We start from the raw sequence: 867,776 nt of genomic DNA on the forward strand, positions 1-867,776 counted from the left end.
GTGTGTGTGTGTGTGTGTTTGTGGTCTAGTGTAGTGTACAGTGGGAGGGGGGTGTTTGGGGGGTTGGGTAGTGTGGGGTGTGTGTGGTGTAGTGTGCAGTGGGAGGGGAGTGTGTGGGAGGGTGGGTAGTGTGGGGTGTGTGGGTAGTGTGGGGTGTGTGTACTGAGTGTGGATGACTTTGAGCCCTTCAGTGACCCAACTGACATCACTGGGCCTCGTTCCACCTTCGTGCTTCACCGGCTGCTTCTAGAATTCCAGGCGGAAAACTCTCTCTCTCCGAATTTTGAAGGCACGACTCCATAGGGTAGCCAGTGTTGGGAGTGAGGACCCAGGGTTATTCTAATTCCTGAATGTACAAACCCGTGTGTCCTGTGTCTGGAAGCTTGCAGGGTCTCCTTCTCCTCTGCCTGGTGTTCTTTCTTCTTTTGTTAGCATCTCACATTAGTGTGGCACCCTGTTATAACTGATGAACCAATCCCAACGCATCATTATTAATTTGAGCCTGTGGTTTATATTATACATAAAACTTTGTCTTTTCTATTTTGTGGGTACAGCCAAATATATAACAACATGTGTTTACCATTACAGTATCCTACAAAATAGTTCCACTGCCCTAAAAATCCCCAGGGAGTTGTTGATTTTCAGCTTTTGCTCAGCTTTTCTCTTGTTTCGTGGATAGGAGGGAGGACTCCCAGGTCCCTCACACGTGGGAGCAGCCTCCTTTTTCTTTCTTGACTCGCCAGGTAACTTGGTCATGAACCTCCTTGCACTGACCTAGCATCACCTCATTGTTGCCCTTCTACTTTCCAGGAGATTTCCTCCAACTTATCTGGAACACATCCTTTGAGTGCTGTATTAAGCTCTAATGTGCAAGGGAGGTTATGCATTCTGGGTGCTGGTGTGAGAAAGGGGGACTGATTTTCAGTCAGTCCTGTTTTCAGCCCTGCACCAGAGCCCATCATTTGGGCTTGGTGTCCCTACGTCCAGAAGGGTTCTGGTTCAGTTTCTCCGTGCAGCATCTGTGCTCATATCTGTGGGAGAGGGGGTGGGGCATGGCCTGCTGAGTAGAATGGGAGGGGACCCTGGTGGGGGTGTCTAGTGGCTCCACACAAGACGCTGTGTGGAGCAAAGTGTGCTGCCGCTGGCCAGGAGTCTGGTCAGGCAGGAGGATTTGGGCAGCAGAGGAAGGAAGAGCTCCATGCACACCCCTCCCCTGTAGGGTGGCCTCCACCTACCCTGTGCAGTGGTCATGTGTCAGGGGTCTCTCTGGGAGTGTGTAGTGGGAAGAACATGGCTTTGGAGGAATGGAAACTGGCTCTCCATCTCCTCTCTCCTTTCTGGCTGCTTGCTCTTGGAGATGTTACTTTACCTCTGAGCCCTGATTTCCTGCTGTATAAAGCAGGGTCATGGTTCTGACCCCCGAGGCTTGTTGTGCGTATGTGGGAGTGAAGACCCTTGTAGTCCATCGTGATACACATGAGATGCTCAGCAGATGTGAGCGCCCTTGCCCCCACCCCCAAGGTCTCTTACTTGAGGCCCCTGTATGCCATTGTGTGCAGAGGTGTTCCTGGTGGGGTGTGGACCAGTCTGTGAGTGAGTGAGGTGTGTGTTCCTGTGAGCTGGTGTTCCAGCCCTGTGCCTCTTTCCTGGGCTCACGGGTGGCTCAGAGCAGAGCTTCGGCTGGGATGAGCCCAGGGAGATGATTTAAACTGGGAGAAATGTGGGTGGGTCCATCTACCCCAGGGGCCTGGATCGTTAAGAGTTCTTCCTACACCCAGCCTCACCCCTTTGGGCCTCAGAATTTCAGATGGAGTGGGGAGGGGCAGCGGGGAGATCTCTGAGCCCCCAGGAAGGGGGATGGGAGGGCAGCATGGAATGATGACTGTGGCCCTTCCCAGTAGCACCACAGAGATTCCCCTGCTCAGGATGTGGTTTTCCCCAACACGGACAAGATGTAAACACTTTCTTAGCTCTGCCTATGGCTCAGAAGGCCAGGCCTGGGTTGTGCAGGAGAGGCCATGCGGGGTGCCTGCAGGGGAGGGCGGGCTGCGTGGGCGCTGACCATGACCTGACTGCATCTCCACCCTGCCCCCATTCTTCCAGGTGGTACAAGCTGCACTCCAAGGCGGGCAAGAAGGAGAAGGAGCGTGGAGAGATCCAAGTCACAATCCAGTTCACTCGAAACAACCTGAGCGCCAGCATGTTTGACCTGTCCATGAAGGACAAGCCGCGGTCCCCTTTCAGCAAGATCAAGGACAAGATGAAGGGCAAGAAGAAGTTTGAGCTGGAGTCTGCCTCGGCCATCCTCCCAAGCAGTGCCCTGGAGGACCCCGAGCTGGGCAGCCTGGGCAAGATGGGCAAAGCCAAAGGCTTCTTCCTCCGCAACAAGCTGCGCAAGTCCTCCCTGACGCAGTCCAGCACCTCTCTGGGCTCGGACAGCACCCTATCCTCTGCCAGCGGGAGCCTGGCCTACCAGGGCCCGGGTGCAGAGCTCCTGACCCGCTCGCCCAGCCGCAGCAGCTGGCTGTCCAGCGAAGGAGGTGCGTGAGCAAGGGCCCTGCCCCGCCGGGGAGCAGATGAGGGTTGGGGGGCGCCGGGCCAGGACCCAGGCTGCTCTCCCTGCTGCTCACTTGTGGGTGCTTCCTTTTCAGGCAGGGACGCCACCCAGTCCCCCAAGTTGCTCACTCACAAAAGGACCTACAGCGATGAGGCCAGCCAAATGCGAGCGACGCCGCCCCGATCTCTCCTGGACCTGCAGGGCCACCTGGAGACTGCCTCCCGCTCCTCGCTCTGCGTCAATGGGAGCCACATTTACAATGAGGAGCCCCAGGCACTCCCACGGCACCGCAGCTCCATCTCAGGCCCGTTTCCACCCTCCGGCTCGCTGCATAGCGTGTCTTCCCGGCCCACTGAGGAGGGCGCTCGGCCTGCAGATGACTCCGGGGGCAGAGGCAGCCGCCGCACCAGCATCTCAGAGGTGCTGCTGGGACAGGAGGAGCTGAGCTCTCAGGCCAAAGTGTTGGTCCCTGGCACCAGCCGCTCAGGAGAGGAGGAGGGGGCCCGGCTCCCTGAGGGAAAGCCAGTACAGGTTGCCACGCCCATGGTGGCCTCCTCTGAGGCTGTGGCTGAGAAGGAGGGAGCCCGGAAGGAGGAGCGGAAGCCCCGGATGGGTCTCTTCCACCATCACCACCAGGGGCTGAGTCGGAGCGAGCTGGGGCGCCGCGGCTCTCTGGGGGAGAAGGGGGGTCCCACCCTGGGGGCCTCCCCACACCACCCATCCAGCGGGGAGGAAAAGGCCAAGAGTAGCTGGTTTGGCTTGAGAGAAGCCAAGGAACCAACTCAGAAACCCAGGTATGTCCTTGGCAAAAGCAGCTTTGCTCTTCGGGGTGCATGCTGGGGTGTTTGCAGCCTGGATCCTGGGGCAGGGAGTTTGGAGCCGATGGGGCCCTTGGGCAGGCTGCTGTGGCTCTGGCTTCGCATGGTTGAGTGGTGGGGGGTACCACTTCCCCAGGCTGAGGCTCGTTGTTGGCACATGGACACAGGTAAGTCGCAGGGGCACAGCGCTCTGGGGGCCATATGGAATGAGGAGTCCCATCTCCTCATGGGTCTCCCTTCGCCAGTTGGCACGCCTGCCCCCGAGTGAGGGGGAGGAAGGGGAGAAAAGCAGGGAAGGCCACTTGTGTCAATTCTTGGCTTCCTAACCTCCACCCCTTGCCCTCTGGCCTCAAGGTCAGGAAACCTTGGCAGGTGAAGAGGTGGGACGGGGCCTATACCTCCAACTCTCCCCTCCCCCACCCCAGCTGCCTCAGCTGGCTCTGTGACCCCAACCTCTGCGAGATGCCATCAAGTCACTGATGCCCCCACCCCTTTCTTCATACACTCATGCCTAGTTGTGCCCCTGGCCTGGCAAGGGGCTATAGACAACTCCCTTAAAATCTACTACCAACCTTCTGTCCTTGGACACTGTTGGGGCTCTGGTCCTCTGTTATCTCTTGCTCTTGGGGTATAGCAAGCTGAGCACGGCTGCTGTGTTCTGAATGTGCTGAGTCCCACCCTCGGAAGGGATGCAGGAGTCCTTGAGCTCAGGCCCTGGCAGAGCTCTTGAGAGGGTCCTAATACTAACTAGGATTTTGCACCCAGTTCCACTGTGGGGGCTGGTTTCCCACTCCCAAGCTGATCTCTGACACCAGTTGGGTGCCCTGCAGTTCAGCTCAGTGCTGTCACTGTTGACCCGGAGATGCCTCGGTCCCCACATAGGCTCAGAACTACAGGATTGACACCCCACCTCTACCCCCAACTGGCTATTTCAGATGCCTGTCGAAAGTCCAGGCTGTCATCTGTGCTCCTGACCAGCCAGCTATAGATCGGAGGTCCTAGTGACTGCCTCCTTCCTTGGGTTTGATTCATTTGCTTGCTTCGTTCTTAGAACTCAGGAACATTTTGCTTTCAGTGGTTTATTATAAAAGGCTGTAACTCGGAGCAGCTTGGTAGAAGAGATGCACAGGACAAGGTCTGGGGAAAGGGCACAGGACTTCCGTGCTCTCTCCAGGCACCCCACTCCCCCTGCATCTCCACGAACCCCATCCTTTGGAGTTCTTGTGGAGACTTCCTCGCACAGGTGTGAGTGATTAAGTCATTGGCCATTGGTCAGTTCACCTTCCAGCCCCTCTCCTCTGCAGAAATCAGGGTGGGACTGAAAGCTCCACCCTTCTGTTCACACTTGATTCCCCCAGCAACCAGCCTTAGGGTCCTCGGGGGCTTTCTAAAAAGTCCCCTCATCAACACAAACCCAGTTGTGGTGGAAAGGGGCTTGTTACGAATCACGAGACGCCCATTTCACTCTTCCTGCTCTGCAGCATTTCAGGAAGGGAGGACAAGAGACCAGACATTAAAAAAGATGCTCTTTCTCAGGAAATTCCAAGAGTTTTGGAAGCCTTGAGTCAGAAACTGTGGATGAAGACCCATACACATGAGAAGTATACATTTGGTCATCAGATGACCGAATCGCAGTATCCCAGCCCCAGCCGCCACCCCGGCCCTTTGTCTCCTCCTAGCTCTGAAATCCGAGGCTGCTGTACTGTCCAGCAGGGAGCAGGGAGGGCCGCCAGACATAGGTCCAGCGAGCAGACATCCCCACTTTTCAAGGGCCTGGGGCTGGCTCTGGACAGGGAGCGTCTGTGGCCGGACAGCTGATGTGGCCGGCAGCTGTTTCTGCTCTCAGTCAGCCTGCCCTGCTCCTGTTGACAGGTCTGTGGGTAGCAGGTGGGGCACCAAGGCTGGGCATGTGAGGAAGGGTCCAGAGAGAGGCTCCTATAGCCACTCCCCAGCAGCGGGGAGAAGACTCCTGTGGTCCTGGTTTTTCTCTCACTGTGCAATTCGGGTCCACTGAGAAGGGTGGGGAAAGAAATGCCAGGCCTTTGTGGGTTCGGGCCTGGCCTCCTGGCGCCTCTTGTACACCTTGCAGCTAGGCCAGTGGAGTGGCTCAGTCTCTGGCTGAGCCGCTCTCTGCCTCCCCTGCTGGGTACGTCAGCTTCTGTCCCTGCGACCCAGCCCCTGCTCATCAGACCCCAGGGGATCTGCTGGCCACCTGGAGCCGAGGGAAGATGGGCAAGAAGGGGATGGATGGGCCTGCTGCCCTGTGATGGCTTAGGTTTGTGGGTGGTCCTGCGGAGGGAGGTGGCAGGAGGCCCAGATAGAGCATTTGCTGGGAGGAGCTGGGTGGGGGGGGCTGGGTCAGATGGAACATAGACCATGGGCTCAGCATGTCTGTAGATCATCTCAGGGCCTTCTCCAGGACAGATAGACACTGGAGGACATCTCTCGTGAGCTCATTTCTGTACATGTGCCCAGGCTTTGGGCTCAGACCCCCTGCAGGCCAGACTTTGAGTGATGTTGGGGTTGTCCTCACTCTTGCTCACAGTCCTGCTTTCCTTCTCCTGTGTATCCATGTCTCCCAGCTGCCCTTCAGAGTCAAGTTGGGTCCCTGGTGGCCATAAGGCAGCTGAGGTTTTTGCCCTCCTCCTTGAATTCTGAGCTTGTCCTCAGCAGGATGGAGGGCATCCAGGGATCCCTGCCCTCCCAGGGGCTCATTTGAGGGCGTAGCTGCAGGGGCAAGGGGTTCTTTGGGTAAAGTGGGCTGGCCTGGATAGGCTCGAGACCTGGTCATTGAGCCTGTCAGCATTACCCTGGCCCTGGGCCTTGACAGAGCCAGGAAGGTGGCCAGAAACAAACAACACTTGGCCCTTGCCCAGAAGGCTTGCTCTGGGCTTTTGAGGAGAGAATGAAAAGTGAGCTAATCCATGGCGGGAAGCTGTAGTCAGACACCCAGAACCGGAGTGACTGAAGGTAGCTGCAGGTCCCTGTCTGGGCTCTGGGGTGTGTCCACAGGCCAAAGGTTCTGGGTGCCCGTCCCCCCCCCACCCCCCGCTGTGCTACCAGTGCCGATTGCTGGGTGCTCCTCACTGGAAAGGGCAGCGGCGCCCTCTAGTGCTCCCACGCGGCACTGGTGCCCCACGGAGAGGCCTGAAGCAATCTTTTGGGCACACAGCAACCAGGAAAAAAGTGGCTGTTTTTGGAGAAGCTAGTGGCTGGGAGAAAATTAACGAGGGTGTGCGGGGTGGAAAAGATGGTCCTCATTTTCGTCCTGACCTGGCTGTAATCTGCTGGGTCCCATGGCTGGGTGTGTGCCTGGGTTGGGGAGGGGGTGGCGACTGTTGAGACTAAGGTCTGAGCCGTGGGACCTTACTCACCGGGCTGTGAGCCATGAGTCCTGAGCGCAGCCACGAGACACACGTACCGTGTGTCTGAGGACTGTCAAGGCCATGCAGGCTTGTCTTTGTGTCTATTCTTCTCTGACCCTTTTGGAGTATAAGCTCCCTGTGGGCAGGCCACCGGAGCTTGCCTGCCTCGTCCTCCTCACGTTGACCACAGAACCCTCTGTGTACAGTAGGGGATCAAGTGTGGGATGCAAGTATTTTTTAACTGGGGTAAGTGTGGTACAGCATGGGGGCAAGTATATCGTGGTGGCCTTTGGGCGTCTGTGCATCTGTCCCGGCCCCTCACTGGAAGTAGGACATCGAGGTCCTGACAAGCCCGGAGTGTGTGCTAGCTGCTGAAAGCTCAGAGTCTCAGTGGCATTCCCCATGGGGTAAATGAGGGACATGACATATGTCCAGTGACCATGAGCTAGTGTGGCCATCCATCCTGTTTGGGCCTGTTTTCCTGCTGTAGTTAATACTGCCCTTTTACCGTGGTAAAAATGTCCTGGTTTGGAAGGTAAATTATGTGGTGTCCCTACTTAGAGTTTCTTGGGCCCTTCTCTGTCACCTCCTTATGCCCAGATGATGGGGGAGGGTATGTCCAGTCTTCTGGACACCCTTCCTGGACATCAGGCCCCTCTCAGGAGGGCCTGGGGCTCCTGCCTCTGGAGGGAGGGCTGAAGGGCATGTCAGCTGGGGGGGCATGTGCCTCGAAGGCTGGCTGGCTTTGGCCTCTCAGGGGACTGCCCAGTGGAGAGCCTTGGCACATACACATGCCACCTTGGAGACCAGTGTGTGGAAATGACAAGGACATGCAGCTCCTCTCAGCCTGGGGAGGAGCTGTTCATCAGCTGCAGGGCTGGCCTGGTGATGCAGTCTGTCACCCAGCCATGGCCATGTTTAAGCGGGGGGGCTGCAGAGAGAAGGGGGGATTCCTGTGTTAAGGTTTTACCAGCGGTCCTAAGGTTCTTGCAGGCACTAAAGTTTTATTCTCTCAGGTTGTGGGGGCAGAGACATTTGGACTTCTCATTTCTTCCCCCAACCTTGCTCCTTAAAGAGAAGATAAGTTCTCATATGTTGAAGTCCTCTCCGTGTGCTGGGGGGATGGCACTGTGCTAGCTGGCTTGGCAGGCTCTGTCCTCAGAGCATAACCTGCAGGGGAAACCCCCTATGGGAATGGGTCTCTGATCTGTGCCAGCTGGAGTGGTAGGGAGGGGACAGGTGTGCCCCTGGTGTGGATCCAGGGTAAGGGAGGTATGTGGGGAAGCGGGTGGGGGTGTGTGTATATCGTTGGGTAGAGGGATGGACAGGGTGCTCTCAGAGGTGCCACCGGCTTTTGGGAGCCTGCTGGGCCTGGCACCTGGAGTCTCTTCCTCTAGGGAGAGCTCTTCGCTGGTTCCATACCAACGGGTTTGTGTGTACCTCTGGGGAGCCAGTGGGGGGGAGGGTGCTAGCCTTGCCTGGGGCTCCCAGCCTACTTCCCTGCTGCTCTCCTGCCCTGCAGTCTTGACAGCCAGCCAGATTATTGTCAGACCACAAGGGTGAGTGGGGCCAGGCCAAGGGTAAGGGGGCGGGGAGTGTGCAGAGCTAAGCCTGGTGCTATTTAATGTTGATGGAGCTCTCTTCCTCCACACGCCTTTGGTCACTTGTCAGACAGGTTCTGGAGAGAGAGGAGGCTCCAGCAGTCCTGTTCCTGTGGGCTGAGTCCTGCTGGTAGAATTGGTCTGTGTCTGGTATGGCTGCTCTAGTTGGGGGGCGGGCTGGGGGCAGGGCTTTGACCCACATGGTGGTGGTCTGTTGCTCTCCTTCATCCCTGAGGTAGACACATAATGCCTGGGTCTGACTGTGGCCAATTTGGAGTAAAGGGAGAAGGGCTGTTTGTGGGGGTTGGGACTCCGGGCCTAGGATTTGACCGCTTTCAGTATCTTCACTATGTCAGGACCACAGAGGCAGAGAAGTGCTGGGGGAAGCCTGGTGGGGTGGGAGTCAATGGGACTCTTACCTTTCTCCCCAGCCCCATGGCCCGATCTGTAAGTGGTAGTATGAGGCTGAGAAGTCATCCTTGAATGGGGAGTTATAGGGCGCAAGAGTCAGGAGAGTCTCTGGAAGCTGGGTTCTTCAGAGAAAGCCAGGGTTTGGGACTCGGCTGTGCCCTGCCCATGAGGTGAGAATCCCAGACTCCCAGATTGTCTTGGGAAGCCCACCTTTGCTGGAGTCCTTCCCATTGTCTGCCCCCCAGTGTTTGTAGACAAGCTGGCCCAGACTCTGCCCAGCTTTGTGTGCGGCCAGCTCTGTCTGGGCCCCGGTTCCCAGAAGACTTCTGGGAGCTCCAGAATTCCTGGCCTCGTTCCATAGGTGTCCCCCCCCCAACCCCAGCCTGCATGCCTCACTGGTTGGCTGGTAAAGCCTGGCTTCTTCCACCCCCGGACTTGCCCCCCAGTGTTTTCCCATGAGAAGCAGCAGCTTGAGTGGAGAAGATGGAGGTATAGGAGTCTCCGGGATGTTCACTTGGGCAGGGATCAAGGAATGGGGGTCTTGGGGCTTAGAGTGGGAGCTGGAAGATGGGAAGCAGGCAGTAGGAGAGGCCCCCCAGGTCTGGGCCTGACAGGTGGGCTCAGCCACGAGACAGCTGCCAACCACTGTCCTTACCAAAACTGGGGCATGGACTGTCTTCCTGGTTTTCTGTCTGCTGGGGTCATCCCCAGGAAGCCAAGAGCTCTGGTTTCTGTGTCTGTTTCTGTGCGTGAGTCAGCCTTGCACCATGGGCGAGGTGCAAGTGCAGGGCCATGCTCCCTCCCCCAGAGGCCAGCCAGTGTTCTCCAGCATCTGTGGGAGTGTAGGGCCACTACCATGGAATGGTTTTCCCAGGGGAGCCAGTGGTCTGTGTGTGAAGACCCCAAGAGGCCCCAGATGACCTCCAGAGTCGCTACTGCTGCTACATTCCAGCCCTCATCTCCAGAGTGGAGCTACTTTCAAGGCTGGCCCGTGGGTGCCCTTGGGGAGGGGCACCCTCAGGTGGGCACCTGACAGGAGCTAGCCTCAGCAGCAGGATCTTGCTGTCCATATGGGCAGGTGATAGTACCCCTCCAAGAAATGGGAGAGGCAGGTTCTTTTGATGGACACTTTGTCCTGTCTGATGCCTGCCGCGTCATTACCTCCTGTTTCTGCAAGAGGTCAGTAGAACCCATCTGTTCCAGCCGCCCGAATCCCAGGGACCCTGTGGGGTTCCATTTGCGCTGGCTTTGCCCAGCCGGATTTTGAGGCCTGGCCTTTCTCTGGCCTCTTTATTCTCTTCACGCAGCTAGTATTTCTTTCTTCTCTGTCTTTGAGCGGCTGTAAGACACCTGATTGGTTCTGTGGGCGTTAAGTCTGGTATTGACAAGACTCTTCAGCCTCTGGGCCCCTGAAGAACCTTTGGTGGAGGCTGGGATCCTGCCTGGACATGGGATTACATGAGCTCTGCCCAGCGTCTCCCTCCTTGGGCAGCCCCGAATCATATTATGTGTTGGGGTCTTCCCTTGGTCCCCTGGCACACCGGCCTGAACCCAGCCCGTGTGGGTGTGGCATGCGGTACCCGGCCCGAGGCAGGTGTGGGGGGGGTGGGCAGGCGAGGGGTATTCAGCAAGGCCGGTTCCGGTCTTGGCATTAACCAGGAGGCTCACGGTTTTGTCTCCCTCCACAGCCTGGACGTGTCTCCTCAGGTAGAACCTGACCCAGCTGCTCTTCCTCACCACCTCCCCTGCTCCCCCTGTGCTCCGGCCCTCCCCACTCCTCCTCCCACCGCTGCTCCCATGCTAAGCACTAACCTTTTTGCAGCCGCCTCCCCTGCTGCTGCTGCTGCCACCGCTGCCGCCTCCGCCGCCCCCGAAGCCACCCCATCTGGATTCTCGGGTCTCACCAACCCGTTCCTCACCTCCATGCAGAGCAACCCTTTCTTCGAGGAGCTCCTAGCCGACATAGCACTAAACTGTCCTTCACCTGCTCCCTCTCTCCCCAGTGCCTCGAGGCCCAGCCCCACCCCCCTGGCCTCCCCTGGGAAAGCCCCGCCTGAGTGGGACGACACCTTCAACGTCTTTGCCGCCAGCAGGCTGCGTCCAGAGGCCAGGAGCAAGATCCTGGCCCCTGCAGGAGGAGTGGGGCTGGAGGTGACTGGGCCACAGGAGCAAGGCCGCGGGGCCGTGACAGTGAAGGTGGCCGAGCCCCAGGGGGCCCCTGGGGGAGGAGGAAGAGGTGGGAGCAACGTGTGGCTGGAGCCCAGGCTTCCTCTGGACTTGGGACTGAACCGCCGGAGCAGCAGTGTGGCTGAGCTGGGGCCCCTGGGGCCAGCTGGGGCCAGCCTGCCCTCTTCGTCCGCCCAGCTGCAGCCAAGAGCTGCAGACTCCAAAGCAGACAGGGAGCCGCCAGCCCCTGGAGGGGATGCAGGGCAGAGTCCGGCAGACAGTGCGACGTCTCTGTTTAGCTCCCCTGAAGTGATCAGTGTGTGGGAAAGGCTGCCTGGTCCCGACGACGCCCCTGAGGTCCAAGAGGCGGCCTCCGGAGGCGAAGGCCAGCTTTCGCACGAGCTCAATACAGTCGACGATTCGTGGCCCTGGGATATGCTCACCATCTCTCCTATAGCCGAGACGTCTTCACCAGTCCTGCGGGGAGAGTCTGATGAGAAGATGCAGCCAGAGTCACTGGAACCTGTGAGCCCTGGGGGGAGCAAGGGTCCTGTCCCCCAGGAGCCGGAGCACAAACCTAAGCCGGTGTCAGACCGGGAGCCGCAGCCGGGCAGGCCACCTCCCAAGCCACCACGCCTCTTCACGCCTTCAGAGTCCCAGGAGAAGGAGGAGGAGGTGGCAGTGGCGGCGGCTGCTGCAGGGGGGCTGAGAAGCAGGGGGGCAGAGACAGGAGGAGAAGACAGCCTTCCAAGTCCACTGGTTGCTGGTCCACGGGAGGCCAAGGAGGAGGGCCAGACACCGGGGGCAGAGTCTGACAGCCATTCTTCCGGAACCCTGCCGTGTGGGCCAGGCCTGCAAGATAAAGCGGAGGGTGCCGGCCCTCCCGTGCCTCAGCTGCCCTTATCCCCGCCCACCAGCTGTCCTGAGGGTCCCACCCCCGTACCCTGTTACTCAGAGAGCGTGGCTCCTCAGAGTCTGCAGATCTGGGGGGCTCCAGAGAAAGGAGAAAGCCCTGAGGGTCCTGAGGCCCGGAGGCAGGGACCAGTAGAAGAGGGGCTTGGACCCCTGCTAGATAGCTCCCAACACACTGACGTGTGGGCATCAGAGGAGGACGCCTTGAACCCCTTCTTGTCTCAGGAGAGCCAAGACCCCCCCAGTCTCCCGTCCATATCCCCTCCAGGGTCCAGGGAACCTTCCATCCTCTCTGGTCCAGAAGAGCTGCCCACTCCCCCAGAGCCTGCTTTTCCACCACCCCCTCTCCTGTCCTGGGCCGGCCACCATCATGGGGGCCCCAGCCCTCCATGTTCCCCTCTGCCTGGAGCTCAGCCCCTGACTTCTTCCTCCCCAACCCTTGGGGAGCCAGCCTCCTCCCCTGGGGGCTCCCCTGCCCCACCCGGGGAAGACCACGCTGCAACCACCCCAGCCTCCCCGCTTGTGCTTCTGCCCTTGGAGACACGACCAGCTGAGGAGCCACAGTCCAGCGCCAGGTGAGCTATCACCCTGAGAAGACTCTGCAGGAGAAGGTGGGAAAAGGAGGCAAAGCAGCCCAGGGGCCGAGGTGTTCACATTCCAGCCTCAGCCCTTCCAGGGGCAGATGGAGCGTTTCTTCCCCGAAAGGCAGGAGAGGGGAAGCTTTGAAGAATGGAGCCCTTCAGTGAGACTGGCTTGGAAGCTGTCTCCTCCCAGGGTCCTTGGCCAAGCAGAGTGCCCCGCAAAGTTTGAGGTACAGGGAGTGAGGAACGGAGTGGGCAGAGCCAGTGTGGGCTGGCAGGGGAAGGGGGAGAAGAGCTCATGCCCTCGGCTGCGAGGGGCACTGGGTGCCGGGGCAGTGACACTTGTCAGATGGGAGCCACAGGGAAGTGGGCTGTGAGAGGCAAGAGAGCCAGAGGAGGGACTGGTGCCGAGCTCTGTTGGAGAGAAAGCCCAAGCGCTGTTGAGGACAAAAAGAAAAATGAAACGACCACACCCCTGCCCCCAGAAGAATCGGTCTGTAGCCCCATCAGGTGCCTCATTGGCTTGCGTCTGCGCCTTTTCAGGCAGTGGTCCCGAGGTGCTTAAGACAGGCCTGCGTGGCCTCTGGATGCCTCTGTGATTGTGTTTAAGAAGAATGATGAGGCTGTGACCTCCTCACTAGGTTGATTGGTGAGGGATGGCCAGAGCTGAGGTCAGGAGACACAGGTCGCTTGGAGTTGATGGGGGCAGCGAAGTCCAGAAGGAGGCTAGTACCCTAGAAGCCCTGCTGAAGAAGTGGGGGGAGCAGAGGTGGCTGCTCTTTCTGCTGAACAGGGCAGTGTGGAGGTCCTGGACTGGAACCCCTGCCTGCCAGCTCATACAGGTAGTAACCCCAGTTCACTGCACCTCCACGCTGTGTCAGACACTGCATAGAGATGAGGAACACTGTCCCCATGGTGTACCTGGACAGTTCCCAATCCAGTGAGGGAGACAGACAGGCACCCATGAGGAGCTGGCCTAGGGGGCCCCTGCTGATACATGAGAAGTGGGAGGGAAGGAGTCTGGGCTACCCTGGGCTGCTGTGCTAGTGGCACACAGTGAAGCCGTCCCCAGAGGTTGGGAAGAGGAGGTGGTCACGGTGTCTTTGCAGTGATGAGAGAGCATCCTTAGCTGGCCTTGCTGTATTCTAGTCTCACTTCTGCTTATACTAACTACCTTTGGGAAGCTTCATTCCCTTTATAGTGGGCTTCATGTCTGAATTCAGCATGTCCCTCCATCCTCAAGTAGATGGGCCAAATAGAGCTGTCCCCATTTCTCAGAGGAGGAAATGGTCTTAAGCTCTCTGGGGTCCAGGCTCCCTCCAATGTGTGGGGCCAATCCGATTGAGAGCCCAGGACCCGTTCAGGGTTTCTGTATGCCACCTGGCTATTCCTTCCCTCCCTGGGCACAGTCTGTGGGTCTCAGGAGAGCAGCTTTTAAGCTCCTGTCCCTAATGCAGACTCCTAGGTGGGAGGAGAGACGTTGGTTTCCCTGCTGTCGGCCCGCCCCCCCACCACCCGGCCTCTCTGCCACTCGTCCCAGGAATCCATGGCCCTATCCTGAGTAACAGAACTGGCTTCTCTGGGCCTGGGCTGTCCCTCTTCTGACAGAGTCCAGGGCCTTGGGCTAAATCATTTTGCTTCCTACTTCTAAATAGTCCAAAAGCTCTGTGAATTGACCATAGATTTTAAGAGGTCCCTTGGGGAAAGGTTAATTGATTTGGGGTCCGGTGCTAGCAGTTTGCATACCTGTCACAGGTCTGGGGTGCTGAGGGATCCCAGAGCGGGGTCCCTGTAGTCAGCTTAGGGGAATCAGGAAAGTTTCCTAGAGGAGGTGGCCATGCATGGCTTTGAAACACGAGGAGGAGTTAGCCGGCCAGCCGGTGAAAGGCCAGCAGGCGAAGGGCAGGTGTTGTGTAGAGGGACCACCTGAAGGTGAGAAAGAGCGCTTTTCCTGGTTTGCAGCAGTGTGTGGAGTGGAGGCCCAGGAAGAAAGGGCATTCTATTCTAATCTGTTCTATTAGAGACCGTGTTTTCTTATCTGATAGGGAGCCAGTGGAGGCTGTTTGAACATCGAAGAAGCTGAGATCACCATCCCATTAGAATAGAGCAGTGGTTGGAGGTGGGCAAGACTCCCTCGAGGAGATGAGTGGCAGCAGGTATAGCCGAAGGCGGTGTAGCCAGCACTGACGGGGAGCAAAGGGGCCAGGGCGAGAGAAGGTGAGGGGCAGCAGGTTCAATGTTTGTTAGCCCTGGAGCTGAGGCCTGGGAATCAGGGATTCCCCAGGGTCTGGCTGAGCCATACGCTGCTGGGAGGGGGGACACAGGAGAGGATAGGTGTAGAGGCCAGTGCGGTGAGCCCAAGCTGGACCCAGAGTGGAGCCAGCCAGCCTCCAACTCTGTGTGGGCCTAGAGCTCGGGGCTGAGGTCCAGGCTGGGGATGACATTAGGGGCGGTGGGGGCCAAGGTGGGAAAGGAAGGGATCCAAGGGCAGGCTAGCGGTTAAGACTGAGAAGAGACTGCGAGAAGTCAGAAAACCAGATGGAGGTCTTGGTGGGAAATGAGGGAGAGCAGGCCAAAGCAAGGAGTGGTCCAGGAGTCAAGTCCACAGAGAGGTCAGTGAGTGGAGAGCTGAGGGGTTGGTGGGCTCGGCAGGAGCACTTGTGCTAGGCTGGTGGGGCCAAGGTCCCCATTCTGATGGGTTGAGGAATCAACAAAAGGTAAGAACTTCTAGAGACAGTGCAGTCTGTGTGCTCTGGTGGGGCTGGGTAGAGAGGAAGGGGAGCTGGGGCATGACTGAGGGCAGAGAGCCAGGTGTCTTTCTCGGGCCATTGTCAGTACTGATGGGAAAAAAACAGGTTTAGAGACAACAGCAAAGTGTCCCAGTTTGCTCAAGTCTTTCCAGGTTTTAGCACTGAAAGCCCCACAGCCTGTGAGTCCCCAGTCGTGGGAAATTGTAGACCCTAGAAGGGTCGGTCAGTCCCCTAGAGAAAGGTTCCAGTGTGGTAGAGGGAGGGAAGCAGAGGGGGTGGTCCTGGCAGAGGCTGGCCGGAGGTGCTGGGAAGGTCGTGGGCCGGGCTGTGCTGCTCCTTTGAGGGGGGCAGGCCTTCTGAGGGAGTAAAATGGAGAGGAGTGAGGAGAGCAGTGATGGAGGAGGGAGGAAGGCCTGCTGAGGAGCACTGGCGGCAGCTGCCCTGAGGCCTTCTGGTGAGGGGCAGCTGCTGTCAAGTGCTGGCGCGCCCCCCAGCCCGTTTCCGTTATGCTGCTCCCTACTCCCCGTAACGCCTCTCCTTTCTGTCTCCGCAGTCCCCACCCCGTGAAGCCGCTCAGTGCTGCTCCCGTGGAGGGCAGCCCAGACAGGAAGCAGCCCCGCTCCAGTCTGAGTACAGCTCTGAGCAGCGGGCTGGAGAAGCTCAAGACAGTCACATCCGGCGGCATTCAGCCTGTGGCTCCAGCCCCCCACGTGGGCCAGACTGTGGACACCAAGAGGCTGAAGGTGAGGCCCGAGAGGATGCCAGGCATGTGGTGCGGTGGAGAGCGTCCAGGCGGCCCGAGGTCAGGAGCTGCGTGCTGGGCAGGGTGGAGGGAAGAACAGGCCCAGTCCCCCACGCCGGAGCCCTGAAGCCAGTTAGGCGGTCTCTTGCATTGGAGACAGAGGCCGCTCCGGGGCCTATAGGGTGAAACCTGGGTGTTGTTGGGTGGGTGGGCAGGTAGGCCTGAGGCCGCCCTGCTCACTGTTCTCCCCGGCCTCAGGACTCAGGTGTGCTGGACCAGTCAGCCAAGTACTACCACCTGACCCACGACGAGCTCATCGGCCTGCTCCTGCAGCGGGAGCGGGAGCTGAGCCAGCGGGACGAGCACGTGCAGGAGCTGGAGAGCTACATTGACCGGCTGCTGGTGCGGATCATGGAGACCTCACCCACACTGCTGCAGATCCCCCCTGACCCTCCCAAGTAGCCCTCCCCACCCCTGCCCCTGGGAGGGTCACGTGGACCCACTGCCCAAACTGGGCCTGCGCTTCCCTCCGTCCCACTGAACTCACTCTCACCCGGGCAGGCTGCTGTCTGTCCTCCATTGTCACTCCTTGCTCCCCCTGCCTCCTGCCTCTGTGGGGGGTGCTGGAAGAGGGGCCCATGGGGAATCCCATCGCAGGCATCAAGTTCCATGTACAATTCGTGTGTCTTTGGGAACCCCCCGTGGGTCTTCCCCACCTGCCTATTTTCATGTCCCTTAGTTTTGGGGGCTCCAGGGAATTGGAACAAAGAATTCAGCCCTCAAGTCAGAGCCGGGGTGAGCAACAATTTGATATGGCATCTGGGACGCACTTTATTACCCCACAACAACAGTCATTTCATCCAAGGCTAAACCCTTGTCCCCGTTGTCGTCTGTGTCCAGCCCCTAGAGGGCTCTCCTAGCATTACTGGGGCTGTGGCAGGAACCAGGCTGCCCAGTTTGCAGTTCTAGGTAACTGGAGCCTCGTATCTGTTCCCTTGAGAGCAAGGAGCATGATTTGGTCTCGTCTCTGCTGTGTCCCGATTCTGTGTGTTCCAGCAGTTGGCAGAGCGAGGGCCATGTGGACGAAGGGAGATGGAGATGTGGATTCTCCAGGCCCCCACCGCCCTCCTCTTCTGGTCTTCCCATTGAGCATCTCTCATGTGAATGCATGGAAAGCTGGGGAAAGGGTGGGGAGAACACTCCTTGCACACCCCTGGGCTGTGGGCCCCTCCGCAGGCCTCGGGGCTTTGGGCTGCTTATGTTTGGGGATCAACCCTCCATGTTTGTTTTTGTTGCCTGTCCAGATGCCAAAACTCTGTGCTGCTGCGGGGTTTGAACTTTTGGAAACCAATTAGAATGTGCCTTTTGTGGGTGGGGTCAAGAACCTCTGGATGTAGACCTCTCTCTCTCTCTCCATTTAGTGTCCCCCCTCCCTCCCTCCCTCTTGAGCACATGGGGCCAGATCTGTCAGGCCCTGGGTATGGGAAAGGAGGATGGGTCAGCCTTGCTGTGCCCCGTGCCCTTAATTTCAGTTAAGGGCCTGGCGAAGCTGCCACTGCTCCTTTAATGTTCCTGCCACCTTCTCTTCGTCCCTCAACCCCAACTGAGAAGGTTCCTGGGATAACAACTACATTCTGGAAGTAGGAGGTCCCATTCTGCCTATACTTAGGAAAAAGCCTTCGTTGCCCTCCCGTCATCTGCTAGCTGCTCTCCCAGCCTGTCCCTTCTGCTCGTGGCCTTGCCCGGCTTGGTTGCAGTGCACTTAGAAATGAAGTGTCTGTCCTTTGGCCCAGCCCCTGGTATGCTTGCAGAAAATATGGCAGGCTCCCCATGGCATCTGCAGGGAACCTTTAGTGACTTGGGGTACCCTGTTTGAACAAAGGTTTTGGGGTGAGGAGGTGCTGAAGGAGGACACTGTTGACCCAGCAAGGAGGCAAGAGCTCCTCTGGGACCTCTTTTCTTCCCGAGAGGACCTATGGGATCTCTCTGAAAGCCTTGGAAGGAAATGTGCACTGTGGGTGATGTCTTCTGCCAGGATGAAGCAGAGGACCCCCCCACACACATGAGGGGAAAGTCCCTGTAATGTTATCTACCCTAAGGATCACTTATCAAAGCTGAGAAAGTGTCCACAGGTGTGCAGGTCTTGAGTCATGTTTTTGGGGGGGTCATTGGGAGTTGGGTAGGTATCTCTTCTGGGGCAAGGAAGGGGAGACCTCTTCTACTACATATTCTTCCGGGCTCTACTCATTATTAACTCTGACCCTGATCTTCTGCTCGTCCTTGACCATGGCCCTCCAAAATGCCCAGGGCAAGGATGTCTTCAGGAGAGTTGTGAGTTGAAGCCCAAGGTTCTTGTCGGACGTTTCTGCTCCTGGCCACAACGTGGAGAGTTGCAGGCAGGGTGGGCAGAGAGCAGGCACAGTTCTGCTTTGCTGTTTGTCTTCCTAGTTGTAACTCTTGTTTATAAAGAGCTTGTTCTTCATGTTTTGAGCACTTTATGAAGAATAAAAAGTTCCCATACTGCAGGTGGCTCAGTGGTGTTCCTGTTTTGATAAATGTATGAAAAGGAGGCTTTCTGGGGGAGAAGGCAGGTGATGGGGTTTTGGAGTGTCACTGCCTCTGTACTAACACTAGGGGCAGCACAGCATTGCCCAGTGGCCTGGACTCAGTCTTGTCTTTGCCAAGAGACCTACATTCCTTGAATACTGTGGGAGAATACAGAGGATAAAAGACCTGATTCTTATTCTGAGACTGCTTAGTCTGGCTGGGAAAGATACAAATCCAAGATACAAATGATTCTTCATGGCTAGTGAGCACCACTCTCTGGCTTTAGGAATAGTCTGTTTCTTATGGTTCTTGTAGGCAGATGAGGAACTGACTACTTTAGATCGTGCATTGTCCAGAAAGACATGGGCAGGCACGAGCCAATGCTGCACCTCACCACCTCACCATGAGAGGAAGAAGACCTAAAGTGGGATTCCCTAAGGTCAAAAATATTTCTACTGTCCTCTTGGGTAAAACAGACAGCTTTCCTCCCCTCCCCTAGCCTGGCTCACTGACCAGCTAATTCAGCTAGGAATCTTCTACTCTATATTACACAAGTGGGTTTATTATCATCCTTGCTGGTGTCTTGCCCTGTGTATGTGCTGCTCTCTCTTACCTAAAGTTCTTGTAGTGCCTAATAAACATTACTGAACCCCCCTCCCCGCCCCCAATTCTCTCCTGCTTGGGAATTAGACTGGGGATGGATCTTCCTTAGTTTGACAAATAAAGTGGAGCCTGCCCAGGCTCTGAAGCTCCCACTGTTTAACTCACACAGCGAATATTTGAGTCCTTGCTGCAAACCCTGCCAAGCCTGGCACTGAGGACTCAGCGGTAGAACACCTCCTGTCCTATGGACCTTACAGTAGGAAACACGCAGAACCATAAGTAACTGTAAGTACCTAGGCTGCAAAAAAGTGCTGGGTACTATAGGAGCGGAAGTGGATTATGGGGAAGTAGGGTGATGGATCGGGAAATGCAATGTGTAGGCTGAGGTCAGAAGAGCAGGGGTCAGGCAAAGATAAAAAGTTACGGAGTTCTCTGGGTTCAGAATGTTCAAGGGTCAGGGGCGGGGAGCGCCCAGCATGCTCTGGGTGTCAGGATGGCTGGAGAGCACAAGGGGAGGGGGCAAGGTAGCCACAGAAGGAACTGCATGAGGATTCCGCAGTGCAAGTCCTTGCAGAAAGCTTTCCGGGATTAACCCTACACATCCTGGAGTCCTTGCCCATCTGGTCCCCGGTTGGACCGCTTGAGTAGGGAGGGCTCTTCTGGGCTAGCGCCCCAGGAGCGATGCCCTTCGCAGTAACTAAACTTCTAGAGGCAGGTAACCGGCGAGGGGTAGCCCCGTGGCCCCCTGTCGGAACCTTAGAGCCGTACCCGCACACTCTTCCCATGCTGCCGAGCCCTGCAGATCTGGCGGCAGGAACCGAGACTGGGTCTGAGTCGGTGCAACTCTCCGCAGTCTAGGGTTGTCAACCCCCGTGACGGGAAAAACTACGCTCCCCACAACCCCTTGCGCCTCCGGCTCGCTGCGGTTGCTTATGGCCAATCGGGAGGAGCAGCTGTGGCGGGGGCCGAGGAGGGACATTTTAAAAGGGCCGGAGATTGCAGGCGTCAGTGGCCATGGCGGATACAGCGACCACAGCATCGGCGGCGGCGGCTAGTGCCGCTAACACCTCGACCGATGCACCTCCTTTCCAACTGGGCAAACCCCGCTTTCAGCAGGTGAGGACCGGGCTATGGTCTGAGGGTCGGCGGGTGGCCCAGGGAGGGCGAGCCAACTCCTCTCCCCAATTCCCTTTAGTCCTAGGGTCTCGGACCCGCGGCCACCGGGGAGCCTGCAGCTATTGCCTCGGGGACCTCGGCCCCAGCCATCCCTTTCCCATTGGTGAGCAGGATGGGCGAGGACTCCCACCTTAGCTTCCTATTGGCCGCCGGTGCCGTCACTCCTCAGATGCCCGCGCCCTCCAGCCTTTCCCGCCCGAGGCGCACTGTGATTGGTCGCGGCCGGTCGCGGCCCGGGATCTAGGGCGTCCGGGTCCGAGCGGCTGCTGCAGGGTCGCTTTGGGCTGTGCAGCCAGCCACTCCCGGCGGAAAGTTCGACTCCGGCTCTGGATGATAAGTTGGCGTGGCGGAGATGCCCTCTAACTTTCCGTGGGTGGGGACTGACATTCTTTGCGAGCTGCTGGCGGAGCTCCCGGGCAGCGTCCGCACTCCGCGGTCATGCTCCCAGCCCTCGACCCCCAAGCCAGGTCCGCAGGGCGCGAAGGTTTAGGGCCACGAGCCGAGCCGTCCCCGCGGCCCCGGCCACCCCGGTCCTTTCCAGCGGGGGATCCGCTGACGCAGCGAGTCGGCCGGCTGGTGCCCTGCCGGGGATGGAACGAGGACATGCGGGGAGAGCCGGGGTGCGGAGGAAACGCTGTGTCATCCCCTGGGGCCGCGGGCTGTTAGCGAGAGTCCCCGTCCCCGGCAGCCGCCTCAGCCCCCTCCTCCCGTGCGACCTCCGAGGCGGGTCTCTGGCGCCGGGGCCCTGGCGCGGCCGAGAGCTTGCCTCTGTCCGACCCTGTCGGTCTCTTCGGAGCACGGTGACAGTGGCCCTTTTATTCGGGGACCCCCGTCACGGCCACGTAGACGGGGATCGAACCCACAGCCCGGACGTGCGGCCGGGGCTGAAGGCTTGGAGGGGCCATTCCCACGTCTCGGGCCGCCTCGTACCCTCGGTCCTCCACTGCCTCAAACGCCGAGGAAGTGGACTTTATTAGGAAAAGGGCAAAGAGGCTCGGCTGAAGCGAACCGGCCCTGCCTTGGGTGGGGGGCAGCGGAGGCAGACAGAAGTTTGCAGGAAGAAAGGAAATTGTGCAAAGGTCGGTGCGGTGGTGCTTTGTGTTTTGTGTTTTTGTTTTCTTGGTGGTGGTGCTTGTGTGGGAGAGGGACTGGGGCCCGGAAAGTGGTGCACCGAGCTTTGCTGGTAATGAAGGAACTGTCCCCTGAGCCTTCAGAGTGAGAAAATGTCCCCACTTTTAAGACAGGACTTTAAATTCCTTTAAAGAAATAAACCATCTCAGCATGTAGTTGTCGGAGGCAAGACTGGCATCCTCCTGCCTGTGTAGGATGCCCCCCTACTGTGAGTCGGTTAGGGGCGCCTCTCCCAGGACTCTGGTGACCCTTCATTGGCTGTCCCCCTTTCCCAGCCCGCCCTCCACTTTCTACTCATGCCTCCAGGATCAGGCAGGCCCCCCCTTCTCTGGAAGAACTTTACTGCCTTCTTCCTGTGTGATATTCCCCCTGGTGGGACCAGGTCACCGACTCACTCAATCCTGCACCCCCCTTGGCCACCCCAAGTGGGATCCTTTTAGGTCAGCCTTTAGTGACGGTCTGTCCTGTGTTCCTCTAACACTCATGTGTGGTTACTTGTTCGCAACCCTTGTGTGCATCTTTTGAGGGAGGGGGCTAATCCTGCCCTTCCTTGTCTCCGTCTTATGCCAAGGTGGGGCTAGACACATAATAATGGCTGAATAAAGGTTTGTGGGTTGTCTTTTTTCTGATACCTGTTTTGGGACATTCAGTCACACAACGCACAGTTATTGAAGACTTCCCAGTGGCTTTAATGACTGAGGCCTTTGCTGTGATCACCGCCAGAGCTATAAACGCACATTTGAGATTCCTCCACTCAGCCATTGCTGGTGGATCTTTTTTTTGGCACCGATCTTGAGGGCACTGAAAGCGTTTGCGGTATTTGCTTTGGAAGCTCCCCTCCTCCAGCATAGTGACTTGCATAAAGCACAGTGGAGGTGATTGTCCCTGTTAAGGAACTTCTCTCTGTACCCTGCCCCGCCCCCCCACACCTCCTGCTCCTCCCACACCGTTCCCCACTCTGCAGGCAGCCCAACTGCCACCCAGTTGACTCCCAAGAAACCTGCAAATCCCCTGCGTACTTCCCTTTCTCAACCTCACCCTCCAAACACAGCTAGAGGCCCAGTGTTCTCTAAAACAGCTCTCAAATCCACTGCCCTCCCCTGCTGGAATCCTAGATCAAGCTCCCATTATCTACATCCTGAGCCACTGTGGAAGCCTAACAGCTCTCCCTGCTTCCCTCTGGCCCCCTTCCAATGCTTCCTTTTTCCCCTTGGCAGTCTCAACAATGCAGGTCTGATTGGGTGACTCCCTCCCCTCCCTACCGCCACCCCCACCGCACACTTGAACATTCTCCAGTGGCTTCCCCTTCTTCTGAGATAAGGAGCTCACTTTTGGAAGGGCCCCAAAGGCTGGCATGGCCTGCCCCTGCTGACCTCTACTCTCTGAAATCAGAACCCCTCCCCTGCTAGCCCTCCTTTCCACCACAGTAGCTGCTTTCAGCCACTTGAACCCTGAGTGGCTCATAATCCAGGGTCTGACTCCCAGAGCCCACACCAGGGACGCCACCCTCCGTCCCCAGCTAGTCTCATCGCTTGCTGCAAGACTGGGTGCAGAGGTCTTTCCTTACTCGCTAGTGTTGCCCTAGAGCCCATCTTCCTTCCATTCTTCAACGATCTCTGTGCAGGAGGACTGGGGGAGACAGGACGTTGAGCAGTGTCAGAGGGTGGAGAAAGAGGACTTGCCTTGCTGGGCTTTGGTCTGTGACCACCTTTCCTCCCATAAGATGATGAGAATAGCTAAGCATTTCTCCAGCCTTTTGGCATGTCGACTCAGTGAATTTTCACAACTCTGTGAGGCAGGTACAATCATCCCATATATGATAGGTAACGAACCTGCAGCACACGGACAGATTAACACTTCTGAGGCAGTCTCTCTCCAGGATCCTTGCTTGTTTGTTTTATTAAGGTTTACAGACATGCAGAAGTGGAGACAGCTGTCAAAGAAAGATCCAGCCATCACTGAGCATCAACAATGGCCACTGTGAGACTAGCCTCATTTCATATATAAGCCCCCAATCCCAACCAATGAATTCTTCTATTTTTTTTTCTAAGAGTTTATTTATATATTTATTTGAGAGAGCACAGGCAGGGGGGAGGGGCTGAGGGAGAGGAAGAAACAGATTCCCCACTGAGCAGGGAGCCCTGAGCAGGTTGCCTGATGTGGGGCTCCGTCCCAGGAACCTGAGATCATGACCTGAGCCTAAAGCAGATGCCCAACTGACTGAGCTACCCAGGTGCCCTCCAACCAAAGAACTTTTTTTTTTTTTTTTAAGATTTTATTATTTGTTTGACAGAGATCACAAGCAGGCAGAGAGAGAGGAAGGGAAGCAGGCTCCCTGCTGAGCAGAGAGCCCGATGGAGGGCTCAATACCATGACCTGAGCCGAAGGCAGAGGCTTAACCCTCTGAGCCACTCAGGTGCCCCAACCAAAGAACTATTTTAAAGCAAGGCCTAGACCGCCCATCATTTCATTTTAACTGCTAGTAGATATCTCTAGAAAATAAGGACTTATTTTTTTTTTAGGACTTTTTTAAAATAAATTTTTTTACTTCTGAATAATTTTAGACTTACATAAGACAAAAAGAGAACAGAATTCCTGTATAACTTTCACCCTATTTCCCCTAATAGGATCATTTCATATGACCCTGGTACAGTTGTCAAAACTAAGAAACTGGTGTTGGAACATTACTATTAACTATACTTCCAGACTTTACTGGATTTCCTGATTTTTATACTAATGTTCTTTTTCTGTTTCAGGATCCCATCTGTGATCCCACATTACATTTAGTTGTCATGTCTCCTTAGCCTCTTCTGGTCTGTGACAGCTTCTCAGACTTTCCTTGTTCTTAATGACCTTGATGGTTTTGAGGAGTACTGGTCAGGTATTTCGTAGGGTATCTCCCAGTTTGGGTTGGTCCAGCTATGGTTAGACTGGGTTAGACTGGGGTTATGCATTTTGGGGGAAGACTATCACAGAGGTGATGTACCTTCTTTCTCACATGGTATCAGAGGGTTTTAAAAATTTGTTTTAACAAACACAATACCATTAATACACCTAAAATAATTATTTCTTAATATCATCAAATCAGTCACAGTTTGTCTTAGTCTGTTTGGGATGCTCTAACAAACTCCACAGATGGGATAGCATACCAACAGTAGAAATTTACTTTTCACAATTCTGGAAACTGGAAGTTCAAGATCAAGGTGCTGGCAACTGATGAAAGCCAGCTTTCTGGTTCATAGACTATTCTAGGTATAGCCTCACATGGCAGAAGAGTAGAAGGATCTTTCTGGAGTCTCTTTTATAAGGGCACTAATCCCATTCATGAAGGTACCTACCAAAGGCCCCACGACTTAATTCCATCACTTCACCTCACACTGGAGAGGCTAAGAGTCAACGTGTGACTTTAGGGGGAATACCAACATCCAGCCCATCAAGCTATTCACATTTCCATGATTGTCACATCATTTTAAAAAAAAAAGATTTTATTTATTCAGTTGAGAGAGAGACAGAGACAGAGAAAGCACAAGCAGGGGGAGAGGCAGAGGGAGAAGGAGAAGCAGACTCCCTGCTGAGCCGGGAGCCTGACATGGGGTTCAATCCCAGGACCTGGAAATCATGATCTGACCGAAGGCAGACACTTAACCATCTGAGATACCCAGGCACGCCTGTCTCATCATTTTTTAAATAATTGGTTTGTTCGAATCAGGAACCCGGAAGCCCCACACATTATATTTGACGGATAAGTCTCTTCACATCTATTGGTCCTCCTTCTCTCTTCTCTTCCTCTATGTGTTGGAGAAGCTGTCTTGTCTTGTTTGTCTTGTAGGGTTTCCCTCATTCTGAATGTGACTGATGGCAGTTCTGTGGTATTATTTAACATGTTCTTTTGCCCCCTGGGCTTCCTATAAACTTTAAGTCTATACTTTGTTTTGTTTTTTAAATTTTATTTATTTATTTGAGAGAGAGAGAGAGAGAGTGGAGGGAGGAATGGGGAAGGGTAGAAGGAAAGAGAGAATCTTAAGCAGGCTCTGTGCTCACAGCCCTGAGATCACAACCTGAGCTGAAACCAGGCGTCCAGTGATTAACCAACTGCACCAGCCAAGTGCCCCCAAGTCCATGCTTTTAACCACTACCCCATATTGTCTAGCAAAGGGGTGGAAGACAATAGGACAGCTCCCAGGGAAGCTCTGTGACCTGACTGTGCTCCCTTTCCTACTTGTCTGCTCATTTGCTCCCCTGAACTTGCTTTGGGCCCAGACACCATTTTTGGCAAGTCGGGTCTGAGGACCGGGAGCAAACACATGTGCTTCTTCCCATCTGTGTTTCAGTCTACCCAGAAATGAGTTGTTTTTCATTTTGTTTTGTTTTTAAACTTCCTGGCTTCTTTGGGAGAGTCACTTAGCTGCGAAGCTAACTGGGGCTGTGAGCGTGCTTCGTGTGTGCATGGGAAGTTTGGAAATGAACCGAGGCAGCAGAACAGGTCGGGGCATGGGGCTCCTGGCTGGAGCAGGAAAGTGCACTCTTCACTGCCAGGGTGAGAGCTGTGTGTGGGCTGAAAGTTGGGAGATGGTAGGGAGGTTTCTTCAATAGTTTGCCTGAACTCCAGTTCCAGAATGAACCCAGCAGGAAGTTATGTGTTTTAATCATTTGCATCCTATAGGCTGGACAGTGACTGTTTCCGAGGCTGGTCCTGGAGCTAGTTTGTGCCGTGGACAAGGTCAACACCTTCTAGTTCAGTGGCTCTCAGTCCCTGCTGCATGTTAGAAGCACTGGGGCAGGATTTTCCATGGACGCTGATGCCTGGAGCCCACCCCAGCCAATAGAATTTGAGACCCTGGGTAGAAGACCTCATCTGGGGATGCCCGGGTGTCTCCTCCTGCAGCTGAGGGGTATTAAGCCCGCCCAGCCTTTCTGCCTTTGGGCTATAGGTTCAGTGCCTATTTTATTCTTGATCCGGAAGAGTCATGACTTAGAGATCTGGTTAGGTGTATATTTATTGGAGGGCTGCCAGTTTCTTATAGGCCTTGGCCCTTGGCTGCTGCTCCCAAGGCCCGCTCTCCCCAGCGGCTACGGAGGTGGGAATGTCTGTGCTGCAGGTCCTGCTGAGAATAAGCTGACTCACCTTTCTTGTGAAGGGGAGGAGAAGGAATCACTTGGCTGACTCATTCTTCCGGTGATGTAAAAGGGAAGGAAAAACCTCCACTGGCTGATTGGGTAGAGATGGGAGCTGAATTTTGGAGGGGAATAAAAAAGGCCATACACTTTAAACTTTTGAGAAAATAAAAATAACCCAGACTGAGAAAGTGAAACGCTTCTTTGCCATTTTTCAGTCTGGAATGACAGACAGAGAAACCCCCTCCCTACAAAGAATTAGTGGTTCTCCCCAGGATCCCTGCAACTGTAAATTGTCCCAGTGATTCACTTCTTTGAGTGACCTCTCCTCCATACTCACTGGGAAGTAGCATTCTCTGAGACCATAAGCTGCCAGAAACTTTGCTTTTTAAAATAATACTAGTGGCGGGGCGGGGGGGAGAGACGCCTGGGTGGCTCAGTCATTAAGTGTCTGCCTTCAGCTCAGGTCATGATCCCAGGGTCTTGGGATTGAGCCCTGCATTGGGCACCCTGCTCAGTGGGGAGCCTGCTTCTCCCTCTCCCATACCCAATGCTTGTGTTCCCTTTCTTGCTGTTTCTCTGTCAAATAAGTAAGTAAAATCTTTAAAAAATAATAATATATCTGTAGGAATGAAACATTCCCCTCTTGAGAGGTGGGGCTAAGGCACTTTGACTCAGATTAACCCAAGTGCAGTGCTTTAAATAAGCAATTTCTGGACACAACCTTCCACATTTATCTTAATTTTATAGTTTCTAAGGAAACAAGATCTGTGGCCATTTCTCAGTCTAGACCTAGATGGACCCCTTTCCTCATCTCTTTGCTTTGCTTTGCTTTGAGCCTATTAAAGCACCATGTCGGGCGCCTGGGTGGCTCAGTGGGTTAAGCCGCTGCCTTCGGCTCAGGTCATGATCTCAGGGTCCTGGGATCGAGTTCCACATCGGGCTCTCTGCTCAGCAGGGAGCCTGCTTCCCTCTCTCTCTCTCTCTGCTTACTTGTGATCTCTGTCTGTCAAATAAATAAATAATATCTTAAAAAAAAAAAAAAGCACCGTGTCATTTAAATTTTCCTCCATTTTTGCCCAGAAAATCCCAACTCAGTTTCCCCCGTTTGGTGATGCACCACAAGCTTCCTCTGCTATATAGCCTCCCTCACTGCAGTGAGTCAATAGATGTAACTTTGTCCCTGGGCCGAGGGTGTCTGAGGCTGACTGGATAAATACACTATCATCTGTGCTTAACACTTACGACTCAGAACCCCTTTCTTGAATCTCAGGTCTCTGCTTCCAGTATTTACTGCAATGTTAAATCCAGAAGGTCCTTTAAGTATTTCAAACTCACATGACCAGCAAAGAACTTTGGTCTTCCCTCCACTAAGTCATATGCTTCTTGTTTTCCCTGTCCTAATTAATAGGCCTTAGTATTTAACTAGAAATCAAGGCATTATCCACATTCTGTTCTTCCTCCTTCTCCCGGTCAGGTGGCCCCTTGCTATACCCCAGGACTCAGCGCAGTGCTAAGCACACAGTAGGTCCTCAGGAGCTCATTGGTGAATGAATGAATAAAACCACAGAAGTCTGGTGAAGTTGCTTTTCTTTTAATTTTTTGAAATTTTCCTTTTTTTTTTAAAAAAAAAAAAGATTTTATTTATTCATTTGACAGGGAGAGATCACAAGTAGGCAGAGAGAGGGGGGAAGCAGGCTCCCTGCTGAGCACAGAGCCTGATGTGGAGCCTGATCCCAGGACCCTGGGATCATGACCTGAGCCAAAGACAGAGGCTTAACCCAGTGAGCCATCCAGGCACCCCAATTTTTTGAAATTTTCTTCCAGGTGGTAAGATTGTTTTGGGCTCGGGGTGGATCTTTACCTTGTTCACCTTACACTTCTCAGCTCAGCTGTTGGCACACAGTAGGTATTTAATGCATATAGACTGAATGAATACAGTAATACAGCTTGTTCCCTAGACACTATAGGAATTATTATTATTTTTTTTAAAACATCAGAGCATTCCAGGCAGACCCTATCTGTTCTTGGCCTTGCCCTCTTTTTCTAAAATGTCATCTATCATACTTCAGTCCCTCCTCTTGGCTGACATTGATGCAGTTTCCAAGTCCAGCCTTCACGCATGAGCACCCTTGTGGCCACCCCTCTCTGCTTGGTAAACTCGTCTATCCACCCATGCCAGCACCTCCGGGAAGCCTCCTTGACTCACCAGGAAGAAGTCATCTGTGTCCTCACTGTGCTTTATGATGCTTCATTTAAGGTCTGGCCACAGCATTTTGTAGTGACTTGCTTACTTGTCTTGCTTGATGCACTCAGCTTCTCGAATGCTTGTTCACTGTGGTGTTCCCTGAGCCCAGCTCAGAAGGCAGTGAGGATATCTATGGAGCAAAGTGTTTTACCTAGAACACTCTCTTAGTGGCCACGGTGGAGAGTGACACAGGGGGCCAGCAGGGCTCGGATAGGATGAGGACAGCGCCAGACCACAGGGCAGTCAGAGACTAGAAGTCTCCACTGGACCATCTTTAGGAGGTTGCTTCACTTTGGCTGTTCTTCCAGGCCCTCCCCTCTGCCCCTGCTGCTTCTCTTCCCTACTTGGGCCACTAACTGACACCCTGTTGACCCTTTCAAGTCCTAGGCTCCCTTGGAAGTCTCCCTTGGAAGCCTGGCCTGAGCTACATCCCCTCCAGGCAGCCTCTGGGCCATAGGTGTCTTACCTGCCCACTCATTCATTCTTGTGGCAGGGATGTGGCCGAAGCCCCTTCTAGGTGTGAGACAGGAGACTAGGATCCAGGCAGGATGAGACTACGGAAGGAACACCCAACAGCCTACCTCCTTCAGGAGATTGTAATCAAATAATAGAGTAGATAGTATTTTAAATTAAGTACGTATTTTTAAAATAGACTATTACTTCTATATATTATACAGAATGCTGCTTCTTTTTTTCTTTTTAAGGTTTATTTGTCAGAGAGAGAGCGCACAAGCAGACAGAGCAACAGGCAGAGGCAGAGAGGAGCAGGCCCCCTGCCAAGCAAAGAACCTTATGCGGGACTTGACCCGAGCTGGAGGCAGCGGCTTAACCGACTGAGCCACCCAGGCGTCCCTCTTTATTTCATTTTAAAAAGAAGGAATCATCTACATTCCTGTTACCCAGAGTCAATCCCTGTTAACATTTTAATATATTTTCATCTAACTTAAAAAAAATTTTGTACTTTCTATTTTTTTTTTAAAGATGTTATTTATTTACTTGAGAAGAGGAGAGAAAGAGTACAAGGTGGGGAGGAGGCAGGGGGAGAGGCAGGCTTCCCAATGAGCAGGGAACCCTATGCGGGCTCTATCCTAGGACCCTGAAACCATGATCCAAGCCAAAGGCAGAGACCCAACTGCCTGAGCCACCCAGGTGCCCCTGGACTTTCTATTTTGAAACAGTTTTGATCTTACAGAAAAGTGGCAGTAAGAATAAAGAGAACTTTCATATACCCTGGGCCTAGGTCCACCAGTTTTTGACATTCTTGTTGCACTTCCTTTATTATTCTTTTTGTCTACAGGTGATCAGAAAGTCTAGAAACAGAGCAAATATCCATGGTATCATCAAGGACATCTTCAGTCTGAAAAGAAAAGAACTCACATGAAAGTATTCACTTTCCAGATTGCACTGCTGCCCGCTGTGTTGATACATGTAATTTTTCTCAGCCCCTTGAGAGTGGGTTCTATCCATTGATCCCTGACTTCTTTCATGTATCATAAGAACCAGGCATTCTGAGATTGCTGTCTTCATCCCCTCGAGCGGGTATAACAAAAATACCATAAACTAGGCGGCTTATAAACAACAGAAATGAACTTCTCCCAGTTCAGGAGGCTAGGCTGTCTAAGCTCAAGGGCCTGGCAGATTCACTGTTCACAGACAGCCGTCTTCTGAGATCTCACATGGTAGAAGGGCCAAGGGGCCCTCCGGGGGCTCTCACAATGGCACCAATGTCATTCATAAGGGCTCTGCCCTCATCTAACTGCTTCCAAAGGGCCCCACCTTGAAATACCAACACTTTGGGTGTTAGGTTAACATGTGAATTGGTGGAGAGGCACAAACATTCAATGTCTAGGAAGTAGAGTTACGACATTCAGGAATCTCACATGGTTCGACTACTTTTTTTTTTTTTTTAAGATTTTATTTATTTATTTGACACACACACACAGAGAGAAATGATAAGTAGGCAGAGAGGCAGGCAGAGAGAGAAGGGGAAGCAGGCTCTCTGCTCAGCAGAGATGCAGGACTCGATCCCAGGACCCTGAGATCATGACCTGAGCTGAAGGCAGCGGCTTAACCCACTGAGCCACCCAGGCGCCCTCGACTACTTTTATTAATCTGTGATCCCTGTTCCAAGTTTGTCAGTTGTCTCAGTAACGTCCTTGAGAGCATCTTTCTTTGACACAGTCCAGAATTGCAGATTACTTGTAGTTGTTTTGTTTCTTTGGCTTCTGTTCATGCGGACCCATTCAGGTTTTTGTCTTGATGACAGTGACATACTCAATGAACAGGCTGGTCATTTTATGGAATGCTCCTCAACTTGGGTTTTCCCCATGTCTACTCCTGATTAGCTTCAGTCCCTCCAGAATACCCATTGAGCGACACTGTGAATTTCTCAGTGTGTCATATCCAGAGGTACATGATGTCCATCTGCCCCCAGTTTGGTCCTTTGAGCATGTCCCCACCATTTTGTGGGCTGGCAGCTTCATCACATTCTGGCCCAACAGGATGAGCCGGTTCCAGCTTGTCGCTTCCCTTCCCCAGCCCTGGAATCAGCCACTTCTGTAAGGCCCCCCCGGCAGGATCTGGTAGACCAGGGCCTGGATGTCATTGTGTGTCTTTGCTATCCACTCACTGTCCATTTAGCTCTATTTATCTCCTTGTTTTTTTGAAAGTTGGAATTATCCTGTTTGTATGCATTTCATGAAATCATGAGTATTTTTTCCTATCATAAATGTCTGAAAATATAATTTAGATAGTTACATGGTGTTGAGTCATATGAGCGGACCATTGTTTGCGGAACAATTCACCTTCGCAAACAATGCGGAGGTGAGCGTCATCGGCCTGTACTTCTAACCAGACCTCTGAACATCTCTGGTTGTTTCCTTAGGCTAAATACTTAGAGGGGAAATTTTGCCAGGATGGCGGTGTGAGCATTGTGTATAAGTGGGGTAATGGTTTAGGCCCTTTGAATTACGAGAGGTTAGAGAAGCAACTGTTTGAGTTAAGGAATAGTACTGAAGCTTGATCTGGGTTGTGAATGGCAATACCTCAAGAGGGTGGCAGGAGGGGGTGGAGAGGGTGCAGGGGGGTGTCAGAGCGAGCAGAGAGTGGAGGCAGCATGGGGCCTCGTATGTACAGGGGACTTTCAGGGAATGGGTCCTTACTGGGAAGAGAAAGCAGAAGGTGGCTGTAGGGTCTGGTGTCCTAATGAGTAAGGGGAGGGAGGGAGTGTGGAGCTTCTGCTTCCTTCCCCATACAGAGGAGGGTACTGGGAGAGCTGTGGGGCTCTAGGGAGGATTTGGGGCAGAGCCCGGAGTGAAGTGAGGCATGAACCTCCAGTGTTTGCAGCTTCCCCTTTGTCCTCCAGCTTGGCATCTTCTCACCCCCTTGAGCTCAGCTTTTTCCCTAGGGCAGAGGGCCCAGTAGCAATGTTTTTCGTTGCTCGGTTTCCTTTCATTGTGGGCTAATGCCCGTGGCCTGCTTTGCACAAAGCCCTCCTTTTCTGGGGCCCCTGCTCTGGGGCGAGGCCAGGGCAAGCAGGCCTCCATCCTGAGCCTCACAGCTGCTCCAGGGCTAGGGGGAAAGGACGGCTTGAAGTCTGTGAGCTGGGTCCGGTCATCCTTGAGCTTTGCCTGTGAGGAGCTTTTCTGGGGGCAGAGCCTGAGCTGGACCTTGGGGAGGGACCCTCCCTCTGCTTGAGAGGTCCAAAGCAAAGGCAGGGAGGCCTGTGGTGCACAAGGAAGCGTGGGAGAGGCCTTCCAGTCTGTGTGCTCACTGGTGCTGGGGAACTGTGGGAGGCTTGGAGAGGATCTCAGGGAACTGGGGGAAGAGGGAGGAAAACAGGAGGTCCTCTGGAAAGGCCCCAGGACAGTCACCGAGTACCTTAATGGTCTTTATGAGTTGACTTTAAAAAGACATCAGACCTTGGAAAGCTGGCGTCGGGTGACCGAGAAGTTGAGTCCTCATTGGCATTTATCACATGGGGAGTCCTGGGGGCAGTGGGATCCCATGGATGAGGGTACGCTGTGGGGTGTGGCTCATGGGGGCTGGAGGATGGTCTACAGCAGCTGATTTCCTCTCCTCTCCCCCCACCCCCTTCTCCAGACGTCCTTCTACGGTCGCTTCAGGCACTTCTTGGACATCATCGATCCTCGAACACTCTTTGTCACTGAGGTAAGTCAGGGGCATCACTCTCCACAGAGGCCCCCATCCCTTTCGAAGATGTGTGGGTCACCTCTGTGTGGGCCTTATACACATGATCTAATCCCATTTGCACCTCACAGCAAAGTGGATATATAGCACCATTCCGACCTCAAACTCCAGTGAAGTTATTACCCAGGACCTGAAGGACACACTCACGACCAAAGTTTGAATGGTACAGGTGTGTTTAAGTGGAACGAGAAAGTATCCTCTTCCTGCCCAATCCTCTCCTCTCGTAGGTAAGGTTGGATTTCCTGAGGTAGAGTTTACTTTCGGTACATGTGCCGTTCGGCCTTCTGACAAACATATGCAGTCATGTCCCCCTCCCACCCCACCACAAACCCCTAGAACACTTCCATCCGTCACACTATAGTGTTTGCTCAGACACTTGCTCCCCTGCTGCTGCCAGCCTCTGGCTACCACTCACCTGTTCTCTGCCCCTGCTGTTGTCCTGGTTTAAATGTCCTAGAGTTGTCGTCCTATGGTACGTGGCCTTGAGCGTCTGGCTTCTTTCCTTGGCATAATCATTTCGAGATTCATCCACGTTGTGGCGTGTGTCGGGGCTTGGTAACTTCTTACTGCTGGGTCATAGTCCATTTAAAGGATGTTCTAGAATTTGTTTTTTCGTCCACTTGCCAATGGACAGCTGGGCTGCTTCTGGTCTGAGGCTATGAGAAATAAAGCACCGTGAACATTCTTCATGCGGACGTAGGTTTTCATTTCTCATGAGAAAATAATGAGGAATGGCTCATTAGCTCATGTGGTAACTGTGGCGAACGTATGTTTAACTTCATAGGAAGTTGTCAGACCGTTGTTCCGAGTGGCTCTCCATTTAACATTCCCATCCGCAGTGTTCCAGGTCTCCACATCCTCACCAACCTGTGGTATCGTCCAATTTAAATTTAGTGCCAAATTTATCTTGGCCATCGTAAGAAGTATGTCTTGATACCCTTCAAGTGTGCGGAGCAATGCACACGCATATGAAGCCTCAGGTTGTTACGAGGGCCCTTCTGTGAGCAGGGCCGTGTTGCAGGCATCTTACATGCTTCGGCTCATCAGCTTGACACAAAGCAACGCTACAAGGTAGAATGGTTCTAAGTTCTGTTTTACAGATGTGCAAACAGACAGAAGTTAGGTCTCAGGCCCATTGTGCTGGCCGGTGGTGGAGCCAGGGTTTGACACAGGTAAGCTTGTCTCCAGACCCCTTATTCTTAGCCAGTTTGCATCCTGTTTGGGTAACACTCCCAAGATTACCCAGTGAGCAGAGGGCCTGAGCTCCTGTGCTGGGTCCCCCCCGCCCCCCATCCCGAGCCTTTGAGTTGGCTTGCCCGGTGTGGGAAGGGGGTCGGGGGAGGGGTGGTGCTTCTCTGCACATCTCTGTGGTTGGCTTGCCCCAGTCCCAGACTGGATCTGTCTTCAAGGTCAAAGCCATGATGGAAAGAAGCACAAGGCCTTCTGGGCACCTGGGCCGAGAATAATCCCCAGGGGCCCTGGGAGAGTCTCCCAGTAATGCGAAATGTGGGAATTACCCTGGTGTGTGGTTTCCTACACACCTTTCCTTCCTCAGGGAGGACAATGGGCTCAGGTGTTTCACTGGCTAACTTTACCTGCCCCACTGGGCCTACCAGCTCTGAAGGGCAAGGCCGCTGTACCCTGGGCTCTGTTGGGTTTCTCCTCAGGAGTAATCAATGTGACTGTATGAGAATTTGGAAAAGTAGCACACTAGAGAAACTACTTCCCTAGCCTAGGTTATGTGTCTTTTTTAGAAAGTTCCAGAATGGTGCAAAACTATATACAATTGTAACATCTGTCCCAACAAAAATGCCACCTGCTTGTTGAAGAAGACGACAGGGGCTAGTGCTTAACTCCAAGGATAGGTGCAGAGGGTGGTTTTGAGGCATGTCGAGAAATGGTGGAGGGAGACAGAAGGTCAGGGGCCCTTCAGGGCTCCCCAGATTACCACAAGCAGGCAGCAGCTTTGAGGATGGATGGGTAGCTACAAGGGGGTGACCTAGTGGTCCCAGTGGGCCTCCATCCCCCACTCCCCTGTCCACCCTCTTCTTGCTCCCAGATGATTTCATTTCCTATTCTTCTTGTACCACATCTTTCTTGCATTCTGAATGGCCCCAATATTCTTATACATCTCTAAACCACTTTTGGCCTGCATCCCCTATCAGCAATTGACATGGCAAAACAATTTAACGATTTACTGCCTAGAAAATCACTGATACAACAGAAACTTTGGAATGTTTTTCACATTTCACCTGTGCCCTCCCCTGGTTGGGGACTGTTTCCAGCACCACATGCCTGCCTTTTGGAAAGATTTTGCCCATAGAAGATCGTCATCTAAGCCCTGAAATCTCTAGAAGGGCCACGACTCACTGGGTCTAGTCCAGGCAGGTTACTTAGCAAGGCCACTGGCAGGGAAGGGATGAGAAATTGGAAGCAGAGTGGAGAGCCCATTACCCCAGGTTCTCCGCCACGAACTGTGATGCTGCCGGGAGGGCCAGGCTCCCCTTCTTCCCGGCTCCATCCACAGGACATGATTCATATCTACAGAGAACTGTTTCTCTCAGGGTCCTTGGCTGGGTTTCTGGGAGGGAGAGTGAGGTGGTGGGCACCCCACTGAAAGAGATCTGGACAGGCCTGTCTGCCTGCGGCAGGGATAGGTTTCTGGGGACATGAGGAGGTGGTTCTGGAAGCTGGTAGTTCTTGAGGTAGAAAGATTCTGGGCAGCTTGAGCCATCTGGTGACCTGGTTCTGAGAGGCATTCGCTGAGTCGATGGATAGGCTCATCTTGAGAGAATTTTGCAGCAATTTGTTTGTCATTTATAACTGACCAAGCTTTAAAAAGATTCCAACCCTCATGTGTAATGAGGCAGAGGCAATTTCATTCACTGTAATTTCTCTCAGGAAGAAGGCTGTCTTTGTCATAAGGACGTCTTGAGCAAGGCTTCAGGGGAGAAAGTTGGTCTGCTTGACAGAGAAGAAGAATGGGGCTTTTCTGATCCTGCCAAGAGGAGAGAGAAGGAAGAGGGAGAAATATGGGAAGGAGAGCAAGCATCTGGGATGCGCTGAGAGGCCAGTGGCTGAGGCTGTCTTGAGACTGGTCATGCCTACTGAGTTGTGAAAGTTGACATGTTGTACTGTTGCTCCCTCCGCCATCATTCCTGGGAAGTTGCCAGTAAAGTCTGCCTGGTTCTTCAAATCTCTGCAAAAGTAGACTATTTGAGGGGCGGATCTTGAGGGGCGGTGAGTCTCCTGTCGGGGTGCGGTGTGTGCAGGCTCAGACCAGAGGAAGCAAACCACCAGGAGTTGGCAGAAGCCCAGCGTTGGCTTTGTACCCACGTCATGGAATTCGATCTAGCTCTCTGAGGGCAAAGGTGTACCAGCTGACATTGAAGTTACTTTTAATTATCGACTGAAGATGAAAGGAATTTGCTATTCTGAATTCAATAATTATTTAAGGTAATGAATGGTTGACAGATTATATTATCCTGAAGGGCAGAGAAAACTGACTGAAATATTGGTGTTAATAATATAGATTCTGTAGGACTATTGGTGTTATAATCGGAAACTATCTGGGTTATATTACAGGATAGAATAGATAAGTAATTACATTGACGTTGGGAACCAGGTTTCTCACCGTGGAGGTAGGGGGCTACAGATCTGGAGTAGGGGAAAGGACAAAGAACTATGTGATGTTTTATTGAATCAGAGGTATGGATATGAACTCATGACTCTCTCTCTCTTTCTCTCTCTCTCTCTCTCTCTCTCTCACACACACACACACACACACACACACACTGGTATTTATATTTCCTGGTTTCCTTACTCTCTTCATTGAAAGGGCCAGGAAGCAATGACCTCTGGTGACAGTGAACTCACTTAGCTCTCAGATCTTGGTCTCTAAATGCCACAACCTACTAAAAGAAACTGGAACTTCTTGGAGAGGTAGCCAGATCCACATCTGGGACAAGGAGAGCAGCTACAGCAAGTAGGAGGGAGCTCAAAGAATGATGGAGACACAGCAGCTGGCTTGAAGGGAAACCCAACAGTCACATTTGGGAGAGTCTGAACATTAAGAAGAATACAAGCAATGGTTATAACACACTAAATAATCACAAGAGTAATACTAACACATCTGCGACTCAATAGTAAGAGTAACAGGAAGGAGGAGGAGAAATCCGTGAATCCATAGTAATATGGGAGAGGGAAGCTCACCTTCACTGAAGAATGTCAGCTGATAAATGTAGAAGAAAATAGCCTTGTATAACCCTCAGTGAACTAACTGCCCCTGGCCAGGACCGTTAGGGATGCCTGCACAGAGTAAGGAGTTGTAGGGCAATGGGATAGGGATATGCGTATGCTCTCAAATAAGTTTCACCCTGAAGATTAGTTAGCAAAGGGGAAAATTTACCTTTATAGTGAAGAGCTTGCAGGACCCCACTTTAACCAGGTGGCCAAACTTAGCATCAATAGCCATGAAAAAACTGACATTGGGTACCTTCTGATGTGATATGATCCTGGTAGTAATCCCTAAATACTGGAATAAATGAAAGTCTGAAGAAGGAAATAAAAATAACCCATAATCCCACCTGCCAGAAATAGTCGCCATTGATCATTTGATGTATGCATATGTACAAAATTAGAATGATTTATATAATATGTGTGTGTATGTATGTATATATCTATATATAGATATATCTATATATATCTATATCTCCTTATGTAGGATATATACAGAGAGAATCATGATATATATGTTTATGTTTACATAACATATATGTATACATGATATATACACTTTTTTCCATGTAGCATATCATGAGCATTTTTTGTTGTTATTAAATGTTATTTCAAAATATATTTAATAACTACATAGTAATCCATCATATGATTATTCTATAATGTACTTAATAATTTTCTCTATTGTGACCCACTTGGGTGGTTTATATCTTTTGCCGTTATAAATAGTACTGCAGTAAATATCCATGGACATAAATTTCCCCTTATTTCTCTTTATTTTCTTTGGATAAATTCCTAGAAGTGGAATTTCTGAATGAAAGGCTTTTAAGGCATTTGATATGTAATGCCAAATTGCCCTATAGATTATACCCACCTGTATCAAGATTATATCAGTGTATAGTCTCAGTAGTAATGAGTGATGAGGTTGTATTTATTTTTGTCTTTTAATTTTTCATTGTAATTTTTTTTTAAGTAGACTCCATGTTGGGCATGGAGCTCAACATGGGGCTTGAACTCATGACCCTGAGATCAAGACCTGAACTGAGATCAAGAGTCAGATGCTTAAGCACCTGGACATCCAGGTGCCACTCAACCAAATACTTTTTTAATTACAATGTTTCTCTACACTTTCAAAAAATTTCAATATAGTCAGTATACAATATAGTGATTCAACAATGCTATACACTATTCAGTGCTCATCATGATAAGTGTACTCAATCCCTTTGAGGAGGTCCATTTGAATACCTTCTAGATAGAACTTGATATTCTAATTTTAAAATCGTTCATGGAATTTTTAATAAAAAATACTCAAATGTCAATACCTTTATACACTTCAAGTTCTAGCCTATCTGCATGCATTTTTGGCATACTATTACACTGAACACTTTTTATTTGCTTTTTTCAATCATTTCTAAGTCTTTATAGTTTTTAATTTACTTTAATGTATTCTTTTTTGTTTTTTTAAAAAGATTTATTTATTTATTTATTTTACAGAGAGAGAGCATGAGTGGGAGGGACAGAGGGAGAGGGAGAGAGAGTCTCCAAGCAGACTCCCTGTGAGCGAGGAGCCCGGTGTGGAGCTCTATCCTAGGACCTTGAGATCATGACCTGAGCCGAAACCAAGAGTTGGATGCTTAACTGACTGTGCCACCCATGGGTCCCCTTTATACCTTCTAAAAATCAAGTTTTAAAGTCTAAAAAACCATCCCTGTTCAATGCTTAGATCTAACCCATGCGTGGTTCCCTAGCTTTGGCTTTTCCAAGAAACAGCATTGGACATATCATTTTTCACTTCTGCTACATTTATTTTCTAGAATAAATTCTCAAGAGTAGGCTATCCAGGCTGGAAGGCTGAATGTTTCTAAAGTTCTTGGGCTAGCTGGACAGAATTCTATCTGCCACGCATGGGCCCCCTGAAGGTGACCAGAAGTTTCATAGGGAAGACAGAGCCTCTCCCCATGTATCCCTGGTTCCCTCTTCCCTTGGGACCTCCAGTGGCCTGGGGCTTCAGGGAGCCAAGAACCAATCTCAGCATAGACATTAATCCTGCAGTCCCAGGACTGTAAAGAGGGAACAAGAAGGGGGCTTAAGAAGGCTGAGAGAAGACAAGAGAAGGGCCTGGGACTCTGTCTGCATTTAAATCATTATCTTCTAGCCCCAATTCCCAGGACTTGGGGCCACAATAAAAATAGCTCAAGCAGTCATTGCAGGCAAGGTAAGAGGGTGAGAGTGAACGGCCCTGCCTTGGGCAGGTGCAAGACTGACGCAGGTGAGAACAATCAGATACTGATCAATCAAGGCCTGAAGTGACCTAAGCTGCTGCCCTCCCCTCCCCCTGCCTCCCATCAGCCATCCCTGCTTTGTTCTCTCACTCACACTCCATTGCCAATTCATTCTCCTCACCCCTGATGCTGCTTTTCATTCTCTCTCTCTCTCTCTTTTTAAGTTCTGCAAGCTCTGGGGACTCCCGAATTCCCCACTTTGCCTAAAGTTTGAATGCTCCAGTTTCTGTGTCAGATCAGGCCTGACTTTGAGTAAGAGTAAAGAAGACCCTTCCTTTTCTTACCTGAGGTGCCCTGTCCCCATAGGCCTCAGCTTTGGAGGATGTAGGCATTGCTTTGAAATCATTGGGAGACAACCCTTTCAGTTACTCTTATGAGGACTGGATGGTCTTCCATGCTGATGTTTTGTGGAAATGGCCCAGAACTGGGATGGAGGGTATTTCTAAGTTGCCTCCCACCTACCCTGTGACCCTGGGCGTGGAAATGCCCTTCCTTTTCTGGCCCCAGTTATTTCAGTGAGGGGGTAGCCTAGATGGTTCTATGATAGATACATGCAAAGGGGTATTCTTATCCACATCCTTTGTGAATACGGAATGGTCTCTTGTAATTCTGGGATGGTCAAATGAGCATCACCATTGAGGGACTTTTTGCTGACTTTCTTCCCAGCTTTCCTTTTTGTGTCCTTTCCTTCCTGGGTCCCACTGTCCCAGGCACAATCTCTTGCCCTCTCTGGCCACCACTCTAACACTCCACGCCTGCCCCTTTACTTCCTTCTTCTGCCCCTCAAGACTTAGGGCAGGACCCTCAAGGCCAGGTTCCTCCTCTCTTTGAATTCTCTGCCCTGGAGCAGACCTCCCAGGTGCCAGCATTTCCAGAAGGACCTTCTGGAAACCATGCCCCAATAAAATACAGGAGATAACCTCAAGGTGACACTTTTTGGCAGGTGAGCTAGAGGCAGGCAAGCCAATGAGGGGGTCTGGGAAGCAACCAGGGCTGACCCTCCCCCTGGCCCATGGCTCTAGAGAAGGGCCTGCAGCCTTTCATCCGCTCCTTGCTGCCTTTGCATCTGGGGCCTGGCTGCCTGTTTGTTTCTGGTTGAAAAGACTTCCTGCAAAGTTCACCTGCCAGGGACCTCCCGCTATCCCCACCTCTCAAGTGCCCAGGGCTCCTCTGTCAAGCCTCACAATGCAGGGGGTGGGGGAGGGTTTAAAGCAGGGAGACCCTCCTCCCACCCCTCAGGACTCCCTGGTAATGACCCCGTTCTCTGTAGTGAAGGGCCTAGCCCCCAGAAGAGTTCAGGCGTCAGGGACCTCTTAAAGCAAGTGTCCTGGGGTTTGGCTGTCCCACAGAGTGGCCTGGAGCCCTAGCCCCGCAGCCTCTGACAGAGGGGCTGAGGCTTAGTAAGGCCCAGACAAGAGAAAAGCATGTTCTAGCTTCCTCCAGTCCTAATTTCCCAGACTCGTTCTTCAGGAACTTTGGATTTAGTTCTCCCTCAACTCGTGCCAAGATCGGGGCTCTCTGGAACTTATTCCTGTGGCAGGAGGCCTCCTTTTGATGACTGTGTCAAATGAAATGGAGCCTGGCCAGGTTGTTATAGGAACTCGGGAGAATCCCTGGAGTGGGAAAATAATGAGAACACGGGGCCATTCACCATTCAGCGCTGGAAAGTAGAGCAGTCATTGTCCCATGGCAGAGGCCGCAGTGTGGGAGGAAGCAGGCTTGGGGTGGGGAGTTCGCCGCATCACGCTTTCTTGGGGGGCCGGTGGGAGGGCAAGGCACACAGCAAGGGTCTGACTAAACTCTGGGTGGGAAGACTAAACTTCTCATGTTGTAGCCCTGTGACCTGAAGCAAGGTAAAACCATCAACATGATCCCACGTTGTTGAAAAACAAACACATTAAATGCAGAAGAAAAATCCCCTTCACTCTTTATCAACCCTTCTCATCTCTGCAGTGGTTATCTCAGCGGTGTATTGATGAGGGATTTAAAATGATCTTTTGTGCTTCTCTATTGTTTTCTGACATTCTCTCTAAATAGTATGGGTTAATTGCCCCTCCCCTCTCCACCCCTGCCAAAAAAATCCCACCAAGCTGTCTCCATGTTGGAAATAGATTCTGTGAAGAGACTACGGAATTTTGGAATTGATATGCATACCTTTGAGAGGGAAAGGCAGTACCTCCCCCTACCCCAACCCCACCCAGTCAGGCTGCTCCTAAGCAAGAAGTTTCCCTGATGTCCCATATTAGACCTATGTCGGCCGCAGATGCTTCTGAGGCAGGCCTGATGGGTCAGGTGGGCCGGCTGGCACGTCTGGGCCAGCAGTCAGTCTGTCTGTTCCATTATAGCAGGTGGCTCTTCCTTTCCTGTCCTATGGGACTGCCCTGCCCGATGTCTCAGCAAACACCCTGCCTGCCCCATGGTTGCCCTTCCTGGGGTGGCATCCTGCCTTCAGACCCGGGGGCTTCTGCAGAGGTCTCTTTGCATTTCCATCCTCAGCTAACCTTGACCTTCTATCCAAAGGGGAACAAAAGAAAAAAAAAGGGGATGGGGGGAACAGGGCAACTTCACTGGGTTTCTTTGCCCATACTGGGCAACCCTGATGTCTGGATCCCTCAGCCAACCTTGTCATAGGCTGCCTTCTATGGCTGTTGACTGTTTCTTGTTAATTTTTTGAGGTAGAGCATACATATGGTAAAATGCACCAATCCCAAGTTTATGGCTTACTCCATTTCGACTTATGTTTATACCCATGTAACCACCACTCAGATGAAGACATAGAACATTTCCATGACCTCAAAGGGCTCCCTTATGCCCTTTCCAAGTCAGGGCCCTGCCTCCCCCTCTCCCCTCCCCCAAAAGTAACATTATCATGACCTCCACACGGTTAGTTAGATCAGCTTTGCCTGTTCTTGAACTTTATACATACTCTTTGGCATCTGACTTCATTAAGTATATCAGCCTTTCATAGTGATATATCAAATCACCTCAAAATGTAGTGGCTTAAAACACGACTCAGTTGTTTTGCTCACAGTCTTCAGTTTGGGGAGGGCTCATAGGGGACAGTTCATCACTGCTCCATGCGGCGTCCACCAGGGTGGTTTGATGGGAAGCCGGAAAGTCCATTTCAAGATGGCTCCCTTGCATGGCAGGCGGGTTGGTACGGACTGTCAGCTGATAGCTTGGCTGTAGCCATGGGCAGCGCCTCGGTTCCCATCCAGGTGGGTCTCTCCATATGCTGCTCAGGCCTCCTGACAGTGTGATGGCTGAGTTCCCAAAGAGCGACCATCCTAAGAGAACAAGGTGGAAATGCAAGACATTTTTGTGACATAGCCTAAGAGGTCACATAATCTCACTTCAGCCGTACTCTATTTGTTGAGGCAGTCATGAAGTCCTGCCCAGGATCAGCAGGAGGATACATGGACACATGGATTCTACCTCTTGAGGGGGATGTGGTAAGGCTCTAGAAGAGAATGGGGCTTGGCAGATAGTAGAGTGTCCCTTTTTGGAAAATACATTTTGCCACAGTATGTCTGTGAGATTCATCCATGTTATAACATGTGTTTTTAGTTTGCTTTTTAAATTGTTGCATAATATTTCATTGTGTGCATGTACTATAATTTACCTGTCTAGTCTAGTACTGACATTTGGATTGTTTGCACTTTGGGACTATTTGAATAGTGCTGCTATGAATATTCTTTTTTTTTTTTTTTTTTTTTAAGATTTTATTTGTTTGAGACAGAGAAAGAGGGAGCACAAGCAGGGGGGGCGGCAGAGGGAGAGGGAGAGAAGCAGGTTCTCTGCAGAACAGGGAGCCCGATGTGGGACTCGATTCCAGGACCCTGGGATCATGGTCTGAGCCAAAGGCAGACGCTTAAGGACTGAGCCACCCAGGTGCCCCTGAATAGTGCTGCTATGAATATTCTTATACAAATATTTTGGTGGACAAAGGCTGCCTTCTATCACTGTTGCTGTCTCTTTAGCTTTTAACATTTTACAGATGATACAATTCTATCTTCTTTTTTTCCCTCTCTCTCTCCATCAGTTACTGTAGCCCATATGCACTTTAGTATGTAAATCTCTGCTAGTGTTTTAAAAATGTTGCAAAGAAATTGTATGAGTATTACATAAATATGTTATCTTTATAAAAACTTTCAATATTATAATTAAGATTAAATTTCCTCCTGATACCCCTTGCCAAATCTGGACCCTTTCCTCCTACCCTAAGGTAACTCCTGTCACTAATTTGGTGGGTCTCCTTCCAGAGCTTTTTTGATGCATTTGCACACATAAATATTCTCATAGAAAATATTGGTTTCTCTGTGTGTGTGGGCTTTGTTTGTTTGGTATAATGAATGGCATCATACGGCTCTGCAATTTACTTTCTTGCTCAAAAAAAAAAAAAAATGTTAGAGATGGAATCACATACAGATCTTCACTTTTTAAACTGCCCAGTAATGTTCCATAGTATTTTCAGACCACTGTCATTTAGCCATTTTCCTATGGAAGGACACTTAAGTTGTATCCTTCTTTATTGTTTGCAAGGGAAAGAGTTGTAGGAGCCTTGGATTTGTGCACCTCAGTGTCTTTTTTCTTTCCCCTGCAGAGACGTCTCAGAGAGGCTGTGCAGCTGCTGGAGGACTACAAGCATGGGACCCTGCGCCCAGGCGTCACCAATGAACAGGTGATTCTTCTGGAAGTGGAGAAGGAAGGCCGCCAAGTCACATTCCCTTCCCTGCAGCCAGAACCACTCTCTTTCCTTCATTATCCACTTCTACTACTACTACACAGCCATGTAGATTTCTGGCTTTCTGGAGGAGACACTCAGGTCTTTCCATACCCTGGGTCTCGTGGGAAGCATGGAGGCCGATAAGGCAAGACAAGCCCAAAGGCAGTAGTTTCCTGGAGCTGAGTATATATCTCTTCCCTGTTTCACATTTAGTGATGTCACAGTGGTAGCTTGAAATCAGCCATGTGGGAGTATTTATACTATGGAAATGGGCAAATGCTACAAATCAGGACTTTATTCTCCAAAGAACTGACTTTTAAACAGTTACTAGTATACTACTACACAAAAGTTCAGGTTGAGAATAGGAAAGACATGGGAGAATAGTGGAGATTAAGCTAGAACATAAATTAATCTTTTTAAAATGTATATCAGGTAGGAACCTGAACTAGAGCTAAGTGAACGGTTACAGGTTGTGTTCAGTTTGGAAGAAAGGTAGAGGGATGCATTGTAGGACTTCTTCAATGATTATAGAGACTGATGGTTAATATGCCAAAGTTTTTCTTTCTGTTTGTACACTTTACTTCAAGATCTTTCAAAAAATTAATTTCAGACATTTTTTCCCCAAAGTAATATGTACACAGGGGTGCCTGGGTGGCCCAGTTGATTAAGCATCTGCCTTTGGCTCAGATCATGATCCCAGGGACCTAGGATTGAGCACCTAGTTGGCTCCTGCTCAACCGGGAGCCTGCTTCTCCCTCTCCCTCTGATGCTCCCCTTGCTTGTGCTCTCTTGCTTTTTTGCTCTCTGTCTCTCAAATAAATAAACAAAATCTCAAAAAAAAAAAAACCCTCAAAACCAAAATAATATGTATGCATAGTTCAAAAAGTCCAATAGTACTAAAATACCTGAAGGAGAAATAGTATGCTGCCCCCATCTTTCCTTAATTCCCATTCCTTTTCTCCAGAGATAAATACTTTTAGTTATTTCTTCAGATAGAAATCTATGTCAAACTAATATGCTTATCCATAGTCCTATTTCCACCCTCCCCCCCCATAGTCCTATTTTTCATTTAGTCATTTTGTATTCACCTGATTCAGCTATCTTGTTATTTACGCCCATTGAAAAACACACATCTCGGGGTGCCTGGGTGGCTCAGTTGTTAAGTGTCTGCCTTTGGCTCAGCTCATGATCCCAACGTCCCGGGATTGAGCCCCTCATTGGGCTCCCTGCTTGGCGGGAAGCCTGCTTCTCCCTCTCCCACTCCCCCTGCTTCTTTTCACTTTCTCGCTGTGTTTCTCTCTGTCAAATAAATAAGTAAAATCTAAATGAAACAAAAGAAAACAACAAAAACCACAAAAGCACGCCTCTCCCTCATCCTCATCACTCTCCTAAAATAGTTATTATGGATTTGGGGGTTTATGGATATTCACTATTCACATTATTACCATGATATAAATAGCATTTACTGGGTTTTGTTTGTTTGTTTGTTTTCTCTCTTGTTCAACTTTATGTTTTACCTGGAGGTAATGATTGCCTTAGTTTTTCACATTGGTGTGGTTTTCTTTATTCTGTCTCTACCTCTTACTACATCATTTAGCAGCCTTTTGATATTTTTAGTACCTCCTTTCAATCTGAAGACTCCTGTCCTTCAGTTCTATTTCCCCCCCTGAAATTTTCCTTTCTGGTGTCCATCTCTTCCAGCTCCAGGGCTTTCTGTTGGTGTACACTTTCATTTTGGTGGAAAATGGGTGGTGGATAGCTCTTTCAGTGGCTTCCTATAAAAAGTATAAATGGGAAGAAAATTGTGAGCCCTTTTATGTCTGAAAGTTGTATTTCTTTCTTTTTTTTTTCTTTAAAGATTTTATTTACTTATTTGACAGAGAGAGAAATCACAAGTAGGCAGAGCAGCAGGCAGAGAGAGGGGGAAGCAGGCTCTCCATTGAGCAGAGAACCTGATGTGGGGCTCGATCCCAGGACCCCGAGATAATGACCTGAGCCAAAGGCAGAGGCTTAACCCACTGAGCCACGCAGGTGCCCCGAAAGTTGTACTTCTGCTCTCAGACTTTTTTTTTTTTTTTCCTTTTGAGAGAGAGAGTCGGGGAGGGAGAGAGAATCTTAAGCAGGTTCCACGCCCAGCACAGAGCCTAATGCAGGGCTTGATCCCTTGACCAGAAATCAAGAACCAGACCCCAACTGACTGAGTTATCCAGGCACCTCTACACTCAGTCTTAATTGACAGTTTGGCTGAGAAGAAAATTCTAGGTTGACAGATATTTTCTTTCAGAATTTTGAAGATATTGCTCTATTGTCTTCTCACTGTCAGAATAGCTTTTGGAAACCTGATGCATTTCATTTCTGATTCTTTTCAAGTAACCCATTTTCCCTCTTTGGAAATGTTTAGTATGCTTTCTATTAAATTTATTTCTGAAATTCCACAATGACATCTCTTAAAATTCACTATTTTGGACTCCTGGTGACCCTTTTCAATCTGAAGACTCCTACTCTCTCAGTTCTAACAAATTTTCTTATACTGTTTCTTTGATAATTTCTTCTTATTCTGGAACTCCTATTAGTCAAATAGTCAACATTTTAGATTGACACTTAAATTATCTTATATCTTTTTCTCTTCTCTTCCATCACTTTGTCCTTCTGTGTGGCTTTGCAGGAAATTTCCTTGAGTTTATTTCCAACATGTTGGTTGAAATTTTAACTTCATCTAGTATAATTTTAATTTCCAAGAGCTCTTAGATTGTTTATTTTTAAAATTCTTCTTGATAGAATTCTTTTCCTGTTTTGTGAATACAGTAGCCATCTCATCTCTCTGCATTCCGGAAGCCAAGGAGTGGAGGAGGCTGGAGTCCCAGTATTTGCTTTGCAGATTTTCAGTAATTTCCTGCTTTGAATCTCACTTCTGTCCTCCACTGTGTTCTCAAGTCTGGGATCACTTGGGTTCAGTTTCTCCAGGAGGCTGATAAGCCTCTAGCATCTGGGTGAGAGTCACCTTCACCTATGGTGAAGGCCTTGGGATCTATTGGTTTGAGAACAGACTTTTAACCAATCCCCTGTGTTTAGCCTTACGATTAGCCTTTCTTTCCTACAGTGCCTGGTCCCTCCAAGTCCTGAGCTTTGCTGGTGTTTGGAGGCCAAAGGACTGGCTCCTTCAGGACGGAGTCTGTGGATGTTTAGGGGATGGTTTCTTCCTCTCGACTGGATCAGTTACTAACACTCTACTGATTCTCCATTCAGAAACACGTTGCTGTCCGTCCTCTGCTGTTGTCTCCTCTTCCATTCTTTTGGTAACTCTATGAGGCACTGCCCTTGCCTTCTTCTAGTACCTTTAGGTGCAAAGCCCATGCCGGGGCTCTGGGCTGCCAACGTGACACACACCATTGCCTGGCTCAATGTTTCTGGGGTAGGTGGCTTAGCCATCAGCTCTCCCCAACCCAATTCATTTATGTATTTATTTATGTATTTCCCAATTCATTATGTATTTATGTATTTATGGAGCACCTGCAGGCCAGTTTTGGTGTTGGAGCCTGGGGAGGGAACAAGGAAGAAAGTGGATGAGGTTCTCGCTTCATGGATCCCCAGAATCTAGGCAGTGATTGTGAAAAGCTATGATACTGTGGGAGAGAAGAGGAAGGCGTAACCTGCCCAAACAAGAATATCTGGAGGAGGTACTTGTCTGAGACTTGAGGGATGAGAAGGGGCTGGCCAGGAGAAGTGCTGGGGTAGGAGCTGTGCAGGTGAGGGGACACATCACGAGAAGAGACAGCAAGCCCTTCCAGGGGAGGTCCAGGAGAATGTGCTGGATTGTGGCCTGACCACTTGAAAGGAGGGCAAAGGTGTGAGCTGATGGAGCACCTTGGCTAGACGTCCTTGTGCAGGCCCCTGGGGAGTGATGGGAGATGGGGCAGTGCTGGCTAGGCAGGGTCTGTCTTCAGGCATCTGTGCTGCCTTTAGGAAGGACGGGCCACAACCAGATCATCCCTAAGCACACTGCTTCCTTGTGGGCTGTGGCGTGGGCACTGAGGAGCCTGGGTGGCAGGACCTGAGGTGCCCCTCTCTAGGCCGAAGTAGTGCTCAGACCTCTGCAGTTCCTCTTGGACCTGTCGGGGTGAGTTCAGCCCCCTGGCCCTTCCTCACCAACCTCCCTCTGGCTGAGGTTGTTCTCTTGGGACTCCCTCCAGCCTCCAGAGTTTGGGGAATAAGGCCATGTTTCTCCTCTTTGCTGCCTTCAATAGCTTAAAGTTGCCTGTCCTGTTTCCTGGGCCTCTTTTGTTTTCTGTCCTGAAAGCCCCCATGTGCCTCCAGAGAGCCTGGAGGAGGGGAGGTGGGGTGGGGAGTGGGGATCTTGGCACTAGTCGTGCTTCCCAGTTCTGGCTCCTGTGGGTAATGCCTGCAGCATCCATCTGGCGGCTGGGTAGCCTAGTGCTCTAGGTGTGAGCTGCTGCTCGGCCTCCTGACTAATCAGATCCTCCCTCTCCCCGCTTGCTGGTGCCCCTGGCTCTCCAGAGCAACAGGGATTAGACTCTGTGGACTCAGGGGTCACAAGTCTTCCCTCCCTGGGCCTCCTCTACCAAGCCGCACCCCCTCTGGTCTCCACAGACAGGAACCAAATAGCTGGGTGATGACACAGAAGCCCAGGGAAGCCCCGGCAGTCTGGAGTTAAGGACGGTTCCCTGTTCCTGGTCCAGGCAGGCTCAGGTCATGAGTCACATCCAGGCCCAGGGTGGCTCTTGATCTCAGCCTGCACAGCGCCTCATCTGCCCCGGGCTCTGTGGCCGCTCAAAGTCCTTTTGTAGGCATGTGGGTCAGAAGCCTGTGGCTGCCTCCCGGTGCCGGTGGGCCTGTGCCCAGAACACAGGCCACACTGGGTCACCTGCCTACTGGTTTGTTATCCAACCGGCCTCCGGTTAGGCCATCTCACCAGCGGGTCTTCCCAAGTGGATCGCTACTCTGTTCACTCCCGATGGCCTTTGTTTGGTCTTCTGTGAGTGGATGGCTGACATCTCCTCCAGAGACTGTTAACTTGTTAAAAGATTGCTATTCCAGTAAAAAATTCGCCCTTAGGATAAAATAAAAGTAAGTATAATTTACTCTTTGGGCTTGACAAGTAGTAATTCTATGTGCTAGGAGCCCCAGTAAAGACCATAGCTATCAGCTGCCCAACTAAACCATAGATGAGAGCCCAGGCAGCTGGACTGGAGTTCTGGATGTTGACTCTGCTGCAGGCACTTTCCATGCCGGGGTGTTGCGGTGATGGTTTGGTGTGGGTGGAGGTATGTGGGGTGAGAAGTCAAAGACTCCCTCACGGTGACAAGCCGCCACTCCCTTGGTGCTGACCAAGTGCTAGGCATTGCACTGAATATGAGTACTTCACACGTATTTCAGTAAATATTCACAGGAACCCTCTTTGGTAGGTGCCTGTATTAACCCCATTTTACAGGTGAGAACACTGAGTCTCCGGGAGCTTACCTTTCTTACCTTAGGTCCCATAGCCAGGTAGATCCAATGCCCATCTTTCACCTGGTACTTGAAGGTGGATTTGGAAGGGAAGGGGTCCTCTGTGGAGTGGCCTGGTAGGTACAAACGCGGGGGGCAGACGAGCTTGGCATTTGGAAGGTCTGGAGCCCAGTTATATCCGTGCGGTTCACACACGGTAGTGCGGGCGCCTGCCTAGCTCCCTGTATGTGAGAGGGGCTCCAGGTGGTGGGCCCGAGGCGGGAGATGAGCACAGCCCGTGGCTGCCCTCCCGCAACCAGCTCCCAGCACAGGCAAGGTGGCCACATAGAGGCGGGCACAAGGGGCTAGTCCAGAGGCTAGACTGTGGGACATTCATGCCAAGGCAGGTAGGAGTCCGGCAGTGAGGGAATCTGGAGAATGCAGGGGTGTGAGGAAGGCCTCAGGGAGGGGACACAAGTGGTTGGTGTAGCATGTAGACAGAGACCCTCTGCAGTGAATGGGACCAGAGGGAGAAGCGGAGTGGAGCAGAGAGAGAGAGATGGGGTCGGGGGAGGGAGAAGAGCAGGGAGACAAGATGAGACCAGAGAGAGGAAGGTGGAGAGGTGGTTGGGAAGTTACAGACTGCAAAAGTGTTGAGAATCAATGTGCTGTGTGGGGCAAGAGGAAGCTTCAGGAAGCTCTTGGGCAAGGGAGTAGCCTGAATGCATCCCGGGGTAATGTCGTTCCAAGGGCCAGGTGGTTGGGGGAGGTAAGTGCCATTAGGGACACCAGCTCGGAAGCTACTGGAGTGGGCAGGAGTGAGCTGAGCAGGTCTCTAGGAGCCCCTGTAGACTTCTGAGTGCGGCTTTTGCCCATTGTTCCACATTCCCCAGGAGCCAGGAACCGGCTTGCCTTATTAAGTGTCTGCTCTGCACCCAGCGTAACCTATTGGTCACCCTAGGGGCCCCACGAAGGGAGGATTCTGCCAGCAACCTGCCAAGGAGAATGGCCAGCTGGTGTCAGAGATCCTGCAAGTCTCTGCTTCTGGCAGAGCAGAAATGGGGTCAGCTGTATTTGGGCTCTGCTGAAAATAGCAGAGAAAATCCCAGGGAGTCAAAAATACTTGCACCCCGAATCTTCTCTGGGTATCAGCAGGTTTGCCAGAAGCTGGCTGAAAGGAAGGCTTGGCTAACACCTCCCCTTCCTTACCCTGACCTCTTGCTTCCAGCCTCTGGGATCCCAGTCAGAAGTCCACCCCGCTGGGCTAGCCACAGCCCGGCCCTTAGCATTAGCGTAGGCCAGGCCAGGGAGCAGTCATAGCTGAAGCATTTGTAGGATGTGCTGGGTGTTGCATGGGTGGCAACACCTGTGGCTGCATCACTGGGCTGCGGCATTGTGGTAGCCTCCTGAGGGGGAGCCCTGTTCTACCTGGGGCCCGCTGTGTCTTTCCAGTACAGTACCTAGAGTCATCTGTGAACACGTACATTACTGTATTTGCTTCTTGGTTCTAGGGTTTCTCAGCCTTGGTGTGCTATTGGCATCTGGGGCCAGAACATTCTTGGTGGTAGGATGGTTAGCAGCGGCCGTGGTTTTTACCAACTAGATGCCAGGATCCACTCCCTCCCACGTCATGACAACCACACATCGCCAAGGGTCCCCTGAGTGCAAAATCACCCTTCTGTACGAACCACTGCTCCAGAAACTGCGTAGCATTTCTGCTTTCCACTCAAAGTAAAAGCCACAATCCTTAGAAGGGCCAGCAAAGCCCCCATCCCTCTGTGATCTTCTCTCCTACCACTCTTCTCTTACTCAGTCCACGCCAGTCATGCTGGCCTTCTTTGCTATCCCTCATACATGCTGGGCATACCCACTTTTGCCTCAGGACCTTTGCACAGGCTGTTCTGGCTGCCAGAACAGTCTCCCACTGGATAACTGGATAACTCCCTCCCTCCTTCAAGTATTTCCTCCAGTGTTACCTGAATGAAAACTCCCCAGACCACCTTCCCTACTGCTGTACCTCCTCCCTCCTGCCACCACACACACGCCCTCTATCCTTGCCCTGATGCACTTTCCCATGTTTTCTGAAGCACCCACCCTTCCAGTACAATTTGCTTATTATTATTATTTTTAGTTTATTGTGTGTTGCCCCTAGAATATAAGCTCCAGGAAAGCAGAGATTTTTGGCCTTTTTTGTCTGTTGATGTGTTCTTAGTGCCTAGAGTAGAGCCCAGCACATGATAGGTGCTTAGTAAATATTCCTGTTGAACAAATGCATTTTCTTTAATCTTCAGGAGAACCTTGTAAATAAGTATTCATATCCCCACATTACCAATGAGGAAGTGAAGGTACAAAAGGATTAAGTAAATTGCCCCAGATCACACGGCCAGCAAGTGGGGGATCTGGAATTCAAACCAGGCTTTGACTCCAAGGTCTGTCCTCTTAGAGAAGCTGCATGTGTACAGAAGTGACCGCTGCTGGTCTAGGGGGAAATGTTCTTTCTCCTTTCAGGAATCTGTAGGATTGGGAGGTGGTACCTTCACCCCACATAGACTTGCATATGTACGAATTACCTGGGAGTCACCATGACAACAAAATTAATGGTAAGGAGTAATGGGATTGGCCCAAATGATACATTAGGAAGTTTTTTTTTTTGTTTGTTTTAGGGAGGCATCCTTTGCTTTACAGAAGGATCCCCTTCAGGCTCTGTTTAATTACCTTCTGGAGGTTGTTTTAAATAGGCTCTGTCTCTGCTGCCTTTAGAGGTTTGGAGAAGCAGCTTGGAAGGAGGCAGAGGGGAAGGGGAGTGAGCCAGACTGGGGGCGGTTTCTCCTCCATCTGGGGTCTGGGCGCCGGGGGTATGCCCTGCTCTGCCCCGAGGAGGCAGGGTTTTTCCTTCTGTGGCATGTTTGGGGCCCACCCTCTGGCCCTCCCCTGACCCCTGTGCTGGGGTTCGGGGTTCGAATAGATTTAGAGGGCAACTCTGCTGAGACACTGGCTGCTTCTGAAAGCAGCCAACTTCTGCACTGTTCCAGCAACCCCTCACCCAGACTGCTTCCCCTGCCCCCACTCTGTCCTCATTGCCAAAGCCGAGAAACCAAGCAAGGTCCAAGGTCTCCCGGCCACACCGGTTTGTTGCTACAGCAAATAAGGTTCAAAGGATTGGGGCCATGCATTTTTACGTTCCACCAGAGGTGCAGAGGGCCATGGGCTGAGCCTGGAGGAGACAGGCCATGTGGAGGAATTTGCAAGTTAAAGTGCAGCTGTTTCCCGGGCTGGAGAGAAGGACTCCCTGTCCTGGCTTCTCAGTGTGGCTAGACTGTCCGCTGCGCCTGTTTGTGCTCCCATCAAATGCTTGACCTCCCAGGCTGATCCTTGCCTATAACCTGTGTGCAGGACCGGCTTGTGAAACATCAAGCTAGCAACCAGCTCTCGACTTGTGATTCAGCTGCCATTCCCGCCTCCAGCATCCGACTCATGGGTCCAATGAGTCCCCGGGAAAAGCCTGGACCCAAGGTGTCAGACCCGAGTTCCTTGTCCTGCTCTCTCTACAGGCTGGGTCTGGCCTAGTCACACAGGAAGGGGCCCTTCCTGCCCTCTCTCCTGCCTGCTTAATTAAAAAAAAAAAAAAAAAAAAAATCTAAGTCTAAGGTGTGCAGTGGCTCGCACAGGAGACTGTGCACATTAGTAGCTGAACCAAACCCCAAATCCATGACTTGGACTGTTGCCGCCAAGATCAGGTCATGACTGGGAATTTTAGTTTAAAATGAAGATGTCCCTCCCATCTCACTGGCCTCCTGAGGTGGGAGCATTGCTGGATGTCAGGAAAAGAGCCTCAAATGCTATGTTAGCTTTCATTTTTCCTTCTGTCTCTGGAAAGGCCTCCCTGAGAAACCTGGGCGGCGGTTTCCTATAATCCCAAATGGGGCTGCCTTAGTTGGGGTTAGACTAAATGCTGTCATGAAAAGATCTCAAAATGTCCCAGCTCAAGTGAGGTAGAAGTTTCTTTCTCTCCCTTCAAACAGTTCAAGTTCCAGGTAGGCAGAGGGCCCAGCTCCACAGGACCACTCAGGGACCCAGCCTACTTCCAACCTGTTTCTCCCTCATCTCCATGGGCTGTCTTCTCTGCGTGGCCCAGCCTGGGCTGCGGCCACGTACTTGCTCCGGTTCATGGGAAGGGGACAAAAAACATGGTTATAGGGGTGGGGGGGGTTGCTGGGCAGGGAGAGGCCCATCTCATGTGTCCTCAGATGCCACTGGGAGCCTCAGTCACGTGGCTGAGCCTAACTGCAGGGGAGGCCACTGCCCACCACCATTCTATTATTTTGGGAGGAGGAGACACAGATTTTGTTGGACACTTGACAGTCTGTGCCATAGAAGTGACTAAAGAGCTTAGAAGTTGCAGGCCCCATTTCTAGTTTTCTAGTGATGACTCTTAATTTTCCAACAGTTATTTTGAATGGGGAACATGTGAACAATCTACAGACTTCTAAAGCTATAAAGCAAGTAGAGGATAAAAGACAAGTTTCCCCGATTGCTCCCTTCCGCTCCCTTCCTCTCCCTAGAGTAACCTTTCGTTTCTTCTGTGTCCTGCCAGGGATATCTGCGTCCATTTATCCTTTTCCTTTACATGCTGATGCCAGGATAATGATAAGTTCCAGGAAATTCACTGGAGCATGGTCACAAGTAAAAGTAAAAAGATGGGACACATAAGAGTAAAAGATGGGCCAGCCACAAAAGGGACAGATGCTGTATGGTTCCACTTTCATGAAATAGCTAGAGTGGTCAGATTCACAGAGACAAGAGAGCAGGGAGGTGGGTGCCAGGAGCTGGGGGAGGGAGGAGTAAGGTATAGGACTTCCTGGGTATGGAGTTTCGGGTGGGGGTTCTGGAAAGGTTCTGGAGGTGAATGATGGCTGGCGGTACAAGAAAGTGAATGTACTTAGTGCCTCTGAACTGCCACTTAAATATGATTAAAATGGTAAATGTGCAGTTATGTATATTTTTTCAGAAAAAAAAAAAAGATGGAAAATAGCCTCAACGTCCACTCGTAGGATATAGTTTACAATACATTCATTCAAGGTTTCTGTTAGGAAGCTGAGGGCTACTCCCCGCGCTCTGTTGCGGAAAGAACCCTACAAAATATAGATGCCTAAGGGGGAGGGAGGGTGTGCACCGGTGTGCTGACATTTAGAGACAGGTGAAGGCAGCGGTCAAGACTGGGGATTCGGGAACCAGACTGCTTGGCTTCCGAGCCCACTGCTGCTTGGGACTTTAGGCAAGTCAGGTACGTTGTCGGGGCCTCAGCTTCCGTATCTGTGAAGTGGGGGATAGATGAGCCCCTGCCTCCTGGGGGTGTTGAGGAGATTAGATATGTCAGGAGGTACAAAGCCCTCAGGAGGGGGCCCGACACATCCCGCTTGTGCATTAAATGTTAATGAATGAGTGAGGATGAATACATCTGAGTCTGAGGTCACGACACCTTGGAGGTGGCTCCGAGCTGTGGTTTCCTCACCTGGCCTATAGGACAGGTTTCCAAGTGTGAGAATCGAATAAGTAAGGGGAAGGAAGGTGCTCAGCCAAAGGGAGAAGCATGGAATTAGCATGTGAAGCCATGTCATTGCCTGTCTCTGTGGCAATGGCCTGTCCTGGGCTTGTGGGTGTCAGGGGGGTCACTGCAGGATGGGGAATGCGTCTGTAGCACTGGGCCTCTGGCCTTGGGGGGTGGAGGGGGCAGTCCTTGAACTTGAGGGGCTTGGTCGTGGTCATGGGTTGCCAGCTCTGTGCCGCTCAGTCGAACTTGGGCAGGTGGGGAACAGGAGGGACTGGCGAGGGACACTAGCCCCCCGACCCCTGGCTGCAAGGAGGAGTTTTGGGGACCCCAGGAGGATGTCGGTTAACCCTCCTCCTCTTCTTGTGCCTCAGACCTGGCAGCCACTCTGGCCTGTCCAGGCATCAGTCTGCCCCAGAGGCCTCTGGAGAGTAGGGAGCACATAAGCCTGGATGCCAGGAGGCCTGAGGGGGCCCATCTCCATCCTGCCACCAGCCCCTAGGACCCTGCTGAGTTACGCAATCTCTTGCAGATGAGTTGGTTTGTCTGAAAATAATCTGTCCATCTCCCTGGTGTGTTGTAGGAATAAGACACTAGAGATGAAACTGCTTTGAAAAATAAGTCCATTAAAAAATATATTGCTCACTTGAATGACTTCTCTGTTTGAGGCTTTCACGAAGCATGTTCTGCAGCCTGAGTATTCTAGATACACACATCTCATCTAAACCTCGGTGTTTGGGTGAGCCAGGCGCTGTGACCAACAGCCCCAGATTTCAGGAACTTACACACTAAGGTCTGTTTCTCTCCTTCACTGCTGCTCGGACACTGGGCTCCTTTCCCCTCATGGCTGTGCTGCCCCGCCAGCCTCCCATGGATCCTCCACAGGAGGCTGGCCAATGTCACCTCTACCCCCACACGCCAGCACCCCTCATATGAGCCTTCCTGACGGTGAGGGGGGCTGGGGATGCGGGCTTCGCGTGTGCCCAGAGGGAAATGCACCCTGCCGTGGAGCAACCAGTGTGAACCACCAGTGTGGTTCTGCCCTCCTGTTACAAACCTCCATTGTACTGATGGAGACACGGAGGCACACAGGCGAAGTAATTGGCCCAGTGCCACACATCCAGTAAGTGATGTGAACACAGGCCCGCCTGATTTAAATACCTGTTCTTTACACTGTTCTTTGTTGTCTTAGACCCATGTTTGCCGCTCAGGTTGTTCCTCAGAATAATGGGGAATTTTTCCTTCTTTCTCTTTTTCTCTTTCTCTCTCTCCCTCCCTTCCTTCCTTCTTTTCTCCTTCCTCCCTCTCTTTCTTTCTTTTTCGCTTTCTTTCTTTTAGTATTGTATGAGATCTTACATTTTTTTAAGATAAAATTTTAATTTTAGAATAGCTTTAGATTTTCGGTGTGCTCAGCCCTGTGGGAGATGCCAGGGGGGTGGGGGGGACAGCCTTGGAGGACAAGCCCCTCCCTCCAAGGAGCTGGACCCAGAAATGGGAGCTTCGGATCCTAGGTGGGAAATACAAGAGGTCAGGAGTCTGTGCACAGGGCCTGGGGTTGCACCGAAGGTGGTGCTGGGATTGGAGATGCACTGCATAAAGGCACTTCCTGGGCAAAGGGGATCAGCCTTTTATCACTTCATTTTACCTCTTTGCTGTTGCGCTCTGATTTGTTGGTGTCTTTGGTAACAGGATTCTGCATTTGGTTTTTCTCCCTTCTGTCCCCTTTTTCCATACTTAGAATTTTTTAAATTGACCACTTCTAATCTTCATTGGTCTGGAATCGTAAAAAATCAAATATGTTTGTAACATGTCAGGGTAATTAGGCTGCGAATGAAGGGTTTAGGGACTCTGATGGAAGTAAAATGCATAAACGTGAGCTCCTCAATCTTATGCTTCTGTTTCTGCTACCCAGCGGCCTTCTGCTGCTTCATTTATATTCCAGATGGCATTGCCACGTAACTGAAGCGTAACTGAACTGTGCTGTTGTTAAAGCCAACTTCAACTGCTGGCCACCTCTTCCCTCTCCCCTCATACCTTCTTGCTCCTTTAAAAATGCACTGCCTTTGGGGTGCCTGGGTGGTTCAGTGGGTTAAGCCTCTGCCTTCTGCCCAGGTCTTGATCTCAGGGTCCTGGGATCGAGCTCTGCATCGGGCTCTCTGCTCAGCGGGGAGCCTGCTTCCCCATCTCTTTCACTGCCTACCTCTCTGCCTACTTGTGATCTCTGTCTGTCAAATAAATAAATAAAATCTTTAAAAAAATGCATTGCCTTTGCGTTGCCCACATGCACATTTTTATTTACTATGTTTTCTTGATTCTAAACATTTCATCTTACCACATTTTAACGTCTCTCAAATGGATGAGTCTTAATGGATGGAGGTCTTGGGATGGTTTATAGTTTTCCTTCTCACTGGCACATGACAATACCTCTTAGGATCAGTGATATCTTAGACTCAGTGAGGTTCAGTATTGATATCGTTTGAAGGAATTGGGAATGGCTCTGTCGGTCCAGCCTGTCTCCCACGCCCGTGTGGGAGAGACAACCTCACCGCTCATTTGAAAGCAACTTTCTTCCTCTTGCAACCTTCTTACAAGAACCACAACAATAGGGATAATAATACCCACAGCGGTTAGCAGCCATAAAGCACCTACTCTGTGCCGAGCACTGCTCCAGGCACCTTTCCCAGACCTCTTCCGTGATGGTGGAGGCACCACTATTACCCCATTTTGCAGGTGAGGAAATGGAGGCTCAGAGGAAGGAGGGGCAAAGCCAGGAATCTGGGCAGTCCATCCAGCTTTGAAGAACTCATGCTATGATGCTTCTAGTGATTCCGGGAGACAATGGAAGTGTCTTGATTCAAATCAGGGCTTCATACCTGGCTGTACCTTAGAATCAACTAGAACATTGGTGGACGAATTTTTCAAGTAGCTTTACAGCACAGCCAGAGGAGAGAACCCTTGGTTTGCATGGTCTGCGTGAGATCCCCTGGTTCTGCTGTCCTGGGATGCCTGATGCCACAGCTCCAGGGAAGCCGCCAGGCTTGGGGGTGCCAGGGCAGCCTGAGCCTCTTGTACCCTTTGGGGCTAGATCTCTTGGTTAAAAAATGTAGTTTATGAGACTGTCAATTGATACGGGCTTTTAATTTTTGTCCTTTATTTTCTTTTCCTTCTCCCCCCTCCCCCTCTCTCCCATCCTTCCTTCCTTGCAGCTCTGGAGTGCACAGAAAATCAAGCAGGTAATTCTATTTTGGATTTGTTTCCTTCCCTTGGCCTGCTCTGCCCTGGGGATTCACGGTTGTGCCCCATTAGCCAGCCCAGCTGCCTTGCCCTTTCTCCTTCCCCCATAGCCAGGGCCCGAGTTTCTGACTGCCAGAACTCAGGCCCCTTGCCTTTCCCTGGGCCCCTGAGCTCCTTCCCTGTGGGGGCCTTCCACAAAATCTTTACATGCCTACCAAATACCAGGCCCCGGGGACAGAGGATCTGCCAGGTGGACGTAGTCCCACTCCCCTGCATTCAGCTTTGAGTGAGTGTCAGGGAAAGTCCTGTTGGGGGCCCATGTTCTGGTGTTCTCTTGCCTTGAATGGTGGGAAAGGACTCACCGGCCAGTCCTTGGGGAGCTCTCCTTTCCCTCTCTCCTCCCTCTCTTGTCCCTCTGTCCACTCCCCTCCCCTCCCCACAGTCACCCTATGCCTTGTTCCCTGCTCTTGCCAGGCTATTCTACACCCAGATACCAATGAGAAGATCTTCATGCCCTTCAGAATGTCAGGTAAGCCCATGGGACCCTTCTGATTCTGCCCAGCCTCAGGTGCTGACCATGGTCCCAGCTCTGGGAGCACCCAGGGGCCGCAGTCCATGGAGGGACGGAACCTGTGATGTGCCGAGCCACGTTTTCCCCTGCATGTTCCCCTTGGCTCAACTTTACAGACCTCTGGCCAGGCCTCAGAATCACCTATGGGGCTTTAAAAAAAAAAAATGTGCCCGTCTTCCTCTTCTGCCTGAGTGGTGGGGGTGGAGCGGAGGCCTCCATGGGGGAAATCGGGTGCCCCCAGCTAGTTAGATACTACTTACTTAGCGACAGCCTCAGGGGTGACACTGGAGGTAGAGTTGGGCAGGCCCTGCTTTCTGTGAGTCATTCCTCCCTAACTTTCCCTGTGCATATCGTGCTCTTCCCCTCCAAACCACACTCCCTTAAAGGTGCTTAATCCCCAGGCTCCCCTCTACTCCAGAATGCTGCCTTGGCACGAATGCCCATCCATGGGAGGTGGATCCCTGTTCTGTGGAGACCGGTGGCGGAGGGGGTGGCATGGGGGAGTGAGCAGAAGATCCCTGCCACCAGAAAGTCCCTGCCCTGGGGTCACGAGATGGAGAGCTCTGTATGCCCAGCTTCATAGTCTAGAGGGCGCTTGCACGCCCTGAGCCCGGGGCCAGCTGTCCATCCTGCCTGTAGTTTCGAGAGGCTCCAGGCCTTGTCCAGAGTCACACAGTGGAGGTCAGCGTCACACCAGAGTGCTGAGGCCTACTCCGTGACATTTCTCAGTGCACTAGGGCACTCTGGCAGGATTGCGGGGAGGGCTGCTGGCTGCTGCCTCAGAAAGTCCTCAGGGGACTAGAGAAAGGGTCTCCCTCGGGGGCTGTTCTCAGCTGGCTCAGTCAGGATCCTCACGCCCAGGGAGCCTGACCTCATGTGGGTGACAGAACACACAAGCACGTGACACCATTGTGCCCACTGAGGCAGTGAGTGCCCCCTGAGCCTCCGTGCTTGGCCGGGACGGGGTCCCAGGCACCACAGCCTTAAGTGTCTTGTAGCTGTGGCTGTTGGTGCACACAGTCCCTGCACGTGGCCACAACAACCTCTCACCTGGGGCCTGGATTCTCTTTTGTCACATTCCCATCAAACCTTGGATCTGTCTCCAGAGGAATGTGGGCAGCAGAGTGACAGTTCACGAACCCTTGCTTTAGATGACTCAGATAAGCTGTGGTCCCTCCCCCAGCTGACTGACTGCCGTAAGTCAGAGGTCAGGGACCCGAGGCTGCCCAGTGACAGCAGAGTGGGGGCTGTGGAGGGAGCCTCCCACAGCGTGGGGGCAGTGAGCAGTGAGGAAAAGGTGCTCTATCCTGCCCTCCTCAGGGTGTCTGGCCAGGGTACGAGAAAGTTACAGAGGACCTCTGGCATGTAGAGGGTTTGGGTTAGGGTTAAGGAGTTAGAGTTAGGGTTAGTGTGTGGGGAGTTCCCTTTCCAGAATTGGTCATGATGCCGGGGAAGTAAAGATGTGTGCTAGAAAGGCAAGGTCAGAGAAAGAGAACATTCCAGAGCCTTTGGAAGCTGTGGAGTGTGTGGAGTGGGTATGGGCCAGGAATGTCATACCTCATGGGGGAAATCATGGGAGGAACACTGAGTATAGCATGATGACCCGCCAGCAGTGGGCAGCCTGCCCTTGGCAATGGGCCCCTGAGTTTTGGAGGGGAGTGAGAAGTGTCTGGCTAAAGGGGGACAGAGAGAGGGCGGCAGAGGGACACAGGGGAGCCCTCTATCCTGGGGAGGGCTGAGCCAGGAAAAAGTTTGGGGGCTGGAGAAGCCTCATCAGGGCCACCGACGAGAGTAAACCCAGAAGCCTCTTCCAGTGTCTCTGTCGAGTGGTGGGTAGGATGGCGACGGTGGGACCGGAAGACCTGACTCTCTTCTTTCCCCCCTTCAGGTTACATTCCTTTTGGAACGCCAATTGTAAGTATCACCTGCAAAGGGTTTTCTTCTCTAAAACATTTTTTTAATGTATAACTTTACAGCATTGGTCATAAATATTTGAGATATTGATTGAGGATAAATTCCTGGAGGGGAATTATCAGATAAAGTGGCGTTTAAGTCTTTTTCTTTCTCTTGATGCGTATTGTCCAGTTTCTTTCCATAAAGGCGTGCGTGCCCACATGCAGCCAACACAGAGCCTCAAGGTGCATTCTCCCTGCCGGCTACCATCCCGAGTATCGTCACCAGGACTTGCTAGTCACAGGCGAGTTTTCCGAAAAACTTAGGAAGTCAGAAAATAAGCATGCCTTCTGAAACCTAAACTTTAAAAAGAACTCAGAAAGGAGTCAGTATTCTTTTTGCTTAGTTCTGGAATCAGGGTTAGGTTTGTTCTGTTTAAAAAAAAAAAAAAAATATATATATATATATATATATATATATTAGAGCAAAACTAATATACAGCATGGTAGGGTTTTACAAAGCAAACACAAGTAAGGCTCACTGAGGTAGGGTTAGAGCATTAGCAGCCCTCAGCACCCTCTCCCACAGCCCCCAGTCCCCCAGGGAATCACTTTTCTGACTTCCCCCACTGTGTTCCCGTCCGGCCTGTTACTGACTGTTATGTAAGTGAATCGTCAGGACGTCCCTGTCTGGGTCTGGCTCCCTTCACTCAACATGGTGAGACTCATCCGTGTTGTTGCATGTCGTAGTCATTTCTCATGGCTGATGGGTTCTTAGCCCTGTTGTTACAACTATATCAAAATTTATCCATCCTACTTTGGGTGAACCCTGGGGCTGGTTCCGGTTTGGAGTTCACACAACAAGCAGTGTAGCTTTGAATGTGATTGTACAAGTCTTTTAGAGGCTGTTTCCCCTCATTTCTCCCAGATGATACCACAGGATTAGAGAACCACCGAAGGCAGCTCTCGATCCTAGATCTGTGATCAGGACGGGGGTGTGTGTGAAGTGTTGTGTGGTCTCTTGTGAAGTGAAACATACATTAATATCCAGTGTGAGCCAGTAACTGTGATTTTGGGCATTTACTTCAAGAGAAGGAGTACATAAATGTTAATCGTTGCTTTCTTCCTATTAGCATAAAGTTGAAAAACAAAAGAATGACCAACAGATACTAAAACCATGAGTGAAAATCTAACTGGGAAGAGGGTCGTCACCTAGTTGCAGTATTTCCCATGTATTTCACAGATATCATTCTTTCTATATTTATGGGCAGGCCCTCTCCTGTGAATAAGAGTTTTCCCCCTTCTGCCTCCCCCTTTAATGTTTTTACAATGATCAATATGTTCAGGGCAATTTTTTTGATTCAGTAACAATTTACTTCTGTTATTATTCATGTTGATATACACATTGTGCCAAATGTGACGATTAGGAACCCTTTAGAGCTATTTCTCTGTCCATATGATGTGTCTTCCGTTTCCTCTGAGAACTTCAAAACTTCCTGGCACGAGGTGTGGGTGTTCCAGACCCATCTTGTACTTGCTGAGCCCCAGTCCTGGAATCGTGTGTTTCTCCAAAGCGCTCTCGTTCCGTTCAGGGGAGAATGGTGTTTGGACACCAAGATCTGGATGTGAGGTGCGCTCACCGTTACTGGAGAGTCATTGTTTCTAGGCCCTCTTAGCATTCAGACTTAGGAGATATGACTTCAGAATGATGAGTTCGTGCCAGTAATTCCAGTCCAGCATCTTAGCCGTCTCGCACTCCTCCCATCCCGTATTTCTGTCTCCCTTCTCCCTGAATGAGAATCCAACAACCATATATGTACTCGCTTACCGAGTCTTATACACAGATGAGAGCATTTCAGAATTGCTACATCAGCCCTACCCCCACTAAGTGTATTAACTTGAGATTTCTTTGACGTTCTTAGAATATATCCTACTGAGGGTATACAGAGAATTGTGTTCAAAAGTTATTTGAATTGTGTGTTTCTTCTGTGTGGTTGTTATTTGTTTGATAAACAGTTGGGTTTATTTGTTGTTGGCGTTCAGTTTTAGTTGCTTCCTCCTTCTTATGATTTTTTTTTTAAGATTTTATTTATTTATTTGAGAGAGAGAGAATGAGAAAGAGAGAGTGCATGAGAAGGAGAGGGTTAGAGGGAGAAGCAGGTTTCCCTCTGAGCAGAGAGCCCGATGTGGGGATCGATCCCAGGACTCCAGGATCATGACCTGAGCCGAAGGCAGTCGCTTAACCAACTGAGCCACCCAGGTGCTCCTGATCTGTTTTTTTTTTGAAACTTGTAAAATATTAACATCATTCAAAAGTCAAAGCTACATTAAAAAGGCATGATACAGGGGTGCCTGGGTGGCTCAGTGCATTAAGCCGCTGCCTTCCGCTCAGGTCATGATCTCAGGGTCCTGGGATCGAGTCCCGCATCAGGCTCTCTGCTCAGCGGGGAGCCTGCTTCCTCCTCTCTCTGCCTGCCTCTCTGCCTACTTGTGATCTCTGTCAAATAAATAAATAAAATCTTTAAAAAAAAAAAAAAGCATGATGCAAATTCCATTCCCCTCCTTATCCCTTTTATCTCCTCCCCACCCATCCTCTGTGGGTAAACAATTTTGTCCTTATTTCTTTTTCTAAAAATGAGCAGATGCAAACATATTTCCCCTTTTTTCTTATACAAAAGGTCGCATTCTGCAAGACTCTGTGCACAGTGTTTTTTCCCACTTAATGACATATTCTGGAAATCATGACCCATAAGTTTATAGAGGTCTTCATTCTTTTTTTTTTTTTGTTAATAGCTATATGGTAGTCTACTATGTGCAAGTACATAATTGATTCTGCTAATTTCTTGCATATGGAAGTTGAGACTATTTCCACTGTTTTGCTATTATGAAGAATGCCAGAATGGATAATCCTGGGCATATTGTTTTGATGCTGTTAGAGATATATCTTGAGGGTAAATTTCTAACTTCTGTGAAATGACTAATTAAATAGACATTTCTGGAACCACTGAGCAAGAAAAAAGAAGATGCAAATAAACATATTAGGAAAAAAATGTACAATAACTATAGATACAATAGGAGTTTAAAACCAGAACACACTGAACGATCTGGGGTAATAAATTTGAAGACACATAAGAACAGGACACCTTTCTGAGGAAGTATAGCTTCCCAGAGATCGCCAAGAGGAAATATCGAGTTTGAATAGACTATGAATAGAGAGAAATTAAATCAGTTGTTTAAAATACATGCACCAAAGAACAAACAAACAAACATCACTAATAGACGCCCACAGTCTTCCCGGTGACCACTCTTGGAATAATAGCCAAACTCAATTTTCGTTTAACTCCTAAAAGAGAATTAAAAAGAGGAAATGTGGGGCGCCTGGGTGGCTAATTCGTGAAACGTCTGCCTTCAGCTCAGGTCATGATCCCAGTCTCCTGGGATGAGGCCTGCATGGCGCTCCCTGCTCGGCGGGAAGCCTGCTTCTCTCTCTCCCACTCCCCCTGCTTGGGTTCATTCTCTCTCCCTGTGTCTCGCTCTGTCTTCCTCTTAGGTCATGATCCCAGGAACCTGGGATTGAGCCCCGCACAGGCTCCCGACTCAGCGGAGAGCCTGCTTCTCCCTCTCCCTCTGCCCTGCTTATGTTCCCTCTGTTTCTCTCTCTCAAATAAAGAAATAAAATCTTAAAAAAAAAGAAAGAAAGAAAAAGAAGAAATGTCTCCCAATTCATCTATGAGGCACTTTGAGACAAATACCAAAGAAATAAATTGAAGAAAGAAAAATTATAGGCTAATATCACTTATGAAATTGCATCTAGGAGTCTAAGTGAAATAACAAGTCGAATCCAGCAATGCATTAAAACATGTTCATCACCAAATAATTTTTAACCCACTGAGCCACCCAGGCGCCCCATCACCATCAAATAATTTTTACCAAGAATGGTAATATTAGAGAATGTATTAGTATAGTTCGTCACATTAATGGAAATGGAAGAAGAAATGTGATAATCCTGGTAGATTTAGAAAAATCATTTGTTAAGATAAAACATAACTCCATTTATGACTTTTTTTTAAAAGAGTGGGTTAGATTCAGAAGGGAATTTTGTTAACTCATAGAGGTTTATCAAAAAAATAAAATCCCAATCCCAAAGCAAGCACCGTCCTTAAAGATAAAACAGATAAAGGTAAATTCTTAATGTCTGGAACAGCATAAGAATACCTATTTCCAACATTTTCCTGGGAGACTAAGGATACTAGAGACCAGAACTACTATTTTAGGGGCTCCTAGGTGGCTCAGTGTGTTAAGCTAACTCTGACTTCGGCTCAGGTCATGATCCCAGGGTCCTGAGATGGAGCCCCGCATTGCATCAGACCTTCTGCTCGGCAGGGAGCCTGCTTCCCCCTCTCTCTCTGCCTGCCTCTCTGCCTACTTATGATCTCTCTCTCTCTCTTTCTCTGTCAAATAAATAAATAAAATCTAAAAAAAAAAAAAAAAAGATCTACTATTTTTAAAAGATATCTGGATGTTAGACCAGTATAAAAAATTTTTTGGAGGCCCATGAACCTATAGAAAACATTTAGAACATGATATAGTTTTTTAAAAAAGCATTTACAATTGCACTTAAAACTATAACGTATCAGAGCAACATTTCTCAAGGTTTGTCTCCTGAGACAAGGGAAACAAAAGCAAAAATAAACTATTGGGACTACATCAAAATAAGAAGTTTCTGCACAACAAAGAAAATCAACAAAATTAAAAGGCAGCCTACCAGATGGGAGAAGATATTTGCAAATGATACATCCGATAAGGTATTAATATCCAAAATATATAAAATACTTACATGACTCAACACCAGAAACCAAATAATCCATTTAGAACATGGCCAGAGGACCTGAATAGACATTTTTCTAAAGAAGACGTGCAGATGGCCAACAGACACATGAAAGGATGCTCGACATCACTCGGCATCAGGGAAATGCAGATCAAAACCACAGTGAGCTATCACCTCACACCTGTCAGAATAGCTAGAATCAAAAAGATGAAATAGCAAGTGTTGGCGAGGATGTGGAGAAAGAGGACCCCTCATGCACTGTTGGTGGTAATGTAGACTGGTACAGCTACTGCAGAAGACAGTGTGGAGGTTCCTCAAAAAATTAAAAATAGAAGTACCATATAATCCAGTAATTCTGTTAACCTAAAGAAAATGAAAACACTAATTCAAAAAGATACATGTAGTCCTATGTTTATTGCAGCATTATTTATAATAGCCAAGATACAGAAGCAATTCAAGTGTCCGTCCATAGAAGAATGGGTAAGGAAGATGTGGTGTATGTACATACACACACACACACACACATACATACATGCCATGGAATATATATTTGTGTGTGTGTGTGTGTGTGTGTGTGTGTGTGTGTGTATGGAAAATATGCCATGGAACACATCATGGAACATTACTCAGCCATAAAAAGGATGAGATCTTGCCATTTGTGACAACATAAAGGGACCTTTAGAAAGTATTATGCAAAGTGAAGTAAGTCAGACAGAGAAAGACAAACATCATATGATGTCACTTATATGTGGAATCTAAAAAAACAAAACAAATGAATAGCCAAACAGCAGAAGCAGACCTATAAATATAGAGAACAAACTGATTATTAGCCAGAGGAAGGGGGTGGGGGAATGGGCAAAATGGGTGAAGGGGAGTGGGAGATACAGGCTTCCAGTTACCGAATGATTGAGTCCTGGGAGTGAAAGTCACAGTGCAGGGAATGTAGTCAGTGGTGTTGTGATAGTGTCGCGTGGTGACGAATGGTAGCATCTCTCAGTCTGCCTCACTCACTCATGCACAAAGATCCCCGTTTCAGTGAATATTGTCTTGAATTCTACTTCATCTGATATCAATGTTTCCATTCCTGTTTTGTTTATTCACCTTGTAAATCATTGCCTACACCTTTATATGAGTGACGTTTGATTTCTGTGTCGTTTTGTATTCTATGTCTTCTGACAAACTATCGCTGAATTTTACTTCTTTGCCCTAGTGTGAGAAATATGGTCTTTCAATTTTTTTAAAAAAGATTTTATGTATTTATTTGACAGAGAGAGACACAGCAAGAGAGGGAACACAAGCAAGGGAGGTGGGAGAGGGGGAAGAAGGCTTCAGGGGAGCCTGATGTGGGGCTCCATCCCGGGACCTGGGATCATGACCTGAGCTGAAGGCAGATGCTTCACGACGGAGCCACCCAGGCACCCCTGGTCTTTAATTTTAATAATAAATGGAACACATTCATATTTGTTCTGCCCCTGGTTATCGTGACCACTTATCCCAGCCTTCGAGTGTTTGGTTGGTTTACTAAGCTTTGCTATCGTTTTCACTTCTTTTCCCGATTTGTGCTGGAGTGATCTTTTCAGTGGTCCTTTGGTTTCTTAAGTGGTTTGAAAGGGGAAACATCTGACTTCTCTGTAATTACTATTGATCTGTAGTATTTTACGTACTGGTTCCATTACATTTACCCTATCAATATCAATAATTGAATAATAAATATGACCTTCTCAACCCTCCCCACATACGAAGAGACTTCTAAAAGATTCGTTTACTTATTTGAGAAGGAGAGAGTGTGTGCATGTGAGTTGGGGGAGGCATAGAGGGAGAGAATCTTCAAGCCGACTTCCCTCTGGGTGCAGAGTGCTTCTCGAGGTGCAATCCCATAACCCATGAGAAGCTTAAACGACTGAACCACCCAGGTGCCCCAGGAAGAGACTTTTAACATACTGTTTTACTGCACCCTCTACCATTTTACCCATACACACCTGCCAAGATTTTGGAAATAATTTGAAATTTCATCAGATTTTTGAATCCTTGCTTAATTAACACCTGTATGAAACTTCACAATTATTTGGGCTCAGTGTGTGTGTGTGTGTGTGTGTGTGTGTGTGTGTGTGTGTGTGTATTCTATGTTTGGCTGGAGCACTTCTTTGAATAATATTCAGAGTGTGTGGGCAATATACTTTTTGAGTCCTTGCATATCTGGAAATGTCTTTTTTCTCTCTCTCATACATGAACAATAGTTGGCCTGATTCTCTTTTCCTTTGTAGGTAAACCTCCCCCACTCCCCTTGGGATCTTTTGGTATTTTTCCTCTTTATCTTTGGAATTCAGAAATATCCTCAGGATTTAAAAAAATCTCCTCTGTATATTTTATAAAATTATACAAGTAATACATGAATATGTTCTTTAGAATTCAAAAATACCACCAAGACTTTTTTAAAGAATATTTTAAAAGTTATACAAGTAATACATGAATATGTTCTCTCAGCTCTAGAATTCAAACAATACCAAAAAAAACATAGAAATTCCCCTGACAAGGCTCAACCCCAAATCTGCTCCCAGAAGTAACCTCTGTTAGAACTTTGGTGTGAACTTTTAGGCTTTTTTCTAGGCATTCGCATACATTTAAACATTCTCTTTTGTTTTGTATTTTTTTTTCCATTAAAAATACAATAGTATGCCTATTTATCTAGAATTACCTTATTACACTTAGCAGTTTGCCTACATAAAGATCTGCTTCATTCCTTCGTTTCTTCCTGCTGAGTAGTATTCTCTCCCCAGTGATGGATTTTGGTTGTTTCTGATTATTTGCTATTAGAAATAACAGTGTTGTGAAAAATCCTTGCGAACTTCTTTTTGCACAAGTATGAAGACTGCTCAGAGACCCATTCTAGAAAGTGAATTTGCTGTGTAAATGGCTGTGCCGTTTACATTTTTGATAGCTATTTTACGTAACATTGGTATTCATATTTTTAGACTTTTCAGTATGCCAACCCATGGGAGAAAGGTAGCATCTCACTATGGTTTTAATTTTTATTTCCCCGAATACCAAAAAGATTATGCTGCTTTTCATCTATTTATTTACCATTTATACTTCCTCTTCTGTGAATTACCTGTTCACATCCTGTCCATTCTTCCATTAGTTGTATTTTCCTAATTGATTTGTAAGAGTTCTTTATATATTTGGATAATAATCCTTTGAAATATACACATTGTAAATCTCTTCTCCCTGCTATTTCCTCTTCACTCTTTGGTGTCTTTGTTATAGAAAGTTCTAATGTTGATGTTTTTAAATATAATGTTCTTCCCAGGGGTGCCTGCGTGGCTCGGTCCGTTGAGCGTCTGACCCTTCATTTCAGCTCAGATCATTATTTGAGTGTCCCGAGATTGAGCCCCACATTGGGCTCCAAGCTCAGTTCAGAATCTGCTTGGGATTCTCTCTCTCCCCCTCCATGCTCTCTCTCTTTCTGAAATAAATAAATAAGGGACGCCTGGGTGGCTCAGTGGTGTAATCATCTGCTTTCTGCTCAGGTCATGATCCCAGGGTCCTGGGATCAAGCCCCACATTGGGCTCCTTGAGCAGCAGAGAGCCTGCTTCTTCTTCTGCCTGCCACTCCCCCTGCTTGTGCTCTCTCTCTCTCTCTCTGATAAATAAATAAAATCTTTGTAAAATTAAGTAAAATAAATAAAGAAAATCTGTAAAAAATATATAATGACCTTTCCTTGGATTGGTTTTGAGTCCTGTCCCCCTTTTCACCTCCGTCTCCTTTATTAGAATAAGCAGATATGTGAGAGTCGCGTCCCGGAACCAGCTCTTGGATGTATTTATCAGTTCTTCTGTTTCCATTTCCTAATTGATTCATTTCTGCTTTTGTTTTTGTAATATCCTTTTCTCTTTTCTTTGGTATGTTTGTGGGATTTTTGTTGTTGTTGTTTTGGTTTGTTTGTTGTTGCTTTTTACTTTTTACCTTGAATGCTTTATTTATTCTCAGTCTTTCTTTCTAATAAAAGTGCTTAGCGGGGCGCCTGGGTGGCTTAGTGGGTTAAAGCCTCTGCCTTCAGCTCAGGTCATGATTCCCAGTGTCCTGGGATTGAGCCCCGGCATCGGGTTCTCTGCTCAGCAAAGAGCCTGCTTCCTCCTCTCTCTCTGCCTGCCTCTCCACCTACTTGTAATCTCTGTCTGTCAAATAAATAAATAAAATATTTTTTTAAAAAGTGCTTAGGGCTGTGAATTTGCTTCTGATTGAATCTAATACCTGGCTTTATTTAATATGTGGTCATATATGGTGATCTGTGTTTTTATTTTCTAAATGAGTTTGGAATTAAAGATTTGAATCCTCTTTAATCAATTAGATAGTCAGAAGAACACATTTTATTTTATTTTTTAAAAAGATTTTATTTATTTAGAGAGTGAGCGAGAGTGGTGGGGGCGGAGTGGCGGGGAGGGAATCTCAAGCAGACTCCCTGCTGAGCACAGAACCTGACATGGGGCTTGATCTCATGGCTCTGAGATCATGACCTGAGCCAAAATCAAGAGTCAGATGCTTAACTGACGGAGCTACCTAGACGCCCCCAGAAGAACACTTTTAAAATCACAAGTGATTGGCCTTTTAACATGTATTCTTTTCTCATTGTTTTCTACTTTATTGTATTTTGTTATGACCTCTACAATTCTGCCATTTGAGTTGTATTGTGGTTTTCTTTGTAACATATTATATGATTAGATCTGCTGGGATTAGGACCATCTGCAATTAAAAAGTTTAAAATACCAGTGGCTTAAATAAAATAATTTATCACTCTCACACATCAAAGAAGTTTAGAGGCAGGCAGATTCGCATAATGCTACCAGGAACCCCGACTTCCATTTTTCTACACCATTCTCAGTGCTGGCTACCATCATCAGAATCACCTCATAACCCAGTACATTGTCAGAGTTCCAGCCATCACATCTACATACAGGGAGGAGAAAGATGGGAGGAGTAAAAGGATGTCCTTCCCAACTGAGTCAGTTCCCTTTAAGGAGACTTCTTCAAAGTCTCACACAGAAGTTCTGTTTACCTTTCATGTAGAATCCCCCAACTATAGGGACTATACTATACTATATATATACTAACTATATATATACTATATATATACTAACTATATATATACTATATATATACTATACTATACTATGAATATAGTAAGTATAGTATAGGGACTCCATTACTAAGTAAAAGGGGAAGAATGGTTGATACGTAGGCAAAAAATTATGCCATAATAATTTCAATAAGTATTCTATCAGCACTTGAAAAAGAAAGATACATCACTTAGCAGTATTGTCTCTTTACCAAACCAGAGAAGTTGAATTTGGGGTTCATTTCCCCATAAGAGGCCAAATGGACCCCTTAGTTATGCAATCAATGGCTCTCCTAAACTAGGATGAATCAGCTAACCCAAGGGACACCAGCACTGTCTCTGGCTCACCAGGTGTGATTGATGGCACCCCATCATTTTCTATTCTCTTCTTCCTGCCCAAGACGAGTCAGTTATTTCCGGGTCACTAGAGCCTTGCAGGCATCCTGGGAACTTAGGTGCTGTCCACTCATTTGTGCGCAGGGGTTTACTGCTGAAGCAGATGCTGTGAATGTCCTCCAAGGACCAGTCCTCTTCCAGTCCAGAGCAAATGTCCCTTCTGTGAGTGAATGTGTAGGGTATGAGAATAGGGTGCCCTGGCCCTGAGCTCCTGTGTGAACACTTGATGGAGGAGAATGGGCGGCATGAGCTAGGACATCTCCCAGCAGGCTTCAGTGGCTGCCGGAGGCAAAACGACAGTGCTCACCTAGCCCCACTTCCTAGTCCCAAATATTCATATTCCAGGATTCAGAATAGCTGGCCCAGAGACCAGGTCCTGAGAAGGGTCATTGGATGAGGAGAATCCACAGCCTTCTATCTTGGCCCTTCGATGCAGATCAGCAATCCTAGAGCTCTTGGTCCCTTTCCTTCCCAGACCACCGCCTGGCCTTGTATGGAAGGTTCACTGTGGCTGTTCCAGCCCTTCTACCAGAGCCCGCTCCCACTGGCCACTTCAGCAACCCTGAACCACCCCTCCCCCAACTGCCAGCACCTGGCAGCATTGAACATCTTAGCAAATGCCTGGTCTGAAGGGGAGTGAAGGTTCCAGTCCACACCTTAGGGAAGCCCCTGGTGTGACAGAGTACGTAAGAAACATATACACGCAGAAGCCACTCAAGTGCTTACCAAAATAGAAATGGGGTGCTGGCGAATGTGCTAGGAACTGGGTCCCTGAGTGATGAAGGGGAGGGGTGGTTAAGGCTGGCAGATGCCTCAGCTGACATGCTTCTGGAAACAACATCCACGCTTCCTGCCTAGGTGAGCATCCCGGGCTCGACCCCCGTGTGGTTCCCGCCTTGCCTGAGAGCCCCCCCACCCCCACCCCGCTCACTCTCTGGAGCTCAGGAGAAGCGAGCTGGTTTTCTCCCAGAGGCTGGTGCCAGTTTAGTCAGCAGATTTCACAGATCCACTGGCACCCATGTAGTGTCTTATTTTAAGCTTAACATTTGAAGATGGGAACTTTTCCCCCTTCGGTGTGTGGCAAAGAGATCCCAATTTATACACAAGCATGGTGGCTAAGCCAGTGCACCAAGGCTCTTCCCGAGGCTAGTGCGGTCGGTTCATGGCACCTCTTCTTCGGGTACCTTCCCCAAAGAACCCCGCCAACTGTTGTTGCTTATGTCGGGCAGTTCTGTTCCCAGGTTTCCACTAAGTGGTGCGCAGCACTGTCCCTTCCATGCACGCGTGGCTGGGGGGAGGCAGGGCTGCTGTGGCGGTCCCCGCTCTCTCCTCCCTGCACTTCTCCACCAGTGTACCCTGCACCCTTGACTTCTAGAATATCTCACATGCCAGGAGCTAGGTTTCTCTTGTGGGCTTGAGCTCCTCCCGGGGGCTCTCCGTGCCTGCCTCCTCTGCTCCGAGCCTCCCGTGACTCCACTGTCCTCCTCTCCCTTCCCCCTGTCATTTTGGAACTCTCAGAGCTCAAGGCCCCCATCCCTCCTCTCCAGCCGGGAGACTGAGAAGGGCATCCCGGAGCACCCAGTCAGTGAGTCGAGGACCCTTGCGTCGCTTCCAAACCAGATCCCTATCTTGGGACCTTCAGAGCTGGGATTCTATGCGCTGAACCCCATGGGTTTGAACACGGCCGCTGTGTGCGTGGACTTAGAAACCTCAGAAGGCGCTGGTGTAGGTCACTTCGTCACCGGAGGGGGGAAGGGTAGACCACAGAGGGTTCACTTTGCGTGAGGATTTGGCTGGGTCCCAGAGTCTTCCTGGTGTCTCCCAACCCTCCTCATCCCAGACTCTGCTTTTTCACACATTTAAATGCCAATCACAATTTTCTTCCTGGCCTACCTCCATTGTAACCTGCCACCAGTCAGTTGGGCCTGGTTTATACCCCACAAGAGGTGTTGCTCGGTTAAGCTAGAATCGACCGGTCAGGGACAAACATTCCTTTGACCAAAGATATTCTCTTTGACTGGCTGGGATCCTTTAAATATCACCCCCTCATGCACTGAAGTGTTACTTTTCAGATCGTTAGCCACATAAATCAGAAGATGGAGACAAAGTAGAAGGAAAAAACAGGCACATTGTTGAGTACTGGGGCCCGTGGCAGGTCTTTGAAAAATGAAGAGGAGCCTTTTCAAATTGAGTGAGTCAGGATGGAGGAAATGGGTCTGATGCCAGGGGCCCGTCGCTTTACCAGTGAGGACTCCCAGGTACGTGATAAGTGAACGCTGATGTTCGCACCCCTTCTGAAGGTTCTGGAAGCTCTTGAGAAAGACTTTAAACAGATTCTTACTATTGAAATGAACACTGCAAAGACGGCAGGCAGGGTGCTGGGGGAGCGTATGACAGGGGACCTCACTCACCTCAAGGACCAGGGAGGGCTTCCTGGAGGAAGTGACAGCTAAGCTGAAACCTAGAGAATGAGGAGGGATTAGGCAGGTAGAGATGGGGTGGGGCGGACAGGGACAGTTGCTGGACCCGGTGCTGTACTCATCCCCTGACGTGGGTTTCACCACCTGATTGTTTTGACACACACAGTTTCCTCCCTGGGTCTTCTGTACTTTTAAAACATCGTTCTGCTATTCCTTGAGTCAGTGTTGCATGGGTGGCTGCCAAGGAAGTGGGAGCTGCTCAGTTCTCTCTTTCTGAGCCCCAGGATCACAGGACACAGAATTGTGACCAGGGGCCCTGCTCCCCTGTCTTTGTCTTCTGCTGTTCACAGCCCACCTCTGGCCAAGTGGCTCAGGGTACCTGGTGGTGCCCGTCTCTCCGAGTGAGACCTTAGCTCTCTGCAGAGGTTAGAATCCTCTGAAGGAGGAGTCCTGAAGTGAAGATGTGATTTTTCTTGTGGGCCATTTGCTATATGGGTGCCATTGGCCCATTCTGGATTCTGTCCTGTGATGAGGCTCAGGCCCAAAGCACCCTTCTTCCTGGACTGGCCGGGGCAGCCCCAGAGTTGGGCAATTGGTCACCAGGTGGAATGATAAGCTAGGCTGCTCAGGAACCAACATCACTAGTGAAGACGTAGTTCAAGAGCACTAGTTACAGTACAGAATTTTGGACCACAAAGCACGCACATTCACTCTTCATATATAGCAACTCCTGTATTAAACAGCTTTTGCTACGACTGTGCTGGGTAGCAAATACCAACAGAATTTCTGTGGCGACCGTAAGCATTTATTCTTAGCGGGTCTGCAATTACTGGGGTTCAGCTGGTCTACACCATGCTTGACAGAGGCAGTCCTGCTTCTCATTACAGGCCTGGGGTCAACTGGGAGTCATCCACCATGGGCTGTGCCTTGCTTCCCATGCCTTTTACCCTCCTCAGACCAGGACAGTAGTCAGGGTGTGTCTCCTTGTGGCCATGTTAGACGCCCAAGACGACCAACAGAAACACAAGTGGCCTCTGCGGCCTGAGCTCTGGGCCGGTGCGCCACTACCTCCTCCCACTTGCCCCTGGTCCAGAGCATGGAAATACGTTCTTCCCATGGCACGGGTATGAATGCAGGGAGGAGTGAAGAATCGGGACCAAAAACTCAATCTGCCCCTCTCTCCAAAGGCCCACACCGCTGTGCAATTCAGACTTTAATAAAAGGAGTAAGGAAGAAATTGGTGGTGGTGGTCATGGTCACAGCCCATCCCAGATGTTTTCCCTGACCAATAATTCATGTTACTTATTTTTTAAGATTGTATTTTTTTAAAGACTTTATTTATTTATTTGACAGATAGAGATCACAAGGAGGCAGAGAGGCAGGCAGAGAGAGAGGGGGAAGCAGGCTCCCTGCTGAGCAGAGAGCCCGAAGTGGGGCTCGATCCCAGGACTCTGGGATCATGACCTGAGCTGAAGGCAGAGGCTTTAACCCACTGAGCCACCCAGGCGCCCTGTATTTATTTATGTTAGAAGTGGGGGGAGGAGGAGTAGAAGGAGAGGGAGAAGCAAATTGCTCACAAGCATGGAGCCCAATGTGGAGCTCAATCCCACCATCCTGAGATCATGACCCGAGCCGAAATCAGGGGTCAGATGCTTAACTGACTGAGCCACCCAGGCGCCCCCAAGATTTAATGTTCTTAATAATGAATTAGCAATATTCTTCTAGGACGTACAACCAAGTGTGGGCTCAGCTTGGTGCTGAGTACTTTGGGGGACATCGGAGAGAAAAGCCCTGATTCTACCTTCAGGAGATCCCCATCCTTGGAGGGATGAGGCTTGTGTTGGAGACATGATGGGGGCAAGATGATGCTCAATTATGTAACGCGGATCGTGGAGGTCAGACAAAAGAGAGACCGGCAAAAACTAGAAAAGAGTGAGAGAGGAGGAGAAGAACGATGCCTTCCACTTTATACTTAACGAGTACTTGCTGCACGCAGACACTGGACCAAATTCCTCCCGTGCCTGCCTCCCCCCATGGTCATCCAGATAAGTACCAGGGCGGTTGCCATTTAACAGATGGGGGGAAAAAATGGAGGCATAAAGAGCTCAAGTAACTTGTGTGCGGTCACGTGGCTGGTAAATCCTAGAACCAGGATCTGAGTCTAGCTCTTCCTGTGACCAGAGCCTGCGCGTTAATCCCCAGGGCCCATGGCCGGCCACTTGAGGAAAGGGAGGCAGCAAAAGCGGACAGATGTGTGAAGAGGACAGCTGCCAGGGGGCGGGAGCTGCGGAGGGGACCCCAGCCGTGTTACGAACTATAAATGGGAGCACAGATAGGATGTGCGATTTGGCCAAGGTCCTGCAGCAAGATCGGGTGGAGGCTGGGCTGGAAATTCTGGCTGTTGGCTCTCCTTCCACTCTCCCTGGTACCAGCCGCTTTCTGGGCGCTCTCCACCCGTCTGCGCGGCCACGCCTGAAGCGTTTCCCTCTTGGAAGAGGTGCAACCCACTGGCATTGAAGCCGGGTGGACTGGCTCCCTCTCTCTATCCATCTCTTTCCTCCTTTCCCCTGCCATGTTCTGGAAAGGGCAGCGTGCGGGAATGTGGGCAGGTTGCACCAGAGATATACATCTGAGAACTGAAGGAACATTTATTTTTAATTTCGACTTAAAAAGAAAAAAGGAAGTTATAAAATATCTGCTCTTGCTCCTGGGACTGTGCAGATGGTGCTGCGTGTTGCCTAATAGGGAACGGGGCTGGCACCCATGTGCTCCTGGCCCCGGCAGCCTGGCTGTAGGACCTGCAAAGTGGGATCCCTGTTCCCCTCGCCTCAGCCTCGGATGGTTCCCCTGGGCCCTGTTTGGGGGCCCAATGCAGCAAGACTTTCCGCTGCCTCTAACCTCACCCTCCCAGGTCTGCTGATTCTCCAAACCTCCTCCTTTAAGGAGACCAGTCTCTTGGCTGTTCCTGCTCCCATGAGCGTGCACTCTCGCCGCCCCCCACGCACACGCGCGCACACACGCGCACACACACACACACGCGTGCACGCCTCCGCTCCGTCCCACCACCTCCTTCAGCAGCCAGAGCACACTGATCTCTCCTTCCTGAGCTCTGGTTGGGATGTTTGCATTTATCCACTTGACATACCTAAGTACCTGATTCAACCGTCTGGTCATTTTCATGGCCAGGTGTTATAAAGGATATTCTCATCCATTCTCTCGTTTGGTCTTTGTGGTTAAGTGCCGTATATTCCTCTCTTTCTGTATTCTCCATTGAGAGCACCATGGAACCTGGTGCCTAGAAGATGCCTGGAAATGGGCATGGAGTGTGACTCTTCCTTTGTGCTCCAGTGAATGAGCTGGAAAAGGGAGCCCTCAGATCAGAGAGTTGGAGCCCTCAAGCCAGGAATCAGGAGATCTTTCTGACTTTCTCTAGCTTGCTGTAAAGCTTTAGGCAAATCACTGAATTTCTCTAAGCCTCAGTTTCCCCATTTGTAAAATACAGAACCTAATCTCTCTTTTGTCTGAGTCCCAGAGTTCTGATAAGGATCCTGGTAAGTGACATAGGGGAAATGCTTAGCAAAATCAATCAATAAGTCAGTCAGTCAATCTCTTTAAGAACACATAAGAGGTCAGAGGTGTCCAGCATGGTTAGAGCAGGGTTTTGGGACAGGAGGCTGGCCAGGTTTGGCCAACAAGAAGAGCTCACAGATTACAAGGGGTGTGTGTGTGTGTGTGTGTGTGTGTGTGTGTGTGTGTGTGACATAGCCTGACTATTATTTCTATTTAGTTTAGGGCTGTGGTTTGTTCTGGAAAAGACTTGATGTCACATTTAAAAAAAAAAAAAAAGCCTGCCACAGAAAATACAAGTGAAGACAAAAATGAAAGAGTTTAGGAAAGGGAAGAAGCTAGGAGTGACATTTGGGCATAAAATGCATGCAGTGAGGGCCTGTGCCCTGGACAGATGTGAGCCATGGAGATCTGGCCTGAGGTCCTTGACAGTTGGTACAAAGAGAGACACGGTTAAATGCTCAATGTCTACAAGATAGATGCAAACCAGATGCTCAGAAGTATACATTTCTGACCCCAAGATTAGAAAAGTGTCCCCCAGGGGAATTCATAAAAGGGACTCTCTGCCATGTAAGGAGCAGTGAGTGTCCTGAACTATGGTTGTCCCAAGAGGCTGTATCTTATGACATTCCTGATGGTCCAAGCTCAGGGCAGGGGATGTAAGGGGGATCAAGAAGGAGAAGACAGCGTGGTCCATAATACACACGTGCTCTAGACCAGGTCAGGGCAATGAATGGCTGAGTTCCCAGCAGGGAAGAACAGCTTTCATCTCTTCAGGCTTTAAGAGGTGGTCAGATAGGCACAAGTGTACACAGACATCCACATATGCACACACTCTCTGGATCCCATGGTTGGCTCCCAATTTCAGGCCTCTCCAGGCTCAGCTTCCTCTCTGTGGTCTGGCTCCTGGTGGCTGGAGCCTGACTGGTAGGAGGTCCTGGGTCCCCAGCGATACTTCTCTGCCGGGCTGGGTGAGGAGGGATTCCCTTTACAGGCAGTGGTGCGATCTCAATTGACTTCATACCTGCTGCTTGGAACCCGAGAATAGAATTTTACACCAAGGTAGGACCTCCAAGCCCAACCCCTTCACTGTATAGGTAAGAAAGCTAGAGTCCGAAAGGGGTCTGTCTTTGGCCGGAGACACTGTTAGCTGGAGACCACACTGGGACGGGGCCAAGGCTGGGCTCCAAGCTCTCCTGGTTCTTACTCCAGTGCCCTAAGCTGTTGCCACAGAGAAAAATCAAACTGGGATCTCCTTTTGGGGAGAGAAATCTCGTAATTCCTCATTGGAGCTAGGGAGTGGCTTTACATTATATAATTTTATTCAAACTGATATGGGCCAATAAATATAAATGTGTGTGTGTGTTTGCTGTCTTAAAACATTTTAATGTTTAAAACATGATTTACAAATGCTGCTGAGGATGTCTAGAATTTGATTTACTGCATAGTATTGAATGTTTATACTTGCTCCTTACAGAAATCCTTGCCAAAGAGCCATTTTATCTACAGGAATAATAAATAAGTCAATATGTGATGGTTGTGCACATTTTTCCCATATGCAGTGGTACTTGGTAGACGTTATTTTGCACACAAGCACTCAAAAGGTAAACTCGAGAGGGACATGTGAATCCCTGAAGGCCAAAGTTTGGCCAGTTGTCAAGATGAGACAATTCATCTTGATGTAAACCAAAAAAATGGAATCAGCAAGTCTAGCTCTTAGGTGACATTTGGGCTCTGGGAATAATGAATCCACACCTAGCTACCGGTACTCAAAATGATTTTTATCTGGGGTGCCTGGATGGCTCTGCCGAGTAAGCATCTGCCTTCAGCTCACATGATCTCAGGATCCTCATGATCTCAGGGTCCTGGGATCGAGCCCCACATTGGGGCCCCTGCTCAGTGGGGAGCCTGCTTCTCCCTCTGCCTGCTGCTTGCCCCTGCTTGTGCTCTCTCTCTCTCTCACAAATACATAAATAACATCTTTTACAAAAATGATTTTTATCATCATATTTTACTTTTTTGGAAGTTTTATTTATTTATTTGAGAGAGAGCATGAGCTGGGCGAGAGGCAGAGGGAGAAACAGACTCCCCCCAAGCTGCAGGAGCTCCATTGCAGGACCCCTGGGGTCATGACCTGCGCCACAGGCAGACACTTCACTGACTGAGCTCCCCCCAGACACCCCTATCATCATATTTTAATCCTCACAGAAATCCTATGGGGGTGGCGAGGGTATGAAAGAGCAAGGTTAGCTGAGTGGAAGTAAAGGTGTTCCTTTGGTTTGCGTCTTTGTTTTTATTGCCCCTCTGCCCCCAATTATGGAAACAATACATGTCCAGTGTTTAAAAGAATATAGGAATATTCTAGAAGACTGTGAGAAACTGTCACCCAACCGCCAGAGACTTCTACATGCTGGGCTATGGATTTTCACATGGAGATATGGATATGCCTATGTTTGTGTATATGACGATGTGACTTCTTTTCTTTACCAAAGTGGGATTGTGCTGTGATATAGTTCCTCAACCCAGTCCCCGTGCTTCGCGCACCCTCCTGCCGCCGTCAGCGGTCTACGTGTATCCCTCGTCCATCTCAGTTTGCACAGATCCGGTTTACTTTGCTTTGTGGCTGTGTCATTTTTCTTGGCAAATGCATAGGGTGTTTCTTTGGCTTTATCCAGGCTCTCCTCCTCTTTTCTCTCGCAGGTAGTGGGTCTTCTCTTGCCCAACCAGACGCTGGCATCCACTGTCTTCTGGCAGGTAACGGTCCCTGGCCAAGAGGGCTTCTGAAGGAAGGACCCACCAAGTGCTCTTTAGAACTCCCTGGTCCCAGTGTCTCCCCTCAAGGCCCCTCGGGGAAAGTCACCCCACCTCCCACCCCTCCCTGACTCAGTGGCCCCTGGGGGAAGCCCGGAACTCAGATTCGGCTGAGCAGGTCCCAGTAGCCCACGCCTAGGCCACCTTCCTTGACTCTAATTTTTGCACAAGGGGATGAGGGCTTCTTTGTGGCTGCCCCCTGCTCCTTGGCTGTTTGTCCCGAGGCCTGTGAGCTCAAGGCCCTCAGCCTCATTTTGATATAAGCCTCCCTAAATCTTCAGGGAGGGTAAATCCACCACCAACCCCAAGGTGGAGAGTATTTGGTACAAGACACTGGGCTGGCGAATTTTTGAAAGAGGTTCGGGGCTGTCGGTAATTCCCGGGGCTAAATGTCCACTTTCTGCCCAAGAAGTAATACAATAAGGGTGATGTGTCAAAGGCAGTGAGGCCATGTTGGGCAGTGAACACGGTGATTCTGGGAGAGGGGACGGTCTCTGGGTTGGGAAGAACTGCCCGCAGGGGCAGGACCCCTATCCTTGTTTGCCAGGAACTGAGGGGTTTCCCGGGGTTTCCATGCTGCTGGGCAGGTGGGAATGGTCGGAACTGTAGACAGAACCAGCCGTGAGCTGGAGACAGCATCCCGTGTCTTTCTGGAGGCTGTGGCCACCCGGGGTCCAGGCCCGGCTTCCACCCCTTCCCTGACGTCTCCTCTCCCCTGTTCCCTTTCAGTGGCTGAACCAGAGCCATAATGCTTGTGTCAACTATGCAAACCGCAATGCCACCAAGGTGAGCGCCGCATACCACCCGCACGCAGTGGCAGGGAGCAGGGTGGGGAGACCCTCCTCCCTACAGTGTGGCCTGCCACCATCGGCGGGGTGGGGGGAGGGTTGTTCCTCTCTGTTAAGACTTGTGCTCTTCTAAGCACCTGATTTAAACTGCCAACCCTTCTCGAAGGGCCCCACCGGGGAGGGGCTGTTCACATGAAGTGAGGAAGGCCCATAAAATGGGAATAGAGTGGAGGCGGTGAGAGGGAGGAGCTCTGTTGGCTTCAGCATCTTCCTTGGGCAGCTCTTATCCCCCAGATCTTGGATTAGGATGGCATCAGCCACATGGGGACTGAATTCCCCTGAAGCTTCCTCCAAGCTCGCCTGGAAGCTGCCTTGGTGCCCCCAGACGGTCGGCTGTAGAGCGGAAGGGCTGCTCTGGAGGGGTCAGGGGTTTGAGGAGACCAGGCCCTCCTCCCCGCAAGTCCCCTGTGCTCCTGGGACAAGCTCTCGCTGGAGGCCCTGTCACCCTTCCCTTGTCTAGGAAGGAGCTGTGCTCCTTCTTCCCCAGCAAGGCTGTCTGTCTTGCACTTCTGTACCAAGGCAGGGCGAGGAGAAGAGGAGTCCAGGTACTACTGGGGGCGCTCAGTTTGGGGAGGGGAAGGTGTGGGCATTCTCTAACCCTAGGGCAGAGCAGGGGAGAGCTAGGGGCTGGCCTGGGTGGTTGGAACTTCTAGGCCTGAAACTCTGAGGACGCCCCCTCCCTCATCTAAACCTTCAACCCGCATCTGGCCTGTGTGACCCCATGTGTAGAGCTCTGCTTGGATGGCTCCCGTCTACCTTAAACCAAACATCCCCCAAATTGCAGTCAGAGCTCTGCTAAAGGCAAATTCTGTAGCTCCTTTTTAATGTGATCTGGGGCAACTCGGGTTGCATTTTTCTGTGGAAATGTTGAGCAACCATCATCTGTTGGCACGGCCACCTGGTCTGCCACCTGGGTTGACCATGCGCGGAAGAGCCAGCCAGGTGTAGCCAGCCATTTCCGCCTCGGCGGGCTTCCGGGTGCCAGCAGCCCACGTCCAGCATTCGTTCCTCCGCTGGCCCTGCTGGGCTCAGCTGTGGATGTCCTATTTTGGCCCTTGCCATTGTCTCCCTCCAGCCAGCAGGGCTTGCCAGGGAGCTCTTGAGAACAGGGCGAAAGTGCCGTGGGCCCTTCGGACTCTCCCGGGACATTGCCCCCCTGCATTTCCATGTCTGGAGCTATGCAGAGGGAGGCCCGGGTCCCTTTGGCTTCCAGAGGGACCTTTGCCCACTCACCTGCTGGTGGGCAGGGACGTCTCTTGCTGGCTAGGGCTCTTGGCAAGGGCGGGGTATGGCTGCTTTGGGCACCCAGTGAGCCTGGAAATCTCTCTCTGCCTTCCAGCCTTCTCCTGCGTCCAAGTTCATCCAGGGCTACCTGGGAGCTGTCATTAGTGCCGTCTCCATCGCTGTGAGTAACTCTGTCCCCACTTCTCTGTCCTGCTGTGCTGTGGGTGCCCCCTCTCCCCAGCAGCTCCGGCCACACCTGTCTGAGGTCAGGGCCAGGCGAGGGTGTGGGAGACAGAGAGTTCTGTGGGTGAGCCACCAGGGCAGGCTTTCTAGGCAGAGAAGATTCTGGTGACACTTTAACAGAGAGACATGAACTTGAATAGAGAGAGTGCTGCAGATTTTGGAGAGCAGGTGGGGAGGTGAGGCGGTGCCCACGAGTGGTACAAAGGGCCGCATGCTCCAAGCTGAGGGCAGGGGGTCTGTTGCTAGAGGGGTCCGTGTTTACCCAGCACCCTCCTCAGGGGAGCTGCTCTTCTCTCTCAGTGACATGGCTGATGGAGGAAGAGAGTTGCTCAGGAACAGTTGCAGGGCTGGGCCACAGGCTGGCTCCCCTTTGCTTTCTGCCTGAGTTCCCAGGGCACTGCTGTCCCCTCTCGGTGGCCTGGGTCAAGTGGCCACATGTCCACTTCCCCTTGGAGGCCTATGAGCTCTTCAAGACAGGGCCGATAGGTTCGTTTGAATCCCACAGGACGGGAGCAGCTCGGAAGTAGACTAGGTTTGTAAACCGACTATGTGAGTGTAAGGCTGGATCCCAGAGGAGGGCTGAGCGCAGATGACACAGTGAGGGGCCTGGGCCAGAGCCAGAGTGGAAGCTCAAGTTCTCAGGACCTTGGCTACACTCATCCCACTCTTGAACCCACCCTCACACCTCCATCTGTCCTCTCTCATCCTGACTGGGGGCTCTCCAGAGTGGACTCCGGAGGGTAAAATTCACTTCACAACTTTGTCATTCCATTCATCATACAGTAAACACATGCAGTTAGTAAGAAAACACTTAGAAAATGCAAATAGAAAAATTCACATGTAATGAAGGAGCTCACATGTAATCCTCTTTTTTGTAGATCCCACTTTCCTCATCTTTGCCTTGTCATTAAATATAATACTTGTTCACAGCTGTGTACTCACCCGTTGTACCATACGCCGTCATTGCTTTCACTGTTCTGGGAAAGTGGGGATTTGGGATTGTCTTGGGGTGGCTTCATTTACTCTGCTCCCAGGCAGACCACCTCCTCTCCAAATGCCCTGTGGGGGAGTGATCCCTGTTTCATGCCCAAGATTTGAGCTCCCTCCCCGAATCCTTGTCTTAGACCCAGCAAAAAGGCAGACACTGCCGAATCTATTCGCATGGCTTGCCCAGAGACCACAAACCCTACCCTGCTGGTCCTCAACCCAGCCGAGACATCATTTGGGGTTATACAAATCGGCCGTCCCCGATTCTGGGGGGTGATTGGCAAAGGTCAGGGCTCTTGTGAGAAGAAGGAAAGGGACTCTGTTGCCTCCTCCTTGCTTTTTACAACAAGAGGAGCTGTTGGCCCTACCTAGTTCAGCAGCTTGAAAATCCCATTTCCTTCTTTGAGGTGAAGGGTGAGGTGGGGCGGAGCTGAGGGCAGGAAACCCCGTCAGGGATAATACTGAGCAGCCCAGGAAGAGTTTCAGTGATGGTGTCACTGTCCTGGTGGGACGGCCTCCTCCTGCAGGCATGGCGCTCCAGGCTGTTTGCATCCCCACTCCTCACTGTCCCATGCAAGGGGCCTGTGGTCATTCCATCCCTATCAGACCAGCCCAGATTGTGGGGTGGGGGCTCTGATGTGGAAGCTGCAGTTGCTGGGGACTGGAAACCCTCCAGGCTCTCAGAGCCAGGGTCCTACCGTCAAGGACTAGGAACCTCACACAGGGGATTGTGCCCTCAGGGACTGTGCCTATGCCGGGGACACCCTCCTTCCAACTCCCTGCCTAGCTGCAGAGTGCTCAGAGGCTTTTCCTGACCATGCCAACCCAAACTGTCCCCCCACCCCCAAGTCCTAGAAACTTCCGTCCTTCCCACACACTCCTTGTGTCCCGTCCTGTCATCTTGCCACTGGATTACAAGTTAAGCGGGGACAGGCCCTGTGTCTTCTCCCCCACAGAGGGAGCGCCAGCACTGCTCCATAAATACTTGTTAATTAGGTTGCTGATTGATTGCCGGGCTCAGGAGGCCCCTCTCTGCCTAGATCCCCGGTCTCAGCGGTGGTGGCGTCCCTCTGCCTGACGTCTTCACACAGTGAGGGTCTAACTCCGGCAGATGGAGCGGGAGTTTCTGACTTGGAAAATCTGCAGCTTGCTTGCTTTTCTTTTGTGTGTGTAAATCACAAAACCTCCAAAGAAAGAGGCTTTATTTTATTTTCCTTTCCCTTGTTCTCTGGAACCCTGGGCCCGCGGCCTCATTAACCGATCTCTGCTTCAATTAGTGACAAATCCCCTCCCAGGGAGAACCCGTTAGAAGGCGATGACCTGCAAACAAGTGTCACGGCCCCAGTGGTTGGCCCAGCTCTGGCATTAATTAAAACGAGTCCCTACAAGCAGGCGGTATGGATGGGGGGGGCTGACAGGCTGAGGGCAAATCCCAGGGACTGGGGACAAGCCGGAGTGGAGGCCAGGCCCGAGAGGCCAGCCTCCTCCCCGGACCTTTCGTCTCCCTCAGAAGAGCCAGCGCCCTGACCTTGGCCAGCCATCCCCAGAACCAAGGACCCCCAGTATGCAAGGCCTCCTGAATAAAGTCTCACGGTGGCTGCGGGACCCCAGTGCAGGGGTAGCAGCCTTTTGGTGAACTCTCTAAATAGATTTGGCAATGTCTGGCTTCTTGCTCGAGAATAAAAAAGAAATTTTGTCTTAAGTTATTTTTGAAATCTAACAGTTTGCTGTCTTTTAACAAAGGAAGCCTCTGTCAGTCGTCAGTGTATTTGAGTTTGGGGATTCATGTTGAGCCCTTCTGTGGTCAGCTTCCCCAGGCGCTGGCTACACGAGCTTGAGACCCACTCCCTCTCTTCAGGGGTGTGTTTGTCCCTTCAGGCATTTGGGAGGTCCTGGGCGAGGGTGGTGCACAGATTGGTGTGTCCTTCAAGATGTGGAGAGGAGAAGCTGAGGATTCTCTGTGGTAGAACCAGAATTATGATGAAGGCAACCTTTGGGTGTGGTGGGAACTAGGGAAGGGGCCCCTCAGTCACATGGGGCCAACTCTTCCAGGATAGAGCAGAGAGAGCCAGGGCAAGGTTGGGAGGGGGGTCCAGGTGGAGGGCACAGCACGTGGAGAGGCACACAAGAGAACATGACGGATTCCGGAGTGCTGGGGAGATGAGTGTAGCCACCATGGGACAAGGGATGGGGATGAGGTGATGGGGAACTGGGGAGGAGCAGGGCCCACATGGGAGTTGAGGTGCCACGTCAGCTGCCCTGCCTCAACTCAGGGAGCTGGGGTGTCGCAGAGGGTGTAGGCAGAGTGGGTTGGAGGAGAAGTTGTGGTAGGGTGGCAGGCCCAGCAGATGACCTCCCTCATGGACAACCAGGTCCTGGATGAGAATGGACCTGTGGCTGGAGAGGAAAGCTCGGGGCTGAAGTCCTACTTGCTAAAGTCAGGAGGGGTTGGTAGAGCCAAAGTGTGAGAGAGGCTTCACGCCTGGTCCTCAGACCCCTCACCTGCAGCCAGGTCTGTGGGTGGCTGAGGTCTTTCCCTGTTGGGACATTCCTGGTCTCCATTCCCCAAGGGTCTAGGCCCTGAGGGATCCTTTCTGTATAGGATACGGTAATTGTCTGTTAACCTTTACTAGATACTGGAGTCCAAGGAGGTGTTTGAGGGCGGCTCCCTGGGCTGAACCCCTCCCCCTCCCAGTTCCCATCGGCCACTGGCAGCTCCAAGTCCCAGTATTAAAGTAGCAAATAATCACAAGAATCCTAATGGCTAACATTTTTGGAGGGCCTTCATGTGCGGCACCACTTAAGTTCTCTCCTGATTTCACAGACAAGGAAACTGAAGCATAGAGGTGGACCAGTGACAGAACTAGGATTTGAACACAGATTTAGTCAAATACTATTTGGCTAATACAAAGACCCCTTTTTCTTCCTGCTCCCACTGTGGCCTGAGGAGGAGGGAAAAGTCAAACCGTGTTCTTGGCTTCTAGTTTAGAGGAACTGTTACCATGCCTCCTGGCAGTTAAGTCTGCCCCCGGGTACCCTGGGAACAGCAGGAACTGGAAGAAAAATTTTGAGAGGCTCTTCAGGTGTAATGGGGTTAGACCCTCTCTCCAACTTCATACTTGGTTTCTGCACCTGTGCTTTCTGGCCAAGGTTGCGTCAGCAGCATGTATTTGTCCCTGTTCCAGAGCATGCAAGACCATGTCTGGCTGGTTCTGTGCTCAAGGGTGGTTCTGTGGTACCTCAGAGTGTTCCCTGTGATCCAACATGTACCTCACAATCTTCCCTGGGATCCAAGTTGTACCTCAGGGTGTTCTCTGTACTCAGGGTCTACTCTCTCAAGGTGTACCTCAGTCTGTTTTCTGTGGTCGAGAGTATACCTCAAGGGGTTCTCTGTAGTTGAGGTGTACCTCAGGGTGTTCTCTGTGATCCAAGTTGTACATCAGAATGTTCCCTGTGATCCAGGGTATACCTTAAGGTGTTCTCTGTAGTTGAGCTGTAACTCAGAGTGTTCCCTGTGATCCAGGGTGCGCCTCAGCGTGTTCTCTGTAGTTGAGCTGTACCTCAGAGTGTTCTCTGTGATCCAAGGTGTACCTCAGGATGTTCTCTGTGGTCAACGATGTACTTCAGGGTGCTCTCTGGGATCCTGAATATACTTCCGGCCCTGCTGTCCTTCTCTGTGCCTAATGGAAGTAGGGGCCATTAGCCTGAGAATCCCAGGTCAGACTGTTGTCTCACTGCCCTCACTGTGATTGGCTTTCGGGTTGGAGGGCCCATTGCATGGACCCTGTAGCAGAATCTGAAGTTTTCCAGAAGTCTGCAGATGGTGATATTGGCAGTGGTGAGTCCGACATGAATATCAGTTCTACATCTATTCTATTCTGGGGAGGACAAGTTGTTAACCCCTCCCATGTAAGGAGTCTGATGTAACTTGTTTTCCAGTAGGTGGCCAGCAGGTCCCTGCAGGACATGGTTCAGGGGTCAGGATTGGTCACTGTTGCTAGCAAACAAGACGTTCAGCTGCCGCTGAAGTTAACTGGCATTTTAGCCCATGTATGACTCTGTCCCAGCCACCTTGGCCCTTTGTCTGTGGATGCCAATTGACCTCCATAGAGGGTCATAAAGTCCCCGTGATTACCAAGAGTTTATGCTACAACAGGCGCCCTCTGCTGGGCATTTTTGGCACCTCTAAGATTCTTCGACCCACCCCAGCCCTGGCCCCACTAAGGCTCACAAAACCCCCTAACCATCCGCTTACATTATTACCCAGCACCCAAGAGTAGATCTAGTTTTGGAACCTCATGCCATCTCTCCTTTCAGGCATGTTCTCTTCCCCATTGTTCTCCACGACCCGTCGGTCCCCTTATGACAGGTGCTAGTGGAGTCCACAGCTGGCTACAGACCCCCTGGTATTTCCTACTTCAGAAGTTCTACTGAGCCTCCTCCCTTCTTATCTGGCTCTACCTCCCACTTACCCTCAGGTCTCAGTCAAGCTCCCCCTTTCTCAGAACACTTCACAGACTTAGGGCCACCCGCCAAAGCAGTAATGCGCCATCCGCTCGGGAGGACTCAGCCCCGCGTGTGTGGCATCTGGCCCCACAGAGCTGTGTTTGCTAAGGTGGACAGCAGAGAGTGCACAGGATAGATATCCTCTGTGGCTTTTTTCCTCCTGCCTCAGAAACCATTCCCTTGACTTATTCTAGAATATGTATTAAGCACCGACCCATGTCCCCAGGTACCAGGAATTCAGTAAGGAGTAAGAGACACAGGCCCTGCGCCCAGCACTTAGGACCTACTGGGAGAGTAAAAAGGTCACAGGTAAAAGCATTTCTGTGCTATTCAGTTTTTTGTTTTTTTTTTTTTAAACAAGATACATGTATTACTTTGAGTCCCAACATTTGGAGAAGGTGAACAAATATAAATCACGAGACTGTGATCGGGACAGGGAAGGAACAGGTCTGGGTTCTGTGAGAAGCTGCGAGAGGGGCGGCCCGAGGGAAGAGGAGGCCTCTCTGACATTTAAGCTGAAAGGTGAGGAGGCTGAGGCCCGCAGCGCCGGAAGGCGCTGGGAGGAGAGGTGACAGCGGGGAAGGAGGGAGGGCGGGCAGGAGAGAAGGAGGAAGAGAATTGGCTCATGGGAGGAGCAGGGCAAGGCGAGGTGGCTGCGGCCTTGCAGGCAGGGCCCTGTGGGTCTCTGAGAGCAGGGAGGAGCAGCCCCTGAAAGGCTAAAGCAGGTGGATACCCATCTTTAGAAGACCGTCCTGGCTGCTGTGTAGAGAGTGGGCTGGAGGGAGCAAGAGCGGAATGCGGGGCAGGGCGGGGGGGCAAGTTAGGAAGTATACAGTTGTCCGGGGAGAAGAGATGGGTGCTTAATGGTAAGTGGCCGGAGCAGAGAGAGGGCGTCACGTTCAGATCAGCTTCGCGCACTGGGCTGCATGTAGGGAGGGGGAGGCTCCTGTCCAGGAAGATTCCTGGGTTCGGGCGTGAGTTGCTGCTGGGAGTGGAGGAGGACAGAGGGTGGGTGAGGGAGAGCAAGCAACCTTGATCTGGGGCATGTGAAGGTGGAATGGCCGGAGCCCGTCTAGATAAAGGCGTCCTGCAGGGGTTTGCAGGCATGGGCTGAAGTTGAGGACACAGCTGGCATGCATTGCTCAAGCCCAATCCTACGTCTCCTCGCTGGCCTCACAGAAAGGAGGCTGCTGTTGGCCTGGGAAGGACCTTGGTGCCTAAGGGGACATGTATCAGCAAACTCAAGACACTGGAGATCTTGTGTCACTAAGCCCCCACCCCAGTCTGCTTCGTGGTGCTAGCTGGCACTTAACCCACCTTGGGGATTCTCAGGAAGCAATCTTCCCTCTTCTGCTCCTGTCTGCTGCCCATGGCAAATTCACTGGCCTGGGAGCCAGGACTTGGAGAGAAGTGTCCAGAGAGGGTCCGTGGCTTCCTCGGGCCACTGCTGATGTCCCATGGGTCCTGGGCTCTTGCTTCTCCCGGGACCCCTGTCTGCTGACCACAAGGGGACTGTCGTGTGTAAAACCCACACCCTGTTTGTTTTCCTCTCCACCAAAATGGAGCCCCTGTTTGGCTAATTTCTATTTTGTGGCTTATTTGGAGGCTGTTAAAACAGACCCCGGGGGACCCTCAGCAGTGATTGTTCCGTATCTCATTATCTTTCCCGAACCCGATTATTAGCTCAGATTTTTCTGATCGCTAGCTGCTGTTCGTGATGAGTTGTGTGCCATTAATGCCAGCTGGTTCCCTTAAACAGGACCCACCATGCCAGGGAAAATGAGCTGGCATTCAGAGCCACCAGCCACTTGGCTTTTTAATTTTAATGGGCTCCACCAAATGTTCCAGGCCAAAGGGCCCCTGAGGAATCAGCACAGACGGGCTCCCAACCCCACTATGCAGCCCAGCCTGGTTCCTTCCCAGGCTGTGGCCATCCTAGCTGCTGGGACAGGAAGGCCTGAGTTGGGGGCTATGGCAGGAGTTGGGGGGGAAGTGGTCTTTTGCTTTCCCTGTATTTGTACCTTCCTGCTCTCTGGCTCTCATCAGTTGGGTGAGCAGGGTGACCCCACCAGCCCCTGGTCTCCTCACTTGGCTAGTCCCCTGCCCCTTCCCCGGCTCAGGCATGCTGGCCATGCTCAGGGATGAGCATGTTGGGAAGACCCCAGTGGGCTTCGGGGAAGGGCAGGCCAGAAGAGATCTGGGATCTGGGCGTTTCTTTTCTCTTCTTTCCTCCTCCTCTACCATGCCTCCCACACAGAGTTGGGGGGAGACAGCTGGGACACTCACTCTGGACTGTGCCAGTCCCAGTAGGAAGGCTTGAGGACAAGTCTGAGTATTTGCTACAACCAGTGGCCACTATTCCTCATCCTTCCATTATACTCCAGCCCTCCTTGTCCCCAAGAGGCTGCCAGGTGAATGTCCCAGCTGCCTGGTGGCCTCCTGGAGGGCTCCTGCTTTTTCTAAAAGAATATAGGGGTTGGGCTGGGGTTTGAACTTGGGCCTTTTGTTTTATAACTGGGGTGGGGGTGCAGGCAGGGCTGGATCAAGGGTCCTATCTTCCCTGACTGGGGCTGCCCTCCTCTCTTCTGGGCTGCAGCCTCAGGCTGGTCTTTTCAGAGCCGATTTTGCTATGCAAACACATCAGACAATTTAGGCTTTGATCCTTAGATCTAGATCCTTAGATCCATCCTGAGATGGAAGACACTTTTAAAGTAAAGAACAACAGTTAAGAGCAAACCTTTGAAATTAGCAGACCCCTGAGTTCAAATCTAACTTTGCATGCCTCACAATAGCTTTAAGTCCTTAGGTAAAGTTCCTTAACCTCTCTGAACTCATCTGAACTTCTTTGAATCTGTGAAAAGAAGCAACATGCCCTATCTAGAAGTCTTGAGGTGGGGGTATAATTCAGACGTTTAATGGGAATGTGCTCAGCTCATGGCCTGGCACCTCCCCTTGCCCCCTTCCTCCTCTTCTCCCACCATCAACACCTGCCTGTGTGTCCTCCTGCCTCCCTCTGCACTTGCCCTCTCTGCACTCTATAGGAACATGGGCCCTGGCATCTGGGGGTTGGGGAGAGTCACAGAAATAGACAGTCACTGGTTGCAGAGAGCTGAAGAGCTTTGGACTCGCTGAGCTCCATCTGTGAGGCAGGGCAGCCTGGAAGCAGGGCAGCCGGACCTAGTGTGGGCCGGCAGCCCCCCAGCCTGCCCTATGGTCTCAGGGAAGTGTATCCAAGTTGCCACACATCTCCCTGCCTCCTAGCCTTTCCTTGAGTAAGCAGAAAGCACAAGAATTGGACTCTGAGGATAGCAGCTCGAGGCTTCCGATCTAGACCAGACCCCCAAGAACCCAAGCTGGATTTGCCTGTCTGGATTCTAGCTCCATGGGGCCCTGGGCTTTCTGTCTGCCCAGGTCACTGCACCATTCTTGCTTTGACTGCTGCAGTCACCCTGCTGCCCTGGTGGCCTTCCCCAGGCTCTGGATCTTCCCCAGTGACCTGGAAGGTCAAGGCCAGAGGCAGGGCTGTAGGTGCATGGTGGCCTGCTAGCTACCAGGTGAGCCCGAGCTGAGAGCTGGCTGCCCCAGGCCTCCTTAGTCCGGCAGTCCTACAGAGGCCCCTGCTGCCCCTCCTCCCAGGAAAGATCTACAGGGTGGGGGCTAGCTCTGGCCTTTGTTTGGGGGAGCAGTGGCCTCTCTACACCCGTTTCTGGTCTGGCCACGTGCATCTCGCCTTTTCTGTCTCTATGCCACATGTGCTTGTGCTGTTTTCCCCACCACAATTCTCTTTCTTCTGCTCTGCCTAACCCACGTTTCCCTCCTCCAAGCAAGTCCCCTTCCAGCCTTTGCTGATCTCCATCCATTCATCTGTTTGTTGGTTCGTGCATGTATGCCTCAGTCCCGTTTACTGAGCAAGTACTACATGCCTGCCATTGTCCTGAGTGCCAGTTGTACAAAGATGAGAAAGGCATGGTCCCCCCATCCTAGTCCAGCAGGAGCAGTGTGTGCTGGGGAGGAGGGACTCAGGAAGCAAGAGGAAGCAACTTCCTGCCTAGGAGAGGCGACCTTCTTACACAGCTTCATTCATTGAGGTCTCTTATGCCCTGAGCTCATGCTAAACACTAGACATACATTCTTACAGCAGCCCTGGGATGCTGTAGGTATTACCATCCCTTTTTACAGACAAGGAAACTGAGGCAGGGAACGGTTCAGTGACTCCCACTGGAAGGATTGCTCAGAGGTGGGCCTTATGGAACAGATGTGGACTGGGTAGAGAAGGAAGGCATTCGGGCCATCGGGACCAGCATGGGCAAAGGCCCCCAAGGCTCCCATAGCATCTGGAGAGCAGTAAGCTGGATTCCCGGAAGGAGAAGGTAGGGGAGCCACTTGAAGGAGATTGCATGTTTTCACACAGGTCATGGGGAGAAGCTGGTCATGGTAGATGTGGTTGGACCTGTGTTCTAGAAGGACAAAGGACAGCATGGGGGACGGAACAGAGTAGGGAGTGCACAAGGTGAAGGCAAGGGGGACTCCAGTGTCTCAGGCTGAGGTAGGGGGTTGGGGTCAAAGTGAAGAGGGCATGAGCCGGGGATGTGCACTGCGCCCTGTCCTGCTCCGGCCTCTGCTCAGCTTAGCTTGGCAGTCACCTGCGGGCACGTGTGTGGGTCTCCTCCTGAGCCCTGGTGCTCAGGCCCATGCCTGAGCCCACAGTGGGGCCTGAGAAAGGGGCTGCTCAGAGGCTGAGGTGAGAATGAGGGTTCCCACACTTAATTTACTTGCCGATTCTGTGCTCTGATAACAGCAGCATTTCTTCTTCTCTTCTCTGAGAGGTCTGAGGCTTTCCCCTCAGCCTCCCTCACAGGCTGCTTAACTGGGATGACTGGGCCGTGTGACGCTTTGCATGGCGGCACTGGGGCCGGGTGGCAGCAAGCAACGCTGAAGACTTGGGGTCCGGGCAGACAGTGCCGCTCACTCTCTGCTCCTGCCCCAGCCTGCCAGGCCCCTGCCGCACCACGCACGCACGTTCTCTCTCTCTTCCGAAGGTGGGCCTTAATGTCCTGGTTCAGAAAGCCAACAAGTTCACCCCGGCCACCCGCCTTCTTGTCCAGAGATTTGTGCCGTTCCCCGCCGTAGGTAAGACCTGCACCTGTGCCGAGGCGCATGCGCGGGTGGGCGGGCACCTGAGAGTCACACCTGGGTGGGCGGGGCTGCAGGGATCTTGGGGAGTTGGACCGCCTTTGCAGATCGTTTCTGACATCAGGGGTCTCCTGGCGTGGGCGACTAAGCAGAACATGAGTGGACAGAAGTCAGGGTGACCGGGGCCCCGCTGGCAAGCCCTGTGACCGAGATCCTGCTTTGAACACCAAACTAGCCCACAGGCCCCCAAAGAGCTAGTAGACAGAATGCGGTGGATCCTATGAACTTGGCTGGGAGAAATATCTACACTAGCCTCGAACTGAAATTTGACATTTTCTTGCATTGTGACTGTAGGCAGCAAACCACAGTAATGAGAAAGTGACTTTTTCACCCATAGAAATCACAGATATTTTCATGTCCCATTACAGTTGTTACAGGAATTCCAAAATACTCTTTATGTGCAACACTAAGTAAAAATTATGGTATTTATTCATTCTGCTGGTAGGTCTTGTTTTTTAACTTATTAATTAAAGAGCATACCTGTTACTATACCACAATGAAAAAAATAGTTTGATAATGTATTCCAATATAATCCCTTTATAATCCTGGGTGTTTTGCTTCACGCATTTGGGGACATTATTTGGAGGGGGTGCATGGGCTTCTCCTGGTCCATGACTGTCACAGGGATTCCTGGCATAAAAGAAGGCCCAGAGCTCTTTCTAGTCTAGTGTTCTGAGCCCATGGGTATTGTGGACCATTGAGGTTCTGGAGGCCTCCATTTGTAGTCAGGTAATTGTGGTACCTGTGTGTGTGGGGGGGATTTCACTGCCTTTGGCCGAGACTTTGCTGGTTTTGGAGGCTCTGAGCTCCCAGAAGATGCCTTGGGCCATCCCATCAGGCCCAGCCTGGCTCTTGAGAATCCCACGCCTTGCTTGGAAGTGGGCGCTGCAGTAGAAAGTTTTTTAAAAACTGAAAAGAAACGGCATTGACAGAAGCATGAGGCAGTGTGTGATTCATCATCAAAAGAGAAGTATACACTTGAACCATGATACCAAGTTCAAGTGTGATGCCAGAGGACAAGGCCGGGGGGGCAGTCCAGGAGCGGCGTGAGGTCCTGTGACCTCCCGGGTACCAAGGCTAAGGCTGAAGAGCCAGAGTCAGATCCAGGTTCATTGTCCCGATCTCATGCTTCACCTCCAGGCTCAACTTCCCCACCTGTAAAATGGGAGTACTAGTACCTACCCTCCTATAGCCCAGAGCTGTGAGAGGATCAGACTACCACCGACCAGATTCCATTCATAGGAAAGTGCTTGGGAGCACCTGCAAAGCCCCTTCGAGGAGGTGGGAGATCATTACCTGACAGCCTTGTTCCTTGTTGGCCAGAGGCTAATGAACTCCCAGGCCCAGCTGCCCAGGTGAGCCTCAGCTGACCCAGATAATTGCTATAGCAACTCCACACTTTTAATGAACTCTCAGCTATTTCTGGCATGGGCCACTAATGGAATAACTCTTTAGATCTGACTTTGTTAAGGGGCCTAATTGAGCGAACAAGGCTGCCGATCTTGCGTTCCCCACTCTCCTGGGCTGGAGGGTCAGAGGCAGCCTCAGAAGGTGGGCAGCTCTGAGCTGCACTGGACTGGATCTGGGACTCAGCCGAGATGTAATCTGTCCTTGAGCCAAGCTGCAGACAAGGACTTTGCCACGGGTCCGTTCCAGCTTGGCTCTGCTGGCCATCTTGCTGGATGACCTTGGGGGTGGTCCTAACCTCTGGAGCTCCTTCAGGAAGAAAGACCCCACTTTCCGATTTAACCCTGTCTGCCATCCCCACCGGAGACTTTCTGACGCGTTCCTCTTTGGACTCCAGCCTGATTCTCCTTCTGGCTGATCTGAGAGGAACCTGGCAGGTCCAGCCACTATTGAGGGGTCTTGAGATCTCCCTAGCCAGTTGCACAGGTTGCACACAATGTGGTTTGCCGTCCTGATAGTCCTAGTTTGCCAGGATCTTGAGAGCAGCAGATCCTCTCTGGCTGCTTCCTCAAGGCTGTTTCCCGAGTCCTGGCTGTGTGCCTGCCTTCCTTCCACCCCTAGCCCCGGTTTCTCCTCGCCTACACAGAGGCTTCCCCCTCCCAGACCCCTGATGTCCTCCCGGGCCCGTCTACAAATGGCGCCTGGTAGATGCCCCTGGTAGATGCCCATACGGTGGTGTGCAGGATAAACAAGCATGGCCCTTCACCGGCTTTGGGGACCCTTGTTCTCTCAGGCTCTCCTATAGCGCGTGCACATGGCTACCCTTCACCTTATTCTCAGGCTTAGATGGCTTCTCTAGGCCTCACTGTGTGCTGGCAGGGCCTTGGTACCTCCGGGCAATCACCCTGCTTTCCACTGCCGGCTAGGCCAGGCCAGGCCACGCCAACAGCAAGGCCACCAAGAAGCTTGCCCAGGACTTGCTTTGCCTAGTAGAGGGTCCATTGTCCTTCAGACCCTTGGGGAGCCTTTCGTGCCCACAGGAAGGAGGAGGTTGAAGTGACAGGATTAAGCCCTGGTTGGTGGAATGAGTATGAGCGTCCGAGGGGAGGAGGGGGCGGTGAGTGTAGAGCAGAAGGGCTCTTGAGGGGGAAGGGTCCTGAAAGGGCCTGCCTGTGTGCCCTGTGCTCAGAGATGACATCCCCACCCCCTCCTTCCTGGCCCAGCTGGGAACTCAGGCTCAGGGAAGGAGGAGGCTCCCGGGCTCCGTTGATTCTTCCCATTGCCCTGCCAAGTGAGTTCTGCCCTGCTCCAGCCTGCAGTTTGGGAGACAGGAGGACACCTTCCTTCGCTGGGCCCCTGCTGCCCCAGAGTGAGGCCTGAGACTCTGGTCACAGGACACCTCGTTCCCCAACTTGACTCTACTGCCCTTACCCCTCTCTGGCCTTGGACCAGCCTCCACTTCAGCCCCTCCCCACTGGGATGTCTGTGACAGACTCTAGGCCTCCCCCGGGCCTGCAGGGGCCCTACCGTTCTCCAGGTCTTCCCCAGCGGGACTCTGTTCCCCCTCGTTCCCCACATTATCTCTCTGGGAGGACCCAAGGCAGGGTGAGCCATCCCCATTTTAAAGAAGAAGAAACACATCCCAACTCTCTGAAAGTTATCCCAAGTTGGCTACAGCCCAGACTGCAAAGGCCCAGCCCAGGCTACTTTCAGTCCCCTTGGATAGCCCCTCACCCACCACTGAGAAACTGAGGGATCTGGCCCAGAGGCACCCCACCAGGAGCACCCCACCTCCAGGCTGACCCAGGTTTTTCAGCGGGGGTTGTACGTGTGTGTGTGTGCACACACATGTGCCGAGCACATGAGGAGCCCTGAGGATGCCCAGAGCCCTTCTCTCCCTCACGGTGGTTCCAGAGCCTTGCTGTGCCCTGGTCCAGAGCAGCCATCATGTTGGAAATCTTGGTTTCTATTTATACATGGAGATGCTAGGAGAGCCGGTGAGCCCAGGAGCATGTGTGCTGGCATCGAAATCGATTGGGGACTGGTAATTAATTTGTTTAGACCTTAATTAATTCTCCAGTTCTTTCTTATTTGTGGACTGTCACGCTTAATTGTGTTCAGGAGCTCGAGCTCAGAGCAGGCCCTCCATTAATTGATGGTTGCTGTGAGGTGGGAGTTAATGGTTTGGGGAGCTGGGCAAACAGTGTAATTAAAGGTCAGTAGAGGAGGCATTGGAAAAACACCCAGGTCCAACTGCCAGTCTCCATGAGCAGAGTCCATTCCAGGAGAGGCAGGCCCTGCAAACAGCCTTCTCCTGAGGCCTTGGGCTGGGAGCTGGCAGGAGAGACCAGCAGGAGGAATGAGGGATCGCAGGTGCCACGAGGGGACACTGGTGAGAGGAAGAGGCATGGGGCAGGGCAGCTAGCCAGGGGCCAGGAGGGGGGGGGGATCCCCAGGTGTCCCCAGGCCAACACATCTCCGTACCAGGCTCTGCATATGTGTATGCAGGGGTGAGGGAAGGAAGCCCTGAAGGTCACACACACACCCCTGCCCCACCCAGCTGCCTGGTCACATCCACTCCCAGCAGGGGCCTGTGGGCTCTGAGCTCCCTGAGGTGAGGCCCGAGCCTCAGTCTCCTCACCCCTTTGCCGGAACATGACTTCTTCCTGCACTGTCCCGAGTCCCTTATGTTAAATGTCACCGCATATTCCATTCACCGGGGAGTCCGTTCCTCGGGATGTCTGGGCAGTGCTTGGGAGAAGGTCTTCTGTCCACACATCTGGCCCACCCCATCTCCTCACTCCCTTCACCCCCCCCCAGGCCACTGGGGTCTTGGTGTCATGGATTCCCCCTTTGTGGCTCCTTGCTTGGTGTTCAAGCCACCTTGCTTGCCTTGTCTGGGAGATGACCACGGCAGTGTGCCCAAGCCCCAAGGGTTAGTCCTGGCCACCCCACCATGCCTCATCCCCGTGGTTAGAAGACAGCAGGGTGCACCTGTATTAGCTGAGCCTGGGATGTGCGTTCCTTCCATTCGGTCAGTGACAATGTGGCATCCACAGCCCTTAGGCTCCTCTGGTCCTTTCCTTGACCTGGCCTCTGCTCATATTCCTTTGGAGCTGTGGTGAATGTTTGACCTCCCATTTGCCTCTCTCAGGGGCCCCAGGCCTTTGCACATGGCCCTGTTTGCCTGGAATCTCAGCTCTTCCCATTAACTTAGCCCCACCTTCTGCCTTCTCTGGACTGCCAGGCCTTTGTTTCTCAGCTCAGACACCTCCTCCTCCAAGAAGCCCTCCCTGGTAGCCCCAGTTAGGGCAAGACCACAGCACCGTGTGTGTGTCTGTGTGTCACCCGGACCTGCCCATTTTGTTCCTGAGTTTGCCTCCTTCATCAGACTGTGAGCTCCCCAAGACAGGGACTGGCTCTCATTCATCCCCAACCCCCAGGCTCACTGTATACCTGGAACATACTGTTCAGTGTGGGTTTGTTCAGTGATCAAATGAGAGCTGGGCAGAAAGGCTTTGAAATTGGGTACCCATCGTGGGAGCCCACCACGATGACACTGGTGGTCACATTCTGTGGCTCCTTGGACATTCATTCTGGATTTGTTGTTGTTTTTCATTTAAAAAATTTTTTTTGAATGTTCTGTTTTCTTATGTAAGTTTTCTCTAATACCGTCAGTCATGCTTTTGGTTGGCAAATCTAGGGTGGGTGACCAATGAGCCACCTTACCAGGTCATCCGGGTCACATTCTCCAACCTTTCTGGGTTGGGTCTGGAAGGATGGGTGAGCTGGGCTGGGTGCCATAAGCACGAGCAGCCCTAGAGCTGACATGGGCCCCCAGTGTGTGTCAGGGCCCAAGGAGACATGGGTCGGGAGGCCACGTTAGCCAGAGAGAAGTCTCTAGTGGGCTCTGTCTTCCATTTCGTCCCCTTCCGTTAGAACTGCCTTGGTCACATACAACTGTGGGTCGCATTCAAGGAACAGGCACAGCAACTTGGCAGTGAGTATGATGAATTCGTGGGCAAGAGGTGCGGGATCTAAGATTGCAAGTTTTGATGTAAGGCTTGCTGTTCAAAAAAATGTAGCTACACAAGTGTAGGCTTGCCCAAGACCTGAGTTGGCCAGAGTGCTTAGGATAAAGATCTGGGGATTTTGTGGGCTGTGTGCTCAGAATAGGTCTGCAGTGTGGTATATGGCTCTGAGGAGGCTCACTCAGACTTCAGCTGCATTACTAGAGACAGAGAGCCCTGAACAAAGGAGTCTGTGTGGTTCTGGACCCCACCTCTCAAGAGATGCTCACACATAAGTGGGAGTATAACAACAGCAGGATCCTCTGAAAAACTGACAGTCTTGTATTGCAGTGAGCTGCCTGACCCCCCCTTCCCCGCCGACCCGTTAGGGAAGCATCCAAGTAGCAGCCTGGCCCAAAAAGCTATAAGGGGCACTCCTGTGTGATCAAGTCACCTGTTCCTGGGCAGCTGGCCCCAGACCTGGCATACAGTAGGTGCTCAGTGAATACTTACTGAATGAATGGCCTTCCGGGTCAGAGATTTTATAATGAGTGAAACCCGGATAGCAGAGAAATCTGCTTGGGTGGGAAAGGCAAGGCAGGGGAGGGGGTTATGAATGTGGGAGGCTTGCGGAGGTGGGTGGGTGAGCGGGGCCTGTACGGGAAGGGCCAGGGCCAAGGGCTATCTGGGCCCTGGGTGTTAGCTTGGAGTTGGAGCTTTATCCTATGATTAATAGGGAACTGCTGAAGAATTTTCAGCTAGGGAGCAACTGTGATAAAAGGGAGTTTTCCAGAAGATGAATGCGTTAGCAGGAATCTTTGGTGAAGTGATCCTGAACTTCAGAGTCGGCCTACACCTAAATTGACAGGCTGATTTTTCAGTCCCGAAATTCCCAGTCCTGAGTGTGTGACACGTTAGGATGGGTTGTGAAACTCTCTCCAAATTCTCAAGCTATTTAAAAGAAAATCTGTCTTACACCGCTGCCTTTCGGGTGGAGTATTGGAGAATATCATGAAATCAGGCAAATACTAGGGTGCACGACCCTATTGGATAATCATCCCTCCTCCAGAGGCAGGGCTGGGGCTGTATTCCGGTGGGACTGGCATGAGTGTGTGTGTGTGTTTTGGGTGGTGACGTCCATCCATTTCCACTTGTAGCTACACCGAGTGTGTCTGGCAGGGCCACGAGAGCCGGGCTAGAGTGGTTTTTGCCTCTGGGGAGGGTGCGGGGAAGCTAAGGGCCAAAGGTTGGAAGGAGACTGGCTTTGTTATTTACCCTTCTGCACAATTAGAATTATTTACTGTGTGCGCATACGTCCCACAAGGTAGGAGAGAGAGCGAGAGAGGAAGTAGAGTGGGGGGAACTTTGTCCAGGGTCACACTGGACCCAAGATGGGAGCTTGTCTCCTGGTTGCCACTGGAATGTTTTTGTTTTTGTTTTTGTTCTCATTAAAATGGTTCTGGATTTTTCCCCCCTGATAATGTATGATTGTTTTCTAAAGTAAACAATCCTACTTTGCTCTCCATGGTAAGTCTGTGTATATTCCTCCAAATCTGAGTAAACATCTAAAAATGTAGCAATCTCTATTTATTGTATCTCTATATAACATAAATATGCCTGTATAAATATACATTTAATATAAGTGAGATCATACCATGTGTACTGTTCTGTAAACTGCATCTTAACCTCAGTAAGTTTTAGATGCCTTTATAGAGCTGTCCTAAAATCTCAGTGTATCCTAAGAACCACAATAGTACCACACTACACAGCCTCTTACGTGTGTCCCTGTGTACACAAGGAGGAGCTTCCCCAGGACGGAGGTTTTCAAACAGCCGCCTGAGGGGGAAGGGGGCTTTAAAACATGCAGAGACCTGGACCCTATCTCAGATTTAGTTTCAGTGTCGAGAATCACAGTACCTAGAAATGGAATAGCCACGTCAGAGGGCATGCGCACACCTAGCTTTGCCGCATATTGCCAAATGAGCATACTGGCTTTTTACTCCGCCTGCAAGGATTACATTTTGGTTTCCCTACATTTGGTGTTATCAATCTTGAAAATTTTTTGTCCATCTGAAATGGTTCTTTTCTCATTTTAATTTGCATTTTTCCAATTCCCAGAATGGTTGAGAATTTTTTTCTTAACTTTATTGGGCATTTGGGTTTTCAAATAGAGAAGAGAGAAAAGGGGCACCTGGGTGGCTCAATTAGTTAAGCATCTGCCTTTGGCTCAGGTCATGATCCTGGGGTCCTGGGATTGAGCCCCTCATTGGGCTCCTTGCTCAGCGGGGAGCCTGCTTCTCCCCTGCCTGCCATTCCCCCAGCTTGTGCTTACTCTCTGTCTCTGTCTCTCTCCCTCTTGCTTGCTCTGTGTCAAATAAATAAATAAAATCTTAAAAAAGAGAGAGAAAAGAAAACCCATATTTCATACCATACACAAAGATAAATTCCAGAGACACCTAAATGTGAAAAGTACAATGTTTAAAGCTCCTAGAAGAAAATATAGATGAACCCTGGGGAGGAGCAGAGACATGAAAAGCATATACCGGAGGGGGAAAGGATTGCTTATTTGATGACATGTTATACTGCATGCCAAAAGTCAACAAAGTGAGGAAAAAGAGCCTCACACTATTCATAAACCATTTAACCGATGAGGATTAGTCTCCAACACATCCAAAGAACACCCGCAGATAGATTTTTCTCTAGATTAAAAAATCTATCTTTGAGTTCACGTTCATTGAGTTTTTACTATTTCTTTCATGAATTCCTACTGAAATATTTTTGGGGTGATTTTGATAACTACCTTTTTCTCAACAAGTGTTAAATCTCTTTATACATTTTATGAATATTTTTGGCCAAAAGTATCAGACCCAAACTGGCTTAAACTAATAAATGAAGGTATTACCTCACAGAGGTCGAGTGCCAAGTGAGTCACCCCGGGCCCTTCCTTCTACCTCTGTGCTCTTCAGCCCCTTTGGGTCCTAAAATGGCAGCAGGAAATCCGCAGCACTCACAGACTCACCACAGCCCAGACGTCATCAGGAGGTTCTGCCTGCTGCCTCTTCCTCAATGAGAGGAAACCCTTCCTGGAAGTCCCCTGCAGACATCCCTCATTGGCTGGGGCTGGTCACATGTCCCTTCCTCCATCCATCACTGGCAAGGGAGGGATTTACTACAATTAGTTAAAACTCATCCTCTGGGAGTAGAATAGCTGTTGGGAGTCAGTCACCATGACCTTCTGCTAACGAGTAGTAATGGCTCTTTGTCACATAAAATATATTTTCCCAGCTTCCTATTTCTTAAAATTCACAGATATCAGGGGCCATATTTCTCAATGCTTAGATGCCTCAGTTACAAGGGGCATGAATACAATAGCCTTTCGGAAGAGTAGAGAACTGTATTCCCTGCTCACGTGAATGAATAAACAAGCCTTCACCACACAACCAATCTTGAGTCACTTTCTTCAAGATCAGAGTTTGAATCTGAGCCTCACTCACATTCTCCACTTCTCTTTTGGACTTGGGTTGTTAAACCCAGCATCACAGCCACCACTGCTTTCTGTCACCCTGCTTCTAGTCTTGGCCCTTTGGGCCCCTTTAAAACCAACAGTATAATTTCAAAGCATAGAGAAATATGAGGGAATTTTCTTTTTTGGTCTGCATTTCCTACTTGGTTATATTTGAGGTTTCATTTTTTTTTTTCTTTACTTGAAGGAAAAACTATTCCTGAAGTTAATCAGCTTCTTTAGGAAGTTTCTCACCTATAGCCCCGGGAAGTGTGGGAACCATGAGTAGGTCACACCGATCCCTGATTGCTTTCAAATGTCTATGATCTACTTAGGAAGTTTGGCCGTTTCTTTTCACTTCTTAGACAAGGAAAGCCCGGTTATATTCTCATTGCAAAAATTCAAATGGTATTTAGAAAAACAGGGTTAAAAAAAAAAAAAAAAGAAGGTGGAAGTCTTTCAACAACCCCTAATTCCTAAATTTATTTCCCTTCCCAAGGGAATCACTGTGTGAGGTGTGAGCCTTCTGGAATGTTACCTGTGGATTTCCGGGCACACAGTAGGCGCATCCCAGTTATGAGGTTTTACATAGAGTTAATCACTCTGTACGTACTCGGTAGCTTTCTTCATATAAGTTTGTTTTGGAGATCTTCCCATGTGAGTTCCCTAATGGTGGACATTTAGGTTGTTTCTAATTATTTGCTCTTACAAACAGTGCTATAATTAACATCCTTGTAAATGTCTCTTTGTGCATATGGGCAAGCATTTCTTTAGGGTAGCTATCTATGGTTTGGCAATTTCTGCTGTCTTTAATTGCATTGCCTGGTATCTGGCAGACGATCTTCTGCATGTACAATAACTTTTCATGTCCGTGCTCCATTATAGTGTAAGTTCTAAAAAGATGTTTTAGGCAACAATTAGGAATCTAAGTTTAAGTTCAGATTCTGTGCAGACTGCTATGGGTAGCTGAGGTGACACTTGAATGAACCTCTACACGTGGCCAAGTTTACACATGCACGGGCCGCGGGTAAGGGCTTCCGCTCCCTCCACCCCGACATCCATTGTAAGGCACATCATGACTTCTAAACCATTATAATGTGGGGAAATGCCTCTTAGAACCAAGGAGTGAAGATATTTTGTTGTCCCCAAAGGAAAAGCCCAATATCCCACGGCTTCCCCCTTGTGTTTGAATGGTCCTGTCCTGGGAGATGCAGTAACTGCTTTACCGAAAACTCGTTTCCCCCATGGGTGGGCATGTTTCTGGACTCCTAACCCCGCCGGTCCGTGCCTCCGTTCCTGTGGTAGATCAGGGGGTAGGCTCCCCCGCTGTCTCCTTTTGGAGGACTTTTTTTTTTTTTTTTGCACATTTGCCTTTCTGTCTATTGCTCTCTCTTCTTCCCTGCACTGTCCCTTTTACACAGGGTGCTTCATTAGCTGTTCGCAATCTGCATGATTTTGCATCACGATGGGTCTGATGTGAGAACATCTGCAGCAGTCAAGAGCATATTTTCCTCAGGACTTGACACTGAGCTTGCCATCAGTGTGAAGCGATCTCCCTCTCTCTCCCTCTCTCATCTTGTGACATCTCTCAGCAGAGCTTCTCCAACATCAGTTATGCCTGAGTCTTGAATGGCGTCAATCCGAGTTGAAAATGTGCCAGCTTTCTTAACATGATCACTAACAGACTGCTTAATTAACCTGCTGATACTGTCAATAATAGATCTTGCTGGTGTGCTAGAAAGGAGACCCATGGCCCACGGCTGGTCTCTATTTCTCTCTCTTTTTTGTTTGCTTCGGCTCTCAGTGCTCGTGACTTGGGAGCTGGACTTGCCAGGAGTTGGGATAGGAGGGATCAGGGAGCCTCAAATGGAATACAGCAGAAATGAATGCTCTGGATGAGATCACAGAAATGAAATCACTGAGACCGTCTCATGTTCTCATTGCTCTAAGACGGGGATAGCTGGTCACCTGTGCATACAGCAGGTGCTCAATAAAATGGACCACCAGTATAGGTCCAACAGAATATACTGCGGGGCATGTGCCATTTGAGTAGTCAGGAAGAACTGTGGGCATTCTGAGGGAGGGAGCTGGGGGTGCCATCATTTTAGGGTGTTTTTTAAGGATTTTCTCTGTCTTTTTTCCATCCAGGTAGCTTAGAGGAGGAGAGGCCTTACTTGTGCCTGAACTGTCTTGGAGGGGCTGAGGGGAAGGACACTGGGTTTTCACTTCTTTTCCTGCTGTGTGTTTCATCCCAAGTGGTTTTGTGTTTGAACCAAAGTCCTACTCCATCAGCTGTGGCTACATTCTACACTGGAAATGGCAGAGAGCAAGCAAGATGCTACCATGAGTCTGGGACTGGTGAACCACCGCCTCTAAATAATCTCTGTCCCCTGCACCTGTGCCCACATGGGCACGCCTTGGGGCTAGAGATGTTTCAGCTGTCCCTGGCTTCCCTAACCTGGTGGGGGCTTGGGTGCAGAAGCTAACGTTCCATGTGAGCTCAGCCAGTGCCCATAGATTCCATAGCGATGCTAAATGCAGCAGGTCCTTTTATAACCAGGGAAACCTGGTAAGGGTGGTGGCATCGGGTCACAAGAATGAGCTGGTGGCTCCTGACTTCAGGCGGATTCTCACCACCTGGACCACATTCCTTTAGCTTTGCCTCTCCCACAGCGGCAGTGCTGGTGTAGCAGTGATGTAAGCAGTTCTCAGAGGGCAGAAAAGCCCAGTATCTTCTCTGGTGGTTTTGTTGGATCTCCTGGGAACCACCCGCCTGGCTGCCCCAAAGGCGTGAGGGGTGCAGAGTGGTCCTGGCGCCACTAGAGGGCGAGGCGCTAACACTTGGCCAGGTGTCCACTTCCCAAGGCCACTCTGGGGGCCATTCTGGGCCCTAACCCCTGGACTGGCAGCACCCGGGGCCGCAGGAGCTTACCCCTGAGAATGAGGAGGGCAAGATTCAGAGCCAGGACTGTCACTCAAGCCCCACTGGCCCCAAATCCAGGCTCCCAACCCTCTCCTTCCTTACCTCCAATTCACCTTCCATCTTCTGTCTATCTCTATGGAAGACAAGGGTTTCTCAATGTCAATGTCAGCACTACTTGCATTTCGGACCAGATAACTCTTTGTGGTGGGGGCTGTGCCCTGTAGGATGGTGAGCAGCACCTCTGGTCTCTCCACCATAGACGACTGTAGCCACCCCCACCCCAGGTCGGGATCATCAAAAATGTCTCCAAACCTTGCCAGATGTCTCCTGAGCTCGCCCCTGGCTGTGTGAGGCAGGTGAGCGATGCTGCCGGAAGGACAGGAGGGACCGGTTGCAGGAGAGGTCTGCCCATGGTTACCACTGCGGCTGAGTGTCGTGTGGAAACACAGGAGCTACTCAAGGACGGCATATGTGCTGTAAATACATTTTAGAGCTGTATTCGGTTTCCTGCTTTGCTTCTCCAAAGACTGCAGAGCATCTTGGCCCTCCTCTCTGTTTATTCCACCTCCCCAACGTACTGAAACGGGAGACTGAGTCTCAGAGACCCTCAGGGCCTCAAGCCGCCCCTCACCTGCGGCACCCCGTCCCCCAGCTGCAGGCACCCTCGCCGCCTGCTCCCCAGCCTTGGCTCGGGCACCAGGAGCATCTGCAGTCCTCCTCCCACTCCACCTGCCCACTAGGCCCGGCAGCCCCGCAGCTCCCCAAACCCTCGTGCCCCCCCACTGGAGGGAGTGGGGAAGCAGCAGGTGTTGATGCTAATCAGCGTTCACAGCCCAGAACTGCAGTCGCTCCCAGGCTCACACACTCCCCAAAATTAAACACTCATTATACAAAATTAATTGACATTAATTAGCAAAAATTAAAACTTTAAACACAGCAAGGCGCTTTGGGGGGAGGAGTGAAGCAGGCGGCCTCCACATTTGTCACCCCCCCACTCCCCACCCGCCCACTACCCTCAAGTCCCCCCACTTTTAGCCTGGAGCTGGGTTGGGGGAGGTCAAGCTAGGTCAGCCCCGGCCCGGCCCTGCGAGTTCCAGTTGAGAAGAGCAGAGGGAGACTCCTGGGGCTGGCCACCAGCTGACATGTGGCCCCCAAGCTCTGGCATCCAACGTTTAACTGAGGAGCTGGGAGCCCCCCTCCCCCCGCCCCCCACCTCAGCCCAGGTCTGTCATGATCTCGTTGCCCAGGGACGGAACCCAGCCATCTGAAGTGACACTGTAGAAGGCTGGCCTTTATCTCTGCCTGACCCCCCCACCCCGGACCCTCCTGTCTCCTGGGTCCTCAGAGGTTTAGTTCTGTCCCACTTTGCTGTGTGACCTCAGATAAGTCACCCGCCTCCCCTGAGCCTCACTTTTCCTTCCATATGATGAGGGGGCGGTGCTGGGAGAGCACTGAGGTTCCTGCCTGCTCCGACACCTGCTGTCAGAGAAGCAAATCTCTGGGGACTTGGTTCTCTCTGAGGAGCAAAGGGCTGAATGGCGGGGGTGGGGGGTGGGAGGGGCTCCTCAGGAAAAGACCAGAAAGGCAGCCCCAGGGACGGAATTGCTGGTGACAGAACATGGGGCACTGGCGGAGCGTCTTCAAGCCAGGGAGCCCTTGCTGATGGACGTTCACTTTGCCTGCCTGCCAGGCCCACCCCTTGGGGAAAGGCAGGCAGCTCCTTTGAAAACTTGTCGCTCTCTAGGTCCTGAACCTTGTCCCCTTCCTCCCTCCCATTGGTTATTTTCTGCCTTAGCTCACCAGGTTCTCAAGGGCCTCTGAGTCCCTCAGCAGGCTAAGGGAGGGCAATGAGCTGCAGAACCATACCTTCACCCATTGTGTCCGAACACAGACGCGACACTTCCTTGGGACTATTGCTGCTAGGGGCCAGGAGGCTTGGGTGCAGCCTAGTGACGTTCTCCACCAGCTAGAGTGGCATTCTCCCCTCTCACTCCTGCCCCCTGCTCCCCCCTCTCTCTCTCCAGCCAGTGCCAACATCTGCAACGTGGTCCTGATGCGGTATGGGGAGCTGGAGGAAGGCATTGATGTCCTGGATGGTGACGGCAACCTCGTGGGCTCCTCCAAGATTGCAGCCAGACACGTGGGTCATCTGGGGGGCTTGGGACACCAGTGGGGAGGCCAGAGACTGGGAGAGGGGTTCGTTCCTCTGGGGCTTCTCTGTGTCCTCTGTCTCCTTGACCCATCCTGCCTCCCATCTGCATCAGCCCTGGGCCTCCAGGTCTGGCCCCTGCCACGCCTATCCCCACATGGTCCCTCCTCCCCATCCATCATTGCCACTGCAAGACACCCCATCTCTTGTCCCAGCCCCTCAGGACCTGGCTTCTCAGATCTGTTAATTGGAAAGGGCAGAGGAGATGCCCTAGAGCTTTCTTTCCCCCACCCCGGGATCCAGGGTGCTATTCCCTGGGCCTTCATGTCCTCCCGGGCCAGAAGAGAAGGCATAGATGCAGGTGGCTCGCCGTTCTGGGCTACCAGGGTGTTCTGCGGGTGCTGCCTCACAAGGGATCTTGTGTGGCTGAGGCGGGGGTCTGGGGAAGAACAGCTCACTGCAGGAAGGCCCTCTCCCATCTCTCACTTCACCGGCCTTACCCACTCCGCCAACTGTAATTTATTTAGAAAATTCTAGCACTTTTGTCTTTTTCCCCATGCTTTCCCGGCCTTTGCCCAAGTGGTGGTGACTGGCTTGTCTTTCTCTGGCCTCTGAGAGAGGGCATGGGGGGTCAGCCATGAGTAGCTGAGCATTCACCCCTGCCCCAGCCACTACCCCTCATCAGCTCCCACGATGGTCCCCAAATGTCACCTGTCAGCGAGACCTTCTGTCTAATCCCCTACTCGGGGAAGACCCTTCTCTTGTCCCAGTGCTCCCCTCTCCACTGGTCTCAGAGAAAGTGAGTGCCCATCCAAGGCTTGTGAGGGGCAAAGGGCTCGGTGGCCCCAGGGCCTTTGCTGCACCCTCTGCTTCCTTGTGCTGGCTCTGGGCACCCCCATCATTCCCACACCTGTCTAGGAGACTGGAGGGACCTTCTCCCAGGCCTTGCAGAGGCTGATCATGAAGGACTCAGGTTCCTGAGAGAAATTTTCAGCCCTGAACCACTCCATCCTTGAAGGGGATTTGGCCTCAGTTTCCTACCCAACCCCAACACCCCATCCAACCCTAGTGCTGCCTCTGATGTGCTAAGAAGGAGGCCAGCCATGGTAACTCTCTTCATGGTGCAAACAGCAGGGAACCCCGGGCTCTTCTTCAGCCCTGGGCTTCCCTCAGCTTGGCCAGGTGAGCCCCTTGTGGTCTGGGAGCTATGAGCTATTCCTTGAGTCTGCTCTGAGGGCCAGGAGCCCATGGCCTTGAAGGAACTCCCCACAGTGACCATCAGGGTGCAGACCAGCCTCTAAGCTATGCCTTGACCCTGCCCCCACTCCCCAGGAATCCCAAGGGACCTCCCAGAGCAAGGACCCCAGCAACCCCATATGGAGACACAGCAAACATTCAGCACAAGCATTTCCTGCTTACAAAGCTGACCTCTTGTCACTGAGAAAGGAGCCAGGAGATGCAAGATCCTCCAAATCGTTGTGTTTAAGGGGTGTCAAGAAGGGCGAAAAAAAGTCAATCCCAGAATCTCTGTCCTCCTTCAGCACCAAGGGACTCACGCAGCTCAGCAGGTCCCAGCTGTTTGTTCCAGGCCTCCCAGCGCCTGCTTTGTTTTTAGAGCATCTCGAGTCCTCCATATGCTTCCTCCCCAACCCCTGCGCCTGCCACCCAGGCACCCCCCTGGGCACAGGCCCCCTTCCCGGGGCCGCTTCTGTGTTGCCACCCCTCCCCAACACGTGGCAGGTGACACGGATCTGCTCTTTTCAAATCTGCGCAGTGGGAAGATGGGGGTGGCTCTCCTCTGGTGTTTGGAATCAGGCTTCGTGAGCAGCTCCCTGAATCATCCCATTCCGCCAGATGTGCTTAGCAGCGGCACACACACCTGGGGGCTCCAGACAGGGCTTCACTGCCAGGTGGCTGTCCCCCACCCCGGGGAGCTCTGCTCACCACAGCCTCTGCTTGCCCCTCAGGCCCTGCTGGAGACGGCGCTGACGCGAGTGGTCCTCCCCATGCCCATCCTGGTGCTCCCCCCGATCGTCATGTCCATGCTGGAGAAGTGAGTTGGGGCAGCCAGGAGAGAGGGGCCGTCCCTGGGGAGGAGGGTGAGAGGGAAGGGGAACCAGCTGGCCCAGGGCAGGGGACGAGAGCAGCTGGCAGCCCGCCCTGCTTGTGTTTGTTCAGACACTCCCCGGCAGTGCCGCTGGAACTGGGAAGTAGGAGGATTATGGCAGGAAGACCAGATTTGGGTTAGGACCACACTGTTCAGGCATTGCACCACGAGGCAACTCACCACCTCACTGAGCCTCGGTTTCTCCTTTATAACATCCGAGTAGTACTAACCTCCCTGCCTTCCCCCAAAGCATGTTCTGAGAACGCATAGTTGTCATGACTATAAAGCTAGAAGGGGACACGATCATAGGAATGGTGCCGTGATCCTTTTACTTAATGAGTGTGAGTTTGAATCATGAAGAAGAAATGCTGCTTGAGGGGCAGGTGAGGGGCCGAAGCGGGGAACCAGAGCTGACCTTCACGTAAGTTTGGGCAAGCTCTGAGGGTCAGGGTGAATCTTGGGGGATGGCAAGGGGCTGAGGAGGGTTCTAGGTGGAGACAGCAAGATGAATATAGGCCCAGAGGTGCAGAGTCTGGGCTCACGCAGGTAGAAGGGAGGCGGGGAGCACTGCCTCCTCTCCTGGCAGCCCAGCCTCAAGGCATAAGGACAAGTTCAGGGGTGCTCTAGCTGAGGCTCGGAAGCAGGACTTCCCTATTCCCACAGTACGGTTTATAATAACAGCTAATATTTATCAAGTGTTTACTCCAGTGCCCTCTCAGCCAGGTCTCTGCCTAAATGCCAGCTCCCCAGATAGTCCCTCCCTGACCACCCCATCAAGATCAGAGCACTATGACTCCCTCTTCCCTCCATTGCCTTATTTGTATTCAAATAGCTCTTAGCAACATCGGAGACTCTTTACCTAGCTGTCCGTTATCCGTCTGGTCCACTAGAATGACATCTCCGTAGAGGCAAGTTCCTTCTTTTTATCTATGGCCCTGCGCAGCATCTGGCACAATTCCTGGCATGTAGTAGAGGTGTCGTGTTTGTCAGATGAGTGAGTGATCTCATTTACCCATCATGACAGTATGGCTGTCGTGTACAGAGCTAAGTAGAACAGTCCCATTTCACAGATGAGGAAAGCAAGGCAAAAAGAGGTTATGTCATCTGCCTGTAGGAATCCAATAGGAAATGACCGAGCCAGGAGGGAGCTGGGAGTGCAGGTGCAAAGCTGGGCTCTTCTACCACGTGGGCGGCTTCAGGGCTTCGAATCACATCATGTGATCAGCATGTCTTTGCATCTTGTCCTGCATGGAGACAGGACAGAAGCAGATTTGGGGTCCTGGTCTCAGGAAGCCTCTATTTTGATAGGAGAGATGGACATGACCCACACACAGGTCAGCTGGAGGTGGGACTGGGCAGTATGTAAATGGACCCAAGGTGACCTTGAGGGCAGGGAGCACTAGACCAGAGAAGGGCTGCCGCTGACTCTGAGAGCAGGGCAGGATTTCTGTGGCAGGCTGGCTTTCTGGGCAGCGTGTGGGTCCGTTGTGTGGGAAATGGAGGAGTCTAACCAGAGGGAAACAAAGTGTGCTCAGTGGGACCTGCTGACGGGGAGCCCTGAGCCCAGCCAGGGAGATGATCCCTTACTCCTCATGGAAGAGGGGGAGTTGTGGGAGCGACCCGAGCCTGTGACATGTTGAGTATCAGGATTCAAGAAAACCAGTCTCATGTGGGAGATCTGGGAGAGGAATTGCTTTGGTGCCCACGGCCCTTGAGTCCGTAGCTGCCTCATGAACTGAGGCTTTGCCCCAACCCAAGTGACTGTGAATGACTGCCAGTGCACAAGAGGAGACCACCAGGCAAATAAGGAAGGCGGGGCTTCTGTCTTCGAGGCTGCTGAACCCTGGGCCTGGGGTTTTATCTGTGATGCCTTTCCATTTGGCATCTGAGTTGGGTTTGCTGGAAGTGGAGTGGAGGGATGGTGAGTTTGGGAACTTAAATAGCCTAGGGAAGTTGGCTGGGATTTTCTAGTTCTAAACCTCCCAGCCTGGGATCTGCCCAGAGTCCAGGTGGCCATGGGTCTGGCTCAGCTTGGAGTCTGAAGAAGGCCCTCAGGTAGGTGGAAACAAGTTGGCCATTTGGTTCTGGCAGCCCTGTACTGGGTTAGTCCTTCTCTGATGTGCCTGAGAGGGTCTCTGAGGAAGAGAAGCAGTCGAGCTCAGGGACCCTGAGCAGTATCAAGACCCAGGCTGTGCCCTCAAGGACTTAGTAACCTCACATCCGTCCAGCATAGCACAACTGGTTGACAGGTCGGGCAGGATTATGTAAAAAAGCCAGCTGAGTCTCCTGGAGGGAACACGGAACTGACACGGAACTGGGGTTCCTGCTCCAGCACTTTAGGCTAGCCTAGTCAAGGGGACTCCCCGGGCCTCAGTTTCTCCCCTGGGGAAGGGCAATGCAGGGGCTCCTCCCCTCTGGGAGCCCAGGTCGGTGAGAGTGAGAGAGTCGGGACAGCCAGGAGAAGAAGACAAAAGAACACTTACAAAGCAGCCTTCTTGCAAATTAATGGAGTGCAAACTAAGATTGCTCCAAGTGCTGAGGGAACTCACGGCCCGTGGGGAGACAAGCTGTTGTGTGGTACAGCGGCCGCCTTGCTCTGCCTCTGGCCTCAGCTCCTCCTCACTGGGAGGAGCACCTCGAGACAAGGTCCCTGGGGTTCCTGCTAACAGAAGAGAGGTGGGAGGGAGCCCAGCATGTCCAGGTGTCCCTGTCTCTAATCTAAGACCCAGAGGGCAAGAGTCTCAAGTCAGAGACAGAGGACTCCATCCCCAGCCCAGAGCGCTGGGGGAGCACCGAGGGTGTTACCCCCCCGCCCCCTTCAGCACACACGCTGTACCTTCTCTCGGGCTGAGGGCACCCACTCCAGCTTTACCCTCCTGAGAAGGAAGCTGGTGTTCTCCTGGGCCTGGGAGATCCATCTTTCCCCATAATGCCACAGTCTCAGAGGCAGGTGCCCCTGCTCTCTCCCCCCAGCCCTGCATCCCTCGCCCTGGAGTTCACCTTCCAGTCAGGTGGGGTCTCAGTGGGGCAAGGGTTCCGGGGGCGCCCTCCACTGTGGTTCCTGAGGCCGCTCCCCAGCCTCCCTCCTTCCCTGGGCTCCGGGTCTTTCCTTTCTCCAGGCTTTCGCACACACGCACATCTCTCCATCTGCATATTTCAACTCCCCCAGCTGCCTTTCCCATCCCTCCCTGCCATTTCCCTCTCCTCCTCCCCTCCCCCGTCCTGCTGTGTTCCCTCTCCCAGCTCAGGGCTGGGATTTCAGGGGTTCCTGTTTGGCTGAAGTCTTGGGGCTGCCTGCTTCCTGAGTCGGGAGCACAGGCCTGGGGCTTCCTGGACCCCTTTTCCAGAGGCAGATTTCAGCCAGCCACCCCAGAGAGAGGAACCAGGGTCACAGCCCTGTGTGGAAGGAGGCTGCCTGGGGTCCCTGCTGGGAGCGCCTGAGGATGGAACCCATGGCCTGCCCCTCATCTGCTGAGGAGGAAGCTTCACTCTTCCTCCCTATCACCCTCTTTGCTCTTGGTGCCCCTCCAGGCTATGCTGCCAGGGACTTCCACACCCTCCTCTCCCATTCCCCTTGCTCTGATTCCCCACCAGGGACTGAGGTTCGGGTCACTGTCACAACTGGTCAGGAGGGTAGCCTAGCCCTCCACAGCCTCTTGGCAGGGGCGCTCCTATGTAAATCTGGACAGGGAGCCTGGGTCCCCACCTCCTTGTCCTACCAGAGGAGTTGATCTCAGTTGAAAAGCTCTCAGAGCCCCTACCAGCCAAGTGACTGTGACTCCCAGGGAAGGCAGGAGGCCCTGAGGCCAAGTCAGTGCGGGGTATGAGGCTCCCCTGGAGAAGGGAGAGACGATGGGGGCACTGGACTAGGCTGAGGGGAGAGTCATGTGGGCCTTGACCTGCTGCTATTAATCCTGTGAAACTGCCCTCTCTAATAGCCCATATCAGACTGAATTCAACAGCTGGGCAGGTCTTGGGGTCTGGGCCAGTGGGAAGGGCTAGAGGACATCGTTAGGATCCTCCCTCCTTCTTGCACTAACAAGAGCAAAAACAGCAATAATAAGCCACAGTTACTGTGCACTCACTGTGTCCAGGCCTCTTATCTGCATAGAATTTACAAGTGATTGGAGCTTTATTGGTACCTTAGCAGAACACCCCAGGCCAAGGTTTCTCCAAAGTGTGGTCTGGGGATCACCTGTTTTAGACTCATGGAAGGCTGAAGTGCAGATTCCCAGTCATAGCACCAATAAAATGGAGATCTCATCGGGGTAGGGGGCTCTTGGGGGTCTGCATCATGAAGCAGGTGCCTAGACACCAAAGTTTGAGAACGGTGACTCTCAATTTTGCTGTCTGCTCAGGGCCAGCTGCTCTTGGGATTCTTGTCCCAGGAGGTGAAGGCGGGGTGGGGTTTGCCTGCCCCCCGCCCCCCACTGAGGCCCTGCCCCTCAGAGGGTCTCTCACCTGCCTGTGGCCACAGCCAGCCCTGTTGCAGCAGAAGAGGGCCAGAGCCTGATTACATCCTGTCCATCCCAGGAGCCGGTCCCAGGCATGCAGAGGCTAACAGTTATTGAGCTCAGATGTAGTGCCCACCCAACATCCCCTAGCAAAGAGTCCTGTCACCCGTTCTGCTGGCACAGCTACTCCAGGGCCTGGAGGGAGGCATTCCATATACTCCTCCCTCCCAGGAATCCTGTTGTGGGGGGTGGGGGCCTGCTGTGACACGCTGGCCATGACCTTGGTGAAGGGTTCTGAGGGCAAGAGCTGGGGGCTGTGCAGAGTGATAGCACTCGTAGGGAGTCAAGAGCCCAGGCAGCGGCCCGGCCTGCCTCCTGGAAACCGTGGCCATGACCTTGGGAGCCTGGCCTGCCTCCTGCAGATGTGGCCATGACCTTGGGCAGCAGCCCAGCCTGCCTCCTGCAGACACGGCCGTGACCTTGGGCAGCCCGGCCTGCCTGCTGCAGATGTGGCTATGACCCTGGGCCAGTCACTGCCCTTCTCTGTGGCTCTTGGATCAAACCAGACCAGGTGGTCAGTGGGGTGTGTTCCGTTCCCGTACTTGGCTGTGTGTGTACGTGTGTGCGTGCTCGTGCATGTGTCCCCGTGTGTGTATATATGTGTGTGCAGGCATGTGGGTGCCATATGTCTCCTACCCTGGACCTGGCTTCTACTCTGGCTTGTTCAGTATTTTCTTATGCCTTGCCCTTGAGAACCATCTTTCTCTGTTGTAAATCTCCCCAGGGGTGGGGGCTGATAGCCTCCTCTTGTGTCTCGCCCATATGTAGCCTTTTTGCACAGGGCTGGACACAGGGTGCAATGGGTGCCCCCCAAGTACTCACTTATGATGTATGATTGAGAGTTCAATCAGCAGTGTCCTTCAGGACAGGGCCTGGGGAAAAGGGTGCCAACTGGGGAAGGCCCCAAAGACAGAATTCCACAACTATTTAGCTACATACGGACTGGCACTGGCCCCGGACCATGCTGCCCGGGCCCTGGGACTCTGAGTGGGACACTGCAAGGTGGCTGACAGCCAGCTCAGCCTGTCTTCTGGTCTCATGGCGCTCCCTCCTCTCTTCCCCACAGGACGGCTCTCCTGCAGGCACGGCCCCGGCTCCTCCTCCCCGTGCAAAGCCTTGTGTGCCTGGCGGCCTTCGGCCTGGCCCTGCCGCTGGCCATCAGCCTCTTCCCGCAGATGTCAGAGGTCAGTGCAGGGAGGGTGGGGGGAGGGCGAGGCGGGGAGGGGTGCAGTGTTTATTAACAGGCACTTATTCAAGTCCAGCTCCTTAGCCCGGAGCTAGGCACCGGGGTTAGAACCACAAATGAGGCAAGTCCAGACTCTGACCTCTCCTGAGCCCAGAGCCAAGTGGTGAACATGACAACTAAACAGGGACTAGCAAATGAAGGACAAGGATGAGGAGGGGATGAGTCCAGCTGGATGTGGGAGGACAGAGTAGACCCAGCCTGGAAGGAAATGGCGTTTCATGGGGCCTGGAGGATGAGCTGGAGTTGGCCAGAGGGGACACGTTGGGCTGCATCACCTAGAGTAAAGGTGCTCAGCAGAGGCAGCACACAGCACAGAGCTGAGGAAATCCCGCCTCACAAGCAGAGAGTGAGCAGAGTGAGGCGGGCCACGGCAGTTGGAACTGGACACTGGGAGGCCGAAGCCGAGAGGGCAGGTGTCTTCCGAAAGGCTAGGCAGTGGAGGACTGAAGATTCCTGACTATGAGCCTGGCTGGAGCTCTGGAGGAGAAGGAGCCATCAGGAGGCGCTGGCGGGTGTCCAGCGAGAGATGGTGGCGGCTTGGACCAGGCTGCTGGCAGTGAGCATGGAGAAGTGAGTCCTTGAAGGGAGAGGAAGGATTGTGAGGCTCTCAGATGGCGGAGAGAGAGGGGGCCCTCGGGGCGTGCGTCCAGCTCGCTGCTTTTGAGCGAGGGGGCAGACGTAGGCACTACTGAACGAGATGGAGACACGAGGAGGGGCAGTTTGAGGGAGGATGGCATGTCCAGTTGGACTCATCAGAGCTGATGTAGGTGAGGAAGGGGCGCTGGAGGCGGGGTCTGAGGAGCCCGTGGAATGTGCAAATGGGGCTGTCCTATGGGCAGTCAGCTCTGGGTCTAGAATCCAGGAGAGAGGCCCGGGCTGGAGGGAGGAGAGTAAGGCCACCTGCGCGAAAACAGTCCCAGCAGCCAGGGGGCGCGTGGAGAGAAGAGGTCCTGGTGCGGGGGGTGGGGGTGATCCAAGGACCGGAGGCCAGAGCTAAGAGGGGCCAGTAGGAGGTGGGCCGTGCGCAGGGCAGACACTCATGCTAGGCTGAACTCCACCAAGCTGAGGAGTGTCCGTTGGAGTCTGGGGCAAGGAAGGCAAACCCTTCCTCCAGGGGTGGACCCAACTGAGGGGTGAGGAAATGGGGTGCAGGACTGACCCCTCTGGCCAGAGGCTTGGCGCCCCAAGAGAAAACAGAGAAACAGACCTGCAGCAGCAGCAAGAGGTGGGATCAAGAGAGGCTTTTATTTGCTTATTTTTGCCTTTTTTAAACAGAGAGACTGGAGCTTGTGTATATGTTGGAGACAGTGTTTGGGGGTGGGGAGGTTAAGGAAGCTGTTCTGATGGCTTCTGTGTGCTCAGGACCAAGCAGAGAAGGACGAGGGTGGAGGAGGGGGGTGCGGTTTGGGGACATGGAGACATTCAGAGGGGAGAATGGGAGAGAGAGCTGACCAAGGAAGTCAGAGGACCCTGGTAGGCTGTGCAAGGGGTCTACGGAGGGGATGGCTGAGGGAGGACCCAGGGCTGTGGGCTGGCCAGGGCCTGTCTCTCTAGAGATGCTGGGGGCTACAAGAGTCATAGGGCTCACCCAGCAGGTTTCATCCGGCTGGATGGGGCATTCGGGGAGTCTGCCATCGAGCGGAGCAGCGGGCCCCAGAATCTTAGCTGGGTGAGGGTGATAATGGGCGAGTAAGCTGAGCGGGAAAAGCCAGGTTTGATGGGGGGCAGGTTCCTGGAGGGAAGTCGGAAACGTGAAAATGAGGGGCCTGGACTGTGGGGGCTGAAGACCCAGGGTCCTGAGGAGGAAGTGGTGAGTCAGCCTCCAGGCCCCGAGGTCCTGGGAGGGTGAGGATGGGAGTCACTTCCCTCTACTGAGCCCCTGAGATTTAGCAGGAAACAGACACCAGGCCAAGGCACCCTTGGGTGGGGAGCCTGGGGTGTGATATGTGCCGGGAGAGCCTTCAGGCCCAGACCCAGCCTTCCCAGGAAGCCAGGGGTACCTCTCCCCCGCGACAGCTAAAGAGCTATTACCTGATGTCAGGGGACTCTGAAGGGAGCCAGGGCTCTAGATTGCCTGGAAGTTGTAAAGATGGGAGAGGAGGCACTTCCCGGTGGTCTTGGCATCCCCGTCTTGGAAGGACTGTGCCCAGCACTCCCCCAGGCAGTGGCCTCTCTCTTTACAGCCAGGCAGAGTGTGCAGCCCTTGGTGAGAGTCAGAGGGGCCTGGAGGCTCCACCGTGCTCAGAAGCTTCAGGTGGGCCTCAGAGCTCTACCTGTCTGCATGGGGAGGGACTCCAGGCAGAGAAGCCTCATGGTACCAAATCGAGGACTCACATAGTGGACGGATTGCTCAGGGTCATGCAGCTTACCATCCTCCTGGGTCTGCTGGGGAAACGGAGGCCCAGAGCAGCCCAGGCACCAGCCCAAAGTCACAGAAGCCAGGGGCCAATATGAGAGGAAACCCCAGAGACCCAATCCCAAGCTAGAGCTCTGGGGGAAATGCGACATCTGTTTGTTCTACAGGATTTTCTCTTCTCCCTCAACTGCTTTTTCTGTCCTGGACTCCTGGAGAGAGGAGGGAGCTAGGGGGGCACCCTCGGGGGGCCTGGGGGTGGGGGAGAGTCTCGGAGTGCTGTGGGCCTTCAGCAGGTGTTCCTCTGAGGTTAACAGTGGAGAGATGGCCCCAGTCCGCCCACCTGAGCCGCTGGCTGTGGCTGTAAGAAGGGGTCTCTGGGAGTAGGCCTGGCCTCACAGAGGCTCCCTGTCAAGGTCAGGGCTCCTCTCTTCGCTCATGCCTGCCTCAACTAGGCACAGAAATTAGTTCTTCTGAGTGTCTAACCAGAGTCCCTCTCATTGAAACCCAAGCCTTTTCTCTAGGCTGGGAAGAACGTCATCATTGCCTGAGAAGTGCATTCTCTGAGAAAGGAGGGCAGGGTCGTGGGCTCCAGGGCCCCTTCCTCACCTACATCAGCTCTACCAGGATGCAGGCCCGTCTGGGCCTTATTGGGTATTTTGAGGCCTGTGACCTATGGCACCGAGGCCATCAGCCCATTGGCTAAGAGGACCTCGTTCCCCCATTCACCCTCCCAATTAATTCTCTCTAACAAGGTAGCGCTCCTGCCTTATGGGGATCGTGTCTCACATCCCAGAAGCCGGTGGGATTTGCCACAATACGTCTGGACTTGCTTGGGCTGACCCACCCTTGCCAAGAGCCACCAAGGTTGTCAACAGGAGTAATAGCTGGAACGCTAATTAATTAATTAGGGGACTTAGAGGTAGAGTTCAGGAACTTGTTTCTAGAATGGCTGGCCCGCAGTGATTGGTGTGGAGTTTCCAACCTGCTAACCCCAGAGGTTGAAGAAAGAACTTCAATCCTCCCTTCAATCCCTGGGAGAGAGTTTTGCCTGCTCTTTCCAAACTCATGTTTCTGCCTATTAAAACGGTGCTAATTTTGAAATGAAAATTGCAAAGAATAATACTAGTGACCACTTGCCAACCATCTCCTAGGCCAGTCATCATGCTGTGACTGCTTGCCTTGTTGTATTAAGCCCTCCCTGTGCCCTTCACGTCAGAGGCATTAGTGACTCTTAAGGGATGTTACCTAAACCGTTAGATGTCCGCGTCTCAGACTCGGGGGAGAGGTTTTGGCTGGAGATGTGGAACCTTTGGTGTATGGGGGGAGCTGAAGCCAAGGAAGGGATGAGGTCATTGTGGGAGGAAGGAAAGGCATCAGGAAAAGGCAGGAGCAGACAGGGGCCTGGGGAGGATGCTGAGGGAGTGCCTTCATGGACCCTGAGGACAAGGGCGTTTCAAGGACGAGGGGCTCTCCGCAGAGTGAGAGGGACCAGCTGAAGAGCTCAGCAGCTGGGGGTGGGTGTAGGAGACAATGTGGTCCAGGAGGCGTATGGTAGTCAAGTTTCTCTGTGTTCAGAGAAGTGAGCTCATGGATGGGAAAGCACTGGAGAACAGCAAAGAAAATTCCACTCCCTGGGTGTTCCAGGAGATGGGGATGGGAGCCTGGAGAGGGGCGGTATGGGGAGGAATGCACAGGAAGGAATGCACATAGCCCAGGACAGACAGGCATGGCCCTGGGTCTGGTCAGCAGAGCAGCCTGCTTGGCTACGGAAGGGAAACAAGGGTCCAGAACACAACTGTCCTATGAAGTAGGCACCAGTATTATTCCCTATTTATAAATGAGGAAACAAATGAGGCATGCTTTTGCCCAAGGTCCTAGGTTGGTTATGACGGTGTCGGCTCTATACTCCTAGAAGGATTTTAGAACCCCTCCCCAGCCGTCCTCCACCTCACTATAAAGTGAGAAGGCCCGAGTCAGAGCCCGAGATGACTCCCTGCTAATGTATCCATAGGAACATTCCGGCACCTCAGCCAGCCCTCCTACCCTTCAGGGAGACCATGTTCACAGGGACCTTCTGGAGGAGGTATTTGTGCCTTTAATCTATAACCCAGAGCTGGGGGTGGAATTCAGGGGGGTTGTGTAATGGGCCAGTAGGTGGTGCAGGGAACCTCCTTAGGAAGTTGGATGTGAGAACAGGGGTGTAAGGGCTGGCCTTCCTTCCAGGCCCCAGGCCTGGCATCATGCAGGGAGTGTCGGGTGTATCCTAGCAGACCCTGGGACCTGTAGATTAAGGCTGTGGGGGCATTGGCCAAGGCCAGCTTAGTTCAGGCTGCACCCAGGCATGGACTCATCCACACCTAGATTCTGTTCCCCACCCCAGAGATGCTGGGCTGCCTCCCCCTTCTTGTTGTACCTGGGAGGGCCGTGCCATAGCCCCTGGTCTCCCAGAGCCTCCATTCTGAGGGGATGGACAGAAATGCAATGAACAAAGAATGTCAGGTGCTGATGTAATAACATGAAAATAAAGTAGAGGGCTGTGTGGGAGTTTGCCCATGGGTGATTCGTGGATTGTGGAGGCCTCCGTGGCATGTGGGGCCCGATTCATGGTGGCCTTTCTGGAGGAGAGGCCTGTGGAGATTGGGGCCCTGGGTTCCAGCAACGGTGGTCATCTCTGTCTTGCCCCAGATACACGCATACACACACACACACACACACACACACACACACAGAGCTCCCAGGTCCCTAGAGGGAGATGTCCAGGGTCCTGTTTTCATGCTCCCAGTCTTGGCTGCCACGGGAGGCTGGACCAGGGGATGGCGAATGTCCCTCTGACTCTGACAGCAGTGTTCCCCACCTGGGAGCGCTTCCAATCCCATTTAACGAACCTCATGTCTCCTTGGAGCAAGAAGCAGTACCTTGGCCAAGTCCTCTCCCCGTGGCCCTGCCTGTCTCTGTCTCTCTGTCTTTGTGCCTCTTTCTTCCTTCCTCGATTCTTCTCAGACGTCCCCCCCTTCCCCAACCTCATTCCCCTCTCTTTTCCCCACTACTCCCCTGGGAGCTCAGGGGCTGGGGGACGGGGCTGCACATACAAGCCGGAGCCATTGTTTGACAATCTGTTTTTGTCTTCATCTTGTTGGCAGGCGGCAGGAGAGGAGCAAAAGGTTAATGAGGCACTGTGCAGCGGGCTTACTGCGCGGACGGGCGGGCGGCGGGCGGGCGAGCCAGCCGCGGTAACAGGGAACTAATTAGGAGCAGTTTAACAGGAGGAAAAAGTGAAATCTCCTCTTCACCAACTGTCAATAATTAGCTGATTTGGTGAGGCTGAAATGTGTCCACAGGAAAAGGTGGGGCTTTTCTGGGGATGAGTGAGGTGTGGGGGAGAGAGAGGGGGCCACAGGGGGCTTTGCCCGGTCTGTAGGTGGAATTGGGGCTGGGGTCACCCCACATCACCCAGGCCCACCCTCCTCCCCTCTGGCTGGCATTCCTTCAGCCTCCACTATCCATATAACCTTCTGAACCTCAGAGACCTCAATTTCCCCAGCCATAGGGTGGCAGAGCTACGTTTCTTCCTGGCTCTGCACATAGGATTCTAGAAGTGAAGCCACAAGGCTAGGGCCGAGGTCTAGAGTTGGAAGGGCTGAAAGCAGGCTGTGTGATCTTAAGTCAGAGGCTGACCTTCGGATGTCTTGTCTGCAGCATGGGTATGCCTCTGGGAGCCACCTCCTGGGGCCTGGTGTGACTGGAGAATGCCGCCAAACTGGAGTATGCCTCTGGTGGGCAGAGCCTCGCCTTCCTGGGGACATGCCTGGTGGCCCCTGGACCCTCCCTCAGCTCTTCTGGCCTCCCAGCAGCAAGCGGGACTGGAATGGGGGCACAGGAAAGAGGGCGTCTGCGCTTTCACTGGCGGCAGGTGGAGGACAGAGCTCTGGGCTGCTTCTGAGGGCTAGGGGCTCTCTGAGTGTGTGTCCCTCCTATCCGTGCCAGCTTTTCAGGCACCAAGTGAGAGGCAAGGAGTCAGGTTCACTAGTAGCTAGGGTTGTATCCTGTCAGGCCTGTTTGCTCTGTTGGCCTGCCCGACTGCCCTGCCGGTGGTTTTTCGGCCTTTGCTCTTTGGCCTTCCCTGACAACTCAGCAGGGGACCCCCTCACTCACCCTCCCTCTGCCCCTCCAGCTTCTGCCAAACACCTTGTCTGGAAGAAAAGACATCATCAGAGGTCCCCGGGGTTCCTGCTCAGAGCCTCCCATGTCAACCCTGCCAGCCCCACCCCCTCCCCCAGCCTAGCCTCTCCTCACCTCAGCCTTACCGGGTCCAGGGCACGAGAAGGCAGGATCTGAAGAAGGCAAAGGCCCTCATCATGTCCTCATACTACTCACAAGCCGCAGCTCGCCCTGGCCCCAGAGGGTGGCTCTTAAAGGCCACCTCCCTGCTGTAGGTAAAGTATCTGAGGGTCAAGTTCAGCCTCCTCTTCTCATTCCCCACCCTCTACCCATCCTTGGTCCCCCTTCCAGATTTAAAAGTTAAGAAACAAAGAGACATGTCCTCCCTATGTGGGAAAAGAATATGGGTGACCCCAGTGGGCACCAGAACCTCTTCCATCTCTCTCCCCATCACCAGCTCTAAGGAAAATGGTAGCTTTGGTGAACCAGCTTGGCTGGAAGCTGTGACTCACCAGAAGCAAATATTTCCCCCAGCTTGCCTTGCTTTCTCTGAGAAGGCATTTGAGCTCCCCACCAAGAATGGGGAAGAGCTGGGAATGAGCTCAGTTCTACATTCGGGTGGTTCTAGAAATGACTCCTCCTCCAGGAAGTCCTCTCTGATGAGCCCCACTAGGCTCTGTCTCACCTCGCACAGGTAGACTCTGGTGACATGTGTTTCCTGTGTCCCATCTAGCTCCTCGGGTCAATAGTCCTTTCTCCCTCCCTCATCAAGGTGGCCCTAAGGCTGAGAATGAGCGCTCTATGAAAACTTGACACAGAGCATGTTGGTTGTATTTTTTGGTTCCTGCTTCTCCTGTTCTTACTGATGTGAGGCCAGAGGCAAAGTCTAGAGGGCATTGTGTCCTTCCCAAGTCCACAGATTTTCACCTTCTCCCAGAGCAGGGGCCTTTTCCCCTCTAATCTCAAATCCATCTCCCACTTTGCTTGGAGATGTTTGTTTGGGGTTTTTCTCATTTACTGGTTTAATCAGTCTTTACTGAACTCCAAAGTGGGCTATTTTTGCCGTCAGAAATCTGCCGCCTCCCCGCCCGCTGCTTTCTTGGAGTTTGCCCACAGGACCCCCCAGGAGGGACGGATGGGAATGGCAGAGCCACTCAGAGCCCAGGAACGCCAACGCCACCTGTCATGTCGCCTGTTCCCCACACCCCCGGCCCAAACCTGTGCGAGCACACAGGCCCACACACGAACGTGCACACACATGCCCTAGTGACAGGCCTCAGCAGGGCCACCTCTCTGCCTAGCCCTCCTGGTTCTTTCTAGGACCTTCTAGAAAGCCTCGCTGAATTCAGGACAGGGAGGGAGGAGGCTTGGTTTTATAAAGCTGCTGCTGAGAGGATTAAAAGCATCAGTATGTGTGAAGCAGCATAGGACATGCCTGGCCCACAAGCAAGGGCTCAGCCTTGTGAACCGTGAAGGGGGACTCCCGTGAGCAAGCCTGGGCCTGGGCTCTAGGAGAACCATGGGGTTTGGGCTTCCTTACGCAGCAACACACAGGTTTTCCAAGATTACACAGGGCTCTCTCACCTGTTTCTTGATATTATCCTCATCTCAGTCCCCGGAAGCAGAAAATCTTCCCACCGCACATACAGGTAAACTGAGGCCTCAAAGCCCAAACGATGGAAGACAGAGAATGATTCCCAGATTGGTCCACCAGGGGGCACCCAGGAGCAGCACAAAGCTCCAAAATGGGGAGAGGGTCTGAGCTGTTCCTGGGTGCACATTGCACAGGGGAGATGGAAGAGTATAAGACGGGATTCCTGCATTTGGGGAGCTTCGGTTCAGTTGGATTAGACTTTTATCAAGGACCTACTCGCTTGAACTGGGGTGAGGTCGGGGACTGCTGTATTCGCAGATGGTGAGTGAACAAATTGCCGGGGACTGGGGATGTGAAGGAGATGGAAATCAGTGCCAGGGGCACCAGGGGGCAGCAGCAGTGGATTTGGTCTGAGAAAGTCAGGGGAGACTTCCTGGAGGAGGCAATCTTAGAGAATTAGGGCTCTTGCTTGGACCTAGAGACTTGGGCCTCAAAGGCTAAACATACAATGTTCTGGAAATGGAGAGCAGCCAGTAGGTGAGGAACCTGGAGAAGGCCCCAGAAGGCCTTTAGTGTCCAGCCAAGGAATCTGACATTCGTTGGGAAGGCAGTGGGGGCCCAGAGCCAGCATCAGAGGCCTGACCCAGGGGGTCTGGGCTCGGGCCTCAGCTGTTCCCCCAGCCCTGTCCTAACACGTCTGCCCTCCAGGACACTTGAGTCAGCTTCACCAAAGATGGGGTCTGGACTTTTGTGTGTGAGCAGGACCTAAGGCTAGCTCAGCCCCAGAGAGAGAGAGCGTGGGCTGTGCTGTCCAGTAGGTTCCAGGCCTGAAGGGGCCTTGGGTACACAGAATCCGTCAGGTGCCAGCCTGGGCATTGGACCCCATGTCAATGTCACCACCACCTGCGGATGCTCAGAAGCCCAGAACCCTGGCCAGGAGCAGGAGGCAGCTTTGAGCCATGTCACAGGGTCACACTGAACAGCCCACCCCCCAGCCCTGTGCCTTTGAAAAGGAGGCAGAATAGCCACCAGAAGAAAGGCAAGGAGGAGGAAGTTCTTTGTAGTAGGTAAAAGCCCCTGAGAATGGGGCACAGGCCAGGGATCCAGTTTCCTGTTTATGTCTCGGCACCTTAGCTCCAGGTTCAAATATGTAAACTATCCGCTGGCCGGGGGCTGCAGGTGTGTGTGCTCCCAGGCTGGGAGGCAGAGGTGGCCCCACACACATTCCTGACTCTGGCCCCCCACCCTAGTGAGCCCAGCCCAGCCAGCCCAGCCAGGAGACAGGCAGCTAGCTCAGGGTTAACCCTTCCTGCACCACCAAGGAAGACCCTATGAGGCTGCTCTCGGGGACTCTGGGGCCAGTGGAGCATTGGGGTGCTCAGGGGAGGCTGGGTTTCCTGGACATGGTGCTTCGTGTTTTCTGCCACTGACTTTAGATGCAACCAAAAGTTGGGGGCTCTCTGCTGTGAGTGTCTGGCTGAGTGTGGAGGATGGGGTGAGGGCTCAGATGTGATGGGCAGGAAACTTTAGCTGGGTGACACTACTTTTCTCATGGCGTGGTGGACATGTCCCTGGCAGGCCCACAGCTTCCTGGCACTGCCAGTCCTGGGGCTGGGGGGACAATCACACAGGACCAAGAACTTCTGCTTCCTCCCTGGGCTCTGCAGCCCCCACTCTCCAGGGCTCTGGCTCCCCTCCCCTGCTGAACGAAGGTCAGTTCCCTGAGGAGGTGTCTGTCAGATGAATGGAGGGACCTGTGTGTTCCTGCCTGCCCGCTGCTACCTGCCTGGGGCTGGGTCACCCCTTCCCCCTGTGGCCACTCCTTGCCCAACCCCTTCTCTCCTCATCACTTTCTCCCTCAGAGCTGGTCTGCGCTCAGTACCAAGCCCCAGCCGTTGGCTTATAACCCTGGGGCTTCAAGCCTTTACTGGGCTGCTACTAGTGTCCCCCAACCCCACTGCACCCACTCCCCTTTCCGGGCCTTGGCACCTCCCTGATTCCCCAAGCCACCCATGAGCCTCTGTGACCACCACATTATTGATTCTGTTGCCTATATGGTACATAAAGCCAGCCTCTGCTGCTTGTCCATTAGCCCCCCAGCAGGAGGGACTCCCCAAGACCACAGCACAGCCGTTGGTCTCTGTCCCTGGTTGAGGCAGCAGCAGGGAGCTCTGGTGCCCTCACCCAGGAGCTGAACCATATCCGTTTGTCAGCAGAACCCTGGCTGTGATTTCTGTGGGGGAGACCCAGCACCCCCACACCTCAGAGAGGACCTTCAAGCGGCCCAGTGTCCTCCCTCAGTCATCCTGACACGTGTGAGTGCTGCCATTGCCCAAGCCCCAGCCAAGGCTAGAGGAGTCTAAAGGAACAGCCACTCGAGTTGGCCCAGGACGGGGGCAAGAGTCTGGGCCGGGGGCCAGCATTGGGCTGGGGGCAGGAAATCTGGACTCCAGAGGTCACCACATCCCATCACAATGGCCGAAGTCTTTCAGCCTTCACTGGGACCACTCAGGAAACTGTTTGCCTGGTACCCATGCTGCCTGGTGCCAAGTGGCACCCTCTGTCACTGTTTCTGCTCCCTGGGCTGGTCCCTCAAGGCCACCATCATGGGCTTGTTCCCTTCACCCGCCCCTCAAATGTGCTTGTTCTCCAGGCCTGGCGCCCTCCCCTTCCATCTGCTCTCCTGGGCAAGCTCCCCCACTCCGGGGGCTCCGGCTGTGCTTACACATCCCTGCTCGCTCTCCCGCTCAGACCCCTGCCCAGAGCTCCAGAACCCATACCCTGTCTGCCTCCTAGGCCTCTGCACCCGGGGGTCTCAACATGGCCCAGCCTGAGCCCGTCCCCCTCCCCCCTGACCCGTCCCCCTCCCGTATTCCCTGCCTCAGAACGGCGTCACCAGCCACCCCAGCTCCTGAGCTAGAATTAGGAGTCATCCAACGCACAGTCATCCTCGACACCTCCCTCTCACCCCCACATGGGATTGGTCATCAACTCCATGGATTTCTCTTCAGAGACGATCCCAGTGCCACCCGCCTCACAGCCCCTCTGGCAGCATCACGGGGCAGGACCTGGCGCCTCTCATTCCCACAGCTGCCCCCTGGCTTACCCTCCCGTCCATCCTCCACATCTACGGCCACCAGCATTTCTAACACAGAGTCTGGACTGCAGCCTGCCCTTGCTCAGAATCCTCCCTTGGCTCCCCATGGCCCCCCACTGACACACTCATGAGGCCTACAAGGGCCTGTCCTGACACCACCTCCATTTCCTGCCACATTCCCTATGCGCGCAATGTCACCGTACCAAACAGGCCGTGCTGGCCGGCCGATGCTCCTCCCTTCATCCACCAAGCACTTCCTACCGTCTCGTATCAAAATCCTCCATTTTCTTCCTGGCCTACCTCCTCTGAGAAGCCTTTCTTCCTTGTTCCTTCATCAATACATGGTAACCCCCACCCCCTCCCCAGTTTCCATGGCACCTCGTCTCTCTGGGATCCATGTGCTTTCCTAAGTGACTCCTCCCCTAGACTTTGAGCTCCTCAAGGGCGTGGAGGAGATGCCTCGTCCATCTCTGTGTGCCCAGCCCTGGAGGATGGCGTTGGCCGCCAGAGACATCTGATGTGAGGGCTGATTACATTGAAACAAGAAAAAAAGCCTTGGATGGCACTCTGTCCCCAAGCCTCTGCTCCTGAGTACCTCAGCCACCTTCCCCTCCCCAGGGCTTTTCCTCTGCCCGAACCTCCCGCCTGCTTCCCTCCTACCAGCTGCCCCGGGCACGGTGGGGAGCCTGGGGGGTGGGGGTCCCCGGTCTGTGACAGCAGCGCCCCGCTGAGGGGAGGAGGCCTCAGTCTGCTCCTGGGCCAGCGCTCTCCAGGGAATGGGTCGAGTGGGTCAAGTGGGCCGTGGCCCAGGCCCGTGGTCCTCCACCGCGGTGGTGAGCAGCCTCTCCGATTTTAATGCGGGCCTCAGTGCTTCGGTGAAAGCCGGCATGGGAAGTTGCTAATAATGGCACTAAAATAAAATATGCTACATCTGTTATGGGTAGCAGAACAAAATTAGCTGCTCACACCTCTGACATCCAAGATGTCTTAACTTAAAATACTCCTTGGCTTACTTTACATCATTTACTGATTATATTTAAAAGAAATACAATTTTGCAATTACTGTTCTTTCCAGTGTGATATCTGTGCATCATTTTCCTTTTATGTTTATATATTTCTCCTTCATTAGTGCAGTCTGAAGGGTGATTAGGATTCTTCAAACATTTTACAGAGGTTAAACGTTGATTAAGATTTAATTATTACTGTAAATAGCTTGGAATGACATATGGTGCAAAAGCCTGACATATGTGCATTTGAATAAATGAAGTGCTATTTCCCAGGATGCCTCAGTAGCTGTTTAACAGCTTTCCCGAAGGGTTATGTTACACCTCATGGTAAGATTGCTGGGATGTTATATTTTGTTGGTTTTTGCAGCTGAAAGCTAAGAACAGTTTTCCAGTTTTTTAAAAACATTGAATATTTTAAATACCTAAATTGTTTTGCACAAATTTTTGCTAATTTGTCTAACTAGGTTAAACATTTTCAAAAGCATTTAGATTTTTAAGCGTGGGCGCTGTGCATTGTGTCAGTGGCAGCATGGGGACGAGGGGAACTGGTGGGGTGGAGGGGACTCGGAGGCCGGCAGGGGTAGGGAGGGAAGAGGTGGCTTGAGGAGAGGGGCTTGGGAAGAGGCCTGGGCCTCCAGCCTCGCTCTTGTCTCTTTGGCCCTCTCCAACGGCCAGAGTCTGGGTATCAGGGTACCGTGGACGACAGGGGAAGGGTCCCCCTTCTCCAGGAACTCCACCGTGCCCAGCAGCTCCAGTCCGCCCTGAGCTCCCTCTTGCCTGGCCTCTGAAGGGCCTGGCCCCAGGCATGACTGTGTTCTTTGAAGGCAGGGCTGGTCTATGGAACCTTCTGCCTACACTTCAGGGTTGTTGGCCTCGACATAGAGCAGATACCTGGGAGCAGGTTCAGCTGAACTAAGCCACGAAGGCTTAGTTGACTCTGCGCTTCCTTGACTCTGCCCAGGCAAGAGATCAGGCCCTGGGGGGCCCTCCTCACTGAGGTAGCACCTCTCTTTCCGGCTCCCTCAAGCTGGAGCCTCAGGCATCCCTACTGGCTTAGTCCCTGGAGCTGCAGACCAACCCCTGGGCTGCCGTAGAGCCTCCAGGGGAACCTGTGCCTCCCTTCTTCCCATTCATTTATTCAACACTTACTGAATACCTCCTGTGTATTGGCATGAGGCCTTGAGGATGCTGGGATGAACACGATCACACCTCATGTTTGCTGCCTCATGGAGCTTGCGATCTAGAGTGGAGGGGGCAGGGGAGATGAGTGGACAGTCAGCCTCAGCAGCAAGTGATACAACTGGGATATGAGAAACGCCGGGAGCTGCCAGGGGCTGGGGAAGTGGCCATACCCAGGCTGGGGGAGGGAAGATATCTAAAGCTGCCTGTTTGGGGGGAGCGTGGGGAGGGGGAGGAAGAGAAGTGGGGACAGAGGAACCAGCTCAGGCAAAGAGTCAGGCTGGGGAAAGCCCAGTGGACCCGAGTCCCTGAAATAAGTAGGTGTGCGTGGTGTTTCCGGTCCAAGGGGCAGGGTAGAGTTGGGCAGGGACTGGACAGCACAGGAGTCTAGACTGGGTGCCTGAGGGCAGCCATTTTGTAAAGAGCAGACGGGTGGCCCAATGCAGTTGAGAAGGCTCACGCTGTCCCAGGTGGGTGGACTGGGGTGGCAGGGACTCAAGCGGAAGGGCGCATAGAGGAGGCGAGGCAGTCCCAGGGCACCATTAGGTGGTGGTAGGGGGAGCCAGGGTGGGGCAGGGGGAGATGGCGACCTCAGTTGTGATTTAGATCTTAGGGTTGAGTTCAAGGGCCTATGAGATACACGTGAGGTCTGGTAGGCAGTCCCCATGGGCCCAGGATTCAGGGCAGAAATAATGGCGGGAGACCCCTCCGATCTGGGAGTCACCAGGAGGGTTGACTCACACCCCCCCCCCAGGGGTTGTGCAGGGAAGAGGGCCCACCAGGCTGAGCACCAGAGACCCTGACAAGGGTCCAGTGGATGTCACAAAGCATGGGGGCGGCAGTGAACTTGGAGAGAAGGATTTTTGTGGAGTATGGTGGGAAGAGAAGCCAGATTTGCTGTGCGTTGAGAAGTCAGTGGGAGATGAGGAGGTGGAAAAGGCCAGTGGAGACAGTGTCTTAAAGAAATGTGCTTGCTGGGGAGGAGAGAGACCAGGCAGTAGATGGAGCGTGACACGGGGTTAACGGGATGTTTTATCAGGTGGGAGGTTTTGTCAGTGTTGAAATGCTGGTGGTCAGGAGTCAGTGGGCTGCGAAGGTGGGAGACGGGGAAGACAGTCTGGGAGTGGGCTTCCAGAGTGGGGGTGGGGAAGGTGGACCCCAGGAGGTTCTGCCTTCTGAGGGGAGGGGTGGCAGGAGGGCAGGCGTAGGACAGTGTGGATGGGTAGTTCATGGGTTTGGTGGTGGGATGCTAAGGGGTTCCTTCCGTTGTCTTTTGCTTTTTCTCTGAAGTAGAAAGAAGGCTGTGGTGCTCAGAATGAGTGGGGAGCTGAGGAGGGTGGGGATGTTTTCAGGCACTTCTCTGTGGAGAATGGGAGAAAGGGCTGACTGGGTGAGGGGATTGGCAGGGAGAGGTTTGCTGGTCACTGTGGGGGTCCAGGCCCAGACTGTGGCGCAGTGTAGGCCCTTGGAGATGAGGAAGACGCAACTCGGAGATCAGAGTGTAGGACGCTCACACACACAGACACGCCGCCAGAGGAAGAGACAAGACGTAGACGGGAAGGGATACCGTGAGCCCCTCGGGAGGAGGGCGGGAAAGAGGATGTGTCGGTAGGTGGCAGAGGGGGAGAACTGTGGACACCAGCTTGCTCCTAATGCTACTCCCAGCTTCCAAGCTCACCCCTTCCCTCCTGCCCGCCTCCCTCACCTTTCTTCTCTGTTCTCCCTCTCTCCTCAGATCGAGACATCCCAGTTAGAGCCTGAGATTGCCCGGGCCACGAGTAGTCGGACAGTGGTGTACAACAAGGGGCTGTGAGTGGTGGCCAGCCGGCCTGGGGCCGGAGTGTGATCCAGGCCGGGGCGGGGGGTGGGTAGGGGAGAGATCGGGCCTGGGGACGGAGACTCCGGGACTGCAGCTGCAGGGAGGGGGGCTAGCTCACCCCACCGGTCCTGAGCCACCTGGGGGAGCACTGGACCCCCGCAGAGGTAGGGAAACTAATCTATTTACATGTTAACACATGGGAGAGGAATTCTGACACATTTCCTATAAAAAAAAAAATAATCAAGTGCATTTCTGGGCCTTACATGGGGTTGTCAAAACTCTACTCAGCACAATTATGTGTGAAGCTGAAAATTTGTAGAGTGTCCACGGGGTAGATTTAGGATCCTTTTATACTTTGGTTTTCTTTTTTCTTTTTCTTTTTTATCAGAATCACGTCTGAGCCTTGGTGGCCACTGCCTGGATACAGCAGCTGGCCAGTGGTGGCATAGGAGTGGGCCTGGGGGCTTGTTGGTTTGGCAGTGGGGCTGGTAGATGCAAGATAGTCTGGTGGCCATGCCCTATGGCTCCCTGGGCTGGGCTGGGCTGGGCTGGGCTGGGGACGCAGTCTGCACCTCATAGGATGAACCAGTATGACCGAGGTCCTCAGGAGGTGGCCGAGGGAGTCAGGGGCACTGGAGGCCTCTAAAAGATTTTGTGGGCAGTTGGCTCTGAGTGTGGGTGGTCCTCATCCATGCCACAACCTGCAGAACCAATCCCTCCGCATGAAGCTCAGTGCCAGGGGCTGGGTCACTCTTCATAGAACCCTGCTGATCCATTTGAGGCCCCTGAAATGACCCCAGCTCCAGGCAAGAAGCCCCAAGAAGGAAGGATGTTTGGCTGGAATTGTGGGCCTGCACTTCGACCTCTGTGGAAAGATCCTCCTTGTAGTCACCAGGCTGGAAGTTGGGCTGAGCAGGGGTAGGAGGCTGGAGCGGGAGCCTGGCTGACTGCCATCTGGGGGGTGGGGAGGTCTCTCCAGCCCCCACCCCCAGGCTGCCTGCCCCCTCTCCCCGCTTCCTGAATGGGAGGGTCTTCTGCCTGAGGATGGAGGCCAGGTTTCTAGGCACCTGAGAGTCAGCCTCAAGCCAGTGATCACATGCCCGTGGTTGTGACACGAATGGGCTGCTTGGAGAAGTCTGCTCCCCTCTCTGAGCCTCTACTCCATGGCCAGAGCCAGAGGACTGGATCAAGGGGTTCCACCGGCTTTTCCCACTGGACTACGTCTTTGCCTGTTCCACTCAGATGCTGGTCATCCCAGGCACATTCCCAAAGTGGACACTGGACTGGGAAAGGGGCAGGCCCCTTTGGGAATGGCCAGCAGTTGGCCTCAGAACCTGGACCTTCACTTTCTGTATGTGAACCCACATCCCGGGCACACTTGGCCTCTGCCAAACACTTTTCGGTTCTGAATGGGGAGCTAGCGTGGGCGGCTGCGCCTACGTGTGGCTCCAAACCCATGTGCCGCCTCTCCCCCTGCACTGGCCCCCTTGCTGCTGTCTCCTCCCACTGGTGGGCCAAGAAGAGGAGAGGTCTGCTGGGGCTCTGCAGAAGGAAGCGAGGCCGAGGTGGGGGTGGATGGGGCAAACAAAGGGGAAATGTGGGCCTCATTGGATCCCTCAGGTGACCCCAGCTGGAGCGGAGCCCTCAACACGGCAGCCCCGGGTGACTCCACCTGGGGAAAGACGTGGCTGGCAGTGAACACTGGCAGGAAAATCTAGTGTGGGGCTTATGGCCACGGGCCATGGGATGGGCCGCTCTTACCATCCTCAGTGCAGGGGTGACACCAGGTACCCCCTCAGAAGCCCTCACTGCCCTCACTCCCAGCCAGCATGCTCTTTCTGCAGGATGCTGCCCTGAAGGACCCCCCCCCACCATCTTGAGGAGCAGCATCCCCTCCCTACACACCCCCCCTTACCCCCAGCCAATCAGGAAAGGGTAAAAGCAGAACCAGTAGGGAGAACAAAACAGTAGAGGGAAAGGTTGCACATTGTCAGAGGGGCAAGTATTTTTGAGCTAATCCTGCCATGATATGACTGGGCCAGTGACAGACTGGGCATGTCTGGGTCCCCTTTTGAAAAGCTCTCTTCTAGCTCACTCTGCCTCACCTCTCAGTGTCCTGTTCTTGTGCACTTCACCTTGGGACCAAAAATGCTCACCCCAGCCCCACTCCCACCCTCTCTGGAGGCCTAGAAGAAATGGGAGTCTCTCTGACTCCCCCCAGTGCTGGCTGCCCCGGCACGGCCCCATCCCAGTCCTGACCCTGTGGCCTTGGCATCTCATAACCAACTTACTTTGTCTCCCGGATCATTTTTGGCCATGCTCCCAAATGCAATTTCAGATGAGCTAAGGGGACTTCTCTTTGGGGAGGGGATTGGCAAAGGATCTGTATAGCTCAGTGTGATGGCGGAGGTCCAGTGGGCCATGCTGCTAAGATGATCCTTGGCTTAACTGTGGAAAACACCACGAGGGAGAACTTTTGCCCAACATCCATCCCCCACTTGGCAGAGGTCAGAGAAAGGGAGGCGTCGTGGGCAAGACTGGCTCATGACTGGGGAGGAGACTGGGCCGGGTCCCACAGCTAGGGGGTAGCCGGCCCTGCTGTGTCAGAATACAGGGCACCCCTGCCACCCCAGCTCTCTAGGCCGTGTACTGGCCCACCTTCTCCCGGTCACTTCTGACATTCCCTCAGACTTCGGACGCCCTTCTCCCATTTCCAGAGAATAATCCGATGGTGCAGGTACCAGGAGCCCAAGATGTCTGGATGGCAGCTGGGGCCAGGTGGCCGACAGCCCCCTTTTCTACTTTCTGATTGTGAGCCCGCTTGGTTTTGGTCCTGAGCCCCTGCAGGCCTGGGAGCAGGGTGGGGTCCTGAGGGAAGAAAAGCCAGAGGCCAAAGGCAAGGTGGTTCTCCAGCCCCCGGGGCCGGGTGTGAGTGAGGCACCGGCATTCGTGCCTTAGTCACACCGAGGAGACTCTGCAGTGTCTTTTTAACCTTCTCAGAAAATTTCTCAGTCTTTGATTTATGTAATACTAATGAACTGTGGGCAATAAATGATGGATTTAAAGCCTCAGGGCTTGGCTTTGTGGCTTGTGGGTGGGAGCGAGGGGGTTACAGAAGCACAGTGAGGACAAGCCAGTACTGCCTGAGAGTTGTGGGAAGGCCCCTGAGGGAGGGCAGACCTAGGCCCTGGTCCAGTCAGGCCCACTGGGAGGCCCTTAGGAAAAGGGAGAGGAAAGGATAGAAGAGCATGTGAGAGCAGCAGGCGGGACAGAGCGGGTGGGCTGAGCTCTGCAGAAGGACCCCTTTTTACAGAGCAGATGCTGAGCATTCACTAAGGGTCCCACTGGAGGAACTTGAGCGGACAAGAGATTTGGGTAGCTTCTCCTACTGCTGATCTCCAGGGGACGGGGAGAGGGAGTGCAGTGGGGAGGGTAGTTCCCGGTCGCCTGGCGGCCCAGAGAGGCTTCATAGGGAGGCAGGGTTTGAGCCAAATGGCAAGGTTGCAATATCTGCAGCGGACATGGCACCGGCCTCGGACACTCTGCCCCTTCCTAGCCGCTCCACAGTCGCTCAGGGCCAGGCCCCAGCTGCCTCCTGACAGTGCGGGCTGCTCTTCCTTTAAGCAGCCCCCAGAATTTCTAGGGGACTGAGACCTGAACTCTTGCTTCCAAGGGACTTCCAAGCACCTTCTACCTCTGCAGGGAGCAGCTGATGGCCTCCCACACCAGGGGGATCATGTAGTAGAGGTGAGGTGCATGGTCAGGGTCAGGCTGACCCAGGTTCCAGCCCCAGCTTGGCCACAGCTGGACTCTCTGACTTCCAGCCAGTCTCTTCCTTTCTTTCCCCAATTCCATCTTTCTGTCCCCAATTCCATCACATGTTCACGGAACACGTTCTCTAGCAGAGCCATGGTGTCCTTAGCCATAAAATGTCAAGAACAGCATCACTTGCTGGGCTGGTGTAAGGACTGGAGAGACCAGGTGAGGAAGGCACCCAGATTCTTCTCTTATGCCTCCCAAGTGTCAGGAAGGCGGCTGCCTTCCCTCACCTGGGCACTGGGCCTCCCTAGGTGAGTGGGAGGAGAGAAAGGGGTGGGGGTGGGGTCTGTTCTCAAAGCGATACTTCTAGGTCACGGGGCTTCTGGTCTCTGGAGAATTTCTTTGTGGAAGAGCCCCACTGGCCACAGCCCCCGTTTGGGAGGGGTAGGGGGAGCAGCGGAAATCCTTGACTCTCAGGACAGACACAAATCCCTCCTGGGAGCTGTTTGTTGTTTTTAGCTGGTTTGGGGGCTCAGCTCCTGCCCAGCCCGGAGATCATTAACACTCCAGGAATGTGGCTTCCCCTGGCCCCATTCCCCACCTACTGGCCCCTAAGGCCTCCCTCCTCCCACTCAGGCCATGGTTAGGAGGGTCAGAATGCTATGGGATGAAGCCAGTGATGAGTGAGGCTTTCTCAAGGCCCAGGGTCATTTTCAGAATGGAGCTCCCTCAGCCCCCCACAGCTGCTGCTGCTCCTGCCATCTCACCCACACCCCTGCCACTGATTAGCCCCTTAAACAGGAAAATCGCAGCCACTCCCAATAGGACTAACTCCCATGTGCCCTTGCTTCCCTGCAATGCCAGGTGTCTCTGAGGGCAGTGGCTGAAAAATGTCCATTCACTTCTCATGCCCCACTCCAACGTAGGTGTTGGCAATGTCGTCTAAGCTCAGAGCCTGGCTCCTTCCTGTCAAGGACGGGGGCCCCACACCCCAGTTCCCTGGGCCTTGTGGGAGGGTAAAGGGAAGGTAGATAAATGGCTGGCAGACAGAGGCACCAGGTGCCCCCCTTGAGAACGCCAAACAGATCCAGTGAGGAGGAGAGGAAAGAAGGCTGCTCGCAGTCTCTGGCCACCCGAGCCAGTTTTCCTCTTCACAGATAAGCATGGCGGAGGGAGGGACAGTACATCAGGGGCTTCGCTCAGTCCAGGGGTGAACTGCAAGCTCAGTGTTGGGGAATAGGGGGCAAGACAAGACACTGGAGGTAGAAGTGGGCCAGCTGGCAGTCACTGGAGGCTTTAAGTAGAGAAGTGGATTCATCCGACAACAGAGTAGAGTGGGTCATGGACACAGGCAAGACTCCTGGGGAAACCAGCAGAGAGTCAAGGTGGGGGAAGATGGAGCCTAGACCAGGTGGTGGAACAGGGATGGAGAGAATGAAGAGCTCAGCTCAGATCTTGGTGACTGATGGCAGAGAGAAGTCAGAGATGGCCCCAGCTTCCTGGCTCAGACAGCTGAGGACATAGACCATGGTGCCATTTCTCAGAGCTAAGGGACAGAAAAGGAAGAACAAATCTATGCGTTTGTTTTACAGGTTATTAGAAGTTCCTGTGAGAGACCCAGGTCCAGATGTCAGGATACGGTTGGGTGTGCTTGTTGGGAGCTCAGGAGCCAGGTGGGAACTAGATACATAGTTTGGCTTGTTAGCCATTTATTGAGAGCACCTAGAGCTAAAGGAACAGCAGCAACCACCCAGGAGGAATACGTGGGGTGAGAAGAGGGAGACTTGGGATGGAACCTTGAGGAGCCCCTCACCTCTGAGGCCCAACCAGAGACAGAAGGCTGCTAAGCAGTTCAGCCACAAGAAGGGTGTTATGGGCTGAATTGTGTCCCCCTAAATTCAAATGTTGACGCCTCAGCCCCCAGTACCTCAGAATGTGACTGGATTCAGAGGTAGGATCTTTAGAGAGATAGTTAAGGTACAACAAGTTCATGAAGGCGGCTCCTAATCCGATGTGACTGGTGACCGTGTAAGAAGTGGAAATTCAGACACAGACACCCATAGAGGGAAACTCCGCGTGAACATGAAGATAGCCATCTTCAAGCCAAGAAAAGAAGCTGCAGGAGAAATCAACCTTGCTGGCACTTTGAGCTCAGACGTCTAGCCTCTGGAACTGTGAGAAAATAAATTCCTGTCATTTAAGCCGCCCGCCCGTGGTGTTTGTCCTGAGAGCCCCCGGCCCGTTAATAATGCTGGGGTAAAAGGAAGTGTGAGGAGAACGTGGGATCCCAGAGGATAAGAGACGAGGATGCTTCCAGTGTGTGTGTGGGGGGGGGGGGGCTGTCCATATACTGAACAAGTGCTGGAGATGACAGAAGAGGCACACACAGCGTGTGCCCCGGAAGGACCTGGAAAGAATAGTCTCAGTGGAGTGTGGTCAGGCAAAAGCCAGATCTCCATGGGCTGAGAAGTTAGTAGGACTCTGACTGGCTGCCAGTGTACCGTAACTTGTAAAACAAAGAATTTCCAAGAAGTGAAAGTGGGCTGTGAGCTGGGCGTTGAGACATGACAATGGCTGCAACACCATGTGGGGCCAAGGGAAGGCATTAGAAGGAAGACTCGGGCATGTGGACAGTAACGGGTGAGAGAAGAGGAACCTGGGGAGGGGGGAGAGAGAAGTGAGGCCCCCAGAGAGGAGAAGGGCGAGCCGGTAGGAGAGAAGGGTCTCGGGTAACAGGAAGGAGGTGGAGAGGATGGGCTGGGTGGTGGTGGTGGAGGCTGGGGGGTGAGAGGCTAGCTTGCCTGGCCCTTCCAGATCCACATTGCACCACTCTCCACCCCCTCTCTGTCCTGGGAGGCTGACTTGTATGGACTTGCCATCTGGCTCCTCTGATTGGGAGTCCCCAGTGAAGGATTTGAGGAGAGTGACCCTGGGGGATTCACTCCCATGGCCTCTCCTGCCTCCTTCAGCCCCCGATACTGAAGACCACAGCTCCTGTCTGGGGCCATCTCCCTCCATCTGTCCTCTCAGGTTCTGATAACTGCTCCTGCCCCTGCCTTTTCTGGTCCCAGGGCTGTGGGCCATTGTCGTTAGCCTTGGGGCACTACAACATCCATTGCTCGGTTCCTAGCATTTGTGAATTGTTCCTTCATCCAACTCTCCTCAGACTGCCCCATTTGAAGAGACCACCTCTCTCTTCCTGGCCCCCAATTGATATGAAGGTGTTCACTTCCAGAGCTTCTCATTTCCCTCTAGAGATGGAAATAAGGTCTCCTATTGAGGGTAAGCAGGAAAAGAGGTTTGGGGAGAAGGGTGACTGTTTGAGACACTCCTGTGGAGAAGAGGAGTGGGTTTATTAACAGGGGTGAGGCCTAAATGGAGGCGGGGACCTTGGACTTCAAGGGGTGCCATCCAGCGCTCTTGCCTGATGTCCTCACAGATTCAGCTGCAAGGGCAGACGGGGAAACAGGTTCAAGAAAGTTTGTGATTTTTGCCAGCCAGGAGCGGCCTGTGAGAAGGTCAAAGTGTCGATGTAGAAGAAAATTGAGCGAGTGAGCGGGAAGAACATGGGGTCTGGTAGGAAAAGGACATCCGAATGTGCGATTTGAGAGAAGGTGTGATTCCGGGGTCTCTCGTAAGCCCTGGGAGCAAGAGTGGTGATGAGGGGAGTAGGGAGTGCGGGCCTGGGGCGCTGGGTGGGTCATTCATGGAGCGAATGCCTCCCCAGGTCTTGGGGAGACAGGAAGGCCATAAGCCGGTGGCCACAGCCTGACAAATGAGAGGGTACGACTGGGACAGGTGGCACACCCCGCCCACGTGCACCACCGCACGCCCACACACACCCACACAGTCACACTCGCGCACACACGCCCACAGCCCTCCCAGACACTCCCAGACACCCTCACATGCACTCACCCTCACACACACCCCAGACAGCAGATGGGGCGCTCGGGTAATTGGTTAAACCTGTTCCCGATGTCTGGCTCCGCATTGGCAGCGCCTGTCTGACAGGAAAGCTGGCTGGGCCTGCACCACTCAGCCTGCTGGCCTCCCTGCCCCTCCCCCTGCAGGGCTGCCCGGGAGCAGGGGCTCCCGCAGAGGCCTGGGCCCCAACCCCCACCCCCGCCTGGCTCCCTCCTGGGCAGAACCCAGCTCACTGGGCCCCGGTTCTGGGGAGCCCCACGGGAGGCAATCACGGCGCCCCTGAGGAGGAGCTGGTGAAAACCCGAGTGCAGGGACGCCAAGAGCACGAGCCCTGCGGCTACAGAGCTGTGGGGGCTAATCTCGGAAAGTTCCATGGACACCGAGAGCGCGTAAAGATCGTTCCCTGAAGCGGAGACACGTGGCTCGGGCCCTGAGAATTAAGAACGGCTGCCCCGAGTTCCCTCCACTTAACCCCATGCAGCATGGGGTTGCCTCTTGTCAGTGTCTCAGCCATTTGACCCTGCAGGGCCTGGGAGGCCAGCCCAGCTGAGGGGACATGACAGTGCCAGGCTCCTTCGGGGAAAGCCAAGCCAAGTAGCCCCTGTCCACCTGTCCACCTGCAGGGCCCCGATCTCCAAGAGCAAGGAGCAGTCGAGGGAGGGACGGGAGCGTCATTCCTCGGCTTCTTCTCCCCTTCCCGGCTGCATCTGTGTCTCTTCGAGAGAAACTTTGGTTTGTTCCCTGGAGAGGGCCCAAAAACTCCCAAATTAGCAAACCTGGCAAGCCGGCAGCTCAGAAAATAGTTCATCCTGATTCCATGTTTTTCAGGCTCACAGAAGCCTTTATTAATGAAGTCACAACACCAATATTTACCGTCTGCAGGGAGAGGCACAACACGGGGGATGGATGGGAGTGCGGTGGGGACTCCCGCCCCGCCCCTCACGGGCCTGGCCTAGGAAGATTGGCAGGTTTCCTTGGGTCCTTTCCAGCCCTTTATCTGGATGACAGGGGCGGCTCTGCTGTGATCCTCACGCACCCCCTCCCCCACCAAGTGAGAGAATCTGGAGAGGAACAGTTCTCCCATTCCTCTGCCCCCACCGGTGCCAAAAAGACGCCTCCCCTTCTCCACCTCACCCCACTGGGGTGTACATGCTCCCCAGAGGTTAAATGCCTGCTTGGCAGGGAGAGAACGCACCTTGAGGTTAGGCCGTTTGAGATGTAAGGAGTGTGTTTCCTGGTGGAGGGGGTGGGGAGGGCCATTGGGATGGGAGAAAGCCCTTTGGTTTCTAGCATTGACCGGACCCAAGCGAGATGCTGACAGTCCCAGCAAAAGGACCTTCTGTGCTTGGACCCCTGCATGTGCCCCAGGCAGCAGGTCTTCAACATGGACGTCAACATTGATCAAGCCCCCAGCACATTCCAGGAGCCCAGAGAAACACAAGTAAAGGCACAGCACAGGCGAAACCCATGGCTTACTGGGGGACAGGGATGATGGGCAAGACTGAAGTAGAGGGCACCAGGAGTGAGGTAGGAGAGGCCAAGGCTGGGAAAGAAGTCGGGGTAGAGCGGGGGGGCCTAGGATGGGCATGGCACAGTCCTGTGTGCTAGCCACAGTGTGGAGGGACCTCCTCTTTGACATCCACACAAACCTCATTAGGCCTACCACTCCTTCCCTTCCCTCCCCTCCCCAAGCCCTGGGAGCCATGGGCACTGCTTCCCACGGTAGAAGAAACCTTGGCTGTTTGCCAAAGTGGGCAGCCCTGAAGAACTGGTGGGGAGATGAGTCAGTGGTGAATGTGTTGGATTCGAGGTGCCAGGGGGCCTGGAGGCAGCAGATGTGGGCAGCAGGCTTGGTGGGTCTGCAGCTTGGCAGGGGTCAGCTGGAGGGAGTCCGGCGAGCCAGGAGAAGTTCCAGACATAGACGTGAAGCCCCAGGGGCAGGGCACAGTGAAGAGGCAGGAGGCACAAGGACCGGCCCTGATGAGGATAGGGCCGACGAGGCAAGGACAAGACAGGAGGACGGAGGGGCAGGTGACAGTGTCAGAGGCACTGAAATGAAGGCAGGGGTGTGGGAGTCAAGGAGGGAACAGCCAGAAGAGAACGGTGTAAGTAAAGCTGAACAGGTGGCAGCTGAGTTTGGCCCCAGGGGTGCTGGTAATCGGTGATTGGTGATGTCATCAGCACAGGCAGAGGGTTGGGGAGCACACGGGAGGTGAAGAAGCGGAGACAGGTCTGGATGTCGTAAGGGCAAGGTTGTTAGGAATACAGGTCTTGCGTTTTAAAGATGAAGGAATTGTGACAGGAGGAAAGGCTAGCAGACGAGCAGAAGGGCAGGTGGACTAAAGAGCTCAGTCGAGCCCTGCCCTGTTGCTCTTTCCCAGCTAGAGGCCCTGCGTCCTTGGGGACAGGTGGTGGGCTCAGCCTTATGCCCCATCTCGGAAGCTTTCCTCTGCATGGTGCGGGGGTTGGGAGGGGAGGGGTGCTCTGGGAACGGATGAGTGTCCCAGTGGGGCCTGGGATGGTCAGCTTCTGTGAATGGTGCTCTGCCCCCAGCCCCCAGTACTCCCTTTCACTCCCAGTGTCCCCTCACTTGAGGGAGCCCCCAGCATCTCTCAGTACATGCATCTCTCAGCACGCAGAAATGGGCATATTCTGTCTCTCCCCTAAGCCACCTGCTCCTGCTTGCCACTGCTCCATAACCTTGGAAAGGCCTGAGCGTAGTTAGCCTCCCTTAAGACACAGGTTGATCTTTCCCCACGTCTAGCCTCAGTTTCCCTTTCTCTAGAGCTGGAGTTCAGGATCAGGGTGGACCACCATCAGAGGAGAAAAGGTAATGGGTTGAGTCTCCCGGGCCCCGCCCCAGGCTCCCAGGTGCTGTACAGCCTTGCTCTGCCCGTCCCCACTGGTCCCCAGAGCCCGAATCCACCCCCCCGGCTCACAGGCTCTGGGGGGGTGGAGCTGGATGCCCATGTTATTAAGAGAGAGACTTTTATTATTCCCATAGGGAAGGGAGATACAAGGGAATCACTAAGAACTACAGTGGGTGCCTGGAAAATAAATTAAAACAGAAACGCATCAAAACAAACAGGAGATCAGAGAAGTGGAGAGTGGCTGGGAGGCTGCTGTGGCCGGCGGCCTGTCCAGGCAGGCGGGCTCTCTGAGGAGATGGTGGAGGAGTCCCAGGCCTCAGCCAGCCCATTTCTTGTCCCTCTGTCAGCAGTGGTCCCAGGCTCCAAGCCCTGCGAGGCCGTGGCTCGAGGCCTCCCCGAAGCCTGGCGGGGGAGCGGCCAGAGTCCAGCTGGGCCCACCTGGGGGCCCTGGCCAGCAGCGAGCAGGTGCTCTGCTCTCGTGGATCCGTGGCTGCCCACCCTAGTCATTGGAGGTGACGTCGATGTCCTCCCCGTTGGCCTGCTTCGTGGCGATGCGCCACCGGTTGATGTGGTGGGAGCCCTTCTTCTTCTGCTCAGACTCAGGCCCCTCTTCCTCCAGCTTCTGCCGCTTGTACTTTGTCCTCCGGTTCTGGAACCACACCTTCACCTGGGCCAGGGAGGGAGGGGCAGAAGTAAGAAACACCCAGGAGGCTCCCAGAGCAGCTCCTGGGGTCTCAGTGCCCAGGCTGAGCTGGGAGCCAGATGGGGAAACCAAGGCCAGGGTCCTCTCCTCTGGCCAGGTGCTGCCTGCTGGATCTGAAAGACTACGCTTCCAGATGTGAATGAGGTGGGGCAGGGAGAGGACACATGGGGCCAAGATGGGGCCATCTTCCAGTCCCTCTCGCAGAGGGCAGGGAGCAATCACGGAGCTGCCGAGCGTCCTGTAGCCACAGCACAGCAGAGGGGAAGAAGCCAGGCTCTGGAGCCCGGCAGGCCTGGGTCCCTACTCGTTTCTAGGAAGACATAATAATCACTCTTTCACGAGGTGGAGGTAAAGAGTGAGTAGGCGAATGTATAAAAAGCCATTGCATGAGTCCTGATGAGCGCCTGTGGCCCTGATGTACCCCCACCCCCAGCCACCCTGTGCTCTTTGCAACACAATGAGGCAGAGTGGACATGGCTAATAACCAGGAGGTGATGTCCACTCCAAGAGCGGTGCCCAGGACAGCCAGAGTACTCCTAGGGTCACATACCCTGCCACTCAAGGTTCCAACTAACACTAGGTCAACTAACTAGGTCAATCAGCTTCTCCAGAGGACCCTGTGAACAAGGTCAGGCGGAATTCCCCCCACCCCACATCAGAGGTCGAGCTGGGCAGGTGGATGGCTGCTCCCTCGGGGGGCAGCTACTCATGGTGGTCTGAAACCCACTAATGATGCCTCCTCCTTAGACATAGGGGTGTCTGCAGCCCGATTGGGGCCAGTGCTCTAAACTTCTTGCCCCTGAAGCACTGGCCTCTGCAGCCCATCCAAATATAGGAACAGGTTACACAGGAGAAACCACAGGATACAGAAATGAGCTCCTCTTAAACAGAGAGGGCCCCCTGCTTCTGTGTCAGGCAGTGAGAGTCCTGACAAGGGGAGGGTTCAAAAGCCAATAGCTGTCCTCTGTGATCGTGGTTGGGGGGGGGCCTTGGAGGGACAGGTAAACAATGCTAAGCTCACCTCCTCCAGGAAGCTACCCCAGATTTAGCCATATCTCTCCTCACCCCTCACTTCTCCCACCTCCCCAGCATTTGCTCAGTGTCCAGGATACAGCCTTTAACATTCTCTTACGCACAATCAAGGAGGGCTCCCTAACTAGACCTAGTGCTCAAGATGGTGGAGGAAGCCTCAGTCAGTCTGTCCGCTCCTCCTGGCCTTGCAGAGCCAGGCCATCACCCGCCCACCCCCATCCTCAGAGATGGCGAAAGTGGGCCTGAGCACAGATCCTTTGCTAAGTTTCTTCCCTGTTCTGGGCTTACGCCCCTCATCTGTAGGAAAGATGTTTTTCTGGCGGCTTTGCAGCTCCAGGGCACTTCCTGGGCTTTTGCTCCCAAGGGTCCCTGGGGGAGGTGACACAGAGATGGCAGAGACATGGATGGTTTCCTGAAAATGAGAGCTCATTTACAAAGCCAGCAGGTGTTGCTGGCTGCCGCTGGGTGACCCCTGGTGTCCCTGCCGGTGGTGAGTGGGAGGTCGTGTGTGTGGAATGATGGTGAGAATATTTGGTTTTGGCAGCAGCAGGGAATGCTGAGGGAAGATCCTGGAACCCTGGGTGGGGACAGGGGCCATCCTCAGAAGACGACCCACTCCAAGAATGGTGGAAAAGCACAGGCTGTAGCTATAAAACAAGGCAGTGTTGGGCCAAAAGCAGGCCTTGTGTCAGGGCACAGGAAGCAGTTTCCTGCCCAAGATGCTCTGCCTTCATGCTTCCCAGGCACGGCCCCCTGTCTGCTTCATGGAGCCCATCCAGTCCAAGGCTTCCCCTAACAGCTCCCTCTCCCCAGGGAGACTCTGCCCTTTAATTTTAGAGCACGGGTGGCGGGCGGGGGCGGGGGTCATGGAGCTAGGGATAGGAAGAAATGAGGCCCCTGGCCTCAGTGGATACAGTAAGGGAGGGAGGAGCTTCTTCCCTGTCTCTAAGGCAGGGGGCAAACCCACCGCCTGCCTGTCTCACCTCAGACAGACAAAGGAAAATGGTAGATGCTCTGGGGGCAAGACTTCTAGATCCCATAACCACCTTTCTGGGGTACAGGGCAGGCTGGGCTCTGGGTGGATCTCAGCACAGCTGCTTCTCACCCCTGACTGCCCTCGCCCCCCATCCGAGAGCCCACTACGCCAGCCAGGAGGTTGGGTGAGTGCCGGGGAGGCCTGGATGCGGAACCTGAATGGCATTATCGAGGGCCCGTAGGGCTGGCCAAGGGCTAAGTGAGCCCAGCAGAGGGATGGGGCAATTGGGGAAGCTCTGGGCAACAGCAGGACAGCTGGCCCCTTTCTGCATCTTCTCTCTCCCACACACACTCCAAGGGTCCTTTCGGGAAGGAGACTTGTCTGGAGTGGGATGGACCCAGCCTGCTACGCTCACCCCACAACACTGGCCCGAAGAAGGAAAGTCCTCAATGGTGGAACTCCAGGCACACGGTACATTTTCTGGCAAGAGCCACCTTTCCTGGCCCACCCAAATGAAAGGGCATCCTGAATATTTTCTCCATGAAAACGACCAGGGTCAAGGAGGCAGCTTTCTAGAAACAGGGAGGTAAACTGTCTCCTAAGGCAGACTGGCTATCTTGTGAACAGCCTTAGGCTGAGTGACCAGATGCTGTTTACAAAGACTGTAATAACAGGGGGCTGCTTATGACTTAATAATGTCAGTGAAAAGGGCAGGATACGGTTTGGGCACAGTGTGATCACAACCACGGGAAAACAAAATCTATGCATGGGGAAAAAAGACTAGAAGGAAATGTACTTAAAGTGTGGGTGACATTTCTTTCTTCTTCCCACTTTTTGTCTTTTCCTTGATGCATTACTGATAACAATTAAGAGTTATTTTTTTCTTAGAAAAAAGAAAAAGAACTGGGCTCTGAGTGTAGTAGGAGGCCAGAATGACATTACCCCGGAATCCAGCGGGGCGATCTGGGGACACCCCAGAGCCCTCTCCCTGGAGGACAGAGGTCCTAGAAAGGAACCAGGTCATGCAGTGTGCATCCCGCTCTGAGGGCTAGCTTTACGAAGCTGTATTTATTCTGTACCCGCTTCCCCACCATACCCGCACACTGGCCCCGGACACCATTGGGATGTTGGCTGAAGAAACCCCTCCCCAATCTGTGACTCCTATGGGTTTGGAGAGAGGTTCCTTGTGGCCTCCCAAGACCCCATCTCACCAACTGCCTCAGTGTTTCAGAGAAGCCAGATCCTTCCAAGCTTCTCCACGTTTACATGAGTTTCCCTGCCTGGAGTACTCTTGCTTAGCCTTCAAAAGCCTGCTCAGATGTTCCTGGACTGGGACTGCCCTGCTGCCTGTCTGTGCTTCCCGAGTAACTTTCCCTGTGTCAGCACCAGGGACCCCAGCAGTGCATTCATTTATTTCTCAAACCTCTGTCTCCTTATCAGGCGGTGGGAACCTAGAGAACCAAAGCAGTGTAATAGTGTGGACTGGCATCCCCATGGGCACGTGCTGGTCTGTTCAGCAAGCTGGCCACAGGTGAAGTACCTGGCCCTGTGCTCTGGGCAAGAGGTGCCTCAGCCAGACATGGAGAGCCCGAGAAAATCAGTGGTGGAGGGATTGGGGTCTAATCAGAAAAGCGGTTTGGGAAGTGCGATGGCTGGAGAGATGGGATTCTTTTTAGGCATAGTTCAGTGGACACTTCTACAATAGGGTCAATTCTTAATTCTCCATGTTGTGGACTGGGTTAACCACTTCTAGGGAGAATCTGGGGGAGGGAGGGAGACTTACTGTTGGGAGGCACAGGGGTCAGCATGAGTCAAACAGGATGAGGAAGGTGCTGTGGAGGAATGAATGAACGCATGCGTGTGTTAACAGAGGACCAACTGATGTATGTAACATTAATGAATGAAGGTGTGCATGTATTGATGAGCAAATGAATGGACGAAGGAACTAACACACAAGCAAACTACAGCTCCGGCCAATTATTTCACTTTAGTTTTGAGTAACCTGCTATTTGAATGACCCAGATTTGGATCCCTTCATTTCCAGTGGTCCCCAACTTTAGCCAATCCCAAATGGAGGAGTCTGTGGCTCCTGCCTGCCTATATTCAGGAGAATACTTGTCCACAAGGTATTCAAACACCCTATCAAAGTAATAGCCCTCTCTGCTGGGGATCCATTTCCTATTATTTGATCATAAGAGCTACTCCTACTCTCAGGGTCAAGCCCAATGCCATGCTAGGCCTACCAAACTGAGGGAGGTCACCTCTGACTCTTCGTCAACCACAGCCCAACTCGTCCTAAGCCTTCCTGCCTCCTCCTCTGCCAGATCATCTGGATGCTTGCCCTCACTCTCAGAAAGACATCACAGAGTCATCTGCCTCCTTAGGACTAGGCCCTAGGGACTACTCCAGTCTCCCTCACCTCCCCTGCCCTATACTGCCTCCCACTGGACTCTGGAACTTGGGTGATGCAGAAATTCTTGGAAAAGAACCAAGACCTGGAGAAGAGATGAGTCCATCTCAGAACCGACAGTGAGCTAGTAACAAATGTCTCTTGAACTTCCCTAGAATTCAAGGCATTTGGATATCTCCTTCTCAACCATCATCTCAAAAGCAGAGATTTTCAGGGACATCTGGGTGGCTCAGTGGGTTAAAGCCTCTGCCTTTGGCTCAGGTCATGATCCCACGGTCCTGGGATCGAGCCCCGCATTGGGCTCTCTGCTCAGCAGGGAGCCTACTTCCCTCTCTCTCTGCCTGCCTCTCTGCCTACTTGTGATCTCTGTCTGTCAAATAAAATTAAAACAAACAAACATTTAAAAGCAGAGTTTTTCAGAGCAGGAATGGACCCCAAGAAGTCTCCTTACCAATGCCCCAGAGGGAAAAACCCACAGGCAGGTAATCAGACACTCTTTCCTTCTGAGACCTCCCCACCTGTTCTTGGGCCCCAGGATGGTAGCCAGACTTGACACCTCCTGCTGCATCTTAATCCACCCACGTCAAACCCTCCCCTTCCTTCCCACCAATGTAGAACCCTGTGCATCCCTCCAAACTTTCTGGGCCTGAGGTCTTCTGGGACCATTCCACCCCTGCAGGTCTCCCCTCACTTCCCTCAGCCCACAGCTGTGACTTCAAGGAGACTCTAGTCACTCCTTGTGCATATTCTGCCAGTGTGCATACTTTACAATTTCCCCCCATCACAAATCTCCAAGGCCGAGGACTCCATTTCTGCACCCCTTTGTCACAGCTCAACTGAACTCAAAGCCAGAGAAGGTGAAGAAGCACCTGCTGAACACTTCAGAGCAGGAGGGGCAGCTGGAAACACTGACCGGCTGATCAGCCTGGACTCCTTCCCCATACACCTAACATGCCACCCCCACGCGTGCACATAAGCACCAGAGCCGCCTTCCATGCCACATATATGTGATATCACCTGACTTTGGGCATCAATCACACTGCCTGCATGTACTCTACAATGTAGCACATACATGTTACACACACCCATTACAACACACACACATTAACTTCCACTCACAGCTCTGATCTGACCCCAATCCGGGTCTGCCCCACCAGGACTAAAGCTTAGGACATCACCCCGTCATCCAGATCAGACTCCAAAGCAGCGCCACAGCAGTGAGGAGCAAGTGATCAGAGCCAGAAAGGAGAACGAGCCCTCTCCCAGGACCACTGCCTCCATGCTCTGGACTGACCCGTGGCCTTCCCTGCACAGATACCCAACACTCCACCAAACATACAAACCTGCCCCGACAAAGAAGTTCAGCTTGCCCACCTCCCAACACTCCATACTAAAGCTTTGAGCATACAGAGACCCCTGAGCCCTAAATTAAGACCCACACACTGATTTCCTTAATCTTACCAGGAGTTTTACCCAGTGGATAAAACTAGAACATCTAAAATAAAGTGCAAGGGAAGAATAGAAAACAGACACAGGGAGGTGTCAGTGACTACAGAAAGCAAGGGAAATGACTGATAAAAATTAACACATGGAGATGTGTACCATCCACAGAAATTTGCCTCTTTATTCCACACATGTTTATGGAGCATCGACTCCTTGCTCGTCACTGAGCAGGACCCTATAGGGTATAGAGAGAAGCAGGAAGGCTTGACCCTTGGCTCCCAAAGCTGGCCTGTTGTTCATCAGAATCACCCAGAGAGCTGTTTTAAAAACATTTCCTGGATCCTATCCTGGAACTTCTAAGAGAATCTCCTGAATGGGGCCCGGGAGTCTGTATGTTGAGATTTCCTTGCGAGATGGAACTAGCCAGTCTACAGAGTGACATTTGGACGTGGTAGATAATTTCGCAGCAGCACAATCCTATGCGTATTATGATATACTGGAGAGGTACTGTGAGCTCTGAGAACTTGGAGGGAGCACGATACAGAAATACAGAGGAGAATATAGATGAGACAGAAACTCAGGGCTGGAAAGAACCATGGAGTTCATTTCATTAAATGTTACAGATACAGCAACTGAGGCCCAGAAAGAAGACAAAGACAGAGCAGATGACACAATAGGTAAGCAAATACCCTGTCAGTAGCTAACTAGATCTGTATAGAGGGAAGCTTGAGAAGGATGGTAGGTACACAGAAGATAAAACAGAATAGATGATAAGGAAATAATAAACAATTGGGTGAGAGCTAGTGTTAGTTAGGAGGAAGAAGAATGTAATTAACAGAAAATAGGAAGTATAAATTAACCAGCTTTGGAGAGGCATTTTAAGGAGCTCAGACAGAGAAGTATGTGGCTAGATATAAAACAGCTATCTGTACAGGACGGATTGGAGAGCTCCTAGAGACAAATGTAGTTAATGTAGTTACTGACAGTAGAAATAGATGGCAGGGGACTGACGGCAGAGATGGGTGTTTGACAAATAGCCAATAGTTGGAAATGATAGGTAGGCTTGCCCAGTATATACTGAAAGATGGATAATTAATTAGGTAGCCTAAGTCCAAATGATAAGTTACAAGAGGGACAGAAAGACAGCTATGATGGTGAAGGAGACCAGATATGGCAGAAGAAACACCAGACTAATTCAGGAAGCCCAGTCTAGGGGCTTACTGTAACACTAACCAACTTGATATATATACTACTTTACACAGAGGGAAGGGAAGGACTGGGGATAAGAATTCATATTATTTGAATTCCTATTACGTGCCTTTAATCCTCAAAGAATCTATTTTCCAGATGAGAAAATTAGAGCTCAGAGAGATTGAGTAACTTATACAAGGTCACGCAGTCAATTAGAAAGGAGGCAGATAATAAAATCCAATCTGTCCTCCTAGGGAGCTCTGCCCACCCCATCTCTCTATCTCAGTCCTCACCTGAAAAGAGAAGCCTTTACAGGATGGTTTCTCAGGCTCAAGCCTCCCGTAGTTCTACTGCGGTTTTTTTTTTTTTTCCATATGCTAAAACCAGCTCATCTATAGATAGAACGAGATTAGACATGAGTTTTGATAGTTAAACTGGATATACTATATTATTCTACCCAGTTTTGTTTTAAATGTGTTTGAAACATAACAAAAATGAAGGAAACAATCATTACATTTACTAACTGGCATTGTGGGGAGCAAACAGGCAGCTAGATTCGGTTTGAAAGAAAGTTAATTAAAAATGCCCTCACTGAGCTAAAAAATTAAAAGTTTAAAAACAATGACATTATTTCAACAAGTGTTAATCTGTGGGTGGGAGGATTATAAACCGTTTTGTTTTCTTACACTTCTGCAATTAAAATTTAATAACTTATACTTTTTAAATGATGTTAACTATAAACACCATTCATAAATTGACACCTTGTTTTAGACAACTTTAAAACACTGTTTGCCAGGAGGGAACGGGGGTATTATTTTATTAACTTCATTTTTTAGCTTATATTTCTTCTAAACATTAAAAAAATTAACTTGGCTGTTTTGTAAGCTTTAGCTCTGCAGTTAGAACAGCCCAACCAGCAAATCTGAAAAAGCACGGGCCCTTCAGTAGAGGAGAGAGTAATGTGTGATTAAATGGAGCATCAGACAGATAAGACGTCTTGACAATAGAAACCAAAATAGAATGTGAGGACCAGCCAGTGATGTCTGCTGGGGGACTGGGGAGGCACTTAGGATCTGGATTCCCCACTGGGCCCCCTTCCTATTTTCACTACTCCCCTGGAGACTCCAGGCTGTCCCCCTCCCCCCAAGACACCTACTCAGGGCACTAGGATGGAAGATAGTAGGGGCCAGACCATCAAAAATGGGGAGAGGATGATAAAAAGCCAGAGGGCCCCCCGGGCAAGCAAGCGGCATTCTCTCATTTGCACATCTGGGAGCTTTGAGGGATGGAAGGGAGTACCATCTCCCAAGGCCCATCCAGACACTGAATCAGCCTCCAGGGCAGCACCCAGCCCCTACAGCTATATCGGACTCCCAGGAACCAAGAGCTCAGGCGGTCCTTCCACACAGCATTTATTTAAGGCAGTCTTCACTTACAATAAACCCAAATCTGCCTCCATAGGACTCTAATCTAGTTCTTTAATTTTTTTCTTTTCTTAACTATCAGTTACAAAAATACTCCGTGGTTACCCTAATTTCACCCAGTTCAAAACCTCTCCAACGCCACCGGAGTGTTCCCTCCCCAACTCAACAGCCCTCCAAGTGTTTGAACGCAGTCCCTGAGTCCCCGAATCTACTTTTCCACCATTCCCACTTTCTTCCCATGTCTGCGCGCCCCAAACACCAGTTTCCAGAGCCCTAGCAGCCTGCCTGCGCAGAGATCAGCGCCCCCCTCCGACCCCAAGCAGGGCTGGCCCCTTCCTGGCTGATTCCTCGGCTTTTGATGTTTATAGCCTGAAGACACGTGGGCTTTCTCCCCACACCACAGCCGCTGGTGGGCAGCCCAGGCCTCTGCCAACTGGGCCCATGAACAGCAGCAAAGCCGGTGCGGGGGGGTGGGAAAGGGCCGGGCCTCCCACAAAACCGTGAGCACCCCAGAGGAGAGGCGGGAGAAGAGCCGCAGTAACCACAGGGCTGAAACGGCTCCAGGGGACACTGGGACAGCTCGGGAGTGACTGCGGCGTGGCCCTGCCTCCTCCTGAGAACCCGGCGCCTCCTGTGGGCTTTGAGAGCAAGCTGGGCTGTGGTTTGAGTCCAGAGTCCTGGTGGGTCCTTAGAGCTTGACAGAGGTTCTGCGGCCTCGGCGAGGCTAACCGCAGCGGGAGGGAAGGGGCTCTAGAGATAGGTTTTGCCGGAGGGCCGCGGGGGAGGGGGGCTAGGGGTGGCTTTTGGAACTCAGTGGGACCGAGCTCCGGGGAAGGCGGGGGCGTGAGCCCCGGGCCCCTCCTGCACCTGCCCGCCCCCACCTGCACCTGGGCCCGCGGTCTGAGCACCGGCCGGCGGGGTGGTGATTACCTGCGTCTCCGAGAGGCTGAGGCTGCCGGCCAGCTGCTTCCGCTCGGCGCCCACCACGTAGTGGTTCTTCTCGAAGGCGCGCTCCAGCCGCAGGAGCTGCGAGGGCGAAAAGGCCGTGCGGATCCGCTTGGGCTTGCGCGCGAAGGGGCCGTGCAGAAGCAGCCCGTCCTGGGGCACGTCGCTCGCTGCGGCCGCGCCGCCGACGGCAACACAGCAGGTACAGACAGAGAGAAGGGGCGCCGTGAGCCGCAGCCAGGCCGCCGGGCTGCCCTCGGGAGCCGGCCGAGCCCGGCCCTCTGGCCCCACTCGCAAACGCCCTCGGCGCTCCGTTCCCCTCTCCAATTCTTGGCTCCCGCCCCCACTTTTCCCCTTTCCCTTGTGCCGCCCCTTCCTTAAGTCCACTCCTCTCTCCTCCCCCATACTTCCTGAGGGTTCGAGAAGCTACCCCGTCGGTCGACCGAGGCCTGAAGGAGCAGAGGAGCGGATCACTAGATGGGCCAGGAGGAGGGCCCAGGCCTAGCGAGGTGCCTGGAGCAGCGAAGAGGCCGGGGTAGGAAAAATCCCTTAGCTCCCTTTGTCCCCTGGCCCTGCTACACGAGGAGGGACAGGGCTGAGAGTCACGAAGGTGATATGGGGAACAGTGAGGCTGCTCACCACCCTTATGCCAAAGACATTTTCAGGAACTTGCAGGGACCCAAGGCACTCTCTTTTCACACCTATTTAAACCACCCTTGCAGCTAAATGCTCAGGCCACTAGCCCTCTGAAAATTCCTGCCAACAGGCCCAGGCTCTACCTTGCAAGTGGTAAAAATAGGCCAGCGACTAGGTCAATGTCCAGGCAACACCTAAAGGTCTAAGGTCAGGCTTCTGCCTCCCCCTTCCCTTCATCTCTCCCCCAGGCCTTCAGGTAAAGCTCACTGCCCCCAGGAGACTCCTAATGCTCTCCGGTGGGAAAAGGCCTTGCTTCATCCCTGAATAGTCCCGTGCTGAAGAAACACGTGTATAAATATCTAGATGTCATCTTTCTCTCTAATATATATAGATATAGATATATTGGTTTCTGCATGGGCGTGTGTAAATATATGCTCCAGCCTCCCTACTGTCTTTTTCTCCCATCTACCATACAGGATTTTCAAAGAGTGTAATTGTCCCTTGGCAAGTGTTGGCCATCATGGGAACTCAGCTCCTACCAGCAGGAGGAGGGGCTGACCCTGGGTGGGATAAGGCCCCCCGGGGTGGTGAGGTCAGGAAGTACAAAAGCCAAAATGAGCCTCCACCTACCACCCCACATTCAGTAAACCCCCCACCAGGTCTTCGTGCAATCTCTGGCTTGGTTGCATATGCTCTCAGACTTGAAACAGGCCCTGACATCACCCGTGGGTCCTCATGCAGGGGCAAATATCAGTACCCTCGAGCCACTGACATTGAAGAGCCCCAGATGGAATGTTTTCACACGTTTAGTTGTTGAAATTGACTGGGCCAATGAATTTCTCCAGCAATGGCCCACTGGTTTTACCCAGTTTGACCTGTTGTTTTGTTTAAGGCAATTGTTTGTGTCTCAGCTGAGATTTTCCATTTCTGGAAATACCTCTGTAAGGGAAGTAAGGGCACATCATGGACATGCTATTGCTAAAACTCTCCAGGTAACTGTTCATGTCCCTCTGCTGGTGGAAAATGACTGGTGTTACTTTCTCCAACTCCTTGGGCTTTGGATGCTTACACAGGTGACTTTTATTGCTGGGTTTCCACCCCCTCTCCCGTTCTGAACAAGGTTGCCAGAGGGGAAATGAAGTCCCCTGACAATCACTTTCCCGTTTCAAGTGGCTGGATCTGTGCAGCTACAAAAGGGAGTGGCATCACACCTTGGGGAGATGGAAGGGGACGCTCTGCCCAGTGGGCCCTTCAAGGTGGAGGCAGGCCCAGGGCTGTTAGGCCTGAATGAAGGAAGTTTAACTGGTGGTGGTGGAGGGGATAGATGATCAAGGGAAGTGGTCTGGCAGAGAGGAGTAAGAAGGAATGAAAGGAGGAGCCTGATCCAAGTAGGAATAAGAATTAAAGTCTTAAGTGGGTACCAGTGTGATAGGCCAGAGAAAGGTGGAAGGGGCGGGTAGGAAGCAAACCCTTCTTGCTGATGTTAAACTGCTTCAGCACACGGTGTGGTTCTGAGCCTGGGTGGAGTCCCAACAGTAGTTGTGCCTCTGGACAAATAAGCTGGGCAGGGAGAAGGCCTCGCTCATCCCAGAGTTCCAGTGTTGGCCTCAGCAGCTCAATCGGCCCAGGCTTGTCAAAAGTGAGGTGGCAGCCTGGAGAGACCCTATAGATGGGAGTGAATGGGTTGCAGGGGTGTCAGGGACAATCTGTGGCTGGGAGAGCAGGACTGCAGTCTGCCTCGGTGTGTATGGTTTGATGGTTGTTTTGTAATTCTGGGGGTATGTGTTGGCCCCTTGCATGGTGGACTTCTCTGTGTTTGTCTTCATAAACCCAAAGTGGAGGATGGAAGCAATAAGCTTACTCTGTCCTTGTGCCATACACACATCCCTTTGCCTCAAGTCTGGCTATTTTAGGAAAAGCTAGGCTTGGTTTACTGTCATGCACTGTTGGGGCAGATAGACTGTGTCCTTCAGGCAGAAACACAGGGGTCCATCTGACCCAACCACGAAGAAGCAAGGGGCAGGAAAATGACTCAGTATACTGAAAGGTGATGACAGACTGGATTTCAAAAGAAGCAAGGTTTTTTTTTTCCTGAAAGAGAGAGGGGGTTTAGTGCAAAACTAACTATCCAGACAAACTGATCAAATAGCTCTATGTTTCTGTAAGGATAGAGTGATGCTTTAGGTGCCTAAGTTCCTGGGCCCCTCTCTTTAAGGGTCTCAACAGTTCCTACCGCAGCTTCAGTTTTCCTTAATTGGACCACAAGAGCAGAACAAGCTTGGGGCTGGGGCCAGTGTGGCCCGTTTCCCTGCAGTAGTTCTCACCTCTGGCAGTGGGCAGTCAGTTTCAGACAAGGAGAGGTGGAAAAGTGGAAGGAGGATGACTTCAGCTTCCCTGGAGCCAGGAGGAACTGAACCCCACCCCATTTTTCTCCGGCCTCTCAATGCAGGGAAGGCAGGGACTGGCAGGAGAGACTCCCAGGACTGAGGTGGCCGGATGTGGGAACTAAAGGATCCGAAGTGCCCGCGCTAGCCGCTGAACTCTCTTCTGGAGAGGCCGCGGCCGGCCAGGAGCTCTGGGCCGGCGGGCTGGGTGGAGGAGCCTGGGGCGACGAGTGGGAGAGGCCGGCCAAGCAACGGAGATAACCTCATTCCCCCTCCTCCAGCCGAAACAAAGGCGCCCTTTGAAGCACCGGCCCATTACCGACGCGGATCCCTGAGGGTTGGGGCTTCCCAGGGCCCCTCCAGACGCCGTTCCCGGCCTGGAAAGTTCCTGCGTCCGGGAAATGGCACCGAAGTGCGGCCAATTCCCGGTTTCCGCCGGCTCCTCCCCTTCAGGCCTCGAAGGCTACGGGCTTCAGGATCCCGCCGCCTGATCCAGACCATCCCCCGTGGGCTCTTCCTCTTCCACCGCCTCGCTCCGCCGAGAAGCCGCTTCCCCGAGCGCTGGCCCGCGCTGCGCACGGAGCGCAGACATGTTCCTTTTCGTTCGTGTAGGGTTTCGTTTCTTGCATTAAAACGGGGCTGAAATGAGCATCGCAGAGACCCGGTTCTCTAGAAAACGCGGCGCCGGAGGGCCTGGGACGGCTCGGCCCGCAGCCCCGAGGCCCAGCTGGGACCGCCAGGCTCACAGCTGCCGCGCCGCGCATGGAGCCGCGGCGACGAAGACCCGACCCAAAGCCGAAATGTCTCAAGGTCGGCAAAGTCCTTCCGTGTCCAACGGATTTCCGAGTTCAAAAATGCGGCCACACATGGCTCCATCTCCGCGTCCAGAAACGGTTCTTAAGAGAAAATTTCAACCGTTTTTGCAACTCGACAACGTGCCCGCCGGGACTGATGGCTCAGGGAGCCGCGGCAATTTCTGAGGTTTTTCGGAGAATTCATGTGGGCTCGATTGGCTGGGAATGCTCAGAGCCGGAGCTGGATCTGTCGCGAGCTGTCCCCGGCGCCCCCGTGCCCGCAGGGACGAGGCCAGAGGCGGGAAAAGCATCTAGGAGGGCGTGGGGCGCCGGGTCCGAAGCCGAGGGCTCAGCGGGGGAGGCCTTCTCCGGATGATCAGAGACCCCAGGGCTTAGGACCGGCTCTGCCCTCTCCTCAGAGCCCCTGTCCTTGCACCAGCCTCCTAACCACGGGTCCTTCTACTGCCCCGGCCCGACGGTTCAAAAATAGCCACGACTCTCAGATCGGCCCATGGGTGGCAGGTTTTGAGACCCAGGCTGGGCTGGGCCCAAGGAGCACCGAGATGGTTTACTTAGTTTTGAATAAAACTTCAATCATTTATAGCAATAAACAATCGTTGTAATTGACAGATTTCATGCCCAAAACGGCTGACACCATAGACTCCCTCCCCCACCTCATGATTTAGGCAAATCTTTGAAATCTGAGGGGAAACAAGTCTGCCCACAAAAATTCTTGTTCAAGTAATTACAACCTTTTATATTGTTGGGATCTGCTGGGTCAATATCTACTTGTCAGATGGGACTAAGCAAATTGACAAATTGGACCTGGAAAGCAGCTTCCCATGAAACAGTTCAGCAGCTATAGCCAAAGCTTCAAAAAAGATCATTTTTCTTCTGTTATCTAGATAATGGTACCAAGCATCTGGTTTACTTTGACTGTGTAGACCGCGGTTTATCCTCAGATTAGGTTGGCAGCCGAAGCTCTAGCCATATCCTTTTCATTGGTTTCACTAAAAGCCGGGTTACCTAGCTCTGAGTCATGGAACCTCAAAAGGCTGAGGTCCAGTCCGGTCTACACTAACAAAATTAAACTGGAAACTAAGCAATTACTGTACAAATTAGGTCATTCTTTAAAAAGAAAAACAGGCAAGAAAAGAGAAACAAACTTTAACAAATTCCAGGAAGAAAACGAACTCCAACAAATGCAACTCTTTCCTTCGGGAAAGTCAGATAATGGAAACGTGTGTGTGTGTGTGTGTGTGTGTGTGTGTGTGTGTGTGTGTGTGGTGTGCGCTCCTCTGCGCGCGCGTTTGTAAGGCTAGTGGGGGATCTTCATTAGCAAACCCGTTGCCCTGTGAAGACGTGGGAGCTTGGCTAGCCTGCGACCTTAAAAGCCCCCGCCCTCCTACTTGGGAGGACTGCCTTGGGTCCCGCAGCCGCCGGGTGGACTCCCAGAGTCGGCGCATGGCGATGGAAGCCGGTTGCTACTGCAACCCTTCCCGACCCTGGGTCCGAGAGGCACTTGTGACTCGACAAAGTCGGGTCGAGGTTGTTGAGAAACACCCCAAGACGGTGGAGAACTCCTCGACGGAACATTAACTCTCCAGTGTCTCCTTCCCGCTGCCCCTTCTCTCCTTAGACCCGGGGCACGCGCGTGGACTTTGCCCCGCTGGTACGCGCCAGCGAGGGCGGATATCTGGGAATTGGTGGTGGATGTGAGAGGGAAGTAGGGTCCCAGGTCCAGCCCGCGTAGAGGGAGGGGGCGGCGGGCGCTGCGGTCGCGGCGCTCTCTGGACTGGGACTGGCTCAGCACCGAGAGATTCTGGCAGGCCGCGGGGAGGATCAGGAGAAGCTCCAGGGATGCGCCCGGGTCTGGCGTCCGAACCCGCACCATTTTCTGGGCAAGCCTGGAGGTCCCAACCTGGCTCTCTGGGAGGGAACCCAACGCCGCGGAAGCGCGAACGGATCCGGCGCGGCTCTTCCCGGTTTGGGAATCGGCCTCTGCGGCCCCCCACAGCCTTGTTTCAACAACTTCTGAACAGCCCCGCACGCCCCCGAGCCTCCCCCGCGCCACCGCAGCGCCGGCGCTGGCCGGCCGCCTAAGCGGGCACAGCATGGGCACTCACCCTGGAAGCGGTGGCCGAAGAAGCGGTTCCGCAGGACCCAAGGGTAGAAGTGCAGAGGGTCCCGGTGCTGGGCGCCGAAGAAGGAGTGCGGGGGCTGCAGCGGGGAGGCGCCCAGCTGGTGCGCCGGGTGCACGGTCAGCGCGGGGTGGTTCATGGCCTCGGGGAACACGAGCTCGGGCCCACCGTACAGCGAGCGACCGGCGCCCGCGGCGGCGGCGGCGGCGGCGGCGGCGGCGGGGAAGCCGCTCACGAAGGCCGCCTCGGCCGCGCCGGGGTGAGGGTAATTGAGCGCCGTGGGCCGGAGTGGCTCCTCCGAGGCGGCCGCCGCCAGGGGATGGGAGCCGGCGCCCCCGCCGCCAGTGCCCCCGCCGGTGCCGCCGTCCTTGGCTACCAAGGACTCGATGGTAAAGCCACGCTTGGCTGTGGGCTGGAACATGGTCGCGGTCGCCAGAGCCGAGCGAGGCAGCCGGGCTCTGGGGAGCGCTCCGCGTCCTGGCGCCGCCGCCGTGCGGGGTGTGCACCCAGCCAGGCACATGCACACACACCAGCACCCCTCACCTCCCCCGCCCGCCCGCCCGCGCTCAGACCCTGCAGGCGAGCCAGGCGCGGAGAGGCGAGGGGCGTGAGAGCGAGCGAACGCGGAGTCGGGCCACCGCGCGCAGCTAGGCGCGCCGGCCTCTGGGGCCGAGCGGGCAGCTCCCGGCGCGGGCACTGGCGCGGGTTCCGTGCGATGCTGCGAGCTGCCTCTACGGCCTGGGGGCTGAGCCCGGCCCCCTCCCTCCCGAGTCCAGCCAGGACAGACCCCCGCCCCTGGTCCTCCCAGCACTGCCCAGCTCAGCTTCGGCCGCTGTACTGCGAGGCGCGAGTTAGCCGGCACCTGCCCCGCGCTCGCCCATTGGCCGCCGCTCACCTGCCCCAAGGTGGGGGGCGGGGCGGGGCGGGGCGAGGGACGGCGGGTGGGGAAGGAGCCAGCAGTCGGAGGCAAAAAGCGGACTGGAGCCTCTGCCGGGCTGTCTAGGCCTCCCCCCAGCCCCAATCCTCCCCTCGCCACGGGCTTCTCTTCGCGTCTCTGCCCTTTTAGCTGAGTCTGGCGATCGTCCCAACCGTCTCAGCCCACGCGGGAGCCCAAGAAGGCGTCCGAGGGGCCTGGGGCTTCGGAGAAACTCCAACCCCACTTCCCGATGTGTAACTCAGTTGAACCCTCTCCAATTCATCCTGGGATGTCGTTTCAGTTCTCAGGCAACTTGGATCCGAGCGGATGGTGGGAGGGTGGGTTTTTTTGCCCGATAAATACATTCTCTGCTAACCAGGTCACTGCTCCCCGGGTCTCGGGGACCCTCCCGCTCACCCACCGTCTTTCTCCTGGGCCGCGTTCTGAAAGCCGAGGCCTTGCTCGTGAGGTTTCGCGTTTTCTGAGGGTTGCGGGGGACAGCTCCAGAAAGGGGGACGCCCAATTCTTTTCACAAGGGGCCAGGCCGGGGACAGCGCGAGAGGAGCTGCTGGAGTGGTCACTTTGCAGACCTCAAGCCGCAAATCTGGGTTCGGAAGCACCTCCTTGGCCCAACCACGGCGGCCGCGCTCTGCTCGCACCGGGACGGCGGGCCTCAGCACAGGGCGGTCTGCTGCTTTCCTCGCCTTCTCTGGTCGTGGGGCTCAGGTGCAGGCGGGCCGGGCCAGGCCCGAGCCTCGGGCCTTAACCTGGAGCTGGCCGAGCAAGTCGACCCTGTCTCCAAGAATACACACCAGCCATCCCCGGAACGCAGCGGCCTCCTGGCCTCCCCTGACCCTCACCTTCCACCTGCGACCGCGGAGCCTCGGACGACTCTGCTCCGTCAGGTTTCCATTTCTTGCAATAATTTCCTGGGGGTGAGTGGGAGAGGAGAACTAGTACTCCGCAAACTTTTTCACCCGGGCCTTCCAGGCCGCAGTAAACACCTCCCCGAGGCCTAGGAGGGCGCCGGGCAGTGGTGGGGAGGCTGCGACCCGGACCCTGCCAACGCACTGTGAGGAGGGGACCGCAGCGCGCTCAGCTTCCTCGCCGCCGCCGAGGTCAGTGAGGACGGCGCGGCCGCGGCCGAGTGCGCAGACCTAGGTCGGGCCTGCCGACGCCCCGAGGCCAGGGGTTCCGCGTGCCGCGTGACTCTGCAGGGACTCCAGGCCGGGTCTTGGGAGTGGCCCGCCTGAGCGCCGGGAGCCCTGGTCCGCGAGAGCGCTTCGGGCGCCCTTGTAGCCACAAAGCGGGTTAAAGTCTATTTTCCACTCGACTGCTCCGAAAAGCCCCCGCGCGCCGACGCCGTTCCGGCCCCCTTGGGCGAGGTGGGGAGGGGGCGTAGGAGGGGGGGGCGGCGAGGCGACAGCACCCTGCAGCCCTTCGTGTCCGGGGCAGCCCGGAGCCGAGCGCTGCGGAGCCGCGGCAGAAACGCCTGCGGAAGGAATCGGTACCGAATCCGCGGCGAGCGCCTGTGCCCTCTTTTGCGACCTCTCTGGCTCTTTTTGGCTCTCTTTACCGGTCTCTCTCTCTCCAGTTTCCGTCTCAGCCTGTCTATCCCCCTCCCTGTCTCTCTGCTCCACCCTCCACCCCGACTTTTCATTTATTTCTTCCTCCTCCTCCTTTGCTGCAGCTTCAGTCCTGGAAAGGGGAAGCTCCGAGTGGAGACCTAAGCAGGCCACAGCACGAAGGGGGCGAGGGTGCGGAGCTGGGCAAAGGCACAGCTCAAGTTTTTCCGCTTTATATAGAAGGGAATAACTGGGTATTTTGTTGAAGCAAGATCCCCGCGGGGACGTGAGTTCAGTTGGATAAGCAATGCCTGGGCCTGTGCTCTGCGGCGACAGGGGGCTGCCACGGAGAAGACAGGAGCCCGAGCAAGTTAAAGCCTCCCAGGAGCCTTGCGCCCCTAGCCAGAGATAAACCCCATCGGTCCAGCCGCCAGCCCTCACCTCCTACCCCACTGAGAGGCTGGATGGTGGCCGCGAACTCGATAAACTGGGCAAGTAGAAGAGCTTGCAATCTACCGGGCCTTTCCTAGACTTGCATCTACACCGGCCACATCTGTTTTCATCTGTATGGTTCTGGGGATACATACTCCTGTTAACTTGATAGGTCTTTATAATAACACCTTCCCTTGTGGTGGTGCTTGTGAAATACTTTGACATCTACCCGTCTAGTCACTAACCCCATTTTACACGTGGAGAAAGAGAGTACCGGGGACCGGTGACTTGAATCTGGTCGCAGTCTGGATTGAGTTGGGACAGCTCAGTGATCCCGGTCTGGCTCGGGTTCCACCCTCAATCCATTCGTGCCCCTGCAGCTGCCTCTGACTCCCTAGGCAGGCGGCCACAGGGTTAGGGTGCTAGGGGCACTAGGTGCAGTTCTACTTTCATCCTCCCTCCCCTCCCCCCTCCCCCCCACCTTTCTCGGGCATTCCTCTCCCTTAATCCCCCAACCTCCCTCCATCCTTTCCCTCCCTCTGCAGACATTTACCCCTTACCAGGTTTCCTCTATTTCCGCTCCTCTTAGGGCCTCTTCCTCTACTGTCGCTTTTCCCGCAGTAGGTTAAGAGAAGAACTTGTCACCTTCAGGGGGTCTCTAAGCCTGCTGCTATGTTCTTGCCCCCTTGGCCCCCTGGCCCCCATCTCTTCCTGTGCCTTCTCACTTGCCCAGTCTCTGCCTCTGATGCCCCCCAGCTGACCCGGTACATAAATGCCTCCTCTTCTCACCAGAGGATGACAGCCCACCTTAAACCAAACCTGCTGCCCCCTCTCCCACATCTGTTCCCCAACCCTGCCTTTCCACCTGTGGGTCCTCCCTCCCAAGTTGCTGAGTTCTGCGCAAAGATCGATTGTGCCTGCCTTCTTCAGGCTAGAGGGTCCTCCCACCCCACACAGCTGCTTCCCTTTCATTCCAAGCTTGCCTGCACCCCACCCCCCCCCATCCCCCTGGACCACCCATCCTAGCTCTGGACCCTTGTCATTTTTCTCCTCCTTCCCTCCATTTCTGGAATAACCTGGGCTCAAGTCCTGACTCTTCCACTTACTAATGTGAGACATGGGGCCAATAGTCTTGCCTCAGCTTGCACATCTGCAGAAGGGGGTCCTCTGTGAGGATGAGTGAGATTAGTATGCCCTGCACAGGACCAATGTGTGACTCCAGGGAGGCGCTCAGTAAACGTTACTGTCTCTGCCTTTGCCCATGCGGGAAACTTGGGAAACGTCCTCAGATCCTCACTCTCTGATCTCCCTCATCCATCCTTGACTCCCGGTCTCACTCTCGGAGTCAAGTACTTCTCAAGCCTAACTCCTCTCCCTTTTTGTTCCTTTGCTGGCTAACTTCATTCTTCACCACTCAGTTCACCTCCCCCTGCCCCAGGGAAGACCCACCCCCACTCTGACCCAGCATCCACCTGCAGAATGGAGTCACCAGTGTCTGCCCCCTGACTCCCAGGCTATGACCCCTCCACCTCCACCCCAAGCTGGGGAGCGGTGGCATCCATCACAACCACCAGCATGGGCTGGGAAAGTTTATCCAACAGAGCCCTGGTTCTCCTCCTCAGAGTCCTGGGTCTGAAGACATCCCTGGCCATTTCCTTTCCCTCTCATCCCCCTCCCTCCTCTTTAGCAGACTTCAGCTTCAGGTCTCTCTGCCCCACAAAAAGCCTTCTGTCCTCCTGTTTTTGCTGACTGCTTTTCACCATCTAACTTTGTAAGTTTTAATCTTTCTGACTCCCTCAGTTCCCCTTGACTCAATAAGGCTTTGCAACGTGACTTCCACCGCCATCCCACTGGGGAGATGTTCACCAAAAAAGCTCCAACACTTTGACCGTGGTGTTATTACAATAGCAACACGTGCTTATGGAGGCAATAATAATCCTAACAACCTTAAGGAGTTATTGTGAGATTGAATGAGTTATACTCCCCATCTAACGGGCTTACAGCAGTGCCTAGCACCTAGTAAGCACTCGATAAATGTTAGTTATTAATTTTATACAGTTTTGCTGTCCAACATGGAAGCCATATGGCCACTGAGTGCTTAAAATGTGGATGGCCCAAGTTGAAATATTCTGTAAATGTAAAATACATACCAGATTTGGAAGGCTGAGTGTTTTGAAAAATCTAAGATATCATTAATATTTTCTTGTGTTGGTTACATGTTATAATGATAACATTGATATATTGGGGTTAGAAACATATTATTAAGGTTATTTTTATCTGTTTCTTTTTATTTTTAAAATGTGGTTGCAAGAATGTTTAAAATTATATATGTGGCTCACATTATTTTTCTATTGGACAGGGTTTTTATAGAAGACACAGGTAATCCAAAGGAGGGAGGGAGGGTAAATGTGCAAAAGGAAAAACAGAACTCATAATTATCATATCCTACCACCAAGAAACAACTATCATGAGGTTCTTACAGTATATTTTTTCCAGTTCTTTCTCTCTCTATTGCTTTCCTTTAAAAGGAGTGGGGTGGGGTGGGGTGGGAGAAACATACAGTTTTTGTAACCTGCTTCTTTATCTTTATTACTAACCACAATCCTCTTTGTATGCATTAAATATTCTCTATGATTGGACATTTGTGCTGTTGACAAATTTGCGCTATTTTATTTATAAAGATTTTTATTTATTTGAGGGAGAGAGCGTGAGCAGGGCAAGGGGAAGGGGCAGAGGGAGAAGCAGACTCTGCTCATCAGGGAGACTGACACAATGGATCCCAGGACCCCAGGATCACAACCTGCCTTGAGCCCAAGGCAGATGCTTAACCAACTGAGATACCCAGGTGCCCCTTGACTAATTTTCTTTAAAGATATATATATATATTTGACAGAGATCACAAGTAGGCAGAGAGGCAGGCAGAGAGAGAGGTGGAAGCAGGCTCCCTGCTGAGCAGAGAGCCTGACGCGGAACGCGGAACTTGATCCCGGGACCCCGAGATCTTGACCTGAGTGGAAGGCAGAGGCCTAACCAACTGAGCCACTCAGGCGCCCCACCCCTTGACTATTTTAAACAAAATTTTGACCAACACCCCCATAGCTCCATCTTACCACCTCTTCAAGAGTATTGTTTTTCTATATACATTTCTAGAGGTATGATTTCAGGAAGTATAATTTCCAGATGCGTAATATTTAACTCTTTTGACCCATATTGTCACTTTGATCTCAAAAATATACCCATGTATTCCCCTGTGAGCAGAGTTTAAGGGATTTCCTTCTTTTTTTGAAATGCTCATCCAGACTCCATTTCCAAATTCCTGTCTTTTTTAGTCATAATTGTCTGTGGGCTTTTCAGCATTTGACTTCAACTCCCCTTTCTTTTGGAAACTCTCTCTTCCTTTGATTTTCCTAACACAGTATCTACCTGGTCCTGCCACGTCTGAGAATTCTTCCTCCATGGGCTCCCCTTTCTTCCCCTGACTGTGGATGTCTACTAGGTACCTTTGTCTAGTCTATCCTTCTTATCTATCTGTCTATCTATCTATCTATCTGTCTGTCTGTCTTCTAATCATCCATCATCTGTCTTTATTCCCACAGTTTCAAGCAATGTCTACATGCAAACTCTTACAGGTTTATAAACCCAACTCTATTTTTCCCCTGATCAAGTCGCTAGTTTTCAGTGCTTGTGAGATAACCTTCCTGGGGGGTCCCACAGGCTCCTTGGGCACTCACTATACTCCAAAACTGAGCTCCACCTCTTCCCCACCAAATCTGTGCCTCTCTCTGTCTTAGCCTCTCCTGATGACAGACCTATAGACTAGGACATCTAGTCTCAGCCCCTAAGGGGCATCTGTGTTATCTTCCTCTCTGTCACCGCCCAGCATGTCACTCAGTCCTCAGATCCCTTCCTTTCTTGCCATTCCCTCCTCTACTGCTCGACTTCAGGTTCTTGTCACCTTTCTCTGGTGACTCTCTTAATGATAACCATTTGTTGTCTCTCCTCTTCTGCAATTCATCTGACTTGTGGCTGCCAGATTTCTATGACACAACTCCATGTAAAAATGTTTTCACACAACTGTGGGACCCAAGAGCAGTTTCTTCACCTCTCTGTGACTCAGCTTGTCACCTGTAATCTGGAGATAATAATAGTACCTGGAGAGTTGTCGAGAGAACTAAAATGAGGCAATTCATGTAAAGCTATTAGTGCATAGAGAACTCAGTAAATTCTAACTGGTAGAGCCACCATTTCTAATGAAGTTCAAACTCTTATCTTGACATTCAAGGCCTTCCATGAGCAAGTGCCTACCTTTCCAGCCTCATGTCCTCTACTAACCTGTGGGTAGCCCTCACTGTAGCAACACTGGCACCATCCAGGGTATTTGTCAAGGGAGTCCTAGCACTCTGTCCCCTTCTGTGCATGCCCTACTCACTTCCCCTCCAAACTTTGCTCAAAAACATTACAACATGTGTCAGTCCAACTTCTGAGAGGAAGGGAATTGGCAAAATTACTTAGTAAAAGTACATGAAGTCAACTACATAGAATGCTAACATCATGAGAACTTCCTTCATATGTTCCCAATACTGGCACAACTGCCTGGCATGTAATAGCTGCTCATTAAAGATTTGTCAACTGACATATGAATTTGAGAGACATGATTTGAAATTACGTTTGTTCTGGGGTGCCTGTGTCGTTCAGTCAATTGAGCAACCAACTCTTGATTTTGGATCAGGTCATGATCTTGAGTTCTTGGGTTTGAGCCCCAGGTTGGGCTTTGTGCTCAGGGCAGAGTCTGCTGAAGATTCTCTTTCTCTTCTCATGCTCGCACCACCCACCCCCAAGTATGCCCACTCTTCTGCTCTCTCTTTTTCAAAATAAATAAATAAATAAAAATATTTTTTAAAAGATTATGTTTGTTTTGAGACCATATAATAATGTAAAATTACATCACATTAGGACACAAAAAAGAGGCTGTCCATGCAATGGGAGCTTTGTCACTGAAGGAGAATTGGATCGAGGCCTCACCTTGAAAGATTTCTCCAGCAGACCCTCTGATTGATGGGAAAGGAAACCCAACATTTTGAAGTTGAACCCCGTCCAGTAATTGGCTAAACTCTTGGGTGGGAAGAACTCTAAATTAAAACTTTTCACTGTCTCTCTACACGGGAGCAAGTATCTCCTTCCTCTGGGTCAATGGATGCCTTATTTTTACAAAGATAAACCACAGACTTAATTCCTAAATGGAGCGATTAAAGAGCCCCAGGCTCAGTGTCTCAGTGTTTTGCATAACAATATAAATGTCTTCTCTGTAACAAGATGTTATCTTTACAGATGACTATTACTTGAAGGAAATGTTTCTTTTCAACAGATGGGTCTAGGCTGCTCTGTCCCTGAGAATTGAGGCTGTTTCTTGACAGTGCAGATGTGTCCTTATTCAAATAGTTCTCCAAAGAAGTGGAAAATGAAGGGATGGGTGCCTCTATCTTCACTTCCCACTGGTCAACTCTTGACCAGAGTTGCCGAAGCCACCCTGAGATGTTTATTCTGCTGAATGCTCACATAGGGTTTCAGTCCAGGAGTTCCCTGGCTTTGGGAAATGTACTCATGTGATAATTATGTAGTAGTGGATTGTCCCAGAGGTACTCTAGACAAGACCAGCCCCTGGGAGTTTTGGAATGGGCATGACAGTTCATAGGCATCCTGTAAGGCAGAAGAATGGGCTAGAATGGGGGCACTTAGAGAGCAGGTGAGATTTGGGCTGGAGCTGGGTGACAGTCCCTCCTTCACCCAAACCAGGAAGGCTAGCCATGGGAAGGGGCAAGCTACATCCTGCTATTACTTGGATGGGGCTACCAACTAGCAGATAACTAATGGAAACTAAGCCCAGTGGGATACAGCTTGATGTGAAGACATGTTGGTAGGCCCATCCCTACTCCACTGGTGTTCTGCCAACCTATTCATCTTCCTGCTTCCCCAGTTGTCCTCTCACACAAGGTTGCTTGTTCAAACCTGGATCTGAACAGTTTTGCAACACAACACGTACATTTCTTCCTTTCCTTCAGTTGTTCAACAATTTGGTTGGGGTCATTTCTGGATTCTTTCTTTGTAAGTACAATCATTGAATATGATGTTATATTTGTTTCTAATAGTGTGGTAGACTAGATGTCCAGAAACCCCTCCCAGCACAGAACACCTAAGAATCCTTTTTATCATATTTTGACTTTGTACTATAAAAATTTCTAAGCATAATTAGAAGTAGACAAAATAGTATGATGAACACCCATATACCCTGTAACACCTGTCACCATATCACCAAAACCTTTGTAAGTATTAACATTTTTCCATTTTACCTTATCCATTTTCTTCTGAAGTATTTTAGATTTTTTTGGAAAGATTTTATTTATTTCTTTGACAGAGAGAGAGAGAGCAAGCAGGAACACAAGCAGCGGGAGTGGGAGAGGGAGAGGGAGAGGGAAAGCAGACTCCCTGCTGAGCAGGGAACCAGACATGGGGCTTGATCCCAGGACCCTGGGACCATGACCTGAGCCAAAGGCAGACCCTTAAGGACTGAGACACCCCAGGTGCCCCTTTCTGAAGTATTTTAGTGTAAACTATAGCCTTTGTGATATTTTATCCATGAATATCTCATTTTGAATCTCTATGGAGAACTCTTTAAAAAAAAAAAATAGGACTTTTGGGGGCATCTGGGTGACTCAGTAGGTTAAGGGGTTGACCTCAGCTCAGGTTATGATCTCAGAGTCCTGGGATCTGCCTGTGATGGGCTCTGCACTCAGTGGGGAGTCAGCTTGTCCCTCTCCTTCTGCCCCTCCCCCAGCTCCTCTCTCTTTTTCTCTCTCTCTCTCTTTCTCTCTCTCTCACCCAACCACCCACTCACCCACCCACACACAAATAAATAAAATCTTTAAAAAAATAACAGGACTTTTTATTATGTGAAATTCCAAACATACTTTGCAGAGAGAATGGTATAATGTATCTCCACAAGTTTATCACTCAACTTCAATTATCAATCTTTTGCCAGTCTTAAAAACATCTTTTTGAATGATGGCTGAGCTGGCACAAAAATAAGGAAAAATACTCAACTGCCCAGAAATTACAGAAAGCTTGAACTGAGACAAGGAAGTTGGATTGTGAAGCTGGAGTTTGTGTTGGAACAAACCCCAGTTCAGTGGTGGCACAGAGCTTGGGTTTTAAAGGGCCACAGATGAGAGGGACAGGGGACAAAGTTTGAGGCAGGAAGTCCCATCAGAGACCCTTGCAAAGTGACATCTTTACTGAGTGAATGAGAAAAAAATACCAGCCCTACAAAGGGAGGTGGTGGACATATGTGTCTGGCTTAGCTTTGGCTCTGTGTGGAAGGGAAAAAAAGAAAACATATTTTCTTGAGAGTTCCTAACCACAGCCTCACTTTACTTGGATTTAGGGCCAGAAATTTCAGGAGGCCCTAAAAGATTCCAAGCTGAGAATTTAGTATCCACTGGCAGAAGCAAATAAGTATATTTATCCTCCTTTTTAGAAGACTATACTTGAAAGCCAAACTTCAAATAACTTCCCTAGACAAAGTTCCAAGGAAGATGAACTCACAATCAAAAATCATAAAATACACAGGGATATAAACCACCCTGAGAATTAGTAGAAAGTATAAACTGCAGAATCAGACCTGCAGAGACAGCATGTATTAGAATTATCACATGTAGAATATAAAATACTTACATTTACTGTATTTTAAAACCAAAGAAATAGTGTTTTAAAAAACCTAGAATGCACGGGGAAATTGGTGCAACTTTGGAAAATTATTTGGCAGTTTTAAATTAAGTTAAAATATACCCATTCAGCCATCCTACTCCTGAGTATATATCAAGAGAAATGAGTGCATATGTCCACACGAAGACTTTATTTATAATCACCAAAACCTTCAAACAATATACATGCTAGTCAACTGTGGGATGAATAAGTAAGTTATTAGATTCATACAATAGAGAGCAATAAAAATGAATAATGAATGCATGTTAACACCATGGGTAGATATCAGATACCTTATTGTGTTGATAGAAGTTAGAATAATCATTACCTCTGAGAGATTATTAACTGGGGATTGGCACAATGGAAGTTCTGAAGTCTTAGAGATATTCTCTATTTTTCTATTTTTCCCTGGGTGGTGTTACCACGGATGTACACATATGTCAAAATTCATCATGATATATACACTTAAGATCGATGTATTTTACAATATGTAAATTTTATATACACACACACATACATATATATCCCATATATTTATGGGACCCAGCTAATTTGGAAAGGTACCAATGAGAAATATAAACTATAATCACTAAAATTAGAAACTCAATTTGTAAAAAATTATCATTACAGAAGAGAGAACTTGTGAACTGAAAGATCTAAAGAATGGAAGAGATGCAACACAAAGAGAGACACAGTCATTAACATGATGGCGAGGCTTAGCAAGTGATACGGAGGATTGTGTATGAAAGATTATATCTAAGGGCACCTGGGTGGCTCAGGCCATTAAATGACCAACTCTTGATTTCAGCTCAGGTCTTGATCTCAGGTTCTTGAGTTCATGCTCCTAATTGGACCCCATGTTGGGCATGGAGCCTACTTAAAAAAAAAATTATATCTGATCTGGATTCTAGAAACAGAGAAGAGTGGTAATGGCACAGAGGCTTCATTTGAAGAACTAATGGCTAAGAATTTTTTTTTAATTGACGAGGAACACCAATCCTTGGATTAGGGATGCCCATTGAATTCCAACATGATCAATAAAAGAAATCTGCACATAGACAATAGAATCACAGAACACCTAAGGAAAGGGGATCTTAAAAGTAGCCAGAGAAAGAAGACAGATTAGACCAAAAAGTCAGACACAAACTGGTGATTGTGTCTTTGTGGCTTTTAACAATGGAGGCCAGGCAAGAATGGGACAGATCTTCAAAGCACTGAGAGAAAATCACTTACAACCCAGAACTGTGTCTCTAGCAAAAATGGTCTTTCAAGAGTATGAGTGAAAAAACGATAGAATCAAGCAAGCAAAAAATGAACATTTCTACCAACCAATCCTCACTGAAGGCATTTTAGGCAGAAGAATGATTGCAGAAGGAAAGTCTGAGATGGAAGGATGAATGGTGGGTAAAGTTGGTAAGTACTGACTGATTCAAAATGGGCAGAGACTCAAATGGACACTTCTTCAGAGAAGATACAGAAACGGCTCATGAGGACATTAAGCAAATGCTTAATGTCACTAATCACTGGGAAAAGGCACGTCAAACTACGATGAGACACCCCTCACAACCATTACTACTGTCAGCAAAACAGAAAATAACAAGTATTGGCAAGGATGTGAAGAAGCTGGAACCCTTGTGCACCATTGGCGAGAATGTAAAATGGCGCTGCCCCTGTGGAAAATAGCATAGGAGCGCCTCAAAAACTTCACACTAGAAAAAATCACATAATCTAGCAATTCCCCTTCTGGATATACACCCAAAAGAACTGAAAGCAGAGTTTTGAGGAGATTTTTGTACACCTGTGTTATGGTCATTGCAGCATTTTCCACAACAGCTAAAACGTGGAAGCAATCCAAGGATCCATCGACAGATGACTGGATAAGCAGAATGTGGTACCTGCATACAGTGGAATTTTACTCAGCCTTAAAAAGGAAGGGAATTTTGCCCTTTGCTACAACATGGATGAAACTTGAGGACATTGTGCTAAACAAACCAATCACAAAAAGACAAATACTGTCTGATTCCACTTACATGATGGACTTAGAATAGTGCAAATCATGAAGATAGAAAATAGAATGGTGGTCACCAGGGGCTGTGAGGGAAGGGGAAAATCGGGACTTATTGTTTAGTGGGTATGGAGTTTTAGCTTTGTAAGATGAAAAGAATTCTAGAGCTACATAAGTGATGGTTGCTTAACAATATGGATGTACTTAATACTGCTGAACTAGACATTTAAAAATCGTTAAGACAGGGGCGCCTGGGTGGCTCAGTCACTCAACATCTGCTCGGCTCAGGTCATGATCCCAGGGTCCTGGGATCAAGCCCCATATCAGGCTCCCTGCTCGGTAGGGAAACTGCTTCTCCTTCTTCCTCTGCTCATCCCGTGGCTCATGCTCTCTCTAATAAATAAATAAAATCTTAAAATTTTGTTTAAATCATTACGATGATAAATTTTATGTTATGTGTATTTTACCACAATAAAAAGTAAGTTAAAATAGAAACACATACATGAATAAGTAAACAAAAAACCGACAGTAGCAATCATGTGTGTCTCTTAAAATATATCTTTTTGGCAAAATATAAATGGCAACACCCCTTCTCCCAAATATAAATATTGACTGTATAACACCTTAAGCTTCCCATATACTTTGTAGGATTAAAAACATAGAATTAGATATTGAACAGCAGTAGCACATAGACGGGGCAGAGTGGAGACCAAGTTAAAGCATATTTGTATTTTCCTGAATACAGATGTATTTTCCTGAAGGAAGGTAAAAATAGTGAATAACTTTAGGTTTTGGAAATTAAATATGCCTGATAAAATGTCTAGGGTAATCACCAACAGAAGAGAAACAGAGCATTACTTCCAAATTAGCAAAAGAGGGAAAAAATCGAATTTTTAAAAATCCAGGATGAAAGTTAATTAAAAACAATAAAACAATTTCTTGGTAGGCACTGTAGTCAGTGGAAACATTTGAAATCCAGGGTTTCTAGGCTCTAACGGTGGTACGCCACGAGGCTGAAAGAGCCCAGCTTTGGGACATTAATCCTGTTGGAAAATAACTGAGAGAACATGGAAAGTGTCATAACAAGAAGTGTTAGAGAATCTGTCACTGGCATTCTCTTCTTGGAGATGGAGCACAATCACTGAGCAATTCTAAATAAATACTGAAATCACAGGAATTCAAAAAGTGATGTCAAAACAAAAGTTTGAGTTTCTGTTTTTCACAAAAATTTCTAAGAGTTTACCATCAGATTATGATGCCAATAGTATCGTGAGGGGGTAATCGAGTGTTTCAGCCTCAAGAGTTAATCAGGGTTGATGGGTTGATACAGACAGTAACAATCTTCAAGCCAAGATTCTGTACATGGTTTGAAATTTATGAAAGAAAGCAAGAGGCCTTATGGGTCCAAAACCACCCTCAAACTACCCTCAAAGTATGAAAACTTCGAAGGAATTAAAATATTCTTTTAAAACCTTTGTCATCAGATTGTCGATGAATGGAACAGAGCATTACAAAAGATGGTTTTATTCTGGTGCCCATCCCAGCTGCTCTGCTAACAAAAAATTTGGGAATGAAAGAACAATTAAAACTTGAAAAAATTACTGGAAAATTTAGGGAAACCAGAAAAATGGGAAATGCCTGCATTTGTGTTGGTGTTGTTTCATCATAAATATCCGTGTTTTGGTGTCATTGTCTTTTATAAACTATTATCTGATTACTTGAATTCTCATGAGAAAAGTAGCATGTGTCCGAAGTTGAAAAATATTTTATTTCTGGAAAAACCGTGGCTACCAAGGACATAGGGAATCCAGTTTGTGAACAAGGGTATGTATTTTGAGTTGGAACTCAAAGACAACTAGAAAGAGAACTTACAACTAATTTTAAATTAGTTTCTACAACTAATGCGAGCGTTCTGTGAAACTTGGGCCAGTTACTTAACCTTTCAGTGCCAATTTCCTTTTCTGAAAAATAGGAATAAATCATAGAACCTGCTGTCTAGTTAGTTGAGAGGACTGAATGAGTATATAAACGTAAAGCACTTCAAATAGCGCTTGGCACAGAGTAATCGCTCAGAATTATTAATAAAATCATAAAGACGGACGATGTTTCCATAAATGACTCATGAGATACAATGCGATGATGGCGTTCTCACCCTGAGTAAGGTTCCTACAGAAAATGTCCCAAGCTGTCTTGATGAAGCAGACACTCATGAGTGCCATGGGTGTGGTTAAGATCACCAGAAGGTTCTCGTGCCGAATTATTACAAAAGCTGATTTGAATAAAATGCAGAGCAGTGTCTACACAGGAGCTTGACATGAGTGAAAGATTTTAATGTTGTTGCTACAACGTTTACAGAGGACGAGCCAAGAGCTTTATATACACGTTGTCATGCATGTCTTGGGGGTTTAATGGTGTTGGGATTTGTCGGGATATGAAAGAGCTCCACAGTGATCTCAGTCCTGTCAATTCTTTTTATGACACTATTCATGCATCTCTGAAAAGCTGGCAAATTTTCAAAACATTTGTAAGTGGAGTGAAGGCATAACACAGAGGAAGCTCCAAGGTTGCTGGAAATATGTTGGACTGTTGGTTGCCATTGGGAAACTTCTGCAAATTCTTCGAACATGGGAAGTTGTGTCAAGCTATTCCTGAAAGGGGAGGGTGGCTGGTGCAGCGAGGTCTTGGCTGACTCTGGTTTCCAAGTTGGAATTCACCTTTTGTTTACAGATTTTCACAGATTTTAAACAATGGGCCAACCATTGTGGGCATGTCCCCCCGCCCCAACCTTAAAGATCTTTTAACTGAAGCTACAGACATTTTTCTATTTGCCATCAAAATTAGGAGAAAAATTTCATGGTTTATCATTTGAGAGAAGTGATAGATATTTCAAATCCCAAAGATGTTTGGGACAGAACAGAGAAATTATGCCAAAAAGTAATCCCCGAAGGTTCTAAAGTAGAAAAAAAATTGCTTGGGTGCCAGGATGACTCAGTTGGTTGAGCAGCTGCCTTTGGCTCAGATCGGGATCCTGGGGTCCCAGGATCAAGCCACACATCGGACTCTCTGCTCAGCAGGGCATCTGCTTCTCCCTCTGCCCTTCACTCCTGCTTGTGTTATCTCTCTCTCACTCTCTCTGTCTCTCTCTTGAATAAATAAATAAAATCTTAAAAAAAAAAAAAAGAAAAAATTGTTTGAAGGAAAAAAGTTCATGGTAATTCAGGTAGTATCTTTCCCCTACTACTCAGAAAAGCAATTTCTTTTTTTTTTTTTAAGATTTTATTTATTTATTTATTTATTTATTTGTCAGAGAGAGAGAGAGAGCGTGTACAAGCAGGCAGGGTGGCAGGCAGAGGCATAGAGAGAAGCAGGCTCCCCACCGAGCAAGGATCCCGATGTGGGACTTGATCCCAAGACCCTGGGATTATGACCTGAGCTGAAGGCAGTGGCTCAACCGACTGAGCCACCCTGGTGTCCCAGAAAAACAATTTCTAATACATGTTTGTTTCTAATAAATAGTAGCTATATTACTAAATTTGTGTTTTCGGAAGCCAATCACAACAACGTGAGAGAAGTTTCAGAAACACCGTTTTGTGGAAAAGTATATTCTTTGAAGAAACAGCAGAATGCATGCCAGAATTTTTGGTGTGCCTGTCTGCTTGTCCATGCCTCCACGCTCACCCGACTGACCCTGGAGAACTGCATGGTCATCCTGCTGACCACAGCTGATTGGACTGAGGTGGTCACCATGAGCTTGCTGGGGACCTTGATTTGGGGTGGGCTCAAACAATGAGCTTCTCCCTCAGGCCTTTGAATTAAGTGACCCAGAGAGTCATGACACTTGGTGGTGGGCAGAGAGGCAGAAAATATGGCAAACCAGGGTGGTGGGAACAAGGCCAGGAACCCCCTGAGGGCTGGACCTCAGTGGGAGCCCAGGGCTCAGCCTCTGTGGAGAGGCCACCCCAGTGTCAAGCCAAAGTCCTGTTATGCTGGAAGTCTGGAGCACAGCCTTTGTCATGGAACTGGGTGACCTATTTCTGTCCCCCTTGAGCAGCTCTTAAGTGCTTGAGAACTGTTCTTATGTTTATTATGTCACTTCTCCTCACAGTGCATGTTCATCAGGTTCCTCAAGAAATGGATTCATTAGGATAAAAGCACAGGTAGGAAATCCAGCTAGATGAAGGATATAATGAGTATGAAAGGCAGTGCAAGAGGGGACCACCAGTCTTTTACTGGACCCCCTGGAAAGTGGCCAGAGTATAGAGGTGGTGTCAGTTGCTGGGGAGAGGCCTGGAGAAATAGCACGGGAGAGCCCTGGGAAGTCTCAGGAGCTTGATGTTGAGATTGGGGACTGATAACGTGGACACTCAACCCCAGGAGGGCAGCTCAGGTACACCCCAAATCCTTAGCCCGGGTGCCTTGAAGACATCTGTCACCTGGCCACATCCACTCCCTCTAACAGACCATGGGCCACCCAGCTAGTTTGTGTTCTCCTCCCACATGTCACGCTCATTCTCCCCTACCTCCCTGTGCTTTTGCTAATGATACTTCTGCCACATAGCATGACTTCTTCACCATCAGTGCCAATCCTGTGCAAACTTCAAGGCCTTTTCTGGTCTCACTTCTTCCGGGCAGCCCTCCTGGCATTCCCTCCCCTAAAGATTGCCCTTTGGCATCTTCAGATCACCATTTACACTTGTATTTGCGTAGCTCAGGGAAGGCATGCAGCAGGAGCCTAGGACTCTCTGGGACTGTGGCATGATAAGAACAAGGTACTCTCTGCCCTTGGTTCCCACACCAGAAATTCAGGCTCCCTCCCAACCCCGTTTTGCTTCCTTCCATGGCCCCAAAGAGAAAGGAGAGCCAGAAGAGGTTCCTTTCTCCCACACCCTATCCAGCTTTCCAGAACTCCTCTTCTCGTGCCCAGGAGGGCATTGATTTCTGCTGTTCTCTTTCCAGCCTCCACAAAGGCACAGAGATGCTCCTCTAGGGCTGCACCCCTATGCAGCGGAGGGAGACCCCTGTCTGCCCCTTGCTGCAGCATCAGCAGGGGCCCCCAGCCCAGCCCCCGTAGCCAGCTATACTTCAATGAGCACGTTAGTGCTCAGGTGTGATGAACCCAGGATTGTCCGTAAGCTGGGGCGGGCCTCTCGTTACACTAATGAGCTGCCTGGCAGCTCTTCTGGAGATCCTCTTCTTTCTCCGGAGATCAGACTTCGTCCTCTCCTTGGCACCAATGGATTTGCTTCGCCCTTCCCACCCTGCCGTCGGCTGCAGCTCAGACCTCAGTCTTGCTGCTCCCGTTCCCTGTTTTCTGGGGGCCTGTTGCCAGGCTCTGACCAACACCATGACTGGTAGTTCAGACATGAATCACAGAAAAGGCCCGAGCATGCTTAGTCAAGCTTTCTCTTGTTCCAGTGGAAGCCCCATCTTGCTTCCTTCCGTGCAATTTGCTTTTCCTCCAGGAAACCTTTCCTGACTGCTCTAAATCAAAATCCCCTGGCCCTACCAAGTCTCTCCAGAGAAATCTGAAGCTCAGAAGTGGTTCTCTAACATGTGTTCACCTCCTGCATTTCTGTAAGACCTTTATGAATGCGTAGAATGGTGTGATTATACAATGTGCTTTGCCAACATTCAACAGGTGATTACTGAACACTTACTTTGTGCCGAGCATTGTACTCAGTGCTGAGGACAAAGCAGTGAGCGAGACAAACATGGTTGTTCCTCTCATGGAGCTTAGCATGGGGTGTGGTGGAGTAGAACAAGACACCAGACATTGATGGTATCGTGTGAATGGTGTCGTGTGGGTGGTTGGAGGTGTTTTGGGAGCCCACAGCAGAAGCACAATATCAAATATGTCAACCTTCTCTTGTTCCACCCAGACCCCCATCTTAGGAACCTCTAGCCCAAACAGACATATTCTGGAAGAACCTGCTGCCCAGGGCCCTGCCTCTCCACGGTTTGTCGCATCAAGGATAGACATGCAATCCACAGGGCTTGATCCATGTCCTGGCCGCTGACCTATAAAGGGGCTCACTCTCGGGGCACCTGGGTGGCTCACTGGGGGAAGCCTTTGCCTTTGCTCGGGTCATGATCCCAGGGTTTTTGGGATCGAGTCCCACATTAGACTCTCTGCTCAGTGGGGGGCTTGCTTCCTCCTCCCCCTCTGCCTGCTTCTCTCCCTACTTGTGATCTCTCTCTCTCCATCAAATAAATAAATAAAATTTTTTTAAAAAGTGGGGGGCTCACTCTCAGAAAAGTAAGAGATGCAGAGGGAAATGACGGTATGCACTCTGCTCAAGTCCCAAGGGGACAAAGAGGAAGAGTGCAGGGAGACAGAGAGAAGGGAGGCGCCCCGCAGACCTGTTCCCTAAGGGGAAGGCCAGGGGCTCCCATTCCTGCTCCCCAGGCACCTGGACAGTGACCCACACAATCCCCAAACAAAGGAAACCAAATCAGAGAGGCCCCTGGGTCAGACTTCAGCAAGGAAAGCGATAGGCCAAGAGGGCTCCCGGGGATGTGGGGATGAGGAAGACAGCTACCCAGGAGAGGAGAAGGAGGGCCTTTCCTGGAGGAAAAGGTTTGTGACCGTGTAAGTGAGATCTCCAGGGACATAGGCCACACAGCTGTATTCGCCCAGCTCGAGCCAGACAGGAAAAATGTAAAAGAAATTTAAAATAGCAGAACTAGGGGCGCCTGGGTGGCTCATTGGGTTAAGCCTCTGCTTTCAGCTCAGGTCATGATCTCAGGGTCCTGGGATTGAGCCCCGCATCGGGCTCTCTGCTCAGCAGGGAGCCTGCTTCCTCCTCTCTCTCTGCCTGCCTCTCTGCCTGCTTGTGATCTCTCTCTCTCTCTTAAAAAATAGCAGAACTATATTTGCTTTGAGCCCATTACATACATCTGCCCTCTGGCCCTTCCTCCCTTCCTTCTTCCTCCTTCCTTCCCCCTTTCTTTCCTTCTGTGTCTCTTTTTCTTCTTACTTTCTTCTTATTCCCAAGGTAATGTGCCTTCACTATGGAGAAATTTCAAAATACAGAAAAGCAAAAGGGCGAACATTTTTTTTCAAAATCCTAGCCCCCAGGTATCATGTTTAAAAATTATGTTGTTATTAATATTAATAATAGCTAATATTTACTGAGCACTTTCTTTTTTAAAAATTTTATTTATTTATTAAAGATTTTGTTTATTTATTTATTTGACAGACAGAGATCACAAGCAGGCAGAGAGGCAGGCAGAGAGAGAGAGGAGGAAACAGGCTCCCCACCGAGCAGAGAGCCCGATGTGGGGCCCGATCTCAGGACTCTGGGATCATGACCCGAACCGAAGGCAGAGGCTTTAACGCACTGAGCCACCCAGGCGCCCCTACTGAGCTCTTTCTAATCACAACACACTAACATGTTCAATGCATGATTTTGTTTAATCCTCTCAACACTTTGAGATGGGTGTTCTTTTTACTGACAGATGAGGAAACCGAGACACAGTTTAAGCAGAACTGCAAATTGAATCCAGGCAGGTGGTAACTAACTTAAGTTCAATCAATGTTAAAATTTTGGATATAATATTTATGGACTTTTTTTAAAAGACTTTATTTATTTGTTTGACAGAAAGAGCTCACAAGTAGACAGAGAGAGAGAGGAGGGAAGCAGGCTCCCTGCTGAGCAGAGAGCCCGATGTGGGGCTTGATCCCAGCACCCTGGGATCATGACCAGAGCCAAAAGCAGAGGCTTCAACCCACTGAGCCACCCAGACACCCCGATTTATGGTCTTTTAAAGAAGATCGTAAAGGAACACGGACTCTTTTTTTGCTTCTTCCTACAAATATATTTTTGGAAAATTTCAAGTAATACGTAGTTGTACTTTATATACTTAATATCATCAAGTGATATATTTGGGCTAGGGCAAGTGAAAAGTACAGATGATTTTACAGAGGTTAAAAAAACAATCTGTAATCCTACAACCCGAAAGGCCAGTATTTATATTTAGGAGTTTCTCTCCCATTCCTGGAATGAATTTAGGATTAGGAACCTAGCCATGGCTCTTAAACTGGGCCCCATCACCCAAGAGGTGTTTTAATGAGCTGGGAAACCACGTGAGCTTTTGGCAGCTGGGTACACACCGGAGGACGTGAGTTACATTTGCAGCCTTGAAGAACGCTTCTGTCCGATGCAGGGAGAATGTTCCAGAAGGCAGCACTAGATGTTGCACAGAGTCTTCATGAACACCCTGGTTGCTGCAGAATGAGAACGGGGCCAGGAGTCAACAGAGCTGGACTCTCCTCCCGAGATGCGTGAGTTGGGGGTCATTTCCTGTCCTGCCTCAGTTTCCTCATCTGTACAATGAGCTGCTACCATTCTAGAAATGGGTGATTGCCCGCGGAGCCTCGCTTCTGGGTCCTCTGCTGCATTTAAGACGATTCCTGACATAGTTCCCACCCAGCTCTGGCACGAAAGACAAGAGGGCCAGGATTATGAAAGGGGCTGGGGTCAGGGAACACCAAAGGCTTCGGGAAGCCCCCAACAAGGGTGTGAGCTCTATTTTCCTGGAGGGCTGGGCCAGCCAAGCCGATTAGGGGCCCGGAGCAGCTGTGGGCCGAGGGAGGCCGCTGGGAGTGAGGGGATTCAAACAGCTCTTTCCCACCCTCTCCCCCAGCAGCTTGCTCTGGGTAAAAATCCCAGACTCCAATCAAACCCCTTCGCTTTTCTCCTTTCATTCACCTGCCCATCTTCTCTCCTCTTCTCTCCCTTTCTATCCAAACTCATAATTAATCGCTCAAGGCAAAAGTAATGAATGTTAATTGGCCATCTGTAGGAAGACTAATTAAAATCTACCACGCTGGGGTTTCAAACATACCTATAGCAACCGAGTGAATCGGGAATGAGGCGAGGAGGGACCGAGGTAACAGCTGAAAGACTGCAAAACACCACTGGGCTTAGGTGTGAGGGAACGATGCCAGCGCCAGCACCAGCGAGGGGCGAGAAGCCGGCGAGGGAGGGAGTGGGAGAGAGCCTTCCCGATTCACTCCCACCACGCCAGGACCTGGCCTTTTGTGGCCGATCTGTTTTGTGTTTAACAGGGACGGTTACACGTTTCCTTCTCACTGGACGTGGCTAAAGGGGTGGCTGGAGTTTGTCAACACACAATTGTTGCCCCTTGGTCGCAGGCCCGTGTCTCCGGGACCGCCCGCACTGTGTCAGATTCACACGCAGTCACGCGCACGCACACGCACGTGCTGGTTAGATCTCACCCTTGGCTTTGCCCAGGTTCGTACTGGCAAGGTCACCCCCTGCCCTCTGGGTATGTGTGTATGCCCGCTGTCCCGCCCAAGAGCACCCCAGGGACACAGCATGCGCTCTCCCACGATCCTATGTAACCGCGTGTGCACGTTCATGTGCATAGGTCTGCTTGCACACAACAGTATGCATGCCTGCTTTGAACGTACAAACCCACTGTCCTTCAGATATGAACCCGGATGTGAACTGCCAGTAGTTTACACGGACACTCACACTCACCTTACAGGGGTGTGCGCACGGTCCCACACCCGAACCCAAATTTGGGTGCACATGCTGTTCTCTGGCAAGTTTTATATCAAAGCGTTTATAGACAGGTACACACACAATTACACAAACCCCCCAGCACGCATAAGCAAAGCCAAATGTTCAACCACCTGTACGACTAATATTAACACTAAGGTGGCAAACAGTTACACACACACATGGCCGGGGCCCAGAGCAGGGCCATGTGTGGTTCATATACTTCGAGACACACACACAGAGACCCGGGCCCCAGGAGAGAACACAGCCCAGATCATGGCCTCTTGCCTTCCTAAAAAAACAAGGCCGGAGCTACCGATACAAGGCCTTAGTCCTCATCTTCTCTCTCAGAACCCCCAGCTTGAGCAACGTGAGCTCCCCAAACCTATCTAGAATATTTCATCCAACCTTTGGGCAGGACGGATGGTGGATCTGAGGAATGAGGGAGATACGGCCCCGGGGGTCAGAGTGGCTTTGACAGGGCACATCAGCAGAAAGGCTGCCAGCCAGTGGGATAAGGGGCTGGGCTGTATATTCTCTCTCCCCACATTCAAAGAGTCAGTTCTGTGGGACTGGGGAGGCCTACACTGAGTGGGCATTGCACTGTGGAAGAGCTCTGACACAGGGACTGGGCCCTTTGGCCAAGGGCCCTATTTTCTTGTACAAAGAATGAAAAGGCTAGGGCGCCGGGGTGGCTCAGTCGGTTAAATGTCTGCTTTCGGCTCAGGTCATAATCCCAGGGTCCTGGGATCGTTGAGCCCTGATTCCGGCTCCCTGCTGAGTGGGGACCCTGCTTCTCCCTCTCCCTCTGCAGCTTCCCCCTGCTTGTGTTCTCTCTCTCCCTCTTTCTCTCTGTCAATTAAATAAATAAAATCTTAAAAAAAAAGAACGAAAAGTCTGTCCCCCCTTCTGGATGGTGTCTGGGGCCTCTTCCACATTGCTGTAAAATCCCTTTATGCTAAGCTTAGCTTAAAGCAGGACAGAGTGCAGACACAGAAAAGAACTTCCTGACACATGAGGACAGTGGGGGGCCATTACATCATGATGTAACTTACGTCACGGGGGGGAGGGTCTCTTTTACCAGAGAGAAAGAGCACATGGTTCTGCCCAAGGATCATTGTAAGAAAGGGTTAAATATCCCCGTGTCCCTGGGTTTTGTGCCAACCCTCTCTGCTCCTGGAGGCTCTGGGTCAGAGGTTCTCAGTCCTCTGCAGTCAAGAATTGGTGCTCTAGGTACAACCTTTGGTCTGATCATGGAAAACAGCTGGGAGAAAAGCAGGCTGGAGAAGGGTAATGCCGAGGAACCTGCATGCTAGGTTCAATCCTGGAAGTCGGAAATCAGCCACAGAGGGAATTCCCAGTCATAACAAACAGGCTGAAAAGCATCCCTGATGTCCCAGGACTGACCATACCTATGAGGTCAGGCGCTCATCGCGGCCCCTCCGGGATCCAGAGGGCTTGGCTACTTTACTGGCCCACCTGACAGAGGAGGAGACCCAGCTGCTTTGATTGCCCCGGACCTCATGGGTGTAAGTGGCCAAACCAGGCCGCAGAAGCCAAGTCCAGGGAGCTATGTCCTAAAGCTGGGTGGCACACTGGCCTCTCCCTGGGCGGGAAGGGAAGGAACGCAGCCCTGCCAGAGAGCCTCTGGGTCCTTGGGGATCTCCCTCTGTGAGGGTAAGTCAGCCCTCAGAACTCTCTGGGAGAAACAGGCACGCACACACGCACTCTCTCTCTCACACACACACACACACACACACTCTCTCTCTCTCTCACACACACACACACACCCCTATGACAGCTTCTACATTTGGAGCTGACAGATGTGCAAGGTAACAGCTCGGCACCGCCTGTGCAGCTGAGGCCCTGGCGTCGCGAGTGGGATTATTTCCAGTAAGACTCAGGGTGGCTACGTGAGCGCACGCCCCAGCGTGTGTGAGTGTGTGTATGAGCGCGAGCAGATGAGTGTGTGTGAGTGTGTGGCTCCTCTCAATCTCTCTCCCTCCATCTAAATCTGCCTTACTACATTTTCAAGTCTTTCTGTCTCTGTCTGTGTTTCTCCCCGTGTTGCTTGGCTTCCCGTCGCCGTCCTGCTCACCCTACCTCAGTCTCGCTGTGCCCTGTTGTGTCTTCTCGAGAGAGGAGAGGAGACTCCCCACTGCTCAACTTCTTAGGTTTGCCCCAGCTCCTTTTCGCGTGCCACCCAGGCTGGCCGCAAGGAGAGACCGTTGAAGAAAGCCCGTTTTGTTCCAGATAATGTCCCTGCCCTGTGCATAGGGCTCCTGCCCAGCGGGCCAGGGTGGGCAGATCTGGGGCTATCCTGGGCTGGAGAGAGCAGCCCCCCAACCTTGGTCTTCAGGCCCGGTCTGTCTTTTCCTAATGAGCTAGCTCACCCTGACACTCATCATTTATATGCAAATAATATTTTCAAAGCCAGGAGCTCAGGCCACTTTTGCCTCGCCAAATATTCCAAAATTGTTTCCCTCTCTATATTCCCAGCCCCCAACACAGACTGAACCTAGCCCTGGCCCTGTCCTGACCCCAAATCTGGACTCATAGTGACCCTGACCCTGGCCGTATACTGATCCTTAATTCTGACCTCAGACTAGCCCCAACCCCTAACCCTGAGACTCTGTTCGCTAAACTTCCTTTCCCTAAGCAGTTGCCTTCTTTGATCTCTGCTAATACCACCTGGGTTTGCAAGGTTCACAGCTCGCTTTCTAAATTAATGAATTAATCATTTCTCACAGCTCACTTTTCAATGCTCTAGTGCTCGTGGGGCACACCCAGATCCAGTGAATTGGAATGTGGGGTGAAGAAGGAACAATGGGAAAGTCTTTTTTTTTTTAACTGCCCAGGTGATTCTGATACAGGACAGACCCATCCACTTCCATAATACACACGTTTGGGCTTTCCTTTAGGGATTCCAAGGAGGAATCCAAGGTGGGTTTGAATCCCCACACAGGGCTGCCTGGGGTGGTGGGGGTTTGTCTGCAGACCTGACCCACAGGCAAAGTCATCACACCTGAGCCATTTCAAAGGCTTCACTATACACCCGGCAGTGAGCCACTCCAGCATTCACAGGTGGCTTACTTGCTCACTCTCTACATTCATTCATTCATTCATTCCTTTCCCCACTCTACGGGTCCTCACTGGGTTAGGTCTGGGTAAGGTCTGCGGAATACACCCAGCCTTTTGGGCCTGATCTCTGGGGTCAAGCTGGGCTTTAGAAGAACAGGGAGGGGGAAGGAAAGGCCTCCGCAAGAGTGGGACTAAGACCTGAACCAGAGTGTGGGCCAGAGAAATTCCTGCAGCTCTAAGAGGAGACACCAGGTCTGGGGAGTGGGGGGCAGGCCCTTCTCTTCCCTTGCCCTTGGGTTGGGGACAAGGAACACGTGCCCAAGGACTGAGAGACCACCGGATAGCTTTCAGGTTGGACACATGCTGAGCCATTGGGGTCAGCTGGTGGGCCTGAGATGTGGGTCTCCCAGAGAAAAAGAAGAACTTCCTTCTCCTCCTTTCCCCCAAACTCTCCCTGAAAATAGAAATCCAGGGCTCTCTCAGTTCCCAGTTAGGGCCATTAGGGCCAAGGGGGAGTGCATGATGGATGAAATGGGAGAGAAAGGGTGAGGAAAGGGAGTCTGGCTGGGAGGGAACAACCATGGTAGGCTGAGAATAAGGAGGTGGGCACCATTTAAAAGTTTGAGGGAACATCCAGCCCTCCCTCTACCCTGCCTCCCAACCCTGCAGGCAGAAGAGCTCAGGACCTGTCTGGGGGAGCAAGAATGGTTTCTCTGCGGGGCGCCTGGGTGGCTCAGTGGGTTGAAGCCTCTGCCTTCAGCTCAGGTCATGATCCCAGGGTTTTGGGATCGAGCCCCCGCATAGGGTTCTCTGCTCAGCAGGGAGCCTGCTTCCTGCTCTCTCTCTCTCTCTGCCTGCCTCTCTGCCTACTTGTGATCTCTGTCTGTCAAATAAATAAATAAATAAAATCTTAAAAAAAAAAAAAAAAAAAAAAAAAAGAATGGTTTCTCTGCCACCATGTAACCCTACCCCCAGCCAGCCCCAGGAGCTCAGAGGGCGTTCTCAGCACCCTTCCCAGCCTGCTGCCTAGTGGCTCCTTTGGGATCACTGGAAACACCAGGATCTGGGATCACTGCTGTGGGATCTCCACTCTGGGGACTGGAAGTGCTCTCCACTCCCCTCTCTGTCACCACACAGGACCCGGATGGTGAGGGAACACAGCTGGGCACCCTGGTAAGCAGAAGTGTGTACCCGAGTCCGTGAGTGTGAATTATGCAAACACATGTTGGCCTAAAAGGCCATATTCCATGGGGAAAGACCGTGGGTGAAGGAGGCCTGAGGAAGTATCCCGAAGCCCAACCCCCGATGAGAGACATGGAGAGATGCTGGGATGGAGCGTGTCCCCGGTTGCTGTTCTGAGTGAGGAGGTAGGAGACCCCGGGCACCTCCAGTCCTGGCTAACAGTGGACACAGGCTCCAGCCTGCCTTGTATTCAGGGGATGAAGGACTAGAATTGCGGGTGGGGCGGGGAGGACCCTCCTGAACAGTCTAGTCCCAGCTGGTCATGTTCATGGACAGAGGTGCTGGATGTCCCTGGGGCTGGGCCTGGAATCCCCTCCCCTGCTCCTCACAGGCCAGCTGCTGGCCTCCAGCTCAGGGTATTAAACACAAAACTCCAAAACTGCCCGGCTCGTTTGCATCCAAGACAAAGAGAAAGCTTGTTTGTCTTTTGGCTAATCCGGGGCCCTGCTCGACCCTGCCGCTGGACGCTGGGGATGTGCAGGCATGTATTGCGTATGGGCCTGCGTGTGCTCACATGTGTGGTGGCCAATGCCTGGAAACACAGATGGTCAGCCCCCAGAGGCTGCCCAGGAAATCTCCGGGCCGCAGTGGTGAGAGACCGAGGAACAAGGTCTGGGAAATCCTTGCGCCGGAGCCCCGGGGCCACTAAGGAGGCCTTGGGCCTGCTAGGAAGAGCGACCCCTGATCCCAGCGCTTGCGTCCTTCTCAGCTCCCTGCGGGCTGCCCGAGAGTTCTCAATCCTAGAGTACAAGGAGAAAGAAAGAAGGGGGTTGTTTCTAAGGTTGTTAAATCCCTGGGCTCCAAGAGGACAAGTGTCAAGCGTGGGAAGGTCTCGCCCCCTGGTGGGCACGTGTGGTACTCCAACCAGGCTGGCGGGGAGAGGGAAACAGTCCTGACCCGCCAGGGGCCGACCGGTCTCACACTCTCCATGGAGCAGGGGTCCACCCAACACTCACCAGAGAGAGGGGGGCAGCCCCGGCTGGCCCAGCCCCACCTGAGGCACGGAGTCTCAGAGCTCCTTTGCTCTGGGGAAACGGAGCCCAGAGGGTAGAGGGACCTGGGCAAAGGCGTAACAGAGGGAAGTGAGACCAGGGGTTCCTGACATCGAGGTGCACACATTTCCCCATGGGTCTGGCGAGTCCAGAACAAGCTGTCCAGCGTGAACTCCAGCCCCCCTGACGCCCCAGGCAGGGGGAGCTGAGTGAGAGTTCTTGCTGTAGGTGAGCAAGGGGGAGGGCCTCCTTGCTGCGTGTGGGGCTCCAGGTTAAGCTGGATCTTGATACTATCTGAAGCTTCGGCACTTACCGCAATGCCGGCACTGTGCTAAACATTTGCAAACATGAGGTCGCTTACGGCTCCCAATGACCCTCTGAGGGAGGTACCATTTCTTAGAGAAGAACAGCTAAATACTGCAGAAAAGCAATTTACACAATTTACGCTGGGTGACGAGCTAGCAAATGGCAGGGCAGGGATAGGCGTGTAGGGCTTTTGACTCCAGTGAGGGCAAATGCTCTGCTGGGCAACAAAAGAGCATGAATTGCTGGCTCCCTTCTAGGGAACCTATCAGGACATTGGCAGTTCCCGCCCAGAGCCTGCGTCTGGAGCTGAGCAGCCGAGGGTTCTCCTGGAGGAACGGCCTCAGTGCGCCCTCTGCTGGCCAAGAAAAGGAACAAAGGATTCCCCCCTACAGGCTCAGCGGCAAGACTGACTCCTAGAAGTTAGCTAGCAGGGACCATATTCCCTCCTCCCAAATAAGGCCCAGGGGCAAGGGGCTGGTGGCCTGGCTGTAGACCCCCACCACTGTGGAGCTCCCAGTTCTGCTGAATCTGCTGACGGGGGCAAGGATGGGTTTGTTACACACCTGGTTTCTTAGGGATTCCCTCTCTTGGAATATTACCTGCCTTCCTAAAAGGCAGGTTGGTCCTAAGCCCACCAGGGCTTAGGGTTCCTGAGGACCAGGAACATGTGCCACATGGACTTTACCAGGAGGACCCATGACAGACAGCCCCCTGAGGAGATCTATTCAGAACACTGCCAGGTGGGCAAAGGGTAGAATTGGGAATCCAAGAAGGCCTGGGAGGCTGGGAGTTGGGCCCTGCAGCCTAAATACTCTTTGAATAGGTCAAGGATGAAGAAAGGGTACTAAAGATTGGGGTCAGCATAGGGATCTGGGCAGGTCTATCTTGGCCAGCTCTGGACTTGAGCTTGCCACTAGGTAGGGCGCTGTGAGAAGAGGTAGACAACCCTAAGGGAAGTTCCTTCCCAAGACAAAGGTAACTTCCCGAGTTTGGGTTAATTGCATTTAAGGAACATCTCTGGACCCAGCAAGCTGGGAGTCAGTCACGGGCCCTGTATCAGAGGAGAAGGCAGGTGTGAATAAAGGATAATCCACATTTTATTTGTATATGCTTTTTACTTGCACATAAACTCTCAGGGGACCCTTCCTCCCACCTGGGGGACAGACAGTACATTCCGGAGGGAGGAGGCATCAGAATGAGGACACGAAGTTCGACACAAGGTCCTGCTACCGTGAGTATGGGGCATCCTTGTGCGATGAACTTGCACCATCCTCCCTCCCCCGTGGGCCGTGACTCTACATGGGCCCTCCCATTTGATACCAGTCCAGCCAGACACTGGCCATGAGATCCCCAACCTCTTCTCTTCAGGGTTGCAGCATCTTGTTCTGCTTTTCCCATCCGTAAAATTCAATTTCTGGGGAGACAGAATACCAACCACCATGACTTCTCTCTCCCAAGCTCCCACTAACTCATGGCAGCCAACAGACTCATGAGAGGATCTGAGGGCAGGACAGTAGGTGTAAGTGGGTAAGGCAGGGTTGGCAGTGCCCCTGTGGCAGGTTGTGGGGAGTGGGTCACAAAGAGCTCCTGGGTATGCCTGAGAGGGGGATAGAAAGCCCCAGGAAGCCAAGGACATTAGCTTATTTATCGTAGAAGTCAACATGGGCTCCAGACTTGAACGTGTCCTTTTGCAGCAAGCTTAGTAGTTTCTGGGCGGACATCTTACAGTCCACGAGCTCCCCTTTTGTCTTCAGGTCCTGCAGCCTATTGCGTAAGTCTGGGTCCATCGAGGTCTCCCGCGCCAACTGCTGCATGTCTGTATCCAGGGGACCTGGGGCATGAAAAGCAGAAGTTGAGGGGACATGGCTGAGGCAGGGGCCCCTGCTGTGCACATGGAGTCAGGTCTGGTCACCGGCAAGACCTCAGGCTGGCTGACAAGTGTGGTCAGGGTCATTCTGTCACTATCGAGCTCTAGACCCAAATCCCAATGGCATCTCCAGACCACTGTGTCTATAACCAAGCTTATCACCTCCTGTCCAACCAGCACCTCCTCCTCCTGACTTTTCTGTTTCCATTAATGGAAGCTCAAAACTTCCATCCTCGCTCCCTCCCTCTCTACTCTGTTCCCACAGCTGAACCAAAGAGGACGTACACTTCTGCTTCTACAGGGCCCTTTTTGCGGCCCTGGTTCTCTCTCTGCTTGAGCTCCTTCTGTAGCCCTGTGGGGAACACATCTTGCTAAAATATCACTGGAGTCGGACAAGAGGTGGCATAGGAATTTCTAGCACTTTTTTGCAGAAAGAGTGATTATGAACTAGTATCTGCCCATGAAATTACCTTCACAAAGGCCAAGGATTCCAGAGAAGGGATTACACTACCTGGGTGAATCACAGAAATAAGAACGGATGCACTCGGGGCACCTGGGTGGCTCAGTGGGTTAAGCCGCTGCCTTCTGCTCAGGTCATGATCTCAGGGTCCTGGGATCGAGTCCCGCATCGGGCTCTCTGCTCAGCAGGAAGCCTGCTTCCCTCTCTCTCTCTGCCTGCCTCTCTGACTACTTGTGATTTCTGTCAAATAAATAAATAAAAAATCTTAAAAAAAAAAAAAAGAATGCAAGTGCCAATCAAAGTACCTACTTAAAAAAAAAAAAAAAGAACGGATGCACTGAGGAAGGTAGGAAATACAGGTTGGTACTACCCTTATCATCTGCCCCCAAGTCCGGGCATCCCCGTGTACAGACACCCTCCCTGTGGGAGGAGAGTGAAGGAAGCACCCAACTTCACGGGGGATCCCAGAGCCATCCCATCCTAGCACCAGGCCAACTCCTGGCTCCCTCTGGGCTCCCATGAATCCAGGCCCCCAGCTAACCCATGGCCTCAGCATCCCCAAGTGGCTCCCGCAGCCTCAGGCAGCTCCTCTGACACAGGTTCCCACAAACCTAGGTCCCAGGCTCACTCTGGTGCCTGCTGGTTCCAGTCAGTTCCAATAGCCCTAGGAAGCTCCAGGCTCCCAGAAAGCCTGAAGACACCCAGGCCCCCAATCCATTCCAGTTTCAGCTGGCTCTTGTGGCCTGGAGTTGCTCCCATGGCATCAGACGCCTGACAAGCTTGCATGAACATTCCAGCCAGCTCCTGTAGCCCTAGATGCCTCCAAGCTTGCAATCAGTGCCTGTAAACCCAGGGTCCATCCAGGCCCAGTGCCAGACTAACTACCATAGACCCAGGTATTCAACCCACCCCAGCAACAGACTGCCTAAAGACTCCAGCAGCAAGCCTGCTGTAGACATCACCAGATTGTTCATCCAGAATCACTGGGTGGATTGACTGGTAAAGGGCCTTGCCTACTGAAGTCAGCCTGAAAAGACGGGGAGAGGTGCCTAGTTTCTCAAATGCACAGATACCAACATGGGGCCACAAGGATCACAAAAAATCAAGGACTTGTGACACCACCAAAGGAAACCTATAAAACTTCAATGACTAACCCTCAAGAAATAAATCTATGAACAAATGACTTCAAAATAATCTTAAAGAAATTCAGTGAACTACAAGAAAATGAAGATAGATGGCTGGCTCAGTTGGTTAAGTATCTGACTCTGGGTTTCAGCTCAGGTCGTGTTCTCAGGGTCACGGGAGTGAGCCCCATGTTGGGCTCTGTGCTTGGTGTGGAGTCTGCTGGAGATTCTCTCTCTTTCCTTCTCTCTCCCCCTTAGCCCTTTGCCCCTCTTCCTGCTCAGGTGTTCTCTCTAAAATAAATACATAAAATCTTCAAAAAACAAAAAAAGAAAATGTAGATAGACAACTAAATGAAATTATGAAACAATGCATGAACAAAATGAGTTCAACAAAGAAATAGAAACCACTTAAAAAAAAAAAAGAACTCAAGAAACCCATATCCCAGAGTTGAAGAATAAAATGACTAAAGAATTCAAGAGAAGTCAATAGCAGACTCAACCAAGCAGAAGAAAGAAATTGGTGAATCAAAAGACAGCTCATCAGAAATTATCCAGTCAGAAGAGCAAAAAGAAAAAAGAACAAGAGTAAAGATGACTTGAGGGTTACCGTCAGAAGAGACAATTTATACATTATTGGAATCCCAGAGAAATAATGGCTGAGAACTTCCCAAATCTGGGGGAAGATTTGTACATCCAAGTTCATGGAGCTAATAGGTCACTACAAAATTTCTACCCAAAGTTATCTTCTTTAAGACACCAGGCCTACATGATTCCCCTGGTAAGTTGCATGTTTTTATGCCAATACCACAGTGTTTTCATTACTATGCCTTGGTAATAATAGGTTGAAATCAGGGAGTGTGATGCTTCCAGGTTTGTTTTCCTTTCTCAAGATTGCTTTGGTTATTTGGGGTCTTTTGTGGTTCCAAACAAATTTTAGGATTGTTTGTTCTATTTCTATGAAAAATGCTATTGGAGTTTTGAAAGGGATTACACTGAATCTGCAGATTGATTTGGGTAGTATGGACAGTTCAGTAATATTAATTCTTCCAATCCATGAGCACAGAATGTCTTTCGATTTATTTGTATCTCCCTGAATTTCTTTCGTTTTATAGTTGCCAGTGTACAAGTTTTTCATCTCCTTGGTTAAAGTTATTCCTATGTTATTCTTTTTGACGCAATTGTAAATGGGAATGTTTTTTAAATTTCTCTGATAGATCATTATTAGTGTTTAGAAATGCAGTTGATTTGTGTATATTATTTTGTATCCTACAACTTTACTGAATTTATTAGTCCTAATACTTTTTTTTTGGTGGAATCTTTTGAGTTTCCTGTATATAATATGTCATCTGCAGTTTTACCCCTTCCCTTCCAATCTGGAGGTCTTTTATTTCTTTTTCTTGCCTAATTGCTCTGGCTAGGACTTCCAGTACTACATTAAATAAAAGTGGTGAGAGTTGTTCCCTTGTCTTGTTCCTGATCTTAGAGGGAAAGGTTTTTGTTTTTTTTTTTAAGCTTCTGATCACTGGGTATGCTGTTAGCTGTGGGCTTGTCACCTGTGGTTTTTATTATGTTGAACACATTCCCTCTATACCCACTTTTTTGAGTTGTTGTTATTGTTGTTGTTTTCATAAATCGACGTTAAATTTTGTCAAATACTTTTTCTGCATCTATTGAGATGATATGATTTTTATACTTCATATTATTAATGTGGTATATTATACTGATTGATTTGCAGATGTTGAGTCATCTCAGGACTCCCTAAGACCAACCCAACCAAATGACATTCTGGAATTGGCTCCACACCTGGCTGTGGTTTTTACTGGCCCATTTGATTGAGTGAGTCTGAGGCTGAGCTCAGAAGGGTGCTGAGTTCAATGAAGACTACAAGGATAACAGTGTCTGTGTTAGGGAGGAAGGGCGGAATGGGTACTAGAGAGTATGAGGAAGTAAATGGCTCTGCTACACTGGGCTTTGGTCACATCTTTCTACCTTTTTGTCCCCAGGTTCCAAGGGGAATAGACTATTGGATCTCTGTCTAAATCACTCAGACACTCTACAAAAGCTTTGTGACCACCTTCTATTTCCACCAGCCTCAAGCCAGTATTGAAGCCTCTTTCCAGACTGGGGGCACAGTGGCATCATGGCAGGGTGGTGAGAAAACAGACCACGTGTCACAAGACCCCTTACTACTCTTCCTTCAACTAACATTTACTGAAGACTGACATAGTGAGGCACTTTGCTAGGTGCTGGGGACACACAGGTGCACACTGCAAAGTTCCTGCCTTCAAGGCTTTCCTGTTAGGAGAAAGAAGTATAGGGACGCCTGGGTGGCTCAGTTGGTTGGACGACTGCCTTTGGCTCAGGTCATGATCCCAGAGTCCCGGGATCGAGTCCCACATCGGGCTCCCAGCTCCATGGGGAGTCTGCTTCTCTCTCTGACCTTCTCCTCGCTCGTGCTCTCTCTGTCTCTCTCTAATAAATAAATAAAATCTTTAAAAAAAAAAAAAAGAAAGAAGTATAGACATGAAGAGAATATGGTACGATAAATTCTAACATTTAGAAGGGCTAAAGTCAGATAGCACTTCACAGCTAGGGATCATTTTCATATATATCACCTCAACCAATCCTCCAAACTGCCTTGTAGGCAGGTAGCACCTTCTGGGTTTCACATAAGGACAGAGGATACAGGGCTGAAGTTCAAAGTCTCATGGTCTCTCCACTCTAATATCTCAGACATTCTGGCCCCGCCCTCCAGGCCGGGCAACTTCCCAGTCTGTCCCTTTATCTCTAAACTACACTCCCTATAGCAGCTAGCTCTAACTTCTGGAGCCTGTATTTCCCTAAAGGTGTGATGGTTCATGATTCAGAGACAATATACTCTGGGGGTTCTTTCACGGAGGGAAGAGACTAGGAAACCCCCTTCCCCACCCTCCCAGAGAGGAAGCAGCCGGTTCTGGGTGACAGTGATGGCAGTAACGCCCCACCTACCTGGGGCATAGCTCAGCACCCTCACACCAGGTTCCTCTGCGGCTAGAACTTGGAACATCATGTCACGGGCAGCCTTCCCGGAACAGTACAATCCCCAGCCCTTGAAGGGCTGCAGAGCACAGAGGGACGAGATGTTAACCACGGTCCTGCTGAGGCCAGGGCTGTCCGGAAAGGCCTTCAGGATGCTGGAAGTCAGGCAGAGCATGGAGGTCAAGTTGAGAGCCCAGTAGTTGTTCACTTCAGCTGGGTCAGCCAGGTCGACGAGGCCTTTGGACACATCCCCAAGAGTGCCTGAAAAAACAGACCTTAAGAATAACTCTTTGCAGGGGCGCCTGGGTGGCTCAGTGGGTTAAGCCGCTGCCTTCTGCCTTCGGCTCAGGTCATGATCTCAGGTCATGATCTCAGGGTCCTGGGATCGAGCCCCGCATCGGGCTCTCTGCTCAGCAGGGAGCCTGCTTCCCTTCCTCTCTCTCCCTGCCTGCCTCTCTGCCTACTTGTGATCTCTCTCTGTCAAATAAATAAATAAAATCTTTAAAAAAATACAAAAACAAAGAATAACTCTTTGCAGATGGATTTTCTCTTCCCCCAGCCCTCTCTAAATTCTAGACACTTCCTTCCCATCCAAACCTAGAAGGGTCTCTCTAGTGCTTCTGAAGACGCCTTCCTCCTCCCAGCTCTGCAAACAGACACACCGGGGCTTGCTCACTCATCCCAAGTTGGAAACTTAAAGTTCGCATGCCCTGCTCTGGGCCTGGGGGGAGAACTCGAGGCGCCATTCGGAAAAGAGGGTAATTACTTCTGCAGGAAGACCTCATGCTCTGGTTCAGGCCTCCGCCAGAGGGCGCGGAGCAAGGCGATCGGGAAAGTTCTACAGGCATTTTGGAAAATTTGCCCAGGAATAGGAAAAGGGTGGGGGAGGGGGGTGTGCCGGAAGAAGGAGCCGCACCGAAGGCAGCGAGTGTTCGTCCATACCTCACCGAAACAACTCGGATTTTCAGGCATCTTTTCTGACTCCTAAGAGAGTCACCTTCAAAGTTCCTAGCGGTGGTCTAAGTGAGAAGGAGGGAGAAGAGACGGGGCGCTACGCAGTATTCCCGGGGCCCAACGGGGAGTCGTCCGCCGCCGCCGGCTGGGGCCTTACCCGCGTTGTTGATAAGCAGCACCTGCTGCAGCCCCTCGGGCCTGGGCAGCTCGCGCACGGCGCCGAGCAGTCGCTGCAAATCGGCCTGGACGCCCAGGTCGGCGGGCACCCGCACCACGCGCAGCCCGGGCCGCGCGGCGTCCAGCTCCGCCTCCAGCTGCCGGAGCGCCTGGTCGTTGCGGGCGCTTAGGACCAGCACGGAGCCGGGCGACAGCAGCCGGGCCAGGAGCGGTGCCAAGGCCCGGCCGAAGCCACGGGAGGCGCCGGTCAGCACGCACACCGCGCGGCCCAGGCCGCCGTCCTCGCCGCTGCCACCCTGCATGCCGGCGACCCGCGACCGCTCGCGCGGGGACCCGAGAAAGGCACGGGGCGGGGCGGCCGCGGTTGGAGTAGGCGGAGGGAACCGAAAGCTTCGGCGGCGACTGCGGGGCGCCACTTTCCCTGGCCTCCAGGGGGCGGACGCGGAGGCGTCAGCGCGGTTTCAGTCTGCGGGAAGGGGCTGCACCTAGGGGGTCGGGGGGCGCGGCCTCCACCCGGAATCCTAGCCCAGTTCTAGGCCTGCAGTCGTTCTACCACCGCCACCCGCACCCCTCCCCGCACTGCCGCACGTTCATGCCCCGCAGGGGCGCTTCAGCCTCTCAAGTTCACAGCCCGCCTAATCGCACGAGGAGACTCCTCCAGGCCAGGCCCTCCGGCTCGGGGCTGGGCACCCCTGTAAGTGGCCAGCAAGAGTCCCGAATGCGGGGTATGTCCCTTCAGGGCTCTGGGAACTCATCGCTCTCAGCTTTACGGGAACTACACTCTGGGAGCACCGCAGTGGCTCCTCCAAGTGATATAAAAACCTCTTCTCCCTTTCTAGACTCAGACGACTCCAGCTGGTTCCCCTTCCTCTGAGCTTTCGGGGTCCACCTGCTTTTACAGGTCTGTGTTACCTGGATGTCTGCACCCACTCACGCTACACTTTTCCCAGGGTCAATTGCACTTACTCTCAACTTCTTAAAGAGGACTGAGACTACTACATTTGTCTTTCAGCTTTCTGCTTAAGTTCATTCTAGCTTATCTGTGAACTCAGGCCACAGAAAGACCCCGACCTCAAGACAATGGTTGGTTTGACCTTCACTGCCCATCTTTGATACCCACCGACCTTTGTCCTACCCTTCCCTTATACAAACCTGGAAGTATTTTTGGCACTTTGAAGACAGTCTTTGACACATTAGTCGGCTGTCTTCCCGGTGTTGGCCTCCCTGAAATCAATTCCTCTCCGGTTTCAGCACCGCTCCTCTCTCTGCCTTTGGATTTTGTCAGCGGTGAATGGCCAACCCTGGTCTGTTTGGGACCCTCTGAGTCAAGTGTCTTTGCTCCCTTGTGCCCCGGCCACGCTTCAGGGTCACGTAATGAGCTGACTCTGATCCAGACCTGTACTTCAGAAAACCCACAGTTCCGGTTTTTTTCAAGGAGAGAGGGAAGATGAGAAACTTAACGAGGAGACCCTTCAGAGTCTAGTGAGGGTGGGAGTAACCTCCGACAACTCGGTCCGAGTCCTCACAAGGCTCTTCTGTCTCTGAGGATAGACAGCAAAGTTGCCTTTCAAGGCTCCAGAAAAAAAAAAAAAAAAATGCGTTTTGCTTGCTGGTGCTGTGTGGGCTATCATATCAACACCAAAACACCTTGCAGGGAAAGTTTTTTACTGGTCAGCATGGGTGCCCTTATTGCAAACTTTTTGTAATATGTGCAATTCAGATTGCACTGTGGAACATACTCTAATGACAAATGAAACTGCAAAGAAATCTTAAACATCATTTAGTAGATTTATTGTCAATATGCACAGTATTATTTTGAAATTATTTGATGAAAAGTAGGAGCGGGAAAAAAAGTACTTATATGTTAATGTTGTTAGGAGCCCCAGTTTTCAGTGTTAAAGAGACCAGGTATAAATTGAAGGAAGGTAAGGGGAAAGTCCGTAAAACTGAATTTGAATCGGAAGCCAGAAAATTGTAATGTTTATTGCAACTACTTTTACTATTATACAATGACTCTAAAACCATGTTTCTCTCTTCTGGTTGTGTTGGCTGGTTCTCCAGTACCTATACCTAATGTTTTTAAAGAGTTCTTCCTACAACAATGGCAGAGATTAGAGTATGCCCTGTGAAAATTTAAAAAAGGAAATCTGCTTAAAAAAAAAAAAAAAGGAGGGGCACCTGGGTGGCTCAGTCGGTTAAGAGGCTGCCAGATTCCCAGGATCCTGGGATCGAGTCTGCATCGGGCTCCCTGCTCTGCAGAGAGCCTGCTGCTTCCTCTCCCTCTACCTGCCGCTCTGCTTACTTTTGCTTTCTATCTCTCTGTCAAATAAGTAAATAAAATCTTTAAGAAAAAAAAATAAAAGAAATCTCCTTTAGAACGGAGTTGGAGGCCCTCGGGGTGAGCTCTCATGCCCTATTACTTATCAGTTAGAGATGCAAGGGGAGAGAACGACCTTGCACAGGGATACTGCTTTATTATTCCAGCAGGAGGAAGAAAGGCTTTTCTCCTGCCTTGGTAACAGCCCAGCCAATGAGAGACAGCAAGAACTCAGCCAATGAAAAGCCATTGGCCCTACAAGGTTGTTGCTGGAACCGTCATGGCGGCTCTACTTTGAACTCCCAGTCTACTCACTCTAGTGGGCTTTCTGTGTATAACTTCCCAACTTCCCCTTTTCCTCTAGAAAAGAGCATTCCTCTCTTCTGTGGGGATGACTTACCTGATATCAGTTCTGTAGAGAGTGCATCCTCTGGGTGGTGATTCTCTGCTATTCTCAAATTAACCCATTTTTGCTGGCAAAATAACTGACAGTTTTGTTTTTTAAGGTTAATGTTACTTGGTGATTAGAAGTGGAATGCTAAGAAGACCCCCACCAACTCCAAGGCCGGTAAACAGACATGCCAGCATGGCCACAGAGTCAGCTGGGCACCTACTGCTTTCTGGCTGACCCTGGAGTTTGAGGTAAGTTTTCTCTTGGATTTTGAGCTCTGTACTTTGTGTGGCACTCTCCAGGCCTTATTAGGATGTTTTGAAAGGCCTCGCTGTTTGTTTTTTTGTTATCTGAGAGTGCTCATTTGGCTTTTTGTCAGACTTCTTTTGGGGACTGTTCCTGTTCCTGTTGGAGCTGTGCCTGTTGGAGCAGCACTAGGCTTCCATCAGACTCCTGTTTGGAACCAGACTGTTCCTATTGGAACTGGGTTGGCCTTTAGTCTGATTCCTTTTGGAATTGGGCTGTTTCTGATGCAGCTGTGCGGTTCTGGATTTTTTCTCTTTGCCCTAGACAAAAACCTCTACAAAATGGGATTGCAGTTATCAAAATGCTCCGAGGGTTTGCCACCCCCACTGCCCCCTCTTCCCCCCACCTCTGGCATGCCCTTACTGGGACTCTGGCTGGTTTTATGTTTAAAAACTATGGTCGCTCTGCCTGCACATTTATAACTAAATGGACTGACTTCACCAAAAGTAATTAAGAACAACAATGGCCATAATGGGGAACTTCTGATCTCTCTAAACCTAGTTTACTCAAAATTAAATTAGAATACTCCTTAAGAAAAAAAGAATGGGATACCTATTTTAAATGTTATCGTTAGAATAGGCAGTTAATTAGAAGTGAGCTGGAAGCAAGGATGGTGATAAAAAGGCTACACATTAGAAGCCTAGGGGCACAACATCGCACATTAGAAGGCTGGGGACGCCACAACCCAACTTTGTGCTTTCCAAGACCAACAGGCCAAGAGCCACGGGTGCAAAGCAAGCCCTCTCCTCTTCCACCTCTGCCCTTGGGTAACCTACAGCTTCATTGTCCTATATTTACATCACGGTTAACCCCACTGCTATAGGGGAAGACGGCCATGACAGTTCCAGCAGGAACCTCGAAGGGCCAAACACTACCCCTCCCAACCGATTGAAGGCATCCCTTTAGATGATTTGAAACAACTTCAGTCAGAGACTGCCCTAGCTGTGACCAATAACCTATGCAAACATAAAAAGAAAAAGACGCCCTGAATCCCTGTGCAGTTGCCTCCTCTGGGCCTGCCCACACTCCCTTCTTGACAGTGTACTATGCTTCATAAACAGCTTTGTACCTGCTACCTTCTTTGAGCGTGGATCCCCACGTACCTTCTGTGGGGAATCCAAACACTGAGACCTCCATTCATATAACACAGACTCTCCAACAAGGTAGCAGTACCTTAAGGCATCCAGATATTTTCAGATCTAGCCTTTCCTAAACCTAGCTGTTCTAAAAGGACCTGTTTGGAAACAGCCCCCAAGGACAGCATGGTTTACCTGGACTAGGAGAAAGTCTGGAAAATCTTCCTTTTCTAACAAAGATGATTATCTGCCAAACCACCCCCCACCCCCCCACACACAGTCTTTTTTTTTTTTTTTTAAGATTTTATTTATTTATTTGAGAGAGAGAGAAGAGCACAAGTAGGGGGAAAGGCAGAGGCAGAGGAAGGAACGCCTCCGCACTGAGCAGGTGCCTGCTGTGGGGCTCCATCCCAGGACCCTGAGACCATGACCTGAGCTGAAGGCAGTTGCTTTTAACTGACTGAGTCACCCAGGTGCCCCTGCCAGTCTTATTTTAAGCAGTAATATTTCAGGGACAACACAACCCATAAAATCCTTTATAACTGGACAGTGATTCCCAAATTTGTCTGCATATTGGAGTCACTGGGGAATGACAAAAACACTGATGCCTGTGTTCCACAGGCCTGGACTTAGGAATTTTTGGATAAAATTTTTGTTCAAGGTACTTAAACTGAAAAAGAGAGAGAGGAAAAGAATTCACCCATTTCTCCCCACCTCCATCTCACCACTAATCTGTTCTTTGTATCTGTGTTTGTTTTGTTTCTTGTTTGTTTTTGTTTTAGATTTCACATATAAGAGAGATTATACCGTGTTTATCTTTTCTGTCTGACTTTATTTCACATAGCATAATGTCCTTGAGGTCCATTCATGATGTTGCAAATAAAAAGATTTCATTCTTTTATTTTGTGGTTGAATAATATTTATCCATTCGTTTATCTATGGATATTTAGGTTGTTACCATATCTTAGCTATTATAAATAACGTTGCAGTGAACATGGTGCTGCAGATATCTTTTCAAGTTGGTATTTTTGTTTTCTTTGCATAAATACCCAGAAGGGAATTACTGGATCATATGGTAGTTCTATTTTTAATTTTTTGAGGAACCTCCATATTCCTTTCCATAGTGGTTGCACCAATTTGCATTCCTACCAACAGTGCACAGGGTTCTCTTTTCTCCACATTCTCACTCTTGTTATTAACACCTGCTGTTTCTTGTCTTTTGATGATAGTCATTCTAACAGGTGTGAGGTGATAACTCATGTGGTTTTGATTTGCATTTCCCTGATGATTAATGATACAGAGCATCTTTCCTTATATCTGTGGGCCATCTATATACATCTTTAGAAAAATGCCTATTCAGCTCTCCTAGCCATTTTTAAATTAGATTGTTTTGTTTGGGGGGGTTTTGTTTTGTTTTGTTTTTTGCTTTTTGTTTTTTTGTTTTGTTTTGTTTTGCTATTGAGTTGTATGAGTTCTTCATACATTTTGGATATTAACCCCTTATCAAATATATGAAGGGCAACTATTTTCTCCCACTCACTAGGTGGCCTTTACATTTTGTTGGTGGTTTCCTTTGCTGTGTAGAAGCTTCTTTGTTTGATGTAGTCCTAGCTGTTGTGTTTTTTGTCTTTGGCTTTTCAAGTTTTTATTTTAATTCCAGTTAGTTAACATACCGTGTTATATTAGTTTCAGGTATACAATATAGTGATCCAATACTTTCATACATCCCCCACTGCTCATAGTGACAAGTGTCCTCCTTGATCCCCATTGCCTATGTAACCCATTCCTGTCCCACCTCCCCTCTGGTAACCATCTGTTTGGTCTCTATAGTTTGAATCTGTTTCTTGATCTGTCTCTTTTTCTCTTTTCCCTTTGTTCATTTGTTTTGTTTCTTAAATTCCACATGTGAGTGAAATCATATGGTATTTGTCTTTCTCTGACTTATTTCACTTAGAATTATACTCTAGCTCCTCCCAGTTTATTGCAAATGGTGAGATTTCATTCCATTGTGTATATATACCGCATTTTTTTATCCATTCACCAATCAATGGACACTCGGCTGGCTTCATATTTTGGCTGTTTTAATAATGTTGCTATAAACATGAAGGTGTGTATATCCCTTTGAATTAGTGCGTTTATGTTCTTTGGGTAAATACCCTATTTAATGCAATTGCTGGATCATAGGGTAGTTCTATCTTTAGCTTTTGGGGGACTGTCCATACCTTTTTCCACAGTTACTGTGCCCGTTTGCATTCCTAACCAGCAGTACACAAGAGCACCTTTTCTTCCACATTGTTGCCAATACCTTTTGTTCCTGTGTTGTTGACTTTAGACATTCTGATAGGTGTGAGGTGAAAACTCATTGTGATTTTGATGTGCATTTCCCTGATCATGAGTGATGTTGAGCATCTGTTCATGTGTCTGTTGGCCATCTGCATATCCTCTTTGGAGGAATGTCTGTGCATGTCTTCTGCCCATTTTTAAAATGGATTATTTGGTTTTGGGTATTGAGTTTTATAAGTTCATTATGTATTTTGGATATTAACCCTTTATCAGATATGTCATTTGCAAATAACTTATCTCATTCCATAGGTTGTCTTTTAGTTTTGTTGATTGTTTCCTTTGCTGTGCAGAAGCTTTTTATTTTTATGTGATCCTAATAGTTTATTTTTGCTTTTGTTTTCCTTGCCTCAGGAAACATCTAGAAAAAGTTGCTATGGCCAGTGTTGAAGAGTTTACTGCCTGTGTTCTCTTCTAGGATTTTTATGGTTTCAGGTCTCACATTGAGGTCTTTCATCCATTTTGAACTTATTTTTGTGTATGCAGTAAGAAAGTGGTCTGGTTTCTTTTGTATGTTGCTGTCCAGTTTTCCTAAGACCATTTATTGAAGAGGCTATCTTTCTCCAATTGGATATTCTTTCCTGCTTTGTTGAAGGTTTGCTCTGTTTATTGCCAACAATCCATGATGATATTTTTTTTTTAAAGACTTCTGCTTGCTTCTGAATATTCAAGTGTCTGAGGTACAGAATACAGAAGTAGCATATTTAATAATATTATTAACCCTCATATACACAGCAGACGTTAACTGTAAAAACTGTTTTTAGTAACATATTTTATAGAAGGAAATTTGTATCTTCATCAAATGTCAAAGATCCTCCATCTTCTACCACTAAAAATAGTTGGCAGTCCATGGCAATAATTTTGTCAAGCTTTATGTTTCAATTTTTTTGTCTCAAAAGTAGAAGAGACAATGCTCTTGAAGTATTTTTATGAAGTCTGTTGTTTTGTAACTTGATTCCTAAGAACAGAAAGGGTTTAGGATGTCTCATTTTACTCTGAAACTTTCTCTTTTTATTCATAGTCTATATTTAGTTATATCTGGGTCAAAGTTTTTTCAGCATGGATGTCCTTTACATAATTTTAGAGTTTTCCACCTCGTGAACTTTTGGGGTGGCAAAGTTGATGTTCTTCTTGTAAGTTATCCTTGCAAGATGTGAAGAATTCCCAAAGGGGACTTTTTCTTGAAAGACTCAAAGCTAAATAAAATTAAAGCAAAAGTTAAATAAAGTCCTAAACATTAGTTTGTTTAATGTTATGAATGCTAAAATGTCAAGTAAGTCTACAATGATTAAAATTCTAATATAATCTCTTTTTTTTTCTTAGTACATTTATGTATCATTTAAGGATCTATTTACTGGGGTGCCTGGGTGGCTCAGTGGGTTAAAACCTCTGCCTTCGGCTCAGGTCATGATCGCAGGGTCCTGGGATCAAGCCTCGCATCGGGCTCTCTGCTCAGTGGGGAGCCTGCTTCCCCCCCCCCCCCCATCTCCCTGCCTCTCTGCCTACTTGTGATTTCTCTCTCTGTCAAATAAATAAATAAATAAATAAATAAATAAATTTTTAAAAAAAAGAATCTATTTACTTTTTTTTTTTTAAAAGATTTTATTTGTCAGAGAGAGAGAGAGGGAGAGAGAGCGAGCTCAGGCAGACAGAACTGCAGGCAGAGGCAGAGGGAGAAGCAGGCTCCCCGCCGAGCAAAGAGCCAGATATGGGACTCGATCCCAGGACACTGGGATCATGACCTGAGCCAAAGGCAGCTGCTTAAGCAACTGAGCCACCCAGGCGTCCCAAGGATCTATTTACTTTTGAATAAAGAATACACTGACATGGCTTTGAAAAGTCAAAATAATACAAAAAGGTATGCTCTGTGTATATTCACTTCCACACCAACCCACCTCTCTGTCCTCTATAGTTAACTAGTTTTATAATTTATTGGAGATTTTTCTAGTATTTAATATATGAGTGTAAGAAAATCTAAGTGTGTGTATGTGTGTGTGAATATATATATATATATATATATATATATATATATATAATTTCCCCTTTTTATTGTGTAAAACATAACAGTATACACTTTTTTCCAGTTCTTCACTTTGCCTTTTCATTCAATTTTCACATCAGTATATAGAGAAATTTTCATTCACTTTTACAGCTTCATATTATACACTGAAGTATAATGAAGTACCACAGTGTATTTAACCAGCCCCCTCTTTCAAAAGCAAAAAACAGGTAAGACTACACCCAACTACATAGTCAATTAATCTTTGACAAAGCAGGAAAGAATATCCAATGTGAAAAGGTAGTCTGTCCCTTCTCCCTCTCACTTTGCTCCTCCCTCCCATTCCTTCACTTGTACTCTCTCTATGTCAAATAAATAAATAAAGACTTTCAGAAAAGAAAAGGAGCTTATTTGCTAGAAACTGCTGAAGAAGTAATCAACTCAGTCTTCATACATGATATTTGCTGTTGGAGTAGGAATTTACAGATAAACAAGAGCCGTGAGGAGGCTAGAATAAACCATGAGATGATAGATTCACATTGCCAACATCAACATGTTCTCATTTAGCTTAATATAGATCCAGAGAGATAAATAGACAAATAATTACAGATACTGTTTACATATATTTCCAAGCTCTGTCCTCTGAGAGGGTCAAGAAGCATCTGCTTCTTAGGTATTCAGTAGAGATGAGCATACCTAGTGCCCACATCTTCATTTCTCATTCCATTCTCCTAGAAAAAGAACCAGGGCTCCTTGGAAAATGGCTGATTCTAAAACTGGGGTAGGAAATAGCCTGGAGCAACTTGTAGTGCCTTAAAGGAAAAAATAAAAATAAAAACACATAAAATGAGAGGAATATGTCAAAGAGATATAAGACACAACTGAAAGTGTTCCTAGTGGCCAAAGCAGGGCAAATTGAGCAATAATACCAAGTAGTATTGGATTATAACCCAAAGTATAAAATACCAAGTAGTATTGGATTATAACCCAAAGTATAAAATAATTATCTGTGAGTCCACATGCCATAAATAAATGGTTAAATACATAAAAGTATACATGGAGGAGAAAAGACAAATCTCCCATATAGAAGAATGCCAAGCAACTTATGTAGATCCTTCAAGGTAGTAGTTATGCTCCATCTTTATGCTTTACCTCAAGATGGCAGGGCATAACTCCCCACTTCTTATGTGTGGGCCAGGTGTACTGAATTCTTTCCAAATTGTATGGTATGTAAAGGGGTAAAAAAGTAACATTATAGTGGATAGACCTGACAAAAATTACCTCAACATCAACACTGATGAATCATGTTGATACCATGTACCTGGGATATGATGTGATAGGAATGTTGCTTTATACCATGTACCGTGGATATGATGTGATAGGAATGTCGCTTTACTCTGTGGTCTTCCTCTTCAAAACCCATAATCCCATATAATCAGGACAAAGACATTAGACAAACCCAAATTGAGGACATTCTACCAAATACTTGAACAATACTCCTCAAAAATGACAAGGTTATCAAAAACATTGAAAGCCTGAGTAACTGTCATTGTCAAAAGGACACTAAGGAGATGTAGTAACTAAATGTAATATGGGATCCTGAAAAAGAATATTAAGTGAAAACTAAAGAAATCTGAATGAAGTGTTGACTTTAGGAAATAGTAATAATTTGCTCACTAGTTGTGAGCAAATGTTCCACATTAATGCAAAATATTGAAAATAGGGGAAGCTGGATGTGAACTTCACACCCCATAGTTTTTCTGTAAATCTAAAACGATTCTAAAAAAATAATGATCCACTTATTAACCCATAGTTTCCTTTAAACAGTTACCTGAATTTAGGTAGATATGTTCTTATGTCTGATCCAATGTATCCAAAAAAGGACACCTGGGTGGCTCAGTCAGTTGAGCTGCTGGGTCAGGTCATGATATCAGGGTCATGGGATTGAGAGCCCTGAGACAGCCTACATGCTCAGCAGGGGAGTCTGCTTGAGGTTCTTTCCCTCTCCCTTTGCGCTTCCCCCTGTTCATTCTCTCTCTCTCAATCTCTCTCAAATAAATAAACCTTTTTTTAAAAATGCATCCAAAAATTTAGATGGATTAATGGAAGGATAGAGGGCTGACTAGGTGGATAGACATATATTAAAGCAATAATAGTAGTTGTCGATAGTAAAATCTAGGGGGTCAACTCAGCAATTCCACTCGTAGGTATCTACCTAAGAGAAATGGAAACCTGTGTCTGTACAATGACTTGTTTGCAAACATTCATAGCAGCATTATTCACAATAGCCCAAGCTTGAAGCAATTTCAGTGTCCAGCAACTGGTGAATGGATAGACTAAATGTGGCAGATCCACACAATGGAATACTACTCAGCAAAGAAAAGGAACAAAGTGTTGATACATGCTACAACATAGGTGAACCTCATGAAAGCAGCCAGACACAAATAACTAGATCTTTTATGATTCTATTTTTGTAAAATTTTTAGAAAGACTGAAACAATAGAGACAGAATGCAAGTCAATGGTTAATCAAGACCAAGAATGGAAGCAAGAATTAGCTGCAAATAAGCATGAGGGAACTATTTGGGGGTGATAGAAGTGTTCTAAAATGATTGTGATGATCATTACACAACTATATTTTATACTTTTTGCTCTTAAATTTGAATTTTTAATCCATTCTGAATTAGTTTGTATATGGTATGAAGTAAAGGTCCAATGTTTTTTGCCTGTGGATATCCTGTTTTCTTAAAATACTTTCTTGAGCAGGTCGACCTTTTCCTCATTGACCTGTCAAAAATTAATTGACCAGAGATGTGAGGATTTATTTCTGCATTTTCTATTTTATTCTGTTGATCTATATGTCTATCCTAATGCCAGTACTATACTGTTTTTGTGACTATAGTTTTTAGGAAGTTTTTGAAATTGGGAATTGTGAGTTCTTCAGATTTGTGTGTTTTTCTTTTCAAGATTGTTTTGGCTATTCAGAGTCCTTTGAAATTTCATAGAAATTTTAGGATGAGCTTTAACTTTTTGGGAAAGAAAAAAGACCAAATAAATACCATTGGGATTTTGATAGGGATTGCATTGAATCTGTATATTTCCGATCTATGAACATGGGATATTTTTGCATTTACTTGGGTATTCTTGAACTTCTTTCAGTGATGTTTTATAGCTTTTAGTACATAAGTCTTGTGTTTTCTTAGTTAACTTTACTCCTGAGCATTTTCTTTTGGTGCTATTTTAAATGGAATTATTTTCTTAATTTTCTTTTTGGAAATTCTCATTTCTTTTTGCTAGTAGTATATAGAAATACAACTGATTTTTATGTGTTAATTTTGTATCCTGCAACTCCGCTGAATTCAGTTATTAACTATACCATATGTGTATATGCACGCACGTGCACGTGTGTGTGTGTGTGTGTGTGTGAAAACAGAGAGAAAGGAGGGCATTTTGTATCCATAAATAGACAATACCTATTTTTTAATGACCTAAAGAACATTTACAAAAATCATCATGTACATAATGATCTCATAAATCTCCAAAATTCTCTTAACACAATGTAATAAAATGATTTTCTTTAAAAAATCACTTTAAATTCCTAAACCACATTTCCAAATAACTCAGTTCAAAGAAGAAATATAAGTCCATTCCTGAAATAATAATACTGAGAACATGACTTTATACACCAATGGAACTGTGCTCCAAGGAAAATTTATAATCACTAAATATTTTATTAGAAAGCAAAAAAGAAAAGAAATGAATCAAGTGTCTGCAAAAACCAGAAATCCATTCAGACAAGATAAAACAGAAAAAAATAGGGCGCCTGGGTGGCTCAGTGGGTTAAGCTTCTGCCTTCGGCTCAGGTCATGATCACAGGGTGCTGGGATCGAGTCCCGCATTAGGCCCTTTGCTCAGCAGGGAGCCTGGTTCCTTCTCTCTCTCTCTCTCTGCCTGCCTCTCTGCCTACTTGTGATCTCTTTCTCTGTCACATAAAGAAATAAAATCTAAACAAACAAACAAAAAACAAAAAATGTATTTTTGATTTGATTTATAGCCCTGGAAGATCAAGCTAAAAAACAGGTCCAAAAAGGGCAGAAACCCCAGGTGGTTCTGGGGTTGCTTTCTGAACCAGGTAACAGAAACCAATGAATCAGTTACAGGATAATTCAGCTACAGCTGTTTTAGGTCTTGCCTTTTTGCTTAAGATTTAGTTGCCATGGAGAGAGCATCAAATTAACCTAAGTCAGGTTTCATGTCTTTTTTTTTTTTTTTAAATCTAGAAAAGTTCTGTGCATCTTCACTGATGGTTTCAGATGGCCGATAGGGAAGGGTTGGGTCCACAGCAAAAACTGAGGTAGTTTATCAGAACAAGGGGCAATAGATTCAGAGTAATAAAAACAACAAATTGTCCATTCCACACTTTTAGAAGCTAGATTTCTGTGAGTCTGTTCACTATAGCATTTATCTATAGTACCAAAAATCATAAGCACTCAATATTAGCTGAACAGTTAAGTAAAATACAGCACATTTATGATGCAGCCATTACTAATCGTGTTTTGGATCAATATTTAAAGCCTGAGAAACTCGCTATGGAAAAATTGAGTATAAACTATATAGAGTCTATGGATTAAGTTTAGTTCTAAAAGTTTTATTTATGCACATAACCAACACCTGAAGAGAATGCGCAAAAATGTGATGGGTGTGTGTCTACATCCTAATACCCGATGTAATATGACCTTATTTGGAAAAGAGATCTTTGTAGATGTAGAAGTAATTAAATTAATGATCTTGAGAGGAGATCATCCTTGATTATCCCCATGGGTCCTAAATCCAGTAACCCAGTGTCCTTGTGGGAGGCAGAAGAGAAGACACAAACTGCAGAGAAGGCCATGGCCATAGGAAGACAGAGATAAAAGTAGCCATAAGCCAAGGAATGTCTAAAGCCACCAGAAGCTGGAAGAGGCAAGAAGTGAATCTCTTCTAGAGCCTTCGACAAGAATGTAGCCCTCCTGACACCTTGATTTTAGACTTTTGCTCACCATAACTGTGAGAGACTAAATTTGTTGTTTTAAGCCACCCAGTTTGTGGTAATTTGTTACTGTTTATTATTTTGGAAATAAATTTGGAAATAATTTGGTGACAAATTACCACAAACTGGGTGGCTTAAAACAACAGAAATCTATTTCACACACACATACACACACGAAAAACAGCAATCTCACTGTAGATAGATGGATAGAGCCAATATATGAAGTTTATTTTCCCAAAATTGCCATATTTTCCCGCAACAAAACTTATTGTTTAAGAATGTGTCTCTTAAAAAGGCTAGCAAATTTAATGTCAGACAAAATAAAATTTAAGCAAGAAGAATTAAATGTGCGCATATTCTCACAGGCAATTCTGGGTGAGAATGCTAACTGATGTGACTCAGGAAGCCCCTCCAGCGGTGTCTCCTGTTGGCTGGCTTGCTTTGAATGCCCCAGCTCTTGAAGGTTCTTCCCCCTCCCTGAGGTACCGGTGTCCCCTTTCCCTCCAATCTGGGAGTTTGGCTTTACCCCATTTCACTTTTACAAATGGCCCACATCAGTACCTGTTTTCCTAAGGGAAGGAAATCTGAAGAGGATTTTTGCTTTTAGAACCTAGTCATTGCTTCTTTATGCCATTTTGGCTTAGGAAAGGGGTTCTGGGAATGCACGGACTATACTTTCGGAAATTAGGGAATCTATTCCCCTCTCCCACCTCCTTCCTTTGCTTTGGTGTCCTGGCTGGGTGGACTGGTGTGGGACTGGGTCTCCGTCCTCTGCTGCCCCCTTGGTTCGCGCCCCGGATGACTGACCCCAGCACTCAGCATCCCCGATCCCCTACTTGTCAGGGAAGGGGGATCAGACATTTACAGAGTGGGGTTGTCACGGGCCTTTCAAGTTCTCATAACCCGTGGAGGGCTAATGAGTAAAAAACGACAGAAAGTCCCGCGCTGCCCTGCGAGTTCCGCTGCCGCTGGTGGTGACTGTTTTCTGTTCTCCAAGGGCTGAGGTGAGAGTTCAAGTCTTTCGTTTTTGTTGGTAGGGGTAGGAGTTGGGGGTGGGGCGAAGGCCGGGCCGCGAAAACACAGGCCACCTTATTTTTGGAAATCGGGCCGCAAAAGGTGTTGTCCTTGGTATTCTCGCTCCCCAGTATCCCCAGATCACCCAACAAAGCGGGCGCCATCCACCCGGGCGGATTCTGGAAAGGGGGGCTCTCTTGGGAGGCGCGGCAATGCGGAGATCCGCTGCAACAGCACCAGGACCCCAGGCGGGGTTTACGCCCAAGCTGCACAGCCGCCACCAGGTGGCGCCAAAGCGCAGCCGAGACCCGGGGGATTGGCGTCGCGCAGCCCCCCACTCTGGAGAAGCTGGGGAAGCCTGAGGATCAGACTCTGCGTGCTCTCTGGAGAAGGGGCCCTGCCCTTTGCCTCCTTCGTAACCCCAGTTAGGGATGTGAGGTCCAAAAGTGTAGGGGCACCTGGGTGGCTCAGTGGGTTAAGCCGCTGCCTTCGGCTCGGGTCATGATCTCGGGGTCCTGGGATCGAGTCCCGCATGGGTCTCTCTGCTCAGCAGGGAGCCTGCTTCCCTCTCTCTCTCTCTCTGCCTGCCTCTCTGCCTACTTGTGATCTCTCTCTGTCAAATAAATAAATAAAATCTTAAAAAAAAAAAAAAGTGCAGGTTCTCTGGGGTGGACGGACAGGCCGACTGGAGAGGTGTCAAGACTGTATCAGGACTGGAGGACCTGAGAATGGGAAGTTTTCACGGAGGTGGGTGGGAGAGGGTGGGAGAGTACTAGTGGACTTGGGGTCCCAAGCCAGGAAGTGAGGGAGACAGGCTGCGAAGATAATGTCTGCATAGGTATGCCCTGGCAGGTGACAGGCCTGGGGGAGAAGATGATCTCTAGGGATGCCATAGTGGGCAGGAAAGGACCACAGAGCATTCAGAAGACCTTCCCTTAATGCTACAAAGTACCCTCTCCCCATCCCCCCACCCCCACCCACGTCTTAGATGCATCCTGCTGTGGGAAGGTGGGAAAGGGGAAACCCCAAATGACTGGTAAATTTCTGAAAAAACAGAAATAGCTGAGTTTGCCTGGAAGTAACTAATATTTGTGGGTGGCTGATGGGTTTTATTGTTTTTATGGCCATTGCGAGTAATAGGTACTCAAAAAAGAGGACAAGTTTTGTCACGGAAAAATAAAGTTACATTTTGTTTTGCCAAATCTAGATCTTAGCCTGTGACATGCAGATCAGCTACAAATATTCCTAAAAATTGATTGCATAAAAGAAACCTTGAAAAATCCCCCAAAGCAGAAATTGTACGGACCGATATTCTGTAGCTACATTGTAACCAATAAATATGTCAAAGCAAAACAAGAAAACCCAGCCACTTGGACATCACAAAAGGAGGGGAAATTATTTTAAACAGCACTAGAGTCATAGCAAAATTGGGAGATGAGAATACCAGAATCTTTAGGAAAAGAATAAATAAGAAAACAGAATATCAGTGCTCAGGTATATGGACAAAGCTGTGTTTTCAGCTATAAACTCGTAGCTTTAAATGCTTTTGTAAGCTGGCACAAAGAGAATTTAATTTACTGACTACTCCACTTAGAATTTTAGAGAAACAAAAGCCTTTAAAAAAAATATTTTTATTTATTTATCTGAGAGGGAGACACAGAGATTGAGCATAAGCCTGGGGGGAGGAGCAGAGGGAAAGGGAGAGGCAGACTCTGTGGGTAAGGAGCCCAATGCGGAGCTCAATCCCAGGACTCCAGGATCATGACCTGAGCTAAAGGCAGACGCTTAACTGACTGAGCCACCCAGACATCCCCCAAAACAACAAATCCTTAAGATAGGAGTAAATAAATAAGTGCAGAGATGAGTTAATTAGAAAAAAGAGTAGAGCTAGTTATTTTTTAAAAAATGAGTAGACAGGGGCGCCTGGGTGGCTCAGTGGGTTAATGCCTCTGCCTTCAGCTCAGGTCATGATCTTGGGGTCCTGGGATCGAGCCCCACATCAGGTTCTCTGCTCAGTGGGGAGCCTGCTTCCTCCTCTCTCTCTGCCTGCCTCTCTGCCTACTTGGATCTCTGTCTGTCAAATAAATAAATAAAATCTTTTAAAAAAAAATGAGTAGACAATTTACACTAAGAGAAAATGCAAAATATACATCTCTTACTTACCTTGTCCTTCAGAAAGTCCTTAGCTGTCCCCCTGTCTGAGCGGTGAGCCCTACTTTCCTTCCAATTTGTCTACTGTGCCCCTCTAAGGAGAGTCACTATACACCCTTCCTCATAGGTTAGAGCCCAGTGCCATAAGATCTGACATAATCTTCAAAATCCTGAAGTTCCCACCCCTACATAGCCAGGACAAGATTGGGAACATCCCTTTTGAGGATGATAGCATGATAGCTGGTTGATAGGAGTCACTGACCAGTTGTGAAGTGCTTATACCTGTGTGTATAGCGCGTGTACAAGGGTAAGGCTGTGCATAGGTATGTGTGTTCAGATACGGGTGTACAAGGGTGGCGTGTGTGTACAAGTGTAGGAATGTGTGTACAAATATAGTATGGATATACAAGTGTGGGTCTGTATAAGTGTGGGTGGGTGTGCAAATGCAGGGATATGTTGTTTTCTTTCAATCTTTGAATTATTCTGAATTGTTGAATCCAGATGGTCTCGAAGCATCCATTCTCAACCCAGAAGTACATTTAAAAATATATATTTTATTTATTTATTTGACACAGAGAAAGACACAGCAAGAGAGGGAACACAAGCAAGGGGAGTGGGAGAGGGAGAAGCAGGCTCCCCACTGAGCAAGGAGCCCAGTGTGGGACTTGATCCCGGGACCCCAGGATCATGACCCGAGCTGAATGCAGATGCTTAACCGACTGAGCCACCTAGGCATTCCCAGAAGTACATTTTTTATATTCTCTGCAACTACTGATAGACATTATTATAAACTGAGGGTTTCAATGAATTCAAAGTGTGCACCCCAAAGGAAAAACCAGAGGGAACTACTTTGATTTTCTTATCCACCTGTATAAATCATCTGTAATATCAGCATCATATACCGGTGACTCAGTGCAAAACAGTCATTATCTCAGTTAATCTTTCATTATGGAGGACGTGCTATTATTCCCATCAAGAGATAGCTAGGGGGGCACCTGGGTGGCTCAGTGGGTTAAAGCCTCTGCCTTCGGCTCAGGTCATGATCCCAGGGTCCCGGGATCGAGTCCCACATCGGGCTCTCTGCTGAGAGCCCGCTTCCCTCTCTCTCTGCCTGCCTCTCTGCCTACTTGTGATCTGTCTCTCTATCAAATAAATAAATAAATAATCTTAAAAAAAAAGAGAGAGAGAGAGAGAGATAGGGCTAAGAAGGGATACAGGTGTGTGCCCTGCATTACACACCTATCCCAGTGCTGACCTGCAGTGAGGTTTGTGGCTCCCAAGATACCGGTTTTACCATTTTGCTATAAAAAGCATAGTAAGGTTTCTTTTATAATAAAAGTATGTTTAAGTTATTTTTAAATTATTTTTCTCCAATGCTTTGAAAAGTATTTTTTCTTCATTCTTGTTATATGCATATAAAAAATACTATGTCTGTCTGCCTTGGTCTTTTTCAGCCCTAGGTGTGACCTGACACTGTGTTGTGATATGACCTCTGTAAGGTGGCCGCAGAATCTGGAGGTTTTTCACTTGCGTCAAGTCCAGACCCCTTCTTGCCCTGCCATAATCTGCCCCAGTGGGAAGACCTCCTTGTTCTCATAATCCTTTGGTCTCTAGTCTGGCCTCAGAATCTGCTTTTCATCATTCTGGTCTGCTGCTTCTCACAAATGAGCAAACATGGCCCCGGCCATCATTAGAACACCGCAGCTGCTAATACAAAGTGCTTCTTCTGTACTTGAGTCCTCTTTAAGATATAACATGTAGGGGCACCTGGGTGGCTCAGTGGGTTAAGCTTCTGCCTTCAGCTCAGGTCATGGTCTCGGGGAATTGGGATCAAGCCCCGCATCGGGCTCTCTGCTCAGCAGGGAGCCTGCTTCCCCCCCCCACCCCCACCTCTCTGACTACTTGTGATTTCTCTGTGTCAAATAAATAAATAAGATATTTTTAAAAATAAAATATTTTTACATAATATGTAAAATGCCTACCTTATACTGTTATTGAAATTTATTTTTTCACAGTGTTTGTTTTGATTTATTAATACTGTAAGGTTTTCCCGATTTGCCACATCATCCATTTTCCCCCCATTTTGCTGTTCAATCTTAAGCAAAATCCGTGGGCTCCCTACACCTTGCTAAATTCGAGCATTGGGAGAGCATCCCGAGGGTGAGAAGACTAAAATTCCTAAAAGTGCCTTGGTGTTCCTAAGGTTTGCTAGACCTGGCTCTATCTGGCTACAATTATTATCAGCAATTTCTCTGAGCTGTGGCGTACGTTCGCAGTGGTTTTTGCCTTTCCTTTTTGTTCAGTGTTGTGTGGGCGTTTTGCTGGAAAGTTGAAAGGAGTTGCGTTGAGGACTGTTAGCCAGAACATCCTCTCAAAACACAGTTGGGCTGAATCCGACAAAATCCTGTGGAACAGCCAGATACTGAACTTGGAGGTTCCCGGAGTTGGCACCGGGGGCAGTGGAAACCTTCCCTCTCCGTCCATCCCTTGCCACTATGCTCGCTTCTCACCCTCTTTAGGAACGCAAGGGAGGTCTGGCGAGATACAAGTGTCTGTGGCTCTGGAAAAGACTCACAGGAGTGTTGCCCTAGAGGAAAAAAGCCAGAAAGGTGATCTTGACTGCTTCAGAAAATTCTGCCCCCTTAGGTTCAGTCAAGGCTGAGGGGGAGGGGAGGGGGAGTCTCCTTGTGGCTCCTTCTCTTCCATGGTGGTCTTACTGACCAGGGCTCCCTCAGGGTCTGTGCTCCTGAGACCGTGCTGAGACCACAGCCAGGTGATAGCCCCACCTCACAAAGGTCTCCACAGCTGCTCTTTCATGAAGTCTCAGGCATTTGGGAACTTCTGCTGTTGTAGTATGAGCTAGAGAGAGGGTGCGACCTGCCTCGGCACTCGGAGACCCCACTCCGAAGGTTGGGGGTCACCACTGTGGCGGCTTCTCCCTCACGATCATCATCTCCCGATAGCCAAGTGTTCCAGCCCCTGACACGTTTGTAGTGTTTTTCCCCCTCTGTATTTGGCAGTTGAGGGAAATGACCCCAAAGAGTTACACTCACTTAACAGACCCCTTATGTCTGAAGGATGAAGGGGAATGGGGGTGAAGGGGTGGGGATCGCAGTGGAGGGAGGGAGGAGGAGCCAGGATAAGGAGCCAGCATCAAAGACAGCCAAGGTGGCTGCAGTTTGGACAGTGATGGGGGAGTGGTACCACGTAAGGTGAGGAGTTGAGGGTCTTTATCATGATAGCAATGAAGAGCCATTCAAGGCTTTGAAACAGATTAGTGATAGAACGTGATCTGTGTTCTAAAACAAACTGATCTGTGCTACGATTGCAGCAGGATAGAGCACGGTCTTAATAGGGTATAGCTAGGGTCTATGTGTGAGGGGATGGCAGGACGAGGGTGTCGGCAACAGGCTCGGAGAGCAGACCTATTTAGAATCTGTGAGCAAGGAGCGAAAGATGCACCTACAGCTCAAGGGTGAGGTCACACTCACCCTTCCGAGCCCACTCACACCTCCATTCACACTTGCACTCCACCTTCGCCGGCCACTTGGTACTTGGTGGAATGCATGGATACCAACAGAAGCCCACGCCCTGCCATTTTTTCTCTGTCAGTATTCTCAGAGGGAAAGTTTTCTCTGTCACTCATCTCAGAAGGAAAACTTGCCCTTGGTACCTTTGGATGAGGAGATGAACTTCGGACAGGAGAGCTGAGAAGCGTGAGCTCCCAAGGCGTGGGTCACTGGAGCTCAACGAAGCAGTGACTTCATCTCACCAGGCCCTCCTTGAGAACTCTAGAGAAAGGCTTGCCAGCTACTCCCCTGCAGACCTGGCTCCCTGGGTTCTGGTCCCTGGAGAGGTTGCACCAGAGTGCCATGGTGACAGTGGTCACATGAGAGACGGAGGCCCCCACCTCCATGCCCCAAGGACTCAGTGCACCACAGGTGGAAGGAGGTTTGGGAGCAGGAACCCCTGGGCTTTCAGGCAGGGCCTCTTAATTGTCTTGAGGACAGACACAGCTGAGGTGTGGTGTTTCTGACTTCAGCCCTCCACAGAGGGCTAGTGTAGCCCAGGCTGAGCAAAAGCATGCGGGAGGGGGGAGCTCCAGGCCTAAGGGGAGGAAAAACCAGAAGCCATAAAAGAAGGAGCAGATGCTGAGAGAGAGGGGTAACTGCTGGCCTCCAGGCAAAATCAAAAGTAAGGAAATGCTCAAAGAAATGACAGGATCGGGGTCCATGGGAAGGTTGCAGGAACCAACCTGAAGGCGCTCCCAAAGCTGGAAGAATTTGAGCAGTAAAATAATGTAGTATCGCATTGTTACCCAAAACATAAAATAAAGATCGATGTAAGTGAGCAAATGGTGTGTGTGGGGGGGGTGGGGAATCTTCCTTTTCCCCAAATTTCATTTAATGTAGGTAGATACTCAAGGAATTCACCCAGGTCATGAAAAACAAGGAAAACAGGGGCATCTGGGTGGCTCAGTGGGTTAATTAAAGCCTCTGCCTTCGGCTCAGGTCATGATCTCAGGGTCCTGGGATCGAGTCCCACATCGGGCTCTCTGCTCTGCAGGGAATCTGCTTCCCTTCCTCTCTCTCTGCCTGCCTTCCTGCCTACTTGTGATCTCTGTCTGTCAAATAAAAAGATAAAAATAAAAATAAATTTAAAAAAAAAAAAAAAAACAAGGAAAGCCTGAAATGCTGCCACAGGCTGGAAATCCTGGATTGGATCCTGGAGGAAAAAGAGGACGTTAATGGAAAAGCCCAGTGAAATCTGAATGATGTCTAGAGTTTATTTAGCAGAAGTGTCCCCATATTTGGTTTTTAGTTTTGGCAATGTATCATGCGTCGACCTTAATAAAGAGGTAAACTGAGGAAAATTCAAACTGCCAGAAACTGGATTTAGTCGGAAATAGCGGAGGAATTGCATTTTGGGAAATGCGTGTTATAGCAAGCTACAGGCGGCAGCCGATTTATGGGTGAGGAGTGCAAAGATGGGGGATGTCCAGCCAGAGTCCAAGCAGTAAGGTCACTGGCTTGGGAAAGGGGAGATCTTCTTGGCAGATGTTCATTGGTCAGAGAGAAGTCAGTCTTCTGTAAATTGGGCATTTATGGGCAAACACTCTACAGTTCTTTTTTTTTTTCCTTTTTTTCTTAAGATTTTATTTATTTGAGAGAGAGATAGCAACAGAGATAGCAAGAGAGAACATGAGCTGAGAAGAGAGGGAGAACCCAAGTCGAGGCTCGATCCCAGGACTCCAGGATCACCCCCTGAGCTGAAGGCAGACGCTTAACCAACTGAGCCACCCAGGTGGCTCAGTCTTTCAGTTCTTAAGGTCCAGCCCTTGGAGGGTGCATGCATGAGATTCCCCAGTTCATACCCTCCAGTTCCATTTTGGATCGGGACCGTTTGACATATGTAACATAAGCAGGTAACGTCAGGGGAGACGGAACTGACTGAGGGGTGTAGAGGAAGTCTCTACTATTTTCACAATTTTTCTCTCAGTCTACAATTATTCCAAATAACAGGCTGATTAAAAATAACTTATCTAAGAGATAACTGATTCAGTACACAGGGAGCTCTCCCATTTGTTCTTCCCAGAGCGTCATACTTCAGTGTGTGGATTCACTGTTCAGACGTAACCTCATTTTACTGCCCTTCCCTCTCTTGTGCTTCACAGATACTGTTTCGTTTTTTGGTTATTTGGTTGGTTGGTTGGTTGGTTTTTTTGGCTTTTGACCAATTGAAAGTTTGGGGTGTCTGTCAAGTGAGTATATCGGCACCATTTTTCCAACATTAGTTCGCCTCATGTCTCTAGGTCACATTTTGGTAATTCTCATACTATTTCGAACTTTTTCATTGTCATATTTGTTACATGATCTGTGGTCAGTGATTACAACTCACTGAAAGCTCAGACGATGGTTAGCATTCTTTTAGCAATAAAATATATATATTTTAAAATCAGAGTGTGGAGTTCTTTTTTTATTTTATTTTTTAAAAAAGATTTTATTTATTTATCAGAGAGAGGGAGAGAGAGAGAGCACAGGCAGACAGAATGGCAGGCAGAGGCAGAGGGAGAAGCAGGCTCCTTGCCGAGCAAGGAGCCCGATGTGGGACTTGATCCCAGGACGCTGGGATCATGACCTGAGCCGAAGGCAGCTGCTTAACCAACTGAGCCACCCAGGCGTCCCCTTTTTAAATTTTAAATATTTTATTTATTTCACAGAGAGAAATCACAATTAGGCAGAGAGGCAGGAAGAGAGAGAGGAGGAAGCAGGCTCCCTGCGGAGCAGAGAGCCTGATGCGGGGCTTGATCCCAGGACCCTGAGATCATGACCTGAGCCGAAGGCAGAGGCTTTAACCCACTGAGCCACCCAGGCGCCCCAGCAATAAAATATTTTTAAATTAAGACATAAACATTGGAGGTGCCTAGGTAGCTCAGTGGGTTAAAGCCTCTGCCTTCGGCTGTGGTCATGATCTCAGAGTCCCAGGATCCAGCCCCGCATTGGGCTCTCTGCTCAGTAGGGAGCCTGCTTCCTCCCTCTCTCTGCCTGCCTCTCTGCCTACTTGTGATGCCTCTCTGTCAAATAAATAAATAAATAATCTTAAAAAGATATAAACATTGTAGGGTTTTTGGGACACAATGCTGTCGTATACTTATTAGACTACAGTGTGGTTTAAACAACTTCGCTACGTACTCGGAAACAAAAACCTTGTCTGACTCACTTTATTGTACTCTTTGCTTTATTGCAGTGGTCTGGAACTAAACCTGCAATATCTCCATGGTATGCCCGTAATTTATTGAAACATTTTTCCACTGATGGATATTTAGGTTGTTTCCAGTCTTTTCACTATTACAAGACAGTGGTGCATGGATGATATGTCATTTTTACATGTGCGAGAATATCTGTAGAATAAATTTCCAGAAGTACAGCTGTTGGATTAAAAAATATTGGCCCTCATTTTGGCCAGAACTGCCCAACTGCCTTCCCTAGAGGTTGAACCAATTTGGACTTCCACCAGAAATGTAGGAAACAACTGTCTCCCCACACCCTTCCAGCATCAGTTATAATCAAACCAGCTATAGACCCAACACACCCCTCCTTGGGTTTGGTTCATTTGCCAGGGAGCTCACAGAGCTAAGGAAACCAGTTTACTTACTAGGTTACCAGTGTATGCAAAGGATATTAAAGGGTGCAAATGAACAGATAAAGAGATCTAACAGGGTTTGTCTGGAAGGGATCTGAGCAAAGGAGCTTCTCTCCCAGTGCAGTGGGGGGTGGGGGGGGCACCATCCTTCTGGCATGGGGTGCATTCTGGGTTCCCAACCTGGGAGCTCTTTAAACCCCAGATTTCAGGGTTGTTTTTTTTTTTTAATGGAACCTTAAGTAGGTATGACTGGTTAAACCATTGACCACTAGTAACTGAACTCAATCTCCTTAACTGACACTTAAGTCAGTTAAGTGCCTGCCTTAGGCTTGAGTCATGATCCCAGAGTCCCAGTGTCAAGCCCTGCATTGGGCTCCATGCTTGGCGGGGAGTCTACGTCTCCATCTGCCTCTTCTCCTCCCTCCCCCACTTGCGTGCATGTGTGCGCGCACACGTGCTCTCTCCCTCTCACATAAAAAAATAAAATCTTATAAAAAAAAAAAAAGAACTCAATCTCTAGCCCCTCTTCCCTCTCTGGACCCTCCCTGGAGGTTGGAGGGTGGAACTGAAAGTTCCAAACCTTTAATCACCGGGCTGGTTTCCCTGGCAACCCAGCTTCCATCCTTAGGTTGCCTAGGGGCTTTCCAAAAGTAACCTTATTAACATAAACTCTTGTGTGGTTGGGAGGGCTTGTTATGAATAACAAGACACCAATTTTACCTTTCCACTCAGGAACTGAGGACGAAAACACCGTATGTTATAACAAAAGATGATCCCATCATTGCCATCCTTTGGGAAATTCCAAGGGTTTGGGGAGCTGTGAGCTAGGAACTATGGGTGAAGACAAAACACATGTATTTCTTATAAATTACAATAAATTACAACATCATAGATTTATAATAGTATATGTTAGGCAGAATAGTGGCCCCCAATGAATTCTGTGTTTCAATCTCTAGAAATGATGAATAGGTTACCTTAACAAGACAAAAGGGACTTCGCAGATGTGATTAAGGATCTTGACTTGGGTCTTTGTCCAGGATGTTCTAGGCAGGCCTAATGGGAGAGAACTTATGAGGGCCTTTCTGAATAAAAGAGGGACCTAGGAACGTCTCGGTCAGAGAAGGAGTTGTAATGACAGAAGCAGAGCTGAGTGGCAGGAGTGGTGGCTTTAAAAGGAATGTAGTTAGCAGGGAGAAGCTGTGCAAGGCAAGGAGATGGATTCTCCCCTGTATTCTTTAGAAGGAATGCAGCCCAGGTGACACCTTGATTTTAGACCATTGAGACCCACTTCAGACTTCTGACCTACAGAACTGTAAGATGACACATTCGTACTGTTTCAGGCCACTGAGTTTGTGGGAATTTGTGACCGCAGCAGTAGGGAACTAATACGTGGTAGTGGTGGCATCGTTCTGTGTTTTATTTATTTATTTATTTTTTAAAAAGACTTTATTTATTTATTTGACAGACGGAGATCACAAGTAGGCAGAGAGGCAGGCAGAGAGAGGGGAGGAAGCAGGCTCCCTGCTGAGCAGAGAGCCCAATACCCAATACCAGAGAGCTCTATCCCAGGACCCTAGGATCATGACCTGAGCTGAAGGCAGATGTTTTAACCCACTGAGCAACCCAGGCGCCCCATTTCTGTGTTTTAGAAAGATGGCTCCATCACCTCTCCACCACTTAACCTTCCAAACACTTGCATCTGTACCCGACTTCCTGTCCCAATGGATGAACTTCCCAGCCCCCCACTGTTAACTCCCCAGAAGACCATCAGTAAAATTTGTTCATCAAGGTAAACTTTGTTAGACTGCCTGCACTAGGGGAGAACAGCACTTGCAGGAATCTTAGCAGTCTCTCCAAACAGGGACATGGGGACAAGGAAGTTTATTGAGTTTCATGGCTAGGCCTGGGTGATTTTAAGGTGTCTCCTGCCAGGAGGAGGTCTGGGCAACAGTTTGGGGATGGTAGGCATGAGGTGAAGTCTTCAGTGAGGTGAAGGTCAAAATTCTTGATGAGGGACGCCTGGGTGGCTCAGTTGGTTAAGCGGCTGCCTTTGGCTCGGGTCGTGATCCCAGCGTCCTGGGATCGAGTCCCACATCGGGCTCCTTGCTTGGCAGGGAGCCTACTTCTCCCTCTGCCTCTTCCTGCCACTCTGTCTGCCTGTGCTTGCTCTCGCTTCTCTCTCTATGACAAATAAATAAAATAAAATCTTTAAAAAAAAAAAATTCTTGATGAATAAATCATTTTAGTTGGGTCACAGTCTTCTCTTTCAGGAGCAGGTCATCCTGGACCCACCAGAAATGTTTAACACAAGGACAGGAAAGTATGCCCAGTCCCAGTATTGAGAAATACAGGAACGGGGACTTAGGCTGGGGTCGCCACTCACCAGAAACTCCACTAGTGTGGATCTGATTCCTTCTCTCTGCTCTCAGATGTTGTCCTACAACTTTGCCTCTCTGTTAGCCTTGTCCGTTCTCTCTCTCTCTGCCGGATCATTCCATCTTGAAAACAAAACTAAACTAAGAATCTCCCCACACGCCCTTTTGACATTTGCCCCATTTCTGTTTCCCTTTATAGAAAAATTTCTTGAGACAGTTGTCTGTGGTTATTGGGTTCACCCTTCCATTCCAGCCATTCTCCCTGCTTTGCTCCATATGCTCCTACATATGAGTCTTCCTCAGGTTTCCAGAACACTTTAAACGTGTTTCTGCCTTAGGGCCCTGCCCTGTCTGTACCCTTTGTCTTGACTGCTTCCCCCTCACCAGCCATTTTCACATGGCTGGCTTCTTCTTGTCATTCAGAGAAGTACCATCTCTGACCATTGATCTAGAAATTAAATACGCAGGCACGATTACGTCACTCTGCTTTAAAAAAGTGTTTATGCATTTTTATGGTGGCAAAATATACGTAACACAAGATTTACCATCTTAATAATTTCAACCGTGTAATTAAATAGAGTGGCATTAAGTACATTCACATTGTTGTGTAACTGTCACCACCACACATCTCCAGAATTTCTTCATCTTTCCAAACTGAGACTGTATCTACCCATTGAACAACAGCTCTCATCTCCCTCTGCGCCTCCAGCCCCTGCCAACCATTATTTAGTTTCTGGCTGTATGAATTTGCCTTTTCTAGGTACCTCACAGAAGTGGAATCACACAATATTTGTCCTTTTGTATATAGCTTATTTTAGCATTATGTCTCCAAGTTTCAGCCATATTGTAGTGTCAGAATTCTATTCCTTTTTTTTTTTTTAAGATTTTATTTATTTATTTGTCAGAGAGAGAGAGAGAGAGAGTGAGCACAGGCAGAGTGGCAGGCAGAGTCAGAGGGCGAAGCAGGATCCCTGCGGAGCAAGGAGCCCAGTGTGGGACTTGATCCCAGGACGCTGGGATCATGACCTGAGCCAAAGTCAGCTGCTCAACCAACTGAGCCACCCAGGCATCCCAGAATTCTATTCCTTTTTAAGGCTGAATAATATCCACATATATGTAATTTATATATAACATGTTATATGCACACACATACATGCATACAGGTGAATGGACTTTTGGATAGTTTCCATCTTTTTGCCATTGTGAGAAGTGCTATTATGAATACTGGGGTACAAGTATCCATTTGAGTCCCTGGTTTCAATTCTTTTGGATATATACCCAGGAGCGGAATTGCTGGATCATATTATAATTAAATGCTTAATTTTTTAAAGAACTGCCATACTGGTTTCCACATTGACTGCACCATTTTATATTCCCAGTAATAGAAGTATTCCAATTTCTCCATATTCATACCACTCCCTTGCTATTTTCTGTTTTTTTTTTTTTTTTAAAGATTTTATTTATTTATTTGACAGAGAGAGATCACAAGTAGGCCGAGAGGCAGGCAGAGAGAGAGAGGAGGAAGCAGGCTCCCTGCTGAGCAGAGAGCCCGATGTGGGACTCGATCCCAGGACCCTGAGATCATGACCTGAGCTGAAGGCAGCGGCTTAACCCACTGAGCCACCCAGGCGCCCTGTTTTTTTTTTTTTTTTTAATAATAATCATCCTAATGGGTGTAAAGTGGTATATCACTCCATTTTAATTCTGTAAATAACCCCTGTAACTAGCTGAGATTTTTTACACACACACACACACACACACACACACACACACACACACACACACACTATTGTCCTCCACTTAATGCTGTAAGCTCTGTAAGGACAGGGATTTTTTTTTTTTTTTTTTTTAAGAGAGGGAGGTGGGGGAGTGATGGGGGAAGGGGAGGGAGAGAGAAAGGGCTTCATCTCACAACCCTAAGATCATGACCTGAGTAGAAATCGAGTGAGACACTTACTGACTGTGCCACCCAGATGCCCCAGGACAGGGATTTTTGCCTTTCTTGTTACCACTGAGGATAGCAGTGGTTCTGGACCAAGGGTGGGACCAAGCCACTGTGGAGGGAGAATCATTGACAAGACTTCGTGGCGTTAATGTGTATTCAGGAATGTCTCTCTAGTGTACCAGAGAATGAGATTGTCTAGGATGGGCACACAGGTTGTGAGAGGCAGCTTAAGACAGACTTGGGGAGATGGAGGAAAAACTAAATCCAAACACCCCTGATCATACCATACCCTTTGGGACTTGGCTGTTTTCAATAGAGTACTTGATTGTATTGTCTTTGTGAAGTTTCCTATTTGGTGTAGAGCAGAATAGACCCCAAGGAGACAGTCTATCTTCAGATTCCATTGTCTCAGAGCCATTTTAATGGTGAGACAGAAATGAAAGTAGTCAGAGGGAAGTCTGAGTTCCTCAATGGGGTCACCCTAGGGTATTGGGAGAGGGAGCATGCCAGTGTTTGGAGGAATAAGGCTGAAGTGGAGAGGGTAGAAGAAAGGGAAGAGTTCTCCAAGATTTGGGGGGTGACTTAGGGGTTCTCAAACATCTGGGAGCCCTGGCCTGTCCCCTTGGGGTGCCCTGTGGAGGTGGTGAGAAGGGAGAAGGGGATGACCAACCAATGCACCCCTGACACCAGGGTTACCGACCCCACAATGTTTCCTAAGGGGAAGGGTGGTTTGGAGGCAGTGGAGCTACTTCCCAGGATCCCCCCACCCAGGGCTGGGACAATAAACATGACAGCTGAGGAGCACCCCTTGAATGTTCTGCTTCAGGAAAGCCCCCCCATCCCCCGACCTTTGCCCAAGCCTGGACTGAGACTAAATCTGTGCTCACCAGGAGGCAGATTCAATTTGATTGATGAGAATTTCTTGCATTCCCAGTTTCTAAACACCGTGCTCAAGTCATTAGTCACTTCAGTCACGTTCTGTTTGTCATGGTCTCTCCAGGAGATAACTGACCTAAGACCTACTAACCCCGACTCATCCTGCCGCTCTCCACAGAAGCGTACGTTGTGAAGCCTGAAGTGGTCAAGATTTTGGTGTGTTTGCAGGTCTTTAAGATGACTGAAAGTCAGGGACGCCTGGGTGGCTCAGTTGGTTAAGTGGCTGCCTTCGGCTCAGGTCATGGTCCCAGCGTCCTGGGATCGAGTCCCACATGGGGCTCCTTGCTCGGCGGTGAGCCTGCTTCTCCCTCTGCCTCTGCCTACCACTCTGTCTTCCTGTGCACACACTCTCTCTCTAACAAATAAAAACAAATAAATAAGTAAAATCTTAAAAAAAAAAAAAAAGGTGACTGAAAGTCAGAGAGCAGCGTGAGAGGAAGCTGGGATGGTCTGGGGGAAGGTGCGCAGGACGATGGTTTAAGTTTGGATTTTGTTCTAAGTGTGATGGGAATGATGTGAGGAATTTAACTTGAGGAATACCTTTCTAATTTGTGTTTTCAACCACATCCCGTGGTGCCAGGTATTTGGGTAAACGACTATTTTGGTTGTTTGAGGACTACTTGCCAAAATGAATGAAACTAGGAGTTGGTGAATGGAGAGGAGAAACCCTCTAGGGAGATGGCTTCTTTATCGCTAACAAAGACTGATGAGTTAAAAACCCAAAAGTTCAGGGTTGGAGTCCTTACAGTTCCTCGACCTCTTTAAAGTGGAGCCATCCTGCGACAGTCAGGTCCTGGAAAAGTAGACAAGTTGTCCTAATTTCCTTTTGCTTCGCTTCTCCCTTCTCCAGTCTGACAAGATCTTTGGGGGAAGACTTTTTTTTTTTTTTTTTTTTTAAATTCTTGTGTTTCCTGATTTATTTATGTGGCCTATCAGGGATTTCAGACAGTGTTATGTGTAGAGTGAAGGAATGAGTGCAGCTTACCGTTTTCAGAGACAGGCAAATTAAGGATGAGAGATGGCAAGAAAAGCTGCTCACACATGAAATTGAGATAGCTCTCTGGGCAGAGGAGAGGACCCCCAAAATCATGATCACAGAAGTTGCCTCAGGCAGAGGCCTGTGGACAAGTTCTCAGTTCCTTACTAAGTGCCATGGAAACATGGGTGATGTCAGTGTGACTGTGGCCTCAAGGGTGTGGCAGAGCGAGAGGCTGACATCACCGCCCAGGGGACCCAGTGAGCTCAGGCTCCAGGGAGGCCTCCTTACAGCCTCTAAAGAGGTTGGAGCAGCAAACATGACAAAGAGAGCCCTGGGGGCTGAGCGGCTGTCATGTGCTGTTCGGTGATTGTTCTCCTTTACCCTCCTGCCGACATAGAACCCTACCTCAGGACTGTGGAGAGAGACTGAAGGAAGGAGCATGATGCTCCATATTCAGGACATGTCGGGTCTAACGGGGCAGGCTTCCCACCCCCAGGGAGCTTATGACAGACTTGAACAGTCAAAACAATCAAAGAAAGTGTATGAGCTTTGAGGTTGGGCCTGGCCACTAACCTCAGTCTGTCAAGTTATTTGCCATCTGACCTTGGGCAAGTTACTAAACCACACTGGGCCTTAGTTTTTCATCATTAAAGTGGAGAAAACCATTTTTGTCTCACAGCACAATGGTGGTGAAGCCTGAGGGAGGGAAATCCTATCATGTTCCTGGAGCCCCACAGCCATTTCATGATCGGTAGCATCATTACTGCTACTGCCCAAGACCACTCAGTGTGATGGAAACAAGGTAGAGGCACGTATCAATACGGTCGACCCTTGAACATGGCTTTGAACTGTGCAGGCTCACTTCTGTGAGGATGTTTTTCAGTATGTTTGTTAGAGAAGGTTTGCTGCTGTGTGACAATTTGAGAAAAGTCTCAGCCAAGCTGTGTAATCGTTGAGTTGCCTTTCCCTGAAGGTAGTTCTGTGAAGAGGCCTTCAGGGCGATTTGGAAGGGGGCTGAGAAATTATGCAATCCATGCCAGTAACATGGATGCAGACAGAATGATTTGTGTCTGCTTTTACAAGCCACTCACGGCAGTGGGGGGTGTGGGTGGGATGGTCTGGCTGGATGATCAGGAAATGGGCAATGGGACCTCAGTTCGAATATCCGTTTCAACATTTACTAGCCATGAGACTTGAAGTATTACCTCAGCTTTATAATCTTCCAGCTTTCTCATCTGTGAAATGGAATACACAATGTCTACTGTGAAAGATTAATGTAAGAATTCAGTGATGTAGGTGAAGTGCTTACTTTGTGTATTATGCCTGGCGCTCAGAAAATTCTCTGTACAGTTTAACTGCCAGTGCTGGGACTGGATTAAAGGCCCTCTGACTCTCAGTTGAGTGCTTGTCTGGTCATTCCACGCTGACCTGACATCCTCTCTAGTCAGAGCCACTTCCATCAGGCAGGCCGTCTTCACTGGAGCTTTGTACACCCGTTGCTCCAGACACCCTTGTTGGTCATGTGTGAGATTTCTGGATTCTGCCAGGGCTCAAAAAAGCAGCTGACAGCAGCGGAAGCTACTTTAATCTCTACTATACAAATCTGGTCTACGTACCAGTCTGCTTCCTGTAATGGACAAAAAGTTTTTTGCTGAGTGAGATGTTCAAATGCGTGTCTGAAGGGACCTTCTGTCATATATCTCAAGAGATCTTTAGAAATATGAAAGGCTCCATACTTTCCCTGCCTCTCCTACATCTGTCTGGGATTGTTTAAGCATGAGTAATTAAATAAAATGAGGACAGGCAGAGATTATCAAGAAACAGACAGGTTTAGCAACTTACTCAGTTCTTGGCAAATGCTAGGACTTGTAACTCATTCTCCTTTCTGTTGGTTTTTGTACTTTTAAAAATGTGTTTTCAGTTAATAACTACTTCTTTATTGGAAAAAAAGCAATATATGCACAAGGGAAAGAATTCCAAAAGTGCATTCATAATTAAAGATGACCTTTCTCTTACTTTAGGCCCCTTCCTTCCAATCCTGCTTCTGGCTGCCACTACTGTTAATAGTTTCTTTCTTTTCTTTCTTTCTTTTTTTTTTTTTTTAAGATTTATTTATTTATTTGAGAGAGGGAGAGCATGAATGGGAGGGGCAGAAGGAGAGGGAGAGAGAATCTCAAGCATACTCCATGCTGATTGAAAAGCCCATTGTGGGGTTCGATCCCAGGACCCTGAGATCATTAACCTCAGCCGAAAGCAAGAGTCAGACTCTTAACCAACTATGCCATGCAGGTGCTCCTTGGGAATCTTTCCAGAAATGTTCTATGTCATATTTCAAGCATATATAAGCATATATATATATATATTTTTTTCTTTTCAGATAAAATAAAAACATGTTCTGTATACTGTTTCATGTCTTGCCTTTTCCCAGCTCAATCCTACAATTTGGAGACAGTTTTGTATCTGAATATAGAGTGTTTTCTTTTTCTCTTTAATGATTACATAATAAATACTCCATGGTATATAGCTGGAGTAGAAATGATTTACCCTCCGCTTCCAGTGTGGTTCTTACACACCTTTTTGTTGATGGCAAACCATTCTCCCAGTCACTCTGCTCCAAACCTTGAGTGATACTCAAGGTCTTCCATCCCCATATCTAATAAGTCATGCCAATTCTGCTTTTTTCCATTTCTCCACTCTCTTTCATTCTCATGGCTACTTCCTGTGTTTAGGCCTTAAAATTCTTAGAGTGTTCAGCCATATCTAAATTTTCTATCTTTGCAGACATCACACACTTGTTCTTGATCAAATTTCATGCCAAGGTTCTGATTGTGTCACTCTGAAAAACCTGCAGTGGGTTTCCATTCTCTGTATTACATAAAAGCTCAAGTAGTGATCAATAAATATGATTGTGAAATTCTAAAGTGGGAAATTTATGAAATGCAAATGCCTGGATCAGAATGTCTAGATAGTTTAGGACCTTTAGTCTGTATTAAAAAAATGTTTCCAAGTGCTTCTGATGTAGTCAGTTGTTGGCCTGGTGGAACCATTAGAATAAAGTACAAATCAGCCCAGTATTTCTCTTCAGGGTACCTTTGTGGTTCCATCTTTTACTACTACTTCTCTACACACCAGAGCATATAAAGTTTTTTTGTTAGGTTTCTGGATGCTCCTAACACCTTCCAATCACACCTTTTAAACTACCAGGCCCAGTCTTTCTATGAATCCTTCACAGCCAGAAGTGATCCCTGAACTCGATTCTCAGAACTGGCTCACAGCCGCATTCTGTCTTATTTCATAGTTTGGGGATTCTCCAGCTTTCTCCCCCTGAGAGCGTGTAAGATTGCTTTCTGCAGAAACCCAGATTCCTCTTTCTTCTTATTCGCGAGTACAGAACCTTGCGCACTTTGTAGCAAGGGTCTTAAACAAGAATTTGTAGAATCAGTGCCATTGCCTGGGCTGGTCACCGTTGCACATGCGGTGTCGTTAACTGTTCCTGGCTTATAGTGGGGTTTTCTACACGCATTTGTGGATTCTAAGAATAAATGAGCAGGACCCAGTCGGTCATTGCCCAGAAAACTACAAGTCCCAGCAGGCGTTGGTGGGTGACGGACGCCGACGCGGTGATGCAAGGGGGCGTGCCGAGCCCGAGGGAGGGGTCGCCCTGCGGGTAGCCGGAGGCCGGGGAGGCTCTAGAGCCTAGGGTGAGAGAGGGAGCGAAAGGTGAGCAGAGTCGAAGGAGGGGACGCGCTGCGGGGCTCCCCCAGTCTATGGAGCGGGGTAAGATGGCGGAGGCGGAGAGCCTGGAGACAGCCGCGGAGCACGAGCGGATCCTGCGAGAGATCGAGAGCACCGACACGGCCTGCATCGGGCCCACCCTCAGGTACCCCGGGGACCCGGGCCATCGATGGGCGGGCACGGGCGGGACGGGAGCCAGGCTCCTTCAGGACTGTGAGCCCGGCCGTCCGCCCGCAGGGCCAGCGCCAGCCCCTCCCTTCGGGGATCCCAGCGAGCGACCTCCACTCTCGGCGAGGCGGGTCTCCCTCCGCAGCTCGGACATGGGGTCCCTCCTCGATCGCCGGCGCCCACAGCCCAGTTACTCTGGAGTCTCCTCTTGCCTTCCTCCAGGCTGGGGCATTCTTGGTTCTCCCTCCGAGGCTAGTACGGAGCTGGGCGACTAGAGCGCGCCCGGCAGATGGTGGCTCTTAGCAGATCTTCCCCCTGGGGACATCACCCTTTCCCCTCGGACTCCAACTCCATCCAGTCCTAGACACAGGTCCTGCTTTACAGACAAAACATAAATTCACCCACGGTCTGATGATTGGAAGTTAAACTCGTGCCTCTTTAAAATCACAGTCATTTCTCAGAAACGAGTTTCTGAAAATCTTAGGCCTGGAAGGAAGGAAGTTTCCGTCAACCCGCGCCCCTCTCCTGGGATCGGATACTTGCTGAACCCTGGTAGTAGGAAGCCTTTTCCAAAGGTGAAGCCTCATCGTAGTCTCATCGTTGAGAAAAAGTTACTACCCCTTTTGCCTACCCCCTTATACTCTCACTTTGCCCCCCTCACCCCCATTTTATTCGTAGATGTCAAACCTCCACCTACCCCAACTTCATGTATTTATCAAAACTTAGGCACCACTTACTATGTACAGTGCAAGACACTGTATTAAGCAGTTTACAAATGAAACTTATTTCAGTCGCAGAACAGTCCTATTAGGTGGGTCTTACTATTACCCTCATTTTACAGATGAGGCACAGAGATGTTAAGTGACTTTCCCAAGGTCACACGGAAAAGTGGTGGAGTAGTGATTCCTACTCAGGCTGCCTGGACCCAGGGTCTGCATTCTTAATCTCTGTTGTTATGTCTCAGTTGGTGATTATCATCTCTCTGTACTTCCTGTTAATTACTCACCAAATTCAATTTCAAATCACCTTTCCCTTTCCCCTCTGTTCACTAGTGCCCTGGAACTAACTCATCTTCATCCTTCCTGTTGTACCTCCTGATCTCCATGCAATCAGTAGATGGTTAATTCTCCTACCTATCTTGTACAGTCTTGGGATACTGCACCTACCTTCAAAAAAGGAGTTATTACTCAATGCTTTTTTTTTTTCTCCCATAGGGAGAGTTGCCTAATGAAAGGGTGTTTGGACGGGGAGCAGGCTGGAGGCTTTCCCCCTCGTCTCCACCTGCACATCTTTCTTCTCCGGGGCACATTGTTAGCCTACTTCCCTCTGTGCCATCTCTGGTCATGACCATTCTGAGTAGTTTGCCTTTGTCCCTTATTGCACTGGGATCATGACCTTCATATAACTTTCTTTTTCCATTTTCTTGAGCTCTTAAGGGTGAATGATCCTTATTTCATTATCTTTTATAAAAACTACAGAAGTGCATTATTCTATATGCTAATATATATTATACATATATGTATGATATATAATATATAAAGTATATGATAATATAAATATATATACTATATATTATATAGCATATATAATATATATTATATAATATACTATAATAATGCACATATTCTAAGTGCATTATTAATGGTTATTAACATTGGGTTTTTTATGGCACAGAATGTTACTGGAGATACTGAAGATGCTGTCTCAGTATTTTACTAAGAAATTTGGCCACTGAGCTTCAGTTTGGAGCCAAACAAATTTCTTACTGGAGCAGTTGGGATTACCATAGTTTTTAGGAAGGATTCTTTATCAGAACACCATCAATATTGTCTTGAGTTGGTTGTGGTTTTCAGTTCCTGTGGTTCTTGGTTTCTGTGATAAGTGACTTTAATTTAGTGTTATCAGTGTAGTTTGTTGTGATTTATTATGTTAACTCTCCACTGATTCATAGGGCATATCTGTTTGGCCTGTAATTTTCTAGTGTCTTGACTTAGGCTATATGCGTTATGGTTAAAATATGTTACTCATTCTCCCCCAGATTTGCTTCATTATTATCATCAAGTTCTTTTTTCCCTAGAAGGTGGGGTTTTGTGGGGGTAGGTGAATTATGGGATCTTTTGCCCTAAGGGGACATGGTTAAAAAACAAAAAAAGGTTTGAGAACTACTGCTCTGTCCTACAAGTTTTTATTACTTTTCCTGACTCCCTGGATCATTGTTAGGGACTTTTCATTTTTGACCTTATCCTGTATTTTGCAGGTAACCCTAAATCTTACTATCATCCCCAAGATTCAGTCACTTGAACATCCTGTAATGCAAGACTAGTACCTACTGTTTTTTGTCTTTAGTCTGGGTAGTTTCTGCCCATATTCATAGGGGATGATCTCACCCCCTGTCCCATTCAGAGACAGCAGCAGGCACAGACTTAATGTTTCAGAGCCCATGCCTTACCCTGGCTGCCCCTCCATCACAACTTGCCCCTCAGTTTTTCCATCACAGTTATTACGTAGGTTTGATTAAGGCGGTGGTAGGCTCTGTTCCTAAACTTTCCACTCAACTGTACATCTCAAGTTCCTCCACCCCTTTTCATAGTCCTTTCTATTTCTCTCTTTTGGAGTGGCATTTTTTAAAGCACCAGGTTCTTAGCTGTTCCTGAGCTAGGTTTTGTAACGGAAGAGGAGCTAAAGAAGAAAATGGTGAATTGTGGTAAATACAAGATTAGTATCCCCAGCCCCATCCCCACAATTCCTGCTCCTTACAAAAATCCACGAAGATGCACTGCCTAACCAGTCTTTTCCTTCTCCAGCTATTGCTTGTGAACCATTACGTGCTTTCTTTCCCTTCTGCGATACCAAATTTTTCTTCCAATCTTACCCATTTTTGTTTCAGGAGCCACAGTGGCTTGACTTTTTCATTTTATAACTCTCCTTATTTTAATCTTGAACAGTGCATGCAAAGGTAGTCAGTTCCCATACATCATAAGGGAGTGCCTCTCCTTTTTCACTGTATTCTGAAAGGCCCAAGCATATCCATGCATACAGAGGCTGTTGCCTAACACGTTCTTTTGGGAAAGCAGCCATCTCTTTCTTTTCGATCTTCCTCTTAAAAATTATTTTGTTAGCTGCAAGTCCTAATTTTGCAGATGAGGAAAGCGGCCCATAAGATATTGGGGCCCGTCTTTTTAAAATTTTTTTATTTTTAATTAGTTTTTAAAAAAAGATTTAATTTCTTTGAGAGAGAGTGCCTGCATGAGCAGGAGGAGGGGCAGAGGGAGAGAGACTCAAACAGAATCTGTGCTGAGTGCTAAGTCCATCACGGAGCTTGATCTCTGTGAGATTGTGACCTGAGCTGAAATCAAGAGTTGAATGCTTAACCAACTGAGGCACCCATGCGCCCCAGGGCCTGTCTTATTTTTAAAATAATATTGATTCCTCTTCTGTAGTGCTAATACTAAAATATTGATCAGAAATCACTCATGAACAATGGCTCTGTATTTTCATTTTTCAAATCCCATCTCTTATTTCTAGTCTTCTTTCATAACACTATTCAGTAGAAAGCATTTCCTCATTTTGCTCTTTGGGTACTAGCAATTAACATTCAGTCTTATTGCCTTTTTAAAAAAAGTTATTTATTTATTTATTGGTCAGAGAGCGAGGGAGAGAACGCACAAGCAGGGGGAGCAGCAGGCACAGGGAGAGGCAGCCTCCCCGCTGAGAAAGGAGCCCAGTGCAGTACTCAGTCCCAGGACGAGATTATGACCTGAGCTGAAGGCATACACTTAACTGACTGAGCCACAGGCATCCCTTAATTGCTATTTAAGATTTTGTTTTTAAGCTTTTGAATGTAACAGTGAAATATATAACCTTTAAAAATATAGCTTTATTGAGATATAATTAATACAGCAAATAGTTCACCCCTTTAAAGTATACAATTCACTGGTTTTTAGTATATTCACAGAATAGTGTAACCACTACCATAATTTAATTTTAGAACATTTTTATCACTTCAGCATCCATTAGTAGTCGTTCTCCATTCTTTACCCACTCCCCAGGCAATACAACTTTTTGTCTTTATGCATTTGCCTCTTCTGGACATTTCATATCGATGGAACTGTACTGTGTGTGTGTGTGTGTGTGTGTGTGAGTGTGTGAGTGAGTGACTTAGCATAATATTTTCAGGGCTCATCCATGTGGTAGCTTGTGTCAGTACTTCATTTCTTTTCATGGTTGAGTAGGATTCCATCGTGTGGGTATACCACATTTTATTTATTCGTGAGTTGATTGACATTTGGGTTATTTCCATTTGGGGCTTTAGAACACTGCTTCCGTGAACATGATTGTACTAATTTTTGTGTGGACATATGTATTCTCTTCTCTTGGGTATATACCTAGGAGTAGAATTTCTAGGTAAGCAGCCAGCCTCCATCCAGCATGGGGCCCACTGCAGGCTTGATCTCATGACCCTGAGATCATGACCTGAGCCGGACGCTTAACCGACTGAGCCACCCAGGCGCCCCTGCCAAACTGTTCTCTAAAGTGTCAGTACCATTTTACATTCCCACCAGCAATGCATGAGGGTTCCAGTTTCTCCACATTCTTGTCACCACTTGTTATTTTTTTTTTTTTTTTTTTTAATATTAGGTATCTTAGTAGGTTTGAAGCTGCAATTCACTGTAGTTTTGATTTGCATTTCCCCAATGGCTAATCTTTTCATGTGCTTATTAGTCATTTGTTTATCTTCTTTGGAGAAAGGTCTATTCAGATCCTTTGCTCAGTTTTTAATTGGGTTGTCTTTCTATTGTTGAGTTGTAGGAGTTCTTTATATATTCTGGATAGAAGTTTCTTACCGGATATATAATTTTCAAATACTTTCTTTCATTCTGTGAGTTGTTTTTCCATTTTCTTGGTGGTATCATTTTCTGCACAGAAGTTTAATTTTTATGTAGTCCAGTCTGTCTTTTAAAATTTCTTTTTGCTTGTGCTTTCCTTCGAGACTGTTGCTTTATATATTTTGTTGTTACAAACCTGTACTATTGGTGTAGGGACAATTTTTTATCATGCTTATTTAGCTAAGTTTTTTGTAAAGCTGTCTCTTAGAGAAAACAAATTGGGATGTTTTCAGTTGCTGTATTGTTCAATGTCATTTGGTAATTAAAAACGGGGCCCTGTTTTCTTCATTTACTGCTTTTGTGCCTTTGGCTACATGGCTTTGTTTTCCATCCTCTGCCATCCCCTATTACCTAAGTTGTGCAGAAACCAGTTAAGCAGAATCCTTGGTTCATGACAGGTTATCATTATTTGCACATGCATGGACCTCTTTAAGCAATTAATTATTTTATTAAGCAACTTACCACCTGAGCAGGCAAATTTTTCTCTTCTGCTAAAATGGGGATGATACCATGTACGTTGCAGGAACAGTATTTAAAAAACAGGGGATAAAGTATTCTTCATGGGTACCTCCTATGTGGTAGTTACTCAGACAGCGTGAGTTGTCTTCTGTCCTGTTACCTTTGAGTTTGCTCTGTGGACTTAAGTATTTCTGTTTTGGGAGTTATGTTAGTTTAATGGTTCTTACACCTTTTTGTTTCTTGTTTGTACTCACCTCTTTTTTTTTTTTTAAAGATTTTTTAAAATTTATTTGACAGACAGAGATCACAAGTAGGCAGAGAAGCAGGCAGAGAGAGAGATAGGGGGAAACAGGCTCCCCACGGAGCAGAGAGCCCGATGTGGGGCTCGATCCCAGGACTCTGGGATCATGACCTGAGCAGAAGGCAGGGGCTTTAATCCACTGAGCCACCAGACACCCCTGTACTCACCTCTTTTTTTTTTTTTTTTTTAAGATTTTATTTATTTATTTGACAGAGATCACAAGTAGGCAGAGAGGCAGGCAAAGAGAGAGAGGGGGGGAAACAGCGTCCCCACAGAGCAGAGAGCCTGATGTGGGGCTGGATCCCAGAACCCTGGGATCATGACTGAGCCGAAGGCTGAGGCTTTAACCCACTGAGCCACCCAGGCACCTCTGTACTCACCTCTTTGAGGGACATAATAATGATCAGTAATCAGACCCATCAAATAATTATTTTGGGATGGAGTGGAGAATGGAGGAGCAGATTAGGAAACAGTTATAAAAGCCCCTCCAGTGATTCTAATATAATCCTCCTTGACAATCAGTGAGGGGAAAGATACGATCTCTCATTGGTGATTGCTTATTTTTAATAATAGCTCCCTTTTAAAAGCAACAGTTTTATATTTTAGTTCTAAATGTTAGATGACTTTTAGGAAAGGTAGAAGAAACCGACAACAAAAACTTAATCCTACCAGCCTGTCAAAACTCTTGTATTTGCATATTTCTTTTTAACTTTTTCTGTATGCATTTTATTTCATTAGGTATTACAAGAGTACTATCATGTTTTATCTTAGTTTTTCAGTTAATGTGTTTATATAGTTACATCCATGGTTACATATTATACAGCTATATCATTTTAGCGGCTTTATTCGTTCAACATATTTATTGAGCAACTTTTATGCACCAGATACTCTTCTCAGCTCTGGGGTACAGCAGGGAACAAAACAGATGAGTTCCTGCCCTTATGAACATTACACTCTTGTGGAACACTCACAGAATAAACAAGCAAACAAATACACAGAGTAATGGTGTTTAGTGACTAGTGTTACACACAGTTGGGTATTGTTTTCCACTAGGTGTTTAGAAAAGGTGCTCTGGCAAAGGCTTGACTATAGTGAAGGAGCAAGCCATGTGGCTCTCCAGAAGTCTTTTCTGGACAGAGGGCACCGTTCAGTGTGAAAGCCCTCAGGAGAAGCATAGTGGTGGGAGGCATTGGTAGATCAGTCTGAGTCCAGATCATGTAGGCTAAGAAAGAGGTACAGGAACGTTTTGAGCAGCAGAGTCACATGCTCTAACTTAGGTTAAACAAGGAATATTGGGTGCTATGCAGAGATGGAGTAAGAGAGGAAAGAGGGAAGTCGGTCAAGGGGTATTTGCAGTAATGAGAGGCAAGAGGTGGCTGTGGCATGTAATGAAGTGTTGGGAGGAGGTGGTAAGAGTAGCTGGATCTGAAATATATATATATATATATATTTAAAAATATTTTTATTTATTTATTTGACAGACAGATCACAAGTAGGCAGAGAGGCAGGCAGAGAGAGAGGAGGAAGCAGGCTCCCTGCTGAGCAGAGAGCCCGATGTGGGACTCGATCTCAGGACCCTGAGATCATGACCTGAGCCGAAGGCAGAGGCTTTAACCCACTGGACCACCTAGGCGCCCTGAAATATATTTTGAAAGTGGAGCCAAGAGGGGTGGGGGAATGGGGTAACTGGGTGATGGACATTAAGGAGGGCACAGGATGTAATGAGTGCTGGGTGTTATATAAGACTGATGAATCACTGACCACTACTTCTGAAACCAATAATACTTTGTATGTTAATTGAATTTAAATAAAAATAAATAAATTTTTAAAAAAAGAAAGTAGAACCAAAATGTTGGATTAATTATGAAATTTAAAGAAAAAAGAATCAAGGATGATTCCAAGGCTCTTGCTTAAGTAACTGGGTGAATGTCGTTGCCATTTATTGGGATAGGGAGTAAAGGGTGAGGAACTTTATTTTTCTTCATAGCACTTAAATTCCTGCTTGACATATAGGCTCTTGCATCAAAATTGATTTTCTAGGAGGGGAGAGATTTTCTTTCTTTCTTTGCTGCTGTATCCTGGGAACCTGAAGGAGTGCCTGGTGTACAGTTGGTGTTCAATAAGTATTTATTGAATGAATAGAATACAAGAATTTTACCACAAACTGTTAATTATGTGGGGGTTGATTAACTGATTTGTAGATTAACTATCAATCAGAAGTGTAATCTAAAATAATTGTCCCCTAAAATCAGTTTTGTATTTTGTGTTGTGTTATTAAAAGTTTGCAAATTTTAGTATGATAAATCTAGTGATTAAAATATTATAACCTAAGGGCACATTGTGTAAATAAAGCTTAGCATTCAGAAAATTAGAACTGTGCATTTGGGGAAAAGGGAGTGGGTAGCATTAAATAGGTTTCATTAATATAGGGAGTAGGAGAATGACTTTTTTGTGGTTTGATAAAGAGAAGTTATATTTTATTTTAATAACATAATTGAATTGTTAAGCAAGTTAGACAAATGAATAACTGAAAAAACCCTCTTGTAGCTGATAAGACAGTACTGATGTGGTTCAGTTAGCAGTGGACTCTGTGTCTGATTTTATTTGAGCTAAATAAACAGAAATTTTCATTGAAGTTCTTCCAGTGGAAGTTTATTCTGATGTGTCATCTGATTAATTAGATTCAAACCACACAAACATTAATAGTCACAAAGAGAAGTTAAGTGGGAGGACAGTATTTGGCAGTCATTCCTTTGGTGAATACCAAGAGTTTATTAGTTATCAGATCCAATATATAATGCTGTGAGACTGATCTCCTGGAAATATAATGTTGAAAATAAAAAAAGAATAGATGAATTATCTTTATTTGTCTGGATTTGAAATATTTATTTAATTTTTTCTCCCATTCCCTCTATTTCCCCATTATTAGTTTGTTATTTATTCTTTCATTATGTTCTTAATGCAGATATAAGCATTTATAATTTTATTTTCTCCCCTTTTCACACGATAAGTAGTATGCTGTATAGCCAGTTCTGCAGCTCAACAATATCTTTTGGAGAGCTGTCCATACCTGTATGCAGAGGTTTTCTTTACTTTTTACAGCTACATAGCATTCCATTATGTGAATCTACCACCAATCATTCAACCAGTCCCCTATTTATGTATAGTGGGGTTATTTCTAGTCTTTTGTTGGACAAAATAAGGCAGCAATGATTAACCTTGAACATTCGTCATTTATTTCTTTAAAATTTTTTTTTAAAGATTTTATTTATTTATTTCACAGAGAGAGATCACAAGTAGGCAGAGAGGCAGGCAGAGAGAGAGAGAGAGGAGGAAGCAGGCTCCCTGCTGAGCAGAGAGCCCGACTCGGGGCTCGATCCCAGGACCCTGAGATCATGACCTGAGCCGAAGGCAGCAGCTTAACCCACTGAGCCACCCAGGTGCCCCACTTTAAATTTTTTTTAAGAGAGAGAATGTGTGTGTGTGTGAAGGGAGGGGAGAGACAGAGGGGGAGGACCCCCCCATTTGTTATTTCTTATTGTACTTTTCATACTTTATACTTTAGGGTGGATTCCCAGAAGAATGATTGCTGGGGATGTGCGTGTCTGGGTGGCTCTGCTGGTTAAGTGTCTGACTTTGGCTCAGATCATGATCTCAGGGTCCTCTCCTGCCCACTCTGCCCCCTCTCCTGGCTCATGCTTGCTTTCTCTCTCTCTCTCAGATAAATAAATAAAATTTTTTAAAAAATTCTTAAAAAAAAAAAGAGAATGATTGCTGAGTAAACTGGTGAATGTAGATGTAATTTGGTAGGTATTACACTCTTAAGAGGTTGGACTATATTGCTTTCCCTCTAGCAATCTAAAGATTTTTTTTTTTTTTAAAGATTTTATTTATTTATCAGAGAGAGAGCGAGCGAGAGCGAGCACAGGCAGACAGAGTGGAAGGCAAAGTTAGAGGGAGAAGCAGGCTCCCTGCGGAGTAAGGAGCCCGATGTGGGACTCGATCCCAGGACGCTGGGATCATGACCCGAGCCGAAGGCAGCTGCTTAACCAACTGAGCCACCCAGGCGTCCCTCCCTCTAGCAATCTATATTGCTTATTTCTCCATAGTTTTTTCCATAAAGTCTGTATTAGACTTGATTTTTTTGTCAGCATGATAAATATTAAAGGGTATTTCATTGTAGTTTTCATTTGTACTTTCACTATGAGTGAGGCTGAACATTTCTTCATATGTTGTATTATCTGTGTGTTTGTGTGTACTGTCTATATCCTTTGCTTACTTTCCTTTGATTTTGCAGCATCAGTAAAGAACCTTTTGTTGTTATGCTTTGCTTAAATACACCAGGAGTATTCAGAGCACAGTAAATTTTGGTTATTAAAACAAAGAAACCATTGTTTTTTAAGGAATGAAAACTTCAAACTTTATTTTAGTTGTAAAGAGAAGTAAATAAGCAGAAATTTTAAAAAGAAGAATTAAAAAAAAAATCTTGGGGCGCCTGGGTGGCTCAGTGGGTTAAAGCCTCTGCCTTCGGCTCGGGTCATGATCCCAGGGTCATGATCCCAGGGTCCTGGGATCGAGCCCCGCATCGGGCTCTGTGCTCAGCAGGGAGCCTGCTTCCTCCTCTCTCTCTCTGCCTGCCTCTCTGCCTACTTGTGATCTCTGTCTGTCAAATAAAATAAATAAAATCTTAAAAAAAAAAAAAAAGTCTTGTATCTGGGCGCCTGGGTGGCTCAGTTGGTTAAGCCTTTGCCTTTGGCTCAGGTCATGATCCCAGAGTCCTGGGATCAAGCCCTGCATCAGGCTCCCTGCTCGGTGGGGAGTCTGTTTTTCCCTCCTCCCTGACTTATGCTCTCTCTTTCTCACAAATAAATAAATAAAATCTTTAAAAAATAACTTGTATCAGGAGATTGATAATTTGAAATCAGAAGACTTCTGGGGAAATGCAGTAACATTAGGTAAGGCTGCTTTATATATAAATAAAATTGTTAATGAATCAGAGGTTGTCAACATTTTAATAAATTCTTGACCTTAAGGTATTATGGCATCTCTTCACATGTTTATATAATTTCTGGCATCAGTACAACTAGTATATTTAGAATTTTAGATGATGTTTGTGACATAGTTTTAGTTTGGGATATGGTATATGTGAATATCAATTAGGTTGTTGAGGAAAGCAAAGATTTTCTGATTCTTTACATCATCAAAGTTGATAATGTGTAGTATTTGCTAATGAAATAATAATTGACTTAATCATATACTATAACAAAGCTTTCAGCTGAAGACAACTTGAATAAATAAAATTAGTGCTTACCTACCTTTCATAGGCTTACCTATGAAATTTGTGATTTGGGGTTGAGATGCTGAGCAATGATGACATTGTAAATTTGGTTGGGGGAAGCAGCAGAGATAGTTGGTGGAGGCGAAGGGAAGACTTAGTAAAAATCAAAGACGAGTTGCACACAGAGCTGAGCTGAAACACGTGAGACCCAAGGTGATTATTATTATTATTTTTTAAAGATTTTATTTATTTATTTGACAGACTGTTTATTTCACAAGTAGGCAGAGAGGCAGGCAGAGAGAGAAGGGGAAGCAGGCTCCCCGCTGAGCAGAGAGCCAGATGCAGGACTCGATCCCAGGACCCTGGGATCATGACCCAGCAGGCAGAGCCTTTAACCCACTGAGCCCCCCGGCATCCCACCAAGGTGATTATTAATAGGCTATTTCTTAGAGATTTGTGTTGTGGCTGGTGGAAAAAGAATAAAGCCATTTTAAAGTAGAATCTGCTGGAGTGTTTAGAAAACAAAGACAACAGTTTGTTCAAAGTCTTACCAGTATTGCATGAACTTTGTTCCAATATTCGAATGGAGGAGAGATCAGGGATAACAGTAATGAAATATTTTAATACTTCGGCTATTTTTAAAAAGCATTTTGTGATGTGTATCTATAAATTATATTTATATTATATTTTCCATTTCTAGATGTTTGCAAAATGGTAAATGTTTTCCCCTAAACGGCAGGTAACTTAATATTTCTGCCACATCTGACCAGCTTTCTCTTATTCTGGTTAATTGACAGCTGACTGTTTTTTTCTCTTTTTCTCTGATTTTCTCCTTGCCTTGTTCTAGAAAGGAACTAGACAATTTCTAAAAATCTACATGATTTGGGTGCCTGGGTGGCTCAGTGGGTTGAGTCTCTGCCTTCAGCTCGGGTCATGATCTCAGGGTCCTGGGATGGAGTCCCGCATCTGGCTCTCTGCTCAGCAGGGAGCTTACTTCTTCCCCATCTCTCTCTGCCTGCCCCTCTGCCTACTTGTGATCTCTCTCTGTCAAATAAATATATAAAATCTTAAAAAAAAAATAAAAAAAATCTACATGGTTTAAAAAGCACACGTAATAGATACATCAAAAATGGTGAGGACATTTGGGTATGAGAAAACAAAGGTAGGAAGACTATGAAGTCAAGAGAGAGCAATTAAAAGATTCATATTTGAAAGTCTGTACATTTTCTAGAGGTAGACCATCAGTTTGGCTCTAGGCTTTCCAGCAGCTAGTGCAAAAAAGAGACATGCTCTGTTATTTGAGTTATGGTGTTGTAAAATTAAAAAGTAGTTACTTAAGGAGAAGCAATTCTTGGTTCAGAGTAAGACCAGAGAACTGTTTCTCCCATATGTCCTCACAAAGAAGGCCCTGTATAATGTAACTTTAATATCCATATAGTAAATGCAGCAATATGTAACAGGCTGTTTCTTATATTGTCTTTTAGTGAAAGCATATGGCATAACCAAAATACAATTTAGTAAAGGCAGATCTTTAGGGAGCCAAAGGAATTCAGTTCTCTGCTAGTCTTGGCTTAATAAAGGCATAGATTTTATAATACCTATAGTGGAAGTTGAAAGTGCATTTTATTTTTTGATCATTGATCACTTTGAGAAACATAAACTCTATCTCCCTTTCCCTAGTAAAATGCATATGTACTCAGTCTTCCTGATTTCTGATGTGGAAGATTATATACATTGCATATATGCTGTTTAATTCTTCAGAAGTACTACTTTTAATAGTCAAGGTTTTTGATAGTTAAAGAGTATCAGTAAGTTCAAGGTTATGTATTTTTTGGCCATTTTTCTGAATGCATCACTTGCCTATGTTTTTAATTAAGCCAGAGCTATATATGCTTTAAAAGTAAATAAATTAGCTGTGGGTTAGATTAATACCTTTTTATGAAAGTTGAAGAGGCTGATAAAAGCCACCTTAATCCTCCAGAAGAAGTAGAGTGGAAGTATCCAATGATAGGGCTAAGATTCTTCCTTAGAGGTAATTTGGGATGTGTTCTAGCACTGAAATAAATGCTGTTAAATCCACAATGATTTTATTTGGAATAATCTTAAATTGGATGTTAAAAAACAACCAACCCACCTTGGCCATTTAAAAAAATTGCCAATGAATAAAATAACCATAGATGTTTGCCTTAAGCTGTAGAATTTGGAATATACTGTCTAGAAAATGTATGCCTCACTAAGGAGGTTGTTTACCTGGAACCTATCCTGTTCTAGGTTTATAAATTAAGAAAAAATTGAAATATGTAACTCCAAGAGCTAATGAATAGTAAAATAAATTTTTTAGAAGATTTTATTTATTTATTTGAGAGAGAGTGAGCTAGAGAGAGAGCAGAAGCTGGGGGGGGAGGGGCAGAAGGAGAGGGAGAAGCAGACTCCCTGCTGGGCAGGGAGCCCAATGAGGGGCTTGATCCCAGGACCCTGGGATTATGACCTGAGCCCAAGGCAGATGTAACTGACTGAGCCACCCAGGTGCCTGATTGATAAAAGAAATTTAAGCATGTAATACATCTTTGTATAACTAAAATTTAGAACTTTGAAATATACATTATGTGGTGTAACATCCAAGTGAACAAGATCTCTCATAGTGCAACCAACTAGATTACCTTAATGTGATTTGTGATGATCCGTATGGATTGGAACTCTTACAAATACCTGCCTGCCTTTTAGTCTTGAAGATAATCACGTTAATATGTACCTTGCACTGGAGTGAATTTACCTTTAGTCACATACTGTGATTTGTTAATCCAAATTGATCAATGGATTAAAGCAAAAGTAAAAACAATGACAACAATAACAAACTTTTTTTTTTAAAACAATTTTATCGTTTTTTGAATTTTTAGATGCTTCCAGTGTTGAGAATGCTAGATAAATGTTCTCTTGTATGTTAGATAAATGATGAAGGCCATTTGCTAAAAATGATGATTTGGCTTAAAAATACAGCTCTTTTGCTGTATTTGCTTTTGATTAAGAAGTTGTGGAGTAACACAGGCTTCTAATTTTGTTTGTTTGTTTCTTTCTCTTTTTTTTTTTTTTAAAGATTTTATTTATTTATTTGACAGACAGAGATCACAAGTAGGCAGAGAGGCAGAGAGATGGGAAAGCAGGTTTCCCGCTAAGCAGAGAGCCTGATGTGGGACTCCATCCCAGCACCCGGGGATCATGACCTGAGCCGAAGGCAGAGGCATTAATCCACTGAGCCACCCAGGTGCCCCTGGGCTTCTGATTTAAATTGTGCTTTTATATACTTGGAACATGACAAACTCTGACAAAAGTACATCTTTTGGCACTATATTATCTAGTGGAGCATTGACATCTCGTAATATGATGTAAGCCAGGTGTCTTTACTCCTGTTGTTCTTAATAGCTCTATTTTTACAACTTGCTTCTTTGTTTTTCTCTTTCAAAATTGTACCTTTGTTTCTTTCTTCATATTTGTGCTTGCTTTTTGTTTTTGTACCCCTCCCCTTCTATTTCCTGTAATTTGGAACTTTAAAACACATATTGTTCAGTGAAACATCTAAGCAGACAAGAATTACCACAGTGCAGCTAACTTTTACTTGCTGGGATAGCTCTACTGCCAATAAAAAAAATAAAATTCTAAAGGTATTGATATAAAATGTGACCTTCTCAAGCAATAGGAATGAGTAAAAACAGCAGTCATCAAGGTTGACTGAATCTGTGTTATGAAACATTTTTGGTATGAAGTTTGATTTTGGGAAGACATTTTGTGTAACATATTTTTAAAAAAGGAAAGAAATAAGGGAACTAGCCAAGTGACTTGTTTTTGATGAGGTAGAAGAATTTCTTGACATTTGTGAGGAAGAAGTGTACAATGATGATCTTTTGGCATTGGAGTAGAAAAAATAAGAGGAAAGTGAAATGAGAAGAGCTTTTGAAATCCAAAGAAAAATAGGCTATTAAAGCATTTTAAATGGTAAATGTGGTTGTGACTATATACATTATTTGCTCTTTTAAAATAAAAATTTTCATTTTGAGATAGTTATAGATTCATGTGCAGTTTTAAGAAATAATACACAGATCCCTTGTACTTTTACCCCTACAGAAGTAACATTTGGCAAAACTGTAGTACACTATTATGACCAAGATATTGACATTATGTCTTCAAGGTCAAGATTTAGAATACTGCCATCACTACGGAGATCCCTTACATTGCCTTTTTACAGACACAACCACTTTCTTTTTGTCTCCATTCCTGCTTAGCCCCTGACAACCACTAATCTGTCCTCTATTTCTGTAATTTTGTCATTTCAAGAATGTTATATGAATGGAATCATACAATATGTAAGTTTACGGAATTGGCACTTCTCACTCAGCTTTAATTCCCTGGAGACTCATCCCAGCTGGTGTATCTATAGTTTGTTCCTTTTTATTGCTGAGTAGTATTCCGTGGGATAGCTATGCGACAGTTCCATTGAAGCAGATCTGGGTTGTTTCCCGTTTTTGACTATTAAAAGTAAAGCTGTTATAAACATTTGTGTAAAGGTTTTTGTGTGCACATATGTTTTCATTTCTTTTGGGTGTATACCTAGGCGTGGAATTGCTGGGGCATATGCTAACTCTATGTTTAACTTTTCGAGGAACTGCCAAACTTATTTTCCAAACTGTCTTTGCCATTTTACATTCCCAGCAGCAGTGTGTGAGGGTTCCAGTTTATTCAGATCCTTGCTAGCATTTGGTATTGTCACTGTTGTATTTTAGTTATTCTGATAACATGTATAGTAATATCTCATTGTGGTTTTAATTTGCATTTCTCCAATTGCTAATTATATTGAACATATTTTCATATGCTTATTTGCCATATGTATATCCACTTTATTGAATTGCCTCTTCATGTCTTTTGCCCATTTTCTAATTAGATGTTTTTTTTTTTTAAGGTTGAGTTTTTCAAAATTCTGGATGTATTGTAGATACTAGTCTTCTGTTGATATGTGGTATGCAGGTAGTTTATTCCACTCTATAGCCTGTCTTTCCACTCTCTTAACAGGATCTCTTGCAGATCTTAAGTTTTTAATTTTGATGAGGTCTAATTGATCTATTTTTCCTTGTATGAATCATGCTTTTGGTGTCAATTCTAACAACTTTGCCTACCCCTAGATCTTGAAGACTTTCTCCCATTTTTTTTTTTTCCTAAAAGTTTTATGGTACTAAAATGTAACATCTGTGATCCGTTTTGAGTTAATTTTTGTAATTTTGTAACTTTTGTGTAAGGAGTGAGTCTTAATTTCAAAGATTTTGTTTTTGCCTGTGGATGGCCAGTTGCTCTAGTTTGTACCATTTATTGAAAAGGTTGTGTTTGCCCTACTGAGCAGCTTTTGTACCTTTTTCAGAATTTCTTGGGGGGCACCTGCGTGGCTCAGTGGGTTAAACATCTGACTTTTTTTTTTTTTTTTTTTTTTTTTTTTAAGATTTGTCTAGTTTTAGGGAGAGAGTATGAGCAGGAAGGGCAGAGGAAGAGGGAGAGGGAGAGAGAATCCCAAGCAGACTCTTTGCTGAGCTCAGAGCCCAGTGTGGAGTTTGATATCATGACCCATGAGATTAGGACCTGAGCTGAAATCCAGAGTCTGCGGCTTAACTGACTGCATCACCCAGGTGCCCCTAAGTGTTTCACTATTGATTTCGACTGTGGTCATGATCTCCAGGTTGTGAGATCAGCCCTGCATGGGGTTCTGCTTTGGGCATGGAGCCTGCTTAAGATTCTCTTCTTTCCGTCAGCCCATCCACACCCCAACTTGTGCTTGCTCTTTCTCTCTCTCTAAAACAACAATAACAACAACAACAACAACAACAACAACAAATTTCTTGGGCATTATTGGTGTGGGTCTATTTCTAGGTTCTCTCTTTCGTGTTGATTTATGGGTCTGTCCCTCTGCTAATATCAGTCTTGATTACTCTCTTGATACTGGGTAGACTAATTCCTCCCACTTTAATTTTCTTTTTCAAAAGTTTTAGCTAATTTCATTCCTTTGTTTTTTCTTGTAAAATTTAGAATAATCTTATCTATATCTACAGAAATACCTGTGATGTTGATAGGAATTAGATTAAGCCTTGACATCCCTTTTTAGAGAATTGGCATCTTTATTTCATGACTCTTTCAGTCCATAAGCACGGAATGTCTCTCAATGTATTTAGTTCTCCTTAGGCTTCATCTCTTCGGCATTGTGTAGTGGTTAACATACAAAGTGAGTATGTGTTTTGTTAGAAAAGTGATTGTAAATGGTGTTATATTTATTATATTTAAAATTTTGGTGTCATCATGTTCATTGCTAATATATTGATATATAATTATTTTTTATCTTGTAGCTTTGTGACTGCTGAACTTACTATAGGAGTTTTTTTTTGTAGATTCCTTGGAGTTTTCTATGTAGATAATAGTGTCATCTCCAAATAGGGACAGTGTAGTTCTTTTTTGATCTGTATGCCTTTTCTTTCATTTGCTTTCACTGGCTAGAACTTCTAGAACTATGTTGAATAAGACTGGTGAAAGTGGACACTTTGCCTATTTCCTGAACTTAGAAAGCATTCAGTTTCCTCTCAGTAAATATGGCGTTTTAAAGTTTTTTTGAAGATGCTTTTTATGAAGTTGAGAAAGTTCCCTTCTATGCCTCTTTTCTGAGAATTTTATCGTAAAAGAATGTTGAATTTTGTCCAGTGCTTCTACTGCATTGATTATATATTCATGTGATTTTTCATCTTTACCTTGGTGAATTAAATTGACTGATTTTTGAATATTGAATGAGCCTGCCTCTCTGAAATAAACCTAACTTAGTCATTGTGTATATTTCTTTCTTTTTTTTTTTTTTAAAGATTTTATGTATTTATTTGAGAGAGAAAGAGAGATTACGAGCAGGAGGAGGGGCAGAAGAAGAGAAAGAGGCAGACTCTGCTGAGGGGGGAGCCTGATGTGGGGCTCGACCCCAGGACCCTGGGATCATGACTGGTGCTGAAGGCAGACACTTAACAGATTGAGCTACCCAGGCGCCCCATGTATATTTCTTTTGTACTGCTGAGTTCTATTTGCCAGTACAGATCTTCCTTGACTTATGATGGGGCTATGTCCTGATGAACCTGTCTTAAATTGAAAATACCTTAAGTTGAAAATCCATTTAATGCACTTAACCTACCTAACATCATAGCTTAGGTTAGCCTACCTTAAACATGCTCAGGAAATTTAACATTAGCTTGCAATTGGGAAATACCATCTAATTCACAGTCTATTTTATAATAAATTACTTAATTTCTCATATAATTTATTGAATACTATATTTAATACAGTATTTCAGTTGAACCCAACTGTGGGTTCAGAGTGGTCGTAAATTATACTCATGATTTTGTTTCTGACCGGGAGCTGCAGCTCACCGTTTCTGCCCAACATTCATGAGTGAGTATTGTACTGTGTATCACTAGCCTGTGAAAAGATCACAATTCAAAATTTAAATTATGGTTTCTACTCAATGCATATTGTTTTGGACTATTGAGTAGAAAATGAAAAATTGTAAGTCAAACCATTGTAAATTGGGGACTATCTGTATTTCTTAAGGATTTTGTGTTTATGAGGGCTATTGGTCTGTAGGTTCACGTATGTGTGTATGTATTTACTGTCTTCTTCTTTTTTTTTTTTTTAAAGATTTTATTTATTTATTCGTCAGAGAGAGTGAGCACAGGCAGACAGAGTAGTAGGCAGAGGCAGAGGGAGATGCAGGCTCACTGCTGAGCAAGGAGCCCGATGTGGGACTCCATCCTAGGACATTGGGATCATGACCTGAGACGGAGGCAGCTGCATAACAAACTGAGCCACCCAGGCGTCCCCTGTCTTCTGGTTTTGATAGTAGGGCAAAACTAGCTTCCTAAAGTTATTTTCTGGAAGAGATTTTAGAATTGATGTTAATTCCGCTTTAAATATTTTATAGAATTCTCCAGTGAAACCATAGTAGGTCTGAAGATTCCTTTTTTTGGGATAGTTTTAATTACAAATTCATTATTTTCGTAGTTCTAGGGCTATATTAATTGCTTGCTATTTTGTATTTGAGTGAATTGTGATAGTTTGTGATTTTCTAGGAATTGTTTTATTTTATCCAAGTTGTCAAATTAATGTTAACAGAGTCCTCTCTTATCTTTTTGATGCTGTAGGGTGTGTGGTGATATCTCTGTTTTCATTCCTTATATTGGTAATTTGTATCTTCTCTTTTTTTCCTTTGTTACATGTCTGCCAATTTTATTTATCTTTTCAAAGAACCAGATTTTTTTCATTGATTTTTTTCTATTTTTCTGTTTTTAATTTTATTAATTTCTGCCCTTTATTATTTCCTTCCTGCTGCTTATCTTTTAAATTTATTTTGACTCTTTAGGTTCTTGAGGTATAGGAGCTTAGAGTACTGATGTGAGTAATCTCTAATGTAATGTAAAGCTGTAAATATATCTCTCGGCATTGCCTTACCTATGTCTTGTAAATTTTGGGGTGTTGTATTTTCATTTTCGTTCAGTTTAGTGTATTTTTCATTTTCTCTTTAGACTTCTCTTTGACCCATGAATTATTTTGAAGTGTGTTGTTTACTTTCCAAGGGTTTGAACATTTTCTATTATCCTGGTACCCTGTTATTGATTTCTAGATTGATTCCATTTTGGTTGGAGAACATACTGTATTTGATTTCAGTTCTTTTGAATTTGTTGGGTTTGTTTTATGGCCCACAGGATGGTCTTTCTTGGTGTATATATTCTGTGCTCACTTTAAGAGAATATGCATTCTACTGCTTTTGGATAGAATGTTTTACAAACGTAGTTCATTAGATCCCATTGGTTGTTGGTGGTATTATGTTCTATATCTTTGCTGATTTTTTGGTCTGTTTCTGTCAGTTGTTGAGAGGGATGTTGAAGTCTCTAAGTATAATTGTGAAATTGTCTTTCTTCTTTGAAATCTGTCAGTTTTCCCCTCACATGTTTAGCAGCTCTGTTGTTTGATACTTACACATTTAGGAGTACTGTATCTTAATAGATTGAGCATTTTTTTTTCTTCAAGATTTTATTAATTAATTTATTTATTTGAGAGATGAGCATGTCTGCAAGTGAGCAGTAGGGGAGGAGCAGAGGGAGAGGGACAAGCTGACTCCATGCTGAACTTGAGGCTCAATCCCATGACCCTAAGACCGTGACCTGAGCTGAAATCAAGAGTCAGACACTTAACTGACTAAGCCATCCAGGTCCCCCATTTTTACTGGATTGAGCATTTCATTATATAATGACCTTCTTTGCTATGAAGTCTACTTTATCTTATGATAATATAGTTACAATTAATGTTTGAATGATATATTTTTCATCCTTTTATTTTTAACTGACCTCTATCATATTTGAAGTGATTTTCATGTTAATAGCATACAGTTGTATTGTGTTTTTTAATGTACTCTATCAATTTCTACCTGGTGTATTTAGAACATTTACATTTTGTCTATCATTGATATGGTAAGGCTTAACTACTGTTTTATTTGTTGTCTTCTGTTTAGTCTCCTATTTTTCATGACTTTCTTTGAGTATTTCTTTGAATATTTTTTTCCTTTATTTTTTTTTAAGATTTTATTTATTTATTTGACAGACAGAGATCACAAGTAGGCAGAGAGGCAGGCAGAGAGAGAGGGGGAAGCAGGCTTCCTGCTGAGCAGAGAGCCCGATGCGGGGCTGGATCCCAGGACCCTGAGATTGTGACCTGAGCCACAGGCAGAGGCTTAACCCACTGAGCTACCCAAGCGTCCCTTGAATATTTTTATAGAATTCCATTTTGATTTATAAATAGTGTTTTTCAGTGTGTACTTTTTGTATAGTTTTTTTTTTTTTTTTGGTGGCTTCTCCAGGTGTTAACATTATTTATATATAACTTACCATAGTTTACTAATGACTTTGTGTTACCAGTTTAAGTAAAGTGTAGAAATCCTACTTTCCTTTATGTCCCTTTATTCTTCTTTATTTATAATCTCTTAAATATTTTCTCTACAAATGTGTAGAACCACGTCAGTGTTTTAATTTTTGCATCGAGCAGCAAACCCAATTTAGAACACTTAACAGAAGTAAAATCTATTGTATTTACCCATACTTTTGCTTACTGTGTTATTTTTTTCCTTCTGATGTTCTGAGATTAAAAAAAAATCATTTCCTTTCTGTTTAGAGCACTTCCTATAAACAGTCCTTTGGAGTAGGCCTGCTGGCAACAAATTGCCTTTACATGAGAATGGCTTAGTTTTCCATTACATGAAAATGTCTTGAGGATATTTTTGCTGGGTGTGGGATTCTGGTTTGACAATTCTTTAATACAGCAAACATTGTGCGACTTTTTTCTGGCTTCCATGGTTTCTGATGAGAATTTGCTATCATTCAAGTTGTTTGTTCTCTATAGCAAAGGTGTCATTTTTCTGTGGCTACTTAGAGTATTTTTTCTTTGTCTTTAGTTTTCAGGAGTTTAATTATGATGTGTTTTGGGTATGGATTTCTTTGGGTTTATTCTGTTTGGGCTTCGCTAAGCTTCGTCTGCTGGTTTATTTCCCTTGCCAGCTTGGGTTTTTTCTCCATTATTTCTTTAAGTACTTTCTCACCCCACTTTCTTTCTATTCTCCTTCTGGGACTCTCGTGACACAAATATGTCACCAGATCTTTTGTTACAGTCCAACAGCCCCTGAGGCTCTGCTTATTTCTTTCTTTTTTTTTTTTTACCCCACATGTTCAGATAATATAATTCTATTTTTCTGTGTTTTGGTTTACTAATTCTTTTCTCCATTCCTTCCATTCCGCTCTTGAGCCCATTCATGGAATTTTTATAATTTTTTTTTGTATTTTTCAGTTCTAAACTCTATATTTGATTATATTTTCCTCTTTTTTCCCCCTTGAAGCTTTCAATCCTTTTGTTTCAAGCATGTTCATAATTATTTGTTAAAACATTTTTATCACGAGTGCTTTAAAATCTTCATCAGAGAATTCTTTTTTTTTTTTTTTTAAAGATTTTATTTATTTATTTGACAGAGAGAAATCACAAGTAGACGGAGAGGCAGGCAGAGAGAGAGAGAGAGAGGGAAGCAGGCTCCCTGCTGAGCAGAGAGCCCGATGCGGGACTCGATCCCCAAGACCCTGAGATCATGACCTGAGCCGAAGGCAGCGGCTTAACCCACTGAGCCACCCAGGCGCCCCTTGATCAGAGAATTCTAACATGTCAACTCTGTTTGAGCATTAATGATTGTCCTTTTTCATTAGTTTGACAACTTCCTGCTTCCTGGTTCTTGGTATGAAGAATGATTTTTTTTTTTTTTAGATTTTATTTTATTGATTTGACAGACACAGAGAGAGAGGGAACACAAGCAGAGGGAGTGGGAGAGGGAGAAGCAGGCTTCCTGCTGAGCAGCCTGTCATGGGGCTTGATCCCAGGACCCTGGTATCATGACCTGAGCCGAAGGCAGCCACTTAACAACTGAGCCACCCAGGCAGCCCTGAAGAATGATTTTTAAGTGAAACTTGCACATTTTCATATTATGTTATGAGACTCTGGCTCTCATTTAAACCTCTTCTTTAATCTGGCTTCCTTTGACACTACTTTGGTGGGAGAAGGTGCAGATTACTGCTTCACGATTGCTAGGTAGAGGTGGCTACAGATGTTTCCCACTTGGCCTCTGTTGACTCCTGAGAGGGACTCCTAATTAATTATTGCTGGAGATGGGAGTTCTGGCTCCATACATGGTCTGTGCTGACACCATGGCATGGGAGAGAGCTATGTAGTATCTGGTGGTGAAGAAAGTCCCAGCTCCTTTCTTGGCCTTCTCTGACACCCTGACTGGGGTGTAGGGTGCTTTGTTATCACCTTGTGAAGGTGCAAGTCTAGATGCTCTCTCTGTTTGTGCTGGTGTGCATGTGGTCACAGTTCTTTTCTGTGGTGTTTGTCTGGAATAGACTAGTGACTGTGTGAACGTGTTCTGTCTTGGTAGGCTTACCCCTTTGGGCCAGGGAGAGCGGGCTTTTGTTGGGGTTTTGTTTTGTTTGCACTTGCTTGTGTTTCTGAATTGCCAGTCTATTTAGTTTGAAGTCTGGGAAATGAGGCCAAAAAGAAAACCCAGGAAACTTACCACTGTTGTTCCTTTGGTCCTGAGGTTCCAAGCCAGTCTGTCTTTTCCTTCCCATCTTTCAGATTCTTTAATGTTTGTTTTCTGTATAATGTCTGGAGTTTTTAGTTATGCTTGGTGGGAGGAATAGGAAAAACTGTGTTTGCTCCGTTTTCCAGGATGGGAAAGTTCTGTTATGTTTTTAAATTTTCAAATTATTTTTCTTTTTTATAAATATGGTATATATTTATTAGTAAAAATAAAATCAGACAGTATAGAAGAGTCTAAAGATGACATAAATACAATAAGCAAAAATCTGTTTCTGAGAACTAGCTGTCATTAACTTCAGGTATTTATCCTCCCAGATCAGTATCACTTCACACAAATATACAAACAGGAGGGTGAAGAGAAGAAAAAAATTTTCATAAAAAATTGGATGTACTATAGTGCTACTTCTAATAAAAAGTCTTAAATGTTATTTTACTTGAAGTGGATACTGAAATGCAACTTATGAAATTACTGAATTTCAGGTAAATTTTTTTTTTATTATCACAAATAATGTTCATTCTTTAGGATCTCTTAAGAAGGTAAAAAATTCAGTTTCTATCTTTGTAATTAAAAAAAAACTCACATTCAGGGGCACCAGGGTGGCTCACTGGGTCAAGTGTTTGCCTTCAGCTCAGATCATGATCCTAAAGTCCTGGGAGTGAGTCCCATGTTGGGCTCCTTGCTCAGTGGGGAGTCTGTTTCTGCCCTTCGTCCTGCTGTTTTTCCTTCTCTTTCTTGCTCACTCTCTCTCTCAAATAAATAAATAAAATCTTCCAAAAACAAAAAATACCTCACATTCAATTTTAGGCAATATTAATTGATTTCCTACTGTGGAAGAAAAGGAAAATTAGTGCTTTTCTCTTCAAAACAGCTTTATTGAGGTATAATTTACATACCGTAAAATTCACCCACTCAAAGTGTACAGTTCCGTGGTTTTTAGTATATTCTCAGGCTACATAATTTCGCCAGAGAAAAGTCTCTTGATACCTTGCCTAGGGTTAAGTATTTGGCTGCTGAAATATCCATTTATGGGATGAATGTGTAAAGGTGTGACTGTTTGTTTTCAGTGCTTCTGCTATTCTTGGCATTCTGAATCCTGACCTTCTCTATGGTTTATGGCTGGTACTCGGACTCCCTTTTGGATTTCATTCCTTTGGCAAATACTCTAGGCTCTTTTTTGTACTACTCTACTTCGTCCTTACTGCTGTTTATCAGCTTTTGCGTTCCAGAAATTTGTTGCTATTTCTTGTTAGCTGCGGGCTCTTTTTTTGTTCTTGGAGTAATCGGTTTGTGCCTTTTCCTTTAATGGGGTCTCAGGAGGGCGGAAGATAAATAAATGCACATGATTTTCTCATCGCATTGACATGGAAGCCTGGAAGCCGGTTATGCTCTAGGTTGAAACCAGAGTACAGTAAATAGTAGTCACTAGATTTTTTTTTTTTAATATGAAGGAAAACAGGATTTTCCATAGCCACTAACTGTCCTGTCCTATCTCCCATCCCCCATTTTTCACTACTTTTGTACAGTGTGAGGACTTTTCCCATTTACGTGGTTCTCTCACTTTCTCCTCACTTTCCTCCCACATGTTTTTTTCTCAGTCTCTCTCTCCCCTCACTTGTACCCAGCCAGTCATTTTTCACCCAGTCTACTGCACTACTCTGTGTGTGAGCCTTCCGGAGCAGCCGTCTTGTGGACTCATTTATACACTTGCCCTGTTTGTGTGTCTTTTTTTTCTCTCCTATTTTGTAAGAAGTATATTGGTTTACATGGTTTTTCTTTAAACTTTATTATTTTCTATTTTATGTGAAGTTACTTTGTCATACCTTTGTGCCTGTGACAGTTCCTAGCCCATTCATCTAACATTTCTTTTTATTCATTGAGTAACCTTTATGTACCAGCTAATTAATTAATTAATTAATTTTTAAAAGATTTTATTTATTTATTTGACAGACAGAGATCACAAGTAGGCAGAGAGGCAGGCAGAGAGAGAAGGGGAAGCAGGCTCCCTGCTGAGCAGAGAGCCCGATGCAGGGCTCAATCCCAGGACCCTGAGATCATGACCTGAGTTGAAGGCAGAGGCTTTAATCCACTGAACCACCCAGGCGCCCCCAGGTACTTTATTTTTAAACCATAATGGCTCTTAAATACTTCAAAGTTTTATATAACTTTATTGTAAAAAAAAAAATTTAAGCATTTATGAGTAACATTCCTTCTCTTCCCTGTTCTAAACTCACCTCTTCAAAGCATTATTAGTGTTTGATGTGTAATTTTCTAGACTTTTTTCCTATGCTTATATAAGCATGTTTATATACATACTCACATTCTTTTTTTTTTTAATTAATTAATTTCACAGAGAGAGAGAGAAAGAGAGAGGCACAAGCAGGGGGAGTAGCAGACAGAGTGAGAGGGAGAAGCAGGCTCCCTGCTGAGCAGAGAGCCCAATGTGGGGCTCCATCCCAGGAACCTGGGATCATGACCTGAGCCCAAAGGCAGACACTTAACCAACTGAGCCATTGAGGCGCCCGTCACATTTTTATATACATATACAGTCTATAGTTTTCTTTTTCTTTTATTCTTTATTTACTTATTTATTTTTGAGACACACACACACACACACACACACAGAGGAAAAGGGGGGAGGGACAGAGAGAGAGGGAGAGAAGGAATCTTAAGCAAGCTCCATGCCCAGCACAGAGCCCTATGTGGGGCTTGATCTCATGACCCTGAGATCATGACCTGAGATGAAATCAAGAGTTGGACACATAACCAACAGCCACTTGGGCACTCCCAAGTTTTCTTTTCTTTATTATTTTTTTTTAAAGATTAATTTATTTATTTGTCAGAGAGAGAGAACACAAGCAGGGGAAGCAGCAGGCAGAGGGAGTAGCAGGCTGCTGCTGAGAAAGAAAGGAGCCCATTGCTGGGCTTGATCCTAGGATCCTGGGATCATGACCTGAGCAGAAGGCAGATGCTTAACCAACTGAGGCTCCCAGGCATCCTCCAAGTTTTCTTTTTAAATGGGTGTTATCATATACATTTTGATAGACATCTGGTTTTTTCTACTTAACAATATATAAGTATGTTGTATCTTTCTAAGTTGAAACTTCTAGTATTCTGTTATGTGGAATTACATGCTTCTCTGTTGATGGACATTTCAGTGGTCTTATCCCTCCCCATGTTGTTCTTTGTTTTTAAATTTTCTTAATTAAAATTTTTATTTTTAAAAAATTTTTATAAACATATAATATATTTTTATCCCCAGGGGTACAGGTCTGTGAATCGCCAGGTTTATACACTTCACAGCACTCACCATAGCTCATACCCTCCCCAATGTCCATAATCCCACCCCCCTTCTCCCAACCTCCCTCCCCCCAGCAGCCCTCAGTTTGTGAGATTAAGAGTCACTTTTGGTTTGTCTCCCCATGTTGTTCTTACAAACAATTCTGTATTCTGATAAATGTTTCTTTACATATTGATAGTGGTATTTCTGTAGGATAGATACTTAAATGTGGGATTGCTGAGAATAAGTTTTGTAAATTTAAAGCTTCGATAAGTAAAACTAATTCACAGCCCATTCTTTTTCCTTTCCAAGTTGGGAAATTTAAAACACAGAAGTTGAGAAAATAGTACAATAAATCCCCATGTACCCTTCTTATAGTCTCAGTGGTTACAAAGACATAGCAAATCTTGTTTCTCTAATCCTCTCACTGCCTACCCATTTCCCGTTCCTTTGCTAATTTTGAAGTATGTTCTAAACATACCATTTCATCTGTGAACACTTCAGTATTACCCATATTACTTCTGGGAGATTTTGCTTTGATTTATAGATTTTTCCTTCATTATTAGGGTCTCTGGAACCTGTTCAATGAGTGAGCCAAGGACTATCTGTAGTTAGTTTGAAATTATTAATTTTGGCAATAATTAGGCAGCAAGACCAGTTTTTGAAGATCATACCTAAAAACATGCAATCAGCATATAGGATATGTAGCTTTTCTTTCCATTCTGTGTGGGGATGGTGGGAGGGAGGCGGAAAGGAGGGGAAGAAGGGCATACACTCAGCTCAACTGAAAAGTTCTCAAATCTATAGGGTATAAGACCAAAGAACAACAACAAAAATCCTTGCTTGTCTCACTGAAAACGATCATCTGATCTTCCAGAAAACTGCCTATAGTTCCTGACTTCTGTGCCAAATTTAAGGAATAGGCTCTAAGTATCAGGAAAAAGCCTTTTCTTTCTTTCTTTCTTTCTTTTTTTTTTTTTTAAAGCATATACAGTGTTTTTAAAAAAAGATTTATTTATTTAAAGAGCATGGTAGAGGGGCAGAGGGAGAGGGAGAGAGAGTTTTAAGTGAATTCTGTGCTGAGTGCAGAGCCCCAAATGGGGTTCAATCTTAGGACCCTGAGAAAATGACCTGAGCTGAAACCAAAAGTTGGATGCTTAACTAACTCAGGCATCCCTAAGCTTACACAGTTTTTACCCAGAGTAAAAATGTAAGCTGAATAAGGGTCAATAAAAGCCTCATGTAATTGATAGTCTTTCTAATTATTTCTTATGTTAGAATAGCTATGCCTCAAGTTTGACAGCTCTGTGAATGATGTTGACTAGAGAAGCTCAAGATTGCATTTATTGAGGATGCTAGCATGTAATTGTAACGGATTATTCAATAAGGTACTACTCTTTCTTTTGAGGACGAGCAAAATGTTGTCCTTTAGAATAATGACTCAGGCTCTTCTCTCCGATCAGAGATCATTCATGTGAAGTAGATAATTTGGCAAAGTGGTTCTTGAATAATTCTGGAGGAAGAAAATCATTCCAAGGGCTTTATTAGCTTGAACTTTTAAACCATTTATGTAGTATGGGAGCCTGTGACTGGAACTTTTAGAAAGTGGCCTCTTTTCATATACCAAGTTCTGGCATTATAAAAAGCTGGGAAAACAGTCTCCCAGAGGTATACCAGCTTTAAACTGTCCTTGTCTTACTTACCAGTTTTGGACAGCACGACCCAGAATTTGCCCTTATTAACCAGACGAACTTTAAAAAGTCAGAAGCTTATAATTATTTAATTCTAAAAAAACCCCAAAACCAAAACCCAAACCAAAAACCCAAAACCCCTCCATGAAGTCAGAAATTCAGGTGTCCTTTTTGTGGTTTTATTTCCCATGTCACTTCACAAGGTTGGTCAGGAGTTTTATTTTTGGCTCCTGGCAGTCTTTTATAGACTAGGAGGACGAGTCCCATGTAACTCAGAATCAGTTCTAAATTACAACAGCTTGCTGATGGGAGAAGCGGAGAGAAATTTCTCAAGTTACTTGAAGCAGAGTTATAAATGTTTCATTTTATTATAAGAAGTTACTAGAAAGACTTGGAAATTCCTCAACCTCCTCGTTTCCGTAAGTTTGCTAGTCTACTAGAGGCGGTCATGCATGGAGATTGCCTCCAGAATAATGCTTTTTTTCTTATCTTTTCAAATTTTAAGAACAGCTCTTTTTAAGAGTTAAATGATGGAGAAATGATCATCCGTCTGGTCCTGAAGTAAAGAAGGGCTGCAAATCCAGGTTGCTGTATATCTGAGCAGATTTCTTTCTGGTGCTACCATTCTGCATTATTACATTCTGTTCATCAAATACAAATTTTACGGAATCTCATTCACATCAGTATGTTGTCACTAAAATAATTGTTTGCTGGTCATCACACTAATTTCTCCATGGTTCTAGGATGGGCTGCATCAGACTGCTGTGTGTTGTAGGGTTCTTGTTCTCAAGAGTTATAACAGACAAAATAGGCAGCCAAGTCTTTTGAAAACAAGTAAAAAACTGACTCAAGCGAATGAAGAGAATGAGTCCAACAAAATTCTCAAACTAGTTTTGTTTTCCTATACGTTAGATTCAGAGTCAAAGCAGCTTCATCCTGTTTAATGGAAAGCTAAGGGTCAGAGAGCAACCTGTTATTCTTTATCTACTTGAAGTTGGAGCCCCAGAGCGAGATACAGTTTTATCATTAATTTTAATTACTTGGAAAGAGTAGGTTATAAGTTATGTACATAGCTGGGAGGCTCCTGTCAGCCTAATCTCTATGAACTTTATATAGTCTGACATCTTAAAGACTTCTAGGGCCCCTGGGTGTCTCAGTTGGTTAAGCGACTGCCTTCGGCTCTGGTCATGATCCCAGGGTCCTGGGATAGAGCCCCATGTCACGCTGCCTGTTCAGCAGGGAGCCTGCTTCTCCTTCTCCCGATCCCCCTGCTTGTGTGCTCTCTCTCTTGGTCAAATAAATAAATAAAATCTTTTTTTTTTTTTTTAAAGAATGCTTAAAAAAGACTTATAGTTCACTATTGAGGTTCAGGTATGTTCCAAATTAGGTTAATTCTTAAGTATGGTTGCTTTGCATAGTTGTACAGGTTGTATAGTGCATAGCTGGGCTGTATTTAAGATGGTACCATTTAGAGATAGCATAGGTAAGGTAGATTTATATATTTGTTAGGGGTAATTTTCTACAGATGGTAGGCAGGTATCTTTAAGAGGGGAAAGATACTGTATGAGCGGGTGCCTGGGTGGCTCAGTGGGTTGAAGCCTCTGCCTTCGACTCAGGTCATGATCTCAGGGTCCTGGGATCGAGGCCCACGTCGGGCTCTCTGCTCAGCAAGGAGCCTGCTTCCCCCCCACTCTCTATCTGCCTCTCTGCGTACTTGTGATTTGTCTGTCCAATTAAAAAAAAAGATACTATATGAGCAAGTGTAGTCCCTACAAAAACTGAGAACTCTTTTTTAAGTTGTATTTATAGATGCAATAGTTTTAAGTGATAATCTGTATATTTATCCCCAGTTTTCCTGTGTTTTTTATTTCTTCGACATTTTCCTTAATACTGACAGTGTTCCCCGATCCCCCACTCCTCGCCCTTGGGGAAATGAGCTCTTAAGGGGATTTGTATGAAAGTGTTTTGGATTTTTATTTTTGATGTGTTTGTTCACAGTTTAGCAACTCTGAGGCCTCAATATGGATGTTCCTACCATGTTGAGATGACCTAATGTTTGGATCCAGTTAATAGCTCCATTGTATGTTGAATAAACCTCACATCTTTGCCAAAGGTTTGGGTATTACTCAGTTGTGATTCTGTCAGTATGTGGTCAGCTGGGATTCCAAGTTCATTTGTTATTTCTTAGAGTTTCCAGAAGGTTGCCCTGAGTAGCACCAGGCTTTTGATAGTATTCACCATCTGGTGCTTTTGTTTCTAAGGTTGGGTTTGGGAGTCTTGTTATTTGTTTCTTTTGCATCAAGATTAGTCACAGATTTACTTCTGGTATTTCAAATGTTTTTTGACGTCTCTATCCCCAAAGTTTATCACAAGTAGGCTCTCCTGGTAGGGATATGACCAAACTTGTTTGGGTTTATGTGACATACAGTACCAAAAGGTGTTTATTTTATTTTAAAAAATTTTTAAAAAAGATTTGATTTACGTATTTTAGAGAGAGTGGGAGGGAGCACAAGTGGGGGACAGAGGTGGAGGAGACTCCCCCTGAGCAGGGAGTCCTATGCGGGACTTGATTCCAGGATCCTGTGATCATGACCCAAGCCAAAGGCAGACACTTAACTGACTGAGCCACCCAGGCACCCCCAAGAGGAGTTTAAATTGACCTTTCATGTCACTAGGTTTTGAGTTCATGTTAATGGTTCTCAGACTGGAGCATTGATCAGAATCATCTGGAGGACTCTAATACAAATGTGGACTCCATTCCCAGAGTTTCTAATTCTGTAAGTCTGGAGTGGGGCCTGAGAATTTGCTTTTCCAACTAATTTCAGATGACAATTGATGCTGCTGGTTCAGGTACCACACTTTGAGGACGACTGCCCTAAGATAAGATCACCTTATTCTTTAAATTTATAGGTTCATGTCTTTGAGTAAACTATTAAGAGTCTTAGAATTCTTTTTTTTTTTTCCCAAGATGAGAAGATATTATTTTTCCTGATTTCCTGATTTATAATATATTTGTAGGGTAAAAAATTTGAAACATAAAGAAAGCTTAAAGATGAAAGTAAACATTGCTTAAAATCCCATTATCAATACAGTAAACCAATTTTGGTAAACTACATTCTAGATGTTTTTGTATGCAGTTATAAAAATTTATGGCAGTGCCTGGGTGGCTCGGTGGGTTAAAGCCTCTGCCTTCAGCTCAAGTCATGATCCCAGGGTCTTGGGATCGAGCCCCACATCGGGCTCTTTGCTCAGTGGGGAGCCTGCTTCTCTTTCTCTCTTTCTGCCTGCCTCTCTGCCTACTTGTGTTCTCTGTCTGTCAAATAAATAAATAAAATCTTTTATAAAAAATTTATAATTTCATTAAAAGATAGTTTCGTTTATACCTGATGTTTTGTAACCTACTTCTAAAATTCAACAATACGCAATAGACACAGATATATATCAAATTAGTATTTTGTTACATAGATTGCACAATTTATTAAATCACTGATAGTGATAAATACATAGATTGTCTCCAGTTTTCTAGCAGTTACAGCTCTTATACTGTATCTTTGTATAGATGTCTAATCATTTTTTTTTTTTTGTGAATTCCAGAAAATGGTAGTGTTAGATCAAAGGAGATATACATTTAAAATTTTGATAAATTAGGGGCGCCTGGGTGGCTCAGTGGGTTAAGCCTCTGCCTTCGGCTCAGGTCGTGATCCCAGGGTCCTGGAATCGAGCCCTGCATTGGGCTCCCTGCTTGGCAGGGAGCCTGCTTCTCCCTTTTCTCTCTGCCTGCTTCTCTGCCTACTTGTGATCTCTCTCTCTCTCTCTCTCCCTCTGTCAAATAAATAAATAAAATCTTAAAAAAATTTTTTTTTGATAAATATTGCCAGCTTACCTCCAGAAAAGGTACCATGAATTAACACTTTTGCTAACAATGTCTATCTTTTATTTGGAACCTGAAATGTTTTTTAAGATAGCAAATTTCTTTTATCTTCTTATGTTAGAAACTTTAGAAAATATTTTATCTAAGATGGACAAAAATTCTAATAGTTCTGGGATGGAAAGTTATTAGCTCTACCCCTCAAGTTTCATCATAGTTCTGATAAGATTATTTAATCTTGGTAGGCCTCAAAACACTTTCCCAGACACATATTTAGATTCATGATATAGAAACGACCTCAGATGACAACTGTTACCTGTCCTTCATTTAACCTTTGTGAAAAGTTTCCAAAAAGACCCTATTGCAAAGTAGAAGCAGTCAACATAGTGCTTTAGGAATCATCTGGTGATCAGCTAACCAGCTAAAAATATCCTGAAAACTTTAGGGTGTAAAAGGAAACCTTTAAAATAAAAATCAAATCATCTTTTCAGTGATGTAAATTGTTTTTTCTTTTTTTTTTTTTTTTTGCGAGTTGTCTGTTTGATTATTTCTATCAGTAAACAATGAGCACACACACCCTCTTTAAGTGTATTCATTTATAAATTATATGCAAGTACTAAAATATTATATATACTGTAATATACACAGGAAAATAGAAATTTAAAAGGGTGAGATTAAGATATTGATAGTAAAGATGCTGTTTTTCTTTCTGTATCTCAGTAGAAACAGTCGTTCTTCGCTGGCTTTGTTACTTAAGCATCATTTTCTACAGAGAAAAGGAGATTCTTAACTTGAGGTGTATACCTGAACGGAACTTTTATACCTATCACAGACCAAATGCTTGTTTTGATAGTTTGTTCTTGAATGTTTCAATGCACTTTACGTTTATTAGTTTCTGAAAAACTAAAGTTACTTGTAATCACCATAGCGTAGAATGAGAAGGAAGAAGATATTATTTGTTCCTTTAGGTAGTTGGTAAAAATCTATTTAACATCATTGATAGAGCATATATTACTTTGACTTCAGATCCAGTTCTATTTAGAACCATAGAATTTATAAAAGGTAGTGGAAATAATGTTGTCTCATTTCTCTTGATTACATAGATTTTGGTATAGTGTAGCGGTTAAGAGCCCAATCACAGACTCTGGAGTTAGATTACTTGGATTCTGGCTGTTATCTATTCACTGTGTGATCTTTGGTGAGTTACTTTCCCTTTCTGTGCCTTACTTTCCTCATCTGTAGAATGGGGCTAATGAGAGCATCTATCATACGAGGTTTTTGTGAGAAATGGTCTGTCTTGTAGTCAATATTTTTACTGAATGTTTACTGTTATTACTACTATTCATTCACTATTGTAAAATTAACTTCCAAGTAATATAAGAAAGAAAATTTAAATTAAATTAGAACTTAACAACTTTATAATTCTCCTCTAAATCTACTATCAGGTATTTTGATATTTTATGACAAGCAGAGTGGCATGTCTTTCTGGAGTTCTACTACTTGGGTTTGAATCCTGGCTTTATTAGTTACTAGCTAAGTCACCTTGGTTGAATTAGTTTAGATTTGCCTCTGGTCACTCATCATTTAAATGAGTGATAATAATAGTGCCTGTCCCATTAAAGTTGTTACAAAAATTAAATGGATTATTACATTATATAGTGTTTAGAAAAATGCCTGGGTGTTATGAGTGATCAATATAAACTATATATTTTATTCTTTACAGATACTTAAAAAATAAAATGATAAATTTTAGTTGGTTAAGTAAATTACTTAATAAAATATTTTCATATTCTTATTTTGGTTGTATTTATGATTTTTAAAAAAATTAATTTGAGAGAGAGAGTGTGGGGCTGGGGAGGGGCACAGGGAGAGGGATAGAAAGTCTCAAACAGACTCCATGCTGAGCATGAAGCCTGAAGTGGGGCTCGATCCTGTGACCATGAGATCATGACCTCAGCCGAAACCAAGAGTTGGATGTTCAGTCGACTGCACCACCCAGGTCCTAGCCGTATTCATAATTTTTAATGTCTGTGGAATATTCTATTATTTTGAGATACTGTGAACCCCAAACTATAGTTATCTTGCTTCTGTGTTAGAAATAAAGTGGGTTTTTTTTTCCTGCCTGTCCCATTTCTTCAGAAAGAAAAGTTTATTCTTTCCATACACATTTCCAAAAATGCAGTCTTTTGCATACATTTTGAAATTAAAATACAATATTTAACTTTAATTTAGAACACATTTCAAATGATACTGAACTTTAATCCAAATGACCACATAAAGTAATACCTGGCAATAAATCCATTGCTATTATTATCTCATATTACTGTCAGCTTTTTCCTGTTTACCCAGTTGCTTTTGTGTTACTGGCTGTTAGTGAACTTTGTAAATCTACGTACACGATACAGATCCCTTCATCTACATATTTTCATGAGTATCATGGTGTTGCTTTGGCCAATGTTCTCTTTCTTTTGTGTTTCAATATTTAAAAGTAAAAGTATATGTGATGAGAACTGTTTAACATTTGCTGAAATACTGGGATTTGTTTTGGCTTATGGGACCCCCTGAGATCAAATATGTGAAAATGGCGAAGTGAAAAAATCTGAACTCATTGATCACTGTATACATGCTTCTTTTCTCCTTTAATGTTAAAACCTGCTTTGGTATATCATAAATGTGTGGTATTTAGATATTTAGCAGTTTGGAGCTCCAAGTAGTGTATTTTGATTGGTGATTATAGTATTTAGCATATTGCTATTTTAAGTCAACATGTTACAGATCTAAGTTTAATTTCTTAAAAAAATGTGTTTCATTTTCATATACTTTTTCTAATTCAAATTTGGGCAAGGTTAATATGAATTTATGAGAGCTTAAGAATTGTAAAAATCAGATATAATTATTTTTCTTTCCTCTCTAGAGTTACACAAAATGGATTTTCACCTTTTATGTCTGTCTCTTACAGCAAGTAAATGTTTGGGGTAGAAAACAGCTGAACTTACTTTACTGTTTTAGAGATGTTCTTGTCCATTTAGCTGTTTGGTTTATAGACATTTTTTTTTTTTTTTTTTTTTTTTTTTTGGTTTATAGACATTTCTTAAATATCCATGCTCTCAATTATATATAAAGGTAAAATTAGGAGAACATGATTCATTGGGAATTTCTTGGCAGTATACTCGGATTCTTAAATTGAAAAATCATGTTTGAGTAATTTCCCCATAATGTCAGATGCTTTTCTTTTCACAGAAAACAACTATTCACAAAATATTAGAAGTGGGAAGTGAAATTAGTTCTATCATTCTTTTTAGTTGAATGGTTAGTCTTTTTTCTCTTGGGGTTGGGGATGGGGTGAAACAAAATTCTCCATAGACTGATAATTATTGAAGCTGTATGATAGGTATATGGTGGGAGGGTCAGTTAATCTAGCACTGAAATTAAATGAAATCTTGTTTTGGCAGGTATTTTGTTCCAGTTCAGTATTTCTAGAAAATATATAGGTCTAATTTTTTTTTTTAAGATTTTATTTATTTATTTGACAGAGAGAGATCACAAGTAGGCAGAGAGGCAGGCAGAGAGAGAGAGAGAGAGAGAGAGAGAGAAGCAGGCTCCCTGCTGAGCAGAGAGCCTGATGTGGGACTCGATCCCAGGACCCTGAGATCATGACCTGAGCCTAAGGCAGCGGCTTAACCCACTGAGCCACCGAGGCACCCTATAGGTCTAATTTTTAATTTTTTAATTTAATTTTTAAATTTTTAACATATAGGCAAATTTTTTTCTTTTTGATTTAACATTTGATTCAGTTTGTGTTTCAGTAAAATTAATATTCAGTTCTAGGTTAATTAAATACCGAAATGGGAAAATACATTACCAAAAGCCAACATAGAAATAATATATTACTTATAATTAAATATGTTTTCCAGCTTTGCGCAGTGGCAGTATCGTAGCCAATGAGGTTTATCCGAGGCACGATTATTGCTAATTGAAATATGTTTTCCTTTTTCTTTTTAAGACACAGCATATATTAAGATTTCTTCTAGTGTTTTCTAGGTAATACATTTTCCATTGTGGAAAATTTTAAAAGTAGTGAGACTAGTGTAATAACTCTCCACCGTCTACCTACCATCTATTTAGCTAATAAAGGAAGGGTGAAGGAGGTCTGACTTAATTTTGTTAGACTATACAAGTGTTAAGGGAGGTAATTCAGGCCATCAGCTTGAGGTCTTATTAGTTAATACATAATAAGTGGTAAAGGAACTGTTCAGAGACATTTAAAACTTAATAAAAGCCGGCATGGATTGTAGTATCCTTGAAGCTCATTTCAGACTCTGCATTTCATGTAAGAGAATAAACTGAGGCCCAGAGAGGTGAGATGAATTGCTTAAGATCACAAAATTTAGTTGGAGAGTTTACATTTAATCTAGATTCTCTAACCCACATCTCGTGACTTTTCTCCTTAACTTTGTTGCTTGTACTTTGTATGGCTTTGAGTTTATAATAATTTTTCCTGTATTGTGGTGCTATATTGGACTGACTGGAGTCCTTAAGTTTGTGTTTTTTTTACTTAGTCTTTTCCTTCTGATCCACTTTTAGCTTAGTCACTCCTCCTCTTCTAAAAGATCCAAGTTGTAGGCCATTTCATCCTTACCCTGCTTTTGTTTTCTTCTATGTAGAGACCTCTTATCTTTTTGTTAACCACCCCGCCCCCCACATTGGACTAAAAGATAGTCTTTATGTCTAGCTAGAGTATCTTCTTTTTCTGAGAAGTCAGTGAAAAAGGGACATTTCTGTTAGGACTGGGCAGAAGTATAGCAAGAAACATACTTTCTTTCTTTATTTATTTTAAAGATTTATTTATTTATTTGACAGACAGAGATCACAAGTAGGCAGAGGGCTCATTCCCAGGACCCTGCGATCATGACCTGAGCCGAAGGCAGAGGCTTTAACCCACTGAGCTGAAGGCAGAGGCTTTAACCCACTGAGCCACCCAGGTGCCCCTTAAATCTATTTTTAAGTAAGGAAGTATATCAGTTGTCTACAGCTGCTGTGATGAATTACCAGAAGTTTACTGGTTTACAACAACACAGATTTATTGGTATGTAGTTTTATAATTCAAAAGGCTGATATGAGTCTTACTGAGCTAAAATTGAGGTTTCAGTAGGACTGCGTTCCTTTCTGTACACTCTGGGGGAGTAGTCTGTTTCCTTGCCTTTCCCTGCTTTTGGAGGCCTTCTCCACTCCTTGGCTTGTGGCTTCCTTCCTCCATATTGAAAGCCAGCAGCGGAACATCTCTTTGACCTTGTTTCCATCCTCGTATGTTTTTCTCTTTTCACCCTCTCCCACTTTCAAAACCCTTTATGATTACACTGGATCCGTCTTGGTAGTCCTTGTTACTTACCCTGTCTCACAGCTGATTAGCAACTTTAATTCCACTTTGCCATATAACTTAATAAATACATTGACAAGTTCTAGGGATTAGCACATGGGCATCTTGCCTGGGGGGAGGGGGTGGCGGCAGTGCAGGCATTATTCTACCCACCGCAGGAAAGAATGGTTTTTATGCCATTCTGCTGCTTAAAAACTTGGTTAAGTAACTCCTTACAAAAAGAGATTCTCGCTTTTTGGCAGTGGGGGCCCAGGACCAGAATTCAAATGTGATGAAATGTAGGATCAGTTTTACCAAAATAATGGTCACAAAGAAATTCTGTAATAGTTTTGGGAGGGCTTCTTCTTCTTCTTTTTTTAAATAAAGTTTTATTTATTTAAGAAATCTCAACACCCAGTGTGGGGCTTGAACTCACAACCCTGAGATCAAGAGTCGCTCGCTCCCTGACTGAGCCAGCCAGATGCCCCTTGGGAGGGCTTCTTAAAGCTAGCTTGTAAAGCTTTTTCAGTCTAGCCCTAGCCTAGCCTCTAGCTCTCTTCTTTCTCTGGCTCCGTCTCCTGACCCTAGTAATCTGGTTTTCTAACCCAGTGCTTCTCAAACCTGGCTGTACCACAGAAACCTCTGTGAAATGGTATATAAAATTACATGTTTAAGACTCTGCCCCTTTCCAGCCAGGGTGAGAACCACTGATGTAGCCACACTGGGCTGTCATTCCTGGAGAATTCCATCTCTCTCCTCCCCGCCCCTCCTTTCCACTATGTAAATTCCTAGTATTTTTCAAGGTCCAGGTGAGATGGCATCTCTTCTGTGATGTTTCCCTGACTCAGTTCCTATTAGAACTTCCCTCTTCTTTTCTCTTTACATTTCACACTTCTTACATTTCTTTTATAACGATTAGCTCATAATGTTTAGATGTTCACATTCGTTTCTCGAACAGGTTGTGAATTCCTTATTTCTAGTGCCTACTACAGTAAATGAGTCATGGTAGGTACTCAGTGTTTATTTTGATCGCTTATCAAATAGCAGTTACTTATGATTCTTGTACTTAGGATTAGGTCATAAACCGTCAGCACCTTCTCTAGGGAGTGAACAAAGTTATAAAAGAAATGTAAGAAGTGTGAAATGTAAAGAAATTTATAAAGTGGTAGGAACGGATTAAAGTGTTTTTATTAGTGGATTTTATGTGCATAAACTTTCCTTTCCAGTTTGTTGCTCCACATCTCACTAAAATGTCTGGGTGATATTCACCAAATTTCAAGATTATATTTAGGATTGTTTGACATTCACTTCACCTCTGGAGGGAGGTTCACCTCAAAGCTAGTTAGTTATCATTCTGGAGCAGCTGATGCTGACTTCGGTTAAGTGGTTCGTGTGCCTGCAGGTTTGGAGAGTTGTGTCATATATATATATATATATATATATATATATGTATATAAAATGCCGTAGATAGAGGAACAATGGCTTCAAATATGGACTCCAAATGAAAAGTCAAAGGGCAGGTTATCTGTGTTTGATCAAAACTGATCTGCTTCTAACAAGGACATCTCTGTATAGCTTGTGACACGGTTTCTTGATTGACATGATGGTTAATGAGTTTATTGAGCAGCATGGCGGTGGTTAGTGGAGGGGCAATTTGTTGCTCATAATTTGTATTTATCTGTGATCTGTAATGTCAAGGAACAGTCTTTACCAGTGGACACCTCTCTTTTGGAATGGGATTTCAGGCAGTACTTGCTGGCCATGGTTCCAGTGAGGGGATTGAGTTGGAGTTTTAGTTTCCCTGAGTATCCCCTTCATGTCCCTTTTATTAATACGTCTTATGTACTATCTACCAATATGCTCATCTAATATTTGTTATTCTAGGTACAAATTATTCTGGCATTTTCCTTTGTTTTTTAAAAGATTTTATTTATTTATTTATTTATTTGACAGACAGAGATCACAAGTAGGCAGAGAGGCAGGCAGGAGAGAGAGGAAGGGAAGCAGGCTCCCTGCTGAGCAGAGAGCCCGACTGGGGGCTCGATCCCAGGACCCTGAGACCATGACCTGAGCCAAAGGCAGAGGCTTAACCCACTGACCCACCCAGGCGACCTGGCATTTTCCTTTCTTATATACTTTATGCTTTCTGGTTCAAATCTTAAGCTTCCTAGTGCTGAGTTATCTTCCTTTAATGGTATTTTTTTTGAAGCTCTCCCTAATCACTTCCTGTGACATCTCATTGTCCTGTTTGCAAGGGTTATCTTTCCAGCCATTTTCCACCTGAAAACCATACCCACTCGATAAGGCCCACTTCAGTAGTCTGTCATCTCTTTTTTCCTATCTCCTCCAGGTGGTGAAGTAGTTTATTTTCTTTGCTTTGAAAGAATGTTGCTTGTTTCTCTATTATAGAATTTATCACATTATTCTTGTCAATTTGCTTTCCTCTCAAGACTAAACATTTTACCTTCCTGTAAGTTTTTTTTCCTGTGAGTTTTATATTTAGAACCAGTGTGTTGTAATAATAATTTGGGATGAGTGGGGAGTAGGCCTTTATTTGGAAAAGTTACTATATTATAAATGCAACCCATTTTTAGGCAGATCAATTTTAGGAAAGAGTATATATATGGAAATTATGGGGCTGAAATTGCATTTTTTTAAAAAAAAATTTTATTTATTTATTTGACAGAGAGAGATCACAAGTAGGCAGAGAGGCAGGCGGAGAGAGAGGGGAAGCAGGCTCCCTGCTGAGCAGAGTCCAATGTGGGCCTTGATCCTAGGACCCTGAGATCATGACCAGAGCTGAAGGTAGAGGTTTAACCCACTGAGCCACCCAGGCACCCTGAAATTGGATTTTTGAGATACTACATGCCTACTTACCATTTGGAAAGTTTTGATGTACCCTTTGTGTAGGTATATGTCTTATCTGAAGATCACTGCCCTAAAGAAATTCTGGTGCATTCACATCAGGTTATCTGTAAAGAAAATGGGAACAGCACCAATGTACCTAAGAGATAAAACATGGAAACAATTCAGATGTCCAAAAACAATAGGGTTGATAAATAAATCACTGTTTGTTCATATGGTAGAATATTATACAATAATGAAAATGGATGTTAAATACACTGGCATTAAAAATAAAAAGTTAATAAAAAAGAGAAAATAGGTGAGCCATAGGTAAGATAGAGCAATGTGGATTCATCTCATTATTCATATGATACTGAAAGAAACAGGGCACAACAGAATATGGTTCTGTATTTCCTTTTTATAATATTCAAGAAGAGTCAAAACCAACCGTATTGTTTGTAGATGCATACATGTATGGTAAAATTTAAAGAAGAGTAAGGAAATGTTCCTCATAAACTGGGTTAATCGTGCCTTTGGGGAGAGGAATGAGGTAGTGATTGGGGACAGATACTGGCTTGGTAGGGCAAAAGCAGCACTGGTTTTGTTTAGCAGAATGATCCTAGGCCAATTATCTAACCTCTTAGCCTCACTGTCTTTGACTGTAAACTGAATGAAATAACCACCTTGTGAAAATTGTAGCAATTAAGTGACATAAACTTTATAAAGGAGTTAGCTTGGAGTTTGGCTAATTGTAAACACGAAAAACCAAACGGTAATGTTTTCTTACTGTATTGTGTCTCTTACTGCAACTTGACAGATATTGTTGGCTTTTGGTAGTGAGAATAAAGTTCAAAAGAATTGGGTAAAGTAGAAATAAGAAGAAAATCTAGAAATAATGATAAAGACAAGGAAACTATTTGGATGTTACTGCTACTTTGTGTTATATGCCTTGCTAGTTGGGCATGCTATTGTATTTAATCTTCAAAATAACCCTGAGACCAGATTCAACTATAATAGGCAGAGTTAACCCAAGTGTCATTATCACCACCTTACAACAGGTCAGTTAGGTAAGTTTCTCAGCATTTTATGGCTAATAAGTGGTAGAGCTGGGCTTTAAATCAACATTTGTTTTCATTGTGCTGTTGCCAATGACATGAAAGTTATCATAAAATAGCTGTTCATCTATATTTCATTGTACAGGGAAATGCAGGAAATACATGTAAATACAGTCTACATGTAAATTCTTTTAGAAGTATTTAACTGAGTTATACCCTGAGAAAGTTCTAGTAAAGATCATTAGATTATATCCGTTTCCAGGGGAGGGACTCCCTTTTCCATGGCTGTGCAATGAAAACTAAGTCTTAAACTAATTTAGTTTATGCCAGGCCTCTAGGATTAATTCTAATTTAACAGGATCTAATCTGAAAGGCTGAAGCAGGGATTTGGGGAAATTATGTGGAATCTAAATATCAATGAATGCAACATGACAGGCAGAAATTTACAGGGTTGATTGCTATGGTACATTGCATGTTGATTTATGATGTGTTCGCTGCCTTTGATGTTTACTGTGGTGAAGCCAGATTTGATAGTTTCAGTTAGATTTACAGTATGCTCTAAGGCTTAAAAAGATGACTTCATGAAGGATTGCTTATCCAAGTCTATCCTTTGGGTATTGAATCCTTCCCAGCTGTATTTATTTTCTCATTATTATTGTTTGTTAATAAACATTTTTATAGCTTTTGGTTTTAAGTTTATTTTCATTAGGCTTATTTTCAGTTCAGAAAGTATGGTTAGTATTGGTTTCAGTTTAAGTATAAGATAAAATTAAATGGTTTTTAAATACCACTCAGAGAGGCTGTAATGATACCAAGTTGTGTATTCTCAGCTCCAGATTGCTTGTTAGTGCTAATAGTAATCCTGCAGTCTGATTTGCTAGACTCCTGTTTTTCTACTGAGCCATTTTGGATTAAAATGGACCGCTTTTGTCTTGCCTCCTACATTGCTTAAGAAAGGAGATACGAACAGTTTGTTCACTATATTTAGCTTTAAAATTTTAGGAAGCCAGAGTAAGCTAAAAGCATAGCTTTTTGTGGGATGGCTTTAGGTTCCAAAAAGTATTTGAGTGACCTTTTAATAAGTTAATTACTGGGGCGCCTGGGTGGCTCAGTGGGTTAAGCCGCTGCCTTCGGCTCAGGTCATAATCTCAGGGTCCTGGGATCGAGTTCCGCGTCGGGCTCTCTGCTCAGCAGGGAGCCTGCTTCCTCCTCTCTCTCTCTGCCTGCCTCTCTGCCTACTTGTGACCTCTCTCTGTCAAATAAATAAATAAATAAAAATCTAAAAAAAAAAAAAAGTTAATTACTGAGCTTTTAAAAAACGTTCCTATTTCTTTTTGGAAGATTTTATTTATTTATTTGACAGAGAGAGAGAGAACACAAGCAGGGGGAGGGGGAGAGGGAGAAGCAGGCTTCCTGCTGAGTAGGCAGCCCAATGCGGGGATTGATCCCAGGAAGGCAGACACTTAAGGACTGAGCCACCAGGCGCCCCAAAAGTTCCTATTTTTATATTATTATTTTTTATTTCTCTTGTTATTTTATATAGTATGTAATTGTTTATAGTTTATGTTATTATATTTGTACTATAAGTTACACATATTTTGTGTAATTATACTTTATATTGTTATTAACATTTGTACATATTAGAAAACATATTGTAGATTAGGTCTCCCTGCAGTTGAAATATTGATGGGATACTAAATATACAGTTTTTCCCTTATTTCTATTTAGGTGAAAAAAAAAACCCTCTTTTTGGGGTGCCTGGGTGGCTCAGCAGCTTGTCTTGGGCTCAGGTCATGATCCTGGAGTCCCGGGATCGAATCCCACATCGGGCTCCCTGCTCAGCAGGGAGTCTCCTTCTCCCGCTGACCTTTCTCCTCTCATGCTCTCTCTCTCTCTCAAATAAATGAATGAATAAAATCTTAAAAACAAAAAAAAACCCCTCTTTTTTGCTACTTGGGTTGTAGAAACTTGCTACTTGCTGCTTTTATTTATCACACCATTCTGTTTTTCTTAGATTTATTTGATTGTACTCAGTATCTTCCTTCTTGTGTTTTAAAAAAATTTTTTTTTAAAGATTTTATTTATTTATTTTATAGAGAGAGCTCACAAGTAGGCAGAGAGGCAGGCGGGGGTGTGGGGAAAGCAGGCTCCCCGCTGAGCAGAGAGCCCAATTCAGGGCTCGATCCCAGGACCCTGGGATCATGACCTGAGATGAAGGCACAGGCTTTAACCCATTGAGCCACCCAGGCGCCCCTTGGGTTTAAAATTTTAAAAATTTATCTCAGTAATGGTTTCTAATGCTCCCTTCAAGTAGAGGTATTATGCATTGTGACGGCTTTGGAATATACTCAACAGACCGATCCATTTCTTTCTTTTTTCTTTTCTTTTTTGAGATTTATTTTCCTTATTTTAGAGAGAGAGCACAGGGGGTAGGGGGAGAGGGAGAGGGAGAGTCTCGAGCAGATTATGCATTGAGTGCAGAGCCCAACACAAGCTTGATCTCATGACCCTGAGACCGTGACCTGACCTGAAACCAAGAATCAGACACTTAACCCACTGCACCACCCAGGTGCCTTCAGACCGAACCATTTCAAGTGACTGTGTTAGAGAGCAAGGGGATTATGGCTATTATTTACGGCTAACACCGTTTCTAGAGTAGCCCTGTGCCATTCCTCCGAGTGTGGCAGCCCTAGGGAGTCTGTGAACATCTAGGTAGATTGGTTTTAGACCTATTAAAATTTATAAAGAGAGGACACAATCAGACTTTGCTTTCTGTTAATTAATTGGTGTAAACAGTAATTATTTTTTCCTGGATTCTAGGAGTGTTAGTATATGATTATGTCAAATCTGTTGCCCAACTCTCTGCTGCCCCAACTTTTTCTTAAGCAAAATCTCCAATTTACAGCAAAGGGAAAGAACAACCCTTTATATTTAGTAATCAATTATTAACATTTGCCATATTTACTTTATATACATTTTCCCATTTGAGCGTCAAATTGGCTTTTATATGGTTGAAAGAAAATCAGGTTTGGTGTTATCAGTTAGTAGTTCTGATTTTCACATTCTGCCAACAAGTAAGACATTTTGATTTCTGAGTCATAAAGTGAAGCTGTTTTCTTGCTGATACTAATGTTAATGATCATTCAAACATTGAACATAAAATGACTCGTACCTTTTAGGAACTTGGGAGGCATAGCTAAAATAAAGAAATAGGATGCTGATATTAATTCACAGCTAGCTCAGAAGATGTTGAATTGTGGTCAGGAACCCTAGTGGCTTCAAGTTGTGCCCCAGCAAGCTAATGACAGATACCCATCCTAGTCTCTCTCCCAGACTTTCCCATGATATAAAACCTGGCAGTGGGGATGATGTAGGGTGAGAAAGGTTGGAAAGAAACTAGCACTTATTGATTGGAGCTAGATGTATTATGTACGTTAGCTCGCGAAGTAATAATGTCATTATAGATACTAGTATCCCCATTTTATAGTCAAGAAGATTGAGGTTCAGATAAGTAAGAGTCTTGCCCAAAGTCACACAGTAGTAGTTAGTAGAGAAGAAGTATTTTTTAATTAAAACAAAAACAAAAACAAAACTCTGTTATTTTCAGGTCACTGTGATGACAGTACATCAGGTACTTTTTAAAAAAAGATACTTATATATGTATTTGAGAGAGTGAGTGAAAGAGGGAAAGAGAGAGTGCACAGAGTGGGAGGGGCAAGGGAGAGGGAGAAGCAGACCCACCTGTTGAGCAGGGAGGCTGATAGAGATCTCGGGATAATGAACTGAGCCAAAAGCAGATGCTTAACCGACTGAGCCACCCAGGTACTCACATCAGGTACATTTGACTTAGGGATCTCAGGTGAAAAATGGTTCTTTAATCGTTGGATAAATTATTTAAGTCTCACATGACTGGCAGTCTGGGTGGGACTTGTTAGTACTGCTTCTTAGAGGATAGTTGACGAAGAACTTTGTTCCTTTGGGATTTCAGGGGTTGATAATGCTAAGTGATAGTTAGGTTTTTGTTTTTACTCATCTTGGTAAAGAAACAGTGGAAAATTACAAGGTAAACCAGCCTAAATACAGCCGCATTTCACCACATCAGCATTCTCAGAAGGGATGTGCCAGCCGTGGCACCACACCCAGAATCAGCCAGTCACAGCTCATAAAAGAGCCTAAATCAGAATTTCAGTGGAGAGATTGTGACTCATCTCAGGATCCTGGAGAAAAAGCTCATATGAAGATCTAAGAAGGAAACTGAAGCAAAAAAAGGGATCATAATTTCCTCAGGATTCTGCCGGTAGTAACAGTAGAAATCTGGGGAAGTTTTTATGCTCTTGAAGGGTATATACTGTTAAAAGTCTCCATTTCTACAACATTGCCAGTTGAAGTGTTGATGTATGGTAGTTTGCTATGCTCACACAGCAGCTAAATGACTAGAATTCACATTCGACTTAATACCTGTATTTGGGGGAAAAAAACCCCCTGTATTTGTACTAGATATTATTTTTGATAAGAGTGTTAACATTTATTGAGTACTTTGTAGTAAGCTCTAGCAGTTTTATACAGATTAATTCATATAATACAACCACTTTATGAGGTAAACGAGGAAACAAGCACAAGAGGTTGATTAATGCTGGGATCTTGACTAGGCAAGGGAACTGCAGTTTGAACCTAGGGAGTCTGAATCTAGTGTCTCCGTTCTCTACTGCTCCGTTCTATCAAAACCATTATGCTATATTAGGAAAATACTGCAAGGTAAGAATGATCTCATCCCTTTTATGAATTATTTTTTTTACATCATTCTTGAATAGGAAACAAGTGAATATCAAGTATTAGAAAACTCTCTTAATCATGTCTCTTTTATCCAGCTCAGATAGCTTGATAGGTCTTCCATTTAGTCTTTTGAATTTGTAGTGCTATGTCACAGAAATTAAACCAGTACTCTCTTTCTGTATCCTAACTGAAACCTTCTTGAAGTTTGTGTTGTAATTAAAAGTAAATTATAATTTTTAACTTTCCTTAAAACTGTATCTTACAGAAAATACGAAAAAAGAGAAACCTGAAGATTGAGGCATATAGGCTTTAAAAAAAAAGATTTATTTGAGAGAAAGGGAGAGTAAGAAAGAGAGCGAAAGGAGCAGAGGGAGAGGGACAAGCAGGTTCTCTGTGCTGACCGTGGAGCCTGATGCAAGGCTTGGTCTCAGGGCTGTGAGATTGTGACCTGAGCTGAAATCAAGAAGCAGACACCAGACTGAGCTACCCGGCACTCTGAGGCATATAGACTTTTTAAAGATCTTCCGAGGTGAATTCACAGTCAGAACTAGTTGAAAAGCTTACTTTCCAATAATATGTAATAAACTTATGGTTGTCAGATAGTTGTTCTGACTTAGAGTTCTTTATGAGGTTTCTTAGTGGACCAGATAGCTTCTCTAGTCTCTATGGCTGTGTTCTTTAAGTTTCTATAGTTCATAAGCCATAAAATATAGCATTTTAATAAAGACTTAACTCAGTGTTGATGCTATCCCCACTTCCAACTGTCATTGGCCTAATTCAGGCCCTATGTTTTACTTGGGCAGTAATTTCCTTAATGGTGTCTCTGTTTCATTCCTTTCAATTTTTTCAACAACTGTACACTCAACAAGGTCTATTGTGTGTGAGTTGCTGTGTTGAGCACTAAGGGTGTTGGCAGTAAACAAGAACAGGCATGGTCTTGCCCTAGCAGAGTGTATAGTCTACTGGTCTGTTCATTTTCCATACCATTGCCATAAGCTTTTTCTAAAATCCACATCACATCTTTGCCTACTCTAGGCTCTTCATAGTCAAGTTGTGGCATTCCAAGGACTTTTCCAATGAAGCCATCTCTGATTTCTCCTTAGAAACAGAAATAATAATTTTTTTAATTCTGGTTTCCCTAATACTTTATAAAAATCTTCATCAGAGTATTCATGATGCTGTATTATAGTTGTTTGTATAGCTATTTATATCTGATAGTTTGCAAGTTCCTTAAAATTAGGGATAATAGTTCCTTGATTATTATTTTATCTTCAGTCTTACACAGAGTCTGGATTGTAAGTGCTCCATAAATGATTGGAGTATGGTATAATCTTAGTACGTGCTGTCATATTGTGTATGTTATGTTTTGTTTCCCCACCTGCTAGGTTATAAGCTGTCATAGAATCTTCTGACATCTAGGTTGGTGCAGAGGACATAATATATCCTTAGATGAATATTTACTCATTATTATTATTCTTTCAGTATCTTCTGGATGCTAGCTCCGTTATTTAGAAAAAAATATTTCTTCGTCTGTTGCTTTGCAGAATGTCTTACTTTATTTAAAGAAAAAAATTCAAATATTTAAAGGGTCTTATTTAATTTCATGCCTATTCTAAACAACTATTTATCCTATTGGTATGGTGATTGGTAATATGGATCTTGCTTCTGTTGGCCTACTAGAATATTTACAGCTAAATTTGTGGCTCTCTTTCAAAGAAGATATGATTTCTTGATACATGCATCTTATGTGACCTCTTCACTTATGGTCTTAAGTTGCTGTCTTTTGTACTGATAGCTCTCCTATATTTATTTAAGGGTTACATCATTTGTTACAAACGATGAACCCCACATCTGGCTCCATGCTCAGCATGGAGTCGGCTTGAGATTCTCTCTCTCTCTCTCTCCCTTTGCCCCTCCCACTTGTTCTCTCTCTTGAATAAATAAATAAATCTGAAAAAAAAAATCCTAAAATTGGCAAATGACAGATGGAGAAACCAGCAGCGCTTCCACTGAACCCCTTCTTAAGGCACAGTGCTGAGTTCTATGGAATACACAGAGATAAATAACACAGAATGACTGTCCTAAGGCAATTGAATTTGCTAATATAGAAAACACTCAAGAAGGTTAGACAGGAGGGCTTCAGGAGCTGATAAGACACATAGACTTGGGAGACTCTGGGAATGCTTCTGGAAAAGGTGACATTTGAACTGAATCTTGAGAGATGGCTAGGATTTGAATTTGTAGAGAAAGGAAGGATTGGGCATTCTAGTGGGCAGAAACTATAAATGTCTAAGAAAATATACTTTGTGATATTCATTAGGATTATCTACCCAGGGGCGCCTGGGTGGCTCAGTAGGTTAAAGCCTCTGCCTTCGGCACAGGTCATGATCCCAGAGTCCTGGGATCGAGCCCCGCATCGGGCTCTCTGCTCCTCGGGAAGCCTGCTTCCTCCTGTCTCTCTCTCTGCCTGCCTCTGATCCCTATCTGTTAAATAAATAAATAAAATCTTAAAAAAAAAAAAAGGATTATCTACCCAGTATTTCTTTCTCCTCCCAGGCATTTGTTATGATGACATGTCCTTGCCCCTTGGGTCTTAGGTGTGGCCATGTGAATTGCTTTGGCCAATGACATGTGAACTGAAGTAGCATGAGTCATTTCAAACTAGAGGTTTTAAAGAGTTCATGCATTCACTATCCTTTCTTCCTCTCCCGTAGTGACCTGCAGTCGTCTGATTGGCATGTGGGCCAAAGATGTCTGTTGCCTCTATTTGTAAATAAACTTTTATTGGAAAATAGACATAGTCATTTCTGTCTTTATTATTATTTTTGATTAAAGATTTTTGTTTTTTAATTTGTTTTAAATTAAACTTCTTTTTTTAACATAATCTCTATAACCAGTGTGGGGCTCAAACTCACAACCCTGAGATCAACAGTCCTATGCTCTCCCAACTGAGCTAGCCAGGCATCCTGAAGGGGTTTTTAAAGTAATCTCTATACCTAATGTGGTGCTCAAATTCACAATCCAGAGTTCAGGAGTTGCATGTTCTACCACCAACTGGGCCAGTTTCCTCACCTGTGTAACTGTGTTATTTCTTATGTATTGTCTATTGCTGCTTTTGCATTATAACACCTAAGTTGAATAGTTGTGACAAAAACCATATGTCTCACAAAGCTGAAAATATTTTCTGTGGCCATTTACAGAAGAATTTTGCTGACAACTGCTCTAGATATTGGCTGCTTTTAGAGTGAGGACATTGTGGAGTTCAGCCTCCTGTTGACCCCCAGTGGACATATGCCATCAGCAAGAAGTGAATTTTTGTTGTTTTAAGTCACTGGTATTTTGGGGTTATTTGTTATGGTAGCCGAATGCAGCCCATCCTGGCAATCAGACTGTTTATAGGAAAAGAAGTTCACAGAGAGGAGGAAACCTGATGGAGAGGAGTCTTCTGAAGAAACTGTGGATGGGAATGATCAGGTAATGTTGTGAAAGTACTAGACTGTTAGGCTCAGGTGTTTAGATTTTATTTAGAATCCTCAGTATAGAATCAGGTTTTGGGACTTCTTCAAGGGACAGAAGAATAGTGGGTAAGAACTTCCTGATAAAAAGATTAATTTGCCAGTAATTATAGAAGGGTTAGGAGCAGTAATTGAGTCAGGAATTTGATTTCTGTAAAAAAAAAGCTAAAGTCTTTGAAGACCTGACTGACAGTAATTTGACTGGAGGCCTTTTTTTTTTTTTTTTTTAAATTGAAAAAGTGGTAATGCCTCAGATTCTTGTCCTGTTTAATGCTTAGTAGCAACCTCTGATTTTTGGTGATTTCAGCAGTTACATAGGGGAGGAAATGTCATTGTCAAAGGAGTTCTGAGAGCTGAGGGCCAGTTTCTTCCTTCCTTCCTTCCTTCCTTCTTTCTTTGAGTTTCTCTTTTTTAAATAAAACACATACATCAAATGCTTCCATCATCTCAATGAAATTTGGTGTCAGATAGCCTAAAGTAGTTTAAAGTGAAAAGCAGACTTAGGTTTTACTCAATCTCCTGTTACTTAATCTGCTATGGATGTGCTGACAGAAACTTTTTGTCAGTTTGCCAACTAAGAGTATATATAGCTGCTCCTTAAGGTTAAAATATAATATTTTACTGTGCTGAATCCTTCAGGTTTCCTAAAAGCAGCGTCATCCTGCATATGCTGTTCTGAAGATACACAGAAAAAAAAAAAAAGAATGACAACAATAAATGCTGTAGAAACCCCCTGTATAATCAGGTTATTTTGTAAAGTGGTGGAAGAGCTTGTTCTTTTAATCTTGTTTTACTCTAGTGAAAGAAATGATTTTTCAACTTGTTTTCATTGTATTGTGGTAGGGGCATTTGGGAATCTTGAAAATTCAGCATATTGCGGGCATGTTTTTGTTGCTTTTTAAGCTGCTGATTATGTTTCTCTTGGAGTTTGTATTTTAATAATACAACATATTACATATACACTATTTAAAAAATAAATAGTATAGAAATATTTTTTTACCTTTTTTCTGATTATGAAAATAGTACATGTTTATATTGGTTGAGACTCTGGTTGTGGGTGACAGAAACTCAACATGAATTAACTTCAGCAAACCATGAGCAAGCATCTGAACATAGGGTGAAGCTGGTGTTAGGTTTAATTCCGCAATATGGGACTCTTGTATTGACCTGTTGGCAGTGTGTGTTTTACATTTTTTAAAAAAGATTTATATATTTATTTGAGAGGGAGGGGCAGAGGCAGATGGAAAGAGAATTTTGAGCAGAGTCCTTACTGAGTGTGGATCCTGATGAGGGGCTTGATCCCACGACCCTGCCAAAATCAAGAGCTGAGTCACCCAAGCACCCCAGTGTGCTTTACATTTTTAACAAATTTTTTTCTGTGTAGTTGAAGAATACATATATGTAAATATGCAATAAAGTTTTGTGTGTATATATATATAAACATGTATTTATAATGTTATATGTTTATTGTATGTAGAGGCAGCAAGCTATAATATGTACATTATATGTATATATGTGTATACACACATAATACATACACAGACTTTTTTTTAAAAGATTTTATTTATTTATTTGTTAGAGAGAGAGAGAGCATGAGAGCGAGCACAGGCAGACAGAGTGGCAGGCAGAGTCAGAGGGAGAAGCAGGCTCCCTGCGGAGCAAGGAGCCCGATGTGGGACTCCATCCCAGGATGCTGGGATCATGACCTGAGCCGAAGGCAGCGGCTTAACCAACTGAGCCACCCAGGCATCCCAATACACAGACATTTTTATGGGCAGATAGAGAAATAAGTGAGTGTGGGATTCTGTGTCAGTGTACTTACACCTTAATCACAGCTCTCTGACTTGGCAAACATCTGTGGCTCAGTTTCTTTTTATGTAAAATGAAAGTAATACTATTACCCAGTATCGTGGGATGGTTTCATGTTAAGTAAGATAATACATAAATAATGTTTAGAACAGTCCTTTATAAGTAGTAAACACTTAATAAGTATTATTATTGTTACTATTTTTTAAAGATTTTACTTTTTTAGTAATCTCTACACCCAGCGTGGGGCTTGAATTTACAGTCCTGAGATCAAGAGTCCTATGCTCTACTGACTGAGCCTGTCAGACACACCTGATTATTATTACTATAAATACTGTAATGTTTATATTATACTATGGACATAGACACTGTATATATTTATTGTGTTAGTATTTGAATAGGTGTCATGGATTTTGTATTCTGATTTTCTCACTAATCTGTTTTTTATATTACGTTTTGAACTTCAACTTTTTAGAAACCTCACAAACCTAAAGAAAATAAACTTTGAGTTTGCTGGTGATCTTAATTTTCCTCTGAAAATTGGCATTTTGGGAAAAACATTGCTTGAGTATGCTAGCTGTTAACTCAAAGGTGTAATGTGTTCAGAAGGAAGGTGAGATGACTAAACGTGAATCTTAGTCATGATTTCCAGTTTTTGGCTTGAATATGTTGATTAGTGCAATTAGTATATCCCTGTCCTGAGTTCAAAAGATGACTGGCATGAACAGGCTAAAGATCAATGAGAGACTCTTTATTAGTATCAAAATGACAGTGCTTTTTGTTATTAATATGTTAATTCCTATTAACACACTGAAGGATTGATTCTGTTTCTGTTGTAGATAGTACATTATTGTAGAGAAAGCAGTCTGCAGACTAGTGTTTGAGTACTAGTTTTTTAAACCTCTGAAGTAGAGATGACAATACTACTACTGTTACACTGTTTATCTCATAATTATCATATCATCTTGATGGATTGGCTGTTTTATCATTAATGTCCTTTTCTTTCTTTTGCAACTATTTTTATCTTCAGGTTTATTTTGTCTAAATTTAGCTTCTTCTGGTTTGTCCTGTTAATCTTTTGGTAACTGTGTGCATGGAATATCTTTTTCTGTCCTTTAGATTTCAACTTATTTGTTTCTCTGGATCTAAAATGAGTCTCTGTTGGATCATGTTTTTTCTGTTTTGTTTTATTTTATTTTATTATTTTTTAAGGATTTATTTATTTCTTTGGGAGAGAGAGTGAGTGTGAGCGGGGTAGGGTCAGAGGGAAAGACAGAGAGAGAGAAGCAGACTCCCCACTGAGCATGGAGCCGGTGTAGGGCTCCATAAATCTGAGATTATGACCTTAGCTGAAACCTCGAGCTGGTTGCTTGCTGACTGAGTAACCCAGGTGCCCCTGTTTCATTTTGAATTCATTTCATCAATCTCTGCCTTTTAGTTTGAAAGAAAAGTCCATTTTTAATTATTGTCATTATTGATAAGGAAGGATTCACTTTTGCCATTTTGCTGTTTGTTTCATATGTCTTACATTTTTTCTGTTACTCAATCTGTATTATTCTTTTATATTAGATAGGTACTTTCTAGTTTTAATACCTTGATTTCATTCTCTTCTTTTTCTTTTCTTTTTTTTTTAAGATTTTATTTATTTATTTGACAGACAGAGATCACAGGTAGAGAGGCAGAGAGAGAGGAGGAAGCAGGCACCCTGCTGAGCAGAAAGCCCAACATAGGGCTTGATCCCAGGACCCTGGAAACATGACCCGAGCCCAAAGCAGAGGCTTTAACCCACTGAGCCACCCAGGTGCCCCTCCATTCTCTTTTCTTTTACTAATACTTTACACTTACTTTCTTAGTGGTCACTCTTGAGGATTACAGTTAATATCTTAAATTATGGTGTTCTACCAACTTGAATTCAATAGTATATAAAAACTTTTATCCTACATAATTTCCTCCTGCCTTTCTATTGTCATAATTATGTCTTAATATATTATGTGCCCACCAAAACATATTTTTTTACAGTTGTTTTTTAAATCAGATAGGAAAAAAGACAACTTACAAACCCAAAGTACATTAATACTGACTTTTATATTTACCCATGTAGTTAACCTTTACTGATTTTCTTTATTTTCTTGTGTGGATTTGAGTTACTATTGTTTTTTTTTTTTTTCATTTGAGTCTGAAGTATTCTTTTGAATTCCTTTTTTGTAGGGCAGTTTTACAAGTGATGGACTCTTTCAGTTTTTATTTTGCCAAGAATGTCGTAGTTTCTGCTCAATTTTGAAGGATAATTTTGCCAGATAACTAATTCTTGGTTAACATTTTTCTCTTTTAATACTTTGAATATGTGATCTCACTACCTTCTGGCCTCTATGGTTTCTGATGAGAAATTGGCTGTTAATCTTACTGAAACTTTGCAGTACATGACAAATCATGTTTCTTGCTACTTTCAAGATTCTTTTGATAGTTTTATTATAATGTGCTTTAATCTGGATCTCTTTTAAGTGTACCCTATTTGGAGTTTGTTGATTTTTTTTAAAGATTTTATTTATTTATTTGACAGAGAGAGATCACAAGTAGGCAGAGAGGCAGGCAGAGAGAGAGAGAGAGGAGGAAGCAGGCCCTCCGCTCAGCAGAGAGCCTGATGTGGGACTCGATCCCAGGACCCTGAGATCATGACCTGAGCGGAAGGTAGAGGCTTAACCCATTGAGCCACCCAGTTGCCCCTGTTGATTTTTTTTGAATGCCTATTTTCATGTCTTTCATTAAGTTTTGGGGATTTTTGTACATTATTTCTTCAAACAGTCTTTCTGTTCCTTTTTGTCTCTCCTTTCTTTCTGGGACTTTCATAGTATGTATGTTGGTATAACTGTCTTAGCTGTTTCATTTTTCTTTCTGCTCCTCAAAATGTTTTTTCTTTCTGTGCCTCAGACTGGATAATTTCAGTTGATCTGTCATCAAGTAGTTGATTATTTGTCTAATTAAATTTGCTATTAAACCTATCTAGTAAATTTTTTATTTCAATTATTGCACTTTTCAACTCCAGAATTCCTTTTTTTTTTTTTTTTTTTTATTTTTTCTCTCATTTTTGAGATCCTCTATTTGGTGAGATATTATTCTCATGGTTCCTTTAGGTCTTTGTGATTTCTTTTAGCTCTTTGAGCATATTTAAAATAGTTGATTGAAGTCTTTGGCTAGTAAATCCACATTCTTAGTTTCTTTATTTTTTAAAGATTTTATTTATTTATTTGAGAGAGAGACAGTGAGAGAGAACATGAGCGAGGAGAAGGTCAGAGGGAGAAGCAGACTCCCCATGGAGCTGGGAGTCCGATGTGGGACTTGATCCCAGGACTCCAGGATCATGACCTGAGCCGAAGGCAGTCGTCCAACCAACTGAGCCACCCAGGTGCCCTAGGGACAGTTTTTATTATTTCTTTTTTCCTGCACATGGTCCATACTTTATTGTTTCTTTGCATGCCTCATAATTTTTTTGTTGAAAACCAGACAGTTTGAAAATCATCATGTGATAACCCTTTTCAGGGTTTGTTTTTGCTGCTTGTTGTACTTGTTTGTTTGAATTTTCAGAACTTTGTTAAGTCTGTATTATTTGTTGAGTGTGGCCACTGAAGTATCTGTTGCTTTAGTTAGTGGTCAACTAATCATTTGATGGAGATGTTTTAGATGTTTTTTATTATATAAAACAGCTGTTTTAGCTGTTTTTTATTGATTAATCATTCTTGGTCCCAGCAAGCCTTTGATGAGTATTAGGAATTCTGAGAGAGTTGATTCTGACCATTGGTTTTTTTTTTTACTTTCTTTCTTTCTTCCTTTTTTTTCTTTCTTGCTAAGATTTTATGTAGTTATTTGTTTAACAGAGAGAGAGTGCACATACAAACAGGGAGAGCAGCAGGCAGAAGGAGAGGGAGAAGCAGGTCCCCCACTGAACAGAGAGCCTGACATAGGGCTCATACCAGGACCCTGGGCTCATGACCTGAGCTGAAGGCAGATGCTAACCAACTGAACCACCCAGGTCCCTTATTCTGACCATTCTTATCAGCTTATTCATTACCCTTGTGGAGGGATGGACTTTTGGAGTTTCTTACCCTGCCATTTTTGCCCCTGACTTTTGAGGAGCCACTCCTTTTGAGTAGTGAATAAGTATTTATTCACTCATTAAATACTTAATTGAGTCCCTGCTGTGTTCCATACTGCTGGGACTTGCTCATGCTCATATGCAGCATCCAAAATACTGAGCTTCCTTCCTGGCAAAGCCTGAGGGCAAGAGGAATAGGAAGCTAACTAACATTTATTGGTGCTGGTCAGCGCTATTATATAGTATCTGATTTTTTTTTTTCACAATTTTAGTGATCAAAGAAGTTGGGCATCTTTCTTATGTATATTGACTAGTTTTTATTTCTTCTACTATCAGTTGGAACCTCATAAACCTTTTCCAGGTTTTTCTACTGGATTGTTTGCTTTTATTTACCGATTTGTAGGAATCTTTATATATGATGTATATTAACCTTTTATTATATGTTTTATAAATACATTTCTTCACTTTGTTTTTTGACTTTTATACAGAACTTTAACATACTCTTGTAGTAAAATCTAACAGTCTTTTTCCTTTGTGGCTTCTGAGTGTTATGTCTTGCTTAAAAGGGCCTTTCTTACACCAAAATGACAAAAACAGTATTCAGAATTTTCTTTAGATATATAATATTGATTTTTAAAAATTGATATTTCTGTGAAGATCTTTGTAGATTCACATAATTGTAAGAAATAACAGAAAGATCCTATGTACTCTTTATCCAGTTTTCTGCCAGTAGTAACATTCTGTAAAACAGTAGTACAATATTACAACTAAGATGTCGACATGACACAATTCATCATTATTAGTCAGGCTTCTATGTCTACCATGAGGTCATCTGTGTATATGTATTTAGTTTTATACAGTCTTATCTTATGTAAGTTGGTATATTTAACACCACAGTCAGTATATTGAACAGTTCCATCACCGTAAGGATCCCTTGAATTACCCTCTTATTATTACAGGCACCTCCCTGCTGCCCCAGCCTATTCCTAGTAACCACTAATCTCTCTCCATTTCTGAAGGTTTGTTGTTTCAAAATTGTTACATAAATGGAATCATACAGTATGTGTTCATTACCTTTTGGGATCAGACTCTCTTTTCACTGAGTGTAATTCTCTGGAGATTCATCCATGTAGTTCTGTGTATTAATAATTTATTCCTTTTGGTTGTTGAGTAGTATTCCATGATACAGTGTCACAGTTTAGCCACTCACTTGTTGGAAGGACATCTAGGCTGTTTCCAGTTTCTTAGCTGTGCTACAATATGAAATATATGTGGTTCAATATGAAATATATGTGGTTCAATACGAAATATATATTAAAGTTCTTTGTCTCTAGTTCCTGGCTCAGAGCTCCTAAGACTCTTGGAATTTCTTTTTTTTTTTTTTTTAAATATTTTATTTATTTATTTGACAGACACAGATCACAAGGCAGAGAGGTGGGCAGAGAGAGAGGAGGAAGCAGGCTCCCTGCTGAGCAGAGAGCCCGATGCGGGACTCGATCCCAGGACCCTGAGATCATGACCTGAGCTGAAGGCAGCGGCTTTAACCCACTGAGCCACCCAGGCGCCCTTTTATAAGATTTTATTTATTTGACAGACAGAGATCACAAGTAGGCCGAGAGGCAGGCGGAGAGAGAGGGGGAAGCAGGCTCCCTGCTGAGCAGAGAGCCCGATGCTACGCGGGGCTCCATCCCAGGACCTTCCATCCCAGGACCCTGAGATCATGACCTGGGCCGAAGGCAGAGGCTTCACCCTGGCACCCCAACTCTTGGAATTTCTTGAGTTATAGGAGCATCTTTTGTTATTCCTAACCTCTTTCAACCATACCTCAATTTATGCTAAGTAAGTGACCCTTGGTGGGCTCTTAGATAGCTTTAGGATGGTGGTTGGTCACCAGAGAGACCTATCCTTTGTTAGAGGGTTAGAGCTTTTAGCCCCATCCCCCAGCCCCTGGGGAGGGGAAAGAGGCTGGAGATGGAGTCCAATCACCAATAGTGATTTGATCAATCATAAAATTCCCTAAAGAAAGGATTGGTGAGCTTTTGAGTCAATGAACACATCAGAATGCTTGGGAAAGTGATGTGCCTGGAGAGGGCATGGAAGCTCCCTATACCCCTTTGCCCATGTTTGCTTTATAGATCTCTTGTATTTGGCTCTTCCTGAGGTATATCCTTTTTAATAATCCAGTAGTGGTAAATGCTTTCCTGAGTTCTGTGAGTTGGTGTAGTGATTTATTAAACCTGACCTGGCAGAGAGGGGTATAGGAACCCCTGAATTTGTAGTTGTTCAGGCAGAAATGTGAGTAACTTGGGTGCCCTATGTGTGGCTGGTCTCTGAAGTGAGGGCATTCTTCCTCAACTTGTGGGGTCTGACATTTACCCCAGAAATTAGCGTCAGAATTGAATTGTCAGACATCCCATTGGTGTCAGAGAATAAGAATTGGTGTTGGTAAAGACAACACATATTTGGTGTCAAGAGGAGAAGGAACCTTTCCTGAGTATTTTGGATAAAGCTGCTGTGAACATTTGCATACAGATTTTTCTGTTTTGGTTTTTTTTTTTTTTCAACGTAAGTGGTCATTTTTCTGGAATAAATACCCAGCAGTGCAGTTTTTGGATTTTATGGTAAGTGTATGTTTAGTTTTTTAGGAAACTGCCAGACGGTTTTCCTGAGTGGCTGTAGTATTTTATACATTCCCACCAGTAACGCATAAGAAATACAGTTTAACCAGTATTTGGAGATTTGGAGTTGTCACTAATTTTTTTGAGCCATTCTGAAGTACACTGATATTGTAATATTGTTTACCAGGATTAGATTTTAAGTGCATCTTTATTATTGTGCTCTGTAGCACGACTGATTTATTTGCACATTTGTGTGGGATTTACTATTACTCCCTTTATATTTTCATAGATGTGGCCTGTTGCCCTCCTAAAGATTGCCAGTACTTAGAAAACTTTGCTTATGAGACTGGGTGGTGATATTAGTGAATGTAAGTTTTTGATATTATACAGTGAAATATATCAACATTTGGAAGACTTATAAAACCCAGTGAATCAGTATTTTTCAGATGACCAATGTCTGATGTTACAAAATCATATATAGGTAAAAGATTCATTCAGAGTGTAAGACCAGTGGATTCTGTTCTGAAACTCACAAGGTTTGTAAGTTTGAGGCTGTATCATAAATTTGTGTATATACGTGTATATGTATATACACACAAATCATAAGTTTGTGTGTGTGTGTGTGTGTATAACCTTTAAAATACATTGTAGTTTTTCCATCTGTATACATGCAAGGGTTTTCTTCATATCCTGCAACCAAAGCCCTACATTGTAGTGGATTAAATGCAGAATCTTAGAATCCAGATCTCACCCATTAAGCTAGACATTAAAGAGATTTGCATGAATGTAAAATAAACTTTTCTATTTTTTATTTGTTTTGGAATATATAACTATCTCTCATAAAAAATATATATATTTAAAAACATTTTATTTTATTTCTTCAGTGTTCTAAGATTCATTGTTTATGCCTCACACCCAGTACTCCATGTAGTCCATGCCCACCTTAACACCAACAGCAGGCTCACCTAACCACCCCCCCCCACTTCAGAACCCTCAGTTTGTTTCTCAGAATCCACAGTCTCTCATGGTTCATCTCCCCCTCCAATTTCCCCCAACGCACTTCTCCTCTCCATCTCCCAATGTCCTCCGTGTTATTCTTTATGCTCCACAAGTAAGTGAAACCATATGATAATTGATTTTCTCTGTTTGACTTATTTCACTCAGCATAATCTCCTGCAGTCCTGTCCATGTTGATACAAAATTTGGGTATTCATTCTTTCTGATGGAGGCATAAAAAAATGTTCTTTAACATGTGTAATGAGTTGTTAATTTTAAATGAATTAATATTTTGTACTTTCAGTTTGCATTTCTAATACAGCGTGTATATATATATATTTTTTTTTTTTCCATGTAAACAAAAGTTCTTTAGGGTACCTATTGTAGGGTACCAATTGTTAATAATGTAAAGGGGTTCTGTGTCTAAAAAGGTTGAGAACTGCTGGTTTAGATGAAAGGAAACTGAAGAGATATGACAACTGAATCTCATATAGGATTCTGGATTGAACACCCTCCAGAAAGAAATTGAAATTGCTCTAAAGAACATTATTGGGACAGTTGAAAAAATTGGAATATGGACTGTGGCATAGCTTATAATTGTATCAATGTAAATTTCTTGAATTTGATAACTGCTATAGTTATAGGTAAGAGAAGAAATACACATTGCGGTTTTAAGGGCACAATGTATGCGATGTAATGATTCAGAAAAACAAAAGATACGTGTACATATATATAGGAAATATGATAAATGTAGCAAACTTACAGATTGGTGAATTCTGAGTAAAGGCTGTATATATACAGGAGTTCTCTGTATACTCATGCAATGTAAAATTCTTTAAAGATAAAAATTTAAAAATTATGCAGTAATATAATGAATCTCTTAGAAGCAGATTTTACAGGTTAATCGGTGAGTATTTTATTGTGCTAGAGAATGACTAAAATATTTTGAGCAATTGGTACTCTGTTAAGTACTTTGCAATTTTTACCAGTTTTCAGGGACACTCTTTGTACTCTGCTGCCCCCTAGTGATATTTATGCTCACCAGCAATTTACTCCGCAAGTAAAACAACTTGGGAATTTAGAGTACTGTAGTCACTTAACAATAATTTATATGAAGTAAAAGAAGTGCCTTTTTTTTTCTTTTCTTAATTTTATTTTTATTTTGTTTTTGTACAGGGGGCAGGGAGAAAGATACTACTGTGAAGCCATATCTCATGGTCTTTTTTTCTTTGAATTAAAAAAGGAATTGTATTTTTGAGGGTCCCTGGGAGGCTCAGTTGTTTGAGTGGCTGCCTTTGGCTCAGGTCATGATCCTGCCATTCCGGGATTGAGCTCTGACTCCCTGCTCGGCGGAGGGTCTGCTTCTCCCTCAGCTCCTCACCCCGCTCGTGCTTTGTCAGATAAATAAAATCTTAAAAAAAAAAAAAAAAAGAAATTGTATTTTTGTTCTTGTGGTTCCTTTTATTGTATTCTTAGTGCCCTCTTTTTTCCACCTCTATTTTTAAGATAGTATTTATTCACTGTATTTTATTCTTCTTTCTTTTTTCTTTTACCACTAAATATTAGTCAATAATGTTGCTGTAGTGTTTTACTTTATAGTCTGGTATGCTTAGAATTCTGCTAGTCTATAATCTCTCATTTGCAGTTAAAAATCCAAAGGTCCAGTAAACCATTTGTTGTCAAAATTGTCTAAATTCAGTTGGCAACAAAACCTGACAGGTGTTGATCTGAGATAGTGATAGTCTTTGTACTTACCTTTGTGTAACTATTCCAGTGTTTTGCTGCAGCAATATTAATGTGATAGGTTAGAGAATGCTTCTTAAGACCTCACTGGGATGTTATAAAATGCCCAGTATTTACTTTTTAAAATCTTAAAAATTCTGAATTATGAAACATTTCTGTTGCAATGACTTTTAAGTTGGGGATTGTAGACCTGTGCCTGATTTCCTTGGCTTTGACTCCTAGTTATTAGGTATGAAGCAGTCTAGCAGCTTATGCTACTTTCTGTCTTTATTTTTTTTGTTTTTATTAGTTGTATAAGTTTTTTTTTAAAGATTCTATTTATCTATTTGAGAGAGAGAGACAGCAAATGTGGGGAGGATGGGCAGAGGGAGAGGGAAGAAGAGTCTTAAGCAGACTCTATGCTGAGGGCAGAGCCAGATGTGGGGCTCAAACTCAAGACTCTTGAGATCATGACCTGAGCTGAAATGTAGATGCTTATGAAATGCTGAAATGTTGATGCTTAACCTACTGTACTACCCAGATGTCCCATTAGTTGTATAATTTTTACATGCTATGTTTCATCACTGTTAATCTGATATTGTTTTTGTCTTCAAGTTGCAGTTAAATATGTTCATCCAGTATTGCCAGCCTTTTTGGTTCAAGTTTCTCCTGTCATTTAGTTTGTTTGGAGTTCCTTCTCTAGTAGTTGTCTTAATTAGGATTTGTGTGAACAAATTTTTCAATTAATTATATATTCAGAATGACTGCTCTGTATATAGACTTTATACTCAAAAGAGAGCTTGGTTGAGCTGAAAAATCTTGGATTTTCTTCCTGATAATAGAATCCCCCCTTCATTGGTTCCTTTTTATTTTATTTACTTATTTATTTAAAAGATTTATTTATTTGACAGAGAGATAGAGGGAGCACAATTAGGCAGAGCGGCAGGCAGAGGGAGAGGGAGAAGCAGGCTCCCCGCTGAGCAGAGAGCCCGATGCAGGGCTCGATCCAGGACCCCAAGATCACGACCTGAGCCGAAGGTGCAGAGGATTAACCCACTGAGCCACCCAGGCGCCCCCATTGGTTCCTTTTTAATCATTAGGAATTACTCTAAGGATCACAACATGCATCTTTGACTCATAGAGTGTAATATAAATTATTACTTTGATTACTTCCTTGACACTCCAGGTTACTTCCTTGACACTTGACACTTCCTTGACACTTAGAACACTTTGTTTTCATTTATTCTCTCCTACCTCTTAAGCTATTGCTGTCATGGATTTGATTTTACGTGTCATTTAGTGCCCATAAGACATTATCCTTATTATTGTGTAGAGTCAGCATTCATTAATGTTTACCCTTTTTGGCTGATTTTCATTTCTTCCACCATTTTGTGCTTCATTCTGAGATTACTTTGTTTTTGCATGGAGAACTCTCTTTAACATTTCTTTTAGCGCAAACTTCCTAGTGACATTTTTCCTGTTTTTGCTTGTTTGTATGAAAAGTTTGTATGAAAAAGGTAAAAATTACCTTAATTTTTTTGAAATTGTGGTAAAACATATACAACAAAATTTCTCATTTTAAGCATTTTCAAATGTACAGTTTAATGGCATTCATTGTCTATACATTGTTGTACGGCCATCACCATCATCCATCTCCAGAACTTTCCTAATGTTCCCGAACTGTACACATTAAACAATGACTCCCCAGTCCTCCCTCACTGCTGCCCCTGGCAGCCATCAGTCTACTTTCTGTCTCTATGAATCTGACTATTCTGGGTACTTTCTACAAGTGGAATCATACAGTATTTATTCTTTTGTGGCTGTTTTCTTATAGCGTAATGTCTTCAAGTTTCATCTATGTTGTAACATATGCCAGAATTTCTTTCCTTTTGAAGGCGAATAATATTTTATCATATATGTATCTCATTTTGTTTATCCAGTCATCTGTGGGTGAAGCCTTGGGTTGCTTCTTCCTTTTGGCTCCTGTGAATAATGCTACTATGAACATAGCTATAGAAATAATTCTTAAGAGTCCCAGCTTTCAGTTGTATACATACCCACAAATGTAATTGTTGGATCACATGGTAATTTCATTTTTGTTTTTTTAAGGAACTGCCAAGGTATCATTCAATTGTTGTTTGACAATTTTTTTTTCTGTTTAAAAGTTAGCTCTTTTTTTTTTTTTTTAAGATTTTATTTATTTATTTGACAGGCAGAGATCACAAATAGGCAGAGAGGCAGGCAGAGAGAGGAGGAAGCAGGTTCCCTGCTGAGCAGAGAGCCCGATGTGGGGCCCGATCCCAGGACCCTGGGATCATGACCTGAGCTGAAGGCAGAGGCTTTAACCCACTGAGCCACCCACGTGCCCCTAAAAGTTAGCTCTTAATATTAGTGTTGTTCCTTTAATATTTTCTCCTTTGTTTTTGGTTTTCTGCAGTCTTACTATGATGTGTTTAGGTATAGTTTTCTTTGTATTCATCATGCTTGCCGTGTGTAGGGCTTGAAACAACGGAGTGATGTCTTTCATTAGTTTTGTGAAATAGTGGACTAGGATATCTTCAGATATGTTTCTGCCCTATTACAGAAAGGTGAAACTCAGTTCATGGGAGTCACAAATTCAGAAGTAATATCACTAAGATGTTATTTGCTTCTTTTACTCACTTTGCAGAAAATATAGTATCTCAGAGGCTACATGATATATGAAGATAAATTGTTTTAATGGCTGATATTGTGATACTGTTTATGTATTCTTATAGTTAAATTCTTTTTTTTCATTTTAGGGTGCCTGTGTGGCTCAGTTGGTTAAGCATCAGACTTTGGCTCAGGTCATGATCTCAGGGTCCTTGGATAGAGCTCCCAGTCCGACTCCATGCTCAGCAGGAATCTGCTTGTCTTCTCTCCCTTCCCCCACTCATGCTGTCTCTGTCTCTGTCTCTCTCTCTCTCAAATAAATAAAATGTGTAAAAAAAGTCTTTTTTAGTTGTAATTTTTTTCCATTTTATTTCTTTTCAGTGTTCCAAAATTCATTGTTTAGCCACCACACCGAGAGCTCCATGCAATACTTGCCCTCCACAATACCCACCACCAGGCTCACCCCACCCTCCCTATCCCCCTCCCTTCCAAAATCCTTATTTTAGCTTGTTTCTCAGAGTCCACAGTGTCTCATGGTTTGCCTCCCCCAATTAAAAAAAAAAAATATTTTATTTATTTATTTGACAGATAGAGAAAGTACAAGTAAGCAGAGCAGCAGGCAGAGGGAGAGAGAGAAGCATGCCTTCTGCTGAGCAGGTAGCCTGAGGCATGGCTCCATCCCAGAACCCTGGGATCATGACCTGAGCCAAGGCAGACACTTAATGACTGAGCCACCCAGGCGCCCCCGATCTGGAGATTTTCTATTGATTTGTCTTCATTTATCCTCTCTTGCTGATAAACCACCTATGCAGTTCTTAATTTTAAAAATCATAGTTTTTCCTTCTGAAATTATTTCCCTCAATTTTTTTTTTTTAAAGATTTTATTTATTTATTTGACAGACAGAGATCACAAGCAGGCAGAGAGGCAGGCAGAGAGAGGTAGGAAAGCAGGCTCCTCACTGAGCAGAGAGCCCGATGCGGGGCTCGATCCCAGGTCTCTGGGACCAAGACCTGAGCCGAAGGCAGAGGCTTTAACCCACTGAGCCACCCAAGCACCCCCCTCAATTTTTAAATAATATAGATTTTAAGGCTCTGGTGAAATTTTCTATCAATTTTGTTAATCTTTTCTCCTTTTTTCTTATTATTAATCATAACCATTTTACAATCCTCTCATGATAATGTCAATATCTGGGTCATCAATGGATCTTGACTTTCAGTCATGTGATCTTCTCTTTTGGCATGCCTGGTGATTTTGGACTGAATGGGGATAAAAAAATTTTGGAGGTTCTGGATAACCTTTTCTTCTCTAAGAAGAGGTTTACTCCTCCCTCTTTGTAAGGCAGATAGAGCGGATAGTCCAGTCAGAGCTTGCTAAATCCAGGGTTGGGCTTTGGTAAGGCTGTGGCCATCTCTGGTTCAGTACTGCCTTGGTATAACACATCTCTCACAGAGAGCCTTGGGGTGGTGATTAGGGCCCCCTCTTTCAGGTGGATTAAGATCTAATCTTTATTTTTTCCATACCTCAAAACTACCTAACTCCCTGTCCTGTGTCTTCTTGTCGTGTTAGCCTTTTGCCCCGTGTAGCTTAAGAATTCAGCAAGTGTGCTCGGGGAAGCACAGAATAGTGTTGTTTTCTTCCCATTTTTCCTCTCCAGGATCTTTATCTCTTAAGTCTCTAATTTATGTCACTTCAGCTCTACAAAAACTGTTGAAAACTGATTTCTGTACCTCTTAGTCATGGCCTTCTGCTCAGTTTTTTCACTGAAAACTTAGCTTCTTTACTTGTGCACAGATTTAGCAAATGCCTTGAGGGGAAAAAGTGACTAGAGAATGTTGGCTCAGCTCTTCTTAATTTTCCCCTGGTTTCCCAGCATTTTGTTTCTTTAATTTCCGATTACCTTAGTGTGTAAGTATATTGAGAAGAGAGGGAGAGAAATCATATGGAATGAGGTGAGTTTGATCTGATTATAGCAGAAAGAAGATGATACATAAAACTGAAAAAAAGAAAGCAGCAGTATTATCATAGTTTTTACAGATATGGGCTTACCTCCAGAAAATTAAAACCAGAAACATTTAGGACCATTTAAAGTGCTTTTTGGTTTTTTTTTTCCTGGAAAATTAGAATAGAAGTCCAAGAAGCTTAACGATCTTTAAGCAGGATAAACATAAGCAACAAAACTGCACCAAAGCACTTCACAAAGGAATGACAACAATAGCTGAAAAGATGGGAGGGGGAAAGTGGAGGTGTACTCAGTTAAAAAGAAAGCAGGAAAGAGGAAACCATTATATAATATAATTACCTATTTGACTTATATCTATTATCTTGCTATTTATTTTTCATTTACCTCATTTTTTGGTCCCCCTTTTCTCTTTCCTTACTTTCTTCAACTGAATGAGATCAACCAAATATATTTTAGGATTCTGGTGTACTGCATTATTGGCTTATTAGCCATACCTTTTTATTTATTTATTTATTTATTCGTTTATTCATTTATTTATGTGTTTGCTATAGGGGTTACAATATGCATCTTTAACATCATCACAGTTGCCATGGCTTGAATATTTTGTGTCCCTTTAATATTCCTATGTTAATATTCCTAACCCTCAGTGTGATGGTGTTAGGAGGTGGAGCCTTTGGGAGGTGGTTAGATCAGGAAGATGAATGGGATTTGTGCCCCTGTAAGAAGAGACATGAGAGCTTGGTCTTTCTCTCTGCTCTCTGCAGTGTGAGGATACAATGAGAAGATGGCTGTCTGGCAAACCAGGAAGTGAACCCTTACCCAGCCCTGGATTTGCCAGTGTCTTGATCTTGGGCTTCTTAGTTTCCTGAACTGTGAAAAAGAAATGTTGTTTAAGCCATTCAGTCCATGGGTGCCTGGGTGGCTCAGTTGGTTAAGTGGCTGACTTTGGCTGGGGTCATGATTCTGGAGTCCCAGGATCGAGTTCCGCATGCTGCTCATCAGGGAGTCTGCTTCTCCCTCTCTCTCTCTTCTGTCTTGTGCTCCCTCCCTCCCTCTCATTCTCTCTCTCTCAAATAAATAAATAAAATCTTAAAAAAAAATAGCCATCCAGTCCATGATAATTTGTTATAGCAGCCTGATTTGATTAGCCAACAGCCTACCTTCAAATGATATCTTGCCTATTCATGTGTAACATTAAGATCCTTTTAACAGTATATTTTCATTTACCCAATGACCTTGAGTTACTGCTAACATATATTTTACTTCTATATATGTTACAAATTCTACAATTCATTGCTAATTATTTTTGGTTTAAATATTGTTAAAAGAAGTTAAAAATGATAAAATTTTTATTCCTGTGCTCTTTATTCCTTTGTGTGGATCCATATTTTGATCTGATTTCATTTTCTTTTTGCTTCAAGAGCTTCCTTTAATGTGTCTTATAGTGCCAGTCTGCTGGCAATATTCTCTCAGATTTTATTTGTCTAAAAAAAAATCTTTATTTGTCCTTTGATTTTGAAGAATATGTTTGCTGCATAGAGAAGTCAAGGTCTACAGTTTCTCCTTTGGCACTTTAAGAATATCTCTCCATTGTCTGCTTGCTTACATAATTTGGATGACAAGTCTGCAGTAATTTTATTTTGTTTCTTTGTGTGTAATGTGCCCTGTTTCCTCCTCTGTTTGCTTTTAAGGCTTCTTTTCCCTCTATTACTGATTTTCAGCAACTCCAAGCATCTTTTTCTGACTAGTTTATTTTGACACTGAACATTTTTTACATTATTATAATGCAAAGTCTATAGATTTAAATGTGCAGATTTAATGATTACATTAATTTCTGTACAGGTTTATAATTGCCTTTGTATTTCCTTCTGTCTTTTACCCTCAAAGGTAAACATTTTTGTCTTTTTCTTTTTAGTAAATTCTCAGTAAATATTTATTAAACGAACCTATGATGGAAAAATGTCTAACCTACATAATGTAGCATTGGTTTCTATTTAACTTGCTATGGTAATTTTATTCTATTATGTAATAGTCAAGTTTCTTCTGTCCTTTAAAAGTTTATTTCTTTCAGTTTAGTGTTTCTTGAACATTGAAAAAAATTGTCCCCATTTTTCCTTATGAAATAAATAATGAAGTTACTCTGTAGATTGGAGACGTAGAATGTAATAGTAATATTCATAACTTTTGGGTAGTAAGCCAAACGTAACTCTGTATTGGTGAGCAGTCTTTGTTTTTTTTTTTTTTAGTGATGTTGGGGCCATATTGGATCCTTAATTTGTTGACTTCGAGTTAACCTGTATAGGATAGCAGATTCTTTAAGAAATTATAAGATCCAGACCAGATTGATTGGTAACAGATAATTGATAATAGATGAATGGTGAAAATATGCACTAGACCACTAGACTAGGGAAATGGCTAACAAATTTTAATTTGTTAGGCAATTTACTTTTCCCACAGTTACTCATTATAATTCCTTAATTCCTTTTTATTGAACCAATCTTGTAGTTTTAGTAACCTCTCTTTTCAGAAACATGTTTCTTAACATGTTAAGCTAGTCTTTCCCCAACCTTTATTTTATGCTTTGAGTTTTGGTATCACTCATTCTGTTAAATTTTAATTTGATTGTTTAAGGGCCATTTTTCCAAATGAATCTACGTAGATCAAGGTTGTTTTAGATTTTATTTTTATCTTTCAGGGTATTAAAAATCATTGTAATATCATTTATGTAGTTGGGCATATATTTGGTTGCATGGTTTAGGTATAAAGTATAATTATTAACTGGAATAGACACTAAGATGACTTAGTGTAGAGACAATTAATGGCAAGTGAGATCTTAATCAAAGACCATGACCATCACCAAACTAACCCTGTTTTGGAACACAGAAGGCCATGTGGCAAGGCTAGTTGTGATATGCCAGGGCATTGTTTTGGAAGTCTGAACCAGATCATTGATTCTGGACGCTAACATTTGAAAATGATTTCTTTTTTTTTTGAAAATGATTTCTTGATAGAGAATATGTGACCTTGGAATTATGAATTTTCTTAGAATTTATTTTCAAGGGAAGATGCATATGAGAGGGAGGGTAAACAAAATATTTTGTTTATAATTTGCTGTAAAGATGATTTATTACAGTTTAATATTAAACAGCTCAGAGGGCCTAAAATTTATCTTACTTGGTGTTCTAATTGGTGTTTCTCTCTGACACATGGTGTGAATCAACTGTCCTTCCAACTTGAAAGAGCAGAGAGCTCTCTGACGCAACTCCTTTGTTCTGGGGAATTGTTTCCACTGTGCCTTCAAAAGGGAGGGACATTAAAAGCTTTGGCTCATGACAAGTGTTCTCCAAGTTGGACGCAGTTGGGGGGCTGAATGTTGGCTAAAGGAAGTGGTGTTGGGGACCTCTTCTATAACCTGGACTTTTTTTTTTTAAGACCGAACATTAACTTTTTCAGGCCTTCTACCTGACTCTCTGTGATTAATGGTCTCTTGTTCCCCCTTAACATGGAACCAGATAATCTCACAGTTTTATGTGTTGGTGTTTTCTAGGGATCTCCTGTCTTAGCTCTTAGAGTTGCTTTGGTTTCTGCCCTTCTCCATAGCAGAGTTTTCTTTTGTGAAAATATTTATGTACCCATATAACAAAGGGAAGCGTGGAAATGGAAGGTGGAATGACAAAATCATTATCTTGAAAGATCTCAGAAGACTGGAAAAGTAGACTATAAATGTAATAGGCGGTAAGTTGTAGGTTTAGGATATCAACTGAGTGAGGATAGCAATATATACAAGTAAATTGAAAGATTTTATGTGACTTTGAGCTCATATTGTGGCATGATATAACTGTCCAAACTGTTAAAGCATTATTGTTAGACTATTTTAATAGAAGGTGAGTAAAAAAGTTAAAGAAGAGGTGTCTTTATTTTTCTTAGCTTGACCATGCTTGATTTTAAAATTGCTCATATTTATAGCATGCTTTCTGTGTGCCAGTCTTTGTTTTGAATGCTTTACTTCTATTATGCCATTTAATCGTCACACAACTGTGTGAAGTGGATTGCTATTATTATTTGCATTTTACAGATGTGAAAACTTAAATATAGAGAAGTTTAATAACTTGCCCAAGGTCACACAATTAATAGGTAGCAGAACCAAACTTGAATCCAGGAAGTCTTGGCTTTGAAGCCTGTGCTCTTGACCATTGTCCTATACTGCCTGTTTTATTACACTTTAAGAAGAATGTTGACTATTGGAATGTGTCCAGAGGGTAAAAACCTGAATTGAAAGGCTGTTTATATGTGGAATAGTTGAATAATTTGAGATTGTTTAGTCTGGAGAAGGGAAGGGAGGGATCAAGGCCTTCTTCTCAGTGGTCCTTTGAGGGCAAAAATAAGATAGATGGTGAAAATTATAGGAAGGCAGATTTTATTTTTGAATAAGAACTTTGCAACAGCTATTGAAATGGGAAGAGTTGCCTCATAATGAACCTTCTTTTACCACAGATGTTTCAGCAAAAGCTGGAGAAGTTTGTGATTAAGATATCTAGAAAAAAATTGAACTCGTGTCTGTGAATTTGTATTGGATCATCTCTGAAATTCCCTTTTCCTGAACATTTTTATTTTAAAGATCTTTAAAATGGGGTAGACTGTAATGTCCTTAAACAAATTCTTTTATGAAAAAAGCACACAGCATTGATCTCTAATGGAAACTTAGTAATAGATCAGAGGTTCCATAATAACCAGTGAGGCTCTCCTCTTCCCCTCCCATTTGAAGGCTCACGAAAGAACATTAATTGGCTGGCCTCACAGTTGAAATAGAAGGGCTCTAGGACACTGCTACATCAATTTTCTTTCTTTCTTTTTAAAAAAGATTTTATTTATTTATTTGACAGGGGGGGCGGGTAGTGGGAGGGAGAGAATAGCAGAGGGAGAGGCAGATTCCCCGCTGAGTAAGAAGCTTGATGCAGGGCTTGATCCTAGGACCCCAGGATCATGATCTGAGCCGAAGACAGACACTTAACTGACTGAGCCACACAGGAGCTCCATATATCAATTTTCAAATTGAGAATTTCAGGGGATTATATATAGGGATCATACATATTTATGTTTTAAATACATTTTGAGATTCTGATCAGTAAGAAGAGGAGGTCAGAATATAGAAAAGCTACTGAATTTTAAAAATTCTGACCAGTGGTGATTCCTTCTTAGGTTTGTAGGGGATAGACTATGAGAAGAAATTCTCATTCTATTTTTTTTTACATGTATTTGATTTTTGGATAATTATTAAACATTAAACCTCAGGTTACCCTGAAGTGATTGTTTTTATTTGGTTTTTATTTCAGTTAACATTTTATTGAACATCTATCTATAATGAACTAGGTGCTATTGTAGACTTTTAAAGATACATTTCCTTTTTTTCAATGATAAAAGTAATACATGTTTATTTAAAGAAAATTTGAAGTTACAGAAAAGTAGAAAGAAAAAAGTCACAATTGCATTATCCACACTTTGCCATTTGTATTATTTTGGTGTGTTTATGTTCACCTCCCCCCTGCCCTCATCCTCTGTCTCATCTTCCACTTTTTCCCTCTCATCCTTTTCCTTTCATCTTATCCTTGATGTAATTGTGGCTCCTGGGGAAGGTGAGTATTTCTGTGTATGGGCAGTGTCAGAAAGTTTGCTTCTTGTGTGAAATAATGGTAAGACTTACTCCAGTAGGGTTATCTTTGAGAATAAGTGAATTAGTTATGCAGAATGTTCAACAGAGAGCTTGGATATATCTTTAAAATGCTTATTTTTACTATTATAGTTTTGAGCTGGATTTATCCTTTTAATGTATGGATGATGTTGGTATAGTAAGATTTTCTAGATTCCATTGCTGGGTGGTTGAATGATTGGCCCCAAATTTCCTTCCTTTTCTTTCCCCTGATGTTCTTGAGCCATCATTACAAACTCGGACATACACCTCAGACTATTTCAGAACCACGATCAGGTATAAATTGTCTTAGCCGTCCTACATGGTATGTGATGGGATTTCTCTGTATACCCCTATGATAATCGTTTAAAAGAACACTTAATCCAGGTTGAAATGATGAAAAATGGCTAAATAACAGGATATTGAGCATTGTCCTTTGTTCAGGTCCCCATGACTGTACATTACAGTGTCTAGTCTTGATGTGAGATCGAGGTTTATTATTATGATACAGAGTTCGTTACTACTTTTATGTTTTCCAAAGTACAAATCTTTAACAGACTGTACCCCACTCTCCTCCTTTAAGAAAAAAAGACTTTGCCAACAAATTTTTTCTCTCCTTTGAGAGTTCAGTTGGTAATTTGGAGCATATAACCATGATGTTTGGGAGTTATCTAACTCTTTCCATTGTTGTAGCCCGATTGTCCATGGTTTAATCATCAGCAGTTACGAAGGAAAGCAAAAAATGGCTCCAGGCTGCACAGTACCATAAAAAATTTCCACCTGGAAGCAATTTTTTCCAAAAGCCCTTAGGGATGTTGTCACCCTCCCCCTTCTGCTGGCAACAAGGGCCAGAAACACCAGTTCCCTTCAGAGTCTTGTTGCTGTTTAATCATCTTTCTCCTAGCTTCCAGAGAAGGTTAGAGGAGAGCTGGGGAAATAACAAATTATTCCCAGACACTTCTACAGTAGATTTCCTTGAGCTCTCTAAGTTCCTTCTTTTCTGCCTCCAGTTCCTTCTTTTCCTCTTTTGCATTTTAACTGAAGGTCCAAGTTATTGCGCTGCTAGAACTTGAACTTACTTTTTGAGTAAGAATGTTTACTTTTTATTCTAGTGCTTGTCTTTGGAGAAAGCCTAAACATTGAAACATTTTTCAGGCACTGCTTTAGACCCTTTGTCACTTCCTAGTGCCTTCTCCCTGGGGTACAGGCGTTGTTCCAGGGGTAAACCCTCAAGGAACACAAGGTCCTGTAGGGAAAATAGTCATTATGATGTAGAGTGCTTGGTATTGGGGTACCCTCTCAAAAATATGAACAAATAGACATCCCCAAATCGAAGAGTATTGACTCAGCTTTCTATCTGTGAATGCCCTTAGTGGTGGTGCCCATTCATTTCTAGAATAATATGAGGCATTTGTTGAAGAACTTGAAGGCAAAGCAGGATGATAGTAATTCTGGTGAAATTTACCTCAAACCACACATAGTTTCATAGATTCAGGGCCAGTTTACATTGACACGGTGTCCAAATGAGGGCAAGGTGGTCAGTGTGGGTGCTGTGGCTGTTAAGGTTTAATGCTTATCCTGTATTGATTGTTGACCAGGGACAGTGCTGGGTGCTTCAACGGATTTTGCTTCTTCATTTTTAAAAATAGATTTTTAAGTGTTTTCCTTGATAAACTGGGCTGTTACAGGCTGCAGTGGATTTTTAGAATAGTTGAAATTGGCTTCTTGCAGGAAAAGATGCCTAATGCCAGCCTATCAGTAAGTAGGAGAAAGGTAAAATCTACAGGATGCATCTTCAGAGAAAGAACTCCCAGTGCTCACCATCAGGAGGCATTGACCCCAAAGCTTAAATTCTCTCAGGTTTTACCAAATTTCTTAGGTTCTACTTAGTTGGTAAGGAAGGAAGCTTCTATACCAGGTCATGGGAGTTGTAGTAAGGAGGGAGGTTTTACAGAGTGAATTTTGAGCGAGTCTTGAAGGATGCTTGCCATCTAAAGTGACAGTAAGAAGACTGTGGGCAGAGAGAGTACTGAGTACACTCAGGGAACTTCATTCAAGTGGAGTTGTAGAGAGAATGCAGAGGGTGTTCAGAGAAGTCTGCACTTGGAGAGGGCCTATGTATTATGTTGGGGACTTTGACTTGATCCTGAGGCAGGACTTAATTCTAAAAGGGGGAGTGTGTGTGTTTCATGATCATATTTCATTTTTTTTTCTTTTTTCTTTTATTTTACTCTTTTAGATGTGGGGAGGGGCAGAGGGAGAAAGAATCTTAATCATGCTTCACACCCAGTACGGAGCCTGACATGGGGCTTGATCTCACAAGCTGGAGATTATGATCTGAGTAGAAATCAAGTGTCTGATGCTTAACTAACTGAGCCACCCCACAATCATACTCCATTAAAGAAGATTACTGTGAAAGAAGTATCAAACAAGGATTGTTAGGGAAATATGGAGGGGGATGAAACAGACATTAAGAGAGGTAAGACATGAGCCAGGCCAGTGGCAGGGGAGGATAGGGAGGAAGAACAGCATGGAAGAGAGATTGTGGAATCAGAATTAGTTGGTCTTGGTGATTGATGAGCTGGAGAGAGGCGTGAGGTGGAGTGAGGAGTCAAGGTTAACTTACATATTTCTAACTTGGGTACTTTCAACTGAGGTGGTGAATATAGGAGGGAATTGGAGGCTTGGATGGCAGGCTAATGATTTCAGCTTTTGACATGCACAGTTTTGAGATGTTTTTGAGAATGAATGGTGCTTGGATATTTGGGCTTATAGGATTTGACAGGATATGCCCTGGCTTTACTGATTTGGGAGCCAAAGATGGTTAATTAATAGTAAAAATTGAAGTATTTGTGACACTTCTGAGCATGTATACATGAGAGTGAGAGGAGATGAAGGCCAAACAAGCGTTGAGAGCCAGAAGGAAGGAGAATTGGGGGAGACCGAGAAGGGGAATGTCATGGAAGCCCTGGGAATAGATACTTCACGAGAGGACATGGTCAGTGGTGGCGCATACAAAAGTAAATGATGAGCTGAAGAGTGAGTATTTGATTTGACAGTTAGGCTTTTATTTTTTTTATTTTTATTATTATTATTATTATTATTTTTAAAAGATTCATTTATTTATTTGACAGACAGAGATCACAAGTAGGCAGGAAGGCAGGCAGAGAGAGAGGGGAAAGCAGGCTCCCTACTGAACAGAAGCCTGATGCAGGGCTTGATCCCAGGACCCTGGGATCATGACCTGAGCCGAAGGTAGAGGCTTTAACCCACTGAGCCACCCAGGTGCCCCAGGCTTTTATTTTTTTTAATTAATTTATTTTTTAAAGATTTTTAGTTATGTATTTGAGAGAGAGAGAGCATGAGTGCACTAGCAGGAGGGAGGGGCAGTGGGAGAGGGAGAAGCAGACTACCTGTTGAGCAGGGAGTGTGATGTGGGCCTTGATCCTAGGACCCTAAGATCATGACCCGAGCCAAAGGCAGATACTTAACTGACTGTGCTACCCAGGCACCCCTAAAATAAATTCTTAATTTCAGATCTTTCAGACCACAACAGTAGTATTAATAGTATGATTTTGGGCTTCCCTTCTTTGAAAAGGCCATCTTGTGATTTCCCCCTTTACCTACCCAAGGTCGAGTCCCAGACAGGTAGGTTTCCTTTTGGCTTCCCTTTATGAACCTACTGATTCCTTTCATTTTTATGGGTAAAAGTTTTTCTGCCTTTCTTTCATTAAGGGTATAGCCTATGGGTATCTTGGCGTTTTTCATTTGGAGGCCTCTGATTGGGTTTTCACCTTTTGTGGGTTTCTTTTTCTGTATATGGCTATCAAATAGAAGCATTAGGTTATAGGGGATTGGTAGAATCTGGATTCCTGTTCCAGTTTTGCTTTAGCCTCTGGAAATTTTTCTCATTTTACCTTTTCCTTAGCCATGCACTAAAAAAGATTTAGAAACTTAATCCCAGCAGTTTTGGGAGTTTAGGAGTAGAAAGTTTTTTCTTCCAATCTTCCGTATTGTTCGTGGAACTTGATCGTATTTTCCTTACTTTGTTCTCTATTCCTTTTTAGGATGGAAACTATTCTGCTACTGTTTATCCACCCTTCTTCAGGGTCTTAAATTGCTTATAGATTTATAGAGCTTTAAATTGTGGTCACTTTGGCTGTGGGGTGTCAGTAAATGAGCCCTGGCATGGGAAATTGGACCAGGAATTGAATGTGATATTGGAAAGTCTGCTTCTTTCTCAGAAAATCAGAAAGGTGTGTGTATATGTGTGTGTGTGTTTTGTGCATATGGGTGTACATCACACACATATATATCGCATACACACTCTAATGCACATACACATGTACATGTATATTATACACAATATACACATCTACAAATGACACCTATAACATTATTTATAGTTTGATTTAGTGATTTTGGGAAAGTTGGTTGGTCTGCTTTTGTTAGGCCTTCTTTAAATCTATATGCCTAAAGAGCCTGGGACTATTTCGGTGTTCCCAACAGCCTGCTTCTATTTGGTTTCTTCCTCTGTATTAATAGCTTTATGATCTCTGTCATTGGACCCATAATATTAAATGTGGAATTTCTTCACAAGTAGGCAGAGAGGCCTGCAGAGAGAGAGGGAGGAAGCAGGTTCCCTGCTGAGCAGAGAGCCCGATGCAGGACCCTGGGATCATGACCTGAGCCGAAGGCAGAGGCTTAACCCTCTGAGCCACCCAGGTGCCCTCATTAGTTTATTTTCTAAGACTGTTGTTGTTTTAACTGATGTTTTGTGACAAGTTCCCCTTCTCCACTTTCCTGTGCTGTTTAGACAGTACTTGGTTTTTAGTAGGCTCTTTGGCTAGCTGCCAGTTGAAACTTCTCCACCCTGTTTTTATCCCTCTGAAAATAGCCATCATAGAAGTGTGGGGTTCCCTTTCTGCCTTGAGGGAGATCTCCATCACAACTTACTTTTGGTTGTACGGGTTATTTTGGTGAAGCCAGTTGTAAGCCTTGGTATCGGCAGGATGAAAGAAGGATTTGAATGTATTTGAGCTCCTGTGGCAGCACAGGAACACTTGGGTATGGTCTTCAGCTTAGACTTCCTTAACTAGCATATGCTTTCACTGTCCTTGATCATGAAGATATACAGTGATCTGCTTTCACCTTTACAGACTCTGAACGGCCAAACTGCCATAGTAAGGCCTGAATTAAAGTGATAGATAAACTGAAGTAAGAAGACGAAGGGATCTTAAACTCCGCTTGACCTTCTGCAGTTTCTCTTTCAACATCATGCTCAAATCTGTTTTTCCACTTTATTTTTAACTTTTGGAATAAACAGAAATACTAATGATGCTTTTATGGAACTTAATGAGAAGAAAATGTTTCAGGACTAAAGCCATGACAGAAGTTAAGAAAAATATATATGAGAAAGAAAAGACCAGAATAAACTCTGGATTTTTTTTCTTGGATTAATCAAAAACAAAAAGAAAAAAAATGTTCAGTCTTTGTATCATGAAGTTCTCCTTGGTTCTAAAAACATCTCAACAGCTAAACATTGTTGGAGGTGATAAGCTTTGATGCTTTGCATCTGTCTTTGAGATAATCAGAAACCCACATCTACCTTTCCTTCTCTTTACCCATCTTCATCATACATGAAGGATCTCCTCTGTGCCAGGCTCTGTGCTAGGAGCTGGAGATAAAATGGGCAAGACACAGTCTCTGCCCATAAGGATATTAATGTTCTAGTGAGGAGAAATTGACAAGTGAGTGGGCAATCAAAATACAGTTTCTTGGGATGCCTGGGTGGGTCAGTCGGTTGAGCGTCTGCCTTTGGCTCAGGTCATGATCCCAGGGTCCTGGGATCGAGTCCCAAATTGGGCTCCTTTGGTCAGTGGGCAGTCTGCTTCTCCTTCTGCCTGCCACTTACCTACCTGCTTGTGCTCTCTCTCTCTTATTATGACAAATAAATAATCTAGAAAACAACAACAACAGCAACAACAGAATAGTTTCTTTGTGAATTCTGTGATGGTGTTAAAAGCAAAAGAGGAACACAACAGAGTCTATGTAGCTAGTGTAGTTTTCCTAGAAAAAGTAAAGTGCAAACTGAGATTTGAAGAATGAATGGGAGTTAACTCTTGAAGGAAAATGGGGAGGAGCAGTCTAGCAGTCTAGCAGTCCTGGGAACAGGATTCCTTAGCACTGTGTAGACTTTGATTTGCTGTTGGCTTTTCTCTGATTTGTCTGCTGCCTTTGAAGACTGAACAGCACTGTGCTTTTAGGATACTTTCCTTTCCAAGTAGCAGAATATCGAGGGAAAGTGGAAATAGGAAACTTCCTAAAAATTGGAAATTTCCCTCAAAATAGGAAATTTATTAACTCACATACTGTGGGACTGCTTCAGCATTGGTTCATCATCAGGGACCCACGAGTTTTCCATCTTTCCCCCTTGTCACCCTCAGATTGTGGGCAGTATCTCCTCTCACCTTGGAATGGTTGCTGCCTCCCCAAGCATTGTATAGGAAAGTGTGAAGTAGGAAAACAGTTTCTTTTCCTTCGTCCTTCAGGAAAGAAAACCCCTTCTTGGATCTTCACTTCAAGGCTTCTCCTTACTTTGCACTGGTAAAGGTTGCGTCACCTATTAGCTGGTCACTGGCATGGGGGGTGGAATAACCATGGGCAACTGACTCATCCTGAAGTAGAAGTGTGTGTGTGTGTTTGTGTCTTTTTTTTTTTTTTTTTTTTTTAACCACTTAAGCTTCGTGTCTGATACTAGCTTTTCCTAATTGTGTTTTCTTTGAGAGTCAGGTCCAGATGTATTAGTAACAAGCAATGTAATTTTGACTAATTTTGACTATGGCATTTTAACTTTCCTTGGCCTCAGTTTCCTCCATTTTACAACAAGAGCTTTGTTTTCCATCTCCAAGACCTCTTCCAGCTTTAACATCTGAGGGGTTCATGGGCCGTTTTTTGCTTTCTTTGCTAGAAAAGGAGATTGACCGATGTACCACAGAGGATACTTTCTAACTGTATGAATTTGTCAAGTTGCTTCATCTTCTTGGGTTTCAGGTTCCTCGTTTATAAAATGGGAATATTGTCTAATTTATAAGGTTCATAGGATTTAAATGAGATAACATATGCTCATAATATTATTTTTCTCTTTGGATAAACAGATTTGAGCTGATGTAGGCTGTAGCAAATGATACAGTCCTGTAATGATTCATTACTGGGGAATGATAAATAGTTGCTGAATAGAATTCCTGAAGTACCATTTTAGAAGTTGAAATCTCTCTTTTAAAATGCCCATGAAATCTAGGTGGGATGTGTGAAAGTATGCATCAGAGAGCCACTAGAGTAAAACATGTTGCTTTTTGTAGAAACCTCTGTGTGTGTGTGTGAGCACGCATGTTTTTGTTTGGTTGTTTTTTGTTTTGTGTGTGTGTGAAATTAGACTCTACAAGGAAGCATTTATGTGATTGACTCAAAATTTAGGCTATAAAAACTTGTTCATTCTCAAGCATTTCTTCTTGTTTACCTTTTACCAGGTACTAGAATATTCTTTGGATTATGACAAATAATGAAACCAGTGGTACAGTTTGTTTATTTCATAGACAGTCTTATTTACCTGTGGCAAAGATATGTTGAAAACAGAGTTTTTCTCTAAATCCTGCTCTATGTTAGAGGGGTGCCTGGGTGGCTTAGTCAGTTCAGTGTCTGACTCTTGATATTAGTTCAGGTTATGATCTCAGGTTTGTGGGATCCAGCCCTATATCAGGTTCCAGCATGGAGTCTACTTGTCCCTCTCCCTCTGTCCCCACTCCCCTACTGGTGTGTGCACTCTCTCTCAAAAAAAAAAAAAAAAAAAAAAAAAATCCTGCCTTGTATCACATATGGAAGATTAAATATTAGGGTGCTTTATATAAAGTATCATTTAATAACTACTTATAAGTTTTTGGTCAGGAGATATTACAGAATATAAGTTTTAGATCTTTAAGCAGTTCCTCTTGGCCACATCAAGTTGGAGTTTCAAGGGATGTTAGAAATGGGTCATCACTAGATGGCAGTCTTTCTCTAGTTTAAGTCGTTTATTCCAGGTTTGGGGGGTGGGGAAGCTAGTTTTTGTTCAAGTGCAAAGTTGACAAAGGAATCTTAGGTTAGCTTCTGTAGGTGTATAACCTTTCTGGAATTTAAAATAAAGAATGTTATTTTTAATGTTCTCTAATAGATATGTTGGTAAGCACTAAGTGTGAGATACACTTGAAATGCTGGTAGAAATTGGGCTGTTAAGTAGGGATCTATACTGCCTTACCTATGCTGGGCAATTTGAAAAAAAAAAAAAAAAAACAACTTTTAAATCAGTGATTTTTTAAACTTCTTTGATAACCAGATGAAAACTATGGATCAGTTTCCCTTACAAGTACATATATGTACTTCTCCCTATATATACGTTAAATCTGGAAATTGTGGATTTCTTGATATGTAACCCTGAAACACAAGTTTGTTACATATATTCCCAACACCCTTGTTTTAAATATGTGGGTTTTACATTTATTCTAACTTCTTAAACACTCAAGATCCTCAAAGGATTTGCTAAAACCCTTTGATGTTATTCAACATTATTATAATTAAAGAGAATAGTAGAATCTTAAAGGCCCTAAGATAGGAGAAATAGTTAAGGGCTAGTGATAAGGATGGAGAGAATTCACTAAGATGTTTTGAACTACTACCTGTTAACACCTCTCTGTATGATCTGTATGATTTTACAGTTTATTGACTTAAGTTGAAAGTGGAAGTTAATTGTAGACACTTAGATGTGGGTTGATACTTAAGAGAGTTTGTAACTGATTGTTTCCTATTTTCTAAATGGGAAAGCTGAGGGTCAGAGAGATTAACTGAGTTGCTTAAAGATTTGTAGCTGGTTAGTTACATTGCTAAAACCAAAGCTATGTAGTTAGGCAACTAAAATCCACCTTTGCTTTCTTTGATTTATATTTTTTTAAAATAGGAAGTTCAAGGAACTAGATTGCTAGGGAGGTATTATTAACATGTTACAAATTTCTTAATTTGGAGATTTTCTTCTATTTGTGTTATCTTTTGTGATATTAATATAGGTCTTTGGAAAGGAGAAATGAAGAGAAGTTCTATATAGTAGAAGTAAGTAGGTATGCTACTTAGAAGTATGGTCAAGATATAACTGAATTTGGAACCTGAGAGTTGTCTAATATTGAATACTATCTGCTCATGTCATTTAGATTGGTACATTTTCATTGGTTATTGCTTTTCTAAAAGTGGCAAAGAATATTAGTATCTTCACAGGGAAACCTTTTCCTTTTCTTTGGAAGGGGAAGTTTATGCTTATTTGAGGTTAGTTGAAATGCCAGTGCTAGATTCTTCCCTCCGTCTGTATTTCAGATAGCTCCTTTAGGCAGTTGGTTATTCTATAGTGTGTCTTAATTGTCAAAGTGGGTATTGTTTATAATGTATTTGGAGATCTTATTATTTCAAAAGAAGGAGAATGAATCTAGATTGCTGTGGGTTTTCTGAAGTAAGTGATCAGAATTTTTACTGGAAGCCAAATTTGTATATGTATTATCTGTAGTTACTGCTGAGTTTTGGGCAATGGAACTGATCTGCTGAGGAGACTATACAAGATCAGGGTCATGATCTCTAGTACCTGCAAATGATTCTAGCACCTCAAGGTGTTGGTAATGAAAAATGTGTATTTGTTAAACAAATGTCAGATGTCAGAGAGGTTTTAGAGATAATATTAGTCACTCATTTAGTCAACAGATGTTTACTTATTGCCTACCACCTGTCTGGCACTGTTGTAGAGGTACCGTGGAGAATATGGCAGACAGAATTCTTGCCCTGGAGCTTATAATCTAATTGGGATGGGTTGCGGGGAGAGATAGGCAACAAACCTGGATGATGAGAATGAGAAAGTTGTTTGAAGATACAGAGGATGAATATTACTAGTATAAGAACTGCAAAAATAAAATTCTTGAGGGAAGAAGAGACTTGAAAAAAAAAGTAATTGTAGCTAGAACATTAGAGGACAGAGGGTGGGTGGGAACTAGAGATAAATGAGGTTGGGGAGATACCAGAGGCTAGATTGTATAGGATCTTATAAGCTATGGTAATGGTATGAGATTTTTATTCTTTTGGTGAAGAGAAACCATTAGAAAGATTTAAGCAGAGGGATAACATCTGAATTATTACCTATAAAATGATCTTTATAGATCATTTTAACTGGTGTGTGGAGGGCGTCTGCATGGAGCTGGGGAGATGGGGAGGTGGAAACTTTCGGGAAACTATTACCTTGTGCCAATGATACAGATTTGGACTAGGTTTTTAGTAGAAATGGTGAGATGCAGTCCACTATTAAGATATGTTTTGGTGATTGAGTTTTAGGATTTATTAATTGTTTGAATGGGGTATGTGATGGAAAAGTGGTGGATTAGGAGTAATTCTTGCATTTGGATTTTGACTTGGCAAACTGGAGAGTGCCCTTAGTTGTGATGAGGTTGGTGAGTGGTAGAGAGATTTGGGGAAGAACAGGTTTGGGAGTGGAGATATTTTGGTGATAGATGATTTTTAAATTTGAGATAGCTTTTAAAAATCCAGTTGTAATTGTTAAATAGTAGCTGGATATTTGAGAGTCTAGTGCTCATCAAAGTGCTCTGATTTAAAGGTGTAAATTAGGGGCGCCTGGGTGGCTCAGTGGGTTAAGCCGCTGCCTTCAGCTCAGGTCATGATCTCAGGGTCCTGGGATCGAGTCCCACATCGGGCTCTCTGCTCAGCAGGGGGCCTGCTTCCCTTCCTCTCTTTCTGTGATCTCTTCCCTTCCTCTCTCCTACTGTGATCTCTCTCTGTCAAATAAATAAATAAAATCTTAAAAAAAAAAAGGTGTAAATTAGGAAGTCATTATTATATACATGGTATTTTAAAGCCATGGCATCAGGTGACGTTGCTTGGTAAGAGAGCATAGTTAGAAAAGATATGTTGTTTTAGGAATATTTAGAAAGGGACTAGAGGAGGAGGAGCCCAGAAAGGAGACTGAGAAGGCTTGTCTGTGAAAGGATAAAAACCACACTATTGTGGTATCACTGAATTCTAGAGAAAAGATTGTTTCAAGAAGGAAGGTGTATCATATTACAGCAAATGCTGCTATTAGGTGGAACACGATGAATGTTAACTATTGGGAGGTGAGGAAGCCACAGAAAGGTTTGCTGGAAGGGGAGCAGAGAAATAGGATTGTTAGCTGGAAGGAAATGTGTAGGTAAGGACAGTTTCTTTAAGTCCTGTTTATATGCCCATGAGAATGACTTAGCAGACTGGGGGAATGTATGCTGTAGAGGATGGATAAAAGGGAATAACTGAAGGCATAAAGTTCATGAGACAACAAGAAAGATTGACAGATAAGAGCTTGAAACGCTTTTTCCATTGTTACAGGAGTTACCGAGGTAAGAAGGTTGGTTGATTTTAGTGGGAGAAGAAATATCTTTCTGTTTGAAATGTGTCGTCACATCAGCAGCTGAGAGTGAGAGTAAGAGAGGGGATGGACAGTTGAGGAAAGGACAAAGTAAGGTTCTCACACATAGTTATTGAGGTTACAAAGTGATTTTGTGGTGGTGGTGGGGGGGGGATAGTTTTAATAGTATTATCTAGCAATATTTATTGAATGCCCAATGTAGATTTGTGCTTATATAGCTAAACAGAGTCAACCCAGCCCAGCTGTGTTTTTCTCCAGCAGCATCAGCTTTTTGGGTATAGTTATGGAGTGATTGGGTAGTGGCTTTATACAAAAGTGAGTTTTTCTAGGGAAGTTTCAGAAAGAAAGTTGCAAAGGAGTTGTAATTCAGTCTTTTCATTTTATGACAATAATTCTGTGATGAGTACTGTCAAATATTTAAGTATTTTTGAATGGATAGGAAGCAAAATTTCTGTTTTCCTAAAAAAAAAAATACTCATCTAGAATTGAATCAATGTTAATATAATTGGATTATTCTGTGCTTAACGTACCTTCAATATGAAATCTCCAAATAAATTCACTTCTGGGTTTGTAATTCTGTTTCTCTTTCTTAAAAGTAAATCTGGTGTAATCTTCATGCGATTTTTTTTTTTTTTTAAAGGTCTGTCTATGATGGTGAGGAACATGGACGATTCATGGAGAAGCTTGAAACTCGCATCCGCAATCATGACCGGGAAATTGAGAAAATGTGCAACTTTCATTACCAAGGCTTTGTGGACTCGATAACTGAACTGCTGAAAGTGAGAGGGGAAGCTCAGAAACTCAAAGTAAGAAGGCTCCAAGAGGGACTTGTTTCTCTGTTCTGTGCTGGGGTTTTGATTAGCATTAAAGGAGTAGGGAGTTGTATGTTTGTAGTAAAGAAACTAAGGAAGGAATTTGTACTAAAACATAGATAATTGGGATTATTTTAGCTAAAAAGAATACTCTTCTAAGTTAAATTTTAGTTTGGATGACTGCATGTGGATTAGAACCAGCAACAGAATCAGTAACTGTTCATTTCAAATAGAAACCCAGTTGATTCTTCATGTCATCCATGTACTTCCTTGCCAGATAAAAGCATCATTGTAGGATGACAGGGTTGTAGGGCATGACATGGTTGTAGAAGTCTTTGCAGCAGAGCAACCAAGGCCACAGGAAAACAAATGAGTGGTAGTTGGGGGATATCTTTTACCAAAGCATGGAAATTCTTTCTTGATATGACAGATTCGAATTCAGGAAGGAGACCAGCCATATTGGTCCGTTCCCTTATCTTAGATAATTGACTTTTCTTATTGATCTTAAATTTGATAGCTTCACTAAACTCTTCTGTTATTTCTAATAAGTTTTGTGTGGACTTCTTTTGAGTTTTCTATGTAAACACTCTTATGCTCTATAAGTAATAACAACTTTTTTCTTTCTTTCTGGTCCTTATGGCTCTAATTCCTTCCTTCCTTCCTTCCCTCCTTCTTTCCTTCCTCCCTTTCTCCCTCCCTCCTTCCATCCCGTGTTTTACCTTCCCTACTCCTTTCCCTCCCCCCCTTTTTGCTTTTTTCTCTTTCTCTTTCTTTCTTTCTTTCTTTCTCCCACTCTCTCTCCTTCTTTCTTTTTCTTCTTCTCCCCTTCCTCCTCCTTCTCCTATTGGAATTTGGATTAAAATCCCAAAGGAATTTTCCTGGGGCATGGGGTGAACTTGATAGTGAGTATAAAATTCATAAAAATAGAATACATTGGTAAGAAAAGTAAAGAACTGATTTTATGGAGAGGGAAAGTGGGTTAGTTAAAGCTACAGTGATTTAAAAGCAAATTTGAGGTGGCTTAGTTGGTCTGACTCTCGATTTCAGCTCAGGTCATCATCTTGGAGTTGTGAGATTGAGCTTTGTGTTGGGCTCTGTGCTCCGAGCAGAGTCTGCTTGGGATTCTCTCTCCCTCTCCCTCTCCCCCTTCCCAGTCTCTAAATTAAGTAAATAAACTCTTGGGGCATCTGGGTGGCTCAGTCGTTAAGCCTCTGCCTTCGGCTCAGGTCATGATCACAAGGTCCTGGTATCAAGCCCTGCATCAGGCTCCCTGCCCAGTGGGAAGCCTGCTTCTCCCTCTCCCACTCCTCCTGCTTGTGTTCCCTCTCTTACTGTCTCTCTCTCTCTCCCTATTAAATAAATAAAAGCTTGAAAAAAAGATTTAGTGGCTCAGTAGGTTAGGCCGCTGCCTTCAGCTCAGCTCATGATTTCAGGGTCCTGGGATCGAGTCCTGCATCGGGCTCTCTGCTCAGCCGGGAGCCTGCTTCCTTTTCTTTCTCTGCCTGCCTCTCTGCCTACTTGTGATCTCTCTCTGTCAAATAAATAAGTAAAATCTTTAAAAAAAAAAAAGATTTATAAATAAATAAACTCTTAAAAAAGAGCTAATTTGACTGTAAAACCTAACCTGCATGAAGCTCTCAAGCTTTTTAATATGTTTTACTTAATGTAAAATTTTATCTTTTGCTGCACAAATATTAATGTGTTTGATTGCGGGATCCTGTCCTATTGTCCATTGGGTAGGGGTGTTATGTAATATACCGTATGTACCATATCATCTTTACAAAATCTCCAAATTTCTGAAGTCTAAGCACAGTGGGTCCCAAGGTTCCACATAAGAGTCTATGGAGCTGTACAACAACTGTCCAACATTCTTAAGAAGTATATTATTGCCAGCACAATTAAATCTCTCTTTTGTATCCTTACTTGCTCCCTTTACCCTTTCCTCCCAAAGTAATGATTCTTCTGATTTGTTATTACTGTGTTTAATGCTTAACTACTTTAGTTGAAATTAAATTTAACCTGCTTTTCATTCAGTATACCAACAGTAATCTCAGATGAATGAAACAGATAAGTGTAAAATGCAAAACCATCCAGGAACTGATAGGAAGTGCAGATGAATGTTTGTATGATTTGGGGAGTGAGGAATACATTTCTAAACAAAATTCCTAAAGCCAGAAAGAAAAAAGTTGGTAGATATGACATTAAAATGAAAGAATCTTTTCTACATATAAGGTAAAGATTAAATATAAATAATAAATAAGAACTATTTAAAGATACATTTGCCGAAATGACTAATATCTGTAACATAGAAAAAAATATGTATAAATTAAAAGGAAAAATATGAACATTCTAATAAGAAACAAATATATATTAATATACAGTGTATGTAAGAAGAAATACAAGGGAACTCTACAATTTATAAAATTAAAGGAATGGAAGCGCAGTAAAATGCTGCCTAATAAAATGATAGAGATGAGAAAAATGATATTTAAGATTAGAGATATGATACTAGTCAACCAGAGTATGCCTGGTTGGAGTGTAGATTGTTACAACCTTCGAAGAGAGCAATTTTATTTAGGAATACTTAAAACTACACATTGTTTTGAAGACTTACTCTTTTTTTTTTTTTTTTAAGATTTTATTTATTTTGTTTTATGCCCGCAAGGGTTGGGGAGGGGCAAACAGTGGAGGAGAGAGAGAATCTGAAGCAGACTCTGCACTGAGCACAGAGCCCAGTGTGGGGCTTGATTTCTCAACACTGAGATCATGACCCAAGCTGAAACTTAATGGTGGCTGGCTAAGCCACCCACAGTGCCCTAAGACTTATTCTGAGACTATAGATGTATGTGTAAGGGTATTCATATGATTTTTTTAATGTATAAAGCTTTTATTTTATTTTATTTTATTTTATTTTATTCATTTTTTCCTCCCTCTGCCCTCTAATGGGTAAAACTTTAAAATGTCCCTAAAGTCATTTAGTAGAAGATGAGTAAAATAGATCATGATACATTCATTGAAAAGAATAATAAACTACGGTTTATTTTAGAAGGATATCTTACATGAGAAAGTATTAGAAATGTTTTCTTAATGTATAAAGGTGTTAAAAAGTATGAACAATTTGATTATATTTTAAATAAAAAGTGCTGAATTTGGGGGGTGCTGAAATGGACAATTGAGGCTTCAGATGGACAAAAGCATCTGAAATGTTTGAAAGCCAAGGTAGGGGGCTCCTTCCAGGAGCTGTGTATGCTGTTTGTCCTCACGCAGCCATCCCAGCTTTCCATTCTCCCCTCAAGCTGTTCTTTTCTGTGTTACTTGGACGTGTGTATTCCAGACTTCTCCCTCTGCTCCCTGGGCCCCCTGTCCCTGACAGGCGACCCAAAGTCCTGTCTCTGGTTACCGAAGTAGTCACGTGGTAGAGTTCCTTCTTGGCGTACTGTCACTGAACAGTGCCCATATAATGCTCACCAGTTGCTGGTATCCCTTGCTGGTTGGTGCTCTTCTGCTCTTCGTTCCTCCAATCTGTTTCAAGTTGCAGATTCCTTCAGATTACTCAGGTTGCCCCTGAGAGAAAGCATGACAGGGAGACTACCGGTTCTGGGTGTTTGCTGCAGGCTCCCGCTCATCTCCTCTGAAACGTGAGGGAATCAAGTCTAGCAGCACACCCTAGAGTGGGGGTCGGGGGCTGGGAGGGGGGAATTCAGCCTGGGTTAGGAAGCTATGAAAATTAGGGATTCTTGAGCTGTATTAAAGAGTTTAGAAAATGCAAAAGGTTGAACATTAACTACTGTCAGTACTATTTTAACATAACAAGGAAAAGAAACTACACTCTCTAGGATGCCTGCTATTTCTTTTGATTCATAGTATGTATATTATCTCTGTCCATATTTATATTTTCTGCATCAAGAGAAGTAGCAAGCTAGATAGGCAATATACTTTCTTTTCATTTTTATGTTAAAATACTAATGAAGTGGTAATTATCTTCTTATTAGAGGCATTTGTTAGGCTCCTATGGAGTGTTTTAGAACCATTGTTTGCAGAAGGTCAAATTGGTGGGTGATAGTATTTTTTTTTTTTTTAAGATTTTATTTATTTATTTGACAGAGAGAAATCACAAGTAGATGGAGAGGCAGGCAGAGAGAGAGAGAGGGAAGCAGGCTCCCCGCTGAGCAGAGAGCCCGATGCGGGACTCAATCTCAGGACCTCGAGATCATGACCTGAGCCTCAACCCACTGAGCCACCCAGGCGCCCCTGGGTGATAGTATTTTTAATAAAAATTGAAAGAGATAGAACAGAACAGAATGGAAAGCAATAAAGTGTATTACATGTAGTGAGGATGAACACTTTCTTGAGAAGTTTGTTTCGGGTGTGTGTGTGTGTATGTGTGTGTACACACATGCACGCGTGCCATATACTTTTGGACTGGTTGCAATGTAAAATGTTCTCACAATGAGTTTGAGGGAAAAAAAATATTAGATGTGGTGTCTTTTGTAAGGTAAATAAAGTAGACACTGATTTTGAATTTAGTAGTATTTATGCAAGGTTGAATTTTATGAGCTCTCTAGTTTAGTATTAAACAACTGATTATTCTTCTTTTTTCTTTTTTAAGATTTTTAAAATTTGTTTGACAGACAGAGATCACAAGTAGGAAGAGAGGCAGGTAGAGAGAGTGGTAAGCAGGATCCCTGCTGAGCAGAGAGCTGGATGCTGGGCTCTATCCCAGGACTCTGGGATCATGACGTAAGCTGAAGGCAGGTGCTTAACCCAGCGCCACCCAGGCGCCCCTAAACAACTAATTATTCTTGAATAAATACTCTGAAAGGGGAGATAGCAGTACATTATTTCAAGGCATGCCACCCCATTTTTATTCACATTACTTAAAAGCTTTTTCTTATAGTAAGCTGATATTAATCCCGTGTTCTAGTAACATCCATTTATTAGTTTAAGTAATAGGCACTATTTTTAGACAGCATCTTTCTTCTAATAGTGCTTAGATATTTGATGGAGAGCTGTTACTTAGGTATGGTGTACAGTGTATAGTGTCTAGGTATAGTAAGTGTAGTGTCTCCAAATGAATATTTCCTCCTTCTTTGGGCTAAGATATCCTTTATTTTCCATTTGTGTGGCTTTGGGTCCTTCTCCAAACATACTCCCATCTAATTGTGTTTCAGTTTGTCAGTAGTCTTCCTGAAACATGACATCTGAATGCAACTCTCACACTGTGGTCTAATAGCCTTACCATTGCACTTATTCTAGACCAAGGATCATCAACCTATATTTTGCAGGCCAAATTCAGCTTGTCTCGTGTTTTTTTATCAGTGAAGTTTTATTGGAATGCAGCAATGCCCATTCATCTGTAGTTTGTTTCTAGCTGCATTTTTGCTACAGTGGCAGAGTGGAATGGTCACAAAAGAGGTTATCTACTTAGACCTTTGCAAAAAGTTTCCTGACCTCTGCTTTAGACAGTGCTTCTGTTGATGTTGTCTTAGGTCAGCATTTGAGCTATGTCACACTCTTCCTTTATACTGAGTTAGCTGTCTAATACCATGTGTTTCACATATTGTGCTATTAAATAAATAGTAAAGAGGGAATTTGAGGGTTTCTTCTCTTTCTGTTACTTTATAAAGTAAGGTTAGGTTTTGTTTTATCTGTGGAAGGAGGTGCACATGATAATTGGCTCTGAAAACAGTAGTCCAGGTGTAGTATGTAGTTTAGGGCAAAGTTTTCAGACATGTGTTCTTGAAAAACTAGTTTCTTAAGATGATCCTTAATAAGAGGGTATTATGTTAAAAAAAGTCTGGAAACATTGTCATGATATCCCCTTATTGGGTATTGAACACGTAGAATATTAAAGGCTTCAAGAAGTCCTGAATAGGGGTGCTTGGGTGGCTCAGTGGATTAAAACCTCTGCCTTCGGCTCAGGTCAGGATCCCAGAGTCCTGGGATTGAGCCCTGCATTGGGCTCTCTGCTCAGCAGAGAGCCTGCTTCCTCCTCTCTCTCTGCCTGCCTCTCTGCCTACATGTGATCTCTGTCTGTCAAATAAATAAAATCTTTAAGAAAAAAAAAAAAAAAGACGTCCTGAATAAACTAACCCGTTGAGTAGACTATTCCATACATATTTGGGATGTGTGTGTGTGTGTGCGCGCGCGTGTGCGTGCAGGTGTGCACCTTTGTGTGCATGTGCAGAGTACCTATTAACCAGCATTTCTTTGTGTGCTAAGGGATGTAATAGGAAACACTGGGCTAAGGGAATGCCTTCAAAGTGTAAGGAATGGCAATTATTGGTGGAAGGGTAGAAAGCCTCTATTAAAGTAAGCTTTAGAAGTTAATATTGCTCATGCTTTTTTTTTTTTTTAAAGATTTTATTTATTTATTTGTCAGAGAGAGAGCGAGAGCGAGCACAGGCAGACAGAGTGGAAGGCAGAGGCAGAGGGAGAAGCAGGCTCCCTGCCGAGCAAGGAGCCCATTGTGGGACTCAATCCCAGGATGCTGGGATCATGACCTGAGCCGAAGGCAGCTGCTTAACCAACTGAGCCACCCAGGCGTCCCAATATTGCTCATGTTTTGATAATATCTGAGCTGCTCAGGAAATTACTGTTCTGTGTAACGTAATTTTTTTATATCAGTCAAGTATCTGAAAGCGGATATCAAAAAACTTTGTACTAGTTCCTTTATATTACAAACTCTAGATAAATTTTAAGGCTTGTTTACATAATTTTGAGTATCTGATGGAGAGATTAATTTAGAAAAATGGGAAAGTGGAAATATTAGGAACTGTTAATAATTAATGATCCAAAAAAATTAAAATAAAAATTTTTAAAGATTTAGTTTAGTATTTATTTGACACAGAGAGAGAGAATAAGCAGGGGTGTGGGTGTAGGAGAGGGAGAAGCAGGGTCCCTGCTGGGGGAGCCTGAGTTGGGGTTCCATCCCAGAACCTGTGGTCATGACCTGAGCCAAAGTCAGATGCTTGACCAACTGAGCCACCCAGGTGCCCCAAGATAAAATATTTTCCAAAATTAGGATAATAAATAGGGAAGATTTGGCATGAGTTAAAAACTTCAGTTTATACCCAAGGTTTTCAGTAATACAGTGGTGAGTTGAGGAATAGTATCTATGACAAATTTGTTCTTTGTACACATAATGGAGATGGTGAGATTCTTTGGGTTATTTTTTCCATTTTTTTTCTCCTTTCTTTCCAAAATTAAAGTGTGATCTTTAGTTGCTATTGTATCTTAGTTTGGAATATTCTAAGCCGAACACATCATTCACTAAATTTTTCTTTTTGTTGTTCAAAAATCATGCGATAGAAAACATTAGTAGAAAAGTTGATATAATTTAGACCTGAGAGAATGCCATTAAACCAAGATGTGTTGGAGAACCAAAACTATCTGAGTAACTGAGTTTAGTCTTTTCACTTAAATGTGATCTTACATAGCAGTTGTCTAAATGTTTGTTTTTTATGAATTTAAATTGTCTTTTCTCCACAGAATCAAGTGACGGATACTAATAGAAAACTGCAACATGAGGGAAAGGAAGTAAGACCATTTACCTTTTGAAAAAATCTTTTCTGTTTCCTGTTATTCTCTTTTGATGACTGCATTCTTGATATAGTGGCTTGTAAGACTGTCAGGAGTTTGTTGGAGGATCTTGGACATTAATTGTTGCTTCCCCTAATATTTCTCTGAATTATATGAATATAGCCACTAGAAAACTTGGTGAGGGAAGTTGTAGATTTCTTCACTGTTTTTTTTTTTCCTTTTTTTAAAAAATTGTGTTATGGTAGTCACTATACAGTATCATTTGTTTTTGATGTAGTGTTCCATGATTCATTTTTGTGTAAAATACCCAGTGCTCCGTGCAATCCGTGCCCTCCTTAATAGCTATCACCAGGTGGACCCATTTGCCCATCGCACTCCCCTCTGACACCTTCAGTTTGTTTCCCAGAGTCCATAGTCTCTCATGGTTCATTTCCCACTCCAATTGCCCCCCTTCATTTTCCCCTTTCTTCTCCCAATGTCCTCCATGCTATTCCTTATGTTCCACAAATAAGTGAAACCATTTTTTATGATAATTGAATTTCTCTGCTTGACTTATTTCACTCAGCATAATCTCCTCTAGTCCCATCCATGTTGATACAAAAGTTGGGTATTCATCCTTTCTGATGGCTGAGTAATATCCCATTGTGTATATGGACCACATCTTCTTTATCCATTTGTCTGGCGCTTTGCGCAGTTTGGCGATTGTGGTTTGCTGCTATGAACGTAGGGGTACAGATGGCCCTTCTTTTCACTACATCTGTTTCTTTGGGGTAAATGCCCAGTAGTGCAATTGCTGGGTCATAAGGTAGCTCTATTTTTAATTTTTTGGGGACCCTCCACACTGTTTTCCATAGTGGCTGCACCAATTTGCATTCCCACCAACTCTTCACTATGTTATTAAATCGTAAGTAGTCATAATACAACCAGTGCTCTTCCCTCTGTCTGGAATGCTCTTTCACCAATATTCTCCCACTTCAGACTTTGCTCAGATGTTCCCTCCTTAATGAGTTCTTTTATTTGAAATTGCAGACTTACTTTTACCCGTGTGTTCTTTTTACTTTTCTTCCTTTATTTTTCTCCACTGCACCTATCATGCTCTACGATTGTATATTTTTAGTTGTATGTTTGTTTTTTGTCTGTCCCCTGCCATTAGAAATTAAGCTCCACGAAATAAGGAAGTTTTGTTTTATTCATTGTCATATTCCCTCTACCTGCCTAAACAGTGACTGGCCCAAAGTGGGTGCTCCATAAATATCTGTTAAAAAAGTGAATCAGTGATTCTATTAATTGATACAATCACCGTTTAAACCATCACAGTTTACAAGATTTTTTATACCCTTTTTCTCACTTGATCCTCTTGACAGGCCTGTCACAGAGTCAGGTCAGGTATTATCACTGGTTATTGGTGAGGAAGCTAAAACAGATGATTTGCTAACAGTTACATAGTAATTGGCAAGGCTGGGACTAAAACCCAAGTTTTCTGACTTGCAGTCCATTACTGTTCTCTGTATCATGTACCTTTTTTATCAACTAGTAATTATTTAATGTTTAATTTTAATAATTTTTAAGATTAGCTTTTGATTGTTTTATCAGTGACTTAGAGCAGTTCTCTTTTGCTCTTTTTTCATGGAATCCCGGTAGATAATGTGTTTAGTGTAGGTTTGGGATGAATACTACAAGAGGCTTATGTAGATTATTGCTTTTTGAAAGTTTGTCTCACATATTTGAAATTATGCGGAATGCATTTTCTTCCAGTTATACTGTGGTACAACTTCAGATGGAAGCCTTTAAAACAGCTATGGGAAGGAAAATGAATTTTCATTAAACTGGAACTCTTGGAAAAGCCATAACTTCTAAGCGTGTGGTTTATTTGTTAAAATAGAGATTTAGTTGAAGATAATTTTTAAGACTCAACTGAAGCTATATACGGAGGATCGTTTCCCTTGAGTCTAGCATTAATGAAAGAAGCAGAGGGTCTTCTCAGAAGATTTGATGAAACCATAAATGTTGAAGAGTCAGAGTAAAGTTTGGAGAGAATCTGCAAATTTTTTCTTTTCTTCTGAATAGCTCCTGGATTTGAGGATTTCATTTCAGCTAGCCTTTTCCAATATAGTATGTATCTTGGGGAGAAAATGGGCAACCACACAGGAATGTTTTACTAGTTGAGAAGGGCAGTTTCTTAGTTCAGTTGGCAGGTCTTTCTATGAAACTGTCTGGGATTTTCTGATGAATTGAACACAGGGTGGAAAAATGTGACTGAAAGCTTTTTATTTACAGCTACTGGCATAATTTGTTTTTTTTTCCTCTTGCCAAGCTGGTAATAGCAATGGAAGAGCTGAAGCAGTGTCGACTACAACAGAGAAATATTTCAGCCACTGTTGATAAGTTAATGCTGTGTCTTCCAGGTGAGGAACTGGAAATGGATTAGAGTTCTTGATGCAGTTCCTTTAGCTTTAGTAAGTTTCTCACTTTCTCTAAATAATGCTTGTGTGCTCTCTTTTCCCTTTTCTTTCAAGTCCTGGAGATGTATAGCAAACTGAGGGATCAGATGAAAACTAAAAGGTAAGATTTTTTTTTTTAATTGAACATCTTATCTTGAATTTCTGTTAATTAGGATAGTTTTAAGGTCCATATTTAGCATAACCTATCATGAAATAATTAAGTCCATATAATATCTTCTCTACCCTTTTATATATCTGCTGATTCATCCTGAGACTTATTTACATGCTAGTATGGTATGCTAATATATTTTGTCATGTATTATGTTTAATTAAAAAAAAAAAAAACAACAAACCCACTACTCGTAGTTTGGTTTTTAGAAGACCTGATCTTTCAGGGGTAAAACATAACTTTTAGTGATAGTTGATTTGAGTAACATGCTTTGGTTTAGTATTGTAGTAAAAAAAATAGTTACTGGTTCTGATATAGGGATGAATTAGTCTGGGTTCTTCACTGAAACAGAATCAGTAGAGTGTGTGTGTTTGTGTGTGTGTGTGTGTGTGTGTATATATAGAGAGAGAGAGAGAGCGCGCGAGAGCATGCGCGTGCGCGTGCGAGAGATTACTGGTTTATTGATCTTGGGGAATCGGTTCACATGGTTACAGGGGCTGGCAAGTCCCAAATCTGCAGAATAAGGTGGTAGGATAGGTGTCAGAGAAGAATAAATATTGTACCCTGAGTTTGAAGATGGTGTGCTGGGAGAATTCCTTCTTCCTGGAGGAGTCAGTCTTTTTCTGTTAAGGTCTTCAACTGATTAAGTGAAGCCCCCCTCAGTTATGGAGAGTAATCTTACTCACTCTAGTCTACTGATTAAGGGTCAAGAGTTTCATCTAAAAAAACACCTTCATAGAAATATCCAGAATAATAATTGACCAAATATTTGAGTACCATGACCTAGCTAAGTTGACACATAAAGTTAATCATCACGGGGCAAAGTCAAGATTAAGTTTAGAGGATTACTCTCCTGTGTGTTGTTTTCCTCTGGATTTATTTTGCAGGAAAGAATGTAGTGACTCTTTCACTCTTCTTCCCAAGCTAGAGTCAGCATCCCACCCTCTCTACCGTGGAGTGTACTGCAGTATGATGGGGTGTGTGAAGCTGTGATAAACAAGACATACCTTTCTGGAATGTTGATTTTCACCTAGGTTTTGAGGGAAAAAGTATAGAATTGAAATGTGATATTGAAATAACAATAGAAATATTGTGACTAAAAGTTTAAATTTTCAAGAATTTTAAAGCCTAAAGCATGAAGCATCAAAATTTTTTGAATTTCTTAGACTCCCTTCTTTTCCCCAAGAGGATATGTTCACATACAAGAACATAGGTAGGACAGTATGAAAAGTTCTGTTCAGTGAGATATGAATAGTATTATTTCCCTGATAACCTTTTAGTGAAATTCTAGAATTACAGAAGTTTACAGTGAAAAAAAAAAAAACAACTGTGTACCAAGTTCTCTGAATTAAGATATTAATAGTTCTCCAGTTTTGATTCATATATATGTAAATATATATGAAAATAGATAAACATGTATGGACAGAGAGAGGTAAAGATAGACATTTTTAAAAAAAATTACAGATAAAACTTAAGTCCCTTTCCTTAGCTATATTTCTTTCCCTACTCCTGTAAGGAAACCAGTATCATAAATATGGTGTCTTTCTAGTCCATGTTTTTAATGTCTACAAATCATATATTGTATTGTATTTTTAAAAACATTTACATGGGGCGCCTGGGTGGTTCAGTGGGTCAAGCTGCTGCCTTCGGCTTAGGTCATGATCTCAGGGTCCTGGGATCGAGTCCCGCATCGGGCTCTCTGCTCAGCAGGGAGCCTGCTTCCCTCTCTCTCTCTGCCTGCCTCTCCAACTACTTGTGATTTCTCTCTGTCAAATAAATAAATAAAATCTTAAAAAAAAAATAAAAACATTTACATGAATGATTCTCAGTCCTTGTATTTTTGAGATTCACTCATTCAACAAAGATGAATGGAGTACTTACTATATGCTGGGCATTGTTCTTGGTGATACAGACAAAAATATCTACTCTTATGGGGCTTACATACTAGTGAAGAGGTTATTTTCCTTATGTGTATAGAACTAGTTCACTTACCTTAATCCTTTATAATAGTCCATTATGTGAATAATTCACATTTCTGCTCTCATTTCTAGTGGTTATCATAAGTGCTGTCCGCCAGTTATTTCTAGCTCAACCTTCTTCTGTCTCATAGTAGGATTATATTTCCTGGGCTTCCTTGTGCTGTGTGACTGATAAAATGTGAATTGATAAGATGGCTGATAAGACGTGAACAGAAGTGATGAATATTACTTTTGGGCTTAGAAGTTAATTTCTAGCCCAAGTCCCTCCAGAGTTCTGTTTTCCCTTGGTTATGAGAAATGGTAACTTTCAAGATGTTGGTTGAATCCCTGAGTAATTCTAATGAACAGAACTTTTCTGCCAACATGTTATGGATGTATATAATATGAGTAAGTTATAAATCTTTAAGACACTGAGACTTTTGGGATTGTTGTTACTGTAGGATAACTGTTCTCACTGATACCGTAAAAGACATTTGATGTGTTTCCAGTTGTTTCCCGTGCAGAGGTTCAGTAAATATTCTTGTTCATGTCTCTCTTCACACATTCAAAGTTTCTTGACAACAGTGCTTTTCAAATGTTGCTATGTATACAAATTACATGGGGATTTGTTAAATGTAGATTCTAGGGAGGCTAGGTGGCTCAGTCATTAGGTGTCTGCCTTCAGCTCAGGTTGTGATCCCAAGGTCCTGGGATCCAACCCTGCATCGCATCAGACTCCCTGCTCAGCGGGAAGCCTGCTTCTCCCTCTCCGCCTCCCCCTGCTTGTGTTCTTTCACTTGCTGCCTCTCTGTGTCAAATAAAAATAAATCTTTAAAAAAATAAATGTAGCTTCGGATTGGGAGGTCTGGGCTCATTCCTGGGGTTCTTCATTTTCTACCAAGCTCCCAGATTGTGCCAGTTCTGCTGGCCTAGGGTTTATACCTAGAAGGAGATCAGCTGGATCAAAGAAAGGATATCCATGCATTCATTCCTGTATTCAACTTGGCATTATTCTCCAAAGTGAATCCAGCCTATCAATATAGACTCCCACTGGCATTTTGTGGAGGTCTGTTACTCTACCTCTAGGTAGCATCTGTATTGTGAGACTTTTTGGTCTCAGTCTGACAGTTGTGAAATGATAGATAATTGTTCTATGATTTCACTTCTTCAATTACTAGTAATACTGGTTTTTGGACATTTGGATTTTCTTTTATATATTTTATCCATTTTTTTCTTAGGTTGTTTGTTGTTCTTGTTCATTTATAAGGATTCATTAGATTCCTCTTACTAGGAATATCGTGCAAATATTTGCTTTCAATGCATGGCTTATCTATTAACTTTGTAAAGTTAGTACTTTTTGTTATATAGTAGTTGTAAATTTTGTCATCACTTATCTTGTGGTCTTTAAAAAGTTTTATTTTTAAACATTCTCATAAATAAAACTTAGCTATGTGTTTTTCTGAACCCTTAGAAAGTAAGTTGCTGATGTGATACCCTGTCATCCCCAAATACTTTGGTGTCATTTTCTACAATAAAGCATTCTTCTTTGCAGCCACAATGCAATAGAGAATAAAAATTAGCATTGATATATTAGTAGCCTCTAACCTCTAACCCTCATACCCAGTTCAGATTTTGCTAATTGTCTCAGTCATGTTCTTTACAGCAAAAGAATCCAGTTAAAAACATGTGTTGCATTTAGTGGTCCTGTCTCTCTATTCTTCTTCAGCCTGGAGCTGTCCTCAGTCTTTCCTTGACTCTCATGACCTTGTCACTTTTGAAGATTACAGGTCAGTTATGTAGAATGCCCCTCAATTTGGGTATGTCTGATATTGCCTCATGATTACATTCATGTTGTATGTCTCTGGCTGGAATATCACAAAAGTGTTGCTGGGTTCTCAGTGTGTCTTACCAGGTCACACATAAATTTGATCTGTCCTGTTAGTGATGATGTTCTCTTTGATTCTTTTCCGTTGTGAAGTTGCTCTTTTTTATATTTGTAATGAAAAATTCTTTGGGGAGGTATTTTATAGTTATATAAATTAATCATTTTTCATCAAATTTTCACTTTAATTTTTTATGTCAGTATGGACTCAAAGTTATTCTTATTTTATTTGATGAGTCATAATTTGTAAATATTATTTATTTTGTTCAGATTATTCTTTTTTTTTTTTTAAAGATCTTATTATCTATTTGACACAGAGAGATCACAAGTAGGCAGAGAGGCAGGCAGAGAGAGAGAGAGAGAGAGGAGGAAGCAGACTCCCTGCTGAGCAGAGAGCCCGATTCGGGACTGGATCCCAGGACCCTGAGATCATGACCTGAGCCGAAGGCAGCCCCTTAACCCACTGAGCCACCCAGGTGCCCTGATGTTCAGATTATTCTGAATGGCACCAGAGTGGCCCCTTCAATCTGGCTTCTGTGTGGTTTTTTTTTTTTTTTTCCATATGTCCTCATAATTTTTTGTTCTTTTTTACTAACAAAAGGAGAGATTTTTCAGATTTATCTTGTACTTTACTTGCTGCAGTCCTGGAATCAGTGATTTCTCTAAGTAGAGAATGTTATTTAGAAACCAGTATCTCTGTGCTTGGTGTACTCATTACTACTGAGCATCCTGGCTTTCATTACTCTTTTTTTTTTAAAGATCTTATTTATTTATTTATTTGAGTATGAACGGTGGGAAAGGCAGAGGAAGAGGGAGAAACAGACTTCCCGTTGAGCAGGGAGCCCAGTGAGGGGCTTGATCCCGGGCCCTGGGAACATGACGTGAGCCAAAGGCAGATACTTGGTGGACTGAGTCCCTCAGGCACCCCTCATTACTTGTAAAATATTTACTTACTGGGTTAGTTCCTTTTATGAAACGGATTACCTATTATTGCTATCATTGCAACTCTTTACCTTGCTAACACTATACACTAAGTTCCCCCCTGTATTATATCCTCCTTATTCCACTTGGGCTGTAATACTCTGGCATGCTTCTGCCTGAATGTCCTCCTCATTCCTAACTGGCTTTGACATTCCATACCAGGCTACCTTTCAATATGGACATCCTCCTTACTTCACTGGGTCCCTTGCATGCCATGCTGGTCTGTTTTCTCCTTCCACCCCCAACTGATATGGATGTTGTCATTTGTTTAGTTCTTCCTTTAATTTTTTCAGCAATGTTTGTAGTTTTCAGTGAATAAGCCTTATGTATCTTTTGTCATATTTATCTTTAAATATTTAATGTTTTTTGATACTTGTTTTAAATGGTATCGATTTTTAAATTTCTTTTCTTTTTAAAAAAGATATTATTTATTTATTTAACAGAGAGAGAGAGAGAGAGAGAGAGAGATCACAAGTAGACAGAGAGGCAGGCAGAGAGAGAGGGAGAAGCAGGCTCCCGGCTGAGCAGAGAGCCTGATTCAGGGCTTGATTCCAGGACCCTGAGATCATGACCTGAGCTGAAGGCAGAGGCCTAACCCACTGAGCCACCCAGGCGCCCTGAAAGATTTTATTTTTATTTATTTATTGGGCAGAGTGACTGAGAGAGTACAAGCAGAGAGAGCAGAGGGGGAGTGAGAAGCCGACTCCCTGCTGACCTAGGGAGCCCGATGTGGGGCTTGATCCTAGGACCCTGGGATCATGACCTGAGCCCAAGGCAGATGCTTAACCATCTGAGCCATCCAGGCACCCTCGATTTTTAAATTTCAATTTCCAGTTATTTATTACTAATGTACTATTTTATTTTTTGTATGTTTTTCTTTGCAACCTTCTAAAGTCATTAATTATGGCAGTTTTGGTGGTTTAATCTGTTGAATTTTCTGTGTAGATGGTCATCTTGTCTGCAAATTAAAAGTTATATTTCTTTCTTTACAGTTGGAATGCTTTCTTTTTGGTTTGTCTTTCTTGTCTTACTGAACTGGCTAGAATCTCCTGTACAATGTTGAAAAGAAGTAGTGGCTATCCTTGCCCTGTTCCTGATCTTAGGGGGAAAGCATGTCACCACTAAGTACAATGTTAGGTGTAGTTTTTTTGTATATGCCGTTTATTTTTTATTTTATTTTATTTTATTTTAAGATTTTATTTATTTATTTGATAGAGATCACAAGTAGGCAGAGAGGCAGGCAGAGAGAGAGAGAGGGAAGCAGGCTCCCCGCTGAGCAGAGAGTCTGATGCGGGACTTGATCCCAGGACCCTGAGATCATGACCTAAGCCGAAGGCAATGGCTTAACCCACTGAGCCACCCAGGCACCCTGTATATGCCGTTTATAAAGTTGAGGAAATTTCCTTCTATTTCTGGTTGTTGAAAATTTGTACCAGGAATGAACATTGTTTTGTCAAATACTTTTTCTGTATCAGTTGAATTGATCATAAGTTGAGAATTGTTTTTCACTTATTAATATGAATTATATGATTAATTTATTGAATATTAAACTGAACTTGGGTTTGTCTTGTATATCCCCCTGGGGGTCATGCTATATTATCCTTTTTATATGATGCAGTATTTGTTTTGTTAAAAAATTTTGTTTTAAAGATTTTATTTATTTCAGAGAGAGAAAGATCCAGAGTAGGGGTTCGGGTGCTCCACAGAGCAGGGAGCCCAACTCAGGGGTTGATCCCAGGACCCTTAGGATCATGACCTGAGCTGAAGTTAGACTGTAACTGACTGAGCCACCCAGGCGCCCCTGCTTTGTTAAAATTTTGTTGAGGATTTTTGTATCTGTGTTCATGAGGAATATTTATCACAGTGTTATTTTTGTTTGTTTTGGTAATGTCACTGACTTCAGGTTAATGCTGGCCTTGTAGAATATAAGGAAATATAAGGAAAGTATTCCCTCTTTAATTTTCTGGAGGTATTTGTATAGCATTGACATTATCCTCCTTAAATATTTGGGTGAATCCAACAGTGAAGCCACTTGGACCAGGAGATCTGTTTGTTTGGTTTTGGTGAGAAGGTTTTTAAGCTACAAATTTAATGAAAAAAAAAAAAATACAGTGCTGTTTGCATTTTATGTTTCTTGAGTAAATTTTGCTTATTTGTGTCTTTCAAGTAATTTGTCATGTCATCAAAGTTGTTGAATTCATTAACAAAAATTGTTCTAGGTACTTCCTTATTATTTCAACATGTGTAAGAGCTATAGTAATGCTTTTTTCCCCCATTACTTATGTTGATAAGTCTGTTCTTTTCTCTTTCTGTCTCTCTGATTATTCCAGTTAGAGGTTTATCAGTAATTTTTTCCAAAAAAGCATCTGTAGGTTTTATTGTTTTTCCTAATATTTTTGTGTTGTCTATTTTACTGATTTCTGCTATTTAGTGTTTTCTTTCTCTTACTTACTTGGGGTTTAATCTCTTCTTTTCTAGCTTTATAAGGTGGATTTTGGTTCTTTTCTAATGTAGCTATCTGTACATTTTTCTCAGCAGTGTATTAATTGCATCTTACATGTTTTATGATGTGTTTTTTCATTTATCTGAAATATTTTCTAATTTCCTTTTTTATTTTAAAAATTTAATCTGCTTATAATTTAGAAATGGGTTGGATAATTTCCAAATAGTAGAAGATTTCTAGATTTTTAAAAATTGATTTATAATTACAGTTCATTGTGCTTATAAATGTAAATGTATGATTTCAACCTTTTTTACATTTGTGGAGACTTATCTTATTCTATTTTATTATTATTATTTTTTCACTATGACATGAAAATCCTATTAGTATTGTCACAGAGTTGCATCACAAGAACATGGTTCAGTTGAGTTGAGGCTTGTTTTAATGGTCCAGCATATGGTCTGTTTTGGTGAAAATTTATGTATGCTTCAAAATTATGTATATTCTGTTTGAGTAGGACATTCTTTAACTGTCATTCAGACATACTTGATTGATAGTGTTGTTCAGGTTTTCTGCATCCTAGTGATTTTTATTTGGCAGTTGCTGACAGGAGTGTTGAGATTGTTGGCGATTGTGGATTTGCAAATGTCTATTTTCTGTGCTTTCAGTTCTCACTGTTGTTGTATTATGAAGCTTTCTTACTGGGTTTGTGCACATTTAGCATTGTTTTATCTTCTTGATGAGATGACGTATTTATTATTATGAAAGTTTCCTTTATCTCTAGTAATATTCTTTTTCAAATAGGCATATGTTTTTTGGTATTAATATACCCACTGCTGCTTTCTTTTTGTTTTAATTTTTACATTGTCTATTTTTAAAAAAGATTTTATTTATTTATTTTTGAGAGAGAGAGAGAGGCAGAGAGATAGGCAGAGGGAGAAGCAGGCTACTTGGGAGCCTGATGCAGGACTTAATCCCAGGACCCTGGGATCATGACCTGAGCTGAAGGCAGAGGCTTAACCAACTGAGCCATCCAGGCATCTCACATTGTTTATTTTAAAATATCCATTTTTGTTGAAAATATTTTTACCAGCTTTTTGATATGTAATTCATATAGTATTCAGTTCATCTATTTAAAATGTGTAATCCAGTGGCTTTTAGTGTATTCACAGAGTGTAAAACCTTCACTACAATTAACTTTAGAATACTTATGTTCTTTTCAAAAGAAACTCTGAGCCCCTTAGCTGGCACTACCCAATTCTTTCCTGTCTGTCCCCCTGCTCCCTGCACCTTTCCAGCTACTGGGAACTGCTAATGTACTTTGTCTCTGTAGATTTGCCTGTCCTGGTCATTTCATATAAATGGAATCCAACAATGTGTGGTTCTTCTTTTATGTAACACAATGTTGTTAGGGTTCATCCTGTTGTACTTCAGTACTTCAGTACTGAATTTCAGTACTTCGTTTTTTTAAATTGCTGAATAATATTCCATCGTATAGATATACCACATTTTATTTATCCATTTATTAGTTGATGAACATTTGAGTTGTTTCTACTTTTTGGCTTTTATGAATAATGCTGCTATGAATTTTTGTTTTTAAGTTTTTTGTGTGGACATACGTTTTTAGTTCTCTTGGCTGCATACCTAGGAGTGGAATCACTGGATCGCATGGTAACTCTATGTTTAATCATTTGAGGAACTGTTAGACTATTTTCCAAAGCAGCTATGCCATTTTACCTTTTACCGTCAGCATATGAAGACTCCCAATTTCTGCAAATTCTAGTCAGTACTTATTATTGTCAGGTTTGTTTGTTTGTTTGTTTGTTTTTTGATTATGACCATCTTGGTAAGTGTGACATAGTATCTTATTATGCACCTCTGTTTCTGAAAAATATTTTTAACTAGTACTAGAAGTTCTAGCAACAGCAATCAGACAACAAAAAGCAATAAAAAGTATTCAGATTGGCAAAGTAGAAGTCAAACTCTCTCTCTTCGCAGATGACATGATACTTTATATGGAAAGCCCAATAGACTTCACCTTTAAACTACTAGAACTCATACAGCAATTCAGTAATGTGGCAGGATACAATTCAATGTACCAACAATAGTTGCTCTTTTATACACTAACAATGAAAATATAGAAAGGGAAATTAGAGAATTGATTAAATTAACTATAGCACCAGGAACCACAAGGCAACTGGGAATAAACCTAACCAAAGAGGTAAAGGATCTGTACTCAAGGAACTATGGAACACTCATGAAAGAAATTGAAGAAGACACAAAAAGATGGAAGAGCACTCCATGCTCATGGATCAGAATAATAAACATTGTTAAAATGTCTGTACTGCCTAGAGCCATCTATACTTTCAGTGCCATCCCGATCAAAATTCCACCGGCATTTTTCAAAGAGCTGGAACAAATAATCCTAAAATTTGTATGGAATCAGAAGAGACCCTGAATTGCTAAGGAAATGTTGAAAAAGAAAAACAAAACTGGGGGCATCATGTTGACTGATTTCAAGCTTTACTACAAAGCTGTGATCACCAAGACAGCATGGTACTGGCACAAAAACAGACACATAGATCAGTGGAACAGAACAGAGAGCCCAGATATGGATCCTCAACTCTATGGTCAAATAATCTTCGACAAAGCAGGAACAAATATACAGTGGAAAAATGACAGTCTCTTCAATAAATAGTGCTGGGAAAACTGGACAGCTATGTAGAGAAGAATGAAATGTGACCTTTCTCTTACACCATACACAAAGATAAACTAGAAATGGATAAAAGACCTCAATGTGAGGCGGGAATCCATCAGAATCCTAGAGGAGAACCTAGGCAGTAACCTCTTCGACTTCGGGCACAGCAACTTCTTTCAAGATACATCTCCAAAGGCAAAGGAAACAAAAGCAAAAAGAACTTTTGGGACTTCATCAAGATCAAAAGCTTCTGCACAGCAAAGGAGACAGTCAACAAAACAAAAAGGCAACTCATGGAATGGGAGAAGATATTCACAGATGACACTACAGACAAAGGGCTGATATCCAAGATCTATAAAGAACTCAAACTCAACACACACAAAACAGATAAAACAGATAAAATGTCAAAAAATGGGCAGAAGACTTGAGCAGGCACTTCTCCAAAGAAGACATACAAATGGTTAACAGACACATGAGAAAATGTTCATCATTATTAGCCATCAGGGAGATTCAAATCAAAACCACATTGAGATACCATCTTACCCCAGTTAGAATGGCCAAAATTAACAAGACAGTAAATAACAAGTGTTGGAGACGATGTGGAGAAAAGGGAACCCTCTTACACTATTGGTGGGAATGCAAGTTGGTGTAGCCACTTTGGAAAACAGTGTGGCGATTCCTTAAGAAAGTAAAAATAGAGCTACCCTATGACTCTGCAATTACACTACTGGGTATTTACCCCAAAGATACAGATGTAGTGAAAAGAAGGGTGATCTGTACCCCAATGTTCATAGCAGCAGTAGCCACAGTTGCCAAACTATGGAATGAACCAAGATGCCTTTCAGCAGATGAATGGATAAAGAAGATATGGTCCATATATACAATGGAGTATTATGCCTCCATCAGAAAGGATGAATACCCAACTTTTGTATCAACATGGCCGGGACTGGAGGACATTATGCTGAGTGAAATAGATCAAGCAGAGAGTCAATTATCATATGATTTCACTTACTTGTGGGGCATAAGGAATAACACAGAGGACATTGGGAGATGGAGAGAAGTGAGTTGGGGGAAATCAGAAGGGGAGACAAATGGTGAGAGACTGTAGACTCTAAGAAACAAACTGAGGGTTTTGGAGGGGAAGGGGATGAGGGGTTGGGTGAGCCTGGTGTTGGGTATTAAGGAGGGCACATATTGCATGGAGCACTCAGTGTAGTGCATAAACAATGAATTTTGGAACACTGAAAAAAAAATAAAATAAAATTTAAAGAAAAAAATAAAAGAAAAATATTTTTGAAGGGTATACAATTCTAGGTTTACAGATTTATTAGTTAAGACATTATTTCGAGGCACCTGCGTGGCTCAGTTGGTTAAGCGACTGCCTTCAACTCAGGTTATGATCCTGGGATTGAGTCCCACATCAGGCTCCCAGCTCCACGGGGAGTCTGCTTCTCCCTCTGACCTCCCCTCTCATGCTCTCTCACTCTGTCTCTCTCTCAAATAAATAAAATAAAAAAAAAAGACATTATTTCTTTGTCTTCTCATTTATGTATATTCTGAGGGAGGGGTATGTGTTTTTTGTCACTTGTATTTAATGTGTCTTCTTCAGCTGTTCTAAAGCTTTTGTCTGTATCATTTGTTCTTAGCAATTTGATTTTGATGCTTGTTGCTGTATGTATGTGTGTGTACATGTGTGTATGTGTGAATTTATCCTGCTTGTCGTTTATTTAGCTTCTTGGATTTGTAGCTTTATAGTTTTGTAAACCCTGGAAAGTTCAGGTACTTGTTTTCCAAACATTTTTTTCTGTCCTTTTCCCATCCTCATTCTAGGACTTCAATTACATGTTATGTTGAACAACTTCATGTAATTCCCCAGGTGACTTGAGGATCTGTTCTTTTATTTTGCCTGTCTTTTTTCTGTCCATGCTTTATATTTGATAGATTTTATTTCTGTGCTCAAGTGCACTGATCTCTCTTTTTTGTACTGTCTTATCTTCTTTTAATCTTATCTGGTGAATTTTCATTTCAGGTAATATATTATTCATCTTTTAGAGTTCCATTTGATTTTTAAAAATGTTTAATTTCTTGTTATTTTTGTGTCTTTTTAAAAATACATGTATATGGCTATGATATTTCTTTTCATGTACTTCTTCGATAGTTCTGTCACTTCTGACATTTTTGGATTTCTGTTTGCAGACTGACTTGATTTTTCCTAGTTATAGGTCAATTTTTTTGGTTCTTACCATGTTTAGTAATTTTGATTAGATAATGGACATTATCTTATGTTGGTGAGTGTGGATTTTGGAGGGTTGTTTTTTTCTTAAAGAGTATTGCTCTTTGTTTTGGCAAATAGTTGTTTGCGGATCTGTTTGATCTCATCAAACCCCATTTTTATTTATTTATTTGTTTATTTATTTAGACAGGGAGGAGTGCAAAGGGAGAAAGAGAGAGAGAATCTTAAGCAGGCTCCATGCCCAGTGTGGAGCCTGACACAGGGCTCAATCTCACAACCCTGAGACCATGACCTGAGCTGAAATCAAGAGTCAGACACTTAACTCACTGGGCCACCAAGCACCCCAAATCCCATTTTATATTTTTGCTAGCTGCACCTTCATTCCAGGAGTAGTTCAGAGTAGTATTCATCTACTCTGAGTAACTCAGGAACCCCAGAGATTTTTCATCAAGGTTTTTCTGCATTGTCTGAGCTTGTGAAGTTTTTATCATATATCTTCCTTGTGTCTGTACAACCTCAAGTTATGTCAAGTTTTCCTGGACTTCTATCTCTGACTCTAACTCCGCTAAGCTGCTGGGCTGTGTTTGGGTTTTCTCTGACTATGCCCATGATCTAGAAATCACACTCAGGTAGGTAACCTGGGTAATTTATTAAAACTGAAACTCATCTTTTTTGTTTCCCTTTTTTCAGAGACCACTGAATGTCCACTATCCAAGTCAGTTTTTCTGCTTTTTAAGATCGGGAGTTTGTGTCTGTTTCTTGTCTGTTACTCCTTCATGGATGGATGCCTAGTTTTTTTTGTTTGTTTTGTTGTTTTTGTTTTTTAGCTATAAATAGTGTTAATACTATGAGGTTCTGTGCTCCCTAAGGAAAGATATCTGACCATCTTTCTACATGTAACACATAGAAGGGATAAGTATTTGTTTATGGTGCCTGTGGTGAAAGCTTTTATTCATATTCTTATCATACTTTGAATTTATAAAAATTTCTCAGGGATAGTTGTGATCTGCTTTAAAAGATCATTTATTAGAATTTTAAAAGTTATTATTGTGAAGGAGTTCCATACCATGGCAAGAAAGGACCATAATTTAATTTGCCATAATTTAATTTAATTAACATTCTCTTCTCACATAGCATTCAACTATGTCTAAGTTATTCTGACTTTAGGATTACTTAAATGTCTTTTCCTTCCTTCTTCTTTTATATTCCCTGCTTTGGTTTCATTTACTTTTTTTCTGCTCACGTTTCTATTACGGAGTGTAATGAGGAGGACATGCATGCAAGTGAAACTTAAGAATATGGCTTTTGATTCAGTTTTAATAATGTTTAGAGGTGGTCAAAAATAATCTCAAAATCTGGTTTTAAGATTTCCTTGGTTGCCTGAACTAGAACTTTTTCTTTTGGTGTCTGCCATACAGGTGTCTAGCTGGCTATCATTCTTTAACCTGTCACTGATATTAAAATGCACCAAAAAAAAAACCAACCAAACAAACAACAACAACAAACACCAAAAATTTGAATAATCTTATTGGTCTGTCATAGTTGGAACATGAATATGTTAGGGAAAGGACAATGGGGAAATAAGGTGACATTCTGTGTTGCCAGGAATCCCTGGATTTTATACTAATTAGCCTTGAAAAATGTTGAGTTATTTGACAGACCAGATGTTTTCAGCATGCAACCATGTGTCTCATCAGTGCATGTGTCTGTGTCCACAGGCAACATTGTTAGATTTTTCTCATTCTATAAACAATGTTCCAAAATATAACTAAACCCCAAAGTATGTTTATCTTTTTGGCTTAATTTCTGGCTTTCTATCCATTCTAAGGTTTCTCTCTAGAGGAATTGCATTTTATTGCAAATAGCTCTTCATACCTAATTGCAGTATAAACACCATTCTGTTTACACTGAACCATGTGAATTGTACTGTTTTTGAGTCTGTAAAATTGTAATAAAAGCTACCAATTCACATTAACTATATTTGTACTTTTATTTCTAAATATAGGGAAATAAATCTTTCTCCCTTCCATTTGTTTGGACTAAGATTTTGATTTTTAGAACATTTGAGGTCAAGACATTAAAAAAAAAAAAGTAAAACCAATCTCTAGTCTTTGTACATTGGAGTAAGAGCTTAAGTGTCTACTGTGAAATTCATTCTTAAAATCAAAATAGAGTGATCAGTTTTTTATTTATAAGATTAGAACTGAATTTTTTCCTATACTAAATATATCCTGGGAAGTTAGGAACTTAGGAAACTAAAAACTAAAAACATAAGAAAAATTAACACCCATAATGTGTATATCCAAAGGAAAAAAAAATCGTGGTTAACCTTTTGTATCTACTTTTCTAGTCATTTTCTGTGTACTTATGTATTTGTGTATGTATGTGTTTAGTGATAAATAGCTTATACATGCATATATGTTCATAATTTATACATGTATGCATATTTATGGCTTTCAAAAATGTTACAATTATACTTATAAGTTTTATTTTTTGCAATAGCTTTTATGCCACAATATTGTAAACATTTTGCTGTTTTTTACTACATGGATGTATCATGATGTATTTAACCAATTCCTTGTTATTAGACATCTAGATTAGTTTTTTATTGACTAATGTAAAAATTACAATTCAAGAGGCTTACATGCTTTTGTAAATCTAATATTTCTTTTTGGAAATGCAACTGGTTAGAATGCTTGTTTTGGTAAAATTCTTCAGTGAAAACTATTATTAATACAATTTGTTTACCAGAAGGCAGTGAATTCTCCTTTATTGAAACCCCTGATAATAATACCCATTATCAAAGAACCAAGATGCCCTTCAACAGACGAATGGATAAGGAAGATGTGGTCCATATACACTATGGAGTATTATGCCTCCATCAGAAAGGATGAATACCCAACTTTTGTATCAACACGGACGGGACTGGAACAGATTATGCTGAGTGAAATAAGTCATAGGGAGATGGAGAGGAGAAGGGAGTTGAGGGAAATTGGAAGGGGAGATGAACCATGAGAGACTATGGACTCTGAAAAACAATATGAGGGTTTTGAAGGGGCGGGGGGTGGGAGGTTGGGGGAACCAGGTGGTGGGTATTATGGAGGGCATGTATTGCATGGAGCACTGGGTGTGGTGCAAAAACAATGAATTCTGTTACGCTGAAAAGAAGTAAATAAAAAAAATAATACCCATTATCTTCTAAGAAATCTTTGGGAGTTTGAGTGACAAAATCACATTTTGATTTGCATTTTTTCACATATCTGTTCAACTCTCCTGGACCCCCCAGTCCCCCATGCCCCATATATTGGCCTTTTTTATGTTCTTCTGTGATTTTTCTTTGTTCATTACTTTTTAAAAAAAAAAACTTAAGTTTATATGTTGTAAATAATCTTTACAAAGTTTTGGTTTCTTCTTTATTCTTATGTCTTTTTTTTTTTTTTAAGATTTTATTTATTTATTTGAGAGAGAGACAGTGAGAGAGAACATGAGCAAGGAGAAGGTCAGAGGGAGAAGCAGACTCCGCATGGAGCTGGGAGCCCGATGCGGGACTTGGTCCCGGGACTCCGGGATCATGACCTGAGCCGAAGGCAGTCGTCCAACCAACTGAGCCACCCAGGCGTCCCAATTCTTATGTCTTTTTAATATATAACTTTGTTTTTACTTTGTCAACTTTACCAATTTTAGTTTTATTTGTTCTCTTATGCTTATAGAAGCTTTCCTACCTATCAGATAAATATTGTCCCCTTTACTATTCCATTACCAGAAGTATTTATTTTTACATAACCAGCAATGTTTCTTTTCTTAAAATATTTTATATCTGATATTAATATAGACACTCCAGCATTTTTATGGTTACTTTGTGCATGGTATACCTTATTCTAGCTTTTACTTTTATCCATTTGTATCTTTGAATCTAAAGTGTGTTGCTTGTAGAGGACATTTAATTGGATCATACTTTTTATTTTTTTATTTATTTTATTTATTTTTAAAAAGATTTTATTTATTTATTTGACAGAGAGAGATGCAGGGAGAGTGGGAGAGGGAGAAGGAGGCTTCCCACTGATCAGGGAGCCCCATGCAGAGCTCCATCAGGGATCATGACCTGAGCTGAAGGCAGATGCTTTTTTTTTTTTTTTAAATTTCTTTTCAGCATAACAGAATTCATTGTTTTTACACCACACCCAGTGCTCCAGGCAATGTGTGCCTTCCATAATACCCACCACTTGGCTCCCCCAACCTCCCATCCCCTGCCCCTTCAAAACCCTCAGATTGTTTTCAGAGTCCATAGTCTCTTATGGTTCATCTCCCCCTCCAATTTCCCTCAACACCCTTCTCCTGTCCATCTCCCCATGTCCTCCGTGTTATTTGTTATGCTCATACTTTTAAAAATCCTGTCTGACATTATGCCTTTTGATTGGAGTGTTTATTAGTCCATTTACATTTAATGTAATTATTAATATGGATGAATTTTACTCTTTTATTTTTCTGTTTTTCATGTCTTTTTGTCCTTATCCTTTACTCTCTTTTTTGTCTTAAATATTTTATAGTGTACTATTTTAATTCCTCTATTGATTTTTTTAAATGGTATAATTTGAGTTATTTTTTCTTAGAGGTTGCTCTATGGATTATAATCTATATCTTTTCTTTTAAATTTATTTTTTATTTTCAGCACAACAGTATTCATTATTTTTGCACCACACCCAGTGCTCCATGCAATCCGTGCCCTCTATAATACCCACCACCTGGTACCCTGACCTCCCATCCCCCGCCCCTTCAAATCCCTCAGATTGTGTTTCAGGGTCCATAGTTTCTCATGGTTCTCCTCCCCTTCCAATTTCCCCCAACTCCCTTCTCCTCTCTAACTCCTCATGTCCTCCATGCTATTTGTTATGCTCCACAAATAAGTGAAGCCATATGATAATTGACTCTCTCTGCTTGACTTATTTCACTCAGCATAATCTCTTCCAGTCCCGTCCATGTTGCTACAAAAGTTGGGTATTCGTCCTTTCTGATGGAGGCATAATACTCCATAGTGTATATAGACCACATCTTCCTTATCCATTCATCCGTTGAAGGGCATCTTGGTTCTTTCCACAGTTTGGCGACCGTGGCCATTGCTGCTATAAACATTGGGGTACAGATCTATATCTTAATGTATCAGTCTACTTTAGGTCAATGCTGATGTAGTTTTGGCAGAATATGTAGTAGTGGTTTTTTGTGCTATTTTTGTCATATAGCTGTACATTTTATAAACCCAGCAATACAGAATCATAGTAATTTCTTTTAAAAATTTTCTTTAAGTGAAATTAAAAGTAAAAAGAGAAAGGAATATTTATTTAGTCTTTTATATTTTACACATATTTACTATTTCTTATGCTCTTCATTTCTTTCTTTCTATGAATTCAATTTAGTTTCTGTTGTCAGCTCCTTTCTGGCTTCTTTAGGATTTTTTTCAAGGCAGATCTGGTAGCAAGGAATCCTTGGTCTTTGTGTATCAGGAAATGTATTTATTTAATTTTCATTTCTAAAGGGTGGTCATCAGCTAAAGATTGGTCCAAGGTTTGTGCTCAGACTTGAGCCATTAAGGTTTCTATCTGTTGTCAGTGGATTTGTGTGTGAGCTATGGAATACCTTAAAGATTCATGCTGTTTTCGAAACAGCTTGAGCTTTTACTTTTCTGCCAGGGCTTCTACTACGTGTGTGCCTGCTGCCTCCTAATCAACCAGGGATGTGTGGAGTGCTTATGCCCTTTTGGGTGTCCTGTTGTGCGAGTACACAGCCTCAGTCAGCCTATGGATGGGCAAAGAGCTATTGGGCTCTTCTGTGGGTCTCTTATTTCCGTACTTTCCTCTTAAATTTCTGGTTAGTCCTCTAATCTACCCCTTGACCCAACCCAGACTATATTCAGGCCAGGAGAATTGGAGTAGTTTCCTATTTGTTTATTTGTTTGTCTGTTTGTCCTTCCTTCCTTCTTTTCTTCTTTCCTTCCTTCCTTAATCTGGAGTTTTCTACTTTTCCTAAAAACTCCACTCCCATTGGTTTCTAATGGTGGGGAAGCTGCTGATTTTTAGGACAAGCCAATATAACCAGCGGGAGGGACGCTGGGAGTGGAGGGTGGATGGAGTTGGAGTTTTTATGGGAGGTAGCCCCAGGCAAGAACTCCACAGAGTCATTGTTCAGCAGTTTTCCTGAATAAACACTTTTCAATTTGTTCTCCTTTGGTCTATTTCCAGAGCCCTGAAATGGTTGTTTGGGACAGTTTTGTTTAGTTTATATTTTTCGGGTAGAAGATTTATTTGTTAAGCTCTTCCTTGTGCTATAGTTGGAAGTTTAGACTTGGGTATTTTATTTTATAGGATGATTATTTTGGCATTTATATGATCATTTTGTATTTTATTTTTTGCATAAGGAATTTCATTGGTAGATTTTTCTAAGTTTTCTCTGTTCTTGGACTAAAGTCTTTTTTGATTGTAATTTGTTAAGTCCTTTAATATATATATTAATTTTGAATAATTTGACATTTTTCCATTGACACTTAATACTGGATTTGTCTTAATGTACAGTGAAAACTAATTCAGTCTAGAAATTTTACATGAGGAATACACCTGTGGCCCTAAAGTAGATTGAGTTGAGCTAAAGATGATACAATTCCTTTTACAGGCATTATCCTGCACTGAAAACTCTGGAACATCTAGAGCATACCTATCTGCCTCAAGTAAGCCACTATCGATTCTGCAAGGTGATGGTGGACAACATCCCCAAGCTTCGAGAAGAAATTAAGGATGTTTCTATGTCTGATCTCAAAGACTTTCTGGAGAGTATCCGCAAACATTCAGACAAAATTGGAGAGACTGCCATGAAGCAAGTAGGTCTTGGGTTTATGATAGGTTGGCCAGTGACTTTGCTAGTATTCTGTTAAACATGGGTTTCTCTCTGCTAAGTATCTTAATTGTTTCATGTCATTTTAGGGAAGTCCTTCCTCTTTATGGGAACACATAGTTAAAAGATGTGTTTTTATTGTTTTAACAGCAATGAGTTATTTACTCGTATATTGCTTTGCTCTGAGAAGTTCAGTAAATATGGATCAATTGTGATGGTTATATAGGGACTTTAAAGAGGTTTTTCTATTTTTTAAATATTTTCCTTCACTTTGGATATGATTTGAAGATTTTTAAAAAGTCTCTTTCTAGGTAATGAGCTAACTTATGCTATAGGTACCTTTGGTTGATTACTGATCATGTAAGCAAGATGTCATGTTATTTATAAATATTTCTGTAACTGTTATTTCTGGTATCAGTGGGTATCAATGAAGAAAGTCCTTTCGGGAAATAATGTGAATTATGATCATAGAAAAGGATTTATTTACAACTTATAAGTGAATGAATGTGTTAGAAATTTTTAGTTTTTTTTTTTCTTTTAATATCTTCATCTCTAAGTAATGAAAGCTACCAAGGAATGTCTTGATTTCTTTCTCATTTGGAATAAAAGAGCACTAATGATTTGCAGTGCTGCTTGCTCTTAAAATTTAAATCACATTGGTTTTATTAAAATATCTGAGTATATCTTAAGATTTAGCCTACAACAACAAATAGAAGACTTGGTTGTTTATGGAAAGTGTTGTTTGGTTCTGCCAACAACTGTGTTCTCCTAGAAGTCATTTGTAGTTCTTATCATTCTGGCAAGAAGGAGGGAGCACATCACATTTTTTATCTCAGCCAGTCTTGATAATCTTTCAGATGTCTGATTCTGCAGAAGAGATTTGCGTCTTAGAAATTCCTTTCTAAAGCATTACAGATACTCTTTTCCCCCTCTCTTTTTTTTAAGTTTTGTCAGTTTTATACTATATAATGGGGAACGTTCAAAACTATTTGATGATAAACCTGATGGAAATAATCATATCGTCATTTTTTAGTGGTGAAGAAAGAAAATTAATAATTGAAAGTATATCTCCATATTACTGGGTGTGTGTCTGTGTGTGTGTGTATATATATATATATATTCTGTATGTATTTTGAATATAAGAATGAAGGTATTCTGCAAGGCAAGTCTCTATTGTGTTTGACAAGTTTTTTCTAAACTTTCAAAAATAGGAGAGTATAGTACAGAGTCTCTATTGAAGCATTGTTTTTTTACAGTTATCTTTTTTTTTAGGCCTCTGCTTGAGAAATTAACTTCAGTTCCTTTTTGGTGAAAGAGATGATTCCATGAAAATACTATTATTTCACTTACTGTGGATTATCTGGTTTTACCTCTTAATTATCTAAAGAAATTCAGGCCCAGGGCAGGGAAATGATTTGCTCAAGTTCACACAGCTTGTAAAGGTCAGGTCCTGTAGTAGAATTCAGGGTAGTTTGAGGTGAATTTGCCTACCATGGCGCTCAATCTATGTAAACTATTAGCCATTTGGTATATTTGTGTTATATAAAGAACTGAAGAAAACCATCATGGATTCAGAACTTTTAATTAACTGATAACCCTGTAAAATTTAAAACAGGTATAGCTTTTATTGCATGTATTGTTATCCTATGCTATGTTAGTTGAGAATGTGGATTAAACTATCTTAACACACTTTAAGATCTGTAGTACCTAAAACGTAAGGAAAGAGAGGAGGAAGAGAAATTACTATATACTTTGTACATAGTAGTTGTTCAGTAAATATTTATTTGAATTTGTGGATGTTGGAAAAGAGGGAAAGGATATGATTTATTTTCACTTATGTCAAACCCAAAATGGTGTTTCTGACTTGTGATGGTTTTCTTTGCATTGGTCATTTAGGGAATCTTTCCATTGTGTGGCTCTGCCATTCAACCTGGCTTTGAAGGTTGCTGCAGAAGGAAAAAGGCCAGGGAGTATTGCCTGTGGGAGAGCTTTTAAGGGCTACTCATGGATGCAACATATTATCCCTTATAGTCACATTTCATTGGCCAGAACCTAATTACTTGGCTTTTACTGACCTGCAAGGGAGGCTGAGAAATAAAATCTCACTCCGTCACAAAGAGGAGAAGGCCTCAGGTTTGGTGAATAGTAGCTAGTCTCTGGTATCGGCTACTCTTTGGTCATCAATTATCTCTTCACCTTCCTCTTGTCCATAGAACACACATGCTTCTTCTCAAGAAAGGCAGCCCAGTATCCCATCTAGTTATGACATCCATTTCAGAGTCTAGTATCTTCCTGGGATGCTCAGAACTCACCATCAGATCCAGACGAGCCTCCAGATCCAGATGGGCTGCCGACCAGGAAAGAGACCAGGGAAGAGGATGACAAGTTATCCACACCTGTGTTCCCTCCCACCTCCAATGAGGAAACTAAAATGGAATAACTACAGCAAAAACTTGGATTTAGAAAAGGCGATAGTGGGAGATGCACAGTATTTCCTGTTTCATAAGCAAATCATGTAATCCTTTTGGGCCATCATTGGGGAATCCTTCTGCCTTGGTAGTAGTAGTGGGTCTTTCTTGCTTAGATATTAATTCTCTGAGAGAAACTCCTTTGCCCATAGTTGTCCCAGGCTCTTGGTAGCACCCTGTTTTTTCTTTATCTGTTTTTTTCTTTTTCAGAAAGAAGTGGGTACTGGGGAATATGTCTTCTTTAGGTGATCTCTCCCTCTCTCTCTACTCTCTCTGTCTCTCATTTTCTTTCTCTCGTAATGTTTCTAGATATTATACTTACATCTATATCTATACACATAGACCCCATATATATATATATATACATATATATATGGATATGTGAATATATATAGATATCTATCTATCTATCTATCTATCTATGTTAGACTGCCTGCTTTCTGCTTCTGCAAATTTAGGGACCCAAGGGTGGTTTTAAGTCTCTGAACAGCCAAAGGTTTATTTAGTCCAAATTTGTGATTTGGGGCATTATACTTACCTCAAAACTTAGGAGGCCTCTGTTTCTTTCCCATAGGTTCTATTTGGACACCAGACCCAGTGCTCTTTTCTAGCTATAATTTTGAGGAATGGTTTTTTGTTCTTTTTTTTTCCCTTCTCCCCACTTTACGAAGGTAGGCCTTGCTTCATGCCTTTCTTACTTTAATGGCCCTGCTTTGAAACGGTGTGAAATAATGGGTAAGAAGACCACACCTGAATCTGATCTTTGCTTCAGGATTGAGTCACTTTGTTCATCTAGAAATAGTCTTTGGAATTTATTACTCAAACCTTTACCATTCTTTTACCATTGGGATTCTATATGCATTTAGCTTTCTAACCCTCTGAGGCCCATGTGCCTGGACTTCTTTTTTCTCCTATATTTCATTTAGCAAACCAGCAGCTTCTTTTTTGTGGCTGTCTCTTTCCTGTAATAGCTTGCTAGAGATAGAAAGGAAATGCCAGTATATACTCTAACTCTGACTGTCCATTCAGTCACAGAGCTATACGCGCCATAGGCATGTGGTGTGCCTTTTCATTTATTACAGGTTCCAGCTTTACTAGCCATTTTGCCACAGTATTACAGGGCTCTCAGGGCTTTCCACGTGTTACATGTATATTCTTGCTGCCTATTGCCTGACCTCTCAACCAATGCCATTTATTTTAGTTTTTTTGTTTTTTTTTTTGTTAAGGCAGAAACATTCTTCCAATACCAGTTTCTGTTTTCCTTAAATAATGCTGCTTATTCTAAGAGCTAAGCTCTAAAATCTCACCATAGAAGTTTCATTGTTTGCTCATTGGAAGTCCACAGTGATCTTCCTGGCAGGGTCACTTTTCTTCAAGAGACCATCAAAGAATCCAGGACTCTTCTGACTTGTGGCCCTGTCACTTCAACACATGGTAGGAAAAAGAGTAAAGAAGACCCTGGGGATTTTTATGGACCAGGCTTGTAAGTGATACATACCACTGCTGTCAACATTACACTGGCCATACCTCACTCACTATAAGTGAGGCTTGGATACATAGTCTATCAGTCTGACCAGGAGGAACAAGAAATAGGTTTGGTGACTAGCTGGCTAGCTATTACACAGCCTCAGAAACCACATATCTTCCATGTCTCTTGTCTTTTTTCCCCCAACAATTTCATTTCTTTGACATTCTTTGACATTCCTCATATGTTTTGCCTTCTGATTTACTAATTCAGTTTTTAGCATTGTCATGCTGCTACTCAGAACTTTATCATTATTATTTTTAGTTTAGCAAGCACAAGTTTAGCTTTGGGAATTTGTTCTAGTCCTCTTTAAAAAAATATTTTAAGCTGTTTTCTTGAGAGCCATGTGAGAAAATAGGTTTGAAAGTCTTAATACTGATAATTGGTCTGGTCTGGGCTCTTCTAGAAATTAGGTAGGTGATTGTGTTTTTTTTTTTTTTAAAGATTTTATTTATTTATTTGACAGAGAGAGATCACAGTAGGAGAGAGGAAGGGAAGAGATCACAGAGAGAGGAAGGGAAGCAGGCCCCCTGCCGAGCAGAGAGCCTGATGTGGGACTTGATCCCAGGACCCTGAGATCATGACCCGAGCCGAAGGCAGCGGCTTAACCACCTGAGCCACCCAGGCGCCCCGTGATTGTGCTTTTTCATGGTGGACATTTCCCCTTGTCATCTCCCCAATGTGTCCTGGGTTACTACATTGTAACAATGTATCCTGAGTTACTAGATCTCTGGGGGGACTTTGTCCTTGGTACTGTGAAATGATGGAAAAAGCGGTAGATTGGTTTCTTTTGAAGTTAAAGCAGTCAAAACAAATTACCAGAAAGAGCTCCACCCTGATTAAATTTTAATGTGCAAATTAGGCTCAATACTTTTATCTGTTTTTATAATCTCAAACTGCTTGCTGTCCCATTTTATCAGAAGATATGTTGCAAAAAATGGGGATGATCTGAAGGATATGTAGTTTATCAATTCATCTGTATTCAAAGCGGTATATGATCTCTGGATAAAGCTTTATCAGTAGGAAGCTCTTAGTTTTGATCACCTGTGGTAGGCAGAATTCTAGGACGACCCCAGGATTCCTGTCCCCTGGTGCATGCATCCTGTAAAATCTCCCTCCTTGAGTGTGTGGGCCTGGTATATAATCAGGTAGAGCCTTTTAAAAGAGTGAATGGAGTTCAGGTATAGAAGTTAGATTTAAAGCTGCAGCAGAAGAAATAAAGTGCTGAGTTTTGGAGAAGGACCCATGGCATGAAACGGTAGGCCACTAGAGGTGCTGAGAGCTATTGCTAATGGACAGCCACCAAGGAATTGGGAACCAGAATCCTACAACCACAGAGGAGTGAATTCTGCCTATAATATGAATGAATTTGGAAGAGGACCTTAAGTTCTAGATAAGACCACAGCTTTGATTGACACCATGATTTCAGCCTGGTGAGACTCTGAGCAGAAGACCTGGCAAAAAATGCTGAATTCCTGAACCGTGGAAACTGAGATAGTAACTGTGTGGCTTTAACCCATTAAGTTTATAGGAATTTGTTACAGCAATAGAAAATAAATATGCTCTTTTATTTTGGTCTTTTTTGTTGTTGTTTTAAGATTTATTTATATGAGAGAAAGAGAGGGCATCAGGAGGAGGGGCAGTGGGAGAGGGAGAGAGAATCCCAAGCAGACTCCACATTGGGTGCCGAGCCCAATGTGGGGCTTGAACCTCCAATCCAAAGACTATGACCCAAGCTGAAACCAAGAGTGGGAGCTCAATTGACTCCACCACCCAGGCACCCTCTACCATTTTATAAGATTTATTTATTTATTTGAGAGAGAGAATGCAAGTGAGCATATTTTGGTGTTGAATAGAATTACTTTTTACTAAACTATACATTTTTATTTTTTATTTTACTAAATTGTACAATGGTATAGTCTAGTATAAAGTGATATCTAGCAAGAAGTCTCTGAGTTTTTCATCTATTTTCCAGTATACCTATGAGGCGACAAAAAAGTAAGAAAATGGGTAAATATGAAAACTAGGAGAGAAATTCAACCATTTAGTAGAATTTTTAATTTATTTTTTAAATTTTATTTATTTTTTTAAAAGATTTTATTTATTTATTTGACAGACATCACAAGTAGGCAGAGAAGCAGGCAGAGAGAGAGAGAGGAGGAAGCAGGCTCCCTGCTGAGCAGAGAGCCTGATGCGAGGCTCCATCCCAGGACCCTGAGATCATGACCTGAGCCGAAGGCAGAGGCTTTAACCCACTAAGCAACCCAGGCGCCCCCATTTAGTAGAATTTGAAGAGAAATTATAAAATTGTTCATTCTTCTGTTTATTACCTGTTGAATTTTAAGTTAAGCAATCTCATTTTTATTTTCAAAAAATCTTTCATATTCTCATATATGTATGTGCATATATCCAATACCATGTTAAATATAAATATAAAATACAAATATATATCAATATGGTATTAACAAATACCATGTTTTAATATATTTAGCAATACCATGTTAAAAATATATATGCATAAATCTAATACCTATATATATATTTGTAATGTTTTTTATATACATGTATATGTGTGTGTGTGTGTGTGTGTGTGTGTGTGTGTGTGTATGTTTTAACATGGTATTGGATTGACAGCATTTAGTGAACCCAACTGTGGGTTCTGCCATGGGAAATAGAACCATCTGCAAAGTAGGCAGAAAATCCCCCTACCTTTTATCCTGTCTTGTTTTTTATGTTGGTCTTCTTCCTGTATGCTTCCAAAATACTGTGCATATCTTATTTTAGAATTATCATTTTAGCTTGAAGTGATTTTATAAAAAAAGTCTAAAGAAATTCTTCATTAGTTGTCTGCTATTTTCTAGTTTTCCTGTTGACATTGATTTCTGTAATTCACTTGTTATGGAATTGATTTGTGTAGGAGGGAAGTTCTGTATTTCTTATTTTGATTAGTTTGCCTTAGGCCTTGTGAGGCTAAATAACATTTGTAATATAAACATTCTTGGCTAGGTTGATTTCTATGAGGCTGTTTAATAAAGGAAAGGATTTATTTACTTTTAAAATTTTAACTTGGCTTTGCTAAATTATACGGGTTATATAACTGTTGGTTAGAAAAGGAACCCGTTGCCCATTAAGGAGATAGAAGGCGCCTAGGCAGTCTTCCTTTAGTAATTGGTTTTAAAGAAACTGACCCTTGGGTGAGATTAGTTGTCTCCAAGGTTCTTTCAACCCTTGACTTTCTTTGGTTAAGTCTTGACTAGCAAAATGTGCTCTTTTATTTATTGTGTTGAATGTCTTTTGACTTAGACCTGGCACAGTACTACCAACTGAGTTAACACAGGCCATGTGATGACTGCCAAGTAAAAGCAGTCTTGCTGTTGAAACTTCTTTTGTGCTGTGTGCTATGCGGTACTCCAGTGGAATATGGTTTTGGGGTCAGAGAAGCTGTTCAGTTGGTCTGGTGTTCTTGGATTTACTTGATAATCTCTTTTCTTCTTGATTTCTGTATTTATATATTTGTACTACTCTTTACTCCTTGGTCTCTGATTATGGGGATGGCATGGGGGTGGGGGGAAGTGTGAAGCTGTTTTATAGAGATTCTTGAAATAAGCAGCAATCAGAGTAGCTTGCAATCAGAATATGGTAGATGTTCGGGTAGTAGGGGTTCAGTTTACTATTAAGTTATATGATAGTTAAGAGAACAGATTTTGGAGTCTGGCTCAGACTCCTAGGTTTGGCATTTGTTAGTTATATGACAATGAACAAGTTACCAAGCATCCCATTCAGTCTTTACAACTCTATAGTAGGAATTTTTAATCTTCTTTTCAAAGATGTGAAAACATGTAGGGAAATCAAGTACTTAGTTAGCTCCCAGGCATATAATAAATGCTTTTAAACAGTTTTTTCTCCTTAAAAAAATTATTTGTTATAGGTACTTCTAAAATATTTTGAACCTGATTTCAATTAAAAATCATGTATATAAAAATCATGTATATTAGAAGACTGTTAAGTATAACACATCAGTATCTTTTTTACCAGTATCGAGTTGGGATGAGAGAAGAAAGATAATTTATTTCTTAAATCTCATTTGAAAGCAGTATTGCAGTTCAGTTTTGAGCTTTCTCTTTTCAGAGTAAAAAGAAAACTACAGTGTATGTATTTGTGTGCATAGATAATAAACATAATATTTATTTGCTTTGACTAAGCCAGGCATACCAGCTTATTAGGAGAAATTTTCCCTTTAATTAAACTTAAGAGTGCTCGCTTCGGCAGCACATATACTAAAATTGGAACGATACAGAGAAGATTAGTATGGCCCCTGTGCAAGGATGACACGCAAATTCGTGAAGCGTTCCATATTTTTACACGCCTGACTCGACTGGAGCTGCGTTTGTTTTCCTTCAAATGGTGACACTTTTATCCAATAAGTAAAACTCATTAAATTACCTGAACCAAAAAAAAAAAAAAAAAAAAAACTTAAGAGAAAATTATCATATGGATTCTCAATACAGTTTATAGTTTTGTGGTGTGCTCATCCTAAAATAGAACATTGCTTAGAAAATCTAGAGGAAGAGCAGTTATTACAATACTTATTCCATCTCTTACAAATATATAAACATATACATGCATGTGTGGTGTGTGTGTGTGTGTGTGTATTTCAGTTATTTTAAGATTAAATTCTTTTTTTTTAAAAAGATTTTATTTAGTCATTTGACAGAGATCACAAGTAGGCAGAGAAGCAGGGAGAGAGAGAGAAGGGGGAAGCAGGCTCCCTGCTGAGCAGAGAGGCCGATGTGGGGTTCAATCACAGGACCCTGGGACCATGACCCAAACTGAAGGCAGAGGTTTTAACCCACTGAGCCACCCAGGTGCCCCAAGATTAAATTCTTTTGGGAATATTCCTTTTACTGAGTCTTGGCTTGTGAGCAATAATACAGTATAGCCTCATAAGAATAAACCATCAAGTAGAACAGAATACAAGTATAGAAATTGACCAAACATTTATATATATATATATATATATATATATGAATTTAATAAATGACAAAGGTGGTATCATACAAGAAGCATAAATACACACAAATTAGCATCACACCATATAGGTGTAAAGTAAGTTTTCCTTCAGTTAGTCTTATAGGTAGAAAGGTCAGTGGAGTGCATTGGAACATCATTCTACTACCTTTCTCTGGAGGGATGTGATGGGTTCAGCTTTGCTGTACAAACAGCAGGATATGTCTCAGGAGAGGGACACTGCTCTCAGATCATTTATAGGGAAGCTGGGAAGAAGCTGAAGACGGTCAGTATATATTAAGTGGATCCTTCCTGGTCCAAGAAATGTCTTGGTAAGAGTAATTGTCATGTCAATGCCACTGATATCAGCTAAGCAGACCTAGTCTTTTTTTTTTTTTTTAAAGATTTTTATTTATTCATGGACAGAGGGAGATCACAAGTAGGCAGAGAAACAGGCAGAGAGAGAGGAGTGGGTGAAGCAGGCTCCCTGCTGAGCAGAGAGCCCGAAGCGGGACTTGATCCCAGGACCCTGAGATCATGACCTGAGCTGAAGGCAGAAGCTTAACCCACTGAGCCACCCAGGTGTCCCCAGACCTAGTCTTTTTCAGATGAGCTAACTCAATTTTCCTGAACCAGCATATTGCTGAGCTATGAGAATGGTGAGGGTACAGAGCCACTATGGCCCTCCAAGGCGACATCTCATAGCAGTGAGGAACTCCATTAACATGATCGCTGCTTTCCGTATCTGTCTTCCCAACTAGGCTGTGGTTTGTGTAAGGACAGAAGTATGGTTTTATTTTTATAGTTCCAGTGCCTTACTAACATAGTACTTGGGGACAGTAGATAGTTAATGAATAGTTAAATCAATTAATGACTGTTGTATTATTTAATAAAATTCAACGTACCTACACCTTAACATTTTTCAGGAAGAGACATCTTTTAAAAAATATTCAAAAGTATATGCTCTTAGTTTCCAGTTACGTTCTTAAGTATATGAAAATGTCTAAAATCACTTCTTGAATAGATTTTGACCCTTTCTGAAAGTACTGTGGAGGTACTAAGAGATTATCAAATAGGCTTGTTAAAAATGTTGAATTCAACATATACATTTATATTTTTTGTCTCTCTAGACTTGTAAAAACAATAGCTAGGGGCATCTTGGTGGCTCAGTTGGTTAAGTGTTTGCCTTTGGCTCAGGTCATGATCTCAGGGTCCTAGGATCAAGAGTCCTGTATTGGGCTCCCTGCCCAGTGCGGAGACTGCTTCTCCCTTTGCTCCTCCTCCCCACTCATGTTCTTTCTCTCTCTCTCTCTTTCACTCTCTCACTCTCTCTCTCAAACGAATAAATGGAAACCTTAAAAAAAAAATACAGTTAGACAACCTGATTCCTTCCCCAGCTTTTCCTACCAGTTAACTGCCCTATCTCAGCTCTAGCAGAAGACCACAGGACAGTAGGCGTAAATTGATGGTAAGGTTACCAAACCAAAAGCAGTGGAAGTTTGTGTACTGAGTGTTGAGATTCATCTTGCATTTCACAGCCCTCCTCTCTGATTTGGTTCCCAGGACTCTAATAGCCAGATTTATATCCTTCAGGTATGAGATTGGAAGTTACTGTGAATAATAGGATTAGTCCAAGGGAACTGTCTTAGAGGTATGTCCACTCGGTTGTCCCCAGTCAAATAGACAGATCAGATCACTTTGAAGTCAACAGTTGACTAGACTGATGTACATGCACAGAACTTTAAGTCAGCTTTTTACTTTCCCAATTTGAGATATGGGCAGATCACCAAGGATAGCAGATATTTGAGAAAATCCTCTAACATTACAGTTAGAGGTCAGAACAAACACATATGAAGAAGCAACTTGGAAAGGGTAGAGACTGTACAAGAAGAGGAAAACTAAAAGGCATAACAAAACAATCAGTAGTGTTAGATAAGAAAAATTATACATACAAGAGGATCAGAAATCTACACAAAATGAGAAATTCAGAGAGCAAAAAGGAATGTTTAAGAATTAAAAATATAGGGGCACCTGCGTGGCTCAGTGGGATAAAGCTTTTGCCTTTGGCTCAGGTCATGATCTCAGGGTCCTGGGATCGAATCCTGCATCAGGCTCTCTGCTCCGCAGGGAGTCTGCTTCCTCCTCTCTCTCTGCCTGCCTCTCTGCCTACTTGTGATCTCTGTCTGTCAAATACATAAATAAAATCTTAAAAAAAAATTAAAAATATATGGGGCGCCTGGGTGGCTCAATTGGTTAAATTGGTTAAATGCATGACCTTCGGCTCGGGTCATGATCTCAGTGTCCTGGGACAGAGTCCAGGATCTGGCTCCTTGCTCAATGGGGAGCCTGCTTCTCCCTCTGCCTGCTCTGCCTGCTTCTCCCCCTGCTTGTGCTCTCTCTCTCTCTGACAAATAAATAGATAAATAATATCTTAAAAAAAAAAAGAATTAAAAATATGATAGCAGAAACCTTAAAGGAGGGTTTGGGAAATAAAGTGGAGAGGATCCCTCAGAGAGAAAGAGAGAGAGTAGAGAGAAAAAGAGATAGAACATAGGAAGTAGAAAAGATAGAAAAATATTGGAGGGTCAGTTCAGGAGACCTAGTGTTTGAAAGAGAAAATGAAGGAAAGGAATTCATAGAAATAATGTGGGAAAATTTCCCAAAATTCTAAGACATGAAATTCCAGATTAAAAGATGCCTAATATAAGGGATGGAAATAGTCTTACATCCAGGTATGTTGTGAGATTTCAGAAGCCAGAGGACAAATAGAAAATCCTCTAGAGATGGATAAAAATGCCTCTAGAGATATAAAACAGGATTCAGTGTCAAAATGATTTGGGAATATAGCAATACTGGAAGGTAGACTGAAATGGAGCAGTGTCTTTAAATTTCTAAGGGAAAAGGATTACTCATCCACATTTCCCTATCTAGCTACACAATACCAAGCAAGTATAAGGGTGGGATAAATATGTTTTCAGTAATGAAAGTCTTCAAAAATTTGCTTCCCATACTCCCCCCACCCCCCGCCAAGATAGGAGGTATTAAGGACAGAGCTAACCTAAGAGAGAAGAGGAGCAAATAGAATTTCTAAGATGATGATTAAAAGGGAGATAGTTGGTTGACAGTGGGGTAGCAGGCAGAAAGTACAACCAGCACAGTCTGGAGCATTTTAGAAAGTTTAAGAGAGGTATCCTGAGAAGGTGAAAGTAGTAGAATACTGGATATATTTGAACATATTGAGAGGAAACTCAGATAGTTGGGGAGAGTTTGGAAACAGATTAATGTTAAATACATAAAAACTTAGGTAAACTTAAAAATAAGAAAACTTAACCCCAGAAAACAAGTTATGTAAAACAGGGAAAGTGATGATAGTGTCTTATATGGCTTGACTGTGACTTGCATTTATATAGTTATAATAATGGCTGAAAGCTAACTTATCTAATGGATCCATTGATTTTTCTCTGTTTTGGAGGAATAGGTGAATGGACACTGTGTGCGGATGTGTGGTGCTGGTGTGGTATACATGTGAAAGAAACCAAACTAAATCCTCATCCCTCCTGGTGGGACATCAGTAGATCATGCTTAAATCTAACACACAGGAGGGTGCCTGAGTGGCTCAGTGGGTTAAGCCCCTGCCTTCTGCTCAGGTCATGGTCTCAGGGTTTTGGAATTGAGCCCCGCATCGGGCTCTCTGCTCATTGGGGAGGCTGCTCCCCCGCCCCCTGCCTGCCTCTCTGCTCTACTTGTGATCTCTCTCTCTCTATTAAATAAATAAAATCTTAAAAAAAAATCTGACACACTCAGGAAAAGGCAGAAGCAACGCAAGGGTCCATTGACAGATGAATGGATAAACAAAATGTGACACATACATACAGTGGAATACTGTCCAGCCTTTAAAAGGAAAGAAACTGACACCTGCTATGACATAGATGAACCTTGAAGACATGATGCTAAGTGAACTAAGCCAGGCACAAGAGGACAAATAGTGTATGATTTCACATATATGAGGTTCCTGAACTAGTCAGATTTATAAAGACAGAAAGTGGAATGATGGTTTCCAGGGCCTGGGCTAGAGGGTTGATGAATGAATGTTTAATGGGTACAGAGTCTCAGCTAGGGAAGATGGAGAAGTTCTGAAGATGGATGGTAGTGATGGTTATACAGTGTGAATGTCCCTAATATCATAAGACTGTACACTTGGAACTGGTAAACATGGAAAATTCTATGTTAGGTATATTTACTGTAATTTTAAAAACCTGGAAATTTAGGCAATAGCACAAATACAGATGTAGATAGAGATAGAGGGTAAACTTCAAAAGAGTGTTTGCCTGGGAAGCAGGGTTTAGGGGAAGAAGGAGAGAAGGAGATGTGTCTTTTTATGATAAACCTTATAGATTGATTTGACTATGTACAACTTAATCATGCATGACTTTGAATATGTAACTTAGAAAAAATATAGTGAATGAAATAGAAAAGAAATACAAGTCATCAGATTTGGAGTACATGTGTAGTAGATATTCGTGGACTGGAATATGAGGTAGGAAAAATTCCAACTCTCAGGGTCCAAAGGAAGAGTGCCCCTTATTTAAGGGACCAGTTTTACTTAGCTTTATTATTATTGGTTTTTTTTTTCTGCTCTATGTGGGGTAGTGGAGGAGTCTGTTTTTCAGATTCATAGCTGTAATAAGATGGAATTGTAATTGTAATTATGTGTTAGATATAAGTTAAATTAAGGTCCATTTGATTCTCTGTTGTGTTGTGTGCCTTATTAAAGAAGAGAACAGTTTAAATTTAATATAATGAGCAACATTATATCTATATATAATATGTTTGTAAATATAAATCTATTTTTAAAAAAGATTTTATTTATTTATTTGACAGAGAGGAAGAAGGACAGAGAGAGCACAAGCAGGGGCAGCAGCAGGCAGAGGGAGAAGCAAACTGTCTCTGAGTAGAGAGCCTGATGCGGTGCTCGAACCCAGGACAGTGGGATCATGACCTGAGCTGAAGGCAGATGCTTAATTGACTGAGTTACCCGGGCACCCCTATAAATATAAAAATCTCGAGGGTGATGATAAAGGTTGAAAATTTGTGATAATCTGAACGATGTCTTTTCCTTGCCTTGGAATCTTAAAATATTTGCCCCTGTTCAGTAGAGAATATGAGTGCTTCACCACCCTCTTTTTGTTGCAAAATAATTGTCATACTACCCTCCCCTGCCACTCCTGCAGACCTCCACACTCATTTCGATCATCCATGGGTATGTGTTCTGATGAGTGAATGAGTGGCCCTGCATAGTTTCAGAAGAAGAGTAGAAAAGAGGGAATTAGAACAGTGAAGGAAATTAGTGCTGATAGGTCAGGCTTTCTATAATTGGCTTGGCCTCAGAATTTTGTGGGAAAGAGCCAGTGGCCTCATTACTACTTCATTAGAAATCTGAACTTTCTGTTGAATTTAAAATAAAGGAACATGACCCATACTATGAAGTTTTTCTTGGGTGGTTTGTACAATAACTGAATCTTATTCCATTACAACACTCCTGGGATTTCCTACTCCCCCAAGTATCATGAATAAATGTGCCACACTAATGTGGAAATGAGGTTTGGTTCACTGAACTCTACTTTTTGACTTGAACTTGAGACTAGTACTTTAGATCTGAGTTATGAGGTGGAAATAAATTGATCTTACTAACAAATAAGATGCTATCTGGTTATTTTTTTTTTATTATGTAATTTAACCTTTGAAATTTGCAAGTGTATGAAAGAGGTTATTTAAAATGATGCTTTAAATAGAATATATAAATACACAGCCTAAGTGCTGTTAAACATTACTATATTGGGGCCTAAGAATAACTACCTTACAATCAGATAACTACCTTATATGTGGTTAGGGATAGCATCTATCTACCTTTCTAAAAGATAAATGGAAGCAGAATGTATTTTTCATCTCATCATTGGAATGAACTATTAAAGCTTATGTTTAAAGGTAGTGATCTCTCATTACACATCTGAATAGGCTAGTATTCTTATGTTATATCTGTTTATAAAGTTACTATCCTACTTCCCTTGTGTATAGATGTTGTTTTTTCAAGTCAGATATAACTGCATGATTGAAATAGAATAAATATTTAAAACCAAAGACTTACATCCCTTTTACTTTCTACCTCTTTACATGGTTAGGTGTGCCCCGCTTTTTTCCCCATCTCCCTTCCTTTTTCCTCTCCTGAGTTCTAGAAATCCAACTTCCAAGACCTCAGGATTGAGCTTTAAGTGGGCTTACATGCTGACCACCCCACCTGAGAATCTTTTATTTTTCAAAAATCAACTATGGTATAAGATCTAAAACTGTAATAGAGGGATGCCTGGGTGGCTCAGTCGGTTAAGTGTCTGCCCTCATCTCGGGTCATGTTTAGCTGTAAGGATAATGTTCCTTGGTCTAAAGAACAATTCAAACTATGATGTTTTTAGAGTGTTTACGTTCAAGGATAAAGACTAATCAGTTCTGTTAGTCCCAGATCCCAGATTTTCCTGATATTCTGATATATCTTCACTACTGATTCTCATTAGATTAGATAAATTCTAATGTCTAATCTGATATTAATACACTGAAAAGTATAACAAGAAAACAAGGGTGGCAAGGATTTGTTTTTAAATGGTTGTAAATCTGGGATACTTGGGTGGCTCAGTTGGTTAAGCGTCTGCCTTTGGCTCAGGTCATGATTACAGGGTCCAGAGATGGAGTCCCTCATGGGGTTCCTTGCTCGGTGGGAAACCTGCTTCTCCCTCTGCCTGCTGCTTCCCCTGCTTTTGCAATCTCTCTCTCTTTCTCAGACAAATAAATAAATACGATCTTTTAAAAAAGTGTTGTAAATCTTTCCCATTTTTTACTTCAATGTGATTAAATCCTTGGGCCCTGCGGGCAGATAGTAATTTATGCTTGAATTCCATCTTAAATTTGGTCAGTGCTTTTTCACATTGAGTTTTTCTCTACCCCATGTTTAGATCTAATTAATATAATTCTATAAAATAGATCTCATAGAGCATGATGGATTTATTTGGTCATTTCAAATGTCTTTTCTTTTATTAATACTTTCATTGGACTAGCAGGGATTATTATACCTAAAAAAATAGGTTTCTTATGTAAGTGACTATAGAAGTTACTGTAACATTATATAAGTAGAATTATGAGTTATAAAATATAATCAAAGAGGAATTAACACCAGGCAAAGCTACGCTTATTTTAAAGAGATTGTGTTTCATTACAATGGTTAAAAACACATTGAGATAGTGGTCTGAGAATGTTAGACCCTTTAATAGATTTAGGGTTGGAAGAAAGGAGACTTTAATAGATTTAGGATTGGAAGAAAGATTCCATTGCCGACACTCTCAAGGACAACAGGCATTTATTTTTATTAACTTGACTTGCACTAATTGAAGACTAGGAGAGGTGATACCTTCTTTTATTTTCATCATGTAGTTTTGCTGATAATACAGCCTACAGAGAAGCTGTCAACCCTCTTCGTGATAATTTTTAGAGAAAGTAAACTCATGTCTATTCCTGATCAAGTCTTTCTTGTAGAGTTGAGGTGCCTGGGTGGCTCAGTCAGTTAAGTGTCTGGCTTTGGCTCAGGTCATTATCTCAGGGTCCCGGGATTGAGCCCCGCATCAGCCTCCTTGCAGGGAGCCTGCTTCTCCCTTTGCCTCTGCTGTGCTTTCTCTCTCTCTCAGATAGATAAAATCTTAGAAATAAAGTCTTTTTTGTAGAAAGCTTGTAGTATTTTCAATGTTAAAAGCATAGGTTTGGAGCCAGAAAAGCTGGGTTATATCACAGAAAAGCTGGGATCTATCACTTACAATATAACTGAATAAAATACTTAACCTGAGCCTTAGCATGCTCTTTTATTAGTAAGGGTCAAGTATGATGATATATATAAAGTACTTAGTTAGCACTGTGTCCCACACAACAGGTACTTAATAAACATGGCATGTCGAGATGTTTGTGTTTCGAGAGCTATGTAATTTTATCAGGTAACTGAAGTCTTCATTGGGGTGTCCTAGGTACTGAAAGCCTGATACCATCCGGGTCTCCATCTCTCCATCTTCTTAGTAAATGTTTGCAACTGCATTTTTCCATGAGTGTTTTAAGATTTTATTTATTTATTTGACAGAGATCACAAGTGGGCAGAGAGGCAGGCAGAGACAGAGAGAAGGGGAAAAAGGCTCCCCACCGAGCAGAGAGTGCGATGCAGGGCTCGATCCCAGGACTCTGGGATCATGACCTGAGCTGAAGGCAGAGGCTTTAACCCACTGAGCCACCCAGGCACCCTACCATGAGTGTTTTTAAGCAAACTAATCTGGGAAAGCATGAAGGGAGGGGAGAAATTGTTTAACTGAAAGAGGCTTTTCTTATTATTTTTAGGCTTCAGTGTTAATGCTGGGTTTTATTTGTTTCTTTTTTCTTTTTTCTTTTTTTTTACTTTATTTGTAATGATTGCTTTCATGTCAGTGAGAAACTAAACCCTGTATCTGTTTAAATAAGTAGTTCAGGTCATAGAAATTAGTAAGACTTACATGGATCTTTATTTCGTTTTTGGAAATCTGATTTGGGGCCCTCAGCCTTTCTACAGTCTCCTCAAATAACTTCACTCTGCATCTGATGATTTTATTTTTATTTAAGTTACTAGATTGACCTGTACGCTGAGCTCAAAGCACTTTCTTATCTCCTTCTGTTCTCTTTTCAACATCCCTAGACCCCAGCCACGTGTTGTAGAGTGTAGTGGAGCCAAGTCCGAGGTTTGGATCTAGAGCATTCCGTAAATCCCTGTGGTGTGTTCTTTGACCTGGGTGATAGCTCTTACTGGCCCTGGAGAAATCCAGTTGAGAATTCCTGGGGTTGTTGTATTCTTAGCAAGTACTTTATTCTTGTCCTTTGCCAGATGTTTTCGTTACTGAGCACAAAAACTCCCATCAAAATAATGCTCAGGGAACTGATATGTGAGGGAGAAAAAAAAGAAAGGAAGAAAGAGAAATATTCAAACATATTCAGGAGGGCTAGAGAAACCGACCTAAGGGTGTTCTAGAACATGAGGAGTCTAGCTTAGTTGTATATTCTTACATCCTTCTAGATTTCCCTATAACTCTAAAAAGTTTTAGTAGGTGATGCCAAAGTAGTTGAAATTTTTTAAAAATTTACATATAATAATTTTTTTCTCTATGTACATGAGGTTTTTAAAAAACATGCATAATTAGATTCATATGACCACCATTCCAAATAGGATACAGAACACTTCTGTCACCTCTCCAAATTCCCTTGGGCTGCCTCTTTGTAGTGAAACCTCTCTACCCATAACTCCTGGCCATTGATCATGACATGTATCAAAAATATAGGATAATAAGCATATCAAACTGGGTAATGAGGACTACTGGAAACTTGAATTATTGCTCAGGTCCTCACTGATTGGAAATGTGGCATTTCACTTACTCCCTTTGTTTAGGATATCAGTAGAGAAATAAACCTCAAACCAAAACACAGAAAAATTAAATTTTCCCAATTAAATAGGGACAGATGATCATGCAAGTTGTTGCCTTTTCTAAGCCTATGCAGTTCTAAGCTTTAGAGACCTTGTGACCTTTGAACCTGACTACTGGATGGATTCTTTCTGTCTTCATGAGAAGGTGATTTGATACGTAACTGCTCCAAGATGACTAGGGAGTGTAACACCTTGGACAAGGAAGTTAAGTATGAGAAGTGGTCAGATCATTAGAATTGGATTTTTTACTCATAGACTCTTTGTTCTTTGTGAGAGACTACAGATCAAAACAGTGAACAAGAATTTATACTGTGAGCTGAAAGTTTTCAGTTGGCTACATTTTATTTTGTTTTGAAAGCTTGCAAAAAAAAGGTGGTTTTGTTGACAAATTCAGGCTACTTTACCTTCCTGACATACTTTTCTAATTGCACATCTATAGTGAATTTAGAACAGCTTTCAGTTATTACTTGTGTGTGTGTGTGTGGAGGAGAAAATTGTCTGCAGATTAGAGCATTTGTCTGGGGGGAAGGAAAAGGCTTTGTCAGGTTGTGGTGCCTCCTTGCACGTGTGTGTGTTTGCTTAAACTCAAAAGTCAGCCAACCATTGAGGCCTCTGAGTGTGGTTAGCTGTTAAAACAGAACAGTGATAATGGATGTTTATATAAATTTTTAACTATTTGGAAATTTCTAAAAATTGAAAAAATATTGTTTTAGAAATCAGAGTGTCCTTTCAGGGAAGATGATTTGCACTGTATGTCAATGAGATGTTAATGAGATTGGGAAGGAAGCAGAAAATTTAAGAGAGTCTTTATTTTAGAGAACAGTCATGCAATGCCAGGGCTTAGGAGGGGTGTTCTGTCCTGTAGTACACCACGATGAAGAAAGTGGACTGTAAATCACACAGGACCCGCTTGCAGAATCCTAGGTAATAAAAGGGATCTGGGGCAGGTGTTTGGAGGAGGGGAACCTGTAGCCAGGATAGAGTTCAGGAAGTAGAACTAAGATGATAGTCATTAACTAGCATTTTTCAAGACATGTGTCTGAACTGGTTTGTTTGTTTGTTTCTTTCTTTCTTTTTCTTTTTTTTTTTTTTTTTTGGTTCCCAAAGAATCTAGCTCACTACATTGTACACACTAGGCATTTGGCAAATTCTTGTTGTATTATACCTACATAAACTTCCTTTTCCTTTGGCAGAGCACTTTTGCAATTAAGGACAGGGAATCTACATGGATATTATAAAAGTTTTAATATTTTCCTCTTTTTAGGCTATTAATTTTGTGTCAAGACCTATGACTATTATATTCAATGTTGATCTCTCAAGATGCAGTTTATCTTTGAAATCCTAGGGATTTTTTATTTTGTTTTTGTTTTTTTTGTTTGTTTTTGCTTAGGTAAAATTTTATCTAGATTCTCTTCCAGTGAGTTTTTCTCCCTTCGATACAGCAGTGCATTTTTTTTTTATCGTGGTAAAGTATATATAACATAAAATTTGACTTTTCCATCATTTTTCAATGTGCAGCTTTGTGGCATTAATAAGGACATTCATAAGAACATTCATGTCATTGTGTAGCCATCATCAGCATCTCTCTCCAGAACTTTTTCATCTTCCAGAAATGAAAACTTAACCAGTAAAATTTTAAGCTTGCATTCTGTTCTCCAGTACTGATTGAACAAATATAGTATTTTGTACGTACGTTGAGGAACTCATGATCGCATTATAGGGAAGAAAATGAGGTAAAAGAACAAAACTGGAATTCACATAGTAGCCTTTTATTTATTTATTAAAAAGATTTTTATTTACTTATTTGACAGACAGAGATCACAAGTAGGCAGAGAGGCAAGCAGAGAGAGAGAGGAGGAAGCAGGCTCCCTGCTGAGCAGAGAACCCGATGAGGGGCTCGATCCCAGGACTCTGAGATCATGACCTGAGCTGAAGGCAGAGGCTTTAACCCACTGAGCCACCCAGGTGCCCCACACAGTAGCCTTTTAAATAGGTTGTAATTCCCAAATTTTATAGATAGGTTTTTCTGTTCTTCAGTTTCCTTAAAAATTTTGTTCAAAAGCAGCAACTAGGAGTGCCCTTATATCATTAGAGTCTTTGCAGTCTGTATGTGTGTGTATTTCTGTGGCCTTTGTATCTAACAAGGTATATAGAAATATATCTACCTTAGGTCTGTGTTTAGTGCCGCTACGGGCCACTTGAACCATAGTGGTCTTAATCTACTTTTAAGAGCTACACCATCCTTGAATATGGTAATTTTATCCTCGTGTCAGAGAATTTAAGGATAAGGAAAGGAATACATTTTTTTCCCCAGTTCTATAATCTTATTTTTTGATTTAGGCTGAAATCTGTTATTAATTTGTACCTTATCTTTATTTCTAAATAAACTATATGAGAAAATAAGCAAATGCCAAAAAATAGTACAGCCTACTTCTCAGCAGCATGACTTTTGCTCATCTTAGTCAGCTAAACATATGGCTTTCCCTGCCGCCCTGATGAAGAGGCTATGGCCTCCCTGGGCATGTGTTCTGTTTGCCTTTTCTGGTAGGTCTTCAAGTGGAGTTGCTCTTTTAACATTGGAGAAGAGAAGATCTGTAATGATAGTTCATAGACATTTTTGGGACATAAATCTTTTGAGATTCTAATGAAAGTCATGCGTGCTTTCCTTAGAAAAATTATTGTGTGAATGCAAATTCTTTATGAAATGTCAAGAGACTTAGTCACTCTCTGAAATGTATCCAATTATATATCCCTTGTGGGAGCCATCTAAATTATTAAGGTGCTATATCAGTGTCAGATTCAGTAATATATTCTGGGATGCTCCCTTTCTAGTTTAATTACGATTTGTGAAAATTATATAGTAGAAAGGGTTGACTAGAAGAGTTTGTAGCCATCTCAGAGTTTAATTTTATATCATTAGTGAAAACGGATGCCATCTTCTCTAACACATTGACAGGTAGGTTCAAGGTGTTGGTAAACTTTTCTGAGTGGCCCAGTTTAGATGGTGGATAGCTGTGAGGGAATGAGTCGACCTATATTTTATTTGACTGTGTACGTTGGATAAGATTATGTTGACAGACTTGGGTTTGGCTATGACTGCTCATGTATTTATGTCCACCCCCCCTTATTCCTGTTGTGAGATCGTACAGAAGAAATAGAGAAGGGTGTGGTATGCTTGGGTGGCTCAGTTGATTAAGAGGGTGGCTCAGTCAGTTAAGTGTCTGCCTTTGGCTCAGATCATGATTCCAAGGGCCTAGGATTGAGCTCCGCATTGGGCTGCAGGGAGCCTTATTCTCTTTCTCCCTCTGCCATTCTCCCCGCTTGTGCTCTCTGGCTCTCTCTCTCTCTGTTAAATAAATATATAAAATCTTAAAAAAAAAAAAAGAAAATAAAGAAACAGAGAAGTGCTAAATGACAAAGAAAAAAAAATATTGACTTGAAATACCTAGAGATAGCATAGTATGAGTAAGCTTAAATTTGGTGTTCATTTAAATATTCCATAACACACAAAAAGGTGAAGACTTCATCTTTTTCTTCACAGAGTCAATGCCCCTTTTTCTTTATGGATGACCTTGCCTTTTAACCAATGTCACCGAGAAACTGAAGACTCTTAGGCAGAATCTCTTGGCTTTCAGCACTCTTGTTCCTCAACTATCTGTATCTCCACCATTCTTCATTGCTTCTGCTCCTCCTCTCAGAAAAGAGGCTGTTCCTCCTGCTCAAGGCTTCATTCCCCTCCTGCTCAGTCTCATTTCTTTACTCTGTCGGTCATTCCCTCTTAGTTCTCTTTTTTTCAACTTTTCCCTTTCAATGACTCTTACCACTTTGTACTTGACATGCTCTGGTCTCCCTTTCATTGGCCATATCACTTCAGGTCCTCTTCCCATCACCACATGACCCTCTCTTCCACATTTCCTGAATCATTGAATGATATCATTATTCATCCAAGATAGAATCTGCCATGATAAGAAAATTGGTAGTTGTGTAGTGATCTATATGTAGCAAGTAATGTAACAAATAAAAGGTTGTGGGATGGGGAGGAGTATATATAATACTGCAAAGTAAAAATGCATTGTATTAGTAGAAGCAAAATGTTAGAACTGTGGAGGTTCCTACTTTTGGGATGGTTTGGAACTTGTAATGCCTAGAAATAGAGGTGGACGAGATTGCTTTGAGAGTCTTCGATCAGCTTTACTGCATGAACTAGTACATGGCAGCTCACTAGAACTTGTCAAAGATTTTGACACTCTTACTTCAAAAGAAGTTGGACTTTTGTACCTATACCTGTATATTTATATTTACAAATTATATATGTGTGCTACTTTCATTAACTTGGTGATTCTAATCTTTTTGGATTGTGGACTTCCTTTGGTAAACATTTTCGAGTATATATCCATCATATATATATATATATATCCATCTTATAAAACTTATTTAAAGTCGTATATACATGTACTACTCTCGTTAGTTACTATCCTAGAGCAGGAGATATATTTATAGAGAGAGATCCATTGTAGTAATGCATTTGTATCTTCTTTTCAAATAGTCTTCTAGATAATTCTAATTTTGGAGGGGTTACTTTCTTTCGGACATGCTTCAATCATCCTTATATTTACTATCCAGTGTTTTTGACACAGGGCTCATATCAGGAGTATTCATTATCCATTGCAGGTTAACAATCCACCGAAAATTTAATGGATTAAAATAATACAGTTATATTTCTTATGTTTCTGTGGATCAGCACTTGAGGCTAGGCACAGCTAGAGAGTTTGTTGGCCTCACCAGGAATCCAGCCCGTGGCTGGCTGGCAGTTGGTGCCAGCTGTTATCCTGGATCTCTGCATGGACTCTTATCCACCAGTAGGCTGAACTGGCTTCCTCATGGCACAGTGGTCTTCTGGTTTACACAGAAGGAGTTGATGCTGCTAGGCCTCTAAACTCCAGAGTTGGACCATGTCTGTCCCATTCTCTTAGCCGAAGGAAGTCGCAGAGGCAGTCCAGATTCAGGAAGGTGGAGAAGTGGTATCTCCCTCTTGATAGGAGAAGCAGCAGTGTCGCTTTGCTGAGGGGCATGCTCACGGGAGGCAAGATTCCCTGGGGACCAGTATTGTAATCGTCTTACCTCACTAGGATGAAGACAAGTATTAACCTTGCTATTTTCCTGTCATTTGCATATACTAGCATTATTATTTTCAAACTACAGTTTCTTTCTAGGAATATGTTAAAACCATTTGTCCATTTTCTATAAGTTTAACTAAAACTGGGTAACATAATCTAATTTTATCTAAGCACATGCAGTCGACAATAGATCACAAAAAAAGGAAAGAGAATCAACAAGGGAGAGTATTAGTATCAATCACACTGCACTATCTTTCCTCACTGTAGTATTCTTTTTTTTAAAGTAGACTTTACACCCAGTGTGGAGCCCAACGTGGGGCTCAAACTCCCAACCCTGAGATCAAGAGTCAGGTGCTCAGCTGGCAGAGCCACTCAAGCACCCCCAAATTTTCTGAAATTCCATGTTGGTACATGACTTTCTAACATGCAGAGAGAAAGAGTGTCAGTATTATCTCTTAAACCAAATGTTAGTAAAGTTTAGTTTAGTTTTTTTTTTAAAGTATTTATTACTTATTTGACAGAGAGAGAGAAAGAGAGAGAGCGTGAGCACAAGCAGGAGGAATGACAGGTAGAGGGAAAGGGAGGAGCAGGTGCCCCGCTAAGCAGGGAGCCTGATGTGCTGCTAGATCCCAGGACTCTGGGATCATGACTTGAGCTGAAGGCAGATGCTTAATGACTGAGCCACCCAGGTGCTGCCAATTTTTTTTTTTTTTTTTTAACAAGACAAAAAGAAGTGTAAGTACTGATAGATTGTTGTGCATGGCGTTGGGGGATAGGCCCACCCCACTTTGGAGACCATTCGTCTAACTGATGTGGAACAGTTATGTGCCACTCTGTGGCACCGGTATGCCCGTTAGTGTCAGTGCTGACAGAAGTCAGTGATTCAGCTGGCGTTCTTACCCCGTAATAGCCTAAGCCTTAGAGTCCTTCTTGATACAGTGACCAAGACCAGGCTTCACAAATGGATCATAGATGGTACAGGACATAAAATGTGTTCTTCTTCTGGTTGTGAGAGATTAATTTCACTTGTGGAAGAGGCAGAGCATTCATATATTCCATAGTTGGCATTTTTGGAAAGATCTCATCAGCAATGTGTGTGTACCTCTATATATATATTTGGGGTTTATATGGGGATGTTGGGGAGATTATAGCCTTCCATCTCTACTTTAGTCATTAATTTTTTATACTATCAATGGCCACCTCTTTTGGTTTCCATATTCAAAAGAAAACTTCTAAGACTATTTTCATATCTTTTTAACTTGTGTTGAGACAGGAGGTGAAAACAATGATTTCTTTCCAATGTATGAGGTTTGTTTTAATCCTCTTCCCTGCAAAAGTCAGTTCACAGATGCAGTTTCCTGATGTATGTGAGTTTACCTATATGAGTTTTTTAGCTTTTGGTACATGCTTATCCCGTTGAACTATTGGAACATCGAGCTTGTACTAAGCAGTTTACTTCTTGAACAGCCTTGGTAAAATTCCACTGTACTCACAGCTTCTACTCTGGTAGCTGTGCTTTTCAGTGTCCAGCTAGCTACAAAGAATGCTTCTTCCATGCAGGCGGCAGGATTCGCAAAGAGCCAAGCTGAACCCCAAAACATTCAGCCTTTTCCCCCAACTTTGACCCCATAACTTCTCCTTTGGTTGGCAGTGTGCTGGTGTTGACAGTTCTCCTGGTTCAGCCAAAGGTGAAAGATAATTGCTTGTGTGGTCACAGCTGGGACTGTATGTGTTTTTGTAGAAAGCACCCCCACCCCCATCCCCAGGCAAATCTTTGGATCTGGTGCACATTTCAAAGCATGTGTTAAACTTTATGTGATACTGATTAAAATGGAGGGCTCCAGGGTGAATTGGCAGAGCCCCACAACTGCATCTGCCAAATGACATACAGAGAAATGTCTTGCTACAAACGGAAGGGCGGAATTCTGTCTATCTTAGCGGTATGCAAGCCTGCAGATGGAAAGGTGACTCTGGGCATGTGTGCATGCACACACAGCCTGTGGAGAATCCAGGATTCTTTAGCAACTCCTTTGTTCCTCTGGCATTGTAACAGGAAAAAAAAGCCTTTTCATTTTCTTCCTTTAAACAACAACAACAGCAAAACCCACATGGAAATGATAGTTTGCATCACACTGTCCTTCAGTATGCCATTCCCACTGAACACTTATTAACCACCTAACGTGGACCACAGACACAGAGCTAGAAGACTTACTATCTTCTGAATCTAGATTTATGGGTAATTGGGGTGAGATCTATGAAGTTCATTCTTGAAGAAAATACACTTTTACACAGCAGATATATTTGTATCTAGAGCTTTTTAGGTTCAAGTTTTCCTAGAATTTCTCTCTGAAAAGATTTTATCTTAAAAGATTTTATCATAAGCATAGATCCACTCTTCTCAAAGGCAACATACACAACATTAGTATCTCAAGTCACAGCTCCTTAGACACCTTGCCTTGGATTAGGATAGAGAGACCATCCGTCAGTTCTTTAAAGGAAAGTTAGGCATTTTTTAAGGAAATGTAAGGAACATAGAGGATAGAGTAAGAAGGACAAGTGGCACACGTGTTAGGGCAGGGGGAGACAGAAAGAACGGTTGAAGAAATTGCTGGGAAGATGGGAGTGAATAGAGAAAGATGAATTAGGCTTTTAATTCATGGGTGAACCATAGGGAACAGATAGTTTAGTGATCACAGGGTATGGAGGGGGTATGAAATAGCAGTAAAAGTGACCACTATTATACTGATTTATGGATTTAAATAACCCTGCCCAACACTGATGTATTTCATCACAATCATTCCCTGCTCCAGAGAAAAAAGAATTGTGTGATCCTTTGCAATATTCTTTTGTTTTTCTAAATGGCCCAAAAGTAGCTTTGGACTTTGTTTTTATTTAGATTATACTTGAGGCAGGGAAGCCATAGCAACTTCATAGGCAAAGAAAAGCGCTATGTACAGCACGTCCTGGATTGGGATACCAAATATATTTTATTGTTCAGAACTTGCTTTTAGAAATGGAATGTTAAAAAAATAATGCAAACCTTATACCTATGGATATATTCCAGTTTTCCAGGTGAGGCCATCAGATCTGTTTTTAAGTGTTTTCTGTGATGTGTATCATATTTCTTTGTTAAATCAGATTTCTTCTCCTCCTCCTCTATCTTTACTCTTTTGAAATGAGGGTGGAGAATGTGCAGGGAACAGAGAGAAAATGCTGCCTGTTAGCCTGCCATTTGGGGGCTTTTGTTGAATTTCATGGAGTTTCTTCTTTTTCCCCTGGAAAAAGTATTCCAGTCATGAAGATACTTAGCTTCTAAAGAGGATCTTTGACTAAATTTTTGTTAAGAGTGGTTTGGGGTTGGGAGGTCGATAATCTGTTTTTATCCCTCCTAGAGTTCTGGTTGGATCAAAATAAGATTTACCCTGAGGGTATTAGGATGGACTTCCTGTAAAAAATGTTTGAAACCTAGCATTCTACTTAGTTTCCTCTCCTGGGCTTTTGTAGAATATTTTACACAGAGTGGAAAATGCCACTGATTTTAATGAATGCCACTTATTTCCAAGGACCATCTTATGGTTTCAGATGGGTCAGTTTCTGAATGGAAGTTGCACCTTCTGTAAAGCAATCTTAGTTGGTAAAGGGTACTATTAAAAAAGAAGAGAAGGATCCTTCCCCCCTTCTTTGTGTAGCTAAAGTTGTAAAAGAGAAGGAAGAATAATAAAAAAAGAATTTGGAACTGGGCAGTAATCACGTATTCTCCTTACATAACACAGCACTTCACTAATTTCTTTTTTATGTGTGAAAGATTATCCTTGTTTGGTAATATCTCCGAATTTGAATACAGTTTTTAAAAAATGTCAAGATTAATATCTTGATGTTTTACATGTCATATTATTTCAGTCAACAAGTACCCATTGAGTGTATTAAAAACAAGTCAATATAGTGTACATCAGATGGTGCTATTTGCTATGGAGAGAAATCAAGCAGGGAGCAGGGAGGTTTGGCTGTTTTTTGGGGTCTGTAAGGTCTTCAGTCTTTTGGTGTTTTAAGGTTGATACTTACATATTAATTTTTATATTTTCAAGATTGACTGTCTTTTAACATCAGCTGAAACTCAACATTTTGTTAGAGTTTAGCGTATCTTTGGGTGGCAGCACTTAATGCTTCTGCTTCTTCAGTAGCCCAGATTCAGACTATAAACAATTATTTATTAAGGAAATGGGCATCCTTGCTTTCATAGTAGTTTTGGCTAGTGCAAAGCCAAATACAACAGCAGATCCCCAAATAATAGTATCTGATTTTTTTCTTTTAAAGAAGTACTTGAAACTTCAAGATTAAAAAGTTTTTTATGGGGGCGCCTGGGTGGCTCAGTGGGTTAAAGCCTCTGCCTTCAGCTCAGGTCATGATCTCAGGGTCCTGGGATTGAGCCCCGCATCGCGCTCTCTGCTCAGCGGGGAGCCTGCCTCCCCCTCTCTCTCTGCCTGCCTCTCTGCCTACTTGTGATTTCTGTCTGTCAAATAAATAAATTAAACAAACAAACAAACAAACAAAAAAACCTTTAAAAAGCTTTTTATGTGTTATTAATTATATATTAAATCAAAAGCAGATTTGGTTGCTTTCCCTGTTTTAATACATTTGACATCTTTGATAAGCTAACTCATTTTTAGCCAGATTGTCAGGTTGGTTAGGCACATTGGTCTTCTCTCTCTCTCTCTCTTTTTTTTTAATTAAAGATTTTTATTTATTTATTTGACAGAGAGATCACAAGTAGGCAGAGAGGCAGGTAGAGAGAGAGGAGGAAGCAGGCTCCCTGCTGAGCAGAGAGCCCGAAGCGGGGCTGGATCCCAGGACCCTGGGATCATGACGACCTGAGCCAAAGGCAGAGGCTTTAACCCACTGAGCCCCCCAGGCACATTGGTGTTCTATTATTCTATTTCCAGGCTGGTAAGTTTCAAACTTTTCAGTCTTTTGGTTGACATTTGTAATTTTTACTTCTTTTACCTTGTGCTTGGGTTTTTGGGATGGATTTGTTGAACCCTCTGAAGTGTCCCTGTATGTGTATGTGCATTATTGTGGTTTGTAACTCTCATGGATTGTCATGGTGGTTTCTGCATCGGTCCAGGTTCAGTCCGGAGCAGAACCCCTAGGAGAGTGCTTACCCAGTTCCCACCGTTGCATAGGGCCACTCCTTGAGCGGGGCTGTTGTCTTGGCTTCGGATGCTGGAGTTTGAAGTCCACAGGGTAGGTGGTCAGAAAGGAAGGTAGATCTAAAGTAAGGGAGGGGGCGCCTGGGTGGCTCAGTGGGTTAAAGCATCTGCCTCCAGCTCGGGTCATGATCCCAGAGTCCTGGGATCAAGCTCTGCATAGAGCTCTCTGCTCAGCAGGGAGCCTGCCCCTGCCCTGCCCTGCCTGCATCTCTGCTTACTTCTGATATCTCTGATATCTCTCTGTGTCAAATAAATAAATACAATCTTTAAAATAAAATAAATTAAGGGCGGGACGCCTGGGTGGCTCAGTTGGTTAAGCAGCTGCCTTCGGCTCAGGTCATGATCCCAGTGTCCTGGGATCGAGTCCCACATCGGGCTCCTTGCTCGGCAGGGAGTCTGCTTCTCCCTCTGCCTCTGCCTGCCATTCTGTCTGCCTGTGTTCACGCTCTCTCTCTCTCTCTGACAAATAAATAAAAAAAATCTTTAAAAAAAATAATAAATTAAGGGAGAGCAAGGACAAATTGGAAGCCAGTAGGTGGCCTGCAGCTCATGGTCGTTCTTGCTGCTGCTGATACCGATGTGGGTAAGCTTCAGGAGAAACTGGTGCCCTGCATTGTGAAGCTGAGTACACACTTGGTCGAGGAGAAGCTGAAGGAGGATGGGTGGGGGAAGTGGAGCAGCTGCAGGTGTGGCTGCTGCCCCCGGCCAACAGGCCAAAGGGTTTAACTGGCAGATAAACAAAACACTTGTGAGCTACAAAAGGGCTGCTGCTCCTTGCTCCTCTCTAAATCTTGCATGGGACTCTCTCTTGTGCCTCCCCCGCAACTGTTGGGAATGGTTGGAAGTGGAGTTCTGCCTAGCTAAGCTGACGCGTTACAGTTATGTGTCTACCATTCCAGGACAATTAAGAACCATTACTCCATAGCAGGGGTTGGAACTGTAGCCTGTGGGTAGACCACCTGTTTTTGTAAGTAATGTTTAATTGGAACGCAGCCATACTAGTTGGTTTTCATATTGTCTCTTTTTGTGCCGCCAAGGTGAAGTTCACTTGTAATAGGCCCTGTATGGCCTCCAGAGCTTGAACTATTTACTGTCTGCCCCTTGTAGAGCAACTTTACTGACCCTTACTCTGCAGGAACTAAGAGTCTTAGTCTGGATCCCTGAGGACTTCCATCTAGAAACACTTCTCAGAAGCTCTAGAACATTGTATTTGTCTTTACGAAGACTTGTTACTTTCTGTTTTCTTTTTTGCAAGCATTCCTATTACTATTTTATTTTTCTTAACCTATATATTTTTGTTTTCTGAAATATTAACTGCAAATTGAATTAATGTGACTTAAAAATATTATTGATTGACCTTTTTTGAGCTCTGTAAATTCGATCACATATTCACCCTGTTCTTTTCTAGAGGCTTTATTGCTAATTTGTGTGTGCTGATTTTTTTTCTTTAATTTGATCCCTCAGTTTATTGTTAAACTTAAAGTATTAGTTTCCTAGGGCTGCTGTACATAGCACCACAAATAAGGTGGCTTATTAAAAAAAGAAACAATAGAAGTTTATTCTTTCATAGTTTTGGAGGCTAGAAGTCTGAAATTCAAGGGTAGGCAGGGTTGCTATTTTATGGCCTCACTCCTAGCTTCTGGGAGTTGTCAGTAAGTATTCCCTGACTGGTGGCAGCATAACTCCAATTTCTTCTTCTTTTTTTTTTTTTTATCATCACATGATATTTTCCCTGTGTATCTGTGTCCCCTCTCCTTTTCTCATAAGAACACGAGTCATATTGGATTGAGGCTGACACTGATGACCTCCTCTTAAGTTGATTATATCTACAAAGACATAATTTCCAAATAAGGTCACGTTTACAGGTTCTGGAAGTCAGGACTTTAAGGTATCTTTTTGTGATTATGGGGGACATGACTTAACTCACAACAGTAGAATATAAGTTTACTGAGTGTCTCACATGCCCTTCTTACCAGCTTTCTCTGTATTGTCAAACCACAAGGAAAATGAGAAATGAGCCCTAAATGCCCCAGAAATCTTTAGCATAAAAGAGTCTGTACTTTATAAAAAACTAATTAAAACTAAGTAGGTAAAATAGTCTCTATATTCAGAAACTCAGACTAATACCATATACACAGGGTTGTGAAACTGATTAGAAAGACTGATCTGTGATTGGTTATTAGTGTCTGCCAGCAAGTTGGGCTTAACTGCAATCAACAAATCAGTAGTAGTCAGTGACGTTTTGTGTGTGTTACCATTAGGTACAAGGTCTTATATTAGATACTGACAAAGGATTTAAAAGAATATTTCCGTGAGGACCTTTTCAGGAAAGGTAAATTGGTGTATTGTCATCTGATATTATAACTATTGAAGCAACTTGGAGGTTCGATAAAGGAATAATAGGGTTAGTTTAATTTGGAAAATAAGATACTCTTCTTTATTTCTTGTTCCGTGGTTGTGAAATGATTGGAATATGCGTACCCATGGGGACATGAAGAAGGCCATCAGTCATTTGTTAATTATAATATTGCTGTCCTTGGCTATCATGTACTCAGATGGTCCTTTTTTTTTTTTTTTAAAGATTTTATTTATTTATTTGACAGAGAGAAATTACAAGTACACTGAGAGGCAGGCAGAGAGAGAGAGAGAGAAGGAAGCAGGCTCCCTGCTGAGCAGAGAGCCTGATGCGGGACTCGATCCCAGGACCCTGAGATCATGACCTGAGCCGAAGGCAGCGGCTTAACCCACTGAGCCACCCAGGTGCCCTCAGATGGTTCTTAAATGTTGAAACAGTCACCTATTATATGAATGGTCTGTTTAGTAGAAGTTTTGTAGCTATTGTTGACATTTTTGTGACTAGGTTAGTGTTTTTTCCTCTCTGCCTCAGAGGCTAGAAACGTAAGTGCTGTGAGAAAAGGCGACTTCTTTGGGCAAACTGGCAGTAGAAAATTGATGATAAAGTTGTTTGAGGTGAAGGTTTATTTCCTGTACTTCAATAAACTATCATTGCTCTCCCGTTGGGAAGACTTCAAACTCATACAATAGGATGTGTTGGGGAGTCAAGGCTGGAATGAGAAATTAGGTAATACTCCACTGATTGTGTCTTACAGATGTTTAGGGTCTCCTTAACTGGCACAGAAATCTCAGAGACACTTAAGCAGTACTTAGTTCTATCCTTCATTTGTCTGCTGTATCATGGAGCATAGGGGAAAGAAGATAGACACTGTGCACAATTGTAAATACATAAACTGAGTTGAGGTGATCACACTGCAAGGACAGACAGTGGAGACCCTAGGAGAAATAAACGTGGGAGTAAGGATGCTCGTATGGTGGGCCGGACTTTGCTCTAGGACCTGATTATTAGAAAAGAACATTGATCCATCCATTCTGACCTAGTCTTTTCCTCTAACCTCACTCTAGTGCCAAACAATTGAATACCTTACGATATGAGACTTCAAGATGGTATCATAGGGAATTCCAATTCTTCTACTGTGGGGTGCCCACCTTTAAACAAAGTAGATATTGGGGCACCTGGATAGTTCAGTTGGTTAAATATCTGACTCTTGGTTTTGGTTTGGGTCATGATCTCAGGGTTGTGAGATCAAACCCCATGTCAGGCTCTGTGCTGGGTTTGGAGCCTGCTTAAGATTCTCTCTCTCCCCGTCTCCCTCTGCTGCCTCCCGCCCCTCGCTTAAAACAACAACAACAAAAAAGTAGATTTTAAAAAGGAAGGCATTTCTGTAAAGAAGAGAAAAACTCATAGGAGGTGGGAATGTCTGTCAGACACTGTGGGAATGTCATGAATGGAAATTGAGGTCTAGTCATTTTGATAAATGAAGCTTTTGAGCCAGTGAGTTTAGATACATATGATTGGATTAGCCTGATTGGGTATTCAAGTTCATGGGCCTAGGGAACGTTGAGATTTCATTTACTTTTCAGATATTTAATGTTGCAGCCAGGTATAACTTCTAGTTTTGGTAACTTAATGGTGAAATAAAGCAGTGCACCTTCTGGCCAGTTGCTTTGGGCTAAAATTCTTAGAGCTGGGCATGGGCACAATTAATGTGAATGTGAAAATTAGCAGGCAGTACATTTTGAAAGTTGAAAATGGGAGCCATGAGTTTAGCTTTTAATTTTATCTCCATTTACTTTTGGACCTAATGCATCATTTCATTGCTTTGGAGTCATTTTCTCATTGGTGAAATTGGGGTCGTCAATGTTTATCTCCAGTACAGAGTGATAAAGTTAGTGCCATTAACCAAAATGGTGTATGGCTTTAGCTAGATAATTTTGTGAAGTGCTTGGTAATGTGGGGACCCTTTCCACTTACTACTAGATTATTAGCTTTCTAAAAGACAGGAAAGCAAAGGATTCAAGAGTGAACCTACAAGAAACAATTTCTTACATTGGATAAGATAATGATTAAAGAGCTCATGATGGACATGAGCAGATGCTGTTGGCGCCCTGTTTACATCCCTTCGGTGCTCATCCCTTCAGTGCATGCTGACCAAACCTCCAGTTGTCAGCACCTGTATCTTCTTGGCTCAAGACTTTCTTTGGATGCCAGAGATGGGGAATTAATGCCAGTTTTATGCCCGTCCTCCTGTCCTAGTGACTCTCAATCAATAACTGATGGAACCTGGCTTGTAAATACCTCCTCTTCTTTGCACATCAGGTGGGAGGTTGGTAGAGAATCAGAATTATCTCTGAGGTAAGTGTTTGATACTATTTCTGAGTTCTCCATGGAATTAAGTTTTAGTTGGCCTAACTTGCTTGATACCCTTTATTCACTTCATTCTTTGTATGGTCTCACTTCTTTATGACCCTGTAAGTCCTTCCTGGGGTCCTCTCCCACATAAATTCCTTAGATTCAAATCCTTTTCTCAGGTTCTCCTTCTAGGGGAGTTTAAATTAAGACAGTAGTCAATGGCAGTAGAAAGTCTGGACCTTATTTCTATACATACTCAGCAATAAATGTGAGTTTCTTGGGGATCCAAGACAAAGCACGCTTACATAGCCACTTAACTCCAACTTCCACTGAACTTACTTCCACATCCCCTCCCGTCACCTGTAGGGTGAACTGGTTGGATGATTTCCTTGGGGAGAAACTTCCTTTTCAGTGTCTTTGGTGATCTCCCCCGCCCCCCCGCCCCCACCCCAGGGCTGATCAAATTACCCCAAGTAGGAACTAATAGAATCCTTCTTACCCATCCTCATTTTAAGGAGTCTAAGTAGGGAAAAAGAGATTGGTGATCTCAACAGTCGGTAAGTAAACTCTCGTGCTTAATTCCTCATTTTTGGGATGATACTTATCTTCTCACTAGGGACATTTCTCTCCAGGTTGAGACCTTTTGTTTTACCTTTTCTGTGCAACAAATCCCTAGCTTTTTGCTGTGGTGAGGGAAGGATCAGTGCTGTCCAGATGAAGTTAGAAAGGGGAATCAGGGGTAGGAGGTGTCTAATTGCTTCATAAGCAGATTTTCAGCTTAGCCCATTTAGGCTGCATTTTCTGCCTTCCCTTATACCTTGAGCTGCCAGCATGATGAGGGTCAGGCTGCCACTGGCTTTTCCTATTCCTTGCTTTGTCTGATTAACAACTGGGCCCTCTGCTTTCCAGTTTCCAACATTTTGTTGCTCCTATTTCTTTTGTACTTTTTGATGTTATAGTTTATGCCTTTTTGAAAAAGACTGGTTAGATTTGTTTTAGGGAGTTTTGAGGAGGGATTTCAGCTCAGGACATGTACTCAATCCACCGCCTTTAACTTGAAATCATGTGAATTAGTTTTCAGCAAAGAAAAATAATAAAAGAAGCTTGGACATTGTGTTCTGACTTCCTTCTTATTTCTCTTCCCTTGTCTAACTGGCATTTAATCTAATGTGCCTGTTTAAAGATTTCTATTTTCTTTTATTTTTAAGTGACCTCTATACCCACTGTGGGCCTCAAATTCACAACGCCAAGATCAAGTTGTATGTTCTATTGACTAAACCAGCCAGGCACCCCTTTTAGCTTGCATGTTTAATTTTCCTGCATCCCCTTTTCCACCTGTCACTTGCCTGCTAACAATGTTCTGTGGCTCTGCATTTTCATCAGAACAAAATCTAAACCCCACAGTTGGTCATTTGACTCTTACCAATATGGCCCCGACCTACTTTTCCAGTGTCATCTCCAAAGCGTGCTTCTCCAAGACCCTTGTCAGATTGATCTGCTCAGTCATCCATACCCACCACGGGCAATCTTTTTTTTTTCTTGTTTTCACCTTAAAAAAAAAAAAAAAGGCTGTGCAGCCAGTGGTATTGCATAAAATGGTGGGTTGTACGTAGTGTCCCAATAGTTGATAATTTATATATTTTTGAGCATTAGAGGGAAACCATTTCAAACAATTGTTTCTCTCCAGGTTATTCATAAAGTATTATTGGGAAAGAAAAACACAGAAGTGAAAGTTGGGGAATAAACTAAGATCTTATGATTTTAGTGTGCATTGGGTAGGTATTCTCAAGATAATTTGTGCTGAGTATCATCATTTGGGGGTAGAAGTACTATTTATAGGTGTTGTACAGGGCCTCTTTTATTTATTTTTTATTTTTTATTTTATTTTATCTTTAAAAAGATTTATTTATTTATTTATTTAACAGACAGAGATCATAAGTAGGCAGAGAGAGAGAAAGAGCAGCAGACTTCCCGCTGAGCGGAGAGCCTGATGTGGGGCTCTATCCCAGGGCCCTGGGATCATGACCTGAGCCGAAGGCAGAGGCTTTAACCCACTGAGCCACCCATGTGTCCCACAGGGCCTCTTCTATAGTGGGAAGAAATAAGAAGATAGCTTCAGTATATATTTACTGTTGTCTATGAGATGTTCAGACTCTTTGAACATAAATGATTAAGAAAGTTCAGTTAATTTCATTGATAAAGAATTCAGTCTTGCTTATGGTTGCACAGAAGTTTCTTTTCTTTTCTTTTTTTTTTTTTTTAAAGATTTTATTAATTTATTCAACAGAGAAAGAGCACAAGTAGGCAGAGAGGTAGGCAGAGGGGAAGGGTGGGGAAGCAGGCCCCCTGCTGAGCAGAGAGCCCAATGCAGGGCTCAATCCCAGGACCCTGAGATCATGACCTGAAGTGAAGGCAGAGGCTTAATCCACTGAGCCACCCAGGCGCCCCAACACAGAAGTTTCAAAGCAGAACACTAACCTTTCATTTCTGAAACCTGGACTTTTCCAGATAATACTCCTTGACCAAAAAAAATCTATGTTTCTTCATAACTTGTTTTGCTTTAGTAGGAATATCAGATCCTAATTGTATTTCTAAGATACCTATTGAAAATAGTAATTTTTCTCTAAGAGAATATCTTTCTCCTACCACTCATGGAATTGTCTATTTTATTCCATTTTTAACCTTATTAACTCAGTGAATTTTGTGTGTGGCATCTTTGTTAAATTACAGAATTCTGTGGGTGGTTTTTCTATCATGACTCTTTTGACTCTTAAATTTGAAAGACTGTGCCTACCTAAGGAAATGCACTTTCCAAAATTCCAGACTTCATGTGTGATGGAACTTAAAAGAAAACCTCTTGGCTGAGTTTGAATGCTGAGAACTAGCTAAGTGATTTTCTCTGTCTGGAGAGAATTGGAAAAAGGGAATTATTAAGCCCAACAAATGTAGTTGTTGATGGAAACGCTGACAGACTGGTTCTGCTCGGTGCCACTGTTGTGAGAAGTCAGTCAATATTAGATATATTGTAAGAGCTGCTGCCTATGTACGAGTTGTGTCTTGTAGACTTCGTCACATATAAATAAACCCCTTCAAAAAAACATTAAGTGATTTCCATAAAAAATATTTATTTTGTTCTCCTTTTTAAGCCAAATTCTTCTTGTTTATGGCTTCCTGTACCCAACAGTTCCTGATTTTCTGAAAAAGCAAAACATGTCCTGTGTGGATTAAGCTGCTGAAATGCCTTTCAGGCATTGTTTATGAGTCTGCGCTCTTTATTTTCAGAGAGAAAGCGAATACTTTAATGTCTTCCATATTCCATAAATCTGTCCCATGCTACAATTCAAAGCTGTGTGTGTTTTTGTTAGAAGGTACTTCTGGTTGTATTTAGGGAAGAAAAGCTGCCCAAGAATGTTAGTGAATATTTGGGTGGTGGTGGCAGCCTCCGCCTAAAGGGGATTTGTCCTGGCTGGAAGTGCTGTTGGGTGTTTTAGCTCAAGAAAGTAGTCACCAAAGGTGACTGTTGGAGTTCTTGGTAGTGTAGTTGCTCTTTGATTGCTTTGCACCAATGGGTTTCCTGTTTGGCTCATCCTTGGGGGCCAGTTTTCCCTCCAGGCAAGCTTGCTTATTTACCACTTCTGACTACTCTGCTAAGTAGCATGGTGTGCCTGCCTCTTGGTCTCAGTAGAGCGAAATTGGACTTTGCTTGCTACAGAATGCGCTGGCTATCTCTGAAGACTGAGCAAAAAGTAATTCAAGTTGGAGATCAGAGTTTACTTTTTGTCTTAACATTTTATTTTTAAAAATTTCACACCTACAGAAAAGTTATCACCTGTGTTTCCCCACCACCTAGATTCTACAATTAATGTCCCATAATTCTTGCTTTACCTTATTTCTCTCCATCTGTCATCCATCAGCCCATCACATCTTCTTTATGCTTTTCAAAGTAAGTTTGAAACATCAGTACACTTCATCTCTAAATACTTCAGCATGCATAATGTTAGTTAGATTTTAATATTGGGTTATTTTTTCTCTTGAGGTCAATTAAAAATACCATGATAGGTACAAATCCAAAGTGAGTTTTTGACAAATGTATATACCTGTTTAAGCTAAACCCATGTCAAGATGCAGAACATCACCGTCACCCCAGAACGTTCTGTCATGCTCCTTTCTACTCATGTACCCTTCCCTCCCCTTAGGCAACCAGTTTTTTTTTTAAATCACAGATGAGCTTTGCTGTTGTAGAACTTCATATAAATGGAATCAGGCAAAAAAAAAAAAAAAAAAAAAAAGGAATCAGGCAGTAAGGCTTCTGTCACTCAGCACCGTGATTTTGAGGTGCATCTATAGTGTTACGTGGTTCAGGAGCTCATTTTTCATTGCTGAATTTTGTTCTGTTCTATGAATTTAAGAAAATTCGTTTATTTATTCTTCTACTGAGGGACCCTAAAAACATTTCAGTTTTCAGCTATTATGACTAGAGCCACGGAGAATGTCTTTGTATAAGTCTTCCTGCGGACATCTATTTCATTTTTCTTGGGTAAATACGCTGGAGTGGAATTCAGGGTGAGAATTTTATGAACCAATTTTATGAACCAAGCTTTTTTGCAAAGTGGTTGTACCATTTTGTGTTTCTGCTATTAATATACGAAGGGTTTCAGTTGCTCGATGTTCTTGACAACATCTTTTGTGGTCAGTCTTTTTAATTTTAGTCATTCTGGTGGATGTGTAGTGCTGTCTCATTATGGTCAACATTTATTTTTGGCTTAGTGTGGGGAGTGAGGAATAAGAGATGAAAGGGACATAAAAACAAATTTTAATAGCCCAGAGAGTGAGTTTGGGGTCTTGTTGGACACTGATGAAGTGAGTTAACAAAACACAAAGAAAAATAAGACAGGAAAGTAGAGTGATAAGACAAGGGAGGAAGGAGCGATACTCTGAGAGAGATAAAGTTACTTCAGGGATTTGGGAAGAAGAGTAGTAGTTGGCTTAGAGAGTTAAATTTAGTTGACCTTTTCTAATTGAAAATGTTTTTATTATTTTAATATCTATGGGAGGGATTCATTATATAAACATTTCATGTACTATATAAAGGTGTATATAAACAGAAATGTGGAAACATTTAAAAATCCCAAAGCTCACAGATAACATTAAAAAAAAACAATTATTTATTTATTTACTTAGAGGAGAGAGAGAAAGCAAGCGAGCAGGCTCTCTCTCAAATGTGTTTTGGGGGAGGGGCAGAGGAGAGAGAATTTCAAGCATACTCCCCGCTGAGCATGGAGCCCAACTTGATCTCATAGTCCTGAGATCATGATCTGAGCCGAAATTAGGAATCTGGCACTTAATGAACTGAGCCACACAGGTGCCCTCACAGATAACCTTTTGATAAAAAGAGTCTAGATTTTTATCTATGGATAAGCGAGAGTCATTTATGTACATATGCATGTCAACATTACATACTTACAAAAATGGGCTTAAACTGTACATACAGACTATAGCCTTTTCATTCACATCGTAGACGTAGTTAATGTCTATGGGTATACTCTACCGAATAATTTTTAATAGCATTTATATAACATAATTTAGCTATTCCTCTATTTCTGGATATTTGATTGTTTCTAATATTTTTAAAAGAGTCCCTTTTTATGTGTAAAGCTCTGTGCTAGGCACTGGGTGGGAAAAGTTGAGGAAGGTCGAGATTCAGAAATGACAAAAATGTAGTTCTGCCTTCTAGGAACTCATAATCTAGTGCAACTCAATCAGATGCTAAAAACTTTTAAAGTAATAAGTATTTTCCTTTGTAGAATGTAGACAGTGTGTTGTGCTTCGTACGAAACTGTCAGACTTATGGGAATCTGTTCCTGGTCAGTCTTTTTTTGGTATACCTGGGCAGCAAGATTTGCCAAGTTCTTGTAAAATTTGCCAAATTTTGATAGAGTTTGGTATTCTAAGAACTATGGTAGACGAGTTGCAGTTGGGAATAAGAAGCCTGTTCCTGTGGTTTTCAAATGTTGTTCCACAGAACCCTAGAAGAGAACTTTATGGGGGTCATTGGAGGAATAATCTCTCCTGGTGTTTACGGTAGAATTTGAAGATCTACATTATAAAACAATACCACAGAAGAGCTTTATAACCTTTCTACTTTAACTCTGTGTGTAATCAAGAGGGATTTCTTCCTTATAGGTTTCTTCCTCGGCGCATTTATAAAATCAGAGACGAATCATTTCACATATCAGTAGATGGGTACTTTGTCACCAATGACTTAAATCTTTTTAAATTATCGAATGAGTGAATAGTTGGTTTTCTCCTGTGCTTTCTCCTCATCTCTTATGGTCACCCGGTGTTTTGTTTGCCTTCTAGCCCATCATTTCTCTTTTCAGAATTACTCTAGAACATGTTCTCTTCCCAGAAGCTTCTTACTGAGCTTTCTTACAGACAGGATAGTAAAGGAGTTGGAGAATATAATATAAAAAGAAAAACTGAAACGCGTCTAGGACTTGGTACACTTTTTATCTTACCACTGTCTGAATTTTATCTGGTTTAGATTGTGATCTTCAACTCTGGGGATCTTGTTTCTTGAGCGGAATAAATAATAAGTCAGTCATTTCCATTTGTGGAAAAGGAATCTTAAGCAGAAAGAGCAGATGGTTGGAGCCATTGTGTTTCTTACCCAGCTGGGAAGGATACTATTTTCAAGTGTTATTTCCATTGTGTTTAATACGGCTCAAGGGCCTGTTTCCAGCACCTTTTTTATTTGGCCATGTGTTTTGCCCAACTCATGGTGTGAAAGGGAACTCTGGTTAAGACTTTAGCTACAGGAATTAACCAGGCACTGTGACTAGCAAGATTAAAAGCCTTCTCAGACAGATTGCATTAGTTCTTTCAGATACTCTGGTTAGAAATAACTTTATAAGCTGAATTTAGGCCATTTATTTCATGGATAGTGGAGAGAAGGACTAGAAGAATTCTTGTTTTATATGGTGTGTATGGCTTCTCTGGCAGCAAAAACATTTTCAGTTATTAATATTGTTTTTAACAATTTAATGCCACAATATTGTTGTGACTGGTGTCTGTGAGGAAATCCATGAACATGTGTTCAGGGGAATCCCCTTTCTTGCCAAACTGCAGTGCCATCTACTTTCTCTAAGTTCTTGAGGCAGGAAGCTAGTTTTTTTTTTTATGATAGAAATTTACATGGCTGACATTTTATATACTTAGGTAAAAGTAGAGATGTGACTTATGAATAAGCCCCTTGCCTTTGACAAATGCTTTCATTTGCTACTGAATGGATTATCCTATCTGTACACACATATTGGGGTTCCTTGTCAAGAGATTCTTGTCAAGATTCATTCACTCAAAGCTAACTGAAAGTCTGTCTTATGTCAGGTTTTGTGCTTGAAGTTCAAAGACTTAGAGTTCTTGCCTTTAAGAAACTTAGAACATCATGAGCACTAGTGAGTAGTCCGTGATTATAGTACGATACTGTGTTGGGTTTTGTGTGCTCAAAGGGGCATCTACATCAAACTAAGGTAAGTTTTGAGGGTGAATATGAGTTGGCTCAATGAATGAGGGTAAAATCCTATTCTAGGCAGAGAAAATGAACATTCTGTTTTGGGGACTGAAGGTTTGTATCCAGAGAACTACAGTAGTTCTTGGAGGCCTGAGTAAAGGAGTATTTGTGTAAATGTGTTGACAGATGACAACAGAGGGGTATGCTGTAACCAAGTCATAATGGACTTTATATAATAAAGTAAAGGAATTGGAATTTTATTCTTGAAGCTAATATTAGGGTTTTAAGGAAGGCATTGACTTTTCAGAGTTGTGTGTATAGAAACTCCCCTGATTGGGGCACCTGGCTGGCTTAGTCAGTAGAGCATGTAAGTTGATTTAGGGGTTGTGAGTTCAAGCCCCATGTTGGGTGTAGAGCCTCCTAAAAAAAAAGAAGATAAAAAACACCCCCACCCAGCAAACAGAGTAGGCTAAAGGATGGCCAGTCTGGAAGCAGGGTGTCTGCCCAGAGGCTAAAGAAGAAAAACCATGCTTTTTCCATTGTTATTTCATTTCTGTCCTTTTTTCGATAATGACTTCGTCTAGACAGACTCTTGGGATAAAAGGGGCAGGGAATAAGGCTGATATTTGGAAAGGAACAACAGGAATGACTAAGATTTGAGTGCTTCTTATATATCAGATCCTGTTCTAAGAAACACTTTACATGAATTATTATCATTTTTCTTCACAACAACTTTTGAGATTGTACTCTCTATTATCCCCATTTTACAAATGAGGAAACAGAGACAAAGAGAGGTCATAGAATTTATTGCCCAAGGCCACATAGCTAATTAGCAAAGAACCAGGATTTGAACCCAGGCAGCTACACTTCAGAGCACAGATTAAAAAAATTTTTTGAAGTAATTTCAGATTTAAAGAAAAGTTGTGGTGAAAACCAATCCATATTTGCCTTATCCAGATTGCCTACATGTTAACATTGTACTATATTTGCTTCATCCTTCTCTCTCTACATATAGTTACATATACATATTATTTTTTCAGTTGGTTATAGAGTTAGCTGCAGATATAATGTCCCCTTTAAAAAAATGCATTCTCTTTATAATCACATTATCAAAATTAGGAAATTAATATTCATATTATCCCATTTATAAACCTTATTCAAATTTTATAAAAGAAAAAACAAATTGTTCTGGTTCAGGATCCACTCCTGCATCACGTGTTCTGAGTTTGTGCTCCTAACCGACTGAGCCACCCCGGCACCCTTCTGACTTTGTGCTCTTCATCTCCATTTTGTGAAGGCTTCACCTGGGCTGGTACTATGGCCACTACTACCAGAGTCGTCATCTTTAGCTAAACGTTGATTATGCTTTATTTTTCTTATGAAATCTTCTGTTGCCATGTCTATCAGCTTCAGTGATTTAGTAATTTAAAGATTCCTTTTTTTTCTCTCTTTTTCAGGAATTTTTCTCCAGTTATAATTGTATACTTTTTCTGTCACTTCCTTCTGATTCATTTTACAGTACTATTAGTCGCGTCCCATGAAATTACCAATTTTTTAGGATTAGAAAAGTGTTATTCTTTCTTCCAAATGTCCTTTCTTCTCTCACTGAAAATACACTTTCAAAAACATAATCTTGACAGATTGCAACTAAGAGACCCACTTTTCCTTTGTTTACCTTAAAGGATATATATATATATATATATTTAAAGACTTGGTGTTCTTAATTGTGGTCCATAATCTATAGGTCTAAGAGGTTCTCTAACCCTCCGAAATTAAATGCAATATTGTGTGTATTTGTGTGTATATATTTCTGGGGAGAGGGTCTATAGCCCAGAAAAACTTTTAGAATTATTCTGTTAGTGTGTTAACTTCCAGAGGAGAGGGATTGCATCTTGAAGTATTTGTATGTGTGTCTTATGAAATCCTAGTAGGCAATAAAACAGTAGGTCCAAGCAAATTTTAATCAAATGCACTTATTAAAGATTTCCATTGCACACCAATCTGATGTATGCTCATTTTAAGTATATCTGTGTTCCTAATTTAAATACACTGCTCTCGTGTCTGTTTTATCCATTAGTCGGCTTCAGTTCCTTCATAAGGAACCCTATCTCCTTCCCACTGCCATCTCCTTCAGGGAACCACTGCCAGTCCAGCCAAGCTGTTTCACCACTGGACAGTGAAATCAGATCACAGGCTAGTGGCAGCCACATATGTAGCCATTGAAACAGAAATTGGTAATCGTGTTACAAATGTTCAGCAAGCCACATTTCATGACCAGCTTTGCAAGAAAAAGTTGAAAGTGTGAACAGCTGTTGGTGTATTGCATTTGCATTTCTGAAATTTCAAGTGAAGATAAAACATTAGCAGCTGTGATAGATTCCTGCATTTGACCTGGTGCCTCAGGGTATGCCATACGTTGATGTCGTCAGGCTGTCAGGGTCCTGGTGAGAACTGTGAGGACAGGGAGAATCCGAGATGAAAATGGGTTTGTTATTCTTTTAGATTTTTGCTTTTTTTTTTTTTTTTTTTTTTTTTGTTTAATCCAGATAGTTCTACTGAAATCTAGTAAATCCTGTAGTCAGTAAAAGAGCTTTTGATACAGAAATTCCAGTGGTTGGTTGTGCTTAGACCATGGATGCCTTAAAAAATATTAAAGTGGTTATCTCTGTCATGGGTGGCCCATCTTTTTATTTTGTCTATTCCGAATTATATGCCTTTATAAGATTTTAATTCTGCCTTTGAATGTGTTTAGGTTTCCTCCTGTCTTCACTTAAAGCACTGTTGAACTCTTTTATGGGATCCAAATGCTTGAGGGCTGAATTAAACTTTATTGATGAAATTGTTTTAAGCCCACTTCTCATAATATTTATTAATAAATTATATTTTCTCTCTCCTCTAGGAGTTAAGAAGTAAACTGTCAAGGAATACACTACTGTTTGATTTTTGGGCCCACTGAAGCTCAGCTAGAAAGCTTTGGAGAAGGTCCAGATAAAAGTATTAAATAGGATTAAAAGTGTGAAGAGTAGACTTGAAGGTGTTGAGTGCCTGAAGGTGGAAGAAAGCGTGGGGGAGGGACCGGAAAGGATCAGTTGGCTGGCATTTCTAGCAACTATTTCTTTTTAACTTTGAAGGTACTTAGTTACTCTTTATTGTGCGCTCATTCCCCTCACCCTATCGAGTTGCAGGAAGGCAGGTCTAGGATTTATGCTCTGACAGTTGAGAATCAGGTTAGAGATTAGGGTTTGTATAGATTCTGAAAAACTGGAAAATATTCCAGGAGTTAGTAGCTTTTTGGTCTGTTGATCTTTTTTTTTTTTTTTTTTTTTTTTTTTAAAGATTTTATTTATTTATTTGACAGAGAGAAATCACAAGTAGATGGAGAGGCAGGCAGAGAGAGAGGGAAGCAAGCTCTCTGCTGAGCAGAGAGCCCGATGCGGGACTCGATCCCAGGACTCTGAGATCATGACCTGAGCCGAAGGCAGCGGCTTAACCCACTGAGCCACCCAGGCGCCCCTTTGGTCTGTTGATCTTAATGAGAAAGGTAAATTAATGTTTTGTCTGGAATGTTTTTATTTTGGAAGGCCCATAAAGACTTTTTAGTCCAAGCTTCTGTATATTTATTTCCACATTCTGGTACCAAGACTTGGTAGAACTTACTATAGGAATAATAAGTCATTTGAGTTTTTTTTTGTCTGTGGCTCATTTGGGTCCAGAGTATCAGTGTGCTGTGTCATGAAGTAGGTTAACACAGAACTTCTTGTGTTTTTGTTTTTTAATTAAAAAAAAAATTTTTTTTAAATCAATTCCTTCCTTGTTTGAGAACCGAAACAGTTGTGAGTCAGTGGTGGAATCTTCTTCAACTGCCTAGAGGGCAGGAAGAATACAATTGACATCTGATTAGATAGGCACAATTTTTTCTTGCCTTCTTTTAGCTAGGGCTATTGCCTCAATTTTGGAAGTAGCGTTTGGTGGTTCCCCCTCCACTCTCAACCGCTAGACCCGTTAATCTTATTGAAGACTTCAGATTTTATATGCAGTCTGTGCAGGTAGCCAGATGCCATATGCTGTTAATTTCTGATTCCATGAAGGCCAGATCATACAGCTGGAAATGATTGAAAGGAAAAGCATGTTCTTTTGTTTAACAAGACAAAGCCTATTGTGTACTCTGCTTCTGATGCTTAAAAGATGTATTTTTTTTCTTACTGCATAGTATGTGGGGCTAAAAGTTTTGAACTCTTCACTTCAGAAATGACTTTTCCAGACAAAAGAGCAAAACAGTGTTTGTTTAAATTGTTCGCTGGAACATGACTGATAGTGTTTACAACATTTCTATGACATTTTGATCCAGTGGGGAGTGCTTGGAGAGGTACTTAAAGTGCTTTTCACTAAATCAGATGCTCTGTAGTGTTTGAACCTTTAAAAAAAATCATTTGAAAGGTTGAGTTGAGAGACAGAAAATGGCCAGGGCATTCTCTAAAGACTAAGAATGACTTATCATAAGCAAAGCTGATTTTTTTCCCCCGTCGAAAATTGAAAAACTACATTCCTAACTAAAATATGATGCACAATATTGGTTCAGAACTTTGTCTGTTTCATAAGGGCTGTTCTTCAGAGTCTACCTTCTATTCAGTGAATTTTGTTTCTTTTTTTTGAAAAAACTTTTGAAGGGGGTGTGTATATGTATTTTGTTTGCAGTTTTTAAAATTTTTTTGTTTTTTTTTTTTAATTCTAGGGGAAGAAGATAAAGCTTGATTTGGGTACAGTGGACATATTAATAGAATACAGAGGAAAGCATCATGTAAATGTCTTACTGAGTCAAAGATAGAGTATTTGTAAAAGAATTTGTGTTTTGTGTATTGTTTTTCTAATCCTGGTGTTTGACATGCTAGCTTAAGGCATTTAGCTGCATGAAAATGCCTAAGGGGATTTTGTGAGATTCTACAACATGAGTATTCAAATAATTGGCCCAGTTTGCAGGGTCAATTGCTTACAGAGAAGCCCAGTTTTTAATGGTAGATTTTTTTTTTTTTAGGAGATTCTGTTCAATGACATCAGAGTAATAGAATATTTAAATGCTATCTTTAAACTGGGAGAGATCTGGCTCAGCTTTTTATGTCTTTTTTGAAAATAAGCTATGGAAAATTTGCATTATGGAATTATAGATATGAAAGTACAAAGTTCAAAGAACCAGTTAGTGATACGCCCGGAGCACATAGTACTTATCAATAACTCTCCTCTCCTCTATAGATTGTACTGTTTCGGGTGCATACCTTTATCATGGTGGGGCAAGATATTTTAGTTGGTGCTTGTTTTGAGTGGTATGTAAAACATGTCATCTTGATTTTGTAGAAAGGATATACAGTTGAGGTCCATATTAACCTAAAGATAGCAAAGCAATGTATTTAAGAAGCATTCAAGCATCCTCCTCCTCCTCCTCATCATCATCATCATTAAACACATTTATGTTGTGCATAAAAGGTATATGAATCATTTTATTGGATAGATATAAGTAGTGGAAATAAATCATCTTGTATCGTGTGTACAAAATTGTGAAAAGTAAGTGAAGAGCATTGAAAATTCAGATAGCACTGGTTCTAAAGCCATTAATGAACAAAATACTTTGTGAAAGAGGTGAAATTCTGGACTTGAAAGAATATTGGAAGGTAGGGAGCTTGATCATCTGTAAAAGACAGACTTTCTTAAATCTAGAGCATGACCTTCGAGAAATCTCAGAAGGGTGGTGTCATTGAATATGTGAAGTTGGCAGAGGTGGAAAGGGCTGAACTGGGGAGATAGGGAAGTAGCATATCTAGGATTTCTTAGCACAAGTCAGGAAATAAAGAAATCATAGATTCATAAAATTAAGATGGTAAAGGAAATCTTTAAAGTCATACACTCTAACCCTTCTGTGAATGCAGAAGTCCTTCAGTAGTACTTCTAACTGAAGGGAAGTTTTAAATATTAAAAAACCCTTTTGGTCTCAGTCAGTAAATATTTACTGTGCATCAGACAGTGTACTGTTAATCCTGTAGATACAGGTGTGAAGGGAGTATATCTAGTCTTTCTGTTCTTGGGTTTGAGTATCTAGTTGGGGGTTGATGTTAGAGAAGACTAATCTTTTTTTTTTTTTAATATTTTTTATTTTTTATAAACATATATTTTTATCCCCAGGGGTACAGGTCTGTGAATCACCAGGTTTACACACTTCACAGCACTCACCAAAGCACATACCCTCCCCAATGTCCATAATCCCACCCCCTTCTCCCAACCCCCCTCCCCCGAGAAGATGAGGATTGGAGGTGTGGCCCAGCAAAATATATGAAGAATAGCCTTCAATAATGAAGTAGGATAACAGAAGAGAGAGGTGTTCTAGGTTCTTCCATAGTGAGGAAAGTTTTTAGTATGATGAGGAGAGGAAGTTCCTGAAAGATTGTTGGGCAAGTAATAGTATCATATCACAAAGTGCCATTTTTCTGTTAGCCGAAATAAATGCTTATGGACAGAAGAAGGGCATGACCAGGTTTTATGTTTTAGGAAGGCTTACAGGTAAGCAGTGTGATGACCAGATTAAACAAAAAGAGATCTATTTGAGAGACTATTGCAGAATTTCAGGGGAGAGATGAAATAGGTTAATGTACTGGTACAACCCTGTCTGCTCTAACACTGTCTTCTTATGAGAAATGTTTTGTTATGCCCCCCCCCCTTTATAGTCCTGAAATAAAATTCGTGGATAATATAATCTACTTATATGTAAAATTCAGAAACTAATGTAATACCCTAATTGTAGTAATAAGAAGTAAAAGAAATCTGTAATAAAATATAATCATGATATAAAAATTATATTATGATAGTAATATTACAGCCAATTTATTTATTTATTTTAAAATAACCTATTTATTTATTTAATAATAATTTATTTGATTTTTAATAACTTATTTATTTATTTATTTATTTATTTATTTATTTATTACAACCTATTTAGGTTTGCATGAGTGAATCTCAAGCATATACCATTTAAGACCAGTGCTGTACAATGTAATTCTGAGAGCTGTTGGCCCAGAAAATAGAACTGAACCTATGTCTTTTTAAATGGTTTATTAAGCAGCTTTCACCAGTGGAGCCTCTACCAGGGGTCTCGTCTCTCACTCCCAACCTTGAGGAACCAATGAGTAATTGGGAACCGAGTATATAATGAACGGGAAGGAGGTGTTTCTCTGGTGGATCCTGGCCATGATCCTCTGTGAGGAACTCTTTGCTTCAGGGTTGGGGTCTTATTTTATCCCTGCAGTCTGAAGCTGCATCTTTTTCTTAGGTCTGTTGTATTTTGTTTTGTAAAATATTATGAATTCTGGACATGTTTGTAAAAGAATTGCTCAAGATTTGTATAACATGTTGTTTATAGATCTCTTCATGAATAAACACAAAAATTCCATAGATAAATTATGTATTCTTTTTTAATGCTTCTATATATGTGTTTATTTTTTTCAACTTAAAAAAAATTCCAGTTAGTTAACATATAGCATAATACTAGTTTCAGGTGTAGAATTTAGTGATTCACCACTTAAATACAATAGCTGGTGCTCGTCTCAAGTGCCCTCCTCCATCCCCATCACTTATTTCACCCATCCCTATCCATCCTCCCCTCCAGCAACCCTCAATTTGTTCTCTATAGTAAGAGTGTTTCTTGGTTTGTCTCTTTTTTTCCCTCCACTATGTTTATTTGTTTTGTTTCTTAACTTCCACATATGAGTGAAAACATATGGTATTTGTCTTTCTCTTCTTTTTAGTACATGTGTTGCTGAAGCGAGCATGGTGTTTGTCTTTCTGTGACTGACCTATTTTGCTTACTCTCTAGCTCCATCCATGTCATTGCAAATGGCAAGATTTCATTCTTTTTTATGGCTGAGTAATATTCCATTGTATGTATATACCACATTTTGATCCATTCATCAGTCGATAGATGAAATACAAATCAAAACTACAATGAGGTATCACCTCATACCAGTCAGAATGGGTAAAATTAACAGCACAGGAAGCAACAGGAGTTGGCAGAGTTTGTGGAGAAAGGGGAACCCTCCCACACTGTTGGTGGGAATGTAAGCTGGTGCAGCCACTTTGGAAAACAATATGGAGGTTCCTCAAAAAGTTAAAAATAGAGCTACCCTATAACCTGCCAATGGCACTACTATGTATTTACTCAAAGGATACAAAAATAGTGATTTGAAGGGTTACATGCACACTGATGTTTATAGCAGCATTATTAACAATAGCCAAAAAATTACGTATTCTATTTAAAAAGACTTGAAGACATAATGGAAAATATCGACAACATAATGAAAGAGTCAGGTACTTGTTTACTTTGCATATTAGAGATGTTATACAGGTGCATACCAGTGTGTTGTGTTTGCAGTTTAAATATCATAAGCAGCATCACCATTGGTGCTTAATTTTCTCAATTATCAAACAACTGTTTGTTACGTTCTGAACAAATTGAAGAATGCAGTTTTCCCTCAAATTTACATAGTCATTGTATTTTTGAAAGTTCAGTATATATTAACGTTGTGCAGTAGGAGGCTTTAAGTTATGGGTTCATAACTTTTTGGCGTACATGGATGTGAACTAGAGCATTAGATGGTTGAGAGTGATGTGGGACATTTCTTCCTTTTGTAGGACTATCTCACATGCGTCAGGCTGTCTAATATCCCTGGCATTGCCCATTAACCACCATTAGTGACTGGCTATGTACCAGTTATTGTGATAACCAAACCTCCATGGTTTCTTAAATATCTCCTTTCTAACACATGCAGAGTATGGATCCCTAGTTTAAGGCATAATAGTGCATCGATCTCTTTGTTTTTGGTGTTCCTCCTCTTAAAGAATTTTGAGGAGAACCTGTGGTGGATTATAGTGTCATTTCAGAATTTTTTATGGATCATCAGGAAATGATACTGTTTGGTGTATCTGTAACTGTATAGATGTACATTTAAATAGTTTGTGATCCCAGCCGTATAGTATATTAATCTTAATGTTAGTTTTTTTTATTGAGCTCTGAAGCAGATAAATACAATTTGATGAAAATAGTATCCACTTTCTTATAAATCAGCCTCATTTCTTTGACTTTGTTTTCCCCTTGTATTTTACAAAAACTCCAGTGGCCTTTATTAGCTTAGGTTACATTTTATGTTTTGCGTAAGGGAAGCTTGTAGTGAGCCTCTTACTTGTTTCTTAGAAATTGTGAGAATTTCTTGGCCAGTTGCAGTAGCCAGAACTCTTGGCTGCTGTATTGTTCCTGGTGACTGCTGTATCCAAGATTTATAAGTATTTTTCCATATTTGAATAATGAGTGGCTGTTTTGTCCTTTTAAGAAAATTAATAGATTTGTTTTTTAAAGCAGTTTTAGGTTTACTCCGAATTTGAGAGGAAACTAAAGAAAATTCCCATAGACCCCTTTGCTTTATCTTGCACTAGTGTGGTTTATTTTTTACGATTGATGAGCCCAAATTGACACCTTGTTATTAACTAACGTCCATAGTTTGGAGCACCTGGGTGGCACAGTCAGTTAAGCGTCTGACTCTTGGTTTCAGCTCAGGTCATGATCTCAGTGTCTTGAAATCAAGCCCCTTGTTGGGCTCCATGTTCAGTGAGGAGTCTGCTTGAGATTTTCTCTCCCTCTTCCTCTGCCCTCTCTCTCAAATAAGAAAATAAATCTTTAAAAAAGTCCATAATTTATATGGTATCTCTCTTTGTGTTGTATATTCTATAGATTTTATAATATAAATAGCAAATATAAATAATGATACATATGTAATGACCTGTGTCCACCATAATTAGTATCATACAGAATGGTTTCACTGCCCCAACAGTCTCTTTTGCTCCGCCTACTCATATCTCCTCCACTCCCTTGTCCACCCCCTGGCAACCACTGATCTTTTCACTATCTGAAATTTTGCTTTTCCCATCACATCATATACCTGGAGTCCTGTAGCTATACATTTCCCTGTATCCACTGCTTTTTCTTCATCACAAAAATATGGTAAATTGTAGTTTCATTTAGTACAAAATATTTTTAAATTTCTCTTGAGACCTCTTCTTTGATCCATGTGTTATTTAGATGTGTGTGTGTGTGTGTGTGTGTGTGTGTGTGAGACAGACAGAGATCACAGGTAGGCAGAGAGGCAGGCAGAGAGAGAGGGGGAAGCAGGCTTCCTGCTGAGCAGAGTGTCTGATTCAGGGCTCCATCCCATGACCCTGAGATCGTGACCTGAGCCAAAGGCAGAGGCTTAACCCACTGAGCCACCACCCTATTTAGGTGTGTTTATGTGTGTTTTATTTTATCCTCCAAGTATTTGGGGATTTTCTAGTTATCTTTTATGTTACTAATTTTTAAAATTCCTTTGTGCTTTTCCTTTATGGTCCACTCCTCATCCCTAACCCTTGACAACCACTGATGTGTTCTTCATCACTATAGTTCTGTCTCTTTGAGAAAGTCACATAAATGGTATAGATGGTGTACATAGGTACACTTTTGAGATTGGCATATTTCATTCAGCATACGGTCTTTGACAGTCATCCAAATTATTGTGTGTATCAATAATTCACTCCTATTTACTGTTGAGCATTATTCCATTGTGTGGATGTACCACAAGTTGTTTATCCAGTCAGCTGTGAGAGGGATTTAGGTTGTTTTCAGCTTTTAACAGAGCTACTATAAACAGTTGTGTATAGGATTTTGTGTGAACATAACTTTTTTTTTTTTAATATAGGATAAATACCATGGAGTGAGATTGCTGGATTATGGAGTCGGTATATGTTTAACCTTTAAGAAAGTGACCAGGGCGCCTGGGTGGCTCAGTGGGTTAAGCCGCTGCCTTCGGCTCAGGTCATGATCTCAGGGTCCTGGGATCGAGTCCCGCATCGGGCTCTCTGCTCAGCAGGGAGCCTGCTTCCTCCTCTCTCTGCCTGCCTCTCTGCCTACTTGTAATTTCTCTGTCAAATAAATAAATAAAATCTTTAAGAAAGTGACCAAACTGTTTTCAGAATGCCCCACCAGCAATGTTTGTGAGTTCCAGTTGCTCAACAGCCTCTCTAGCACTTGGTAGTTTTTCTCTGTGAATTTTAGATGTGTAGTGATGTTACCATGGTTTTAATTGGTCTGTCTGCCTTAGCTATGATCATGAGCATCTTTTCATGCCGCCCAGGTGTTCTTATTGGTGAAGTGTCTGCTGAAATATTTTGCCCATTTTTTTTTTAAGATTTTATAATTATTTATTTGACAGAGAGAGAGAGAGAAAATGCACTCGTGTGTATGCACACATGTAAGGGGGAATGGCAGGCTGAGGAAGAGTGAGAACCAGACTCTCCACTGAGCAAGGATCCCGATGTGGGGCTCCGTCCTGGGACCCTGAGATCATGACCTGAGTTGAAGGCAGAGCTACCCAGGTGTCTCACATTTTGCCTATTTTTAATTTTTTTTTCTTATTTTGAATTTTGGGAGTTCTTTGTATATTCTGGATACAAGTTGTTTGTGAAATAATGTGATTACAGATATCTTTTCCTAGTCTGTAGCTTGCTAAACATTTTTTTTTTAACAGTACCTGTGCAAAGCTCAAGTTTGTAATATTGATGGCATTCAATTTATCAGATTAAAAAATTGATCATGGTTTTGGTGTCATGTCTAAGAATTCTTTGTTTTTTTTGGACATGTGGATATCTAATTGTTCCAATACCATAACATTTTTGCATCTTTGTAAAAAATCTAGTGGCTGTATTTGTGTGAGTCTGTTCCCGTTATTTCTGTTTTATTGGGGGTTTGTGTCTATCCTTTCACCAATAATTTACTGTCTTGGTTACTGTAGTGTTAAAGTAAGTCTTATAAGCAGGTAGCATATTTCTTCCTGCTTTATTCTTCTTTTTCCAAATTAAAAAAATATTCTAGTTCCTTTGCCTTTCCATATGCATTTTAGAACCAACTTGTCTATATCTATAAAAATTGTGATGAGATTTTATTTATAATTTCACTGAACCTATGATTCCATTTGGGGGGGTAATCAATTAGGTTTGGTCTTCTAATCCACAGTATGGTATATCTCTCCATATATTTAGGTCTCCTTTGATTTTTTTTCATTAGCATTTTATAATTTTCATCATCTGGATCCTGTATATGTATGTTAGATTTCTGCCAATTATTTCATATTTCTTTTAAGCTGTTGTAAATGATACTAAGTTTTTTTGGTTTTCACTTGTTACTGATAGTTTATAGAAGTACAGTTGGCGTTTGTGTGCTGATTTTCTATCCTGTAAGCTTGCCAAACTCAGTTTTTATTGTTGGAGGTTTTTTGTTTTTTGTTTTTTAAAGACTCTTTAGTACTTTTTTAGGTAGATAATCATGTCATCTGTGAATAGTGACCGTTTTACTTTTTTCTTTCTAATCCAGATGCCTTTAATTTTTCATTCTGGTCTTACCCTGCATTGACCAGTTACTTTTTAGTTCCCCAGCTTCTTGTTTGTTTGTTTTTTTCCCCATCTTCTGGCTAGAAAGCTGGGGCTTTCATTACTTTTGCTTTCCTGTAGACTTTCCCAACTGCCCCCTTATCCTTAGCCAGTGAGAGAACAGGAAGAAAAAGCTCTAGGGTTTGGCCCTACGTTTTTAGAACCACGTGTCCACATATTGAGGGAACGTTTCCTTTCCCTTAGAGTTTTAGCTCCTGTGGGCTCCCATTAGAGACCAGTGCCACTGTTGTTCGAGATTACTTATAGGCTATGGTGGGATGGAGAAGAAGAAGAGGGAAAAGATGAGATATTCCCATACTCTCTGAGCATTAGGTAGTATTTTTTCTGCTCCTTGGACTAAAACTGGAGGGCTGGTCCTGAAGCTTCATTGCCCGCTTCCATATTTCTGTTACATTGAGACCAAGCCAGGAGATAGCAGAACTTAAAAAAAAAGTTACATTTACTGTCAGCTTAGTAGTACCTCAAATTGTGGTCAGCCTGCTACTACTTCCTTTTCAGAGTTCTAAAAGAGCTATTCCCGGCTTTTTTTCCAGATTTTGTAGCTGTATTCAGTGGGAGTCACAGGTTTGAGTATGCTTACTCCATTTTACCTGGAACTGGACTCCATTAATGGGATTTTACAGAGGTTGAGCTAAACCATCTCTCTTGTAATCAAGTAATCTCAAGTAATCAAGACTGAATGAGCTCATGATGTTGCCACAGTTTCACTGACAATGTTTTGTGATACAGCTATTAATAGGCAAGTGCATTAGTGAAGACAAAGTTTTTTTTTTTTTTTTTTTTTTTTTAAGGATTTTATTTGTTTATTTGACAGGGAGACAGAGAGCAGAAATAGGCAGAACAGCAGGCAGAGGGCGAGGGAGAAGCAGACTCCCTCCTGAGCAGGGAGCTGAATGCGGGACTTGATCCTAGGACCCTGGTCATGACCTGAGCCAAAGGCAGATGCTTAACTGGCTGAGCTACCCAGGTGCCCCGACAAAGTTGTGGTTTAGGGGGCATTAGATAGGTATAGCATTTGTATCTTTTTTTTTTCTTTTAAAGATTTTTATTTATTTATTTGAGAGAGAGAGCATGAGAAGGGGGAGGTTCAGAGGGAAAAGCAGACTCCCTGCCGAGCAGGGAGCCCGATGTGGGACCCAATCCAGGACCCAATCCCAGTACTCCAGGATCATGACCTGAGCTGAAGGCAGTTTCTCAACCAACTGAGCCACCCAGGCGTCCCTAACATTTGTATCTTTGAGCATACTCCTAAAGGAAATTCCAAGGGTCTCATGGGTAATTCTTCTTTATTTGGGCTATTAGAAAGAGCTCCCTGTCTGTAATATAAGGTCATTACAATTGACCCTCGAAAACATGGGTTGAATTCTGTGAATCCACTTACATACACGGATTTTTTTTTTTTTTGGATAGATACAGTAAATGTATTTCCTCTTCCTTATAATTTTCATTAAAAAAAAGATTAATTTATTTGTTTGATAGAGAGAGAGATGGATAGGGTGGGAGGAGGAACAGACAGAGAGGAAGAGAAATCCTTAAGCACACTCCCTGCTGAGCGTGGAGCCCAATGCAGGGCTCCATCCCAGGACCCTGGGAGCATGACCTGAGCTGAAATCAGGAATGGGAGCTTAACTGACTGAGCCACAGTTTTTTTTTTTTTTTTTTTAATGATTTTCTTAATAACATTTTATTTTCTCTAGTTTAGTTTCATGGAAGAATATAGTGTATATGCATATAACATACAAAACCTGTGTTAATCAACTCTTTTGTTATTGGTAAGGCTTCTGGTCAACCGTAGGTTATTAGTTAAATTTTGGAGTTAAATTTTGGAGGAGTTAAGTTACATATACAGTTTTGACTGTACAGAGGTTGGCTCTCCTCATCCTTGCATATTTCAAGGGTCAACTGTTACTATAAGCTTTATTTCTTTCATCTTTTTGGTTAGGTAAATCTCAGTTTTAAGAATTAAGATAGTGCCACCAATCTGCAGACGAATTTTTAACCAGTGAAGTCAACTCTTCACTATTACTCTAAAAAAAGCTTACTAAAAGGAGAGAGTGAGATAGAGTAGTAAAGGAGAATATTGTACCACGTGATGCAGTGATTCCTTATTTTGGGTTTTGTCTAGGTTGATTTATATGGGATAGACTTTTTGCTGTTTTTAGATTGCCTGACCCTTTTGTAAGCTAAGGCCCTTAAGAGTTTAACTTTACAAATACCTTAGGTTCATTGGCATATGCAGAACAAATGTGAATCAAACACAAAATGATTCTTTCAAGAATTTTATTTATTGATGTGGTAGCGAAATACTACACTGTTTACAATAGAGAACTAAGTGGGATTTGGGGTATGCTGAGAAGTTGACAGCTTGTAGGTCCTGAACAAAATACTGTCTTTTGTGGGATAAAAGAAGAAAAAGATGTGTTCTTGAAATGATTATTTATAAATTACTTGAAATCTTGTTCTCTTTCCAGCTCAGGAGGCATTTGCCAGCATTGTGGTCACTGCACTAGGGAAATTTTGGATGAAAAAAAAATCACAAACCCTCACAGAAGTCTGTTTGCATTTGACTAACAAGATAAAGAACCCCTAAGATAGGCTTCGGAAATAAAATATAGTTGTGCACACAATTGTTTCACTTTCTTTCTTAGGGCTAAATAACTAGGAATTGGAATAAGAATTATAGGAATTAAGAGTAACATGAATCATGGGTAGGTGGAAAGGATTTTGCTTGTTACACAGTTGGTAAAAGATTAGCAGTCATTTGAAGGATAGAGATCCCTTGGAGAGATATTTGCTTTTTTGTGTGACTTTATCTTTTTCAGATGGGAAGGTAATAGCTTGTTTTAGGTTGTGTGATTTTTTTTTTTTTCTTTAAATTTGTGCTGTGGTCAGAAGACTGCATTCTTTTCAAATTGTATATATTCCAATTTGCTTATTTTTTCTTTTTTTAGATTTTTAAAAAAATTTATTTGACAGAGACCACAAGCAGGCAGAGAGGCAGGCAGAGGGGGGGGGGGGGAAACAGGCTCCCCGCTGAGCAGAGAGCCCGATGCAGGGCTCGATCCCAGGACCCCAAGATTATGACCTGAGCCAAAGGCAGAGGCTTTAACCCACTGAGCCACCCAGGCGCCCCTCCAATTTGCTTATTAATTTATTATATGTTGTTGCCTACTTCCGAAAATAATTTGGGATATTCCTGGGAAGAGACAGAGACCTACAAATACTGGGTTAAATGAACAGTAATATAGCAATGAAAATGATGGTGAATAGGAAGCATAACTAAAAGGAAGAGGAAATAATTAGGGATGCCTGTGTGGTTCAGTTGGTTAAGCGTTGGATTCTTGGTTTTGGCTCAGGTCATGATCTCAGGGTTGTGGAATCAACTCCAGTGTGGGGCTCCATGCTTAGCGGGGAGTCTGCTTGTGATTCTCTCTCCCTTTCCCTCTTACCCCAGCTCAAATAAATAAATATATCTTTAAAAAAAAGAGGAAATAGTTATACTAGGAAACTGATCTGTAGAAAATTACTACATTTCTGTATGTTACCTTACTCATGGTAATTTTTATCAATGTCTGATAAAAAGAAGTGTGACTACCCCCATCTCCTGCCCCCAGCAGTTTCTAAGAGAATGCAGAGTTTTGTTTTGCTTTTCAAATTAAAGATAACTCTTGATAATTTGGGATGGGGTGGTACAACAATAACTATGGTGAAAAACAAAGTATATTTGTGAAAAAAATTACTAACTTTCTATAAAAATATAGACACTTATTAGAAAGTGTATTTCTCTGTCTCTCTTTTTCTCTTTCTTACCAGCCAGATTTGTAACAATGAGATGAGCAGTCATTTAGGAAAGGCAAGCAAAAGCCCTTTGTTGGTTCCAGTACCACAGTGTCAGGACTATGAAATTGGTGGAATTCTGTGATGGGAACAAAGCAGCGGAGGGAGGGAACATTGCAGATGAAACTGAGTATTTGCTCCTCCTCAGATCCATTATAATATTTGGAAAATAAAAGGGGTGTGGCTATGAAACTAGCAATAGTTAACAAATTATTTTAACAGAAATGTGTGGAACACTTGGCCATTAAATGTTTTTTTGTTCTCCTAAATTATTAAAAGTTTTAAACTTTTAAGTTGATTTTGTACTTTTTAAAAGACCAGTTTTTCTTTTACTATTATATATAAATTACTTTCGATTTCTTCCTTCTCCTGCTCTTTCTCTTTGACTGTCTCTGATACATTAATCCTTTAAATGTCAAGAATATATTTACACTGGTTCCTTGAGGATATTTTTGTGTGATGTGACCTTCATATAGTTACAGAGAAAGTTAGAACTAAAGAGCAGGACCGGATAGTTAACTAGTTCTTTGGACTTTATTTTCCAGCATTTGTTGCCTTATTTCAGTTATCTATATAATTTTTCAGATTACAAAACAGTTAATTTATCTTTTCCTCACTTATTTGAAATGCTACCTTTACAAACTTTGGCTGTTTTTGGACCAATACTATTCAGTTATCTTCTATTGCACACTATTTCAACTATCATCACTTTATGCTATACTCTGGATTTTAGCTCCCTTTCATTATTCTTAGTTCAAAATGATTTGAGGCATTTTCATCTATTTATTCTGTCATTTCTAACATTTCTTTTGAAAATGTCATTATGTTTCGTAAGAAATTTGTTCAGTTTTGAAAATAATTACATTATATTTCTAATTTGTGGTTGAATAGACATATTTACAATAGAGGCATCACATCCAGGAACATGGTGTATATCTTCATTTATTCTGGTCTTCTTTATGTCTGTTAAGTTTCATAAACCGAGATATGTTCAGAAAATATTAAATTTAAACTGGGAGCCTTTCCAAAATATCTCATCTCAGGGTTAGTTAACTAGTTCAATATTGCTAAAGTAGGAAGGCAATTTCTATGTAAAAATGGAATTTTAAATTTTGGTCATGATGTTTTTAGCAATTATTTGTATCTGTTTTTTTGTTAAATATTTCAGTGCTCATTTCCAGGCATTGGACACTGGAATTTCTCCAGTTTGGGTTTTTACTTTGATTCATTTTGTGTTTGAAGTGCATTTTTGAGTAATTTTTTTTTTTTAAGATTTTATTTATTTGACAGAGAGTGAGGGAGAGAGATCACAAGTAGGCAGAGAGGCAGGCAGAGAGAGAGGGGGGAGGCAGGCTCCCTGCTGAGCAGAAAACCCGATGCAGGGCTCGATCCCAGGACCCTGAGATCATGACCTGAGCTGAGGGATGAGCTTTAACTCACTGAGCCACTCAGGTGCCCCTGAATAGTTTTTCAATAAGTTTTTGTGCAATTATGTGGATGAAAATCATGTGAACCTCTTATATATTTGAAGAATTCTACCCTGCCTTATACTTCTCTCACAGTAACAATTTTTTTGAATGTGGAATTCTTGTGTCATGTTGTGTTCCCTCTCAGAATTATTGTCCTCCATTGCTTTCTTGCATTTATGGGAGCAGTCTGATACCTGCTTAATTTTTTTTTTAGCTTATCGTTAAAAACAATCTGTAAATTTGAGGATTTAAAAAAATCCTTGATAGTTTTTCATAAGTTGGTATACAGTTATTTATAATATGTGCTTGTATTTTTTTTTTAAAGATTTTATTTATTTATTTGTCAGAGAGAGAGAGAATGAGAGTGAGCACAGGCAGACAGAATGGCAGGCAGAGGCAGAGGGAGAAGCAGGCTCCCTGCCGAGCAAGGAGCCCGATGTGGGACTCGATCCCAGGATGCTGGGATCATGACCTGAGCCGAAGGCAGCTGCTTAACCAACTGAGCTACCCAGGTGTCTCTGTGCTTGTATTTTTAAATTAACCTTTATATTCCCTAGGTATTGAGGTAAGAGATCATAGTTACAATTATTTTTGCATAAACTTCATGATCCTAACAGATTTCTGTAGAGTGGTTCCTAAAATCTTTTTACTTGTTTGAATCATTCAATAATTCTGGACACTGAATATATGTCCCATGTCTGTAAGAAAATCATATTTGTTCTGCTAAGGAAAATTGTTGGCAGAAGTATGGTTAATTTGTGAATAACTTGTAGAGTAGGATTTAGGTTGAGACTTGGTTCTCTATGGACTAAATTTTCAAAAGATAAATTGGAAAATTAAAAGAATGTATTAATTCTGTATTACTGTTTATATATGGTGTTACTTGTTTTCAGTGAATATCCCTGTGTCTTTCTTGGAAAGTATTTAAGATAGTTCATGTAGAGTATAAACCAAGAAAACATGTTCAGCCTCTTTTCTGCTTTATCAATCTATAAAATCATACAGACTCCTGACTTGCTGAGGTATTTTTGTAGCTGGAGCATTTGTGGCAGTCTTAATGTATGGGTGATAACAGCTGTTGGGTGTTATATTTGGGGGCTTTGAATTGAAAATAATTGTGGCATAAAGTTGTGTGGTAAAGAAAGGCAAAAAAAAGGGGGGGGGAGGAGAAAAAGAGAAAAAGAAATTACTTACCCTCAATGTCTAGTATGTAAACATTTCATATATTCAGAAAGTAAGAAAAGTCACTTTGTTGTTTAAAATAACAAGAAAACCAGACTTAAACTCTATATGTTAGTTTTAAAATCTAGTCTCCCCTTAAACTCAAGTGATTGTTGTTAATTTCCTTTGAGTTTTTCTTGGTTGATCAAAGTAATCTTAAATGTGAAAGAAATAGGAACCTTACCTCAGGATTTGACATGCATACCTTTTGGGAATAAGATAAGACTTCCTAGAAGATAGTTGTTAAAGACGTCTGTGTAGATTGAAAGCTGGAAGAAAATCTGATGTCTAAAAGTATGTTTTTAAAAAAATTTAAATGGTGGATGTTATGCAATGATATGTATTCAAAGATTTATTATAAATCAGTATTCTTTCCCTAGCCCTAGAGTCCTTCTGTGTTATTAATACTTAGTATCCATTTAGATTGCTTTCTAGCAATGCTACAATCATTACTTATGGAGGCTTGGTATAGCCCATTGAAGCATATATAGGGGAAGATTTATATTTGATAAAGCCTCTGCTAAATGTTAGGCTCAAATGTTAGGTGTCAAATCAATAATTTTGCTCAGCCAATTGATATTATTCTTTCTTCAGAGTGCATTTATGTATTTAGGACTAGAAGTAAAACTGGGTGATTTTTAAATTTTTTTTATGTTTTTGGTCAATTTATTTTTTTAAGTTTTTATTTTAATTCCAGTTAGTTAACATACAGTGTTATATTAGTTTCAGGTGTACAATATAGTGATTCAACACTTCCATACATTACCTGGTGGTCATGACAAAACTAGATGATTTTTAAAAGTCTCTTTTAACTTGATGTAGTAATTTTCCTTTTCTCTGTGAAATTTCATATATATGTATACATACATATGTACATACATACATATATTTATACATATACATACATATTTCATATATGTGCATACATATATACATATGTATGTATACACATATGAAATATTTTAAAACTATATATGAGAGATACATAAAATATGTGTATATACAGGTGTATATATATAAAAATTTTAATCTATTATATCAATAAGCTGTGTGAGTGTGTGGTGTGTGTATGTGTGTATAGCTTATTTTTATGGAATTATTTTCACTCAGGCAAGTGATAGAGACTATAATTAGAATGTTTCTAGCAACAGATAGGAAAATTTCTATCATCTGGTCATTGCTGATAATTGCAAAGTTTCACTTGATTAATCAGGAAAAACGTTAGGAAGAGTATGTTTTCTTTAGAAACTCTTATTCTGTGTTATTGGCCTAAAAATCAACATTATTCTGGTGGGTGATATGACATTACTGAAGTCACTATGACAGATTTTTTTTTTTTTTTTTATCAGAGAGAGAGAGGGGGAGAGAGCGAGCACAGGCAGACAGAATGGCAGGCAGAGGCAGAGGGAGAAGCAGGCTCCCTGCTGAGCAGAGAGCCCGATGTGGGACTCGATCCCAGGACGCTGGGATCATGACCTGAGCCGAAGGCAGCTGCTTAACCAACTGAGCCACCCAGGCGTCCCACTATGACAGATTTTTGATGTGATTTTCACTATGGCAATAAAATCTGTTGAAAAGTAGGATTTCTCTGTCTTCTCAGCACAAAAGTTAATCAGCTTTCCCTATTCATAAAGTAGTTATCACATTTCATTTTCCTTAGTTGTCTGACTACTTTAATATTTTGCAGAACAAGCAGTACCAAGAAATCGATAATGGTTCTGTGATTGTTGGTTAGTTACACTTACTCAGGTTAGTTACAAATATGCTGTCAGATTGAAGAGGCTGGGAGACCCATCACTGGATAATAGGATTTGGATTTAATGTAAAGTCAGAGCAAACTAAGACATGTAGATGCAAACTTAGTGAGAGTAGATTAAGAAATATATAGGCTACATATAAGCTATTAGGGAGATACAGATTCAAAGGTTCATTAAAATATGATTTCATTATAACTAGGTTTTAATTTTTAGAATGCAGATTTTTAATATTATGAAATAAGACTTCCTTTTTAAAAAGAATTATTTACTAGGGCTGCCTTGGTAGCTCAGTCGGTTAAGCATCTGACTTTGGCTCAGGTCATGAACACAGGGTTCTGGGATTGAGCCCCACATTGAGGGGGGGTCTCTGCTCAGTCAGGAGTCTGCTTGTCTCTCTCCTTCTGGCCCTCCCTGTTTGCCCTATCTCTCTCTCTCTGAATTAAATAAATAAAATATTAAAAAATATAACGATTTATTTATTTTTGAGAGAGCTAAGAGAGAGAAACTCCCTGCTGAGCATGGAACCCAAGACAGGGCTCATTCCCATGACCCTGAGATCATGACCTGAGCCAAAACCAAGAGCTGGACACTTGGCTGACTGAGCCATCCAGGTACCCCAGTGTATTCTTTATCATGATCAGTTTTCAGCATTTAATAGAAATTCAATCAGTGCCATAAAGAAGAATATGAAATGAATGGTGTAAAAAGTAAAGACAGACAGAGTTATTTAAGCTTGCAATACAATGCAGTTGTAGATAAGCCCAAGAAAACCATTTGGAAAATGATTTGAACTAATGAGAGACTAGTGACTAGCCACAAATACATGAAACTCGATGCTTTACCGTATGCAAGAAATTAGAAGTAGAAAGAATGGGAAAAAAGATACTGTATACAAGAGCATTGACAACAACTACACACACTCAAGTCTATGTATACTTTCTGGGAAAAAATAAGATAAGGAAATTAAACTAACAAGGAAGATACAGGATCTGTGTGAGGAAGTGAACAAAACATTATTAAGGGACACAAAATAAGACTTTGACAAGTGAAAAGACCATGTTGAATGGAAAAGCGTAATTTTAACATAGTTATAATGAAGGTCACAATGAAATGGAATTCTTTTGGATAAAGTGAAAAAGTGATTCCAGAATTAACTTGGTGGAGTAGCTATAATCATACTACCATGAATAATGGTGTGTGGCTTCTGTGGTCATATTGCTGATTTGGCGCCAACATATGAAAATATGTAAAGTTAGAACATACAGTAATGACAGACAGAACAATAGACTGGAATAGAAAGTACATAAACAAGCCCTAGTACATATAAGAAGTTGATGCATGATAAAGGCAACATTTTAAATTATTAGTAAGATAATAGTAAGACAGTAAGTGAACACTTTAGGGTTCACTTAAAAGGTTCACTGTAGTATACAAATACTACAGATGGATTAAAAAATTAAATGTGAGAATCCACCAAAATATTGGACAATATGATTGACTGTTCATTAAATAATGCTTGAATTCAAGGGGGATTTCTAAACGTGATACCAGAAGAAGTATAGCAGTGCCGGGGAAATATTTGGTGGATTTCATTATAAAATTAAAAACTTGTGTCTTATTATCAAAATCAAAAGTGAAAGGCCAATTTCAGACTGGGAAAGAATATTTCAGAGTCCAGAGTGCTAACCATTACATGATGGAACCCTGCCTACGAATATTTTATACGTGATAAAGGACCTGTATCCAAAATATACAAAGAATTTTTATAACTCAACAATAAGATATAAACAGCCCAATTAAAATGTTGGTAAAAGTGCCAAACAGACACTTTACGAAAGAAGAAATTAACACTTGAAAATTAGCATATGAAAAGATACTGTACATCATATGTCCGTAGGAATTGCAAAAGATAACGAGTTACCGCTACACATACCTAATAGAACCTGTAAAATTTAAAACACTGACAACACCAAATGCTGGTGCTGATATGAAGCAGCAAGGACTTTCATTCATTGCTGGTGACAATACAAAATGGTACAGCCACTTTGGAAGCCAGTTTGGCAGTTTCTCAAGAAGCTAAATATACTCTTACCATAAAATCCAGCGGTCCTACTTCTAGAATCCTACCCAAAACTTGTGTTTGCACACAAAAACCTGCACATGAATGTTTATAGCAGCTTTTTTCATCATTGCCAAAATTTGGAAGCAACCAAGGTGTCCTTTAGTAAGTGACCATGGTGTATCCAGACAGTGGGATATATTCAGCATTAAGAAGAAATGAACTGGTAAGCCATGAAAAGACATAGAAGAACCTTAAATACGTATTGCTAAGGGTATGAAGCCAATCTGAAAAGGCTTACGTACATATGGTATGATTCCAAGTATATGGCATTCTGGAAAAGGCAAAACTATAGGAGGCAGTAAAAAGATCAGCGGTTAGGGATGCAAGTCTGGGGGGCAATGAATAGGTAGAACATAGAGAATTTTTAAGGATAATGAGCTATTCTATATGATATCGTAATGGTAGATATATGAAATCACAAATTCGTCAAAACTCACAGTACTGGACAACACAAAGAGTGTACCTTGACCTATGGACTTTCAGCTAATAATATTTATCATGATTGGTTCATCAGTTGTAACAAATGTACCACACGAGTGCAAAATGTTAGTTTAAAAAAAATCACGTCTTATAAAAAAAACCAGGCAAAACAGCTGGAAAACATTTATATTCTGGGACATAAAGAAATAGTTAATATGTTTAGTTTCAGAGAACTCTTAATACAAGAGCCTCATAAAAATGGGCAAAGAAAACAGATTGTTTACAAAAGTAGGTGAGTTCAGTAAAAGCAATAGAAATGTACTTTAAAACTCTGATGTCATTTGTCACCTTTGAGATTGGCAGAGATTCTCAAAAAGTGATAATAAAATCTGTGACTAAGAATATAGAGAAACGGGGCACCTGGGTGGCTCAGTGGGTTAAAGCCTCTGCCTTCAGCCCAGGTCATGATCCCAGGGTCCTGGGATCGATCCTTGCATCGGGCTCTCTGTTTAGCAGGGAGCCTGCTTCCCTTCCTCTCTCTCTACCTGCCTCTCTGCCTACTTGTGATCTCTGTTTGTCAAATAAATAAATAAAATATTTAAAAAAAAAGTTAAAAAAAAAAAGAATGTAGAGAAATAGCCATTCTGACATAATTCTGATTGGAGGAAGTATTAGTCACTGATAGAAAATTTGAGGACACACATTAAAAGCTTTTACCTAGAATTTCAAGATTGAGGGATTAGCCCACTTAAAATCATCAAAGATGTGTTCAGTGATCCACTTATCAGGATATATACTGTACTATGTCAGTAAAAATTGGAAACTACCTAAATGTCCACCGTTAAATAAATTTTGTATATTGTCGGGAAGTGTGCTGAAATGGGGTTCTAGAATTGAGATTTTCAAGCTTAAGCATTGCTTCAGGATTACTAATGCCCCATCTTCAGAAATTCTGATTTGCCAGGTCTGGGGGCCATGAAGTTGCACCTGACCAGCATCTAGTGGTATTGCTGGCCTGGGGACTATATTTGAGAATCACTCTTTAAGCTAAATATTTAGGGAGAGAATACAGATTATAAAACAGTGCTGATAATGTGACTCTACTCTTCTAAGTGAGATAAATAATGTACACCTTTTCATGTATACAATTTCAATTATTTTTTTACATTTTTACATTGGTTATTTTGTATAATGGAAGTGTGGGTGATTTTAATGTTTTTTGTTAATCTGTGTTTAAAAAATTTTCCATAATGGAGAGATTTTTAAATAAAGGGACAAACTGATACAATTTACAAACCAAAAAGATAAGGTAGAAGAAGACTTTACAGGTTCAATGTGAGAACTAAAAATCTCAAGTATGCATGATTTCTTTCTCCCCTATTATCTTTCACATGCAATCATTTATAAAGATGTATCAATTTTACCTTCTAAATATTTCTTTAATCTTTCTTCAGCTTGCCATTCTTTTGCATTACTTCAATTTAGTCTTTTATGTCATCATTGAGTTTCTGGAATAGACTGTTTGTCTTGTTCCCTTAACCTCCAGTCTTGTTCCTTTCTAATCTATTTACACAGCAAAGTAATCAGATTTGAAACATTAAGCACTTAATGTGTCCTTCACTGCCAGGATAAAATGCAGACTTTCCTTTTTTGTCTTTTGTAATTCTCCACTTCTACTTTCCAGAGGTTCTAAGCTCCTTTTATCTTTCGTTTATGTAGAGTGTTTTTTTAGTTCCCCCATTCAGGTCTGAACACCTTCTCCTCCCCGCCCCCTCCTCGCCCCCCACTATTTGTGGGGCTTTTCCTACTGTTTCACTTCTGACCTGGCTAACTCCTGATGACCACAACATAAATGTTTCCCTGGGGAAGTTTTTCCAAGGTACTTCTTCCCTGTACTACTTCCTAATTCTAGGTCAAGTACTCCTTCTGTGTACTTCCATGGCATTCTTTACTTTTTTTTTTTTTTTAAAGACTTATTTATTTGAAAGAGAAAGAGAGAGCGCATGTGGGAGCACAAGTGGGAGTGGCAGAGGGAGAGGGAGAGAGAATGTCAAGCAGACTCCCTGCTAAGTGCAGAGCCTGCGTGAGACTGACCTGAGTCATAACTAAGAGTCAGATGCTTAACCAGCTACACCACCCAGGAGCCCTCTTCACTTTTTTTTTTTTTTTAAGATTTTATTTATTTATTTGTCTCAGAGTGAGAGAGAGAGAGAGAGAGAGAGAGAGAATGCACACAGGCAGGGACAGTGGCAGGCAGAGGGAGGAGCAGTCTCCCCCCTGAGCAGGGAGCCTGATACAGGTCATGATCCAAGGACTTTACCTTTCTTAACATAGGACCTTCCTATATTGTTTTTTAGTTGCCTCTTTCTTTGTCCGAGTTAACCCATTGGACTATGGGACAGTAGGGACCAGTGCCTAGTACGGACTGGGAGCTTCAGAAATAATTGTTGATGACTGAGGAAATGAATGGATGAAAAATGAAGCATGACGAGGAGATGTAGAGATGCACTGATGTAATGGGCCCTAAGTATAACTTATGGAATGTGCTCTGATTAGACTGGAAATCTCTTTATGTTCTGTTCTACCAGAAGATAAAACCCTTGGAAAGGATTTGGAGGAGAATTACCCTGATGATTAAAGAGCTAGAAAGTAGAACCAATGAGGCAAAATTAAAGGAATTGAGAGGAGTATAAGTAGCCTGAGAATTGGTAGGATGATCTAATAACTATCTTTAAATATATGCATGTACCATTATTTTTCTAAGAATATTGATTAACTGTCCTCCACCATTTCAAGAAAAATAGTTTGATTCTATAGCAGAATTTAAATTCAATATATGGAGGAAAATTTAATGACTGCCAGTGAATCCTGGAATTACTTACTGTATGAGACAATGGGAAGTGCTTTTTTAAAAAAATTTTAATTTGCAAAAAAAACCTTGTAAGAAGTATTGTAAAGAAAATTTAAAAAGGTTATTTCTGATATTAATTTTGTCAGTCAATAAAATAGAGATAGTTGCAGTACCTTAGATACTAAAGGGATTTAAAACTAAATCTTCTCTTCTGAAAGAGCTTTTCAGAATTTAATATTGTTGGTTGATAAGTGAATCGTTTTCTGACTAATCTCTAGGAAACTCAGCAGTTTCCTTTTAAGATTTAAGAAACTGTAGCCTTAATTTATGGAGAAAATACTGTCAAAATCTGAGATGTTAATAATCAATACACAGAGAGCTATTTTGGGGGTAACATGAGCCTAGCAATGTTGACATGAATGAGTGATGTGTATCCTATATAATCAGCAGAATGTAAGGTTTAGCTTTCTCTGCAGCTGCAGGAGACATATTTAATTAATACTGAAGCAATTATCTTGACAAGTAAATCAAACTCAATTAGATCTCAATTAGAACACTTACATTTTCTCAAATATTGTATGGTTGCCAGATGGTTACACTTTTTTTTTTTTTAAACCCACTGTCCTGCTGCCCACTCCCCCGCCTTTTTTTTTTTTTTTTTTTTTTTTTAAAGATTGACTTTCCAACTACTATGTTTATTAGGTATAATCACTCAGTTTTGTTTTCTTAGTTTGGGAAAGAAATTTGAAATTTATTGTGTTATATATCAGAATTCTTTCACCTGGCAATTTATGGGTTTGTTTTACAGAAATTTGGAAGAGTCACATACACTGACTCATTTGTAAAATGGATACATTACAAAGTAGAGATTGTGGATCATTTAGAAAAGACTTTTAGAAGGTATTTAATTCATACCCTTGCCAGAGGCAGCCCAAATTACACCTGGATCTATATATATATCATTGTATCATACTTATATTTTGTCTTCAAGTAGAATTTTTTAGTCGTAGTAAGTGTAGATACTCCAATTACAAACCTTAATGCTCACTAAATAAATTATTGTAACATCTTCTACTAATCAGTTAGTTATTCTTGGAACAATAGTATCTTCAGAAGTTTTCCTTTCAAGTGCCTTTTCAAAGATCAATTAAATTTATGTCAGTTTAGGTCTAGCGACTTCATTTTGGTGTTAAATGTAATTTTCTGGATCTTACTTGGTTGTTCATTCACAGATAAAGGGGGAGGATGGTGCAGTAGAGGCAGTATTGAATTGTAGATTAGAACTGTAGTCTCTGTGGGTGGGATTAATTGAATTTTGAGTCCTGGCTCTACATTTTCTAATAGTGAGGCTTTGGATGAGGAATTTAACTTCTAGAATTTACAGTTTAAGGTTATAAACCTAACTCAAATGGTAGTTGAAGGATCAAAGCAAATAAAGTATAGATAATGCTTAGTATAATTCCTAGTATGCAGTAACATTCAGTAAAAATTGGCTGTTGTTTTTGTTGTTATTCATTTGCTTAGCCATTGATTTTATTCAATTCACTTTTCAGTAACTGCTTGGTTAATACTAATCTTCAGATAACCCTTAATTCTTAAAGATTCAGGATTTTACTACTTGGCATATGTATAACATTTTCAGAAGAGATGAAATAGTCTCCTAAATTATTTTCTTGTTTTCATTTTTGTCATTCTTCTCTCTGTTCTCCAAATATTCTACATTGGGTGCTGGCAAATATTTTGTATAAAGGGTAAGAGTAAATACAGATAGTAAACATTTTAGGCATTGGGAGCTACATACAGGGACTGTCATATGTTCTTTTTTAAACTTAAAAAAAAAGAAAGATTTGTTTATTTATTTTAGAGAGAGAGAACGTGCACTTGTGGGAAAGGCAGAGGGAGAGGGAATAAGTATCTCGAGCAGACTCTGCACTGAGTGTGGAGCTCCATGCGGCGCTTGGTCTCATTACCCTGGGATCACCACCTGAGCCAAGACCAAGAGTTGGATGCTTAACTGACTGAACCACCCAGGTGCCCCTTAAAAACTTTTTTTTTTTAAAGATTTTATTTATTTATTTGACAGAGATCACAAGTAGGCAGAGAGGCAGGCAGAGAGAGGGAGGGAAGTAGACTCCCCACTGAGCAGAGAGCCCCATGCGGGACTCGATCCCAGGACCCTGAGACCATGACCTGAGCCGAAGGCAGAGGCTCAACCCACTGAGCCACCCAGGTGCCTTCCTTAAAAACTTTTTATTTTGAATAATTATAGATTCACAGAAAGTTGCAAAGGTAATAGAGAGTTCTGATAGACCCTTCACACACTTTTCTCAGTTGTTATGTGTTACATAGTTATAGTACAGTACAGTATTAAGACCAGGAAATTGATGTACCTCTGTGTGTGTGTGTGTGTGTGTTTAGTTCTGTGGTTTTTTCATCATGTGTGTAGATTCCTGTAACTTCCACCTCTGTCTACAATCAAGATACAGAACTACTGCATTAAGCATAAAGAATTCCTTCATGGTCCTCATTCATAGTCACACCCACCTCCTCATCTCACCCATCTCACCCATCCCCAACCCCTGGAAACCATTAATCTGTTTCTGTTTTTGTTATTCAAGAATATTATGTGAATGCTATCATCCAGTATTTGACTTTTTTGGGATTTTTTTTTTCACTTGTTCTTGAGATACATTCTTCAGGTTATGGATGTCCCACAGTTTGATTATTATGTGTAGTTTTCAGGAAATCAGTCCCTTTCATCTATGTTGTCAGGTTTATTGTATTGAATTATATCATTACCTTATTAGTCTTTTCATATTAGCACAGTTTGTGGTGGGATCCCCTGGTTCACTACTGATTTATGTCTTTCCTGTTCTTTTTTTCCTTGTCTTGCTAGAAATTTATCAATCTTACTGATATTTTCAAAGAAACTTTTTGTTTCATTGACTTTTCTCTACTATTTTCCTGTTCTCAAGTCAATTGATTTGTGCTTTTATCCTTATTATTTCCTTTTGCTTCTTTGGGTTTATTTTGCTCTTTTTGTTTCTTGAGGGTAGGAGCTTAGATTATTGATCTGAGATTTTTTTCTTCTTTTCTAATGTGTTCCTTTACTACTATGAATTTTCCCACTGTTTTAGTTTTGTCCCACAGATTTTGGTGTTCTTTACATTTTCATTCAGGTCAGTATATTTTTAAATTTCCTTTGAGAATTTCTCTTGACCTGTTGTTTGGAAGTATTTTGCTTAGTTTCCAAGTTTGCAAAGCTCGCACTGTATGACTTCACTTTTTAAATTTTTTATTTTTTAAGATTTTATTTATTTATTTGACAGAGAGAGAGAGACAGCAAGAGAAGGAACACAGGCAGGGGGAGTGGGAGAAGCAGGCTTCCTGCTGAGCAGGGAACCCGATGTGGGACTCCATCCCAGGGTCCCAGGACCATGATCTCAGCCAAAGGCAGACACTTAATGACTGAACCACCCAGGTGCTCCTGATTTTAGTTCTTTTAAATTGGTTGACATGTATTTTATGGTCCAGAATATGTATCCACAGAACATATCAACTATCTTTGGTATGTTCTGTGGATACTGAAAAGGAATGGGTATTTTGCTGTTATTGTGAGGAATGTTCTATGAATGTGATCTTGGTCATTGATGGCATTGTTGAGTTCTTCTTTATCCTTGCTGATTTCCTGTTTACTTCTTCATCAGTTTTGAGATAGGGGTGTTGAATCTCTAGCTATTACTGTGAATTTGTCTATGTCTCCTTTCCATTCTGTCACACGGTCTCCATTGACATCGTGTAGAGATTCCTAGTTACCGCCTGGTGCACATTAAAGCTCTGGCTCCCTACTCCCTTTTCTGACGGGCATCTCTAAAGGAGGGGGAGAAGAATTAGGGCACCTCATTATAGTCTGGAGGGAGTGTAAATATCGACTGCTCATTAGGCCTTTGATGAGGTGGTGGTGGATGGGCTACATTTTAAAATTTTTTTAATGGTGTTTGGCGGGAATAGGGTGGTTACTGTGTGAAAGTTTTCTGTCTTGGTAGAGTGCCCCTTTGCTGGTCCTTTGGCTATAGACAGGGAACTTTTTGAACTTCTTTTTTTCTTTTTTTGGTCTGCTTTTGTTGGCTTTTCCATGTTGCTGGCTTCCCTAGTATTCATTGTGGTATATATGAGTCAAAATAAAACCCAGGGAACTCACTGCCATGTTGTTTGTTGGGTCCCCAGATGGTCTGCTGCCTTTCCTCCTGCTCGCTGATTGTTTATGTAATGTCTAGAGTTTTTAGCTATACTTAGGTAGAGAGGAAAAAATACACCTATTTTTCTGGAAGTTGAAGTTCGCTTTTTGTTTTGTTTTTTATTAGTTTATTTATCTAAGACTTTTTTTTTTTTTAAGAGCAGTTTTAGGTTCACAGCAAAATAGAGAGAAAAGTACAGAGATTTCTCACATACACCCTACTCCCACACATGCATAGCCACCCCCATTATCAGAATCCCACACAAGAGTGGTACCTTTGGTAAAATTGATGAACGTATATTAATCCATAATCACCCGAAGTCCATAGTTTACAGTGTGGTTCACTCTTGGTGTATAGTCTATGGGTTTGGACAAATATATAATGGCATATATCCACCATTATAATATATTGTACAGAATATTTTCACTGCCCTAGAAGTCCTCTGCTTATTTACTCTCTCCTACCCACCCAACCCCTGCAACTGCTGGTCTTCTTCTTGTCTCCATAGTTTTGTATTTTCTGGAATGTCATGTAACTGTAGTCATAAAGTATGTAGTCTGTTCAGATTGGTTGTTTTAACTCAGTTGTATGCATCTGGGTTCCTCCATGTTTTTCCTGGCTTGATAGTTCATTTCCTTTTACTGTTGAATAATACTCCATTGTCTGAAAGTATTTCAGTGTATTTACCAACTGAAGGATATCTTGGTTGCTTTCAAACCTTGGCAATGATGAATAAAGCTGCTGTAAACACTTATGTGCAGGTTTCTGTGTGGATATAATTTTTCAACTCTATTGAGTAGATAGCAAGGAGCACATGGTAAGAGTATGTTTAGTTTCATAAGAAAGCGCCAAGCTGCCTTCCAAAGTCGCTGTATAATCTTGCATTTCCACTGGTAATGAATGAAAGTTCCTTTTGCTTCATATCCTCATAAGTATTTGGTATTATCAATATTTGGGACATCCTAATAGGTGTGTAGTGGTATCTTGTTTTGTAGTTTGATTGATTGATTTGTTTGTTTATTTATTTATTTATATTTGTTTATTTATTGGAGTTTAAAAAACATTCTTAGCTCAAGGACTGTACAAAAACAGGCTATGGAGTGGATTTGGAGCATGAGCTATATTTGCCAGTGTGATAGATAGCCTGTATCTTTTTTTTTTTAAGATTTTATTTATTTATTTGACAGAGAGCGATCACAAGCAGGCAGAGAGAGAGGAGGAAGCAGGCTCCCCACTGAGCAGAGAACCCGATGCGGTGCTTGATCCCAGGACCCTGAGATCATGACCCGAGCCGAAGGCAGCGGCTTAACCCACTGAGCCACCCAGGCGCCCTTAGATAGCCTGTATCTTTTTAATCAAAGTACAACTTTCTTTGTTTAAAGAAAGTTGCATCCACTGGCTTTTTTTTTTTTTTTTTTGGTAAACCTTCCAACTCTTTTTTTATTTTTGTCTTTGAATCTTTACACATGCACTTGTCTTTCATCTGCATCATTCTTTTCTCCATTGTCACCCTAGATATCTCCTGTTTATCCTTTAGATTTCAGCTTACATATCATCTTTTCAAAAGGAACTTCCTTGGCCCTTAGCAATCCCTTATGCCACTTAATAACACTGTCAACTTTTCTTTTATAGTAATTATAAGTGTTATTCTAAATTTAAAAGTGTGACTATTTAAAGTGTGACTATTTATAAGTATGACTAGTTAATTTTAATTAATTTATTTTTTAAAAAAGATTTTATTTATTTATTTGACAGAGAGAGATCACAAGTAGGCAGAGAGGCAGGCAGAGAAAGAGGAGGAAGCAGGCTCCCCGCTGAGCAGAGAGCCCGATGCAGGACTCAATCCCAGGACCCTGAGATCACGACCCGAGCCAAAGGCAGAGGCTTAACCCACTGAGCCACCCAGGCACCCCTGACTATTTCATTTTTATTCTCATAAAATTATAAGTCATTTAATGGAACAAATCTGTTTTATTTACTAGCTTACAATGCCCTAGAACAATATTTTAGTGCTTAACATGGTAGTTGACATTTCAGTAGCTTTATTAAGGGGAAGTTAAAACTTCAATTTGAATGAGCTCCGAGATAATTGTTCTAGGTGTTTTACCGATGTTTGCTAATTAAATATTAATATAAATATTAATATAAATCTGTAAGGGGTATCTGGGTGGCTCAGTTAGTTAAGCATCTACCTTTGGCTCAGGTCATGATCCCAGGGGCCTGGGATAGAGCCCCACATTGGACTCCCTGCTCAGCAGGGAGCCTGCTTCTCCCTCTCCCTCTGTTGCTTCCCCTGCTTGTACTCTCTCTGTCAAATAAACAAAATCTTTAAAAAATATAAATCTGTAAGACAGATCTTTTTTATAGGGAAGGATGCTGGAGCTCTAAGAACTAAAGTAATTTGTTTAAGGTTGGAGGGATAAAAAGGACCAGACTCAGGTAGCAATCTGAATCCAAACTCATTTTCTTTTAATTATATCATGGTTCTCACCAAGGCCTCAGAATCTTGGTGGTGAGAGAAGATGGGGAAGTGATATTAAAATAACAAAAACACAAACACTATATGACCCTATCTAGTTCCTTCCCCAGTTCAGGGGCATGAAGACAGGTGGCCAGGAATATGCTCCTATATTTAGAATCCCTGCACCTCCACCTGCTGGCAGATAGAGTACTTTTTGTTAAGGGCATTAATATTCGATGTGAGAGACAAATTTTGTGTTTGCTAATTTGCTGTTGAGCTAATAAGCTAATAAGTCAGAATTAAATAAATGCTGCAATATAACATTTAAAAAAGGTATATCAGTGGATATACTCAGGAGGGAACAGTTTATTCCAGCAGGACAGTTTAAAGGAGTTAGTTTGTATCTCATTTGCATCTTTGGGAAACCAGTGTGTGAATCAAGAAGTTGTTGTCTAGGACTTCATTCCTGGGGGGCCAGTTATTGTAATTTCTTATGAGATGTAATATTGGGTATGCGGAGGGTAAACTAAATAGAATGTAAGAGATTATCATTATTTAAATTTTGCTTATTTTTCTCTAGAATTTTTGTCTTCATGGTGATACTTGAAAAACACATTCTTAATTCTATGTACAATTATGTATGTACAATTATAGATCTTATTTTGTACATTTACTTATAAGTATCTTCGTGTTATATATTCTGTGTAGATGTCTTTCTTGAAGAATTTGTTTGTCTAGAGAGTCATTATGCTATATGTTATTCAGTTATTTTTACTAAATAATGGATATTTAGATTATTTCCAGGCTTTAAAAAATATTAAAACACCATTTATGTGCCCATAGACTTTTCCATTTTAAGATCATTTAAGATAGATTCTCTGAGAAATGAAGTTATTGAGTTAAGGAATATAAGTATCTTAAAGGCTCTTGCTACATATTAAAAAAATGTATTCCAAATTGATTTTTCACATTTTACTGATACTTTCAGAGAGGTTCTGCTTTGTTGTACTCTTGCCAAGAGAATGTATTATTATTTTCTTCAGTCTCTTAAAATCTAGCAGACATTGTATTATTTTACATTTCTCTAACCACTGTTAAGACCAAAACCATTTTAGCATGTGTTTATCCACTAGATATATTTCTCTTATGTGAATTGTGTGCTCGTTTCCCTTGTTCATTCTTCTATTCTATTGGGACGTGACACCTAGGTTTCTTGCTTTCTCTGTTCCCCCTCCTTTTTTTTTTTTTGGTTAAATGATCAATTTGTATCCACTCCCATATAGTATCATCTATTCCTTCTTTGTGATTTATTGTTGTTTTTTGTTTGGATATTTATATTTGATCTTGTTTTTGTTTTTAATGGCTTGAGCTTTTGTTTTTTCCCTCTTAATTTAACTCTTTAATACATCTGGAATTTATTTTGGTGTGTGGTGTGTTATAAAAATGTAAACTGCTGGGGCGCCTGCGTGGCTCAGTGGGTTAAGCCTCTGCCTTGAGCTCAGGTCATGATCTCAGGGTCCTGGGATTGAGTCCCGCATGGGGCTCTCTGCACAACAGAGAGTGTGCTTCCCCCTCTCTCTCTGCCTGCCTCTCTGCCTACTTGTGATTTCTCTCTGTGTGTGTCAAATAAGTAAATAAAATCTTTAAAAAAAAATGTAAACTGCTTCTCAAGTTGGCATCAGCGTGGATTGGCTAATCTGTGTATTCTTTTATGAATTTGACTCCTGCACATGCCCATGTGCTTGTACATTATCTTTCACAGGTTTGATAGCAGAGTTAAACATTATGATTGGTTGTAGTAATGGAAGGGAGTAGTAGGAGTCCTATATAGTAGAGATGTGGGATTATAGGTAATTTAGGTTTGATTCCTTTAAGTTACATTGTTTTACACATAGACAAAGATATACATATATGTACAAACTGCTGTGAATACACACACATACAATTCTTTGCTCTAGAACTGTGAAGGAATATTAATTATGCCATATTGCCTGTTCACGCTGTGATCTGTTTTCCTTCTTAAGTAAAAGTTAATTTTTGTGGGATGTTCTGATTAGTGGTGGTAATGCAAAGTCATGATGAATGTGCTGTTATGTAGTTTGCTATGTTAGGACATCACTTTGGGATTATTTAGTTTAGTTTGGTGATTTGATATGGTGCCAGTGTTTCTCCATTAGGGTTGACTACTGTAACATTATTACTCCTATTGCTACCTTCTCTTGAGATTTACACTTGAGCATTAGAATTTTTTTCCAGGATAAAAATACAGTTAATATGCTCTAGGATTGCCATTTCTCCTACTGTAATTGTTTAATTAGCTAGCTTGGGAGTTCTTTCCTCTTACTTAACTTGAAAAGTAATCCTGTATTTCCTAACTTCTGGTAGCATTATTGCTTTCAAAAATATTAAAGGTTTTATTTTGTTTTCTGTTTAGAAAAATATATACACATTCATTGTACGATACAGGAAGGTATATAGGAGTTTGATCTCAGTATGAGATCCCAGAGGTCACAGTGGAAGGGTTGGGGGAAGAGATCATGAACATGGATAGGACTAGGTCATGTTTGGACAGATGTTGCCTTTTCAGTTAACTCTAAGAATTAAACAGGTATGTAAATAAGCATAGTAAGGACTGTGCAGGTCTAAGGGATTAGCTACTGTTCAGCTCTAGCTGATTTTTTTTGTATTTTGTCATTATTTCCCTTATTAGCAGGCCTTAATTTTTTTCCCCAAGAGAAGTTGGAAATCTGGATTTTGGTATGAATTCTCCTAATTTCTATATATTGGCAGGTCACACATTTGTGATTGCTCACTTAGGAGATCTAGAGAGCATGTAGGAACAAGTCGGGAGGATGAGGGATGATTAAAGAGAGTTAGGGCTCAATCACTGATGTGAGGCATGATAGAATCAGTCCCTGGAGCTTGTAAAAGGATGGTGGGTAACCAGATCTCTTGCTCTGGTCCTTAATATTTCTTTCTGCATTTATTGGCTGTTTGAGGCTTAGCATGATGTAATGATACCCATGACTAATGGTGTTTCCAAAGGCTTGCAATCTGGTGAGTATTAAAGACAAGTAAAGAAGAAATTATAATAAAGTACAGTGACTGTTATAATAGGGGAAGTACAGGGTATTTTTGAATACTCGGAAAGGGATAGCTCACCCAGATTTGGGAGATCAAGGAAAGTCTCCCATAAAAAGTGGAATATCAGCTGAGACAAAAGAGTCTGATCCAGGTGGCTTGGAAGGTGGGTCATGTTGTGGGTAGAGAACAAAGTTTGCAAAAGCCTGAAGGCTAGAGAGGATGGTGCATTTGGGAATTGGAAAATAATTCATTTCTTGTAACTATTTCTTTTTTTTTTTTAACAATTTTTATGTCATTGACATCTTAGTCACTGTTTATACATAGTGAAGGACAATGAATTGATTAAAAAGATGAATAAATTGATAACTGACTGAATATGAAGTACAGTGAAAAGTGAATCAGTGAGGAGAGACGATTGCTGCTCTTGTTGCTCTTTGTGCTCTTAGCTTTTTCATTGAATAAAGATTTTATTTTATGTTTATTGTTTCTGTTATATTTCTGATTACTAGCTAATGAATACAATCAGTGAATCACCCTGTCTACAGGGTGATGAATTGGTTTTATCCAAGAAAATTTTATCTTGGGTATATTGTACTCTTCTTAAATCTACAATGACTTCTAAGTACAAAATGGGAAAAGTTTATAAGCTGTGTGTGTGTGTGTGTGTGTGTGTGTGTGTAGGAAGGCACTGCAAGGCGGTCATTCGGAAAAAGCCAAGCCTGCCTGAATAGTTTCATACTGGATGAAGGAGATGATCACTCCATTCTGTTTTGTTTGAAACACACCTGGAATGTTATTTTCAGCTTTTTAGAGCCACACTTTAATAGGCTTTAAGTGAAGCAGAACATCTTTAGGGGAAAGGAACTAGAAACTAGAGAAGCTGTCTAACAAAACACTGTTGCATATGAGAATTGAAGGACTAAAATATGTTTTCAATCTGGAAAACAGAGAAGTTTTGGGGCCATTGATATGGCTTTATATTTTAAAAGGGTTAAACGTGGAAAGTTGGTTAGAATTGTAATGTTTCAGCACCCAGAGTAGCATTATATCAAATGGGTAGAAGCTTTGGAGTTGGGGAAAGATTAAGGTACTGGAAGAAGAAAGCAAAGGGATGGGAACAAAATTCCATTCTCTACATGTGACTTCATATGTATTATATAATCTTATAACATTCAGTATAGTAAATATTATTAAAAAATTGAATTTTCTATAAAAATATTATTTTAAAAATAGTAAATATTTATAAAAATTTGCTAATTCCATGTTTACTTAAAACTGCATTTGAAGGCTGATCCTCTTCAAATGGCTTCTATATCCTGCACGTATGAAACTAGCAAAGAATAACAAATGCATCGGGGCATCTGGATGGCTCAGTGGGTTAATTAAGCCTCTGCCTTCAGCTCGGGTCATGGTCCCAGAGTTGTGGGATCGAGCCCCACATTGGGCTCTCTGCTCGGTGGGGAGCCTGCTTCCCCTCTCTCTCTGCCTGCCTCTCCACCTACTTGTAATCTCTGTCTGTCAATAAATAAATAAAATCTTAAAAAAAAAAAGAATAACAAATGCATCTGCAAAAATTCATGTGTTATAAAAATATCACAATGAGAAAGGAGAAACAAAGGAATGTCAACCTTCTCTATACTACATCTTTGTGTGTGTGTTTTTTTTTATTTTTTTATTATTTTAGTTTTAAAGATTTTATTTATGTATTTGACAGACAGAAATCACAAGTAGGCAGAGAGGCAGGCAGAAAGAGAGAGGAGAAAGCAGGCTCCCTGCTGAGCAGAGAGTCCGATGTGGGGCTCGATCCCAGGACCCTGGGATCATGACCCAAGCCAAAGGCAGAGGCTTTAACCCACTGAGCCACCCAGGTGCCCCCAACTTTGTGTTTCTTGTGAGTGGATTTTCCAACCTTGTAATTTTCTGAATATAAGGACCTAAAGCATCAAGGATACACTATATCATTTTCTCTTCAGAAAAAACAAAAAGAGAGAGGGAGGGAGAGAGAGAAGAGATTGCGGGAAAATGACAGGCTTATGCCAGGTTTCTGCAGAACACTTGCTTCTAAGGTGACCACATTATGTATGACATTTGATTAACATGAGCACAAACAGCCATCACTTTTCATGAATTCACGTAAGAGCTTTTACGAGTAATTTCATTGTTTCCTTTGAATATAAAAATATATTTTCTACTGGAAGCTAACTCCATCAAAAAGCTTTCCAACCCCAGGAATGGTTTCTGTGGATGGAACACTGGTGGCGTAAGAGTGTACAGCACAGTTTGTTAAATTACAAAGGTTCTGCTCTATGAGCAGCAAGTCATGATACAGTTGGGCAAGGATCTGTGATGTGGCACCAGTAAGGGGGGCACTGCTGACATGGAGAGTGTTTTTAATATGTACATTTGTAGGGGCTTAGACTCAATTAGGGAAGGAATTTGGTTTGCAGTTTGCCCTGACTTTCAGTAACCTGAGAAGCAGAGATGAAGAATGGAACAATTTTGCATGCAGAACAGCATTCAGAAGAGCTAAAGCAAAACAAGACACTGCTTTCCATTTTGCTTACTAAAGCCTGTGCATGATTTCTGCTTCCATTCCCTGCCTTCATAATAGCTCAGAGGGCAGCCTTTCTGCACCCAAGTTACTCAGGTGTTCATCCAAACCTGCTCTCCTCCTTAAGTCTTCAACTGGTCCCCTCCCTGTAACAGAATACTCGGTCAGCCTCATCAAACAGATTAAAATTGCTTCTGAATACCAGTATCTATCCAACATGACATAGGTCAGAATAACCTAAATTAACATCCTTGCCCAGTGGGGATCAAACGTCAGCCCACAGCACAAGATTAGTACACCTTAGATTGCTAATAAGCATATTTAAAAATCCTATTAAAACCAAAAGAGTTTCTCTCTCATTTATGTAGGTTATAGGGTATTGGGGAGGGAAAATGCTCCCTCTCTCATACTTAATGATGTTTAATATAATAGTATGTGTAAAGTGTTGTGCCAGTTAGATGCCAAAAAATTATTAAAAAGTCATGATGTTGTCTTTAATATTATTTTAGTCTAAACAGGAAGACAAAACTATTCCACGCAGAAACTTCAGTGATGGTCTATAAACAGCAAATAGTACGGGCATTGCATAGTAATGGTTTTCAGTACAGGGAGAGATCACTAAATAAGAGATCGACAGACTCTCACAGTTTGAAGGGACCCCAAATCATCTTGTCAAGTAACCCATGTAGGGATGGGCTCATCTATAGTCAGACACCTAAAAATGGGAAATTTCACATTGTTTGGATGAGGCTACGTCTAAAATTTTTCTTGATTTAGATTTGAGAGCTTTAATGCTAACTATTTCTTGCCTTATGAGGAACTTTAAATACTCTCTGGAGTCCTTGTTGTTCTCCTTTTGATAAGCATTTAGTGTTTGTTCTCTTCTTGATAGATCCAGCCAGACAAATGTTGCAAGAGCTATTCATTTCTATTGTTGAATGTGAGTTCATCTACAAGAATGAATTTAGGGTAGTGTTCTATTTCATTGTTTCTTATTCGTTAAGTGAAAATGTGTTTTGGAATTTTCATTTTTTTCCCTAGATTTGGTGAGGCATTCTGGGGGATGGGGAATATATTGCTTTAAATTCCTTGATTTGTGCAGTAGTTCTGAAAACGGAAAGGAAAAGCTACTGTTAAATTCTGAATGAGGATGAATTCAGAAGGGATGGGTAGATTAGTAGAAACTTTGAAGGATACTCAGAACATGTAAGTTTAGTCTCTTTGAAACCATGGAAAAGTACAGTTTTGTGAAAACCACAGTAAGTTCAGTTGAAAACCATTGTTCAGTGTAAATGATGACAAAAAGTGAACTGAAGGTGAATTTCCTGAAGTTAGATTTATAATGGATCTGTTGTGGTGGTCTTGTAGTAATGGAAGGAGAATTGGAATATCCTTGGATATTTATACCAGTCAGTAAAAGACCAACAGTCCTAGGAGAATGCATGACATTTGGGATCTTGAAGAACAGTGCAGGAATTTGGTGGTAATTGGTATGGCCTGGAGCCTTTCTTGGCACATGCTAGCAACTTCTGGAAAAAAAAAAGTTCTCTTCCAGATGTTTTACATGGAAGAGTTTCTCATGAGTTGCTGGAATGAGGACAATAGAGGAAACAAGAAACTGATGTTTCCTTGCCATCCCTATGGACAGGCAAGAGGGCCAGTCCTTCTCCAGAGACTGGCAATAAATTTTGTGTGAGGGATAACTGAGAGCAGTGATCCTAGCAGAGCTGTCTTTAGGACTCTGGACATGTGTTTGACTATGTAATTATAGAAAAATATGAAAAGACTGTTTTAGTCTCAGTTGGAATTTTATAAGTGAACAAATGTTACATAGTATCAAAAGTCTTTTTATATGAAATAAAAGCTATTATGTTCTTGAGCATAGAAAAAGATACGGAAAGACAGACCACCAGGCTGTTATTGTTGACTAGTAGGTAGAAGAGTGTAGTGGTGAATTCTGTGTGGACTCTGAGGCCAGATAGTCTGTTTCAAATCCCAACTCTGTCATCTATAGTATGTGTGGCCTTGAGAAGCTACCTAACTTCTTGGGGTCTGTTTCTTCTTTCATAGGGTTGGTCGGAAAATTAAATAAAGTACTATGTGTAAAATACTTAGAATGGCAAATGGTAGGTACTATATAAATGCTCTTCACAGTAAAATACAATAAAATAAGATCCTTTGATCTTGATCTAATGGGAGAAAATATAGAAAGTTACTCTCTCTCTCTCTTTTTTTTTTTTTTTAAAAGATATTATTTATTTATTTGACAGGCAGAGATCACAAGTAGGCAGAGAGGCAGGCAGAGGGAGAGAGGAGGAAGCAGGATCCCTGCCAAGCAGAGAGCCCGATGCGGGGCTCGATCCCAGGACCCTGGGATCATGACCTGAGCCTAAGGCAGAGGCTTTAACCCACTGAGCCACCCAGGCGCCCCAGAAAGTTACTCTCCCTATATCTTACTCTAAATTTCTACTGGGGACTGAGAACAGTATATAGGGTAAACTTCTCTAATAGCATTCAGTTTTGGTTATTGACTATGGAAGTGTGACTGGAAAGCATTTCCTTATATATTCAGAAATAGAACTAAATATGAGCAGTATTCCAGTAAAAAATTACAATCATTCACCAGCTCATTTAGTCCTCTCTAATTAATTCTTGTTCTGGCTTCCTCTTGGGTTATCAGTCTCATGAACTCATCCGCTTTCAGTATTTGTTCTAGTAATCCTTACTTATTCTAATAGCATTGCCTCAAAGTTGTTAAGTGATGCACCAGAGTCCTGTACCCAAAAGGACATGCCAAAGTCCTTTTCCAAAGGGTTCTGAGATTTCTTTGTTAAAGATGAAGTATTCTAGCCTGTAGCTGGTTGCAGGTATTTTTAGGGAAACATCAGAAAATTATCTGTAGGCAACAGAAGATTTAAATTGGCTGTGTTTGATTTACTTTTAAAAGTGGGATATCTAGTGAGGGCTTATTATGATAATAAGGTAACTGTAATTTGGTTGTTTCTGTGGAAAACATAAAAGTCAATTAAAAAATTTTTTAAATATTTAGTCCAAAAATGTTAACTATATTTCCTAAGAAGAATGCATATACCTCTAATTTATAAAAATGGACATACACAGTCTTTACAGATAAGAATATCTTCAGATATCACACAATAATCCTGACATAACATATCACATAATATATCAAGTAAAGAGATTCTACAGGTCTGGAGTTAGTCCTAAACATCTTTATATTAATAAAATTGAATGGATAAATGATGTGAATCCCTAGGTGAAAACCATGTTTTGGAAGATTTAACTTAAAGAAGTAGAGTTGTGGCCAAGTTAACACTTTAAATAATAACTGAAATTATGATGGATGACACTGTATTCTTGTGTAATATCAGGCAAAGCAGCACCAAAACCCTGATAAATGGACAGCGAGGACATTACAGTTTTCTTGGGTCTTGTCATATAGCATGCAGTTTCTGAAACACCACATTTTCCAGATTTAATCTAGGGAAGGCTAAGCATCTCTTCTGATTTGATAACTCATCAATAGTAATCTATCAACTAAACCTAAATATTTCTAGCACTTCTCTTTTTACAAGGTCAAAGAACAAGTCCTTTGTGATTTTCCAGGGTCCCTCTTGGAAATCTCAAAGAAAGATCTATGTGCAAAATATATCATTTAGGATTCAATTTTAGGAATGTAAAGTATCAAAGGTTGTTAAGAGATTTACATACTTAAAGATTCATAACCATGAAGTAATACTTGGTTATCTATTTAATCAAAGCAAAAATAAATATTTTAAAAGCAAAAATTAGAGGTAACATGGTTCTAAAGAAACCTCTTTTCTAAGGAGGGATGTTTGTTTTCTTAAATAATCAAGGACATAATAAAGTCAACATAAACAGTAGAAAGCTTTTTGATTAAGGTACAGAATCTTTGCTATCTGGGCATACTTCAAGAGGGTAAACAATAATCTTTTACAACCTCTTATTGAGAGTAGACCAAGAACCCCAGAAAAAATTGCCATTTTTAACAGGGAAAACCAAATTGTAGTTCTGTATTAATGTAATACCTGTTACTAAAGTTCTATATGAAAATCCTAAAATAGGTCCACCAAATCTTAGTCAGCGTTGACCATGACAAATAAAATTTTTTCCCAAAACTTTGTAGTTTTCCTTATCCATACATACAAAACTGAATTCATTCATTAACAGATTGAAGTATATTAGCCTCTCTGTAGCAAACTAAAATAAGCAGCAAAAGTGTACAAACTTAAGTTACATTTAATAAAGTGTTTTAATATTCCATCTTACTTAGAAATGATCCAGTAGCTAATGACAGCCCATTAATTAACTAAATTCAGTGTTAGTCCAAGGCTTTGTTACCTAAAGATATTAGAAATTGTCTTGAAACTGACATAGTTACTGTTGAAATATAATTTGTCAGAATAATTTTCCAATTTGGATAAACACAGATTTACATTTTTCATGATTTCAGAAATTAAGTAGATGTAGCACTAGCTTATTTGATCAGTAAAGTATAGGAAGAACATAGTAGAATTAAAAAATCTATGCATTTGTTATACTTAATAATGGTATTAGAGAACATATAGCTGTTTTTAATAAACCAAAATACTCTTATTTGCTACAGGTTTACCTACATTATGTGAACCTGAATTCATGAAATATTTTCTAGTTCCCATAAGAGTACCTTTTTTTCACATTGAAAGTATTAGAATTTTAATTTCCTTAATTTCTAGGAATTGAAGGACTATTCTGCTTGTAGAAGTGCTTGTTTATCTCCAAGTCTATCAGAATAGAGCTACTTGAAGAGATTTTATCATCTAATTTGGTTATCCCATCTAGAGAAAGGCAAATAGACAGTAACACAATAAGAAGTAAATGTGTTTCTGAATTACAGAAATGTACACAGACACTTAGAGAGAGGAGGCTGGGGTTTGATGATATACCAGAACAACTTACATTCAGAGGTTCTGAATAGTTGGATTGCAAGCCTAGAACTTTGTGATGAGAGCATTTGAACTGGAGTTGGAGTCCTATGACAAGTTTGTCACCCTTCTTTCTATCCTACCCAGAAGGAGTTCTCGCCAGTGAGTTCTAGGACAGGACTTAAGTCAGTGGTTTCTGAATCTTTTGGGTACTAATAGGGATTGCTTACATTTTTTTTTTTTTATTGTAAAGATGATACATGCTCATTGTAGAAAATTCAGAATGTAACATGTAATTTCATCACATGGAATTTTATAACCCAAAGATAGCGCTCACATTTTTTTTAAATTTATTTTTTATTTATTTTCAGCATAACAGTATTCATTATTTTTGTACCACACCCAGTGCTCCATGCAATCCGTGCCCTCTCTAATACCCACCACCTGGTTCCCCCAACCTCCCCCCCCCCTGACACTTCAAACCCCTCAGATTGTTTTTCAGAGTCCATAGTCTCTCATGGTTCACCTCCCCTTCCAATTTACCCCAACTCCCTTCTCCTCTCTAACTCCTCATGTCCTCCATGCTATTTGTTATGCTCCACAAATAAGTGAAACCATATGATAATTGACTCTCTCTGCTTGACTTATTTCACTCAGCATAATCTCTTCCAGTCCCGTCCATGTTGCTTCAAAAGTTGGGTATTCATCCTTTCCGATGGAGGCATAATACTCCATAGTGTATATGGACCACCTCTCCCTTATCTATTCATCCGTTGAAGGGCATCTTGGTTCTTTCCATAGTTTGGCGACCGTGGCCATTGCTGCTATAAACATTGGGGTACAGATGGCCCTTCTTTTCACTACATCTGTATCTTTGGGATAAATGCCCAGGAGTGCAATTGCAAGGTCATAGGGAAGTTCTATTTTTTTTTTTTTTTAAAGATTTTTTTTTTTTTTAAATTTATCAGAGAGAGAGAGGGAGAGAGAGCGAGCACAGGCAGGCAGAATGGCAGGCAGAGGCAGAGGGAGAAGCAGGCTCCCTGCCGAGCAAGGAGCCCGATGTGGAAATCGATCCCAGGACGCTGGGATCATGACCTGAGCCGAAGGCAGCTGCTTAACCAACTGAGCCACCCAGGCGTCCCGGGAAGTTCTATTTTTAAACAATAGTTTTTAAGTAAATTTGGGCTCATACAGTATGTATAGTATTTTGCATGTAAGTTTTAATCTTTACAATAATGCTATGAGTATTTCTTCACATAACTAAACATTTATTTGAAACCATTTTTAAGTGATTGTATCATCATCCTATTGTGCCACAGTCTAGTGAGCCATTCTTCTACTACTGGATATTTAAATTATGTCCAACCCAAATATTAGGGCCAAATGGCAGCTCTTTCAAAGATCTTATGTATATTGCCCGGTTGTAAAAAATGGAATCAATCTAACTCTAATATCCATAAAAGTGTGCTTTTAATTTAAAAATATCTCTGATGGCTCTAATTGAGATAGACTAAACCACTTTTTAAACCTTAAGAATATCTGATTTTACTTCATTGTATCCTTTTGACATTTATTTCCCAGAAATAAATCATGGGTTTCGAGAGAGTCCATGAACTGCAAACTTAGAAAAAATTGTAGTTACCTCCTATTGAAATTTCATTTATCTTTTTTTTTTATTCAAACACTAATAAAGACGACAATATATGGAAATGTAGTATTGTGCCTCCTTTCTGGGCTGTATCCAAATATTTAAGCAGGTCGAAATTACTGTGATAGTTCCCATTCCTACAATATGAGAGATAATAAGGTTAGAGATTTTTCTATAATTTTTGTTTTCCATTTATGAGTCTAGGGGCAAATGAAAGGTAATTTAGCACACAAAACTCAGCCCAAATAACTTTGGTTACTCTGAATAATGCTTGCTTTTTTATATTGATGATCATTTATGAAGACTGACAGATGAGGCAGGCTTTAATGATCTCTAACATAGACTTCTGACTTTTGGCTTTGTGAAAAATTTAAAAATCACTCTAATTTACAAAGAAATTTCACACGTGCTTTCTTTCATCCCTTAAAAAATTTATGTGGTTTACATTTAGGTGGACTTTACATTTTTAAAAAAGCTGAGATATAATATACACAGATGAAAAATAATACAGGCCAATAATTATTTTGTTCCTTTAATTGCTTTCTACATCATCTCATTTAACTTTTACAGTAACCTTGTGAGGTTGATATCATCTCATTTTTATAAAGGTAAAAACTGAGGCATTAAAAGTTAAATTATTTAATTTGAGTCACATACATAGTAAATGGTATAGCTAGAATTCCCGCCCACATTTAACTGATTTCCTGTACTTCTTTTACCATGTCATATGTTCTCCAAATAGCTAGTATTTATTATTATTGTTTTTTTTTTTAAAGATTTTATTTATTTTATTTGACAGAGATCACAAGTAGGCAGAGAGGCAGGCAGAGAGAGAGAGAGAAGGAAGCAGGCTCCCCGCTGAGCAGAGCAGACGTGGGACTCGATCCCAGGACCCTGAGATCATGACCTGAGCCGAAGGCAGCGGCTTAACCCACTGAGCCACCCAGGCGCCCCTATTATTATTGTTATTATTTAAAAACTGATCTTGTTTGCTGGTATTTCTTCTCTGAGAGTCTTGTTATTTGGACACATATGGAGAAGAGACATAGGGAAAAGAAAACACTGATGCTACCTGCTTTTCAGGGATATTACTGCTTCTGTGGTTGAATGGGGCACTGGTTTATCCCATCATGAGTGTTCCTTTTATTTTCTCAGTCTGGAGTCTGTGCTTTCCTAAATCTCAGTGCTTACTAGAGTGTGCCCAAAATATGTGGTGTTTTGTTTTCTAGCCATGTAAGTTATGTTCCTATGTTTAGTGTTATTTTGTTATTTTAGTGTTATTTATTAAATTTAAGTCTTACCATACTGTTAGTGAAAATTGTTCATGTTAGACTTTTTTCTTTTTCTTTTTTTTTGGACTTACTTCTAAGATTTCTATTGACTACAGAATAGTTACAAGTTATAGAGATCAGCCGTCAAGGTTCTCCACAGCCTATCCCAGCCTGTCACTGTAATCTCATTGTCCTCTGCTCCTTCACTCGAATATTGTCTTCCTACCAGGATTGTCCTGTGAACACTTCAGAACCTCAGCTGACCTATATTTTTTGCTTGTACTTAAAACCCAGCAATACATCTAAATCCCCGGCCAGTTGCCACCTTCTTTGTATAGGTTTTTGGTATGTATCCTCAGTCAGCTTTCTTTAAAATCTTTATTTTGAAATTATAGAATTAACAGAAAATTACAAAGATAGTTTAAAGAATTCTGTGCACAATTCACTCAGTTTCCCCCCAGACACCACATCTTACATAAATATAGTACAATATCAAAATCAGGAAACCGACATGGGTACAATGTATTTGTGTGTTGCTATTTATTTTAATTGTTATGTTATGTTATTCATCATATAGTACATCATTAGTTTTTGATGTAGGGTTCCATGATTCGCTGTGTATAACATCCCTAGGTTAGATTCATGTAACCATTATCACAGTCAATATTTAGAATTATTCCATCACTGCAAAGATCTACTGCTATCAACAGTTTACCAAATGAAGTGTAGAAATCATACCTTTGTTATGTCTCTTTACCCTCTTCTGTTGATAATATAATTGTCTTAAACATTTTCTCTGTGCATATTGAATTCTGTGTCACACAATATTATACTTTTGCTCTGATCATCAAATATAATTTAGAAGCCTCAGGAGGAGTAAGAAAGCCTACTGGACTTACTCATTTTTCCCCCTCTTTTTATTATTTGTCCTTTCTGATGTTCCAAGATTCATTCATTTATCATTTCCTTTCTATTTAGAAAGCATCTTTTAGCCATTCTCTAGAATAGATCTGTTGTTGACAAATTCTCTTAGTGTTCCTTCATCTTGAATGTCTCGAGACATTCTAATGAAGATATCTAAGACATGTCTTGATTTCTGTTTTAGTTCCGAAGGATAATTTTGCTGGATATAAAATTTGGGGCTGACTATTCTTTTCTTCTAGCACTTGAAAGATATTGTATAATTTCCTTTGGTTTTCCATAGTTTTTGATGAAATATCTGCTGTTGTTTGAATTGTTCTTTTTCTGTAGGTGAGATACCATTTTTCTCTGGCTGCTTTGAAGACTTTTTTCATTACCTTTAGTTTTCAGGAATTTAATTATGATGTGTCTTGGTATATATTTCTTTGAGTTTATCTTGCTTGGGGTTGACTCAGCTTCTTGAATCTGACTTCTTATTGGGCCTTCTCTGATACTACCATGTTCTCCTGACTACTTTATGGGGGTTGAAATCCAGGATCCCCATATGACTTCCACTGATGCCCATAGTGGGGGGGTCTTGTTAACTGCCTGATGAGGGTGGAGATCTGGGCTTCCCGCTCAGATGGGGCAGTGGTGGGGTTTCTATTTTTTGCCTGTGGTGTTTGGCTGGAGTGGGGTTGTTACTATCTAAAAGTTTTCAGTCCTGGTAGGTTGCCCCTCTCTAGTCCTTTGGCTGGAGAGAAGGAGCTTTTCTTTGACCTTGTCTGCTTTAGCTTTACCTGGTTGTTAGTCTTCTACCTTCTCTGGGATATAAGAAGCCAAAAAGACCAAAACAAACAATCAAACAAACACCCACCAGGGAACTCATCACCTAATGTTCCTCAATTTCTGAGGTCCCTAACCAGTCTTTCTACTTCTCTCCACCTCTCTGCATCTTCTTATATCTGCTTTATGTATAATTTCCAGGATTTTTAGTTCTACTTAGTTGGAGGAGTAGGGAAAAGTTTGGTCTACTTCCTGTTTCCTTGGTTAACTCTTTTACATTACTTACTGTTGGCAAAATACATTTATATGCATCATCTCCCTTGATTCTCCTAAGAAACGTAATGTGGTTTAGCTGTTGTTATTATTTTGTAGATTTAATAGATTTAGAATTGGAATTGGAGGATTAAAAAGAAATTCAAAGGCATAGCCAGGATCAGAAATTAAGCATTTCTGAGTCTATTATTTTTGCTTCCCAGTTGCTTCAGCCTTTAGAGCATTTCTCCTTCATTTGAATGAGTATAGCATTTACTCTCTGATCTTTAATTTGGTGATCTTTATATGATTTTTAATTGAGCCCTATTTCTTTTTCTGTTTGCCTTGACTAATCGGTAGTAAGGTTTTAAATTATTTAAATGAATGATAAGCCTCCTGTACCTCATTTCATCTTTGGCTTCTAACACACTGTCTTGATCATAATCAGTATCTAAAAAGTTTGCATTTGGTGAATTACTTGTGTCTCCTTTTTATGTTACCGCTGTAGACTGGCTATATCTGTCCCACTGAATGTGGTACATTTCAGCTGTTATATGGGAAACACTGGCAGGAAAGATGGAAGGACTAAAATGATGTTTTTGGTAAGGGGTTTGGCAGTTGAATGGAAACAAGAGTTCTGAGGAGGAGTACCCTGCCTTCTTTCTTTTCTCTGTCTCCATGTCCTCATCTTTGTCTCTTCTTTCCTCTCTCTTTCTCCCTTTCTCTCTGGTTGCCATGTTTTTTATTCTGCCTTTTTAGTACCTTTCTCATCTTTCCATTATCCTCTTCATGATTTGCTAGTGGTTCAAGCTGTTTTAAGAACTTTTTTTTTTAATAATATAGCACATATCCTTCCTCTCCCAAAGGACTTCATAGCCTGCTTTGACCACATGTAATAATGTCCAAGTTTTGTCCTTGGCCACTTTTTCTGTTTCTACTCTTAAGTTTTCTGTGTAAGGAAATATGAAAACACTCAGGACTCCATCTGCTATCCATTTCTCGTTGACTCCCAAATACCTTCATCTGCTCTGAACTCTCCCTTGGCTTCCACTTCATCCTGATGAAACTCAGGATGACACCAGACACTCAAAATATCCAAAATTAAGTTCATGTTCATTCATACTGTAAGCCTGAACAAAAACATCTCTTTTCTTTCTTTCTTGGTAGTTGTACTAAGTAGGGTTACAAATTAGGGATCTAGGCATTCATCACCCCTCCCCCTCTTTTGATATTTATTTCATTACTATAGCCATCGTCACGTCACCATTTTTACTCCTGTAGCTACCAACCCATTTGCCAATATTCATCCTCGCTGAGTTCTCATAGCACACCATTAAGGGACGTACTCTAATTACCCCTCCTTTACAAATGAAGGATCTGAGACATTAAGAGATTAAATTGCCCAAGATTATACAACTAGAAAGTGTCAAGAGCTTGGCAGGTTTTGTCAGTCTGACTCTAGAGCCTCTGCTCTTACCAATTTAAGTAATTGTATCTTGATATTTTTTGAGTCTTCCACCTCATAGTCATTTCTACTACTAATGCCCTAGGTCAGACTCTCTTCATCTTGGGTGTCAGTTAACCAGCCTTTCAGCTTTCCATTGTTTTTTCCTTTGAATCCATTCTCTATATCGTCACTGGGATGACAGCAGCCGAGGGCAACTCCTCTTCACAAAGAGAGTAGTTCCCTCACTACCTGAAAGTAGTGTCCAGGCTTCTTATCCCCGCATCTAAGGGATGTCCATTATCTGGTTCCTCTCTGCTCTTCTCCTGTCCCCTCTTGTGTTACCCTTTTCATTCTAGCAACTCTAACTTGACTGGCTTCTGAAGTCATTTATACCAGAAACTGGTTTGTGTGATCATTAGTTTTCTAATTCCTTCATGGGCTCCTTCTCCGTCTTCCACTTTTGGTGTCCCACCATAGCCCAAGAATCTTCTCTTTCCATTTTCTTGCCTCTCTGCCTTTGCTCATCTTTTCTCATGTGCTTGTTTTGGTCTTCTTTTTTTTGGATGAACAAACTGAAAGATTAAATTCTGGGTCACCTCATCTGAGAAGCTTTCCCTGAATTTTTTCTTTCCCTCTCCTCCCTTAGTGGACTCACGTGGTACCCTGTTCATACCTATATCATTGCACTTAGTCTGCAGTGCACTGATCTATTGTTGGTGTTCTTGCCTACCCAGCTGGGTTCTTTAAGGGTAGAAACCGTGTTACATTGATATTTGTGTAAAGCATCAGTAAAGTGCCTGACACACAGTAGCTATTTAATAGATGTTTATAGGATTGAGCTAATTGTTACATTCATCTTTATATTTCTCATATTAACCAATGTATGTGTCATATACTTGTTGCTATCTAAATATGTGTTAAATGAATTCATTTGTTCGTATGAAGCTGTGCAGTGTTTTTCATTGCATAATGAAATGATACTAACAGAAGGATGTGGCAAAGTTTACTGCTAAAATGGCCCATGTTTGAAATGTTTCATTTATTCATCTAAATATCTGGAATCAGTAATTACAAGGTAAGTAAAATGCTTTTTATAAAGTATTTCATTAGAAGCATGGTATGTTGGGTGTGGTATTTCACATCTTGCTTCTGCTTTGCTGAGTGATACTGGACCAGTAAGACATATATAACTTTGAACTTGGGTTTTCTCACCTGGGTATTCTGGCAGTTAATGCTGATAGTCTTCATAGGCCAAAGTATATAAATGTGATTGGAAATTACTAGACCATCCTCAGTACTTTCATAAATGTTTGCCTTTTGACCTGATCCACTCTTGGTATATTCTCCCAAACTCTGTTTTTTCCTGTGGTGACTGGCTCTTGTCACTGGGTTTGTCTAGGTCTCTTGGGAATCATTTAGCCTAGACATTTTGGGTGATTCTTTCTATTTTCTAAATAAGCTAATTCTTGCCTCTACCATTGTATCAATTTTTGGTTTTCAGTTTTCAGTTGGGTGTGTGTGCCTGTGTGTGCATGTGTGTGTGTGTATGCACATGTGTGTGTTCTCCTTCTGGTGTTGGTGATATCACAATTTCTTATTCGTATAGTCTTTTTTTTTTTTTTTTTAAAGATCTTATTTATTTATTTGACAGACAGAGATCACAAGTAGGCAGAGAGGCAGGCAGAGAGAGAGTGGAGGAAGCAGGCTCTCTGTGGAGCAGAGAGCCGGATGCGGATGCGGGCTCGATATCAGGACTCTGGGATCATGACCTGGGTCGAAGGCAGAGGCTTTAACCCACTGAGCCACCCAGGCGCCCCTTATTCGTATAGTCTTAACAGCACCCTTTCTATGTCCTGCCAGATTGTGCTTTCTCATTCTTTAAATCTGATTTAAAAATGTGTCCTTTGTTGTTGTACCCCCTGTATTTTTGAATACTTGGCATGGAAAACCCTGAAAAAAAATTCTTTTACATTTGTTACACAGCTGTAATCTAGTAGCATTCTAAGTGCTTTGCACTGACTGTTTAAACCCTGTCCCATCTTTAGGATTTCTGTTGGATAAGATGAAAAAATGAGAGAATGAGCTTGTGCTCACCCAATTTCTCAGTAAGAAGAAAAAAAAATATGCTTAACTTTCCATTCTGTGCTTACTCTGGATTCCTTGAGAGTGACATTATCTAAAAACGAATTGTTTGCCATGTAAGTTTTAACTTTTTGTCAACTCTCATTTCCATTTTTATTTATACTACAGTACATGTGAATCAGTATATAATGGTGATTATGGGTAGATTTTAAGCAGCTTGTTCTAGCACTAACATGTGAAGAAGGATGTTGTGGGTATACTCGGTTCTAGTTTTGCTCTAGATTTGTCTTATGACTTCAGTTGAGTCATTTAAACTTCTTGAATGTATTTTCCCAACCATCACCTGAGATGGTTACCATCTAGAATAAAATGAAATTATATGAACTGCTAGCAGATTTAGCAATTCTGAGAATACTTGCTAAATACTTCGTAAGGAATTAGCTGACCTTCTAGATCTTTTAACGGTAGATTCTAGTTATAAATCTTTAGGCTCTGTCTTCTCCCACATTTGACTTTGTTTGTATTTTAATCTTCTTATTCTTTACCCTTAACCTGCTTTTCCTTTACCTTTTTCTTAGCCCCACTCTTCATCTTGTCATGATGACAGATAACCAAAATGATTGCTTCTATGATTTTATCCCTTCCACAATTGTGAAAGTATAAAATACTCCAGGGGATAGAGAGAGGGAAGACATGGTATCAACCTCTCTTTCACCTTTTATATTTTGAGAATACTTTAGCTGGCTTAAGTTGTTTATCTCTTTGTTGACCTTGATCTTGCATGGAAATGATCAGTCTATAGACAGCTAATTATCAGTTCACACAATGTTGTTTTTTTGGGTCATACATTTTTGGTTTATCATAAATAGAAATAAAAGTTGAGAATGTATTTTTCTACATCCAGTTTCAGTTGTGGATATTTGAAATAGTTTGTTACCCACATCTTTTGCTTTTGATGGTGCCCTTGGCCTGAGAACACCATAACCATTGCAGTATTCTACTATTTATTAAAGTTCCCCAAGGGGTACATTACTGGGGACTTCCCTTATGTAAAACATGAAAGTGTTATTGTTGTTGTTTTTAAAATTGCAACCATATTTTTAAAATTAAAATCAGTTGCAATTCCAGTGAACACTAAGGCAGAAAATTTTTCCAAACATTTGCCTGAGCTGTTGTTTCTATTTTTAATTTTATGGAAACTAACTTTTTTCTGATTGTAAAAGTAATACCTGTTCTTTCTAAAGAACTTAGAAAATGCTAAGAGATACAGTGAAGAGATATACATCATCAGTGATATGTCATCTAGGAAGAGGTATTACCATCTGGATAGATTTTATTTTTTAAGTATATACCAGCCCATATATTCATTTATTAATAACATTGGCATCATTTATAAATGGATTATTGGATGTAGTTTAGTATTTATGTTTTTCATTTGTTATGAAATACTTAATGCAGTGAAATATATAATATGTGCAAATTACGAAGCATAAAAATAAGATAAAAATCTTTGTACTGCTCTTCAGTTTAAGGTAGATAGTATCAGCAACTTTGAAACCCTCTGAGTTGCTCTACTTCATCATACCCCTGCTTCCTCCTCCATCAGAGAGAATCAATACTACTACATTTTGTATAATACATCATTTACTTTTTTTTTTTTTGGTAGATATGTGGGTAACCAAAGGTAACATATTATTTAGTTTTCCTTGTTTTTGATCTTGATAAAAAAGGTAACATATCATTATCGTTATCGTTACGCTTAACCAGTTGTTAAGCATCTGCCTTCGGCTCAAGTCACAATTCCAGGGTCCTGGGACCAAGTCCCCCATTTGGCATGTAAAATTATACATATATAATAGTTATATATATGCATGTTATATTGTATATACTATTACTTTTTGTTTTACTTATGCTGAAGCTGTGTTATATTAGGTGTTTGACTCTTATGAGATTATTTTTATCTTTAGTAATGCTTTTGCTTGATACTTTATGTTATATTAAAAAATTATACTTTCTATTATTGTTAGTACTGTTTTCATGGTATAATATTAATTTTCACTTTTTTTGAAAATAAGTTGTTAGGTGTCTCTCTTGTAAATAGCATATGGCTAGACCTTTAAGCCAATCTAGTGTGATCCCTTAACAGTGTTTATTACTAGAGGCATTCAGTCTGCATTTAATCTACTACTGATTGTGTTTGAATTTTTATCTATCATCTGAATTTGAGCTTTCTCTCTCTTGGCTCTTTGTTTCTTTTTTACATTTTCTTGCCTGTTTTTGGATTGATTTTTAAAAATCATGCCATCCCTTATCTCTCAAACCCTCTTTCCTCTTTTGAAAGTTATATACACTTTCCGTTCTTTGTGGGTAGCCTGGAAATACCTTAATCTGCTAAAGTCTGAAGTTAATTAAGACTTTTTTCTCCAGTTGGACAGGGGCCTTAGAACACCTAAATTCCATTCACCTCCCATCTGGTTTGTGATATTGTTGTTTTATGCTTAATTTTCTTTTTAATTCTACTAGACTTTATTGTTGTTTCATACAATCACTGTTAGTTTATATTTGCCCACATTTAACTCTTTATTCCTTCTTTCCCTCAATCTTGGACTTTCCATTTGAGATGACTTCCCTTCTTCCTGAAGTATGTCCTTTACATTTTCCATTGGTAGATGTTGTCTGCAGCAAACATTTTCAGTCTCTGCCTTCCCCACTTCTGTTTGGCTTGAAAATTTTTTTATTTCACCCTTATTCTTAAAAATAGGTAGGCCATTCTGCTTGCAGTTATTTTTCTTTACTACATTACATGTTATTTCACTGTCTTCTAGCTTCTCTTTTTGATGGTTTTAAGTCAGCTGTCAGCCTGGCTGCCATTTTTAATTTAATTTTACCCTCCCCCCCTTTTCCCTTTTTGGTTTTAAAATATTCTGTCTTTGGTTTTCAGCAGCTTCATTGTGATTATGTTTGTATGTAGATTTTCTTAGAAAAAAATTGTACTATCTGGGATTTGTTGTACATCTTAAATCTGTGGATTGGTGTCTTTAATCAATTGAGGAAAATTCCCGCCATTCTGCCTTTAAATATTGTCCTTGTCCAGTCTCTGCATTTTCTTTCTGAAACTTTAATTAAATGCATATTAGATTAATTTTACTCTAAACCGCTTGTTATTTCCTGCTCTGTGTTTTTCATCATTTCTCTCTGGCTTCATTCTGTATAATTTCTTCTGACCTTTTTCCACTTAACTAATTCTTTTTTTCTGCTCTGTTCCATCTATCAGTAATATTCATGAAATTTTGAATTTCAGATTTTTCTCTTTTCTAGTTTCCATTGTTTCCCCAAATCTGAAATCTCTCCTCTCTCTCTGTCTCTGTCTCTGTTTCTTTCTTAGTAGTTTCCTGTTTCTGGGAGTTATTTTCAACAGTTTTATTTCTTCAAACAGAGTAAGAAGAGTTACAATATCTGTGCCTATTAATTCTAAGACCAGAAGTCTTTAGGAGTGCTTTTCTGCTAGTTCACATTCATGGATCTTGATTTTCTTTTGTGCCTGGTTTTCTTTTTTTTTTTTTTTTTTTTTTTTTTTTTTAATATTTTATTTATTTATTTGAGAGAGAGCATGAGCGAGGAGAAGGTCAGAGGGAGAAGCAGACTCCCCGTGGAGCTGGGAGCCCGATGCGGGACTCGATCCCAGGAATCCAGGATCATGACCTGAGCCGAAGGCAGTCGTCCAACCAACTGAGCCACCCAGGCGTCCCTGTGCCTGGTTTTCTTTGACTTTGATCTGGCTATTGCCTTTGAGAAAATTTGTGTGTGAGTTTGTGCCCATACACATGTGTGTGTTTTTGGGGCCGAGGATGAAAGTTCCTTTCTCCCAAGATGAATTTTGTTTATTTCTGTCAGGTACCTTGGAGCACTGCCAATAAGGAACTTTCTTAAGCCAGATTCATGTGTCCATCCAGTCTTGGGCTCCAAGACCTTGTGAGGCCTTGTCTATGACCACAGTTTCTTCAGCATCTTGTTTTTTATTTTCCTTCCTCTCCCTTCCCGTCAAAAACAAATATTGTGTCCTGCTCTTTTCTGTGGCTACCTTCCTTGGACTTTGTTCTGGTTGGAGCCAGGAAGGATTTAGTTAGGATGTATCTTTACCTCTAGGATATAGTCCTTTGAATTTGATTGGAGAAAATCTTTATAACATTCCTCATCTTGGATGGACTTGAGCCTTAATTTTTTTTTTTTAAGATTTTATTTATTTATTTGACAGAGAGATAAAGAGCACAAGTAGGCAGAGCAGCAGGCCGAGGGAGAGGGAGAAGCAAGCTCCCTGCAGAGCAGGGAGCCCAATGCAGGACTCGATCCCAGGACCCTGGGATCATGACCTGAGCCAAAGGTAGCTGCTCACCCAACTGAGCTACCCAGGCATCCCTTGAGCCTTAACTTCTGCCCTCCTCACTCTTTCAGGTTTCCAAAATGAACCAGAGTTTGAAGTTTCTGGAATTGTAACAGGCAAATGCCCTCAGTTCACAATTAGCTTTGGTGCTCTAGTGTTCTTTGTTCTTTGGGTGTAAGTTTTCTCCTGGAATTTGTTGCGGTGGCTTCATAAGTAGCTTATTTAGCACTTCAGTGCTTTTTTGATTTGATATTTTTAAATTTTTAGTATTTTAGCTAACATTTTTGCTTGTTTTAAGCAGAAATGTTGGTTTGAGTTAGCTTGCTTTCTATTATTAGACATAGAATTGCTGTTATGATTTGTTGTTGTTAGTGCTAACTCAGTTTCTTCAGAACAATATTTATTTATGGGTTGTGTAAGCCCTGAGAAAATTTGTAGTAGTTTTTAGTCAGGTGCTTATGAGGTGGGGGACACTGATTACATGAATCTATTTTATTTATTTATTTTTTATTCATTTATTTGATAGGCAGAGATTTTATTTATTTATTTGACAGGCTGAGAGGCAGGCAGAGAGAGGAGGAAGCAGGCTCCCTGCTGAACAGAGAGCCCAATGCAGGGCTCAATCCCAGGACCCCTGGGATCATGACCTGAGAAAGGTGGAGGCTTTAGCCCACTCAGCTACCCAGGTACCCCCATGAATCTAATTTAAATTAAATTTTCAACTTGGTATTTTTTGAGCCGCAGACCCATATGCAAGGTGTTCAGTGGCCACAAATGCTTAGGAAAGCTCACTTTCTGATTCCCTGCCCCCGCCCCTGCTCTCCTCTCCATGAAGAGTATTTGTGGAAACAGGCTTTTATCTATGCCATGTGATTTTTGTGGATATGTATTTCTCTAGTTCAGTTTTTATTAAGTGTCTAGCCCTTTGTTGTTACTGCCTTTTTACTGCATCTCCACTTAAATTCCTTGTCCTGTATGAGCCAGACGCTTTATTTCTTATCCCCCTTGTGTATTCATTAAAAATGAAGTTGTAGGCTGGGGTTGGCAAACTTTTTCAGTAAAGGGCCAGATAAAAAATATTTTAGACTTTGCCAGTCATACAGTCTCTGTTGTAACTACTTAGTTCTGCTGTTGTGATATGAAAACAGTTGTAGACAATTCTTAAATGAATGAGCATGACTGAAAAATTTTACTGGCACTGCCGTTTGAATTTCATGTGATTTCCACTTGTTAAAATTTTTCTTTTTTCTTTTCAACCATTTAAAAATTAAAAAAAATGTTCTTAGCTTAGGACTGTAATCTGGATTTGGCTTATTGACTGTAGTTTTTCCGATCCATGTTTTAGGTTATTAAGATATCTTTCCTCCTTGCTATTGTCATTCTTGGCCCTTTTAGAATTTTTCTTACTTCCATGCAAGCTTAAGAAGGCTTAATACTAATTTTAATATAAAATCAAAACAATATATGTTTTTTGTTTTATCTAGCAACTTCTGGTGTTTTGCAATGTTAGGATTCAAGATATTATATATATATTCATATATATATGAATATATATATGAATCTGGATATATATATATTCATATCTCCAGATTCATATTTATTTTATCATTTCATATTAAGTAATATATCATAAAAAATGAAAAAAAATGACAAAACACTTCCTATTTCAGATTTTACTCTCCTTTCTGATCCATATTTTATTTTCCATGTTTTTACATAACTATAAGAGTTTATGCACACTGTTTTGTTCTGTGTTCTCATTTAACATTCTTTGGACTTTTATGCATACCCATAATCTTTGTATTTATTATTTAGTAAATCTAGTAATCTTTGTTTCATTCTTGTAATTCTAGGTTAATTTATTTTTTCTTCAGCACTTTAAGCATGTCATTCCACTGTCTTCTGCTTCCATTTTTCTAAGAGAGATCCATTGTAGTCTTATTGTTCTTTACCTGAATGTAATACATGTCATTTTTCTAGCTGCTCTTAATATATTTTTTTTATTGCTGAGTTATGCAGTGTACAGGTGATTGGGGATGCATCTGTATCAGTTTTTAACCTTCTTGGGGTATACTGAGCTTCTTGGTCTCTGGTTTAAAATCTTTCATTAATCTTGGGGAAATTCTTATTCAGTATCTCTTTAAATACTCTCCTTCCCATATTGTGTGTCTTTGCCTTCTGAGAATTCAGTTTTACATCTGTCATATTGTTAAATATTGACTCATTGATCTCTGGTCCTTTTTTTTTTTTCTTTCATAGTTTATTTGATTTCATTAATGCTTTCCTCTGGTTTATTCAGTCTGCTTCTAAGAACATCCAATAAATCCCTCATTTCAGATATTGTAGTTTTCAGTACTGGAAGTCTATTTGATTATTTTTTGAGTTTTTGTTTCTCTGCTGATATGGTATACACATTCTCTCACCTTTCTTCCAGTTTTATAAATTCTCTACATATTTATAGTTGTTATTTAAAATTTTTTGTCTGGTAATTTGGACAAGTAGGTCATCTGTGGGTCTACTTCTATTGCTGCTAACTTCTCCTGATTACGAGTTACATTTTTTTTACTTCTTTCCATGTCTCAATTTTGATTCCTTTGCTCTTCCAGCAGGGCTTTGAGATCAGAACACTTAAGGCTGCAGATTTCCCTGTGTTTTCCAATACCATTTCTGTCTTCCCACATGTTGCTTACTTGGTTATAGACCTGTGAGTGGAGGTAGACAATGAAGTGGTAATTGGAAAGTAGGAATAACTAATTGTGTGTATGGACATCTCTAGATTTCAATCCCCCATACCAGCCCAAGTGTCTGTATTAAAAATTTGACTGAATTTTATTTGTTCCAACAGTTAAAAAAAAAAATCTATGGTAGGATTATTTCTCTACTCACCTATGACCCACACTTGACAGCTGTCCCCCATGAGAATAGTGAATGTCATTATCTGCTAACCTTAAGAAGGTCTTATTTCCTCTCTCGCTGTATCAAACAAATAAATAAAATGAAGAATTTATTTATTTATTTGAGAGGGGGAGAGAGAGAGAGAGAGAGAGAGAGAGAGCAAGTATGAGTGCACAAGCAGGAGGAAGGAAAAACAGATTCCCCACTGAGCAGGGAGTCTCATGTAGGACTCAATTCCAGTTCCTTGGGATCATGACCTGAGCCAAAGGCAGATGCTTAACTGACCGAGCAACCCAGATGCCCCTGTTCATTTAGACTTTTGTTCTATCCATATCTATTGTGTGTTTTTAAAGAAGAGAAATATATTTACTTTTTGGTATGTATTTTCATTGGTATGGTGAAAGCAATGAACTATTATGGTTTTCTACAGCATAATTGAAATTGAATCTCCTTTTTCTTCTAGTTTTTAAAAGTATCTTTTAGCTTTGACATTCATTGCTGAAACATTCGCATGAAGGGAAAGTAGATTGAAATCTCATGGCTACTGTATGTGTGTGTCTGTGTATGTGTGCATGCAATAAAAGAAATTATAAAGAATCTTTGGTTCAGTAATGCTTGTGTGCCTATGTGACTATTTTGGGGAGGAGGAGGGAAAAGGTTCGATATAGGAAGATTAGGTTACTGATGACCATTAAAACTAAGGCATACAAGGTCTTTCAGTTAATAAATTATGCAGTGATTTCCAAGATCAGTGATTTTTGACTCCTTACAAGAAAGCTTTCTAGAATTTAATTATCATTAGTTTCTGGAAATCTTGCTAAGCTTTATTGTTTGTTCCTTATTCTCTGCTTTTTATACCTGCATCCCTTTAATATCTTATTTGTGATAGTACTGAGTACCTTACTTAGTTTTTAAGAGTTTTTAAAGTTCCTTAAAGCTTCAGGTCTTTATGTACTAATACTAATGTTCCATTCTGAGATCCATACAGGTAAGAGTTCAGGGATGGAATTGTTAGAATCTTGTATATTGTATTCTGTTTTCATTTATTTAGCCCTGTGCTTTATGATCTATATAGCACTGTTTAGTTCATTTAAACTTATTTTTGAAAATGACCTTTCATATTTGCTGAATTTATATGGCTCTCTTATTCCTTCAAACAATATATTCTACATGTTTTGACTCATGTCTGACAATTTCCCTAGTGTCTTTTGTTTACTTTAAAATGGGATCTTTTTCTTGCAATTTTGCCACACTTTTATACTAACTCTTCAAAATTTTAGTCCTAGGCTTCTGGCCACCCACTACTTGCTGAAGTTCTGTCTGGTATCTTTGAAATTTTTATCAATGTTAGGTGTGACCTGTTAGCTAGAAGGTTAGCTGTGTACCCATATTTTCTTAGGTTGTCACACTGAATACTATAAAATATTCAGGTTCTCATGTGTTAGCTCTTTGTGTTTAAACACATATATCCCTCCTTTCTTTACAATGGGCATGTTCAACCTTATATTGATAAATAAAATTATAAGCTATTTAAAGTATACAATGCGATGATTTGATGTATGTATACTTTGTGAAAGGATTTCCCCCATTGAGTTAATGACCATATCCATCACCTCACATATTTACCCTTTTGTTGTTGAGAACATTTAAATTCTATTTTTAAGCAAATTTCAGTTACACAATACAGTGTTATCAAAGGTAATCACCATGTTATACATTAGATCCACAAACTTTATTCTTCTTATAAATGAAAGTTTGTACCTTTTTTTTTTTTTTAAGTTTTTTGTGTATTTATTTGAGATAGAGAGCATGCACATTCATGCACATTCAGGCTCCTCACTGAGCAGGGAGCCTGACCTGGGGCTCAATCCCAGGACCTTGGGACCATCATCTGAACTGAAGGAAGACCCGTAACTGACTAAGCCACCCAGGCGCCCCAAGTTTGTTCCTTTTTAACAACCTCTCCCAATTTCCCTCATCCCCTGCCCTCCAGCCCCTTACAACTTTTCTATTCTCCATTTCTGTGATTTTGATTTTCTTTGTTTTTAGATTATGTATATACACACATAAGTGATACTAATACATGGACATTCAATTGACTCTGTTTCCCAGAATCTTTGAAAAGATATTTATATACTTTTTTTTCTAAACTTAGAAGAATTTATCATGTTTTTAATTTATTATGTTTTTTTAATCAGTTTTTAATAGTCCACTTACCGTGTAAAGCTCTTTAAAATGGAGGACTGATTTTCCCTATTTATAGATCAGGGAGTGTCTGATTATCTGGACTATAGAATGGAACATACATTTTTCCAAACATTTACCTAAAGACTTGGATTGAGCATTATGTGGTATTTGTAAAAATATTATTTCTTGAGAGAGAATGGTAATTTTGAAAACTTAGATGATTTTAAAAAATTAAGTAGGTATAGTTTTTATCTTCAGTAAGCTATGAGATACAAGATTGTCCTAATTATTTGGGGAAAGAACTTGAGATTCAGAGTTAGGTTTAGTGCAAATCTAACCCTCTTTGGGAAATAGATTTTTTTTTTTTTGTATTACAGTGTGTGCTCACTCTTTTTCCTTATTGCTGTTCTAAGAATGGCAATATTTTTAAAATGTCATGAGAAAATGATTTCACTTAAATAAATTTCTTGTTTGTTGTGTTATACGCTTTAGCCATGAGGGTGGTTTTGTTAAGTTTGACATTTAGAATATTTGTTAGAGTGAATCTTGATAGCATTAGGTTAGAAAGAATGTGAGTGGAATGTTTTTGTATTTCTTTAGGATTAAGTAATTCTCATTATTATCTGGTTTCTTATAGAAAGGGGATCGATAGAAGTTTTCACTAATATGGAACAGATTTTTAATGTTTACTCCATAAGCCTGTCCAGTAGTGTGTGTGTGTGTTTTATTTATGGCATATATATATATATAGTGGTAGATATATAAGTCATTTTATCTTTATAAGATTGAATTTAAGTAAGCTTGGTAAATGATGTAATTGGACTTGTGTAATATTTCATTTAAAGAGTTGAAAGCATATGGAATATTTGTCTGAAATTTATTTAGGTTGAAAATGAGAGCAGTTATTAGTGGCTTATCTGGAAAATAAAGTCTTATTAATAATGCCTAATAACTGAACCTGTTGCAGAAATCTATATTTCCCTTTCTGATTCATTCCACTGATGACCTGTAGAGGGCATTACATGTCTGGTAAATACAGCTTTGTATTTTTCATTTTCATCTCAAGTCCTTGTATAAGGGGAATAGATTCTGAATTATTATTTACATATTCTCTGAAATGTCATAAATATCAGGATTATTATCTTTATTGGGTCTTTATTGGGTTGAGGTAAAAGATAGTTACACAACTATAAAACTAATTCAATTACAGTGCATTTTTTGTCACAATAATATTTTCTTCAACTGCGGTTTCATCTTTTCTGAGGACTAAATGAAGGAACTAGGCTTAAAGGGATTTTAAGGACATATAAATAAAGCTTCCTAAGAGTTGTTTGGCTGGAACAGATTAGTTTATGAATTAGGCTTTAATGTATACGTGCTAATCTGATCTTTCGTGAAATGCCATGGGAGTGGTCCTTTGCCATTGAACAAGTAAAAGAATAAAAATTTCTTCTTAATTGCAGGCATTTCATGAACTTAAAATGCAAAAAAAGCATTTTCTTTACAAGTTAATGTGATATGGTGAGAACTGTAGTAAAAACTTACAAAATGCTCTTCCTCTGGGCTGAGATCAAGGCAAGAATGGGGAAAGTTGGGACTGGGAGTTGTGAAGCTCTCCCCCAGGTTTCCCCTCACCCAGTCAACGGATCAGCATGCTTTCTCCTGCCGGGGTTTTAGTGTTCTTCTTCTGTGCGTTGGACAATCCCTTTTTTTTTTTTTAAAAAAAAGATTTCATTTATTTATTTGAGAGAGAACAAGAGCAAGAGAGAGTGAGCTCAGGGGGTGGGGTAGAGGGAAAGCTTTTCACTGAGCACAGAGCCCAAGGCCCAATGTGGGGCTTCATCCCAGGACCTGGGGCTCGATCATGACCTGAGGTGAAGTCAGATGCTTAAGGGACTGAGCCACCCAGGCGCCCCTGGAGAGTCTTAACTGTAACCTTATAGTATTTTGTGTTCAAATTTTCAGATTTATGAGGTTCTCAAGTGTGTAAGAGTTGCTGGTATTTTTGTACACATACCATGGAATAATCAAATACACAGGTCTACCACTATTTCCTTATGTTGTTTAGTTGTCAGTAGTTGGGAAACTGAGTAAATGCATGAGTGATTCTGAAGAAATAATTTGTAAAAAGTCTGAAAACTACAGAAAACTTTACTGATGAGAAAGACTTTTTTTTTTTTTTTTTAAGCCAGGAATGTTTAATAATGTCTCTTACTCTTTGGTATAATATAGTCCAGACTTGGAACTAAATAATTTAAATATAATAGGTAGTGTGATATGATCAGTAGGAGAAATGTCATTATTAGGCACATAAGAATATACTTGAAATGATGAAGGGACCACCGTTATGGTTAGTTTTGCCTTCACATCTTGGTTCTACCACTCTCTGGGGTTTATGGCAAACCGTGGTCCCTTACAGCCCCCCTCTAAACTTTAGGTTCCCCTTCTCTAGAGTGGGAATATCAAAAGTTAACATTATAGAGTTGTTTGTGATTTGAATAAAATAATTCAGATTATGTGCCTAGGATAGTACTGAGTGCATAAAGAACACACACAAACATTTTTATTGTTATTATAGGATTCCTTTGTAAATTATTATTTTTTTAAACTCAAAAAATTAGAAATCTTTCCTCATTTCAAGGGTAAAGTGAAAATTTAAAAGTATTTTTGAAGGACATAAAACCAGATTTTGTTCACAGATTTTTTTTCTATTTGGCTTAAGGCTGTGAATAACACCAAGTCTCAGGGGGATATCTCCATGCATCTGTGAGATTTACTTCAATAATACTGACTTTGGGTTTTGTGTTATTCTCTTTCCTAAGGTGGTTAGAGCCACTAAATTATTTGGGGACTCAAGAAGATTGGTGTGACAGAAACTTCCATCAGCATCAAGTGACCAGGGACTAATAAATCTAAGATGATTTTTTTTTTCCTGGCACAGTTCATAATTGTTCAGACACTACTTTGATGGAACATATAAATGAAAAAACATTCTAAAAAATCAAGATCTAGTCTTGATATTAAGGGGTAAGGCATCGTCCTGTCCCCCCCCCCCCCCCCAACACACACCAAACTCCAGGACCATAAGGGAAAAAATGTGGTGGGTGGGGGAAGTCCTTAAAAACTTGTTCACTTGGGTCAGGGAAATACCAGTATCACTGTGGTCTTTCAGGAACAAAAAACATCTTTTGCAGAGGGCTAGTGTTTGAGCCAAGATATGAAGTGACCCTCATGGCTGGCTGGCTCAACCTCAGGTTTTCCTGGGGAGAGTTGGTCAGCATTGCTAGAGTGCTTGACAGTGGGCAGCAGAACACTTACCAGTGGGAAGCAAGGAAATGATGGTTGAAGCGAGGAATGACTGTTATTTCTCACCAGCAGATAGGTACACATTACTTGCTGAAATGATTCAGCACTTTAAAGTTGAGAGCTGTGAGACTTTGTGAGTTACACATGGGGAACATAGGACCCAGGAGGGTCAGCTCCCTTGGAATACTTCTGGGATGGCTCTATTCCCTTCTGCTTTGAATCTCAGGCTGAGGTGTGCTTGTAGGCTTTTTCTTCTTTTTCCTCTCCACTGCTAACCCTACCCCCAAGGTTCCTTGACTGTTTATAATAGAGTGTTCTAGAAAACAGCAGGTAAACATTTTCAGGTGCTGGGTAGGGGGTAAGGATAGGAGGGAAAGGAAGGTATTTCATCTATCCCATCAGTGCTTAAGGTACTAACATTTAAAAAAAAAAAAAAAAGGCATTATTCTGTTTTACCCTCTCTCCCTGGAAAAAAACAGGCCTCTTGTCTGGATCTTTTCGTTTTAATGATTTCCATGAAAAGGCTTTTTACCCAGGCTCTGACATGACTGTCAGAACACACATTTAAATGCGAGACTGCTTAAAAGGCTATTGATATTCCCTGGTGGAAAAGAAAGTGCTTTAAAAAAATCCATCTGTCCATACACAAGTTAACCCTGACTATTTTCTTTCTTCCTCCATCTCTTCCTCCTCTTTTATTTTTTTTGGTCAAAGACTCAGGTTAAAGCCAGATCTTTGGTCTCACAAAATTTGTGTGTCACCATCTCCCACAAGCTGTCATTTTCATACATTGATGGCTCTGATTAATTTAATCCAGATGAAGGATATTGAGTGAGGAGGAAGAATGCTTAATTTTGATCTAAGGCTGCTGTTCAGTCTCAGACTGCTTCTTTTGAATCTGGGGCTCATTTCTGTTTGTATGTCTTGGATATGTTAGCAGAAGTCAATGGTCTGTGTAGGAATTGTGTATGGTATTCATAATCAAAGACACATTTGACATGAAGTTACTAAGTGTTAGTGGGAATTAAAGTTCATATCATATTGCTGTGCTATATAAGCAGTCTGTTACGGCAAATGGGTTCTGATGTAACAAGGTATTTGATAAGATTTTAATTAATAGTTAGTCATGTGAGCTGTCAACATGGTTGGTCTGTTCTCATGTTGGTGAATGTTCGTACCGTTAACCACGATGTTCATTGTTGTTCTCTTTCTCACATCAAGTGTCCTGGTTTTGCTGAACCAGCAAGAGACTTAGGCAGTAAAATCCAGAACTAGAAAAAAATTGTGCTACTGAGAATGCGTTTCCGGGAAAAGTAATATAATTATCTAGATTTTCTCCTTTATAATCATGCTACCTGAACTTACCTAGACGTTCATGACTACTTACAAATAATTATAATTATTTCATAAGTTCTGGGTTTTTTTTTTAAGGGTGATTGTTTTGAACTTTTCTCATGTCACTCAATTCCACAACTTTATTTGAATGACCTTTTACCTAGAAAAGGAAGATCATTAGGTAGAGATCTAGGCCATTAGGATAATTCTCTCAAATTCCTTTTTTTTTTTTTTTTTTCTATTTGAAATTTCCCCTGGGCCATTCACCCTCCCTTTTCTATTTCAGAGAAAGAAGTATTTGGCTTCCTTCATACAAGCCTTTTTTGATCCTGATTCTTCCTAATTTTTCTAAAATGCTGCTTTAAGTGATTTCCTCTCTTACTTGTATTTTCAGTGCCTTGTTTGGCTCTTTTTCTTCTGCTCACTAACTTGGTCTTGTACTTTATAATAATATTTAAAGAATAAAAAAGAAAGTAACTATTCTTTTAGCCATACTGCCCTCTTGAATGGAATGTTAGCTTTATAGTTCTTTTTAATGCTTTTGTGGGGATATAGTTGAAGTTTTTTAGTTCAGTTTGGTATTTACTGAGACTTAGTTTGTGCTTATTACAAAGATCAGCCAGCTCCAGCCTCTCTGTCCTACGAGTTTAGGTATATTTCAGTCTAGTAAAGAGATTAGGCCTAGTTATGATATTAGGTGATAGATGCTTTAATAGAGCTGTGTACTCAAGTGCTGTTAGAACTTACCCTGGCATTTACAGTATGCCCTCAACCTGTCTTTGGATTCTTACCTTTTATTGAACATCTGGTGATTCTCCTAATGAAGGATAAAAAATTAATGCTCTTACATCCCTTTTATTTTCATCTCTTTTATTCTTATCTTTTGTGCGGGGGGAAGGGGTGAGATCTGGTTATAATTATAATTAAATGCTGCAATAAACATAGGAGTCTAGATATCTTTTTGATATCCTGTTTTCATTTCCTTTGGATAAATCCTGCTCTTTTTTTCTATAAAGTGAAGTTTTTTATATGTGATAATTTTTATTTAATATAAAGCTTCTAAGTATAGAGGTTTACTGTTATCAGTGTGTGGTAAGTTATTTGGAACTAGTTAAATTTTAAAATAATCAATGTTCTGATCCCTTCATAGCTAACTTCTGTAGCCATGAGTAATTTATTTTGAATCAAGATTAGTTGCATTTCTAACTTTAAGTAGAGTTTTCAAGATGGTTCCTAAAATGCAATTTTTACTTACGGAGTTTTTTTTTTTTTTAAAATATATGAATCTGTCTCCCTAATATTTATTATTTTAAAATGTCTTCTTAGTCTTTTTCCCCCCCTAAATTAACAGACAGTATTTTTAGGAAAGTTTTAGGTCAAAGAAAGCACATATTGCAGGGAGGACTTGGTGTTATACACAAACAATGAATCATGCAACACTACATCAGAAACTAGTGATCTACTGTATGGTGACATAATTAAAAAAAAAAAAAAGAAAAATAGAGCAGAGAGTTCCCATATGCTTTTTTCTTTCTAGCAGTTTTCCTTATTATTATCTTGCATATTGGGGTATAGTTGTTATAGTTGATAAACCAATATTGATATTATTTTCTTAAAAATTGAGATATAATTGACATATAACATTGTATAAGTTTAAGCTGTATATTTAAGCTGTATTGACTTGATATATTTTTATACAGCAGTATGATTACCACTGTGTGATTAGCTAACACCTCTATCATGTCCCATAATTATCATTTCTTTCTTGTGGTTAAAACATTTAGTCTTGGCAGCTGTGATGTTTATAATACAGTATTTTTGTGGCTAATCACTGTACTGTCCTCTAGAGCTTATTTAGTGACTAGTTGCGGATTAACATCTTAACATCTCCCAAGTTATTCCACTCGCTAGCCCCTAGTAACCACCATTCTACCCTCTGTTGTTATGAATTTGGCTTTTATAGATTCCACTTATAACTGGAATTGTATTGTATTTGTCTTTCTCTGCCTAACTTAACTTGTTTAGCACAATGCCTTTGGTCCATCTGTGCTGTCGAAAATGGCAAGATTTCTCAGATATTTTCTTCTGTGTTTATTGCAGCATTATTTACAATAACCAAGGTAGAAAACAAGCTAAGTGTCTGCCAATGAATGAATGGATAAAGATGAAGTGGGAGGTGTGTGTGCGTGTGCGTGTGTGTGTGTGTGTGTGTGTGTATTGGTAGCTTTATAACTATATATAGTGAAATATCTAACTATGAGAAAAAAGGAAATGCTGCTGCTTGTGACAATATATTATTATTTTTATATTGTGACAACATAATATATTATTAACCCAAGTTCATAATTTATACTAGGATTTATTCTTTATGTTGAAATACATAATGTCATATATTCATCGTTGAAATGTCATACAGAATAGTTTCACCATGTTAAAAATCCTCTGTTCTTCACAACTCTTTATTTACTCCTTCCCCCACCCCCAAACCTCTGACAACCAGTGATGTTTTCATTGCTCAGTAGCCTTGCTTTTTCCAAAATGTCATATGGTTAGATTTGTATAGTGTATAGCCTTCCAGAATGGTTTTTTTTTTTTTTTTTTTACTTAGTGGTATGCATTTAAGGTTCCTCTGTGTCTTTTTATGACATGGTAGCTCATTTCTCTTGATTTTTAGAAGAATATTCCATTATATGGTTGTACCATAGTTTTCCATTCTCCTATTGAGGGACATCGTGGTAGCTTCCAACGTTTGGCAATTATGAATGTAGCTGCTATAAACATTTGTATGCACATAAATTTTAAATGTTTTTGGGTAAATACCTAAGAGTGAGGTTGATGGCTCATGTGATAAGACTATATTTAGCTTTTTAAGAAACCACTGAAGTGCCTTCCAAAGTGGCTGTATCATTTTGCATTGTCTCCAGCAGTAAATGAGAGTTCCTGTTTCTCCAAATTCTCACCAGCACTTGGTACTGTCATTTTTTTTTTTTAAATTTTAGCCATAATAGTGGTATCTTGTTGTTGTTTTAATTAGCAATTTTCTAATAACAGATGATGTTCAGCATCTTTTCATATGCTTATTTGCCACCTGTACATCTCCTTTGGTGAGATGTCTATTCAGAATTTTTGCTCATTTTTTGATTGGGTTGTTTGTGTTTTGTGAGTCCTTTACATATTTTGGATGCCAATTCTTTGATCAGATAGGCATTCTGTAAAGATTTTTATCACAGTTTGTGTGTTCTTTTTACTCTTCTAATAGCATCTTTCACAGAAAAGATGTTTTTTAGCTCTAATGAACTCTAACTTATCAGTTTTTCTTTCATGGGGCATGCATTTGAAATGGTTAGCTAAAATGTCTTCACCAAACCCAAGGTCACCTGGTTTTTCTCTAATAGTCTTTTCTGGTAGTTTTACATTTTTGTATTTATATTTAGGTCTAAGATCCATTTGATTTAATTATTTTTGTGACTGGTATTAAGATCTGTGTCTACATTCATTTTATTGCATGTGAATGTCCAGTTCTAACACCATTAGTTGAGATGACTATTCCTTTTCCAGTGAATTGTCTTTGTTTTATTGTCAAAGATCAGATGACTGTATTTGTTTGAGTCTATTTATGTACTCTCAGTTCTGTTCCCATTGATCTATTTGTTCTCTGTTCTGGTGTTTTTGTTTTTGTTTATTTATTTATTTAGTTTAGTTTTTTTTTTTTTTTTTTCCATTATCACACTGTCTTGATGACTACAGCTTTATACTAAGTCATGAAGTTGGAAGCTGTTAGTTTTCTGGTCTTTTTTGCCGTCAGGGTTATGTTGACAATTCTCTGTCTTTTGTTTTTCATATAAAATTAGCTATTGATATTTACAAAGTAACTTGCTGGAATTTTACTGCTATTGGGTTGAATCTACAGATCAAATTGGGAAGAACTGATACCTTAACAATATTGAGTCTTGTTATCAATGGATATGAGATTTTTCTCCATTTATTTAGATCTTCTTTGATTTCTTTAGTTTTGTAGTTAATCTTCCTATAGGTTTTATGCATATTTTGATAGATTTTTACCTAAGTATTTCTTTTGGGTGCTAATGTAAGTAGCATTATATTTTAATTTTCTAATTTCAATTGTTTATTGAAAGAATTTAATGAAGCATTGACTTTTGTATATTCCTCTTCATCCTGCAATGTTTCTCTAATCACTTAATAGTTCTAGGAGCTTTTTAAAGTTGATTTTTTTTGAAATTTCTACATACACAATCACGTCATCTTCAAACAAAGACAGTTTTATTTCTTCATTCCCAATTCGTAGACATCTAATTTACTTTTTTTTTTTTTTTGCCATATTGCTTTCGCTAGGACTTCCAGTATGATGTTGAATTGGAGTGATGGAGGGGACATCATTGCCCTCTTCCTGATCTTAGGAGGAAAGCATTTAGTTTCTCAACATTAAGTATGTGCTATAGATTTCTTTCATAGATATTCTTTATCAGGTTTAGGAAATAATATAATTATGTAATATGCCTTTTATTCCTGGCAATTTTCTTTGTTCTTATTTGTCTGAAATTTGTCTGCAAATGATGTGGTTAGTCCATCTTTCTTTGGATTAGTGTTAGCCTGGTAGTGCTTTCTCCATCCCTTTACTTTTCCAATCTAACTGTGACTTTGTACTTACTTATTTAATTATCTTAAAGATTTTATTTATTTTAGAGAGAGAAAGTGTGAGTAGGGGGAGAGGTAGAGGGAGAGGGAAAGGCAGAAAATTCTAAGCAGACTCCACATGGAGCACAGTGCCCAACTTGGGCCTCAATCTCATGACTCTGATATTGTGATCTGAGCTAAAACCAAGAGTCAGACACTTACCCTACTGAGCCACCCAGGTGCCCCTGCGATTTTATTTCCAAAGAGGGTTTCTTACAGGGAACATATTGTTGGATCTTACTTTTTATCTACTCTTTCAGTTGCTTTTAACTGCTGTGCTTTGACCATTCACACGAAGTGATTATTGATGTAGTTGGATTAATATAGACAATGTTTGTAATTTTTTAATTCATTTCTTTTTTTTAAAGATTTTATTTATTTATTTCACAGACAGAGGTTACAAGTAGGCAGAGAGGCAGGCAGAGAGAAAGGGGGAGCAGGCTCCCTGCCTAGCAGAGAGCCCGAAGCGGGACTCGACCCCAGGACCCTGAGATCATGACCCCAGCCAAAGGCAGAGGCCCAACCCACTGAGCCACCCAGGCAGCCACATTTGTTTTTTAAAATCTTCTCCTTTTCTGCCTTCTCTGGTTTTAACTGAGTGTTTTATGATTTCATTTTCTTTCTTCTCTCAGCAACCAATTATATTTTATTTATTTATTTTTACTGGCTGCTCTAGGATTTGCAGCATACTTTTATAATTAATATAAGTCCATTTCAAATAATGATACACTTTATAAGTAGAGTATATACAACAGAATTCCCAGTTCCTACCACTTAGATCATTTCTCTTGTACATTTCCCTTACCCATGAAGTGTTATAATGCAATACACTTAGCTTATTATTATTAAAAATTGTAATTTTTTTTATTTAGATGAACTTCAGTGAAATAAAATTAACCATTTTAAAGTGAACAATTTAGGGCGCCTGGGTGGCTCAGTGGGTTAAAACCTCTGACTTCGGCTCAGGTCATGATCCCAGGGTCCTGGGATTGAGCTCTGCGTCAGGTTCTCTGCTCAGCAGGGAGCCTGCTTCCTCCTCTCTCTCTGCCTGCGTCTCTGCCTACCTGTGGTCTCTGTCTGTCAAATAAATAAATAAATAAATCTTTAAAAAAAAAGTGAACAATTTAATGACATTTAGTACATTTTTATTGTTTTGTATTTTTTTTAAAGATTTTATTTATTTACTTGAGAGAGAGACAGTGAGAGAGAGCATGAACGAGGAGAAGGTCAGAGAGAGAAGCAGACTCCCCATGGAGCTGGGAGCCCGATGCGGGACTCGATCCCGGGACTCTAGGATCATGACCTGAACCGAAGGCAGTCGTCCAACCAACTGAGCCACCCAGGCGTCCCTATTGTTTTTTATTTTTAACATTTTTTTTGGAGATAATTATAGAATTACATTAAGAGTTGTAAAAAATAACGTAGATTTCCCATATACCTTCACCCATCTTCCTCTGTGATAACATCATAACCATAGAACATTAACATTTACTAACATTAAAGATACAGATCTATTAACTATTGTACAGAACTTACCTAGATTTCACCAGTTGCCACTGATACCCTTTTCTTGTTCCAGAATCAAATCTAGGATCTGTTGTTATATTTAGTGCCTCTGTCTCATTCTTCTTTTTTAATCTGTGGCTGTTCTTCAGTCTTTTCTCTTTTATGACCTTCACACTGTTTGGTTATTTTGTAGAATGCACCTGAGTTTGGGTTTGTCTGATGTTTTCTCAAGATTAGATTGAAGTTGTGAGTCATTAGAATGACTACTGAAGAGGTAGTATGTTCTCAGTGTATCATGCTGGGGTTGCATGATATCAGTATTTATTACTAACCTTGATTGATTAGTTAATGTGATGTCTGCCAGTGTACTCCAATATAAAGTTACTTATTTTCCCTTTGTAATTAGAAATATCAGTTGGCCATAAATGTCTGTTTTGTTGCATTTGTATATATGTCTATCTTTATACCAATATATACTGATGCTGTCTTATCACTGCAGTTTTATAATACTGAAATCTTGAAATCAGGTTGTGTATACTTATTTTTCTTCTGAAAAATTATTTTGGCTATTCTGTATCCTTGCATTTCCATAAAATTTCAAATCAGCCTGTCAGTTTCTGCCAAAACGTGCTGGGATTTTGATTGGGCATTTATTGTATCTATAATCAATTTGTGGAGAATAATCATCTTAACAACAATAACTCTTGTCCATGGTAATGATGTGCTTCTCCATTTTTTTTTTTTTGGTTTGTTGATTTCTCTCAGCAATACTTGGCGTTTTTTACTGTACAGGTATGAAACACCATTGGTTAAGTATCTCTTAAGTATTTCATATTTTTGATACTATTGTAAATAGTCTTGCTTCTTTCAGATTGTTTATTGGTAGAATGTGGAAATACAATTGATTTTTGTGTATTGACCTTGTATCCTATGAACTTGTTAAATTTTCTTATCAGTTCTAGTGGGTTGGGTTTTGTTTTGTTTTGTTTTTTGTTTATTTGTTTCTTGAGATTCTGATTTTCTGGAGATGATCATCTGCAGAGATAGGTTCACAATCCTGACCTGCTAATCTCTATGCCTTTTATTTCTTGGTTTTGCCTTTTTATTCTGGCTGAGACTTCCAGTTCTTTGCTGAATAAAAGTGGTGGAAACAACTATCTTTACCTTGTTCCCCTTCTAAGAAGACAAATGTTTAATTATTTGCCAGTAAGTCTAATGTTATACACTTAATTCAAGTAAAGATCTTTATTGATTTGAGGCAGTTCCTTCTATTTGTGGTTTGCTGAAAGTTTTTACCCCAAAAGAGTGTTAAATTTTTCAGTTGCTCTTTTGTGCTTCTATTGAGGTGATCATTGGTTTTTCATATTTAGTCTCTTAATATAGTGAATTACCTGGTTAATTTTTTTAATGTGAATCTATGTGATATTGTGGTATAATAAAACATACATACTTGATCTTCATCCCTGGTTCCTTGCATAGAAATGCTAAAACCCTGGGAATTTTTTGAGTTATAGGAGTGAGAGGAGCATCTTTTGTTATTCATAACAAACTTCTTTCAGTCATAACTGAATTTATGCTAATGAGGAGATTCTATGTGGGTCCTTGAATAGCTCCTGGTTGGATACTGGTCACCAGGGGGAACCAACCATATGATTAGAGAGTTGCAACTTTCTCCCCCTCTTCTTCTTCCCCTTCTCCTCCTCCTGCTTCTCCTCCTCCTCCTCTTCTTCATCTTTGTCTTCTCCTTATCCTTCTTCTTTTTCTTCTTCTTTTTAACAGATTTTATTTATTTGAGAGCAGAGAGGGAGAGAACACAGGTAGGGGGAAGGGGCAGAGGGAGAAGCAGACTCCCTCTTGAGCAGGGAGCCAGATGTGGGGCTTGATCCCAGGATCCTGGGATCATGACCTGAGCCTAAGATAATTGCTTAACTGACTGAGCCACCCAGGAGCCCTGAGAGTTACAACTTTCAACCCTACTCCTTTACCTCTGGGAAGAGGAGATGAGGGAGGGACTCGAGATTGCATTAATCATCATTAGCCAATGATTTAATCCATTGTGCCTATATAACAGCCTTCATAAAAATCTGTAATCCATGGGAGCTGGAAAGCTTCCAAGTTGGTGAACATATCAAGGTGCTGGGAGGTGGTGTACCAGGAGAGGGCATGGAATTTCTGGACACCATCCCTCCTTCTGAGCCCACTCCCTTACTTTACTTTATACACCTCGTTCACTTGGCTGTTCCTGAGTTGTACCCTATATAATAAACCTGGATTAGTAAATAAAGCACTTTCCTGAGTTCTGTGAGCCATTCCAGCAAATTTTTGAACCTGAAAAGGGTATAGGAGCTTCTAATTTATAGCCAAGTTGGACAGAAGGGTGGGTACCATGGGAACCCAATACTTGTGGCTGTTGTTTGAAATGATGGCAAAATTGTGAGACTGAGACCTTACACTTGTGGAATCTTACACTAACTCAGGGTAATGCCAGAATTGAATTGAATTTTAGAACATCCAGTTGGTGTGTGGAGTGGGATTGGTTTATGGAAAAAATCCACACTTTTGGTGTCAGGCATGTTGTATGTAACAAAGTGATCTTAGCCCAAAATTGCATTCCTAAGATGAACCATATCTGGTCATTAAGTATAAGCAACACACACACACACAACACACACATACACACATAATTTTGGAGTTTGATTTAGTCTGCTAAAGTGTTAAATATGTTTATATCTATTTTCACAAGGGATATTTGTAGTTTTTTTTTTCTTTTTAAAGATTTTATTTATTTATTTGACAGAGAGAGAGACAAGAGAGACAAGAGAGAGGGAACACAAGCAGGGGGCATGGGAGAGGGAGAAGCAGGCTTCATGCTGAGCGGGGAGACCAATGTGGGGCTCAATCCCAGGACCCCGGGATTATGACCTGAGCTGAAGGCAGAAGCTTAACGAATTGAGCCACCCAGGTGCCTCTATATTTATAGTTTCTTGAACAGTTTTTATTTATATCAATATGGTACTGACCTCTTAAAATGAGTTTGGATATGTTCTCTTTTATTTTCTGGAAGCGTTGTGTTGAATAAGTTTTATATATATTAAAAATGTATGTATGTATATATATGTATATATACACACATACATACATATATATGTATTTATGTGTACATATATGTATATATGTATATGTATTTATTCATTAAGTGTTTGAATTTACTAGTGAATCATCTATGGTTGTAGTTTTATTTGTTGGAAGGTTTTTATCTACAAATTTCATTTCTTTAATGCATACAGGGCTATTCAAGTTATCTTTTCTTAAGTGAACTTCAGCAGTTTATGTATTTCAAGGAATTTGTCTCTTTCATCTAAATTGTTGAATATGTAGATATACAGTTGCTCACAATATTCCCTAATCTGTTGAATGTCTGTTGGATATGTACTGATTACCTGATTTTGAATCTTTAAAGTCCGTATCTAATAAATTATGAATTTTAAGGCTTGGATGTATTTTCTTTGTCTCCTCTCTCCCAGTTGGTTTCTGTGCATGTTGTCTTATCTCCTTTTGTGTTTGATTATTTTGATTGCAAGCTGGGCACTGTGGTTTCGAAATTGTTTGTAGAAACAATTTACGTCTAGAATGATGGTGTTCTTCCTTGGAAAGGGATTGTGCTTGCCTTTACCAGATACTAGTAGACAGGGTTATTCTAGGATGCTGGGTGATGATAGTACTTTGGGATCACTTTTATCCAATTTAATCCTTAACTGTGAATCCCTGTAAGGGCGTGTCTGATTCCTGGTTTAACCTTGTCATAGAGTGCAACTATTCAAGTTTCCAACCCATAATGAATGGTTCAACAAGGTCATTCCTTTCTGATGGAACTTGACTTTTATTCTTGTGTTGTAATCTTTTGGTATTATAAATAGTGCTATTTAGCCAGTCTGTTACCCTTTTAGTATTGGAAAATGTCGTCAAAGGAAGAATGGCTTCAAATGTTGGCATTTCTTTCCCCTGTCATTTCCTTTTCCTGCATCCTGGCCTATTAAGTTTTCACCATCTTGTTACCTCTCTGAAGCCTTTATGCAGATGGCTTTTATATTTTGTTCTGCTTTTCTTGTCTGAATTATTTAGTTCAACATTGCCTGAAGTCACTATTCCTTTATAGTTCTTTATGTATACATTTGTTTTTATAAAATTTTGATGAAATTATATATGTAAATTGTATCTTGATTTTTTAAACTTATCATAATATTAAGTATTATTTCTCCATGTAAATAAATATCCTTTAAGGAAATTTTTTTTTAAAAGATTTTATTTATTTGACAGAGAGAGATCACAAGTAGGCAGAGAGGCAGGCAGAGAGAGAGAGAGAGGAGGAAGCAGGCTCCCTGCTGAGCAGAGAGCCCAATGTGGGACTCCATCCCAGGACCCTGAGATTATGACCTGAGCCAAAGGCAGCAGCTTAACCCACTCAGCCACCCAGGCGCCCCAAGGAAATTTTTTTTTTTTAAGATTTTATTTTATTTTATTTTATTTGTCAGAGAGAGAGCACGAGCAAGGGGGAAACAGCAGACAGAGCAGGGAGAGGGAGAAGCAGGCTCCTCACTGAGCAAGGAGCCCGATGTGGGATTTGATCTCAGGACCCTGGGATCATGACCTGAGCCAAAGGCAACCGCTTAACTAACTGAGCCACCGAGGCATCCCAAGGAGATAGTTTTTAATTTATTGAATTATATCTTCATATTATGTTGTATAATTTCCCATTCTTTTTTCTGGTCTAATGTCCTATCACCAGACATTTACATTTCTTCTGTGTATTTCCTAGATAATGATATTTCTAGATTCAAAATTATTTATAGACCCTCTACTTTAAACATTTTATGAACGCAAACTTGGTCATCCTTACTGAACTAGATCCCTGCTATGATAACAAAATTGAATTTTGTTATGAAGATGCATAGGAACCTTTAATATCTTGAAACACCTGGCTTTTAAGTTAAGTCTAGAAACAGAAGCTTCTGTTGGTGTATAGTTTTACACCTAGCAATAAGAGAACACATGTCCATCTGATCTTAGGAGGATTTTATAAGTTTCAAATGGGTCTTTGGCCCTGAGCCATTTTTGCTGTCATTTTTTATTAACTTTGTTCTCTTTTTCTTCTTATAGAAAGCCTGCTTTTTATAATATTGTTTTTTTAAAAATATGATTCTATTCAAAAGGATATTGTAAAATGGTGTCTTAAAATCATATGTCTCAGTCCATTAAATAGACTCATAAAACATCATATCACAAAATAAGCAGTAACTAATCAGAACCACAGAGTTAACTTTAACTCACTTTCAGTTCTGTGTCATAATAAATCAGCTTGTAATGATCATCACAAAAACAGCAAATTAATTTTTCTTTTTGAAACCAATGTCACTAACTTCTTCTGTGAGTAGGGAGTGAGGCATTTAAAATCCCTTTTATAAGTAGATACTCAAATTGGAAATTTTAACGTCATTGAGATTAAATCTTACAACTTAGTATTCAGTTTTTGTGCAATATTTGCTATAGCCTTTTTATTTGCTTTTGTACACTAGTTCATGTTTGTAATGGTGGTCTTTCATAGATTGGTTAAATTGTAATTATTGCTGTTCTTTATTCTGTGGCACTTTTTTTTAGGCAGTAAAGACATGTTCTCTCTATTCCATGACACTCTTCTTCTCTATTATGGTTCATCAGAACTCAGTTTTTTGGGAAATACGGTTCAGTTTTTTATTATGAACTGGGTCATGGTTGTTATGTTTAGCTTTTTTGTAGGTTGATTAAACTGCAATTATGCTGTTCCTTTTCCTATGACACTTCTTAAAGGAGTGGGTGACAGAGATATGCTTTCCCTGTTTGATTTTCTTACCCTTCTAGTGTGGTTCATGAAAAGCATGTCTTTTCTGTTGATAGGAAGCTATTGGTAAAGCAAGGGAACATTAGATTATGGAAGGGAAAAAAGAAACTATCATTTTCAAATGTTTATTCTGTGCCAGTTAGGGGCTAGGCCCTCTTACATAAAATAGGGAGAATGATTTGTTTAGAACTTTTAACACTTATCAAGGTGAAAACTTCTCAAGGTGGTTGTAATTAAAGCTTTGGAAATCTTAATGTTTTCAATTATTATTTCTTCTTCTTCTTCTTCTTCTTCGTCTTCTCCTTCTCCTTCTTCCTCTTCCTCCTCCTCTTCCCTCATCCCTTCTCCTTCTCCTCTTCCTCTACTTCTTCTTCCTTTTTTTTTTCCTATTTCAAGCACAAAATAGTAACATGATTTTCTTGTAAATATTTCTATTCTTAATAGATTGGGTCTTCTGATAGTTTTTCTTTAGACATTCTGTGTAAGAATGTGGACATAAGCTTAGTGTTTTCATAACATTTTAACATATTTATAAACAGTATTATCCATGTTATTTTTCCAGATTTTCTTTGTTGCCAGTAATTTATATAACATATTAATTTTCTAGAAGCATAACCAAGTGTTTCCTTGTGTGGAGTTTTTTCTGTGGGAAATTGTCTTCTATATATTTGGATTCCCCATCCTTGGTCTCAATAGCGCTTTACATAGCCAATGACTTATATCCAGTAACTTTACTGCAGCCCTAAGATCATGCCCCAAAGTCAAGGTAATTTACAGGGTAGGAAAAGCATACCCTGGCTTTCCTAGTAAACCACACTAAAGGTATTGGTTTCTTCTGCTAAAAATTGGCTTCCTTCATCATTCTCCCCTCTTTAGAGGGCAGTTTGGAGTATTGCCCTTCACTTTGATGTGGTCTTTAAATTTCTTCTCTTCATTGGACTTCTTACAGAAGGCTTTATTTGAAACAGAATGTTTAAATTCAACTGTGGCTTTCTAACACATCATTTTTTCTTTCATTCACTACCATGTCAAGTGAGTTATGTTGGATCTGCTATATTATTTTTTTGGTGCGGAGACATAAGGAGAAGATAGTAAGTAGGTAGACATGGGGGAGTAATTCTAGTGACTCAGAGCACATACAGTAACTTGTTTTTAGACTTCTTAATTTTGCTAGGGGAAAACTAATTTTTAGGCAGATCATATGTCTCAACGGATCATTTGGGTACAAAGAAATTAAAGGTATACATGTAATATCCTGCTCCTTTCCAAAATTTAAAACTGATTCTATTAACAAAAGAATCGTTGTTTTTTTTTTTTTTTCTGGACTATGTGTTTAGTGTTTTTTGAATATTCAATATTTACTGCTGAATATTTTCCATCTTGATAACATTTAAAAAACTCAGAGCACTTTGTAACACTTTATTGATGAAAATGAAAGAGGGAAAAGCAATTTGTTGCTTATATAGAACTAAAGTTACTATTTCCAGTCAGATTGTGTGGATTTTAATTATTACAGGAATTCTTGACTTTGTACCATCAGTCCTGTCAGAAAGAGTTATGGTATTTAAAAAAAATCAATTTTTAAATTTTCAACATCTGAGAAAGATTTATCCTACATTTTAAAACTGAGTTTATGTTGTTTCAGGTGTTGATATAATAAATGTATAAATATTAATGCCAGAATTGTCTTTAGCAATTCAGAATCTTTATTTTTTTTTAGCAAACAAACTAAAATTACACAAGGTAATGCAACTTATTAGTAGCAGTTAGAACTACAAGTTACATCTCATGATTCTTTGTTCAGTAAGATTTTTCTTCTTAGTCACACTGTTTGTTGTTTTGTCATAGCTATTACTTTAATTTTAACTTCCTTGGGAAGGAATCTGTCAGGAGAAGTCTGACAGACAGTTCCAAACTGGGCCTAATAGCATTCCTTTTCTTATGGTAGGTGTTACAGAGAGAAAGACTAACAGTACATTTGAAGAGAATATTATACTGGATTGATGTCTTCGATGTAATGTTCTTATAATTGGAAGCATTTGCCCTTTGGGATCTATTAGTAGGATATCTGGTCTTCTTCTCCCCTTTCCCCTCCTCCTCCTTCCTCTCCTCTCAAGTATAATCATCAGAGTTTGGAAGGGATGAGGAAAATGTGTTAATAATGGGTAGGAGAAGAATAAATGAAACAAGATGGGATTGGGAGGGAGACAAACCATAAGTGACTCTTAATCTCACAAAACAAACTTAGGGTTGCTGGGGGGAGGGGGTTTGGGAGAAGGGGCTGGGATTATGGACATTGGGGAGGGTATGTGCTTTGGTGAGTGCTGTGAAGTGTGTAAACCTGGTGATTCACAGACCTGTACCCCTGGGGATAAAAATATATGTTTATAAAAAATAAAAAATTAATAAAAAATAATGTAATAATATTTGCATTGGGTAAAGTGACTTGTTCCTGAAATTTTGGAAAGATGGGAATCTCCTCCGCATCTGAGACTCTTAAGACTCTGGCTTTTATTAGGAATGTTATTCCACAATTTAAAGGTGTGGTCAAAGACAAGCCTCACCTAGTTTCCTAGAAGGAAGATAGTGGGTAAATAAAGATTGACTTATTGGAATGTTTATTTTTGCTGAAAACGTGACTCAAATAGTATATATAATTATAGAATAATTCCTGCTGCCCAAGATGCCATTGATTTTACTTTCTATCACTCTAGTTCTTCATTGTATTCTTCCATTTTTGTTTTTCTCATGTAGCTTTTGATTTTAAGTCTTATAAATAGAATAGTAAAAAGAAGGCATTTTTCTCTAAGTTTGCTTTATAAGGTAGATGGAAGAGACATGGAGAAATAGCTTATTATCTAGTTTGGTGATTGATGTACTAGGACTATGCTGTCTGGTGATATATTTATTATGTGTTTACTTTTTAGGTTCCATTTAGGTCCTGTTGACTGAGAGAAGTGATTTAAAAGCTTTGTGAGGTATTTAGCTTGATCACCGAGTGTGAGTAGTTAGTGGATATATGCCTGCTCTCTCCCTACCCTCCCTAATTTTAGCAGTTGTCTTCTAGGGAAAAAATGGATTGGATGGTAGTATAGTAACATGTTCCTATGTTGTTTGTATAATTTTAATATTTGTTGCAATGCAAACTTAGAAGTAGGATGTTTAATTGGCACCTTTGTTGGTACTATAGTTGTAGTTGAAACTATTGGTTTAGTTGAAACGTTGACTGGATTAAGAGTTTTAATTATAACTTTTTTTGGCTCTTTTCGGGTGGGATTGGGTGGTCCTTGGACAAAGCCTTACTTTTATAGACCTTATCTTTTCTGGGAGACTGGGTTAAAATATAAAATATTAAGCACTTAGAGGAGTACTAACTCTGAGAGTACTACTTTTCCTCCCAAATTTACTTCTACTTTGAGTATTTTGGGGTCATTTTCATCACCACCTAAAGATTGATAATGATAATTAGGGTGTAAAACTCAAACTAATATGTGGCTGAAAAAATTGTGAAGAAGAGTTAATGCGGTTGTCAGAAATAGTAATTATCTTGAACTTTAGTTCACTGATAAACCAGCCTACCTTAGAATCACACATAAGTGAAATTGAATGATCTGTTACTGTGCTAGATAGACATAAAGCAAAAGCTACCATAATGCTCCTGTCTTCAGGTAGCTCTCATTCATATGGTGTTTTAAAATGACTTAAGAAATTCTTGAAACATGATCAACAGGGTTGGCAATGTCCTTCCAGATATTGGAATGTGATGTTTATAATGGTTTAAAATCTGTGAGAGCTCAGGATTAAAGGATTGACCAATATGTATTTGTCTTTCTTTTCTTAGCCCCTATCAATGTTAAATAAATAAACAACATGGACTGAAACACACCACCACTTATGAAAACTCTCCTTGATCACTCTGTATTAAAAAAGCAACCTTTTCTTTCTTTTATATTTGCTCAACTATTTGCCATTTCTGATACCATTCATTTATTCATTCATTCATTCATTCCTGAAGATTTGAGTTTCCATCTGGAATCATTTCCCTTCAGTTGAAGAACTTCCTTCAGCATTTTTTTATAGTCCAGATGTGCTGGTCTTAAATTACCTTATAGTTTTCTTTTATGTGAAATATTTTCCTTTTGCTTTCATTTCTGTGTTAGTGTCTTAGGACTGCCATAATAAGGTACCAAAAATTGGGTGGCTTAAATTTTTTTTTTTACCATCTCATAATTCTGGAGGCTAGAAGTTCAAAATCCAAGTGTCATCTGGGCCATCTGGGCCTCTGATACCAGTAAGGGAGAATCCTTCTTTGCCTTTTCCAAGGTTCCTTTATCACCTGATACTGTTATCTGTATCTTCTCTCTCTATCTTGTCCTCTTCTTATCAGTCATACTGGCTTAAAGGCCCATCTTGATGCCGTATGACTTTGTCTTAAATGCATTGATACTCTTTTCAAATAAGGTTACGTTATGAGATGCCAGGGCTTAGGATTTCAGTATATCTTTATAGAAGATATAGTTCATCACATAGATTTGGGGTGATTTTTTTTTTCATTTTCATTTTCTTTTCTTTTTTTATTGCTTGCTGGCCCCGTAGTTTCTGATGAGAGATCAATAGTCATTTGTATTATTTCTCTGCTGTGTATAATGTGAAGTTTTTTCTAAAGGCTTTAAGATTTTTCTCTTGATTTTGATTTTCAGTGTTTTGACTCTGATGTATCTAGGCCTGGCTTCTTTGCATTTATATATGTTAGGATTCACTAAGTTTTTTAACTCTTCCTTTATGTTTTCTATCAAATGTGGGATATTTGCTTTCTTTCTTTTTTTTTTTTTTTTAAGATTTTATTTATTTATTTGACAGACAGAGATCACAAGTAGGCAGAGAGGCAGGCAGAGAGAGAGAGCGAGAGGAGGAAGCAGGCTCCCTGCAGAGCAGAGAGCCCGACGTGGGGCTCGATCCCTGGACCCTGGGATCATGACCCTAGCCGAAGGCAGAGGCTTTAACCCACTGAGCCACCTAGGCGCCCTGGGACATTTTCATCTATTATTTTTTCAAATATTTTTTCTCCACTATTTCTCCTTTTTCAGGGCTCTAGTTCCACTTATATTAAACCTTTTAGTATTATTTCCCCCATTCCTCTGGCTCTGGCTTTGGTGTTTGTTTGTTTAATTTTTCATTTTTCTTTTTTATTTTCTGATTGAATAATTTTTCTTTATCTGTCTTCAAGTTCACTGACTTTTTTCTTTTATTATCTCTATTTGGCTTTTAAGCCAATTAAGTGATGATCTCCTTTATTTCAAATATTATACTTTTCAAAAAGTTCTAGAATTTCCCTTTGGCTTTTTAATGTAATTTCTATTTCTTGGCTGAAATTTACTGTATTTTCATTCATTGTGAGCATATTTTTCTTTACCTCCTTAAGTGTAGTTATGATAACTCCTTTAAAAATTCATCCAGTGAATGAATTGAATTAGAATGATAAAGAGAATGAAGAGAGCATAATAAATCCTTGGAAGAATGGAAGCAGGAGGTGAATGTGCACCCAACATTGGAGCTCCAAAATATATTAAGCAAATACTAACAGATCTGAAGGTAGAAACAGACAACAGTACAGTAATAGTAAGGGGACTTTTGTGCCCCATCTTCAACAATGAATAGGTCATTGAGAGAAAAAGTCAATAAAGAAACATTGAACTTGCACTATACCTCAGACCAAATAAATTTAACAAACATATATAGATTATTCTAACCAATAGTAGCAGAATACACATTCTTCTCAAGCTCTCATGGGATATTCTCCAGGATGATTATATGTTAGGTCACAAAGCAAGCCTTAGCAAATATAACAGGATTGAAATCATATCACATATGTTTTCCAATCACAGAGGTATGAAACTAGAGATCAATAATAGGAGGAAAACTAGAAAATTAATACATGTGTGGAAATTAAACAATAGACTCCTGAACAAGTGGGTTCAGGATAACAAGTGGGTTAAAAAAGAAATCAAAAGGGAAATCTAAAAATACCTTTAAAGAAACAAAAATCAATACAGAATGTACCAAAATATATGGGACGTACCAAAAGCAGTTCTAAGAGCTAAGCCTATGGCACTTAACATGTACATTAAGAAAATATAAAGATGACTAACAAGCAATCTAACTCTGCACCTTAAGGAACTAGGAAAAAAACAAAACAAAAAAACCAACAAACTAAGCCCAGAGTTAAGAGAAGGAAAGAAATAACAAAGATCAAAGCAGAAGTAAATGAAACAGAGATCAGAAAAGCAACAGAAAATATTACTGAAACTAAGAGCTGTGTTTTTGAAAAGATGAAAAAATTGACACACCTTTATCTAGACCCAAAAAAAAAAAATACAGAAGAGTGTAATAAAACCAGAAATGCAAGAGGAGACGTTATAATTGACACCACAGAAATATAATAAGAAATGAGTAATTGCAAACAAATTTGATAACTTAGAAAAAATAGATAAATTTATAGAAACATACAACTTACCATTACTGAGTCAGAAAGAAATAAAAAAATTAAATTGGCCAGTAACAAGTAAGGAGATTGAAGCAGTAATCAAAAATCTCCGAACAAAGAGAAGTCCAGGGCCAGATGGTTTCACTGGTGAATTTTACCAAACATCTAAAGAAGAATTAACGTCCATCCTTCTTAAAATTTCCCAAAAATTTGAAGAGGAGGGAACATTCCCAAACTCATTTTATGAGGCCAGCATTACCCAAATAAGGACAGTAGAAGAAAAGAGCAATATAGGCAAATATTCCTGATAAATATAGGTGCAAAACTGTCAACAAAGTACTAGCAAACAAATTCATCAGCACATTTAAAGTATTCTACACCATGATCAAGTGTGATTCATCCCTAGGAAATGTGGATGGTTGAAGATATTCAAATAAAAAATGTGATATGTCACATTAATAGAATGAAAGGTAAAGATCATATAGTCATCTCAATAGATGCAGAAAAAGCATTTGTCAAAATAGAACATCATTTCATCATTAAACTTAATAAATTGGATATGGAGGAAATGTACCTCAGTATAATAAAGCCACACACACTTTTTAATATTTATTTATTTGAGAGTACATGAGTGAGCATGAGTGGGAGGGGAAGAGGGAGAGGGAGAGAAGCTCTCCAGCAGACTCCTTGCTGAGCATGGAGCCCACTGTGGGGCTTGATCTCAAAATCTTGAGGTCACAACCCAAGCCAAAACCAAGGGTTGGATGCCTAACTGACTATACCACCCAGGTGTTCCCAATAAAGGCTATATATGACAAACCCACAGCTAACATCGTTCTTAAGAGTGATTGGTTGAAAATGTGCTAAAATCAGGAAGAAGACAAGGTGCTCACTCTTGGTGCTCCTATTCAATATAGTACTAGAAATCCTAGCCAGAGAGATTAGTCAAGAAAAATAAATAAAAGTTATCCAAATTAAAAAGCAGTAAAGTTGTTTCTGTTTATGGATGATATGATCTTATATGTAAAAATCTTTATAGACTTCACAAAAAAAATGTTACAACTAATTAACAAATTCAGTACAGTTTCAGGATGCAATATCAACACCCCCAAATCAGTTTCATTTCTATATACTAACCATATACTATCTATAAAAGAAATAAAGAAAGCAGTTTTATTTACAGTAACATTAAGCATAATAAAATAATTAAGAATAAATGTAACCATGGAGGTGAAATATCTATATCCTGAAAACTACAAGACACTAATGAAAGAAAGTGAAGAAGACACAAATAATTAAAAACATACCCTTTGTTTATTGATTGGAAGAATTAATACTGTTAAAATGGCCTTAGTATCCAAAGTGACTCATAGATTCAATGCAGTTCCAGTCAAAAGTTCAATGGCATTTTTCAAAGAAATAATAAAACAACAACAACAATAAAAAACTGTCCTAAAATCTGTTTAGAACTACAGAGGAACTTGAATAGACAAAGTTGTCCTGAGAAAGAACAAAGCTGGAGACATTTAAATAACCAAAACATGGAAACAACTGAGTGTCCATCGATGGATGAACAGATAAAGAAAATATAGTGTATATATACTATAGAATATTGTTCAGCCATAAAAAGAAGGAAATCCTGACTAGTGTGACAACATGGAATGGCCTGGAAGGCGTTATTGTAAGATAAGTAGGTCAGATAGAGAAAAACCAAAACTGTATGGTATCACTTACATATGAAATGTGAAAAGCCAATTTTTTAGAAATAGAAGGTAAAATAGTGATTTTTGAGGCCCAAGAAGTGGGGGAAATGGGTAGCTGTTTGTCAAAGGGCATAGATTTTCTAGCTGTAGGATGAGTATGTTCGGGTGATGTAGCAGACAGCATGATCATTATAATGAACAATAGTTTATTATATACTTGAAAGCTATTAGGCAAGTAGGTCCTATATGTTATCACCACACACAAAAATGATAATTATGTGAGTGGATGGAGATGTTAAGTAACATATTGTGGTAATCCTGTTGCACTGGATATGCATATCAAAACAGCACATTGTCCAACTTAAACTTATTTATGTATCAATAATAGTAAAAGTGGAAGGAAAAAAAGTGCTGGGAAGAGTGGTTACTAACACAGCAGAGTGTGTGCAGCCACAGGGGAAGCAGAAAGAGAGATACACATGGAATGGAGAAAACAGTCCAGTACCTATTGATTACTCCAGAGAAACTGAGACTTTGGAGATGTGAGTTAATAATGGGTGTGGGGGGGGGGTTGAGCATCAGACTCTTGATTTTGGCTCAGGTCATGATCTCGGAGTCATGGGATGGAGCCCTGGGGGTAGGGCTCCCCACTCAGCTGGGAGTCTTCTTGAGAATCTCTCTCTCTCCCCTCTCCCCCCACTCACGTACTAGTGTGTGGGTACTCTCACCCTCTCTCTCAAATAAATAAATAAATCTGAAAAAAGAAGTGATAGGTGGTGGGATAAGATGAGAAGTTTAAAATAGTCTGATTTGTTGAAAGTTCACATACAAAACGTGAACTTTCTTCTTTCTTCTTTTTTTCTTCTTTCTTCTTTCTTCTCCTGCCCCATGCATGGAATATTTGTACTTCAATCCCCAGGTGGGAGAGTAGAAGATTCTTTTCTAGGGAAGTTCATAAAAGACTGCCATGAAGTGCCATCTGGATTTCACCAGCGAAGAGGTTATTTCCCTCCTAGAACTCCGTAAAGTGAAGCCTGGTTGACTAGTCTTTCCATGCTCACAGACCTCTTTGTAAGCTCTTAAGTGACTTCCTGTTCAATATGAATAGCTGCCCAAGGTTTAGCAGAAGTTTGTGGGGAAAATACCCACCTGGAAAGAGAGGGACCCAAATCTACCAATCCGTGAAAACAAGTAACAACAATAAAAATTATCAGGAGGCAACAGATAATGCAGAAACAGAGTAATACGTCAAAAAATTAGTTGGTATTCTTAAAGATTAAAAAATTGGTTCTTGGGCACCTGGGTGGCTCAGTGGGTTAAGCCGCTGCCTTCGGCTCAGGTCATGATCCCAGGGTCCTGGGATCGAGCCCCACATCGGGCTCTCTTCTCGGCAGGGAGCCTGCTTCCTCCTCTCTCTCTCTCTCTCTGCCTGCCTCTCTGCCTACTTGTGATCTCTCTCTGTCAAATAAATAAATAAATAAAAATATTTTTAAAAAAAATTGGTTCTTTATGTAAAAATGTTGCAGAGATCATCAAGAGGTTTTATAGGAGAATTCAGTATCCATTAGGAGTTCCAGACAAAGGAAGAAACTGATCAGAGCAGTAATACAAGAAAATTCCTTTTTTCTGAAGGACTCAGATTTTCAGGTTCATGCATATATTACTTACCCAGCATAATGAATGAAAGAAAGATTTACATCAAGGTGTGTCATTGTGAAATTTAGAACACATAGGGTAAAGAGGTTTGAAAAAATTCCAGAGGAAAAAAGTAACGTCATATGCAAAAGAATGACCATCAAAATGACATTGTTTTTCTCATTAGCAATACTGGATGCTAGAAGACAATGGAACAATGTCTTCAATAATCTGAGGAACCTTGAACTCTATACTCAAATTTTTTACCAGTTTATGTGAAGAATGATTAGTCATTTTTGGATCGCAAGAACTCAGGAAATTTAACTCTAATGTTTCATTTCTTAAGAGTTACTTGAAGAGGGGCTTTTGGGTGGTGCAGTCGGTTATGTGTCTGATTCTTGGTTTTGGCTCAGGTTATGATCTTGGGGTCATGATATTGAGCTCCGTGTTGGGCTCCTGCTCAGCCTGGAGTCTGTTTGAGATTCTCTCTCTCTCCATCTCCCTCTGCGCCCCCTCCTAATAAATAAATAAATCTTAAAAAAAAAAAAAGTCACTTGAAGATGTGATCCAACAAAATGTGGTATTAAAATAATTAAAAGGTAAATACAGAATTTCGAAAACTATGGCTCTAACCCCAGTGGGAGATGAAAGTAAGTCTCTTCTAGAAATCACATTTATGAAGCAGGTCTATAGGACAATCAACTCAGGTTACATATGCCTTCAGGAATAATAGGGTCTGGGTAGGGTGCCTATTATACCTAGTATGGTAAGCTTTTTGAAGAAATAAAAATTATTGTAGTTAGAATATTAGAGAATTAAGAAAATTGGAGAATTTGAAACTCAAAAACAAAAGCTATAATCAAAACAAAAATATGTCATTAACTGTATGTAATCATTGCATATATACTTGACTCTTTGGTGAGACAAGGCTTACATGACATAATGATTAACACTGATTATTGCTTTAACTTAAAATACTTTGCTGGGAAGATAATTAAAGAAGCAGTAAAGAGCGCCTAGGTGGCTCAGTGGGTTAAGCCGCTGCCTTCGGCTCAGGTCATGATCTCAGGGTCCTGGGATCGAGTCCCACATCGGGCTCTCTGCTCAGCAGGGAGCCTTCTTCCTCCTCCTCTCTCTCTGCCTGCCTCTCTTCCTAACTGTGATCTCTCTCTGTCAAATAAATAAATAAAATCATAAAAAAAAAAAGAAGCAGTAAGGTAGGGGGTCTAGATTTTTAAGTGAGCTAAGTTTTTACCATAAAGTTTAAGGGTATTATTTATAAATGTGGATGTAAAAATGTTAAATCTACAGAACAGAATTGGGGGTTGGAAAAAGCATAAGAAGGTACTAATTGTTTCTCATAAAATAATTTTAGTATTATCGATTTTTAAAACCACAAACTTACATGCATTTGGCAGACATTTAAACTGAAATAAATTGGGGTGCTTGGGTGGCTCAGTCAGTTAAGTGTCTGCCTTAGGTTTAGGACATGATCCCAGGGTCCTGGGATCAAGTCCTACATCGGGCTCCTTGTTCAGCTGAGAGCTGGCTTCTCCCTCTGCCCCTCACCTCACTTGTGCTCTCTTTTTCTCTCTCTTCCTCTCAAATAAAAAAATAAAATCTTAAAAAAAAAAGAATAGAAAAAAAATAAAGTGAAATAAATTAGTTGGGAAAAGAAGTTTTCTAAAAAAATGAGGTGGGGTAAATAACCATTTGAGTGAGTGGTTATGCGTCTGTGTAACACTCAAGTTAAGGTTGTAGAAGGATTAAACACATTATTTTAATGTAAATCTTAGAAGTATTAGAGGAAAATAAATACTAATAAAATTGTAGAGTGGAAATGAAATATTTTTTACATGGCCAAATCTAATTGCATTTTGTATTACAACTTCTTCCTTTGTTGTCATGTTTAGAAACCTTTATATTCAATGTGCCTGATGATGTTGTAGGGGCTGGGAGATAAGCATTCATGTACTTACATGTGCTGCTATGAAGTGGCATTGTTTTTCTAGATGGCAGTTTCCCAGTATTTATGTGTAGCATTTATCCTTGCAACTAGATTCTCTACTTCTAGGAATTCCCCTAATAAAATAATTAAGGATACACACAAAATTTTAGCTCTGTGGAGATAGTCTGCATCGTATTATTAAACAGCAAAATATTGGAAGCAATATAAATATCTTATAGTAGGCTATGTTTAAATAAACGTGTTCTTTTAAATGCATTACAATGCAAATACTGTTATAAATGTTTTTACTTGTAGAGGAAGATATTTGTGATACATTATTGAGGGAAGACAGAGTAAAGGAACTCTATTTTGTATGGTTCTTTTTTTAGCCTACCAATATAAATGTTAAATGCTGATAAATAGAAAATACAGATAAGCTAAAAGAGCAGTCTTTCACATGTACAGAAATCTTTATATGCTGGGTTGTCATTCATCAAAGTAACTGATATTACTGAATGGAGATTTTGATATATTTTTTCCTTTTTTCCCCTAATTTATTTTGCAATTAACTGAAGTTAACATATGTTTGTGTGTATGTGGTCTGTGCATTTGTGTGTTGACAAAGGAAAAAGAGGGTGTTTAAAAGAGCTGAGAATTATCCTAGCTCACAAGAGAATTCCCTGATTTTGTTATTGTGTCATACAAAGTGTAATACCCTACATCTTATTTTGTGAATTTTGTTAGTGCAAAAATTCCCCCCACTCGAGGAAATATAAGTCTAAATATGGACTGGACACTTTAGAAGGGCTGAGGATCTCAGTAATAATTTTAAAGAGTGACCGCCTTCCTCAATGAAAAAAAAAATAAGTTCCAAGGCTATCATAATCCTAGATGACTCTTCCTACTGATGGAAATTCTTTGGGATCTGATTACATGAAAAACTAGTTGTTTATCCCTCCTTGAAAGTATCACACAAAGTCCACATACATGTATGAATTCACATATCCTTATAGACACTACTATGCAATAATAACCTTTTTATATGATCTTGATTGATATGTTATTTTCCCTTAATTTTGAATCACTATTTGCTTAAATCTGATCCTGGAGCTGGCGCCTAATGTGTGCTCATTGCCAGAGCGAGTGGGGGTGAATGGGAAGAAACTCTGTTTTGATGTTGCGGCTCTTCTGTACTCCCCTTGTTGGGTGAGCCTCAGAGAGGCAACTTTGGAGTTTTTGTATCTTCATCTTTATGTATTTTCATGGTTATCATTTGGGCTTCAAACATGAAGCATGGGGTCACCGTCCTACTTCCCTTTATTGTTGTATGGGTTGTTATTTTATCTTTGGTTTCCCTGAGGGAACCCGGGAGGTTGTATTTGGGTGGTTTCTTCCACCACATGACCTATTAGATCAGGGGTCAGGAGGGGAGAGAAGACAAGTTGGTAGAGTCCGTACAGTGGTACAGGTGTAGGGCAGGCTGGTGTCTTAATCCTAGGGACCTTCTGAGAAGCCAGATGGAACTGATGACAGAGGGAGGAACAGAACGGGGAAGCATTCATCTGTCTGCTCTTGGGTCAAGGGCAGTCTCACTTGTGTGCTGAGAGTCATGAATGCTACGTAGTTCTTGTGGTGTCCAAAGCCCCAGTGCAGGAAGCTAGAGGTGTGGTGTAAGTGTGAGAGTTGGTCTTAGGTTCTGCTATGTGACCCTTCTTCCCAGGGCTGCTCACAGCAGGTTGCTGATGCTCTAGCTGGAGTAAGCTGAGACAGAGAAGATCTGCTGTGGAGCACAGGAGGTGTCAGGACAGATCTGTCAGACTTGAACTGTAGTACAAAGGCAAGACTGAGCAGCAGTGTGTAGCAGTATTAGATGCCATTAATGATCATGCATCTTAAATATGGCTAGCTCACATGCTTCTATGGTAGATAGAAAAACAAGGCTCCTATTTCATTTTCAGAGAGAAGACAGAGCTTAAAAATTCTTAGTGTTTTTTTTTTTTGTTTGACTTATCTTTTAATTCAAGGTGCTTTTCATAATATTGTTAACCTTTGTGACAGCTCTGAGGTACATTTTTTTAACTTTTTTTTTTTTTTTAAATAGATGGGGATGTTACACAGAGAACGAAAGAATTTCGTTCCAAGGCTATAGGATTACTAAAGTTGAAGAGCTTAGATTTAAAGACTTGTCTGACTCCAAGAAGGTTCCTCCCCATATATATCGTAACCTATAATTGAAGTTCCTGTAATCCTATCAGACCCCCAAACCTTCAACTGGTTTCTGATTCTGAAGGTCATGTGTATGTACTTCTTTAATCCACTAGAGGTCAGTATTGGGTTGATCAAGACGGGAGCCTTTGCCGTCTGATTCACAGAATTTTAACGGAGTCTTACTGTCAGGTAAGTTGGAAGTTGTATTTTCACAATAAAACTTTATTTATTAGCATATGTAGACATATTAGGTTAATAGTTCAGAGTAGATCATTCTTATGGGTGTTCTCCCTCTCCTTTTTCCCCCCTCCTGTTTTGTTCCCCATCTTTTAGTAGGTAGGAGAACATCCCAGTCATCTCTTTTATTACACCAGACCTCATTCTTACGTACATTCCTTTTGTTGTCCACGGCCTTTATATAGGAAACATTTATCTAAACTTACTATGTATGTGTCACTGGATCTGGGTTTGGGGGATTCTAAGACAGGTAAAACGTGTTTCCTATCTTCAAAGAGAGAAGAGTTACATACTGAAGTACTGTACTGTGATTTTTTTTACTTGGCTACCTGACAGGTTTACTGAACTCCTTTTTTCTTTTCCTTCAACTTTTATTTCCGTTCCATTATTTTCCTTCAACTATTATTTCCGTGGTTCTTCTCTTTGGAATGACCCCACCATCTAGTCATCAGGACCAGAACACTTGGGGTTCTTCTTAGTCTCTTCCTCTCTTCTAGGTACTACACTGCAATCAGTAAATTCTGTTTCTTCTGCCAGTTACCTATCTGCTGCTACCTTAATTCAAGTCCTCCTCATTGTTGTTTGGACTGTTACCGTGATCTGTATTGGTTTTTCTTTTCCTAGTCCTTACCTTCTCCCAGTTGACCCCGCTCCTCTGCTCCTGAAGAACTTGCCTGAATTGTAAAGCCGATGCTGTTCTCCCCCTGCTTACGTTCTTTCACTGTTTCTCCCTTGCCTGCTAGTGAACTTGAGGCTGCTTTGTATGGCTTCTTTATCTCTAGGTAGTTCTTTATCACCTGTGCTTTTATACAAGATTACTTATTCTTTGGGTGGGTAATGTTATTTCACACATGGTGATCTTTTCTCAAGCTGTTTGCTTTTTTTACTTCTCTCCCTTTGGAAAATTCATATTTATCTTTTAAAAGCACAGTTTGCTACCTCTTCCTCTGTGATAGCTGTTTGGTGTCCCCTCCAAGCAGATACAATTACTTTCTCCTATGTCCAGTTGTTATACCTGTATTTTTGTTATTATGCTAATTGCTCTGAATCTGAGCCACTTATTTGCCTACCTATGCTTCCTGTAACAGTATGACCTGAGGTTCATGGATCATGAACTCCATCTTATTCTCTGTAGGCCAGGGATGCAGCACAATTCCTGGTGCCAGCAGACATTCTGTACACATTTGACTGAAAGCAGGGCTACGGAGAGGGTGCACCATGAGTTAGCACAGCGAGAGGAGGCTTCCTAAAGGAAGCAGAGTTCTAGTTGGGATTCAGAGGACAGGCTGGATGCAGGTAGGGAGGGGTCATCCAGTAGAGAAATGGCATGCTATTTCTATTATAGTATGTGGTAGAACTTGATCCAAGTGGAAGATGCATGTTGGAGAGTACCAAATAAGTACACTGGAAAATTAGGCTCAGCTTCCATTATGGTGGAGTCCAAGAACAGTTGGGATGGAGTTGGGGTGTGGACTTGTGTACATTTTTTTTTCTCCCAGTTTCCCTCATGTTCAATCTGATGAATGATGTGGTGTAAGAAGAGCCTGGCTATGGGGCACCTGGGTGGCTCAGTGGGTTAAGCCTCTGCCTTCAGCTCAGGTCATGATCTCAGGGTCCTGGGATTGAGCCCCACATAGGGCTCTTTGCTCAGTGAGGAGCCTGCTTCCCCCTCTTTCTCTGCCTGCCTCTCTGCCTACTTGTGATCTCTCTCTCTCTCTCTGTAGATAAATAAATAAAATCTTAAAAAAGAAGAAGAAGAAGAAGAAGAAGAAGAAGAGCCTGGCTGTAATATGCAGGGGAATTCTAGTGAGAAGGAGATGAGTTCCATTTTAGGTTTGTTGGAAGTGAAGCGGTGGTGGAACTCACAACTAGAGGCAAGGGGGTAAAGGTTTTGGGAGAGTGGACAGAGTGGGAAGAGAAGGGAGCTTGAGGAAGAGATCTGGCTTGACTTCTTTATATTAGGAAATCAGAGAAGAATATGTATGATGGAATCTTGAGGAAGAGGTCATTAAATGTGTAAAAATTAATCACAAAGAGAACAAGAAAAAGAAAACACTGTGGTCCCTGGGTGGCTCAGTTGGTTAAGCCTCTGCCTTTGTCTCAGGTCATGATCTCAGGATCCTGGGATCAAGCCCTGCATCAGGCTCTCTGCTCAGCAGGGAGCCTGCTCCCCACCCTTCCTGCTCTCTGCCTGCCTCTCTGCCTACTTATGATTTCTCTCTGTCTGTCAAATAAATAAATAAAATCTTAAAGAAAAAAAAAAAAAGAAAGAAAAAGAAAACACCTAAATGTTTTCTAAGGTCTGACTACTTGGTATCCTACTGCCCCATCTCCAACACAGGTTGGAAGAATTAGTCCGCTGATTTCCGCTTTAGTTCAAGGCTATAAAGGTTGTCTCTGGAGGGACAGAAGAAATGGTCCTGGTGAGATAGTTTAGCATGTTAGAACAGAGCTCTGAAGAGCTTGTATTGTTGTTGTTTTTCATGGACTTTAGTGTTGCATTTTAATTTTAGCATCTATTACCTGCATGTATATATTTGCGTCTACTTTCTCCCATGCCAATGCCATAACATACAGTTTGGATAGATGGTAATTTTCATTTGTATCCATAATGGGTAATATCTTAGTATTTCCTTGTTCTACCTGAGTTTCAGTGTTTCTACCTTGGCCGCTTCTGTTTAAGCAGATTTGCCCTCACTGCAGACTTCTACAGACTGAAGCCTTGATCATCTTGAGAGACCCCCAAGTACTGATAGAGCCTTGGAATACAGCATGCAGTGTTTTGATTTCTAGCTATAGGGTTTGTGATCTTTATTCGCCTGTTTGGCTCAAACTACGTTCCCTTACATTGATGGGAAAACCAGATGCCACCTAAAAAGAACAAATCACAGAAGACCTAAAATTGCTTCCATAAGATTCTTTCAGATTTGTATCATTTCAAGTTTAAATGACAGTACTTAAATGTGTCTCCTCTTGTTTGCTTTTGATATACTGGTAGTATTTTACCAATTGTGAAGAAAAATAAATGACTTGGGATTGAATAGAATAAGACCACCTTATGAAAAGCTTAAGAGACAAGTGATCACTCCATTCCAGGGCCTGCTTTTTTAAATATGAAAGTTCTAGGAAGTCCTCCCTTCCTTTGTGCCTCCCCAGAGTCCTCAATCGCTTTTTGTGTGGTTTACTTGGAAGTGGAAAAGAACTTACTACTTTTGAGAGGAAGAGAAAGACTGTTCTATCTAATTTAGGCTCTCAAATGCTTGGAGGATAAGTATGTTTTATGTACAAACATAAATGTTCTTGGGTACCTTCTTTTTCTCAGTTTGTTACTGAAGTCAGGTACATTTTATGTAAGTCAAACCAAAGTATCAGTGAGTATTATGCATGGAAACAAGCTTGTCCATTGATTCAGATCTCTGGAATGTAGATTCTTTTCATTTTCTTGGCAGAAACTAGCTCCCTTAGTTCAAGTTTTTCTCTGTCCTATTATAATTGTCTCATTTAACCAGTGCCTGGACTAACATACTTAATATTTATCTTGAATTTCTTAATCTCATTCAGAATATTTAGAGACTCTGATTATCTCCAGAACTAATTTCTGCCTGTCATCAAGGAGAAATATCATATATTGATTAAGAAATACGTATTTTGAGAGGCCATCCTTTTTAAACTTTGTGTCTTAGGCTGACACTGAGTATTATTTAAAAACAAAACAAAACAACAACTGGAAGTTCCATTGTGAAATATTTTGGAACATGCTGGATTAAACCAAATTAAGGGAGTTTCCTTAGACAGGATTTCTCTCAGTTTTTATTCTGTTAATGTGCATTCTGTACCTACAAGAGGGGTCAATGACAACAGTGCTTCCCATGTATTTGACAACAGAACATTTTGTGGGGGAAATATTTTGTCATACTTTGAGGAACTGTTGGTGTAGTGGGAATATCTTTCCTCTGGAACTGAGGAGGTCACACGTTGAGCTTCTAATTTACCACTAACTAGCCTTCTGACCTCAAACCAATGCTTTGTGTTCTAGCCTCAGTTTTCTGAGTCTTGACTAAAGTCACTTCTAGCTCTAAAACTGTGTGGTTTAATACTTACATTGTTGACTCCACGTAGTCACACTTTCCACTCTTTGTATGGATTGAAACCACACCATCTGAATCTGTTTTGTAAAGCTGAGGGGATTACATTTCCTTTTTTAAAGTCCAGAAGAAGAAACCCTTTAAAACTCTGTTTTCCACAGATTAAGGTCATGCAATCCTCAAGGATTAGTTAGTTCAAATTACTCTATTAAGATGTTTCATTCGCCCGATTACATTCTATTGGTCTCTTGTAACCACAGAACTGTTCTTGGAGTCCACTAATCTGAAAAGGTCTTGTCCCTCCTCCCCCCAGCAGCAATGATCCCAGCATGGCCTGTGTCTTGTAGGAGAGGCGTATTTAGTCTTTAGGTGCTAATCTCTTGGCTACTTAGATGAAGGAGAATAGGCTTCATTTCTGTGGTGATGTAGTGGGTATATTTGGAAAGTTTTCTGATAATATTGACTGATTATTATTATTTTTTTCCTGGGAAAATGAATCAAGATGGATAACTTCAGGGTTAAAAATGTATGTATTAATGTGTTTGGTTTTATTTCTGGGGACTAAAACTATATCCTAAGGCATTTTATTGTATATTCTTTAAGGTACCAACTTGTTCAAAATGAGAAGTTCTTCGAATGCTGAATTAAGTTGTTTCTTCTTTCTTTTTTTCTTTCCTCTTCTTCTTTTTCAATATGTGTGTATGTGTTTCTATCCTAGGCTCAACAACAAAGAAACCTGGATAACATCGTCTTGCACCAACCCAGAATAGGTAGCAGGAGAAAATCTAAAAAAGATGTATACACAATTTTTGATACAGAGATAGAAAGCACTAGCCCCAAGTCTGAACAGGATTCAGGAATTCTGGATGTTGAAGATGAGGAAGATGATGAAGAGGTAACCAACATTTGAACTGGGGAAATAAGACTAATGTTAGGGTTAATTTTTGAGATGTGAGGAAGAGTTTACCATGTAACATAGCTTGTGCGATCTTCTGGGTATTAGATATCATTTTAAATACAAATGGGCCTCGATATAGGGAAACTGAAGATACACCATGATATAGATTCTAATTACTTAGATTTTGAATATACTCATCTTTTTTTTTTTTTAAAGTTTCAAGGTTTTTGATTATATACCACCCCAGTACTACATTAAGGAAAGAGTAGACTTTACCTGACCTAGAGAAAGATCTAGGTAAACTCCTCTGAACATCATTACTTGAGACAGAAGATGTTATTTAAACAGTGAGGTGCATATAAAGGGGTCATAGACGGAAAATATAGAAAGGCCCCAGAAAGTTGAGAATATATTTCTGGAGGGAATAAATATATGAGTGATTATAGAGAATCTGGGAATCTGGGGATATCCATAATCTCTTACATTAGTTCTGTCACTTTCAGGTAAAGAATAAGATTAAGTTGCTTAAGTAGGGCATCTATTTTTATCCTAGTTTGTTGTTGAAAGTATATTTAATGTGTTTTTAAAAACAAAACTGCAATGACACTTGAGATCACTTGTTAAACTGTTTTTCTAAATACTTATCATTTGGATAACCTGGATCAGTTTCTTTGGGAATGTAGTGATTAGGAGCATGAACTTGGGAATCATACAGATTGCATTCAGATCCTGGCTTTGCCATTTTGTTTCTGTTTTCTTTTTTAAAAATTATCATTAATGCTCATATCATTTACTTTTTTTTTTTTAGAATGGAAATAGTATTTTATTTTATTTTATTATTTTTTTAATTAATTTTTTATTTTTTATAAACATATATTTTTATCCCCAGGTGTACAGGTCTGTGAATCACCAGGTTTACACACTTCACAGCACTCACCAAAGCACATACCCTCCCCAACATATCATTTACTTTTTAAAAAATGTCCGGTGACCTGTGTGAGGAACCATTTACGCCTGTGCTCTGTCACCAATTTACCTTTAAATGTTGGGCTCTTTTTCATTGTTTTGTTTCTCCAGATAAAATTGGGTTCACTGTCTTCCCCATCCTTGTTCTGTCCTATGCCCCTCTCACCCAAGAACTATACCCTCAAACTTGACAGCATCTAACTTGGGAATCTTAGGTAACGATTTAATCTGTTGAGACCTTAGTCTTCATCTGTCAAGGAAAGACAGTACTTTCTACCCCACAGGATTGCACAAGTGCCTGAGCCGTAGAAGGTGGTCAGCAAATGTTAGTGTCTGTTCTCTTGTTACTCTTTTTTGCCCACTTCTGTTAGGTATCACCATCATCATATTCTTCATTAAGATGTGTTTATTACATAAATGAAGTACATTAATAGTTAAAAGTGTGTGAAAGTTTCATCAAAATCCCTATTGTACCTGGATAAGAAATGGAGCTAAGACAAGAACCAGGCATTTACCTGATATCTATAGAAATAGAAAGGGGCAGAGAAGACTTCATCCTCCTGAATGTTTTCTAGCATTCTCTCTTATTGCCTGGGATGACTGGTGTGGTAGGTAGGGATCCACCCTGGAGACCAGACTGTCGAGTATTGGGCCTTAAAAACTTGACTGTCTGATGACAACAGTCAGTATCAGAATCAGCAAAGTCCAGTTTAATGCCTTTTATTTACATTTTGGGTGTCTGTTAAGAAAATTAAATTCTATTCACCTCTATGACCTGAGGAAATAGAAGTTAGACATAGTCTATGCTTTGGGTAACACACACCCCAAAGAGATGGCTAGATGATAAGATGAAAGAAAGAAACAGATCCATTGTTAGCATATATAGTGGAACCATATGGATACACGCCCTTCTTTATCATAAGCTCACCGAAGATCCTGGGCAAATCCGTTTTAATTTTTGTGCTATTTTCTTCTTTGTTTTGTCTTCTGAGGCCTAGAGAAGATAAAGAAAATGGGACTAGTACAATGTGTTGAGGCCTCCTCATAAATGAAGTATTGTAAGAATGTACTTGGACGTGAGCATTTTAAAATGGTCATATATCCCAAATCAAACAGAATCCTGTTTGAGATTTGCTGATTGAGCTCTTGCAACAAGAATTCAGCACTTTACTGTCATCTAATGGCATCCTATCTTAAAAAAAATCCTACCTTCTATTTATTTACTTCTCAGTTTGAATCTTCTTCAAGTGCACATTCTTAATCTCAAACCTCATGTAGAGAATTATTTATTTAGATGTCTCCAAACTGGTTTCTTGGCATAGTTCTTGCATGGTGTGAATAAATTCTTCAGATAAGGTCTTTCATGACCCACTGTGACGTTCTGACCTTCATTCTTGTCATTCTTCAACAGACCTCATTGAGAGCAGCGTAAATAGTTTCTAAAATATTTTGACTTCTAAACTATGGCACAGAATCCTGTAGGGCAGTGATTCTTAATCTAGTTGGGGTCATATATTCCTTTGAGGGTTTGATAAAAAAAAAATAGTTTCTAAAATATTTTGACTTCTAAACTATGGCACAGAATCCTGTAGGGCAGTGATTCTTAATCTAGTTGGGGTCATATATTCCTTTGAGGGTTTGATAAAAAAAAAATATGGAATCTTTTCCCAGTGAAATATGCATGTATTCACTCACAAAAAGTTCTGCATGAAATTTTAGGAGATTCCTGAAACTCACATTGCTCTTAGGAGCCATGTTAAGAGCCTAAATTGTAGGTTAAGTGCTGAAATTTTAATGTGCATAAGAATCACCTCCATACTCATAATAAAATGCAGATTTGGAAATTCTGCAGGTTGGACATGAAATCTGAGAATCTGTATTTTTAACAGGCTTCCAGGTGGTAATGGTGCTTCTGTTTGCAGAGCACACTTGGAGTCACAAGGCTATAGAGGACCACAAGGAAGCATTTTTAGTAGATAAAAAAGACAAAACCTTGAATGTTTGGGTCTCTTACTGATTTTTCATTACTATGTCTTAAAATTTTTCCAGCAATGAATGCAGTACTTGGAAGAGAAAGTTACATTTTTGTTTTCTAAAATCTGTTGCTTGTAATAGATTTTTTTAATACTTTAATGAAATTTTATATTTTTAATGAAATTTAATGATTCTGATTTAATATACTTAAGTTAGATATTTTCTTATTCTTATTCATTGAAGGGAGGACTTTTCCTTTTTCCTGTGCTTTTAATGAAAGGGATATTTAGTACATTCTTTGAGTCAAGTGACATTTGTAGGCTATTAACTATGTCTTCAGCGTGATGGTACTTAATGGGAGAACACACAATGAGGAGGGTACGAAAACACAAACACCTAGAAAATGGCTTAGAACATAGTAAGCAGGTATTTCATATATTGTTGAACTGAAATAAAGTTTGTGTCAGACACAGCTAAACTAAATAGGCTGGGAACTGAAGATGAAGTCATCTTGGATGAAAAGACCAGCTCACATGGAGAGCTAACTGACAGAGTTAGTCTCTCAATCACTGAGAAGTGTTATAGGAAAAGTCGTCCTCTGTACAATTCTCTATTTGTACTTTATTTTTGTCCAAGTTCATGGAAGAGCCACCTCAATTAAAGTAAGGTGTTTTGTTTTTACTGGTCATATATTAAAGTTGAACTATATAAATGGCTGACATTTGATGATTTTTGACTAATAACTTAATTCAGTTGGTTTTCAGTGGAAATATATATGATTTGGGGAATTTATTTTTTTTTTTATTCGCTTCCTGGTTAAAGATCTTTTCTAATGTTAATTCAGCAAGATTTCAGGAAGACATGGACCAATGTCTGCTGTTATCTGTAATCTTATTTTTTAAAAAAAATTTTTATTAACATATAATGGGGAATTTATTCTTAATCTCTATATTATCCTGAGGAGTATGCGGATGTTACTGGTCTTCTCTAAATATCTAGATAGGACTTCACAATTTTGTTTTAGAAATGGTGAACTTTTTCGATTGAGAATGTACTTGTGGTGTTAGCTTCATCAGGAATCTCTTCTTATCTTAAAGATTTATTTATTTAGAGAGAGTGTGTGCATGTGTGAGCGTTTGAGCAGGGAAAGGGCAAAGGGAGAGAGAGAGGATCTCAAACTGATTCCCCACTGAGCGTGGAGCCCAACACAGGCTTGGGACTTGATCTTACCACCCTGAGATCAGGACCTGAGCCGAAATCATGAGTTGGTCACTTAACCGTCTGAGCTACCTGGCCGCCCCAGGTGTACCATTTTTGAGATATTTGATGATAAAATACAAAAGACACTCTAGGTTTTATATTATTTGTGAGAAGGGGGACAATAATGCCTTGTGAGGGTAGAGTTGTAAGGATTGACTGAAGTAGTGTGTATAGTACTCGCATCACAGTCGGTCCTATTAAGGCATTATGACTGTGTCCTTCTTTGGGGAATCAAAGTGAAAAACAAGTTGATACAGTTTTTGCTAACATATTTGCATGGACTCATGGAACATTGTCTACTGTAAAAAAACAGTCTGCTTTAAAAAAAAAGCAGTATTGAAATAGTTTGAAGATACAAGGTTTATGATTTCTTTTTTTTGTTTCTATATTACTTCAGAGCTTCTGCATTCTTAGAACACTTCCTTGGCACCATACTTCTGGCATATCTTTTATTCTAGTTTGTATCTTTTTAAATTGTTTATACTGTGAAAGAACAGTTGTCACTGTTTTCTCCCTCAACTTTTTATACAGTGTGAGGTAAATAAATGTTTGTGGACCAAATGATCCATGTCAGGTTTAGCTCTCAAGATTTTGGTGTCCTTTTTGAAATACGGAGTTAAGAGGATGGAATTGCTGAATTAAATACAAATATCGTACAATATATAATGCCTTCTGAACTGTCTTTATGATCGTGGTACTGTACTAATTTTGAGATAGCAAGATTATTTGTTTGCCAGACGCTATAACAAAATACCATAGGTTGCCCAGCTTAAGCAACAGAAATTTATTTTCTCCCAGTTGTGCAGGGTAGAAGTCCCAAGATCAAGGTGCCATCAGGATTGATTTCCTTCTTAGGCCTTCTTGATTTCCTTCTTAGGCCTTCTTGGCTTGCAGGTGACTGCCTTCTTGCTGTGTCCCCACACAGCTTTTTCTCTGTGACCATACACCCCGGTATGTCTTCCTTTTTTTTTTTTTTTTTTTTTTTTTTAAAATAAGGACACCAATCCTGTTTTCACTGGATTGATCTCAGGGTGGTGAGTTCAAGCCCTGCACTGGGCTCCACATACATACATACATACATATGCACATAAACTAACTAACCAAAATGTGCTCTGACTTCTTTTAACCCTAATTATCTCCTGAAAGGCCATATTTCCATACAGTCACACTGGGGGTTAGGGCTTCAACATAGGAACTTTGGGGGAGACACAATTCAGACCATAACACAAGGTGATTGGAAAGAACACAAGATTTGTATTTAGAAAGTACAGGTTCTGTCAGCTTTCTGTTATTGGAGCAAGTCATGTAATTTCTCTGAGCATCTCTTTCTTCACTGATAAAGTAGTGACAGTAATTAATTAATGCTAAATTGCTTGTGAAAAATTGCGGTTATGATGATGTTTGACCCAAATTTCAAATTCCTTATCATAACACTTTCAAATGACAGCCAGTGACTAAATGAGAGTTATTTCTCAGTAAGTTTAAGTGAACTAAAGGATGCCATTGGTACTTTAGAGTTAAAGTCAGAGGCTGCATATGGCAGCCCATGGACCGGAAAGAGCTTACAAAATGGCTGCTGGCTTGCATGGTGCTTAAAAGTTTTTTAAAATTATTTGTCAACTTTTAGTTGAATTTATATAAAATCTGTATTTCCAACTTAGCCTCTTTCTAAGTGTGGTAGAAATAATCTCCTTGATCAGCAAGGTTTCTGCCAGGGATATGTTTTTTTCTGTAAGCTACAATCTCTGTTGTGTCTGCACATCGGAGATTGCCATTTATTTTCACATTTGTACTATTAGAGAAATATGTTATTACTTATACTGGATCTGTATTAAAAATGGCGAATTGGAAGATAGACTGACAGGGCCATATGTTTGGAAGAAAAATGATAAGAACAGAGTTCTTTGTAAAAATGAGTAACAGTTCTAGATATTTCACATACAGAGTATGTCTATTAAGAGAATACAGTTTGGGGCACCTGGGCAGCTTGGTTGATTAAGCATCTGCCTTTGGCTCAGTTCATGATCCCAAGGTCCTGGGATTGAGCCCTGTGTCAGCCTCTTTGCTCAGCAGGGAATCTGCTTCTCCCTCTGACTCACCCTTTCTTTCTCTGTTCCCCCTCTTTCTCTCTCTCTCGCTCAAATAAATAAAATCTATGGGGAAAAAAAAATAGAGGGAATATAATTTGAAAAGCTACCCTGATTCACTTATGCCTAATACCCACCCACCCTCAGTTTTTTTTTTTTTTTTTTTTTTGAGGTTCCTTTATTTGTTTGGTGGTAGGAGGGGAGAGGCAAAGGGAGAGGAGTGAGGAACCAAGGCAGACTCTGTGCTGAATGTGAAGCCCGATGTGGTGCTTAGTTTCACAACCCTGAAATCTCAACCTGAGCTGAAACCAAAAGTTAGACATTCAACTAACTGTGCCACCCAGGCACCCCAACAGAGGACATTTTGGTTAGTTAGTTTATGTATATATGTATATATGTATGTATGTATGTATATATGTATATATGTATGTATGTGGAGCCCAATATGGGGTTTAAGTCAGGACCCTGAGATCCAGATCTGAGCTGAGATCAAGAGTCAGGTACTTAACTGACTGAGCTACCCAGGCACCCTTTTCTTTAATTCTAAATCAAAACTGATCTACTAAGATTATATATAGTCAAATGAAGAGTAAATATCCATGCTTAAAGTCAAAAGCAATAAAAGCAATTTAGAAAGTTGAGTAACTATGGCATACTTTCTAGACATTCTGTTTTGGTTTTCTTATTTTATCTTTTAGGTCTGTTGGCAAGGATGTATTATGGCTCACATTGATTTAATATCTTTAAATTTTTTTCACTGTACTGACAGTATCAAGTTCTTTTCATTTTAAAATTATTTACTTCAATTATGAACATCTACTGACTTTTCAGGTCTTCTACAATTTCTCCTTTATATACAGATTTCTTATTCATTCATCTCCTTCACTCTGTATGAAGTTGCTAATAACCCTAATTAGGGAATATCCTCCTTTTTCTCTTATTCTTGTCTAAAATACTGAATTCTACTTTCCCCTGAGAACTAGCTCAATGTGACCTCTTCTGAACACCCATCACCCATCCATCTCTCTATTTTTCCATCCATCCATCCATCCATCCATCCATCCATCCATCCATCCCTTCATTCTTTATTTTAAGTTGGGGTATAATTGATATATAACATTATATTAATTTCAGGGGTACAGCATAATGATTCAGTATTTGCATATATTGGAAAATGATCACCATAAGAGTCTGGTTCCCATCCATCAGAATACATAGTTATAGGATTTTGTTTTCTTGTGATGAGAACTTTTAGTTTTTCTTGTGATGAGAACTTTTAGAAACCTTCAAATATGCAATGCAGTATTACTAACTATAGTCACCATGCTGTACATTTCATCTCTATGACTTCTTAATTTTATGATAGAAAATTTACACCTTTTGACCCCTTTCACCTATCTTGCTCACCTCCCAACCCTGCCTCTAGAGTAGTACCTTCTTTATGAGAATTTTTTTTAAGCATTTTAGATCATCAGAAAAGTTACAAGAGTGTTAAAGTGAACATCCATGTACCTTCACTTAAATAGGCCACTTATTTAAAATTTGGCACTTTTGTTGTTAAAAATTTGATTTTGGGAGGATCGATTCATCAGTCTTCTTCTCCCCATCAAAGCCGAGCCATTTGAAAGAAAGTAGCATGCTTCATCATATTTGAAATCTCAACACAACAATCTATAGTTTGCCAAGAATGACATTCTTCTGCATAACTGTAGTGCAGTGATCACATTCAGGGACCGCAACATTGATATAGTATTACCACTTAACATATAACCCATGTACAAATTTCCCCAGTTGTCCCAGTAATGTCCTTGATGGCAGATTATTTTTTCACTTTTTCCTGCAACCACATCTAGACAAGCATCATCCATTATATTTAATTTTTATGTTTGTTTATTCTCTTTTAATATCCCTCTATTTTGGTACATCTGGTAATCCTCATGATTAGGTTTAGCTAATCATTTTTGACAGGAATATTACAAAAGTCATATTATGTCCTTTTTAGTGCATCATATCAGGAGGCACACAGTTGGTTAAGGTGGTGTCTACCAGATTTCAGCACTGTAAATGTACCCTTCTCTTTTTGTAATTAATAAGGGATCTGTGTACTCTCAGATCCTGGGACTGTCCTGTTCCCTAGCAGTTTTTCTGATTTGGTGATTTAGTATTCATTGATGATTTGTTCCTGAATCATGTATTACTCTTGATTTTAAAACAGTGATTTTTCTGTTTTTTTCATTTCTTTCACTTTTATTAGCTGGCATTCTTCTATACAGAAGAATTTCCCTTTTGTCCCTTTCCCTTTTTTTAGTTTCAGTATTGCCACATGAGTCCTTATCTTACATAAAATGGGTTCTATTCTGTTCTTGTCTTTCATTTTGATTCTCTAATTGTTCCAGATTTGGCCAGTGGGAGTCTTTCTCATTATCCTTTGACATGTTTCCATCAATTTTTGAGCACTTCTTTTTTTCTTGGTTCACTCCAAGTTCTGCGCTAGCTCTGGAGTCAGTTCTTTCATCAAAGAGGTCTTGTCTCTTTTATTTTTTAAGTACATTCCTTATGTGGACAGAGCTAAGAAATACACACATTGCACTAGCACATAGGGAGTTTTATAAATCCTGAGTTAGAACTGGTGCTTCTAAATTTCACCCGAATATCCTAGGTCTTCTTTTCCTGTTCCATATTTGCACCTCTGAGAATTCTGGATCCCAGAGAATTAATATATTTAGTCATTTGCTTACTCATATAACACATAATAGTTTCAGAATTGCTATGCAAATGTCACTAAAAGCAGTAAACTTACTAGGCTCAAGATTTCTCTGCAATTCTTTTTATCCTATATATATATCCTATATGTGCATATATATATATCTTTTTATCCTATATATCCTATATATCCCACTGGGGCTAGAGTTCAGAGTATTTTGTTCAAAAATTTTTGCTACTTTTTCTTCTGTGTGATTGTTACCAAGTTGATACATAATTGGGTTTGTTTCTTTTGTATATTTTTTAGAGTTCCTCATCCTTATTAACTTAATTTTTTGAGTATGTAAAATGTAAATATGTCTCAAAATGCAAAATTATAAGAAGATATATTCAGTGATATCCCATTCTTCTCCCTATCCCTTCCACCCTGATCCTACCCACTTCTTCCAAAGTAATCAGTATAATGAATGTGTATGTGTGTGTGTGTGTGTGTGTTTATACAAGTACCCTTTCTTATACCTTATACAGCATGACTATTAGTAATAGAATACATATGTATTTTTGTACCTTGTTTTTCCACTTGAAAATATATCCTGAAAATTATTCCATATTAGTTCATAGAAACTTTTTCATTCTATTTTTACTGCTAAATAGTACTCCACTGTTTGAATATACAGTAGTTTATTGAGCCAATCTCCTACATAAAACTACATTTAATGATTTTCAGTTTTCTTATTAAAAGATAGTGTTTTGGCTACACAGCTATTAGAATTAGCTTAAAAAATACTGATGATACCACATACTGGCAGGGTGCCTAGCAACTGTAAAAATTACTAGAATTTGAATTTTTACTGCCCTAGTGTTCAGCTTCAAGCAGAGAATTCTTGAGGCAGTATCTTGATTTTGGCCACAAGGTTTTTTGCAGTGTCTTGGTAAAGAAAAAAATGGTGATTTTTCTTGATTTTCTTCTGTTTAGTGCAAACACTTGAATAAATTAAGTGGTAATTTGTTTAGGGATTTCTCAGGGCAAATCCTAGTAACTTGTGAGAAGCTCTACAGTCCGATCCTGCAGTTTTGTTTTTTTTTTTAATTTTGTTTATTTATTTATTTGACAGGTAGAGATCACAAGTACGCAGAGAGGCAGGCAGAGAGAGAGAGAGAGAGGGAAGCAGGTTCCCCACTGAGCAGAGAGCCCGATGTGGGGCTTGATCCCAGGACCCCAAGATCATGACCTGAGCCGAAGGCAGCGGCCTAACCCACTGAGCCACCCAGGCGCCCCCGATCCTGCAGTTTTTAGGATGGGGCTCTGTTCGTGGTATTCTTACATGTTCAGAGGTCTAGAAAATTCTCTTGTATTTTTGCTAATTTTTGTCGCTTAGAATCCTGGGCCTTCTAGTATGTTGGTACATCCATGGTGTTTAGTACAGCTCTGTGGAAGATTATGTCCACATGAATTCTATCTTTCTTTTCTCTGAAATTTTGGAAGCAAAGTTGTAGAGAAAAATACACTGATGAAAAATGTTTGTCAGGTATTTCCTGGCTTCCAGACATAATATGGACAGTCAAAATTGATCCTTTGAGTGCAAAGGTAATGCTCTTTCAGCTAACCATTTGTTGTTTTCTTCCTTCAGAAAGATGCCTGGTACATTTTAATGACTTGAGATCCAACTAATGCTCAGAAATGGGCACCAAGTCCCTACATTCATTTACTAATACCAAGGAACTGTTTTGTGTAAAGTGGTAATCAAAAGTATTTTCAAGAAGGAGAATGACTCCAATGATTAGTGAGAAACATATCTAAATTCCTTGTAAATTTTTATCATACCTTTTTTGGATGATCCACCTACTTCGAAAGGTTTCATAAGAGAAAAATAAGTGGCCTATATTGTGTGTATGTGTATCTCCTGGGACAGCTGTGAACAACAAGACTACAGCACACTAATGCATTTCTTTCTTTCATGTACTATCTTTATCAGCAGCATAGGTAAATATTGTTGAGTGGAAGGAGACAAGCAGTCTTTTCTTGTACTCTATTCCATTTTCCTAATGATATGCTTGCCCACTATAAAGCAGGTAAATCAATCAGATTGTTACCTGCAGATATTTTTTTTCCCCCTGCTTCCCTTCATTAGTGAGTCTTAATTAAGATAGTAGAAATAGCTATTAACTTTCATGTCCTTTGTTGGGGGGGTGAGGAAAGTATTATAAAAATGTTGAGCAGATGTATCTATTAAAGGTTGAATGTCATTATTTATTTTAAAACCAAAATCTCCCTTTTTCTTTAGTGAGTAAAATCATTTTCCTTACTCTTTTTGAGAGAATCTTACCCATTAACTTTTCCATTTTCAGAGACTTTCTTTGTCTTGATCTAAGATATATTAGAGAAGAAGAAGAACATATCAAAAAGATCCTAATGTTTCACAAGAATTTTTATGATCAAAAATATTGGTGGCGCCTGCGTGGCTCAGTCGGTTGAGCGTCTGCCTTCAGCTCAGGTCATGATCCCTGATCCCTGGGATTGAGTCCTGGTCCGGCTCCCCACTCAGCGAGGAGCTTGCTTCTGCTTCTCCCTTTCTATCTGCCTCTCCCCTCTGCTTGTTCTCTCAAATAAATAAAATCCTTAAAAAAAAAAAAAAAAGAAATGTTTATGCTTCTTTTCTTTCTGACCATCTAATATTTCCACTTCTACACTGAATCTTGACATCTCCAATATATATTACCTGCACAGGCTCATACAGTCATTTATTCAGGGTGCCTTTCATGGATCCTGCTTATAGATTTACTTTTCTTATTTTATAGCATCCTTTGTCCCCATACTTTTTTTTGTCACCTACATAGTGGCATGATGTGATAGCTGATGTCTATTGATAGAATATAATGCTATTTAACAAAATCTACAGATAATAAGTGACAAAAACTACAGCTTTGATGGAAGCTCTCAATATGTACTCCACAAATGTAAGAAGCACATTGAAATGGACAGACTAGCCATGGATATTGGCATCTAGTGGTGCATGATCTCTAAGTAGTGTGTGAATGTGTAATTGTAGAATGTTAAGCCTTGCCTTCATGATATCTACCTCTGATTATTGGAGTCCAGCCACTCCTAAAATCTTTTAATAGCTTTTTATTTATCTGTTTTTTAATATCATAACATATAATATTATAACATGCTCTGTGGCACAGATTTGCTAGTTATAGAACCTAAAATCTTGCCTACAATTTGCTCCTCCCTGATAATAAAGAGGTTTAAGTTGACAGAAAGCACTAAGGCTCTCCATTCAGAAACTATATGGGGAATTAGGCAGCTGCTGTCCTTGGTGATGAAATTATTTCCTGTGAATTCATAAGGAAAACAACTAGTTAAAAAAGCAGGATAATCTTGAGTATACTGTTTGTGGCTGCTCTTGGTATCTCTATAGATCTATTTGAACTAGAAAAATACAGACTCCAGTATCTTAATGTCTTGAGTTCCTGACTGCCAGGCAGAGGAAATGTTTAACTATTTTAATCATGTTTCTGTATCTCAGAAAGAAAGCCCTTATGAGAGGAAATGACAACGTCCTACCACAAAGTTATCTCTTATCAGTTATAGTCTCAGTCGATAATGATTTGTCAAACTTGGACATGTGTAAAATGCAAGGGCTGTGTTATTTACTTTGGAAAGGAAAAATTAGATGAAGCTGATAAAGACGGAGTCCTGGCTTTTGTTAGGAGACAGAAGCCATTAGGGACAGTCATTGTTAGCTTAGGAGAGTGTCCTTGGACCCTTCCCTCTGCCCCAGCTGAAACCTAACCCTGCTTGAATCATTCTTTGCACTTGAGGGGAAAGAAGGACAAACAGGAGGGGGAAGAAGAATGAAGACAACCTTGACAGAGATTGTGCCTTTTAAATGGGGAGCAAAATGTGGCCCTTAAAACAAACCTATTTATGCGAGTCAGGAGAAATGGCCTTTGGCTCTCTTTCCCACTCCCGTCTCTTTAGGTTTTTGAAAGTTCATTTCTTATCCTTCCAAACGTGTGGCATTCCTTCACGTATAGTGTATGTTGCCCTCCTTCTTTTGCCTTTCTGTCGATGGGATTCTTTTTCATTAGTGGAAGCAGAGAAAACACATCTAGCTCAAAGCAACATGAGTCAGTGCATGCTTTACATACCTTTCTCCTCACAGCGCTCTTCTTGGTTCCTTGCAGGGCTCCTAGTGTTCCTCGCAGAAGGGAGCATGGAGGAAAAAGGATTTCTAAATAGTAGGCTACTTTGGGGGTCGAGGTAAAGTTTGTGAACTGAAGCCCCGTTTCGCTGCTTCTTTTCTCATCTAGATTTCTGTGGCCTGCCTGCAAAGCAGGCAGTCCTTTGCTTAAGGAGACTTAACTGGATTATGGTGGCAGCGGCTAAGAAATAGCAAAGCCAATACTTCCGGGTCAGTGCATTTTAAATGGTTTGAAGCTGAGGATGAGGATGTCAAGACAGCCTCACAGAGACTAGGTTTGGTTGTAAATATTTGTTGGAGATATTTGTTGGAGATGACAGGGAAACCTTTTTGTCCTCTCTAAATATATCTGTGTTTTTTAAGTTGGCCCAGATAAACCTCTCTTTTTAGCCCATTAGCAAGTGGTACCACTACCTTATTCATCACAGATTTTTAGGGAAACTCTTCCCTAATGTGGATGTTCATTCTGTAAGGATGGGTCTGATGTGGGAAGGGGCCATGGCCCTGTCTGAGGAATGGCTTACGAGCAGTTTCCTTTGAGTGAAACTCATGGTTCTGAGTCAAAGCAAAACAAAGTAAATAAACTGCATAAAGAAGAACATGGGAATGAAGTTGTGATTGAATTTACTTAAATTTCCTTAAACTTTCAGTAAATAACTTTATAGTCATTAATTCTAAATAAAAGAAACAAGGTTCGTTTCCTATACAGATTAAAACCTTTTTATGTTTCTTTCTTTTTTCATATGTATGTGTAATTTTTATGTAGTTAAAAAAATACTATTAATATAATTCACTGAATTTTTGTATTTTTCACTTTTTGCACTTATATTTTGCTTAGTTGAAGTTTTCACTAGTAGGCTCTGTTTTTCTGGCAAGCTAAAATAAATTTCCTTCACCTCCTTCCTTTGCAACTCAACAGGGGAGACTGTAAAGATGCTCTAATGTTGTGATCATTTCAAATAAGAGTGTGTAATATAAAAGCCTCTTGTCTTTTTGTGTTATTAAGATGAAAACTATTGTCCTTTTGTACTCTTCCAGTTACAATTTTTACATGCGTTTTAATCTTTTTTCTTTTTAACTGCATGGTGTTTATCTGTCCATAAAATGTTTTTCTCAGTGGTTTTGTAATGCTCACTAGCTTTTCTAATGGCTTTTTTTTTTTTTTTTTAAATAAATCTATGTTTGGGCCATGGTATAGGATCAAGAGTTTTTTTGTTTTGTTTTGTTTTGTTTTTTAGTGCTTACAGAGTATCTAGCACTGGGAGGTTCTTAAACAGAGATTTAGCACATGCTATCATGGGTATATAGCAAATGGACAGAATAATCAAAGAAGTGGAACCAATTAATGTACAGAGGTGATGGTTTTGGAGGGACAGGAAAGTAGCTATTGTGCTGCCGAGTTGTAGAGTGAGATTTCACTAGGAAAAACATCTTGGTGAAGGATGCTATGCCTCCCCAGGAAGAAATGAGGCCTGCTTGATGGACTAAGGGAAAATGACCTAGAATCGAGTCAGGTCAACCCAATGTAGACACGCCTGCTGCTTATATTCTGATGAATCCTATAGTTACCAGTGTTCCTGTAGAAACTACAGCTAGGTCTTTTATTCTGATTATTTCTTTCTTCAATTTTGTCTTTTCTTTTTTGCTTTATTTTGTTTTGTTCAATATTTACTCTGTGTCCTTTTATTCTTGTTTAATTCCTGTAGGTCAGCAATATAGGGAATGGTTTCCTTTTTCAGTTGGGGAAATTGAGGCCAAAGTAAATCGTGAGTTACTCATTGTCAGGTCACATAACCAAACAGTTTTAGCACTGTGACTATCTCCAGTTCTTACCTCATGTTGTTTGTTTTACTTTGTCTTTTGATGTCTCAGTTTAATCTGTCTACATTGTTCAGATTGCAATTTTCTGGTATTACTTCTAGGTTTGGCTTTTTCCTTTTATTATCTTACTTTTTACATGATTCCCCTCTCTTTCTAGCATATTTCTGTATTTTGATTGCATGTTGATGTAAATACTCACTAATTCTTACACCCTTCAGAAGCTGGCTGGCAGGTCATTTAATTCCTCCTGTGTGGCAAGTTTTGGTTTTGACCATTGAAACTTAGTCTTTTAGATAGACTGCCATGAATTCAAGAAGACACAGTCACGTCAAAGTCATATTCCCACCTCCTTCTCTTCCTCTTTGGAGGCTTCCTTGTTGAAGCCTAAAATGTATCTCAAAGCAGATGCAGGGCCTGTGGCACCTGTTACTCTTCGCTGTTATTAATCCTTCTGTTGTGTGTCCCAGCCTTGCTGACATCTTCATGGTTTATGCATCCCATGTCGAAAATACCAAAACTAGGTTTCTGGGAGCATGGTTTGTTTGTTTGTTTGTCTGTGTTTTTCTCCTAGAAACTAGAACTGGCTTTTATTTTTTATACTTGAATAGTAAAAATGAATGCAGCTCAAAGTTCTTCATAGCTTTGCTTTCATATTTTTGACAGTCTTGCTTGTTTTGCAGGTACCTGGAGCCCAGGATTTGGTGGATTTCTCTCCTGTTTATCGATGTCTACACATTTATTCTGTCCTGGTGAGTCTTTCTCTGGCTCTGACTAATAAAGATGTACATTGAGTTCAAAACTCTTCTTTCTTATTTTTGATAGTTTTTCTGTTTATTATTAAGAGTAAGAAAAAAGAAACTGTTATTTAAGGAGTATTAATTATAAAAAATTATCCTTTATTTTCTTCTTGAATCTTTTGTTTGCCATGTAATGATGTAAGTGAATAACATTAATTTCTATCATCAAAATGATAAAATTATACCTAGAAATAGTCACATATACACAGATTTCCGTTCTTAATTTAATGATATAGTTATTTAAATAAAAATAGCCTTTCTATATCAAAATGATATTTATGAAAACTTTATTTTTTTATTCCTGATGACACTTATTCCTTCTGTCCTATAAAACCTAGGCAAAGAGGAATCTCTCTGGGTGAAGTTATTATGGGTGTTAATGGTATTATAAGAAATAACCCTTTCTCCATCTTGGTAGTACACCTATATGCAGACACATAGATAAAGGGAATCAAAAAATTAATAAGTTGGGGCACCTGGGTGGCTCAGTGGGTTAAGCCTCTGCCTTCAGCTCAGGTCATGATCCCAGGGTCCTGGGATCGAGCCCCACATCGGGCTCTCTGCTCAACAGGGAGCCTGCTTCCTCCTCTCTCTCTGCCTGCCTCTCTGCCTACTAGTGATCTGTCAAATAAATAAATAAAATCTTTAAAAAAATTAATAAGTATCATCAGAGATTGATGAGAGAAGTCCATTATTGATCTTTTTAAATAACAAAGATCTATGAAGCCTCTATCAGGTTATTTTATAATATGATCGAGTGAGTCTTTTTGCCAGTCTTCTATTTATTTTCTTCTTCATATGTTTAATATAGTATCACTTAGTCATTACTCCAGACAGGTTGGGACACTGGTCTATGGGCTTCACGACCAGAGTACTTTGAGGTGATTTCCATTAGTCTGAGAAAAGACTTGCTAATTTTTTCTCCCCTCCTCTCCCTTCTTCCTCCTACTTCTCCTTGTTCTCTGATTTCCTCTTCCCTCTTCCTTTCTTCTTCCTTTCTGCACTCCTTCTCTCCTTCTAACATTCCTTATCATATAAAGATGGAGCAAGATACAGATTGAGTTGTCTCAAGACAGCTAAAATAAGTAGATAATTTTTTTTCAATCTCATGTTCAGAGAATTAAATAAATCATATACATCTTAGTTTGTGACACACTATTGTCATTATTTAAGTCCAAGATATATATATATAATACTTATTTTAAATAATTTTTAATTTTTACTAACCTCATAGATATTGAAGGATATGTCTTTCTTTTAATTTGCATTTCTTTTTTTTTTTTTTTTTTTTTTATGTTTTTTTTTTTTTTTCAGAGAGAGAGAGGGGGAGAGAGCGAGCACAGGCAGACAGAATGGCAGGCAGAGGCAGAGGGAGAAGCAGGCTCCCTGCTGAGCAAGGAGCCCAATGTGGGACTCGATCCCAGGACGCTGGGATCATGACCTGAGCCGAAGGCAGCTGCTTAACCAACTGAGCCACCCAGGCGTCCCTAATTTGCATTTCTTTTATTACTGGTAACATTGTGTTTCTCTTTATAGACTCACTAATCATTGAAGATTTTTCGTCTCTGGAACGCCAATTTTTACCTTTGTTCAGTTTTGTATTGGCTTTCTTATTTTGATTTGTTTTTTGCTAGAAAGAGAAGTCACAGAAGTTCCTTATATGTTATAACTATTGACAGTTTAGGATGTTGCCAGTGTCTTCTTTCCAGTTTTCCCCCAGACTTTAAACTATGTGTCATTATCCTTCATAAGTAGAAATCCTTGATTTTGATGTAATCAGGTCCATCAATTTTAACCTTATAGTTTATACTTCTTAAGCCTTGTTTAAAAAACAACAACAACTCTCTTTTATTGAAGGTTATAGGGTATTCCCTTTATGCTACCTTTAATATTTTTCCCATCACATCTTGATATTGGTCATCTTGTATATATGATTTTGTGATACATCCACATGTATGGTAAAACAGGTCCCTTCTCATTTCTTCTCTTTTAAATTGCCTCCACAATTTATGAACCTTTATTTTCTCTTTTTTCCTTCCTTCCTTCCTTCCTTTCTTGCAAAACCAAATTATTTTATTCAAGTATAGGATGAATCTTCATAATGAAAATAGCTGTCTGTATAAGTAGTTGTTTTTTGTTTGTTTGTTTGTTTGTTCTTAATGGAAAGGATTCCATACCTTTTTCCCCAAAGAAGCTAAAATAAGTTGGGGCTACTTTAAGGTTATGACCTCCTTGAGGCTTATCTTCTGAAAGAATACTTTTCTACAGTCATTTTCTTTTCTTTTTTTTCTTTTTTTCCTCTTCTTTCTCCTCCTCTTACTCCTGTTTCTTCTTCTTCTTCTTCATCTTCTATTTTTTTTCAAGTTTTTAGTTAAATTCCAGTTAGTTAACATGGAGTGATTTAGTGTAATCTTAGTTCCAGGAGTAGATTTTAGTGGTTCTCTCTATATATTTTAGAATCTTTGAGTTCACTAAAAAATTTCTTCTAGAATTTTATTTGAATTGATTGAATTTATAGGTAAATTTTGGGAAGAATTAACAACCTGATCATGCTGAGTCATGCTACTTGTGGAAGAAAAAAGTCTATTTTTAAATTACTAAGCTTTGTTTATGTTAATAGTCTTGGGCATTCTTATAAGGTTAATACAAAATACAGTTTTTGCTGCTGTTTTCTGCTTTCCTTTTTAATTAATAATTGATGATGTTGAGGAATGCTCTTGACTTTTGTAAATCAACTTAAATCTGGCAACCTTGCTCAACTCTTTTATTATGGTTTGTTGTTTGGTTTATGATAGATTTTCTGTTTAGTTGATCATAATTTTGCTTTTCTGTGTAGTTGATCTGCAGATATTGACTTGTTTATTTTCTTCTATTCCTATAGCTCATTGTTTTTTATATTGTCTTATTTTATTGACTAGGATCATCATTACTTTTTTGTTCAGGAAGATAATGGTAGGCATCCTTGTCTGATTTTTGATCTCTAATAGAAGGTATCTAAAATTTTTCCATTAATGGCGTTTGCAATAAATTTTTGGTAAATACTCTTTATCTAGTTATTCCTAGACTCTGGATATTTTTTGTAAAAACATAAATGAGTATTGAATTTTATTGGATTTGTTTTCCAAATAGATTGATACAGTCCTGTGGTTTTTATTCTTTAGTTCATGAATATGGTGAGTTTCACTGATAGATTTTTGTGATGTTAAATGATCCTTTTATTCTTTAGATAAGTCCAACTTGATGAGGATGCATTACTGCCTTTTTTTTTTTCCCTTAAGAATTTGGAATCAACTCCTTTTATTTTGTTTGTAGTTTTTTTTTTTGGTAATTTATTATTAAGTCTCATAATTGCAAAATTACTTTTCCTCTCAAATACTGCAAAAGTATGAAAATCAGTAGTTTGTTAAGTTTAGTGCCAACAACTGTACTTGGCATATAGTAGGTGCTCAATAAATACTAACTGAATGAATAAGTAAGTGGTAGCTCAATATGCAGTATGTTTGTTTGAGCATATGCTAATTCAAACTTTATCACTCATTTACTTATTCACTAAACACTGAATTTCTGTTCTGCATGAAATAGTTTGGTGAGCTAGGATGTATAAATAAGTCAAGGACTTCTGGTTTTAAAAAATTACAGTCTACTAGGAGAGGAGTTATGGTCTTTGAATGACTATAATATGACAGCACTTTATTTCATCGCAGTGTTTTTGCTAGTTTTTGTAAGCTTTATTAAGAATTGATGATTTAGAAATTGTAGCAAATTTTCCTCAAATGAGAACTCTAACAGTGATTTATAAGGGTACTGAAGTAATTAGTTTGCATACCTACTAGCTGTGCGGTGTGAGGCAAGTTACTTAAACCTTAGCTTTCTCCTATGTGAGCTCTGATAGTAATGATCTGCTCAGCACAGTTACAGATAATACACGAATGGTGGTGCCTCACTCCGTCTCTGGCATATAATTGGAATTTAATCAGTGGCAGTTAATCTGACAAGAGTTATATATCTCTGATGCTGATTATTAGACACATCACTGATACTTTTTAAAGTGTATGATGTAAAGTATAGGCATGTTGGCAGAGGTTCTAGTCTCTGCCATCAACATACAAAGTATATCAATTATTTAAAATGTACACATTCTTAAATACACAAAGTCTGTGTCATCCTAAACTGTGAGTTTAAAGAAGACCTTAAACTGCTGATTTAAAAATAAATTCCACACCCTGATCCTCTGTAGTGTTGAAATATTTGTTAGTCATAAATGTTCTGTAATAATTTGATAAGGCATTGTTTATGTGGCAGAGACAGGCCTCTTCCCTCATTCACACATTCATAATGTTTCCTAGTTTTGAAAAAATACATAGTGATAAGAGCTCAGCTCCATTTCTGGAATACATGTTTATTTTTTAGACACTGCTGTTCCAGACCTAGATGGACTTTAGAGAAGCACTCAGATACCTCTTTTGCTAAAGGAAGAGCCAGACCATGTATGACTTCTAGATTCTTTTCATAGCTTTTTTTGGGGGTATAATTTTTTACTTCTCTATATTTGTTTCCCCATTCTCAAATCACTGATTTGTATGACTGTGTAGTGGAGGGCATGTCTTCATAATATTAATGACAAACATATTTAAAAATGGATTACTTAATATAAAAATTGGTAACATAGATTTTTTTTTCATTTCTCGATGTAGTTAATATTAACATTTTTGCAAATTCCATAGGCAGTGCAAACTCAGTATGTTTCAAAATGAACTCATTATGTCCCTGTTCCCTAAAATCTACTCTTTTGTGGTGTACCATGATCTCAGGTAAAAATAGCATTTTATCAAGTCCTCAGGCTGAAAGCCAAATCTTTTCTTTTTTCTCAGTACCATATCCAGAGCTCTGTATTTGCAAATGTGACCTCCTAAGTACAGTTTTACTTCTCTCATCCTCCCCTATCCTAAAATGATTGCCCTAGATCATCAGGATTATTGAAAAATTCTTAACTGTTCTTCCTAACTTATATCGTAAGTCCCTAACTCAACTTCTCACTGTAGTGATAGCGATCTGTGAATCATATGTATCTGACATATATGTTACCTGCTTAAAATTCTCTGAGTGGTGTAAATGGAGTAAAATACAGTTTTCCGTGTCCTGTCTGCCATGTTCTCTGCTGTTTACTACCTCGTTTTAATGATACTGAAATGCTTCCCATTCTTTGAATGCCCCATTCTGCTTCTGGCCTGCTGTCTTTTCCTCATTCTAGTCCTTCTGCCTGAATGAGTATTCTTTTTGTTTTATGGATTCATACTTATTTCATACTTGTGTCCTCCAGCACATTTTCCTGACGTTTCAGGTGGCGTTCAGTGGACCCCCTTCCTCTTTCCACTATTGTAGCACCCAGTACATAATTGTATCAGTGCCAACTATATTATATCACCTTATCCTAAATATGTATTCTTTTTCCTCAATAGACTGTAAGCTCGTTTAGGGCAGGTACCATGTTTTATTCATCTTTTTTAGCCCTAGCACTTAGCACTTAGTATTAGTGGTAAATGATACTCAATAAATGTTTGTTTTTGATTTTGAAAGATAACTGCCCTCCTTTTGACCTGAAAATGAATCCAGGATTCTGGCCTCAGGCAGTGTTATACAATATCAGGGCTGGGACTTCTACGAGGGGAAAACAGTTCTATTGGTGTCCAACGGAAGGATCATAACAGAAGTAACAAAAAGTTCTAATATTTTGTCATTTACAATAGTGTTTATCTGAACTTTTGGCCTGGAGGATAACAAGGCACACTTTGAATAAACATGGCAATATTTATTATTTTTAGTGAAACCGACCTTCCATTCACCCCCCTTTTATGGCTGTGCTGCTTATAAATTCCCAAAGGATTATTTGAAAAATCCTACTTATATCTGCCAGCCTTATCAGTAGGGCAGGAGTTCACGTATTGTAACAGGAGGTCAGATTTCGGTCATGGTCTTATAGATGGGGCCAAGCACCTGTAAATTCTTCCTTTGGTGACTAAAGTGAAGTACAATATCAAACAGGCAGTGAGACTTTTCTAGGAAGTGCTGAACTTTGGCAGGAAGGGCAAACTTTGGCAGGAGGAGGGGAGGGAAGAAAGTGAACAAGGGTCAGATAGTGGTTAATTGAGACTTGGTTCTTGGTGTAGTAATGCAGTGGAAGTGTGCAGGGCAAAGGGAGGTGTATTTTATAGAATTATTTTAAACAACTTATAGTGTCTAAATCTTAATATACAGTTTAGAGATGGGCAGGTAAGAGGCAGGATATAAAACCTCATTTTACAGTCATTAAGGATCTTTTTTTAAGAGGGAGAAAATAACAAACTAAAAATTTTACTGGAAGAGAAGTGATGAAGAATAATAATTGGAGATTTTTGTACATAGGATGGTAGTAGTTATGAAGATGGATGGCCTGTCTGTCGAATGAAGACAGAAAGCAGCCTGTCTTACAGATTTTCTGAAAACTCTATCAACCCAGGGATGTCTGCCATGTTTATGGGCTCCAGGCTTTGAATCAGTTCAGTTTGGACAAAGATTTGTATATACTTCAAGCTCCTCTGCACACTGCAACATCTTTTTGACTCTTCTCCAAATTTGCTGTTCATTCACTGGAAGAGTGTCCCATGTCAAGGAGCATGGGTGTCATTAAGAACTTGGAGGAGCAAACCTGTAAATACAACCATGTTCCTGGTTTGTGGGTCTCATTTATAATCTTATCTTCTTGTGCTTTCTTGTTCTCCAGTGCTTTACATAATCTGCTTATTAATATTTTTTAAAAATCCTGGATTAACAAGTGCTGACCATCGTATACCTTTGATTTATATACTTTCTGCATTTGTATTAAAAGTGTACTTTTTAAAGATTTCTGACATCTTGGATCCAGGAATAGCCTATTATAAGCAAAATGTGGATTTTTTTTTTTTAAAGTAAGCAGCAACCTCTTAGTATTACATGAATCATGAGAACCTCATTTTTATTTAATTCACTTTCAATTACTAATGGAGACTATAAAACAGCCTGAGATGTAAGGGAATGCAGAATGTTGTCATGCAATGAATTCATATTACAAAGGCTCTAGCAAGTGCAGTATTTCTTTTAAATTTTCTTGGGCAAGGGGCCTCTGAGAATTTCATGAAAGCTGTGAACCCTTTCCCCAGACAAAATGCACATATGTACAGGCATGTGATATTTTGCTTGGAATTTCAGAGGCTTCCTTAACTCCTGAATTTTATTAGACCTAGAAAGAATCCCTCATGTAAAAGGAGCTAGAGGCTGAATTAGGTTTCAGGTGCCTACTGACTACAGACCTCTGCCCCAGAACTGGCTTACCCCAATTCCAGTTGAGTATCCCCTTTTATAAGCCTCCTAAGGACACCCTAACACTTGTCTTTCTCTTAGGTTTGGAAGCCTTGCCAAAATCTAAATTTGAAAGCATATTTCAAAGTGAACTTATTTCTGTGTCATAAATCTTCCTTCCCTGGGCAGTCATCATGCATGGCAAGCTGGTGACCTGCTTTTCTATTAAGAATAAGTTAGCCCCAGCACCTAAACTAATAGATTTGTTCCCTGAATTCTTTTACTAACAGGATTCAGACAGAGATTTAAAAATATATATGAGAATTATAGTTAGTAATTTATCTCTCTGGATATAATTTTGTAAAGTTTCAGGATATTTTACCTCTTACTTGCTTTTAAAAATATCCCTTTTAAAGTATTTGGCTCTAATTTGGAGATATGAGTGAGTAGCAGAGCTAGAATTTATGCACAATGTCTTCATGTGCTTATCCTTCATGATCATTGCTGGGGCTAGGGGTGGGGTGGGATAGGCTGGAATCTTCCTGGAACTTACTTCTCCCTTTGTAATCTGAGGATTTCTACTTGAATGGTCTACAGTGGCAGCTGGAGGAAAATGCCAAATCAGTGGTCCTGTGACTGCTGATAATAGCAAGGAAAGTATTTGGAGAGTGGAAAAAGGAGTGGATACAAGCAGTTTTAAGTGACATTATTTCCGAGGTGTTAAGGGAATTACTTAATGAAATTACATAAAGAACTTTGGCAGTAGTTGGCTGTTACATTAAGGCATTTGGGAAACAGATACTTTGAAGGGCATAAGACACTGCTGAAATTTTCAATTAAAGAAAAATGATTAGTTTTGGCATTCTAACGTTAGACTTCCAGGTACTTTCAAATAGTGACCATTGAAGGTTTATTATTTATATATGTATTTGTAATAGTGTTATCTTGGACTTTATATAACACTCTGTGCAACAATCTCATAATGCTTTGCAAATTTGACTCTATTAAATAAGTGACCCATATTCATATGGTTGGTATGAAAGAAAAAAAAATCACTTGATAGAGACTGGCCGCACTCTGAATCAAGCCATGAGATAGTTCTTTTGTTGGCACCAGAAGTAAGATTTTAGGGTTCTTACTCCTGTACTTTTATCAGAAGGCACTATTGCTGTTTAAAAATCAAGTAAATTGAACAATGAGAATTGGAACATACACTTAAAGCAGGTCTGAAGATTGGGTGTATTTTTGATGCCCAGATTTTTTAAATCATTAATTGTTTTAAAAAGATGAGACTTCCTTTTAAAAAAATAGTAAGACATTTCTGCTACATCTAGTTATTAAGACAGTTGATTGGTTAGTGAAAAAAAGATATTCATACATCAGCTTCATACAGTTGTCCTCGTGTTTCTCACAGACCATTGATCTGGCAGTGAACGCTGATAAATAGAGCTCTGACTGGCTTTTGAGGTTTCATTAAAATTGATCGTACTTTACTATTGCCCATTTTTTTAGACTAATCCTGATTCTGTTTTAAACATAGACACTATTGACTTGTATTCATTTTATATAGCTATAGTAGGAATCCATTACTTAAACTTTTTCAGTTTTTTACAAAGACACTTTAACGAACATTTGAATATTTGGTTTGGGTGAAAACACAAACAGGGTCATATACTACTACTGTGGTAGAAATTAAGACAAACAAGAAAGACCTATATGCAAAATTCTAGGGGCTTAGAGTTTGTAAGTTTTTAATTCTCATTTGACATTTCCAAAGATGGTGTTACAGGGAGAGGAAAATATCACTTTATTTCTCTAGTCACAAGAAATTGGAAATTGTGGATATAGAATTCCAGCATTGCCAGAGGCACATAGCTTAATCATCTAGATCTTCTTAAAGTTGTTTCTGGAGCTAAATTTCTAGGGAACACCAGACTCATCAGATGATCTGTTTAAAAAAAAAAAAAAAAAAAAAGGAGGGGGTGCTCCTGTTTCAGATAGATCAGAACTCTGTGTACTGTATCTCTGTCTTGGGTTTTTTTGTTTTGTTTGTTTGTTTGTTTTGTACAGATCACATTAGTATATTTGAGTGTGTTCTAAGAAGAACTGCAAAGAACAAACGTGTTAAATTTTATTTCAGCTGCTACTTCTCAATATAGTGAAAGAGGTTAAGGATGACCAGGGTGCTTTGTGTTCTCAAAAGTTCCTAACTTAATGGGTCTAGAGAAAAGCTACTTGTAGAAGACTGTGAAGAGACCTGGTTTTTGTTTTGTTTTAAATCTGTCATGTTTATTTGAAATATATGCATTTTTGGGGCGGAAATAAGAAAAGAACATTGAACTTTTAATGGAAAAGCCTTCTTGAGAACAATAATATGAAATAAGTAGGTATTATTTTCAAATCTTTGGGATAACAATGACATCAGGAAGGAATGCTGATGTTTATATACTTGACATTTATTTTTTAAGAACTTCAAGTGGCTTATATTTTAGGCTCTGAGATTTAGACACTATTCCTCTCGACTCTTTTCGTAAGTGTTATTTTATTTTCATTTGAAATGGACTCTCTTTCCTGTCTCAGAAATATTCATCTGCCTTTCCCCCACTATCTAAGACAAATGCAAGTTGCACTGTTTGGGGAGCCAACTTCCACAGAACAGAGCTGGAAGCTTTCTGGTTTGCTTCCATGGTGATCTTGAGTACTTCTGAGCAATAAGAGCATAGTTTGAGTATTTTCTTTAGAGATATACATATTTTTTAATGTGGAAAGTTTTGCCCTGAAATATTTGGTGACTCCTAGTCCATCTCTGACACTTAGCAGACTGTCCCATCACTCTGCTGCCCTATCTCCCTGCCTCCCAGCTGCGCTGACCCACTGGTGCCTGGTGAGGTTAGATAGGCATAAACACGACATAGATCCTAGAGAAAAGCTAAGGGTAAGATACTTTGTGTGCTGCATTGATAAGGACACAGGAAAAGCCATTTATAGCGATAACTGTCCTGTAGTATGGGCTAATGGGCCCTAGTTTGTAGCCGCAGTAATCTAACTGTTTATAATTGTCATATTGCTCTTTTAACCTGGTGACCTTATTACCCAGGAGCATACATATCATTTGGCTGTGAATAAAAACAAGAGGCAAAAAAATGTGGTCAAAAATTTTTTTTCCTACATGTACTCACATTGGTTTTTCAAAATGCTTACACTGAGAAGATGGAGCTCCTCATGGGTGCTTACTTGTGTGTGTGTGTTTTCCCTAATAATAATGTCTCACTTAAACAGATTTAGATACCACAATAGCATAATTATTTTTTAAGCTGACAAAATGAACAATAAATAAATCATTTTCCATATCACACCCAGTAACGCCCCTTTGAAACACAGTTTAAATCATATAAAAACTCTGCTTCAGATACTTTAGTTTCTCATTTTTCTCAGAATACAGTAAACTTCTTAACTTGGTCTGTGTAGTCACCCCTGTTTTATCCTTGGCTTGACTCTCTTACCTCATTTCTGGCCGCTCTTTTCCTCCTGGCTGCTCACAGGCTATGCTCCAGATATATTGACCCCGTGTTCTCTCATGCCTTTGTACAGGCAGTTCTTTTTTTTTTTTTTTTAAGATTTTATTTATTTGAGACAGAGAGAGAGAGAGCGAGAAGCAGGCTCCCACTGAGCAGAGAGCCCTACATGATCCCAGGACCCTGAGATCATGATCTGAGCCAAAGGCAGATGCTTAACCAACTGAGCCACCCAGGTGCCTCCAGGCAGTTCTCTTTCTTGAAAAATATCGCTTATTTACTGTCTTCCTTTTGATATTTCTTCCTGTTAGTTATGCCAAATTTCTCCCATTACTGAGATACCTGGTTTTGGCATTTAACCATCTTCTCTCCCTCCTCTCATATATCCAACCAGATCTCTCATGTCTTTTTCTTCCTCTTCCCATTTTGATTGTGACTGCCAGGTTTTTGTTTATTTTCAGTCTTTAAATTAAAAATTTTGGGGTTCTTTTGCTTTCCTAAAATGTCGTCTTTACTGGCTACTTAGTTTATTTATTACATTGTCCCAGTCGTTTTGGATATTATGAGGGGGTGACACAAATAACTGTGGCCAGAGCGTCGTGATTTGAACAAGAGGACATGTAGGGGAGGGGTTTCCTTTTGTTTTATAGAGGAAATTTGGTCATTCAGTTATGTAAGTTGCATATACCAGAATGATCTAACCAGAAGCAAATGCTGTAACTGGAGCTCATGCTTAAATATAGCTGGCTGTGGCAGGTGTAATGAAGAGTTTGTTTTTAACCTGTGAATAGAATGGATTTCTTTTAAATAGTGAGGGATTTGGAAAAGCTGAGTTCGGGCCTACACTGGATTCTCTACTTTTTCATATTTTTATAACTCACACCACAGTCTAGAGGTGAAGTAGTTTAGGACCTCAGCGCTTGGATAGAAACCCAGACTCTGCCTGTAACTCTCTAGATTTGCTTAGGGAATGGAGGCAGAATTCATTTTATTTCCTTCTCTGAAGGTCTTTAACTAGAACTTCTGGAACTCCCAGCATGCTGTGTTATGCCCACCACACAGAAGGGACTTTATTTATTTATTTTTCTTTTATTTATTTATTTGTTTATTTATTTATTTATAAAAATTTTTTCAATTTATTTATTTTCAGAAAAACAGTATTCATTATTTTTTCACCACACCCAGTGCTCCATGCAATCCGTGCCCTCTACAATACCCACCACCTGGTACCCCAACCTCCCACACCCCCGCCACTTCAAACCCCTCAGATTGTTTTTCAGAGTCCATCGTCTCTCATGATTCACCTCTCCTTCCAATTTACCACCACACAGAAGGAACTTAATTAATTGTTGTGAAACAAATGAGTGAATGAATGTTCAAAATGCCTCAAGAAAGTACAATGTGAAAAATTCATGGAGACTTAAAAAAGGACTATCAAAGACACTATCATCCAAGAAGATTCAGTCATTTTGGCAGAGGTTAATATAGTTCATCCATCTATTATATGGGTGTTACTAGCTTAGGTTTGGGATTTCTTCTTACCCTGAAACAAAGTATAAGATACACTAACGTATTTTTTTAGGTATGACAGTGAGGTCATTTATGATGTTTAATGGTAGTGTTTGTAGCAGTATGGGTTATGATTCAGTAAATGTTAAAAAAAAAAGCAACCCAACCACCTTTAGTGGTTTAAACAAATACGATTTTTAAAAAATAACGTGACGAGAAGTCCCAGGCACCTCAGTGTCTCTGTGTTGGCCCCACACTCCCAGAGACTCAGGGAGGATCTTATAGCTGTTCCTCCATCTGGAGTATGTAGTTCCTGTTTTTGTCCTTTCAACATGGATGCTACAGCTCCAGGCAGCTTTCTGGTGTCGCAGAAGGAAAGCGGGTGGGAAGGCCACGGTGCAGAAACTGCACTCCCATCTGAGTCTGTTTCTGTTCATCAGGAGAGCAGTAGCCTCAAAGAATAAAAGGTTTCGTAAAAATGCTGAAGCCTGTTATAACTAACTAAAAAAAAAAAAAACCAAAATTAGAAACCGAGTGATTTCTGGTCAGCACAGTGTTGTTTAAAATTAGAGACATTGGGAAAGCTTGACTCTAAATCTCGACTTAGACATGTTACTGAACGTCTCACAGCCTCAATTTTCTGCATTTAAAAAATTCAAGTAATGTTGTTCATCACACAGTGTTTCTGGGAGAATGCAGTGAAAGAAGGTATCTAAAAACACTTGGCCAGCTACCTTTAAATCTTATAAAAGGATTTCTCTTTCCAACTTATACATGTCCTGCTCACTCCTACCCCTTCATTAAATTTTTATATTATAAAAAGGACTCTTTAAGAACGCAGCGAAGAATAAGGAATGAGACTAATGTGTGTGTAGACATAAATATGCAGAATAGAAATAATACAAGAACACATGTGCTCCTCCTCCTACATTCCATCCTCATTTAATGTTACTTTTATAAAATACTAATCTAGAAATTAAGAATCATAAACTATCAGGGCAAGAAGGACTTTTGCCTACCCTTTCTTTTATCCATCTCTTTTCCCGGAAGGGGAAACCTTGGCCTTGGGCAGTTCACTCACCTATAGTCGTAAGTGGGAGGTAGCTGAGTTAGAACTCAAAGGTAAATATAAATTCTCTATCTTGTATTCTCTCCTCTGACAATCAGTTGTCATTATCGTTAGAGTGGCTCGATTTATCAAACTAAGTGTGGAAAACTATTCAGAGTGTTTACTTATTTGTGGAGCATAACAAATAGCATGGAGGACAAGGGGAGATAGAGAGGAGAAGGGAGTTGAGGGAAATTGGAAGGGGAGGTGAACCACGAGAGACTATGGACTCTGAAAAACAATCTGAGGGGTTTGAAGGGGCGGGGGGGGTGGGAGGTTGGGGTACCAGGTGGTGGGTATTATAGAGGGCACGGATTGCATGGAGCACTGGGTGTGGTGCAAAAACAATGAATACTGTTATGCTGAAAATAAATTAAAAAAAATTAAAAACAAACAAACAAAAAAAAACAAAAAAGGGGGAAAAAGTGTTTACAAGTATTAAGTTATTAATTATATCATGTTGTATCCTAATATGATATATAATAGACACATTAACTTTATAAATGTACTCATCACATGGTTTTTCTTTTTCTACCACCAGTAAGGGACTGGACCTAGTGTCTTGTCAATAATGATCAAAAGTACGGATGGAGGTGGGAAGACCACCTACATTTTTTTAGTCTACCTTTTCAAAACTTTTCTTTTCTCCTTCAGATTTGCCTTTGGTCCATACTTTAACAATGCTCTGACTATGTGACTATAACAATTTTATGTGACCTTGTTTGTCAAAAACTTTGTGCTCTGGTTTTCTAGAACCGCCTTATGGGGAGGCCTGATTTGCCATAATCATCATAGGGAAAAGAATGGCATGTTCCTTTCTTAAACAGTAAGATGAGTTTCTTTCTATGAAAATGGTCTGTCTGCCTACTTATTGTTTTTTTTTCCCTTGTAACATAAAAAGATGCCATTGAAACTAGTATCTCTGAGACAGTCAATAGTCCAGTCCAAACCGCACTTGGCTGCTACTAGTTGTGGGTGTAAGCAGTCAACAGTGGCTACTTGGGAAGTTTGTTTAAGCTGTTACTCAAGTTTTTGGGAGTGCCTCGAGGACACTTTCCCTAAGTTTTAGTTGCATTTGACCTATTGTCTTTCTAGATTTTCCTACACTATTCAGAAATTCAGCTGTGTAATTCCTTCCACCAAGTAATGCAATAAAAAGCAGCTGGGCTTTAAAATCTTAATGGAAAATAAAAAAGTAGGAGAGTTTGTGAGTAAGGGTATTTTCATTGGGGGAAAAAAATAGAAAACCATGAGTCATTACTAATAATAAACAGATACGTAAATGAATGAACAGATGCGTATCTATCTAAATACATGCATATGTGAACAGGGGAGAAGCCTGTGTTCTTACTTCTTATAGTAGAATGTTGAGTGTTGACTGTCGGCAGACAGTGAATGGTTCTCCTGCATCTCTGTACATCTTGCGAGGAAAGGCACTGTCTGTGTCTTTTCCGGATCCTCTTTTCAGACATCTTTGTGTAGCCAAAAGCTTTGTAAGGTGGGGAGGATGTCTCCTGCCAGAGCAAGAAGCAGGTATGTTTTCCAGCTCTGGAAGATCAAGATAGTGTTTTTCTCTGCAGCAAAGATATTTGGGTTCCCTGTGCTCAGGGTTCCTCTCCTTTAAAGCAAACCACTGTAAGCGCAGGTGTCTCTGGGACCGCTTCACGTCGACCTGTGGAGACTGGCATTCTGGGGATTAATGCAGGTGTAAATGCGGATACTCCAGCTGCTGCTGCTGCTACTAGTAATTAAGTCCTTTGTTTCCAACTGGGTTTTGTGCCTTCTAGCATTCACAGAATTGTGGCCCACCAGTTTGTTGGCTTGCAGGTGGGTAAAATCTGAGACTCTTAGTGGTTCTTCATTTTACAGTCATTCCAATAAAGATTTATTCAGGCAGGAATCAGTCATTGATACCAAATCTAGGGGGGGGGAGTTTTGATAAGTAGTAGTGTATTTGTGTGGTCTTAGAGTGTCTCCCCAGGAATGCTTATTAATAGTGAGACAAGAAATAGAATTGGGCACCCTTTTTATTACATGATTAAAATTTACTTCATAACTGGGGATCAGATAAACACCGGGTGCCTCTGAGTAAGCTGCCCCGCGAGTGAGGCTGCATTACTTTGTGTATTTTATTCTGATCTGGAGTACACAGCCTGAATCTAATTTATGAGGAAAAATCACAGAGGCTCCAGATGAGAACCATTCTGTTATGAAAGAAAGAGAGAGAAAGAGAGAATATTTTACAAAAATGTCAGTCAGAAGAAATAAGGAAAAGCTGAGGAACTGTTTCAAATTAAAGGAAGCTAAAGCACCATGACAGCTAAATGCACTGCATTGTCCTAGACCGGGATTGGCAACCATTTTCTCTGAAGGACCTGATAGTTACATTTGAGGCTTTGTGGGCCATAGGCTGTCTGTCACAACCACTCAAGTTATACCTCAAAAGGAGCCAGACACCATATATAAATGGATGAGTATGGTTGTATTCCAATAAAACTTTATTTACATAACAAGTAATGCGATGGATTTGACCCATGGGCTGTGGTTTGCTGATCCCTGCCCTAGACCAAATCTTGTACTTGAGGGAAAATGTGCTATAAAGGACATTTTCTGGATCCATTGATAAAACTGGAATATGGACAGTGGATTAGGAAAATCTTAAATTTTCTGAAATTTGTAACTATTCTGTTGTTAGCGAAATTATTCTTATTCTCAGGAAATGCATAATGAGGTACTTAGGAGTAAAGAGATCTGATGTATATAACATACTTTCAAATGGCTAAGGAAAAAATAAATATTTAGAGAGCAAAGATAAAGGAGATGGGGCAAAATATTGACAGGAGGTGAATCTGAGTAAATAGTAGTATGTGGGTGTTTTTTCATACTAGGCTTACAATTTTTCTGTAAATTGTAATGATTTCCAAGTAGGAGATTTAAAGAGTATGTGTGTTGGTATATGTGAATTTATATGTATATACATAGCCCAGAGAGGGGGAAAAATATAAAAAAAATGTAGCTCCTTTACAGTTTCTTGATAGATACCCAGAAAAAAAAAAAAGAGAGAGAGAGATATTAACCAAAATATGAATTGAAAATGAAAATCTGTGATTGATGTAACAAGGGAAGCCAGCAGACATCATCCTTGGCCTAATCTGAATGCATTTAGTTACCAAGCGGCTGTAGTCTAGGGGGCCAGAGGTTTTAGTGCGGTCTGAAAATGATGGTGGGAGCCACATTTTCCAGACTGCGAAACACAGGGTACCTTGTTTAGTCAGCACAGTTTAGGTCAAATGTGGTTATGAAAAACAGATGAATTCTGGTGATCAAGTTGTACTTTGACAAATATTCCATTGTTTGAACATGCAGTAATTTCTGAAAAATGTGAAGCAGCCTGGGCTGCAGAGATTGACTTCTCTCTTCTCAACTCCCTTGCCTGCTTACAAAGGTCTTGTCGTCGTGGGGAGTAGAAATAACAGGGCAGAAGAAGTATGTTAGATCTCCCCCCCGCCCCCCCACAACACACACTCCCTTGCTCTACAGGCAAATCCAGCAGTTCTGAGGCAGGCTGTTTTGTCAGCTGGAGGTCTTGCATTACTCTGGGCTTTAGGGACAGCTTTTGTGTTTTTCAGTTTTGTGGATAGTAGTGTGTTCTAGTGGATTAGATACTTTGAGTTGATCCCATTATAGAAAAATGGTACTTGAGGTTTAGTGAGACACTGTTCTACTTCACAGACTCCTCTGGCCATGACCTGAGGGTCATTATTTCATCTGACGTCTGCTCCCACCTCAAGAGGCTCCCCCATAGAGATCTGTCCCTATAACTTCAGAACTTTAGTAACAGCACAGCAGATAGAGATGCTTGATGCTGGGGACTCCGCAGAGAGTCATGTCCTCTTCAATGGCTTATTTTTCCATGTATGTTCTTGTGTTGTCATTTTGTTGTTATTGCTGGTTTAGGATTTTCTCTCACTTTCTTCACTTTGTTCATTCATTCATTCAACAAATACCACCTGCTCATTGTATGAGAGCATGTGGTATGTCCTTCTGCCTTTGGCTCGAATCTCAGTTCCGGATGATGGAGACTTATGCTATTCAGTAAGACAGCCAGGAGCCGCATGTGGCTTTTGGGCCCTTGAAACATGGAGAATCCTAAATGAGATGTGCTGTAAGTGTAACATACACACTGGATTTCAAAGGCTTGGTACAAAAAAAGGAATGTAAGATGATTTGCATCACCCATTTTTTACTTTTCTACTGTGGCTTCTAGGAAATTTTAAAATCGCAGTGTGGCTCACCTTTATGGTTTGTGTTATATTTCTGTAGAACATTGCTGCTCATCAAATATGAAGTAATATATATAAACCCTGAGTATTTTTTCCCTCTTTCTCATCATGAAGAGATTCTGGTCATTTCTATTATTAGTATGTTTTTATGTTTTTATTTGTATTTTTATGTTTTAAGTAGGCTTCATATCCAGCATGGAGCCCAGTGTGGGTCTTGAATTCATGACCCTGAGATTAGGACCCGAGCTGACCTCAAGAGTAAGAAGCTTAATCAACTGAGCCACCCCAGTGCCCCTAGTATTAGTATGTTCAACGTTTTCAGTGAAAGAATATCAGCCATGATTATTATACCTTTTTTATTCCAATTTTGATAATGGTCAGTACATCTCAAAAATATCAATTCTTACCCAATTTTTAAATTCTTGGTATACCATTTCTGACTAAATTTGGAACCTTGGTGAATATCTCTGGGCAACCAGATTCATTAATACCAAGCTGATGTTAGTGAAAGTGATTAATATGACCCGTAAATCTTGATGGTAGTATTTTCCTGAATTCTGGTAAAACTTTTATATTTGCTACCAAAATGTTAAGAAAAGTCTCTATTGTTTTTTTCCTTCATTCCTTCTTCTTCTTCTTCTTCTTTTTTTTTTTTTTTTATAACTGTTCTAGTTACAGGGTGGTAAGATCATGGTAATTGCATAATATAATGGGTTATAAAATAGGAAAGAAAAAATTCACCTTAATCGTGAACATTTAGTCATTTATCAAATTATAAATCAGCACAAAATGATGTAAAAAATGTTCAGTACTTATTTGTGAAGATTACCTTTTGTTGTTGAAATCTACAGTGCACTCTGCTCTGAGGAGATTGGACTGGGAAAAAATTTTTTGATGGCTGCCTGGCTGTGTCTTGGAAATGTTGGTTCTTTCATGCCCTGGGAAGGCTGCCAAGACATAAGTATTGCAGTGCCCTACAGATGGCTTTATTTTTTAGAAGCTTGAAGTTCAATCTTCATTGTATACATTACAATGTATATATACCAGTGTTGGACCTCTGCAAATGATTGCGGCAGTCTTAACATCTTTTGTCATCACAGTTGCATGGTTTAGATTTAGTTTGTCTTTCATTAGGTAGGTCATATTGGGTATAGTGGCATGGATGACTTTGGGACAGTTTTTAATCTAAGTCTCAACCATGGTATAATTTTCAGGGCTGTAGGGACTTCTGTGACTTGAGGCCCCAGCAGGGAGCGGTCCTGATGAGGAACAAAGCTGTAGGCGACTTTGAGGGAGGGGAACAACAAAGGGACTTTCTGCTGTAGTGGAGCTGCTTAAGCAGGAGGTAGAATGGTTTTGAGCCAAGAAGCATCCTATACATGCAGACGAGCCCAGCTCCATGATGGGAAATACCGTCTCTTTTCTCTTTTCTCCTTCTTCTCCTCCTTCTCCTCCTCCTCCTCCTCCTCCTCCTCCTCCTCCTCCTCCTCCTCCTTCTTCTTCTTCTTCTTCTTCTTCTTCTTCTTCTTCTTCTTCTTCTTCTGTCTTCTTCTCCTTCTTCTCCATCTCCCCCTCCTCCTCCTCCTGCTCTTCTTCCTCCTCCTCCTTCTTTTTTGGCTGCTGTTGCTGTTACCTGGTGTGGACACATTTTTGCAATGGGCTTGCTATGGAAAAGCCAAGTCAGTTTGAAACTATTGTTTCCACAATGTCTTATACATTGAGGAGAGACAGAGAAACATGAGGCATATTATTACATTCAGGAAAAGTTGATATAGATGTGAAGTGACTACCAATATATATGGAGGTTTTTTAATTTGGCAAAGGGCAGCTCTAAAAAATCCCCAGCAAAGATCATGCTTAATGAGCAAATTTTAGAAAGATTCCTAACAAATCAAGAAGAACACAAAAACAAATACTTAAAGTTGCCTACTGCCACCCATTGTGTTCATTATTCCTAAGGTCGTAGGCCAAGAAAAAAAGTAAAATGAAAATAAGACAGATAGATTTTAAAAGTTGTACAATAAGGCCCTTATTGCAAAATTTCAGAATTCTATTAGAAGACATTTAGGAAGTACTGGGTAAATGAAGAGAGAGATACTCTTTGAATAGGCTGTCTACACATTGTAAAATTGTCAATTTCTCCCTGATTTAATTTGTAAAATCAATGAAATTAAAGCAAATCCAATAGGAAGTTTGTGGTAACTTGGCAACTCTTTTCCTAATTCATTCAAAGTTGCTGTGGTGTAGAGGCTAGTGGCTTGCTGGGAAGACTTGAGGCCACATTGTGATGGGCCCATACCCCACAAGAAGCTCAACTCTATTCCCACAAGAATACATTTATGAGGGTGTTGATTTTGGTATTGTTTCTGGTAGAAAATAGTAGAAGCAATCTGGGGGACTGATGGGTAAATTCAGTACTTACATATGATTGAATGTAATATGCAACATTTACGAAGCTATTTTAGATGATGAACGATAGTTACACATAACAATATGTAAAGGTTTCAGAAATATAGTGCTGGAGGATCAAAGTTAGAAACAATACAATTGAGGGGCACCTGGGTGGCTCAGTGGGCTAAAGCCTCTGCCTTCGGCTTAGGTCAAGATTTCAGAGTCCTGGGATCAAGTCCCACATCGGCCTTTCTGCTCAGCAGGGAGCCTGCTTCCTCCTCTCTCTCTGTCTGCCTACTTGTGATCTCTGTCTGTCAAATAAATAAATAAAATCTTTAAAAAAGAAAAAGAAACAATACAATTGATAGCTCAATGTCATTTATATAAATTAAACCCATAAAATACCACTATATATACTTACTTCAAAGGTACATCTTTATATAAATAAGTATAAAATAATTATATAATAAATAAAAATATAAAAGTTTTATTTAAACAACATGTCTTCTACATATTAGAGTGTGTACCTGTATTGATAAAGGGGAATGGGATTAGGAATGGGGCATAAAAGAAAATAAGAATGTGTAATACTACATTCTTGAAGAGTATGTCTTGAACTAGGGTAATGTTATAAAATGAAGTCTTTGCAAGTGAGGCCCTTACAGAATACTCTAAACTGTTTCTACCTGAATGCGATGGTATCAGAGAAATCCCATTAGGATTTGTCAAAGGGCTCTGGGAATTTCCTCTAACACCACCTCTACCCTTAAAATCTAGGCAGAATTGTCAATGGAACGTAGGTGGAAGGTTTTTATGTATTTCTTTTTCTTTTGTGCTACTTGAAAACCTGTGTTTCTTTTTAAGGTCATTGATGTGCATGGTCAGGCCACACAAAATAGAAAAGAATTTGATGCTTTATAGCAAGGAAAATGTACACATCTAGTATCATCTAAAGTGAATTTTAGTCACCATACATTCTTTAAAGGCCTCTCTTTCAAAGAAAAACAACTATATAAAAATCAAAGTAATACTATATTCATTCAACAAATATTTATTGCAGATATATTTTATTCTATATGAGTAGGTTTCAAAACAGTTAGCATTCTAGACTCTGAAGAGGTACACCAAGGGTTCCTTGGTTGAAAAAAAAAAGTTCCTCACTTAAAGTCTCAGCACCTTTGTAAGCATGAAAGAACATTGAGATGGTTCTTGTTCTTAAATAGGGAAAGAGGTGTCAGTGATATGATTACCAAGTGCTCTATTTCATTTTAAGCTTTTCATTTGTGGTCAATGAGTGAAACACATTTCTTCATTAAAACAATCTTGATGGAAGTTTCCTGAAACCACATTAGGCTGTCTACCTTCCCTGAAGTTTAGTATGACTTAGTCTTAGAAGTTTGATTTGAGGGGGCAGTTTCAGAAGGAGAACTTCACCCATTCTTGGAGAAGGGGAAAAAAAGCTACCTCTGTCAGGTTATGGAGCTAGACAGAAAAAACCTGGATAGGGAAAGGGAGGTGTAGTAAGGATAACTGGATCTGGTATCAGATGAAGTTTTCTTGCTCTCAATGAACTTTCTAACTCAGGCTTTCAGTTTGCTTACAGGAATAGGAAAATCTACCCATTTGAGAAGAATAAATGATATAAGACTTTTTATAAAGCACATGGTAGATGTAGTGGTTGCTCTCTCTATATTAATTCTTTGTAATAAATGTTTTTTCTTAAGATGTATAAACTTGCCTCGTCTACTTCCTCAAATCTTTTTTTTTTTTTAGATTTTATTTATTTATTTGAGAGAAAACACGCACAAGTTCTCATGAACGGGAGGATGGGCAAATGGAGAGGGAGAGAGGGAAGCCTCAGAATTCAGGGTTCAATCCCAGGAGCCCGGGATCTTGACCTAAGCTGAAGGCAGACCTTTAATGGACTGAGTCACTTTAATGCCCTTACTTCCTCAAATCTTAAATCCAACCCCTACCTCATCAAGCCCCTTAGGTGAGGTTTATTTTTATGGAGTATGTAGTTAAAATACGATCTTGAAGAGAAAATTTTACTATGTTTTTAAAGCCCAAAGTGTAGATTATTCCATTATCCATTCTCTCTTTTCTAAAATTAAAAATACTGGTTTCCTTGTGGCTTCAGCAAAATATCCTTAATGAAAATGGCAAGCACAGACAATCCTGCTTAATTTTTAGTACTCTGTCTATCTCCTCTTCAAACAGGTTTTGGAAGCATGAAAACAGAAAAGGATCATATAATCCTCCTTAGAAGGAACTGTAGTTTCGTCTTTTTTCTCGGACAGTGTTAGGCATAGCCCGAAGCTCTTCTGTAGTCAGCAAATCAAACTGCTGACTCCTTTCAAGTTTGGGGTTTTGTGTTTTCTTCCACAGCATTTTCACACACACACTTCATCTTACTTGAGCCTCAAGATACCAGTCTGACATAGGCAGGTTTTGTAGTGAGCTTCTTAACATGGAGTGGTGGTTGAGGGAATTGAGGTTCTGAGATTAACTGATGGGCCTGATGGATCACAGAGCTACTGATTGGCCAGAGTAGGAGCCAACTCTGATCTTATGAGTTGTGATGAAAACCTCTTTTTAACTTTCCTGTATCATTCATGTTTCAGTTGCAGGGATAACTGCTCTAAAGTAAGGGAAAGGACTTTTCCATAACAGCACATTCTGACAGTATTACAAAAAAGTAAACACGTTGGCATTGTTTTGCATTAATATCTGATCTTTGAAGTTTGAAGAGAAAGAACGGTTTATAAAATTTTTAATTAAGGGGGCGCCTGGGTGGCTCAGTGGGTTAAAGCCTCTGCCTTTGGCTCAGGTCATGATCCCAGGGTCCTGGGCTGGAGCCACACATCGCATCGGGCTCTCTGCTCAGCAGGGAGCCTGCTTCCTCTTCTCTCTCTCTGCCTGCCTCTCTGCCTACTTATAATCTCTGTCTGTCAAATAAATAAATAAATAAATAAATAAATCTTAAAAAAAATTTTTTTTTTAATTAAGAAAGCAATGCTCTTGGTGGTTTCTGGAAAAAAATTAAAGTATTTAAAAATAAGAGTCATGCCTTACCTTCTAAAACTGGCAAAGACTTGGAAATCAGATATAAGGACTTGGACAAAGACAGTCACATAAACCACATTGGTTTGGCTTAGAAAAATGACTGCAGTGGAGAGAGAAGATGGGCAAAATCTATTCCACAGTTTGCCCTTTAGATTGGGGGTGTTGCCTTATGAGGAGCTCTAATAATGTGGTAGTGTCCTCATACCAGGTCTCATTAGGCCTGTTGTTCTGTAGTTGCTGTGTAAAAGTTCAGCCTTGCTGGGATTGCTCTCTGCAGTTTTCATCCTAAAGGCTTATTTTTAATTAGAATTACCCTGTGCCCTCTCCCTGCTCTTCAGTCTAGACGTGGCTTGGGAAAATCGGGAGAGGAGGGGCAGGTGCTAATACTGCTGTTTTAAAAGGATCCCTGCCAGCGCTAAGTTAGGCACAGCCAAACTTACTCTGGCCTAGTCTTTGGGTAGATCATCCTTCCTTGACTTGCCAAATAGCCCTTCATAATGCCAGGTTATTGTGCAGTTTGTTCCAGGATCAGACTTCATTTGGGCCCTCCCATTCAGCAAAGAGCAAAAATTTCCCCTCTTTCCAGGCATCGCTTTATTACCCTTTTAAGGGAGACTTTCAGATACTTGTCTATTTCAAAGGTCTTTTGTTGAAAGTTTCTACTGTACAGGGTGCCTTCTGTTGCCTGAATTCATCCCACACAATTACTGTAGAGTTGCATACTTGGCCTTTACAGGGAGGAGTCATCAGATAGCCAGCCACCTCGTCAGGAGTGGTAGGTGACAAGGTCAACACAGTATTAGTTTTATGGTCATCTTACTGCTACCAGGATGGTGAGTTCCTTTCCAGGTGCCAGCAGTGTTACTGCTAACCACTTTTATTCTCACCTATCTACTTCAGAGAGAGTACTTTTCCTCCCGCTCTTCCAGTGATCTTTATCCTGGTTTCTGGTAGTTTCTGTACTAATCATTCCACCATTGTCTGCTCTAGGCTCTTTCTGCAACTGAGCTGGTAGGATCAGTTAATAGACACTCTAATGCCCTTGATAAAAGGGAACTAAGGAAATAACTGAATCCCCCCCTCCCCGATGTCATTATTCCCTCTTTTGAAAAAATACAAAAATTTGAAGAAACCAAATTACAGTTCTACCATAGTATTGGTCTGCTTCTTTGCAGATGTTATTCTGTGAACACTTTTGATATATTTTTTATAAAAATTTAATTGTACTATGGGTGTTTCTTTATGATTTTGATTTGTTTCTCCCCCCATTAAGATATACCATATCACAAATATCTGTTAACATCAAATGTAGACCCAACATTATTGTCTTTATTTCCTCTGTATAAGTTTACTTATTCCAGTGTAGTTAGAATTAATCATGTAATGATGATGATGGTTATCATCTATTGAATACTTACTATATACTAGGCATCGTATTATATGATTTGCATACATTGTTTTATTTAATGTTCATAGCAATCCTGACAAGTATTTTTGTTAAATATCCTTATTTTATAGGCAGGGCAGTTCAGACATACAGAGAATAAGTTGCTTAAAATCACAAAGTTAGGGGTAACCCAGAGTTCTAGCCCATACTATTAGAATCTGAACCCAAGTTCTTTCAGCTGTGCATAGTTTAGACATTTTTTTTCATTACTTATTTGATTATCACTTTAGGTGAATTTATTAAAGTGAATTAGTTAAAGGGCACATACATTTTCAACTTCCTGATACCTAATCTCTCAGAAAAGTCATAACATAACATTGGATTCCTTAACCAAAGAACAGAGAATTGCAGTCTTCCCATATTTTCAGTAATATTGGGTGTTGTCTTTTTTCTTTTGCTAATTTGATAGGTTTTAAAAAAAGGTACATTGTGAATATAATTTGCGTTTTAAAAATCACTATTGACTGTGGACATTTTTCTAATGCTTAGAGGCCACTAATTCCTTTTTGTGTGTTCATGGAATGTTTATATTTTATTAATTCAGTTCAGTACTTTTTTGGTCTGATGTATATCTGTTATATTTTCTTAGTATATTATTTGCTTTTTAATTTTGTTTCCTTCATTTTGATTTTTAGATATTTAAAATTTTTTTGTAAATCAATCTGTCACTTTTCCCTATGTTTAAGTTAGATATAATATTCAAGTAACTCACAGGAAGGCAGGAAAAAAGAAAAAAAAACTGGAAACAAGGAGAACCAATATTTAAAAAAAACAAAACTAAAAAGACAGACATAATCCCTAACATATAAATAATTGCACTGAATGTAAATTATCTGACTATACCAATGAAAAGGCAGATATTAGTAGAGTGGATTAAGAAACATGACCTGACTACCTGCTGTCTATAAGAAAATCTCTTCAAGGGGCGCCTAGGTGGCCTAGTGGGTTAAAGCCTCTGCCTTCTGCTCAGGTCCTGATCCCAGGGTCCTGGGCTCGAGCCCCATATTGCATCAGGCTATGCTCAGCAGGGAGCCTACTTTTCCCCCTCCCCTCTCTCTGCCTGCCTGTCTGCCTACTTGTGATCTCTATCAAGTAAATAAAATATTTAAAAAGAAAAGAAAAGAAAATCACTTCAAGTATATAGGCAGGCTGAGAGTAAAAAGGATGATCAATAAAGGACATCATGTAAACACTGATCAAAGAAAAATGGAGTTGGCAATATTAATATCAATGAAGTAGATATTAGAACAAAAGAAACTACCACAGAAAAAGGTCCATTATATCAAGAAGGCCGTAATCCTAGATGAGCATGCCCCAAACAATAGAGCTGCTAAACTGTGAAGCAGAAACTATTAGAACTGAAAGGAAAAACAGACTTACAATTAAAGCTAGGGACCTCAAACCCCTTTCTTAGCAGTTGATGGGACAGGTAGACTGAGAATCATCAAGGGGTATAGAACTTAGCAGCACCATCAACTAACAAAATGATAGACATTTATAGAACACTGTATTCAAGGTGGCAGGATACATATTCTTTTCAAGTGTACACAAAACATGTATTAAGTTAAACTATATCCTGTGCCATAAAATAAACCTCTACAAAATTTGAAATCATGTATAGACATCAGTGAAATCAGACCAGAAATCAGTAACAGAAATATAATAGGAAAGTCTCCAAACACTTTGAAACTAAATAACACACTTCCGTGTAATAGAAGAGTCAAAGAGGATGTCTCAAAGGAACTAAAAATATATATTGAGCTGAATGAAAATGAAAATTTGTGGGACGCAGCTAAGGCAGTATTGAGAGGAAAATTTATAGTGCCAACTTAGATACATTAGAAAAGAGGAAAAGTCTCAAACTGATAGTGTAAGTTCTCACCTTGAAAACCTGGAAGAGGAAAGGCAAAAGATCAACCCAAAGAAAGCCAAATAAAGGAAATAATAAAAGCAGAAACCAGTGTAATTTTGAAAGGGAGAAAATTGCAAGGGAGAATATCAGTGAAAGTGCTGGCTTTTTAAAGGGTTGATAAAATGGATGGATCTCTAGTAAGACTGATAAAGAAAAAAGGAAAGAAGAAATAGATTTACTGGTATCAGGAGTAAAATAGGGGATATCAAGATATATTGATATAAACATTACAGATATCAAAAGGATAATAAGGGAATACAGTGAACAGCTCTACACATATACATTGGAGAACTTATAAAACTGACCAATTCTTTGAAAACTGCAAATTTTCAGAGTTCACCTAATATGAGATAGATAATTTGAGTAGCCCTGTGACTATGAAGGAAACTGAGTTCATAATTTAAAACCATATGGGTTCAATCTCCAGGTCCAGGCAGTTTCATTGGAGACTTCTACAAAACAGCTACAGAAGAATTAACACCAGTTCAACATAATCTCTTCCATAATATAGGAATAGAAGGAGCACTTTCCAATTCATTTTATGGAGCTTAGTAGTACTCTGAAGCCCAGACTAGACAAAGATAATACAAAAAGTGAAAATACAGACTGATATCCCTCATGAATATAGTTGTAAAATTTCTTAACAAAATATTAGTAAGCAGAATTTAGTAATATAAAAGGAGAAAAGTGGCTAAGTAGGGTTTATAAGGCTGGTTTAATACTTAAAACTAAATCAATGTAATTTACCACATTAACAGGCTGAAGAAAAAAAATCACAATCATATCAACTGATGCAAAAAAAAACATTTGAGAAAATTCAAGCCCATTCATGGTTTAAAAAAAACAACAACAACTAATTAAACCTTTCTCAGATGATAAAGAACCTATGCAAAAACCTATAGCTAACTTTATAATAATGGTGAAGGACTGACTGTTTTCCCCTTAAGATTGGGAACAAAGCAAGGATGTCTGCTGTCAGCACTTATTCAACATAGCCTTCTGTGTTGAATAGACATTCTGGTTAGTGCAGTAAGACTGGGAAAGGCAATTAAGGGCTTACAGATTAGAAAGGAAGAAATGTAACAATACCTATTTGTAAATAACATGATTGTTTCTGATGAAAACCCCAAAGAATCAAGATAACACTACCGAATACTAGTAAGTGAATATAACAAGACAGATAAAAGATATATAAAAATCAATTGTAGGGGCACCTCGGTGGCTCAGTGGGTTAAACCTTTGCCTTTGGCTCAGGTCATGACCTCAGGGTCCTGGGATCCAGCCCTGCATAGGGCTTTCTGCCCAGCAGGGAGCCTGCTTCCCTTCCCACCTCCCCCTCCCTCCCGCCTGCCTCTCTGCCTTCTTATGATCTCTCTCTCTCTGTCAAATAAATAAATAAAGTCTTGAAAAAAAATTGCTTTCCTATATACAAGAAATGAACATAGAAATACCAGAATGAAAAATACAATATAATTTAAAATATAAAAAAGATAAGCTTAAGTATACATTTTTTAAAAAAATGTGCAGGACTCATGTGCTGAAAGCTACAAAATGCTGGTGGGTAAAATCAGCAAAGATGTAAAAAGTGGAAAGCCATAATATGTTTATGGATTAGAAGACTCAGCACAGTAAGGATATTAAATTTTCCCAAGTTGAACATAGATTTAGTGAAATTCCTATCAAAATCCCAATAAGAGGTGTATAGTTGCTTAAGTGTCCGACTTTTGATTTTGGCTCAGGTCATGATGTCTGGGTTGTGAGATGGAGCCCCACATTGGGCTGCGTGCTGTGTGTAGAGTCTGCTTACGATTCTTTCTTTCCTTCTCCTTCTGTCCCTCTGCCTCCCTAAAAAAAAAAAAAATCTCAATAAGATTTTTGTTGATATGGATGAGATTATTCTAATATTTGGATGGAAAGGCAAAGGAACTAGAATAACTAAAACAATTTTGAGAAGATTAATGAAGTGGGAGGAATCAATATACTCAGTTTTAAGACTTATTATGTGGTAACAGTAATCAAGACTGTGTGGTATTGACAGACGTATAGACAGATAGATCAGTGGAATGGGGTAGAGAATCCAGAGATAAGACAGACTCATAAGAGTATTTTACAAAATCATGAAAGCAATTCAACAAATGGTGCTGGAACAATAGGACATCCACAGATTTTAAAAAAAGAAAAGTGAACCTTGAGCTATTTCCTATATTTTATACAAAAACTAACTCAAAATGGATCATGACATACATGTGAAATGCAAAACAAAAACTTTTTGGAAAAAATAGGAGAAAACCCTCAGAATCTAGGAGGAGGCAAAGAGTACTTAAACTTTACTCTGTAAGTGCCCTCCGTAAAAGGAAAAAAAATGATGAAATATGACCTCCTGAAAATAAAACACTTTGCCCCTGCAAAATACCCTTTAGGAAGAGGAAGGGACAAGGGACCGAGTGGGAAAAAATATCTGCAAACCGTATCCAACAAAAGAGTAGTATCTCGAATATACAAAGGCTTTTTAAAACTCGATAGTTTGAAACCCAACAAGCCAGTTAGAATATGGGCAAAAGACTTGAAGAAACAATTCACTGAGGCAGATATACGGATGGCAAATAGACACATGAAAAGATGCTCAACATTATTAGTCATTAGAGGAATTCAAGTTGAAGCCAGAGTGAGCCACCGCAGCACTTCTGTCAGAATAGTGATGACCCCAGATGGCAGCGAGGACACTGGTGGGAATGTAAAGTGGTGCAGTCATTCTGGAAAACGGTTTGGCATTTTCTTAAAAAGCAAAACATGTAATTACCATACGATCCTCAATTGCCCTTCTGCGGGTTTATCTCAGAGAAATGAATTTAATTCAGGTATTTGCTGTACCTGAAAGTCGATAGTAGCTTTATTCGTAACAGCCCCAAACAGCTCTGATGTCTTTCAGTAGGTGAATGGTTAAACCAGCTCTGGTACATTTATATCATCCCATGGAATATTACACAGCAATGTAAAGAAGTATTGATAGAGGCAACAACCTGGGTGAATGTCCAGAGACTCATGCTGATTGAAACAAGCTGATCTCAACAGGTTACATACTGTAAAATTCCATATTCTGAAAGTGACGTAACATTCTGAAAGTGACAAAATTTTAGAAATGGAGAATAGATTAGTGCTTACCAAAAGCTGAGCAGTAGGTAGGGATGGAGGAAAGTGGATATGGCTCTACAGAGGAAACTTTGAGGTATCCGTGTAGTTTTGGAAACGTGGACCTCGACTGTGTCAGTGTCAATATTCTGGTTGTGCTATAGTGCTATACTTTGCTGAAATGTTTGCCATTGGAGGAACTGGGTAAAAACACAAGGGGTCTGTCTCTATTATTTCTTCTAACTCTGTACCATAATTCTCCCATAATAAAAAGTTTAATTTATAAAATTGGCATTGAAGCAAATTTTATTCAACTTTTAGTTTTTTTTTCTTTTAAAATCTGTATTCTTACTTTTTTGTTTTTTAACCAAATATGAACTTGATACTTGTCCACTTTGATTTTAGATAGTCTGCCTGTTTTTCCCTGAACATCTGAAGTTCAATATGATATATTCCTGTGTTCTTAGATTTTATATTTGTCTGTTTCTTTACAGCATCTGTTAATGGGGAGGAAAGCATAGATTTATTTATACAAAATTTCCCCAATCCTCACTTAACTACATAAAGACCTGTTTTTTTCTGGGTGTGTGGCAAACTTGATTTTGAAATGCAGAGAGCAGCCATGTGTCTTTAATAAAACAGCCATTATATACATTTATATATCATAAAAATAACGTGTATAGCTCTTTCAATTTATAAAGTACTTTGACTGAACCTCAGATTTTTTTTTTTTTTTTTGCTTTTCCTGGCATTGACTTCCTTTATGTACATGAGAAGTCACTTAAAAGCTGCACGCCTCGTTCTTTTTATATAAAATCTTATACCACACCTTCCGTTAGGCCAGTACTTCCATTGTGAGGACAAGTAACGGTGTCTTCCTTGTCTTCATCTCCGTGAAGCGATGGTAGGCAGCCGCTGTGACACGATGGGTATTATCTTCAATTACAGTTTTAGATGCCACATTTTCCTATGAGCTCTTTAGTAATTCATTTAGTAATTCATTTCGGCAACATGACACAGATTAAGAGATTTGACTGGGAAATTTCAAACTTCCAAATTATGCAGTACCTTAGCAATCTTAGTTTAAAATATTGACAGGTGTGAGTTAGAAAAAATTTTCCTTAAAAATCGACAAGTGTGAAATTGGGCAGTTGAATAGTATCTTTGGAACACTACCAACTTTGGGAATTGTTCTTTGGAGAAAATGCAGACAACCTCATTATCTCACTCTAATTAAAGGAATGACTCTCCTTGCTTGTCATGTGTAGACACCCAATTCTCTAAGAAGTTTTGGTATCTCATTGTTGGGCAGTTAATTTGGTTTACTTCTTTGCTCGCGTATTCTTAACAGCCCCTGGTGTTATAAAGGTACTGCTCTATAAATGATGGGACTTGGGGGGGTAGAATTAAAATTATAGCATCTGTTTAAAAAATAGTAAAATAACTTGCATTTCAATTATTTTACATTTGAAGTTGTGTCACGTATTAAAATTTACTTGCTAATTATCTACAAATTGATTAAATCGTATTATAATCTACAATTAGCACATTATGGTACACAGTTATATGCAGGTAATTTTAGTTAAGGTTTCCCTAACCAAAAGGACACTTATCTGAAAAGTGAAATCCAAATCTTTTCCTGATCAATTATCCTAATCATGGAGGAAGTCTGGGTTTTTGTTCTAACCAGGTAGGTAGGTTGTAATTTTAAGCAGTTTGGTTTGCGAAGCATGATTAAGACACCGTTCCCTTTGAGGTTTACCCTTTCGCTTCTAAGGTACAACTGTTTATCATCTTGGGTCAAAGGTTATAAAAAGTAGTCATCAATTAAAGCTTTATTGGTTGTAATTGGTAATGCTATGAAAGGAGCCAGCCAAACTAAATCTGATAATAAAAGACTCTTTGTTAAAATATTTAATAAATTAACACTCTCTCTTGGAAGGGGGAAGCTAATTACAAAGCCCAAGATTGTTAATCATAATGTTTACTTTCTTCAAAAGCACAGACTCAACTACTCCATAATCATTAGACATCAGATTTCTTTCTTTTTCTTTTTTTAAATCCTGCAGACTCTGTCATTCCCGGAGGGGATGTTCTTTTCTATGGCTGAGGCTTGGGATATGGCAGAAGGAGGAAATGCCAAGACAAACATAAGTTATAAGGGCCATCTTAAAAATAAACAGGACTCTGTTAGAACGTCAGACTGCCTTTGCTTTCTTCAGAAAGGGTCAAAAGTTTATGTAGATTTATTTTGTAAGCTAATGAATGGTATCAAGAATTCGAGCATTCAGAAAGTAATGTTTTTGTTTTGTTTTTGTAATAATAAATTACCTACCAGAGCTATTATCCTACCTCCGTATATAGTGGGGTTTTTTTGAGGTGTTTTGACGATTTTGTGGCTTTTGAATTTTAGACATTTTCCAAGCCCTAATATACGTAAATGGAGCTGTGACACATATCACCTCCAAGACTCTTGAATGACCTTGCCATGGGAACTCTCTGAATGGGCTTTTACATCTGGGAATCGAATGTTTCTAGATTTAAGCAATAGGGGGCATCTTGGGTTTGTTCTTTACACATGTTTCTGTAGTCTGATCTTTAGGGCAGTTCTAATGAAAGAAAATCCTGCTTTGGGCCTGCTGTGCAAATTAGCCATATGGCGAAGTGTAATATCCCGCTGAACGTCATTATGGGGCCCTATGAAAAGTGCTCCCCTTTTCTCATGGAAGCAAATTAAAATGGCCCTTTCAGGTTTTTGGTTTTTTTTTAAAACTCTGAATAAACCTGTCTTCACTTGGATGCCGGGACAGTTGAAAGGGAGTTCTCCAGCTGCAGTCAGGGTGGTGAAATTACAGGCTTTGCCCAAGACCAAATGGAAATATTGCTTCCTGTAGGCAAAGCCGGAAGAACAATGGTGTGTGCTTCCCTCCTTCCATTTCCCTCCCTTGTTCTTTGTCTGCGTGTCCTTTGCTGCTTCTTAATCCCAAGGTTAATTTTCTGTTATTGGGATCGATGAGAAGGACTCAGCCCATTCTCCGGTTGCCCACATATCAATCTCTACCAGGAAAAGATCCACTACACGAAGAGCTGTTTCGCTAAATAACGGCACAGTAAATATTTAATGAAGATGGGTCTGTCCTCTTTTGTCTGTTATTTAGACATATTGCCCATATGAAATTGTATTGTCCCACCATAAGTTTTACTTTTTCTTCCACCAAACTAGACATGTAGATGCCACTGATATTTGGAAACATGGGGCTCAGCAATTGTATGAGAAGTTCAGGGTGTCTGTGCACGTGGTACTTCGTCATCTTTTGTGAAGAAAAAGAAACCCAAGGAAAGGTCTTTCATCTGGTCTTCCCTTTCCCATCCCTTCTCCAGAGTAAGGATCACATGATCCTGACTTATTAAAATCTGACTTTGAGCTTTGTTAGCAAGACAATATGATTTAGGTGTGTGTATGTATGTATGTAGGTGTGTGAAGTAATCGGTTTAAGATAGAACAATGTCTGTGAGGGAGGACTTGAAAAAGTAAAGAGTAGTTATCTCCAGACAAAGGGATTATGAATGACTTTTATTTTCTTTCTTCGCCTTATCTTTATTGTCTGGTTTTTCTAAAAGTCACATATTTTACTTTTGTAATTAATAATTTACAAAGAGACAATATTAAAAAAGTTAAAGATTAAATAAACAAAAAAACAACAGCATAGCCTGGAAAGTGGGTTATTTCCTGGTTAATTCTAGTGATAGGGTTAATTAAGAAATTGGCAATGGCTTTTGTGGGTATTTGACCATTAGCACCCTCCTCCAAGTTTATCATAGGGTGTGAAATAATATTTAAGTTAAATATGAATTTAGAAAAGAAAGCACCCAGTGAACTGAAGATAAGGTCAATAGAACCTAGAATATATTTCTTTATCTTGTTTTAGGATTAAGTAAAAATAGAGTGTGTTCTGTGATCATTTAGCTCTTTTTATCTAGTTGCTCTGTAAGTAGTGAGAAGAAATTTTGGTGAAGAATTTTTTATAATAATATAAATTCCTATATTTCAGTTAAATTTCCAATAGGATATATATACTTAACCAAAAAAAAATTAAAAGCAAAGTCTTATTTAATTTCTAAGCCTTTCTTAACTTCCACTAAAATTCTTTAGTTGCATAAAAGTCTAAAAAATTACACCACCATTGTTAAAGAAGACTTAAAATTAATATTGCATTGTCTGAATTTGAATAAAATTTTCTCCAACATTAAGGCTGATTGAATGGATTGAGAAACCATTCTCAATCCATTCTCAATCCAATGTTGAGTGATGTGTGTTTTGCTGCCATACACAGAGGAAACTTTAAAAATCCGAAGAGACTTCATTCCTTTTCCTCTCTGGGTCATCTGGCTTAGAAATACAATCCCAAATTGATGAATAGATTAGTTGTCTACCCCTGTACTGTATAGAGTCTTCTTTATAAGTCTGCCAGAGAGTGGGGTGAGGGGGAAAATGGGACCTTTGGTGGCAGCACAGTTTATCCTGGGCTGGAGAATACTCAGTAGGGCTGCACAAGATAGGAAGATCCCATAGTTTTGTGGTTTTCATTCACCTAAGTTCAGAGAGTTGAACACTTGGAAACTGTGTGGTAGGAGAACATTCAGCCATATTTTATGCACACTTAGGCCCATTGCTTGCTAGACACTGGAACCAGTTTGTGGTTTTACTTTTTTTTTTTTTTTTAAAGATTTTATTTATTTATTTGTCAGAGAGAGAGCGAGCAAGAGCGAGCACAAGCAGACAGAGTGGCAGGCAGAGTCAGAGGGAGAAGCAGGCTCCCTGTGGAGCAAGGAGCCCGATGTGGGACTCGATCCCATGACGCCGGGATAATGACCTGAGCTGAAGGCAGCTGCTTAACCAACTGAGCCACCCAGGCGTCCCTGTGGTTTTACTTTGAAACAGCTTTGGACCTGGGCCTATAACCTGCTATCGATTGCTGCTTCCATGAAGATATTAGCCAGATGGTTGGTGAATGGGCAAACCACTAAACAAGCCTGGAAGGAAGTACTGGTCCAGAAAGAGATCCTATTGTTCAAAACAGAGCAATTGAGAAAATGAAACAATACATAATAAAATATGAGATCTGCAAAAACATCCTGAATAAAATGGGATGGGGGACGTGATCCTAAAAATTCAGGGGAAACATGATTCTAAGAATGATTTTTACAGGAGCCAAAAGGAAATTTTAGAAAATCGTTTGGCATGAAGAAGGTATAACTTCTATGGAACAGGAACAAAAATCTTTAAGAGAATAAATGGAGGTAGAACAGCAGCAGGATGAGAGGAATAGGAAAACTTATAAAGAAATGATTATTGCAATTTCTCTGGTAAAGAGTAAATATAAAAATAGAGCCTTGAATACTGATTAATATTTCTTAATCCCTTTGGTCATTTATTCAAACAAATATATATTGGGTGCCATTTATTCGAGGCATTGTTCTAGGAGCTGGGAACGCAACAGTAAATAAGACAAATAAACTTGTTCTTGGGGAGCTTGCATCCTAATGAGAGGAGATAGACAGTAAGCAAATGACATAATGTCAGATGGACATAGTGCTATGCAAAGAGTTAATAGAGGACTATGTCTTAGACAAAACTTTATTTTATTTTATTTATTTGAAAGGGAGAGAGCGTGCACCCATGGGAGTGGGGGTAGGGAGAGGAGAAGGGTAAGAATCCCAAGCAAACGGAGTGCAGATAGACACAGGGCCTGAGATGGGTTGGGGAGTAACCCTGAGATGAGTTGGATCTCCTAAGCCCGAGATCATGACCCTAGCTGAAACCAAGAGTTGGCCCTTTAACTGACTGAGCCACCCAAGTGCCCTGGCAAAACTTTACATGTTAGAGTGAGTAGTGGAAAAGTGTTTTCTCAGTAAGTGACATTTAAAGTTATATTTTAATTATAGGAAAGAGACAGATATTTCCTAATTGTTGGTGTCCCTGAGGGTTTTTGTGGTAGGTCCTTTTGTACTTAAATTCTACAGATATTCCTTAGATGATCTCATGTTTTCCTAAGCTTAGATTACCATCTTTTTTGATTCTGAAAACTATTGTCTTTAGCTTAGCCCTTTCACCTGAGCTGTAGACCCAAATATGCCCTCTCCTGAACACTTAGCACTTAGAAGTCACAAACTAAACAAGTTCATGACAGAGGTCATTATTACCAGTGTCCTCATGTACAATCAGTTCTTGTTATTCATGTTGGTTATACTTTATAAGGTCATTGTAAACACTGAGTTAGTGAATACTGAAACATTTCTGCTGGGGTTAGGTTTCTGTGAGCTTCTGCTTACAACGTTTCATCAGTTAATCAATGCATAACCCTGTTTTCTGCCTCTTTCTCTTTAAAAGATATTATTGAATATATACTGTTGACTCATTAACATTGAATTCATGGCCAATGGCACTATAACACATGGCCAAACAAAGCTTATTTAAATGTGCTTTCTCTGTAAGGCACATCTTGTCTTCTTGACAAGTGTCAAGTCTTAGGAACACTAGACAGCACTATAGTACGGCACGTGGGGGCCATTTTAAATAGCAAAGTCAACCACAAGCACAAAGATGCAAGACATACAGGTGACCAGCAGGTACCGGAAAGGGCGCTCAACATCACTAATCATCAAGAACACGCAAATCAGGCCCGCAATGAGATGATCACCTTACTGCTGTTAGAATATTATCAAAAAGACAAGAAATAACAAGTGTTGGCGAGGATGTCATGAAAGTGGAACCCTTGTTGCATGTCGGTGGGAATGTAAACTGGTGTAACCACTATGGAAAACAGTGTGGAGGTTTCTCAGAAAATTACAAATAGAACTGCCATATGTTCCAGCAACTTCATTTCTTGATATTTATTGGAAGGAAATGAAAACACTAACTAAAAAAGTGTGTGCACTCCTATGTTCATTGTGACATTATTTACAATAGTCAAGACATAGGAACAGTTTAAGTGTTCATTGATGGATGAATGGATAAAGAACATGTGGGATCTATATATACAAAGGAGTATTATTCAGCTGTGAAAAAGAATGAAATCTTGCCATTTGTGACAACATGGCTGGACCTTCAAGGCATTCTGCTAAGTGAAATACGTCAGACACAAATACTGTGTGATCTCATTTATATATGGAACTAAACAAATAAATAGAATACCCAACTGAGCTCATAAATAGAGAGATGGGTGGTTGCCAGAAGTGGAGGATGACAGAGTTGGGTGAAGGCAATGAAAAGGAATAGTCTTTCAGTTACAAAATAAGTCTGAGGGATATAATGTATAGTATGGTAATTGAAATTTCCTAAGAGAGTAGATCTTAAAAGTTCTCAACCCAAGGGGGGGAAAATTGTATGTGATGATAGGCGTTAACTAGACTTATGGTGATGGTCATTTTGCCATATGTATAAATATTGAATCTTTATGTTGTATACCTGAAAATAACATGATGTTATATGTCAATTATATCTCAATTTTTAAAAAGCACAAAAATACAAAGAATGAGGAACTGGATGACTGTGAAAAGAATAATTGTTTATAGTATGAGAACTGAAGAAAGGAGACAGAGTGTTGGCCTTGTTTGACCTCAGATAGGAACACGTGCAGTAGGCACTGCTCAAATTTTTCAACACTCTGTACTCATGTGTGAATGATAATGAAACAGCATGAGTATTGATTTTGAGGTTACAAATAAATTTTGGCAGGTAGGCACATTTGCAAATATGGAATCCACGAATAGTAATTGACTACATATCCCAGCTGTTATGTTTTCTCTCTCATTAAATGACACCACCATCAAACCAATTACCCAGGTTAGAAATCTGACGTTAGTTTTCTGTCTTTTCTGTTCTTTACCACCAGTATCCAATCAGTCATCAACTTGTACCTCTTAAATATATGTCGGGATCAGACTGATCTTTTTTTTTTTTTAAAGATTTTATTTATTTATTTGAGAGAGAGAGATCACAAGTAGGCAAAGAGGCAGGCACAGAGAGAGGAGGAAGCAGGCTCCCCACCGAGCAGAGAGCCCAATGCAGGGCTCGATCCCAACACCCTGAGATCATGACCTGAGCTGAAGGCAGAGGCTTTAACCCACTGAGCCACCCGGGCGTCCCGAGACTGATCTTTTTTTATCTAAGGTTCCGTTTCTTCATTCTACTCAGTACATTGCAACTTGTAAACGTCTAAAACTCTGATTGTCTCTAGAGTTGAAGTCCAGATATCTTAATAGAATTTACAAAGCCCTCTAGCCTTTATTTCTTGTCATTTTTCGCTCTTACACTCTGAAGGTTCTGCCATGAAGAACTTCTTTCAGTTCATGAAATACATGATGCCTTTTTTCGTTGAACCCCTGTATCTCTATGAGAAATAAGTTTTCCCTTTCTTTTTATGTGCGTTATTCTGACTCATTCTTCAATTATGAATATAAATGGCTTTTTTTCCTGAAGAAACTTTCTCTGACATTCCTCCCGCCCACTATATAGGCACACATGCACGCACGCGCGCGCACACACACACACACACACACACACACACATGCTCTCTCTCTCTCTCCAATCTATAGGATTCTGTTGTACTTTTTGTTCATTTAATTGCTAGTTTTCCACTCAGACTATAAATTCAATGATGACAAGAACTGTTCTTTATTTTATGGTAAGCACTTTATGTATGTAAAGTGACTTGTTTTTCTGTGATAATTTGTGTGTTTATTAATTATTACAAAGCTTTTGGACCACCGTAATACTAATGACATAAATTGAAAACACACTAAAACAGCTTTTCACTTGCCTGTTATTTTATATCTGTTTGCTTATACTTTCACTGGCTTTTAAGTTTTGTTTTAATTATTATTAACGATTAGAGGAGCTTGAAACTGAAGTGGCAAACTTTTATAGTTCATCTGTTGATCTGTTTGGGAAAAGACAGGCATCCAGCTGGACCAGTCTACTATAAATTCCACCTGTAAGCATGGAGTTGATAAAATTGGCAGAGGAAATAGAATACTCAGAGGTAAATTTATTTAGTAGCCATTAGGGAAAATTGAATTTTGTAAATGGAGAAACCAGAATTATTAGATAAATTGGTCTTTTCTTGTGTTTTTATTTTAGCAAATGAATATTTGAAAGGCAAATTGTATCTAGTTAGAACTAAGTAGAGGTCTATGATAGGTTTTTATATAGAATTTCATCTTGTATATTTTCTATCTTTTATAGCAAATAATTAAATTATTATACAATGGTCTAATTTGAGAGAAGACTTTCCCTAAATTCTCAGCTGAGTGTATCTTGGCTCCAAAGCATGTTGAATGTGTAATGTCACACAAGAATAATAAAGGGCCTGTAGGGCTGTTAACTGTACAATGAAAAGCCCTTCAGTGTGTACAGAATGTAATTGACATTCAATAGTACCACTAAGCTGAGAAATGGTGACGAGTGGGAAATAACTTTAACAAACCAACAGGCAGTTTCCACTTCTTATTTCTTAAATAGAACCATTTGCTACCTCGTTAACTTGTGGACTAAGAAATAAGCAAGCCCTGAAATAGCTGTCTTAATGTTTGATTTCATTTTATAACAGGAAAAACTCAGGTGTCTAGTTATAATCTCGTTAGCGTTTTAAAACTGTTGTTTTTAAGCTACACCAGGGGTCAGCAAACCATGGGCCATGGCCACCCTGCTGCTTATTTCGATGTGACCCCTGTGAACTCCAAATGGCTTTTACATTTTTAAATGGTTGGTAATAAATAAATAAATAAATAAATAAATAAATATTTCATGGCGGATGAAAATTATATGACATTCTGATTTCAGTTTCCCCAAATAACATTTTGTTGGAACACAGCCACACTCACCTATGTACTGACTGTGGCTGCCTTTGCATTTCAACAGCAGAGGTGAGACCATAGAGCTCACCAGGCCTGAGATATTTACCATCCTGCCTTTTAGAGGCAACGTTTGCCAACCACTGAGCTTAGGCTGTTGAGTTAGTGTGATTTAGTACCTTAAATCAGCTTCTCTGGTTTAGGGATCTAATAGAGACGTCACATTGAATAGGATTCTTCAGACTTCTGAGGTGAGGGAACTGAACTTGGGGATTGTGTAGAGTTTATACTTTTTCGCATGGGCGAGGCAGTCATTGTCATCATTGATCTATTTCATCTCATTTTTGAAAAAATAAGCACATATGTAGTGGTGATTATTTATCAGACACCGTTCTCAAAGCTTTCTAGCTCATCTGAACCCTCATGACAATGATGAGCATGACATTTCCACGGATGAGGACACCATAGCACATCTGTTAGTGAAAGCCAAAGACTTAAATGGTGGAAGGTAAATTAATGAAAGTTACACAGCTGGTCATACGAGTTATACAGCTAGAAAGGCACAGACTCACTTGAATGAAATCATCATTGGTTCCAAAATCGGTGCTCTTAACCACCGTGCATACTCTCTCCCCATTTCTACTCTTATTCATTGAGAAAGGTTTGGGATTCAGAGTAGAATTTAGTCCTAGGGGGGCATCATTTCTTTTCTTTCTTTCTTTCCTTCTTTTCTTTTCCTTTTTTTTTTTTAAAAAGGTTTTACTTCTTTATTTGACTGAGACAGAGCTCCAGCACGAGCAGCCAACATAGGCAGAGGGAGAAGTAGACTCCTTTTTGAGCAGGGAGCCAGATGCAGGGCTGGATCCCAGGACGCTGGGATCATGACCTGAGCCCAAGGCAGAAGCTTAATGGACTGAACCACCCGGGCGCTCCCTGGGGGCATCATGTTTTAAAAGCTTTGAGTTATCTTGGTTTCCTAGGACTGCTGGAACAAAGTATCCCGGGTTGGGTGGCTTGCACAGCAGAAATTTATTCGGTCCCAGGTTTGGAGACTAGAAATCCAAAAGCAGGTGTCAGAAGGCCATCCTCCCTCTGAGACTCTGGTAGGCATCCTTCCTGGCCTCTCCGAGCTTCTGGTGGTGGCCAGCAATCCTTGGTGTCCTTGGCTTGCAGACCAGGGCTCCGGTCTCTGCTGGAGCAGGATGTTCTCCCTGTGTGTCTATCTCCATGTCTTTTCTCCTATTCTTTTAGGGATCCCAATTATATCGGATTAAGTAGCAGCCTACTCTATCTAGTGTGACTGCCTCTTAATTAAAATACATCTGCTGTGACCCTGTTTTTAAATAAGGTCCCATTATGACATCCCAGGAAGGCCATGAATTTTGAGAGGCTGTTGTTCAGCCCAGTTACAGAGCTCTTGAGCCAGCTCTAGTTCTCCGAAACACCTTTCAGTTTAAGAAACTGTGCACCAAGAATTTCCTTTTTGGTGTTAATCCTGTGCCTGATTATATGCTAGCTGGAAGACTGATTCACTGTTCTCCGCTTCTGCCTTTTTCCTGCCTCCCTCTGGCCCTTTGCTCATGATTCATTTGAGACTGGTTTTCATTCTACACATTTTTCTTCTGGAATGTTCTGTGACGGTTTGTCTTCATTCTTGTGAATTTGTGATAGTTGACTGAACAACCAGCTTTGGTGTGTTTGGTGGTTGAGTTCTGTAGTGTCCTCTTAAGAATCTTTTGTATCGGGCGCCTGGGTGGCTCAGTGGGTTAAGCCGCTGCCTTCGGCTCAGGTCATGATCTCAGGGTCCTGGGATCGAGTCCCGTATCGGGCTCTCTGCTCAGCAGGGAGCCTGCTTCCCTCTCTCTCTCTCTCTCTGCCTGCTTGTGATTTCTCTCCATCTACTTGTGATTTCTCTCTGTCAAGTAAATAAATAAAATCTTAAAAAAAAAAAAAGAATCTTTTGTATCCATTCTTACGGGATTTGTAGGTAAGTCTCAATAAATGGTAATGTCATTTTTTTCTATGATTATTATCATTGTCAAAATAGCAGATTTTGAGAAATGTGGGGTCTTGGGAGCTTCTCTTTTCCCATGAAATACTAGAATAATTGGTCAAATTGTGTCAACCCATTTTCCTTTTGTTTATTTTACAGGGTGCCCGGGAAACATTTGAGAACTACTACAGAAAACAGAGGCGAAAACAGGCCCGCTTGGTGCTCCAGCCTCCATCTAACATGGTAGGATCACCAACTTAACTTTTCTCAGTTTTTCACTTTTCTTCTCTGGCAGCTGTTCATTATTTTGCATAGGTACCTTTTTTTTTTTTTTAAACTTGCTCTGAGATCATTTTTGGTGGATGTGACAGTAGGAAAATAGTAGCTACCATCTATTGATTGCTGTGTATCAGGCATTGTTTTAAGTACTGGGATGAATGATATCATTTCATCTTCATTAGAACCCTATATGGTAGTGTACTATTATATTCATCTAGGTCTTGGGAACTGAGCCTTAAGAAATCAAGTAACTGACTTTAACTTTGTCTTAATTTATCAAAATAGGAAAGAACAACTTTTTTCTTCTTTGCTTTGTTGCAGCATGAAACTTTAGATGGCTACAGGAAGTATTTTAATCAAATTGTAGGGTAGGTATATATGTGTGTATGTATTTAAATTTGTACACTTTGAACACCTAGATTTGGGAGACTTGGAAAAATAAAATTTCCTTGGGAAATTCTTTTTCTTATTTTATTTTAAATTCTTGAGATTTATTTTTGACTTTCTGATAATTTTAAAGGAATGTCTTGATGGTTTCAGCGTTATATTGTTGGAGAGTAGTTTTGGTGGAGAAAGGGAGAAAAAACTTTGAATTGTAATTTTATTACCCTTGATGTTTGGTTTCTCCATTCTTGATAAGAGGGAACCAAATAATCAGCAAAAGTTGGCAAGCTTTTTCTAAAAGGGCCAGCTAGTAAAGTATTTTAGGCTTCGCAGGCCATACGGTTTCTGTCACAGCCGTTCAGCTCTGTTGTTGCAATGTGAAAGCAGCTATAGACAATACAGCAATGAGTGAACGTGGCTGTGTTCCAGTAAAACAATATTTATAAAAACGGGCAGTGGGCCAGATTCATCCCATGGGCTATAGAGTTTGCCACCATCATCTAGAGTATACATACTAATATGGAATTGCATTTCTCAAATAAACACCCCAAATATAGGCAGCTTATTTTAATTGCAAAATAATGACCTCGAAGTTAAAAGAAAGGGAAAGGAGTTGGATTGTTCCATGAAATTGCTTTTTTATTTCAGACTTTAGATTTTTTTTTATAGTTTTGATTAAAATATATCATAAGAATTCCTTATTTAAAGAATTAGTTTAGTATGAACATTTAGCCAAGGGAGCTAATGATATGTTATAAATGCACAACAATAAAGCTACAACAGAGTGTTAAAAAATAAGTGTGCATTTTTTTGACCTTTATAAAAAACCTTTTCAACTCTATAATGAGTGAGTCCATATAAAGGGAATCATTTTGATATTTTGTATGTGTGGCTCTTATAAAAATGTGTGTTTCAGCTTTCGTTGTCTCTTTAAAATCGATTAATTTTTAAAAAATCGATTAATTTTTTTAAATGTCTTAATGGCCTGGCATTTTTAATATAGTAAAATTAGCTTCCCTTACCTATAAATATTTTCTTCCCCTTTAAATTGCTGACCCCGTTAACATTTAATAGAAATGGGACTCTGATTTCTATAAAGTGGTTGGACAAAATTCTAAGTCCAAGAAATGTGATTTTTGTTTACAACACCTAGTAGCTTTCTTTAGGAAAGGTGACTATTAACTTCGAATTTGGTGGCAGCTCTTAATGTTTGTGAGACCCCAGAGATGGTAGTCAACTTGTAATTTCTGAACTTTCTGTGCTTTTCTGTAATTTCTGAACTTTCTTTTTTTTTCCCCTTCATATAGTTTTTTTGTGGTTGAAGATCACATTTTACATACAACCCAGGGCTTAGTGAATAGAGCCTACATTGATGAACTTTGGGAAATGGCACTTTCAAAAACCATCGCGGCACTCCGCACCCACTCGGTACGTAAGACGCCCGCGAGATATTCTCACTGCTGAGTATCTGTGTACTGGTCAGTGTTGGACTGCCTTAAAATTAGCAAGGATGTATTGTGTGGTATCACCTGCTTGGAGCTATCTCTCTCAAAGACATGTGGAAGTACCCACTTCAAATTGCCATCCTTTTAAATACTGAGCCCATTTTTTTTTTTTTTTTGGATGCACTCTGTAATTAAACAAACAAACAAACAACAAAAAACTCCCCAAAACAAAAAACAAACCAAAAAAAGACAACAGCTGACATTTATTGGAGTCTTCTGTGTCAGAGGTTGGTATATGCACTTCATATGTATTTCATAAGGTATAGGTATTATAATTATATTTACCTTATGGTCTGGGGAACTGAATCTCAGAGAGGTTAAGTAACCAGACTAATTGTTACACAGTAAGTGGTAGAGCTTGGATTCGAATCCAGAGACAGGACTCCAGAGCCCATATGCTCAGCCACAACTCTCTATTGCCTTCTATAATGCCAATCAGTACTGGTTTGGAGTTCACAGTTTTATTCTTAATTTTTGAAAAAAAATACATACAACATATCAATAAGTTACCTAATTGTGAGTTCCCATGATTTTGATATATTTTATCAAAGCATGAATTTTTTTTTTAAATATTTTATTTATTTATTTGACAGAGAGAAATCACAAGTAGTCGGAGAGGCAGGCAGAGAGAGAGAGAGAGGGAAGCAGGCTCCCCGCTGAGCAGAGAGCCCGATGCCGGACTCGATCCCAGGACCCTGAGATCATGACCTGAGCCGAAAGCAGCGGCTCAACCCACTGAGCCACCCAGGCTCCCCAAAGCATGAATTTTTGATGATAATCCACTTTATTTCAGATAGATAACGTTGGCTCTGAATTAATCATTTATCCAATACTTCTTAAACACTGATTATGTGTTGGCAGTGGGAATACAACTGTGAACTAGATGGATGAAGTCTTTGCTTTCAGAAAGTCATTTTCATTGGGGAGGTTCCCAATAAACAAATAATATCAGATAGTGATAATATAATGCAATTAAAACAGTAATAGGTTAGGACAACAGGGTGCCTAGTTTTGATTAGTTGATCAGAAGTGGCATTCTGAGATCAGAAGATCAAGGAGACACTATTTAAGGAAAGAGCAATTAAAAGGGAATTCTAGGTATAAGAGATGGTAGTACACAGGCTTTGGGGGTACTTTTCTATCTGAACTGTTTGAGAAATGTGATAGTCAGGAATTAATAATAGGAGATAATTTAGTGTCTACAATATTTCTTTAAATGGCTCTAGTATCCATCTAGTTGTGCCAGCTAGAAACTCAAGTTATCCGTGACACCTCAGCTTTCTTATCTCTCCATCAGCAAGTGTTCCAGAGTAAATACCATGTGTAAAATCTGTAATTGATGGGATTGTAGCCGTTTTAGGGACTTGAAAAATGTTCAGAGTGGGCAGAACACAGAACATAGAAAGTTAGGCATGGTATGAAGTAAAAATAAAAAAGTAGATAGATGTCATATTGCTTAAGACCTATCTGATACTTTAAGCACTGGGTTGAATGGAGTGTGTATGTGTTCACTGTGGGGGTAGGGTAAATTGGAGTGCGAAGATCAGATTTCCATTCTGGCTAAATTATGGATGAGTGATGAGAAAGAATGTGAGTAGAACAATTAGTAGGATAGTCTAATATTCAGGCAAGAGATAATGACAGCTAGACCAAGGGCCATAGTAGATGTGGAGAGATGTGGATGAATTGGAGAGATTTTTAGGTGGTAAGATTAATTTTATTTTGTGTTGGATTAAATATAAAATGTAATATTAAAAGCATATCAAGGTAATACCTAGGTTTATGGCTTCTTTCCCTTTGATGGTTTAGAGTGGTGAGGTCATCAGTTTCCTTTGGATATGATTACTCTGCCTTTGTGTTATCCAAGTTGCATGGTGTAGGACTTTGGTTAATATATGAATTTGAAACCAAAGAGGATATGTCATTGAATACATTTCCAGTGTTTTTCTCCTTTTATTTTTATTTATGGTTTCTTTTTTAGTATTTAGAAATTTTAAGTGTTTGCCTATTTATATATTGATCTTTTTAAAAAGGATTTTATTTATTTGAGGGGGAGAGAGAGAAAGAGAGAATGAGAACGAGTGCATGAGCGGGGGGAGGGGCAGAGGAAGAAGCAGACTCCCCACTGAGTATGGAGCCTGACGTGGGGCTGGATCCCAGGACCCTGAGATCATGACCTGAGCCGATGGCAGACATTTAACCAGTTCAGCGACCCAGGTGCCCTGTATATCTATCTAATTTTAAAATTTCTTGTAACTACGTAACTTATAACTTGTAAAATTTCCTGTAACTATGTTATGACTGGAATTTTTTTTTACACTTTTATGTACATACTACCACTTGTTACTTATTTTTATTAAAAAATGAGGGGTTCTGGGTGGCTCAGTCAGTTAAGCATCTGCTTCGGCTCAGGTCATGATCCCAGCGTCCTGGGATCCAACCCTGCATAGGGCTCCCTCTCAGCAGGGAGCCTGCTTCCTTCTCTTTCTCTCTCTGCCTGCCTCTCTGCCTACTTGCCATCTCTCTCTCTGTCAAATAATAAATAAAATCTTTAAAAAAAAAAAACAAAAAATCATTCCTAATGTGTCAGAAGTTATATCTTAACATGTTTTTCTTTGATTAATACTGATATTAGAAGTCTCTTTTTTAGTTATTTGTATATCTTCTTAAAATTTCCTGTTCATATGCACTGCTTGTATATTTAACAGTTTAAAAATATTTTATTATTTATTAATAAAAAATGGATGCTAGCTTTTAATTTGAATGTTAATCTCTGGTGTGGTATATAGGCTGCAAATATTTTTTCTTAATTTTATGTGTCTCTAACTTTTCTTTTCCATGGCTTCACAGAAGTTTAAAATTTTTTGTAAATATATTGATTTTTAGCTTGACAATTTATGTCTTCCTTGTTCCAAAGAATATATAGTTATTTGTCCCTATTTTAGTATTTCTGTACAGTTACTTTTTTTACATATATATCAGAGACATGAAAAGTTTATTTTAGTATAGGGTGTGGGGTCTTTTTTTTTTTAAGATTTTATTTATTTATTTGACAGAGAGAGAGACATCACAAGCAGGCAGAGTAGCAGGCAGAGGGAGAGAGGGGGAAGCAGGCTCCCCACTGAGCAGAGAGCCTGATAGACGGCTCAATCCCAGGACACTGAGATCATGACCTGAGCTGAAGGCAGAGGTTTAAACCACTGAGCCACCCAGGCACCCCAGGATTCTATCTTTTTTTAAAAAAATATTTTATTTATCTATTTGATAGAGAGAGTGGGCATATATGCACGCAAGTGGGAGGAGGAGCAGAGGGAGAGGGAGAGAATCCCCACCAGACTCTACACTGAGCGTGGAGCCTGCCATGGACTCGACCTTGTGACCCTGAGATCATGACCTGAGCCAGAACCAAGAGGTAGTGCTTAACTGAGCCCCCCAGGCACTCCTTGGAGTCTGTTTTAATTATTTTTTAAAATGACTCATCACTTCCAATAACATTATTGTATTAATTTCTTATTTTATTCAGCTTAAATTGCCATAATGAAGTGTCATAGACTGGTGCTTAAACAATGGAAATTAATTTTCTCACAGTTCTGGAGGCTGAAATTCTGAGATCAGGGTGCCAGCGTGGTGGTTGGTTTCTGGTGAGAACTCTTCTTGATTTATATTCTCACCATGTCCTCACGTGGCCTTTTCTCAGTGTGCATTCCAGTGTCTCCTACTCCTTTTATAAGGATACTGAGCCCGTCAGATCAGGGCCCTTCCTCATTTGACCTTAAATATCTCTGGGAGTTCCATCTCCAGATATTGCTACACTGGGGTTTAGGGGTCTAACATACCAATTTGGGGGGCTTAATATTTCGTCCATAGCATCTGTTTTTTCCTAACATATTTTGGAGGCTACCTTTATCATATAATAATATATTTTGTAAATACTAAGCTTTGTCGCTGGGGTCTAGATTCTCACCCCTCCTTTTCTTCTTTTTTTTCTGTCTTGAACCAATACAACATTGACCTGATTACTATAATTGATATAGTAGTATGGCATAGTTTCCACTAAACATGTTTGTTCTCTAAAATCCACTTTTTAATGTATGCTAACCATTTACATTCTTCTTATTCTCCCAGATTAATTTGAGAATCACTTGGTCACATCCCTTTCACCACTTATAACACCCCTCCCCCCAGTTGAACTATAGTGTTATTATGCAGTGAATCTATCCATTAAAATGGAGTTAATTGACATATTTTAGTACCTGTTATTTGTCACCAGGAATATATGCATTTTTCTCAATTATTTGCTTACATGTTTTTGGTAAAGTATTTTGTGTGCTTTTCACACAAAAAATCCTATTTTTGATGTTTTATGGTTTTTTTAGGTAATATTTTGAGGAAAGTTTTTCCCCCCAATCATATTTATTAACAAAATTACTGTATTCTCTGGAGAGGAGTCCTTGATGTTATTTATTCTATATCTGTCCATATCCAATTTTATTATTTCCCTGGGAAAAGCTGTTTTTCTTTTGGAAAACTTTGATTTCTTGCAAGCAATTTCTGTTTTGTAAAGCAATGGTTCGTACCTTTTTCTCTATGACTTACACATTTGAGCATATGACAGATCTGATCAGCAGGAAACTGTCCTCTCTTCTCCATCATGCAGTTGTATTTGATGTCAGGAAGAGCAAGATAGTATGCTAATGATTAAAGTGTATATCTCTGGAGAAAATTAATCTTTTTTTTTTAAGATTTTATTTATTTATTTGACAGATAGAGATCACAAGTAGGCAGAGAGGCAGGCAGAGAGAGAGAGAGGAGGAAGCAGGCTCCCTGCTGAGCAGAGAGCTTGATGCATGGCTCAGTCCCAGGACCCTGAGATTATGACCCGAGCCGAAGGCAGAGGCTTTAACCCACTGAGCCACCCAGGCGCCCCGAGAAAATTAATCTTAATGGAGCTTTTCTTTGTAGATCTATTGCGTATTTTTCTGAATTGAAGAATACATAACAAAATACTTTTTTCTTCCCAATATTTCAGCATCAATCTGTAGAGGCAGAAAGTAGACTAGTGGTTGCTTTGGCCTTGGAATAGCTGGGAGGATAATTTAAATGACATGCATTTTCTTTTTGAGGCAAAAAAAAATTTTCTAAAATGGACTGTGGTTATGTTTGCACGTGTCTGTGAATATACAATAACTAAAGCCATTAAATTATATACTTCAGATGGGTGAGTTGTGTGGTATGAGAATTATATCTCAACAAGGCTATTAAAACATAACTCAGCACCACATACATTTACAGTCATTTTATTTATTATGAGACAAGAGTAATTGATGCCGCAAATGTTAATTCTATTTCATGACACTATTTATTTAATGTATTATATTACCCAGCAAAGCAAACCAAAATAAGAGCAAACCCAAACATCAAAACAAATCTCAAAAAGAAACAGTGTATCTGAATGATTGTTACTTGTTTATCAAAAATCCATATATCTTTCTAGCATTCCATGTTACATTTAAAACTACTCTTTTTCTGATTGAATTATTAGTCATTGCATAAATTGGAAACATTTTAAAAGCTATAGTGTTTCAGGTATTAATATGTACAGTGTTTGCAATCCTGATTTCAAAACACTATAGATGTTACATGGTCCATCTTGCTTGGAATTCAAATTTAGCAGTATATTAAAGTATAATTTGCTTCTGCAAAGGAGAGTTTGTATCAGGAACAGTTCAGTATTAGAAGATCTGCTAATATAGTTTTAATAATATGATAAACATCATCTGATAATACTGAAAGGAATAATACTGAAAGGGTACTCAGAATTATGGAACAATGTAATACTGTGTGGCAAAAACCTCATGTTTTACAGATATTAAATATTGGACATTTTAGTCTGATGTCATAGGTAGACAGCAGTGTGTACTGTGGTAGTGGTTTTATACAAACCCACGCCATGTCCATACCCATCCCTCTTGTGTATTTTGGTTTTTTGAGTCAAAAGGGTCTACTGAGTATACTTGTCTTCTAGATCTTCTAACCAAATTCTTCTAATCAAATAACATGGGGAAAAACAAAATGAAAGGAGAAATTCTACAAAGCACCATCTGTAGGCCAGAAGTTTTTAAAAATTTCCTTGTACTTAGAAAGCAAAGGAAATCAGAAAATTAATTGAACCTGAGACAAGAAAATATTACATTAAATATGGTAGAAAGAGGTATTGTCAAAGTAGGAGATATTCTTCCAAATGGAATCTAGGAACACTCTAAATTTAGAGTTAACACATATAATGAGCAGGAATGGGCCTGGGAGAAATCATAAAAGAAATTATTTAGAGGTCTGCTTTCCAGAAATCTTAGCCAGCCAGCTGCTTACCCTGTTCCTTTGCCCAAGCTTACCATCTATGTAAAGAGGTAATAGTATGATCAGTGAAGTTCTCTTGTACTACTTTTTGAACAAAGTGATTCATCTGCCCTGTCCCCTTACAAAGAGCCTGTAGTCACTTTCTTGGGAAACAGATTTAAATTTACAGAGTCAACAACTTCTGCAGATTATCCATATTAATCATCCTTGTCCTTCATTCGAAAATGTGGATAGTCAAGAGTCATAAAATATTTGAGGAAAACCAATTACATCAAATAGAAGATAATGGAAACTAATGGACGAGTGCTGTTCTTTAGCAAATACAAATAATTCATGGACTTGGAGAAAAATTTACAAAGTAATAATCATTCCTGGTTTTAGGAATATAGGAGACTAGGTTATACATATCAACCTTTCATCTGGAAACTACTAACAATGCTGTGTTTTTGTGTATATACCACATAAAATGTTCTATAGTTCTCAAATGCTAGGTAAGGATATTAAGGAATTATCAAGCCAGATCCAGGGAAGTTGAGAGGCCCGAGAGATGGGCTAACCGCTTGAGCTGCCTTTGCCCTGAGGTCGCTTGTTAGTCCAGACAATTTGAACTTTGATTTTGACAGCCTCTTGGGGCCACCCAAGATAGAAAGCATATAATATGGTATCTTCCCCACATTAAGCTGGAAAGGACTATTCCTTTCAGAAGTAAAAGAAAAAGTAGTTAACATTTTTCCCTTAACGAAATCTCCAGTGGGCATCTGACTGGCTCAGTCCTTAGGAGCATGCAACTCTTGATCTCCGGGTTGTGAGTTCAAGCCCCATGTTGTGTGTACAGATTACTTAAAAAAAAAAAAAAACACCCAAATTTCTCTTAAAAAAATAAAAAAAGAAAAGATATCCCCTGGTATAGGGAATTTTGTCTTCAACTCATATTCTACACAAACTCTCAGATAACAGAAAAGAGGAAACAGCAACTCATTTTATGAAGTGTATGTAATCTTGATAACGAAGCCAGAAAAGGGTGTATAATTGCATAAACTCATAAATATAGATCAGGCTCATTCATAAATAGAGATTAGAAGTCCTAAATCAATATTAGAAAACAGAATCCAACAACTTACAAATAGTATTAATATGTAGAGTTTATAGTGGCAAATGCAAACTTGGTGTAATGTTGCAAGTCTATTAGTGTAATTTAATGCATTAGTAGATTAAAAGAAAATTTATATAATTTAAATAACTTCTATAGATACAGAAAAACATTTAATGAAGCACACCATAAGCCTATGCTAAAATCTCTTAGGAAATTAGAAGCGTAAGAGAATTTCCTTAAACTGATAAAAGACATCCTGAGAAACCTATAACAAATACCATATTTAATTGCCATTGCTCCTATTTTGTTTTGCACTTGAAGTCATATCCAGTGCTGTCCTGACAGAAAAATAAATAAATAAAGCATGTTAACCTTTGAAAGGAGGAAACAAAATTGCTATTTGTGCAGATATATTTTTGTACGTTGAAAATCTAAAGGAACTTCCAGAAAAATTATTACAGTTGATAGGAGAGGTTAGCATGTTTCCTGGATGCAAAACCATTGTACAAAATCAGTTGTTTTTATAAACCTGGAGCAAAAGTTGAAAGGTTAAAATTTTTAAAAGATAAAATTTGTACAGTTAGCCTAAATAAAAAGTAATAGTGCTATACCTAACAAAAGATATTTAAGCCCTTTGTGGAGAAAAATTCTAAAATGTTACTGAGAGACTAAAATGAATTAAAGAAGACGTAATTAAAATTGAGGGTTGTATCATGTTCATTGATCGGAAGTCTTATTGTGGGTATCAGTTCTCTCAAAATTGACCTGTAAATTTAATTCAGTGACAGTCAAAATCTGAGTAGTTTTATTTTGGGGAGGATAAATACCTTACAACCTGATTGTTAATATTTTTTTTTAAGGATTTTATTCATTTATTTGACAGAGAGAGATCACAAGTAGACGGAGAGGCAGGCAAAGAGATATAGGGAAACACGTTCCCTGCTGAGCAGAGAGCCCGATGTGGGACTCGATCCCAGGATCCTGAGATCATGACCTGAGCTGAAGGCAGCGGTTTAACCCGCTGAGCCACCCAGGCACCCCTGATTGTTAATATTTTTAAGCCAGTTCAGAGATCGTCTATATGAGATTCTGGAAAACGCAAAAATATGAAGCCAGTAAAAAGATGAGGGGTTGCTAGGATTCGGGGAGGGAGGACTACATGGAGCACAGAAGATTTTTAGGGCTTTGAAACATGCCACTGTAATGGAGGAATATGTCATTATACATATGTTAAAACCTATAAAATACACAAAAACAAGAGTAAACCCTAATATAAATTATGGTCTTTAGTTAATAATTGTGAATATTCGTTCGTCCCTTGTGACAAATGTACTACACAAATGCAAGGTGTTGTAACAGGGGAAACTGTGTGTATGTGTGCAGAGTGTATGAGAACTCTCTGTACTCTCTGTAAATGTGAAACTATGCCCAAAAAAGTCTGTTAAGTTAAAAATGTAAAGAAACAAAAAAATAAGGAAAGACATGGAGGTAATTATCATAAAAGTCATGATACTATTTCCGTGAGTGGGGAGGAAAGGAGCTGTGAGGAGAGCATGTGGGAATGTCCCACATGCTGGCGCTGTTCCTTTTTGTTTGCCTGCTACAATTGTATATATAGGTTTTGTTCATTTTTTTTCTTGAGGTATACTGTACTCATAATTTTTAAAAAATGTAGTAAGGAGGAAAAAGAAGCACATGAGCCCAAGATAAACGTTGCTTTCTTGGAAATCTCTGATTACCCAAAGAGAGAAATTTAATTCAAAGATCAAACAGATAAAACTACCTATCATTCTGTGATCAAGAATAAAAATTCAAACATAATAGATATCCCCAAATACAGACCAAACAAAGAGATGGAAAATGTGAAAGGAAAGTTTAAGAAACGTGGATGGATACCTGATACTATTTTTTTTCAAATATATTTTTTATTTTCAGCATAACAGTATTCATTATTTTTGCACCACACCCAGTGCTCCATGCAATCCGTGCCCTCTATAATACCCACCACCTGGTACCCTGACCTTCCACCCTCTGATATTAATTTTTGATTATATCTAATAGACATTTCAAAAGAAAGGATAGTCACAAAGTGGGGGACTTTAAAAATTAAAGAATTAAAAGAAGGAAATTTCCCTGCAATGAAGAAAGACTGAATTCCTGTACTCAGAAGTCTGCATCGAGTGTCAAGCAGGGTAAAGGATGGGAGATAATTCTCCCAAAGGATGGGAGAAATTTTGTATTTTATTTTATTTTTTTTTAAGATTTTATTTATTTATTTGACAGAGAGAGAGAGAGATCACAAATAGGCAGAGAGACAGACAGACAGTGAGATGAGGAGAAGCAGGCTCCCTGCTGAGCAGAGAGCCCAATACGGGGCTCGATCCCAGGCCCCTGGGATCATGACCTGAGCCAAAGGCAGAGGCTTAACCCACTGAGCCACCCAGGCACCCCGAAATTTTGTATTTTAGTTTAAGGGCAGAAAAAAGCCTTTTTCAAACAGATGAGGATTCGAAGTTTAATCTTTATCCTATTTTACTGGCATTTTACAAAAAATGAAAAATCCGGATTATAAGATGGGATAGGATTAAATAAAATGTGTGCAAAAAAAGGGCAACAGTTATAGATAAATTTAATTAGCTGGCATGTGATTACTTATAAAGTTTAACTCTATTAAGAATCTGTACAGAAGGAGAGAGAGTTAATGTTTAAAAAGTTTTTTTAGGGGCACCTGGGTTGCTCAGTCATTAAGCGTCCGCCTTCTGCTCAGGTCAAATCTTGGGCCTGGGATTGAGCCCCGTATCGGGCTCCCTGCCTAGTGGGAAGCCTGCTTCTCCCTCTGCTACTCCCCATCCTGTGTTCTCTCTCTCACTGTGCCTCTCTCTCTGTCAAATAAATAAAATCTTAAAAAAAATTTTTTTAATGGAAACTCTAGATTATTTCATATAAACAGTGGGAAGAAAGTATATGACTTATTTAGTGACCACTGTAAAATAATTAAAAATAACTATGATCCTTGAGAGACTATGGACTCTGAAAATCAATCTGAGGATTTTGAAGGGGCGTGGGGTGGGAAGTTGGGCCAGCCTGGTGGTGGGTATTGTGGAGGGCACGTATTGCATGGAGCATTGGGTGTGGTGCATAAACAATGAATTCTAGTACACTGAAAAGCAATTAAAAAAAAGAAAAGAAAAGAAAAAAACGTAAAAAAAAAAAAAAAAAAACCTATGATCCGATGAAAACCATGAAATAAAAAAAAAAAAAAGAAGAAATCATTGTAAATAAAAATCTGAAAGTAAGGTGGAGTAGGTTCAGCATGTCAGCAATCACAGGAAATGTCAAAGAGGCTGTCTTACAGTTTGCTTATTGAGATCTACTCATACATTATGGTGACCTTAAAAGAGTGAAAATAAAGTCAGAGGAGCAGAAATCACAATATTCTCCAAGGCAAATAGAATTGAATTTGAAGACCATTAAGTGGGAGAAGAAAGGAATATTTTGTATTATTCTAGTTTTAACCCACCAAAAAGACAATAGCCTTTTAAAAAAATTTAAATTCAATTAGACGGAGTGCCTGGGTGGCTCAGAAGGTTAAGTATCTTGCCTTCAGCTTAGGTCATGATCTTCAGGTCTTGGGATCGAGCCCCATGTCAGGCTCCCTACTCAGGAATCTGCTTCTCCCTCTCCCTCTGCTCTTGCTTGTGCTTTCTTGCTTTCTCTCACTCTGTCAAATAAGTAAAATCTTTAAAAAAAATTGATGAACCCTACCATTGTGGGAGAATTCAACACACCTCTTTCAGGAATTGGGAGATCCAGTAGAGAGGAAGGAACCAGACTGTAATCAAGAGAATTTGAATATCAAAATTTCACATTTTTCACATAGGGACATGCATCTTTGACTCCTGTGCACAGAACCTGTCTTCCATGTTGTTTCAATTTTCAGTTTTATTGATAAGAGATTATACATGGACTCTGTTTGTAACCTTTCCTCTGTATTTATGTTTATTTTCTCTTTGTATTCCTTGTGCTCTTTACTTTTGTTTTCTCTTGTTTAATCAGGCTTGCCCAAGATTTGTCTTCATTGATATTTTTAATTAGCTTTTGGTTTCATTGATCAAGTCTTTCATATCTTCTCTATGTTATTTCCCCTTCTCATTTGATCAAAATTGATCTGTCATATACTTATGGTTAATTTTGGCTTTTAGAGCTTCATGGGTTGAGTGCTTAATTTATTTTCAATCTTCTGTGTTTTCTGTTTGCCTCTAAAAGTATAAATATATTTTGAAATGGCTTTAGGCACACTGCATAGGCTTTGATATCAAGTATTATATTGTTGTTTATTCTAAGATAATCTGCAGTATCAGTTTTGATTTCTTTTTTGACTGAAGAATTATTTAGAAGTATGTTTTTAAATTTCCAGCTGTTAAAAATGTAGATCATGGCTTATGGGAGGCTCTACCCATCTTTTCCCTGGCTAAATCTGGTGTTACCTTGAGCCAGGAAAAGGTTAGGGTTAGACCCATTCTAGAGACCCTTCACCAGGTAAAGCAGTAAGCACTGAAAGAATTCAAAATTTAGGTTTATTTTAATAATTAAGATGTTTTTTCCTCATTGTCTTTTATTTCCTTTAGTCTTACTGCTCTGATCCAAACCTTGTGTTGGATTTGAAGAACCTCATTGTGCTTTTTGCTGACACACTTCAGGTTTGTGACTTCTGTTTACATAGAGTGATCTAGAATAGTCTTCATCAGTTCCAGATCTTTCCCTCACCTACCCAGCTTGAGTAAATGCCTTTTAGTTCTTAGTTGTGTTTCTTCTTTTCCTAGAGCTAGATCTTATCTTTTTATAGCATTTCCTGATCATTACCTGGACCAATTTATATTCTCATAAATAGTTCCAGTCCCCCTCTTTTTTTTTTTTTTTTTTTTTTTTTGCTCAGAGCCAGTCAATTAATTGAACCACTCACTACATTAGTTTTTTTTTTTTAAATGTCCTTAACTCAGATACAGTGCTTGAATGATTTTGGAGTTTTTTAACTACTATCTTGAATAACAATTGTTGATTTGAATCACCAATCATATCCCATAAGGATAGCATTAGAAGTGGGTAGCATTTCAAATTTCTTTCCCTACTCATGAAGTTTGCTAAGGGGACATGAGGAGTTGCCGGGAGAACTTTGTGGACATGGTATATGGTATATATTGATTTTAATTTTCATCTTTCTATTTTTTTTGACTGGCTTAAATATTTTTATTGGTATCTTTTAATTCTTGAGAGATAAGAACTAGATGTTAGGTGGGAATGAAACATGCTGCTGTCATGCTTTCATTTAAATTGAATGATAATGTATTTCAGTGCCTGATTTCTCTCATGTTGCCTCTAAAAAAATCGCCCTGTAAAATGAAGACATTTTCTTATTTTGTTTCAGGTGTATGGTTTTCCTGTAAATCAGCTTTTTGACATGCTGTTGGAAATCAGAGATCAGTACAGTGAAACTCTGCTAAAGAAGTGGGCAGGTATCTTCAGGTGAGAAATGATCTCTGGTCATGTGTGGTTGTATGTGCATGTGCCCATATGTGCTGGTATGTATACACATGTTTATATATAAGTCTTCTCAGATATAATAAGCAACAAGTATGTGTGGCTTATCTATTCTAGCTTTGATCCTAGTTATGATTCAGAATTTAAGTACATTGTAGAAATGTTTCAAAGCTCCCAAGATATCTGATCTCAGTGTATCAGGTCTACTATGTGGAGAGTTCCAGACCTCATTTTGGCTTTCCCCCTGCCTTGAATAAATGTCCAATACCTTAGTTCATACCATTAAAATCATCTTGTGTCTTCTTAATATATTTTTGGAGGTTATGGCTATTCTATAGCTCACTCATAGAGTAGTAGCTTTGAGCCCCTTTGAATAATTTAGGCTTTTTTGAGAACCTTTTTTGAAGACTTACTCATGTGATTCCTCTAATGCGTCCTTCTCTACATTTAGAGAAGAGATCTATTACAATGCAGTGTTTGAAGTGTATTATTTAGTTATTACATCATGCATCATGTATACAGTAATATGAGAGCTCCTCTGTTACACCTCGCATTGACAGATACCTCCTTGGACTGTTTTCCTGTCACACAACCCATGTCAGATCACTTGAGTTTCTTCTCCTTTTGAGCCTTCATGCTTTTATTTAAAGTGGTCTTCCTGCTTTAGCGCAAGACCCTGTCCCCAAGATCAACTTACCCTGTTTTTAGATTCTTCTAACTTTAAGATCTTACATTTTTCCTTTAATCTTACTAATGGTACAGTTGTATTTAGGGAGGATTCTGTCTGTAGGAACCTTGAAAATTAGTAACATCATCTACCCATGGTCTCGAAAGTGCCTAATCCTACCCCTTTAGTAAATTTGACTTTGATTTTAGTAGTATGGTCTCTGCTTTTAGAGAGTCTCCAGTCTCGTTAAGGTGCCAGTTCCTATGGAGGGAAGTTCATCCTTAGTACAGAACAGTAGGTGAAAGTAAGTGAATGTAATTTGGATTTATTATGGAAGTTACTTTTCCTCATCTGCCAGTTTTGAAAGTTAGAATAGAAGATCTAGTACAAGAATAAAGAACATAATCAAATATGTTTTCTTTAAAAACAAGCAAATAGAAAAACCCCAAATAAAACCTTTCTGCTTTTCTTGCAAGCATCCATCCTTTTATTGTTTACTACTCATTTGCCTCACGGCTTCTACACGTTGAAAGTTTGTCTCATCTTTAAATCTCAGATACTATGAGCTCATGTTCGCAACTGTGTTCCCTTTGTTTCAGAGCGTAGTTTTCTTTTGTTCTTCTGTTAAAGATGTTTTTACCTGAAACAGATCGCGTCATTGTGGAAGGAATAGAATAGGGACTGGAAAACATTGGTTTGGGTGGTTAGAAACATGCAACCATTTGAGTTTACCTGAAAATTACTTGTGATCACAACAGTGATTAACCAGCCCACCCTTCCTTCCTTCCTTCCTTCTTTTTCTTCCTAGAAACATACTTGATTCTGACAACTACAGTCCTATACCAGTAACAAGTGAAGACATGTATAAAAAGGTGGTAGGACAGTTCCCATTCCAAGATACAGAGCTGGAAAAGGTAAGAGTACTTTTGCTTTGCCATCCTCCAGAAGTTTTCATTTTATCGGTTTCATTGAAGACATTACCTCCAACTCAATGCATTAGACCTCTAGAACACCTTCAGAGATTTTGGGGATTAAAAGAACAGAAGTCCCTGTTTTGGGAATCAGTAGATGACCTGAGGGTCCTTTCACCTCTGAAGTGTTAGGAGTATTGCTAGGCATGTTCTGGTGTTGTTTATACTTTGAAATACTTGTTTTCATTATAGTTTTAGGACATTTTCTCTCCAAACATGCAGTAAAAATTGTCCCATGCTATGTAATTCCATGCTATGTAAAACCAAAAAATTGGTTTTGACAGTGTATTGAGTCATATATGTACTACCACAATAATGATATCGAAACAGTTCCGTCATCCCCAAAAGTTCCCTCATGCTGCTCCTTTTCATCAGTTCCTCCCAACCCTAACCCCCAGTTTTTGGTCACTGATCTGGTAGCAATCCATCTACTTTTGATTTTTCAAGAATGCCATATAAACAGAATCATCCAGTAGATAATGTTTTGAGGCTGGCTTCTTTCACTCAGAGTGATGCTTTTGAGATTCGTCTAAGTTGGTGTATGTAGCAATAATTCATTCCTTTTTATTGTTGAATACTTAGCACAGCTTTTTTTTTTAAGCCCTTCATGTGTTGAAAGACATTTGAATTATTATTTAAGCTTATATCTTATTCTTTTCAGAATCAGGAAACTTTGGAAACACTTTCTTTAATTTGAGGTTGTTAAATAGACAAGGAAAATTCCTTTTGTATTTTAATTGACTTATAAGTATCGTCAGCATATGTTAGTTTGTGACTTGCTTTCATTAATTCTTGCATTTACAGCAACCATTTCCAAAAAAGTTTCCTTTCTCTGAATTTGTGCCAAAAGTTTACAACCAAATTAAAGAATTTATTTATGCCTGCCTGAAGTTTTCGGAAGATCTTCACCTAAGGTATGCTTTGAAACAATGGAAATGTAACAGATGTTGAAATTGTGACTCTTAGGCACATGAATATTCTGAAAACCTTTGCATAACCCCTTCAGCTCTGATTTTGAAAGTATTAATATTAGCCATTCACAGCATGGCACCTGCTATATTATAAAATCATGGTAAAAGGGGAAGTTGGAAAGTTCCAACAAATTTGCAAGTTGGAAACTTGCGAATAAATTGTTTTTGTTTGTATTACTTAGCTTATTCTCTATTTTTGTTGTAAATTTGCATTTTAACACTTTTTTATTAGTAAGAATTAACTAGAAGACAGTATATTGATTTTTGCTTTCTGTTTAATGAAATTTTAAGACTACTAGGGGTGTAGAAAGTATAATCTTTTGAAAATATCCTTCTTTCCAAATATTCTCTGGGCTTGTTGAAGGTATCCTCATCTCCTTTAAGTTAAATTATCTGACTAAATGTGTACCGAACCTATTTCTGTACCAGATACATCCTTCTTACTGGGAATGCAGAAGTAAAAGACACAGTTCTTTAGCCTCAGATATTGTCAGTATGAACTGAGGGTTTTAAGCATGAAAATATACCATGGTGAGTGTTGCAATATGGAGAAATGACTTGCAAAACACCTAGAAGACTACTTAGCTCATCTTAAAGAATTTGAAGAGGCATAGTCATTATGATCATCTTTGTGAATAATAATCTTTTAGATTGTCTTTTTTAAAAGATTATTGTCTTTTCTAGAAGAACTCCCTTCTCTTGGTGAATGATACCACCATTCACCCAAGCCAGAAATCTAAGAATCATTTCAACTCCTTATTTTCTATTAACTATTTTTATTAAAAACAAAGTTTCAAGCATTGGTCTACATTTTTGTAAACAAATTACACATATATTAAAAACATCTGTAAAACTGAAAATAGTACTAATCCCTGAGGTGCTGGAAAGTATACTCCATTTTTCAGAGGAAGAAAGTGAGCAGAGAGAGGTTTAGTAACTTTATCAAGGACACAAGAATAAGTGTTTAAGCCAGGATTCAAATCTGGTCAGGCATCACCTTCAACAAAAAGAATACTGCCGAGTTTACAGTTCTTACCCCTTGGCTTTACTGTATTAGTATTTTACATACATTGTCTCAGCTGTCACAGTGTTAAGTGTTAATTGTCCCCATTTAATAAATGAAGGCAGTGCTCATTTGTAAATTAGTCTCTCTAACCCTAATTGGTGACAAAATTGATTGTTGCATGTTTTTTTATTTGTAGCTCTTTTTTTTTTTTTTTTTTTTTTTTTTTTTTCCCTCTTTTTTTTTTTTTTTTTTAAGTTCTCTCTTCCCAGTGTTGCTGCTTTCATTCACATTGTAGTTATAATTGACTTGGGCGACTTAAATAATCTCCTAATTGTTCTGAAATGTCTAACTTTGCTTTCCCAACCATCTGCCCTTTCTCCTCATTCTGTTCTGTATGTTCCCTAGAGTAATTCTTCTAAAATCAAACCTTATGATTTAGCTTTACTCTGCTCACCTTTCCAAGGATTCCTGGTGGTCTACTGCATAAAGTTCGAACTTGAGCCTGACACAGTTCCCTATCTGCCTGCCTCCTCCCCTGCTCCTTGACCTAGTCCTTCGTATACCTTTCCAGGTTCATATCCTAGGCAATTTCTGTGTCACTCCGTGCTTCAGTCCTACCAACTTATTTGCTGTTTTCTGATCCTAATGTGCTATACTTGGCTCTACTCATGAAATTACCTTTTCCTCATTAGTGCTCCTAACAAGCTTCCACCCATCCTTCCAGGTTCACCTTCTGCCTTTACTGAATGAAACCTTTCTGACCACTTCCATCCCTAATGGACTTGATCTCCTGACTCCTTTGTGCTCTTTCTGTACCTTGTGAATACTGTTATCAAAACTCCTCTTAGATTTTATTACTCTACTTGTGTCTTTGGGTTTCTGTATGTACTAGACTGCTGGTTTATTTCTTTGCTGGTTTATTCACCTTACATTATAAGTAAACTGTTATTTATCAGGCTGTGCTTGGTAGTGAGGACATTAAGATGCTGAAAATATGGTCCTTTCTTCAAGGAGTGTATAATCTTGCTGAGGGACTGAGCGGTTGGATAGTTGTGCTATGATGGAGAGACATAGCAGCAACAAAGGAGCCAAAAATTGAGATGGATTAAGGATGTTAGAAAAGGCCTCTTGAAGAGCAGAAGCATTTAATGTTTTGTTCGGCACAACATCCCCTGCACCAGCTCAGTAAATTAAAGAAAAAAAAAGAAAGAAAAAAAGAAAGGAAAAAAAAGAATGAGTGAATGGAATGTATGGCATGCCAAGCAACTCCGAAAGTAAACATAATTGGAAATAGTTTGAGTCACTTGTTTGATAATCATTCTTACTGAGTAAAAAATGAAGCATAGGGTTTGTGTAGTTAATTTGTTCTGTTCTTTGAAAATGAGGTTGTTTTCATGGAAATGGTTGCATGGAAATGAGATTATCTTTGGAAGTTATAAACCAAAACTTTTTTTTAACCCCTTGAGGCCCACCTTCACCACCACAACCAAAAGACTTAACAACCGAGAATGGTCTCTAGGGTACTGTTACGTATGTTATGTATAGAAAATATTACAAGTTCTTTGCATAGTGACCCTTTCTATGTTGGAGGAAAGGTAATATGGTAAAGGGATAGTGTGAGTAAATTGTTCAGAAGTCTTTTTCTTGCTTGAATATTTTGAGCTTTAGACTGAAAACCACCTTTGTTTTGTTTAAAATTAACAAAAATAGTCAATTTGGGAAGACTTTACAGCTGCCTTTAGTCTTTGGTTTACTTACCTTATTTTCTAGGCTACCTTTGCCTTATAACCTGCAGTGATAGAGACCTCTTTGACAATCATGGGGGGGGGGGGGAGATTATAATTTGGGATATGAGAATCATATGTATAAAAACAATTAGTTCTCTTAAACATAAGACTCCTAAAATGGGAAAACCTACAGTATTGAGGTTTTTTTTTTTTTAAAGATTTTATTTATTTGACACAGAGAGAGAAAGAGAGCACACAAGTGGGCAGAGAGAGAGAGGGGAGGAAGCAGGCTCCCTGTGGAGCAGAGAGCCCAACGTGGGGCTCGATCCCAGGACCCTGGGATCATGACCTGAACCGAAGGCAGAGGCTTTAACCCACTGAGCCAGCCAGGCACCCCTGGTATTGAGATTTTTATGAAACTTGGAAGGTAGTTATTCTCATAAATGAAATTCCTATTTTTTTTCCTGTAAAAATTTCCCCTTTTACATTGAATAGAAGATGCTGAATAGCATTAGAAATGTTGAAAATATATATATATGAATTCTGAGGACACAAAACTCTTTCTGTTTGAAAGAAAATTCTTTTTAAAGATAGCAAATAAATGGAATGGCTTTGGTAAAATAATGTTCTAGCACTTGCACCTGACTTAAAAAATAAGAATACACACACACACACACACACACACACACACATATATATATATAGTTTTTTTAAGTTATTAAATTGGATTTCTGTAAAGAATTTAGGAGACAGAATAGTTCAAAGAAGAAAAATTTTAAAGACTCAAAATTTTAACAGATAGTGATGACTACTCTTTACATCTGGGAAATCTTTTTTTTTTTTTTTTTTTTAGTTTTTCTTCCATGTGAATACATGTACATGCATAAGACTTCTTTTTTTAAAAGCAAATTACTATGAGATATTTCTGCTTCTATTTATAATATAGAAAGCCGGAAAGAGTATTGTTTCCTCCCTAACAATGAAAAAAACACAAAACAAAACAGATAAATTACAAAATGAAAAATTTTCTGGGACCCTTGAGAAAGCTGAAAGAATTTAGAAAAGAGAAGATGCTACATGCAGGTATAGTGAGAAGTGTTACGTCAGACTTCTCAAAAACTATGCAAGCCTGAGACGATGGAGTGCCAGGCTTCAAGGACTCAGAAGAACAAATCAATGAGAATTCTATAGATAGTGAAATAACTTTCAGAAACAAAGTAAAATTTTTTAGCTGAATGGAAGCTGATAATTCATTTCCAACAGACCTGTAGCCTTATGCACACATGATACAAAAGGAAATTCTTACATGGAAGAAACATATGTGATCTTCCCTTCTTTCCTTCCCTTCCAGCTACTTCTTGCTATGTATGTATCCGTGTGTGTGTGTGTGTGTGTGTGTGTGTGTGTGTATAGTATCAGAAGCCCTATTTATATTAATTTTGATTAGTTAGTTGAGATATTGTCTTTTCTCCCTGTATAATTATCATTTTGTTTTTGTAATAAGTAATGTTTGTGTTTATGTTGAAATACTTTGTGTTCTGTTACTTATCAAATGTTCTTCACCTCCCTCCCCCTTACAGTATCCATAATGATTCTTGCCTGAATCAGTTTGTCACTCAGAAAATTACTGGCTTATGGTTTTTAATTAATCTATGGTTTATTAATTCCTTGTGTATTACTTGGCATTCTCTTTTAAGGATTCCTCCATCTGCTTCCTTGCTACTTATTTTCTCTCTATCTCTCTGTTTATTATCTACCTACCTTCAGGTGAGACTCACGGATTCTTATTTAATTCACTTGGTTCACTCCTTTACTGTATTTGTTTTGATGCCCAGACTGTCCAGACTTAGGGCACACAAGCCATTTGATACTAGCTCCTGTGCCTTGTTGATATATTCTTGTCACATTTTGGGACCTTACTTAACCATGGTATCATTGATTTATGCAAGGAGCCCACTTTCTTTTGAGTGTTGAGTACTGAGTGCTATCTTGAACATAAGATTTGGGCATGTGTCTTTATTTTAAAATGTGTCATTTTGAATGAACAAATAGTTGTATACTGTTTTTTTTTTTAAGATTTTTCATATATATATTTGAGAGAGAGAGATCAAGAGAGCTCAAGCACAGGGGACGGGGCCAAGGGAGAGGGAAGCAGGCTCCATGGGGCTTGATCCCAGGACCGTGAAATCATGACCTGAACTGAAGGCAGGTGCTTAATCGACTGAGTCACCCAGGTGCCCCTACGTATTGTTTTTTTATGCAGTCTGCCTAGTTGGAGTGTTTATTCCATTACCTGAATGAATTTAGTGATATGGTTGGACTTAAGTGTGCCGTCTTATTTTTGTTTTTCTATTTTCCTCATTTTTTCCCGTTTCTTGTCCTTCTTGATTAGGTTATGTTAGTATTATGATTTATTTTCCCTATTGGCTTTACTTGAGTATGACCTTTCGGTTTTTTAAGTTTCTTGTTCTTGTGGTGGCTCTGGGGATTACAGTGTACATTGTTAATTTATCATAGTTTACCCTGAATAATATTATATCATTTTGCATGTAATTTAAGGCTCTTCAACAGTATAGAGTAATTTATCTTCTTACTCCTTTTTTTCTTAACACTTTATAAAAAGATTTTACTTACTTATTTGACAGAGAGATAGAGCCAGAGAGCACAAGTAGGGGGAATGGCCGAGGAAGAGGGAGAAGCAGGCTCCCTGAACCTGATGCCCCTCGGATCATGACCTGAGCCAAAGGCAGACACTTGACCTACTGAGCTATCCTGGCACCTCTTTTCTGTCCTTTTTTTTTGATGTTGTTGGTATATCTTACACATATATACCTCTTTTTAATTCTAAAATATGTTACTGTGTTTGCTTTGAACATTTAATTGTATTTTAAAGTTCAAGAAAAAATTTGTTTTTATTTTTGCCCACCACACATATACCATTTTGAGGCGTTCTTATTCTTTCCTCCATATCTACGTTATCCTTTGGTATCATCTTCCTTCAGCATGAAAAATTTCTTTTAGCATTTTCTTTAGTATCTGCTGGTGTTGGATTTTCTTAGCTTTAAAAAATATTTCTAGGGACACCTGGGTGGCTCATTGGGTTAAGCCTCTGCCTTTGGCTCAGGTCATGATCTCAGGGTCCTGGGATCCAGTCTCGCATTGAGCTCTGTGCTCAGTGGGGAGCCTGCTTCCCCCTCTCTCTCTGCCTGCCTCTCTGCCTGCTTGTGATCTCTCTCAAAAAAAAAAAGAAAAAAAATATAAAATAACTAATTTTTTAAAAATTTTAAATTTTTTTTAGAGAGAGAGGGGGAGCAGGGGAGGAATAGAGGGAGAGGGAGAGAGACAATCTTAAGCAGACTCCATGCCCAGCATGGAGCCTGACACAGGGCTCAATCCTAGGACCCTGGGATCACAATCTAAGGCAAAATCAAGAGTTGGACCCTTAACCGACTGAGCCACCCAGGGGCCCCTCGAAAATACTTTAAAATAACTAAAAAATTATTCTGAAAGTATTTTTATCATCTCTATTTTCAAAAATATATTTTCTAAGGCATAGAATAAGTTGCTAGTTCTCCCTTTCCCCACACTTTAAAGATTGCATTCCACTGTCTGCTTCCATTGTTTTCTGAAGAGAAATAAGCCATTATTCCTATTGTTGTTCCTCTGAATGTATTGCCTTGTTTCCCTTTTTTCCTAAAATCTTTTGTTTTTAAGATTTCTTTTTGTCTTTGGACTTCATAATTTGACTGTGATGATCTTATTGTTTTATTTATATTCATTTTGTGTGGGATGTACTAAACCTCATGGATCTGTGGTTTGAAGTATTGTATCATGTTTGGAGATGATTTTGCCTATATTTCTTTAAACATGTCGTCTTCTTCTTTCTCATTCTTTTTTTCTTCTTTTGCAACTCCTAGCTGCTTGATGGATCATTCAGATTTCATCATTACTTGAGTGAACTGAATATCTCAGTTTTAATTAGCTTCAAATTACTTCTGATTTCAAATGCTATTGCAGAAGTCTCTTTGTGCATAAGACCAGCTCTGAAATTCCAGAGCTTTCATCCAGGAGCTTATCTCTGATCTTAACGAGATTTGAACTGGGATGGGTTTCAGCTTTCGTTTTTTTCTCTCTTTTGGATTGCCTTTCTGTAGCCCTGAATCCAAAACCCCTTGCAAAATTTGCAAGATCTCTCTCTGATTTCTCACACTGCCCTCACCAAGGAGAACTCTTGTAGGGAAGAATTGTTGGGTCAGTTACTTTATTTTTGTTTTGTGGCTCTCCCGGATTCCAAACTGTAATAGTAGCCCACACTGTGAAAGGTTTGGCTGATTTCTCCTCATCTCAGCAAAGCCTTTCAGCCTCTGACTGTTTCAGTCCTTTATCCTTTATCCATCTGTGCCCAGATTAAGCAAATGGCCTCATGTATGAAAGTGACTGCTACCCTTCGCTCACCATTCAAAGATGTGTCCTGGTGTGGTATACAGTTTTGTTCTGTTGTACGTGTGTGTGTGTGTGTGTGTGTGTGTGTGTTTATGTTAATTACACTGTGTTGACATTGAAGGAAAATACAGCTTTTAAGATTAGACCTAACATTTTTGTTGTTATGGAGGTCATAGTGGTTTTTCTTGATCTTCTACATCATATCCAAATGTGGAACTTCTGCTGGATCTTAAATCATAGTAGAGATACATAATCAGTATAGGATGTGATGAGAACAATTAATATCAGGAGCACCAGATTATTTTAGACACCTGTGTTAATCACTTTTATAGCAACCTATACTTATTTGTAGCTCATATTACAATTGACCTGATATAATTATGAATTTAAAATATATGAAGGCAGGAACCATAGCTATTTTGTTCATTCGCCATTTTGATCTCATTATTCCACAACACAATGCACTGCACCTCGTATATTTGTGGATGAAGCATTTCAGTTCAGTAATAATTTTGGAAAGGTCAGCAGTGGGCTAGAGGGTATTGGTCAGTTAAATGTATCTTTGCATGGACCCTGTAAAAATATTTTGATGTATCATTTTTTTTTATTATGTCCTTGCATTCTGTAGTCTTGTTTCTTTTTAGTATTTTTCTGTTTTTCATAGAGCATGATAATGTGGATTGCCTATATATTTAGAATTGTAAGACTTTAAATCTGATTCTACTAAGCCTCTTACTTTCTTCTCTAGAAAGAGAAACTGATGAGATAAATTTTGTGACCACTGTCCACAAGTAATAAATTTATAAAGAACTCACAAATCTCTATTTATAGTTATCTCTTGATGTTTATAATCTAGTATTTCTACAATAGTAACCTTATCATTGAGGGAATACTTGTCTTCAAAGGACATCTTTTATAGAAAGCCACCTTTGTGATGCTTTCAGGGGCTCATGAAGACTGTATAGGTCCAGAATTCACGCTATTAGTTACAAGACTATTGTCTTTTTTAAAACTTTGTATATAAAGATGGCTGTTGAATCATTTTCTTTATGTTTAGTTTCCTTTTTTTGCATAGAAAATGTCATTTTGGGGCACCTGGCTGGCTCAGTTGGTAGACTATTCAACTCCCAATCTTGGGGTTGTGAATTCTACCCCCACACTGGGGATAGAGTTTACTTAAAACAACACCACCACCATATGATAAGGGCTTAATAATGTCCAATCTTGGGGTTGTGAATTCTACCCCCATACTGGGGATAGAGTTTACTTAAAACAACAACACCACCATATGATAAGGGCTTAATAATGTCCATTGGATTAAAAATTAGTGAATAAGTTAAAGATTTATCATTTGGGGGATATTCAGGATTATAAGACATTTATGCTGAATTAAACTACTGGTCTGAAACAGTTATATTGGAATCAGAGCAAAATAGACCTTATATGAAAGATGACAGTAAAGGAGCAGAGATATCTTTTCTTATGGGCCTTTACCAGCTAATGTACAGGAAGCCAATAGGGAGTCCATGTTGTAAAATTCTAAATATTAACAATATATGAAGGAACTTGGAAGTATAGGAGAAAGGAATCATGCAGGGGAATTCCTCATCTACCCTGGAGACACTATAGCATAGTGTTTAAATGGTGTGGGCTTTAGAGCTAGATGGCCTGTGTTAAAATCCTTTTTGTGCTGTGTGCCTATTGTGTTTCCTTGAATAAGCTGCTTAACTTCTCTGTGCCTTCATTTCCTCCTCTGTACACTAGAAATAATAATAAAACTATTTAGTATCATTGGTCTGAAGTTTAAGTGAATTTTCATATATTAAAATACTTGGAATCTAATTTCTGGCACAAGGTAAATGTTATTTGCTGCTGCCATTATTATCATTGTTGTTATTGTTGTTGTTGTTATTATTATTATCAGAAGTAACTCTGGCACCTTGTTTGTTTGCAAACTAATCTGCTACCTGGGATGACTGACTCTTGAGAATTCTTTTTCAGCTCCACTGAAGTCGATGACATGATTCGCAAATCTACAAACCTGTTGCTAACCAGGACTCTGAGCAACTCCCTGCAGAATGTCATTAAAAGGAAGAATATTGGACTTACTGAGGTAAAGCTGCTCTTAATGGAGGCAGCCAAGGCAATGTGTGAACAGATGTCTAAGCTTTGGGGCCCGTTTGTGAGTTAATTATAACTTTCTATATGGTCCATCACGTTTTTCCTAATGGATTCCTAATGGTGAAAGTGCAAAACAGATACTTTGTTTCTCTCTTTGGTCACTTTGGAGAAATCTATTACATATTTGAAAAGTCACTTTCTCTCTCTCTCATTATTTTCACCAGCTTAACTGGTTTTCCTTTCCAATGTTGTTGTGTTAAATTGATATTATTTGTCATCAATTACATAAAAACAGAATTGTTGGTGGGAGAATATAGTCACCGTCAAGTTCCTATCTAAATGAGTGGCAGTTCTGAAACAACATGCAACATGAAATCGCGTTCTGTCTGCATAAGTCACCGATGCCAAGGATGTTGGCGCTTCTAGTCCAGGGTTAGTGTTAGACTCAGCTTTTGTTTTTGAGATACCTCATGTATATGGATGGTAAATTACTCTTTATCAGCATCTAAGTCTAGGGATTTGGGATTGCGGAAATGTGAGAGAAAGGCAATCGTCACATTTCTGTGGAAGCTTACAGAATCTCACAAAACGAGGAGGGATATTACATACACGTTGAGAACAGTATCTTGGCAAACTGAAGATTTGGCACTTTGGCATATAGTCCTAAAATTTAGAAAGATGTGAAGTTTCCTTTCTCTTGGAAACCCAGGATTGCATGGGAGCGTCAACCTGCCATTTTATGGAAATTATAGTGCCAAAAGTGAGAGCTTGGAGGAATTTTTTTCACAGGGAAAGGGAAAGGCTGTTGGCCATCTGTTTTACTTGTAGAGGTGGTGTAATTTGAAAGTCAGTTGCTCTAGAAAAAATTGACATTTTCAGATATACACTGTCAAAGATAATGGTGGAAGTAGGCAAATGGTTAATGATGCTGAGTCATGGGTAAAGACAGCTGGAAGCCAGGTGAACATTTCCTTCTGATTTTGGACTGCTTGTTCCTTTCCCTGTGTTAAGATTTTAAAATATTATAATGTGGAACTTGGGCACTGTTTGAGTTCCACTTAGAACAAACTTTTTTACAATTGAAAGTTACATTTGAAGGACAGTTGTTGGTATAGAAATATTAGGTATTATTTTTATGTGTCTGAGAATAGGTTAATTTATTTTCATCATCACGAAGGCTAAGAAAAAAGGAGAGTGGAGTGAAGTGGAGTGAAAAGTCAGAGGCCCTCCTATATTTGTTATATTATACTGTTCTCCTTTTATGAGTCCCAAGTAGGACAGGAAACTTGTTATTTTTTTGTCAGCTGTCTCTGTATTACAACTCTCGATATAACTTTTCTGATGCCATTTGATTTAGCAGTGTCCTTAAACATTTTAAACAAGTAGCATAGCAGGAACATGGTGTGATAGAAACAGCTTTGGCCTTAGAAGGGTCTTGAGTTTAGCTGTGGCTGTGTCATTGATTTACTGTGACATCTTTTTTTTTTTTTTTTAAGATTTTTATTTATTTATTTGAGAGAGAAAGAGAGCACAAGCAGGGAGAGGGGCAGAGGTAGAAGGAGAAGCAGACTCCCTGTTGAGCATGGAGCCCGACATGGGGCTCGATCTCAGGACCCTGGGATCATGATCTGAACTGAAGTCAGACGTCTAACTGACTGAAACACCCAGGCGCCCCTTACCGTGTCATCTTAAGAGAAAGACCCAACTTCTCAGTTCTTCAGTTTTCCTGACTCCATTGACCTTTAGGGTAATGCACAGATCAGGTCACGATAGGAAGACTCAGTAGTTCTTTTTTTTTTTTTTTTTAAGATTTTATTTATCTATCTGACAGAGAGAGACCACAAGTAGGCAGAGAGGCAGGTAGAGAGAGAAGGGAAAGCAGGCTTCCTGCTGAGCAGAGAGCCCGATGCAGGGCTCCATCCCTGAGATCATGACCTGAGCTGAAGACAGAGCCTTAATCCAGTGAGCCACCCAGGCGCTCCTGTACCATTTCAGCAAAGGTATTCTTCCTAAGTCATTGGCTCTTTCTAGGCAATAATGCATTTTTGTTATCAACATCTTTGCACATGGCTAAAGGAACATCTGCACACATTTATTTATTTTGGCTATTACTATGGTGTATACATGTATAGATAAATACAGACCCAGTAATTTTTATTACCATCCAGTGTATCTTTGAATAACTATGTTACTCCCCTTTGGGCAAAGAAGACATTATATCCTCATTTACAGGAAATTCAAGTGAGTTCCCATCTAAAATCATCATCATGCTAGGTAACACTTGTGGAACAGTTTGTACTCTGCAAAGCCCATCACAGATACCATCTCATTTGGAACAGTCACATTTGGAACTAGCTGGGCATGTGTTCTTATTCCCATTTTATGGAAAGCATAATTAAAGTTTAGGGAGATTGCCCACGGTTATGTCATTAACAAAATGATAAAAATGAGACCTATGTCTGGGTTGTTTTTTCCCAGACTTAATTCACTTCTACTGTAATGTACTGCCTTTCATATCGATTTAATTATTTCATCGTAACAAAGGGATTTTTATAAGAAGTCCATAGTAATACGGAAATTGTTCTAGTTAGAGATGATTTTGTGTCAGCGAGCACATCGCCATTCCAACAAGAGTTGTATTACAAGCAGACAAAACTCACCGAGTCCTACTTCAGATTGTTGGACAATCTTTAGGACTTGAAAGTTCCCATAAACTCATGTCTCTCTGTCGACCTGTCTTGTTTGAATTTACATAGTATCTCATGTCCTCTTTTCTTCCTGTCCATGCACTCTATCCTTTCGGCTTTTTCTCTCTGTTCTCTAGCTTTCTTGCTTTCCTCATTGCTTCTTTGCTTCCCCATGTTGAGCCAAGACAACAACATTTCCTTTGAGTTCTTACTTGCTATAGTTTAAATGATTTGCACCGCAGACCTTATGTGCCTATCCCCATTCAGTCAGCACAGGGTTAGTTGTTTTTCTTAGGCTGCTGCTTCTAGCTCTGTGGGAAGAAGGGCAGCTGAGCTGTGGTTAAGAACATGTGTTCTAGGGCCGCCTCGGTGGCTCAGTCGTTAAGCGTCTGCCTTTGGTTCCAGGGCCCTGGGATCGAGCCCCACATTGGGCTCTCTACTTGGCGGAAAGCCTGCTTCTCCCTCTCCCACTCCCCCTGCTTGTGCTCTCTCTCTCTCTGTCAAATAAATAATAAAATCTTAAAATAAAAAAAAAAAAAAGAACATGTGTTCTAAAGCAGAGTACCTGGGTTCCAATTCTGCCTGGGTTCTCTTCCCTTTAAAAATGTGTGCTGAGGAAATGGCTTGGCTTTATGTGTAGAATGGGGACAATAAGAGCATGTGTTTCAGAGGGTTGTTGTGAAGATTGAATGAACATACGAAGTGCTTAGAACAGTACCTATACTCAAGGCATATCACCTGGTATTGTTAAAAAAGAGGTCTGGGCAGGTAAACAGTGATTGCCAGATTTAGTGCAGAGATGGTTTTTCAACTAAGAGATGTTAGAAGATTAGAGCAAGATAACCCGTTAAGATAAATAACTTGCTTGTTAACTTTATAGTATTGAGTACCTACTATGTAACAGGCACCAATCTAAACCTTATAGATAAGTAAGTGAACAACAAGGACAGCAACAAAAGGGGTCCTCGCTTACATTCTAGTGGCAGAAAACACAACAGATATTAAGCAAAATAAATAGTAAATCATCTAATATGATAGAGGGAGGTGAAGGCTTCATTGAAGTTAAGGGAATCAGGGGTCTGGTGGAGGTCCAAGGTTGGTCTTAATAAAAAGATGGTGAGTTATCATTAAAGGGCAAAAAACATTCTTGGCAGAGGTTAGAGCAAAGGTATGAAGGTATGAAGTTATTGGTCAGCTCAGAGGATAATAAGGAAGCTAGGGTAAAGCTAGAGTGGAGTGAGAAGGGGGAAGACAAGCAGGAAATTAGATCACAGAGGTGCTAGGGGTCTGTGGTGGGCCCGTGTGAAGTGTTAGGCTTTCATTTTGAGTGGAGTGGAAAGCTATTGCAGGAATTTGATGAGTGATGCAATATGACATATTTCAAAGGAATAGCATTGACTGTGGTTTTGAGAATAAGCTGTAGGGTATAAACAGGGAGACCAGTTAGGAAGCTATGACACTAATGATTTGACGGCAGTGTGGGTGGTAGCCATGGAGGTGGTGACAGGTGATCGGATTTGGAGTGTAGAGTCAGCATGCTTTCCTTAGGGCTGGATGTGAAGGGAGAGAGAAAGCAAGGAGTGGAAGGTAACTCCAAGATGTTTTTGATTCGAGCAGCTAGAAGGTTGTACATACCATGCACCGTGATGGCAAAATCTTTGGGTAGGGCTAGATTTAGGATTGAAGATTGGAAATTTGGTTTTGTACATATTTAATTTGTAATGTTTATTCACATATATCTTGCAATATTGAGTAAGCAGTTATATATGAGTTTGGAGTTTGAATGAGAGGTTTGTCCTGGAGATAAAAATTGGGGGAATACAAATAATATTTATAACCACCTGATCAGGTAATATTACTAAGGGAATTTGTAAAGATGGAGAAGGAAGATGAAGGACTGAATTCTTGGGCACTCCATTTAAGGAGTCAGGAGAAAAGAGGAACTCACAAAGGAAATTGGGAACGACCCACCAAAGAAGGAAAAAAAAATGAACAAACCAAGAACAATAACAGGAGTATGGTGTCTCAGAAGTCAAGTGAAAAAAGTAGGTCAAGAAGGAGGGAGTGGTTAGCTTGACAAATACCGATGATTGAAGAGGAAGGTGAAGAATTACTATGGGACTTAGCAACTTGGAGTAAGTTGGTGACCTCAATAAGACCATTTTTAAGAGAATGATTCTAGGAGGCTCCTGATGGAGTAGGTTTATAAGAGAGTGGTCCCGTACAGAAGAATTTCAAATAATTGATGTTGATTGTACCCTCTCAAGGAGCTGGAGCTTAGCTCCCACCCCTTGTATGTAGCTTGTGCTTATGACTTGCATCTACAAAGTAGGGTATGTAAAGAGGGAACAAGTTACTCTACAGTGAAGAAACCTGCCAGACACTACCTTGGCCAGGTGATCAAGGTTAACATAAATTGGTAAGTGATACTGATCGCCTGCACCTTTGATGTGATGTGATGAGAAGGCAGTTGTGATCTCCCAAAATACACTCTAACCATGATAAAAAATTTAAACAAACCCAAACTGAAGGACATTCTACAAAATACCTCATCAGTACTCCTTAAAACTGTTAGGATCATCAAAAACAAGGAAAATCTAAGAAACCATCCCAGACCAGAGGAGGCTAAGGAGACATGACAACCAAATGTAATGTGGGATCTTAGACTGGGTTCTGAAAGTGGTAAAGAACGTTAGGAAGAAACTAGTAATACTAAATAAAGTGTATTGCTCTGTTAGTAGTGATACACCAATATTGGTCCCTTAGTTGTGGGAAAGGTACCATAGTAATATGAGATGGTAAGAATAGGGGGAACTGGGTGTGGCATATTTGGGATCTCTTTGCAACTATTTTGTAATATAAAACCATTTTAAAATAAAATGTTGACTTAAACAATTTGAAGAATGGGAAGAGTGGAATTGGAGCCAACAAGCAGAGGACAACTATTTTAGGGAGTTTTGTTACAAATGTAAGCAAGGAAATGAGGAGGTAGTTGGCAAGGGAAGTGGGTTAAGCACAAGTTTTTTATTTTGTTTATTTTGGTTTTTTATTTTTATTTTTTAATGGATTTTATTCATTTATTAGAGAGAGAGAGAGAGACTGAGAGAGAGAGAGAGAGCACGAAAGGGGAAAGTTCAGAAGGAGAAGCAGACACCCTGCTGAGCAGGGAACCTGATGTGGGTCTTGATCCCAGGACTCCAGGATCATGTTCTGCGCCCAGGGCAATAGCTTAACCCACTGAGCCACCCTGGTGCCCTGTTTTGTTTTTTAATAGGAGAAGTAACAGTATGTTATTTCTGATGAGAATGATGCAATAGAAAGCAAAAAGTTGGTGATAGAGGAGAAAGAGGGAAATCTTTGGAGTAATGTCCTGGAGGAGGAGAGTGACTTTAGAATCTGATGCACAAGCAGAGGGATTGGCTGTAGGTGGTGTCAAGTTCATCTCTGAGAACAGCCGAGACTCAGAGTATGTGGATGCAGATGGTGGTGGCTGGGCATATTTTATGGTGGCAGCCTCCAAACACTCTATTTTCTCAGTGAAAGATCTTCAGCTAAAAGTAGAGATCCAGAGCAGGTGTTGGGGTTGAAGCAGAGAGAAAGTATATCTGGGGGTATGGAAAAGAGATTTGGTCGGCACTCGATAATGTGGTGATTTTGTAGCCTTAAGTGTCCACTTTGGCTAGTGGATAGGAGTTAAAGTGAGACTAGTCAGAATGGTTGTATATTTTCTTAAGCCATATTTAGCTGGAGATACAATAAGTAAGCCCATATCAATAATAGCTTACAGGAAGTTGGTATATATTAGACTCAATGTTTTATTATTTATAGTAGTATTTAATAATTTGTACTATATTGATTATTTCTTTGATATGACATTGATGTTATCTCAATTTTAAGATGACGAAAGATACTAACTTTGCTTAAGGCCACATAACCAATAGGTAGTTTGGAAATAAAATTTGAGATGTTTTGAAAGACAAAATTTTCTTGTAAAAAAATAAGATTTGAAGTAAGGTTTAAAATCCAATTTCTTTTGTTCTAAACCTTCGCTCTTTCACTACATTAATTTAAAAACATCAGTATCATAGAGCGAAAGGAAATAAACCACCAGTTTATTACTCTCGGAATATCAGAAAATTACTGAAGTTTGATAAAAAATTTTAAGATGAATCAAAAAACAGCCTATCTCTTTATGAAGAATGAATTGATAAACTGAAGATATAAATTGGATTTTAAAATGTATTTACTATAGATGATAGACATAATACACCTGCACTTTATTTAAGTCGCCACTCAAATGTCAGTTCCTTAAGGAGGCCTTCCTTGACCACTCTGAGACCTACCATCACCATGCAATTCCTTATTTCACTGCTGTTCCCTGTGCTTATTACTACTTGACATTATGCTCTATGTTTCTATGTGTGTGTGGTTACTCTAATTTCCACAAGACCAAGGACTTTGTCTTGTGTATGATTGCACAGCTGTCTCTCATTCCTTGGTACATAGGAGCTCTTTATTGATGAAAGAGAGAAGAAAGAAAAAAGGAAAGTAGGTAGGTAGGTTATTAGGGTAAAGTTAAGGAAGTTAAGAGTTCTATTAGTGATACCATATTAAATATTTATATATATATTTTATTATGTTTATAATAGTGCCCCAGGAGACCTGACCTGAATAAATAACCAATGCTTTTTATTCAGCCTTTCTTTTGAATATTATTTTGATTGATGACCACATGGTTCTAACCTGTGTTATCTCCCACATAACAGTGTTCAGCATCCGCTGTTAACAGCAATGATATTGCTAATAATATTGCTAATATTTTATAATTAAGTCCTATCAGATATAACCCTTGTACTAGACCTGTGAATTTGGAACCAGTAGTTGCAAGTTCTTCAGTATTTTAGGTATTGGCTTTGGAGTTGGTAAAAAATGAGTCGTTGACCCAGCTTTTTGTATCTTTGCTGGGGTGAAATGGAGACAAAATTCCTGGAAATCTTTGGGAGATCTTATTTTTGTGAATGGGAACCGGCACTGCTATTTAGTTCCTTACCTTGCAAATCTAACAGTGGAGAAGTCTTAGAGGTGTGGAGGAGGGAGTGTGACTTCTCATTTTCTTGCTTTGGGTTAGTCCTTTTGGAGCCTGAATGTCCTGCATTCTCTTCTTTGGGAAACAAGAGAAGGTAACAGGCGACTTCCACCATCTCCTCTGTGCTGTCCTCATTAGATTCTCTCTGCTTCTGGAAATGAGAGACAGAAAAATTTTCGATTCTTAATGGTTTTTTAACCTAAGTGACTCCTGCCATTTAGTTGTGAGAGGTGATTGCTTGCTTTATAGTATTCACTCTCTCTCTCTCTCTCTTTTTATTCCAGACAGCCCTCACAGAACTTTACTTTTATATAAGCATAACCAATACCTAATCTGTTGCTAATACCATGTCCTTGAAACAATGTTAAGGACAGTTTGGATTGCTGCAGTGATATATTTTTGTAAGAGAGTGGGAAGTTGAGGATTAAAAATATCAAAGGAGCTCAAGACTCTGATGGAAGTTGATATCTGAAATTGCTTCACTGCATCCTTAAGTTCAGAATTATCCCCACAGTATCTGGCTTTACATTTGTAAATGCCCTTGTAAGGATTTTGGTTAGCTGTCATTCAGGAGTAGAGATCATTTAGACCCCATTAACAGACATTATTCCCTTTGAAAATGACATGGTATCTAATGTAATCCTAGAGTGTTTTAATAGTCTATTCTATGCTCAGCAATGAAACATTTCAAAAGTGACTGACAGCCAATTGATGTAATTCATGGTGATCTTTTGTGTTGACAGATGTTTAAAAAGTCAAGGGAAATTACTACTTTACCCAGTGAAGCCGCCTCCTTTTTATTTTTTTTTTAACTGCCAATATCCTGCAAAACAGGACAATTTTCTCTTTGACTGCCACTGTTTTTTATTTCGATAACATGACACGATTTCTCCTTATTATTAGGGTTTCTTTTGATAGATAGAATGTGTTCCCTATAGGTAATGCTCACTTTAAAATAGAAATTCTTCAGTTCTCCAAATTAATCCTCTTACTTTTCTGACTTATACATCAAGGCAACCTTGCCAGTAGCCACCTTCCCACTCAGGAAGAGGAGTGATTTAATTTAGACGATTTAAAATTTTTAAATGATTTTACTCTTTCTCTGATGGAGAAACATGTTGAAAGGAAGAGGGTGATGAGTTGCTTATTTTGGTAGGTGTTTTTTTCCTAGAGCACTCTACAGTTAAAAGTTTGATGTTTTGGGTAATTTTGTAGAAAGAGAGAGTATCTGTGTCCAAAACTCAAGAGTCTTCCAATTCAAACCATAGAATGAAGGGAAGGGGCTTAGTAAGGAATATGAACTTGAATATGAATTGTGGGAAATAATAGAAAGATTTAGTCCTATTGTTGCCCTAACTTTTTTGGGGGTGGGGGAACTGTGTCTCTGGGTTTCTGTCCTTTGTCCTCATGTTTCAAAAATAGACATTTTCTGGCCAATCCTTGGTGAATAGAAGGTACCTTTTCCCTTAGTCCAGTCTATTACGAGAGCATTGTCATTACGATTTGACATGTATTTTTTTTGAGAATGAACAGTGTGCTTTAGTCCTGTGCTGGTTTGCTGCTGGGAAGAGAAGAGTATACTTTATTATCATAATCCTATTAATATTTTTGTTTAATATTCTACAGTGTAACACAGTGACTTCTATTGAGGTATAATTCCAACTTTTAAGCATTATTTTGAAGTACCATTTGATTGTAAAATGTGTTATTACCCCCCACCTACGGGGTGCCTGGGTGGCTCAGTGGGTTAAAGCCTCTGCCTTCAGCTCAGGTCATGATCTCAGGGTCCCGGGATCGAGCCCCGCATCGGGCTCTCTGCTCAGCAGGGAGCCTGCTTCCTCCTCTCTCTCTGCCTGCCTCTCTGCCTGCTTGAGATCTCTGTCTGTCATATAAATAAATAAAATCTTTACCCCCACCTACATCTTCACTTCCAGTTTCCCTTTTTGTCATCTATCCACTCTTTCCTGGCTCCCTCTCTGACTGGACTAGAGGAGGACCTAAGTTCTTCCATAGCCTTATACTCCCAAATTCCCCCTGCCTGCCACAACCCCACCACCAGACACGTTCTTATGGAAATAAGAAGCTAAAGATGTAGGAAAGGGAAATAAAAAAGAAGGTTCTATTTCATTTTCACTTTGTATTTCTTTTAGACTCTGGGAAATAGTTTTCGTAGTTGAAATAAGTGGTTTGATACCCCTCCTTTTTTTTAAATTTAAATTTGTTTTCTACATGGAGTAGAATCAAAGTATGGAGAGTTCTAGTTGATGGTAGACCCAGAATGTACCTAAGCGTGCAGCACTCCAGAGCTGCCATTTTGTGTTTATGTCAAAAGACTTTACCACAGGTTGTTTTGATGAGTCCATAATTTGAAGTAGAAGACTTGGATTGAGTCCTAATTCCATTTAGGTTCTGTGATCTAGAGAAAATAATTTCATTTTGGTTTCTGTTTAGTAAAACGGAAGCAATAATTATGCCAACTTAATTTAGTTTTCCAGGTTGCTGGGAAGATAATGTAAGAAAATGAATTGTGAACTACTTTACAGACTTTAATGATATCCCGACAATAAGAGTCATTCTTTTTCATCTTCCTCTCAGAGTTATTCATAGATGACTTTTTATCTTATCAGCACTGTTGTTTTTAAGGCTCTCTCTTGTTAGAAAAGGAAAGTAGTAGTAACAAAAGGATATTGAATCCTCAAAATAACCGTGTGAGTTAGAAATTACTATTAACAGTTTACAGTTAACATTAATACCCATGTTATTTCTTCCATAAGCTAATGGAGTTTGTTAATATCCTGCAGCCTATTCCAACATCTCACTGTTCATTATGCCTAGTTTTGAAACTTCGTGTGATTTCAGTTATTTTGTTCTTTCTTCAGGAGTTTGTGTTATTTAATTCATTTGGCAATTATTTATTGCCAGGCACTGTGCTAAACACTAGCAGTTTTTGTTCTTAGTTTAGTCTCTTAAACAGAAGAAGACATATGTTTAAAAGAGAATGACAAGTGCTCCTGTATAGTAGGGGGCATACAAGATGCTTTGGGAGCCAGGGAAGGCTTTGTAGAGGAAGTACAACCTAAGCCCATGCTCTAACAAGCCCTCTGTAGAATACAGATGGGCCCTGTCTCTCTGCCTCTGTTTTTCTTCTACCAGCAGATTCATACTGAGCCATTTGTCATGGGGTGATTAGTCAAATGACTCTTATATGTGCTTGTTATGTTCTAGCTTGTCCAGATTATCATCAATACAACGCACTTGGAGAAATCCTGTAAGTACTTGGAAGAATTCATCACCAACATCACTAATGTGCTTCCAGAGACCGTCCACACCACCAAGCTCTACGGCACCACAACCTTTAAGGTGAGAAGGCCTTAGGGCCTCTGCTGTGCATAGTCTGGGGCATTCTACCTAGGAGTCTTTCTGTCTCCCAAGATCCATAGTATTGTGATTTCTAACGTGGTTTTGAGGATAAGTGCTTATCTTAGAAGAACAAATCCAGTGCTAATTTCTAGATGTTTAAACTTAAAAATGTCTATAACTCTGTCTGCCAAATCTTCTTGTATTTTGTACTTGAAAAGGGCTGTTTCCTCAATTGCCTCCCATCTTAGTCAAGAGTTCTTAAGTGTGGTCTAGAGAATAGTGGTTATAGCTGAAATCAACATCAATTAAATTTTAAAAATCAGCTGTTCTTCTCTGTCCAGTTTTTTCAACTTACTTTTTAATGAGGAATTTCTGCCCCTTACTATTGTAGTCAGCAATTTTATAATCCTTTTGCAAGGTGCCAACATAGTTTTGATCTAGATTTTGATAAATTGGGAAAAATGACACTATTATGGACAAAAGATGGATTGATAGAGAGTCTCTGGAGAGTAAATGACTTAATTTAAAAGAGCCTTACAAAACTCCCTTATATTGCCATTTTAGCTTTAAGTTAATATTAAGCAGAAAAGGTAGTAAGGTAACATCTACAACACTACAGTGGTAGATTCTGACATAAAGGCCAACCTGTATGTTTTGGGGTTTTGTTATTATTGTTACTATTTGATTATTTTAGTATTGAATTAAATCTTTTTCATCCTTTTGAAATCTGGAGGTTGATATTAATGAGATATAAAGTTGTGAGTTGAAATCATGATTTACGTCCACTGGTGTCTACTTTTTACCATCCTTTTCTCCTCTTTCCCTATTTATTGGAACCTTCCCTTGAAAGGAGATTTAAGACAAGAAATCACATTTGATTCATAACTGCTTATCATATTTTATGAGATAAAAACTATTAATAAGATCTTCTCTTTTCTGTTATAAGAAATGAAATGAGAAAGAACCTACCTGTAGCCAAGCAATCTTCAGAAAGAAGAACAAAATTGAAAGCATCATACTTCCTGATTTCAAATTATATTATAAAGCTATAGTAATCAAAGTAGTATGGTATTAGCAGAAACACATATGCATAGATCAGTGGAACAGAGCAGAGAGTCCAGAACCCATGTGTATATATGGTCACATAATTTACAACAGAGTATGTACACAAGAATTCACAGTGAGGAAAGAATAGTTTCTTCAATAAATGGACAACCACACGCAAAAGAATGAAACTGGACCCCCATTTTTACACTGTACAAAAAAATCAACTCAAAATAGACTAAAGATTTGAATGTAAGATCTGGAATTATAAAGCTTCTAGAAGAAAAAACGGTGGGTAAACTCCTTGGCATTGGTGTTGGCATTGAGTTTTTGATTTAATACCAAAGTAAAGGCAACAAAAGAAAAAATAAGTATGACTACATTAATATAAAAAGCTTCTGTGAAACAAAGGAAACCCATCAATAAAACACAAAAGCAACTGATGTTAATAAGAGAACATATTTCCAAGTCATATATCTGATGCGGGGTTACTATTCAAAATGTATAAATGACTCAGACAACTCAACAGCAAAAACCCAGATAATCCAAAGAGGTCAGAGGTACTGAATAGACATTTTCTGAAGAAGACATACAAATGGCCAACAGGTACATGAAAAGATGTTTAGCACTCCAATCATAGAGGAGGTACAAATGAAAACTATAATGAGATATCACCTCTAACCTGTTAGAGTAGCTATCATGAAAAAGACAAGAGAGAAAAAATGCTTGCAAAGCTGTTAGGTAAAAGGAAACCCTTGTGTGATGTACCTGGGTCTGTTAACTGGTACAGTCTCTATGGAAAACAGTTGGAGATTAGCCATGAAATTACAAACAGAACTACCATATACCCAAAGAAATAAAAATCATCATCTTGAAGAGATATCTATCCTTCCATATTTATTGCATCATCATTCACAATAGCCAAGATATGCAAACAACTAAAGTGTATCTCAGCAGATGAATGGGTCAAGGAAATGTGGTATATATACACAGTGGAATATTATTCAAGCAAGAAAAATAAGGAAATTCTGCCATTTGTGACAAGATGGATGGACTTTGAGGGCATTACACTAAGTGAAATATACCAGAGAAGGACAAATACTGCATGGTATCACATATTTGTGGACTCTTTAAGGGGGGGGGGGAAAGTCAAGCTCACAGAAACAGAGAAAAGTAGTTGCCAGGGCCTGGAGGATGGGGGAAATAGAAACTGGTAAAGGGGTACAAACTTCAACTATAAGATGAGTTAGATTTGATGATCTGATGTAAAACGTGATAATTATAGTTGATAATACCGTGTTGTAGAATTGAGATTTTCTAAGAGAATATAACTTTAGTGTTCTCACCAAAAAAATTATGCAAGGTAATTAATATTAATAACTAGATGAGAATCCTTTCATTATATATATACACATATATATATATATCTCAAATAACCATAATGCACATTTTAAAATTTTTATTTTTTTAAAGGTTTTATTTGTTTGTTAGAGAGAGAGACTGAGAATAAGCAAGGGAGCAGCAGGCAGAGGGAGAAAGAAGCAGGCTCCCTGCTGAGCAAGGAGCCCGATGTGTGACTTGAACCCAGGACCCTGGGATGATGACCTGAGCCAGGGGCAGGCACTTAACTGACTGAGCCATCCAGGTGTCCCTGTGCACATTTTAAATATAATTTTGTTTTCAATTATGCCTCAATAAAGCTGAAAAAAAATGAGAGGTTCACAAAATATTCTTTATGTTCATATGTGATTAGGTCAGCTGCTAGGTGAGATATACTTTCATGATGTCACCATGGTTGGTTCATTTCAAATTACCTAAAAAATTTTTTATTATATGTTGTATTATATTGGTATCATTACTTGTAATCTTTTAAACAATGTATTGTTATATTAATATTGAAACACTTCTAGTGAAGAAAAGATCTGTCTAATAAAGACAACCCAGGAATGAGCATGATAAGAGCTTTAAGAATTTTAGGATTACCTTAGACAGTTTAATAGGAATTACAGTTACTACTAAATATTATTATTATTGTGGAGCATGGGCAATAGTTTCATCAAAAAATATTTGCACTTGATTTACCGTGAAAGCCAAAACTTCTCCAGGAAAGAAAATGTGGGAGGGACTGTAGTTTAATGTTCACCAGAAAAGAGGGATTTAGGGAGTTAAAACATGACGTTCATTTATACTGGTCTCTCATATGGGGACTATGCTACTCTTCCCTTAACCCACTGCAATTTTCTTATTTCAAGAGCTTTTCAAATTATGGTCAGAATTCCTCCCAAAGGATGGCTTGTGTAGTTTGCTGTTGCTCCAGCAGTAAAATTGCTGAGGGAAAATTAAAGGCAGACAGGAAGCCATAGGAGTTGAGTAGCCAGTTAAATACTTAGTAAAGGAGAGGTTCTGGAGACCACTAAAGGTCATGTTGACAAGTGCTTATTGGAAACGCTGATTGCTTGAAACACACTGAAAGTTTATTTTTACCAGGACTGTTTCAGACCAACTACCCCAGAACTCAGTATAAACATGGCAATTATAACAGCTACATGTTGTGTATTTTCCTAAGCTACTGTTTCCAGAAAACTTTCCCTTGCAGATGGAAACCTTTATGCTAAAAAAAGGGGCAAAAATAATCAGAAGGTCTTCAAGGTATTTTCCTGCAGAATTGCCTCTTGTTTCTGCCATATGTGACATAATTAAGCTGGCATTCTTAGCTTTCCTTGTTCATAAGAATTTCCTTACTCTCTTACAAAATAGAATGAGGTTATTTATTGATTTACTCCATCACAAATGTTGTTGGTGTACCTACTATGTAACAATCTGGTAGGTTCTTGGGTAGACTTAGTCATTGGATTTAGAGTTTATAATCTGCAGGGAGGACAGACACTGTAATTTCTATAAAGAACCATGTGAACAGTACTAGGATAGCACCATAAATACATTCAATCCCTCATCAATTCTATAAGTTTTTATGGAGCACCTACTGCATACCAGGCAATTTGTAGGTATGTATGTCGTAAACAAGTCTCCTGACTTTACAGAGTTTATCTTGTGCTAGATATGAATCTCATTTAATATCAGGTAATGACAAGAACGTAGAAGAAAAATAAATGACCTGAATGAAATGAGAAATAGAATCATTTGGATTTCCAAGAGATAAGCTTTCCATTTTGAGGGAATAGTACAAGAGTAGGCATTGGTGTGTTCAAGGAATTACAAGGGATTTAGTGTGGCAGTGATATATCTATCATTGGAGGTAGAAGTGGCACAAAATGAGATAGTCCGGAGTCAGATATTTTCTGGCCTTGTAGGCCACAGTTAATACTTGGGATTTTATTCTGAATTGAAACATGAGGCCATGAGAAAATTGGGAGTGGTGGGGATAAATCTGATTTACATATTAATGGGTAACAATGGTTGCTGTGTGGAGAATAAATATGCTATAGGTCAGTAAGTGTGGAAGAAGAGGAGTCGTTAACTGGAATGTTATTGGCATAATCTAGGTAGGAGATAATGCTTTGTTGGACAACTGTGGTAGGATGAAAGTGGTAAGAAATATTGTTGAAGGTAGAGAGGTCAAGTTTGTTTTTTTTTTTTTTTAAAGATTTTATTTATTTATTTGACAGAGAGAAATCACAAGTAGACGGAGAGGCAGGCAGAGAGAGAGAGGGAAGCAGGCTCCCCGCTGAGCAGAGAGCCCGATACGGGACTCGATCCCGGGACCCTGAGATCATGACCTGAGCTGAAGGCAGCGGCTTAACCCACTGAGCCACCCAGGCGCCCAGAGAGGTCAAGTTTTACTGCTAGACTGGGGATGGGATTATAAGAGAAAGAGTGGAGGCAAGGATAACTCCAAGATTTTGAACTAAACAAACTGGATGAATAGTGTCGTTGTTCTGTGACATGGCGAGTAGGGAGAGAATAACAGACTTGGGGAGAGGCAGTGGGGTCAAGCCTTCCATTTTGGACACATTGTGCTTCAGGTATTGAGTAGTTGTCTGCATAGAGATATTAAATGGACAGGGCAGAGTCATAGCTGGAAATAAAAAATATAGAATTCATCTCTATAAAGATGGTATTTAATGCTGTGAGGCTGGCTTTCTTCTGGGAATTGAAGATAGAGAAAGGTGAGAGGATTAGGCTCCAGGGGAAATCAACATTTCTAGGTCTAGAAGAAGAAGAGAACTCCACAGAAGATGAGGATACTTATCTCAGATGAAAAAATATAATAAAACCAGACATATTCAGTGTAGAATAAGGGTAACAATGAGATAGAGAAGTAGTTACATGCCAACTTGTAGAGCACTTTGTTTTGTATTAATAGGTAATTTAGATTTTATCCTACTAAAATCTTTGAGAGACTTCAAGCAAGGATATGTTGCATTTTGAAAATTAGATTTTTTATTTAAATGCAATTTAATTAATATATACTATATTATTAGTCTCTGAGGTAGAATTTAATGATTCATCAGTTGCATACAACACCCAGTGCTCATTACATCAGGTGCCCTCCTTAATGCCCATCACACAGTTATGCCAGCCCCCCACCCATCTCCTCTCCAGCAACCTTCAGTTTGTTTCCTGTAGTTAGGAGTCTCTTATGGTTTGCCTCCCTGTCTGTTTTTGTCTTATTTTACTTTTCTTTTTCTTCCTCTCATTTCACATGTGAATAAAATCATATGGTATTTGTCTTTCTCTGGATATATTGCATTTTAAAAAATAATTTTTATCTTGCCTAATGAAAAAGAAGGAAGGATTGAAAAAAAGGTAGAAGGAAGAAAGGAAAGAAGAGAAAGAAGAAAGGAAGGAATAAATAAATCACAATCACTTAAGATTCATAATCAGAGGAAATTAAATACCTAGAATACGTTGTGTAACAGTGCTAATAAATTTGAGAATCTATAAGAAAATTGTGATAAATGATTCATGAAGACATAGAAAATTAACTAATAACTATGAAGGAAATTAAAAAGTTATTAAAGACTTCTAAAATTTGGGCAAGATCCATATGATTTTACCATGAATTTATTTCGGTCTTTATGAAGCAGATAATTTCTCTATAATTTAAACTATTCCAGATTGTAGAGTTAAAAAAGGGAAACTGTCTCAGTTCATTTGTACAAAGTCAATATAATGATTTAAAAAACAGAGAAGCCACAAGGGATAATTTGAACAATTAAATTTAAATACTGAAGTAAAAATCTCAAATAATAGACTATTAAACATAATCTAGAAGGACATAAAAAGTAGAAATAAAAGTAACATTAAGAATACAAGGATGATTAGTAGTAGAAAATTATTTACAATTGTCAACTTCGTTAGTAGATCAAATGAGAAAAAATACATGAGTATTTAAAAGATACTAAAATGGTATTTTATATAAATACTCTTCCTGCTAAGATATCTTGGTAAACCCATCTGTTAGTAATTGACAGATCCAGCAGGCAGAATATCAGAAAGGATGTAGTTGAACTGAATTGTAGTATTAATCAACTAGATCAAATTGACATTTGTAGAATAGTTCATCCAGCAACTGTAGAATACACATTCCTCTCAAGCTCATAAGAAGATTCACCTAAACAGGCCATATTCTGGCTAATAAACACATCTTTACAAATTTTAAAGAATAGAAATTATACAAAACTTGCTCTTTCCACATGGAATTAAACTGTAGAAATAAATAACAGATAGCTTTAAAATCCCAGAATATTTGGAGATTAACCAACACACTTCAAAATAACATGTGGATCAAATAAAAGGTCTTAAATAGAAAAAGTATTTCAAAGGGTGCTGGGTGTCTCAGTGGGTTAAAGCCTCTGTCTTCAGCTCAAGTCATGATCCCAGGGTCCTGGAATTGAGCCCCACATTGGGCTCTCTGCTCAGCAGGTAGCCTGCTTCCTCCTCTCTCTCTGCCTGCCTTTCTGCCTACTTGTGATCTCTTTCTGTCATATAAATAAATAAAATATACTTTTTTTAAAGTATTTCAAATAAGGGGTGTCTGGATGGCTCTCTTGGTTAAGTGTCTGCCTTCAGCTCAAGTCATGATCTCCAGGTCCTGGGATGGAGTCCCATATCAGGTTCCTTGCTCAGTGGGGAGCCTGTTTCTCCCTCTGCCTGCTCTCCCCTGCTTGTGCTTGCTTTCGTTCTCTCTCTCTCAAATAAATAAATAAATAAATAAATAAATAAATAAATAATTTTTAAGAAGTATTTTGAACTAATTGAAAATAAATTCAACTTATCAGAATTTGTGGCATCATGAAAAGCAGTACTTAGAAATGAATTTATAGCATTAATTTTATATAAAGATGAAGTATCTTTTTTTTTTTAAGATTTATTTCTTTACTTGAGTGGGAGAGAGCACAGAAGTAGGCTGCATAGGCAGAGAAAGAGGGAGAAGTAGACTCCCCCTGAGCAGGAAGCCTGACCTGGGACTCGGTCCCAGGACCCTGGGATCATTCCCTGAGCGGAAATGGCAGATGTTTATCTGTCTGAGCCACCCAGCCACCCCAAAAAGGAAGATATTTCTAAAATCAATAATCTCAGCTATTTTAAGAAGGTAGAAAAAGAAGAGCAAATCAAATCCAAAGTAATTAGAAGAAAAGAATAAAAATTAGAGCAGAAATGAGGGACGCCTGGGTGGCTCAGTTGGTTAAGCAGCTGCCTTCAGCTCAGGTCATGATCCCAGAATCCTGGGATCGAGTCCCACATCAGGCTCCTTGCTTGGCAGGGAGCCTGCTTCTCGCTCTGCCTCTGCCTGCCACTCTGCCTGTGCTCACTCTCGCTCCTCTCTCTCTCTGACAAATAAATAAATAAAATCTTTAAAAAAAAAAATTAGAGCAGAAATGAATAGTTTTGGTGTAGAAAATCAAAAGAGATAATGAAACCAAAGGCTGGTTCATAGATCAATAAAATTGATAAAACTTGAGCCAAGCTTACCAAAAATAAAAGAGAGAAGACTCAAATTATTAATATCATAAATTAAAGAGGGACTATCACTACTAATTCCATGGACATTAAAAGAATAATTATTAGGGTTATTATGAACAACTCTATACCCACAGTTTGGTAACTGACATGAATTGAATCAATTCACTGAAAGACATAGTTTACCAAAAGTCACACAAGGAGAAATAGATAATCTGAATAGCTTTATATCTATTGAAGAAATTGAATCAATAATTAATAACCTTCTAAAACAGAAAACACTAGGCCTGTTGAAAGTAATTGAAGAAGACACAAGTAAATAGAAAGGTAGTCCATGTTCATGGTTTTGAAAGAATTAATATTAAAATGTCCATTCTACTCAAAGTAATTTACAGATTCAATGCAATCTCTATTAAAATACCATTAGTATTTTTTGCAGAAATAGAAAAAACAATATTAGTGATTGAATGGGATGATAAAGGACTGTGAAAAGCTGAAGTAATCGAGAAAGAACAAAACTAGAGACATCATGCTTGCTGATGTCAAATTTTATTACAAACCTACAATAGTCAAAACATTTTGGGTATTCACATAAAAACAAACACATGGATCAATGGAACAGAACAGAGAGCCCAGAAGTAAATGCACATATGCTCAGTTAGTTTACAGCAAAGGAGCTAAGAATGCGCAAAATGGGGATAGGATAGTCTCTTCAATAAATGGTATTGGGAAAACTGGATAGCCCTATACAAAAGAATGAAATCAGACCTCTATCTTACATCATCCACCAAAATCAACTCAAAGACTTGAACCTAAGACTGAACCATAAAACATAGAAGAAAACATAGTGGGTAAGCTGTTTGACATTAATCTTGACCTTGGTTTTTTTGTATTTGACACCAAAGCAAAGGTAACAAAGGCAAGTATGAACAAATGGGACTACATCAAGCTACCGCTTTTCTGCACAGCAAAGGAAACCATCAACAAAATGAAAAGACTTCTGATGGAATGTGAGAAAATATGTGCAAACCACATATATCCCCGTAATGGTTTAATATCCAGATTATACAAGGAACTCATACATATCAATAGCAAAACCCCCAAATAACCCAAGTAAAAACTGAGCAAAGGATGTGAATAGACATTTTTTTCAAAGAAGACATACAAATGGCCAACAGATACATGCAGAGGTGTTCAACATCACTAACCATCAAGGAAATGCAAATCAAAACCACAGTGAAATATCATCTCACACTTTTTAATAAGACAAAAGATAAATGCTGACAAAAGTGTGGAGAAAAGGGAACTCTTAAACTGTTGGTGGGCATATAAACTGGTTACAACTTCTGTGGAAGACAGTTTGGAGATTCCTCAAGAAAGTAAAAATAGAGGTATCTTATCATCCAGCAATCCATATATAATTTCTGGGTGTATGTCCAGAGAAATTGAAATTATCATCTTGAAGACTTATCTATACTTCTGTGTTCATTCCAGCATTATTCATAATAGCCAAGATATGTAAACAACCTAATTGTTTATCAGTGGATGAATAGATAAAGAAATTATATATGCACACGCACACACACATACATCATATACACAATGGAATATCATCCAATATTAGAAGGAAATACTGTCATTTGCAACAACATGGATAAACCTATAAGGCATTCTGCTAAATGAAATATGCCAGACAGAGAATGACAAAACTGCATGGTATCCCTTATATGTGGAATCTAAGAAAATAGTTGAACTCATAGAAACAAGAGAGTAGAAGAGTTGTTGCCAGGGGCTGAGAGGTGAGGGGAAATGGGAGAAAATATGAAAAATTTAACAAAAAGACTACTGGAAGTAATAAGTGCATATAGCAAGGCTCAGGATACAAGGTTAATATACAGAAGTCATACACTTTCTTATTGAAACAGCACAGCAAAGGAAACCATCAGGGCCATTTACATTAACATCAGAAAAGAGAAATGGGTATAAAATTAGCAAATAAACAAGATCTATGTGAGTAAATTTGTAAAATTCTGATGAAAAGAAGTCAAAGAAAAAGATCTAAATAAATGGAAATATGTTCCATATTCATGTATAGGAAGACTTAAAATTTTATCAAGATATCAGTTCTTCTCAAGTGCATCTATAAATTCAATGCAACTTCAAATCCCCACTGGTCATTTTGTGAATATTAACAAATTGATTCTGAAGTATGGATGAGGAGGCAAAACACCCAGAATAGCCAACACTATATTGAAAAAGAACAGTGTTAGAGGACTGTTAGTCCTGTTCTTCTTCAATATAGTGTTAGAGGAAGTCCTCTAACTAGTTACTTGTCAGTTAGACTAGTAACTTGTCAGTTAAAGGACTGACAGGACTGACAGTGCCTGACTTCAAGACTTAACTATAAAGCAACAGTGATCAAGACTATGTGCTGTTGGCAAAAGACTAGATAATAGATAAAAGGAACAGAATAAGGGCCCAGAAATAGACCTACACTAATATATTCAACTGAATGTTGATTGCAAGTAAAGTAAATTTAATGAAGAAAGGAAAGTCTTTTTAGTAAATGGTGTTGGAACAACTGGACATCCACATGCAAAAAAGTGAAAATAGTCTAGATAGATTATTACATTTATTAGACTTTTACTTTTATTACAAGTCTTACAGATCTTATTACAGATACTACTGTTCCCCCAAATTAATTCAAAATGGATCATAGACTTACATGTAAAACACAAAACTATAAAACTTATAGAATATGGGAAAAGGAAAAAATCTCAGTTACATTGGGTATGGCTATGACTTTTTGGATGTATCACCAAAACCATGATCCATCAAGGGAAATATTGTTAAGTTGGACTTTATTAATAAGAAAAACTTGTTCTCTTGGAAAGACAATCATGAAGAGAATGCAAAGACATGCCACAGGTAGGGAAAAAGTATTTACAAAACAGAGTACAAAGAACTGGTAAAACTCAACAATAAGAAAACAAACAACCCAATTTAAAAACAGGCAAAAGATCTGAACAGATACCTCATTAAGGAATGGAGAGAGAATTGTAAATTAAAACTACAGTGAGATGCCACTGCACACTGTTACAATGGCTAAAATCCAAAACACCAACAACACCAAATGCTGGAGCAGCAACAACTTTCATTCATTGTTGGTGCTAATGCAAAATGGTAATGCTATTTTGGAAGACAGTTTATCAGTTTCTTTCAAGTCTGAACATAGATAGTCTTATCACACAATCCACCAGTCAGTCATGCTCTTTCGTATTATCCAAGTGAGTTGAAAACTTAAGCCATACAAAACCTTACACATAAATGTTTAGAGCAGATGTATTATGATTACCAAACTTGGAAACTACCAACATGTCCTCCTATAAGTGAACGGATAAACAAACTATGATACATTCAGACAATGGAGTATTATTCAGTGATGAAAAGGAAAGGACTATCAAGCTATGAAAAGACATGGAGGAAGTTTAAATGTACATTGCTAAGTAAATAAGTCAATCTGGAAAACTACATACTGTAAGATTCCAGGTATATGACATTTTGGAAAAGGCAAAGTTACGGAGAAAGTAAAAAGGTTGGTCATTGCCAGGATTCAGGGGATGAGCAAAGGAGGAACGAATAGGTAGAACTGAGTGGATTTGTAGGACAGGGAAGCTATTTCTATGATACTATAATGGTGAATATATGACATTATACATTTGTTGGTACCCATAGAACTGTTTCACACTAAGACCAAACCCCAATGCAAACTATAGATTTTAGTTAATAATAAAATATCAATAATAAAATATCAATATCATGAGTTGTAACAGATGTACCCGACTAATGAAGTTTTAATATAGGGTAAACAGTGGGAGGGGAATATGTGGGGCAGAATACATGAATGCTATGTACTTTCTGCTCAATTTTTCTGTAAGAATAATGTTTATTAATGAAAAGAAAACTCAGTAGAATGGGAATTCAAGGAGCATATTAGATTATCATACAAATAGGTAACTATCTAACCACAAAAATGCTCATTGGAATATGGTTCTTATATAGTCAGTGCCTATAATTATAGTATGTAAATACATGGACAAATTATGCAGCCACTAAAATGATGAAAATAGAGAGGAATATTGGAGTCAGAAGTTTAGGAATTAGAATTTACAGGACACAGTGACTGAGTATAAAGGAAAGAATGAATCCAATATCTTGTTTAGATCTCTGCCTTGGACTGAACTAGGCAGGTGACGAGTGGGGATTATCCATCTAGTGTTGGAGTCACTGTGTTTAAAGTTTCTGTGGGTCATGATGCCCAGGAATAATCAGACTTAAAGAGTCTTTGAGCTGCCTGGATGGCTCAGTTGGTTAAGCATCCGACTCTTGATTTTGGTTCAAGTCATGACCTCAGACTCCTCAGACTGAGCCCCATGTAGGGCTCCATGCTGAGCTGGGAGCCAGCTTAAGATTCTCTCTCTCACTCCCTCTGCCCACCTCACCTCCCTCCACTCGAGCTCTCACTCTCTAAGAAAAAGAATAAATATATACATAAAAAAGATATATGGGTCTTTAACAAGGGTAGGTTTGGACAGAGATAGTGTAAACTCTAGGAGTTGATGTAATCACCCAGTGAAATTGAGAGCATTACAGGCCAGAAAAGTAAAAGTAAAACCAGGAGAAAACTATGTTGTGAAAGCCAAAGGAAAATAGAGTTCTAGGAGAGGATTTAACAGAGACCAAGTAAGATCAGACTGAAAACTAAATATTGCACGTTGTAGCATGAAGTTACGGGTTACTGTGGACCAAACCATGTTGACAGATGGTTAACATTGGAATCTCAATTGCCCTGGTTCAGGTAGATCTGCTTGTCCCGAAAATATTTTTCTTGGAACGTTAGTTTCATGATACTTCTCTTACAGCTTTTTATATGCTGTATTGTGTACATCATGATTCTCTTAAATAGGATTTCTCAAACTTACTTGATCTTGGACCTCTTGTGCTGTTGTGTTAGCATTTTCCAGATCTGGTGTTCCTTGGAACAAATTTCAGGAAACATCGGCATATACCAATCTGAATGTCCTTGATGACAGAGACACGAGAGAGGTAGGATGGTAGCTAGTGGGAATATTTATAGGATGAAGCTGAAACTTCAGCATACTTACTTTAAGCAAAGTGAGGAGAGTGGGGGCTGTAGAGAGGTTATTATAGGAAGGGAAGTTCTTGGAGTCTTGGAAGGGATGAACAGGAATAAGACCCTGAGAGTGAATATGGTTTTGAAAAAATGTAGGAAAGTAAAAAAGGATGCAGAGAGTTGAGGGCAGTAAAGGTAGCTTCTCTATTTGGTGAAGCTAAGCATTAGCTTTTCTTGCAGATACAGAATAAAAAAATCTTTACTATGCTTTTGAAAAAGAAAAATTGACGGAGACTGTGGTATTACTTAATATTCCCAATTCTGTTCCTTAGTGGAAGTAACTGTTAATGTCTCCAAGTGTAAATTTTTGATTATATTGGAAGTATGAATGATTTTTAAAATTCTGTATTTCACAGGATGCCAGACATGCAGCTGAAGAAGAAATTTATACCAACTTAAACCAGAAGATCGACCAGTTTCTACAGCTGGCCGACTATGACTGGATGACTGGAGATTTGGGCAACAAAGCTAGTGATTATCTAGTAGACCTCATTGCCTTTCTACGAAGCACTTTTGCGGTATTCACACACCTTCCTGTAAGTGACAGTTGCTCTTACATTGCCCATCATGTAGAAAAAAGTTTTCTTAAAAATCTAGTTTGGTTAAAGATGCTTTTTGGGCTTTAACTAACTGGGAAGCTCTTTAGGATATAAAAGCTCATGCTATAATTATCATGCCTTGGTGAGATCTAGAGACCTCGCCCATCATTTTCTTATTGACTTTTGCATTTTGTTTATTTTGAAAATGGTCTGTTATATTATGTCTGTTTCTGTTCCTCTTAACTTCACCTAAAGTAATTCATGCAAACGCATAGTGAATGCCATGGTAGAAGGAAAACTTAAGAGTTAGAATTCCAGGTATATATCTTTTAGTCCTAGAATATCCATTTAATTTTTTAAAAGGATTTTATTTATTTGTCAGAGAGAGAGAGAGAGAGTGAGTGCAAGGAGTGGGAGTGGTAGGCAGAGGGAGAAGCAGGCTCCCCCTTGGGTAAGGAGCCTGATGTGGGCCTCGATCTCAGGACCCTGGGATCATGACCTAAGCCAAAGGCAGACACTTAACAGACTAAGCCACTGAGGCATCCCTCCATTTAATTTTTTCTTTTTAAACCTCAAATTCTCTGGCGAAGTTCTCTATCTTTTTATCTAATTTGTCCATCTTTTCTCTATTTTCTTGAGTATATTAATTAGTCATTTTAAAGTTGTCTTTTCACTAATGGTGAAGCGTCATTCCCCTACATGTAGGTGGGATTGTTTCTGATTTTTTTTTCTTAGTTATCAGTCATATGATCCTATCTTTTCCTTTGATTTTTTTGGTTGGTGTTAAACATTGCATTTAAAACACATCGTGGTTCCAGGTGGTAACATTTCCCAGCAGAATTGGTTTATCCCTTCCATTAAGAAGTATGTAGTATGGGCAGGTAGGTTGTGGTTTGAGCCTCATCATCTTAATCCCATCGTGGGCTAACCTGGGGCTGGCCTGGGTTGCAGATGCAGTGTACCTTTGATTTGCCCCTGTTGCAAGGATGTGGGTCTTCAGAGCTGTTAATGAGCCTGCACATCGTCGTCTCTTTGGGACCAAGAGAACTATGGAACTTTCCACTTTTCATAAAAACCTTATCTCTTCAGCCTCCTTTTTAAATTTTACAGTTTGGCAAATGTCTTGAGAAGGAGGCTTACCCAGATCAGCCATTGCCTATAGGAAAGAAGTGGCTGGAGACTGTCAGTGTCACTTCACCACTCCCTAAAGATCTTTAGCCCCTACATGAGAGCCTCATGAATCCTCCCATTAGGCAGTCTTTTTCTATGAAACACTAAGACTGTGGGAAATCTTACTTGGCTTTTCAGAGATTATGGCTTAAACCCTTATTTTCCTTAGGTGTGTAGCTTTAGAATTCAGAAAATGTCTTGAGAAGGTAACTGGCCCTCAGAGTTCCAATTTTGGCACTTCAGCCCCATGGAAGCAACAATAATTCAGTGATTGGTTTTTTTTGTTTTTGTTTTTGTTTTTTTTTAGCCCAGGAGCTACTCTCTGCCTGTACCTAACACAGATTCTTAGTCTCTTCCTATGTGTACATGGGGCAGATCCTTCCAGGGATGGCTGCAGAAGCTCAGGTCACCTTGAAAAGGTCTGCCTTCTTTGCAGCTTTATTCCCTTTCGTCCTCATTGCTTCCTAAATGTCTGGTGTCTCTTCATTTTTCACTGCCTCTTACACTGCTTGGTGGGAGCATTGGCCTGCTGAAAACTAGGTTATTTCATCTAGTTTTACCCTGACACCAAAGCAAGACAAAAGTAGTACAAAAGAGCAAACAAAGAACCAATAAATAAATTTTAGCAAGTCATTTCCTGAGTGTTTTAAGAAAATAATTTCCCACTACCATGTAGGATTCATTCTAGAGATGCAAGGATGGTTTGATATTTAAAAATCATTTGATCTAATTTATCACTTACCAGGTAGAAGAGGTAAGGATCAGCTTTTTTAATTCTAAAAAGGCATGGCACGATATCCAGCCTGCACTCCAGATTTTTAAAAAATTGCTAATATTAAAGCAATATAATATTTTAGTAACGTGATAAGGAGCATCTATGTGAAATTCAGCAACAGTGAAACACTGGAAACACTTATTTGCATTTACATCAAAAGTGTGATGAAGATACTTACTAGTGCTTTAGAAGTTCTATGAAATACAGTTAAAAAAAATAAATGTTATCATTATTCATAGCTTATTGCTGTGTGGTTGGGTAACCCCTCCCAAATCAGCTAAAAAGTACTTAAGACCAGTAAGACTTTAGTTGGTTAGGTTGTCCACTTAGAAAACAAATCAGCTTCTCTTATGTTAGCAATACCCTCATAGAAAATATATTGCCAAAAAAAATACCCTATTCATTTTGTATTATAAAATCTCTGTAAATATACTTAACAAGTTATATGTAGGACTAATGTCCTACAGAACATGTCACAGAATAATTTAGAGGAGACTTTATTATGTAGTATTTTAAGTGAGAATATTTAATACTGCAAAGAATTTTTCCAAAATTAATCTAATTGCCATGAATAACAAGTGAATTTGATGGTGGTGGATTATTTTAACAGAATAATTCTAAGATTTATTTGCAGACAAAAATGGACAGTATTTGCCAAATAATAAGAAAAACTAAATTGAGTGTGGTTTTTTCCTATCAAGTATAGAAATATTACTATAAACCAAAAATAACCTTTTTCCCCCCTTTTCACAATAGAACAGACTGATAGATTAGAGAAAGAGAACATAAAATCTAGCAATAGTTCAAAGTACCTGTAAGAATTTCGTATATGATAAAGGTGGCATTAGCAATTGCTGTGGCCACTACTATCTGCTAATTTGGATAAAAAGATGTTTTCATATATCAAAATAAATTCTAGATCAAATACATGTTTACATTGTTTTTTTAAAGATTTTATTTATTTATCAGAGAGAGAGAGCGAGCACAGGCAGACAGAGGCAGAGGGAGAAGCAGGCTCCCTGCCGAGCAAGGAGCCCGATGCGGGACTCGATCCAAGGATGCTGGGATCATGACCTGAGCCGAAGGCAGCTGCTCAACCAACTGAGCCACCCAGGCGTCCCACATGTTTACATTTTATTAAAATTTTTTTTTTTTTTTTAGATTTTATCTAAACTCAAGCTAGTTAACATGTAGTGTATTATTAGTTTCAGGGGTAGAGTTTAGTGATTCGTCAGTTACGTATAACAATCGGTGCTCATTACATCCCGTGCCCTCCTTAATGCCCATCACCCAGTTACCCCGTCCTCCCACCCACATGTTTCCATTTTTAAAAAGAAAGAAGTTATGGGAGAGCCAGTAAAAATATTAGCAAATATTTCTGTAATCTGAAAATAAGTCACCATTATAAGAATGACACCAAAGAGTGAAATCATTAAGGAAAAGGTTAATAATTTGGCCACATAAAATGTTTTGTAAGATACCTAACAATAGTTGATAAAGAAAATAAAATGTAAGCTTACTGCCAAATTGGCAAGTATGCCAAAAGGCTATTATCTCTAATATATAACAATATAACCCATTGTTTCAAACTCAGTTTGAAGACTGCACAACTTATTGGGAAAATTTGCAGATGAGGTATTTTAGGCAGTCGGAAAAGAAGAAAAATAAAAGACTAATGATAACATGAGCAAAATGTATAACTCTGGTAATAAGACATGTATATTAATATTGTGGGATATTCTTGACTATAAACTTGCCAAAAGTAAGTAAGAAAATAACATTCAATATGTATGAGAAACATTTCCCCAAATAGGTATTCTGTTACATTGCTGGAAGGTATGTAAATTGGTTTATTCTTCTTGGTGGTCAGTTTTTCAGAATGCCTCAAAAGTCTCTTAAAATTTGCTTACCTTTGACCCTGCAATCTAGTCCCACTTTCAGAAATCTTAATGAAATAATCACGGGTTTATCATACAATTCACATATAAGTGTATTCAACATAGTATTGTCTTTTGTGTAGTGGGGGAATAGTTAAAAGCCAGTAACAGATGTGTTAGCTCAATAACTTATTATATATTCACATATTATGATCTCAGCCATTCATTAAATTAGTGGAGATGGATATTTATCAACTTAAAATATGTTAATTATTTCTTGATTGGAAAAGCAGATTGTAAAATAATTTTATACTCTGTGATCTCACTTTTATTAATAGAGACACACACACATCAATCATCAATATAACATACAGTAAAACTCTAGAATTATATACTCCCTAATTTAACTATCCTAGTCTCAGTATAACTTTTTGTTTTGTTTTGTTCTGTTTTTTGTTTATCTTTGTTTAAAAAAATGTTTTCTTTCATGAAACATTTGCTGCTTTTATAGTTCTGGGGATAGTGGAAGGTGATATTTAGAATCACTATTCTCTGTTCCAAGAGTATTCTGTCCTTGATAACTAATGTATATTTAAAAAAAAAAAAAAAACCCTTATTGAAGAAAGATTTCTACAAATGTGTTTCATTTTGTGGAAGGAAAATGGCTCATTGTGTTTTGGTTGTAATGTTTCCCTGACCATTGTATAGTTCCTTGAATGAGTCAGATTTTGGAATTCATGGGAAATAAAATATAGTAGTTCATATTTGAAGTTATGCTGGACAGGTGTTCCCTATATTCATCTTCCCTGTTTTTTTTCTGTTCTTAAAATATAAAAAATGACATCATAGTATGTGTGGCTGTTTATACATGTCATATAATACATTGGTTCCTATATATACAATAGCTATCATATGTCCCCCCCCCCCATACTTACTTTAATGTCCTGGCCATTTAGAAGCAGTACTTTTAATGAGACTTTTGTTTGTCTAACATGAAATATATGATTTTCCCACCAGTAGAGTTTTGACCTTTCTTGTAGGTCTAAACTGTAAGAAATTTGTTGGGGACTTTTCCTTTTTTTTTTTTTTTTTTTTTTTGGTCTACTTTGAGCTGCCTTTGCTACCTAAATGCTATAACCTCTTGGTCTTGAGCAGGTTGATCAAAGTCAGAGGTAACTCGCAGCCCTAAATCCTCAGTATTGCTTCCACAAATGCCATGTTTCTGTGTAGCCTAGTATAGAGAGTTTCTTGCTGAAGCCACTGTTTCAAAAAGCATTTATATTCACCAACCGATTCTCTAAAACAAATTGGTATGGCTTCTAAAAACTGTACCTCCTTCTGGTTTTTACAGTTAGCAAAAGAGACTGCCCAGCCTTTGTGTTTGTGTTCCCTGGCATGCTAGATAGTGTCTTCATGGAAGCTCGTAGTGGTAAAATGGATTATGCAAAGAGATATGTGTCTGAAATTTGCTCTTGTGCACTAATGGTGAAAGATGAGAGAGGAAGGAGCTAATTCTGAGAAAAAAACAAAAACAAATCTTTTGTTTTTTGATTAAATGAATTAATATGAATATTTCTTTCCATATTTTAATTCCTTAACAAGAGGGACTTTCTTGTCAAAGGGAGATTGAATAATAGGAAATACATATATGGCAAGAACTGTAAAGAAAAACCCTTGTTACATTATATTTTGAAATCCCCAGGTTTTCTCAGTTCTCAGGAGGTTTTGTCACCACACTAGCAACATAACGAAAGGGACAAGGCAGTGTGTGGGAGTGTGTATGTGAGAGAGAGAGAGAGAAAGTGTGTGTGAATGGTGGATGTTCTAGATTATATTTCACTGAACACTGACTGAATGGTCAGGGGGAAAATTATTGAAGTTTGCAGCTAATTTCCTCTTGAAGTTTTGATGACCAAGGTGGCCTCCCTGTGTTTACGAGGCACCCAGAAATGATTGTAATAATGTTTTCCAGAGTTCGAATTCTAAAGTGTTGCCTTGTCCTTTAAGAAGTGGGATATACCTTCTGTACCATCTTCACAACTTCCCTGTAAATTTAAAATTATACCAAAACGACAAGTTTATTTTAAAAAATAGATGGTACAAATTAAAAAAAAAAAAAAAAAAGAGGTGAGGTAAGTCCACAAGCTGGTTCACAACCCCAGTTTTCTGACAGTGTTGCATCCACAGCTATCCATTTTGCCTGCTCAGCATCATAGCATACTTTTGAGAATTTATCCTTGTTATCCTAATAATTATCTTTCAGAAATGCATGAGAGAGAGGAAATGCTGTCTCAAGTAACAGGCCCAGAGGAGGGAATCCTGACTTTGTTTTCTCTGTCTGCTATTAATATTAATTTATATGACCTGGGTCAAGATCTCTTTTAACCCATTTCGGTTTGCCTTAGCGTCTTGGTCTAAAAGTACAGTGATACCTGTCCTCGGCCTTCCTTCTCGGGCAGTTACGTGATGGGCCATCTCTAAGGGAAAGTCATTTTCTATATTTAAGTTCCTGAAATTCTTCCTATGCATTTCTCTTAGCACTGCATTTAAATCTGTGAACTGCTGTCATTTCAGGACTAACCAAATGATTCTGGTACTTACAAAGTGTCAATGCCTCCCATTAAGTATAAAATCTTCTCTGTGACCATCAAGACTTTCCATTCATATGACCTCCATTTCATCTGTGTCTCAATTTTCTCTTTGCCCAACATATTCCTTCCAAACTGAAGTAATGCTCTTTGTCACCTTCAGAAAGAAACTCTCTACACGAGGCTACACAGAAGCGTGGCATTTGTGGAAGCAATACTGAGGATTTAGGGCTGGGTGTTACCTCTAACTTTGATTCTGGATAATACAATCAACCTGCTCAACACTGAGAGGTTATAGTGTTTAGGTAGCAAAGGCAGCTCAAAGTAGACCAAAAAAAAGTAAAAATCCCCAAATTGCTTACAGTATAGATTTGCAAGAAAGGTCAAAACTCTACTGGTGGGAAAATCATATACTTCATGTTAGACAAACAAAAGTCTTAACTGCTTTCTGCCTTTGGTGTTGTGAAACCCTTTTGTCTACTTTAACTATTTGTGTTGAACTCTCACCCATCCTTCAAGGATCATTTCAAATCCCACACCTTCCCTAAGTCTTCTCCAGTTCTCCTAACCAGAGGTGACATCTTTTTTTTTTGTAATACTTATTATATGGCACTAACCAAATCCTGCCTTGGGTGGGATGTGTTACTGATATGTGTGGTTATGTCTGGAAAGGGAAATGTGGTAATTTAGAAGTACCTACTGTGTTCTAGATGTTTTACTTGTGTTACATGTCATCCCAACTAAGAGGACTCAGGATATCTCAGTCAGATGAGCAGTAGTATATTTTAGTAATGAGAACATGAACTCAAGGAAGTTATGTAACTTGTAAGAGATACAACAAATAGGTGGCTGGGTCAGGATTTAAACAGATTTCCTTGATTTAAAAAATTTTCCATTATACCATTGTGCCTACTGATTGATTTCTAGCTACAAACTGTGGATAGATAGAGACCTTGCTTGAATCATCTCTGTCTGTGTGTGTGTGGCACAGAACCTTCCATGAAATAGGGCAAGATAAGTTTACTTCTTCTGAATAATAAAATTAAGTGAATTCTTACCTAGGGATTGGGAGCCATTTCTGGATCATGTATATCATTAAAAGTAATCACTTAATTATTAAAAAGCAAACTCACAAAGTATTATTCTGATATAAAGACCTAAAGTTAGTTTGGGTTAAAATTCCAGTTGGGTACTTCTCCTTCCATATTCCCTTAAACTTATCCAGTTAAAAAATTACTGTTTTTCAAGTGACAGAATTTTAATCTTAAAAATAGGTTGCCTGTTTCTAACCTCACCTCGTTCCCTTAGCTGACATCTCATGTGGAAATTCTCTCATCTAATGGTAATAACACTTCTCAAAATCATCCTAATCCCTATAGTTTTCTCTTGAACAAAATATAGGGGTGCCTTGGAGATATTGTGGGTTGGGTTCCAGACCACAGCAATAAATCAAATATCGCAATTAAGCAAGTCAAATAATCTTTTTTGGTTTCCCCAGTGTATGTAGGTTATGTTTACACTATACTGTAATCTATTAAGTATACAGTAACATTATGTTTAAGATGCCAATATACATAACTTATTTGAAAAATGTTTTATTGCTAAAAAGTGCTTACCATCATCTCTGAACTTTTAATGAGTTATAATCTTTTTGCTGGTGGAGGGTCTTGTCTTGATGATGATGACAGATCAGGGTGAAGGTTTCTGAAGGTCAGGGTGACTGTGGCAAGGTTTTACAAGTAAGACGATGAAGTTTGCTGCGTTGATTGTCTTTCTTTCTCAAGAATAATTTCTCTGTAGCATATGATGCTCTTTGATAACATTTTGCCCACAGCAGAACCTCTTTCAAGATTGGGATCAATCCTCTCCAATCCTGTCACTGCTTTATCCACTCCGTTTATGTAATGTTCTACTGAGTAATTTGTTGTCATTTCAACAGTCTTCACAGCATCTTCACCAAGAGTAGGTTCCATCTCAAGAAATCACTTTCTTCATGCACCTGTAAGAAATGACTCCTTATTTGTTCAGGTTTTATCATGAGATCCCAATAATTCAATCCCATCTTCAGGCTTCACTTCTCATTCTACTTCTTTTGCTATTTCCACCACATCTTCAGTTACTTCCTCCACGGCCTTGAACATGCAATTTACCAAGAAACCAGTATCTCTGCATAAAGAAAGTGAAGTGCAATAAAATGAGACAGACCCTTCAGGAAGTTTTGGGTATTCTCAAGGAACCCAAGGCATCAGAGCCTTCGGGATATCAGCCAAGTTTTTCTTCAGAATAACTACATAGGTAGAGCTAGTGTCTAAAGATTTTTTTCCTTTTTAATGTTTTCTCCCCTCTGATGCAGCAAATTATAGATTTGCAGATGATTTCTTGGCCTACTGAGAAATCAATGTTCCCTGTTTCTGTGCTGTTAAGATTTTGGTCATTGGCGCTACATAGAGTATTTTGAAATCAACAGATTTGCTCTCTGCTGTGGTATTGGGGTTGTGAGTTTAGTTAGTGACTTACATCCTTTAGGAGTTTATATTTCTATAGAGACATCTTTGTGTGTTGAGCTGTTAGGTAGCACTTGTCCTCCCGAAAACCATTACCCACAGCCCCAGCCAATCTATCTGGTAGTACCCCGCCAGTAGTCCTTTAACTCTTCAATATTGGTCTCTTGCTCTCATAATTACTAAATGAAAGATTAACAATGTTTGATTCCAAATACCAAGAGGCATCTGCTTCTGATCTTGCTTTTGGTGCTGAGATAAGGTAGAAAAGGAGGAGAATCTCGTGCTTCAAGGACTACTAAGTGCTCCAGCTCTCCATATCTAATACACTAGCTAGAATCAGAGGTACCGGGGCGCCTGGGTGGCTCAGTGGGTTAAGCCACTGCCTTCGGCTCAGGTCATGATCTCGGGGTCCTGGGATCGAGTCCCGCATCGGGCTCTCTGCTTAGTGGGGAGCCTGCTTCCTCCTCTCTCTCTGCCTGCCTCTCTGCCTACTTGTGATCTCTCTCTGTCAAGTAAATAAATAAAATCTTAAAAAAAAAAAAAAAAAGAATTAGAGGTACCGGTGGGAACATGTCGGATATCACTCTGTCTTTAATCTCTCTCTCACTTTACTGTCTCAGATATTAATATCTCAGATACCTTTTTCAAATGGGAAGAGACTTCTCTGAGTCTTTTGCATTGGTTCTGGAGGTAGTGGGAAGCTGGGTATCCTCTGAGGACAAAACAATTATTTCAACATTGCTTATAGGATCAAATAATTAAAAACAACCATAACTATAATACAGGTAAATGACTATATAAACTATACACTATTGATCAAGGAACTATTATGCATTTGTTAAAGCTCATTTTATGAATATTAATAAACTGCACTGCAGAGTATTTATAACATAACGTTAAATGATAAAAGCAGTATGAAAATTTAACGAAAATGATTACAAGTATGTAAAAATTCTAAAAACATGTTAGTGGGAACAATGTTCAATAAGAAATATAGAAATGTAAATAATTGTGGTGTAGCTTCCTAATCTTTACAAAATGGCCATTTTATCATTTTTTTGTTAATTGGCATTTAAAACATATTATATTGTTTGCTTTATTAAGAAATGTTTAGTGATGCCTGGGTGGCTCAGTGGGATAAGCCACTGCCTTGGGCTCAGGTCATGATCACAGGGTCCTGGGATCGAGTCCCTCATGGGGCTCCTTACTTGGCAGGGAGCCTGCTTCTCTTTCCACCTCTGCCTGCTTGTGCACTCTCTCTCTGACAAATAAATAAAATCTTTAAAAGAAAGAAAGAGAGAAAGAAAGAAAGAAATGTTTAGATCTTTGGGGGACTTCTTCCAGGTCAGACTTCCCTTTGCTCATAAATTGCAATACTGAAAGATTTCAGTTTTCTTCATTTAGCTCATTTCATTCTTTTTTTTTTTTTTTAAAGATTTATTTATTTATTTGACAGAGAGAAATCACAAGTAGGTGGAGAGGCAGGCAGAGAGAGAGAGAGGGAAGCGGGCTCCCTGCTGAGCAGAGAGCCTGATGCAGGACTCCATCCCAGGACCCTGAGTTCATGACCTGAGCCAAAGGCAGTGGCTTAACCCACTGAGCCACCCAGGCTCCCCTAGCTCATTTCATTCTTTAGAGCAATCCCCTTTTACAGACTGAATTTAGGCATAGATAGGCAAATTACTGGCCAAGATCACCCAAGTCAATATAGGGTGGAATAGAGATTTAGGTTGAGGCCTCTCCTGCTGAAGCCCAGGGTCTTTTTGCTACAGTAACTAGTTGCTTTTTCCCTAAAATTTCAAAGACTAAAAAAGGTGGAGATTTGGAATTTGTAGGGGTTCTGTTGAACTGAGGTATCCTAGCAAAGTTCTAGGCAAGGGCACTGGCAAAGCATGATGAAGATTAGATCAGAAGTAATAAGTCACTACTGAGGACAACTGAGGGTATGTGGTCATTAGAGGAAGAACGTAATAGAGTTTCTCTTTATGCTGGTTTATTTTTGGATGTGTATTTCATAAACACTGGTGTGTCTGTCATGCCCTTTGCTCAGAAATTTTCAATGATTTGTACTTTTTCTAGGGTAGTTCTTATTCATATTACATGTATTTCCTGTAATTCCTCCACATAAACCCTTGACTTTAGCCAAGTACTTTTTTTTTTTTTTAAAGATTTTATTTATTTATTTGAGAGAGAGAGAGAGAGCATGAGAGGAGAGAGGTCAGTGGGAGAAGCAGACTCCCTGCCGAGCAGGGAGCCCGATGTGGGACTCGATCCCAGGACTCCAGGATCATGACCTGAGCTGAAGGCAGTTGCTTAACCAACTGAGCCACCCAGGCGTCTCGACTTTTTTTTTTTTTAAGTGGGCATTTTACTATTTTTTAAATTATTTTTATTAACATATAATGTATTATTTGCCCCAGGGGGACAGGTGTGTGAATTGTCAGGCTTACACACTTCACAGCCCATACCCTCCCCAATGTATAGCTGTAGACTTTTGTTCATGAATTTCTTTCTCCTTGGAAGGACTTCTCCTCTCACTTTCAAGTCTTTCTTTCCTTGAAAATGCAATTCAAGGCCTCTTTTCCCAATGAAGTCTTTCTGGACTAGTGTCCCTCTTCCCCACAAGTCATATCCCAAGGGTTTGACTTTCTTGTAAACTCCTATAGATCGTATTGGCTCCATTCTTCACTTAAAACTTAAGATATGTTATCTGAAATGATTGGTTTTGGGATTTTTAAAAAATACATTCCCTTTATCATCTCTCAGGTTACAAGTTCTTTGCAGGAAAATGTCTTAGACTTTTTAATATATCTCCCAGCCCTGAGTATCCAGTAAATGTCATGATGAGATTGGATGTGCCTAGCAGGAACATGGAACATGGAACAGCGACTTCCAACTCAGATGATTGCTTGCCATCACAGGACATCTTTTCTATTACAACTCATTCGTATAAATTTACTTGGCTTTATAGTTCTGTTTCATTGAGAGTTAAGTTGGGAAAACACTGAAAAGGTATTCAAGTTCACAAGGAAGAAAATACTGCTACTTGGGAATATGGCAGTTAGGTCATTCTAAATTACATTTTTACTTCTTTGACAAGATGGCAAATTTGAGCCTGAGGATTGGTGCCAAAATACTTGAGCACATTCAGTGCACATGTTGTGGGGTGAGGAGTTCACAGTTCACTGAACAGGAATCTGGTACATGCCACTGTTCTGTAATACTTTCATAGTGGTTTATAGCCACAGTTTTAATATGGTTTAGTAAGTACTTGAACTTCTCCAAACAAATAACAGACATTATTGGAAATCAGACACAGTGCATACTTGCCCCTGGGGACCCCTCCTACTTTGCATTAGCAACTGCAGGCTTGTTGCTTTAGCTCCTTGACTAGATGAGGTCCAGACCCTGTTACGACTTTTTTTTTTTTAAGAGTGTACTTTATTTATTTGACAGAGATCACAAGTAGGCAGAGAGGCAGGCAGAAAAAGAGGAAGGGAAGCAGGCTTCCTGCTGAGCAGAGAGCCTGATGCCGGGCTCCATCCAGGTGCAAGCCACCCAGGCGCTCCAAATACATTCTATTTTTAAAAAGAGTTTCTGTTTAGAATATACACTTGTTAATTGTATTTCATTTAGGATGATCTGATTGCCTTTACAGTATTTCTGAAAATAAATGATTTACTATCTTTAACTATTCCAGGATGGAGAATTTTGTCAATACTTAGAGTGGTTGTCAAAGTAACAAAGCAAGGAAGTTTTAAGTTCTGTGTTTGTATATGTTTATTTTGTTCTGTTTTGGTAGGTGCTGTTTATTATTTTTATTTTAAGTTTCCTTTAATCGATGTGTATCTTGAGAACTCCTTTGGAAGGTAGTGCTAGGATCAAGAGGTGACAAGGACCTGAAGACAGAAAGCTGTTTTGAGAGAGAGGGTGTGTGCAATTAGGGGGAGGGGCAAAGGGAGGGAGGGGAAGAATTTCAAGCAGGCTCTCAGGTCAGGGCTCCATAGGAAGACCTTTGAGATCATGACCTGAGATGAACTCATAAGGAAGCTGTCTTTCAATAGACAGATCCTAATTCTACAATTTCAAGCAGTCGAACTAAACTCCTTTTAAAGATAATTTTCTTCTGTGCCTGTTTTTTCCTACATGTGAACCTAGTGTCTGACTAGAACTGTATACAATTTGAGGATTTTCTTTAGAATTACATTTTTGGTGTCATGTTGGTCATGTCTATATTTCTCTGTTGTAAAACGGGTATGTGACCCCTGTGTCTCATTTTTTTAGTTAAGAGGCCCCTGGAAAAATGTATTATTTTTTTAAATAGTTTATCTTTTAGAAAAGGGAATCACTTCACTTGTTGTTTGTTTTTATTTTTTATTTTTTCTATCTTTTTTAAAGATTTTTTTTTTTTAATTTGAGAGAGAGAGTGAGCACAGAGGGAGAGTGAGAGGCAGACTTCCTGTTGAGCAGGGAGCCCAATGTGTGGCTCCATCCCAGGACCCTGAGATAATGACCTGAACCGAAGGTAGACCTTTAGCCAACTGAGCCACCCAGGCGCCCTGCTGTTTGTTTTTAAATTGAAGAATAACAAACATAGAAAAATAAACAAATTACATATAGTTTAAAGAATGTTCACAAAATAGATAGTCTTGTGTTTCCAGCATGCAGATCAAGGAACAGAACATCATCAGTTTCCCAGAAGACCTTTTTAGCCTTTCCCCCATCAAATCTGTCCCTTTCTTCCTGAAGGTAATCGTTACCCATACTTTTATTTATTTTATTTTTTAAAAGATTTTATTTATTTGGGAGAGTGAGAGAGAGAGAAAGAGGGAGCGCACAAACATGGGGAGAGGGAGAGGGAGAACCAAGCTCTCCATTGAGCAGCGAGCCCAACTTGCTGGATCCCAGGCCCCAGGGATCATGACCTGAGCCAAAGGCAGATGCTTAACTGACTGAGCAACCCAGATGCCCCTATCTATACTTTTAATACCATAGCTTGGTTTGCCAGTTGGTGGAATGATAGAGTATATACTCTTTTGTGTCATTTCTTAGGCTCAGTATTACAATAGTGAGGTATATCCATTGCATATAAAAGTAATATAGATTAATCAATATAATCTCAATGGTCATTTCTGTAATGACAGAAACAAAAGTCAGAGTGATCTAGCCAGGAGCCAAGGAATGTGAGAAGCCTCTAGAAGTTGAAAAAAGCAAGGAGCAGGTTTTCCCCTTCCTAGACCCTTCAGAAGGAATGTTGCTTTCGTTTTAATAAGACTTATTTTGGACATCGAACCCCCAGAACTGTAAGATAATAAATCTGTATTGTTTTAAGCCACTACATTTTTGGTTATTTGCTATAAGAGCAAATAGGAAGCTAATATAGTGAAATTCAAACTTTTCAGTCTTCAGACTCTTTACATTATTAAAAGTTTTTGATGGCTTTCGATGGCTCTGGGTGGCTTAGTTAAGCATCAGCCTCTTGATTTTAGCTCAGGTCATGACCTCAGGGTCATGAGATTGAGTCCTACATCAGGCTTCACGCCCAGCGCCCAGTGTGGATTCTCCCTCTCATTGTCCCTCTTTCCCTCCTCATCCCCAACCTTTCTCTAAAAAAAAAAAAAAAAAAAAAAGTAAAAGTTACTGAGGATTTCAAAGCCATCAATATTTATCATATTTGAAATTGAGACTGAGTAATTTTAAAATAACAATAATATACTCATTATCTGTTAACCTGAATAATATGTTTTTCAAAAAAACTAGCTCTGGGTTCCAAAACAAAACAAATTTAGTGAGAGAAATGGCATTATTTTATAGTTTTTACAACTTTAACGTCTGGCTTCATAGAAGAATGTCAGATATTTCAAATCTGCTTCTGTATCAGTCTGTTGTGATAAGTTGTTTTGTTTAAAGTATATGAGAAAATCTGGCCTTGCAGATATGTTGGATAAAGGAGGTTTTTCGGATTATTGTTCATATTCTTAGATATTACAGCAATACTTGACACCTGATAGTTTTGTAAAGGTTAGTTGAAGCCTTATCAATGAATTTTTCATAGTCTGTTACCTTGAAGTTCATTAATCGATTTTGTTTTTAAATAGATCTTTTACCTGTCTGTGATTTTGTAGTATCACGGATATATCATTTCACCTAGTTATGCAGCTCTTCCCAATGTTGACACTTTTTAGTATCAAAAAGCCCATCCCGCACTCAGTAATATTCCACCAGTCTCATTTAAACAGTCTTTTAAGTATTGGGAAGCTGTATCATGGTGGCAGATACTAGTTTTCTAAAATTGGAAATTTTGCTTCTAAGCTTGACTTGTGTCACTGGCAACTAACTGTCAGTTGTTCTCTTTAAAGTGGCAGGCTCATTTCAATCATCTCGAAGAAAATGCCTACCAAAACCCAATCATGAATAACCGTAATTTGTCTGTCAGCTATCTTTCAAGTGAAAAGGGCGTTCCATGAAGACTGGGCTAGTTCAGCTTGCAACCCAAACAATGACACAAATGCATTTCCTTAAGACAGTTATCATACTTTGCTATGCAGCATAAATGTTGTAGGCATACTTCCCAGTTTGTCTCACAGAATATCAGAAAGATCTACTGAAGAGTTGAGATTTAATAAAATTAATAACTTTTACTGCATTATTAAGTTCATTCTTAAATGAAACTGACATATGTTTATGTCAAGGTGGACACCTTGAGAGGGGTCCAAAGGACCCTCAGGCCTCTGCAGGTGACACTTTGAGAGCGACTCTTGTGATTAGGAGTCCTTTACAGGATGTATGTATCACAAACATTTTCTCTGAGGTTTTAGCTTGCCTTTTTACTCTTTTACTGGTGTCTTTTGACGATATATATTAGCTTCTAAGAAGGTAATATATGTTTTCTACTATAATTTTTTAAATTAAACTTTTTTTCTCCCTAAGGAATTGAAATATTGGTTATGGCAAATTGAGCACATTACCATTTTCCTATTCTCTGTGCCACACCTCTGATTTCTCTTCCTTTTGTTTTCTTCCTTAGCGGAATGGAGTTGTCCATTCTGTAGTGTTGGTGTTTGTGATCTCTACTCCTTATAAGTCTCCATTTTTTAAATTAAATGGCTGCAGTATACTTTTATTTATGATTCAAACATTGCAGGTAACTTGATGCTTTCATGATATTAACTGGTATGTTGGAGAGAGAAACAGAAAGATTACGAAAGTAAATCTCAAGTGTTTATATGTTAGATTCTAGATCACAGATATTTTTTCATTCACTGTTATAAGCCTAGAAGAGTTTTTTATTTCAGGAATTGAATTATTCCAGATTATCTTAAAATCATCAACCTCTATACGTAGTAAATAACAACATAGTCTACATGTAGTAAGCACTTAATAGATACCAGCTATAATATTTATAACAGGTAATGTTAAATCTTATGTGTAGATATTATTATGATTAAAACTTAAAAATTCTTCTATAATATGTACAAGAGACATTAGTTATTTCATTGTTAAAAGGAATAGTGTTGATTTGCTACCTCATAGGTGGTAAAGGAAATAAGAAATGTCAGTTCCTGAGGGGACATTTAATTGCGCTCTTTCTTTAGGGTTTCCCTTTCCTTTAACAGTGGCCCGTGGGGATCCTTCCAGTGTTTTTTGTTTATCTCTTTACCTTCCTGGTGGAACCTGGCTCCCAGGTGTAGGGCAGGGTCTGAGTCTAATGAGCATGAGTTTTATAGCATGTTGAGTTTCAGTCGTAATGCTCCACACTCCAGTCCTATTTCAGCCCAGATGCTAGTTCATGGCCCCAGGCTACTGCAACTAATACAGCTATGATTAGACCTAATCACACCTATTTTATGCCCTTGAGGCAAGTTTGCCAGAACTGGCATAATTGTATTACTGATGAGAACTGCAGAAAGTCATGAGGAATGTCCACTGACCTTTCGTCTGATTTGATGAATTCCTCTAATTACGTTATATAACATTTGACCTGCTTTTTGTGAAAAACTAGCACTGACCGAAGACTACCAAATGCTAATGTCTTTATGGGTAACTTGTCTATGACTCACCTTGATACTGTTTTACCACGGGTTAACAAGTAATCTCTCCAACTGTTTAATTCCTCTACTTTTTTTTAATCATGTCAAAGTCGTGTGATTAACTTTTAATGGCTCTGTACACTTCACAGTACAGAAATACTGTACTGTGCCTTTCGGGGCCCTCTGGTAGACCTGCCAGGCTGTCTCTGATACCTCTAAGGAGACTGAGCAGATACTTGGCTTAAGTGCTTCTGGTCCAAAAACCTGGGAGGCCCTCTGAGAAAGTGATCTTGTCTAAATATCAGAGTTTAACTTCTTTTCCCTTTCTTCTTCGGGTCTCCTTAGAGTCTCTTTTACCCTGTTTAGCAGGGTGTGTGAATACTGGGGAACTTGGCACAATTTTCTGGAGAGCTCATTTTGTCTATTTATTAATTTTCCAAAGGGTAGAGTGAGTTTGTTACTGACTCTTACTATTAATTTGCAGCCTTTTATTTAGAGTAAAATTTGTATACCGAGTAGCCCTCTGTTTCTTCTTCTAGAAATGGGAAAGCCAAATGCTTGAAAAAGTGGTTGCATAGAACTTGGATTAGACCTGTTTTGAATGGATCTAACAAGTAGAAGTTAGAGAGAGGAAAATTAAATAAAGCATGACCTAGTTAATTCACGGTCGACATTAGAAGAGAGAACAGATGATTTTTAGTGTAATGTTGTAAAGATAATACATTCGTGGGAAAAAAGGTTAGACTAGAACTCTGAGTCTCCCAATCCTGAGATTCCTGTGCTCCCTCTTCTGTGTGCTAGCATCACGTTGAGGAATAACTTGGTGAATAATATGACACGGTGTGTGTATAACATTTAGAGGTCATCCAGCATAGTAACTATAAAAACATATTAAAAATTATATTAATAGTGAAGATAATTTTAGATCAAGGCCTGGATTGGGAGTAATTTTGACCTTGTATTTCTTGTATTGTTCTTATTTAGTTAACAAATACTTACGTTCGATCCAACATAGTTGTAGATCTTATGGGAGGTATCTATTCTAAAAGTTTGTTATAACTCTGTCTTCCAATTACTGCACTGGGGGGGAGAAAAAGATAATGCTGTAAGACAAATTGGAAAATGGAATTAAGAATATAAATAGCAAAGATAAAGGATTTATTTTTTTAAAATTTAATTCCATTATAGTTAACATGCAGTGTTATATTAGTTTCAGATATACAATGTAGTGGTTCAATTCTATGCCTTTCTCAGCGCTCATCATGATAAATGCACTCTAATCCTCATCACCTCTTTCACCCATCCCCCCACCCACCTCTCCTCTGGTAACCATCAGTTCATTCTCTGTAATTAAGCATCTGGTTTTTGGTTTGTCTCCTTTTTTTTTTGGTTCATTTGTTTCTTAAATTCCACATATAAGTGGAATCCTATGGTATTTGTCTTTCTCCAACTTATTTCATTAAACATTACATTCTCTAGCTCCATCCATGTTGTTTCAAATGGCAAGGTTTTATTCTTTTTTATGGTTGAGTAATATTACATTGTGTATATGCATCACATCTTCTTTATCCATTGATCTATTGATGGACAGTTGGGCTGCTTCCATAATTTGGCTGTTGTAAATAATGCTTCAATATACATGGGTTGCATATATCTTTTTGAATTAGTCTTTTTGTATTCTTTGGATAAATGGACCCAATAGTGCAATTACTGGCTCATTTGGTAATTCTATTTTTAATTTTTTGAGGAAACTCCATTCTGTTTTCCACAGTGGCTGCACCAGTTTGCATTTTTACCAACAGTGCATTCTCTATATTCTTGCCAACACGTATTGTTTCTTGTGTTTTTGATTCTAGCCATTCTGAGAGGTGTGAGGTAATACCTCATTGTGGTTTTGATTTGCATTTCCCTGAGGATGAGTGATGTTGAACACTGTTTCCTGTGTCTGTTGGCCATCCCCATGACTTTCGAGAAATGTCTGTTTGTATCTTCTGTCCATGTTTTAATTGGGTTATTTGGTTTTTGGGTGTTGAATTATATCAGTTCTTTATATATTTTGGAAACTAACTTTTATCAAATATGTCATTTGCAAATATCTTCGTTCATTCAATGGTTGCCTTTTAGTTTTTTGTTTGTTTCCTTTGCTGTGCAGAAGCTTTTTATTTTGATGTGGACCCAATCATTTATTTTTGCTGTTATTTCCCTTGCCTCAGGAAACATATCTAGGAAAATGTTGCTATGGCTGTTGACAGAGAAATTATGTCCTCTCTTCTAGGATTTTTATGGTTTCAGGTCTCACATTTAGGTCTTTAATCCATTTTGAGTTTATTTTTGTGTATGGTCTGAGGAACTGTTCCAGTTTCATTCTTTTGCATGTAGGTGTCCAGTTTTCCCAACATAATTTGTTGAAAGGACTGTCTTTTTCCTATTATATTCTTTCCTGCTTTGTAAAAGATTAATTGACCATGTAATCATGGGTTTATTTCTGGGCTGTCTGTTCTGCTCCATTGATCTGTATGTATGTTTTTGTGCCTTACCATACAGTTTTGATTTCTGCAGCTTTGTAGTGTATTTTTGAAATCAGGGATTCTGATACCTCCAGTTTTGTTCTTCCGTTTTAGGATTGCTTTGGGTATTTGGGGTCTTTTGTGGTTCCATACAAATTTTAGGATTATTTGTTCTAGTTCTGTGAATGATGCTGTTGGTATTTTGATAGGGATTATATAAATCTATAGATTTCTTTGGGTAGTATGGACATTTAGCAATATTAGTTCTTCCAATCCATGAGCATGGGATATCTTTCCATTCGTTTGTGTTGTCTTCAGTTTCTTTCATCAGTACTAAAGTTTTCAGAGTACAGATCTTTCACCTTGTATAGATAAAGAATTAGAACGTAAATTATAGTTTATTGCTATGGTATAAGACTTCCAGAGTCTGCATAATATGATCTAAGGATTATTTTTCTTATAGGTTTGAATACAGGTGAAACAATAGACTGGCAATTATGTGCTTTTCTTTTATTTCCCTGTCTGGCACTCTGGAATCTCATAGGACTCTTTTTTTAAATTTGTGAATGTGTAAAGAATGCCAATGACACTGCATTTTTCCTAGAGTCCTTAGCTATCTTCCCAGATGCAACTGTGACAACTACAGTGTCTTGTCCGTAAGTGGGCAGAGCTGCTACTGAAGTGGACTTATCCCTGGTGAAGCTCCTGTTCAGATGTCTGAAGATAGGACTGCACTCAGTCTTTATAAAGGACTCTGATTTGAGCCATTTAGATTTGAATATTATAATTAATTTAAATAGATGCTCTAAACCAACATATAGTCATTTTTGCTAATTTTCATATTCTACTTTAATGTTGTGTATAGGCACTATCTTAGTTGTCTAGGCGGTATATTTGGTTTAACATTTAGTTTATTTATTTATTATATTAACAATCATCAAATAAATCAATAAAATTTATTATTTATTTTCACATATAATTTATTAAATTTTATAAATTATTAAATCTAATTTATTAAAACAGATTAATTTAAAAGCTAATATTGATTAATTATTAATCAATATTGATCAATTATTAATCAATATTAACACATTTATTCTGTATTCCCACAATAAAGTCCTTTTGTTAATTGAGAGACTATGATAAACTGTCTAAACTTTCCTCCCACAGGAAATTGTTTCAAGTACACCTCAAGTGAGAATGCATGAAAAAATATATTGAAATACATTATTTTCCTCTATTTGTGCAAGCTGTTACCTATTCATCATAAGTTGATTTTGTGAACAGCAGTCTAATCGCATAAATTGAGCATCAGTTTCTTTTTCTTTCTTTGTTTTAATTTAATTTTATTTTTCTAGTGTTCCAAGATTCATTGTTTATGCACCACACCCAGTGCTCCATGCAATACATTCCCTCCTTAATTAACACCCACACCAGGATCACCTTTCCCTGACCCTCACCCCCCTCCCCTCCAAAACCCTCAGTTTGTTTCTCAGAGTCCACAGTCTCTCATGCTTCGTCTCCCCTTCCGATTTCCCCCAATTCACTTTTTCTTTCCTTCTCCTAATGTCCTCCATGTTATTCCTTATGCTGCACAAGTAAGTGAAACTTACTTAAACATCAGTTTCTTAAATTAATAGAGGATGGAGAGTATCCTTCTATGCATAGAGTTAAATAAACATAACCATGTTTTTCAAAAACAAATAATTATATAACAGTTCAGCATACTGCATAATCTGAGAGAAGAGAAAAGACAACCTTAGCTTTGTGCTGAGCATTAGAACACAGTAAATCAGTAACACTCTTTGCTAATGGAGTAACTTGTGTCTTTTTATATTACTATAGTTTCTTCCCTGATGCCTAATATACTTCATTCCACATAGATTAACAAAATGAATTTCAGAGGCCTTTAGTGACTTGACTTAGCTTATTACAATTATTTAATGGAAAACAAAATTACTAAATAAAATAAAACCCAGATACCCTGATTTCTAGTCCAGCATTCTTTTTAGATACCATAGTGCTTTCAAGATTCTTTTACACTGTAATATGTGTGTATTTGTTTGTGTATGTACATATATACATGCAGATACTATATATGTAGTAGTGTATATATGTACATATGTATGGACATGATAGATTGATTTAATGATTGACAAATAGTCCAGGTGAAAGGAAAGTACAGTGTGGTATATGGTAATCCCCCTTCTAGTCAACACTCATTATGATCTTGGAGTGGTAGCTTCAAAAGTTAATACCTTCATTCATGTGAAGATAGATGTTACATTCAGCAGTCATTCAAATGAGTTCATTAAACACCTACAGGTATTTTAAGGATGACAGGTCAATGTAAAAATACCATCCATGCCCTGAGAGTGCTATAGGTAAAACACCTTGGATGTCCAGGCAGGAGTTCGAGAGAGAGGAAGTTTAGGAATGATTTTATGAAGAAAATAACACAATTCTTTCCAAGAGTTTTTAGGGCAGATCTTCTAAGAAAGATGTAACCCTATTTAAACAAACAAACAAACAAAAAAGGCAATAAAGCCTGGAAGCATAGGGGGATAGTGGATGGGAAATAATGAATAATGTGATATTTGCTGAGTGTAAGATATATAAAGATAAAAATAGCAGGGAAAAGTGATTTAGAAAAGGTGATATTTGGAGCCAGACTATGCGAGATCCCTACAGCAAGTAGAGGAAAATGGAGAATCACTGATGGATTTTGAGCAAGGAAGTATTAAAATCATACTTTGTTTCTGGAAAATTAATTTGATTGCAGGAAATTGGATTGGAAATAGAACAATTATAGATAGGAAAACTAGTAGTTGCAAAAATTTCTCGTAGTACATTGAGTTCAGATTAAAGAATGTTTGAATTGGGGCTCCTAGATGGTTCAGTCGTTAAGCGTCTGCCTTTGGCTCAGGTCATGGTCCCAGAGTTCTGGGATCAAGCCCTGCATCGGGCTTCCTGCTTAGCGGGGAGTCTGCTTCTCCCTCTACTACTCCTGCTTGTGTTCCCTTTCTCGCTGTCTGTCTCTCTGTCAAATAAATAAATAAAATCTTTAAAAAAAAGTAAAAGAAAATAATGTGTGAATTGACAGAATAGAGTTGAAGAGAAATAATATGGAGGTAGGACGGAATAAATGGTTAATGAGTGGGTGTTTAGAGCAAGGGGTGAATTATAGATAACTGAAAGCTAGGGGGTTTATAGATAACTGAGCCAGGGGTTGAGGGTGATAGTATCAAGAAGGTAAATAACCTCTAAAGAACAGTTGTAGGAAGAGGGGATGAATTTAGATTTGGACATGACTTTGAGGTCATTGACTATGTTTTTACTCTTCAGATTAGAGTGTTACACATATGACATTGTGAAAAATATTTGGAATAAATAGACCTTAATCATTCCTTTTATTTATATGATTCTTTGTCTTTCAACTTTGTCCTGTAATAGGAAGTTTAATGGAGAAGTTACTGTCCTGTATTTAATGAGAGCATATTACTGATAATGACATTTCTTAAATGTGTTAACTCAGTGGGATGCATGTAGCTTCTATATTGTATATATTATTGGTGATAAGTTATATAGCAAGAAACACTTAGCTATGATATTATGATTCTGGGGACTTTTTTCATTACAAGAGCCAGAATAGGATCCCAGATCAGAATAACACTCAAGATTCCATTTTTATTTTAGACAAAGAAATGTCTTAAATGCAGCCAGATGTAAAAGCATAAAAGGTTAAGTTAAAATGTGTTAATTTATGGATTTTACAATAATTTTTATATTTGTGTATCTGTAAAATAAGTCTTTTGTGGCTGTTCCTCCCCAAATAGATCTTATTTACTTAACAAAAACTAACCACCAATAATATACACAGACTTTTCTGAGTTACTTTACAAATATTGTTTCAGAATCCTGTGAGACTGGTAGTATTTTACTCATTTAACAGATGAGGAAACTCAAGCACAGGGAACTTAATTAAGTTGCCCAGGGTCACACAGCTCGAAAGTGGCAGAGGTGGAATTTTGTTGCCTCGAGTTCCTGAGTAAAAATATCAACCTTATACAGAATCATGGTAGTGCTTTTTTGATGCATGTTGTTTTTCTGGGTAATATGGCAGAAGGAAAATAAAATTGGGCTTTAGGAGAAATTTCAAAAGGAAATCCTAGTCCATTGCCTTGGCATTTGTATATCTTGCTTTAGATATCCACATAGCAGGACTCTAAACTGGGTTCTGAAGTGTTAATGAAAAGAGAATGCATTAAATGTGAGTGGAAGAAGATTTCTGAAATCATCTTAGAGATGATTAGATTAGAGAAAAGTGTATACACTGGTCTGTATGAGTGCTTACTTAGAAAGATTGAGAATTATAGGTCCAAGTTTCAGAATGACTATATTTTCTCTGTGGTGTGTTCCTGATCAAGTTTTAATGTATCTTTGTAGTCTAATGCCTTAGATAGATTGGTATTAATGCCATTCTGATTCTATGACACTTCCATCTCATTGCTTAATTTATTTTGTTATTAGGTGTGTAACTTTAGAATATCTCAACCTCCTAGAATTTGAGGTTCACTGGTTTCAATTTAGTTTGACCAATATTTATTGAGCACCTACTATGTGCTCAATGAGGCACTGTGCTGCTTGGGAATGTTGTAAGGATAAAATCTTTAAGGAAAAATATACTGTAGTGATTTGGAGTGTTGCTGTCCCCCCCACCCCCAGATTTTACTTAGTTATTTGAGACAGAGAGAGAGAATGAGCAGGGGGGAGGGGCAGAGGCAGAGGGAGAAGCAGGTTCTTCCCTGAGCACGGAGCTGGACGTGGGGCTGAATCCCAGGACCCTAAAGGCAGGACCTTAGCCAAAGCCAGGTGCTTAACTGCCTGAGCCGCCCAGGTGTCCCTGGAGTGTTGCTGATTTAACTACATGGGATGCATTTCTAATCTAGCTGTCCTAAAGATGCTTTTTAAGAATAATGCATCACTGAAATAAGCTGTGGTCAGTAGATAGCTATTTACTCCAGATTTAATTTGTCACCCTCACTGAAGATCTAGGCAAGAGCATAAACTGATCCTTCTGTTCTTATAGCAGATCATTCATTCTTATTATAGCAGATCTTTCATTCGGGGTCTAGTATTAGTAGGGGTAATACGCAGCAAAATCTGAATAAATAAGCTACTCATCAAGTAACTGTTTCAATTCATTATGAAGTCGTTGGTGAATCTTATTTGAAGCTATGATACCAATTCTGGAAAAGTATGTGTAGAGTGAGAATTTCTATACTAGGTAAGAGTCCTACAGTAACTTAAAAATGATTCTGTGGTCTTTTCAGTGCTCTAGGAAGTTAAATCAGGTAGGCTGAACTGTCTGATCTTTTGGTCTCTACTATGATTTAAGATCATAACAGCACACAGCATTTGAGAAGGTAGATTTTAGTATCCCCGATTTATAGTGGAGGGACTTGGGATCCTTATGTTTAAGACCTTGTCTGTGTTCCCATATTCGTGAATTTGTTGACCCCCAAGTTGATGTCAAGTCTCCAGCTCCAAAATTTGTTCCTTTTAATGTACAATGTGTTAACAGTTCTCGCTGGAAGGATCGGCCCCTCAGTTACTTTGAATAGTTTAACCCAAATAGAGAACTTCAGGACTTTTTCCTGCCTTTTTATTTGCCTTTAATTGAGGTTATCCATTTCTTTCAGTGGAACTTGGTGGTGAAATGATACCTTAAGTGAGTTATAAAGTTAAGTTTTCCCTTTGTTATGACTTTTCAAGGTACTAGAGTTTTTATAGATTCTGCTTTCCTTTATATCTTTTTTTCCCCTCAAACTTTAGCATAAAGAGTCTTCAAGACTTACAGGGAGAACCGTATGTTTCATGCATATACTTGGAAACAAAGACCAACTTTATAGATGAGGAGAAGATGCTGGCTGTATGCACAGTTTGTTTTTGCTTTCTTATAAAACTCTGCAGCTAATAAGATGAAGAAATGTAACCTCAGTTACGTTATGTTCTTTAGCTGTGTGTGTGTGTGTGTGTGTGTGTGTGTGTGTGTATGTTTCTGGTTTTTAAGGCAATTAAAACACACTTGTAAATAAACTTTGTCCTTTGATATAGTCTTCTTGGAAGGTATATAGTTTTCCCCAAAGCAATATATTTAGAGCCATTTTATGGATCTTGTTGTTTCATAATTATTATTTATTATCCCAAAGAGTGCCATTCAATTTAATTGTTTCTTCATCCAAGAAATTTTGTTGCCTAAAGAATGCAAGAAACCATCCTTAAGCAATCTACCCTTTTATTCCTCAGTCTTGACTCTAAAGCAGGGGTCCTCAGTCGTGGCACTATTGACATTTGTTGTTGGATACTTCTTTGTTGTGAGGGCTGTGCACTCTAGGATGTTTAGCAACATCCCTGCCCTGTACCCATCAGATGTCAGTGGTCCCACCCCACCTTCTGCCTAAATTGTGACAATCGAAATGTTTCCAGACTTTGTCAGATGTTCCCTGGAAAACAAAATCATCATTGCTCTAATGTCTGAATTAAAAATTTAAAAAATTATCACTCAAATGGTGAATAATTGCTTCCACTGAAAATAATGTAGTAATGGCCATGAAAGCTGTTGTAAAAGAGGAGTTTCAAGACTATTACTCAGCCGTCAGAAAAGATGAATATCTACCATTTACATAGACATGGATGGAACTGGAGGGGATTATGCTAAGTGAAATAAGTCAAGCAGAGAAAGACAATTATCTTATGGTTTCACTCATATGTGGAATATAAGGAATAGTGCAGAGGACAATAGGGGAAGGGAGGGAAAACTGAAGGCGAAGAAATCAGAGAAGGAGACAGGCTCTTGACTCTGGGAAACAGACTGAGGGTGACAGAAAGGGAGGGGGTGTGGGGATGGGCCACTCAGTGATGGGCATTAAGGAGGGCATGTGATGTGATGAGCACTGGGTGTTATATACAACTAATGAGTCATTGAACATTATATCAAAAACGAATGTACTGCATATTGGCTAATGGAATTTAAATTAAAAAAAGAATATTCAGAGAGTGATTAGCATGACTGTATAGCCTCCTGTGGTTATCTAAGTTACAAAATGTTTATTCAAAAAATTATACCACTCTATGCTTATATTTTGCATCATTACTTGCCCTTGGCACTTTATTCATTTCTCCTAATGTGGCCTGTTGGCTTTTAATCAGACATGGTTTACCATCTTAAATAATCTTCAGTTTAAAAAATGTTTTCGTTACCTTCCAACATCTTCATCTTTTTATCTGCCTTTTCCATTCTTGGAAAGGGCAAGAATAGTCTATTGGAGACAACTGGGAGCTCATTCGACAGAAAGTGCCAGAATACTTGTAGAGATCAAATGCAAATATCAGGATATGTGACTCCCATAATGACTTTCAGAAGTTACTGGAGTACTGTGACAGTGTCACTGGAATCAAAAGCTAAAGGTAACTTTTTGTTTTGTCTACTTGTCTTAATGGGACAAAGTTAATGAAATTATCTTAGAGTTCTTAAAGTTCAAGGTAAAATTCAAACATAATTATCACTAATTACAAAGGCCTATTATTTGATATCCCTAAATTTGATTTCATCAAGTCTTACGAGAAATTATCTGAAATTAATGTGAAAAGGGAAATTGGCAAATTCTAGGAAAGATGGCTAATTTGGGTGATTGCCCTACCTGAAACATTCTCCAAAATGGACATAAAGAAGCAAAAATAGAGTTGTAAGCTTCAGCCAAAAATGAAACAGTAGGATTGACCCTAGCCCCATTTCAATTATTGCAAAGAATATTTTCTTGATTTTAATTAAATTTGAACTAAATCAAAGTTGAGTGTCAAAGGCTGATAACATATACCCCCAGTTTCAAACAGGTTCTAGGTTCTGCAAAATAAGTGAGAAAGTTGAGAAAGACCTTATCAATAATGCTTACCTTAGAGTTAGAAGCACTAAGGATACAAATGGCCAATACCAAATTCAGGCTAATTTTCATACTTCAGAGTAGAGAATGACAGGAGAGGTGAAGTTGATAGAGGGGTGGGTTGTTCTGTCTTTATTTTTCTCAATTTGACTTACTGTTGTGGAAAAGCCCAAGTTCTGCTGTTGGCTCTGAAGTGGATAATTTCTAAAATCAAAAAGAGTTACCCTCATGGATCTTAACATTAACTTGGGTCAAGGGAGTCATCCAATTTGGTAAGAGTGTTTGGAGATGATGTATTTGAGTGTAGGTTATCTCTGCTAGATTCATTCTTCTCTACCAACCTCTCCCCACTTCCCAAGGGATCTGGAGGAATGAACAGACATTATATTCAATCAATTTCTAGACTTCCATCTCAGATTATAAAGTATGTTTTTAAAAAGCTCCTGAGAAGCAGGAGAGTCCAACCACATTAATCATAGTAAATAGCAGTGATAACCAAATTGTTCTTCTCTTAGCTAAATGATGAGCACAACTTGGAATCTTATAGGAGGGCTACTAAAAATAAGTAAAATAAGTGGGAACATAAAAGGCAATGGAGGAATATATTTTGAAAGAAGAATTGCTTTAGGAAACTAAAGAACTCTTTAAGAAATAATAATTCTCAACACTCTCAAGGAGATAAAAGTGAGCATAAACTGTATGATAAGAGATCAAAGAAGAGTTTAAGAGATTAAGATACAGATAAAAGGACACTAAAGTAAGATTAAAAGACAGTTGGCAGAGGGGGGATGAATAAAACTATTCAAATAATTAAAACCACATTAGATACAGGAAGATATAGAGCGAATGCTGCAGCAGATGGACTCAATGGCTTAGGGCATTCTTGAAAAAAATCACATAAAAGGCAATAAGAGAGATTAAAAACTATTAGTGGAAATTTATTGATACAGAGGGAAAAAAACTCATCCCGGAAATAAAAGACTTTAATCTACAGATTGAAAAGAGTTTACTAAATACCAGGGAAAAGTAATAAAGACTTAGCATCCTAGTGACTTTACCATTTAAAAATTTCTCCCAAGTATTACTAGAGTAAGAAAAAAGTCACCTACAAAGTTAACAAATTGAGTTGGCCTCATATTTTTTTCCTCAGACCCCAAATGACACCGTAATAATGCCTATGTAACGTTGAAGGGGAAAAAAATAGGTAACTTAAGTTAAAAAGTAAGAAATTATGTAATAAAATAAAAATGAAAAAATAAAAAAAAATTTTTAAAGTAAGCAATTATAGCCTCTATGAACCCCATGTAGAAATTTACTTAGAAGATGAGTCAAAAGAAGAAATGTAGGGCACCTCGGTGTCTCAGTGGGTTGGGCCTCTGTCTTCGGCTCGGGTCATGATCTCAGGGTCCTGGGATTGGGCCTCACATTGGGCTCTTTGCTCAGTGGGGAGCCTGCTCCTCCTCTCTCTCTGCCATCCTCTCTGCCTGCTTGTGATCTCTCTCTCTGTGTCAGGTAAATAAATAAAATCTTAAAAAAAAAAAAAAAAGAAAGAAGAAATGTATAAATGGTAAAATTACCATATAGAAAATTGGAGATGAGCATGCTAAACACAGAACCAAGCAGTGTAGGGGAAAAGAATGGACTATTCAAATGTTTAAATAGAAGATATATCATTTGGAAGTAGTAATTCGATGATAATCAGTTGGGATAAAAAGTTAAAGAAGAACCAGCAAAATGCAGTATTTTAGTGGGGGTGGGATTGGGAGGGAGCCTCATATTAACATGTGAATTGCTTCATAGTTCATAAGGGAGTTTATTTTTGAAGCATATAAATGGAAAACTATGGCTTCAGCATACTGATATATTTCATCAGTTGTAAAAAACATTTCTTTTCACATTTTAACGTCTCTGGACTTAGAATTTGTCTTCTAATCAATTGTGACCTACAGCTATAACTGGCACCATATTTTCTTTCTTGGTCACTTAAAAATGACAATGCATCTTATAATTATTGATATTTTATTTATTTATTTGTTTTTTTATTTACTTACTTATTTGGGAAGTGGGAGAGGGATAGAAGGAGAAGGTGAGAATCTTAAGGAAGCTCTACGCCCAGCATGGAGCCTGACACAGGGCTCATCTCACAACCCTGAGACTGTGACCCTGAGCTGAAGTCAACTGACTGAGCCACTCAGGTACCTCTAATTATTGACATTTTAAAGTGCATTAAATACTGATGTTAAACATACAAAGTCATCACTAATAAAACTAAAACTTGACAATTTTATGTATTTTTTAAATTAATGATTGAAAGGAAGAAGGGGAGTGAAAAAATATATAAAGTATAAGCCATAAAGGAAAAGATGAAAACAATAGAAATGATGAGGGAGGAGGTGATAGAAAGTACTGTAATAGTTGCGAGCTCAAACCATGGCATCAGATTCACGTGGGCTTAGATGGCAACGTCAGCAAATGTGGAGAAACAGTCTAATTATCTGTGTAATAGTAATACTGACAAGAAAAAAATTTCTTACTATACACTTCTATATACTGTACACTTACTTTACACTTACTATACATTTCTTACTATACACTGATCGTAGAAGTCGAAAGTGTAACTTCTAGAAATTTTAAAAATAATGGTTCATAAAAGCAAAACATGTCAAGGAAGCATACTTCAAGGGAAGTTCATAATTTGAATGTTTCCAGTTTTAATCTATAAAGAATGAAGCAACACTTGTATACATTTTTTTTAAAAAAATCAGCAACAAAAGTATAGCAACAGGAACTAAATAATAATGATAAAACTATTAATCAATGAAATCTATATCAATCGAACTGATAGATTAAAAAGTTTTTTCTTTGATAATGTAAAAGTCATTAGTCTAAAGTTAGGGAAAGGAAGAAAGCCAGAAATACCTGAAGTTGAAGATAAGAATTGGGAGATGACTGAAGATAGAGACAAAATTGAATGCTACTACTTTGCACAAATCTGTACTACAAATTTGAAATTTTACTTATTTATTTTTAAAGACTTATTTATATATTTATTTTATGGGGGGGGGGCAGGGGCAGTGGGAAAGGGAGAGAGAGAGTCCTAATGACTCTGAGCTGAGCACAGAGCCTGACATGGGGCTTGATCTCACAACCCAGAGATCATGACCTGAGCCAAAACCAAGAGTCGGATGCTTACCAGACTGCTACCCAGGCACCCCTACAAATTTGAAATTTTAGATGAAATTTATGATTTTCTAGGAAATTTTAAGCAAATTTAATAGGGGATAGAAAAACTGAAACAACAAAAAAAATAAGAATAAAACTGTTACAAAGAGCTATCCCTCGTCTTAACTAAAATGCCTTCTAGATGGCTTAATGGATGGACTCTGCTTAACTAATAAGGAATTGGTAATCTTTTTTTTTTTTAAGATTTTATTTATTTGACACAGAGAGAGAAATCACAAGTAGGCAGAGAGGCAGGCAGAGAGAGAGAGGGGAGGAAGCAGGCTCCCCCTGGAGCAGAAAGCCCGACGCGGGGCTCGATCCGCGTACCCTGGGATCATGATCTGAGCCCAAGGCAGAGGCTTTAACCCACTGAGCCACTCAGGCGCCCCAGGAATTGGTAATCTTAATGCCATTAAAACTATCCTGGATCTTGGAGATAGAAGGCATAGTTAATAATTACATTCCTGAGACAGAATAATATTAGTATAAAAACCTGACCTTAAAAAGTTAAACAACAATAATAAAAACCCCTGCAAGTCAATCTTATATGACATTGGTGAAAACCATCTTTAAAAATTCAGCAAATGCAAACAAAAAGAGATTCAGCAAATGCAATAAGCCAGTGTATTATAAAGATCATAAACCATGGCCATAATTGACTCTCTGCTTGACTTATTTCACTCAGCATAATCTCTTCCAGTCCCGTCCATGTTGCTGCAAAAATTGGGTATTCATTCTTTCTGATGAAGGCATACACTCCATAGTATATATGGAACACATCTTCCTTATCCATTCGTCCGTTGAAGGGCATCTTGGTTCTTTCCACAGTTTGGTGACCGTGGCCATTGCTGCTATAAACATCGGGGTACAGATGGCCCTTCTTTTCACTACATCTGTATCTTTGGGGTAAATACCCAGTAGTGCAATTGCAGGGTCATAGGGAAGCTCTATTTTTAATTTCCTGAGGAATCTCCACACTCTTTTCCAAAGTGGCTGCACCAACTAGCATTCCCACCAACAGTGTAAGAGGGTTCCCCTTTCTCCACATCCTCTCCAACTACAGAACACTCATGAAAGAAATTGAAGAAGACACAAAAAGATGGAAAACCATTCCATGCTCTTGGATCGGAAGAATAAACATTGTTAAAATGTCTATACTGCCTAGAGCAATCTATACTTTTAATGCCATTCTGATCAGAATTCCACCGGTATTTTTCAAAGAGCTGGAGCAAATAATCCTAAAATTTGTATGGAATCAGAAGAGACCCCAAATCGCTAAGGAAATGTTGAAAAACAAAAATAAAACTGGGGGCATCACGTTACCTGATTTCAAGCTTTACTACAAAGCTGTGATCACTAAATGAATTTTTAAGAACACAATATAGTAGCTAAATAGAATAGACAGCTGAGGAATCATCTAGTAAGATTGGTTAAATGAGTATTAGCAACATTGGATACTAGAAGAAAGTGAATCAATATTGTTGTATTTCTGAAGGTAAATCATTTTGAAATTAGACTTCTGCTATGCCTAAACTTGTATTTATAGCAGCACTGCAAACAAACAAACAAACAAAAAACAAAACAAAACCAAAAAACCCAGAAAAAAGACATTGTTGGATTTGGCAGAACTCAAAAGCTTCCCATCTTTCTCTGCAATCATTCAGGAATATATGTTACTAAAGTTTAACATAAATCCAGGCAAGAACAATGAGCAAAGAAACCAGTAAATTTATACTTAAAATTAATGATATTCATGTGTATTGTAAATGGCAGATCTCAGAAAATCTCAACATGTAGTGGATACAAGGTGGGAGAAAAGGAAGAGAAAGCATCCAAGATTTTTGTCATATTCCACTGGAGACTCTCAATATTGATTATCTCTAGATACTAACTGAAATACATCTTTCAAATGTTTTAAAAATTTCAGAATTGCAATTAAAAATAACAAAATGAAAATGTGTAACAGAAGAGGGAAAAACAGAAATAGGAGAATTTAACCAATCTAGATCAGGAGAAAATAAAAAGGAAATGTGATAAAAGAGAAAATATGAAATAAGATGGTGGTAATTAGTCCAAATGTGTCAAAAATGACACCTAATGTGAAAATTGTAAAATTTCCCTTTAAACATAGAGACTGTTGGATTTGCCTTAAATAAAAATTTGACTTTGTATTTTTTGTAAGAAATACTACTCAAATAAAATAAATTAACTTTTTTTTTATCATGTTCAGTTACACAATCTATAGTACACAATTAGTTTTTGATGTAGTGTTCAGTGATTCATTAGTTAAGTATAATACCCAGTGCTCATCTCAGCACATGCCCTCCTCAATACCGATTACCCTGTTACCCTCCCCCCCACTCAAATACATGTGTGAGAAAATATTCCAGGCATATGTAAGAAAAAGAAAGCAATATTAACATTATAGAAAATAGAATGAAGGCAAACAACCTCAAAATTAGGTAAGAGAGGTTTATGTCACATTGTAAAAAAAAATACACAATACAGGAAGATTAAAAGGGAAAAACTGTATGGTCACCTCTTGAGTATTGAAAATAGTTTGATACTTTAACATGAAATTAACAGTGTAACATTTGATATAATTTAATGGCTATTCTTGATAGAAGCCGAACAAGCTAATAGTTTCTGTTCACAGAAACTCCATTAATTTAATCATTGCTGTTTACCAGGGATGTGGAATAAACATTATATTTAGTGGTAAAAACATTATGCAAGAGCCAGAACAAACAAGCCCATTGTCACCACTAACATTCGGCGTTTTTCTGGAGATCGAAGCCACTGCAGTAAGACGAGAAAAATAATAAGCAGTGGGACTCTTGGAAAGGAAGTGAGAAAGGTCCAGTTTATAGACAATGTGATTATCCATTTGACACAATCCAAGACAACCAATTGCAAAATATTAGAATTAGTAATAGTGCCATATACAATATTATGTATCATGTTCTTCTGCCTGTCTATACCTTATACCGTATTATAAAATGTGATGAAAATGGATTGCATTTACCATTGCAAGAAAATAATGAAATAGGTAGAAATAAATGTGACAAGAAGTATGTATGACATATAAGAGGCAATTTTGAAATGAGGGGCCTAGAAGAAAACCAGATTGTTTAGCAGGAAGACAAAGCAGTGTTCTGGATAGAAAAATTCAGGTTATGAAATAATCAGTATAAAGCAGCAGCATCTAAAATAGTGGTGTTTGGTAATAGAAAAGATAACAATGATGTAGAATAGACCAAAATTGTATTTTTAAAGTGCTTAACCACATAAAAGTTGAAATTCATATATGATGCAAGCTACTTAATAAAAAAATTAAAGACAACTCTAGGTAATTAAAGACAAACCAAGAAAATATGTATATATAAGAAAAATTAAGATATAAATCTTATTATTAGGAATAAGCTCAATAGAAAAATTGGGAAAGAATATGTATATATTCTTTTTTTTAATATATAAAGATTTTATTTACTTATTTGACAGATAGAGATCACAAGTGGGCTGAGAGGCAGGCAGAGAGAGAGGAGGAAGCAGGCTCCCTGCTGAGCAGAGAGCCCAGTGTGGGACTCAATCCCAGAACCCTGGGACAATAACCTGAGCCGAAGGCAGAGGCTTTAACCCACTGAGTCACCCAGGCACCCCTGTATATATTCTTAATATAATATAGTAGTTTCTATGATAAAACTTTTGGCAAAAATGTCACCTAAGGTAACGAAATCAAATAATATACCAGATTGAGTATGTGGTATTAGGCAGTAGGAGAGTTTGGGAAACAAAATGTGACCAATGTTCTTTGGTTTCCATTGCCTTCATTTGCTTACAAAGTAGAGATAAACTCAGGAAAAAATTGGCCTGTTTATTAACAGGATATAAAGGGAATAGGGAGAATCTAGAAATTCCAGCAATTAAAGAGTCACCATATTTATCTGTTTCTCTTTTTCAACTGATTAAATATATAATTGAAAATTATTCAAGTAGACAGAAACCCATTATATTTCAGCTACCTATCAAAGACCACATCAAAACTAAAGCCAGCACAGTTTTGTTAAAACCTCAGCTTCAATTAAAGTTGAGTATCCGGCAAGAATCAAGAAAAGTGAATGTCCTCCCCAAGGCCAGAGCCAGCAGCCTCAGAGAGCAGTGAACAAGGAAGCCACTGCAGGCCCCAATGAAGGAATGTTCTTTACTCCCAGGGCAAGTGGCTCTTAGAACTTCTGTCCAGCAAAGTTTCAGAATTCACATGGATAAGAGACTGCCGTGTGTTTCCTGTCTTCCCCTTTCCAAATTAAAGATTATTCCGATGGTGGTATTCCTGTTCTGTAATTATAGGTTGGATGTTTGAGGGGCAGCTAACTTGTCTTTTTAGTTTATTGGTCTCCAGAGTAAAAGGTGCCAGATCTAGACTTTAAAAAGAGTCTATTACAAGATTATGGACTTTTTTGTGACTCTATTGGCATGATTAGATAGGAGTTTCTGGTTGTGCCCTCTGGGGAGCAGGGTGTGTGCATTTTGTATGTAGAAGGAAAAAGCAAGTATTTGTGACCAGTTGGCAGATGGTGGTGTTATTATTTTCCCTAATTATTTATTGCCTCTCCTTGTGAGAGAATTAAAATTCTCTACTCAGTGACCTCAAGTGTGACCATGTGATGTCCTGTGTCCAGTGAAATGTGAACAGAATGGATGGATGTCCCCTTCGAGCAGAATCCTTGAGAATCATTACATCGTTCTGCCATGGCTGTCTTCCCTCTGTGCCAGGGAGGGACTGCTTCTTTAGCCTGACCCCCAGCTGACCTGTAACATGAGCAAGAAATAAATCTTTATAGTTGTAAACCACGAAGATCTGGGAATTATTTGTTATTGCCGCATAACCTAGTGTAAGTTTCTGATAAATCAATATGTTTTCATCTCTAGAATCCTCAAGATGCTTGGCCTCCCAAATCTCCTTAAAAAAAAAAAAAATCACTTTTTCTCTATACTTGGCTAATGAAAGATAGAGAATAAAAATTAGTATTGCTATTTGGCACTCTTCTGTATATGCTATATATATACTATTGTTATTTTTCATAGTTCCAAAGTCCCGTTTTATTGTAAGCTCAGTGCCAGTAGTAGGAATTTCACTTTATCTGTTCCTCCTCATCAGTGTAGTGAACCAGTGTTCTGCAATAGTTTTCTTCACTTGGCTTTTACATTGGCATGGTTCATTCTAGAAGCTGTGATCTAAGTTTGTCAATCATACTTTGGACACAGAGACAGTGAGTTATAGCATCTGTCTGTGGAAAGTCTTCCTTATATTTCAAACTACAGTGTCAGGACATTTTTCAGAGTTTTCAAGATAATTCAGACATAGATTTTTGAGGTTTTTTGTTTTGTTTTGTTTTGTTTTAACTTGAGAAGACTTTGCTTCTTTCCCACAGCCACAATGATTTGGCCTTTGATCACTTTATTCTTTTTTTTTTTAATTTTTTTTTATTTTTTTTAATTTTTTATTTTTGATAAACATATATTTTTATCCCCAGGGGTACAGGTCTGTGAATCAACAGGTTTACACACTTCACAGCACTCACCAAATCACATACCCTCCCCAATGTCCATAATCCCACCCCCTTCTCCCAAACCCCCTCCCCCCGGCAACCCTCAGTTTGTTTTGTGAGATTAAGAGTCACTTATGGTTTGTCTCCCTCCCAATCCCATCTTGTTTCATTTATTCTTCTTCTACCCACTTAAGCCTCCATGTTGTATCACCACTTCCTCATATCAGGGAGATCATATGATAGTTGTCTTTCTCTGCTTGACTTATTTCGCTAAGCATGATACGCTCTAGTTCCATCCACGTTGTTGCAAATGGCAAGATTTCATTTCTTTTGATGGCTGCATAGTATTCCATTGTGTATATATACCACATCTTCTTGATCCATTCATCTGTTGATGGACATCTAGGTTCTTTCCATAGTTTGGCTATTGTGGACATTGCTGCTATAAACATTCGGGTGCATGTGTCCCTTTGGATCACTACATTTGTATCTTTAGGGTAAATACCCAATAGTGCAATTGCTGGGTCATAGGGCAGTTCTATTTTCAACATTTTGAGGAACCTCCATGCTGTTTTCCAGAGTGGCTGCACCAGCTTGCATTCCCACCAACAGTGTAGGAGGGTTCCCCTTTCTCCGCATCCTCGCCAGCATCTGTCATTTCCTGACTTGTTGATTTTAGCCATTCTGACTGGTGTGAGGTGATATCTCATTGTGGTTTTGATTTGTATTTCCCTGATGCCGAGTGATATGGAGCACTTTTTCATGTGTCTGTTCGCCATCTGGATGTCTTCTTTGCAGAAATGTCTGTTCATGTCCTCTGCCCATTTCTTGATTGGATTATTTGTTCTTTGGGTGTTGAGTTTGCTAAGTTCTTTATAGATTCTGGACACTAGTCCTTTATCTGATATGTCGTTTGCAAATATCTTCTCCCATTCTGTCAGTTGTCTTTTGATTTTGTTAACTGTTTCCTTTGCTGTGCAAAAGCTTTTGATCTTGATGAAATCCCAGTAGTTCATTTTTTCCCTTGCTTCCCTTGCCTTTGGCGTTGTTCCTAGGAAGATGTTGCTGCGGCAGAGGTCGAAGAGGTTGCTGCCCGTGTTCTCCTCAAGGATTTTGATGGATTCCTTTCGTACATTGAGGTCCTTCATCCATTTTGAGTCGATTTTTGTGTGTGGTGTAAGGGAATGGTCCAATTTCATTTTTCTGCATGTGGCTGTCCAATTTTCCCAGCACCATTTATTGAAAAGGCTGTCTTTTTTCCATTGGACATTCTTTCCTGCTTTGTCGAAGATTAGTTGACCATAGATTTGAGGGTCTATTTCTGGGCTCTCTATTCTGTTCCATTGATCTATGTGTCTGTTTTTGTGCCAGTACCATGCTGTCTTGATGATGACAGCTTTGTAATAGAGCCTGAAGTCCGGAATTGTGATGCCACCAACGTTGGCTTTCTTTTTCAATATCCCTTTGGCTATTCGAGGTCTTTTCTGGTTCCATATAAATTTTAGCATTATTTGTTCCATTTCTTTGAAAAAGATGGATGGTACTTTGATAGGAATTGCATTAAATGTGTAGATTGCTTTAGGTAGCATAGACATTTTCACAATATTTATTCTTCCAATCCAGGAGCATGGAACATTTTTCCATTTCTTTGTGTCTTCCTCAATTTCTTTCATGAGTACTTTATAGTTTTCTGAGTATAGATTCTGTGTCTCTTTGGTTAGGTTTATTCCTAGGTATCTTATGGTTTTGGATGCAATTGTAAATGGGATTGACTCCTTAATATCTCTTTCTTCTGTCTTGCTGTTGGTGTAGAGAAATGCAACTGATTTCTGTGCATTGATTTTATATCCTGACACTTTACTAAATTCCTGTATAAGTTCTAGCAGTTTTGGAGTGGAGTCTTTTGGGTTTTCCACATATAGTATCATATCATCTGCGAAGAGTGATAATTTGACTTCTTCTTTGCCGATTTGGATGCCTTTAATTTCCTTTTGTTGTCTGATTGCTGAGGCTAGGACCTCTAGTACGATGTTGAATAGCAGTGGTGATAATGGACATCCCTGCCGTGTTCCTGACCTTAGCGGAAAAGCTTTCAGTTTTTCTCCATTGAGAATGATATTTGCGGTGGGTTTTTCATAGATGGCTTTGATGATATTGAGGTATGTGCCCTCTATCCCTACACTTTGAAGAGTTTTGATCAGGAAGGGATGTTGTACTTTGTCAAATGCTTTTTCAGCATCTATTGAGAGTATCATATGGTTCTTGTTCTTTCTTTTATTGATGTGTTGTATCACATTGACTGATTTGCGGATGTTGAACCAACCTTGCAGCCCTGGAATAAATCCCACTTGGTCGTGGTGAATAATCTTTTTAATGTACTGTTGAATCCTATTGGCTAGTATTTTGTTGAGTATTTTCGCATCTGTGTTCATCAAGGATATCGGTCTATAGCTCTCTTTTTTGGTGGGATCCTTGTCTGGTTTTGGGATCAAGGTGATGCTGGCCTCATAAAATGAGTTTGGAAGTTTTCCTTCCATTTCTATTTTTTGGAACAGTTTCAGGAGAATAGGAATTAGTTCTTCTTTAAATGTTTGGTAGAATTCCCCCGGGAAGCCGTCTGGCCCTGGGCTTTTGTTTGTTTGGAGATTTTTAATGACTGTTTCAATCTCCTTACTGGTTATGGGTCTGTTCGGGCTTTCTATTTCTTCCTGGCTCAGTTGTGGTAGTTTATATGTTTCTAGGAATGCATCCATTTCTTCCAGATTGTCAAATTTATTGCCGTAGAGTTGCTCATAGTATGTTCTTATAATAGTTTGTATTTCTTTGGTGTTAGTTGTGATCTCTCCTCTTTCATTCATGATTTTATTTATTTGGGTCCTTTCACTTTTCTTTTTGATAAGTAGGGCCAGGGGTTTATCAATTTTATTAATTCTTTCAAAGAACCAGCTCCTAGTTTCGTTGATTTGTTCTATTGTTTTTTTGGTTTCTATTTCATTGATTTCTGCTCTGATCTTTATGATTTCTCTTCTCCTGCTGGGCTTAGGGTTTCTTTCTTGTTCTTTCTCCAGCTCCTTTAGGTGTAGGGTTAGGTTGTGTACCTGAGACCTTTCTTGTTTCTTGAGAAAGGCTTGTACCGCTATATATTTTCCTCTCAGGACTGCCTTTGTTGTGTCCCACAGATTTTGAACCGTTGTGTTTTCATTATCATTTGTTTCCATGATTTTTTTCAATTCTTCTTTAATTTCCCGGTTGACCCATTCATTCTTTAGAAGGATACTGTTTAGTCTCCATGTATTTGGGTTCTTTCCAAACTTCCTTTTGTGGTTGAGTTCTAGCTTTAGAGCATTGTGGTCTGAAAATATGCAGGGAATGATCCCAATCTTTTGATACCGGTTGAGTCCTGATTTAGGACCGAGGATGTGATCTATTCTGGAGAATGTTCCATGTGCACTAGAGAAGAATGTGTATTCTGTTGCTTTGGGGTGAAATATTCTGAATATATCTGTGATGTCCATCTGGTCCAGTGTGTCGTTTAAGGCCTTTATTTCCTTGCTGATCTTTTGCTTGGATGACCTGTCCATTTCAGTGAGGGGAGTGTTAAAGTCCCCTACTATTATTGTATTATTGTTGATGTGTTTCTTTGATTTTGTTATTAATTGGTTTATATAGTTGGCTGCTCCCACATTGGGGGCATAGATATTTAAAATTGTTAAATCTTCTTGTTGGACAGACCCTTTGAGTATGATATAGTGTCCTTCCTCATCTCTTATTATAGTCTTTGGCTTAAAATCTAATTGATCTGATATAAGGATTGCCACTCCTGCTTTCTTCTGATGTCCATTAGCATGGTAAATTCTTTTCCACCCCCTCACTTTAAATCTGGAGGTGTCTTCGGGCTTGAAATGTGTTTCTTGGAGGCAACATATAGATGGGTTTTGTTTTTTTATCCATTCTGATACTCTGTGTCTTTTGACAGGGGCATTTAGCCCATTCACATTCAGGGTAACTATTGAGAGATATGAATTTAGTGCCATTGTATTGCCTGTAAGGTGACTGTTACTGTATATGGTCTCTGTTCCTTTCTGATCTACCACTTGTAGGCTCTCTCTTTGCTTAGAGGACCCCTTTCAATATTTCCTGTAGAGCTGGTTTGGTATTTGCAAATTCTTTCAGTTGTTGTTTGTCCTGGAAGCTTTTAATCTCTCCTTCTATTTTCAATGATAGCCTAGCTGGATATAGTATTCTTGGCTGCATGTTTTTCTCGTTTAGTGCTCTGAAAATATCATGCCAGCTCTTTCTGGCCTGCCAGGTCTCTGTGGATAAGTCAGCTGCCAATCTAATATTTTTACCATTGTATGTTACAGACTTCTTTTCCCGGGCTGCTTTCAGGATTTTCTCTTTGTCATTGAGACTTGTAAATTTTACTATTAGGTGACGGGGTGTGGGCCTATTCTTATTGATTTTGAGGGGCATTCTCTGAACCTCCTGAATTTTGATGCTCGTTCCCTTTGCCATATTGGGGAAATTCTCCCCAATAATTCTCTCCAGTATACCTTCTGCTCCCCTCTCACTTTCTTCTTCTTCTGGAATCCCAATTATTCTAATGTTGTTTCGTCTTATGGTGTCACTTATCTCTCGAATTCTCCCCTCGTGGTCCAGTAGCTGTTTGTCCCTCTTTTGATCAGCTTCTTTATTCTCTGTCATTTGGTCTTCTATATCACTAATTCTTTCTTCTGCCTCATTTATCCTAGCAGTGAGAGCCTCCATTTTTGATTGCACCTCATTAATAGCTTTTTTGATTTCACCTTGGTTAGATTTTAGTTCTTTTATTTCTCCAGAAAGGGCTTTTATATCTCTCGAGAGGGTTTCTCTAATATCTTCCATGCCTTTTTCGAGCCCGGCTAGAACCTTGAGAATTGTCATTCTGAACTCTAGATCTGACATATTACCGATGTCTGTATTGATTAGGTCCCTAGCCTTCGGTACTGCCTCTTGTTCTTTTTTTTGTGTTGAATTTTTACGTCTTGTCATTTTGTCCAGATAAGACTAAATGAAGGGGCAAGTAAAATACTAAAAGGGTGGCAACAACCCCAGGAAAATATGCTTTAACCAAATTAGAAGAGATCCAAAATCGTGAGTGGGGAGAAAGGGGATAAAAAGAGGTTCAAAAAGGAAGAAAGAAAAAAAAAAAAACAAAAAGTAAAGAAAAAAAAAAGAAAAGAAAAGAAAAGAATTTTTTAAAAAAAGAATACACCTAAGAAAAATGTAAAAAAGAAAAAATATATATATTAGATAAACTAGTATAAAATCGTTAAAAAAGAAAAAGGTAACAGTTAAAAAAAAATTTTACCCGAAGGCGAGAAAAAGAAAAAAATGAAAAAGAAAAAATTAAATTAACTGCAAGACTAAAAAAAATCACAGGAAAAAAGCCATGAGTTCTGTGCTTGGCTTTCTCCTCCTCTGGAATTCTGCTGCTCTCCTTGGTATTGAAACCGCACTCCTTGGTAGGTGAACTTGGTCTTGGCTGGATTTCTTGTTGATCTTCTGGGGGAGGGGCCTGGTGTAGTGATTCTCAAGTGTCTTTGCCCCAGGCGGAATTACGCCGCCCTTACCCGGGCCGGGGTTTGCTTTCAGGAGCTTTTGTTCCCTGAGCGCTCTCCGTAGAGTTCCAGAGGACGGGAATACAAATGGCGGCCTCCTGGTCTCCGGCCCGGAGGAGCCGAGAGCCTAGGGCCGCACTCCTCAGTGCGCGCTCAGAGAACAGCACCCAGTTACTCCCGTCTGCCTGACCTCCGGCCGCGCTCCGAGCTCACCGAGCCTACGACCGGTTCAAGGTAACACGGAGCTGCGAGCTTACTGTCGGCTCTGTCTCTGTAGCCGGCTTTCCCGTTCCAATACCCGCAAGCTCTGCGACACTCAGACACCCCCGATCCTTCTGTGACCCTGCGGGACCTGAGGCCACGCTGACCCCGCGTGGGCTTCGCCCCGGTTTAGCCTCTGGAGCGGTGTCCCTCAGCGGAACAGACTTTTAAAAGTCCTGATTTTGTGCGCGGTTGCTCCGCCGCTTGCCGGGAGCCGGCCCCTCCCCCCGGGGTCTATCTTCCCGTCGCTTTGGATTCACTTCTCCGCCGGTCCTACCTTTCAGAAAGTGGTTGTTTTTCTGTTTCCAGAATTGCTGTTTTTCTTCTCTTCGATCTGCCGATGGATTTTCAGGTGTTTGCAATCTTTAGATAAGCTATCTAGCTGATCTCCGGCTAGCTGAAGCAGTCTCAGCTTGCTACTTCTCCGCCATCTTGACTCCTCCCCTCTGATCACTTTATTCTTTGCAGGACCCCAGGTTCAGTGGCTTTTCCTTTGTTCTTTGATTTGCAAATTTCAGAACTCTGTAGCTAAATTTAGGAGATTGGGGCAGAAACTGTAGTCAGAAGATTTGTCTTCTTTAATTTAGCTAATGGAGAACCTTATGGCTCATTATCTTTCCTGACTTGATATTGCCAGTGAGTACCTGAATCTTCACAATTGCTCAGGGTAGCTATAGCATTTCATTATGGTTCATAAAAGATAGAAATGTAGAAACACAGCATGTTCATATTCCTTCCAAAAATGTTCTCACCAATTCAGTGATAGGAGAATGCCTCGTACCTGGTTAATTCAGCTAAGGCAGTGGGCATAGAGTCTTAACATCAGGTAGTGATAAAAAGAATTATTAAAGGGCCGGCTCGGTCATGATCTCAGTGTTCTGGGATTGAGCCTTGTATCATGCTCTCTGCTCAGCAGGGAGCCTGCTTCCCCCTCTCTCTCTGCCTACTTGTGATTTCTGTCTGTCAAATAAATAAAATCTTAAAATAAAAAAGAATTATTAATGTTATATTGTATTCTAATAATTCTCTGTCTGTCGATCCCCTGCTAACCAAAGCATCTTGAATTGAAGTAAGTTCGAGCAGAGCTGGGCAATTTTAGCAAACTGGTAAATTTTTATAGACTTGGAGATTGTACTCTGGGATTTATTTTAGGTCTGTCTAACTGACTTGAATTGAACTTTGGTACCCAAGAAGTTGGCACAAAAAATAACTAAGGAAAACCAGTGAAGGTCATTAATTTCTCAAGTGTAACTGATTGACAGTGAGTACATCTGTTCCTTGATAGGCTGTTCTCTCAGCATATTAATATATCCCTGCATTAATATATCCCTTCCGTGGTATGGAAATGGCAGTGTTCTCTTCTTGTCTCATTAGGTAACTGGAGTCAAGCACTCAAAGTTGAATGTAATTTTTTTTTCAGCTTTGGATAAGTATTTGTAAAACTGGTTTTTTAGACAACTAGTAAAAGGACAGTTAGATAAACTGTTCATATAGTTGAGGATCCAGTAAGCTATTTTTCAACGGTCTTTGGAAAGCGTTATGTAGTTGATTCATTGTTTTTTGACATCCTTAGCAATTCTGTCATTATGGAATTAAAAAATAATTTGAAGAGTACTCAGTGCAGACAGAGCCTTTGAGTTCTGTTAATGTCATGGAAAGGATACCAAGAGAACTCAAAAAAAAAAAAAAACCTGACTCACTTATAAATCAGAGATGACAGAGGTCTAGAACTCTTTTTAGCTTGATGAACTAAAGCTAAAATGTAAAGCATAATATACTATCTTTCCTAGGTGAATATGTCATTAATGACCTACCATCCATAACATGTCTGTTGTTGATTTTCTCAATAAAGTTAGAAAACAAGGAATGGGAATGTTTAATAGGTTATTCAAATCAATGTGCCTGTAACAACTTGAGAATTTGAGTAGATTGCAAGTTCAGGTTAAATAAGCAACACTATAGTCTACCAAAAAGCTAAATTGATCTAAGATTGTATTATAGAATATTATTTAACAGTTTTCCGAGTGTGGTCCCTGGAACAACAGTATTAGCATCACCAAAAAACCTGTTAAAAAAGTGCAATCTGGGGACGCCTGGGTGGCTCAGTTGGTTAAGCAGCTGCCTTCGGCTCAGGTCATGATCCCAGGGTCCTCCTTGCTCGGCAGAGAGCCTGCCTCTCTGTCTGCCTGTGCTCGCTCGCTCTCTCTCCCTCTGTCTCTGACAAATAAATAAAATCTTAAAAAAAAAAAAAAGTGCAATCTGAATAAGAAATTCAATGTTTTGTTCTAGAAATCTATTTCAATAAGTCCTCCAGGGAATTCTGATGCATGCTAAAGTTTAAGAACTACTGATCTAGAACAATACCCTCTTCTACTTGATGTTGGTCAGAACATTCCTGGATCACATATTCTGCTTTTATTTTATATTCTATAAAAGATGCTGACAACTTGGAGTGCTTCTAAAAGAAAATGCTGTTGTATAAAAGGGACTAGGAACTTGGGGTGCCTGTATGGCTCAGTTGGTTAAGCGTGTGACTCTTGAATTCAGCTCAGATTATGCTCTCAGGATCATGAGATCAAGCCCTGTGTCCGGCTCCATGCTGGGAGTGAGGCCTGCCTTAGCATTCTTTCTCTCCCTCACCATCTACCCTCCCCTCTTTCACCCCCCTCCCCAAGTGTATGCACAAGCTCTCTCTCTCTCTCCAAAGAAAAAAAGAAAGAACACTAGAAGCTGACGCTTATGGAGATATTTGAAAAAAAAAAAAATTGGTTTATCTGGCCTAAATAAAAGATATCTTATAGACTGAAGCCAATTTCCTTCATTTAGCTAAAGGGCTATCTTAGCTCCATGAAGATAGGACAAAAGGCAGAAAAACCATCTGGCAAAAGTGTTATATACTGTGTCTGATTTAGTGAGCTTCACTTCTTTGGAAGTATTTGTGTTAAGTTCTAGACACCCTCAGTGGTACTGCTGTAGTAGTCATTCTTGTGGTGGGTCTAGTCAGGTGACCACTGTCTTCTCTAGACTTAGGAAGTATGTATCCACGACTTGCCCCAAATCACCTTACTCTGGGTGCACTTTTGGTTCTGACCTAAGCAGTTTTCTCATATTTAAGTGATGGATGAAACCCTTTTATCTGAGGACGTTCTTATTTTACCTCAGTTCATCTCTAACTAGTGTTAGAATTCTGAATTAAGCCTTATTTTCCTTCTGACTTGGGAAGTTATTATTTCCTTATCCGCTAGCCTCTTCTTGTTGCTGTCAACCTGATTCATTGTTCCTTTGTAGGAAACTTGTCTTTTCTTTCTTATCACTTTTTGAAAAAAGATTTTATTTGTTACTAATTAATTAATTAATTAATTTAGAGCACAAGTGGGAGGAGGGGCAGATGGAAAGGGAAAGAGAGACTTCTAAGCAAGCTCCACTTTCTGCATGTAGTCCCAGGTGGGCCTCGATCCCAGGACTCTGAGATCATGACCTGAGTCAAAATCAAGAGTCCAACACTCAACCAACTGAGCCACCTAAGCACCCCAAGATTTTTATCTTTTTATGTCTCTGTTTCCTATTCTATGTAATTTATCATATCTGTCTTGCAGTCCAATCTATTGTGTACATAATCTATTGAATTTTACATTTTAGTGTGTATTTTTCTAGAAGTCCTATTTGGTTCTTTTTCCTATCTGTCTGTTCATAATGTTCTGTTATTCTGTAATTATTTAAATCCTTTTTATCTGATTTTTCATCTTAAATATCTCTTATTTTACCTTTCAAAAGTTCTTTTCATCTCAGGTCTCTATGCTTTTTTTTCTTTTCGTAGATCTTTAGACTCTACCTCAGGAAAAATCAGTTCTTTTATTTCAGTTCTTATTTTTTTTTTTAAAGATTTTTTTTTTTTTTTTAGGGAGAGAGTGAGGAAGTGGGAGAGAGTATGAGCGGGGTGAGGAACAGAGGGAGAAGCAGATTCCCTACTAAGCAGGAAGACGGATGTGGGGCTGTATCCTCGGACTCCAGGATCATGACCTGAGCAGAAGGCAGACACTTAACCAACTGAGCCCTGCAAATGCCCTAAAAAATCAGTTCTTTATACAGTTTTAAATTTTTGATAATGAGCTTATCTTCGGCAAGAATTGTTTTTCTGTGGGAATGTGTATTTCCTAGATTAATGAAAGTGTCCCTATTGAGCCCCCTTTATATTTGTTTTTCCTGGTTGTCTCAGAGTTTCAGTAATCCAGAAGTGTTTTTTTGTTCATATTTCAGCTTCGAGATCCCTGTACTACATGAGTATTGTATATTTTGGCAACACACCAACATTTGAATTTTGATTTCTCATGGGAGATTACTATTTTTTTTTCCCCAACAGCAAGTGCATAGTTAAAGCAAAGCTTCCATGGATTGGTCTCTTCCCCTTGAAAGTATAGCCTTTCAAGACTTCGAGTCTCAGAAGTATACAGTGTTAGGGACTTAATATTTGTATCCCCATAAAATTAATATATATTGAAATCTAAATCTTAGTGCTATTTTTTTTTTAAGATTTTATGTATTTATTTGAGAGAGAGCTTGAGAGTGGGGAGGAGGGGCGAAGGAGAGGGGAAATCAGGCTCCCCGTTGAGCAGGGAGCCCGACACAGGGCTTAATCCCAGGACACTGGGACCATGACCTGAGCCAAAGGCAGATGCTCAGTCAACTGAAGTTCAGTCTGGGCTGAGCCACCCAGATGCCCCATAAATCTTAGTGCCTTATAAGAAGAGGCCAGAGAGCCAGCTTGTTTTCTTCTCACCATGTGAGGATGCAGTAAGAGGTTGGCAGTATACAACTCAGACGAGGGCTGTCAATAGAACCCAGTCATGTTGGCATCCTGATCTTGGACTTCTAGTCTCCAGAACTATGAGAAATATGTTTCCGATGGCTATAAGCTACCCAGTCCATGGTACTTTGTTGTAGCAGCAAGTACTTTGTTGTCTTGGCTGTTAAGCAGGAGTCTAGTTTATATCTCCATCCTTCTGTGGAACCCGAGGTCTATCTCTATATTGACCCTAAAATCCAGTATGTAGCTGGTAGGTAGTTCTGGCCACATGTCCTTCTGAGATCTGAGAGGATCAGCTCAGGAGCACATTGCTCTGGTTTTTAGTTAGTTTTGGTTTTGGTTTGGTTTTGCCCCAGTACCTAGATAATTTCCTATTCTTTCAAACTCAGTTCTTTTAACTAAAAAATACTATGATATTTAATTCATGATTTCTATGTTTTGTGTCAGCTCATCTGCCATATTGTCAGTGTGAAAATTTCTTGGTCTCAAATCTCTCACTTTTTTTATAGTGTCACATATATTTGTGTATGTAGAAAGTATATATAAATATCCAAACTATAAACATAAACTGATTTATAACTTAAATCTAAAAATTTATAATGAATAAAATTAAAATTTACAACATTAACTTAATAAGATCAATTTGTGGTTTTGTTAAAGCAAAATTGCTGTTTCCAACATGAATCATATTGAATGCAGAATTTTCAATCACATGTGATGTGTGATTTTTCAATTTTCTACCAACTTTGTCTAGTTAGCCTATTGTGAAACTTTTTTGTACTGTGTGGTAAACTGTTTTGACTTTCACTTGATATAGTTACATAAAGGCCCATGTCTGCCCTTCTGCTCATGGCAAAAATATCTCATTACTTGGTAACATTCTAATTGTAAACACAAATGCAAGGGCAAACACTAAAATAGCATAATGGTTTTCAATTATAAAAACAAGCATTCACATAAAACACACCACAATTAACTTATATTTTTAGACAATCACAAAAATGTGGGAAATGTTCCATCCAGGGCCATAGAACCTGTCTCTTTAAACCAGTTTGGGGAACTCTGATCTGTGACATACACTTGTGAACTAGCTGCTTGAATTAAGAAGAGTCATCTCTGGAAATGATGCCAGGAAATTGGTGGAGTAGGCAACTCCAAATTCTCATCCCTCCACAAAAACATTGACCAAATGAATGCTGAGTCAAGAAAAAGGCAGTCTGATAACAGTAGGAAATCTGTGTGGTATCTTTACTTGCCTTTTACCCACTTTCCCACCAGCACATTGGTAGTTTTGAAGCAATAATGGCCCATGTTCATGAATATGGGCCCTTGTTTACCGACTGCAGACATATCACAGCATATCTTTAATGCAAATTATTGTGTCTATTTCTTCCAGCCTGTTTAAGGGCTACCTCATGCTCACATTATCTCAATTTTTCATCATTAAAATGACTCTGCTGCCCAGAGCAATCTATACTTTCAATGCCATCCCAATCAAAACACCAACAGCATTTTTCAAAATTCTGGAACAAACAATCCTAAAATTTGTATGGAACCAGAAAAGACCCCAAATCACCAAGAAAATGTTGAAAAAGAAAAACAAAACTGGAGGCTTCACGTTGCCTGATTTCAAGCTGTATTGCAAAGCTGTGATTACCGTGACAACATGGTACTGGCACAAAAGCAGACATATAGACCAGTGGAACACAATGGGCTCTCAACTCTGTGGTCAACTAATCTTCAACAAAGTAGGATAAAATATCCAGTGGAAGAAAGATAGTGTCTTCAATAAATGGTGCTGGGAAAATTGGACAGCTGTATACAGAAGAATGAAACTGGACCATTCTCTTATACCATACACAAAGATAAACTCTAAATGGATGAAAGACCTCAGTGTGAGACAGGAATCCATCAAAATCCTGGAGGAGAACATAGGCAGTAACCTCTTTGACATTGGCCACAGCAACTTCTTTCAAGTTTCATCTCCAAAGGCGAGGGAAACAAAGCAAAAATGAACTTTTGGAACTTTATCAAGATCAAAAGCTTCTGCACAGCAAAGGAAACAGTCAACAAAACAAAGAGGAAACTCATGGAATGAGAGAAGATATTTGCAAATGACACCACAGACAAAGCGCTGATATTCAAGATCTATAAAGAACTTCTTAAACTCAACACCCAAAAAACAGATAATCAAGCAAAAAATGGGCAGAAGACATGAGCAGACACTTCTCCAAAGAAAACATACAAATGGCTGACAGACACGTGAAAAACTGTTCATCATCATTAGCCATCAGGGAAATTCAAATCACCTTACACCAGTTAGAATGGCAAAAATTGACAAGGCAAGAAACAACAAGTGTTGGAGAGGATATGGAGAAAGGGGAACCCTCTTACACTGTTGGTGGGGATGCAAATTGATGAAGCCACTTTTAAAAACAGTGTGGAATTTCCTCAAAAAATTAAAAATAGAGCTACCCTATGACCCAGCAATTGTACTACTGGGTATTTACCTCAAAGATAAAGATGTAGTGAAAAGAAGAGCCATATGCTCCCCAATGTTTATAGCAGCAATATCCACAATACCAAACTGTGGAAGGAGCCAAGATGCCCTTCAACAGATGAATGGATAAAGAAGATGTGGTCCGTATACACAATGGAGTATCACTTAGCCATCCAAAAAGATGAATACCCAACTTTCGCATCAATGTGGTTGGGACTGGAGGAGATTATGCTGAGTGAAATAAGTCAAACAGAGATAGTCAATTATCAGATGGTTTCATTTATTTGTGGAACATAAGAAATAGGACATTAGGAGAAGAGAAAACTGAAGGGGGAGAAATCATAGTGGGAGACGAACCTTGAGAGACCCAGGAAACAAATGGAGCATTTTAGAAGGGAGGGGGTTAGGGGGTTAGGTGAGCCTGGTGAAGGGTATTAAGGAGAGTAGGGATTGCATGGAACACAGGGTATTATATGCAAACAGTGAATCATGGAACACTGCATCAAAAACTAATGACGTACCATATGGTGACTAACATAACACAATTAAAAAAAAATTATCCCAGTTTTCTCAGCTGGGATGCTTCACGAGATGCTTCATCTCATGGGATGCTTCATGAGAAGCTTTGGAGAACAGAAGGCAGTAGGTTTGTATGTTCAAAGTGCTGAAAAAAAAAAAAAAGAAGCAGCCTATCAACTAAGAATTTTTATTTGACAAAACTGTCCTTCAAAAATGAATTATATATTAAAACATGTCTAGATAAACAAAAACTGAAGGAGTTCATCCCTACAAGAAATGCTAAACAGATTCATTTAGCTTTAAATGAAAGGGCCCTAGATGGTAACTTGAAAGATGTGTAAGGAAATAAAGAATTCCAGTAAAGGTAAATACATACAAGAATCAGTATTTTGGGGAGGGGCAGTATTTCTGCTTTGCATTTCTACTTGATTTAAGAGACAAATCTCTAAAAAGAATTACAAATGTATCTTATTGTGTACCCAATATATATAAATGTATAAGAATGTTATAATTTGTGGCAACTACAGGTAACCTAGATGAATAGGACAAAATTCTAGAAACACACTTTATTATCTAAACTGGCTTCAGAAGAAAGAGAATATTGTAATAGACTATGTAATAAGTAAAGAGATTGAATCAGTAATCAAAAACCTCCTCAAAAAACCCAGGACTAGATGGCTTCTCTAGTGAATTCTACCTAAGATTTAAAAGGAATTAATATCAATTCTCCATAAACTCTGCTGGAAATATAAGAGCAAGGAAGACTTCCTAACTCATTCCATGAGATCAGCATTAACCCTGCTACCAAAGCCAAATAAAGACACCACAAGAAAAATTATAGATCAAGATTCTACATAAATATAGAAGGACAAACCCTCAAAAAAAAAATACTAGCAAAGTGAATCCAGGAATATTGAAAGTGTTGTACACCCAGGCCAACTGGGATCTTACCTGTGAATGCAGTACTGGTCCACCATAAGGGAATCAATACACTACATTAATGAGTGAAGGAAAAGTACTACATTATCATTTTAATTCTCACAGAAAAGTAATCTTAAAAAAAATCCAATACCCTTTTGTGGTGAAAACACTCAGACAACTAGGAATAGAAAGGAATATTTTCTTTTTTCCTGTAATTGTCTGTATTTGTACTAAAAGGTTTCTAGATGTGGGATTCTTCTTATTTATTTTATCTGAAATTCATGGAGCTTCTTGGATCTGGGGCTTAATGTCCTTCATTAGTTTTGAAAAATTCCCAGCCAGGATCTCATCAACTATTTTTTCTTTTCAGTTCTTTCTTTTTTCCCTTTATTCCTAGGAATTTTAGTTACATTAGCTGTATTAAAAATATATTAGTTTTTTTTTTTACTGTGTTTCATACTTTTCATATAATAATTTGTTTTATACATCTGATTTTCTTTCTTGGAGTCTGAATATCTGGTTGGACCTATCTTCTAGTAAATTAATACTTTTGCTCTATCTAATATGGCATTAAAAACATCTATTGAGCTATTAATTTCAGGACTTGTGTTTTTCAGTTTAGAATTTTTATCAGTTTTCTATTGATGGATCTCTGGTCTAAAATTATCTATCTCATTACCAGTTTTGTAAACATTATTTCATACAATAATTACAGTATCTGAATTATCCAAGGGTTTTTGGTTTCTATTTATCTTGTTTTGCCCCACCCCCTCTCATGATCTATTTCTGTCATTTGATACTTCTGATAACTTTTTAAGTTCTGGACCATGTATTCTCACTGCAAAGCAGGCTATCCTTAAGGCTTTGTAAAGATTAGTCTGTTTCTGGATTATGTGTAATCAAAAGGTATAGTCCGGCTGGAATTTCAGCTTGAATCTTGGGCTGTTTGCCAGAACTCTTCCTCCTTGGTGGACCTTGATCTCCAAACTTCTGCCTAGCCCTTTGAGACTGCTTTTACATTCTGCTTGGCTTTCTCACTTCTTGGCAGCTCTTCTTGATTGTCATTCTGTTTCATGCCCCCTTTACAGTTTAGGATTAAGTAAAAGCAAACAGTGTAAAGAATGTCAATCTCTTTTCTCTGCAGTATACTTTCCTCTAACATCATCTTCTTCCCTAATTTTGACTGTATTTGTTTTGGGGAACCTGGAGTAAGAGTGCTGAATTCATTATTATTTGACTCCATATGATTGAGCAGTTCCAGTTTTCTTCTCAACTTCCATTCCCCCGTGTTGGGAATAAGCAAATTCCCCAAAGGGAAGAAACACTGGAGAAATTCCAGGTCACCTCAGTGTTTAACTTTTCTCTTATTTCCCTAAGTCTTTGTATCCTCCTTTGCTCTCTGATGCCTTCAAACAGCTGTTTTTGTTTTGTTTTGTTTGCATTATTTCATCAAGTTTTACAGTGGGTCTTGGTGGGAAGGTTTGTTTTATATCAGCTGCATTGTCCTTGCAAGGCTCCTAAGTCTCTTTTTATCTGTGGATACTCTTCTTCTTCTTCTTTTTTTTTTTAATACTTTTTTAGTTATTTGTTAAAGAAAATCAGCTACTTATTTTATAAGATTTTCCCTGATACATCCTTGTGGTATCACTAAACATGTTCTTCTGTGCTCTTAAGTTGGTGGTTAAATATAGATGTAATTTTGACCAAAACCTTATAAATACTTACGTACATTTCTAATTGCATTGAGTTGGGAGTCTCATAATGTCTAGTTTTCTCTATTTTTGAATGTTAAGATTAACCCATATGTTGATTTTAATTTTAATTTGCTTTTGTGTCAAATGATAAATAAGTGTATGTCTTTAACTTTGTAAGAAAGTGCCACATGGTCTTTAATGGTAGCTATTCCATTTCATGTTTCTAAAGACAATGTATAAAAGTTCCACTTGCTCAAAATTCTTTTCAACATTTGGTATTGTCATCCTTTTTTGTTAATTATAGTCACTGTAATGAGTAGGTACTGGCGTTTTTTGTGTGGTTTTATCATTTCCCCAGTACCTCCTGCTAAGTGAGCACCTTTCATATGCTCATTGGCTGTTCATAGATCTTCTTTTATCAAGTGCCAACTCATATCTTTTCCCCCTATTGCATTGGGCTATTTTTCTTCCTATTAAGTTGGAAAAGTATTTTATATATTCTGGATACCAGTTCTATTGTAGTTTCTGTATTCAGTTTTATATCTATCCTGGGTCCTTAGCTTTTCATTGTGTCCTAAGAAATCCTGTACTCTGAGTTCTAAAAACTTTTCTCTTGTTAACAAATCTCTAGAAGATTTGTTAAACTGTAACTTTTTGTTTGGGTATGTTAGGTATTGTCTTCTATATATTTGAATGATGAAACAGTAGAGGTTTATGTTTAGGCATGTGGCTATCCATTTGTTCAAGCACCAATGCTAAAAAGCTCTTTTAAGATTTCATTGGATATTATCCCATTTACTGACTAGAAGACATTTCCTGACCACAAAACACAAAGTTCAATATATGTGTCTTTTATATCCATGTTATTACATTATTATTCAGGCCTCACTTACTATGGTAATTTTTTTCTGGTTGATCTGTCCAAGTCTCAGTGTATTCTCTCAAGATCTCTTACTATCATTGTGCTATCTGTGGTTTTGGTACTTTCCCACAGGTACTATCTGTGGTTTTGGTACTTTGGTTCTACGGTTTTTTTAAATGGATTCTCATGCAGTATTATGCATCATGTTAGGGCTTGTGGCAGTGAGACCTTTCTTTATTTTAGAATGCTGATAGGAAATGACTTTTGTTTAATAACGTTTGCCTTGAATTTGAACTTACATCTTATTAATATATTACTACTTCTTTTACATTTGTTTTTTCTTTATATGCCTTTACCCATTATTTTATCTGTCAGTTTCATTAATTTTTTGTCTCACCTTTGTCTTCTAATAAGGTAATTTAAATGATATACAATTATTGTGCTGTTTATTTTTGCTATAAGTGTTTAGTTTTGTTCTTTTTTTTTTTTTTTTAAGATTTTATTTATCCATTTGAGAGAGGGAGTGAGAACGTGAGAGGAGAGAAGGTCAAAGAGAGAAGCAGGCTCCCTGTGGAGCTGGGAGCCTGATGCAGGACTCAGTCCTGGGACTCTGGGATCATGACCTGAGCCAAAGGCAGTCACTTAACCAACTGAGCCACCTAGGCACCCCTGTTCTTTTTAAAGTTTCTTTTGTTTCTCCTTCATTTGTGCATAAGCCATATTTTTTAGCTTTGCACATCTCCAGGGCTTTAAAGAATGGAAGTCCTTTTTAAAATTTCTTTCTTTCTTTTTTTTTTTTTTTCAAAATATTCTTCAACTTATAATCCTCTAAGTGTTAGAATTAGTATGAAAAGTTTTATTTGTGACATATTTAATATAAGTGATTTACTAATACATTTTCATTATCTCCCTCTTCCTCTTCTATATTTTTAGCATGTCTCAGTGTTTTAGATCAAGAGTATTACTATTATTATTATTACAGTATTATATTCTATATTATGTCTTTTCCAGCAGTAAATACTGAAATTTACATTCATTTTCAAGACAAGTATTAAATTTATCTCACTTTCAGTTAGTTTGCTTGCTTTAGACCATGGCTTTCACAATGCCTATCTTTAAGTAAAGATATTGGTTGTGTATTTTATGAGGCCTTGTGTATATTTCATGATGTTTTCTTCTCACCTTTTAGCTTGATTGAAATAATTTTTTATATCACCTTTTTCCTATGATACTCTGTCTTTCTTGTTCCACTGTCATCTACCTCTTGGTGTTGCGGTAGAGAAATCTGATTTTGTTTAACAACATAATTTTCTACCTGAATGCTTGTACTTTTCTGAAAATATTTTTTCCTGATACATTGATTTTTCTCTTTTTTTAAGATTTTATTTACTTACTTTAGGGTAGAGGGGCACAGGGAGAGGGAGAGAGTCTTAAGCAGATGCTGCACTGAGTGTAGAGCTTGATGTGGGGCTTGATCTCATGACCCTGGGATCATGATGTACGTTGAAACCAAGATTCAGAACTTAACTGACTGTATCACTTAGCACCCCTGTGTTGATTATTCTTAACGTTTCATTTTTTTCTTGGCTTCCCTTTATAAACATCATTTGACCTGATGCTAACTTTATCTTCTGTGTTCAAATTGATCATTTTTTCTATTATCATTTTTAGCTTCATACCAAGTTCTGGGAGAATGTCTCATGTTTGTTTTCCCATAACTTGGTTAATTTTCCGTAGCATGAGTTCTGCATTTATTCCCTCTTACGTGGAACTCAGTGTAGCTACTGTGCTTTTGGTATTCTTAGAACCCTTTTATCTTACCTATCTCTATATTTCCTGTTGACTTTTGGATTTATCATGTTATTTCTCCTCACACTGTTTTCTCCTTATTGCTTTAGGCTCCTTTTTTATTAGAAATGATTATTTTATCTTTTAGATAATGATACCAACAACTTTCTTGAAAGTTTCCTTTTTATCCTTTAATATATAATTTTCTGAGGTTTGGGACTTGTGTCTTTTAGATGCTGTATTAGTCAGAATTCTCCAGAGAAATAGAACCAATAAGGGGTGTGTGTGTGTGTGTGTGTGTGTGTGTGTGTGTGTGTCTGTGTGAGAAAGGTTTATTGTATGTGTAAAAGGTTTATTATAGGAATTGGCCCATGTGATTATGGCTTCTGAGCAGCCCTAAGATCTGCAGTTGTTAAGCTAGAGACCCAGGAAGTTTGTGTAAGTTCTGGAGTGAAAGCCTGCATGCAGGCTCAAGACCTATTAAGAGCCGTTTTTTAGTTCAAGTCTGAAGGCTAGGTAAGACTGATGTTCCAGCTCAAGGCAGTTAGACAGGAGTCCCTTTTACTCACAGGAGGATATGCCTTTTTGTTCTGTTCATGCCTTCAACTGATTGGATGAAGCCCACCCACTTTAGGGAGGGGAAACTGCTTTATTCAGTCTCTTTATTTAAATATTAAGATCATTTAAAAACACTCTCCCGAACATATCCAGTTTAATGTTGGACCACATATTTGAGTACCTTGTGACCCAGTCAAGTTGATACATAAAGTTAACCTTTGCAGATTGCTGTAACCACCCCCCCCACCGCCTTTTCATTTTATGGCATTTTTACTTAGGCCATGTGCTAGTATTTTATTCTCCCACTTAACCTCAGATACAGTTCCTTACATATTGTATCTTTGTCAAAAAACAAAGAGAGTAGACAGCTTTTCATCCTGTCCTCTTCTCCATTTAATGGTAGTCACATCCCTTTCCCAAACTATTTGTGTACTTAGTAATGATGTGCATGCACACCTCATCTCTGATTTTGATTCTACTGGCTTTTAAGTTATCAGTTATTAACTTCAGTGGCTTTCATACCTAAGACTGTCTTTTCTCACATAATAACAAGTCCCGTAATTATAATCACATAGAAGCTCAGGAATGTCACGGCTAAGGCATTTATAACCTCTTGACCCCTTTCTAAGGGTTTCAAGGTAACTGTAGAAATTTAGCCATTATGTCCCTATTTAGACAGCGGAAAGGAGGGAGCAGGCAAGAGGATTTCTGAAGACATTTCTGCCTTCAAGTCATTTGCCTTCCATATCTGACAAGAGGCTGAGAAACGTAATTATTCCACTTGTGTTGCCAAGGATAATTTCATTAATGTAGAAGGGAGCAGGGATAACGAGTAGGCAAATAACATAGTCTGCATGTATTTTTTGAGTGGAGGCGCTGTATTCCTATGACCATTGTCTGCTTCTCTAAAAACTTTCTAAATTTGTGGAGTATGATGTAAATGGTCAATTTCTAGCATGTCCTGTCATAGAGACTCTTTTGTTCTTGTTCTTCCTTTGCTGATGGGACTGTGCCTCTGAGTTTTCCTTTAACTGTAGCTTTATGCCATCTCTTCAAGTTATACAGCTTCTGCTCAGATTTAAGAAAGAAGCTAGGTGGCTGGGGGTAGTTGAGGGACACACGAGGAATAGGGAGAACCATATTCTTACTGGCCAGGAGTAGCAAGAATAGAGAGGAACAGCTGCCTGGTTCTGGATTATGTAATGTTCAGGGTCTCTGAGATCAAGGGATGGATGGTAGAAGACTTTCCAAGAATGTTTGATCTCCATATTCTGAATTCTAGCAACATTTTTCTTAATTCAGCTTCTACTTCCTACTCAGGATAACTTGAATGCTGGTTTTTTCAATCTCAGTTTTAGCATTTTCATGGTTTTTTATCTTTTTCTGGCTCCTTTCTATTAGGAGTGTTTGTAAAAAGTTACACTGAAGGGCTGTTAGCCAGGCAATCTTTATTTAGTGGGTATTTATTTTAATAGCCATTTGGTTTCATTACCTTTTAATGAGTTCTTTGATAGCGAGTTCCTTAATTAACAAGGCAGTCTTTCAGGTTTCCTCTTTTCTAATTGTTAACATATTTTGGTGCTTTCACACAGATACACTGTGATGAAAAGTTTCCTCTTTACAGCTCCTGTAGGGCCTTTCAGAAGGGGAAAAGATGGGGATGGGGAGAGTATGCAGTGTGTTTCCTTAGAATATAAATGGTTTAAGAGCATTCATGCTCAGTTTCCTAGGACAGGAGTAACTCAGAGTGGATTTCTACCCTTATGAAAGTTGATCAAATCCAGCTCACATTAGTATTTGTTGACTCTCTGCAACTGCCTCTCCAGAATCGTGGAATATTTAATTCCGCCTGGGACCCAAGTCAGTTTTCATGTAAACATTTCCTTGAGCTATCTGCAGTACTTCTCCCAAAGATAAGAACATTTTATAAAAACTACCTATCACTCATTGAGACCCTCATATGTGCCAGATACTGTACTGGTCTCTGTATTCTGTTATCCCATTTTATTGCATAAATTTCTGCAAGGTTGGCATCATTATCTCCACTTTACTGATGAACAAGCTAAGTCTACTCAAGATTGAGTAACTTTCCTAAAGGTCACATAAGTGATAGGGCTGAGATTTGAACCTAAATTAATATGAACCAAAGTCCTTGCTCTTTCTCTGCGTTTCTCTCCCAGTCTAGTCCTGTCTCGTTTTCACTACCACTTACCGTAAAATGGACATGATGGCTCAGGCACTGTTCTCCCATAGTAAGATTAATTAGAGAGCTAATGAAATTGTTATAAAGAAGATCTTAAATGAGTTCCCTCAGAGAAGCCTAAGGTTTTAAATATTCTGAAATGAAGTATTTGTATTGGCAGAAAATAATGAACCAAAGCACCTACAGGATACGTTAGCTCAAAAAAGTGAAAAAGAAACTCGGGCTAATGAGGTGTTTGGGAGGAGGAATGCTCTTATTTAGGGCATCGACCAGTTAGGAACCGAGTAATAAGTTGTATGTGGAAGTTAAAAGCGACTGGCTGGCAGACAGTCAGGCGTCTGTACCATTGTGTTTTGTAAACTTTCTCCTATGGCTGTGGTGTGTTTTTTCCAAGCCCACTTAATTTTTTATGAGGTTTGTAAAGGTCTTGAATAAACAATTGAGATTATAGAGGTTTTCCTGGAAGCTTTGGTTAATATTTTAATACGCTCTGCTTTGTCACATTATTAAATAGCTTATTGGAAAGTTTGAAAGAGAGTGTTTCTTTTTTCTTTTTTTTTTGTTCTAGCAGTTAAATATCAAAATTCGATATAGTTTTTAGCTGATTCTCTCTCTTCTCTTTATTTTAACTTGATGACTCTACAGATTACCCTTGGATTGGGAATCAGCATCTGGGAGGCCTCCACTTAAAATTCACTTAAAGTGAAATTACAGTTTAGAGGGTATATCTTGAAATGAATCCAGTGATTGTAAATGTAGGTGGTAAGAGAGGACTGGAGAAGGAGAGGGGGAATTGGATAGGGTCAGAAAACAGGAACTAATAGAACTTTGGAGATTACCTCATTGTGACCTTTTGCTCATTAATATTTGAATCTGATTCTTTGGCGTCTTGGTTGCAGTCTGGTGAAATGTCAAGCATGGCAAAGACTGAATACCTTCAAAGACATTTCTGTGTTAATGAGATGACTTGATGAAGTTGACCTTTAACCTGAACAGGAATTGAGGGAAGAGAAAGGAAGAGTTTTTATTTCTCATTATGAGGACTTCTTATTCTATGGAGGTTTGTGTAGTAATAATTGTTATTTGTAGAGTACTTTATATGACCTCATTTCAAATTGGAAGCTGCTCGAAAACATTTCTGTGTTGTTGTTTTTGGGATGTAATGAAGGTCACCCAGAAAATCCTACCACTTTAGTGAAGCCTTCTCTGACTATTTTGGCCTCATAACCGTTTCTTCTAAAATCATATAGCACTTAGAGCTTATTCTGCTCAATTTAGCACTTAATTGCATGTTCTCCTTGATTTGCTTCAGAACGGGAAGTACACTTTCCACTTTTTTTGTGTCACATAATTTTTTTGGTTAAAAAGAAAATCATACAACTCTATAAAAGGCATAAATGGTTAGTAAAATATTACGAACTCATAAAATACTTACATTTTAAGCAAATATACCCAATGTCTTGTCAACTGTTTTTTATACTCAGGATCAGAGGAACAAAAATTATGAAAATAATCATAAGACATTTACCGAGTGCTTCATATATGCCAGATACTACATAGGAATTCTTTTTATTTAACCATTATAACAGTTCTGTTTTTCCGATGACAGAACTGAGGCAAAGATTAACATCAGTGTTCTAGGGTGTCATATTTAGTGTTTATTATAAACCACATGTCTATAATTTGTTTATTTACCTTTATGTATTTTCCTGTTTGTTTGTTTTTGCTCTTAACACTGTTTTGGTCTATGGCAGTAGAACATAAAAGCCAAGGTATTTGCTGGTGTTTTTGTTGTTTTGTAATGGGCATGTACTGATTATGATTAACTGGCTATAATATCTTTTATCCTTTATCGTGAGTTCATAAGACCCATATGTGAATGCATTTTCTTTATAAGGAAAAAATGTTTGCCAAGCTGATAATGGAAATCAAGACTAGGCATATAAAATAAAGTTTTTTCTGGTTAATATATATTGGCAAATTAAAAAGTTTCTGGGTTCTAGTTGTGCTCTCAAAGCTCAATCAGACTTATTTTCTAATTATAAATGTTTTTATATTTATATTTATATATTTATATACAAAATACAAAACCAGAGAATTGTCAAAAAAATGAAGGGAATCCATGCTTGGGATGTAAATAACAATTGGTTTCAGAGGAATAGGAAGCCAAAGAAGGAAGAAACACCAAGAAAGAACCCCCAATATGTCTTTATAAAATTCCCCTTCAGTTCCTGGCTGGTTTCTAAGCTTCACATGAATAGGGTGTACTCTGGAGCTGTAGAAGACATCAGCTGCTGGAATATTAACAAGTGAACAAATATTCTGAAGTTGCACAGCAGAGACATTGAGGACTGGACCCATAGAGAGACCTGATGAGCATGTGGCCTTTCTGTTTAAAAATCAGTAAAGCCATTGGTAGGGATTAAGGACAAGTTCCTAAGATGAAGGATGAAATTAAAATAGACCCACTATAACTTTAAAAACAAGCCTGACAAAATGAAAGTGATCTACTAATAATTTAACTGCCTGCCTAAACCAAACTCAAAACTCTGCTGAGGAAGATAAAATAATCTAGTGCCTCTGTAGCATCTTATCTACAATATATGGCATACGAAATAGAGGTTTTTAAAGTGATAATAAGCAAAAAAACTGATCCGTAATCAAAAGTTAAAACAGTCAGTAGAAACAGATCGTTAGATAATCCAGATATGCTAGGAGACAGAGATTTCAAAGTAACTGATTAAAATGTTAAAGAAAACAGGAAAGAATAGACAATACCAAAAAAAATTATCTGAACATATATTAAAAATCAAATGTGTGTTTTAAATAGCAAAATACAGATTTGTAGTGAAGAGCCCATTAATGTGAGCTCTTAAAAATGGATTAAATGTGTTTAACAACAGACTCAATAAAGCAGAAGTCAAGGTAAGTCAACTCAAAGTTCTATAGAAAACACCAAAACTTAGACACATAGAAAAAAAGAATACACATTTTATTTTTAATTTTTAAAAGTGGAATAGGGCATAAAAGAGAGGAGGAGCTCAGTTGGAAGTTGTAACATGTATTGGAGACCAAGAAGTAGAGGAGAGAATGAGAATTGTTCAGAGGCTTTAATGTGTCTGCACTCAGTAATAGATCCTCAACTGTATTAAAAAACAACAACAACAACTGATAGAACTGAAAGGACAAATAGATAGATTCACAATTATAGTTGGTTATTTTAGCATTCCTTCAGTAACTGATAAAACAAATAGATAAAATACCAATAAGGCTACAGAAGACTTGAACTGTAATATCAAACAACTTGACATTCCACCAACAGCACCATTTTTTTCCCCTAGTGCACATGCAACATTCACTAAGCTAGAGCACATTCTAGACCATAAAACAAGTCTCAATAAATATAAAAAGTATAAATTTTTACCATGTTTGCCATCTGCAACAGAAATAAATTAGGAATCGATAGCAGACACATTTATGTAATATACCCCACTTTGACATAACATATCATCTTTTTTTATGTAATGCTCGATTTGATTTGCTATTGTGTTGAAATTGTGTGTGTGTGTTTATGTAGGATGTTTCTTTATAGTTTTCTGTTCTTATATCATCTTTGCCTTGGATTTTGCCATTAGGGTAATGTTGATCTCATAAAATGCATTTTAGAAATGTTTTCTCCCCCATCTCTATTTTGGGAAAGGTTTTGTCTAGACTTGGTTTCATTTCTTCCATTAATACTTTTTTTTTTCAAAGATTTTATTTATTTATTTGACAGAGAGAGATCACAAGTAGGCAGAGAGGCAGGCAGAGAGAGAGGAGGAAGCAGGCTCCCTGCTGAGCAGAGAGCCCGATGCAGGACTCGATCCCAGAACCCTGAGATCATGACCTGAGCCGAAGGCAGCAGCTTAACCCACTGAGCCACCCAGGTGCCCCATCATTTCTTCCATTAATACTTGATAGAATTCACTAGTGAAATAATCAGAGTCTGGAGTTTCTTCATTGGAAGGTTATAAAATATAAATTCAGTTTCTTTGTTAGGAATAAGCTTATTTAGTGTGTGTGTGTGTGTGAGAGAGAGAGAGAGAGAGAGAGAGAGAGAGAAGTGTGTGTCTCAGGAGATGCAGATAAAGCATTTAGCAGAAATGGACACTCTTAAAAAAAAACAACAACTAACTTCGCAGCAGACAAATCTAGTCTTATTTTTTTTTAAAGATCTTATTTATTTATTTGACACACAGTGATCACACGTAGGCAGAGAGGCAGACAGAGAGAGAGGGGGAAGCAGGCTCCCTGCTGAGCAGAGAGCCCGATGCAGGACTCGATCCCAGGACTCTGAGATCATGACCTGAGCTGAAGGCAGCAGCTTAACCCACTGAGCCACCCAGGCGCCCCAAATCTAGTCTTATTTAATCTAATAGAAGAGTATCTTTTTACTCTTACATTTTATTTAATGGTAAAAGACTGAATGTTCGACCTCTAAGACCAGGAACAAGACAAGTATGTATGCTCTCAGCATTCTAACTCAGCAGCTGTTGGAAGCTACCTTAGTGCAAAATAGCAAGTAAAAGAAATACAAAGTGAGCTAATTGAAAGGGGAGGAGAATGAGAAATGTTTTCTTTAAAAAAAAAAATTGTTTACATAGAGAATTCTAAGGGATTTTTTTAAGAAGATAGTGAAACTAAGTTTAGTAAGACCACAAGGTAAAAGGTCACTATGCAAAAAACTGATCTGTTTCTTTTTTAAAAGATTTTATTCATTTATTCCTGTTAGAGGGAGAGTGCACATCAGCACAAGTACAAGTGGCGATGGGAGGGTGCAAAGGGGCAGAAGGGGGGAGGAAGAGAGACTCAAGTGGAGCCCTGTGTTCATCTCACAACCCTAAGATCATGACCTGAGCCAAAACCCAAGAGTCGGATGCTTAACCAGTTGAGCCACCCAGGTGCCCCAAAGCAGATCTGTTTCTGTGTACTAATAAAGAGGAATTAGAATCTGAAATTAAAAATTAATGTCATTTACAACATCAAGAACCAGGAAATACTCTGTAATAAAATAATATGTGCTAAGCTTGTGCACTCAAAATTGTAAAACATTACCCCCCCCCCAAATTAAAGAAGATCTAACTAAATAGGAAAGTATACTGCATTTACGGATGCAATATTATTAAAATGTCAGTTCTCCCAAAATTAATGTAAAGTTCTTCTCCACCAGGCTGTGGGTGAGAATTAAACCCCAATGCCCTAGGCATCCATGATACATAATGATGTACCCTTTCTTCTATGTATGTCGAATTGTACCAGCTAGACCAATCTTGAAGGAAATGAGTATAGATGCTTAAAAGCTGATTTAAAGATTAATATGGAAATTAAAAAATTTAAAATAAAATAGCCAAGACTATTTTGAAAAGGGGGAATAATGTTAGAGAACTTTATGCCACCTGATTTCTATATTTACTGTAAAGGTTTAGTAAGTAAGAGAGTGAAGTATTGACGTAAAGATTGACAAAAAGATCAGTGGAACAGAATAGGGAGTCTGATTTTCAACAAAGGTGCTTATGCCGTATCACTATGTTGTATACTAGTATTGAATACTATAGTGTACACTGGATTGAAGCTAATATTACACCATATTTTATATACATGGAATTTACATAAAAGCTTTTAAAAAATAAATAAAAATATGTTTGACTGTCTCTACTCCAGTCACTACCTACCTGGACAATAAACTCGAACAGGTACTTTTTAAAAGAGGTTATCCTTTTGGCCAGTAGGCATATGAAAAGATGCTTTAACAGAATGACTCATGAAGGAATTCAAATTGAGACTACAATAAGATACTACTACACACTGGCAATATAGCATGAATTAAAAAGTCTTATAATACCAAGTGTTGGAGTGGATAGGGAATAATCTCGTACATTGCTCATGGGAGTATGAAATGGCACAATCACTCTGAAGAACTCTGGCAGTTTATGTGATCTAGCAATCTTTTTTTTTTAAAGATTTTTAAAAAAATTTATTTATTTGACAGATAGAGATCACAAGTAGGCAGAGAGGCAAAGAGAGAGAAAGAGGAGGAAGTAGGCTCCCCGCTGAGCAGAGAGCCCAATGTGGGCTGAAGGCAGAGGCTTTAAGCCACTGAGCCACCCAGGTGCTCTGTGATCTAGCAACTTATTCCTAGGTATTTTTTCCAAGGAAAATGAATATTTCCCCTTAAAAGACTTTATTCACAATAGCCCCCAAATAGAAGTAACCCAAATATACATATCAGGAGAACAAAATGAATGAACAAATGGTGATTTAGTCATAGTCCTCCATGATAAAAAGGAGCAAACTGTAGATACATACAATACCATGGATGAATCTCAAAAACATGCTGAGTGCAAAAAACTAGACACAGAAGAGGACTGTAGGATTCTTTTTATATGAAATTCAAGAACAGGCAGAACTTATCTATGGGGCTGTAAGTCAGAAGAGTTATCTCTGGTGGATCTACTGAGTAGAGTTAGAGATAATTCTAATCTAGAGTTATCTCTGGGTGGATCTACTCATTTGAAAAGGGCATGAGAAACTTCTGAGTTTATGGAAATGTTCTGCATCTTGAGCTGGATGGCAGTTTTATAGGTTTTTACATATGAAAAGGTCATCAAGCAATATTCCTAAAATTTGCATATGTACTGTTTGTAATTATACCTCAACAAAAGCATGCATTGCAAAAAGTGTTTCTTAAAGATTTTTTATGTTTCTTAAAACATGATTGAGAATAAGTCAAGTAAGTGGCTACGTCTCTGAACTGAGTTTATAGCATCCAATAAATCCTTCCTCTGACTTCTCCTTCCATCCTCATCTTGAGTAGAAACTCCCAGTTTTCTTTGGACTGGCTTTTATCTCTGGACTTCTTAATTTTTTTTAAAGATTTTATTTATTTATTTGACAGACAGAGATCACAAATAGTCAGAGAGGCAGGCAGAGAGAGAGGGGAAAACAGGCTCCCTGCCAAACAGAGAGCCCGATGCAGGGCTCGATCCCAGGACTCTGGGATTGTGACCTGAGCGAGACGTAGAGGCTTTAACCCACTGAGCCACCCAGGCGCCCCTGGACTTTTTAATTTTTTGACGACCAAGTTAGGTAAGGATTGTTTTATTTTTTTGCTATGCTCTTCTTATTTTTTATTACTAGGGGTTCATCATCTCATTGTAGGCTGTACTGATGGCTCAAAGAACACCTCATATGTTGTCCAGGATATTTTGATCATCATCCTTGGGCCTCATTTTTTTTAAGCTGTTAGAGAACTTTCATTTTTCTAGAATGGGGATTTGTGTGTGATTTTAATGAGTGAATATTTATACAGATTCTCTCATTGATTTTAAGAATATTCTTTGGACAGGATTGTAAGACATGAATTCAGTTGTGGGGAAAATCTACTTGGGAAAAATGTGTGATTTTTAAGGTAGCTTAAGTATCATAATGAAGTAAAAATTTATTGTGGGATTTCTGGGGCACATGGGAACCAAACTTCCAGGCATGGGTTCCAATTGGCAGAAACATATGGAAATATCCAGAGCTTCTCCAAATGTAACTTATGGAATGTCCATCCTAAGTAGATAGGAGGCTTAGTGCTCAGGAATGAAGTGGCCTCATCCAGACCCTTCGGGCTATTGAGGAAAAAGGAACAAGGTAGCTTCCTTGTTCAAGGAAGGAAAAGAACTTAAAAATCAAGTTCCATGAGGCAGGCAGAAGTAAGACAAAGATCCATATTAAAGGAAATGCCTACCATAAAGGTCAGGGTTGAAGGTTAAGGAAGCAGAGGTACCTAGGTATATATATAGAGAGAGAACAATTTATAGGGCGCTTTACATTCTCTTTGAGTAGTTCGTACTCTCCTTGCTAGACATCACTTTCCGTGTCTGAACTTTTCCCTGTTTCACAGTGAAATAATTCATTAAATAACTTGAGAAAGAAAAATTTGACAAACCAAAATGTGAGCAAGGGAGTGTTATTCAGGAAGCAGAAGCAAAAGTTGGTGTGAAAGGACAGCTCTCTTTCACAGCATAGTTCCTGGCACTCGGCTTTTGTCTTACTTTGAAACTTGCTAAAATTATCCAGAGAAGGAAGAATTTGGCTTTGGCCATTTGCAGTGAGTAAGACAAGATCCTTGGTGATCTTGGACTCAGGGTTTGACCCCAGTAGGTTGACAGAGAGCCGTGACTGGAGTTCATTCTCAGTTCCTACTGTGAACTCAGGTTTCTTTTGATGGGGAGGAGAAAAAACTTTTCACTCAGTATCCTGGCCTTTGTATGCTTTGTATTTTCTTGTCTTCTTCATTCCCTTATCCCTTGTCACAGAGCAAGAGAAACAGGTAGCAACTACCAAAGTCCCTTTCCTGGGAAGCAGGATCAAATGATTGTTAAGTCTTTGAAGTCTGACAGGGTTGGATTCATATCCTAGATCCACCAGTTTCAAGATATAGTCAATAGCTTAACCCTTCTCTCCTCATATCTATAAATTGAGGATTAAATACCTCATGGGGTTCTTACGAGAATTATATGAGAGTACTTTCAAAACTTTGGAACATAGTGCTCAATAAATCAAGGCAGCTGCTCTGGTGATAGTGATAGAGATATTTGGTTGATGATGGTGATGCTTTCTCTAAGCTTTTCACCTCTGTTCACTTGTGTACAGTGAATTGCACTTAGTGTGTCATCGAAGTACATCATAATTGAAAGTGATGAGTACTGAGCTTTCTGTAGGACTTTGATGGAATCTGGAAGATTTCTGTACATTTGTGGTTTTTTTTTTTTTTAAGATTTTGTTTATTTGAATGAGAGGGAGAGAAAGCAGAAATGGGGGAAGCAGCAGAGGGAGAGGGAGAAGCAGATTCCCCACTGAGCAGGGAGCTGGATGCTGGGATCATGACCTGAGCCTATGGCAGACTCTTAACCTACTGAGCCACCCAGGTGCCCCTCTTATACATTTGTTTTAATTGAGTTTAGTTGTGTCTTTGTGTCAGAAACAGTGGCTATCTCCTCCCTTTTTGTAAAGAGAATCAGATACTTATGAGAAACAAAGTTAGGTATTAGTGTATACCTACTTTGCACAGTTTGGGTGCCATAGTTTCTTTGCTTGCAAACCCTCTGCTTTTTGAGCAGATGTACATATGTGATATGATAATGCAGTATATCACGCTGTGTGAAGTACAGTACAAGGAAGACAGTAAATAGAATAGAAGATTAAAAGAGATCATTTGAATTAGAGAATATGAATCTGGATATGCTTTTGAAGTAAATGAGTTGATTTGGTTACCAAAGAGCTACATGGTAAAAATCAAAAAGTATTTTCATGGGTCTTGATTCCTCTCCCTTTCCCAAACTTTAAAAAAAAAAAAAGTAATTGTAACTGGATTGAAAACTAGTGTGAACTATTTAAGTGCTTTGGTAGTGGACTTTCAGTTCATTTAGGTGTTATTTACTTATTGTCTTGGAGTATATTAATTGTATAGATGCATTGAGAGGCAACATGATGTTGCCGATTGAGCTACCTATAAGACCTTGTGACTCAAAATCTCCCTGCATCCCAGGTTCCTCGTATGTTCAAAATATGGTGATAATTCTTAGCTCATTTTTCATCTTGTCTTGCATTCCATCTTTATTTTTGTGCATTGTACATTGGCACTATTACAGCTTCATAAGATACAGCCTAGATGTGATGAGACTGATTTGAAACTCTTCTTAGAGGTATCCAAAAGGGAGTTTTATGGGACTTTTCATAAGTTTAGGTTTTCTTAAGTCCTAAATTCTTACTCTGTTCTAGAGATTTTCGCTGTATGTTCTTAGCATCCACTTCGTAATAAGATTACTTAAAGAATAGTGTGAAATCACCAATATTTATTGCATAGTGTGTTGGTTGTTATTGCCTGAGTCTGTGTTTATCCGTTCTTAGAAAACCTATGGACACCGTGGTGGTAATGGAAACCGGAAGTGAAAGGGGGAATGGGTAGCAAACTGTGCATTAGCCAAGTTCCAAAATGCTTTCTTGATTTAGCAAAATATGTAACAATGAAAACATTCATTTCTGCAATTATCATTTTGTTTGGAAATAAATAATTAGCTTGAAGGGAAGTAAGGTGAAACGTAATTGGAGGGCAGTTAAATAACAGTATATTAAGAGTAGTATAACACATGGTCATGTGTAAGTGCATTTGGCCTTATTGATTGATATATATTGATTGGGACTTGAAAGCCAAGTCTGTGTTTCATGTTAATATGTTAAGGTTAATAAGCCTTTTACTATTTTGAGATGAATAATGACTCAGGAGGATCAACTAACTTATCCTAAATTGCACAGCCAGTAAATGGTGGTGAATAAAAATTGGAACTTTCTGACTCTTAAGCTATCTTTTCATTTTACCAGTCCAGTTTTGCTTCTCCTTGGCAATCTGTTTTGGCCACTGAAACAAGCCTTTCCAATGCTATCTTTTTCAGCCTCTAGTTTCACTGGGCTTTTTAGCTCTTTGATTTTCACAGCATCTCTATGTTCAGCTTGTCAGGTTCTTTAAGTATCTGTCTTGGCCGAGATAATTATGTTGGGTTACACATTAAAAAGAAAGGCACAGCCAATACTCAGTATTTGAGTAGTTGGCCCCTGAACTGCCACTCTCGTACCTGTGTGGGCCTAGTCTATGCCTTGGATAACCCATAAACCCTGTTATCATCTGGACCAGGTTTTGCTCCATGGTTCATTGTAAGACAGTGTAAGAATTACTACTGCTTTATAGGTGATGGTGTAGGGGAAAGATACAGATTTAGGACTGGGTCAAAATACCAAAGAGCTGTGTGAGTTTGTCTAAATTTCTAAACTTCCTAGAAAGCCTTAGTGTATTCGTCTACAAGAAGAAAGAATACCAACTTCTTATGGTGATTCTAAGAATGAAATGAAATAGCATAAGATGTCAGCTGCTTAACTGTAGCATATCTTGGGCGTATGGTAATGCCCAAGAGGTTGCTTCTTACCCATTTTTCTGGCTTCTGATCTGCACCGCTGTCGCTGGGCATCTGCTTTAGTCTTATCCTCTTTGCTTTACTCCACTCCTGTTCTCACTGTTCAAAAGCCACAGACAAGGCTTCTCACATCTTTGATGTGCCCTCTCTTGATTGTTCGCCCAGAGCCTATAACTGGTGAAATTTCTGGCTCTTCTTCATGTGCTCTTGGTTCCCAGTCTCCAGTGGGTTTAACTAATGCAAACCATTTAATGTGGATTTTGTTTATAATGTAACTTATTTCTCAGTTGGCCTGTATAGTACTCCCTAACTTAAGTATTTCCATTTGTTGTCTTAAATCATCCAGAGTGGGGATCTTCAGAACATACAAACAGAACCATATAGTTGAAGAACACATTTTTGTTGTTAAGATTTTATTTATTTATTATTTTAAGTAATCTCTACACCCAACTTGGGGTTTGAACTCACAACCCTGAGGTCAGGAGTCACATGCTCCATCAACTGAGCCAGCCAGGCACCCCTCAGTGTTCATTTTTTAAAGAAACAAAATTCATCCTTTTAATTATTTATTTTCTGGAAATTTTAATTGTTCTTTTAATTTTTTGTGTGTTAAATGATAAAGCCGTAAGCACTCTGGTTTCTAGATAACTTAGGGGATGATGTTTTACATTTGTTTCTTAAGAATTATAGTAATTTCAGGATTCCTTAGGTGGCTCAGTCAGTTAAGTGTGTGCCTTCAGCTCAAATCATGATCCTGTAGTCCTGGGATCGAGCCCTACATCTGGCTCCCTGCTCAGCGGGGAGTCAGCTTATCCCTCTCCCTCTGCACTTCTCCCATCTTGTTCTCTCTCTCTCTTTCTCTCTCAAATAAATAAATAAATCTTTAGAATCATAGTAATTTTGGAAGGGACTTTCTGAAATTTATTCTCTACAGAAAAATTCCTTTTTCATCTAAATAAGATTTTAAATATTGCTTATCTGTTGTTGATTTGGGGGGGAAAAGTGCTTCTTGAATAAATAGCTGGGCTTTATAAATCTTAGTTTAATGTTATAGCTATATTACTCATGGTGATGAAGGTAATATTTAAGATGATTGCCACCAGGCACTATTCATCCAAGATTTTTCAATGCCAAAGATATCGTGATGGAGAAAACCTTAAAGGAATCCCTAATGGAAAAATAAATTCTGATAATTTTTGTTGGGATTTCATTCAGTCCTTTAACATTATGGTTTGCACTCTTGTTATTCCAGGGAAAGGTGGCCCAGACGGCGTGTATGTCAGCTTGCAAGCATTTAGCCACATCCTTGATGCAGCTCTTGCTGGAAGCTGAAGTAAGACAGCTCACCCTGGGAGCACTACAGCAGTTCAACTTGGATGTCAGAGAATGTGAACGTAAGACAGGGAACCATCCCTTTGCTTGTTTCTTTCACCTGTGTGTGTACTCACTTCTATGGAAAAAAAAAAAAAAAAAGGTCTGCGGGGTGTTCGTTCCTGATGGAGTTGAATACCTGGATGGCAGAGACAACTTGAAGGGCACGTAGAAATGGTTCATCAGTAAGCTGATTTGAGCACCCAGATGTGCATAGGCCCCTACACAGAACAGAGATCTCGGGCCACAAACAAATTTGCCATCTAGAGGGGGATACAAGGCAGACATGCATTTAATACACACCAAAGAAAACCTGATTTGTCCGAAGACTTCAGAAGAATGCAGTGCCCAGCCACTTTTTTTTTTTAATTTTAAACCTATTTTTACATCTTATCTGCAAACTCTTCTTCATCTGAAGAACGAACGTGTGTGCATCTATCAGTTGGAGATGCTTTTCTATTGTAGGTAGAAACAAAATGTTAGACAGAGTGATTTAAAAAAATAGGTTTTATTTTTCTTAGAGACAATGAGTTGCTATATTGATTTAGTTGCTCGGTGATATCATCAAGGACTTGGGCTCTTTTTTTTTTTTCTATAATAGAGTTGACACACAGTGTTACATTAGGTTCAGGTGTACAAAATAGTGATTCAGCTTCTCTGTACCTCATGCTATGCTCACCACAAGTGTAGCTACCACCTGTCACCATACAGTGCTATTACAGTGTTACTGACTATTCCTGGGCTGTGCCTTTTATTCCCATGACTTCATTCCTTAACGGGAAGCCTGTATCTTCCACACCCCTTCACCTCTTTACCCATCCTTCCACTCACTCTTCTCTGGCAACCATAAGTTTGTTCTCCATATTTATAGGTATGATTCTGCTTTTGGTTTGTTTATTCACTTGTTTTGTTTTTTAAGATTCCACAGAAGAGTGAAATTGTATGGCATTTAGAGGACCCAGGCTCTTTTGTTCCCTCTCTTATGCCATACTTAGAGTTGTGTGGACTTTTCCTCTTCATACATATTATTCCTTTTCATACATGTATTATGTTATAGTCAGAAGAGACTCACATTCCCTCAAAAAAATAAAAGTAAAAACAGAAATACCATCTGACCCAGTAATTCCTCTAATAAGAATTTACCCAAAGAAAACAGAAACACTAATTTGAAAAGATACATGCACTCCTGTGTTAATTGCAGCATTACTTACAGTAGCCAAAATATGGAAACAACCTAAGTGTCCACAGATAAATGAATGGAGAAAGAAGATGTGACATATATCTATAATGGAATATTATTTAGCCATAAAAAAGAATACAGTCTTGCCATTCACAACAACATGGATGGACCTAGAGAGTATTGTGCTAAGTGAAGTAAGTCAGAAATAAAAAGACAATAACACATGTTCACTTAAATGTGGAATCTGAAAAATAAAACACCCCCCCCCCAGAAATAGACTCATAAATACAGAAAACCAACTGGTGAATGCCAGAGGGAGGGTGGGGAATGGGTAAAATATGTGATGGGGATTAAGAGGTACAAAATTCTACTTAAAAAAAAAAAAAAACATGACAGAGATGAAAATTAGAACTTAAGGAGTATAATCAATACTGTAATAAGTTTGAGTGGTGGCTCACTTGTAGTCAGCATTTTGTAATGCATATAATTGTCAAATCACTATGTTGTACACCTGAAACTATAATATAATATTGTATGTCAGCTGTACTTCAGTTAGGAAAAAAAAAAAAAAGAGGAGGAGACTTACATTCAAGACAGGAAAAAAGAGGCCAATGTCACGTATTCCTTTTATTAAGAAAATTAAGACCTTTTCAGGAGATCCCTAACAAACTTTCCTGTCTCATTGGTAATGGCACAGTTACGTAGTCACCTCCACCTTTAAGGGAGGCCACAAGATTATCTGGCAAAGTGACAGAGGACCATCATTATTGGGATAGTTGATTCATCGTGAATCATCCCCTTGACACAAAATTAGTTCTGGTTAGGAAAGAGAAGGAAGAAATAGAGAGTGTTCTGGTGTTCATAGTGCTATATCAATGAGAAATGAAGAAGAACAGAAATTCTATGACAACTTGAGATTTTTTTTCTAATTCTAAGAAAATCAGTGGAAAATTCTAAAAGTGTGCTAATACTTCTAACCAGTTGTTAAGATTTTTACTGCCTGTTGGTTTCCCTTGACTGATTTTTAAAATTTTTTTTTAATTTTTTTATACATATAATGTATTATTAGCCCCAGGGGTACAGGTCTGTGAATTGCCAGGTTTACATACTTCACAGCACTCACTGTAGCACATACTCTCCCCAATGGATTTTTGGTGGCTAGAAATTAAGGTTTATTGGCAGTTCTGGTTTTAATTAATTACTGTAGACTTCCAGTTTCAGTCACCGGAATATCAACATCACCTTTTTGCCATAAACAACTGTAAAACTGATTAGAGCAATTCTTTTCATGTATTGGGCAGTGGATAGCACAAGGCTGTAATTTTTTAGAAAGGGGAAATGCATAAGGTAAACTTGACATTCAATCTCGTTTTCTGTCTGGGGGGCACTATCCAAATAGGTGCCCAGGAAAGTAGAACCCAAATCAAAACTGGAGTTTAACACAGAAAAAACAAAACAGAACAAAAAAAACAAAAACAAAAACAAAAACAAAACAGAGATTGGCCCAAGCTCTGGTGAGGCAGCTGGGATTTGTGGGGCAGGATTCGAGAGAGAAAAGAATTGTTTAGCTGTAAGCGTCTACATTGGAGAGCCCTTGAGTCTTTGGTCAAAAACTGAGTTGCCATTTGCAGAGGGTAAAATCCTGTGAGGCCCGGCAGAGTTTAGCCAACTGAGGATCTGTGAGCTGAGTAGGAAAGCCAGACATTAGAATTCTGACCAACCAAAGTTGAAGACCAGCTAATCATCTTGTACATTCAGTAAGACCCCAGAAAGTTAGGCCTTAAGAGTACTGAAGCTCTTGAGTAAGAGCCAATCTTGATCCACCCTAACAAATCCTAATGATACTTAACAAGATAAAGGTCATCTACCAATAAAATAACTGCCTGCCAAAACCAAACTCAACTGTCTTTGAAGGAAGAAGAACATATACAAAATTTCAGACTCTTAACCACATAACCTCAACAATTTTACAGGAAGAGTTAAGATTTGGCATGCAAAGAGAAAGGAAAATGTGACCCATAACAAGAAAGGACAGGCAATAGAAATAGACCCACTGATAACAGAAATGTTGAAAACAGAAGACAGGGCCTTTAAAAATCTGCCTATGGATATATTCAATATAAACTATAGCTGAATTTTTTCCCACCTTTCGTAAAAAGCATTAACCCATTGATTCAAAAAGCTCAATGAATCTTACGCAGGATAAACACAGAGCCACACTGAAGTACATTACAGTCAGATTGCTAAAAAAATAAAAAATAAATAAATAAAAGAAAGTCTTAAAAGCATCCCAAGAAGAAAAGACATAATGAAAGGCAATGATAAAAATGACAGCTGCTTATCAGAATCAGTGCAACCAGAAGGCAATAGAGTATCTTCAAAGGAAAGAAAGGAAAGGAAAGAAAAACAGAAAAGGCCTGTGAACCTAAAACTCTGTTTTGTAAAACGTACCCTTCACAAATCAAGATAAAGACATTTCAAATGAAGAGAAGTTAAGATAATTTGCTTCCCAGGTTTGTACTACAAGTTCTTTAAAAGGTAGTTTTTCCAGTTGAAGGGCAATACTAGAGGCTAACTCAGATCTATGAGGCAGATGACATTGTTCAAAGAGGTCTAAAGCAATAGACACATCTTTATCTGGAACCTTCACATGACCTTATTAAGATAGGACATTTAACTCCCCTTTTCTTGAATCTGGGCAAGTTTGTGACTTGATTATAACCAACAGAATGTGGCAGAAGTGGCCTTGGTGACTTAGGTGGCTCAGTCATAAAAGGCATTGCTGCCACCATCCCCTTAGCTGTTGCCTAAGAAGTCCAACTGCCTTAAGGCCTCAACGACGTAAGGAGCCCCAAATTGGTTTCTGCGAGGAGGCCACCTGGGGAAGCTCTGATGGCCCAACATTTTAAATTTGATGTTCTTGGTGCTATATTTTGTTATATTCCTTTAAAAAGTGTTAGATTGTATTGTGACCTGTATTTACATTTCGTGGGATTGGTTGGAATCTTTCAAAGCTTGCTTTTATGTTTACATCAGGTCCAGAGCCACTTTTTCTATAGGTCTTAACAACCCCAAATCTAAAGCAATGCCTTTCAAAGGATTCTACCTGATGTCCCAGGTATCTGGAGACCTTTCAGTTCTGGCTGGTGGGAATACAAAATATGCCCATCTCTGTAAAAGCTCCGTAAATTATTCAGCATGTTTATTTCTGGTGGTTCTTTCCCCAGTCTTGGGTAGTGTCTTCTCATACATGCCCAGACTAGTACTCAGCCAAGTATTCAGTGGGACCCTTCTGCAATTTTCCTGAGTCCTCTCATTTGTAATTTCCACCTTTCTGGGATTTGGCCAGAAAATACTAGTTGCCTTGGCATTCTAGACCATAGTCTGTGACTTCAACTCAAATGGCCATGTTTTGTTTGGATTCCCTCCCTATGCCCGCTTTGCATCACAGCCTGGAAACTGCCTCTAGGTATGCTTACCTGATTGGTTTTCCTTCTTTCTGAGCTCACAGTCCTGCACTGTCATGTAGTTTCTAAAACCATTCCTTCAGGTGCTCTGTCCATTCTTGAGGGGTTTTTCTTGTTTTCTGTTTTTTTTAATCCAGTGGCAAGGTGAATCCTCTTCCTATTACAACATCATGACCAGTACCAGAATCAAACATCCTCTTGTGCTTTTTAAAAATTTTATATTTTGCAGAAATAGAAACTGCTCTTTGTAGAATTTTAGGGAAAAAAAAAAAAGATGAGCACAAAGAGAAAATAAAAATTACCATATTCTTATCATTGAGAAGTACGTACAATTCCAGGGATTGTATTCGGAAATGATAATATCTAGCAGCCACAGAACTTTTTCTAGAAATCATCCATCTGATTCCTTGCATTTAGTTAGTCCAAATTATTTTACATGCCTCTATCTTGACCAGTCATTTACCAGGGGGATAAAAACATAATGATTGGCTAGACCAGACAAAAGTGATTTTTAATATTGGGTATAAAGTCATCCCTTTCCAAGTTTTGAAGAAAGAGTAGAACCTCATTGTGATATAAACAAAAGGAAGGACTGGGCTTTGGAGTGGGTGAATCAACCAATGTCATTGGCTTAATAAAGTCTGATGAATGATTGGGAGTCACTACTGTATTTAGTCATGACTGTATTTAGTCACAGCTAAAAGATAAAGAGGAATGGAGGTGATGAGGCTAAAATATATGAGCCTTGAGGAAGAGTGATGGTCTAGGAGAAGCACTGGGGAGTAAGGGAGATGCCCATGCTGGTGCCTGATTCTGAAGGACATTTTACATAGGAGAATGAGCAGCTTCTACTTGAGAGAATGGTAGGGGAATTGGTATCCTTAGCACAGAGCTAGCTTTCAGTTAAGGCTGAGAGGTGGAGAGATCCCTTAACGAAAGGGTGGAATCCTACTAGAGTTTGTTAACCATGCCTAAGTGGTTCCAGAGAGCCAGTACTGTATCTAAAGCCATTTGATATTGGTAATAGCCTTGTTCAGACTTAGGATCAGCTCAAAGCCAACATTTGTAGGTCCCGAGACAATGCCTCCAGTAACCATATTACCACTGAATATTTTTTCTCCATATATTGTGGAACCACTAAGATTCATCGATGTAGAGTTTTAATGTTTCACTTCTGATTGTCAGTAATTTGTCTGTCAAGAAACTTTCCATGGACATTTATGTTATTTTAAAAGAAAGAATTCTATTCTACGTCTTTTGCTATACCATCCCCCTAATTCTTTTTTTTCTTTAGATGCTCAGTGGTCTATAAAAAATCTTAAAGAAATGATACATAAGATCCAAGTAACTATACAGAGGCGTATAAAAGCAGCCCCAAATGACAAGATAATTAACACTTACATCTTTCTACCCAGTGGTGTGTGCCTGCAGTATTTTCTCTATTGTCTGTGAGTCCTTGCAAGAACTATAGATGTCCCGAAAGAAATCAAACTCTGGACAAGGTAGAATACGAATGTACCTTAAGTGTTTGACTCTGAGGCCTGGGCTGTCATTTTCTTAGATCCAAGTACACAGAGAAATTGTAGGCATTACCATGAGCCTGAGAAATTCAGCTAGTACAGTGCAGTCTTGAAGAACACTGAGTTCAGGGTCAGCTCAACCAAACGGATTCAAGTCCCCACTTAAATTTAGTGTGGCCATGGGTCCGTTATTTAACCTCTCCCAGTGCCATTTATGAAATAGGAATAATAATAGTAACTAATGCTACAGGGACGGGGTCAGGATTAAATAAGAGAATGCATGGAAGGGTTTATTTTGTGGCCAATAAAGCACTAAGTACGCATGAAGTAGCGGCTTCCCCTGCTTGTGAGAACAGGGGAGCAGCATGAGCAGCGTGGCCTCTGATTAATATCCCCAAGATCTCGTGTGGGCCACTTGGACGTTTGTCTGCGGTTTATAAATCAGGGAGGTTTGGAGATGCCCTTTTATTTGGTGTAAGAAATTCATTTTTGTTTCCAGTAACTGTCTGTGAAACTGCTGCGGTTGTCCTGAAAGGTCTGGTCCAGAACCAATAATTTTCTGATTCTCAGCTTGATGCCCTTGTAAGATACCAGTCAGTGGGCTCAGCTGTTTACAGGCAACACAAATACTTAGGGCATCATTATCTAACAGGAATGTTGTTACGTAATTTTTCCTGATGAGATGCTAAACCAAATACCTTTTAACATGGAGGCTCTTGGGAATTCAGAAGGTGTGAAGAAAATATTCCTCCCCCTTCCAGAGTTGACAGTAACCTCTAGGTATTTCTGCTTTGTATAGATTTCATCTTACACCTCTGTACGTCTGCACATCTTAGTTTTGCTTTTGGATGTGGGAGCCTTGGAACCTGGCAAAGGGACTGGATTTTAAATACCAGCAAGTCTTGATAGCCTCGTACTTTACCTCCTTCGCCAAATGTGGGCTGTTTGTCATTCATGTACTTCCTAGTCAGTCTGTGCCTCAATTGGGAATTTCCTGGGTTTTCTCTTTGTGCGTTCTGAATAGAGAGGTCTAGCTTCATAGTCAAGCTGAACTACTTGTTTAGAACATCAGTTCGGTAATCTGTTCGCTTATTTGACAGATATATGTGGGGTCCCTACACGGTGCAGAGTACCATGCTGGAGGCTGGAAATACAATGGGAAACAATGGATTTTAAATAGGAGAGTGATTTGGTTCAATTTGCTTATTTATTTTTTTTAAATTTTATTTATTTAGTTCTCAGAAAGAGAGAGCACACACAGGCAGGGGGAGCAGGAGGAAGAGGGAGAAGCAGACTCCCCACTGAGCAAGGAGCCCAATGTGGAACTCGATCCCAGGACTCTGGTATCATGACCAGATTAGAAGACAGACGCTCAACTGACTGAGCCACTCAGGCATTCCTTGAATTACTATTTTAATCATATTCTGAGTCTTTATAAATATATAGGTAGATTTTATTTTAGACTTCATTTTGTGAAGTGCCTTCTTTATGCTTATATAGTAATCACAATTTCATTAAAACATTTAAATATCTAGGATACAAGTCCTTTTCATTACAGTTCTGTTTTTCAAGAATGTTTGGGCTTTTTTTTTTTTTTTTTTTTTTTTTTTTACAATTCTTTTTTTTTATGTTTTTTTTTTTCTATATTTTTTTTTTTTTTTTTTTTTTTTTTTTTTTGTCTTAGCCATTCCTTTTTTCTCCCCCCTTTATAGAGTTAGACTCTACTTTCTCCTGTTCTGTCCATTCTCTTTCATAATTTTAGAATACTTTGTCAAATTCTTTTTTCTTTTTTAAGATTTTATTTATTTATTTGGGAGAGAGATGGGTAGCAAGAGAGTGCACATTTGGGGAAGACATGGAAAAGCAGACTTCCAGCTGAGCAGGGAGCACAGTGTGGGGCCAAATCCCAGGACCCTGAGATCATGACCAGACACTTAACCAACGGGGCCACCCAGGCACCCCTACATATGTATTTTTAAAAGGGACTCTGCATTTATCAGGAGCCATCAAGACCAGTAACAAAGCTGCTACAGTATAGAGATATATAATAGAGATAAGTTGGGAGCTTCATGAAAATGAATGAATCAACTTATTTAACCTCCCTAAGTCCATTAATAACTAGAAGTACTAATCTCTGCTCTGTCTCACAGTATTGTTAGGAAGTGAAATGAGATACTGTGTATAAAATCATTTGCAAACAGCCATGGGAATTTTATTACATTAATCATTTCTTTATCCATATCCTTTTTCTAAAAAATTAATTTATTTATTTTCAGAAAAACAGTATTCATTATTTTTTCACCACACCCAGTGCTCCATGCAATCTGTGCCCTCTATAATACCCATCACGTGGTACCCCAACCTCCCACTCCCCCACCACTTCAAACCCCTCAGATTGTTTTTCAGAGTCCATAGTCTCTCATGATTCACCTCCCCTTCCAATTTAGCCCAACTCCCTTTTCCTCTCTAACACCCCTTGTCCTCCATGATATTTGTTATGCTCCACAAATAAGTGAAACCATATGATAATTGACTTTCTCTGCTTGACTTATTTCACTCAGCATAATCTCTTCCAGTCCCGTCCATGTTGCTACAAAAGTTGGGTATTCGTCCTTTCTGATGGAGGCATAATACTCCATAGTGTATATGGACCACATCTTCCTTATCCATTCGTCTGTTGAAGGGCATCTTGGTTCTTTCCATAGTTTGGCGACCGTGGCCATTGCTGCTATAAACATTGGGGTACAGATGGCCCTTCTTTTCACTACATCTGTATCTTTGGGATAAATACCCAGGAGTGCAATGGCAGGGTCATAGGGAAGCTCTATTTTTAATTTCTTGAGGAATCTCCACACTGTTCTCCAAAGAGGCTGCACCAACCTGCATTCCCACCAACAGTTTAAGAGGGTTCCCCTTTCTCCACATCCTCTCCAACACATGTTGTTTCCTGTTTTGTTAATTTTGGCCATTCTAACTGGTGTAAGGTGATATCTTACTATATATGTAGTTTTAATTTGAATCTCCCTGAGGGCTAGTGATGATGAACATTTCTTCACGTGTCTGATAGCCATTTGTATGTCTTCATTGGAGAAGTGTCTGTTCATGTCTTCTTCCATTTTTTGATATGTTTGCCTGTTTGGTGTGTGTTGAGTTTGAGGAGTTCATTATAGATCCTGGATATCAACCTTTTGTCTGTACTGTCATTTGCAAATATCTTCTCCCATTCTGTGGGTTGCCTCTTTGTTTTTTTGACTGTTTCCTTTGCTGTGCAGAAGCTTTTGATTTTGATGAAGTCCCAAAAGTTTATTTTCGCTTTTGTTTCCTTTGCCTTTGGAGACATATCTTGAAAGGAGTTGCTGTGGCTGATATTGAAGAGATTACTGCCTATGTTCTCCTCTAGGAGTCTGATGGATTCCTGTCTCATGTTGAGGTTTTTATCCATTTTGAATTGATCTTTGTGTATGGTGTAAGAGAATGGTCGAGTTTCATTCTTCTACATATAGCTGTCCAGTTTTCCCAGCACCATTTATTGAAGAGACTGTCTTTTTTCCACTGTATATATTTTCCTGTTTTGTCGAAGATTAATTGACCATAGAGTTGAGGGTCCATATCTGGGCCCTCTACTCTGTTCCACTGGTCTATGTGTCTGTTTTTATACCAGTACCATGCTGTCTTGGTTATCACAGCTTTGTAATAAAGCTTGAAATCAGGTAACGTGATGCCCCCAGCTTTATTTTTGTTTTTCAACATTTCCTTAGCAATCCGGGGTCTCTTCTGATTCCATACAAATTTTTGGATTATTTGCTCCAGCTCTTTGAAGAATACTGGTGGAATTTTGACAAGGGTGGTTCAACATTCGCAAATCAGTCAATGTGATACAACAAATTAGTATGAGAAGAGAGAAGAACCACATGGTCCTCTCAATTGATGCAGAAAAAGCATTTGACAAAATCCAGCAGCCGTTCCTGATTAAAATGCTTCATAGTATAGGGACAGAGGGAACATTCCTGAACCTCATCAAATCTATCTATGAAAGACCCACAGTAAATATCATCCTCAATGGGAAAAAGCTTACAGCCTTCCCGTTGAGATCAGGAACACGACAAGGATGCCCACTTTCACCACTCTTGTTCAACATAGTATTAGAAGTCCTAGCAACAGCAATCAGACAACAAAGAGAAATAAAAGGTATCCAAATTGGCAATGAAGAAGTCAAACTCTCTCTCTTCACAGATGACATGATTCTTTATATGGAAAACCCAAAAGACTCCACCCCCAAACTATTAGAACTCATACAGCAATTCAGCAACGTGGCAGGATACAAAGTCAATGTGCAGAAATCAGTGGCTTTCTTATACACTAACAATGAAAATACAGAAAGGGAAATTAGAGAATCAATTCCATTTACTATAGCACCAAGAACCATAAGATATCTGGGAATAAACCTAACCAAAGAGGTAAAGGATCTGTACTCGAGGAATTATAGAACACTCATGAAAGAAATTGAAGAAGACACAAAAAGATGGAAGACCATTCCATGCTCTTGGATCAGAATAATAAACATTGTTAAAATGTCTATACTGCCTAGAGCAATCTATCCATATCCTTTAATGTGTTTTTCTTATTTTCTTTCCTACTTCCACTATGATATGGTTCATAATGTTAAATGTTTTCAGTTTTTACCTACTTAAGTCCCTAAATTATTCAAAAGATCAGTATATTGAAAGTATAATATAATTAAGCCAAATCCAGGGCACATTTGGTTGCATTTCTTTTAAAATTTAGAGGAATCCATTTCCCAGGACCCATCAGTCTTTTTTCACAGAATAAACTGGGCCCTTGAACAAGAAAGTAAGAGAGAGTGCACCTTGCCTAAAATTCAATTCTTTAATAATCAAGTTAATCTGGACTTGCTTTACTGTTTTGGGAAGGGCTCGAAAATCTTCCATTTCACCATTCTTATAATAGCGCTCACTTTACAGGTCAGGAAACCAATGTGGAGAATCTGCTGAAACTCAGGATTCTGGCAAACAGCTTCAAAGTAGATCTATGATCTCACTAAGCCTACTAGGATAGAACATAATGGCAAAACACCATTTGTCACTTACCCTCCATAAGGCTCCACTCTCACTGAAAGATCAGATAGCTTTCTAAATCCCTAAAGAATTAGTTAAAGCTCAAAATATCCAACAGTTCCTAAAAAGTTTTAACATTTCAATATCTCTGTATATATTCCCTAAAATAAATGGCTTTGAGTCTCCTCGTGATACAGTCTTGGGTGTATTCTAGCTAAGGTTAATAGGCTAACCTTAATAGGCTTGCTTTTGATTTTGCCACTGGGGTTTCAAAACTAAAGAATCTTCATAAAGTGTTCTCTGTGAACCTTAAATGCCCGGCCCGAACAACTGCCAGTTGGGATAAATGCACTCACTTTTGATTTTCTGCACTGCTTGAGCCCACCCACTTTTGACTCCTTTTCCATGTAGTTAATTACCTACCTTTGGTCACTCACACGGGAGTCTGTCTTAGAGAGGGCTTTAGGCATTTGTTTACCTATGTCTTCTTGAGTGGAGGGAGAGAGAACAGAGTCTTCAGGACCTAGTGAGAAACATAAGGGAAGCATATGGGACACACCCACACTATATCATTCTTCTTTTGCAGCCTTTGAAGTTTATATTATGCGAAGGGAGTTCTGGCCCTTACAACATCTAAGCCAGTGCTAAACCTCAGTCTGCATCAGCCCACCGAACAAACTGTTAAAATAACTGCTAGCTCGTACATTCAATCAAGCCTCTCCAGGGAGATGCCCTATAGTAATTAATTCGTCAATCAAGATGATGTTTAGTCGTCCTTGAATAAGTACTGCAAAATGCATATCCCTACCGTTTTCCCTATTTCTGCTGAGAGTCCTGAGGAAACTCTTATTTACATTTCCTTCCTGATATAATTTCTTTCTTCTTTACTTTTATTTTGCATAGCACCCTTTGAGCCCAGGTTGTGTTTCGATCAGAGTCACAGGGCGAGATTCAGGGAGGGAGGGGCTGTAGCAGAGCAGACTGCGGGGAGGACAGGTGGAGACCATTCGGGAGAAAGCCGAGGGAGCAAGGTTCCATGATTCCTTGTAGTACTCTTGCATTTACCAAGGAAATATGGTGAGATTATGAAGACAGCTCATATATTAATTCGTAACTTAAAAGGTCAATGTCTTGGCTGCTTTTTCAACCCACTCAGCTCTCCAGCTGCAGAGAGGGGAATTCTTGCAATAGAGCCCCACGACTGTCCTTTGTTTGCTTGGATTGTTGAGGTCCACCTTCTAGCAAGGACCAGAGTTTGCCCCATTTTCATGTTTGGTATGTCATTCAAAGCTTTCACGGAACTCGTGTTCTTTAGTTTCTTTCCACTGATCAGTGGCAGCAGAGTCTAGTTCTCCAAAGTTTCACTCTCAGTGGAAACTTAGTTCCCCAGTGACTTAAAATAATACCTTAATTATGAGCTTGGCTGCCACATTCCTCAGACTGTTGACTTCCTGGGAAATGATGGGAGGTCTTAATGCCCTTTTCCCTGCCATCACCTGCTAACCAGTTTCAAACATTCTACTTTTCCTCCGAAGTCTTTTTGTTTGCTAGCTCAGTCCCTAACAATCCGTCTTAATTAGACTATGTTTATTTTCAAGGAACAGAAATCTCCTCAAACCAGTTTAAGAATAAAGGAAAGCTTATTTTAAATATATGCATTTCATGGACTCCAAGAAAAACATAAACAGTAAATCGGTTAGGTTAGGGATCATGCCTGCCCTGATTGTTCCTGATTAGCACTTAGCACAGCGCCTGACATATGGTGCTTGCTTAATAAATACTTATTGAGTGAGTAAGAATGATTTGATTAGCAACTGCCTCCATTTCTGGATCTCTTCTGTCAGCTCTGAGAATGGGAGGGAGTCCAAGTAGGAAGTAGCTTGGATGGATATCCTGTGATATGCATAGCAAGAAAACCTGCGATATAGTTGGAATCCTAAGGAATATTCTTTAGGATGTTGTGCACCTCTCAGGGCAATGATCGGCAGCTTCAGTATACACATATCCTTCCACCAGCCTCTGTGGAATATAAAGCCATCTTTGCCACCGACGGTTAATTCACAATATATAAGTCAGGTAATGCATAGTAATTAAAATTGTAGGTGATAGACGGATTGGCCTTTGAAACCAATATCTTCATTTAGCAGTTTGGGCACACTTAACTCCTTCATTACGCCTCAGTTTCTTTTTGTAGAATGAAGTTATGGTTGGTGTAACTCATAGACTTGTTGTGATTAAGTAATCACTTATAAAAAATTCTCAATAACTGTTAGCTACCATGCTCCTTGTCACTGTCACTATCGGTAGAAAGGGTAAGTAGGCTGAAAGTCAGGAAACTTGTATTTTATAATTTATAAATTTTATTTAATTTGTATTTTTTCATTTTATCATTTATAACTTGTATTCTACAACCTCATTGTTGCCACCAACCAGCTGCATGGTCTTGGGAACTCTTTAAGCCTGTTTGGGCCTGTGGCTCCTTATTCAAAAGTAAGAATGTTGGGCTAGATGATTTCTAAATTTCTGTCTAGTTTAAAGATAGCATTATTTAGTGTGGGAGGAGAGATCCTGTGGATATTTTTATGTTGGTAGAGAGTTGTTATAAGGATTAAATAAGATAATGCATGTGAAATGCTTTACAGATCCTACATACATAAATATTTGTCAGTATCAGTAAGTATCAAGTGTTTATTAGTTTTCATTGTAGTTATATACAATGACATGTTCCCCAGGGGACTTAGACTCAGAATATGCAGAAGCAGAGAACAGGCTTTGAGTGGGGCTCTTACACATTCGATAAGCGTTGGAATACGTCAATAATTTTTTTTCTCAAGATGCTTTCTATATGGTTCTTTAAGGCAGGATTGTCTCAGAGTCTGCTTCATACTATTGCCTTTTGGATAAAATGGACTTAGGAAGAAAGTCAAGCTGTATAGCGAAGATCGGAAGCACTGCAGTAGCCTGTGGAGAGGTCAGGGTGGTCGTGGGCAAACTTGGAGTTGCCATGATGAAACGTGCTGGTTAAGTAGTCCTGAATTTCAGAGGATGCTAAAGAATATGAATCCATGTCTTGGGAACTCAGTTATTGGGACATGAGTACTGGTAGAAATAGATTTAAAGGAGAGAAGTTGGATCTCTATGAAATTAAATCTTGGAAATGTTAAATCATTGTAGCAAATGGCACCATTTCCTAAGGGATTCTTGTGAAAAGTTTAGAATTGACTTCCTTTCCAATTAAAGTATATTTTTTATACTTTATCTAAAGGACACTTTTCAGATTATATCTTGAGCATTTGGTACCTCTTCAAGTCTTAAAAGGGAGCCATCTGAAGAATCTAAGGTTCGAAGAGAGACAAAAGGAGGAAATTTGAGCTGAGTAAAATTTTAAATCTGATCTCTGTGGGTTATATGAAAATAACAGATGCCTCTTTTCATAGGGTCTGGCTTGAAGATGCAAATGACCTATGGGTAGAGTATTGAAGGACATTTTATGTGTTTCAGTGTCATTAATTTCAGATCCCCTAGCTTCTATGTTCAACTTCATCTTTCTAATTATAATTTTAAAACAATCTTTCTCTTTCTGCTGTCTTCCATCTGAGAAACAATAGGTAAGAAGATTGATGATAGATTTTGACTTCGTGTGCAGAAAAATAAACTTGTTTTTTACAATTTGCAGTGCTCTGCGCATGGGCAAATCTAAGGATAATTAGTCATTATTACTTTTAATATGATGGAGACAATAACTTGTTCCATGAGGCAACTTCCATGGCTAATGAGTTTTGTCTTTTGGTTGAATGACTGGTTAATGGAATCAGAAAAATATTTTATATCTCTTCTTTCATTCTCTACTGGAAGTCTACAGGAATTCGGGTAGCCAGTCTTAACAGAACATATTTTGTTTATCTATTTTATCATTTGTTTTTCCCTTTTCTCCATTTCATTTTTTATTCCTGTTTCTAATTCTCATTTTGTTTCAAGATCTGAAACTTACAGATGCAAGGGAGAATCATGAAGTTGGCAATGTATATGTATATATGCAGAAATCAGAAGTTTATTCTCTGCATTCTTTGCTTTTTCTGCAAGACCTGGAACACTGTAGATATCCTATACAAGAAGTCAGATTTTAAACTCAAGTACAGTGGGAATTTGTAGGATGAAAACAGAGGCGATAGCCTCTTAGGTACACAGCAATGTATTATGCAAAAATCTTCTTTGAAACTTACCGATTTGATTGTAGGGCTTCATCCCTCTCCCACATTCCAGATCCTTACCAGTTCTTTTTAAATGCAGGATCGAGCTTGCATTTTCAGATCTAAAATGATGTGCAAAGAGCTCAAAGTGCAAACATCTTCCTTCTATCCAAAATAGGTGGTACGAAAGCCCTGCTTTGTTTGCTGTAGTCTTCCCATGACTGTAAGCTCATGCTAGGTGCTGAGCTATTATGATGTGTCTCTCTGCTTTGGAGAACCCAAATAAAAGTTTTCCCTGCCATTAAAATGGCAATGTCACTTCTCTTTGACTATGGATGATAGACTTGTACCCTCTAAGAGGACTCTTCTCAGACATGGGTCAGTGAGTACTGCCCACTCAGCACTTACTTTGCTCATGGGCTGAAGTTCCTTGAATTCCAGAAGATAAGGAAGTCATTGTGTCTCTGAGCCCACTGCCAGACACCTGGTCATTTGATAGTAGATGCTGCCAACCTGAGCAGTGAGGGCAGGCAACCTGCTCTTCCTCACCATGGCCTAAGATGCCATCCTTGTCAAGCAAATGGAGATGGATCATGCTTCTCTAACCTTCTTATACATCAGTGTCAAGCCTGCCATTGGCTTCCAGAGATTGGCCAACACAAAGTACTTTTTCTAGTAATGAATGTTACCTGGGATTGTTTGTGGGGCATAATACAAAGGACCTGCTATATGAAGGAACATAATTTTGAATCAAGTTTCCCTTTCTGTGACAAACTCTCCTAATACCCTAAATTCTGTCTATCTGTTTGGAAAACATGGTACTTGTCCCATCTCTAAATTTAAAGGACAATGACTGATTCCTCTTTGAAATTGTTTAGATTTTTCTTCCTGATTTTATTTCAAGGGGTGCTTGGGGGTGGCTGGGGGAGGTAAGAGATTTACCTTAAACAACTAGTAGTTTCCAAAAGGCTATTTTCCTGCTACTTGGTTTTGGAAAGAAGAATACCAGATTTGTTTGTTTTTTTGTTTAAGTGATACTCCACAGTTGGTGCTCCTTCCCTCTTTCTCTGCATTTCCCATTTTAGCTGTTTCTGATTTTATTTCTTATTTTTCCACAACTTTGGGACCTTATACACTTTGAAAGTTCAGGGACCAGAACAATTAAGAAATGCCTTTTCAAGGAAGGAAAAAATTAAAACTATATGGTGGTTATTGCTACTTTCCTGTCACTTGACCTTCATCCCAAACTTAGAAAAAGAGGTTTTCTTACAGTAGAAGGAGTATATCCTAGCAATTTATTATTCTACAAAATCTTTTTATTGTTTCTTCATTAAAAAAAAAAAACCAGTTATTTAAAATGTTTCATTAATCCCCATGATTTGCTTTGAAACACCCAAAAGCATTTTTAGGGAGAAATGAGCCAGTAGAAATCATTACCCATCTTAATCATCGCAAACCTGAGACTCACCACTAGCCCCAGAGCAGCATATGGCCATGACTTTCTGCTGTATCAACTAGCTCCAAATGGCCGCTCAGCTGAAAGTTATTTTATTTCTTTAGCATTGCTGCTTCCTTCCATCAAGCCATTTGTACATCCCTTTTACTCATTTAGGCCCAAATCTTAATGCTTTGTAATAACCCAGAGTCTCCCAAGAATATCTGATGTGTTCACTGTTCTCGCTTGTCTCCAAGTGTTTATACTGGGGCATTTTGTACATTTCGTATTTTCTTTGGCCCTCACGTCATGATGTCTTTGGGGCTGAGGCCAGTAAACTATTAATTATAATTGGGCCATTTTATAGGGTGTAAATCAGGAAGCCATATTAAATAGCACATTTATTTAAAAATTATTTTAATTGTTGACCGTTGACAGACTTCTACCCAGGTCTTCAAGAAGTTCCCATAACATTCTAATCCATCTGCTACCTTTAGGTGGAACATATCTCATACATCTCAAAAAATTGATGAGAGTCCTAGTTTTTATAAGACATTTTAAAGGAAAAAAAATTAATGTCTCTCAATCATTACTTGCTCTGCATTTCAGCATTTAACAGATTCTGATTTGAGTTAAACCATCTAGTCTACTTTTAGCATTACAAATTATAAAAATTTGTCTTTTTTTCTCTCTTTCTCTATTTTATCAGTATATGTATATGTGTGTAAGAATGAGAGAGAGGAGGGAGAGAAAAGTTGAGGAGACCTGAATGTCTCCAGAAGATCACCTTAGCATTTCCAATTTTTATATTTCTAAGATTGGAATTTAGAAAATATGAGGGAAATATCATTGCCAACACTTCCATTTAGAAAAGCTAAGTTTCCTATGTTTCAATTCAATGTATAGAATTTTATAAGTTTTGGCTATAAGATTCTGTGATTGTGGTTGATCTATATTTTACTTCTATTTTCCACTCCTTTCCTGGGAGGAGAAAGGGGTATGGTAGGTCACTGTTGAATTGAGACCTTTCTCTTTGTTTGATCACTAAGTAGCTGTGAATAATACACTTAATTTCTTTTAAAATCTCCTTACTCATTTCTTAAATATGAATGGTTTGGACTAGGCTATCCAATGGAAATACATGGGTAGGAGTTAGCCTCTCAAGGAGGATGTAGGTTAGGAAGGATGTACTGTCTAAGGCAGATGTTCATATAAATTCTGGGAGGAAATAAAAGGTGTGGCGTATTAGAGAACTAAAACTAGTTCATTATGACAAGAAATAGGATGAAATGAAGTAGGATAGCCAAAAGGAAATGATGAAAATATAATCCCTGCTAGCTCGTGGAAGACTTATTGAGAAGTATATACTTCATTCTAGGTACATAGGGAGCTGGTCATGTTTTATTGCATGAACGCAACATGGTCATTTTCTGCTTTAGGAAAACCACTGTGGCAAAATTGTGAAAAATGCATAGAAGAGGGACAAGCCTAAATATAGGAACTAGTAGGGTCACCAGATAAAAAACAGGACACCCAGTGAAATGTGAATTTCAGGGGGGAAATTGAATTTCAGATAAACAGTGAATGATTTGGGGTGCCTGTTGGTTGCATAGCTGTGTTTGGCTCAGGTCATGATATGAGGGTCCAGGGAGTGGGCCCTGCATTAGGCTCTCTGCTCAGCAGGGATCCTTCTCCCTCTCTCTTTTCTACTCCCCATGCTTGTACGCTCGCCCCTGCGCAGTCTCTCTCACTCTCTCTGTGTCAAATAAATAAATAAAATCTTTTTAAAAATCAGTGAATAATTTTATGTAATACTGCATGATCGTGCAAATGTCAGGTAAGATAAGGACTGGAAAAGTGTTGCTTTAGTAAGAAGGAAGCCAATGTAAATTCTAGAGACAGTACTTTTGGTGGAAGTTGGGGTAGTAGAAACCAGATTACAGAGAGGTCAGGAATGAATAGAAGATAAAGAAGTTGAATCAATGCTTGTAAACAGCTCTTTCAGAAATTGAGTTTGAAAGTGAAGAAAGAATAGGTTATTTCATTGCCTCTGAGAATTTCAGTCGTTATATTTCTTTATGTTGCCCTAGTTCAGCCTAATGATTTGGACTGTTTAATAGCAAATAACACCAAACATTTTATATAATGTAACTGGGAAGAAAAGAAAAATAATTCTTCCTTTATTTTCTTTGTGGGCATCAGTAAAATTTGCCTAGTCATTTTCCTCTTCTTTCTGTCATCCTCTTCCCTTTCTTCTGAATGAGGTACCTTTCTGGAGAAATTCAAATAGCCATTTTCCACCAAATCCCAGCAGTCAGCCTGCTTGAGACCTGCCCTTTCCCTCTGAGTCACTGGAATCTCATTGTCAACTGTTCTTCTGTCAGCGGATGGAAACAGGTTTAGCCAAAGCCCCTGCCTGGACAATTAACCAGGGGAAAGGGTGAGGTTCTCTACTCTTGGCTAGAAAAGCATTTTAGAGAGCTTTTCAGCAAGGATCATTTGAACGACCAGAGTGCTTTTAATACTTGAAATGTTCATTTATCTCTTACACCTTCTGGCCCTTACGATAGTCCTTTAAAAGCACCAGTGTATCACAGAAAGAAGTTGCTTATGTGCCTTCAGAAACAATTATTTTCATTTCCTTTTCTTGCAGCTAATGTAAATTCTCTTTAAACACTCATCTCCCTCTCAGCAGTACCTAGGAGTTAAAATCCTTAATCCTTCTTCTAGAGCTCCATAGCTGTGTTGGAAGTCCGTTTCTTGACCTTTACCTAGTAACGATCAGCCCAAGGGCTCAGGTTGCACAAACAGAGATTCTCTTCTTTTGTTTTTGTTTATTTCTTTGTTTGTTTTAGGGGGCAAGGAGAAAAGGGAAAACACACTCTAAACTGAGTTCTCAGTGGCACAGTTTACGTTCTCTAAGTAAGATGGATCCTGAGGTCCCACATTTAGGTCTTGACCTCTGTAAGTAAATCCATTAGCCTATGTAACCAGAATAGTATTTATGTTGATATTGATCTAATGCAAACATTTAGCATGGATGTTAGATCATTGTTTTAATACTTTACATTAGATTTCCATTGTAGGGGGAAAACTTCACAGCAGATAGTCAAACAATTTCATGAAGCAAAGAAGCAAATCTAGTAAATATAGAAAATGTTAACTTTCTCTGGGCAAGATACACAGAACTTTTTACTTGGCCATGTGAGAAATTATGTCTAATAATGAAGCCTTGTTTTAATTTAATATCTTTAAATTTTTAATTCAATGAAAAAATGACCATGTAGAGGGGGGAAGCCTATTATTTTATTGTATCCAATTCTAGTAATTTTCACATTAATTATGCGGGGGCATGTTTGTGGCTATAGGCTAGATGTTACAGTGGACCCCATATCAAGTTCTGTCACACTTGATCTGGATGGGACTTTGTGTTCCAACAGCAAATCTCTGACACCAGTTGCATGTCCTACATTTCAATCCAATTCTAGCACTAACAACCTGGAGTTATAACAGACCCCACAAGTTAAGGAGTCAGTCCCATAAGACTGCCTCTCTTCAGATATCAACCACAAGTCTCAGATGTCCAAGCCACTCATACTTCTTCGGAGGTGACTGCAGACTCAGGGTTCCCCATGCTCCGTTGGTTTCAATAATTTACTAGAAAACTCTCAGAAATCATTTAAAGTTCTGTACTAAGGATTATAGGTTCATTATAAAGGCTGTAACTTGGGAACACCCAAATGGAAGATATGTACAGATCAGGGTCCTGGGGAGGAGGAAGACAGCACAGAATTTTCACAACCTTTCCTCATTAGAGTTTGGGCATGTCAGCCTTCCAGCACATCAATGTGTTCACTAATCAAGAAGACTTACTGAGCTTCAGTGTCCAGAGTTTTTGCATTACATGGGCATGATTGAGTAAGTAATTGGCTACATAAATGAAATCAATCTCTAACCCCTTTACCCTTGCTGGAGACTGGGGTTGGGGCTGAGCTTTGTCTTTAAAACTGAGGGCATACTTGAGCAATCTTGTTAGTATAAACATAGGTGTGGTCCAAAGAAGCTCATTGTGAATGGCAACTCCAGTTGTTCAGGAGCTTTCCAGCATATCTGAAACTCGATTTCTGGGGGAAAAGACCAGATATGTTCTTTACCATATCACAGAACTCAAGAATATATTTGATTTAGTCCTATAGCTTTAAGTAAGTGAAATACATTTTACAGCAGAGACATCTGGTACTAAAACCTTACATGATTGGCCCAAGGTCACATAAGCAGATTTTAGAAAGGACTAGAATCTCATCTAATGATACATCTATCTTTTGTGGACATCAGCTTACATTATGAGACTTAGTTTTCCTAGCATATTGTGGGAACATCTATGAAATATATATCAAAGAAATACTAACTACTCTCAGTTTGGAAAGAATTATATTAATATAATTTAAAAAATAATCTAGCTTTTTTAACTTTGGAAACTTCCCATGTGGAACCTACCTTAGTCATTTCTCTGACTTTCAGCATTTTTCATAGTGTGATATGATACTCGTCCACCATGTTTGGAGTTCTGATAGTGAGTCTTGATCCTTTTCCTTTTAAGGAATCAGCATTTATTTTCTGTTGCACATTATAAAATGTTTTGCAATTATAGATCAGGATTGTCACTGTCATCACTGGTTGGGGAAACTGAGGCAGTAAACTTTGCCCAGAAACTTCCATACTCATCAACTGTCATCATTTGAAAAAATGGACACCCTACTGCTTTTTCCAAAAATGATTTGAGATCACTTTCAACAGGGTAAATTGAAAAAATAAGTAAATTAGGTACTAGAGCTTCCAATTATCCATAGTTTTCCTTCCTGCGGTTTCCATTACCCAAGATCAGCTGTGATCTGGAAGCAGTTGATCCTCCTAAGGTAGCATCAGAAAGTCAGTAGTAGACTAACACTGTGTCATAAAGCCCACATCTCTCATCTCCTTTATCTCATCACACAAGCATTTTATCTTCTCATGTCATCACAAGAAGGATGAGAATTGTACAATAAGATATTTTGAGAGAGACACCACATTCACATAACTTTTAGTATAGTATATTATTATAATTGTTCTTTTGTAGATCTCTTACTGTGCCTATTTTATAAATTAACATAGGTATGTATGTATAGGAAAAAACATAGTATGTATATATGGGGTTCAGTACTCATCCACTGGGTGAGTTGATACATATCCCCCCACAGATAAGGGGGGCAGATGTGTAAGAAAGAAAAAAAATGGGTTGAAGAGAAGAAAGATGAGAATACAAATATCAGGATTAATAGAGAGGTAATAGAAAAATGTGTTGACAGGAAAGGTGAAGAATGTATTATACAAAGTATGTAGCTCCCTGAGGGCATAGGAATTATAATATATATAATTATATATAATATTATAATATGAGCTGAGTAGAACCCATTGTATAGCATCATGGGCATTTGCTTTAATCCTAATTTCACAGCCAATGTGAAAAATAGAATTCAACCTGCTGTGAATTTTAGGAAGGGTCATTCTTTGTCATTTCAAAATCTGAAGTCATTCTTGGGCAGAATTAATTAAAAAAAAATTTTTTTTTAAATTTTTGAGAGAGAGAGAGAGAGAAAAAAAAAACATGAGCTGGGGGATGGGCAGAGGGAGAGAGAGAGAGAACCCCAAGCACACTCCCCACTGTGCCAGAGCCCAACACAGGACTGGATCTCACCACCTTGAGATCCTGACCTGAGCCGAAACTAAAAGTTGGACAGTTAACCAACTGAGCCACCCAGGCGCCCTGTGGCACAATTAATTTTAATTTACATACATTACAGTATGATGTCATCTAAAGTTGTGTTGTCCAATGCTCTAGCTACCAGCCTTAAGTGGCCATTTGAACATTTGAAATGTAGCTAGTCAAAAAAGGAGATGTGCTGTAAATGTAAAATACATACTGAATCACCATGCCCAATGTGAGACTTGAACTCACAGCTCTGAGATCACGAGTCACATGCTCCACTGACTGAGGCAGCAAAGTGTCCCAAACATGAATAATTTTAAAAATATTAGTTTCGCTTTTTTTTTTGTTTGTTTAAGATTTTACTTTATTATTTGAGAGAGAGAGAAAGGGAGAACACAAAGGGAGAGCAAGAGGGAAAAGCAGACTCCCTGCTGAGGAGAGAGCCCGATGTGGGACGGATCCCACGACCCTGAGATCATGACCTGAGCTGAAGGCCGACGCTTAACCGTCTGAGCCACCCAGGCACCTCTAAAATATTAGTTTTGTGTTAAAATTGAAATGCATGTATATATTGGAGCAAACAAGATATATTACTAATTTTAAATTAATTACTAATTTTAAATTAAATTTTGTTTCTGTTTTTAATATGTCTACTAGAAATCCTACAATTACATATGGGGCTTGTGTTTCTTTTTGGACAGTGCTTTTCTAGAAATTTGATTTTTCCCTGTTATGTTAAATGACCTGCAGAATCCTTCTCCAACTTCTTCTGTAAAATTTCAGATAGCCACAGCTTTGTGTATATGTTCATGCAGCAGAATCATCAGTGCTGAACAAACACATGGATAAAATTAAGTCCTTAAAAGCATAGTAAAAATGCCAAGGATATAAAGTTACTACTTCAGAGCACGAGTCTTTCTCATCTCTCAGGAAGCCCACCTCTCTCATGGCAGAGCCTCAGCTTTCCAGAGATTATACACAGGAGCTCTGCTGATTGCTAATTGGGAGAAGCTTCTTTTCACCCTAATTTTGAAATATACATTATGCAGTTGGCCCTTGTTTTGTAAAATTGTGAAGCATTCAGGAACTTTAGAGGAAAATTATGGCTTTGTACCAATCTGCATATTTTTATGATTTTATTATTCCTCACTAAGTGGGGAGGAATATTTAATATGCATATAAAGGGAATATTCGCTTTTAGACATTCCAGGTGGGGGATGCATATTGAAATAATAGAAGGACAGACCCAGAAGGATCAGATTCTAACTAGGTCACTGACTTAACCTTTTGGGCTTTCATTTTCTCATCCGCAGGAATCCTCAGTAGTTAGAAATGCATCCTTCAGCTTTAGGATTATAGGTTGTAGACTTGAGTCCTAGGTCGTCTTCTGCTATGCTTTTGGCTATTTATTTTTCTGTGGAATATTAAGGTAAAGTCCATTGCCATGGGCGTGACATTGTTCTGCCACTCGGTACGGTCCTCACTTTCCTCAACCCTTCTTCCTCTGCAAAGAACCACACAAGGCAAAAGTCACTCTGTTTAATTTAGTGACGGCAGCTACGGATTCTTATCCATCATTTAAAGTATTATTTCTTCAGACGAAAAACAGCACTTTATTTCCGTAAATGCACCCAGTGTCCCCTGGGCTCCATGACATGGTAGGAACTTCTGCCATCACTGTCTTTTTAAACTTGCATGGAATTATTTTTTACTTTGCTTTACTAGATTCAGCTAACCAGTTTCATTAGACTGTTTACTGATTCTTCTTATATGTTAAGTAAGAAGTAGAAATTAGCTTCTCTGCTTTTCTAGGTTTATTCTGCATAAAACAGCTTTTCTCTCCAGGTGAAAATGTGCTGTCACTGACACCAGTCATGAAAGTGCCAGGACCATCCTTTCCTCTCAGCGGTACTGTCGGGGGACAGCCAGGTGGAGACAGATGGACCTGTTAACATAGCAGGAGCGAGGAAGTTCCTTCTTGCTGGGGGCCGTTTCTTCGCTAATGGGAGATTAATTCTTTCTTAATTAAAAAGCCATGTCTCTCCATCCTAGCTTTCCGTGGTCTTTCAGAGCAAAAGGAGCTTGGAGAATTGAATTTAGAACAATAAACACGAATAGTAATTGTAAGTCTGTTTGGAGTACCGGTTTGGCATTCGGGATCAGATTTTAGCATCATCACTTTTCATCAGGTTTCTCTCCCAGAACTTGGAGAATCCGTTCGAGTGAGACTGTGCTCTCCTCTGCCCTTCTTGGGGTTGGAGATGTGGTGAGTTTTATACTTAAGGTGTGTAAAAGCAGGGAATAATGTGCAGCCAGAGTTCCTTCCCTGACTAAATAAAGCTGTGTGGTTTTTATGATCACGTGTCCATGCAAACACACTTAGACCCGTAGAATCAGTGGCATCTACAAGGTGTTCCCCGCCCCCCCCCCCCCAACTCCTTTTCCTGTGTCCTGGCTGTCTAGCTCCTTCGGTCATAATTCTAATTCCTTAGGTTCTGGCCGACCTTTCTCTGACCAGCAGGGCCCTGAGTGGATTCCCTGGGGAGTCTTTCAGCATCTCTCTGTAATTAGCTTAGTGGAGCTGCAGAGAAGTGATGCAAGAAGGGGTTAGCTTCCCCAGAGCCACGCTTCCAAGTCTGGCACACCCCTCACCTGCGGCCTCAGGGAGCCAGATACCAGGAAACCATTATGTGAATACAGCAACAGCGGCTCTTACTTTTTCGATCCCACAAAAACCACATGTGACCTGACATGATCCTAAGGTATAAACAAGTACCCAGCGTACTTTGGGCTCCTAGGTACGGAGTTTTCTTTCTCACCTGGCATTTTGGCCAGAACCAAACCTCGAATCCCTCTCATGGGGGCTGATGATGGCAATCTTCATTGTGTGTCTGACCTGAACGGTTGCTGGGAGCCAAAGTAAATGATGTATCCAGGGACCCTCTGGTTACTGTTTTGCCTGCTGTCTTCACAGCTTCCTCTTATTTAAACCAACTGTGGTTTCCTCCAACAATTGCTGTTTTACCTATTTGTCAGATATTGTGCTAGTTTGCTTTTCAGAAATAAATTTTATCGGAGCGCCTGGGTGGCTCAGTGGGTTAAAGCCTCTGCCTTCGGCTCAGGTCATGATCTCAGGGTCCTGGGATCGAGCCCCACATCAGGCTCTCTGCTCAGCAGGGAGCCTGCTTCCCTCTCTCTCTCTCTGCCTGCCTCTCTGCCTACTGTGCTCTCTGTCTGTCAAATAAATAAATAAAATCTTTAAAAAAAAAAAAAAAGAAAGAAATTTTACCTTGTTGCTCTTCTTCTTTTGAAAATTGTTCTTGCCCCATGGACAATTTGCATAAAGCAGATCTGTCATTTTGTGACTCTGTATACCCTTAAGAACATGATTGTTCTCCTTTGGTCAGTTCTAAAGAACTGCTTTTATTTTCTGTTTCTCACAACTTGCTCTTAATAAACTCCCAGATATCCTATCTAGATACACAGATTATAGACTAAGACAGTTATTTTGACTTCTCAAAACCCCTTCTAATCTGACTCTACCATTTTATTCTAATTAAGGTTTTATGGTGTTTATGGTTTTTTTCTTCAGCCAAATGTGAATGTACCAGATAACTTTAAAGTTTATTTAATTTTTTTTCCTTTCCCCTCTGAGTGACAGTGTTATTTAATTTTAAGATCAGCTTTCAAGAAGTCTAGAAAGCATTTTGAAATTAATGGAATACCTTCTTTTTCTCTTTTGGTAATTTTATATCACTATAATATGAAGATTATTAGGAATGTGAACCTACTGGATATTTTTGAGATGTTAATATTGTTTTAAAAAATGATTGCCAGATCTCATAGACTTAAGTGTATGTAAGAATGTGAAGGAGTGTTGACTATTTGTTAAGCAAAATACTTTTTTTGGTGGGGTTTTCTTTCCCCACTTGTGCCTTCACTTAACAATATACCTTCTTTTCTGTAACTTTTACACTCCTTAAAAACATTTTTTTTTAAGATTTTAACTTATTTGACAGATCACAAGTAGGCAGAAAGGCAGGCAGAGAGAGGATGTAGCAGGCTCCCTGCTGAGCAGAGACCGGCCCCCCCCCCCCCCCCCCCCCCCCCCCCGCCCCCCCCCGCCCCGCGCCCCCCCCCCCCCCCCCCCCCCGCCCCCATTCGGGGCTTGATCCCAGGACCCTGGGATCATGACCTGAGCCAAAGGCAGAGGCTTAACCCACTGAGCCACCCAGGTGCCCCAAGAACAGCATTTCTTTAACTTTTGTTGGCTCACCAGCCCTCTGAGAATTCAGTAAAGCCTTTGAAACTTCTTCCCAGAGAACTGTATATTCACACAAAAAACTAATTGTAATGATAATCAATTATGATATATGCCAGGCACTTTGCCAACTGCTTTGTATGTGTTATTTCATTTAATCCTCATAGTAGCACCATAAGGAATGTACTCTTTTCTTCATTTTTGAGAAAAAGCCGTTGAAGCTTTAAGGAGATTAAGTAATTTGCCCATTCCCATAGACCCCATATCTTGGGCTCAAACTCTGCTAGTATGACTTCAAAACCCAGCCCCTCAATCATTGTGCATCTGGTTTTAAGGAAGTCATAAATTCCTAAATCCTGCTTTTTGATACTCATGTTAAGGACACATTACCTGTTGCAATCCTCAGACTTTCGTTGGTAGTGAAGAATATGTGTGATTAACAAATCTTGCTGTTTTTGTAACTTATTTAATGAATAAATGAGTATCTGTTGAGTATCTACTATTTTAAATACTTGTTAGGTTCAGCAGTTTGGTCCTTATCCTTAAGGAGTTTCCTTATCTAATGAGAAGACAAGAATTAGATGCATAAAACAATGAGGTAAAAATACAAACATGAAGTCAAATATACGATCATTAGATATTTCCGTAAACTGTATGTGAAATCAGTCTCTACTTTGCCATACCTTGATGCAGTTGTCACTCTTGGATTCCTTTTGATTTATAAAAGGAGAATCAAATCCAAAAGGCCACCCTGTCCTCTGGGAAACTGGAAGATTCGGTGTGTCATAAAAATGCGGCCTATAAAGTCAGACTGTGAGAACTAACATGTGTCACATCTGGATTCCTGCGTGGCTTCGGCAGCACCATCCCAAGGCCCCAGGGATCATGCTCAAGATGCAAATGTGAGAATGGGTAGCAGCTCTCAGGCATTTGAACCACTTATCCCAGGGTAGTTCTGCTGAGTCGGACATTTGTAGGTAAGCAGAACACCTTGACCGTGGCTGCCTTTGACTCAAGAAAGGTTTCCACCGACAAAGAGGACTTCAGTACCTCAAATGATTCAACAAAGCCTCAACTCTTGCAGGAGCAGTAGGGGAGAGCTACTGACCTTGGATGAAACCAGCAGGCCTGGGAAGCTTATTTAAGTTGACCACTGACGATCAGGGTTGTCAAAGAGAGTGACTGTGGCTATAATTCAAAGAACTGCTTTCTGTAAGAGCAGAATATGGGAAAATTGTATGTCTGACTTGAACAGCCACTATCTACAAGGTTAGCTCACAGAATGGCTTCTGTAAGATAGGAAGGACAGAGGTGGCCAGGCATTCGATTAACATGGCCCTCATCAAGTATTTGTACGGTTGTAGGATTTTACTCTTGTAAAACTTGAGTCATTTGGGTTGTAATATCATAGAATTAACTTACAAATGGTACTTGAATTTTCTTTTCAATGCAAATAGAAACCTAGTGCTGCTAATCATGCTAAATACAATTTCTCTCCTTCCACTTAGGAGAGTCATTTTTGTTGAAATGTCTAAAGTAAGAATATTTTGTGTGCAGTGGTAGAATACATCTGTGCTATATGTTAGCTTAATAAATTTTATTAAATTGTATTTCACATGATGTTTCCATAATCCCTGCAACTTAACTTGTTAGCATTATTTTTTTTAAGTGGGACAAGGATGTTATGAAAACCTATTATGTCTAAGAAGCCCCAGATGGAAAATATTAAAAAAAAAAAAAGGAATTCCTATAATTGTTCACAAATCATCATTTAAATCTATCCAGCTACTGGATGTTGCAAGTAGTTTTCCTTAATTTCAGAAGAAAAGTATGATACCGAGTCTGTATAATTTCTTAAATTCATTCCCAGAGAAAGAACATAATTGAAAGGAAAACATTCCTTTTCATATTTGCTTTGAGCCAATACTCGAGTTATTTTTGAGGTAAATAGTAGATTGATATTAAATGTCTATCGCACTTTGGCTTTACAGACAGAATTCAAGACATAGTAACTATCCGACTCTTGAATTTTCTCTCTCTCTCCGTATGATGTGTGTGTGTGTGTGCGCGCGCGCATGCACGCATATGTGTAGGGAGCTTAAACGAGACCTTTTGATTTCATAATAAGCTGGGCTTAGGGACGATAAAACTTGACATTCTTAACTGTAACTAGTGTCTGTCCCTATAGCCCTGTGCAGTTGTCTTCTTGTTAACGATGTACAAGACAGAGCCATAAACTGAGCTTGTACCCAAGGCGCTAGTGTAAATTGCAAATAACATTCATGTGGTCTCTTTGACCAAAGACTAAACTGTGGTAGCAGGAAGAGAACAAAGAATTTTCGGGAGTGGAAAAGAAGTAGAAGTCAAGGACAAAGAGTACACCAGTAGGATGGACATGTGCAAATGTTCCCTAAGCTTTTGCAGCGAGATTTATTTAGATGGGCCTTTTCATATCTGCAAATACTCCTTTGCTCAAGAGCTAAGCAGTAGATCCGGACAGCTTCTGCGGGGTGTGTGTGTGTGTGTGTGTGTGTGTGTGTGTGTTGGCAATAATGTAGTCATGAGATAATACAAATAATCAGTGAGGGAATAATTAATGATGTGGCAGGGAATATTTTTTGATAAATGCTTGGGGAATGAGGTGACAGGCGTGAAATTAGAAAATTCCTTCAGCGATCTAAAATATAAATAGCTTTCAGAACTGAAAAGAGTTTCACAGCTGAAGATTTTATTGTGTTGAGAGGAAAAACTTTTCTCTCTCCCCCACTCCCTCCTCCTTTGCAAGTTGTTTGTCCATTCACAAAACAAACACTCTGAAGCCCAGGGCGGCTCATGGGAATAAATTTCAGGTCGAATTAGTACAGTTTCCTTGCTGTCAGGATGCTGGAATTAATGGTGTTTTGATGACACGAATTTTGAAGGGCAAACAAAGAAGCTGAAGGGAGAGAGACATGACTCCTTAGAAGCTTGGTCCTCCTCTCCCCCAGCCTCTCTTGTCTTCCCTGTCATCCGTCTGCCAATCTCCCTGTCCATGGTTAGTTAAAGGCGCTTTTTATCCTCTTTTCTTTCCCACAGAGTTTGCCAGATCCGGCCCGGTGCCTGGGTTCCAGGAGGACACGCTGCAGTTGGCCTTCATCGACTTGAGACAAGTAAGTCTTTGTGTTTTTGTTTTTTGTTTTTCTTTTAAGATGTGTGACTGAAGACCATCAGGTCTTAAGGAAAAGGGGAGGGGGGGGGATTGGCGTTGGCGATTCACACTGGAGACCTAAGGGTTTTTCCCTGTGTTTGAGGCCACCTCTTTTATTTAGCTATCTGGGATCCTTAGCTATGGTGGAGTTAAAGGTTTTGTGGGTAGAAGGAAAGGCAGGAGGTGGACGGAGGGACCCAGAGACTAGAGGGACTCAAGTGACCCTCAAGTGATGTGACCCATTGTGCTCTAGTTGGCTTCTGCAGACACAGCAAAAAGATAACTCGGCAAACCAATGCTGAGCAGGTGCACCGATGCAGAGACTGCCTGCCCGGAGGACACTTTTGTCTGCAGAGAGAATGAGGGCGGCAGCATTTAAAGAAAAATGAAATATTTTACGTTGTGGATTGTTGGTTTGGCTTGTTGACTCTTTTCTGTTGCCTTCCTTATGTCTTCCCAGCCCCTCCTTTGTAGAATGTGGTCAGCCATGAGTGACTAAGTGGTGTTTTTAGAAGGTGATTAGATTAGCAAAGGCCCCGACCTGGTGGTGCTAACCTGGCGGGCAACCCTGTTAAAGTAACGTGGGTGAAAGCCGGTACTCAGCCATACCCGAGTTTCCCAAGCCCGGCGGATAGAAAGAGTCATTCTGGAGGGCTGTGGCTTGCAGATTGAAATGGGTAGGTTGGTAGGCCTTGGTGGTTTGGGTGGAGAGGAACAGGATGGGCGGGGGCCGAAAGAGGGAGAGAGTTAACTGGGCTCTGTCATCTCTTCACTCTGAAGATGGATGGGGTTGGATAGAAAGTGTGAATGAAGTAAGAATCAATGACTGATGCTTCTCTCCTATTAAAACAATCTTTTTTTTTTTTTGTCTGTTTTAAAAAGGGGGCTGGCTTTGTTTCTCCTGCCATAATGATGCAGTGCCTCTTGTTTTCAGAGCTGACATAGTTTGCATTCTGAAAACTTTTAGATGCCCAGAGTATTTCTTAAAGCTATAGGACCCCTTTTATTGGTAGGCTCCTTACCACTGTGACTCGATTCATGCCGGAACAGCTTTTAACCCATAATGGATAGCCAGAGCTACCCCTGCATCCTTGTGGATGGGTGGTGTAATCTGTCATCTGACGACAATTCTGGAAAGCCCTGTTAAGCAGAAAACAGAAAATTGTCTCTCTATAGACCCGCCAAAGTTTGAGGATTCAGGCCGCGTCTCAGAAACGTGTGTCAACTTAATATTTGGGGGCCGAGTTGGGGGTTCTCCTACACATAAAGGCTTTCCCAGCATGGTCACAAATGGAGCCGAGTATCTCTCTCCACACTGAAGAGCTTCCACCTGTGGATTCAGCCACTTAACAGAGACAGGTTTTAAGCCCTTGGCAGATGTGAGGCTGAAAGATTGGGATTTTTGCTTTAGGGTTTGGGGAGTGTTGTCTGTTGCACTTTTCTCCCCTGTTTCTTCTCAGAAACTTCTGAGCCAATTGGCTTTTCTTGGAAAGCAGACGCTGAATTTCATTGGAGAGACATACCCAAGGAAAAATTTTTCCTTTCTCACTATTCATGAGAGGGAAGCGTGGTCGCTCTCTCTAGTTTGTGGTTTTGGTCCCTATGGAAAGTGACTAGCGTTTGCAGAAAATGTTAACTAAGGGAGTGCGTTAGACAGCACAGCCAAAATAGGATGTATCTGAGCCGGGGAAGAATGCTCAGATTCTTGTGAGCTCTCAGCGAGCGCTGTTATTTACCCTTAAGTTCCTGTTTGCCATTGCATTTCTGTTCTCAGAGTTCCTTTTATGAAATTTTAGCAGGAGAAACCAGAACTTCAAAATTTTACTCCTAAGAAGAGTATGACTCTTCTTATTGAATCTATCACCTGATTCCTAGGTACGGCCGTCTCTGTTAAAACAGCTTCAACTTTTCTAACCTAGGTCATCTGGAAGAACTTCCCAGGTCTCAGGCTGAGGCTCAGGAGCAGCGGGCCCCAATAGGTTGAATCATTGTGAAGAAAATGATCCCTCCACAGCCCAGGCTGCAAATATTAATCTCTAGTCATTCCCATAGCTTATTTTACACAAACGTCCTTTTAGAGGGAGACCTCTTCTGAACTGTGGAGATGCTCAGACCATAAGGAGAGTGTGTCTTGGAGTGTGTCTCCAAAAGAGATAGGTTGACTTTGAGTGAAGCACGATTAAGTGTCTTTGAGTATATTGGAATCCTGTAATAGGGTTATGGAATTTTGGGGTTGGGGGCCAATTTCGAAAATCATGCAGTATAACCTTTGGCTTGATACCTGAAACCCTGTACAGCACCCCAGACTATGCTCGCGTATCCCCCTTGAAGAGAACTCACCTCCCCAAAGCAGCATAGGCCGCCTTAGGACAATCTGATTATTAGGAAGCTATTTCTTAAGTTGGCTGAAATCTATCTCACTTAACTCTGACCCTCTGATTCTTTATGTTTTTATTCATGCATCCCAGTTTGGGGGACAGGCTTCCTCTCCTGATTCACTGAGCGTCCTCTGTTAGTAACTGGGCCTTTGTGTAGCATGCTTACCCAAGCCTCATGCAGTCCTTATACAGCTGATTTAGTTTTTCTTTCGTATTACTGACAACATAGATTTGTATCATTCCAGCTGGGCCCAACCTCTTTAGGTCCTGATTCAGTGTTCCAGCTTATTAACTGATTCATCTCCATTTCTTTATTAGTCTGTGCTAACAATATTAAACAGGCAGGGCAGGAGTTAGAAGAAGAAGTGGAAGTTAGGGCAGGTTACAGCGTATAGGCCCATGGAGGACCACACAGTCACAAGACAGCAAGGATGTTCTTTCGCTGTCATCATCTGTATCTGCCTCACTGGCTTATATGAGCTTCTTCCATCTGAGCGTACTCTCCTGTTCTCTTGCTTGAGACTGTCTCAGACACCGTCAAGTGAACAGTAACTGTTAAAATAATCAAAACATGGAATATTTGATGAGATCATCTCTAGGAGAGATCATCTCATAATAGCAGAGTGTCATTTAAAAGCTACAGAAATTCAATTAGGAAGCAAATCAGATATGGACGGCAAAACTATTCATCCTTTCCCACCTGTCCCGTCTAGTCTCAGTTTCCTAATTCATAGGGTAAAGAGTAAAATGACACTTTGAATACACAAGCTTTCATGATATTTCACACGTGCCAAGTGCCTCGTAGTTAACGCACATGAATGTCCTCCTCTCGTTTGTCAGACTTCCGGGCGTAGAAAACCTGCTGTTAATCATAATGTGAATTAGACAGTACAAATCAAATTCTCCTTTGCTGCTTTAAGCTTTCTAAACTTCCAAGTTCATAAAAGTGGGTTTGCAGTACGACTTCACATTCATATTTCAAATATATGTGCAGATTTCTATCAAAATCCAGACTTGGGTCAGTGTGAAATCTTGACAAGGACGCCTTAAAGGGCTCACTTAATAACGATTTTGAAGTGGTGTGTGCACCACAAGTCCTAGTAATTGCCAGCCCATAATGCTTCATAATTGGAATTGCAATACAAGGCCAATACTAGATTCTCAGTAGTGATCTGATTCTTTAACGACGCTATGGTTGGAGTTTTTCTTTTGTAGATAAGCAGTAAGTGCATATAGTGCTGATGAACAATAGAATTTGAACTTCAGTTGATTTTCATTTCAACTTCTTTTATCACACTGAGTGCCTCCTGTGAACAAAAGCACAACCCAGGTATGGTGGGAATCCACAAATGAATATAATACAGTCTCTGTCCCCCAGGAGCAAAGAGGTGACCAGCGAATACTTAATTTTAATATAAGTCACACTGTCATAAGTATTACATTGGAAGGATGGAGCATTTTGTATGTTTCAATTATTTCGGTATCTTTTGCTGCATAGCAGAGTGCCCCAAAATGTGTTGTCTTAATAGAAGGAGCATTTATTTAACTCGAGATTCTACAGATTGGCAATCAGGATAGCTTCAGTGGGCTCACTCTTCATATACTGAGGTCAGATTGGCTAGAGGCTAGACTGGCTAGGGGCTGCCTGGTCTAGGATGCCTTAGCTAGGCGGACTCTTCTCTGCTCCCTGTGATCTCTCATCAACCAGCTGCCTAACCCAGGCTGGATCACTTGACATATTGGCAGGTTCCAAGAGAATAAGGGGAAATTTCTTGAGTTGAGGTCTACCCTTGGAACTGGCAAGCCCTCATTCCCACCACATTCTGTTGGCCAGAGCTGGTTACAGGATCAGCCCAGAGTCAAAGACGTGGGAAAATCGACTTCAGCTTATCCTCTGGTTGGGATAGAAGACCTTTATATGAACAATGTATCTATAAATGCAGAAAGAGGCCTTAGAGTGGAGAGATCTTTGTGAGCCTAAGTAGTTATAAAATATTTAAAATCATTTAAATATATAAAATTATATATTTCATATACATCAAATATATAAAATCATTTGAAAAGTAGAAAGTTAAACTCAAAGAAATGCAGGCATTGGTGAGGGAGGAAAGTGTTTTAAGCATAGAAAATAGCCAGTTTTAAGTTTGTTTAAAAACAGATGGGATCTGTTTAACTAGGATCTCAACTATCTTTCCTTCTTTTGAGAATTAGACTAATCTTGGAGCACCTGGGTGGCTCAGTGGGTTAAGCCTCTGCCTTCAGCTCAGGTCATGATCTCAGGATCCTGGGATCGAGCCCCACATTGGGCTCTCTGCTCAGCAGGGAGACTGCTTCTCCCTCTCTCTCTGCCTGCCTCTCTGCCTACTTGTGATCTCTCTGTCAAATAAATAAATAAAATCTTAAAAGAATTAGACTAATCTCTTTAAACCCCCCATTTCTCAACTTCTCTTCTTCTTTACTTTCCTCATAGACCTCTTTTTTTTTCTTTTTCTTTCTTTCTTTTTTTTTTTTTTCTTAATGTCCTATACTTCTCATCAAACCCTGCTTATTGTGGGCTACCCTGGAACATTTCACTTTTCTGTAACTCACATTCATCGTGAGGGCATCTTAACTTCCCCAGATTAATTAATTATTTACATTACTCATTTAATCTCTGGCTGTTCACCTTACATATTTGGCCAACAGGAAAAGTTGAATGGGTTCTTTTCTTCAGTAACATTTTCTGTTCCTTGGCCCCGACTCTTATTTACTTCCGATATCCTAAGTGTTTATAGAGCTGAATGAACTAGGTTGTGACATTGCATCAGATCTCCTGAATAGAGCTTGTTGGCAACGACTCTTAAACAGCAAACCATCCCAAGATATCTACGGCTTTTTTTAGATGGAGCTGGTGACATTCCCCCTAGGCCAGTTATTCCCCAATTTCTAAACCTTCAGTCTAAAGTAAACACGGTGCATTTCCATTGCAGGCACTTAACTTGCCTTAAAAACAACTATAGGACCTGAGAGAAATAATCGTATATTTCTTTGGAGATGTTGAACGAATTCCGATGTTGGTCCTGTTAGGGGTATATGGGCGAAATCAGTCCTCTCGGCTACTGTTGGGTGTGCAGACCTGAGAAGAGCTCAAGAGCCCAACCATGTACAGCTGCCTCTTCCACTCCCCATCCTAACTTGATCCTAGCCAAAGAAATTTTGATTTTGGAATTAAATTGCGTACTCTTTTCTTTTGCCCTGCCCAACAAGTCTAATGAGCAACATTCTCATGAAGAGGGGCTGGACTTTTGACCTCATATAAGTCAAGGCTGGATCTGCACACACACAGGATGGGGCCCAGGTAAATGAGGTCTTCAGCCACTGGGATGCTGCTGCAGCCGCTGCAAATAAGGTCTCTTTCCTTACCTTGCCTGGGGTGTTATAACTAGGCCATCCAGGCACATTCATAGAAGGAATTGCCAATAATATGTAACATGTCCTGGGATTTACTGAACACCTTTGGTTGATTGGAAGAGAGTCTATTCTAAAGCTGCCGAAACTTTGTCTTACCTCATACCAAGCTCTTACCTAGAGAGGAAGAGAGCTCGGAAACTCTGTCTCTAGGTTTTGTTTATTTTTTTAAACACAGAATCCATTTTTTTTTTTTTTCCAGACCTGGCTGTCGTGAAATAATATCCAAGCAGAGTACAAGTCTTTGGTATTTGGTATAAAAAATCACGTAGGAAAAACCCAGACATTTTAATGGGCTAAATGACATCACAGCATGTTGGGAAGGCCATTTTCTATTCATTATCCTCTCACTATGGAAATCGCTTTAGCAATTTGGAAGTCTGATTTCTTAAAGTCTCATGGAATTGTTTCAGAGAAGGAGCAAATATTAGTAGCGGATGCCAACCACAATGAGACCATGATCTTTATAAGAGGTAGATTCCTCATTGATTTTTCACAACGGAGAGTAGTTGGGGTCTTTGGAAGGACAGTGGAAGGTCTGATGAATACCCCCTGTGTATTTTCTCGGGGCTTTGCTTTTTCCTCAGAGACAAAGCATAGCCACTGAGCAGGAGTGTGGGTGGCAAACATTTGATTCTTTGCACATTTGTGCTTGCTAAAGAGGTAGCTTCTGAGCCTCTTTGAGGAACCTCTCTTTTAGAGTTTGTGTGTCTGGAACTGCTGACTCATGAATGGCAGGCACTATGGGCCCTGTCAGGATCCTTAAGCACACAATGGCAGTTATGTGGAGACAAGGAGTGGGCGAAAGACCTTTAGTTAGGGGTAGTTGTGGATAATCTTTTGGATAGCAGGAAACAAAACACCAGATTTGGGATATATTTCCCCATGAATTGGGTTTGGCCTTTGATTCATGGCTCCCCCACCACCCACCTCCCCCTTCCCCCCGGTTAACATTATCCATTGTTGCTGTCAACCCATATTGGCACAGTCTTGGGTTAAGTGGGAAGTGTAATCTAAAGCTTGGTCAACAGAGTTGTCTAGTACTTCCTGCTTTAACCCAGAGGCAGAGCTCTGCCACTTGGGAGTTCCAGCAGAACATCGAACAGCCCTTCCAGCAGATGCTAGAAGGACTTTTTCTCGAAGTATGTGTCTAGTCTGCAACAACCTTCTACCCCTTTGCTCCAATAGAATGACTGTCACTTTTAAAATGGGTTGGTGCCAACATCACACTGGATAGCCTCATAGCAAAGTCATCCACTCAGAGGCTAGCGATTCATTCCATTTTGGCTCTTGTGGGACGAGCTAGTAAGCATAAGTGCAGGAAAAGCCATCTGGCAGTTACTCCCTTTGCTTGTGGACAGCATTGGTGATCTTCTAATGCTGTATCATAAGAGAGACCAAGGTCAGCCATGAGGCATGCTACCTGGGCTCTTGCAAAGCTCTGTACTGCTCTCTGTGTTTACCAGCAAACCGAGCCTCAGAAACTCAGGTTTCTCCCATACCTCAGCATGCAGCATGAATCTGCATACCCACAGATCTGGAATTGGTAAATTTCTGAGATAGTCACATCTTCAGGAGAAAGGACGAGTCATTACATGAATTTCTCTGGGGGTAACAGTATCAAAGGCTGTTGCAGTAGTGCTGGTGGAATTTAAAGCCTGATAGGTTCTGAACACAAATCTTATCTCTGAAACTGCAATGCCTTTAGTGTGCTACTAGTGAATACTTATAGGTCATGGAAAGGCCAAAAGAGCCAGGCCTTGGATCTAACTACTAACCACTGCATCCTCTCAGCAACCGCTGGAGGGCAGCAGAGAGTGACAACAAAGGGCTAGATTGAGGGAATTGGGGCATATTTCAATTTGCCAAGAAAGAAGCCCCTTAGCTTAAGAGAATTCACTACCTGGGAGCCACAGTTGCGAGCATGGGCTCCTGGGGAACAAGGACCAAAAGAACATCTAGAATCCTGATGTGAAGATTAAAACCCTCCTTCTAGGCAAGTTCTTAGAAATGCGTAAAGAAATGAGATAGGACTGATTGGAAAAGGGGAGCCAGACAGCTTCTGTAAAGGTAGGGAACCAATAAGACAGTCAAAAGTGTTAAGTATCAAGGGAGAAGCAAAAATGGAACAGGAACCAAAGGAAAGAAAGAACTTTGGCGGGAGACAAACTAGACTGAGCGAGTTGCAGAGGCAAAGGTACAGTCAGGAAGGGTTGGATCCCCTGAGACAGCTAGCTGTGTGCAGGAAGGAGCCATTTGTAGGGCGCATATCATCAGACATAGAGCTGCAGAAGGACCAATTTCAGGCATGACCACACGCTCAGATCTATGAGCTTCTCATCTCTTAAAAGTAGCTCCTTCTTGATTAATCTAGAGCATTTCCTTCTTAGTCTTTCTTGATTTCAAGAGCAAAATAACTCATTGAGATTGTGGCCAAAGAGAAAAATAGTATAACATTCTAAGATATTAATAAGGGATTCTTAACATGAAATGAAGTTGAACGTGGGCATGAAGCTCTTCTGGATAGTTGTTGATGTGAAAGGACAGTTCACTTTCCTAGATAAGTTTCTGATGTTCCCTTTTCACTTTTTATTCTGTAACATTTTCTAATATTATCCCATGGAAAAGAAAAACTGGCTCTGGCAAACAAGTTACACAGGCAAGATCCTAGTAAATCCAGAGACTTAGGAGCTGTTCCCAGTAGGTTAGCAGAAAGCTGGGTAGAGTCTCTGTCTCTGTCTCTCTCTCTCTCTTTTGTTTTTTCCAAGTTCTTCTTCACCCTTTCTTTTTATTTCTTTTCAGTATTCCAAGATTCATTGTTTATGCACCACACCCAGTGCTCCACGCAGTATGTGCCCTCCATAATACCCACCACCAGGTTCACCCAACACCCTCCCCGCCCCTCCAAAACCCTCAGTTTGTTTCTCAGAGTCCATAGTGTCTCATGGTTTGTCTCCCTCTCCGATTTTCCTCAACTCACTTCTTCTCTCCATCTCCCAGTGTCCTCCGTGTTATTCCTTATGCTCCACAAGTAAGTGAAACCATGTGATACTTGACTCTCTCTGCTTGACTTATTTCACTCAGCATAATCTCCTCCAGTCCCGTCCATGTTGATATAAAAGTTGGGTATTCATCTTTTCAGATGGAGGCATAATACTCCATTGTATATATGGACCATATCTTCTTTATCCATTTGTCTGTTGAAGGTCATCTTGGCTCTTTCCATAGTTTGGTAATTGTGGCCATTGCTGCTATAAACACTGGGGTACAAATGGCCCTTCTTTTCACTACATCTATATCTTTGGGGTAAATACCCAGTAGTGCAATTGCAGGGTCATAGGGAAGCCCTATTTTTAATTTCTTAAGGAATCTCCACCGTGTTTTACAAAGTGGCTGCACCAACTTGCATTCCCACCAACAGTGTAAGAGGGTTACCCTTTCTCCACATCCTCTCCAACACTTATTTACTGTCTTGTTGATTTTGGCCATTCTAACTGGAGTAAGGTGGTATCTCAATGTGGTTTTGATATGAACCTCCCTGATGGCTAATGATGATGAACATTTTTTCATGTGTCTGTTACCATTTGTATGTCTACTTTGGAGAAGTGTCTGTTCATGTCTTCTGCCCATTTTTTTGACATGATTGTCTGTTTTGTGTGTGTTGACATTGAGGAGTTCTTTATAGATCTTGGATATCATCCCTGTGTCTGTAGTGTCATTTGTGAATATCTTCTCCCATTCTCCAATTCCGTGGGTTGTATTATTGGCTGTTTCCTATGCTGTGCAGAAGCTTTTGATCTTGATAAAGTTCCAAAAGTTCATTTTCACTCTTGCTTTTTTTTGCCTTTGGAGACATGTCTTGAAAGAAGTTGCTGCATTGAAGAGGTTACTACCTATGTTCTCCTCTAGGATTTTGATAGATTCCTGCCTCACGTTGAGGTCTTTTATCCATTTCAAGTTTATCTTTGTGTATGGTGTAAGAGAATGGTTTAGTTTCATTAGCTGTCCGATCTTCCCAACACCATTTATTGAAGAGACCGTCTTTTTTCCATTGTATATTTTTTCCTGCTTTGTCGAAGATTATTTAACCATAGAGTTGTGGGTCCATATCTGGGCTCTCTATACTGTTCCACTGGTCTATGTGTCTGTTTTTGTGCCAGTACCATGCTGTCTTCGTGATCACAGCTTTGTAGTAAAGCTTGATATCAGGCAACGTGGTGCCCCCAGTTTTGTTTTTCTTTTTCAACATTTCCTTAGCCATGTGGGGTCTCTTCTGTTCCATACAAATTTTAGAATTGTTTGTTCCAGCTCTTTGAAAAATTCTGGTAGAATTTTGGTCGGGATGGCATTGAAAGTATAGATGGCTCTAGGCAGTATAGACATTTTAACCATGTTTATTCTTCTGATCCATGAGCATGAGATACTAAGGGAGGTTCTATAAAAGAAGAACCCAAGAGTGACATAGAAATTTAGAGACAATCTATAGCAACAGGGACTTCACAGACAACGTGATACCAATAAAAACGTATCTTTCAATAATCACTCTCAATGGGAATGGCCTAAACGCTTCCATAAAATGGCACAGGGTTGCAGATTGGATAAAATGACAGGACCCTTCCATACGCTGTCTACAAGAGACCCATTTGGAACCTAAAGATACACCTAGCCTGATGGAGAAAGTAAAGGGATGGAGAAGCATCTTTCATGCCAGTGGGCCTCAAAAGAAAGCTAGGGTAGCAATTCTCATATGAGATAAATTAGATTTAGATAAATCTAATTTAGATAATATAGTCAGAGATAAAACTAAATACTGTAGTCAGAGATAAAGAAGGACACTACATCATTCTTAAAGGGTCTGTCCACCAAGAAGATCTAACAATTGTAAATATTATGCCCCCAACTACATAACACAACTGTTAATCAAGATAAAAAATCATATTGTTGTGAATCTGTTAATAGTAGGGGATCTTAACATGCCACTCTCAATAATAGACAGATCATCTAAGCAGAAAATCAATAAAGAAATAAGAGCATTGAATGACATATTGGACCAAATGGACCTCATAGATATATACAGAACATTCCACCCTGAAACAACAGAATACTCATTCTTCTCAAGCGCACATGGAACCTTCTTCAGAATAGGCCACATACTGGTCACAAATCAGGACTCAGCTGATACCAAAAGACTGAGATTATTCCCTGCATATTCTCAGACCACAATGCTTTGAAACTGGAACTCAACCACAAGAAAAATTTTGGAAGGAATTCAAACACTTGGAAGCTAAAGACCTCCCTGCTTAAGAATGTTTAGATCAGGGATGCCTGGGTGGCTCAGTTGGTTGGGCAGCTGCCTTCGGCTCAGGTCATGATCCCGGTGTCCTGGGATTGAGTCCCACATCGGGCTCCTTGCTCAGCAGGGAGCCTGCTTCTCCCTCTGCCTCTGCCTGCCATTCTGTCTGTCTGTGCTTGCTCTCTCTCCCTCTCTTTCTAAAAAGAAAAAAAAAGAATGTTTAGATCAACCAGGAAATCAAAGAAGAACTTAAACAATTCACGGAAACCAATGGGAATGAAGGCACATCGGTCCAAAACCTATGGGATACAGCAAAGGCGGTCCGAAGGGGGAAATACATAGCCGTCCAAGCCTCACTCAAAAAAACTTTACACCTTAAAGAACTGGAAAATCAATAACAAATTTAGCCAACCCCATACACAAGAAGGAAAATAATCAAGATTAGAGCAGAGATCAATGAGATAGAAACTAGAGATACAGTAGAACACATCAATGAAACTAGAAGCTAGATTTTTTAAAGCATCAGTAAGATTGATAAACCACTGGCCAAACTAATCCAAAAGAAAAAAGAGAGGACCCAAATTAATAAAATTATGAATGAAAAGGGAGAGATCACAACTAATACCAGGGAAATAGAAACAATCATCAAAAATATTATCAACAGTTATATGCCAATGAGCATATAACTTAAGCAACCTAGATGAAATGGATGCATTCCTGGAAACCTAGAAATTTCCAAAACTGAATCAGGAAGAAATTGACAACTTGAATAGACCAATAGCTAGTAATGAGATTGAAGCAGTGATCAAAAACCTCCCAAAAAACAAGAGCCCAGGACCTGACGGATTCCCTGGAGAATTCTACCACACAGTCAAAGAAGAAATAATACCTATTCTCCTGAAGCTGTTTCAAAAAATAGAAACAGAAGGAAAACTTCCAGACTCTTTCTATGAAGCCAGCATTACTCTGATCCCCAAACCAGACAAAGACCCCATCAAAAAGGAGAATTTCAGACCAATATCCTGTTGAATATGGATGCCAAGATTCTCAACAAGATCCTAGCTAGTAAGGTCCAACAGTACATTATAATGCTTATCCACCATGGCCAGGTGGGATTTATCCATGGGGTGCGGTGGTGGTTCAACATTCACAAATCAATCAAAGTGATAGAACAAATCAATAAGAGAAGAGAGAAGAACCACATGGTCCTCTCAATTGATGCAGAAAAAGCATTTGACAAGACATAGCATCCATCCCTGATTAAAACTTTTCAAAGTATAGGGATAGAGGGAACTTCATAGATAGATAGATATAGAGAACTTCATAAAATCTATCTATGAAAAACCCACAGTGAATATCATCCTCAGTGGGGAGATGCTGAGAGCCTTCCCTTTGAGATCAGAAGCATGACAAGGATGTCCACTCTTGCCACTGTTGTTCACAAAGTACTAGAAGTCCTAGGAACATCAATCAGAAAACAAAAAGAAATAAAAGGTATTCAAATTGGCAATGAAGAAGTCAAACTCTCTCTCTCTTTGCAGATGACATGATTCTTTATATGGAAAACCCAAAAGACTCCACCCCCAAACTACTAGAACTCATACAGCAATTCAGTAACGTGGCAGGATACAAAATCAATGTGCAGAAATCAGTTGCTTTCTTATATATTAACAATGAAAATATAGAAAGGGAAATTAGAAGATCGATTCCATTTACTATAGCACCAAGACCATAAGATACCTGGGAATAAACCTAACCAAAGAGGTAAAGGATCTGTACTCGAGGAACTACAGAATCCTCATGAAAGAAATTAAAGAAGACACAAAAAGATGGAAGAGCATTCCATGCTCATAGAGTCTCTTCTAAATGCTGAGCACTTAACAGTTTTCCAAATCCTCTAAGTGTGGAGAAAGAAACTCTTGGTTGGTCTCTTAAACTTCTAGTGTCTTCCTTGTATGTTTCAACCCCTTAAATATTAGGAAAAACGGGTCTCTTCTATATCCACAAATTCCAGGACCCCTGTACCAGGTGTTGGGGTGGCATAGTGGTTAAGAAGCTTGGAATTGGGCAGACCTGGGTTATTAGCTGTGACATTTGGCAAATTATTTGACCTCCCAAAGATGTAGTTTCCAACTATTTTTGATTATATGCTTAGCAAATATTAAGTAACATGATAATGCTTACTCCAGCATTTTAAGCCTTAGAAGTTATTATAAAATCTTCTTTTTTTTAATAGCCTTGGATCTGCTTTCAGTTGTTTAGTTCATAAATATAATGAATAACTAAATAAATTATGGTGTGCCTAAATATCACCCATCAATAAAAAGGAGCTATTTGATAATCTAATTCTAAAATTTATATGAGGTTCTAGAAAACACAAACTTATCTGTAGTGACAAGAGAGTAGGTCAGTGGTTGCTTAGGAATAATGGGACAGGACTGATGTCAAAGAAAATGCAAGGGAGCTTTTCGGGATGATAGACATGTTCTTGGTGGTGGTGGTAGTTACATCAGTGTATGGATTTGTCTATGTAAAATAGATTTATTTTCTTGTATATTAAATTATATCTTGATAAGATATAATTTGAGTCTGAAAATTATATATAATTTGAGTATGAAAAGTATATATAACATTCTATATATAAAATTCTAGAGTTTGTATTCTTATTTTCATTTGGTGTAATGTTTTGAAATTCATCCATGGCATTGGCTATATCAGTTGTTCATTTTTTAGTTGATGACTGATATTTGTCTGTATGGATATATTATAATTTAGTCACTCACCTGTTGTATTTACTAACACTTTGTTGTTTCCAGTCTTGGAATATGAATAAGGCTGCAGTGGACATTCATGTGGAAGTGCTTGTGTGGGTATGTGTCTTCATGTCTCTTGGGTAGCACAAGGAGTGGGATTGTTGAGTGAGCCAAGAGTAGTTTAACTTTATTTTAAAACATGTCAAACTCTTCCAAAGTGGTTGTGCCATATTCCACACCCACCAGCGGTGAACGAGAATTTGGGTGTTTCACGTTCTCTTCAACACTTGGTTCGAGTAAAATTCATCCTTCTTCAATAGACAGCTCTATAAATTTTTACAAACTTACAGCAATTGTGTAACTGCTACGAAAGTCAAGAATACTTCCATCACTCAAAAAATTCTTTATGTCTCTGCAGTGAGTCTACTCTTCCCATTTCCAACCCCAGGCGACAACTTCTCTGCTCTCTGACACTCTAGTTTTGTCATATAAATGGAATCATACTTTTAATTTTGGCCTCTTTCACTTAGCAGAATGCTTTCAAGATCCCTGTTATTGCATATATTGGTAGTCCCTTCACTTTTATTGCAGAATAGTATTCCATTATAGGGATTATTTATTCATTCACCAGCTGATGAATATTTGGATTGTTCCCAGTTTGAAGATCTCATGAATAAAGCCATGTAATTATGTAAAGGTTTTTATGTGGACATATGTTTTTATTTTTCTAGAGTATATACTTAGGAATGAGGCAACTGGGTCATAAAGTATATGCTTAAGTTATAAGAAATTGTCAAGCTCTTTTCCAAAGTGCCTTTACAACATAGGAGAGTTGCAACTGCTCTGCACCCTGACTAGTGTTTGGTATTGTTGATTTTTGTTACCTGCTCTGTTCTGACAGGTATGTAGTAGTATTTTGTGGTGGTTTTAATGTGCATTCCCATAATGACTCTTGATGCTCAACATCATTTTTTATACTCATTTAGCATCCATAGCTCTTCTTTTGTGAGGTGTTTGTTCAAATCTTTTGCCCAGTTTTTAAAAATAATTCTTAAAATATTCTGGTTACCAGTCCATTATCAGTTAGGTATTTGGCAACCCTATTCTCCCAGTCTGTGGCTTTCTTTTTTCCTTCTTATCAGTATCTTTTGAAAAGTTTAGAGTTTTTTGTTTTAATAATACATAGTTTATAATGACATTATTTTTTCCTTTCATGCCTTATGGTCTGTATGTCCTATTTTAAAAAATGTTTACCTAATCCAAAGTCACAAAGATTATCTCCTGTGTTTTCTTCAGGGAGTTTTATAGTGTTAAGTTTTACATTTAGGCCCCTGATGATATATTTTGAATTAATTTTTCAGTGCATCGTAAGATGTGGTCACGTTTTGAATTTTTATGTAGAATGTATAGTTAATTGTTCCAGCACCACTGGTTAAAAATACTACGCTTTCATTGCTGATTTGCCTTGACACATTTAATAAAAAATCAGTTGACCATGTGTGTATTGTTCTGTTTCTAGACTCTAGATTCTGTGCCATTGATCCATATGTCTGTACTTTTACTGTGTTTTGATCTTACTTTTTTAAAAAAAATATTTTACTTATTTATTTGAAACACAGAGAGAGAGAGAGAGAGAGAGAGAGAGAGCATGAGATGGGGGAGTTTCAAGGGGAGAAGCAGACTCCCCACTGAGTAGGGATCCTGATGCAGGGCTTGATCCTGGGACTCCTGGATCATGACCTGAGCCAAAGGCAAACCCTTAACTCACTGAGCCACCCAGGTGCCATTTGATCTTACTTTTATGTTAATCTTAAAATCAGATAGTATGGTATTGAGTTCTCCCAACTTTTTTTTTTCCAAAATCCTTTTGTTTATTCTAGGTTCTTTACATATATATTCTAGAATCAGCTAGTCAATTCCTACAAAAAAGCTTGTTGGAATTTTGGCTAGGATTTTTAGATCAGTCTGAGAAGAATGGACATTCTGACATGAATGAATCTTCTAATCCACATATATATTTACAGACTGTATGTATATATATATGCATATAGTCTATCTTCATTTATTTACATCTTTGATTTCTCTCATCAGTGCTTTTTATTTTTTAGGTAATCTTGCATATATTTTATAAGATTAATTTTATAGCATTTCATGTTTGTTTTAAATGGTATTATTCTTTTAATGTCAATTTTTAAAATTTATTTATTTGATAGGGATCACAGGTAGAGAAGCAGGCAGATAGAGAAGGAAAAGCATATATGCATACATATATGCATATATATACATATAGTCTATCTCCATTTATATACATCTTTGATTTCTCTCATTAGTGCTTTTTATTTTTTAGCTAATCTTGCATGTATTTTCTAAGATTAAGATTAATTTTGTAGCATTTCATGTTTGTTGTAAATGGTATTATTCTTTTAATGTCAATTTTTAAAAAATATTTTATTTATTTATTTGACAGAAGAGATCACAAGTAGATAGAGAGGCAGGCAGATAGAGAGGGAGAAGCGGCTCCCCACTGAGCAGAGAGCCCGATGTGGCTCAGATCATGACCTGAGCTAAAGGCAGAGGCTTAATCCACTGAGCCACCCAGACGTTCCTAATGTCAATTTTTAATTGTTCATCACTAGTGTATAGAGACACAATTGGTATTTGTATGTTGATCTTGAATTTCAAACTTGTTAAACTCATTTATGAGATCTAATAATATTTTATACATTTAGGGGGATTTTCTAGGTAGACATTGATGACATCTGTGAATGAAGACCATTTTACTTCTCCCGTCCAATCTAGATGCCTTTTGTTTCTTGCCTTTTTGCAATAGGACCTCCACTACAATGTCAAGTAGGAGTACTGAGAACTTATTCCTGATCTTAATGGGGAAGTGGTCAGTTTTCACCATTAAATATAACAGGTATAAGTTTTTTACATCCTTCATCAGTTGAGCAAGTTTCTTTTAATTCTTAATTTGCTAAGAGTTCTTATTATGAAGGGTATATCAGTTTTATACTCTATCGCTTAATTAGCCATTATTGTTTGTACTTTAAAGTTATGTGTAATGTTTTGTTTTTACACTGAAGTTGTAAGATATATACTCATACTTAAAGGCCTTTTGATCTGAATTACTTATTAAAGTAACTTGTATAAGAGTTATAAAAACATTTTTATGACTTTTCTATGTATGGCTAGTTCCTACAACAAAGGGTCATACCAACTTAAAGAACACCAGCGGTGTTTTCATGCACTGAATACAGCACCTCACTAACACTGAGTGTATAATATATAAATTTTAAGTGTTTTGGTAAATTTAATAGGTATAAGAAGGTACCTCACTCTTTCGTTCCTCATTTTTTTTCTTTTTCTGTACACGTGAAAAACAATTGAGTGGCCCATGAACATCAATAAGGGTATGACTTCATGAGTGTCCCAATTTTCAGTTCTCATTACCATGTCCTGGGGTAAGATTTTGCAATCCAATTTGATGATGCACTGATATTTTCACTTTAGCTTATTACAATCTAATAAGAAAGGTGAGACTGATACTTCTAAAAAGCTAACTATTAGTAAGAAGCAGCATATGATTTAAGCAGAAAATTAAGTACCATGTAAGCATTGTGTGCGTTTGAAGGGGAGGTATGGCTGTGCCGTTAGAAGTGATGATTTTTGCCATTTTGGCTATTGTTTTTATAGCAAGTCAGTGGGAGCTGATTTTCTTTCTTGCTTTGACTTAGGTTATTTAATTTTTCTAAAAGCATTCTATGACAAAACATTCATGATTCACTATTCATGGTGTCTGTGAAAATTGTGGTCATCTGGGGAAATTTCATCCCATGCTCGTGATCAAACAATGTCCAGACTGTTACTTTGTCAGTGTTACTGCAGTAAAGAACAAATTAGCCTGCTGTTGGCTGGCAGAGTGAAGGTTTGACTTCTCTATTTTCCAGACTGTGCTAAAAAATGTGCTCTAGAGACTTCATCTGAAGATTAGATGTCTGTCTAAGCCAAACATCAGTTGTAGAAAGGCCTCCCAAATTCTCCCCAGTCCTCTGTGCTTTGGGCCTTGTCAAGGCAAACAGCAGGTTCTCGATGACAATGGTATGGCCTCCTTATGAGCTACTACTTGTACAATCTGTACTGTTCAGTGATGTCAGACCAGAGGAGACTGTGAGGGAAGGTGGTTCTTGGAAGCTACTGGTAACACTGAGACTATACTAAAAAGAACTATCTCACACCGTAGTAAACTGACAATGCCATTAAAAGCAAATATGTGTTATGAGGTAAGGGGATATATAATTATTCTTTTTAGAGTATATACTGAGTATCATTGGTCTCTACGGCATTTGTGCATGTGGTGTAATGTGATGGTGGTGATGGAGTGTGTGTGTGTGTGTGTGTGTGTGTGTGTGTATTTTTCCATGCATGTTTTTCCTATTCTAAATCCACATGTGGTTAGAGTTCCATATCATGCTGTTAATTTTGCCTTTCCTTAAACCCCTGATAGAAATCATTTAAAGGGAGGAGGTGGTTTTCCATGTGATTTCTCTGGATACCACTTCCTGTATCTATCTTTCTATCTTTGTGGAGAAGCACCACCTGCTTAATGAAGTGACCATGAAAGGATGCAGTGAATTTCATTGGTGGGAGGTAATGTTGGTTTGGAGAAATGGTATAGGAGTGGATATGTTCATGGTTCTTTCTGTTAAGTATGAAACTCTATTCTTACTCCTTTTCTTTTCCTGTTTTATGTCCCTGCCATTGAGGATCTTTTATTTATTTTCTTCCATTCTGCCACCTACAATTTTTTTAAAGCACAGTCATGATCATGTCATTTGCCTGCTTACAAAGCCTGAGAGCTCTCTGTTGTCCAAAGAACAGAGGACCACCTCCTAGCAAAGCAAGTTTCGTCCTAGCTTATTGTTCTGGTCTCCTTTTCCTGTCACTCTTCCCCTTGGTAGAGGTAACCTCTACCAAGACCACTCTTCACACCTCCACAATCCCAAAACCCAGTAAGCTTCAGGCCCCTTCTGCCTGTCACAGAATGTGCTCTTGGTAGAGTGACAAACTCCGTCCCTGCCTTCACAGCATGGCTCAAATGTCATCTCCTTTATAAATTCTATCCAACCTCCTCAGGCAGATTTAATTGTTCCCCCTTTGGGTCCCTGACATTTTGTGTGTCCCTTCATTACTAATTCTCTTATAATTACTTGTTCAATCATCCGCCTTCTCCATTAGATTCTGCGTTCACCAGGGGCAGGAACCCTGTTTTATTTGTCCTTGAACTCCCCCTCCCCCCAATGGGTAGCATAGTTCCTATTAGGTATTGTGCTTTCGTAACTGCTTGCCGAATACATTGACCTAATATCGTTTTGTGGCATTTCAGAAATAAATGGAATTAGATGGAGTTTCTGAATAATATTGGCCCTCAAACTCCCTTAGATAAATAGTATTCATAATTTTTCTCCCAGAATGTGCTCTTAATTTTCACTTTACTTTAATCTTGTTAAATGAAGTGTGGAGGTCCAGCCCTGGGGAAGGCAGGACTAAATATGGGGAAAGGGAACCCAGCCAGTTGTCTCCCAGACCTAGCATATAGATGAGGACTTCTCTAGCCAGAGCCATGAAGAAAGGCTGCCTATGCAGCTAAATGCTTTGTGCTGGAAAGGAAAACAGCTCCTCACCTGATAAATTATTCTTACTGCTTCAACAGATGACTTCTCAGATGAAACACTTGATCGTATTCTTCCAACCCTGGTGAGCACCTGTGTCAAGTGTCAGGTGTTGCCTTTGTATTTCTATTCCCAAATGGGGGCCGTTTTCTCAATGAAAATCCACCCTTGGAGTTCATCCAGAATCTCATCCTTGTTATATCCCTCTGGGACACACATGGCCTACTAACTGAGCTCCAAAATTAGGCCAGAATGTCAATTCAAACTCTGAAACCAATTGAAGATATTGAAATCTTTCTAGGATTGACTTCCAAAGTAGTTTACAAATAATTCCTGGTGAGGCAGTGAGGAATTTTGAATGAAAGTGATTAATGTGTTGAACACATATCATGGTCTTATTCTCTCCACCAGAAATATGCAAATCATCATCATGTATGATAATAAAAAACTCTTAATGTGTTACATTGTTATAGCTTAAAATGTTCTAATTTCAAACTTTATTACAATGCTGTACTAAATAAAAACAATATTATATTGGCATAAAAACAGACATGTAGATTACTAGAACAGAATAGAGAGCCCAGAAATAAACCCCTGCATATATGGCCAATTAATTTACCACAGGAACTCCAAGAGTATACAAGGGGGAAAGTATCTTTAATTAATGGTGTTGGGAAAGCTGGGCAGCCACATGCATAAGAATAAAAGTGGACCACTATCTTATGCCATACACAAAAATTAATTCAAAATGGATTAAAGACTTGAATATAAGACCTGAAACCATGAAACTCCTAGAAGAAAACTTAGGTGAGTAAACTCTTTGACATCAGTCTTTGCAATGATTTTTTTGAATTTGTCAACAAAAGCCAAGGAAACAAAAGCAAAAATCAACAAGTAAGAATATGTCAAACTAAAAATTTTCTGCACAGCAGAGGAAACCATCAACAAAATGAAAAGGCAACCTACGAAATGGGAGGAAGTATTTGCAAATTATATAGCCAGTAAGGGGTTAATATCCAAAGTTATAAAGAATTTATATAACTCTATAGCAATAAAATCCACAAGCAATCTGATTTAAAATGGGCAGAGGATCTGAATAGACCTTTTTCCAAAGAAGTTATACAGGTGGCAAACAGTACATGAAAAGATGCTCAACAGTACTAATCAAGGAAATGTAAATCAAAACCACAGTGAGGTATCACCTTGTATCTGTTAGAATAGCTGTTACCAAAAAGACAAAAAATACCAAGCGTTGTCAAGCATGTAGAAAAAAGGAAACCCTCATGCACTGTCTTTGGGAATGTAAATTGGTGCAGCCACTATGGAAAACAGTTTGGAAGTTCCTCAAAAATATTAAAAACAACTACCGTATGATCCAGCAACTCTACTTCTGGGTGTTTGCCCAAAGAAAACAAAAGCACTAACTCAGAAAGATATCTGCACCCCCATGTTCATTGCATCATTATTTACAACAGCCAAGATATAGAAACAACCTAAATGTCTACTGACAGATGAATGGATAAAGAAGATGTGATACACACACCCACACATACACACACACAGTGGAATATTATTCAGCCATTAAAGAGAATGGAATCTTACTATATGTAACAGCATGGATGGACCTTGAGAGCATTATGCTAAGTAAAATAAATCAAACAGACAAAGACAAATACTGTATGATCTCACTTATATGTGGAATCTAAAACAAACAAACAATAACAGTAAATCCCAAGCTCATAGAAACAGGGCAGATTGGTGGTTGCCAGGCATTGGGGTTGGGAGGAGGGGGGTGAAATGGATGAAGGGAGTCAAAAGGAACAAAATTCCAGTCGTCAAACAAATAAGTCATGGGGATATAATGTACATAATAAGAAAAGAAATTCTGTTTCTGTGTTGGTGATGATGTTAACTAGACTTACTGTGGTGATCATTTTGGCTGTATATATGAATATTGCATCATTATGCTCTACACCTAAAACTAATAAATGTTGGACATCAATTATACCTTAATTTGAGCCTTCTAAAACGAAATTCCTGATTTCCTTATTCCCTCCATGAACACCTGTTCCTTTTACAGTCTTCCATATCTCAATTAATAGCAACTCTGATCTTCTAGTAATAGAAACCTTAGAGTCATCCTTTTCTCCATTCTCTCATTCAGTCTGTGAGCAAGTTGTGTTTTCCCTCTCTTCAAAATATATCCAGAAACCAACCATTTATAGCTATCATTTCTCTTTTCTGGATTCCAGTAATGAGTATTTCTTACTGTATTCTTGGAATAGCTTCTTAATTGGTCTCTACCATTGTGCCTTTGCTCCACTACAGACCATTCTTAACATGGAGCCAAAATGAAACAGTTAAAACAAAAGTCAGATTGTGTCCCTCGTCTGTCACGAACCTCACAATGGCTTCCCATTTCATTCTGAGTAAAAGCCAAGTGCTTTTAATGACCTGCAAGATCCCACAGAATCTTTGCACACACACAACCCCCTGAACTCTCTAAGTGCCCCTGCTGCTTTTCTCCTCACTCTCTTAGCCTCTGTATCATTTCTCATACATGGTGCATTCCCATCTCAAGGCCTGTGTACTTGATATCATCTCTTCCCAGAAGGCTCTTTTCCAGATACCTATATTGCTTGCTCCTTTTTCTTCCTTGGTCTTTATTCAGGTCATTTCAAGTTCACCTTGTCATTGAGGCCTTTCCTGTTTAAGGTCATTGCTTTTCTCTCCCACTATCTCTGCCACCAAACCAAAAACCAGAGTAAAGTTCTCTATTCTCTTCCCTGCTTTATTTTTCTGTAAAGAATTGATCATCTCGTATATTTTATGCCTTATGTATCTTGCTTAATTTGTTTTCCGCCTACTAGAAAGTTATTTCATGAGGATATGGATTTTGCATGTTTTGTGAACAGCTTTATTCTTCGTGTCTAGAATAATTCCTAGCATGTAGAGGCCTTTCCTTAAAAGAGAAAAGTGTGATCTCTATATGGTGGCCTTGGTTTTAAGTACTAAGAGGCTAACAGCCTTTTAGGTTTGAATTCTACAGAGCAACTGATGTTCTTTAAAAGTAGGGATTTCAGAGAGTTTTTGATCAGTAGCTTAAAAATGTGTTCTACTTGTTAGATATAAACTCTATACCTTTCAATGAAGTAGAGAAAGGATGTTTCCTAAAAGTATTCTTGGCTGTAGATTTCTTTGCTTTACAATATGGATTCATAGAGACCTGCTGATAAATATCCCTCTCTAATAACATGTGGTCCAGGACGGTGATGTTGATGGCAAGATTTTTGATGGGATTAAGTACATAGAGAAGAAAACTGTGAGCCAGATGGGAAAGTCTGATCACAAGTTACAGTGAAACTTAAGGCAAGCCAGCTGATCAAGAAATACTCAAAGTAACTTGAAAGAACAGTTGGGGAGGAATGTTTTGGTAAACTGAAAATGTGCTCCTGATTGGAAAGGTGTGTTGTGATTTTACAGAGGACTTTTAATGTTATATAGGGATGGAATCACCTCTTTTTTTCTAGCAGAGTACAGTAGAGTATGATGATATGTGGGAAGTTTGGAAAATCAGGGGATAGTGGATGAACGTGGTAATGTGATAACCTGGGATAATGAGTTTAGTAAACAAGGAGAGAGAGGCAGAAGTCCTCCCTGCAACTGTGATCATTTAAGTACAGTTTCTTAGATCCAAAGAAAGAAAAAATAGATATTAAAACTGCATAACCTAAAATTAGAGTCTACAAATTCAGTAGCCCATCCTGAGACATGGCAGAGAAATCTGAAATGAGATATCCCGGGCTAATTAGACACCTTCTGTTACTTTCTTTATGTCCTTTTCCTTCATCCCCTTTCTCAGGGTGGTTGTCAGTGTCCTGATGGGCATTAGGCGCACAGAAACCCAGAGAATGGAGACTGATCTGTGGACTACACAGCCTGCTTTCACAGAGGGCAGCAGGCGACAGTGCACTGTCCTTAAGTAGCAGATGGCCTGGACAGGGATCGTGAGATTGAATCTCTAAATCTGCGATTGGCTAATTGCATAGATGTTAAGGTTAGAAGGCCTAGATGGGCCAACTTGACTCCTCGAAATGTGGATTTTTTTTTTTTTTAAATTTCCCAGTCTGTAACAGAACAAAATAGTTGTGGTTTTATATTAGTTGGATCCTGTAATGTGCTGAGCAACATAGGTTTCAGAGATTTTTCTATTGTGGCTCCTGCTTTTTATGAGTTTATGGTAATAGAACTAAAAAAGTCTTGCCAAAAGGCTGGCTATGGCAGAGGTGAAGCCGTTAACCTTTCTTCTTACTTTGTCTTTCCCATTTTTTCCCCCAGAATCCAGTGGTAATTTTAAATGCACACACAATTCTAAAATCTCTCAGGCACGTATTGAGTCTTGAGTTGTGCACTGTCTTACCATCTTTTAGGTACGTGGACCCCTGGGAGAGACTGGAAATCATTGCTTTTCATAAGCCAACCCTTACTACTTTTGAAGAGATGTTCTTTAGGCTCCAAGATGATAGAACAGAATTTCCAGTAGAGCTGAGGCTACAATTGCTTATGTTGGCAAAGATTAGCATTATTTCACCCACATTTTTGTCCTCCTCATTGAGGTCCCAGAATAAGGTGGCTGAGTCTAGAATCCAATATTGCAACTAATGGTAGAGCCATCCCGTCTTCACTACCAAAGGGTATAGAACATTGAAGAGGCAGTCAGGATATCTGTGATGATGCCAGACACTGGGTTATCTTGAGAAAGACTCTTCTTTGTATTTTAATTTCCCTGATGTAAACTGAAAAAATTAGGTTAGGTAATCTTCATGTTCCCTAGGATGTCCTATGTTCTATGATTCTGAATCATCTATACGCTTTAGACTTGCCCTCTTTCAAGATGGTTCCTTCCTAATTTCTTATCCACACTTGTTTAGAATTCCTTTATTTCAATTTTAGAAGGTAGCATTTATTTAATTGAAAGATTTTTAGTTTTCTTAGAGCTGATAATCCTCTGTTTATAACACAGGATCTACCCGATGCCTTTAGTTCAAATAATATTTACCAGTCCATGTATCCGTATCTTATAGAATTTACTTGACTCGGTTGGAAAAAAAAAAGAATATTGACACCAGGAGTCTCCCTGCTTGCTTGCTTTTTTTGAATACCTGGGTAATCGTCTTGCTTACCAGCAGTCAAATCTGCCATCTAGCTATTTCAGCTTTCCACAGCTACCTTGCTTTAGGGAGTTCTAGCAATGATCTATTATTATTCTATTGCCGAGAGCAAGATGTTCCTGGAAAAGAGGTCTCTGAATGTTCAGCCAAGTTAGCAATGCATTGGCTGAGTGTTCTGAGATATTTCAGGATATTATGTGCAAAATTGACATTTGTGTGGTCACTGCCCAAGTAGCAGCACATGAAAGATGACTGGATTAGGATGTAAAAGACTAGGCAAAAGAGTTTTGAGAAAATTATTTCCAAGTTAAAAGAGGAAATCAGTAAGTCATGTACAGGCAAAACTTCACATAAGAATCTTCAAGATCAGTGTGTGCTTCAAGATCTACCTCTCTGATTGCTCCTTTTCAGGTCCTTTTTGAGGGGGGGATGTCTTTTTTTCTAAGCATTTTTTAATATCATACTTCAAATTTCTCTCAGTCTTATTAGTCCTTATTAGTCCTCTTATTAGAAAGTTCTTCATACTTTCCATATTCTAGAAAGAAAATGTGTATAAGAGAAAGAGAATAATGCCCTGCTCCCCCAGAGATGTCCCCATTTTAATCCCTGAGACCTCTATGACTATGCAATGTTTAGGACTAAACTAAATTCACAAATTTGATGGTGAGAACCCTGAGATGGAGAGATTACCCTGGAGCACCTGGGCAAGTCCAGTCTAACCCTATGAGTCCTTAAAATGCAGAAGAATGGGTCAGAGATAAGAGATGGAAGAAAAAGAGAGATACAAAGTGTGAGAGAGGTTTGACCTACCTTGCTGGTTTTGATGTTGGAAAGAGGCCGTAAGCCAAAGAGTTTGGGTGGCATCTAGAGGCTAGGAATGGCCCTCAGATGACAGCCAACAAGCAAATGGGGATCTCAGTCCTATGCTACGAGGCATTGAATTGTCAACAACCTACATGAATACAGAAACAAATCCTCCCCTAGAACTTCCAGAAAGGATACAGTCCACCAACATCTTGATTTTAGCTGGAGGGAGGCCCATGTTGGACTTTGGATTTATAGAACAGTGGGATAATACATTTGTGTTGCTTAAGCCACTGAATTTGTGGTAATTTATAATGGAAGCAATGGAAAACTAATACAACATACATTACCTCTTCTGTTGCCAAAGTTAAAAACTGCATATGGCATTCAGTAATGTAGTGCAGGAGAAAAGAGTGTTAGCTGAATAATGTTGGGAAATGGGACAGTCACATGAAGAAAAGTGGAACTGATCCACCATCTCACATCATACACAAAGGTAAATTCAAAATGGACGAAAGACCTAAATGTGAGACAGGAAGCCATCAATATCCTAGAGGAGAGAGGAGGCAGCAACCTCTTTGACCTCGGCCATGACAACTTCTTACTAGACACGTCTCTGGAGGCAAGGGAAATGAAAGCAAAAATGAACAATTGGGACTTCATTGAGATAATAAGCTTCTGCACAGCAAAGGAAACAATGAATAAAACTAAGAGGCAGCCAGCAGAATGGGAGAAGACATTCTCAAATAACATCTCAGAGAAAGGTTAGTATCCAAAATCTATAAGGAACTTATCAAACTCAACACCCAAAAACCAAATAATCCAGTTAAGAAATGGGCAGAAGAAAAATTTTTTCAAGGAAGCATACAGATGGCCAACAGACACATGAAAAGATGCTTACCATCACTCATCTTCAGGGAAAGTGAATCAAAACCACAATGAGATACCACCTCACACCTGTCAGAATGGCTAAAATTAATAACACAGGAAACAATGGATGTTAGTAAAGATGCAGAGAAAGGGGAACCCTTTCTGTACTGTTGGTGGGAATGCAAACTGGCGCAACAGTATGGACATTCCCCAAGAAGTTAAAAGTATAACCAGCAACTGCACTACTAGGTATTTATCCAAAGGGTACAAAAATGCTGATTTGAAGGGGCACCTGCACCCCAGTGTTTATAGCAGCATTATCAACAATAGCCAAATTATGGAAAGATCTCAAATGTCCATTGACTGATGAGTGGATAAAGAACACACACACACACACACACACACACACATACACACACACACAGGAATATTACTTGGCAATCAAAAAGAATGAAATCTTGCCATTTATAACGGCATGGGTGGAACTAGAGTGTATTATGCTAAACAAAATAGAGATAGACAGTTATTGTATGTTTTCATTCATACATGGAATTTAAGAAAACAAATGAACATAGAGGAAGGGAAGAAAAAATAAGATAACACAGAGAGGCAAACCATAAGAGTCTTAAATATAGAGAACAAACTGAGGATTGCTGGAGGGGAGGCAAATGGGGGGATGGGCTAGATGGGTGATGGACATCAAGGAGAGCACTTATTGGGATGCGAGCACTGGGTGTTATATGTAAGTGATGAATTACTAAATTCTGCTCCTGAAACCAATACTACACTGTATGTCAACTAACTTGAATTTAAATGAAAAAAAAAAAAAAAGCAGAAGGTGTATGATCTGTACACACTTCTTTTAGACGAAGCTCAATTTGATTCATGTCTCTCTCATATCCTACTGAATGACTTTGAGAAAATAACCTTTTGAACTTTTTTCAATGTGTGAATTTGGGTAGGGGCACAGATACTCGGTTCATAAAGGCTATCCTTTGATTTCTTATAATTCTGCCTGAGATGACTTATTTCTTAAAGTTTCTAATCATTCTCCTTTCTGTCAGATTTACCATTTTTTTGAGTTTTTATTTTATTTTATTTTTTCAGTGTTCCAAGATTCATTGTTTATGCACCACACCCAGTGCTCCATGCAATATGTGCCCTCCTTAATACCCACCACCAGGCTCACCTAAAACCCCTCCAGAACCCTCAGTTTGTTTCTCAGAGTCCATAATCTCTCATGGTTCATCTCCCACTCTGATTTCTCCCAACTCACTTTTCCTTTCCTTCTCCTAATGTCCTCCATGTTATTCCTTATGCTCCACAAGTAAGTGAAACCATATCATAATTGACTCTCTGCTTGACTTATTTCACTCAGCATAATCTCTTCCAGTCCCACCCATGTTGATATAAAAGTTGGGTATTCATCCTTTCTGATGGAAGCATAATACTCCATTGTATATATGGACCACATCTTCTTTTTTTTTTTTTTAATTTATTTTCAGCATAACAGTATTCATTGTTTTTGCACCACACCCAGTGCTCCATACAATCTGTGCCCTCTCTACCATGTTTTTTATGTTAGTAGAAATTACTTTTTCTTATGATAATAAAAAACATTTTGTTTAAGTAATTCCCTTATACATTTAGAGTCATCATCTTCATTTAAATTATAGCGAACACCTTTCTTATCCTACTTATTACAAAAAGGAGTAGATAAAAAATTTTTCTGAAATAGTTTTAAGTGTTTTGAAAAATTGCCTGTTATAATGGGGGAGAGTAATAATTGGGGTATCAGAGCCTCCCTTGAAATGTACATATGTGGAGACTGTCATCAGCCATGAAGAAACTAGAATGTTTCTTCTTAGCCAGTTATTTGTATTTACTTAAAGCTTTAAGCTCCAGCTGCCTAATGAGAAATAGGAAAAAAAAAACAACAACAATACTAGTGATACATGCTTGGAACTTTATGTGCATTGGCTCATTTGATCCTTCCAACAGCTCTGTGAGTTAGAAACTCCTGTCATTCCCATTTTACAACAGCTCTGTGAGGTGGATACTCCTATTATTCCCATTTTACAGATGTCCTCTTAGTCACAGACTCTATCAGTTAACAGGGTTGTTTTACTTGAATGTGTTCCTTCTCACTTGCCCATTCCACAGCCATACCATTGCTTATTTATTGCATACCTGTCCCTCTTACCCCTTTGTTTAGACTCTTGGTTTAGGCTTTTAGTATATTTACAGTAAATGAGGGTTGATTTTGAAAATTAGTTATGCCATAGGACATGAGACTCTCAGACTGAGAACTTTTGAGAGATGATCCACCGTTGTGGAAAGGGTTGCTAGGTCTGGTTGGACATATACAGTAGGCACATGGGCATTTCCTAGAGACTTCAGGATCACTTGGACTTAGTGAAGTAACTGGTAAAAGCAGAAAATATTTAGGTGTTGTGGTCTTTGTTGAATTTTCCTTCTTTGCGGTCTCTGCATGGAGACTTCACTTCAAAGTATTTAAAGGACTTGACCCATTTGGTTGTATACGGCTTTCGAATGAGTCAACTGTTTCAGCTCAGCAATTCTGATAAATTTTGGCAATGGACTGTGGAAGTCAGTATGGCTGTGTCTTTGTGGTGGATGATCGTCTTCTCTAGTTTATATTCTATTTTGTAAACATTTTTTATGCTTTATATGATGGTTTACATTCAAACATTAACAAGTATTTGCCATATTTAAGTTTTGTTAACTTTGTGTTACTCCTCTAGAGTATATGCTAAAACAAATTCGTTGAATTTGTAATTAAGCCCAAGGCACTGTGCTGAACTTTGGGCAGAAAACATACAGAAGAACTGATCCTTATCCTTGGTTTGTACTCTAGTAGGAAGACAGTATATGTAGTGTCAAGTTCTTAAATTCCTGAGGTACAGAATGCCTACTTACTGCTGGCCTAAAACAACCATCACCACCACCACCACCAAACCCAAAGGTTCTTTGCTCCTACAGAGTCTGCTTCAATTTACCAGAGAGACCAGACATTGAAAGAGTAATTTTGAATAAAATGAGCTGGATAATGAGAGAGTTTTAACCCAGATGTTAGTGACATTTAAGAGTAGCTCGAGGGGTGTTTGGGTGGCTCAGTTGGTTAAAGCCTCTGCCTTTAGCTCAGGTCATGATCTCAGGGTCCTGGGATCCAGCCCTGTATCTGGCTTTCTGCTCAGCAGGGAGCCTGCTTCCTCCTCTCTCTCTGCCTGCCTCTCTGCCTACTTGGGATCTCTGTCTGTCAAATAAATAAATAAAATCTTTAAAAAAAAAAAAAGAGTAGCTCAAGAGGGAGTAGAAGTTCCATGGGGAGTACACCGAAGATCTATATGAGGAAAAGGTGAGGCCTATATGGCCAGATGTTCCAGAACCATATAGACCAAGTTAGGATTTTAGACTATATAATAAAAGTAATGGAAAGCCATTAAAAATTTTAAGAATGGGATGTGATGAGACTTGAGTTTTTAAAAAGTTATTCTGATTGTAGTGTGGAAGGATCGAAGGAGAGCACCTACAAACTTGGGAAAAAAGCTTGTAGGTTCCTTAGCTTATTATAAGAGGTAAATAAACATGGTCCTGATCCTAAAATGTGCACTAAAGTGAGCACCTAACATGTGACATGACAGTAATTTCATTTGTAAACACGGATGCAAATATCTGAAATAAAATAGAATTCAACTTTAATAGAATTACCTTGAAATTCACGATGAGTAATTAGGAACTATTACCATGTTTTCCCAGAATTGTTGAGATTGAGAGCAAATGGAAAGTCACTACCAATTACAACAGACAAGGATTTTTGAAGATGTAGACTTAGATGCAACTGAATAAATTGCCAGAGTCTTTCTGGAGAAGAGTTTCACAGTATGCAATCAAGGTCATATGCAGTAGGCAATCAAGATCATATTTTTTTTTTTTTACCTAAAAATACTCTTTATCTTTATAAAACTACCAAAGGGGATGAGAGGGAGGGGATAAAACAGACGGCACTTGTATCTGCATCATTACTATTTTTTATTTAAAAAATGAAAAACAATATAGACATCTAACAGTTGAGAAGAGTTAAAGTGTTGTACGTTAATCATTGTGGAATATTGTCATAAAAACCACAGGTTTGTGGACCAGGTTAGCACACGTAAGGAGCACAAGTATAGCAACGTAATGTTAAAAAACAGAAGATCAGAGAAACAGCATGTCCACAAGGATACCACTGTATAGAGATGTATTTTTGTAATGGTGAAGGTAACAATGAAGATGTTGCAAACACTTGTAGAGTTTGGGGAGTTTTTAAAGATGAAGCCAATTATGCCTCTTGGACTCAGTTTTATCACCTGTGAAGTGAGGATATTGAATTCTAAAGAAACTTTTTCGTAATGTATGTATTAGTTTAAATGGGCACTATATATGAATATATCTTGAGAGATGCCTTAATCTGATTCCGCCAATGCAGGATTTCAAGAAGCATTTCTCCTTTCTTTCAATGGGGCCTGCTCTCCCCAAGAAGGGAAATGTATTCAGGACTTTTAAGACTTTGAGACTATGCTGCTTGCTCTCCCTTTCAGAATAGGAGACCAAGACAGGAAGGAGGCCCCAATCGTGTGCTATCTAAACTGGAGCAGATATTCAGAGCTCTAGGGTTATAATTCTTGTATTTCATTGGCTTCTTGGCATAGCTTGAATCAGCTAGTGTACAGCTGTTGAAAAGCCACCTGTTTAACTGGGACTAAGGAAGTAAGTGCATGAAGGCCCAAAGGCGGATATGCCAAGAACTTGTTACGCTGTTGTTTGTGATGACACAAGTTTGGAGCAATTTGATTAAAAATTTAATTAAATCAAGTCAAAATTTGATGTACTTAATCTGATGAAATCCTGGCACGTACATGCCATATGGTATGCTATGGTACATACGTCAGATGTAATGAGGATTAGATGAGTTGATATTTATAAAGCACTCAGAACAGTGCCTAATACCTAGTAATTACTGTGCTTTTTAAAAATGCCATATTCAAGCCACAACGTATAACGAACTTGTTAAAAGATGAAAATACAAATATATATTTATTAACATTTTAGTTGCGCACGCTATATCATTGACAGAAAAATAGGTAGTAACACATTATCTATGATGTTACTAAAAGAAAGGTCAGGGAGGATATATTAAAAATCTTTTTTTGATTAAGTTTTTTTAAGAATACGGAACCAGAAATACAGACTAATTTTTCTAACACCTGACTTCCCTGACAGTCAGAATTGGGTTGTGTATGACCCTGAAAGGTACATTTAATGCCAAGGATTTTCAAGGATTTGCTCATAGCCACTCCTGGTCCATGTGGCCATGAAAAGTCAAAGTGAGTTCTTATGGGCCTTGTGTTTATTGATTAAGTTAAGAGTGATATTTTAGAGTTCACACTGATTGGTCCCAGAGGCAAGTAGTTCAACTTGCCTTGGCGGGGGCAGGGGGGTTACTGTCAGAATCTCTTTCCAATGAGAGTCATATTTGGGGAAATTAATTACTTTTATCCCTTGTGAGTTTGTGAGGATTAAATGAGTTAATATATTTCATTAGAAGAGTACCTAGCATGTAGGAAGCACTATACATGTTTCTTGTTGTTATTTTTGAGTTTTTATTTGAGCCATGGGGTATTAAATGGAACAAAACTTCTAGTGAATTATTACCCTGTGACTCTTGCCACTCAACCAAAAGACAGAGAGAAAGGATAATATTTTTCCTCAGTGTTTTTTACTAAATTTCAAAAAATATTGGAAAGGAACAAACACATCTGTCCTTATTAACAGATTATACCATCATCAATCTAAATATTTCAAGTAAATTGACTGAGAAGCAATACAGGTATACCTTGGAGATACTTCAAGATCTGTTCCAGATCACTTAATAAAATGAGTCAAATGAATAATTTGGTTTCTCAGTACATACAAAAGTTATTTTTACATGCTACTGTACTATGTAATTGTATTATGTCTAAAAAATGTACATACCTTAATTAAAAAATACTTTGTTGCTGAAAAAAATGCTAACCATCACTTGAGCTTTCAACTGGTCTTAATCACTGATCACAGATCACCATAACAGGTATAATAATAAGGAAAAAGTTTGAAATCATGTGAGAACTACCAGAATGTGACACCAAGACATGGCATGAGCAAAGACTGTTGGAAAAGTGGCACCTGTAGACTTGTTTGACATTAGGGTTACAAAAACCTTCAGTTTGTACAAAACACAGTGTCTGTGAAGTGCAGTAAAACAAGATATGCTTATGTACTAATAAAAGATGGTCAGGAATAAAAGTAATGTACTATAAAGCAAATGGCTTTCCTATATAACAGCAAGTGTCAATAGAGGCAAAAAAAAAAAATCTCATTTAAAATAAGAACAAAATCAGTAACATTACTGGAGAATAAGCCTAATTAGAACTGTACAGCATCTGTAGGGGAAAAAAATGTGAAACTTCTCAGAAGGAACTAAAAGAAGAATAAATGGAGAGATACACCATGTTCCTGAATTGCAAAGATCTAGGAATTCTGTCAATATCTCGAAACTCCTCAGTGCATTTGGTGGGATACTAATCAAAGACCCTATGGAAGTGTTTTTATGAAACCTAAGAGGCTGATTCTCAAACTTCTGTAGAAGATAAAATGTGTGAGAATAAAGAAGATATTGGACAGTATCTATCATATTCTAATTCTTATTATGTGTCTGGTATTGGTTTAAGTATATTACATGTATATTTACATGTATATATTACATGTATATGTATATTATATTTACATGTATATATTACAAGTATATTTACTCATTGAATCCTCCTAATAATAAAATGTAGGAACTGTTAATCATTTTTCAGATCATGTCTACTAGAACAGTACAGAGAATTTGAGTAACCTGCCCAAGGTTGGTAGGTGAATTATTACCTACCAGTATATACTTAGTAATATACTTAACTAGTAAATACTTAACTAGTTGATCAGTAATATACTTAACTAGTAAATAGTAAATAACCCAGCTGGGATTTTACTAAGGTCTGATTCCAGCCCCTGTTCTTAACCACTGTATACCCCTTGTATACCAAGGGGTATTTTCACTACTCAATATCAAAACATCATATAAAGCTATATGAAACAAAAAATTATTATTTTGGTGCAAGAATAAAGTAGCACAATAGGAAAAAAAAAACAGACCCATGGGAATTTAGTTTCTTTATGATAAAGGTGCAATTTCAAACCCGTTAGAAAATGTTTAAGTAAACTGTGCTGAGACAATTTGCTATCTCTTTGGGACAGCACTTAAATTAGACTCCTGCTTTATCCCCTGCCCATAAATAAATTCCAAATGTATTAAAAACCTAAACGTATTAAAAGAAAAATCAGAAAATATTTTCATGCTCTCAGAGTGGGAAAGACTTTCTAAAATATAAAATCTAAAGCCATAAAATAAGATTGACAAGATTTAAGACTTTAATGTGATAGAAGACAGCATAACCAAAGTTAAATCACTGTCTGAGAGAATAATGGCAGTATCTGTAATGGAATAATGATTAATATCCAGAATATATTAAAAACAACTCTAAGGAGTCAATAAGAAAAAAGGCTAACAACCAGTGGGAAAAGGAGCAAAGGCTATCATATCAACAGATGGTTGGGAAAATCAGAACTAAAAGTGTTCCCCCGCCCAAAATGAAAAGATACTTACATTCAGTAAGGGAAATTAAAATAATAATGGGACATCATTTTTCAGCTATCAGATTAACGAAAAAAAAATTTAAGTTATACTGTCTGCTGTTGAAAAAAGGAGAGAAGAAACTGCACTATTTGAAGCTATAAATTGGGGTACAAATTGGTAGTGTGTTTGAGGACAGTTTGGCAGTAGCTATCAATATTGTAAATTGCACCTTCCGTTTATTTCTAGCAGTTGTTTCTCTCACATGTGAATAAGAATATGAATATGAAATATTCATGATAGTACTATATGTAACAGGGAGAAATTAGAACAAACCTAAATAGCCATTGGTAGAAGAACAGCTAAATTATGGCCCATTCATACTTGGGATATTATACATCCCTTCAAAAGGTGGAGGCAGTACATACACAGGTATGAAAAGATCTCCAAGACGTACTAAGTATAAAAAGCTCAGTCACCAGACAATACTTAGAGTAAAAATCTCATCTGTATGCCAATATCTGTCTATATCATGCATGTTAACAGTGAAATCATCCTTTCATCTTGAAGAAGTGAAGGAGTTTTCAGAAGGGAGGAAAGGGAGAATTTCAACTTTTATTTGACTGTCTTCTTTTAAACTTTTGAGAATGTGTTTCTGTATTACTTGCATACTTTTTCAAAGTACATTCAATTTTATTTTTTTGAAGATTTTATTTATTTATTTATTTGTTGGAGAGAGAGAGAGAGAGACAGCACAAGCAGGCAGAGGCAGAGGGAGAAGCAGGCTCCCCACCGAGCAAGGAGCCTGATATGGGACTCGATCCCAGAACCCTGGGATCATGACCAGAGCCAAAGGCAGATGCTTAATCAACTGAGCCACCCAGGTGTCCCTCAAACTACATTTAATTTTAGAGGGTAAATTTAGAGGTGGAAAATCCCTGTTAGACTATTTTGTTCATCTCTTATCTTTCTTTCTGCAGGTTTCTCTGTAGAGTACTACAAAAAGAACAAGTCTTTTCACACAACTTGCAAAGGGTCTTCCTCAGGGAATTTAGTTCACAAGTAGAAACTTGAGAAAAATCAGAAAAACATTCTGTTTATCCTGAGTTTTCCTCTACCTAATTTCATCCCATTACACCTAGTTAGTTTAAGTCTCTTGAGATGCTTTCTTTTCCCTCCTCCTCGATAGTCAAGTTCTTTAAATACCTAGAGAATAGTCATAGGATTGTATCGCGTCTTTTCTATTTCCATTTTAAAAACATTGTTCTACATATATCCTTTATCGTGAAACCTCCAAAACACTTATTGGGAGCAGGCAAAATAGAGAGTAAATAGTCCTAATAAATCATGATATCTTTATCTATCTGCTACTCTTATCTATACCATTGAAATGCATGCTGGACATATAAGAGGCCCTCAGGAAATTCTGCATGAACTATCTTCATCTAAATATTGAGGGGCTTCTTTAGAACTCCCCTTCTTCCGTATGAAAAGAACAGTGGCATTATCACTAGAAGAGCCATGGAAATTTGGCCCTCTGAGTTCTGGCAACTCAGAAAACTTTTCTACTAGAAGAGTCTGGAAGATTCGTGTTTTCTTCTCTCCCTAGCATGTCAAAGTATCATTTCAGCTAGCTCAAACTGTATTACACTGGACACTTCCTGTTTTCTATTAGAAACTGCCAGAAGGAATATCAGCTTATATTCAGCACTTCAGGATTGCATACTAATTTATTTGGAAGCAAATCTATTGTTTTTAAGATATTATCATTTAATATCATGTAAAATTGAGACATAGGTGTTCAGGATTCTGTTCAGATTCTCTTTCTGTGTGTAGCGCCAGACAAATCCATAACCACTCTTGGCCTTCAGTTCTTCGTCTTGAAGGGGATTTCTTCGTCTTGAAGGGGATTTCTTCATATGTAATTTACAGACAATTACAAAGTATGATTCTTATTGGACAGGCTCCTTATTTATTATTTAACTTCTCCCTCCTCTTTTGTACATTCTCTTTCACTGTAGTCTGAAAAAAACAAATACAAAAGTTTGCTTTTTCTTGTCTTAATTTATTCTATATACAATTATCTATTAAATAATTAAATAATTAAATTATATATTATATATTAAATTATATAAATTATATTAGGAGAGACTTCAAAATGTCATCTGGTCTAATTATCAGCCTTAGGCAAGCAGATGCTTCAAGAACTTAAGAGGGAGTCATCTTTTCTCTTCTTGAAAAATCTAGGAAAATACAAACTTCACATCTTCCTTTTCACTCATTCAGTATGGGACCCCTGATGTTCAGGAAATAATGTTCCAGCTCTTAGTGTTTTATTATTAAGCACTAACTGACATTCCTTGACCACAGAGAATAGTATCTACTCATATGAACCGCTCCCTAGACTTATTGGCCAGTTTTAATTTACCTCTTAATCATTTATGTTAGTTATCTACTGTTGCATAACGAATTACCCAAAACTTGGCATAAAATGACACATATTTATGATCTTAAAGTTTCTGTGAATCAAGAATGAGTTTGGCTTAGGAGGGTGTTCTGGCCCAGGGTCTCTAACAAAGTTGCGGTCACTTCTAAGCTCTTTCAGAAGGATCCATTTCCTTACTTACTCAGTGATTGGTGCCCCCACCAATCCGGGATCCGGTTCCTCACAGGTTTTTCCCCCCGGGCCTCAGTTGTGCAAGAGCTGCTGGCCACAGACAGACCTTCCATTCCTTGCCACACATGCCTCTCCATAGAGCATCTCACAACATGATACCTGGCCTCATCAGAGCAACAGAGGGGGAAACAGAGAGTATGACAGAAAGATGGAAGTCACCATCTTTGGGGATTTCATCAGTCCCAAAAGTGACATCCCATAACTTTTGCCATATCCTGTTCTTTCCTTCTAGTCTGGGTTTGAGGAAATGCTCATACTCTTCCTGCTGACGTGTCCAGATACATGAGAGCAAAGAGCTAGATGTTTCTTATGAATATGAAAAATTTCTCCCACAGGTAGCTGTAGAGACTTAAGATATGCACCAGTTTGTAGTCAACAGAATATACACTAGGACTGGGATTCAAACGAAGGCCTTGATTCAGCAAATCACTGGGCAGAATCTTGAAACCAAATATTTTCCACATCTTCCTCTTTTCTCGGGTTGCCTCAAAGATTGAAACAAAAGCTAGCTTGAGGCACATGTGTCTCAGAAGTTCTGGCTTGTACTGATGATGAAACATTTTCACTGTAAACTTGAACACACATGTAAAGCTAGGCTTATTTCTGTCCTGCAGAAGTTGTGGCCCATAATGATGGACCAGGCAGTGACCATCAGAACCCTATGACCAGTGGAAGATGTACTTCTGAAACAAGGCTGCAGAGGGTTACAGTAGGGAAAGGGGCTTCTTGAACTAACAAAGTATGGGGATCTCTTTGTCTCTAGGTCATACATACTGAAGCTTACCCAGCTTAGGAAATCAGGGCATAGTTTGTTAGGTGGGCAAATGGTCTTTGCCATCTCCTGGGAACCTCATTCCAGTGTTTTCAACCCTTAAAACCTGTTGTTTAGAATCATCCTGGCCTGGAGCCTGGTGATGGGTATTAAGGAGGACACAAACTGCATGGAGCCCTGGGTATTATATGCAAACATGAATCATGGAACACCAGATAAAAAACTAATGATGACTAAATGATGACTAAAAAACTATGATAACTAATATAAAAATAAAATAAAATAAAACACAGAAAAAAAGGAAAAAATAAAAAATAAATTAAAATAATCCTGGCCTTGGTTGAGCTTATTCAAAACCATTACTGCGTTAATTTTGGATCACAGTAGGAGATGGACATGTGTTACACTGAATGTATGCAAACAGGTACATACTTTAAGGGACTCTCCTTCTCATCCTTCTCAAAGTTCAGCTCTCCCCAGTTTTATTAGGCTCTTCTAGAAACTGTGTTCCATCTTTTAACCCTTGTGGCTTAAGGCATTCTTTGCAATTTTAATGGACTCTTTTCTATCTCCATAGTTCTGAGAGCTTCACTGTCAAGTGAATATGAGAATATATATAGCCGTGACTTTGGGTCTTTGCTTATAAGTCTTTCATCCCTTTCCTCACTCCAGTCTTTCTTTCTTTCTTTCTTTTTTTTGACAAATAAAGTAGGGATTATAGGATTATATTTTTATGTTTAAGATCCCCTCAAATATATAAAGATATGATGACAGAAATATATATAGAGAGGAGAAAAAATAATTTATAAATATATTTGAGAGTATTTATTCCCCCAAGATACCTAACTACCCATTTCTAGAAAAAATATATATATATATATATAGAACACTATGACCAAGAATGTAAAATATATATATATATATATATATATATATATATATATATATATATATATATATGTGATTAAAATAGAAAGAGACCATAATACCTAACAAGGATGTTTATTCTGGGAAATCCGCAGTAAATATAGGAGAGATTTTAAAAGAGCCAAACGAAGGATATCTGCTCTGAAAATCAAGAAGATTTCCTTATTCCTATTTTAAACGATAATTGAAGGTCAGAGGTTTATGGATTTGTTTCAGCTGTGCCTATAGTTGCAGTGAACACTGGCCCCACTAGATTACACTGCGTCTCTGTCTGGATTTATCAGGAGTCCCATAGCTCTGCTTTCCTGGTAATTGACTATCTCTCCCCCTTTCTCCTCCTACCACCTGGAATACACACATCTGCCTTTACTGCTCTTACAATTCCAATATGGTGAAAATGAGAGCCCTGCCCATTAGAATCATTGAGGGTGCCACCCATCTCATGATACTATAAAGTACTTACATTACACATCTTTCACTATTCCTTCTCCAGCCAAGTTCAAGAAGCAGATTTTTTTATTTTTTATTTTTCCTTTTTTTCTGTTGTTTTACTTTATTTTATTTTATTATTGATGTTATTACTCTTCATTCTGTTATTACTCTTTAGTCTGGATTTGTCATACTTACAAAGAGGCACAGAACCTTTAGGATTTACCCTAAAGTTTTGTTGTTGCTGCATTTATCAGAGCTGCATGTGATGCAAAGCTTACTTTTTTTCCTAAAAATTTTATTTATTTATTTTAGAGAGCACAAGCAAGTGGGGCAGTGGGGAGAGGGGGATGAAGAGAGAGAGGGAGAGAGAATCGTGAGCGGACTCCATGCTGAGTGTGGAGCACGATGCAGGGCTTGATCCCATGACCCTGAGATCATGACCCATGCTGAAACCAAGAGTCAGATGCTCAACTGACTGAGCCACCCAGGTATCCCTGGAGCTTGCTTTTGTATGACAGAAAAGAGAAAAGTCCATTTTTTACTTGATAGAATGAGCATGTGAAAAGAAATTAAGCAAGCTCTCAGCAATTATGCTTTTTTTTTTTTTTAAGATTTTATTTATTTATTTGACACAGAGAGAGAGATCACAAGTAGGCAGAGCAGCAGGCTGAGACAGAGGAGAAGCAGGCTCCTTGCAGAGCAGAGAGCCCGATGCAGGGCTCCATCCCAGGACCCTGAGATCATGACCTGAGCCAACGGCAGAGGCTTTAACCCACTGAGCCACCCAGGTGCCCCACGATTATGCTCTTTAATGAGAACATATTTAGGTCATTCTGGTTTTAAAATACTCATTAAAGCTCTAGTTTTACTTTTTTTTTTTTGAAAAGGCATAATAAATAATGACTGAATATCTATCAGATTTATGTCCCAGTCTCGTACAAGGGGAACAGAGAGTTTAGAGCTGTGCCTCTTATTTCATATGGTATCATCTAAGAGCAGAGAAGGATTTAACTCAATACGACTGACCCAGGCCTTTTCTCCACAGCAAAAGCCAGCACACTAAGGCCTACTGCATATTTTTATGAATAAAGTTTGATTGGGACATAACCACGCCTACTCACTTGCCTATTGTCTGTGGCTGCTTTGGCATTGCAGGGGACAACTTGAGTATTTAATACAGAGAAGAAATAGACGGCCCACCAAATCAAAAACATTTACTACCTGTCCTAAGTGTGCCACCCCCTTCTCTGGAGTATTAAATGCAAGAAAGTGAAAACATTTACAAACTTGGAAGAATAAAAAGTCTCCTTAATGAAATCAAGATGTGTGTATTTTTCGTTAATAGAATCGTGTTTTGTTTTGTTTTAAATAAAAGGATGTGATTATCTGGAAAGACCTAGTTGGTGATTTTGAAAACATTTTGGAATCTGAATAGTTTTTGAGAGACATTTCTAAATATTTAAACTATTTTATTAAGGTAATATAGTAAGATACATAAATACTTAAAAATACTTAAAAATGACGAGCTGGGTCTGAAATCCCTAATAATGTCAATCACATTGGGGGACGAGAAAAAGTGTTCAGTACATAGATGCTCTTTTTTTCTTGACACTGGTAATTATTAGAAGTCCATATCTTAAAAATTGAATCAAGATTGTATACTTTGTAAATCATTAGAAAAAAAACAAATAGGAGAGAATCTCTGTGCAGTGAAAGAAACAACAAAGAACACAAAGCAGAAGACGTGAAATCAGATAACCCAAGACCAGGTTCATTATGGTAATGAATGTAAATAGATTGTGTTCCTACTAAAGGCTTAGATTGGCTTTTTAAAAAAAAAAATCCAGACATCAAAAAGTGACTCTGAGATGTTAAAAGACAAATAAAAGACAAAAATGCAAACACATATAATTTAAGGTGAAGTAGAGGCTGTAGTAGTAACATTGATATGTTGAATTTTAGTTGAAGAAGTTCAAGTGCGACGGCATTTAACTTCACTGAATGCCTCGTTACTGAGTGAAGGATGAAGTAGGCTCACTCGGGCCCATCCTTACAGAAAACCCACGCGCTGTAGTTACTGTCTTAGCCTGGAGGTCCTAGGCTTTAAATTCGTGCATTTGTGTGTGAAAGAAGAAGACAGTCTGGAGACGAGCAGCTGAATAAGCCCAAGTTTCTGAGGAAAGAAAGAGGGAGGTAATGTTTGCCTCCTTTCTACGTGTGCAGTTAGAGCCACGTGGCCAGAATTCTAGAGCTGAGCAGTCGTATCAGATCATCAACGGTTTGCTTCTGTTGTGAAGAGCCGAACTGGGGAAAGGAAGGTAGAATGACTATAATAAATAGATATACTATATAATAAATATAATAAAGGAAGATAGAATGACTGTAATAAATGTTAACTTAGGAGAATGAAGAATCATGTTGATTGAATTCTTAGGGCTTATCTCCCCACTGCAAGTCATCTTTTTCTATTTATCTCTGTTTTGTTTTCACTTCTGCACTCTTATCGAAGTCTGACTTGTCCTTTAATTTATATTTAGGTTGCTGAAGTCATGGTCATTACTACCTTTAACATTTATTAAAATTCTACTATTGCATTATGGGTTTTTTGCATTGTCTACGCTGTCTCCTTTATCAACTGTTCTTTTGCTGTGTATTTCTGCTTCCTTGGATCATATTGGGAGTGCAAATCAGTTTTTCATTTTTAATTTCCTTCTTGTTTCTATATTAAATCTTTTCCAAAAATGTGCTTTCCTCTTGAGCCTTAAGAATGGTAGTCCCTTGCAATGATCCTAGTGTTTTTCCATAAGTTTTCCCCCTCCATACTTAATCTAGAAAGAATATTTAGGTGCATTATGTGTTTCAACAGACAGGATCTGTGGTTCACTGAGGTCCTGTTTACTTGGGTTTGCCGTATAGCATCCCAGAAACATGAAAAAAAAAAGGTTCATGCTCTCGTATCCATGTTAGGAGTCAGCACAGTAGCACGTTTTATAAGCCTAGAACAAGAATGTTGGCTCATAAGCCACATCACAGTATGTATTTATTTCTAGGCCAAAAGCTTAAATACCAGATTTTCAGTTGTAAAAACCAGATACCTGTTAACCCTGTCCTCAGACCTGCAGCTGGGGAGCCTGTTGATATGCACAATTCCTGCCCAAGCATCCCACTTTCAGCAATTACTCATCTAAGGCAACATTACTGATTTATTGTTTATCTTACACGTATCCCGGTTGCCTCTTCCTCTGACATTAACCAGTAGGATGAATGGATATTCTATTGCCCCATCCTGTTCTCTTCCTGCAATCTTCTAGCCTGTGCTGCATTGTGACTCCATAATGCTTTGTATCACTCAAGCCCTCTTGCCTTCTGCTGTATTATAAAAGTGTAGGTAATATGTAGAGACTGAGAGAAAAGGCTGTCCAGCTTTGTGCACCTCAGAAAGCAGCTGTTGATAAGAATGCAGAACAATGGGATTTCTCATGCATGCATTACTGGTGGGAATATAAAATGCTACTATTACTGGAAAATGCCTTAGCAGTTTCTTATAAAATTAAATATATACTTACCCTGTAAACTAGCAGTCACACTCCTGGGTATTAATCCTAGAGAAATGAAAACTTACATTTACACAAAACACTGTCCATGAACGTTCATAGCAGCTTTATTTGTAATAACCGGAAATTGGAAATGTACTTGCAATGTACAGTCCAAAGGTACTTCGAGTAATGAATGGCTATGTGCTCTGAAGATACATGCAGTCTGTGATAGATTTATACAATATAATCCTAACTACTTGACAATAAAAGGGATTGGGCTATTGATATATGCAAAAACATGAATGGCTCTCAAGGGCCGTTATGCTGAATGAAAGATAAAAGCCAATCTCAGGACAGTTACATAGTGCATGATTCCATTTATATAACATTCTCTGACAAAATTATAGTGATAAAGAACAAATCAGTGGTTGCTGGAGGTTAGGGTTGGGGGTTAAGGAAAGGTGTAACTAGTGCCAAGTAAAACAAAGGAGTTCCTTTATGGTGATGGGACAGTTCTGCATTCTCATGGTAAAGATGGTTACAAAAATCTACATATGATAAAATTTTGTACGTTGTATGCATACAGGTGCATATAAAGCACACATAACCAAGAATCCATGTAAAAACTGGTAAAAATCCAAATAAGGTCTCTTCCACCAGAATTCCTAGTATTGTACCAATGTCAGTTTCCTGGTTTTGACAATGTTATAAACTCTGGTTATAAAAGCTTTGATTGGGGGAAGCTGGCTGAATGGTTTATGGAAACTCACACCATTTTTGCAACTTCTCATGAGTCCATTTCACAAAATAAAAAACAACGTTTAAAAAAAAAGCAGCAACTATGCAGCAGAGCAATGACCACTCAATTTTTCTGAATGTTAGAGACTAGTAGTTTTCAAGCCTGGGAGATCATCAGATTAAATTAATAAGCTTTATTTTTTAAAAAAATTCACTCTGGATAGCACCCCCCACCCCCACCCTGGTCCTTTGAACAAGTATCTCTGGAAATGAAGCCAAAGAATCTGTACTTGCAGAAAATTTTCCAAGATTAGGAAACCTTGTTATAGAGCTGGTTTTTGAGCCAGGGGAAGGAGTGGGCAAGACGGAGGAGTATGTTCTGTATGAGCTCTGGATTGTGATTCTAGATCCTTCTGAATTCTGGCAATAGATTAACTGTTCATTTGGATTTTAGCATCGTTAAGAGTTTTTACTTTTTTCAGAGTTTTTATAGCTAGTTCAATGGGAAGTTTTTTTGAGGTTGTGTCCTTAGCTACTAATCAGTTGGCAATTTAAACCAGGAGCAAGGCAGTAGTCTTTTCATAGACGAACCTTGTCTGTGCCTTATCCACGTGTGAATGGTGACTTGCCTCCAGCTTTCCCCAGTGAGGCTGCAAGTTCTACTTTACTTGATCAGATTTTCACATTGATGTGGCATCAACATAAATCACATTTCCCCCAACATTGGCTAGTGAGTGGAAGACAGCCAAGGCACACCACAGTGAAGACATCAGTTAGGAAAATTACATTCAAAACCTGAAAGCAGCTGTCACTGAAGTTTTTGTTTATGAAAATTGGAAAAGTTCTCCCCTCTCAGCCCACTGACATCCCTGATTTATTGTTTCTCTGCTGAAAATTATCCAAAGATGTTTTCAGGCATTAGTTGGTGAAAGCCAAATTTATTGAAGGTGGAGGAGAATGTAAAGAGCCATTATATTTGTGAATTTCTCAGTCAGACATGGCAACGTTTTAATAGCTAGAGTTGACCAGATTCTTTTTTGCGTTTATAAAAAACCAGTTGAGGAGCTAATACGATGCATAGTGCTAGAAGGGAGAGAGTTTTTTATGCTGTGGTACGAAAAACCCTGGACCAATAATTAGGACACTTGAGTGTTTACTCTCACTCTACTGCTAACTGAAAGTGCATCCTTGCCACATTGCTTAACCGCTCAGGGTCTCATTTTCCTTATCTTTAAAAGCTGGAGGTAGACATTAGAGTAAATTAGCATTTTTCAAATATTTATGAGTAAACGTAATCTCATAATCATCCTCCCTTTGGCATTTAAAAATAATATTGTCATACTTTTCATGGCATGTGATAAAGAAGCAAACTAAAAGTTCAGATTTTGCGGGGTGCCTGGGTGGCTCAGTCGGTTAGGCGGCTGCCTCTGGCTCAGGTCATGATCCCAGGGTCCTGGGATCGAGCACCACATCAGCCTCTCTGCTGAGCAGGGAACCTGTTTATCCCTCTTCCTCTACCCCTCCTCCACTTGTGCTCTCTCTCTCTTATTCACTCTCTGTCTCTCAAATAAATAAGTAAAATTTTTTTTAAAAAGTTCAGATTTTGCATATTATCAAAGACTCTAAGATTAATTTCAAAATAATACCCAGAAATATTAAATATATGCCACCTTTTCTTGTATAAAAATCATGCATAGTATTTGTTTTAAACAAATTATGTAAGAGAAAGCAGAATTTATGGAATAATCCAGTTGTAGTATTTTTAAATCTTTTTTTATTAATTTTTTAATTTTTTTATTAACGTATAATGTATTTTTAGCCCCAGAGGTACAGGTCTGTGAAAGTTGTAATATTTTATTGAATTGTTTGGAGATCAAATGTAACAAGTTCCAGTTATTAAAATATGACTCCAAAGAGCCAAATCTATTTATAAGATCTATTGTTTGACATTTTTAACTTTGAAAATTAAAGACTAATTGGTTTATATAATTTTCAAGTTGTATATCTAAATAAAATAAGGAAAGGTAGGAAGTGCAAGTATTTCTCAAAAAATCAGTGTCAATATGATTATACTCTTAAATCCTAATGAATACAAAGTCCAGTTGAATACAGACTATTTCCTTTCCTCAAATATGTTTTTATAAAGAGTCTGATCAATGAATGTAATTACATGTTTATTTAAGATCATCTTTGAACATATTTGCAAAATTATCATTTTTATGGTCTTTATTTTTATTATTTCAGTGTTCTTAATGTTTTCTGCCTTTAGCAAACAATTGATTATGGGCAAAAATGAAGCAGTATATGAGTGTGAGTTCTCCAGAGAAACAGAACCAATAAGACATGTGTGTATATGCATATGTATATATTTATATACCTATTTGCTTACTCTAAGAGATTTGTTGTAAGGAATTGGCTCATGTGATTATGGAGGCTGACACGTTTCCCAAGATCTACAGTGGGCAAGCCTGAAACCTAGGAGAGCCAATGGTACAGTTTCTGTCTGACCGCTAGCAGGCTTGAGACACAAAAAGAGCTGATGTTTCAGTTCCAGTCCAAAGGCCAGAAAAGACTGATGTCCTAGGTCAAGGCATGGAGGCAGAAGGAGGTCAACCTTTTTGTTCTACTCAGTCCTTCAGCTGATTGGATGAGGTCTACCCACATTGGGACAAACAATCTGCTTTCACCTCCAGTCTACTGAATCAAATATTCATATCATCCGGAAATACTCCCCCCCCACACACACCCAAAATAATGCTTGACAAAATGTCTGGGGACCCTGTAGCCCAATTAAATTGACACTTAAAATTAACCATCAGAAAGAATAAAGATGAAAACATTTTCAAATTTTATAGTGGCAAAAATACACACACACACACACACACACACACACACACCCCACTTATTCACATCACAGTACCTAGCTGTGTTCATTGAGTGGAAGAACAACTGACTAGATCATGACCAAAGTCTTCTGAATTCCTTTGGCTACCACTCATGTCTTAGTTTACACCCACTTAGAAGATCTCGAGCAGTTCAAATTTAAGGGGGAAAGTAAGTATTCCGTTTACTGATACTTTAAATAAACATACTGTTGTAGAACTAAATAATGATACTTCATAATTTTGCACTTAGGTAATATTTTCATAAAGTGAATGCACCTATAAAAGCCAGGTTAAAGGCTTAAACATTACTAACCACCCCCTGAGGTTGGTATAAAGGTTCCCCTTTATACCTGCACACAGTCTCTCCTGCCTACCACCCAGTAAAGTTACTATGCTTATTTCTATCGGCATTGATTAGTTTGGCCTGCTTTGAACTTTATATGAGTGGGATCATACAGGATGGACTTCTCTACATCTAACTTCTTTTATTAAACATTATATTTATGAAATTTGCCCAAACTATTGCATGAAGCAGTGTTTTATTCTTTCTTACTGCTGTGAGGTTTCTGTTATATGGTTATACCGCAATTTATTAATCTCTGATGGTTAATGGACATTTGGGGTTTCTTGATTGTGTTTTTTACAAATAGTGCTACCTTAAACAGTCTTGTATATGTCTTTCGATGCACCCGTTTCTGTGGGACATATACCTACAATTGAAATTGCTGGTTGGGGCGCCTGGGTGTCTCAGTGGGTTAAGCCTCTGCCTTCAGCTCAGGTCATGATCTCAGGGTCCTGAGATCAAGCCCCACGTCGGACTCTCCACTCAGCAAGGAATCTGCTTCCCTTCCTCTCTCTCTGCCTGCCTCTCTGCCTGCTGTGATCTCTGTCTGTCAAATAAATAAATAAAAATCTTAAAAAAAAAAAAAAAGAAATTGCTGGTCAGAGGATGTGTGTATATCAGCTTTAGTAGACACAACCAGTTTCTCAAAGTGATTATAATCAATTTATACCAAGAATGATGATTATTCAACTTGCTCCACATCCTCAACATATGGCATTGTATTCTTTTTAATTTTAACCATTCCAGTGGGTGTGTACCTGTATCTCATTGTGAGTTTATTTTATGTAGTAATCATATGTTGTAATGCAAAATAATATAATAATTAGTATTATTTCCCTAATGCTAATGGTTTTGAACAGCCTCTTCATATGTTAAAAAAAAATAATATCGTTTGTGACATGATGTGATGAGCCCTAGGTGTTATATGCAGCTGATAATTTATTGAACACTACATCTGAAACTAAGATGTACTTTATGTTAGCTAATTGAATTTAAATTTTAAAAAACCATTTGTGAAATAATTATTGCTCCCTTCAATGTTTTGAAGACTTCACTAGTGAAATTATATGGATGAGGCAGTTTCTTTCTGGGAAACTTATTATAAACTCAGTTTCTTTAATACGTGAGTGATTGGTCAGATCCTCTATTCTTGTGTCTGTTTTGGTAAATTGTGTTCTAGGAATTTGTTTTATGCACATTTCCTAATCCATTGGCATAAGGTCATTCGTAATATTATCTCATTATATTATTATATTAATTATCTGTAGGATCTATAATTATGTGCTCTTTTTCATTCCTAATACCGGTAATTTATTCCTTTTTTTCCACTGATCATTGTTGATAGAGTTTATCATCTTTACTAGTCTTTACAAAACCACTTTTCACCTTGTTGCTTCCACTTTTACAGAGGAATTGGTGTGGTTGTCTTTGTGTTTTTCCTCCATGGAATTTAAAATTCCTTTTGAATCTGTGACTTGATATCATTCATCAGTTTAAAAAATTTGCAACTACTATATCTTTAAATTTTCATTTTCTTCATTGTCTACTCCTTGTTTTTGAAACTCTAACCATAAATATTTTGGCTCTTTTTACTGTGCCTCGTATGTTTTATCTTTTTGGTTCACTCTAGGTATTTGCTTCAGTCTAATCAATTAGATATAGTCATAATCAATTAGATATCTTATACTTACCAATATTCCAGTTTACTAATACTCTCTTCAGCAGTGTGCAGTCTGTTCTGAAACCTACCCACTATTATTTAGGTATTGTGTTTTTTAGTTCTAGACTTTCCTCTTTTTTTATTTTTCACTTGTAAGGTGAAATTCTGCATTTTGTCCTCTATTTTATTACATATGTTCGTCACAGTTATTTTCAAGTTTGTTTCTGATTTTGTTCATCCATAGGACTATTTCTGTTATCTGTTTTTCTTGCTTCTGTTCTTAGAAAATCTGTATTACTACTGAATCCCAGCCATTGTGCATGAAAATTTTTAGTTGCCTTTGACATTGATATTCACCTCCCGAGATTGATCTTGTCCCTTAGCAGGTACTTAGAGGGAGGAAGACATCAGTGCTGTCCATTCAGGAATTATGGAGCCTTGTGATCAGGGTGCAGTTTATGTAAGGTTCCATATACACTTAGTTCATATCCATTATTCTAGGTATCCCTCAGTGTGTCCCAAGTAAGAGGCCAGGGCATTTTAGTAAGGCCCCTCCTAGCTGGAAGGTAGACTCTTAATTTTTGTTTATTCAGCCTGCAGAAAACTCTGCTCTACTTTTCAGCCATTTTCTGCTTGGCTTCTCAACCCGCTGCCTGCTCTGGTTTCGCATCAGCACATGCCAATAGGCTTGCTTTTCTGTCCCCGTCTTCTCGCTGTAATCTTGATTACTTAAATTCTTTCTCCCTTGGTAACACCAAACTCCAGTTTTTTCTCTCCAGCCCTGTGAGTTTGCCAGAAGTTCTCCTGGCTTCCTTGCCTCTCTCCCAACACCAGGAATCTGGTATGCAGAATTTTGGGCTTATCCCCAAGAACGACTCTTTTCTCCCAGATCTTGTCTTCTCAGATCCTGAATGTCTCCGCAGCAATTTGATACCTTCAAGCAGCTTTTTTTTTTTTTTTAATTTTGTTTCTGGCTTTTCTAATTGTTTTTGGCAGACGTGTTGGTCTGCTGTAAAATACTCATCATACCCCAAAACCTGTTTATTGACTTATGGTAGAAATTCATATTGATGCCATTACCACCTTTAATGCCTTGAAGCCTCATGGGTTCCCAATCATGTCTGGATGAAGTGTCTGAATAGATGTTTAGTTTTAACTTCCAGTGGTTCTTTCAGGTTAATATCATGGACTTTTATATCCATATTTGGTGCATGGGAAATGGTCATTTATTTTTGCTTAATTCTAACATCTGTTTTATCTCAGAACACTTTACTCAAGAAAAGCTTATAAGCACAAGGAATGTGAAAAGAAGGAGGAAAAAGTGAGTTACCGTAGTTGAAACATACCTGAATTAATTTGTGAAGGAGTCAGAGGTGATACAGGCAATGGAGAGAATCCCTGGAAAGAATGAAACAGGGAAGGGTGAAATAGGGAAATAAAAGTACAGAAAGAAATGTCAGAATGTGTTGTTTGAATTGATCTCATAGATAAAATGCTTTGTTATAATGCCATTTAAAAAAGTACAGAAAAGGGGTGCCTGGGTAGCTCAGTTGGTTAAGTGTCTGCCTTCAGCTCAGGTCATGGTCTCAGGGTCCTGGGATCGAGTCCCCCACAGGGCTCCCCTTGTCTCTTTTCCACTCTTCCAGCTTGTGCTCTCTCTCTCTCTGTCAAATAAATAAAATCTTTTTTTTAAAAAAAAGTACAAAAAGGAGAAAAGGGCAAAATAGAACCAGAGTGATAGGAAGAGATTAATGAAGACCAGAGGTGGTAATGACTACGATTCTACACAGATTAAGTACTCAGTACATGCTTGCTGCAAGCCAAATGAAAAATGTATTTTTAGGAAGCATTCCTTGGTTCAGTTAAGCAGGTTATTGTTGATGACAATGTCAGTCGTCTGTATCTAAATGACTCGATAGCTTTAGAAAAAATGTCTGTCCTTACTTTGCTCATTTGTCAATGCTGATCCAAAAAGGAGAAGTAAATTGGGAGTTTCTTGGTCATCATAACTTTGAAAGGAGTAGAAAATGGCCTCCAGCTCAAAATCCTATTTGACCACCTACAAAAAACAATTCTTTAGCATTTGGACCCTTTATACAATTTTTGGGTGGACCAAGGTCCAAATTTTCTAAGTCATCTGATCCTTTACCCCAGCTGTTTTGATTCTAATCTTAAGAACTGGTCAGGTTATCCGCAGGGGGAATCTAAAATATAACTGCATAGCTCCAGAAAGTTTGGCAGAGAAAGAATTGCCTAAAGGAACAGATCTTAACACTGGTTAACAGGTCTATGACCGTAGTGTTCTCTACACTTCTGAGAATATCCAGTCTTATTCTAGCTCCAGTTCAGCCCTGATTCCAGCATAAAAGAGGGAAAGGGAAAGAGAGTATTGGAAAAGATATGACAATTGAAATGAAAATCCTTTCCGTGTCATGGAGCAACCATGAGTATGATTGTTCCACAGATGGAATGTGGCTCCGGTTCTGCCTTTAATCTCAGTAGGGTTCTGAATCTAGGTCAATTTGATATATCCTGAAGCTCACTTAGAAACAGACCCAGAGCCCTAGGTTCCTATCTTACCATCCCACAACTTTAATTCCTAAAGCTAAGCTGGTATCCCTGAGTGGTCGGGACATTAAAATACGAATTTCCTGGGTGTTTCAACCTTATGGCAGTTAATGTACAAAGTCGCAGTACATTTCTTTAGTATCTCTCCTTTAACTCTCTCCATTCCTGGGATCCCAGAAAGGATCCTGAATCCTATATTCACCAGGAACACTAGATATTTTCATCAATATTATCTTTTTCTCTTATAAATCATCTTGTGAGGTACCAATTATTATTCCACTGACAGTAACAAGGAAATGATACTCACGTGTTCCTGAGCAATGTCATGCGGCTGTGAAGAAGCAATCCTAACTGGGGCTCCAGTGTTCCAACTTCAAGTTCAGTCTCTTTTTTGGACCCCAAAGGAGATCAATAAATACTTGGTTGCTTGTTGACCGAGAAGGAACAATCCCCCTAAAATGAAAAACAGACTTCAAATGACTTCCTTGTCCCGGTTGAACAGTCACCACCTCCTTGGGAATTCCAACAAGGGAAATGATCAGTTCAGTTGTTGCCATTTATAGGTGGGGAAGTTGAAACCCAATAAGCTTTCTTCAACGCTTCAACTTTCGATTGGCATTCTGCATTTCTCACTAAGGAAAGTTGAGATGCCTACAGGTCGTCGCCTTGTTTGAGGGTCAGATAGAATGTTTCTGTGATGAAGGGAGTCTGATGTGATGCCCCATCTCTTGCAATCACTCTGATGACTAGAGATTTCTGGGTGAATGCGGAGTAAGGGAGGAAGAAGATATCCTTCCTGGCACCCTTAAAATTCCATATTTTACACAAAAAGTAATTTTTTTCCAGTCTGAGGCAAGGTAGTGTAGTGTACTATGTATCAAACATTTTAGTAGGAGCTGGGTGTTGTGGGGAGTGTATATAAACAAGACAAAGCTTCTGCCTTCAAGAGATGATAAGGTAATGGAGGGAAAAAGGGGTTCTAACATGATCCTATAGTTCTGAGTTAATTAAGTTTGGGGAATTGACTTGCCACTTACAAATATCTACGCTCTAGTTACTACCAACATCCATATTTTAGTAGCTTTTAAGCCGTGTTGCATGGCAGCTAGTGGTTCCATTGAGCTTCCTTGGGTGAGATGCTATGCTGTGATGGTAGAAGTTAGTAGAAGCCTGAGCTGATAGGTCCCCAGGTGATGTATCCTAAATTTGCCTAATGGCTTTGGTGTTACATGTTTTCTATATTGGGTTTCTTCACAAGGTTCATTTGGGGGAAGATAACCAGCTCTGCAACTAAAAAATTTAAATCACTGGATTATGCAACAATAATGAAACATTCAGGCTTGATGGTGGGGCACTAAACTAAATGCTTTGTGGTCCCGCAGCAACCAGAAATTACCTCCCTCATTTGAAAAGCAGTATTGAGATTGACTGTGGTCACATATTGAGAGTGAAATGGTTGTTAGGCCACCCACTTGTCTGCCAAGACAAGGAACCTCTGTAGAGGGAATGAGTGAACATTATAGAAATTGTCCTTTCATTTTGTCATTCGAAGAGTCTGGACAAGGCAGACCTGGCTGTAAGAAAGGAAATGCAGCCCAAGCCAGGTAGTGATCCAAGGGCCAGGGAAGAGTGTTCTTAAGCAACTGGAGGCAAAGCCCCATGCAACTAATGATTGTCTCAAGGGGAATAAATTGCCAAGAATGAAATGTGTTAGTGGGGTCTGTATTTATTTTTGGTCCCTTCAAGTTGCTCACATGAATGATACCATAAGCAGTTGAGTCATATACATAGTTTGGAAAAGATAAAAGAATGATAACAAACAAACAAACAAAAAAAATAGCTAAGCTCTACGAAATGGAAAATGAGATTTCCATCCAGGATGAGTGATGTGTTACACAGAAAGCGTTTCTGAACAAAAGCTTGGGGGCCACTTGTTTTGGTTTGGTTTTTAAGTGGGAAAATGAGTCAGTTGGTCCTATAGAACATTCCCATAAAACTTGTCATTCTGGCATGTGATTCAGTCTACGCAGCGGGGGATGAGAAAAACTACATCTGAAATGACTTCTCCCACTGATGTTATCTGGGCTCTTTCAGCCTAACTAATAAGAGAAAGAGCCCTTGTCTGCAGAAAGCCTTGACTGATCGGAGAACTTCTGTTCTGTTCCTACTCCTTGAGAGAGCAGAAGGAAATCAGCATCAGTCGCAGCCACCTTCTGTGCAGCATCGAGCTTCCACTCTTGCCATCACTTCAGAATGTAACACAAGACTGTTTTTTGGCAATGATGTAGTCATCAAGTAAGCATATAGAAACTCCTAGAAGGCTCCACCCCAAAGCACTGGGCCTTCCCCCATAAGCCTATAAGCCAGTCAGCTTACAGAGATAGCCTTTGGCACTGAACCTCCCCAAAGTCCAGAAATTGGGAGCCACGACTCTCCTTTCCTTTCTTACCCTTCTCCCTTCCCCGCCCCCCATGCCCTACTTTCTTCATAGCTACTAAGTGTTCTCTCTGGAATGTTGGAAGGTGAGGATTTAGGTCTGGGCAACCTGTTAAAAATATGAATTGTTACCATGAACTCTGAGTGGCCTTTCAGCTTTGCTGACAGAAATTTACTCCAAGCAGTTCCCCCCCCCCCAAAATTAAGCAGGTTAAGGTCACTTGGAGTTGAAACAAGCATGCAGTCGGTGTGTTTGAAAATGAAATTATAATTAACCTGCTGATGGCTGTGAGGTGTTACCTTGAACTCTGTGTGGCCTCTTGGCACAGTGGCTGAACTTGCTTTATTGAATACCCAGAGACCTGAACAGGTGAAATCAGGATATGTCCGGGGCCAAGTGTACTTTTAGAAGGAAGATTATGTCTCTTTTAGTGCCGATTGTAAGAGAGTTGAGGATTAATTGAGCAGCACTAATCAGAAAAATAAAAATGGGTTTTGACCATCCATGTCTTCGTGAAGCATAAAATCTGTTAAAACTGCTGAGGGAAATGACTCTACTTGCCCACTTTGTGAATTGATTCCTGAAGTGCTGAGAGTTTACCAGACCTGAGAGTGGCCCAGGAAGAGTCTTACAATTTGGAAATCACATGTCAGCAACATATTTAGGAAAATATTCTAATTACCAGCTGAGAGCTATGGAGTGTTGCTGGAACTCCAAGTGGCCTTTGGACACATGTGGGCTGAACGACTTTCTGGAACTATTCAAAATGAGGTAGGCACAATCCTACAGTGGTAAATTGGCACTGTTAACAACTAGGAGGGGTAGTGGGGTCATTTGTGAGAGTGAAGGGGTCCGAGATAAACTTTGTTAACTCTTTGTCATCCAGGAAATGTTATCTGAAAGTCAGTGTATGACACACTGACTTTTATCATCAACAGAGCTGCAAAATAGTGCTGTAGTTATCAAGGGTGTACTAGGTGAGGGGGAGACCATCAACAATTGATTTCTTGGCAGAGTCAGTCATGAGCGCTATGCTTTGTCACACCTTGTGCTTGAAACTGGCAAGAAAGCCATCCCATCTCTGGTCATGCTGAATAAGAAAGAAGTGCGTCATGCCGTTGCCCCATCTTTGCATCTCTTCCCTCTAATTATGTAACATCATTCCAGGGTAAAGTCACGTTTTATTCTGGGATCCTCCTTGTTTGGCAGAGAGCATCTATCGTTAGACTAAACAAACCATTTAGTTCACTTTGTGCTTGTGACAGCCTGGCTAGAATGAGTGCTCTTGTTGGCTTAATAAACAAAGAATAATAATCCACAATGCGTTTCATTACTGGGTGGAAATAGCCCATTCATAGGATTGGAATGATCTAATTGTTCACATCTCTGCTTAGTGTATGCGTTAAACGTATGCTTCACACCGAGGTTTTCCTAGCTCAGAAGAGTTTTCAGCTAGGACACGAATCCAAGCACTCTTGGCCTTCCCCACTCCTCTCTTAGTGGCTGCCAATTGTCTACTCTTGTAATTCTTGTACATCTCTTAAATGAAGAGGAAACTCACAAGGTGCTAACCCATGAGGCACGTTTATCTCATGTTAATGTCATTTCACTTGGCTGGTGATTCAAGTTCAGCATTGCTAACAGACTAGAGGAATCTATGTCTTTTTGAAAGAAGATGCTTTGTATCTGTCCAGCGTGCTTCCTCTCAGTCAAAGCACAAGCTTAGAAATTGACAAAACCCTATTAAGCGCATGATTGTGGAGGCTCGGTGTCCACAGAGATTAGCTGCCTCGTCCCACTCTGGGATGCCATGTAGATTTTGGTGGACTTCTATGTAACTTGATCTACCTGCCCTAATGCCTAAGGCCTCACATCAATTTATTTCTCTTGTTCCCCCATCAGTCTGAGAGGTATTGTCCATTTCCCAGATACATCATGTTTATAGCCTGTAGTTAGAGGTGTCACACTTTTATCTGTGCTATTTCTGCATTCAGGGCTGCTCTGAGCTTCAGCAGTTTCTTCATTCCCTCTTGCCTTCTCCATGAAGCTTCCCTCACCTACACTGCAGTCTTTGAACTCTTTTATTGATTTCCTATAACACTCATAATGGTGGCAGGTTTTTGACCAAACTTACACCGGTACCCGCGTCAGCTTCAGCTCTTATCAGAAACTTTATCATGGGTATTTTGCACACTTGTCTCAATAGCCCTTCTGTTTCTGCGTAGTAAACCCTTCTTCCCTCTGCAGTTTCTGCCAAACTTTCCATACTAAAAATCTGATTGTTCTTCTGCATATAACTCTTCAGGATCTGTCCACCTCCAGAGAAGAAGAAGAAAAAAATTAAAAAGCCCTTGTTTTTAAGTGCCTTCTCGGGCCAGCCCCTACCTGGCTTTCCAGCTGCCTCTTCTATCATTCCCTTGGTATACCCACACAGAATTTGTTGCTCTTCAGTGAACATGGCATACAAAGTTTCTTCCTTTTAGCTAGGCACTTACTCCCCTGGCAAACATTTACTCAACTTTTAAGGCTCAGGTCAGATGTTTCCTCTTCTGGGAAACTTTGTCTGACTTTCTCAGGCAGGAACTGGCCAGCCCTCTCCACCTCCTTGACACCTTACACAAAACTCTGTTATAGTGTATCATATCCTACTGTATTTATTTTCCTAAATGTCTCCTCTATTAGCTGTGAACTAGTTAAGATAGACTGCTGTCTAACTCATTGTTACATCCTTATCTCAGTTCCTGGCACACAGTCCCTGTTCAAAAATGTGTGTTGAATGAATGAATGAATGAACAAAGAAGCTTTTTTTTTAATGCAATGAAAAGAAAGCCAAATGGTTTCCAGTGAAAGAGATGCTTATAAATTATTTTCTGTCTATAGATTCCTGGTTTCGTGTTTATAAATAAGCTTCTTGCTAAGGGGACTTGAGTGGTCACTCTCTGCATATTTCAGGAGAGATCCAGTCCCCTGCCGTGTGTATTGACCGTGGGTACTTGACTTGAGAAGGTCTTCTGGTTTGGGCAGAAGCTGTTATTGCTACTGTTGATCACACCTGGATTTCAAAGTAGGTCAGATGGGTGCAAAAGTAGGTTTCTGACTGACTAGAAAAGGGGAGTCTTTGGTCTCATCTTCTTATCTTCTTTTTAAATCAATATCTGTTTCAGAAAATGAACACTTTTCCTTAGCATTTTGCAATATTTTTAGCCAGGATCTTAATCAGAGGGAATTAGTCAGTATTCCCATCTGTTTTGTAATTATCCTCTAGTAGGACCCAAGCAATGGCTAGTTCTATCCAAAATTAGTATAAAAGAACAGTGCCACTGACGTTCTACTCAGGGCCAGCCTCAGGGGCCCCCTGTCAACCAACCCCCAGTCCCAAAGTCCTGAAGCACAAACTCTCGAAATCTGATCTTGTATTTCTTTCTCTGTCACTGAGACCTAGTTGTTCTACTCTCCAGGGCTCTTTAAGCAGGTAATAGAAGCAGCTTAGAAATACGTAAGCGAGGACCGCCATTTTATTGGAGAGTAAAAGCAGGCACGCCAAGGTTACGTAGTTTGTGAGATGACGTTGGGTAGGTTCAGGTGCAGGTCAGTGCAGTGGTAAGGAAAGCACCCAGGGATCCTTGACACAGAGTGCCCTGGCTAAACACCCATCTCCTCCACCCTGGGCAGTTTAACCTGCACCGGTGATCCCAAGGATTTTCTGAATGAACTACCATAATTGGTCTTAATTCAGGAAAGGGAGATTTCCTGTACACCCCAAATGAGCTGCATACTGGATTCTTTTGCCTAGATGACAGGGAGGAAGAAACCCAACAGGAAATACATCTTTGCAAATTAGAAAAGTTGATGAGCTAAGTTCTACAAACATGGGGCACTGATCCAAAGTGAACTCCTAATGACCCCTTGGCACCTTGGCTCACCTCTCTGCACTTCACAGCCAGAAGCACACCAGGTGGATTCACTTTCTCACCTCCCTGATAAGGCAACGGGACTTTGCCACACCCAGACCCACGGCCAATCTCCTTTCCTGCTTCCCTGACCCCAGGTCTGATAAAAATCCAGGGTGATAATGCTATTGAGGTACAGGCTATAAACCATATCAGTATGTACGTAAGTAGAGGGAGGGGAAAAGGGGAGGGAAAGGAAAAAAAAAAAAGCCAAATGGAGAGTTCAGCCTCACCTCTAGGTGACCTTGGCAGCATGTGGAGTGGAAGGGAAATTGCCAGGAACTTGCAGCCTTTTTTTGAGCATTGTTTTGACTTGGCTTTGCTACAGAGCAACTTTGGGGGACTGGGGCAAAAAATAGGTCATTGTGGACTGCAGGTGCCGTTTTGATCTTGAACTATAATCTGTCACGGTATATATGCAAACCCAGAACTCTTTATCAAGATGAAAATTGAAACTTTTCCTCATAGGTACACAGACCACTTTACCTCATATTAGCACCAACATCACGAGGTCCCCCCATCCCCCAAATGGAAGGGTAGAGTGGAGTTCTTAACTTCCCTCCCCTGCTGTCCCCTTCCTCTATTATACCTTCTTCTCTCCTTACCTCCCTCCCTCCTGTAATCTCTCCTCTCCCTCTTTCTCTCTCTCTACCACCCTCCCACCCCCCAACCCCCTTGCCTACCGCCTTCACCCCCTCCTTCGGTACACCTCTCTGTCCTGAAAAACCTCATTTGACTAACCCTGACTCTCCAGGCATCCCCTCAAGAGATGCTGATTAACGTAGGTAGACTCACTCAAGGATTCGGGGACAGGCAAGATATCCAAGAGGCTGAGATTTTTAACTCTTACTTCCAAGTAGACAGAGCATTACCTGTGATCTTCGCCTACTTAATTTAAACTCTTGAGAGAATGCAGACCAGAGTGCAGAGAGAATATCTCCCAATAAATGAAAGGGGGAGTGTTTTAAAACCCTTTTTCTTGGCCTCAATCATGTCACTTAATCCCTCCCACCATCTGTTTCACCATTTTCTGAGTGTAATAGGAAACATGTCAAAGCACCCGGCTGCTGAAGTGATGGGCACTGTCTTTGGACTGAGGGGGACACCTGGAGCAGTTGCGTACTCGGGAACTGAGTACGGGTCGGGTCGCTGTTTGGGTCGCTGAGTTCTTCCTTCCAAACTGTCCATGCCCATCAAGAAGATTAAGAGAGCAGAGATTTCAGTTTCAGTGAGAGACATTCCAAGGAGCCTAGGAGCGCCCTGCCACCTGTCTGTCTAGGGAAGGAGCCATTTGGGTGAGACTCAATACGAAGGGAAGTTAGTTTCACTCATTTTCCCATCGTTGTGAATTTTGGAGATTAATAACCGTAGGAAAAGAAGGTATCTGCTGCTGATACTGTTTTGGACAGGAAATGTTTTTGAGGAACGTAAATAGCTAAGAAAAGCAGTTCTGTGTTTGCACCAGCAACATAGGATGTGTTCGGGCTAGTGTGGGGGAGGAGGTAGGGAAGGGAGGAGGGGTGTGCACATGGACTCCGCGTGGGGTTCCTTCTCCAGAATTTGTGACCGAATGTGTCTGAAGAGTTCATCTTTCACCACCCTGTGTTGTGCGGCCTTATCGCTATTGTGAAGAAAGATACGTGTAGCGTTGTCTCTCTTTCCAAAGGAAGTGAGACTTGGAGCAGACAGGTATTTTAGGATCACCTGCTGGCCTTCATTTGGGACCCCCGGAGCCTCTTATTCAGGACGGGGCCCCCTGAGACCACTGACACAGCTTGCAGGCTGCTTACACTGAGTAGCAGCCATCCTCCCCTTCTGGTGCCCCAGAATTTTGTCGACCCAGGGGTTTCAGCTGCTGCCAACAGGAAGCCTCCTATTTCTGTGATTTCTGGAAGCCAGGTTCCCAGAGGGAGCCATGATCCAGAATTGCTACACCTACCAGCTACACCTCTGCCATTCTATGGGGCCTAAAATGCCCAGGCCTTGGTTCTCCTAAACTAGAACAGTGATTCTCAGTGATGATGGGAAGGCATGGTGGTTTGGGGCACATCTCATATGGCCTCCTGTCCCTGGGCACCACCTCACATCCTGTACTATTCAGCTCTTCGTAAACCCCCCATATCATGAGGGCCATGTCCCATCTTCATCATGTACACAGAATCAACAAAAGAATGGTTAACTTTTAAAAACCCTCAATCAATCCTTCCTCCTCCCTTTCATTTTCCTTGTGCGTTTGACTATTTCCTATGTGCTGGGCAAAAACTAAGCAGTGTAGCCATATCCATACCTCATCTCAAGTACTTTTCCAAAGATTCTGTGGGGTAAGAATTATTTCTGTTTTATAGCTGTGGAAATTGGTGCTCAAAGGGGTTAAGCAGCTTAGCCAAACTCCCACGAAGTGGCTGAGTCAGGAGTCGAACTCAGATCTGTCTGATGCCAGAGCTACTCAGTTGTGGTCATGCTCTCCTGCCTCGGCCTTGTCGGGAACCGGACTAGCTGAGCAGCAGGCTCGTGTCTGAGGTAGCAAACATTCACTCAGACAGCTGTCAGTTCTCCGCCTTTGAGAGGAAACATGAGGCAGTGCTAAGTCTTTACTTATTTCAGAAGGCCTTGACATTCCAATACATAGAATTTTTCATACCTCAGAGTAAATATCGTCAAGTGATTGGCCCCTCTGAAACCTCATGTTTTCTGAGAAATTTAAATACAACGAATACTAGATTTCCGTTAACCAGACCTGAAAATTCAACATTTTTGGAGTTTGTTTCATTTTTTATTTTAAAATCTACACAATAGGCAAGAAGAAATATAAAAAGAAAGAAAAAAGAATTACGTGGAAACAAAAGAAGCAAAATACTGGAGTATATTTTATCCCAGGCCTAGGTAGGCCCATTTTTTTTTTTTTTAATTTATTTCACGGACAGAGATCACAAGTAGGCAGAGAGGCAGGCAGAGAGAGAGGAAGGAAAGCAGGCTCCCTGCTGAGCAGAGAGCCCAATGTGGGGCTCAATTCTAGGACCCCGGGATCATGACCTGAGCTGAAAGCAGAGGCTTTAACCCACTGAGCCACCCAGGCATCCCTTTTTTTTAACTCTTAACAAAAAACAAAATCTTTTATTGTTTTTTATTTTAAATCCAGTTTTTTATTTTTTATAAACATATATTTTTATCCCCAGGGGTACAGGTCTGTGAATCACCAGGTTTACACACTTCACAGCACTCATATATAGTTACACAGTGTTATATTGGTTTCAAGTGTACAATATAGTGATTCCACAATTTGCATTACTCAGTGATCATTGTGCTAAGTGCTCACCTGTTTCATCCATCCCCCACTCGCCTCCCCTCTGGTAACCATCAGCTTGTTCTCTACGATTCTGTTTCTTGGCTTCTCTCTCTCTCTCTCTCTCTCTCTTTTCCTTTGCTTGTTTCTTAAATTCCACATATGAGTTAAATCATATATTTGTCTTTCTCTGACTGGCTTATTTTGCTCAGCATCATTCTCTCTAGCCATCTGTATTGCTGCAAATGGCAAGACTTTATTCTTTTTTGTGGGTGAATAATATTTCATTGTATATATATCCATTCATCTATCCATGGGTGCTTGAACTGCTTCCATAATTTGAATAAGTAATGCTGTAATAAACATAGGGGTGCATATGTCCCTTTGAATTAATGCTTTTGTATTTGGGGGGTAAATACCCAGTAGTGTGATTACTGGATCAGAGGATAGTTCTATCTTTAACTTTTTGAGGAACCTTCATAGTGTTTTCCACAGTGGCTCTAGGCAGGCCTATTCTTGACATGAATTTGGCCATTTATCCTTTCAGTTTATTTTTTTATACTTTTTAAAAAAGATTTTATTTGTTTGACAGAAAGAGAGAGAGAGATCACACATAGGCAGAGAGGCAGACGGAAGGTGGGGGAAAGCAGGCTTCCTGCTGAGCAGAGAGCCTCATGCGGGGCTTGATCTCAGGACCCTGAGACCACGACCTGAGCTGAAGGCAGAGGTTCAACCCACTGAGCCACCCAGGCACCCCCTATTTTTTTATACTTTTAAGCCGTATCTGAGTAACTATGAATAATACGCAACATTACCTTGCATGTTTTCTAAATTTATGTATGTAGATAACACTCTGTATTATTCTGCAACATTTCTTTTTCATCCAATAGTACTTTGAAGATTTCTCTCTGCCAATAAGGAGGTCTGATTTGTTCCCTTTATCTGTTGTATAGTATTCTATTATATTCATATGCCACATCTTATCATCCTTTCACCTATTAAAGAACATTTAAATAGTTTCCATCTTTTTGTTGGTGTTGTTACAAGTAGCATTTCATGGAACATTCTTATGCTTGTTTCATTGTGCATGCATATGCCTATTTCTTGAGACTTTTTACCTAGAAGTAAAATTACTGGCTCATTGTGTCCTTAATGCACATGAGATTTTTATTTGTGGAGCTGACCTTAAGTGAAACCATAGGTGTATGTTTACGATGAGAGAAGAGTGGGGATAATGCCAGTGCAGAATAGAGAAATGAGAGACGCCGGGTCGCCTGGCTGTCTCTACCATTGTTCCCGTTCAGCAGACAGAATGGCAGTCTTCAGCTCTATAGTCAGGAGAGATCAACATGGTTTAGTTGATTACATGCAGCATCTCTTTATCGGTACATTATCCTTCTTTTTTACATTGATGGATAAACCCAGTTCTTAATTCCGAAAAAGGAAATAAAATATCTTCTGCCCAGAAGTCAGACATCAGCCAGCTCCATGGTGTCCTAAGCAGACAGCCTTCACGATCTTCCTAACATTGCGACTGCGAGTCGAATGCTTTATTGTGATGCCTGCAGCGGAACCCGTACAGGGAGAGAATTTCCCTTTGCAGGAGTGGCTGAGAATAGTGGGACTGGGCATTGTCTGGGCATTCTCCTATATGTATAAAGTATTTATTTACTTTATTTAGTGGCTAAGGCTGTGACTTTATCTTCTTCTAGCTCATTTTCCAGCGTAACAGGATAAGACCACTCCTGCCATTATGATTTACCGTGCAGTAAACAATGAGGGCTTTTGGATTGCATTTTATAGAATTGCTTTATTCGGCCTTTCCTTCCAACCCCTTTGGGAAAGCATTGACAATTGATATTTCTCTTTTGGATTTCTCAGTGAATTCAGCATTCCTAGATTTGGTTTCTATTTGTTCTTTGGCTTGTAAAATCCATCGCTTTGGGGATAAGAATGGCTCGCATCCAGCATAATAGTTTCTTGCTTACTAGTCTACCCAGTGACAGGAGGGGAAGGACAACGTGGCTCACCCTGGCCTGATCTCAGTTGTTCTTTGCATTTTCTGCTCCAAATATAGCAGCGCCCCACTCACAAGCAAACAAGGATTGCGGGTCACTTTTAACCATGGAGCAGCTTCTTCCCAGCAGTCCATCTTCAGTCCTGGAAAGTTCCGGTATATCGGAGTCCAAGTATTGCACAGGGCTGTGCGGGCCAAGTGTGGCACCGGCTGCCATCCTCCCATTAACCTGCTCTGGCAACCTTGTTATACAGAACTGCCCACTGGAGGGGCCATGTAATTTCAGAGGGCAAGGTTATTTCATCAGCAGAAGGAGAGCTCCTGGGTCTTTCATGTGGGATTCTTATTCTGCGATTTCTGAAATGCCCAGATTTCGTGGAATTTTCGATCTGATTGTCAAGAGTAAATGAGTCCCCATTCTAAATTATTCCCCAATTCTGGAATTCACTTTCAGAGGAGAGGCTTGGGTTGAGGTATGTTTATATTGTGGGCTTCCATTTTCTCTCATATCAGCATAGCTTGTTTATCATCTGTGTGTTTGTCTTTTTGACATTAGTTGCCGAGCAACTTCAGGGCAGGCCTTGTTCTTTTCATGTGTGAATTTCACTTTTCAGTGCCTTTTGTCTTGTTGATTTGCAGTAAGTATATATCGAATTAATTCCATATGTATTTTGAGGGCTGAATTCGGAACTTGAAGTTGCAAAGAAAGCCAAATCCCAACCAGAATGCCTCTTTTGCCCAGTGCGCCCCCTAAATTTTTACTTCCGCTCCAGAGGCACTACATCACTTCATTTCATGCCTTTGCTATCTGCAGTTTGATGTTCAAAATTCTGATTAAAAGGTGAGTACAGCTTATATGCCAGGGCTTCCCCTCATCCCACTACCACGGCCATCACAGCTCAGGATCAGATTTCTTTATGATTTGTTTGTAAGCTGCCTGTAATGTCAGGGGATACTACTGCCTAGACAAGGAAGTGTTGGGATTTTAGTAGGGAACTGCAGGGAACATGTCTGGACCTTGCTGGACCTCTTCAACAAAGACCAGAGGGTACTTCTCTGCTTCCATCCTCTGTTACTAGATCCTAGAAGACCTTTACCCAGAGAGGCTGCCTATGAGTGAATCTCATTTTCCTTTGTGGACAGGAGTGGAGATCCCAGTGAAGAAATTAACCTGGCCTGGGAGAAGGAAGCTCGTAATCCCAACACTCATCATTTTCCATTCATTCCTTTTATTATCACAAAAACTCTGTTATCCATGGTGAAGAAATGTATTTTTGTTTCTATCTAATAGGCTATGTTCAGCGTGATGCTGAGATAGAAATACTGACCTGAGAATCGGGAGATCAACTTTCTATTTCTCTCTCCGCTACAATCTGCTTGAGTAAATGTGAGCAAGTAATCTCACCTTCCCTGTCAACTGTAACTGGAGGCTGTATGCGATGATACTAAGCCCATACCTGAAGCATTGTATTTGACCTGGAGCACCGTGTTTTAAGCAAGACACTGATAAGGTGCATTTAGAAGAAAAAATTAAGCAGGCTATCAGGAGATCTGAAAACCCTGTTTAAAGAGCTGTTTAAAGAACTCAGCCTGGAAAAGAGGAGACTCGGGATTCATGATATCCAGCTTCAAACTTAGAAAGACCTAACTTGTAGAGAACTATGAATAGAGCCTTATTGCTGTTTTGCTAACTAGGACCCATGATTAGAAGTTAAAGGGAAGCAGATTGCCTCAATATCAGAGAAAACCTTGTCAACAGCTAAAGCTCTCAAAAATTGGAGCAGACTACATTTCCTATAACTAGAGCCATGCAGGCAGAAAACAGATTCGCATTTATAAAGGATGTTTCATATTGGGTAGCAAATTATACTAAATGATTCCCAAGGTCCCTTCCAAAGCTAAAGGTCTATGATTTTGTGCATAGACAAACCCAAACTCCTCCCAGCCTTCAGTTCTACGACCCTAAGAGATCTATAAGTTTTAACAAACCTTTCTTAAAAGCTCAAGTATGAGAAGAATAGATAAGGCATGTTGTTTTACTCCTTTCCAGTCTGGCAGAACTTCTCGGTCTCGGATACGATCCCCAGTTCCCTGGAGGGGGTACTGCAAGCATATTCTTCCTCTGCTTGTTTTCTGCCCCCCTCCATGCACATCTGCCACTTTTCCCCTTCCTAGTGATTTTTGTATTTCTTTGAATCTTTACAGGTGGTAGCAATTTTGGTTCATCTGACTTGATGGTATGAAATTCTAAATAGTTGGGGGTCATTTGGAGTGATTACTTTTTTCTTTGTGTTCTGGGAGCCTGGGGGAGTGTATTTGGAGCTGCTTAGTGCATAGTCCTTGTCAACATAGACTCCTTATTCTTCTCCCCATCGCTCTGAAGAACAGACAGAGGTGGTTCAGGATGTCACAGATGTCATGCAGACACGTACAGACTCAAGCAGAATTATAGTAGGCTCTAAACTGGATAAACTTAATAACTTTTCTGCTTCGAAGCCCGTGGTCTAAGGAAAAGAAATGCTGTAGATTATCACCAGATAGAAAATAAGACCAATTATGGTGGACGGTGTCTCTAATTGGAAATCTGTTGAAATATGCTCTTGCATGTGGGACTATCTTCACCTTACCATCCCCCCAAGGATTAAGTTACCAAGAATTGCAGCTATTACGAGGAAATTGCCAAGATCTTCTCTGTTCTCTTATCAAATTATCTGGATGGCTGGTGGGTGGGGGGGTTGGTTTTGGGTGGTTGTTTTTTTTTTCTCTTTTACTTGCCCCATTCCCCTTTCTGAAATCTGCTGGAACCCGTGTTTTATATAATACTTTTTTCAATGACACTTTCAGGGTGTTTGAAATCCTGTCTAGATCACTGGCCATGGGGCATAGAAAGGAAATCTTTGAACTTGATCTGTGTGGCAGCATATTTTTTTTTTTAAATCTCTTCCAACTTCACAGAAGTTGTGCTGGTGACTCCCTGTTCATAATTGTTGCCTCACGTACTCAGAACTGGATATGACTTCTGTTATCCTACAAGCTAGCTCCCAAGCCTGAATTTTCAGAAGTAAATTGCCATTCTTTCTTAATGCCCGAATCAGTCTCCTCTCATCCTGTGATACAGATGCGAGACCACCAGTCTCCGTGGGCCACACCATTCCCCTTAGATATGTACACAGAATGCAATTTCCTTCATATATCTACATTTCTATAATGTGTAATCTATAATACTGCTCTATTTACTTATATAAACTTTATTATATATAAACTTGAAGGGAGAATTCAACCATTGCCACTCTTCCAAGTCAAAAGAACCCAGAATGACATGCTGGGGGTGGGGGTGACACTAGCTGGAGCTGAATTATTCAGTCAAAAATGGGCTGAGCTGGGCCCCTGGGTGGCTGTTGGTTGAGCGACTACATTGGGCTCAGGTCATGATCCTGGACTTCCAGGATCAAGTCCCGCATCGGGCTCCCAGCTCCTTGGGGAGTCTGCTTCTCCCTCTGACCTTCTCCTCTCTCATGTTCTCTCTTTCTCTCATTCTCTCTCAAATAAATAAATAAAATCTTTTTTTAAAAAATGGGCTGAGTAGAGCAAGCAGAACTTTCATACATTGTTGATGGGAGTATAAAATGGTACAACCACTTTGGAAAACAGTTTGGTGGTTTCTTGTGAAAGTACATAAGTATTTACCTTATAACCCACCAATTCCAATCCTAAGTATTTATCTGAGATGAAAACATGTCCACAAAAAGACTTTTAAAAGAATGTTCATAATGACCATATTCATAACTAAAATATCCATAGTGTCCATCAATAAGAGAATGGATAAAATGTTGTATATATGTAGAATGAAAATGAAAACTGTTAACCCAGAAAATAGCACGGATGGCAGCTCAATCCGAAACATCATACTGACTGAAAGAAATCTTATGCAAAAGAGGACAAATTTTATGCTGTTGTTTATGTAAAATTTTAGAGTAGGTTACTCTCTACTATATAATACTCGTGGACCAAGCGAAATTAATCTAAGGTAGAAAAAGATCAAAGCAGTGTTTGCCTCTGAAGGGTAGGGACTGAATGATGGAAATATTTTCTCTCAAGAGGGATTTGGGTTACACATTTGTGCATTTGTCAGAGCTCATCTGAAATGTACACTTAAGATTTGTGCACTTCATCATGAGTAAATTTTACCTCAAAAGGAAAAGGTGATCTGTAAACAAATATCAAATGCTAGTTAATGATCCACAGGATGAAGTGGTCTCTAACTCACTTTGAAAAGCATCAAGAAAAGAATGATTGATGAATATGTGTGGCAAACATGGTAAAATGTAAATAGTAAAACTTAGGGGGTGGATATATGGGTGTTCACTGTGAAATTGTTTCAGTTTTTCTGTGTGTCTAAAATTTTTCCTAAAACGTTGGTGGCAGAGTTGGGGGGCTGGTCGGGAAGCAGTAACAGCTGCAATGACAAGAGAAGCGGAGCTTAAAAGTTTCAGTGGAACAATTATTATCTTAGTCTGTATCTATCAGGACCTTCTAATACAATTATCATTCATTCATCCATTCATTCTTTCATTCATTCAACAAGCATTTCTAGAGCTATTCTGCCTCAAGCCCTAGTCTAGGTGCTGGGAATGCCAGGACGGAAGAAACCTAAATCCTGCCCTTGAGGAGCTCATAGTCTAACGCGCAACATCAGAGATATGTCCCTGGTATTCACGCTTCACATTCCATGACGGATAGCTCTGTTTCCTTTCTGTCTATGTCTTAGGAGTCTGAGGATTTAAAAAGAAGCAACTGAAAGAATGCTAGGCCATTTAGGTTTAAAGAATATATGAAAATCTAACCACAGATAGGCTCTTCGCTTTAAACTACTTAAAGACTCCAAATGTGAAATTTAGTGAGTGAGCCAACCGCCTCCTGATAATCTCAGGAAGGAAGTTCCCAGAGGGTGTCCTTTTTCCAGGACCTAACGCAGAACCGTGGGAAGAGTCCCAGCTGCCTGATTGAGATTATTTCTGTGCCCATTTAACTTCAGCTCATCAAAGAGTCTTCAAAGAGCCTGGAGTTGTAGGCATCCGAGTACTGTCTGGGACCATGTGATCCCTCCCATCAACCTCCTATCGTTCCGTGACTGTGGAGGTTGTGGGGGCCTCACGCAGCCCTGAGATATGGGGTGCTTTGGAGGGAACAGAAGAAATAACTCCTGCTTTGATCTTCCTGGAGATAAGGAGGCATCAGTGTTTCACTGATCTTTTTAGGTCTTCCTAATTCTGCAAAATTCACAAATCCTGTCTTCATAAGGCTCTTCTAGCAGATGACAGACATGTAATTCGGGCTCTGTGTGTTAACAGGCCTTGTTAACACCCTGTGTTCTGCTAGTAAACATCAGAATAATACATTTCCTTCAGTATTGACTTAATGACCAAAGATTGATAGTTTTCATTCTTCTAACATTTGGTTTACTCAGGATCAACCAATTTTAATGATTAAATTTAGACTGTAATACAAATGTGATTTTCTCAACTCTGATATTTCAGTTAGAGATTAAATTCAGGAGGGGGGAAAAGAAAGTTAATCTGGAGAGCCAAGAAGATAACCCAAGTTAGGTTTGAAAACAAACAAACAAAAACCATATTTAGTCAAACTGGGTCTTTTCTAAGAAAGAAGATGTGTTTTATTTTATTTCTTTAAAGCCATGTGACTTCGGAAAGATGGAAAAGATTTTGTGAATATTATTCTCAGATGTGACAGATCCGTGCTGGCAAGACTGGCTTATATGCTGACACTTTGAACAATACCTGTTTAAGTCGGCCTGTGTCACATCACATGTGTGCTTTCCCTTTGTGGAGAGAAAACACGTTGTGCAGTCATTTTGTTCCCAGGACATGATGAGATGGGACAGGAGGGAGTCGGCCTAGGGACAGTGACTGGTTACATAGAACAAAGAATATTAAGGGTGACTTTAGGTCCAAATTCCATGCCCCTGGAAGCTTGAATAAATAGGTTCCAGATCCTTGATTTTATGTTCAGCCTCTTCGTGTTCACAAATACGTACAGTCTAAGTTAGGCAGATACATCAGTGCTGAAAACTAGGTGGATAGACCTTTAATATAATATAAAATCGGGCATGAGAAGGGATTTACTTAGTAATCATCTAGCCCTGTGATACCCAGACTCGGTGGGTCCTGAATTAGCTGGGAGCTCAGTGATTCCAAGTTAGCAGGTTGGACAGGAGTGATGTAGTGAGAGCTGCGAGTCTGTAGTTTTAAGTAAGCTTTTCGTGTGATTCGGTTGATTAGCCAGTTTTGAGCTATACTCACCAGTACCCCACTCTTAGTTTCACAAGTGAGGCAACTAATGCCCAAGGAAGTTGAGGACTTGCCTAGAGTTACACAGCTAAAGCCAGAGCTGGAACTCCAGGCTCCTAATTTTCAGTCCAGTGTCTTTTCATTCTGCCTTGTAGCAGCACTTGCAAAGACCATCTGTGTCATACTTTTTCTTTGAACAGAAATCACAGAAGTTCTGTAATGTTTAGGTACCATCTCTGCAAAATGGTTTGATGAGGTCTCTGATAGCTGTGTTATTTTCCTAGGACTACCACAACTACCACTAACTTGGAGACTTAAACCAAAAAATTTATTTCCTAACAGTTTGGGGGTCCAGAATTACAAAATCAAAATGTCAGCAGGGCTGTGCTCCGTCCAAAGCCTAAAGGAGAGAATCCTTCCTGCCCTCTTCCAGCTTCTGCAATCTCCAGAGGTTTCTTGGCTTATGGTTTGCACAGCTCCATTGTTTGCCCCTGTATTAACATGGCCTTTACTTCTCTCCATGCCGCTGGATTGAAGGCTCACCTGTTTAATCCAGGAATGATCTTGTCTTAGGATCCTTAACTAAGTTAAAGCTCATCCTTAACTTCATAACATCTACAAAGACTGTTGCTCCAAATAAGGTCATATTCATAGGCACTGGGGGATGGGACCCTCCTTTTAAGGGTCACCATTCAACCCACTACACTTGACAAAAGTTAAGGAGAGCTCATTATTTCAAAAGCTCCCTTCTAGAATACGATTTGTGATTTTTCAAGTATTTTCATTACTGAAACTACTAATAGTGTTTGCAGTTGTGTCAGCATGCTTTCTGTCTATTATTCAACTCTCACAACAACTTAAAGAGCAGGTATTAGTATTGCCATTGTGTAGTTGAGGAACCAAGGCTCAGACCTGAGCACTGACTTCATCAGGATCACAAAGTATATGACAGAACCGAGATTTGAATCTAAGTCTGTCAGATGACAAAGCTGAATGTTTTTACTTTTTATATTGCCTCCCAATATTTTTTTCAGACTATAGCTTATAAGGAGCAATATATCTCTCCTATGATATTTGAAGGCAGTAAGGATATATATTCTATCAGCCCTCCAACCAACACACACACACACACATACCCCAAGAAGAAAGAATGTCTATATACAGGAATAATGGCAGACATTTTACCTTTGTTTATATAAACTCAGTTGAATAAAATTGTATACTTTCCAAAAATGGCTATAGCTCCTTCCATGGCTCTGATGCCCCTCTTCCTTTTCCTGTGCTCTGATACTCAGAAGTTACCAGCTTGGGAGATAATATAACATTTTTATGGGTTGATGGTATCGATAAAGAGAGAAAAGTTGATTCTGGAGAAAGAGGAGATAATTTCAGGGACAGAGCCTTGGAGGAGACAAAAAGGAGCAGGATTAGAGTACAAGTGAAGGATAGTTCATTCACTGTAATAGAGGAAGAAGTAGAAGATACAGGTGTAGATACAAAGGTGCAAATAGATTTGGTGGTAATAAGATAGTGTAAAAAATAGTTATCGAATATCAATGTTGATCAGGTATGAAATTATTTAAGCTTTACATTTGCTAAGTGTAAACAAAAGGTCGCATTTTTATTTCAGCTATTGCTATACTATTCATGATTATGTTAGTGGCTAAAGTTAAAAAAAGTAGAACTGAGGAAATGCTAAATGAAGTCTCATTATACCCCATGACCAATGCATTTATGCATTTCTCTGTAGGAAGTATCACAGTATGAGTAAATGTATATTTGCCTGAGACAGTCGTCTCAAGAGCTAGTGAAATGAGGGTTTCAAACCTCATCCGTGTCATTTTTCCTACTTAGGAAAGGGAAAAGTAAAACACTGTCCTCAAACTCACACCTGTATTTCATTAACTAACTTCTTAGCACTTTTAACCATCTTGCAAATGCGTACCTTTAGTTTCAAGTGAATAACAGCAGGCCTGGGTTTGGTTCCTATCTATTCCTACACTGAAGGAATTATCCAGTTGACATTTGATAGCAAGGATGTATTTATTATACCCATTTCCTCCAAATAAGCTGTTTAAATTGATTAATTCTTTAGAATATTATCTCTGATAAACAAATTATGTTACCTAAATATAAATTCCCATGTACACTTCAAACCATTTATGTGCTTAGAAAACCTAAGAGACTGGTTTGTAATGAAAGTCTTGGGATCCAAATAGGAAAAGTTCATCAAAGAATAAGATTGGGAACAGGATTGCTAAGGAATCAAGTAGATGGGGTGGTAGGGGAGAAGGCAGATACGGAGACACTGCCAATATCAAGTAGGAAGTAAGCAAGTGAAGGAAGGAAAGAAGACCTGTGCCTCATTCATTTACGGGAAAGAAATTGAAACTGAGTTTTCAATAAGTGATGAGAGGAAAAGGAACCATAAATTGTCCCACAATTCTGAATAGATTTTAAACCAAATAAACATACTAGCTTACACATCCATTACACCATTACACCATCATACTTTTGTAGAGTATGTTAATATCAGCACAGTGTTCTCAGGATCAGAAAGGTACTGATCAGTTTGGGTCCATGTACTAGAGACTGTAGAGGGACAACACATTATGACCTTGACTGCCATGCTTATACAAGAATTTGGAGATTCTTTTCACCCCCACAATTATAAAAATGATTGACAGTGGATGATGATTCCCTCAACTGTGTCACTCAAGCTTTATGTTACTTTCTGGATGAAAGAGTTTCTTAAAATAATCAGAAAATAAAACATCCATTAATTCAACAAAGCATTATTGAACACTTGTGTGCCAGACATTAAAGATTCACTATTTTAATGGATAGTTCTAAATAATGTCAATCAAGGTTGGTCTTACTCACCCTTGATGTTTAACCTAAATAGCTTGATAAATGTATTACATTAGTTTGAAAGGTATAAAAGTTCCAATATTCAACAAAAACAGTGATTTCATGCAGTTCAACCAACTATTAATTGGGTGAATGTCTACCTCCCATATCAAAGAAGATACACATTTTTTTTCTGTGCCATTGACATAGCTTTATTTAAATATTATTTAAACATTTAGTTTTTTAAAATTTTTAATGAGTTTTATGTCTATAAACCAGAAATAACTATAAGAAACTAGTTAAGCCATTGGCTTAAATTTATTCATTTATTCAGCAAGCATTTATTGAGCACTTCTTCTGTACCCTGCATTCTTCTGTGAGTCAGGGACACAATGTTGAATAAGATAGGCTAGGTCCCCAGTGTGGTTACAAGCTGATGGAGACAGACAGTAAACAAGTGACCATACAAATAAATAATAAATTATCAGGTAGTGATCAGTTTAAATGAAAATAAACCATATACATTTGACTATTTGGCTATTGATATAAGAAATATCCATTTGGGAGAAATTTTTACAAATCTTTTATAAAATTAAAGAAAAGGCCCTCTATACTTTTTGTCTACCATCCATCATAGAAGGATCATGCAAAAAAATATTTTTTCTTCTAAAATTCTGTGCCAGGAAAATGTTTGCCTCTTTAAATGAACTCTATTGAAATTAGAAATTCAGTGTATTTCTCTTTTTGATTGGTGGCCAGGAAGTCAAAAATCTTTAGTGCTCCATTATAGTGATAAATTTGCCCAGATTCTCAGTTCATCTTTCTTTCTTTCTCTCCTATTTTTGGGGGGTTTTGTTTGTTTATTTCTTTTTAAGTAGGCTCCATGCCCATTGTGAAACTCAACCCAGGACTCAAACTCATAACCCTGAGATCAAAAGTCAGACACTTAACTGACTGAGTCACCCAGGCACCCCAGGTGGGGCAGGGGGGAGGGGTTTTAATCTAACTTTTTTCTACTTCTTTCCATTTAAAATTTTATTATATTTTTCTACATGTTTCTATTATATTATATTATTATATTATTATTATGCTACATTATTATATTAACATATATTTATAATATATATTTTTAGTATTTCTGTTCTTATGTAGTTTTAGTTTCTTCTATTTTTTCTTATTTTCTATTTTTAATTTTTTTCTATTTATTTTATATGTTTTAATATCACAGGCAACTTTTGGTAGTAGGGTATAAAAATAACAAATAATAATAAACAACTTTTGGTAGTAGGGTATAAACAATAACAAATAATAATTTAATCAGTAATTTAATAACAATGTTTCATTGTTCTATAAATATTTATTGAACATTTACTATGCTGGGCATAAGAGAGATAGCAATGAACAAGATAGACAAGGTCCATAGAAGGAAATTACAGGTGAAAATGGATTTTTGGTGTGCTCAAAGAAATGAACAGTTAGAGCTGGATGTTTTGGTGGAATTCTATGGACATTTGGGAACCCGAGACATGGGCAGGTAATAATCTTCGAATGAACCTACGCTGCATATGGCACATGGTGAAATGGTAAAAGCTTAGCCAAATTTAAGAAATGCCTCTGCCTACAAAGAGCTTAAAGCTCAACAACTCTACCTATAACTATTATTTCTTACGTGTCTCTAAGTGCTATTTATGCTAAAATGATGATTTATCAAACTAGACTGCCAGTCTAAGTATGGTACCCATACCTGCCATGGGAAATGGAATTAGAATAACAAAAGATCTCTAAGCTATTTTTGGTTGTTACCATTGTTTTTGCGTTCTCTGAGTCATTCAGGTTCTGGAAGAGGGAATTGGGCAATGTGGAGAAATGCTTCAGAGAGGGACCAGAGGGCTACTGGCAAACACAGCCATCAACAGAACCACTCTGAGATTTGGTTGTATATTACTAGAGAATCTCAGAGAGAGGCTCTTCAGGGACAGCTAGTCCATCCCCACCTCTCTAGACATCCATTACACCATAAAAAGATAGATGACAGGTTTTCCAGCTCCCCAGGATTCTCAAGAAGGAGATCCAAGTTCAGATTCAGAGCATCTTAATATGCCTTCCAAACTTCCTCATAAGATGAATCAAAACAAATCATTAAATGAACAACAGTATTCAACTCTGAAAAAAATACTACCAACTGTCCTTTTATTCTCCCCACAAAAAGAATGAGCCAGTCATCATGTTCTGATAAATCTGCAAATTTCCCATGTTTGCCTTCCAAGGCAGCTGTAGAGAAGTTGCTGGGAGTTTACATGAGTAGTTACAGTCACAGACCTCAGGCTGCCAAAAAGTGTCTTAATTTCATAGGAGATCTACGAGGGAGGACTTCTGACATCTGGCTGGAGCTGGAAAGGCCAGAGGTACACCATCAGGTCAGTGTAGTGTATTATCCTTGGGAAACCCTGGAAAGAAGAGCTAGAGGAAGATCTGAAACTTGTAAAAGGCACTAAGCAAACAACAGCATCTGCGTGGTAATGACAGCATCCCCAAGTGTCCTTTTTCTCTCAGGCAGTAGTCGCTGCTGGAATTTTCCCCAGCAGTAGGATACCTTCAGTATCCTATGGATATACCTTCAGAGACTTCTGGCTTCTCAAGGGAGGGGTTGTAATTCGCTGTCTTGTACACATAGTGGTATCATAGAATTCCTAATGTCTGTCCACGTTTTTGCCTTTCTGTGTCTTCATTCCTGAGGCAGGCATAAGATTTGACCAAGCAACTATGCCACAGAAGAGAACCGGCATTTCTTTAAATACAGAACATCCATCAGAACAATTCCCGGGATGTCTGAGTGCCTCAATTCGGTTAAGCATCCGACTCTTGACTTCAGCTCAGGGCATGATCTCAGGGTCCTGGGATGGAGCCCTGTGTCGGGCTCTGCGCTCAGCATGGAGTTGGCTTGAGATTCTCTCTCCCTCGCCCTCTGCCCCTCCTCCTGCTCTGCTCGCTCCTGCGTGCCCCCTCTCTCTCTCCCATAAATAAATAGAATTTTTGAAAAATTCTCTTCACCTTCTTCATAATATCTTCTTGACATTTGCCTTTATTTCTAAGTAGCAGGTTTTATTACTCTCTTTTAGAAATGTGTATTTAGTACCATGTGGGCCACTTTCCTCTGTAGGCAGATAACTGTTGTTAAATTTGGACCACACCACAGGGAACTTCATTGTGGAAACTCAAAAACCTCAACAGAACAGGGTCTTCAAAGGTCATCTCTTTCAACTCCCAGCTTTTATAGATTTACAACAGAAAATGATCTCAGAGAAACGTCATCAAACCTCTTAATGAGCATTCCAGATCTGTTTAGCTCTGTCTCCAGGAATAGGGTAACAACTGCTTCCTAAATAAACCTACTCTGGAATGTCAGTCAGTCAGTCAACTAATTCTGAATACCCACCATATGCTAGGTGCCGCAGATGCAACAACGAAGACTAATGGCCCTCCCTTCACAGAGTTAGCAAGCAGTATATGACAAAGGTGACAGATGTTATGAAAGGGAGAGTATAAATTATGGAAGCCTAATTTATAGGGACCAAACCTAAACTTGAGGAGTTAGAGATGGCCTTTGTGAAAAAGCAACACCTAAACTGAGCCTTGAAGATGAAGGCTGACAAATACTGCTGTGTTCGAGGAACTCCGAGAATGCAGTATCTTTGGAGCTTCCTGAGGTGGGTAAATGATGAGGTTGTAGACAGGCTGGACCATGGCTTTATAGGAGAGAGTACATTTTTAATATTTAAAAATGTTATCCAAAGGGCAATAGCCATTGATCAGTTTCAAGCAAAGTGTTGATGTAACTGGGGTTTGTTTGTTTGTCTGTTTGTTTTTTTTAAATCACCCTAACTACACAGTAGGGAAATCTAAGAATCAATGCAAGAGCGGGGGCGGAGGGAGGGGGATCAGTCAGTTAAGCCTCTGCCTTCGGCTTAAGTTATGATCCCAGGGTCCTGGAATCAAGTCCTGCATCCCGAATTGGGCTCCTGTTCAGTGTGGGGGTCTGCTTCTCACTCTCCCTCTGCTTCCTCTTCCCTGCTTGTGTTCTCTTTCTCTCTCTCAAGTACATAAATAAATCCTTAAAAAAAAAAAAAAGTAATCAATGGAAGAGACCAATCTGGAGGTTTTAGCAGTAGTTCAGATGTTTAAAAAATAAAAAAGGAAGGGAGGAGGATACCTTGAACCACTTGTAATAAAGAAAAGTGGGTAGGTTAGAAAGAAGTAGAATTGCCAATATTTGACAGAAGTTTGAGATGCAAAGAAGAAAGAATCAAGGATACATAGTGCATAAACCAGTTCTGAGAAGGCTCGGTGTTGTTAAGGTGTTTAGTTTTTGTTGTATCCTTAGTATGTAACATACAGGAGGTATTTAAATATTTTTTGAATAAATAAATGAATACACAATCATACATCAATATTTCTAGCTTGAACATTTGGATTAAGAGTGTGCTATTTATTTAAATATGGAACATAAAAGGGGGAAATATTTAAGAGGAATATGAGTTCAGTTCCTTGATCATTCATGTCTAATTTATTAAAAGAGCTATGGTAGATCTAAGACCTATTTTGCCTTTTAAAAAATTAAGATTTTTTTTAAGAGACTCTTAGATTTACAGAAAGGTTCATCTGAAAATACAGAGATGCCTCCTTCCATTCCCTCCCTGCCATATCTTCTCCTATTATTTACATCTTGTGTTAGTATGTTACATTTGTTAAATTAAACAAATAATGGTAAATTATTAACTAAAATCCACAGTTTAGGGTTCTCTCTATATTGTATATTATATGGGTTCTGACAAATAACCTAATGACATATATGTGTCATTATCCATCATACAGAAGAGTTTCACTTCCTTCAAAATCCCACGTTCCACTCATCTTTCCTCTTTCCACCCAAACCACTGGTAACCACTGATCTATTAACCAACTTCCTAGTTTCGCCTTTTCTAGAAGGTCAGACACTTGGATTCATACAGCATTTAGACTTTTCAGATTGGCTTTCTTTGCTAAGCAATATGCTTTTATGGGTGCTTTATGTCTTTTTATAGATTGATGGCTCCTTTGTTTTTATCACTGAATAATATTCCACTGTATGGACGTACCTCCTTTTGTTTTCCATTCACCTCCTGAAGGACCTCTAAGTGCTTTTAACTTTTGGCAGTTATGGCTAAAGCTGCTGTAAACATTTCTGTGGAGGTTTTGTGTGGCTATAAGTTTTCATCTTATTTGAGTAAACCCCGAGGAGCACATTTTCTCAACCATATGCTAAGAGTAGGTTTAGTTTTGTGAGAAACTGACAGAATCTTCTAAAGGGACTGTACAGTTTTGCATTCCCGCTAACCCTGAGTGAGAGTTTTTGTTGCTCCTCTTCCTCACCAGCATCTGTTGTTGTCAGTTTGGGATTTTGTCATTTTAATGGGTGTATATTTGTATCTCATTATTGTTTTAATTTCTGATAATCTGATGATAGCACCTTTGTATGCAAATGTGATATGTGGTGTTTTTCATATGTTAATTTGCTATTTATCTTCTTTGGTCCGGTGTCTGTTCATATCCTTTGTCCATTTTTTTAAATTTTTTTAAATTTATTTTTTATTTATTTTCAGCATAACAGTATTCATTATTTTTTCACCACACCCATTGCTCCATGCAATCCGTGCCCTCTTATAATACCCACCACCTGGTACCCCATCCTCCCACCCCCCCGCCACTTCAATCCCCTCAGATTTACTCTGTCCATTTTTAAATTAGGTTATTTTCTTATTGATGTATTTTAAGAGTTTTCCTTGTATTTTCGATACAAGTCCTTTATCAGATGTGTGTTTTGCAAATGTGTTCTCCCAGTCTCTGGTTTATCTTTTAATTCTCTTAACAGTGTCTTTTGCAGAGCTGAAGCTTTAAAAAAAAAATATATATATATTCACTTATTTGAGAGAGAGAGAGCACAAGCAGGGGGAGCCACAGAGGGACAGGGAGAAGCAGGCTCTCTACAGAGCAGGGAGCCCAATGTGGGGTTCCATCCCAGGGCCTGGTATTATGACCTGAGTCAAAGGCAGAAGCTTAACTGAGCCACCCAGGCACCCACAGAGCTGAAGCTTTTTGTTTTAATGAGGTGCAACCTATCAATTTTGCTTTTGATATCTAAAAAGTCATTACCAAACCCAAGGTCATCTAGATTTTCTCCTATGTCATTTTATAGGAGTTTTATATATTTTTTTCTTTTTTAATTATTATTTTTTTTAATTTTGTTTATTTGACAGCACACACAGGCAGAGAGGCAGAGGGGGGAAGCAGGCTCCAGGCTGAGCAGAGAGCCGGATGCGGGGCTGATCCCAGGACCCTGGGATCATGACCTGAGCAGAAGGCAGAGGCTTAACCCACTGAGCCACACAGGCACCCCTATATATTTTTTTTTCTATTTAGATCTGTGTTCTGTTTGAATTATTTCTTATAGGGTATTTAAGTTTATGGAGGGTCTGGATTTTTTTTTTTTTTTTTTTGGATGTGGACATTCACTTGTTCTAGCAATATTTGTTAAAAAGACTATCCTTTCTTTGTTAAATTGCCTTTGCTATTCTCAAAGATCAGATGAGCTGGTTTATTTCTACTTTGTTCCATTAATCTACTTGCATATTCTTTAATCAATACTATACTATCTTGTTTACTGTAGCATTATAAAAAGTTTTGAAGTAAGATAGCTTCAGTCTTCCAGCTTGGCTCTTCTGTACTTTTATGTTTGATGTTCTGGGTCTTTTGTCTCTCCAAATAAACTTTAGAACCAGGGTGTTGATATCCACAAAATAACTTGCTAGGAATTTGATTGGGATTGCATTGAATATATAGATCAAGTTAGGAAGAACATCTTGGTAATAATTGAGTTTTACTATCCATGAACATGGAATATCTCTCCATTTCTTTACATCTTTGCTTTCTTTCATCAGAGTTTTATAGATTTTCTTATATAAATCTTGTATGTGGTTAGTTATATTCATATGTAAGCATTTCATTTTTGGAATGCTAATATAATTGCAAGTATAATGTATTTTTAAAATTTTATTTATTTATTTGACATGGTAAGAGAGAGAGCACAAGCAGGCAGAGTAGCAGGTAGAGGGAGAGGGAAAAGCAGACTTCCCACTGAGCTGGGAGCCCAATATGGGCCTCAATCCCAGGACCCTGGGATCATGACCTGAGCCTAGGGTAGTCACTTAGCCAACTGAGCCACCCAGGCACTCCATAATATACTTTTAAATTCAAATTTTAATCTTCAATTCTGGTATATAGGAAAGAAATTTACTTTTGTATATTAACCCTGTGCCTGCAACATTTCAGTAAGTACTTAACTAGTTTCTGTAATATTTCTATAACACTGTATCTTTAAGGTTATAGTCTGTAGATTTGACATTTGTATGTTAATATACATATAAAGTTAATTAATAATCCATAACCTCACATACTTTTTTTTTCAGTGAGGGCATTTAAGATCTACTCTTTAAGTGTAAAATACAGTATTAGGCACTGATCTGTACATTAGAACCCCAGAAGTCATTCATGTTACATATGTAAGTTTGTATCCATGACCAACATCTCCCCATTTCCCTCACTCCCCTGCCTCTGAAAACCACCACTTTACTCTCTGTGAGTTAGGCTTTTTTAGATTCTATGTCTAAGTAAGATTATACATTACTTATCTTTCTCTGACTCATTTCACTTAGCATAATGCCCTCAGAGTTTACCCAGGTTGTCAAAAATGGTAAGATTTTCTTCTTTTTTATGGCTAAATAATATTATACAATATTATTATTAAACACATATTTTTTTCTTTGTCCTTTCATCTACCAACAGACACTTAGGTTATTTCCATGTGTTGACTATCTTAAATAATGCTGCAGTGAACAGTGGAGTGCACATATCTCTTCAAGACAGTGATTTCATTTCCTTCAGATATATACCCAAAATGAAATGGCCACATTGTATGATAGTTCTATTTTTTTTTAAGATTTTATTTTTTATTTGACAGAGAGAGAGACAGACAGACAGACAGCGAGAGAGGGAATACAAGCAGGGTGAGTGGGAGAGGGGGAAGCATGTTCACCTCTGAGCAGGAAGCCTGATGTGGGGCTTGATCCCAGGACCCTGGGATCATGACCTGAGCTGAAAGCAGATGCTTAACAACTGAAACACCCACACGCCCCAGTAGTTCTATTTTTAATTTTTTGAGAAACCTCCGTGCTGTTTTCCTTAAAGTCTGTATCAATTTCTTTTTCCACCAACAGTATACAGGGTTCTCTTTTCTTCACTTCCTTGACAACACTTGTTATCCCTTTTTGATAATAGCCATTCTAATAGATGTGAGATGATACTTTTTTTGTGGTCCTGATTCACATTTCTTTGATGATTAGCGATGTTGAGCACCTTTTTATATACCTGTTAGCCATTTGTATGTCGCCCTTAGGGAAAAAAAAAAAAGCCTATTCAGATCTCTTGCCTACTTTTTAATGATACTGTTTGTTTTTTAGATATTGAGTTTTGTGAATATGTTATGTATTTCACATATTAACCCCCTAAGATAGATGATATGCAGATTTTTTTTCTTGTTCCATAAGTTGCCTTTTCATTTTATTGATTGTTTGTTGTGCTGTGGTTTGATATTGTTTCACTCATTTATTTTACTTTGCTGCTTATGGTTTTTGTGTCATATCCAAAAAAAGCATTGCCAGGATGCATTTCAAGGAGATTTTTCCTAGGTCCTTTCTAGGAGTTTTAAAGGTGAAACTTTAAAAGGTCTTACATTTAAGTCTTTAATCAATTGCAAGTTATTTTTTGTAAGTGGTGTGAGATAGGAGTCCCATTTCATTCTTCTGCATGTAAATATCTAGTTTACCCAGCACCATTTACTAAAGACTTTCTTTTCCCAATTGAGTATTCTTTGCTCTCTTGTCAAATATTAATTGACCATATGTGCATGGGATTATTTCTGAGCTCTTAATTTTGTTCCATTAGTCTATGTGTCTGTTTTAATGTAAATACCATCCTGTTTTGATTATGACAGCTTTGCAATATAGTCTGAAATCAGGAAGTGTGATATGCCTCCAGCTTTTTTCTTCTTTCTTTAGACTGTTTTGACTGTTCAGGCATTTTATTTCTAGTTTCATACCATTGTGATTAGAAAAGATACTTGATATAATTTCTGATCTCTTAAATTTGTTGAGACTTAGTTTATGGCCTAACATATGATCTGTCCTGGAAAATGTCCTCTCTGCACTTGAGAAGAATGTGCATTCTGTTCCTGTGAAATAGAATGTTCTATATATATCTGGTTTATGGTGTTGTTAAAATTTACTCTGATTTATGGATTTTCTGTCTTAATGATTTATCCATTGCTGAGAGTAAGGTGATAAAGTCTCTGCTCTTACTGTGTTACTGTTTATTTCTCCTTTCAGTATTGATCATATTAGTATTACTTTTTAGTACTGTTAGTATTTACTTTTTTATTGAGGTATAATTAACATGCATTATATTAGTTTCAGGTATACAACATAGTGATTCAATGTTTTTGCATATTGTGAAGTCATCACCACAGTAAGTCTAGTTAACCTCCATCCCCATACATAATTACAGAAATTTTTGTGCATGATGAGAGCTTTTAAGATGTGCTATCTCAGTAACTTTCAGATATACAAATATGGTATTATTAAGTGTTATTGCCGTACATTACATCCCCATGACTTAACTATTTTATAACTAGAAGTTTGTTTCTTTTGACTCCCTTCACTCATTTTTGTCCAGCTCCCAACCCCTGCTGCTGGCAACCACCAATCTCTTCCTTATATCTATGAGATGGGCTCTTTGTTTATTTGTTTATTTTTGATTCCACACATAAGTGAGATCATATGGAGTTTTTCTTTGACTAATTTTACTTAGCATAATGCCTAGATAGATAGATAGATAGATAGATAGACACACTCTGCAAATTTTTCTTGCCAATGCATCTATCTGTGGACACTTAGGTTGTTTCTATATCCTGGCTATTGTAAATAATGCTGCAGTGAACAAAGAGGTACATATATCTTTTTGAGTTAGTATTTTTATTTTCTCTGCCTAAATACCCAAAAGTAGAATTGCTTCAATATCCAAAAGTAGAATTGTACATGGGAGCTCAGTATTTGCTTTACATACTTAGCTGTTCCAGTGTTGACTGCATAAATATTTATAATTGTTCTGTCTTATTGAATTGACTCCAGTATTACATAAGGATCTTCTTTGTTACGTCTGACCATTTTTAGCTTAAAGCCTATTTTATCTGATAAAAGTCTAACTATCTCTCCTCTCTTCTGGTTGCCATTTGCATAGAATATCTTTTGTCAACCTTTTACTAATAGCCTATGTGTGAACCTAAAGCTAAAGTGAGTCTCTTATAGACATTATACTATTGCATCTTGTTTTATTATCCATTCTGTGTCTCTTGATTGGATAATTTAATCCATTTACATTTAAAGTAATTATTGATATGGGACACCTGGGTGACCCCGTCAATTAAGTGTCCAACTTGATTTCAGCTCAGGTCATGATCACGGGATCCTGGGATCAAGCCCAGCCTGTGCACTCAGCAGGGAGTCTGCTCCAGGATCTCTCTCTCCCTCTGCCCCTCCCCTGACTTGTGTTTTCCTTCTGTCTCTCTCTCAAATAAATAAATCTTTTTTTAAAAATAAAATAATTATTGATAAAGGCTTACTATTGTCATTTTGTCAGTTGTTTTCCAACTGTTCTGTAGTTCCTTTGTTCCTTTTTTCTTCCCTTGCGTTCTTCCTTTGTGATTTGATTTTTTGTGGTGGTATGCTTTGATTTATTTATCTTAATTTTTGTGTATCTGCTGCAGGCTTTTCCTTTGCAGTTACAATTAGGCTTTATATAAAATATCTTATATTTACAATGTCCCATTTTAAGCTGGTAACAACTTCTTTTTGGTAGCATACAGAAATATACTTTCATTTCTCCACCCTTTACATTTTAGGTTATTATGTGACAATTTACATCTTTTATATATTTATCCAATAATAAATTATTATAATAATAATTCTTTTTGTACTTTTTTTAACTTTTAAACTAGAGTTGAAAGCTATTTATTCACCACCATTACAATATTATAGTCTGACTTTGACTATATATTTACCATTACCATTGAGTGTTAAACATTCCTATATTTTGACATTTTTTTAAGATTTTATTTATTTATTTGACAGACAGAGATTCACAATTAGGCAGAGAGGCAGGGAGAGAGAGAGAGAGAGGAGAAGCAGGTTCCCTGGTAAGCAGAGAACCTGATGTGGGGCTTGATCCCAGGAGCCTGGGATCATGACCTGAGCCAAAGGCAGAGGCTTCAACCCACTGAGCCACTCAGGCACCCCTATTTTGACATTTTTAATTAGAGTTCTTTCATTTCAGTTTGAAAAATTCCCTTAGGATTTCTTGTTAGGCTGGTTTGATGGTAATGAACTCCCCCAGCCTTTGTTGTTTGGAAAAGTCTTTATCTCTCCTTCATTTCTGAAGAACAACTTTGTTGGGAATAGTACTATTGCTTGATAGTTTCTATCTTATTTTGGATATAGCCTATTGTTTTGAATGTAACCTCTCACTCACTCTTGGTCTGTCAGGGTTTCTACTGATAAATCCACTCATAATCTTATGGAGGATCCCTTGTATGTGACAAGTCACTCTTCTCTAGCTTCTTTCAAAACTCTTCATCTTGTCTTGAACATAGCATAACAGATAAAGTTGTTGGATCACTATGATTTACACTTGAAACTAAAGTAACATTGTGTATCAACTATATTTCAACTTAAAAAAGTTCTTTGTCTTCAGTTTTGACAGTTTAATTATGTATCTCATTGAAGCCTTTTTTGGTTTAACCTACTTGGTGACTTTTGGATCTCATGAATCTAGATGTCCATTTCTTTTCCCTATGTTTGGGGATTTACAGCCATTATTTCTTTGGAGAGACTTTCTCTCTCTCTCTCTCACACACACACTCTTTCTTCTCCTAGGATTCCCATAATGCATGTATTGTTTCTGTTAATGATATTCTATAAGTCCAGTGGGGCTTCTTCACTTTTTCTTCTCCTTTTTCTTTTTGTTCCTCCAGCTGTATCATTTCAAGTGATCTGGCTTCAAGTTCACTGATTTTTTTTTTTTTTTTTGCTTGTTCAAGTATTATTTTTTTTTTTTGCCCACATGTATTTTTTATTTTTTTTAATTTTTTATTTCTTTTTAGTGTAACAGTATTCATTGTTTTTGCACCACACCCAGTGCTCCATGCAATCCGTGCCCTCTCTAATACCCACCACCTGGTTCCCCCAACCTCCCACCCCTTGCCCCTTCAAAACCCTCAGATTGTTTTTCAGAGTCTATGGTCTCTCGTTGTTCACCTCCCCTTCCAATTTCCCTCAACTCCCTTCTCCTCTCCATCTCCCCTTGTCCTCCATGCTATTTATTATGCTCCACAAATAAGTGAAACTATATGATAATTGACTCTCTCTGCTTGACTTATTTCACTCAGCATAATCTCTTCCAGTCCCGTCCTTGTTGCTGCAAAAGTTGGGTATTCATCCTTTCTGATGGAGGTATAATACTCCATAGTGTATATGGACCACATCTCCCTTAACCATTCGTCCTTTGAAGGGCATCTTGGTTCTTTCCACAGTTTGGCGACCGTGGCCATTGCTGCTATAAACAATGGGGTACAGATGGCCCTTCTTTTCACGACATCTGTATCTTTGGGGTAAATACCCAGTAGTGCAATTGCAGGGTCATAGGGAAGCTCTATTTTTAATTTGTTGAGGAATCTCCACACTGTTCTCCAAAGAGGCTGCACCAACCTGCATTCCCACCAACAGTGTAAGAGGGTTCCCCTTTCTCCACATCCCCTCCAACGCATGTTGTTTCCTGTCTTGCTAATTTTGGCCATTCTAACTGGTATAAGGTGGTATCTCAATGTGGTTTTTATTTGAATCTCCCTGATGGCTAGTGATGATGAACACTTTTTCATGTGTCTGATAGCCATTTGTATGTCTTCATTGGAGAAGTGTCTGTTCATATCTTCTGCCCTTTCTTTTTTTTTTTTATGTGATTGTCTGTTTTGTGTGCGTTGAGTTTGAGGAGTTCTTTATAGATCCTGGATATCAACTTTTTGTCTGTACTGTCATTTGCAAATATCTTTTCCCATTCCGTGGGTTGCCTCTGGACAGCTTTATGTAGAAGAACGAAACTTGGCCATTCTCTTACACCGTACACAAAGATAAACCCAAAATGGATAAAAGACCTCAACATGAGATAGGAATCCATCAGAATCCTAGAGGAGAACATAGGCAGTAACCTCTTCGATATCAGCCACAGCAACTTCTTTCAAGATATGTCTCCAAAGGCAAAGGAAACAAAAGCAAAAATGAACTTTTGGGACTTCATCAAGATCAAAAGCTTCTGCAGAGCAAAGGAAACAGTCAGCAAAACAAAGAGGCAACCCACGGAATGGGAGAAGATATTTGCTCAAGTATTCTAATGAAACTCTGTGTTAAATTCTTCAGTTCTAGGATTTCTGTTTTCTTTCTTTTTTATGGTTTCTATTTTTTTGTTGAACTTTCTATTTCATTATTGCATTGTTTTTCTAATTTTGTCTATCTGTATGTTCCTATATTTAACTGAATTTCTCTAAGATAGAATCTGAATTCTTTGTTAGACAGTTAATAATTTGTTTTAGGGTCAATTATTGGAGCTTTATTATTTTTCTTTGATGGTGTCACAGGCACCTAATTCTTGGTGATCCTTGTACCCTGTGTTGATATCTGCACATTTGAGGAAGCAGTTTCTTCCAGGCTTTATGGGTTTGCTTTTGCATGGAAAAAACCTTCACCCCTCAACTCAGCATGATATTCTGGACAGGTCATCTGATAACATCCACAAGAAGGCTAGGATTGATGTTGGGGTCAAGTTGGGTGAGGCTGCTACCCAGGGAGTCACTGGCTGGGTTCTGACTGAATGGGCATGCTGACTGTGCTCCACATTCAGTTAAAGCCACTGTTCATGCTCTCTGGTCACATGAAATTGTGCTCTGTGGTCAGGTAGGGCCACTAGCTAGAGTCTGCAATCACCTGTGTTTGGACAGGGAAGCAGACTGTGCCTCCTAGCAGCATGGCACCACTAGCTAAACTCTATGACTGGATAGGGCTGCAGACTGGGCTCTTTAATCACTCCTGGTCATGGGCCTCGGTCTGTGCTCCATATCCAGATGGTGCCACAGGCTAGATTCTATTCTATCAGGACCAGAGGCAGGGCTTCACAATAGAGTGTTTCAGGCTATGACCCATGATCAGGTGGTGCCGCAGGCTGGGTTCCACCATTGGATAGGATAGGCCACTGGCTGTGCTCTGCTGTTGGATGAGGTTGCAGGCTTCTGGTCAGGCAGGGTCTCCAGCAATACTATGGACAATGTTCTCTACAATCAGGTGGTATTGCTATCTGGTGGGACGTATCTATCACAGGGTAGTCACAATTGGGCAGGATCACTGGCTAGTCTCTCTGCCTGGGTAAGGCTGCAGGCTTTGCTCAGCAATTGGGTCTGGCTATAAGCTGGGCTCCAAGACTTTCCAGGGTCACTATTCAAGCTACCTACTCAAGCAGGGCTGGAAGGTTTGCTCAGAAGTTGGGCAGGGCTGCTGGCTTGGCCCTTTCATCCTATAGGAAGGTCTGTAGCATTTGTTCTGTGACTTTCTGGGGTATCTGGCCAGACTTCCTTGTTAGACAGGGCTAAGGCTAAGTTCAGAGGTTGGGCAGGGCTATTGACTTGCTTTCCTGTTTCGGCAGTGCTGCCAAAAGGACTTCACAGCTGGTATTATCCATTTACCAGGGAGCCAAACCAGGGAGAATTGCTGAACCATCTCCGCGGCCACACGGGAACACCAGAACAGCTATGCAAATGGGCAGTGCCACTAGCTAGAGTCTGTTGAGTGCTACCAATGCCAGCAGGAATACAATTTTCCAAGATCCATCCACCAGCTGCTTAAACTCTGTTCTCCACTGTGTGTCTCATCCCCCATTATCCAGCCCCCACTTACTCCCCAAGTGATTCCTTTGAAGCCGATGCAGATGGGCCTTCTGAGAATCATCCATCAATGTTTGGGAAGGTAGATGTCCACCTTGGGCTCTTTTTCCCACTGAAGAAGTGGAAACCAAAGGCCTAGATGAGCCCTCTGAGTGTGGAACTGTGCCAGCCTGGGGGAGGAGCACTAGAATCAAAGTGAAACTGTTCCTCTTCTCTTCTAATACAGTCTTTCTTGGTCTCTGTATCCAAGGGGGTGCTTCAGTCTTACCTCAGATTCCGGGATTTTCACAAAGGTTGTGAATAGATGTCTGTGGATGGTTGCCAGTTGGCCTTTATATATTGGTGAATGAAGTCAGGGACCATCTACTCTTCCATTTTTCTGACCTTTTAGTGCCAATGGTATCAGGAGTGACAGTCCTACTTTCCTTTCTGGTGTCTTCAGTCTTTTTTTCTAGCCTAGTTAGAGGTTTATCAATTTTACTCATTTTTATAAAGAACCAAATTTTCATTGATTTTCTTTATTGATTTCCTGTTTTCAATTTTATTGGTTTCTTTTCTAATTTTTAATTTTTTTTCTGCTTGTTTTAGATTTTTTTTAAAGATTTTATTTATTTATTTGACAGACAGAGATCACAAGTAGGCAGAGAGGCAGGCAGAGAGAGAGAGGAAGGGAAGCAGGCTCCCTGCTGAGCAAAGAGCCCAATGCAGGGCTCGATCCCAGGACCCTGGGATCATGACCTGAACCGAAGGCAGAGGCTTTAACCCACTGAGCCACCCAGGTACCCCTGCTTGCTTTAGATTTAATTAGCTCTTGCTTTTCCAGTTTTCCTTGCTGGTTGCTTTGATTATTGATTTTAGATACCCCCCCTCCAATTTTTCCATCTATAAATTTCCCTCTAAGAACTTCTTTTGCTGCATCCCATAAATTTTCAGAAGTTTTATTTTTAGTTCAGAATACTTTTTCTCTGTTGAGACTTACATGACTCAAGTGTTATTTAGAAGTGTGTTTAATTTTCAAGTATTTGGGGAGTATTTAAGCCATCTTTCTGTTTTTAGTAGCTAGTTTTTCATATCTAATATGGTCTTAGAACACTATCATATGATTTCTATTCTTTTAAATTTGTTAAGATATGTTATATGGCTCAGAAAGTGATCAATACTAGTGAATGTTCTATATGTATGACCTCAAGAAGATGTGTATCCTCCTCTCATTGGATAAATTTTCACAAATGTCAATTAGATTCATTTAGTGGTGCTGTTCAGTTCAACTGTTTCTGTGCTGATTTTCTGGCTGCTGGATTTGTCAATTACTGATAGTGGTGTGTTGAGGTCGCCCAACCATAATAGTGAGTTGGGAGTCCATATTCAAATGAAATAAATTATTTCATAGGTAATGCAAGTATATGATAATATGCTATTCTCAATTCTTTCCTCGTATCCTTTAAAACATAGCTATCAATCATTTCATTTATCATAAGCTGTATATACTTGCCAAATTCATTTTTGCTTTGAACAGATTTATTCGTTAATTCAATTTTAAGAATAAGAATATATTTCACATTACCTTCATTTATTCCTTTTCTAATGCTCATTCTTTATTTAGATCTGATTTTTTATGTATATGTTTTCTTCCTTTCCAAAAAACTTCTTTTAAAATTTCTTTCAAAGCAAGTCTTTTGGCCATAAATATCCTCATTTTTTATCTTTCTGGAAAAGGCTTTTTTTCTTCTTCACTTTTGAAGGTTAATTTAGCTGGGTGTAAGATTCTACCTTGGTGGGCTTTTTTCTTTCAGCACTTTAATATTTCATTCCACTCTCTTCTTGCTTGCATCCTTAATGAGAAGCCTGAAATAATTCTTCTCCATATTCCTTTATAGGTAAATTATGTTTTCTCATCTGTCTTTTTAAAGATTTTCTCGTCTTTGATCTCCTGAAGTTTGAATATGATATGCTTAGCTGTTGATTTTTTAGCAATTATCCAGCTGGTGTTCTATGTACTTCCTGGATCTGTGATTTGATATGTCTTTAATTTTGGAAAATTCTCAGCCATTATTATTTCCTTTCTTTATCCTCCTTCTGGTATTCCCAATTACAGATTTGTTACATCTTTTGTAATTGGCCCATAGTTCTTGGATACTCTGTTTGTCTTTTTCAGTTTTTTTCTATTTTGTAAGTTTCTGTTGACATCTCTTCAAGTTCACTGATTCTTTCCTCAGCCATGTCCAGTCTAACAGTGAGCCCATCAAAGGCATTTGTGATTTTTATTACAGTGTGTTTTTCATTTCTAGCATCTTCTTTTTAATTCTTTCTTTGAGTTTTCATATATCTGCTTAATTTACCCATCTGGTCTTACATGTTGTCTACTTTTGCCATTAGAGCCCTCAGCATACTAGCCATAGTCTGATCAGTCCAACAACCCTGTCATATATGAGTCTTGTTCTGGTACTTGTTCTATCACTTCAGACTTTGTGTTTTGCCTTTCAGTATGTCTTGTATATTTTTGTTGAAAGCCAGATGTGATGTATATTCAGTAAAAGAAACTGAGACAAATATTCCTTTAATGTGAGGTTTTATGATTATCTTGATAGGAGTTATGTTGTGTCTACCATTTGCTTTAGGTGTTTCTGAGGCTAAAATTTCCTCTGGCATCTTTGTTTTTGTCTCCCTTGTTATCTTCAGATTTATCTAAACAGTTAAAAGAAAAATAATGTCTGAGATACGCTGTTCTTTCGGCTATATTCCCCTCATATCATGCAGGGACTCTGTTGATATGTTATGAGGGGAGAGGGCTAGTGTTCTATATTTTTATTGTTTGGTCTATCTTTTCCTGAGCCTTTGCCCCAGGATATTACCTTCACAAGTGCATCTCAGCTCCCCCACCCACTTTGACGAGATAGGAAGGCAAGAGAGGGCTGAAGTCTGGTATTCTCCTTCCCCTACATGGAAGTCTGGACCTGAGTATTTCCCTTTCCCAGGTTAGTTAGGCTCTGTTAAAACCCCAGTTAGGCTCTTGTAAAATAGGTTTTGTTGAGAGCAAGGCTGGCTAAGAACAGAATGCTCTGGGTGTATTTCAAGTTGGATGCTGAAAATAGGTACAGGGTTTCTTTATAGAGTGACGAAAATGTTATAAAAGTGATTGTGGTGCTCATTGCACAATTCTGTGAACATCCTAAAGACCATTAAGTTGTACACTCTAAGTGGGTGAATTATATGGTATGTGAATTGTGTCTTAACTAAACTGTTAAGAGAAAAAAAATAGCAAATGCTCCCCCTAGTCCAAAAGTGCGAGAAATTTTTGTTTCCTTCTTTCTCTGGTCTTGGCTCTCTCCTGCCTCTTCTCCACCCACACTTCAAGTCAGTAGCCTCCAAGGAGCACTCAGTTTACAGTCCCTGCTGCCACAATGTCAAACTCTGTAGAAATATGTTCTACAGAGCAGAAATCAAAAAGTCATAGTATGTGAAGTTCCACACAAACTGGCAATTACACAGAGATTGAGAGGTCAGGCAGAGGGCGAGGGTAAGAAGAAGGACAGAGTTGACTCTGGAACATGTTTAAATTCTCTTTGCCATGTAGCTTGCTGTATATTGTCAGCTAGAGGTTTTCCTTCAGTATAGTCAGTTTTCCAATTTGCTGTGTTTTGTTCATAATCTTTGTGTTGGGTTCTTTTCATGGTTTTATTAGGCACCTCTGCTGATGCTTTGTTCTTCTGTAGTGCTTGCTCTTTCTTATATCACATATATCTGATTTGAAATTTACATGTGTACATTTTCAACTTCCTGATTATATTCCAAGAAAGAAAAGCCTTTTTGGCCCATGATGGAAATCATTGATCAGAAGTAAAGGAGATAGCATCCCAATTACCAGATAACATGTCACACAGCACACAAAACTTTCCTAGCTTAACCAATTACCTAATTTATTAAACTTGGAGAGTTTAACAGTTTACATTCCCACTGTCTAACATACTGCCTGACCGCTCATATATATTCCATAAGTATTTATGAATGAATGAATGAATCTACAAATGGACTATCTGGATAGTCTCTACCTCGCACTGGTAGGTATTCTTTGATTCTCCATGGCCACTATGCCTTTTTCTTCTCCAAACCTACCTTTCTGTCTTGAAGCCTCTGGAAGTATTGACTCTCTTTAAGTTTATAGCCATGTCACCTTTCTATCCAACAAGTAGAAGAAGAGGAAAACATTACTACTACTTCTCTGTGTTTGAATACAGGTCTTGTAATGTGTTGATAGTGACCAGAGGTGATATTGACTTGGCCAAAGACCAATGGAATCCTTTGAAACTCTGTAGGGGAAACAGAGACTACCCATAGTCCCCTGGATTTTAATGTCCTTCTTTGTTTGCAATTCTACTATTTATCTGTTTGCCCTAGATCTGGATAAATGACAAGTCAAAAGTTGCCAGGAAAAGAACCATGTCTTTCAAGACTCTTCTGATGAGTCACAGAAATCCCAGCCACTTTGCCTGTGGATTAGCATCACTAATTGATTGAGTCATTATGGGTCAAACATGTCAAAACAATTCAGAGACCAGGACAGTGCTGGCATGAAGTTTCCAGGGAATTCGGCAGAACCTACGAATATTTTAATTTATTGGTAGTTGTGTTGCAGAAAAGCATGTTGAAAGTTATATTATGGGGCATCTGGGTGGCTCAGTTTGTTGAGCAGCCAACTCTCAGTTTCTGCTCAAGTCATGATCTCGGGGTCCTGGGATTAAGCCCCGCATCGTGGGGAGTCTCCTTGAGGATTCCCTCTCTCCCTCTCCGCAACCCTCCCCCTGCTTGTACACTCTGTCTCTCTCTTTAAAATAAGTAAATCTTAAAAAAAAAAAAAAAAGGAAAGTTTATTATGTTTGGTAACCAAATATTTACTGATTCTGAAAGTCTGAATTCAAGAGAGTCTTGACAAGTCAGTGCCAGGATGTGATTTACTTCCTTTTGCCCCCAGAATAGTGTGTGTACCCAGAAGGTTATTTTCCAAGCTCAAAGAAAACCAAGATTCTAAATATTTCAAACCATTTTATCTCCTCTTGTATATGCATTGGCCTGATACTACAGCTCTGTTCTCCAACGGCCGTGTGCCTGGAAGCATAAATCAATACCAGCTATGCTGTAAGCTAGCTGTGTTACTGAGGGGATTATGTCCTTTGATTTGCCAAGAGGCTGCCTGATCTGGTTAGGACAGGAACGTTCTCTGTCCATTTTGGTTCAGCTCAAGAATCTAAGGGAAGAAACTTGACTCTTCTAGATGTCAGTTTCCATAAAATGTGGGTAGGAATCCTTTCTTCTAAGGCATTGTCAGAATGATTAATACAGCATCTACTAGATGTTTTAAGCTCTGTCATCAACTGACTTCTGTTGTTTTTTTTTTTTTTTTTGAAGATTTTTTTTATTTATTTGACAGACAAAGATCACAAGTAGGTAGAGAGGGAGACAGAGTGAGGGGGTGGGAGGAAGCAGGCTCCCTGCTGAGCAGAGAGCCCAATGTGGGGCTCAATCCCAGGACCCTAAGATCATGACCTGAGCCGAAGGCAGAGGCTTGACCCACTGAACCACCCAGGCGCCCCAAGTGACATCTGTTAAGCACTTTTGTATGGCTGTGTTAGCCTTAACAAGGGGACAAACTACACCTACAAAAATGTAAGCCACAATACAAAGTGGTGTCTGATGGGGGTCAAATAAGTGGTGTAAGCAGTGGCAAGAAGTGGTGGCAGAGGCTGCAGTGGTATGGGAAGGTGGCTGGAGAGACCAAGGGCCTTCGCCGTGCAGCAAGGAGGCAGGCAGAACTGTACCCCAGAAGGAGAAGGAGCACAGCACAGCCATAAAGCATGGCTGGGAAAGAGGGCTAGAGTAAAGGCAGTTATAAACCAAAAGCCCTTTACGCCTGCGAAGTGGAATTATTCTGTTTCAATCAGCTTCTAGTCAGTACCGTTCAGAAGCCATATTTATCAGTTCTGCCTGAATGTCCTAGTTCCTTTTGCTTAATCAAGAAAATATGGTTCCACAGTCAGGTGATGTTTTGAGATTCTTAGTTCCATTGTCACTTTTTAAAGGTTACCATATGTAGTGGGTTTGTTTCCCTGATTATAAAATTGTAATACCTACATATTATAAAACGTTTTTAAAATACAGAAAATTAGACATTTGAAATAATAGTGATATATTATTTGCATAGATTTGTGTCTTGTAGTTTCATTTAATAGTATCTTAAAGGCATCTTCTCATGTTGATCAGAACTATACAAATGTCATTTTTTTATATCCCACCTTAGGGAATATAATTTTAAAATTTTTTCCCCGTGGTTAGGCATTTAGTGTAAGTAACACTATGATGAACATCCTCTACATATATCTTTGTCTAGATTTTCTGATTGCTTCCTTAGGATCAATTTTCAGAAGTAGAACTACTATGTTAAACATTATAAACATTTAAGGGTCCTGATGCATATTAACAAGTTGCTTTCTAGAGTAGTCTTGCCTGTATGTTACATGAGAGGGCCCATTTTAATCTTGCTATGACCAGTATTAAATATTCCCAGTTTTTAAAAATCTTTGGTCATTTGATAAGCAAAAGGTATCTCATTATTTTCATTTTTATTTCTTTGATAGCTCCTAAGGCTATATATTCTTTGAAGTTTATTAGCCATTTATAGTTCTTTATCTGTGAACTCTGCAATAACATTCACAGTCTTCTGCCCATGTCTCATTAAGAGTATAACATTCTTATCAATTGTAGCTCTTCATGGTAGAGTTATTACTCCCTTATCATGTTTACTGAAGATATTTTTCCTGGTTTATTTGCCTTTTATTATTGTCTTATTATGTACTGAAGCTTTACATTTGTATGTAGTCATATCTGTAACTTTGTGTTGTAATTTCTCTTACTGCAAGTCCTTCCACAGTTGGAAAGAAGATTAATACCTTCTTCTTTATTGGTCCATTTTTAAAAATTAGGTTAAAAATGCATGTAGAATTTATATGGGACATAGATTTGAAATGAGGGTTTAGTTTATTTTGTCTGATGTAATTCATTTGTCACTTTTGTCAATTAATCCATTTCCCCAGATTTGGCAACCAGATCTTTTAAATTTACAGTGCCTTTACTATTTTGAGAGAGAGAGAGAGAGTGTGTGTGTGTGTGTGTTGTCATTTCATGGGAAATGGGAAGTTGAGAGAGTTGGGAAAATCTTCCACCATGTTCAACCAGAACTAGATTCTGTTTTCAGTGGGAACTTTGGAATCAAACATTCTCAGTGAATTTGATTTGATCAAATCAATGTTAACTGTTTTATCTTTATTGCCAGCTGTTTCTCATGGATGGGAAAAGCACTTTAAATGTTTCTTTATTGACTCCTTTTTCTTTTCTTTTTTTGTTTTTTTAACCACTGTTCTCTGATACATAATGGTTTTTTCGTGCTTAGGAATATGTCACTTTTATTCTTGCTTTCACTCACACTGTTTTGTTGTTGTTGTTGTTTTGCCTAAAATGCCCTCTTTCTCGCCATCTTTCAGCAGGACTTCAAATACTGATTCTTCTAGCTAGCCTTGTTGGATCCTCTGAATTCTAGTAGGACTAATAACCTGTACATACCAATTGAGCACTGAAATTCATTTTACCCCATGCTAAATCTTGTTTTACCAAAATAAGCTTTTTGCAGAGATTGCTTCTTGTCTTCCTTAGCACCCAACGCTATGAATTTTTTTTAAATCTCATTTAAATATGTGGATTGGGTCATTAGCTAAAATAGGAGAATGCAGAGGACCCAGTGTTATATATTTACCACTTTACAGAGACCCAAGTATCAGGCTCTCTGCAAGACAGCTGAAAGTCATGATCCCCATTTGACCCAAGAAGGAATTATAACACAAAAAGACATCACTCAGAAGGAAGACCTCCCAAATTCAATCTTTCTGTCTTTCTACTAATTCTTCAGCTACTCTGTTCACAAATTTTTTTTTAATTTAGCTATTTCTCAAAGTGTGTTCAACAGAACCGTAGTCCCATGCCATGCTAATAAGTATCTAGCAGTGACAGAGTTCCAAAATAAATAAATTTTGGATATGCTGAGTTAAATGAATTCCTGTGGGTTTCTTTACAGCATAACTTCTCAAGAACCCATTTATGGTACTTACTGCAGGGATTCAAACTTGCTGCCTGCAGAGCTCTTTCCCCACCGCCCCCTGCAGAGAATCTGTGAACATACTCTGGGAGATTTCTGTTCTACTCCTTTCCCTCTGCATTCTTCCCTTTCTTTCCTGCTTCTTATATTCTGATTTTGGTTTTCTGTCTAATATACAGTGTACAGGAAGTTGATCTTGCCTTTTGTAAGATGCTCTGAGAGGGACTGTCTGTCGGAGAGAATCCCTACCTTGATATAATTACATTCAAGACCCACAAAAACAGCCAAAGCTTTACCAGTTCAAGGAATGTTACTGGGTGGCGTGTGGTATCTATTTCTCTGAACACAGGCAGCTTTTCTCGAAGAAATATTTTGAGTTAATGTGCTATAATTTAGTGATCTGACTCACTGTTGGGAATTTACATGGCTTCTCATGTTTGCTATCAGGGGACTTCATAACACACACTATCATGCAGTGGTATCTATAGAAGAATGAAAATGGGACAGATACTCGAATTAGTGAGTTGTCTCTCCCTTCCTTTCATGGCATCCTTCCTTCTTCGGCATCCATTGGGGGAATTCCTTGCCTAATGTCCTTCTGATGATTATGTGCTTTCTTCCAGGTCTGGAATAGATGTCTGATTTATTGTTACAGACCATAAATGATCAGGACCAAACTTGTCATAAAGATTGTGATTTTATAGCAAATGGCAGGTGGATTCTGGTTGATGATTTTCTGCTGATTTGAATCTTTTCAGTCACTAATTGCTACCTGTTTCCCCTCGGCTCCCTGTTGCTTCCTCTAACCTCTCCCACTGCTGTCCCACCTATCCTTTAAGTGCAGCCTGTCCTGAGTCCTGTGTTGTATTTTCCTCCACTTCTACCTGCTTTTCTTTCTTCTCCATTCCTTCTCCCCATTAGCTGAATCACTACCCAGTGAGGCCCTCCAACTTCCTAATCTTTGGTTTATCCTAGATTCCTCTTTTCCTCCCCCTTGCTCAGTCCCCTGGTCTTCAGGTAAATTATCGAGTGATGTCAACTCTGTAACCTCATCGAACTTCAAACCAGTCTGTCCCTCTGTATCTCCATTGCTTCCACCCCAGTTGAAGCTCCTTCAAGTGATCTCTGGTTTCTTGAGTGAGTCCATCCTCCACAGTGGAGTAGAATGATCAGATTTATCAACCTCGTGCTTAGACACCTGTGATCACTCCCCTTTGCCTAAATGATAAAGTCCAAATATTCTGCTCCTGGATGGAACATAAACTTGCTGACTCCAGTCTACCATAGCAGACTCCTTTTTCTTTCCTTTATTAAGTTTTTTCTTTTAATTCCAGTATAGTTAACATACACTGTTACATTAGTTTCAGGTGTACAATAAAGTGATTCAGCACTCCCACACGTCACCCAGTGCTCATCACAAGTGCACTCCTTCCCCCCATCACCTCTTTCACCCATTCTCCCCCTGCCTCCCCTCTGGTAACCATCAATTTGTTCTCTATAGTTAAAATTCTGTTTCTTGGTTTCTCTCTCTCTCTGCTCATTTGTTTCTTAAATTCCACATATGAGTGAAATCATATGGTATTTGTCTTTCTGTGACTGACTTCTCTTAGTATAACATCCTCTAGTTCCATCCATGTTGTTGCAAATGGTAAGATTTCTTCTTTTGATGGCTGAGTAATATTCTAAAGTATTTTGAATTTAGGTTCTGACAGGTGTGAGGTGGTATCTCACTGTAGTTTTGATTTGCATTTCCCTGATGCTGAGTGATGTTGAGCATCCTTTCATGTGTGTGTTGATCATTTCTGTATCTTCTTGGGTGAAATGTCTGTTCATGCCTTCTGCCCATTTTTGTTGGGATTATTTGTTTTTTGGGTATCGAGTTTGTCAGTACTTTCTGTATTTTGGAAACTAACCCTTTATCGAATATGTCATCTTCATATATCCTCTCACATTCAGTAGGCTGCGTTTTAATCTTATTCATTGTTTCCTTTGCTGTGCAGAAGTTTTTTATTTTGGTGTAGTCCCAGCACTTTAGTTTTGTTTTTGTTCCCCTTGCCTCAGGATACATACCTAGAAAAATGATGTTATGGCCAATGTCAGAGAAATTACTGCCTGCACTCTCTTCTAGGATTTTTATGGTTTCAGGTCTCACATTTAGGTCTTTAATCCATTTTGAGTTTATTTTTGTGTATGGTGTAGGAAAATAGTCCAGTTTTCCCAAAACCATTTGTTGAGAGGACTGTCTTTTTTTTTCCCCATTGAATATTCTTTCCTCCTTTTTTTTTTTTTAAGATTTTATTTATTTACTTGAGAGATAATGAGAGAGAGCATGAGATGGGGAAGGTCAGAGGGAGAAGCACACTCCCCACTGAGTAGGGAGTCCGATGTGGGACTCAATCCCAGGACCCCAGGCTCATGACCTGAGCCAAAGGCAGTCGCTTAACCAACTGAGGCACCCAGGTACCCTTTTTTCTCCTTTGTGAAAGATTAATTGACCGTACATTTGTGACTTTATTTCTGGGTTTTCTGCTCCACTCCATCAATCTTGGGTCTATTTTTATTCCAGTACCATACTGTTTTGACTACTGTATCTTTGTAATGTAACTTGAATCCAGGGATTGTGATACCCCAGCTTTGTTTTTCTTGTTCAAGATTGCTCTGGCTATTCAAGGTCTTTTGTGTTTCCTACATATTTTAGGATTGTTTATTCTAGTTCTGTGAAAAATACTATTGGTATTTTGATAGAGATTGCATTAAATGTGTGTAAGCTGCTTGGTAGTACAGGCATTTAACATTTCTTGCTCTTTTAATCCATGAGTATTGGAATATCTTTCCATTTGTTCATGCCATCTTCAATTTCTTTCCTCAGTTTTTTTTAAAAGATTTTGTTCATTTGAGAGAGAGACAGAGCGAGCATAAGCAGAGGGTGAGGGAGAGAGAGAAGCAGACTCCCTGCTGAGCTGGGAGCTTGTCATGGGGCTCGATCCCAAGACCTGGAGATCATGACCTGAGCTGAAGGCAGATGCTTAACTATCTCAGCCACCCAGGGACCCCTCATCAGTGTTTTATAGTTTTCACAATACATGTCTTTTAACTCTTTGGTTAAATTTATTCCTAGATATTTTCTGATTTTTGGTACAATTGTAAATGGGATTGTTTTCTTAATTTCACTTTCTGCTGCTTCATTATTAGTGTATAGGAATGTAACAGATTTCTATACATGGATTCTCTATCCTGTGACTTTACCGAATTATGGGTCCTAGTAGTTTTTTTGTGGAATCTTTAGCATGTTATATAATATAGTATCACGTCATTTGCAAACAGTGAAAGTTTTACTTCTTCCTTACCAATTTGGCTGCCTTTTATTTCTTTCTCTTGTCTAATCATTACAGTAGGACTTCCAGCACTCTGTTGAATAAAAATGGTGAGAGTGGACATCATTGTCTTGTTCCTGACCTCAGGGGAAAAGTTCTCAGTTTTCCCCCATTAATAGCTTGTTTTGTGCTTTTCCCTCTCACCCAATGCCTCAGTCATTCTTTCCTCTGGAAGGCCTTGCTCTTTTATATCTTTTTGCCTTTACAAATACTATTCCTCCACCAGCGGTGGTCTTCTCGGCCTGATGAATACCATGAGTGAACAACATTAGTTATATAAAGCTGAAACAAAGGTATCACCCACTTGGCTTTTTTTGCCCCACCAAGTTGGTTTTTTGTAAGTTGAGTAAAATTATAAGCTTCCTGGTGAAAGACTGTCTTGTTAAAAAGAAAAATGAGGAATATGATAAAGACAGATGAGTGTGTTTGTAATTTTATTGCCCTAATTCAAAGAATATGGTGTTTCTTGAGATTTGTTTTATGGCTTCTTTTTTGTTTTAAAGATTTTATTTTGAAGTAATCTCTACACTATTTACCATCCCCCTGTTTCCTATCTACCTGACCAATATACAGACTATTTGCTTCTGATTAAGAGGGAGGAAACATACTGTCCCTAATTTCAAAGCATTTATTCTGCTTTTGCCATTATAGTTGATGGGGATGTCCAATTTAATATTTCCATCACCACTTGGCTGTTTACATAACTCAAACACCAATTCATTGATGTCCCAAGTCTACTGACTTCATGAATGAAGTTAGTTCCTCCCTCATTAACTACCAGAATGGCAATGGTTTGGTGATGGTGCTATGATCTAATTAAAGTGAATACAAAACCTAAATTCACACTTTTTCTTTAAAACATGAAAACCCACATGTACATAGATCAAGATTGTTAAAGGGATGTTGGAGAAAAGAAGTGATAATGAACTCATGCATTCAAAGATACAACTTTACTCTTCAGAACACCAAACCGTGTAGTTAGTTCCTTGCGTAATTGGTGCTATTTCTCCTTTCCATGTCTTTGCTTATAATACCCTCCTCCCCTGCTGGGATGGCCTTCCTCTTTTCCCTGTTGTCTTTTAAAATAAAATTTGGAGGGAAATAATTTTAAATTTATAGAAAAGTTGCAAAGATAATGCAGAGAGTTTCTATATGCCCTTATCCAGTTGCCCTGAATGTTAGTATCTCTTTTATTACATGGTACATTTATCACAATAAGAAATTAGTACATTATTATTAACTAACCGTAGACTTAAGTCAGATTTCACCAGTTTTTCTACCAAAGTCTTTTTCTATTTCAGGAACCCGTCCAGGGTACTCCCTTGCATTTGGGCATTATACCTCTGGTCTCTTTGCCTTCCTTCTATTTGATTGATTTTTTAAAATCTCCTTTGCCCTTTTTCCCTTTCGTCTGATGGTTTTAAGTTCTATTTCTATTCTTTTAGAAGTTACCAACACAATGTGTTTGCTAGGATATAAAGACATCGGCACATGCATTGCTGTAGTCATCTAGATGGGTACACCTGCTAAGGAGGGAAAATAAGGTGCCTATCTTTTGATCCAGAGTTCCCCTCCAAGGACTCGGTCCTACAGATTTATGTACTTGTACATACATAAGAAGTCATTCAGTGAATTGTGATTTATAACTGTTTGAAGGATACTAATGAAGAAATTTTATAGACTGCTATGAACTAATGTCCAATATATTGTTTGGAATATATTGGGAAATATTGGGAAAATATTCCAGGAAAGGAAAATTCAAACAGTGTATTTCATTTGTTATAAATAAATAGATTTCCTTATATCGTCCTACACCAGAGGATAGATTTGTTTTCTGGTTTGTGGTTTCACTGAAGCTCAGCCCATGAAGGGTCTTATCTTTACACGGCAACTTCCAGGTCTAACCCCACTCCGTAGGCACATCTGAGTTGTTGTCTCCAGGCCCCACGTGGGCTTAAAAACCCAAACTTCAGACACCTCCCTGCCCTCTGGGACAACCAATGAATTCTTCTCTTTACTACTTGGTTCTGGATAGTGAATTTTCACATGTTGCATCTCCTCTCCGACCTAGGGATACAAAAATTACAGAAAGGATAATGCAAGAACCTAGCTCAAGAGCTGACACATAAAATACTCAACTACACTGATAACTAGGGTTAAGTTGCTTTTTCTAGTTTTCTGCTTATTAGACTGGCTATTGAAATGTATCAAACTTTGTTTACCCATACCTCTTTTTAATGAACATAAATATTCTAATATATTGAATGCTCATATATATATATGAACATGAATAATATAATATTATTTAAAATTATAAAATAAAGCAACCTTGTGTCTAAAAGAAAATTAAAGCAATGGGTAATTCTCAGTACGCTTTTAAGCTAGACGTATATTTGTTTCTTTCCTTTTTTCCCTAGGAAGATTCTGAGATACTTCCCTCCCCCATAAAAGGGCGTTCGCACCCTTATTGAGAGCCTTTTGTCAGTTTGCTTTTAATTTTATATATGTTGTGTGTGTGTGTGTGTGTGTGTGTGTGTCTCTCTCTCTCTCTCTCTTTTTTTTGCCCTGAGAATTCTGTAATACACATCTTTATGTAACATTTTTAGTTTAGTCAATTATTCCCCTCAGGTAAATTTCTAAGGGTGGAATCTTTGTGCCAGAGGATAGAAATCTTGTTGTCATTCACAAAACAGAAGGTAATGTATCTTCTAGTGCCATGGGCTGTGTTATCATGCTGTTTGCAGTGCATGAGTATACTGATTTGACCAAAACCTTGCAGATATCAAGAGTTAATGTGGTTAATACACTTGTTGATTCTTAGGTGCAAAATGGCCACCTCATTGCATTAATGTCCATTTTCTTGATGACTAGTGAATGGAAGCTAGTTTATGCAGCGCACGTTTCAGGTGTCTTTTATTATTTTAATGCATATGGCCAGGCAATCTAAAAAAAAAAATCCTTATTTAAGCTTTTGCACTCTGAAAAGATTTTGAAGCTTCAACAAACTGAAAAAGGAAAGAAATTAAACTAGAAAGTGGCTGTGTTTATAAACAAGCAGTCTTGAAACACAAGACTATTGTGGTAATTGGAATGGTCTGTATCCCAGAATGTTCTGCTTAAGAGATGCCAAGATCACCAACTAGCTGGGAAAAGGCAGAGCAGTGTGTTTACCTCCAAGGTGGTCAGATGAGGCAAATCTGAATTCCTAAGCTCCACAGTCACTCTCTGCCCAAAAACCTATCATGGCCCACACCATTTGAGAGTTTATGTTAAGGACTCTGTTTTCCTGAAGTGTTATAGGATTCTTGCTTTAAAACAAACAAACAAACAAAAACAAAACAAAACAAAAAAAGGCATCTACTAGAGTCTGAGAACATTTTCTCTCTTTATAAATGTATTTAATAATAGAACAGAAACACATGTCCTTTTTTTTTTTAAGATTTTATTTATGTATTTGACAGACAGAGATCACAAGTAGGCAGAGAGAGGGGGGGAAGCAGGCTCCCCCATGAGCCCCATGTGGGGCTCAATCCCAGGACCCTGAGATCATGACCTGAGCTGAAGGCAGAGGCTTAACCTACTGAGCCACCCAGGTGCCCCAGAAGCTCATGTTCTTTTTCCAAATACCATGTTAATTCAAAAAAAGGCCTTTTCATTAGATGATATATACACACAAGGGGAAAGGATCACAAAGGCAAAAAATCAAATCATAAAGTACACAAGGATGCTTATGACAAAACCTCAGCAGGGGTCGTAGTCAGAGCCACTTCCCTCCTGCTCGCTCTGTTTGCAGCCTAACATTCACGGGGAACATGGTCTAGGGAGAGCCCAAAGTGGTTTCATAATCTGTAACCACAAAGGGTGACTCAGATCTTTATCTTTTATAAACTGCACTCATAACTTGGTGCCTTACTCACTTTCCCAAAATTGAAATGTGTTTGGGCCAATGATTTAAAACAAGTTGGAGTGTGTGTGTGTGTGTGTGTGTGTGTGTTTCCCCACATTTTCTGAATAGTAGTCTCCCAGTGGCTATTAGCTGTTGAAATCAGTGAACCCTTATAACTTCTTCTGCCTTTCTACCTTCTTGCCAGATAAAGAGGGGGCTGGTGACCAAGAAAAACACAGCGGTATTCTTTGGGAGGTTCGGGACAGAGTAGATGGTCTCAGACGTACTGAACACAGATGCTGTCACCACCGCACATTTTCGGTGCTGGTGACTCACATAGAAAGCTTTAAGTCTCTGAAGAGAAAATGTACTTTAGGTCCTCACATAAAAGCAAGTGTCTCCTCTCCTCTTGGTGTCTTCGCTGTCAGCCTTCACTGATTGGTTCAGTTACTAAGGAAGAATAATAAATATATGAGGGGATCCCCAGCATGAAAGTTTCCCCTGCCCAGTTAGGGCTCGGCATAGCCTGTGATGAGGTATTTGAAGTGTTAGGGGTATGTTAAGTGAAATACCCAGCTCATGGTGCGATAATAGTATTTTCCAGGAAAATTACTAATGTAGCCCAGCTAGCCACATGGCCTGTCTCAGGATAGGCCAGGATGAGTATTAGATATTTGCTGAGAATCATACCAGTGCTCCCAAAAGGACCCAAGTACAAAGCACTTAATCACAAGAAGAAAGGCTGTGTGCTCTCCCCAGCTGACAACCCGCTTAGTAGCTTCTAGCCCAGGACTGTTTGTTTGTTTTTGAGATTCCATAACTAGGTTTAGTGACACTCAAATACACGGTAAAGATGTCTTTAAAAATGATTCTGGAAATAATAAAAGTTAAATTGGATTATGGTGAAACAGAATTATATTTATTACAAAAAATGATTAAGAAATTTCTTGAATGAATTGTTCAGTACCTTCACCTCTGCCTGTAAAAAATATAATTTTTCCGTACTTGTTCTTGTGTCTACACATAAACATTTCCTTTCATTCTTTCAGGTCTGCCTTTTTTATAGAAAGTTTTCTATGATAAATTCTGGACACACACATGGCCTCATGAACTTTTCTCATACGGAGCCTTTCCCCGCTACAACGTGTAGGTGTTTATCTGTGTGGTGTGTCACTTGGCTCTCTGTTTTTCAGTGGCAGTCTTGGTATTCTCTATATCTTACAGGATTACTATTCAGTGCCTAGAAGGTAGTGGGGTCCAGCCAGCAAAAGGACAGAAGTTGTAAATGTTTTTTTAAAGTCCCCCATTCTCTCCGACTGTACCATTAGTGAATCTCGCAGGTTCTGTGAAGCTCTTAATGACTTCGCACTGTGAGTACTCTGGCTGTCTGCTGAGTCTTTCCTTCATATCCCTTGACTCTACCCAGCTTCACCTCCCTTACTTGGCCCTCTTCTCTGGCTGGTGAATCCTCAGGGTTTCCCAAAACCAAAGAGAAAACAGATAAAAGAAGACAGTGGGGGCGCCTGGGTGGCTCAGTGGGTTAAAGCCTCTGCCTTCAGCTCAGGTCATGATCCCAGGGTCCTGGGATCAAGCCCTGCATTGGGCCCTCTGCTCAACAGGGAGCCTGCTTCCCTTCCTCTCTCTCTGCCTGCCTCTCTGCCTGCTTGTGATCTCTGTCTGTCAAATAAGTAAATAAAATCTTTAAAAAAAAAAAAAAAAGACAGTGACAAGGTATTTATGGTTTTCAGATACATATGTCAATCAACTAGAATATGTTTTTAAATATCTTCTGGGCCCAAGCCCTGAGTTGTGTATGGTGACTATTCAAAAAAAGTTAACCTCTCACCCTTGAGTAATTTAAAAATAAATTATTCTTAGAGGGTCATTCATTCATTTAATAAATATTTTTCTGAGCCTCTGCTGTGTACCAAGCAATAGAGACACATCATTGAACAAAACGGACAAAAATTCCTGACCTAAGGGAGCTTCCGATTGAGGATGGAGGAGAGAGGAGATACTTAAGTAATAAGAATACTTAATAAGCAATACAGTCCTAGTTAGGGGGGAAGTACTGTGGAAAGAATAAGAAAGTAAAACAGGGGTAACGGGAAAGGGGTAGAAGTGTGGGGGGCTGGGGGACAAGTTACAGAATTAAATGAGACAGGGCAGGCCTCACTGAGATGAGATTTGAACAGTGCCTTGAAGGAAATGACATAGTTATTCAAGCAGATATCTGAGAGAAGAGTAGCATTCCAGGGGATGGAGGGCATGATTTATCATTTAAAATTTGTGGGTAGCTTCTTTTATCCTTCCCTTTCAAATGAAGAAACTGAATATACCAGTTGATTATCTGTTCTAGCTTAAAGTGACTTCCAGTTGAGGCAGCTTTCAGACAGAGGCCATTGCCTTTGTTTACAGATTGGCAGAACTACGACACAGAAGGGGGTGGGGGCTAACTTGGGTAGAGTCATGACCTGAGCAATGGGGAGCAGGCCACCGTCTTTTAGATGAGCACTAGACTCATGTGTCATCACACACCCTGTCTCCCTTGGGTCTTAGCGGTTTCTCTCCTCGTAAAGTAAAATTGACTTCAGATATTTTCTTTGCTATGAGTTAAGTTGTCGCTGGTTTCCCTACACAGTAGTACAGACTTGTCATAATCCAAGTTAAACGAATTTCAGTGAAGAGAGGGAAACCAGAGCATGAAGACCCTAGCCACGTCTGGGTCATTTCTTAATGGCCATTGCCACACCATACATGCTTGGAATGCCCTGGAAATTATTTGGGATGTTTTCTTGGAGGTCAGAGTGCCCATCTGGAAGGACTGTAGGAGTCTGCTTGTGATTATCTCAGCTGCCCCAGGGGACATGGGGAGCCAGCCCTTCTCCGTGTTTTCTTGTTACCTTGGCTGGCTGGAGAGCCGCCATCTGCTGGGGTTCAAGTAGAGGAGGGAAAGCAGAGATAGGACTTGCAAGTAGCTGGGCCAACACCTAGGAGCCATTTAGAAAGAGCTGGGCATATTCCCTATACCAACTCAGTTTAGTTTAGGCACTTTGTAGACCCTATAAAATAGAAGCACTCACAGATAAATTCACTTCATTTCCACCCATGGGTCCCTAATGTAACCTTAACATTAAAAGCTTATTAAAACATTTATGTAACATTTGGAATCTCCAAATCCCTTGATAATTGTTTAATTGGCTAATTAATCCCTGCAGCTTCCCTGGGAAGCAAGTTGGTACTTTTATCCCCATATTAGAGATTAGACACAAATGGGATAAGTGGCTTTACCTGAGGCTGTGGCATGAGTCAGGTCCCCAGTAACTTCACAGTACATGTACCAGTATTCAGCCGTGGCTCCACCAATATAAATCCCTTAACCTCTCTGAGCCCGAGTTTCTTCACAGATGTATGAGATCCTAGTGATCTTTGTCCTACCGATCCCAAAGAATGATTACAAAAATACAGTGAGACACACCGGAAGTGTGATAATACCAGTTACAACTAGGGAGTGTATTGAGGCTGAAGGAATCAGCAGCCTCATTATTTAATATTTAGGGAGTGCTACTGGTTTGGGGCCCGAGCAGAAAACAGGAGGAGAGACAGCCTGTGGCTGACCCTCTAGCAAAACCAAGTCCTCTCCCTCATTTGACTCAGCTTAGATTAGAGGAGGGAAGAGAAGGAACACAAGAGTAGTAAACTAACAATTAAAAGAATGAGTAATGCTAGGAGGAGAAAAATGAAAGAGGTAAAATTGTGTAGAGCCATGCTATAAACTGCTGATCTTGGCAGCGGAAGCACTGTCTGCGCTCTGGCAGTATGGCTGCCCGGACCCAGGAGCTGAAAACATGAGGGCGGACGATGCTTCCGTACCTGGATTGTGTGTTCCAAACCATTGGTCTCTGTCCCAGCTCTGATAATGACCTTTCAAGGTCATGTAGTCCTGTACTCTTTCCTTCCACACCACCACCTGCTCCCACCTGCTTTAGGAAATGAGACCAGTAAGCTGGTTGTCAGGATCCACACGCTGGCGGACCACCTGACGGTTGCAACTGGCATCCCCTTCACGCTTCTTTCTCTGGCTTCAGCAGTCATATTCCCGGGGAACACCCAGGCCTCCTGTTGCCTGTGGAAAGCAAGCCCCCCAGATACGAGCAACTGCAGGTGCAATCAAGTTGCTAAAACATTGGTTCTCTCTCTCATTCTCTCCAGAGTTTTTCTTCATTCCTTTTTTTTTTTTTTAATTTTATTTATTTATTTGACAGAGATCACAAGTAGGCAGAGAGGCAGGCAGAGATAGAGGAGGAAGCGGGCTCCCTGCAGAGTAGAGAGCCTGATGTGGGGCTCGATCCCAGGACCATGGGATCATGATCTGAGCCGAAGGCAGAGGCTTAACCCACTGAGCCACCCAGGTGCCCCTTCATTCCTTTTTTTTTTTTTTAAGGGAGTTTTTAAAGAAATATAAAAGCTGGAATAAGTAGTGAGGGATAAAGGCAAAAGAAGAGGTCCTGAGAACAAATGAAAACAGCGTTGGAGGACAGTGGACAGATAAATCATTACTAATTACCTGAATTTGGTGAGTTAACATGATTAGTAGTTGTTCTAGGTATGAGCACATTCACAAATACACACACGTAGATACGCGTATGCACACAAACTTATACACACATACAGTGTTCTGAGACCTTTGCTGGGTGGCCTCCTTGTTCTAGCTTGAGTCCCTAGAAATTAAGGCAGAATCAAAGAACCCAGGCTTGAAGAATTCACCTTGCCAGTGTCGTGAATAGATAGCCACTGCACAGGCCTTGCTGTCCACATCCATGCATAACACATTTATGAGGGATGCTCTTGGTTGGCAGAAGGCAGGTGATATTTTTCGTCTGACACAAGGACATACAAACTCACAAAATTGTACTTCTTCATGGCTCCTAATACCACACGTTCTCTTTTCTCCCGAGTCCATGAGTGATTTAAAAACCAATTACTTAACCTCTCTAGCCTCATTCTCGTCATCTGTAAAGTGGGCTCATTACTAAACCCTGCCTCATAGGGTTGTTTTGAGGTGATTAAAATGATAGGAAAAGTATTATCTCCACACGTGGCACATTCAGTCACTAGATTAGCATTTACCTCTTACAGAATGTCTGTTGTGTGCCAAGTCCTGTTCAAGGCGGTGGAGGCACAAAGAAAATAAAGCATGATCAAGAAGACTCCCAAGATGTTCATCCTCTCTTCAATTCCTGGAAATTTCCAACTAAAAATGCTGGACCAGTCCCTCAAAGTAGGCTCTGATTGTGACCCTCGGGCATCCATATTCACACTGTGACTGTCTCATGTCTTTTCCCCTGACCTGCACTCTTCTGTCTGGCCCCTTGAAACCAAGTTCCCTCTGTCCTACCTTGAACAAGGAATGTCCCTATTAGAAGACTGTGTCTTGACTGCTGTACCAGGGGCTCCCCTGTTGGGGGGACTTTTGCTTCCTCTGCTGGCAGATGCTGGGTGTAGAGTGAGTCTTACGCACATTGAGAGCTTGGAATGTACATCTCCGTTTTGGAGCTGAAGGACCGTACATAGCAGAGGTGGTCAGCGCCCTCATTCCATACTGCTTGGGTATCCAAACTGTATCAGCTCAGGAAATCCTGCTGCTTGATCCCCCTCTGTGTGTTCTTTCCTTATCCTAATTTGAGTAAAGGGGAAGAAAATAGTTAAGAGGGAGGGATGGTGAAGTTCAGGTACCAGAAATGCATAATGGTTTTTAATCCTCACCTTCTCCTGACCTGCAAATATTTGTATTATCCAGGGTGGGTCTGGAGTGGGAAAATAGGGCATAATAGTGGGAGTCCATGGGAAGCACAGAGTGTAAACCTTTAATCCACTGAGCTGGCCTCTAGAAGAAAGACACCTTGGTTGGGGCTACCTTCTTCTCCTACCTTGATGACTACAGCTTTCCTTACTTGGTCTCCCAGCTGCCTGTCTCAGGGTCTGCTGACTTCCCATGTTGTTGTGAGATGGAAGTCCTCTCTCCCCTCTCCAAGAATCCATAACCATTGCTCTCTCATGGCAGTAAGTGCTCTCTCCCTGATGTCTGGAATCGTGTACTAGATGAGAACAATGCAAGGTCTCTGAGCTGCAGTGCCTTTCCCTCCTCTGATTAGTAAACTTTATGCCTCTACAACCTGCCTGGTCTGGACTAGTCTATGAAATCCTGGCTCTGCCCATGCTAGCTGTCTGACCATGAGGGAGTTAACCTTTCAGTGCCTCGGTCTCCCCATCTATGAAAAGAAAATAATAACAGAATCCCTTGGAACTCCCAAGGGTTAGAAGGAGAGACGCAGACAATACTTGGCATAGGGTTAGTACTCAACAAATGATAGCTGCTGTCGCTGCTGCTACTGGTATAGTCAGATGACAGCGCCTTTCCTCTTGGCTTCTAATGTTCCATACTTGCTTGTAAGGAGATGAACTTCCTATCCACAAGAGTCATTCTCTGGTCATGGCTATGAATAGCTGCTACCACATTAGTTCATTAAAAGCAGTATGTAGCCTTCCTTTGTCTACCTTAGAGTATAGTGAAGAGATGTACTGGCTAATACCTTAAAGTTTATTTTCCCCATTTTAAAAACCAATAATGCTTATTAAATAAATTTAGAAAAGTATAAGAGATACAATTCAGAAGGGGAAAAATACCCATTGTCATATAACCCAGAGTAATCACTGTAAATTTTGGTATATTTTTGTCTAATTGAGCTTATACTATATATTCAGTTTTATATGATTTTTATATACTATTTAAAAATTTCTTCTGGAGGTGCCTGGGTGGCTCGGTTGGTTAAACCTCCAGCTGTTGATTTCAGCTCAGGTTATGGTCTCAGGGTTGTGAGAATAAGCCCGGCGTTGGGATCCGTGATCAGTGGGGAGTCTGCTTGAGATTCTCTCCCTCTCTCTCTGGCCCTCCCCCACACTCCTTCCCGCCCTCGCTCCCTCTCCCTCTCTCTCAAACAAATAAATAACTCTTTAAAAAGCATTTCTCCTGTATTTTGCAAACATAATTAAAATTGATATGGATGTACTGTAAGTTACACTATCATTCCCCTATTGCTGGATATTGCCAGTTTTAAGTTATTACAAATAAATCTGTTGTGATCATTTCGGTATATAAGGCTTTTTTAAAAGTATGTCAGATGGTTCAATATAAACTGAATAAAATTCAGTACCAGCAGTAAAATTACTGTGTCAAAGAATATTAGTGGTATTTATATGAGATGTCTGCTTTAGTCTTCAGAACCCACTTTCTTCCCCATTTTTGGAAATTGAGACATTGGTCAACTCTAAGCTTCTATCATTCTACTTCTCCTCCAGGAGCCCTTGAACATTTATATACTGAAAACAATAAAAGTAAGGGTGAGGAATATCTTGAGAGGAATGGTGGGCGTGGACTGTCAGAGTCTGAGCATGATGAAGGTGTCTGTGTGTGAAGGGTGGCCTGAGAGGAGCCACATTGGTGAGGAGCGTATTGGTGAGGAGCGCATCCCCACAGAGAAGTGAGGCAGGTCCCAAAAATGGTGAGGCAGGATGGCACATGTGGGGCCAGTCTAGCTCCAAGTGTCAAAGCCAGTGAGGTCCAAGAAGAACACACACTCAGGGGGACAGTCCAGCATGGGGACTCAGAGCTCAGAGGTAGTGTAAGGAGGGCTTATACTGGGGGGAGAAGGTAGCAGCTGAGATAGGAGACTCATTATCTAAAGGGAGATTGATTGAATCAGTGAGTATATGAAGGATAATGGAAGCCACTTTCTGTCAGAAAAGGGGTTTGCAGGGACGCCTGGATGGCTCAGTCAGTTAAGTGGCTGCTTTCATCTCTGGTCATGATCCCAGCGTCCCAGGATCGAGTCCCACATCAAGCTCCATGTTCTTCAGGGAGCCTGCTTCTCCCTGTTCCTCTGCCTGCCATTCTGCCTACCTGTGCTCTCTCTATCTCTCTGACAAATAAATAAATAAAATCTTTAAAAAAAATAAAAAAAGAAAGAAAAGAAAAGAAAAAGAAAAGGAGCTTACATATGGAAAGGGGGAAGAACTCAAATGAACCCTATAGTGTAAACTCATAATTTTTATTGGAAATAAATTCAGAAATAAATATAGAGGAGAAATAAATATAGAGGTAGGGGCACCTGGGTGGCTCAGTGGGTTAAGACTCTGCCTTCGGCTCAGGTCATGATCTCAGGGTCCTAGGATCGAGCCCCGCATCGGGCTCTCTGCTCAGCAGGGAGTCTGCTTCCTCCTCTCTCTCTGCCTGCCTCTCTGCCTACTTGTGATATCTCTCTCTGTCAAATAAATTTTAAAAAAAATTTTTTTAAATAAATAACTAAATATAGAGGTAAATATGTGTATAGTGATATCTATCTGTTATATATACATACATAGCAACATATGTAATGCGTATGTATTCCCTAAAGTTGTCTGGGAGCAGTTATACTCCAATGACAGTGAGCAAGCTTGTCTGATGCTATATCCTGGCTTTTTAGTGTAATTTTCCACTAAAACAAACTGGGACATTTTGGACAAATTGCTGTTTCAAGGGAAAGTATAGATGAGCCTAGAACATCTTTTTGTACCAAAAATTGAGTGGTGAAAGAATGATGGGAGTCTGTCAAAAGGATATAGAAGCCGGCTTGAAGGCACTCCTGCTGGCTCCATTAGAGATAATTTGAACACCAAAGTAAATTATTGTAGTAACAAGTCATATCAAAATCACAAGTCCACACAGATATGAATAAATAACTGAATACATTGAAAGTTTGATGAGGAAAGGATATTTACATACATTCAAAGGACTTCCCCATAAAATACTTAATAAGAGAAAGAAAATATGTATTTATAGTGGAAAAACCTGGCAGATACCACCTTGTTCAAGTGATCAAAGTGAACATCATCAGGGACAGGGCAATTTAAACTAATGTGCCACTTGATAAGATGCAGTGAAGGAAAAAAAAAAAAAGGCATCATTTGTGTAATGTTCTTACCAAAAATGAATCATCTGAATTTAATCATAGGAGAACATGAGACAAATAATCCAAATTGAGAGACATTCTTTTAAATTACTGATTTATAATCTTCAAGTCTCAAGGTCATGAAGGCCAAGGAAAGCCAAGAAGCTGTTGTAGTTTTCAGACAACTAAAGAAATGATAACTAAATGAAATTTTTAACTCTCACCTGGATCCTTTGGTTCTAAAAGACACTGAGACAATTGGAGAAACTTGGATAGGATTTGAGAACAAGATGATAGTAATATATCAGTGTTAATTTCCTGACTTTGATTATTATATTGTGCTTATAGTAGGACATCAGACTGGCAATTTGCTCTCAAAGGGCTTAGGAAAAAAATGTTGTAAAGTTCTTTGTACCACACTTTTCAATTTTTCTGTAAGTTTGTGATTATTTCAAAATCTAAAATTTTTAATTAAATCAAAAGGGAAGAAGTAAAGCAGACAATAATTGCATGAAAACAGAAATAAATTAACCTAATTATATATTAAATTGATAACATAACACAAAGAACAAATAATAATTTCAAGTTATTTTTGAAAACAGCTAAGTTTTCTTAACACAAAAGAATTGCAGAAAAAGTTATAATTTTACTCACAGGTTCATTATAGTCTGATAATATTGGTGTTACACTCTGAACCCATCTTATGTATTTTATAGGTAAGCAGCTAAACATATTACTGTCATTAGGAACAAAAATATGTACTGAAAGAGAGGGACTAATTTAAAATAAATGAAGAGGACTGAGGACTGAACAATGCTCTGATGAGGGTTGTTTGTAGTGAATAATTCTATTTAATTTGTTCCTGTACAATCTCTTCACATTCTATCAGAACTTAAGAAAAAAACAGAACATTTTCTTAGTTCACTTTATAAAATTAGCCTAATTCTGGAAGTTGCATTTCCGAAAGTACAAAAAACCAAACTATACATCATTTTGAATTAGGACATAGATTTTTAAATCTCAAACAAAATACTGGTGAATGAATTCAACAGCGTATTAAAAGAATAATCTGTTTTGACCAAATAAGGTTTATCTGCGAAATACCAGGCTATCTAACATTACCAGCAGATGAGAATAGAAAAAAAAAAAATCACTAAAGTAAGAAAATTAAACAAGAATGTTCACTGCCAGTGTGCCTGAGTAGTTCGGTCAGTTAAGCGTCCCAATTTTGACTTCAGCTCAGGTTATGATCTCAGGGTCCTGGGATCAAGCCCCAAGGTGGGTCCCACATTGGGCTCCACACTCAGCAAGGAGTGGAGGATTCTCTCTCCCTCCGTCCACCCTCCCCTCGCCTGGCCACTGCCATGTGTGCACGCGTGGGCTCTGTTCCTCTCTCAAATAAATCTTTAAAAAAGTGTGAGAATGCTCACTGTCATCAGTATTATGGTACTGTATATTCTGGCTATTGAATAAGACAAGCAGATATAAGAGATAAAGAAAAGAAAAAAATTGTTAGTGATTATAAATAATTGTCTGCTAGGAAAATGTAAAAGAATAAATAGAAAGTTTATTGATATTTGGTAAGAATTTATTAAACGGAGTTAAAATACAAGTGGCAGAGTCACAGAAAATATGCTCAATATCTATAATTGACCAAAGATTAATATCCAGGATATAGATAGACCTCCCATTAGTCAATAATCAATAAGATAAAGCCCACAGAAAAGTAGACAAGAGGTGTGAACAGGAAACCCACAAAATACCACAAAAAGACAATAAGTATATGGATTCTTCCATAACCAAGAATGTTAAAATAAAAGCAATAATAAGATAATATTTCTATCAAGGTAGTACATTTTAAAAAAGATATATATATATGTGCATTACCGGAACAGGTACAGAGACTGGCTTTGACGTCTACTGCTACTTGGGACATAAATTGGCACCGCTTTTATCGTCATTGTTGGTATATTGTTGGTGGTAGTTTATTACTGAGATATAATTTCCATATTTACCTACATCAGAATTTACTTTGTGTTGTACAGCTCTAACAGGTACATGCAGTCATGCAACCATCATCATCACCAAGATGTAGAAAGTTCCATCATGCTAAAGAATTCCTTCATCCTTTTTGCATCAAACTCTCTCTTCATGCTCAGCCTCTGAAAGTCACTCATCTGAGTTTTGTTCCCACATAGTGCCTTTCCCAGAATGTGATATAAATGGAATCCTACAATATGGAGCTTTTTTTTTTTTACTTTTTTTTATAAACATATAATGTATTATTAGCCCCCGGGGTACAGGTCTGTGAATGGCCAGGTTTATACGCTTCACAGCACTCACCATATCACATACCCTCCCCAATCAATATGGAGCTTTTGCAGTTTGCTCTCTTTCTCTTTGTATTTGAGAGTCACCCACATTGTAGCATGATCTGTAACTCGTGCCTTTTTATTGGTGGGTAGTATTCTCTTGTATGGGTGGACCACTGTTTGTTTATCCACTCATCACCAGTTAAAGGACATCTGGGTTGTTCCCAGTTTTTTTGCAGTTATGAATTCTGCCCCTGTAAGCATTCATGTACAGGTTTTGCTGTGAATATAAGTTTTCATTTAACCTTTATAAATACCTACAAGTGGACTTGCTGAGCTGTGCGTTGAGCCTTAATGAAAAATTCCCAAATTTTTCAAATGTGTTTTCCACATTTCCACAAAGTGTTTTCCAAACTGGGCGTATAACTTTGTTTTAAATTTGAACAATTCCGATAGGTGCATAGTGATCTTATTGCAGCTTTAATCTGTGTTTCCCAAATGACTGATGTCTTCTTCCCATTTTTCAAGTGGGACTCTTTTTCTTATTGCTGAATTTTGAAAGTTCGTTTTATATCCCGGATACAAGTTCTTTATTATGTATGTGGTTTGAAAATATTTCCTCCTAGTCCATGCTGTTTTGCCATCCTCTTTTAAAGAGCAGAGGTTCTTAATTTCAATGAGGTCTGATTTTATAAATTTTTTAGAATTTTATGTATTGCGCATCTTGTGATATAGCTAAAAAATCTTTGCCTAAGAGAAGATCACAAAAGTTTTCTTCCATGTTTTCTTCAAGTTTTAGATTTTACATTTAGGTGTATGATACATTTTGAGTTAACTTTTATATATGAGATAATGTATATTTTTTTGTATGTGGCTGTAGTGGGCTGAGTTGTGGCCCCCAAAAAGGTATGTCCATGCCCGAATCTATAGAACCTATACATATTACCTTATGAGGTGAAAAACATGATTACAAATCTTTTTTTTTTTTTAAAGATTTTATTTATTTATTTGATGGACAGAGATCACAGGTAGGGAGAGAGGCAGGCAGAGAGAGGAGAAGGGAAGCAGGCTCCCTGCTGAGCAGAGAGTCCAATGCGGGGCTCAATCCCAGGACCATGGGCTCATGACCCGAGCCAAAGGCAGAGGCCTTAACCCATTGAGCCACCCAGGTGCCCCATGATTACGAATCTTGAAAGGAGGCACTTATTCTGTATTATTCAGATGGGCCCTAAGTGCAATCCCATGTTTGCTTATAAGAGAGAAGCAGAGGGATTTTTGAAACACGCAGAAGAGGAGGAGACAATGTGACTACAGCAGCAGAGACTGGAATGATGTGCCCACAGCCAGTGAATACTTGCAGCCATGAGAAGCTGGAAGAGGCAAGGAAGAGCTTTTCCCCTAGAGCCTTCAGAGGGAATGCAGTCCTGCTAACACCTTGATTTTGCACTTCTCATTTGCAGGATTGAGAAGGAATCAGTTTCTATCGTTTTAAGCCAGGGAGTTTGTGTTACTTTGTTACAGTAGTCACAGGATACTAATATAAAGGCTATTCAATTCTTCCAGCACCATTTGTTGGTAAAGCTCTCTTTTCTTTGTTGAATTTCCTTCTCACCTTTGTCAAAAAAATGATCATACATGTGTGTTACATCTATTTCTGGACTCTTTTCCTGGTCCATTGATCTGTAGGTCTATAATTTTACTAATACTACTTTGTCATGACTACTTTTGAAGTAAGTTTTGTAAATAAGTAGTGTGAATCCTCCAGCTTTGCTCTTCTTTTTCAAAATTTTTTGGCTTTTCAAGTTTCCTTGCTTTTCTATATAAACTCTAGAATCAGATTGTCAATTCCTACTGAAAATAGTCTGCTGGTACTTTAATTGGGATTGTGTTTAATTTGTAGATCAGTTTGGGAAAATTTGACATCTTACCAACTTTGAGTTCCCCAATCCATGAACATAGTATATCTTTCCATTTGTTTAGGTTGTCTTTGATTTCTTTCACCATTTTGTAGTTTTCAGCATACAAATCTGGCACCTAAGTATGGTTTTTGGTATTGTTATAGATGGCGATTTTTTTTTTAACCGTCTTCAATTTCTAATTTTGTATTGCTAGTATATAGCATTAGAATAGAGTGGGTTTTTTTTTTTTTTTTAATTTTCACACAGTGGTCTTGTATCCTGTGATCTTACTAAACTAAACTTACTTATTAGTACTAATGGCTTTTTTTGTAGATTTTGGAGGGACTTTCTATCTAGACAGTTTTATCATATGTAAATAGTGCTATTTCTATTTTTATTCTGTGAGCCCTTTTTTCTGGCCTTACCGCATTACCTGAAACCTTCATTACAATGTTGAAGAGTATAATAAGAGTGATCTTTCTTGTTTTAGGTCTTCACTTTGTGCTTCATCTCAGAGTATCTCTCCGCCAGCAGTTTACTGCTGACATTGGTTATTTGTTGCTTGCTAGCTTGGTGATGAGGAGTGGAGGTATTCACATTTTCTGTTCTCAGTGATCCTGTCTATCCCTCAGCAGTAAGGGACCTTTAATGATCTGGACCCAGTCCTTTTTCTGGTTCTCCCCTGTAGATACAGGGTTGTGGGTTGTTTTTGTTTCATTTTGTTTTCCTAAGCAGCTTAAGGCTTTGTTTTGTAGTGGAGAACGAGTAGAAACATCTGGGACAGGGTTTTGTTCCTTTCCTAAAGTGGCAACTGTACATCTCCCCAGGCCTCCCCCATGAAGGAAGCCTTCTCTTGTCTCTTGTTCTGCTCCCAATCTCTTGAACAATGAGGTTTGTGAGAAAGTCTCCTTTTGTGTGCAGACTCCTCTTGTGTATTGCTCCCCAAAATTCTATACTCTCACGCTAGTCCACATTCATGCTAGTCCACACTAGCAACTTGTTAACAGTTCTAGCTGACTGCTTGCCTGGTACCCAGCATCCGCCCCAGGTAAGCAAGCACTCATGTTTCATGTCTGCTTGAAAGTACTTGTCTTCCTTTGAGTTTCAGGCTAGTTGGTTTTGCAACCTCAGCTGTCTGGTAAATTCAAGAGCTGTTCCTTCTTGCAGAGTTTTTATTTTGCTTCGATTTCCTTGGTCATTTTTGTGAAGGGTATTGGTTTCTTTCTTGAAAGTTAAGGTTAGGTAAAATAAGCATTGTGTTAGGTAGGAGAGTGAGACATGTTGGTGAGATCATGTGAGATAGAAGATGCATCTGCTTTGGCCTTCTTGGTTACCAGGTGACAGTCGGATGGTAAATTGAAGAGACGTGATAGAACTTGTACCTAGCCCAGGGCAATCCCGGAATGAAATAAGATTTTTCCTCCCTAATGTCTTACCTCAGAAGAGAGACATAGAACAATAGGACCTAATAATTTGAATGTCCACCTCTTTTTTCTGTGCACAGCCTGCCCAGAGAGGCGTTCTTTAATAGCAAGTAGGAAGAAGATGAGATTATTTGGCCCTCTCTCACTACTCAGCAAGAGGAAAGATATGATGGCCTCATGAGTAGCTCTTGCTCCCCATTTGCAGTGTAAGCCAGAGTCTTATGATTAATGAGATGGGGCATTCACTCATGCTTTTGAAAGATGGATCATTGTGAAAAGGCCCAACCCTGTTTGCTGCATTTCCTCCCTAAAAGCAGTCTTGACAGAAGCTATGCGAGTCATCCTGTCTCCCATTAACAATGACCTCAACTGTTTGTTTTAAAGAGTTCACAACCCCAAAGCAAAATTTTCACATACAAAAACATAGCATCAACTAAACCTTTGGGAAAGCTACTCCTAAGCCCTCAGCCTGTGCTTCTGTTCATTAAATCAAATTAATCCTTTTATGGTAGATGGGAACCTCCCATCAGTGGCAATGATGTGGTCTAAAAGGAAGAAGCCAGTAAGCAGCCACCTCTCCACATACCTGATGCATTCTAACTGCAGATCACCCAAGAGCATAAAGTATGGCTAGCCAGAAGGAAATAGAAGAGATGATTTCGTAGAGGCAGTGTTGAATGGCTGGGGAATCATAGCCAGAATCAGACACTGAAAAGGGGCTTGGGTTACCCTTTTGGTAACACTCACCAGGGAGGAGTGTGTTGTGTGGTAACCCTCACCAGGGAGAAGACTCTAAACATACTTGTACCCCAGACACCAGCAATAATTCCCTGTAATATCAAGTGATTATATGAACAGAAATGACTTTAGTTTTCCACAGCAGGAAGGGGCTCTACGGGTAGTGGGCAGAAGAGCATCAGTGAAGCCCCAAAGAGAATGAAGAGTTTCTATTTCAAGAGCTTACAGAGAAACACCAATTTCCTCTTGAAAGCTTCCTATTAGGAAGTCCCATCTGGAAGTGCTAATAAGACTCACTATGGAGACTCTAAGGGAATTAATTCCTCCTCTTTCCCCATGTTCAGTGGATTGTTAAAAACCAGAAAGGTGGGTTTGAGTTCGCAAATTGTCTTTGCCCAAGTTCTCAAAATAAGTGACTAACCTGTTCCTAAAATGGAGGTTTTCAACATTTTTGATTATCTTTTGCTGCATTAATGAGCTACTCCCAAATTTAAGCCTTTAATCAAGAACCATTTCATTTGTTCACAACTCTAGGGGTCAGGCATTGGCCAGGGCTCAGTCGGACACATCGTCCATCTGCTTTACACGGTATCAGCTGGCATGTTTCATGAGGCTGCTCTCGGATGACAGCTGGGGTTGGAGGACCAGGATGGCTTCGCTCACATGTGTGGTCCTTTAGCAGGGTTGGCAAGGAGGCTGGGGCCCATCTCTGCCTCTTGACTTGGCTGACTTGGGGCTTCTTTACATGGCAGCTGCATTCCAAGAATGAGTATTCCCGGTAGTGAAGCAGATGCTATGATCTCTTAGGGCCCAGCGTGAGAAGCTGCATACCACCACTCATCATCTTCTTTTGATAAAAACAAGGCCTGGGGCTAACCCAGATTTAAAAGGAGGGGAAACAGACTCTACCTCTTGATGGAAGAGATTGTCGCAGCCATCTTTTGAAACACAATCTACTACACCACTTCAGACTACCCTTCCAGGGCTCAAATTCTGCTCTGGTAGGAGCTGTTTTATAGTTAACTTGAGCGCTGTGAACTGCAATTATCATTCATGCTTTTTAGCTCACTTCATAGTGGGTATAGAGGCTATGGGAGTCCCTACCCTCCATACATCCCTGAAAGGCTGATTATCCAGTAGGCTTGAACTTCACTTCTCTTAAGTAAAATAGAATTTGTGAAGAAAAACCTGGAAGGAAACAAGATGCAAATTCTTGGTTCATCTCCCCCATTATTAAGTCAAATGCATCTTTATTATTATTAAGTTGAAGATGTTTTATTATTCTCACAGGGATTTTCAGTTCCACTAATATGCTTGATACTGACATTTAATTTTTTTTTATTACTCTTTTTTTATTCCTTCTCAGTTCCAGCCACTCCAAGTCCTCTTTTATAGGGCAATTATTTTCTAGGGCTGTTCTATTCCTGTGTGTGTTGGAAACTTGGGTTTATCTCTGTGATATGTTAGTAATTAAAGCAAATCTCTACAGCAAGCCATAAAACAGCTTGCCCTGCCCCCAAGAAACTGGAACTACAGAGAGGACTGGGAGCTGAATCAGACAGAGACAAAAAGTTGGGTTGGTGACTGATAAGCACCATGACACCCTTGGAAACACTGTTTTTGCTCCTTACCTCTAGACATGCTTGAGGTCCCCCGAGGGCAAAGACGTCACCTTTCTACAAAGAGAGGCACCAGCCTGGGCCAGACAGTCACCTTTGAGACAGCACTCCTTTTGACAGAGCATTCTTGAGCCAAAGGGAGAAATGCCCTTAGCATATCCCAAAGCAATAGAGCCTCTTTTTTTTTTTTTTTTTTTTTTCCACCTCAACACACCTAAGGGATTTCACACACTCCTATCAGTGTAGAGGCTCATTAGGGCAGTGAAGGGCTCTGTGGTTTGGGAAAAGTCCACCATTGAGAATCACTGGGATAAAACTTAAAGTACTAAAAGCAGCATGAGGTAACACTGGGTGGTGGAGAAAGCCAAATCAAAGGAATGGGTAAAACCCAGCCTATATATATCTTCTCAGTTCCTCACACAGCCTCTGGGGTTAACAAAACAAAACATACATTTATCCAAAATCACATTGGTTTTGCAGTAATCCCAGATTGTGCTACTTGACTATGTACTCAATTTACAGTGAGAAGTGAGGAGTTGTGTGATGAGAAATCATTCATAAGTCTGCCTATCACCTTCTAGTAACCTCAGCATTCATGGTGCCTCCTTAAAATCTCTATAACCTGGCCTATGGTGGGTGAGGTAGGCTGTTTCACTCCTCGCAGGGACAAAGCTTGTGTTTCTGTTATGGCTTTGCACTCTTTGGGGCACATGGTAAGCATTCATTGTAGGTTTTCATTAATGAGGAGTTGAGAATGTGAACACTTGCATGGAAGGAATGGCGCCAGCCTTAGTCCTATCCTTGCACCAGACCCCTCTGAAGGCGGGCCTTTCCCTGATTGTTCAGGCTCCAGGTGAAGGGGCGGGCTCCTTTGTCCACCTCAGTCTCTCCCTAGAGAACATGGCCCATTTAAAGATGAAGTTTTGAGCTAGAAAAGGGCCCTGAGAAATCAATTAGCTCCCAAACTTCATTTTATAGGTGGGGAAATGGAGTTCAGAAATAGGACTTTTTCCAGCATCCCCTGTCAGCACATCTGTAACTGAATCTCCGCCAGTGGGGCAAGCAAACTGGCCCACGGGGGCCTGAGTCTTCAAGGTTGCAGGTGCCCAGCCACTGGCAAGGACTGAAGGCGTTTCAGGTGGAGGGAGGAACAGAACAACGCTAACCCTTTCCTGGATGGCTCTCCCAGGAGGAAGCTTCACCGCCTGGAGAGGGCGAGGTGGTGTGTTTGCCTTCTACCATTTGACTCAGCCTCAGGTTCTCTTTCCTCATCAGCACCCTCAAAGAAGTGCTAAGTGAGAGCACACTGTGGAGATGCCTTTGTAAACAAGTGTGGCTCTCGTGTAACCCAGCCCTAAGATCCAAGATGGCGTGGCTGAATGCCTTTTCCGGGCCATGGGGTGGCCACTGGGAGTGGGGGTGAGTGCTTTGCTGAGGAAGCAGCCTCACCACTGCAGACCTGTATCACCACCTTGCTGCTCCCCACCACCCACCAAACCCCCCCAGTCTCATTAGAAGTACAGACCAAGCTCCGGGGGCACTGTCCCCAGAGAAGCAGCACACATGAACTTGGGAGACGAGGCATCGCGCCCTCTGGGATGACTGCCAGAAAACTGCACAACTTGATGGAAATTGTAATGACTCAGGGGCCCTTTGGGGAAGGTACGTGTCCTGGAAAACACCTGGTCCCTTAGCTTTAAAATAGACGGCAGGTCATGAGAGGAGAGACTTTGTTCTATAAATATTTATTGGGTGTCTTCTACATGTCAGCCGCTGTTCTAGGAAATGGGCATACAGTATGTACAAAATATTATCATTCTCTACCGCTCTTTCTTTTAAACCTTCTGTGGTCACCCATACCTTACTGCACTTTGATATGCTCACTTTATTTAGCATTAATGGAAAGGTAATATGCCATCCAAAAGAAAAAAAAAGATGGCATATTTATTAACTTAAATATGTTGGCCTGGACCCCCAACTAACTTAAAGACTCCTTGAGGAGAGAGGTAGCATCTGCTCTTTTCTTTGTAGTCCTTATAGCATTTTGTACGATGGCAAATGAGAGAAAATACTCAGCAAAAGGTGGTTGATAATATCTGCAGACCAACCAAAGAGAATTAAGGAAGAGGCTGATAACAAGCAAAGACTTAGGACCCAAAAGAACAGCACACCCTGGAGATGGCAGCTGCAGATACCCAGCAAAGGAAAGCCTTACAATTTGCAGTAGTTTTTTTTTTCTTTTTTTCTTTTTTAATGTGTGCCTGGGTAATCTGTGCCTAGCATCTTCATTAGTCATATCACAATTGAATGTAAAGAGCAACAATATAAAAATGTCATCACTGAAGACCAAAATTAAACACCATGTATTTTAAGACAGAGGGACTGCCCTGATTATGGCCATGGGTAATTATGGGAATCTTGCATGATACCACTACACCAGCGGCGCTACCATGGGTAATTATGTAAGAGAATATTTTAATGCCCACAGTTGTATTTTCTCTCTTTATTTTTTATTAGATTTTATTTATTTGACAGAGAGTAAGAGAGGGAGAGTGAGAGAGAGAGAGCACAACCAATGGGAATGAGAAGCAGAGGGAGAAGGAGAGGGAGAAGCAGGCTCCCCGCCAAGCAGGGAGCCAATGCAGAGCTTGATCCCAGTACTCTGGGATCATGACCTGAGCCGAAGGCAGAGGCTTAACCCACTGAGCCATCCAGGTGCCCCTTTTAAGCAGATTCTTGATTTTAACATTCAAGGTACAAGTTATGGCGTTCCTTCTCTAATGTAGACATAAGCCTTTACGTCAGGCAACACTGCAGGGATCAGACATGGAACTAGAGCCCAGTTTTTAGACAAGTCACTTGTTCTTTTCTGCCACGAGCATGTCTCTGCTGAGGGTCTTTGGCTAAAACACATAGAACTTCCAACAAAGTACAGTACTCTTCTGGGGAGGGCAGGGCGCTGAAATGGAGAATCTACGGCGGTTCTGAAGATACCAGGCTGAACTTTGCTTCTTTAGGAGCCTGAAAAATTAAGAATGAAGTTTTTGTGGGGAGAGGGGAACAGTAGGATAGAAAGAGCTCAGGGGCATTTACTTGTCAATTTCTAGTCATTGTTCCCCATTGATGAAGGGAGATACAACTGAGCAGACTAAAATTGTTCAAGCTACTTCAGGTAACAAGATTTTATCTTTAACTCCTATCTTTAACTACTTGTTAAATTGTTCAAGCTACTTCAGGTAACAAGATTGTATCTTTAACTCCTAGTGTTCATTCGATACAAAAGTTACCACGGAGGAAAGAGAAAGAGCTATGGTTGCAAGATTAAAATCCAAGAGAAAAGCATCTGAATGCTTGGAGAGTGACAGTGGAAGATAAGAGACGTGTACAGAGCTTTCCATCTGGGGGTGGTGGGGTGAAGGGTACAGGCACCCTGGGCCCATTTTCATTCTGAGGTGCAGGGGTGGGGTCTTAGGATCTAGAAAAAGATTAAGATGGGAAGGGCATCCCTTTGGTTACTTTGTAAACCAATCTTCCCTCATTTAGATTGTTCCAGTTGAAAAGTAGAACTCACAGCCAATAAGTTAGGTGATATTTGTTCCACAAAATGAGAATATAGCTGAAAACATTTTGTGAATTACAAAGGACCATCTAAACATAAGCTATCACTCTCCTTCCAAAGGGTTCCAGGTATTTTCAACATGTTCTCCTGATTTGCATTATGTTTATGAGATTAGAAAGAGTGCAGAGAAGCATGGAATTTCATGGTAGAGTAGAAACCATCAAGATAATAAATGTACAGATTTTTATTCCATGAGATAGCCCCACTCGTGTTTCTGGAAATACTCATCTCTGCTGTGTTTAGGCATTTCCATTCAAAAACATTCTGATACCTGCTAAGGGGAGAATAAATTGATACTCCATTCTGGAGTGCGGTTTATCAGTGAGTGGCAAAAGCTGTGACCTGGAATTCTGCCTCCAGGATTTTCTCCTCCGTCATCATCAGCATCGTTGTGGTTAACATTTGTCGTGCATTCACCGTGTGAAAGGCACTGTTCTAAGGGCTGTGCATGAATCAAGTCTTTCAGTCCACACAGCAACCCTATGTACTGTTATCATCCCCATTAAGTAGATGATGAAACTGGATTATAAAGACGTTAGATACTTTGCCCGGGGTCACAAAGTTAGTAAGTGGAAGAGCTAAGAATTTAACTTAATATGTCCAGATCCAGGGTCAACACTTTGAACCATGGTACTATATTGTAACTTGTGTTACTTCCTAAGGAGACAGTGAAGAAATGCACAGAGATGTATACTCATATTCAAATATTTCATCAAGGCATTGGGTGATATGGGGAAGTATTGGGGATGGAGGGAACCAAAATACCTACCAGTGAGGGGTATGTTCATTTCATATGGCAATAGATGCTGTTGAGTCTTTTTAAATGATGACATTTATCTATATAGATGTTTACATGTAGAAGATGTCTGTGCTGTTAGTGGAGAAAAATCAGTTTTTGAAAGTATGTCTAATGTGCTCTATTTTTGGTGAGAAAAAAGTCTTGAAGGTTCGATTCCAAATCCTTGCCAATTAGTATTACTGGGAGATGAGATTATGGGTGATAATTGGCCCATTATGCTTTTTTTGAGTTAAGGAAGTTTTTCCTGATTTTTTTTTGAAAAAGAGTATTTAGTTTTTATACAGAAAATACACAATAAAGCTCCATCATTTTGAGGGAAAAAATATGCACAAAAGAAGTCGAGTTCATCTACTCTCACTTAACATTCATATTCCTTACACCCTTTACTCCTGCACATTCCACTAAGGAACAGCTTTCCTCCTTAGAAAATGTTTCCTTGCTTTGTACATAGAGAGCTTTCGTTGGCTTCTGGGGGGCTTGGTCACGAAGGTACTGAGGTCCCACTGTGTGCCGTTCAATATATTAAGCATTGCGAATCTCAGATCTCAGAGAATTGACTTTCTATTCTGGGATGTACAAACATAAAACACTTGGGTTTCTCTCTATATCAACATCTGGCTTACTGACATAATCAGCTATTCAGCTGTGAGGGACAAACAGTTGGAAGAATAGAAAAACATGTGACATAGAGCTTCCTGTGCCCCGTAAACAGTGAGCACAAACAGAGTTCGGAGACAGGGGAAGGGGGAAATCTCAGAGGCTGATAGCAGTATTCATGGTTTCCTAGAGGGGGGGAGGGCTTACGCAAACCTTGAAGGATGGTGGGAAAAGGAGGAGGATGTTCCATTCAATCTTGCTCACATGAACTTTTGTAGATTTCCTTAATTTTGTGGTTTAACGATTCTGCTCTCACGTTTCAAGATCACTGAGTCAGGTAGGCCTGGATTCAAATTCTGACGTCCTTGCTCATGAGCAGTGTGACTTTGAGCAGTGGCTTGCCTGTTCCTGTGCCTCAATTTCCTTATCTTTAAAGTGGGCATAGTAGTCTCGTCCTCCTAGAAGAGCATTAAATGAGAGGGTGCCAGCAAAGCGTTGACTTTTGTATCTGGCTGGCTTTCAGCTCTCAACGGATGTAACTTATTGTGCTCCTCTCTCTACCACCCCCCCTATATTTCCACCCAATAGTCTAATCTCACATTTTCTAACTCTTGGCACAGATTTGCCTTTCTTCCTATTGCGCCTGCCTTCCTGGTTCCTAGCTGCCCGGTGGAGTCTCTGTGTCATTGCCCTCGGTGCTACCTGGGTGACGACGTGGTGGTTTGCCTGCCTGCGGACTGCTGGCTTCAGTACAGCTCCTGTTTGCTCTCAGCTTTCCCCTAACCGCCCTATCCCAGCTCCTGGCCTTGCCGCCACACACGGAACTAGCATGGAGAGCAAGCACCTGTTCTCTCCCTTCGCTAAGTCCTGAGCAGAGCTTTGAATGCAGGTGGGCCCTGGGACCAGAGGCCGCCTTCAGAACTCCTTTGCCAGACTTAACTATCCCCAGTGCCATCCTGGCTCCGTGGCCTTTTCTCTTCCCAGCTCGGTTCTGCATGTCAGAGGGAACGCCTGAGCAGTCTCAAAGGCTGTTGTCTGACTCCTGGCTGATTCCGATTCATGAGAGCAGAAGCCGAGCTAAGCCCTCGGCTGCTTTCCTCATTGGAGGGACCCCGTGCTTTGCTGCTTTTCTGGACAAGGCCTTGCCAACTGGGGAAACAATGAGCCTCTTTAGCGCCCCTGTCCCTGCCGTGGGGTAACCAGAGACCGAACGATTCCTTTCCAAAGGTGACTCTGCTGGCCAGAGCCTATCACCTCAGTCTGGGCTTCCTGACCACTTTTTACAATTCTTTTGGATCAAATAGAGCACTCCGTGGCCTTTTCTGGTTATAGAGGTCTCATTGTTTAAGGGGCAGCACAGGCCTTGTGCAGGCATATCTTGGCTTTGGGATCTTAGAAGGTTTCAGCAAACGTTACTTCAGTGGAACATCCATTTCCCCCCTACTTTCAGCATAAAACAGTGAATCATAGAAAGAAATGTTCTGAAGTCATCTGGTCAGTCTCCTGGGCACAGCTACAGGGTGTTTCCTTCGAATACGGTCTAGTCTTTGTCCAGTCTCCATTTAAATATCCCAGATGTTAGGCCGTCCTCATCTCTCATAGCTGCTCAAAGAACAAAATGAAGCAGGCTTTCCCGCAGCCGTCTTTCCCCCATGGGCCGCCCCGTCAGCCTGCCCCACACCCTGGGGCCAACCCCGGGGAGGGTGCCTCTCTCTCCCAGGCAGGGATACCCTTCAAGAAGAGGCAGGAGCGAGGGCAGAACACATTCGTTGCTTCACCTGCAGACGTTGAGATTGCCTGGCAATGGGACTGGGGACACCTCGGCCGTTTTGTTGAGTTTGGGGCTTTAGAAGTCTTCTGGAGCTTTAATTTCTCTCCCAGGGCCAAATTTCTTTGCCCTTCTTTCTGGGACACCTATGCAATGTGTTCTCTTTTGTTCCGAGCTGTGAAAAGGAACTGTTTGTTTGACGACGAGTTTCCCCTTTTTGAGCTCCCCCCACCCTAAACCCATTGCTCTCTTCCTCTCCCAAAGAAGAAAGAGGAAAGCAAGCCACAATAATACTTCTGTAAATTTATGGCCACTCTGTAATGTTTAATCACAGCTACGTGACTGGGGGCTTCAGAGCAGGCGTACAAGTTCAGTGCAAGGTGAATCTTGTCTGAGATAATCTGAAAGTTCATTCAGAGGTGAGGGCAGCAGCCTCTCGCAGACGAGTGAGGTTAACAGGAGGTCACCTGCTTTTTTTTTTTTTTTTCCTTCTGGTCTTCTCCCCTTTAATGTGTAAACAAAGGGAAAATGTAACTTCCAATGAACTTGGCATATGTTGTGCTCACGCTAATCTTGGCCTGGCCAACTGTAAACAGTCCAATATCCTGTGGCTGAGCCTTTCCACCCATTCTCTGCCTTTTGGAGAGCATGAAGAAACACCCCCAGAAAGGCAAAGACTGGCGCCTCGTGGAGGCAGCCCGGGTGCCCCCAAGAGCTGCAGGGACCCCAGGGGAGGCCTGAAGGAAGACCTCAGGCAAACGTGCTTGCTCTGATGCATTCAGGGCCCCAGGACCCAGGCCTCCTGAGACGCTGTCTCACAGCCGTCAGTCAGCACACATTTATGTTTTCTGCTCCACCACACAGTCTAAACACTCGAGAAAGTAAACCTGGACAAGCCTGTAAGGTGCTTCCAAGCTGAGACGTGCGAGCCCCTTTGATCTGGCCTACGAGGTAAGGGGGTGAAGGAGAGGGACTTCACTGGTATCCAGACAAAGCTGAAGACTGTTCGGGGACAGAAGCCTGTCCCAAGTTGCCCTCAATTATCCAGCTGTGTTTTGGTGGGACATCCCATTTGCAGAGATGCTTCTGGGCCAGAGAATTCCAGAAGCTTCCAGAATCACTTAGTATGAACAGGAGGGGGTCCCACAGCCTGGGCATCCACAGGTTACAGAGCAGTGGCCACTTGATGATTTCGAGCAACTCTGATTTGCTATAACCCAATTTCTTGGCAGTCCAGAGCCTCTGGACCGGTGCAGGCATGCTCTGGGAACATGCCTCCACTGTACCTCGGCAGCCCTCTCGGAAATGTAGGATGTAATTAGTACTCCAGCAGCCAGAGCAGGAATGATTTCTTAGGGAACTAGCTGTGGCAAGTGTGACCTCTCAAACCAGCTTCTAGAATCCCTTACTCATTTGAGGAGTATTTAGAGAAGGTGGGCTTTTCCCCTCTTCACCCCACACAGGGCCATGTTAGCCGTGTGGGGCGGTAGAGACAGTCCAGGCATATGGAGCAGCCAGGAAGACAGTGGAATTCCCTTTGTGCTTTGCTTGGTACCACTCTGTGCCCAGGAAATAGGAGCTTCCATGACTCTGCTCAGCCCTGAGCATTTCATAGTTAACATAGGACAAGACCTGTGCCAGGTGAAGGCAGAGAAAAGCTAGATCCTGCCCTTAGGATCTCCCCGAGGAGGCAAGACCAGTAGAATGATTAGGAGTTTAAGAAGGGCTATGATACTACCCAGTGAGAGACCATGCCTGGTGCGATTGAAGAAGGCTGCCGCTTATACTTCTTCTTTTTTTTTTTTTAAGGAGGACACGGGAGGGATGAGCACTGGGTGTTATACGCAACTAATGAATCATTGAACACTTAAAAAAAAAAAAAAAAAAGGCTTCTTCTTAAGGATCTCTTTAGAAAGGGAGGGATCTGGATTGAACAAAGAGAAAGGGTCAGATATTCCAAATCAGAGAGCAGCGCGGGTGGAGTTGTGAAGGCCGGAATAGGTTGCTGGGCCTGTCCTTTTCTCTTCCCCCTAGTCCTCCTCATCTTCCTTCATCTCCGTCATCCTCGACGTTCTCTTCCTCATCACTAGCAGTTACTGAGCACTTACTACATGCCAGGCACTGTGCTGAGCACTTTCCCAGGGTAAGCTGTTATTCTGTCCACCTTGGAGAGAGGTTGGTGTCTTGCCCGGTGGCCCAGGAAGAAGATAAGCCTGCGGAAACCCTGAGCTGAACACAGCTCCCAGGCAGAACGCAGAACGACTGGGGGATGACTCGGCCCTGCCCCACACTTGTCTTTGTGCCTGGAGGATTCCCCAGCTCTTCCGCAAGCCCAGCATTGTAGAGTGTCTGCCCTTGACATCCATAGAGGGGACAGGGGCAAGTGTGGATCTCTTTAGCTGCCACAGAGCATGCTCTCAGGCGAGGAATGGGACTGGATAACCAGATGGTGGTGATTTGCCAGGACCCCATGGTATCTCCTTTGGGGGGACTTTTTTGGTAGACTTGGGAGAGATCTCAGGTGAAAGGGTAAATTGTTTTTCCCCCAGCTTGATCGTGGCATGTAAACTGTGGGTGGTCCCCTCTAAAAAAAACACAGTTTATAATCTGGCCCTCCTTTAAGGTCCCCACAGGAACTCTGCTCCCAGGAGCGAGCCACAGGGACAAATGCTAAACTGGAGGCTGTCCCCTGCCCCAGCTCTCATAGAGTATGGATACGGTGGCTCTGGGGTCAGGACAGGGGAGTTGTAGCTTGGATGAGCGCCAGGGGCTCTAGTTGACAACATTGAAGCAAAAAGGCCGATAAGTTTGATTGCTTTAAAGTTCACGAAGGGTAATGTTTAGTTGCTTTTTAAAAAATCTCTTTGAATGATAATACTCCCTGTGATAATAGTGCTAGTAAGTATAATAACACTGCGAAATTTCCAAGTGCTTTCACTGACTTTATCTTTCTTCGTACCCTTATGTAATAAATTGGAGCAGGTTCTTAACAAAGGCACGTAACTGATTGAGAAAATGAGTCAGAAACCTATACTGATTCAAGAGCGCCGGGACAAGCCTGACTCTGACCCAGGGGAGATGCAAATAAGGACCTCGCGTTGGCTAAAGGCTCCCAGGCAATCGCAGACGAAAGGCCTTGTTGCTCTGGCCAGACAAGGAATTGGAAGACCAAGCTTGTCTGTGCAGAGTGGGAGAAGTAAGCTCTCCATCCCGGGACTCCCAGGAATGATACCTAACTCCCCCCAAAAAGGATTCTTTCTCCTCCTCATGTCTCCTTCCACCCAATTTGCACACTAACTAATGGGCACTTGGGTGCTTTTTGGAAGATTTCGGAAAGTCTCTTCCCATTCTGGGAACTAGAGGACAGGAGCTGTAGAAGCAGAGCTGGTCCTTCTCTGCCGCCCCCGGTCCACCTCAGATCCCCTTGACAATCCTGCAGGGACTTCGTGCCCCATTCCCGGAGACTCCAAAATGGGGATATAACTTTCTGTGCTCACTATTGAGACAGGAAATATTTTGTGTTTATCTTAATTCTGGTCATAGTGGGCTTCATGACCTCAGGTTTACTGTTCCTCTTTCTTTATTCTTCTGCATGCTCTTTCCCAAGAAGAGAGAGATTTCCTTTTAATTATTTCATTGAGAGTCTTGGCCTAGACCGGTCATACGAGTTCTCTCTGTGCTGCTTGCTGTGGTATTGAATGCTGGGGTATTTCTGAAGTGGGCCCACTACGTGGCCTTTTGTATGTCACTGCAGATACGGCCGGTGGTTTAAAGATCTCAGCATGCTTGCCTAGCATCTGCCACTTCCTGGGTACAGGCAAGTGCTCCCCTTGGGAGACTCTCCGGTCAGCCAGACACACAATCATACAAATTCCCATCACTGAGTCGATAACGTACATCGTAGCATATTTAAGTCTATTTCCAGCATGGAGGATGCCATTTGGCAGGTAGAACCAAAACTAGGTTTCCACGGATCAACATGGAGAGATCTTGAAAACATAATATTGAGTGAAAAAAGGCAAATTGTGAACATTGCCTACAATATCGTGTATGTAAACTAAAGCACAAAACCTTACCAAATATTGTTTCTCTATCAAAAGCATAAAAATCCTGTAGAGGATACATAACAAAATCAGACAGGCAAAAGGGACAGAGGAAGGGAAGGAGGATTTCACCTTCGCTTACAATGTTTCAGTCCTTTAAAACAAAGGAGGATTGAAAGTAAAGTAGACAAATCATTAACATCTGTTCACTAGGGGTAAAATAGATTTTATATTCTTTTCTTACTTTTTTTTTAATAAAAAAAAATCTCCCTTTCCTTCTCCACCTCTCTGTGCATCTGACTTGTATTCTGGTCTCAGGAATTCTGGTTCTCCACCAGCTGATTAAATTGCTGCTCGTAGTAGAAAGAAGAGTAGGCTACAAGTCACATACTTCTGTTCTAACCCCAGCCCCATTCATGGTGGCTTCTGCACATTATCATGAATCTTTCTGGACCTCAATTTCCTCCTCTGTGAGGTGAAGGAGTGGTGCTTTTCTCCACAATTCCTCCCAGTCTGCCACTTTAGCAGCCTCATTCCTGCTAAGTGATGAGAACGACTCTCTCTGTCCCATAAATACGTCCTAATATGGAATTCTCCAGATTGCGAATCTTAGAGCGGGAAGAGACACTGATGGCCATTGGTAGTCGGTAAAAGTTATCTTGAGAGGAGTCGCGCTTGGCAGTAGGACTGACTGCTGGTGACACATCCAGGCTCTAATGCTGTCCTTCTATCTTCTACTTTGGAATCTGAAAACCCCTCACAAGGCAAAGGAATACATTTAAAGCTAGCAAAGGAAAGCAGGATCGAGAAAGGTGTGTTACCAACCAAGAGATAACATAGAACAAACTGAAAAAGTTGGGTGTCCAGACTGTTTTTATGAAATGCCAGGCTGAATTCCAGGAAAAATTGTTCCTCCCTAGAATGAGAATTCTGAGAAGTAATATTGTGACAGTTTCTGACATGAGGACAATTTTAGAAGGAGATTCTGATAGAAGAGGGAGGATATTTGCGGTGGAGTTAGGTAATTCTAAGGTTTCACTGTTTCGTGAGCCATAACTGATTCTGGTCACATCGGACCTGCTGTGGGCCTCCGGCCACCCTTCCTCTCTGTTTACAAAATTCATGGTGAGCCAACACAATGCAAAAGGCAAGACATATCTTTCCACCTCCTGCAGAGTTGAAGCAAAAGATAGGTGCCGAGAACCCGGAGCCATATTGATTCAGCTGCTTTTGTTGGAAATGAGAATAGTCATGGGGCCACCTGCCTGATTCGTCCGCTTGTATGCCTGGTCCCCCGGGAAAATGGATTTTGAAAACTGCCTCTCGCTCATGGTTGAGTCTTCCCTGCCTCCTTGCAACAGTCCATCAGTCTCCCATCCTCCCGTCGATCTGATACAGAGGCCAACCTTCTCTCTGCTGTCCTGCTGCTGCCATCCTAGCCCAGGTCCTCTTCACCTCACATCTTCCTGCCTGAAAACATTCTCCTCGAGGCTACTGATCCAACAAATAGATTGCTAATGAAATATTACCACTCTCCTTGGAATAGAAAAAAATTTTCTTAAATCCTTACACTGTCGATAGTCTACTACCTCTTCAGTCTTCCCATTGCTACTCCTTTATGGGACACTTCCGTTCAGCCAGGTTGTACACCAGTGGGCCATGCAGAGAGGCCCAAAAGAGAATGAAGAGAAGGGCCCCGTCTGGGGAATCACACTGCCCTGCCTCCGAGTCCTGACTCTATCACTTTCTGAATAATGTTCCTTTCGACCCCTTGTTTTAATCTTTGGGGGCCTTCATTTCTTCATCTGTAAAATGAGATACCTACCCATCCAGGCTGTTGATTTTCCTGGGGATTCAATGAAATAGGTAAGATGCCCAGCCCAGTATCTGTCACATAGTAGGTATTCAAGAAATGTCTAGTTTCTTCTGCCTTTAAACAAGTCTCATCTACTCCCGTTTCTGCACCGTGGTATCCATTAATCTCTTGTTTGAAATTATCTCTTCTCTGTCTAAACTGTGCCCATCTTCCCTTGCTCTGAGCACATACTGTACTCACTCTCTGGGCCCTTCATTTGGCTCTCAAGGGCCAGAACCATCCTCACTAGCAATTTTTATCAAATTTATTTAATCCCATCTATTTCCAAAATGGTCTTGAGGTGGCTCATTAAAATGGTATATTACTATAACTAGGAAAATAGAATTGAATGGGAAGAAAGAAATTTATAGACAAGGGAAATAACAAATATAACAACCCCAAGAGGACCAGGACTGTGACCTTAGTAGGAACTAGTGTTTACTTAACATAGTCTTTGAAAGGCAGAAGAACTCTTCTGAAATTTGGAGTTTCTAGAGGGAAAACAAACAGAAAGGACCCCTTGGTAGTTGAGAATCACTTTTCTCATGCTTCTTTGCTTGGTCTACAATTTGGCAGTGGACTCTGAGTAGCAATTTTATTCCATCTCCTGTCCCTCAAACCCAGGACAAAATAGGTTTTAACCAAATACATATCCAATTGCACTAAGGGTCTTCAGAAGTTGGCTCTCTAGGCCAAGCCTTTGGTCCAGACCCAAGCATGTTTCCCAGACCATTGAGATTCTAGTGCATTCTAAACTTGCCCAGGGTATCAGGACATTCCCAGCTTTACTGCCCTATAATGTTAGATGTATTTTTTATTCCTACCATAAAGTTCCCGGGCTGTAATTTGTAATGACTCATATAAGGCAAGAAGTAATTTTTTACAACTAAAATTTCTTAATTTATCCGTTTATAGAAGAAAGCCCAGACCACTGTCATTATGGATGTTGGATAGAGAATGTTTCCTGCAGGTGACCTAACCAGTGTCTCCAAATTTTTTTGATTGGCTGCCACTCCTGGCAAAAAGTCTTAAGGACTCACCCCTTATATTTGTGTATATAACAATTTGTGAACAATTTATTACAATTAGATGCTGAATATCTACAAAAGGAGATTCCCACACCTGCCGCGCCCCTCCCCGTCATTACCTTCGGAAGTTGGCTTGTGTGTAAGCCCATGTGAGTGTACACACTCATTCCTGTCATTAATATTTCAAGGCACAATATGTACTTAGGCTGAGTCAAGTTCATTATTTACAATAGGGGATGCAGATCCTATGTTAAATAGCCTCTTTAATAATTTCAAATTTGGAGGGCTGCTTTATCAAACCTGATTAGCTCATCACCGTGTTTACTTTAGAATGTGGATGAGAAAGAGCTTGCACAGGACAGAGACTGGTGAGCCCTGCCATTTCCTTGGTGTTTGCTTATATTCACCCTGTTAATGTTAAACCTTCAGTCCAGAGTACCCTTGCAGGGGGTGCGGCTTTAAACCACTTACTCATTTGGGCCAGAGAGGGAGGGTGTTGACATAAAAACTCAACCGTGTGGGTCCTAATCCACTTACCTAAGAACCTCGAACAAATCACAGTACGTTGAAGGAGAGAGAGCACAGGCCCACGGCTCGTGGCTCCTTCTCCCACGACATCTGGGGCAGCAGCTCCATCCAAAGCCCACACCCTCCTGCCTTCCCCACCCCGACCAGGGGCAAGTCTGTCAGCCCGTGGCGAAGGCTTCCCGTCCTCTCCTGGAACATGGATGTACAGTATGGTTGTGATCAAGCCTGATAATAGGTTTTCCTTCTGCCCCTGCAGCAGGACAGATGCTGTCATCCATGAGAAATGACCTTACAGGACAGTCTCTGACAAAGGGATGCTTGGTGTTGGCATTTTTATTTGGGAGTCTCCCCCCAGGCATGAGCTGATGACAATGGGAAAGCCTTAAGCCTCCCTGGCTTTCTTTTTCTCTTCACCAAGGTAGTCTCAGAGGTGAAGAGTTTAGATAGCAAACCTATAAACCCACATTTATGAGGCATATAAATATTTCTCAGAGTGACGTTCCCTTTCAGGGGAAGCTGCTGATGTGCAGTGGGTCTCTGATAAAGAGCTTAATGAGGCCTCCCCCTCCCCCCGCCCCGTGCCTGGCAGCTGGGCTGGTGGAAGAGCAGGGGACCTCATGGCCACTACTGGCCCCTTCTCCTCCCCTCACTCAACCAGGGGGCAAAAAAAAAAAAAAAGAGCAGGAGGTCAGATCTTTCTGGAAGGCCCAAGAAGCCTCTTGAGTGGCCAGTGTGGTAAAACTCAGGTATAAGCCGGGTCCCTTTAGCCTGTAGAGATCCAGAGAAACTCGGTGCCTCTCCCCATTCCAGTTCCTTGGCCTATGGAAAATCCTGCAGCCTTCTTCAGATTTCTGTGAATCGCTAGAAACCTCCAGTCTTCTTTCCTGGGCTCCCATTTCCATGGCGCACTTGTGCAGATTGCAGTGTGAAACTCAGCCTCTCTGAGTTCCCCCAAGAAATAAATATATAACCCATCCACCCAAGCAATTGAGAACAGAGTTGATTTGACCAAAGATTAGGATTGAGGACATGGCTTGCTAAGAGAGATTTATATCCCGTACTACACAGCAAACAGCTTTAGAACAGGCACTAATCAGACATCCCAGCTCTTCAAAATCATTTGGGGCCATAATACCAGTAGGAACTTCCCTCTTGGCCCTTCTTAAACATGTTGGTGAAGTCGCCTCTCTTCAGATCAGCTCCCTGCCTCTCGAGAGCCCGCAGAACAAATTCCTTCCCTCTCCTTACAAAGCGAGACACAAACCCATTTTTCTGCCTTAAAAGAATTCTGATGCCAGATGTTAAGATAATAAAGTTTTTTTGCCCCCTCATTACAATCGGAAGGACTTCCATGAAGCCAGTTTCTTTCTGTCTTTTCTTTAATTTAGGAGATATTAGACGTGTCTCGTCTGGGAAAATTTCAGAGCACACTGCCCTCCCTGGCCTGGATCCGAAGGTGAACTTTGTCTGTAAAGGACTGGATAGAGAATATTTTAGGGTTTTCAAGCCTTTGGCTGTCACAACTACTTAACTGAGCTATTAAGGCACTATACAGTCCTAGATAGTATGTTAACCAATGAGCATGGCTGTGTTCCAATAAAAGTTTATTTACATAAACAAGTGGTGACTGTAGTTTTCCATCCCATGATCTAGAAGAGAGCAGATAGCAGCTTTGATGAAAACAAGGAGAGAAGGCTCGAGGCTAAAATTCAGTCTCCTTAGCTAAGCATATGACGCCATTTATCACTTGCTCATTTGTCCTGCTTACTTCTAAGGCAGTCCCCACCTACCTGGCTCCGGCTTAGATGCCCTTCTCCTGAACTTTTTGTCCTCTCTGTTAGCGTACCTCTTAGAGGCTCCCATCATTCTGTATCTGTTACTTGTCAGCCTGGAGATATCTGATTACCCTTTCAAAAGAGTGCCTGATACATTGTTGGTACTCAGTTTATGTTTGTTAAAATCATTCCCTCTTTCTCTTTCCTCCATTTGCCCAGATTTCAGTCAGGGCCAGGGAGTTGAGGGAGATCTTGGGCAGTGAACACAAAGGGACCAGTAATCAATTCCATGCTCCTCTCTCTTGATCTGCCTTCAGCTGTTGATAGGAGCTGTTCTGATTCCATCACCAGAAGGAGAAACCAGATTGAGTGGCCTATCTGGGGTCACATCGTCAGTCAGGGAACCCCCAGCCCGAGGCTCTTTTTTGCTGTGTTAACCTGCCTCCTAAAAGGCACCTGTGAATCAGTGATTATGAAAAGTACTTTATAATGTTGCAATTGGTTTCATCCTGTCCAAGGCAGGGAACAGACAAAAGAAACTGCCTGGCTTAGTGTTCTGTATGTTCCTATTCTCTTGAGTAAGTTTACTCTGATATAGCGGCCATGTTCTGAAGAGGTAGTGTATTGAGAATTTTGTCAGTGAGATTATATGTTAAATGTCTCATGGACTTGTTTTGTTGTCTTTCCTCTTTAACCTGAGAAATTCTTCTGGGATATATATAAAGTACAAATTCAGGGTTTTGTACAGCAAGTTTACTTCACGGACACACCTGCTTTGAGAGCACAATTCTCTACAAGACTCAGTGTGCCTGTTCAAGAGAAAACATGTAAAGAAAAGCACCCCCAGGGGAAAGAGGTGCAGCCTCCGTCGTCAGTGTGTCTTTGTAACTGTGTCTGTCTGTGTGTACCTTAGCTCCTACGATCCTTTACTCCCGTGGAATCTTTGCAGACATTCTAGAAAGAGGAGGCTCTCCCTAATGTGGGGTAGGCCCCACACTGCCCACTAGGAGCCAACCCACATGTCACTTTGAAGCCAAACAGCTGCTGAGTTCCCATTGGTAGTCCTGGGGGTTCTCCTCTGGAACCTCGGAACCACATATCCAGGGCTAGGTTCCCACTCACGTGTGACAGGAATTATCTCTCCTGTTTGATGTTTCCTTCTTCCTCATTCAGCCACCCTTCTAGTGCTGGTCAAGAGGGCCTTGGGTTTGGTCCATTGGAAAGTTTCCTGTGCAAAACACACATTACAAGCCTGTCACACCATCTAGCCAATATCATACCTACAAAATGTTAGTTCCCCTATTTGAATTCCATGTAACGTGTCTCTGCTAGGAATCTAGCCCTATGCTCGTCCACACCGTGGAGCAGTCAGAAGGAGAAAACGTGATCCACATCCTTGGCGAGCTCCCCATCTACATGGGATGAGGCTCAGATCACAAAATTAGAAAGTAAGGCAAAAAATATGTAAGCTCTCTTCCCCAAGAGTAGGCACGATGTGAATTGGTGTGGGTGACAAGCACTAGTCCAGTAGCGGGAATAGGCAGGGCACTCTTCTCCAGTCTCTTTGTCTCTACTTTCTGAGTTCTTCAGGCAGTCCTTTCTGCCTGCGCGATCACAGGGACACCCTCAGAATTGTTTGCTTAAATATTAATCTATAATTCTTACTTGAAGATTTCCTTCTATTCCTTTACCCATGCATAACTCATCCATGTGAAATACTTGTACACTTTCTGCTAGAGAAGCATGTATGTTGGTACGCACTAACAAAGATCAACAAGTCTCTCCTTTATCCTAAAATCTCATTCCAAAAACCTTTTCTGGAAGTTGGCATTTGTTCTGCTATAATGATGCTATCTATGCTCTATCCAGTTAACTCACCCTGTGGCCTTGGACTAGTTTTTACTTTGAGTCATTTGAATTTTTCTAGTATTTCTCAGTTACCCTGCAAAAAAGAAAGTCTGTTTAGAAGTTTGACTTAGCGCCAGCCAAGAACCCAACCCAGAGCCTGGATCAGGGAGGACATTTTCTTCTTCTTCTTCTTTTTTTTTTTTTTTAGAGAGAGAGCCTGCATGTGTGCTCACACGTGCATGGGGAAAGGGGGAGGGAAAAGAGAGAATCTTCAGCAGGCTCCATACCCAGCATGGAGACTGAGCTCACGACCCTGAAATCATGATCTGAGCCAAAATCCATAGTTGAACGCTCAACCGACTGAGCCACCCAGGCATCCCTGGACCAATGAGGATTTTTAAAAATAAACAGCTGTGGCATCTTGGGGAGTGTAAGCTATTAAGCCATCTCTACCTCATGTTTATCCCATGATTTCCAGCAGGTCTTGGTCCTCCCCACCACATCCCCCAAGAAATCACAATTTTTATTTGAATCCTATGAAACCTTGGGAGTGTTCTGAAATAACTAAGAAATATAGTAGAGACAACTTCAGAACTGCCAAAGCTCTAATTAAAAGTCATATTGAGGGACGCCCGGATGACTCAGTCAGTTAGGCGTCTGCCTTCAGCTTGGGTCATGATTCCAGGGTCCCAGGATCAAGTCCGCATCAGGCTCCCTACTTTGCCGAGAGTGTGCTTCTCCGTCTGCCTGCTGTTCTCCCTGCTTTGTGCTCACTCTCGCTCTCTCTCGCGCGCGCTCTCTTTCTGACAAATACATAAATAAAATCTTTTTAAAAATAAATAAATAAAAGTTAAATAGATTAGAAGTCATACAGGAGACAAAAAGAGAGAGAAAGAGAGAGAGTCCATTATAGTAGCTGCTTGGTATAACATGATTCAAATGTCTTTCCTTGTCCTATCCTTTCCCACTTGGACACATTTTTGTATAATAATCAGTAATATAATTTCCAGTTTTTGTTAACCTATGTTGCTTATAAAGTGTCACATCAACTACTACACTACTTGAGTTGTCCTCTTCTGATAAATAACATGGACAGATAACTCTGTTTGCAGTCAAAGCATCATTAGTGATTGGTTGAGTGCTTTTGATTGAAGAAGCCACATTATTTATCAGTCTGTCCTACTCGGTGAGTACTGAAAACTCTCCTGTGCCACCAGTTTAATAATGAAATGCCCCCAAACATAATGTCTGGCCTGTTCCTTAAAAAATGACTTACCTGGGTTTACAAAAATAGCATTTATATGAATACATCAAGAATATGATCATTAATAAGAAATTAGCATTTAGGAAGAGAGTTCTAGGACACATAATTATGTGAAAAAAGCAAAGCACAGAAGAGTATCTATGGTATCTTATCCTTCAAGTGAGAAAGAAAAGGATATAAGAAAATGCCCATGTACATTCTCATTTATACAAAAGTAATAAAAGGATAAACCAGAAGCGAAACTGGGTACATGCAATGGGTGGCTAGGAAAGATCTATAAAGAAGTGGAGAAACTAGAACAGGTTAGTTGGGATGAGGAGGGAGCGATTTTTCTGCATACAATTTTATATGGCTCTGACTCATTCCCCCAAATAAATAAATAATAAAAGTCAACCGGAATGTGGGAGGAATCCAAAATGGAACACAAGCAGTGAAAAATAAGTCTAACTGAATTATGAAAGAATAATATAACCACACTGAAAGGAATAAGGAAGAAAAGAACTAACCCAAGCAATTTAAAAACCAGTATTTTGAGTGGAAATTATAAGCCTAAAGGCAAAAAGAAAAAAAAAATAGTACACTCTAGTTAGTAAATTTGCTTCTCACAGGAGCATGGATTAGCAATTCCAAAATTTGTGCTAGGATTGAACAAATAAGTAAAATATATTCTAGATAATGAGAGCCAGGTTTCTCACTGTCGGAGAAAGAATAAAGGAGGAAAGAGGGAAAGGCTAGCATGAACCCCGTGGTGCTGGGACTGCAATTGGAGACATCAGATAGGAACTCATGATTTTAATACAGATACATAAATAGTTACAGAAATAAATATAGACGATAGGCAAGTTAGTAAACACACAGAGATCTCTTAGCTCTGTCCACTGAGATGCCCTCAAAGCAGTGACACCCCAGTAGCAATGAGCATGCTAATTGCCCAGATCTTGGCTTCTAAAAACCATTCTTTGGTAAAAGAAACCAGAGCTTTTTGGAAAAGTGACTGAATGCAGAGCAGGGGCAGGGAAGGTACAAGATGAGCTGGCAATGTCTTAGTGCCAGAAAAGTAAGCAAGTGTCCAGAAAAAGGTAGGACTGGCTGAAAATACACTGGGGAATGAATCTGCAGGAATTCCTACTGACCAAAACTGGAACAATTTGAAAAACAAAATATGAATAATGATCGTAGTAAGATTATAACCTGGGAAATAAAATAAATATTCATGAGGTAATGCTGATATAAATAATTGGACCAATAAATAAATGGAGGTGAAAGGACAGTACTTTTCCTCACAGAAGAATTCCAGTTAATAACTACCCAAGAAATGAGAGAACTAGTCAACCACCACCGTCAATATTGTTGCAGGCAGGATCTGGCAATGGATATTAAAGTTGGTGGACAAAAGTTGGAGGGGAAACAGGATATTTGCATAGCCTCAAAGTAGAGCTCCCTCCAGGAGTATATTAATTCCAAAGGTGAAAATAGTAACTTTGTTGTGGATCTGATGTTGACGCACTGAACAGGGCATGATATCACTTCTGTAGTATTCTTGCAAGAAAATGCATAGCCTCAACACTAATGACATTTTGGATTGTGTAATTCGTTGTCATGAGGGCTGTCCTGAGCATTGTAGGATGTTTAACAGTATCCCTGGCTTCTGCCCACTAGAAGCAGCATCACCACCAACACCCCCTCTACCCCCCAGACTCGTTACAACCAAAAATGTCTCCAAGCATTGCCAGATGTCCCTTTGGAAGTAAGCTCCCCCTTGGCTAAGAACTACTGATTCAGTCTAACCACAGAAAATATTGGGCAGACCTAAATTGAGGGACAGTCTATAAAATAAAAGACCAAAGGTACACTGTTCATAAGTATCAAGGTCTTGAAAGATTAGAAGAGGAACTGTGACAGATTGGAACAGACAAAGGAGACATGACGAATAAGTTCAAGGTGGGATCCCGGAATGGGTCAGAAAAAGGACATTAGTGGAAAATCTAGTGAAAGCAGAATAGTCGTAGTTTAGATACTAGTATTGTGCCAATGTTAATTTCTTGGTTCTGATCATTATACCGTAGCAATGGTGAACATTTGAGAGGTGAACGGTACAGAGGTACTATCTATCTAAACTATTTTTGCAACTTTTACATAAGCCTAAAATTATTTCCAAAGAAAAAGTTTTTAAAAATCTGACACTGATGTTAATAAAATGCAAGCACATTTCCATATTGAACTCTATGACCGTGATATAAGTCTAACTGGGATTTAATATCACTGAGATGATTCCCACCACCTCTAGGGCATTAAACTTGAAGCACATGGAGTGAGAGAGAGAGAGAAAGAGAGTGAGTGAGTGAGTTGTGGTTTACACCACAATTTGTTTAAATTTTGTCCTAAATTTAAATTTTAAATTTTGTGATAAGTAAAAATTTTGCAAAATGTTCAGTTGATAGTTCAAAAGGAGTAATAGTCAGTAAGTCATGTAATATAACATTTCACTGATTTGGCTTGGATTACAGTTATTCTTGCTTTTCTTTTATTCTCCTCTATGAAGGTAAACCGTTTACTTTAATGACACTTGGAAGGCCCAGTCCTGTTCTTTGCACATGGTGGATGCTTTAAAAATATTTGCCGTATTTCATGGGCTTGCATTTTCATTGAGAATATCTGAGACAAGCAAATGTGTTTTGTTATTACTGTTTCAAATCCTTTGAATAAATGTTAGAAGAGGTTACTTCATATGAACTTTTTAAATGTTAGTAGGTTATAATTTTTATACTTTTAAGAACTATAGGGGCACCTGGATGGCTCAGTCAGGAGAGCATACAACTCTTGATCTTGGGATTGTAAATTTGAGCCCCATGCTGGGTATAGAGATTGCTTAAAAAAATTATTTTTTTTTTAAAAAGGAGGGGAAAATCCTCTTAAATATAAATAGAATGAGCATAGTGCAGCCCAAAAGTGTGGTTCTGTAAATCCTATCAGAAGACATCCCATGCAGAATCGGGAATTGTAACAGTGTTCTAAGGCAGAAGTAAAAACTCCCCAAAAGCCAACTACAGAGAAACGTTAATGAGGATACCTGATTGTGAGCAAAATGAACTACCCTTGTGGTTGTATTAACAAGTTTCCCAGCCCAGCCAGGCTTGCTAGGTAGGCCTTACCAGCCAAAGCAGACCCTTGACGCTGGCCCTTCTTGACCAAGCCTAGCACAGAGAAGTCGTGCATACACTGATCGTCTCTCATAAACTTCTGTCCTGAGTGCTCCTTGGTACACAGAGGTCACTTAACTCTGTTCCAGGCACACAGGCTTCCCTGAACTCTTGGCTAAAAGTCACAGCCTAAACCCAAAACATAGGGTGGACGGAATACTGGAAGTACAGAAGGCATTCCGGTAGTCACGATGCAGGTTTAGATAACACCGAGAGGTACCATGAAAGGTGAAAGCATGACCTAAGCCATTCCCTTTTAGTCTTTGTGGCAGGGGCAACACCTCCTGGTGGTGCTAGTATTTGGAATATCCTCCATTTATGGCAATAGGAGTGGGTTCCCATTTGTGATAGTGACGTCAGATGTTCTTTTTACATGTTTCGTAAGATCCAAATGTGAATCGATAAGAAAAAAATTGTTAAGTAAATAAGAACACAAAGCATGAGGATATGGTAAAAGTTGCAAGGTGATGTTCATATCATAAAGATTGTGGAAGTGATCTTAACTTCAGTCTTCCACCCCGACCCCCCTTTCTTCTCCATCTACCACCTACTTCTGAACATCAAGAGGTAAGAGTTCTTAAAGTGCATATATAATGGGCTACTTGCTATGAAAGAAAGAAAGAGAAATAAGAGAGCATGGGTGCCTCTGCCTTTCTTCACAAATAGAAGCATAAGGAGGACAAATCCAAAACCAAGGGAGTTGGTTACCTGTGAGCCATGGAAGGGATCGGGGTAAAAGAGATACTGCAAGGGAGGGAACAACGCTTCTCTGAGTTGACTTTTGGAAGCATGTTAATGTCCTGCATATTTAAAAAATTAACAAGGATGGGAGGGAGGAGCCTAAAACTAAAAGCAAGTGGACACCAATGAACCCATTTATTTAGCTGAATACCATAACTACACTGAAGGGAGAATTAAGAATGAGCCCAAGTGACTTAAAAACATGGTGTTGGATTGTACACTCAGTCTTAAGTTGGGAGGGAAAAATTGTGCATTTTTTCCTGTAGTGGCCTATACAAATAATTCCGAACCTATTTAGATATTTTCTAGGCCTGAGCAAATTAGTAACTGAGATGATGTTCTTGAGAGCCAGGTTATCCGCTGTGGAAGAAAGCACACGCAAATACAGAATGGAGGAAGGCAAGAAAGAACTCTGGGAGAATGATTAGAATTGGAGGTGTTGCTATAAACTCGTCCTTTCCAAAGCATGAATGTGTACATGCTTACACCCATGTACAACACGTGTATGTGCATGTGCTCACATATGTATGTGTATGTTTACATGCATGTGTTTCCTAGCACCGTGCACTGAAAGGGCTTAACTTCCCACGGTTTGCCCCCCAGTAGCAATTAACAAAGACGCTCCAGGAGCAATGGCCACACCTAGCCCCCAAATTCTGGTCTCTATAACATTACCACTAAAAGAAATCAGAGCTCGTCAGAGAAATGGCTGGGGCATGGTCAATGCAAGACAAGCCTGAAACACCTTATTATGTCAGAAAGGAAGCATGACCTCAGAAAGTATATGGGGCTTAAGGACACAGGCTCCATCTCAAAGGGGTTCCCACTTGTCAAATCAGGGACAATTTGAGCACCAAAATAATGAATTAGGTAGAGTAATGACTATAAGCCATTGAGAAAATGGGAGCCGATGAGTCCATGCCATAAATAAATACGTAAGTTAATGGGTGGAGAAATGCTGAGTGACAAGTGATAAATGTGCAAGGAAGAGTGGAGTTGGAATACCATCTGTTTGCAACCACGACGGTGAAGCTGAAGCCGACGAGAATCTTCGATGGACGCTAAAGCTGAGGGGAAATTTTAATCAGGAGCTGTATATTCGCATGGTCTTAAACTGTCTTCAGTTGCTTACTAGTTGCAAAGGAAAACACAAAATCTTGTCAGGGAGAGATCAGACGACATCTTGACAGAGTGCTCAAAATTAATACCACCAAGGAGAGACAAATAAACAGTGTACATCTCCAGACAGGGTTCCTCTGAGGAGTACACAGCAGCACTGAGGTAGAATTCCAGCCAGAAGGGCAGGTCTTAAATCTAAGTATGAGAAAGCACTAGAAAAAAACAAAACTGAGTGGAGAAAAAGGTGGCAGGGGACTCTATTCTTCATAAATGTCAATATAAGAAAGGCTGTGGAAATAGTCCAGATTAAAGGAGACTCAACAGAAGACAAATGTAATACCACATCCTAAGCGATATGATATATTGGAGCAAAACCCAAGCCAAAATCTATATACAGGACATTATTGGCTCAATTTCTAAAATTAGAATATGGACCATGTCAGTATTAAATTCTCTGCAGTTGGAAACTACTGTGGTTATGCAAGAGAATATCCCTGATACTTGGGAATGCTGAAGTACTTCGGAATAGAGGGCCATGGTACACTCAAGTTCCTCTCAAGCGACTCAGAAAAGGAAGTTCTTGTGTGCCCATGTGTGTAAAGAGAGAAAGAGCACACGAAGGCTGGAGCATATGGTGTGAAATGTTGATGATGGGTGTGGGAGGAAGGCATACGATGTTCTTTATTCTCTGCTTATTCTTGCAACCTTGGGATAAGTTTGAAATTAGTTCCAAATGAAAAATCTTAGAAATTAAGAAGAATGAGCTCACTAGTGGTGACCAAATGTTTTGCATCCCTGCGAGAGTCTTCACTGAGCCATAACAGGGCCATTGTATGTGGAGGTCCAGGCTCGGAGAGGCGGACTCACCATTGCGAGTCGGTATAGAATCGGTGCTGTTGACCAGTGCTGGCCTGCGGGTCTCCTGGCCTCCTAACACTGTTCTGTGGAATCCAGCGGAACCATGCTCCATGCTGCTGACTTGGTTGATTGCTCCCCAGACTCTAGTAGTCTATGTCCATCTCTCTCAAGGGCAGCCAGAAGATCTGGGCACCAGCCCCTGTAGAGACCACGGAAAGCAACACAGACCCAGACTGTGATCAACAGGCTTGGACTTGTTGAGCTTAATAGAGCTGTGTAGTTTTCGTGCCCAGAATGGGATTAAGTTTTTAAGTTCATCATCCCAGAGCTTTTAGGCATTGAGAGACTTGGGCAGGAAGATAAAAATAGAAAACCAAGGAGCTAAATCATGAACCTCCCTCCACACCCCACTGGTGATTTACCCAGTTGTCAGCAGCCAGAAGGACATGGCATTCTTTGCGATAAATCAGAAAATACGCATACCACCTAATTCCATCACAGAAATTAGGAATTGTTAATAGAGAAGGTAGTTTCATCAAATGCGCGCATGTGGGTGCACACCTGAAAATACCTAGAATAACTTTTAGGAAATTGGGTTTTCCAAATCTTCCAATTCAACTTGTTATTCATCTTTTTTTTTTTTTTTATTCACTCCCTGCTGGGCAAACAGTAACAGGCTCCCCCAGGTTTTTCACCTTTTTCCGAGAAGAAATTTTAATTAAAAGAATGCTATCTTTTTTCATAATTTTTTCCTGGGATTTGAGGGAAAGGCATAATTGTGTTTGTAAAGCACAGTAGTGGGAGGACTGCACAGAACCAAGGACACCCCGAGTGTCTCTCGCACTCTTAGGAACAGGGAAAGAGAACTGTCTCACGTGGTCTTTGGACACTACAGCACAGAACCACCACGGTGAGAATGGGAAGTCAGGGAAAATTCTCTCCTCAAGCAGAGCTCTGTGAGGCCTTGGGGGCAGTGAAAGGAAGTGGTAGAAGGCCTTTTACTTGCCAACTAAAATAGGCCTGACCTGAAAGAGGCCTGAGACGGCCCTTTGGGGCCAGGCCAGCCTAGACCAACCGACATGTCTGCTCTCTCCCCGTCTCCTCTCATCTGTAACGCCCCTTTCTTGGCTGAGGGGATAGGGGCTTTTCTCAGTTTTAGGCTCAGGATGTCAGCCAATTCCTGTCCTGCCTGAGGAGGTTTATAACAACTATTCTAAAAGAATGGTTGGAAGAGGAGGCTTGGCCAAGCAGGGCAAGGCCCACAGTGCCTGTTTGCCCAGCTGCACAGTGAAGACAGACAGGGGAGGAAGGTGTGCCTGGAGCCCAGGCTCTGGCATTGGATTTGACTCTAGGCCTCTCTGGTCTTTGTTCTGCACAGAGAGATGGCCACCCACTCATCTCCGTCAGCAGTTACCGCTTAGAAAGGGAGAAGCAGGGACATGTCTTGAGTCCCAAAAGCCTTTACATGTATCTCATTACCAAAAAGATTGCTTAGGGGCCCTCCCCCTATGCAGCAATGTGAGAATGGGATTTTACCCTGTCTGGAAGCTTACAGAGGGCAGCAACAGTTTCCCTTTCGTCACAACTGCCTTCGAAATGCATCGATTTCTTTATTAGTTTTACTCAGGTATGGTTTTCAAGTATTTTGTTAGAGTGATAACCTGAGGCTAAATCCAGCTGGGAAACCAAAGCCTTTGACAAAATTCTTTTAAGTTTCTCTAAGTCAGGCTCTCCCCCAGACTCAGAGCTCAGTCTACCCTCAGAGTGCTCTCATTATCTTCTGAGACCCATCTAGTTCTTGGCACTCCTAACTCCATGGCATTCTTCTCAGACACTCCCGACAGTGCCAGGCTCTGTGCCCTCCAGCATGGACTTAAGCCCATTTTTGAGTCCTGACCTACGGTGGCTCTTGTTTTCATCTACTCAGCCAGTGTCCACACAGATGCAACAAAGATGGCCTCGTGTAATGCGACGCGATCCGTTCATTCTTTAGTTCTCTGTTTCTGTGTTGTTTCCGTGTCCTGTTTACATACTAGAGGCATGTGTATATGTCGATGTATAGAGGAAAAACTCAGTTCTTTGCTTTCTATGTAGGGAAAAACTCCGTTCTTCCCTATTGTGTTTCTCCCCCAAGTCTCCTTTATTACCCACATGAAACATTTCATTTCTGACACTTCTGGTCACCAAATGCGTGGACATTTTTCCCCACATCAAGCAGTTCCCTGCGACACCAGCTAGATGTCCTACAATTTGACTCAATTCTGACACTGTTTACATGCAGACAGTGTCTGCTCACACAGGTTAAGGGCTCAGTTCCACAAGACCCTCCCCCCAGTTGAGACACCAGCCACCTGCCTATCCACCTGGGTTTCTGACCACCTGCTACAGATGGAGGTTCCCTGACCCCCTCCTCAGGTTTGCTGAATTGCTGGAACAGCTCCCAGAAGTCAGGAAACATCTTACTTACTAGATCACAGGTTTATTGGAAAAGGCCATAACTCAGGAACCAGGTGGAAGAGATGCGTGGGGCAAGGTCTGGGGAAAAGGGCGTGAAGGAGCTCCCGTGCTCTCTCCAGGCACACCACTCTCCAAATTTCCATGCGTTCGTCAACCCGGAAGCTCTCCAAACCCTGTACTTCAGGGATTTTATGAAAATGTCACCACATGGGCACGATGAATTGTGAACCCTATTTTCAGCTTTTCTCCCTTCTCAAGAGAATGGGTGGTAGGACTGAAAATTCCAAGCTTCTAATCATGGCTTGATCTTTCCAACCCTTATCCGGGATCCCACCCAGGATCACCTCATTAGAATAAAAGACACTCCTGCCACCCAGGAAATCACACGCTTTTGAGGAGATAGATCTCAAGAACAGGGGTCATAGGCCAGTATTAGGACAAGAGATGTTCCTAGTATTCTTATTACTTGGGAAATTATGAGGGTTTGTAATTTTGTTTGCTGGTAATGAGGGCCAGAGACCAAGATATATATTTTCTCAGTGTATCTCAGGGTGTCCATTGAGCAACTTGGGCAAAGTCAATGCAGCAAGTCAGGAAACTGGTTCTTTTTTTCTTTTTTTCCCAAGATTTTATTTATTTATATGACAGACAGAGATCACAAGTAGGTAGAGAGGCAGGCAGAGAGAGAGGAAGGGAAGCAGGCTCCCTGCTGAGCAGAGAGCTTGATGCAGTGCTTAATCCCAGGACCCTGGGATCATGACTTGAGCCAAAAGGAGAGGCTTTTAACCCATTGAGCCACCCAGGCACCCCCTGGTTCTTGAACCCACACCTTTTAACCTCAAAGCTTGTACAGTGTGTATGTGCCACAGACTGTACCCATCTTCATTTGGTCATTATTGAATTCTGAGCTTCTAGAGTGGTGCCTGGCACAGGGGAGGCATTTGACAAGTATTTATTAAATGAATAAGTGACCAGTTTTATGACAGTCTCAGGCCTGCCCCTGAGAGCTAAATGCTGGGCCTATAGTCTTAGCAACATCACAACGATCACAACGCTTATGGCCGAGACGACTCGGCCTTCTACTGATGACTCACTGATTTTTGTAGTTGCATGAACAATCTTCAGCCATTCTTTCTCTTACTACATTTTTATTTTTGTTTTTCAGATTTACCGTTAGCTGGTAGTAGAGGATGTTAGGGGTTTTCTAAAGTCCTGGTTTGTCTTGTCTGATTAATCCCTGGGGTGGGGTTTCAATATTTTACAGCTTTTGGATCTCTTCATCCAGTGGGACTGGTCGACCTACCTTGCTGACTATGGTCAGCCCAACTGCAAGTACTTGCGAGTGAACCCAGTGACAGCTCTGACCCTGCTTGAGAAGTGAGTACACAGTCTGGTGGTCTCTGTTGGGAGGTGGGGAAAGGGCATGGGAATCAGTGTCAGGGATAATTTCCTCTTGGCCAATACCTTCCAAACACAGCAGAGAGGCCTGTTCTTGGAATTGCCGTAAGTGCTACCCGTAGTCTCTGCTATTGGATTGGGCAAGATGGCCTTCCTCTTGTAGCCTCTTAGCTCCTGAGCCCCAAGAAGCTGAGGCCAAGTATGGGTCAGGTGGACTCTGGCAAGCCCTTGGAGCTGAATGGGGCAACATCTCTTTAGCTGAAGATGACAGAAGAAAGGAAAATGCCTTAAGGTTGGGTTCAGGCCACCTGGTGAACAGAGTGAGACTGGCCCCAATCATCTGGTGACAATGGGCAGAAGAGCCCCATGAAAGATGGCTTCTGTGGTTTCTAGCAGAGAAGTTCCTGGAATGCCTGAAACCTTCAGCAGCGCCATCCCCATTCAGCCCCCACCCCCACCCCCAAACTCCCTGCTAGATCGAGCCTTGTTGTGCCGACTGTCCCAAGAAAGCTGTTGGACACGGTGTCTCATTCTTGCTCTGGGCAGTCACTGGCCAGCAGAGGTGCTCCCACTGAGATTGGGTTAGACAGCTCCAGAACGTCTCATGGTTAACCAGTACACCACCCAGATGCTGGAATCTGTTATGCAGCCTAGCTCTGGCTTTTCCTAACCTAGTTGAGAGCTGGCAGGCCAGAGACCAGGATCCACGTAAAAGGGAGGGTTTTTATTGTCATCACACTAGTTAAGTGCCAGCTTCTTTGAAGCTTCTTAGAAGAGTACCCCGCATCTAAGCAGTACAGCAAGTACATATGTGACCATATGTGAACTTGGGTAGATGGACCAGCAGCTAGGAGGTCAGAGTGCAGCCATAAGCAGAGGAAAGGCTAAGGTACGTCCTCCCTACTGTGCAGTTAGAAGAGTGGGAAGGGGAGGAGAGGAAAGTAAGCAAGAACAGGACGCAGAGGAAAGTGTTTGGAGCCAAGAAACCAAGAGCCCAGGGTGCAGCTTTCACCAGACCAAGACAGACTGATGTTTCCATTTTAACTTTGTTTCCCATGATTCTCTCTCCTGATGACCTTCCTCCCTAGGATATCTAGAGAGTAAGTATATTATTCACTTGGGCCTTTTCCATCACTTTGAGGCAAGTCCTTCTGGTTTCCTCACTGACACTAACAACTACACTAAAGCCTTACCTTCTGACTTTTCTCCCCCCTGACATACTAATCTACTAAACTAGTCTGGTGCCAATTGGCTGGCTGTTTCCTCTGTCCTCGGTCCTTAGAGTGACCCTTAGCATACCAATCCCTATGGGGCTGGAGGTGATGGCAGGGATTTTCTTTCCCCCATTGGTGCCAGGGAAAAGCTTGTTCCCACTCAGCTTCCTGGCACGCTCCACACTCTTTGCTAGTGCGAAGCTTGAAACTCAGCCCTGACAGAAGGGAGCTGCTCAGCAGTCTCCCCTTCTCCGCCACCTCCTGGTGGTGAAGCCCATGGCATTAAGCTCTGGAACCTACGTCTCCTGGAGAAACCTTTTTATTAGAGGCAAGGGCTAATCCCAGCTGAAATGAGGGACATTTGGGCCCTCCAGGTGGTGTTTAATGTTGTATTCACTCTGTGTCCAAATGGGCTGTGGGATTCCCTTCCATTTCCTTCTCTCAACAGTCCTTTGCTTGTCTGTTCCTAAGAAGCTCTAGATCTAAGAGGCATTGTCTCTTCCACTTTCTGTGGATCAGCAGTGGGCTGGAACAGTCAGCCTCTCCATGGATTCTGGAGGCCTGACAGTAACAAAGCCGTGTGCTTATCCCCAGCCATCAGCAGGGTTTAAAAGCTTCCTCCCAAACCCAGGAGGGCCAAAGGCCACCCGGATCCCCCAAATCCCTACTTCCCAGCCTCATAGGAATCAGCCCCTTTACCTGACCCTTTCCTGCTTTCGCCCCAGCCAGATCTACCACCAGAGCTTGACTATCTCTCCTTTTCAACATGCCGAGGACATTCAGGAAACAGAAGAGGCACCTGTGTCATTGAGAGGTGGCCCTAGCCAAAGTAGATCCGGATCCCAGGCTTACAGAATGGAAGGGGAGGGGAAGAGGGCCCCCCACTTTGGTTTGGGTGCTTCCCAGGGCACAAACCAGTATGCTGTCATCGGCCGTCAAGGCACTTGAGTTTATCTTTGGAGTAATCCCAACTCTGGGCCTTAATTGCCGAGAACTCCTAGCCTCTGAGGCTCAGGGACTACCTTCTTCTTCCCTTTCTCCTACCTTATTGGAGAGCTTCTTTTATGAGAGCTGAAAGCCAACTCTGGCTCCCCATCTCTGGGCAGCTTCAAGGAGTCATGAAATTCATGATCACAAAGGACATTAAAATGAACGCCCTATACATGTAGGGAGTGTTTTTCCGCTTCCTTCCTTCCTTTCTTCCTTCCTTGTTTTGCATTGTTTTTCTTTAGATTCATAGCATATTCAGCAAAGGAAATGGAATCCTTCTCTGGGATAAATAATCTAAAGCCAGGCCAGTTCCACAGACATAATTGTCCAGTCCATGCATAAAGGACCAAATACAGTAATCATCAGAGCCTGAGGACCATGTGCTCTCTTTTCAACCAGCCTCTGTCACCTTTTCTTCCTCCCCTCCAAGCTCAGTCCTGTACAGGTGGGTGGTTGTACCTTATACTCAGTGTTCTGAGTTTACTTGAATAATTCCAGTCTGAAGACCCATAAGCTTAGATCAGTGAAAGAAGTCACAACTCATGGTGGCTCTCAGTGTTGGCCCCAACCACACAGCTTTGGTGCTCATCAGAATCTCCCAGCCTCATGAATATAACTGCCCTTGTGGCATCTCTAGCTTTAACCCATTGGCCTCACATCTGCCCCTCTGAACAAAGAACACCACACAGGGGGAAAAAAGGGGGGGGGGCCAGGATTGGCCAAAGGCCCCTGGGAAGTATGCCTGGCCATAGATTACCAGGCTTATCAGGTTCCTTCCCCTCCTTTGGACCTGTCTACGTACAGCCCAGGGAGCTGTGAAGCCAGAAAGCCAGCCCAGATCCTGGGGGATGGTGGTAAAGATCGCCTATGCCTACCCCAGGGCGAAATTGGTCTGGGCAGTGTTCTTAATTCTCTGACACCGGAACTAGCAATGGGCTGGAGGTCTAGTGTGCAGAGACTGAGGCCAGAGGTCACGGTCAGATGTCAGAGGTTGTGGACTCTGCAGGGATTAGCACATTCCCATGTTCTATCACAATGGCTTATCCAGACTTGGGCCTTTCTGTAACACCATAACCTGGTCATGACTTTACCTATGCTTCCTGGTTAGGTCTTTCCATCTGGCCACAAGCATTGGCCAGAACTGCCCATGGTTTGCCTTCTAGGAATATGCCATCTCTGGAGCTTTGGTGGTACCTGGTAATAGAAAGCTCTGCGAAGGTCAAAGGTGTGAGGGTATGGACAACCCTCGGGTTCTCAGGGGCTTCTCCTGGCTGAAGTTCTGACTCCACAAGCGAAAGGATGGTCTGTCTGCTCTACTTCTCACGATGTGCTCAACCGCCTTGCCGTCTCTGGATCCTCACTCTGAGACAAAAGAGATAGGTCAGGCCCTTAGTTTTGTTAGGGATGGGACAGAGCAACTGGCCAGTGAAGTTTAGAAATACACAGTGACTTTCAGTTACTCATCTCCTCTTAGAATTACTAGCTGAGAGTTTGTTCCTGCTTTCTCTTTCAAATACCAGCTCTGAGGTTGCAGCAGGATTTCATGAGCTCAGGAGATGATAAGTGGATCCTGGATCTAGATATTCTGTAAGAGCCTGTTGACCCTCAGGGCTTCAGCACACCCAAGATTCCTATGGGAGCTGCACACCTGGAGCTAGAAGGGAAGGAAAGAGGTGCAGTGGGGGGAGGAGGGTGATCAGGAGGTTGGCCCCTCCATCGCTGGCTTTGGACTCTCTTCCAGAGGTGACTGAGGTTGGGAGGGCAGTGGGTGCCACAGGACAGCTTCCTGAACAGTAGGTTAAGTAGGGGCTTGACAATGGAAATATTCTGGACTCTCAGGTCTGGGCGGAGGTGGAGATGTGTGGAGCCATCCCACCTCCCGCCTGGTCTCCTTCCACCATTGTCTCCTCAGACATTTTGTTCTCCTTCTTTCTTCCTCTGTTTAGGATGAGGGACACCAGCCGCAAGAACAACATGTTTGCACAGTTCCGGAAAAATGAGCGAGACAAGCAGAAATTGATTGACACTGTGGCCAAGCAGCTCCGGGGACTCATCAGCAGCCACCACTCATGAAAGTTAACCTCAGGCCTGCAGAGGCTGCTCACGTCAGCCCCAGAGGCCGGGACCCAGGCCCGGCTGGCCCTGCCTTGTGCATTCTTCTTCAAAGAGAGCAAATGTATTTTTTTAATAACCTGTGTACAGTATTCGCGTAACCTTTCCCTATAGTAAAAGAGGCACAAGAAAAAGCAAGTACATGAGGTGTTGCTAGGCTGGGACTCCAGGGAAGTCATACTGTACTCTGTAGCAGCCTAGAGATGGTGGTGTCACCAGTCCCAGGACGATGAACCACGTTTCATCGCTGCCCTAGAACCTTGGTCTGGGGCTCAGGAATGACACAGACGTAATGGGTCCTTGGTCCTGGGAGGTAAGGTGAGTAGGCGAAAATATAACAAAGTATATCCTGTTCGTTCCCAGCACCCCATTCACCATGCAGGGGAGGTTGGTCCTTCCTGATGCAAGGAGAGGACCTGGAAAACGTTACTGTTCAGTGTATGAAAGACCAGCACACATGAAGGACCAGCACACACGGTTCTGGAAGTTTGTATCTCCCCAGTCCACCAATGTTCATCAGCAGGGGGACAAGCATGGCGTGTGGCCAGAGGACAGCTTCACTCCAGTCCCCTGAGAGTGGCCATTTCTTCAACCCAGATCTGACCCAGTGCTTTTATTGCTGACTTTTCTGGGACAAGATAGAGCTGAGTATACAGTGGTGATAATTGGACCCCATGACTAACCGCAGGTTGCTCCACACCAGGAAGTGTTTTATTAGCTCTTGAAAGCCAGTGTGAATGGAATCAGAGCCTCGGTCCCTTCCCTGTTCATCTCATCGTCTTCTTTCAGGGTCAAGGCACTGGATTCAGAGCAGAGATCAGCAGTTACTTCCATAGATCTTCACAGAGAGTCTCAAACTTGACCTTCAGTAGTGTCATTGGGTTTGGTCAGATTCTAGAAGCCTGAAAATGGACCTTCCTTAACCCTTCAGTAAAACCTGAAGGTTACTAGGGAGTGCCCCTTGTGATTGAAAACCAGCTCTCTGGCCACCATCTTTACAAGAAACATTATCAGCTCTGTACTGTGGCGGCAGCCACAGCTGGACAGCATGCCTGTTGGGATGGAACCATTGTCTCCATGAAGCAGACGGGGCCAGTCGTGGCTAGTAGTTTGTCGCCTTTGGCCCAGCGGTCCGTTACTAAGTCATATCCTTGATGTGAAGCTCTTCTTACTCAAGCCCAAGTCTTTTGTCCTCTCCTGAGACCCCCATAGCCATCTTTTGGCCTCATCTAAGAAAGGTTGTCTATAATCCCATCTTGCATATTCTGGAGTGTGCCAAGGGAGCCTGAACTAGCTAGCTGGGAGTCTGTGTCCGCTGTCGCAGATGGGCTCCCGACACCTGGTGCAAGGGCTTTGCTGTGAGGTCAGCCCGAGGAACCTGCACTCTAAGACTCTTTGGGAAGGTGCTCCTGTGGCTACTGGCAAACGTGTAATTGTGCACCACCAAACAATGACAAATAAGCCACACAGGCATTTCCAGCTTGGATTAGTGGGAGGAGAGACTCATCAAACAGAATTCTTCACTACCTTTGCCAGCTACTTAGCTGCTTCTGGGGAGAGCAATGCTTCCTTTTTCATTCCCCACCCCAATCCCCCCAGAACCCCATCCCAACTTGCAAACGAAGGGGAAGAGATTACACACCACAGACATGAGCCTTCCTCAAAGCTGGAGAGGCCAGGCTGCATGGACGCTCTAGAGAAGCTTTCTAAGGCTTACCTTGAGGCCTCAGTGCTTGGCCCAGGGTCTCAGGAGGAGGGTCAGGGATGAATGCTGCCACCCAGAATTGCAAAAGGCAAGGGAAAGTGGGGGGCCATGGGAATGAGATCCCAGATGCCATCACCCAAGCCCTGGGTTCGACTGAAAGAGCAAGAAATGATTACACTAATCTAAAGTCCTGTTGCTTAAGAAGGGCCCAACACAGACTCCTTCACTAGTCTCCCGTCTGCAGCAAGATCCTTTCAGATGGATCTTGGGACATGGGACATGGGACAGAGAGAACCTTAAGCATGTCAGAGATTTTGTCTTCTCTGAGTCATCATTGCTGAGCTAGTCTCAAGCCTATACCCTGGAAAGACTGCTGTAGAGGAAAAGCAGACAGGGGAGCGGAATGGGGCTTCCTCTGTACCTCATTCACGACCTTCCTCTAAAGAAAACACTTAGCCCGCTCAAGACTCTTAGGGGAGGATCCTTTGGTGGCTCTCTTTCCTCTTGGTCTGTCTTCAGTCTTCTCTGATGAAACCAATGTGCTGCTACTGAGTTGTGTCTAGAGACACACTCTGGTTGGGCAAGGGAAGGTCAAAAAACAGGGACCGGCAATGTCTAAGTTGTTTGAATTGGCGAAGTCGGATTTTTGAGTCTGATCTCCAGGCCTCTAGCTGGGCCAGGCCTTGAGAGGACTTGTGCACATGGGGCCATGCCATGCCCTTCAGACTCCTAAGACCCGGCCTCGGGTGCCCAGAGATATGGAAGTGCCCCAGCAGGCCCCAGTAGCAGAGCAAGAGCAGCAGTGGCTACAAGCCTACAGCCTGGGGTTAGCGTGACTCTTAGCCAAGTTCTTGGGGAAACCAGGTCCATGTTTCTAAAGGGACCTTCTGGGTTGGGACCCTCATAGGTTTCAGTAATAGTGTAGGCAGCTCGTATAGTTTGGACGTTCACAGGAAATCTCTTGGGACTGTGATTGAAGCGATTGGGGGGTAGAAATTGGTACCAGCGGAATCCCTGTGGACAAAAGGATTGGCCAGCTTCCAAGGAGTGCTGCCACTGTTTTCATCGCATACCAGGCCTATTGGTCTCTTGGCCTCAAAGCCAGCCTAGCTCCATCGCATACCTGACAAGGGTCTGCTCAGCAAGCAGGGCTCTCCTATCCCCAAGATCGGCAATGGCCATGACCTCCCTCATAAAGCCTCTCCACACTCCCTGGGGCCTGCTACGGAGCGCCCCGCCTGTTGCCTCCCATCTCCCAGGACTCTGCTCCTGGCTGTTTCAACTGCCTCTTTTTTTTTTCTTTTTCTTTTCCTTTGCTTGCGTTCATAATTACTTTTCACTAATGTGTTGGAAATAGCGTTTTTATTTTGCACAAATAGTTACACATTTATGGAGGAAATTTAGGAGAGTCCATTTTTAACTCTAAAGGGAACTTTTTTTTTTTTTTCTTGAAGACTCACTCCTAAAGCTACCAATGCAGACGGGCCTCGCGGTTCTTGGGAGCCTCCCCTGTGGAAAGAGCATGTTGATCCCTCCTGTACATTTTTCTGTCTTAACTGCTATTAAACAAGGGAGCCTATGTACCTGTTTCAAAAGCCACGGTGTTGTCTCATGGTTTTTTGGTTCTTCTGCCCCTCTCACACATTGCAGCTGCAGTGGCGAACCGGAGGGCAGCCGTCGCACCCCCTGGACAGGACTGAGGACTAGAGCAGGCAAAGGCCCACTGGGGGGAGGAAGCCTACCTGCTGCACAAGGCAAGGAGCCCTTGGAAAAGTCCCAAACCGCTGGGTTGGGTTTCCCGCTGATCCAGTTAACACGGGTATCCTCACCATCGAGGGGAGCGCTGGTCTGGGCAGCCTGAGCCTTCCTGTGGCTTGAAAAGCAGCCCTTGCTGCGAAAGGGCTCTTAGTCCAAACAGAAGGAGGATGTAGCATTCTCCAGAATAAAGCCAAGTGGGGGAAGGGGAGGAACGAGCCTGTTTTAGAGCCCCTGGCGGGGAGGGGACGGGCCTCAGGGCCTAATGCCAGGGCGGGTGTGGTTGGGCAAGACGGTGTGGAGGCAGCTGGATGTTCACTACCTGGGCCTTGAAACAGTTCAGTTCAGATTGTGTTAAGCTGTGGGAGGGTCGCAGGGGCAGACCACGCTAGAGTGAAAAGTTGGCCGGTGTCTGGAGGATAAGGGCAGAGCTCAGGGGTTGGGGGGGGGGGGGCACACACGGAACCACGGAGCATAAGGCCAGAAATGGGGTAACAGCACCCACTGCGCTTGCCCCCTTGGGACAAGCGCCTGTTCGTGAACCGGGTACAAGCCCTTCAAATCAACCAACCGCCTGGCTCAGAGTAGAGCCAGTCCTCCAAGGGGGCATCTCCTTGTCACCACCACCTAGAACATTCTCTGCCGTCTCTTTGGTGCCAAAACTTCTACTAGCATTCAGGAGTTCTTAACCCTGGGTTAGTGACCCCTTGGACCATGTGTGTAGGAGTGTCTATGGTCAAGTGGATGCCCCAGCACGCATTCACCCAGTTTTCTGGATAGAAAGTCCATGGCTTTCATCAGTGTCTGGGAAAGATTCAGGACTAAAACGCTGAATGGTAACCAAACCCCTTTGGAAATACAGCTCTCCTGAGGGAAAGCCAGAAGCTCTGAGCTGTTACCTCCCCTCTCTGCCTCCTACGACTCAGAGACTTTTCAACACCTACGGCTCTGCCACCAGCCTTTTCCCGGAGCTCCCCACATGATCCCCAGGTCACATTTAAAAACCAGTACAGCTACCATTCCTAGCTTTCTCTACCCAGCCAGGTCAGCGTGCTGAGGTGGGCATGAGGACCTTGCATCTCCGAGATTGCAGAGACTTACGGCCAGTTGGGGAGATTGCAACCCAGAGGGCTTTGCGGACATGGGAGCCCGCAAAGCCAAACTGAACCTGACTCACCCCAGAACATTCTCTGTAGCTTCTGAGCACTGACCGGCGCAGGGGCTAACCCAAGGCCTTCTCCAGAGAGGGAAGAGCAGCCCTGGCGGGGTTCCCGGAGCAGAGAGGGTGGGGGGACCTGGGACGGATGTGAGGCCGTCACCAGCTTGCCCCTTTGCTCACGGGCGGGCGAGGCGTATCTGCTCACCAGGTAGATGAGGACTGGGACTAGCTAGTGGGAGATAAAGGGAGGGAGAGAAAGTGCCAGACCCTTTCCTTTCCCCCAGAGGCCTCAGCGTTAAGTTTAATGGGCAGTGGTTGCCGGGGAATGAGAGAGCCTCAGGGCCCAAGGGACCAGAAGACAAAAGCTCTTGAGGAAGTGCAAGGAGGAGGAGGAGAGAAGTGGGGGCCTGGGCATTGTGTGGGAGAGCCACCCCTCTATCTGTTTCAGTCACTGCTGGGGTTAGGGTTACCATGCACTTGGGGCCCCAGCTGCTTTGTGGGGTCTGTGACATCAGCCGTTGTGATGGTAATGGAGGGGCCTCTCGCACAGGGAGGAAGGGGTGTGCTGGCTCCCCTTTGCCAGCCAGTCCAAATCAACTCCCAGAGAGGATTGAAGCTCCTGTTCCCTCCGGGTGGGGGCAGGATGTGGGCCCAGGACCGGCCCAAGACAACAGGCCCGAGCCATGACCTTCCTCTCTCCAAAGCTCCAGAAAAGGAATGGAATCTGAACATTGAGACGCTTTTCTGGCCCTAAACAATCCTCCCATTCTCTAGGCTCAATGATGGGTCTATTTCCTCCTGTAAATGGGTCTCGTAATCTTCAACTTTTACCTTTGCTTCTAAGGGTAATTAATTGGATCTCCCTCTTGTTCTCCCTACACACTCCCCTCTCTGTTACAAGGCTCAGGTTAAGCCGGGTGGATGGCTTTTCTTTCTTTCTATTCCACGGAGTGCTCATTTTTAAAGCTGATGGAGTAAGGCCTTGCCCTCTCCAGTGAACCTCTTCTCCAGAGAAGCCCGCTGGGGAAACACCACTTCCGCGGGCCCGGGAAAGCGGCCTTTGCCGGGCTAAAGGCTTTTCAGATAACAAGTTCTGAGCAACCATTTCACTTTTTCTTCCCAGGTATGTTTCCAAGGCTTTAGGGAAGTAGTTTTCAGGGTGTCCCCCTCAGGAGCAAAGTGAGGGCTTAAGGGAAGATCTGGACCCTGGAGACAAGGAGAGGCAAAGATGGACTCTGGAGAAGTTAGAGCCAAGGATCAGAGAGTTTCCCTTTTTTCCCACTGGCTGGGGAGAAACAGGAAGCCCTCAGGTGCAGGCAGCATGAGGGCATCAGGTGGGGAGGAGTGAGGGTAGACCCCATCAGGTAAGGGGGAAGAGATGCTGCTATGGGGAGACAGGTCATGCCGGAGATGCTGAGGATTTCTAGTAACTGTGACCTTGTCTGACACACTTCGAAGTCAGGAATGACCTTCTATGCCTGTCTGAATCCTTTGCCGAATTCTGCCCCACGCATGGCATCTGGGGCCTCGGGACCCATTGAGTCCCACTTGGAGTGGGGACAGTCGCTACCAAGGGAAGGGGCCAGGAGAGCAGCAGCCCCTGCCCAGAGGAATGTCCTGCAGCTGGCACTGTTTAGGAGACATATTGAGGATAAAAAGCAAACTAACTTGTGGTCAGTTTTACTACGGTTTTAAACGTCTCTACACCCATGTATGCCCCGCCTCTTGGCATGCCGTGGAGTAAGGAACAGGTTGAAATCAGACTGAGTCAGGTGAGAAGCCAAAATAGCAGTTTAATTCCGGACAGGCAGGGTGTGAGTCCCGGTGGTGGTGCTGGTGAAGACTTGTGTACGCGGGTGTGTGTATGCGTATGTGGGTATCTAAAAGAATTCGGGCCTCCCCCCACGGAGCCCTAATCCCACATGGAACCACTGTTAACAGTAGGGTGATGTTCTTCCTGCTCCTTTGAATGTGTATATACTTTTTTCACCAAAAAATATGATTGTAATATACTACATTACAGGTGTCTCTCCCACTTAATGTATCTTGGATGTCTTTCACGGCAATATGATAGGATTTCTTCCTCCATGACGCCTATGAATACTTCTCTGGCATGGGTGTCCCTGGAGTCTATTTAATTCTGAACTAGTCAATATTTGGGATGTTCCTGGTATTTCGCTGTGAGCAGTGTTACAAGACACTTGTGTACACCTCTGCCTTCTCGCGTAGGTATTTCTGTAGTATAAAGTTTCAGGAGTAGAATTGATTGGTTAAAGATCGAAAGCATTATAAATGTTAATAGAAATTATATATTACTCTTCTGAAAATCACCCATTTACACTGTCTCCTACAGGATATGATAGTCTGTTTCTCTATCTATCCTCAGCCCCATGTAATATCAATATTTGTTTTCTGTACATGAATTGATAGTACAGAAAGCTTAAGCATCCATTTGAATTAGTCATTTTTATTTCCTCTTACATAAAGCAGCTATCCATATATTCTGCCATTTTTTTTAAAAAAGGGGTTGTTTTCCTTTTCATGTTGGCTTGTAGCCATTTGTATTTTAGGGATTTTAATTATTTGTCATCTGCATTTGCAGATTTTTTCCCCATTGTCTTTTGGGTTTGTTCACGGTCCATATCATTTTGAACTCCTGATTCTGCGAGTAACAAACAACCTAACTCAGAGGAGATTTGCTGACTGAAATTCCAAAGGTAGTTCAGGGCTGATTTGACTCAATGACTAAAAAATGTCAAGGTCCCGCTTCTTTCTTTCTGTCTGCTCTGCCTTTTCTAGGAGCAAGGCTGTCCTAAAGTTCAGGTCCCTGCTGGTAGCTACATGGCTGTCCTTCTAACAGCTTTCACACCTCCACACTAGCTGTACAGAAACTTCTTCCAAAGGCCCTCTGAGAAGAGTAAGGCACCTGCTGACCCATAGCCTCCAAAATTCAGAGCCCTGAACAGGATGACGTGTCCTTCTTTTTGACAAGGACCATGTCTTGGGTTTACTGCTGAGACGTGGGTCACTTGAACCAACACTGTGGCAAGGGCAGTGGAATTACTCCTGTGGTTTAAACGATCAGTTCTCACCCTGGGACTCTGGGGTAAAGAGGTGTTACTACTCACCCCCAAACCCCCAAACAAACTGCAGAGCAGCTACACACCAGGGAACTGGTGAAAGGAATATTGAAGAGATAAGACACAATATTCACCCCCTGGCTTTTTTTTTTTTTTTTGCCATAGAAAAGGTTTTTCATTTTTGAAACATCAGTTTATCAGTCTTCTCCTTTATGATGTTTCGACTTCATGCCAGACTGTCCTCTCTTCAAAACTATAATAAAACTATGGACCCATATTTTCTTCTGATAGTTCATGTTTAGCTTGTTAATCATTTATCAATTTGAAGTTTTCTTGGAGGTAAAGAATGCGGCAGGGGTCCAGATGGCTTTTTTCTCCAAGTGGCTGACCAGTTGTCCCACAGCATCACTGGTTAATTTGTAAATATCATGTTTATCATATATTAAATTCCCATTTATCCTTGGGCCTACTTCTGGATTTATTTGTGTCTCCATGATCATCCTGTTCCTGAATCACTAGCGAATTGCTCTAACTGCCCTATCTTTTGGGCCTGTTTTACTATCTACTAATCCTTTCCTACATCGTGCTTTTCTCTTTCAGATTGTTCCGGAATATTTGGATATTCTTCCATGGTAATATTATAATTTTTTTCAAGTTTCAAAAGTTCTGTTGTGATTTTGATTGGAACCCCATTGATAGTACAGAATAACTTGAGGTTAGATAGCATCTTTATGACACAGTCTACCTGCATGGATGAAAATTATCTGTCCACTTATTCATCACAGCCATATTTCTCTAGCAGTTTTAACATGCTCTGTATTTGGATTCTTCACAGTTCTTGTCTAGTACAACCACGGATCTTTAACATTTTCATTACTATTGGAAGCGAGATCTCTCCTTCCGTGTTCTGCATTTTCCGTTCTGTTTTACTGATGGAATATGTGAACATCTATCAGATTTGCCAAGTCCTATGGGCCCATATTAACAGATGCTGAGGAGGCTATGGAGAAACAGTGGTGGAAAGATGGATGAAAGAACTTTTAAAAGCAGTTTTGTGCTGCAGATTCAAATCCCTTATCTGCAATTCAAAATCCAAAAAGAAAAAAAAAGCAAAACCAAACAAACAAACCTGGAAACTGGAAATTCTTTCCTAACACATTTGGTGGCAAACCGGACATGATATGAGATTATTTATGGTTTTTATTTATCCCACTCAATGTTGTCACCACAGAAAAAGTTATATATTTGATTATGGAACACTTTCCCCACACCCTGCTAGAATATGACCTATGACACACACACCTTTCTGCCTCTCTCGAGTCTGAACAGCTCTTCTCTGAAACACGTTTGGTCCCACAAGTGTGCCTAAGGAATAGTGGGCCTGTGTGCGGTAAAGTTGAAGATGTGAATGTGCTTAGACTCCGCAATTTCTGAGAGAAGTATCTCCACAAGGAGACTTGTTTAAGATCGTTCATTCTAATATTGTTTGTAATTATGAAAGATTAGAAATTGGGGTGCCTGGGTGTCTCAGTGGGTTAAAGCCTCTGCCTCGGCTCAGGTCATGATCCCAGGCTCCTGGGATTGAGCCTCACATCAGACTCTCTGCTCAGCCGGAAGCCTGCTTCCCTTCCTCTCTCTCTTTGCCTGCCTCTCAGCCTACTTGTGATCTCTCTCTGTCAAATGAATAAATAAAATCTTTAAAAAAAAAAAAAAAAGATTAGAAATCACCTAAATGTCCACCAGTGGGAGAATAGATCAATTGTGATCTGTTCATCTAAGAGAGAATGAATAGTGGTTGGAATGAACGACATGTGTCCACATGAATAAATCTTTTAAAATTTGTTGAATAAAAAAGCAACTTGAAGAACAATAACAGTGCAATACAATTTAAGCTTGGAAACAGGCATGAGAATGATAAACCCCGAACTTAGTATAGCAGTCAGTCTCTGCAGGATGGGGGGGAGAATGATAAACCCCGAACTCAGGATAGCAGCCAGTCTCTGCAGGATGAGGGGGAAAATGAGGTTCCCCAGGGTACACAACAGGCTTTTTTTGCTTTATCTGTAAGTCTAATTACTTTTTTTTTCAAAAATCTGAAATGAATACGGCCAAATGTTGAAATGTTTTTACAAATACATAGATTTGTATTCTATGTAATGCACTCGATCGTAAGAATTCTGGAGGGTTAAGCATAAGCGATACAGGACTAGAGCAGCTGAGCAGCAGAGACCCAGACATTTTCTTGTCTTTCTGTTCTGTCACGCTTAGCATACTTAGCATTTCATAGGCACGGGACGGCTGCCTCACCTCCAGGCATCACATCACATCACCTTCCTGGCAGGAGGAAAGGAGAAGGAGGAAAAAGTCCTATGCAGGCCAAATCCTTCTTTAGGAGACCACGATTTCTATCTTTCTCACAGGTTTGCTTCCTTAAAATTATGTAAAGTATTCTCAAAATTATTAAATTTAAATTCCTATTAAAAATTATCTCTTTATATTACCTCCTCTTACATCTTACTGGCGGGAATGGAACCACATGACCACCACCAACACCAATCACAGCCAAAGGGAAGGAAGTTATGTCTGGTTCAGTCCCTGTAAGCTCCATGAGAACAGAATATTTGGGGCACAACTTTATCGTCAGTGTCTAGAAGAGTTTCTGCCACCTAAAATATGCTCATTGCATTTTACTGAGTGAACTAACTGCATGTATCAATGGAAAGATAAGTGGAGCTGGGAGAGGGACAGGAGATCCAGAGATCTGCTTGACTGTGTGAGCCGATCTGAGTCCCGTCAGTTGGGAACCAGGGGGAAGTAAATGTCGTCAGGAGATCAGGTCTGTCGCAGTATCCTTGACCCATTGAGCCAAGTGAGGTGAACTATGTGTTTGTTATACATGGACAAATATTTTCTTCTAGTCTTCCACTTATTTTTTAAATAAGCCTTTTATTTTGAAATAATTTTAAGTTTATGGAGAAGTTGCAAAGAAATTCAGAGTTCTCATCTACCCCTCACCTCGCTACCTCTCCTGTTAACTATGGACGCCCTATTACCATGGACGTTTGTGGCAATTTTAAAAACCAACATTGGTACATTTGTATGAAGTAAACCCAGACTTCCATGGGATTTCACCTGCTTTGCAATTCCAGGATTCAATCTAGGATACCACAGGGAGTTTAGTTGCTATAGCTACTTAGTTTCCTTTGGTCTGTGACAGTTTCTCCTTCTTCCCTTATTTTTTTCATGGCTGTAACAGTTTTGAGGTATTCTGGTTAGGTGTTTTTGTAGAAGGTCCTCAGTTGGCTTTTATCTGTTGTTTTTCTCTTGAGTAGACAGGGGTTATGGGTTTTTTGAAAGAACACCACAGAGGTGAAGTGTCCTCATTCTATGTTGGAAGTTACCTGATGTCACTAGTGGTGTGAACGTTGAACACTGGGGTACGACAATGTCTGCCATGCTTCTCCACTGTAAAGTGACTATCCCTTTCCGTATTTCAATTCTTAGAAGCAAGTCACTAACTGCAGTGCACTGCTAAGAAGATGACAGGGAGGGGTGGGGGTTAAGCTTCACCTTTTAGAAAGGGTGTCTAAAGAATGATTTGGAATTCTTCAATAGGAAAGTTTTGGCTCTGCCAAAGTTTGGCTCTAACTTAAGCAAACTTATTTAAAATTATATAAAAAATTAAATTTAAATTTATTTAAATCATTTGTTTATCTCAGTAGGGACTCATGCACATATTTTTGCACAAATTTTGGGATAATCTTTCTATAATTTTGTATTGCAACATAACTCACACAACATAAAATTCGGAGCATGCAATTCAAGGGATTTTTCTATACTCACAATATCATTTCTCAGAACATTTCCATCATCCCAAAAGAAATCCTGTACTTATGAGCAGTTACTCCCAATCCTCTTCTTCCCCTGTCCCCCAAATCTACTTTCTGTCCCTATTAATTTGCCTATTCTGGACATTTCATATAAATGGAATCTCTAATAAGTGACTTTCAGCATCTGGCTTCATCCACTTAGCATAATGTTTTCAAAGTTTCTCCTTGTGTACAGCATGTATTGGTCCTTTATTCCTTTTGGGGCTGAAAATATTCCATTGTATGGCTATACTACACTTCGTTTATCCAATCAGGTTTGATGGACCTTTGTCCAGCATTATATGAATAATGCTGCCATGAACTTTGGGTAAGTTTTTTGGAAAATGTATTTTCAATTCTCTTAGATATATACCTAGAAGTGGGATTGTTGGGTCATATGGTGACTCTGTGTTTAACTTTTGGAGAAACTTCCAGACTATTCTCCAAAGTGGCTGCATCATTTGACATTCCTGCCAACAGTGTGTGAACGCTCACCATGACTTGCCAACACTTGCTAGTTTCTGGCTTTTGGCTTGTTTTTCTAAAATTACCATCCTAGTGGCTGTGAAGTGGTATCTCATTATAGTTTTGATGTGCATTCTTTTTTTAAAAAGATTTTATTTATTTACTTTAGAGAGAGCACACATGAGTGGGGAGAGGAACAGAGGAGAAGTGAGAGGGAGAGAATCTCAAGAAGATGAGGCACTGAGCATGGAGCCTGACAGGGGGCTTGATCTCACAACCCTGAGATTGTGACCTGAGCTGAAACCAAGACTTGGACGCTCAACTGACTGAGCCACCCAGGAGCCCTTGATGTGCCTATCCATAATGACTAAAGATGTTGAGACTCTTTCTGTGTGCTTGCTTCCCTTTGCATATCATATTTGGAGAAATGTCTATTCAGATCCTTTGCTCTTTTTAAAAATTGGGTTTTTTTATTGCTAAGTTGAAAGATTTTTTTATAGTCTGGATACCAGATCCCTATAATATTTTCAAATATTTTCTCCCATTCTGTGAATCTTTTCACTTTTTGACAGGGCCTTTTCATGGCCCAAGTTTCTAAATTTTGATTAAGTCTCCATTTACCTTTTGTTGTTGTTGCTTGTGCTTTTGTTGTGATCTAAGAAACTATTGCTGAATACAAATGTGTGAAGCTTTATACCTTTATTTCCTTCTAAGAGTTTTATACTTTAAGTTCTTACATTTAGGTCTTTCATCCATCTTGAATTTGATTTTTGCATGTGGTATAAGTTAGGGGTCCTAACTCATTCTCTTATGTGTGGAGGTCTAATTTTTCCAGAATCTTTCATTGAAAAGACTATTATTTTTTCCCCATTGAGTAGTTTTGGCATCCTTGTTGAAGTCAAGTGACAATTTCTGAGCTCTTGGTTTTATTCCACTCTCGAGTCTATATGTCTATCTTTGGACTTGTGTATTTATTTTATACTTCGGGTGAAACCCAACACCATGTTATTTATTTCTTTGCTCAGGCTTGGCCATTGGGAAGCTCTTTCAGGTTGGCTCCTGTCTACTTTGAAAAACCTCCATCCTTTCATTTATTCTGACATTGCCTAGATGTGTGAACTATAAGATGCTCCAGGCTTATCTTGTACTTCTCCTATTCCAGTCATAGAATTAACCAAATCTCCACAGAGTCTTAGCTCCTTTTATGATATAATGATATTTAGAAACCAAGATCTGAGTGCTTGGTGTGCTCATTGCTACTGGGGTGTTGTTTAGGGGCTCTCAACAGATGGGACTAGATATTTTATTATATAGACTAACGCATGTATACATGCATATCTATATTTGTTTCTGTATCTGTACATCTGTGTGTGGGAGAGGGGTAAATATATAAATGAATTGATACAGATGTTTCAAACTCCAATCTAGTACCACAGGGATAATTCTAACCTTTCCTTCTCTCCAGTAATGAGAACCTGGTTCCCACAATGTATCAAACCAGGCATTTACTTATCTATCCAAGCTCACTGCACAGTTTCAGAATTGCTAACATTTCACTTCACATTCACCTATCTTTAGTTGTTTGTACTAGCTTTGATCCTACAGGATTTTGAAATTTAATGTGGTTTGTCAGTCTTTTCCTTTAAGCATCTAAGTTCTGTATCTCAGTTAGAAAAGCTTTCCCAGCCATCATAAACCTCCAGATTACAAAAATATTTTGGCTTTACATTTTGATATTCAATCTATCTGGATTTTATTTTGGGGTTATATAAGTTGAAGCTCTAAACTTTTTTTTTTCTCTCAAATGGCTATCTGAAGGTCTTAAATGCCTATTATTAGTCAATCCTCTCACTGATTTGCAATACATGAGTCTATTTCTAGATTCATCCTACTTGTCTGTCTATTTCAGAGCCAATAGGACACTACTTTAGTTTTTGATACCATAAAATATATTCTGATATCTAGTATGAAGTCTCCCATCATTGATCATTTTCAGAAATTTCTTGGCTATTCTTGTATGTCAATTCTCACAGATGAGCTTTAGAACTAATTTGTGAAATTTCATTTATAAAATCCCATAGGGATTTTGATTGTGATTACATTGAATTTATCCAATTTTGGAGAAACTGACATCCCAATGTGGTAAGTCTCTATTTAGGCCTTCTTTTATGTCTTTCATAAAGTTTTATGGTTTCTTCCCATAAGTCTTGCATTATTCATGAATTCACATTATTCACATAAATTCACATGAGTATTCAGATTATTCATTATGCATTTTAAATTATATTTTTAAATTTATTCATGCTAACATATAAGAAAGCTGTTGATTATATGTTTTTCATGTATCTGAACAAGTTACTACACGCTTTTATTAGACCTAATAGGTTTTTTAGTTGATTCCCTGGGAGATAGTATTGTAGACAGTCCTATTAGCTGTAATAATGACAATGCTCTATTCCTTTCTCAATCAAAGAGCTATATATTGGTGGGGGAACGAAACAGACATATTGCTAAGCAAACCTCATCAAGAAAAAACAGTGTAAAAAAGTACAAATTCTTTCCCAATTCCTAGACAAAATTGGGAATCAGAAAGTAGAAATAACCACAGACTTGAGGAAACATTTAGTTTCCAAAAATAACTGAAATATAAGTAAGTTTTGTGAAATATATCCAAAAACCTAAGGATGGCGGATGCTTCCAGAAAAATACATATTGCCAAAACTGACCCAGAAAAGGAGAGAAAACCCCAAAAGTTCAATAATCATGAAAGAAATCAGAAAATTGTTCAAGAGCTGTCTCTTTTATTTATATTCATACTTTTTTTGTGTTACTACTGTTGGCTTATTTTTTTATTCAAATATAATTAACATGCAGTGTTATATTAGCTTCAGGTGTGCAATACAGTGAATCAATGATTCTATACATTATCAGTGCTCATCACTATAAGTGTACCCTCAACCCCCTTTATCTATGTTGCCCACCCCCTCCCCCTTCCCACATCCCCTCTGTCAACTACCAGTTTATTCTCTGTATTGTCTGCTCTTTTGTTTCTTTTTCCTTTCTTTTGTTTTGTTTATATTCCTACTTTTGATTTTTCCTTGCATTTCTGACTTTTTTAAAAAATTAAGACAAGCACACATTGTTGAATAATAGAGGTCATGGTTAGAGTTCGTCCCTTGTTTTAATTTAAAGTTGTGAATTCTAAGGTTAAAGTTTTGTACTATTCCTAGCTTTTAATCCAAGTTTTCTATAAGAAATTCATCTTAAATTCTATTAAATGTATTTTTTCCAGCACAGACTGAAGTTGTCAGTCTTCTTCCTTCACCTATTAATAGAGCAACTCCTAATGTTGAAACATCTTTTGGCTCATTTGTGAGTTCAACCCCATTTGATTATGATGTCTTATTATTTTGATGAACTTCTGAATTTTATTTGGTAGCATTTGATTAGGATTTTTTTATAAGTATTCCTAACTAAGACCTGTCTGGACTAACACTGTTCTTATGTTGTTTTGGTATGCAGAAAGTAGTTTTTGGAGAAATTTTATCTTTATTCTCTGCAGTGATATATTAAGGGTTATCTGTTCCTTGACATAACTTATAAAATTATCTTCGTCTGGGGCAGGGGGAGGCACCTGGAGTGCTGGTCATTGTTGTCTGTGACTCCTATAAGCCATCAGGTGAGTGTAGGTGAGTGAGAAACAGGGTGAGAAGTAACCTGGACAAATAGGGTTATAGCAGCACACTTAACTGTACAGATTGTCTCTAAACAAACTCTTACCCAACCTGAAGATTCCTCTCCTCTGAGGACAGTGGAAATGGGGATAGAGATGAGGGGTGGACTCAAGAATCAAAATGGTAAACCAGTTGACCTTTGGTTAACTAGGCAGCTTTGGAGGTGGGAGATGAAAGCTAACGCTCACTTGGTTTGCTGCGGAAAATGACAGAGTCACCAGAAATGGGGTTGCCAGGTACCAGGGGAGTGTTGGTTTGTGAGAAGGTGAGGAATTCTGTTTTTAGACACTTGGAGAAGATGATCTTTTAGAAGTTTGATGAAGGAAAGAGATTGGGCACAGAGTGCCATCAAATGCTATAGACAACCTCACAACTACCCTATCTCCAATCTACAGATCCGGAAGCAGAGGCCCAGGAAGGCTTGAGTTCTTTTGATCCTAACAGTCATGCCCTTTAATCACATCCTTTAGGAGCTGTCAGCCTAGAGATCATTGGCATTGAGGGAAAGTCTTTTCAGGCTAAGAGAGATATTGGCTTGGTTCTGAGCAGAAGGGAAGAAACATTTCGAAATGGCCAGAATAAAGTTGCTTGAGATGGAACTGAGCTAGGTCCTGGAATATGTGAAGAGGATTCATCCAGAAAACTACTGACTGAGAACATAGACACAGTGGCTCTGAAGAGGAAGAAAACACAGCTTCTGGATTCCATGTCATCTCAATCCATCAAGAGAAAGGTACATAAGATAAAACTCCCGCTTTTCCAGTTCACGCTAATACCACCCACCACATTCCCTCGCTCCTCCTTCCTCCTCCTCCCCCTCAGCTCCGAGAGGCGGGGACAGCATCTGCCTTAAAAAAAGAGAGAGGAAAAAATCACAAGGATACAATGGATGCTAAGATGGAATGTACAGAATGCTCTGGAGCTCTGACGAGAGGGAGAGAAACTAGACACCACGAAGAATATGGCATTGGAATGGGTTTTAAAAGATAAGTAGTTACCGGTCAATGAAAGAATATTTAAAGCGGGACGCCATTAAAGGGAATATAAAAAAGGAAGCCAGCCTCTTCAGAGTAGTGGCTACTGGAATATGTTAAGGCTCAGGTGGCCTCACATCTCTCTGACTGACAGGACTGCAGAGTGGAGGAGGGAAGTGCTGCCCATGAACGAGGGCAGCTGGGGGCCTCTGTGAGTGTGGCCTCGTGCAGCCTCTCCGGAGTCCCAGCCCCGCAGCAGAGCTCAGACCAAGTATCCACATCTTTGAGGACCTCATAGTCTCATTCTTGGTCAGCCACCCGGAGAAAATGGCATCCAGTGAGCAGCGTTTGTAGGAATAAGGAGCTGGAAGCAATCTAGGTGTCTGTCACTAGGGTAAAATGCGTGTTTACTGAGTTTTATACGTACTTTGTCACAGTCAGAAGTAACAAAATAGACACACATAAAGCCACATAAATGGATCTCAAATATAGCGTTAAACTCTTTAGAAATCCAAAATGAGATCTGTAGTACAAGATCATTCATAGCTAAGAATACCTGCATACATAAGATAGCATGGTTTTCCAAGATACGCGCGTACTTCACCAAGGGCGGGGAGCAACGCAGTGGAGTATGAGTCTGGGGGTGAAGAGGGGGACCCAGGGGAGGGCTGGGACACAGGCAGTAGGAATGAAGCCAGGACTCACCGAACATCCCCAGAACTAAAGGGCACATGGCCCTGTTTTCTGTCCCAGAGAACCAAAAAAGGATCCAGGAGCAGGAAAGTTGGGGGTCTGCTCTCAGCACAGAAGAGGCTGGCGGAGTGGAGAGGAGCCCTAGGTCTGAGGCTGGGAGAAAGGCTGGGGTCAGAGAGCTAGCCTGGGCATCATCCTGAGGGGGACTAGGAGCTGCTGACAGCTGACAAGCCAGGAGGAACGTTTGTTTTAAATGTTTTCTTCTGGTGACCTGGAGGACATGGCAAGTCCAGAGACAGTGTAGGGTTTGGGCAACTACTTATAATCACAGAGAAAGACACGGATCACAAGTAATGTGGGCAGATGTGGTCTGGAGTGGGGACCGTCTAGGGCCCATGTGGGAGCCCGCAGTGGACCACCCCATTTCTTAATGGAGGCATCCTGGGTGTCGCTCATTTGGGGACCCCTTCAGAGGAATGGGTATGCTTCCAGACACATCGAGGCCAGTGGTGCATCTCTCTCTCCTAGTCCCACCTCCTCCTCTATCCTGCTCATCCTGGCACGGAAAACAGAGGACTCAAGTGCTGATTCCAGCTCTTTCCTCTGGCTCCAGAAATGACCTTGAACAGGTCACACCTTCTCTCTGGGCCTCCCTCCCTCTCTCTTCCCTTTCCAGCAGGTACTTTCTTGGGCTTCATATTATTCCCCTAGCCATAGCCCCCCACAGGGAAATCTTGCCCCCTCCTGACATCCCCCCAGGTGTCTCCCAAGTCCTGACATCCTCCTCAATCTTCCGGCTCCACTGCCCCACCCTGGTGAGGAGGAGCAACAAATTGGGATCTAATGTCCCTGCTGATTGCATTATGGGTGTCTAATGTAATATGTCCTCATGAGGACCATCCATCAGAGCAGGGCCCCCCCCAAGACCCTGCCACTCCAGTCACATTAGTCAAGCAGCCCATTCATCACCACCACACACCTCCATGGAGACTGGCCTAGACGGATGAGGGGCCAAATCAGATTTATGGGGAGGAATCGTGGAAAAAAAATCAGCCCCATCCATCTCCCAGACACTGAGGAAGAAGCCCTGTGTCCCCACTCCCTCCAAGGCTCCTTAGGGAAACGGGTGCTAATGGAGAAGCCAGCCAACTTGCTTTTGTTCTCCTGAAGGCCCATTCCCAAGCCCCTGGGTTGCCTAGCACACACGGCCCTACATCTAGCTTCTCCAGGAGTTCATAATTTTTGGAGCAAAGCTCCAGCCAGACTGGGACACGATGCCCAGAGTCAGCCATGACTTCTGAGAACGGAGGGAATCCATTTAACCGGATCCCTGGGTTGGCCGGCTGTTGGGAGTGGAGCAGGCCCGAGCCCCACTCAGCAAGGGGCCGGGTCCTGAGGAAAGCTGCTCGGGAGCGGTGGTTTCACCTAGACCTTCCATCTTCATGAGACCCGGCCCAGGGCTCTTGTCAGCTCTGGTGGCCAGCCTGGGCAGTTCTCCTTCTGCACCTGGAATATACCTGGAGAATGAGAGGGAATAAGAAGGGACAAAACTGCCATTCAGGTCCCAGGGCTTAGGAAAACTGAAGTCTGTATGATCTGTGAGAAAATTATGCAAAAATATGAATTGCTAGGGCCACTCCCGGGTTTTCAGAAGAAGCCTGGACAAGGGAGAGATCCCAGAGCTTCAGTTTCCTCAGCTTCTCCTTGAATCTGCCCTCGCTGTGAGTCGGCCACGACATAAACAGTTTACACAGAGCACCTTTTTTTTTTTTTTAAGCCTCGCAACTGCCAACTGCACAAAAAGGCAAGAACTTACTCTCCTCATTTTTAAGAGAAAATTGAGCCTCAGAGAAAAGTGACTTGGGCCAAGACCCTACAACTGTGGATGGCAGGACTGAGCCCCGCTTGTGCTCATTCTACCCCCGCTTGGCCTGAGTTGAGCTGGCTGGTCATGTGGTGGGCGGAGAGGGGTCCCTAGCTCAAATGTCTCCTTTCCAGACTGCTCTCTCACTGTGGACAGGGTGTCCCCTCTCTCCACTGTTGCTCCGTCCCCCAGGCTGCACCTGCCTTGGGGAGCCTGAGAAGAACCAATGGGTCCCAGGACTAGGACATTCTTGTAACAGTGGGCCCTGAAGGATCAGCCATGGGGACTGTGAGCTCAGCAGTGAATCTTGTGAATCAGTGAATCCCTACAGCAGTGAATCTTGCTTCCCCCCCAAAACCGACCATGACCCCAGCCAAGCTGGGTCCCGGGGGAAGGGAGCTCATCTGCTGAGCCAAGCCAGAAGCCTATATCCAGGGCCTAGGCAGAAGGCCATGAGGGATCCTTTTCATGGGAGTGTGGCCCTCATGGCTCAGCCGGGTACTAAGGTACAAAGGATGGCGGGCCCGGTTTCCCTCCTGCCAGGCCAAGGCAGCAAGGTTGTGGAGTTCAGCGTCGCACCCAGCTTGTGGAGAATGGGGAGCAGGGTGGGTGTGTGTCGTGTGAGGGAACAGCGCATGACTGTCCTTGAGCAGCACTAGCGCAGTAGGCACCTCTGTGGGAACAGAATGTGCGCGCCCACCCAGGAGAGGAAGCGTCAGGCACCATGCTGTGCCGGTGTGGGCCGCGTGTGACAGCCATGTTATCTGGTCTCCTCCCCACGGTCACCACTTGCCCCCGACAATGCCTTGTCCCCTCTTGGAAGGCAGGCCTTGCCCAGCGCTGCCTGAGCTGGTGCTTTAATAACTAGCTCCCTGCCCTCTTCCTCTTCCCTCACCGGCCGCCCGCCTTTCTCTCCTGCCTTCCCCCGGCCTTCCCCAAGTGCGCACCCCTGCTTTCTCCTCTGGCACATGGGCTGCCCTGCAAGAGGTGGGAAGAGAGCATGGGGAGTGACTGCACACCCTGTGTCTGCTTCTCTTCCCATACTTTCCCATCCCCCACTCCCACAGGGGGCTTTTGTGTGAACAGGACTTGTAGGTGACATCCTTCTTCTGAGCTCACTGGGTCCTCCTCATCCCTGATCCTTCAGAGGTCCCCTTCCTGTCTCCTTCCCCAGCACATGGCAGAAGGTGTAGAGTCTGCTTGTGTTCTCCAGGAAGCCAGGGACTGGGGGAGAACATAGTGCCATGGGTACCTCTCCCTGGTGCAAGATGGGGGAGCTGGACGGAGTCTCCCCACCTGGAGGCAGATGAGACCCTACCCGCTTAGGAGGGACCCCTAAAATGTTCAGGTCACTATGTAATGGGGTGAAGTACCTCAGTGAAGTAGATGGTTTTATACACAATTTCAAGATACCAAAACAAACTCCTAAAAAGGCAGCTGGAGAAAGAATCCCACCGATGGGAGTCAGTAGGTCTGGAAACTCTATGTGCATGCACAGGCCTGTGAGCATTTGTGCATGTGCGTGTGTGTGTGTGTGTGTGTGTGCCCCCATGTTGAGTGGGCTGAAATGGCTAAGCAGAGATCTTGAAAACCCTGAGATTTTAAGTGCCGAAGGGAAGCAAACAGAGTCATCAGTGTCAAGTGAAATTAAGTAGGACGTGTGTGATGAGCAAAGGAAAAAGGCTCCTCTCTCCTGACTCCTTTCCCTCTTCTTGGACCTGAAGCTTCTTGGGATTCTCTCCTAGCCCTGCTTCTCTCTGCAGGCGTCTCTATTTCCACATCGTCCACTAGCATGTACACATCTCTTTCTAGTCCAGATCTCTCTTTTTTGCTCCAGACTTCCAGAGCTGACAGCCCACCAGACGGCTCCATTTGAATATCCCTTAATCACCTGGAACATCTTGGGGCAAAATCAAACTCATCTTGTCCTTTATGCCTCACCATTCTTCTGAGTTCCTTGGCTTAGTAGATAAGACCACTGTGCACCTGAAATCCTACCCCCGCTTCCTCATCCTGTCCCCTTTGTGATTGGACCTCTAAATATTTCTAAAATCATTCCACATTTCTCTATCTTTCCTACTACCAGTTGGCTTAGTCCTTAGTATCCTGGCTAACAGCACAGACTAATCCAGATTTCCTGGGTTTGAAGTTCAGAGGCAATTATACCTAACCCCTCAAATACAGCAGGGTTCCCTTGGGCAAGTTTTTGAACTACTTGGTAACTCAGATCCTTCCTCTGTAAATAGGGGTAATAGTCTCCACTTTCTGGGGTCACTGTGGGGATTAAATGAAATAATACCTGTGACCCACTTAAAGAAGGGCTGGGCAGGTAGGAAAGGCCGTTGGCTATGATTGGTGTGTTATGGTTATCACTATTGTTATAACAGTTACTACCACCTGAGTTGTCCCCAGTCTCCTGATAGGTCTCCCTGTCCCAGCTCTCTTCCCATCTAACTCACCCACCACCCTGGAGGAGCCCTAAGGCTCGCATAGGTAAAGTATGGTGACGGGCTACTAAGAGGCAGGACAGATTTGGGGCCGAGGTCTAATGCTCCAGAACCCTTGTTCATAGCTACCAAGCCCCTCCGCCTATTTGCCAGTACCAAGAATGTGTGGATTTGGAAAGCAGGACAATGAGGAAGCAATGAAACCAGTGGAGGGAAAACTAAGAAAGGCAGAGGCAGTCCAGAGTTTCCCTGCATTAGGCATTTCTGGATGGCCATCTAGCTGCAGGAGGTGAGAATGGGGCCTGGTACCGAAGCTTGATTAGAAGAGGAAGCCTCGAGTTTTAGTGGGGACAGAGTGGGTTAGAGGGCCGAAGTCCTCCCAAGAACCTCCTGGTACCCCCAGAGGGATCAGGCCCAAGCATGGGAACCAGATGAGATCCTGGAGGGACCACAAGTGTGGGCTAGATAGCCTCGGCCATCAGAACAGTCAGACAAGGGGCATCTCTTATTTTTGCTCACCATATCAGTAGCTGGGGAGGAAACTAAGAGAAGCAGCAGCATCCAGGACCTCCCCCTCCCATGTTCGAGTAGAGCTGGTTTAAGTGTGAGAAGAGAGGTAGGGGGTGTTTTGGAGGTCAACCACATAGCGTCCCGCTCTGCCTCTTCTCCTCCTCCTGGGAGAGCATCAGCAGGAGCCATGGCTCATGCTGGGGGGTGTGCTCTGGGGGCAGCGGGGAGCTCCGTCAACAGGCTGCTCAGGTTAGCTCTCTCTCTGAGTTCTGCAGAAAAGGCTGCTGGTCAGTCTGCCGGCCTGCCTGCAGGCTGACCTCTGAACAAAAGCCATCTGGGAGTGGGAAGGCAGTGTAGGGGGTGGGCTGGTTTCAGACTGCGGCTCCAATCTCTGGTTGAGGGCATATTTCCCTCTCAGTTCTTCCGGCCCTGTGGCTGGTGACTTGAGTTGCTACCCTTCCCTCTGCCTCCCAAGAATGGGAACCGAGCAGTCCGAGGCCCCTGCGTGCTCTGCCTCAGGCCCCAGACAGCCTCACAGTGCCTCCCTGTCTAGCAGTCCTCAGAGCTCAGGGGCAAGACAACAGTTTGCAAGGAAAAGCCTCCCTGTCCATCCATCTCTCTCCTCATCAGACCCCTAAAGAGAAGCTGGCTGCACAGGCTGAGTCAGGGGGTGTGGGCAGGGGTCTCAGAGGGCACTGTACCTCTGTGAGTGCCCCCCCCCCACCCCAGGAGAGGGTTTCCTTGGCCCGAGGGCTGGGAGGAGAGCCCAGGAGGGAGGAAGCCGTGCTCCAGCTTGTCTAACTCAGCCCATGTGCAAATGAACAGTTCCTTTGAAAAATCAACCATCTTGCAATTTCTGGGATCCGTGGGATTTTTGCCGCTTGGGTTGAGGGTGGGGGCAGCAGTTTTTCACCCCAAACCACATGAAGGCAAATTCACTCAGAGCCACCGAACCACATCCCCTGCCTTTCATAGCGGTGTTCTACCTTCCACAAAAGCTCTGGGTTCTCTGTCATGCTTTCTTTTCTCTTCCTGGGTCCCAATTGTCAAGCCTTCAAGAAAATGCACTTCAGTCCTTTGTCACTGAGTGTAATTTGATAAACTGAGCAGAAACACACTGCTCTCTCCCCATCCTTTCAAAAACTGTTACCGCCAGAGAAAGAGGCTGAGGGAAAGAGATCTGAGGTCTTTGAATGGACGTTTAAGCACGAGCGCACGCACACACACACACACACACACACACACACACACACAAACACACACACAGAGTCTCATGCACATACCAGGACATAGAGTTGCCCGGGATGGGAGGAGGTGGAATCCCAGAGTCTGGCGCGTGGGGGCCTGGGCCTGGGGTCCCCGGGGCGGATGCCCTCCCAGCTCCCAGCGACTCCCCCAGTTGCAGGCCTGGTTGCAGCCGCCCAGTGGGCGGTGCCAGGGCAGGTTTCAGGCTATAAAGGGCTCTTGGCTGCCCGGGCCAGAGGGAACGCCATCGCTGCGGCAGTGTCCCTGGCAGCCACAGCCAGCTTGGGGCACTGCCGGTGCCCCATCGCCACGAGGCAGGCTACTCTTCCAGATTTGGACACAGCTGTCAGCTGCGTTCCTCCCACCTAGACCATCGGCAAGTCCCTTTTTGGGTTGCTTTCGTCTGGGTTGGGTGTGGGGTGGAAGGGGAAGGACGGGGTACGGGGGCTTCGACAGGGGAGGATGGGGGGATGTCTATTTCTTTGTAAGATTCCTTCTGGGGCAAGTCTCTGAAGCTGAGGTTTCCGAGATGAGGTTTGGGGTGAGGTTCATTCCTTATCTGGGCAAAGGAGAGAGCAGCAAACTTCTTTCCCAAGGGCCTCCCCCTGGCCCCCACCACCTTCCCAGGGCAGCAAGAGTGGGTGAGGGGCTCTCTCCTCGCTGGGGGTCTCGGGGAGGTTGGGAGTAAGGAGCCGGGCTGTGCCTGCTTCTGACATTTGGAGAAGGGTCTTTGTCTATAGACCAGAACTAAAGTAAAAACTAAAAAATCTAGACAGCCAATGATGACAGGATACCTGGGGGGTGGGGCAGGAGCAGTCACACTAAGGGACAAAGAAGAAGAGAAATAAATAACCGGAATCGGGAAATCAGCTCAGGTCCACAGCATCACAAATGGCAGGACAGCGCCCTCCAAGAGATGGGTGGGCTGGGTGGGAGTCTGGCAGGTGACAGTTTCAAAGCGTCTGTAAATGTTCTGAACAATAGCCTCGGGGCATCTGAAAAGGCAAGGAAGGGGGATGGAGGAAGATCTAGCTCCTGGGGTTCTAGAAAGGCAGCAATCCTATCACCGTGGTGATTTTCAAGCAGAGCTGGCATGACTCCCCAGCCCTAAGCAGCCAGGGACAAGGAAGGTTCCCCCCACCCCCAGAATATCCAGGGCACAGTCAGGGAGCGTCCTCTAAATTGCCCTTGAGGATGGGGCTCCTCCAGAGGGGCACTGCCGGCCTTGGCATGCCTGTTCTGGAAGGAGGGCGTAGAGTGGGAAAAGGTAGACAAGCAGGCCTTTGGGATGAATATCTGGGGTTGTCAGTTTGGATCCAGGGCCAAAGGGGCACACATGGGAGTAGCAGTTTCTCCTACGATTGCAGAGAAGCGGTGGAGGGACGAATCTGTGCAGGAGTGGGACTCCCGGGGTGGGACCTCTCCGACACAGCTCCTAGGAAGGAAACAGAAGGTTGCTTCCCCGCTGGACTTGGGGATTTTCAGGAAAGGGGCCTTGCCATTGAGAGGTCTTAGAATGAAATGAGGACCAGCATGAGGCCTGGGGAGGGTCGAGAGGGAGTGGAGGGCTGATTTCTCAGAACTTCTGCCTGCCAGCAAGAGAGAATGGGGCAAAGAGCAGACAGGACTTCCTGAGGTCAAATTCTGAGCTCTATGCCTCCAGCTAGACTACTCAGGTCCAGGGGAGAGAACTGGAAAACCTTACATACAATATAGACCCCTAAAAACCAGCTCTGTGTCCTGCCCAATGCCTCCCGGTCTCTGTTCTCTGGTCACTGTTCCCCTTTGGCTCTGGTTGGAAGAAGCAGTGGCAGTTTTAGGAAAAGAAAGTAAATAAGTGTAAGTTTAAAAAAATCCAGGCCCAAACTATGCAAACTTGAATATAAAATTGACGACTCTGTTGTCGGTTTTCATAGTCAGAATGGACGTTAAACAAAGGGACAGCTGCCTTGTGGGATAGGATCTCAGGTCTCATGGGGCTGCGTGCTCACTTGGGGGAAGAGAGAGTAGGACAGTACAGTAGGCATAGGGGGAGGGTCCTCTGGGCCTCAGTTTTCTCATTAGTACAAAAAGTAATATGTATAACTAATACCTAAAAAGAGTATTATCTCATGGGGCTGTATGGAGATGAAACTCAAACAGTGCAGCCAAAGAGAACTGTGGGCTCTACAGACCATGAGCATAGAAGGGATTTGAAAGGTGCAATGCCTCCTTTCCTTTGGGCATAGAAATTCTGGGACACTCCCGGGAGCTCTGTGCCTTGATAAGGAACAGCCATGAAGGCCGATTTGCCCCTGTGGATGGGTGTTTTCTGAGCCCAGAGAGAGGGTCCAGAGGCTGTGCCCTGCCCTTCGTGTGCATATTCTGAGTGTCTGCAGCCTGACCTCCATATTCTCCCCGCCCCTTCTGCCAAGCATTGCCAACTGCATCCATCCAGAACTCCATTTGAACCAGCATCCTCAGGACAGATCCCCTGTCTGTTCTGACTGATTTCAAGGTGCCTGAAGGCCCACAGGGGTATGAAACACGAGTTGTGAGCCAAAGCAGTAGCTGGAGGCTGGGTGTGGCCTGAGCCCCAGGGGGAAGGATGGTAGAAGGGCTTGTGACGGTGGGGGGGCGGGTGTCAGGGGAGAGTCCACAGGATTCCTTGAGATACTAGCTGCCGCCAGTCTGTAGGGAGATGGATGCTGATGGGAGTGGGAGGGGGTAGATCATTCTTAGGCCAGAATGAAAAAATATTCTGTCCCACAGTCCATTCCCGCTCCCTGAGCCTCACTGGTTGAGCTGTGACCCACCTTTGGGGCAGTCTGCCAGGGGCCAGCCACATTCCTTTGGTCAAAGGAGGGGTTGGGTGATGTTCGAAAGGACTGGGGTTCAGTCTGGGGCCAGGAGCAGGGTCGATCTGTGACCAGGATTAAGGGTCGATCTGGAAATTAGGCGCGGGGGTTTGTTTTAGGTCGGGGTGACGGGTCAGACTAAGGTCCAGGGCCAGGGTCAGAAGTCCATGTGAGGTGGATGAAGGAATGTCTCAGGATGGAATCCGACTGGTGAAGATGGTTGCTGACCCTTCTCTGTCCTGGCCCTGCCTGGCCAGCCTGCCCTACAGACCCAGCGTTCCTACTTTTCCCAGCATCTCTGGCACGTCTTAGAAAAATATACCACCACGACTTTTCTTCTCTTTTGTCCTAAGTGCTTTTGGGAATTTGAGCAAAGAGATGGTTCCAATTAGGAAATTCAGCAACTATTGTTGTGGGGCCGGGCTGTCCCTGTGGACATTCTCCAGGACCCCACTTGGTGGCTGAGCAAAAAGGACTCAGAATGACTTCCCCATGCCCCCTCCCAACTCCCACTCTGTGGCAGAACAGGAGGAGAAGAGGAAAGTGCACAAAAGTCACCTCCCGGAGTATGGGCAGGGAAGGGGAAAGCAATGCCTTCCGGGGCTGTGATCCCCACAGAGCAGACGCCCTTGTGGACTTTTGAGGCCGGTGGCTGGGAGGTGGGTGTTGTGTGAATTTGTTAATGATGATTCTCTGAGTGCACATGCATTCCTACATATTTGTGTGTGCTATTTGTGGATCTGTCTGTAGCTCAGTAAGGCCGCGTGTCCATCATTTCACAGATGAGTGTGTGTGTGTGTGTGTGTGTGTGTGTATCTCCTTTCAGAGATGGAGGTCTCCATGGGTGGGTTCCCCAAGGTCATCTTGGCCATTTCCCCATCTTGGGACCAGTGCTGTGTCTGCGGGTTGGGCTAGAGTCTTAGGGCTCTTCAAAATAGTGGGGCCTCAACAATTGCACCCCCGCCCCATTCTCACCCAGCTTCAACCCAACACCGAGAGGGAGGTAGCGCTGGTCTCGCCATTCCCCGGTGCCCCGGTGGATTGTCCTGTGAGACCTCCCCGTTGTGATGGTGTGCCCCAGCTTTGTATTTCTGGGGCCACAGTAGTGCTGACAGGAACTTTGTGAATACCTGGGCCTGGAATGGAAATCTGAGGGCACTGGGTGGGGGTGGGGTGGGATGGAGAGGAGCCCTCTGGGAGCTGGCAGACCGGCCCTTTTAGGGCTGATCTCCCACTTGGAAGGGACATTGAGGGCGGGAGGCCCAGGAATTGCTTCCCCGTGAATCTGTAGTACTCCAACTGTCCACCAGGTGGGGTTCCAAGGCAGAGAGTGAGAGTCGCGATGACAGAGCTCTAGCAGCGAGCGACCAGCTTTCAAATCTCCGCCGTCACTTCAACCTCCCAAGCGCTCATACAGGGAGGGACAGCACATATGCTCGCACCTTAGACGCTCACACACATTCTCTTCTAGTGAACTCTAAAATAGAACACGTACTGGGTGCAGGGGAGGTGTTAAAAGGGGAGTCGAGTTTCGTTTACACACACACACCACCCTAAACTGAAGGTGGGATATCCAATCTTCTGCTCTGGGAGTGCGGGAGAGTGAACGACAGACACCAGGGGGCTGGGGGGAAAAAGGACCTACGGGAGAGGGCGAGCCAGGCACTAGTTAGATGATGCCGGACTTGGCACGCGGAGCTCCATGTATCACAGACACGCAGGAGGAGAGGCCAGATGACAGACGGATGCACGGATACACAGACACACGTATAGCTCCAGAAAGAACACACAGACCCGCAGACACACCACCCAGCTCCACAGATGTCGGGGCGACCCGAGGACACGCGCGCGCACACACAGGTGCGGCCCCGGGCCACACGCACACCTCGCACAGGCACGCGCGCCGGGGCCTCTGCGGCCGTTCAGAGAAGGTGGCCGCGCTCTCCCAGCGTGTTTATTTACTCATTTGTATCAATGAACGTTTGTGCCCGACTCCTCCCGCCTCCGGGTGCCGGGGCTGCCGGCTGCAGCATTTGTCCCTGGCGCGGGACACTCACCGGGACCGGCACTGGGGTTCCTCCGACGCTGCGGGGGGCGAAGGGGACTACAAAGTTAGGGGGTCCGAGAGGAAGGGCTGTAGCGTGAGCCTCTCTGGATGCGGATGGGGGAGAGGAGAACATAGGAGTCTTGGAGGATGAGAGACATCTGCGCGGAGGGGGGGGAGGGCAGCGGTGGCGGAAAGACCTTGGCATCCGAGGTTTGGAGATGCCCGGATCCGGGATAGGGGACCCCGGCTACGAGTAATTGGGAGGGGGCAAATTGGGAGGGTTGATGGGGTCCCGGGAGATAAGAGCCCGCGGGGTTCCGCGGGATTGGAGCCTGGGACCCCAAGCACAGGTCCAGGGACTTTCGGTGGTCCTCAATGGAGGGGCAGTCTGGCGAAGACCTCAGCCTCTGGGACTACGGTCCACACGGGACTGCCCGGGGCGGGAGGAGGGGGCCGGGGACCAGGAGGGAGGAAAAGAGGGAGGGAAGTAGCCTAGCAGCCAGGCGGGCACTGTGCGAGCGCGCACGGTGTGTGTGTGTGTGTGTGTGTGTGTCCTCTCGTCCGTCTGTAGGTGCCGGGCTCAGCGAGACGCCGGCGAGAAGGAAGAGGAGGCGAGAGGTGAACTGAGTTTGATCCTGCGGCGGCTACAAGTGGGTCCCGGGCGGGCGGCGGGCTGCGGGCGGCCGGGGCGGGGCGGGAGGCCGGCGGGCGCTCACACGCTCCGGCCGCCGGCCTCTCACCACGCCTCCGGCTTTGTGAGCGCGCGGGGGGGGGGGGGGGGGGGGGGGGGGGGGTGGGGGGGGGGGGG

At 41.4% G+C, this 867,776-nt stretch overlaps 5 protein-coding genes, 2 long non-coding RNA genes and 2 other non-coding genes across 17 annotated transcripts in view; 7 read left to right on the forward strand and 2 right to left on the reverse strand.

Moving 5' to 3' along the window:
* The window catches only part of RAB11FIP5 (RAB11 family interacting protein 5), a 36,144-nt gene extending 17,716 nt beyond the window's left edge, over nucleotides 1–18,428 (forward strand). Inside the window, exons 2-6 of one of the 3 annotated variants that reach the window (XM_059405843.1) lie at nucleotides 2,104–2,540; nucleotides 2,652–3,351; nucleotides 10,441–12,405; nucleotides 15,715–15,904; nucleotides 16,162–18,428. In XM_059405843.1, the coding sequence (XP_059261826.1) occupies nucleotides 2,104–2,540; nucleotides 2,652–3,351; nucleotides 10,441–12,405; nucleotides 15,715–15,904; nucleotides 16,162–16,365 (3,496 nt within the window). In that variant the 3' untranslated portion in view covers nucleotides 16,366–18,428. The remainder of the gene's footprint in view (nucleotides 1–2,103; nucleotides 2,541–2,651; nucleotides 3,352–10,440; nucleotides 12,406–15,714; nucleotides 15,905–16,161) is intronic. The other 2 variants (XM_059405844.1, XM_059405845.1) reach the window with 2 other exon arrangements.
* A 1,562-nt stretch (nucleotides 18,429–19,990) lies between these two features.
* Nucleotides 19,991–133,142, forward strand: SFXN5 (sideroflexin 5). Of its 3 annotated transcripts, none has more exons than XM_059405848.1 (14): nucleotides 20,013–20,169; nucleotides 32,825–32,893; nucleotides 44,054–44,131; nucleotides 58,376–58,402; nucleotides 58,878–58,932; nucleotides 60,863–60,888; nucleotides 79,892–79,945; nucleotides 80,732–80,788; nucleotides 82,190–82,255; nucleotides 92,850–92,940; nucleotides 106,870–106,985; nucleotides 108,962–109,047; nucleotides 114,682–114,799; nucleotides 129,988–133,142. In XM_059405848.1, exons 1-14 carry the CDS (start codon nucleotides 20,068–20,070, stop codon nucleotides 130,063–130,065), a joined length of 1,023 nt encoding a protein of 340 aa, XP_059261831.1. In that variant the 5' UTR covers nucleotides 20,013–20,067; the 3' UTR covers nucleotides 130,066–133,142. The 3 variants fall into 3 exon arrangements, with proteins under 3 accessions (XP_059261833.1, XP_059261831.1, XP_059261832.1); XM_059405849.1 differs by lacking the exon at nucleotides 20,013–20,169 and adding an exon at nucleotides 20,719–20,849; XM_059405850.1 differs by lacking the exons at nucleotides 106,870–106,985; nucleotides 114,682–114,799 and having other exon boundaries at nucleotides 19,991–20,169.
* A 7,583-nt stretch (nucleotides 133,143–140,725) lies between these two features.
* On the reverse strand, nucleotides 140,726–158,467 carry EMX1 (empty spiracles homeobox 1). Of its 2 annotated transcripts, none has more exons than XM_059405851.1 (3): nucleotides 156,689–157,867; nucleotides 150,734–150,918; nucleotides 140,726–141,291 (listed from the first exon to the last, which is right to left on the reverse strand). In XM_059405851.1, exons 1-3 carry the CDS (start codon nucleotides 157,221–157,223, stop codon nucleotides 141,124–141,126), a joined length of 888 nt encoding a protein of 295 aa, XP_059261834.1. In that variant the 5' UTR covers nucleotides 157,224–157,867; the 3' UTR covers nucleotides 140,726–141,123. The 2 variants fall into 2 exon arrangements, with proteins under 2 accessions (XP_059261834.1, XP_059261835.1); XM_059405852.1 differs by lacking the exon at nucleotides 140,726–141,291 and adding an exon at nucleotides 148,609–148,771 and having other exon boundaries at nucleotides 156,689–158,467.
* LOC132021457 (uncharacterized) lies at nucleotides 150,893–156,680 on the forward strand. The gene is made up of 3 exons (XR_009405325.1): nucleotides 150,893–150,950; nucleotides 151,164–151,283; nucleotides 153,834–156,680. It is a non-coding gene; the product is annotated as an uncharacterized LOC132021457 (long non-coding RNA).
* A 27,135-nt stretch (nucleotides 158,468–185,602) lies between the features above and the next one.
* On the reverse strand, nucleotides 185,603–192,517 carry SPR (sepiapterin reductase). Its single transcript, XM_059407768.1, has 3 exons — nucleotides 192,108–192,517; nucleotides 190,967–191,257; nucleotides 185,603–186,358 (listed from the first exon to the last, which is right to left on the reverse strand). Exons 1-3 carry the CDS (start codon nucleotides 192,427–192,429, stop codon nucleotides 186,168–186,170), a joined length of 804 nt encoding a protein of 267 aa, XP_059263751.1. The 5' UTR covers nucleotides 192,430–192,517; the 3' UTR covers nucleotides 185,603–186,167.
* Nucleotides 192,518–192,736: 219 nt separating this feature from the next.
* Nucleotides 192,737–206,030, forward strand: LOC132022511 (uncharacterized). Its single transcript, XR_009405599.1, has 4 exons — nucleotides 192,737–192,821; nucleotides 192,967–193,028; nucleotides 194,951–195,086; nucleotides 205,950–206,030. It is a non-coding gene; the product is annotated as an uncharacterized LOC132022511 (long non-coding RNA).
* Nucleotides 206,031–225,771: 19,741 nt separating this feature from the next.
* On the forward strand, nucleotides 225,772–841,882 carry EXOC6B (exocyst complex component 6B). Of its 4 annotated transcripts, XR_009405326.1 has the most exons (23): nucleotides 225,772–226,007; nucleotides 309,153–309,318; nucleotides 316,816–316,863; nucleotides 319,181–319,271; nucleotides 319,383–319,428; nucleotides 338,329–338,533; nucleotides 476,667–476,843; nucleotides 492,546–492,614; nucleotides 534,344–534,427; nucleotides 534,785–534,831; nucleotides 536,155–536,275; nucleotides 548,431–548,502; nucleotides 549,228–549,325; nucleotides 550,816–550,921; nucleotides 551,783–551,892; nucleotides 561,127–561,238; nucleotides 572,245–572,379; nucleotides 585,898–586,077; nucleotides 656,202–656,343; nucleotides 686,270–686,343; nucleotides 834,135–834,247; nucleotides 838,419–838,902; nucleotides 841,744–841,882. XR_009405326.1 is itself a non-coding variant. In XM_059405853.1 (22 exons), the coding sequence occupies exons 1-22, from the start codon at nucleotides 225,895–225,897 to the stop codon at nucleotides 838,543–838,545; spliced, it is 2,436 nt and encodes an 811-aa protein (XP_059261836.1). In that variant the 5' UTR covers nucleotides 225,772–225,894; the 3' UTR covers nucleotides 838,546–841,882. The 4 variants fall into 4 exon arrangements, 3 of the variants coding, with proteins under 3 accessions (XP_059261836.1, XP_059261838.1, XP_059261839.1); XM_059405853.1 differs by having other exon boundaries at nucleotides 838,419–841,882; XM_059405855.1 differs by lacking the exon at nucleotides 841,744–841,882 and having other exon boundaries at nucleotides 838,385–838,471.
* On the forward strand, nucleotides 261,896–262,031 carry LOC132022961 (U4 spliceosomal RNA). Its single transcript, XR_009405834.1, has one exon. It is a non-coding gene; the product is annotated as a U4 spliceosomal RNA (small nuclear RNA).
* On the forward strand, nucleotides 346,794–346,900 carry LOC132022871 (U6 spliceosomal RNA). The gene has a single exon (XR_009405762.1). It is a non-coding gene; the product is annotated as a U6 spliceosomal RNA (small nuclear RNA).
* Nucleotides 841,883–867,776: the final 25,894 nt, after the last annotated feature.

Source organism: Mustela nigripes, chromosome 7 (assembly GCF_022355385.1).
Source record: "Mustela nigripes isolate SB6536 chromosome 7, MUSNIG.SB6536, whole genome shotgun sequence".
In the NCBI taxonomy this organism is placed as follows: Eukaryota; Metazoa; Chordata; class Mammalia; order Carnivora; family Mustelidae; genus Mustela; species Mustela nigripes.

Bases quoted from the DNA above. Each gene is read 5' to 3' on its own strand.
- SFXN5 (XM_059405848.1), top strand. From the start codon at position 20,068: ATGGCGGATACAGCGACCACAGCATCGGCGGCGGCGGCTAGTGCCGCT. The intron at 60,889-79,891 runs GTAAGTATCACC...TTTCTCTCGCAG, and splicing joins TTCCTTTTGGAACGCCAATT to GTAGTGGGTCTTCTCTTGCC. The intron at 92,941-106,869 runs GTAAGACCTGCA...CTCTCTCTCCAG, and splicing joins TGTGCCGTTCCCCGCCGTAG to CCAGTGCCAACATCTGCAAC.
- SPR (XM_059407768.1), bottom strand. From the start codon at position 192,429: ATGCAGGGTGGCAGCGGCGAGGACGGCGGCCTGGGCCGCGCGGTGTGC. The intron at 191,258-192,107 runs GTAAGGCCCCAG...CTGTTTTTTCAG, and splicing joins GCTGCTTATCAACAACGCGG to GCACTCTTGGGGATGTGTCC. The intron at 186,359-190,966 runs GTAGGTGGGGCG...TTCATGCCCCAG, and splicing joins GGTGCTGAGCTATGCCCCAG to GTCCCCTGGATACAGACATG.
- EMX1 (XM_059405851.1), bottom strand. From the start codon at position 157,223: ATGTGCCTGGCTGGGTGCACACCCCGCACGGCGGCGGCGCCAGGACGC. The intron at 150,919-156,688 runs GTGAGTGCCCAT...GCGCGGCCGCAG, and splicing joins CTTCGGCCACCGCTTCCAGG to CGAGCGACGTGCCCCAGGAC. The intron at 141,292-150,733 runs GTAATCACCACC...TCCCTGGCCCAG, and splicing joins TCAGCCTCTCGGAGACGCAG to GTGAAGGTGTGGTTCCAGAA.
- EXOC6B (XM_059405853.1), top strand. From the start codon at position 225,895: ATGGAGCGGGGTAAGATGGCGGAGGCGGAGAGCCTGGAGACAGCCGCG. The intron at 534,428-534,784 runs GTAGGATCACCA...GCTTTGTTGCAG, and splicing joins TCCAGCCTCCATCTAACATG to CATGAAACTTTAGATGGCTA. The intron at 686,344-834,134 runs GTAAGTCTTTGT...AATATTTTACAG, and splicing joins CCTTCATCGACTTGAGACAA to CTTTTGGATCTCTTCATCCA.